This window comes from Thermobia domestica, chromosome 5 (genome assembly GCF_964235325.1).
Source record: "Thermobia domestica chromosome 5, izTheDome1.hap1.1, whole genome shotgun sequence".
NCBI lineage: Eukaryota > Metazoa > Arthropoda > Insecta > Zygentoma > Lepismatidae > Thermobia > Thermobia domestica.
Genome location: NC_137458.1, coordinates 6,658,170 through 7,811,602, shown reverse-complemented (window position 1 = coordinate 7,811,602; position 1,153,433 = coordinate 6,658,170). Strand labels below are relative to the sequence as shown.

The window sequence follows — 1,153,433 nt, the reverse complement described above, 5'->3', positions numbered from 1 at the left end:
ACAGTCATTAACAATTTATATACCACGGCCAATTTCCGTATACAGATTAACGGACACCTGTCCCCTCTTATTCCGCTGAAACGTGGGTTAAGGCAAGGATGTTCTTTGTCAACGATACTTTTTGCACTCGCATTAGATCCTTTACTTCGACAGTTGGCCACCCTGCACCCCCCTGGACCCTCCCGTTTCTTGAGTCAAAATATATTCGGGTATGCGGATGACGTCACCATCACCGGCGTGGATCCTGTTCGTATGGCGCGGGTTTTTGCAGTGTTGCAACGTTTTGCACTTTGTTCCGGATTACAGTATAATGTACAGAAAACTAACCTATTACAGTTCAATGGTTTTCATTTACCTGCTAACGAGCCTGGGATGCCGTGTGTACCCCACGTCACTTCCTTGAAGATCTTAGGTATCCCGTTTACGTCACAACCTACTCCCCTTTTCGAGGAGATTTGGTCCCCGTTGTTGTTACAAATTCGCCAGCTTTTGTTTTCTCAGCGTTTCCGTCGCCTTCATTTAATTCATCGTATTCACTTTATCAATATTTACATTGCACCTAAGCTGTGGTATCGGGCTCGAATTTTCCCCTTACCGGAATTGTTCGCTAAGCGGTTTGACTCCTTATTCCTATGGAATATATGGCGTGGCTTCTATTTTCGTATCCCACGTGCAGGACTCTATCTTCCCCGTTCACAGGGAGGGCTGGGTCTAGTACATCTCAGATTGAAATGTCAAACTCTGTTTATGTTCGATTTCTATGCTGCAGTTGCTATTAACGAATCCTTCACACAGCAATGGATACGATGTTTTTGGCCTAGTTATGAATTACCTGTGAGCCCCCCGTTTATTAACTTTGCTGATTGCTGTCCGGCGTACATTACTTCACTAATACGTTATTGGACATACAGTGGTGTGGTTCTCTGCCCTACGGGATACAATTCTCGCACTTTGTATAACTTCCTTCTCTCGTTGACTAACGATCAGATTATTCTCCGAATTCCTCACCGATATCCTCAGACTACGTGGTCACAGGTATGGGCCAATATCTCTGCCCCGGTATTACCTTCATACCTACAGGTTGAATGGTTTCAAGTGGTGCATCAGTTGGTGCCTACGCGCGCTCGTTTATTTGAGCTGAAACGTGTTCCTGACCCACTGTGTTCTCGATGCGCCAAAGAAGATACACTATCCCACCGGTTCGATCAGTGTGTGGGTGCTCCAGCTATCTGGAACTGTCTCACGTCCTTCTTAGGACGAATTTGTCGTCGACCTCCACACCAGTTCACAGTATCCTATGTTTTGTTTCCGGATTTTCGTTATTTTCCACAGACCAAACACCACGCTGTGCTTTTTCTACTGGCGTGTACAATTGTGTATATCCATCGCCATGTACCTTTGCTGGATGCTCGCACCTACTTGGATTTTTTAAAACTCACTCGCCGAAAGCTCTTTTCCCCCGAGTTGGACAGGCAGTATTTTAGTAGGTTTCTAGAAGTGGTGTTGCAGTAATCTCCTTCCTTCTCGTAAAAAAAAAAAAAAAAAAAAAAAAAAGCTACAACTCATGATGTAGGTTTATCTTTTCGTTTTTATTTAATTTTTTTTTATTTTTCGCGATTATTGTTATACTTTACAATTTCCTTTTCTTGTATTGTATTGTGTAAGACATATTGTATTGTATTGTATTATATTGTACTCCTAGGAGTCAGTCTGGTTCTTGTACACTTTTTGTATAAAGACAAGCACATGATCAATAAAACTAGTGGCAGAGTGAGTAAAGTGTGCAACTTATATGCAAAGCGACCCGGGTTCGATTCCCGTTGGAGTCAATCCTTCTTTGTTTTTTTTACTTCAACTAATAAAGTAACCGTTTGTAAGTATAAATAAAATATTAAGTCACCATATGTTTATAATGAATAAAACAATAGAAATTTTAAAATCACTTGTAAAATCTTTCGATGTTCCATGTAAACTAGCAAGAAAATTTAATCTATTCCGTAAATATACCGATATCACGATTGTATTATGGTTACGACAGTCAACGGCGCCGATTTCTCTGTAAATTTGGGAGGGGGCATTTATAAAAAAATACATACAACAATACATGTAACAATAAAAAATACATATAAAAATACATATTCATAAAAATACATGGGGCCCACATGAGCTTGGGGGGACGCCCCCCATGATCTGCGCCCGTGACAACAGTCGTTGTGTAATAAATGTTCTTGACGCTTCGTGTCTACATCTGTTGACAGTGTGCGATTTACAAAGAAGTTGAGGGGGGAAATCCCCTTTGCTAATACTGGGTGTTGCTATAACCAACGCAGATTTCCCCCTCATTCCCCTTGTAATTTTCACACTGTTAGAGATGCACGCGAGACGCGAGAAGTGCGAGACGAGACACGAGACGAGAGTGAAAATTTTATGCGAGACGAGACTAAACCATGCGAGACGAGACGCTAGACGAGACTCGGTTATATCTCGCACGAGAAGTCTCGCGAGACTTCTCGCAGTCTCGCAACATTTATGAATTATTTTTAATTGTATATTCAGTGATTTTACATGTATTGAGTTTTGCATTAATGCCTCTAGGAACAAAAAGTGGTTGGGGCAATAGACATTTTATGAGATTTATTATTATGCAAGGTTGATTTTCAGAATTAAAGCCTTCTTTAGTTTCCAAACATCATAAAAAGCTTTGTAAATTGGAAATTTAATACAGCATCGATTTAGGACTTTATTTTGCGACACAAACACACACACGCGGGCGCGCACGAATACATGAACTTCTGTTTTTGGTCTGAAAATCGAACAAGACTCCCTATTGCTGCGAAATGTGATATTTCTGTTGTTTCTGTCTTTTTCACATTACTACTAGCGATTAATGTTGGGGGATGGCGGGGAAATCCCTTCTCGTCAAAGTTTATCCCCGGCCCGGCTCGCAGAAATAACATATTTTTAGTTAGATGCCTCCGGATAGAATGCCTCTCAGCAAGCGATAAAATGCGGTCTACAACTAAGGTGTTGAAGTAGGAAGTTAGACGAAACCGCGTTCTTGTAAGGTCAGCATTTTACTTAGCTCAAGATCAAAGGACACGTGGTCTGTGTCTGTGTCTGTGTCTGTGTGGCTTGACACCAGTGCTGTCGGGTTAGTCAAAACTTTTCAGGTTTTGATATTCTGGCAACACTGCAGTTAGTTCAACTGTATGATCTGGAAATTGATCCAGAAAGCTTTCTTCGTATCAAGTATAGTTTGCTGGATATTTTGATTCTCGCAATTAACATATTGCGTTATCCACAAGTCCGTTGACACAAGTAATGTTATTCCTTGGTGGTTGGTGTAAAGGGAGATAGGCGACAATAGATGGCAGCACTGTTCTCATTAGTAGCGTAGCCAGAATGTGTGTTTGGGGGGGGCAAGTGCTGTTATAGGTACATATAGAGAAATTACAAACAAAATAATATAAACATAAAAATATATAAAAAAAATTACAAACATCAAAGTACCAAAGAACATTGTCGAACCTCTTTGGGGGGCGGCCTCTTTGCCCCCCTTCCCTACGCCACTGGACACAAGTAACGTATTTTTATATTTTCTCTGCTACTTTCACAAATTTAATGCTAGAGAGTTTAAACTTTCCGAAAAGAAAGTTTAAACATATTCTAAGGAAACAATCCATGTCAATTTTGGATATTGTGACGTTAAAGCATTCCTCGGACTAGAAGCAGGCAAAGACAAGCTTGAAATCCGGTTAAATAAAGACGAAGAAATTTACATATATATATATATATATAGTAAAAGGATCCGGGTTTGGTTCAATGAGTTCAGAAAAACATATACGGGAATGTTATATTCTTTTTATCCTAATTACATTGGTGACTGTTTTCGGGGCAAAAATGCGCCTGCATGGCATACTGGAAAATATTGCTGGAGACCTCTAAGCTGGAAAACAATGTTGGATCCAGCAACAATTTATGCTGGTTTTGCTGTAAATTATGCTATTAATTTGACGAAAATTACTGGTCCAGCAATCAAATTCCAGCACAACTTTTCTTTTAATTTGGAGCGGAGGGGACACAAGTTCGGATACCATGTTAAACTCTAGGTTCTGTCTCCTTAGGATGTTATGAACATTCATCCCATGGAAAGCAATGGCAAACCACCATGGACTCACCTTGCCAAGGGACTTTTAGGTCAAATACCTGCCTTGGGACAGAATATCACATCATCATTCATTAACAGCCATAGAATAACAGATTGCAAAATTTTGACCCAGAATATATGCGAGATTGCGAGATCATGCGAGATCGCGCGAGATGAGACACAAAATTTTATGCGAGACGCCAGACGAGACTTCACATTTGCGAGACGAGACGAGACGAGACCAACATTTGAGGCTGCGAGACGAGACGAGACTTTTCCATTTCTCGTCTCGTCTCGTCTCGCGTGCATCCCTACACACTCTCAACAGATGTAGACACGAAGCTTCAAGAACATTTTTTACACAACGACTGCAGTAACAATAATATTCACGGAAGAGATTAAATTTTGGTTCTAGTTAAAATGGAACATCAAAAGAATTTACAAGTAATTGAAAATTTCTATTGATTTATGCATTATAAACATATGGTGAATTAATATTTTACTTATAGTTACAAATGCCTACTTTATTGGTTAAAGCAAAAAAGGCTTGACCCGAACGAGAATGGAACCCGTAAACCTTTGCACGTGAATCGCTGATTTTTCTCACTTTGCCACGCCGTCGTTTGATAAGTTTGCGCGTCGTACGACGACTCGCTCGGGAGAGTAATACTCCCGGAAGTACGTTTTTTTGCGCGCTACTATAGCCAGCTGTTTTACGCGCTATACTAGCCAATTGTTTTAAGTTGGTCACAATATTTATATCAGGGAGTGCAAGGGAAACAAAACGAGCCCTATATCATGGAGTACAAGGGGAACAAAACTAGCCCTGCGGGGCTTCTAACCCGTTCCTATTATTACTATTATTTATCTGCACAAAAGTAAGTAAATCACTTTTTTGACTATTATTTTCATATTATTTTAATTTTAAAAAGTGTTATAAAAATGTAAAAAAAAATGTTAAAAAAATTACTCCGGCCGGGTTTGAACTCACGCCAAAAGATACTATTATTATTAGCTTACAGCGCTCGCCCACTCGGCCACAAAGACCGACAGCAACTATCGTTTGATTTCTGCTGTTTGATTGCAATGTGGCAAGAAATGGATAACGCCAACCAATCAGAACTGCGTTTTTCGTTCCTACTTCCGGGAGCATTACTCTCCTGAGCTAGTCCTGTCGTACGATATATGCGTCGAGTAGAAAACTTTAAGACGGTTTTTCTACTCATTTTTGCTGATTGCGCTCTGCCAGTTTGTAATATTAACTCTTTAAATGTGCACTACCGCTTTCCAAAAAAATAGTTCTGAAGTTCACTTACCAAAATGTGCCTTTTCCTTGTGAGTGAGCTATTACTGGTCTCCTGTCCAGTTACTCACCAATAAAGTGAAAATGACATAAAATGAGCGAAGGCAAACAGTACTTTCACGTCATTTATTTGTCCATGTTTTCTTTGTAGAAAAGTTATTGGATAGTTAGCTGTAAACAATATTACCCACATAGTTTGAAATAATTTGATCAGTCCGTCATTGTAGTAAAGGGCCTAGCGGAATAAGCATGTGAAATCTGCATGAGGAATTTCTCATCTAGATTCTAAAACAAACCAAACAAAATCTGGATAAGACTTCACATTTTACATTCGAGACGGGACAAGGCTAACTCAAATTATCGTCTCGCTTTGGAGATGAGAATCGAGACGAGGCGAAAAGTATCGTAAATATTTCTCGTCTTATCTCGATTCTCGAAATAGTGTATGCCACTCTTTCAGTAACAATTGCTCTGTAGACTTAATCTTATACGTTATTTTGTTACTTTGTATTTCAGAGCTAACCGAATTACGGTCTGTGTATATATTGTTGTAGCAAAGTTTTTATAATTACATCTGCATATTCTACAAGTTAGTTTATTATTAGTTTAAAACTTTTAATACCGTTATTAATGTCCATAATAATAATAATAATAATAATAATAATAATAATAATAATAATAATAATAATAATAATAATAATAATAATAATAATAATAATAATAATTTATTATTATTATTATTATTATTATTATTATTATTATTATTATTATTATTATTATTAGCTGCGGCCCTCCACTTTACTAGTAAAGACGGTTATGGCCGTCAGGCTCATTATAATTGGACACCAGTGGTCTAGATGGATGTAAGGCGGACATAACGAGGAGGTCGCATCCCCGCTGTAAGTCCTCAGTTTGAGGAGAAACATTACTGTAACACGTCTGAAATTATTGCATAAAAATCACTTCAAAACAACATTTTGAAATTGAAAGAATGAAGAAGTTTATAGATAGGGATGGACGCGAGACGAGACATGTGAAATGCTAAAGTCTCCTCTCTTGTTTCGCAAAAATATTTGAGTCTCATCTCTTGTCCATCTTCATCAATAAATCAAAGACTTTTACATTTTTCAATTTTCTGTGAAGAAATGCCCTCATTCAGCACTCAGGCGGGAATTCATTTCCCAGTAAAATAAAAAAAAAAAAAAAAATCAGGTACCGTATATCTTCAGGTTTCGGTTTGGAGGCGGTATTAACTGCAGCAAATGAAGTTTCGTCACTGCAATTCCATTATCCGACATTTTCTCCCTATGGATATGTGCCTGTCTTTACTGGTATTTCTTTACCTTATATCAGTAACGAATTTAGAAGAAACCCTTTTTTAATAATCTCGGAATTGGGGGAGAGGAGTGGAGTTTTTAAACATGCATATAATTAACAGTAATTTTTTTTCGGTAGAAATTCCACACTTTACGGACTTCAGCCCAGAAACCCCCTTCCTGTAACCGCCACTGCTATATATAATAATAACCTACAGTATAATTCTCAAATAAATATGAATAACTTATCAAGGCAATGTGTTTGTGCCACTACCGAGGGTGCGACCGCGACCTATACCTCGACCTCGATCACGAGGTCTCTTCGGTAACATTTTACCTATATATGAACATTTTCATATAATGTAACAATGTTAAAATGCCATACTGTGTTGCTACTCGTAGGGATGGACACAAGTGAGTTCGAGCGAATTTTCTTTGAAACTCGATTCGACTAGAAACAGACATCTTTGAGCTCGAACCGAGAACTAGGCTCGAAAAATTTCCTCCAATTCGATTCGAATTGGAGTCGAGTTTCGAGTCGAGTCGAGCCAAATCCGGTGTGTATTTTCGAGTACATTCTTCAAGTATTTGGTCTAGGAATTAATTCGTGCGGGTGGACAAGAGATGGCGCAACGAACGGAGCGTCCCACAGTTCCGTGTATCCACACATGTGTTGCAAACCCCTGTCATCGCGTATCGTTCGTAGTATAGGGCAGTGGATTAAAGCGTCAACAACACCAGTTTGTAGTTAAGTGAACATGGCGCAATTTGTGCCTGATAAAGTGTTTTTGCGGGGTGTCCTGCTGCATTACTTTAACATGCAGAAAAGTGCGACTGAAAGTCATCGTATTTTGGTGGAAGTGTATGGTGACCATGCTCTAGCTGAGCGAACGTGTCAGAAGTGGTTTGCACGGTTTAGAAGTGGTGATTTTGGCTTGGCAGACCAAGAGCGAGCTGGACAGCCAAAAAAATTTCAAGACGAAGAATTGACAGCATTGCTCGAGCAGGATTCGTGTCAAACGCAGGAACAACTTGCAGCAGCATTAGGCGTTGATCAAACAACAGTCTCCAAACGCTTGAAAGCCATGGGAATGATTCAAAAGATGTCACATTGGGTTCCACGTGAATTGAAAGACAGAGACGTTGAAAGACGAAAAACCATTTGCGAATTGCTGGTTCAACGACAGAGCAGAAAGGGGTTTCTGCATCGAATTATTACGGGTGATGAGAAGTGGATCCATTACGAGAACCCTAAACGAAAAAAGGCCTGGGTGAAACCAGGTGAAGCAGGTCCATCACAACCAAAACGAGATATTCACTGTGCAAAGGTTATGCTGTGCATATGGTGGGATATGAGAGGTGTGGTGTACTATGAGCTGCTGCAACCGGGTGAAACTATGAATGGAGAACGTTATCGACGACAATTAATGCGTTTGAAGCAAGCTCTGGCCAGAACACGACCAGAATGGGAGAACAGACATGATCAACTTATTGTTCAACATGATAACGCTTGCCCACATGTCGCAAAACCGGTCAAAACCTATTTAGAAAATGTCGGATGGGAAGTTTTACCCCACCCGCCGTATTCACCAGACGTTGCTCCTTCGGACTACTACTTGTTCGATTGCATGAACAACGATTTGATTGGACAGCGGTTTACTTCTTCAGAAGATATCGAAACATGGGTCTCTGACTGGATCGCTTCCAAGGATGAGGACTTCTTTCGCCACGGAATCCGTACATTGCCTGACAGATGGGCGAAAGTTGTGGCTAGCGATGGACAATATTTTTCTTAAGGTATTTATGTATTTTGTGTTTGTACTACAGCTTCAATGTGTGCGTACCAACCGCACGAATTAATTCCTAGACCAAATATATTACACACACAGTATAATTATTATCAATGACACTATTACTACTACAACTTATTATTATTATTATTATTATTATTATTATTATTATTAATTATAACAACTCTGTATGTAAACATGAAAGATAGGCGGTTTGTATTTGAAAACTAAGAAACTAGTTAAATGAGAACCTCGGTAGTCGTGAAGTCTAGGAGTCAAGGACATTGTTCACTAGCTTCTGAATTTGGGTTGAGGGTCTAAGTTTAGTATTCGGCCTCGAGCCAAACACTGTTAAAAGTTATAGGGCAGTGTTGAATTCAGACATTTTCACCCGGTGGGGGGAATGTCAACTCCTCGGGGGGGACGGTTGTTTTTCTGTATTTTTGCAAGAAAGCAGCAGCATATTTAACAATTCCATTCACATGCACATCTTACCTAATATTGAGACTAATTGCTGATAAATATTCAATGTGAAATTATAATATATAAAAAAAAACAATCGTTTGATTTCATCTAAAGCATTAAATAAAGACTGGCAAAAATATTTTAGACTAAACTTTAAGTGCTATTTACAGTAGCTATTTTTGTTATTATTTCCTATATTCAGTAGTTATTGTTTGTTACTAATGTAGAAGTTTTTAAAAAGATTTAAATTAACTCAAATATTTTTCGTCCTAAAACAAACACACACAGAAATATCTTAACAAAAAGTTATCATTCTTTCTCACACTTCTGATTCTAAATCAAGCATATTAGCCTTGGTTTCTTCACTTCATACACATCAATAGTTTAGTTTACGAAATCTTCAGTAGGATTAGTGCCGTGTCGTGGAAAATCAGTGCTTGGCGCGAGAGTATACGACGGCACCCCCGTATATATGAGTGAGGTCGACAGACCAGCCGCAAAGGTGAGAAAATTTTAAAAAGTAAACCATGCCTTTCCTTGATTTTGAGCACTTTTCATTACTTTTTTTCTTTTATTTTATATAATATGTGCACATGTGTTTTATTCCTCTGTTTTTCTTTCCCTCTTTTCTTTTCTTTTTCCCTCCCGAATTTTGCACCCCTTACTTCGGCGCCCGGGGCCGTCGCCCCGCTTACCCCTCCCCCATGGCACGGCTCTGAGCAGGATCTTCCTCACCTTCAATAGCGATCTTTCACTTATATACTACTATCATATTGATAAATTCTATATAAGTCTCTAATCCAGGAGGGATAACAGTTCCTCCCTGATCCCTCTAAATGACGTCCTCTGAATCTCTCCCTTTAACTTAATTATTTTTAATTAAAGAAAGGTGTGTTTACTTTAACAATCGTAAAACACATTTACGTCTGTTAATTCCGATGCGAGAAATGGGATTTAGGTGCCCTATTTCAAATAATGCAAGAACTGTACATTTTCAAGAACTGAAGTCTGTTGACATCAGAGATCATATGGAATGATCGAAAGATCTTTCCTATCTTTCCTTTCCTATCTCAACCTGTGCTAGTGCTACCTACAAATATACAATATAGGGCGAGAGTATAGTACCTACTAAAATACAAACCTTTCTTCAACAGTTGACAATTTCATGTTCTGCCAAACTCGGTCATAGCGTTAAGAAATACAAGTTTTATTGGCTATTTGGTATTCTATCTTAGATGTTACATCTTTAATATTTATATAGAATGGGTCTGCGTCATTTATGTGAAGTAATTTCTACATTTTGTGACTGAAATTGTTTGAGTTTCTCCGGGGGGGAATGAATTTTCTTCGGGGGGGAGATTCCCCCGGGCTACCCCCTGAATTCAACCCTGTTATAGGGCACTGGCCAAATGTCTTCAAAACTGCTCGGTCCGGGTTTAGAATTGTCAACGATTCGACCAGCTCGGCTCACAGCTCATTCACTATCGACCCGAACCGAGAAGTGAGCCGAGCCAACAGTTCACCCAACGACTCGGCTAGAGCCCTCGGCTCAGTTGAGCCAAACTGAGCAGATGGCTCATCCCTACCAAGCCAGCTCGAGCTGATGGTTCACCCCAAGTGAGCCGGCTCGAGCCATCTTCTCAGTTGAGCCGAGCCGAGCTGAGCTTGTTATGAAAAATCTCTTGTGGTTTCGCTACCAAGACGAGACGAGATGCGAGCAGTGTCCCCTCTCGTGAGCTACACTAAAAGTATTCCATATTACTGTTTAGCTTTCATTTCTCATGGCTTTCGTTTTCCAGTGTAATCAGGCCATGATTTCAAGACGAGTTAAAACGAACGAACCATTTATCAAACTCGACTGAACCCGAAACTCGACGCGAAAAACTGAATCGGCTCGGAACTCGACTCGAGGTTATTACCTTTGACTTGACTCGAAACTCAATTTGAATTCGAGTCGAGTAGAGTTTTAACTTGACTCGTGCTCATCCCTATGCGTTAGAAAAAATGGTTGCTTATTATTATTCTGCTAAACTAATTATATAATAATAACAATGTTGTTATGCAAAATTAAAAATACAGAATATAGAGAAACATTACACTACAACTAATAAAATGAGAACACATGAACTGGGAAGGAATCAACTTACCAGTAACTCTAAAATCGATACATGCTTTTAAAAGCTAATTTCAAACTCTATAATCAACGGGACTCTAGGATAAGCAAACTGATCTGAAAGAACTCCAATATTACATACCACCAGCAAACTATTTTCTAGTAATAAAGTAGGCCTGCTCATCAGAACACAGTTTTTTTTATATTAACCCCTTACTATAAATCGTTAATTATGGCACCCTAGTTGTTGATAAATATTTTCCGCCGGGGCAGTTCAGACTGTTTACTTTTAAATTCTGTCCACCATCATCCTCAGCTCTTAAGAAAAAAGTATTCTTTCAAATGTTCGAACGGTAAAATATTTTCGTTCTTCATCTTTATAAAAACAACACCAATCAAAGTAAAATTGACTACCAGTATCATTGCACTCCTGATTCACTCACTGAATGTATTGATTTGGAGCTGTCAAAAGCTACGACAAAATCTTCCAGGTGCTTGCAATCAGTACACGTGATTTCCCTAAGGCTGTCCTCATCTTCTAAATACAGCAAGTGGCACTACGAACTTTATAACCAATGCCCTCAATTTCCTTCGTGCAGTTGAAACCGATTTTCCTGCAACCGATTACACAACGACAGTTAGTCTAGTGGTCTACGTGTTGAACTGCTGAGCCAAAGTACGAGGGATCGAATCTCGGAGAAGGCCATGAAAATTTTATTACTTGCACAATTATACATTTCACGCATAATACAATGAGCATTCAAACAGTTTATGTTTCCGTGGAAAAGTAAGAATTTACTTCAAGTTAAACTTGTGAGCAGTGAAGCAAAACGAATTGGGCTCACGGTAGTCCGAATACCTGACTATTTGAATTAATCATACGACACGCCTTTAGTATGGAGTTAAAGAGCTTTCTGATACGTATAAAGAAATCTCACTGACGTAAAATCCTTACGAAATAGGACCTACCAGAAGCTTCAACACCACGTCTGCGTCACTTCGGTGAACGCTGTATCGAAACTTCCTATATAAATTTCACTCACGTGACGTCTAGTCAATTGATCGTACTTGGTTTGTTAGCTAACTATATTGAAGGGGTATAGACGAAAAATATGCAAAATCCATTTTTCAATTTTGTCAGGAAACAAAGAAAATGTGACGCCTTTATGTTTCAGAATTGTTGTACTTTTTTTTGGGGGGGGGATAGATTTCACTCATCTGCTGTAAATAGTAACTACTGCTGTTAACAATTGCTTTCTTTAATTTTTCATTTACACACCCTAACCTCTTTCAAGTTCAGTTCTACATGCCATTCCATTTAGTTTCATATATTCTATTCGATTACATACACATTCCTCAATCCCTTATAATATGTCCAAATTAACAATACGGTTCTCTTACTTTCTTTCTAATAGTGATGATTTAGATTTCAAGAGAGTTAATTTTAAATAAACATGCAACCAATTTGTTAATTACTACGAGCATTGAGTTCTCACTCATTGTGTGTTAATATATATTCCTCAGTGTTTACATTCTAATAATAATAAATATTTATGCCAAACTTAGATATAATTGCAGTATACGAAGGTTAAGTGGGTAATAAAGCAGTTCAAGCCAATATCTTACTTCAATCTCTATCGTAGATTACAATTATCGTTAAAAGAAATTGAATATTCGTATCCAAAATTGGTTTTATCTAGGTAGGATGGATAGGAATGCGCACGAGACAAGATTTGAGGCCGTCTCGTCTCGACAATATGTTGTAAAAGTGATGTCTCGACTCGAAAAATGTATATTTTTCTGTTGGAAGAGCTGTGTCTCGACTCGAATTTTGTCAGGAAAATTCTGTCTCGACCAGACTCTGTGCATCCCTAAGGATGGGCAGTTTGAAGAGCCCAGTATTCCAAAGCTGGCGGGGTAACCAACTACACCATTACGCAACATCTATTTCAGATACAACCATTATTATACACTTCATTTTCACAAGCTTCTTCTTATAATAACTATATCGATTTCCTACTTAAATTCAATTATAGATAATTTTCTTATGTAGCAGCTAATATTCATGTTATCTATATATATAAAAGAGAACGCACAAATCCTTTGTGAACTCATCACGCTAATACGGCTGAACCAATTTCTTTCATTTTTGGGGGGTTGTTAGGATTTGGACCCTAGATGGTTTTTATCATATCACTTTAATTTTTAATTACCAGTGTCTTGAGATAATTGACCATTCAAGTGTCCATACGTACAAATCCTTTGTTATTAGTTCATCATAGGTAAAAATAAACGTATTTATATGCAACCCGCATGACCATGTGACTCGGCGGGTTAACATAAATGACAGGCGCTATTTATCATATCACTTGAAAGCGAAAAAGTAAAAATTATCTAAGTAACAAAGTTTATTGCGTTCCGGGGTGACCGCAGCGAAGCGGGGTGAACGCTGCTAGTAAGTATAAAACAAGTACACATTCAATGTAAATAAATAAAAATGTAAGATATTACAGATTACTGGCATTGCGATCTAATCCGATTTTAAGCAGTACATATTTTCTAAATGATTGTTCAAATTGCTTTATAAGAATCCAGATTATGAGGTACTCTAAGTTTTTGTAATGCAAAAAAATACAAGCATATATATATATATATATATATATATATATATATATATATATATATATATATATATATATATATAGGTGTATCTTAGGGGACTTGCGGGCTTGATCCCCCCACCAAATTTTTATGTTTATTCAAATAAAATATTGTATAGTGAATGAAGTATCTTGTAGAATGTTCACATTTCCAAGAATGAAGTTAGCAAAGCCCCCCGAAATATATATATGAATAATTTTCATTTTGGACGTGTGGTATTAGGTATTCAACTGTGTTCATATTCTCATTTTTAGCGTTTTCGTATATCAATTATGGACATGGCGGGCTAGTAAATGGGACAGGGATTTGAAAAGTGACAGTTTGTCGGATAATGTGTTTCCAATCACTTCACAGTAGAAATTTATATTTATAAAAAAGTTCTCATATATTTAAAAAATAGGAAGAGAAACTTTAACTTTCCTCACGGAGGCTCGAACCGTCGCCCTTCGTTTCAGAAATGTTAGTAGCAGTACCAGTGGCGTATTTACGATTTTGTTTCGGGAGGGAATTTGCTAATTTTCGGGGGGGGGGGTGCTTTGCCTGGAAATGTGAAAATTCTGCAAGATATTTCATTTACTTTACTGTACTAAGTAAGATTTCGGGGGGGGGGGGGCTTAAGCCCGGAAGCCTTGACTACAGACACAACATACAAGAGATTGTATTATAATATTGATAATAGAATCACCTTGTTAAATTTAAGTTACAAATATGCATAATTGCAATTATTATGAATATTTATTCAAAGTAGTTTACCTAAAGCATAGAAGAGACTTACTAACAAATAGGTACAAAGTTGAATAACACAAATAAGCCATTAGTAACATACATTTTCCATAACTCGTAATTTTCCACCTTAAAACAAACCTGACATCGGGTTTATTTCCTGTTGGTTACTTTTTCGTGGTAAATCATCCGCAGCGGAATGATGTCCATCCTTCAGCCAAGAAATAACTAGCTCGTCTACTTTGAGCTTGTATAGCGGTGGGCCATTAACATTGATGAACAACAAGTTAGACAATGTTTGAGCACTTAGTCTATTTCTAATATCAGTCAACTGTAAATGCATAAGGGGAAATCCCTGTTCGCACTCTGTCGTGGAAATTGATAATACTTCTACCCGATTTCTGCAACTCCTCATCGACAATCTGCTTGTTAGACTTAAGTATGATAACGATTTTTCTTAGTCAGTTTTTAAATATTCAGCAAGAAGTATAATATAATATCTCTATCACCATACAACATCTTTTCCATATCGACCATGTCAGTTGGCTATGTTGACTCATGGAGAACAGAAACTTCATCTACCACGCCTTCGATAGGGAATCTTGTGAATAAATTACACTAGTTAACAAAGGTTTTGTTACATAAAAGGAAATACCTGTTCTTAAAGGAACTTTTTGCGCTGAATTCGAATATGCACTCGGTTTTTCTCCATCACGTACGATTTTCCCGTAACAGAGGGATTTTCGGGAAAATCCCTCAAAAATTTCCCTTTTCTTTTATTTTACACCCCAAGATCTTGTCCCCTTGCATATACTAACATAGAAATTATACCTAAGTATACCTTGATTCATATTTAACAAACCCTCCAAGTTTCGTAATAATCGCTTTATTCTTTCTAGAGAAATAAATATGTTTGTATGTATATTGTGTGTATTGTTTATTGCACCTTATAGTAATGCTTTCAGATCTCTTAAGTTGAGGTAAAACGTTTTGCTTTATTACCACAAACACATATATAAAATATAATACAATATAATTTACAAGTGTGACAATTTACAATAAACAATAATACAAATGTACCAAAAGGTCATGAAAAGACAATCAAAACTATCACAATATATGAAACTTCCATTGGGTTACAAAAACGTACACTACTTCCTTCTTTTGTAAGAAATGTTGCATTCTCTAACAAGACCCCAACAATAGTCCCCCATCATTGAAGGATCTCATCGTCCCTGGTACCTTTTCTCCATTGCCATTATATCTTGGTGGAATCTTTCCCCCTGTTCATCGCTGAGAGCATCTAGGTTAGCAAGAAAGAAGCTGAGGTGGGAGTGCAAAAAGTGGATTTTTAAAGACATCCTACAACCCAACTCTTTGTATTTCTGTATCATGTCCTGTACGATTTCTGTGTAACTCTCAGCTTTGTTATTGCCCAGAAAGTTGCGCACAACACACTTAAATGCTGTCCAGGCAGCTAGCTCAGCACTGTTTAACTTGCTGTCAAAGCTATCATCAAGCATTAATTTCCTAATTTCTGGACCAATAAACACTCCCGCTGAAATCTTAGCATCACTCAGGTTAGGGAACTTATCTCGCAAATACTTGAAACCTTAACCAGATGTGTCCAGGCTTTGACAAAGTTTTTCATAAGTCCTAACTTGATATGAAGTGGCGGTAGTAATATCTTATTAGGATCTACCAAAGGAGCGTATTTGACGTTGCATTCTCCAGGTACGTAATTCACTCTAGGTTCCCATTCCTTCACTTCATAATGTTTGTCATCAGCTCGGCTATCCCATAAACATAAAAAACATTGGTACTTCGTGTAACCGCACTGCAGTCCTAATAAAATACCAACTACCTTGAGATCACAACATATTTGCCAACAATGGTCCTTGTAATTTATAAGATTTAGCAAAGTTGACATGGTGTCATAGGATTCCTTAATCTTCACTGAGTGCACAAGTGGTACAGAAGGTTTTTTATTTCCATTATGTAAAAGGATAGCTTTAAGGCTGACCTTTGACGCGTCGATAAATAACCTCCATTCTTCTGGAATTCCTAGCTCCGCCATCAACCCATTTATATCCGTACATACGCACACATTATCTTGCATTGAGAAATAGCTTGAAAATTGAACATGCCTTTTCCTGTACACTGATATGTTCGTTTCTACATCCAATAAGTTCCACTGCTGGAGCCTTGATCCCAGAAGTTCCGCCTCTTGTTTTGTCAGGTGCAAATCACGGACTAGGTCATTAAGTTCACATTGCCGGATGAAATGTGGCTCACGAACACAGTCAGTGATGAACCTTGGATCCTTGGATGTACATGTTGATGTCGATGGTTCATCAAGGTCATGATCATCATCAGAGTCTTTTGGCCATATCTCTTCCAAGTTGGTAGGGGGCTCGGGAAGTGGAAGTTCATCCCCGTGCAGAATAGGTCTAATTGCGGATTTAACGTTGGGATAACTTATTGTGTATTTGCTTTTTTTAGAATGTCCCTTAACTACTGTGAGACAAAAATAACAATCATCCAGATGGTTGGTGGGTTCTCCCCACACCATTGGTACAGCAAATTTCATGAACCTCCGTTTCCCTTTGGCCCATGCAAGTAAAGTGACGTAGCACAACGCACAAATTATGTTGGGTGCCCAAGTTTTGTCCTGATCTCCCACACGGCATCCGAAATATATATAATATGCTAGTTTCACCGATGGCATAATGGATATACACTGTCCTTTAACTACAAACTGGCCACACACATAACAAAAACTATTTGGTGAGTTAACACACGAACGCCGTCCTCTTGACGCCATTGTACTGATCACAAACTAAACTTCTGGTCTTAGTTGGGTATAATGCCGTTAAGATCAAACATGAAAGCACTCTTAGCAGCAAAGACAACTTTGAAAGTGAAGTAGTGTTAAACCACACGTCAATATAAAAATGTACAAAACTCCCTCACCAGGTGTCAAGAACACAGGAAAGAAAGAAATGCGCGGGGGGAGGGGGGAAACGATACCGTAGTGGAAAATTCAGACTGCATTAGTTCATTGTTGTCAACAATGAGTCTGTATTCCATTCTTTCTTTCTTTTGCATTCTGTTACATTTGATAACAAATATTGATAACCATTTCATGAACAAAACGAAAAAACTTGGAGAATTGTATATATATGTATTAAGATATATTACATATACTGTACGTTTAAAAAAATATACGTTGGAAGTACATTCTATTATTATACACGTTTCTAATTTACAGAGAGCAATACAAGTGTGTTGTTGACTATTGTAAATATTCATTTTTATGTCTGTTTTTGTAGTAATAAAGCAAATCGTTTTTACCCCAACTCAGGAGATCTGAAAGCATTACTATCAGGTGCAATAAACAGTACACACAGTATACATACAAACATATTTATTTCTCTAGAAAGAACAAAGCGATTTTTACGAAACTTTTAGGGTTTATTAAATATAAATCAAGGTATACTTAGGCATAATTTCTATGTTACTATATGTAAGGGGACAGGAGCTAGGGGAATAAAATATCTGAAAAAGGGAAATTTTTGAGGGAATTTGCCGAAAATCCCTCTGTTACGGGAAAACTGTACGTGATGGAGAGAAACCGAGTGCATATTCGAATTCAGCGCAAAAAGTTCCTTTAAGATCAGGTGATTTTTCTCATGTAACAAACAAAAAGTTTAAATTTGTTAACTAGTGTTATCAATTAAAGCCTGATAAATTGATGATTTCTTACTTGTTTATAAATTTAATTTTTGCAGTTACACATAAAGGTTTGATGTCATTACCATGTTCCCTCCCCCGTCTAGAAAGCGAAAGGGAACGAGGTTCCTGGAGTGTTCAGAGGTGAATGGGAATTTCCCTCCTTCTTCCCCTTCAATTACTACACTGTTGTTTGCCATGTGCCAAATTACGATGAATTTAAATTAAATTATCATAGTATAATTATTTCCTTGTTGAATTATCAATACTTTTCAGTGGAAAAAAGGATGAAATTTGAAAGTTCGAAATCAAGGTAAGTAGACCAACGTAAAGGGAAAAAAGTGTAAAATTTTCCATATAATTATGCGTACAATCCAAACTTAAAATTTCCGTGTAATTAAGCTTACAGTACAAATTTTATGCCTATTTTAGTCACAAGTTTTTGGGTTGATTGCCCTGTGCTGTAAGCGCTCCATATAATAAATATAAACTTCAGCAATTATTATGGTAGAAAGCAATGGATATGTGAAGCCAAGCACTGTATTTTTTTTCTGTTTTTTTTTTTACTTAAATAACAAACCAACTCACTAACAATTTTCCATATATAGAAAGTGCCCCCCCCCTCACATAAAGGAGAATTTTAAAAAATGCTATTACACATTCTGTTTATTTTCAGTAAACAATTAATACACTGAATCTCAGCTCCGTAACTTAACGGCGTGCGAGATACTAAATTTTTTTCGCAAAAATTCGGATCCTTACTATCTCCTTAGGATATCATGCATTATAATGAAAGCAATATAACATCCCAGTTTGGATTAAGGCCTAACTATATACCAAAAGTCATATCATTTGACTTTGCAATTTGACCGTGATGATCAGGCAACATAGTTACATTCAATTTTTTATATAATAATTTATATATTACAGTGATTCAAAAATTATTTTTTCCAGTAGTTAGCTCCTCTAAAAACTCAGAGATCTCGAAAGCCAGGTAGTAGTATAAGTCCTATTGCTATTATTATAATTAAAAATATCAATATTCGAAAGTGCCTGAAGTTCTTTTTTCACTTAGTTAGATATACTCTCCTCAGATAAGTAGACAGAAACAAGTGGAAAAGGAAGGAAAATGAAGGTCTTCAAAGTAAAACGAAGACAAATTTACCAGTCTTCAGAAGATACTGTCTACAATGCAGTGAGCAGAGAGGGTCGGTAGTTCATACTGAGTCGGTGGGTCGCAGTGGGTCATGGTGGGTGGTGGGTCGCTGTGGGTCACGTTGGGTAGTGGATCGCAGTGGGTCACGGTGGGTGGTGGGTCACAGTGGGTTACACGCTGTTGACCCACGACAAACTGACCCACTCAGAAAACTTGACCCACTTGACCCACTGACCCACCGACCCACTGACCCACTCCATCTCTGGCAAATAGTAATCAACAAATGCAATATATTATGGTAATTAATGTATTGTTAAGGCATAGTAAGAACATTTAGGATCCGACTCAAAGTGTGTATCTATATGGGATCGAAATCTATATGGGATCGAGTTATTTTGTTAAACATAAACAAGGCAAACCCGTAAGTGCAGAAGAAAAGCAATTAGTTTATCAAACGATATCAACGTTGTTCAATTCACTTGAAGAAAATTAAGACTTTAAGTAGCTAATTTTCATGTTCTCATAAAATAGTATATATACATTATTTATTTACTTTGTAGTACTGAAGTTACTATTTGTATGTTCGCATGCTATACAATGTAAGAAAGCACATCAAGAAATTGAACTTAAGTAGGAAAAGTACCATCTGTTTTCATGGATATGCGGCGTAATGATTTAGGTAATAAATGAAAAAGAAATAATCTCCCATGATGATAAATATGCTTGCTGTTACATACCAGATCCATCTGTTTATCGTTGATAATTTGACACAATTCATTGTAGTTTTATCTGTAATCACAATTTGGACAAAAATAACAATGTTCAGTTGTTCTTAAAGGAGGGAGGATTATATAGTATTGGGTATTTTGCCCCATATCGCTGCAATTGTGTGAGAGTGAGACGAGTAATGCACATCGCAGTGGCAGAAATATATGCATGCACGTGCTGCAGCAGAAATATTGCGGGAAACAGAGTAAACAATTTCCTCTTCACCCATCAGCAAATAGTCTTGCCCGCAGTGATACAACGTCAAGTTACGCGGTTTGTTTTTAAAGGGTGCAAAGGACTGTGAAAAACGCTTTAGACACGGGGACTTTGCTTAGCTTTACCCCTTAGAAATAAACGTTTCGTAAGTAACAAACGTTCTATGTCTGACTTATGACTGCCTACCTTTATGTGTGGCTCCGTGGATGAGTGAGTAGAGTCGTTGCTTCGTAATAATGAGTGTGGTGGTTCAAGTCCTGCTCAGGCCACACCAATTTTTTTCATTGTTTGTTTCCCATATCTGATGATGTTTCTCTTCCTCTGTAATCATCTGATACTCTCAACTGAGTTCTCCACTTGAATTCAACAATTGGTAGTGGGATGCTCTCAGGTTCGGGTGAGCTTTTACATGTCTACTTACAAAATCAAAATTTTCGACAAAATATGGATGCTATCCGATCATTTTCTCTCAAATTCTAAATTTGCGCATGTGACTGTATCTCTCTTTCATCATATTTGCATCTCTCGTTTTCCAAGGTCATCAGCTATGACATAAGATGGCTTGGGAGCAAAGATTGAAATCATAAAAGTGCTATACCAATGGGCTCACTCTCACTAAACATTTGATTAAATGTATGTGTTTTCACACTGATGGAGGGGGGGGGGTATCCGCTCTTCCTACCCTCATGAAGTGACAGGATATTTATTCAGACTCTGCAAAGTCATTTCAGATCAAACGACAGAAAGAGTGTTCATTCCAACAGCAACAGGATTGGACTTCAATTTTTTGTTTCAACTTATCTCCACAAATAGAACAAATATCAAGTAATATGTTTGCCATAAGAAGTAGATTCATTTCATTTGTAGAAATGATGCTATAGACGATAGTGGGAATTTCGCCCAAGTGTACGGGAATTTTCAGTGCCTGGCGTTTATGCCATCCTCCTTCTTTTAAAGTTAATTCGGTTGCAATACTTCCCGGCAAATGCTTCGGACTCAACTGGTGGAACACTTTAACCGTAAACCTCCATATGGCTGTACCATCCAGAAGTGTCTCTTATTGTACATGTGTTGGTCTTCCGGCACGTGATGTGTCTCTGAGTGTTTCGTCACCGTGATTCACTGAAGTCTGTACAGTAGGAATAATGAAACTGGTTGGGGAACCCCTACATGACGTATGGAGAATCTCTGGTGCAGTTACGTAGCCTAACATGCATTTAACATCTCAAACAGATATTATATTTATGTCTTTCTGAACGCCCTTCCTTACTTCTTTCATTATTCCGGTAGGCAGGCGTGAAGTTTCTTTTCCCCCATATTCGAAGCTGTCTAGCTCCTCCCGTGTCCATTTCCGGACTATATGTCATATAAACATTTTTCTTGTTTTGTGTCAGGAATCTGTGGTTTATATTTCGCCATTACTATATATATATATATATATCGCAATCGTAAACCTGAGGAAAAATATCGCTTGAAAAATTCAGCTCAGGCGATGACGAACGATGTTCCGAGTAGCAATGGCGGTGAAAAATAAGTAACTAAAAATTGTGTTCTTGTTTTCGTTGTATGTATACAGAGTTTGTTCCCTGATGTAAAACCAAGACTTTTTTTTAAATGACTTGATTTGATATCTTTAGCAGGACCAATTTTTTATCCTAGTAAGTAAGATCCGACACTTTTCTTTCAGCAGAATACTGCATAATCAATAGTACAGTGTTTCTTCCAGACATGTTTTCGGGGGGGGCACTGTCCCCCGGAGCTCAGAGAATGCCCCCCTGGAGGAGCCCAAAATAATACGTCTATAATATAATAATAGTACCAGCAGTGCCCCCCCAGAACATTTTTTTCTGAAAGAATGACTGCAAAAGTATCTATCTGTTTTTGATTATGATAATGATACTATTGCTAAATTTATTATTTTATACAGTAAACATGTTTCTCATGCAGTTCTTATGCTGTAAAAATAGAAATCACAGATAGAGGAGTTACATACATATCTGTAACAATAATATTAATTACGTAATGTTAAGAAATATAGATTTACATTATACACACTTGTCTGGTAATATGTATGGTTCTCGATCCTTAATTCACACCCAGATAAATATGTAATAAGCATAGACCAATGGTCAAATATTGGTCCCAGAATGCTTCAACTCATAGTTGGGAACCCTGATCTTAAGGTGCCTAACCATCTATTTCAAACTGGGGATGTGTGGTCAGCATATTGCAGGTTCCTATTATGTTGTTGCCAGATTCAGATTGTGCCCTTCTCTGGTGCAAGGGGTCCCTGGTTCGATCTCAGTGGATATGAGATTGTGGTGGACAACATCGTGCGCCATGAGTTTTTTCGCGGTTCTCCCTTTTCCATCTACATTCTCATTCTATTAACTATTTTCCATCTACATTCTCATTCCATTATTTAAAAACAACTTTTTACTTATTTTTTAAATAAAAAATAAAATTACATAACACTATTGTTTGCCTGTATAACTAAGTTATTGCATAAATATGTTATCAAGTTTGGGATGGCTTATGAGCAAATTAGAAATAAATTCGTTAAATTAATTAGTTTAAGTTTTTAATTAGGCATTATTTCAACTTCTAGTGTACAGCCGGCCCAAGGCTCAGGTGGAACAACTGGTGAAGTATTAAGCCTAGATTTTCTCAAGAATTTTGTAACCGTATTCAGTTGCGTAGAGAGATTTTTTTTATTTGTTTCCGGGCAGAGGATACGGGTTGGGTTTATTTACATAGTAATGTTATGTGGAAAATGGTTTGTTTTATGTCGTAATAATTACCACTGACCTTTTGCTACGTTTATCTTTTACCCATGTGTCCAATGTTATTCCCTTTTTTTATTATTTTTTTTTTTACTTTTCTTCATTCAGGCGCTCAACTTTTGCCGTGGCGCACCGACCGACGAATCCCCCTTGCATTAGAGGAAGCTGATTTTTTTTTCCCTCTTGACATATTGAAACTTGAGTGTGCGCAGTGGTTCGTCGGCGGGAAAGGACTTGTGCGTTTTCCCCATCGCGTTTCGTCTCGGTCGCGCAAAGCGAACGGCAGTTATATCGTGTGGCCGGCAGGTCCGGCATCGTTCCATAGGAGTTTGTCTCTTTATCACGCAAAGAACGCCGGTTAAAAATATTTTGTCCTTTTTTTCTTTTACTATTTCGCGCGCGACTTTTTATTTTAAATGAAAAAAAATAAAGAAAGGATAATTTAATACGGTTGAATCATGTGAAAGAACCAATCGTCGCAAGTTGTTTCTTTATTGTTAAAAAAAGTATCGGTTGTATTAAAAAGTTTATTCATTTTTTTTTTAAAAAAAGCTAGTGCTAATTTTGCGCGGATATTGTTAAATTTGTGAGTGAAGTGGAAGCAGGTAGATTACTCTCTATACGAATAGAGAGGGCTCTATTTTTACATTGCAATGAAATTTAATCCCGTTCTTTTTTTTATTGGTTATTTTAGTTTTACTGTTTTCCCTACGATAAGTTCTGCCTGTTTTGAGTAGCCTATATATTTTTGTGATTATGCCCAAAACTATGATATAAGCAAGTGAATTTGTATAATTTTGAACTATGAATTTATATAATTTTGACAAAGTATTTCCAAGAGTGTGTTAGAAGAATTTCAAACAATTGTGAAAAATCAGATGAGGCAGTTACGATTTTTGGCAGCAGTGAACACTAATGAAACTTTACAAAGTTTATGAAGTCCACTTACTAAAAGGAATATTAAGAGATTCCTTCAGATTACGGCACAATTAAATTATAACACCGTAACTTCAAAATTCTTACTGAAGTTTCACAGATAATCGTATATGAAATTTCTGAAAGACTAAGATCTTTAGAAACTCTACCAAGTGTTTTTGCGGTCTCTAGTTTTGTCTAATTAAATTATCTTGGATTTTTTTTAACGACCAATGTGTGATTAAGAACATAAATTGAATAAAATCTATTTGTGTTAGTTGGTATGGAGTTAATGTATATTTGCGGCCATTATTGAAGAATAGTGGATCGGATTCCTCTTTTTAGTGCAATTAATATGGTTTTATTTTTCAAGAGCATATATGTGTGATACTACTGATACTGGAGCCACTAACTTTTTGAGTGATTATAATTTGTGAACTTTTTCGCCAATAAGACAACATGTTACATACAGGGTAAGTAGAATAATAATGAACCATTAAGTTTTAATTTATCAACTTTACAGTTTATGTTATATTTTTGTTTACTTGTCGAACACATACGTTCTACCTTCAGAGTCATAACCAGGCACGTACGCAGAGATTTATTTCGGGAGAGGTCCAAAGCTTTGTAGAGGGACTAAATTAAATTATTATCATTCGTAAAATCGCCCTTAAAATTAGACTAAATTTACAGAAAAGTGAGGATTTGGGGGTCAGTCCGAACCCCCACGACCATCCCTTCCGTACATCGCTGGCAGTAATAATCGACAATACAACATTCCGCGCCCTCACAACAAGAAGACCCCAGACCAGCTGTTTGAAGCCTATGTTATATATTACTGAATACCAGGGGTAAAAGTGGATCTGAAAAAGCCGGGGGACTCATGACTTCACGCTGTTTCTCGTGCCTTCCTAATCCATGGTCAGTGACGTATTTAGGATTTGGTTTCGGGGGGCTTTGCTAACTTTCGGGAGAGGACTTTGCCTGAAAATGTGAAAATTCTGCAAGATATTTCATATACTTTATTATAGTAAGATTTCGGGGGGGCTTAAGCCCGGAAGCCCCCCTAATACGCCACTGTCCATGGTATTTTTTGAGGAAGTGTAGGGACGCCATAAGTGTATTTTGGAAATGTGGGAACAGCGTTACCCCGCATTCCTTCTCATTTTTACCCCTGATGAATGCTTAAAGTACCCATTTATTCATTTAGGGCATATGCGATCTGTACATTATACAATTTCAGATTAGTCTTAAACTTGTTTTGAACCCAAGACTTCGTGTTACTAGATCTTCTCTGTTACACGGATAATTTCTCTTTTCTGGGTCTTACAAATGGTCCGAGCGGTCTTTTAGGAAAATGGAGAAATGTCGTGTTTCATTGGGTAGTGATAACTGGTTCAATTTGAAGATACTGCAATTGTTGATATTGTTGCAATGTTCGGTTTGGAAGGATACGCAACACATTCAGCTGTAAGCTTGAAAGAAGAAATTTCCGTGGGTACTTATGTTTTATATACAGTATTATTATATGTGTCACAAGATGGCGTCTAGCTCGAAGTCGATGCAAAGTGGTGCTCTTATTGTTTATCTTTTTCTCGTGGTTGTGTGTAGTGTTTATGTGCGTGCTCTACTGTCTTCATGTAGTAACGGTGCTGTGACTTTCCCAAATGAAGCATTGCCAATGAAACATGGACTGAAGTGTAGTGGAAGATCATTTCATTTTATTGCTGCTGCCTTCATATCAAGAGGACCGCCATGTGCTCTCTCTGGTACTGCTAACAGTGACGGAGGAACTACCAGTGATTTTGTGACAAGGTATGAGTCAAAAGCAAAAAAACAGTGCCTCATTCTCGTTTGTTTTCTCCTCCTTTGTGGTGATATTCACGTAAACCCTGGCCCACCCTGTCCATATTACACTAATGCTTTCAATATATATTATCAAAATGTTCGTAGCATTAAAAACAAATTACTTGAGTGCTCATTGAACCTAGGTGAGATAAGGGAACTGGATTGTTTCGCAGTGACCGAATCGTGGCTGAATGAATCAGTGAACGACAGTGAAATTAGCTTTTCTAATAGTTTCACCATTTATCGTAAAGACCGCATAACTCGTGGAGGTGGAGTGATGATTTGTGTAAATAATAAGTGGAAGAGCAAGAGAAGACTGGATCTCGAACGGGATTGTGAACTTATATGGGTGGAAGTATTTATTCCAAAGCGTCGTTCTGTGTTTATTGGATGCTTCTATAGGCCGCACAAGAACACCCCCCAGCACATCTTAGAAGCATGCCATGACTCACTGTTACATGCGTTGTCACACGGTGACGTCATCCTATTGGGTGATTTCAACCTTTCTATCACGTGGCAGGACAGCAAGCATGGAGTCGCTAAAGATGGAAACGACAGTTATTTCATGGACAATTTTATTCATGGACTTGGTCTAGGTCAACATAATATGCATAATACCCGCAATAATAGCAATCTTGACTACATTCTTTCTAACTTAGAACCTCGTTGTGTTGTCCCATGCAGAAATCTTTTTCCCTCGGATCACGATTCCTTGGATGTTTCTTTCGATTGCCTCCCCTCCACTACTACAAACCAGCCCCTCAAAAGTAGGTCACAACTTCTATGGAAGAAAGCCCCCTGGGGTGACATCTGCCGGGCTATTGAACTGTTTCCTTGGTGTTTGTTAGAGGTAGGAACTGTTGACGACGCTGTGGACTTATTTACATCCGTTGTCCACTCAGCCATAAAGGACTTTGTGCCGGTGAAAGCATCAAAATCGAACAGGTTTCCGGTCTGGTACGACAATGAACTTCGTGACCTTCTTAAAAACAAAAAGCTTGCCTGGACTCTATGGAAATCACATCCGAGTGACTACACATATAAAAACTTTGCTAGAATTAGAAGTCTTGCCAAGAAGGTACAGCGACGTAAATATTTTGAATACATGGACTCAATTGGTGATTTTACTGTTAGTAATCCTAAAGTCTTTTGGTCTGTAATTAAATCTAGAACAAAATCTCCGGGCATACCGGCAACAATTCAAGATGAAAATACTGAAGCGAGTGATGATCAAAGACCAGACCTCTTCAATAACTACTTCTGCAAAACATTTACTTCCCTTTCCTCTACAACCCATCTCCCCCCTCTCCACCCCATCTGTTCGGACACCTTATCCATTCTCTCTACCACCCCGGGCGAAGTTCTGGCTCTCTTGCTATCGTTATCTCCACATAGATCACTTGGACCTGATAAAATTAGTCCTCTCTTTCTCAACAAAACTGCTTCAGCTATTGCGGTTCCTCTATCTGTCTTATTCAATAGATGCTTCAAGGAAGGGTATTATCCCACCAGTTGGAAACTGGCTCACGTGACCCCAATATATAAATCAGGACTTAAAGATCATGTATCCTCCTATAGGCCAATATCTCTTCTTTCTGTAATATCAATTATCTGCGAAAAAATAATTAAAGACAGGCTACTTAAATTCACCTCACCTTACATCCATAGTTCTCAGCACGGCTTTCTACCGAAAAGCTCAAGTCTCTCAAACTTAAGTACTCTTCTTTCCTTTGCAGTCAAATGTATGAATAACAATACTCAATTAGATGTTATCTACTTTGATCTCTCGAAGGCCTTTGATTCTGTCAGTCACATTCATCTTCTTCATAAACTCTCCAATAGATTTAATGTACATGGCAAATTTCTCTCTCTAATCACAAGCTATTTGAAGGACCGTAAACAGAGAGTTGTTCTTTCAGGGGCGACTTCTAACCCCCAACCCGTGATCTCAGGGGTGCCTCAGGGGAGTGTACTTGGGCCTCTACTGTTTGTCCTGTATATGGATGATCTCTACACGCACTTATCAGCTCAACCTAGTGGCCTTCTGCTTTTTGCTGACGATTGTAAGTTATACAGAGAAATATCGTGTCTCCATGACACAATTGCTCTACAGGAAGACATAAATTACCTTACAGGCTGGTGTGAAATGTGGCACTTGAAACTCAACAGTAAGAAATGTGACAGTATTACTATTACTTTGAAAAAGTCTCCTGTTCCCTCCACATACCATATCAACGATTCTCCTATCACACATTCTGCTAGTCATAACGATCTTGGTGTCATCTTTGATTCAAAACTCACCTTCTCTGACCACATCTCCTCAATACTAAAGAATTCAATGCGCATGTTGGGACTTCTTTATCGATTCACCGAACTACGCACTGTTTCTTCATTAGCAACTTTTTATAAGACTTTAATAGCGCCCAAGATCGAATACTGCTCCCCCATATGGGCCATGGCAGCACCTACACATCTCTCCAGACTTGATTCTGTTCTCAATTTCTTCATTGCTATAGTCCGATTTCGTGTTCCTGCACTTCGAATATTATCTAAGAAGGAGCTCTTGCGACATCTTAATATTCAGACTCCTGATGTACGCAGAATTATCTCTGACCTGAAATATCTACATAAAATAGTTAATGGAACCTTAAGATCGGAAATATTACTTCAGGAACTATCCTTACGTGTCCCTTCCCGCATCACTCGGAATACCCACCTATTCCATCTTGCCCGTCCTAGGTTGGCTGTTATACAGAGGTCTTTTTTATAGAATACCAAACAGTTATAATCAAGTAACAACTGATGTGGACATTTTTTCGAGCTACCCAGTGTTTGAAAGAGCAATTAAACGAGCTTTGACGGAATAGTTTTACTTTTACACTCTTTTTTTCTATGTTGTTGTTATTGTTGTCTTGTTTTTTTCTTTCTTTTGTTAGCATGTCCCTGTGTAAAATGGCAAAGTTATGCTGTATCTGGGAAATTGTTCAATAAATAAATAAATAAATAAATATTATACAATTCATTAAAATATAATTGATTCTGTAAAATAAGTTACATTCTTTTGTTAGTACATTAAGAGATTTGCCAATAGAATGTTTATGTGAAATCTAAAAGCGTCTTCTGTTTGGATCAAAAGATCCAGCATATTTCAATCAAGAAGTTTCTTGTAGGTCTTATATCTGGAGAACTATATATAGTGTAGTCAAACCCAAACTATCAGTTAACTCAGTATGATATGCTTACTCCATAGAAAATACGAAAACTCCACTTAGGAACTGTTCAAAAATTTTGTGAGCTCTGATCCAAAAACTAATTATTGGCCAAAATCACAATTTTCTGATGCATTCTTCGGGATCATTCCTAAATTTTTGGGTCAAGATCGCAATCTTTTGATGCATTTTCTGGATCATTCCTAAAGTTTTTGGCCAAGATCGCAGTCTTTTGATGCATTTTCTGGATCATTCCTAAAGTTTTGGGCCAAAATTACAATTTTTGATGCATTTTCTGGATCATTCCTAAATTTTTTAGTCAAGATCGCAATCTTTTGATGCATTTTTCTGGATTATTCCTAAATTTTTTGGCCAAGATCGCAATTTTTTGATGCATTTTCTGGATCATTCCTAAATTTTTGGGCCAAAATCACAATTTTTGATGCATTTTTCTGGATCATTCCTAAATTTTTTAGTCAAGATCGCAATCTTTTGATGTATTTTTCTGGATTATTCCTAAATTTTTTGGCCAAGATCACAATTTTTTGACGCATTTTCTGGACCATTCCTAAATTTTTGGGCCAAAATCACAATTTTTCGATGCATTTTCTGGATCAATCCTATATTTTTTTGGTCAAGATCGCAATCTTTTGATGCATTTTTCTGGATCATTCCTAAAGTTTTTGGCCAAGATCGCAGTCTTTTGATGCATTTTCTGGATCAATCCTATATTTTTTGGTCAGGATCGCAATCTTTTGATGCATTTTCTGGATCATTCCTAAAATTCTTGCTCTAAAGTCTGTCTGTCATATAGTAACCCTAAAGTAAGTTCGAAAAATAAAACTTATTTAAATATTGAAACAAGTAAAGCAGATGACTCTGTGTCCACAATACACAATATTTTTCATGTAGCCATGTATGCTGGGATCTTGAATGCAGATAAGCAAAATTTACTGAAATGATTACCAAGCTGATCATTAATTCATCATTATGATAATTATCAAAACTTTAAGTGTAATATAACTTTGATTACTTCACTGTTTCTTTTTCAAAATTATTCGCTGATTGAGGACTACAAAATTATCCCTTTCCCTGCATCCAGACCGACTCGTTAGTTGGGAGCCCTAAAATACCGTGCTGTACGGGGATCAACTTACCCATAAATGCCATCCTGCAGCAGGGCTCTGAAAAGATTTGTTACGTATTGCATTGATTTATAATGTTATGTAGAAAACAAGTTTGAATTACATTGCAATTTCAAAACTTGTTACCCTAACCTTGTTACCGGCATTCTTTACGCAATATAATACAGAAATGGTACAATTGTTTCTGAGTTATGGATCCTTGTTTTCTTGATTGTAAATCGTCATGCATTTGCTGCCATCTTTGTTCGGTTTTATGCTGCAAATTTGGGAATTTCCATTCACTTCCAATTATAGGCTAGTTAACGTTTTCGTCTTGATGTAGAAGCAGATGCGCACCTATACATTTTTAAAAATTGATCTAAGCTTTGCGCGGGGGGAGGGGAGGGAATCCAATGCTACAAGCCACTACCTCTATATAGTAATGAACGTGTATTATTCTGAATTCGAAAAGATGATAATAATTGTAAGATAATTCCACCTAAATTTTCAGAAATAAATGATAGGACTAGATTGTTTCATAAGAGAAAGAGTACAGATGAAGAGTAAGATTAAATTTTCATGCTACACCAAACATTTCCCTCTTACACAAGTATAAGAGATTTATTGAGAAATTGTACAAATGTATGTTGAATTAGGAAGTTTCGGAGGGTGTTGGACCCTGTGGACCCCCATGGGCACACCCCTGCACACCCCTGCGTAGAAGATACATTTAAAGCTTTTAAACTGTGCAGAAAAATGGGAAGTGTTATACGTAAATCAGCTATGTGCGTGGACAGTTATCAGATTCTGGGCCCGCAGTGGCTCAGTGGTAGAGCGTTCACCTCTGATAAGTGGGATCCTTGATTCGATGCCAGCTCGCACCAGGTAGGCATGTTTCCTCGGGGTTCTCCTGTTTGTTCCCAGTTTCTTCATTACACCATTTAAATCATTTCTCATCATTAAGGTATCTATTAGCCTAGCCGTGGGACGTAAAAGTTAGATTTCATTTCACTTTTTAGGTATGAGATCGAAGATGATAAGAGATAGAGAGAAGTCATATTCTGTAGTCGATTCATCATCCAAAGAGAAGGTTCCATTGACTTCTTTAAAACTTTATTCAAAACTTGACGTGTTGTAATTAAATGTTTCTGGTTTTCATGTTGATCACCATAGAGCAAAACCGGTTATGGATAACAAGAAATCTTTTTTTTTTTAATTCCACTTTCTATCTTTAATATATCTTTATCCTTATCTTTATTATATTTTTATTATATCTATATCTTTATCCTTATCTTTCTAAGGAAACCAGAAGCAGTAGACATCTGAGGTGTTGGCGTAAGTCAGTTTTAAGACATTTTAGGATATTGAAACTTTTATTAGAATGGATATAGGAAAATCGTACAAAACCGTTCTTTGTGCTGCCATCTTTTGGCCTATAACCTGTTTCTTTTGCCCAGAGATACGCAACTTTGCTACCCAACAGATTATGATTTCAAGTTCATGGAAATGACTTAATCTTATTGTTTTTTTTTTTTAAATGAGTTAAGTCACTTTGAAACCCAACGCCTCATTTAGTTCTACTTCAAGCCTTACTTTTGATAGTAGAAATTGTTAAGAGATAGTGTGAAACCAATTTTCTTTATGAATTCAGAGATCTAACATAAACTTTCCTCTCGGCATTTATCCCACTATTCACTTTATGGATTCAGCTACCCAAGAATAAATTTCCTCTCGGCATTTATCCCACTATTCACTTTATGGATTCAGCGACCCAAGAATAAATTTTCTCTTGGCATTTATCCCGTTATTCACTTCATGGATTCAGCGACTTAAGTATAAGTTTCCTATCGGCATTTATATTTCTATTTACAGTGACGGAAAGCGACGAAAATCTACAATTTTCTTTTTTAAGTACATTGTTAAAGTGATAAAACGATAATAAATAGTGAGAATCACTTTTTTTGATACGAATTTAGTTCCACAGGAATAAGTTCTAATCTTTTTAATCTATTACAATCGAAAGAGAGAACAATCGAATATCATTTCAGGTTCTAATACCGATTCCCATATATAATAGTAATTCTTACAAGAGAAAACGAGAAACTATTTATCATGATAATTCAGCAGTCTTCATTGTTGCATTTTTATTAAAATGCATAACCTAACCGGGTAGAAGTTCAAATGCATTCTATAAACCTATTATCCCGTACAAATAGCGGTCATTTTAGTTAGTATATAAAATTTGAGAATCGTCGTGTTTAGTTTTAACTAAGTGATTTGGTTTGCGAGACTATGATCACCTTATAAAATTGGTGCGGAGGAATAAGAGAACTTGGACTCGCTCTTAAGGGGGCAGACTACTAAATATTTTTCAAAAGCTAACAATTTTTCTTTTGCCAATTTTTCGTAAGTGAAAAGAGATAATGAAATATAACTTACCTCAGTAATAGATAATGTTGTTCTACACCCAAAAATACGAGTCGGAAGAATTTTTAGTGTTTCCATCCATAGAAATTAAAGTGTTACCAGAATTTGAATTACCCAAAAATCTATATTATGGCAGCGACTGGAAAAATAAACTCAACGGCAATTGATGACTTATCATGCTGTCTGTGTTCCTTGTTAATTGCTTTTTAAATAACATTTTTATTTTAATTCTAATGTTTATTAAAAATTATTTATTTTGTACTCTTTATTACTGAGGTAAGTTACATTTCATTGTCTCTTTTCACTTACGAAAAACTGGCAAAAGAAAAATTGTTAGCTTTTGAAAAATGTTTAGTAGTCTGCCCCCTTAATTTAACCCTGGGAAATATGTCAGTAGGAGAGCTGTGACGTCGTAGTCGGTTCTCACAAACTCAATGATCCACGTTCGATTTTCCGTGGGGCATTTTTACCTTCTATCTCTGTCAAATACGGCTCATAGGTTCACCCCATCCTCTGCGAAATGCGAAAACTAGTTTTCCGAAAAGTTACTTGATTTTTTTTAAAAAAAAAAATAAAATATGGTTTGTATGTTGAATACGGCTTTCCTTGCATATTTTCTGCTTGGGGTTAAAATTAGTTAATAATTAGAATGTGAATTCTTTTTCTTTCTCACGGTTAAAAAATATGTTCCCCGAAATTTTGTCAAAAAATTCTCCTAATTTTATGTCATTAAATTTAAATTAGTTTATATTTAATTATAACAAAGCAAAGCTTCTAGTTATGGAAAATTAGTTAAGAATGAGGGAAACAATTTATTTCTTCCCCAGACTAATGTTCATAAAAAATGGACTTTTAATATAATAATAATAATAATAATAATAATAATAATAATAATAATAATAATAATAATAATAATAATAATAATAATAATAATAATAATAATAATAATAATAATTATTATTATTATTATTATTATTATTATTATTATTATTATAATGAGTCGAGAACGAGGGAGAACGCAAATTTGTCGGGGAGGGACGCAATGAGAATCAAGTTATTCTTTCCCGATTAAACAACGTACTCCACGATAACCTCAAAATATCTCGCAATAACTGTGGTAAAACCAGTAAAGATCATTTTTTGGGGGAAATAAGTTGCATATCCTTTTATCATAGGCAACCAAAAATGCTTTGCTGCTATACATGTTGCATAGAAGCTGGGAATGCCATGAATCTTAAACTATGCAGTACGTTAAAGTCCCCATTACGCGTGAAGATGTTGAACTTCTCCGTGGCTAAACGTTTAACATACGCGCCTTTGGTGTGTGAGACCCGAGTTCGAGTCCCGGCGGGAGCTCATGTGGTTCGGATTCCACGTTAATCAGCAGGTCTCGCCTCATATAGCTTCGCTGCTGAAAGGGACGTTAAACTTAAAATTAACTGAACTTTTAAAGATGTTAACGGATTCAATCCATTAACGAACTCGGCCCAGATAATTGAACTGGAATAAGAAAATCTATTTATCCTTGCATTATAGGCAACTAACATTTCTTTGTTACTGTGCAGGTTGCATAGAAACTAGGGAATGTTATAGATTTTAAATGGGATATGAATAGCCGCCGTTACCCGTGAACATTTTAACGGATTGACTCCATTAACCCTTGTCCGGGCAAAACATTTTTGTAACGTAAACCGGAAACCGGGACATGTGAGGCCCAGTATATATTTTAAGTGTAGAACACGCAAAATGCAATGCCTATTGTCATAATAGTGTTCCGACTAAAGGTTACAGCAGCCACGTGTTCAATATATAATTATCTGACCATTTGATCTTATATTTCAGAGGAATTGCAATTAAAGTTATCCGAGCCTCCTAGGCCCCGGTTGCCCGGTTACATCTGTTGGCAGGTTGACAGGAAGTGTCACAAAAGAGTGCACATGCTGATGTAGCCTAAGGTTTATGTTAGATAGTCTCTGGTTGTTGCTTAGATAAACAAGATGTATTGAAGATTTTGAGTATTTGTCGTAAGGACAAAGATTAGAAAGAATGTAATAGTTATATGAATTGGAAAATATTCAAAAAGTGAATTTACTAAGAAGATTAGGATAAAAAGTAAGAAGATTATACCTGAGAATGAAGATCCCAGATTTACATAATAGTGAACGTATTAGTTTTGATTACTGGTGTGTTAAGATTCAGAATAGTTTAAGATATAGAATAATCAAGCTACTAACAATAGCCAAATTCTTCTTATCACATTTTTAAAAGTTAACAACGTCAGGTAAAGGTTTTACATTTTTTTTATTTTAAAAGAATCATCTTATCTTTACTAAGTCGATATGTTCATGATTTTAACTTTGACTAAGGATAGAATAATTCATAATTTAATGTCATCGAAATAGGTATGATTATTGAGAAATTCGAAAAAAAATGAAGCTTGTTTTTTTTTTTTTTTTTTTTTTTTTTATCTTTCAGTTACCTTCCTTACGGGAGATTTGTAAAGAAAGTCTCAGCCTTAGAGCCTTGTGGACTACGTCATTATATTTGTTTTAATTATAAATTGTTTGAAATATGTAAATGTACTAAAATGGCACGAGCCAAGATGGCCGAATTTGCCTGTTTTAAATATAATTGTTTATCACACTATTAATGTAATAAAGAAGGATAAGCGGTGCATGAACATATTGAAAATGAAAAATAGATATTAAGATTGTAACAAATAATAAAATTGTCCAAAGTAATGAATTGTAAAGGGTAAAAAGTGAATAAAAAATTAGGGCAAAGCTCCCCAATACTTAGTGTTTACAGCGCCATCTCTTATCCTTTTCAAAATTAAGCTACTGGGCCAGGGAGGGCCCCGGTCGCCCGGAGAATTCAAAGTTATTGTTGCAGTAAAGGCCGTACACTAATATTACATCCTATAATCCCCAACAGACGAGAGAAGTTTTTCGACTTTGTTGAACACTTTATGCTTTCGAGATCTATGTCTGAATCAGTGATGAGAATGTGGATTTTCAGAAAAAAAAAACTGGAATTAGTTTGTCAGTGGAAAATTTAATCTTCTCCATGTATTTCACGTGAAAATATGGTCGGTACGCTATGGGACAGGAGTTTCGCATATCCTCCCTTCACAGATTTAAATAATAAATGAACAAAAAGAGAGTTAAGTTTTCTGCACAACTAATCTTTATAGGATTAGAAGTGATGCAGTAGGATTAGAGGATTGAAATAATTGCAGAAGATAACAAATACATTTAAATGAACTAAATCTTTATATATAAAAAAGATAGCTGATCACACCGTCTGAACTGACAGTTAATTTCGACTAAATAATTCCAATTTCTTGAATGCAATGATCTACAGGATGGTTCTAAAAGGTGCAACCAGAAGGGACCACTAGTTACAACTTGCTTACGACATCTCGTTAATAGTATATTTACAGTGGCGTACGTGGAATTTCATCAAAAGGGGTTACAAGATCTCTAGTTCATTCCAATTGAGCTCAATGTCTTTATGCCTTTGAATCAATTGCGGAATGAGTCACTGGCATTTGAAACTAACTCTATGAAAATTGTATTTCTTTCAAAAACTGTTGCAGTATCTAGAGACTTATACAGTGGAAAGCCTGGTAAACTATAAGTTAAATGTGTAAGTAAGATGACATAAAAATGAAATCCTATTTACAGAGAACGTAGAGTAACTGTAAACTCTGTAATAGAATGTCTAAAATTTTTTTATATAATGCATTCCGGAACTTTAAAAATATCCGCTTAATGTTTATTTTCATTTGCGTTGTCCGCGTAACAGCTTCCGTTTATTGAAAAGAGTTTAACATGTTTATCACCACTAAATTCATGGGACCGTGAAATATGCCTGGAGAAATGGTTATCCTTCGTTTTTCATTATCATTTGGCCATGAAACAAATACCTGAGAGATATACAACCCCTGTATACAACTACTTTATGTTGGAATGTATAATTTTTAGGACATGATGCATTACTTTTTTAAAATTTCAACACTTCCAGTGCACCCCTAAAAAGTGTAATAAAGAAATAACGGCCACGTTTTTTAAACATTCAATTGGAGCTGGACAATCTACACAAAATCGACCAGCGAAAATAGCACGTTTCTAGCACTTGTGGTTTCCGAGATTTCGTTGTCGAAAGGATTGGAGACAAACATATAAACTTTTCTTTGGAGACAAACATATAAACGTAGCATTTTAATATATAAACTAGCTGAATCTGTGCTCTTTACATCAGCGCATCATTCACATATGAGCATGAATCTCCTTGTTATTCCTCACATCTGTATATGTCCCTTTACAGACACAAGTGAAAGACGTCTTCATAAAAATCGGCAAGAGATACCGTAAAGAGGAGATTTTTCTATTACTTTTTCAAAAGTAAATCTGAAAAGATAGGGGGACGCATGACATCATGCTGTCCCCCGTGTCTCTCTTTGCCTATTGTATTTTTTAAAAAGTGGGGGACGCCATAGATACATTTGAGAATGGGGTAACGACGTCCCACCTCGTTCCCCTCACTTTTACGCCTGTGTTCACCTAAACTGGGACTGCAAGGTAAAATGCTTCTACATGGTATTTGTCTATCTCGAGTCATACAATTCTATACTAACATTTTGGGTGTTTATCGTTATAGTCGCAGCTATAAAGCCATGTGACTATATCTCTAAAATTGTTTCAATATTGGAATCAATTTAAAAGTTACAGAAGAGCTGTAACCAAAATGGCTCGTCAATGAGAACGAATAGTCAGTACGAAGTAAAATTGCTTACGCACTAAAAACTACGAAATAACGGAGGTTTGTAGCGCCAGACGTAGATCGTTCTAGATAACTCAAATATTGTATCAAACTGGTAAAAAGTTTTAGTGCGCAAACTAGTAAAGAGTAAAATTGCTTAAAAATGAAAAATTAAAAAATAATAAGAGTGGAATACTCATGTACATATCTGCCTTGCTACCATCTTGATCTTCCCAGCCCTTTGTAGTAGGCAGTGGCGTATTTAGAGGGCTATCGGGCGAAATAAATTTGTTAGTTTTTCTCATTCCATGGACAATAATAAATTTTCTTACCATTTCTAAGAATTTCATTGACTTTCCATTTTCTTATGCTCTTTGTTCAGAAATAATACTGTATTTGTCAAATTTCATTCCATGTAAGAACTGCGTTCCTTTTTTTCTTTCGTCTATTTTATTTTTCTGTTTCTTTTTCTTAGTTGTTACTTTCATTCGTTTGTCCTATCATTCTTTCGACCCTTGTTGCCTGTGATTCAAGTCGGCTGTCGTCAGTAACACCAAACTAAGAGGAGCTGATAAGTGAAACTGGTGTTCCACACCAACTTACATGAATATCAACATAACGGGACTTTAGTTATTATAGTAAAGCAGTACTTACATCGTTTAGTTATAAAGAAAGGTAAATCTTTAAATTAAAGAAAATCAAAAGCGGGGATACGTAGTCTAAGAGGATGCTTCCTTTTTCTTCTATAAATAGAATAAAAGGTTAGATTTATTGCTGAATTTTTGTATGTATCATATAACATAAGATTCACCAGTCTGCAATTCTTGCCATTAAAACTGAAATCAGTATATTTCAGATTCAACTTGTCTCAATAAATTTCTTTCAGGTAAAAACGTACACAGATAAAACTAATTATTTCCATTTTTTCTCAAATGAAATCAGTTAAGTTGAAATAAGATTACAAATATTCAACCCGTGTTTGCAGGAGTGTCGTTTCAAATTTGCCTGAGGGGTAAGATATTTCACCGACATACGAGTTTCATGTTTCTTCCTAGTATATTAATAGACAATCGATTAAAATATATTTAATTCTCTAACTCAGGTCGGCAATTGCCCCATGCTTCCCCAATGACCCCTTGTGTGTTTGAGTTTTAAAGGGTTAAAAGGAAAAAATATACGTGCTTATTCACGTTTTGTGCATAGCTCCTCCGAAACAAAATCCTAAATACGACACTGGTAGTAGGATATTATAGTTTACATGTATTGTTCGACCAAGGAATGTAAGCTGCTGCAACTAGGTTCATATATCCTAAGTATAATTAGAATTCTCTCACGATGTTTTAACCCTTTGGGGATCCCATGGTACAATTTGTACCATACGGGGTGTTTCATGGTACATTGCGTTATAACTCTTCTATTTGAGCTTTTTCGTCCGTTTTTTTTTTGTTTTTGTTTTTTAAGTCCAGAGGCATTGCAGAAGACATTACGGATGGTTTCACACCTTCCTGTGTCGAGACATAGGAGGTGATGACGTCATAAGTCTAAAATTTATATTTTCGTGTAATACTTTTTTTGGGGGGGTTATGTAAAGTATTTTTGGCGGGCTTATTTATGCACGTAGAAGATTGAAATTTTGCACAAACATGCAGTCCACCGACTAGTATTTACCAGATTTTTTCTTCAGATTTCTGCGTTAAAACAGGGGGGATACAGCGGGTCAAAAAGTTGAAAAAAGGGATATTTTTACGCAAAAATCCCGTTTTTCCTCATTTTCCCGCCTTACATACATGATGGAGACAAGTGAATGGTACCACCTGAAAGGCAGTTCTATTCTGAAGATAATGATGTGCGACACCTAGCCCTAGAGTAATTAGGAAAGTGTCAGGGAATTTTTATCAAAATATACTTCTGTATAGGGGAATTTTGGACATTTTCGTACTATTTTTGTGCTGGCTTATTTTTGCACGTAGAAGATTGAAATTGTGCACAAACATTCAGTCCACCGAGTAGTATTTACCAGATTTTTTTCAGATTTCTGCGTTAAAACAGGGGGGTACAGAGGGGCTAAACGGTGGAAAAGGGAAATTTTTACCAAAAATCCCTTTCACGGGATTTTCCCGCCTTAGATACATAATGATTACAAGTGAATGGTACCGCCTGAAAGGCAGTTCTATTCTGAAGAGAATTATGGGCGAAACATGACCCTAGGGTAATTAGGGATGTCTCAGGGAATGTTTAAAAATTTCCCTCTGTATACGGGAATATGGGACATTGTCGGTATATTTTTTTTTTTGGCGGGCTTACTTTTGCACCTGGAAAATTAAAATTGTGCACAAACATTCAGCCCACCGAGTAGTATTTACCAGATTTTTTTCAGATCTCTGCGTTAAAACAGGGGGTCCACGGGGGCTAAAAGTTGAAAAAAGGATATTTAGACCCAAAAAATCACGTTTTTCCCTATTTTCCCGCCTTAGATACATGATGCAGACACGTGAGTCATACCGCCTGAAAGGCAGTTCTATTCCGAAGAGAATGATGGGCGAAACGTGACCCTAGGTTAATTAGGGATGTCTCAGGAAATTTTTTTACCTGAGATCATGGTGTTTTACGGTAATTTGGGGCATGGTGGGAATTCCTGATAAAATTTATCCCGCCCTTGGTATTCAAGATAGAAACTTGAAATTTGGCACACACATTCAGTATACCAAGTACTATTTATCAGATTTTTTTAGATGGCTACGTTCACACAGGGTCGCTCCAGGGGGCCCAAAGTGCGAGAAAAAATTTTCCCTACGAAATTTTCCCTTTGACATCATTTTTCCCGCTCCTGGTATATGGTATGAGCATGCAAGTGGTATCATTTGAAAGCCAGCTCCTTTCTGAAGAGAATGAGATATGAACCATGATCCTAGGATAAATAGTGACGATGCAGTAGCTGCTTGACTGAAAATCTAAAAAATAGCCCCAAAACCCCGGATCTCTTAAGGGTTAATGTGATGTTGATATGGATGAGGCAAAACATTGAAATAAAGTCCAGATTCATAAACTATGACAAAAATAAGATGTCATTGCCACTTTCTTTCTCTATTAGCAAAAAATTAATCGTTATGTTGGATAGTTCTTCGCTATTGTCTAGCCGCATAGTCTATATTGTTTTTTCACGCCTTAGCCTAACCAACTCTTTTTAAGTTGGTCACAAGGAAGCAGGTGAGGTTAGATTTACATCGAAGTTGCACTACCCGAGTGTGACGTAATGTCACGTGGTATTATCATGGTAGCAAATGTGGAACGAATCGAGCTCTGTGAGGCTTCTAACCCCCTTTGCTCGCTGACGCTCGCTCAGCTATGTTTCGTGACGTAAGTAAACCACTTTTCTTTTTATCAATAAAATTGTGTGTGCAAACAATGGTAGAAGAAGCACAATTTACACATTATATATTACATACACACCTGTTCGCAAAAAGCTGGAAACTCGTTCAGAAATTAAGTTAGAAAAAGTGAGCCTAGATCCGTCACAATTCCCGCAGATCTATACACAGGGAATTGCATGTTCCCGCCGTTCTTTATATAGACACTAGCTGCAAACCGTATTGTCATCTGAGCGATGTGAAAATGTAAAAACAAAATCGAACTACTTATTTCTGAGATTAATATTGATTGCACACCTTATGCACAGTTCCAATATGCAAAATCAACTATTATCTTAAGTAGAAATTGCTGAAAATGACAGAAAATGACGAGTTTCCATATGAAATGTTGCCTCGTCTGAAAAAATGATTAAATTCACAAAAACATCCTCTTTGTTTTGTAATGCACAACAAAACTGAATCGCTCCTCTTTGTCTTTTGGATATAACTTTTGCACTAACTGTAGTCTGTATGGTTTCATGTGTAATGTTTTACACAAAACACGACACACAAACGTTGTTGACATTTGCAACTCAAGTGAAGCACTGCGTAACAATTTTCTCGGGCTCCTTGTGAAAGCTTCTCTCATTCGTTCAACGTCATTTGCACTCACACTTGGCCTACCACTTCTCTTCTTGACACACAGACACCCTGTTTCAACGAACTTCTCATGCCAATTGTAGATTGCCTTTCTTGTTGATGCTGCTTTACCGTACTTCAACCTAAATTTTCGTTGGACATCTGTTGCACTCTTTGTTTTGTCAAATTGTAGGACGCAGAAAGCCTTCTCACCTCCAGAAAGCGCCATCTTGATTTTGGTACCACCTACTGGCGATACATGGAGCTACCCGTTACACCTGCAATGAAAAAAAATTACAACTTCAATGTTTCAAATTATTTACTTCGTTAGTTTACAAAGCTACTAGTTTGGCTACAATAATTTTTTTAAAGTGTTCCCGGACTTTTGAAACAAACTACGTCTGTGTTAACGTTTTCATACATAAATTCTGGAAATGGCGGGCTAGTAAATGTAAAAGAGATTTGAAAAGTGACAGTTCATCTGATTGTTTTTCCAAGCATTTCAAAGTAGAAATTTATATTTATAACAATGTTCCCATATATTTAAAAAAGGGAGAAATAAAAACGAACTCTCCGCATGGAGGCTTGAACTGTCGCCCTTCGCTTCAGAAATTTCAATCAGCACTACTAAACCCGCTTGGCTAGGGAAGCACTTAGAAGGAAATGCATTATAATATTGATAATTGTATCGCTCCAAGCGCAGGTTGACACTTGAAGTTTTAAGTAGTCATTTTCAGTCTTTTTCAGTCATTTCTACTTAAGATGTTGATTATTTTTGTATATTGGAACTGTGCATGAGGTGTGCAATCAATATTAATCTCAGAAATAAGTAGTAAGATTTTGTTTTTACATTTTCACATCGCTCGGATGACAGTATGGTTTGCAGCTAGTGTCTATATAAAGAACGGCGGGAACATGCAATTCCCTGTGTATAGATCAGCGGGAATTGTGACGGATCTAGGCCCACTTTTTCTAACTTAGTTCCTGAACGAGTTTCCAGCTTTTTGTGAACAGGTGTGTACAAGGAAAACTGAGTATTATGTTTATTTTATTTGAATGATAAAAGAGTTTGAAAATTAAAAAAAAAAAAACTTTCCTTGGATCGGGTTTGGACTCACGTCAAAAGCTTCGCGAGTTGATACAAGGCTAAAATAGTTCGTGTTATGAGACAGAATGAAGCATGCTACAATTTTTCGTTTTATTTTTTAAAAAAGCGATTGTTTTTTAATCATTTTTTGGTAATCTGGAAAACTGAGAAACAGCTTAGTCGAACCGGTATAAACATGTTTGACCATTACTAACCCAGCAGGATCATTATTATTAAATCAATGGCAATGCTTTTAAAATATTAATTTTGTGCAAATTAAACGACAAAACTGATTTGTTTCGTTTCCCATACACGTTTCACAATAATAAACTATTCCTACTCTTTAATTAATTCCGTAATTAATAACGGAAGTTATTTAAATTACACAAATTCTAGGGAAACGAACAGATTGAAACATTTATGAATCAAAACGCGCGGTTATAAAATGAATGTTTAATTCTTCTAATGGGAACAATATTATAATTAATTTTTGTGTTTAATGTTTATGGAACTATAATTAATGACTATATGCGGTTTTGTCCATCAAGCTTGGTTCTTTTAACTCTGCAATATAACAATATGTTTAATGCTTGCGTTTGTAAATTGTCTGCTGCATTGCTCTGCGTCAGTTATTTCTCTATTATGCACATATGAGGCAAAAATGTAGCAAAATCGAATACATAATTTCAAACTCTTTGGATAGTGCTTATTTTCTCAGAAACCAAATTAATAGAATATCAAATCAACCAACGGTTGCTGGCAAAACGTATTGATTTATTTTAATTTTAGAACACAGAGTTGCACTATATTTAGAAGCTTGATAAAGAGCATTTGAGGCGTCTAGTATCAAAAGACGCGAAATCCATTTTTTTTTTTTTTTTACCGAAATTGAGTTATATATTGCTTGCTATATGTTTGATCTAAAGGAATTCCATGGAAACATAATTTTGTTTGAAAGCTTAATATTTAATCCTAAAAGCTAGTTCAATTATGGACTTTGTACGCGTATATATGGAGCTTCATTGCACGTTTTACGAGATTACTCGAAACTAAGCAAAATGAATGTGGCGGATTTTGATACTAGACACCTCATTTATTCACTATTTTATTTGTTCAGTTTTTTTGAGCGGCCATTTTGTATTGGCGTGTAAACTCATTTTCCGCTTTAAAAAGTCTTGTGATAAATGTTACACTTCCGTTTTTCTAAAAAGAAGAAAGAAAGAAAGAAAAGGAGAAGAAAGAAAGAAAAATAAAAACTAACTGTTCATTTTATGTTTAATCCACATTTAAGCCTATTTTTTTTAACTGTTTTCCGCAGACGATAACGTCGTCTCTTCGGGAGGGACTTACGTTTAATTTCAGTGAGAAGTCTAACACATGTATGGGCTATGAGGTTTTCTAACAACAATAATAAAGAATCTCACTTTATTCATACATATAAGTGAATTATTATTGTTGTTGTAATCATGGCAGAAGACACAAGGATAAATACACAGAGCCTAAGGAACATCAAAATGAGACTGGAATAATCATAAGTTTTACAATAGCAATGCAAACAAATAAACAAGGAAGGAATATTATGAAATCTGTCTTGGTCGTAAGGTTATGATGATGAGATGAAGTGCATGGACGCCACAGTTCACAGGGCAGTGTTAGTAGTCACAAATGAGGTTATCTTCTGTGTTGGGGCTACTCAACACTGATGAGCGACAGGGGTAAGCCCTTGTTAGAAAGAGAGTTACTGTGCAAGCGATGGATAAACGTGATGATTGAATTCTGGTGGATGATATGATTGAAAGAAATGGTGATCCGGATGGTCTGAATGTTTCTGACTATAGATTGTAAGTAGATGCTGTAAAGGTGTATAAGCATACTTAGGAGGAGTGGAATGACTGGCATCAATGTGTATGGTTTCCAGGAGGGTGTGATGCTGAGTTGTCCATTTTTAATCTATGTACCTAGAGCGGTGATCTTCAAGATGTCGAGTGATATGCGGAAAGGTCAGCTTATCGTACAAAAGGCGAGTAAGACTAGGCAAGGTGATGCGGTAGGCTAGACGTAACACATGACCTTCGATGATAAGAAGCCGCTTATAAAATGCATCTCCAGCGCTAACCCAGGCAAAGTGGCCATGTGTGAGAAACGGACGGAAAAACGCTTTATACGTTTTTAACAATGTGTCAGCGTGTAAGCCCCACGTGGTACCGACTAGGCGCTTCAATAGATTTAAACGGTTTTGGGTCTTTTCTTTGATTGAAAGGTAAGATTTCCAGGTTAATTTAGCATCAAAGATCACTCCCAGATATTTAGCGGTAGTACTTGCATCGATGGGTACACCCTGGACTTGAATATTAAGCAGAGATGGATTACGTCTCACTCGACTACGCCTCTTATGCGGAAGGATGACTAACGCCTGTGTTTTGTCACAGTTTAAGTTTAATTGCCACCGACTACACCAGTTGCTGATTGTAAATGGGTATTGATTTGATGCATGGTTTGACAGCAAGCGAGCAGCGCTGTATCATCCGCAAAGGTGAAAGTGTAAATCGGTTCTGGCATAACAGGTAGATTACTAACAAATAGAATATATAATAAAGGTGATAAAGCTGAACCTTCTGGGACGCCAGTGCAAGGAAAGATTGGAAAGGGTAGACTGTTATTTATTGAAATATAAGCAAGACGGTTGGTGAGAAAATGATATATCATCCGAAGATAGGCCGCAGGAAGACGAAAAAATGTAATTTATAGATAATACCATTGTGCCACACTCGGTCAAACGCCTTTTCTAGGTCGAAGAGAAGTAAGCAGGAAGGTGCTGTTTTATTATAATGATTCGTGAGAATAGTAACTAGACGTAAGAGATTATCGAGGAGGCTGTGATTAGGTCGAAAACCGGCTTGGTGTGTAGGCAGAAGATAATGAGTTGACAAGTGGTGATGAAGTCTGCGAACGATTATACGTTCAAATATTTTGCCTAACGTTGACGTCAGTTGAATTGGCCTGTATGATGCTGGGTCTGACTTTTCTTTATGTGGCTTAAGAAACATGAGTATCTTGGAAACCTTCCAATCGGGTGGGTAATAGCCGGTTCGGAGAACTAAAGTATACAAGGACGCCAAAATGTGGAATAAAAGAGCTGGACCTTCCTTAATGTGACAGTAAGTGATACGATCGAAGCCAGGCGCAGTGTTCTTTTTGTGGCGTAGGACCTCGGTAATGTCCAGTGGAGTTATAGGTGCAGTCAAAGGATTCTGATCGTCTAGAGTATGATCCATATTTATTCTTAGGTACTCATTATGAGGGTTGCTGTACTTCGCAACACGTTGATAGAGATTGGACCTGTCTCGAAGCGGGACCTCTGGTGTAAAGGTGGTTTGAAGAATCCGGGCAAAAGCATTAGCTTTCTCTGTATCTGTGGTCAAGGCAGTATTGTTCTCAACTAGCGGATAGTGAGGTGCACGGGTTTTCCCATTAAGACGGTTGAAATGTTTCTAGTAACGCGTTGGATGACTTTCTGTGGCTAAAGTGTTGATAGTTCTGATCCAGTTACATTTCTTATACGCTCGGATGTAATTTTGCACCATACGAAAATATTGGCGATGGAGACGTAGGGTGACAGCATCACGAGTGCGTAGGTACTCCTTGTATGCAGTCCGGGCTAAGGAAATGAATGAGAGGTGTAATTTAGGCCTGTAGAGATTTCTGGTGGTAACAGGAATGGAGAGTGCACTGGCGGTTTGAATGCTCGTAGTGAGTTGGCCTAGCGTAGCGTCAAATGATGGGATATCGTTTGGAAGTGGAACACCAGCTAACATATCCGTTAATTCCCTTCGGTACTCTATCCAATTAGCTCGGTCAAAATTTGGCTGGGTACAAAGAGCTTCCGGTTGTGGTTTCTTGGCGGTAGGAAAGTGTAAGTCTACTTTGATAGGACCATGGTCACTACCTATTGAATCAAGAACAGTGATCTCGAGATACGGCATGATACTAGAAGACGCAATGACCACATCAGGAGTGGTATTTGAAGATGGACGGGTTGCTCTAGGTAAAGCGCAAATTTCGCTATTCGTATGCGAGTAGATAAAATTAGAACATGCACGTTTCTCACCATCATTTCTGCTGTGGTAGTTGATATCAGCCATGATAATATAATAGCGGAAGGTAGTATCCAGATAAGTGAAGAAGCAAGTTGGTATGCGAACATGGGGGACGAATATATATGATACTACAGTGATTGGCCTGGCTTTAAAGTAAATAGTAACGATATTATGTTCCGGAAGAGGTTCGGAAAAGTTATAAGTAATGATTCGACTTGGTAGTTTATGTTGGGTCTCTATAGCCGTTCCGCCGTTTGCTCGTTGCTCTGGAGGGTCATCGTGACGGGTGAAATCATAACCTGGAAAATAGACAGAGTGCTTCGGTGTCAGGAAAGTCTCATTCAATAGAAAACTATGTACCTGATGTTCACGTAAAAGAGCAGTAAGAAGATCTTTCCTGGTACATAAGGACTGAATATTTAGGTAGAGTAACGTTATAAGAAGACTCCTATCCATGACGAAAAACGATTAAACTTGGGTTGTGACGGGATTGATTTGAAAATGGACAGTCTGACCGGAATAATTCGCCTTGATATCGAGGTGATATAACACTTTGGTCACATGAATGACTTGAGCGACAATGTGGGCTCGTAAGAACGGATGGATATTTTGAAGCGTGAGACTGAAAAAGCGAATCATATCCTCAACAGTAACTGGTTCACGTAGAGAATTATGTGGGGGCACTGGAGCATCGGGAGTGCGTAAAGGCACAACTAGTTCCGGTTTCGTACGCTCCGCTGGAGGTTTGGCTTTGCACTTATAGCTGTAAGTAGGGTGCTTTTCGTTACAGGTATTACATTGTGGCGGTGCTCTTCCATTCGGACAATCTTTAGTGAGGTGAGTTTGACCACAGTAGCCGCACTTAGAATTGTTAGGACAGTTAGCTGTCAGATGTTGATTATAAACTTGGCACTTTTCACAACGGATCGGGAGTGGCGGAGGTGTACGAGAAGGCTCTACCTTATGACGGCGTTTGAAAATGTAGGCTCCATGCTGTAGCAAGTGATCAATGGCCTGTTGTTCGCTGGTCAGAACTCAAACTAATAAGTAGCGCCTGTATTATTGCGAATTCGAATGCATTTTTGAATGCTGACCCCTTCAGCTGTAAGCTCCTCTTCGACCTCAGTGTCTATTATCTCGGGATCGACACCCTTGATGACCACAGATAATAATGGTGGTTTCCTTGGTGGTGGAGCTTGGGCCTGACGTTTTGGTTGCAGAACAGAAATGTTTGCGTTTTTGCCAAAAATTTCGAAGGAGGCCTTGTTACGTACATGGCGATGAAAATCTGGATTTGTCGATTTCAGTATGACGCCATTGTTCGTAAAGCGAATTTCGGCTATTTCCAGGCGTGGAACGTATTTGACAAGTTGTTGGAATATATGTTTCGAGTTTTTGAATTTGGTGTCAAAATTAGTTAGAAGAAAATTGTAGATCGGAGTAGTCGAAGGCTGAGGAGGAGCGGTTGGTTTACTAACGGATGGTTGCGTGTCCATAATCAGATCCTGTTCGTCATCGGCAAGATTGGCTGTCTCTGGAGCAGACCCAGAACGGGGGCGCTTGTCAACAGTTTGATCCGAGTTGTCAGATTCCCGCCTAGTGCGCCTACGCTGATCCCTAGGCTGGGAGACCACGGGTGGTAGCCTGTGCATCGGGCCAACGGCCCTACAAAAGTGATGGAGGCGTAAGCAAAGGTACAGATGATGATCGGATCCCGCTAGCAACAAATGAGAAGAGATGAGAAAAAATACAGGTTTTAACCCTCCAAAAGGCGTATAATCCTTTTGTCGACCCTGTAAAAAGCGTACTTGCACCGATCTCAGAAATACGTATTGCAATACTTCTTCATCGGAAGGTGCAATAACTGCTTTAAGACAGGTTAGGCTTAACCCAAAGTAAGTCCATTTAAGCCTACCAGTACAAGTACTTAAAAAAAAAAACTTGTTAGCAGTGAAGTTTCACAACCAGAAATTGTCATTTTTGAGACCAAAAAGTTAATGAAAAAGAACCGTTATTTTATTTTATTATTTTTCTTTTTTCTTTTTCTTTCTTTCTTTCTTTCTTTCTTTTTTTTTTTGAAAATACTGACTTCTTGGACTAGTATTTTCTAATATAGTTTGATATCTGATAGCTTTAGCGTAATCTTTGTTATGGGTCTTCAAATATTCTGACTTGAAGTATGGTAGGCTTAAATGTGTAGTGAATATAAAAACGTTGTAATTTATAATTCTTTCAAATGGTTTTTGTTTAAAAATCAATATCTATAAAAATATATGGGAACTACAGTGTTTACCACAAACCTACGACCCGCTCGGGGGAGTAATACTGCTGGAAAGTTTTTTTGCGCGCTATCCTAGCCAGCTGTTTTACGCGCTATCCTAGCCAGCTGTTTTACGCGCTATCCTAGCCAGCTGTTTTACGCGCTATCCTAGCTACCTACTTTAAGTTGGCCACAAAATTTATATCTTGGGATTCAAGGCGGAAGAAAACAAGACCTGCGAGGCTTCTAATCCGTTCCTACTACTAGTACTTCTTCTACTCCTCCTCCTCATTCTACTACTACTACTAGCGGTACTACTACTACTTATCTGCACAAAATTAAGTACATAACTTTTTGAGTATTATTTTCATTTTATTTTAATGAAAAAAGTATGATAATTTTAAAAAAATAAGAAAACTTTCCGTGGGCCGGGTATGAACCCACGCCAAAACCGATTTTGTTACTAGCCCGTAGTGCTAGCACACTCTGCCTCGAAGACCGACAACAGCAAGCGTTTGATTTCTTCTATATGTAGGCTATGTTACGTGGCAAGAAACGGATAATTCCAACCAATCAGAATCGTGTATTTAGTTCATACTTCCGGGTGTGTTACTCTCCCGAGCTAAAGCCTGTCTATTCCATGTGTGCCCTCGGAAACTATGCGAACTATACTTTAGCCCCACCGCCCTATGACGGAGGAAACCCTCCCTTTGCTTAGAGAAAAGAACTGAATGACCTCAGCTGTGTGCCAATTTGTCATTCAGTTGTTTGGTCTTGACGAGTGAAGATCGTAGGCTACTTAGAGTGGGTAATAAGACAGAGCACAGCGAAGCCGCCCTCTAATGGAGGAAACCCTCCCTTTACTTAGGGAAAAGAAGTGAATGACCTCAGCTGTGTTGCCAATTTGTCATTCAGTCGCTTGATCTTGACGAGTGCAGATCATAGGCTACTTAGAGTGGCTAATAAGACAGACCACAGCGAAGCCGCCCTCTAATGGAGGAAACCCTCCCTTTACTTAGGGAAAAGAAGTGAATGACCTCAGCTGTGTTGCCAATTTGTCATTCAGTCGCTTGATCTTAACGAGTGAAGATCGTAGGCTACTTAGAGTGGCTAATAAGACAGACCACAGCGAAGCCGCCCTCTAATGGAGGAAACCCTCCCTTTACTTAGGGAAAAGAAGTGAATGACCTCAGCTGTGTTGCCAATTTGTCATTCAGTCGCTTGATCTTGACGAGTGCAGATCATAGGCTACTTAGAGTGGCTAATAAGACAGACCACAGCGAAGCCGCCCTCTAATGGAGGAAACCCTCCCTTTACTTAGGGAAAAGAAGTGAATGACCTCAGCTGTGTGCCAATTTGTCATTCAGTCGCTTGATCTTGACGAGTGCAGATCATAGGCTACTTAGAGTGGCTAATAAGACAGACCACAGCGAAGCCGCCCTCTAATGGAGGAAACCCTCCCTTTACTTAGGGAAAAGAAGTGAATGACCTCAGCTGTGTGCCAATTTGTCATTCAGTCGCTTGATCTTGACGAGTGCAGATCATAGGCTACTTAGAGTGGCTAATAAGACAGACCACAGCGAAGCCGCCCTCTAATGGAGGAAACCCTCCCTTTACTTAGGGAAAAGAAGTGAATGACCTCAGCTGTGTTGCCAATTTGTCATCAGTCGTTTGGTCTTGACGAGTGCAGATCATAGGCTACTTAGAGTGGCTAATAAGACAGACCACAGCGAAGCCGCCCTCTAATGGAGGAAACCCTCCCTTTACTTAGGGAAAAGAAGTGAATGACCTCAGCTGTGTTGCCAATTTGTCATTCAGTCGCTTGATCTTGACGAGTGCAGATCATAGGCTACTTAGAGTGGCTAATAAGACAGACCACAGCGAAGCCGCCCTCTAATGGAGGAAACCCTCCCTTTACTTAGGGAAAAGAAGTGAATGACCTCAGCTGTGTTGCCAATTTGTCATTCAGTCGCTTGATCTTGACGAGTGCAGATCATAGGCTACTTAGAGTGGCTAATAAGACAGACCACAGCGAAGCCGCCCTCTAATGGAGGAAACCCTCCCTTTACTTAGGGAAAAGAAGTGAATGACCTCAGCTGTGTTGCCAATTTGTCATTCAGTCGCTTGATCTTGACGAGTGCAGATCATAGGCTACTTAGAGTGGCTAATAAGACAGACCACAGCGAAGCCGCCCTCTAATGGAGGAAACCCTCCCTTTACTTAGGGAAAAGAAGTGAATGACCTCAGCTGTGTTGCCAATTTGTCATTCAGTCGCTTGATATTAACGAGTGAAGATCATAGGCTACTTAGAGTGGCTAATAAGACAGACCACAGCGAAGCCGCCCTCTAATGGAGGAAACCCTCCCTTTACTTAGGGAAAAGAAGTGAATGACCTCAGCTGTGTTGCCAATTTGTCATTCAGTCGCTTGATCTTAACGAGTGAAGATCATAGGCTACTTAGAGTGGCTAATAAGACAGACCACAGCGAAGCCGCCCTCTAATGGAGGAAACCCTCCCTTTACTTAGTTAAAAGAAGCGAATGACCTCAGCTGTGTTGCCAATTTGTCATTCAGTCGCTTGATCTTGACGAGTGCAGATCATAGGCTACTTAGAGTGGCTAATAAGACAGACCACAGCGAAGCCGCCCTCTAATGGAGGAAACCCTCCCTTTACTTAGGGAAAAGAAGTGAATGACCTCAGCTGTGTTGCCAATTTGTCATTCAGTCGCTTGATCTTGACGAGTGCAGATCATAGGCTACTTAGAGTGGCTAATAAGACAGACCACAGCGAAGCCGCCCTCTAATGGAGGAAACCCTCCCTTTACTTAGGGAAAAGAAGTGAATGACCTCAGCTGTGTTGCCAATTTGTCATTCAGTCGCTTGATCTTGACGAGTGCAGATCATAGGCTACTTAGAGTGGCTAATAAGACAGACCACAGCGAAGCCGCCCTCTAATGGAGGAAACCCTCCCTTTACTTAGGGAAAAGAAGTGAATGACCTCAGCTGTGTTGCCAATTTGTCATTCAGTCGCTTGATCTTGACGAGTGCAGATCATAGGCTACTTAGAGTGGCTAATAAGACAGACCACAGCGAAGCCGCCCTCTAATGGAGGAAACCCTCCCTTTACTTAGGGAAAAGAAGTGAATGACCTCAGCTGTGTTGCCAATTTGTCATTCAGTCGCTTGATCTTAACGAGTGAAGATCGTAGGCTACTTAGAGTGGCTAATAAGACAGACCACAGCGAAGCCGCCCTCTAATGGAGGAAACCCTCCCTTTACTTAGGGAAAAGAAGTGAATGACCTCAGCTGTGTTGCCAATTTGTCATTCAGTCGCTTGATCTTAACGAGTGAAGATCATAGGCTACTTAGAGTGGCTAATAAGACAGACCACAGCGAAGCCGCCCTCTAATGGAGGAAACCCTCCCTTTACTTAGGGAAAAGAAGTGAATGACCTCAGCTGTGTTGCCAATTTGTCATTCAGTCGCTTGATCTTAACGAGTGAAGATCGTAGGCTACTTAGAGTGGCTAATAAGACAGACCACAGCGAAGCCGCCCTCTAATGGAGGAAACCCTCCCTTTACTTAGGGAAAAGAAGTGAATGACCTCAGCTGTGTTGCCAATTTGTCATTCAGTCGCTTGATCTTAACGAGTGAAGATCGTAGGCTACTTAGAGTGGCTAATAAGACAGACCACAGCGAAGCCGCCCTCTAATGGAGGAAACCCTCCCTTTACTTAGGGAAAAGAAGTGAATGACCTCAGCTGTGTTGCCAATTTGTCATTCAGTCGCTTGATCTTAACGAGTGAAGATCATAGGCTACTTAGAGTGGCTAATAAGACAGACCACAGCGAAGCCGCCCTCTAATGGAGGAAACCCTCCCTTTACTTAGGGAAAATAAGTGAATGACCTCAGCTGTGTTGCCAATTTGTCATTCAGTCGCTTGATCTTAACGAGTGAAGATCGTAGGCTACTTAGAGTGGCTAATAAGACAGACCACAGCGAAGCCGCCCTCTAATGGAGGAAACCCTCCCTTTACTTAGGGAAAAGAAGTGAATGACCTCAGCTGTGTTGCCAATTTGTCATTCAGTCGCTTGATCTTAACGAGTGAAGATCGTAGGCTACTTAGAGTGGCTAATAAGACAGACCACAGCGAAGCCGCCCTCTAATGGAGGAAACCCTCCCTTTACTTAGGGAAAAGAAGTAAATGACCTCAGCTGTGTTGCCAATTTGTCATTCAGTCGCTTGATCTTAACGAGTGCAGATCATAGGCTACTTAGAGTGGCTAATAAGACAGACCACAGCGAAGCCGCCCTCTAATGGAGGAAACCCTCCCTTTACTTAGGGAAAAGAAGTGAATGACCTCAGCTGTGTTGCCAATTTGTCATTCAGTCGCTTGATCTTGACGAGTGAAGATCATAGGCTACTTAGAGTGGCTAATAAGACAGACCACAGCGAAGCCGCCCTCTAATGGAGGAAACCCTCCCTTTGCTTAGGGAAAAGAAGTGAATGACCTCAGCTGTGTTGCCAATTTGTCATTCAGTCGCTTGATCTTGACGAGTGAAGATCATAGGCTACTTAGAGTGGCTAATAAGACAGACCACAGCGAAGCCGCCCTCTAATGGAGGAAACCCTCCCTTTACTTAGGGAAAAGAAGTGAATGACCTCAGCTGTGTTGCCAATTTGTCATTCAGTCGCTTGATCTTGACGAGTGCAGATCATAGGCTACTTAGAGTGGCTAATAAGACAGACCACAGCGAAGCCGCCCTCTAATGGAGGAAACCCTCCCTTTACTTAGGGAAAAGAAGTGAATGACCTCAGCTGTGTTGCCAATTTGTCATTCAGTCGCTTGATCTTAACGAGTGAAGATCGTAGGCTACTTAGAGTGGCTAATAAGACAGACCACAGCGAAGCCGCCCTCTAATGGAGGAAACCCTCCCTTTACTTAGGGAAAAGAAGTGAATGACCTCAGCTGTGTTGCCAATTTGTCATTCAGTCGCTTGATCTTAACGAGTGAAGATCATAGGCTACTTAGAGTGGCTAATAAGACAGACCACAGCGAAGCCGCCCTCTAATGGAGGAAACCCTCCCTTTACTTAGGGAAAAGAAGTGAATGACCTCAGCTGTGTTGCCAATTTGTCATTCAGTCGCTTGATCTTGACGAGTGCAGATCATAGGCTACTTAGAGTGGCTAATAAGACAGACCACAGCGAAGCCGCCCTCTAATGGAGGAAACCCTCCCTTTACTTAGGGAAAAGAAGTGAATGACCTCAGCTGTGTTGCCAATTTGTCATTCAGTCGTTTGATCTTGACGAGTGAAGATCATAGGCTACTTAGAGTGGCTAATAAGACAGACCACAGCGAAGCCGCCCTCTAATGGAGGAAACCCTCCCTTTGCTTAGGGAAAAGAAGTGAATGACCTTAGCTATGTTGCCATTTTATCATTCAGTCGTTTGGTCTTGACGAGTGAAGATCATAGGCTACTTAGAGTGGCTAATAAGACAGACCACAGCGAAGCCGCCCTCTAATGGAGGAAACCCTCCCTTTGCTTAGGGAAAAGAAGTGAATGACCTCAGCTGTGTTGCCAATTTGTCATTCAGTCGTTTGATCTCGACGAGTGAAGATCATAGGCTACTTAGAGTGGCTAATAAGACAGACCACAGCGAAGCCGCCCTCTAATGGAGGAAACCCTCCCTTTGCTTAGGGAAAAGAAGTGAATGACCTCAGCTGTGTGCCAATTTGTCATTCAGTCGTTTGATCTCGACGAGTGAAGATCATAGGCTACTTAGAGTGGCTAATAAGACAGACCACAGCGAAGCCGCCCTCTAATGGAGGAAACCCTCCCTTTGCTTAGGGAAAAGAAGTGAATGACCTCAGCTGTGTTGCCAATTTGTCATTCAGTCGTTTGATCTCGACGAGTGAAGATCATAGGCTACTTAGAGTGGCTAATAAGACAGACCACAGCGAAGCCGCCCTCTAATGGAGGAAACCCTCCCTTTGCTTAGGGAAAAGAAGTGAATGACCTCAGCTGTGTTGCCAATTTGTCATTCAGTCGTTTGATCTTGACGAGTGAAGATCGGAGGCTACTTAGAGTGGCTAATAAGACAGACCACAGCGAAGCCGCCCTCTAATGGAGGAAACCCTCCCTTTGCTTAGGGAAAAGAAGTGAATGACCTCAGCTGTGTTGCCAATTTGTCATTCAGTCGTTTGATCTCGACGAGTGAAGATCATAGGCTACTTAGAGTGGCTAATAAGACAGACCACAGCGAAGCCGCCCTCTAATGGAGGAAACCCTCCCTTTGCTTAGGGAAAAGAAGTGAATGACCTCAGCTGTGTTGCCAATTTGTCATTCAGTCGCTTGATCTTGACGAGTGCAGATCATAGGCTACTTAGAGTGGCTAATAAGACAGACCACAGCGAAGCCGCCCTCTAATGGAGGAAACCCTCCCTTTACTTAGGGAAAAGAAGTGAATGACCTCAGCTGTGTTGCCAATTTGTCATTCAGTCGCTTGATCTTAACGAGTGAAGATCGTAGGCTACTTAGAGTGGCTAATAAGACAGACCACAGCGAAGCCGCCCTCTAATGGAGGAAACCCTCCCTTTACTTAGGGAAAAGAACTGAATGACCTCAGCTGTGTTGCCAATTTGTCATTCAGTCGTTTGATCTCGACGAGTGAAGATCATAGGCTACTTAGAGTGGCTAATAAGACAGACCACAGCGAAGCCGCCCTCTGACGGAGGAAACCCTCCCTTTGCTTAGGGAAAAGAAGTGAATGACCTCAGCTGTGTTGCCAATTTGTCATTCAGTCGTTTGATCTCGACGAGTGAAGATCATAGGCTACTTAGAGTGGCTAATAAGACAGACCACAGCGAAGCCGCCCTCTGACGGAGGAAACCCTCCCTTTGCTTAGGGAAAAGAAGTGAATGACCTCAGCTGTGTTGCCAATTTGTCATTCAGTCGTTTGATCTCGACGAGTGAAGATCATAGGCTACTTAGAGTGGCTAATAAGACAGACCACAGCGAAGCCGCCCTCTAATGCAGGAAACCCTCCCTTTGCTTAGGGAAAAGAAGTGAATGACCTCAGCTGTGTTGCCAATTTGTCATTCAGTCGTTTGATCTCGACGAGTGAAGATCATAGGCTACTTAGAGTGGCTAATAAGACAGACCACAGCGAAGCCGCCCTCTAATGCAGGAAACCCTCCCTTTGCTTAGGGAAAAGAAGTGAATGACCTCAGCTGTGTTGCCAATTTGTCATTCAGTCGTTTGATCTCGACGAGTGAAGATCATAGGCTACTTAGAGTGGCTAATAAGACAGACCACAGCGAAGCCGCCCTCTGACGGAGGAAACCCTCCCTTTGCTTAGGGAAAAGAAGTGAATGACCTCAGCTGTGTTGCCAATTTGTCATTCAGTCGTTTGATCTTGACGAGTGAAGATCATAGGCTACTTAGAGTGGCTAATAAGACAGACCACAGCGAAGCCGCCCTCTGACGGAGGAAACCCTCCCTTTGCTTAGGGAAAATAAGTGAATGACCTCAGCTGTGTTGCCAATTTGTCATTCAGTCGTTTGATCTTGACGAGTGAAGATCATAGGCTACTTAGAGTGGCTAATAAGACAGACCACAGCGAAGCCGCCCTCTGACGGAGGAAACCCTCCCTTTGCTTAGGGAAAAGAAGTGAATGACCTCAGCTGTGTTGCCAATTTGTCATTCAGTCGTTTGATCTTGACGAGTGAAGATCATAGGCTACTTAGAGTGGCTAATAAGACAGACCACAGCGAAGCCGCCCTCTGACGGAGGAAACCCTCCCTTTGCTTAGGGAAAATAAGTGAATGACCTCAGCTGTGTTGCCAATTTGTCATTCAGTCGTTTGATCTCGACGAGTGAAGATCATAGGCTACTTAGAGTGGCTAATAAGACAGACCACAGCGAAGCCGCCCTCTAATGGAGGAAACCCTCCCTTTGCTTAGGGAAAATAAGTGAATGACCTCAGCTGTGTTGCCAATTTGTCATTCAGTCGTTTGATCTCGACGAGTGAAGATCATAGGCTACTTAGAGTGGCTAATAAGACAGACCACAGCGAAGCCGCCCTCTAATGGAGGAAACCCTCCCTTTGCTTAGGGAAAAGAAGTGAATGACCTCAGCTGTGTTGCCAATTTGTCATTCAGTCGTTTGATCTCGACGAGTGAAGATCATAGGCTACTTAGAGTGGCTAATAAGACAGACCACAGCGAAGCCGCCCTCTGACGGAGGAAACCCTCCCTTTGCTTAGGGAAAAGAAGTGAATGACCTCAGCTGTGTTGCCAATTTGTCATTCAGTCGTTTGATCTCGACGAGTGAAGATCATAGGCTACTTAGAGTGGCTAATAAGACAGACCACAGCGAAGCCGCCCTCTAATGGAGGAAACCCTCCCTTTGCTTAGGGAAAAGAAGTGAATGACCTCAGCTGTGTTGCCAATTTGTCATTCAGTCGTTTGATCTCGACGAGTGAAGATCATAGGCTACTTAGAGTGGCTAATAAGACAGACCACAGCGAAGCCGCCCTCTAATGGAGGAAACCCTCCCTTTGCTTAGGGAAAAGAAGTGAATGACCTCAGCTGTGTTGCCAATTTGTCATTCAGTCGTTTGGTCTTGACGAGTGAAGATCGGAGGCTACTTAGAGTGGCTAATAAGACAGACCACAGCGAAGCCGCCCTCTAATGGAGGAAACCCTCCCTTTGCTTAGGGAAAAGAAGTGAATGACCTCAGCTGTGTGCCAATTTGTCATTCAGTCGTTTGATCTCGACGAGTGAAGATCATAGGCTACTTAGAGTGGCTAATAAGACAGACCACAGCGAAGCCGCCCTCTGACGGAGGAAACCCTCCCTTTGCTTAGGGAAAAGAAGTGAATGACCTCAGCTGTGTTGCCAATTTGTCATTCAGTCGTTTGATCTCGACGAGTGAAGATCATAGGCTACTTAGAGTGGCTAATAAGACAGACCACAGCGAAGCCGCCCTCTGACGGAGGAAACCCTCCCTTTGCTTAGGGAAAATAAGTGAATGACCTCAGCTGTGTTGCCAATTTGTCATTCAGTCGTTTGATCTCGACGAGTGAAGATCATAGGCTACTTAGAGTGGCTAATAAGACAGACCACAGCGAAGCCGCCCTCTGACGGAGGAAACCCTCCCTTTGCTTAGGGAAAAGAAGTGAATGACCTCAGCTGTGTTGCCAATTTGTCATTCAGTCGTTTGATCTCGACGAGTGAAGATCATAGGCTACTTAGAGTGGCTAATAAGACAGACCACAGCGAAGCCGCCCTCTAATGGAGGAAACCCTCCCTTTGCTTAGGGAAAAGAAGTGAATGACCTCAGCTGTGTTGCCAATTTGTCATTCAGTCGTTTGATCTTGACGAGTGAAGATCATAGGCTACTTAGAGTGGCTAATAAGACAGACCACAGCGAAGCCGCCCTCTGACGGAGGAAACCCTCCCTTTGCTTAGGGAAAAGAAGTGAATGACCTCAGCTGTGTTGCCAATTTGTCATTCAGTCGTTTGATCTTGACGAGTGAAGATCATAGGCTACTTAGAGTGGCTAATAAGACAGACCACAGCGAAGCCGCCCTCTGACGGAGGAAACCCTCCCTTTGCTTAGGGAAAAGAAGTGAATGACCTCAGCTGTGTTGCCAATTTGTCATTCAGTCGTTTGATCTCGACGAGTGAAGATCATAGGCTACTTAGAGTGGCTAATAAGACAGACCACAGCGAAGCCGCCCTCTAATGGAGGAAACCCTCCCTTTGCTTAGGGAAAAGAAGTGAATGACCTCAGCTGTGTTGCCAATTTGTCATTCAGTCGTTTGATCTTGACGAGTGAAGATCATAGGCTACTTAGAGTGGCTAATAAGACAGACCACAGCGAAGCCGCCCTCTGACGGAGGAAACCCTCCCTTTGCTTAGGGAAAAGAAGTGAATGACCTCAGCTGTGTTGCCAATTTGTCATTCAGTCGTTTGATCTCGACGAGTGAAGATCATAGGCTACTTAGAGTGGCTAATAAGACAGACCACAGCGAAGCCGCCCTCTGACGGAGGAAACCCTCCCTTTGCTTAGGGAAAAGAAGTGAATGACCTCAGCTGTGTTGCCAATTTGTCATTCAGTCGTTTGATCTTGACGAGTGAAGATCATAGGCTACTTAGAGTGGCTAATAAGACAGACCACAGCGAAGCCGCCCTCTGACGGAGGAAACCCTCCCTTTGCTTAGGGAAAAGAAGTGAATGACCTCAGCTGTGTTGCCAATTTGTCATTCAGTCGTTTGATCTCGACGAGTGAAGATCATAGGCTACTTAGAGTGGCTAATAAGACAGACCACAGCGAAGCCGCCCTCTGACGGAGGAAACCCTCCCTTTGCTTAGGGAAAATAAGTGAATGACCTCAGCTGTGTTGCCAATTTGTCATTCAGTCGTTTGATCTCGACGAGTGAAGATCATAGGCTACTTAGAGTGGCTAATAAGACAGACCACAGCGAAGCCGCCCTCTGACGGAGGAAACCCTCCCTTTGCTTAGGGAAAAGAAGTGAATGACCTCAGCTGTGTTGCCAATTTGTCATTCAGTCGTTTGATCTCGACGAGTGAAGATCGTAGGCTACTTAGAGTGGCTAATAAGACAGACCACAGCGAAGCCGCCCTCTGACGGAGGAAACCCTCCCTTTGCTTAGGGAAAAGAAGTGAATGACCTCAGCTGTGTTGCCAATTTGTCATTCAGTCGTTTGATCTCGACGAGTGAAGATCGTAGGCTACTTAGAGTGGCTAATGAGACAGACCACAGCGAAGCCGCCCTCTAATGGAGGAAACCCTCCCTTTGCTTAGGGAAAAGAAGTGAATGACCTCAGCTGTGTTGCCAATTTGTCATTCAGTCGTTTGATCTCGACGAGTGAAGATCATAGGCTACTTAGAGTGGCTAATAAGACAGACCACAGCGAAGCCGCCCTCTAATGGAGGAAACCCTCCCTTTGCTTAGGGAAAAGAAGTGAATGACCTCAGCTGTGTTGCCAATTTGTCATTCAGTCGTTTGATCTTGACGAGTGAAGATCATAGGCTACTTAGAGTGGCTAATAAGACAGACCACAGCGAAGCCGCCCTCTAATGGAGGAAACCCTCCCTTTGCTTACAGAAAATAAGTGAATGACCTCAGCTGTGTTGCCAATTTGTCATTCAGTCGTTTGATCTTGACGAGTGAAGATCATAGGCTACTTAGAGTGGCTAATAAGACAGACCACAGCGAAGCCGCCCTCTAATGGAGGAAACCCTCCCTTTGCTTAGGGAAAAGAAGTGAATGACCTCAGCTGTGTTGCCAATTTGTCATTCAGTCGTTTGATCTTAACGAGTGAAGATCATAGGCTACTTAGAGTGGCTAATAAGACAGACCACAGCGAAGCCGCCCTCTAATGGAGGAAACCCTCCCTTTGCTTAGGGAAAAGAAGTGAATGACCTCAGCTGTGTTGCCAATTTGTCATTCAGTCGTTTGATCTTGACGAGTGAAGATCATAGGCTACTTAGAGTGGCTAATAAGGCTTAGCACACCGAAGTCCGTGAAATAATTCATTGTAGCAACGCTTCCGCATCTAACAAGTGAAATATCTCGGCCGCAACAACTTGTCCCTCCTCTTTTGAGGGAGGTATACGAAAACACACATCGATAGCAGCGCCAGAAGGGGCACAGTTCAAATAGAAAGGCTCTAGTCCTACAAACCTTTGTACAGAGCAAAATAGACTTCCTCGCCTATATCAAATGGCCACTCACGAAACAGCTGAACATTGAAAATTAAATGAATGCTTGTTTTCTATTCTCTAACTATAGTACAAGGGTAGTGGCATCATTGCCACATTTTTTCTACACGCGGAAAAGACTACTTTGCAACACACATGTCTTGTTCTTTGAGTTTCATGAAAATTAAAGCCATTAAAAATACAACAGTTTAACATGGCGTATTTATCTGCATCTACCTTAGTACAGCTTTGTGTACAATTTTTTTTTTTTAAAATCACCTTTTACTCTGAAATTGATTATTCCAAATAGATTGACCCAAATGTATCTTAGTTTTCAGTTTGTTAGCATGTTTGCTTCCTACTCATAATCCCAGTTACGATTCAGTGGCGTATTTACGGGGGCTTCCGGGCTTAAGCTCCACCACGAAATCTTAATTACTATAGTAAAGTACCGGTATATGAAATATCTTGCAGAATTTTCACATTTTCAGGCAAAGCCCCCCGGAAAGTTAGCAAAGCCCCCCCCCCGAAACAAAATCGTAAATACGTCACTGTTTCGATTGCTCGTCTTTAACTAGGATTCCACTTTAAATAGTAGGTTTTATTTCATATCGAATCATGCTGTAAAAAGATGTTAAGTTTTAACCGAGAAACGAAAAGTAAAATCAACTAAAAATTCGATATTTCTTTTGAAATTGTATTCACCAAATATATTGTAAAATGTTTACATTTTCGATTATTTTGATTCGACCCAGTATATCAATAACAAAACTGTACTTCTTGCTGTTTCCTTCCAAATTGAATCGTGCCACGTTCTAGAGTGTTTCGTTTCGTTCAACATTACTCAGTACCTCTTCTATATGACTTTTGTTGCTTCTAGAATGACCCAATGATAGTGCAACTGCACACATGTACGCGGCAGAATTAGGTGTACATGATGGCATTCTTGGAGAGTCTCGGTAGATCTCACTTTTCTCTTGTCTAGATTCTTGATATACCTGAATAGAAAAGGTTCTTGGTTTGATGGTAGACGGCTCTGAATTTTCGTTGCACTCATCTTGTAGATTATAACTCAGCGAACCACGATACATACACACATAAAGGTTTCTTCTGCGGAGGGAAGCGGCAAGGTTGGTACCTTAAAATTACGTATTTCTTTGGACAACCAATGGACAAACAGATAGACAAAATCTTTTCGTTTCTTTTTCTTTTTCTTTTCTTTTTTTTTTTTTTTTACATGTACGGGGCTTATAACCCTTGTAATGGTGTCAAAATCTTGTGTTCAACTTTCTCTCACAAGGACCACAGTGGTTCAATGGTAGAGTGCTAACCTTTGATGCAGAGGGAACCAGATTCGATCCTCGATCAAGTAAGTTTGTGGTGGACACCAAGTCCATGGGTTTTCCCATGGTACTCCCGTTTCCTTCAATATTCTCATTCCACCAATTCTTTCACCAGCATTCACTTGTCATAATTTTCCGTCTTTCTTAGCCCAAAGGGCATAATCGTGGTACGTTAGGCTGAAAGAGAGAAACTCAAAAGTTAAAAGCTACGTACTCATATTTTAATCATAGGTGTATTACAAGATTGGAGGGGTGTATTACAAGATTAGAAATATTGAGGAATGCGAAAGTGTCTACTGAGTTTATGAGGACACATGGCGGGAGAAATTAGAAGTGTGTCATAGACAGTGATGATTTTAAACTTTTTTTTTGTCCCGGGCTTATCTCTGTTCATGTTCAAGAAGTATTTTCACAGTACTAATTTCACTCCTTGTGCATTGAAAGTCCTCCCAAGGGAAAAAATCTAAAATCACTAGGGATGGCCTTTTTCGAAAAATCTGTTTTTCGAATTTCGAAAAATCTGTTTTTCGAATTTCGAAAATTTCATTTTTCGTTTTTAGCTTTTTCGAAAAATTTTTCGTTTTTCGAAAAAAATTTAGTTTTTCGTTTTTTCGAAAAAATTTCCGGTTTTCGTTTTCCGAAAAATTTTTCGGTTTTCGTTTTCCAAAAAAAAAATTTTGTTTTTCGAAAAATTTTTCGTTTTTCGTTCTTGAAAAAGCCATTTTTCGAAAAAAATGTGGCCATCCCTAAAAATCACCACTGGGATTGCATTAGTTATTTTGAAGTTAAGCGTCCCAATCAGATATAGACGTGCTGGTTAACATAAAATGCAATCCACATCAGCTTCCACCGGGATCTCTCGCATTCAAGCCGTGCGTGCATACACACAGCCACGATGGAGCTTTGTGGGGTTGGGGGTTGGGGTGGGAACATGAATGAAACATTTGATTTGGTTGTTACAACTGAAGTCGGTAACATAATCAGCTCTAACTATTGGGAACACATTATTTTTTCTCCTGTAACATCTTGCCAATAATTATACACTGTGTAAGTCATCCTAAAACTTTATCTCATACGGAACTTCAGAAATATCGTAATGCCATAAAATCTAATTAACTTTGCACTTTGATCATTGGTATTAATGGTGCAAGTACAATTATTTAAATTTTACTATCACTGTTGTAAGATTTAAGGTCGTTTAATACTGTACAGAGTGATTGTAAATGATTAATCGGATTTGAAAGACATTTATTAACACATTAACTACCACAGCAAAATCGGGTAAAATGAGCCGTCGGACCATTCTTTATTGGGGGAAAACATATATCAAAATGATCCAAAAATTTGTAAAAAAAAAAAAAAAAAAAAAAAACCTCAGAAGCCGGAGATCAAGGATACCGAATATCTCTCTGAGTCCGTAGAATATTCATCATTTAAACCTATATGATTGTGCTTCACCGGCGATTCACACGGCTTCAAACAATGGTGAATCGCATGTGATGCACATGGCTCCGCGAAGTAAGGCCACTGTGAATCAGAGTTGGCGTGGGTCAATGAAAACTTGACCCACGAACCACTGACCCACCACTCACAATGACCCACTCTGACCCACGACCCACTCTGACCCACCACCCACCGTGACCCACTCTGACCCACCAAAATCCATCGTCATCAACTTTGAGCACGATCCACGGCCTCTTCTGAACTGACTAAAGAGTTTACACTTGTAATAAAACAAGACTGTGAAATTGTCACTAATCGGAGTTTGAATTTCTAGTCAATCGCTCAAGCACCACTCTGTTAGAATAACAGTAGATCTGACCTTTACGATATAAAATGGTAAAGTGTTTGTCAGTGAGGAAATTGAAACAGTTCGAAGTGGGGGAAATTAGTGTGTGCCTAAAATATACCCCTGTACAATATGGAAAAGGTTATGGTTTCTCAGTTCACAGTACTTTTCTCACAAAAGACTTGAAAAATCAGTTGTTCATAGGGTATAAAGGTGCTCGGGCACCTTATGTGAGAGCATTTCCATAAAGTATGCTCATAATTGTAATTTATGTAATCACTAAAACATCACGTTAAATTTAAGCTACAAATATGCATAATTGCAATTATTATGAATATTTATTCAAAGTAGTTTACCTAAAGCAAAGCAGAGACATACTAAAAATTAGGTACAAAGTTGAATAACACAAATAAGCCATTAGTAATACAAGTATATATTTTCCGTAACTCGTAATTTTCCACCTTAAAACAAATCTGAAATCGGATTTATTTCCTGTTGGTAACTTTTTGGCGGTAAATCATCCGCAGTGGAATGATGTCCATCCTTCAGCCAAGAAATAACTAGCTCGTCTACTTTGAGCATGTCTAGCGGTGGGCCATTAACATTGATGAGCAACAACTTAGACAATGTTTGAGCACTTAGTCTATTTCTAATATCAATCATCTGTAAATTCATATGGGGAAATCCTCACTCTGTCGTGGAAATTGATAATACTTCTACCCGATTTCTGCAACTTCTCATCGACAATCTACTTGTTAGACTTAAGTCTGATAACGATTTTTCTTGGTTAGGTTTGAAATATTCAGCAAGAAGTATAATCTCTCTATCACCATACAACATCTTTTCCATATCGACCATGTCAGTTGGCAATGTCGACCCATGTAGAACAGAAACTTCATCTACTACGCCTTTGATAGGGAATCTTGTGAATAAATTATCAATTAAAGCCTGATAAACTGATGATTTCTTATTTGTTTATAAATTTAATTTTTGTAATTACACATGAAGGTTTGATACCATTACCAAGTTCCCTGCCCCGTCTAGAAAGCGAAAGGGAACGAGGTTCCTGGAAAGTGTTCAGAGGTGAATGGGAATTTCCCTCCTTCTTCAACTTCAATTACCACACTGATGTTTGCCATGTGCCGAATTACGATGAATTTCAATTAAATTATCATAGTATAATTATTTCCTTGTTGAATTATCAATACTTTTTAGTTGAAAAAAGGATGAAATTTCAAAGTTCCAAATCAAAGTAAGTAGACCAACGTAAAGGGAAAAAAGTGTAAAATTTTCCATACAGTTATGCGTACAATCCAAACTTAAAATTTCCGTGTAATTAAGCTTACAGTACAAATTTTATGCCTATTTTTCTCACAACTTTATGGGTTGATTGCCCTGTGCTGTAAGCGCTCCATATAATACACATAAGCTTCAGCAATTATTATAGCAGAAAACAATAGATATATGAAGCCAAGCACTGTATTTTTTGTTTCTGATTTTTTTCTTAAATAACATCGATCGTTTTCAGTCATTTTTACAAACCAACTCACTACCAATTTTCCATATATAGAAAGTACCCTCCCCCCCACATAAAGGAGAATTTTAAAAAAATGCTAGGACACATTCTGTTTATTTTCAATAAAGAGTTAATACACTGAATTTCAGCTCCGTAAGTTTAACGGCTTGCGAGATACTCATTTTTTTCCGCAAAAAATTAGGATACTCACTACCTCCTTAGGATATTATGCATTTTAATAAAAGCAATATAACATCCCAATTTGGATTAAGGCCTAACTATATACCAAAAGTAATTTCATTTGACTTTGCAATTTGACCGTGATGATCAGACACACATAGTTACATTCAATTTTTTATATAATTTATATATTACAGTGATTCAAAAATGTATTTTTTCCAGTAGTTAGCTCTAAAACTCAAAAGTCTCGAAAGCCAAGTTGTAGTGTAAGTCCTATTGCTATTATTACTATTAAAAATATCAACATCCAAAAGTGCCTGAAGTTCTTTTTTCACTTGGTTAGATATACCCACCTCAGGTAAGTAGACAGAAACAAGTGGAAAAGGAAGGGAAATGAAGGTGTTGAAAGTAAAACGAAGACAAATTTACCAGTCTTCAGAAGATACTGTCTACAATGCAGTGAGGAGAGAGGGTCGGTAGATCATACTGAGTCGGTGGGTCACAGTGGGTCACGGTGGGTGGTGGGTCACAGTGGGTCATGGTGGGTGGTGGGTCGCAGTGGGTCACGGTGGGTGGTGTGTCACAGTGGGTCACATGATGTTGACCCACGACCCACTGACCCACTCAGAAAACTTGACCCACTTGACCTACTGACCCACTCCATCTCTGCTGTGAATCATCGGTGATGCATATGGCAGTCAACTTGTTAAAAATGTGTAAGGTACACTATCGAATAATATATGAAAATACACAAAAACAATCTAAGCTTCATACATGGCTTCCCTTCGTCACACGACAGACATCTACGCGGTGGTCTGGTTTACCTCACACGCGATCTAATATATCTTCTACAATTGAAGGAGTAATTGAATTTCTCCTGGCGAAGTGATTTTAGTAACTCTTCTCGGGCTAGCAGCCAGGTGAAGATATTAACGTCTTTCATCTGGCTTATAGCCCGAGAAGAGTTACTAAAATCCCTAACGATTGGTCGTAAATGCAGGTACAATGCGATTCTGGAACTTACCCAAAATTGTTGATAGTGGATTCACATACACTGTCTTTTATATGTCCTCCAAGGAAAAAAAAATCACAAACTGGCAGATCTAAGATGTCATGGAAAACTTCTAAGTCTTCGTTGGCATATCACCAAATCCAATGGTGTGGGAGTTCTTCGTTCAGGTAGCGATACACTTCAAGAGCCAATGGTGTCCTTAATCTATCGACATTATCTCAAGAATATTTTGCAAACCCACACTTCATTTGATACAACTTGTCCCTACTGACAGTTGCTTTCCTTTGTTGTTTCCTTTCTGCACGTGGACACAACAATCAGGCAAGAAGATCTGTTTCTATGGCAACAGCATCTTCATCCAATTATAGTGTCTCATTTCTTTCGCTCTGCAATACTAAACATTCCATTCTTTAGCACGTTGCCAGTTTGAATATAAACAAATGCACATTGTTTTAGTCGAACGTCAACTAAACCAGTGGACCTGCTGGTTATCGACAGCATTCTTTTTAGTTTTCCTTTGTGTCATTTAATTTTATAAAACTGAGATTTACTTGCAGTGAATAATTTCGTGTTTCAATACCCGACGCAAAAGCTGGCAACACAGCATTGAGCATCACGTGCGCGCAGCGAGCTGTCAGAAAGGACAAGTACACCCTGTTTCAAAAAGAATATACGTATTTCGAATGCATATATTTATTAAACTTTAACACATATGAATATGAAACTTTACACACATATTTACGAACCTCTCAAGTTAAATTACAGATCTTCAATATGTCCTCCCTCTGTGACACGAACAATATCACATCGATACTCAAATTCCTCCCATACTCGGGCAAGCATGTCCTGCGTTACTGACGTTATGGCAGTACAAATCCGGTACTTCAACTCTTCCAGGTTCTGTGGGAGTGGTACTACATAAACTTTGTCTTTAACGAAACTCTACAGGAAGAAGTCACAGAGAATCCGGTGACCGTGGAGGCCAGCTGAGACATGCTAAGTCGCCAGCTCCTTGACGACCAATCCAACGGTTCGGTAGAGTTTCCTTCAGATATTCACGCACTTGGCGACTCCAGTGAGAGGGTGCCCCGTCTTGTTGAAAAATGAAGTTGTCTTCGTGCAGCCTCGGAAACAAGCACTTTTGTAACATAGCGAGATACTGCTGACTGTTAACCGTGCTTCCATTAAAGAATGGGCCGTAAACAGATGATCGGAATATCGCACAAAACACATTGACTGTGGGCGAATCTCGTAAAGTTTGGGCGAATATCGTTCAATGACTGCATGTGTGTTCTGTAGGCCCCAAATTCGAACATTTTGTTTGTTTACCTGACCACTAACACGGAAAGTCGCTTCATCACTGAACACGATGCGTTGTAAAAAATTTTATCATTGTCAATAGCATCCAGAATCTCGTAACAAAATGCCACACGTGTGCGTTTGTCATCAGGACGCAGAGCTTGTAACAGCCGTAACTAGTACGGCTTCATAACCAACCAACATCTCAAAAGACGCCAAATTGTTGTTGGCACTTGTAACTCCCGACTGCACGACGAGTTAATTTTGAAGGACTACGTTGGAAAGCAGTTTGAATTCGTGCAACATTTTCTTCAGGAGCACGAGGGCGGCCAGGACTCTTTCCTTTACATACACATCCTGTATCTACAAACTGTCGATACCATCTGCGAATGTTCCACCCATTCGGAGGATCAATTTGGTACATCAACCTGAAACGTCTTTGCACTGTAATCACGGAATTACACTTTGCAAACTCGAGAACACAAAATGATTTCTGCTGCGGAGGAGCCATTTTAAACATATGACGATTACCAAGCAAAACAGAAGACAACTGACATCTAGCGGTTATTAATATAAACTAGACTATGTATTCGTTTCTCCAATAGCCGAGCCGAGGCGCAGTTGATAGTTGATAGTTTGTACAAAATAATTCTTCGTAATACGTACATTCTTTTTGAAACAGGGTGTAGTATGAATTGCAGTGTAGTGGTGCGTTGTAAACTGTCTAGGGAATGCACATTGTACAGTAACAACGGAAAATCACTTCTAGAATGCTTTCTGCTGCATATACACCACTTTGGAGACAGAACTTGCGTTGCCATCTGTAACCACGACCCAAAATTACGAATTTTATAAAATTAAATTTTCAAATTTGTTCTTTTTTGTTTAATCATTAACAAAAATGTATTGAATTAATAGTTTCGACATATGCCAGTTTAAAACCCGATTAATCATTTATAATTAGGCTACAGTTTAAATCACAAATTAAACACATGAATAGTGACGTGAGCAGTTAAGTGATGATTTTACACATACACGTATTTTACACTTACATTTTTGGATTTACCTAAGTACTGAGGGTTTGGACAATAATATTTCTTTTATCAGTGTAAGTGCAACTACACACTCCATGTAAATGTAATGGATCTAGTGTTTACAAAGAGGAACAAATAGTTTTCCAGGAGAAAGTAATGTTCGTTACATGTTGACATGTTCCATGTAACAGCAGCAATCTCTGGTGTTTCCCCTACACACACAAATGTTGTACCTAAGATTACACATGTTGTGTGTTATGTAATTTACTTTAAGCACTGGTCATTTTAAGCCCTCCCAGCAACCGTATGTTTGACGACAGCTTTCCGACAGTCCACATCCTGAAAGAGTGATCGTTAGGCAAAGCTGGAAGCCTCCTGCTCTAAAATTCCCTGTTCCCACACACACACATACACACATACATACTCACATATCGCGCTTTAATGTAGTTCCCCTCCTCTTCTCAGCATCACTTGGAAAACGAATCAGTGCTCTCTCCATATAAATACACTCACATATCACTGTATAAACAGTTTAACTTTGTCAGAATAGCGGAACACTGCTATCCAATTTATAATAAAAACTAACAATTTTATTTTCTATAAAAGTGAGTAATGTAGATCACTAGTAAGTAGGAACTTTTTAATGTACTATAAAGGGGGGACAAAGAGTTATACCTTGATTTTTATAGTTGAACGGATGATTTCGGCAGGTTATTTCTCAACCTTGATTATATATGAGAAGATATCAAAATGTTCGTTCAATCATCAAGAAGGAATGCGCTCTGGGGAACTCTGACACCATGAAAGAATTAGTCTTTCTCTACGTAATCACCGTACCTAGCGACACATATTTGCCAACGGTTCTCCACTTTTCGTAAGCCCATTTTGTAAAAGTCTGCAGTTTGGCTTTGAAACCAAAGTTCAAGCTCAGAAATGACGTCATCTCTACTGCCAAGAGAAAGAAATCATTTGGTCTAGGTCCGGTGAGTATGGGGGTGGGGCAATATTGCATATTCTAATATTGCCGTATACCAGTATCTCAAACGCACAGTTCGAAATGACTGCACAGCTTTTGAAAATTATATACACAAACTGTGACTGTATGCAGAAGGTGAACACATATTACGTTGAAAAGTGAGGGAAAGGTCTTATCCAAATATTGAACATCACCGAAGTTTCATTTAAGTAATGAACATCTCCGAAGCACTTTTGGTACGTATCTAATATATTTGTAAACCAAGTTAGTATAAAAGTGTTTTGTCAAAGTCTTGTATATATATAAACTATTATGAAGAATAGTTGAGTTTTGTTTCATTTCGTACATCTCCGTACACATTACAATTTCCTTGTAAAAACTTGCATAGGTAGTTTGGTTAACTTAGAATTTTGAAACTAATCGTACTTTTTATTGCAGATATGCAGTTTTATTAATTTTTCCTGGGTAAATGTTTAGCAGAAGGGGTTCAGATGTACGTAAAAAATACAAAATTTACGGGAGAAATGGAAGATGAAAGTACTTAGACCTAACACAACCTAACCAAATCTAACCTAAACTAACTTAAACTAACCTAAACTAACGTAACGTTAACAGAAATAAGCGAAATTCTACCATTCTTTCGAAAATTACGCTGGACCCCTACAATAATATAATCTAACATAAACTAACTTAACCTAACCTAAACTAACCTGAAGTAACCTAAACTAACCTAACGTGAACAGAAACTATAGAAATTATAACTTTTTTTTTTTTTTAGAAAAAATAGCTGAACCCCTTCTGCTAAACATCATCCTTTTTCCTGTTTCGTTAATACAATAAAAAAATGCTCTCCGTTTATTCGATTGTGTACGGCAATATCTGATACGATATTCACATGGTATTCATATGTGAAAGCATAATGATGTAGTTTAGTGTTGCCTGACATAGATGGTAGTTAAAGTAATTGTGTTGTTGTAGAACTACGTTTGGGCAAGTTTCTATTTAGGGAAGTTTCAAATCTTAGTAGTAAATTGAAAACTCAAGGAACAGTCTGGATAAATGTGCATATCAATTTTGTTACGTCAAGTACTACACAAACTTTGGTCAAAGCTTCAGTACTACATTACGTATAAGTAGAATATCTGATGATAAGGGTGGCACCTGCGGTTAGCATCTAAAGTAAATATGTCATTATGCGTTTAACCATGGAATCAATTGGACAAATAATCTCAAGTACAGAAAGAGAACATAATTATTCATAATGAGGGCAAACTCTCTGGTTGCTAGATTTACACCCTACAAAACATCGGGGATGTGGATCTCGGATCCGAACCACGTACCTCAAACCCGAGTCTCCCGAAGACGGTCTTGCTTATCAAGTTGCCAAATGGTACTTCCGGAAATGTCCTGGAACTCTATAAAATCAAACTGGTAATCTATATACTGTGGTGCTCAAAAATATAAGACTACCCTTATGGAAACGGTTTTCGAATATTACAGTCACAATTGGTATTTTATTGAAAAAGTAAGAACATTATCTGAAAGAACAAGTCATTTTACATAAGGAAACACTGTTTTGAATTCGTTTTGGTGGTTTCCCCGACTTTAGGCGTGCCTTTTTATTTTTGGATAATTTGCAGTAAACGGACAAATTTTTATTTTCTTAGGTGCAGACATACGTTTATTTTAAACAAAAAAAATATAATTTCTGTTTAAAAAATTATGACAAAGACGAAAATCAGCTTGGCTTCCATGAAAATTTTCTTATGCTCAAGTGAGGTCGTGAAAACAGCGATTGTATACCTTGCAAAATGTGTAAAAATACACGTCTCTACTGTTCTTTTCTTGTTTTCAAAGGCGCCCATGTTGTGGTTTCCAAGGGGGGGGGGTGGCAAGTATAAGCAACGTTTCAAATATAGTTTCAAGTTTTGCTGTAACTAATGTAAAAATTCTATTGGGTTTTCGATATTTCCAAGTACAATTTCCTCTTTGGGGGGTGGGTGGGGGGTGAGCGCCCCACCTTGCCCCCTGATGGGCGCCCTTGCTTGTTTTCCATAATTTATTTAGCTATCGAAGGATTTAGCTTTTGTTAATATACCTTAATAATACTTTGTTGGCAATCCTCTGCGTTGTACAGCGTTCTTTACACATTCTGGCATGGACCTTACCAAATTCCTCACTGAAGCTTTCCGACATTTCAGCACTCGCTCCCCGGAACTCCGATATAGAATTAATCTTCTCGTTTTGTTAATTCTCGGCTCATTGAGTCCCATATCTCTTCAGTCGGATTCATATCTGGCGATCGTGCTGGATCCTTCAGCAGAGGAATTTTTACCTTGTTGAACCACTTCTTAGCGTTTCGGAAGACATGGTAACTGCATTATTTAGTTGGTACAAGTAAGTCTTCTCTCACCTAAGCACTTTCGTCTTTGATGGAATCATATATATTCCTTCATTAAATCTAACAAGTAAAGGTTCTCTTTCAAGAATCGAGATCCGGAAACTGCGCATATATTTAAATAGAGGAGGGCCACGAAGGAATACTGGTGAAATATGCCGGGCCAACAGCAAAGGATATATCCAATATGGCCGCCGGAAGGTCAAGGCAATCGCATTTTGCAACCAATATTTCATCCACTTCCCATTGGTAGATTGACTTAATGTTTTGCAGATTGATATATGTATGAACACTACACATCTATTGGTTTGAAATTTTGCGGACGTTGACGTATTCAACCCAATATGGCCGATCAAAATGTCAATGTGTCAACGATTTGTGCCTGGAATTTTTCTATCCTATCGAGCGAATTTTTCTATCCTAAACTGGTCCCATTTTTATCCTGTAGGATGATTCTATTTTCAGGAACCCTAGTCGGATCCGGACTTCACTTAGGAACTAGCATGTGCCCTATCCAAATTTCTGTGTATCAGAATCCTGCGGTAATTTCACAACAATTTTTATAGAGGTAGTTTGTGAGTACTTCAAATTATAGTCAAGTTTGACACTCCCTCTACAAAAATTGTTGCGTGGGTACCTTAGGATTTTGAAATATGGATTTTTATATAGCGATCATATTAGCTCCCAAGTGAAGTTTTGACTCGACTACGGTAGGTTCCATCGTTGTAGAGCTCTGGACATTTAAAGTTCACTTTTTCATGTTTTCGGCAGCCTATAACTCCGAAAGGAAGCATTTGTGCACCCACGTTGGTCTATACTTTTTGTCTTATCTTGGAATCAGGAATCACTCCCCAAACGTAGTCGGTGTTGTTTTGAAACACCCTGTACATATACACTCGGAAATGGATGAATCTATATATTGTGCGTATGTATGTATTTACGTTCCAGCATATTTGTGGGAAAATGCTTTGTGATAAAATTATCCTATCGCCTCTAGAATTTGGGGTAAAGAGGTTGTGACATGCAAAATATAATGGAAAACGAGCGATGTTGGTGTTGAATCCATAGTTTTCGGGGAAGCTGGGATTAACAATGACATGGCGATGTCATTTGTATCCAAATTCAACCCCAATCGTCATGAGGTACTACAAGGAATGAAAACTAAAACTTCCAAAATGAGCGATATAATCGTCGAATCGTTAGTTTTAGGGGTAGCTAAGCTGATTGGTGACATTTAAGACCAAGATTAATCGAACAGAACGATAAGTAGACAGGTGTTTCGGAATGTTTGAAGATTCGGCTTTAAGGAACAATTACCTTCATCACATTGCAATCAACGCTGTAAGCTGTTTGTGATCGTATTCTCAGATAAATGACCGTACTGTTTGAAATGAGTTTTAGAACATACTTTAGTACCTACTTGAAGCTGTTTTTATGATGTCATTTTCATTAAAAGGTCCATCCTAAGAAAACAGAGGAGTAGAAAATTTCCAAAACAAGATATGTTGTGGATTTTTATCATCTATACAATTCCATTAAAGTGTGTACCCAAAAGAGGAATGAGGGTTTAAATATTTTTGATAACCTATTTTCTCCATGCGAAGAACAGCTGTTTCAGCTTGTCTTATTATTATTATATATAATGTAACTTGTATTTTATGTCTGCCTATATTCACTTTTCAAATAATGTTTATACATATAGACTCAACAGCTCATGTAAAATGCGAACGGAGGCTACCACTCGTTTCAGCTTCAAATTTAAATGAAATTTAGAAAATTTTCGTAGACCTACCTAGACTATTACCACTTAAAATTTCATTATCTTCTGTATCGTATCTTAATTATTTATGGGATGCTGATACGTCTCTTGTTATAATAATGATAAATTTATGATTTAAATGACAAGGTGAAGATTCTAGCTAGAAATATTTAAAATTAGTTTAACATCTAATTGCTATAGTACCTTATAAGTTTTGAGGACTTGAACCTCTTACTGTCTATTACTGCTGGTGTGTTAAAATGACGTATTTGATTAACTTCACATTCCTCATATTAGTTCACATGCAGATTGACTTTAAACAAGCAAAACGAATATACTATGAAGAAAAGGTTCTTTAGTCACTACCTACAGAGACATTAATTTATGAATTACGTACAAAATTATAAAGCATTTTAGGAAAACTTCATTCAGAGAAAACTCACGCCCAATAGTAACTACCCATTCTGAATATTTCCATCGAAGTAATTTACGTAACGTTATAGGATACTAATGAAATATGTATTTACGAATTATAGAGTAAATCGCCTGCAGTAGTTTTTGAGAGAATCGTCTTTAAAGAAATTCATTCCTAAGATTAAGCCACCTCTTGTGGATTGTTTATTAATTACTGATTCCATATTGTCGGGTTATTAATTATAAAATTACATGAACTGACATAAATTAAAAGGTTACTTCCTTCCGGTTGACGTGGAAAGTTCAAATTTGGCATGATTGTAGCTTTCTGGGACTAGTCGACAGGAAAATTGCCAAAAGTGAATATTTTAAATTTTTTTAGGGGGACCAAAAGGGGGAATCAAGAATTTCCCCATGTTATTTAAATCGGTCTTTTTCTGGACCTATAATCTCATGTTTTAGGTACATGGAATTGGAACAGAAACTTGAAATTGGGTATGCTTTTACGTTTTCGTTAGCGTTAATTAAATAAATCACCTAAAATAAAAATTTCTTGCTTTAGACTGGTTTTATGGTGAACTGAAAAATCTTTCCCATATTATATGAGACGTCTTCTATACCCCAAAATGTTTTAGCACTTCCGGTAGGATTAGAATTATGAAATTTGGCCTGGTTGTAGCCTTCCGGGACTAACCAACAGGAAAATTGCCAAAAGTAAATATTTTTGATTTTTTTAGGGGGATCAAATGGGGGAATCAAGAATTTCCCCATGTTATTTAAATCGGTCTGTTTGTGGACCTATAATCTCATGTTTTAGGTACATGGAATTGGAACAGAAACTTGAAATTGGGTATGCTTTTACGTTTTCGTTAGCGTTAATTAAATAAATCACCTAAAATAAAAATTTCTTGCTTTAGACTGGTTTTATGGTGAACTGAAAAATCTTTCCCATATTATATGGGACGTCTTCTATACCCCAAAATGTTTTAGCACTTCCGGTAGGATTAGAATTATGAAATTTGGCCTGGTTGTAGCCTTCCGGGACTAACCAACAGGAAAATTGCCAAAAGTAAATATTTTTGATTTTTTTAGGGAGATCAAATGGGGGAATCAAGAATTTCCCCATGTTATTTAAATCGGTCTGTTTGTGGACCTATAATCTCATGTTTTAGGTACATGGAATTGGAACAGAAACTTGAAATTGGGTATGCTTTTACGTTTTCGTTAGCGTTAATTAAATAAATCACCTAAAATAAAAATTTCTTGCTTTAGACTGGTTTTATGGTGAACTGAAAAATCTTTCCCATATTATATGGGACGTCTTCTATACCCCAAAATGTTTTAGCACTTCCGGTAGGATTAGAATTATGAAATTTGGCCTGGTTGTAGCCTTCCGGGACTAACCAACAGGAAAATTGCCAAAAGTAAATATTTTTGATTTTTTTAGGGGGATCAAATGGGGGAATCAAGAATTTCCCCATGTTATTTAAATCGGTCTGTTTGTGGACCTATAATCTCATGTTTTAGGTACATGGAATTGGAACAGAAACTTGAAATTGGGTATGCTTTTACGTTTTCGTTAGCGTTAATTAAATAAATCACCTAAAATAAAAATTTCTTGCTTTAGACTGGTTTTATGGTGAACTGAAAAATCTTTCCCATATTATATGGGACGTCTTCTATACCCCGAAATGTTTTAGCACTTCCGGTAGGATTAGAATTATGAAATTTGGCCTGGTTGTAGCCTTCCGGGACTAACCAACAGGAAAATTGCCAAAAGTAAATATTTTTGATTTTTTTAGGGGGATCAAATGGGGGAATCAAGAATTTCCCCATGTTATTTAAATCGGTCTGTTTGTGGACCTATAATCTCATGTTTTAGGTACATGGAATTGGAACAGAAACTTGAAATTGGGTATGCTTTTACGTTTTCGTTAGCGTTAATTAAATAAATCACCTAAAATAAAAATTTCTTGCTTTAGACTGGTTTTATGGTGAACTGAAAAATCTTTCCCATATTATATGGGACGTCTTCTATACCCCAAAATGTTTTAGCACTTCCGGTAGGATTAGAATTATGAAATTTGGCCTGGTTGTAGCCTTCCGGGACTAACCAACAGGAAAATTGCCAAAAGTAAATATTTTTGATTTTTTTAGGGGGATCAAATGGGGGAATCAAGAATTTCCCCATGTTATTTAAATCGGTCTGTTTGTGGACCTATAATCTCATGTTTTAGGTACATGGAATTGGAACAGAAACTTGAAATTGGGTATGCTTTTACGTTTTCGTTAGCGTTAATTAAATAAATCACCTAAAATAAAAATTTCTTGCTTTAGACTGGTTTTATGGTGAACTGAAAAATCTTTCCCATATTATATGGGACGTCTTCTATACCCCGAAATGTTTTAGCACTTCCGGTAGGATTAGAATTATGAAATTTGGCCTGGTTGTAGCCTTCCGGGACTAACCAACAGGAAAATTGCCAAAAGTAAATATTTTTGATTTTTTTAGGGGGATCAAATGGGGGAATCAAGAATTTCCCCATGTTATTTAAATCGGTCTGTTTGTGGACCTATAATCTCATGTTTTAGGTACATGGAATTGGAACAGAAACTTGAAATTGGGTATGCTTTTACGTTTTCGTTAGCGTTAATTAAATAAATCACCTAAAATAAAAATTTCTTGCTTTAGACTGGTTTTATGGTGAACTGAAAAATCTTTCCCATATTATATGGGACGTCTTCTATACCCCAAAATGTTTTAGCACTTCCGGTAGGATTAGAATTATGAAATTTGGCCTGGTTGTAGCCTTCCGGGACTAACCAACAGGAAAATTGCCAAAAGTAAATATTTTTGATTTTTTTAGGGGGATCAAATGGGGGAATCAAGAATTTCCCCATGTTATTTAAATCGGTCTGTTTGTGGACCTATAATCTCATGTTTTAGGTACATGGAATTGGAACAGAAACTTGAAATTGGGTATGCTTTTACGTTTTCGTTAGCGTTAATTAAATAAATCACCTAAAATAAAAATTTCTTGCTTTAGACTGGTTTTATGGTGAACTGAAAAATCTTTCCCATATTATATGAGACGTCTTCTATACCCCAAAATGTTTTAGCACTTCCGGTAGGATTAGAATTATGAAATTTGGCCTGGTTGTAGCCTTCCGGGACTAACCAACAGGAAAATTGCCAAAAGTAAATATTTTTGATTTTTTTAGGGGGATCAAATGGGGGAATCAAGAATTTCCCCATGTTATTTAAATCGGTCTGTTTGTGGACCTATAATCTCATGTTTTAGGTACATGGAATTGGAACAGAAACTTGAAATTGGGTATGCTTTTACGTTTTCGTTAGCGTTAATTAAATAAATCACCTAAAATAAAAATTTCTTGCTTTAGACTGGTTTTATGGTGAACTGAAAAATCTTTCCCATATTATATGGGACGTCTTCTATACCCCAAAATGTTTTAGCACTTCCGGCAGGATTATAATAATGAAATTTGGCCTGATTGTAGCCTTCCGGGACTAACCTACAGGAAAATTGCCAAAACTAAATATTTTTAAGTTTTAAGGCGTCTAAAGGGAGATGAAGAAGTCTCCATGTTATTTAAATAGACGTTTTCTTGGGATACAAAATCTTATCTTTTAGATAGCACTAGTTAACAAATTTAAACTTTTTGTTTGTTACATGAGAAAAATCACCTGATCTTAAAGGAACTTTTTGCGCTGAATTCGAATATGCACTCGGTTTCTCTCCATCACGTACAGTTTTCCCGTAACAGAGGGATTTTCGGCAAATTCCCTCAAAAATTTCCCTTTTTCAGATATTTTATTCCCCTAGCTCCTGTCCCCTTACATATAGTAACATAGAAATTATACCTAAGTATACCTTGATTTATATTTAATAAACCCTAAAAGTTTCGTAAAAATCGCTTTGTTCTTTCTAGAGAAATAAATATATTTGTATGTATACTGTGTGCACTGTTTATTGCACCTGATAGTAATGCTTTCAGATCTCCTGAGTTGGGGTAAAAACGATTTGCTTTATTACTACAAACACAGACATAAAAATGAATATTTACAATAGTCAACAACAAACTTGTATTGCTCTCTGTAAATTAGAAACGTGTATAAAAATAGAATGTACTTCCAACGTATATTTTTTTTAAACGTACAGTATATGTATATCTTAAAACATATATATACAATTCTCCAAGTTTTTTCGTTTTGTTCATGAAATGGTTATCAATATTTGTTATCAAATGTAACAGAATGCAAAAGAAAGAAAGAATGGAATACAGACTCATTGTTGACAACAATGAACTAATGCAGACTGAATTTTCCACTACGGTATCGTTTCCCCCCTCCCCCCGCGCATTTCTTTCTTTCTTGTGTTCTTGACACCTGGTGAGGGAGTTTTGTACATTTTTATATTGACGTGTGGTTTAACACTACTTCACTTTCAAAGTTGTCTTTGCTGCTAAGAGTGCTTTCATGTTTGATCTTAACGGCATTATACCCAACTAAGACCAGAAGTTTAGTTTGTGATCAGTACAATGGCGTCAAGAGGACGGCGTTCGTGTGTTAACTCACCAAATAGTTTTTGTTATGTGTGTGGCCAGTTTGTAGTTAAAGGACAGTGTAGATCCATTACGCCATCGGTGAAACTAGCATATTATATATATTTCGGATGTCGTGTGGGAGATCAGGACACAACTTGGGCACCCAACATAATTTGTGCGTCGTGCTACGTCACTTTACTTGCATGGGCCAAAGGGAAACGGAGGTTCATGAAATTTGCTGTACCAATGGTGTGGAGAGAACCCACCAACCATCTGGATGATTATTTTTGTCTCACAGTAGTTAAGGAACATTCTAAAAAAAGCAAATACACAATAAGTTATCCCAACGTTAAATCCGCAATTAGACCTATTCCGCACGGGGATGAACTTCCACTTCCCGAGCCCCCTACCAACTGGGAAGAGATATGGCCAAAAGACTCTGATGATGATCATGACCTTGATGAACCATCGACATCAACATGTACATCCAAGGATCCAACGTTCATCCCTGACTGTGTTCGCGAGCCACATTTCATCCGGCAATGTGAACTTAATGACCTAGTCCGTGATTTGCACCTGACAAAACAAGAGGCGGAACTTCTGGGATCAAGGCTCCAGCAGTGGAACTTATTGGATGCAGAAACGAACATATCAGTGTACAGGAAAAGGCATGTTCAATTTTCAAGCTATTTCTCAATGCAAGATAATGTGTGCGTATGTACGGATATAAATGGGTTGATGGCGGAGCTAGGAATTCCTTACGTTCCAGAAGAATGGAGGTTATTTATCGACGCGTCAAAGGTCAGCCTTAAAGCTGTCCTTTTACATAATGGAAATAAAAAACCTTCTATACCACTTGCGCACTCAGTGAAGATTAAGGAATCCTATGACACCATGTCAACTTTGCTAAATCTTATAAATTACAAGGACCATTGTTGGCAAATATGTTGTGATCTCAAGGTAGTTGGTATTTTATTAGGACTGCAGTGCGGTTACACGAAGTACCAATGTTTTTTATGTTTATGGGATAGCCGAGCTGATGACAAACATTATGAAGTGAAGGAATGGGAACCTAGAGTGAATTACGTACCTGGAGAATGCAACGTCAAATACGCTCCTTTGGTAGATCCTAATAAGATATTACTACCGCCACTTCATATCAAGTTAGGACTTATGAAAAACTTTGTCAAAGCCATGGACACATCTGGTGAAGGTTTCAAGTATTTGCGAGATAAGTTCCCTAACCTGAGTGATGCTAAGATTTCAGCGGGAGTGTTTATCGGTCCCCAAATTAGGAAATTAATGCTTGATGATAGCTTTGACAGCAAGTTAAACAGTGCTGAGCTAGCTGCCTGGACAGCATTTAAGTGTGTTGTGCGCAACTTTCTGGGCAATAACAAAGCTGAGAGTTACACAGAAATCGTACAGGACATGATACAGAAATACAAAGAGTTGAGTTGTAGGATGTCTTTAAAAATCCACTTTTTGCACTCCCACCTCAGCTTCTTTCCTGCTAACCTAGGTGCTCTCAGCGACGAACAGGGGGAAAGATTCCACCAAGATATAATGGCAATGGAGAAAAGGTACCAGGGACGATGGGATGCTTCAATGATGGGGGACTATTGTTGGGGTCTTGTTAGAGAATGCAACATTTCTTACAAAAGAAGGAAGTAGTGTACGTTTTTGTAACCCAATGGAAGTTTCATATATTGTGATAGTTTTGATTGTCTTTTCATGACCTTTTGGTACATTTGTATTATTGTTTATTGTAAATTGTCACACTTGTAAATTATATTGTATTATATTTTATATATGTGTTTGTGGTAATAAAGCAAAACGTTTTACCTCAACTTAAGAGATCTGAAAGCATTACTATAAGGTGCAATAAACAGTACACACAGTATACATACAAACATATTTATTTCTCTAGAAAGAATAAAGCGATTATTACGAAACTTGGAGGGTTTGTTAAATATGAATCAAAGTATACTTAGGTATAATTTCTATGTTAGTATATGCAAGGGGACAGATCTCGGGGTGTAAAATAAACGAAAAGGGAAATTTTTGTGGGATTTTCCCAAAAATCCCTCTGTTAGGGAAAATCGTACGTGATGGAGAAAAACCGAGTGCATATTCGAATTCAGCGCAAAAAGTTCCTTTAAGAACAGGTAATTCCTTTTATGTAACAAAACCTTTGTTAACTAGTGTAGTTTAAATAGGAAAAGAAACTTGAAATTCGGTAGAATTGTGGGTATAAGAGGTGTGAGGCTGCAGACTGAGCAAAGGCATGGGTGTGGGGGTGAAGCCCCCACCTAGGCAAATTCAGAAAAGATAAAGAGCAAATGCACGAAATTCACTGATGCAAAGGCTGATACGTAGGAAATGCTAGGCCGTAGGCCGAGGTAACGCGAGGGTCTGGGGGCGGAGCCCCCGCTAGTCCAAGGCTAGTTTATTTTTAAAATGAAAATCGCCTGAGTAGTTTTTTGAGATAAAAACGTCGAAAAGGAACTTATTCGCAAAAGTAAAATATCCTTTGTACATTGTTTAATGAAAACTGACTTATACCGTATTGTCAGATTGTGAATAGAATATTTGTTTATGAAATGAAAACTCCGTCTGTCGTTTTTGAGAAAAAAGAAAGTCATCTGAAAAGAAACTCATCTCCAAGAATAAACTACTCCATGTGGATTGTTTATAAGAAATAACAATCCATATTTTTGGGCTATAAATGAAATAGTTGTTTATGAGATGAAAGTCGCCTAACACACTTTTGAAACGTTTGAAAATAAATTCACCCCCAAGAATAAAGTTACGCTCGTGGATTGGTTAATGAGAAATTACTTATTCCATAGTGTTGGCTTATTGATGGAATATTTATTTATGAAATGAAAATCGGATGCGTCGTTTATGAGAAAATCTCCCGCAAAAACCAATCTTCAACAGTAAACTACTCCTTGTAATTTTTTTTTTCAAGAGAAACGACATATGACATATTTTCAGGATATTAATGGAATATTTTATTATATGAAATATATAAAAAAAATACTCGAGTAATTATTGAGAAAATCGCCAAAAATTCTTCTCTAAGAGTAAATTACTCCTTGTTAATGTTCAGGACAATTAGTTACGCCATATTGTCAGGTTCTTAAGAGGCCTCATCACTGCGAAATTAAAATACCGCTAATTTTACACTAATTATGTGATATCTTTAGATAGATAAAAGATAATCGAAAACTGGAACAAGACCTCCCTAGACAGTATTATTTTGCGTGAGATACCTTTATCACGACTGATTTATCAGCTTTCGATTTCCATCCATTTAGAAAATCGGCATTTATTTTCGCGTTTCTGAATAACAGCAAACGAAAAGCTACTTGGTGACTCATGATAATCGTACCTCATGCAAAATAACATCGTCTAGGGAGGTCTTGATCCACTTTTCGATTATCTTTTGTCTATTTGAAGATATCACATAGTCACTGTAAAATTAGCGGTATTTTAATTTCGCAGTAATAGAGACTCTCAATGTAATATTTATTTATGAAATTTGAAGAAAACAAAGAGGGGGGCACGGGAGCTCAGTGGTAGAGTGCTTCCTGTGGTGCGTGAGGTCCGTGGTTCGATCCCCGGCCAGCTAAGTTTGTGGTGGACGGCATCGTGTCTGTGGGTTCTCCCATGGCACTCCCGTTTCCTCCCACTTTCTCATTCCACCAATTCTTTCATCATCTTTCACTTGCCTCAATCATCGTCTCTCTCAGCCTAAAGGGCGTTAAACTGAAATATTTTGTCATTTTCCAAAATATTCTGAGTCATTTTCGAGATAATCGTTCAAAAAGAAATCATCTCAAGAGTAAACTACTACTACTACTCTATGGCCTATGGGACCTGGAGGTTCAATGCCCGTTCACAAAAGCTCTCCACTGACTTCTATCCTTAGCTAACTGCATCCAGTTTCTACTTTGTATTCCTATCTCTGCAAGATTCATCTTAATATTGTACTCCCATCTGCGCCTAGGTCTTCCTAATGGTCGTTTTCCGATTGGTCTTCCAGTCAAGACTTTCAAAGCGTTTCTACTTTCTTCCATTCTAGTTACATGACCCGCCCACCTAAGCCTCCTAGACTTGACAACCCTAACAATGTTGGGTAGATCATATAAATTATGTAGTTCCTCGTTATGAAGTTTCTGCCATTCCCCATTCCCGTTCCTCTTGGGTCCGAATATTCGTCTGAGGATCTTGTTCTCAAATACTTTCAGTTTATGTTCTTCCCTCAGAGTAAGCGACCATGTTTCGCAACCATACAGAACAACAGACATGATTATCGTTTTATATATTTTAAGCTTCAAATTCTTCGACAGAATTCGCGACGACAAGAGATTTTGAACCGAATAGTAACACGAATTCTCTGCTTTTAGTCGACATTTAATTTCTTCGTGAATATGATTTTCGTCTGTTAATATTGATCCTAAATATTTGAAAGTATCCACTTTATCAAAAGTATTATTTAATATTTTAATGCATTCACAATTTGCCATATTACGGTCCCGACGCACTTCCATGTATTTAGTTTTCTCTGCATTTATTTCTAAACCCATATTCCTGCAAGCGTTTAATAAAATCTCTGCATTTCTTTCTATTGTTCTCCTATCATCCCTTATTAAATTTACATCATCAGCATATGCCATACCCTGGTGAGTACCGTTCAACTCTAGGCCCTGCTTCTTCTGCATTTTCCCAGAAAAATGACTGATGCTACAGTAGAGGGTTTGTAATAAAGTGTTAATCTATGAAATATAAACAAAATGTACAGTACAAAATATACTGTACATATATACAAAACTTAAGTTTAAAATGTGGTGCGAATATGTTGAACGGCATGGCTTCTAGGCGAGTGAACTTGCTTAAATCGTGACGAACGATCTGGGGGATTTCTTTATTATTATTATTATTATTATTATTATTATTATTATTATTATTATTATTATTATTATTATTATTATTATTATTATTTTCATGTAGGGACGATGAAACGCGTTAACGCGTTGAAATCTCGAATTCGATTTGATTTCACGATCAGCATACTTTCTTCTCTCCTATCGTCATTCCAATATTTTATTTTTTTTAAAAAAAAGCTAAAAGTTGGGGTAATTATTAATTAACTAATCCTATGGCCTATGGAACTTACAGGTTCAATGCTGCGTTTACAACAGCTCTCTATTGACTTCTGTCCAGTGTTCGAAGTGGAAAAAAAGCAGCGGCGGTACGTTTTATTATGATTTTGACTCAGCATACAGGCTATTTAAATATTGTCTTGAATACTGAAAAACCAGAGACGGTATATCCTCATTACTGAAAAACCAGAGGCGGTATGGCATACCACCGCATACCGTCTGACTTCGACCACTGCTTCTGTCCTTAGCCAACTCGATCCAATTTCTGCTTTGTATTCCTATCTTTCTTAGATCCATCTTAATATTGTTCTTCCTTCTGCGCCTAGGTCTTCCTAATGGTCGTTTTCCAATTAGACTTCCAGTTAAAACTTTGAAAGAATTCCCACTTTCTTCCATTCTGACTACATGACCTGTTCATCTGAGCCTCCTAGACTTGATGACCCTAATAATGTTTGCTAAATGGTAAATTATGTAGTTCCTCGTTATGAAGTTTCTGTCATTCCCCATTCCCGTTCCTCTTGGGTTCGAATATCCATCTCAGGATCTTGTTCTCAAATACTTTGAGTCTACATTCTTCCCTCGGAGTAAGCGGTCTACATGTTTCAAAGCCATGCAGAACAACAGAATGATTATGGTTTTATACATGACAAAATTCCCTATGAAAAAAGATTTTGAAATGAATAATAACAGGAATTCCCTGGTTTTAGTCGACATTTAATTTCTTGGTCGATATGGTTTTGATTTGTTAATATTGATCTTGGATATTCGAAATTATCTACTTTGTCGAAAGTATTGCAAAATATAATAAACCGAAGCAAATATAATATAATGTCGAGTAATCAAACTTAGCCAACCTAACCTACTGAGTTAATTTTAAAACACATTAAGCTAACTTACATTGAACTCAACTAGCCGAAGATAAGCTACGTTAGTGATATTTACTTTACATTAATATATCTAAATTAAGCTACAATTTTCAAACCTCAACTGACTTAAGCAAAAATGAATTAATCGACGTTAACCCAAGCAAAGCTAAGTTGCTCGAAAGTAACATAGAGGCACTACACTAAAGATACGCTAAATGAGCTTCTGAAAAGTTAACCAAAGCTACACTTACTATAATTGAATCTTTTAAATTTCTGCACTTTTAGAAAAAAAAAAATAGCTCTCAGATAAGTAGCTTCTGCTTCAGTACTATTCATCGAAGTATCATGATCATATGTCATTTTCCTTAGAGTGAAACAAACTTTCGTATGGTGCCATGTACATTTTTGCATAAAGTACGAGGAAAGACAAATTTAGAATAAATATGAACAATTTTAATTAAAAAATCCTTTTAAAAAAATTTGCACTTTTTGAAGCGTCGTCGACTACAGTACCCGAATATAATCTATATTGGAAAATGCCAGCTTTCATTTCAATAAAACCACCACACCACTTTCAGTAACAAACGAAATGTTTATAATTTCATCAATATAATAATTTTCCTAGCTTCCGTAAACTAATAAAAAGAAATATATTACATTCTTATCGTGACTTTGTGCCTCAAAATAAATGTAGCATAATTAGTAACCCTAGTATTTTTTGGAAATTCTTAAAATCAAAGTTAAGCTTGTGAATTTTTACTTTCTAAAACATAATGGAAATAAAATTTTTAGTAATGAAGGAACATCAGACAAACTTATTTGCTTCACACTTGTGGTCCACCTACAAAGGAATTTCGGCAACATTTGCAATTGATGAAACTTCAAAATTTGAGTGAAGTTAGATTTACATTGAAATTGCACCATTCGTTCGTGACATGATATCACGTAGTCTGTGAATTGTGATAGAGGTGGAATAAAACAAACCCTGTGAGGCTTCTAACCCCCTTCGTTCGCTGACGTTCGCTCAGTTATATTTCGTAGCGTAGGTAAATTACTTCTTTTAATCAATAAAGTTGTGTGTGCAAAGTGTACTATAATTACCATGTGACATTACGTCACGACTGGAGGCTGCAACTTCAATGTAAATTTTATCTCACGCACAACATTTGAGTCTAAATGCGACTCACAACTCACTTAGAATATATACTCACAAATAATCTAAATATAAGCATTAACAAACGCAAATCTATTTCCTTCCTATGTAGTAGAAATAGTTTGATTACTCATACACGTTAGATAGCACTCTATTAATTAAAGAAGAGATGATTAAAGATCTTGGTTTTATATTCAATAGTCATTTAACATTTGCAAGTCACATTTCTTCCATAGTAAATGAAAATTTAGAAACTTAGGTTGTATCATAAGAATTAGTAAGAACAATCATTTCAATTTCTAGGTTCAAGCGAGAAACAAGACTGATGAGCATTTTCCTCCTACTGTGGCGAAGCAAAGTCAGAAATGTCGCTACTATACTTCACAACACGCTGATCATGACATGACATTATCGACGTATATTAAGTACGCAACGAGCGGAAAATGCATTTTTATAATACGTAATATCACCTATAAAAATTAACTTTAAAAAATCATTTTGAAGGAACCATATCGGTTTTAGGAGATGATGATTGATTTTTGTGTGGCAAAGAGCTTAAACAGGTTAAAAGATTTTATGCTTATCTAATCGAAGTAAACTCAATCTCGCAGCGCTAAGTACTGCAGCTGTCCTCATTCTGCTCTAGTGGCTAGACCCGGTGCTTCTGTTGCAGGAGGTTTCTTGTCCGATTCTCTGTGAGAGAGGATCGAAAGCAGTAAACCCACTTTAAACTGTAAGGCTTATCCTCCATAATCTCATTGCTGATAAGGGATGTAAGTTGAAACCAATTAATTAATACCTACGATAGCTACGAAAAGCTAAAATCTAACTAATAACTCTAACCTTCATTATCTAAGTGAACAAAACTAAGAGGTAGGTTAATTCCAACACAAACAAAACTCTCTTTTTGCATTCCTAAACAGAATCTAAGATAAGTGTTGTAAGAATACTTATCAAATACCACTTCTTAGGTGTAAGGAATATATTTATTTTAAGAAATTTCGCATTTCTGAATATTTTCTTATGGCAGGCCTAAAGTAAACCAACACTAATCGATCTATCAAGTCAGAAGTACATACGATAGGATTTAATGTGCTGGCCATACATCATTCAAGAGAAAGCAGCTGTGTGGCCATCCACAGCATTCCAGACTTAAGTCATTTACACAGTAGTACAGAAAAAAACAATAAAATTTCTAGATGCAAAAATAGTTTAATCTAAACGAATGACATAATTTTAAGCAAAAAAGGGGAAGGAAAAAGTTCCACTTAAAAATTAAATCACAGATGTCACTGTTGGTTCACTTCCAATGGTAAGCTTAGTTTATATCCTTTAACTCGATTTACAGTCTTCATTGATAAAATTGGAGAGGGATCTAATCGCATTTCTTACGGTTTGTACTCCAGACTTACACTGGTCCTTACCAGGTTCACAGCACATATGAATAGCTCACCATACCTCTGGCCCTTTTTAGGACCAACCAACAATATGCAACATATACTACAATCTACAATGTGATTAAGCCCCGCAACAAAAAGAAAGTTACCCTACCACTTTCAATATGCAACTGGCCTCATAATGGCACTGTTCAATATCAGCACCATTGTTTATAACTGACCCAGTAACTACAGGAGATAAGCTGAGGGGAAACCTACAGTAGAATGCATCTCAGGACTCATATTACCTTACAAGAAGTCTTTCTTCCTTCCCTTCATAGACGCTTCTACAAGAGATACCTTTTTCAAACATTTCCAAGCTACTGATTTTGACCCTCACGCAAGGCTTAACATTCTCAAATTGAAAGAAGAGAAAGAGGGTATAAACACTTGGGGAAATGAAGAGGATACTGAAGATAAAGAAGAGAATTTTTCCTCTGTCCCTCCATCCCTACTTTAGATAATAATGGACTGATTATGCTAAGTAACAACCAAAACTTCCAACTCCTATCCAGTGGTTCACCCTAAAACAAACCCCACAAACAGACCTCCCACTTTCACGTGTATTAACAAAGGAATCTTCACTGACATGTCTACGGAATCCCTCGAAAAGAACAAGCATCAACACCTAATTGACTTCACTAATACAACCCGAATCCTAAACGACAACGGACCTGTATCCCTAGTGAGACTCTTCTCACAATTCCCAGAGGAAGTTAACTATCTCATGCAACAAGGAATAACCATACGAAACAGGAAATACAGAGTTGAAGCCTCATGTAAACCAGCTATATCCAAAACCTGCTCGAATTGTTTCGAGTATTCACAATCCAACCAAAAATGCAGAGAGAAACGCAGGTGCTTCAGATGCAGATATAACCATGAATGTACCTGCAACGTTCCACTCAATAAGCAGTTCTGCACCAAGGATCAAGGTGAGCCACAGAACTGGCAACAGCAAATATTCAAACAGACCACTCCACCAGATGGCTGCAACAATTGAACTTAACTCACCACAGTAAACTACCACCAAAAATTCGGGCCCTTTTTAGGACCAGAACCGCATACAGTATCTAACCTACAACGACTGGAAACTGGAATGAAGATCGTCAATGAACCGAGAAACATTATCGAAACTATGATAGAATTAATAGTCAAAGGAACTAGGCAAAGCATTATATAACAGGTAACATACGTACTAACCATATCCGTAGACCCATTAACAAAACACATTACATAGAGCCATACAAATAGCATGGAGATATATACTAAAGCAAAACTTGAATAGGATCACCTTCAAACAGGGATATGCCTACACAGCAATCACCTCGCACAAACTTACAAACAAAAGAACACTGATGCTCCATAAAACACTCATAATATCAAAAGTTGAACACAGGAAGCACATCACAACTCAAATAGAGAACACTCAACCAATGTTTATCAAGTAAGCACGAGATTTGCAGCAAAGTGCAACTAACTATCACTGACATGCACGAACAACACAACAGAAACAGTTCAAGCACACTCTCACAGAAACAGACTCCAACCCCAGAAAAATAAAGAAGAGAGTCAAAGAATCGTTACAAATTTAAAAGAAGATAGCAAAAAGCTGATCGCAGCAAGACGGATAAGTAACACATGGTCTGCCCACAGACAACCAAGTCATCACAACCCACAGCAGTACTAAAGCTTCGGCAAATATTAGCGCACCTTTTGCAAAATAAAGAAGAAAAGAAAAACTAGCAAAACACCTTGGGTAAGAAGATATTGTTGGCTAGACACCTCTCCACCCCTTGCGGGGGAGGAGAAGTAGATCGACGCTTTTGATTGAAATAAAATGAAATTAATGTCGAATTGCTTAGTAATTTAACATCGTCTCTTACTTCAAAAATGAGCAGAGGGAATTGAGACAATTTAAACTAATTTTCTGGTTGGTGAAATTTCCAGTGTCGTTGGGAATTGTAATTTCTTTCTTTTGTCGTGATTAATGTTCGTTCAAAACGTTTTAACGGATTATATTCATCTTCTGTCCAACTCACTGAGTTTCTTAACAAGTAATTTAACATTTTCGTAGTTTCTTTTTTCACTTTTTCTGTAAAAGATTCTGATTATGCTTTTAAAAAATGGGTCGTATTTCAGATTCCAGAACTACGGAAGAATCATGTCAAAAACTGTGCTACTAAAACATTAAAATCAGATGTTGAACTATTATTTCTCCCGGTTTCAATAGAGAGTAAAGAATGGAGGTGGAGGAATCTATTCTTGATACGCCAAATCCAATATAGGACAGTATCTCTCTATTTTGATACACCCTTTAACTTTTAACCCTTTTAGGATTTCCACTTTCAAAGGTAAATTTTAGACTTTTACTCAAACAGCTACTGCTTCCTTACTATTTATCGTAAGATCATGGCTCATACCTCTTTTCTTCAGGATAGAGCATACTTTCCGACGGTACCCGTACCTCTAGCTTGTCCATATTATACATCATAAACCGGGAAATCGAAAAAAACGAGAGATTTTTCGAAAAAAAAAATCAAAATTTTTCAGCCCCTCTGACCCGGGCCTGGGTAAAGTAGACATGATTTTTTTAAAAAAATAATACGTATGCAAAATTTCAATTTTGTATCTTGAAAGCTGAGGTCGGGATAAATTTTTGAATGTCTGAAGGTGACCCATTTTTTCATATACATATACAGCTATTGAGGGAAATTAAGGATATTACAAAAATTGGATGGCAATATTAATTCCCAAATATTCCTCAATAACTTCTCTTCCAAAGACGCCACTGCCACATGTTGCACATGGATGGAAAGGCCATTCCATCACCTTTCAAATCCGCTGTCTCACATCTGTAGAATAAATACAGGGTGAGTAATAAAAACATGAAGTCAAAAATAGTTCACAACCTATACCGTAACAGCACAATTACATAACAGACATATGCCTATCATGTTCCCTCAGGTACATGGGAATGTGCCCAGCATGTACCTTATGTACCTATGAGAGAGAAATCACATGGATCGCAAGTGATAGTCAGAGTCTATATCCACGACTTCGCCACGGAGGCGATGAAGAAAACGTCTCTTGTCGAGGTATAAATCCTTGGGATCTTTTTAATTTGCCTAATCATAGTGCTCTTGTAACCCTGTATATTCGACGATAACCATTTGGGATCAGATAAAATCTGCTCGCCATGTAATTTTATAACAAAATGACATGCGTCTCTTTAATTTGTTTCATGGTATAATTAGTTTCATATATCCCTAACTACGTAAATAATTAACTGTTCACATATATATGAAAGATTCATCTTAATTTTTAATCATCAGTCATGTCATTTCTTTCTTCTAAATTCATCTCCCTTTGATGCACTTGTTGCTTCTTTTTTCTAAGCGATTGTGTACTAGAAGGACAGAAATTGGAGCAAAAAGCGCGAGAAACCGTTGCATGTTACGGCGCATGAGCAAATGTAAATAGCTGACTGTCTTTCGTGCGTCGCTGCAGATATCAATTAAGTGTCATAAGTATTTGAAGAAGCATGCACCTAAAGGAAGTACCTCAAACATGAAAGATATATGTCACAAGTGACGACATAAAAACAAATGACTATCACAGTGCGAAACTGAGTCAGGTATGTAAATGCCACATTTGTGGTACATAGTCGCAAATATTAATTAGGTGTAACGAGCGTCTGAAATTTTAGGTAGCTGAAGTACATACTTATCACATGAATACCATATGTACCAAGTATCGGGTACATAAAAGTACCTGGGACACATAAGTGGCACATGCCTAGCAAATCTTGTGCAGTTAGGGTAGCTCTCAAACCATTGAGATTGGGACTCATGTTCATATGGACATTTTTGCTTAGAATCACCCATACTTCCATTTTCCGAAGTATTGACCCTTCCTCCTGGAACACCCTGTATATACTTCGAAACAGTACTGCGTCATTGCTATCTCTAACAGCACAAGATGTGCTAGGCATCGGCCATTTAGTTGTCCCAGCTACTTTTTAGGTACCCGACACTTGGCACACATCGTATTCATGTGCTAAGTATGTACAACCGTGTCCAAAATGATTGTCGCATATCTATAACTGACTGTCTTCTTGTAAGAATATAATTTGATAATGATTTTCAAGGTACTTTTAATACTGATACTATGTGTACAATCGGGAAATGTATATTTGTAGTAAATTTCATAGGAAAAGAATTATAAATACCGAAATTAGAATGAGTAAAACAAAATATTGCTGAATGGACAAGAAAATTTTATTTTCGTTTTATTGTTCGTATTTACTGCTGTTTTGACATGAAATTTTACACATATATGTCTTTGCCGATTATGCACATACTAATATTATAAGAAAAACCGGGTCAATTCGTTATCAAATTACATTCCTACAACAACATATTTATATACATACGACAATAATTTTGGACATGAGTGTACATCAGCTACGTAAAGCTTTAGTTACTTGTTATACCTAATTGATATTTGCGACTATGTACACAAATGTAGCATTTATGTACCTGGCTCAGTATTGCACTGTGATAGTCATTTGTTTTTATGTCTTCACTTGGAACATATATATTTTATGTTCGAGGTACTTCCTTTAGGTGCATACTTTTTTCAGATACTTATGACACATAATTGATATCTGCAGCGACGCACGAATGACAGTCATCTGTTTACATTTGCTCATGCGTAGTAACATGCAACTTTTTCTCGTGGTTTCTGCTCCAGTTTCTGAATGCAGGAGTTATATGTACGTATACGCCATGTTAACTCTTCTCTTTACTTTTTAAACATTGTTAGGTAGTATAATTTGTTGATGAGATGCGATGACGAAATTTTATTTGGGGCCGTGGAAGACACTGTGAATGGACTTTGCGCCTTAGTTTCTATGTTTTATTTTTGCAATGTCAACTTAAACTACTCTTGCACTCAGGTACGCAATATCTACACCCATCTCAAACACCGAAATCTTTCCCTTACATAAGCAGTACTCTTGGTGAAATTGATAATTTGGAGTACGTTCTTATTCTTTACCCCTAACATACGTAAATAAATAACTGATCACATACATATGAAAGAATTCATCAGTTACGTCACCTCTCTTCTAAATTCCCCTCCCAAATTTGATGCATTTGTTGCTTCTAGTACACAATAGCTTAGAAGAAAGAAGCAACAAATGCATCTAATTTTGAAGATAAATTTAGAAGAAAGAGATGACATAACTAATGAATAAAAATTAAGATGAATCTTTCATACATATGTGATGAGTTAATTACTCGTATTTACGTAGTTAGTGATACAGAATAAGAACGTACTCAAAATTATCAATTTCGCCAAGGGCACTGCTCATTTAAGGGGGTACGATATACAGGGGTACATTTGACAAATGCCATTTATATTCCTTTGAAGTACTTGAGGGACATAAGATACATGTCAGGCACATGCATAACATGTACTAAACAGCCCAAACACATGCTGTGTACATGACTGCTAGAATGTATCTAAAGTGGTGTGGACGATATTCGCTTCTGCCAAGAACATACCTAGAACACACTAGGCACGTTCCCAGGTACTTGTCAGGCATGTGCCTAGGGGCAGACATAGACTATGACTATCACTTGCTATCCATGTGATTTCTCTCTCATAGGCATATAAGGCACATACTGGGCACATTCCCTTGTACCTGAGGGAACATGATAGGCATATTTTCTATGCCTGCTGCGTAATTTTGCTGTTAGGGATTTGACCTAGAGTCATAGTTAAACGCCATTTTTTCATTATAACGAGAGATTTCCAACGGTAACAATCACATATTCGTATCATACACCTGAACCGGAAATTTCAGGAAAAACCGGATCTTTTGAAAATTCCGCAAAAACACTTTGCCAGTTTCGCCCGGGTCAGGGTTGAAGTAAAGATCTGATTATTAAAAAAAAAAAAAAAAAAAAAAAAACGTTGTTATGTACATAATACGTGTGCAAAATCTTGTATTATCTTGAAAACAAAGGGATTGAAGAAATTGTTGAAAGTCTGAATTTAGGGACTATATATATATATATATATATATATATATATATATATATATATATATATATATATATATATATATATATATATATATATAATAAAAAAATTACTGCCTCATTACTATTTGACCTACACTCATGGTTCAAACGTAATTTTCTTCTATATAATAATCCCTTTCCAACGGTATTATTCGCATGTCTTCATAGTATACCTGAACCGGAAAAATCGGGAAAAACCGGAAATTTTTAAGAAAAAATCACTCCCTTGGTACACTTACACTGCTCGAACCCTGTCTCCTGTTTGACGTAGGGATCTAAAAAATTACATAAATATCCAAATGTACACACAATTCATGTGCAAAGTTTCAATTTGATATCTTGAAAACTAAAGGTGTGAAAAAGTTTTGAAATTTGCCTTTTAAAAAAATAAAAAAGCCACGCCCCTCCGCCCTCACTTGGCGCCGCTAAGTTGGCGGTCCGGTTCCGAAACGCACCTCCGGTGTTGTTTTTTTTTTGTCCATCCTTGACTTGACCAATAAAAAAAAAGCGGCTTAAATACCTGTTATAGAACCTAAATAAGGGGTCAAAACAATACTACGCCATGGTAACAAAAAAGTTACCAAAAATCCTAAAAGGGTTAAAGTAATGGAGAAAAAAGCTGGAATATTGTACCTTATTTTATTTTATTTTAATATAAAATAAAATATTGTACCTTGTATATATTGACAAAGGGACATTGTTTTGTATACTCTGTGTTACCACAAGAGTATCAGTGTTGCCAACCTAACATAAAGTTGTATATTTTCAAAATGACACTACATTTAGTTATTTCATATTTCAAATCTACATGTAAAAACAAAAACATACAATTCCACTGTTATTATTCACTATTGCAAACTACAGACGTAACAGTATCACAAACGCAACGTGTGGTAGGTGGCTACTAAACACCACGAATACTATCTAACCGAGTCACAGCAGGGCACAACATGGAGACGCAAGCGGGAGGACAGGGGGTGCGTCCGTAGGGAATAGGCGCATCTCTTGACGGTGGGTATGTGTGTAAATTAATAATTTCTATATTTATTCACCATATATTTTTATTACTTACATATTGCTCTTCTGTAAACTTTGCAGTTCTAAGTAGACCAAAATAGAATAGTAACAGGTCCTTGAAAAGTAGTTAAATAAAGAACAAGGCAGAAGGAAAATTTAATTTTGTTGTTTTTGTACATATAAATATAATCAATTGGGGTGACAATATAACGTGACTGATTTTTACAGGAGGTATTTGCCAGATCAACAGTTCTTCAGCTATAACTATGGAAATTCTTTGGTTAAAACTTATAGAGATAGTACACTTTTAAAACACGTTTCTGCAACTATAAAATACAAGCAAGAATAATATATTAAAAGTATAAAAAATCATAACAGTAAAAGCCACCTGACAGTACTTTTATACCATAACTAAGAAGTCTTAATTTTTATTTGAAAAGGACTTTTGCAACGAAGACAATAAATAATCTGTGATGGAGACAGTAAAGAGGATTACACGAAATTGATGTCACCAGTCAGAAATAACGAAAATACGTAAAAGAGTGTCCTATAAAGAACTCAGTTATTGGAATAGCCGCCATTTCTGTTATAGTAAGTTGGCAGCACTGAGTGCTACACGATTGGTGGATCACCACCCGGAAGTCAGTACATATTTTAGCTCATTGCCTTAACTACTGCGCAATGAAACGTTACGTGTTTTAGATATTGTGCTATAAGATAGAGTAATGTTTCAGCTAGAGCACAAGACTGTGATTCATTTGGTTATGTCTCCTGATATCGAAATATGTAACAAATAAAAGAAATTATTTGATTCATTTTACAATGAGTACACAAGATGGCACTTGCTGTTAGATCTTACTAGAAGTACTCAGTTTTACGAAGTGTTAATTTGTATGTGTAAAATATTTTAAAGTAACAATCTTATTACGAAATAGATCTATTGTTTGACCGTTTTTCGTGTTTATGTTTCGTGTTTTATTTAAATTTTAATCTACATTTAAGGAAATGGATTTTGAGACGAAAATTGCGCAGAACGCCATAATGCGTTTTTGCCAAATTTGTACGTTTACTGTAGTAGTCACAATAAGAAAATTCCTGGATTATAGCGTTGCAGTTCGAGAAGCGGAATTGCGGTAAGGGTCGAAAACTAATTTCTCTAGTAAGGATCCAAGCAGAATTCCATGATTACTTCCTTTGTTATCTGGCCTCAGTAAACACTCGATACTATCTGGCAACGCCGCACTATTCAGGCACCATTTAGCATAGCACTGGTAACACCTAGTGATCCACTTTAATAGTCACGGAGTTTGATCATCATTTGTTTTCTGTACGGATAGGAATGGAGCACTTGATGACGAAACAGCGTATTGTCATAGTGAATACGTATTATAAATGTGGTAAAAGTTTGATGATGACGATTATGCAATATTTGGCGCTCCTGACTCCTAACAACAAAGGCAAGAGACGAAAATCGTGTAACATTCAGTGCTGCCAACTTATTAAAACAGAAATGATGTTTATTTCAAAAGTTGCGTAATTTATGGGACACTCATTATTTTAGTACGAATAGCAAGTCATTTGCGGCGAATTAGGGAGCTTCCATGCCCTCTGGTCTTCAATTAACCTTTGCTTCTTCACCTATCAATACTATCTTTTTAATACCATCCATTAATTGGCAATTTTACACCTCTCTATCTTTCTATCACCATAGCTTGTGTCATTCTCTCTTGATACAATGGGGCGCGGTGGTTCAGTGATAAAGCGTTTACCTCCAGTGCTTGGGGTCCCTGTTTCGATCCTAGCTCGCGCCGTGTGGACATTGTGGTGGACAAACACCGTGCTCGTGGGTTTTCTCGGAGTTCTCTTGTTTTCTCCCACTTTCTTCATTGCACCATTTCATTCATTTCTCATAATCAGTAACCGTAATCGTGGGACGTAAAACTCAAAGATTTCATTTCATTTCTCTCACTTGATACAGCTCTTTCTCTGCCGATGTCCTACACAATTCGCAGTCTTTTTCTTTGTAATTATCTCCGAAAATGTTCTTTTTCGCAACTACTACTTCTAAAACATCCTGATTCGTTTCCTGTCCGACTTATCTAATTCACTCTATTTTCCTCTATACTTACATTTCGAAAGCCTCTAGTCTTTGTTCAGCGCTTAGTGATAAATTAATCCGAACACTATTGTAATATTTGGTAGAGAGGGTAGCCTACATGGGTTTCTCCCTCATCTTTTTATTGTAAAAGTTTCTATACATTCTACACTAGATTACGAATGTGCAATGTCTCTGATAAACCTTTCCTGCATAAGTTGAACCTGCTTCCAATACCAGCCCAGAGGTGGTATAGTATCTCCTGCGCAGTGCAGCGCGGAGGTGGATAAGAAACCTCACAGACTTATTAAAAACTGATCTACAGTTATTTTAGAATAAAGTTACGCGACATATGAATGTATGAATAACGTGAAGTTCTAACTGCTTAAGTTCACATCTGAAATGGAACCCGACTCACACGAACTTAAAGAGATAATACTAACCATTTAGCAACGATGACATATAAATAAACTTAACATAAATAACGAATAAATGTCATTCAAGTGCGTGACGCTTAGTGATCTGATTTTGAAACGGTATAGCAGAGGAACTTTACCCGAAGAATTATTACCCGGTAGTAATAATACGCTAAGGCAGGGTTTTTCAACCTGGGGGTCGCGAAGATAAGCGAAAGAGATAAATATGTTTACCGGAAAATATTTTTAAATATTATTTTGAATTTTGTTCTGATAGTCATACTTTTATTTTTATACATATTATTAAGAACAACAGAAAGTAGGTGTACTAAACATTTTCAACAGGTGCAGAGTTGTTTAAGAATGAATTTAAATGAAAGAGGTACGATATGAAACTAATGAGAACTGCATATTGACAAACCAGAAAAATACAAATGCAACAAAACCTGCATATTAAAATATAATTAAAATTGAAAGCTAATGAGCATGGTGTGATTTCACTAGTGCAGCAATGTCCAGCGGTCTTCGTGACGCACATTATCAAGTCATACGCAATAACTTTTTTAAAACTGTCCAAGTATTCTAATCAAAATTACAAATCACTTTATTTTTGATCATATAACCAAAAATTAAGGAAGTTATGAAGTTTTAAAATTTTCAAACGGCCTCCATTTTGAAACAGTATGACGGTTTAGATTCGATATTTGTAATATAAGTGAACTGATCAAACTTGGTTTTAATCCACTCGTTTTTAGGAAAGTTATTGTATCCACTATATACAAGACATTGACTCTACTATTATAGAAATAGATGGATATTGTGAGATCTCCGCCATAGGTATACTTATTAAAAATCCTGCACAAACTTGTTACAAACCAGCACTTATAAAGGGTCGCTGGCAAGAGGACGTGATAAAATGGGGGTCGTGATAGAAATTAGGTTGAGAACCACTGCTCTAGGGAATTATTACCCATCTCGAATTCCCAATTTTTGTAAAAAGTTTCAACGGAAAACGATACCATATCAAAAGATATATCAAAGAAACAAACCGAGGAGGGAAGTAATAATACCCTACGGTCTTATTACTTCTCTCTTCGATATGTTTCTTTGATTTCGTTTGAAATTAACACCGGGCCCTTCGTTTGAAGTAACCGAAAATCTTAGTCACGGAGGGACCACTGGCCTGTGTTAAAACTGAATTGTATTAACATCACAATATTTTGTTGTGCACTCTGGAAAAGGATAGGACAGGAAACAGGTTATAACTTTTACTTAACGTCATAAGATACTCTCTGGCTCAAATTAAATGTTGTCCTCCAACCAAGAATCATGGAAGTAAACTATAATTGTAATTGTAGAATGACCTCCATTTTCAAAATAGAGGAAATTTAACTAAAAGAAATTACTTGTGTGTCATGGGTGGCAAATTTGTTTGAGGAAATCTACGAATACTGTAATGGCTGGCTAATGTAAATATTGTAGAATAACACCAAAGCCTTGTTTTGCTGCCTTATTTTCAGAAAACTACTATGAGATAACGCTAACGTTTCTTAGTTCATTCACCTACTTATTTAACACTACTGCTATGAGATAACGCTGACGTTTCGTCGTTTATTCACCTACTTATTTAACACCACTGCTATGAGATAACGCTGACGTTTCGTCGTTTATTCACCTACTTATTTAACACCACTGCTATGAGATAACGCTGACGTTTCTTAGTTCATTCACCTACTTATCTAACACCACTGCTATGAGATAACGCTGACGTTTCGTCATTTATTCACCTACTTATTTAACACCACTGCTATGAGATAACGCTGACGTTTCTTAGTTCATTCACCTACTTATTTAACACCACTGCTATGAGATAACGCTGACGTTTCGTCATTTATTCACCTACTTATTTAACACCACTGCTATGAGATAACGCTGACGTTCCTTCGTTCATTCACCTACTTATTTAACACCACCGCAGTGTTATTTTCAAACCACAAAATTAACACTGTCGAATATTTTAACCTGCCTAACCTGTAACACTAGGCTTCTGTTAATTGTAATATCAGACCTTTGGTATTAAGATAACACTCTAAATTGGCAATTATGCTGACAAGTAAGGGACCATATGGTTGTCGCGCAAATCAGATGCAGACATACGCCATCTGATTGAGCATGAAAAGATATGGAGAACACAGAAATTTAAGGTGCTAAGGGCCATAGGGAGCGGAGCGAGGAAAGAGGAAACATTGAATGCCGGCAAAATTGGAGAAAGTCAGAAATGACGGGAAAAGTTAATTTCGTGCAAACAAGGAAAGAAAGTCGACCAAAAGAAAGAAACTAAACGTAACAAGGGCATCAAGGACGAAGAAAGATCATAATCAGTGTTGCCATCCGGACCGCAGTGTTGCCAGCGCTGCATAACATTGATATAGAAGATATAGCACAGTATAGCAATTCATGCACAAGGAAACATATTAGTAACACAAAAGACAATTGAAAAGACTCTGTACACGTGCGTAAAAAGATTTAACGTAGTCGTGAGTAAATATTATACCCGCTTGAATACAAATGGAGGAAAATAGAGAACAGTACGCACCATTTGTAGTTTAATTGCAGTTGACGTGAAGATCACGAATGAATGCGTGGTCAACACACAAACATTTCTCGCAGTGAGCACAGCGGATGAAAGCAAGCTGGTCACACGAGTCTCTACAGCATTCCTCTGTGGGTCCTTTTTCAAAGCAATATGCGGAAGGTGTTTCAAACTGTCCAGGATGTTCATTGGAGTAGCCACATTTGTAAAACGCAAAGCGTATCATCTTTTGGAATCGCCTAGAGGAAAACTGGTAACGAATAAATGACTGAAGGCAGAGAAAGTTCTCACGTTGCCACACATTAATACTGGAGAACACTAACGTATCTGTGATGAACTTCGCCATGTTTTTGAATGGACGAAAGAAGAACACATCAGCAGATTGTATAAGGCCTGTACATTTCGGAGGAATCAGCTTTTCGTAGAACTGAACACCGTCAGGAACTGTCATGTTGTAAAGAGTGTCATCCTTGTTTGGAGTCCAGGAGTCAACCAAAAGCAAAACACGATCCTTATCCTCAAGATCGGGCTACAAAACTTCTTCCAGGGACGTTCAGGTCAAAACCTTCCTTCGGGCGGAACACCGATCATCATCATCATCATGGAACGATGCTCCAAAACACTTTCGTTTCTGTGTTATCATATGTACCCCCTTCACTTTCATGTCTATATTTGTCCTCCTTCATGTACATTATTCACTCACGACTATCGCTAAACCTTTTTACGCACGTGTACAGAGTCTTTTCAATTTTCTTTTGTGTTACTAATATTTTTCCTTGTGCATGAATCGCTATACTGTGCTATACCTTCCATATCAATGTTATGCAGCGCTGGCAACACTGCGGTCCATATGGCAGCCCTGATTATCATCTTTCTTCGTCATTGATGCCCTTGTTATGTTTAGTTTCTTTCTTTTGGTTGACTTTCTTTCCCTGTTTGCAAGAAATTAACTTTTCCCGTCATTCCTGACTTTCTTCAATTTTGCCGACATTCAATGTTTCCTCTTTCCTCGCTCCGCTCCCTATGGCCCTTAGCACCTTAAATTTCTGTGTTCTCTATATCTTTTCATGCTCAATCAGATGGCGTATGTCTGCATCTGATTTGCGAGATAACCATATGGTCCCTTACTTGTGAGACCACTGAACTGTGTTAAGTATCACATCGGGTTCTCAGTATTTTGGTAACACGCTAAAGGGCCAATCATGCTGGGACCACCAGCCTGTGTTAACCATAACATCGGATCCTTGGTTCTGAGATAACACCCTAAAGGGATAATGGAACAACTGGGGGATAGATCACAGTGCTGACTTCAGGAAGCTTCTCTTTTGCTCAAATTCAGTGTTATCTTCTAATCAATGAAGATTCAAGTAAACTATTGTGATATGTGTAGAAAAGCCACTATCTAGAAAGAAGAGATCATTTTGTGCTGTTGGTGAGAAAAAATTTCTTCAGAAAAGTCTACGAACATGACTCAAGGTGATTTTGCCGTGAACTTAAGTTTTTGCGGTAACTTGTGGGTTGTCTTTCCAGAAACATAAAAGCTTTCTTTTTTGACGTGAAACATTTAAAAAGTCTTAAGTACTTAGTCGATTGAATTCACCGAGTACAAAAATTAGTTTGTATTTAACTGTGAAAGCAGAGATACAAGAAAATAATAATTAAATTTAAAGTTGTGCCAACAAGGGTGCTAATTTAAAGATGACGAATTCAACCTTGGACAGGTAATGTTACGTTAATTATTATTAATTTTTCATCTGAAATGTTGGAAGCAAGTCTTTGAAGGGGAAAAGTTTGAGAAGTTTTGTCAAGTTGCTCTTCGTTGTAAAGTTTATAATTTAGTTATCTCTGAGATTCTTGTGAGGTAATTGGTCCTCATTAGCAAATTAGGAAAAGCAAGTTAGACAAAGTATAATATAATAAATAATTTGTTTCTTCGTGCGTATTTATATACAGTAAAATGAGTTACATTAACTATTCGACATATATTATTAACAGGAAGATACTGTACCGATATATTCCAAAGAAATAATTAAGAGTTCGTTAAAAATGTGCAAGTTCATTTTAACGGAAGAAAACTGATTATAGCAACTTAATTAGTACGTAGTATATATAGCGGTACGTATGTAATTTCCTGATTAACGCTGCCTCTTCCAAAATTTTTCTCTCCCATCTTCCAACGATTTCCAAGTTTTTGTTTTCCGATCTCTACTTCTGTGCACAATAGATATAGAATTTCTTCTCTCTCGTAAAATGACCTTGATACGTTTTTACATAATTCCTTTCTGTCATCATATTGTAATGAATGTAAGGATACTAGAAAATCTTTATTCCCCAGTCGTGTTGTATACAACGTATTTGAGGTTGGTTGTTTCTCATTTTCCATTTTCCTTTTTTTAACGTTAATTATATTCTTTGTATTTAAAAAGACACCAGAGACCAATTTATACTTCTTGGATTTTTTTTTTTGAGAATCGAGTTACTTCTGTACCAGCATACATACTCCTGTAACAAAATTTGACAGTTAACACTAACTTCAAAATTATTGAGGAGTCATTAGTCTACTACTTTTCGCGCATAGAGAAGTTTATTGTTGACGAAAAATCAAACATTTGCAGCCAACTCCTAGGAGTATTTCCTTTATCCCTTTACGAAAAATTGTCAAAAGACTTCCACAAATTTTCCACACGGGATGGCATCACTGTTTATTAGGTCCTATATAATAACCTATATGTAACCATTATTGTAAAAAGTTTTTAAAATTCATAACGAGTATGGTTTATTTTCCGACGGGGAGGAACCATCAATCCATTTTTGAAACATTCCGAACAAACAGAAAGGTTTTAAACGACTTCACACTCTTTACCAGAAAATCTTGTCTTTTAATGTAAATAGTGAATCACCTTTAAAAAATAACAAAATATGACTTCCATTTTGAAACATGTGTTTTAAAGCTAATTTTAACATTAACCTATTCTTTTCTTTTATAACTGAAAAAGATTACAATTAAATTTGATGCCATGCTACTGAATTTTGGTGGCATCTATTTTCTATAAATCATATGAATTTGTATAAATGTGTAAATGGTTACCTATAATGGTGGGGCTTTAAGGTGAAAGTTTTCATTTCATTTTTTTAAATGGTTATACCTTTTGTTTCATCTGATATAACAATAATAAAAGGTATCTAATATGTCTTTTAGGGGTTCATTGAAGCAGACGGTTTAAACAAATAGAAAATTAATAGTTAAAATACGATGTAAAACATTTTTCGTGAAGGAATGAGAGTGTGAATATAAGTAATTACTATCTCCTAACAGCACAATCACATAACAGGTATATGTCTATCATGATCCTCAGGTACATGGGAATGTGTCTAGTATATGCCTTATGTATCTCTGAGAGAGAAATCACATGGGTGGCAAGTGATCACAGTTTATGTCCGCCCCTGACTCCCCCCCATGCCTGACATGTACCTGAGGAACGTGCCTAGTATTGTATGTTCTAGTTATATTCCCCATGCCGTAAGCGACAATGAACCACAAAATTACTCCCCCAAACTATATTAAATCGCCTATATGCGTAATGTGTTTACATTAAGGTGAGTCTAAACAACACTTTAATCAAGTAAAAAAAATGTAGGGCTAGCCTACCACCAACCCTTGGATTACTAGCCGCATGCTCTACCGACTTGGCCACGGAGGCGATGAAGACAATGTTGCTTATAGAAGAATAAATTGTTGAAGTCTTTTGAATTTGGCTAAATAGAGTGCTTCTTTAACCGCGTATATTCGAAGATAACTGTTAGGAATCATATAAAATCTACTCGCCATGCAATTTTATAACAAAATGACGATTGTATATTTATTTTATTTCATGGTTCTTCCATATTCACTTTCAAATGATCGGCGACAGTTGCCATCTAATAAAGTTGATGCATTTGTTGCTTCTAGTACACAATCGCTTAGAAAAAAGAAGCAACAAATGCATCAAATGTGGGAGATGAATTTAGAACACCTAAAGGCGAATGCCTAGCACATCTTATGCTGTTAGGGTATCTGAAACAGTATGTACCTAAAGGACGTACCTAAAATATGGCAGATATATGTCGCAAGTAACGACATAAAAACAAATGACTGTTAGAGTGCGAAACTGAGCCATGTATATAAATGCTATATTTGTGGTACATAGTTGCAAATATCAATTAGGTGTAACAAGCACCTAAGACTGTAGGTAGCTGAAGTACATACTTAGCACATGAATATCATATGCTAAAAGGTAGCTGGGACACCTAAATGACACATGCCTAGCACATCCTGTACTGTTAGGGTCAGTACACAACATATTGAAGTGAAATTTGACTGATTATGAAAGTGTTGTAAGTGTGCTCTTCCACTATCCTCGTTTATGCGTATATCACCCGTCGCCGACGCGTCTGCTTCCTACAGACGCACCCCATCGTTGTTTCGTCCCCCTGTTATGCTCTTGCCTCGACTCGGTTAGATAGCATTTGTGCCCAGCACAAAGTGGTTCATGTTTTATGCACTGTAGTTTCTATGCCATACGTCCACACTGTATTTATACTGAGCCCTCCTGAAGTCAATCTGCATGCTCTGCTAAAAGAAATATAACACTCTAGCCTAATATGAATATGTAAGAAATATGTGAAAATTTGGTCGAACCGTAATGCTCGAGTAGTGCCTCTTTTAGTTGCAAATACATGTAAATCATATCAATGCACCTAGTAACAAATTTGCTTTATTCATAGTATCCTAAAATCAATTTTATTTATTTATTCATAATATAGGAAGAGAAAATCAGACGGAGCTTATTGTTGTAACTCTAAGTCCGGCAGGAGTGCAGATTTAGCTTTCGTTTTGAACAGTTAAATCCATTCCAATGACTTTTGAACCATGTCCGGATTATAGACGAATTTTTGTTTAGAATTAGAAATGCTATCAAACATACATGACATATACAAGGACTATATAACTTAAAAAAGTAATAGTAACATTGAATATAATTCATACCTGGTTTTATGAGCAGAAGAATTCCTGTTATGTTACTTTAATATAATCGTAATCGCCTCCCATTTCCGTTACATTGTGTCACACGTCTGGAAGCTGTCGCACACTGTCAGCGCATTAGTCTTTGTCAATGTTCCGCATGGACCACCATATTGCAAGGATAATGGCTTCCCTTACGTCGTAGTGCTTCCAGCGAAGAGGTTCCTTGATTTTGGTGTAAATGTCACCATGAAGTCTTTGAAACATTGTTGTGCACTGCGCCCACTCAGTACTTCAATCTTGATCTACGCGCGTTGTTGGTCTTTCCGATTCATAATGTTATAGTGCCTCTATTTTTCCACCATAACAACACACTGTTCCATCGTGAACCGCCCCATTCCTGTCCCCACAGAAAACAAATGAAGGTCGTACACTATTCAGCGCTCAGTGACTACTAACCGCAGAGACAACAGGTGAAAATTATGTAAAATCCAGTGGTGCCAACTTACTAGAACAGAAATAGCGTTATAGCGCTTCAAAAGTTGCGTATTTTATAGGACATCCTATATAAAGGAGTTTTGGTAAACCAAACTCGTACTTACATTTCTCACTATCTTTCAACGCTTTTGCCTTATTAATAATGTTACGTAGTGACATAGCTTGTTTACATATTATATATTGATACTTGAAACTTGTACAGCACAGCAGCATCGTAAGCAGGATGTGGCTAGATCCCTGAAATCCGGACTTTTTCTATAAATTTAGCCTAATTTTATAGGTGATTTTACAAATTTTATTGTAATATATACTTATATTGAATTTGAAGTCCCGAGAAAGCTTAGGATCTCTCCCGAAATAAATTCCTGCATACCTATACTTGCTATACAATAAGATTAGCGTTCATAGCGCAACGTTTTCATCTGCTGAAAACAATTCTGACAAAGAAGAGAGAAATCTATTAAGTCCGTTGTGGTAGGAGAGGAGTTCATAACGGCTATAACGCAACAAATTAGTGGTACAAGAAAAACTCAAGGGGCCATACTGAGTATAGGCAACATTAAAATACGTATATCTGAACAAAACATTTTAAGCATTGTCTTTATAGACTTCCAAACCATGTCATGCAAAACGGTTATGCCTTTCAGTCCCTTTGTCTGTCGACCGGTATCAGACCCAAAACGGTAAGACATATAAAGGAGCGTTTCTTGGATTCGGTTCAGCGTCCTAAGAATACACTTCATGACCTCCGTTAATCTTCCATTCAAAAAGTTTACAGTTTCAAGTCCCATGATTATGTCCCTTAGCCTAAGGTAGACAGATGATGACTATGATGGCAAATGAATGATGATTGAGCCATTGGTGGAGCCAGATTGTGGGAGGAAACGGGAGTACCCCGAGAAAACTCACGGATACGATATTATCCACCAGGAATTTACTTGGCCAGGTTCGAACCAGAGATCCCCACCAAGGGTAAAGGCTCTACCCTTTAGCTACCGTGTCTCCATAACCTTTTCTGTTCAAACGTGGTAGAAACGGCATCCTTTTCAGCGCAACAAAAGATCGTGTTTTTTTCTCTAAAACTGCCTGATTCCCAAGTATGAAGTTTTTTCTCTAAAACTGCCTGATTCACAAGTATGGAGTTTTTTCTCTAAAACTGCCTGATTCACAAGTATGAAGTTTTTCTCTAAAACTGCCTGATTCACAAGTATGGAGTTTTTCTCTAAAACTGCCTGATTCACAAGTATGAAGTTTTTTCTCTAAAACTGCCTGATTCACAAGTATGGAGTTTTTCTCTAAAACTGTCTGATTCACAAGTATGGAGTTTTTCTCTAAAACTGCCTGATTCACAAGTATGGAGTTTTTTCTCTAAAACTGCCTGATTCCCAAGTATGAAGTTTTTTCTCTAAAACTGTCTGATTCACAAGTATGGAGTTTTTTCTCTAAAACTGCCTGATTCACAAGTATGAAGTTTTTTCTCTAAAACTGCCTGATTCCCAAGTATGAAGTTTTTTCTCTAAAACTGCCTGATTCGCAAGTATGGAGTTTTTTCTCTAAAACTGTCTGATTCACAAGTATGGAGTTTTTCTCTAAAACTGCCTGATTCACAAGTATGGAGTTTTTTCTCTAAAACTGCCTGATTCCCAAGTATGAAGTTTTTTCTCTAAAACTGCCTGATTCACAAGTATGGAGTTTTTTCTCTAAAACTGTCTGATTCACAAGTATGGAGTTTTTCTCTAAAACTGCCTGATTCACAAGTATGGAGGTTTTTCTCTAAAACTGCATGATTCACAAGTATGGAGTTTTTTCTCTAAAACTGCCTGATTCACCAGTATGGATTTTTTTCTCTAAAACTGAGTGATTCACAAGTATGACATCTTGTTCAGCTCAACGAGATCTACCGAGTGACAAACGTCTATATATTTGGGTGATTCAATGATTCAATGATTTAAGGATGAAGTAATGCCTCCAAGCCCACTACTTGGTCAATATTATTCCAAACATTCCGAACTGTTTATCATTAATGCACTGATGTTTAAGCAATATAATGCCACTTGTTTCACCTTCCTATCTCTCCTCGTTCCAGAGTAATGGAGCAATCCATGCTATCGAGTATTGACGTCCGGGTGAAACAGCGAGCTGTCATTGAATTTTTGACTGTGGGAGATTGTGCTCCCAGGAACACTCATCGAGTCGTGAATACACCATTACGAGTCGGAAACGAAGCGACAGCTACGAAAATTCAAAGTTGTCCCATCTGCTGGCAAAGTGTTGTTGACATTCTGCTTCATCCTGCCTATAGTCCGGATCTTGCGCCCTGCGACTTTTGACTTTTCACCAAGCTTAAAAATCACCTTAAGGACCAACGCCATAGTTCTGACGCAGAGGTGTAAACAGCAGTTTGGCACTGGTATCGCCAGCAGCTACCACAATTCTTCGCCGACGGCATGAAAAAATCTTGTTTCGCGTTGTCGCAAGTGTGTTGTCCGTGATGGGGACTATGTTGAAAAATGATGCCACTATTTGTAGCTGACATTGCAAGCTTTCCACTAATACCTGTATTAGTGCTATCCAGTGGCGGATCCAGGGGAGAAATCGGGGCGATTGCCCCCCAGAAGCGTAAACTTTTCTTTTATTTTATATATAAATAAAACCCATCCCAGAGTTTGGAGCTTTTAAAAGTAGCTCTAGGTAGCAGTATTACAACCCACCGCCCCCCAAGAAGCCAGTCCTGGATCCGCCCCTGGTTCTATCTGTCAAACACAAATAAAGGTATCAACTTGGAGGCATTACTTTCTGAATCACTTCGTATTAGCAAAACAATAATGAAAAATTCAGAGTTAGTTATATTTTCAGGCTATATTTCGTCATTAATCATATGATGTACCGTTGTTTTACTATTGTCACAACAAAGAGCTTAATAGTGTACATTTCAGTATCAGTATCAGTTTCTAGGTTTAGAAATTCATTGATTTTTCATTTTTCTCGAAAACTACTTATATATATATATACTTTCACTCATAATCTTGTTCAACTTTATGAGATTTATAGATTGGTAGATGTCTTCTCTTCGGACAATTTTTTTAACCTAATTTTGCATTGTAGAATTCACTTGTTTTGCTTAGCAATAAGAAAATATTACTAAAACTAAATTTTGCCGATAGAAAATAGATAAAAGTACACAATACAACAACAAGAAAAATCGCTACAGAAGATACTTTGTAACCATCTATGGAAAACTGTAAAGGAAAAGTATAAATATCATGAGATGGACGTTACTTATTTATATCTTCACCTTGCCTTTGACACATTATGTATACTTTAATGATATGGATACATAGTCAAAAGAATACAGTACGTTAGGTACAGGCTTAGTTATAGACTTCCGAAAACGTGAAAAAATGAACTTTAAAGGTCCATGGCGCCTACCGTAGTCGGGACAAAACTTTACTAAGGAACTAAATGTGGTCTATTCAAATATACATGCTTCAGAATCCTGTAGTACTTCCATAACAATTTTTATAGAGGTAGTTAGTGAGTACTTCAGATTATATGCCCGTAACCAAACTGCCTGTACAAAAATTGTTGCGTGAGAACCTTAGTATTCTGAAACACGTATTTTTGGATAGAGCACATATTAGTTCCTTAGTAGAGTCTTGACCCGACTACGGTAGGTCCCATAGTTTTGGAGCTATGAACCTTTAAAGTTCATTTTTGTCATGTTTTCGGCAGCATACAACTCTGGAAGGAAGCATTTATGCACCCAGGTTGGTCTATATTTTTCGTCTTATTTTGGTGTCAGGAATCACCTACCAAAATCCTGGTGCAACATCCTGTATAAGCTTCGCTATGTTTACGCCGGGAGCAAGAAACAACAACACCATTTGTGAAAGTGAGCTCCCGTACGCTTACACCGGGAGCTAAAAAGAACGAGACCCTTTGCGAAACTATAAGCTCCCGTAAGTTTACCCCAGGACCTAAGAACAACAGTCTTATGAAACTGTAAGCTCCCTTATGCTTACACCGGGAACTAGAACAACAACAACCTTTGTGAAAGTGTAAGCTCTTATGGGGCGTTTACACTTAGTCGATTTGCGTTCGATTCAGTTGAATTGACGTCACTTTCAACTTAATCGACCGTGTAAACAGGACTTCAACTTAATCGCTTGTTGATCGAAAGCGACTAATCGACTAGCAACTAAATTGAAAGACGTTCTATTTTCTGTGGTCGATTCTACTTTCTTCCGCTATAACACCGCAAATTGTACCAATTACTTTTTGCTTGGACATCTTTAAAACTGCCAGTCGATTTCGAATCGACCAGAGGAGAGCGAGTCGACAAGCAGCATTCAATTTCGGTTGAAACAATTGAACACATCAATCGATCTGATTCGGCCTAGTTGCTTCGATTTAGTCGCAAATGCAACGAGTCGATTTAGCCGTGCGACTAAATCGACCAAGTGTAAACGCCCCATTATGGTTATGGTTAGGCCAGGAGTTAAAAAGAACAACACTCTCTGTGAAACAATAAGGTCCCGTATGCTTACATCCGGAGCTAAAAAGAATGGCACTCTTTATGAAACTATAAGCACCCGTATGCTTACATCAGGAGCTAAAAACAATGGCACTCTATGAAACTATAAGCTCCCATATGCTTACATCAGGAGCTAAAAACAATGACACTCTTTGTGAAACTATAAGCTCCCTATGCTTACATCAGGAGCTAAAAACAATGGCACTCTTTATGAAACTATAAGCTCCCGTATGCTTACATCAGGAGCTAAAAACAATGACACTCTTTGTGAAACTATAAGCTCACGTATGCTTACATCGGAAGCTAAAAAGAATGGCACTCTTTATGATACCATAAGCTCCCGTATGCTTACATCCGGAGCTAAAAACAATGACACTCTTTGTGAAACTATAAGCTCACGTATGCTTACATCGGAAGCTAAAAAGAATGGCACTCTTTATGATACCATAAGCTCCCGTATGCTTACATCCGGAGCTAAAAACAATGGCACTCTTTATGAAACTATAAGCACCCGTATGCTTACATCAGGAGCTAAAAACAATGACACTCTTTGTGAAACTATAAGCTCCCAATGCTTACATCCGGAGCTAAAAAGAATGGCACTCTTTATGAAACTATAAGCTCCCGTATGCTTACATCCGGAGCTAAAAAGAATGGCACTCTTTATGAAACTATAAGCACCAGTATGCTTAAATCCGGAGCTAAAAAGAATGGCACTCTTTATGAAACTATAAGCACCCGTATGCTTACATCAGGAGCTAAAAAGAATGGCACTCCTTATGAAACTATAAGCTCACGTATGCTTACATCGGAAGCTAAAAAGAATGGCACTCTTTATGAAACCATAAGCTCCCGTATGCTTAAATCAGGAGCTAAAAAGAATGGCACTCTTTATGAAACTATAAGCACCCGTATGCTTACATCAGGAGCTAAAAACAATGACACTCTTTGTGAAACTATAAGCTCCCAATGCTTACATCCGGAGCTAAAAAGAATGGCACTCTTTATGAAACTATAAGCTCCCGTATGCTTACATCCGGAGCTAAAAAGAATGGCACTCTTTCTGAAACTATAAGCTCCCGTATACTTACATCAGGAGCTAAAAACAATGACACTCTATGAAACTATAAGCTCCCATATGCTTACATCAGGAGCTAAAAACAATGACACTCTATGAAACTATAAGCTCCCGTATGCTTACATCAGGAGCTAAAAACAATGACACTATTTGTGAAACTATAAGCTCCCGTATGCTTACATCAGGAGCTAAAAAGAAGGGCACTCTTTGTGAAACTATAAGCTCCCTATGCTTACATCAGGAGCTAAAAACAATGGCACTCTTTATGAAACTATAAGCTCCCGTATGCTTACATCAGGAGCTAAAAACAATGACACTCTTTGTGAAACTATAAGCTCACGTATGCTTACATCGGAAGCTAAAAAGAATGGCACTCTTTATGAAACCATAAGCTCCCGTATGCTTAAATCCGGAGCTAAAAAGAATGCCACTCTTTATGAAACTATAAGCACCCGTATGCTTACATCAGGAGCTAAAAACAATGACACTCTTTGTGAAACTATAAGCTCCCAATGGTTACATCAGAAGCTAAAAACAATGGCACTCTATGAAACTATAAGCTCCCATATGCTTACATCAGGAGCTAAAAACAATGACACTCTTTGTGAAACTATAAGCTCCCGTATGCTTAAATCCGGAGCTAAAAAGAATGGCACTCTTTATGAAACTATAAGCACCCGTATGCTTACATCAGGAGCTAAAAAGAATGGCACTCTTTATGAAACTATAAGCTCACGTATGCTTACATCGGAAGCTAAAAAGAATGGCACTCTTTATGAAACCATAAGCTACCGTATGCTTAAATCCGGAGCTAAAAAGAATGGCACTCTTTATGAAACTATAAGCACCCGTATGCTTACATCAGGAGCTAAAAACAATGACACTCTTTGTGAAACTATAAGCTCCCAATGCTTACATCCGGAGCTAAAAAGAATGTCACTCTTTATGAAACTATAAGCTCCCGTATGCTTACATCCGGAGCTAAAAAGAATGGCACTCTTTCTGAAACTATAAGCTCCCGTATGCTTACATCAGGAGCTAAAAACAATGACATTCTTTATGAAACTATAAGCTCCCGTATGCTTACATCAGGAGCTAGAAAGAAGGGCATTCTTTGTGAAACTATAAGCTCCCTATGCTTACATCAGGAGCTAAAAACAATGGCACTCTTTATGAAACTATAAGCTCACGTATGCTTACATCGGAAGCTAAAAAGAATGGCACTCTTTATGAAACCATAAGCTCCCGTATGCTTAAATCCGGAGCTAAAAAGAATGGCACTCTTTATGAAACTATAAGCACCCGTATGCTTACATCAGGAGCTAAAAACAATGACACTCTTTGTGAAACTATAAGCTCCCAATGCTTACATCCGGAGCTAAAAAGAATGTCACTCTTTATGAAACTATAAGCTCCCGTATGCTTACATCCGGAGCTAAAAAGAATGGCACTCTTTCTGAAACTATAAGCTCCCGTATGCTTACATCAGGAGCTAAAAACAATGACATTCTTTATGAAACTATAAGCTCCCGTATGCTTACATCAGGAGCTAAAAAGAAGGGCATTCTTTGTGAAACTATAAGCTCACTATGCTTACATCAGGAGCTAAAAACAATGGCACTCTTTATGAAACTATAAGCTCCCGTATGCTTACATCAGGAGCTAAAAACAATGACACTCTTTGTGAAACTATAAGCTCACGTATGCTTACATCGGAAGCTAAAAAGAATGGCACTCTTTATGAAACTATAAGCACCCGTATGCTTACATCAGGAGCTAAAAACAATGACACTCTTTGTGAAACTATAAGCTCCCAATGCTTACATCCGGAGCTAAAAAGAATGTCACTCTTTATGAAACTATAAGCTCCCGTATGCTTACATCCGGAGCTAAAAAGAATGGCACTCTTTCTGAAACTATAAGCTCCCGTATGCTTACATCAGGAGCTAAAAACAATGACATTCTTTATGAAACTATAAGCTCCCGTATGCTTACATCAGGAGCTAAAAAGAATGGCACTCTTTATGAAACTATAAGCTCACGTATGCTTACATCCGGAGCTAAAAAGAATGGCACTCTTTATGAAACTATAAGCACCCGTATGCTTAGATCCTGAGCTAAAAAGAATGGCACTCTTTGTGAAACTATAAGCTCCCGTATGCTTAAATCCTGAGCTAAAAAGAATGGCACTCTTTATGAAATTATAAGCTCCCGCATGCTTACATCAGAGGCTAAAAAGAAGGGCACTCTTTGTGAAACTATAATCTCCCTATGCTTACATCGGGAGCTGAAAAGAATGGCACTCTTTATGAAACTATAAGCTCCCGTATGCTTACATCCGGAGCTAAAAAGAATGGAACTCTTTATGAAACTATAAGCTCACGTATGCTTACATCAGGAGCTAAAAACAATGGCACTCTATGAAACTATAAGCTCCCATATGCTTACATCAGGAGCTAAAAACAATGACTCTCTTCGTGAAACTATAAGCTCCCGTATGCTTACATCAGGAGCTAAAAGGAAGGGCATTCTTTGTGAAACTATAAGCTCCCGTTTGCTTACATCAGGAGCTAAAAACAATGGCACTCTTTATGAAACTATAAGCTCCCGTATGCTTACATCGGGAGCTAAAAAGAAGGGCACTCTTTGTGAAACTATAAGCTCACGTATGCTTACATAGGAAGCTAAAAAGAATGGCACTCTTTATGAAACTATAAGCACCCGTATGCTTACATCAGGAGCTAAAAAGAATGGCACTCTTTCTGAAACTATAAGCTTCCGTATGCTTACATCAGAGGCTAAAAAGAAGGGCACTCTTTGTGAAACTATAAGCTCCCTATGATTACATCAGGAGCTAAAAACAATGACACTCTTTGTGAAACTATAAGCTCCCGTATGCTTACATCCGGAGCTAAAAACAATGACACTCTTTGTGAAACTATAAGCTCCCGTATGCTTACATCAGGAGCTAAAAACAATGGCACTCTATGAAACTATAAGCTCCCATATGCTTACATCAGGAGCTAAAAACAATGACACTCTTTGTGAAACTATAAGCTCCCATATGCTTACATCAGGAGCTAAAAACAATGACACTCTTTATGAAACTATAAGCTCCCGTATGCTTACATCAGGAGCTAAAAACAATGACACTCTTTATGAAACTATAAGCTCCCGTATGCTTACATCCGGAGCTAAAAAGAATGGCACTCTTTCTGAAACTATAAGCTCCCGTATGCTTACATCAGGAGCTAAAAACAATGACATTCTTTATGAAACTATAAGCTCCCGTATGCTTACATCAGGAGCTAAAAAGAATGGCACTCTTTGTGAAACTATGAGACGGACTGATTTTCCGCCTCAGTTATTATATATATTATTGTTCTCTGTACGGAAGAATGCATAAATATTCCAGTAACATTTACACCGAAATTTCCGAAGCTTGTAAATTCCGTTGCAAATATTGCGATTTGCGTTATCCAGAATGTGCGAAAGCACCCGGCGCGAGGCTAGCTTGCGTTAGTCAGAACTTGCGAAAGCGCACCTGGCGCGAGGCTAGCTGATCAAGAAGGACGTAACAATATGAGTGTTTGTACATTATGTTAGTCACAAAATATATGGAAAATTAGCATTAAATAGATTTAATGTGAAGAAACAATAATAGCAGGAGGAATTGCAAGTCTTACAGTGTTTATTGTGTGTTAAAGGAACTTCGTTATTTATGTAATTACAACAAGACTATAAACTATAAAAAGCCGTGTAACATCAACTTGCTGATACACGTGTTTAAAACTGCTGAAGTGATGTATCAGTGGGAGCGTGAGTTCTTGGTGGCTTGTTTTACATTTTCCGTCTCTTCTGCTTCATATGCAGGTAAAGTTTAGATAATAAGTCTATTGATATCCAAGATGTTTTGGAAGAAACTCGTTTTATCTGCATGAACAGTGGGACGAACTGCATGGAAACACATTTCTAATTATATTTGAAATACTGTGGTCTACATAGAAGTATAAACAAGGAAATTCATCAACTAATATTCAGAAAGTGATAGTTTATAGTGCATATCATCACGTGGAAACTCTTGAACCAAAAGCCAGCTCTCAGGGGGCTTGTGATTAAAAATTGTAAGGTCCGGGTACTGCTGATTTTTTTTTCATATTAATCCAACGACTTCGTATTGGTGTATTGAGGTAATCTATTGCATGAATCACTGTAATTTAACAAGGGATCTATTTACATGTGAGCAGTCTCGTGGCAAAATATTACAATGAGTGCTTAATTACAAACGTGTTTTCCCGCAGTGAGCTCCCACAACTTCGATAATCTTCATTCCTAATAGCTTAAACGTCCGTCCTCAACCATTAAAAATTCAACAAACAAAAGTATTTGGAAGAAATTTATGTATGTTTCTTGGTTGTGTATTGTAAGAATTTCTATATGTCTATTGGTACTTCTTGCTATTATTGGTATTTAATACAGTATAATTTGCTTCGAAATATTTACGCTTTTATGTTAATAATGTTCTTTTGATTTTGTGTTTATCATCACTACTATTCCGTAAACAAAAGTGTGGTATGTTATTGGAGATGATACCGAAGAGCAGTTCCTCTCAGATAATTTGTCAGGTTCATTCTACGTATTTCAGTGTAGTTTAATCAGAATTGGCTTCTGATAAAAGAACGTGTATCTCCTCGATGCTCTCTAGTCAAAAATAGGAAAGTAAGCGTTTACCATCAGTTTCGGCGAATCTACCTACTTCCATCTGAAAAGTAGTTACGAAATATTTCTATCACACCTGATAGTTTGTTAAAGTGCACCATCATAGTACAGTGGAGTCCGTCAAGGCTATGGGCATAAATAGATGTTAATACAGTGGAGTTCCGTCTACACAGGTTACATTTCAGATGTATGAAAGGTGAGTGACAGTTGCTGAGTAAATTGCACGTATCACCAGTGAAGATATTTGGGTGACGGTTGCTGAATAAATCGCACGTCCCGCTGTCAGAGTAATACTGACTTGTTTTGTATTTTAAAAGTGTAATCCCGTTCGTAATGGTTCGGAACTAATTTCTGATAGTATTACTATTTATTGTAAGTCATGACGGCTGCGCTGATACATTAATAGTAAAGCAAAGAAGTAAATGTTATCACTCTTACTGCTAATTGTGTAATTAGAGCAAATTTGTAGGTGTATTGTTTCACGCTCTTATCAGAGAAAGCAAAGGTGTGTAAGGAAAATCATTAATATGTCCAAATTTGATAATTGAATGATGTAAAGCAGTATACTTGGCCGGTGCTATTATGTACGTCGTCCTTGTCTTGTGTCCCTGAGAGTGGGTTAGTGCGTCGTCTTTCTGAAGTTGGCTAGAGCTGCATATCATTTCCCAGATGTCAAATTTAGTCATTCATCACCTTGGATATAACAGACTTATCAGTTACAATTACGTGGAAGAAGATTAAAGGAAACTCAAAGTCTGAATACTGAGTTGATGTTTATGGACCGGTTTTTTTTAATAGTGTAAATTGACATTTTTCCTTTTCTTCGTTTTTATTTTCCTGTTTCTCCAAAGACATAACTTTGTATTATCGAAGATTTGTGAACAATAAACATATTCCAATTGATATATATATATTTCCAAAAATACTGATAGAATTGATAGACTGCCAACAGACTATCGAGGAATTATGTAGTAAGGTAAGATTGATTACATTTCTTATGATATTGTTTATTATAAGTTAATAATTTCATTTGGTTGCACCAGAATGCAAGAACCTTAAAAGGTTATCCAAGTCAAACACAACTTGTAGAACGTAAGAGAGAGTAAGTTACAAAGTGGCGACCCAGCCAGGATTAATTGCATCTGGCTTGCATACTGAAAAGAAGGCTATTGAAGGTAATATTCGTTAATTATTAATGGTTGAGAGGACAAAAGGCGGAATGAAGAATTTTCGGAGTTGTTGGAGTGTTTCTGTGGGAAAACCATTTTCTATGATTTTGAAGTTCATTGTGTGTTATATCTAGAGATATATATATTTTATTGTTTGTTACATATATTTAACTGTGAAGTTACATAGAAAAAAAACAAAAATAGGCAAGATGTCAAATAGTTCCGAAAATAGTCGTAATAGCTCTGACACGGGAGAGCGTGCATATGCTTGTTGCCATCATAGCGTATCAGAGGAAGTGTTTGAACTTTCCGAGAAAATTAAATCAGTCATGTGCGGGAAATGTTTGCGCTGGTACCATTTTTGTTGTGTAGGCTTGAAGGAATCAAGTAGCACGTATGATTTGGTCAGTGCTGAGACCTATCTTTGGTATTGTAAGGAATGCGAATCCCAAAAGATTTCTGATGATGGTGACAAAATCCCTGAACTTGAGAAGGATCGGGAAAACGACGAAAATGCGAACAATTCTGGAGTCTTTCGAGATCCAGTTGTCACTTCTTCGCCGGTTGCGGCTGCACAGGGTACCATAACTATTGAGATGATGTTCGCTCAATTGCTAAAAATGAATAAATGTATTGAGCAAATAAGCATTGACCAAAAGAAAATAAGGGAGGATCAAAGAAGCATAGGAATCGAACAAATGAAATTAAGGGCTGTTCAAAACGAACAGAAGGCTGAAGTTACAGCAGGTTTCAAGGAAGTTGCTGCAACTGTACAGAATGTCACTAAGCAACTCGAGAGTTTTAAACTGGAAGTAAGGGAAGAATTAAACGTGGAGGCGTCGCGACTGGACGAACGTATAAATATGGTAACCGCCATTGTTATGAAACATGATGACAGGATTAAAACCCTGGACGAAAGTGTCAGAGAACTTCACGAGAAGGAGAGAACTCGAAGCGAGACATTGAGAAGTTTGCCAGAAACGTTGAGGAAGCAGAATTACGAGATCGCATCCCTTCATGAATACCAGGATACGAATAATGATGTCCTTAATTCGTTGCAAGTCCAAACCAATGATATCAGTAACCGTATTACGGTACTACAACAGCAGACCCACGCTAATCATAGTGAAGTAGTCAAGGATATCTCGCTCTTGAGGCATGAACTTGATAATCTTAAATCATCTTCGGTTCACTCTGATTGTGAGAGTGAATGTAGTGATAAAGTAGTTCCGCGGAAGCGATCTTTTGTGAGTTCTAAACCAGTTGAGAATGGACATGCTCTTAAGGATCCAATACGGATTTTTGAAGTAAATAGAGAACTTCCCGTAAATTCATATTGTACTTCTTTTTCTTTTGTGAGCCATAATTGTAATGATGTTCCTATCTACAGCTCCAATGCTAGTCATTCCTTTGGTTCTGGACAAAATATTAATGATAAAGTGATATTTACTAGGAACGGTACTAATGACTTACCTCAAGTATCAACAGTACCTTCATATCGGATAACTTCTTCCGTCCAACCTAGCGGGTTTCCTCCCTGGAGGATGTTTAACTGTAGTTATAGTATACCAACAACGACCACTACTACGGTGTCTTGGAGTATACCGACAGCAGTGGAGAGCAAAAACTCGGTTCAGTGTATGGTTGGAGATTATTATCCTCATGTTTCTTTTGATTGTTCCAGGTCGAAAGTTTGTGAAAATTCCAAACCTTTAGTTGGAGATTCTCTTGATGGGATTAATACTGTATCGCAACCAGTGTCTGCTTTTCCATCTGTGTTCAGATTAAAAGATCTCAAAGATTTCCCAAGATTTTCAGGAGATAATCAACCAGGGGTAGCTCGCAGATTCCTTCGTGATTTTCAACGATGTATTGAAATATACTCAGTCTCGGATGCTGAGAAAATTAGGGTAGCCAAAAATTGTTTGGTAAACACGGCTTACATTTGGTTTCACACGGTTGCTGGTGAAATAAGATGCTACGAGGACTTCATTCGACTTTTTAAGAAACAATATTGTTCGCAAGAGATGGAACATATTCAGAAACGACAATTACAAAATCTCAAGTATGATAAAACGAAATTCTCGTCTTTACTTGAATTCTCGTGGGCTTTGATCGAGAAGTATTTCGATGTGACTGAAGTTCCTAACTATACGGAACTAATGAACCTCATCCTTGGATGTATTCCGGAAGAGGATGTGAGGTGGCTGACTGTCAATCCTTGTCATGATTTCGACGAATTTATGAGTAGAATCGCTACTCTATCCAGCCACTCTGTGACATCCCAAGTTGATTCGGCAAGACTTTCTCAGAAACGCACGTTTGCTAGGCAGGCTAAAATTGTTTCAAACAGAGGCAAACAGGTAAGTGTGAGTAGTCAAACTGATTCAAACCAATTTGGATATTCCCACAATAATTGTAGTTGGCAGAATCGAACTCACACAAGTAATAGGAACAATAGGAATGGGAGTTCTTCACGAGGCAACGGTAGGAATCGGAGATTTCGAGGACATGGAAATCGAAGGAGATTCCATAATAATGATAGCCAGAATCCTTCTGGTGGAAACAACATGGCGCGAACCGATAGGAATGGAGATAGTGAGAATGTTTCTTATACAGATAGAGATCAATCTCGAGCATTTAATCGAAATGGTACCGATCATGACCATTGCTTGTCAGGTACGGAAAACCCATTTCGCAGCAACCTTTAGTCATGGGGGAAGATTGCTGCGGAGGCATATAAACGTTCTTTCCCTTGGCCACAAAGTCTAGAGAAGATTAGTGATAAGGATCGTCACCTCTTAGTGGACGACAACTTACCCTATAAGAAGAAACAGCAAGTGAAGAAATCAGGACGTGAAATTGTTCTTAAAGTAGGCGATCTCGTCATGGTACGGACGCATTATTTGTCATCAGCTTCCCGCAAGGAAACGTCGAAATATTTAAATTGCTTTGTGGGTCCATACGTCATAGTGAAAATTTTGCGAAATAGTGCTGTTTTACACAACCTTATTGGCGAAGCGATCGGAACACATAATTTCCAAAACATGAAATTGTTCGATTGCTCAGCAGAAAAGAGACAAGAACTTATATCTCATTATCCTCACAAACTGAGTTTCACGATGTAAATAGAGATTTGATTAGTTGTGTTTCTTATGTTTAGATTTTAGTGGTAAATGTTTTAAAAAAATAAATTCACTCAAAATGATCATTTATTTTCTTTTTGGCCTAGAGCGAGGCTGAGACGGACTGATTTTCCGCCTCAGTTATTATATATATTATTGTTCTCTGTACGGAAGAATGCATAAATATTCCAGTAACATTTACACCGAAATTTCCGAAGCTTGTAAATTCCGTTGCAAATATTGCGATTTGCGTTATCCAGAATGTGCGAAAGCACCCGGCGCGAGGCTAGCTTGCGTTAGTCAGAACTTGCGAAAGCGCACCTGGCGCGAGGCTAGCTGATCAAGAAGGACGTAACAATATGAGTGTTTGTACATTATGTTAGTCACAAAATATATGGAAAATTAGCATTAAATAGATTTAATGTGAAGAAACAATAATAGCAGGAGGAATTGCAAGTCTTACAGTGTTTATTGTGTGTTAAAGGAACTTCGTTATTTATGTAATTACAACAAGACTATAAACTATAAAAAGCCGTGTAACATCAACTTGCTGATACACGTGTTTAAAACTGCTGAAGTGATGTATCAGTGGGAGCGTGAGTTCTTGGTGGCTTGTTTTACATTTTCCGTCTCTTCTGCTTCATATGCAGGTAAAGTTTAGATAATAAGTCTATTGATATCCAAGATGTTTTGGAAGAAACTCGTTTTATCTGCATGAACAGTGGGACGAACTGCATGGAAACACATTTCTAATTATATTTGAAATACTGTGGTCTACATAGAAGTATAAACAAGGAAATTCATCAACTAATATTCAGAAAGTGATAGTTTATAGTGCATATCATCACGTGGAAACTCTTGAACCAAAAGCCAGCTCTCAGGGGGCTTGTGATTAAAAATTGTAAGGTCCGGGTACTGCTGATTTTTTTTTCATATTAATCCAACGACTTCGTATTGGTGTATTGAGGTAATCTATTGCATGAATCACTGTAATTTAACAAGGGATCTATTTACATGTGAGCAGTCTCGTGGCAAAATATTACAATGAGTGCTTAATTACAAACGTGTTTTCCCGCAGTGAGCTCCCACAACTTCGATAATCTTCATTCCTAATAGCTTAAACGTCCGTCCTCAACCATTAAAAATTCAACAAACAAAAGTATTTGGAAGAAATTTATGTATGTTTCTTGGTTGTGTATTGTAAGAATTTCTATATGTCTATTGGTACTTCTTGCTATTATTGGTATTTAATACAGTATAATTTGCTTCGAAATATTTACGCTTTTATGTTAATAATGTTCTTTTGATTTTGTGTTTATCATCACTACTATTCCGTAAACAAAAGTGTGGTATGTTATTGGAGATGATACCGAAGAGCAGTTCCTCTCAGATAATTTGTCAGGTTCATTCTACGTATTTCAGTGTAGTTTAATCAGAATTGGCTTCTGATAAAAGAACGTGTATCTCCTCGATGCTCTCTAGTCAAAAATAGGAAAGTAAGCGTTTACCATCAGTTTCGGCGAATCTACCTACTTCCATCTGAAAAGTAGTTACGAAATATTTCTATCACACCTGATAGTTTGTTAAAGTGCACCATCATAGTACAGTGGAGTCCGTCAAGGCTATGGGCATAAATAGATGTTAATACAGTGGAGTTCCGTCTACACAGGTTACATTTCAGATGTATGAAAGGTGAGTGACAGTTGCTGAGTAAATTGCACGTATCACCAGTGAAGATATTTGGGTGACGGTTGCTGAATAAATCGCACGTCCCGCTGTCAGAGTAATACTGACTTGTTTTGTATTTTAAAAGTGTAATCCCGTTCGTAATGGTTCGGAACTAATTTCTGATAGTATTACTATTTATTGTAAGTCATGACGGCTGCGCTGATACATTAATAGTAAAGCAAAGAAGTAAATGTTATCACTCTTACTGCTAATTGTGTAATTAGAGCAAATTTGTAGGTGTATTGTTTCACGCTCTTATCAGAGAAAGCAAAGGTGTGTAAGGAAAATCATTAATATGTCCAAATTTGATAATTGAATGATGTAAAGCAGTATACTTGGCCGGTGCTATTATGTACGTCGTCCTTGTCTTGTGTCCCTGAGAGTGGATTAGTGCGTCGTCTTTCTGAAGTTGGCTAGAGCTGCATATCATTTCCCAGATGTCAAATTTAGTCATTCATCACCTTGGATATAACAGACTTATCAGTTACAATTACGTGGAAGAAGATTAAAGGAAACTCAAAGTCTGAATACTGAGTTGATGTTTATGGACCGGTTTTTTTTAATAGTGTAAATTGACATTTTTCCTTTTCTTCGTTTTTATTTTCCTGTTTCTCCAAAGACATAACTTTGTATTATCGAAGATTTGTGAACAATAAACATATTCCAATTGATATATATATATTTCCAAAAATACTGATAGAATTGATAGACTGCCAACAGACTATCGAGGAATTATGTAGTAAGGTAAGATTGATTACATTTCTTATGATATTGTTTATTATAAGTTAATAATTTCATTTGGTTGCACCAGAATGCAAGAACCTTAAAAGGTTATCCAAGTCAAACACAACTTGTAGAACGTAAGAGAGAGTAAGTTACAACTATAAGCTCCCTATGCTTACATCAGGAGCTAAAAACAATGGCACTCTTTATGAAACTATGAGCTCCCGTATGCTTACATTAGGAGCTAAAAACAATGACACTCTTTGTGAACCTATAAGCTCACGTATGCTTACATCGGAAGCTAAAAAGAATGGCACTCTTTATGAAACTATAAGCACCCGTATGCTTACATGAGGAGCTAAAAACAATGACACTCTTTGTGAAACTATAAGCTCCCAATGCTTACATCCGGAGCTAAAAAGAATGGCACTCTTTATGAAACTATAAGCTCCCGTATGCTTACATCCGGAGCTAAAAAGAATGGCACTCTTTATGAAACTATAAGCACCCGTATGCTTAAATCCTGAGCTAAAAAGAATGGCACTCTTTGTGAAACTATAAGCTCCCGTATGCTTACATCAGGAGCTAAAAAGAATGGCACTCTTTATGAAATTATAAGCTCCCGCATGCTTACATCAGAGGCTAAAAAGAAGGGCACTCTTTGTGAAACTATAAGCTCCCTATGCTTACATCGGGAGCTAAAAAGAATGGCACTCTTTATGAAACTATAAGCTCCCGTATGCTTACATCCGGAGCTAAAAGAATGGAACTCTTTATGAAACTATAAGCACCCGTATGCTTACATCAGGAGCTAAAAACAATGGCACTCTATGAAACTATAAGCTCCCATATGCTTACATCAGGAGCTAAAAACAATGACACTCTTCGTGAAACTATAAGCTCCCGTATGCTTACATCAGGAGCTAAAAGGAAGGGCATTCTTTGTGAAACTATAAGCTCCCGTTTGCTTACATCAGGAGCTAAAAACAATGGCACTCTTTATGAAACTATAAGCTCCCGTATGCTTACATCGGGAGCTAAAAAGAAGGGCACTCTTTGTGAAACTATAAGCTCACGTATGCTTACATCGGAAGCTAAAAAGAATGGCACTCTTTATGAAACCATAAGCTCCCGTATGCTTAAATCCTGAGCTAAAAAGAATGGCACTCTTTCTGAAACTATAAGCTTCCGTATGCTTACATCAGAGGCTAAAAAGAAGGGCACTCTTTCTGAAACTATAAGCTCCCTATGCTTACATCAGGAGCTAAAAAGAATGGCACTCTTTATGAAACTATAAGCTCCCGTATGCTTACATCCGGAGCTAAAAACAATGGCACTCTTTATGAAACTATAAGCACCCGTATGCTTACATCAGGAGCTAAAAACAATGATACTCTGTGAAACTATAAGCTCCCATATGCTTACATCAGGAGCTAAAAACAATGACACTCTTTGTGAAACTATAAGCTCCCGTATGCTTACATCAGGAGCTAAAAAGAATGGCACTCTTTATGAAACTATAAGCTCCCATATGCTTACATCAGGAGCTAAAAACAATGGCACTCTATGAAACTATAAGCTCCCATATGCTTACATCAGGAGCTAAAAACAATGACACTCTTTGTGAAACTATAAGCTCCCGTATGCTTACATCCGGAGCTAAAAACAATGACACTCTTTGTGAAACTATAAGCTCCCATATGCTTACATCAGGAGCTAAAAACAATGGCACTCTATGAAACTATAAGCTCCCATATGCTTACATCAGGAGCTAAAAACAATGGCACTCTTTGTGAAACTATAAGCTCCCATATGCTTACATCAGGAGCTAAAAACAATGACACTCTTTATGAAACTATAAGCTCCCGTATGCTTACATCAGGAGCTAAAAACAATGACACTCTTTATGAAACTATAAGCTCCCGTATGCTTACATCAGGAGCTAAAAAGAATGGCACTCTTTATGAAACTATAAGCTCACGTATGCTTACATTAGGAGCTAAAAACAATGGCACTCTTTATGAAACGATAAGCTCCCGTATGCTTAAATCCTGAGCTAAAAAAATGGCACTCTTTCTGAAACTATAAGCTCCCGTATGCTTACATCAGAGGCTAAAAAGAAGGGCACTCTTTGTGAAACTATAAGCTCCCTATGCTTACATCCGGAGCTAAAAACAATGGCACTCTTTATGAAACTATAAGCACCCGTATGCTTACATCAGGAGCTAAAAACAATGGCACTCTGTGAAACTATAAGCTCCCATATGCTTATATCAGGAGCTAAAAACAATGATACTCTTTGTGAAACTATAAGCTCCCGTATGCTTATATCAGGAGCTAAAAAGAAGGGCATTCTTTATGAAACTATAAGCTCCCGTATGCTTACATCAGGAGCTAAAAACAATGGCACTCTATGAAACTATAAGCTCCCATATGCTTACATCAGAGGCTAGAAACAATGGCACTCTATGAAACTATAAGCTCCCGTATGCTTACATCAGGAGCTAAAAACAATGACACTCTTCGTGAAACTATAAGCTCCCGTATGCTTACATCCGGAGCTAAAAACAATGGCACTCTTTATGAAACTATAAGCACCCGTATGCTTACATCAGGAGCTAAAAAGAAGGGCATTCTTTATGAAACTATAAGCACCCGTATGCTTACATCAGGAGCTAAAAACAATGGCACTCTATGAAACTATAAGCTCCCATATGCTTACATCAGGAGCTAAAAACAATGACACTCTTTGTGAAACTATAAGCTCCCATATGCTTACATCCGGAGCTAAAAACAATGGCACTCTTTATGAAACTATAAGCTCCCGTATGCTTACATCAGAAGCTAAAAACAATGGCACTCTATGAAACTATAAGCTCCCATATGCTTACATCAGGAGCTAAAAACAATGACACTCTTTGTGAAACTATAAGCTCCCGTATGCTTACATCAGGAGCTAAAAAGTATGGCACTCTTTATGAAACTATAAGCTCCCGTATGCTTACATCGGGAGCTAAAAAGAAGGGCACTCTTTGTGTCATATTTTCAATAATATCTGGCACTAATAATGCCGAATTTAATTTCTTGTATGAGGAGGTTCAAATGATTTTAGAGTAGGGTCTGCTCTTTTTTCCATACCTAAATATAGAAACAACTATTCTATTTTTCATTAATTTACAATTTGTCTGGTGAAAGCACGGTGGTTCAGTGGTACTTATTCGTCGTATGTGGGGTCCCTAGTTCGATTTTCGGCCAAATTTGTGGTAGAAAACATCGTGTCTGTGGGGTTTTCGGGGTACTCCTGTTTCCTCCCACATTTCCATTTTACAAATTATTCTATTATCATTCAATTGCTTTAGTCGTTTTTTTCCCTTAGCCTAAAGGGCGTAAACGTGATACATCAAGCTGAATGATTTTGCCATTAGTCCAGGGAATATGTGACTATAGAAAATGTTTGATTTCCTTCAGCTCCAAGGAACGAAATAATAATAATAATAAAATATAATCTTCAATTGTTTCATATACGGAAATGAAATGAAATTAAATCTTTAAGTTTTACGTCCCACGCTTATGCCGGCTAGGCTAAAGTAGACGGTGATGATGAGGAATGAATGAAATGGTGGAATGAAGAAAGTGGGAGGAAACGGGAGAACGACGAGAAAACCCACGAGCACGGTGTTTGTCCACCACAAAGTTCACTTGGCTCGAGCAGAGTTTGAACCCCGGACCCCATACACCAGAGGTGAACGCTCTACCACTGAGCCACCGCGGCCTGCATATACAGAGTAGTTACAGTCCGAAATATTACACTCTGTAAAGAAAAAATAGCGACACTTGCTCGGGTATGGTTTTCGCAACATACTTTAATCAATATGATTTTTTACATGAATTCCTGATAATATTACAATGCATATTCCTAATGAGCAGTTCATTCTTAATACTTACGCCAGAGTTTCAGCCTTTTGACATGAATTTAATGAATTTATATGCATATATAAATAGCTATGTGTGTTTTGAGCAAAATTCTTTATATGAAGAGCTATGCATAAAACTGAAAAAGATCAACAACAATAGCAGAAAACAAGAAATGGAATTTCTTAAGGGTAAGACATATTGTGTGCAAACATCGGGAAGTGCCATACACCAAACTAGTATTTTGTATGTGCACCATGGGCTTTCTGCAGTGCAGCAAGTCATTGGAGTCCTTTGGTAACAAGGCTATTGCAAAATGCAACCTCTATTTCACGGAATAACACCCGGATTATCTGTTCCTTGAATTCCATTCTATTTGAGATAGTTGTCTATTGAATCTTCTACTCATATTGACCCACAAATTTTCAACTGGATTCATATCAGGTGAGTTTGTAGGCCACATGAGTCTCTAAATAGTCATATTCTCGAACCACGTATTAACGAGTTTCGCTCGGAGACATGAAACATTATCGTCCTGGAAGAGGAAGTAGTCCAAATTTTCTTCAGAAAAGTCATCTTTAGCTGTTGTAAGAACTTTACGGACCAGAATTTGAAGATATTTTCGTGCATCAAACGATCCTTCACATATATCCGTCGTTCTGACGTCTTTAACGGTGAACCAAGCCCATACCATCACTCAGTAACTGAATATTTGCATCTCTCAAGCAAAATTCTTGTCAAGTTCCTTGCTTGTTCGTATCCACAACTTCGCACCACCATCGTTTCTCACTATTCTAAACTTCTTTTCAACGAAGAAAACGACGTGCTTCCAGTTGTCATAAGTCCAAGTTGCATATCGACTCACAAAACTACATGTTGAAGTCCTCTGTTTTTTGTCAGTTTTGACTTTCTACGCGGTTTCTTCTTTGTAATATCCTCTTCATACAGTCGAGACAATACAGTTGTACGCGTAACTGCAATTTCAAGAACATGTCAAATTACAGAAGGGATTTTTGGGGAAATCACTCCTTAAAGCTGCAGTGCTATTGATTTCATTTAGCAATCTGCTCTGGGTAGGGTTACCAGACGTACTCTTTTAAGAGTGCATGTACTCTTTTTCAATGCATGTACTTTTGTACTCTCTCTTTTTTCAGTGAAGTACTCTTTTGTACTCTTTTTAAGTGGGCTAATAATTGATGTGAATTTCAACATGCTAATAAACAAATAGCCTTACTATATGTACAAATTATGAGTCCATGGATTTTGTTATATTGCATTTCATTAGTAGATATAATTTTAAACTCAAGAAACGATTCGTAGTGACAAAAATAAGAAAAGTGCTTGACAAGAAAGATAATGCACCTGCAGTCACATTAGCAGCGTTGCCAATCCTAGCATAGTTATGCGGAACTTAGCATAACTTGAACTGTCTTAGCATCTGGCATAGCGTAGTCCTGCATAATACTTTACCTTAGCTGAGACCAAAATGTTATTTCTCTCCTCTCTCTCCATCTCACCCACACGGAGAGTAAGAAATGCAGTTTTTGTTGCTGAGGGTAAGAAACCAAAAGGGGCGTTCAGTAAACACAAAAACAACTACCGGGTTCTTGGCCTTCCTTAAGAACGCAGATGTCTGTGAATGAGCATATATCGTTCGATTTCATATCATCTACACAAATAGCATCGTTAAGCTTCCTCGCTCGATTGTTGAGTCTGATTTCGGATTTCATAACCTTATTTCAGTCAGAAACGTACATAATCGCTGAAGAGGAAATCTGAAATCATGTAAATACATACTAATTTAGTTAAAGCTGTATAAGCAACGAGTTAGAGTGCAAACAAATTTCTTTTGGTGGAAGTCGTGATTTTGAGCCGCATCGCGTCCTCAAAAAAATAAAATTGATTTTCACTTATATTTTCTCGGTTTCAAGACTGTCACCAGTTTTGCACGGAAATGAAATCCTTATGAATCACGCATACTGATACTTCCTACACGTCGTGTGCAGGAAATAAAACTTTGAATTTTTCTGAATTCAATAGATCCGGGTGAACGAAGTTATTATTAAGTAAAATAATAAGAAAGCGAGTCTAATTTTGGCATAATTATATATGACAGATCATAATTTTGTTAGCGTAGTTATGTAATGATCTGTTTGGGTGGCAACGCTGGGCAGCTGTTGAACAATCGTTTTTAATTCGCCAATTAGTTCCTGACTGTGTTGGCGACTTAGTGTTGTGATAAAGTAAACAGCAAGAGCATTATTATTGGGATTTTTTCGTGTCAATTGCTTTGAATCAATGTGGTATATAACATGTCACGACGAAAGTGCAAATTTGATGACGATTTACAGAAGGAGTTTCCCGTGTTTAAAAAGACAAAAAGTGACTATGAAGTGTTTTGTGAAGTGTGTAATTCCGTCGTATCGATAGCGAATAGAGGTCGCGCAGACTTGAATCAACATTTATCTTCAGAAAAACACAAAAATGCATACATACTGCTCTATTCATCTAAAACAAAGGACATTCTCATGGACGTACGCAGGGGGTGGGTCCTGGGGGTCCGGACCCCTCCCGAAATTTCGACTTTTGTGTAAATTTAGCCTAATTTTAGGGGCAATTTTAGGAATTTTAATATAAAATACCCTCATATTGAGTTTGGACCCCTCCCGAAATAAATTTCTGGGTACACTATTGCTCATAGTCATTCATCTAATACAGTGGACAAATTCTTCTTAAAATAAGACACTAAAGTATTGGCAGTAAAGGCTGCATTGGCGTATCACACTGTGGCTCATCACCAAAGCTACAAATCATGTGATTGTTCAACGAAATTATTTAAGCAGATCTTCAGTGATTCCTCAGTTGCCACCCACATTTCCTTAGCAAGAACGAAAGCAGAAGCTATAGTAAATAAGTTTTGGCTCCTCATTCCTTGAACATAATAGCAAATGAGTCCAACATTCAGAATATAAAATATATTGGTGTTTTAAGTGCCACTTCCATTCACGAAGCAATCAAGGTGTGTCCTATTTTGATTCAGTACTTTGATGCGAATACAGGTATGTCACATAAACTGTTAGATGTTACATCAATTCCAGATGAAAAGTCTGACACAATTTCGAAAGTTGTGGTTAATGGATTAAAAACACAAAAATATCTTGATAAATGCATAGCTTTCAGTGGGGACAATTGCAATAGCAATTTTGATGGTCTAAATAGGAAGGGGACTAATAATGTTTTTTATCACCTTCAAACTTCTCTTGATAAAACTATTTTAGGAATAGGTTGCCCTGCTCATATCTTAAATAACTGTGTACAGCATGGTGTGGATGGTTGGGCAATTGACATTGAAAGTCTTGTGTTGAAGATATTTAACTAGTTTTCAATTTGCACCGTCCGAACTGAAGGATTAAAGGAATTTTCATCTTTTGTCGACATTAATACAAACAACTTCTTTACCACTTCAAAATTAGATGGCTTTCCTTGTTCCCTGCTATCAACAGAATACTCGAGATGTTCCCAGCCCTGAAATCATATTTTCCCTAGAACATCCTCATATTGTCCTAGTTTTTTGAAAACCCTTTAAATGAATGTTACCTCTGGTTTCTTCATTCATTGATGTTTTTATTTCATAATAAAATTCAGGCAATGGAAAATGAGAATAATTCACTTGTGCAAATCATATTCATTCTCACTTCCGTGGAAAGGACAATAACAGAAAGAAAAGAAGCAGAATTCTTGCCACTAATATACATACAAGACATTATTGTATGTATATGACAGCTGTTTGGAGTATCTGAAGAAATGGACTGAACATTTTGATCAGTTTCACATTTTTCAATGGATAGAGCCCCATAAAATTCCACAGTGGACAGATATCGAGAAAAGTGTAGAATTTATGATGGATAAAGGCATTAGTATCGAGGAGTCCCTTTTGTTTAATCAACTTTCGAATTTGAAAAGTTTTCTGGCGGAAAAGGAAAATGGTAAAAGAGTTCAATGAAGCATTGTCTCATAAGAAGTGGGTGAACTATTTCAGTGTTAACGCTTAAATGCATGGAAAATGAGGATATTGATTAAAATCCACTGTTTTTCAGAAATTTGAGAAATACTTGTACACGAAAGAAGAAAAGATTGTAGGAATAAAAGTAATCAAATCTGGATTTCCTGTGCCATATGACAAGGGAGATGTGAAGCAAGAAAAAACGGCTTGGGGTCCAAGAGACCCCACTTATGCTTCCAAGAGTTAATAAAGTATCGGTTTATTCTGAACTTTTGAATATATGTCCGTTTTTTTTATGCAATACCTGCTCACAATGCCAATGTGGAAAGGATTTTCAGTTTAATGAAATCACAGTGGGCACAAGAAAGAAATAAACTGTCAGTGGATTCAGTTAAAAACCTATTGTTGACTCAGTACAACTTCAAAGACTTTAGTTGCGTCCAATTCTATGAACTTTGCTTGAAGGACAGAGACCTACTTCAGAAAGTCAGAAATTCATCGAAGTACAACTAATTTGTAAGGTAAAACTTTGTTTTAAGAATGTGGTTAAAATATTGTAGACAATCGTAGTTATTTTAATTAGGATTTCATTAAATTCCTTTTAATCTTGATATAGTAATTATCACAGTCAGTTCAAAGTTACAATGTTTAAAAAATGTTACAGTAAAGCCGCGATTATTCACGAGTGCTGCGGAAAGGTGTTTCGAAAGCAAGAAGCAAAGATGAGTGATTTATTTGTTTTAAAAAGGCGTAACTCAAAACTTTTTTTTTTACAGAATAGTATTGTTCTTTGTTTATTGTTCTTTATTTTAGTGATTTAGACGTAGAGCAAAGGTTTCTGTTGTAGTGTACAGTATATTAAAAGTTTTATTATGTTTTTTTTTTGTACAATAGAAAATAAATTTTATGCTGAAATATTTTTTTTTTTTCGTGTTTGCACCTTATTTTTAGTCTCTCTTTTCGGATAATCCTTTGCCACTCAATTCCGCGGATAATTGTGGCTTTACTGTATTTTAGTGGAAAGAATGTTGAACATTTGTTGGTTATCAAACTCATTATTACAATTATTTTTATTAATAAATTATGGGAAACTTGTATAATATTATCTATTATTATTATTATTATTATTATTATTATTATTATTATTATTATTATTATTATTATTATTATTATTATTATTACAGTGAAATTTCAGTTACACATTATTAATTTATATTGTTTTTTTTTTTTCAAGAGTCATTGCTAACTGTACTCTTTTTTCACTTTCACGATCTGGTAACCCTAGCTCTGGGTGACGCTTTTTTTCTTTCACACTGTTGACGAAGGGACGATTTGTTATGCTGTTTCCATTTGTGAATTATTCTTCCTGCCATAGAATGATGGATTTTCAGTATTCCATCTATTCCCTTAAAGATTTGCCTTAGCTGCGCAAAGCAAGAATTACGTCTTGTTAACATGGCAACAAGTCACATTTCTTACCCATCTTATTTGTTTACAGTCCACATGTAGCAACAATATCACACACAAACAACGCTGCACAACAACAATTTTGCCACTTTACACTGTCTATACAATGAGAAAGCAAAGAACAATCACAAAATGCTATTTACCTCTGCTTACACCTCACAAATGCAATGCAGAATTCTCACTACAATAATTTACGAGACGCACTTAGTGCCATCTAGCGAAAATATTACTGATACACAAACAATTGGCAAGCGATATCATAAACCACAGGTGTCACAGATAATGCAAATGAACTATCCCACTCTTCATTTCCTTCTGTTCCTCTTCTAACGCGCTGCAACTATGGTTTTCTGTGTATGCTAGCTTGAGAATTGAGGTGTCGCTATTTTTTCTTTACAGAGTGTATTAACATTACTGTTTCAGCGATAAAGGGGACATAAAACGTATCAAAAAGTCAGTAACAAAGTGTGATCTAGGAACCCGAATAGCTTAGTAGGTTGCAGGTTTACTAACAAAACTTCAACCCTATTGTAGTATTTTTTAGCAACGTGTTTTGTTACCAATAGAGAAATGTTAATACATGCATGAGTGCTCTTTTTGTCATTAAGTTGGTATCATATGAACAGTTCGAGTGTCCATAACAAACGTTCCTTTCTCGCGGATCCAGCTGCAACAGTTTCCTCGTCATGATTGTTAGTTAGTGAAATCACTGATATAAAGCACACCGACAATACATTATTATTTTAAAAAAGAACTTGACAATTATGAATGTGAACAATACATCTGTTCCAGCTGTTGGGAAATTTCATTATTATGAATGAACGTTCTATACACAAGGGGAATGTTACATTTCCCACAATATTTCACACTGTGGAACATATCAAACATTTCACATTATTCAAAATGTTAATGATTTTTAATTGAGTTGAATCACCATGAATTTTAATTTTTAATCATTCATTAATATATGGTTTACCAAGGGCGTTTCGAATTCATAGGAAAAGAAATAAGGAACTGTTTTTTCACACATTACTATTAATACGTAATTTTTCATGATTTAATAAGCGTTACAGCACTTTGTGCGTAACATAAATTCGACGAGACACTTTTGTTCTTATCCACTTGCTGCATGATCATACTGCTACGTACGATTTGTGCACGATTTCTTCAAAGTGATCACCACTGTTGCCCAAGAGAAGGGATGAGAAATAAAGTTAAGGAAATAGACTTATAAGATTGTGTTACTAGTACACATGCTATCGTATTATTATGATTCGAGAATTGTGACCTGTCACAAGTTTCAAGTTTTTTTTTTTTTTTTTCTCGGCGGGGTTACCGCCTCTATTCTTAAGGTGGATCACTAGGTGTTCTCACTGCTATGCTAAACGCTGCTTCAATAGTGCGGCGTTGCCAGATAGTGTCGAGTGTTTACTGATGCCAGATAATAAGGAAAGTAATTCTGGAATTCTGATTAGATACTTACTGGTGAAATTAGTTTTCGACCCTTACCGGAATTCACAGATAGGTTCCGCTTCTCGAACTGCAACGCCAGAATCCAGGAATTTTCTTATTGTGACTACCACAGTAAACGTAAAAATTTGGCAACAACGCATTATGGCGTTCTGCGTAAATTTTATCTCAAAATCTATTTCATTAAATGTAAGTTAATATTTAAATAAAATGTGAAACATGACACGAATAACGGTCAAACAAATTATCTATTTCGTAATAGGATTGCTACCTTAAAATAGTTTACACATGCAAATAAACATTTCATAAAACTGAAAAGGACTAACAGTAAGTGCCATCTTGTGTGCTCATTATAATACGAATCTAATATTTTTTTCTTTTATTTGTTACCTTTCTCGATATCAGACGACAAAACCAAATGAAGCAGTGTCTTGTGTTGTAGCTGAAATATAACTCCATCTGGTAGTACAATATTTATATGTAACGTTTCACTGCGCAATAGTTAAGGGAATGAGCTAAAATATGTACTGACTTCTGGGTGGTGACCCACCTTAAAAAGCCTTTGGCAACAGCGTCTCCTAAGCACCACATCAAGGATGTTATAAAATAGAGGATCTGCCCATACGTATCTTCATCATATGAACTCAATGAAGCCAAAAAACAACCGAGCATCGTCTGAGCAAGCACGTCTGATTGGCTAGTCTCGTTTCCGCCATGATTGTTGGCCCGAAACATTGCGATCTTAGTGGCGCGGAGTGGGCAGAGTAGGTGTGGCGAAGCTGTGACGTATGGCTTCACGATTTTGTTGTATGGGCAGATCCTCTATTTTATAACATCCTTGCACCACATGGTCTTCAACTGTCAGACGTTAGTTTTCTTAAACCATACGTAAAGAATAATAACGGTTGTGAATGATAGGAGAAATATCGCAATTTTGTTCATGTGATGAACCACTACGTGTTTCTCAGAGTCTGTGACGACAGGTTATATAGTTACAACGAGTTAATATTATCATCTGCTTGCTGTGTTTGCTAGTTTGTAAAGGATGTCCCACAAAGAAAGTAACGTTTGAAATGTTCGCCATTTCTTTTCTAGTATGTGGCAACACTTGAGCGTTGCAAGATTTTCATCTATGGTCTTTCTGGTTAGTAGTCACGGAGCTCTGAATACCGCATGATAGTCATCTGTTTTCTGTACGGGTAGGAATGGACTTGTTTACGAGAGAGGTTTCCGTGGCCGGGTGATTTCGATTTTTCGCAACGGTGGCGTGAATTGGACACCCAGATCTTGCGATTTCTTTGTGTGGAGATATTTGAAATCTCGCCCGTATGCTAGATGTCTTCACGGGGTCGGGTCGAGCCCGCGGGACAGACTCGGGCCTACAAAGCATATATCACTTCGGGCCCGGGCCGGGCTCGGGTCGTAAATTTTAAAATATACAACCATATTTTTCGGGCTTAACTTTATAAATATATTGTACAATGATATTTATCGGACCGTTCTTCCAGGAGAACTTTTACAGCACAACTTCAAAATTAATTCTCTAATTGCTGTAAACAAAAATACAATTTTGCGTTAATTATTAAGTTTCTGTAATTCCGGCTTATTTCGGGTTTATTTGATTATTACACGGGCTGGGCTTGAGTCTAAAGGCTAAAACATGTTTGGGATTCGGGTCGGGACTCACATTATAAATTCACGGGCCGGGCTGGGCCTGGGCTAAAAGTTCCGGCCCGTGCAGATGTCTACCGTACGCCAACAAACCATGATCATTACCAGAGCTCAACGTCGAAATTCAGCGTGTAATTTCGGAACTAGAGATGCAAGTACGCTGAAAAATTACGAAAAATTCCATGAGGAGAACGAGAGTGTGGAGGGTATTTGAGTGATATCATATTTCATACATAGTCACAGGTAGCATGCACTGCAAAAATATGTAAACTACTTAATTTCATCAATAAATTTATTATATCATTACGCATTCAAAAGTCGCGTTCTTTCTGGGACACCCTATATTATGAAAACTATGGTTACTTCTTTGGAAAATTAAACATTTTATTCGTATATTAAGTTAGGAGTTCGTTGTTTGCGCGAGTATCGGTTCACGTGTAATATTCCGCTTGACCCAGTGACTAATCAACCTCTTCCCACAGTGGCGTAACTAAGGGCTTGGGAGCCACCCCTCAGACAACATGGAATGGGACCCCTTCTCTACGTTCTACATCACGATTTGGGGCCCCGTGATGGCTTCGGGTTCCCCCGCAATGCGGGGTCTGCGGGACCCTTATTTACGCCCCTGTCTCCCCACTAAATTCTACGAGTCGCCGCTGAAGCTAATATTAGGTCTACTACTGAATGATATAGCTATAGTCATCTTTAGGAGCAGGGTGTGGCAGTGCAAATGTCACAACATAAGATTGTTGGAAAGGAAGGTTCAATATGATTCCATGTAAAACAAGAAGCAAATTGTTTCTTTAATTTCTATTTATTGAACCAAAACGAGAGGACACAACAGAATAAAGGTAAGCAAGAAAGTTCCGTCGCTTTTTGTGGAAGTTGGTGTGCCCTCACACCGTGAGTTTGTAACTCACCTGCTCTCAGAGTAATGTTACTTTGTACATTTAATGTATATTCGTATTGTGAGGTTCGTGTACTGATGGAGAAACTCCCACAATGAAGAACGTCTGACTAGTAATACTCAAGCAGTGCATTAAACTATGAAAATGTCGACCAGATTATGCAGCATTAAGAAAACATATATATTTATATCATATTTTAATTAAGATCAATTCTGAAATCTTTCCACAGCTTTTACATATTATAAAGTATTCATTATATATATTATAATCTTCTTTATATTTATGCACGATTCTCATACTTTATCGTATTATTAAAATCACTCGTATTTCTTCATCGAATTCTGTAAATGACTGTTTTCAAAACTAGAATTATATTCTTAATGTATATATGCATATAGACATCATCAAAAGCATATAAATCACTATGTTTCTGTAAAACTGCAAATCATTGATAGAATATGGACATATTGCGACAGCTCGGTCTAATTTTAATTATTTAATTTTATCTGGTTATTATTTTTAGATCTAAGCACAAATGTAATTTTACAGTTAATTTTAGCACTAGACATTTGGATCCGAGGCTCTACCCATTTACATGTTCATATTTTCAAACTAAATTACCAGTTAACAATCACAAAATGTCATCTACACTAGGCCTATATGTGATTTACAGGCCATCTTTTATATATATTTTGTTTACGAGATTCGATGCGAAAAAGTTGAAGATTTAATTGATTTTAAATTTTTGAATCATGTGATACAGATCGGTATCTTTCTCAATACTTCCAAAATGTTATGTAATGCGACGGTACAGCTATATCATAGCGGCGCATTACAAGTTCAATACGAATGGAGATAAGGCGAAGGTCAGTTGTTGGTGTGGATATATCCAACATACTACCTGGTTGTGGCAGTTCAAGTTATATCGTGAACTTGCGTAAGGACAGAGCGAACATGGGTACAAAATGCACTTGATACCTTCTTCGCTTTACGGCCTATCAAGTTCTACCGCGATGGAATTCATGGCCTTCCAGAACGTTGACAGAAGGTAGTTGGTGCTGATGGGGACTATTTTTGATGTTCCAGGTACGTCTTAGGTGAAATATCTTTGTTCGAAGGTGATGGGTGAAAAAGCGACAGAACTTTCAGAACTTTCTTGGTTACCTTATAGTTTTATGTAATCACTAAAATCATTACACATCAAAAACGATCGCAGAATTTTCCAGCAGGGAGTGTGTAAAAGTCTAACACACAAGTAAACTCGAGAAACTTGTTGCACACAATAGTTCATGTAAATTACTTGTTATTAATACACATTGCATAATTGTATTAACTACACTAATACAGGGTTTTTCAGAATGAATATCTGGATTTAAAGCTTTGTAGTATTTATTACATTTAACTTACAATTATAAATAACACAATTATAAATAAACGAAAGAGCAACTCAACCAGATTTTGCTACAATGTTCATTGTAAACACCATTCGTCACACGGCACACATCGAGTCGATAGGCGAGAAAAACTCATAAACTTTCCGTTGGGGTATGGCACAAAACACGTTCAATTTAGGGGAGTCTCGTCGCAACTGCACCATCTTGTGGGGACCTGCTGACCCCAGATGTGAACATTATGAGTATTCACATCGCCACTTTCGTGAAATGTCGATTCGTTACTGAAGATGATACGATCCAGAAAATCTTCATCTTCAAGTAGCATTTCATTTGCGGAGTTGGCACGTAAACCATAGTTTTCAGAGCTTCTAGCAACTGCAAATAATAATGACGTAGTTGTAAGAGTATCCTTAAAATTTTCCACACAGGCAGTTGCACTGTAACTACAGATTCAGTCTTTGCAAAATGTAAAACACTAAAGCTTTGTGCTCACTAGTCGCCATCTTTGTTACTAGCTCTTCCTAACGGCAGACAGAGGAAACAGTGCATGCGCATGCTTGGGTACAAAACTGCTTGTGTTGCTCTTTGAGTTAAAGCCTTAAAACCTCGATACTATTTTGAAACACCCTGTATATTAAATACTGCAGTGATGAGAAAGCAAATATAATTGGCCCTATGCAGAGTCTTTCCTAGCGTTGTATTAAGAGTTCGAATAATACGTGGCGTTAGCTTCCTTATTTAGGAATACTAAGTGAAAGTTAGCAACGATTTACATATATCGAAAAGGGTTATAGGACTTATGCACAGGGTTATGCAAACCATTAGAGTTAATCAATGATTATTCTATTATCTTGAGTTTTCCTAATGTATTTGAACAACCCAGCAGAAAAGTCGAATCTAGCCTTTTCAATATAAATCGTTGCTAATTTTTAATTAGTGTATCTAAATACGGAAGTTAGCATCACGTTGATCAAACTTCTAATATAATGCTAAAAGACGATTCTGAATAGAGGCCAATATGCATTGCAACGTATTTTGAAGAACCGAATCTCTTTAGAAGATCCAGAGGAAGGCAATTGCCCCGCTGCTAACATTCGTGTTACACGGTATCATTCTCTTCGTACAGGTGAGGTTAAATTTACATTGAAGTCGCACCCCCGATCGTGACGTAATGTTCAAGGGTAGTGACATTAGTTCACTTCGCACACACAACTTTATTTATTTAACAAAGTGACTTACTTACGCTACGAAACATAGCTGAGCGAGCGTCAGCGAGAAAAGAGGGCTAGAAACCCCGCAGGACTCGTTATATTTCATCTTTATAACAATTCACAGAAGAACATCTTTCCCTTTACAGCTGACACACCACTATGATAATACCACGTGACATTACGTCATGATCGTGTGGTACAACTTTAATGTAAATTTAACCTCATACCAAGGACCGTGGTGGCTCAGTGGTAGAGCGTTCACCTCTGGTGCTAGGGGTCTCGGGTTCAAACCCTGCTCCCGCCAAGTGAACTTTGTGGTGAACAAACACCGAGTGCGTGGGTTCTCCCACTTTCTTCATTCCAACATTTCATTCATTACTCATCATCACCGTCTCCTTTAGCCTAACGGCATAACCGTGGGACGTAAAATTTAAAGATTTCATTTCATTTTTAACCTCATACCTTCGTTATATTAATTCTTCGTAATCAGTTGCAATTATAGTTCTATACTGTTTCACCTATTGTTGACCTCCTAGCTGGTCTACACGTTTTTGATTCTTGGTTCAATTCCCTGTGCGAGAGTTCGGATTCCATCTCAAACTCAATGTCCACTTCTCATAGCCTTGGTGCTGAAGAACTTCAACAGTCGTTCCTATAACGTTTTGCTTCTAACTTAACACTTACTTCCATGTAAGTACTATTTGAAATATGTGTATAGTATTCATATTGCAAAGATCCCGTACATCCTCACGTACTATAAGCCACATGTTTTCACTATAAACATGTGATTTTACGGTTACGAACAAACAGTGGCAGACGACGGAAAGAAACTACAGTTTGAGGAGGAAACGAAGAGGACACGAAAAGCTACGAAGAAATCCGACAACCCCTCCACAGGCTTCCCCTTCAAAAGGACGGCTATAAAAGCGAATGACAGGAGCAAGAAATTGTCAGTGCCAGTGCTGGTCGCTGGCCTGCAATACCTTTTGCTGAGGCCCCTATGGGCTACGAAGAGTAAACCTCTAATACTCGCTTCCGAGACTGCTATGGGTTACGAAGTGTAAAACTATCTCGTCTGAGGCTGATATGGTCTAAGACAAAATCCTGTCGATAAACAGTATCATATCTCAAAAAACAGCATCATTTCTATGTTACACTGAGAACATTTTAGAGCATTTAAGAACTTAGAGAAAACTAATAGAATCTTTTGTACAAAAATTTATAATGAGGCATTTGGGTCAAAAACTCCCGAGTACATTATCGACTATTTCTACAGAATATTGCATGGCGGAGGCGCCGGATAGTTGGATTTGTTCTTAAATATACTGTATGTCATTGAATATTTAGGACCGCTCTTATAAGCCACTTATGTGTCGCCAGGGCAACACGGAACACAGTTTGGAAACCCTGTTATAATCTTCATAACTTACAAATTCATACCTTGTCATCTTTTGTATTTGCGTTTAGTGCCTTTTTCAGTAGATTTAGTAGGTAAGATTGTAGTTTTAAAAGACCAGGATTACCACAAAATCATAAAACAAGACGATGTTTAAAATTCCACAACTTTTTTAAATAAATATATTATCACTTGAATTTCAGATTATACTGATTGAGCATCTCGAAAATCATTGTCTTTATCATTTTTTTCAATGGATTACGAGGAAATTATCACTATTCAGCACCAAGGCTATGGCCATTTAAACTACGAATGAATAAAATAAAAATGAAATTGTGGCAATAAAAATTCAACAGATAATTGAAAAATTATAATAATAACTTTATAGTGTACAGTTTTGTATTAAACACCCATTTTATTACGTTAAAATTATACTTTAAATGTCGAATACGTATTATACTTTATTTATATTTATGTGAAGGGCATTTGTTTACCTGTCTCAAGAGCCATCTGAAGATGATTGTTAATGTGTATGAGAGATCTTGATTTGTGATGATACAGAAACGTTGAAAGTTGAACTTTGACATGATTGTAGCTTTCCGAGACTAACCGAAAAAATATTGCCAAAAGTAAATATTTTTAATTTTTAGGGGGTCTAAAGGGGGATGAAGAATTTCCCCATGTTATTTAAATGGGTGTTAGTTTGCACCTATAATCTTTTTGTCTTTAGGAACTTGGACTTGGGATGAGAACTTGAAATTCGGTATGCTTGTATGTTTTCGTTAGCGTTACCTAAGTGAATCATCAGAAATAAAAATTTCCAACCGTAGAGTGGTTTTTATGGGGAACTGAAAAATCTTTTCCATATTATTTATATGGGACACCTTTTACACTCCCAAATTATTGGGCAGTTCCTGTAGGGCTACAATGATTAAATCTGACATGATTGTTCAATAGCTTTTCCTGACTAACCGACAGAAAAATTGCCAAAAGTTAATATTTTTAATTTTTAGGGGGGTCTAAAGGGGAGATAAAGAAATTCCCATGTTATTTAAATGGGCTTTTTTTTTTAGCTATAATCTCATATTTTAGGTACTTGGAATTGGAATAAAAACTTGAAATTCTGTATGCTTATATGTTTTCGTCAGCGTTAACTAAGTAAACCGCTAAAAATAAAAATTTCCAACTAGAGTGGTTTTATGGGGAACTAAAAAGTCTATCCCATGTTATTTATATGGGGCGTCTTCTACACACCAAATTGTTTAGGCATTTCCGGCAGGTTAGAATGATAAAATTTCACATGATTGTAGCCTTTCGGCACTAACCTACAGGAAAATTGCCAAAAATGAATATTTTTAGTTTTTAAGAGATCTAAAGGGGGGGATAAATATATTCCCATGTTATAGAAATGGGCGTTTTCTTGGGATACAAAATTTCATCTTTTAGATAGATGAAATAAGAAAAAGCTTCAAATTTGGTAGAATTGCGGATTTAAGAAGTGCGAGGCCTTAGGCCGAGTAAACGTGAGGGTCAGGGGGCGAAGTCCCCAGCTGTGCCAAATTCAGGAAATGTAATTAAAGAGGAAATGCACAAAATTCACTCTTGATGCAAAGGCTCATACCTAAGAGATGCGAGGCCGTAGGGCGAGCAAACGCAGGGGTCTGGGGGCTCCGCCTCCAGCTAGCCAAATCTATATTATAAAATTGAAAGTGACTATGTTTGTGACTCTTAATCTCTTGAACTGCCCGACCGATCTCGGTCAAATTTTCAACATAGATGCGGTTCTGGCCTAGGAGTGCTTTTAGCTATTTACTTTGAAGGTAGAACTTAGAGGAGGGAGAGGGGAGGGTAGAAATATATAAAAATAAATGAAACTTAATAAGTCTTCAGCCATAAGACCTATCTTGATCAAACTTTCAACATAGATAAGATTTGAACCTGGGATGTTTTCGTTATTTTACTTTTACGGTGGACCCTAGGGGGAGGGGGAGATAAATATAAAAAGAATAAAAATAAAAGTGACCGTCTTTGTGACTTCATCATGCTTTAACCACAGGACCGATCTTAATCAAATTTTCAATATGGATGAAGTTCGGACCTGGGGTGGTTTTTATCATATCACTTTGACGGTATACCTTAGGGGAGGGAGAGGGGACACAAATATAAAAATAAATAAAATTTAATAACTCTTGAACCACCCGACCGATCTCGATCAAATTTTCAACCTAGATGAAGTTCGAACATGAGATGATTTTTGTCATATCACTTTCACGATGTAACTTAAAGGAGGGTAAAAACATTTACAAATGATCGAAAATGACCGATATTAGTGTCGAATCTATACTTTTTGAGGTTGCAGAGATGAACAGTGACACTTCTGATGCCATTTAAATCGAAATTCAGCCCTGCAATAATTGTGGGACGGGAAGGATATATAAATGAGCAATATCAGTGTCGAATTCGTAATTTTTGTGGTCGTTGAGATGAACAATGACACTTCCGATGCCGTGGCCCACAACATGGGGAGGAGAGGAGACATATAAAAATCATCGAAAATGACCAATATCAAAGAACACTTAAGTAATAGTCAAAGTGACTGACTAACGAAAAAAATTACTATTTCTTCTTAATTTAACTCAACAAAGCGGGTAATTGATGCTAGTACCAACTAAATAACATTAATCTATATCATACAGAGGACTGTCCCTCAAAACATATTTGAAGCCTTCCTTCCCAATCTTTAATACTCTTTTATACCTGCAATGTACATCTTTTACTGTGTTTTCTGTGTAGGACAGAATATGGACAAGAATCAACAAATGCAGCTTGTGGTCAACGGTTTCGAGAATGGAAAATACGATTCCTTTAACACACTGACTAATTAATTTATTTCAGTGAACAGTGATGTCCCTGAAAGTATGATTGGAGATACGAAGAAATTGGGATCTCAGCTACGTCTGTATTTGCCGATTTGTCCTCCAAAAAATGAATAGATGAAAACATTACCTTTCTAGACCCTGGAATATGGACTTTCATCTGCTGAAGAACAACTTGTTAAACTAGTTTGTGATTCAACGTTCTTATCGAACTGTCTTGCGATTCAACGTTCTTATCGAACTGTCTTGTGATTCAACGTTCTTATCGAATTGTCTTGTGATTCAACATTCTTATCGAACTATCTTGTGATTCAACGTTCTTATTGAACTGTGTTGTGATTCAACATTATTATCGAACAGTCTTGTGATTCAACGTCCTTATCGAACTGTCTTGTGATGTGATTCAACGTCCTTATCGAACTGTCTTGTGATTCAACGTTCTTATCGAACTGTCTTGCGATTCAATGTTCTTATCGAACTGTCTTGCGATTCAACGTACGTATCGAACTGTCTTGTGATTCTATGTTCTTATCGAACTGTCTTGTGATTCAACGTTCGTATCGAACTGTCTTGTAATTTAATGTTCTTATCAAACTATCTTGTGATTCAACGTTCTTATCGAACTGTCTTGTGATTCAACATTCTTATCGAACTGTCTTTTGATTCAACGTTCTTATCGAACTGTCTTGTGATTCAACGTTTTTATCAAATTGTCTTGTGATTCACCATTCGAAATGCTATTTCCGTCGTTAGTTTTATGATATATAAAATATATTTAAACTATAATTTTTAATTTCATTGGAGTTCCTCGAGAATTAACTGCCACTCCAGGGAGTCCACGATATTAGAAAGATTGGTAAGCCCTGATTTATTATGATCGCAAGGAGTCGTGGAGCTTTTCTTCGATCTACCGATTTAACCACTCAATAGAACGCGAGGGAGTGTTCCGGTCGTCAACCCTTATCCATCAAATGTTGTCTATCTCTCTTTCGCGTTATACGAATAACATCTCCTTATGCTACAGTATTGTCGAATTGTCGCTAAGTTTCGTTTTGTTGTTATTGTTATTGTCTTTTTATAGTTTTGCTATTATTATTGTTGCTGTCTAAATTGAATAATTGTTACTGTTCGTGCTGTAGTTCTGTAAATGATATATTTTTGTAATTTGGCAACATCGCTGGTTCACTTCTGATATTTGACGTTTTCTCGAGTGTGTGTTCGGAAGGGAACACCACGAATCGTACCGAAAACTTCCGATTTATCTCACGTGAAGCAAAAGAGTTCCATGATTGGTGTAGAGCTCAGGCTTCACGAGTCGTTGCGATCAATATTAATATATATAAACTATGAAATCAGCTTGGACAAGTCCTGAACTACAAAAGTGTTCAAGGATTTTTATTATGATATTATTCCTTTAAGATATAATTGTTGGGGTTTGTAAGGGTCAAATATTCTACTCAGAAGCAGTGGCGTATTTAGGGGGGGGCTTCCGGGCTTAAGCCCCCCGAAATCTTACTATACTAAAGTATATGGAATATCTTGCAGAATTTTCACATTTTCCGGCAAAGCCCCCCCCGAAAGTTAGCAATTCCCCCCGAATCAAAATCGTAAATACGCCACTGCTCACGTGTGATAAATTTGTCAGTTTTGGTTTCAATATGTGGATAAGAGGAGAAAAGGAACTTTGCTTGAAACACTGCATCTATATCAAGAAAACATTTTTCTAACTATCTCTTACTATTTTTGCTCTATGAAAATATAATACTAGATATGGAAGCGACAGATTTATACAACTTCCGGTTTCAGTACAGAAATTCTTATAAAGTAAACCATTTCTCGGCATCTATTAAGTTTTTGCTCTAAGAAAATCAACTAAAACCGGAAGTAGTAGTAAATTTGTACCACTTTCGGGTCTAGTGGAAAACGGGCCATGTTTGTGAGATGTTGAATCCATATAAAATTTTTATCGGTATCACTTATAGTAGTAATCGCCCCACTTGAGGCAAATTTTTCCGCCCCCTGTAGCGTGGCGCCCGCCGTCGCCGCCAAAATTTTGCACCCCGGGCGCCCGGCGCCCATTTTTGGGGTTACATGTTATGACGTCATAGGGTCACGTGATGTTAGGCCATGCCTTTTTTGGGTTACGTGATGTTAGGCCACGCCTTTATGGGTTACGTGGTGTTAGGCCACGTCTTTATGGGGTAGTTTTACCGAGGGGGGTTGATTTTGTTTTCTTTTACGGCATAAAATTTTTGGAGATCGTTACTTTTTAATGGAATATAGGTGTATGTATAGTTTACTTTGCGGTATATAATTTCAATTTAGCGCCCCTAGGCCACACCCCCGTTCGCCTTTATGGGGTAGGTTGTTGATTTTGTTCCCTTTACGGTATAAAAATTTGGAGATTGTTACCTTATGATGGAGTACAGGTGTATGTATAGCTTATTTTGTGTTACTTGATTTTAATTTTTGCGCCCCTGGAGTGTGACGCCGCTGAAATTTTGCGCCCCGGCCCCTTTAGTTTACATAGTTTACGATCCGCCTTTATGGGGCAGTTTCACGTATGAGTTTATTTGTTTCTTTTTATGGTTATAAATTTGAAGAATGTTATTTCCTTTTTTACCTTATAGGATGTATATATATATATATATATAGCTTACCTTATTTTTGTTCCCTTTGATACACCCATGCGCACACCTTAGCATTACGTCATGGGGTCACGTGGTGTTAGGCTTTATGGGTAGACCTACCGAAGGGGTGCAGGGGTACATAGGACCCCCCCCTTAAATTTTGGAAATTGCCAAATCTAAAAATTTGGTATGGTAGCCTAGGACCACATTATGTACCTCTACTAGTATTGGGTGTCTATGTCGTTCCCTTTCATGGGTAAAAAATTGCCAAAAAATTCAAATTTCGGGGGTTTTTTGACCTAATTTATCCTCTTGGATGAGGTGTTATTATCCCCCCTTTGATGAGGTGTTATTACCCTATATGGATATATGTGCATATACAGGGTCAATTACCTTTCATAAGACATGGGTATATTTGTGCACCCCTTTAAAAATTTGGGAGGAGTACCTTGGCCCACCCCTTAAATTTTGGAAATCGTCCAATTTGAACATTTGGTATAATAGTATAAAACCCTAATATAGATCACTATAAATTTGGGTGGTCTACCTCGTTCCCTTTTAGGAGTATAAAATTGCCAAAATATAAACGTAAGCAATACGTTGTATCACGTGTTTGGTTTTTTGACCTAATTTATTCCAATGGATGAGGTCCTATTACCTTATATGGTTATATGGTCATGTATAGGGGTCCATCCCCTATTATGAAACATAGGTACATTTGTGCACCCCTTGATTTTTTTTTGGGAATGATACTTTGGCCCACCCCTTAAGTTTTAGAAATTGCCAAATTTAAACATTTGGTATCATAGTACTGGACCCTAATATATATTACTATAAATTTGGGTGGTCCACCTCGTTCCCTTTTAGGGGCCATTTTGTTCCGCTTTAGGGGTGAACATGGATACAGTGGTCCACCTCGTTCCCTTTTAGAGGGGAGAACATGGATACCTTGGAATCGTCCCGAGTTTGATTCTTGGAAATGTTGAATTTAACGTCCCCGCGAAAACGATGAGAAATGATAGGACGAAACATGAACTTACTTGACTGAGGATTGAAGTAGGGACCTCATACAGTAGAGGCAAACGCTGAGCCATCGTACACGTGTGTTGATTACTATGCAATGGTCCCGAGTTTGATTCTTGGTGCTAGTGTTAGAAAAAATTTAACGTCCCACTTGAAACGATGATGAGAAATGAGAAAACATCATAAACTTACTTGCTTGCGGATTGAAGCTGAGACCTCACACATCAGAAAAAAAAAACGCTGAGCCACCATGCCAACTTCAGTGCGAGCAGTTTTGCGTATGAAAAAGAACATGATCAGATTATGTTACATTACACATTTCTGCTCGTTGTTAAGCATAGAAGTTTGTTATTGTGAAATTGCAGCATGTGCTTTTACGAAGAGTACTACATCAGCATTTTTCTCAGCTGACGGACTTTTTAAAGCTCAACTTTACATTTATGTCAAAGACAGTTTCGTAACATATCGATGAGTGTTACATTTTTTCAATCAAGTTTAAGGAAAATGAATCACATTTTAGATGTGGTAATTTGAATGTCGTATTAAACTAACGAGTCAACGGTATGATGTCATGATCAAAATTGCGATACTAGATGTCGTAACGATTGATGTGTAAGGAGAAAAACGTGAATAATGTCACAACCAATCAGATTGTTTCTTACATCACGTTTCGGCTCATGATACATGATGAAAGCTGTGTTTTCATTGGTTCTCCGTGATGTCGTTGATTCATTTCCACGTTTCTGATTGGCTGATAGTGTTGTCACTTTATAGTTGAACACGTTTCAGATCTAAATAAAATTCTTAATTTCATTTTCAAATCCTACTTCCACGAAGATCTTGAATGAACGTAGGTGTACCTCTAGTGACAGCGTGACTTTACTCCGTTCCTTGAATTTGAGGTAAGTATCAACTGCGTTTTCTTAATATCAATGGAGTGTTTTTGCATGAGGATAACATTGTTATCACTGTTTTTATTTAACATGAAATATTTAGCAAATGGAAGAATAACCCTCACTTACTTGACCGGGGATCGAATTAGGAATCCCACACATTAGAAGTAAGCACGAGAAATGATATGATTTATTGATTTTGGTTTAGCGTCCCTTCAGTAGTGAGGCTAGGAATACAGCTTAATGTTGAATTTGAGCGCATACTGGGTGTTGAACCCGGGCCACATCCCACACATTAGAAGTAAGCACGAGAAATTTGTTGATTTTGGTTTAGCGTCCCTTCAGTAGTGGGGGCTAGGAATACAGCTTAATGTTGAATCTGAGCGCATACTGGGTGTTGAACCCGGGCCAGAGGTGCGTAACGCTAACCACTTGGCTCAGTTTCTGAAAGTTACGATTAACGTAAACAAAGAAACTACGCACGATTTTGTTCCCTACAACGTGCCTTTTAACATTGAGACGTGGACCTACAATTTAATGTGGGATCTGATCTCCCGCCGAGAAACGAATTCGAGTCTTTCTTGCCTTAGCTCGAGAAAACCAAGCGCATGAGATTTTTGTTTTCGTTTCATGTTCGTCATACGTTTAAAGTTCAGTGTCAGAGGAAAAAAATGCTTACTACAATGATTCTCTTAACACAGTTAGAAAAACAATTTCATTCATTCTTTTTTATCACTACAGAAAGTTAGGTCAGTTACACGTTGGTCCCGGGTTTGATTTCCAGTATGACGACAATAAAAATTTTTAACAGTAAAACTATTTGAGATATGATAATTCTTTTAGGATTGATCGTGTAGTCATTTTGATACAGTTAAACATGTTAGCGATTTTCTGAATTCAATTTTAATTCGTGCTTTTTTTTTCGTTTTAGATATTTGTTTTCTTTGCCTATTCCTTTTTGCTTACCTTACCTTTTTCCTATTTGAATATGGCTACTTCTGGCTTTACTGTCTTGCGAGAAATCAATAGACATTATCGGCGTTTTAATCTCGAAGGACGAATGCTGGAAATTCAAATTAATGCTCCGACTAGTGACACAGATATTGTTGAATGGGTTCAGACTTCTTTTCAACAGATGTTGGATTACTTATTGGAAAATGTCGACGAATTATCGATGGTTGGATTATCGATTTTATCTCACGATGAGAAGAACAAACCGTTTTATTTATCTTTTCGGCGTGCAAGTAATCTGACACTGGAGACTTTATGGGCTTCCTTTGATCGCATCCTTCAAAGTAACGATAGTTTTCTCATGAACGAACCGTTCATTGTACATTTTCATCATGTGGATGTGCCCCGTGGATTTGGATTAGTGCGTCGAGGTCTTTTATCAAACGACGAATTATTAAAATGCAAGAAAGGCATTCTACGAGTAAAAAACACCGACAAGAATTGCTTGGCTTATGCAATTGTGATTGCTATTGGCCTAAAGAAATATAAAGATACAAATCAGAAACTGTACAATCAATATCGCAAACAACTCAAGTTTGTTGTTATTCCAGACGTACATGAACTTTTGTCTCGATCCTCAGTGAATTTAGATCATGGGGGTTCTGTGGAAGAATTGCGACAATTGCAACGTTACTTGACAAATTATAAACTTACCGTATACACCAGCTTTTCCGGAGAAGATATTCTGTATGAAGGGCCTGGTGGCGAAGACAAAATTCCAATCAATTTAATGTGCATCAATTCTCATTATGACATCATCACGTCATTAACGTCGGTTTTTTCTACTAAGTACTATTGTGCTGCATGCCATAAAAAATATGATCATCGTATTGCACACGTCAAGAACTGTTCGGCCATGTGTGAGAAATGTTTGCAGAAACCGCCATGCACTAAGACCAATACGGAGAAGCAGTGCCTAGAATGCAATCGTGAATTTTATGGTGAAACATGCTATACAAATCATCTAACTGTACCATATCATAAGGGCCAACCAATATGCAAGATGGTGAAACAGTGTTCCAAATGTCTACGCATTTATTCGTTTGTCCATACAGGGGAAAGACAACATCATTGTACTGATTATTTTTGTAATGTGTGCCATAAACACGTTACGTCTACCCATCAATGCTACATGAAGCCTGATACGACTCAATTAAAACCTGGAGTTCCATCAGTGTTACATGCCAAGAAAGCTATGATTGTCTTCTATGATATCGAAGCCACACAGGATACTTTCTTCGATGAAGACACGTTCATTCATAAGCCCAATTTACTGGTGGCCCAACAAGTATGTTACAACTGTGTTCAAGATGAGGATATACATCATCCGTGTGAAGTTTGTGGACAGCGGGAACATATTTTTCAAGATGATCCGATCAATGCCTTTCTTGCGTATTTACGTCAACCACGACCCAACATCAAACTTATTGTATCTTTGGCACATAACTGTAAGGGATATGATGGTCATTTTATTCTTAAATCTTTAGTGGAAGAACATGAATTGAAACCTACTTTGATCTTGAACGGAGCAAAAATTTTAAGCATGAAAGTGAATCACTTATCGTTTATTGACTCCTTAAATTTCATGCCAATGGCTTTAAGTAAATTATCCAAGGCATTTCATTTACCAGCGACCAAAGGATATTTTCCACACTTTTTTAATACTGCTGCAAATCAAGCGTATGTGGGAAAATTACCGGACATCCATTATTATGGTGCAGATGAAATGAAAGTGGATGAACGAGAAAAATTCATGACATGGTACAACGAACACCAGAACGATACGTTTATTTTCCAAGAAGAATTGGTGAACTATTGTGTCCAGGACGTCAACGTACTTCGATTGGCTTGTATATCTTTCATGACCACTTTTGAACAAGAAACTCACGTCAATCCTTTCCTGGAGGCTATCACTTTGGCGAGTGCGTGCAATTTAGTATTTCGACGAAATTTCTTAAAACCCAATACTATTAGCATTCTTCCTGCACGAGGATACCGTCACAGAAACAATCAGTCACGGATTGCTTTGCAGTGGCTTGCCTACATGGAAGAAAAAGAGGGTCATTCAATTCTGCACGCTGCGAGAGGAAAAGAAGTTTGTGTTGCTGGTTTTCATCTGGACGGTTACCACAAAGATCCCGACACTAAAGAGGAACACGTGTATGAATTTGAAGGCTGTAGATTCCATGGATGTCCTCTATGTGTCCCTACAGGCCGTGATCAGCCCATTTATGAGAACTCCGAAGAAACGATGAACTATCGCTACGAGAGAACACAGCGTAAAATGAAATTATTACGATCCATGGGATATAAAGTACATGAAATGTGGGAATGTGAATTTCGTCAAGTGTTAAAATCCAATCCAGCATTGGCCTCTTCTTTAAGCACACATCCTTATACTAATAAGACACCATTAAATCCAAGAGACAGTTTCTATGGTGGTCGTGTTAATGCCATTAAATTGTATCACGTCGCAAATGAAAATGAAGGCGAAGAAATAAAATTCTTGGATATCGTCTCCCTGTATCCTTATGTGAATAAATGTGGACGGTATCCAATAGGGCATCCACGAATATATCTACAGGGAGATCCAGAAATGCCCGACATTCAAGATGTGAACGGATTAGTCAAGTTGAAGATTTTGCCTAGCAGAAATGTGTTTCATCCAGTGCTGCCATTTCGTTCAAATAAGAAGTTGTTGTTTCCACTTTGTGCTGCCTGTGCCACAGCATTAAATCAAGATTCTGAATGTACACATTCGGACAGTGAACGAAGTCTAACAGGAACGTGGGTGTCCTATGAAATTCAAAAAGCCATTGAACTTGGGTATCAAGTCATTGAAATTTACGAAATTTGGGATTACGACATCACCGTATATGATCCAGAAACCAAGACTGGCGGATTATTCAGCGAATACATTAACACATTTTTGAAATCTAAGCTGGAAGCTTCTGGTTGGCCTGCCAATTGCGTCACCGAAGAAGAAAAGCAGCAGTATATTCAAGTGGTACAACAACGTGAAGGCATAACTTTGGATGCAGCAAATATAATGACAAATTCAGCACGTCGTAGTCTTGCAAAACTCTGTTTGAATGCCTTCTGGGGACGACTCGCTATAAGAGACAATTTCAGCCAAACGACCATCATTAACGACCCCAAAGAACTGTATCAGAAATTAACTGCTCCAGATATAAAAGTCAACCAAATTTTACCTGTTAACGATTCGTTGTTATACCTTTATTGGCAGTATGAAGATGATGTTCCAGTACAAAATCACAATGCTAATGTTGTCCTTGGAGCATTTACAACGTGTCAAGCTCGTCTGGAACTCTACAAATATTTAGAACTGCTGCAAGAAAGAGTACTATATTTCGATACAGATTCCGTAATATTCACGCAGCGACCATCACAGCCCACAATAGAACCAGAAGTATTTCTTGGTTCAATGTCAAATGAACTGGAATCAATTGGACCAAAAGCATACATTAAAAAATTCGTGTCTGGTGGCCCAAAACAGTACGCCTTGGAAATCTACAACCCCGACACGAAATCAACCAGTTATGTATGCAAAATTCGTGGATTCACACTCAATTATACTGCAAGTCAAAAGTTAAATTTTAATAGTCTGGAGCAAATGATCATAAATCAATCAAGTGAAAAAATCTCCATTAGCACGCCGCACAAAATTTACAGAACCCACGATCATCATCTTGTCACAAAACCTGAAGAAAAGAAGTACAGTTTCAACTATAAAAAACGCCGATTAATACCAGACACATACGAGACATTGCCCTATGGGTATAAAAAAACCAGAACAGAATAACAGCCATATTTTCCCCTAATCCCACCAACATCACCTCCCAAAGACGGGGCAAAGAATCAACGCAACACGGGACATGCTTCAACGAGGCCAAGCGGAAACAAAACTCAGATGACATCACCTTGCAGAAACCCGTGGAGAAAAAAAAAAAAAGGAATTCAGGTACGTCACATTTGCGTTTCTTTTCTCACCTCACTCTCTCTTGATCAGTTGGTTCGATGTTAATAATCTGTTTTTCTTCTTTCACAGGAAACAAAATAAATATTCCCATGTATATTCATATGTTTTATTTTCTCTTTACAGAACTTGTACCCGTCACGGACACGTCTTCCTTTGAAGAAAAAGAAATTATGTATTCTATTTCACATGCTAAAATAAATGTACAAAAACATGATTCTGTGTTTTTATTTCACATCCTAAAATCAAATTCTTTTCATGTACTGCGATTTCAATTTATTTTTTCTGAATCAGTTTACCGATAAAATAAATCAATGTTTTGCGAAAAAAAAATCAAACTAAATTTTTGTTTCAGAAAATTTTTTGTGTACGAAAAAAAAACTGATTCAGAAAATTTTTGTGTACGAAAAAAAATGTTTACAGAAAAATTTTTTGTGTACGAAAACAAAATTCTGTTTCAGAAATTTTTTTGTGTGTACAAAACAAAAACTGTTTCAGAAAATTTTTTATGTACAAACAAAATTCTGTTTCAGAAAAAATTTTTATGTACAAACAAAATTCTGTTTCAGAAAAATTTTTGTGTGCAAAACAAAAATCAGTTTTCGTCACGAAACTGCTCCGACTAAATGAATCGATTCATTCTGATAGTGTTGGCAACACAGGAAAAATTTCGGTAAGTATCGCTCAGACCCTGAGTTACAGCGAACACAACTAGATTCGAACCAGCAACCTTAAATGTCTGATTCATCTCTAAATACAGCCAACTAAACAATAAGATTATGTGTATACGTCAATGCTTTGCACTGAGTCAACAAGGTTTTCTTCAAGGTCAAAAATCGCACACGAAGTAAAAAGATGACAACACAGATCTTCTATCTTTCTATATGAAACATAAACCTAGTATAAACTGCTCGCACTGAAATGTGTAATGTAACATAATCTGCTCGTCTTCTTTTCATACGCGAAACTGTTTGCACTGAATGGAGTACGGCGGCTCAGCGCTTCAATCCACAACGAAGTAAGTTCATGTTTCCTCCTATCATTTTTCATCATCGTTTCAAGGGGACGTTAAACTCAACATTTCTTAAAGTAGCACCAAGAATCGAACTCGGGACGATTCCAAGGTATCCATGTTCACCCCTAAAGCGGAACAAAATGGCCCCTAAAAGGGAACGAGGTGGACCACCCAAATTTGTAGTAATATATATTAGGGTCCAGTACTATGATACCAAATGTTTTAAATTTGGCAATTTCTAAAACTTAAGGGGCGGGCCAAGGTACCATTCCCAAAAATTTCAAGGGTGTGCACATATGTACTTATGTTTCATAATAGGGAATGGACTCCTATACATGGCCATATAACCATATAAGGTAATAGGACCTCATCCAAGGAAATGAATTAGGTCAAAACCAAACACGTGGTACAACGTATTGCTTACGTTTATATTTTGGCAATTTTTTACCCATGAAAGGGAACGACATAGACCCCCAATACTGATAGAGGTACATACTGTGGTCCTAGGCTACCATACCAAATTTTTAGATTTGGCAATTTCCAAAATTTAAGGGGGGGGGTCCTATGTACCCCTGCACCCCTTCGGTAGGTCTACCCATAAAGCCTAACACCACGTGACCCCATGACGTAATGCTAAGGTGTGCGCATGGGTGTATCAAAGGGAACAAAAATAAGGTAAGCTATATATATATATACATCCTATAAGGTAAAAAAGGAAATAACATTCTTCAAATTTATAACCATAAAAAGAAACAAATAAACTCATACGTGAAACTGCCCCATAAAGGCGGATCGTAAACTATGTAAACTAAAGGGGCCGGGGCGCAAAATTTCAGCGGCGTCACACTCCAGGGGCGCAAAAATTAAAATCAAGTAACACAAAATAAGCTATACATACACCTGTACTCCATCATAAGGTAACAATCTCCAAATTTTTATACCGTAAAGGGAACAAAATCAACAACCTACCCCATAAAGGCGAACGGGGGTGTGGCCTAGGGGCGCTAAATTGAAATTATATACCGCAAAGTAAACTATACATACACCTATATTCCATTAAAAAGTAACGATCTCCAAAAATTTTATGCCGTAAAAGAAAACAAAATCAACCCCCCTCGGTAAAACTACCCCATAAAGACGTGGCCTAACACCACGTAACCCATAAAGGCGTGGCCTAACATCACGTAACCCAAAAAAGGCATGGCCTAACATCACGTGACCCTATGACGTCATAACATGTAACCCCAAAAATGGGCGCCGGGCGCCCGGGGTGCAAAATTTTGGCGGCGGGCTCCATGCTCCAGGACCTAACATCACGTAACCCAAAAAAGGCATGGCCTAACATCACGTGACCCTATGACGTCATAACATGTAACCCCAAAAATGGGCGCCGGGCGCCCGGGGCGCAAAATTTTGGCGGCGGGCTCCATGCTCCAGGACCTAACATCACGTAACCCAAAAAAGGCATGGCCTAACATCACGTGACCCTATGACGTCATAACATGTAACCCCAAAAATTGGGCGCCGGGCGCCCCGGGGCGCAAAATTTTGGCGGCGGCGGCGGTCGCCACGCTCCAGGGGGGCGGAAAAATTTGCCTCAAGTGGGGCGATTACTACTCTTATCATTTTTCTCCTACATTGACCAGTATTTAAACCAAAAACAGCATATTTCTCCCCCCCCACATCCGGTTACTTATAGGATTCTACAGGAATTAACCTCTTGCGTATCAGTGACATCCTTGCAGTGGCGGATACAGGGAGGCGATCGAGGCAATCGCCCCCCCCTAGAAGAGGAAACTTTATTATTTTATATATATAAATAAAACCCATCCCAGAGTTTGGAGCTCTTAAAACTAGCTCTAAGTAGCAGTATTACAACCCACTGTCCTCCTGGATCCCGGAAGTCCGTCCTGGATCCGCCCCTGCATCCTTGCGGATGTAAAGAAATGTATCCCTTATTAAGGGTCGTATTAATACTGGAGATGATGAAATTCGTTAGTGGATGCAAGGCAAGACTTAGTTCTACTATTTCTCCTTAGGTGGCAGCACCTTACTGACAGAAAAGACAAAATGTATTGTCTCAGTAGATGGCAGGCCTAAGGGAGCATTCAATTACAACACACATGTGTTTGTTTTGACGATAAACAATTAGTAACTTCGAGATCGGAAAAGGAAAAACTTTGTCTTTGATCTCCAGTCAGTATTGCCAACCTGAAGCAGCATAAAATCCCTTCAGAACATCATAATTTCCCTTTTTCAGTCCAAATGTTCCACAATGCAAATAATTGTTTTTATCAGTAATGTGAATGCTCTTCTCACGTAAGTAAAATAACTATGCCCTATATAACTGTCTAGACAGTCTTTTAAAAGTAAATGAAACCGATATTACAGCACCCACATACGAAAATGACACCTGGAACGCAAGGAGTTAAAGCCAAGATTAAACCTATTTTAAATTTGTGGCCACAAAAATACAGTTTCTCGTTATTCATTACCGGTTATTAATACTGAAAGCGGGAATTAAAGTGAATTTCAACCATTTTCCATTTTAGTAGACAGAAAAAAAATCAGAGAATGGATCTATCATAACGCTATATATCTCTATCTTCTGCCATTTTTGCTCTTTACCGGTGAACATTAAAACCGGAAATACTATATTTTTTTTTATCACTTCGGGAGGAATAAGGGATTAATTGGAGCCTGTTGATGGAATGCTGAAACCATATCGTTGCTATGCGTCAAGAAATAGCTACGTGATATTTTCGTCGACAATGTGTTATTTATGTTCCACAGTATGAGCAGAAAGTCGGATTGCATTTCCCCTTATACTCTTATACGTGAATTGTTAAAAGTTTTCTTGCAATAAAGAAACAAAAATAACATTTGTATCAGTGGGGGATCTAGTCGGGACCGGGAGACCTAGATCCCCCACTTTTTTGAGTGACAAAAATAATTTATTATTTATATATTTTGAAAGTTTATAGTAAACTCATGATTTACCTATCAAAGTCTGGGTTCTGGTTGTTTCCCCCAGTTTTTACCTTCTAAATCCGCCACTGACTTGTATGGTGAGAAATTATGTAAATGGTGGGAAAGGAAGTTATTTTGCTTCTCCTGGGGCACGGTGGCTCAGAGGGAGAGGGCTTACCTCTAGTGCATGGGGTCCCTGTTCGATCCTCGACCAAGTAAGTTTGTGGTTGACAACATTGTTTCTTTCGATTTTCTTGGGAGTACTCCCGTTTCCTTCCACATTCTCATTCCACCAATTCTTCCATTATCATTCACTTGCCTTAATCATTCGTCTCCCTTAGTCCAAAGGGCATAATGGTGGGACGTTAAACTAAATCAGGCCCTATCCAGGGGGGTCGGCCCCCCCTAAAATTTTCACGGTAGGCTTACAAATGAACTATAATATGGTGATGGACTATAATATTTTTGGGTCGGGCCCCCCTCTAACTTCAGCCGGGCCCCCCCTACATTTTTGGGCTGGCTACCGGCCTGAACTAAATCATTTTACTTCATTTAATTTTCTCCCGGAAAGTTTCTAGTTTTTCACATACTGATTTCTTTGTGGTGGACAAACACCGTGTGTGTGGGTTTTCTCGGGATCCTCCCGTTTCCTCCCACTTTCTTCATTCCACCATTTCATTCATCACTCATCATCACCGTATCCTTTAGCCTCACCGGCATAACCGTGGGACGTAAAACTTAAAAAATTTCATTTCATTTCATTTTCACATACTGATTTTTGTAGGCGCAGCGGCGATACCAAGAAACACTTTGTCATTATTTCTTTTGTCATTTTTGCTCTTGTAACTATCGACAGACAGAAAGATTGACAGACATAGGCGCTCCTCAAAACGTACCATACTTATACATAGCATAGTTTGGATGTCTAATAATATTATATACTGATCTATCTATAATTATTGTCAATAACTTTTTTTGGGGGTTTCTCTTTAAGTCAGCGTTTCCCAACCGGTGTGCCGTGAATGGGCCGCTGGTGTGCCGCGAGGAATCGAAACAAAATTATTAATTTTATAGCAATCGAATTGCAAAACGTAGGGAAAAATTGTATACATTACTATGAACCTCTACTATGAATCTACAATTTTAAGTTTCATACCGTGTTACTGTTCTAAAGTTAAAAAATGTGTTTGTTATCATTGTTATGACCTTTATTGCTTCTTTATTGTTGCAGGCTATTTCGTAACTTGAAAATTTAAAATGTCATTCAATCCCTTCTACAAATTACCTACATTTGTGTTTTAAAAGTGAAAGATATTTGTTTTTTTGTTTGTTATTTAGTGATCTTCCTTCTTAGTAAAAGGTTGGATACAGTTTTTTAAAAAGAAAGAGTATTTTTGAAAACCTAAGTCCAATATTTCATTGCAATTGTTTTCTATTTTTAAATTAGAATGAAAAATAAGCATAATGATTTACCACAGGGAAAAAACCGTGATAGAACTTTCTTCTCTCTGAGAAGGAGATCAACAATCACAGAAAAAATTCCGCTGTGTTTTATATTTACAAATAATAATATCTATAAATGTGCCGCGAGAATCTAAGTAACACCCATAGTGTGCCTCAAGTTGAAAAAGATTGGGAAACGCTGCTTTAAGTTATTAAACATATTTCCAAAAAGCGTGAGAAATGAATACCGATCTTGTCGTATTTATCTCATCTCCGTTATTACACGCCAAAAGCGTCATCTGTTGACGTCATATGTTTGCCTTGGTACGAGATTTGTCCGCTCGAAGCGTCTTGTATCTTCATATCTCCCTGGTCGCCTTGTAACAGTTGTTCAGAAGCCAATTTCAGACGAACAAACGCTCGGACAGAAAATATGGAATCACAAGACGTTTTGCTGGGACATAGAAGAGCGGGAAAGAGAGGACCAGAGGAATGAAAAAGAGATGGTCCGTAACACATTTGGGACTTTTCCTTTAATACTTTTCTGTCTCCCCATTCTTTCCAATGTCTTCCAAAATGCTTACTTCAATCTTGAAGAAGAGCTGATTGTAAATAAGCCACTGAGCTGCAAAATTTTCTTTGGCTCTATCACGTCACGTTTGTTGCCAATAAAAGAATGAACGAACAAAGAACCTCTTGTTGCGATAACGTCATTGTGTTATGCATAAATAGATTGACCTCTCAAACATTGTTTGTTTTTTCTGTTGGCAATGGACATCCCGCATTGCAGAGACTTAAAATACTAAAAAAAATTCCGTCTCTCCTATGGAAAAAAGTTTCGTTTTTTTTAATAAAGTCGGTACTGATATGAACATTCATCATCATCATCATAGGTATCCTGCCATTATTGGCAGGTCACTTGCTGAAACTGAGAAACTTCCATGTTCCACGGTCTTCCGCTAACTTCTTCGTTTTCAAGTAGGATTTCTGTTTTGATATCGTCCATTAATTGTGGTCTCCTTCTCCCCCTTCCTATCTTACCTGCCGTCATACCCTCAGCACGTCCTTCTTAATACAGTTTCTTCTTACCCAATATCCCACAGAGTTTCTCTTCCTCTTCTTAATAATAACTAAAATTGTTCTTTTCTCCCTCACCATTTCTAACACCCTCTCATTCGTTTTCCGCTCGACCCAGCTAATTCTCTCCGTTCTTCTCCATACCCACATTTCAAAAGCTTCCAGTCTCTTTTTCTTATTTTTGCGTAATGTCCATATTTTTGCCCCATATATTACAATACTACACACGCAGCATTTTATGAGTTCTTTTTCTCAACTCTTTATTCAAGGTGCCACAAAATTGTCTTTTCTTCCTCCTAAAAGATTTCCCCATTCCTATCCTTGCTTTTATTTCACGTTCACATTTCATATCATCACTAATATTACTCCCCAGGTATTAAAAACTAAGAAATTTATATTGCCGTATCTTCACTGTCCAAAATTCATCGGTTTCAAGCCCCTATAGTCCTCAGCAAACATCTTAGCTTTGATGTTGAAAGTGTCTGTTTAATTTCTCTTTTTTTCTCTCTCTCTCTCTCATCGTTTCTTCTTTAACTTCATCAGGATATTATTTCTTCTTAAACAGAATTCTGACAGGTTTTGATGGAATTTGATTTATCCTCTCTCTCTCTCTCGTGTGATCGTCCGTCAGTCCGTCCGGGAGACACGAAATTTCAAGAATTATTTCATGGATCACCATCAATTCTCGTCAGGTTGCAGTGGGACAAAAATTAATACCAGGCGCGTTCGAAAAGTAACCTCCGATTGGTCATTTTTGCGTGAAGAAGTGAGGGCAGTGCTATCATATTTGCACAGACGTGCGCGGTACATCAGTCTGCATCCAGCCGTGGTACAGTGAAGGTTGTCTGTTCAAAAGTTCCACGTTTGTGGGGTCTCAAAATGTGTGCAGCAATAGGAAATCCCACCAAGTGCAAAAGTACCAACTGTGAATGTTTTCTTACGGCAAAACTATATTCTTCAGGAGCTATTTACCGGGATTTTTTCCCGGGTCGAGTGAAGGAGCTGTTCGTGATTGGGATCGTTGAATTAAAAGTGGACGAACAAACATTCATGACGAATAGAGGAGTTATAGGCCATCAGTGGTCGCTGAAGAGCTCGTTCAGAAAATTGATGGAAAAGTTTGTGAAAATCGACGTTTCACAATCTCGGAGCTTTCCCATGAATTTCCACAAATTTCCAGGACTGTGTTATATGACGACAGTGACACAGATATTAGGCTACAGGAAGTATTATAGCTCAAGGCACAGGCGGGAGATTTTTATGCTGATGGAATTTCTAAGCTAGTGCAAAGATATGATAAGTGCTTGGATGTTTACGGAAACTATGTTGAAAATAGATCAAAGAAGTAGTTTTCAGATGTATATAATAAATCCTTCTTATTTACTTTGGTGTTTCTATTTTTAACCAATCGTAGCTTACTTTCCGAACGGCCCTCGTAATTTAGATAATTGATGAAGGTGATAATTCAAATTGGAAGTGATACAACTTAACCTCCTCGCTTTTAGCACTAATGTTGATCACTATAGAGCAAAAGCAGTAATATATAGAGCAATAAAGCGGTTTTCTGCAATCACTTAAGATATATACAACGTTTTCAAGAAATATACAAGGTGTGTTCAAAAAGGTATCGATCCTTTGGTTGGCAAAAATACATTGATTTTGAAATCGGAAACATTAATCCCCTTCAGAGTAGTCTCGCACACACTATTACCAGCGGTCTCGCCATTCTTGGAAACACTTATGGAACGCAGTTTTAGGAATGGTGGGCAACTGTGCCGTCGCACTTCGCACGATTTCTTCTCTTGACTCAAATCTGGTCCCTTTTCAGTGGCATTTTCAGGTTGGGAAATAACCGAACGTCACACGGAGCCATGTCAGGTGAGTAGGAAGCCTGATAACAGATAGAAATGTTCTGTTTAGCGATGAAAACTTGAATCAAATTTCGTGAACACTCGCCTCACGCCTAAATTCTCGTTGAAAATTGAATGGTTTCCGTTTGGGTATCGCCAAGCTTTTTGGCAAAATTTGATGTTATTCTGCTGAAGTTATCTTGCCATTTTGCAAGAAACTGAAATCCGACGATCGCTTACCATGCCGGTAGCCAGCCCAAAAAATATAAGGGGGGTCCGATCGAATCATATTATAGTTCGTCACCATATTATAGTTCATTTACAAGTCTGCCGTGAAAATTTTGGGGGGCAGCAAAAATTTATGGGGGCCCCGGCCCCCTAGACCCCCTGAATACGGGCCTGTCGCTCACTACATGTCTTTCCTCGTTGGCCGACTACCAGAGACTGACGCATGAGTGTGCCCTGTACATCTGTACTCAACAAAGTCTACTGCGCTTCATTGGTTTACGCGGCAAAAATAAGGTTCGATACTTTTTGAACACACCTCGTATTTCATCTCCACTCCAATATCGGAGAGCACGGTCGCTTAATGGTAAAGCGATTATCTCTGGTGCGTGGGGTTTGAGGTTTCGAACCCCTGGGTAAGTCAGTTTGTAGCAGACAATATTGTATGCGTGAGTTTTCTCGGGTAGTCTACTTCCATGTTCTCCCACATTCTCATTCCAATTCTTCTTTCATCATTCACTTGACTCAATCATCGTCTCCCTTAGCATAAAGAGCATAATCATGGGAGGTTAAACTGAAGTATTTAATTGAATTGTCATTTTCTTCCACTCTAACTTCTTTACTAAAAACCAGAAGAGATAGATATCTACCAGCAACGGCGCCGATTACTCTGTAAATTTGGGGGGACCCATTCAGATACAGAAGATATATATATATATGATAATTTTAAGACAAATTGGATTCAAATTATGCTAAATATTGTATATTCATAAATACAATGAGGGGGCCCATATGAGCTTTGGGAGGCCCGGCCCCCTTCCCCTCAAAATCGGCGCCCTTGTCTACTAGGGCTTACTACTCTCGGTTTCAATATTAGGAAAATGTTAGGTCTATGCCAAAGAAAGCAAACTCTCATTTCTGCTCAACTCTCCTGCACCTGCGATGATTATTGTGCTCGGTATGAGTTAGTAAAAATATATTTTTTATGCAATACACGATTTTCTTTTGTCACAACCAAATCAAATAATATGACCGATTTTTAAAATATTAATGCAATGAAATATTATATATATATATTACGTGTGGCAAAATGTGCCACTTCTCTGCATCACAGGTAGAATTTGCATCTTCAACCAGCAGTGGCGAAGCGTAATCCCACAAGTAGGACAGTGGTAATAACACAAATACCATTTAATGTATCATAAAATATTTAAAATGACAGTCAAAATTCTATTTTCCTTATTGAGTTAAACTAAAGAAACTACCAAATGTATTTATTTTAAAGAACTTTCTTAGCTGTATTTCTGACACTGTTTAGAGTTGAATTTATGTACACTAATACATAGTTTTTGTTTTTGTTTTCTTGTCTGGGATTTGTTGAGGGAAACTTTCTCCTCAGTTGCTGTTTTCATTTCCTGCATATTTGAAAATGGAGGGCGACAAAAAGAAAGTACTTTCTTACAGTCAGCTGTCAAATTTCTTGGATGAGCGTTTGCTACTTGCATCTCTCACTCGAAAGTATGTATAATACTGCATTTAATTAATGCATCACGTGATAATGACTTCACAAGAAATGTTAATGTTCAGAAGGAACTTTATTTGAATCAAGGCAAGATATTTAATATCGTACTCTATGGAGTGACATATTTAAGAAGGGTACTTCAAGGCTTAAGCACTCACCGAAATTTTATTGTTTGATACATAGCCTATTACAGAATTTCATATTTCCAGGAATAAAGTTAACAAAGCAACTCCCGAAACAAAATCGTAGATACTCCACTGATTCTATAGAATGGAAAACTCAACTAAAATTACAAGCAAATATAATTATTTTATCCTGTACGATAGTGTTTGGTAAATTTATACATATGTTTAATGTATCAGATATATTTTACAAGCTATTATGGATTAGGCCCAATGTAGGGGGGGGGGGAGAAACAGCTACTCTGAATAACTCCTGAGAGAAATCATTTTATAGTATATTGGTATTGAAAGATGCCTTCAACGCTAAAACTAAACTCCCAGAGGCGAGCCTTCGCACCTTCCTAACAATGCATGCAATCCCCAGCGATAATAGCTTCGCTCCCTGAGCCCGTAAATCTGTCTAGCGAGCTGGTGAGGTTCAGACGGAAGGGTCTCCAAGTATTTCCAACCTACTATTTTGTTACCGAAAAAAACGAAACTTTGAAGTATTGACTTTATTTTATAAGAAACCAAAGATAAAGAAAATATGTGATAGGAAACAGGGTAGGCCCGGCCTCAGAGCTTCATAGTACGCTTCACCACTGTCAACCTGAATGAGATACTGTTAGAGTTGCGAACTTTTGAAAATGGAAATATTAAACACCCTCCTAGAGTATTTATATTCTTAAGATTGTAACTTCATTGCTTGTCAAAAATGTGAACAACTTGAAAGTGGTTATTTCACGTAAATTTGAGCGATTTGGAGCATGGCATACACGAAATGTACTTGAAAAATAAGTCTTACCAGCTTCGCCTAGGCTAGTACTATCTCAAAATGCCTACGTACTTTTAGTGAATCTGGATGCACTGAAATCCGACAATCACTTACCATGCCGGTAGCCAGCCCAAAAATGTAAGGGGGGCCCGATCGAATCATATTATAGTTCATCACCATATTATAGTTCATTTGCAAGTCTACCGTGAAACTTTTAGGGGGACAGCAAAAATTTATGGGGGCCCGGCTGAGGATGAAGCAGTGCTTGAAAATATACTTTGTTGACCTTTAGCAGTTCTATTAAGTTCAGTAAATTTTCCTGTCTCCAACTTTTCAGCAAATTCCGCACATGACAGATCGATATCAAAGCAAATTATAAGCTCTGCTTTAACCACGTTCATCGATAAACCGTTCCTTTCGTCACTCGAAAGTAATCTGAATAGAACAGAGAATAGGACTAGTAAGAAAGTTATAACGACTCTATAGAAAAGCGTCGTCAACCTGGTTCGTCTTGTAAAATATCAGTTACGAAGCGATAATTACTTTTATTTATGCACAAATCAACTCAGATATTCAAAGATTATTAGTCTCACCTTTATTGCTTGATATGTCTTAAATATTGTTTTTAAGACCGTAAAATACATAAATTTACTTGACTAGGTCAACACATAACATGTACATAGCCATAACTATCCCATAATAATCTCTTACATATATTAAAAACATTCTTCTTTTCTGTTAATTTAAAATGAACATTCCACTAAGTATATTACATATTTATGAGCACTTTTTGCCCACGGTACAGGTAAATATTATACAAACTAAAGTATTTCGTTATAGAAAATGTCGCCCGCCAAAGGGACTGAATATAAAAGTCATGAGTAGGCTTGGCTTTTATATTCAAGAACCACTGGTCTGATTAGATTAATGTTCGTACATTACATATGTTCTTTATATTTTGATCACACCTCGTATATATCTTCATTATTTTTTTGGTTATCCCTCATATATATATATAAAATATTAGTTATTATCATTCACATAAATACATTTACAATAAATCTTTGATTTCATTAATATTTCTCTTTTATTACATTATTATTTATTCTTTATCATTAAAAAAACATCGTCGCTTAGGAATATAATTAACGAGGGTGAAACACAAATTATCAAGATTACTAGTTTCGATCATTATTACAAACGATGATGTGACAAATAATATTTGTTCTTTTCGGGCGCATTGTATAACAAATAAGTTAGATGTTGCAATTGTAATGTATACATAGTAGCACTAAGATGTCCAAAATAAAGAAGAATTTCACTCAAGGTAGTCATTGAATAATTGATTTTATAGAATGGATCTTATTCTTAACATAATCTTTGATAATTAAACACAAATCAATCTGATATAAAATAATTTTTGCCTTTAACTAATTATAAATTGAATTATGATTCTTCACATTAATAAGAAAGAATAAAAATTAAACATAACCTACGTTTGAATAATCAAATGGAAGTAAATAAATTTATTTTATAGAAACAAAAGACACCTTTTTGTTATTAAATAAACACATTTTTCATTATTATTGTTATTTTTCATTCTTATTTATTTGAAATTAGCATGAACCGGTAAATTGGAAGATAAATGTTCATAGAAATTATCGCTTAAATTTTTAGACAAATGCTCATGAGAACCTACAGCTGACATGGGTTTAACCCCTACCATATCAGCCTCAATTAGTTTAAATTCATACTCGAGTAGGGTTCCAATAGGGTACACTGTACAGCACAATCATGATTATGTCCTGTATTATTGTTTTGTACAGAAATTACTTCAATACCTGGATCTCGATGTGAAGTGCCATCTCTTATCCTTCCATTACTTCTATCCACGTAGTTCGCTGCGTTGGTGGAATTTCTCCATACATTTCGTCTATTTTTAAACCTATTTTGACTATATGGTCTAACATAGGAATTATTACGATTAATTAGGTTAGGCGGATTCCCTACATAACCTTGTCTATTTTGTTCATTTTGATTGCTAGAGTATACTCGTCTTAGGTTCGGTTCATTATTATTCACACTTCGGATATTCAAATTCCGAACAGGGACCAAATGATCTGAATTATTCTTATTTTTACCCATTCCTGATTGTGTTAGATTCATAGCATGGTATTGAGTTTCGTAGCATTGTACAAGCATTAATAAATGACTGAAACTCATACACTGTGTGGAAAATAAGATCTGCTGTAATTTAAATGGAAGCAAATTGCGAATCGATGCAATTATTCTTGATTCCGATTGCAAGGGATTAACGACCTTTAATTCATTATAGACATTTATAACAAACTCTACAATAGATTTGTGCAATCGAGGATTGAAATGTTGATTTCTAAGAGTGGCATCTCTGTTTGCCAGCAAAAAGTCATTTTCGTAATTCGCGATCAATGCCGCTTTAAATTCCTCATATGTACTAATGTGATCACGTATTGCCTTAAACCATAAGGAACAAGGTGGGAGTAATACATGGGGTATTAATTTCATGTATTGTGATCGGTCGATAGACATTATATTACATTCGTCTTGGAATTTCTCTAAGAAAGAACTAGCATTTTCATTGCACTTACCACTAAATTTACTCATGGCTTTGATTTCGCTCATCTTGACACTTAACTTTACCTTTCTTTTCTCACTCCTTGTTCTTGTGGTGTGATTGTTCCGGTCCGTAGCGTGCTGTGTCATGATACCATTTATATTTCGTTCATCAGTGATCTTCGGACAATTTTCCTCTAATATAATATCCTCCTCAGATTCCGGCGAAGGCGTATTTATATCCGGTGATTGGGGAAACTCGAAGCGATCACTGCCCAGATTATTGCGATAAATGTTATCTCTAGCCTGTAACGTTTTAATTTCTTCCTGCATAGTAGCCAACTGGATCTTTTGATGTTTAACGGAAGATTCTATTAACGTTAAATCCTTTTTTACAGCACAGATTTCATGATTTTGATGATCGTGCTTTTCTTGACACTCATCGGCTAACCTTTTTAACTTCTCTTCAAACTGCGAGGATATGTCGTTCATCACCTGGACGATTGTTTGTTTCGTATCGTCTGATTTCAGTTCTATCCGTTCTATTCGTTTACTTAATTCTTCATACTGCTTGCTAGCTTCGTTAAATTTCAGTTCTATCTTCTTTTCCATGGTCTGGTTAGCTTCATAGAACTTCTGTTCCATGTTTGTGTTAGATTCATTGAGCTTCTGTTCCATGGTTTGTTTTATCTCAGTCGTCATTTGCATAATTTGTCGTTGCACAGCTAACAAAAGTCGATCCTCAGATGACAAACTTGGTGTTGCACTAATTTCACCTGGATTACTGGTATTAGATTCCTGTGTAACTGTACCAAAATTCTGCTTATAATATTTTTCGTATAAACGCAAATTCTGCGTTAGAGCGTGATGCGACGTTCGTCTGAATTCGTACACTTTGTGCAGTGTATGCTTCTTGTTGATTGTGCTGCCGCCTAGTGGTGTTAAAAGACAGGATAGAAGAAGAGGAAGAGGAAAGTTATGAGAGGACAACTAGTTTTTCGTTGTGTTGTGTTGGTGTGTGTGAATGTGAGTGACTCAGCTATTTTGCTGATCACTACATTATCTCGTCCTCAGATGTTGTTTTAAGTGAAATATTAGTTACCTTGTAATTTAGACTTTCGTCACTGTCTTCGAATATGTAGAAATTATTAACGAAAACAGTATTATTAACTTGAACATTTTGGCAATTCTTATGCTACTCATTATCAAAACAAATTAGCCCCAAGTGGTATTTTATAACAACGAGGGGGCGTGTTGGAGACTAAAAAGAAAGCACAAAGGACTTGGAAGGTGGTACTAAAACGCAACGGACATGTAGTAATCGACCAACACGAAAATTTTGCAAAACTAGGCAACTCCTTATCAAAACCACGACATAATGCCATCAATGTGTTCACTTGCAATAACCGTCTACTAAATTCTCAATATTGGTAAAAAGGACGATCTTGGTCAGTGGATTCGACGGATATACAGTGTTCCAACCTAAAATGTGATCACGTCTTTCACCAAGCCATGGCGGACAATATAACGAAGTGAGTAATAAAGTGCACTTACAAACTCATTACGTAAACGGGGCGAATAATATAAGGGAAAGATTGTTTATCTCAGGTACGTTTATTCATTTTAAATAAATGGCACATTAAGATATACATTTGTCAGTTTTTCTTTTACAGATTGCATGACGTAATAAGAAGGTGATTGTTGGATAACCTGTGCATGGTTCTTGAAAGTAGGTGATGCTCTCGTCTATTTTCACAATACGTCTTAGATCTTCACCCAGGTGGTTCCCGTCCGAATCTGGACCGTAACGGTGAGGTGTATCGCACCTTCCTTAAGCGATCGTCGTGGGGACGAACTTTCCGTACCCGTGAATAAAATAGTGCAAAGCTGTATTATTTGCGGGCAGGGAATAGGGAGTTCTTCACGGAGGCCGATTGAGGACGGTGTGCACCATGCAGCGCTATGCTGCTCGAACCCAGAACCGTAATAGAATGGCGCCCGAACAGGGACTAAAGTCTCAATTGAAAAGGTACACGGATCGAACCCTTCACCGTAATAGAATGGCGTTTCCCTCCAGGGACGGATCAATTAATAATTATTCACGTTTTTATTAATTGATTCGTAACGGATGTGACATCTGGGAGAAGATCTAGGTGTTGTAATATTTGACAGGTTTTATTTCTCATGATATGCTATATGCGCTAAATTGGTGTTTGTTGTGTTTGTATACTTGTAACTTGCAATCATGGCAGAAAGTGAAAATTTGAGTTTGCAAACTTTGCTTGAAGCTATTAACGACATTAAGCAATCACTTAATGATGCTGTTAACGATACTAAAGAACAAATGCAATCACTTAATGGTAGCGTAAATGACACTAAGCGACAACTCAATGATGTCATTACTGAGTCGAAAAGTGAAACCCAAGCTCAGATAGAAAAATTCTCTAACGACCTTACAGGTAAATTAGAAACTTTAGAACATAGGATGGATGGGCGAATTCAGACACTGTCGACTGAGTTAGTACAAATGAGAAGTGAAATAGACAGGGTTAGTCGTACTTGTGCGGATAACTTTGAAAAACTGTCAGCACAGTTTCAGGAGAAATTAAATGTGCAAGAAACAAAGGTTGATGAAGTTAAGCTTGCCGTGAAAAATAATGAAGACAAAATACGTTTTGTCAACGCTAGAGCTAATCAGTTAGGAGATCAAGTTAGGGACACTGAGGAACGTATTATAATGATTGGAAATAAAGTTAAGGATTTAAGTTCCGATGTCGATTTAGTGAATGATAAAGCTGAGCGAGCGCAGGAAAAAGTGGGTGAACACGAAAGTAGAATCACGAAATTAGATCAAAGTGTTCGTGAAATTTATGATGTAAGTATTGCAACACGAGAAATAGCTCATCATACTCAAACGATAATAGATGATGTTAAGGGTGAAGTAGAAAGTAAATTCGAGATAGTAAATCAAGAGGTCAGAAACTTGCGCGTGAGTATGATCGAAAGTCAAATTAGGTCATCTACGTTCGTGGGAAATGTAAAGCCCGAGGTAGAAATTAAAGAAGAAAAAGTTGATACCAGTATACGTAAAAATACCAACCCTTTTCTTGACTATGATGTTAGTTCGGTGTTAAGTGAAAACGATTCTTCGGACTCTCACAGTGATAATAGCTTTGTTGGGGTAAAAACAATCAAACGGAGGAAAAAGCGAGAAAGAAAAGTAGCTTTGAAATTACGAGATTTAGAATCTTTCGAGAAATTCTCCGGTCACGAGAATGAATTGACTGCCACTGCGTTCTTACGTAAGTTTGAAGATCAAGCTTCGCTTATGTCAATTTCTCGTAGTCAATATTTAGACATTATCAAATTTCTGTTGACTGGTTCTGCACAAAATTGGTACATAAACAATTGTGGGTTTTTCACTTCTTACGATCGTTTTGCCGAATTGTTCAAATTAGAGTTTGAGAATGAACAGGTTCGCGCTAACAAGCTAATGGTATTGCAATACAAACCCTATGATGCAAAAGTTGACGGAAGTGTGTACAATTTTGTGTCATATAGATGTAATAAGATACAAGAAATCAATCCCGACATAAAAGAATCGTTGGCTATCAGTATGATTCTTAATTTGATTCCACCTTACTACCGGCGTCAGTTAACAACTTTGTCTACTATGAATTTGTCTTCTGTATTGTCCGTTATACAAAGATTAGAAGCCATTCCTAGGTCTGATAATCGTAACAACAGCAACAATCATAGGTTTCTGAAAGTCAACCAAGTGTCCGTTAATAAGAATGGTAAGCGTGAAAGTAATCAGAATAATGTTAATGATTGTGATGAGTCGGATCAGGTGTGCTCGAACGAAAATCCAAACAACAGAGGTAATCGGAAAAGAAAAAATTCCTTTCGTAGAAACAAAAAGAAAAAATGGAATAATAATAGTAGTTCCGATAGGCATGAAGAAAGTGTATGTTATTGTAATCATGGTCCAAATGTAAGTAATGGCAATGGTAATGTAAATCAAAATGAAGCCACTAGTGATATGACTAATAGGTCGGCGAATGGTAATTCCCAAACGAGAAGTTCACCTCAGACTGGTTACAGCAATGGAAATTTTGTAAATCCTTCAAATTTTGGTAATCCTACTGGCTTTAGGCCACCAAGACCGAATTTTACGAACGTTGCTACAGGTAATTTTGGATTTCAAAATAGATTTCCTCCCCCAAACTAGAAGCACCCTGCCTGAAGAGTGCTCATAGCAGGGAATTAATTCAAACGTGTAGTAATGAGTTAAATAATGCACTCCTTCCAAATAGTCAGACTGTTTTTGTAAAGCTTGATAAAAATCTGATAAATGTAGTACAGTGGGATGATGTTCTCTCGTCTGATGAAGAAGAAACTAAAGATTTTTGTAAAACTAATGTAAATTCATGTGCCACTGCTGAAATTCTTGTCAAAATCATGAATGAGAACATGTACGCTCTGTGCGATTCAGGTGCTTCGGCTAGCTTGTTGAGTTATAATGCGTGGAAAAAAATATCTAATATAGTGTCAAACGCTGTATTGCAACCCGCTCCTCAAATTGTTCTAGTAGATTATAGTGGTAAAAGAACAAAATCAGTTAAGGGCGAGGTTACCCTCTGTGTAGAAGTTGGTCCTGTAACTTGTGATGTTAGATTTATTGTTGTCAATGACCTTAATTGTAATTGTCTGCTAGGCAGAGATTTCCTATCGCTAGTTAATGCGAAATTAGACTTTGGCGAGAAATCCGTTACTGTAGGTTATGACCCTAACACTTGTAAGGTACCAATGAAAGAGTATGAACACGGATTTGGTAGTGACCCCCTTCTGAGTAATGAAAGTAAAGGTAAAGTAAAAATACTTACTAGAGAGAGTGTTAATAAGGTTGGTTCTCTTTTAAATAATGCGAAGTGTGTTGACGCTAATTCCACTATTGAAAGCGAAAACGAAGATGTAGTCGAACCTGTGCTAGAGTGTCCGATAATTCAGAGTTTAGAAATTCATAAGAAACAGCTGACGCAGGAATGGATGGATAGTTTGTTAGAAAATAGTAAAGCATTTGAACATGTAGATAGGTACACTACCAACAATGATTTAAACATAGAGCAAATTAAACAAGCACGTTTGAACGAAGCTGCTGAAGTAAATTTTTTGTATCATTTTTATGGGGAACAAATACATAAATTGGATGAGGAAATTCAAATGTCTCATAATAATGTAAAAATAAATCTGGATGTTTGTAATACAAGTAAAATTACTCGTAATACCCAAAGTCACTTTCCTTCTGTTACTGAAATTAGGACAAAAGTTCTTGAAATTGAAAATTTGTCTAATGTTCAAAAACAGCAACTATATGATTTATTGGTGAAACATAGATTGGTTTTTAGCGACTTGCCAGGTAAATGTAATAAATTTGAATACACCATCGAAGTTGAAACAGACCAACCGATTGTAAAACGTCAGTACCCATTACCTTTTAAGTACAAAGAAAATATTGAACAGCAAATAGCTGAATGGCTAGAATGTAACGTAGTGGAAGAATGTGTTTCTGTGCATTGTCATCCTTTGTTGTGTGTAGCTAAGAAAAACACTAGTAAACTTCGTACTGTCGTAGATTTAACTCAATTGAACAAATTTGTAAAATTAAAGCAGTTAAAAGTCAATAAGATCGATGACCTTCTTATCAAATTTCAAGGAATCCAATTCGTGTCTTGTTTAGATTTTGTGGGAAGTTATTTACAAGTATGTTTAAGTAAAGAAAGTAAACAATACACAGCTTTTTGTTGGAATGGAAAAATGTATCAGTATACTCGAGTTCCGTTTGGTTACATAAACGGAGGAGCTGCTTTTATGTTGTGTTTGCAAACTGTCCTTGGGGCAGGTTTATATGAAAAAGTAGTCTCGTACATCGACGATGTCTCTGTAATTTCTATGACTTTTGAAGAACAGTTACAGTTTTTGGATCAAATCTTTCAGAAAGTTTACGAGGCTGGCATGACATTAAATCTACAAAAGTGTACTTTTTGTAACACGAAATTTAGTTTTTTAGGGTTCGACATCGGTCCGCAAGGCATAACAAAAAATTCTTCTTATGTACAGTGTATTAAAGACCTACCAAGGCCTAGAAATTTAAAAGAATTGCAAAGAGTTTTAGGTTTGTTTCAGTGGTGCGCCAAATTTGTTGAAAATTTCGCTCAAAAATCTGAACCTTTATTTGGTTTGTTAAAGAAAAATAAAAAATGGATCTGGGATCAATCTTGTGAAGATAGTTTTAACCAATTGAAAAGTGAATTGGTTCAAGAGGTAATGCTTGCACATCCTTTGTTAGATCATGATTTTTGTTTAATTACAGATTGTAGTTCAGTTGCTTTAGGAAACATTCTTTTTCAAGAAGTGGATGGTAAGAAACATATTTTAGGGTTTTATAGTAGAACGTTAAAACCTGCTGAGAAAAATTATACTGTAACTGAACGTGAGTGCCTTTCAATTGTAGTCGCGCTCAAACGTTGGTCTCAATTGTTGTATGGAAGGCATGTAAAAATTTACACGGATCATAACTCATTGGTACACTTGCACAAAATGAGACAGTGGAATTCTAGACTTGCTCGTTGGAGTTTGCAAATTCAGGGATTTGATGTACAAATTGTATATATTAAAGGTCAAGATAATCAAGCTAGCGATGCATTGTCACGTATCATTCTGTTTCCTGAGGTTGAAAAGTATGAAGTTAATAAGTACGAAGTGTTGCCATCTTGTTTTAAAAATTTAACTGTTCAAGATTTAATTAGCAAGCAAAGAGAACATCCGGAGTATGAAAATATCATGAAGTACTTAGAGAATCCCAACGATCCTTATGTTAAGGTTAAGAATCGAAATATTGGTGAATTCTACAAAATTGAAAATGGAATTTTGTTGAATCGTAGTTACCATTTTCCTAATCAATGGAAAATTTGTATTCCTCCTTCACTTGTAAACGATGTAATTCAAAATTATCATGAACAAGGTCATTTTGGTTTTGAAAAGGTTTTAGGCTTTGTAAGTGATTGTTGTTATTGGAAGTCCATGCGTAGAGATATCAGCAATTATTTGCGTGACTGTGTTGTTTGTAAACGTACGAAAGTTGAAACTTCGCCACCAGCTAGACCTTTACAAACTGTAGCTGTAAAGAATGTAAGAGACATGGTCTCGATCGATTTGTTAGGACCTTATCCACCTTCTCATACTGGAAATAAATTTGCATTGTCAATTTTAGATGTATTTAGTAGATATTACACAATGTTCCCAATCAGAAATGCAACGACTAAATGTGTTTTGAGATGTTTAGAATATTACTATTTTGTAACCATGGGAATTCCAAAATCCATACTAGTAGACAATGGTGGATGTTTTGTATCAGCAAAATTTAAATCTAAAATGGAAGAATATGGTATTAAAATTCATTATGTAACTCCTTACCATCCAAAGAGCTCAGTTGTAGAACGTATCCATAGGGAGACGAATAGGTTGTTCAAATTATTGTGTAACGAGGAACATACTTCTTGGGAAAGATACATACCTCAGATTGTCATTTTGTTAAATTATTCTGTGTGTAGTAGTTTAGGTGTCAGCCCTGCTAGTCTCCATTTGAATGTAAAAGCAAATTATTCTGTGTTGAAGCATTTTGGCATTGTGACAAACGAAAGCTATGATGAAAGTGAACCTGTAAATTGGGAAAATAAACTCATAATGGCTGACTACCGTAGAAGTGAAAAAGTTAGAAAAAGAAACGAGAAATATAATGCGTCCCAAGAAAGAAAATACAAAATAAAAGAAAATGATTTGGTATTTTTGTTGCAATCACATTTGAGTTCAGCAGTAGACAAAAAGATCCGCAAATTTTTCATGCTTTACAAAGGTCCACTGTTTTGTAAAAATAAAATTTCAGACAAAGTTTTTGAGCTTGTAGATCCTTTAACTGGAGAATCTTGTGGCGTACATTCTATTGATCGCATGAGAGTGTGGAGACCCACTCAAAAAACTAGGAACATCTGGTTAGAATTAGCTAAGAAACATATTCATGAAAAAGAATTTGATTCTGTAAAAGAAAATAGTGAAAAAACCGATTCTTGTGAGCCAGAAACCTTAGTAAATGTAAATTCTTTGAATATAACGAAAGTTAGTTTGTCTGTTTTCAACGAGAGCGAAAGTAATAAGTTTAATGTTCAGTTGTTGTTGAAAGAACTATTGAAATGTGATACATATTTGCAATATTTGAACGACAAGCTAGATTGTCGATATCGTACTCTTGTGTTAGCTTTAAATCATTTGCTGAATCCTAAGCTAAACAGACGTGACATGTAAAAAAAAAAAAAAAAAAAAACTCGTTTACATGAATAATTGTATTGTCTTGTTGATGCTTTGTGATAAGTCATCAAGGCTAACTGTAAAATTTTAAAACACCTTATGTACGAGGTGAATTGTATAGCATTCATGTGTTATTAAGAATATAAATGATGATATGCTCTGATGTAGTCAGAGTAAAAGTAAGATTTTATGTGTCAGTGGAACACTGTGACACGAGAATTGAATTATGAATGGCAACCCTCCCCCTCATTTATTTTTAACCTTTGGGTTCATTTTTCTATATTGTCTTATATTCCTACCTCACTAGAAGGTCTTGTTGCCATTCCAAAGGGGTGGGATAATAATAATATAAATGTACAATGGGGAAGGGAGACTTAAAAACTTAAGTGGATAGGCGCTTATTAGCGTAAAAGTGTGGCAAACTTACTTCTATCCGGCCTCACTCTTATTGTTACAGTACAATAGAGTGGTAATAAATTTGTTTCATGTAGTTATTTGTTTAAATGATGTGTAATCTTTGTATTTGTGAATAACAATTTTGTTTTCGTAACTTTTTGTCAGAATAGCTTGAAAAACGCAAGTATGTTTTGTCATTTGTGTGTGTGTAGAATAAGTTTGTTCATTTATTTTCGTGGAATATTGAAATATATTATTCAAATAATATTTGTTTTATCTGTTTGTTGAAAAGTTGAGCTGTCCATGATAATTATTTGTTCGTGTTCTATAGTTTTTGTATAATATCGTAAAGTAAGTAATGTGAATATTTTACTTCTAAATAATGCCATGATTTCATATAATGTTTGTGTTAATTTTTAATGGTAAGAGCGCATATAGCAATATAGTAATTTGCATATTAAAGGTATATCATGAGAATTGTTTGAATATTAATTGTGAGTCATGCATTTATAAATGTTTAACTTAGTAGCAGTGCCGAATGTAAAAAAAAAAAAAAAAAAAAAAAAAAAAAAAAAAAAAAAAAACTTTAAAGACTTTACATGTAAAAGCCCCATGAAACTTTTATGTAAGAGTATAAATGCCCCACGCGTTTGTCGTTTTTCTACGTTAAATGAAACTTAATGAAACTTTTTCATCTGATGAAGTGTAACTCGGCGAAAGTTCTTATAAACTTCATTGTGAACTAATGCTCGTCTTCACTTTGGAACAGTGGTGAGTGTTGAAGTGGAATTACAGTCAGGGTTCTTGAACGTTTACCATTATCCAATGGCGCACGTACATTCCTTTCGACCGCCAATGTAACTGTACCAAAATTCTGCTTATAATATTTTTCGTATAAACGCAAATTCTGCGTTAGAGCGTGATGCGACGTTCGTCTGAATTCGTACACTTTGTGCAGTGTATGCTTCTTGTTGATTGTGCTGCCGCCTAGTGGTGTTAAAAGACAGGATAGAAGAAGAGGAAGAGGAAAGTTATGAGAGGACAACTAGTTTTTCGTTGTGTTGTGTTGGTGTGTGTGAATGTGAGTGACTCAGCTATTTTGCTGATCACTACATTATCTCGTCCTCAGATGTTGTTTTAAGTGAAATATTAGTTACCTTGTAATTTAGACTTTCGTCACTGTCTTCGAATATGTAGAAATTATTAACGAAAACAGTATTATTAACTTGAACATTTTGGCAATTCTTATGCTACTCATTATCAAAACAAATTAGCCCCAAGTGGTATTTTATAACAACGAGGGGGCGTGTTGGAGACTAAAAAGAAAGCACAAAGGACTTGGAAGGTGGTACTAAAACGCAACGGACATGTAGTAATCGACCAACACGAAAATTTTGCAAAACTAGCCAACTCCTTATCAAAACCACGACATAATGCCATCAATGTGTTCACTTGCAATAACCGTCTACTAAATTCTCAATATTGGTAAAAAGGACGATCTTGGTCAGTGGATTCGACGGATATACAGTGTTCCAACCTAAAATGTGATCACGTCTTTCACCAAGCCATGGCGGACAATATAACGAAGTGAGTAATAAAGTGCACTTACAAACTCATTACGTAAACGGGGCGAATAATATAAGGGAAAGATTGTTTATCTCAGGTACGTTTATTCATTTTAAATAAATGGCACATTAAGATATACATTTGTCAGTTTTTCTTTTACAGATTGCATGACGTAATAAGAAGGTGATTGTTGGATAACCTGTGCATGGTTCTTGAAAGTAGGTGATGCTCTCGTCTATTTTCACAATACGTCTTAGATCTTCACCCAGGTGGTTCCCGTCCGAATCTGGACCGTAACGGTGAGGTGTATCGCACCTTCCTTAAGCGATCGTCGTGGGGACGAACTTTCCGTACCCGTGAATAAAATAGTGCAAAGCTGTATTATTTGCGGGCAGGGAATAGGGAGTTCTTCACGGAGGCCGATTGAGGACGGTGTGCACCATGCAGCGCTATGCTGCTCGAACCCAGAACCGTAATACCTGTTGCACTATTTCACTATCCATTTTTCGTTTGATGACCTTACCGCTTCGTAATACGGTTAAGTTCGTATTCATAAATAGTAATATCCAAGTAAATTCAGCCCTACTTTCCTTCTTCGGGAACTGAATTTTCAAAAGTCCCGGGTTTGGTAAACCAAATTTTTATAACGACTCTATAGAAAAGCGTCGTCAACCTGGTTCGTCTTGTAAAATATCAGTTACGAAGCGATAATTACTTTTATTTATGCACAAATCAACTCAGATATTCAAAGATTATTAGTCTCACCTTTATTGCTTGATATGTCTTAAATATTGTTTTTAAGACCGTAAAATACATAAATTTACTTGACTAGGTCAACACATAACATGTACATAGCCATAACTATCCCATAATAATCTCTTACATATATTAAAAACATTCTTCTTTTCTGTTAATTTAAAATGAACATTCCACTAAGTATATTACATATTTATGAGCACTTTTTGCCCACGATACAGGTAAATATTATACAAACTAAAGTATTTCGTTATAAAGTTACGAACATTTAACGACCAGTTTTGAGGTCGTACGGACACTGGACAAGGAGGTCAAAAATTGAAATGTCCGGTAAAATATCGGGCGGTTGGCAACCCAAGCTACTGTGAGCCGTGCTTCTGAGAAGTAAACCATTTCGATAAATTCCAGAATTTCGTAGAGTTCGTTTCATGGCGTAATATATTACAAGAAATTCTCCAATCTAGCCGTTTGCAAACAATAATATAATGCTTGACCATGCGTTGGAATTGTCGATATAGTAGTAGGAAGTACTGATGATGTATTTTTCGGTATTGTTCTAAATAATCGTGAGAACGGTGAAGACATGTGTGACAGCTTGAGAAGATAACTTAGGCCGGTAAGAATTATAGCTAGTTTTTTGGAACTGTATGATTGGTAGCGTGACTAATGATAGACCTTAAAGAAGTGGAGATGGAGTCTATGTTATCTAAGGATGTGATAGAAGTGTCAGTAGAAGTAGATGCTCTGAGATAAAGAGGTGATATTTCTCCCAATCTGCTTTAACAAAATTATATTTCGGAGTGGAAACTTATGGATTTGTTTGTTGCGTGCCAGATGGAATTATTGTGAGAAGAACAGGTAAATGATCGCTGCCTACAGAACTGAGTACCTCCAAAGTACATTTAGTTAACAGGTTATTACTAACAATAACTACATCAAGAATGGAGTTACTCTCAAGACGAGTGTGATGTGGTAGAGATACGAAAGTGCTGGAGGTGTCTTGTAAAAAGTGTTCAACGTTTCTTGTTGTGTTGCTGTGCGTGGATGACAATTGATGTCAGGTAGGATGGTATAACTTCGAAAATTAAGATCCAGGTACGTAAGGAAAAAATATGGTAAAGTTGGAGTGGACTAAACATAAATTATGGTGAGAGTCAGAGCAAGGGCTGGGAAATAACCCGTTGAAATTACATGTTTAGAGAATTAATCTGGATTTGGTGGTATGATATGATGACGAAGTAATGAGGGTTTGACCGCAAGTACGACTGTTCCACGAGCAATATTATGAGGCAGATCGGAACGAAGAAAGTGTAACAAGGAAGATAGAAGCAGTCTAATGCTTTCAAGAAACTTTTCTTTCAGTGCAATACAGTCACCATTATATTATAAGACCATGACTTCCAATAAGTTTCTATTAGTTTTGCGAGAACGGATATTAGCAAAGAGAAGTTTGGTTACTTTGCTATTTTTATTCTTGTTCATGTCTTAGCAAAGAGAAGTTTGGTTACTTTGTTATTTTTGTTCTTGTTCATGTCTTAGCAAAGAGAAGTTTGGTTACTTTCTTATTTTTGTTCTTGTTCATGTCTTTGCAAAAAGAAGTTTGGTTACTTTGTTATTTTTGTTTTTGTTCATGTCTTAGCAAAGAGAAGTTTGGTTACTTTGTTATTTTTGTTTTTGTTAATGTCTTCAGTAAAATTGGGCTCGGAGTGAAAATTAAAATGTGAATATAGACCTAAATATGTAGCTGCCATAGGGATAATAAAGATGCTGTATGCAGCTTTTGTCGCATGAGAAAGAATAGAGTCAAGTTGAAATGGAAAGAAATTTTGGAGGACTAAAGCAATGAACTGTAAAACATGTTCCACAGTTGGAGATGGAAGTAAGCATGTCTGAGTGTCTGTAGAAACATTGGTTGCTGTGGAAGACACATGAAGGCGTAGTGAAAGGACAGTTTCTGGTTTATCTGGCGAAGGTTTGGAATTACTCAATGAAGTTGGAAATATATTGACAGGAATAAGTAAGATGGTTTCCATTGCAAGTGTTACATATAGAAGATCAATTCAAGAGTGGGTAATTATTGATGTTGTGAGTTCCTTTGCAATGAGGACAAACTGATTTGGATATACCGCATTGACTTGACACCTAGTCTTCTGTTCCGAGCGCTGCTATCGGCTGCAGGAATTCCACTCACTTTCGCTAAGACTCTCTCGCTTAGCAACAGCTGAACCCTTATTGGCTCAACGCGTGGGTGTGTAGCGGGTGTGAGCTTTAGTTCACATTTTTGTCACGGCTCAAGACATTTTGGCAGCACTATAGAAGTATACGCCTCTTGATCGGATGCGAGTTGAAGGCAGTGATGCCAAACTAAAACATTATCAAGTCCAATCTCGAGAGACTAAAATTCCCATTTTGCTCTTGAATTTCACACGACGTACTAAATTTCATTATAAAAATTCAAAACTTATAAAACATGAAAAGTGAAATTATTGTATGTCCGTGGCGGATCTAGACCAGGGACTGGGGGGCTAGCCCCCCAGTTTTTTGAGTGACAAAAATAATTTAAGCTATTTTTATATATTTTTGAAAGTTTATCATAGTCTGGGTTCTGACTGCCCCTCCCAGGTTTTACCTTGTAGATCCGCCACTGCTGTATGCCACTCACTTTCTACAACATATGAGTGAATTATTCGTAAATTATGATTTTCTACGTTTATTAAATAGTGTATGAAAGAGTATCTTCCTTAACTGCGAGAAATACTTTAAAGTGTTGATGAAAGAAAGTACATCTTGTCAGAATTTCATATTTTAAGCACGCTTTTGTGCTATATTCTTCTTCGGAACGTAACGAAACTAGACAAGCATCATTCTCGAGTCATAACGTGTCAAACCTTTTGGGAGTTGATTGTTTCTCATTTGTTTTTCTTTCTTTTTCTTTTTTTAAATATCAGATTACAATTCACGTTCCGTGACACTTGTTTCTTCAGATTCTCAAGCCACTGTCTATAAATCAGTTCTCTATTAGCATTCATTTTACAGTAACAAAATTTGACGATTAGCATTGATTTCATGCCTATTATAAACTCCCCGCCCATTAAGAATTTTTGATCTGTTTAAGCAGAAATTAATGACAGATAATCCCACAAAATTGAATTTTCTTCATGGGCTGGCATCTCCGCTTGTACATTTAGATTTTAGATTTATTTCGGTCAGTGCCTTGCGGCCCGGAAGTTGGGTAATACTAATCTAATCTAACTGAAATATAGATACTAACTAACTAACTAACTCTATGGCCTATGGAACCCGGAGGTTCAATGCCGCGTTCACAAAAGCTCTCCACTGACTTCTATCATTAGCTAACTGCATCCAGTTTCTACTTTGTATTCCAATCTCTGCGAGATCCATCTTAATATTGTCCTCCAATCTGCGCCTAGGTCTTCCAGTCAAGACTTTGAAAGCGTTTCTACTTTCTTCCATTCTAGCTACATGACCCGCCCACCTAAGCCTCCTAGACTAGACGACCCTAACAATGTTTGGTAAACCGTATAAATTATGTAGTTGATCGTTATGAAGTTTCCGCCATTCCCCATTCCCGTTCCTCTTGGCTCCGAATATTCGTCTCAGGATCTTGTTGTCAAATACTTTCAGTCTATGTTCTTCCCTCAGAGTGAGCGACCATGTTTCGCAACCATACAGTACAAGAGGCATGATTATCGTTTTATATATTTTAAGCTTCAAATTTCTCGACAGAATTCGCGACGACAAGAGATTTTGAACTGAATAATAACACGAATTCCCTGTTTTTAGTCAACATTTAATTTCTTCGTGAATATGATTTTCGTTTGTTCATACTGATCCTAGATATTTGAAACTATCCACTTTATCAAAATTATTATTTAATATTTTAAAACATCCATAATTTTCCGTATTACGGTCCCGACGCACTTCCATGTATATAGTTTGCTCTGCATTTACTTCTAAACCCGTGTTCCTGCAAGCGTTTAATATTCATAGATATTATATACGTAAAGAACATGAAGCCATTTTATGTAGTGATATGAGTTTAATAAAATCAGGGAGAAACCACAGCGACAATGAATATTAGTAGCGATTATGAGGTGAAATATTTGTTTATTGTTTGGTATTTAACGGCTTCAATATGGTTATAAGAGGAATATACAAAATTTAAAATTGCCACGGTTTTTCGATTAATAATACTTGAGAAGTATAGTTACTTCACACAATTGCCATCTATAAAATGAATCTACGAAACATTTGAAAACTGACTCTTCTTTCAACAGTTAACAGAAATCAGTACGATTTCGTTGGTGCTAACAAAGAAAGGCATTACTCGAGCATACGGTTCTATCACATTTCTTACATTATCAGGTTAGGTTAGACTTTTGTATTTCTTTTAGCAGAGCATGCACTAAATGAGGAGCTCCACTACTATTTGCAGATCGACTTCAGGAAAGTTCAGTATAAATACAGTGCTGACGTTTGGCATAAAAACTACAGTGCATAAAACACGAACCAACTTCTGCTAGATGTCCACAGAAATAAACGAATGCTATCTAATCGAGTCAGGGCAGGAGCGCAGCAGGGGAGCCCGAGCAGTGAGCGAGGGGGCGTGTCTGTAGGGAGCAATCGGGTTAGCGACGGAAGTATAAAAATAAACGATGATAGTGGAATAGCACACTTACACATACAATGCTTTCACTATCACTCAAAATTCATTTCAATATACTGGGCACTGACAGTAATTACTTATATTCACACTCTCATTCCTTCACTAAAAATATTTCACATCATATTTTACCCATAAATTTTCTATTTGGTATAATCGTCTGCTTTAGTGAAACCCAAAGAAAATTCAACATTTTATCCGTGAGTTCTCTTACAGTTCTACTACTTCCTCCCACATTTTATTTCCACTAATTCTGTCGCAATCATTTCATTTTTGGAATTTAATGACCAACGGTTATGCACCAAGGCTAAGGGAAACAGTGATGAGATGGATAATAAAGATGGGACTACAAAAAAAGGGAGAAAACCCACTAGAACATCTAGAAATCCCCGGGAAAACCAGAAAATGAAAGGAAACGTAGAAAATCCCACCACAAAGCATGTGCGTCATTTAGGAGGCAGGAGGGAGCACTTGTCCCCCTTTGGAAAGCTCTTGAATTCATCTGTTTGAACAAACAATTTTTGACACTTTTCGCACGTCTTTTTCTGTTTTTGAGATTAATGGAACATTGTTGTCTTCTAACAAACCATTTTCGCTTTTAAATCGCTCATATCAATTGTAAACAGTCTTGAGTTACAACATTATCGCCATAGACCAATTTTAACATTTCATGGGTTTCTTAGGCACTATTTTGCAATTTGAAACACAACTTGATGTTCACATGTTGTTGATGCGCGACAGATGTGGTAAACACAACCTCACTTTAGCGGTTCTGAACACTGACTGACAAGTCAGAACGTGTTCCAACTTGATTCTGTCTGTCTCAAGGGATCAGGCTATTGGCCAAATTATATCAAATACTTGGTCAGTCAGCAGTTGCTGGTGAAAAATCATTTTGATCACACCCTGTGTATTTGTCCAAGTAAATTTTGATTCCTTTCGTTTAATAATGATAGTACGTAAAGCTTTAGCCTAGTTTTCAATTTTCAATGACAAACTGATTGTGCTAAGCTTAAATGTTAAGTGAAGGAAACAAAACGTTTCTTGGGGGAATGTGCTAGATATATATGCTTGGACTGTGGTTTCACTAAGAACAAAGTTAGTCAAAAATAACATTGAACTACAATTGTATTCAAGTGCTTCTCTGGAAATAAATATAAACTAAAGTAGGCTCAGGTCATGAAGTTGATGTAGCAGTGGAGTCTTGAAGAGGTACTGAATGTTAGATTGTGCGTACTAGCATTGTTCGACATATAATATATCCTTGGAATATCTACTCAATTGCGGGGAAAAAACTTTTGGCTATGTATTACCTTTCCTGCTCCATCATGATCAATCAGGATTCTCTACCTCTTAATTCGAGTAACTGATTTTCTTAGGGTGCTCGGTCAACTCTGAAATTTATGTTCCAATATGAATCGAATCCTGAATGAAACGAACTAAAGATACAAGTGCCATCTAGCGAGCTACTCAGTTATTAAAAGTTTCTTATCTCTCTCTCTCTCTCGGCCAGCGCTAAGAGAAGAAAGAAATTTCCACAATACTTTACTTGCTGGAAACAAAAAACAAAATTGCTTACAGGAGATGCTGTTGCTTGTACAGAACTATTTGCATAGGAAATATGTTTATAGCGTACCTTAGACCTTTCATTTCCCATAATGCCAAAAATGCCATGAGATTAGAATTATAAAGAAATTGCTATTGTGGAATGTTCTACTTTATTTTTCTAATGTTTTCCTTATCCCATTCACTAATTTAGTTACAAAAAATACTTACTTGTAAACTTCTATTACTGAATTTCTGATACAAAGCCCCGAAAGGTGTAGGGCGACCAACCGCCCGTTTGAAATTGTAAAGACGTAGTTAGGACTTCGCCATTTTTATAGCAAAGCAGCCGTTCTTGGTTTTCGTAAATTTGGAGTTAAGTTGAGATGATTTTGTGTTTAACATCCCTTTCAGTAGCGAGGGTATATGAGACGGGACTTACTGATTTATGTAGAATCCGAACCACATGAGCTCCCGCCGGGGGTGAGGAATCGAACCTGGGTTTCCCACGTCAAAAGCGCGTACGCTAACCGCTTAGTCACGAAGAAGCTCTTCGTAAATCTGGAGCCTACTACAACTTTCTTATAGGTTATCTGTCTAATTATTCGCACGTCTCTGGCTGAACTCTCACGCACAACCAAGGGCGCCGATTTCTCTGTAAATTTTGGGGGGGGGGGGCATTCAGATGCAGAAGGCATATATGAGGATTTTAAGACAAATTATATTCAAATTATGCCAAATATTGTATATTCTTAAATACAATAATGGGGCCACATATGAGCTTGGAGGGGGGGACCGGGTCCTCTCGGCCCCCCAGGATCGGCATCCATGCTCACAACCAGTGTTTCTTTGAGACATGTTTCTTGGGAGGCACAGTCCCTCGATCTCTAAGCGCTCCCGGATGAGACCAAAATAATGTCTATAATCAGTGGCGTATTTAAGGGGGGGCTTCCGGGCTTAAGCCCCCCCCCCGAAATCTTACTTACTATAGTAAAGTATATGAAATATCTTGCAGAAGTTTCACATTTTCAGGCAAAGCCCCCCCCCGAAAGTTAGCAAAGCCCCTCCCGAAACAAAATCGTAAATACGCCACTGTCTATAATATAATAATAAATAGAATTGTACCGTGTGAAAATAATAGGTGCCACTCCGAATACTAAGTGTGCTTCCCCGGAATAATTTTTCTGAGAGAAACATACCTCATAACGCCATCTAATTTCCCCTTGCAGACAGACAAGTAAGGCAGCATATGTTTTACCCCATTTTTCAAGTTAAAAGGAACAGTATCAAACTCATCTGACCAGAATATATATATTTGAGGCCGCGGTGGCTCAATGGTAGAGCGTTCACCTCTGGTGCTTGGGGTCCCGGGTTCGATCCCAGCCCCCGCCAAGTGAACTTTGTGGTGGACAAACACCGTGTGCGTGGGTTTTCTCGGGGTTCTCCCGTTTCCTCCCACTTTCTTCATTCCACCATTTCATTCATTATTCATCATCACCGTCTCCTTTAGCCTAACCGGCATAACCGCGGGACGTAACACTCAAAGATTTCATTTCATTTTCAGAATATATATATGTATTTAAACTAACTGAATGTTATGCAACCAGCTACACTAAGGTATATTTCGGTTGCACGCCACCAAGGGGCAACTTCATTTGTAATAACCCACCTATCCATTATAGGAATACATGATGACCACGTTTTCGGACCAAGTACATAGATCACGTTCATCAAAGAAATTGGTTCCTGACTTTCAATTTTCTACACCCTGGTCAAAATTAATGGTGATACATCAAGCAGTTGGTTTCGCTATTTGGATCCAGGCCGGATGGACAAAGACAGTCAGGATAAATGCACGAAGGAATTTTCGTTGATGAACCTAACTCTCTAAAAAAATGAATTCTTGTATTTAACGTCCTACGATTATGCCGTTCATACTAAAAGATACGAGTGATTGATGAAGATAAGTGTTCATTTGATAGAATGAGTATGTGGAAGAAAAAATGAAATGAAATCTTTGAGTTTTACGTCCCACGATTATGCCGGTTAGGCTAAAGGAGACGGTGATGATGAGTAATGAATGAAATGGTAGAATGAAGAAAGTGGGAGGAAACGGGAGAACCCCGAGAAAACCCACGCACACGGTGTTTGTCCACCACAAAGTTCACTTGGCGGGGGCTGGGATCGAACCATGGACCCATAACACCAGATATGTGGAAGAAAACAAGAAAGCCCACAGGCATAATGTTCAGCACAAATTTGCATCTGGAAGGGATCGAACCAGGGAAAGGTAGCAACAGATACAAGATTTCCATCATTGAGCCACCGTCCAAACATCAAGTTATTCGTTTTTGCTCAGTTGCGGATCTAGCCCAGGGCCTAGCCCCCCCCCCAGTTTTTGGAGGGCAAAACTACTTTAAACTATTATTTATATATTTTTGAAAGTTTATAGTAAACTCATGATATACTTACAAAGTCTGCTTGTAGCTGCCCCACCCCCCAGTTTTTACCTTATAGATCCGACTCTGGTTTTACTTTTAAAATTCAGACATGATTTTGTTGTTACTTAGACATGGTATAACGAAGGAGCAAGGGCGCCGATTTCTCTGTAAATTTAAGGGGGGGCATTCAGATCCAGAAGGCATATATATGAGGATTTCAAGATGAATTGCATTCAAATTATGTCAAATATTGCGTGTTCATAAATACAATAGGGGGGCCCACATGAGCTTTGGGGAGCCCAGCGCCCCACGATCGGCTCCCTTGCGAAGGAGATCTTTTATCGGGAGTAACAATATACCGCTACATCGGCACTCACAGAAGACGGCAGACTAATGATGTTACGAATACTCCCCTTTATAATGTTAATAAGCAAGCGTATATTAAATATCTATTTATCTATCTATCTATCTATCTATCTATCTATCTATCTATCTATCTATCTATCTATCTATCTATCTATCTATCTATCTATCTATCTATATCTATATCTATATCTATCTATCTATCTATCTATCTATCTATATATATATATATATATATATATATATATATATATATATATATAGTTTAATTAATTACGCTCAGTGCATAAGGTTTTGGTAGTGTTTGGTGTTACCTGCTATCCGATTACGTGTTCAATGGGTTAGAAACTTCGATTTCGAAACGTGAGCATCAGAAATAATCCTCTTACGAACGTAGGGACAACGGATTTCAGTAATCGATTCCAGCTTCTCGTTTAAAAAGGGAGAGAGAAAAACAATTTTTATGTTTTAGATCTAAAACTTTTTGCATGTATTTGGGTGCATGCTCTAATAGTGAATCCAATCCAAGAATAATATTAAGTATGCACGTGTAATCTAAGAGTATATATGACACCATAGATTATAGGCATCAGAGTGTAAACTCCAAATCTGCTTTATTATTTTATTTATTTATTTTACAGGATACAGATTTAAGAATGTTTAATTTGATCTCGTTGATGAACTATTAATTCCAGAAAAAAAAAACTTTAAAGTCGGAGAGATGTCATCTCTTCAGTTAATGGATTTGTGTTTCAATTACAGCATCAAAATTCGTTTTTATAAAACCATGCAGGAAAACACAATATTAAGATTTTTGAACGTAATTAAAATAAATAACGAATATATCTTAATATTACTAAAATTTTCTAATATATATATAACAGAGCAGATATTCTCATAGAATATTCAATATTTGAGAAGAATTTTAAGAAACATATTTCAGGAGTAACTGAGGTTGTTTATTCGCAATGCACGTTATAATGAGATATTGACGATAGGTAAGGTTACTAGCGAGGTCCCAGCAATTATTTAAAATAAGTGTAGTAAGTAGTCTAATGTATTGTGAACATCCTGTTTATGTTCATGACCTTTTGACCAGAAAAAAACACACATATTCGGTTTCACGGAAAGATTGCATTGAATGACGTTAGAAAAAACGTTTTCTTTGAGTTTGCTAATATTTACAACGTATATAATAGACTGTACAAATATCACTATGTAGTAAAAGATTAGCGTTTAATTTTCAATATCTTGAGCCATATTGTTGGTGTAATATACATCTGAAATTTCGGAGCAGATAAAGACTGGCGTGTTTAGTGAACACTGGAATTAGGACATCGACTTCTTTGACCTTATTCATTTAGGGCTTTACAGGGTGTCTATCAGTCACGAAAGTCACGAATATCACGAAAAAGTCACGAAATCAGAAAACGGTCATGAAAGTCACGAAAAAGTCACGAAATTTAGCTTTTGGGTCACGATTTTTTAAAATTGTACAAATGTAAGTACAGATTGAAAAACTTTGTTCTATGAAACGTCAAAATTCACCACCAAAAATGTCTGTGGTCGGCTTTAGACGCTACTAAATCGCAAGCAAAGCACGTTTCTATCTCATGGATGAAAATTCAGCCTAATTCGCTCTTGAAAATGTTAGGAAATTTTATGATTTGGTAAAGAAAAGGTCACGAAAAAGTAACGAAATTTCATTTTGGAATTTTAGTAGACACCCTGTTTTAACATAGGTATTCTGAGACAGTGAATCGAGTTTCCTTCTACTGTCTGTAGCTGTACGGCTGCTCTTGCTTAACAAAACAAAATTTAAGGAACTAAATTACATTCTATTTTTAAATATTCACTCATGTTAAGATTACTTCATTTAAGTTGAGGCAAAATGACATATTTAAGCTTAGGCTTGGTAAAATTTAGCTCGTTATGGAGTTTGGTTCGCCTAAAACCAAACCAAACTCTTTCACTTAGTGTTCATCGACATTTCTATTCGTTTCTGACGTAAAATGCTAATAATTATTTAAGAACTAGCTTTACCTTGGAGATATGATTAATAAAGTAACACAGAAAGTGGTCAGTGACAGTGGCGTACACAATGGGGCGTTTCATGCTTCTAAACCCCCCTTTAACAAGACATTATGAAAAAAAATACCTGATTAAGATATGCGTACAAGAATTCCTGAAAGATATCAACTTGGAAGCTGAACCTATCTTGATGAAATTCTGTGTACGCCACTGATGGATGGTAATACTTATATTATTAGTAGTAATACGTAAGGGAATAAAACTAGAAGAAAGTAGTAAAATTTTAGACAATTTGAAGAAATTGAACAAATACGAGGGGGTATCAAAATGTTTATGGAATCACCTAGAAGGTAAAGAACTACGAACCTCCTTGGATATGCATTTTATAGTTAGGTTCTTGTGTATTACACATGCAAATTCTGGAACAATTTCTTTCTTTGTTTTGCAGCTAAATCACTGAAGGTGCGATGACTGACAAGCTTGAGGCTCGTAGCGTCATTAAGTTTTTCCATCTTCAGGGGAAATGAGCAAAGCAGATCCATGATTAAATGAAAGACGTCTATATGGGGATGAAAGCCCATATTATGATGGTATCCAAGTGAAAACAGCAATCCCAAACTAGACATGTAACCAAAGCAGTCGCCTCTTGATTTTTAAGACCATCTTCCACTGATGAGAAAGTTGAGAAGATCATAATAAGACAGGAGGATAACCATTGAAAGTGTTATGTATGAGTTATGGCTCTAACTGGAACGTCATTCACTATCAACTTCATCTTCAGAAAGTGTGAGCACGATGGGTGCCAGAACTGCTCAGGCTTTTCCAGAAGAGAAATTGCGAGGATGTTGTATGAGTAATGTTGCATCGCTGTGAGGTGGGTGAAGAGTACTTTTTCGGCAGGCTACTGGCAATGGATGAAAGTTGAGTTTATCTTTATGATGCAGAAACAAAGGAAATGAGCAAGCAAAGGAAACATTCCTCGTTCTCAACCTCTAAAAGATATGAGTACCGAAGTCTACCCTCAAGGTGATGCTTTCCGTTTTCTGGGACTGTGAAGGGGTCACCATGATAGATTACCTACCACAGGAACAAACTATTACTATTACTTATTATTCCCATCTCCTCACTAAGTTACTAAGGGAACTGAAGAAGAAACGTCATGGATTGGTCACAAAAGGGGGTGTTTCTATTGACAGACAATTCACCAGCCCATTCCGCCCATGTAACCATGGTGAAGGCAGTGGAATTAGGATATGAAATTTTGCCTGACCCCCCATGCTCACTGGCCCTAGCATCAAATGACTTCTTTCTCTTCCCAGAAATGAAGCGTCCACTCTCAGAACGCCATTTTGACAGTAGGGATGTCGTCATTTCTGAGATTGAACTGTGGTTTCAAAGGCAAATTGCAGACTTTTAAAAAACAGGATTACAGAAGTTGAGGAACTGCTAGCAAAAATGTGTCGCCAGGCACAGTGTCTACGTAGAGAAGGACTAATACCAGTTCTCCAGAGTTTATTTCTTCTACGTAATTGCACGAACTTTTTGGTACCGCCCTCGTACGATGTAAGGCTATACCAACAACATTATTGCTATAAGAAAATTAAAAAAAAAAAAAAAAAATAGAAGACTTTTCACTTGTGGTTATCTCTATACCTGTATATTTATTTCATTTTGATGAATTTAACAGTGGAAAATGACATGCAAATACATCACTATTTCTATTTCCAACTATATGCTATTTAACCGATCTCTTAAGCAATAACAAAGACTGTTCAAGTATAAAGTTCTTACACTGAAAGTAAAGTAAGCAGAGGGTAGTAATTTAGAAACGAAACTTACAAGAGGTACTTATAAGGGTAACGTTTTATTCATGCTTTCTAAGCTTTCAATTTTTACATAACTTCGTAATACCATACAGTTCAAAATTACCAAGTATGAATAATTTGGTACAGAGAAAATGCTCTGACGCTTTGAGCACCATCTATATTTGATAATTGATCGGTTCTGGAGAAGACAGTGTTAAGTCATATTTTTCTAACTTTCGAGTCAACAGGAAAAGAAACTTGCAGATTTTCCAAAAATTCCAGATTTTCGGGGTCAAAATAGAATTTTCGGGAAAATGACATATCAATTATTTATGTACTTGTGAATACGAATCGAATGACACTCATTTCGGACCAGTCTGTCGCTGGTCCGCTATGCGTAAGTGGTCATACTTTTTTATTTTTGACCCCTAATTTGACCTTAAAGCTGTCGGTTCCACAAATCAAAAATGGTGCCATTGGACACAGCTCATCGACATCTACATTTCAAACCCAAAAAAGTTGAAAAATACTTGGCCACGGTACCGGTAATGCCCTTTCCAGGCCTCTAGCCAGCCCAAAAATGTAGGGGGCCCCGATCCAACCATATTATGAATCATCACCATGTTATAGTTCATTTGCCAGTCTACCGTGAAAATTTTAGGGGGACAGCCAAAATTTAGGGTGGGGCTAGACCCCCCTAGATACGGGCCTGGAACTAAAACTTCTACATTCGCGTGGAATGCATTACAATGACACATGCCAAAACAAGCTTCTCCTGCCGTCTGGAGATGTATTTCCGAAATTAAACTACCTACATACTGTTCTGTAGTCCGATACCAACCTATAACACCTAATAACTCAATTTCCCCGGGAATGGCGCTTAGCATGATCTTTCACCGAGCCTCTCAATAGTAGAACCTTTTAACAACCTTGTTTCGAGTTTAAAATAAGCTTATTGCAATATTAAAGACACTTGTATTCACAATTTATATGAAATTGAGGCAAAGTAAACATACAAAGAGAGGTATTATTACAGACTTTTTTTGTATTTAAATTACCCTCGCTTCGTTTAGAATACTTACCTTTGTTTGTCTACAAGTATTTTCTACCTGAGACTTCTAATTACAGCCAAAGTGGAGAGTTTCACTATGGCAGTTTCTGAATAACTCAAAAGATAATTCAAAAACATTATTATCTTCCTCTCTTTTGGGAATTAATAAGGAAGACGAAATAAATTTTTTGTTTTGTGAGGAAACGTATATCTTTATGAATAGCTAATGCAATATGTCTCCATTTTAGCAAGCAAAAAAAGATTTTAAAAAACAAAAAAGAAAAAAGAAAAAAATAAAAGCTCTTTTGTGTAAAATAATGTTTCTTGAGTCATGAAATATAACTAACACCTTTATCTGCGGATACGAACATCAAAGGAGATTCGTTGGGATATATATATATATATATATATATATATATATATATATATATATATATATATATATATATATATATATATATATATTCCGAAGATGAATGTATTTAAATCTATTCATAGCTTTTATTATTTTCTTTTAAATCTTCATCGGGGTTGGAATTTTTATTCCACCTCATCGCTTTTTTATCTTCTTTTTTCTTTTCAATTATTTCTCTCCTTCTTCAGTTCATTTGCATGCTTAGAAACTTTTTTTTTTTTTGTAGCAAATTAACATTTCCATTCCCGCATGAATATTCATTTAATTTTGAAATCATTATACATATCTTCTCCACTTTTCCTTTTGAGGCATTTGCATCGGTTTTATAAGATCTTCTCTAAATTCTTAATCGCCATATCCTTTTATCAATTCACAAAGTGTTCATACTTTATTGGTATTATTTTCATTATTCAAAGGTGTACTATAGATTCATGCCTTTATATTCGATAGGTTAGCGAAACAGTATACTTTGGGAATTCTTCAGTATATCAGAGTGGTAACTGGAGCCTCAGTTGGAAGCTTCTTTTGAAACATAATGATCAGGTGAGCATTCAGAAACTTTTTGTTGGGAGGGGAAAATGAAATATATTTCAATCTTTGAGTTTTACGACCCACGGTTATGCCGGCTAGGCTAAAGAGAGACGGTGCTGATGAGAAATGAATGAAATGATGGAATGAAGAAAGTGGGAGCAGACGTGAGAATCCCGAGAAAACCCACGCACACGGTGTTTGTCCACCACAGAGTTCACTTGGCGTGAGCCGGAATCGTACCAGGAGTGAGCCACCGCCCTTTTCGGGAGTGATCTAAGCTTTGCGGGCTGGAGGTCGTTCTAAACTACAAGTCATTAGGTGTGTAATATTGAACAAGTGTTGTTCTGCAGCCGAAAAGACGATAGGTAATAGTAAAATACTTCCATCCATATGTTCAGGAGAAAAAAATGAAAGAACTAGATTGTTTTTATAAGAGAAAGAGTTGAGTTGATTTTGAATTTAACGTCCCTTTCAGCAAGGCTATATGACACGGAGCTGAAACGGACGGGGTATAAACTGTCAGCTCAGCTGGAAATCGAACCGGGGTCTCCCACACCAAAGGTCGTACGCTAACCGCTCAGCTATGTAAGAGCTCTTTGATAAGAGAAGGAGTACATATGAAGTGTAAGATCAAATTTTCATGGTCCGTCAATCATTTTCCTGTTAAACAAGTATACTTTTTTTTTTTTTTTTTTTTTTTTTTGAGAAAGTGTGCAAAAGTATTTGAGTTATGAAGTTTGTTGTGGAGTCTGGGTCTAGTGGACTCCCTATGGGCGCACCTCTGACTAGGATGAAAATATAGGGCGTCCTTGGGGTTAAACTGTCCCCATTAACGCTTTCAGGATATGTGGGTTCAGTGGCGCCGATAGCAACCCCACAGACTACACAGTGAGGTACGGTGATTTTAGGGCTTCCTAAAGTGATTAATTTAGTACTATATTCATGAGGTAACCTCTATCTGCCAGTGGTAATTATTCTACTCGTTACAACTTTTAATGATAAGGCTGTTTTTAATGAAGTAGTTAGGAGTTCAAACGCATGACGTAATTTTTTATGTTCCCATATGATACTTCTTGCAGACCCTGAAAAGAAAAACAAGATGTTAGAAAACTCGGATGAAGGATTGTGAAGAATATGGGATGAAAATAAATGAAAGACAAAAGCCTCAGTAATTGGAACGAAGGGATCGGTGACAAATATAGAAGTAGGAAGGAGAGAAAATAGAACAGGTGACTAGTTTTTTGATACCTGAGTAGTATTATTAGTGATGATATGACGTGTGAACGTGAAATAAAATCAAGGATAGAAATGGCAAAAGAAGCCTTTAAGAAGAAAATACTATTTTGTAGGACCTTGACAAAGAGTTGAGAAGAAGACTCATGAAGTACTTCGTGTGGAGTATTGTGCTGTATGGGTCAGAAACATGGACATTACGCAAAAATGATGAAAAAACGCTCAAAGCTTTCGAGATGTGGGTGTGGAGAAGAATGGAGAGCATTAGCTGGGTCCAGCAGAAAATAAACGACAGGGTATTACAAATGGTGGGGAGAAAAGAACAATTTTAGATATTATTAAGAAGAGGGAAAGAAACTGGTTGGGACAGTGGATAAGAAGGAACTGTATCATGAGGGACGTGCCAGAAGACATGGTGGCAGGAAAGAGAAGGAGAGGGCGAAGGAGACTACAATTAATGGACGATATCAAAACCGAGAAATCGTACGTGAAGACTAAGAGGTTAGCGGAAGACCATGAAAGCTTCTCAGTTGCAACAACTGACCTATCAATAATGGCAGAATACCTATAATGATGATAATATTTTGAATGCAGAAACTGTTGTCAGTAATACTTTTCTGGGTACGAATAAGAAAGGCAGAAAAATAATAATAACGAAATATAATGGGGATTACAACCAGTTTTAAAATTAGACATAGCTTCTTCCAGATACAAACATCTAAATTTATATGAAATGACCCTCGGAACATTTTGTTTCAATCAATTTACACATTACTCGCAGTAACTATAGGAACAAATTTATTAATGTATTGTTTATATTATCAGTTGCAGACCTGTTATGTACACTAATAAAGAAAAAAATAAAATGAAGTATTTGAGTTTAAAGTCCCGCCCTTTAGGTTAAGGGAGACGATGATTGAAGTAAGTGAATAACAATGGAGGAATTAGTGGAATGAGAAAGTGGGAGGAAACGGGAGTACACCGAAAAAAACACAGACAAAATGTAACCAAGAAAAGAAAAGAAAAATAAAAAAAGTCGGATACCTTTGAGTCTGGAAGACTTAAAATATGTAATATTTATATTTTACATTAGAAATTAAAGCGTACCTTCAAGGCGAAAACACACTTTAGGGCGCAAATGTAAGGAGGATGTGGGTTTTGCCGTCACTATCTCGGTTCGTTTTCCGGTTACAGAACATGCATTTAGATCACACTTTAAGCTGTATGAGTCATATAGATAAATGATAACGGTACTTAAAAACTCACGTAGTAGAAATGTCCACTGTTAGCATGGATTGAATAGTATACAATCTGCAACATAGTAGAGTAGTACGGGTTGCCTAATTTAAAGGGCGTCTGACACTATATTTCTACGTCTCCAAACCCCTCTTAGGATATGCAATTCTCAAAAAATCGCCTTTGAGAACATCACGTAAAATTTCAATAATTGTTTCGGGGATCTGGTAAACAACCAAAACTCATTCAAGGCCGTTCATTCTCCTTTAGAACATGTAATTCCTCTAAATATTGCCTTACATACAGTCTAGGCTACAAGGCTTATTAAGAATTTCAAGCTTGTAGGTCGACATGAGTGCACGCCAAAGTCTTTATTTCATGTGCTTTTGCATAGTCGATCAGGGTAAACCCAGTTCCGTAGATTGCTTAGGCGTCGCCTTCTCAGGCGATATCTCCACGGACACCGGGACGAAGCGCCATGTTTCTGCTCGTATGGACGGTCTACTACTTCTCTCCTTATCCTTCACTTCCTGTGGCGAATAGTTTGTGTTTCCATCGTAAAAGTGTTAGTTTCGGGGGAGGATCTTGTTGAGACCTTGTCCGAAAATTCTACACGCATTTCTGCCAGTGTCTTACCCTGTGTGGTTTCTCCCATGCACCCAATAACTTGCAATATACACGTTTTTTCAATACACGAGGAAGTATCAGCCTTCGTTCACACAATCTGAAACAATGGAAAACCTTACATTAGCATTTATCAAGGGGTAACGGCAACGAAACTTTGTAGTCGTCCGGTATAATAATTAATATATTTATGTTAAATATTATATCACTATAGCTTACTTACTAAAATTAATAAGAAAATATGCATAAATAATGTTCAAAACGTGCATCAAAACGTATGTTCACCATTGTGATTGTACAATGGTCTTTTGGCTTCCCCCTTGGAATCGCTTCTTTGCTCCTCCTCTTGAAAAAAATCTGCGAGCGTCCCTGGTTGTACGCTAATAAAATTGAAACATTTTGCGGGGCTATGTACATCAGTAAAGCAATATAAACAAAGAAATGTGATTTTTTCTTTCTAAAACGTAGTTTCCTTACTCTAGCAAATTTGGCTAGAACATGTTATGAGAGTTATAACATCAAATACATGATTTAGCTTTTCTGCTGAGTGCACTTGAAATAAATAATTGAAGCGAAGAAATCTTCCCAGCTACCTAGCCAGTAGCAATTAGATTAGGGAGGAATAAAAAAGCAAGACTAGTTGCAGTTGTGTAATAGAAATAATAGAAATCGAAAACAAAGCACGCAAATCTAGTTATTGTGCGTTTCTATTTGCAGGGAAAGAGAAAATCTTCTCGATGGATTTTTCTTCTGTGTGAGAAAGACCAAGAAGAAATAATACAAAGATCTAGGAATAAGTATGCCTTCACACTAGAATCCTGTGAGCCGCTCACTTGAGATGCAGCTGCTAGCTTTACATTGTCTTAAATGGAATTAGTCCTAGAAGCGACAGTCCTATTAGCGACAGGAACTGTTATCTGTCCCATGAGCGACCGATTCATTTACATTGTGATGATGGAACATGATATGATTCCCTCTCGTAAAATATGTTTGCCTCTGGCGTTATTAGCATTCGAACAACCTTGCTATGAAATATGTACGTGCCAGTGATACTGTTTGTTAAATATATTTTCCCACTACTGTGAATGCAAACAAAACTAATCTTGAGTTAGATTTGACGAACATACCAAATAGCTTAACGAGGCAACAGGGATATTTCCAAGAAAAGTATATTCCTATGTAATTAATTACTGTATATAGTGTAATGTTAGAGCACAGGATATCTTCCAATCTCGATCAACACGAGCGTACACTGGATGTGAAGAAGGTTTGAGGTCACTTGCGTATGTGCGAATACTCTTGAAATATTTTGTCCGTGTATATGTGATAATTTTGATAGAATTAGTCAGCATATGTTAATAAGTTGACTGGGAAAACTATATGTGTATATATTCTATAATTTTGCCAAAGACTGTTTACATTAGTTTTCTAAGTGTGATAAGGAGCGCAGTTGACCTTACAATGTACAGTATATGTAAGATGTATTTTAGGTAAAAAACTGCTTAGTATAATTTGATAATTTTGACAAGGAAAGGAGGTGGCATCTGTGTACGTAGAAAAGTGATTTTGACAGAAGACTGCTCAGAATAAGTTCCTAAGTATGATAAAGACAGTTGCTCATGAGTATGTGTATTAGAGAGATTATTTATTCTGAGAAATTCTACACTGAGAAAAAAATGTAGGTGGCGTACTTAAAAAGATAGGTTACATGCGTAATACCTGTAGTTTTTGGACAACGTACAGCAGACGTATAACTGAAAATGCATGTTTTATAATACTTTCTGTATAAGTGTTCCATCTATACATACTTTCAGTATGAAACAATGTAGGCGGTCAGGATCTCATACAAATGGACGTATATAACATATAGCTGACGAAGGTAACATAAGTATATGCATGTGATATACGGAAAACTGTTAGATGTCAGACATCCTGCAACGGCATGATGTAACATCTAAGGGCAGTGCCTATGTAGCATACGGATAACGTATGTTCCTTACTGATTTCTATAGTAAGCAAGAGGATACCGTATATTTGTACAACATACCGCTGTCCGGAGAACGGATTTTTCTCTGTGTACTTTGCGCAACTTTTAAAGACACCAAAATCATGACCAATACGTTGCCAGTCCCAAGCCTGGATAAAGTGTGAGGGGTAGTTTAGGAAAAATGTACATCATATTCTTTAAAATAGTTTGTTTTTAGTACTTGCATGGAATGCTTATTAAAAAAACGCTTTATACTTATGAATGTAAGGGAAGGTTACATCTGAAATTTATGATAAAGCAAGAAGAACATTAAGGGTGTATGTTCCTTGTAGTTGTGAAATGAGAACTAGGAACGTGAATTTTTCGTAGTACATTTTGTTAGGTTCTAAATCCCAGTAGCCTGTAACAAGTCAAAGAAGAGGGAACATTATCTTTTTTCATTATATTAGTGTGAACGAACCGGTCACTCGTAGGGCAACTAACAGATCGAATCGGTCGCTCCATAGGACAGTTAATAGTTCCTGTCGCACATAAGACTGTCGCAAGTGGGACGACACCTCTTAAATGTATGCCTTCACACACGCGCTTCGTTACAAGTGAGCCGTGGCTCTGAGCTGCTATCAGGGGCGGATCCAGGACGGACTTCTGGGGGGGCGGTGGGTTGTAATACTGCTACTTAGAGCTACTTTTAAGAGCGTCAAAAAATAAACTATATATTTTATTTATGTATAAAATAAAAAGTTTCCTCTTCTAGGGGGGCCATCGCCCCCCTGGATCCGCCCCCCCAGCTATAAACATCACCCCGCTATAAACATCACCCCGCTGCTGCTATAAACATCACCCCGCTGCTATAAACATCACCCCGCTAGTAGCCGGTTCGAGCGAGCTGCTGGAGGAGAAGAAAATAACACGCTGTCTTATGAGAGCCCTTCACACGTGAGCGGCTCATAAAATCTAGTGTGAAGGCGCTCGAAAAATTTTCTCATTTTCGTGTTACTCTGATGAAATGCACATTTTATACTATTATGCAGTTCTTTAAACGAAGATATAGACATTTTGAAGTAACTGAAAAAAATTCTTTCGTCTTTTCTCAGTTTAGGGAACAGACTGTTACAACGATAACCTGTATTTACGTTTATTTCATTTAATATGTAGGGCAAAAGTGTTTTAATGTATGCACTCGCTATATGATAGAAAAAGAAGAAGAAAATAATATAATGTTATGAATAATCTTATTTTGTAGATGTTATATTGTCGGTCGATAGATATCAATGTTTGTTGATTCGTTTTTATGGACAATAGTAAGGTTACTATAATAAAAGTTCCGTTGCCAGACTTGTTTAAAATACAATGGAGGAGGACGCCATGTTATTTTGCAGAAGTGCACGGGCGTCAATCACACCGGGGACGTGTCCTCCCAATATTTCTAAAACGGTTTTCGTCCTCCTCAATAATTTCAAGCATCTGAGGTCAACTATGACCCAAAAGAGGCCCAACCATGTAGCAGTTTGGTACACTCACAAAACACTGTTAGAGGGGGGGCGCGGTGGCTCAGTGGTAGAGCGTTCACCTCTGGTGTTTGGGGTCCCGGGTTCGATCCCAGCCCCCGCCAAGTGAACTTTGTGGTGGACAAACACCGTGCTCATGGGTTTTCTCGGGGTTCTCCCGTTTCCTCCCACTTTCTTCATTCCACCATTTCACTCATCTCTCATAATAACCGTGGGACGTAAAACTCAAAGCTTTCATTTCATTTCAAAACAGACAAATTGGATATGAGAAAAGTAGCAGAAAAGTTTGTTTCCAATTGTGAAAAATGGCAGTCAGTTTTTGGCCCTATGAAGATGAAGATGGAGTAACCTGCAAAGTAACAAACTGTTTTTGTTTAGATAGCGAGCAACACAGAGAATTTAGTTTAGCTAAAAAATAAAAATAATTTTCAACTAATTTTTTTAACACACATTGTTGATCCTCTTTTACATTAGTTGTAGGCTTATAGGCCTAAAACCTGTTTTTAAAGCTATTGTTATATTGTTAAATGCATTATTAATCAGATACAGAACAGTAAGTTACAGTGTTCTCATTATTTAGATATCTACCTATATTTTTCCTCTTCGTGTTGAACGTGTATCTTTATATGTAGACTATACCTCGTCCACCAAAAAGAGTGAAAAAGAAGCTTTTTTGTGCACGGGTATGGTGGAAAACTCAAACGATAGAAGACTTTTCTTTAAAAAAATCTGAACACTAACTGTATGTGTAAACTGTGTGGTACGTTCTTAAACGAAATTATAATGGGTGCTCTAGTTTACACACAAGTCCTCGTGGAGAAAAAGAAATGTTGGAACAGGAACATTGGTGTGTTTACAGAATATTCAATTACTTCTGAATTCTTAAGTAAACAGACGGTAGAACGGCGGAGTAGATTTTAGCTACGTTTTAAATTGTAACACATCTACATGTAATTCCATTTTCTTTCTTTCTTCTATAGGAATACATATCATCATCATCCTCATGATAAATATTCTGCCATTATTGGCAGGTCACTTGCTGCAACTGAGAAGCTTACTAGCTTTAAAGTCTTCTGTTAATCTCTTCGTCTTCACGTACTATATTTCTGTTTTGATATCGTCCATTAATTGTAGTCTCCTTCGGCCCCTCCCTCTCTTTCCTGCCACCATACATTTAAAACGTTCCTCATGATACAGTTCCTTCTTAGTCAATGTCACAAGCAGTTTCTCTTCCTCTTCTTAATAATATCTAAAATTGTTATTTTTTCCACCGCCATTTATAAAACGCTCTCATTCGTTTTCCGCTCGACCCAGCTAACTCTCTCAATTCTTCTCGTCACCAGGCCCTTGTTGGCCAACCGGGACGTGCCCCGGTGCGCCCTCCGAGACATCACAGTATAAATAAAGGTACAAGTTTTCAGTAATAAATTCTAACAGTTTTATTGAAAAAAAAACCGTGAAAGGTGCAGTGCGCCCTTTACATTAGACGCCCTTGCGAAACCCCATCAAAGATGAATGATTTTATTCACTCTTTTGTATACCACAGCCCTGTACAGCGGGGGACACTTCTAAATGACACACCTTAGCCGTAAATCTCCATATGGCTGTACCATTTAGAAGTGTCCCCCGCTGTACAATAAATACATATAGTTAGTGTTGGTAAAGAACCCGTGAAAGGTACAGTGCGCCCTTGGGTCTAGGTCAAAACCCCCACAGCCAAAACCCCCACACTCAAGAAATGTCAAAACGCCCACACGATCGGTCATAACTCCCACACAAATGGACAAATCCCCCAAACGCACGAACGGTCAAAACCCCCACAGCCAAAACCCCCACACTCAAGAAATGTCAAAACGCCCACACGATCGGTCATAACCCCCACACAAATGGACAAATCCCCCAAACGCACGAACGGTCAAAACCCCCACAGCCAAAACCCCCACACTCAAGAAATGTCAAAACGCCCACACGATCGGTCATAACCCCCACACAAATGGACAAAACTCCCACACATAGCAACGGTCACAATCTCCACATAAATGGACAAAACCCCCACACAAATGGACAAAACCCCCACACAATCGGACAAATCCCCCACACTCTGAAAATATCGTGATTGCACGTCTTTGTTGCGGCTCTTTACGACGCCCACTTTAGTGTTTCTGTCATTACAAAACAGTGCAAGAAGAATAGTTGCAACATCGGTTTAAGTGGAATAAAAAATGTTATTAAAATGTACAAGGGCAAGACATACAACCAGGATCATTTCAGAGTGTGGGAGGTTTGACCGATTGTGTGGGAGTTTTGTCCATTTGTGTGGGGGTTTTGTCCATTTATGTGGGGATTGTGACCGTTGCTATGTGTGGCTGTTTTGTCCATTTGTGTGGGAGTTATGACCGTTGGAGGTTATGGCCGATTACCAGTGTGGGGGTTTTGGCTGTGGGGGTTATGACCGTTCGTGTATTTGGGAGATTTGTCCATTTGTGTGGGGGTCATGACCGATCGTGTGGGCGTTTTGACATTTCTTGAGTGTGGGGGGTTTTGGCTGTGGGGGTTATGACCGTTCGTGTGTTTGGGAGATTTGTCCATTTGTGTGGGGGTTATGACCGTTTGTGTGGGCGTTTTGACATTTCTTGAGTGTGGGTGTTTTGGCTGTGGGGGTTTTGACCGGTTCCCGCGCCCTTTACATAAGGCGCCCTACGAAACATTACATTATAGATACGTGGTTTTAGTTATCCTGTATACTAGATTTGTAAAAATAAATTCAAATAGTGACTGTTAATAAAGAACCTGTGAAGGATACAAGGCGCTCCTTACATGAGATGCCCTGCGAAATATGACATTATATATTTTTTTTAAAATTTATTTTTCTGTATTTCAGTTTTTTATTATAAATTCATGCAATTTCTATTGGCAGAGAACAGGTAAAGAGTGTAATCACTTACAAAAATATTATAAAGTTATGTAGCTATAAAACGAAATAATATGATATATCAATTATAATGCGGGTAGTCAAACGTACGATGCATTCATGAAATACTACATTCTAATTTACGAATTTTACGGCATCGATACTTTCACAGTCTTAATACGCATCCATATATCCGAGCACATTGGTTGTTCCTGTATGTTTTAAAGCAATGTTCGGATAATCAGTACCCATTGTAATTCTAAAATATAGCTATATTAATTTCCGTAAAACGTGGTCTTCCTGTCACCACGGCACGGCGCGCTCTCAGGTTGTGGATCGAGGAGAAGGCCTCTAGATATAGAGATTAGCTGCGAATATACTGAATAAGCAGTCGCTGACAGACGACAAGGGGTGATCCTCCAACTTGGTGATCTAATGTGGGGCTAACAACCTCATACTTTAAAAGAAGGCTCGTTCAGATATATTCGCAGAATCCTCAGATTAGAACTGATAACTTGGCATGAACTCAGCAAAGTAAAATCGACATGAAATTTGGAACATGGAATATAAGAAGTCTCTTTAGGGCAGGCGTGTTAAAATTTGTAACGAATGAGTTCAGAAATAGAGGATGGACCTAGTGGGATACCAGGATGTTAGATTAGATAGTTCTTTTACGGGGAACGAATTAAAAATTACCAACTAGAAACAGGGCTTTCCGTTTACAAACGAATAACATAAGCAATTACATGGGTTGAATTTGTTAATGATAGATTTTCTTTTACTACTCTTAAGGGTCGGTAGTGTAATATTATTGTTTTAAAAGCACATGCCCCGACAGAAAATAAGGATGACGATTAAAAAAAAAAAAGTTTTTACGAAAGAATAGAACGCGTATTTGATCATCTCCCGCATTACCATATGAAAATTTTGTTAGGCGGTTCCAATGCGAAGATAGAACGAGAGGGTATTTTCAAACCGATCATAGGGAATAAATCTCTGCATAAGGAAGGTTGTGACAGCGGCATTAGACTAGTGAACTTTGAAACATCCAGAAACCTTATCGTAACGATTACAAAATTCCCACATTGTGACATTCATAAATATACTTGGATTTCATCAGATGAAAAAACACATAATCAAACTGATCACGTTTTAGTAGACAGAAGAAAACAGTCTAGCACAACTGATGTTCGGTCGTTCAGAGGAGCTGATTGTGATATTGATTACCACCTGGTAGCAGCTATAATAAGAGGGAGACTATCGTTGAATAAAGGAAATATTCAATATCTGAAAACGGAGAGGTTTAATTTAAAGATATTAGAGGAGAGTGAGATGAGAGGGAAGCTAGATTGAAGTGTCGAATAGTTTTAGAAGATTCGGAGTGCAGTAGTGTTCAGAATACTTAGTTGAAATTAGCAATAACATTAAAATTTCAGCAAAAGAAATATTGTGGTACGCAGAAATACGTAGGAACAAACCATGGTTCAAGCAGGAATGCACTAAACTAGTAATGAAGAGAAAATAACGTTAGAAGAAATTGTTGAGTTGAGTTGATTTGGGGTTTAACGTCCCGTTCAGCAGCGAGGCTATATGAGACGTGGATCTACTGATTAATGTGGAATCCGTACCATTTGAGCTTCCGCCGGGAATCGAACCCGGTCCTCCTACGCCAAAGGTAGAAGAAACAGCTTTGGCTACAAAATCCGAGCTATATAACTACATAAAATTTCATACAAAGAAACGCGATTTTTGAAAGCTAAAATTAATTAACTTAAAGATAATAGTAAAAACAAAAACATTCGGGACATGTATAAATGCATCAATAAACTTAAGAAAGGCTATCAATCTCGTGATTATATATTAAAGAAAGCCAACGGAACAGTTCTCACTGATCAGAATAGCATCTTAAATAGATGCAAAGATTTCTTTGACACATTGCCAGAAACTAATGTTCGTGGAGAAAGTGAAATGCACACAGCATAAAAGTATATTCCAGAACTTAACCAGACGGAAATAGAAATCGCTATTAAAAAAATTAAAGAAACGCATATCTCCGAGTGTAGACGAAATCCCCTCTGACTTAATCTTAGCTGGAAGAGAAAAATTGTAGAGCAAGATACACAAACTCATTCTCCTTATCTGGAACAAGGGGGAATTACTACAAAAGTGAAAAGAATCAATCATTGTTCCAGTTCAGAAGAAAAGCAACAAAACTGGTCGTAATAATTATTGAGGTATTACTCTTCTGTCAATATCCAATAACTCATCTTAAACATTCTATTAGCAAGATTGACTCCATACGCAGATGAAGTTATTGGAGATCATCAGAGCGGATTTAGGTAAAATTGATCAACTATTGACCAGATATTTACCATTCAACTAATACTTGAAAAGAAATGGGAATACAATATCCTGGCATATCAGTTATTGACTTTAGACTCGGATAGGAGGGAATTATTAAATGTTTACAGAATTTGGAATACCGAAAAAGTTAGATTAATTAAGATATGTTTAAATGAATCCCAAAGTAAGATTCGAGTAGCGAAATTCTTGTTCACAAGCTTCCGCGTTGAGAATTGCCTGAAACAAGGAGGTGCGTTGTCGCCATTATTATTTAACTTTGTTCTGGTGAGCATTTTATGGAAAATCAAAGACAGCAATCAGGTCCTAGAGCTGAATTTAATTTGCCAGGCTATGGCGTATGCTGATGATGTAAATTTAATAGGGATGAGAACAACAGAAAAGAATGCAGAAATCTTAATTAACGTTTGCAGAGATATGGGCTTGGAAGTAAATGCCGAGAAAACTAAATACATGGAAGTTCGTCGGGATATTAATACTGTATTACATGGACACGTTAAAATACCAAATAATATTTACTTTCGACAAAGTGGATACTTTCAAATATCTAGGATCATTATTAACAGACCAAAAACATAATGACAACGAAATTTGATGTCAACTGAAAGCAGGGATTTCGAATTATTATTCAGTTAAAAATCTTTTGTTGTCGCGAATTCTGTTCAGGATTTTGCAGCTTAAAATATAAAACAAGATTGTTGGACGAATATTCTGACTCCGATACGAACGAGAGTGGGTAATGGAGGAAACTTCATAACGAGGAAGTGCATAATTTATACGTTCACCAAACATTGTTAGGGTCATCAAGTCTAGGAGTCTTAGGTGGGCAGATCATATAGCTAGAATGGAAGAAATTAGAAACGCTTTCATAGTTCTAACTGGAAAGCCAAACAGGAAAACAACCATTAGGAATACCGGGCTCAGATGTGAGGACAATATTCAAATGATTCTCGCAGAGATTGCAATACAAAGTAGAAACTGGGTCCAGTTGACTAAGGGCAGAAATCAATGGAAAGTTTTTGTAAACGCGGCACTGAACCTCCTGTGTCCATAGGACATAGAGCTATATTAGATTGTTGATAAATTTAGTTTCTTTTTATTTGACAGAAATGTTATTACAGGAACTAAAAAGTTTTTTTTTCTAATAAAGAGGATTTCGATTCGAGTTTTCCACAAATTAGCTATTTACGTTAATACTAAAACAAATTTGGTGGTGATTTTGATATAAAATGGCACCCATATATATATATATATATATATATATATATATATATATATATATATATATATATATATATATATATATATATATATATATATATATATATATAAAGAGAGAGAGAGAGAGAGAGAACCGGTGGTTAAAAAGATTAGAATAGTACCACTGATGGCAACGTGCTGATACTAAGATCCAACAATAATAGTAGTAAATGATGTTCAGACAACAGGACAAAGTTGGAACGCAACTGAGGGTCAATCAGCAGAGGGAAAAATCGAGGAATAAGTTGCAACATGACTGAATACTAACGAAACTCTTTGCGCTGTTGCATTTTGAGTAAGAAGAAGTTGAATCTCATTAAATAATACAGAGTAAAGTATGGGTATATATATACTTTTCACTATAGCTAAGTAAGGAATTGATTAAGTTTCGAAATTAAATATAAAAGTACATACATCATACATACATATAGTTACACACGTGACCTTCCCCTCTGTAACGTTTCAAATGATCACCAGCGAGGGCGTATCTGTGCCATTTGTGAATGTCTCTAAGGTGGTGAGGTACCCACCGGGATGCAATACCGGTTTTCGGTAACCAAAGACATTGTGCAACATATTCAACACTGTAGTTGAAAGCTCCTACCTCGTTAGTCAATTCACTGGCAGGCCACCTTCTGTCCATATGCAGCGAAGATTGAATTAATTGACTCGGTTGTCGACCCCATGCCGACCTCCACCTAGTTCCTGTTGCACACAATCAAGCCCCGTACGAAATGCTGCAAATCAACGTGTCACAGTCCGATACGGTAATGCGTTATTACTGCACGTAGTCCAGAGTGCAATTTCCTGACGATTTTTTCACATCCAAGCACGTTGTTCTACCTTGGAAGACATCCCCTTTAGAGGGGTGTAATTTGGCAACTTAAATTCAACACACTCCACCATTATCACTCTAGCACAGGGATGGATTAAGGAGAAGGGATTAGGTTAACTATAGCCTCGGGCCTCCACTCTGATAAAAAATCTAAACTGTCTATCTAAAAAGAATAATGAAGATACAACCATCATCATAAAATAAAATATGGCCAAAAATATGAAATACATCCACTTACCTTTCCTACTGTACTTTCACAGAAATGTATTAGGTCAAGTCAGCAGGGTCCACATATTTATTCTAGCCCCGGACTTCCATCCAGATTGGTTAATCCAGCCGCAGCACCTATACTAGCGCCGCCACCCAAGTTGTATGGTTCCATCCACCTTCTACACGTATTGACAGTAGCAGCTCGAACAAAAATTCCTTAGCAGGGATAAAACAATGTTGCCTTTTATATATTCCCAGTCCTCGTATATTTCTCCAAGACGAAGAAGAAATGTAAACTGAGCTCTACTTCAGTAATACAACAGCTGGGGCCCATAGAAATAATAAAAACGTATATTGATATATTAAAGTCTAGAATGGCTCTGAACATATTTCATATTTTTGTAGGAGCCTCTAGATATTATTGCTTGCCCCCTATGAAAAGTTCTCATTTACGGCTCTGTCAACTGATGTAATTTTACATATTGGAATATTGACAATGTTGTTGTCAGAGATGTAATGTAATGTAAATGTGGTTGAACTCTTTCAGTGATATTAATTTCGTGTCAAATCAATCCACTGTTGCCAGACCGATCAGTTGGAAAAGCAGAAGACTTGAAGATAAAAAACAGGATAAAGCAGTAGACATATCAAGAGGCTGTGTTTGAGTGCAAATCCAGAGCTAGCAAAAAAAAAAAAAAAAAAAAAAAATGACATTATTAAGGGAACAGTAGTCAAAAAAAAGCAGTCCAGAATTCATTATTCCTTTCATTTCAAAATTAAACAATACATACAAAACATAAATTAAAATGTTAATTACTTCAAAATAAGTTTCATACAGAAAATGTTTTCCAATGATCAGGTAATCTTTCGGAGGTAGAAAGACCCTAATCCCCCCTTTATATTAATAATGTTTGATACACATGTGTGTGTGAAGTAAAACGTAGTGATAGAGCAAAGTGGGGTGGAAAATTGTCTTATCACGTAGCTAAAAATAGTATAGCTATAGGATACAATCACACGTGATCATGATGTAAGATGATTTTTCGCTGACGATCGTGGGGAAGTGATCTAAACTACTCTTCCAATCCAAGTCCCAATCTAAACAACACGTACTCGTAAATCTTACAGTAAGTCATAAAGATCTCCTACCATCATGCATATAGAAGAAGAAGTAAAATAGGGGACTACAATAGACGACCAAAAATGCCATTAAAACTAATATTTTTTGGTTGTTTATTTTTGTCCCATACTTTACAGTTGTATCCTTGTACTCACATTATACACAGCAAAACTCGAACTATATTGTACACAGAGCTTTGTGTATGCATAGAGAGAAATTTAATCTTTTTATGAAAGAAAAAATAAAAATTCAATATTAATATTTCTTTAACTTCTCGATTGTTCACTTTCCATTTTCTTTCGCCGTAGCTCAGTAGAACGGCAACACTGAATCAAACTTTTCTTCATTTAGAGTTTACTGGATTATCGCCATTCTCATTTACTCATTTTAATATTTATTTTAACAGCACCGTAACTTCCTTCGATTTATGAGTTTTCAACTTCAGTTATTACAAATCGCATATACAAAACATAAAAGCATTTTATACTCTAAAATGCACTAATAACAAAACAATTTTAGTAAAAAAAATTACAAACAACATACACCGTGAAGCGCAAACTCAATCTACCACAAACACTTGTTTGTTCCTGACATCTACGGAACAAAATTAGTAAATACCACGATTGCTTTTTCGTGTGTTCTATTTGTAGTGTACTAAATTACATTGTTCTCACAAGGGAAGGTCCCACAAGTTGTCGGGTGGCTCAAATCTGATTGCCATATAGTACATCTAATAGAACATCATGAGAAACGAAAATGAGAAAAAAAGTAGGGTGCTATAGACCAGAAGGATAGAATCTACGGGGTTTCAACATTTGAAATGAAAATGAAATGAAATCTTTGAGTTTTACTACCCACGGTTATGCATTCTAGGCTAAAGGAGACGGTGATGATGAGAAATGAATGAAATGGTGGAATGAAGAAAGTGGGAGTAAACGGGAGAACCCCGAGGAAACCCACGCACACGGTGTTTTTCCACCACAAAGTTCACTTGGCGCTAGCTGGGATCGAACTAGGAACCCCATTCACCAGAGGTGAACGCTCTACCACAGAGCCAGCGCGACCCCCTTCAACATTTGAATATCTATAACTGTTAAAGCAATCAAAACAAAAGGTGCACAATATTATTAGAACAAAATGCAGTATCGAAAACAACGTTGTTGCCATAAATGAAGCAGTGTTACCAACTCAGCATAAAAGTACTTTGTTGGAAATAGCATCATATACAAATGTCCACAGATTTAACAAACACTATTATCATTAAACATAACAGTGAAGTGTAGTGGTACAGTGTTGCACCCTGTTGGATCTATGTGTGCTGAAAATGTACAATGGAGAAGTGTGATATGTGGCAACAGAGGGTAATAAAGGAATCACTCAATTTTGTTTTGCAAATTCATCAATATTTTGTAACACTGTTGACATTTTGCTATGTTATACTATCGGCATTATTATGCATTTTAATTACATTCATAATATGAGACCCTTATTCCTTATTTGATATTTATATCAAGTAACAAACAACATACGGTACTATATTTCATACTATCTTAATTGAAATAAAATTTCATGTAATCTTAATGGAAATAATTTTGAGATCCTTTCCTTTATTCTCCTTCATAAAACTCATGTATGTTTAACCCTTTTAAAGTCCTGCCTTTTTAGATAAATAATAGACTTTCAATTAAGCAGATACTGCTTTCATTGCTTTTTACCTTAGGATCATGGCTCATAATTCCCATTTATTACAATAGAGCAACCTTTCAGAGGACAACATTCGCATGTCTCCATCGTGTATCTGAGGTGGAAAAAATCACGAAGAAAAAATTTTTTGGTTAAAAAATCCTTTTTCTCTTTTATCCCTTCTGGACCCTCCTGTGTTAACGCAGATATCTGAAAAAATCTGAAGAATATTAAAGGGTACACCGAATGTCTGGGTACAAAACTGGGTACAAAACTGAACGCACTAGAAAATAATAAAAATAAGCTTAAAAAATAATTAGTTGTGATGTCATTTTCCCTATGTGTCAATGCAGAGAGACGTGAACGTATACATAACCTGTTTTACGATGCCTCCATGCTTGCAAAAACACAAAAATACCGTACTATCTAAAAGTTTTATTATTGTTTTTTCAATCGAATAACGAAGATAGTACCCTATCGTAGTTACAACTAAGAAAGGTCTTAATAAGAAAGTTTTTTTTACTCAAGTAATTGTTTATCATATAAAACAGCAGCAAAGATGTACTACTAAAATAACTCCTCCTCATGTCTGGTAATGGATTTGGCGATTACCATTTTAACATTTTTCTCCAAATTTATATGGAGTGAAAGTAGCACCAGCTTTTTGTCAAAATTTGACACAACTAGAAATTATAACACAGCAATTTTTTTGCCTGGTACAATTTTGGGCCATGCTGATTATCTAACTTCAATGGCGCATATTCAGATTCTAAGCAACCAATCTTTCGCTTCGTTTGGTGGAAAAGACAATCCTATTGGCAGATGAAAGCATAGAATATTCAAATGAACTTTCTACACATCATTAAAACCCCTCACTGTCCGCAATATATATTTACGAAAACAACCAGATCTGTTTACAGAGTAAACTGAATTTTCCATTTTAACCACACTTCGGATGCCAGGTCACACAAACTCTTTTAAATTGATAAATACACAATAATGCAAGTTTGTTCCAGGTTTCTCTGTTTGAATCTCGCCTCCTGCAGCGTTTTACTAAATAACCAAATTCCCCTCTGTTCCTCTCCCCAATCCTCATGGAATATACTTCAGTTGAACCATATCCATTGTCAAGCGGAAATGATACTTGTGCAGGATTTGTGGTGTTTTGTTGCCCAAAGGAAGTGGTTGAAATTACATCTCATGGTTAGTATGCAACAGTGCAACACAAATAGTTCCTCGCCTGCCCCTTCTTCCAAAACACACATGAGTTTAATTCAGTGGCGAAAAAAGTGTTTAGCAATCGTAGCGTGGTATGTAATGTTGAAAAGAAAAAAAAAACAGTTCTTTTGCTACAGGAAAAGAGGAAATTAGATTTTCCTCAAACAAAGATTTAAAATACTATTTCCAGTGAAATTAAAACTTTACTATCATTTACTTTTAAGGGAGCATGATATAAAAAGTAGACAGTTGGGTTTACTCGTAAGAAACAGCACAGTTAAACTAGGTCAAAAAGCTTTAGTTAACCAGACACGACATTACTGTTCACAACATAAATTGCAATGCACAATGCAGTGGGGGATAACACACAGCTAACATTTCACACAATCCAGTCATTTAAATTATGTTTTCCTTTTCTTCGAAAATAATAGTTTACTGTAGGCTATTTGAGACATTGAAAAGTTATTAATAATTATCAAAGATAAAACAAATTGCAGTGTTACTCAGTATACCACGTCAAAAAGTTTGGTTTAGCTAAGGCTTAAATATACGAGGGGCAGTCAAAAAGCTCCGGGAATGTTGTTGTAGTTTTGTCATTTGTGAAGCAATCGCAGTGAATCTTGGGCAATGCAGTCCCCAGGTTGCCTAATTGTAAATTTAACAAGTGCGAACACGTCTTATCAGGCAGTGTACGAATAGTGTAGCTGAATGCAGGAGTATGTGTTAGAGACCTGCACGGGCCGGGCTTGGGCGGTCCGACACTGTTATTTCTTTGGGCCGGGCCGGGCTTGGGCTGGCCGACACTGATTTCTCTTCACGTCGGGCCGGGCCGGGGCCGATCAATTGCAATTCTTTAATAATTATTGACTTTCGTTAAACGATAATTGGAATAAAGTCAAACGTTGAAGAAGTGTGTCCGTAAAAAATGTTACAAAGAATGCACTGGCTATTTACAGTTTGTGTTGCTTAGCGGCTCCACTTTCACTATAGAGGATTGCATTTATGCGGTAAATTGAGCTCTGACCTTGTCCTTCACTGAACTCAAATTATAACAAGAAGGGGTGGGAATGTTTTGCCTGTCGCTAAACAATATTGCCATCTTCACTTTATGCTAAAAATCAATTAAGTTAGATTTTTGTTACAGGGAATGGAGTTTTTGTTCTCTCGATGACAGGCAAAGCTCTAGGAGGCAATGGTACCATTCGGGAGGCAAGTGTCAGGTTGTGAACCAGAGTTTAGAAAATGTTTCTGAGGGTTAGGTCAAATTTAGTACTAAATTTTGAAAAAGATTGGGGCTCAAGCTATTTTTTTTAAAAAATTATCGGGCCGGGGTCGGGCCAAAAACATTTAAAATTTATCGGGCCCGGGCCGGGCTTGGGCCAAGAATTTTAAAAAACTTGTCGGGCCGGCCCGGGCTTGGGTCGAAAATCTCCAAAAGTTTTCGGGCCCGGGCTGGGCCGGGCCTAGCTACGTTCGGGCTTATTAGGCTCGGGCCGAAATATTCAGCCCGTGCAGGTCTCTAGTATGTGTGGATGACCAATTGGCGTAATTTCACAGATCGAACCAGTGTTGCCAATTTGGGGGAAAAGTCGCTAAATCTAGGGGATTCGATTTCCAAGATAGCGACAAAAAATAATTTTTCCGATTAGCGACTTTTTTTGGTAATTTTTGAAGGAGAATTTGGCTACTTACTTACAAATCTAGCGACTTCTTTGCTCTGAACAAATTGTCCTGGAATCAAGTATTATTAGCTCTAATCAGTTCAGATATATATACTATCTTTATTTTTCTATTTCTTACTCGAATCCGTGCAAGTGTTGACAAGCTGGAAAAGTGCATACCAAAGCATTTATCTCCATATTCTCGCTTCGATTATTGTTATCTCTTGCCCTCTAACGGAGACCAACTCCAACCTTTAATGCCTTTTGGTTTGCGGAGCTTCTGTTTAGAGGCACAAATTATACATTGCTGATAATCTGATTATCTGTAGAAGCATGAGTAAAAATGAAGTGGATGTAAGATTTTTTTGTAGACCTTTACTTTTGTTCGTTTCCTAAACTAATTTTTCATTTTGTTGAAGTGAAATTGATCATAAAGTTAAAAAATGAGTGATATTATTGTTAGTGACAAATGTTTCTTTCATTTACGTTTTTACGTCTACATTTTTGTAGCGTAGATAGCATTATGGCTTGAGCTGTTTATATATATGATCATATATATATTTAAAAATAGAGAAAAAGAAGGAATAATTATTTTTAGCGACTTTTCACCCAAAATTGGAGTTATTTCATCTCTCATTTAGCGACTTTCTGTATCAATTTGTTGGCAGCATTAGTCGAGCAACACGCAAACATCAAGTTCAGGTGTAAATTGGGGAAAATCTGGTTCAGAGAGTTTAATAACAGTTTAATACCATCGGAGATTTTTGGCTCTTCCCAAAACTAAAATTGGGCGTCTTCCGTTTCGCCAACTTAGAAGAGATCAAAACCAACATGACGGTTGGACTTATGAACATACCAAAAGAGAGATATTATCATAAAAAATATTATCTAGTAACTTATAATATAGTAAAATACGTTGGTTATTCTGGTCTAATTTTGTAATTATTTTTCTTTCTTTTCAGGTAAGAGCTTTTCTACTTGTAGGATTCATTGTTGAATTATATACGTATACACAATATATATAAATAAATCTGCAATACGTGAGTATCTGTTTAAAATTCACATTTATCTATTCTATTATGAAAAAGTAAAGTAAGTTAATATTTTTATTCTGATTGCTTGATGAATATTCCTTAAAACTATAAATAGCTTGTTCGCCAATAACACAGCCACACACACACACACACACACAAATAAGTAAAAGTTCTGTGCACTGGGCCCCAGGATATCCATTCAATATATTTTGTTACACAGGTTCCAAATTTCGAATCCCCAGGGTCATTGACCGTGACAATTTTTTGTTATGGGCGAAAACCTTGAGAGATTCTGGATAAGGAGGACACGCATAAAACAAAATTGACGCGGTTAATCGCCCTAGGGTTTCGAAATTTGGATTTTGTGCAACAAAGTATATCAAATCCATTCCCTGGTGTCCATTGAACAGAATTTATATTTTATTGTGTATGAGTGTGCAATTAATGTTATATTTTCATAGGTACTAGGTAACTCGATAAAATTCATAGTATTAAATAGACGATGAAAATAATCACAAGGTTTTGTGAAACGAACAAAGGAGGCTTTTATAGTATGCACCCTCGGGTGCCTTTGACAGCCTCAATATGTTTGTTACCGAAATCTGTGTTTAGATAAATAAATATATTCCAGCAAAGTAATCGGAAATGACCTATCATGCTCTTAATTTCCTGTTTCCTAAAACAAAATAGTTGTTTCTTTAGCAACTGAGCATTCTCTACGAAAATGGTTTGCCTAACTTTTCACAGGTTTTAATTTTCTTTAGCATTTTGAGTACTCTACTAATGAATATTTTCATTCTGAAACCATGTACTTTCCTGTATTTTTACGTTTTGAGTTTCAAAAATGGGAAGATTATAAGTTAGTGCAATCTCGATGGAGGTTTTGGAACTTATCACTGAGCATCGGCTCAACTCGCTGGCCGAATGAAAAAGCAAAGATACGGATTTGTGTCATTCATAATCGTGATATTGTATTTCTGTCATTTTGTATATACATTATATTGTGTGAAAACCGAATTGATTTTACAAAATTATTGAACAACTATGAAAAAATCGTTGAGGGACAAACTTCAGAAATATAAATCCAGTACTTCATTCTTCACTGAGTTTAACTCCCTGCAAAGGGAATGATGGGGAAGCCCATAAAAAAAATGTACGACATATTACTACGCTAATATCGAACATTTTTAGCAAAAAAATTTCCTGGAACATAAATTTCGAACTTGAAGTAATGGAACGAATTCCCACTTTCGTCCTCAGAAGATTTAACTATATATTTTTTTTTTGGGGGGGGAGGGATTTTCCCAATGCCATAAAGAAAATATACAATACGTTTTACCGTAATCAAAAGTTCTTATGTCGTTTACATTGGAAAATCTTCTTGCTTGTACATGTATAAACTTGTCAGACGGGGTGGATTCTACTCCCGTTTACACTATATTTAGGCCTACACTTGATGGATTGCAACACCAAACAACACAGTTATTTTTGCAAGTCAGTGATGCCAACCTAAAACGCTATAAAATCCCATTTCAAGAGGGGAAAAATTCCGTATCTGAATTTCCCAGATATTATTATTATTATTATTAATAGTAATAATAATAATAGAATATCAAGATAATACTTACGTATATGTAACTTTTTTTCAATTTCTGGATGAATTATCAATAAATTTTGATCTTTCACGTTTCTAAAATACATTATAAATACCGTATTGCTTCGAATATAAGTCGCCATCGAGTCTAAAGCGCACATGAAATTTCACCTCATTTAAACTCATTAAAAAAAAAGCTTCAAATCTAAGGCGCAGAAATAATGTACAAATACATTCCGATTTCGATAAGCATTTTTTTTTAAATCAGTAAAACTAAATGTTCATTGTTCCTGAGGGATTACCATCTTTGTGCAGTCTGCACTGAGAAAAAAAATGTAGTGGCGTACTTAAAAAGATATGTTACATGCGTAATTCCTGTAGTTTTTGGACAACGTACAGCAGACGTATAACTGAAAACGCATGTTTTGTAATACTTTCTGTGTAAGTGTTACATCTATACGTACTTTCTGTATGAAACAATGTAAGCGGTCAGGATCTCACATACAAATGGACGTATATAACATATAGTTGATGAAGGTAACATAAGTATATGCATGTGATATACGGAAAATTGTTAGATGTCAGACATCCTGCAACGGCATGATGTAACATCTAAGGGCAGTGCCTATGTAGCATACGGATAAGGTATGCTCCGTACTGATTTCTATAGTAAGCAAGAGGATACCGTATATTTGTACAATATACCGCTGTCCTGAGAATGGATTTTTCTCTGTGTCATTGTTGTGATACAACCAATTTTAAAGTAATTAGTTGTAACTACGGTGTCAGACTGCAGTAGATTCTGTGCTGTAACCTACGTGCAATGAATAAATATATATATATTGCAGTATATACAATGAATCCAAGATGCCATCGAATCTAAGGAGCACCTGAATTTTGGACGTCTAAAAGCTGACAAAAAGGTGCGCCTTATATTCGAAGAAATACGGTAGTCATTTTCCTTGATTGAGAACGAGTATACTTTGCTGTGTTGTTAGAGATGCAACGACTACATCACATCTTTCTGCCATCACCTTATACTGAGCCCAATGATGCTAGAAAAATTTTGTTCTCCATACATTTCGTAACGTTTGGAAATTGTTTCTCGTTTGGATACAAAGTATTTAACATTCTTTCTTTTATTTGTTCATTGTTTTGTTTTCTTCACTCTTCAAATACCGTAACACAAATTTCGTTTCTTGGTACTTGACTTTATTATTATTATTTTAGAATCACATATGATTGAGTCACTCCTCACTACCATTCATTTTGCCGATATCAAAGAAAATACTTCAGACTAAAAGTTGAAAACACGGACACACTTATGATGTCTTATTATGTTTAGTTCCCGATCGTTGAGCATTTTGTTGGTGTGGATCATACATATAGTGAAAAATTCCATGTATGTTGCCAATTTTGAAGAAAATTCCCTTTGTTCCATTCTCAATAATTGATCTTAAAAAACAGCGCTGTAACTTATATTTTTTTCTGGGGGGCAGGCATTAATACGCGTATTTGGGTCGCCTAGAAAAAGTTATTTTTTCTAATTCTTGGTCCCTCTTTCCATCTTTCTCTTACTCTGTATGGGCCCCACGGAGCCTGTGGGCCCTCTCACACGGGAAGGCCTGCGGGGCCGTTAGTTACGCCCCTGGGCCCGTTCTATACATGACAAATTAATTTATGAGACAATATTGACAAATCTTAAAGCCATACGAATAAATGTTATTTCTAGGGTCCCTAATAGTAGATATTTTTTTGCTGAAATGGAACCACAATTCTTTTTTTTAACTATTATTATTATTATTATTATTATTATTATTATTATTATTATTATTATTATTATTATTATTATTAGTTACCTTTTGTGTGTTGTTTTGTTCATGTAATGTAGTGAACCTGTTTGATGTTTCATTTATAATTTCATGTTCGTATCGTATATGGAGTAAGAAAATTCTGTCTTAAAATGGACCCCCTCGAACGGCAGGGAGCTTCTCTGGGGGGAAGTTGCCCCTGCCCCCCATAAGTTACGGCTCTGTTAAAAATCTCACAAATGGGATTTTTTTCTCACGGGTTAGTATCAGTGCTGCATGTGAAAGAAAAGCACGTAACAAATGTAATGAATATTGAGGAAATTTAATGTCACCCGTAATGGACAGATATACAAAATTTGTATAATTAGTTATACATAAATCCTGTTTCCTTAACTACCTTTAATGAACTTTGTTATTTTTAAATACTTAGCTGTTATTATGCTCAGAAACTTGAATTTTGTTTTAAGTTTATCTGAGTTAGGAAAATATTATTCAAAAGATACTTTGTTACAAATGTTATAGTGTATAACGATAATAATTTCTGTTAACTACATTACAGCAAAAGCGATCGATACTACATCTTTCAGTCATGGTAGTTATTATTAAAAATCACCTCTGAATGCAAAAGCACAAACACTAATAAAATGAGTCACTTTCTTGAGCTTTTCGCGTCATTTTCTATATGGTTTAATGGAGCGTTTGAGACTTCAAAGGCAATAGACTTCCGATCTAATGGCAGAAGCTTCCAGAGACAAAGGAGAGAAAAAAAAGGGACAGCTTTCTTGTCTGACATTTTTAGTCTTCTAGCACGTGCTCCGAGTTTTCCTTTTTTTCCTCTTTCTTCCCAAACGTTTTGCAGTTTTCTTCTTTTTAGTATGACTTGTTAAAATGGCTTCAACATTCCACCCTTGATTGTAATGACCTTAACATCTACGATACGAGGAGAAAAGGTTAGCACGTGTGTGCTTTATATGAACTTTAGGGCAGAAGGACCATCAAAATGTTCCGTGTTTTTTTATGTTAAAAGGAGGTATGTCCATTTATAACCTTGTGTGTGTATGTGTGTGTCTATGAAGAAGAGCAGTGGCGCCTCGTAGTCCAGAACACAAAGTGGAAATATTCTATTCCATAACCATTACCTTAACAAATATTCTGCTCAGTAGCGTATTTAAGGGGGTGGCTAAATAAATTTAGTATATGCACAATTTCATTAAAATTTGTCGGCACCCAAAAGAAAAAAATGTAATTGCTTATTGACGTATTGTGCATAACCCCTCCCCGAAACAAAATCCTAAATACGCCACTGATTCTGCTATTTTGATATATTAAACATTCTTTCATCCACGGTGCAGATTTGCTTTAGATATTCCAAAAATTGATAAATTTTACATTTAAAATTTGTTACCACAAATGCAAGAGAAACAATAGTGTTGCCAGAAATAGATCTTAGGTGCTAATGTTTGCCATACTGAAGAAGCACGCACACGCATACAATATACGAGGGTACTTTGATAAGTAACTTCGATATTGAAGAAAACAATTTAAACTTTTTAACGTAATTTTTTTTTTCAACATAGTCCATCTTCGTGATTTCTTCAAAGCCTCTCAAAATGCTCGTTTACTTCCTAAATGACCCCTTCACTTCATTTTTCTCGTTCAGGATAGTTTTGAGTTTCGGAAATAGATGGTATCCAATAGAGCTAGGTCTGGGAAATAGGCAGGATGCAGAAGTAGTTCAAATCTCAGCTTGGCCATTTTTTCTCAGCGACATGGTTTTCTTTTGTGCTCTCGAGTGAGTGAAAGCGGTACCCATCTTGAGCAAAAAAAAAAAAAAAAAAAAAAAAAAAAAAAAAAAAAAAAAGAATCATGTGTAATTCGTTATTCAAATTGAAGTGAACCTGCCCAGTGTGATCCAATCTCAACCATTGCACCAAATAATTCTATTTCACCAGAAGTAACCCCGAGCAGCTCGTATATATATTCTAACCAGCCTGAGCGTTATGACTATGTACATAATATCTGGTAAAGTCCTCTTACACTCACAGGATAGCAGTAGTACCGTTTGGCATGGAAACACCGATATCTTGGTAGACTGTTGGAGTATTTGCCTGTTGGACCACATCTGCACACAGATGTCACTTAATTCCTGTAAATTCCGCAAAGCTGGTCGATGAGGTCGGATCTAATGTTCAATGACATCCAGTAGTTCTTAATTGGATTAAGATTAGGAGAGTTTGGGGACCTTTGCAACAATTGAAATTCACTATTGTACTTCGAGAATCACTTCAACTCAACGTTGGTCTTCTGACAAGGAGCGTTGTTCTGCTCGAAGATCCCATTGACAACTGGAAATATGACCCACATTAGTGGCTGTACATGATCAGCAATGAACCGTCGAAAGCTAGGAGTGAAACTTCCTCAAATCGTGATGGATCAACTACCCGCCTGTCGTCATTCTACTGTGCACGTCTGTAGCAACTGTTCCCTGGAAGACAACAGATTATGACCAGGCCATCGATGTGATGAAGGTAGTATCATGAGTCATCGAGCCTTGCAACGTTGTGCCACTGCTCTGCAGTGTAATGACAATGTGAATGTACGTGATTTAGTCGTTATCGGTGATACCGTGCGATTGACATTGATACACGTGTGGGACATCGCCTGTACAGGCTCATATCTAATAGTGTACGATAAACTTTGTACTCAGACATACCCGTGCTTTTTACACTGTTGAATCTTCTGTTATTTGTGCCGCAGTTTGCACGTCCTGTTGTACCAACCTAGACAGTGTACGACGCATGATATCTTTAATGAAGTGTGGCACCTCCCTGTCTTGTGGTACTGGTTTCACACACTTAGAAACCAGAAGCACTAACCTTTTATCGCTCTTGGAAAACACTAATCATGACAGCTCCCGAATACCCTACAAGTCATACTGTTTCCGACTTGATCGTACCCACCCGCGTGATCATCACAATTTGTCACTTATTAAGCTTGGTACATCGCCGAGCTTCGCTATTCTACACACAACCATCACACTGATCGAGTGACACAACCCTTGTAACCGTCTGGCGATCGGTTTAGCTTTACACCATGCTTGCTAAGTCAGAACAAGAACTTCGTTCAAGAAAAAGCAGCGAGTGGTCCTAATGTTTCATGTTGTCAGTATATACTCACATATATTGTACCGGTAATGTCCCACAGTAGTAAAGAAACAAGTAGACTACATTTCCCCTTCTGTCATATGAAACCGAAACAGAAGACGCCATCTACAACACCACTACCGAGATTCAACGACGGGTCCCCGAAGATCAGACTTAAAAGGAGAAACAGCGAACACCTCAGCGTCAGTCTGCTCTGGGATTGACCATAGCTAACTTTTCCCAGTCTGGTCGGCTGCAATAGCATGTGGAGTCTCCTTACCCTACTAAAAGCTGCTTTAGTGGGTTACAGTGGGGCGTGTAGTATTCTTATCTTCTTGGCTGCGTTGGGCCTATCACATTCTATCCAGTTGCATTGGGCTGGATCCTTCTAACTAATTAACCTGCAGTGGTCGGCTGCACTGGATCGTGGAGCAGGAGCATCACTACAAAAAATAAAATCTCTCCAAAACCACAATTTGAAAGATAGATGACAGGAATAAGGGACACTACTATGTCTCTGAATGCTCTTTTTACTAACATTATTGTACTTAGTGCTTTCTTATAATAAAAGGTGAAGGGTTAGAACCCAAAGATCTCGCTTATATTGACTCTACCAATCCTGGCAACAAGAGAAATATTACATGGTGAAAGAGACCGGGGAGGTCCAACTGTGGGGAAAATAATCGGACATAGTGTTGTGAAAGAGAAATTCCGTTATTCAGTTGTTTATTATTACAGTTCAATTAAAGAGAAAAGCAATTAACTACAGTTTACGTTAAGTAGTAGATCGGGAAGTTAACTGATATTTTGTGGTTTAGGCCAAAGGGACTCTTGTTCATATATATCAAGAAATAAATATAGGAAATTGTGGAAGTAATCATGCATTATTTAATTATTAACCAAGATTTCACATTTTTTCGCACCCTTTTGAATCTTCAAAAAACGTAACTCATATATGAAATATCTTAGTATCATATTCTAATCTACGGAGGATATGTTACATATGTTAAAAGGAAATACAGTTTTGGATTTCAAACTTTAATTTCAACGGGACCGACTCAAAAAACTCGACTTAACACCAAGCCTAAATAACCGCTCACTACTATAATATTTCACATTCTTATGCCTAATAGTCTAGAAGTCTTACGCCTAGAAGTCTTTTTTAAATAGCGCTTTACATGTATAAAAGTTCACATATCTATACATGACAGTTTAGAAGTCTAAATAGCTGCTATAATTGTATAATGCTTTTCATTCTTATGCATAATATAGTTTAGAAATATAAATAGCCGCTCTACAAGATTTCACATTCTTATACATAACGGGCCTTATGCAGAGTCGTTTTGACATCTAATTAACGACATACTACGAGTTTGACTAACGAATGGTTTTCAAAATTGTATTCACAGTCTCTGATTAGGACGTAGTATTTGACGAAGTTAATCACATGTGACTAGTTAATCTACAGCAGAGGCTAATCTTTTACCCATGGTTTAGCGTGCGACAAAACATTTGGTATTTCGTAATTCATGTGTTTTCTTTTTTACAGACTACGCATGCGCTCATCTACTTTTCCGTAGTTGCCACATTTATTTTACTTACCGATGCATTGGGGATCTATAAGTTAATCATACCCAAATCATCATTTTAGTTGTACTCAAAGTAGACTCTGAATACCAAAAAGTTCACCTTCTTTAGTAAAAAGTTAGTATGCTTACTAGATAGTCTTTGACTAACTTTCGATTAACGAATTCTCTCTGAATACCGCCCAACATATTTAGAAGTCTAAATAACCACTCTCCTCCTATGAGGTTTCACATGCTTATACAGAACATAGTTTAGAAGTAAATAGTCGCTCTACTCGAATAAAAGTTCCAATACTTATGCATAAAATAGGTTAGAAATCTAAGTAGCCAATCTGTTCTTACAAGGTTTCACGTTGATATTCATACATAACAGTTTAAAATCTAAATAGTTGCTCTACACTATAATATTTCACATTCTTATGCGTAATATATTTTAGAAGTGTAAATAACCGCTCTACTTCTATAAGGTTCATGTGCTTATGCATAACTTAGAAGTCTGAATAGCCGCTCTAGTTGTTTAAAAGTTTCCATAGTTATACTTTGCTTAGATTACAAGTCTAAATAGCAGCTTTACTTTTGTGAGATTTCACATGCTTATACCTAATATAGTTTAAAAATTTAAATAGCCTATCTACTCTATACTGTTTCACATAGTTATGTCTAGCATAACTTAGAAGTCTAAATATCTGCTCTCCTACAAGGTTTCACATGCTTATGCATAATTTAGAAGCATAAATAGCCAATTTTTCGTATAAAAGTTCCCATACTTATGCATAACATAGTTTAGAGGTCTAAATAACAGCTCTACTTGTACAAAAGTCCCCATGCTTATGAGTAACATAGTTTGAAAATGTATAACAGGAACATTATGAAGAAATCCTAGTTTGTAGCTGTAGTGCATCAATTATCACTTTGCTTCAAAGGCGACATCTAGAAAATCATCACCAGGTCTTAGAGGGCAAAAGTTTCCAAACTGAATTAAGTTGAACTAAAATTCCTTGGAAGTTTTCCTCTCTCAGAGAAAAAAAGAAAAGAAACTGAGAGAGAGGATATGATCTTGTTAGGAATAATGACGAAAGAAGAGCGCGAAGAAATACCTTGGAGCTTCCTCGTACCCCATTCTACGTAGCTGACTAAACACATTTAAGAAGGAGATATAACGTACGCCTAAGAAAAGATTCTTCCAGCAGTTTCCTCTTATCCTCCCACTGCACATCGGAGTGGATGCAATTTCGGAATAGGTGCATGTGTATGTGTGTGTATATATGTCAAGAAACGAGAGAGAGAGAAGAAAGGAAAGAAAGGATATCTGATTCACTTTTATTGTAATATAATTTAAGGCTTGACGTCCATGAAAATTGGGTCTTAGATTCCAATAAGAATAACTTTAGACCTTACAGTATAATGGAATTTTCTATGCTTCCTCTAACTTGTAAGAAAAAAAAAGCGCAATGCATTTTCCTGTATTCGAGAATTCTCTTTAATATCCTGTTACTGCAGATTATAATATCTTCGTTTCTGTGTTCCTATTTGCGGAGAACTGTCCCGACGCCAGAAATTGAATAACAAACGACGTCAACTATGATGCAGTTGAACATTCCTGAATATATTGTAAAATTATGTTCCTTACAGTTTATATAGTATCAGTGGTGTATTTACGACTTGGCTTCGGGATGCTTTGCTAATTTTCAGAGGGATTTGCTAACTTTCGGTGGGAGGCTTTGGTGGAAACGTGAAAATTCTGCAAGATATTTCATTTAATTTACTATAGTAAGATTTCGGGGAGGGGCCTAAGACCGGAAGCCTCCTTAAATACGCCACTGTACAGTAGATAGAGCTAGGTTAAGTAATTGAGCGTCGGAATCAACTCCCACAACCGGTTTATTTATAAATCCTCAAAATAGGTTACAATAGTGTTCACAAATACTAACATACAATTCTCGTTAAATACAGGTGTCCCTCGATCTGACGAACACGGGAAGGAATCCTCAGTAGCGTGCTACGTGAGGGGTTATAGGACACTCTACTCCGCTGCAAGTAGAGGGGGTTAAGATTCCCGTAAGGGCTCCGCTGCAAGCCAGGTCGGGATGTAGATAGGATTCTGTCGCTGCTCCACTTCAAAATGAATGAATTTTTTGAGTTTTACGTCTCACGGTTATGTCGGTTAGGCTAAAGGAGACGGTGATGAGAGATGAATGAAATGGTGGAATGAAGTAAGTGGGAGGAAACGGGAGAACCCCGAGAAAACCCACGCACACGGTGTTTGTCCAGCATAAAGTTCACTTGACGGGAGCAGGGTTTGAACCCGGGACCCCAAGCACCAGAGGTGAACACTCTATCACTGAGCCACCGCTGCCCCATGGTCCACTTCAAGCAGCAAAGAGAGGTAAAGTCTAGGAACAGTTAGTTCCGCTGCAAGCTAAGGCTTTGAGAAAGGTTAAGTGCCTCTTAGACAGTACTGCAAATCTATAGGGAGGAGACCAGGAAACTGCTGAAGGTCTGCCGGCTGCGTACCATTATATAGGTGTCCTGGTGGAGCTGCTGTTCTTACGTCGTCATCTAGTTCGTAGGAGGCGCTGGTGGTCTGTCCTTTGCTTGTTATAGTAAATCCCCGTGGAGTGTAGTACTCTGTTGTAAATACAGGTAGTGATGTTTACAAACAATAGCATAAAGTACTGTTTGTATACAGAAGCATATGGTACATTACAACATAATAAGCTTTATTGTCGTTAAATGTCTGACGTATCCGCCTTTGACGAGGAATCAAAGGTTTGATCCTTGGTACTATATGATTAGGTTCCTCGTAAAACTATATTTCTGTCTTCTCCAGTGAATGCGCTGGAAAGGTATGTTAAACTCAAAAGCAGAAAGTATCGAGATAATCCTGGCTATTTTGTGGTTGCTTCGTGATTGAGTATTATTAGGTTCAAGTGAGTTAAACGAAGAAGTGATAATCGATTAAATGCCCAAATCCTTCTAGCAATTTCCTCTGGAAAATCAGGAAAATAAGTTTATTTCATCTATTAGTTTTAGTGAGAAGCTTGTATGCCGAGTTTTATCTCCCTAAGTTCAGAGATTTATGATACACACTTCGTGATGTGAGGTGGAAAATTTTCCGCTATATTTTTCCGGAAAATTTTCCGTTCTAAAAAAATATCAGTAATCAAGTAGCAATTCCTCAGCAATCGTAAAATTGATTGAATTCATGTATAGAAATGTTGAAAAGTGAAAGATCGATTAAAGAATCTGAAAATTTTCATGGCTCAGACAATTTTCAGTACTATGTAGGAACAAGTTAAACAATTTTTCATGAATCGAAATATTTTCTATCTTATATGGAAAAATTGAAGAACTTTTTATGAGTCGGAAAGTTTTCATCATTTTGAAGCAAAAAGTAAAACAACTTTTTGTAAATCGGTACTTTTGCTTTTGTGACAAATGAAATACATTGTTCAAATTTCACATTTCTAACTATGATGGTACTGTCTATGCGTCACTCTAAAAACTGTGGAATTGGAACAATATGCAGCAATATCCGTGGAAAAAGTATTCTGTTAATTAGCAAATTTGCATACAGTTGTTGTTTGTCTTCTTGTAACGCGCAAAAGACCCAGGATCAATCCCGGTGGAACCTTATTCTGTAGTTCAGATTGCACATTCGTCTGTGGATCCGAGGATGCGGTGCCATATCGGTAGAGGGTTCATCTCTGGTGTATGGTGTCCCTGGTTCGATCCCACCTGGGCTTTGTTAATTTACTTTATTGTCAACACAACAGGCTATAGCCCAATTATAAAGTTGATAATTTCATAATTAAGTATTCATAATGGGATTTCTAAATTTCTTAGACGACATATTACGTATATCCAATTAATTGTTATTTACACACATTTTATTCTACAAAGCTATTGTTCTCCAAATTGGTGATTTCATCAACACATCAGTTTGTGATCTTTTATAGTAATAGAGGCCAGTATTTTTAATGAAGGAATATGAAAATTTAATAAAGAAACTCAGTCAGGATGATCCAAAATATTTTGAGTTACTTTCTGAATGAATAATAAATCAATCATATGACGTCTTTGTTCTAGTGTTGGAAGATGAAAGTTCTCAAGGATGGTTTTATTGCTATCGTAAGTAGGATAAATGTGGGTTTCTTTATTAGGTTACACATTTCAAAAGCTTTGCCTGTATTCTTTTTAATTGCTTACGATTTCTTTTAATTGAGACGGATTTCAAATAGTAGACGCATATTCTAATTTTGAACAAAAATATGCATTGTGGTGGACAAACACTGTGTCCGTGTTTTCTCGCGGTTCTCCCATTTTCTCCCAGGCCTGTAGTCAGCCAAAAAATGTAACGGGGGCCTGGCTGAAGTTAAGGGGGCCCGAGACAATCATGTTATAGTTCATCACCATATTATAGTTCATTTGCCAGTCTGCCGTGAGAATTTTAGGGGGAAGCCAAAATTTAGGGGGGACCCGGCCACCCTAGACCCCCTGGATACGGGTCTGTTTCCTCCTACTTGATTCATTCCACAATTGCATTAATTTCTCATCATCACCAGAGATAAAAGTGAGGGGGAACGCGGGAGGACGCCATTACCCCACTTCCAAAAAACATTGAAAGCGTTCCTCCACTTCCTACAAAATTACAATGTAACGCAACGCCGCAAAGCATGGAATAATCAATTTAAATGCTGTGCATTTGATCGCAAACCCACTTTTTGTATTGCGTTGACGCAAACTATTACGGAATGTAACCCAAGGACTATGCTACCGCATTTTTAAAAATATATTCAATAGCTTTCAATATACGAATTTTCATACGAGTATTTTCTCGTTGCCTTAGTCTCTTTAAGTTTTAAACTATCCGCCGAAAGAAGAATAAACTTTCTATAGCATCCGTAAAAGGAAGATATATTAGAAAAAGAAGAAAAAATGAAAAAAAGGAAAACTATTCTCTAAGAAAAAGAAGACAAAACTGCAGAAGCGAAGCGTTGAAAAAGTCATCTTTTGTGATGGAATGGTTCTCGGAGGAATTTCTCGCGCCGTTATTCACGTAATGAGCCCAGGCAAGCACACACTGAAGAAACGTGTCACTCTATTGGCAAGAGAAGGCACCACCATTTGCCATCTTATTGAACTCCGGGGAATTTTTCAAAATAAAATATCATTACGAACGGATAACCAGTTTCTTGTCTACAGTGAAGACCATTCTTAGATTGAAGTTATTTGCTCATGTACTACCTGACTTTGACTTCAAAGAAACTTCCAGTTACCTAAATAAATGAAGACAAATTTTAGGTTTCTTAACACCCGTAGGAGGAGTCTTGCTGCTTTAACCAGTGGAACTTCATTTTATATTGGAGTTTTAATTGTTGTACCAGAGTCATCTAAGTCAAGACAGGGGCGGATCCAGGACGGACTTCTGGGGGGAGGGGTGTTGGGATGCGCACGAGACAAGATTTGAGGCTGTCTCGTCTCGAAAATGAGCTGTAAAAGTGATGTCTCGACTCGAAAAATATATTCTTCTCTATTGGAAGAGCTGTGTCTCGACTCGAATTTTGTCAGGAAAATTCTGTCTCGACTTGTCTCGTGCGCATCCCTAGGGGGGAGAGGTGGGTTGTAATACTGCTAGTTAGAGCTACTTTTGAAGAGCTCAGAACTCTGGGATGGGTTTTATTTATATATAAAATAAGAAAGTTTCCTCTTCTGGGGGGATCGCCCCGATCTCTCTCCCCTGGATCCGCCCCTGAGTCAAGACTTGTGCTATGAGAGGGGAGGTCTGATGCCTACACATCGCTTGTTTCTTTGTTATCTGAAGAAGGCACGTGCCTCAGTGGTAAAGCGCTTACCTCTTGTGGGTGGAGTCCTTGGTTCGATCTCCAGCCAAGTAAGTTTATGATGAACAACGTCTGCTTGTGGGTTTTCTCGGTGTACTCTCGTTTCCTCCCAATTTCTCATTCCACCAATTCCCCCATCATTATTAACTTATTATAGGGAGCTAACTTTAATGCGAGGCTGAGGAATTCAGAGTTGATTGGCAGGTTCCCCACCCCGTCGCCAAGAAACGGTCACTCGACGGTCCTGGACAGGGTTGCCAGTGCGTTGTGAAAAAATTCAGCTAATACTCACTTAATTCAAAGAGTTTATGCAAGTATGCAATCCCTATCGAAGATCTCTGTATACGTGGACACGCGCAAATTAGATTGTGATAACAAATGCTTCAGTTTTTTCTCCCTCGCTATTTCGTCGCACTGCACTATAGCCTTCCTTATTACTTCTCTAGCTTCGCTGTGTATAGTTTGCCCTCTGTTACGCTGTACAGCCATTGTCAAATGAATAATAAGCAACAAAACCGCAACCACAACAGCACACAACAAATAACCAACTCACACTAACTCTTCAGAATGACATTCATGTGACAAATTTTTAACCCTGGCAACGCTGACATATAGAAGGAGGGTAAGGGAGTATTGCAAGAGTCAGGCAGAAAGATTGTTGAAAATTTTCCCCCTTTACCTCAGCCCCCGTTGGTAAACAAGCTAGCTCCCTATAATACTTTAATCATCGTTTCACTTAGACTACAGGTCATAATAGTGGGACGTTAATCTGAAATATTTCATTTTTTTTTATAGCGGACGTAGTATTGTACACAAGGTTGCGGGTTAGGTATTGTGCGGCTCTACACATTGTGTCGCTCTTAACAATATTGCTTCAAAATTGGCTATTTTATGGAAGTTCGTTAAATTGTGTTTGTACTATTCTTACTTTACCTTCCTAGATAATAAGGAAAAAATATGGGGTACTACACTGTACAACAGAAAGCCAAATAAACAGCTCCGTAACTTAGATTTTTTTCTGGGGGGCAATCATTAATATGCGTATTTGGGCCCCCTAGAAAAGTTGTTTTTCTAGTTTTGGCCCCCTCTTTCCATCTTACTCTTCATGGGTCCCCAGAGCCTCCCGCACGGCAAGGTCTGCGGGGCCGTTAGTTACGCCCCTGGGCCTGTTCCATATGTAACAAATTAATTAAGGAGACAATAGTGATAAATCTCAAAGCCATACGAATAAATATTATTTCTAGGGCCACTATAATAGTAGACGTTTTTTTTTTTTTACCTAAATGGGCCCACGATTCATTTTTATTTTATTGACCTTTTGTGTGTTCTTTTGTTTATGTAATGTAGTTAACTTGTTTGATGCCTTCATTTATAAATTCATGTTCGTATAGGGAGTAAGAAAATTTTGTCTTAAAATGGAACCCCTTGAACGGCGTCGAACTTCCCTAGGGGGCAGTTGCCCCTCCTACCCCCCACAAGTTACGGCCCTGCAAATAAAAACGGTAGACATTCTATCGTATCCGTGAATCGTATACTTACGCAAAATTTAGATTTGGTAAAAAAAATAAATAAAAAAAAAGCGAAAAGGCTCATTATCACTTGCTTTATCCTTCACACTCATGGAGAGAATGATAGAGAATTAAAAGTTGTATGAACATTATTTTGCAGGCAACAGTTGAATGTTTGTAATGATTCTGGACGAGACATGACTTTATCTGTCCTATCGTTTCCGCTGCTCCAAAGATCGTCCTATCAGGTATAAGCATTGGGGAAAGTTTTGCATGCAGCTTTATGTCTACTAGTGTTTACTGCTATAATGGAAACTACGCTACTCAGAGTGGAACAAAAAAAAAAAAAAAAAAAGTTACAACTAAACCCTACAGCTCACTGACATCAAAACAGTTGTGTAACTATCTCATCGCTGTGGCCTACAGCCAGCAACTTTAAGGAGACAAAACACTCTTGTTGCCACACTCTCGCTCACTGGCTACGGCAAAAGAAAATTTGCCATGCATTTAATATCACAATGGACTTCGAAGAATGTGCTATTGCTTGTGTGCTAACGCTGAATTTAAGAAGAAACAAATAAACAAACAAACAAACAAACAAATACTGGGTGCGTATATACAGCGAGAAATTGAAGGGAAAATTTTAGAGGCTATATAGTGATTTACGCAATTATTCCTCGAAGCTGACTTTTTCAAATTTAAATCTGAAAATTCTTGCAAATCTTTTATTTTTTTTTTATAGCGCTTTGCGTTTCTATATTTCCTCAATTAATTTTTCATTGTCTTCGTCGCTAATTAAAGACATATTAACTTCAATTGGAAACACTTCTTTTCACGCGTTGCAAACGGACCAAACTGTTGTGCGGAAAAACTTGTGGAAAATATTTATTTTTATTTCTCTGCTTGGAGACACTCGACAACTTTTCCGTCACCGTCGCCGCAGTGAGCGGACTCCCATAAGATTCGATGTATTTAGCAAGGGCAACAAGATAGTTGCCAGACAGAAAGTTGCCAGTGAACGGTAGGCCTACTGTAGCTTATTAGCAGACAGACATGAAGTCACTTTACCGTAATGGTATTCCATTTCTATACGAAATGATGCGCTGTCATTTTTTTAAGGACACGGCGTATAATCATATGGCGAAGTCGATGCCGATGTACGTCAAACGATGATGATGGCACGTAAAACGAGAATTCATGAAATTCCATTTACAGACATTCCTACCAAATCGATGCATCCTCCATGTATTTTTGTAGGGTCCCTTTATGGAAATGATCGTTGTGCCGTGCATAGTATAGGCAGTCTTTGGAAAGTTACAAGTAAGCAAGCACATCTACAGTAAGTTTGCCCTTAATGTCGCTTGAGAGAGTTAACCTTACAAATCCTCTCTCTGTATGGCTTTCCCAAGTGTAGATTTCAAGGCACGCTTGTAGTTTTGATAGCTTTGACTCATAAACCTATGTAAGCTTAGACCAGATGTAAGAATGAAGGCTGTGCAAGAATTTCTTGCGTGTTAGACTTAATCTTAGAGATTATCTTCTGTATAGGTTTGTCAAGGGTAAATTTTAAGCCATGCTTGACAGGTGCGTCAATTTAAAGGGACTTTAAGACTAGCCTTATATTATGTGTTATTATCAAGTGCGAAACAAGCTTGCAATCGAGGAACTAGCAAGTTTGCTATAGCTTTGATTAGGTCTGCAGTTCTGTAAATGTAAATGTGTGCAAGGCTACGGACTTGGACTTGAAGGTTTGAGTCAGGCTATTAAAAACCTCGAATGCTGTTAGGGTTTATTATGAGATCATCATCATCATCATCATATGTATTCTGTCATTATTAGCAGGTCAGTTGCGCAAATGAGAAGCTTCCATACTCCACGGTCCTCCACTCTAACCTCTTCGTCTTCACGTATGACCTTCCTCTTTTTATATCGTTCATTGATGATAGCCTCCGCCCTCTCCCTCTCTTTCCTGCCACCATACCCTTTAGCACGTCCCTCATGAAACAATTTCTTCTTAGGCAATGTCCCATTCATTTTGTTTTACTCTTTTCAATAACATCTAAAATCCTTTTCTCTCCCACCATTTCTAACATCCTTTCATTCGTTTTCCGCTCGACCCAACTAATTCTTTCCATATTTCTCCACAAACATTTCGAAAGCTTTCAGTCGTTTTTCAACACTTTCACTTTAATGTCCATGTTTCTGCACCATGCAGTACAACACTCCACACAAAGCATTTTGTCTTTTTCTCAACTCTTTATTCAATATTATTATAAAAACTGGATCAAATTTAATGAAATTGTGCTTTTACGCAATCTCCTTCAGTGGAAACTCAGATGTAAGACGATCCTGAAGAAACAGGACATGTTACATGGAGGACAGCAACTGTTGGCGTGGTGGCATTTCTGAAGCTGGTAAGGGTGTGAAATTCGTTACCATAAGCTATAACGACCTTCGTACTGGCCAGGCCCGTATCCACGGAGGGGAGAGGGGGGCAAGCACGAGGAGTCCCCTAAAATTTTCACGGTAAGCTTACAAATGAACTATAATATGGTTGGATCTGCCCTTCCCTAACTTCTACCGGGTCCCCCTACTATTTGGGCTGGCTGCGGGCCTGGTAATGACTTCTAATGCTTTTTATAAGTTGGCAATTGTCTTTTTCTGGAACCGTAGGCGGTAAACTTATATTTTATTGTATTAAAAGAATATAATGAACTAAGTTGGAGGTATGGAACGTTTGTTGTATTTATTAGTCTTGTTGTGGAGAAGATAAATTAAGTAACAGGAAACAAAAAACGCCTGAATACATTTGTAGCATGTGAAATGAGAAGGAAAGGTCTTTATCTTAAAATGAATCTTTTTAATTAAAACTTTGGAGATTGAATTCTGTCATTGTAATTAACATTTAAATCCCTGTCGCTACAAAGTTGTTGAAATTAAACGAGAAGATAAGTGCATTTCCTATTTGTAAAAGCTAGTTGTATCATGAGATTCTTCAAATAATTAATGCACTACGTTGTTTCGTGTTCCCAATTAAATACATTTAATTGAAAAGATCGTAAGATTGCCCAACACAATATACTATTATTTAGAACAAGTACTATTAAAAAGACATATTCTCAAACCGTATACAGGGTGTTTCAAAACGACACCGACAACGTTTGGGAGGTGATTCCTGATACCAATATAAGACAAAAACTGTAGACTAACATGGGTGCACAAATGCTTCCTTTCGGAGTTATAGGCTGCCGAAAATATGACGAAATGAACTTTAAAGATCCATAGGTCCATAATCATGCCTGTTGTTTTGTATGGCTGCGAAACATGGTCACTTACTCTGAGGGAAGAACATAGACTGAAAGTATTTGAGAACAAGATCCTGAGACGAATATTCGGACCCAAGAGGAACGGGAATGGGGAATGGCGGAAACTTCATAACGAGGAACTACATAATTTATATGGTTTACCCAACATTGTTAGGGTTGTGAAGTCTAGGAGGCTTAGGTAGGCGGGTCATGTAGCTAGAATGGAAGAAAGTAGAAACGCTTTCAAAGTCTTGACAGGAAGACCAATCGGAAAACGACCATTAGGAAGACATAGGCGCAGATGGGAGGACAATATTAGGATGGATCTCGTAGAGATAGGAATACAAAGTAGAAACTGGATGCAGTTAGCTAAGGATAGAAGGCAGTGGAGAGCTTTTGTGAACGCGACATTGAATCTCGGGTTCCATAGGCCATAGAGTTAGTTAGTTAGTTAGTTATAGGTCCAAAACTATGGGGTCCTACACTGGTCCGGTCAAGACTTCACTTAGGAATCCAAATATCAAAATATCCAATATTGTGTCCTATCCAAATATCCAAGTTTCAGAATCCTGCGATACTTCCACAACAGTCTTTATAGAGGTAGTTGGTAAGTACTTCAAATTATATGCCCACAGTCAAACTCCCTCTACAAAAATTGTTGCGTGGGTACCTTAGGATTCTGAAATATGGATTTTTATTTAGCGATCATATTAGCTCCTAACTGAAGCCTTGACTCGACTACGGTAGCTCCCAAAGTTTTGGAACTATGGAACTTTAAAGTTCATTTTTTTATGTTTTCGACACACTATAGGCTAACTGTGAAAAAAATATTTGTGCACTCATGTTGGTCTACTTTTGAGTTACCTTGACTATCAGGAATTACTTCCGAAACGTTGTCGGTGTTCTTTTGAAACGCCCTGTATATAGTATATATATCATTACACGAATTAAGTTATCCAAGGTTTTCAGATATTAGTGTCAAGCGAACCTTTGTGAATGAGTGGTATGTTGGTCGTCAGTGGCGGATCTAGAAGGTAAAAACTGGGGGAGGGGGCATCCAGCATCCAGACTATGATAGGTATATCATGAGTTTACTATAAACTTTCAAAAATATATAAATAGTAGCTTAAATTATTTCTATCACTCAAAAAACTGGGGGGCTAGGCCCCCGGCTCTGGAATAGATCCGCCACTGGAGGTCATAGCCAAGTGATACTGGGCGTTAGTGAGCAGATTACGAGCCGCATTGTATCGTGGGTTCGAATCCCATTGAAGACCATTAATACTTTGATGTGTCCTCGATAGGAGCGTCATTTCAGATTTTGCTTGGAGGGGCAAGACCCCTTGATATAAATAAAACTAAGTCACTACTATATCGTTTTTCACTAAGTTACTACTATTCTATTGATAAAATTTATATAAATCTCAAACTCAGGGGGGCAATTGCCCCTCCCTGCCCCCCTAAATGACGCCCCTGGTCCTCGATTTTTCATATCTCTGTCTAACCGATTATAGGTAAAACCACTTTATAAATAAAACAAAGAACAAGGTAAAATCAGGAGGGATCGTGCATTAAGGAAGTTCGCCAGATGGCGGGCAGGGAAGATAAGTGAGTTTTGAGTTGTAACGAACCAAAAACTGGTAACTTTGCAAATAGAGCTGTAATTTAAGTTGGTGCAGTGACAGAATTTGTTCGCAAAAAAATGTTTCACGTTTTAGGTGAGTGGTCCGAAATAAGTGCGTACATTCTCCCAAACGTTCGGTGTAAATTAGCATGAAGATTGTTAATAAAATATTCGAAAAGTAATGCATATTGAGTTAATTTATCTAACATAGTGTTCAATAGTGTTGGGCAAAATGATTCATCTCGGAGAATCGATTCATTTACTTTGATTCACTAAAGTGATTAGATCATTTAATTCGTTCATATGAATTGGTCGTCTGCGCATTCTCTTCGCGTAAGTGAATTGGTTGTAAATGATTCGCTCATTGAATCGGTTAGATTTCCGCGCATCTATTTTGCGCAATGAGTTATTCGATCATATGAATTGAGTGGAAATTACTCGATCATATGAATCGCTTGGGCTACTGCACTTCTTTCCTGCGCAACTTAATAAATTCCTTGTAGTACGACCTCGTGTATCATCTTTGACATATGACACGGTCAGCTTTGCATTGGAGTGAGTGGAGTGGCTCGGGAACTCGTAAGCTTGAGTGCTATTATGAAGTTTTAATAATATGCGGTTGCTCTACTCCCATTGTTGTTATTTTTACATCCTGTTTTCATATTTAGGACTTGAGGCAAAGACCAAAACTGTTGCAATCTCCACGTTTTTTTTTTTCTGTCAATTTCAGTTTTCGAGGATATACTTTGTTGAAATGTAATTGTTACAATTTTATTCAAATTATAAAATAGCACCTTTATTATTAATATTATTATTACTTTATAATCAAATTCCTAATCAACTACATATTTAAAAGTTTTTTTCTCTGCAGGTTGTCTATTGCATCTAAAATTTATAAAATATAATATTTAGATTGGAATATACATGTATAAAGAACAAATAGCGAACGTTATAGAAGTTAGACCAAATATAACAATAATAAATAAGCTTTGCACATTTCCAACATTATATTTGTATTTTAGTGGTTCGGAAATATACTCCATAAGATTTTCACGGGATACGAGCAGTTATAACAATTTATTTTCAACTTCTTATTGTCGTACATATTAATATGGAGAAAAATATAAAGCTCTAAGTGGAGGGGCGGACCAAGGCAAATTCTTCACCTGGGCAAAGTGACTTTTTGGCGTCCCCTTCCCTAGTTCTAGCCTATATTATGCATTTTATTACAATGATTTTAATATTTGAAACCCATTTTCTAAAAGAAAAATGAATACTCAAATACATGATATAGGTCCACTCTTTCTTCTAGATGTCAAATTCTCAAATCTCCATTTGTCGATACATCCCCCTTACTACTATGAAACTGTCTTCTTCCATGGTGGAATGGAAGACCATGTAATTGACGCTACGTTATAAGAATATAAACCCAAAAATATCAGTGGAAAACACGTTATAAAATTTAATTGTTGAGGCTCGTTTTGGCGCCCCGGGCAGTTTTCCGGTCCTCGGTCCGCCACTGTTTAAGTGTAATGTATAGGCGTAATGTATAGGATAAGTGTAATGTATAGGCGACATTCATGCTTTTCGTTTTAAATACAGAAAGCATTATACAATGGCCCTGTCGTGTTAAGATCATTTCTGGTGAGTAATATTTTTCCGAGTCATATACACAATCATGTTACTTGATTTCTTTTGTTGTTGTAAGTCTTAGAGTAATGCCCTGCAGGTGAAAGAAGAAAATGAAATGAAATCTGTAAGTTTTACGTCCCACGCTTATGCCGGTTAGGCTAAAGGAGACGGTGATAATGAGAGATGAGTGAAATGGTGGAATGAAGAAAGTGGGAGGAAACGGGAGTACCCCGAGAAAACCCACGAGCACGGTGTTTGTCCACCACAAAGTTCACTTGGCGGGGGCTGGGATCGAACCCGGGACCCCAAGCACCAGAGGTGAACGCTCTACCACTGAGCCACCGCGCCCCCCCAGGTGAAAGAAGAGCTGGATGATTAATTAAACTAAACTGTTATATCGCAATAATTTCTATTCTATCCTAGGGGTGCGTGGGGTCCCTGGTTTGACCTTGTTAACTAAGTTTATAGTGTACATAATGATGTCTGTGGGTTTTGTCGGGGTACTCCCGTTTCCTTCCACACTCTCATTCCACCCATTCTTCCATCATCATTTACATGTCCTAATCATTCGTCTCCCTTCGCCTATAAGACATAATCGTGGAATGTTAAACCACGAGATTTCCATTTTATTCTATTATGTTCTAAAATATGTTCTATTTTATTCTTGACTGGCAGAAAATAATGATCTTTCTGAATTCCTTTGAACTAGACAAGAAAGGGAGTTGACACATCAACATATATTTAATATTATTGTGATCATTTTAAAAGGTTTCACTCGGGGAGGCTTTGAATAAACGCGGAATGAAATGGAAACTTAAACAGTTTTACGTTCCATGCTCATTATCATCGTGTAGACTAAAGGAAACGATAATAATGAGAATGAATGAAATAGTAAAATGAAGGAAGTGTGCGAAAACGGGAGAACCCAGAGAAAACCCACACATATGGTGTTTGTCCACTGTTAAGCTCATTTGGTGCAAATAGGAGAAAACTAGGGACCCCATCCACCACAGATGAGCGCTTTACCACTGAGCCACCACAACTTTAATAAGCAAGAGATAAACATATATTTAGAGATGCGCACGAGACGAATCGAGACAGAATTTTCCTAACAAAATTCGAGTCAAGACACGGCTCTTCCAATTGAGAAATATACATTTTTCGAGTCGAGATATCACTTTTACAGAACATTTTCGACATGAGACAGCGTCAAATCTTGTCTCGTGCGCATCCCTACATATATTTGCGAAAATACTAGTAACCCCCAATTGAACCTAATCTGAGAAATGCTCCAAGGGAAATTTCTTAGCCCCGGGGTATTTCCTCCCCAGCTACCCCTGAGATCATCAATGTTCGTCTATATTCCGAAGAGAAAACCATAAGTTAGTTAAATTTAAGTTTAGTTGATTTTGAATTTAATGTCCCACTCAGCAGCGAGGCTATATGACACGTGAACTTACTGATTAACATGGAATCCGAACCACATGAGCTCTTGCCGGGAATCGATTCCGGGTCTCCCACATCCTCTTGTTTACATGGAAACTCAGAAAACCATTTGTATATTTACAACTATTTCGATAGTAGTAAAGCGAAAAGTAGGGACCACTAAGCAAGGGCGTTGATTTCTCTTAGGGAAGGAGCATTCAGGTGTGTTTGGTTGCAGACAAGGGTCTATAGGATTTTAAGGCGATTTCAAATTATGCCAAATATTGTATGTTCATGAAAATACATGGGTACCCACATGAGCATTCGGATGGCCCGGCCTCCAGGATCGACGCCCTTTCCACTAAGCTTTGTTCCATGTGGATAAGTGTTTCTACTGAAAGATGCAATACATTATCTTCCCAGAAAGAATCTACGTTATTCTTTCTATATATACATGAGTAAAATCCATTATGTACAGTACAAATATTTTACAGTGCAATTTTCTGTATAAATACTGTATTTAGATTGAACATAATATAGTACTTTGAATTGATTATGAAACATTAAACCTTTATGGCTAGTGCTGTTAGAAATGATGATAATAGTTTCATCCAATGTGCGTACAGTTTCATAATAAAATGGATAAATGCTTATCAAGGGTATGTTGATATTAACTACAAAATCATATTACGTCTAATTGAGCAACACTGCCAGTACGTCATGTCGAGAAGCGAGCAACAGGAAAGTTTATTTGGAAAGTTATCTGTTTCTAAGAATGGAGCGTCCTTTCTTTGCAGGAAGCAACCCTATCACACAGGAAGAAAAAAAGCGCGCGTATGGTTTTCTTTCTGTTTTCACTGCCCGTCAACTGCAAACGTATTTGCAGAAGCATCCCTACCAACTCTCTCATACAAGCTGGCAGTTTGTGATTCACAATTCTTTCGATCACGGCAAGCAATTCAGTGAAAGGTACAAATGAGTCATTAGAAGAATCGATTCATTTGTGGAAAGAATCATAATTCATTTGATTCACGCCATGATTTGTTCTTAATGACCGAATCGTTCATGATCGACACAACACTAGTGTTCAGTGTTGCCATACTTGGTACAATTGTACCAAATTCAGCCCTTTTTGCCATTCACCGGCTCGTTGGTACCACGCTGGCATTTTCAGCAGGGGCGGATCCAGGACCGACTTCTGGGGGGGGCTGTGGGTTGTCATACTGCTACTTTTAAGGGCTCCAAACTTTGGGATGGGTTTCATTTATATATATAAAATAAGAAAGTTTTCTCCTCTGGAGGGGGCGATTGCCCCGATCGCCCCCCCTGGATCCGCCCCTGATTTTCAGCCCCTTTTGTGAAAAAGTTGGTACAATTCTACCCAATGCAGCACCATTTAACAAATACTTGTCACATTTTCAAAAATGTCAGTAAGGCTGTTCCTAAATCTCACGTTACTCATACCCCCTGTGTGTTGGACTCTTAAAAAATGTTGAACATTCATTCTGTGACGTTGCACCGCATAACGCTTCGACCTTTAATGTGGGAAATTCGTAATTCGAGCTAAACCTGGAAACAAATGACGCTAGATGGGCGCATCCGAGCGCGCATGAAGGAGACAAGAAAGTAGCAGTGTGGTGGAAATTTTAGTTTGAAATCTTTTTATAAAAAAATCTCTTTCTGTATGTGTATTATGTGTATATTTACTGCACTGGTTAAAAATAATAGATACCATTGTGACTTTAAATTACTAATAATGTGTTGTGATGTCTTTCAGGGAAGGTTCTAGGGCCCTGGAACGGTTTTACAGTTTTTTTTACAAATGTCAGTTTACTTACCTTGTATTCTTCTTACAGTCTATTATCGTCCTTCGATCTTAAAATAAGCGAGAATAAGGTGCAATAATTTATATTTTAATGTTTTATTATAATGTACTGTTTACACACGAACTCGGAGATGATTGATTTGTTCCTCGTTTTATATATTTTTTTTCATATATGGCCATAATAAAGTATCGGTTTATTGGCCACTTTGAAATAGACGCGCGTTTGGTTTCCTTGTAACACATACAGAAGATGATAACTGTTTTCCCTTTTAATTTGCGGCCTCTGTTTAATTTGCGTACAAGAAAAGTTTCATCTACTTCCACGGTTGTTCGGGATCCTCCTATTTGGATGTTTTTTAAAAAGTAATTTTTAAAAAGAGTGCCTTCTTGATTTGGATTCTTGAAAGAGGCGGGGGTGGTCTAGAACTTTATTTCTTTCAGTTTCGTGTTATAGAGCCATGTATACTTTGGTATAAAATAACGAATTCAGCCCTTTCTGTTTCTATTTGGTACTATTTTTAAGCCCACTCCAGAGCTAAAACTGTGGCAACACTGATAGTGCTATTCAATCTTTTTTCCTCGCGTACCCCCTAGACACAGTTCGCCATCCAATTGTGTACCCCTGAAACTGTTTAAAAGAAATTAAATCGAAATGAACTTATTAAACTTAATACACGTATTCTGTTAATTAGAAAGGAGAATCAAATATAGAGCCAGAAAAAGGACAATCGGTGTGCAAATTAAAACTATTTACAAGGGGATAAAGTGCATACATGGGAAATTTCAAAACTTTTTTCAACTATGATCATTCAATAAATATTGGGAATATGTTTATTTTAGGATTACGTATTCCTGAAACATCTCGTACAACCAGGGGTACGCGTACCCCTGGTTGAATAATACTGATCTAATATATATTATCTACTGTCATTTTGGGAAACTTCTCTCAAACTATTCGGAGTTCCCACATCATGAATAAGGAGAGATCGCGTAGACGTCCATTGAACGTAATTATAGGAGATATTGCGCATGCCGGATAAGTTAAGATATTGTTCGTGAATACCATACTACTGTGTGCGCAAGGAAAACTGACTTCTGACAGTTGGGTAGAACACGTAGAGTATTGGAGGCGTTGTTGCCAGAGGCTCCGCAACAGAGACAGCAGCTCTGGCGACAAACTTAAGACGTTTAACAAGTCGTCTCAACTACCGGCAACAGCGCGGTCAGTTACCTTCATTGCCAAGTAACAGCGTGAAAGAATACTGCTGTGATTGGCCAACAATATTTTCTCTCGTTTTGTTTACAACATGTGCAACTATCTGTCAGAAGCCACCTTTCAGTAACTTGATAATAGAGAGATAAAGAGAGAATAATGAGAAAAATGTCCAATAACTACAGTTGTTATCTATAATTATGTATATCACCCCAGTAACTCGGGGTGTCTGAGCCCATCTGCGAAATCTTCAGCTCCCTGAACTATTTGTTGTTTGTTAGAATGTGTCCCCACTGCATTAAGAAGGAACTCACCTCAGTTCCTCCAAAAATAATCTGTCTTAGTGCTCTGGCTACATCCTGAGATAAATGTTGCAATGCGGCGTTAAGTATCATGTTTCCTCGCGTACTAGTAGCTCTTTTCTGTAACAAGTTTAATGCGAAAATCCAACTGCGACTATTACGCAAGAAAAGCTGCCATTCAATTATCGCTATGATCAAGACAATTTCGAATTTTGATACATATAGCATTGTGTCAACATAAAATGGAGGGTGGAAATAGGTTACTTGATCTAAAATGGAGGATGAAAGTAGGTTACTTGGTCACTGTTGCCAGATGGGCCACGATATTACGAATCACTAAACACGAAAAATTCTTTTGCTCGGATTCGCACAAGATAAACAATTTTGAAGAAAATCTCGTTCACAAAGACAAAAATTCCGTAGACTGCGACTTTTATGCGGGGAATTTTTTTGGCGAATAGTTTTACTTCAAATTTAAGGTGCGACTATTATGCGAAGGCAACTATTACGCGAGTAAACACGATAACTGTTCATTTCAAGGTTAATTGTTATTTTGCTAGCAGCGTTTATAATTATATTTTCATAGCACCGATATTAAGTAATATATCATACAATAGCATGCAAATGTTCACTGTTAGTAGCGTCATGTTACTAAAACGTGTTTTGTGTTTTGATCATTATACCCAGGTCGTTTCTGTAGTATCAACCGTCTTTTGTGATCTGACCTACTCATGTGCGCAATCGCCTTACCCCAGTAGGGGAAACTGCGCAAAACTGGGGATTTGAAAAACGGTCACCACTAAGAGCACAATCACTTTCAACAATGATGGCGAGTTTGGCATTGTGCTCAAGGTTGCGGGTCTAGTAATGTACTCAAGCTCAATGGTGGAATTAGATTTGATGGGGCCCTAAGCTATTGAAGATTGGGCCCCTATTACAAGCGGGGCTGGTTTAGTGGGGCCCCATACAAGTGGGACTGGGAAACGACTGGATTACATGCGGGGCTGAATTACTGGGGCCCTGTCTCACCACAAGCTGGCTAAGTAACAGGTTCCAATTACAAGCCAAGCTGGAAAACAGGGGCCCCATTCATAACAAACTAGTACATAATACAAAACACTGTTGTTGTATGTGCGTTTTATCGTATTTGCTTTTTCTATTATTTTGAAATTATATTGCCGCCAGGTTTTTCTTTAATTATTTTGGGTCCTAAAGAGAGTGAGGTCCTAACTATACCTTGTTTAGCTTATACGTAAGTCCGGCACTGCTCAAGCTTAAGGGCCTGCTATTGTGATCAAAGTTCAGGGTCTAGTATTGTACTCAAGCTTAAGGGTCTAGTATTGTGCTCATCGCTGGGTGTCTGGTATTGTGCTTAACCTTTTAAAATTTTAGTGCCTCTTTTTAGGTACTAAGCTTTGCGGCTCTGGTATTGCACACAAGGTTGCGGGTCTGGTATTGTGCTCAAAGTCATGGTTCTGATATTATGCTCAAGGTTGCAGGTTTAGTATTGTGCAGAAGGTTGTTGGTTTCGTATTATGCAGCTAACACTGTATCACTCTCAATAACATTGCTTCAAAATTGGGTATTTCATGAAAGTTCGTTGAATTATGCTCCTACTATCCTTACTTCTACCTACTGGAAAATAAGGAAAAATATTGGGTATTAAAGAAACAAACGATATTATATAAGGAAACACTAATAATATAATAATAATACCCATCGGCGCAAATCTGTCTTCAACATTGGGGGGGACGGGTAAGACCGTTTCCATATAAGCGATGCTCAAAATATTTATGAAGTTGAAAAACAATGCTGTGAAGGATCAGGGGAGCAGAATTGTATTCAGTTTCGTATTTAGGGGGCTATCAGGCTGGGCTCAAGCTCTCCGAAATAAATTTGTTAGTTTTTCGCATTCCACGCACACCAATAATCCTTATTACCATTTCTAAGAATGTCATTGACTTTCCATTTACTTATGCTCTTTGTTCAGAAATAATACTGTATTTGTCAAATTTCATTCCATGTAAGAACTGTGTCCTTTTGTTATTTCTTTCGTCCTTTCTACTTTTCTGTTTCTTTTTCTTGGTGTTACTTTCTTTCATTTCGCTTATCATACTTTATCGACCGTTCTCAGTTGTGATTCAAGTCGGCCGTCATCAGTAACACCAACACTAAGAGGAGTTGATAAGCGAAACTGGTGTTCCACATCAAATTGCGCGAATATCAACATGACAGGACTTTGGTTATTATAACAAAGGAAAAAATATATCCGTTAGTTATATTTAAAAGAAGGAAATGTTTGAATTAAAGAAAATCAAAACAGTGGAATAATTAGCCCGGGAAATTAGGAAGTCCAAGGGGATGCTTCCTTTTTCTTGTGTAAATAGAATAAAGGGTTAGATTCACTCCTAAACTTTTGTATCATATCATATAAGATTTATCGGTCTGCAATTCTTACCATTATAACTTCAATTTATGTATAAATTAAAATATACTTAATTCTCAAACTCAGATGGGCAATTGCCCACTTCCTTCCTTTTGTTGGGCATAGCCCCTCGAAACAAAATCCTAAATACGCCTTATTCTAGAGAAGGGAGATGAAACTCATATTACGGTAGATGAATCTGATTTCTGAGGTGAACCTGTTGTAGAGTATATTATATATTAGGTGATGTAGATGAAGTAGTGCTACATATCAGTATTACAACAAATCACTGCCGTGAACACATTCTGAAATCTGAATACATGCATATTTATAATTGGTATGTTTCTAATTAGGCATTCACAAAAATCCACGTTAAAATTGCTTTTTAAATATTTTAATAATATAAATAATGACTTCCCCAAAACTATGAAGAAAGAATATCAATTATGTATGACGCAACAATACTCGTATTTGAGCAAAATGATGATGATAATAACATTACAGGATTCGTTACAGAAAACTGACACATGTCATATACTCTTTAGTTAAGATATAATCTTAAGATTATGGAGAAAAATATTCCAGCAATTGAATTCTTTTCTTTGCTTGCGAAGCATCCTTTCTCAAAAGAAAAATTAGGACATGCGGAAATACGTAGGAACAAACCATGGTTCGAACTAGCAGAGAAGAGAAAACAGGCAAAATTACGTTTGCTACAAAATCCGAATGAAATAACTACACAAAATTTCATAGACATCAGGCTGGAAACTTCCAAAACTTTTAGAACAAAGAAACGCGATTTTTTGAAAGCTAAAATTAAGGAACTTGTAGATAATAGTAAAAATAAAAACATCCGGGACATGTATAAAAGGATCAACGAATTTAAGAAATGCTATCAACCTCGTGCTTATATTAAAGAAAGCTGATGGAACAGTTCTCATTGATACAGATAGCATTTTAATTAGATGGAAAGATTTCTTTGACAATTTGCTTAACACGCAGTCAAAAACTAATGTGCGTGGAGAAAGGGAGATAAACACCGCAGAACCGTATATTCAGCAACCCAACCGAATAGAAGTAGAAATCGCTATAAAGAAATTAAAGAAACACAAATCTCCGGGTGTAAACGAAATTCCGGCTGAGTTAAATTTAGCTGAAGGCGAAAAATTGCGGAACAAGATACACAACCTCATTCTCCTTATCTGGAACAAGGAAGAATTGCCAGAAGAGTGGAAAGAATCAATCATTGTTCCAATCCACAAGAAAGGCGACAAAACTGACTGTAATAATTATCGAGGCATCTCTCTTCTGTCAACATCCTATAAAATCCTTTCAAATATTCTATTAGCAAGATTGACCCCATACGCAGATGAAATTATTGGATATTATCAATGCGGATTTAGACGAAATCGATCAACCATCGACCAAATATTTACCATTCGCAAATACTCGAAACAAAGTGGGAATGCAGTAGCCCGGTACATCAACTATTTTTTGATTTTAGAAAGGCTTATGACTCGGTTAGGAGAGAAATATTGTACAACGTTCTTACAGAATTTGGAATACCGAAAAAGCTAATTAGATTAATTAAGACATGTTTAAATGAATCACAAAGTAAAGTCCGTGTAGGAAAATTTCTGTCCACGAGCTTTCACGTCCAGAATGGCTTGAAACAAGGAGATGTGTTGTCGCCATTATTATTCAACTTTGTCCTGGAATACGCTATAAGGAAAATCAAAGATAGCAACCAGGGCCTAGAGTTGAACGGTGTTTACCAGGTTATGCGTACGCTGATGATGTAAATTTAATTTATGAGAACAATAGAAAGAAATGGAGAGAAAACTAAATACGTGGAAGTGCGTCGGGACCGTAACACGGCAAATTATGAAATATTAAAAATGCGTTGAAATATTAAATAATATTTTTGATAAAGTGGATACTTTCAAAAATCTAGGATCAATATTAACAGACGATAATCATATTCACGAAAAAATTAAATATCGACTAAAAACAAGAAATTCGTGTTACGATTCGGTTCAAAATTTCTTGTCGTCGCGAATTCGGTCGAGGAATTTGAAGCTTAAACTATATAAAATGATAATCATGCCTGTTGTTCTGTATGGTTTCGAAAAATGGTAGCTTACTCTGAGGGAAGAACATAGACTGAAAGTATTTGAGAACAAAATCCTCAGATGAATATTCGGATCCAAGAGGAACGGGAATGGCGAAAACTTCATAACGAGGAACTACATAAATTATAATTCTTACCAAACATTGCTATGGTCATCAAGTCTAGGAGGCTTAGGTGGGTAGGACATACAGTGGCTCAATAAAGAAGTCGGACATATACATACTTACACATTCCAAGAGGAATAAACATTCCAAGAGTATTCTGCAGAGAACAAAAAATATATTTTAATTACTCTATATTATTTACTTATGAAAAATAGAAACATCAATGACAAAACTCAATTTCATGACTATAAAAAATACCAAAAGTGAAAACATGGCGTAAATCCATGCCAAAAAAGAACTCGGACACTTAATTTGTAGCAAAATTTTAAAACGTTATTAGATATTTTTAATATTTTGTAGTCAATCCTTTAGTTTTCACGATCGCTTTTAATCTTTCTGGCATGAATTTTACAAGTTTTCTTGCAGAAGGAAGGATCACCTTTTGACCATTCAGTCTGAAGTGCTGATTCCAAGTCTTCCTTTGTTCTAATAGTACGATATTTTAACTGGTTTTCCAAATAAGCCCATAAGTGCTCAATAACATTAACATCAGGAGATTGCGGGGGTGTTTCCAGCACGTGCGGACAATTATACAGGAGCCACAAACGCATATTGAGTGCTTTGTGCTTGGGATCGTTATCCTGGTAGTACTGAAGTTCTCTATTATTCCCAATGTTTCAGTATTTTGTACCACATTTTGCTTCAAAATGTTTAAATACTTTAGTTGGTCCATAATACCACCGATTACACAAAGTTTATCTGGACCAGCAGAGGACATACAGCCCCAAACCATTACTGATACACCTCTATGTTTCACAGTGGATCGTAGATTACTCGCTCTGAGTTCTCCATTAGGTTTTCACCAGATGTAACATGTATTATCTGAGCGAAACAAATTAAATTTGTTTTCGTCCGCGAATAACACATTGCTCCTAAAAGAAAAATCTTTATTTTTATAATCTTTTTCAAAACTAAGTCTCTTTTGTCTATTCCACTTGCTCACGAACGGTATTTTACGGGCTACTCTTCAATGTAGATTGCTTTTCTTGAAACAAATCGTATCGTTTCGGGATGCAAACGTTTATTAAGATGTTCTGATACTTCTTTGGCCAGATTAGAACACTTGTTTTGGAGTTTATATTAACTTATAGTACAATCCATCGCTCGTCTCACTTTGAAAACACTCTAGATCTACCACTTTTTGGTGTATTTTCCACTGATTTTGTTGATTTAAAACGTCTAATAATATCATGAACTGTGGGGAGTGACCAATCAACTATTTCCACAGTCTGACGAACTGATTTTCCCTCTCCCTAATGTTTTTGAATAAGTTCTCTTACTGCTAAAGATGTTTGCCCACGTTGACTTCCCATTTTAACTTTTAAACACACAGTTTCATCCACGTAAAAACCGTACGGCTTCAACTCGCTTCATTTGGACATCTAAAAGTGTCAAGTAGACAAACTCTTGGAAATTCCCCTATTAAGCCCAAAAAGAAAGAGAATGGTGCTGCCTGTCCGAGTTCTTTTTTGACATGAATTTTAGCTGTATTTTCATTTTTTGTATTTTTTGTAGTTATGAAATTGAGTTTTGTCATTAATGTTTCTATTTTCCGTAAGTAAATAATATAGAGTACTTAAAATATATTTTTTGTTCTTTGAAGCGTATTCTTGGAATGTCTATTCTCTCTTGAATGTGTGAATATGTATATGTCCGACTTCTTTATTGAGCCACTGTATAGTCAGGATGGAAGAAAGTATGAACGCTCGCTCTCAAAGTGTTAGGGGTAAAACAAATCGGAAAACGACCATTAGGAAGACATAGGCGCAGATGGGAAGACAATATTAAGATGGATCTCGCAAAAATAGGAATGCAAAGTAGAAACTGGATCCAGTTGGCGAAATAGAAGTCAACTGAGAGCTTTTGTGAACGTGGCATTGAACCTCTCAGTTCCATAGGCCATAGAGTTGGCTTACGAAGCATGAGTAGATGCCTAGGCTGATACTACAAATAGATGAAATGCGTATTTACTGAAAAGATGGGTTCTACTGACATTGGCTAGTCTATATAGTCTTCGTGTTCTAGGGCCTAGGGGAGAGGATGCGATAAGATTTCATATCAGGTTACGTCACACACAGCCGCACACCTTCATTTTCATTAAAAATGAAAAAAAAAAAAACAACAACAAGAGAAACCGATTTCATCTCACTTTTCTTTGTGGCAATATGATACAAATCATCACACTTATCTGCAAAAAGCACTTTTCAAATCGGATTATTGGGAGAGCCTCCAGTTCCAATGTTGGGGGGGGGGGACATGTCTCCCCATTTCCCCGGAATTTGTGCCCGTACCTACAGCTGAGGCAACTTTCCAGCATGAGGAGAGGGTCATATCCTCCTCTGGCAGTTATTGCAATTTGTGCCCAAGTAGCGGAAGTGGAATTAATACATATTGATGAGACTACTAAACGCACTACAGCACGAAGTTCAGTTTCAACATGCACGGCAGTGCATGGCAGCCAAGTTCCAGGAAGAAAATGAAAATTGGCCTGCAATGCCGTAAGCATATTATACACGAACAAGAGTTTTGGGTAAAATCGCCGATTTCGAGGTTTTGTAAAAACGATTCTATTAAGGGTAGAAACATGAAATTTAGAATGTAAGGAGATATCCCACAGATGTACTTATATGCCAAGTCTCACATTCCTACCTTCAACCATATTTGAGTACTGGACCCCCAAAATATGCAGTTTTCAGGCTCACTGACTCACTGACTCACTCATCAAATTGATTAGGTACTTCCCAATGAGATAGAAACGTGAAACTTTGCACAAAAGTACCCTATAAGAACTTGAGTATGGAAAAAGTCCGAAATCTGAGGAATGTGCTGTGGGAAATTTTTTATGAGCAAAAAACTGTCCTTAGCCAGGAAAAAAATAGTTTCACTCACTCACTTATCAAACTGATTAGGAACTTCCCAATGAGATAGAAACTTGAAACTTTGCATAAAGGTACCCTACAATAACTCGAGTATGGAAAAGGTCCGAAATCTGAGGAATGTGCTATGAGAAATTTTTTATGGGCCAAAAACTGTCCTTAGCCAGGAAAAAAATCGTTTCAATCACTCACTCATCAAATTGATTAGGTACTTCCCAATGAGATAGAAACTTGAAACTTTGCATAAAGGTACCCTATAACAACCTCAGTATGAAAAAAGTCCGAAATTTGAGGAATGTCCCATGGGAAAGTTTTTATAGGCAAAAAACTGTCCTCAGCCAAGAAAAAAATCGTTTCACTCACTCACTCATCAAATTGATTAGGTACTTCCCAATGAGATAGAAACGTGAAACTTTGCATAAACGTACCCTATAGCGACCTCAGTATGGAAAAAGTCCGAAATCTGAGGAATATGCTATGGAAAAATTTTTATGGGCAAAAAACTGTCCTTAACCAGGGAAAAATAGTTTCACTCACTCATTCATCAAATTGATTAGGTACTTCCCAATGAGATATAAACTTGAAACTTTGCATAAAAGTACTCTACAATAACTTGAGTATGGAAAAAGTCCGAAATCTGAGGAACCTGCTATGGAAATTTTTTATGGGCCCAAAATTGTCCTTAGCCAGGAAAAAAATAGTTTCAATCACTCACTCATCAAATTGATTAGGTACTTCCCAATGAGATAGAAACTTGAAACTTTCCCTAAAGGTACCCTATAACAACCTCAGTATGGAAAAAGTCCGAAATCTGAGGAATGTGCTTTGGAAATTTTTCATGGGCTAAAAACTGTAATTAGCAAGGAAAAAATCGTTTCACTCACTCACTCATCAAATTGATTAGGTACTTCCCAATGAGATAGAGACGTGAAACTCTGCACAAGGATACCTTATAAAGACTTGAGTGTGGAAAAAGTCTGAAATTTGAGGAATGTCCTATGGGAAAGTTTTTATAGGCAAAAAACTGTTCTCAGCCAGGAAAAAAATCGTTTCACTCACTCACTCACTCATCAAATTGATTAGGTACTTCCCAATGAGATAGAAACGTGAAACTTTGCATAAACGTACCCTATAGCGACCTCAGAGTGGAAAAAGTCCGAAATCTGAGGAATATGCTATGGAAAATTTTTTTGGACAAAAAACTGTCCTTAACCAGGAAAAAATCGTTTCACTCACTCACTCATCAAATTGATTAGGTACTTACCAATGAGACAGACACGTGAAACTCTGCACAAGGATACCTTATAATGACTTGAGTATGGAAAAGGTCTGAAATCTGAGGAAGATGCTATGGAAAATTTTTTATGTGCAAAAAACTGTTCTTAGCCAGAAAAAAAATCATTTCACTCACTTACTCATTAAGCTCATTAGGTACTTCTCAATGAGACAGAGACCTGAAACTCTGCACAAGGGTATCTTATAATGACTTGAGTATGGAAAAAGTCCGAAATTTGAGGAATGTTCTATGGGAAAGTCTTTATAAGCAAGAAACTGTCCTTAGCCAAGCAAGAAATCGATTAATTCACTCACTCATCAAAATGATTAGGTACTTCCCAATGGGATAGAGACGTGACACTTTGCATAAAGGTATCCTATAGCGACTTGAGTATGGAAAAGTCCGAAATCTGAGGAATGTACTATAGGAATTTTTTATGGGCAAAAAATGTCCTTAGCCAGGAAAAAAATCGTTTCACTCACTCACTCATCAAATTCATTACGTACTTCCCAATGAGACAGGGACGTGAAGCTATGCACAATGGTACCTTATAATGACTTGAGTATGGAAAACTCCTAAATTTAAGGAATGTACAATGGAAAAGTTTTTATAGGCAAAAAACTGCCCTTAGCCTAGCAAGAAATCGTTTCACTACTCACTCATCAAATTAATTTGATACTTCCCAATGAGATAGAAACGTGAAACTTTGCATAAAGATACCCTATGATGAATTGAATATGGGAAAAGTCCGAAACGTGAGGAATGTGCTATGGGAGTTATTTATGCGCAAAACTGTCCTTCGTCAAACACAAATCGGTTCATTCTCTTCCATATCAAATTGATTTGATACTTCCCAATGTGATATATTCGTGAAACTTTGCATAGAGGTACCCTATAATGACTTGAGCATTGAAAAATTCCGAAACGTGTGGCATGTATTATGAGAATTTTTTATTGGCGAAAAACTGTTCTTAGCCAAGTAGAAATCGGTTCATTCTTTCAATCGTCAAATTGATTAGGTACTTCTGAATGAGATATAGACGTGAAACTTTGCATAGAAGCACCCTATAATGACTCGAGTACAGAAAAAGTACGAAATATGATAAATGTGCTATGGGAATTTTTTATGGGCGAGAAACTGTCCTTAGCCAAACATAAATAGGTTCGTCCTCTCACTCATCAAATTGATTAGGTACTTCCCAACGAGATAGAAACGTGAAACTCTAATGACTTAAGTGTGAAAAAATTCCGAAATGTGAGGAATATGCAATGGGAATTTTTTTATGGCTGAAAAACTATTTTTAGCCAAGCAGATATCGGTTCATTCATTCACTCGTCACATTGATTAAGTGCTTGTTTATGAAATATTGACGTACAAGTATGTATATTGGTACCTTATAATGACTTGAGTATGGAAAAGGTCTGAAATTTAAGTAATGTACTAAAGGAATATTTTTATGGGTGAACAACTATTTTTAGCCAAGCAGATATGGGTTCATTCATCCACTCGTCACATTGATTAAGTACTTGTTTATGAAATATTGACGTAAAAGTCTGTATATTGGTACCTTATAATTGCTTGAGTATGAAAAAGGTCTGAAATTTAACTAATGTACTAAAGGAAATTTTTTATGGGTGAAAACTGTCCTTAGCCAAGGAGAAATCGGTTCACTCACTGACTCACTCACTCATAGCATTAATTAGGTACTTCCCAATGAGATAGAAGGATGAATCTCTGCATAAAGGTGCCTTATAATGATTTGAGTATGGAAAATGTCCGAAATTTAAGGAAATGCTATGGAAAAAATTTATGAGTGAAAACTGTCCTTAGTCAAGTAGAAATCGATTCACTCACTCGCTCATCACATTGATTTTATACTTCCCAATGAGGTAAGTTGTGAAACTCTGCATAAAGGTATCTTATAATGACCCGAGTATGGAAAAAAGTCCGAAATGTGACGAATGTGCTATGTGGTAAGGGAAATTTTTTATAGGCGAAAAATTGTCCGTAGCCATTAGGTACTTCCCAATGAGATGAAGATGTGACTTCTTTAAAAATGTACAATTTGAAATTTAAATCCAGCAATATGCCACAATTGAGAATCCCAATATACGATATTGACATGGTGAACTACAAAAAGAAGTGAAATATGAACAAAAACACCAGAGGTGCAAAAAGTGCAGCCAAGTTCGTCAGCCTCAAAAAGTGTTGAGATAAGGATGGATGAGCCAAGTTCTTTGGCCATTGGATCTGAAAGAAACACTGGAACTTGGCGCGAGGTGTCAAGTAAAATGATGTTAAGGAACCTTAGGGATAATGGTGGTGGGATAGTGGGCCTGGTGGGATAGTTGGCCTGGTGGGTTTTGGACCACCACCAACATTAGGAATATCAACTTTGCTAAAGCGCTAATTCACATATACAGTATACTACAGTAAGATTGTTGGTTCGAAACCCAGACAAGGAAAACTTATATTCCTTCATGAAGTGTCAAAGTAAATGATGTTAACGAGCCTTAGGGATGGTGTTTGTGAGCATGGTGGATTTGGGGGTCACCACTAGCCTTAGGGCTGAAATGTCCCGGCCGTGAAACTAGGAACAGACATCTTAATGTATTCGAATATGTTAGACACCTCGCGCCAAGTTCCAGTGTTTCTTTCAGATCCAATGGCCAAAGAACTTGGCTCATCCATCCTTATCTCAACACTTTTTGAGGCTGACGAACTTGGCTGCACTTTTTGCACCTCTGGTGTTTTTGTTCATATAAGATACTACAGAATACGATTCTTTTTAAAAGAAATTGAAAAGCCAAGAGAAATCAATTTCATCTTACATTCCTTTGTGGCAGTCGGACACAAATCATCACACTTATCCCAAAAAGGACTTTTTAAGTTAGGTTATTGGGGGGGACAGTCCCCCTTGTCCCCCCTGGGATTTGCGCCAGTGATAATACCAGCCGTGGTTGAAATATGCTGATATCACAAAGCATACACAATGGAATGAATATAGATGTAGTATTTATGAAATTCAGCTAAAGAGCATTTAATAATTTGAATAATACAAAATATTTTTAAATTTACAGTCTCAAGAATCAACATTTTGGCACTTTCAGTTGATTACAGATGTCAGAGGAGTCTTCAGATTAAAATAGCCTTCTTTCTTTTTGATCAAAACTACAGTACACACCATCGTTGCATAGTCTATAATTAAAATCATTAAGGTATTTGGCTTTTATTTATTTGAGAACTTGCGGAAATCAGTCTTTCTATTAAATTTCTTTTAATTTATTCACCATAAAATTTAGTTCTACGTCAATATGTATAATCACGGCTCATACAGTTTCGTATGGAATGTTTGGCTCAGATTTGTTTTCGTGTAAACTCCACAAGAGTTATTAACCGGATATGATCAATTAAACTTGATCTCAGTGATGCGAACCTGTGGGAAAATCCCATATCATGGGAGTTTTTGACCTTATTTTCTGGGAAAGGGATAATAAGCAGCATATATGAGATTTTTCAAATTTACGGCTTATTCATTTAGATATTGTAAAAAGTTACTAACACAGAGAAATTTAATTTTTAATATTATAGCATAGCTTTAATTAGTATAACGTGGGAAATTCAAACGTAAAATGGGATTCTTTGCCTCTCGAAATGGGATTTCATGTTGTTTCGGGTTGGTACCGGTATCATTGCTTGTCCTATGTGATTTGGCATAAATTGAAAACTGCACAACGAGGTCCTGTGCATAGCAATAACAAAATAGTAGGACTAGGATTAGTAGAGTATTGCCTATCATTACAATATACAGAGTCCGTCAGAAAAATATATACACTCAGGATACTGGCGTTGTAAATTGTTCAGAAATTTAAGTATGTTGTAGTACGGTTTTTCGCCCAACAGATGTCGGCACTGTCAATTGTTTTCACTTAAAATTATGTTGTAGTACGGTTTTCCGCTCAACAGATGTCGGTACTGTCAGCACGGTTAGTGTGATAAGAAAATGACAGGAGCACGCTTGACGTTCGTGCAGCGTAAGTACGTTTTGAAGTGTTTTATCAGATTTGGGTATGCAATGGAAGTGCAGCGTCAGTGGAGAAGGGAGTTTGGTACTGAATCACCAACCATCGACTAACAATCAAACGCTCGAGAACCTTCGCCAGAAGATTAGAGGCATGTGCAACGGTCTCCATTATACATTGACCGCTTTAAGGATGTGATATGGTTCTGGTGTCAAGAATCATAACCAAGAAACCACTACAACATTATATTAACATTCATGTTTGGAGATCTAATGGAGCGTTCTAACCCCATCACTCCTTCTGACAACGCCGGTGTATATACTAATATTATTATAAATATATATACGTATATGTAAATGTATAGTGTGTGCGTGTGTGTTTTGAGCTCATATAAATACCAGTACAATTATTTTTAAAATCCTATAATTAAAATTCCGACTTTATGTCGGAATTAAAAGAATATACGAGGAGCAGTCAATATACGAAGAGTTCCTAGAATGTTGTTCTAGTTTTGCCATTTGTGATGCAACCACAATGAATCTCATAGAGTACAGTCCTTAGGCTTCTTAAATATGAATATGATAAGTGTGAACAGTTCATAACACTCAGTTTACGAGTAGTGAAGCTAAACGCAGGAATACGTGGTGATCAGTTTGTGGTTTGTGCATTGTTGCTGTTCGAGCATCTGTTATCTTGCTGTACACAGGGAGTTTTGCTACGGGCATATAACTTGAAGTACTCACCAACTACACCTATAAAAATTGCTGCGGAAGTACAGCAGGATCCTGAAACATGAATATTTGGATAGGGCACATACTATTTCCTAGATAAAGTCTTGACCCGACACCGCTAGGTTCCATAGTATTGAAGCTACTGACTTTTAAAGTTCATTTTTTCATGTTTTCGGCAGCCTATAACTCCGAAAGGAAGAATTTGTGCACCCAGATTGTTCTATACTTTCTGTCTTGTCTTGGTGTCAGGAATGACCTCCCAAACGTTGTCGATGTTTTAAAACACCCTGTATAAATTATTGTTATAATCAAGTCTATGAAAGTATGTGGCCCATTAAATGGGGTACGGTGGCTTAGTGGTAGAGTGCTCATCTCTGGTGCAAGAGTTCTTAGTTCAATCCTTGGCCATATAAGTTCGTGGTAAACAATATCGTGTTCATAGGTTTTGTCAGGGAATCTCCCGTTTTCCACTCACGTCCTAATTCCACTAATTCTTGTATCATAATTCATTTTAATCAATTATCCGTTTGCTTGAGTCTATAGGAAAATGAAATGAAATCTTTGAGTTTTACGTCCCACGGTTATTGAGTCTATATGATATAATCGTGATACGTAAAACTAGAAGTTCCATTTCCTTTCGTTTCGTTTCGAGCTGAGTCCACAGTCAACACAAACGGTGGGAACGTTTCAAAATAGGAACCAGTTTGAAAGAGAAAAAGCTGACTTTTCTATCTCCTTTGGGAATCCTTCCATAAAGTCTGCAGAACTTTTATTTATTTCTGTTTCGAAGAGCCCTTTAGCTGTGTTTCCTTTTCCTGCAAAAGAGCTCTTGCGAAAAGCTATATCTCACAATTGGCCTTGTTCCGGTTGTTTAGAAAACATTGCTTCTTCCCAGACGCTGGACCGAGGTTCACAACTCAAATTCCACTTTCCGTCACACGTCTCTCTCTACGATGTCCAACTGCAGACGAGATTGTATTTTATAGTAATTGCGCATTTCATTCACTCCATTCTCTCAATACACGCATATACAGATACATTCATTCATATATCGGGTGCTCTAAATGTCGCGCCTAGGGATTACAGGTGAGAATAAATTGAAGCGCTTAGAGGATAAAGGTGCTAGGTAACAAATTGTATATGTCGGGAAATTTGACTTCCACCACTTTGTCCGTTAAGATAGTGTCTTTATCGTTTCTAAATATACGCACACAGATGAGAACTCAGTAAATAATGTATTACGTAGCACGACTAACATATAACACGTGCATAAAGCGCCAGAATGCAACGTTTCAAAAAATGTAACATAGCACCTTTATCCTCTAAGTGCTTCAATTGACAATGCTATATAATGTATGCCCTCTCGAAACCTTCTTTCAAACTAAAAAATGACGATATGGCAACGTTGTAGAGCAGTGGTTCTCAACCTAATCCCTATCACGATCCACATTTTATCACATCCTCTCGCCAGCAACCATGTTATAATTTCTGGTTTGTAAAAGCTTATGTGGGGGTATTAATATCCCATTGCTGATATCTTACGATATCCATCTATTTCTATAATAGTAGAGTCCATTTTTTGTATATACTGAATACAGTAACTTCTCTATAAGCGGATGGATTAAAACCAAATTTGATCCGTTCATTCATATTATAGATATCGAATCCGATCGGTCATACTGTTTCAAAGTGGAGGTCGTTTGCAAATTTTAAAATTTGATTTAAAATTACTTAATTTTGAGTCATATGATAAAAAAGAAAAGTGATTTCTAATTTAGGTTAAAAGTTTTGGAGAATTGTTAAAAAATATTATTGAGTATTTTAATTTTCGAGAGATCGCCACTTTGAGTTACCTCATATTGTTATGTATGTGTTCAATATCACCAAAAACTGTTAAAAGCAACTGGTTTACATTTAAAATTTAGGGAACAAATAAAATCCCACACTAAAAATTCTACTCTCATTGTGGCCAGCTTGCTAAAAGACTATTCGCTCACACTAATATGTGTTCAACTCTGCAAAGAACAACAAAGGATATTTTTTTTTTTAAAAAAAGCAATCCCTTTTATTGGCGATATCAATGTTGGTTTATCACACCATACTCAGGTATCTCATTAGCTTTCAATTTTAATTGTATTTCAATATGCTGGTTTGCTGCGTTTGTATTTTCTGGTAGTCTATTTCAATATGCAGTTCTCATTAATTTCATATCGTACCTTTTTTTTTATTTAAATTGATTTTTAAACAACTCTGCGCCTGTTGAAAATGTTTAGAACGAGGTTATTTTTTCTTGTTCTCAACAGTAGGTATATATATTAAAATAAAAATATGCCTAACTAACTAACTAACTAACTAACTCTATGGCCTATGGAACCCGGAGGTTCAACGCCGCGTTCACAAAAGCTCTCCACTGACTTCTATCCTTAGCTAACTGCATCCAGTTTTTACTTTGTATTCCTATCTCTGCGAGATCCATCTTAATATTGTCCTCCCATCTGCGCCTAGGTCTTCCTAATGGTCGCTTTCCTATTGGTCTTCCAGTCAAGACTTTGAAAGCGTTTCTACTTTCTTCCATTCTAGCTACATGACCTGCTCACCTAAGCCTTCTAGACTTGACGACCCTAACAATGTTAGGTAAACCGTATAATACAACGAGATACTTTGTATAAATTGATAATTACTTGTATTTTTGGGCAGAAAGTGCTTCTACATAAGCACTATACCAGATATAATGTTAATTTAAAAATAAAAAAAGAAGAATGTTTTTAATAGATGTAAGAAATAGACGTTATTATATAGTTGGTTGCTAGGTTGTTGTTGATAGATACCTAACTAACATGTACGATTGTAATACAGTCTATGTGCATATTCGTTCAACGAGAATCAACGAATAAAATTGTTTAAAACGTATCATCATTTTGTAATTTCAATATAAAAGGTGAGAATACTAGTAAATGTAATCACGATACTACCACTCAAGACTTACTGATATTATTAGCCGAACCAGGTTGATGACTACCTTTGGTAAGTCGTTATAAAAATTTTGGTTTGCCGAAACCCGGGACTCTTGTAAATTCATATCCCGAAGTAAAGTAAGGGTGAATTTACTTCTGTAATAAGGTTAATGATTACGAACTTGACAAGACTTAGAAGTGGTAGAATAATCACACGAAAAATGAACGGTGAGGCCATGGAGAAGGAAACCAGTGATTGTGATAGCGGTGAACAAAGTGCAGCACCAGGAATGACATTAGAAGACCGAATTTTGCTAGCCTTACAGCGGCAAGAACAATGTCGAAAAGATGATTCGGAAGCCATGAAGCGATTAGAACAAAATTTGGTTCAGATGTCCACAGAATTCAACAGACAATATGAGGAATTAAAGCAGACGATGGAGCAGAAGTCCGAGGAATCCAACAGACGGTTGGAGCAGAAGTCAGAAGAGACGAAACAATTTATTATACAGGCGATGAATGACATCACCGCGCAGTTTGATGAAAAGTTAAAAAGAATATCTGAGGATTGCCAGGATAATCAAAACCATCTCATCCAAGAAGTCAGTGGTGTAAAAAGGGATTTGGAAGTAATAGAATCTTCTGTACAGCAACAAAAGATTCAGGTCACGGATAACTCCAACCAGATACGCGCGAATACTCAGTTGATAGCTACCTTACAAGAGAAAATCAGGACACTACAGATCAAGGACAACACATACCACAACATCATGGTTAATGATCGTGTAGAATTTCCTTGTTCACAAGAGATGACTTCGCCTTCACCCGTATCTGATGAGGACATTATTTTGGAAGAAATTCATCCGAGGAGTACCGATGTGCAGAAAAGAGATGGTGCAACTACACATCACACCATAGGTAGGAATTGTCACTCAACAAGAACACGGAATGATAAAAGGAAGGTAAAGTTAAGTGTAAAGATGAGTGAAATACGTGCTATGAGTAAGTTCAGTGGTAAATGTAATGAGAATGCTACTTCTTTCCTAGAAAAATTCCAGGACGAATGCAATATAATGTGTATAGATAAATCACAATATATGAAACTAATCCCTCATTTATTACTCCCACCATGTTCTTTATGGTTTAAAGCAGTGCGAGATCACGTCAATACGTATGACGAGTTCAAAGCAGCGCTAATCGCAAATTACGAAAATGACTTTTTGCTTGCAAATAGAGATGCCACAATTAGAAATCAACATTTCAATCCTCGTTTGCACAAATCTGTTGTCGAATTTGTTGTAAATACATACAACGAATTAAAAGTCGTAAATCCATTGCAATCAGAATCTAGAATCATAGCATCAATTCGAAATTTACTACCGTTTAAGTTACAACAGATCCTGTTTTCTACCCAGTGTATGAGTTTTAACCATTTATTAATGCTTGTTCAATGCTATGAAACTCAATACCATGCTCTGAATCAACAAGCTGGAGTAGGTAAAAGAAAAAATAATTCAGATCATTTTGTACCTGTTCGGAATTTAAATATCCGTAGTGTGAACGATACGGAACACAACCTAAACCGAGTAAATTCAAGCCATCAGAATGAGCAAAATAGGCAAAGCTATGTAGGGAATCTGCCTAACCTAATTAGTCGTGGCAATCCTTATGTAAGACCATATACCCAAAATAGGTTCAAAAATAGACGAAATACATGGCGAAATTCCAGGAATACAGTAAATTATGAGGATAGACGTAATCGGGGGTCAAGAGATGGCACTTCGCATCAAAATCCAGATATCGATGCAATTCCTGTACAGAACAGTAATACGGGACACAACCACGATTGTGCTGTACAATGTACTTTATTGGAACCATACACGAGTATGAATTTAAACTAATTGCATTGATGTGGTAGGGGTTAAACCCATATCAGCTATAGATTCTCATGAACATTTATCTTCAAATTTATGTGATAACGTCAAACTCACGTCAGCTATTGATTCTTATGAACATTTATCTTCCAACTTACATGTTCATGTTAATGATGAAAACGACCTTTTACATGACGTATCTGTAAATAATTATTCGAAAATAGCAGTTAATAGATGTCAGTACCAATTTATGCCTGTAGTAAATCGTTGTTGGTCCAAAGATGATACTGTCAATGATGGTTTTGATGTTGAAGAAAATTTTGTATTTTTAAAATCATACAGTACAGCTAAAATACCTGTCAAAATCAATGGGTTAAGCACTGAAGCTTTACTTGACACAGGAGCAAACGCCTCTTTATTATCGTATTCGCTATGGAAAACAATTACTAGTAATTATTCGAATCCTAAGTTACAAAAGGCTGAGAATCTTATTATAGTTGATTTTACCGGTAAACATAAAAAGAGAGTAGCTGGAATTACTCTGTGACAATAGCTATTCAAGGTTTTGAAATATCAATCCCTATTCTAGTAATAAAGGAACTGAATGAAAAATTAATTATGGGTTTAGATTTATTATCTCAATTGCGTGTCATGCTCGATTTTAGAAACCAAACGTTGACTATACCTGGCCTACCTCAGGAAATCGTTCAGAAACTGCTTCCAAAATTAGATGATATTGCTTGTCAATATAATAATGTTCCCAATGTATTGAATAATGTTTCTGTTAGTTCAGAAAGTGGTAAATTAAATGATCAACGAACGAAAGACATCCAAAATTTGATGGATTCAAAAGACGATGTATTGTTTTCTGAGCGTGTTATGTCCCTCGAAAGTAGTCTTGATTTTACAGATAATACAGTAAAAGCTGACTTTAAGGATATCCTATATAAACATAAAAATGTCTTTTCAGAACGTCCTGGGCGTTGCAAGAATTTTGTTTATTCTTTTAAGGTTAAAACAGACAAACCCATTGTAACCAAGCCTTATATAATTCCATATAGATACAGGAAAAAAAATATATATATATAAAAGGGTGTCTTCTGTTTGTGTAGAAATAGATTTATTTTCTTCCTTTTGTTCGCTCGAACGTAGGTTGCGTTTAATTCTTGATTTTTATCCAATTTAATTTTCTTTGATTTTCATTAACCAACGATAATTTTCCAATGATTTTTAATTCTTTCTTATTAATGTGAAGGATTATAATTTAATTCATGATTGATTAAACACAAAAATTGTTTACATTATATTAATTTGTGTTAAAACTTTATTGTCAAAAATAAGTATTGATGGAATAAAAGATTTAGTATAAATGTATTCATGTAAAGAAAACTAAATAATGTTATATATACATACGAGGATCGATCAAAATGTATAGAATATAATTAATGGAATATCGTTCTTATAAACGGACCAGTGGTTCTTAAATATAAAAAACCAAGCTCCCTTGTAACTTTTATATTCAGTCCCATCGTCGGGCGACATTTTTATACAACGAGATACTTTGTATAAATTGATAATTACTTGTATTTTTGGGCAGAAAGTGCTTCTACATAAGCACTATACCAGATATAATGTTAATTTAAAAATAAAAAAAGAAGAATGTTTTTAATAGATGTAAGAAATAGACGTTATTATATAGTTGGTTGCTAGGTTGTTGTTGATAGATACCTAACTAACATGTACGATTGTAATACAGTCTATGTGCATATTCGTTCAACGAGAATCAACCAATAAAATTGTTTAAAACGTATCATCATTTTGTAATTTCAATATAAAAGGTGAGAATACTAGTAAATGTAATCACGATACTACCACTCAAGACTTACTGATATTATTAGCCGAACCAGGTTGATGACTACCTTTGGTGAGTCGTTATAATACATTATGTAGTTCCTCGTTATGAAGTTTCCGCCATTCCCCATTCCCGTTCCTCTTGCGTCCGAATATTCTTCTCAGGATCTTGTTCTCAAATACTTTCAGTCTATGTTCTTCCCTCAAAGTAAGCGATCATGTTTCGCAACTATAAAGAACAAAAGGTATGATTATGGATTTACATATTTTAAGCTTCAAATTCCTCGACCGAATTCGCGACGACAAGAGATTTTGAACCGAATCGTAACACGAATTCCCTGCTTTTAGTCGACATTTAATTTCTCCGTGAATATGATTTTCGTCTGTTAATATTGATCCTAGATTTTTGAAACTATCCACTTTATCAAAAGTATTATAACGTAGATTGAAAGTGTTTGAGAACAAAATCCTGAGACGAATATTCGGACCCAAGAGGAACGGAAATGACTGAAACTTCATAACGAGGAACTACATAAGAAAATGAAAGGAAATCTTTGAGTTTTACGTTCCACGGTTATGCGGGCTAGACTAAAGGAAACGGTGATTATGAGAAATAAATCAAATGATGGAATGAAGAAAGAGAGAGGAAACGGGAGAACCCCGAGGAAACCCACGCACACGGTGTTTGTCTACTACAAAGTTCACTTGGCAGGAGCAGTATTTGAAATAGTTAGGGTTATCAAATCTAGGAGGTTCAGGTGAGCAAGTCATGTAGCAAGAATGAAAGAAAATAGGAAAGCTTTCGAAGTTGTAACCGTAATTACAATCGGAAAACGACCATTATGAAGACCTAGGTACAGATGGGAAGACATTATTAAGATGGATCTCTCAGAAATAGGAATACAAAGTAGAAACTGAATCCAGTTGGCAAAGAACAGAAATCAATAGAGATCTCTTTTGAATGCGGCATTGAACCTCCGGCTTGCATAGAAAATAGAGTTAGTTAGGCATTGAACCTCCGGGTTCCAGAGGCCATAGAGTTACTAGAATAGTATTGTACAGACCGTGGCCGTCATTAAATATACGTAGGAAGTTTGGAAGCCGAAAAAAGAGTTTTATTTCTTGCTTCTGCAAAGCGGCCATGACAAGGATTTTGCGAACTTTCCGTATGGAACCTGGTGAAAATGGGGCTCGCAGAAAATACTCTGCTAGGACGTATATTAGGCGTAAAAGATATTATGCAAAATTAGTCGAAAGTATATAAAAGAATGCTTGTCTGAATATTCCGAAAACAAAGGCAAAATAGACGATATGAATATTTGATTGTGAACAATGACTAGTCTGAGATGCTGAAAATACAGCAGTTATGAACTAAGACAACACTGTATTGACGTCTATTTACATTAGTTGATCAACAATGAATCATTTCTAGCTATTACCTTTCGGGTTTATATTACACAACGGTTTGCTACGGTATATCTTCATAAATAGAAAGAAAATTATTTTGTTTGTGATTGCATCACCTAAAACGAGTGAACAGTTTGAAATGAATTTTAAAACATTGTTAGTATTTGCTGTATCTTGAACTGGATTATTATATTGGTCAGTTTGATAAACTGCTTGTTATAATTGGCAAGAAGGAATTCAAAAATCTTTCTGCCAAAAATACAGAATCTCACGAACCTGTGAAAAGATGAAACGCGTCATATAAACTTCTCACTGAAAATGAGTTGACCCGTGCCCTTGGATTTTTGAAAAATCCTGCTTTTAATAGGGGGTGAGAGGACTATACTATAATAAATGTTAGTTTCCCGCTTTGCAATCATAATGTGGAGAAAGTGAAAAACAATTGATCCATTTGAAACGGATTTTTGTACTTATTTAGCTCCTAATTTAACCTGTGTTTGTATCATTATACCTTGATTAAAATGCTACCCTAAGGACGGGAAAGACCTTCAAATACGCGCACGTAGGGTGATCAATAAAGACTGATAATCAATGTTTATGAGGTGAATAGAACAGCAAGGCACAGGAAACGAAACACGTCTGTGTACTGGGAGAAATGACGAATAGATCGAGCAAGTTTGAAGGCCATGCATGACGTCAGGAATGCGACTTTAGCAGCCGTTCAAGTACACGTAGTTTCAGTTTCCCATAAGGCAACATGGAAGTGACACGCAAAGCTCCTGCAAAGATCAACATTCCGTGTGTACCCTATCCTCCATATAACCCTGATTTAGTCCCTTGTGATACCTTTTTTTGTCAACTTTGAAGAAACACCTCCGGGGACTGCGTTTGCATCTTTAGGGGCAGTGGTGAAAGTTGCAGAGGCGATTTTGAAGGATCTGTTGAAAAATGGTTTCCAGCATGTCTTTGATGACTAGCGAAAACGTTGGGACAAGTGCATTGCATGTAATGGGCACTATGTTGAAAAAGACCTCAACATTTGGAGGATTAAGTTTTATTCATTTATGATAATTCTTTATTGATCACATTTCGTAAATTATTCAAATATTAAAATAAACCTACCTTTCACATGCCAAAAACATGTATTTCAGCTAGTTCAGCCATAATTCCAATTAATCCATCTTACAATACAGGTCTGCGAGTTAACAAGTTGCATTCTTAAAGATTCTTGCATTTGAACCTAACTCCTCTCGGGTACGAGTATGTGGCAGGACAACATCTATGCAGAGCTTATCAACCAGATAACGGATTCTACTGTAGTTTCCAAGAAGACTAGGTTGCGCTTTGTGATATACGAGCTATGTGATTAAGTTCATCTATGCAGAGCTTATCAACCAGATAACGGATTCTACTGTAGTTTCCAAGAAAACTAAGTTGCGCTTTGTGATATACGAGCTATGTGATAAAGTTCATCTATGCAGAGCTTATCAACCAGATAACGGATTCTACTGTAGTTTCCAAGAAAACTAAGTTGCGCTTTGTGATATACGAGCTATGTGATAAAGTTCATCTATGCAGAGCTTATCAACCAGATAACGGATTCTACTGTAGTTTCCAAGAAGACTAGGTTGCACTTTGTGATATACTAGCTATGTGATAAAGTTCTCCACACATTCTTCCTTTACATAAACATTACCTATTACGTTACATTACCTGTTATGTTACGAGAGTCACTTCAACGGCAAACATTACCAAGACTGTCTAATAATTTTGAGTTACCTTTCTTTTTTAGCTTTTCGGCAGATGGTAGTAAGGTCAAACATTGATTTTAACCTAATACTGATATTTAGTTGAAAGACTTCATCTTTTTCTTTCTTGGAGATTTATTCACTATTTCTGAAGATATTACCTTTAATGTTTACATAAGACAATAACACAGGAAATAAGCTATGAGAAAAGAAAAAAGCTATAACACAGTTATAACAATAGGTAACATATGTCCAAAAAGTTCTCCTTCTAAGAGAAAAGTAAGTCTAGTTATTTCTTGTTAGTTCTTAGGGTTCTACGTACCAATATAAGAAGTAAAAACTTGCTACGGTTTCTTTGTAAGACCTACACACTTCTGGGAAAATAATGTATGTAAATATATGAGAATACCTGTTGAGCATACCTTAATCTGAGTGGAACTGTCATTAATAGACTGACTATAAAATCCGTGCTAAGTGCTCAAATGAAAATGTTCAGTAAAAAGCCAAGATTTTATTTCAGAACTGGTGACACATACGCCCACGCGCATTCTTCTGAGGATTATTTCAATTACTTTCAGAATTAATAGGGAGATAACCAGATTTTACGTATATAGTCCCATATATTTTACATTAAACCGAACTTTTCTATTTTTGACAGTTAGCACGGATTTCATTTTCAGTTTGCATTTATAGTCGATGTTGGGAGTTCCCTGGTAAGCGTCCATAGCCAGCATTGACATAGACTATTTGCTCTGGTACCATTGCTCCATCTTGTTAATGTTGTGATGAAAGCGTTCGCCATGCTCATCACTGACTTATACGCAGTTATCAGGGAAGAAATCCAAATGGGAGTGAAGTGTATCTTTAGGGTAATTTTGCAGTCCAATTCACAATACATAGCCAATATATCCTCAACCAGACCTTGAAGTTTTCAGCTTGTTATTTCAAAGGAGGTTTGATCTAATTTCACAGTACACATTTAAAACCTGTTTTTCTTTACCTTGTGGAACTGCCAGCTGTTAAATCTGAGGCAACAAAAAATGTCCTCTTTAATTTTTCCTTCTCTGATTGGAGTGAATTTTTCATATAGGTACTTAAATGCTACTTCATTTTTATCCATGGCTTTTACTAGGTTTTTGACAAGGCCAAGCTTGATGTATACGGAAGGAATTATGATTTTATAAGGTTCGGCAATGGCATGGGTGCTGCACATTTGTTTCTCCAGGCGTCAGGGAGGAATATTTTATTATGTACTGCAAATCACTTGTTCTGCTGTCCCATAGACTGAGAAAACAACGGCACTGTGTAAATCCCTGCCAAAAAATCTTCAATACAGTTACTACCTTCAGGTCAGGTTTGCCAACCGTACTTGCTGTAGTTAATTTTCTCCAGTAGTTGCTTTAGGTTGCCCATAAGTCTCTTTCATGAAGACAGCATGTCCGATAGGTATGGATGAAAGCTGGTTCGCGATTTTTCCAAAACCAGCTTGAGATTCAGGCACCATTCACGGGGCTGATGTACAATGTCGAGTTTTTAAATAGGCCATCAATATCGGAGCAAAACAAAAAAACTTTCTTCTTTTCGAAAGAAATATTCAAATTATTGATAACGCTTGTTGATGAGGTCATTAAGGCATTTTCTTTCAGAAGATTTCACTGTCGAAGCTATGAGACCGGTATCTTGGATAGTTCCAAATCGCGAAGAAGATCATTCAGTTTATCCACGGTTATTTAATGTGGCAGTTATTTCATAACAGCACGAGAAGTCATCCATTATCTTTATTGCCAACTCATACTGATTTTGACGGTTGAGGTGAATTCACGAACTCCTCATCTAATTATTGCCAACTTATGTAGATTTTGATGGTTGAGGTGAATTCACGAACTCCTCATCTGATTATTACCAACTCATACTGATTTTAACGGTTGAGGTGAATTCACGAACTCCTCATCTGATTATTGCCAACTCATGCTGATTTTGAAGGTTGAGGTGAATTCACGAACTCCTCATCTGATTATTGCCAGCTCATGCTGATTTTGACGGTTGAGGTGAATTCACGAACTCCTCATCTGATTATTGCCAACTCATGCTGATTTTAACGGTTGAGGTGAATTCACGAACTCCTCATCTGATTATTGCCAGCTCATGCTGATTTTGACGGTTGAGGTGAATTCACGAACTAGTCATCTGATTATTGCCAACTCATACTGATTTTAACGGTGAGGTGAATTCACGAACTCCTCATCTGATTATTGCCAACTCATGCTGATTTTGACGGTTGAGGTGAATTCACGAAGTTCTCATCTGATTATTGCCAACTCATGCTGATTTTAACGGTTGAGGTGAATTCACGAACTCCTCATCTGATTATTGCCAGCTCATGCTGATTTTGACGGTTGAGGTGAATTCACGAACTAGTCATCTGATTATTGCCAACTCATACTGATTTTAACGGTGAGGTGAATTCACGAACTTCTCATCTGATTATTGCCAACTCATGCTGATTTTGACGGTTGAGGTGAATTCACGAACTCCTCATCTGATTATTGCCAACTCATGCTGATTTTGACGGTTGAGGTGAATTCACGAACTCCTCATCTGATTATTGCCAACTCATGCTGATTTTGACGGTTGAGGTGAATTCACGAACTCCTCATCTGATTATTGCCAACTCATGCTGATTTTGACGGTTGAGGTGAATTCACGAACTCCTCATCTGATTATTGCCAACTCATGCTAATGTTGACGGTTGAGGTGAATTCACGAACTCCTCATCTGATTATTGCCAACTCATGCTGATTTTGACGGTTGAGGTGAATTCACGAACTCCTCATCTGATTATTGCCAACTCATGCTGATTTTGAAGGTTGAGGTGAATTCACGAACTCCTCATCTGATTATTGCCAGCTCATGCTGATTTTGACGGTTGAGGTGAATTCACGAACTCCTCATCTGATTATTGCCAACTCATGCTGATTTTGACGGTTGAGGTGAATTCACGAACTCCTCATCTGATTATTGCCAGCTCATGCTGATTTTGACGGTTGAGGTGAATTCACGAACTCCTCATCTGATTATTGCCAACTCATGCTGATTTTAACGGTTGAGGTGAATTCACGAACTCCTCATCTGATTATTGCCAGCTCATGCTGATTTTGACGGTTGAGGTGAATTCACGAACTAGTCATCTGATTATTGCCAACTCATACTGATTTTAACGGTGAGGTGAATTCACGAACTTCTCATCTGATTATTGCCAACTCATGCTGATTTTGACGGTTGAGGTGAATTCACGAACTCCTCATCTGATTATTGCCAACTCATGCTGATTTTGACGGTTGAGGTGAATTCACGAACTCCTCATCTGATTATTGCCAACTCATGCTAATGTTGACGGTTGAGGTGAATTCACGAACTCCTCATCTGATTATTGCCAACTCATGCTGATTTTGACGGTTGAGGTGAATTCACGAACTCCTCATCTGATTATTGCCAGCTCATGCTGATTTTGACGGTTGAGGTGAATTCACGAACTAGTCATCTGATTATTGACAACTCATGCTGATTTTAACGGTGAGGTGAATTCACGAACTTCTCGTCTGATTATTGCCAACTCATGCTGATTTTGACGGTTGAGGTGAATTCACGAACTCCTCATCTGATTATTGCCAACTCATGCTGATTTTGACGGTTGAGGTGAATTCACGAACTCCTCATCTGATTATTGCCAACTCATGCTAATGTTGACGGTTGAGGTGAATTCACGAACTCCTCATCTGATTATTGCCAACTCATACTGATTTTAACGGTGAGGTGAATTCACGAACTTCTCATCTGATTATTGCCAACTCATGCTAATGTTGACGGTTGAGGTGAATTCACGAACTCCTCATCTGATTATTGCCAACTCATACTGATTTTAACGGTGAGGTGAATTCACGAACTTCTCATCTGATTATTGCCAACTCATGCTGATTTTGACGGTTGAGGTGAATTCACGAACTCCTCATCTGATTATTGCCAACTCATGCTGATTTTGACGGTTGAGGTGAATTCACGAACTCCTCATCTGATTATTACCAACTCATACTGATTTTAACGGTTGAGTTGAAGTCACGAACTCCTCATCTGATTATTGCCAACTCATGCTGATTTTGACGGTTGAGGTGAATTCACGAACTCCTCATCTGATTATTGTCAACTCATGCTAATTTTGACGATTGAGGTGAATTCACGAAGTTCTCATCTGATTATTGCCAACTCATGCTGATTTTGACGGCTGAGATAAATTCACGAACTCCTCATCTGATTATTGCCATCTCATGCTGATTTTGACGGTTGAGGTGAATTTACGAACTCCTCATCTGATTATTGCCAACTCATGCTGATTTTGACGGTTGAGGTGAATTCACGAACTCCTCATCTGAGTTGATAGAAAACTTTGTTGGACGCTCCGAAATAGGCAGACCCTCGCCATACAAGGCAGATCGTACAGAAGATAGTACGTTAGGGTATTGTACTGTATACTTCATTTCCTTGATGATACTTACAGAAACCGGTGATATACCGTAGACTAAATCTTCGAATAAAAGGCACCATCGAATCTAAGGCGCACCTGAAATTTCACCTCATTTAAACTCATTTTAGAAAAAGCTTCGAATCTAGTGCGCAGAAATAATGTACAAATACATTCCTATTTCGATAAGCATTTTCTTATCAGTAAAACGAAATGTTCATTGTTCGTGAGCGATTACCATCTTTGAGCAGTCTGTCATTCTTGTAATACAACCAATTTTAAGCAGATTAGTTATAACTGCCACTATTAAAGACTACAGTAGATTCAAAGCTGTAACCTACGTGTAATGAATAAATATGTATGTTGCAGTATATACACATCGAATCCAAGATGCCATCGAATCTAAGGAGCACCTGAATTTTGGACGTCTAAAAGCTCACAAAAAGGTGCGCCTTATATTCGAAGAAATACGGTAATACGAAAATAAGTCATTCATTCACAGGGTTCATAGGGTCCCTTCAAATCATAGGCACAGAAAATTGCCTGCCATTAAGCCACTGTGAAAGAATTACTGCATAAGTGCAACAGCATACGAGTGGAGCCCATTTTATGCCCTGGTCACCTAAGTTGCAACCGAAATACAGATAAGCTCCGGTGAAATTGAGTTGGGATTGAATCATAGAACAGTATGTAGCTACTTTGATCTTAGAATGTATCTGTAGATGGCAGAGGAAAGTTTGTTTGGTATCTGTCATTACATTGCATTGCATGAAAATATTGAACTTTTCCCTTCCAGTTTACGTGAACGTTAGAACTATTTTTAAAGTTCAATTTAGTTCCCACCTGAAGATGAACGGGCCGCAGAAGGTAACGCCTTCTCTTGGACCATGAGTATTCACTCATTTGCAGTTTCATTTGGAGATGGTTAACAAGATTTATTTATTATCACGGGTGCCCACAAAGGGGGGCTATGACTCAAACTGTAATTGAAATATTTGGGGGGGTTAAAATCTATATAAATATGTTTGAGAGGGTGTAAAAATTAATCGAAAAGATTTTTTCATGGAAGAACATCTACGGATAGACAATTGAGGGGGTGCGTCATGGACGAGGGGGTGGGCACCACTGATTTATTTATTGGTGTTTGGCTGGGCATAATATAAAATTATAAAATACAAATTACAGAACGAGAAAAATACAAAATAAAACAAGAAAAATGCACTTTGTAACAAGCAATGAAGTGCTCAAAAGGTTTCTTGATTTCATGGGAATAGTTCAGAAAAGAAATCTGTGAAGATTATGAATTTGCTGAGCAGATCTGGGTCGGCTTTCAGATTTGGCATGTAGGTGCGTAGCGTGTGTACTATGTTGGTCAGATTCAAATCCTTCAGAAGTTGAAAAGTTTTTTTTTTTTTTTTTTTAATAATTTGGATGATATTTTCAGAGGATGAATTATCATCAGGGGACGTCTTCAGTATTGAAGCTGCGATACTGCGTCATATTATAGGTTCTGGTCTTGACGCGATGTGCAGTGGTGTCTTGAAGAGATGCTGAACGTGAGATTGTGCTTGTTTTTTTTTTTTCTTTTTGCTTGTAGGATTTGTTGTATTCGCGGAGATCCGGAATAATTAACAGGGTGAGAGCGCCTTTACAGTTGACACATTTCCCTGGTGTGTCTCAGGTCCGTATCCAGGGGGGATCTAGGGGACCTCCCTCCTAAATTTTTACTGGCCCCTCCTAAAATTTTCACGGTAAGCTTAAAAGTGAACTATAATATGGTGATGAACTACAATGTGGTTGAATCGCCCCTCCCCAAACTTCGACCGCCCCCCCCATATATTTTTGGGCTGGCTACGGACCTGGTGTGTCTATGGTCTTCTTTTCACATAGGTACGTCGAATGAAAGCCGGCGTACTTAACGGACCGAGACAGAGCTTGGCAAGTTGCTTGCTAATGCCCAAATCTTTGACATTTGAACCATTGCAAATAATGTTTCTTTTGTAGTGGTTCTATGTGAATTTTCATGTGTACCAATAAGTTGAAGGTTAGAGCATGTAACATACTATTATGTTTCCCGAGGCGCTTATATAACAAATGTTGTTAGGACTAGGCCTATTGTCGCAATTACAAGGCATTGTCACTGCTGAATTTATAATATATTAACTCCCTTACTTGCTACAGCTTCGACAATAAGTACTTACTTTAGTACAGGCCCGCAACTAGAGGGGGGCTAGGGGGCCTGGCCCCCCTAACATATCCATGAGCCCTAAACCTCTGTGGCTGGTTATGGGGCTACTTTAGTATGCTTCAAAAAATAAGAAAATAGTGAAAGATACTGTGACGGAACGCCTTTATATACAATCTATTGTGCAATCTCGTAGCATCAATTACGCGACCCTCTTTATTAAAACAGCACATACAACACACTAACCTCCTTGAATGTGGGTGTGGCTCAATATAACAGAATCGTACATGATTTACGAATGATTTTATTATAACCTAATTAATTAGTTTTGTCACGCAATACCACCCTACAGAACAGTCAAACTTCGATATCTCTGTAACCATAGCCAATCAACTTTTTTCAATGTGATATCTGTGTTCAGCACGTTGAATTTAATAAGCATTCTGTACGTACAACTCATTGTTATACTCGGTAACTGGTGTCTTCTCGGTTTCTTGTGTTAATATTTCTTAAGTTTAGAATTACTAAATCTATTTTTTGTTTACCTGATTGAATTCTATAGATATAATTATCAATTATATTTATTGAACTGTGTTTTGTTTCGATTCCCTTAACCAGATTTCTTCATGTAGAATTCTATATTTTTCAGCTGATTTTCTTTTGGAGCTGCTTAAAATTCCTGTGTATAAGACCCTCATATTTTCGTCTAGACTTAAAGGAACTAGGGCAAACTATGGATATTTACAGTTTATTCATAGATATGCGCTTATCTCTTGCTGAAATATCAGAATTAATTTACAATAGGCCAATTTTCTCTAAAAGTGAGTGTAGATTATTCTTATTAGTTGCATAATTATAAATGGCTAATAAAAGCTAGATTCTTTAAAAATCGCACAAATGTTATTTACTTTAAAACCAACTTTGAGTTTTGAACAATTTTTTGGAGGGCAGATAACGCCAGCTAACTCCTCTTATGCAACTAAGCATGGCCGTAACGTGTAACTACAAGAAGTCAAACGGTCATACCGCAGAATTGCCATTCTCTTGGATAAGCGGAAATGTAGAAAGAAAAAGTAAATATTCCGAAAAGAGAAATGATCTCATAACACGACTGGAAGCTCCTGGAAGAAAAAATATTTCAGGCTGACTTATGTGACGGGATAGGCTCATCACACGTCATAGGCTCTCAGTTCCTTAGCATTATTTATACTTACTCATTACCAACAACGTATTCAGGTGTATGAGAAGAGATCGCAAAGAAAGGTTAAAGGGATGACGTTAAAACTAGTTCCTCTTTCAAACAGTATATTAGTCTGTGGAGAAGTGCAGGTGAGCAGAACTATTCAGCATGTGTTTGTAGACGTTATCCTGAACCCACACTTGGCGTTTTGGTAATAGTGGACAACTGAGCCGCAGCTAGAGATTTCGGCGTCCCTCCTACACTCGTATTACCAAGTGTTTTTTCTTTATCTTTTTCTTTCTCTTGGAGCTGCTTCGTGGCTAAGCGGTTAGCGTACGCCCCTATGGTGTGGGAGACCCGAGTTCGATTTCAGGCGGGAGCTCATGTGGTTTGGATTCCACTTTAATCACTATGTCTACTTCTTATATAGCCTCGCTGCTGAACGGGACGTTAAACTCAAAATCAACTGTAGGACTCGTTTTTCGAGTTAATAATTATGTATATTTTCAATTTTATTTTTAATTAATGTTTATGTTACAAGGATTGTATATTAAGGTTAAGGTGATTGAATGTTATGAATGAGATATAATGCAAGCTGCAGAATGTTATTATTTAAGAGTCAGCATAATGTTGTAAATAGAATGTTAATAAAATGTCTTCGTTGAGAGTCTGGCAATGCAGGAAGGTAATGCAGACAATGCGTCAATTCGTGCATTGGCCAGATTCTGTGCATTGTAAAAAGAGAAACTAAGCTTTCACACATTTCACAAAATCACGGATATGCGGAAATTGCTTAGAATCGAGAAATCGGAGTGTGTCGAGAATTGCAGTTTTTGAGTCGACACATGGAAGGAATTTGTTTTCCATGTGAAAAGGGGTCGCACGTGCCGACAAGCAGACGACATAAGTTGGACCAGGCTCAACAAAACTGGTGGATGAGAGAGGTTCAGGATCATCAGTTCGGATGAGTTTGGAAGGATCAGTTAGAAGGATCAGTTTGAGAGATCAGTCTTCGAGAAGCTTTGAAATAGTTTTAAAACAACGAGAATTAGTCCGTAGTGATCTCCATGATCAAGTCTTAGAGAATTTAATTAACGATCGCCGGACAGTCAGATGACAGTCAAAGGAAAGTTATCATAAACTACATTATTCGACCCACGTAGAACGTCTAGTCCACTGAAGCATTTGGGAGAGTTCCATGCCTCAATGCTCGTCCGCACCGTCCAGTAATTAGGAGGATCATCGTAGAGGAACCACGTCCGACACCAGGTCATCTTTGGAGCAACACCAGAACCATCAGGTATGTGTTACACCTACTCAGGGCTCAAAGGCTCAATACTCGACCATAGCAATACTCGTCTGGCAAATTTTCCAATTATCCGTTATTAACGCATCACGAATACTTGCAGTCAAAACTTACTTATGAGAAATATAATTTTATCAATTTAATGAAGTTAATGTTTTCTTATTTGTTTTTATACCCATTTGGCAAACCTCTCGCATATGAATATTAGATCAGTCCCACTCATTCTAGATGGTGAGTGGAAGGCACTCAGTTGCACTCTAAATTGCATCCCCAAACTAGGCACAGAGTGGCTGGGTTGTCAATATATATATATATATTTACATGCAAGAGAAGCCAATTTTATGCCACGCTGAATTTATATCAAGCTGCTTGAAACGACCATTACAACCAAAAACCATATTTATGTATTCTTTTTCGAATAAGAGCTGTTTTCAATAGGTTTATTTTGAACTTTTTTTGGTAAACTTGCCAAAACTACCTTTAGTTGATAAACAAATCCACTTGGAGAACTGTTATGGAAATTTACAAGATTTTATATTATCTATAAGAAATGAAATTTCAATAGATTAGAAACTATGTGCTTTTAAAATGTTCGAAATGGGTGACACCATTAATTCCCAGTGATAATTGTAAACTTTTATAATAATTTTAATCTGTATGTGACCACTCACCTAGCATTTTCTATTATTTTACGGTAAAAAAATATATTGTGAAATGTAACGGAAATTCAGAAGGAGCCTTCTTTGTGAATTTCTCAACACAATATTCTTTTTCGTATTGATCGACGGAGATGAAGTATATATTTAATGTTTGTTATAATGGATTAATGTTAAAATCCAATATATAGTCTGAATATAACATATGTTTGGAATTATAGTAATTACTTTATTTCATACCGAATGAAAGTTATGAATTTGAAGTTCTTATTGTATATATATAATCTGTGCATTTTGTGTATGTTTTGTGTGTACAAATATTAACAACTAGATACATAAGCACAAAAAAAGACCCTGGCGACATGGGCGTCTCTGGCGGGGGGACGGGGGATGCGTCCCCCCAATATTTTGAAGTACAAAATGTTCAATATTTGGGCTAGATACTACTATTTAAATCACTTTCTTTGATGTCCCCCCCAAAGTTTACATGCCAGAGACGCCAGTGCCTGGCGATACAACAAGTAGTTGATTAAAAAATGATCCTGATAAATTAATTCAAATTGGAAGCAATTCAGATGTCAATGGAATAAAAAAAACTGTAGTGATCAGTGTTTGAAAAGGACGAAGCTCGTTTAGTTCTGACCCTTAAGCTCCTATTCTACAACTTCATGAACTTCGAAAATGTTATTATTCCCTTCACCCCTTTCATTTTCATATTGTCATTCTCGCCATCGCATCATGACTAATCCGGTTCGGTAGAAAAGCTAGATTAACTAAGCAAACTCATCACCGAACACGTATTTCAGACTTTGATCGTTTCTGGTTTCGAAAACGCTGATGCGTACACTACAAATCATTACTCGGCATCTTGTATATCATGTTCTCATTAACAAATCATAGATATATAATAATTTTCTTTAAGTAACAATAAAAACTTGATGTGACGAGCAAGAAAATTTTTAACAAATTATTTTCTTCACAAACCGACAATATTGATTTAATATGGCGCCAATACTCCTTCGGGGCAACGCATCGTTTCCTTTTTTACAACACTTTTTCTTTCCTCTTGCTGCCAGCGCCCGACATGACCGCTCCGCTCACCGCTCCCCTCTCTAGACACGGCTCTGGTAGCCAACAAGATAAAGGTCTCAGGCGCCTGTAGTCTTCACTGAGAGATACCGTGATTTTTGGATATGGCGCATACTAGTTCCTAAGTAAAATCTTGACCCCACTACTATATGTCGCATAGTTTTTGAGCTATGGACCTTCAACGTTCACTTTTTCATATTTTCGGCAGCCTATAACTCCGTAAGGAAGCATTTGTGCATCCAGGTTGGTCACTAGTTTTTGTCTTATCTTGGTGTGAGGAATCAGCTCCAAAACTTTGTCGGTGTTGTTTTGAAACACCCTGTATATACTCATACACAAGCAGGTTTGATAATATGCACATTTTACTGAGTACTATTGAGAATACAAAGGAACTGTATAATACAGAAAGCTTCCGTATGTTTTCTAACTGTATTGACGTATCTAGAAACCACGTCCATAATGCTATTAAGAACAACAATGTTTCAGGAGACTGATTTTGGCTTAGGGAGCATGTTTTTCCCCGTGGCTTCTCCATTTATCCCCTCCCACTTCGTCAGTGCTTTTTTTTTTTTTTTTTTTTTGCAACAATAGCAGATACATTCGCCTCTGTTAACTCATTTTGCTGTTACTATCATTACTAATTCACAAAGATCGTCTCTCGCTGGAATATTGTGTTTCACCATCTCTCTACATCTCAACGATACAGATCAAAAATCCCTCAATCCCTTTTGTTTTTTATGGACAAACAGGCGGCACAAGTTCGATGTTCTGCTTTTTAGTTAGGAAAATTCGGGGAAATATCAGGAGCAGAAGGATAGGAATGTCTTATTACTGGTTAAAAGTTGCTATAACGGCAGAGTCGTTACTTTTGATGCTCAAGGTTAGTTTGAAATTTAGGTCCCTTTTCTGCCCGGAGAATGAAACGTAGACTTATAAATTGAACGACTCGGGGGAAGACAATGATAAGCGCCACTAACAGAGAAATTCAGTTATTAGGTAGAATAGGTTGGGATCGGATCATAGAACAGTATGTAGGTAGTTTAAAATTCGGAATTGCATCTGCATACACAACAAGATAAACTTGTTTCTTAGTATGTGCCATAGCATTAAATTGGATGGAAATATTGAAATATATTTTTCAGTTTACTCGAAAGTTAGAAAATGGCGCTTACCATTGTGTTGTCCCGAGTCACTCAATTAAGGTGGAGAGCTCCTCCGTGGCTAAGCAGTTAGCGTACACGCCTTTGGCGAGGGAGGCCCGGGTTCGATTCCCGGCGGGAGCTCATGTGGTTCGGATTCCCCGTTAATCAGTAGGTCCACGTCTCATATAGCCTCGCTGCTGAAAAGGGACGTTAAACTAAAAATCAACTCAAAATCAACTCAACTCAATTAAGGTGGAATCCGAGTCACTCTAGTGTGTTGAAATTCGAATGATCTTGATTGGATTTCCTGTATCTTCAGATGTGGAAAGTAGAACTGGAGCTTTCTTGAGAGACTATTCTGAATGAACTGTATCGGCATAAGTGATTGAAGTTGTGTCCTGGGCAGAGGACGAAGCGATGTTCTGATATGAGGTATTCTTTCCGGTGAAATGCTCGCTGTGTTGTCTGAAGGCCAAACGTGCTGCATGCGGGGACATCCTGAGTAATTCGCCGGATAAGTGCCCTTGCTGTTGACGCAAGTTGCTGGCATATCGCGATTCTTTTTATCGCATTCATATATCCAGTGTTAACCGGCACATATAACGCACCAATGCAGAACTTGGCGGGTAGCATGATAGTGCCCAAGCATTGAAATTATAGCATGGTAAGTAATGCTGTTGTTTTAAGGTTGGTTTAAAGGGATAAGTTTTGCCGATAGATGGCACTACAGTTTTCGTATCTTTCCCATATATTTTTTACAATTCACGAAAAATCACGATTTCTCTTACAAATTTCAACCTAGAGACTTCAAACTTTTAGAAAAGGAACTTCATAATCTATCGAAGGCAATAATCCGTGCTGATTTTTTATTTAGAAAATTTTCTTCATTGTTGAAATGGCTTGATTGTTGAAATGGATATCCAAACCTTTAACAATGGAAGTGTTTCAACAATGAAGAAAATTCTAAATAAAAAATCGGCACGGATTGTTCCCTTTAATAGGTTAGGAAGTTCCTTCTCTAAAAATTTAAAGCCTCTAGGTTGAAATTAATAAGAGAAATTGTAAATTTCGTGAAAGGTAAAAAAAAAAAAAAAAAAAAACATGGGAGAGAGACGAAGACTGTAGTGACATCTATCGGCAAAAAACTTGTCCCTTTAAACTAACCTTAAGTGATTTAACATGTATCTTCATATACAGAAGTTTTTCTTGAAAGACACTGGTCGCTCGCAATGATTCCTTGAAAGTGACTAGAAATAGTGGTACTGTGGCAACACACATACACAAGCAATGAAATTATAATGCTTACACCAGGAATGAAACTATAAGCCCCCGTATGCATACTCTTGGAATAAAACTGTGGGTTTTCTCGGCGTTCTCCCGTTTCCTCTCACTTTCTTCATTCCACCACTTCATTCCTTTCTCATCATCACCGTCTCCTTTAGCCTGACCGGCATGACTCTGGGACGTAAAACTAAAGATTTCATTATTTTTTATAAGCTCCTTTACGGACAGTGTTGCCACAGTCCTAGCCCTGGAGTGGGCTGGAAAATAGTACCAAATTGAAGCAAAAAGGGCTGAATTAGTTTCTTTATACCAATTGTAATACATGGCTCTAAAAGAGTAAGTTCTAGAACACTCCTCTCCTCTTCCAAAAGTCTAAATAAAGAAAGTGCTCTTTTTAAAAATTACTTAAATAAATAAATAAAAAAAACATCCAATAGGAGGATCCCGAACAACCATGGAAGTATATGAAGCTTTTCTCACACGTAGGAAGTAGGAAAGGGGGGCAAGAATACGCAAATTTTAATTAAACTTATATATTTTGGTAAAAAATAGTTACAACGGAAAACTTTTACATGGAACACAAAACTTGAACTCTCCTTTACGAAATGTGAACTCAACTTTTATATACCTCTATTCTTAGAGGAAGTAGAACTCATAAAATGAAAACATTCAAATTCGTACTCTTGCCCCTATATGTGGGGCAAGAGTACGAAATCAAAGGGGCAAGAGTACGCACCCAAAAGAGCATTAACAATTATCACAGATGAAGGTGCTACTCCTTTATATGATGTGCATTGTTCATGCCACCATTCATGGCATCTTGCGCACTTGATCCAGTCTTCTATTGGTGGATCACTGTAAATGATATTGCATAATGGACACTCGTACACTACTTCCTCACTGACCTGAGGACTTGTAGCTACAACTTCGGTTGTAGCTTTCCTGGTGCAAGATGATGTTTGCCTTTGCTCTTTGGAGGGCGCCGTTTCGAAAGTAAGTTCTGCTTGAAAGGAGAGGATATCAGAATCTCTGATTGACTTCGAGAAGATCAAGATCTACTGGTTGAGTGCTTGGTAGCAGTTGGAGGAGGACTGACAACCACCAAAGGATTGCATGGTGTAAATGGTCCACATGGGCCCCTGCTTACCTCCAGTTAAGATCTAGTTTACTGGTTGAAAGTTTGGTAACCGATGAACGAGCAGTCAGCAGAGAAGTGTTTGATTTGGATAATCCACATGAGCTCCTGCTTGCTTCTAGTGAGAATCCAGTGTTACTGATTGAAGGTTAGGTAACAGATGAATGAGAACGAGCAACCGGCAGAAGAGTATTTGAAGTGGACAGTCCGCATGAGCTCTTGCTTGTTTCTAGTGAGGATCTAGCGTTACTGGTTGAAGGTTTTATTTATTTTTATTTATTTATTTATTTATTTAACGGCAGAGTTAAGGCTATGTTTGCCTTTTCTTACACTCAACCAACTCAAATGTATACAAGACATACATACTACAATTGATGTCAAATCCATAAAAAATACAATTACTACATTAATGCATATATACCTACACACACACATATACCCCTACACACGGATCTGCTCCCTTACATACCCCCTCCCCCCATACCCTCATACTATTTATCATAAAAACAAGAAAACTATACACACAGCATACACAGAACGATATATTTATTCTTAAAAGTATACTACCTTACATTCCCCCCTCCCCCATACCTCCCCACTAACCTAGTATTATAGATACATACCTCAAGTTTCTGTTTACAATTGGTTGCTACTGCTCAGCTTTATGGGAAAAAAAAAAGAAAAAAAAAACATCATTCCCGAGATTGGTGTACATTGGCTAAGGCTATCAGATATTGCTTCAAATTTCTTTTGAATGTCGCAATTGAAGGTGAATTCCTTACATCTGGTGGAAGTCTGTTCCATTCTCTAATACCAGAGATTGTGAATGAATTAGCCATTTGATTCGTATTATGACGAGGTATCGACAGCAGTGTTGATCTGCTAGAGCGAGTATCACGATTGTGGCTATCTCTAACATACTGTAGTTTATTGTGAAGATATATAGGCACACCAAATGTCAAAACTTTAAATAAAATTGTCATTGATTGATATATGTAGCGAGCTTGGATATCTAGCCAGCCCAATTCATTAAAAAATGGCGTCAAGTGATCTGAACGTTTAAGATTAAAAACATACCGAACGCATGCATTCTGGACCCTCTGTAACTTTCTTAGCGCTTCTTTATTTACGTTGCCATAAGCTCCAATGCAATAATCAACATGTGATAGTACAAGGCTTTGTACTATAGATGCCTTAATTGGATAAGGCAACGTATTTTTCAAACGGTATAGAGAGTGCAGTGCACCAAACGCCTTTTTGCATACATGATTTATATGATCCGCCCATAGAAGATTCTGATCAAATATGAGGCCCAGATTTTTCACTTTTTCATCAAAAGCTATATGTGTGCCATTTAATGTAATTTTAGGAAGTGCGGTGCTCTGCAGTCTGGAGAGGATATTTCTCGAACCTATTATGATACATTTAGATTTATTGGGATTTAGACATAAATTATTAGATTGGGCCCAGGCACTTATGCGCTCAAGGTCTAAATTTATGAGTGAGATAGTGTCGTTTATGTCTCCAAGATCTGTCGAAGTATATACTTGAACATCATCTGCATATAAGTGATATTTAAGGTGGCGAATTTGTTGAGACAAGTCATTTATGTACATAGAGAACAGAATTGGTGCTAAGACCGTTCCTTGACTAACTCCACAGTGCACAGTTGTCCATGAACTTTGATTGTCCAGAACAGAAACACGCTGATATCTGTTCTGAATGTACGAACGAAACCATTTAACCGACGTATCTGTGAAATGAAAGAGTGACTTAAGTTTCGTTAGAAGAATTTCGTGATCGACCGACTGGAATGCTTTAGTGAAATCTAAAAGTAACAGTATTGTGAGTTGTTTCTTATCTATGCTTTCTCTAATGTCATCTGTAATTTTTATAAGAGCCGTATGTGTGGAGTGTCCTTTTTTAAAGCCAGATTGATATGGACATAAGAGATCATGTGAAGTTATAAAATCAGACATTTGATTTAATACAATATGCTCCAAAACTTTCGAAATACACGGCGTCACGTTTATTGGTCTATAATCGTTCGCCGTTAGTGGTTGTGCTATTTTCTTGAGGGGATGAATGAGAGAAAATTTCCACTGGCTAGGAAAACAACCCGAAAGTAGAGAGGAATTACATATGTCCATTAAAGGGAACAGAATATATCTCCTGATCTTCTTAAGGAATTGTAGTGGGATATCATCCGCCCCTATTGAATTGGATGTAATTTTTTTCAGAGCTACCTCTATTTCTAGGACAGAAACCGTTCTAAATTTAAATTTTTCGTGGATGCTTGGGTTTTCGCGTATGTTTTTCATAGTAGATTCTTTTGTAACATCGTCTATAGTAGGGACCTGAGCAAAGTGATCGTTTAGTTCGTTAAGCGGAATGTGTATAGATTGTACGTCAGTCTGACGGTTTCTTATACCGAACATGCGCAACTTATTCCAAAGATATTTGGGGTTATTACTTTGAGTGCATAGATCAGCCGCAAATCTAATTTTAGCAGTTCGAACTTTTTGTGTACATTTATTTCTGAGGATTCTATATTCTTCAAAAGTATTGGCAGAATCACTAGGATTAATTTTCCTGGACCATTTAAATTTCTGATATGCCAAGTCTCGTTCTTTCATGAGCTGCAAAATGTCTGGTGTGATCCATGGGTTAGCAGGTTTGGTAACAGATGAATGAGAACGAGCAACCGGCAGAAGAGTGTTTGAAGTGGACAGTCAGCATGAGCTCTTGCTTGCTTCTAGTGAGGATCTAGCGTTACTGTTTAAAGGTTTGGTAACAGATGCAGGAGGACGAGCAACTGGCAAAGGAGTGTTTGATCTGGATGCACCGCAAGGGTCCCTTTTTACTTCCAGTGAATCATCCGATGAACGATTTTGGGCTCTATTCAGGTCTGATGCTTGATTTTTTGCTTCAGGAATGCTTTCGTCTTCAGACCTGGCTTCTACATTTAAGTCTATCACATCCACAATAGAAGGAAGAAAATCTTCTTCAGTGAACACATCTGGATTCAGTAGGACAACTCCAGATTCTTGAAGGCTGGATACCAATGGTTGCAGTGTTGTAGTCATCATCATCAGAGGTATTCTGCCTTTATTGGCAGGTCACTTGCCGCAGCTGAGAAGCTTCCATGCTCCACGGTCCTCCGCTAACTTCTTCGTCTTCGCGTATGATCTTTCTGTTTTTATATCATCCATTAATTGTAGTCTCCTTCGCCCCTTCCCTCTCTTTCCCGCCACCATACCCTCTAGGACGTCCCTCATGATACAATCTCTTCTTAGGCAAAGTCCCAACCAGTTTCTCTTCCTTTTCCTAATAATATCTAAAAGTGTTCTTTTCTCACCCACCATTTCTAACACTCTCTCATTCGTCTTCCACTCGACCCAACTAATTCTTTCCATTCTTCTCCACACCCGCATTTCGAAGGCTTCCAGTCGATTTTCATCACCTTTACGTAATGTCCACGTTTCCGCCCCATACAGTACAACACTCCACACGAAGCATTTTATGAGTCTTTTTTGTAGTAAGCCTCAGTAAACAAACTCGCAACTTGGAATTATGTGGGATGGATGATTCCTCATCCATTTATCACACACAGTTAAATACCGGGATTTCATCGGGTCAAAAAAGGCGCGATCCAATAGTTTCAAATTATGACTGGGATTTGGTGGTAAACTCAACATCACTATCCTATTTTGCCTGCAGAAATCAATCGCTTCGATTGAAATGTGAGAGGTCTGATTGTCAACAAGTAAAAATACCTTTTTCGTAACCGAATTTGATCGCACATGTTGGTGTAAATAATATAACCATTCTGCGAAAAGTTGTGAGTTGATGAACCAGAATTAGATATTCCCACAGAACCTGGCGGCGATCCATCGAATAATTCTTGTTTCATTTGTTTTGTGGGAAATATCTGGGGAATAAAGGAACTAGATGCACTCACCATGAAACAGCTGTTATGTTAACTCCAACACAGTTACAGTTTTATTCACAACTGATTTTTAGTCGACTTTTGAAACTTTATGAGGAACCGTATTTATTCCAGTTTCGCACATGTTGTAGATATCCCGTGGAGAAAAGCCGTTTTGTCTTACAAAATCTTTTAGACAATTAAAAAAAAACATTCAACTTGTGGCTTGCTAAAACCACGAGCTCTCCCCAGACCAGTCTTTGAAGGCTGTTGCAAAGCAATTGTTAAATGTCTACTACGGAAAGACTCTGTCCAATCTCTTCCTGCCGTTCGATTCACACGACTAAAGGATATGGGGCACCTAGTTACGTTCAGCAAAATTGTATGCCATTGTTCTTAGATCTTTTAAAGTTAATTCATAGAATAATTGATCCAGTAATGTGATATATTACACTAATTCGTTCTCCATTTCTTCGGTAAATAGGCCTACTGGCTTTATTGTACCTAAAGACGTTGCAGATTCTCATTCAAAAAAAGAAAGGAAAAACCTTTAATTCTCCTTATATCAGTAATGGGAATGCATAGGATACAAAAAAATCAGATAATATTTAGACCCTTTATAAAAATATATTTCCAGCTTATTCCATCAGTTACAGAATGCTTGTCACCTACAAGGGTAACTTGAAAACTTCTCGACCTATCCTTGATGAAGCTACATATTGTCAAATATTAAGTTAGGTAGCTTCATATATCTTTATAGAATCCCATACCAATCATTGGACTGATAGCGCCTTATGCAAAGTCGTTTTAACGTATGATTACTAAAGGACTAACCACTACAGAAAACATACGGTAGTCGAACTTTTTAGTATGGCACTAATCACGCGTCAGAACGACTCTGCATAAGGCCCATTGAAATTTATTACTGAAGACTACTGACATTTAAGATAAAAGAGGACAAAGCGTAGTATTTCTGAAACCTGAATAAAATAAGCAAGTGTAACGTTATTCAATAACTGCAGATGTCACTATCTCACACGTTTACCTGTTTCGAAAATTCAAACACCACCTTAGATACTGTTATGTAAGGAATGGTATTTAGAATAAAAATGTATCCCTCGTACATAAGAAAATATCAGGATTCTTCAGAATTCTTAACGTTAGAGGACACTTTTGGTAACCAGTATTCGTAAAGTTTGCCGTCACTCTCTATTACAACGGAATCTACATTCTTTTTTGATTGTTAGTTCTAAATCAAATTGGATTCTTTTTCATAGAACAGAAGGAGCAAGAGTACGCACGCGTACCCTTGTCCCGTAGGTATATGCGTACAATTGCCCCCTCACTACACAATTGACTTTCCCGTGATGTTGTACAGCCAACTGTTGGAAGAAAGTCAATTTACTCCATCCTGTCAAACAATGGATATGTTAGAACTAACGCTTTATAGTACTTTGAAATCGTTATAAAATTGTGTAAGTTATTCATGAACTACTTATATCCCAATATTATATCAAACTATTAGAAAAACATAAATAATTACCTAGATAGCTTGTAGTTTGCCGCAGCACACTCAAACTTGTTTAGGTTCTAGACGCCATTAACATCAGACTCCAAGTGACGCATTATTGCCATACGCGAATATATTCACCTGATTTTAGGGAATCGTATCCTTATCCCCCACGTACTCTTGCCCCCCTCTACTCTAACAGAGGCCGCAAATTAAAAGGGAAAACAGTTATCATCTTCTGTATGTGTTACAAGGAAACCAAACGCGCCTCTATTTCAAAATGACCAATAAACCTAAATGGTATTATGGCTATATATGAAAAAAATACATAAAACGAGGAACAAATCAATCACCTCCGAGTTCGCGTGTAAACAGTACGTTATAATAAAATATTAAAATATAAATTATCAGGATGCACCCATCTTGCGACATTTATTTCCCCGTATAGTTTGAATTACGAATTTTCCACACAAAGTTCGCGGCATTATGCGATGCAACGTCACAGAATAAATGTTCAACATCATTTTTTAAAAGAGTCCAACACACAGTATGAGTAACGTGAGCTGTGGCGAAGGGTGGTAAGAGGCCCTGAGGCCCGGCCTATCCATTTACTTTCAGAAATTATAATTTATTATTAATTCATTTTCTTTGCACAGAATGGATGATATTTTCTAAGTTGAAAAAAAAAATGTTCGATAAAGAAATCGTGGTTGGCACCATTGCTGGGAGGCTCACCCAGCAGTGTCTCAGGCGGCAGTAGAACTACCGCCAAGCTACTCAGAAACTCCCGCGAGAGAATGTGTTGGAAATGACGTTTTCTTCACCAGCATATAACCTTCGAAAGAGACCGGCCTCAGCGCTTATCGACTTTCGTTTCTACCTACTAGTTTCTCTCGAGACCTTCAATTTCGATTCGATATACCAAACAAATAAAGAGCAAGATAACGTGGGCTCCATTCCGTTCCAACTTTGCTTAATTTTGCGTACTCTAACGCAACGCAAAAACTGGAACAAGAAATTCTAAAGGCGCTACGCCTATTATCGCAAACTAATGCCCCTTTATTCCGTTGTGTTGGCGCAAACCTGTACGAAATCAGACTCGTTAAGTTCATTAGAAAGAGTGCATGCTTTTGAGATACTGTGAGTGATTTTTTTCTTACATTTGCAAAAGTGGAAGAGAGAAAATGTCAGTAAGTGGAGAATATAAATATACGTAATATAATTCCCATCAAAGAACCTTCTATGTCAGTTGTCTTTTGAAAATTAATGTGTTATTATTAAGGAACGAAGACTAACGCCTGTGTTGAAAATAGAACAAACAGAGGGCAAGAGAGTTCTGCATACATTGGTACAATATCTTGATTGAATGCTTGTCATGTGTTTTGAACAATATAATTAAAGACAATTTTACAAGCAGAGTTTGTTTCAGTACATGTAGACTAAACAACATATGTTTGTTGTGAAGCGCAGAAAATGTGATAGTCCATCTTCCCCACGCGATCACGCCAATTAAAACAATTAAATTGCATTATGGCGAATTAAGATCATCTATGAGTCAGATACGTCAATTTCATTATGAAAATTGAGATCCGGATCGGATAAATGCTGTGGATGAGCTACAATTGCATTAAATTTATGTGAATTCGTCTTCTTGTATTTCTGTAGTAAAATTACAACGTTGTGTTCAAAGAACGACTATATGAATATCACTTACATCTTTTTCAAAACCTCCTTCGTAATGCCCAAGTAAATAATTATTAAATTGTAACAAAGGATGTAATGGCTCCAAAAAGTAATCAAACAACTCGTAAAAGCATTTAATGGACCCGAAAAAGGACTTAAAAAATCAAATAACTTGTAAATCAAATTTCGAATGTGCCTTATCCTCGTTTAATCGTAGAAATAAATGAAGATGATAAAGTTTAATATAAATGTGATAATAATATTGTTATAGAATTAAATATGAGATATATGTATATTTATATGTGAATTGTAATTTTCAAGTATACGAGGTGCATTCGAAAATTCAAATGATGTATATGTAAAAGTAAACGGTCCAGAATTCTTTTTTTTTTTCAAGTATACGAGGTGCATTGGAAAATTCAAATGATGTATATGTAAAAGTAAACGGTCCAGAATTCTTCTTCTTTTTATTGAATAAATAGATAAAAAAGAAAAGTCCGCCAGGCGCCATTATATACAACGGCACGTTGTATATTTTTATATTTTGGGGTAATAAGTATTTTATATATGTACTATAGCACGGCCAACAAGAGATGGTCTCTGACGTTTCTTACCACATGCGGTGGGACATTGCAGCCCCTACTTTGATACCAGTGTTACAAACCACGATCACTCTGTCTTATACCATTAATTAAATTGCCACTACAGTTGCACCGAAAAAACCTTGACACGCGAGTAGTGGCAATGGGTCTGCGAGCTGTCAGAGACGTTCTCTTACTGGACGCACTATAAACCAGGTTATTTTGAAGAAGAAGAAGTTAAGTTAAAAATAATATGATTGTCAATATATAAATGATATTCAAATGTTCAAAAATAATAAGGTTCTGGATATCAGGTTGTCAGGAGCAACCAGGTATATAATATAAATAAATGGAATCAATATAAGGGACGAAGTGTGTGTATTATTTAATGTAGCTCAAATTTAAATCAAAAAGGAAGAACCAGTGAATATATTTATATATTATCGTTGTAAAATATTTGTCTAATCTGTTTCATTTTATTATTATTATTATTATTATTATTATTATTATTATTATTATTATTATTATTATTATTATTATTATTATTATTATTATTATTATCATTATTATCGTTATTATCGTTATTATTATTAGTAGTAGTAGTGTTGAATGCCAAAGTTGAGTTAGGTTCTCAAGAGTAATCAATAGTATACCTCTTAAACTTAATCTACGCCTTTATCTCTTTCATAGATATATTTGCCTAAATCACTTACCAAATGTCTATGGGCTAATACTGTTTGATAGATTGATATTGGTACTCAACTATAACGACTATTAATTCCAATTCACTAAATCCACTTATTACCATATTACATCTACATCATCTTTGCACTTCCTATATCGAAGTATTTTCAAATACTAAACAAACATATCCATTACCTGTTCTAATTAATCCATTTTAATCTATTTCCATTATATGAACTAACTGTTTACACAGTTTATTCTCTAGCAACCAATTAATATGCATGTGTCATTACCTCAAACACTTAATAGCCTGTGGCCTCATTCCACACCTACCAACAAGTAGTAGTAGTAGTAGAACATAGGGCCTACCCTCTTGAAACTATCACCCTTCGCCACTGAACGTGAGGTGTAGGAGAAGTCTTACCGACACTTTTAAACATGTGTATTTGTATTCGTTAAATAGTGTTGAATTAGGCAGACTTGTACCAATTTTTTCACAAAAGGGGCTGAAAATGCCAGAGTGGTACCAATGCTTGGGCCTTGAATGAGAAAAAGAGCTGAATTTGGTATAATTGTACCAAGTGTGGCAACAGTGTGTACGGATATACGTGAAGGTCATTAAGAAGATTTGTTATAGATACTAATTAAATTTCTTAAGCTAAGTTACTGTCGCGTACACACAGGAAGTAACATAAAGATTATCTTAGTTATACCACAAACTATTATAATCAATAATTTGAAACGCACTTTTTGCGAACGTTGAAAAGCATAGGTAGTAAACAAATCACTATGCCACTACTTTGACACATTTTGCAAGAAACGCGATTTGCTATACTTAATGTTTATAGAACTGGAGAAAATTCCTCTAGTCTTTATAGATTCATTTAGATTTTAAAACTTCACGTATATCAAACACTCAGCGTCGTCTACAAAATCATTATAACACAAACATTATTTTCAAAAAAGACAATAATACCAAGATGGAATAGTTTATTTCATAAAGATTATTTTTTTTTATTATTCTTTGAATTGTGTCATTCAAGACATATCTTTTGCAATCAAGTAACAACGAATACATTTTTATTGGCCTTTAAATTAAAAAATGTAATTTCTTCGAGTGTTCCTATTAATTCCTTGTTTTTATTATCATTTTCAAGAGCGAACTAAGAAATAATGAAATTGTAAGAGAAATGCAAAAGTGCTTTCTAGTGTGAGATTTATTTAGAAATTTAATCAGTATAAATTCTTCAGTCGGGAGACATATAAATACATTAAATCACTGTGAAAAGCGCTGGAGTGTTTTTCGGTTGTTGAATGACCTGAGGATGAAACCTACAAGAGTTTTGTTTTACGGAAAACAGTGGATTGAAGAAGGAAAAACGAATATAACAATGCAATAAGAAAGTTATATCTCTGAAAGAAGACACAAAGGCAAGGGAGAAAAATAACATTCCGAGATTACAGTAAAAGTGGAGTTGAATAAAATCCCTGTTGCAAACGGGAACAAAAAAGGAGTAACAGATACTCAGATAGGATTAAATATAAGGATAGCGAAGAGAGGACTCTGTTTTCGTTTTTAAGTACACTCTAGTCTCAAATTTTTTTTTATGTGAAGAATTTAATTTTGGATATTATTAATAAAGTCGAATACATTGCTTTCATGATATATGTTTTAAATAATTGCATTCATTAAAATGTTACATGTATTAAAACTAAATTGTTTCTTCCCCCAACTAAAAGGCTCCCTACAAGTATATGAATTACTAGGTTGAAATTGAAAAAATATGTTATTTTGTATCAAACTAGATTGGATGATACATATTTTATCTTTGAAAATAAAAGGCATGAATACTTTCGTTAAAGGTAGGCAAAGACCAGAGAAAAGTTAGACGATGTAGGGAAACAGGAAAAAAATTAGGTTTCAATTTTTTTAGCAGTTATTTCCTATACATGCATCAAAACGAAATTTATGAAACAAATTTTGGGACATGTTTACCAGAAGAAGCACGTAAAAAATAAAAAAAAAAATTACAGGAGATATGCATGATACAAGTACTTAGATCTAACATAACATAACCAAATCTAACCTAACCTAACCGAAACTAACCTAAGCTACGCTGAACTAGCCTAAACTAACTTAATATTAATAGAAATAAGCGAAATTCTATCATTTCTTTTTAAAAAGAATATATGCCCTATACTAACATAATCTAAACTAAACTCACCTAACCTTACGTAAACTAACCTATGTGATCAGAAATTCCCGATATTGTAACATTTTTTAGAAAAAAAATGCTGGACCCTATCTGCTAAATATACACCCAAATTTTAAACAATATCCCCATACCGTAAACGTCGCCAACACCTAGTGGTCCACTTGCCGGTAAATGTCGATCGTCGCTACAGCGACACGTCGAAGGACTGCCGCTAGTGTGCCACTGGCGGCAGGATTTCGTCAAGTCGAAAAAGGTATCTAGAGTCGGGGTATTGAAGTTAACGCCGCGTAGCAGCGAGGACTTCATTTTGGTCCGCGCTTCTTCGATTCGTCGCGGAGAATCGCGAAGGTACCAACACGAACTATCGCCAGTCATGTGCATGCGGTTATTATTATATATTATTTTTCCTGGCTAACTATTCCTTAAGTGAGCTCCAGGGGTCAAGAGTAACCCCTGCCTCCACATCATGAAATGAAAAAGCTTGAGATGAGTGCGTATAATTGTATGAATTTAGATGACAACTATAACCGATCATTTGAAAGTGAATATGGTAGAACCATGAAATAAAGTAAGTATACGCGCGTCATTTTGTTATAAAATTACATGGCGAACGGATTTTATCTAATCTGAAACGGTTATACACGAATGTACACGGTTACAGGAGCACTCTGATTAGCTAAATTAAAAATAACTCAACGATTTATGCCTCTACAAGTCACTTTTTCTTCAACGCCTCCGTGGCCTAGTCGGAAGAGCACGCGCCTAGTAATCCGCTTGGCGGTTCGCGCCGACCCCGGAACACTTTTTAAAAACTTTTTTAAAGTGTTTTTCAGACTCTCCTTAATGTAAACAAATTACTCATATAGGCGATTTAACATATTTTGGGGGAGTAATTTTGTGGTTCGTTGGTGTTTTGTCGCGTCTCTGCCACTGGTGGGCCGTTGGTGGTGTAATTTTTAAAACGGAAGTGGGTTCACCGCGGATCGTCGCTGCGGGGCCGCCAATTTTTAGTAAGATATCTCCAGTTGCCCATCGGTGGTCCACCGACGCTTACGGCATAGGGATCCTGTTCCTGTTGCAGACAGTTGCGTATTTACACTTATTGCTGTCAGGGCAGGAATAAGTTGTTAAATAAGATAAACAGATATAAATCTATCTATAGGCCTATTCTATAGGACTAGCTGCGAAATTCACCCCCGGAGAAATTGTCTGAAATCATCACTGCCAATGGCTGAATCTGAAATGACGCTACTGCCTTTACACGAGCTCAGACCGGGCTCGGGCCTAAATGCTAAAACATATTTCGGACTCTGGTAGGGCCTCACATTGTAAATTCACGGGCCGGGCCGGGCCTGGGCTAAAATTCCGGCCCATGCAGACCTCTAACGCAAAGCAAAAGATTTTATTTATATCATTTTGAATTGAACTGTGCAATACAATACAGTGTACATACTTTACACTGCAGTTTATAATGTACGAACATACCTTAGCAATACATTGTACATTTAACATTTAAACAGTAGCACACACACGTACACACACACACACACATATATATATCTATATCTATATCTATATCTATATCTATATCTATATCTATATCTATCTATCTATCTATCTATATATATATATATATATATATATATATATATATATATATATATATATATATATTTATATTTGGTCTAGGAATTAATTCATGCGGTTGGTACGCACACATTGAAGCTGTAGTACAAACACAAAATACATAAATACCTTAAGAAAAATATTGTCCATCGCTAGCCACCACTTTCGCCCATCTGTCAGGCAATGTACGGATTCCGTGGCGAAAGAAGTCCTCATCCTTGGAAGCGATCCAGTCAGAGAACCGTGTTTCGATATCTTCTGAAGAAGTAAACCGCTGTCCAATCAAATCGTTGTTCATGCAATCGAACAAGTAGTAGTCCGAAGGAGCAAGGTCTGGTGAATACGGCGGGTGGGGTAAAACTTCCCATCCGACATTTTCTAAATAGGTTTTGACCGGTCTTTCGACATGTGGGCGAGCGTTATCATGTTGAACAATAAGTTTATCATGTCTGTTCTCCTATTCTGGTCGTGTTCTGGCCAGAGCTTGCTTCAAACGCATTAATTGTCGTCGATAACGTTCTCCATTCATAGTTTCACCCGGTTTCAGCAGCTCATAGTACACCACACCTTTCATATCCCACCATATGCACAGCATAACCTTTGCACAGTGAATATCTCGTTTTGGTTGTGATGGACCTGGTTCACCTGGTTTCACCCAGGCCTTTTTTTCGTTTAGGGTTCTCGTAATGGATCCACTTCTCATCACCCGTAATAATTCGATGCAGAAACCCCTTTCTGCTCTGTCGTTGAAGCAGCAATTCGCAAATGGATTTTCGTCTTTCAACGTCTCTGTCTTTCAATTCATGTGGAACCCAATGTGACATCTTTTGAATCATTCCCATGGCTTTCAAGCGTTTGGAGACTGTTGTTTGATCAATGCCTAATGCTGCTGCAAGTTGTTCCTGCGTTTGACACGAATCCGGCTCGAGCAATGCTGTCAATTCTTCGTCTTGAAATTTTTTTGGCTGTCCAGCTCGCTCTTGGTCTGCCAAGCCGAAATCACCACTTCTAAACCGTGCAAACCACTTCTGACACGTTCGCTCAGCTAGAGCATGGTCACCATACACTTCCACCAAAATACGATGACTTTCAGTCGCACTTTTCTGCATGTTAAGGTAATGCAGCAGGACACCCCGCAAAAACACTTTATCAGGCACAAATTGCGCCATGTTCACTTAACTACAAACTGGTGTTGTTGACGCTTTAATCCACTGCCCTATACTACGAACGATACGCGATGACAGGAGTTTGCAACACATATGTGGATACACGGAACTGTGGGACGCTCCGTTCGTTGCGCCATCTCTTGTCCACCCGCACGAATTAATTCCTAGACCAAATATATATATATATATATGAAAACAACAATCAGAGGGAAAATTCCGTTTTGCAGTATATGGCTGTTTTTCAGAATTTCAGTTTTTCGTGAGTAACTCAGCTGCAAGGGTTTGTTTCCTTTTCTGTAACTTACTCTTCATCCACACATTTTTTACCAATTTCCTCACAACAAATACAGATGACCATTCTGCCGACTCACCTCAAACTGTTCGCGGAATTTCATAATTGTTTTTTTCATGAAAACTGGTAATCTGTTCTGTTCCCTAGCACCTGTTTTCTCAGAATTCCAGCAATCTCATTTTCGGGAATCAACAGATTATAACTTGCTGTCAACGGGATTTATTCCCTTTTACCTTTCTGCTTTATCTTTTAGATGTGCAACTTTATTTCTAATTTGTGTGTCCAAGAGGCAATATAAAGGTGCATCCAGGTTCAGGGATTTCTCTGTAATTTTATACACAACTCTAAGAATACAGCCTTTTAAACAGAAGTATTTGGCCGGGTACTTATAAGAAAGATTATACATCGTATTCTTTGCATTAAGAAAAGATCATCTTCATAAAATCCCCTTCCTTCTACCACTGGAGCAAAATGCAAAGTGATTTCTCTGCGTTGAAGTTTGCATCATATTAAGTACAAGAAATTACTCACCTGACAAAGTTTCAACTTCGAATAATCATAAGTTGATTATTTTCTGACTGTACAGATTAAAACATTAAACTACGTGTATGACTCTCTAGGTCAGTGGTTCTCAACCTAATTTCTATCACGACCCTGATATTATCACGTCCTCTTGCCAGTGACCCCGTTATAATTTCTGGTTTGTAATAAGCATTTGTGGAATTTTTAATATACCTATTGCGGAGATCTCACGATATCCATCTATTTCTATAATAGCAGAATCCATTTCTTGTATGTAGTGGATACAATAACTTCCCTAACTGCGAATGGATTAAAACCAAATTTGGTCAGTTCATTCATATTACAAATATCGAATCCGATCCGTCATACTGTTTCAAAATAGAGACCTTTTGAAGATTTTGGAACTTCATAACTCCCATAATTTTGGGTCATATGATAAAAAATTCTAATTTTGGCTTAAAAGCTTGTACACGGCATAGCTTTAAAAAGTTAGTGAGTATTTTAAATGACTTGATAACAGTGGCGGCTGGTGCTTTGAATTTTAGGTGGTGCGCAATAGATGACCTCTCCTTTTTCATTATTATTATTATTATAAATAATAATAGTTTAATAATAATAATATAAATAATAATAATTATTATTATTATATTATTATTATTATTATTATTATTAATAGCAGTGGCTTATTCACGATTTTGTCTCGGGGGGACTTTGCCTGAAAATGTGAAAATTCTGCAAGATATTTCACATACTTTACTATAGTAAGTAAGATTTCGGGGGGGGTTAAGCCCGGAATCCTCCCAAATACGCCACTGATAGTTATTATAAAAAATAGCGATGGAGAAACTCATTTTTTATGATTTTTGACGTACTCTTGAAAATTATTGCGCTTTCTAAATGACTTGAGAGCGCTGTCAAGTTCTGCACTGAAATTAATTAATCTACGAAAAACGCCTCGATTTGAAGACGAGTCTGTTTTTCATCATGTCCTCTTAAAGCCAATTAAAGCCTCGAAGGTGCCACGAAACCAAATGCAATTGATGATTATATTGAGCACGCACCTGTTTTGCGTCACTTTTTGATTGTGATTCTCAATGCACCGCCTATAACCAGCATTTAGTTGAGCAGCAATATTCACGTTTCCCAACACAGTGAGATCAGAACGTGTCTTATATGACCTGACGATTTTTTTTTTTATTTTTTGTCGTGCAGATGCTGGATATCCGCATCGTTTTTTACTCCATGCATCTTCCTCCGCCCCGAACAACAAACAGGGAAAACAAAACAAAGCATTTTTAATTTCACATTCACATAACCACTTATGCTGTTCGTACAAGTTGAGATTACACTTCCTTTAAATGTTCGTTTCTGACTTCTAATTACTTGCGTTATATTGAGAGTCAGAATCGGTCTTCCGATGTCTTTCACAAGTAGGTTTGCTTCTGAGGTTCTTTTCGAAAACGGTTAATTCAACAGAGACGTTACAGAATTCTTGCTACTGCATTGCTAGTTTACGTATATCAGGGACAGACACGTAATTATGCAATTACAGCAACAATATTCCAATGAGCAACAAAGACCGGCACACACACACACACACACCCACACACACAAACATACAACATAACAAAGTCCGCTACCCGCTTTAAAATCTCACCCCTTCCCCAATTAACGCCATTTTTCTAAAAACTGCCCTCCAATTTTCTCATTCACCCATGCACACATGAAAAGGAAAACATTGTATCTATGCTGCCAAATTTCTACTTTTTCAGATACGAGTCTATTAAATATCGACACCCTCAATTTGTCTTCACTCTTCACGGGGTCGCCTTTACTGTCTTCATAGCTGCCTTGACAGAACCAATAGTTATGACCACTTGGCAATCTCGCTTTTAGGCAAGGCGCAAGTTTCTCTCTCTCTCTCTCTCTCTCTCTGTAGCGACTTGGTTACGGTACACAACATTGTCACAAAGGAACAGACTATTCCCCTTCAGGCGAGAACCGTGTCAACCAATACTGCAGGGGAGGGACGGTGGTGAAATTCCAGTTCCAAAGCGCTATGTTTTGGAAAGGCTGTTTTTGTTTGGTAGATTTGTTTGCAAAAAATGTGCAAGCATATGGATCCTTATGAGACAGTGCATGGCGTGATAACCCCCCTCTTACTGCGCAACCCTCGCAATGGCCCAGAAGCTGTTAAAGCTGGGGAGTTTGGCAAACTATCAAGCAGAAAGCAACTAGCCAGCCCCGTTTCAAATGCACTTGTTTAAGAAAAGATGATGATGACAATAAATGAAAAGTGATTTAGCACAAATAAAAAATGAAAATATTGGAAGGAGGTTTGTACAAACATGCAAACATTAAGAGAAACTGCCACTGCTTGATAATGTGCGTCACAAAGATTGAAGCCGACACTGCCACATTAGTGAAATCACACAATGATCAGGTATCTCATTAGCTTTCAATTCTAATTGTACGTATTTCAATATGCAGGTTTTGTTACATTCATATATTTCTGGTATTTCAATATGCATTTCTCATTAGTTTAGCATCGTACCTTTTTGATTTAAATTGATTTTTAAACAACTCTGCCACCTGTTGAAAATCTTTAGTAAACTTATTTTATGTTGTTCTTAACTGTATGTGTAAAAATAAAAATATGCTTATCAGAACAAAATTCAAAATAATATTTTAAAAAATATTTTCCGGTATTAGATTCTAATTATGTTTATCTCTTCCGCTTATCTTCGCGACCATGAAACCCTCTCGCGACCCCTAGGTTGAGCAACCCTGTTATAGATCTACCAACGACCAACAGATTTCACTGTATCACACTTCAGTTTTTGATCGTCCCTGAGTTGCAAGAAATATTAAGCACCCAAACAGCTGTAAAAGCCACGACAGTTGTTGATTTTAGCCACTATGCACTACAGTTTTATTTTACTGTGATAAATGACACTCAGATGCAAAATAACATTTCTGAAGAGTCACCTTGAGTGTTACTCCTGTCCCCAGAAAACTTGTGGATCACCCACAAGAATACCAGCCTATTTCAATAGCCGACTGTGTGTTGTTAAAATCGGGCTTTTATGATGCTGCATAACTAACACGACTGTTGATATGTTGGGGAAAGATTTTTGGCACAGTTGATATAATACCTGAAATGAAAGGGGAGTGTGTCTGTGAGAGAAAAAGAGAGAGGAGAGAAACAGAGAGCCGGAAGATAGTCTGGCAAATCTTCAGCTTAAACAAGTGTTCTAAACTGTGCCAAGTTTTTGCATTAAAAAGAAAACAAATTAAGAACTCTTGCTTTACTCTGAGAATGTTGACAAATGGTGGAAAAGAGTTCTAAGTTATTAGAATAGGTTTCTTTTATAACAAAATAAATCTCTCAAAGATTTTTTTTAAAGAAAGAAATAAAAACAGAACGTGAAAATTTTGCTGAGTGCATAGAATAATGAAGCAAAGTAGAAGAACGGTTGTTCGCACTTAACTGAACGTGTAATCGCAAATGTGATTCCTACAAGCCCTGCTCGGCAGAGTAAAATCTTTTGTGCGTGAAATTTCTTGGTTTCCTAATATTTCAACATTTCAGCAATTACACCTTCCGTTTTACATCATCCCCACTAATTATAAGGTAACTTTATGAATGTATCAGGATCGGTCCTAGGCAATTTGCCGCCCTGGGCAATGGCATCATTTGCCGTTTGCCTCTTTCTCCAGAAAGAACAAATTTTAAAAGCCACGATTTTAAGTATGCTACACCATTAGGAACAACGAAGGGAACGGAAAGTGCACTCGCACTCAGAAAGGCCTAAACACTACTAATACAATCTCGTAGTGTCTGTTTCTTTTTCTTTAAATAATAATCAATTGGGAAGATAAAGCAAATACAACTGCACAGGAAATATGGTAATCCTCTATCGAGCTTCAATCTCAATATACCAGTTTGCAATTCCAGTGTAACTAGCTCTTTTATCTTTATTTCTTGATTTTCCTTCTACATCTGTCAAAAAATTAAAAAAAACTAGTTTCCACCTTCAATGATAACGTACTTGTTTGTGAGAAAGACAAGACTAGTTTTCATATAAAAACTGACAACTAACTAAATGGAACAAGTGTTCGCTACTGTTCGAGAATTAAGTTCTTGTATTTATACCGACACTTATTCGAAATAAAGTTATGCGATGAACCACCAATATATATATAGAACGTCGCTACTCAGTTTTTAGTTTCATACAAGCAAGGCTTCGAAAACCACCATAAAACATTTTACACATTGCATTTTTAAATATTACCTTTTATTATGGCACATCACAAATAAAATAACTTAACTCCTTAAATTGGGCATGTAGTTTTATTTAAGATGGATCCGGAATTATATCTTATTTATTCTTCGTTGCTATGACAACGAATCTCTATTATAACAAAACAGCAACGCATATCAACTGCAAAGAAATTACATCTACATATCCTTTTTTCTTTCATATACTTCTTTTTCCCTTTCTTGAATAGCTTGTGCATAATTAAAAAGTATATTCTGCCCACAAATACAAATAAAGGTTGAAATACAAGTATCGTTATATATGGCGCCTTGAACTATAGGACCTTTTTAAAAATAAAAAAAAGAGAATCCTGGGCCGTTAACTATTACATATTAAGTACTGGAGTTTCCGAATGACACTCATATATGTATATATAAAAATTATAATTCACATAATCATACAATATATTTTACTTTTATATTATAATTTCTATTCACTTCACAAGCCGTTTTCGTTGACGCAACGCGAAATTTGCTTATTTGTTTGCGGTAATCACCATAGCAATTATAACTAATTTTTGCCTTTTTTACGTTGCATTGCTGTACGCAAAGTTTGCGGAGACTGGAAAATATATGGACCGGATTGCGGAGAAATTAGGATGATATTATGGAGCTAGAGTGAAGGGGTAGGGTGAGAATTACGGATTTCAAAATGAGTTATTATTGATATAGAAAGGTATAGCATTGTTACGACTTTGGGCCCCCTAGCATATTTATGTCCCCCTCCAAACTTCTGTGGCTGGTTGCGGGCCTGTGCTAATATGTATTGTATGTATTATGTGTTTGCTTTTTTGCATCCAGGAAAAAAAAATCATATGCAGGGGAGTCGCGAAATTTTGAAACGTACTTGGGTGTGCCCCAAAGGAAGAAAAGGTTGAGGAACGCTAAATAGAATATCGAAACGAAACAAGCCACAATACCGACGAAAAAAGTGCAGACAAATGACTTATTCTTAAAATGCTCTCATCTTGTTATAAAATAGTGTAGGCAGGATAGGAGGAGGGGAGGTGGTTGCCTCAGGGTGCTTAACAAACGAAATGGTTCCCAACTGCGTCAGTCAAGGAACAAGTGGAAAAATCCAATTAAGGGAGTTCCCTGTCGCAAGACGTTTACTAAAACCTCCACTAGATCACACTTCCCTCGCTGATCTTAAAATCTTTTCTTTTTTATATCTCTTCGGTAGACAATCTGGCTATTTTTAAACCCTGACCTTTTACCTTACGTAGACACGTATTACCATCTCCCTGTCTGAAGCTTCCTACGAATCCAATTTCCTTCTTAGATAAAATAGTGCTTCTAGGATTTCCGGAATCAACTACAGACTCTTGTCTATTACTCAGCTCTGTCTAAACTTCTTGAGAAAAGAGTCTTCACTGAAAATAAGATGCTGCTGTTCTTTCCGGGGTAATTGATCAGTATCTTCAAAGTGTATGGATGTTACTTTTTCCTCTACCCGTAACACTAGGAAAACAAAGAATTCTTACTATTATTTTGAGTTCAATATTTAGGGGATATTTTATATTGAAAAAAAGTCTCGAGTTCAGACTTATGCATATCCATAGTTATTAATGGGTTGTATAAATTAAAATGCAGAAAATAAATCATTATGAATTGTTTTCGAGAAAAAAAACTTTTTTCCAAACTTAAGAAGTCTCATCCCGTCGAAATTAAAATACCGCTATTTTTACAGTAATTATGTGATATCTTCAAATAGATAAATGATAATCAAAATGTGGAACAAGAGCGTCCTAGACAATATCATTTTACATGAGATAACGTTATCACGACTCACTTATCTGCTTTCGATTTCGAGCCATTTTGAAAATCGGCATTTATTTTCGCGTTTCTAAACGGCTGAAAACGGAAAGCCACTAGGTGACTTGTGATAACGGTACCTCAAGCAAAATAATATTGTCTAGGGCGCTCTTGTTCCATATTTCAATTATCTTTTATCTATTTGAAGATATCACACAATTACTGTAAAATTAGCGGTATTTTAATTTCGCTGGGATGAGGCCTCTTAAAAAACTGACATTGTAAGTAAACCATATTATCTATTGAATTAGGGAATAAGGAATTAGATTTTTGGGTTTTCACCATTTATAGCCACGTTAGCCCGTCACGTATGAGGGAGGACGTCCAACGGCGATCACACTATCTGAGGGAAGGGAAGAAAGCGTCTTGGGACCTGTACGTTAGGTACTATCCCGGCATTTGTTGGTGTGAATGAGGAAAACCTCACGCAGGTTGGCTGGCTTGAATTTTTTAAAAAAATCTTTTTCGACCGAATGCCCCCACCGGGAATCGAACCCGGAACTGCTCGCACCAAAGGTGAGAGCGTTAGGGACTAAGCATACTACCTATTGACATGAAACTAATACTAGTCAACTTTTTCAGTATGGCAATCAGGCACGTACAACGATATTGTATATTTATTTTGTGAATTTCTTCTATTTTAATATCTGGGTTTTGAGCAACGGTGAATAAAAGTACACAATCTGTCGTGTAAAAGAAGAAAAATGAATATATATTGTTGTTAATTCTAAATAGAAAGAAATAAGATTTAATCTCAGTAGCTAAAGATATATGTAGATTTTATGTGTATAATAGGCAGTGGTGTCCACCCCCCTCATGTCCATGACGCACCCCCCCTCAATTGTCTATCCGTAGGTGTTCTTCCATGAAAAAAAATCTTTTCGATTAATTTTTACACACCCTCAAACATATTTATATAGATTTTTAACCCCCCCAAATATTTCAATGACGCAGTTTGCGTCATAGCCCCCACTTGTGGGCACCCCTGTAATAGGTACTTTTCGTTACTATAACAGCGGATAATTGTTTATTTAAAATGTTGCTGTGACAACCATCGAAAAAAAGAAAAAGTATTATTAATGAAGTTAAGTGAAAAAGAATAAAAGCTAATATTGTTACAAGGTGACTTGTCTTAATGTATTTTGACCGAAAAAAAATTACACGAACTGTGGACTGGAATGTAACATAAATAAGTTAGTCGTTACACACGCACTCAGAAATTTTTGTTGAAAGTGGTCCAATGTTTGGGGTAGGAACAAGTCACCTGTTCCTTTTGACCCCTTCCTACTTTTATATTTAACACCGATCGCTTCGTTATTATGTCTTTCTAACATTTATTTTCATCCTACATTCTTCACAGTCCTTCCTCAAGTTTTCTAATACCTTATTGATTTTCTTTTCAGATTCTGCAACAAGCGCCATATCATCTACAAACCGTATACATCTAATCATTCTACCTCCTACCAAAATACAGTGTTCATTATGTATTGTTTTTTTTTAATACCTCTTCGAAAAATACAGGATGTTTCAAAACAACACCCACAACGTTTGGGAGGTGGTTCTTGGCACCAAGATAAGACAAGAAGTATAGACCAACTTGGGTGCACAAATGCTTCCTTTCGGAGTTATAGGCTTCCGAAGACATGAAATATATGAACGTTAAATGTCCATAGCTCCAAAACTATGGAACCTACTGTAGTCGGGTGAAGACTTCACTTAGGAATTAGTATGTGTCCTACCCAAATATTCAAGTTTCAGAATTCCCGAACAATTTTTATAGAGGTAGTTGGTGAGTACTTCCAATTATTTGCCTGTAATCAAACTCTCTCAATAAAGATGGTTGAAGCATATATTTTTGGATAGGGCACATATTAGTTCCTAAGTGAAGTCTTGACCCACCTACGGTACTTTTGGAGCTATGGACCTTTAAATTTCAGTTCTTCATGTTTTCGGCAGCCTATAACTCCGTAAGGAAGCATTTGTGCACCCAGGTTGGTCTATACTTTTTTGTCTTATCTTGGTGTCAGCAATGATCTCCCAGATGTTGTCGGTGTTGTTTTCAAACACCTTGTATAATAAATACTGTTAGCGAGAGAAAATATCCCTCTCGAATCCCCTTTTCAATTATTGCACTTTCTTCTGCTATTTCCTCCCGTATTCTAACAATTACGCATTGGTTCATATAATTCTTACTAGACTTTTGCCAACGTGACGATAGTCCATCGAAAAATATATATAGAGTGACCATCGGAAGTACGAAGTTCCGAATTCTTATCTCTCTTGCTATTGTGTCTACACCCTTCATTTTCTTATATGATTGTTGCCAATATATGGCGTGCATGTGAGATTATTTTTTCCTGCGTACGACAAACTACAGTGTTGCCAGCGTCCCACAAATTTTACAAAAAAACGTTTGTCTTCCATTTTTTATTTTCTTTTTCTTCTTCTTTTATGTGTTGGGCACGGAGTGCACAAACCTTACCCCGTCGGAACTTGTATTCTATAAGCTTTCCAGCGAGGTTTCGTTCATGTCCCTGTGACAATTAGGAGGGCTACTTGGACCGGTAACGAGAAGGTCTACGGATTTTCTGCGCCCCACCCCTTTTCTCTCCTCCCCCCCAAGTTGTCGACCACGCTGGGGGGCGACGACATCGGTTATCACGATCACTATAGTGCCTATAACAATAATTAGAAATAAAACTGCGTTAGGCTTTCCATGCATGCTCAACCCCCCGCAGATCCTGGCCTATTAATTCCAGGATCTGTCAAGAGGTAGAATACATACTAATTCACTCTACGTAACTGCAGTATAGTAAATGTTAGAAGATGGCGCAACTGTGCACTTTCTGTCTTAATATTTGTGGGCCAAACAGGTGTATCAATGTTATTCCATTGTAATATTTATTTTATTACACTTAAATTCACAATAGATACATGTATTACTAAAATAGATTTGCTGTTTTATAGAGAGGCAAAATATTTGTCGCCACAGTGACACACCAAACTGGATAGAGGCAGTACTTGGTACATTTAGAGGAACGTTACGAAGATGAAACCACATCTTTACCTTTGAGCAGAACCTAGCCTCTCTTATAGCTGTTAATCTGTTAGCGAGGATCAGGTGTAGCATACGCACTTGTGAGCACCACAGATGTACGCTATTTAGGGGATTGACGAAAGTTGACACTTTCGGAGGGTCGCTTGTATTTTTGGATTTCATCATTATCATTCGTCCTTCTTTTCACATCACATCACTTCACTTCATTTCTCACTGTAGATAAGTCACACGGATAGATAGTGCTGGTCCTTGGACCAATGCACAAGAACCTACCTCCGTATGTGGGGCCACCGGCTCCTGGCTCTGCTACAGAAGACCGTGACAATGTGTCTCGCTCCGGTCGTACCAGGCACCTCTCATGGGGTAGTCAAACCAGTTTACGAATAACTAGACCCAGAGATCGTACAGATTCTGGTGACTCGGCACACTCCACTAAACGGCCTCGCGATAGATCTAGGTCTCCTGTTCTGACTACCAACTTGGACTCTGCAATGGACACTGCTACCGCTTCTTCATCTAATTTGTACAACACCAAAGAGCCAATCTTTTCATTTCTACTTACTGATTTCGACACAAAATACACACATCCTAAGATGGTGTTTCTACAAATCATCAAGTACTTACCACGAGCCAGCATGGAAACTATCGTTAAAACTCGGAATGGATTTATCATTCGTTCTAAGGACCCGAATTTCGGCACAACACTCCGAAATAAAGCATCTTATGAGATCTTTAGTAAAACTGCGAAATTAACAAAACAAACTGATAGGAAAATCAAACAACCACCACCTCCTCGAAAACCACCCATGTTTTCTGTCGTTATCAGAGGAGTGATTTCCGAAATAAGCGATGACGAGGTTCTTGAGGAACTCAAACAAGAGGGAATCGACGTTAACAAGTGCATTCGCATTAAAAATAACAATGGCCCCATTTACATGGTTCGCGTTCTATCTCAAAATCAAACTTCGTTAGATTATCTATTAACACATGGAGCTCCTATCTATAAGAAACTCCATCGTGTTGAACCTTCCAAGACAACAGGGCCTCTAGCAATCCGGTGTGAGAAATGTCAAACCTACAATTCTCACTTTACACACCAATGTCCAAACACATCTAAATGCGGGTACTGTAGTGGACCTCATGAAACCAAGTCTTGTAAAAATCAGCAGCAACCACCAACTTGCTCTGCGTGTAACGAAAATCATCCAACCTACAGTTATCGCTGTAAGGGTAAACCACAAGCTCAACCTGAACGTCCAGAACTCACAGTACCAGTACAAAGCTTTGACAAATCCACACCACCTACTCAGTCTCTCGCTCAGCTTCTCACTGTCGAAGATCTCCTTCGTTACATCACCATAGTACTCCAAAATGTTTTTCCATTCCAACGCGAGCACATTCTTCGGGTTGCCATTTCAACAGCTAAATCTTTGTTCAATTTAAACTTTACAGCTACATATTCAGGCAATTTTGTCCACTTCCACATCGTACCTCTAGAAACAGCAGTCTGAAACCAACATGGCAGTATACATAATGGCTTTGACTTTACTCTTTGTAAACATTCGATCTTTTCATCAACACAAAGTACTTCTAGAGCCTCTCCTGCTAGAAGAGAGAATTGATATTGTAGCTCTCAATGAAACAGCTTTAAAACCAAATATTACTGCGCGACTTTCAGGGTATCAAATTCAACGATGCGATTACCATGATGCACATGCGCGCGCTCAAGGAGGAATACTGATTGGCTTTTCTCCAAAACTTCCTTATCGGCAATATAATCCTCCGGCATTTGCACAGCTACCTGAACATCTCTTCTACTCTATATACTATCCTTCTCTCACAGTAAATGTAGCCACTATATATATCCGCCCTGGGCATCCAATACCATTTTCTTTTTTCGATTATATAGCCCGTAATTTTAAAAACATAATTATCATGGCCGACGTAAACATTCATAGTAGAAGTGCCAGGGAAAGAGAACGATTTACGGAATTTATTTCAACCACCCTACAACTTTATATTCACAACCTTCCTGGTCCCACTCGACCAGCCAGTCAAACAACTCCAGATGTGGTAATCACTTCTTTATCGTTTGTAACTGACTGTGAATTGCAGGTTCTCGACACGATCGGAAGTGACCATTGTCCGATTAAACTGTCCATTAACAAGTGTCGTTCCTCTGTAAAGCAGTTACAACCTCATTTTATTCCCCGTTATGATAAAGCCAACTGGCCTCAATTTCGACAGTTCATACATACCCAGGTCTCAAACCTTCATCCACCAACTACTGAAAACGAAATGTATTGCACAGTCAACCAGATTACAAACATCTTACATACCAGTGCTCAACAAACCATCCCTGAGGAGAAATTTTATCCTTCTAAACCTAAATTGCCTCCTCAATATCTGTCTTTAGTACAAAAATCACGCCAGCATTTCCGAGAATACAAACAAACCGGAAACGAGGAATGTCTTCGCCATCACCGGCAATGGCATCGCACAGTAACTAATTATCTCATAGCATATAAACGTCGAAGCTGGATCAGCGCCTGTAATAAATTAAACGACGAAGCATCTCCAAGCCAGTATTGGAAATCTTTCCATAGACTCACAGGCAGAAATACTAAAATTTCGTATCCACTTTTGGAAAATAGTGCTCCTCTGTTTACTGACCTAGATAAGGCCAACGCTTTTGCAACGCAATTGCAGACAGTTTTTACACCTACAGTATCTCCTCATTCACGTAACCGTATAGACTTGGCTACTATTCCTGCTCTACAGCCGTCACTTTTACACACAATCGATGAGGAAGCCCCTCTTACATCACCAATCACTACTCACGAACTTCAACGTGCTCTCCATAAGAAACGCAATACTGCACCAGGCATTGATCATATTTCCTATTGACTACTAAAAGAGGCTCCGCTTTCTTTGCTTACGTTACTTGTTGCAGTATACAACTTTATTCTCCGTACTGGCTTTTATCCTGTCGATTGGAAAGTATCCAAAATCTGCATGTTTCTCAAACCTCATAAACCGGCACATGATGTAACGTCTTATCGCCTTATCCAGCTCACATCAGTCTTTAGTAAACTGTTCGAAAAAGTCCTGGTACAAAGGCTTCATATATATATCCAAGAACATAACTTATTACCTACACATCAAGCAGGCTTTCGACCCTCATTTTCTATTAATGACCAGTTACTTCGTCTTTCGACAATTATCACCAATCAATATAACAAAGGTCTCCCATCATGTCTTGTCCTAATGGATCTGGAAAAAGCATTTGACAAAGTTTGGCACTATGGGCTCATACGAAAGTTGCAGAAACTTAACCTTCCGATCAGTTACTTACGTTTTATATATACCTTCTTAACTAATAGAATCGGATATGTTTACATAGGATCTGCCATCTCCCGTCCTATTTTTCCATACTCCGGAGTTCCACAGGGTTCTGCACTCAGCCCACTTCTCTATATACTGTACGCCTCCGATATACCACCACCTACACAGAATGTGTACTTATTTCAATATGCAGATGATACGGCATTCTTAGCTCTGGGCAAGACCATGCAACAGATCAACATAACCTTGCAATCAACTCTAAATAATTTTATGCAATGGTGCACCACTTGGCGACTAACTTTAAATGCCGCCAAAACACAAGCACTGGTATTTCTACCTCCTAAACGCCGCTCAAAGGTTCAACGTAACCCTCGCAACCTTAATATATCTCTACAAGGCCATCCACTTCGACCAACACCTACAGCTACATATCTCGGGGTTGTTTTCGACTCTAAATTAAATTGGAAAGCTCACTTAGAGAAAATAACACAAAAGGCCACTTTGCGGCTCAATCTTCTACGGCGTCTAACAGGAACTACTTGGGGTTTAAACGCACCTCTCTTAATTAAGACATACAAAATGTTCCTCAGGCCCATTTTAACATTTGGCCATATTGCTTGGTGCAATGCTCCAACAAAGTTTTACGACCGATTATCGATACTAGAACGCCATGCTATTAGACTTGCGTACCGCATAAAATTACCATACCCGAACTTCATGACATACGAACACATCAACTTTCCTCACCTTATTCAACATCTTGCAGACCTCCGTTTGAAACATATACTCTCTCGCCTACCGGTCTCGCACCCACTACTCCTAGATACTTTACAAGCTGATGCTGAAACTGATGCACCGCATAAATATCTGCATACGCCGTTAAACGTTCTCCTCACGCTATACCTAAAATCTATACATCCTACAGCTGAAGACCACGACATACTTCATATATCTTATACCAGATCATCTTCATCATTTGTTTCCATTTTAGCACTATGTCTCAATTCACTACTAACTTTGGGCTTTCCCCGTGTTTCCATCAGTCTCGAGTCGCCCCGAGACAGAAGAACTAACATTCATTCGTTATCTAACACTATGTTTGTGATTGTGGCGTGTACGCACTGCATTTCATTTTATATTATCATGTTTATTTCATAACAATTCAACGCACTGCTTCCATGCCAAAGTTCCATTCTGTTTCTACCTGCGCCAATTATATAATTATATATGTATTTTGTTTACTTATCTGCACATTTAAATTTATTCACTCACTTATTGTTTTGTTTATTGTTACTTTCAGCACTATTCGTTTATAAAACTGCACTTAGACCATCTTATATGCTATAAACCCACCAGTGTCGTCAATTCTGTGCCAAAGAGAGGGCGTAACCCTCTAATGGCTAGGGTTAGGAGACACTCTACCAGCATACCATTTTGAAATGAAAATATATGAATAAAGTTTAAAGTACCAATCCCTAACCCTATAAAAAAAAAGAAAAGATGAAACGTACTATTTGAATTTTCGTCTTGACGTATAATTTTCTTAACGATTCATGAGATAAAGATTTAGTTAAAAATGAGTATTTTACATTGCGTTATACCACGTACAACTACAGTGAACTTAGGAACTCTGCTACTTTTGAACTGGGATATGAAATTGTATAAACCAGAGCTGAAACCTTTCCTTCAGACCTCGATCCACACCAAAAACAGTTCTTTTAAAGAGCTGGGGTGGGATCCAGGATTTTCTGTGGGGGTGAGATTAGCACCAATAACTACCAGTACATTTGAATTGAATAGGAATTTTTTTAAATGCCTTTAGGCATCTGTGGTGTGAATTAGGAAATGCTAGGTGTCTGTTCTCCTGTTCTTTCAACTTTTAGAAAATTAACTTAAACTATCGATTTTGCAAAACTTCCCTTTGTTTTAAGCCCAAACGGAAACATGAGAACAGGAATTTTCGGAAAAGCGTTGCTGTTTTCACTGCTAGCTTCTCACTTTAGGTAGTGTATATTTACAACGAAGGGGGAGAGGGTGCACGTGCACCTTTGCACCCCCCTAAATCCGGCCCTGGTGATATCGATTCTTGGAATCCTGAATCCGTACTCTTTTTTAAAAAATTGTCACCTCGTTTTACTCTCTGGGAGCCAACATTGCAACATGAAATGGTAGCAGATTTTACCACTTCCGGTTAAATAAAGAATTAAAATCGTAGATAGAATATACTCATGCGATAAAGAAGTCATATAGAAAATTGTTTCTCACTTTCTATTACCTTCGACTTACACATTACGTTACACTTGTCTGTCTATTATCTTTACCTTACACCTTACACCTTGCTATCTATTAGGCCTACCTTCACTCTACACATTACCCTACACACTGGCGTCTCTGGCATGTAAAATTTGGGGGAGGGGGCATCAAAGAAAGTTATTTAAATGATACTACCTAGCCCAACCTGTTTATTAACTTCGATTCCATTTGTTACCTTTCTGCTTACCTTCACGGCCCCCCTAAAGTATATCAAGAACTCGATTGCAATCGTTACACAGCCTGAATATTATATTCCAAATAAATATATTACTATTATTTATACGATATTCTGTCGTTAGTAAATACATTAAATTAGAATAAAATATTGAATATTTTGTACTTCAAAATATTGGGGGACGCGTCTCCCTCGTCCCTCACGCCAGAGATGCCCGTGACCCTACACCTCCCTGTCAATTACCTTCACCTTACCTTACACCTCGCTGTCTATTACCTTCATCTACCACCTTACACTTTACCTTACACCTTGTCTTTACCTTCACCTTACTCTTTGTCATACACCTTTGTGTGTATTACGTTCATCTTACACCTTACTTCACATCTTTGTGTCTATTACCTTCACCATACACCTTACCTTACACCTTGCTGTCTATTACCTTCACCCTGCACGTTACCTTACACCTCGCTGTCAATTACCTTCACTTTACACCATACCTTATACTTCACTGTCTATTACCTTTACCTTATGTCTTACCTTACACGACGTTGTTATCTCCATCTTACACCTTACACCTCCCTGTCTATTACGTTCATGTGGCCCCGCGTAGCGTAGTCGCTAACGCTCTCGCCTTCGATGCGAGCGGTCCCGGGTTCGATTCCCGGTGGGGGTACTCGGTTCGAAAAAGTGTAAAACGCTTTTTCAGGCCAGCTACCCTGAATGAGGTTTTCCTGGGTTTTCCTCATTCACACCAGGCAAATGCTGGGGTGGTACCTAACTTATAGGACGCAGGCCGCTTCCTTTCTTCCCCAATCCTTTCCTCCTTCCCTTTCCCCGGACTGTGTGCTCGCCGAGGGACGTCATCCCTCAAAACGTGAAGGGCTAAGTGGCCTTAGATGCCGAAAGCCCAGAAATCTAAATCCTAACCTATCCTAATCTATTACGTTCACCTTACACCTTACATTACACCTTACTGTCTATTACCTTCATCTTACACTTTACATTACACCTCGCTGTCTATTACCTTCACCTTACACATTACCTTTACTATGGCGATCAGGGTTGAACCCAGAAAGCTCAGTTTTTAAGACTTCCGATTAAAATGTATCTATCAGAGTTTTTGTTGGGACGGTGAAGCCATATCAAAAAGCCATATTTCGCTGTCTCTTACAATTTTTTGCTCTATGAAAATCAATATTGAAGTCTGAAATGGAAGCAGCTCTGTAAAATTTCTGGTCGAAATAGAAGAATAACATTGGAAATGGAAGTAATCGACGCTGGACTGAATTAGTATCAAAAGAAAATTTTCTCATTGTCTGAGAACTTCCTATGTTTTTAGTTTTGTTTTATTTTGTATCTAAGACAATCAGTGTTGAAACCGGAAATCTTAGATCTCCACCACTTCCGGTTTGAGTAAAGGGGCATAGTTGGAAAGACATTTAGTTTGGGACACTGGATCCATATCAAATTGGAATTTCTTGCTATCTCTTAAACGTTGTTTTCGCTCAACCGAGATGACTGTTACAACAGGAAATTACAACCGCCACCAAGTTATAGAAATATTTTTTGTGGACACTCTGTATATTTCGTAAAGATAGTGATTATTATTTTCGATTTGTACTTTGTTCTGTGACGCATATAAGTTCTTTCTTCGGTGGGAATTACTTCTTTCCCACACAATTGGACAAAGAAGTCTTTCATCGCTTTTTCATATATATATTTAAAACATTGCTTTTGGTGAGAACATTTCAGTTAGTGACAAACCATTTCAGTGTTTCCTCCTGACTTATTATATACACAGTATATATTCTATAGTTATTGGGAACTGAATTAAGTGCTTTCTTTGATCGCTTATGAAACATTGCAATAGATTAGAGCCAGTGGCGTATTTAGGGGGGGGGCTTCCGGGCTTAAGCCCCCCCCGAAATCTTACTTACAATAGTAAAGTATATGAAATATCTTGCAGAATTTTCACATTTTCAGGCAAAGCCCTCCCCGAAAGTTAGCAAAGCCCCCCCGAAAGAAAATCGTAAATACGCCACTGATTAGAGCAGACCAGACCAGAACAGGTATTCAAGTGACCAAAGTGGCACCAACTGCGTGGTTTTGCAGCTCGTTATTTGTACTTTCTCACGTCAGAGTTATCGCCGTGTCTAGTGCATTGTAGACAGTTGACTAAAATTAACATAATTATTTTCCGTATTCTGTTTGTATGTGCCTACAGGTGAGTTAACTGAGTGATTTTTGGAATGAACTGCCAACACTTTTTAGTCGACCATTGCAGCCTGTACCTTGAGCTTTGGTGCTCAGGGAGTTTGACTCCAGGTTTAGAAGCCGTAACCACGCACGTCGCGTCGAGCTTCAAGTATGACTTTGTATTAAGGGGCACAAGCTATTAGCCGGTGAAGGACGTTTTCTTACGGCTAGCCCCAACTAGTGAAGTCCCAGATTCGCAGACCTTGTGCGTACATGTCAGTTATACACGCGCCCTCCAATCAGCATTCTACTTTTTTATTTTGCTGAAGAATCATCTTTACGCTTCAGAATTGTTCGGCGCAGCAACTTTATTCATCGTGGGACGATCCAGACAACTTTTCCCCAGTGCTAATCCCCCAAGTGCGTCAATGGTGTAAGAGAAGCATTTGTCGTGAAACCTGAATTATAATCTCATATATATATAAAGGGCTATATTGCCTTAAAAGGCAAAGTGTGATTTCAGCGACGAAAATTATTATACATATTCAGTGTTCAGTGTTGTGTCCATTCCTCTTCGCTATTTTTTTTTATATAATAGTGTTCTAATAAATAAGTATAGTGTTATTTAATCCAGTGTGTTTTCGTTGTTTGTATGAGTGATATTTGTGTGCGTTATGGTCTGGATGACCGTCTGGTCGTCCGTGGGGTTTTCGAGACGAGACATCCCAACCTCTCGGCGCCTAATGCTCATCTCATCATTGAGAACGACGAGCGATTTGGGAACAATTTGTAACTCTTCTTGGAGAGGTCCTTCATCGTCCTGCCCAGGTAAGTTCAAGTATCAGGAAGATACTTATGGGTAGGACCACGAACCACGAACAGCGACCAGATTACACGGAGTGGTTACAAATAAATGTTCACCCAAATAGAGACCTCGAACTCAGAATGGTTACAAATAAATGGCTGCCCGAACAGCGACTTGAATCGAAACGGTTACAAAATGGTTGATTTGCTACTTCCGACTTGAATGTAGGGTTAGCGGATGAGATGAAAGGTGAATCGACCCCAGGAAAACGCTATCTCGCAATTACTTACTGCTTTTGCTCCGATACTTATCGACAGATAGATGAACGGACAGGTAGTCATTGCTATTTTTAAAGATTAATTCACACATAGTGTGCTGTTCCCATTCCGTGCCCCGACATATTACCTTGAAGAGAAACCAGTCCAGTCGTTGGCTGCCACTCTTCGGCTTTCTTCGGAGCACATGAAGCGACACGAAGTTGACCAGAAACCAAGGATATTATTACAAGGTAGTAGCGACAGGTCATGCATGAAATGTGTGAATAGTCGCGGCCGTGGGACGTACGGAGCATGGCAGTAGAACGCCATGGGCACGCCACACTATGTGTGAAGTGTAAACTAACCTTACGTCTTGTGCCGTTTAGGTCTTATGCCGTTTAGGACTAGTGCCGCGAAATGAGTTTTAGGTCCTGTGCCGATTAGGACTAGGGTCGCGTCCTAATATTTTCTTGTTTTTTCGTGATAAATAACTCCTCATTGTTATCTCGTTAAATATGTATGATTAATCGTTATTACAATGAACCAATAACGTTTAAGCAAAATAATAAATGTGACGTCATTTTTTATTTTAATCTATGAATGGAAACGAGACGTATTAACTAGATCCGAAGTCATCTAGTAAGAAAATAATGTCAACGATACTGACAACGAATACGTAATCACATGTAACACGATATAGCTGAAACATATGATTATAAGTCAATACACAAAGAAGCTTTTTAAAACTTTGCAACATCTTTATTTAATCCACAAATGAATACGATATAAATTATTGTTATCTTAGAGGTACTAGCCAGGTCCAGGGTCATCCCTCCCCTCTTTTATGCGTCTCAAATAAATGTATGTTTTCATGAACAGTTTTTGACAATTAAATATCGTGGTTCCAGTTCTATAAGTCTCATCAATGAAAACTAAACCTTAATCCAAAAGTTAAGTATTCCTCCCTAAGTTTTCGATTTTCATACTAATACTAATACTAATTCATACTATTATTACATAATTTATCATAATGTAATAAATCATCAACAAAGAGATCAAAGATCCAAGGGCACCGGTTTCTCTGTAAATTTGGGGGGGCATTCAGATGCAGACGGCATATATATGAGGATTTTAAGACAAATTGCATTCAAATTAGGGCCAAATATGGGATATTCACAAATACAATGAGGGGGCCCACATGAGCTTTGGGGGGCCGGGCCCCCCTGGCCCCCAGGATCGGCGCCCTTGCAAAGATCTTGTTTTTAGTAATTTTACACCCATAAAAGAAAACAAATAAACCATCATAACCTCTGATCCGAAAATCCCAATCCAATGACGTTATACAAACGCGTTAACCGGGCCAAAGTACCTCTGACTCATTCTCGCCAGCGTGCATGGTTCCTGAGTAAGCACAAGTAAAATTTCAATATATAACGCAAAGCCTGGGCCAAACTACCTGCGATTCATTCGCACTAACGATACACAAGGAACCATGTGTCCTGAGACAGAAGAATGACTCATTTGCGCCAGTAGCATACAAGGAACCATTTACCCTGTGGCAAGGGCCGTTAAGCTATAAAACGGTCCATACTATAACCCTAATAATATTTGGTAAACGGTACAAATGTTGTAGTTCGTCGTAATGAACTTTCCGTCATTCTTCATTCCCTCTCCTCTTGGATCTGAATATTCGTCTCAGGATCTTGTTCTCAAATGCTTTCAGTCCGCGTTCTTCTTTCAGAGTAAGCGAATACGTTTCGCGACCATACTGTACTACAAGCACGATTACAGTTTTATGTATTTTAAGCTTGTTAGTGGTAATTTTACACACTTTAATATAATTTTATCCTCATGTTGACTTGAGAACCCGCCGAAATCTTTCGATCCCCTAAATAAATTCCTGCGTACCTTCATGCATGTAAAACCAAGTTTCACTATGTTACAACTTCCCCACATTAAAAGTCAATTCAATTCAAGGGTCACAAAGATTAAGAAAGTAATAAAAATATACTGTTGATCTTTGACCTTTATCTTTTGGCAAACGAATCAAAAAGGATACTTTCTGAATATGAGATCAAATCTCAGATGGATTTTCCTCCAAAATGCAGGCAACATTTATGGGCATGTATCTCAATGAACGAGAAAGAAGACGTGATCAGATTTTATCCGAAGTTAATTTAACTTCCATCTACTTTGCTTCAATTTGATTTATTAGAAAAAAAAAGAAGGGTAAAGAAAAGCGAATTTACCTTCGAGGAAAAAAAAAATGCTCGCTTGATTGCCATGTATCTTCAAGTTCTTCCTTGTCGCTCACTGATGCCATCTCTTGGAGAAGTGTGTCAACTAAACGCATCAAGTATCACTCTTAAGGGAAATCGAATTATGTACGTACACGTTAGTTCTTTAGATTTCAAAAGCTTTGATCGGAAGAAATTACAGCTATCTTCGTCGTATGGTTGTCTTTCTTTCTTTCTTTGCAATAAATAGTCATTAAGAGTCCTAATCACCACGAAATTAAAATACCGCTAATTTTACAATAATTATGTGATTTCTTCAAATAGATAAAATATAATCGAAATGTGAAACAAGAGCGCACTAGACAATATTATTTTGCATGAGGTACCGTTATCACGAGTCACGTAGTAGCTTTCCGTTTGCAGCCATTTATAAACGCGAAAATAAACGCCGATATTCTAAATGGCTAGAAATCGGAAGCAGATAAGTGTGTCGTGATAACGGTATCTCATGTAAAATAATATTGTCTAGCGAGATCTTGTTCCATATTTTGGTTATATTTTATCTATTTGAAGAAATCACATAATTATTGTAAAATTAGCGGTATTTTAATTTCGACATGATCGGGCCTCTTAAGACGATTGTTAATTCTTATTTCCTAAATTGTGGGACGTTACATGGAAAGAAACTTATTAACGTTTGTATTGTTGCAATGTTACTGGGTTATGTTTCTACAGGCTGACCATAAATTTACTGTAATATACTATGATTAACAATTACATTTCTGGACTTTCTGTAGCTGTGGCCATACGTGGCAAATCTACGCAAACTTCACTTTTCTATGCATTATCAAAGCGGCGTTGCCAAATCGTGAACTCATTATCTATTCAAATTTATAAGCTGAATATTATACCAGTTTGCAAAATGACCCCCCTCTTAACTTATGACCGGGTTTAATTTGTGCAAGGTTTAATTTGCCCAATTCAAAATTTCAAGTGAAAAAAAATCAAATCCTAAAATCCTCTATATTTTTGGCAAAATTTTGACCATCGTAACTCTGTATCCCTTTACTTGCGCAAGTTGAAATTTACTGTGTAGATTAAGTAAGACGTGTAGAATCGAATAATATCAGTTTTGAAGTCAAAATATCAAAAGTCTCCGACCCGATCACACTGCCTAAGGAATTGGGAAGGAAGAAAGGAAGTATTAAATCTTTTAGTATAACGTCCCACGATTAATTATGTCCTTTAAGCTAATGGAGACGAACGATTAAAGTAAGTGAATGATAATGGAAGAATCGGTGGAATGAAAATCTGGAAGAAAGCAAGAGTACTCCCAGAAAACCCGCGGACAATATTGTCTATCACAAACTTACTTGACCAATGATACAGGCATCAGTGGTTAGTGCTCTATCTCGGAACCACTGTGTCCGCCCCATTTCTTGAAGCAATAGCAACACACTTGTGCAGTTTCTTAACGAGCTTTTGGGTACATAAACAAGAGTTGAATAGTCAAGTCACTTCTAGGCACTTCATACTAAAAGAGTTTAAAACACAAGTTAAATCAGGCTGACATATCAAACATTCACCTTTCCAGGAGAGAAAAAATCGGCCCTCTTCCAAGTGGGTACCTTGTGCTGGTCATTAGATCTATTAGTCTACGTGATACTTCAGCAGTAATCTGAAATATTCAAGTTGGGATTATAGCCGTCTTCGTTTTCTAGGTGTTCCCAGACCAAGAGTTGGACTCTGTCGGGTTATGGCAATTTTGTAGAATTCGGTACCTAGCGGTATCGGGACTTCCTAGAACTAAAACGGGGATATGTAGACATACCTTAGAATGTTATGGCGCCGGCAGACTTTTACTCGGTAGAATAGTTCTCTTCACCAGTGGGCATAACACGCTTCGGTCCATTATCATTCTTCTGAAGGATTCTTTGTGTGATATAACACAGATAACTTTAACAAGCACACCACTGCAAGACTTATCACGTTAAGAAGAACGATTGTCCACCGCGAAACGGGAAAAGAGTTGACGAAGATACTGTCTCATAGTTGTCACCATATTGGTTCGCTTAATTTTGTGTTAGCATTACACAACTCCGTTTCTCGTAGGATATAGTGGAATAAATATATTAGGGCTACAAGTGGAACCTATTCTGGGATTGTCCCTTTTTTCGTTAAAGTAAAATGGTCCAAATATGAAGTGGAATACTGTACTTTCGAGACAGAAGACGATCATCCCTCTATGAAATAATTGTATTGGATGAGTCATAGATTCCGGAATCCAGATGATAGGTCAGTCTTAATCCGAAGTTGTCAGGGCTGGAGTTATATCCCTCTCTTGTTTTGAGAGGATCTTTGGATCACGGGTTAGATTGTACCGGGTTATAGTCACACCATGAGATTCAATACTTTGACACCTTTTGGCAGAAAAAGGGGTGGCTTCTCTTAAAACATACTGGCGCGAATATTAAAGTTCCTCAAAGAGTTTTATTAGAATGCTAGAGAAATGCTACCAGTAGAAATAACTAGGAAGTGGGGTTCGGACTATTGGTCTTGATCTAATTGAGAAACAAAAATCTCCCGTTTTATACGGGGAGGCAGGCCCGTAGCCAGCCCGAAAATGTAGGGGGCCGGTGAAAGTTAGGGGGGCCGATCCAAAAATATTAACTCATCCTATATTATAGTTAATTTACAAGCCTACCGTGAAAATTTTAGAAGGGGCCAGTAAAATTTTAGGAGGGGCCCGGCCCCCCAGACCCCCTGGATATGAGCCTGCGGGAAGGGGATGTGCACTTAACTCAGAATGTGATGCAAGGTCATTAGGTTAAACAAATTAAAGATTCAGTTCAAGTATGTGACATATGCATAAAGAAATAATGAGATTGTTACTAAGTATGAACATTTTGTCAATATGTGGGTACTATCCAGTTTAAGTATCCATACTTCAATTTATAAATTATTATTCTTTATTCAGGACATGAACTATTGGTGCCTAAATTATTTTTTTTTAATTTTGAGTTTAATGTCTCTTTCAGCAGCGAAGCTATACGAGACGCGAAGTTAATGATTAACGTGGATTCCGAACCACAATAGCTGCCGCCGGGAATCGAACCCAGGTCTCCCATGCCAAAGGAGGTACGCTAACTAAATTGAGTTGATTGATGCAGGTTCATTTCAGAAGGGCTTAAGCTTTATATGACATATAATGGGGACATATACTCTAAAAGCGACATTTCACAAAATGCAAGTCAGCCTATGCTAGATGGCCAATAGAAAGCACCAATGCTATCTATGACAGGGCAAAATACTTAGATATCTACAAACTTTATGTTTCAGACAGCTTTATCGTTATGAATCATGATATAACACACTGCATTCTAATTAAGTTCATCATGATTCATGGTTCAGTTCATTATGAACTATTACGTGTTTAAAAGCATATACCTTGAATTATATTTACAGTTTTAGGCATATCAGGGATAAAATCCTCATTTTCATCATTTATACATTCTTCTTTTGAAATTACATTCGACACCTCTGCAAATTTTAGTTGGTAAAGGGAAAGAGAATATAAACTCTAATAAGCTGTATGGCATATCATGAAGTATTAGGATCCATATTTCAATTGATTTTCGTGGCATAGCTAAAAATATAAAATTTCATATTTTGTCTTTTTCTAGTGATAGCTTACTTACTTAACTGCCTTACTTTAACTAATTTTCTCCTTTTAATTCAAACTTGTTGAGCACCATTCCTGTAACTCTTGTAAACAGCAGTGTTGGGCAAATTTCAATTGAATTAACAATTAACAATTAATCTGTAAATTTAATTGTTAATTGCAATTAACAATTGAAATAAGTAATGGTTAATTGTTAATTGCAGTTGGCCATTGAAAAAGGAGAATCAATTGCAATTGATCAATTGATTGAAAGTAATTGCAGTGGAAAGTAATTGCAATTGAATTCTGTAATTCAATTGCAATTGAAATTAATTGACAATTGATTCAATTGCAATTGATTTCCACAGCAATTACTTTCAATTGATTGATCAATTGCAATTGATTTTCACTGATTAATTTTCAACACTGTAGTTCAGAGAGGGCGTGAGGCAATGAAAACTTTAGCCATGACCAATTGACTCACCACCCGTCGTGACCCACGCCCACCGTGACCCACTCTGACCCACCACCCATCATAAACCACTCTTACCCGCTGTGACCACAGACCCACCAAAACCCAATGTCATCAACTCTGACCCATGATTCACGCCCTATTCTCTACTGACTAAAGAGTTTAAACTTGTAATAAAACAAGCCTATAAAATTTTCACTCATCGGAGTTTGAATTTCTACGATCAATCGCTCAAGCACCGCACTAATACAATAACGGCGGATCTGACATTTCTATTATAAATAAAATAGAGTTTGTTCGTGTGTCTGTGTGTCTATCTTTGTGCGGCCTGTGGACGAGACGAGTGGACCGAAACTTTTCAAAATTTGGTCACGGGTAGCTTGGTCTAGGCCCCAGACCAAGACGAAGAGTTTTTTTTTAAAATTCCTTACTATGGGGTCTCCAGGAGACGTTTACCGGGACCGGCCTGGGGACCAGACAAGTCGACCGAGAGTTACCAAATTTTGGTCAAAGATACCTTGGTCCAGGTTTCACACCAAGGCAAAGCTTTTTCGAAAAAATTCGAACCAGGGGGTCTCAGGGGGGCGTTTACCGGGACATGTAAAAGTAGTAGAAAATGACCGATATCAGTGTCGATTTCATAGTTTTCGCGGTCGCTGAGATCAATGGTGAAACTCCGATCGCATTAACTTCCAAATTCACCGTATTCTGCTACGGGCCGTGGGTCAATGGGGGGAGGGGGAATACCGAAACGTACAAGTAATCCAAAATGACCGATATTAGTGTCAAATCCATAGTTTTCGCGGTTGCTGATATCAATGGTGACACTACCATTAGCGATGACTTTCAAATTCATCCACCGTTGTATGCGGGCCTTGGGTCACCAGAGGGGGGAATTCCGAGACATGTAAAAATAATCGAAAATGACCGATATTAATGTCAAATTCATAGTTTTCGGGGTAGCTGAGCTCATTGGTGAAACTCAAGACCGCGTTTACTTTCACATTTAGCCCCCATCAGATAAGAAACGGGGGCATTATGAAGGGGATCACGAGACATGTAAAAATAATCCACAATGACCGATGTCAATTCCGTAGTTTTCGCGGTGGCTGAGATTAATGGTGATAGTTTCATTAGCGATGATTTTCAAATTTAGCCAGCATTGTATGCGGGCCGGGAGTCACCGGGGGTGGGGAATTGCGAGACATGTAAAACTAATGGAAAGTGACCGATATTAGTGTCAAATCCATAGTTTTAGCTGTCGCTGAGATGAATGGTGATACTTCCACAGGCGTTGACTTCCAAATACAGCCCCCATCGGCTGCGGACCAGAGGCATTGTTTTTTTCAAAATTGGAACCAGAGGATTATAGGGATTTTTACCGGCATATGTAAAAAGTAGTAGAAAATGGCAGATGTTAGTGTCACATTCATAGTTTTCGTGGTATTAGTTGGGGGTTGGTGGGGGCCAGAGGAGATTGTTTCACAATACGAACCAAGGGGGTCTGAGGGGGTGTTCAGCGAGACATGTAAAAGTAGTAGAATTTGTGTCGAATCCATATTTATCGGGGTTGCTCAGACGTATAGTGACACCCCCGATAGTGTTTACGTTCAAATTCAGCCCCATCGGCCTTCCCAATGAAAGCACATGTACGTTGTTGGATATATATTCACACAAAATATATCCAATGTTAGAAATGTTTCTTAATTGTTCTCCCGTTGTTCAGTTTCTTTACATTGATATTTTATCTGATCCGTGCGAAGAACGGGTATAACAGCTAGTACGAAATGGTAAAGTGTTTGTTATGGACCAAATTACAATCAATTCAATTATATAGATAATTATTAGAATTATAACTAATAAATATTTCCTTGTTGAATCATAGAGCTCCTCCGTGGCTAAGCGGTTAGCGTACGCGCCTTTGGCGTGGGAAACCCGGGTTTGATTCCCTGCGGGAGCTCATGTGGTTCGGATTCCACGTTAATCAGTAGGTCCATGTTCTCATATAGCCTCGCTGCTGACCGGGACGTTAAACCCCAAAAGCAACTCAAAATCAAATCAACTTGTTGAATTATACATATTTTTCAGTGGAAAAATGAATACAATTTAAAAGTCCCAAATCAACGTAAAGTAGACCAACTTAAAGGAAAAATGTATAAAATTTTCCATATAATTAAGCTTACAAACTTAAAATTTCCATGTAATTAAGCTAAATTTCCATTTTTGTGTCGTTTTGTGCGCCTATTTCCTCGTTTTCTGCGTCACCGGAAATGGGTCAACGTTATCCTACAAATATGGCGGAACAAGTTAATGCTGTTCCGTCAGGAACGATTTCGAGGTCGTTTCCTTCACATCGTCTTGTGCGTGTTTTCTACCGTTTTGTAAGCCTATTTCCACGTTTTGTGAATCAATGGTAGTGGGTCAAAATGGGCATTCAATGTGGAAAGAAAACTGATCCACTCTCCCACCAGTATGGAATTTCAAGGTCGCTTTTTTCGCATTGTTTAGTGCATATTTATACCGTTTCTGCGCATACTTTCACGTTTTGTAGGCCAACGAAAGTGGGTCAAAGGTGACCTACAAATATGGCAGAGAAAGACATATCCATTCCACTTTTAAGGTCCATTTTGACCCTCTTCCACTGATGCACAAAGCGACACAAATCATGTATAAAAAGTGTGAAGGAAACGACCTCATTTGATGGTGACGGAACAGCATTAAGTTATTCCGCTATACTTGTAGGCCATTTTGACCCATTTTTGTTGTCGCACTAAAGTGGAAATAGAAGCACTAAAGTGGAAATAGGAGCACAAAACGGTACAAAGCAGGCACTATACGATGCGAAAGAAACGACCCCCCAAATTCGATAGTGGCGGAACAATGGCTCTATTTTCTCACACATTGATGGACCATTTTGACGCATTTCTGGTGATGCTCAAAACGTGGAAGTAGGCGAACAGAACGGTACAAAATACACACTAAACGATGCGAAAGAACCAACCCCGAAATTCGATAGTGGCGGAATAGTGAGCCATTTAACTCCCACTTTAAAGGTCCGTTTAACTCACTTCCGGTGACGCACAAGACGAGGAAGTAGGCACAGAAAACTTTTAAAAAAATAATCACTAAACGATGCGAAAGAAACGACCTAGAAATTCGATAGTGTCGGAACAATGGGTCATTTTGGTCACACTTTGGACGTCCATTTTCACACACTTCTGGTGACGCGCAAAACGTGAAAATAAGACCACGAAACGGCACGAAACATTCAGTACTCGACGCGAAAGGAAGGACCACGAAATTCGGTAGGTATAGTGGCGGAGCAGTAGGTCATTTTCGTCCCACCTTCGAGGCCCATTTTGACCGTCTTCCGGTGACGCACAAAACGTCGAAATACGCGTACAAAAGGGTATGCAATGTGAAATTAACGACCTCGAAATTCCATAGTAGCGGAACTCCTGGTCATTTTCGTCCCATCTTGGAAGCCCATTTTGACCCACTTACGGTGACGCACAAAACGTGGAAATAAGACCACGAAACGGCACGAAAATTCACTAGTCGATGCAAAAGAAAGGATATCGAAATTCAGTAGTGGTGAAACTCTTGGTCATTTTCATCCCACCTTCGAGGCCCATTTTGACCATCTTCCAGTGACGTACAAAACGTCGAAATAGGCGCACAAAAGGGTACGCGATGTAAAATTAACGACCTCGAAATTCGATAGTGGCGGAACAGTGTGTCATTTTCGTCCTACCTTGGAAGCCCATTTTGACCCATTTCTGGTGACGCACGAAACGTGGAAATGGGGGCACGAAACAGCACGAAAATTCAGTAGTCGATGCGAAAGGAAGGATATCGAAATTCGGTAGTGGCGGAGCAGTGGGTCATTTTCGTCCCACCTTCGAGGCCCATTTTCACCGTCTTCCAGTGACGCACAAAACGTCGAAATAGACGTACAAAAGGGTACGCGATGTGAAATTAACAACCTCGAAATTCGATAGTGGCGGAACAGTGTGTCATTTTCGTCCTACCTTGGAAGCCCATTTTGACCCATTTCTGGTGACGCACGAAACGTGGAAATGGGGGCACGAAACAGCACGAAAATTCAGTAGTCGATGCGAAAGGAAGGACATCGAAATTCGGTAGTGGCGGAGCAGTGGGTCATTTTCGTCCCACCTTCGAGGCCCATTTTGACCGTCTTCCAGTGACGCACAAAACGTCGAAATAGACGTACAAAAGACGCGATGTGAAATTAACGACCTCGAGATTTAATAGTGGCGGAACTCTTGATCGTTTTCGTCCCACCTTGGGGATTCATTTTAACCCACTTCCCACGACGTACAAAACGGAATTAGACGCACAAAACGGCACAAAACGAAGTGAAGGAAACAATCTCGAAATTCATTGGTGGCAGAAGAGCAATAACTTGTTCCGCCATATTTGTAGGCCCATTTTGACCCACTTCCGGTGATGCACAAAATGTGGGAATAGGCGCATAAAGCGACACAAAACACGCACAAAAGATGCAGGACAAAGTACCTTGAAATTCGTTGGTGGCGGAACAAGTTAATGGCGCCGTGAGCACCAATATAAGTATATACTGTAGTTCTTACCAGTTGGCGCGGTGGGTCAGTGGTAGAGCGTTCACCTCCGGTGCTTGAGGTCCCTGGTTCGATCCCAGCTTGCGCAGTTTGTACTTTGTGGTGGACAAACACCGTGCTCGTGGATTTTCTCGGGGTTTTCCCGTTTCCTCCCACTTTCTTCATTTCATTCATTTCCTATCATCACCATCTCCTTTAGCCTATCCGGCATAAGCGTGAGACGTAAAACTAAAGATTTCTTATCATTTTTTGTAGTTCTTACCATCAAGGCTGAGAACTGCACGGTCCAATTTTTTAGCCAAAGTAGAAGCCCAACCGGAATAGTGATGTCAACCGACTCGGCTTGGTTCAACTGAGCGTACAGCTTGAGCTGGCTTGGTTGGGATTACCCATCGACTGGGCTCAATTGAGCCAATGGCTTGAACCGGCTCGGTAAAGACGAGTCATCGGCTCGGCTCGATTGGAGCCAATGGCTCGAACCAGCTCCGTTGAAACGAGTCCAAAGGCTGGGTTCGAGTCAGCTCAACTGAGCCGATGGCTCGAACGGGCTCGGTTGGGGTAAGCAATCAGCTCAATTCGGCTCGGCTCGTGTGAGCCATCGGCTGGAGCTGGCTCGGTTGGATGAGCTGTTGGCTCGGCTCACTTCTCGGTTCGGCTCGATAAGTGAATAAGCTGTGAGCGAGCCGCTTGAGCTGTTGACAACCCTAAGCCCGGGTCGAGCAGTTTTGAACATGTTTGGCTGGAGTCCCATAGCTTCTAACAATTTTTGGCTCGAGCCCGAATACTTGCTCCTCCTGAACTCAAACCAAGAACCTCGTGACCGATGTCCTTGCCTCCTGAAGATTTCTTGACGACCAAGATCGACAGTCAACTAATTTTTAGTATTCCGATACAAACCGCCTATATTCCATGTTTATACAGGTACACGGTGTTATAATGATAATTAATTATAGTAGTAGTAGCAGTATCATTGATTATTATATTGTCTATGTAGGATACTTGAAGATAGTAGTACTGGGAACTACACAAAGGATTTAGCTCGAATTGGCTCGACTCGACTGAAAACTCGATCCGAATTCGAGTCGAGTTGGGGGAAATTTTTCGAGCCGAGATCTCAAGTCGAGCTCAAAGATGTCTGCTTCGAGTCGAGTCGAGTTTTAAAGAAAACTCGCTCGAACTCGCTGGTGCCCATTCCTATTGTATGCATGACGGGCATATAGAGTTCTTTCGAGGGGGATAGAACCATAAACATAATATATTTTAAAAAAATACTTAGTTTCCTGGCTTTCTTCCCAGGGGGGAGAAGGGATGGTAGGCATCCAGCATTTCTTATAAGTATCTTATTTGAAATATGTAAAACAGTAACAAGTGGACAACACAATACACACACAATCTTCTTATCTTCAGTTTTAATTGCTGATTTCAATTGCAATTAACAATTACAATTAACAATTACAAGTTTCAATTGTCAATTGCAATTAACAATTAAATGTTTCAATTGCACCCTTTGCAATTGACAATTAACAATTAAAAGTTTCAATTGCCTGGTGACCAATTAACAATTAACAATTGACGAAAATTTAATTGCAAATTTTATGATTGAATTCAATTGCAATTGAAATTAATTGTCAATTACAAATTGAAATCAATTGCAATTGAAATCAATTGCAATTGATTTTCAGAGCAATTACTTTCAATTGATTGATCAATTGCAATTGATTTCAATTGATTTTGCCCAACACTGGTAAACAGAAAGAATAAATTCAAGTAGGTTATTTGCAGTGCCATCTTGATGTTCCATTTGTATATAAAGTTTATTCAAACCAAAAACATTCAAAGTAATTAATCTCGGAAAGAGAGGAGTTCGTTTCAAACTACTTTAAAAGAGAAACCAGGGACGGCGCCAGGAACATTTGATCAGTGTTGCCAATTTAAGGGAAAAGTCGCTAAATCTAGGGAATTCGCCTTCCAGAATAGCGACAAAAAATAATTTTTCCGATTAGCGACTTTTTTGGTGATTTTGGAATGTCGATTTGGCGACTTACTTACAAATCCAGCAACTTTTGCGCTGCGAAGAACTTGTCCTAAAATAAGTAATTATTAACTCGAATCAGTTCAAATATATGAATATTTTTCTTTTGCTTATTTTAATCAGTTCAGATGACGAGCTGGGAAAGTAGACTACGTAACATTTATCTTTATATTCCCGCTTTGATTGCTGTTATCTCTTATCTTCTAACGGAGGCCAACTCCAGCTTTTAATATCCTTTAGTTTACAGAACTTCTGTTTAGAGACACAAATAATACATTAACGATAGCAAACAGATTATCTGTAGAAGCGTGAATAGAAGTGAAGTAAGATTTTTTTTCTAAACCTTTAATTTTGTTCGTTTCTCTAAACTCACTTTTGATTTCGTTGAAGCAAAATTGATCATAAAGTTAAAAATATATAAAAGTGAAATTATTGTTAGTTATACAATGAAAAAAATTAAATCTTTTAGTTTTACGTCCCACGCTATGCCGGTTAGGCTAAAGGAGACGGTGATGATGAGAGATGAATGAAATGGTGGAATGAAGAAAGTGGGAGGAAACGAGAGAACCCACGAGCACGGTGTTTGTCCAACACAAAGGCCACACGGCGCGAAGTGGGATTGAACCAGGGACCGCACGCACCGGAGGTGAACGCTTTACCACTGAGCCACCGCGCCCTGCTAGTTATAAAATGAGTCTTTGAGTATTTCATATACGTTCTTGTAGCTTAGATAGTACTACGACCTGAATTGATCACGTATCTTATATATATATATATATATATATATATATATATATATATATATATATATATATATATATATATATATATGAAAGAGGCATTTATATATATAAGAGGCAAAACTCCACGAAAATTTTTTTAGAGACTTTTCACCCAAAATTGGAGTCATTTCGTCTCCTATTTAGCGACTTTTTGTATCAACTTGTTGGCAACACTGCATTTGATGGGGTGGGCAGAATGAGGCTGACCTAGTTGCTGGGTGGGCGGACAATGGAAATAAGAACTGGGTAATGTAGACTTTTTTAAAAAAATATTCAAGTTTCAATTTTTATACGTTTTAGTTAGCTAAGGCTCAGACCGAAATAGGGGAGGAACAAGGATGTGGAAAACAAATGTCTTGGCCTTATAGAAGATACAATTCCGGCATTCGCCAGGTGGAACTGAAGAAATGCAGGACTTAGGATGGGCTGCGGGAGTACTCTATCTTTCGTTAATAACATAAAATACAAAAAAAGTAGGTAAAGTAAACAAGGATAAAATAGCCTACTGCAAACATTTTTATATTTGAAGGATTTATTGCAAGAAAGCAAGAGACAAAAATATATAAATCATTTATATTTTCTCTCATATATTCTTACCAGGCCCGTATCCAGGGGGGCTTGGGGGGCCGCCCCCCTAAATTTTCTCTGGCCCCCCTAAAATTTTCACGGTAGGCTTGCAAATGAACTATAATACGATGATAAACTATAGTATGGTTGGATCGGGCCTCCCCTAACTTCAGCCGGCCCCCCCCCCTACATTTTTGGGCTGGCTACCGGCCTGATTCTTACTATGCGCACATTAGATTTTTAGACGTGATCTCTATATGCAACAGCAAAGACCTAGGTTACTAAAAGAATAGGGAAATTCGACAGCAGGATTGTTTGATCATACCTCACACAGAAATCTTTGAAAGTGAAATTCAAGTTTTAAAAAAATCGAAAATAATTATAAACTGAATAAAGTAAATAGCAATTAAGAAAACTTCACCATGATCCACAGAAACAACAATGTATTTTAAACTATGAAGGACTGATCACATGGTACGAACAAACTTACAATAAATTTTCTGCACTTTAATGAAGTTTAATGCGTCGATTTTTATGTCCAGCATCGAATGCGTTTACCACATCCTCTACAGCAATATTCATTACAAGTTTTCTTTCTACTGAAAGGAAACAAAGATCGCTTAGGCGACTGCATGCCATTCGATTTCTTAGATATGTTTTAACCCGTCTAAGACACGAGAAACATCGCTCACATGGTGAACTAGATACAGGAATGGTGAAAGCAATTACGGCTAATTTATGAATTTCATGAAAAGCAGTTTTGAAACGATCCAATACTTTAGTAAACTGAGGAACGGAGATAATTTTGCATTGCTTTTCCTCCTCATAACGTTTCAAAACTTTCGGGAGATGTTTCAGTTCCACCTCTACACTATCGACATTACATCCATAATGACGTGAAAGTGTTTCAATTTTATCAAATGAGAGGAAGTGTTCACTTTTAGGGTGAAGACTGCTTATCCCAGTTAAAGGCATTGTTCATTGCAGGGTCCTAGAACCTATTACATTACAATCGAAAGTAATACCTATTGCTTTTGAAGTACAGGATGTCACCCTCATTATTCTGCTTCTGTAGGGGTGGGCGGTCTGCCGTCCCTGAGAGAAACCAAGTTATGTTTCTGACAAAACTGGACATAATGAATATCGTACCGTTCTCATTTCGTGACTATCAACAGTCAGATATATGTCATAAATGCTAAATTTGATTCTAAAACATTGAAGTTGACGCAAATTAACATTACAGTATTTTCGTTTAAAAGCCATAAGCAAGTTTCTTCTTACAGTGTGGAAGTACATCAGACTTCGAAAGTATTCATACTTAAAACCAGTGTTGAATTCAGACTTTTGTACAAGGAGGGCAATAAAAAATTAAGGGGGGGCTCTGTTCTAGATAGCAATAGAGCAGCAGGAATCTATCGCAACAAAACTCGCGACATGTTATTGTCTGATCGGTTGCTATAACCAACATATTGTCATTTCCCCTTTGCTTGTGTGCGCCTGTATCTAATTTTCAAGTTTTTATTTAACTTCGACTTTATACGAGAACAATTACATTTGAGCAAAAGAAACTAACTAAAAAACTTTGCTTTAAAGATTTATTTTCGAAAAAATAAATAGGAAAAAAATATTTCAATGCATGTGTAGGCTATAGGTATTCTAGGGGGACGCATATATATTCTAGAGGGGGCTCAGCCCCCTCTTGAACATACCTGAATTCAACACTGCTTAAAACTGAAACTGGGAATAGAACTTTAACTTTCAATTGTAGTACGAGAATAAGGTCCGAGAAGGAATTTATTCCTGGGACTGATGATCAGTGGCGAATCTAGAAGGTAAAAACTGGGGAGGGGGCAGCCAGACCCTACACTATCATAGGTATATAAAACTTTCAAAAAATTATAAATAATAGCTTGGGTCTAGCCCCCCCCGGCCCAGGGCTAAATCCGCCACTGCTCATGATATGTCAAAACAAGTGAGTTTCGTCTCACATTGTCTGAATATAGTAGATCTGAACATGGGATCAAAGAAATGATGTAGATAGGTTGCTGACTTAATTTTTACATATGAAAATGGAACTTGGAAACTATTTTTGTAAAAGAAATGTTTAGAAATGCATTAGTTTAATACGTCTACAACAGTGAGGGAGCCTGAAAACCATCATGGGGCTAATAAATTGGTATATTGAAGGAGTGTAAACAAGCATATATACAGGGCTGTTATAAAGTCCTTGCTACAAAACAAATGTTTAAAACTTTCTTTAAAATAATGATATTGGAGTGAAATAAATGTTAAGATCTTTATTGAGATTTATATTTTGTATCATGATCCATAGATATTGCCACAACTCCAGTTGCGCTCCGTTGACATTCATACATTCCCGCAACCTCCGGCGAAATAAGTGAATGCTATTCCGTCTGGCGTCGTCAGAAATGTCATTGATCATTCTCTAATCTTAGCTTTCAGATTCTGTAAGTCATTTTCCTTTTCCGCATACATCTGTGTCATATTCATGAGGGATACGATCAAAATCTCGTGGCCGAAACATCGCCGCCCAAACTCTCGTGGGTCGAAAATTCGCGTGGCTAAAACCTCTCTGACTGAAACCTCACGGCCCAAAATCTCACCTGACCGAAACCTTGTTTGACCAGAACCTTGCGCTCAAAACCTCACGCGACAAAATATCGCCGGGCCAAAACCTCGTCGCCCAAAACTCCTGGGCCAAAATCTGGTATAGCTAGAATCTCGAGTAGCCAAAACCTCGCCGCCTTAATCCTTGTGGACCAAAATCCCTCCGTTTGGCCAAATCCCTCCGGAATAAAACGTCTCCATAAAATCTACCTAATGACTTGATTACAAGTATTAATAATAATAATAATGATATTATTATTATTATTATTATTATTATTATTATTATTATTATTATTATTATCGGAGATTTGAGGAATACAAAAAAAAAATACTCAAGCCTGCTCCAATTCCCCTTAGGACATACATTTCGGCAAACATCATCTTATTCTACGATGCAAGAAGAATATTTAGACTAAACTTCAAGATTTTGCAACTAATATTTTCATAGATCTGTTTATAAACGAATCAGTGAGTGAGTCGATAGATTTATTCTTTCTTATGTATAAATTCACAAAGCACGCTTTGGGAAATTTTTTCTCGTCATTATTTTAATGCAATTATGTGTTATTACTAAATATGTATATACAGCAATGTATATGTAGTAAATATGTACAGTCGCTTAACTTGGATCAATTATTACTATAGAAACGGCAACATTATACTACAGTTTTCTTACTTTTATTTATGTAGCTAACAAGAGCCCTTTCTGTTGTCCTAATATTCAATAGTCTTACTATATACGTACCGGCACAGTTGTGCTTCATCGACATTTCAAAACTCTTTAAAAATACGTAATAACGTGTTTATTTATAAGTAAACCACCAAACCAACTAAAGAACAACGGAATCTTTATTCAGCATTTTGCTCGATTATTGTATTAGTATCGTTCCATGTACTTTAACACCCTCAACATCTTCCCTGTGCTGTGGAAAAGACTTCTTTTTCGATGACTACCCCGCATAAAAGTTTGTTCTAGTACTAATTCCTTCACCTAAAGAAATCTAAGACCAAGTTTCCTAATGAATCTTCTAATAAGATCTACTGTAACGCTATAGCCAGCCACATAGCATGGGAAAGCTGGCACTATGAAAAACTTAATTCTCCATTTATTTCTTTATTATAATATCTAGGGTTTATCCATAACCTTATAACTACGATGTATAACCAGAGAGATGTGAGGATTGCAGAACTGTTAGTCTCATGACGCATGCAGTAAAAAGTTTGCTTCGAATACTCAACAGAAGGTTGAATGGAAGAATAAATGAAAAAGTTCACAAGAAACAGTTCGGATTAGGGACAGGTAAGGGGAGAAGAGACGTGATTGAATTATTAAAGGTGATCGGTGAAAAGGTTGTGGAGAAAGAGAAAGGAGGTGTATGTGGTATTTGTTGATCTATAAAAGGCTTTTGACATGGATTGGGAACTGTTATTGAAAGTTCTAAAGAACGTTGGGTTGGAATGGAAGGATCGAAGACTCATAAGAAACTTATACTGTATATGAACTAATAAGTAAGTGTTAGAAGAGGGAAGGGAATGACAGAGGAGACTGGAATTGGAAGGGGAGTTCGACAGGGTCTCTCGCCACGTTCTTTAATATCCATGTAGAAGAGATAGCGAAAAAGAGCCTACATAATGAAGACGGCATTAGAATGATTAGGTGTATACCGCTTGCAGATAATATGGCGCTTGCTGCAGAATCTGAAGAGGAAATCAATAAAATGTTAGAATCCTTGAGGAAGGGCTGTGAAGAATATGGAATGAAAATAAAAGTTAGAAAGACAAAATTCATGGTGATTGAAACGAAGTAATCAGTATCAAAAGACAACTAGGAGCAAGTAGAAAATAGAACAGGTGACTAGTTTCCGATACCTGGGTAGTAATTATTATAAGTGATGATATGAAGTGTGAAGGTGAAGTAAAACCAAGGATAGGAATGGTGAAAGAAATCGTTAGGAGAAAGAAAAGTCTGTTTTATGGAACCTTGAAAAAACGAGTTCAGGAAAAGATTCATAAAATGCTTCTGTGGAGTATTATACTGTATGGGATAGAAACATGGACATTAGGCAAAAATGATATAAAAAGAAACGAACGGAAGCTTTCGAAATGTGTGTGTGGAGAAGAATGGAACGAATTAGCTGGAAAACGAATGAAATTCTAGCGGAAAACGAATATTGGGGAGAAAAGGACAATTTTAGATATTGTTGAGAAAAGTAAGAGAAACTGGTTGGTATATTAGATAAGAAGGAAATGTATCGTGAGAGATGTACTAGAGAATATAACGGCAGAAAAAATAGGGAGGCGGCGAATTAGACTATAATTGATGACGATATCAAATCAGAAAAGTGTACGCGGAGAGGCAGCGGTAAGCTTCTCAGTTGTGGCAAGGAGGCGCGGTTACTCAGTGGTAGAACGTTCACCTCCGGTGCTTGGGGTACCTGGTTTGATCCCAGCTCGGGCCGTGTGGACTTTGTGGTGGACAAACACCGTGCTCGTGGGTTTTCTCGGGGTTCTCCAGTTTCCTCCAATCTTCTTCATTCCATCGTTTAATTCATCTCTCATCATCACCGTCTACTTTATCCTAACCGGCATAATCGTGGGACGTAAAACTCAGAATTCATTTCATTTCAGTTGCGGCAAATGACCTGCCAATAATGGGAGAATACCTTTAATGATGATGATGACACATAGACACATATTTCTCAAACTAATCAATTCGCTTTTCGCAGTAACCCAATTTTACCTCCGAGAATAGCTCATTTTTAGAGACTACTTTTTCACATAACTATCCCAGTCTGTCAATCAATGTTTCTCCCAGACCTGTTTTTTTTGGGGGGGGGTATTGCCCCCCAGAGCCCAAAATAATACATCTATAATATAATAATAAATAGAATACTATCAGCAGTGCCCCCGGAATACCAAGTGTGGACCCCCGGAACATTGTTTCTGAAAGAAACACTGCTCTCAATCTGTACGCAAGTGCACCAAACAAACTCACTTTGCTGCCAAAAACACGTGAAAATCAGAAGAGATTTAAGTGCCTATAATTTCATAAGTTCTTTATACACACGTAATTTTGAGCAAACAGGAAAAATACGTACGGATGTCGAGTATGTGTATATATGTATACCATACTCACTTTTCTTTCTTTTCTTTTCTTTTTCTTTTTTTTTTTTTTTACGGAACTCGCTTTTCTGTGGAAGTAATGAAAGTACTTTCCCTAAATAGTATATGTATGTACGTAGGTATGTATGTGTGTGTGCAAAAATGTTTGGTAAATAGTAAACCTTGTAAGTACGAGGATGGAGCTTAAAGAAGTGTGTGTGTCAGAATATCTGTCCTCACCTAGAATTGGCTTAAAGCAACTTGAACACGAATTGACTTTCAACTTTGTAAAATTAGATTTTGTTGACAAGGGATGAGACTCCTCGCCCCTGCCCCCCCTCCAGGTTCCCTATGTTGAATCATTTCGATATGCAATGTCATTTCTCTTTTTTCTGTTTTCTTCTTCGTCATCTTCTTCTTTATCTGCCGAAGAGATGGAATAAAAATCTCTCAATTTGTCGTTCTTTGCTTCGCCTTGAAATCACTATACGAAAAGGCAAAATTAAATTTTGTAGTCGAAAGTTAGAAAAAAGGAAAAGAAAAGAAACGGAAATTTGTGAGATAGCTTAAATGTAAGTGATATGGATATAATAATAATAAAATAATAATAATAATAATAATAATAATAATAATAATAATAATAATAATAATAATAATAATAATAATAATAATAATAAATAACTGAAAATATAAATGTTATATTTCGTACTTTAATATATGGAAATCAGCATTATATACAAGCAATTACCAACTTTGAACGTAGAAAATCAACGCTTTATAGCAGTGATCGCCAAACCGTCGATTGCAAGCTACTAGTAGCTCGCGGGAACATTTTCGATAAATTGCGTTAACGCTCCGGTTGGCTAACGTTAATTTCTCCACTGAGCTGACGCTAACGACAGGGGGCGCTGACGACAACAATTGCTTGTCTCTCCTGCGTAACTGTCATTGTCAGCCTCATCTCGTAGCTGATTGTATACGTGTAGGGTTCTGTACGTTATGTTATTCATTGTTATATTAGACATTTGTTAAACGTTATGTTTTTCGTGTGTATATTAGACATTTGTTAAACGTTATGTTTTTCGTGTGTATATTAGACATTTGCTAAACGTTATGTTATTCATGTGTATATTAGACATTTGCTAAACGTTATGTTTTTCGTGTGTATGTTAGACATATGCTAAACGTTATGTTTTTCGTGTGTATATTAGACATTTGCTAAATGTTATGTTTTTCGTGTGTATATTAGGCATTTGCTAAACGTTATGTTTTTCGTGTGTATATTAGACATTTGCAAAACGTTATGTTTTTCGTGTGTATATTAGACATTTACTAAACGTTATGTTTTTCGTGTGTATATTAGACATTTACTAAACGTTATGTTTTCGTGTGTATATTAGACATTTGCTAACTTGGATAGTTCGATTTCATATTTAGTAGAAATGTAAGTTTATAGGCAATAAACAAATGTAAGATTAAAAAAATAGTTGGTTGTTCTTTTGATAAGTAGTTCATAGTACGATTTATAAATGGTATGATAGCTGAGAACTTTCGTAAGTTAGGCGACCACTGCTTAAGAGAAATGCATATTCTTTATGTATTTCAAAACGATGACAAAACTCTTCTTTATTATTTGGTAAGAAGTATTTGTGGTTCTATAGGAAATGTTTCCTTAAGATCAAAAATTCAAAGTACTTGTAAATTGACTTCTGGTGTACAAACTTTAGGAATAACAATTTTTACGCTCTTAAATGGTAGACATATTTTGTTCAGAAAATGAGATACGTTGTTGAAATAAGCGTAAGTCACAGATACAAATTTTAATGTGTTTACTTGTAGTTTTCTTATTGTTAACACCGAGAAAAAAAAACACCTTGATGCATTTTAACCAAACTATATTAATATTTTAGCATCTAGCCTGTCGTCAGAAAACAAATTTGTGACGGAAGTTCCTGAAGGAAGGACTCTTACGGTGTGATTAGTTGGAGGGATTAAGGAGAAGTTTGATTAGGAAACAGAAATAGTCCTTAACAACAAGTTTGATTAATGAATATGTAGAGTTATTCAAAAAGCGTGTCGATTTTCGATCGTCTGGCGATTTTTTTCCTTGTTGTTGATATTGTTTAGTATTGTCACTCTGTCCACAAACATTCCGATTGTTGCCTTAGTCTGGATTTCTCGCATTTCTTCAGTCTGTGTCTAGCTTTGGAGCAGTTTACTATAGCGCAACGTGTGATAACTGTGAAAACTTTTATGATAACGGAGAAAGTTATGCAGCAACTGTCAGGCGATTTCACGCGGTTATAGGGCGAAATTAGGCACCGAATGAATCAACAACTCGCAAACTTATGAAAAAGTTAATTGAAACGGGTTCAACAGTGAACATTAGAAGTCCTGGAAGTCGTCATGGTAATCGTTCTGAGCAAAACATTGCGGTGGTTCGTGATAGTGTGGCTGTTAAAGATATGCCACATTGACTTGATCCCAGTCTTCCGTACTTTGTGGTGGACAAACACCGTGTGCGTGGGTTTTCTCGGGGTTCTCCCGTTTCCTCCCACTTTCTTCATTCCACCATTTCATTCATTACTCATTATCACCGTCTCCTTTAGCCTAACCGGCATAACCGTGGGACGTAAAACTCAAAGTTTCATTTCATTTCATTTCATTTCCCAGTCTTCCGTAGCAAGCGCTGCTATCGGCTGAAGGAATTCCACTCGCTTTCTCTCGCTTAGCAACAACTGAACCCTTATTGGCTCAAAGCGTGGGTGTGTGAGGGTGTGAGCTTTAGTTCGCATTTTGCCACGATTCAAGACATTTTGGTAGCACAATAGTCAGGCAGTTATAGGTAATCTCACGAACAGCGCAAACAAGAGTTATTCCATGCCAGCGTAGTAGAGGAGGCCATATGCCCGACGTCATTCACCATTCTTGAAATCGGAATGTGTGATGAAGATGTTTATGAATTTTGTTAGTGTGTTTTGCAAAAATAAAGTTCATTATTTGATGTAACAAAACCGGCGCGCTTTTTGAATAACCCTTTACATGGTTTTCAGGTAACTAATTATCAAGTGCATGATCGTTTAAAATACAGAAACAGGCCCGTGGCCAGACCAAAAATTTAGGGGGGGCGGTAGAAGTTAGGGGGGCCCGCCCCCCTAAGAGGAAATTGTACTTGGGAATATTGAAAACCCAATAGAATTTTTATATTAGTTACAGCAAAATTTGAAACTATATTTGAAAATCGCTTATACTTGCCCCCCCCTTGGAACCACAACATGGGCGCCCATGCAAGTGTCTAAGGTATTTGGTTATGATTGGGTTTGATTTTAGAGTCCGTGTCAGTAGCAACACTATATGAGATGTGCACCTAAGCGTAACGTGGAAGCTGGTAGAGGTTTACGGAGAGAATGTAATGTCTCGTTAGCATGTCGCAGAATGGTGTCGAAAGCTTGTGGCTGGTAGAAAAAAAAAAGTCACCGACTAGGAGCACTCTGGCCAACCCAGCGCGGCATCAACAGATTTGAAGAGCTGATCAGAACAGGAGAATTACGTTAAGGGATCTGATGACAAAGGCGCCGATCCTTGAGGGCCCGAGGGGGCCCGGCACCCCCCTAAGATCATATGGGCCCCCAATTGTAATGATGAGTATACAATATTTGGCATAATTTTAGTGCAATTTGTCTTAAAATCTTCATATATATATACCTTCTGCATCGGAATGCCCCCCCCCCCCAAATTTACAGAGAAATCGGCGCCCTTGTCTGATGATAGAGTTGTGAATATCGTTCGGAAACACCTAGGAAGCCATCGCTTCAATTCATACGATGAGGTGAAACACTTCGTAACAACGTGGCTAAACGTGCAAGGACAGGATTTTTACGAGGAAGGAATCTTCAAACTCACCCTACGATGCAACAAGTGCCTCAACCGATATGAGACTATGTCGGAAAATAACCTAATGTACGGTATGTTCTAACTGTTGGCTGTATTGGTTGTATGAAATAACCTAATGTACGGTATGTACTAACTGTTGGCTGTATTGGTTGTATGAAATAACCTAATGTACGGTATGTTCTAACTGTTGGCTGTATTCGTTGTATGAAATAACCTAATGTACGGTATGTACTAACTGTTGGCTGTATTGGTTGTATGAAAGAACTTAATGTACGGTATGTACTAACTGTTGGCTGTATTGGTTGTATGAAATAACCTAATGTACGGTATGTTCTAACTGTTGGCTGCATTGGTTGTATGAAATAACCTAATGTACGGTATGTACTAACTGTTGGCTGTATTGGTTGTATGAAATAACCTAATGTACGGTATGTACTAACTGTTGGCTGTATTGGTTGTATGAAATAACTTAATGCACGGTATGTACTAACTGTTGGCTGTATTGGTTGTATGAAATAACCTAATGTACGGTATGTTCTAACTGTTGGCTGCATTGGTTGTATGAAATAACCTAATGTACGGTATGTTCTAACTGTTTTCTGTATTGGTTGTATGAAATAACTTAATGTACGGTATGTACTAACTGTTGGCTGCATTGGTTGTATGAAATAACCTAATGTACGGTATGTACTAACTGTTGGCTGTATTGGTTGTATGAAATAACCTAATGTACGGTATGTTCTAACTGTTGGCTGCATTGGTTGTATGAAATAACCTAATGTACGCTATGTACTAACTGTTGGCTGTATTGGTTGTATGAAATAACCTAATGTACGGTATGTTCTAACTGTTGGCTGCATTGGTTGTATGAAATAACCTAATGTACGGTATGTACTAACTGTTGGCTGTATTGGTTGTATGAAATAACCTAATGTACGGTATGTTCTAACTGTTGGCTGCATTGGTTCTATGAAATAACCTAATGTACGGTATGTACTAACTGTTGGCTGTATTGGTTGTATGAAATAACCTAAGATATGGTATGTACTAACTGTTGGCTGTATTGGTTGTATGAAATAACCTAATGTACGGTATGTACTAACTGTTGGCTGTATTGGTTGTATGAAATAACTTAATGTACGGTATGTACTAACTGTTGGCTGTATTGGTTGTATGAAATAACCTAATGTACGGTATGTACTAACTGTTGGCTGTATTGGTTGTATGAAATAACTTAATGTACGGTATGTACTAACTGTTGGCTGTATTGGTTGTATAAAATAACCTAATGTCCGGTATGTTCTAACTGTTGGCTGCATTGGTTGTATGAAATAACCAAATGTACGGTATGTACTAACTGTTGGCTGTATTGGTTGTATGAAATAACTTAATGTACGGTATGTACTAACTGTTGGCTGTATTGGTTGTATGAAATAACCTAATGTACGGTATGTTCTAACTGTTGGCTGCATTGGTTGTATGAAATAATTTGGATACGGTATGTTCTAACTGTTAGCTGTATTGGTTGTATGAAATAACCTAATGTATGGTATGTTCTAACTGTTGGCTGCATTGGTTGTATGAAATAACCTAATGTACGGTATGTACTAACTGTTGGCTGTATTGGTTGTATGAAATAACCTAATGTACGGTATGTACTAACTGTTGGCTGCATTGGTTGTATGAAATAACCTAATGTACGGTATGTACTAACTGTTGGCTGTATTGGTTGTATGAAATAACCTAATGTACGGTATGTACTAACTGTTGGCTGTATTGGTTGTATGAAATAACCTAATGTACGGTATGTACTAACTGTTGACTGTATTGGTTGTATGAAATAACCTAATGTACGGTATGTACTAACTGTTGGCTGTATTGGTTGTATTAAATAAGCTAATGTACGGTATGGACTAACTGTTGGCTGTATTCGTTGTATGAAATAACCTAATGTACGGTATGTACTAACTGTTGGCTGTATTGGTTGTATGAAATAACTGAATGTACGGTATGTTCTAACTGTTGGCTGTATTGGTTGTATGAAATAAGCTAATGTACGGTATGTACTAACTGTTGGCTGTATTGGTTGTATGAAATAACCTAATGTACGGTATGTACTAACTGTTGGCTGTATTGGTTGTATGAAATAACTTAATGTACGGTATGTACTAACTGTTGGCTGTATTGGTTGTATAAAATAACCTAATGTCCGGTATGTTCTAACTGTTGGCTGCATTGGTTGTATGAAATAACCAAATGTACGGTATGTACTAACTGTTGGCTGTATTGGTTGTATGAAATAACTTAATGTACGGTATGTACTAACTGTTGGCTGTATTGGTTGTATGAAATAACCTAATGTACGGTATGTTCTAACTGTTGGCTGCATTGGTTGTATGAAAGAATCTAGGATACGGTATGTTCTAACTGTTGGCTGTATTGGTTGTATGAAATAACCTAATGTATGGTATGTTCTAACTGTTGGCTGCATTGGTTGTATGAAATAACCTAATGTACGGTATGTACTAACTGTTGGCTGTATTGGTTGTATGAAATAACCTAATGTACGGTATGTACTAACTGTTGGCTGCATTGGTTGTATGAAATAACCTAATGTACGGTATGTACTAACTGTTGGCTGTATTGGTTGTATGAAATAACCTAATGTACGGTATGTACTAACTGTTGGCTTTATTGGTTGTATGAAATAACCTAATGTACGGTATGTACTAACTGTTGGCTGTATTGGTTGTATGAAATAACCTAATGTACGGTATGTACTAACTGTTGACTGTATTGGTTGTATGAAATAACCTAATGTACGGTATGTACTAACTGTTGGCTGTATTGGTTGTATTAAATAAGCTAATGTACGGTATGTACTAACTGTTGGCTGTATTCGTTGTATGAAATAACCTAATGTACGGTATGTACTAACTGTTGGCTGTATTGGTTGTATGAAATAACTTAATGTACGGTATGTTCTAACTGTTGGCTGTATTGGTTGTATGAAATAAGCTAATGTACGGTATGTACTAACTGTTGGCTGTATTGGTTGTATGAAATAACCTAATGTACGGTATGTACTAACTGTTGGCTGTATTGGTTGTATGAAATAACCTAATGTACGGTATGTACTAACTGTTGGCTGTATTGGTTGTATGAAATAACCTAAGATACGGTATGTACTAACTGTTGGCTGTATTGATTGTATGAAATAACCTAATGTACGGTATGTACTAACTATTGGCTGTATTGGTTGTATGAAATAACCTAATGTACGGTATGTACTAACTGTTGGCTGTATTGGTTGTATGAAATAACCTAATGTACGGTATGTTCTAACTGTTGGCTCTATTGGTTGTATGAAATAACCTAATGTACGGTATGTACTAACTGTTGGCTGTATTGGTTGTATGAAATAACCTAATGTACGGTATGTTCTAACTGTTGGCTGTATTGGTTGTATGAAATAACCTAATGTACGGTATGTACTAACTGTTGGCTGTATTGGTTGTATGAAATAACCTAATGTATGGTATGTTCTAACTGTTGGCTGCATTGGTTGTATGAAATAACCTAATGTACGGTATGTACTAACTGTTGGCTGTATTGGTTGTATGAAATAACTTAATGTACGGTATGTACTAACTGTTGGCTGTATTGGATGTATGAAAGAACCTAATGTACGGTATGTTCTAACTGTTGGCTGTATTGGTTGTAGAGATGCAAGGGCTCGAAAAAAAACGGGTTTTTTTGGAAAAAAACTCGGTTTTTTCTGCTTTGCTTTTTTGCTTGGGAAATTTTGGGCTTTTTTCAAAATTCTGCTTTAAATCGATAAAGCAGACTTTGTTTCGCTTCTCTATAACACAGAAAGTCATTTAATTAGTGGTTGATGCCGATAAGAATATAAAACCTCGAAAGTAAACGATGAATTTCGAAAAGATATTTTAAACAATTTTACTTCAACATTTTTACATTATGAATTCCAAAGGATTAACCAATGTATATAATAAACACATTTTAACCTCCTATATACAAAAGTAAGCAGAGTTGGCAAGAACCATCGTTGTTTCTGAAAATGCCAAAAACCCGTTTTGGGGGGGCAGTTTAGACCAGTCTTTTTTGGGGTTTAAACCAGGTTTTTTGATTTAGATATTTTGCTTTATGTATTTGTATTATATATTCACAGAAATAAGTTTGTTTCGCCTTGGTGTTATTATTCAACAACGGGGTTATGCTGGAAGAGGTCCCATAAGCTTAAAGAAGTCCGGTCATTAAATTTCTTAAATTGAGAAACTCCCACCCTAGCCATCGGGAAAATCCCGTCATTCTTTTAAATGTAAAACAATAACGGGAAAATCCTGTAAAATTTAATTTGCATGTAAAATTTAAAGGTCAACGTATTATAATCAGTACGCTAAAACTGAGTGACACACAATCATAGTCAACGTCTTGCGAATAAAATCAGAAAAATAAACACACTGCTGAACAAGACTGCACTTATTTATTATAAAAACACATTTACACCTGACGTTTCGATCTTCTATCCAAGATCCTCATCAGACGTGAGTGTACGTCTGATGAGGATCTTGGATAGAAGATCGAAACGTCACGTGTAAATGTGTTTTTATATTAAATAAGTGCAGTCTTGTTCAGCAGGGTGTTTATTTTTCTAAAACTGAGGTATTAAATTACAAATTTAGTATGTAGGTATCATTGAAAGTCCAATCCAAGCTAATGTTGGAAGCTAAGTAGGCAATCGATAAATTTTACCAATTTTAATCAATATATTTAAGCAACCTTCGCTTCTTTATAAAACAACAGGCATGCAGAAATATATAATTTGGTTTCATTTTGTATGTTTAGGCTTAACATCCTTACGTAATACCGAGGTTATCAAGGAGAAGACTTTCGCTTAAAGTGACATCCGAAAGAGTACTTGGTTTACACATGAAAGAAGGGTTGTGGTTCGACCGACAATTGAACATGGGACACCTTGATTAAAAGGTGAAAAGGAAATAAGACTAATGCAGATGGTTTGACATGTGAAACGTCACTATGAAGTTCACACGATTCGCATTTTTGTTCTTTTAATTTTTTTTATTATAGTTTAAACCAGTTATTTAAAAAAACAGCTGGTGTAAACGAGCCAACCCTAAGAGTAAAAACTTCTTTCAAAAAATACACAAATAACTATAGCAAAATTGTATGTAGTATTTTTACTTCAAAATATTCCATACCCTCTTTTTGAAACAAAATAAAATTAAAATAAAACATAAGAGAAATACTTAGATTTGTATGATACAATTAAAGGCAGCACATATTTCTGTATATTCTTGAAATTCTACAGTCAAGTTTTTTATAACCACCATCAAGGGCGCCCATCAGGGGGGTTAAGGGGGCGCTTGCCCCCCTAGAGGAAAATGTACTTCAGAATATTGAAAATCTAATAGGATTTTTACATTAGTTACAGCAAAATTTGAAACTATTTTTGAAACGTCGCTTATACTTCCCCTCCTTGGAAACCACAACATGGGCGCCCTTGACCACCATCACGGTTTACCCAGTCCTCAAGTTTTCTGAATTTTTAACAAGAGGGATTCAACATATCATTACGGAAAAAAAAAGACTACGGAATATATTTAAGTTAAGCTAAATACAACTGCACAACAAACGTGACTGAGTGGTTGGCTTTTGCGCTTCTATCGGGAAGTCCGGGATTCAACCCAGCATTCGACCATTCTGACAAAGCCTTCCTTCATTCCATCTGAGAATGTAGAAATAGTGCGTGTACTGGCCGACTAGGAGTGTAGGAGTTGGCCGACTTCCTTTCTTATTGTTTTTAAATCGTTATTATTACTAATTACCAGCAGTGACGGTTTTGCGAAGGTTAGAGGATCGGTCTTTCGGACTGAAGCCTGTTCTCCAAAGTTGTGGAATGTCTAAAACGAACGAAATATCTATTAGTTATGCCTTTACTCATAAACTTTAAGCTCCCGTCAAATAAAAATTACGAATGTTTAGAAAAACTAAACATTAGTAGTAAGAAAACCCTTCCCAAAACACTTTTTTAAATTCGCCACTGATTCTCAGTATAAAATGATCTTCAAGGTTGTATCCGGAAGATTATTGCTAAACATATAAACGAAACGAAATATTAGTTATGCCTGTACTCATAAACTTCAAGCACCTCCCAAATAAAATTAGGACTTTTTAGAAAACGAAACAATCAGAGAAACCCCTCCCAAAGTACTTTTCTAAATCCGCTATTGATTATTTGTATAAATTGGTATTCAGGGTTGTATCTGGAAAATTATTGCTAAATCATTGCACAACTACAGTATAACAGAAATGTGCAAATACGGTTTGACGGACATATTGAAAAACGTATGCTTTGACGGATATATAGAAAAACGTAAGTTTAACTTTCGTGCTAGAAGCTGGAGTACTAAGCTCTTAGAAATGAAACACGGATGACAAATTAAAATGATCTAGAGAAGGAAGAAAAGTGTCGATAACTCAAAAGTTAAAATAAAGTTAAGTAACCTGTAAAATTGCCCTCAAATACTACATTCTTCATGTTAGCTTTAATTCGTAAAATATGTGCTCCATCCATCTTGATGGTGAATTACAGAGCTAAATATGGCATTCAGGTCGTGGAAATCTTATCTAACTATAGAATATACTATAAGAAAGCTATTTGGATAGAAAATCATGAAAATGAAAAAAGCCAAAATTTCCAAAATTCTCGGTTTTTTTTCCAAAAAAGCCGGCTTTTTATGTGAAAAAAACCATCGATTCAAAAAAGCCGGCTTTTTTGCATCTCTATTTGGTTGTATGAAATAACCTAATGTACGGTATGTACTAACTGTTGGCTGTATTGGTTGTATGAAATAACCTAATGTACGGTATGTACTAACTGTTGGCTGTATTGGTTGTATGAAATAACCTAAGATACGGTATGTACTAACTGTTGGCTGTATTGGTTGTATGAAATAACCTAATGTACGGTATGTACTAACTGTTGGCTGTATTGGTTGTATGAAATAATCTAGGATAGGGTATGTTCTAACTGTTGGCTGTATTTTTTGTATAAAATAACCTAATGTACGGTATGTACTAACTGTTGGCTGTATTGGTTGTATGAAATAACCTAATGTACGGTATGTACTAACTGTTGGCTGTATTGGTTGTATGAAATAACCTAAGATACAGTATGTTCTAACTATTGGCTGTATTGGTTGTATGAAATAACCTAATGTACGGTATGTACTAACTGTTGGCTGTATTCGTTGTATGAAATAACCTAATGTACGGTATGTTCTAACTGTTGGCTGTATTGGTTGTATGAAATAACCTAATGTACGGTATGTACTAACTGTTGGCTGTATTGGTTGTATGAAATAACCTAATGTACAGTATGTACTAACTGTTGGCTGTATTGGTTGTATGAAATAACCTAATGTACGGTATGTACTAACTGTTGGTTGTATTGGTTGTATGAAATAACCTAATGTACGGTATGTACTAACTGTTGGCTGTATTGGTTGTATGAAATAACCTAATGTACGGTATGTACTAACTGTTGGTTGTATTGGTTGTATGAAATAACCTAATGTACGGTATGTACTAACTGTTGGCTGTATTGGTTGTATGAAATAACCTAATGTACGGTATGTACTAACTGTTGGCTGTATTGGTTGTATGAAATAACCTAATGTACGGTATGTACTAACTGTTGGCTGTATTGGTTGTATGAAATAACCTAATGTACGGTATGTACTAACTGTTGGTTGTATTGGTTGTATGAAATAACCTAATGTACGGTATGTACTAACTGTTGGCTGTATTGGTTGTATGAAATAACCTAATGTACGGTATGTACTAACTGTTGGCTGTATTGGTTGTATAAAATAACCTAATGTACGGTATGTACTAACTGTTGGCTGTATTGGTTGTATAAAATAACCTAATGTACGGTATGTACTAACTGTTGGCTGTATTGGTTGTATGAAATAACCTAATGTACGGTATGTACTAACTGTTGGCTGTATTGGTTGTATGAAATAAGCTAATGTACGGTATGTACTAACTGTTGGCTGTATTGGTTGTATGAAATAACCTAATGTACGGTATGTACTAACTGTTGGCTGTATTGGTTGTATGAAATAACCTAAGATACAGTATGTTCTAACTGTTGGCTCTATTGGTTGTATGAAATAACCTAATGTACGGTATGTACTAACTGTTGGCTGTATTGGTTGTATGAAATAACGTTTACACGTTTTACTGCAGGCTTTGTAACCTTACTTTCCGATTACTCCTCGTAGTAGTTTTGGTTTCAATGTTAAATTAGCATTGTTTTGGAAATCTATACTTTAAGGTTACAGTGTGAAACGAAACTTATTTGCATATAATTTAACTCAACGAATTTCAACTTGCTAATCTTCGTCCCTTGTCAGATAGCTTTCAGAGAAAAAAAAATCGAAAAGGGAAATTGAATGAAAGAAAAGAAAAAAAGTTGGAAAGTTCGAGAAAACTAAAAAAAGAAAAGAAAAACTAGAATGGAAGCTGACGACAAATAGTTTTGGTGAGATGATGACGAAGTTTGATTCGATTGACACCTTCTTATTTAGTTTTCTTAGTAAAAAAAAGGAGTTCTAGATCAGAAATCGTTAAGTATAATTCAATTTGACATACAACTAGGCTAACCTTTTTTAATTCACGAGCTGGAAGTTTATTAAAATATGGAGATTGGAAGTTATCATTGTGGAACAGTTCTTATTTAATTTTCAAAAGTTTCTTACGTTTTTTCAAGAAATATTTCTTGCACACATCTGTCAGATATAGATGGTAGAATTTATGTTGAAGCCGGAAATAGAAATTCTAATATTTTGCTCTCTTTCCGATACTTTTAAAACTAAACAATGCTTAAGTATTCCCATTTTAGTTCCTCGGTCGGAGTGCATCAGGCTAACAAGCAAACATATTGTGCTAATAAGGCTCCACCGCAAGTAACTTCTCGCGAAGAACCATTTTGTAATAAAAGGCATAGAATGAAAAATTTTGCAAATATGTTAAGATGGATTTTCCTTGAAAACTTCTAAACTCGTTGGGTTTGTTATTCTTTTAGCTTCTTTAAAGCAAATTTTGCATGTACAGTTTTTCTCGCACTTAGGTGAAAGAGCATCTACACCCAATGCATTGTTGACTCTTGACTCCCTACTTTCTTCAACGGTGAGTACAGGGGCGGCGGAACCGGGGGAACAAGGGGGCAGTTGCCCCTCCTGAAATTTTCAGAGGGGGCAAGATAATTGTTTTGCCCCCTCACTTTCAGATTGTAAAAACATCACACAACACTGATTATAAGAACTAAATTTTGCTTTTTATGGTAATGTGAAAAAATTCTCTATTCCAGATTCATCTTTCTCTTTGTAACAAGGGACCGGGCGCTTTTTCTGCCCCCATGTTAGACAGAAAGAGTTAGAAAAAAGAATTGATACTTCTCTTTATTTCCATTGGTGTACATTCTCAAAACAATGTAAATTCTTTAGAAATTGTCGTTTAAGTAATCGTAAGTCTACAACATGAAACGAGTCGTCGAGCGAGATTTTAAAGTTTGAAAAATATAACAGTTTAAATGAGTAACAGGACATTTAGAGCCTAAATACATTTTCCATAAAGTTAAATTAATGTTCTTACAAACAATATGCAGAGTGCAGTATGTTTATAGTGAGGAGGAAAAATGTATAAGGTAGGATTAATAATTCAGAGCATATGAAAAATGCGAACTACATTGTGGTTACGTTTGTTTAACCCTTTCACTACCATTTTTTCCGGAGTGAGAAACATTAATATATGGCTACTTTAAGTTGTTTTCAAACACACACACACACACACACATATATATATATATATATATATATGCATATATGTACATGCAACCACTGCTGTATCACTAGTACATTGTTCCTCACTTTCATTGTTCACGTCACTTCCACTACTGTCTATTTGATAATGTTCATAACAATTCTGTGAACCATTAGCAGGCTTCTCTTTACTAGTGGAATATCGATTCATAGCAATAACATGCGGTAAATTATCGCGGGTCCTCTGAGAATGTATGTGGAACACATTATGTCCCAGTGATAGTGAAAGGGTTAAGATTGAGTGCAGAAACGGAACACCTGTTTCACCTCTCCTTTCAGACCAAGTTCGTAAACAAGAATAAGGAAGACAGTCGCTGCTTGTAATAATTAGTAGTCTTACATATTTAGCTCGCAGTGGTCAAGCAATCAGTGGACATTTGCATAGTACGAATAATTTGATGTTGCTCCTGGCTGAAAGAAAAATGGATGTGCCTGTTCACAATCAACGGAATAACTGGCTTACTGCTGATTGAAAGAATGAAATTTTAAAGAAGTTAAAGAGTCTGCATTTTATGCAATCATAGCCGACTCCACGACTGATATTTCAAAGAAAGAACAGTTATCTCTGTGTGCGCTGTATTGACTCTAACTCATCAAATCCAACAAAATATTTTTTGGGAATGATCATCCCACATGACATAAACAGAATTCATGATCAGATATTCTAACAAAACTTAACCTGAATGCAGAAAATATACGCGAATAGTGTCATGATGGTGCAGCTATTATGTCAGGACGAGGGAATGGTGTGCAGAAGATAATTTCGACTCAACATCCGAAAGCTAGATGTGATAGAAAACGAACAAGAAAAGTGCATATAGGCTATTAATATTTATTTATTTATTTAAAATTTTTTATATATATATTTAGTTATTTATTTTTCTTATTTAATATTTTCTATTTGTTATTTACTTTTCTTTGTATGTCATCTGTTTAAAGAACTGTTAAAAAAAGGGAAATAGCTCATTATATTTTTCTGTTGGCGCGGAATTGCCTTTATCCTCATTGGTTCCCTCCGACCAATGAGGGAGAAGAAAGGGCGTGGCCTTTCACTTTCTCCTGTATATAAGATCTGCTGTCACCTGTCTTTTCTCAGTGTTTGTGTCTGATGAAGAGGACGTTAGGTCCTTGAAACTGTAACACATTTTAAGTAGGCCTATAGTTTTTAATATATTTCATTCTGCTCTGGTCAGAACTGTGTTTTATTTGTTACTCTACTTATCCAGAGCCATGGAGTTTGTTCATCCGAAAGCTGTATACATTCATTGCAATAATCATGCATTAGATCTTCCATTGCAGGAAGTAGCACAAAAATACTAATCTTTGTGTGACGTACCGGCCAGAGTGAAAGACGTTTGTATCATCAACCTGGATTCTGCTAAACGAGAAACAACAAACGCCGACATCGTTCTTGAATCTTGTAAAACTAACAACGAAAGTCATCCTAAACATTTGCTGCCTCTTTGTCCTACTCGCTGCTTTGTTAGACAAAAATCTCTAATCAGATTTCAATGTACTACAAACGAATTCAAATCACGTTGAAAAAAATCATCAGTAATACAAGTGGTCAGATGATGGTCAAAAAGTGATACTAAAAGCAAAAGGGTATTTGAAAAGAATGAACAAATTCGGAATATTTTTTTCTGATAGTCATGCGAACAACTGGCAAAAGTGCTTCAAAATAATGAAGCTTCTGCTTCTAACTAACTAACTAACTCTATGACCTATGGAACCCGGAGGTTCAAGCCGCGTTCACAAAAGCTCTCCACTGATTTCTATCCTTAGCTAACTGCATCCAGTTTCCACTTTGTATTCCAATCTCTGCGAGATCTATCTTAATATTGTCCTCCCATCTGCGGCTAGGTCTTCCTAATGGTCGTTTTCCGATTGGTCTCCCAGTCAAGGCTTTGAAGGCGTTTCTACTTTCTTCCATTCTGGTTACATGACCCGCCCACCTAAGCTTGCTAGACTTGACGACCCTAACAATGTTGGGTAAACCATATATAAATTATGTAGTTCCTCGTTATGAAGTTTCCGCCATTCTCCATTCCCGTTCCTCTTGGGTCGAAATATTCGTCTCAGCATCTTGTTCTCAAATACTTTCAGTCTATGATCTTCCCTTAGAGTAAGTGACCATGTTTCGCAACTATACAGAACAACAGGCATGATTATCGTTTTGTATATTTTAAGCTTCAAATTCCTCGACAGAATTCGCGATGACAAAAGATTTTGAACGAATTCCCTGCTTTTATTCGACATTTAATTTCTCCGTGAATATGATTTTCCTCTGTTAATATTGATCCTAGATATTTGAAACTAGAGCTGAAAAAGCAACAGCGATTCTAGAGGATACTATGAGACATCTACGAACAAACAGTGCATTTGAAAACATTTATAAGGAAGCAAAGGAAAATGCAGACAGACCACACTTAAAATTGCCCATTTCATCAAGATCAAACAGACCAGCAACCAGGTTGGAGCAGACTGATAATCCTTCTGTAGCACCTACCCTAGAACCTGTATCAGATCTTCCAAAAATTTTCTTCGAAATCATTGACTATTTGTTGAATGAAGTGCAGCGTCGTTTCAATCAGCCAGGCCTCAAACAACCCATAAAACTTTAGAAGATACTTTGTAAAGGAGCTATATGTGCTGGTGGGCCTCTCTCAAGAGATTATTTGAAGCAGGAATTGGGAGTTCACGCGTCGGATTTTAACCTAGATAGATCATGAGCTCAGCTCAGGCTGCTTCCACCTACTTTGATGACGACTGAGTCGCTGACGACCACCAGAATATTAAAAACTATTAGTGCTGAAACCCCAACTGTTCGCAGCCTTCTCGACCAAATTGTTCGTCTCACTATGCCAGCTTCTTGAGCATTTGCGAAAGATCATTCAGCTATTTGCGTCGTCTAAAGACATATTTGAGGACGTCCATGACGCAGAAAAGATTGGCTCATCTGCTGTTGTTGCACATGTGTAGTGACCAGACTTAGTTTTAAACATCATTTCAAGAGAATTCATATCAAAGACAAGCGAAAAGAAAGCTACTTTTGGTCAATTTTGAAAAGAAATAAATGTAGAATTACGTAAGCGAAAGTGTTATGCGTTATATAATCAATTATTTAAATTACAAAATACCACTTAAATTTCAATATAAACTTGAATTATTCCTTATTAATTGTGTCGTACTTTATTAGTGTGAAGTGAAGTGAATATAATGAGATTAGGAAGAGAGGTGAATGTAATAAACTGGATATTGTGAAGTAAGTGTAGTAAATATACAAATAACTCTGAATATGAATTTTCTATATACATTTTATGAAGTCTTTAGTGAAAATTGCATTTTTCCATTTCTGGCACGAAGTCAAGGAGATAGAAAAAAATATATTTTCTTACTTTTTACTTGATTATGTAGCCTGTTTTATAATGTTCAAGTTACTTTCTACTACAAAGTGCTACAAAGTTTGTAGTTGTAAATAAGAATTTCTAATATTACAGTGTACTGCAACACTAGAACTGGATTTTAAGAAATATAATTTTAATTTTCTCGTTTCCAAGTGATTTAAGCAGCTTTAAAATTCTTTAATAGTGTCCGTGTGACCTTGTCCAATACAGTCAAATATACTGTATGTACCGGATTATAAAATGGTAAAAATTGTACTTACAAATAGTCATTGTGAGCAGTACAAATTTTACAATTTTATATGTTTTTAATTCTGATTTCAGTGGTTGAAAATTTCTGCACCAGACCAAAATTCAGCACAGAACTGACACGGGACTAATTAATCTAGAGATGTAAACTAAGATGCCTCTCATACATGGAAATTTCACACTCACGAAACTGTTTTTAGCTTCATTATATTATTATTATTATTATTATTATTATTATTATTATTATTATTATTATTATTATTATTATTATTATTAACCAATCAAATCAAATTATTGTTACATTACAAACATATATTCGTATTATCTTACCTACGTTACATTCCCGTGTCTATTTTCAAGACAGCAGTTTGTCCCCCCCCTCTCAGCTGAAAAATAATTGCGATGCCACTGGGTGAGTACCAAGATTGACATGGGTACATAGAAAACCAGTATCATCTGTAGGTCACGAATACGCTTGATTCGATGTCGCAAAGTGAGGTGTGTTCGAGGAGGAGTCGAAAAACCAATCGACGGTCCCGACAGTGTTGTCACTTCTGGGGACAACGTGCACCACTGGAGAGGCTTCCAGTGGAGATCTTTGGGTCTATACTCATCTCTTGACTCTGTTGCGTAATTCTATGCCTCATACTGCCCATAAAACCAGAGATGTCCAGCAGGGTCCTCACAAGAAGTGACGAGAACGAGTCCAGAAACACAGATTGTTTACGTGTGGGGGGAAAAGGGACATATTTCCAGTGATCGACGGGCCCCTTGGGCATTGTGGGTATGGGGACAACGGAAAGACCGCTAATTTCTCGAATATGCAAATCCTCTTCACATTTTAAGTCGTTCCAGTGCCAGAGCTCAAAACGGCCTGGCACTGCTGACCGCTCTTGGCTATTTCGACTCATACGTCAGCTGATCTTGGTTTGACACTGGAGATGCCCTTTTAATGGAAATATCATACATACAATATTCTCATATCATATCATACATAATGACACCTTTGTGCTCTATGAGGAAAAATTATACTGACTAATAAAATTTGTAAAGTTTCTAAATCAGCTTTATTCTACACAAACATTTCTCGGATCTTATTTAATATTAAAAGATTACGGTACATTTATTCGGCTATTCTTTTACCTTTTGACTAATGTATATGTTTTGAAACAAGTAGTTGTTGAAAAAAAGGTAAAAAATGATATGTTTCTAAATATAAATGTACAAATTTGAAATAGTTCTGGAGAATCAAAAACATTGGTGTTACTTTGGCATTCTTGCAACAAAAATTTAATTTAGAATAGATTGTTTTTCTAACAAAATCACAGGGGAGTGTGTCATTGCTAGAACGCTTCCCTCTGGTGTTCGGGGCAGAGATTGTCATTTTCCCTAATCCTCCCTCACCCTCACCCTCAATTGATGCCCCTCATCCTCACCCTCCGTTGACGTCCTCACACTCACCCTCCGTTGACGCCCTCACACTCACCCTCCCTCACACCCTCCATTGACGCCCTCACACTCACCTTCCCTCACACTCACCCTCCATTGACGCCCTCCCCTCCCCTCCCTCACACTCACCCTCCATTGATGTCCTCACACTCACCCTCAACCTCCCTCACACTCACCTCCATTGACGCCCTCACACTCACCCTCAATTACTTTATCGCCCTCCCCCTCCAACGCCCTCACCCTCAACTACTAAAATGAGGGTGATTTGAGGGTGAGGGCGGCCATCATGAGGGCAAAATGAGGGAGGATTACCATCTCTGGTTCGGGGTCCCTGTTTCGATCCCCGACCAAGTAAGTTTGTGGTGGATAACATCGTGTCCGTGGGATTTCTCGCGGTACTCCTGTTTCCTCCCACTTTCGCATTCCACCAATTCTTCAGTCATCATTCACTTGCCTTAATCATCGTCTCTCTTATCCTAACATGCATAAACGTTGAACGCTGAACTGAAATATTTCATTTCATTTTACAAAATCACACATTCATTTTGTGTGGAACACATAGTAGTAGTGGTCCCGTTATGGCTCGCCGAGTCAGCAAAAATTTTCTCGATTCTTATTGGCTGAGAGAGGTCACGTGACGTTAGGCCCCGCCCACGCGGGAAATTCAAACTTTCCAGGTCACGTGGTATGACGTCATGAGTCACCCCGACCTCACCCTGGATTTTTGAAATTTGTTCCCTTTTACGGGTAAGATGTGTGTTTCTGATTGGTTGACAGCTGTCACGTGATTTTAGACCCTGCGATATTTGAAATTCGTTTCCTTTTACGGGTAAGATGAATCCTTTGGTACCACGATGCTGATTGGCTGATAGAGGTCACGTGATCTTAGGCTCTGCGATTTTTTTTAAAATTCGTTCCCTTTTATGGGTAAGATGAGTGGTTTGGTACCTTGAATTTGATTGGCTGACAGAGGTCACGGGATCTTAGACCCTGGGTTTTGAAATTTGGGTATCCTCTTTGATGAGTACTTTGGTACTACGATACTGATTGGCTGATAGAGGTTACATGATCTTAGACCCGCTACACGGTGAACAGGTCACATGGTATGACGTCATGTTTTACCCTTGCGGGGAAATTCATTACTAATTCGTTTTTTTTACGGGTAAGATAAGTGCTTTGGTACCTTGATTCTGATTGGATGATAGAGATCACGTGATTTAGGTCCTAGGATTTTTGAAATTAGGGTGTCCTTTCTGATGTATACTTTGGTATCTCGATTCTGATTGGTTGATAGAGGTCACATGATTTTAGACCCGTCACACGGTGAACAGATTACATGGGAATACCCATCACTCATTTGTTTCCTTTTACAGGTAAGATGAATGTTTTGGTACATCAATTTTGATTGGTTGATAGAAGTCACGTGATCTTACACCCCACCCCAATGCTAGACATTCAGAGTGCTATGACGGCGATCCACCCTAGACCTGTGTTTTAGAATTTAGTTCCCTTTTTATGGTTATCCTTAAAGTTCCCATGGAGGGTTCAACCTCCTCCTTAAATAACCCTTTTTTGGTATCATGATATTGTACTGAAGTTTACATTAAACATTATCGTTCTCTTTGACAGATAAGATGATTACCAGCTTTCTTACCTTGATGGAGATCCTGTCCTTGAATTAGTAGCCTATGTCTCTGGAAGTAACAATGTTGAAAGAGGGGGGTCCATCGTTGTCGCTTGTAGATTTCTTATAACACATTGTTGTGAGTTTAAGCGATTTTTTAAACGCTCAGTAAGCGATTCATTAATGGAAACAGTGTTGCCAGATTTTTTCTTACCTAAACTGCTCCGATTCTTTTCGAAACGGTTCCGCAGAGTGCAAGAAATTTTAAACTAAAAATTTTTCAAACTAAAAAATTTTCAAAACAAAATTTTCGAACCAAAAAAGTTTGTTACTAAAAATTTTGAAACAAAAATTTCAAACAAAAGTTTCGAACTAAAAATTTCGAAACAAATTTTTCGAACAAAAAAATTTCAAACTAAAAAAATTAAACAAAAAAATTTCGAACTAAAAAAAATTGAAACAAAATTTTGTCGAACTAAAACATTTTTTAAAAACAAAAGTTTCGAACTAAAGATGTAAATCACATCTAAAAATTTTCAAATCAAACTTTTTATCGAACTAAACTTTTAAAATTTTCGAACTAGAAATTTAAACCAAGTTTTAGAAAAATCCTAAGAAATGTTTCTCCAGGAATCGAACTCAGGTCTTTCAAACCAAAGATGTGTATGCTAACCGTTTAGCTATGAATGAATTCGGTTTTTAATCGTGCTTGGTGGGTTTCGAACCATGGTTCTTGAAAAGGATACACATATACTTTAAGAAAATAAATCTGACAGTGTAACGTGGATTAAAATAAAATGCTGATAGACTTTTTTTTTGTGTAGACATAGAAGCACATATGATTGAAAATGCAAACGTCAGCGGATCGCATTACTTTTGTTTTACTACGAACGTGTCAGCATGATTCATGAAAAAAGCAAACATTGACATTCTCGTATGGAATATGAGGAAAATGAAATGTCGTCACAGTTGCGACAAGTAGTGACATGATCCTGGCAGAAGGGAATTGGCATCGGAATTGCGATACTATTGAGAAACGTGAATGACGTCACGATCGATTGTTACACATCGTTTTGGTTCGTGATTCATGACAAGAGCAGCGAGCGTTTTGATTGGTTCGTTGTGATGTCATTTTATAAATTTCCTCGTTTCTGATTGGTTGATGATGACATCGTTTTCACAACGACCTAAATAAAAATCTAAATTTCATTTTTCAAATCCTACATCGCTCTCAACTATCGAGTGAGAAGGTTTGTTTTTTAAAAGTGTCTTCATTAAGAAGTTTTACTGCACCGACTTTTTGTTCATTGAATTTGAGGTAAGTTCAGTGAGATTTTATTTTCACACAAGATTCGAAAAATCATTTTTATTTTATATTTGTGGGGGTGGATCACTCATACACTGTTTTACTTTTAGTACGAAATATTTATGCTATGAAGGAATTAGTGGAATGGGAAAGTGGGAGTACGAATCAGGAACCTCCACACATTAGAAGTAAGCATGATAAATGATATGGTTTAACGTCCCTTCAGCTTAATGTTGAATGTGAACCCCCGTCGGGAATTGAACCATGGCCAGAAAATGTGTGCGCTTAGTTTGAAAAGAATGCATTACAGAATATTAAAAACTATGCCTGAGAATAATATTGTTCGATACCCTTTGAAAGCATTAGCGTCCCCTTCAGCTTAACGTGATATTCAAGCAACCGCCCGGGATTGAACCTGGGCCAGAGGTGTGTACGTCAACCATTTAGCTTAGTTTTGAAAAGAATGTATGATAACGCATGAGAATATTAAATTTCAGAAAGCTTGACAGCGATCCGATGTGGGAAAGCAAACCCCACCGAGGATTGAACCAGGACCTTCCACATCCGAAGCATGTACGCTAACCGCTTAAATAAAAAAGAGTGCATGAATATTTGGTTAAAAGGTTTACGCTATACAGATTTTGTTTTGACAATTACGTATGTGTTACGTTAATGTTCGGTGAATCTCTTCAACTTGCAAACGCATCATTTAAAGGTCGTTGTGAGTAGAAAAAATGCTTACGCGTGCTTTATCACATCTCAGTACTGTTGAAACATTCATTCATTCATGCATTCTTTTTATCACTATAGAATGGTAGGTCAGTTACATGCTGATGCAATGGTCTCAAGTTTGACAGCAATAAAACACACATTTCAGTAACATAATTATTTTTTAAAAACTTTAATTTCTAGTACACGTGCTTTAATAATGAGATTCTGAACGCCACCGCCAGGGAATCAAACTCAGGACCTTTACATGAATTACTTAGTTAAGAATTTATCATGAATGTTATGATTTCCTGTTTATCAGGTGATTAAGATTTTTCTTTCTTCTTTTCTTTTGTAGTAAATTCACGCTGCTCAATTCCTTTTTTCCCATTACATATTTGTTTTACCGTAATTGTACCTGTTTGTTTTCATTTTTAACCATGGTCGAATCGGGTTTTACTGTTTGTAATGAAATCACTCGTCATTATAGACGATTTATGTACGTTTATGTATTATGAGGTGTGTACGTCAACCATTTAGCTTAGTTTTGAAAAGAATGTATGATAACGCGTGAGAATATTAAATTACAGAAAAGGCTTGACATGCACCCGACGTGGAAAGCAAACCCACCGAGGATTGAACCAGGGACTTCCACGTCCGAACCATGTACGCTAACCGCTTAGTCACAATAATAATAAAAAAAATACACTATACAGATTTTGTTTCGACAATTACGTACGCGTAACGTTAATGCTTGGTGAATCTCTTCAACTTGCAAACGCATCATTTAAAGGTCGTTGTGAGTGGAAAAAATGCTTACGCGTACTTTGTCACATCTCAGTACTGATGAAACATTCATTCATTTCATGCATTCTTTTTATCACTATAGAATGATAGGTCAGTTACATGCTGATGTAATGGTCTCGAGTTTGACGACAATAAAACACTCATTTCAGTAACATAATTATTTTAAAAAAAAACTTTGATTTCTAGTACACGTGCTTTCATAATGAGATTCTGAACGTCACCGCCAGGAATCAAACTCAGGACCTTTACATGAATTACTTAGTTAAGAATTTATCATGAATGTTATGATTTCCTGTTTATCAGATGATTAAGATTTTTCTTTCTTCTTTTCTTTTGTAGTAAATTCACGCTGCTCAATTCCTTTTTCCCATTACATATTTGTTTTACCGTACCTGTTTGTTTGTTTTCATTTTTAACCATGGCCGAATCGGGTTTTACTGTTCGCAATGAAATCACTCGTCATTATAGACGATTTAACATTGAAGGTAGAATGCTCGAAATTCAATTCAACGCACCACCCGTAGGAACCGATATCATACAGTATGTACATAACAGTTTCCAAGCAATGCTGGACCATTTGTTAGCCAATGTCGACGATGAGGCGATGGTTGGTTTATCAGTAATATCGCCACGCAACACGAATAAACCGTTTTGGGTGAGTTTTCGCCAAGCGCGAAACCTGACACTGGAAACGATGTGGGCCTCGTTCGAAAGAGTTTTACAAAGTAACAATGCATTTCTCCTGCACGAGCCATTCACCGTTCATTTTCATCGTGTGGATATTCCACGTGGCTATGGAGATCGTTTAGCACAAGGAATACTTCAAAATGAAGAATTGTTACGTAGTAAGCGTGGGATTGTACGCGTAAGAAATCAAGATTCAAGGTGTCTGGCGTACGCCCTTGTTATTGCTATTGGCCTGAAAAAATACAAGAATACAGATATGAAACGACATAAGCAATATAAAAATCAGAGAAAATGTGTTGTGGACGATGAAGTGAATGCGTTATGTGCAAATGCAGGAGTCAATTTGGATCATGGTGCCAGTGTAAATGAAATACGACAATTCCAGGCATACCTCAAAGAATATAAAATTACAGTGTATACCAGTTTCACAGGTCGTGACATCATGTACGAGGGGCCCAATGATGAAAATCGCACTCCCATAAATTTGATTTGTTTGGCTGGCCATTTTGACATCATCCAATCCTTAACTGCTTGTTTTGCAACCAAGTTCTACTGTGAAGCGTGCCATAAAAAGTACAGTGAACGTAACAGACATGTGAAAAATTGTCCTGTAACGTGCTCCAAATGTTTACAGAGACCTCTATGCGATAAGAACCAAACACCGATATTGTGCAACGACTGCAATCGTCAATTTTACGGCGAGGAATGTTTTAACAATCATCGGAATGCAATATATCATCATGGGGAACCTGTATGCAAAATGGTGAAGCAATGTACTAGATGTTACAGAGTATATTCCTTTGTGCATACTGGACAACGCATTCATGATTGTAATGAGATCTTTTGCAATGTATGTAAGAAGATTGTTCCAGGATCGCATCAATGTTTTATGCTTCCCGATCGCCAATGCTTGAAACCAGGTGTTCCTTCACTCATGCACGCAAAGAAAGCCTTATTGATATTCTATGATATAGAATCTATGCAGGACACGAATATTGGCGATAATATGTATGTACACGTTCCAAATTTATTGGTTGCACAACAAGTATGTTACGCATGTGTTGAAAAAGATAATATCCAGCAGTCTTGCAGTACGTGTGGTCAGCGCCAGCATATTTTCCAAGGAGACGATCCAGTTTATGATTTTCTCCAGTACTTGCGGGAACGTCGTCCCAATATAAATAGGATTTTCTGTCTTGCTCACAACGCGAAGGGATACGATGGACATTTCATCCTAAAGACCATGGTCGAACAATGCCAATGGAGACCTGACGTCATATTAAATGGGACCAAGATACTGAGTTTAACCTTGAATAATCTGACGTTCATTGACTCTTTGAACTTCCTACCTATGGCATTAAGTAAATTGTCAAAAGCGTTCAATTTACCCGCAACTAAAGGCTACTTCCCGCATTTCTTCAACACCAAGGAGAATCAATCGTATATTGGACCACTTCCAGAAACAAAGTATTATGGTGCAAATGAAATGGCCGTCGAAGACAGAAACAAGTTCATGCATTGGTACAACGATCATCGTAATGACACGTTTGATTTTCAGAAAGAAATTATCAAATATTGTATTCAAGATGTCAATGTACTGCGACAAGCATGCGTTTCGTTTATGACGTCATTTGAAACAGAAACCAAAGTGAATCCCTTCTTGGAGACGATCACGATTGCCAGTGCTTCCAATTTAGTATTCCGGCGGAATTTCCTTAAACCCAACACCATTGGAATTCTACCGGCACATGGCTATCGATGGAGAAGTACCCAATCGATCGCTGCAATGCAATGGCTGGCCTACATTGAAAAAACCGAAGAAAAACAAATCTTACATGCGGCCCGACAAAAAGAAGTGTTTATTGCGGGATTCCATGTTGATGGCTACTACCAAGATCCTGAGACGTTAGAGGAGGACGTCTACGAGCATGCCGGCTGCTTTTATCACGGGTGTAAAGTATGTTTTACTACAGGCCGTAATCAGCCCATCTACAGCAATCCAGAAGACACCATGGAATTCCGTTATGAACGAACGCAACGCAAAAATGCAAGACTGCGTGAATTGGGGTACATTGTACATGAAATGTGGGAGTGCGAATTTAATCAGTTCTTAAAACAAAATCCTGCAATGGCGACGTATCTGAAAAATCACCCGTACATGAACCGCAGACCATTAAATCCAAGAGATAGCTTTTTTGGAGGAAGGACCAATTGCGTGAAATTGTACCACCAAGTCGACGAAAAAGCAGGAGAAGTAATAAAATATTTCGATATTGTCTCGCTCTATCCTTACATAAATAAGTGTGCTAAATACCCTGTAGGCCATCCTAGAATTTATCTACAGGGTGATGAAAATATACCACCAATAAATAAAGTCAATGGTCTGATCAAAATGACGATATTACCAAGTCAACATCTTTATCATGGTCTCCTGCCTTACCGATGCAACAAGAAACTACTCTTTCCACTGTGTGCTGCGTGTGCCGAAGAAATGAACCCAGACCCTACAGCAACGTGTACACACAACGACCAGGAGCGATGCCTCACTGGAACATGGGTATCATATGAAATACAGAAAGCAATAGAATTAGGATATCAACCGGTGAAAATTTTTGAAATTTGGGATTATGACATTGAACAATATGATCCCATCACGAAAACAGGTGGCTTGTTCACGGAATATATCAATACATTTTTGAAATCGAAAATGGAAGCGTCTGGCTGGCCCAGTTCCTGTGTCACCGAAGAAGACAAATCAAAATTCATACAAAACGTCCTGGAGCGTGAAGGTATTGCATTGGATCCGACCAAAATTGAAAATAATCCTGCACGAAGAAGTTTATCTAAGCTTTGTGTGAACGCTCTTTGGGGAAAACTTTCGCAAAGATCAAACTTTAGCCAGACCACAATTATTGATCGGCCGGAAGAATTTTATGAAAAACTCACTTCCCCCGACATTAAACTCCATCAAATTGTACCCATCAATGATACGATGTTGTATGCGTTCTGGGAGTACAATGAACATGTGCCTGTTCAAAACCGAAACACCAATGTCGTGTTAGGTGCATTTACAACATGTCAGGCACGTCTGGAACTGTACAAGTACCTGGAAATGTTGCAGGAACGTGTTTTATATTTCGACACGGATTCTGTGATATTTACGGAGAAGCCTGGAGAGCCAACCATTGAACCTTCAACGTACTTGGGATGCTTATCGGACGAGATGGAGTCTTATGGACCACGAGCATACATCAAGACATTTGTCAGTGGAGGACCAAAAAATTACAGCCTAGAAATATACAATCCGGATACCAACGTCACCAGCTACATATGTAAAATTAGAGGATTTACATTAAACTACAATGCAGGACAACAATTAAATTTCAATACGCTAAAAGAAATGATTACAAATCAATGCCGTGGACAAGTCACCATCACTATCCCCCATAAAATATGCAGGAACAAAGACCATACCATCGTCACACGCAAAGAAGAAAAAATGTACAGTATCCAGTACACAAAACGTCGATTTAAAGAACTCAATTCCTATGATACGGTTCCGTACGGGTATGTTAAAAAACAGAAGATGGAACTGGAAAAAGAAGATGAAGAAGAAAAAACTGTAAATACCCAATAAGGGCGCCATTTCTCTTTCCTTTTCCTTTTTCCACTCCTTAACCATAAAGCAGCAACACCAAGAAGAAAAAAAATGAAGTACCCACAAGAGTTCATAAACCATCAACATCACCATCAGTGGAAGAAATGTAGTCATCTCGTACCCAAGGGGAAATCTTGACCATAAAGCAGCAACACCTAGAAAAAATGCAGTACCCAGAAGAGTTCATAAACATCCATCAGTGGTAGAAAAGCTGTCATCTCGTACCCGAGGATGAAGATGAGCCTAAACAGATCCATCATTTACGAGTAAGTTTTATTTCTCTCTTACCAATATTGACTCATTTTTATTGTTTCAGGAAAAAAGAAATTCATAAAGTAATCCGTTGTTTCTTCTTTTTCTTTACAGGATACGTCTACAAGATTCGAAGATGATGACACGTCCAACATATTCATTAATTAGATCCTGTATTTATTATGTTAATCACCTTGTATGAGAAAAGCACATACCTTTCGTTAAAATACAACAAGTTGAAAAAAAAATGTGTTTTATTATTTCTTGAAACCCTGAACACTTGTTTTCAAATCATGGTAATCTTGAAAATTTAAGGTGGAAAATATATCCAAGATTTGGTTTACACGATTTTGTTCGAAAAAATTAATTAAAGAATTTTATAGTGTCCAAAATTTGGTTTTTAATTTAGTTAAAAAAATTGATTTGAAAATTTTCAAATGTGGTTTACATCTTTAGTTCAAAACTTGTTTTAAAAATTGATTCGAAATTTTTTTTTTAAATTTTTAGTTCGAAAATTTTTTGGTTTGAAAATTTAGTTCGAAAGTTTTTTAGTTTAAAATATTTTTTTCGTTCGAAAAATTTTTGTTTAATTTTTAGTTCGAAATTTTTTTGGGTTCGAAAATTTTTTAAATTCCTTTTAGTTCGAAATTTTTTTTGATTTACATCTTTAGTTCGAAACTTTTGTTTTTAAAAAATGTTTTAGTTCGACAAAATTTTGTTTCAATTTTTTTAGTTCGAAATTTTTTTTTGGGTTCGAAAATTTTTTGTTTGAAACTTTTTTGTTTCAAAATTTTTAGTTCGAAAATTTTTTGTTTGAAAATTTTTAGTTTTGAAATTTTTTTAGTTCGAAAAAATTTTTAGTTTAAAATTTCTTGCACTCTGCGGAACCGTTTCGAAAAGAATCGGAGCAGTTTAGGTAAGAAAAATCTGGCAACACTGTTTCCATTAATGAAGCGCTTACTGAGCGTTTAAAAAATCGCTTAAACTCACAACAATGCGTTATAAGAAATCTACAAGCGACACCCCTCTTTCACCATTGTTACTTCCAGAGACATAAGCTACTAATTCAAGGACAAGATCTCCATCAAGGTAAGAAAGCTGGTAATCATCTTATCTGTCAAAGAGAACGATAATATTTAATGTAAACTTCAGTACAATATCATGATACCAAAAAAGGGTTATTTAAGGAGGAGGTTGAACCCTTCATGGGAACTTTATGCATAACCATAAAAAGGGAACTAAATTCTAAAATCCAGGTCTAGGGTGATCACCGACATATCGCTCTATATTTCACTCATGGGCTGTGGGGGGGGGCTAAGATCATGTGACTTCTATCAACCAATCAAAATTGATGTACCAAAACATTCATCTTACCTGTAAAAGGAAACAAATGAGTGAGGGGGTTTTCCCATGTAACCTGTTCACCGTGTGGTGGGTCTAAAATCATGTGACCTCTATCAACCAATCAGAATCGAGATACCAAAGTATACATCAGAAAGGACACCCTAATTTCAAAAATCCTAGGACCTAAAATCACGTGATCTCTATCATCCAATCAGAATCAAGGTACCAAAGCACTTATCTTACCCGTAAAAAAAACGAATTAGTAATGAATTTCCCCGCAAGGGTAAAACATGACGTCATACCATGTGACCTGTTCACCGTGTAGCGGGTCTAAGATCATGTAACCTCTATCAGCCAATCAGTATCGTAGTACCAAAGTACTCATCAAAGAGGATACCCAAATTTCAAAACCCAGGGTCTAAGATCCCGTGACCTCTGTCAGCCAATCAAATTCAAGGTACCAAACCACTCATCTTACCCATAAAAGGGAACGAATTTTAAAAAAAATCCCTGAGCCTAAGATCACGTGACCTCTATCAGCCAATCAGCATCGTGGTACCAAAGGATTCATGTTACCCGTAAAAGGGAACGAATTTCAAATATTACAGGGTCCAAAATCACGTGACATTTGTCAACCAATCAGAATCACTCATCTTAGCCATAAAAGGGAACAAATTTCAAAAATCCAGGGTGAGGTCGGGGTGACTCATGACGTCATACCACGTGACCTGAAAAATTTGAATTTCCCGCGTGGGCGGGGCCTAACGTCACGTGACCTCTCTCAGCCAATCAGAATCGAGAAAATTTTTGCTGACTCGGCGAGCCATAACGGGACCACTACTACTCACATAAAAAAGGAATTTCGTTCGGATATCAAATGAAGAAATATATTGCATATTATATAATAAACAAAAGTCAAATTGTTCAACCACGATTTCGCACTTTGCTCTCCGGAGTCATTACATCCCAAAAATGGCACTAAAATTACAAACTCCAACTTTCGGACCCTCATAAATCTACAGCACTAGTAGTATCATAGCTGCGGATATTTCTACAGAATTTTTATATGCAACAATATTCAGCACAAAACTTATGAACCACCATTTTATCCCATTCCAACATACAGCCCCATTAAAGTGCAATTTTCTGTATTTTTTCTAGTGACTTCATGTACTGGTTTGCAACTCTGCACATTTATTTAGAAGCAAGAGTTTATATTCTCCGTGTACCCCAGTCTCTCCTGTAAACATTCGATTTTGTTTGCTGTTCGTCTGACTCGTACATCCTGAGCAACTGTTGTTTTCGTACACGCTTGGAAATGTATAAAATGGCATCCACCGACAACAAAGATGGTCGTCAATGGTGTTTGACCTTTTCATATGCAAGGTTCAACACACTCCAATTTCTGTAATATTCTGAGATGGTAGAGCAACCTGCTCTGGAGCACTTCGTATGGATTGCTCCATCCATAGTTTTCGGGGTCGCTGAGATGAATAATGTCACTTCCGATGCCATTTAAATCCAAATTCAGTCCTGTAACTTAGGGAGGGGGATATATATATATATATATATATATATATATATATATATATATATATATATATATATATATATATATATAAATGATCAAAAATAACCTATATTAGTGCCGAATCCATAGTTTTTGGGGTCGCTGAGATGAACAGTGACACTTCTGATGACTTTAAATCCAAATTCAGCCCCCAAAATATACTTCATTTTGAAAGAATATTTTGTTTAAGACTTCCTAGTGAACCTTTTACATAAAATTAGTGAAGGATAAAGGATGGATTTAACATCCATTCCCACAAATTAAAAATAATACGTGTTCTACGATATCTTTCATTCGATTTTGATGGAATATGGCACTACAGGTTTATTGCACCCACAGAATAAGTTGTCGTAACTTTAAAATGTCGATCTTACAGGTTAAAAAAACCTTTTTACTGAAAACAACCTTAAGCTCTTCGTAGCTAAGTGTGGTTAGCGTACTCGTCTTTGGCGTGGGAGACCCTGGTTCGATTCGCGATGATAGCTCATATGGTTCGAATTCCATGGTTAATCAGTAGATCCCGTCTTATATATCCTTACTGCTGAAAGGGACATTAAAATCAACTCAATTAAAACAACCTATAAATCTAATTATCTTTTTGTGTTTTTCTGAATTGCAACTATGTTTCAATATGTATTGTATTAATTAAGACTTTCTTAAATACGTACAAATTATAAGATTCACATTTAAAAAAAAAATATAACCATTTAAAACTTATTTCGACTTACGACAGAACTGTTCTGGAGGGTGCGATATTTTTTTTTCTAAGGTCGTGGAATCATCTCCAGTGTTTGGGGTCTGGAATCAATGAAGAGTGAGGGAGTGAATTTACTTTTTGCTCCTCTCCTCTGTAACTTAGAAAGTATGTCCCACGAAAGTTTTCGTAAACATATCTTGAGTGAGACTTTCCCATAATCCCTACTGTCCTGGGCTAAAGTCAGTCAATAATAAGGAAGTGAATTTACTATGTCTCCGATTTTTTAAAAGAGATACGTTCCGAGTTGATAATGAGTTAATACGCATTGATGGAGCTATTAAGCGGGATTTTACCAACATTTTAATAATATACACTTACCCTGATTTGACCAATCCTTAACCCTACATTGCATGATGTTGCTTCCAGGTAACAAAATGTATTTTTGTTTCTAATTATCCGGTATAGATCAAATATTGTCATTATTCCATGTTGTTACTCTCAGGTAACTTTTGTGATTACATTTTCCGTCACTAGATGTGAAACTGTCACTGCGTTGATGGAATATGACATGTTGTTCTTGCTAGCGCGTAAGACTCTGTTAGCCATTGGAAGACATGTGTAGTTGACCTTGGATAATTTCTATGAATTTGAAGAAGGCAAACTGTCATTTGAAATAGATTTATATTTACCTAAGTATATTAAACTAATAAGAGAAGAAATCATGTCTTTTTTTTTTTCAATAGTTAATTTCGTAGTTACTACAGGGTGTCCAATATACAATGCAACCCTGAGTTTGGGATTGTAGAACTTTTGAACCGGAAGCGGTACACAAATAATGGTTATACGAAAATGAAACATTGTTGATGCATATGTTTTTAAACTAGGAAGCAACGATTGAAGTACACTAAGAACAACAGAGGGTTGTCAGATGTAACCAAATGTGTAAATCATTGTTTTTTAACAAGACACGTAAATTGACTCATAACTCATATGTATAGATGTTCTGTCGTTAATTTTCAGTTTGTATAGTTGAAGTAGCTTGGAAACTATGGAATGGAAAAAAAGAATTTTTCATTTTTACTGATAACTAATCGGATGAGTCCTCTATAAGGGTTACTAGGGAAAACGTGGTTTTCATAAATTAACATTCTGAATTAGCAACAGTGCTGATGTTTCGGTGCATCTAAAGGTGTGTTAAGGATCTGTCTGCATTACGCAATTCCTGAAAACAATGAAAAAGAAACTTTGAAATTATCATGATAAAACTTTTACTTACATGCACCCGGCAGCACTGCTATTCATCACGAACTGAATTGTCGGTTCTACGGCAGATTCTGGAGGTGACCCCGTTTTGAGTCAATGAATAGCAGTGCTGCCGGGTGCATGTAAGTAAAAGTTCTATCATGATAATTTCAAAGTTTCTTTTTCATTGTTTGCAGGAATTGCGTAATGCAGACAGATCCTTAACACACCTTTAGATGCACCGAAACATCAGCACTGTTGCTAATTCAGAATGTTAATTTATGAAAACCACGTTTTCCCTAGTAACCCTTATAGAGGACTCATCCGATTAGTTATCAGTAAAAATGAAAAATTCTTTTTTTTCATTCCATAGTTTCCAAGCTACTCCAACTATACAAACCGAAAATTAATGACAGAACATTTATACGTATGAGTTATGAGTCAATTTACGTGTCTTGTAAAAAAAAAAAAAAAAAAAATCATTTACACCTTGGTTACATCTGACAACAGTATGTGATCCCTAGTGTACTTCAATCATTGCTTCTTAGTTTAAAAATATATGTATGAACAAGGCTACATTTTGGTATAACCATTATTTGTGTACCGCTTCCGGTTCAAAAGTTCTACAATCCCAAACTCCGGGTTACATTGCATATTGGACACCCTCTATTATTGCATGATGTTACCTGGAAGTCACAACCCCCTTCCCCGTAACACACATGAGGTAGGACAATCTTTTCAATGCTAATTTTAGACCATAAATATAGATATTTTGAGACATTTTTAGATTTTTTTCTCTTAACTACGTTAATTCATGCAATGTAGGGTTAAGCCTATCTCAACATTATTAAGTTCTGTTGATAGCTCTGGAACTTAGACTTGTCAGCAGAAATCCTTGTTTATCTTCGATAACGAAACTGAGTTTTCAATTGTACAATGATGTCTCTAACGGTAAGTGATTCCGAAATATGGGCATATTATTATCATATTGTAATTTCCACCGTTTCAACGAACTTAAAAAGTTTGTTACTGAATTCTCTATGTCTGTGTGTCTGTCTGCCTGTCCGTCTGTCTGTTATTTCCGATTTTTTCAATTTTGAACCCTGCATTCGATAGAGCATCAAAAACTATTACAGAAAGTGATTTTTTTGCGTCACTCTTACCGTTCCCGAGATATTGGCCAAAAGATGACCGACTTTCAGAGATTTAAGGAACCATATCTCGGGAACCGTAAATCATAGAGGGATCATATTGGTGTTGATCAATATCTAAAAGGATGGTAAATATTTTGGTGCCAAATAGTAACCGGTGGCCACTGTCCAACTGGTCACTGGTTTGGCCAGTGACCAGTTGGATAGTGGCCATCAATTAATATTGGTACGAAAATGTTTAACATCCTATTAGGGACTGATTAACACCAATATCATCTCTTTATGACTTACCGTTTCCGTGATATTGGCCAAAAGATAGTTCCGATTTCGGGATATTTAAGGGGCCAAATCTCGGGAACCGTAAGTCACACAGGTATCACATTGGTGTTGATCAATACCTAAGAGGATGGTGAACATTTTGGTACCAAATAGTAACCGGTGGCCACTGATTAACTGCGTACTGGCCAACTGGCCACCGTTTCGCAGATATTGGCCAAAAAAGTTCTAATTTCTAGATACTTAAGCAACCATACCTTTAGAGCTGTAAGTCATAGAGAGATGATATTTTGTTAATTTTTGCGAGAAAGACAAGAAGGTGCGGATCATGGTGGAAGTCTTTCCACCATGGTGCGGATAAAATAATTTGCTTTTACGTCTAGGAACAATGACAGTTATCCTTCCCGCTCCATCTATCTATTCTTTTTAAGTTCGTTCTGGCAATGCTTTTGGAGCATTCTCAATTGGTTTCATCCGAATTAGTATAAGTACCGACCGTCCAACCTCTGACCGACTGTCTTATCAGTCTAATGTCCGACCGAATTCCTTCGCATTCAGGTGGCACATCAAGATAATTAATCTCTCTTTTCAAACTTAGCTCGATTTCCGATTTTCGACCGAAACAAATTTGTCTATGAGAAATTTTCTGTTTGAGTAATATTGTTTTTTCACGTTAAGTTCCCTGCTATCAGCTTCAAAAGTAGCACTAATATTTTAAATAATCTGTGAGAATTTTCTTGTTTAAATTCTCAATCTGTTTTAACCCCTTCTAGGTTAAGTGTCAAAAAAGGTTTAAAAACTTAACTAAATATTTAAAAAGAAGAAGTTCATATTCCAAATTTCATGTCTCTAATACTCAAGGATTACTAGATGTAGATATTTTAATATAATATTTGTCACACCTACTTCCCCCTTTCCTCGCTGAATTTCCAAAAGCCCTTTCCATACTGCTAACTTACGTCAGAAATTCTACGCACTGTCCAGATCTGAAGTTTCTAGCTTAAAATGTTTGGCCTTGGCGTTGGTCAGTTAGTCATGATTTTTTTATATACAGGGTGTTCCAAGATAAGCAGACAAACCTTTCATATATGTTCAAGATCTCAGTACTAGAAAGAAAATTATCTGCTAACTTTTGTCAGAAACACCTAATTATGGAGATAGGGCCAACTTAAGATATTTAGCGGAACTGGTCGTAGGTTGGCTACACTGAATAAAACAGCGACAAACTTCACATACGTGTCTGTTGTATATCTTCACACCACAATATGATCACTTCCACTAATTACCTTAAATGGGCCTCATCTCCGTAATTAGGTGTTGACAACGAAAGTCTCTATTAAATACTTTTCGTGTGATGAGGAACTCAATACATATGTGAAGTTGGTCGCTGTTTTATTTAGTGTAGCCAACCTACTACCACTTCCACTAAATATCTTAAATTGACCCCACTTTAATAATTGGTCCTACACCAAAATCACATATATATTTTTGTTCTTACATTGAGGTTCTCGATACATACGCGAAGTGTGTCGGTTTACTCCTAGAACACCCTGTGTATATATAGATAAATGTGCGTGTAAGTGTATGTGTGTGCGAAACAATTAAAGAATTGAACATTTTTTTAGCGATTAACTGCAATCTATGAATTATTTTAATGTTATTTAGAATCAATCATTCACGAAAAATATTTTAGCATCATTCAACGTTTTATCCGGGCGGCAATATGTTCTTTCCCTTTGCAATACCCAACACACACAAACAAAAATAAAGAGGAGTGATCCGTATGGCATGAATTATTTGTTTGCAGAATGTATTTGGTCCGCATCATTTCACAGCATTTGTTAAAACTCTTTAAATTACAAAATGACAAAATGCTTGCAGTTGTTATTTTTCTGTGTCTCTGATTAATGGCATCTGGTTGTGGAGTTTTAACCAACAAACATAATCAGTATATAGACCTAATCATGTCTTGTGATGTATGAATTACATATGGCTCTGGCATACGCAGCAGATGTAACAAATGTTATGAATATCCTTTATTGTTTATATTGTTAGAAAGTTCTTTATTTTACGAGCAAAATGGTACTAATTCTCAGAACTACTTCTTACCCCCGACACAGGCCTATAACCAGGGGGGCTCTACGGGGCCGGGCCCCCCTAAATTTTTGCTGCCCCACCCCCTAAAATTTTCACGGTAGGCTGGCAATTGAACTATAATATGGTTGGATCGGACCCCACTAACTTGAGCCGGCCCCCCTACATTTTTGGGCTGGCTACCGGCCTGCACCGACAACTGACTTTATTATTAATACACACTTCAACGAATTTGCTTAAGCATAAACTTTCCCTTTCTGCATTTTTTCTGAGCGGGAAGAATTATGTCCCGTTGTATGACCATTTACGAAAAAGTGAAACGATATCTTTCAGTTTAACGTACCTCGATTATTTTCTTTAGGCTAAGGGAGACAATGATTAGTCTAAGGCAAGTGCATGATGATGGAAGATTTGGTGGGTTCAGAATGTAGGAGGAGACGAGAGTATTCCGAAAAAACCTACAAACACGATATTGTCCACCACCAACTTACCTGGACGGAGATCGACGTAGGTACCCCATACACCATAAGTGCTCTACCATTGAGAAAGTGTGCGCCGTATATTTTAAGAAGTACAACACTTAAAACTCAGCTGCGATTTCTAGAGTAATTATGTGCGAAAAGGTGTATACGTTGCTTGTAAATTCAACAATATTGCTAGCTTTAATATGGAAGGAAAAAACACGAAGTTGAAACATATCGCAAAGCTCGACAAAATTACATGCGTACTTATAAACCCTCATGCGTAGTTTACGAGCTAATCGAGGAAAACAAAATTCTTATGTAAATGTCGATATTAATCCTGTATATTAATAGGGTGGAGCGTTTTGCACTTTCGTTGGATATTTACTGATGGCTAGAGCTGAAAAGGTCCCATTAGTGGCACCGACCTTACTGAGTTTTTTTGGATTTTTTTCGGACAAACTCTTACCCTGCCCCAACTGACTTAAACCTCTGGTGCTTGGGGTCCCTGGTTCGATCCCAGCTCGCGCCGTGTGGACTTTGTGGTGGACAAACACCGTGCTAGTGGGTTTTCTCGGGGTTCTCCCGTTTCCTCCCACTTTCTTCATTCTACCATTTCTCTCATCTCACATCATCACCGTCTTCTTTAGCCTAATCGGCATAATCGTGGGACGTAAAACTTAAAGATTTCATTTCATTTTTCCAACTGGCTTAAAGTTTTTAACGTGTCTTGATAGGCAATACGCATAACACCAATGACTGAAATGCTACTTGGGGTCGTTTTTAGAGTTACCTGATGGTTATAATACAATTATTTTGTTAAAAGAAACTTGTAGCAATGCCAGTAAATAAGTCGTACATTTCCAAACAGTATCTTGTCCACTAAATAAAATTTTCCAGAAATCGAGAAAAACGTTCTGGAGCGTCAAATTTTCTCTAATATGTGCTATTTTTTGCAAAAGTATTGACTAGGGGCAAATAAACGTTTGCTAAAAATTTGAACAAATTCGATGCAATAGTTTGAAGAAAATAGTAAAAAAAGTAATTTGGACAAGACTCGTTTTGGAACAGTTTGAAGGACAAGATATCTTTTGGAACTGTACGAAGCCATTCTGTAATGGAGATAAGGCGTTTCGTAGACAAAAGTGATATAATGATATAATGCAATTATTTGTTTATTAAAATTGAAACAGGATAAAGTTATATAGCTTTAAAAGAAATTATTGTTGTAATGTCTGAAAAAGAACTACTTATGAATAAGCAATGACTCATTTGAAACATTCTTTAAAGCAGGAGATAATATAACTAAAAGCAAACGACAACTCGTCCTAAAGTTTCACGAAAGTTAAAAAAAAAGAAAGAAAGAAACAAGAAAAAAAAGAAAGAAATCGCCTGATCAAAGAGTGTTTTCATGGTAATCAACAGTCTCTAAAGATGATTGTGTGTGTGACCCATCATCTAGTTAAACTTATGCTGTATTCCCAAAACATACATTCTTCCTGCAGCATCACCATTTTCTGCTTCTTCTTCTTCTCTCAGGGTATCATCACATTTGATATTCATGTAAACCAGCCATGTGCAACAACCGTCCCGCGAGCCATATGCGGCCCACCTAACCCTGTCTTCCGGCCCGCTGGTCAGTTATTGAAAACAATAAATTATTATAAATTTTCTTTTTTACAAAACCTGTTAAGAGTGAACTGGAAATGTTCCATCGATCACACAATGCAAAACGTGGTGACGCCCCGAAGACAAGCACTTGGCAAGCGCAGGTACTTGGGGGAAATTTCCCTCTGGTATAAGGATTGCTAGATGTACCGACAAACTTCTAAATATATTATTCTGCTCGTCTTTAGTGAACAAATATTTAGGTTACTAGTATAACAGTTGTTTTGTGTTATTGAGATGTAAATTACGATGAACATGTTCCATCATTTAGTTCTATATTATTCAATTGTTGTAAAAATGATATATTGTACCTACAGTGAAGCCCGCGACGCCATTTAGTGCTCTGTGATTGGCCCGCCCACTGTTCCACTGATGTAAACTTTCAAGGAAGAAATATCCAGCCAATCCATTCCAAAATGTAGTTGCAGCCAATGTATATAGAGTAATACAGGTAGCACATTTTCTGCTATCGAGAGAAAAAATTACCCAGAATTCTTGCGCGACGTGACGTCACGTGGAAGAGAGCACGAAACAAACACATTGTAGGGAATACAGTGAGCGGTGTCGATGCGTGAAATTTATAAAGAATGGGTAATTATTGAGACAAAAATGAATAAAAATAACTTTGTTGTTGCTCAATGTCCGAATTGAGAAAGGAAGACTCCATGTATAACATAGCACCCCTTTCCTAAAATGTTGTTTGTACGACAGTGAGTTTCTAGGTGTAAACTCGCAATCAAAATCAATGTAAACAATGCTAATATTTTACAACACGAACTTCATAAGCTAAGTTCCGCTTAAAGAAAAAAAAGTTCCGCCCTCATGCAATTTCTTCTCTGCATATATCGAATTGGCAACGAATTGTTAAAATGTTAAGAGAAAATAATTTATTTTTCAAACATATGAAGTTGAAGAACTTGAAAGAAATTTAAATAACTCGAGTCATGGATGAAGATCCTGTAGGACGAGCAAAAATGTTAGAAAAGTGGATTTGCCCATTTTGTCTCCATAACTCGGTGAAGCCAAAAAAATAATCGAGACAAACCTGATTGGCTGCTCTCCTTTTCCGCCAGTAATGCTCGCTCAGAACTAGGTTTTTCGTATGCCAATATATAGTGTTCATTGCGTTTATTCTTATTTAAATATTCACTTTAACGTTTAAAATGGTTACATGTGCAGCTTATGGATTCGTGTTCGTTACCTTCAATGGGGATCGCGTTCTTATTTCCGTTGAGGCTCATGCTCACTTGAGCTAGGACTCATCTTCCAATAATTATCACACTCAGGGTGGGATCCAGGATTTTCTGAGCGGGGTGCACCAATAATTACCAAACTAACCAGTCACACTGAAACTCTTCAAAGTGACATGTGACAATATTCTTTACCCTTGACAAAGCTGACACATAGAACGTGAAGGGGCGGTTTTTTAAAGAAGGTCGCGTGTTTTCTGTCCTATTTGTCAAATGTTATATTGTTTTGCTTGGTGAATCCTTTTCCTTCAACCTTAAGAAAATCGACTTAATGTATTGCTTTTGCAAAGCTCTGCTTTCTCTTAAGCCACAAACGGAAAAACAATGGCAGAAAGTCTCGGAAAGTGTTGCTATTTTCATTGCTAGCTTCTCATTTTAGATAGTGTATATTTACAACGAAGGGGTGCACGTGCACCCCCTAAATCCGGCCCTGATCGCACTCACTAGACTGCTGGGAGCTCGTGCTCACTAATTTCATTGGGGGTGGAGGCGCGGTGGCTCAGTGGTAGAGCGTTCACCTCCGGTGCTTGGGGTCCCTGGTTCGATCCCAGCTCGCACGGTGTGGACTTTGTGGTAGACAAACACCATGCTCGTGGGTTTCTCGGGGTTCTCCCGGTTATTCCCACTTTTTTCATTCCACAATTTCATTCATTTCTCATAATCACCGTCTTCTTTTAGCCTAACCGTGGGACGTAAAACTTAAAGATTTCATTTCATTTCATTGGGGTACACGTTTATTAGGTTTAGGCTCACTACACTCAATAAAGCTCGGGTTTACTAATCTGAACTAGAGTAAGGGTCACTACCATTAATGACCTCGTGCTCAATGATGTCAGTGGGACTTGCAATGAGTTTATTACTTTCAGTGGAAAAGCGTTCACTATCCTCGTTAAGGCTCCCTCTTACTCAAGCTTGAGCTCATACTCGTATCCTTCAATGAGGCTCGCGTTTACTCGGTCTCGGTCTCACACCTTCCAGTGAGGCTCATTCTCACTAGGCACCTTGGAGATCGCGCACCCTAATCTATTTCGAGCGAGCACGCGATTAGTTAGGTTCGGAGTCACTAATCTTAGTTAGACTCTTGCTCACTCGCGCGTGGTATCTTCCGTCAACTGGGCTCGAGCTCACTCATCAATGGGGCTCAAACTCACTGACACCAGTATTTATTAATGTGGGCTCGGGATCCATATTTTCAGTGGGGTTCGCGCTATTTATTCTCGTTGAGGCTTGAGCTTTCTTGGTCTAGGACTCACATTCTTTAATGAGGTTCGAACTCACTAGGCTTCTTGGAACTCGCGCTCTCTAGTCTCCTTCGGTCACGCACTTGCTTGGATTCGGGCACACTAATCTGGATTGGACTCTTGCTCACTTTTCTTGGCTCACTTCCATCAGCTGGGCTCGATCTCAGTATCATCAATATAACTCGAGCTCAAGGATACCAGCGCGGTTTTCACTAATGTGGGCTCGGGTTCATTACCTTTAATGTGCTCGTGCTCATTATTCTCGTTGAAGCTCGTGCTGATTTGGCCCCGGGCTCATATCTTTCAATGATTCTTGCACTAACTAGGTTCCTTGGAACTCGTGCTCTCTGATCTCTTTCGGGCAAGCACTTACTTGGGCTCAGACTTCAACACTCAGTGGGACTCGAGCTCACCAACGTTAGTAGGGCTTGTACTCATTTTTGCTTGGGCTCACATCCTTCATTCAGGTTCGTGCTTAGTCGGTTCTGGTTCAGATCCTTTAATGAGACTTGCAGTTATTAGCCTCCTGGCACTAGCGCTTATGAATTTTGTTCGGGCACATTTTCCGCCAACTAAACCCAAAATAGAGAAACACGTAAAAACAAAAACATTTATTTGAGCAATCTCAACCTAAAAAAAATAAAGCCCCAACAATGAAGAAACAGTGCAAGGAAAAACAATCAATGCGATCCGGGTTCTGTGACTTCTGAGGGCTGCAATTGGATTTATCACTAACATTTCCTATCAATATTGATAAAACAACAATGAGTGGATGATAACATTAATATAAATTTATTATAATATAGCAATTTACCCTGCGTATTTGTAGTGTTAGAATTAGTGATATTTTTGTCTCCATGTAGTTTCAACAATCAAATGAAGTTACAATATGCTCGGAGTATAGAAAAAGTATATGCTAAAAGCAAAAGACGCAATTTCCTCTCTTCCGCCTGACGTCACACTTCCAGCGACCAATGCCAGTTCGAATCGCATATTTAGCAGCCCCTGGTTGCAGCAATCGTCTGATATCAGCTGATTTTACCCGAATCTGCTCCTTCAACAGACCCCTTACTCATTAATGATTTTTCAGTGGTGTATTTTACGTGCGAGGTCTGTTGCTCTTCATCCATCACAGAATTAGATCATACAGTAAATTTAATGTAATTTCAATCTTTCACCAACCATTTTAAAAAAGAAAAAAAATGTTGGAAGGTACAGCTCAAAACACAACCCAATCTCCGATTTGGGTGGATGTGACAATGAAAGTAATAGTTGAAAATATTTTATTAGACAGTAACAATAGAAGTGTTACCAACCGTTACGAATAAACAAACTGTCCTTAGAATCTACTGTTATGAGAAAACAATTCATTTTTAACTTATCTGAATCTACCTGTAATCTGTGGACGGGAGTCACATTGAAATTGCTTTTATTCGCACTACAGATATCTAAAGGACAAGAAGCCGTTTGATTCTGTAAAATTTATTCTGTCATTTTGGTTTATTCTACGTGGACAAGACCCAGGTTGTAACTGTATGACAACATTTCCCACATTTGAATGTAATTTGCACCGCTTATCGGATTTCTTTGGAACTATAAAGCATATTTCATATGAAAGCTATGAATACTATTGATCCAATGGTGCCAATATCTCAAAATCGAATTTTCTTAGACACGATGCTGTTTGGAAATGGACAATTCAAATAATTTACTAATGTTTACGAGTCAAAGTATAGCTATATTAGATCATTTGTTGAAATGAATGCCCAGATTTTGTTCGAAATGCCATGCTAAAGATGATTCTAGCCTTAGTCTTTGTTAGAACACGGCGTTTTGTGCAACTCTTTGCGTATTTTGCTCTGAACGCAAAATAACCCAGAACTCACCACAAGGAGGTGGTTGCACATCGACATCCGTCCACACATCCACACTTTAGGCCTACGTTGACCTTCGACATTAGATCGTCGACGTAGTCCTTGACGTAGTCCGTCCTTGACGTCGACGTAGTTCTTGCTCTCCTGGTTTTCCTGATGAGCGTAATATCCGTATGTTTGTAGAACAGAATGAACTATACGTTGTAGAAAACTTGATTGCTTAACTCTGCCCTGCTAAGCGATAAGGCCTTATTTCCATTTCACATACTTTCGAGAAAATAAGCAAAACGCGTTTTGGCTTAGGCTGTACGTTCAAATTTGTTGTATTTCAATAAAACTTTATTAAATATATTTTCACGATCTAGAATTTATGTGGTAATACAGTTAAATATTTTTTGCTTATGAATTGCCACTTAAGGTCTTTTTGCTTAGTTTAAGTTACAGTTTTCATCATAATGTAAACACTCATGACGTCATTACCCCCTACCTATTGGTCAAACCAGGCCAATTTCACTTTAGATAGATGCAGAATTGTACGACGAACATTCCCATACCAATATCTCGATTTTCGAAAAATGTGGAGTCTTTTCGCTTAGGACGGCAGAACTATCCTACACAGATGCATGGCGTCCATTTCACACGAAGGATTTCGCTGTATTGAAAACCAGACGGGAGCGTATATTTTAGCAATGTACTGGGAAAGTAGACACAACATTGAGAGTATAAGCCCCCAATGGTTGGTGCGAAGCGTAAGAAAATTTTCAAAAACAAACCCTGTTTTTCCTTGATTTTGAACACTTTTTATTACTTTTTCCTTCCATTTTATATATGTGCACATGCATTTTCCTAACATAAGTAACATTGTAAGACCCTTCTAAAAGCAGAAAGAGGATACTAGTTTGTACTGATATGTTCCTTACAAAAATATTTAGAGTTCATGTAACATTCAGTATACACAATTCCATAGGGCTGATGGTTAATAATATCCTACAGAAATTATCTCATTTGCATAGAAATTTGCTCGTCGGTTCTCCCATGTTCGGCGAGATAGGATTAAGCAAGATGGAAATCCCCCATGTTGCCAAAAATAGCTCATCCGTCCGCAACTGTAAGCTGAACGCATTATCCCCACAAAATTGTAAGATCTAAACACATCCAATCGTTTCTTCCTGAATTCCAGTATTTGGTGAACGGAAGACATTTTGACAACACAGAATTCATTCTGTTCGAAATGCACTCTTATTATTCGTCGTAAATACATTTCCAGCTTTCTGTATTTAGTTGTAATTTTTCCAACAAATGTGACAAAATGTTTTACAAGTCTGTCTCAAGATTATGACCTTCCACTTCCAGAAAAGATTTTAAGTAAAAGTGAAATGTAACGAAATAAGAAACGGAATGAAAGAAGTGATATAAATCGAGAAAATTTTCAAAGTAGTTATGCATACTGTACTTGTGCAGGGCCGGATTAAGAGGGGGCTGTAGCCCCGGTGTCTAGGTGGACGGGGGGCTCTACTCTGATCAAAACCTTAACTGACTGCCTGAAAAAGAATTGTACAATATACAATCATCGTTATAAGATAAAATATGATCAAAAATATAAAACATATGTCCTTAACTTTTCTACTGTGCTTTCATAGAAATGTGTTAGGCGAAGTCAACAGGGGCCACATATTTTTTCTAGCCTTGGGCCTTAAGTGGGTTAATCCGGTCCTATACTGTATCACAATCTAGAATCAAATCCAGGCCACTAGCACCAGAATGAACTCTATACCACCTTTATAATTAAATACTTTGATTGATTGGGCTTTAGCGCCCTTTTTTTTGGGGGGGGGGGTACGAGACTGAGACATGACCTACATATTACAAAAAGAGATACTTTGAACATAATATGGCGAGTTTAGTGCCACGAGAAGTAAATCTTTTAACGGAATCATGTTCTATTCTATACTTTCAGTTTACTGTGTGGTTCGTGTGACGCTGAATCGAAAAATATGGTTACATTGCTCTTTATTGAAGGAATTGAGAAGGCTATTTTGGATTAATATGCATTATAAAAGACATTTTCTCTCTCTTGACTTGCTACAAGCTAGCAACAGAAACAGGAAATACGTAAAACTTTCTGAAAGTGACTAATGTTGCTTTTGCTGCGCAATTTTGTAGGAAGTTTACTTGTCGAAGATTACTCATAGTTATCCTACAGGATACATAATCATGATTTTGGCAACGTGACACCGCATTAATATGTTGAAATTGGTTATATAGATATGAATCTATAGATAAGTCTAGAGATCACGCCATTTAATTCTTCCGGCTGTGACAGTACACGTATGTACATGTGTGTCACGCCACGTATTTTGGGTGCGGCAGTCTCTAAGAGCCAATCAAAATGCAAAAGAGCAATAAGTTTCCATATTTGTGGAGATGATAAAACGGATGTACCGACGGATGTGAGGCTTGGGTGTGACCCTCGAGAATAATATAAAAGAACCTCAAGGTCTCAAACGGTTGTTGGAGAAGTGCATAAGTTCCGGTGCAGAGGTTCGAGACGTCGGTTGTGACCAGACAGAATCATCGTCAAAGTTTCTAAGAGTTACAAGAATACTACCATAAGGTATGTATAATCCCTTGTTGCATCATAAAATTCAAGTTTAGAGATGTCATGTGGTACTTCAAAATGAATTGTGTACCTACCATAAAACTTTCAAGATTAAGAACTGTTGTCACATACTTGTATTTCATCTTCCGTTTCTTCTAACTTAAATATTTCAATCTCTAGCCTGTCAATCAATATATATATATTAATGCACCTAGCTGGCCATGTACTATCAGATATTCCATTACTTTTGTTGAATCACTAAATCAAATGTTGTTATATATTACCATTTTAGCTATGTAATAAACTTACTTTTTATAAATAATGTTGTCATTCCCCTAGATTAAACCACTTTTCCCATGAAAATCATGGTGTAATTCAAGTATATTTCTTTGTGACATCCGCTACAGAATTAGCGTGAGCAGATCTCTATATTATGGTGGAATAAAACGAGCTAAATAATTAAAAAGAGTCTGCACATCGTCACAAATGGGGGCTCGTCCAAAGCTTTTCTTCTTTCTTTTTCATTTTTCGGGACGAAAAATTTTGTGGTGCTGCTATGACATCTTTCCTTTTCTATTCTATGTCTTATGTTATGTTTTGGTATTTTGTTCATAGTGCATGATAATTTAAGTGAATTATGTAAGTTGTCGCATTACTGCAATTGTGTTATTGTGGATTCTAATGTCAATTAGTGATCTGATTATAATGCTCATAGTGAAATACCCCCCCCCATTAAATTTTTCTGATTAGAGAAAACAAAAAAACAAAATAGTGAAAACAGTAATTCAAAATGTCTTTCCATTGGTCCCCCTTTTTCAAACCTAAGAAATCCGCACCAAAATTTCATGTTTGTTATATTGTAAAATCGGGGGAAGCAAATATTGCAGAAAAACTCTTGCTCAGAACGCCGCGCTTACGCAGGCTTTGCGCTCCGAAGTATGTCCCCTGGCAAAAGAAGCTAAAGATCTGCCCGTGCAGCAAGCCAGTTTCCCAGTAGCCAGTTCGCCTACTTTACTTGAACCGCGTATAAACCATCCACATCAGTATAGTTTACCGGATCCTGTGGATAGGCAACCGATAATACAAACGCAGCGTTATAAAGAAAATTTAGCTGAGTTTGAAGAAACTTGTAATAAAATGCCATCCTTAACTCCTTTGGACAGTACACAGTATAAATCAGTGGTCGCGAAACGCACAATTTTCCTTAAGCCAGAACAACTTACTAACCCTTCTAATGAAGGTGCAGATAGCTCATCCGAAGAGTCTCCTGGCATTATGACGAGTAATTTTGAGTTTGACCCTAAATTAGCGTCAACACCTTTAAAGAAAGAAGAACAGCAGCAAGTAGTTGCTTCAGAAACGGTCAAAGATGAAGTTTATTTTCCATTTGACATACCACCTCATGTGGGCGAACCCTTGAAAAGTAAACTCCCAGAAAGTTCACCACCTGAATCAAGTAAATATGATTCAGAAGACGAAATCAAACAATTGGCAAAGAAGGAGCTCTACCAGGAAAAGACTGCACGTGACGTACTAACACCGAGTCCTTTCTCATATGACTCAGGTGAAGAACTCAAAGAGTTTATAAATGAAGAACCGTGTATTGAAAATCTAAGTTTTCTTAAATATCCGCAAATTGCTTCTCACCCTCCTCAAATGAAATATTCCCCCACTGTCGATAACGCACTTGAATTTTTGTTATATAATAATATTAGGCAAGAAATTTTAAATAATCATGAAGTGAAACTCCCTCAGAGGATTCATTACCCTTGGACGAGAATGTTAATTTACTCCCTCCGAAAGAACCCCAAGTAGAAAATAGACAAAACCTTGATGAATGAAGTGCAAGTGAAGAAACAGAAGATCGAGTAGCCAGTGTCCCAGTATTGAAATTGCCGAAATTTAAAGGAAGTCCTAAAGAATCTATTACTAGATTCCTTGATGAATATCAGACCATAGTCGAGAAATATGATCATAATTTGGCAAACTAATTGAAGAAATATGTGTCTACTTCTCCAGAAGGTTGGCCTCTATTTGTTAGAACTGCTTGTTACGCTTATAATACTGCGAGACACGAACACCATCCTTATTCTCCTTTTGAATTGGTGTTTGGTAGAAAGGCTGTATTAGGTATCGAAGTCGAGACAACATGTCAAACCCTGTATGGGAAACTCGTGAAAAAGAATCTTAGTCGTATAAGAAAACTAGCTCAAAAGACCTTAATTAGTCAGCAGTAAAAAAAAAAAATGATAAGTGTAGGAAAGCCTATACGTAAAGGGAAAATGATTTAGTCTTCATTAGAAATTTGGCAACTAAGCCGGAATTATTTCTTAAATGTAAACGAGGAAGATCAGCCAAAGAAACTTAATGTTGAACAAATGAAATTATATTATCTAAGTTCTCTAGTCCCAAACCTGATAGATTTTGTTAGATCATCCCACACTGCATAGTCAAATTAATGTTATTTTAATAAGTTATCACGATAGGCGTAGGAACTTCTAACGTGAAATTCAATGTTGATGCAGGCTTTCTGAAAGAAATGTTATGTTAATACATAAATAAATCAATCAATCAATAAATAAGTAAATAGGTACCTAACCAATTACGTAAATACATCTATGTGTATAGGAAGGAATAAATAGAGAAAAGAGTAGTATAGAGAAGTACAAGATAGTTTAAATCCATATATGGTCGGAAACCCTGCCACAAAAGAATAAAAAGAAAAGAGAATAAGAAGAATATACGTATATATATATATACAACTAAGGAAACAGTTTGATTCCTTGCGTAGGTATTATATTCCTGGTGTTGACAGACAGACCGATGGCCAGACAGACAGACAGACAAACAAAAAGAAAAACACCAAGAGAAAGAAAAAAAGAGAAGTGGTTAGAAAAACAAAAGTTATTTTTATTTGCTAAAGGTAAAACTTCCGTTAGAAGGATTGATAATCGCATTGATGAGAATATAATTAAAAAAAAGGATATTTTAATACAAGGAGAGAATAATAATTAAAAACAGGATACGCCTTTGTACTTTGTAGGTCCAGATAGGCTTTTGCCCACGCAACCTCATCTGAGCTTAGTAAACCATTGCCTTATTGGCAAGACGGAATGAACGTTTTCGAATTAAGTATGCAGTTCTAAGAGCATGTAACAAACTAGAGTTAATTATGAGTACACATTACATATTAAAAATGGTTTGAACCCCGTGTATTGGAAGTTATTTTACTCGTGAGCCAGGTCGTGTGTAAATGAAGTAGAGAAACTACTTAATTGTATGAATTGCTAAGGTTCAAGCAGGTTTACGTGTCCTTTCTGGTGTTCCCATGGAACTCAATAAGGTGAAATACAGTCAACCCAAATTAAAATCAATCGACAGAGTGTACTGATAAATCATGGAGGACAATGATTCTATAATAATAGAGGCCGTGGTATAGGAGGTCATTATAATAATAGAGGCCAGCCGTGATAGATTAACAATAAGGATAGAACTCTCAAAATGTAATATCTATAGATAAAACTCAAAATAAGCGAGCATTAGTATTTTTTTTCTATCTCATTCATTGTATTTCTTTTAATGTTATTTTCTTTTCTTTTACTGTCTAAATTCCTGCGCAGGTAGTTAGTAGCTAGAAGAGATAGCTAAGGAAATAAAAATATATAGAAGGGACTGATATAATAATTTATATTCCCTTATATCGTAAGATAACCAATCATGAATCACTGTATGCTTCGTCCTCGTATAGCAGAGAGGTGTATATTTCCATAATTCTATTAGTATTATTTTACTCTAAAGCATTAGATAATGAAGCAGTGAGAACGATGAAATTGTCATTTGAAAACAGAAACAGGCAAGAAAAGAACACGAGCAACAATAATTTTAATTTTGTATAATCATGTTTTGCTTCCTTTTACAGATAATGCCTCTATAAATTGTCATCGGTCGTAAGTAATTACGTCTTGCTTTGTTTGTATTATTGCAATGCAACATTATAGTATATTCTATATAAAGTATTATAGTTACATACATTATTGTATTACAAATATTGCAGATGGATGACGATTCACAATTCACCGTTTGCGTAAGCACTATAGGTAACCCCGAAATACCTGTATACCCCTCCCTCTTTTTTTTCATTGGCATGAATGTAGGTATAGTACTCTGTTACGAAGCTAGGACGACTTCTTTCCCCTTTACTTTTTTTTCCGGTCTATTTCCGGCCTGATCCTGCAACGTTCTGTACCCTTTTTAAAGGTCTCCCTCTCCAATCAAGTATATGTTTTGTTATGTATTTCATATTTATTAAATAAAATATTGTTATATACTTCATATTTGTTAAATCAAATATTGTTTCTTTTCTCAACGTTCTTACTTCATGACAGTATTATCTGCTATTATGTAATAATGTTCTTTTGCATAGTTTCTGCATTCCGGAAGTAAGTTATCTACTTCCTTACTCAACTGTTATCAGCACACACTCTTAGTTCTACTATTGGAATTAGGTCAAGTTGAATAGCAGCAACCTTACCCATAAGTTATCATGCAATACTAATAATGCTAATACCAATAAAAATAATAATAACAGTGATAAAATACATATGATCTGTACTGTCATCTAAGTTAAATAGTAATACTAATGAGTATATATAAGCTATTCACTTTTCGATTCCCCGTCTAAATTACCATCGATCTCCACTTACTTAAATTCGTTACATTCAATTGAAGAATGTACATGTTACATAACAATTGTCCTCATTACTCTTCCTATAACAATTATTGTATATAACAAGTATTACTTCCTATAACAAGTATTATTTGAATACCTTCTTCTAATACCACTACTTCCATTGCAACCACTTGCATAGCTTCCTGTGCGTATTTCTTGTGCGCCCAATATTGGATACGCTCCCTCCTTATATTAGTGAGACTTTCTAATCATTGTAACTACCATTTACTATTGCAAAGAATTTTATTTTTCTTTGCTCCAAATACTTTTTTCTTTTAATTTTGTTTCCTTACTATAAGTTCATTTTTTTACTACTTGCTATATCTATATAAATTTTTATCAACATTGCGTTAGGAAATTCTGCTTATACTATGGTGTATCATATCAGTCTTTTAGTTAAATGAAGAATTACCTTATTATTTATTTATTAGTTATTTAAATCTTTTAATTGAAAATGGTAAATTATAAATTAATCGTGTTCTATTCTATTTTCATGGATCTAATTGACTTCTGAGTGTGACTTCTGTTCCTTGAAAAATGGAGGAATGCCTAAGAAGAGTAAAATTTGTAATTTGTAAAATTGGAAATAATTTGGAAACCCTTACTTCGGACATCAGACTACAACTTCAGGAAGTAATTGTCTTTAATGGTGTATAGTGGTGTATTTAATTCAAAACGTGGCATTACATTCAAGTGTTAGAGTATTATACTATGTCAGAATATAGTTTCTAAGTTTCTACTTACCACTGGACACTTTTCCCATGGTAATCCATAGGTAGGATGCTGAAGTAAATCACGCCGACGCGATTATAATATTTCCAAAATGATTTAAGTCCCTAACTACCCGTAGTATTAAACGCACTTTTATATTTTAGTAAGAATTGTTGTACTTGCATTCAATATGCATTTCTTACTTAAACAACACTCACACAAACACCTACATTACGATCACTTCGCGACTCTCAAGAATAAGAGTAACTACGATGTGCATGTCAATCCGCGAATTACCAACGTTTGACTACGTGGTCACAAGCTCTGTATAATACAAAATATCCGGCATCCACCCATCCGCTATTGGAAATAATTAATAGACCAAAAAGAATTGAGACACCTATTACTTTCCTTATATGATGTATGGTGTCATCCTTAGAACATTAACTCGAATAAGGAGTATCCAACCCGACACTTTATTTGTGAATTATGAACACTCAATAACACTCACAATTAAGCCCCTGATTCTTGTGGGTTCCAACAGTAAAAACAAAAAGGAATATAGCATTACTTCTTATTCAGTTGGAAATTTTGTAAACGTTTTCCTAGCTGAATTGGCACACGCTTCCTGTCTATGCAAATTGTAGACAGTAAACAGGAAATGCCTGCGGTTTTACCTAATCTAAGATTGCGAATAATCGCCTGTGGCAATATACTTTAATGCCAGCGAGAAGTTAGTAAAATGTGAATGATTAAAATTCTCTAATTGGCTAAATTCGGTATACCTGATAAACGCCCACAACCTCTAGCGGAAGCAAGAACCACTAGGTGTGGAGGTTCCAAATCTAACTAAGTATTGGTTCGATTCTCCGAAGTCCCCGACTAATAAACAACAAGGGATCCTTTTCCCTCCTCGCTCCTTTTAAAACGCACAAAAGAGGAGAAGGGAAAGAGAGGATTATTCATTATTTTGGAAGATTACTTAAAACGAAACAGGGTTCCAATAAATTTTAAATTCATGACATGTAGACTCAAGGCAACGGCTACGAGTAAATTCAATATTGAACTATTATTTGTTTCTTTTGTCACGCTTAAAATAATATAACCTATAGTAAAGAGATAAATTAAAATTTAAGATCATAATATCAACAGTTTGACGGTAGTTACCCCTTGAATCTACATGAACTTAAATATTGGAAATTCATTATAATAAATTAACAGATCAATGGTAGTCAAACATTGTAATTCAACCCTTGTTGATATCTCGAATCCTTATGTAACCAAATCTCTACGAGCTATGTAACTGTAGAGATCTCTATTTAAACCCCATTAATAGTTGACGTTACTAATTACTCATTACCAATTACTTGGGGTGACTAAATTGTAATCATTCATTTATCTTTGTAAACAACGAAACAAGGCTGTCTTGCTATGTAATTACCACAATTTATGTATTGGCATATCTTCTTTTCCATTCATCTTAGGTGCCAATCTCTTCATCAATGGTTTATGTTCTCTTATTTCATTCAATCACTTCATAAGCACAATATTGAAATTAAAATATGTGTGTAATGTAATGAAATAATGCAAACTATTTTGCTCCTGAGTATATTACATTGTTACTAATTATAACAATACTACTTCTTACTTGTGTAGCGTTAAATTTCTAATAGGACCCTATTTCGTTGAATATGAGATGGTACACATCTCACTAGATTGTAGTGTTTAACGTACGTAACCGTATATTAATACTTACTTTTATTAAAGCTCAGACTTTGCCATTAGTGAATCTACTGTACTAAAGAAACTGAATTGAATTTAAGATAGTGTGCTGAACATTACAAAATCACCGTTAGAATGATAAACCGAACGGTTCTCTGTTATTGTTCAGTAGTCTAATTCACTCTCTGTCATTACTTTATTCTCTGTATATATTACAATTCCAATGCATTCCTTTTGCATATATTACAATTCCAATGAAATGTGGATGCTTGTCGGTAAGGCTTTTTATGCAAGATTTTTTTTAAATAATGAATCTTTAGAACTGAGAACTGTTAGTTGTTAATGAACATTATGTAGGTTGTTCTCCTGTTGCATTCTTGCAATCGTAGCATTTATGATAATTGAGAAAATTGACTTTTTCTCTTAATGTAGCATGTTCAATATGTCATTGACTTTTCAACTTTAGTGTAATATTTCATTCAAGTGACTTCTTGCAAATTTTAGCACATTTAAATGTTGTTCATCTTTACTTTGATATAGTACATCAGTAATGTTATATGATGTGTCAAGCTAAAATATTTTTGTTAGTAGATGTTACTCATTCATAATCACTAAAATATTCTTGTTAGTTGATGTAACTCATTCATAATCAAATGTATTTCCATTTTAGTTGTGTTATGTGAAGGAACAGAGACACCATTTTGTTATAAACGTTCTCTGTATTATTGTTAAGAAAAGATGAAATGCGACTATGCTGACAACAGACTCATAAGTATACATAACCTATGCTTTCTTCACTTTGCGAAAACTTTTTTTTTCAATATAATTTTTTTTACGAGGGGCACTCGGAAAGTAAATTACCCATGTTCCAGCTTTAACCTTGCTTCTTGATGATTTTCGAGGTCGAAAATTATGAAGCAGTGAGAATGTGACGCTGAATCCAAAAATATGGTTACATTGCTCTTTATTGAAGGAATTGAGAAGGCTATTTTGGATTAATATGCATTATAAAAGACATTTTCTCTCTCTTGACTTGCTACAAGCTAGCAACAGAAACAGGAAATACGTAAAACTTTCTGAAAGTGACTAATGTTGCTTTTGCTGCGCAATTTTGTAGGAAGTTTACTTGTCGAAGATTACTCATAGTTATCCTACAGGATACATAATCATGATTTTGGCAACGTGACACCGCATTAATATGTTGAAATTGGTTATATAGATATGAATCTATAGATAAGTCTAGAGATCACGCCATTTAATTCTTCCGGCTGTGACAGTACACGTATGTACATGTGTGTCACGCCACGTATTTTGGGTGCGGCAGTCTCTAAGAGCCAATCAAAATGCAAAAGAGCAATAAGTTTCCATATTTGTGGAGATGATAAAACGGATGTACCGACGGATGTGAGGCTTGGGTGTGACCCTCGAGAATAATATAAAAGAACCTCAAGGTCTCAAACGGTTGTTGGAGAAGTGCATAAGTTCCGGTGCAGAGGTTCGAGACGTCGGTTGTGACCAGACAGAATCATCGTCAAAGTTTCTAAGAGTTACAAGAATACTACCATAAGGTATGTATAATCCCTTGTTGCATCATAAAATTCAAGTTTAGAGATGTCATGTGGTACTTCAAAATGAATTGTGTACCTACCATAAAACTTTCAAGATTAAGAACTGTTGTCACATACTTGTATTTCATCTTCCGTTTCTTCTAACTTAAATATTTCAATCTCTAGCCTGTCAATCAATATATATATATTAATGCACCTAGCTGGCCATGTACTATCAGATATTCCATTACTTTTGTTGAATCACTAAATCAAATGTTGTTATATATTACCATTTTAGCTATGTAATAAACTTACTTTTTATAAATAATGTTGTCATTCCCCTAGATTAAAACCACCTTTTCCCATGAAAATAATGGTGTAATTCAAGTATATTTCTTTGTGACATCCGCTACAGAATTAGCGTGAGCAGATCTCTATATTATGGTGGAATAAAACGAGCTAAATAATTAAAAAGAGTCTGCACATCGTCACATTCGTATGTTTCAACCAGACGATTAAAGCTATATACTAGATTATAGTACTGAATTAAGTATTTTAAATAATTTCTTTTAGTATAGGGAGCTGCGAAAATGTTAACACGCACTCATCTTGTTGCAGCATTTATAAGCAGAAGATAGGTTGCTAGATTCGTTGCTTTTCATTTACAAGTATCACCCGTTATACGCAAACTCCCTTTACGCGTTTTCGCTAAGACTCAATTTACGCAAGAAACAAAAGATTAAAATATATTTAAAAAAAAGTCATGATAAAATTGCAGTCATTGTGAACGGTTCATTTACGCGTTAATTTTTTGGGTGAGAGATTAATCTGTAATGTGAGGTTTAGATTTAGATGTCATGATTAAATCTAATCATGACATCTAAAGATCTGATTAGAGGTTTAGATTTAGATTTAGATTTAGAGGTTTAGATACCTCAAGATTTAGATGTCATGATTAAAATATACCGCTTCTTTTATATCTCAATATGGCGTACCTACCGTCGCTGACATGCCTACTCCATTCGGATAAACCACCGTACTCTCACATGGACCCACCAGCTGCACTCTATCCTTACGCGAGTTAGATACAAATCGTGCTTTTTAATGGCTACCTAGGACAAGGTTTAGTGTCTTTTTTTACTGTCATTTTTATGACGTATTTCTACACTCAGTACTTATACTCATAACAGCTAGCCATTCTAAAGTGAATATGCACTCAAAAAAGCAACTCTTCAAATTAGTAACACTTTCAAATTGTACTAACAGTCAATTTACTAATGAAAGAAAGTCAACTGTATAATGACTTTGTGTGTGGATCCAGATTCTGCATTTGCACCAAAAATTCAAACTTTAAATAAAAGAGAAAAAAATGCTTCTTTATTATCCTTTCGCAGGAGATACATGATCCTAAACCTTTCTTTACATGTTTCATATGGCTGCCAATTCTCAGAACATTTTTCTTCCTCTGCATCGACAACCTACTTCTACTCCAGCCAAGTGATTTCAAGTTTTCGCCAGAGTTTGTTGATCGGATATTCGTCGGTATAAAGCGGAAACCCACTTGTTAGGAAGATATGAACGTTATGTATAGTGTGTATTAAGTGTACCTCGTACCTAGAAAAACAGTTCTTATTTTGATAAAAATGAAATGAAATTTTTAAGTTTTACGTCCCACGTTTATGCCGGCTAGGCTAAAGGGGACGGTGATGATGAGAAATGAATGGAATTGTGGAATGAAGAAAGTGGAAGGAAACAGGAGAATCCCAAGGAAACACATACACATAGTGTTTGTAAACCATAAAGTTTACGTTTCGCGAGTTGGGATCGAACAATGGACCTCATACACCAGAGGTGAACGCTGTACCACTGAGCCACCGTGATAATTTGAAATAACTATAGTTAGATTTGATTCTTTTTCAGCAGCATAGTTATATGAGACGTGAAGGTAAGGCTTAACGGAGGATCCGGACCACATGAGTTTCCTCTCCGACGTCAAACACGCGTACGCTATCCTTATAGCCACTAGGAATGCAATGGATGTACCCGATTGCAATGAAATGAGTTGAGCGAGCTTAAACTACGTAATCATTCCTGGCCATTATGCAATAATAAATGCCATTTTTAATTGTTGACAAAAAAATCGCGTGAAAAGTTTTTCCCCATGTTAAGTCTATGCAAGCGTTTTTCGGTGATTATTCCTCGATGGTACATCAGATTTTTGATTTCGACCTATGTTGTCACTCAGCACGACATACTCTATCAGCGTGCTAAGTTTGGTTGAGATCGGCCAAACGGTCTAGGAGGAGTTCGCGGACAACCAAACGGCTAACCCGAGTATAAGAGCTTCGCTTCGCTCAGCTCAACGAGGGAACTCATGAAGTGACAATAAAATAAAATAAAAAGTTTATTAAAATGCCTTTTTTTTAGTTTTATGCTTACATTCTCATATCGTATCAGTTCATTACAGATACCTATGGCAAACATGAAGACTATGCTCTGAATCACGCTTTCGACCACTTGATTTTTGACGCTGGTAGACAGCTTGAATGTCCCTTTGTCTACTCACAGATACATCCCTTGTTGTAGCACTTTAAAATAGACTTGTTTGCATATGAGTCCACACAGAGCATCTTGGACTTGTCCATATAGACAATCTTTGCTTCTGCCTAGGACGGAAATATTTAGAGGCGGACTGGCAGGTATTTTTTTACGTGCGGCTTATGAACATTAGCCTAAATGTATGTGCACCAGTGCCCTACACATTTAGTGAGAGAAAGTTAATAAAAAAGTGGGATCACCCAAGATCGATTACTGCTCACCTATATGGAGCGGCGGAACAGTATCTGGTCATAGTACGTTTCCGTGTTTCCACTGTAAATTCCATGACTAAAAAGATCTCCTGCATTATCTGAATATCTAGACTCCGGATACTCGGAGAAATGTCACTGACCTAAACGTTTCTTCATAAGGTAGTGAATGGAAACTTAAGGTCTGAAGCCCTACTTCAAGAATTATCCCTTCACATTCTTACCCAAGGATCTTACAAAATAGAGGATCTGCCCTTACAACAAAATCTTGAAGCCATACGTCACAGTTTCGCCACCCCTACTCTGCCGACTCCGCCCAATAGGGTCGCAACGTTTTGAGCCAACAATCATGGCGGAAACGAAAGTAGCCAATCAGACGATGGTAGAAACGAGAGTAGCCAATCAGACATGCCGATGCTCGGTTGCTTTTTGGCTTCACCGATTTAATAGGATGAAGATACATATGGGCAGATCCTCTATTTGTAACATCCTTGTTCTTACCCATGTAGCACCAAATACCCACCTCTACCACCTTTCTCGCCCTAGACTGTTGATTATTCAAAGGTATTTCTTTCACAGAGCATCAAATTTATACAATCAGATAACAACTGACGTTGACATTTTGTAAGCTACTCAGCTTCTGAAAGAATAATTACACAAATTCAAATTAACTAAATGAATTAAGAAACTTCATCTTTGCTTTGTCTTTTTTATTATTTTTATTTTTTCTATTGTTAATACATGTTTGATATGTTTTCCTGTGTAAATGGCGTTTGTTATGCTGTATTTGTGTATCTGTTGGAATAAATGAAATAAAAAAATACACTCGATAGTCCTAGTAAAAGAGTTTGCAAGAATGAAACCAAGGAAAGTCTTCTAAGGTTATAATTGCTGTTGCTCAATTTATCTAAAACAGTGAGTGAGAGACTGATGTAAATTTTAAAATGTACTATCCCAGCATCACGAATTTTATGTTGGTTTTTACCCTGGTGCAAACAGAACTGATTGTTCCGTGATATTTGTTGAATGTATATAAAACTACTCCAATCAAAAATTATATGTAAGTATAAACTTTCTATTACACCTACTAGTTTAAACTAATTATTAACGTATAAATTGTTCAAAACATAAAGCTGTTTATAGTATACCTCTTAATTTTTGATTTCCTTAAACAGGGCAAAAGCTAAATTTTTGGACACATTGCAGTCACTAATCACGTTTTCTATGGAATTTCTTTTAAAAAGAATTACAACCATCTTTTGTTTTATATTTACAGTGGACATCACATTACAATAAAACTTTAATTTCCTGTTGCCTTGTAGTTATATTAGTAAAACTTCATTCCAAATGTCACATCGACAAAAATGTTTTTAAAAAATAATTGGTTTATAGATTGCTTATAATACCATAGAAAGAGGCATTGGGAGTAAGTTTTATTTTATTTAATGCTTAAACAAATGGAATGCATGCATGGAATGCCAGGAATGCATAAAACTAGCAGAGAAGAGAAAACAGGCAACATTACGCTGGCTACAAAATCCGAATGAAATAACTACACAAAATACCATAGGTCGTCAAGTCTAGGAGGCTTAGATGGGCGGGTCATGTAGCTAGAATAGAAGAAAGTAGAAACGCTTTCAAAGTCTTGACTGGGAGACCAATCGGAAAACGACCATTAGGAAGACCTAGGCGCAGATGGGAGGATAATATTAAGATGGATCTCGCAGAGATAGGAATACAAAGTAGAAACTGGATGCAGTTAGCTAAGAATAGAAGTCAGTGGAGAGCTTTTGTGAACTCGGCATTGAACCTTCGGGTTCCATAGGCTATAAAGTTAGTTAGTTAGTTAGCTTAAACAAATGGTAAGAATGTGATGAAAATGTCAGAAGTGACAAGATTTCACTTTGGTTTGGGTTTGGGAGAGAAGGAGATTATGGGGGGCGCAGGCATGTTTTTCGCCTGGAAATCCTAGAGCCGCCCCTGACTCCACATTAAATTTGTACCTGAAGGGACGCTCGACCAACATGACACTTTTTGTTGAACGAAATTCTAGCACACATCAACTATTTTGCAGTCGGAGACCGCAACCTTGAAGTTGATTTTACTATCGTTTAGTGGTACAAGGATTCTGTAAATAAACCAGAAACAAATATTTCGAATCAATGTATTCACTGATAACCTTATTGATTCGATAGCAAGGACAATCTTTCGGGGAATAACGGACTTAAGAATTGCAGTTTGCTGCACCAAAAAGTACTGAACCGATCGAGCTGAGAGAATGCAGAAGGATAGGGCTACTAATGAAGTATTAGGTCTGAAAGGGTGCTACTGAATATAAGTTAAAGATGTGGTGAATAAATCGCAGAAAACGAATTATATTTCTTATTTGAACACAAGAAAAATCCTCCCAGGAAATAATGAATGTAATAATGTATTTATAACAATATCATGTATTTTTAATATTATTACTTGTATTTACGGGCAATATGTGCTATTAAAATATGCACAAGCTAGCTAAAAGAAGAAGAAGAAAATATAAAAAGAAAATTAATTAATTCCCTTCAGATATTATAATTGATGTTTTGAGGTTCTGTTAACATAGCAATCAGACGATATGTGTTATTGGTCGTCATAGCAGCGAGAGATATATGATATAACAAAGGATCCATCTTGTATAATCTACATGTATGTTATTTAAAATGTGTAAATGTTTCCTTCATTGCGTATTATAATAAAAGGTAATATCAAGATGGAGTGTTTAAGTGAAATGTAGTAAAATAGTAAATTAGATTACAAATATTCGAGCTGTGGGCTATGGTGAAACACTATATATTCACTGGCACCTTATTGATTCTACCGCAAGGTGAAGCTTTCCAGGGAATAACAGATGTAACAAATTTCACTTTGCAGCAATAAAAGGTACTCAAACAATAGAACTTTACGATTTCATTCAGACCTCCAAAGTGTTCAAAGACTGCTGAAGGGTCTGCGAAACATTCGAAAATACTGTTGATAGCTTCAGCGGTTTTGTCTCCAGACTTGAGACAGCACAAAGTGAATTTTTCTGATTCTGAGCATAACAACAACCACAAACTAGTTTCACGCAAAATAAATGGAAGAGAAATTATTTGTAGTTAGGACTCTTTCTAGTCAAGTCTAAACATTGAAAATCTGCCCGCATAACTTCAATTACATTAAACGGACTTGACTGTGAGTTCAAGTTCGTGAGTGAAGTGGTGAAGAAGCTGTTTCGTGATTGAATTCTATAACAACAGCCTATTAAATTGGAAAATTCTCGTAGACACATTGTAGTTTCTACCGTCAATCTGCACATTACTGACAAGGAACGGATATGAACGTGTCATCCGGACATCCGAATCAAACCTAGTCCATTCGATAACATAACAAAGATATGTTCATACACAAAAAATTAGGTGCCATGGACAACGGATTAAGTCCCTGGGGTCCATTAAACCTGTTAGAATAAAGAAAATCGTAGACTCACAGTGAAATAGCTATTGTATCAACACTGTTCATTGAAAAGTCATGTCTTTTAGTTCATTCTCTTCAGCATGAAACAAGCTTTCTAGAGGTGCTATGTATTGGCGCTCGTAACGTACCTGAACAGGAAAAATCGGGATAATGCCAGGAAAATTTCCTCCCGAAACCCTCTGGTCAACTTTGGCCTCCTCTGAAGTGGCCCGGAGTAAAAGTACAGAACCTAAATGTATCTCGAAAAATATTATAGGGGTTATGAAATGAGTGTACCAAGTTTGATTTTGAGAAATCGAATAGGTATGAAGGGAAAGATTGTACGCTCTGTACATACAAAACCGAACCTATGATCTGACCTATAAAGAGAACATAATATTAAAAATATAAACGCAGTACCATTTATCCTGAAATCAACAATTGAACCACATTCTCTGCAAAATGAAGCAAGCATTTGAATAGTTATTACTAAGGACCGGATTTTAAAGTGCACAAATGTTGTAGGAAAAAGGGAATAAAAGGTGCTGAAAAATCATTCTAAAAGGTGCAGAAAAGATGCTGATAAGATATCTTTATTAAGTGCTATAGTATACAGTTACATGAACATTCTTTATTCATTACACCAACAAATATTATTAAAGTTCTGGCTTTGAACATTGGACATAAATTGCAAAATTGTTTTATTTAATCCCAAATTTGTACAATATTCAACATTCTTGTAATAAAATTGTGGTTAAAATCAACTCGGTATTTTAAAAAAGAAAACTTTAATTTAGCAATATTGTGGCTTGAGAAATCGTCACATACTTCTGGGTTTTTAGAAACTGGTTATACACAACATCTCTATATTTTCAAATGTTAGTTTCTGTCACTTCGAGCTCAGGATATCCTTGTATGTGGAGAAACTTCGCTCGACATCAATGGCAACTAGTGGTACACATCTTGTAAGCGCATAGGCAGGAAGTTCAGTTGACGTTGCAAAGGTTTTTATGTCCGGATTGTTTCGCAAATTCAGTTCACATTTATCCCTAGTAAATCCGTCAAGATTGAGTCTAAATTTATGGAATGTTATGTGTAAACTAGATTGAAAATAAAACATATTGTTCTGCCCAATTTTTTTTTAAAGAGAGAAAAATGGACAATAAAGCTGCTGAAGGCTAAAACAAGTAAGAAATAGGGAAAGTTTCTGAATCTAGCAAAAAAGGTGCAACATTCACCAAATAGTGCAACATTCACGAAAAAGGTGCAACAAAGTGCCTTCATTTCAGTTCGTTTTATGCCCGGAAATACATAATTTGAACTTTGGTTGTTATAAAAACTACATTTTTAGAAAATGTACTACACCTTAAAATCCGCTCTCTAGCTATCACGGATATTGTTCTGTAACATGTAGAGAGGGAAATTGGGGATAAGTCGCAAAAAAGTCTTTTAAAATAGCTCTATTGTGCAGTTGTGTGTCCTCTAAAGCGATACCGAAGTCGGTAGGAGTCAGTATGCGAAGTAAAGGACATTTTACAGGGGAAAAGGTGTACATCCAAGAAATTTAACATGGGGGAAGCTCAAACCTTATGGGAGAAATTCTTCAGAAATGGATTTCTCCCTCACTCTCCTGGTACAGTCGCACACTGGTAATAGTACTCAATTAAAATGTACATTGAAAAATACTAGGAGGTGTACGGATAGGAGATATATAATTAAAACAAGGGAGAAGATATAATATGACACGGTGAGAATGGAATAGAGAACAAAAGAGTGTGGGTGGGGATGTTGGTGGAATCACGTGGGTTTATCCCAATGCAACTATAGAATAGTTGCTGTTTAAAACGCTTGCTTCATTTTACAGAGAATCTGGTAAAAATATTGATATCAAGATAAATAGTATTGCGTTTATATAGTATGTTCTCTTTATAGGTCAGGTCATAGGTTCGGTTTCGTATGTACAGAGCGTATTGGTATACAAACTTTCCCTTCATACCTATTCCGTCTAACAAAAGGAAAGTTGGTACACCCATTTCCTAACCCCTACAATAGTTTTCGAGATACATTTAGGTTCTGTACTTTTACTCCGGGCCACTTCAGAGGGAGGCCAAAGTTGAAGTGAGGGATTTTTGGAAAGAATTTTCTGACATTACCACGATTTTCCCTGTTCAGATACGTTATGGGCGCCAATACAAAAGCTCTACTAGAAAGCTTGTTTCATACCGAAGAGAATTAACTATAAACCACGAATTTTCAATGAATAGTGTTGATGCAATAGCTATTTCACTGCGAGTCTACGATTTTCTTTACACTAGCAGGTTAATGGGCCCCAGGGACTTGCTCTGTTATCCATGGCACCTAATGTTTTGTGCATGAACATATCTTTGTTATGTTATCGAATGGACTAGGTTTGATTCGGATGTCCGGATGGCATGTTCATGTCCGTTGCTTGTGAGAATACAGTTGTTGACTGTTAATGCGTTACAAGAGACAGTCTCGGTCAACTTCCATGCTTTACATCTACTTCCCAGGGTAACTAGGTTAACAAGACCAGAACTATCAAAAACTTGACGGCATACTTAACTGCGATGTCATTTTCCATCCACGCTGTGAGGGAGAAATGCAAGGTTATTGCTACTGTGCCGATGCTGTGCCATCAGTTGTAGCTCAGAATACTCATTAAATGAACGCAACAAACTGAGGCTAAAACTGATGCACAACACGATACTTAACTGTAAAATTACGATTGAATTTAAATGAAATTGAAATATGTTTCTATTTTGAAAAATGATTAGTTGTGGGAAAGGTAAGAGAAAGAGAAAGGTTTTAACCAAGATAAAGGAATGAGCACTAGCCTGATATTCCAACGAGGCTGGCGTCGTTCTGGTCATCTGGAACGGTGAATATCTTTCTCTGGAGGAGCCTGGATAAACTGGAGTCAGTCAACATCTGGTCTCTATCCTGTTGATCCGCAAGCGGCGTCGAGTTCTCTTTTGACAATGCGTCTTTACGATGATGTTCTCCTACACCTTCATTCCACTAGTTTAAACTTAAGCTCGATGTATCTGCGGTGATAAACCAACAGAATGGTATTCTTGAGTTAAGGAGCTGGCTGTTCTCCAATGGTGTGATCCGCTTCCCTCGTCGATCCTGCACCTATTCTAACTGTGTGTCGAATACCCCTTTGTCGATGTGTCCTCCGTGGTTTTGTCTGACTGTAACTAAAGTGATGACTCTGGCATTCAATGAACGGGGAAGTATCAGGCTGTGCGTAAGGTGTGCGGAAAATGAAGAAGGAAACTAGTCCTGTCTATTGACAATTTCGAAAGTGACAATTAACAAATACATGCTTATTCAAACTGTCTGGCAATGTACAACATTAATAAAAGTTTTGTTCCGATAGATTTTAAAGAGTTCATAGTTCCGTCGTTGATAAATGTAATTTAAAAAAAATAATTGAATTTAGCGAATTAAGTTAAGAGTTTACACAATTATCACATGGTCACTTCACATCTAATACACAGCTACTTCACAGTACTTAGTCACCTGCAATAAAACTATAAACAGCTGTATTGATTGAGGACAAAATGAAGATTAGACTACAAAGAAAAGGATTGCGATTGATTTCCGTGATTTCCTTATTAATTGTTATTGTAAAAGAATACGATATCATATGCCTTTGTTTAATTTCGTTTTTGATAATCATAACACACCGTCATAAAGACATAATCCTGACTGTAAGGTTTCTGTGATGTAGTTCTGTAAAATAAATCTCAAAACCACCCTGTTTACAAACATGTAAGCATGGTGGAAGACATCCCTGAATTTTGTGCTTTCTTAGCGTTTTCCCAATATTTCAGTTTAAGAGACTGATTCACATTGAATACCGCCCTTTTTACTGCACAAATGCACCTCAATAAAAAATAAGTTCTATAGATCTGTTGGTAATTTGTAATACAACACTTTTGATCTCATTGCTTAATTGCTCATAGTTTTTTTTTTCTGATCCTGAATTTCGTGATTCATTTGCCTATTATTATGCTCACAATCTGTGCAATTAAATGAACGCATAATAAGCGTGTTGGCAAGTACTTGGGTTATGAAAATGCAGTCGAATCTCAGCCGACGCAACACGTCCTGTTCATCGGCGCAAATCTGTCTTCAACATTGGTGGGGACGGGTAAGACCGTTCCCATATTATTATAAATTGAAAAACAATGCTGTGAAGGAACAGGGGAGGAGAATTGTATTCAGTGGCGTACTTAGGGGGCTATCGGACTGGGCTCAAGCTCCCCCTCCGAAATAAATTTGTTAGTTTTTCGCATTCCAAGCACAACAATAATCCTTCTTACCATTTCTGAGAATATCATTGACTTTCCATTTTCTTATGCTCTTTGTTCAGATTTAATACTGTATTTCTCAAATTTCATTCCATGTAAGAACTACGTCCGTTTGCTCTTTCTTTCGTCCTTTCTACTTTTCTGTTTCTTTTTCTTGATACTACTTTCTTTCAATTCGCTTATCAAAACGGGGGGAAATTAGGAAGGCCAAGAGGATGCTTCCTTTTTCTTGTATGAATAGAATAAAGGGTTAGATTCACTCCTAAATGTTTGTATCATATCATATAGAATTTATCGGTCTGCAATTCTTGCCATTATAACTTCAATTTATGCATAAATTAAAATATATGTAATTCTCAAACTCAGGTGGGCAAATGCCCACTTCCTACCTTGTGTTGCACGTAGCCCCTCGAAACAAAATCCTAAATATGCCATTGGTTGTCTTCAACATTCTGTGGTGGGCAGATTTAAGGCTTATTCTAGAGAAGGGAGATGAAACTCATATTACGGTAGATGAATCTGATTTCTGAGGTGAACCTGTTGTAGAGTATATTATATATTAGGCGATGTAGATGAAGTAGTGCTACATATCAGTATTACAACAAATCACTGCCGTGAACACATTCTGAAATCTGAATACATGCATATTTATAATTGGTATGTTTCTAATTAGGCATCCACAAAGATCAACGTCAAAATTGTTTTATAATAATATAATAATATAAATAATGACTTCCCCGAAACTCTGGAGAAAGAATATCAATTATGTATGACGCAACAATACTTGTATTTGAGCAAAATGATGATAATCTCAATAACATTACAGGAATCGTCACAGAAAACTGACGCATGTCATATACTCTTTAGTTAACAGATGTAACCTTAAGATTATAGAGAAAAATATCCCAGCAATTGAATTCTTTTCTTCGCTTACGAAGCATCCTTTCTCAAAAAAAAAAAAAAAAAAGGACACGCGGAAGAAGTACGTAGGAACAAACCATGGTTCGAACTAGCAGAGAAGTGAAAACAGGCAAAATTACGCTGGCTACAAAATCCGAATGAAATAACTACACAAAATTTCATAGACATCAGGCGGGAAACTTCCAAAACTTTTAGAACAAAGAAACACAATTTTTTGAAAGCTAAAATTAAGGAACTTGAAGATAATAGAAAAAAATTCGGGACATGTATAAAGGAATAAGTGAACTTCAGAAAGACTATCAACCTTGTGCTTATATTAAAGAAAGCTGATGGAACAGTTCTCACTGATACAGATAGCATTTTAATTAGATGGAAAGATTTTTTAACGATTTGCTTAACACGCAGCCAAACACTAATGTGCGGGGAGAAAGGGAGATACACACCGCAGAACTGTATATTCCAGAATCCAACCGAATAGAGTAGAAATCGCTATAAAGAAATTAAAGAAACACAAATCTCCTGGTGTAGACGAAATTCCGGCTGAGTTAATTTTACCTGGAGACGAAAAATTGTGGAACAAGATACACAAACTCATTCTCCTTACCTACAACAAGGAAGAATTGCCGCAAGAGTGGAAAGAATCAATCATTGTTCCAATCCACAAGAAAGGTGACAAAACTGACTAATAATTATCGAGGCATCTCTCTTCTGTCAACATCCTATAAAATCCTTTCAAATATTCTATTAGCAAGATTGACCCCATACGCAGATGAAATTATTGGAGATCATCAGTGTGTATTTAGACGAAATCGATCAACTATCGACCAAATATTTACAATTCGCCAAATGTTAGAAAAGAAGTGGGAATACAGTAGCCCGGTACATTAACTATTTATTGATTTTAGAAAGGCCTACGACTCGGTTAGGAGAGAAACATTATACAACGTTCTTACAGAATTTGAAATACCGAAAATGCTAATTAGATTAATTAAGGTATGTTTAAATGAATCCCAAAGTAAAGTCCGGGTAGGAACACTTTGGCCACGAGCTTTGACGTTGAGAATGGCCTGAAACAAGAATACGCGTTGTCGCCATCATTATTCAACTTTGTCCTGGAATACGCTATAAGAAAAATCAAAGATTGCAACCAGGGCCTAGAGCTGAACGGTGTTCACCAGGTTATGCGTACGCCGATGATGTAAATTTAATAGGGGATGATAGGAGAACAATAGAAAGAAATGCAGAGGTCTTATTAAACGCTTGCAGGGACAAAGGTTTAGAGGTAAATGCAGAGAAAATTAAATACATGGAAGTGCGTCAGGACCGTAATACGGCAAATTATGAATGTATTAAAATATTAAATAATACTTTTGATAAAGCGGATACTTCAAAATATCTAGGATCAATATTAACAGATGAAAATCATATTCATGAAGAAATCAAATGTCGACTAAAAACAGGGAATTCGTGTTATTATTCTGTTCAAAATCTCTTGTCGTTGCGAATTCCGTCGAGGAATTTGAAGCTTATAATATATGAAACGATAATCATGCCTATTGTTCTGTATGGTTTCGAAACATGGTAGCTTACTCTGAGGGAAGAACATAGACTGAAAGTATTTGAGAACAAAATCCTCAGACGAATATTCGGATCCAAGAGGAACGGGAATGGGGAATGGCGAAAACTTCATAACGATTAACTACATAAATTATTGGCTATGGCTTGCCAAACATTGTTAGGGTCATCAAGTCTAGGAGGCTTAGGTGGGCAGGACATATAGCCAGGATGGAAGAAAGTATGAACGCTTTCAAAGTGTTAGCGGTAAGACCAATCGGAAAACGACGATTAGGAAGACGTAGGCGCAGATGGGAAGACAATATTAAGATGGATTTCGCAAAAGTAGGTTTGCAAAGTAGAAACTGGATTCAGTTGGCTAAGGATAGAAGTCATTGGAGAGCTTTTCTGAACGCGGCATTGAACCTCCGGGTTCCATAGGCCATAAAGTTGACTTACGAAGCATGGGTAGGTGCCTAGGCTGATACTACAAGTAGATGAAATGTGCATTTACTGAAAAGATGGGTTCTACTGGCATTGGGTAGTCTATACTCTTCGTGTTCTAGGGCCTATGGAGAGAAGGAGATAAGATTTCGCATCAGGATACGTCATACACAGTCGCACACCTTCACTTGCATTAAAAATGGAAAAACCAAGAGAAACCAATTTCATCTGACTTTCCTTTGTGGCAGTCAGACACAAGTCATCACACTTATCTGCAAAAAGCACTTTTCAAATCGGATTATTGGGAGAGCCTCCAGTTCCAATGTTGGAGGTGACATATCTCCTCATTTTCCTGGAATTTGTGCCCGTACCTACAACTGAGACAACTTTCCAGCATGAGGAGAGGGGCATATCCTCCTCTGGCATTTATTGCAATTTGTGTCCAAGTAGCGGAAGTGGAATTAATACATATTGATGAGACTACTAAACGCACTACAGCACGAAGTTCAGTTTGAAATACTACGGAATACGATTCTTTTTAAAAGAAACGGAAAAGCCATGAGAAATCAATTTCATCTTACATTCCTTTGTGGCAGTCGGACATAAATCATCACACTTATCCCAAAAAGCACTTTTTAAGTCAGATGATTTGGAAGGACAGTCCCCCCAGGTCCAAGATTGGGGGCATGTCCCCATCGTCCCCTGGGATTTGCGCCAGTGATCCTGTTCACGTATTCTTGATCCAAATATTTCGTATTAGAATAAGTAGATCTTGTAATGACTTCAGATAAAGCAGTGCTTTTGTGGACACACTGTAGTACAACTTCAGAAATGAGAAAAAAAAGCATGAGTAGATCTAATTGAGCGAAAGTGATACTTTTGGGTACTACATTTTTACTCTACTTTACATTGTAAATAAGATGCAGATTAAGAATAGTCCGTCAAAATTAAAGAAGGATTTTCCTTTTACTTTTATTACTTTAAATGATTCCCTAAGACATTCTGGACTGTTATTACCTTGGTACATGCCCAAATAACTGTCTACAGATTGATAATGTGCGTGCAAATTGATGCCCAGAGAAAGATTACCTGCTATTCCATTACCTGCTTTTCTATTACACGATATTATTTCATCACGAAATTCACTCATATTACCTTAGAATATTTTTTTATAAAAAAATAAGAGTTGCATTCAAGTTTTCAGACCCCCTTACGAGTATAAATACGCGTCAGAACGTGTGTATAAAAATGACTGTGCAAAAAACAGAAACCAACTTGTGTTAGGTGGCCGTGCGCATGGAGCACGGTGGTACATGCACATGGAGCAGACGCGTTAGCACAAGATAGTGCAAAAACACTTAAAATAGCGTAAAATCACTTGTAATAGTTTGAAACTTGCAGTTCTGTACTTGTAAACATTAAATACAGGTTTCCTACATCGCAGAAAAATATTCTGCCCGTACAAATTAGTACGTTACACAGTTGTGTTAAATATGAACTCATTTATTTTAACCCAGTATTGTCGTTCAAATAATTCACTAAAATTCCATAGGGCTTGTAACACGACTGCAAGATGTTCTAGTCCATTCAAAACTCCTGTGGAATTTTATCCTACACAATCCATTTCAATATGCGCTCATTTATTTTGACTGCAAAATTACCATTTTTATGATGGACTATTGTTAATCAGTACCCTTAATGATAATCGGATATCTACCAAAATATGCAATGATTTATTATGTAATTAATTTAATAGTTCTTAGAAAAGCCTATTTCGTATTAACGGTACTAAATACCATAAGGAAACGTAAACCTTCATCGTTCCATCTAACGGTGATTATGAGAATCCTTGCTTGTAATTGAGGCTGTGATTTCTCCTGAGGTCATTTACAGAACAAGGTAACGGCGACTGGTTTCTCGTTAATGACGCTAATTTGTGACTACGCTAGCATTATGTTCGTTGTGTGGCTTTTTACGTGGAATCCAGTCTTTCCATTTCTTTCTTATCTAAAAATAGGAAAGAAAAAAAGAAAGATGATGTTTACTTTTTATGTAACGTCAGCTTTCATCGTACCGCTTTAGAAATTCAGCGAAGGAAGTGTTGAAAAAGTGATATATAGTTGCAATTTACGGAATGAGGAAAGTATTTTTTTTCTTTAAGAAAACGAAAGAAAGTAAATGCAATGTGCAATGTAACAGGATAAGAAAAAGAGCGAAAGAGAAAATAAACAACAAACAAAAAATTTTATAAAAGTTTTAAAAGCTTTTCATCGCTTATTTTCGTTACAGGCTTTAGTGTTTAATGCTTAAATATACTTTGACGGAGATTCTACCACACCTACTTGAATATTGCTTATTCTAGCGCTCGATCTATGTGTAACAAATAAAAAATAAACTTCAGACTATAGTAAAAAAAATCACGTATTAGAAGTTGCAATTTCGTCCGTTAGATGTCACTTGTCATTTAACGGCGAGATGTGTAATTTCTATTACTTCAGTTTTAATAGCAGAACATGAGATATGGAGAGCTGCCGATAAATTAAATGTTACCAGCTGAGATATTAGCAGATATACTCCGTTTACAAAATCAGCCGAGAATAATCGTTCTTTCTATTGCAAAATGCATAATTCAAACATTTGCTTTTGTTTATGAGTTACCGTATGGAGTCACGGACGAACATAATTCGCCGTTACTCGTTAAGATGTTAACGGATTCAGTCCATTAACTAATTCGGCCAAAATAATTTATTAATATGTTAACGGAATAACATCCATTAAAGAACTTTGCCGAGATAATTGATATAAAAGCTACTTATCCTTGTATTATAGGCAACCAATATTGCTTTGTCACTGTGCAGGTTGCATATAAGCTAGGAAATGTTATGGATTTTGAACGGGATATGAATATGAAGATGTTAAGGGATTGGCTTCATTATCGAATTCGGCCAAGATAATTGCAATAAGAAAAGCTTCGTATTCTTGTATTATAGGCAAATAATATTTCTTTGCTAGTTTGCAGGTTGCGTAGAAGCTAGGGAACGTTATGGATTTTAAACGGGATATGAATAGCCACCGTTACCCGTGAAGATATTAATGGATTGACTCCATTAACGAATTCGGCCGCTTTATTAGCAATAAAAGCTACTTATCCTTGTACTATATGCAACCAAGATTTCTTTGCTACTGTGCACGTTGCATAGAAGCTAGGGAATGTTATGGATTTTAAACGGGATATGAATAGCCACCGTTATACGTTAAGATATTAATGGATTGGCTCCATTAACGAACTCGGTCCAGATAATTTTCTAAATGTGCATTATCAAAGAAGAATACAAAAAGTCATTTCCGTTCAAGAGTTATCGTGAAGAGTGACGGACGAACATACTATAGCATTAATATATTAAACTTAAACCCCACATACATAATGTTAATGAGTATTGTTTTAGTCATAATTCATTTATATTTAACTCGTACTTCCTAATGATTTGCATGCTGTGTGTTTGTGTGTAAAGGTTTGTAAAAAATACCAGCAAATGGGGTTGTAACTCAAAATTCTTCGTTGTTGTTTTCAGTGTTGTCGACGATACGAGACAGAATTTTCGTGCGGAGATATGTTGAAACAGAGCTCTTCCAATAGAAACAAATGTATTTTCCGAGACTAGAAATCACTTTGACTACTCCTTTTCGAGACGAGAAAACACTTTCACTACTCCTTTTCGAGAATGAGAAAACACTTTTACTACTGCTTTTTGAGACGAGAAAACACTTTCACTACTTCTTTTCGAAACAAGAAAACACTTTCATTACTCCTTTCCGAGACTAGAAATCACTTTCGCTACTCCTTTTCGAGACGAAAAACACTTTCACTACTCCTTTTGGGACGAGAAAACACTTTCACTACTCCTTTTCGACAATGAGAAAACACTTTCATTACTCCTTTTCGAGAATGAGCAAACACTTTTACTACTCCTTTTCGAGAATGAGAAAACACTTTCACTTCTCCTTTTCGAGACGAGAAAATACTTTCACTACTCCTTTTCTACAATGAGAAAACACTTTCACTACTCCTTTTCGACAATGAGAAAACACTTTCATTACTTCTTTTCGAGAATGAGCAAACACTTTTACTACTCCTTTTCGAGAATGAGAAAACACTTTCACTTCTCCTTTTCGAGACGAGAAAATACTTTCACTACTCCTTTTCTACAATGAGAAAACACTTTCACTACTTCTTTTCGACAATGAGAAAACACTTTCACTACTCCTTTTCGAGAATGAGTAAACAATTTTACTACTCCCTTTCGAGACGAGGCAATACTTTCACTACTCCTTTTCTACAATGAGAAAACACTTTCACTACTTCTTTTCGACAATGAGAAAACACTTTCACTACTTCTTTTCGACAATGAGAAAACAGTTTCACCACTCCTTTTTGAGACGAGACAGACTTAAATCTAGTTTCTCGTTGTCATCATTAGTTGTTTTACGGACGGGCTTGAAACAGTTAAACTAAATTAAAAATAAAAATTTCAGTAAAAAAAGGAATTTTTCTTTCATACCATGAAACTACGGTAGGTCTCGATATATGCAGATTCAAATTAAATGCTTAAAGTTTATATACTATGACTCTTTGTTTTAATAAAAGGTAAAAGTATAAGGTCAGATGAAACATATTCTATACTATATCATAAAAGTTGTTCGTTATTTCGTATCGCTCTTACTCTATGACGATCATGATTGAAACCGGAACATAACGTTTCTATCACTTCCGGTTACAAAAAAGGGATTAACTCGAGATTGAGTGTATTGTTGGGGCACTAAAAATTCATATCGAAAACCGTTTCTTTCTAACCAGTACTACTTCTGCTTTGAAACCGGAAAAGGTAAATTTACGCCAGATACAACCCCCACATTTCGTAATTCGGCATACATTTGTACTCTTCTACATACTGAGCGAAGTAGTTCAAGTATTAGAGCGTTGGTTTCGCATTCGGGAGGTTGTGAGTGTGATTCCAGTTGACGGCCATCCTTACAGCGGTTTTCCAGGGTTTTTGTCAGTTCTACCAGGCAAATGCCGGGATGGTAACTACTAGATATGCCCTGGCCAATAGCCTCCCAAATCCTTTCCATTCTTATTATTGTTGTTAGATATCCAGTTTAAAATGGCCTCTGAGCTGTATCTGGTAATTGGTAAAACATGAGTTGCTTAGAGGACGTATACTTGATATAAACTAAAAATGTGACCTTGCTGATCTTCTTTTCTAATAAAATCGATCTAGTTTTATCATTGTTTTCAGTAGGTGTGAATATGGGTGTCAGTTCATAAGAATATAGGTTTCAGTAGTTAAAAGTTGCTTATGAGAATATAGGTGTCAGTAGTTAAAAGTTGCTTATCATTTATTTTCACTGTAGAATAACACCCCTTCGACACTATATAAACATAGCGTCTTGTATTATTAGACAGTCCGTAAACCTTGTATCCTTTCCAAAAGAGATCTGCGTACGAGCCTGTGTACATCTGACACTACTAGCTTTTCATCTACTACAATCTCACTCTAATTTTTGTTCATGTAACGCAAATAATATATATGTTCCTCTGGAAGTGAAAGAAAGAAGAGAATTATGATTTCCCTCTCCAAGTCATGATTTCCCTCTCCGCGTATTATGTAACGATACTGGATTGGTCTCTTTTTTTCCCTCCCTAATTCAGTTTCACCTTCCTATTTTTTTCAAAAATATTCATGAAAATTTTTCCCTATGGAAATTAACAGCATTCGTTTGAATGAAACAATTATTCAACGAAATGCGAAACAAGATTTTTCATAATTTATATTGTTGACATTTCAACCAGCTCACCACTATGTAAATTTTCGCTATTCTGTCTTGGGACAGCATTGGGATACAACATTCTACATATATATTACAAGAAACGCATCTGCATGAATTTTGTTTCCAGAAAGCTTAAAATAAAATATAATTTCGTGGGTCGATGTAAGTGTATATTACAACGAAACCTCTGAATACAGTTTTCATGCATTTCAAGTCACATCGTGCACTGAGATTTACTACGCAGTAGTCGGATTGTTCAACTTTCAAACATTAAAGTTAAAAGTAGACTAAAAATAAGTTGTGTGATTTAAAAAAAAGGATATTTCCCTAGTAGCAGAGACAACTTGCAAAAAAAAGGATATTTCCCTAGTAGCAGAGACAACTTGCAAAAAAAAAAAAAAAATATATTTCCCTAGTAGCAGAGACAACTTGCAAAAAAAAGGATATTTCCCTAGTAGCTGAGACAACTTGCAAAAAAAAGGATATTTCCCTAGTAGCAGAGACAACTTGCAAAAAATGATATTTCCCTAGTAGCAGAGACAACTTGCAAAAAAAAAGGATATTTCCCTAGTAGCAGAAACAACTTGCAAATCGCTTGCTGTAAGTTTGCATTGGAACTCAGCATGCTTGCATCCGGTTTGATTGCAAAGCGTGCAAGCTGGATTTCAGTAAAGAAGTTATATGGTGAAAACTAGTCACATGTTCTATTTTCTTCCTTCGTATTTCTATGTTTGACACCGACCGCTTCGTTCCAATCACCATGGCTTTTGTTTTTCTAACATTTATTTTCACCCATTATTCTTCACAGCCCTTCCTCAAGGTTTCTAATATCTTATTGGTTTTCTCTTCAAATTCTGTAATAAGCGCCATTACATCTGCAAGCTGTATACATCTAATGATTACCTCCTACTGAAATGCTGTCTTCATCATTTTGTAGACTCTTTTCAGCTATCTCTTCTAGATGGATGTTAAATATCGTTGCAAAAGACAGAGTTCTTGTCGAATTCCCCTTCCAATTCCACTCTCCTCTGTCATTTTCTCCCCTATTCTAACACTTACTTGTTGGTGCATATATAAATTTGAACCTATTCTGACAATTGTTCATTGGAAGTAACAATACATTGGGAATATATTTAGTCTATCATATTGACAGAAAAAAATACTGTTGTCGTCTGGCCTTATTAAAATAACACCTAAAAAATGAATATCCAAGTTCCATTATCCGATAAGGTGCTTATCCGATAACGTTTTACATTATAATTTAATTTCGAAATTCTGACAGAATATTTGCCATTTTTTAAACTTCACTGTAAAATCGTAATATTCTTCTGTCAATCCTATACAATTCAAACGTTAGGAGCCAGTATCCCATCTCTATAAATTAATACCTAATAATACCACTTTGTATGTAGCATTAGATTTGGTATTCTTTTGATAGTTCCCTTTACTGCCCCTATATGTTCTCTTACGTATGTGTGTGTGAACGTACGTATGTATTGGTGTGAGGGAAAGAAAGATAGATGTTTGATGTGGTGGTAAGCTATTTAGTCCACAGCGAATGCAGATGCAGGTCTGGATCTATGGTCGGGTGAATCCCTGCTCCCTTTTATGTCTATGCGGGGAATCCCTCTTTGGGATCTCCAATCACGATCAGAGGTCCTTTTGGGTTTTCATTGTGAAAGCGGGTCTTATTGAGAAAGGGATATCACTCGCTCCCTCATCGACTGCACTTTTTTTAAAAATATTTTCCCCTCCATTAACTTTTTTATATACCTAGTTGGAGCTAGTAGGAAATAGCCAGAAGATGAAAAAGACACCAAGAGTGTTGTCAGATCAAAAAGACTATTAAATTTTTTAGCATTTTTAGAGATAACCTAATTAAAATATTACATAGTACAATATGACAGAAATATATGGGTATATATTAAACTTTTTATACATAGCTCCATAGTATTTTGAACGTTTTTGTAACGTGCCACGTTTATGCTCCCTGGACAGGATGATACTGTACGAAATGGTGAATGGTTCAAAAGGATAAATGAATTAAAATGGTGAAATAAAGAAAGTCGGAGGAAACGAGAGAACCCCAAGGAAACCCACACACGCGGTGTTTGTCAACTACAAGGTTCACTTGGCGCGAGCAGGGATCGAACCGAGGAGCACCAGAGCGGAGGTGAACGCTCTACTACTGAGCCACCGCGGCCCGTGGAAACATCGTATTTGAAATCATTAGCACACATTATGGTCGATCTTAAAATGTAGGCCCATGTCTCATATAGTGTATGGTAGGTGATGGAAAAGGACGCTGAACTTCAACAAATAATAATAATAATAATAATAATAATAATAATAATAATAATAATAATAATAATAATAATAATAATAATAATAATAATAATAATAATATGCTATAACATTAAAACATTCTAACTAAGAAGTTTTCGCGAACTAAAATTGTTCTTTTTAAAGTTTTGTATACAATTATTCGTTTCATATCTTCGATTCGGTAGACTAAAATTTCTAAATATTTATTTGTTCGTAATGGTTAACGCAAAGAACAAACCTCAATAGAAAACTTTACTAAGTTGAAATGGACGCTAGACTATGATGGACACTGGTGTATTTAAAAGGGCTTCAGGGCTTAAGCCCCCCCCCAAATATTTTACTTACTATATTACAGTAAATGAAATAACTTTGCAAAATTTTCACATTTTCTAGTGGTAGTGTTACGAGCATAATATTCCATTCAATGCTTAATTAATTTGCATTACTAAACTATATAGTTACTCTGGCTGTCCGTATATCTGGGAGAGAAAAACTTGATAGATCAGAAACTTAAGGAATACTTGATAGATCAGAATCAATCTGGGCCAGGATGTGCGAGTCAAAACCTAGGAATCGAGCTCTTTGATGCTGATGACACATCCAGTTGATCTCCAGATATATACTCCCCCCCCCCCGTCTTTCAAAGGTAGTTACTATATGTGATGTTTACCCTCAGTTGTGCGCAACCCTATGAAGTTGTTGTAGGTGACGTTTCCCCTTGGTGGTATGCAACCCTGCCCTGCCGTAGAGTTTGGCTGGTTGCATACCATTTATTTCTACTAAAACCGAAAACGGCCTGAATATGATACCACTTCCGGTTTTCGATATTAATAGACTGAAATAGTGATGTCGTCATTTCCTTTCCGTTACCATGGTGATCGCCATGTTTTTTTTTTCTATACAAACACATGAAGCGAATGGTGTATTTTAAAGTCTAGTACAAACAAGGACAATGGCTGTAAATTTATATACAATTATAAAATGTTTCAACTGCTAATAAAGTTGGTGGGATAGGTACACATTTAGAATATGGAAATGCGTTTAGGAAACTACGAATAAAAATTTAAAAATCACATAGATAGACTAATATCTGAAGGAACTGATTTTTAGAAGCACCACGTCTCGAAGTGATAAGGTAGAAATCAAATAATTAAGGTAAACGTCAGTATCATCTGATCCACCTTAAGAAATAATTATACACAGTATAAACTCTGTAACGTGCAGATTGACAAACTGTCAGCACAAGGAAAACTGTAAAAATATACGATATTTTAAGAGATTTTTTTTTTTTTTAGAACAGTGTTAATTCTATTCAGACATTTACTTTTATGTCCTCTCTTGATAATGGAAATCTGCAATATTGCAAAAGAAAAGGTAAAAAGCAAGCCTTTGGAAATTTTGAATCCGAACCATCAGTCGATGCATAAATTTTTTCTTATATTCTGTATCAACTTTTTTTTTTTTTTTAAAAAATAAAGCATTTAGAAACAGTACCATAAGAAAAGATCCGATTATGAGTGGTTCAGCATATATTCTAAACAACTGTTAAACATTAATCATGTTCACGTATGCAATGTTATAATACTTATATTAATGAATCAAAAATTTTCCAGAATTATTTAATGTTAACACCTGATTATGAAGAAGAGTACATTTGTTTCCTCTTTTTGTCTTTCTATATCTTTGTTTTTTAGTTTCATTGATTAGAAATATTAAAATAAAATCATACACTCTAATATTTGCAATTCCGAACTATTTCATCATTGTTTTCATTTTGCATTTAGGTTCTTTGTATATTTAAGCTACTTGTTGTTTAGAAAATAAAATGGCGATCACCATGGCAACGAAAAGGATGTGACGTCACACTATTTCAGTCTATTGAGATAAAAGATCACGCCCTGAAACCAAACTCCTAATCTAATGTATATCTTACATTAGATCTAATGTATATCTTACATCTAATGAACATCTAATGTATATCTTACACTGGTACTTGTTATTTATACAGGGAGTCCATAAAGTCCTGCAGGAAAGTAGAACTCTATAACTTGGAAACCGTTACGTCTAAGTGTATAAATTTTGGGGGTTCGAAGAAGAAGGGAAGTTTAAAGTGTTGTTCTAGCCACAATGCTCGATGCTGGCCAAAATGCTCGATGACGTTTGCGTTGGTAATCACGTGACTTAAGATGGCGTCTATTAAAGAAAAGGCACAGTGTTTAGTGGTTTGCGGAATTAAAATCTTGCGTTTCAGTGCGGAGAAAGTTCCAAACAATGTATAGGAAAACACCCTCAGCAGAAACAAGTATCAAGAGGTGGTACGAGAAGTTCAAAGAACGGGAAGTGTGTCAGATTTCCCACGCAGTGGAAGGCCAGGAACGAGTGACAATGTGATTCACACGTTGCAGGACAGCGTAGCCAGGAGTCCAATGAAGTCGCTTAAACGTAGGTCATTGGAACTGGGAATGCCGAAGTCAACGTTACACAATATCGTACGCAAGAATTTGAAGGTCCGGCCCTATAAGTTAAAATTTGTGCACGAGCTGATAGAGGAAGACTGTGACATGAGAATGAAATTCTGTGAGTCAATGCTTACCCGCTTACAAGAAGATGGTGACCTTCTGTCTCGATTTCTGTTTTCAGATGAAGCCACATTTCATGTGTCGCGAAAAGTGAACAGGCACAACTGCCGAATTTGGTGGTGGAAAATCCACGTGCATTCGAGGAGCACAAGCGAGGTAGTCCCAAAGTCAATGTGTGATATGCCGTTTCAATGGACCACATTATCGGCTCTTTTTTCTTCGAGGAAGAGACGGTAAATGGTAACAATTATCTGAACATGCTACAGACATTCCTTTTGCCAGAACTTACTAGATTAGGCATCCTTAATGAGGTCCACATGCAACAGGATGGGGCACCGCCGCACTATGCCCTTCAAGTTCGACAGTTTCTTAACGAAGAATTTAAGGAGAGATGGAATTTAAGGATTTTGTATTCGCAGAAGCCAGCTAATCTGCACGATCTCAAGAACAAAATAACTGATGTGATTTTTAACATTTCAGACGAGCACCGAAAACACGCAATTCTTGGTTTCCTAAAAAGACTGCAAGAGTGTTTGGACGTGAATGGTGCACAATTGGAGGTTTTGCGATGAACCTTAAGTAGCTGAAACAAAACTTTGAACCTTTTTGTAAGTACACCAAAAAGTATTTGTTAATACATTCCGTAGTTTCCAAGTTATAGAGTTTTACTTTCCTGCAGGACTTTGTGGACTCCGTATGTATTTACAGTATTTATTTAATTTGATATAAATTGTTCCAAAAATAATTTAATCGGAGGAATAGAACTTTCTGACTGAGATAGTAATGAAGGTAAAGAAGCTCTACTTCCCGCCCGTAGGAAATTTATTAACGTCAATTACGTATATTTAAAAAAAATCATCTGCATTGCCAATTTCGTAGAAAATTCCCTTTATCACTTTCCAATAAATACAAAGGGGAATAAATAAATCTTTTGAAGTTTGTAATTTGATTAATTTTCAGTTTCATTTGCAAAACTTTTGAAAATTACGTGGACCTGATTACAGATATTTCAGAACATTCCAAATAATTCAAAAGGGAAAGAAACTGGAGTCCCTACCTATGATTTAAAGGTTTAATGGCCTTATTGCTTGAAGTTTAACATCTTATTTCAGCACCGAGGCTATATGAGACATGAACCTACAGTTTCGTAATGTGCTCAACTGTGAAGTCTTTTCCATCACGAAGAGCTGTTCCGTTGCTAAGCGGTTAGCGTGCGCGCCTTTGGCATGGGAGACCCGGGTTCGATTCCCGGCGGGAGCTCATGGGGTTCTAATTCCACGTTAATCAGTAGACCCGTCTCATATAGCCTAGCTGCTGGAAAGAACGTTACACTCAAAATCAACTCAACTCAACTCTCCCATCAGTAATCGGATACCCTATACTTTAAAAGTACACAGTAATCACTAGGGATAGGCACGAGCGAGTTCGGGCTCGACTTAAGAACTCGGCTCAAAAAATTTCCTCCAACTCGACTCGAATTTGACACCCAAATCGAGCCAAATGCTCTGTATAGTTTCAAGTACTTTCTTCAAGTATCCTACATAGAGAATATAATTATTATCAATGATACTACTACTACTACTACTATATTATTATTATTATTATTATTATTATTATTATTATTATTATTATTATTATTATTATTATTATTATTATTATTGAAACAAAAACACCATATATAAACATGAAAGATAGGTGGTTTGTATCTGAATACTAAAAACTAGTTGACTACTGACCTCGGTATTCGTGAAGTCTAGGAGTTAAGGACATCATTCACGAGGCTTGAGTTCCGGGAAAGCAAGTATTCGGGCTCGAACCAAAAATCGTTAAAAGTTAAGAGGGTGCAGGCCACATGTTCAAAACTGCTTGGTCCGGGCTTAGGGTTCTCAACAACTCGAGCGGCTCCGCTAACAGCTCATTTCCTATCGAGGCGAGCCAACAGCTCACCCACCCAAACCGTCACGAGCCGAAACAAACCGAGCTATGGCTCACTCCAACCGAGCCGGATCGAGACGATGGTTTATCTGAGCCGAGTCGATGCCTCATCTCAACCAAACCGGCTCGAGCTGTTCGCTCAGTTGAACCGAGTTGAGCCGGTTAAAATAACTACACTGGGTTGGGCTTCTGCTTCGTCTGAAAACTTTGACTGTGCAGATCTCAGCCTTGGTGGTTAGAACTACAGTATATACTTATCTTAGTGCTCACGAAATTTGAGGCTATCTCATTATAAAAATCCATTGTCGTCTTGTTAATCGAGACGAGGAGAGATGCGAGCAGTGTTTCACCTCATGAGCAACACTAAGAATATTCCACATTACTGCTTACATTTCTCATAGCTTTCACTTTTCAGTCTAATCAGACAAGGAATTCAAAACAAGTTAAAACGAGCTAAACGAGCGAGCCATTTTTCGAATTCGACTCGACTCGAAGCTCGACCTCAAAACAGCTACTCGACTCGAATTCGCTTCGAGTTTCGATTCGCGTCGAGTTTTAGTCGTATAACAGCTCGACTCGTGCCCATCCCTAGTAGTCACTAGACCAGCGGGGATACCTTAATGGTTTAATATATAGATTTCACAAACGTCTGGATTTAGCAGAACAATCCTGAACTTACATTACACGTCCCTCCCCAAGGAATTATTCAGAACTTCTAATTTTCAGTTTCCGTCGAAATCGCGACCGAATATTATTTGTGCCAAATAACTATATTTTTAAAAAATCCTTTTTATCTGTCACTAGCAGCGTTCACCCCGCTTCGCTGCGGTCACCCCGGATCGCAATAAACTTTGTTACTTAGATAATTTTTACTTTTTCGCTTTCAAGTGATATGATAAAAACCATAGAAGATTGCAGTAAATCTTAACATTATATCGCCTGTCATTTATGTTAACCCGCCCCGCTTCGCTGCGGTCATCCCGGTGCTGGCATATTGTAAAAGTGTCTGTAAAAATAAGCAAATCAATTAAAAAATTTTAAACAGAAGATTCAAGCTATTTTCCGCTGTATATCGCCTGTCATTTATGTTAACCCGCCGAGTGACACGGTCATGCGGGTTGCATATAAATACGTTTATTTTTACCTATGATGAACTAACAAAGGATTTGTGGACACCTGAATGGTCAATTATCTCAAGACACTGGTAATTGAAAATTAAAGTGATATGATAAAAACCATCTAGGGTCCAAATCCTAATAACCCCCCAAAAATGAAAGAAATTGGTTCAGCCGTATTAGCGTGATGAGCGGACAAAGGATTTTGTACGTTCTCTTTTATATATATAGATTGATATTCAGCTAACAGTAATAATCTACCCTTAGTCACTCAATTTTGGCGGATATAGCCCGGGACCAGGGGATCTCGACTCCCTAGTTCTCTTGAGTAAAAAAAAAAAAAATAAATAAATAATTTTAGCTATTATTTAAATATCTTTTAAAGTTTTTACCTTCTAGATCTCCCACTGTGCATGCCTCTATTTCTTTCTTACTCTATTACTTAATTAGAATTATAAAATTCTGATATTTCAACAAGAAAAAATAAAACCTTTTAGTTTAACGTCCCACGATTATGCCCTTCAAGCTAAGGGAGGCGATGATTAAGGCCAGGGGTGAAAACCTCTCTTCAACATTGGGGGGGACGATCAAGGCCGTTCCCATATATATATATATATATATATATATATATATATATATATATATATATATATATATATAATATTAAGCGATGTTCAACATATTTATGAAGTTGAAAACAATGCAGTTGAGGATTAGGGGAACAGAGTTCTCTTCAACATTGGAAGGCAGGAAGATTTGAGGCTTATTCTGGTCGACATCAATTTCATCTCACTTCACTTTGTGGCAATCAGACACAAATCATCACATTTCTGCTCGAAAATCATATTCCAAATCTGATTATTGGGGGGGGGATAGGACAGTTCCCCCCAGTTCCAAGATTGGAGGGGACATGTCCCCCTCATCCCCCCGGGATTTGCACCACTGATTAAAGCTAGTGAATCATGATGGAAGAATTGATGGAATGAGAAAGGAGAACCCCGAAAAAACCCACGGATACGATGTTGTTCATCACAAACTTACTTGGCCGGGGATCGAACGGACCAGACGGATCAGAAGTAAGCTTCTCTACCTCTGAGCTACTGTAATCCCCCCCCCTTCAGCAAGAAACAACTGCCTAATTACAAATACATTGTAAATGTTCATATGGTGTCCTGGTTTTTAGCCTAGAAGCATGAAAGCCCTAATCATGCAGGTATGTTAAGGTAAGTGGGCTAGAGCCTATTTTTTGGATGGGGGGTTGAGCATTTGAAAGCAGTCAGGACATGTGGTGAAGCTCTTTGACTTTTGCTGTAAAAATTTAATTATTTCGGTTTCTACATTTTCTTTGTAGAAAGGATTTTTTGTGTGTGTTCACTAGATGTTACATATACCAAACACATACGCAGGGCTTAATTCATTTGTTGTCAATTATATCTCGACCAAGTGATGAGAGCTTTGAGTTGCAGCGGTGCAGAAGCGAGATTCCGTAGCTTGCTTTTGAAATGTAAATGTATGCTTTTTTAAAAAAAAAAATCTTGATACTAAAACAAAACAAAAAAAATAAATAAAAAAAGGAAAAGAGTGGACATTCAAAGTGGATATGAATTTCAGTGGACGCCTGAAGTATTTTTCATCAGAATCTTTCGTTAAATGGTCACTCTAGCCTTTTCCGTGGCAGAATGGTGTCAGTGTTGCAAGGAGTTCTTTTTTTCTCTTTATCCTTGTCATTTCGCTTCCGCCTTTGGTGTGTTTGTTATACCAGTAGATGCAGGAACGCTTTTGTCTGTGTCCTTTCAGAGCGAGCTTGAGCCATATGTCTACTAGGATCTACCCGAGACTTTTTGGAGATTATCATAAATATATTTGCCCACAAGACTAGAGATTTTTCGTGTCGTTTCCGAAATGAGATGACATAGGATTTTTAAAATTTAAAATGAGATGAGAAAAATATGACGACTCTTATATCATTTTTCGAGCCGAGACAGCAATTTGAGCAGTCTCGTGTGCAATACTAGTTCACCCAAGCCTTAGATCTCAAATATTGTTTTAGAGCTCTTTCGTGGCTAAGCGGTTAGCGTACGCGCCTTTGGCGTGGGAGACCCGGGTTCAATTCCCTGCGGGAGCTCATGTGGTTCGGATCCGACGTAAATCAGTAGGTCCACGTCTCATATAGCCTCGCTGCTGAACGGGACGTAAAACTCAAAATCAATTCAATTCTAATATTATTTTAGTGTTACGTGGTTCATAATATAGAAAGCTATAAATTGATGAAGTGATTATACGAACACAATGAAGACTATTTATCAACATTTAAATATACTCCAATAATAAATATTGTAAAGTTTTATGTCTTTTAGGGTAGTGCTACAAGATGGTACACAGGAGTTTGGACTTTCCCATCACTTTTTTTTATTATAAAAGTTTTGCTCTTAAATGAAAAATATTACAGATAAATACTGTATCAGTTTCTAGAGGTTTGTTTGTGAAATTAAAGAAACTCAATGACCATGCGTCTTCTGGCGTGCTGGATAGATGCCTCTCAACGACCATGCATCGTAGAGAGAGGAGTTGCAATTCTCAATGACTGAGCGACTTAGAGAGGTAGTAAAGGAGCTCAATGACCATGCATCTTAGAGCGTGTAGGAAAGGTATCTCTCAATGACTAGGTGTGTTAGAGAATTGGTGGTTTGATCAACCGGACGAGATTGATGTCTTCTCTGGTGTGCTCCCCTCTTATATCTTAAAATGTCGGCTACCTTCGTTGATCTCCGTCACTTGCCGATCGTTGGCGATGGTGGACGATGTCCACGTCGTGGATGTCGTCTGTAGAGTGTTTATCTCTAGCACATGGTGTGGAAACACGTGGTTGCATGTAGAATGTTGTGAAAACACATGGAAGGGTTTAAAATATTATATGAAACCGTTCCTGGACCTCTCGTTATGCAGAAGGTTTCTGGTAACTTCTAGAAGAAATTAAGAAAAATACAATTCACAAAACAGGGCGAGAAAAATTTTCGAAAGTCGAGGCGAGATGAGACGAGCCGCGACTTCTACAAAATTTATGAGAGGAAACGAGACAAATATATTTTTCCTCTCGTGGACAGCACTAGTAATAAATCATTAGATCTAGTTTGAGGCTCAGATGTCTATTTCGCCTGGAGCTCAGTAATTGAGCGCAACCACATGTGAGCACGAGGGCTATCACTGAATAGCAAGCCGCCGGAGTTCTATTCCGTGTGAGTAGGAGCAAGCCCCAATGAGAATAAGAAGTCTGAATATGTAGTTAGAGCGAGAACAATTAGGTAAATGGGCACGAGATCGAGCTAGAATAAGCCTCATATAGTATAGCGAGCATGAGTATTGTTGAGAATGAAGAGCCTGAGCTCGAATGTCTATGATTTTTGTTGAAAATAGAGAGACTGAGGTCGAGTGTTGTTGAGGATATCGAACCTGCGTTCGAGTGAACGTGAGCCTTGTTAAGGATAGCTAGTCTGGACTCGGGTAAGTGCGATCCTTGCTAAGGACAGAGAGTAATTTATCGAATCTATTCATATGAATACCGCCTATAAGTAAATGGCATAAACTGTTAGATTGTTTAAAAAGTATTGAGTCTTTGAAGTTCAAAATGAGGAATACATTCATTATGATTTAGAAACAACACTATGCAACCATGCACGTGTCATTTTATTTATTTATTTATTTATTACCTAGCACCTATAACAGAGCTTAATCTCCAATTACAATAGGCATTTTAACTATGTAATTAGTAATATATAGATTTACAAACATAGAATATATCACAATATACATAAGCTACCACAATATAAATATTCGGAATTACATTGTACAAATAATTAATGTAATATAAATATTTGAAATTATATCATAATGCTTAACAATATCACAATATTATAGCCACAGCATATTATGAAGAAGAATACCTAGGTACGAGACCAATAACAAAAGTAAGAAAATATAGACTTAAAATAAAGAATAACCAAGTAATAAATCCAAGCAAAGCAAAAACATATATACATGAAAATACACAAAAATAATCTCTTTAAGGCAATAAAATTAATATTTCAAAACAAATTTCAAAATAATTTCTTAATTTAGTAATTCTAGGCGCTATTCACAATTACAAGTTTGATTATTTCATTTATTTAAATTCTTCCTTAAATTCGCCATAAATACTTTCATTGTCGTTGCAAAATCGATTTCATGTTTTCCTTTAACAGCATTATTAAATTTCCTGGTGAGTCTTGTAAGTGGTGAGTTTTCATGATACACTAAATTAGATTTCTTACAGTATTATGGTTCCCGATTCAGTAATGCATTCATTTTAACATTGAAGTTTAGTAGTTGTAAACACTCACCATAATGCAGAAGGCCTTTTCCAATTTTGTACAAGAGTAAATGATATGTTATTTCTCTTCTTAATTCTAATGTATCGCAAGTAAATTAATTAACTAAATTATTATAAGATATATTTTCTTCATATGAAGATCTTTTATATTTCTTGTAACACATATGTCGCAAAAATTAAAATTGAATTCTTTCAATTTTCTTAATATAACAGTGATAAAAAGGATTCCATTTCACGCTTGCGTACTCTAATCTGCGTCTGACATAGCTATTAAATAGCTTGAATGCAGTTTGAATATTATTTAAATCTTTAGAATTTCATACCACAAAACTAAGTGCCTTATAAGATTCATTAACCATTTTTTCAATATGTAATTCATATATAAGTTTGTTGTTTAGCCATACACCCAGATCTTTAGTAACATTTACTCTGGTTAATGTTTCACGATTCATTAACATATTCATAGGTGTATGTTGTACATTGCCTTAAAAATGTACAGACTAAGCATTTCTTTATATTAAAAATAAGCTTATTTTGCAGCGACCATATGTAACAACTATCTATATCTTCTTGTAGCTCAATATAATCGAGTTGGTTAGTTATCTTCTAAATATTAAGGTCGTCAGCAAATAAAAGACAATTTAAGAAGTTAATAACATGTGATAAGTCATTTATAAATAATAGAGAAAAACAATGGTCCCAAATTGGATCTCTGTGGTACACCTGAATTCACATTGAACATAAGAGAGTGTAATTGCTTATATACTACAAACTGCTTCCGGTTGCTTAAGTAAGGAGAAATTAATTTTTTTTAATCCATAAGAAAAAACAAAATTAGACAACTTCTGAAGCAAAATGGTAAGATCCAATTTATCAAATGCTTTAGCAAAATCAGTGTATATTGCGTCTACAGAGTAACCATCATTGAAAGAATCAGATATAAATTGAGTAAATGTGACCAAGTTTGTAACAGTACATCTTTTCGGATAAAAGCCATGTTGATAAGTTGATATATAAGATTTAACATGCTCAAAAATTTTCTGGTATAACATTTGTTCAAATATTTTCGAGCAAACAGATATAAGTGAAATTCGCCGATAATTTTTTACTTCACATGGATTGCCCGACTTGAAAATAGGTACAATTTTACTAATTTTCCAATTATCTCGAAATATTTGAGATTTGAAGATGCTATTGTATATATATAAAAAAGGATCACGAAAAAATTCCCCACAAGCTTTAAATATATAGGTAGGTATTTCATCATAACCACTCACTTTACTTGATTTTAATTTTTTTTATAGTGATAATAGAAATATTGAAACAGTGTGTTGTTTCATGGTAACTCGGTTCAGAAATTGCAAAAGAAGAGCAATCCGAAGAATAAACACTCTTAAAATATGGAATTATTCAATTTACCTTCACAAGTTATCTGATTCTGTTTCCTGTTATCCCTCTTTTTATTATTTATGAAACTCCAAAACGTTTTTTCGATTCTCAATTATATTATTATCTGTCTTGCTAATGTATAATTTGTAAGATCTGCTTATCATACCTTTCAACTTTCTGCGTAATTCAAGAAATTTTAGGAAATTCAAGCTGGAATGATTCCTTTTTCTTCTAAAATATTCTTTCTGTTTTATGAGATTTATTATTTCGGCTGTACACCAACATGGATAAGATCTTCTTTTGTTTATTTTTCGTTTAGGAACATTCTTATTAATTACAGCGTCAAGTTTCTTAGAAAAGTAATTTAGTGAATTATTCGGATTATCATATTGATATATCTGACCCCAATTCATTTTATGTAGATCCTTATGCAAATATCAAAAGTCAGCTTTACAATAGTTAAAGATAATAGTTGGACTAAACTTTGTGTGTAAATGTTTATATGTAATAGAGAATTCAATTATTTTAGATGTAATAGAGCATTCAATTATGTTTAGATATAATAGAGAATTTAATTATGTTTAGATGTAATAGAGAATTCGATTATGTTTAGATGTAATAGAGAATTCAATTATGTTTATATGTAATAGAGAATTCAATTATTTTAGATGTAATAGAGAATTCAATTATGTTTAGATGTACTGAGAATTTAATTATGTTTAGATGTAATAGAGAATTCAATTATGTTTAGATGTAATAGAGAATTCAATTATGTTTAGATGTAATAGAGAATTCAATTATTTTAGATGTAATAGAGAATTCAATTATGTTTAGATTTAATAGAGAATTCAATTATGTTTAGATGTAATAGAGAATTCAATTATTTTAGATGTAATAGAGAATTTAATTATGTTTAGATATAATAGAGAATTCAATTATGTTTAGATATAATAGAGAATTCAATTATGTTTAGATATAATAGAGAATTCAATTATGTTTAGATGTAATAGAGAATTCAATTATGTTTAGATGTAATAGAGAATTCAATTATGTTTAGATATAATAGAGAATTCAATTATGTTTAGATATAATAGAGAATTCAATTATGTTTAGATATAATAGAGAATTCAATTATGTTTAGATATAATAGAGAATTCAATTATGTTTAGATATAATAGAGAATTCAATTATGTTTAGATGTAATAGAGAATTCAATTATGTTTAGATATAATAGAGAATTCAATTATGTTTAGATGTAATAGAGAATTCAATTATGTTTAGATATAATAGAGAATTCAATTATGTTTAGATATAATAGAGAATTCAATTATGTTTAGATATAATAGAGAATTCAATTATGTTTAGATGTAATAGAGAATTCAATTATGTTTAGATGTAATAGAGAATTCAATTATGCTTAGATATAATAGAGAATTTAATTATGTTTAGATATAATAGAGAATTCAATTATGTTTAGATATAATAGAGAATTCAATTATATTTAGATATAATAGAGAATTCAATTATGTTTAGATGTAATAGAGAATTCAATTATGTTTAGATGTAATAGAGAATTCAATTAATACAGGAGGATGATATAAGTCCTCAGTTACTAAAATACAATTATTCCTAGCAATAGCAATATCTTTTAAGTTTGTTAATAATAAGTTTAATGTTCTTCCATTATTATTCCTTATAATATTGTATAATTAAAGATTAAACAAAGACAAAAAGTTTGCAAGCGCCACACAAATATGACCTCCACTCATAAGATGACCAGATGACCTTCTGCATTTTTCCGACAACATCATAATCCTGCCATTGTGGTATATCTTTGACTTCTGATCAAAAAATTGTGTCATATGGTGTTCACAGACCTCCGTTGAAACTAATTTAACACCAATTGGTTTGTTATTTTTATATCTTTCTATATATACGAGGTATGATCAAAAAGTAGTAACACAATGAATGCAGTTACACAGTGCCATCTATTGACGTTGTATCTATTTCAACTAGAAAGCCCACTAACCTAAACCTTTGGTATAGTCATTGTCGAGTTTGAACAAGTTGTGACATGTTAGTTGGCTTCCAGAAGCAGAAGAGTGAGGACGTGTTAAGTGTGTCTGTCACGCCAACATTAAATTTTGTTCTAAGCTGCGAAAAAGCGCCAAACAAGCTCACAAATTGTTAATATCAGTGTATGATGATGAAGCAGTGACACGAAGACTGATTACAACTGGTATGAGCCATTCAAAACGAGCAATAATCTAGACGTCCTTTGACGTCTAAAAAACAGATGAAAACATCCTAAAACTAGCATAAATGATTTGTCCAAATAGGCGAATGACTATTTGAGAGCTTTCCGAAGAACTAAAATCTGGTATGAGTCTATGAAAGGTATTTTAACCGCTGATCAAATAGGAAAATGGGTTTCTTCTTCACCACGACAACGCGCCGTGCCCTTTGCTCTTGATCCGCGAGATTCTGGCCGAAAAGAATATTTCTGTCTGTTCACATTCGCTGTGCTCAACAAGTATAGCACAATGGCTCTTCCGAAAATTAAAACCGTCCTTAAAGGAGAACGTTTTGACTTCCTGATATTAAGAGAGCCACGGCAGAGCAGCTATACGCTTTTCCAAAAGAAAACTTCCAAAAACGCTTCTAGTCATGGATTCAACGTTGGGACAAGTGCATTACTAGTCAAGGACAGTACTTTGAAGGAGATTAAATCAAATTCTATGTAAGCATATTACTTTGCTTCTAATACAATTATTCGCTGTATTTTTTAAAATCTCGTCTCGTATTTCTATGTGTTTTTGTTTTCGATCTTAGAAGTTCCTCGTGTCAATATAGTTAGCACAGACGTTTTCGACGCTGGAGACCCAGGTTCGATTTTCGGCAGGAGCTCATGTGGTTCGGATCCCACGTTAAACTATAGGTTCAAGTCTCATATAGCCTCACTGCTAAAGTTACACTAAACTCTAATTCAATCTAACTAAAAATCTGGTTTGATTTCAAAAATTTACTTTCGGACCTTTCGGATAACGCGGAATCCAAACCATGTATACTCCACTGGGGATTAAACTCAGAACTCTCGCGTTAAAGGTACGTGTCTTAACCATAAAAACATGAAGGAGCTCGTTAAAATGTTCTGAAGCCTAGAGTCTTTGTTTATATTAGCTTCTTTCTTCCAGCGCTGAACTCCCTCGACTATTACCACAATATTAGCTAAATGTGTAAATCTGAATGAATTACGGCAGCTTTATTACAATTTCTTCTACGAAGTTGTGGATCGTTCACATATTACATAGTGTGACAAAGGGGAGGAAGGAATTTACACTTCCGTTACATAACGCTCTTTTTCTATAACTTTATTTTTATTCTCAGGTTCATATGAAATCTTTTAAACAAATAATTTTATTCGGTTCGTTTCTTTTTTATAAATAAATAAATAAATATTTCTACTGTTTCCGGAAATTGTCAACATCTAGCCTATATAAAATAAATCATGCAAATGGGATTCCAAGATGCTACTAGACACCAGCATGACTAGTGACGAATTCCGTTTTGTGGCTTTCGCCGCATTACATTTACGCCACAGGGAGCATTTCTAGTGTTAGTAGTTAGTGATCTTAACCATCGCTTAAAAGTGCCCTCGCGTTCCCACTCGTTGTTAGTGATCTTAACCATCGCTTAAAAGTGCCCTAGCGTTCCCACTCGTTGTTAGTGATCTTAACCATCGCTTAAATGTGCCCTCGCGTTCCCACTCGTTGTTAGTGATCTTAATCATCTCTTAAAAGTGTCCTCGCGTTCCTACTCGTTGTTAGTGATATTAACCATCACTTAAAAGTGCTTTTGCGTGCCCACTCGTTGTTGACGATCTTAACAACCGCTTAAAAGTGCCCTCCTGTTCCCACTAGTTGTAAGTAATCGTAAATACCGCTTAAAATCGTCCTCGTGTTCCTATTCCTGTTCGTATTCCTATTTCTGAGAATATGACTCAAAACTTTTAGGGCCGCGGTGGTTCAGTGGTTGCCCTCCCCACTGGTTCTGTAGCTAGCATGTCCGCCTTTGGTGTACGGGGTCCCAGGTTCGATTCCCGGTGGGAGAGCTTTTGGAATTTTAACTATCCTGGATATATATATGTTTGTGCCCCTGTTGAATATGGTAAAGGTCAAAGATGCCTTGTATACGAGGAAACGGGTTGCTCAGGAAACTGAGGTATGATCGGTTGATCTTTTAAAAAAAAGGTGTTAGAGCGTTCACCTCTGGTGCTTGAGGTCCCTGGTTTGATCCCAGATCGTGCCAAGTGAACTTTGTGGTGTACAAACACCGTGTGCGTGAGTTTCCTCGGGATTCTCCCGTTTCCTCCCACATCCTTCATTCAACCATTTCATTTATTCCGCATCATCACCGTCTCCTTTAGCCTAGCCAGCATAACCGTGGGTCGTAATACACATTTTTTTTTTCAAAACTTAAATTTGAATCATTTCCCAAACTATTCTTCTAAGGAGTTTCGCATGTGAAATAGAAGAAATTCTTTTCCTTGAAATAATATTTTTCTTGGCGAAATTATGCGCAGTTTGCAGAGCAAAATAAGATATTAAAAACAGTATTGGTCTGTCTATTTTAATCTGGTACTGAACTCTTTCTTCGTTGAGTTCGAACTTTCATGGAAAAATCGAGTTTATTTGTATTCTGACACTGATTTAGTACAAGAAGAAGGAGTGAACTGGAGTCCAAAGTCGAAAGAAGATGCTCCAAAGCTTGTTCCACAAACTAAACACCCTTGCTCCTCCACGTGTGCAGCTACGTCGAATCTGTGGTCAACGAGGAAAACAACGCTGCATTGTCGATATTGGCAAATTTCAAATACAGGAAGCATCCTGGATCACGGAACAAGAGGTCGATGTTAGTTCTTTGAATCTTGTTTTACTTGCATCTTCCGACAGTAGTTTTTCCTTGTCAATTATAATTATCGGTGACCCAAAAGAATGGGTGTAATCTCCTTATGAAAACGACAATAGCTAATATCGAAAAATTAAGACTGATTAAGTAAACAACCTCATGGATTAAAATATTATTACAGTACTATATTTTAAAAAAACTTTGATTTGTTGGTAAAAACGCACTACAAATTTATTCAGAATACAAGAATTTTGTAGTAAAAAGTTCTGCCATTAAAATTAGATTGTTACTGTAATATCCACCAAAATAAGCAAAACTGGTGAAAAACAAAAATAAAAGCGTTACGTGACAAAAGGGGAAGGAAAGGGGCATTTTACGAAGTGTGACAAGGGGCAGGGAGGGGGTAAAAATTGGCCTAATATAGCGTTACGTGATATATGAACGTCCCCTTGGTTGGTTGATTACGTCTCTTTTAGCACGAAGGTTGTGTGAGGCATGGGCTCACAGCTTAAGATGCGATCAGAATCACTGTAATGTATTTAAAATTCGAGGCCCTCTGTCGGGAATCGAACCTTGAATCCCGTAGCTCCGAAAGTGCACGTGCTAGCCATTAGGCCAATGCTTCTCTACGAAGTAATTTCTGTAAATGTGTCCTGTCGATGACCTAGTTTCCTTGCTGAAACTATACGACCACAGAGTTACCTGACTGAAAACCATTTACGTATGTGTAATTCATTACATTAAGGTGGATCGAAGTATTGGTAAGCAAGGGAAAAACCAAAGGTTGGATGTTCAGGTTAACTGTTCAAAGGGGAAAGGGACAACCAAACAATGCCATAACAGTAATAACGAAAGTCAACAATGTAAGCGGACTGGAATTCGAATCTCCAGCGAAACATGCAAGTGCGGTTTTGCAATCAATGTTTATTCAACTTCCCCCTCCCCTACTCCCCGGCTTACATAACATAACCTCCCCCTCTTCGCACGGTTATGTTATTCTCGCCAAACAGAGAAAGAATCTTTCTCCAAATAGAGGCTCTGTTTGTACGTACCTGCGTTGTTTCGCCCTAAATAGCAGAAATGACAAACTATGTTTCGTGTGCAGTGGCCGAGTCTGAATACATAGAGAGTTTTCGCATTTAGCAATGACTCTGTTCTTTGATAACTAAAGGATTTTGGGATTTCTGAGAGTGTTTTGCTTTTGAAAAACTCTTTCTTTGTCGACATTTGCGTAGGTTTGAAACGTCGGTCTCGGAAACCTAGATATGTTGGTTGCTTTATATATATATAGTTACGCTCTTCATTGGTTTTCCGCCTGAAAAATAAATTCGAGGATATTATACAGTCCTGGTTCTCAACTAGTGTGTCGTTCAATGCCATTTTGATGCATTTATTAATAAATGGCCTATCCTGATGCAATGATGTGAACCGAGTTTGGGGGAGATGACTGAAATTTAGCTCAGAAAAGGCTACGTCGATTGTATATTCTAAAAGCAAATTATTCTAAAATGGATGGAAGATAGTAAAAAAAAAAAAAAAAAATCACGAAACGTGAACATTAAAGTCAACGGAAAATCAATTTTAAAAATGCAATTTTAAAAATCAATTTTAAAAATCAATTTACTGCAAAGACATAATGAAGAGTTTAGAAACGATGTATAGTACATAACGCAAACATGGATAGAACAATGTCAAAAGTCAAGTTGTTTGAGTAAAATCAATAATATTGATAAACTATACATCTTCTTCAAATTACTCAGGGCGCCCCACCCGGAGGTTACGTGCTTGAAATACCTCACATCAGGACTTGGAATCCTCAGACTCGATTTAGCACGCAACGTGACTTTTGACCTCATCAGGTGACACAATCTGGTTCTTATGGCAAAGCGGATAAGTTCTTTAAGTCAGTTTTGAGACATTCTACCAGCCAACGCCTCCAGGTAGCAGCAATGCTCAGTACTACATAAGACCAGTGGTGCTAACTTGAAACTATAAAATTCCATCTCGATAAGCAAAAAATTCCATTTTGCACATTATACTATTACTATACCAAAATATTGTACTACTAATATAGGAAAATAAAACTTATGTCGTGTATTACTTTCTCTCAGTTTCTGAGTAAATTATCTACAATTTTTTTGTCTTTCTTGTTTATTAAATAGTTTGTAAATAAGTATTTCTCTTAATCAAGCATAAGAGTCGAATGATACTAGAAATATTTTGTTCTCCATACGTGTATGTTTTGCAAAATTATTGTTTTTCGTATAATATTTTACTGTCTTTCTTTCATTTGTGCATTGTTTTGTTTTCTTCTTTCTACAAATTACCACATAACAACTTTCATTTCTTGTTACTTGATTTTTAAGAATCACATATAATTAAGTCATTGCTAATTAGCATGGACTTCACCGTTAAGAAAGAAAATATTTCAGGCTAAAAGTTGACAAAACTGACACGCTTATTGATGAATATTATACCTATTTCCTACTCGTAGAGAATTTTGTTGGGGTGGATTATAGCTATATAAAATGAAAAATCCCATATATGTTCCCAATTTTAACGAAAATCCCTTTATTCCATTCTTAATAATTAATGTTAAACAAATCCCATAAAATGTGATTTTTCCAGGGGCTCAAATCACTGCATAAGAGTCACTATTTTGTAGAAAATTCTAGGTTTGAGCTATTATGATTCATAGTATTATTAATTTTTTAAAAAATCAAACAAGTTTGTCGCTATTTCGTGGGCCTTAAGTAGCAAGGTTGGTTGGCCCATCGTTGGGAATTGAGTTAGATTTGGTCAAAACGATGGGTGATGGTTGGTGCGAGCCTATAGCGGTGAACATTACATTGGATCAACGTTGGTTAAATATATGGTTGGCCAAATAACTATTCTCCCGACCTTCACGCAACGATACTAGATTTGACTGTTTTCCCAACCAACAAATACGTTACTTTAACGTTGGCTAAATGTCACTCTTTGGGTTGGGAAATGGTTGAAAAAGTGGTCAAACCTGACGTTGGGCCAACGTTTGTATGTCGCATCGCCACCATTTTCCCAACGTTGGGCCAACTAATTTTGCTACTAAGGTAAAATATATCGTCAATCGAAAAAGGTTGGGAACCTCTTCCTGGGCAGCGTATTGTATGAGTTAAAATGAATTCAACCGATTTACATCAAACTTGTCGTATGGTAGACCCTGACCTGCTACACTAGCTTCTGAAACATTTGGTTCCTAAATTATACCGAGCGAAGTAGCTCAAGTGGTAGAGGGTTGGCTTCGCTTTCGGGAGGTCGTGGGTTCGATTCCCACTGCCGATCACCCTGACTGGGGTTTTACAGGGTTTTTCTCAGTTCTAGTCTACCAGGCAAATGCTGGGATGGTGCCCACTAAGCAGGCCCTGGCCGATACCTTTCCAAATCCTCTCCATTGTTGTTGTTGTTAGATATACAATATTTGGCCTCTGAGCTGTATCTGGTGATTGTTAAATAAACAAATAAATTAAAATGCAAATGAAGAAACAATTTTTAAAGACTTTACCAAAATTCAACTAGTTAGCACAAAGACTTTATAAAACATGGAAGTACAAGGTAACATCGGATTGGATTCGAACCACTTGACCGTGGGTCCTGCACCTACTATGTATAAAATCCCTATCTTCTACGAGTTTCGATTGTCCGCTCTAGGGCTGCTAACCTTAGTGAACAAAATTATCTATTTGCGTCTTTAAAGTTACCTTATATAGCTAAAATAGTATCGTATATTCGTATGCACGTTATAATTGTAGAACTAAGTATACCAAAGAATGGATGGAGGATTGTCATTTGTCGATTCTCAACTCGTTATTATTATTTTTTTTTATCGTACGGTTTACATGTCTGGTACGGTCACATAATAAACACATCCTTCTAATATCAGAAGGAAACAAGGCGGCTCAGTGGTAACCGGTTGTAGTCGAGCAGTCTGAGAAATTACTCCGATAGTCATAATGCGAAACAATTCACGAGTTGAAATCCCACTCAGAAACATAGGAATTTTAAACTATTCTTGATTTCAAGGGCCACGTCAAGTCTCGTAAGCTTCAAAGTAAATGAAAGAAGAAAGATGTTCGATAGATCAGTTTCTAAAGATGGTAGAGCACAGGATCCCTGATTCGAACAAAAAATGAAATCTTTAAGGTTTACGTCCCACGTCTATGCCAGCTAGGCTAAAAGGAGACGGTGATGATTACAAACGAATGAAATGGTGAAATGAAGAAAGTGCAAAGAAACGGGAAAAACCTGAGAAAATCCACGCACAGAGTGTTTGTCCACCACAAAGCCCACTTGGCGAGAGCTGAGTACGACCCGGGACCCCATGCACCAGAGGTGAACGCTATACCACTGACCCATCGTGCCCCTACTCGTAGTACAGTGATATCAAATATTGATTCTGCTAACTTATTGTATATATATGTCATTTGTGATCCCCGATAATACGAATTCTCAGAATTTGTCACAATTATTATGCAACCATGTTAAAATTACTATTAAGAAGTTTGAAAAGAAGGTAGGCATAGCTAGAGAAATAGTCTAAGGGCAGTTCTAAAACAAATTTTCAATTTGCCAGACATAGCCTAAAGTATAGTAGAAGGGAAGAGTGTAAGGGGAAGATAAGTACAATGAGGGACGTACGCAGGGGGTGGGTCCTGGGGGTCCGGACTCCCCGAAATTTCTACTTTTGTATACATTTAGCCTAATTTTAAGGCCAATATTAGGAATTTTAATATAAAATACCCTCATATAGAGTCTGGACCACTCCCGAAAGAAATTACTGCGTACGCTACTGAGTACAATAAATATGAATTTTAGGGCAATTTTTAACCCAAAACTAACAGATTAGCAAATAAGCGAAGTGCATGAGAACTTGTAATAAGCTTCAAACAACCTCATGTTGATGGTGATGATGATGATTCTTTTGCCCTCATGAGGTTTATTAGAAGGAAAGAAGGTGTGAAACGGCCCAAAGCAGAACGAATTAAGACCCTGATCCAATGGCGCGTATTTTTGATGTGGTTTTCCTTTCCACCCGGATGATGTTGATTATTGCAGACAGTTAGTGGTTTGTGTTCTCGTAGAACTGAGCCAAAAACTCAATTTCTGTGCACCGTACTTTTTTTTTTCAACAAAAGGGGATAGCAATGAGAGAGAGACAGAACACTCGGAAAACCTCGCTAAAACTCAAGAGAGTGCAAAAAGCCACGGGAACTAATCAGCTTCTGTGGTTTTGCGTTCATGTGTCAATGCATTTATACAACGGCTGTGTTTTGCTCTACGTCACAATGACAAATTGTCATGTATTATTTCGTTCATTTTTATATTTAAATATGCGAGGTGTCGTTGTACAATGTGGTAATGGTTTTGGGAGAAGACTAGTGTTGGGGAGTGTTCAGTCATTACAGATAGAGAATTAGTCACGTTTTAATTACTTCAATATCGAATAATAATAATAATAATAATAATAATAATAATAATAATAATAATAATAATAATAATAATAATAATAATAATAATAATAATAATAATAATAATACTTACAAAAGCAAAACATACCAATGGACAGGATGAGACATAAATCGGCACAGGATGAGGCACACCAATATTGTGATTTTATTGACCTCTCCGTGGACGAAGAATAATGCCCCATCACTGAAAAGAACACGTTGTGGGAGCATGGAATCCTCCTTACAACCTGTATGTAATCCATTCAACAAACTGCACTCACCTGTCTGGATCATCCTATTCACTCACCTGTCTGGAACCTCTGCTGGAATTGCAGTTTGTATGGGTGCTACTTGTTCATATGCAACACCCGTTACACTGATATCCGACTGATTCCTGTTATGGATGTAACACGATGAGAACTGCGTTTTGGGCTTTTCAGAACAGCAGCTAACACTTCTGTCCTTACCTTTAATTGATCAAACAATCAATTTACACAATAGATCCGTGTTACTTACAACTCTGCTGTAGAAAAGGATATTGAACTGCTATTAATCAATTAAACAGTTCGTTCAATCTCTTAAAAGTCTGCACGGATCAATCAATGAACTTAAGAGGCCAAATCACTGCGAAATTAAAATATCGCTAATTTTACAGCAATGATGTGATATCTTCAAATACATAAAAGATAATCCAAATGTGGAACAAGAGCGTGTTAGATAATATTATTTTGCATGAGGTGCCGTTATCACGAGTCACCTGGTAACTTTCAGTTTGCAGCTGTTTAGAAACGTGAAAATAAATGCCGATTTTCTAAATGGCTGGTAATCGAAAGTAGATAAGTGAGTCGTGATAACATATAAAATAATATTGTCTAGCGAGCTCTTGTTCCACTTGTCGATTATCTTTTATCTATTTGAAGATATCACATAATTACTGTAAAATTAGCGGTATTTTAATTTTGCCGTTATGGGGTCTCTTAAGGAGAAAGCCTAGTCTTATGTACAGTCGGTGCTAAAAAAGGATACTAAACTCCAATTATTTAATGAATCAATTTACATAGTAGAAGCCGTCTTATATAGCCTTGATTGTGAACCGAAATGTTAAACTGCAATTGAAGCATTCCGCCAAATAACGCTGTATGGCATATTTTACTGAAACGGAGACAAACAACCCATATACAAGAATGTTGAACTCAAAGTTTGCGATCGTACTACGGCATCATTTTGGACAATAGATAAACGATTTTTGCAAGATATGTAAGTCATAGTTTGTACAACATTATTGCACTGGTGACTCAGATAAGTCCAAAATGATCCATATAGTGTTATTCTAAGGAATGCTTCAATTAATCAATTTAAGCTGCAGAGCTTGTCTTCTATAGCTTTACTGTTAAAGTGGGATGTTACAACTCTAATTAAATAATCAATCAATTTAAGGAATGAGCCCCGTATCATACGAGGCTCGTGCAATATGTTCCTAGGAAGTCCAATAGAGATGACACTCGTAGTATCGAAAACAGTTTGCGTTTAGTAAGCGTCATTCCTTACTAGACTTTTTTTTTTAATTTCACCTATATCCGTTACGTGGTTTCGTGGTCATGGTAGGTTAAAGAAACAGACTTGTGTTTATTTTTTTAAAAAATGAAAAGATATAAGTTTCGTGCGGTTAATAAAGTACTTCAATTTAAAAGGTTTTACATCGAAAGAGATAAAAAGTCGAGCTGCATGAAGTTCATGACACATCTGTTACTGTATTTTCGACTATTGACAGTTAGATAAATGAGTTTAAACGTGGCCGTTCATCCACAAATGGTCACCTTCGTTCGGGACGCCCAGTAGAAGTGACTTCCTCCGAAATGATTGACAAAATCCACGATATAATTTCCAGTGATCGGCGAACCAAATTGAGTGAAATAGTTGCGTTCACAGGCATATCACAAGGTACAATGTTTTCAATTTTGCGCTAAAAAAAATTCGGTTTGAAAATCATCTCAACAAGATGGGTGCCATATATGTTTTCAGTGGAGAATAAAAGCAATCGTCTGATCGATTCGGAGGATTGTTTGACGCTTTTCATCGCAAAACCGACGAGTTTCTTTGTCGATACATAACAGTGAACGAGACATGGATACACTACTACACTCCAGAAACAAGAGAGCAGTCGAATTTTTAAAGACAATACAGCTCCGAAGACGAGGACAGTTAAATCGGCCGAAAAGGTGATGGCCACAGGTTTTCTGGGATGCATGTGGAATCATCTACGTCAGTTACTTAAAAAGGACAAACGATAAGTGGAGAGTGTTATTATTCATTATTAAGAAAAGAAATAAAGAAAAAAATACCTTCGTTTGGTAAAAAAAAAAAAAAACTCTCTTCCATCTAGAAATAGATAGGTGCACATCGGCGCAGTTTCAATGCCGAAACTTATGGAATTAAAGTTCGAATTATTGCATCCAACGTATTCATCAGATTTGACACCTAGTGAAGTTTTATATTTCCAAATTTAAAAAAAAATGACGGAAAATGATTCACGTCGAATGAGGAGGTCATCGTCCAAACAGAAGCCTATTTTGAGGTCCTTCCGAAATCCTACTTTTTGAATAACTTTAAAAAAGTTGGAGAAAGTTGGAGCTGGGGAAGTGTTAAAAAGAGCTAGAGACAGATTATGTTAAAAAGTAAACGAAATATACCCAAAATTATTTTTAAAATGTTTTCCTAAGTACTTATTGAACGATCTTCGTATCACCTAGATATTAAAAAGCAATGTTAAACTACTATAATTAAGTCAACCATTCAACTAACAAATTATTCAGTACATAGGTTTACAGACCTACTAATTAGTTGTTAGTTACTCTTAGTTTTAGCTTCAAGGTAAACACACAAAATCCCTCGTTATGTTCACCACTACATGGATTGTCAATGAGTATATAAATTTCGGGCTTTTGACCTCTATTGTGCAGCCTACCATAAAATGTATTCCTTGTTATATATGTATGAATAGGTGTGTGTGTTACATGAGTATATGCCTATAGAGCCATACGGTAATGTTTCGGGTGCTCAAAGTTTGCAGTTTGGAATGAGGTCAGTTTTGTGCTTTTAAGTGTTATATTACATATATGTATGTGATAACTTTGTAAACACGTGCCCCGGTTTTCGTTGAAGTTCTGTTGATACAAGGGTGTCGTAGCATTTTAGTCACTGGGTTGACTAATTTAAGATCCACGCTTGTTGAACAGATGCGTTAGCAATTAATAAGCGTATTACGTCACTCGAGAGTGGAATTCTCATGTCGAGCGCGCTCAATATTTGGCATCATCTACGTAAGTAAACATAGCGACAGACTGGCGTAATTAATGTTACCTGATGACCAGTTCTCTTAAGATTCAAACATATACAGAATATATATATATATATATATATATATATATATATATATATATATATATATATATATATATATATATATATATATATATAGGTGAACTGCATGAACAAGAAAGGGCTTGTTTTATGTTTCCTAGCTGCAAGTTCTAAAAATATGATTGGCATTTAACGGGAAATTATTGTTCAAAGATGACACATATATACCGAGTGCCAATATTTTTTCCCTGTAAATGCAGAGTACACTTTATAAATACAGTAAATAAATAAATAAATAAATAAATAAATAAATAAATAAATAAATGTTTAGATGATGACGTATTTCGATGTATGGGACTTTTGCAGCAAGAACGCTATAATATCCTTGCATTATAGACAACGAACATTTGTTCGCTACCTTGGAAGTTGCATACTCGCTAGGGAATATTGTACATTTTAAATTGAGTATGAATAACCACCGTTTAGCTCACTATTACCCATTAAGATATTAAAAGATTGATCCCATTAACAAACTCGGTCTACATAATTGCTGTAAGAAATGCTACTTACCCTTTCAATATAGGCAACCAACATTTCTTTGCTACTATGCAGGTTGCATAGAAGTTAAGGAATGTTATACATTTTAAACGGGATATGTATATGAAGATATTAAAGGATTGACTCCATTAACGAACTACACCGAAAAAATTGCAAACAGCTATTTATCCCTGTAATATAGGCAACCAACATTTCTTTGCTACTGTGGAGGTTGCATAGAACCTAGGGAATGTTAGAGATTTTAAACGGGATATAGAAATGAATACCGTATATTAAAGGATTGGCTCCATTAACGAACTCGTATAAGATCAAGAGTTTTAGCTGATATCAATTCATAGGTCTAACCGAGTGAGAAAATATGAGTGGGAGTATATTATCGTGTGTAGTTTACAAAAAAAAAAAAAATAATAACAACATTTTGGTAAACCCAAAATGTGGCAGTATCTCGAGTACACCACGTGAAGGAGTTTGGTTTCTGTGGTGATGTACTTTCGCAATTAATATAGAAACCAGAAGTAAAAGTAGATTTCGGCCACTTTCGGTTTTAATACAGAAAAACTAGTCTATGTTCTTGGAACGCTTAATTGATTGCAAAAAACTACTTCTCACTATCGATAACGGTTTTTATTCAGTATTTAAACCAGAGATGGTGTATTTAAGCTACTTCCGGTTTGAGTAAAGGGTTAAGGGAGAAGATGGTCATTATTCTTAAGATCTCTACTTTGATTTCGGAAAATGTCTTGTCACTATTTGTTATTGATTTCGCTCCAAGTAGATCAATTTTGATACTATAACTTGTAATGTATTTTTATAATTCTGGTTTTAGTAGACACTTAAAGATGGACATGAAATGTGTTCTTGAGACGTTTCATAATTTTGGGAAACCACTTCTTTGCTATCAATTGCACATTTGCTCTATAGTGGTTAACGTTAAAACCAGAAATGATTGATTTCTGTCAGTTCCGGTTTGATCATCACCCACATCAACGATCGATTTTCGTCCTTCAACATCCTAGCCAAAGTTGACGGTGACTCATCAAGTAATTGTTGTAATTTCGTTGTCTCCCGAACGGGCGGGCACAGAGCTAAACAAAGCGACATTTCTTTTTTTTCTGATGAATGGATACAGAGACAGACACTGACATTTCTTTGTCTTCCAGACTGAGAAGCACAGAGATAGACAGAGTGATGTTTCTTTGTCTCTCGGACGAACGGATACAGAGAGAGACTGCGACATTTCTTTGTTTCCTGGGCGAACGGACACGGAGATAGAAACGGCGTCATTTCTTTGTCTTCCAGACGGAGGAACACAGAAATAAACAGAGTGATATTTCTTTGTCTCTCGGACGAACGGATACAGAGACAGACAACGACGTTTCTTTATCTCGCGAACGGACGGACAGAATAGATAGCTCGACATTTCTTTGTCTCTCGGACACCTGGACACAGAGATAGATAGTTACATTTCTCTGTCTCCTGGATGAAAACAAAGACAGCCAAAGCCACATTTCTTTGCCTTCCAGACGGATGAACACAGAGACAGACGGAGTGACATCCTTTTCTCCTAGGAGTAGACTCCCGCTAATCCGGCTCTCAGTAATCCGGCGCACATCCAGTCAAAAACACGTGCACAACACGTGCGCATGCGCAACAAAGCTTAGCTGGTTAGTTACACAATGCTTTATATACTGTATGTATTCGAAATTGTAGCATTCTATACAGATTCTCAATAATCCGGCACTTCCGCTAAGCCTGCACCCATATGTGCCAGGAATGGCCGGACCATATATAAAATATTTCTTGTAAACCAATGTAAAACAATTCTTTTGTGAACCACTCAGACGCGTTGGTCGTCATCATAGGGTTTCCAGTAGTTCCACCAAGGGAAATCGAGACGATATATTTAAATATAGGTCAAGGACAATTTCCTTCAATTCCCTTTCCCATTGTTATTTTTTTCATTGTTGATTATTAATGTTTCCACTGTAAATTGACCTTGCTTTGATTAAATAAATTAATATACAAATAATCTGGTTAGTATAATTAATAAATAATCTCTTTTCTTTTGTTTTACAGATTATGAGCAATCCGCACGCGAGACGTAACATCAGGTGACGCGGCGGAGAATGACTGCAGCGGGCCAGACAGATCGCCAGACGTCAACCACCATCACCCTTCCTTCCTCGGTCCAACCCCATCGTTGTTGCAACAGCTTCTATCAACGTATTTATCCATTGATGTTTTTGTGCCTCGTGTACTGTACTCAACGCGTTACGTGTACTCGGACAGGTACGTCATCAACCATGCAGCAGCTATCACCTGCGAACAACAAGACTATCACAAACACGTCTGATATTCAAGATGAATCAATAATAACCGGTAACACGAGTCTCGCAAACAGTTTCGTCACTTCACCGCGAAATAACTATACTTTTAATTTGACCAATGATACGTTATTTATAGCTGATGTAACACATGCATCAAGAGATCAGTATAACCAGGACACAAGCGACATTTATGCCAGTGATAATTATATAACTTCAAGAGCACTCAGTGTGAATCGAACAGAAATCCCTAATCAATTATGCAATTATTCGAGTATAGATGACTGGAATGATTGTTTTACAACAGAATTAGCAAATACTATTAATGCGTCGACAATCATTGACATTGCTACTACCAAACGGATTTTATATCACGCAGAAACGATGCCAACAGTCGCGACATTTAGTGATAACATTAACAATAATAATGGAAATAATAAAATGAAAATAGGTGCTAGCCAATCGCGTGACAGTGGCCAAGCTCGGTTGTTTTCAGGATTCGTGTCGTACGAAGAAACTACAACAGGTCGTAACTACAGTGCTAGTGAAACAAATGACAAGAGAAATGATAGTGATATTAGTTTGTTTGCAGCGCCAACGATGACTGACAATCCTCAAGCATCTTCGCGAGTGAAGATTAATATTTTAGGGCTGTTTGAGTTGACGTCACAGCACGGAGAACGGTTGGAAGGTAAAAGTGAACTCGCTGCAGCTAGGCTTGCAATTGGTCATATAAATGAACAGGCTGTTTTGCCTGAGTATGAGCTCCAACTTCTGTTCAACGATACAAAGGTACGTGTTCTTATTACTATTAGTATTATTTTGTTCTGTATGTATACAATTTGTATGTGTCTATCCAATAGCGTTCGCAGAATACGATCAAGGGGAGTTCAACTTTTCAAGTTGACCCTACATATCTTGATAGTGATATGCAGTGAAATCTTATTCGGGAGGAGTTCGAGAAAAAGTTATGTACTATCTAAGCAACGAGTGACTGAATAAGCCTAACCTCTGCGAAATTAAATTATCGTTAATTTTACAGGAATTATGTGATATCTTCAAATTGATAAAAATATAATCGAAATGTGGAACTAGAGCACCCTAGACAATATTATTTTGCAAGAGGAACCGATATCACTAGTCACTTAGTAACTTTCCGTTTGCAACCATAACGTGAAAATAAATGCCGATTTTCTAAATGGAAATCGAAAGCAGATAAGTGAGTCATGATAACGGTATTTCGTGTAAAATAATATTGTCTAGGGCGCTCTTGTTCCACATTTCTATTATGTTTTATCTATTTGAATACATCACACAATTACTATAAAATTAGCGGTATTTTAATTTCGCTGTGATGGAGCCTCTTAATGCAAAGCAGAGTCATAAGTTTTGCAATATTCTGAGTCATAACACCTATTTGTATTAAGGTACAATGAAAACATGTTAATATTCGAACTATAGCCTTTCGTGTTGGATTGTCTGAAGTCACCTTCCTGCCAGCTCCCTGATTCCACATTGGTACCTTTTCTTGTTCTTAGAGGCAAAGAAATCTATCACTGCTATATCTACATCTTGCTAATCGGTGAAACATCGTAATTTCAGGAAGTGCACCAAGGATCAAAACCTCGGAAGATGAAAGGTCAGGACTATATGACAGGTGCGACATCAATTCGATGCTGTCAAGTTCACGAATTTCTCGAGCCGAGTGTGGGTTTGCGTTATCTTGTTGGACCATGGAAACATTTGGTTTATTATTGCATGACATTTTCAGCATGGTGCAGCATATAACTCTCACCAATTGCTCGACCCTTGGGAAAGAATTTGAAGTAAATAACCCCCCATAGTTTTACCACACACACAGAGCGTGACTCTATGCTCTAAATCACCCTGTTTGACGACTGTTTCTGGAAGTTGACTTTTTCTCAACAAGTGTTTTGCACATCAGGATTTCGCAAACTAGCCATTTTTCGTCGCATGTGACAATATATTTCAGGAAACGAACAACACGCAGATTTTGCAGGAACTCTTAGCACATATCCATTTTCTTTTGGGCCTAAGCTGGGTGGCTTAGTGCAAAAGCACTTGAGGGTCTTCTTGAATTTGTGAAGGTGATGCACTACACAGGACTAGGACATGCTGAGTTGATTTGAATATCGTCGTGTGTTAGTGGATGAATTTTCCTCAAAGGTGTGTTGTATGACTTCATAATCAGTTATTCCGAGGTTGCTGGACCTTGGATGATCGTCGATATTTTTACAACCTGTACGAAAATTTCTGTTAATCAAGGAGTTGATTGTTGTGATTATCTGCACCTTCCTCTTCATTTGACAAATGCTTTTGGCCACAGCGTTAGCCCGATTCGAACTCAGACAGTAACAGTTCACTTTTCAGGCGTTGCCGAGTACTCATTGTCACTGTCACGGAAAACTAACTGAAGATATTGGCGTGTAGTGGCCTCCGTGTTCAATAGTTTGCTTGTCACACAGCTTTCGGTCCAGTTTGAGTTTGCATTTACAGTCAGTCACGGCGTATATATTCAACTGCTGTTTAGATTGTGGAAATATTGGAAGAATTACGACTTATCCTTGTAATACACAAATTAGTTTGGATACTGCCAGACTAAATTTTAAATAGAATATATACTAGCAACAAAGAAGAAATACAGGCGTACACAATTGGTCCCAAATATCTAGGCAAAGCGGGAAATATTCAATATTACGTATTTACTTTCTTCTTGCGTTATCTCTAAATAAACAATGCATTGGCAGACTTGCATAGCCTATGACAAAGTTAAATAGCATATTTTATACAGGTCTTTTTAAGATATTTTAAATATTCTCTTTCTTTCGTCTACGCCAGACCTGTGTTCCAGTCCCGTCGTGCCAATTAATTCTAATCTAATTTTATAGCTTAGGTTACTGTTATTGTAGTTCTATTATTATTATTATTATTATTATTATTATTATTATTATTATTATTATTATTATTATTATTATTATTATTATTATTATTATTATTATTATTATTAGTGATCATTCCAAACTCTATCAGTTCACAGATTCTATCTTACATACGTTATTGTGACGTTGCGACTTATGAGAAAAATACATTTTCGCACAGAAAAAAGTTGATGTTGGCAAAATTCGAACCTTCATCTTATGCGTGTGACTTCGGAACGCTAACCACCAAATCATGCCAATAACAAGCAAATGAAATTAGTTTTATTTAATTTTTACCACACTCTTCTCTCCTCCTGCCTGAGTCTTGGATGATTTCGAGTAACGTTTGTGGAATTGTTAGGGTGTCGGATCTACAGTTAAGGTAGCATCCGAAGCATCGTTATACATTTAAAATTTCAATGCTTTCCCGCTCAATCATAAAGTCAGAGCATATCTCAAAATTCGGTTGATGGCATGTCTGGGAATTTCATCCTGCAAGGAATACTCTCTACACCCATCGAACATTAATGAAATATGCATTTTTGGATTGCACTTGCGTGACTTCGTTTACGCTGACAAGGACCACCATCCACAGTTTCTGGAATTCGAAATAGGGACTGTTGAAATTTGGCTTTTTCGCGATTTTGGCCGCCCTAGCTCTGAAACTATGCACTTTTCCGCACAGGTCCATATGAACATTTTCTCTTATTTTCATGTGAGAAATAACCTCTTACACTTTGCCGGTATAGTTCATTAACACCCTGCATATATATATATATATACAAGGGAGGGATAAAAAGTAATGGCACAATTGTTATAATTTACAAATGACTGTATTATAAGGGAAAATACGTTCTACATTCCTTCAATGTAATTACCCCCCATGTCCACAACCTTCTGCCACACGTATGGAAGGCGCCGTACTCCGTCAGCACGTTGTTCTCTTGCTATCTCTCGCAGCGACCGTCCTACGGAATTGAGAATGGCCTGTCTGGTGTTGTATCGTTGTCCGCGAGGTGGTTGCTTCATCTTGGAAAACAGGTCATAATCGCACGGATTCATATCCGGCGAATATGGTGGATGTTCCAGAATCTCCCAGTTCCAGGCACGCAAAAGGTCCATCACGGCGGTAGCTGTGTGACAGCGTGCATTGTCGTGCAAAATGATTGGGGTCCGTGCCAAAAGATCAGGTCGCTTTCTCCGAAGTGCGGGACGCAGATGGTGTTGCAAGAACGTGCAGTAATATGGCGCATTCACAGTCTGCCCTGCTGGTACAGCATGGTGCAGGATAACCCCTTGGACATCATACGCCACTATCAACATCACCTTCATTCCTCCCTGACTAGGGCGCACAGTCTTTGGCCGAAGGGAACCGGGATGCTTCCATTCGTTGGATTGGCGCTTCAAACATGGTTCGTAGGATCGAACCCAGGTTTCATCAATGGTAACAATCCTGCCCAAGAAATTGTCACCCTCCCTCTGGTGGCGGTCCAGCAATTCTTGTGTCAGTGCATATCGGTACCATTTCTGCACCTCGGTAATGACATGTGGAACCCAACGTGCTGCAATTTTGCGAAAACCCAGGATGTCGTTCAAAATATGAAGCACAGTTTTATGGCACACCCCAACCTCTGCCATTAACTCACGCGCAGTCCACCGTCTATCCACGTCCAGCAAGGATGCAAGGAGCTGAACTGTCATGTTGTCCACTGGAGGTCGTCCAGAACGTTCGCGGTCTTCCACGTTCTGTCTGCCTTCACGAAACACTTTAACCCAACGAGCTACGGTGCGGTATGGCAACGCTGCATCACCACAGGCTTCCCGCAGTCCCTGAAAACATTCTCGTGCATTACGATCACGTGCCACTTCAATTTTGATCCACGAACGCTGTTCATGTTTAGTGAACATTGTGTTTAGAGCGCTTCCACTCGCGATACCAATTTGACGCCACTGCTCTCGTTGACTGACTGACTCAACAGCGTTCCCACTCACCTAAGTTCCTCAACTGAGATTGTCTTCTCCGGTGCTGCCACCTCGCAGTTCTCCGTCACTAGACTGGCGCGTGCCGGCAGGGTTGCCAGTACTTTTTATCCAACCTATATATATATATATATATATATATATATATATATAGGGTGGCGCATTTTAGTTTTTCCATGGAAATATCTCAAAAATGGTTTAACATAATTGAACAAAACACAAATAGAAAATATCGTGGGACACATCAAATAATGTCGCGGTGCTCCTCAGGGCCGCCCTTCATGGGGGACCAGGGCCCAACTTTAAAATTTTAAATGGAAATATGGGGCGAGTGATACCTCGTTCGATAGATCTTTAAAAACTGAAAAGCATTGTTGCAAAAGAAAAAAATGAAATGAAATCTTTGAAAAAATGAAGTGAATTTTTTGAGTTTTACGTCCCACGATTATGCCGGTTAAGCTAAAGGAGACGGTGATGATGAGTAATGAATGAAATGGTGGAATGAAGAAAGTGGGAGGAAACGGGAGAACCCCGAGAAAACCCACGCACACGGTGTTTGTCCACCGCAAAGTTCACATGGCGAGGGCTGGGATCGAACCCGGGACCCCAAGCACCAGAGGTGAACGCTCTACCACTGAGCCACCGCGGCCCTGAAATCTTTGAGTTTTACGTCCCACGGTTATGCCGGTTAGGCTAAAGGAGACGGTGATGATGAATAATAAATGAAATGGTGGAATGAAGACATTGGGAGGAAACGAGAGAACCAAGAGAAAACCTACACACACCGTCTTTGTCCACCACAAAGTTCACTTGGCGGAGGCAGGGATCGAACCCGGGACCCCAAGCACCAGAGGTGAACGCTCTATCACTGAGCCACTGCGGCCCCCTGTTGCAAAAGATTTTTTATATGGGTCACCGTTCTCAAAATGGTCGCCATGACATGGTGCCTTTATCAGATAAAACTTCCAGTACCACTAATATGAAAATGCTTGAACATAAATGAACCGAACAAAAAGTCAAATAGGAAATGACATGAGGAATATCGAGTGGTATTTCGCAGTGACCTACAGAACCGCCCTTCAAGATAGCCCAAGGCCCAACTTCAAAATTTTAAATAGAAACATGGGGTGAGTGATACCTCGTTCAATAGATCTATAAAAACTAAAGAGCACTGTGGAAAAAGATTGAAGCTACAGTTTGAAGATCGAAGCTTCATGCGTAAAGTTAAGGAACGTGAATTGACGTGACATAACTTTATTTTATGACGTGCAGTTGTCTAATGCACAGATTGCAGATTAGTGGGCAAAGATGTTTGAAGTCAACGGTCGTGGCAGCGCAGAAGGTACTATTCCGATATTCATTTAGAAGAACAAAGACAAGGACAATCTTAGTTATAACGGACGGAGCAAGGTGCATGGCCATTTTCAACCAACCCAATACTACCTGCGAGGGAAATTTCAGAGATGAAATTTGAGGTCCACTGAGATGTTGCCCACAGTTACATTCCGAATAACTTTCAGCCATAATTTCAGTTGTGAACCTCAGTAACGAAACGGTATATACTGATGCAGATGCATTCCAAAACATCTTGCACGCATTGCGTTAAAATTCTCAGGACCAGGCAAACTGCAGGTTCTAAAAAATGTATTATTACAACCTTTGCTTTGCATTTCAGTTGCTTTCTCTTTCCTATCAAATCATATTTTGTAATACAAATGAGTAGGGATGGTATCGAGACGAGACGAGACGAGACTTCGTACAGTCTCGGTCTCGTCTCGGTTGATAAATAACGGTCTCGGTCTCGGTCTCGTATCGAGTAAAAAATCACCGTCTCGGTCTCGGTCTCGTCTCGATCGACAGATGCTTGTCTCGATCTCGGTCTCGGTCTCGAGTACCAAGTCTCGGTCTCGTCTCGAAAGTCTCGAAATAAATAGTGTGACATTAAAATAGTGAAAGCATTATTCTCGTATAGTCTGTCGTTTCCGCTCATTTTTTCCTTTCATTTTGACTTAGAATTATGGTATGGTGTACCTCTTCATAGCTAATTTGCTAGTGCTAATGCTTTCCATGTGTGTATTCCAGGTTCAATGATCAGTGTTTATATCACCCTAAAACCCTAATAGTAACCCATATTTCACTTTCAGCAATAGACTTTTTCTTATATAGCCTCAGAACTGCCTATACAATTAAACTCTATTAAATTAACTCCAGTACTATACAGTAGTTTATTTCCTTCCTTTGAATCAGAATTGTTCAATACTTCCTAACGGATAACACAACACATAGCAGCACGAATATATTAAATCGTACCAAAATTGAAATTTTACAATTTCTCATTTATTATTTAACACATTCTGCTTTGACTGTCATTTTAAAAACAGATTATAACGTTCATTATCTTAACAAGTAGGGTAAATTATTACTACAAAATGCGTATTTTGTTTCAAATTGATGAAATGTTTTATTGCCGTTTCACATCTCCGTGTTTAATTGACACTTTATAACACGAACGTCCTGAACTTTGTGGTGGGAGCTACTACACTCATCTTTGCTATGTGAGGTCTCGAGTTGGATCACAAAACAAGTTAGATTCAAAGTCCGATGTTTCACATAGTTCGCGTCTCATTTTAAGTGCATTCTGTTTCTTATACAAGTTCATAAGGTCGTAATGCATTACGTAAGCACATATCCAGTGCCGTAACATAGATTAAGCTTATTCCTAAGCTCTCAACGGTGCATGTAATCTTTATTCGAGAAAACTAATCGTGCGTTCATTACGTTGAAATTTTATATTGATTGAAAATTACTTGCGAAACTTGAACATACATATTATACAAGTATATAGGTAATTAGAGTTATCTGTATCTATTTTTTCTCACTCGCCAGAACAAGTGATTCTTAACTTTCTAGTTTTCTTTTATATTAATTTTCGTAGTTTTGCTGCAACATGATGGATTGAATAGTCAAATATATTTTTTTCGCTCTACGACTTTCATTAAATTTTGGATCCATTTTTACCCTACCTTACCTAGTGAACTTTCGAGGTAGACTATGCTGTCACTTTTTGGTTGAAATTGAGTTAACAATACTTTTTTAATAGACTATGTTCTTTCTAATGGTGTAATAATATAAGTTTGAAAGCATCTTACTACTTTGTAACTACTTAGTAAGTTTCAAAAACAGTACTATAGGTCACAATTGAGAAACCGGTTTTTCGCTTCTCTAAAATTACGAAATTATGACTTGGTTTAGGTTACCTCCGAGGTCTAGATATAATAAAATCATCACCATCATCATAATAAACCATTATTAATCCATTGATGGATGAAGGTCTTTCCAAGTCTTCTCCAACAACTATCTAACTTGGGCAATTCTTTTTCAGGTTACTCCTCAGTGGTGATTGATTTCGTCACACCTTCTTGTATGCGGAGGTTTCCTAGACTTTTTGTCTCGTGGTATCCAGTCTAGAATTGTTTTCGTCCGACGATCATAATTTATTCTTGCAATACGTCCAGCACATCTTCCAGCTCATATTAAATTATTTCATTAGCACTATCAGTATTCATTTCTATATATTTGGGCTACAAATAGTTCGAATTCGCTACTTTCGGAGTACAGACACGCTACTTTTTAATCTTCGGATCTGGCAACACTGACTGAATGATTTAAATCAACACAATGTGAGGACCCCCATTTGGTCTAGCGGCTAGCACGCTTGATTTCGGTTCGCGTGGTCCCAAGTTCGATTTGCGGTAGGGGTAAAGTTGAACGACCGAAGTGGTTCGGATTCCACTATAATCATTCGCTCCACGTCTCCTTTAGCCGCCCTAGCATAACTGTGGGACGTTAAACTAAAACAAAACAAAACAAGAATGAACACTGTGTATTACTAACTGTAAGTCTTTGGATAATTGCATATAGCTATATGGTATGGATCGAGTTTGAGGTCGGTGGTCAAACTAAAACAAGTGAAATATAATTAGGGTGTAATTAGAATATTTAATTAAGCAAAGTCTTAATATAAAATGTACACCAGGCCTAAGGCTTAGGGGGAACAACTAGTGTTACTGAAAATGTATCAGTTACATTTAATTTCAGTTACAATTTGCATTTACATGTATTGCTGGAACGAAGACTTAAACATTAACATTATAAGTAGCCCAAAGACTATGAAAAACGTCGTCTCTTGAAAGTATTCTTGCATCATAAAACAAATTACGAGTAATTCTAAAATATTTTGCAGTTTATCTACGTTATTTGCACATATTTAGAATAATATTTAGCAATTTATTCAAGTGGGCAACACTGCTTAAAATAATGTAACTGCAACTTGTAATTAAAACCACCAAAAACTATTGTTGTAATGTTATAGAAGCTAAGGAAAGCTACGTCATTTTAAGCAGTATAACAATCACTACCAATGTGTTTGGTATCTCTGAAACGATTTGAAATAATTGTTGTAAATGGCATTATAAGCATTTAAGTCTTTTGGAAGCATCTACATGATGAGACGTGATATGTCAGCGCGTTTTCGGAAGTGAAGTCTTTAGAAACATTTAAATTTTCCGTTTCTTGAAATTTTGTTTCTTCATTCATTCGAAATGTATTATTCCATGATCATAGTATTTAACGCTAAGATACAGTTGATGCGCATTGCACCGGCCATACCATTTGAGTTATTAGAGATCTCCAAAATGTTGATGTTAGTGATACTATGTCGTCCTTTGTTACACTAAATAATGAATGGGCTATTGTGGTTTTGTTAAATAACTAAATTAGAAATATGTAATACTTTACGTAGCGCAATTTGAGAAAATACAACTTTATTTTGCTTTAGCAACATTGTATGTTTATCTAATATTGCAGAGTATTTAGAAGAATTTCCCAACTTGGTACAAAATTTCAGCATTTATATATATATATATATATATATATATATATATATATATATATATATATATATATATATATATATATATATATATATATATATACCGTATATATACAGGATGGCCCATTTTAATCTTTCCACGGAGATATCTCGTAAACGGTTGAACATAAATGCCATGGGGCACACCGAATGGTGTTGTCGCGGCGCCTCCCCGGGCCGCCCTTCATGGGGTCCCAGGGCCAAACTTTAAAATTTTAAATGGAAACATGGGACGAGTAATACTTCGTTCCATAGATTTTTAAAAAGTAAAAAGCGTTGTGGCAAAAGATTTTTCATATCGGTCACCGTATTCAAGATGACAGCCAAGACATGGTGCCTGTATCAGATATAACGTCCAGTACCACTAGACTCCTAATATGAAAATAGTTGGAGATAAATGAACAGAATAAAACTCGTATAATAAAAGCACAGAGGGTATTTATCATTTCACGGCTGGAGTATAATGCAATGGAGAAAGAGATTATTAAAGTGTAATTGACATGATGCAAAGGAGGAAATGATAGAAAATTATCTTTCCGATCTCTGTCCGTAAGTAGGTGAAGCGGGAATGAATGGTAAAATCTCAAATGAGAACCTCACTTTTATTTGCAATAGATATGGTTTGTCTGAACACTTATGTGTACAAATGACTGGTACTATAATGAATAAAAATAAAGTGAAATAAGGTGAGTAAAATTAAGATAAAATTCAAGTTTAACAACATTTTGCCCACCCCTGATAATTAACACAATGCGTGCAAGATTTTAGGGACATATCTGCATCAGTATGTACCGTTTCGTTACAAATGATCACAACTGAAATTACCGTTGAAAGTTATTCGGAATGTAACTGTGGACATCTCAGTGAAACTCATATTCTATCACATGCAAGAAGACAGAGAAGGAAAAGAAGCGAACCAATATCATGCAGACGACTGTTGAACAAAACCAACGTTTGTAAACATTGTTCTAAAATTGCATTGTTCGACAAATTTGTTTCGCATTTCAGTTTATTCATTTTTGCATCAAACCATTGCCTGCAATCAAAATGGAAGATACCATTTAACAAGAATTTTACATACTTTATCACATTACAGGGACATTTATCTCTTATAAAAACACATTTCAAATAACTTTGTTTCGTAGATACAATTTGCAAAAACTAAGGCTTTCATCTGCAATTTCACCGATCCTTACCGCTTCGCTCACTTACGGAGTGAGGTTAGGATAAATTTCTAAAAGTTAGATTTCTTCTAATCATCTTTTCGACTGTTGCAACATTCCCAAGAGATAGAATGATAAATACCTCTGTGATTTCCTATTCGGATATTTGTTCTGGTGTTTTCATATTAGTGATACTGGACGTTTTATCTGATGCAGGTACCATGTCTTGGTGGTCATTTTGAAAATATGGAACAATCTTTTGCAACAGCACTCTTTAGCTTTTAAGGATATATCGAACAAGATATCACTCACCCCATGTTTCCATTTACAATTTTGAAGTTGCGCCCTGGGCCCCTATGAAGGATAGCCCTGGAAGCCTCCGCGACAATATCAATCGATGTGCCACATGACATTTTCTATTTGAGTTTTTGTTCGGTTCATTTATGTTCAACCGTTTTCATATTAGTAGTACTGCACGTTTTACTGTATCTGATAGAGGCAACATGTCTTGGCGGCCATTTTAAATACAATGCCCGATATGAAAGATCTTTTGCCACAACGCTTTTTAGTTTTTAAAGATCTATCGAATGAGGTACCACTCACTCCTTGCTTCCATTTAAAATTAAAGTTGGGCCCCGGGAACCTATGCAGGGCAGCCCTGGGGGGCCGCGACCATATATATATATATATATATATATATATATATATATATATATATATATATATATGAGAGAGAGAGAATTCTATTTGCATCAGCAGTAGATTTTGTTTCGGGAGAGACTTGAGGAACGAGGAAGAAACATTTGCGTTGTACGTGCAATGCAAAAAATGATCACAAATTTATTTCGGGAGGGGTTTGATCCCGATAACCACCCCCTAAATACGCCACTGTACATCAGTCATCTGTTCTCATATTATCTAACATAGCAACGAAAGAAATTTTGAGTGAAGGCAATTTTAGTATCTATCAATATCAATATTCGAGACGAGACCGAGACTTTCGAGACTGACCTAAATCTCGTCTCGGTCTCGTCTCGATTTATAGAGGCCTGTCTCGGTCTCGGTCTCGTCTCGGTATTTCAAAGTCCGTCTCGGTCTCGGTCTCGTCTCGGTATATAATAGTCCGTCTCGGTCTCGGTCTCGTCTCGATAATTCGAGACGAGACCGAGACGAGACCGAGACTAGTCTCGGTCTCGGTACCATCCCTACAAATGAGATACGATTCAAACCGAATTTCAACTTATTTTTATTCATTACCATACCAGTCAATTGTACACACAAATGTTTCAGACAAACTAGACCTATTGCAAGTAAAAGTGGGATTCTCTTTTGAGTTTGTTCCATTCATTCCCGTTTCACCCATTTACGGAGGGAGGTGGGGAAAGATGATTTTCTGAGAGTTAGATTTCCTTCTTTGCATTATGTCACTTTAACTTTAATCATCGTTTCCTCTGTTGCACCATTCTCGAGCCGTGGAATGATAAATACCCTTTGTGATTTCCTCTACGAGTTTAATTCTGTTCCTTTGTCTCCAACTGTTTTCATATTAGTGATACCGGACGTTTCATCTGATACAGGCCGTCTTAGCAATTTTAAAAACGGTGACGCTTATGAAAAATATTTTGCCACAATGTTGTTTAATGTTTGAAGATCTATTGAACAACGTATCACTTGACCCATGTTTGCAATTTAATATTTCGAAGTTGGACCCTGAGTCTCCGAGAAAGGCGGCCTCTGGGGTCACCGCTACATCATTCGGCATGCTCCATAACATTGTCTTGTTTCACTTTTTATTCTCTTTATTTATTTCCAAACATTTCCATATTAATTGTGATACTGGACGTTTTATCTGATACAGGCACTATGTCTTGGCGGCCATTTTCGAAACGGTAACCCATATAAAAATATTTTGTCAGAACATTATTTAGTGTTTGGAAGTCTATCGAACGAGGTATCACTCGACTCATGTTTCCATTTAAAATTTTAATGTTGGGCTTTGGGTGCCCATGAAGGGCGGCCCTGAGGGGCACCGCAACAACACCATTCGATGTGCCCAATAGAATTTTTTCTTCAGTTTTTGCTTGGTTCATTTGTGTTCAACCATCTTCGTGATATTTCCGTGGAAAGATTAAAATGGGCCACCCTGTATATATATACAGGGTGGCCTATCTTAATCTTTCCACGAAAATATCTCGAAAATGGTTGAACATAAATGAACTGAACAAAATCTCAAATAGTAAATACCATGGGGCTAATCGAATGGTGACGTCGCGGTGCCCTCCAGGGCCTCTCTTCAAGGAAGCCCGGGGCACAACTTTAAAATTTTAAATGGAAAGATGGGACGAGTGATACCTCGTTCGATAGATATTTAAAAACTAAAAAGCGATATGACAATTTTTTTTTCATATCAGTCATCGTATTCAAAATGACCGCCAAGACATTTACCTGTATCAGATAAACGTCCAGTACTACTCACATGAAAACGATTGAATATAAATGAACAAAACAAAAACTCAATAGGAAAGCTCTGGAGCAAATCGAATGATGTTGTCGCGGTGTCCCTCAGGGCCGCCTTTCATTGGGGCCCAGGCGCAACTTAGAAATTTTAAACAAAAATATGGGTCAAGTGATACTTCGTTCGATAGATCTTCATACACTAAACAGCGTTGTAGCAAAAGATTGTTCATATGGGTCACCGTTTTCAAAATGGACGCCAAGACATGGTGCCTTTATAAGATAAAACATGCAGTACTACTAATATGGAAACGTTTGGAGATAAATGCATAGGATAAAACTCGTACTGAAAATCACAGAGGGTATTTATCATTACATGCCTCGAGTATAATCAAACGGGGAAAAAGTATAAGTGACATAATGCTAAAGAGGAAATATAATTGTTAGAAAATTATCTTTCCGATCTCCCTCCGTAAGTGGGTGAAGGGGAAATGAATGGTAAAATCTGAAATGAGTACCCTACTTTTACCTGCAATAGGTATGTTTTATCTAAAACACTTGGGTGTACAAGTGACTGGTACTGTAATGAACCGATATTGTGCAGACGACTTCTGAGCAAAACCAACGTTTGTACACATTGTTCTAAAATTGCATTGTTCAACAAATTGGTCTCGCATTTCAGTTGATTCATTTTTGCACAAATCATTATCCGCAACCAAAATGGAATATACCATTTAACAAAAATTTTATCTACTTTTTTCTTCCATTACAGACATCTATCTCTTCTAAAAACGCATTTTGTTGTGTAGATACAATTTGCAAAAGCTCATTTGTAATTTCACCGTCCCTTCCCATCCCGCTTCACCCATTTACGGAGGAGGTTGGAACGATGATTTTCTAGAAATTCCTCCTTTTTCGTTTCCTCCTCCTCCTGGCACTTCTACTCTGTTACAACATTTTCGAGCCGTGAAATGATAAATACTCTCTGTGATTTCCTGTACGAGTTTTATTCTGTTCATCCGTTATTATCTTCAACCGTTTTCATATCAGTGGTACTGGACGTTTTCTCTGGTACAGGCACCATGTCTTGGCGGCCATTTTGAAAATGGTGACCCATATGAACAATCTTTTGCCACAATGCTGTTTAGTTTTTAAAGATCTATTAAGCTAGGTGTCACTCGCCACATGTTTCCATTTTAAATTTTAAAGTTGGGCCTCGGTCACCCTTGAAGAATGGCCCTGGGGAGCACCGCAACATCACCATTCGATTAGCCCCATGGTATTTCCTATTTTAGTTTTTGTTTGGTTCATTTATGTTCAACTGTTTTCGAGATATTTCCGTGGAAAGATTAAAATGGGCCACCCTATATATATATACAGGGCCGAATTTAGGGAGTGCACCCTAATTTCGTTGTAAATATATACTAGCTAAAATGAGAAACTAGCAGTGATGAAAATAGTAACACTTTCCGAAACTTTCTACCGTCATGTTTCCGTTTGTGGTTTAAAACAAAGAGGAGTTTTGCAAAAGCAATAGTTAAAGTCGGTTTTCTGAAGGTTGAAGGAAAAAGATTCACCAAGCAAAGTAATATAACATTTGTCAAGTAGGGAAGAAAACAGAAGCCAGGAAGAGGGAAAATATTTTTTCCTGCATATCACTTGCGAACCTTTGTCCTCCATAACACATGTCACTTTGAAGATTTTCAATGAGACTTATTATTTTGGTTGTTATGGTGCATCTCCCGTCAGAAAATACTGGATCCGACCCTATATATAATGAATGGCTTATATCATTTCCTTTCACCCACTAATTCTCCAAACCTTAACATCATTGAAAATGCGTGCTCAAATATGAATTTTGGGTATCCCGGGTTCGATCCCAGCCCCAGCCAAGTGAACTTTGTTGTAGACAAACACCGTGTGCGTGGGTTTTCTAGGGGTTCTCCCGTTTCCTCCCACCTTCTTCATTCCACCATTTCCATTCATTACTCATCATCACCGTCTCCTTTAGCTTCACCGGCATAAACGTGGGACGTAAAACTCAAAAATTTTATCTTTCAAATATGAATCTCAATTGCAAAGCAGATATTCTTCTCCAAACTCAGTGACGGAGCTGAGATGAATGACCCAATATACTTTAGAATCCGTTCTTGACTTGTATTCTTGTATACACGATGAATCAAGGCGTTCCTGAGTGTAACGATAGTCGCACGCCGTGTTGATCAGGGAAGTTGTTTTTATTTAAGTGATTCCATTATTTTGATAAATATCTGTACAACATTACCTAGGTATATAAAATTGTACGTTGACAAACAACTGTAAAATATCACATTTCTAATCCACAGACTTCCACTGATAACATGTTTCTTTAAAAAATAAATGAAAGTCACCTATGTAAGTTAGGAAAAAATAAACGAAATATGAAAAATTAAAATAAGAATAAAAAAATAAAAATAAAAACAAGTATATCTCAACAAACAAGAAAAGTTTTAATCAAAAAATGAAAATCTCGTTTAGTTTTGAACTTTTTTTTTTCATTGTCAAACATATCTATTATATTATTTTGACTTCTCAATTTTTCCTATTTCCTCTGCAACATCTGTCCAGGCTTCCTAATAGAATAGAATGTTTGGGTATATTAACTTTCTCTTTCAGAATTTAATTACGGCAGTATTTGTAATTAATCAAAAGTTCCTGTGTTGGTGCATTTCTGAGAATTTCGTAATTTGGCTCTTATGCTTTTCGGCCTCCAAGCTTTGCTATGCATAAGTTCCAGGATATGTGTACTTAACCGTGGGACGTAAAAGTTAAAGATTTTTCGTATCTCCATCTGTCGATTGATTGATTCGAAGGGTAATGGGGACGTCAGCAATGTGGCTATGTGTTGACGGCTGTTGTCCGTCTGTTCATAGGTATGATAACAGAAAGGGTGAGGAGTTACCGGAAGCGAGAATCTATCTACTTATACAGGGTGCTTGAAAACGTTTATATGTGTCCTCAATCCCAGTAAAAATTCAGAAGGTAAAAACTGGGAGGGGGAACCAGACACTAGACTATGATACGTATATCATGAGTTTACCATAAACTGTAAAATACTTTAAATTACTTTTGTAATTAAAAAACTGGGTGGGGGCCTAGGCCAACCAGCCCTGGGGTAGATCCGCCACTAAATAATTCCCTTTTCTCCTCTTTCATTTTCTTCCACTGCTATCCGTTATAACATTATTCCCAATCTCTTCGTCATCGTTGATTGGGTGTATTGTTTCTTATGAGAATATCAACTAGCTCGAGCTGTTTCTGCTTTCTCTGGATCCAAATGACGCAAGTGCAATTTCCAAGACACACCAGCTTCTTCAACCGAAGAAGATTCATGATTTGGAGATAGAACCGCAGTGGTGGATCTAGTCCGGGGCCGGGGACCTAGTCCCACAGTTCTTTAAGAAACCGTAAGCTCATGATATGCCTATCATAGAATGTTCCCCCGCCCCTCCCAGTCTTTACCTTCTGTTTCTCTCCCGTCTCTGCAGAATTGTTTTACATTTACGTTCACAAATATATTACAGTTGTCATTCAAAGATAGGATCAACAACGATTAGAAAGAAAAAAACAGTGGACTACATTTTACTTGTATCGTTAACTCTCTACCCGGAAGTGACAGAAATCAACTACTTCCGGTTTCAATATTGATCTGCATAGACCAAAAACGATAAGAGAGAGCCGGAAGCAGTTTCGTAGAATTAATTTAGCTTAGAACGCCAGTATTCGCCAAACCATCGATCACGAGGTACTAGTAGCTCGTTGGGACATTTTCGGTAGATCGCGTTAACGCTCTGGTTGGCTAACGTTGACTCCTCCACAATGACATCATTTTTTTTTTAACGTTGGTAGTTCTTTTGGTTGGTAGCTCACAGTAGGATTTAAAAATGCTACTTCAGCTCAGAAGCTTTATAAGTTTGGCCACCACTGATGTTCTAAGAATAGGTCCCATCAGTGGCGTATTTACGATTTTGTTTCGGGGGAGGCTTTGCTAACTTTCGGGGGGGGGATTTGCCTGAAAATGTGAAAATTCTGCAAGATATTTCATATATTTTACTATAGTAAGTAAGATTTCGGGGGGGCTTAAGCCCGGAAGCCCCCCTAAATACGCCACTGGGTCCGATCTTCTCCCTTAACCTTTTATTGAAATCAAAACTGGCAGAAACCAACCACTTCTGGTTTTAACGTTGATCGCTATAGAGTAAAACAAGGTAATTCAATCAATTAAGTGTCCGAAGAATATGTTCCATCTCCACTTTCATCTATCTACTGAGACCGGAAACGCTAGGTTTCAATATTAATTGAGACCATATTATATACTATACAAACCATATTCCTTCGCGTGCTCTACATTTGACACTGTTACTTGCTTATTACTGGTTGACAACTAATATATAGACATATACGTAGTCCTTTTTTTCCTTTTTCGTCTTATTTTAGCATGTATTTGCTTACTACCTATGTATAAAAAATATATCTAAAAATCCGCACCTTGCCTGGCTATTATCACGAAATTCAGAGAATACGTGCTAGATTCCAAGAAAACAACGTGATAAGATGTCAGCTTTGAAAGTAGTCATTCAGAGACGCCCATTACCCCTTTAACTTCACCCTACTAAAGAAAAGAAGAGTGTTCTAATAACATCTTGAAAACAGCTACAAAGATTTTTAATTAGTTTGGTGGAAACATTTTTTAAGTATAAGAATTTTACTTTGATACAGTTTTTGTTGTAAGCAACTATTTTGAAGTATTTTTGAAAACTAGCTTAGATCGGATGTAAATCGAAATCAAGGAATTGTTGGATTAAGGTCAAATTCGGGAATTATATTCGGTGGAAACGCGTTTTTTGATTGTAGAAAGTAGTAATGCAGCTCATCTTTTCTGTTTGGGACACTGTATTTAGTGGCGTGTATTAGAAAAAAAGTAACAGTTCTTACATTGATATATCTTAATAAGTGTGTTACTGATTGTGGAGAGATATAATGAAAACACGTTTCTGGTAAGTTAATTTTGAGCTTACGAGGGAAGGGCGAGATGTCACTCAGAGATAATTGCACCAAATTTGGTGTACGAGTAAGTAATGCAAATAGAAAAGAACGTGTGGAAGCATTCGTTTCGCAAGCGTTTGGAATCAGAAATAATGGGTCCTAAAGTTCTGAAGAAGTATGGCCTATCAATCAGATATAGATGGGACGGAGCCTTTGCTCGCTGTTGCGGCCAATGTACAAGAAGTCAAATAAAGTAGAATGAAAACAGAAAAGATGAGCTGAACAGAAAATTCACCAATATCCGCCCTCAGTCCCACCAGGCGAATGCCGGAATACTAAATCTATCAACTGCCCTTGCCATTACCCATTGGATATGCATCACTCGTTAGCTTAATGAAATTATATTTAAAAAATAAAGAAAATATATACACACACACAGAAATTAATCATGGGCGTCGCCAGAAGTTTTTCAGGGAAGGGGGCGAAATGAAGTTTCTGTATTTCTTCACACTATAAGATGCTGTCAGTGAGCAAGTATTATATGTTTGAACCTACCAATATTAACTGAATACATTTGTACGGGCTTTTGATATCTACGACGTAGCGCCCACCAAAATTAAAGTACTATGTGTTTCTGAGGAAAATTTAAATATATATTTCGGGATTAGTGATTTTTAAAATGGAAAAGACTGTGGGAGGCCATGACAAAAATAACTGTTTCAATATTTACAAGATTGTTTATTAACACAACTATGAAATGAAATGAAATCTTTGAGTTTTACGGCCCACGGTTATGCCGGTTAGGCTAAAGGAGACGGTGATGATGAATAATGAATGAAATAGTGGAATGAAGAAAGTGGGAGGAAACGGGAGGACCCCGAGAAAACCCACGCACACGGTGTTTGTCCACCACAAAGTTCACTTGGCGGGGGCGGGGATCAAACCCGGGACCCCAAGCACCAGAGGTGAACGCTCTACCACTGAGCCACCGCGGCCCCTAACACAACTATGTTAATGCAAAGAATAAAGGAAATATTTGAATTTGGTTGCTGCTTCGGTGGGACAGTAGAAAGCAACAAAATATATTGGACAGAAACAGCCGCTTAACAACTGCGTTCAAGACTTCAAATATAACTCACACATGTTGCCCAAATATTGCACTTTAATAGTGTGAACACAAAGTGAGCATGGGCGTTTCGTGACATCGATTTATTTCTGTGTAAATATTTTCTTTACTTGCTTAATATTATTTCATTAGACTAACCAGTGATGCATACGGAAAGGACAAAAGATAAGGCGGGTAATAGAAAGGACAGATTTAGTATCATGCTATTTGTCTGGTGGGACTTAGGGCGGACATTGACGCATTTTCTGTTCAGCTCATCTTTTCTGATTTCATTCTACTTTATTTAACTTCTGCATTCGCCGCAACAGCGAGCAAAGGCTCCGTCCTATCAATATCTGATTGATAGGCCATACTTCTTCAGAAATGTAGGGCCCATTATTTCTGATTCCGAACGCCTGCAAAACGAATGCTTCCACACGTTCTTTTCTATTCTCATTACCTACTCCTACAGTAAATTTGGTGCAATTATCTCTGAGTGACATCACGCCCTTCCCTTGTTAGCATAAAGTCACATTAGGTTGTTTCTAAATAATAATAATAATAATAATAATAATAATAATAATAATAATAATAATAATAATAATAATAATATTTGGTCTAGGAATTAATTCGTGCGGTTGGTACGCACACATTGAAGCTGTAGTACAAACACAAAATACATAAATACCTTAAGAAAAATATTGTCCATCGCTAGCCACCACTTTCGCCCATCTGTCAGGCAATGTACGGATTCCGTGGCGAAAGAAGTCCTCATCCTTGGAAGCGATCCAGTCAGAGACCCATGTTTCGATATCTTCTGAAGAAGTAAACCGCTGTCCAATCAAATCGTTGTTCATGCAATCGAACAAGTAGTAGTCCGAAGGAGCAACGTCTGGTGAATACGGCGGGTGGGGTAAAACTTCCCATCCGACATTTTCTAAATAGGTTTTGACCGGTTTTGCGACATGTGGGCGAGCGTTATCATGTTGAACAATAAGTTTATCATGTCTGTTCTCCCATTCTGGTCGTGTTCTGGCCAGAGCTTGCTTCAAACGCATTAATTGTCGTCGATAACGTTCTACATTCATAGTTTCACCCGATTGCAGCAGCTCATAGTACACCACACCTTTCATATCCCACCATATGCACAGCATAACCTTTGCACATTGAATATCTCGTTTTGGTTGTGATGGACCTGGTTCACCTGGTTTCACCCAGGCCTTTTTTCGTTTAGGGTTCTCGTAATGGATCCACTTCTCATCACCCGTAATAATTCGATGCAGAAAGCCCTTTCTGCTCTGTCGTTGAAGCAGCAATTCGCAAATGGTTTTTCGTCTTTCAACGTCTCTGTCTTTCAATTCATGTGGAACCCAATGTGACATCTTTTGAATCATTCCCATGGCTTTCAAGCGTTTGGAGACTGTTGTTTGATCAACGCCTAATGCTGCTGCAAGTTGTTCCTGCGTTTGACACGAATCCTGCTCGAGCAATGCTGTCAATTCTTCGTCTTGAAATTGTTTTGGCTGTCCAGCTCGCTCTTGGTCTGCCAAGCCGAAATCACCACTTCTAAACCGTGCAAACCACTTCTGACACGTTCGCTCAGCTAGAGCATGGTCACCATACACTTCCACCAAAATACGATGACTTTCAGTCGCACTTTTCTGCATGTTAAAGTAATGCAGCAGGACACCCCGCAAAAACACTTTATCAGGCACAAATTGCGCCATGTTCACTTAACTACAAACTGGTGTTGTTGACGCTTTAATCCACTGCCCTATACTACGAACGATACGCGATGACAGAGGTTTGCAACACATGTGTGGATACACGGAACTGTGGGACGCTCCGTTCGTTGCGCCATCTCTTGTCCATCCGCACGAATTAATTCCTAGACCAAATAATAATAATAATAATAATAAACAATAAATTTCAATTCACAGTGTGAAACAACGATAAATTTCCAATCTATCCGAATTCAATACTCAAACTTGAAGTAGTACATCTCTTAAGTACTGGTTGCAATAGATAAATAAGATCAAAGATAGATCCTGTTCCTGAATCCATTTCAAAAAGCTATCCCTTACTGTTTTTGTTCTATGGCAATAAATGTTGAAACCGGAAGTTGTTAATTTGAAACACTTCCGGTGTGAATAGAGAGTTAAAGGAGAGATTACAACTTATTTTAGAGAAGCAGAATCGATTGCAAAGATCTCGATATCTCTTGCCGTTTTTCGTCTATGGAAATCAGTATTGAAACCGGAAGTACCAGTGAATTTAAACCACTTCCGGTTTCGGTATAATATTGCAGGTCGTGACCGTACGTTTTCTTGAGACCCGAAATCGATTACAGAACAGGGTTTGTCGCAAACATTCCCGGAATGTTTTTTTTAAAATTCATTTATTCAATAGTATGAGTTTACGATGTTTTCACGATCTTTACAATATGAGTTTACAAATATTTTCAGAACTTTTCAAAGTATTCCACCTCTGCTTCGATTCATCGTTGCCAATGCTTCACCCAATCATTGAAGGCATCCTGGAAGTCATGCAACGGGAATCTCCTTCAGTGAGGTCATCGCGGCTGCTTTTACCGCCTCCTGGCATTTCAACAAAAGCTGCTTCTTCATCTCAATTTTCAGCACTTTTGGTACCATTTTTTGCGCAGATTTTCCTCATTTGAAGATATTCCGTTAAAATGTAACGAACGATAGGTTTTGGGTATTCCACACTCCTTTGCAATCATCCGAACACATAATCGTCGGTCATTGTCCCGAAACTTGTCGCACGTTTTGCAGCGAGTCGTCCATTTGTTACCTTGACGGACTCCTGACCTTTCCGAAATCGCTTGTGCTACATGAAAGTTTGGCTTTTTTTTTCATCGCCCCGTCACCGTAGGTTTTCCGAAGCATTTCGAGCGTCTCCGCCCCGTTTTTACCCAGTTTCACACAAAATTTAATTGCATAACGCTGCTCCAAAAACTGGTCCATGTTTTTTTGCTCGACGAGGGTGCAGGAGATTCCTCTGCGCGGAGCGTGACCCTGCCTCAACAACTGACCGAAGGCGACTGATACCAGTCTTGTTTCCAAGCTTAGATCACCTACCAATTTCTCCTCAAAAAGTTTTGCCCTGTCAGCCAGCGTTGCTAACTACAAAACATCATTCCTGAAACTTCTAGGACAAACCTTTATTACCATTTTTGTTCTATGGCGATAAATGTTGAAACTGGAAATGGCAAATTTGAACCACCTTCGAATATCGTTCTGAATAGAGGGTTAATGGACGAGATGAGACCTATTCTTGTAACGCTGAGTCGATTACAAGAAAACATCTCAATATCTCTTACCGTTTTCGCTCTATTTATACACGGTTTAGATAGACGGACAGTTTGGAAGTCTGAAAAAAGTCGTTTTTGATCTAGAAAACAATTCTCATTAAATGAAGTTTTGTTTTGACACATCACCGGGAGATGTTAGCGGGTATATCTCAATTGAAAAGTCATAAACTCTTTTCTTGAAAGATCTCCTTCGTACCTAAGAGGTTAGCGTACGCGCTTTTGGCGTGGGAGACCCGGGTTCGATTCCCGACGGGAGCTCACGTGGTTCAAATTCCACGTTAATCAGTAGGTCCCATCTCATATAGCCTCGCTGCTGAAAGACAGGTTGAACTCAAAATCAACTTAACACAACTCTGGTCTTAAAAGCCAGAAGTAATGGCGCTGCAAGAGAAAACTTCTAAACAAAATTTCGAGAGATATTTATATTGAAACTGTAAATACAACGCCAAGAACAAGAGTGGGAAAGAAACACGTCTGTGGCCCATAGTTAAAGGTACCACTCTAACATTCAGTTGATGAAACTAAGAGAACATTCTGGAAAAGTTTCCCTGTCAGAATGGCGAACCATATTATTAGAAACCGCGGGAAAGCCTCTGATTTTGAATTAAGAAACCTCAGCACTAGCCTCCACCCGGCTGGCCATCAACAACAGTTGAATGAAAGTGCCTTGTAAAAGAAACAAAAAGTTTTGGTCATGAAAAGTACTTCTATCCTCATATTTACTTAATGGGGCTAAGACAAAGACTACAGATCCTATATCAGGAAGATTGGTGGTGCAATTCAATCCCAATACCTTCTTTTTGTGAACTAAGAATGTTAGCATTTATTTACATCCACTAGGTATCCTGGTTCAGACTCAGTAGCAGTAATAGTAATAGTACTATAGTTCAATATGCAATAGAATGTACTAATGCACTGAGGGACATATATCATAGCAGTAGTATGCGCAGAATTTTCTCAAGAACTTAATTTTATTTTCTTGTAGGACAAACGTGATTTTTGTGTATCATACATATATTAATATAGTAAATGGTTATTATTCAATACTTTGCCCACGGGGTGTTACATCTCTAAATCCCAATGCTACTTCTTATTGTAGCAGAGCTTCCCTTGTGTTGCTTTATGAGCTCTATTAAATCCCAATGCTACTCGCTATTGTAGCAGAGCTTCCCTTGTGTTGCTTTATGAGCTCTATTAAATCCCAATGCTACTCGCTATTGTAGCAGAGCTTCCCTTGTGTTGCTTTATGAGCTCTATTAAATCCCAATGCTACTCGCTATTGTAGCAGAGCTTCCCTTGTGTTGCTTTATGAGCACTATTAAATCCCAATGCTACTCGCTATTGCAGCAGATCTTCCCTTGTGTTGCTTTATGAGCTCTATTAAATCCCAATGCTACTCGCTATTGTAGCAGAGCTTCTCTTGTGTTGCTTTATGAGCTCTATTAAATCCCAATGCTACTCGCTATTGTAGCAGAGCTTTCCTTGTGTTGCTTTATGAGCTCTATTAAACTCATGTCACTCCTCAACTTGGTGCAGTGTTTGCGAACGGTATTTGCACTTCAATTGAATGCTTCTAATAATTCTTGATATGTTTGGCCTTATCAGCCTCTTTGATGGTTACTTGATTGGAAGTTTTGCATGTGCTGTTCAGAAGCAATGCTATATGGGACGTTAATCAACACCTTAACCTAGGTTTCAAATCACGTGGCCTCCCAACGGGAATCAAACCCGGGTCTCCAGCGCCAAAGTGTCGTCAGCTAACTATATAGCCAGGACTGAGTTCTTATTGGGCTTTTACAGATTCACGGGGTCTCAGTGGTAGAGTGATCGCCTCTGGTGCAATCCCTAGATCTATCATATCAAGATAAGCTTAAAGTAGACAATATCATGTCTCTGATCCAGTTTCCTCCCACACTATCATTCCACCAATTCTTTCACAATGATTTACTTTTATTAATCATCCGTTTTCTTTAGCCCATAGGGAATAATCGTGGGACGTTAAACTGGAAATTTCATTTCCTTAGCTCCCTCTTTTTGTGTCTCGTTTGTGTTTGGCTTGTAGACATCTCATACGCGGTACGCGTGAGTCCTGGAATTGTTTCTCGCAGTTCTTAAATGCGTAAAATCATCGTATTATAATGTCCAGTCATCTAGCACATTCTAACCAAATGCCTCATACTTTTCTTGAGTTTGTATCCAGTCCGTAAAGCATACAGGCTTGTACACACAGTGCGTCTAACAATGAGAAACGGTATGATTGCCAACTGCCAAAATTAGCCTTACGTTCTAATTAACAGCTTTGCCAAGCATTTGCCAACCAAGTCACCTGCCAACGTTGACACTACATTGAGATTAGCCGCTTTGCCGACCATTTGCCAACTAGTTCAATAACCCAGGTAACTCCAACGAAGAAATTGAAATTGCGAGGTCAAACTATTAGTGAATGATGACAATTATTAATTGAATTGCCAACCATGTCAGCAATTACCCTACACAGGGCCTAGGAAACAGTAGCTAACGATATTCTGGATTTCGGTGAAATTGCTTGAAACCGTGATATGTTGTAAATATTGTGACCTTGAGGAAAAGTCTTAATGGGCACAACTACCACTCACTGGCCGTTTGGCCACTTTTTTGAAAGCAACCGAAGATAGTGATGTTTTGTATTTCGGTGAAAATGACTGAAACTGTGATATTGTAGATATTGTTATCCTGAGAAAAAGCCTCCATAGACACAACCACAAATCACTAATCCTTTGGTCACTACAGGGCTACTTTCTTGAAAACAGCCGAGTATAACGATGTTCTGGATTTCGGTAAGATTGAGTAAAACTGAGATATGTTGAAGATCTTATCATGAGAAAAGGTCCTAATGGACACAACCATCGAATAATGACCGTTTGGCCATAGGACTGACAACTCTGGAAAATAATAATAATAATAATAATAATAATAAAAAGCCCTCCCTCAAAATTCCCTATGGTATAGGTCTGAGTGTGAAATATCTCTGTTCGGACCCATTCATGGGAAGGAAATGTACTATCGTGAACAAAAGTGCACTAACACATGTATTCTGCATATCCTTAGTACAATCACTAATAAGCTTAATAGATATATTGTGCTATAAATGAGAAACTGAAATCGGCATTGATCATTTTATTGTATTTAACAGTAACTACCACTTCTTTATAAAGTCATTGAAACAGAGGAACAAAAATATATTAATTTTTACGTGACAATTTTGGATTTGGAAAATGAAATTTATTCTTTAAATTTATACTTCAACTACAGGAAATTGCTTTAAGAAATCCTTTTTCACTCTCAACAAATATATAAAATTCAAATTCAAGCAAATTTCAAAATTTCCCTGATACAGTCCCTGTCTTCTTTAAAATTATCTAAACACATGAACAAAATATATTGATCGTTGATAGATGTTGAAAGTTACTTTTGAATTTACAGAATGAAAGTTACTTTTGAAATCTATACTTCGAACTAGATACAAATTTGATTTAAAAAAAAAACAGTCTTAAAGGGGTTGGTAAGAAGTTTGTACCAATCACCATCTTGAATGAAAATCAGCAATATTTCTGGCCAGGCCGGTCAAAACCGGCCAGTTGGCAACCCTATTTGGCCACTGCAGGTCCGTACAGGTCCATTAAAAGAACAGCCGGGTATAACGATATTTTGATCTCGGTATAAATGAATGAAAGTGTGATATGTTGTAGATGTCGTGATCCCGAGAAAAATTGTCTAGGGTTTTCCTTTATCCCGTGAGATGAGCATGTGAATATGGTCTATGCTTAAATGATGTTCGCCGTTACTCTCCCCATCCCTTTCCGAGTTGTGAGATATGAATTTTCAGGGTTTCATACAATTCTACCAAAATTCCAGAGTATCCTTACCTTCTGGTGTTTAAAAAAAATGTGGCCCCGTAGTTTCCAAATGGTCAGATTGGTGGTTTGACCATTAAGACTTTTTCTCAGGATCACAATATCTACAACATATCACGGTTTCAAGCAATTCCACCATAATAAAGAATACCGTTACCTTCTATTCTTTTTTGTGTGTGTCCCTGTAGTGGCCAAACGGTCATTGATTGATGGCTGCGCCTGTTGAGTTTTTGTCAGGATTACTATATCTTCAACATATCACGGTTTCAAGCAATTCCACCTAAACCCAAAATAACGTTACCTTCTTCTGTTTTTTTTTTAAATTGGCCCTGCAGTGGCCAAACGGTCAGTGATGGATGGTTGTACAAATTGAAACTTTTCCTTAGGATCACAATTTCTACAAAATATAGTTTCAAACAATTCCGCCGAAATCCAGAATAATGTTACCTTCTGCTGTTTTAAAAAATGTGGCCCTGTAGTGGCCAAACGGTCAATGATTGGTGGTTGTGCTTATTGAAACTTTTTCTCAGGTACTCCAGGTCTTGCTCTGTGATACAACTTGTGAATTAGTTGCTTGACTATCTATAATTTTTACGTATTTCATTTTTGAAAATGTGATTTTTGAAAACTACATTCATACACGTGTACATGCTGCTATGATTTTAATCGGGTTCGAATCTATCATAGTGACCTCGCCATCCTCGTTCCACGAGCGCCTAGTATAGCTAAACTAATATTATCGCATAATTTCTGTCATAGGAATTGGACACTTAACAATCTAGGGAGCGATCCCGGTGGGTGCAATCGGTCGAGAAAATGTAAAACGCTTTTCCAAGCCAGTCACCCTGAATGAGGTTTTCCTGGGTTTTCCTCATCCACACCAGGCAAATGCTGGGGTGGTGACTAATAAAATTCTGCTTTAATATCACATTTTTATGAGATTTGTGACATTAAAATATTATTACAAGTGTATAATTTTTGCATAACTCACAGGATGTGGATTATGGTATAAGAAACTAGTTGTGTCACATATAAGAAAGAATTTATTGAAGTATGCGAAAAAAATATATAACCAACATGAATTGAATTGAAGACCATAACCACCATAATGAATTGAAGAAGAGATATAATAGAGGAGATATATTACAAAATTACAATAGAATCTGAGTAGTATAGTGATTCGAGGTTCGAATCAATAAGGAGCTTAAAAGTCCTTGCGTATTCTCGTGTGTTCACAATCAATAAAATCCTTCCATGTTTTCGGCTTAAAACACGCCACTGAGTTTGGCGTCTCGATGGTCCAGAGGTGATCGATTAATGCTTGTTGAATGATTATTGGTCGTTGGATGATCCATAACTAAAATATCCATGGTTAAATGATGCTGACTGTTTTAAACTGCCAGTTTTTATACTAGAATAAAAGTTGTTTTAAAGTTTACTTGTTATTGCCCAACAGAAAAATATGTTTTTCTTTGTTGCTAAAATATTCACTTTGAGAGTGTTTATGTAATGTATTTTGATTTTTATCGGAAATTCCATTTACACACTAAAGCCTGTGACAAACATCTTGGCATTTCAACTAAACGAATAAAATGCAAGCTTTGGTGTGACGTTGCCAAGTGGTAAAGAGGTGTGGCTATGGCTAAGCAGACAATCAACAGCGCGATCAGGTGACAGGGAATAGACATGGATGTGTACAAAAATAAACATGGCAATACCGCTGGCCTCTCATTTGCTAGCAGCACTTAAAGAGAACTTGGAGCGCCGCCTTCAAATGCCAATATGTTTGTCACGCTTTCAACAGGTTATGGAGCTTGTTTTTTGTTTTATTTTGTTCTTAAATTTCGTTTTATTTTTGTTCTTGAATCAGTTTTAAAGTTACATTCATAAAAAAAAACATCACAAAATTCACGTAAGTATAAAAAAAATTTCCTTTTTAATTACTCATGTCCATTAGAACATGATACTGACTTCTAGGTCCCAGGTCGCTTCCTTCCTTCCCCAATCCTTTCTTCCTTCCCTTTCCCCGGATAGTGTGTTCGCCGAGGTACGTCATCCCCCAAACGTGAGGGGCTAAATGGTCTTAGATACCAAAGGCCCAGAAATCTAAATCCCAAGTCCTAAAAATCAACAATCGAGGGAAAATTTGATAAGAAAATGGAAAATTTTATGTCAGTCGAGGGAAATTTTCTTAAGAAAACCTACAAACACTGCACCACGTGGAAATTCAACTAGTTGGGTAGCTAGTAACAGATATAAGCAGTGGGGGGGGGCTTCCGGGCTTAAGCCCCTCCCCCGAAATCTTACTTAATATTGTCAAGTATATGAAATATCTTGCACACTTTTCACATTTTCGGGCAAAGCCCCTCCCGAAACAAAATCGTAAATACGCCACTGGATACAAGTCAAGAAGAATATAAAAAAAGAACAATATAAATTTGATGAAAATGAAACACAAGAAGAAGAAACCATTACGCGTACAGAAGATAAGAAAGGAAACCGAACGTCTTCCTGTTGAATGATGAGAAAAGATATTTTCCGCATCCTAGAATGAAAAACACCTTTCAATAGACGTCTGCGACATCTGTCGTTTCTTTCAAGTATTGACATAGAAAGTTGGCAGAGAATATGTTCAATCAATATGTAACATGTTTACAATACAGTCACAACGATGTTTTTCGTTTTGCTTAGTCATATTTTTTTTAAAAAAAAAAGAAAACTATCAACAAGAAACGTAAGAAAGGAAAATATCATAGAAGAAAACTTTTTTTGTTGTTTTTTTAAAGATTACTTAAGACAACAAAATGAATAATAGGTGTCACGCTTTCACAGCAATGCTTATATGCCTAAAAAGAAAATTTTCTTTCCATATTCTTACAATTTATCGCTAGGATAATATGACTCTATTTCTACACTTTAAGAACCTACCGTACAATTTCTATAAGTTCTATGAATTATAATGAGAAAATTTAAGGTACCAAAGACGGTCTTAGTATATACAGAAGAAACTACGTATGACAAGTAAGAGTCTTAATTTAATGGTTGATTGAATACTCCGTATCAATTAAAGTACATACATGAACTTTCTAAAACTTTCTACATACATGAACTTTCTACTTTCTATAAGTAAACTATATATTAAAATGCTTGAAAAGGGATGTGTATAAGTTCGTTGCCAATCCTTTCGACAGTGAGTTCTCAGGAACCATAGGCTCTCCTACAGTTTTCACTGATTGATTGCAAATTTTGTGTAGATTGTTCAGTTCTAATTGAATATTTAAAGAAACATGGCAGTTATTTCTTTATTACATTTTTAGGGGTACACTGGAAATATTGAAATTTTAAAAATACATTATATCCTACGAGTTATACATTCCAACACTACATATTTGTATACATTGGTTTATATCTCTCAGGCGTTTGTTTCATAGCCAAATGATAATAAAAAACAAAAGATATCCATTTCTCCAGTCTAAGATGAATCTTCATTGTTTGGAGTGTTTTGCTAAATGAACACTATATATCACTGACATAATAAATAATTGTGTGTGTGTAATGTATTTGCTTATTACACATTGTATGCAAATAGGAAGAAAACACTGGTCATACATGAATTAGAAACTCCAACCGACCTCAAATCTCAAACGGTGAGAAATATTGAAAAAAATAATCGAAAAATATCTCCCCTTTATGGTATCCCTGGGCCGATTTTTATCAAGACGTTCTTTACTTGTATCTATAAAGGGACATGTACAGATGTGAGGAATGACAAGGATATTCATGCTCATATGCGAATGATGCTCTCTGTAGAGAGCGTAGGTTCAGCTAGTAGTAATAAAAATAGCTGAAACCAAGATAAATTCATTTTTAAGCAATTAACTGAATTACTGAAAGTATATCAGTATTTGTAAAATGTTGCTCATCATTAGAGCTCGGAATTTTATTAACATCAAAATTTTGAAAGGGGTAACCGATGCAAATGACGCACCACAAATACAAAATTTACGAAGGGCCACGGTGGCTCAACGGGAGATCTTCATCTCTGGCGCATGGGGTCCTTGGTTCGATCCCAGCTCGCGCCAAGTGATATTTGTCGTGGACAAACACTGTGTGCGTGTTTTCTCGAGTTCTCCGTTTCCTCCCACTTTCTCCATTCCACTAGTTCATACATTTCTCATGATCACAGTCTCCTTTAGCCTAGCCGGCATAACAATGGGACGTAAAGCTTAAAGATTTCATTTTTTTTTTTCATTTACGAAAAGAATGAACATTGAGACGACATGTCATCATGAGACTACAAAAAAGTAATAATTGTCATCAATGTAGGGTAAGTAATTAGGGACAAAAACGAAGTTAAGCAAACTACATAAATTCACATATTGATGTAACACAGATAGAGCCATAGGTACTCGGGGCTGCGGGCCCGGTAGCTGATAGCAAGAGGGCACCGAACGAACATGAAGAAAGAAAAAGTGTTTTAAAAGAGTAAACTATACGGCGCCCCGTAAAAGTATTGGCACCCAATTAAATCAATATTGTCGGTTTGCAAAGAAATAGATTTGGTATATACCGGTATTTTCTTCGTAGATCCACTCGCAACCAAACATTTCAATGAGATTCACAAAAGATTTTTCATTTACTTAAAAAAAAAGTTATATTTGATTTGTTAATAGGGACGTGTACGAGTTGACTTGAATTCGAGTGGAGACAAACGTATTTCTCTACTCGAATTTTCGAGTCAAGACATTAGTCGAGTCAAGACTACTCGTAAAAATCTCGACCCGACTCGAATGTTTCGAAAATTTTTCCATAATTTTTAATATTATTTCGAAGCAAGAATTCACTCAGAGACAGCCTTGAAACCAATTCCAGCATTTATTACTTTAGAAAGGTACAGAACGCATAAACTTAATAGTTAATCTTACGAGATCAAGATTTAATTTTCAGCTCAATTCAGTTAATTAAAACTAATAATTAAAGTCGTAATTTTTGGCATTTTTTCGACAAGATAATGCACCATGTCACAAGGCCAAGAGTGTGATGGAGCGGTTCGAGGAACACAGAGACGAGTTCCAAGTGATGTGCTGGTCCCCCAACTCGCAGGATTTGAACCCAATCGTACACATCTGTGATCGAACGTGACGTCAGACCGCATTGCCCCCCCCCTTCCCGGAATTTACGTTAATTAGGTGACACACGGGAATTATGGGAATTCGAGTCGAGTCGAGACAGAAACTGTCGAGTCGAGACAACATTTTCTCGCGGATTAAATCTCGACCCGACTCAACTCGTGCGCATCCCTATTTGTTAATGACGAAGTGATATACAGAGTGCCGAATAATGACATATTGTACGCAGAGATATTTTCAAAATCAGAAACGCTCAGTCTGAAATACCTGTTCGATGTTTTAGTGGTGATGATTTTTTTTTAGTTAATTCCGTTTTTCTACCCGATCGGATTAATTAAGACAGTAAGAATAAATGTGTGAAAATGAAAAGATTGAAAAGTCACACGCAAGCTGCTGTTTGCGCGGGAATATTAAAAATGAAGGTAGATAAGGGGATTAATAACATTTTCGAATTTGAAGCAGTTGTGAAATAGAGGCTTAAGGGATTAGAACTTACCACAACGGATTTCGTTCTTTTGAAAAACTTACGAAATAAAAAGCAGTGTTTTATTATTATTATTATTATTATTATTATTATTATTATTATTATTATTATTATTATTAAATTGACAAATGAAATGCTTCCAAAGGACACTGTAAAAGAGCATTCTTTCTTAGGGATGCGCACGAGACGAGTCGAGACAGGATTTTCCTGACAAAATTCGAGTCGAGACACGGCTCTTCCAATAGAGAGATATACATTTTTCGAGTCGAATCATCACTTTTAAAGCACATTTTTGAGACGAAACAGCCACAAATCTTGTATCATGCGCATCCCTATTCTTTCTTGTAAGTTGAAATTCCATTTCTTATTGATAGTATGAGATCTTGTAAATTTCCATAACTGTTCTCCAAGTGGATCTGTATGTTAACCAAAGGTATTTTTGACAAGCTTAACAAGAAGTTCAAAACAAGCCTCTTGGAAACAGCTCTTATTTGTAAAATAATACATAATGATCGCTTTTGGCTGTTGCAAAACGGTGTGTCCAAGAAAGAAAAGCTTGGTAAGATGAGTATAGGAGCCACCGAATTCTACTTGGCCCCGGGCGCCGAAATCTCTAACTACAACGTGGCGTCCCGTAAAAGTATTGGCGCCCAAACATGTCGGTTCGCAAAGAAATTGATTTAGTAAAAATTTTCTTCGGCTCGCAACGCGCTCGTAGCTCCGGCTCTAAATAGAAGTAAACAGGGAATAGAACGTAATGAGTCCGTGTTTCAAGCCCACTAGCTAATTAACTAACCCGCAATAATGGAGGGAACTACATAAATGTAGAGCAGAAGCGAACGAAACTGAAATTTTATCTTAACCAATTATGCTTAAGATTTACTTTATGAATGCAGCGTGATGTGCTTAAAATCGAGCAATATTTTGATGTCGAAAAGCTATTCTTTAGTTATTCTAGAAACAACCAAATGAACACAATATATCACTGACATCATAATTAATTAGTATGTAATGTATTTGCTTATTATATACTGCATGCAAGAAGAAAGAAACTATTGATCATACATAAATTAGAAATTCGAACCGGAATTACCTTCAAATCTTACAAACGGTGGGAGATGTTGAAAAAATATTCGAAAAAAAAAATCCCTTGTATCTCTCCCCTTAACCACATAGCTTCGCACCAAAACTGACTCCATCAGGTGCCCTCTGTGCACGGTAACCCTATTCGCACTGTTGCGAGATCCCTATCCTGTGGTGCCAAGATACGTATCTGCTTGTAAGACAACCTTGTACAGTTAAAAAAAAAAAAGTAGGCATTTGTAGCTTTTGACGTCTCAGGAACATGCATTAATGTCCTATAAACACAAAACGTTTTCGTTATAACTGAATGTTTCCAAGAAGCGATATTTTATAGGGAGATTTTGCCCTCAACCCCGTCCCCTCCTTGATAAATATTTGGCAGAATATCTGTTCAAACAAGCAACAAAAAAGGCTGGCATCGCTCACAAATTTCTACTAACAGTTTCGAAGCGTATATCCTGCATCAGAATCAGAAGATAAGGATTCATCGTTTTCATTATTTCTGAATAGTGCATAGTTTGCAAAATTTAACAGTTTAAAGGGACTACTTTTGCACAGTAATACAATGTAGATGCATACAGGATCGGATCCAGGATTTTCTAAGGGTGATGCACCAATAACTACCAGTACATTTGAACTGAATTAAAATTTTTTAAATGCCTTTAGACATTTGTGGTGTGAATGAGGAGATGCCCTGAAAATGCTAATTGTCTGTTCTCGGTGAATCCTTTTCTTTCAACTTTTAGAAAAATGACTTAAACTATCGATTTTGCAAAACTTCCCTTTGTTTTAAGTCCAAACGGAAACATGACAGCAGGAATTTTCGGAAAAGTGTTGCTATTTTCACTGCTAGCTTCTCACTTTAGGTAGTGTTAATTTGCAACAAAAGGAGGGGGTGCACGTGCACCTTTGCACCCTCCCTAAATTCGGCCCTGAATGCATACATATTTAGTGAAAAGTAAAAAAAATACATGAAAATAAGACTTATTTGTGATTAACAGTTACGAGTGAAGGAAGGAAATGAAATGGGAGTAATTATACTTAAGAGAACGTATGTGGCTTACGTAACAACGTAGGTTACATGTGTAAATCCTGTCGTTTTTGGACTTAATGTACAGCAAACGTATAATTGAAAAGGGATACGTACAAACGAAAGAACTGTATATAGGCCGTCTGGATTTCACATATAGATGGGCGTATGTAACATACAGCTGACGTAAATAACATACATATATGTATGTAATATACAGAATACTGTTAGATGTCAGACATCCTGCAACGGCAGAATGTATCATCTAAGCGGGAAAAGTATGTAGCATATGAATAATGTATGCTCCGTACTGATTTCCGTAGTAAACATAAGGATTCCCCATATTTGTTCAATATACCGTTGTCCCAATAACGGATTTTTCTCAGTATATGGGTGAGGTGTATTAAAATAACAACAATTCATTAGTAACGAAACCTGTTCATGTGAGTCTCATTCTTCGGAAGCATCACCGGAAAAGTAACCCTTTGAAAATGAGCATGCATTCATGTCTTAAAAATAACAAAATATAAGCTCAAATACAATATTAAAACTAGAATCATCTTTGGGGTTGCAGGAATGGGAACAGGGTTGCCACACTCGAGACTCGCGATGATGCCAAACACAGGTCTTAATTATGCTAGATTTTTGTAAATTATGCCAGATTTTCAAATTATCCTTCCTAACTAATTTTAAAGACCCGCCCCTACTTATCTTCATTATTTTAATGAAGTGTTTCAACTGTATTCATGTACAAAGCTAATATGACACTATCAGGAATGAAAATGAAATAAATTGGTAAAAATGGTACATTATAGGGGAGGAAGGTCGAATTTATATTTTATGAATGGATAACATTTTAAGAAACAGATGCACAACATGCCGCTTCCGACACAGCCCTGAAGCATTTATTTTAGTGTATTACTAGCTGTCCCCCTGATGCTCATATTCCTCCCCTCTCAAGTTGTAAATTGAAAGGGACAGAAACATCCCAGATAACCACACATTCAGATCTCAGTTGGCAGTAATAAAACTGTGGGTAAGTAAATATGTTTTGTAGAGTCACGTTTTGCTATTTTTGAACATTTCTCTGAATCCAACAACAAGTTACAATCACGGAAATACTGACTAATTTCATTGCTCCAACCATCGCTTCAACTAAGAAGAATAATTCCAGACAGTTCTTGAACCATCTAAATGTTCGTTTTTTTTTTCTTGTTCACCTGAGGGAAGAATGAAATTATGCTAGATTTGGCCAAGATGCTAAAGTCGAGATGTTAGATGCTGAATGCATGTGAATTATGCTAGATCTAGGACCAAGATGCTAGATATGGCTTCACTGAATGGGAAACAGTTAATACCTTAATACTATACTAATGAAAAATCTATTCACATTGGAGAGCCTTTCTGGAAAATATTTCCATATGTGCGGATGAAGGGAGAAGGACGTATCTTATCATAAGTAGCAGTAATCATTTTATGAGGGACGAGGGATTAAATTGCCCCAATACGAGGATATAGCCGGAAATTTTTTTCGGAAAGGTCCAACTTTTGGGAAAAAAATCCAATATTACAAGGCACTACGTCTATGTTGTATTGAAAGCGTATTATCCAGCACTCGAAAAGAGGATAAGTAATTGTAAAATACTACCACCTATATTTTCAGAAGAAAATTATAAAACTAGATTGGTTTTATAAGAGAAAGAGTACAGATGAAGAGTAAAATCAAATTTTCATGTTACATTAATCATTTTCTTATTAAAGAAGTATAGTTTTATTGAAGAAGTATACAAACGTATGTTGAATTGGGTGTGTCTAATTTACTGACCATCTTTCTCTGCTCAAATTGTCGGGCTCACAGAGTTGTTATTTGTGTTTGATGTCGGTGGCCATTATAGTTTCAGTGGTGGCCAAAATTGTTATCTTATTTTACATAGCTTTTCCTGGTCAAGACAGGGGTAAAAGTGGATCTGAAAAAGTAGGGGAACGGTAAGTAGCAGCATGACGTCGCCCCTCTATCTATCTTTGCCTATGTGTAATTGTTTTAGGAACTGGGGGGACGCCGTACATATTTTTTGGAGGTAGGGGGACGGGGTCCCCCGAGTTTCCCCCGCACTTTTACCCCTGAGTAAAGATATACTAAATATTGTGATATTTTTATCATTTCTGGCAATACATGTGGGGCAATACATGTAGAGGTTGGTATTTCTGTAGAGTTTGATGTTGATAGCCATTATAGTTTCAGTGGTGACCAGAGAAATATGCTGGTCAGTAAATTAGACACACCCTGCTGAATCAATAAGTTTTGGGGGGGAAATCAGGATACCTTGGACCTTCCCCCCTTGTGGATGACTCCCCTGCCGCAATATCATATCATATATCTCCGATAGTGTTCAATGTGAATTAGCACTATTTTCTCAGTACTACATTCATCCTCCAGGTATTTAAAGTCTCGGTTGGATGTGGATGGAAATATTTTCCAATATGCAACAAAGAAACTGAAATTAACGGTGACTTTACAGGTGGAGAAGAAAAAGACTAATGGACAGTTGGCTGAACCCTTTTCAATGCAATTAATACTACGCCAAATCAACTAATTTAATCCCACTCACATTGATTCCTTGAAATCCTTCAAAGGTCAAATATTTTTAATAAAGAAGCAAGGGCGCCGATCCTGAGGGGCCCGCGCCTTCCCAAAGATCATGTAGGCTCCCCTATTGTATTTATGAACATACAATATTTGGCATAATTTGAATGCAATTTGTCTTAAAATCCTCATATATATATATATATATATATATATATATATATATATATATATATATTCTCTGTATCTGAATGCCCCCCCCCTCAATTTACAGAGAAATCGGCGCCCTTGTAAAGAAGCAGATCCAGATAGCTTCATTGTCATACTACCAAAAATATTTGTAAGCAATTAGTGAAATTCGTCTAAAATATTACAAAAAAAGTATGCTTTGATATCATTTCGGGCCTAATTATGGTAAAGCTAAAATGTGATTCAGATATGCATTTACATGACAAATACAAACAGAATTTTCGTGTTCACAAGTGTCAGAAATGGGTTTATACTGTATTTAACTAGGCTTAGATATATAACAAGATGTCAGGTTAAAAATTTGACCTGTCATAATAATAATAATAATAATAACCAAAGTCTTTCATTCTCCTCCGTAGAGTGGCGGGCAGCAGTAGGTTACGCCTTCTCTCTGGCCAGCGGAGTGACATGTCATAGAAACCTAAGCCTCATATGTAATTCTTGTTCAATTTTATCACTTTTTTATTTAAGAAAATAGTTTTTTTTTCGCGTGTGTTTACACAATCCTCTTAATTCTTCATACAAAATTCTTGTTTGACTAATGTTTCATTAACTTAATGTTTCAGTAACTTAATCCGCTTTTATATGTCATATTTCTTCTTTAGTCAACAATGGGGTAAGAAAAGTTTTAACTTCATTTTTCCCTCCACCCTCTTTCTAGGGTACTAATATTTTTCGACTTCCATATTATGGGAAGCATGTGTCTGACATATTTTATAGGACTCCTATGTCCGCCCGCCTGTCTGTCGGTAGATATCAAAGCAAATCAAGTAAGAGATAGAGAGAAACTTTTTTTTTTTTAGCATGGGTTCAGACTCCAAATAATGGACCCTATTTCCTATCTTTAATCCTACATTCAAAACAAAGTGGTACACTTAAACCATTTCCGGTTTCAACGATTTTGATCATAGAACAAAAAGATCATACATAACGAGAATCACTTCCTTGTAGTGGATTCAGTGTACTCAGAATACACTGTTCGCTAATATATCTGTATTAAAACCGGAAGTGGTCGAAATATACTGTTACTTCCGGTTTCAAAATTTATCTTCTCAGGGCGAAAATGGTAAGGCATGCGGGAAATGCTTTTTGTTATGGATTTAGCGTGTCAAAAATTAGTTTAACCTTTTACGTTATTCCTCTTCAAACCGGAAATTGTTGAAGTATAGATTTCCAGTTTCAATTCAGATCACCATAAAGAAGAACTGGTGTTATAATCAGTTTCTCATGTGGATTCAGTGTTGCAAGAATTGGTTCTACCTCAACTCTTATTTATCTACTAAAACCGGAAGTAGTAGAAATGTAATGTAGCACTTCCGGTTCCAATATTCATTCACAAAGAGCAGAAAAGGGTATTAGAAGAAGACAAAGTTTTTTATACGAAGTCAGCATCTCGAAAATAGTTTTAACGTCACGTTTTGCAGATTTGTGTACAAAGTTTATACCGAGATTTCTTTCTATTAATTTCGTCTCGAAGTTAATAGAATTCTTCAGTGCCACGAGATATGTGATATAACAACATTTCGACCATGTTTATTATTGAATGATATTGTAATGTTCCACGTGCTTGTGTTTATAAACACCTAACATGTGATTGTGTTTACCAAACTTTCTACACATGCTTCTATTTATAAACAAGAACTATGTGTATTTTACGATAGGGTAGTACATCTTACGTTGGAGTACTACAAGTTCAGTGCAGATGACGAAGACGTCAGCAACACCTATAATCATATGACGGCGAGGAAACAGCAGCATCACCGTCTCCTGGAACGCACTATAACGGAGAAGATTCCATGGACAGTCACCAGTCTGCGGTTGGTCACCACTCCTTTAGCTTGCCTGAAGCTGTAGGAGATGCCGAACATTAAGCCTCTAGATTGCTTCGAAACTTTACTCTTTTCCTTTCTTCCCGCTTAGCTTGCTTCGGAGCCCTCGCGGAATTCCCAGTCTCAGTCACTTAGCTTGACCGGAGCTCTTAAGATCCTCTCTGCTTGCTTCGGAGCTTTGGGGATTCCTAATTCACTCCACCTAGCTCGCTACTTGCGAATTACAATTACTTGCGAATCTTTAAACGTTGATAAATGTACCACATTATGTTCTCACAATCACTTTATCAATTTATAGTTTTTTTTAGTGTTACTTATGTAACACTAAAACAGTGTTTGAAGTCTAAGATTTGTGTGAACTAGTGTTGCTCACAAGACTCGTCAAATTTCTTGTCTTGTCTCAAAAAGGAGACGAAAATTGTAATTTTTCTTTTCTCGAATCTCGTCTCACTACTAACATCGTCGTTCGAGACGAGACGAGAAATTTTTTTCATGCTGTGAGTAACACTATTAGACGACTTGCGTAGTTTCACAATTGATGAAATGAAACTAATTTCTTTTTGTTTTTATTCCCTGTATTTGTAATTGTGTTTCTATGGTAATACATTAACTTTGTATGTTTTGATTTCATTTTATTTTTATGGATACTTTTTTTCTTTTGTCCTATCTTTCCAATTACATAAATTTCGACCAAGCGTTATCGTCGTTTGTGTGTGGGTGTCATTCATATGCAGTCGGTTTACATATGAAAGCCCTTTTTTTCTTTTTGTTGTTGTTGTTGTTGTTGTTGTTGTTGTTGTTGTTGTTGATGTTGATAATGAGAATTCAACCTGTTCATTTATGGAAACGACAGCAATATTAAAGTTTTCACTGCGAGAGAGGAAAGAGACATTTTTTATTAGTTGATTTAAGTGATAATATGTGTTCTACCAGCAATTGTGTCGACCGCAGTCAGCTGTGAAACAAGACCTTTGACCTTATAACAAACTATGTTTGAAGTTGAGTTAAAATCATTATTTGTAATAAGGTATCATGACTATGATGCAGTTATGCTTCATAAATATAATTATTTTTCAGCATATCTTTTATTCTAAAGATAAAGGGAAACCAATTTTTTATTTTTATAAATACAATAATATTTAAACTTGATTTTCTATATACAAGATTTTCCCAATAATTCCTGATAACCAGTACCATGCCTTGAGGAAGGGGGGCGAGCAAGGCAACAGCCCGGGCGTCGAAATAAGGGGCGCAAAATTCGGTAGGGAAAAAGGAAAGATATATATATATAAAATGAAAGGAAAAATAATAAAAAGTGCTCAAAATCAAGGAAAAGTAGGGTTTAGTGTAAGGGTTCGAAAATTTTCTTACGCTTCGCGCCAACCATGGTGGCGCTTCGCGATTGATTCGTCGACCTCATTCATATGTACGTGGGGGCGCCGTCGTATACTCTCGCCCCGGGCGCTGATTTTACACGGCACGGCACTGCTGATAACTGAATAACCAAAAGCGTTACAAGGCACATTTGGCTACTAGTTGAGTTTGTACGAGGGTTTGTCGTAGTTTTTCACTTTATCCTTTTAAATTATGGTACCTCGCGTGATTAGGTACTAGGTACTAGGGTAGTGCCTTCATTATTCGATTTCAAAAAGTATCAATAAAGCTTTTTGCTTCGTTTTTTCAATCCTGGAGCCACTGTAAAACACGTTCCGTATGTTTTCACACCTTTCTGCGTCGAGACATAGGGTGTGATGACGTCATAACTTTTTAAAAATATTAGTTGTTATGTCTATTTTTATTATTTTTGGCGGGCTTATTTTTTCACCTACAAGATTCAAATTTTGCACACACATTCACTTTATCCCTTAGCATTTTCCAGATTTGTTTTAGGTCTCTGCGTTGTAACAAGGGGGCGGGGTCCAAAGGGACGAAAAAGTAAAACGAAAGGGATATTTTTTTAACAAAAATAACTTTTTAGCGATTTTCCCGCCTCAGGTACATGATGGACACATGATGGACAAACCATGAGCCTAGATAAATAGGGACGTTTCAGGATTTTTTTTTATTACACCCGGGTCTTTTGGAGTAATCTGGAGCGTAGTGGTGCTCATAGGTAAATGTTTTTTCTCGCGCTTAGTATTTAAGATAGAAGCTTGATATTTTGTACACATATTTAGTACAACCCTTAGTATTATTCAGTTGATCTTGAGATCTGTGCATTAACACAAAGCGAGATCCAGAGAGGCTCAAAATAAAAAAAAAAAAATTGAAAAAAAATAGCCTATTTCTCTCAAACTTTCCCACCTCAGGGACACGCAAGGAACATGTGAATGGTACTGTTTGTAAGGCTGTTATATTCTGAAGAAAATGAGGTACGAACCATGATCCTAGAATAAATAGGGATGAACCTTTAGCTGCTTGACTGAAAGTCTATAATTTACCGAAGAAAGTCATAATTTATAAGGGGTAAAAAAAATCGCGAAAGCAGATTGCGTATCGTTGAAAACACGGTTAATTAGCGCGGGTTTGTAATATAAATTGGAAGAAAACTAGGACATTGTATAAAGCAGAATCGCCAAGGGGAAAGTGAAGACAAATATTCATACCAGTGTTGCCAACTCTAGCAAATTCTTTTAAAAATCTGCATTTTTAACTTACCTACTGATCTACTGATATATTTTTTAAATATAACAATAAATATCGTGATATTTACAATACCAGCTGTAGAAGATAAGCTTTTGGCTGCAGGAACGATCCTTCGGAAACTAAAATATCCCTACAACTACGTAATTCTGCATACAATTTCTTGATTATTATGTTGCCGATTTAAACAAACAGATGTAGAATAAAGATCATCCCCAGATTTTCATTTTACGTACCAGACAGGGGGGTCTTGGGGGGCCAGACACTCCGTTCGAGACCAGAAATGAAACAAATAAAGAAGGATGAAAAAATGAAATGAGAAAAAGAAGAATCGCGTTAAAAATTTCAAAAATCACGAAGCTTTTGGTTACTCTTTCTTATGAGGAGATTTGTATTACTTGAAATACATGGTGGCGAGGTGATCGAGATATCCTGGAAGAGTAAGTGAATTTGAAATTTCTAGAAAAGTTACGGAATTCTCAGAATTTCTAGAAGAGTTACGGAATTCTCAGAATTTCTACTACTAGTCAGTGGGATTTCAAGGGAGATTTCAAGCTTCCGAAAGTACAGTACCGTTGTGTAACAACGTGGACATTTTTCATCGTTATTTTTGTCAACGCATCCTTGCAGTATCAAACATGTTATTTCAAAAACAATTTTCTACTGCTGCTTTAACCTGTCATTGGAACAGACAGTAGTTGACGGAATAATAAAAACAAAAATTTATATGGAAAGCAAGTTCTGTTAACATTTGATTCAACAGAGAAAGGAACGCAGATATTGTAAAATAGTTTACAAGATATTATTGGGTTATGTACTTTTTATAATAGTGAATATGTACTTTTTATAGACCTAATAGTTGGGGTCATAGTGAAAGGAAAATTGTTATATTTGAATGAACAAAGGAAGGATGTAAATATTGCAAAATCCTTTTCAGCACGTTTTATTATTATTATTATTATTATTATTATTATTATTATTATTATTATTATTATTATTATTATTATTATTATTATTATTATTATTATGTTACTCGAGATTTCTCATAGTTTCTTATTAAAATACCAACATATAATCATTTTATTGTCCTAACAAACCAATATATGTTGATAGTAAAGTAATTTAGATTGATCGAGCTCCTGGGCATTCAGAATTTCGTCACGCACCCCCCCCCCCTTCCGTTACGAAATCCTGGCTGAACGAACCAATATATGTTCCAGTAAAATAGTTTAGAATGATCGAGCCCCTGTTGTGATGACCACAGTATTTGATATCACGGACCACCCCTCCTTCACGAAATCCTGGCTACATGCCTGGTACAGGAGGTGTAGTGAATGTCATACAACATCATGCATTTTTTTAAAAAATGAAATAACTTAGAAATGGAACTAATATGTCTATAGATTAATAGTTTTATGTTTTGCTTATTTTAAAGATATCAACTGTTAATAGTTGTACTGTAATTTAGACGCACGCTTGGTACTAATATTTTGGATCCCTGGGTTAGGAGAGCTTCTCCATAGGTGACATACGCGAAGCAAATTCATGATCGTATGTAAGGACACTTGTCCTTTGTATAAGAGAAGGTTTACTTAATAAATAATTTAATTATGTATTTTCTCAGGATATTTATTACAAACAGCTAAATAACTACATTATTCTTTTCCAACAATCGCCTTAGTTTAGCTGATCTACGGCAATGTTTGGCAAGGATAAGGATTCTATAGGATGTTTGTTTTGGATGCATCTGTAATCCCACATACACCACTGCCTGGGCTCCTTTGTCATTCTGGTACCTCAATGCACTAAGTGCATCTTTAAGTGACCGAAAAGTGCGGAAAGATCTAGAAATCTGAAGGTGACCACCGCCAGTTTTATTCTCAAAAGATACTTGGACACTTTCAGTGATTCTTCCAGACATGTTTTTTTTTTTGGGGGGGGAAGACAGTGACCAAGGTCGCCGATCCTGGGGAAGGGAGCCCGGGCCCCCCCAAAGCTCATGTGGACCCTCCTATTGTATTTATGAATATACAATATTTGGCATAATTTTAATGGAATTGGTCTTTAAATTCTCATATATATACCTTATGCATCTGAATGCCCCTCTCAAAAAAATTTACAGAGAAATCGGCGCCCTTGACAGTGACCCCTTGGAGCTGTGAGAGTGGCCCACAAGGGAGACCAAAATAATAAGTCTATATCTATAATATAATAAATAGAATAGCGCCATCAGTGCCCATCCAAATACTAAGTGTGCCTCTCGGGACATTTTTTCTGAAAGAAACACTGGACACTTCAATATCTCTCTCTTTTATTTTCGGTGTCAAACGTATCGGAATCCACTTTACAAACACTTTGCAGAACTACAGCACATCATGAACAATATTACGGACTGATCATGCACATCTCCATCTCGTGAAGCAAATTCTCATGCAACAGTATGCAGGTTTCCTTGTATTTTGTCTTTCGCGTTAGTAATGTAGTTTTCACTGACTGCAGTGAAAAAGCGTTCTGAACGTACAGAATCTTCAACACTCATTATATCCTATTTGAACTTCTCAAGCCTCTCGTCAGGGGCGGATCCAGGGGGACGATCGGAGCGATTGCCCACCCCCAAAGAGTAAACTTTCTTATTTTATATATAAATAAAACTCATCCCAGAGTTTGGAGCTCTTAAAAGTAGCTCTAAGTAGCAGTGTTAAAACCCACCGCTCCCCCCAGAAGTTCGTCCTGAATCCGCCCCTGCCTCTCGTAAACTTGTGTTCCACTCACATAATTGTCATCGTATTGAACTGTCACGCAAAGATGGCTTTTTAACCGTATCACGCCTTCACTCGACAGAACTCTTTTAACAACACTTCGCTTGTCCATATTAAAACAATCCTACGAGGGTACTGCCATCTTGTGTAACCATTTTCCAGTATCTAGTGCGATCTGCTGGCTCCATCTATGAGTAGCTCTAGAAATGCCACCATAAAATAGCAATGATGATCTATTTTTGACTTTGTATAGAACTTTTCTGGTTATTTATTGAATTCATGATCACTCGCTGCCTCCCCAGTAGTATTGGCCCCACTCCGCCTAACTCTCGATAATCCAATTTGGGTCCCCATGCACCATAGTGAATGAATTAGGGATGCTTTGGCCCGGGATTACGTCACCTATTGAAATTTTGTTTATGCTTATTCAGGGGCCATGCACGATGGTACGAATGAGTCAGAGGTACCTTGGCCATGCTATGACGTAATAGAATTGGGAATATTGGATCAGTGGTCATGATGATTCTTTAAAATTACTAAAAATATGGTCTTGATGATTCATTACGTTATGAAATAGTACAGGTTTACGAATGCTTTCGCTCCCTTTTATGGCATAAAATTTGGAGATTGTTATCCATGGACTAACACGGATGCAAATGAAATCTTTTAGTTTTACGTCCCACGATTATGCCGTTTAGGCTAAAGGAGACGGTGACGATAAGAAAGGAATGAAAGTGTGGGAGAAAAATGGAGCATAATGTTGTCCACCACAAAATTACTTTGAACCAGGAACCCCATACAGCAGAGGTGAACGCTTTACCACTGAGCCACCACGTCCCTTATTGGTGCGAATGAAGTAGAGGTATTTGGTTTGAGCTAATGTGTTTGTTTGACGTTGGGCTGATCCTATTTCACTTTTGGGACTCCACATGGACCATAGTGAATGAGTTAGAGATGCTTTGGTTTGGGATTGCATTACCTATTGTAATTTTGCTTATGTTTACTCAGAGGCAGGGATCACTCAGGACACATAAGATCACCTTAATTTAGTGTAAGGTCGCTGGTTCGATCTTAGCTAACGCCAAGTTGCTTTGTAGTGAACAAAAAGCCGTGTGCGTGAGTTTTCTCAGGGTTCTCCCCACTATATTTAATCCATCATTACATTTATTTCTCATCATCATCGTCTTCTTTAGCCTAGTTAGCATAACCGTAAGACGTAAAACTCAAAGATTTAATTTCATTTATCTGAACCACCACGAGTGTTCTGAATCAGTTTACCGGTAAAATAAATCAATGTTTTGCGAAAAAAAAATCAAACTAAATTTTTGATTCAGAACTTTTTTCGTGTACGATATAAAAAAAATGTGTACAAAATAAAATTCTGTTTCAGAAATTTTTTGTGTACGAAACAAAAACTGATTCAGAAAAATTTTTTGTGTACAAAATAAAATTCTGTTTCAAAAATTTTTTTGTGTACGAAACAAAAAACTGATTCAGAAAAAAAATTTTGTGTACAAAATAAAATTCTGTTTCAGAAATTTTTTGTGTACAAAACAAAAACTGTTTCAGAAAATTTTTTATGTACAAACAAAATTCTGTTTCAGAAAAAAAATTTGTGTACAAAACAAAAATCAGTTTTCGTCACGCAACTGCTGCGACTAAATGAATCGATTCATTCTGATAGTGTTGGCAACACTGGAAAATCTCGGTAAGTATCGCTCAGGCACTGAGTTACAGCGAACACAACTAGATTCGAACCAACAACCTTAAACGTCTGATTCATCTCTAAATACAGCCAACTAAACAATAAGATTATGTGTATACGCCAATGCTTAGCACTGAGTCAGCAAGGTTTTCTTCAAGGTCAAAGTCGCACACAAAGTAAAATGATGACAACACAGATCTTCTATCTTTCTATATGAAACATAAACCTATTGTGAGAACGGCTCGCACTGAAATGTGTAATGCAATATAATCTGTTTAAATCTGCTCGTCTTCTTTTCATACGCAAAACTGTTCGCACAGAAAATTAAAAACTTCTCAATGAGGCATGGTGACTCAGCTGTGTGAGGTCTCTGCTTCATGCTTACCGACGGATATCCGATGATGTCAGAACAAAGCAAACGGAGAAGATGAGCAAGACAACCCAAAGATACTATCTCTAATGTGTGAAGTCACTGCTTCAATCCTCAGTCAAGGAAGTTCATGTTTCGTCCTATCATTTCTCATCATCATCGTTTCCGCGGTGACGTTAAATTCAACATTTCCAAGAATCGAACTCGGGACGATTGCAAGGTATCCATGTTCATCCCTAAAGCGGAACAAAATGGCCCCTAAAAAGAGAACTTAAGGGGTGTGCCAAAGTACTATTCCCAAACATTTCAAGGGTGCACAAATGTACCTATGTCTTATGATAGGAAATAGACCCCTATACATGACCATATAAGGTAATAGGACCTCATCCAAGGTGATAAATTGGGACCAAAAGACCAAACACATGGTACAACATATTGCTTATGTTTATATTTTGGCAATTTTGTACCCTAAAAGGGAACGAAGTGAACCACCCAAATTTATCATGATACATATTAGAGTCCAGTAGTATATGCTTAAACTGGAAAATTTCCAAAATTTAAAAGATTGGCCATGGTACTCCTCCCGGAGTACACAAATGTACCTATGTCTTATAATAGGAAATGGACATCTGTATACGTCCATATAACTATATAAGGTAATAGGACCTCATCCAAGGTGTTAAAAATGAGCCAAAATACCAAATACGTGGTTGTAGTAAAATTTTGGTAATTTTGTGCCCCTAAAAGGGATATAATAATATATATATATTAGGGTCCTATACTATTATACCAAATGTTTTAAATTGGGCATTTCCAAAATTGAAGGGGGCGGGCCAAAGTACTCCCCAAAATTTTAAAAGGGGTGCACAAATATACTCATATCTTATGAAATGTAGTGAACCCCTGTATACGTCCATATAACTATATAAGGTAGTAGGGCCTCATCCAAGGGGATAAATTGGGCCAAAAGACCAAACATGTGGTACAACGTATTGCTTACGTTTATATTTTGGCAATTTTGTACCTCTAAAAGGGAACATGTTTTCTCCTGTTTCGTCCTATCATTTCTCATCACCATCGTTTTCGCTGGGGACGTTAAATTCAACATTTCCAAGAATCGAACTCGGAACGATTGCAAGGTATCCATGTTCACCCCTGAAACGGAACAAAGTGGATCACAAAGTACTTATCAAATTTAAGGAAATAATTTTAAATACGCCTCCATATAACGTAATAAGGCTCCAAAATCAATAATCATCAAAGGGAACGAGGTCCGATACTCCCCTCCCCCTCCAACTCTTGATGTAAATTAAGGTGATCTTATGTGTCCTGAGTGATCCCTGCCTCTGAGTAAACATAAGCAAAATTACAATAGGTAATGCAATCCCAAACCAAAGCATCTCTAACTCATTCACTATGGTCCATGTGGAGTCCCAAAAGTGAAATAGGGTCAGCCCAACTTCAAACAAACACATTAGCTCAAACCAAATACCTCTACTTCATTCGCACCAATAAGGGACGTGGTGGCTCAGTGGTAAAGCGTTCACCTCTGCTGTATGGGGTTCCTGGTTCAAAGTAATTTTGTGGTGGGCAACATTATGCTCCATTTTTCTCCCATACTTTTATTCATTTCTTATCGTCACCGTCTCCTTTAGCCTAATCGTGGGACTGCACCAGTGTTAGTTCATCTCATCAAGGGATAACAACCAAAAATCAAGTATTCCTCCCAAAGTTCAGCAGCAAAAATAGAACCTACTAATTAACGTGAAATCCGAACCGCATGAGCTCCTGCCGGAAATCGAACCCTGGTCTCCCACGTTAAAGACGCATACGGTAACCGGTTAGCCACAGAGGAACTCCAAAGTTTTCGAGTTTCATATTAATACTAATTTATACTATTACTGGGGTCTACTAATTCATAATGTAATAGGTCATCAAGAAAGAGATCAAACCTTGTTTTGGTAATTTTATACCCATAAAAGGGAACGAAACAAGCCATCATAAGCTCCAAGCTAAAAAATCCCAGTTCAGTGACGTCAAACGAACATATTAGCTCGAACCAACTACCTCTAATTCATTCATACCAGTAAAGGTGCGGTGGCTCAGTGGTAGAGCGTTCACCTCTGCTGTATGGAGTCCCTAGTTCAAACATCACGAAAATAGTTTTGTGGTGAGCAACATTATGCTCCAATTTTCTCCCACACTTTCATTCCTTTCTTATCGTCACCGTCTCCTTTAGCCTAAACGGCGTAATCGTGGGACGTAAAACTAAAAGATTTCATTTGCATCCGTGTTAGTCCATGGATAACAATCTCCAAATTTTATGCCATAAAAGGGAGCGAAAGCATTCGTAAACCTGTACTATTTCATAACGTAATGAATCATCAAGACCATATTTTTAGTAATTTTAAAGAATCATCATGACCACTGATCCAATATTCCCAATTCTATTGCGTCATAGCATGGCCAAGGTACCTCTGACTCATTCGTACCATCGTGCATGGCCCCTGAATAAGCATAAACAAAATTTCAATAGGTGACGTAATCCCGGGCCAAAGCATCCTTAATTCATTCACTATGGTGCATGGGGACCCAAATTGGATTATCGAGAGTTAGGCAGAGTGGGGCCAATACTACTTCCCCCTTGGAAAAAGTTCTGCGGGCGCCCCTGATTGAATACGCTTTGTACTATGATGTGTCAGTAAAGTCTCTACTTTACAAAAAAAAAAAAAAAAAAAAAAAAACAGGCTACACGGTGACTCAATGCTAGAGCCCTTGCCTCTAGTGCGTATGGTCCCTGGTTCAAGCCCCGACCAAGTAAGTTTATAGTGAACAACAACATCGTATCCCTGGGTTTTCTCGCTTATACTCCCGTTTCCTTCCACAACCTCATGCCACCAATTCTGCCATTATCATTCGTTTGCATTAATTATCGTCTCCCTTAGCCTGAAGAGCATAATCGTGAGACGCTAAACTGAAAAATTTCATTTCATTATAAAACATAATTAGGACTTAATTACTGAACGGGAAACCATCCTAATTTTTAGCTTTAAAGTCTTTACATAAAAGTATAAACTTTTTGACAAATCCTCGTATAAAAATGCCATTTTCTAACATTATTTGAAAAGATTTGTTTTTGATAACTCCGTCTCCAGGCCTCTTTTCTTGGAGGAGGCTTACGTTACTTAAATACATTTCAAATATCTTTAATTTAAATTTAAATAGACAAGAACAATATTATAACACGGCGTAGAACATCATCATTGGATGTAGAAAAATTTGAGTTCCGAAATTATACTTATTAACTGCCCACTTGTAAATTTAATGTTGATCTTTGAAATAATGGTAGTTAAAAACTTCAGGAGGAAAAAGCTTACTTTAGCATTGCACCCTATTAATGACGCTCTTGTAATCTACGTATATATCAAGAGAAATTATTTTTAAAATTATTTTGAATACTAAAACTGTCTACTGAAAGCAGGGAACTCGTGTTGTTAATCAGTTTAAAATGTTTTGTAGTCGTGAATCCTGTGGGGAATTTTGAAAATTAAAATAGGCTATGTAAAAGAGTAATCACGTCTGTTGAACTCTATGGTTGTGAAACATGGACATTTACTATGAGGAAAGAACGCAGATTGAAAATTTTTGAGAATAATATTCTGAGACGAATATTCGGAACGCGAATGGGAAATGCCGGAAACTTCATTGCGAGATACTGCATAATTTGTTCCGTTTATCAACAAGATACTTCATAATTTGTTCCGTTTATCAACGAGATACTGCATAATTTGTTCCGTTTATCAACGAGATACTGCATAATTTGTTCCGTTTATCAACGAGATACTGCATAATTTGTTCCGTTTATCAACAAGATACTTCATAATTTGTTCCGTTTATCAACGAGATACTGCATAATTTGTTCCGTTTATCAACGAGATACTGCATAATTTGTTCCGTTTATCAACAAGATACTTCATAATTTGTTCCGTTTATCAACGAGATACTGCATAATTTGTTCCGTTTATCAACGAGATACTGCATAATTTGTTCCGTTTATCAACAAGATACTGCATAATTTGTTCCGTTTATCAACGAGATACTGCATAATTTGTTCCGTTTATCAACGAGATACTGCATAATTTGTTCCGTTTATCAACAAGATACTGCATAATTTGTTCCGTTTATCAACGAGATACTGCATAATTTGTTCCGTTTATCAACGAGATACTGCATAATTTGTTCCGTTTATCAACGAGATACTGCATAATTTGTTCCGTTTATCAACGAGATACTGCATAATTTGTTCCGTTTATCAACGAGATACTGCATAATTTTTTCCGTTTATCAACGAGATACTGCATAATTTGTTCCGTTTATCAACAAGATACTTCATAATTTGTTCCGTTTATCAACGAGATACTGCATAATTTGTTCCGTTTATCAACGAGATACTGCATAATTTGTTCCGTTTATCAACGAGATATTGCATAATTTGTTCCGTTTATCAACAAGATACTTCATAATTTGTTCCGTTTATCAACGAGATACTGCATAATTTGTTCCGTTTATCAACGAGATACTGCATAATTTGTTCCGTTTATCAACGAGATACTGCATAATTTGTTCCGTTTATCAACGAGATACTTCATAATTTGTTCCGTTTTTCAACGACATACTTCATAATTTGTTCCGTTTATTAAAGAGATACTTCATAATTTGTTCCGTTTTTCAACGACATACTTCATAATTTGTTCCGTTTATTAAAGAGATACTTCATAATTTGTTCCGTTTATCAACGACATACTTCATAATTTGTTCCGTTTACCAGAGTGACTCAGGTAGTCTAGGAGGCTCAGGTGGGCAGGTCATGTGGCTAGAATGTAAGAAAGTAGGAACGCTTTCAAAGTTTTAACTGAAAATCTACTCAGAACACAACCTTTAGGAAGATCTAGGCTCAGATGGAATGATAATATTAAGATGGATCTCACAGAAACAGGAATACAAAGTAGAAACTAGATCCAGTTGTTTAAGGCCAGAAGTCAATGGAGAGCTTTTGTGAAAGCGGCATTGAAACTCCGGCTTCCGTAGGCCATTGAGTCAGTTAATTAAAGGGTGGGAGACGGGGATTGTCAAACACGATATGTAAATTTTTACAGGAGAGCACGTTTCAACCTTTCAAATTAAATTCAATCAACTTTCACTTCACTGATGGAAACGAAACACAGTATATACAGCTAAATTGGAAATGTTTAATCAAGGAATTGTTAACATTTTTCAGTATATACATCTCGCTGTCACCAACAAGTGGAGCTAAAAAGCAGAACATGGCCAGAAAGTGACATATACGTATATTAGGTTCTGCTATGCTCGTCTAGATATATACAAATCCACAACATTGGTTTCACACACTGTTGGCTTGGCATACTTTCAATAGACTATCTGGTATGCGGATGAGCCCTATGGTATTTAGAATTTTTAATGTGTATCCACTGGCGTGTTTAAGTTAGGCTTCTGGCATTAAGTCCCCCTGAAATTGTATTTACTATATTAAAGTAAATGAAATATCTTGCAGAATTTTTCACATTTCCAGGAACAAAGTTAGCCAAGCCCCCCCCCCGAAACAAAATCGTAAATACGCCACTGTGTGTATCCTAAGTAGGGTTCAAAATGTGAAAAATATAGTATCTTGGAGTATCTCAAGTTAGACAATGAATCTTGTTATATAACCTCCTTTTTTTTTAAAAAAAAAAAAAAGTTGACATGTGTTTTAGCATTTTCGAAATTTCCGCATCTAAAGGAGTAAAGTGGGGATACCATTATATTTTAATTTCTGATTTTGTATTCACAAAATGCCAAATATATAGGTATATAAATGATAAAACAATTGAGCTACTTAAAATCATTTTTTGATAATAAACACATGGGTGGACCTAAGTTATGATTACCCGCTGATTGCAATGAGTCCTCTAAGGAGTGAGGGGGATACCAGGTTTGTTATTATTCACAAATGTAACGACGTCATCAGCGGAGGTGAACTTTTGCACATAACCTCGTATATGCCCGTGCACATTTTAACCCAAAATTTCAAATAAAATTTAAGGGTGCAGATATTACACGAGCCTTTCAGTTCATAAATTTGATTTACTGGTATTTGCTCCGTGTCTGAAGCAAATGAAAGATGTTTAGAAAGGAAACAAAAATAAAGTATTCTTACGATTATCCGGGTCCCTATTAACCGAACCTCTGAATTAACTGAGGCAGTCAAAAAACAAATATCATTTGACACGAGTTGCAGCGGCGCATCCAGGATGGACTTCTTGGGGGCGGGGCGGTGGGTTATAATACTGCTACTTAGAGCTACTTTTAAGAGCTCCAAACTTTGGGATGAGTTTTATTTTTATACAAGATAAGAAAGTTTCCTCTTCTGGGGGGTGCGATCGCCCCGATGCCCCCCCTGAATCCGCCCCTGCTCGAGTTGACTTCTTAATCTACAATGCTGGTGCAGCATTGCAGCATCAAAGGGATGCGAAGAGGTGTCCCAGAAAACAATCACTGACTTTTCAAACCATAAGTTTTGTATGGTAGAATATATGTAAAAAAAAAAAAAAAAAAAAATTAAATTTCATTTCATAAGTTTATACTCTAATAAAGCATTCCTGTAAATGAGAAAAATGTTTTCTCATTTACAGTAAATACTATTGTACTAAAAAAAATTGATGATCTCCGTATTATCCGAGTTTTGGCATATCCGATATAGGCTCAGTCCCAATTATCTCCTATAAAGTGAATCTACTGTATCACAGTTCAATATTGCTATTCCCTGTTCAGCGTAAGCTCTAAACTCCGATAAACAAAATATCCTTCCGCTTGTCACAAATACGATTGGCTAGTGATGTATCATTCCCACTCCCCACGGGGAGGAGCAAGTTCTACAAGTGTGTTTTGACAATACTTTCTCGTGTTGTCCAGATACTTACAGCAGCAGCAGAAAACAAAGAAAAGAAACTCGAAAGATAAAAAAAAAAGTATTTGAATTTCGCTCGTAAACAATTGTTGCTTAGTGAGTAAATATTTACCTTGTTGGTGTTTCACCACAACACTCGCGGAACCGGGATTCATGGCAGCCGTCTTTCAGGTTTGAAAGCAGAGCACCCGTCCACAGTTGAATTGGCGCCATAATTACTGCGCATGCTTAGTGTTTATTTCTATTGTTTCATTAGCCACACTCGATTGCAGTATTATTAGATAATCCGTATTATATTTTTGTCATTTATAATAATATAGAAGTTTTATATGGAGCTTCATAGTAGAAGTAATAATCAAATCATATGAACTACTTTGCGGGGAGTACAAGTGTCGGTAGGCCAACAGCAAATCAGCGTGATTTAGTTTCACGTGGTTTTGTTTATCGCAGTTTAGAGCTTAGGCCGATCAGGGTTTCGACGATATTTACGTACTCAGATCTGAGCTATTTCTTTCGTAATTGCTGGGAAATAATCACTGCTATTTCGCCATCTCATAATACCACACAGTGGAAAATTACAGAATCTAAAAAGTGGAAATGGTAGTGCGGACATTACTCGGATCAATATTTTTCTTTCTCTACTTCCGGAAAAATTGAGATACGGACATTACACGGAAGTATATGGGATAGGACTTAGATAGAGTAGATATTTATCATTATTTGATTTAAATTTGCGTCATAAGATGAAAAGAGAGGGTGCAAATATAGTTTTCAAATATTTTTTATATAAATCTATTCTTCTCGTGTGAAGAACAGGGATTTCAGCTAATCTATTATATTACATTGTAATACCGTTCGAGCATTTGTCTCATTTACGTCTTTATATTATTATTATCACTATTATTTCCAATGCTTGGCATTGTAACACCATTCGAGCATTTTTTCTCATTTACGTCTTTATATTATTATTGTCACTATTATTTCCAATGCTTGGCATTGTAACACCATTCGAGCATTTTTCTCATTTACGTCTTTATATTATTATTGTCACTATTATTTCCAATGCTTGGCATTGTAACACCATTCGAGCATTTTTCTCATTTACGTCTTTATATTATTATTTTCACTATTATTTCCAATGCTTGGCATTGTAACACCATTCGAGCATTTTTCTCATTTACGTCTTTATATTATTATTGTCACTATTATTTCCAATGCTTGGCATTGTAACACCATTCGAGCATTTTTCTCATTTACGTCTTTATATTATTATTGTCACTATTATTTCCAATGCTTGGCATTGTAACACCATTCGAGCATTTTTCTCATTTACGTCTTTATATTATTATTATCACTATTATTTCCAATGCTTGGCATTGTAACACCATTCGAGCATTTTTTTCTCATTTACGTCTTTATATTATTATTATCACTATTATTTCCAATGCTTGGCATTGTAACACCGTTCGAGCATTTTTCTCATTTACGTCTTTATATTATTATTGTCACTATTATTTCCAATGCTTGGCATTGTAACACCATTCGAGCATTTTTCTCATTTACGTCTTTATATTATTATTGTCACTATTATTTCCAATGCTTGGCATTGTAACACCATTCGAGCATTTTTCTCATTTATGTCTTTATATTATTATTGTCACTATTATTTCCAATGCTTGGCATTGTAACACCATTCGAGCATTTTTCTCATTTACGTCTTTATATTATTATTGTCACTATTATTTCCAATGCTTGGCATTGTAACACCATTCGAGCATTTTTCTCATTTACGTCTTTATATTATTATTGCCACTATTATTTCCAATGCTTGGCATTGTAACACCATTCGAGCATTTTTCTCATTTACGTCTTTATATTATTATTGCCACTATTATTTCCAATGCTTGGCATTGTAACACCATTCGAGCATTTTTTTTCTCATTTACGTCTTTATATTATTATTATCACTATTATTTCCAATGCTTGGCATTGTAACACCGTTCGAGCATTTTTCTCATTTACGTCTTTATATTATTATTGTCACTATTATTTCCAATGCTTGGCATTGTAACACCATTCGAGCATTTTTCTCATTTACGTCTTTATATTATTATTATCACTATTATTTCCAATGCTTGGCATTGTAACACCATTCGAGCATTTTTCTCATTTACGTCTTTATATTATTATTGTCACTATTATTTCCAATGCTTGGCATTGTAACACCATTCGAGCATTTTTCTCATTTACGTCTTTATATTATTATTATTACTATTATTTCCAATGCTTGGCATTGTAACACCATTCGAGCATTTTTTTCATTTATGTCTTTATATTATTATTGTCACTATTATTTCCAATGCTTGGCATTGTAACACCATTCGAGCATTTTTCTCATTTACGTCTTTATATTATTATTGCCACTATTATTTCCAATGCTTGGCATTGTAACACCATTCGAGCATTTTTCTCATTTACGTCTTTATATTATTATTGCCACTATTATTTCCAATGCTTGGCATTGTAACACCATTCGAGCATTTTTCTCATTTACGTCTTTATATTATTATTGTCACTATTATTTCCAATGCTTGGCATTGTAACACCATTCGAGCATTTTTCTCATTTACGTCTTTATATTATTATTGTCACTATTATTTCCAATGCTTGGCATTGTAACACCATTCGAGCATTTTTCTCATTTACGTCTTTATATTATTATTGTCACTATTATTTCCAATGCTTGGCATTGTAACACCATTCGAGCATTTTTCTCATTTATGTCTTTATATTATTATTGTCACTATTATTTCCAATGCTTGGCATTGTAACACCATTCGAGCATTTTTCTCATTTACGTCTTTATATTATTATTGTCACTATTATTTCCAATGCTTGGCATTGTAACACCATTCGAGCATTTTTCTCATTTACGTCTTTATATTATTATTATCACTATCATTTCCAATGCTTGGCATTGTAACACCATTCGAGCATTTTTCTCATTTACGTCTTTATATTATTATTGCCACTATTATTTCCAATGCTTGGCATTGTAACACCATTCGAGCATTTTTCTCATTTACGTCTTTATATTATTATTGCCACTATTATTTCCAATGCTTGGCATTGTAACACCATTCGAGCATTTTTTCTCATTTACGTCTTTATATTATTATTGTCACTATTATTTCCAATGCTTGGCATTGTAACACCATTCGAGCATTTTTCTCATTTACGTCTTTATATTATTATTGTCACTATTATTTCCAATGCTTGGCATTGTAACACCATTCGAGCATTTTTCTCATTTACGTCTTTTTATTATTATTATCACTATCATTTCCAATGCTTGGCATTGTAACACCATTCGAGCATTTTTCTCATTTACGTCTTTATATTATTATTGTCACTATTATTTCCAATGCTTGGCATTGTAACACCATTCGAGCATTTTTCTCATTTATGTCTTTATATTATTATTGTCACTATTATTTCCAATGCTTGGCATTGTAACACCATTCGAGCATTTTTCTCATTTACGTCTTTATATTATTATTGTCACTATTATTTCCAATGCTTGGCATTGTAACACCATTCGAGCATTTTTCTCATTTACGTCTTTATATTATTATTGCCACTATTATTTCCAATGCTTGACATATGTTTTCTATATATATTTCTAGTAACACAGCTCATCTCAATGTTAGTTGTCAGTTATAACAATTTGGATAAAATGAGCTGAATGTCCATTGGTACGTAGAAAGGATGGAAGGGGTTTGCGAGGGACTGGGACGTGTTCTATACGTATGAGTGTGAGTAGTTACTATTGTCAGAATTGTGTTCAGATGTTGAACACGTTCTCCAAATGGAGTCACGTACGTCGCATGACCAGGGATTTTTTTTTTCTTCTGAAAAGCTGAAATTCTGCAGTCAACGCTTAACCGAATTCTCCCTTCCCTCACTATGTACCACCTACACATGAGAAAAAGAGGCTACGTGGGAGGGAGAGAAACATATGGATTAATCATGGAAAGAAAAGAGTACTCCAGTAGCCAAGCAGAGTGGATATAATACACTGGTCTTTGGTATGCGTGTTGTTACGTACGTCGATATCTGGTGAAAGCACAGCTTCCATTAAGCAAAAGACCCCCCCCCCAAAAAAAAGAGAGAGAGAGAGAGAAAAGACAAGTCTGGAAGGTCGAAATCTGAAAAAAAAAAATATAAAGGTAATGGCTCTGCTAGAAAAATGTTTTAAACTATGTCTTTGAGGTTCGGAGTTCGATTCTTCATGAAGTTATAATGCAATATAAAAGCGACCTGCTGGCACCTCTGACGTCACGAAAGCATAATAGAAAGTTTACAAGTGCGTAGCAAAGCTACAACATATCTTTAGGTGTGTATTTGAAAATTAGAAAAGAAAATACTTGGATAAACTTTCCCTTTGTTTCTTAATTGAGGTTAAAAACTCCTTTTCAGTGCCGAGGTTCTATGAGATGTGGATCTACAAAAATGAAATGAAATCTTTAAATTTTACGTTCCACCATTATGCCAACTAGGGTAAAGAAGACGGTGATAACGAGAATAGATAAATGCAACGGTGGAGTGAACGAAGTTGGAGAAAACGGGAAAACCTCGAGAAGACCCACGAACAAGGTGTTTGTCCACTACAAAGCCCACTTGATGTGAGCTAGGATCGAACCAGGGACCCTATGCACTAGAGATGAACGCTCTACCACTGAGCCACCGTGTCCCGTACATGGATTTACAGCTAAAGATCGAGTCCGAATTACTGTATTGCATTTAAGTGCTCTACGATCGAGAATCAAACCTGGAATCGTATGTATCTAAGGCGAGCGCGTTACCCACTTGATCAGTGGAAGAGGCCAGATAGATAAAGCTTATAAATTCTTAAATTATTAATAAAACTATTTTTTTCTATTACAACTACTAACAGGCCGTGTGATTTATTTCCTTCGAGATTGTATTGAGTTCTATATATTGTAATACCCTGCATGGTTGTATTTACAAACACCCAACATGTGCTTCCATTTACAAACATCAACTATGTATGTCTTATTATGGATTGCTATGGCTGCAGACTACAGAGACAATAGCGACATAACTGGTCACATGATGACAAGGAACAGCAGAGCCACCACATCAACTGGAGCACTTATATAACCGACAGGATTCCAGGAAAAGATATCAGTCAGCGATTGGTCAACCCTCCTTTAGCTTGCTCTGGAGCTCTAGGAGATACCTATCTCAAAGCTTCTAGTTTGCTTCGGAACTATAGAACTTCTCCTCTGTCCTCTTAGCTTGCTTGGAGGTTCTGTTGAGCATTCTAAATTTTGTCGTTTAGCTTGCTCGGAGCTCAGTGACTCTTCATCCCTTCACTGCTTGCCTAAACATTGGAGATCCTAAAAATCCAATCCATATAGCTTGCTTCGGAGCTTTGTGGAGATACTGCCCTTGGGTCACCTCGCTATTAACTCAATATTAGAGAATTTACATGAAGGTAATATGTTGTATATACTGTTTATAGTGAATTTTCTGATAAAAACCGGTATTGAGATAACGATTCCGTACTGTAATTTCCTCTACCAAGACATCCACAAGCAGGAGTTTGCAATATGAAAACTAATAATAATAATAATAATAATAATAATAATAATAATAATAATAATAATAATAATAATAATAATAATAATAATAATAATAATAATAATAATATTAATAATAATAATAATAATAATAATAAGAAGAAGAAGAAGAAGAAGAAGAAACGTACAGTCATTTTGTGCCATTTGAAGAGAAGCAACCTAAGTGCATGAACGTAATAATTACGTAGAATAAAAATTAAAGAAAGTATGGGATTAGGAGAATAAAATAAAAATATATTTATGGAAATTACAATAGTGAGAGAAGAAGGAAAACTAAATGAATAAATGTACACAAAGAATAGAAGCGAAGTGAAGAAACAATTACGAAGAAACGAGAAGTCTAGAAAACACAAAAGAAGAGAAAATTGACGATTGAGCATGAGAGTGAGAGAATATAGAATGAAAAAAAAAGAGGCAGAAAGATAAAAGGGGTAACGAGTCCTAGAAAGTTGATATTGAGAGCTGAATGCAGCAAAACGAATAAGAAAAAGAGAAGAGAGAATAAAAATTGGCGTATAAGAGATGGCGCTGAAAACGATTTAAGAAAAGCGGATTACATTTGGATTAAATGGAATGTCGAGAATGGTTGATGCGTGAAATCGCCTGCAGCTACATTCGTTTCTCGGAGGAAATTCTCCTCCTTCGTTTTGCTACGATTTATTGACTCCTATAACATGAAAAAAAAAAAAAAAAAAAACAACGGATGTAAACTCTTAATTTCTCTTTCGTGTAATTTCCATTAAACGATAGCGTTTCGGTGCAGATTGAAAATACGGACGCAATATTTGGAAAATGTACGGATAAAAACTAGTAATTGAAAATGAAAGAAATTTATTTATATAGGCTACACATTCATCTAAAGTAATAAGATAAAATAAAAATAAGTAATACAAAGTATAAGCACCATTACCATGTAATTCACCCTAATGAGAAGAAGTTAATATTATATGAACTCTTTAAAATTTTATATGCAGCTATCCCGCTGGTCCAGTGGAGAGCACTCCAGCCTTTGGATCACATGGTCCGAAATCCGGTTTCCAGTGGGAAAGCGTTGAAAAAATTGAACGTATTGTTATTATTATTATTGATAGTGTTAGTTATAGTAGTATTTTATTTGAAGCTTAAAATATATATATATAATTATGCCTGTTGTGCTGAATGGTTGCGAAACATGATCGCTTACTCTGAGGGAAGAATGCAGACTGAAAGTTTATGATAATAAAATCCTGGGGCGAATAATCGAACCCAAGAGGAACGGGAATGGGGGATGGCGGAAACTTCATAACGAGGAACTGCATAATTTATATCGTTTACCGAACATTGTTAGGGCCAACAAGTCTAGGAGGTTCTGGTGGGCAGGTCATGTAAGCAGAATGGAAGAAAGTAGGAACGCTTTCAAAGTTTTAACTGGAAATCCAATCGGAAAATGACCATTAGGAAGACCTAGGCGCAGATGGGAGAACAATATGAAGATCTCGCAGAAACAGGAATATAAAGTAGAAATTTGATTCAGCTGAATAAGGTCAGAAGTCAATGAGGAGCTTTTGTGAATGCGGCCTTGAACCTTTGGGTTCCATGTAGACTATAGAGTTAGTTAGTTAGTATTTTATTACTTCCCGTGGGCATGGAATAAAAATTAAACATTTTTTTAGATCAGAAACAAGTATGATAATAAATGGGAAAGCATTGAAAATATAATGACACTATATTCAAAGAGCTACTAACATTATCCTTTTGCATATTGCCGAAGAAGATAGCTATCTTCAATGTCCACATGGAAGTATTTTACTAAATGCTGAATTCCGACTACAAAGTGAAATTTGGTATTACGAAGTGAAAGTGAACCTTCATTTTCATGAGAGAAAAAAAGCAATTTAATTTTACACATACCGTATATTCACTATCTATAGTCATATCGTAGCCAAATACTCAGTTTCGGTTAATTTTTTTCATTTTTTAAATGTTCTAAATCGAACACGCCATTTTTAATGGGAAACAAGAGGGATTTACATAAAGAATATGTTTGGACCAATAACAATTACATATGTTATTTATGATTCCTTTAACAAAGTTTGAAGGAACTACGAAAAAGTAGGTCAGAAAAAGAGGATAAATAGTGGCCTTCGCAGTGATTTAGTTTCCGAAAAATAAACTAATGTGTCTTGTAGATCGAAAGCCCATGGAGGCACTTAATTTACGGATGAAAAAAATGTTGAAGAACGGATGGTCTCGTTTTTGACAGTTTTAATCTTCACTAGTGAGCAGGGGACGGATCTAGGATAGGGCCAGGGAAGCTTAGGCCCCCCAGTTTTTAGAGTGACAAAAATAATTGAAGCTATCTATATATTTAAATGCTAGTTTTTTATATGTATTTGTGGTAGAGACCTGCACGGACCGAATTTTTCGGCCCGAGCCCAATGCAGTCCGAATGTACCTAGGCCCGGCACAGCGTGCGCCCGAAAAGTTTTTTAGAAATTCTTGGCCCAATCCAGGCCCGGCCCGATAAATTTTAAAAGTTTGTGGCCCGACCCCGGTCCGATAAATTTTTAAAAATTTTTAGCTCGAGCCCCAATCTTTCTCAAAATTTAGTATTAACCCTCAGAAACATTTTCTAAACTCTGGTTTACAACCTGACGCTTGCCTCCCGAATGGTACCATTGCCTCCTAGAACTTTGCCTGTCATCGAGAGAACAAAAACTCCATTTCCTGTAACAAAAATCTAACTTAATTGATTTTTAGCATAAAGTGAAGATGGCAATATTGTTTAGCGACAAGCAAAACTTTCCCACCCCTTCTTGTCATATTTTGGGTTCAGTGCAGGTCAAGGTCAGAGCTCAATGTACCGCGCATTGCCTACAATCCTCTATAGTGAAAGCGGAGCCGCTAAGCAACACAAACTGTAAATAGCTATTGCATTCTTTGTAACATTTTTCACGGGCACACTTCTTCAACGTTTGGCTTTATTCCAATTATCGTTTAACGAAAGTCAATAATTATTAAAGAATTGCAATTAATCGGCCCGAGCCCGGCCCGACCTGAAGAGAAATCAGTGTTGGCTGGCTTGTGCAGGTCTCTAATTTGTGGTAAAGAAAAGTGTACATGTTTGTGGCCAATCCTTTCGACAATGAGATCTCGAAAACCACAAGTGCTAGAAACGTGACGTTTTCTCTGGTTGCGCCAAATTTTGTGTAGATTTAGCACATCTCATTCAAATTTTCAAAAAGAAAAAACCTTTTTTTCTATTTCACAGTTTAGGTGTCGTTTTGACCCTGCCACTAGGACGTTAAGGTTGATACCCTTGTGAAAGGCAACCAGCAGAGGAGCTACGTATATCGGGTTGATGGACATTTCAGGCGCTTTGTTTGAATCTGAATTACAACCTATTGCAAACTGGTAACTTCGAAGGTCTTGTAGACCACAATAAAGCGTACTGGGATATGAAATTATAAGAAAAAATATTTGTATTCGGTATCATCCATCACTAATTCAGTTTGCCACAAACTCCCCTGAACATTCGACATATTAAAATACTACATTTATATGTTTGACTGTAGCAATTCACTCCTTTTGAGAGTCTTCCTGTCCTTTACTTGTGTTCGTAAAGGGACTTGCACAGATATAATGACACGTGCTAAGGGAATTCACGTTTATATTAGAACTATGCGCTATGTAAATAGTGCAGGTTCAGCTAGTTATTTATATATTTTTTTGTAAGTTTATAGTAAACTCATGATATACCTATCATAGTCTGGGTTCTAGCGGGCCCCTTGTTTTTACCTTCCAAATCTGCCACTGATAATGTGCTGTATGTTGCGTAATAGATTGGTCTGTGTTATTCAGATCCAAAAATGCACCTAAAGCGAACGTTGGTTTTTCACGCGGATACTTAATCACCAAGCTTTATCTTTCTGTCAGATTAGATGAGAATTCTTGTCTGATGAAGAAATTCTAATAATATACTATTTTTGTTATAGAAATACATCATTCCAGTAAATAATTATGATCATAGGTGCATGCATTGCATTTTACGATGCAATTTTTAATGTCCATCGCATTTCTATGATTTTGGTAGCAAACTGCGGCACTATGCTGCTTTAGAAACGTTATATTGTACATATAGTGAACATACTTAGCAATACAACCTGTACAGTAAATGTGTACAGTATAATATGTAGTAAATTTACCTGCTGTTGGTCAAACAGGATCTTTGTTTCCTGGAAGCTATATTTGTGTTAAACGCACGACCGAGTTTTGAAGCGGGTTGATTTTCGCTCTCCCTGGAGGTTGTATGTCAGGAGACATACACATCGCCTATTACATACATATATATATATATATATATATATATATATATATATATATATATATATATATATATACATATATATATATATATATATATATATATATATATATATATATATATATATATAGTGTATGTGCGTATATATGAGTGAGCGTGTGCTTTTAGCCACTATATATCCGCTGTGCTGGGAAATTGGTGAGAGGAAAACAGGTTTTGTGTGAGGTTTTGCTTATTGATGTAATGTTCAGCCCTTTCGCTACTCTCTCTCTCTTTCTTTCTCTTTCCCTCTCTCTCCCTCTCTTTCCCTCTCTCTCTTTCTCTTTATCTCTCTCTCTTTCTCTCTCTCCCTTTCTTTCTTTCTCTCTCTCTCTCTCTCTCTGGATATAGTATAGACATAGGTGAATAAAAAAGATTTTTTGGGGGATGACTGAAAAGTTACTGTCGTGTGCCTTGAATCAAAGTTGCTTAGTAACAGCCAATTAGGGACGAGAAATTTTCACACAACTTTCCTGAAGTTTTATAATCCATTTTGTATACCTATATTGTAAAGTTCTGCTTTGGGCAGGTGTTAGTAGAGCAAATTACAGTTCGGAATCGTTTTTTCCAGTATTGTTTTTTTTGATTATAAAGTTCCACTATAATGCAAAACGCATACAAAATTCTCTAATGTTTGGTTTAAGTAGGTGTCCCTTCTAGCTGATGGTCTACGCTACGTGACGAGGAGTAGGACACACACTGCTACACTATATGCAGAGATGAGTTAGCTCCCGATAAAGCTCCACTGCAAGCTAGGCTGGAATTTTGTGACAACGAATCTTCCTATGCTCCACTGCAAGCACAGAGAGAGGTAAAGGTTCCCAGAAGACTCCACTGCAAGCCAGGAGGAAAAGGAAACCAATAGTTCCACTGCAAACTAGAGGTTTTTGGTTTTAAGAGAGATACTTCTTAGGCTCCACTCCAAGCCAAGAAAGGTAATTTGTTCAGTCGAAACTGATGTCTGTTTATGGAATCCTGTCTGTTATATGGACGAGGCGGTAGCGCTACTATTTCCTCGTCGTCATGTGACCAGTGGCATCGCTACTGTTTCCTCTTCGTCATGTGACCAGTGGTATCACCACTGTTTCCTTGTCGTCATGTGACCAGTGGCATCGCTACTGTTTCCTCTTCGTCATGTGACCAGTGGTATCGCTACTGTTTCCTCGTCGTCATGTGATCAGTGGTATCGCTACTGTTTCCTCTTCGTCATGTGACCAGTGGTATTTCTGCTGTCTCTGTTGCCAGCAGCCGCAATAAACCATTGTAAGACAAAGGTGATTGAAGTTCGTAAACAGAAGCACATGCTGGATGTTTGTAAACATATTACAATATTCTTACGTATGGGCGAATAATGTATGCATTATGGATGGAAAGTGATTACCAAACTCTGGGAGGTCATTCACAGGAATATCAAATGAAGGGAAAAAATGTCCTAGAGAGCATTGGTCGGAAAACGCCCCCTTCCAGAGTTTCGAACTGCCGAAAATGCAAACCACTACGATTTAAAATACTCTGGCTTTAAAACTACGAAAGTTATCGCAAGCAATTCAAGGGATTTCACAGGAATTGGTATACGCTCAGTTTAAAATTCATGTTTCCTCTAGTACCGGTAGAGAGAATTGTATAAAGAAAATTGGGGTACGGTGATATAGTTTTACTACCTTATCAATGCTTCATAGTTTATCAATAAATGGAATTCATTTAAACGAATCTTCATTAATATAACTAGCTTTTTCGGTATTACAAATTCAGTAAGAAGTTGTACCATGTTTCCTTCCCAGACGAGTCGTAGATGTTTCTAAAATCAATAAACATTTGATGTATCAGAGGATTACGTTTCCATTTCATTTCAAGTATTTGTCGAATAGTAAATATTTCGTCGATAATCGGTGCTAATAATCTCCAACAATTTCATTTGCGTATGAGATTAATCTTGGTTTCTGAATGTTTCAGAGGATTTTATAGGATGTTGACCAAAAAAAAAAAAAAAAAAAAAAAAAAAAAGAGAGAGAGAGAGAGAGAGAGAGAGAGATGCCTCCATAAAGCCAATTTTGTCACCTTTATTGTGGATAAGAACAATGATTAATTCCTTTCATTCCTTCTTATTTCAAATCAGGACAGCGAGTTTCTGCATCTCGTTCTACAATTTTACCTCTCCAAGTAAAATTAACTGAGCAGAAATTTCGTTTACACACGGAAATATGTGTTTTTTAAATTTCTTTATATACTCATTTCTATTTTTTAAGTTAGACTGAAATGCTGCAAATTAATTGAAAAATAAGGGTCGCTTGGGTCACCCTTTTAATAGTATTCAATTGATTTTATTTTTCTCAAGGATTACTTTAGTTTGACGTGGAATCATTTTAGGGGGTGATTCAAAAAAGTATATTTCCTATAATTTCATCTGCGTATGGTCTTGGTATTACAATGTATCAGAGGATTTTGTAGGATATCGACAAAGGGAGATGCCTCGATAATTATTATAATCGGTTTTGTAGCTCCTGTCGTGAATTGGAACAATGATAGATTCTTTCAGTTCCTCCTTGTTCCAGATGAGGAGAGTAAGTTTGTATATTCGTCCCAGCTAAAATTTCGCCTACATCCGAAGATATGCGTTTCTTTAATTTCTTTTATAGCAATTTTTTTGTTTCTGTTCGGTTAAGCTCTGAAATTTGCGGTTCTGCTGTGTACATTTCACTTTCCTCAAGACCATCATGTGTTAAGGAAATCACCAAAGACGTCTTTCCACCTATTCAAAATGCTATCCGTATCAATAAAAATTGTTTCGTCGGCTTTCTTTAATATAAAATTGCAAAGTTGATATGATAGCCTTTCTTAAATTCGTTGATGCTCTTGTACATGTCTTGAATAGTTTTGTTTTCACTATTATCTTGAAGTTTAATGATTTTAGCTTTCAAAAATTGCATTTCTTTGTTCTGGACGTTTTGGAAATTTCTCGCTTGATGACAACGGAATTTTGTGTAGTTATAGTTTGAATTTTGTTCTCATCGCAGTGCTGGGGCCGCGGTGGCTCAGTGGTAGAGCGTTCACCTCTGGTGCATGGGGTCCCGGGTTCAAACCCTGCTCCCGCCAAGTGAACTTTGTGGTGGACAAACACCGTGTGCGTGGGTTTTCTCGGGGTTCTCCCGTTTCCTCCCACTTTCTTCATTCCACCATTTCATTCATTTCTCATAATCACCGTCTCCTTTAGCCTAACCGGCATAACCGTGGGACGTAAAACTCAAAGATTTCATTTTTTTCTTTTTTCTGCTAGTTTACTGCATTCTTGATAGAACCGTGGTTTGTTCCATGAACTTCTGCGTGCCCCAATTTTTGTCTTGCTGATGAAATTTTGATAATATTCCTAATTTTAATGATATTCCTAATTTTAATGATATACCTAATTTTAATGATATCCCTAATTTTAATGATATTCCTAATTCTAATGATATACCTAATTTTAATGATATCCCTAATTTTAATCTAAATAACTTCAACATTAGTACTTTCCGAACTTTCTAAAACAGATAATCTATTCGACACTTTAGTTTGGTATTCTCCTCTACCCTGGCCCTCCTCTAATTTTCTTAAATTAAACCTCTCCGTTTTGAGGTGCTAAATATTTCCTCTTTTTAAAGGATAACTTATCTCTTGTCACCACTGCTACCAGGAAGTGGCCAGTGTTACAATCTGTTCCTCTAAACAACTGAAAATCAATCACGCTAGACTGTCATCTACTATCAACTAAAACGTAATCGATTTGATTATGTGTTTTCCATCTGATGAGGATCAAGTATATTTGAGCGGCTTTGGCTACCAACAATAAGTGTCACTTCCAGTGAAGTAGAATTGAGGCCTATTCCGGAAGAAGGGCACATAGGCCTATGTGCCCTTTTTCCGGAAATCACTGAAAATGAACCGCCATGTTATACTGTAGGTGGTGTGAAAATTTCATCTCGATATCTTTATTTTTGGCGGACTGGCGATATTGTTTTTGTAAGACTTTGCACTACTGTTTTGTCGCACAGCTGAGTTTAGACCCTAGCAGCGGTAGCTTCTTTTATTTGACCGTTTATAAAAGAACCTCCGTAAGTTTCAGAACTAAGAACAGTAGTATTGTTGTCAGATGCTACAGGTGGAATAAACAAACACTACAATAACAAAATGTTCTTGGTTGGCTAAAGTTCATAAAGTGGAAATAACATTTTTTTATCCTGTGCGTGGACACTCGTTTAGCCAGTGCGACCACAACTTCGGGTTTGTTCTGAACAAAATAAAAAACTTGGAGCGAATCTGATCTGCTAAGCCATAGTTAGAATCCATCGTTACCTGTCGACAGATTCCATCTCCTTTTGAACTGACAATGGATAAAGATTTGATTAAGGATTGGGACTCAGCTCTTGATCCTTTCTTTCGTTCCAACCCATCATCAAAAACTTCAAACTACAACATTATGTAATATGTAATGATAAAGTACACTGTATCAGGCGTTCTGCTGTGTTTTATTACGTACATGCCAACATGCCAACTTCTTCTTATCTTTCAAAAACTAATGTCGAAGAATTGAATGATATTGACCCTATGCCTGCCCCTTTTGTTGGAGTGATTGAACAGAAATAGAAAGATGTTCGGTCTATAATGAAGTTCTTGTTAGCTGAAGACAACAACTGGATTTAATATATATTGAATGAGTGTGAACAGGACTAAATCATAATACATCTATTGCCATGGGTAATAGCTTATATTTGCTTTATTTAGAATAAAGACATTATTGTGATGCATTAATAGTGTGCTATTTCTTCAACCAACAAGGATTTTCGGAAAAAGGGCACATAACATTTTATACAAATATGTTTATAAATATTTAAAATAAAATAATATTTTCATTTAATACAAGCTATTTATTAGGCAAACAGATCATTTATATTAAGAAAACCTGTAACAGGTATTTGCAAGCTTATGTTATTGTTATATATTCTAATAAAATTTTTAAGGCTCTTTTTCTCCATTCACGAAAACGGTCTATGTGCCCTTCTTCCAGAATAGGCCTCAATTATTGAGTGGAATAGGTTGTAATCGAACCACAGAAGAGTATGTAGTCTTTTTATGTGGGAAATATAGCTCCAGAAGGGAGGGAAATTTTGTTTGGTATGTGCCATCGCATTGAATTGTATTGCGAATTGTCAATCTTTCTTCCAGTTTAGTTGAAAGATGGAAAAATATGACATATCATTATGTTCATTCGAGCTGCTCATTTGTAAATCTTGCAATGTACTTGTAAATTTGTACTTTTCACGATAAGGTCTTTGAATGTAGAAACGTTCACAAGACTAATACCTGGTGTGGGAGACCCGGGTTCGATTCCCGGCGGGAGCTCATGTGGTTCGGATTCCACGTTAATCAGTAGGTCCACGTCTCATATAGCCTCGCTGCTGAACGGGACGCTAAATTTAAAAAATCAATCAATCAATCAAGACTGATGCCGATGATATTACTTTCCTTATGCAGATTTTCGTTCCCTATAATCGGTTTGAAAATATCTTCTTGTCCTATTTTAATAATAATAATAATAATAATAATAATAATAATAATAATAATAATAAAGTATGATGTAAATTCGCATCAAACATACCTGATCTTGTCCAATAAATAGAACTGATGTCGTAAACACTATATTTTACAAAATTATGATATATCAATCTTATCCCCTTCAAAATACTCCCGATTTGTAGCAATACACTTGTCTCATCTCCGCGTCCATTGTTGAAAACCTCCCTGGAAGTCTTCAGAAATCAGGCTCTTCAAGTCCCTTTTCGTTTCACGTTTTTTCGTCTCTATGCCATCCCAGTGCCACCCTGCATGTCCATTTTACATTTAATAAACAAAATGAAATCGTAGGGGGCTAAGTCTGGTGAGTAGGGAGGCTGCAACTTTGTGATCGAATTACAGGTCAGAAACTCGTGGATAGTCACTGATCCTGGCCTTGTCTCATCCTTGCAGTCTTCACTGCCCTCACGGAAACGCTTGATCCACTTGAAAAGAGCTGTTTCCTTCAGTGCGTTACTCCCATAAACAGCTCTCAACGTTTGAAGGATTTCCTGAGAGCTTTTTCCCAGTTTCATCAAAAATTTGGCGTCGATTCGTTGTTCCATCAGTTTATTAATATCCATCGTCGACATGAACAAAAACAGGACACCACAAAACCAATTCCACCTCTAGCTGTACGCTCCCCTCGACGGTCTGGCGGTTTCTGTCGCTCCATTGGGTCCCCTGTCAATAGAACAGCAAGTGCTTATGGCCTAACTTCCACTCAAGGCCACAATGCCAGCTTAGTTCGTGTAGTTATTGGACAGGCCACGTATTATACAGTATTTGCTAAGTCGGTATTTTAATTCTTAAAATACAAGTTATTGAGAAGTCTATGAGATAATATTGAATGTAACTGGGGGTCGATAGCGTAATCGTGTTATTTAACTCTCTTCGCGGCGAGCTTTGTGTGGTGGGAAACAGCCTGTGCTGTGAGATTGATGTCTACGTAACCGCCTGTATCCGTCAACTGCACCAGATCTAAGCTCTTGTAGTTTGTCGCCAACGTTAACTGTATGTTCCGCACTTTAAAACCTCGATGTTTGCATAAAAAGACGCAAACAAAAGCTCAATAAATGTATTAATTATTTGTGCAATTAAGGCGATTGACTTGCCTATTCAGACTGAAGTTACGCCTGGTTGTGCAATTAAGGCGATTGACTTGCCTATTCAGACTGAAGTTACGCCTGGTTGTGCAATTAAGGCTATTTACTTGCCTATTTAGGCTGAAGTTACGCCTGGTTGCTGAACGGTATGTCATGTGCAATCGAAGGATCCAGTTTGTGTTAATTTGCGGCCCAAGTGCAGACCTCTAATCATCAATCTGGGTCATCTTAATTTATAGTGACCGCGACGACTCGTGAAACCTGAGGCCAATCATAGAACTGCTTTGCATCACGTGTGATGCATCGGAAGAATTCGGTACGATTCGTGGGGATGCCTTCCGAAGGCATACTTGACAAAAAGTGAAACAACAGAAGAGCATCAGCAACGTTGCCAAACTTTGAAGGCAGGACGAACAAGTAACAAGAAAAAACAACAACATGAACAAAACGAAACTTAGTGGCAATCCGACAACACTGTAACCTCGGGAGATGTTCTTTATATAGCACAAGAGATCACACTCAAGAAATTTCGTGGAAGGTGGTTGAGACCGGGACAAATCTTCGCGTTCTATTGGATGCTAAAATTGGTAGATCTAGGTCAAGCTTCACTACTCAGTGCGATCACTATAGTTTACGTTACAATGTTACATATACAGCTTATACAGATGACAGTGATTGGTATGCAATAACCGGATCACTTTCTAGTTAGAGACCACTAGAAGTAATGAATTTCGAACTCTTCAGAACTGTTGTTGACTTGTCATTGGTGTCAGCCTTTGTTCAACTACTACGTGCTATATCTCTCAAAGAACTAGTTCCTCGGAATATGGAGATCACACACGTGACTGCGATGTGCGATAGTGTCTGGCTGACGTATGTTGTAATAGTTTGCCACGTTCTCCACAAACAAGTATCTTCTGTTTCTTTTACACAGGCAACTTAGATCATCTGCGACAATGACAGTTTATCGCAACAACGAGACTTTTGAAGCTTTCAGTGTACATAACGTACAAATCAGACAAGGTATGAAAGAAACAAGATGGGTTTGGTTTCATAGTGTGAAACTACGGTAGACTTCCGATCTATATGAATTCAATACTTATCTACAACTACTGGATGCTGTTGATTAATAAGACCTAAGATAGGGCCTGTTCCTTGAACGCTGAATTCATACCAAAAATCAATTATTTAATATACGAGGGTGATTCAGAAAGTAGTGCCTTCAAGAGTGATATCTTTATTTGTATTTGACAGATAACACCGATACAGGTATCAGTGGAAAGATTGAAATGTCAGTTACAAATGGTGACATCATTTTTCAACATAGTCCCCATTACGGGCAACAGACTTGCGCCAACACGAAACAAAGCTTTTCATGTCATCGGCAAGGAATTGTGGTAGCTTCTGGCGACACTATTGCCGAACTGCTACTTCCACCTTATCAAATTGTAGCGTTGGTCCTTAAGGTGACCCTTAAGTTTCGGGAAAAGCCAAAAGTTGCAGGGTGCAAGGTCCAAACTATAGGCAGGATGATGCAGAATGTCAACAAACACTTTATCAGCAGATGGGAGAACTTAGACTTTTAGCGGGGAAGAGGACGTGTGGCGGTACTCCATCGATGACGCTTTGTTTCCGAGTCGTAATGGTGTATCCCCGACTTGTCATCGACGATAAACATTCCTATGCGCACAACCTTCCTCAGTCAGCCCGGAAACTAATGACAGCCCGCTGTTTCAACCGCCACTGAATGCCATGCATTGCTCCATAACTCTGGAACAATAAGCGATAGGAAGGTAAAACAAGTCACATTCTATATCTTACACATTCGTGCATTAATGATAGACAGTTCAGAATGTTTGCAGAACTACTGGCCAAGTGGTGGGTTTGGAAACATCAGCTTACTTTTTGAATCACCCTCGTATCCTATGTTTTTCATACCTTCCAGATGGTTTAAGATATCAAATCGCTGTAAGTTTCTTTACGATCTTTATGATTCCTGAAAAACACATCATTGTCCACTAACATTTATCCCTGTCTCCACTTCACAACGATTATTGCTTTGAATAAATTATTTTCTGATAGATTTTAGCAACGATATTAAATAAATAGAAAAAAAGCTAGTTAAAAGTTGAAAGATCTTCGCACTTTATTCTTTTTAATGTTACTAGCGATGTCAAAATCTGGCATATGAATAGATATTATGTAAAGCAATAAAAGAATACTGATAAAACTTTCTACAATGTAAATCAGATCACATCTGTCCCTTTCTATGTAAAAGAGAACGAATGGATGTTATATGTATGAAAAACTGATTTAGATTTGTAAATGGATTTTGTTCTCGTTTTTTTTTTTATCCCCTTTTAATTTACAAATCGTACATTTTGTTCTGAGTAAGAAATATGAGTTATCATTTTATAAAAAGAGAGAAAGAAACATTTTTCAATGCATATTCATATTTGTTTACATCAGTTCCATTAATGGTACACAACAAGTAAATGACGCGGATAGAATTACCCAGTGTTTCATTCGGTGGAAAATCGATTTTATGCAAGTTCAATGGAACCACGCTAAACATTTTTACAATGAGCTCCTGTGAAATGATAAACAAGTTACTTATTGAACTAAAATATGTATCTAAATATTGCAGAAAAATCTTCTTTTTAAAACTTGTCATAATGAAAAGGAATTTACTAATATGATTTTTTACACATATAAAATGAAAACAAAACATGTGTCAGTTTTCTTTGAATTGAGTTGATTTGAGTTTGACGTCTCGTTCAGCAGCGAGGCTATATCATGCGTGGACCTACATATTAACTTGGAATCTGAACCATACGAGTTCCCGGCGAGAATAGTACTCGGGTCTCTCACTTACTTTTCCTTGTGTAAGTGCGTTTGCACACGGCAACGATAATATCGGAGGAACCACTTCAATGTATTCAAATTGTAGCTTGCACACGCCACCGATATTATCGGCCGATCCTCCGACACGCAGATGCTGTCGGCCAAACCCCCGATACTGTCGGCGGTACCGCCGACACCGATTTTGTCGGGGGCAATGTTTTCTTATGATTGGATGCACACGCCACCGATAATGTCGGCCGGTCAGCGGGTTAGATGAAGAGAGTGAGTGACAAGGCGCTGTGTATTTTTGTTTCGTTTCTTGTCTTTGGAATTTTGTTGTTTCCATTTTTTCTATTACAATTGCATATTATTATTATTATTATTATTATTATTATTATTATTATTATTATTATTATTATTATTTCCTATAAACAACTTCGGAACAGATTATTTTTTTAGTCTCTGTTTTGGAGTAGCTAATTCCCTTTATTAAATAAATATAAAATGTGGGAAGTCTGAAGAGTACTGGTTTCCCTCTAAATAGCTATTACCAAATAGAATATAGGAAATTTAGATAACCAATTTCTTGATTATTTTCCACTCCTTTTTTATTTTTGTTCTTTCTCTTTCTCTCTCACACACACACACACTCTTTGATGGTATATTTTTTAATCTATTAATGCTTTTAAATTTTAATACATTCTGGAAATTAATTTAAGCGTAATTTTCAAAGTTTGATACACTGTGAACATAAGCATATGGAAAAAATCCTGATTATTATTACTTTCTTTTATTTTCATCAGAATTGTGTGCAAATCGCTTTTCCCGGTTCCACTCAATAAGCAATGATTGAATAAAATAATTATTGACAAGTCAAAGTAGAATTATTATTATTTTGAAACGAAACCAGCACAATCAAACACTCTTTCCAAAGCTCCAAGGACAAGTTACTCATTTGGCATTTTCTCAACAATAGGGATGTGACTTCATGCTTCACTTGTTGCAGATTTTTTCTCTCATTTCCAAAACTATCCCAAATCCCCCTTTTTAAAAATAATTTGTGGAATGGCAATTGAAAACAAAGACCAAAGCCATGTATCCAAGTTTTCCCTCTCCCCTTTGTACCGGGATCGACCCCCTGATAGCAGTTTAGCTACAGTGACTGAATGAAAAGATTGGGTATTATTGCATTCGTATCTTTCTAGTTTTGCTTAGATTTTTAGGGATGGCAGGAATTTTTCCATTCGATATTTTTACCCTTATTGAACTTGTGGAATGTAGACCTTGCATATGGGATAAGATAACAAACTCTTTCAAGGACAGAATTGAAAAACAAAAAGCATGGCGAAAAGTTTATGCAAGCCTTGCCCAGGATTTTGAGTTCATGGACAAAAAGAAACGAGAAATGACAGGTATGTATGCAACAGCGCAAATCTGTCTTCAACATTGAAGGGGGGAGGAGGGGGAGAGAGATCGTTCCCATATTATATATATAGCGATGGTCAAACTATTTCTGTAGTCGAGAAACAATGCTGTGGAGGATCAGGGGGGCAGAGTTGTCTTCAACATTGATAGACGGACAGATTTGAGGCTTATTCTGAGTGGACATTATTTTCATCTCACTTTCCTTTCTGGCGATCTGACGCAATCAAATTTATCTCCCAAAAAACACATTTCAAATCGGATTATTGGGGGGGACAATCTCCTCAGTTCCAAGATTGGAGGGGACATGTCCCCTTCACCTCCCCGGGATTTGCGCCAGTGTATGTATGGAGCAATGTAAAACAGAATTACTAATTCGAATCTTATCATTTAATCTACTATGACATTAATGTTAATTGCATGGAAACCAAAATAATATACATACAATATGTAACAGTGTTCCAACAAAAATTAAAACTAAAATAGTTTGCAATGTACAGCAGCATCAATTCTCATCGAAACGAAAATAATATGTTTACAGCATCTATTTAAAACGGCACTGTTAAATCTAAACATGTTTAGGCATAGGGCTATTTTTTCTAAGTTTTGTACCGTCCTCCACACCTCTTCAAAAGAATTTTTGTAGTCTTTGTTTTAAAAAATAATTTTCCCAATTATTATTTTTTTTTATTTGTTTTCATATATGGAGAAGATTTTTTGTGTGTGTTGCTTACTTCGCTTATCACCGGCAACGATATTGTCGGGGCTTCCACCGATATTATTGTTGCCGTGTGCAAACGCACTAGCGGACAACTTTCGTTTCCCAAAAGTCATCGCAGCAAAGGGGTTCATTTAACAAATAGAAAAGGGCCATGAAAACTAATAAAATAACTTTAATTCTTTTTAAAAATAAATCCTTATCTTATACTATGATATAGCTATACAGTGAACACAGATTACCAGCCTTGATGTACAGAGCAGGATTAATAATAAAATAGCCGTATACACCGGAGTTCTGTAATTACTCACTTCCTGCCCAACACATGCTATTAATTACATACTTTTATACCAAAACCTGTTGTTATTTTGATCTTTTAATTCAGGTCAGTAGTTTACGAATTTTTTAATGTACTGTACCGTACGTTTGACATACTTATTGCAGGAAACGGATATTCATGAACAGAAATATTGGACGCATTTAAAGATGCATTTATAATGTTTGACTTAATTGCAGGAAACAAAAAAATAATGTACACAGTACAGTGAGAACACACATACACTATTTTAAAATAAACAGAACATTAGCGCACGACGTAGCCTTATATTCGTGGAAAAAGATTTTAAAATTGTTTTATCTTTGACGAATTATTACACACATATGAAAAAGTAAGCCAACAAATATGACAACGGGAGCCAGTTTGAAGTTTGTGAAAGTTTTGATAGATACTGCTTCTTGGCAAAATTGTGTTTTAATGAAGGCGTTAAAATTCGAGTAATTTGTTCAAAAAGAAAAATTCTCGTTCTATTACGAAGATTTTATTTTAGTTATACTAAATAGTCAAGAGTTTACTATATATATACACACACACATGTACATACTTATATACAGGGTGGCGCATACGACACGCATGGATTTTAATAACGTATCTTTTTTTATGGAAGTGAATGTAATTATTCCAGATACGAAGTACCTGGCTGGGAAATGTAAAACGTTATGTGTGAAAAGTTATGTACCTCAAATGACCGCCATTCGCAGCCATACAGAGATTGACTACTTTCAATACATTGTCCATAACTTTGCGGAGAATTCCTGGCTGTAACTCACGAATCTGGGTCCGAATATCGTTTTCTAGCTGCTGTGTAGTGGTTGGGTGGTTGATATACACGCATTCTTTCAGATATCCCCAGAGAAAAAAATCTGGAGCTTTCAGGTATGGAGAACGTGACGACCAGTTGAAGCCTGTGTACCTGGAAATCACACGATCTCCAAAAATTTGTCACCGGTGCCTTAGTTTCACGTGCTGAGTAATCAGTGGCTCCATCTTGCTGAAACCAGGGTACAGCATTATTCGTTAAAGCCGATCTTAAATTATTTCTGATCATTGTGCGATACTGTTCCCTTGTTACTTTTACAGAAAAACGCTTTTTTTTTTCAAGAAAATAAGGACCGATGATCAGTTCTGAGGTCACACTGCACGACACCATAGACTTTAACGGATGCAAATCACACTGACAGATGACTTTGGGATTTTTCCTGGCCTATATTTACCGTTTTGTTTGCTGACAACTTCATTTAAGTGAGAATGGGCTTCCTTGCTCATTATGAAATTCTGAAATAAGCCCTGTTATGTCGCCAAATCTCGGAAGCGAATTTCATACCTGAGACGGACTTGTATGTTGCCGGAGCTCAATCTCTACACCTTTGTACGGAAGCAATTTTAACTTTATCTTTAGAATTCTTTGCTCGCATATCATCAGGGTTGTCATTAACGCTGTTCTTGACGTATTGAGTGTTTTTGATTGTCCGAACTGAGCGTGGTGTTTAAGTTCTTTGGCAGTAGCAGATTGAATAATGTCACCGAAAGCATGCTACCGGACGGAGAATTGTAGCCTGATGAACACGGCTGCACACGATATGGTCTCTGAATGAGGAAAATGGATTTTTCGTTTCAAAGTGCAGTTCTATCACTTTCGTGCGCTTCGTGTGTAATCGTTCCATGACAAATTTCCCAAGTTTATTTCACAGACCTGCAAAACAAAAATGGTAATCAGTAATCAAACAACAACCCTTATATATATGTCTTTAGTTTTCACCTTCCGAGTTTTTATAAGTCTGTCTCCCTAAAATTGTTCCATGTCAAACTAAAATAAGCCATGACAGTTATCATCTCAATTGAACAACATTAAATGGTGCTCCAACGGCCCTCATTTTCAATTCATTGGAGACATTTCCAAGCCTAGCATAACAGAAATGTAAATTACTACATAAAGAAATTAAAGAAACACAAATCCTTGGATGTAAACGAAATTCCTGTTGAGTTAATTTTACCTGGAGAGAAAAAAAATTGTAGAACAAGATACATAAACTCACTCTCATCATCTGGAACAAGGAGGAATGCAGTAAATCAATAATTGTTGCAATTCATAATAAAGGTAACAATACATACTGTTTTTTGTAATAATTATCGAGGTATCTCTTTTTTCATCAACATCCTATAAAATCCTCTCAAATAACCTGATAGCAAGATTAACTCCATACGCAGATGAAATCATTGGAGATTATAAGTGTGGCTTTAGATGAAATTGATCAAACTATCGACCACTTATTTACTATTTCCCAAATACTCTAAAGGAAATGGGAACACAATATCCTGATATACGAAATGCTTCTTGATTCTAGAAATGCCTACGACCTGGCTTGGAAGGAAGTATTGCACAACTTCCTTACAGAATTTGGAATACTGATAAAGCTATTTAGATTAATTAAAATGTATTTAAATGAATCACAAATTGAAGTCCCAGTAGAAAAATACTTGTCCACGTGCCTTCACGTCGAGAATGGTCTGAAGCAAACAGATGCGTTGTCACCATTATTACACAATTTTGTTCTAATATGGACGTTACATGGAAAATCAAAGATAGCGACAACAGTCTAGGACTTAATGGCATTCACCAAATTATGACATACTTATAATGTAAATCTGAAAGGGAATATGAGAACTTGTTATCATTCCGTTATAGTAATTGTTCATTACTGTGAATGGTCTTTTCCTTTGAAAATGCTTCATAATAATTAAATCTTGTCAACTCTAATAGCAAACTGAGTTGTTTATGTTTTGTGGTTTTGTAACAAGGATGTTATAAATAGAGGATCTGCCCATATGTATCTTCATCCTATTAAATCTGTGAAGCCAAAAGCAACCGAGCATTGGCACGTCTGATTAGCTACTCTCGTTTCTGCCATCTTCTGATTGGCTACTTTCGTTTCCGCCAAGATTGTTGGCTTAAAACATTGCGATCCTATTGGGCGGAGTGGGCAGAGTAGGGGTGGCGAAACTGTGACGTATGGCTTCAAGATTTTGTTGTAAGGGCAGATCCTCTATTTTATAAGATCCTTGTTTTGTAATCATTTGTTTCGCCATCAAAGGATATTTATACACGTATTGTTAATTAGCAAATTATGTAGAATGTCAGAATCACATATTTACTTATTTTAATATTTCTAAATATCATTTTTTTTAAAAAAAAAGAAAATAAAATGCTGGTGCTGCATCACGAGTTCCCATTAAGATTTAACTTTCCGCTTTTTCCTGCTTACCGTTTTAGCCTTGAACATTGGCAGATTGAGTGGATCTTTACAGTGAGGAAGGTCTCTGAACCTGTCCCGAAACTTTGCATACAACGCCTATGCTGTTATGAAACCATAATCACACTAAAGAATGTATGGTTGCCTATAAGAAAATAACTAGTTTGTTAACTTCCGGCGTAAGTATACAGGAATTTATGGCTTCATTCTAGGTGTGTGTATGTGTAGATGGTACTTTCATTCTTGGCTACTACCGGCCGAATTTAAACCAAATTAGGTAGGCAACTAATTCATCGTCTAAGAAATAAACATTCTCTACCTTGGCCTCGGTACATTTAGTAGCCGCGCTCGACCAAGAATAGGCGTGGTTTGTCTTGTCCAGGCTTCTATGTAGTACTTTATTTTAACTGTAACTAACGTTCGGATCTGAATTAAATTTGGGGGCAAGTACTCCATTGTCTCAGGAATAAAGTTCGCTATATATTTTTGGATTTCGTAAAGGAGGAGTGTCCTTGACATAAAAAAACTGTGGTTATCACACCAGGAACTCGATCAATCAAAATTATTTTAATAGCAACATATATTGGTTTGTTAGGACAATAAAATGAGGAAATATTAGTAAATATTTTAAAAACTGACTATAAACAAATCTCGAGTAAAAGAATATAAAAATGTATTGAAAAATATTTTACAATATCTACGTTCATTCAAATATAACACTTTTCCTTCCATTATGATCTGAACTATTATAAAAAAGTATATACCCACTATTATAAAAAGTACACTCATGTCCAAAATGATTGTCACATATCCATAACTGTCTTCTTGTAAGAATATAATTTGATAATGACTTTGTAGAGTACTATTAATACTGATACTTTGTGTATAATCAAGAAATGTATATTTGTGGTAAATTTCATAGGAAAAGAATTATAAATACGAAAATTAGAATGAGTAAAACAAAATGTTGGTAAATGAACAAGAAAGTTTTATTTTCGTTTTATTGTTCTTATTTACTGCTCTTTTGACATGAAATTAATCATGTCAAAAAGTTTGGAATTAAAAAATGGTTCCAGACACACAAGACAAAAACGATTATCTTCAGTATCATCGTCACTATTATTTTTACGTTTTCAAATTTTCACTCCATTTTCCATAGAGCTGTTCAAAATATTACGGCTTATACCCTTCTTCAGAGACTTTTCATGTCTTGCTCTTGCTTCTGCTTCGAATGATTTTTTAACTTGAGTATCAGTGAGTACAGCGGGCACTCGCTTCTTCCTTCCTTCTTTAGTTTCTCTGGGTCTAGCTTTTGGTAACGGACGAAGGACGTTAGGACTAACATGATGAGGATTACTGTTATTTCTAGACGTTTCGTTTGGAGTCTTTTTTTGTGCATAGACGACAGTTGTGGTTTTTCTTTACTTGTAGAAGGTCTATTGTCAACAGTCGATAAGGTTTCAGATTCTTTACGGTTTGTTGCTGGATAAGGCTGGTTTGTTTCTTTCACAGGTAGATCTGGGAGTTCTGAATTCACTTCTTGTGTAATGTTAGTTGGTCCTTGTAATCTAAAAAGTTCGTTGAGGATGAGGATGCTGTTGAAGTTGAGTGATGTGTTAGTGAAGTACGTCCTAGTGCTAACTTTATAATGTGGTCATCATCTTCAATGTAACGATCAGTTACCTGCGATGGCAAAAATTCATCATCTGTAAAAATGTCTCTATTAAAGGGATATATACAAGTTATTCTGAATGTATTAAGAATATTAGATGGATTTACACTAAGAGAAAATGCCGTTTTCACAATATTCGGGATGTCAAAGCTACTAAGTGCACACCAAGGATTGTTTTTCGTCCATGCATCCATTCCATTTGCAACTAACTTTTTAAATGAATAATATACTCCCCTGTCCAGGGGTTGCAGCTTATGGGACGTGTGAGATGGAAATGACAGGAGAATAACACCATTTTTATTGGCATAATTGATTACCTGCACTGAGATATGAGATTCATGGTTATCAAACAACAAAAGGACACGATGTTGAAGAGAACTGCCTGTATGTTTTCCAAAATGCTCCATGAATTGCACAAATAGGTCTCCTGTCATCCAACCTGATGGATTACTTCCTACAATACTTCCTGTAGGACCTTTACCATGAAATCGAAATCGGTCGAATCTCTTCCGAGGGAAGACAAACATTGGTGGCAAAGCATTTTCGATAGCATTGACTGCTACTGTAACTGTTACTAAGCTACCCCGTTCACCTGATGTAGCAGCACCTACTATCTTTACTCCTTTCCCTGCTACTACCATACCTGTCTTCTGTGCAGTTGTAATACCAGTTTCATCCACATTATATATATATATATCGAGGCTGGAACTGGTATTTATCAAGAACTGCAGAAAGATTATCGAAAAACATATTCACATTATGCCTATTAAAGTTTGTTGCCCTACTTAAGCTTGTAGGTTGTGTCGATCGGGTTGATAAACTAGGGTGACGTTTCATAAATAAAGCCATGTTCATGTCAATCCATTTTTCTGGGGTGGGAATGTGATTAGCAACTGCATATTCATAAGCCAGTCAACGAACTTCTGTGGGTGACAATCCATAGTATAATTTACTATAAGTCTTGATATATTGGGCCAACTCCTCCTCCTTGGCGTATATAAACACCTGTCGGCTGCGTTTGTATCTAATGGTGGAAGCTGGATGAGGATTTTCCTTTCCTGAAACGAAAAAAAATACAATATACCATGTAGTTTTCTAATGTACATATAAAGATATTGTAGTTACATAATCATTTAATTATTATCTGTCAATTGAAAGAAGAATCAAGGAATAGTTTCTGTGAGCGTGTGGCTCAGTCAGTTCTATAGAGGTTCCCAAGCTCACAGAGCCTGGTGTTAGATAAGTAGGCTATTCCAGGGAAGATAAAGGCGCCGGAGCGGCGTGCTGCTTACCATATCCCCTCGAGTCGGGTCTAGTTACTTTCGCGCAAGAGCTGGACGCGAGTTGCGACAAGTCTCTCAGGGGAGACTTTAAATATGTTTGCAAGACCCAAGACGAGACTTTGCGCTAGCGAGACGAGACAGGACAAACATTTAAGTGTGCAAGACGAGATGGGATTTTTCATTTCTCATCTCGCGTTCATCCCTACTCCACACTCTTTCGTGGGTGTTTCCTTTTGTTGTGTTAGTAGAAAAGGGAAAATATACGACACCATGTTGGCATTTATACAATGAGATTGGGGAAAACTAGTAAAATTCTCGAGCTTCTCCGTGGCTAAGCGGTTAGCGTACGCGCCTTCGGCGTGGGAGGTCCGGGTTCGATTTCCGGCGGGAGCTCAAGTGGTTCGGATTTCACGTTAATCAGTAGGTCCACGTCTCATATAACTTCGCTGCTTAACGGGACGTTAAACTCAACTCAACTAGTAATATCCTCCCCATCTTCAACAACACAAAAGATCCAAAAAAAGTTTCTTAAAATATTTCTCTAAATATTTTAAAAACATATCCTCTGTGTCTGCAAACTGTGACATTTTAAAATATTTTTAAACTTATATTTCGGAATACTTACGATACATAAAATATAAAATTTGCAGGGTAAATTTGGATAAGGGCTTAAGTAGCAATTCTTCAAATTTTAAGGAAAGTAGAAAAAGAAAGGCCTTACCCATATAAACTAATTGTTGGTTCACTTGGGATACAGACGTTCAGCTACGGAGCGCTAATCTTGGGTTGACAGCACTAGGACAGCTAGTGGCAAGTAGAAACTTGTTGAAAATTATATCTCATTTCACTGAAAATTGGTCGATACGCCCTTATCCAAATTACCCTTTGTTCTATCGTCTAAACGTCTTTTACCATTTTGCAAAAATAATTAGAAATAGGCAAAGTTCCATGAAAATTAAGCTGAGTGCTAGGTTCTAATTACCTGCAACAAACTGCTTCTTGTAGAAACTGTACAGTAACTGTCTATTAACCTCATATTTTGCTGGGGCCGCGGTGGCTCAGTGGTAGAACGTACACCTCTGGTGCTTGGGGTTCCGGGTTCGATCCCTGCCTCCGCCAAGTGAACTTTGTGGTAGACAAACACCGTGTGCGTGGGTTTCCTCGGGGTTCTCCCACTTTCTTCATTCCACCATTTCATTTATTTCTCATAATCACCGTCTCCTTTAGCCTGACCGGCACAACCGTGGGACGTAAAACTCAAAGATTTCATTTCATTTTCATATTGTGCTGCAACTTGTCTTAAAGATCCCTTTTTTTTCGTGGTATGCTCGTGCTGCATCTATTTACACTTCAATTTGGTATCTGGCCTCTCTCTGTCTTTCTCTTCTATGTTCGTACCTTCTGCAACTAGAAAGATTGAAGCAAACATTAAAATGGAAATTCAAATTGTTGCAAACTACATGCAAAAGAATGTTGTTGTTATTGTTAATGATGACGTGATGTTCTGTCCAAAGGCAAGTCTTTTATTCAAAGGTCTCTGGGCAAGGTGAACCTATGGCGGTTTGTCTTTGTTTTCCGTGGGATGATGATGACATCCTAAGGAGGGACCTGCAAGTAAGGTGGGATCCGAACCATTTGTATCTCCACCGGGAATCGAACCCGGGATTCCTTGAGCACAATCATCCACAAGAGACATATGCAAAAGAAACCAGTCTAAATCTGCAAATACCGATGCATATACAATCAACACCGTGCTAATGATTTTATTCGTTAGAAATCGGAAATTTCTTCCCAATACTAATAACGTGTCCACTTCCTAACAAAACATTAATAATATCCCCTATGTAAAATTAATAAAATTAATTAGACAATAAAATTCTATTGTCTGGTTTCCTACGGGATCAGTTGTGACATTTGTCACAATTTACCCCTAGCAGTTTGTCACAACTAGCTCCAATGTTTTTTTTTTTCTTTTATTGGCAATTCAGTATTTCAGTTTTACTTTACCAACAAACAAAATCGTTTACATGCGTATTATAGTTGCTTTAGTTTTTAGAAAATACCATTAATATTTCCAACTATTTTATATTGAAGAAAACAGAAATCAACCTACCTTGAAAAATAGATCAAGACCTCCACAAAACCAACTTTCTTCTTTGCTCTGGCTTGGCGCGACTCACAGTGATGGGAAACGATATACTGTGAATTCGTGACTGTAGGCGTCAATCAGCGTCGCCAGGTCGTGTATATTGTTTGCACTTTTCCTAGAAACATAGCTGTCACAACCTGCCCCTGTCACAACAAGCCCCGGTCTCCCCTACATTTCTAGACAGCTTCAATGAGCATGTAACTAGTTTCCTTATTGATTTTCCGCATTCCCTTCCACCTAGCCTGAAACTTCCCAGTTCACCGAACGCCAGAGTCATCGTTTTACAGATAAACAAAACTACGGAGGACACATCGACAAAGCGGTATGGGAAGGTCACACGGTTTGGAAACACGGTGCAGCATCGCCGTGAGAAGCACCTTGCACCATTGGATAGCGACTAATATGTTTTGGAATCCCATTCTGTTGGTTCATCGCCACAGATTCAATTGAGCTTAACTTCTTCTAATTAGTGAAATGAAAATGTGGGAGAACATCGTACAAGACGCATCGTGAAGACAGAATTCGACGCCCGTAGCAGCTCAGCAGGATTGAGATCCAGTTGCTGTCTGATTCCATCGTTTCCAGGTTCCTCCAGAGAAAGTCATTCATCGTTCCAGATGACCAGGACGACGCCAGTCTTATTGAAATATCAGGCTAGTGCTCTTCATTTATCTATAGTTCAATGCTTTCTCATTCTCTCACCTTTTCCACAACTAGTCATTCTGAAAATTGAAACATTTGAATATTAATTCAACCATAATGTTACAGTTAAGTACCGTGTTGTGCATCAGTTTCATCCCCAATTATAATGTTCATTCATGAGTATTTTAGAGATTATTTCGAGCTACAAACTGATGGCACACAGCGGCACAGTATGTTCAAAATATATTAATGTGCTTAGATATGTAGAAATGACTCATCTGGCAAGTTATGCAATTAGTAATTTTTTTTTTTTTTGGAAGATTATGAGAGAAAATCGGATTTGTTTCCAGGTCTGCTTTAACACGAAACATCCTTTTCTGATTTTAGTCTTAATTGTTTATAGAACTGATCTTAATCCAATTTTGCCCTTTAAGGGTTACATCTGTTCTCTTGATATTTCTGAAACAGATATCCATTTGTAGCGCCTTTGAGCTGTATTTCTGTGGATGCCGTGGTAGTTCGTTAGCGCTAATATGCTTTTTAGTTCATTGCTTGGGGTTTTGGTGTGAGGAGTTAAAATAGCCGGATGAGCGAGAGCCGCTTCAAGAGCTCTGTGACATTCACGTCCGTTACTTATTCCGCAGCGTCATCTCGGTTTCTACTTTGGAAACTAAAGGAAACGTTATGGAATTCAATTAGGCTACACACGAGGCTTACGTAACCCCTTCCACTCACTCTCCTCCCACAGTTTCCCTCTTATCCGGGGTTGCACACGAAAACCGAATTTCCTGCTGAAGTAAGATGTTGTGTAGAATCTGTAAACGAGGTACAGGTTTCTCTCACGGATGATGATGCTTCATTTTTTTCTTTCACTCCCTTCTCCGTACTCCTTTTGTCTGTATCTCAGGACATGGACGCTTTGCCAGAGAACATTACAAGAAAACAAACTTTCATTGTTATTATTATTATTATTATTATTATTATTATTATTATTATTATTATTATTATTATTATTCATATTAGTAATAGCTTAATAATCTAATCTAATACGAAATAAAATAAAGAGTTTGTTTGTCTGTCTGTGTGCTGTCTGGGGACCAGACGAGTGGACCGAGAGTTACCAAATTTGGGTCACGGATACCTGGGTCCAGGCCCCAGGCCAGGATGAAGCGTATTTTTTTTTTTTTATTTCAAACCACGGGGGTCTCAGGGAAGGACTTTACCGGTACATGTAAAAGTAGTAGAATTGAATTCATAGTTTTGTGGTCGCTGAAATTAATGGTAATACTCTGATCGCATTAACTTCCAAATTCACTCCATTCAGCTGCGGGCCGGGCGTCACCGGAAGGGGGGGATACCGAGACATGTAAAAATAATCCAAAATGATCGATATTAGTGTCAAATCCATAGTTTTCGCGGTCGCTGAGATGAATGGTGATACTGCCCGAGGCGTTGTCATCCAAATACAGCCCCCATGCGAAGAATGGGTATTTTAGCTAGTAATAAATAAATTCCGGCTGGCTATATTGTAAACCTATTTGAATAAAATGAAAATAAATCTTTCGGTTTAACGTCCCACGATTATGCCTTTTAGGCTAAGGGAAAAATTAGTGAAATGAAAACGTGGGAGGAAACGGAAGTACCCCGGCTCTGGTCGACCAGAGGTACGCGCTCTACTATAGAGCCAATGTTGCCCCTCAAGACCAACTTAAACTCGATTTATCAACAGCAAAGTTAAAAGCAATGACAAAGAAATTTTAAGAGAGTTACTCGAATATTTTAGGCTTTCACATTGATGCGGCGATTTACCGTCGCCGTTTGCGGCAATTTGCCGGATGATAAGTATACCCTTTCATATTTCATATATATGGCGTTTTGCCGTGGCTGAAAAATATGCGAGCAGGGTTGCTGTGCAACTGAAGAAACAAAACTTTGTACTCTTGTCATGTTTTGATGGTTGCAATGGACAGACGCAAAAAGTGTCTTCTACTTTCCTTGTTAAGCCAAAATAATAATAATAATAATAATAATAATAATAATAATAATAATAATAATAATAATAATAATAATAAAAGTCAGAGACACATATGGGTTCACCCTTTTTTTTTTTAGAGAAGTGGTATCTTGAAGGAGATTTTTCTATTGTGTTTCTACAATTGATAGACTTGAGCAAAATTACGGCCAGGTTCTGGATATTTAAAATACCATCCCGGTATTCAACTGTTCTGACTGGGAAAACCAGAATAAAATTCATTCAGGGTAGTCGGTGGTTGATATCTATCCCAGAATCCCAGTCAACACTCAACCACTGAGCCCAAGGCTGATCTCTAGGCATTATTATTGTTATTATTATTATTATTATTATTATTATTATTATTATTATTATTATTATTATTATTATTATTATTATTATTATTATTATAGTATTTCGGGTTTATTCTTTTGTTTCAAGCGTTCCGACTATTGACTTGAGTCTCTTTAAAGCATTGCTCTAGTGCCTGAATTGAAATGACTATTCAAGAAATTACAACCATAGAAGTGTTCAAGATAATCAAAAATATATAAAATACGGTATATTTATCAAATATCACATCATGAATTCTCTCTTGCTTTGCGAAAGTACATTAAGGTCAGGGCCGTAACTTATTTTTTTTTTTTTTTTTCTGGAGGGGCAAGCGTTAACACGCGTATTTGGGCTCTCTAGAAAAAGGTGTTTTATCTAATTCTTGGGAACCCTCTTTCCATCTTTATCTTACTCTTTATGGCCCCTCGGAGTCTGTGGACCCTCCCGCACGGCAAGGTCTGCAGGGCTGTTAGTTACGCCCCTGAGCCCGTTCCATACATGACAAATTAATTAAGGGGGCAATATTGACAAATCTCAAAGCCATACGAATAAATATTATTTCAAGGGCTTCAAATACTAGACTTTTTAAAAATTAAATGGGCCCACGACTCATTTTTGTTTTATTTACCTTTTGTGTGCTGATCTGTTTATGTAATGTAGTGAACCGGTTTGATGCTTCATTCATAATTTCATGTTCGTATCGTATATGGAGTAAAATAAATTGTTTTAAAACTCCCCCCTCGAACAGTGGGGCGCTTCCCTAGGGGCAGTTGCCCCCCCCCGCCACAAGTTACGGTCCTGATTAAGGTATTATTACTAAATATGTATACTAATATTGCTGAAATATTTGATAGTGTATATTTCAATTTTGGGGCAACACAAATTTATAGAAGTACAAGCTCATTTGTCCAGTTCTGCCCGGACATTTATTTCTCCCAATCTTCTATTACATAGAAAAAAATAATTTATATTGATTTGGACTCTTTTTAATCAACAACCTATGGATTCGATACTTAGGTAGTATCTGTCGTTTTTGATTATTTTTACATGTCATCTTTTCTCATATATTGTATGTAACAAGTTTGGTTAAAATTACTCCAGGTATCCTGGGCTAGAACATAACCACATAAACAACACACTCCATATATATATATATATATATATATATATATATATATATATATATATATATATACACGCACGCACGCATACACAGTACCAAATTGACTTTTCACATTTTATCATAATATTGTATTACACATACTTTAGAAGTAATAAAATATAATATTTGGTAGTATTATTGAGTCCTTTTCATTGTTTGATAGGAAAACTCAACAGTGCACTAAATATTTCTTTAGAACACTTTAATGGACCGAGGTCCATAGGTTGAGAATTGTTCCTATAGAGCACATTAAACAACATCATGTCAAATCGTGACGGGTGAGTTATATTATTAAGTTAGTGTGATTGAAATGCTACCCTGATGTGTGTCACTTCCAAAGAAAGTAAAGAAAGGAACCACAATACTCTAGCAGTCAAAGCAGTCACTGTAATATTACACTTTATCGCTCAGCCAAAGGCTGGATTCCTGACGAAATATGTCTGGACGCCCTCAATCTCAAGTTACATAGCCGTGTCGTCAGGGAGGGTCTTCTCTTCAAAGAATTATCTATGTGTCAGAAAATGTGGATATCAGTGAGAATGACATCAGAAGAATACGTTGAGTGAAAAGGGTTTGTTTCACGTATGGCAAGATAGCCCCTCCACTTTAGAAAATTGAAACAATGACTAGGTCATTCGTTTGTACTACGTTTGTACCGTTTGTACCGAAAATATTTTCGTTTGTACCATTTTCCTTATAGGGTTACTTGAGAGGTCAACTGGGGGGGGCTATCTTGGCGCCAAGATAGCCCCCCCGTATCACAGCACAAAAAATTGGAATACACCATTCGAAAGCAAATCGTTTCTACCGTTTGTACCGAAAAAAGTTTTGTTTGTACCCTGATACTTTTCGAGAAACAGGGAATGATATTTGGGGGGGCTATCTTGGCGCCAAGATAGCCCCCCCCGTATCACAGCACAAAAAATTGGAATACACCATTCGAAAGCAAATCGTTTGTACCGTTTGTACCGAAAAAAGTTTTGTTTGTACCCTGATAGTTTTCGAGAAACAGGGGATGACATTTGGGGGGCTATCTTGGCGCCAAGATAGCCCCCCCGTATCACAGCACAAAAATTTGGAATACACCATTCGAAAGCAAATCGTTTGTACCGTTTGTACCGAAAAAAGTTTTGTTTGTACCCTGATAGTTTTCGAGAAACAGGGGATGATATTTTGGGCGGGGGCCTATCTTGGCGCCAAGATAGCCCCCCCGTATCACAGGACAAAAAATTGGAATACACCATTCGAAAGCTAATCGTTTGTACCGTTTGTACCGAAAAAAGTTTTGTTTGTACCCTGATAGTTTTCGAGAAACAGGGAATGATATTTGGGGGTTATCTTGGCGCCAAGATACCCCCCCCCGTATCACAGCACAAAAAATTGGAATACACCATTCGAAAGCAAATCGTTGTACCGTTTGTACCGAAAAAAGTTTTGTTTGTACCCTGATAGTTTTCGAGAAACAGGGGATGATATTTGGGGGGGCTATCTTGGCGCCAAGATAGCCCCCCCCGTATCACAGCACAAAAAATTGGAATACACCATTCGATAACAAATCGTTTGTACCGTTTGTACCGAAAAAAGTTTTGTTTGTACCCTGATAGTTTTCGAGAAACAGGGGATGATATTTGGGGGGGCTACCTTGGCGCCAAGATAGCCCCCCCGTATCACAGCACAAAAAATTGGAATACACCATTCGAAAGCAAATCGTTTGTACCGTTTGTACCGAAAAAAGTTTTGTTTGTACCCTGATAGTTTTCGAGAAACAGGGAATGATATTTGGGGGGGCTATCTTGGCGCCAAGATAGGCCCCCTAATATGTACTTTTTCCATGCCCATTAATAAGTATTATGTGTCTAATCATGTGAATTTATGTGTATTTAGAATTCTTGTTGTACATATCCAAATAAAAAAAAAGGACTTGTTGGGAATAACGCAACGTTAAAATTGAATCGGCGAGTGGGAAAACAGTGTGAGTCCAAAGTAAGCCATTTTGAAGTAAAGGGAAAAATAACACTAAAGATGTAGAACTACAAGTTGTAATGAAGAGCAGTACAATTTGGAAGACCTCGCACGTTATAGCAGAATGCTATAATGTCGATTGTACATTTGTGGCATTAACAAACGAAAGTTCTTTCTTCAAATATCTCAAAATGCGTTTTGTGGACTAGTAGTATTTTTCCGCTCAACGATTCAATTAAATTTTGTCTATTTGTGCCCTTTTCCGCAAATAAATACCGTAAAAATAACAACAAAGTGTGTACAAATTCAGAAAGATACTGGATTTACAGAAATAAACTTAAACAAAGAAAACTAAAAGATGAAATGTTTGCTCACCTAACTGCGTCCTTTCACGTTTCAGCTTTACACCAACTGAAAAAATTAGCTGTTTATATCTGTCACATTAACGGCTCGAGAAGTTTGCCGCTTTCATGGACAATAGACGAAAGCGAATAGGCCATTGCTGAATAATACGTATTTACTTAAGGAAAAGGGCAGAAATAGAGAAAATTTAATTGAATCGGTGAGTGGAAAATCACTACTAGTTCAGAAAACGCATTTTGAGATATTTGAAAAAATAACTTTCTTTTGTTAATGCCACAAATGTACAGTCGACATTATAGCATTCTGTTATAACGTGCAAGATCTTGCAAATTGCACTGCTCTTCATTACAACTTGAAGTTCTACATCTTTAGTGTTATCTTTGCCTTTACTTCAAAATGGTTTATTTTGGACTCACACTGTTTTCCCACTCGCCGATTCAATTCTAACGTTGAGTTATTACTGAAAAATTCATTTTTTTATTTTTTTAGGCACAACCAGAATTCTAAATACACATCAATTCAAATGGATAAACATACAATACTTACTAATGGACATGGAAAAAGTACACATTAGGGGGCCTATCTTGCGTACAAGATAGCCCCCAAATTTCATCCCCTGTTTCTCGAAAACTATCAGGGTACAAACAAAACTTTTTTCGGTACAAACGGTACAAACGATTTGCTTTCGAATGGTGTATTCCAAATTTTTGTGCTGTGATACGGGGGGGGGGCTATCTTGGCGCCAAGATAGTTTTCGAGAAACAGGGGATGACTTTTGGGGGGGGCTATCAGGGTACAAACAAAACTTTTTTCGGTACAAACGGTACAAACGATTTGCTTTCGAATGGTGTATTCCAAATTTTTGTGCTGTGATACCGGGGGGCTATGTTGGCGCCAAGATAGCCCCCCCCAAATGTCATCCCCTGTTTCTCGAAAACTATCAGGGTACAAACAAAACTTTTTTCGGTACAAACGGTACAAACGATTTGCTTTCGAATGGTGTATTCCAAAGTTTTGTACTGTGATACCGGGGGGCTATCTTGGCGCCAAGATAGCCCCCCCAAATATCATCCCCTGTTTCTCGAAAACTATCAGGGTACAAACAAAACTTTTTTCGGTACAAACGGTACAAACGATTTGCTTTCGAATGGTGTATTCCAAATTTTTGTGCTGTGATACCGGGGGGCTATCTTGGCGCCAAGATAGCCCCCCCAAATGTCATCCCCTGTTTCTCGAAAACTATCAGGGTACAAACAAAACTTTTTTCGGTACAAACGGTACAAACGATTTGCTTTCGAATGGTGTATTCCAAATTTTTGTGCTGTGATACGGGGGGGCTATCTTGGCGCCAAGATAGCCCCCCAAATGTCATCCCCTGTTTCTCGAAAACTATCAGGGTACAAACAAAACTTTTTTCGGTACAAACGGTACAAACGATTTGCTTTCGAATGGTGTATTCCAAAGTTTTGTACTGTGATACCGGGGGGCTATCTTGGCGCCAAGATAGCCCCCCCAAATATCATCCCCTGTTTCTCGAAAACTATCAGGGTACAAACAAAACTTTTTTCGGTACAAACGGTACAAACGATTTGCTTTCGAATGGTGTATTCCAAATTTTTGTGCTGTGATACCGGGGGGCTATCTTGGCGCCAAGATAGCCCCCCCAAATGTCATCCCCTGTTTCTCAAAAACTATCAGGGTACAAACAAAACTTTTTTCGGTACAAACGGTACAAACGATTTGCTTTCGAATGGTGTATTCCAAATTTTTGTACTGTGATACCGGGGGGCTATCTTGGCGCCAAGATAGCCCCCCCAAATATCATCCCCTGTTTCTCGAAAACTATCAGGGTACAAACAAAACTTTTTTCGGTACAAACGGTACAAACGATTTGCTTTCGAATGGTGTATTCCAAATTTTTGTGCTGTGATACCGGGGGGCTATCTTGGCGCCAAGATAGCCCCCCCAAATGTCATCCCCTGTTTCTCGAAAACTATCAGGGTACAAACAAAACTTTTTTCGGTACAAACGGTACAAACGATTTGCTTTCGAATGGTGTATTCCAAATTTTTGTGCTGTGATACGGGGGGGCTATCTTGGCGCCAAGATAGCCCCCCAAATGTCATCCCCTGTTTCTCGAAAACTATCAGGGTACAAACAAAACTTTTTTCGGTACAAACGGTACAAACGATTTGCTTTCGAATGGTGTATTCCAAAGTTTTGTACTGTGATACCGGGGGGCTATCTTGGCGCCAAGATAGCCCCCCCAAATATCATCCCCTGTTTCTCGAAAACTATCAGGGTACAAACAAAACTTTTTTCGGTACAAACGGTACAAACGATTTGCTTTCGAATGGTGTATTCCAAATTTTTGTGCTGTGATACCGGGGGGCTATCTTGGCGCCAAGATAGCCCCCCCAAATGTCATCCCCTGTTTCTCAAAAACTATCAGGGTACAAACAAAACTTTTTTCGATACAAACGGTACAAACGATTTGCTTTCGAATGGTGTATTCCAAATTTTTGTGCTGTGATACGGGGGGGCTATCTTGGCGCCAAGATAGCCCCCCCAGTCGACCTCTCAAGTAACCCTGTAAGGAAAATGGTACAAACGAAAATATTTTCGGTACAAACGGTACAAACGTAGTACAAACGAATGACCTAGTCATTGTTTCAATTTTCTAAAGTGGGGGGGGCTATCTTGCCATACGTGTTTGTTTCATACTTAAGCTATGAAGGGTATGTTATACGTGGATACTTCAGTCTTTTTCTGAGCAAGTACGTAGTGTGATATCGTACACTTTCCTCGGTAAATCCATTGGTTGCAATACAGATAGCAATTTCCGACTAGACGTAAAACGTACATTTCAATTGCACCAGCTCAGTGCTATAACAAGTGTTTTGTGTCCAGATAACTTAGTGACAAGTAATGCAAAAAACTTAATCACGCTAAGAACTTCTATCTTCTCCATCTGGCTCCTTGCAGACAGTTAGCACCACCTACAAAAGAAGTAAAAAATACAAATAAATAATTTTCAATAAAGCATAATATAGTCTAATGTTTGCAGGTCAAGTTAAGTCAAAATCACTCAATAACTTACCGAGGATAATTGAAAATTTCCAATACCTCCTCGCAAGATGGAATCTAAACTCTGTCAGGCATTCACTAACCTTCTACCGAATCCAGAATTCGGAATTTAACCCGAATCTCGTGGACTATAAGCACGTGCGTTAGCCACTTGAGCAGGGAGGAAGGTAAACTTAGTTGTTGTTATCTGGATTAACAGTAAAAAGAAATCATAGTTCTTTCTAGCTGGACATTTTATTCAATTATTCCCTTGCATTTGCAATTCTCTTTCACATGATGCGCACGAATCATGTTAATTTTCTGTTTACTCGCCATGTTCTCACCCTTAAATTTCAGTTCGATTGTCACAGTTGATTTTGATGCCCTCTGTTATTAACTATTAACTGTATTTATGGGACATAACTTTCCGGAATGTATGTTGCTGGACTGACGTAACTATTGCATGAAGAGCCGGTCCGACTGTATATAATATCCATTACATTCTCCGAGTAGAGAGTTGTCACGCTGGCTAATTTGCGTTTAGAGTATGCAACAACGACATTGTGACAATTTCAGTCACCCTCCCCCCTCCTCTATCTCTACCATGCACTTAATCTCGTAATTGGTTTGTTTCAACAAAACATAGCTTTCATTTCTGCTTCCCACCTCTGTCGGTCTCCATTACGTTAAAATTGGCTCATTCATTAAGGATTGCCAGTTTACGACTACAGATTAGTTAGTTCAATTCACAGAGGAATGTTTTACAGCAATCACGACTCAGCTAACACCTGTTGGATTTAATACAGTTCGTGTACGTTGACAAAAATATTGGTTTTCAAAACAATCATGTTTTTATCTAGTTTAAAATCACTCTTCAGCACAGGTAGACCTATATTTATAACTAGTTGTAAGTACGAGGTTACCAGGCCTTAGTTGAGAAATTCGATTTAAAAAAAGAAGAAGAAGAAAAAAAGAAACAAGCATCCACCGTTGGCAGGTCTTAATTCTGAACTTGGATAAAAAGAGAGTACATTCCCTGGGTATTTATCCTGTACTGTTATATAATTCTGCACATCCGTAATGTAATGAGGGTTGCATATATGTACGACGTTATTGAAAAACCAAAAGTGCATACATTTTCCCCCCCGTAAATTCACGTCTGAGTCAAAAACCGAAAAGAACGGCTTCGTATGCAGTTAGATCTGGCGTAGATCTATCTATGTACAAGGTATTTTAGCTGTAGTTGACTTCTTTATGTACAAAAATCTCATGACAGATGCACAGACATTATTTTATTATTATTCAAGATGTATACATTTATGTGATTGTGATTGTAGTAATTTATTTAACGAAGATACAGATACAATCTGCAAGACCAATTTTAACTGAGGTCTTGATTAACAAAGACTCAAGAATCCAAGGGAAGGAAGTCGACTATTGTCAATATTACGAAGTACAATTCCTGTATTTACATAGAGAAATGGAGGGGAAACTTGAAAAAAATCCTCAATCAGAATTGGCGACCCATTGATTCCACATGACAGATCCATATCTCAACTATCAAACCAAATAAACTCGTTTCCTAAACGTGCACCTTCTGGACTTTTGAAATGCATACAAATCATTTTATGTTAGCAACAAGGCTATGTTAGCAAGGTACAGATTTTAAGTTTTAAGGTGGAATCCGATGCTCTCACACCGGGAATCGAATTTGGAGCCCCGTATATCAAAGTTGCGCGCTCTAGCTACTCCAAGAGGGAAGAGCCTTTATGTTCTTGGTTTGTCTATTGATTTAGCACATGTGGTAACAATAACCTTATTTAACATATCTTATATACCAGTTCCGATATATTGTATTATTTAAAGGATTTTAGTTACATGTATATCACTGAACCAACTAATCTACGAACCAATTGTGTCCTACTCAGGAACAAAGAAGTCTGGCCATTTGCCTATAACACATCTCAATTTCTTGAATAGAAACACTATTAACAGAGGCTATCATAGTCCTTTCTTTATTAGTCTCAGCTGAGAACAATTGGCCGTGTCTTTGGTCAGCGAGCTAATCGGGAAAGCCCAGAGTAAACGATATGATTCTGAATTACCCTTGTGGTTTGCAGCGTTAATTGATTCAAAGTTCAAAGAGAAACGTATCTAAGTGACAGACACAGCGAAAAGGAATTCTGTGTAGAAAGCAAATCGTAGCGACAAAAACGGAATAATCTCACCGCAGGCCAAAATCAAACGAATGGTTTTGGCACACACAGAGAATTCGGCCATTGTAATATAATGCTTTTGTTTCTTTTGTCACTCAGTGGTTTTAGACAAACGTGAAACATTGTGCTGTGTAAGCATCAAGTAGTTTCAATTTGAAGTTGTGTCTAATTGAAATAATGTCTGATACCGAAGTTTATTGAAAAGGGTTCTTTCTTTAAAAGGATAGATTGTGCTGCCAAAATTTGATCGGGCTTTGTACGTATAACGCTCTATATTCTCTCTAGTCATCTATTTTTACTGTAATCTTGAATTAATACATTGAATAAGTATGAGTAAAAAGCTATAGGGCAGAGGACCTCAATAAGTAAACAACTTATTGTAAACATATACAAATGTAACATTGTATCGTTTACTAGACACAAAAATTAACTAGAGTTCAATTATTCAACGAATCAGATCTTACTAAATAAATTAAATTCAGTGAAAGATCTTGGAGTTACATTTGATACGAAACTGACATTTAATAACCATATAGAGAACATAGTTAGATGTTAGGTTTCATAATTAGAACTGGAAAGGAATTTAACAATATTACCACACTAACAAAAATATATTATTCCTATGTCCAATTAAAACTGGAATATGCTGTTGTGATCTGGAACCCATCACAACAGCAATACCAACACCAACTAGAAAAAGACAAATCTAAATTCATCAAACAGTTAGCATAACAAACGAGCATCCATCTTATGAAAACTATCTAATATTAATAGATAACTTCTGTATCCCTACACTTGAACAAATGCAAAACGTGATGGATCTAATTTTTCTCCGTAAAATAATAGAAAACGAATTTAATTGTACGGATTTGATATCGACACTTAATTTTCATGTCCGGGACATGATGACCTGACACTTAAAATTCGTGCTGATAACTTTGGCCTGTTCTATTACAAAAAAGCAAGGACCAACGTGTTAGTTGAAGTCACCGATCTGGAGAATATACTTTTCTTATAACAAAATATGTGTCGAGCACAAAGAAATTAACATAGCCTATGTAATATGAAATATATGTTTAAGAAAATTATTGTAAATTTATTTTGTAATACACCAACAATATAATTGGGATTATGCTTGCTGTTGTAATGACAAATAAATAAACTAATAAATGCGTCCTACACATATAAAACACTCTACAATTAAAAGAAATTTACAAGTAGACCTATATTTTGACGTTTATTGGTTCAATACAGTGCAATAGAGAAAAACTTTGAGCTACATTTTATATATATAATACAACTAGCTCAAATGTCTATTTTTCGTACACGGACGATAACCATAATGAAGATCATAGGTATTCTGCTCTTATTGGCAGGTCGCTTTGCCGCAACTGAGAAGGTTCTGTGTTCCACGGTCTTCCACTAACCTCTTCGTCTTCATGTACGATTTCTCTGTTATGATATCGTTCATTAATCGTAGTCTCCTTCAGTCCCGTATCCAGGAGGGTCTAGAGGGTGTGGGCCCCACTAAATTTTTGCTACCTCCCTAAAAGTTTCACGGTTGGCTTGCAAATGAACTATAATATGGTGATGGAATATAATATGGTTGGATCGCCCCCCTTCCCTAACTTCTACCGGGCCTCCCTACATTTTTGAGTTGGCTACCGACCTGGTCTCCTTCGCATTAATTGTAGTCCCCTACCAAGTGTTCGCAAGTTTCCGTAAGAAAATTTCCCTCCACTGACAAAGAATCTTTCCCCCTTTTTTTTTTTTTTTAAAAAAAAAATCAAATTTCCCCTAGTTTGTTGATTGTTTAATTCCTATGACAGAAGTTATATAATAAGATTAAAGAAAGTGCCAATCACACTTTTTTTTAAAATATTTTCTTCTTGCTTCTATTTTCTTTAACTTTTTCCTTCACTTTCTTTTAAACAAAAAGACAAATATACCCAGTCAACAATGGGTGAAAATTATGCTACTTTGAACACACACACGAAGTATTCCTGCTTTTGTATTGGTTTATTTCTGAAGAACAGAGCAAAATTTAAGCATTTATATTGGTCAATCAGGCAGCCCGAGATTTCCCCTGGGTTTTGACATTTTATCGAAAAGCTTCCTTTTTACCCATTTTTGTTAAATTTTTACCTATGAAATTTCCATACATTACGGAAATTTCCCTCAAACTACGAACCCTGCCCCTCCCTCTCTTTCCTGCAGGCATAACCTCTAGCGCGTCACTCGTAACTTTGTTTCTTCTTAGAAAATGTCTGAACCAATTTCTCTAACTCCTCTCAATAATAATTTAAAATACATAGGATAAGCTTTATGCAGTATATATCATATCATATCATATCATATCATATCATATCATATCATATCATATCATATCATATCATATCATATCATATCGTACCATACCATATCATATCATATCAATATAATAGCATCCTCGTTATTTATTGCCTCTCTGTATGCGTACATTTATCCCTCCATGCATTTTTCCGGTGCTGAAATTCGAAAAATGAGCTTCGTAGAGGATTAGATCTAGTGAAGGTTTTACCGTGTACCAAATTTGTTTTTTCTAAGCCACGCCTTTCTATGTCAAAAGCTGATGACAGACAGACAGACCAATACACAAATAGACAAATTATTTTATTACTATTAAAGATGAAAGAAAATTATAAAGGGTGGAACATTTGTCCTGAAACACCCTTCTAACTTTTAAACTAACATAAGAAATGTAAAAGTTTCGTACGATGCAAATACTGACAGGGTATAATTCTTAGATATATCTTGCAAGACCACTAGATGATGGGTGTACAGTCCGCAGCAAAAAAACCTGCAACATGAGCATGTAAGTTTTTTTTTTTTTTTTTTTTTGTGAAACGACGAAATCTTTTGCTCCAAAATAAGTGTGATGGGGAGGACGCCGAGGTTTCTCCTAGCGTGATTCGTGCTACTTAGATGTTATGTTAATCCCCTGCGCTGTTAGACGTAGTTTCACAATAAACTTACATGCTCATGTTGCAGGTTTTTTTTTGCTGCGGACTGTACCTATTAGGGTCTCCACCCGGTCCGAACCACCCCTATCAAAATATTACGTAACTCTGTTAATATTTGTAGACCTTCTTAAAAGAAATATACTGTACATGTTTAATAGAAAAATGATTGATGTAGGCTAAAGAATTGATTTTACGCCTCATCTGTATTCTTACTTTTCTTGTAAAAATAATTTAGTTGTATCATTTTGTAAATAAAAGTATAAGTGAAAGTAATTAACCATTACTTATCGCCTTTTCGGGTGCACAGTAAGACAGGTTCAATATTACATAGAGGTGTTGGTCTCTCCCTCCTCCCCCAAAATACTTTGGATTCTTCCCAGCAACATTTATGGTTGCGAACGTTCACCAGATTAACAGTATTTCAACCTGACATAAAGTTGTAAAAGTCTACACTGTCACGAACATACAATTTTTGTAGATAATCAACGGTAATAACACAAGTCAGGTAACGGGACAATCTTCACCCTTAGAGTGATGAAAACTATGCTCATCATGATAGGACACATTTCGAATGAATGCGAACAAAATTATTAAGTGTTAAAAGTTTGACTTTTTTTCTCAGATGGTTTTATTTTTTTTAAATCTGCTTAAATGAATACCATATCCAATTACGTGGATCTTTTCAGTAGTCACGAAGATCACAATGCTAGTAAGTAACTTCTATTGCTATTTTTCGTATGTTATCAGAAATTAAAGTGGTATTCATGAAAGTTTGGGGGGAAGAAGGTCATGGCTATTCCTAGATACATGTTCTGTTGTTTGAAGAAAGTTCTAGGTTATAACATGATGCGAGTGACTCTTCTTATAGGTGCAATTTAAGCGTCAAATACTTTTTCCAAATTCTGAAAATAACACGCTCTTAACTTTTTCTTAATAGTAAAGGGTACACGTATCAAGGGTAAATTTTTACGAGACATAAGTATGCTGTAGTAGTAGTAAAAACAAATTAATATTTTCTCTCAGACGATAAAGAAAATGTAAAGGGTTTTAAATTTTTATCTAACACTAGTAGAAATGTTCGTTGTTTACACCGGGGAGAACAATTGAGTTGAGTTGATTTTGAGTTTAACGTCCTTTTCAGCATCGAGGCTATATTAGACGGTACCACATGAGCTCCCGCCGGGAATCGAACCCGGGTCTCCCACGCCAAAGGTGCGTACGATAATCGCTTAGCCACGAAGGAGCTCACCGGGAAAAATAAGTTCATGTAAAATTTTTGAACAGCCTTTCTCCTTTAGAATATACATTTCAGTAAAACTGTAATATAAAACCCATGAGATAATCTATTTTGGTATAAATTTTGAACCCTTCTACCCACTTAGCCATACGTCAGTTAGTCAGGAGAGAGAAAAAGATGTTGAAAGAGAGGGAGAGAGAGAGGTCTTAGTACATTAGCTACGTGCTCAGTTACAATGTTGGAGATGCCTTTGAGTAGCACATGCTCAGTTACAACGTTTGAGATGGCTTTGTGTAGCATGTGCTCAGTCACAATGTTAGAGATGCTTTGTCTAGCACTTACTCATTGTCAGTTACAACGTTGCAAATGCCTTTGTCTAACACGTGCTCAGTCACAACGTTGGAGATGCTTTTGTATAGCACGTGCTCAGTCATAACATTGCAGATGTTGTGTCTAGCACGTGCTCAATCACAACGTTGGAAATGCTTTGTCTAGCATGTGTTCAATCACAACGTTGGAAATGCTTTTCTCTACACCGTTGGAGATGATTAGTCTAGCACAGGGGCGGTGATTCGGGGGGGGGGACAAGAGGGGGCAGTTGCCCCCCCACTTTTTTGAAGTGACCCAGTATTTGTATGTATTACTGGTTCATAGGAAAAATGGTGCTATTTAATATTTGTCGTTGCGTGAGTACGTATTGGTTGTTTGTCTTCCCGTGGAGTTAAGAAAGCTACAGGAATTGCGTTTTAATTGCAATGAAAAGCAATTAATATTGCAATTGCGTATTTCTTTAAATGTCATAGGATATGTCTGTGGTATTTACTGTCTTTCATTATCTAAACCGTAAGAGTAATATCATACAATTAATGGCATGTGTGGAATTGAAACTATAAGTTGTTCATTAATCCCCAGTTTCAATATAACTTCTACAAAACAAGCCTCATTATTCATTACTGTGATTACTGTTGTCCCTTCCATTTATTTGTTTCGCAAATTTGTTATTAAATAATTTGATCACACAATATTCCAGACAGAATTGTAAGATGTTTATGAGAAAGCAATCAAATCTCTTCTTACACTTTCGTTATTTATGAGTACCTACTTGAGTTGCTTTTGTTAATTTACTTAATAAAATATGAAATACGATATATGGTATTTTAACTAAAAAAGACAGTATCCTATTAGTTATACAACCTTTCGTCAAACAAAGTGTTAAAGCAATCAGGAAAGCTAACATTGATATACAAATATTCAGAGCATGCCTTGCGCCCCCACTTTTAACGTCCAATCGCCGCCACTGGTCTAGCACTTACTCAATCACGACGTTGGAAATGCTTTTGTGTAGCACGTGCTCAATCACAACGTTGCACAATCACAATTCTTTTCTAGCATGTACTCAGTTACGTTAAGCTGAACCAAGTCAAGCCGAGCCGAAGTATGCCAAGACAGCCAAGCCGAGACGGAAGAAAGAAGAACTGCTGAGAGAGACACCTAAGTGCATTAGCTACGTGTTGAGTTACAAAGTTGAAGATGCCTTTGTCTAGCAAGTAATCAGTCATAACGTTGGATATGTCTTTGTGAAACAAGTTCTCAGTCACAACATTGGAGATTCGTTGTCTAGCACATGCTCAGTCACAACGTTTTAGATGCCTTTGTGTAGTATGTGCTCAGGTATGACGTTGGAAATTCCATGTTCGGATGAATATGCGGTATGAGGCTTTGTTGCGTTGCTCACAGTATTAACCTTCAGCTCGGTTGTCCTGTTCTCTGGTCATAAGCTTTTCTCTGGCTAGCCTTAAAGTAGGTTATGAACAACTCTAATTTGCTCTGCGTTCTTCCATCAGGAATCGATCCAGGAACTTCGTGTGCCACAAGCTTGCGCATCAGCTAATAGACCAGAAGAAGAGTGAAGGTGTTTTCAATTTGAGTTTCTTGTTTTTGTTTCCTTACCCAACATTAATGTTATGTAGGGCAGACCTACTGTTAACATGGACTTCGAATCACAAAGTCCTCTGTGTGAATCGGATGCATCTGGGAGTACACAAACCATCAAACAACACCAACCCTCGGTGAATAGGACGTTCCCCATCACACAAGTTCAACTACAAAAGAACTGGAATATAGGGCCATACACCGGCCCTGGCTAAAGACATAAAGAAAGAGAGAAGGCAGACAGAAGACAATTTTGTTCTCTTCAGTTGAAAGCAAATTCCACTTTCCTTATAATTTTCTCTGTAATGGCTCGTTTGTTAATGTAAACATACATCGTTTTCTGTACTTGGGCACGCCCACGTGTGTACCTAGGAAGGTATATATATATATTGAGAGAGAAACCTGTAGGATCTCCTACGCAGGAAGAATAGTGAATACGAAAAAAAATGAATAGAAAGTAAATGTAGAACGGGAGATTAAAGGGAGCAAGTTCCTTCTCGAAAACGGGAAAGAACGGAGTAAAAAGATCTTGAAAGCTGAAGAGGTGCAACTAAGCGTTCTTCAAGTGTGCTTTGCCTCATCAGCACAAGTTTCTAGGAGCTTATTCATCGTGGACTATAAGGAACAGTGCTTATGCTGGACATGTTCTCCTTTAAGATAGAAGGCTCTTGAAGAACCCTTGATGCAGCTGTGAGTGCCTCTATGCATTGGTTCTTGAATTATATTACGTTCACTAATGATGTCTTTGTTGGTTTAGTACAAAAGTACTCTCTCTCTCTCTGTCTGCAGACAACTATACTCTCATACAATATTTTAAGTTCTTTACATAGCCTGTCTGGGCTTTTAGAAGAGTGAATCAGAGTACTTGAGACCTTGAACAGTCAACAAAGTATACCTTGAGGCAAAAAGAAGAACCGCTTGTAGCTATGTATTAAAATCATATATTTACACTTGCACTTCTATTTAACACATGATCTCAGCACAGAACTTTTATTCTAACAATTGAAGACTTTGGGGTAAAAATCCGTTAAACCCAAAAAGTGAAAGTGTAAAGGAAATAGCTTCACAAGGATTTTTCTTCTTCCGATTTTCTTCAAACTTGGTACATATATACTATTCCGAAAATAAATCGACACGTATTTTTTCTTTCTTTCTGAAAATAGGTTAAGGGGAGGCAAAGGGCCCCTTTTCTAAAAAAAAGGTCCCTTTGTTTAAAAGGGCCACTTTAAAGGAACGAAACTCTGCCGATGCAAAGATGACTTCAAAGTAGGAAATACGGGTTTTGCCGTTTTGCGAGAAAAGGATTGCAGAGGGCAACAGCCCTCTTCGAAATGACAAAGGACAATCCTTCCGCACAATCCTTACGGAAATTGAATTTCAATGGAATTGCTTGGAACCGTGATATGTTGTAGATATGGTGTTACTAAGAAAAAGTCTCAATGGGCACAGCCACAAAGCACTGACCGTTTGGCCACTATACGGCCGCTTTTTTGAAAACAGTCGAAAATAACGACATTCTGGATTCCGGTAAAAATGACTGAAAATTGATATGTTGTAGATGTTGTGATCCTGAGAAAAAGTCTTAATGGGCACAACCACCAATCACTGACCGTTTGGCCACGAAAGGGTAGCTTTTTTGGAAACAGAAGGTAACGTTATTCTGGATTACGGTAGAATTGCTTGAAGCAGTGTAGAAATTGTGACCTTGAGGAAAAGTCTTAATGCGCACAACTACCACTCACGGACAGTTTGGCCACTACGAGGCCACTTTCTTTCAAAGTAACCAAAGATAGTGATGTTCTGGATTTCGGTGAAAATGACTGAATCTGTGATATATTGTAGATATTGTGATCCTGAGAAAAGGTCTTAATGGGCACAACCATTAATCCCTGACCGTTTGGCCACTACGAGGCCACTTTTATGAAAGCATCTTAGCCGAAGATAGTGATATTCTGGATTTCGGTCAAAATGACAGAAACCGTGATATGTTGTAGATATCGTTATCTTGAGAAAAAGTCTCAATGGACACAACCACAAATCACTAATCGTTTGGTCACTACAGGGCTACTTTTTTGAAAACAGCCGAGTATAACGATGTTCTGGATTTCGGTAAGATTGAGTAAAACTGAGATATGAAGATCTCATCATGAGAAGAAGTCTTAATGGACACAACTATCGAATTATGACTTTTTGGTCATAAGGTTGCCAACTCTAAAACGAAAGGCACCCCCTCAAAATTCCCTATGGTATAGGTTTGAGTGTGAAGTACCTCTGTTCGGACTCAGTCATGGAAAGGAAATGTACTATCGTGAACAAAAGTGCACTAGCACCTATATTTTCATATCCTTAGTACGATCATTAATAAACTTAATGGATATATTATGCTATAAATGAGAAACTGAAATCCGCATTGATCATTATATTGTATTTACTAGTAACTACCACTTCTTTAAAGTCATCGAAACAGATTAACAAAAGTATATTAATTTTTAGGTAACAATTTTCAAATGGAAAACGAAATTTATTCTTTAAACTTATACTTCAACTACAGGAAATTGCTTTAAGAAATTCTTTTTCACTCTCAATAAATGTATAAAATTCAAATTGAAGCAAATTTCAAAATTTCCCGGTTGAAGTCCCTGTCTTCTCTTTAAAATTATCTAAACAGATTAACAAAATATATTAATCACTTATAGATGGTGAAAGATGACAGTTTTGAATTTAGAGAATGAAAGTTACTTTTAAATCTATACTTCGAACTAACCTGCTGTGAATTCAAATAAGACACTATTTTGAACGCATATTATTCATGACACACACATCCGAACACACTACTGTTTGCACTGTTTTCATACATTACGCCTTCAGTTATTCGATTACAGGAAGCATCAGCTGAGGAGAGAATCAGCGGGAAGTATGCAGCCGTCGAAAGTGGAAGTCAATCGGACTCGTCTTCGAGATTTCGTGATGAGGAATGCGGGATTCTTTGGCTCTGAAGTCGTGAAGCAGTTTGAAAAAGAAGGATTGAGTCGCGCAACTATGCACAAAACATTAAAAAGGATCAAAGATAGGATTTCAATGAAAAAACAGAAGGGAAAGAAAAGAGAAAAATGATTATGACGAAACAAATCAAAGAGAAGATTGTGTTAGTGATGGACGCGAGCGACGAATGTACCATTTCAAGTTCTGCACGTGCATTAAAAGTGGGTCATGATGTTATGAGCAAATGGCTACTGGAACTGGGGATCAAAAGGAAGACAAAAAAGGATGCTCCATATGCAGGTGAGAAACAAAAAAAAGAGAGAGAGAAGAGAAGAAAAGAAAAAGAAAAGAAAGAAAAAATCATTCTGAACAGCGACGAGTTTGGTGCCTCTAATAATGATAGGGACGTAATAATGGATGATGAAACATATATTGATATGAATGGGTATGAGTTTAGTGGAAACGTGTTGTACTTTGAATTTGGTCACATTCCTGTTCCTGAATCCGTAAAATTAAAGTTCAAAACTAAATTTCCACAGAAACTACTTATCTGGATAGCAATAAGCAGAAAATATTATTGTCGGAAATATTTTCACAAGCAATCAATGCATGAAATTAATCAAATATATATCAAAATGAATGTATTCGAAAGAGACTTATTCCATTTCCCAAAGAAAATTATGATTACAGCTTTCGACCTGATATAGCTTCTCACTATGCAATAGGGACGCAGAAGCTGCTGGACCGGTAGTTAGTGCAGTTTTTGCCAAATAACGCAATCCACCAGATGTGCCACAAATCCGTCCTAATGAGAAATTCTGGGCTCATTTGAAAGCAAAAAAGATTCCAGCCACCATATAAACAAAAAAAAAATATATCATGTTGGGAAAAACGAGCCCAAAAAATAATACGTCAATTCAGTGCAAACTAAGTCGAACAGCTGATGTGCAAAAGTCAAGAGTGCAAAAGTTAGAGTGGCTGCTAATCAGGATGTTATTTCTGTCATAAACTGATTTCATATAATTGTAGAATGTTTATTCTGTGACCACTACAAAAACTGTGATTTTTCATGTGCAAGTAAACAAAATAGGGCAATTCAATAATTTGAATCCACAGCAGGTTAGATGAAATTGCTTCGAACTAGATACACATTTGAGAAAAAAAAAAAAAACTGGTCATGAAAGGGTTGGTAAGAAGTTTGTACCGATCACCGGCTTCAATCAGAATAATAGCAATATTTCGGTCAGGCTGGTCAAAAACCGGCCAGTTGGAAATCCTGTTTCGCCACTACAGGTCTACTTTTTTTTTTTTTTTTTTTTTTTTTACAACAGCCGTGTATAACAATATTTTTTATTTCGGTGTAAATAAATGAAACTGTAATTTGTTGTAGATGTCATGATCCTGAGAAAAATTGTCTAGGGCCTTACAGGGCTTTCCTTTGTCCAGTAAGATGAACTTCTGAACGTGGTCTATGTTTAAATTATGTTATCCATTACTCTCCCCATCCCTTTTCCGGGTTGTGGGATATGACTTTTCAGGGTTTCATACAATTCTACCAAAATTCCAGAGTATCCTTACTTTCTGCTGTTTTAAAAAAATTGTGGCCCCGTACTTGCCAAATGCCATTGATTGGTGGTTGTGTCCATTGAGATTTTTTCTCAGGCTCACAATATCTGCAACATATAACGGTTTCAAGCAATTCCACCGAAATCCGGAGTACCGTTACCTTCAGCACTTTTTAAAAAGTGATTCGGTAGTAGCCAAACGGTCAGTTATAGATGGTTGTACAAATTGAGACTTTTTCTCAGGATCAAAATATCTGCAACATATCACGGTTTCAAGCAACTCCACCAAAATCCAGAGTACCATTACCTTCAGCACTTTTTTTTTAAAAGTGGTCCAGTAGTGGCCAAACGGTTAGTGATGGATGGTTGTACAAATTGAGGCTTTTTCTCAGGATCAAAATATCTGCAACATTTCACGGTTTCAAGCAATTCCACCGAAATCCAGAGTACCGTTACCTTCAGCACTTTTTTTTAAAGTGGTCCAGTAGTGGCCAAAAGGTCAGTGATGGGTGGTTGTACAATACGAAGCAAAAAACCTGCAACATGAAAGTTTAAGTTCATTGTGAAACTACGCCAACAACATAGGCAACCAACCTAACGTCTTTGTGGCACTGATCACGCCAGGATAACCTTCGGCTTCGTCCCCCTGCACACTTCGTTTGGAGCAAGAAATGCATAGACCACGTGACTACAAACCATAAATTTCTCACAAGATGGAGTAATAGATTGAGGTTCTTCTCATTTCTCTTCTCATTTTACATCCTCAGTTTTAAAGAGAGAGAAAGAGAAAAAGGTCAACGTGATAAAAACTAAATAAAGAGGAATATGCGAAATATAAAGGAAAAGAAAACGTGCGCATCTATTGATAAATGACACATGCACTTCAAAGGAGACCACCTCAAATTTTGTTATGAACCATATATAATAACTGTGAGAATCAGCAAACCACAAAGACATAATTTCACACAGTAAGTGTTATATAACACATATTTATTTAAACAAATAAAAATGCTCGTAGAAAGCTGAAAATGTCTAAAATCTCAACCATAACTGAAACAAGAGATTACTTCTCTATTGTTTTTCTTCGTAGCATCCATCTACATGGAGAAATGAGAAAGAGAGAACATCTTAAGAGATTCGCACGTATACAATATCGGAAACTGCTAAATGGAAAAAAATACAGTCTTGGGATGGGATTCGAACGCAGAACTATAGTATTAGAAATCCCACACTCTACCGATGTAGCTAGTCTGATAGTAATACCCTGTTCCTCCATCATTACCTATGAAAGATGGAATGGAGTCTGCAGAAAATTACGTCTAACATGTCCACGACAGACCGCCTATAACCTATGTCTAATTGGTACTTAAAAAAGCTAGTTCTACACGTGCATAGAAAAGTAAAATCAAATGAGTAGTTAGTACACATCACTTTGTCTGTCTCACTGTATCTCTGACTATAGAAATCGAGGAAGAAGAAAAAATATAGAGGTGAGAACACAGGAAGAACAAGCAAAAATATAAGTTGCAGGAAACTGAATATCAAGGAGAGAGAGAGAGAGAGACATAGAGACAGAGAGAAAAATAGAGGGAACGGAGAAAATGATTTATTATAAATAGGAAAAGAAGGTTCACAACTGTGCTATACATTTAATGTATTGAATACTCTGCAGGCCCGTATCCACGGGGGCTAGGGGGGCGAGACTATATGCGAGCAGCGAGACTATATGAGACGTGGATCTACTTATTAACGTGGAATCCGAACAATATGAGCTGTTGCCGGGAATCGAAGCAACCATGTACTGTTGGTAAGAAATTTGTAAGCAAAAGAAAAAACTGATCAGCAAAATACATAAAACGATAGTCCTGCAAACTATTACTTAAAGAGAATTTATTGTAAAATCAATACATCCATGTGGCGGTATATAGTCGTAAAGTGATTAGAAAACTTAATATTAAACTGTCGATCACATTGTTTTACTTATTTGAATTCAATGTCGTATAGATTCGGTTTTAGCTCTAGATTTCAGCGTTCTCACTTCGATTCTTAACTTGTTGGAAATATGCATTAATCGAAATTATAAAAGTATACGAAATTTAACTAGCTAAAACAAGAGAATAACGTAAAAATCCGGATTAGAGTACGTCGTCGCCAACATGTGCTTTTATTTCAGGGAGCATAAAGTCGAGAAGATCAACATTTTTTTTACCATTAAGTCGGCCTATAATTCGATGGATACCACCTCAACCTGCAGTCTCGCATATCCATCCCCAACAGTGAATCGTCACATGACCCATTCGCGCTGAACGGGCCATATATTGTGGATCAAACCGTCTTCCAGATGGGCGATACACACGTGTTGGCCCAAAGTTTCCAGTGGAAAATATTTTCTCATCTGTAAAGACAACAGTGTCCCAGTGACAAGTAATATTTAGCTCTGCAAACGCCAGTCTATCGACTTTGTGATCTTCTGTCAATCTCTCCTTAACAGCAGCCCGGAAGGACCTTAAGCCTGCGGCCCGAAGTCGCCGTCGGACTGTAGTTACATCACCTGGAAAGGCGGTAGACTGCTGCAGTTGTCGGGCACACATGAAAGGCTGTCGAAAGCATTGATCAACTAATCGTTGGTCTTGTGTCGGTGAGGACACTCGTGGCCGACCACTTCCAGATTTTCGAGTTAGACTTCCAGTTTCCTCATATCTTTTCCACCATCTGAACGCTGTTGCACGATGCACGCCTAATCGAGCGCCTGCTTCAGGAACACTCAATCCCGCATGTTCAATAAGAGCGATAACACTCTCACGTACAGAATGATCATATTGCGCCATTCTTACACAAAAGTAAAAGTGCTAAAAACGTCTTTGAATATAGGATAATGCACAATACGTCGTATTATGAAAGACATGCGCAGAAGAAGTAGATGTGCCTGTAATCAACTGTTGTTGCACGCAAAAATACTCACTCACTGTTAGTAACAAAATGTTTTCCATTTTTTTAAAATCCAATACATTAGAATATAGTAGCAGTTACTATCTTTCAAGAACATAACTTCCATCGAGTGGTGGGCATAAACAAAAACTCGTAACTATGCAACAGTTAACTTCCATCAAAACCCCCGAAGGACTTTACAGATTTAATCTGATTTATTTGTGCAATTTAGATACATATAAGATTACAAATTGTCCGGGAAATTTGTTCATACTCGTCTAAAACAGTTCTATTCTATTATTCGCCACTCGTATACATTATATGACAAACAACAAAACAGAAACAAGTAAAGTGCAAATACTGTAGACAATATTTTTCAAAACGTACTAGAGAATTAAGATATAGCCGAGCGGTTTAGTAGAGTAGTCTACTACCTCCGCCTTCTCGTGTTCAAACCCTCCTGAGGTTTGTGTCTATTTTTCTTTTCTTGTGCTTTCACAACGAACGTTTTTTTTCTATAATTCCTATAAGCTATGACTGGCAAACCCTAAACAAAATACACATGTTTATTATAATACTCTAATCCGGATTTTTATGTTATTCTCTTCTTTTAGCTAGTTAAATTTTGTATACTTTTATAATTTCGATTAATATATATTTCCAACAAGTTAAGAATCGAAGTGAGAACGCTGAAATCTAGAGCTAAAACCGAATCTATACGACATTGAATTCAAATAAGTAAAACAATGTGATTGACAGTTTAATATTAAGTTTTCTAATCACTTTACGACTATATACCGCCACATGGATGTATTGATTTTACAATAAATTCTCTTTAAGTAATAGTTTGCAGGACTATCGTTTTATGTATTTTGCTGATCAGTTTTTTCTTTTGCTTACAAATTTCTTACCAACAGTACATGGTTGCTTCGATTCCCGGCAACAGCTCATATTGTTCGGATTCCACGTTAATAAATAGGTCCACGTCTCATATAGTCTCGCTGCTGAACGGACGTTAAACTCAAAATCATCAACAACATCTACATGGTTGTTGTGGGAAAATTAGTAATTTATTATGTTGCATAAACCACGTTTTCCACTATTACTGAAACAGTAAGAAAACAAGACAACGCGGGCATTTGCTACGTTTTTACAAATTAATATTTGTCATCTAGCAAGCAATTTAGAAGAAACAGAGTATCAGGCCCGTAGCCAGCCCAAAACTTTAGGGGGGGCGGCCGAAGTTAGGGGGAGCCCGACCCAATCATATTATACTTCATCACCATATTATAGTTCATTTGCAAGCCTATCGTGAAACCTTTATTGGGGCCAGCCAAAGTTTAGGGGGGGCCCGGCCCCCCTAGCCCCCAGTGGATACGGGCCTGCAGAGTATTCAATACATTAAATGTATAGCGCAGTTGTGAACCTTCTTTTCCTATGTATATTAAATCATTTGCTCCGTTCCCTCTATTTTTCTCTCTGTCTCTATGTCTCTCTCTCTCTCTCCTTGATATTCAGTTTCCTGCAACTTATATTTTTGCTTGTTCTTCCTGTGTTCTTACCTCTATATTTTTTCTTCTTCCTCGATTTCTATAGTCAGAGATACAGTGAGACAGACAAAGTGATGTGTACTAACTACTCATTTGATTTTACTTTTCTATGCACGTGTAGAACTAGCTTTTTTAAGTACCAATTAGACATAGGTTATAGGCGGTCTGTCGTGGACATGTTAGACGTAATTTTCTGCAGACTCCATTCCATCTTTCATAGGTAATGATGGAGGAACAGGGTATTACTATCAGACTAGCTACATCGGTAGAGTGTGGGATTTCTAATACTATGGTTCTGCGTTCGAATCCCATCCCAAGACTGTAATTTTTTCCATTTAGCAGTTTCCGATATTGTATACGTGCGAATCTCTTAAGATGTTCTCTCTTTCTCATTTCTCCATGTAGATGGATGCTACGAAGAAAAACAATAGAGAAGTAATCTCTTGTTTCAGTTATGGTTGAGATTTTAAAGACATTTTCAGCTTTCTACGAGCATTTTTATTTGTTTAAATAAATATGTGTTATATAACACTTACTGTGTGTAATTATGTCTTTGTGGTTTGCTGATTCTCACAGTTATTATATATGGTTCATAACAAAATTTGAGGTGGTCTCCTTTGAAGTGCATGTGTCATTTGTCAATAGATGCGCACGTTATCTTTTCCTTTATATTTCGCATATTCCTCTTTATTTAGTTTTTATCACGTTGACCTTTTTCTCTTTCTCTCTCTTTAAAACTGAGGATGTAAAATGAGAAGAGAAATGAGAAGAACCTCAATCTATTACTCCATCTTGTGAGAAATTTATGGTTTGTAGTCACGTGGTCTATGCATTTCTTGCTCCAAACGAAGTGTGCAGGGGGCGAAGCAGAAGGTTATCCTGGCGTAATCAGTGCCACAAAGGCGTTAGGTTGGTTGCCTATGTTGTTGGCGTAGTTTCACAATGAACTTAAACTTTCATGTTGCAGGTTTTTTGCTTCGTATTGTACAAATTGAGACTTTTTCTCAGATCAAAATATCTACAACATATCAGCATTTCAGTCATCTTTACCGAAATCCAGAATCGTTATCTTCGATGTTTTCAGAAAAGTGGCCCTGTAGTGGCCAAACAGTCAGTGATATGTGGTTGTCCCGTTGAGACTTTTTCTTAAGAATTTCATTGAAATCCAATTTCCGTAAGGATTGTGCAGGATCCTTTGTTATCTCGAAGGAGGCATTACCCTCTGCAACTCATTTCTCGCAAAAACGACAAAACCCGTATTTCCTAGTTTGAAGTCATGTTTGCATCGGCAGAGTTTCGTTTCTGTAAAGTGGCCCTTATAATCAAGCAGACCCTTTTTTGAAAACGGGCCCTTTGTCCCCCTTAACCTATATTCCAAAAGAAACAAAAAGTACGTGTCGATTTATTTTCGATATATGTGACAAGTTTGAAGAAAATCGGATGACGAGAAACTCTTGTGAAGGTATCTCCTTTACACTTTCACTTTTTGGACTTAACGAGTTTTTGTCCCAAAGTCTTCAATTCTATTTATATCATGCTTGTTTCAGTGAACAATTGTCAAGTATGTCGCAATAACAAAGCCCAAAATTGACAATTTATCTAACTAGCTGCCAGCAGGCTTGGCTCAGTGGTAAAGCACTCACCGTTGGTGCATTCCAGTGATTTATCCAGTTTTATCTATCTTTTTTGGTGAAGGGTAATCTAAAATTCTAGGAAGAAGACCATATTCATCACTTATATACTCAAATATTTTTTGGGCGAATTCTAAAACTTGAAGGGTTTTTTCTCCAAACACGTCTGGATAAAAAAATGAAATCTTCTTGTTTTACGTCCTAAGATTATGCAGTATGGTCTAAAGGAAGCGGTGATGATGAGAATTGAATGAAAAGGTTGGATGCAGAAAGTTTGAAGAAACGGAAGAACCCCGAGGAAATCCACGCAAGTGGTGTCTGTCTACCACAAAGCCCAATAGCACGAGCTGGGATCAAACCAGGGACCACATGCACCAGAGACGAACGCTCTACCACTGAGCCACGCAACCCACGTCCGGATAAAACATTTAGTGCATACAATCACGCTTCGATGGGATTGGTAGAACAAATGAATAAAATTATACAGGATTGTGTTAAATTTTTCGTACAAGAGCATCAGTTACCGAATGTTATTTTCGGTATTAACACTTATGTAGAAGGTGGGACCAAATACTCATCTAGCTTTATACTATTTGGATATGATCTTAGAATTCCAATGGAACTCACATTTGGTTCTAAACAAAACATACAAATTGACAAAGATAAATTAACGGCAATTAGAAAAAAGTTGCAAACCAATCTGAAACAGGCATATATTGAACAAAAGAAATTTTATGATAAACGCCATAAACAATTATTCTATAAGCCAGGAGACCCTCGTTCTAATCTACTTTCCTACAAGAAAACATGGTCACCTCGAACATTTCACAAATCATTACGAAGGGCCGGCGGAAGTAAAGCAACAACTTAATCCAAATTTGTACCGAATCGAATTACCTTTCAAATTCAGGAACAGAATACAGGATATTTCGATAGATCGTCTGAAAACATTCTATGCCGAATGGCCAACATTCTATGCCGAATGACCAACATTCTATACAGAATGACCAATATTCTATGCCGAATGACCAATATTCTATGCCGAATGGCCAATATTCTATGCTGAATGGCCAATATTCTGTGCCGAATGACCAACATTCTATGCCGAATGACCAATATTCTATGCCAAATGACCAACATCAATTTTGTCACCACGGAGTTCTAAGCGTGCACAAATAGAAGAGGAATACAACAAAATCACAAGTACTTACCAGCAGCAGAAAAAAAAAGAGGAGCTATACTATCACGGATAAAATCGCATTTCTTTATTTCACGTATTTAACTTCACTGCATCAGTATTTCCGTTAAGCTAGCAAATCTGCAAACTCAATACTTTTTTCTCTTTCTTTTTTAGTTTCGAAAGTCATTAATTCATGCAAGGACAAAATACAATACTTTCTTGTTTCTAACATCGCTTCTTCAATGAGAATTACATGATCACCTATTACGTCATTTTTCTATATCTTATACTGAGTGTTCATGAAATGAGGCTTCTGGCAATCTTATACAGAGTGATCAAAAATTCATGTTCACTATTTCTTTCTTCTTTTAAAGAAAATTTTCAAGATTTTGATTCCAGTTATTCATCTTTCCTTAATTTTTATAATAATTATAATAATATATTTGTGCCTCATCCTTAATAAGTCCCATTATAAAGGCAAAAGCTTAACAAATCGTCTAGGCATCTCCTTACCATTGAAAAGACTTGGTCCACCGGCGCCTGCTGTTCAAATTCATAATCATACAGTTCAGACTGAAAATATCGAATGTGTCATTAACATTGAAACCGATTTTAGTGAACAAAAAAAAACTCGGCTAATACCCACAATTAGTGAACTAGTGTACATTTATTAAATGCAGTTATAGTGCTTTCTACCCACTCTGAGGGAAGTGATAATGACAATTTGCTCCTGCTTTCCCGGAACAGAAGTATAGTGCTATTAGCACTTTTTTGTATATATTTCAAAACAATTGTTTTTTTTTTTGTGATTTCACAGTGTTTTACAGTGTCTTTAACAGTGCTTACAGCTTACAGTATAATGTGGTCTCAAGTGTATCAGTGTTTTTTTTTTTTTATGAAACTTCACTTCAGTTCATTACAAATGTGTGTTTTTTTTTTTAAATAATCTTGTAGATATTTTGCAGGGTGGGGGTATAACGATCCCCACATCATAATATGAACACATGTTTACGGACGACCCTTGCTAACGTTTACAAACAAGCAGACGATACACTGAACACGAAGATACCAAGATCAACACGATGGGAACCGAAAGAGGACGAGCCACCTGAAGAGAGCCTATAAAAGAGGAACTACAGAGGAAAGAGGCATCAGTTGACCACTGATTGCCTACCCACAACAGCTCTGGAGGTCGTTGGACTAATGGGCTCTGGCTATTCTAATACCCCTGTAGGCTGCTGTGAAGTGAAGAGGATTCCTCAACACAAACCATACCTCACGAGGCTGCCATGAGCCGAGGAGGTTTCCTAGGAGCATAACCTCAAGCAGAGCCCTGCACGGGCCGGGCGCGCCCGATTCGGCCCGGTGCCCGGCCCGACCCGTTTCAAGTAATATCAAACTGAACCGGGCCCTAACCGGGTCGGGCACATTTCGGGCCGAACCGGGCCGGGCCGGCCCGGCCCGGCTCGGCCCGATAGTCTGAAAGACGGTTCGGAAACTAATGTTGTCAGCCTATTTGTTTTTTTAATGTCCTCCACTACCTCTATTTTTGCCGTGTTTGTACGATCTTACTGTCAGCCTATGTTAATCGTAATGTGTTTGGGAAACTGACTCTTTATTCAAGACTGTGATGTACTGGTAATACTATTACTATTACTACTTCTACTACTACTATTACTACTTCTACTATTACTACTACGACCACTGCTAATACTACTACAAGTGCTACGACTTCGCGTCAGAGTTGACACGTCTGATGGTACCGAATTTACCTTCTAAGTACAGAATAAAATTGAGATATGCTAGTTATTATGGCCGGTCTGCGTAGAATGTGAACCGATGCTTGATCTACGAGAGAGAATAGTGGCTCAATAGAAAAAACACTCACATCTGGTGCTAGAGGTCGTCGGATCAATCCCTGCTCATGCTATGTGAGCTTTGTTGTGGACAAACATCGTGTGCATGGGAGTTTCTGGGGTGATCCCGCTTCCTCCCACTGTTTTCTTTCCACCAATTCATCCCATCATCATCCATTCAGCCTGAGCCGTAGTTACCTAAAGAACGTATGGTAAAGTCAAGTACTTGACCTAGTAAGTAGAATTTGGTACACTACCATTGGACCACGGAGGGCAAAACCATAAACTGGCGTGCTCATAAGATCAGTGCAATTTGTAGTAATGTTCAATTAGCAAGGCAAATATCGAATGGTGTTACATGTTCATGTATTGTTTATAGTATGATGCTACAAATATAACAAAATATAATGATCAAATAAATCACCAAATCGCCAGAACGATTAGGTGTTCCTGGAACGGTGGCTCAGCGGTTGAGCGTTCACCTCTGGTGTATGGGGTCCCTGGTTTGATCCGAGCTCTCGCCAAGTGAACTTTGTGGTGGACAAACACCGTGTGGGGGGTTCGCGGCGTTCTCCTGTTTCCTTCCACTTTATTTACTCCACTATTTCATTTATTTCTCACCATCGTCTCCTTTAGGCTAGTTGGCATAACTTGGAACCACCTACCAAGAAGAATAAACTAATGGATTGGGAAGATAGACATTCAGTCTCTGGTGAATTTGATGATGAAGTAGACATCTACCTCAACATGTCATCATGTGTAAGAGAACTAGATATACTGCAGTGGTGGAAGCAACAAGAGCAAACATTACCAAAATTGTGTAAATTAACGCGTCAGTATCTCGTCATCCCTGCTTCTAGTGCGTCTACTGAAAGAGATTTTAGTACTCAGGAACGGAGAAATGCTCTAAAGCCTGAAACTGTTGAATCTGTTTCCGTGCTATTCGATGCGTACAAGGACATACAGTAAAGCGATGTTCATTTTGCACTATTGGTTTCTTAGGAAACCTTATATTTTCATTTTCTTAATATCAACTATCCCTTCTATTATATGTGATGTTAAGAGGCATTTTTGATAGCTGATATCTATACATTTTTCATTCAGGGGACTTTTGAGGTATTTTTTGATCAACAATGATATGTGTGGATTTTGTTTTGATTTACTGCCTCGCATTCCGTCATATAGCTCTGTTATTTACTTGTTACGCACCGTTCCAGGAACACTTCATCGATCCTGGGGTCTGGGTGATTTATTTGATCATTGTTTTTTTGTTATTATTATTGTAGCATCGAATTATAAAGAATACAGGAACATGTAATATGATTTGGAATCTGCCGTGCTAATTGAACATTACTACAAATTACGCTAATCTTATGAACACGTCAGTTCATGGTTTCGGCCTCCGTGGTCTAATGTAGCGGAACAAATTCTAATTAGTAGGTTAAGGACTTGACTTTCTCATATGTTCTTTAGGCAATTACGGCTCAAGACGTATGGATGATGATGGATGAATTGGTGGAATGAAGACAGTGGACGAAAACGGTCTAATCCAAAAACTCCCACGCTCACGATTTTTGTCCACAACAAAGCTCATATAACACGAGGAGGGATCGATCCGACGACCTCTAGCACCAGATGTGAATGCATTCTACTGGCCAGACTATGCAGACTGGCCATAATAACTAGTATTTCTTCGATTTTTTCTGTACTTAGCTTGTAAAGTATGTACCACCAGACATATCAACTCTGACGCTCGTAGCAGTTGTAGTAGTAGAAGTAGTAATAATAATAATAATAATTATAATAATAATAATAATAATAATAATAATAATAATAATAATAATAATAATAATAATAGCAGTAGCAGTAGTAGTAGTAATAAGAGTAGTAGAAGTACAGTACTTTACAGTCTTGAATAAAGAGTTAATTTCCCAAACACCAGTGGCGGCGGTTGGACGTTAAAAGTGAGGGGGCAAGACATGATCTGAATATTTGTATATAAATGTTAGTTTTCCTGATTGTTTCTAACATTTTCTTTGACGAAAGGTTGTATAACTAATAGGATACTATATTTTCAGTTAAAATACCGTATATCGTATATAATAGTTTATTAAGTAAATTGAGAAGAACAACGCAAGTAGATACTAGCCCTTTGTACTCTTAAACAACGAAAGTGTAAGAAGAGATTTGATTCCTTGCTCATGAATATTTTAAAATTCTGTCTGGAAAATTGTGTGATCAGATTATTTCATAAATTTGCAAAACAAATAAATAGAAAGGATAATATTAATCATAGTAATGAATAATGATGCTTGTTTTGCAAAAGTTATATTGAAACTGAGGATTAATGAAAAACTTAATATTTAATTCCACACATGCTATTAAATGTATGTTATTACTCTTAGAAAATGAAAGACAGTAAATACTACAAGCATATGCTACGACATTTAAAGAAATATTTGCTTTTGCAACTTCTTGAAATATGTTCGTTGCCATTAGGTGCAGATTTCACTTTCTTGGAACACATCAAAACACAACAATACTTACAATCCACACTTCAGTTATACAAAATAAACTTAAAACCTAGAATTATGTTCAATTTACTAAATTTTATTGTATATACACTCGTACATCCTTAAACACAACACTTCACTCGTATATTACACTACAAAACAATGGAAAAGGTAGAAGTTGTTTCTTATCACGCTCTTTTTAATCGATATTCCTTACTTTAGAAAGAAGAAAAGACATTTTAGGAACTGTCAATTTTTGTGCAATTAAAGAATAACTTGTGAAATAGGCCCTACTTTTTTGCATAATGTTCTTTCGATTAGCTTCAAAGCGGCTCACTAACATATCGAGCCCTTGTAAGAAGAAATGAAAGTATGCTGAAATTGTGCTCCAATAGGTTATTTTTTGGGGTTATTTTCTGTGGCGATTAAAACGCAATTACTGTAGCTTTCTTTACTCCACGGGAAGACAACCAATACGTATTCACGCAACAGCAAATATTATATGGCAGCATATTTTCCTATTAATCAGTAACACATACAAAATCGTTACATTTCCAAATGAAACTATATACATTAATTGGTTACTTAAAAAAAGTGCGGGGGCAACTGTCCCCCTTTGCCCCCCCTAATCGCCGCCCATGACAAACACATTACGATTAACACAGGCTACCAACATTAGTTTCCGATCCGTCCTTCACAGTGTTCGGGCCGAGTCGGGCCGGCCCGTTTCGGCCCGATTTGTGCTCGGCCCGTTTCGGCCCGATTTGTGCCCGGCTCGGCCCGAAATGTGCCCGGCCCGGTTAGAGCCCGGCTCGAGATTCGGGCCGGGCCGGGCCGGGCCGGGTCGAGCCGGGCACAGAATTCAGATCCATTCGGGTCGGGCCGGGCCGTCTTCGGGCCTGGGTTTGCAGGGCTCTGACCTCAAGTCGCTACAAGATACCCCGGTGGCTGCCATGAGCGAAGGGGTTTCCGTATAAAACGTTACTTCCTTCACCCTTGGTCATAGGGAAAATTCTGATATATTAACTTTGTAAAACACACAGACTATTTTGTATTTTTATAAATAAATAGGTTTAAGGCTAGATTCCTGGTCCATTATTGACTCTACCTACACAAAATATTACAATATAATATAAACTTCATACAAATAAAGCAAATGTAACTATTACATTATGTTTGTCACGCTTCGCCACTGTAGAAAGTTGTTCGTCCTAAAATTTATATGGGACAATAAAACTTCTTGGTAGTTTAACAAAGAAAAAGTCCTTTATTTAGTAATAAATTATAGTGTCATATATGTAAAATGAAGAACCATGTCGCATCATGCATTATTCCATAAGTTTTCTTTCCTTTGTTCTTTCTTTCTAGGACATTGGAAAGTTATAACCGAATATATCTTATAGTGCTTGAGATATTCGCAGTAGTTTTCAAATACATGACAGGTTATTTCTCCATCTTTTTACAAGCTACGGGCTTTTATAGTGTCACAACTTGTGACAATTTGATGTGAGAGGATATAGTAATAAGGTTTGACACAATCATGTTTAGTAGTTTTTTCATTCTTGTTTTTTTTTTTTTTTTTTTTTTTTGAAATCGTCTTCTCTTTCTTTTTTTTTCTTTTATTTATTCATCCGAAGATACAGAGACACAAAAAATCCACAATAAAAGGTTTATCCCTACTACACACAGACATAACAACATTTATGAGAGTCTATCTCTCCGTATCCAGACATCGCGTATCGCTGACAGTTTTAAGTCAGGTGGCGAGTGTGTGAATATGTAACATAATCTCCGGAGCAAATAGCCTCGCCTCGGATGGAGTGACAGAGATATGTAGCCGAATCGATCTTTTCTGTCCCCCCCCCTCCCGCTCTCTCTGTGTGTGTATGTGTGTGTTTCTTCTTTTACACAGGGTCTCGTGACGGAATCTTGTCTTCGATCCAGACAGTTTCTTACCGATAATTTGAAGGCCAGAAGCTACACACTGAAAGTATAGGGTTACCAATCTTTTACTTTACTCGACCATGTTCTCCTTTCAGAACTCTAAAAATGTCCATAGTGAGTTTTTAGACAAATGATGAAATATTCTTTTTTTTTTTTTTTTTTAAGGAGTACACATATTTGCTTCGAGCCCTCCTGCTGGTGTAGTGGCTAGGGTGTGCTACTTCTGACCTCAGGTTCATGGGTTCGATTCCTAGTTGGAGATCTTTCAAATATGAACCTATTACAGTGGTTAGGACTTCACCGTAATCTGTAGATCAACGATTCAGTAGTATTTGGGACAGCTGATCTCAATTTGGACTTTAACTCCCAAGTGCCCCTGGGTCCCTGGTTCAGGACCCATGGTACCTGGCCAGGAGTCAATGACCTACGGGTACTTAGAACCACCTCTCTATGTCTTGGTAGAGGTACTTTGGCCCACCCCCTAAATTTTGGCACGGATATATAAGACAAGCCCCCTTAAATTTTGGAAATTGCCAAATCTGAAAATTTGGTATAGTAGTATAGGACCAGGGTATGTACCTCTATAAGTTTTGGGGTCAATCTCGTTCCCTTTCATGGGTAAAAAATTGCCAAAAATTCAAATTTTGAATGTTTTTGACTCTATTTATTCCTTTTGATGAGGCTTTATTACCTTATATGTTTATATGGAAGCTTATTGATCTGGGCCCTTGGCACCGGAATCCAGAGGTCCAAAAAGTTCAATAGGATATTTCAAATACTATTGGCTTATACAGCCTCTGTGCTGAACGGAACAGTGAGCAAAAACCAGCCAATCAGCAAATGCTTTAACTTTGAGATGCGTAATATATAAATGTAGAAAAAATAAAATAAGATCTTTGAGTTGTACGTCCCATGGTTATGACGGCTAGGCTAAAGGAGACGGTGATGATGAGAAATGAATGAAATGGTAGAATGAACAAAGTGGGAGGAAACTGGAGAAAACCGAGGAAACTCACGCACACGGTATTTGCCCACCACAAAGTTCACTTGGCGCGAGGTGGGATCGAACCAGGAACTCCATGCACCAGATGTGAACGCTCTACCAGTTAGCCACCACGGCCCCTAGAAATACAGAATATAGTATTTATAAATAATGGTTTATATTGCTGTAATTGTCAACTTCCAAGGAAATACTTCACACCTAGCTGTAAGGCCGAAGGAAATGAACGTAATATGTCCATACTCGGTACTGCAAAAGATTAATTGTATAAATTACATTTCCTTGCTATTTCATTAACAGATTTATCGAGTACTTTTTATATATCTTGAAATGGAAATGAAATGAAATGTTTCAGTTTGACTACCCACAATTATGCCCTTTAGGCTAAGGGGATGGGTAATGAAGGAAAGTGAATGATAATGGAAGTATTGGTGAAATGAAAATGTTGGAGAAAACTGGAGTACTTTGGTAAAAAGCACGAACATTATGTTGACCACTACAAACTTACTTAGGCTGGGATCGAACAAGAGACCCTACACAAAAGAGGTAAGCGTTTTACCACTGAGGCACCGTGTCTCTGATTTATATTAACAAATCTTAAAAATAATATGATTGATTGAATGATTGACTAAGATTGAGAGAGGTAGTATAGAGTTAGAAATTCACTTTTATAGGCATTACATGAAGAAAACTAATTTATTACAATTATCTATAACAAAGTGCATATAAGATAAACCATTACCAAAAGAGATTATTAAATGAATGATATTAACAAGATAATTGAAGGGTTCACATTCTCGTTTTACATGTCAGGACTATCTACGTGTATTTTTCACCAGAGTCACTAACAGAGCTCTTTGCGAGCGTACTTACAGTGTCTTTACGTCCATTGCCATCAGAAACTGCACTACTCCTTCCCAATGTCACTTTTCTACGAAGCAAGAGTGGTAACTAGGTGGTTGATAGATTCTTCTGCACCTTTAGACTGAATTGTCTACGGTTTTTATAATACTTTCATTTCACGGAACTGGAATTGTTTTTGTTTTCACTTTTCTAAATTCGTCCGCGTTACCTACAAACGTGTTGTTAGTTCTATTTAAAAATGTTTTCACTCTGCTATATTGTTCTAGAAACTTAGAGTTGATCCGTTAACTGTGTACTTCTATATTATTATTTTTAAACCTCAAAATGAAGAATGTCTTAATATATCTTTTTGTGGAATATAAAAATGTTCAAATTTCTATGCCTGTTATATGGTGCCCCTATGAATGTACAGTCTTGTTATTAAAAGCATCCTCTTTTTTGATCAAAACAATGCTTAGGGTCTATAATGTTTCAAAGGTTCCTTCTATTACGACGTTCTTGATTGCTTTGCTGAAGCGATTTTATCATGCAAAAACGTAGCAACTCCTCCTGGGTGGCAATGCTCGTCCTTACTCAAAAGTAAGTGTGATAAATTTTTAGGGAAGTATGAAATTACCAGACACACTCATTCTCCTTATTCACCAGATTTGACACCCGAACACGTCTTCTTATTCCGCAAACTGAAATTGGCACTAAAGGAACATAATTTCAGAGCACGACTATTCGGAATAATATCCAGACATCCGTGAGGACATAACTCAACTGTATTCCAAAGAATGATTTGAAAACCAGTTTCAGAGACCTCATGAAACGTGGAAATCATTGTGAAAAAGAGTGACTAGTTTTAATAATCCTTGCCGTGGTTTACTCTAGTAACTTCTACCTCTCAGGTACCATCATAAGTTCCAAACCTTCCATTTTTCTATAAGATTAACCCTTTTTTTTTTTAAAAAAAAAAAAACTATATGGTCTTGTAAAAATGTGGAATATTACTCTCTAAGTTTCCCTCGTATTTAATGCAAGCCGTCTGTCACTTGGTCATTCATTTCGTCTGCCTACAACAAAAGAGAGAAAGAAATAGATCATGATACGTACGCAGTACATTTCTATACTATACACTCTTACGCAGAGTGGCAAATTCAGGACACGCCTTTCCTAATGTAAAGTTAATTACTGTTATTTGGTGCACCGAGGGTACTCTGCTACTATTATGCGCTGGGTTCAACCTCATTGCTTTGAAACTACGAACATATCAGACCAGTAACATGCGTTATCTTTCGTTCTAGTTTTTTTTTTTTTTTTTTATCTTGATTAAAACTGGAAATGTCTCTTCTTTATCTATGAAACAAGTCCTTTATCTCCCTTCTTTGTCATACATCAATTTCCCTTTTCTTTCGTCTCCGTAGTAGCGATGAATATTTTTGTGTACACTGAAACTGAAGGAGATTCCACTTTGCATAAAGCAGAGTATAGCCGAGCTGTTTGAATTTCATATGGAAGCTCTCCACATACATCTATCAAACTCCATCTTCAGAAAAATATCTCTTCTTAGATGGAAATGCTTTTAAAATACGATTTTTCTCTTCTGAGAAGAATTTTTTCATCACGGTAGAGAATTCGATACTATAATACAGTCATAAACAAAAAAAAATTTCTTGTGCGTCGAAATACGTGCATTGCTGAGTAATTCGAAAGGATTTACGTATTTATATCGATATTCTTAAATCCAATATCTAAATAATGGTTTCTCAACCAGGGGTCGCGACCCCTAGGGGTTCGCGAGAGGATTTTTGTAGGGCCACGAAGTAAGCGGAAGAGATAAATATAATTGTAATCTAATACCGGAAAATGTTTTTAAATATTATCCTGACTTTTGTTCTGATTGGCATATTTATATTTTTATACATACTGTTAAGAACAAAAAAAAAAAAAAAAAAAAAAAAAAAAAAAAATAGATCTACTAAACATTTTCAACAGGTACAGAGTTGTTTAAAATCAATTTAAATGAAAGAGGTATGATATGAAACTATTGAGAACTGCATATCTACCTATTAGGTCTCCGCAATAGGTGTATTAAAATCCCACACAATCTTATATCCCGTACAAACTAGAAATTTTAACGAGGTCGCTGGCAAGAGGATATGATAAAATGGAGGTCGTGATAGGTATTAGGTTCAGAACCACTGATGTAAACTATTGATATCCAATTTTATTCTTTTAAGCCAGGGTCCAGCGTACATACATGTCAGTTAAATGGGTAGGCAGGCAGGGTAGGCAGGGCTGGCCCTAGGCAATTTGTCGCCCCTTGCAATGCCATCACTTGTTGCCCGTTTTCTATAGAAAGAACAAATCTTAAAAGCCACAATTTTAAGTATTCTACCCGATCATGAACAACGAAGGGGAGGAAAGAGCACTCGCACTCAGAAAGGCCTAACACTGCAAATACAATATATTGTTCTGTCTGTTTTTTCTTTAAATAGTAATCTATTATGTTATTGAAAGATAAAGCAAACATACCTGCAAATGAAAGACGGGTAATTCTTTATGTAGAATTCAATATGGAGCTTCAATCTCAATATATCAGTTTGCAATACCAGTTCAACTAGCTCTTGTATCTTTCCTCCTTGATTTTTCTTCTACATCTGTTTAAAAACTTTAAAAAGACATTGTTTCTACCTTCAATGATAAGGAACTTGTTTGTGACAAAGATAAGATTAGTTTTCATATCAAAACTGTGATAACTAACTAAATGGAACAGGTGTTCGCTTCTCTTTGTGAATTCAGTTCTTGTACAGGGTTTTCATAAAGTCTGGACGGATTTAGTTTGCTTATAATTTTCATAAAAATGCTTATAATGAAATCAAATAAAGTGCAAACGGTAGCGGAAGGATTAAATTTTTAGTTGGCAACACTGTTAGATAAGCGGCAACTCTGAACACGTTGAGAGAGGGAGAGGGAGGGCAAGGGTCAGTTTCATACCAAATTCCATCCATTGTTGTTTTCATTGTTGTTTCAATGTTGACTGTTAAAAGTAAGTTGTAAGCTGTATTGGTGTGTGTGTCTTTTAAAGAAATAAATAAATGAAAAACTCCTCTGAGAGGACTATTTTTTTTTACCGTATCAAAGATGGCGTCGGTGAAAGAGAAAGCGCAATGTGTTCTGTGGTACGCAGAGCTAAAATCACCAATTCTGGTATGTCGAAAGTTCACCAAAGAGTTCAAAAAGCCGGCACTGACTGAGAGCGCAATCCGAAAGTGGCATGCTAAGTTCTTGGAGACAGGAAGCGTCCTGGACCGTCCTCGAAGTGGGAGGCCGCCAACATCGCCTGCAACAGTGAACAGGGTAAGGGAAAGCATCAACAGCCCACAGAAGTCGATTCCTAGATGGTCCATGGAACTCAGAATTCCACAGACATGGAATGAATGAACTGAGCTGGTGCAGATTACAGGTAAAAATTTAATCCTTCCGCTACCGTTTGCACTTTATTTGATTTCAATATGAGCATTTTTATGTAAATTATAAGCGAATTAAATCCGTCCAGACTTTATGAAAACCCTGTATTTAATAACAATCAAGTAATTCATGCTCGGATTTGTTTTACCATTTGCTTTAGTACCGTCCATGTGATCTTAAACTAATGCGACCTAAGCACGATTTATGAATATAGTATTCAAATAGAAGGTCAGTTTAGTAAATTTAACAACCATCATCACGAAGTCTGTTTCCATCAAGAAATAATAATATAGTTATGACAGATTTTTCCGCCCTGTGCAAATGCTCGTTTTGCACATATGGTAGAGCCGGCCCTGGTGGTAGGATATCAAGAACGCACACGATAAATGAAATCTTTAAAAAAAAATCAGCGTCTATGAAGTTCTCTTTATACCTTAAATAGAAGTCTTAGTAGAATCTAGCAAGCAGTATTACTCATATTTCAATTGCATCACTAAGATAGAAAAGTAGGGGTTTAAATGTCGGCTTGAAGGGTTAAAAATCATGGTTCTGATAGATTGATCGGCGTCAGTTACCCTTGCGATAAATAAAAATGGTTTACACATGCTGATATGGACTGTTGATAAGAAAATCGTCTTTAGTGTCAAACGTTTAACACGGGATATTGTTGTGTTGCCTTTGGTGGCAGTTGTTGTATAGTTAGGTACTAACATCACAAGCGTTGGGATATATTCCGTATGTGACATGTTTAGATGAATGTTATCATTATGCGTTAATCGGCACAAACAACTGGTAGTTACATATGGGTACCAACCAAGGAGCAAGACGCACCCTACGAAATTCTAATTTTTCTGTAAATCTAGTCTAATTTTATGTTAAATTTACAATTTTTAATATAACTCATCCTTGTGTTGAATTTGAACCTCCGCAAAATACTTTGGACCTCTCTCGAAATAAATTTTTACGTACTTGTTTGTTACTAACTGACTGAGTGAATCCTGTTGTGATACTATTGAATTGAATTGAAAATGCCTTTATTCATGAGGCGAGGTTCAGCCGTAGGCTGCTCTACCACCTAACCTAACAAAAGTACAATCAGAAATGTCACATGGGAATATATATAAAGATATACACGTACATATATAACGACAATAAACATATATCGTTTAGTTAACTACAAACTAATATATATATATATATATATATATATATATATATATATATATATATTGAAGGAAACCAATATGAAATAAGAATATAATAGTTGTTCAGATACAATAGGCCTAATACTTGTCCTCTATACTACAATATGCATACAAAATTGATTTATTTGCTGCAGTCTAAAGAGTAGGTACTCAAGCTAAGCTTCTGTTGATGTAAAAGGTGATCCTTTACCCTAAAAGGAGCTTCAAAGGTGATCCGTTTGAAGGCCAAGAGTCCTTTGCATTCGATTATATCGGAAGGTAATGAATTCCAGGCTCTCGTAGCTGAAATAGAGAATGATTTCGCTGCTTTTGTTAATGTATACCGCGGGATGTCAAATGTACGGGAACGTTTTGTTTCGTATGGATGGATTTCGTTTCGGAACGTCAGCTTACTTTTAAGATAAAGGGGGCCATTATTGTGTATGACCTTATGTATCTGGCAGTATAGATGCAACAAACGCCTCCTTGACATTGTTAGAATGTTGTTTTGATTTAGTAAGAGCAGTATATGTTCACATTTTCGCGTGTTATAGATAAAACTCATGCAGGCATTTTGAACTTTTTGGATTGATATTGCTAAGGATTTAGTAATGGCTGGTCCATATACAGAATCACAATAGTCGAACAGTGGAAAAATAAGCGTGTTCACTAAATACAGTTTTATGTTCTGATTTAGAAAATCATTTTATATTTATATAATAGTCGCAGAATTGATATTGATTTATTAGATACAGTAGATATATGTCGCTTCCAGTTTAACTCACCATCTAGTATTAATCCAAGATTTTTTACTGAAGGTGAGTAATCTAACGGCGTGTCTCGAATGGAAATATTAATTTCTCCTTTTTCCAATTTCCTAAGATTTTCTCTTGTTCCCATGACTGTAAATATGCATTTACTTGCGTTTATTTTCAAGGAATTGGACAAGCACCAATCACTACATATTTCTAAGTCCTCATTGATGGGGGCTGCACTTTGTAAGGCGTGCTCTGGAGACGTGGCTAAGCAGAGTTGTGTATCATCCGCGTACAGATGTATTCTAGAGTGTGGCTTTGGTACGTCTGTTGTATATAGACAAAATAGCAGAGGTCCTAGTATTGATCCCTGTGGCACTCTCTTTGAAGACAGATTCGGTGACAGGATGTTTGAATAGCTATTCTCAAATGATGTCAAAACGAGAATATTTTGAATTTCTTCTTCTTCGCGTTTCACGTTTGACTAATTCGTCATCCACCCCCTTCCCTTTTCTCTTCCCTTCTCTCAACATCTGAACTCATGGTTACTGAACAAATGCACCTGCGTCTAAACGCAGGCACGTAGCCAGGATTTCGTGAAGGGGGGGTCCGTGACATGAAATACTGTGGTAATCACAAAAGGGGCTCGATCACTCTAAACTATTTTACTGGAACATAAATTGGTTCGTTTAGCAGGATTTCGTAACGGGGGGAGGGGATTGACATGAAATTCTGAAGGCCCAGGAGGTCGATCAATCTAAACTACTTTACTATCAACATATATTGGTTTGTTAGGACAATAAAATGGGGATATGTTGGCAAGTATTTTAATAACAAACTATGAAGAAATTTCGAACAAAATAATAAAAAAAAGTATTGAAAAAGATTTTGCAATATTTACGTCCTTCTCCTGTTTATTCAAATATAACAATTTTCCTTTCGTTATGACCTCAGTTATTATAAAAAGTACATACGGAATACTGTCTTGTAAACTATTTTCTAATATAAATAAAATAAAGAGTTTGTTTGTGTGTTTGTCTGTCTGTGTGCGGCCTGGGGACCAGATGAACCAGTAGACCGAGAGTTAGCAAATTTTGGTCAGGGGTGCCTTGGCCCAGTCCCCATATCAAGACGATCAAATTTCGAAACAGTGGGGTCTCAGGGGGCGTTTACCGGAACCGGCTTGGGAACCAGACAAATTGACCGAGAGTTACCAAATTTTAGTCACGAATACCTTGGTCCAGGCTCCAGACCAGAGTTAAACGTTTTTGTTGAAATTCGAACTAGGGGGGTCTCAGGGGATCGTTTACCGGGACATGTAAGAGTAGTAGAAAATGACCGATATTTATTTATTTATTTAATTAACAATCACCAGATACAGCTCAGACGCCATTTTACATTGAATATCCAACAACATTAACAATGGAAAGGATTTGGGAAGGTATCGACCAGGGCCTGTTTAGTAGGTGCCATCCCGGCATTTGCCTGGTAGGACTGATGAAAACCCTGGAAAATCTCAGTCAAGATGGTAGGCAGCGGAATTCGTAGCCACGACCTCCCGAATGCGAAGCCAACGCTCTACCATTTGAGCTATTAGTGTCGAATTCATATTTTCGAGGTCGCTGAAATCAATGGTGAAACTCCAATCGCATTAAATTCACGCTATTCGGCTCCGGGCCGGGGGTCACCGGAGGAGTATGAGATACCAAGACATATAAAAGTAATCCAAAATGACCGATATTAGTGTCAAATCCATAGTTTTTGCGGTCGCTGAAATCAATGGTGACACTTCCATTAGCGATGACTTGCAAGTATGCGGGCCGGGAGTCAGCGGGGGGTGGATACCGAGACATGTAAAAAATAGCCCAAAATGACCGATATTAGTATCAAATCCATAGTTTTCGCGGTCGCTGAGATCAATGGTGATACTACCATAGCCGTTGACTTCCAAATACAGCCCCTGTGCGAAGCATGTGTATATTCAACTAGTTTTAAAATTATGCGTTACTTTCTCTGTTGAATCAAATGCTAACAGAACTTTCTTTCAACATAATTTTTTGTTTTTGTTATTCCGTCAACTACTGTCGGTTCCAAATGACAGGTTAAAGGAGCAACAGAATATTATCCTTGAAATATGTTTGATACTGCAAGGATGCGATGACGAAAAGTTATGATTAAAAATGTCCACGCTGTTACACAACGGAACTTATGCTTTCGAAAGCTTGAAATCTCCCTGAATAGTAGCAGGAATTCTGAGATTTCCATAACTTTTCTTGAAATTTCAAATTCCCTGACTCTTCCAGAATACCTCACTTACCTTGCCACCGTATTGCAAGTAATACAAATCTCCTCATAAAAAAGAGTAAGCAAAAGCTTCCTGTAGTTCTCTTTTTTAATTTTTAACCCTGATCCTTCTTTTTGTCATTTCATTTTGTTTTATCCTTCCTTAATTTTTTCATTTCTGGTCTCGAAGGGGGGGGTCCGGACCCTCCCTTGGTTACGTGCCTGCTAAACGGGACCACAAATTATTGCACGCAAAGCAAACTTGACTGTTTCGAGACGCAGTGAGCGGATATAATTAGGGGCGGGGGAAGGGGAGACAAGGTTTCTTACTTTTATGTGTATAACTGACCCTCGAAATCTTTTTTTGTAAATAAAATTTACGTTAGGTTTTGTGAGCCATAGAAAAGGTATTTAAAAATGATTGTCAGTTTTTTAAGTGTCTCTAAGAATTTTTAGTGTAGAAAAGGTTAGAAAGAAATTGGCATCAGAGGACGAAAAACTAAAACGTAATTTCCTTGTGTGATTCATCTGTGCTGAAACAAAGAAATCCTTAGGAAGGAAAGCCTCTCTAAACAAATCAGGAAACTAATCACTAATAAGAAGACTAGAGATGATCCTTTGCACAATATATTTAAAAAAAAAAATACGAGCAAAGATTTTTCTGAGATAGTGAATAACAAAATTTGTAACCTGTTATATTAACTTTAAGATTCAAGCTGATACAGAGACGATGGTTGTAGGAGAATGAAATTGATGTAAAGCTCTTAACAGTTCTAATGGAATAAATTTAAGTATATTTAAAGCCCTTAGAGGATATAAGTGTTATGTAACAAATTGTACATTTTGGGAAAATTGACTTTTACAAATATCTGTTAACATACGCCCTTCATCGTTTCCAAATCTCTTCAGTGGGACGAGGACTCACTAAATGATGTATTATGCAGCGTGACTAACATATAACACGTGTATGAACCGCCAGAATTCAACGTTTCGAAAAATGCAACATAACACCTTTATCCTCTAAACGCTTCAACTAATTTAGTTCACATGCATATTTCCAGCATGAACAGTGGATATTCTAAATTTTATTGGAATAACAGTTTTTACGATGTGAATAATCCTGTCAATTAATTTGTCGCATTCTTAGATGTAGAAAGAGAGAAAAGGAAAAGGGGAGTCCGCAATCCGGAAACGCTGCGCTAAATATCGAGTACTATTGGCTACTGCTCGTGTTGGTTCTCATCTGAAAAGAGCTATATAGTGCATTTGCTGATCTTCCACAGGGAATCGAATCCGGAACTTCATCAGTCAGAGAGAAGCGTGCTACCTAGGGGGGAAGGATTGTTCTATAAACCCTTACGTACGTATATATAGCACGTACTTACGCGCACGTCAGGGTTCATGTACAGTCAGCAACAAAAGTTCTTTCAATTTGGTGAAATTTATTTTGGGAATAACAGTGGAACGTACGCTGTTTTACCGACTTTCAAGGCTGTAATGAACATAGAATTACAATTTTTGTAATTTACTGAAAACTGTACTCAAATTGTCACTTCGTTCTGAAGTTATTTACGAAACTAATTTCTTCAAACGGAAATAACTTTTATTGCTGACTGTACTAGTTACACATACTGGTGAAGTGACCTGAACTACCTAAGAGTATACCAATATATGCAGCAACTGCAATCAAATGTTATAAGCCAAGTAACCTCATCTCGTGATTTCAGGGTGTGCTCCAGCATCTCAAAGTATCCCATGGTTTCACATAACCTACTAAAATTGGACTTCACGAGCACATAGAATCCAACCGCATTCCAGAACTCATTAGAAAAAACAAAGGGGCTCGAGACCCACTTCTTCCTATCCCATGTTACGGCCAGAGGCGTAATGCCCAGTGTCCATCCAGTGGCACATGCAATACGCCTATTTCCTAGAATGATCCCAATACATCCGGCAGGGTCTGTCTTCATGTAGGTACAATCTTAGTTTTTAAAAAGGATATTGTTAGTGAAGAACTTCTCTGTGCCCCCAGCGACAAAGAAAATTTCAGATCATGAGGTAATACTTTACAGATAGCATAGATTTATTTGAGGGAAATTGTTCTTAATGATTACTGCGTGTATTTGCCAATCACATGTTGGAAGGTGACTGATATGCTATTTCAAACTGTAGTTATCACTCAAATAATCTTGATATTGAAAAGAAAACACAAAAAGGAAAGAAAACACAAACCAATTAGAAGAAAATTTAAAAAAAAAACTTTAATAAGTATCAGGGCAACAAAGTTCTACCAGAAATTATCTAGCAAGTTCGACAATTAATACAATATGATGAATATATTACAGAAGAAGAATTGAGCAGGTTTTGTTACTAATAAAGACGTAAATAGTATACAAAGAGTATGCACGTGTACCTAATTATTCTGTTGTGAGGAATAACAGTTTTGTTTTAACACTAACTGTAGGTGAGAACAGTTACACATTGATCAGAATCAGTTAATTGAAAATCAACATGCATGGTATCAAATGCAACAATTGGTTTCATTAACAGTGCGATACACATTCAATTACACACTCAACTCATGTGTCACACGCACTGACCCTAGTTAACTACGATCATTACCTCGAGGTGTATAAAACAGATACTAGCTCCATGGATAAGGTCTTTGGTTCGAATTTCCTTCTGTAGTCGGGACAACACAAAGACAAAGTAATAGGCTCTAGAATCAATCTATGCTATTCAATCGTTAAAATCGTGAAATCAATAAAGATATTAAAATAATTACTTAAATTATGAACATAATCAATTAATATAGACCAAAGTTCGACTTCATTTCTTGATATTAAGCAATATTCATTTCTATTATTTTATTTAGAATAGGGTTTCTCAACCTGGAAGTCGGGGTTTCTAGAAGTATCGGGAAGGAAAGTTGAAAAGACAAATATACTTAGATTCCAGTAACGGAAAACATATTTTTAATGATTAGTTTGAATGTCTTATTTTGATAGACATAATTTTATTTCCACGTCCACTGTCAAATATAGCAGAGAATATTAAACATGTAAAGAATTGTATTTAAAAGAAATGGAATAAAAGAGGAATTAAAGTTTAAAACGGTATATTGAAATGCCATAAAATACAAATACAACAGCAAGCGAGAGGCAGCGACAGTGACAAAATGAAATGAAATGAAATCTTTAAGTTTTACGTCACACGTTTATGCCAGTTAGGCTAAAGGAGACGGTGATTATGAAAAATGAATGAAATGTAGAAAGTGAAAGGAAACGGCAGAACCCCGAGAAAACCCACAAGCACGGTATTTGTCCACCACAAAGTGCACATGGCGCGAGCTGGGATCGAACCAGGGATTCCAAGCACCGGAGGTGGACGCTCTGCCACTGAGCCACCGCGCCCCAGAGCGACAGTGACGTATTTAGGATTTTGTTTCTGTGGGGCTATGCACAACATGGGCAAGCAGGGGTAATAATTGTCCACCTGAATTTGAGAATTAAAGATATTTTAATTTATCCATAAATTGAAGTTTTAACGGCAAGAATTGGAGACTGGTAAATCTTACGTGATATGATATAAAAATTTAGTAAATATACTATATATCCTTTTATTCTGTTCAAAGAAAAAAGGAAGTATCCCTCTTTCTTAATTTTCTTTAATTCAAACATTTACCTTGCTTTAAATCTAAATGATGTAAATATTCCTTTGCTACAATAACTTAAGTTCCGTTATGTTGATATCCGTGCAAGTTGGTGTGCAACACGTTTCACTTATCAGCTTCTCTTAGTTTTGGTGTTACTGACGACGGTTAACTTGAATTACAACTAACAGATGGTCGAAAGTATGATAGGATAAACAAAGGAAAGTAACAACTAAGAAAAAGGAACAGAAGAGTAGAATGGACGAAAGAAAGACAAAATCAACACAATTCTTAAATGTAATGAAATTTGACAATTGCAGTATTATTTCTGAACAAAGAGCATAAGAAAATGGAAAGTCAATGGAATTCCTAGAAATGGTAAGAAGCATTATTATTGTATGTGGAATGCAAAAAAGAAACTAACAAATTTATTGCGGAGTGGGGTGGGGGGGCTTGAGCCCAATAGAACCCTAAATACGCCACTTTGTAACAATAATCAAAACCTTGATTACAAACCGGAAGTTACTTACGGAGGTCACTGATAAAGGATGTGATAAAAGAGGGTCATTGTATGAAACAGGTCATCAGGGAGTCTTCTTTGGCGCAACGATAAAGGAGAAGAGAGTACGGTAATCAGTTTACATTTTTAATGTGTTTTGCATAACAATATTGTATTTGTTTACACTGAAACTGAAGTTCAAATCATGATTTCTTACCATTTCATTGTAGTCGCTTCATATTCTAAACAGTGGTGAATTTTTATAGCGGTGGTGAATATTTTTATTTTCACTGACAGTAGTTAGTCTTTTTTAGTCGTATTTTATTTACGAAAAAGTTCCGTGTTCTTAAGTTACATTGACCTGTATTAATGTGAATCTTTTTTAAAGATGTCCGTTCTTTCAATGTTTGTAATTCGTGGTATCTTCCAAATATTTGGAAATGACTCTTTCTTGATCATCAAATTGTATATGTAACGTAAGGGATATCTAAGAATTCCTGCACATGCTTTAAGTATAGAAGGAGGAATACGATCAGTACCGGTACCGCAAGATTTTCTTGATTTCAATTTCTTTATCGTTGCTTGGTATTCATCTAGTATATAATAATTCTAAAGTAAGTACAGTAGGAAGTCGAAAATCCGAACTAATTGGGACCACAGGTAGTTCGGATTTTCAAATTGTTCGGATTTTCGAAAATGACCAAGAAAATGCCATTTAGACTTAAATATACTGTACGGTATGCTTTTCTATCGATACAGTGATTGTATAGTACATACAGTAATTACAATACCGTACGTAATGCTACTTACATTAGTGTTTCTGAAGAACCTGTTCGTACACTAAATAGCACTATTCTTGTAACTCACACTTAAAACTTAACTTATATAGGCTTAAGGGAAAATAAAATAATAATATGTATGACAAACAATTACATATGAATGAGCTTTTGTAAAAAAAAAAAAAAAAAAAAAAAAAAAAAACTGACTTTACACAACGCTAACAGACAACCCTATTCTTTGTTTATCACTAGCGTTAAGACAAAAATGTAAAAAGTTTCTACGGACCGTGTTCGGATTTTTGACATTTCAGATTTTTGACGTTCGGACTATCGACGTCCTTATTTGCTTGCATTCTATTATTATCATTACGGTTATAGCTAGGTTTAACATTTGAAAACACAGAGTTAAAATAATTGACAAATTCATTAGCTATACAATTTCTGGTTAATTTTATACAATTCCTGGTAATCCCAGGTTAAATTTTAGATAGGGATGGATATGTGTTGAATAATAATTTGTCGATAGGGCCTACCTATTTTAGGCTCTTAAGGTTTACGTCATCTCGAGGATCGAGTGATATAACATTACAACGATAATATTATAATAATCCGTGCGTGTAATTTTGTATAATTATTTATTTAAAGAACTTGGTGTTTTGATGCTGTTAATTTATATTTTTAAAAATGTAAAATGTTTTTAAGTAAATTGTAAGCCAGCCAAATCAATTTATATTTTCACTCACATTATTCTAAAATGTTCTAAAGGTTTAACTGTAATGCTAATTATTTTAATAATTTTGTATCTCCATATTTTGGACAATATTGATAAACACGTTTGATATCCACAAAACAAATCTTAATGTTTAGGAATTTTGTTCAATATAAAGTTTAGGAAATCGTGCAAAAATAAATTAAAATATACTCTGAGAAGAATTGTTTTATATATAATAGTTCCTGGACAATAGTTTTTCTTTTGATGTTATAATTACATATTTAAATTTAAAAATTCAATGGTGTTCATATTTAACGTCAAATAACAGTGAAATATATTTAAGTTCTATTCCAAACAATGATTCAACAATGTATAATGGAATCTCAACAATGTTCTCGATTGTCGGCATTTGCAGAAATAATAGAGTGTATATATTTTTCTATAAATTAAAATATAATTATTGTCTATTTTTAATAATTAAGTAGTATTTAGAAACAATGGATAACAATATAATACATATGTAAAATTTTTCTGAACAGTTGATATATTATTTTTATTATTCTATTGTTCGCTTGTTTCTGTTGCACTAGAGAAGAAACACCTCCTCCAGTTCCTTTCCAGGTGGCAACGTACCAAGAACTGACGAAACGTTGCCACGTTGGACCGCAATGGATATACGTTGGAATAAGAAGGATGCTGAACGAACATCTCCACAAACGATAGATATGCGTCTGCCTACCTCTCTGATAAAATCAAGGCTTCTAGAACCCCATGCTCCACTGGTCTCGATAGCTATTGGAGCAAATATAAATTTATCGAGGAGATTATTGTATTTCCTTTCCTTTTCTGCCTTTCTACGTCTAGCAACTTCTCCAGCATTCACAAAGGTCAACGGCAGGCTTGAATGGGCGAATGTGTCCGAACATGTAAAATCCCATACTAGAGATTTGCCTCTCATCCAAGATATTAATGTCATGCCATCAGGTCGTTTACCATCGGAACGACAACAGCCTGACGGTTCACGAATCGAAGGAATTCCTGCCGTCGTGAGGGCTCGCAAAATGATGTCATTAACAGATGAATGTCTGGTGTTTCTGCCTATGCTCTTCATGCATGAGAGGCCATGCAGGCCGCGTTGGGTAACTTGATCCCCGCAAGCTGGACAGCGATGTGGCTCACAAACAGCTGAACCTAGTCTTAGGGCTACTGCGATTCGAAAGGTTTCATTAGACATGTGAAGACCTAATTGGGGAGAAGGTAACGCATTTAACCATGCACCAGCATGGGAAGATGACGCAGCAAGAAGTCTAGCTTTATCCTCTGGAGCAGCAACGGATTGTAAAAGAAGTTTATGGAAATGTACTGCTATTGGTGTGTACCAAGATGCCTGAGAACCTCTTTTGCTGATTTCTGGAAGGTCCGTATCTGTTATATTTATCCATTTGGTAGAGCCTTCATCAACTATCCCATCTGGGTCCAGGTGGTAGCCTTGAGGAAGGAGAGCCTCGATTAAACGAAGGGATCCGTGGTAGGACGCTAAAAAGGTAGGAATCGCCATATCAACGGTTCGTCGAATACCAAGGCCTCCTAATCCAACAGGTAAGGATGACTGCATCCAAGATTCGTCACTCAAGGAGCAGTTCAAAATTGACTCCAGACCCATTTTGAGGATATGATCATATTTCTTCAGCAGTGGAGTCTCATTCCAAGATGGAAAGCACCGTAGAAAGTAGTTTAGGCGAGGGATTGACAATGAAGCACGTAGAAGGAAAAAAGCTCCGTGTGCTGAAATCGAGTCAAGACGAGATAGAAAATATTCTAATTTGGATATTTTGCTTGATAGCACAGTTGTAAATGCTTCCTTTGTGAGAGCAGAACCCAGAAGACAAGCATCCTGTTTGCTTAGGAGACGTATTCCTGGTGCAACTTCTCCAAATCTTCTGAATAATTGTTCGGATGTGACTTCATCTGATCCAAGAAAACCAACTTCACATTTTGAGAAATTCAAATGTAGGCCCAGATCTGACGCTTTCTCATTTATATGTGTTAACGTTGAAAGGACTGCCTCAGGTGTGTCAGCAATAGTCCCATCATCCAAATTATTTATTTTGCCTTTGTAATTTAAAAATAATTTCAAGGTTTGTTTTATTTCAGCAACAATTGATAGTCTTTCTTGCCTCTCAGGAAGAATTTGTATTCCACTAGTCTATTGAATCAAATAAAAAAGATAATAAAATAATATGGTGTATTACTACGAAAGCTTGAGCAGCCCATGAAAAAACTTAAAAGTCGGCACCTATAGCTGGAGGCTTAAAATAGAAAAATGATTTTTAAAAAAGCCTCTAACGAATTTGTCTATGTTTTATAAATCAATTTTTCAGTAACAACACTATAAGTAAAAAAAAGTAAAGGTAAAAGTACTAAAAGATAAGTAACGAAAGATACGTTTTTGGAAATATAAGTAATAAAAGCAGTGAAAGCAAATTCAATACTATTGTGCTGCCAAAATGTCTTGAGCCATGGCAAAAATGCGAACTAAAGCTCACACCCCGACACACCCACGCGTTGAGCCAATGAGGGCTCAGCTGCTGCTAAGCGAGAGAGCCTTAGCGAAAGGGATTGGGATTCCTTCAGCCGATAGCAGAGCCTGAAACGGAAGACTAGGTGTCAAGTCAATGTGGTATATCTATAGAAGTAAACCATTTTCGCTGAATTTTCAGAATGTGAATGGTATTAAGGAACAAACATTCTGAATTCTTAACAAATGTGCTATCAAATAATTAGAGGTGGATCTAGAAGATGAAAAGCTGTGGGGAGGGAGGGAGGGCAGGCAGAACCCAGATTATGATAAGCATATCATGAGTTTACTGTGAACTTTCAAAAATATATAAATAATAGTTTAAATTATTTTTGTCACTTAGAAACTAGGGGCCCTAGGTCTCCCCGGCCCCGGGCTAGATCCACCACTGCAAATGATTATGACGTAATTTCATTTCTTGAAAATGAGCTGTGTGACAGTTTTTATAATTTCTAATTTTCTGATTGTAGATACACTGTGTTTAGACGAGATAGGAGTCTTGAGAACTCAAAAGGTGGAGGAGTATTACCAGGCCCGTATCTACGGGGGTCTAGGCTGGCCGGCCCCATAAATTTTTGCTGGCTCCTAAAATTTTCACGGTAGGCTTACAAACGAACTATAATATGATGAACTATATAACATTGTTGGATCGCCTCGTTCTTTACATTTTTGGGCTGGCTACCGTTCTGGGTATTACTAACGGTACTTGAAATTATTTGAATATTTCATATTAGTTCCGGCGAAAATTGTTTTGAATGCACTATGATAAAACTAATGGCAAGTAGTGTAATCATATATGTTTGTGCTGTTTACATACTCCAATACTTTGTGAGAGTTTTTGTCAAATTCATTGAATCGAACTGCCCAGTAAGAAACAATATTCTTTGTATGGGAGACTTCAATCTTCCAGAGATAAATTCAAGTTTTTACCTTTTTGAACTCATCAGGCGCTTGCGAAAGTCTTTGTTAACTTTTTTTTTTTTACTTTATTTGGTTTACATTCAATTAACAATATACAGAATGAGGATGGTCGCATATTGGACTTAGTAATTGAGGAGTTTGGTGCAATAAGGGACTAAGTCTGAAACATGCAGTTGGAGAAAAACGATGTTGAAGAGTTAAGTACTGTTTTTTTTATTTTTTTATTTATTACATAAAGCAATGTAATATGCAGCATTTTATTCCGATATTGAATTGAAATGTTATCTGGAGCCTAAACAAGCATGGAAAAAGCCACAAATGCATTTGATGCAAAAAGGGCGTAAACTCACTCACGCCCCTATTACATCAAACTTCTCAATTACTAATGCTGATGGCGCTTCTATTGAAAGAGTAGAGCACCCTTTGCTCTTTAAATATAAGCATCATCCTGAATTAGAAGGGTTATTGTATCTAAATCGATCATTAATAAGAAATAAACTGAAAAAAAAGTTGCAAAGTTTTTAACTAGAAAAGCAAATTTTACTAAAAAGTAACGTATTTACTGAAGAACCTAACGGATTTTAAAGTACAGAAATAATAAATGAACCTATCGTATGATCCAAGACATGTGAACTGTTACCAGAAATCGAACACAGATCCGCCAACTATATAATTATGTACGTCTACCATATAACCACGAAAGGTCAAATCAAAATGATAGAGCGCTCAACTTTGAAATGGAAAATGAAATTTTCAAGTTTTACGTCCCACGTTTGTGCCGGCTAGGCTAAAGAAGACGGTGAATGATGAAAAATGAATGAAATAGTGCAATGCAAAAGTGGGAGGAAACGGGAGAACCCCGAGAAAATCAAAACATACGGTGTTTGTCCACTACAAACTTTACTTGACGCGAGCAGGGATCGAACAAAGAACTCCGTGCAGTAGAGGTGAACGCTCTACCACTGAGTCACTGCGACCCCGCGCACCGCGCACATCTCTGGTGTGAAGATTCCTGTTTTAATCTCAGTCTGTGCTAGTTCGTGGTCAGTGGCGTATTTAGGGGGGTGGCTTCCGGGCTTAAGCTTCCCCCCGAAATCTTACTTAGTATAGTAAAGTAAATGAAATATCTTGCAGAATTTTCACATTTCTAGGCAAAGCCCCCCAAAAGTTAGCAAAGTCCCTCCCGAAACAAAATCGTAAATACGCCACTGTTCGTAGTGGACAATTTGGGGTTCTTGAAAGTTCTCGAAGTTCTCCTGTTTCCTCGTACATTTTCATGACACCAATTTTGTCATAATCGTTCACTTTCATTAATCGCCAGTCTCTTTCAAAATTAAGGGTAATCATGGGAAGTTAAACAACGTTTCATTTCATGTAACGACCTTGATTTTAGAGTAGGATATAATTCAAAATGGGTTGTTTGATAGGATCTACTAAAATTATGTTTCTGCAGCGATGAACTATCAGATTACAAAAATGAAACATTATTATTGTTATTATTACAACCTAATAGGGGCAGGATTTTTCGTTCTTCATACTAGCAGTGCTGAAAATGGAGAAGATGGGCGTGGGTGTATTAAAGGGTTGCATACAGCTCCAGGAGAGCGAAAGTTACTTTTTTTTCATATTCTCTATTCCTCATCTCCTCTTTTGTAGGAAAATGGTGTGAGTTCAAAGCCCGAGAACTTTTTGAGAAAAACTGGATGTGACGTCAAATAAAAATAAATAAAAAAAAGGTAAGGAAGAGACTTCGTGTGTGTGTGTGTGTGTGTGTGTATGTGTGATGAAGTATCTGCTGCCTTCCTTGGAAACCTGTGAACTCTGGAAGGGAAAGACATGGATTTCCATGTTAAAAATCAAGTTTCGACGGAGTCAATAGTGCTTATATTGTTCGCTACCTATACACGTTTACATATTTTAAGAAATTAAATTACAAATGAAAATATATATAAATTCAGAAATCTCTAAAGCAGTTCGAAAATTAATTTCATAAATGCTTGGTTTAATAAATCGAGAGTTTATCTCTACAGAAACAAACTCTATTTTAACCTGTACCAAACTAAGCAATTTTCCATTGATTTGTCTTTATAGATTTTGGTAGATGATGGTTCTAAGAGAAGTGACAGGTAGGAATAATTAGCTGTTTTAATAATAACAATAATAATAATAACTAGCTGCGTTCTATATACAGCGCATTATTCACATATTAGCATGGATTTCCTTGTCATTCCTCATAACATCTGTACATGTCTCTTTACGGACACAAGTGAAGGATATCTTGATTAAAATCGGCAAGGGGTAGCATAAAGAGTAGATTTTTTCAATATCTAGCACCGTTTGTAAGATTTGAGCCTTCTTCCGGTTGGAGTTTCTAATTCATGTATGATCAGTGTTTCCTTTCTTCTTGCATGCAGTATGTAATAAGCAAATACATTTCACACATAATTAATTATAACGTCAGTAATATATGATGTCTATTGGACAAAATACTCCAAACAATAAAGATTCATCTCAGACTGGAGAAATAGTTATCCTTGGTTTTTCATTATCATTTAGCCATGAAGCAAACGCCTGAGAGATATACAACTCCATTATACAACTATACTGTGTTGGAATGTATAACTCATAGGATATGGTGCTTTACATTTTAAAAATTTCAACACTTCCAATGTACCCCTAAAAGTGTAATAAAGAAATAACGGTCATGTTTTTTTGTTTTTTTTTTAAATATTCAATCAAAACTGGACAATCTACACAAAATTTGGAATCAGCCAGTGAAAACAGCATGTTTTTAGTACTTGTGGTTTTCGAGATCTCATTGTCAAAGAAATACAGGTTCATTTTAATCATTTTTCTTAGGTTGTTGCGCAGTTCCATTAATACGTTTTAATTGAAGCGAACGTAAATCCGCTTATACCATTCGAATACTAATCATTGTAACCACTACATACGGTCGCACTTAGCATCGTATTAAGAGTAATTAACGCGTTATCCTAACTTCCGTATTTACAAATTGGTTGGTGGAGGTAGCAACGGTTTATATCGAGAAATGCAAGCCACGAATTTTCCGCAACGTTGTCTTGGTACATTAGCAAAAATTAAGGATTCGATTTGAACTGACTTAATTTTCAGTCCATTGTCAATTTCAGCAGCAAGGTTATATGAAACGTGGACTTACAGGGGGGCCGCGGTGGCTCAGCAGTATAGCGTTCACCTCTGATGCGTAGGGTTCCTGATTCGATTCTAGCTTGCACTAAGTGGACTTTGTGGTGGACAAACACCGTGTGCGTGGGTTTTCTCGGGGTTCTTTCGTTTCCTCTCACTTTCTTCATTTCACTGTTTCACTCAATTCTCATTATCACCGTCTCCTTTAACCTAACCGGCATAACCGTGGGATGTAAAACTCAAAGATTTCATTTTATTTTTTGTAGAAATACAGCTTAGTGTGGGATCGAATCACATCAGTTCCCGCGAGGAATCGAACTACGTCTCCCACGTCGAAGGCGCTGTCGTTAGCCTCTTGTCACCAGTAAGTTTAGGAGAAATTAACGTAAGAGAAAATTATTCCTCACTACAATTCGTTTATTGAGGAAATTGATATTTATGCATAACTACTCCATACATCTACGTTTTTTTTTTCTTTCCATAAGTAAATACAAACTTTAACCTATAAAGGTAACCAAGATAGTTGTGTCGCTTTTTCACCCACCAACTTCGAACATCGGTATGTCACTTAAGCGTATCTGGAAGATAAAAAATAGTTCCCATCAGCATCAACGACTTTGTCAACGTTATGGAAGGCCATGGATTCCATCGCGGTAGAACTAGTTGGGCCGTGAAACGAAGAAGGTATCAAGTGCATTTCGCACCTCTACTAGGGATTTGAACTGGTGTCTTCGAAGGTGATTGTCCAAGGAATGGAACAGGTTATAATCAAACGGTGCAATGTTCGTAGTGTTTCCCATCCAAGTTCGTAGTGTTTCGATGCAATAGTGTTTCCCATCCAAGGCGTAGAATGGTGTCTCAGATCATCCTAGCCACGCGAGGCTTAGCGTTGTCCTGTAACAGGAGGACCCCTTTGTGATTTAGAAGTGCTGGCTCCAGAGTTTTGAGTTTTCTTGAATACGGCTCAACAACTGACAGTACACAGTTTCATTGATCCTCTGTCCAGTCCCGATGCACGTTGCCGCGAGCAGTGCACCAAACACACAGTAGGATCTTCTTCTGGTGCAGTGCTGGTTTCGGCTATTTTGGAACTGGTTCCAGGAATGCTAACCAATGACGACGGCACCGTGGAACTTGGTAGAGAACCCACTTGTCAAGACATGACATGTCAACACCCTGTCCACAAATGGCTCCTTCTTCAGACGAGACAGCAAAGAAACACAGGTATCTGCACACGTTGCCTTCTGTCCTGCAGTCAAATCATGTGGAACCCATCGACCCAACTTGTATTCCCAAATTGGTGGAGGTGCTGCCGAATGGTTTCTCCACTCTCACTGAATTGTAGTCTCAGTTCCTCACATGTGTGGCCACTGTTTACCTCAATTTCTGAGTGAAAAGCTTTCTTTTATACATGTGTTGTTCTTCCGCCATGTGATGCGTCTTCGAGTGTTTCGTCACCGTCCTTAAACATGGTAAAACCCGCTGCACTGTCCGTGTAGACACGACATCTTCACCAAAGGCCTGGCATGTCTTCGGCTTCGCTGCAGCGCCGTTTCACCCCAGCTTGAACTCGTACAGCATTCATGCCTTTATGACGCTCTGTGGAGGTCCCATGTTCACTCTGTTCTAATGCAAGTTCACGGTGTAACTGAACTGCCACAAGAAGGTAGTATATTAGATATACCCACACCAACAACTTACCTTACATTCGCATTCATTCACGGTGTAACGGACAATGGAATACAGACCTCCACAAAAAGCGACAGAACTTTCGTGGTTACCTTCATATTAGAAATTTTGAAAAATTGTAAAATGGTTCGAGCTAATGAGAGAAATGACTACTTTAACTTGGCTAGATAATTTCTCTATGTACTTAGTCTCAGTATTAAGATCATAAATCACAGGATTACATTAATTCACAGATATGGGTAAAATGAAACTCTCTTAAATCCTTTACGAAGAATTATTTGTTCCACTAGATGGAACAATGAATTTGAGTGGACGTTTTTGTTCGCGAAAATTTTCATCGTCTCTTAATTCCCTCTGAGCCTCCACCGCACGTCCAGAAGAATTGTAATTTTTTCTCATAAATGTGTGTGAGTGTGTGCATGTTCTCTGCATATTAAAAAGTTGCGACTGATGACCACGTGCTGACAAACCTTAATCATGTTAAGAGACATACTTCGTTTACCTAAAGGCTTAAATGAAGATATATATTGTTGAGGAATCAGAGTTAAATAAATTTATATGTTAAAAATCTATAATAATTGGCTCAAATAAATGTAACAAAATTAAAAACAAAATTAAAGATAAAATTAAAGACAATAATTTACGAAACGCAAAATTAAGTAAAAGAAAATACATTTCAAAATTATTGTACTGTTGTCCAAGCTATTGTTTTGGTTTTATGTAAGACTAGCAGCGTTCACCCCGCTTCGCTGCGGTCACCCCGGAACGCGTTAACCCGCCCCGCTTCGCTGCGGTCACCCCGGAACGCAATAAACTTTGTTACTTAGATAATTTTTACTTTTTCGCTTTCAAGTGATATGATAAAAACCATAGTAGATTGCAGTAAATGTTAACATTATATCGCCTGTCATTTATGTTAACCCGCCCCGCTTCGCTGCGGTCACCCCGGAACGCAATAAACTTTGTTACTTAGATAATTTTTACTTTTTCGCTTTCAAATTGCAGTAAATGTTAACATTATAGCGCCTGTCATTTATGTTAACCCGCCGAGTCACACGGTCATGCGGGTTGCATATAAATACGTTTATTTTTACCTATGATGAACTAATAACAAAGGATTTGTACGTATGGACACCTGAATGGTCAATTATCTCAAGACACTGGTAATTGAAAATTAAAGTGATATGATAAAAACCATCTAGGGTCCAAATCCTAACAACCCCCCAAAAATGAAAGAAATTGGTTCAGCCGTATTAGCGTGATGAGCGGACAAAGGATTTTGTACGTTCTCTTTTATATATATAGATGTAAATACAGACGTTTGAATGTGCAATGTTTTGATGACGAAGGACAACAAAGAAGTAATGCAGAGTAAGAAATATTGTGAGAGTTGTAAAGTTTATTTTGTTATTTGTTAATTGTTAACATCAACACCAATTTTAGGATGTGACAAAACTGTCAGATTACGGAGATAGACGTCTGGAGATTTTGTCTATTTGATGCATTGCAGAAATGTGAATTTCGGCAATGAGATAAACAAACACGTGGAGTGACGTGAAGAAAAGGTGGCAGTTTGGAAATTGACGTATTCGAAATAAATACCCTACCAAGATTGGAAGGAGATCTTTCGAAGAAGAGCCTTCCAAGAAGTTCTTTCGAAGAAGAGCAGTCTCAGACGAGTATTATTCAACGAGATTTATTTCTAGAGAGTCAGTCGTTAGAGAAGAGTCACTAGCCATGGTGAACTAGTCTTCAGTATAAGTTCTACAACTATTCAACATTCTAAACTCTTGGTAGCATCATCATTACAAGTGATTGGAGTTAGCTCTGCTGCACCTTGCTTCCTGAGGACCATCATCAACATCGATTCAGAAGGTATGTGTTTTCTATCTGGTCATCGTTGTCAAATAGAGAAAATAGTCAGACTTCGCGATTTGTGATCTGATAATATTTTGTACATTCTCTACACAACACACAGTACACTTTAATAACGAAGTTCTTTACTGAAAATACAAATGTTTATTAATGAAACTTGGCATGTGTTTATTTTCTTGAAATTAGTTACTGAATTTTCCCGGACATTATAGAGAATGTTCGAAGGACAATCTCCCTGCGTTTTGAGCTACGCATTTGCTATAGAAGGCACACGAAGGGGGGTTGACAATATATACATTAGGATTTAAAATATGTTAGGGTTGTAAATAGAAAGTTACAACTCTATCCTTAAGAGCGAAAGAGTTTGGTTCAAGCCAATGTTCTTGTCCATGTCTAGTAGCAGTGACGATGCCAGCTTTAATTTCTTGGGCAGGCAAACGGAGGGCAGCTACTATTTTATATATCGAAAAGAATAGTTTTTGTTATAATAACACAGACCTGGGAAGCAAGGGCGCCGATTTCTTCGTAAATTTGGTGGTGTCCATTCAGATGCAGAAGGTATATATATATGAGGATTTTGCGACAAATTGCATTCAAATTATGCTAAATATTGAATATTCATAAATACAATAGGGAGGCTCACATGAGTTTTGTGGGGATCCGTCTCCCCCCCCAGGATCGGCACCCTTGCTGGGGAGAACACCGAGCGGGCAGAAATGGTCATCAGGACTCGTCCGCTTCCTTGCCCTGCCTCTGGTTGTTAGTATCTACGAGGTGCCCTCTCGAAGTCGAACAAAACTTATATTTGTCCTTAGATATTCAGACTTGAAGTGAAAGCTTTGATGAATTATCCACGAGGTTTCTCTTGAATTTCAATAAAAAGTGACTGTTAGGGTAAAATTTGGATCTTCAAACGGCGTCTTGTGATCCTCCTCCAGAAAGGGCGCCCTGCAATCTAATAACCATATTCTCGAAGACTCTGTAGGCTATACCTTCAGAACAGTGAAGTATCATCCATAGTTGTATACAGTATATTGAAGTAGACTTTGTTGTTGTGTGTTCCTTGAGAAATCATCACTTCTACTGAGTTCGAACATATCTTAGCGTCCCACTTTTTATAATAGAAATAATTCTGTAGACTCTACCCAGAAAAGATCAATAAAATATAGTTTTGAAGAGAAAGTGCCAATTCTACCCTGCTAACAGTCTGTCATTTGTGAATAGAATATATTTTTTTTTGAAATACAGGGTTATTATAAATGATCCGTTCATTTTGAAAAGGCTATATTTTCAAAGTATCACACGTACACACATGAAAGATATATCAAAAGAACAAGAAACTCATGAAGTTTGTATTGTATAGAGCAGCGTTTCCCAACCGGTGTGCCGCGGCACACTGGTGTGCCGCGAATGGTCCGGTGGTGTGCCGCGAGGAAATCGAAACAAATTATTAATTCTATAGGTACCAAATTGCAAGACATAGGGGAAAATGTATATTTGTATTTCACATTACTATGAACCTTTACTATAAATCTACAATTTTAAGTTTCATACTATGTTACTTTCCTGTACATTTCTAATGTTGAAAAAGGTATTTATCATTGTCATAACCATTATTGCTTATTTATTGTTGCAGACTGTTTCGTAACTTGAAATTTTAACATATCATTCAATAAATTCAACAAAGCAAACATGCATACAAATTACCTACATTTGTGTTTTAAAGGTACATGAGACTTGTTTATTTGTTCGTTATTTAGTGATCTTCTTTTTAGTGAAAGGTTAGATACAGTTTTCGAAAGCGAAAGTTGATTTTTAAAAACCCGAGTCCATATTTCATTGCAATTGTTTTCTATTTTAAAATTAGAATGAAAAATAAGCATAATGATTTACCACGGGGGAAAACCCGTGATCGCGCTTTCTACTCTATAAGGAGATCAGTAATCACAAAAAAATACCACGGCATTTTATATTTACAAATAATAATAGTAATATAATATGGGTGTGCCGCGAGAATTCAAGTTACACCTGTAGTGTGCCGCAAGTTGAAAAAGGTTGGAAAACGCTGGTATAGAGTTTGGCATCCCCTCATTGGCATATCCCAGTTCGTGACTACCTAAACGATGAATTTTCGATCACTAGATTTTGCGTATTGGTAAGGATGACCTAGCTTTGTTTCCCTGGCCTTCCACATCTCCTGATTTTAACGCCCTGCGACTTCTTTCTGTGGGGGTACTTTAAGGAAATTGTTTACGTATCCCCACTACCGCAATACTTAGTCGACCTCAAAGAACGCATTAGTGCTGCAGTGCAGACAATTGACAGGACTATGCTGCAAAATGTATGGGATGAGCTCAAGTATTGTCTGGACGTGTGTCGTGTCACCAAAGGGCAGTGTTGCCAGACACAAGGGAAATTACACACACGTCCCGTCCAAATTGCACAATTTTAGACACAAACTGGAAGACAGTGCACACAAAATTGCACAATACATAACTACCTATCTATGTACCATATATTATGTTTGATGATGTACATACCTGTATGTACATCGACCAGCCATTGTTCAAAGATTTATCGTTTGATTATTATTATTATTATTATTATTATTATTATTATTATTATTATTATTATTATTATTATTATTATTATTATTATAGTAAAACTGTCATCTTCTTCCCGCCCTTTGTCACAAAGTGTGTTGAATCTTTGATTTAACCTCTCTTTTTTTCATTTTTGTCCTCGTTCAATAAAAGATCTCCTATCCCTCTCGTTCACTCTGTTGTTCATCTGTTTGCAAAATTGCATTTTCTTGACAAGTGATGAGAAGATAAGGAGACTTCTTACCCTCTCATATTTTGGCGAACATCGAGGATCAACAATTGTTCATATTGCTTTGCTTGAACCTCAGACATGTGGGCTAACGGGCATGACACCCGCTTCTGAAAAACAAGAAATGAGATCAGAAATGACTAAAGGAAGCAAGATTGGTTTTATTGCCACCCTGCCCTGGAGTCAGGCGTTGGCGCTCGTTGTTTTCAGAAAAAAAATGAGGATACTTGAATGAAAGGACTTCGCCAAAATCATCAACGATCAAAATTTTGAATTGTGACAAACTACACTCAAAATGCACACACATTGGCATTACACACAAAATGCACACACAGGACAAAATTGCACACATTTTGTGTAATTACACACACATTGGCAACGCTGCCAAAGGGGCACATATTGAACATTTGTAGAGGGTGTATAAAAACTTGGTGAAGTTGTGGTTCCTTCCAAATATCTTTCATGTGTGAACGTGTAATACTTTTGAAAATATAGCCTTTTCAAAATGAATAAATCTTTATGCCAGCCCTGCATTAGTATTTAAAAGTGCTTTAGTATAACTAGTTTTATGTAAAGAAAAGAAGCAGAAAGCCGTGATGAAAAAAAAAGCTTGCATCCTCCCAAAAAGTTTTTTTCACTGCCATGAAGTTTTATTATATAAATTAATTAGACTGCGAATAAAATGATATTAATGTTTGGAACCATTCTTCTAAAAATAAGCAACTTTTATAAGCATTATGTACTTTTATGAGACGTTAAACTGCATTTAATTATGATACTTGAAATATTTATGTTTCAATAAGATGTAGAGGAAAAAAAATTTAAAAAATGCGTCTAGTCTAATTGTATTATACGACCAAGAATTCTTTAAAAAAAATATATTATTAACAGTAAATCTCGACCTATTTTAACAAGAAAAATAGGTTGAAAAACTAAAAGAAGTAGAAAAGCGCAATAGCTATGGAAAATAATTATAATTTTAAAGTCTTGCATCTTTTCATGTCTAATGTAATTCAATCTTACTGCTTTATTATGACCTTTCTACGTTTCTTAAATGGAAAGGTAAAAAAGAAGAAAACAAACTTCTTATTAAAATGAAATATCAGAAAAAAACAACATAATAATGATATACAGTAAAACAAAACATTTTTTAAAATTAATTATATGATTGAGAAAGACATTTTTCCTACTAGCTTTTTTTTTTTTTTTTTTTTTTTTTTACAAAAGAATAAAATTTGTTTCTCTCCGATTGACATTACGTTTTAATTTTCTTATTTTGTTAAGCATATACGTCACAATCAACATCCTTGTCATGTTCTTTTCTTAGTGCTAGTTGTTTTTTTTTTCGATCCTTTCTTACTTTTCTTTTGAAAGTAGCAACTGATATTTGCCCATTTTCTTTTTACTCGTTAAAACGAAGGCCTTTCTTTCTTTTAGGGCAGTGGGATCTTAATTAAATATATATAAAAAAAAGTCTTGGAAAGGTGGACTTTTTTTTTAAAAAAAAAAAGAAAGAATATTTATTAATGAGAAAAAAGAAAAGAAAACAAAAATAATAGCGCACGACATTATTGATTTGTTACTTGGTAAAAGTTTATAATTAACACATTGAATAGAATTCTGTCTTTTCTCTCCCTTTCTGGTATGTATAGACTATATACTATTGGAAGAATTGTCTATCAGCCACTGCAAAAAAATTAAAAAAAAAACTTTCGTAGAAAGAAACAACAAACACGTTCTGGATCTCATTTCATTAGTAATTCAAAACGATTTTTTCTTAAAGAAAGACTCTCTTTCCATTTTATTCATTCAGTGATTGAATGAATAATTAATGTGAGATCTACACACACACACAAACACACCTTCTCATAGTAAGAGCTCCCAAATGGCTATAAGGTTAGAGTACGCACCTTTACTGTGCGTGACACTGGTTCGATTCTCCTTGTGGTTCATTTCCCACGTTAACCTGTAGATTGACGCCTCATACAGCTTCGCTGCTGAAGGAGACTCTAATTTCAAATCCTAACCAATCAAACTAGATCCGTAGCTATGGGTCAGTTGGGGGTCGAGAGATCAGTTAGGGCTGTTCCAATAATCGAGTAATCGATAACAATTCGATAAAATATCAAAACCGTTTCGTCGATAAAGAATTTTAATTTTATCGAATTATCAAACTTTCTAGACCCTCGAATTGTTCGACACAGTCAAAGGATTCGAGACTCTCGAAATGTTCGGGACACTCGAAGTGTTCGAAATTCTCGAAATGTTTGAGATATTTGAAGTGTTCGAGTCACTCGTGAGTACCGAATTGTTTGAAAGCAGCAAATACTGAAAGATCTCAGTATGATCGCAATTTATCGAGTCGTTCGGGTATTTTGAAAATTTCGGGATTATCGGAGTGTTTGGAAGAAACAATGCAATCGAGGCTATCATAGGTGTACATAATTTGTACTACATATATACAGGATTGAAATGAAGTGAAAGAAGAGTTTCTTTCCACATGTTTTTAAGACCAATGTTTATGTCCAAGGCTTAAGTAGTCGGTCAGGAAAGGGAAAAAGGAGCGAGAGAGAGAAAGGAAGATAAAATGTGCATCATTCGAACGTGATTGGAATTCAAGACACCATTAGTCTACAAACTGTTACTTTACCAATTGCGCCAACAACAGGGCAGGCAGAAAAAGGAGAATTTTGCATCTGGTTTCGAGGATTTAAATTAAAGTTCTGGATGGAAACAGCTTGTGATATAAGTAGAGGTAAGGAAATTCGATAAGGCTGAAGACTTCTCGAATTTCGGTTTTCAAAATTTATTATCCCACACTCGAAACCCTTCGAGTATTTGAGATTGTCGAAATTTCGTGTAATATGTAAACTTCGAGTATCATTGAAACAAACTTCGGGAATTTCGTTTGCGAAGCTTCCTATGGATTGCGCTGTCTGTTTGTATGTGATGTCCGACATAACTTTCGAACAGATTTTGGTGAAACTTATTTTAAAATAGTTCTCTTTGCTTTCATCATATACATTAGCACCCGAAGGGGAGCCTGGGCCACCCCCCTGGATCCGAAAATGTATAGGTAATGGATCCTTCCCTGAATACAGAAATTGATAACTCAGGCTAGAAATAAGATATAAATATGAAACTGGTGTTGAATTGTTTACAAACTATAAAAGTTTTGGCCGATTTCTTAGGACTTCTCAGAAAAGACTACCGCACAGCCTCCACCGTGTCTGCTGAGGTTCTTGGTCGACCAGACCTCGGAAGGTCAGCAACCGACTCTGTGTTCTTGAACTTCTCATACCAGGCTTTAATGCTCTTGACATCAGGTGGAGTCCTCCCAAATGTTGTCTGGAACTGTCTCTGCACCGTGGTTGGTGATCGTGTCTCATGGTACCACAGGACACACTGTGCCTTCTCCTGGTTGGTTGGCATGGCTTCTTGGGCTTCTTACTTACGTACTACAAACCTAAAACAAACAAAATTGAGACTTGGTAAAACAGAACAAACCTAACACAGACAAAAACTTTTATAGTTTGTAAACAATTCAATACCAGTTTCATATTTCTATCTTATTTCTAGCCTGAGTTATAAATTTCTGTAATCAGGGAAGGACTTCTCGGACACCCTGTATAGCAAACCACATAATATAGCAACCATGGAGATGCCCCCAATAGAAAATTTTCATCGGGCATCCATGATCATACACCTATTGTTTGTGTTTGCCTTACGACAAGGGAAACTCATTTGAATCCAATGCTCCTACTTTGAGTGAATTCGTGATGTTACGACTATTATTAATTTTACTGTTTTCTCACTATTAATATTACTACTACTTCTATTAGGCCAGACCTACTACTACCGGTACTTCTACCACTATACCCATTTACTGTCATTTCTTCAACTGACGTTTAGCACCTTTCAGAATTATATTTTTTTAGCCTTGTCCTTTCTTCTTTGTCAACTTATGGTATTATATAGGCTGTGTGAGGTAGGTAGATTTTACACCAAATTATTGATATGTTTTAGAGTAAATCTCTTTGTACCAAACACTTGCTGCATATGAGTGAAAAGCAAGCTAGTCCTGCCCTTCCGCCAGCATTCGCGTTTTCTTTTTTGCCATCATTTTGTTGCTCGCCATTTTAATCTTTGCTTCCATTTTGAAATGCCTATGATCACATACTGCAGTAATACGTAAAGATTAGAAATCGGGACTTGAGACCTCCTTTCTATTTTTAGCGAGCCTTTCTATGGTCAAAATTTCTGTTTTGCCGCCATCTTGAAATTCCTATGACCAAGGGCGACCATCAGGGGGGCAAGGTGGGGCGCTTGCCCCCCCAAGAGGAAATTGTACTTGGGAATAACGAAAACCCAATAGAATTTTTACATTAGTTACAGCAAAATTTGAAATTATATTAGAAACGTTGCTTATACTTGTCCCCCTTGGAAACCACAACATGGGCGCCCTTGCCTATAACCAGTCGCCGCAGTAATCACCTACCTGTAACCTGTAGGTGATTAATGTAAGTAATCGTGCAAAGAATCACTCGATTCGGTTCACCAGTTTAAAATATTACTACGATTATACTTCGTCGCTTTTCCGCTGCCTCCATTTTCTTTTAGCCACCATCTTGAAACGAAATAGTGCGACTAACAACTTTTACCGTGCCAATTCTGTTGTTTGTGACACTAACTTACAATGTTAGAATATGTGCAAAACCGCATATCTCTATCTGGTGCTCTTTGCATGGCACAGACACAAATATATATATGGCCCGAGCAATTATATTAGCCTTTACTTTCTTATAAGGCGGGTGGCTCGATGGCTATAAGGTTTGGATCTGAACCACCCAATATTTTGGAAAGCCATCTTAACATGTAAGGTAATTGCAGGTATATACGCCAGTGCAGCTAAATACACCAAGTGTTCAATGCTGGAACGTTTCTTACGAAATCCGTTACAATGCACCTCCAATATGTGCCACGGGCTTGGACAAGTCCGATCTGACAAATACTCCGGGAGATAGGTCTGATACCGTCACGCCGTGCAATGTTGTTTGCTTCGGGAAGGTTCCATGCAAAAATGTTATTATTTCAATAGAGTTAAGAATCCGTTATTATACCGTGCTAACTTAGATCATTACCGATTGTTTACAACAATGTACGCATTATTTCGTGTCCATGTACGAACACTTTGTTTTCTAAGTGTAATTTCAGTATTTGTGATTCTATGGTTATAAAATCAATACCAAGCATCGTGCAGCGAAATACGCCAGGGTTTGTGCAGGACTAATTGCAGTAGACGAACATGCAAATGTTTTCATTTGTCCGACATGTTCTATGTAATATCGGTGTAGGCTTTTTAAGTCAGAGTACAGTGACACTGTTTGTTTATCTTCTTATGGATTAAAACTTTTCACATTGGAACTTCATTTCAACTTTGAACAATATCGTTTTTACAATTTATCTTTTTGTCTTCAATTTACACTTTGGTTATTCTATTTTCTGCATCAACCATGTTGTGTAGTAATATTTGAGTTCGTATGATACAGATGATGTAAGCAGTTGCAAGATTTATTAAAGGTTTCTAGTAGTATTCTAGACTTCACGTAATTACCTGCACGTGTTGGTAAATACGCCAATTTATAACTTTTTTCTTTTACCTTGGTTGCAACACAGAAGTAAGTGGCATCATTGCTACATTTTTCTACACGCAAAGGCTACACTGCAACGCACATGTGTTGTTCTTTGTGTTTCATGAAAATTAAGGCCGTAAAAAATCCAACACCCTTAACGTGGCGTATTTACCTGCACCTACCTTAGCATTCACTTCCTCTCCTATGAGTCGACATTGATAAATTTTAATCCTTTCACATTAGAGGTGAAATATAAACCAGGATTAAACACTTTATCCTTCATACCTGACATATTATTAAGTTCCGCATTGTTAGCGGCACTTAAGACTTCATGCCGACCCTACTAGCAAAGGGGGTTAGCTTACTGCACTCCGAAGTTAGAGTTCCTTGATTCGAATGTTAGTCAGCCATGACATTTTTTGGGGGGTGAGGCATTAGCCTCGCGCATAAGAGGCGAGCCTAAAGCAATTTTAAAAAGATAAATCATGGTTGACAAAATTTGGTAACATTCGATTTGGTTATTCGACGACGAATGAAGTTTCGTAATGGTTCGACAATAACCGAAATGTAAGTAATATTGAAAATTTGAATAATGCACGAAATTTCGATAACGCCCGAAGTTTCGAGAATACCAGGAATTTTGTTAATATTTGAAGTTTCGAATAATCAAATTTGAAAATTACTTGGTATTTTTATAACACTAGAATCAGTGGCGTATTTACGATCTATACATCAACATGGTTTCTTACACAATAGGTCTACTGCATCAAACCTAGCAGTTGTAACAAATTTTATAGCAACGGAGTTAGACAAAGGCGGCCAGGTAGACGTTATTTATACCGATTTCAGTAAGGCATTCGATGTCGTGGATCATGATGTTCTAATGGCGAAATTAACAAGCCTAAACTTTTCAAAGTCGGCAATAGAATATCTTGTATCGTATTTATGTAACCGGAAACAATCTATTCTATACTAGGGGCATGTCACCGAAAAGTTTGTTACTCTGTCTGGGGTTCCTCAAGGATCTCATCTGGGTCCTCTGCTATTTCTTCTACTTATTAATGAAATTCCACTTTTTATTGAAAACTCTGAGATTCTCCTATTCGCTGATGATCTCAAATTATATTCTAGAATTAATTCAACTGAAGACTGCATACAACTACAACAAGACCTACAGCGAGTCCAAACATGGTGCGATGACAACAAATTAGTAATAAATGTATCCAAGTGTAAATCTCTGTCTTTTACGAGAAAAAGAAATCCTATCACTTTTGACTATACACTGAAAAAAACTAAATTGTCTAAACCAAGTACTGTCAAAGATTTAGGCGTTATTTTTGATCCTGAGCTAAATTTCAATCAACACATAGATATGATAACAAACAGCGCATATAGAAACTTAGGTTTAATTTACAGAATAGGGCAAGATTTCTCCAGTGAGACAACGTTTACAACACTTTATTTTACATATGTTAGATCAAAATTAGAATATTGTTCTACAATATGGACCCCCAATAATAAAAAATACTCTCAAGAAATAGAAAACATCCAAACAAAATTCTTGAAAATGCTTACATATAAAAAAACTAATTATTATCCCAAATATTTTTCCTACAATGATCTAGTAAACAACTTTAATTTTGAAACTCTAGAAAAAAGAAGATGGATGTTGGACTTGTTATTCTTATACAAGTTATTAAACAATAAGATTGACTGTATGGAGTTGGTCTCGAAAATATCATTACGGATTCCCACTTGCAAAACCAGAGTAGAAAATACAGGGACATTTTATTGTGCAAAGGCCAGGAGCAATATTTTATATAAATCCCCTATGTGGAGGCTGTGTAAATTATACAATGACATTGTAAATAAGCTTGATAAAGTGGATGTATTTAGTCTCTCAGAAAACAGGTTCAGATCATGTGTGAAACAAGAAATTTTCTGTAGTAATAGTTAAGAAATTTATATATGTAACGTTTGCTGTATGTACACAACACTGTAATTGGGTATTAAGCCTGTTGTGTTGTATATATTAAATAAATAAATAAATAAATAAATAAATAAATTTTGTTTCAGGCGGGGCTTTGCTAACTTTATTCCTGGACATGTGAAAATTCTGCAAGATATTTCATTTACTTTAAAATAGTAAATAAAATTTCGGAGATAGATAAGGAAACTCTTGTCCGAAGGAGCAGGGTCCGTTGCAGATTCGAGAGATAGGTAGAATACAACCCGACTGATGATTTCTGCCTCGAAGTATCCATTTACAGTATATGGCCAGTCTTTGAAGGTGGAGCCTGTAGAAGAAAAGGAAATGTCCTCTTCGTGGCTCTTCGGGTCCTTCTCGTATTTCTTCGTGTCCTCTTCGTATTTCATCGGTGACGGCATCCGTCAAATGGTTAGTGGTCTTATTCTGATACTCGTAGTGTTCTTTTTAATACTAGGGGATATTGCAATATGTATTTTAAATATAATTTTAAGTTGACAATCTCTACGGAACAGCCCATATGAAATTACATAGAGTAGTTGTTAATTTCTAACAGGTTATCTCGATTGAGCGTTGTCTCTATGAATATGAATAGGGATTCAACAGTCATAAGACTATAAAATACAGTACAACCTAAGCCAGTTCCAAGCTGAAATCTAGTTGATCAATACGAGGGCCACTGAGAAAGTTAATCCAAAGTACTACTTACAGTGGTACCACTGGCGCAAATAATGGGAGAAGGAGATGAGGAGGGCATGTTCCCTCTAAACTTAGAACAGGTTGCTGTTCCCCAAATAATCCAATTTGAAATGTATTTTTTGGTGAGAAATGTGATGATTTGTGTCCGATTGCCACAAAGGAAAGTGAGATGAAATTGATGTTTCCCCAAAATAAGCCTGGAATCTGTCCGCCTCCCAATGTTGAAGACAACTTTGCTCCCCTGATCTTCCACAGCATTGCTTTTCAACTTCATACATAGTTTAAATACCGTTAAAAAAAAAAAGAAAGGGTCTTACCTGTCCCTCTCAATGTTGAAGATAAATTTGCGTCGCTGAGTGGTGCTAGTGTTCCAATGCCATAAAATTCGGAATAATTGACCTTTCAATGTTTAAACTTTGATTTTTTGTTTAAACCTATTCGTTTATTTTTAACACCAGATTGAGAAAAGTACATCAGAAACCGTTAACAGTAGATTGAGAAATGCGTCTACAAATGCTTCAGACGACACAAATCGCTGCTCACAACACATCTTATTTTTCATATGTGTAAACGGAAATAAGTCATTAGGTTATAAGTCAGGTGAGTACGGACAATGAGTCATTAATTCGACATTTTTACTGAGAAAAAAAATCAAAATATGATGTGCTGAGTTCAGTGGCGGATCTAGAAGGTAAAAACTGGGGGGGGCAGCCAGTACCCAGACAATGATAGGTATATATTAAACTTTCAAGAATATATAAATAATAGCTTAGATTATTTTGTTACTGAAAAACTGGAGGAAATAGCCCCGGCCCTGATCTAGATCCGCCACTGGCTGAGTGGGAACTGGTGTTGTGGCGCTGAAGAATGATGAGATAGTTTGGGTTTGTTCCATGCAATTCATTGACGAGATCTAGCAAACAAATTGTCTATCACTCAACACTTATAGTCAGAGCAGTAGCTAGGGGGGTGAGTGGGGCGGTCGCCTCGGGCGCTGATAGCAAGGGGGTGCTGAACGAGCAAGAAGAAAGAAAAGGTGTCGGTAAAGAGTAAACGACGCGGCGCTGAGGATGTGATAAAATGGGGGTCGTGATAGAAATTAGGTTGAGAACCACTGATTTAAACATAAAAAGGTCTATTCTTCCGAATTTTGTAATTGTGGAACACTACTGCTACTGTAAGTAGTAGTTTGCAGAAAATACGGTTGTGAAGCCGTGGATTAATACTGTATCGCGTGGGAGTTCATGTTTTTCAGCATGACTCTGCACCATTCCATACAGTCCATACCGCCCAAGAATATTTGAGCGACAATTTTTATGGCCACGTCTTTCGAACATGTGGCTCCTCAGCTGCTCAGATATTAAGAGAGGCCTCATCCCGACGAAATTAAAATACCGCTAATTTTACAACAATTATGTAATATCTTCAAATAGATAAAAGATAGTCGAAATGTGGAACAAAAGCGCCCTAGACAATATTATTTTACATGAGATACCGTTTTCACGACTCACTTATCTGTTTTCGATTTCGAGCCATTTAGAAAATCTGCATTTATTTTCGCGTTTCTAACAGTTGAAAACGGAAACTCACTAGGTGACTTTTAATAACGGTACCTCACGTAAAATAATATTGTCTAGGGCGCTGTTGTTCCACATTTCAATTATCTTTTATCTATTTGAAGATATTACATAATTACTGTAAAATTAGTTGTATTTTAATTTCGCCGGGATGAGGTCTCTTAACCCGATACACTATTACTTATGGACCATGGTTGAAGGGACACCAATAAGCGTCCACACGACTTTGTTGCGACTCTCAGGACAGCTGGTGTAGATGCAATGGCGAACATTCCCAAGAGTCATCGCATTACTGCCTGCAGGCAGTTTTAACAGAGTCTAAAGACTGCTATTCCGGCTGACGATGGTTTTGTTGAATGATATTCAGTGTGGATGTGATCATCTGTACAGCATAATGAATGGTTTCTTTCCAATATGTTCCTTACTGTTGGCGGACGTGACTTTTTTTCTCAAATACCTGTATGTGTATATATCGTTAAAATCTGTTTTATCTGACTTCCTCCATTTTAACTTTCCTCTGCTTGGCTACATAAAGTCAAGAAACTTGCACTCTACCACTGCTTTATTGGTTTCTTGGCTTCACCTAATTACGTTAAGATAATTGAGGTAGTATCTCCCTCCAAGTGGAACAAATAGGTAGAACAAATGATGCCGAATTTCACAAATGCAGCAGTTGAATGTGAAGAAATCGCACTAGACACTCGCATTCAAAGTAGTTACACTTTATTTGAATCATTCTCATAATTCTGGTACAAATGCATTCACATGTGTCAACGTTATTAAAACATTTCATTTGATTTCACAAACAACTTCCGTTTCATTTAACCAAAAAACAAAAATAAAAGTGGATTCACCAACTCCATGTGTAGCATTCTGTGGTTGTTTTCTGTTACGTGCGTGCACATAAAGCAAGCAGCATAGATACGAGTTTAATATCAGTTTGATCTAATACTGTGGCTAATATGTGTATTTAATCTGACCCACAGAAGCGTAAAATGAACGTTTTGATTGCGGATTTGCGATCTATTCCATTGAATAATTGTATAATCGAGCATTTTGTTATATTTTTCCTTCTCTCGTGGTCAGTATTTGCTAATGAGGGATTTATCCAGTTGGGTTGGAAGAGTTCAAAAAGGGAAGAAAAGTAAACTTGCACTGTAAATAGATAAAAATAAATTCAGTGGCTACAGGAACGGATAACTCGTTTACGATTTCAGTATGCAGTAAAGAATTTACGAGATATGCGACCACTTTCGATCTTGTGTCCATGTAGTGGGGCCGCGGTGGCTCAGTGGAAGAGCGTTCACCTCTGGTGCTTGGGGTTCCCAGCCCCCGCCAAGTGAACTTTGTGGTGGACAACACCGTGTGCATGGGTTTTCTCGGGGCTCTCCCGTTTCCTCCCACATTCCACCATTTCATTCATTACTCATCATCACCGTCTCCTTTAGCCTAACCGGCATACACGTGGGACGTAACACTCAAAGATTTCATTTCATTTTTTCTTGTGTCCATGTAATTGTAAACTTCATCCTAACGTAAATCAAGCTAAGGAATTTAATATCACTACCTGAGCAATACTCAGAGCTTCTTCGTGGCTAAACGGTTAGCGTACGCGCCTTTAGCGTGGGAAACCGTGGCTCGATTCCCGACGGAAGCTCAGGTGGTTCGGATTCTACGTTAATCAGTACGTCCCGTCTTATATAGCCTCGCTACTGAAAGGAATGTTAAACTCAAAATCAACTCAACTGGAAACGATCTTATGGTACAGAAGCAGTAGATTTATTTATTACCAATTTTAAAAGAAGCCACCGTACATATGTTCTATACTGGTTTGAACCAAAATTTGAAACGGAGGCCAGTGCGAATTTGTCCCCCCAAACTACATTTTCTAAATATTCCTTTATGCATTCTGAAACAAACGATTTTGTTTCTTCAGAACAATCAATAACAAACGATTGGTTTGATTTTAAATCGAAATTTGAAAGTGGGGATCCAACTTCACACAGGTTAATATTATTGTTATCAAATACCTGAGAGGCGACTAACGTTTGATTTTCGTTGTTTGCAAGTTGCAACTAAAATCAAATAAAGGATGATAGCCATATATATAAGAAAAGAAAATAAGGATCCTTACATATTAAAAGAAGGTGTCCTATTAAAAAGAACTAATGGTAAAAAATATGGTGGTTTACGTGCAGTAATTCCCCAGTCTTTGCGCTATTCTATTATTAAATACTGCACGAAGAATTAGTGGGGGGATGTCACGGTGGAATCCAGAAGACTATCTAAAGTGGCATCTAGATTTACATGAGATAAAATGTATTCTGAAATTAGTGATTATGTAGAATTTGCCAGGAGAGCCAAGAACTTAATCGAAAACCCTATCGTACATATTATTCAAAGGAACCTCGATACCCAAATAATGTAGTACATTTAGATTGCATGGGAGCTTTGCCTACTAGTAATGGATTTAATTATATATTGGTTTTGACGGATAGCTCAGGTTTCTAACATGCAATTTTGAACTTTGTCAATAAACATCTTCGAAATAATTTTGATACCAATTTGAACCTATTGCGAAACGATCATTTTGCCTTAGGTAGTTGGTTAAAATAATCCCTCCATTGAAAATAATAGAAAAATCTTGTGAACTTACAAAAATGATTATATTCTTAAAAAATGGAGTAGTGGTTGTTGTAATACTGTGTTAAAGTATGTTAGTAATACTAGTATTTATAATTTGTTAAAGTAGGCTAATATATTATTCAATATATAAAACGTTTTTTGAACACTTAGTTCTGTAATGGTATCAGCTTTCTGGTAGCATAAGTGGCAGAACACATGTCACACACAAAGAAATCATCATCTTCATCAACACACATTGATTATGAGCACATTCTTTGAACTGCTGACACATTATCCAACTCTCACCTCTAGCAGACTTTGAATATAAATCATGACAATAGACACACTCAGTACCTGTCATGGAATCGTCGTCAAAAGCAGATTATACTTGATATTTCGTTTTTGTGCCTCCAACTTCTTCGTTTTAAAAATCATTGCCTTCTTGTTATATTACTTTAATTTGTGAACAGCAGCTTCCAAAACAGCAGGCCTAGAATGGTTCGATGGGTTTTGCTGGACATCACTTAAAGTAGGCCTATCTCCAAGGATTTCATTATAATGCTCATCTGGATTACCTTGAGTCAAATAAACAAAAACGGCAAAATGATCCAAAATAAAATGGAATAATAATAAGGTAATATGTTCCTGGGATCGTTTTGCCTTTTCATATTAAGGTTTCCATTAAATACGTTCTTGTGTGACAAAAAAATGGAGAACACTTCCACCTGTATTGCTAAATGTAGAGAGTTAAACACTGACTTTTCAACAAATAGTGTCTCATTTATATTCAAATTCATGCGTTAGGACAAATACAGCAAAAAGTATCACTTACCTTATAAACAATGCTATGAAAATGTTATTTTTTCGTCTGGACGACTAACAAAACGTTTCTCATCCAAAGAGAACTGATGAACAAGATCAGCTTATATTGTGTGACTTAGCAACCACGTGATACGACAAACAGCGCCACCAGTTTACGCTGTACGGGTAAGGGATTATTTTACCTGCAGGGATCATTTTACCCACCTCTCCCCTATATAGAGCCTATGTATATTCAATTATTAAAGTTTTCTGTTGCAGCGGCGTCATTCTCCTGAATGCAAAAACACCCTAAATCACTAAATTGATTAATATCCCAAGTCAAAGCATTTGGGATGTCATTTTGTTCAGTTGAAATTATTTTGTATTAAAAATACGATTTTGAGTTGGGCTTAGGCTGTAACATTATGGAAGTGAATAGTCCTTGGAATATAGATATTGACGAATATAAAGAACTGAAAATACGGAAAAGTGGACATGGGATGCTTTTTAATTCAAACCCTCAATTATAAAGGACTAATAAGATTGATTGTATGGAGTTGGTCTCAAAAATATCATTGCAAATTCCCACTTACAAAGTCAGAGCAGAGAATACAGGGACATTTTATTGTGCGAAAGCCAGAAGCAATATATTATTTAAATCCCCTATGTCGAGGCTGTGTACGTTATACAGGGTGCGGCACATAAAACCGGCCCGTAAAGTGAACACATACAATGAAATGTAATGTATTGAATATGATTAACTACAACACATAAATGAAATGTAATGTATTGAATATGACTACTCACCTTCACAGCAGCCTTCACAGCAGGTGCTGAAAGTGTCCTCCGCCCACTTCAACACACATGTGAGCACGATTGAGGAGATTCATATATACCCTTGTCAGTTCTTGTGTTTTAATGCTATTGGTGACATCTTGGATCCTGGTCTTGAGTTCTTCAATTGTGTGTAGATTTGTTTCGTATACTCTTCCCTTTAACAGTCCCCATAAGTAAAAGTCACACGTGGTGACCGAGGAGGCCACAAGCCTTTGCTGATTGTCCTCTCTGGTGTAAACATCTCATGCACAAGGGACAATGATGCAGCTGATGTGTGGCATGTTGCACCGTCCTGCTGAAAGTAACATAACTGACGCTCCTCTTCGGTCAAGTGTGTATAAAACTCCTCCAGGATTCCCATATACACGTCACTGTTCACTGTCGTCTCAAAGAATATGGGCCCAATAACGCGTGTGGCGGAAATGGCACACCAAACACCAATCTTCTCATCATGCAAGGGTACCTGATGAATTGCGTGTGCATTTTCTGTCGACCAATACCGGTTGTTTTGGGAATTTACGTACCCAGACAGGTGGAACCACGCCTCGTCACTCATGATGAGCATTAGTGGATCCAAGAAACCACTGGCAACATTGCTCAACAGCCATGAACAGAAATGCATCCTCTTCTGCAGGTCAGGCTCCTTCAGTTCTTGCACAACACTTATCCGGTACGGTTTTAACTTCAGTCCCCTTAAAACACGTCTGCACTTCTCTCACTTGCATAAACCTGTTGACTCAATCTCCTGGTTGACTTTCGAGGACTTCTTGTCATTATCTCCTCCACCTGCATCTTTAATTCAGGTGTGCAGACAGATGGTCGTCTGTTCCTGGGAGCATTTTGAACCGATCCTGTACGCCGCCATTTTTCAATCAATTCCTGAATGGTGCTTTTTGCTGACACAGAACGTCCTGGAAATTTCTCCCGAAACAAATTCTTTGTTTTCACAAAAGATCCAGTGAGAATGAACCCTTCAACAATGGCAACACGCTCGGGTATCGAATACGGCATTATCACACACTGACACTCACCCGGCTTAACACAACGAGGCCTTTTTCTCAACTGGTTTCGACAAGTTTCACTGGCTGCGGCTGCACGTGACTGCTGCAGGTCACGTAAGTCGACCCGACCTCGACACGCCATCTCTTGGTAGGAAGGTAGATTATTTAAGTGTTGCCAAAAACACAATATACCAGAATATTACGACGGGCCGGTTTTACGTGCCGCACCCTGTATAATGATATTGTAAATAAGCTTGATAAAATTGATATCAGAAAATAGGTTCCGATCGTATGTGAAACAAGAAATTTTCTATAGAAATAATTAAGAATTTTATGTGTGTAACATTTACTGTATGTACACAACACTATAATTGGGCATTAAGCATGTTGTGTTGTATATTAAATAAATAAATAAAACTAAATAAAAATAAGTTCTTGGTACGTTGCTGCCTGGAAGCAGGGTTGCCACACTCGAGACTCGCGATGATGCTAAACATGGTTCTGAATTATGCTAGATTTTTGTAAATTATGCCAGACTTTCAAATTATCTTTCCTAACTAATTTTAAAGACCCGCCCCTATTTATCTTCATTATTTTAATGAAGTGTATTAACTCTATTCATGTACAAAGCCAATATGACGCTGTCAGGAATGATGGTAAATGGCACGTTATAGGAGAGGATGGTCGAATTTATATTTTATGAATGGATAACATTTTAAGAAATATATACACAACATGCCGCTTCCGACCCAGTCCTAAAGCATTTCTTTTAGTGTATTACTGGCTGTCCCCTGACGCTCACATCCCTCCCCTCTCAAGCTGTAAATTGAAAGGGAGAAACATCCCAGATAACCACACATTCAGGTTTCAGTTGACAGTAATAAAACTATGGGTAAGTGTTTTGCAGAGTCACGTTTGCTATTTTTGAACATTTGCGTTTGCTCTGAGTTCAACAAAAAAATTACAACCGCAGAAATACTGACTGGTGTCATTGCTCCAACTATCGCTTCAACTAAAAAGAATAATTCCCGACGGTCCTTGAACCATCTAAATTTTCGTTCTTTTTCTGTTCACCAGAGGGGAAAATGAAATTATGCTAGATTTGGCCAGGATGCTAAAGTCAAGATGCTAGATGCTAAATGCATGTGGATTATGCTAGATCTAGCACCAAGATGCTAGATATGGCTTCACTGCCTGGAAGGGAACTGGAGAAGGTGTTTCTTCTCTAGTACAACAGAAGCAAGCGAACAATAGAATAATAAAAATAATCTATCATATCATACGCACACAATAAATCCTTTGCTTAAATTATTTTTTTCAAATTTCGAAATACATTTTGTTGTAATACAATTTAATTAAATGTTAAAAAAGTATGTAAATAGTATATTGTAATATATTGTTATTGTAAATAATGTAAGTATGTAAATATTATGAATGCCTTATATAAATACATTATTGGGACGTGAAAATAAATAAATAAATAAATAATATTTGTATGTCCTGTTTGTTTGTGTGCGTTGACTTTGAAAACATGAAGTAGTCACATATTTTATATTACAGTGAAAAATGTTCATGAGTGTACAATGAAGAACATATAACTAGTACAGACCAACAACTTTATTTCAACTTAAAACTTCATGTCCTCCTTCGTTACATGTTCACAGAAAAAATAGTTAATAAGTCATCTAATGGACAAAGTAGCAAATAACACTAGAATTTCATTTCGTCCTATGTGGAGAAAAAAGGTTTTATTCTATTATAAATTTGTGAACATGGTTTCTGTTTTCTTTGTTTAAAATAATTGCATAATTGCTTCTAAATTTATAATTGCTGATTTGTGGCTGGTATAAAGAACAGAAGCCATCTTAAGGAAACTAAGCTTAATAAATTAGATATCTCCATATATTTAAATAATCATTGGTTTTATATACCAAATCAAAAAAGGAAGTGAAGATATATTTTAAGTTCTTCAATCTCAAACTCAAACATGGTGTTATTGTTCGTGTTTATAGTGAAATGCTTCAGGTGAGAGCGTCTGGTACACCAACTGGACACTAGATGTTCCTGTGAATAGAGCGACTTGACTTGGGTTATGCATATTCCCTTCAACTCCATAAAATAAATAACTACTTTCAATAAATTAAAAGAAAATCAGGTTAGAAAAGATTAGAACGAGAAATACAGTTATGTTACTTTGCATTCTCTTCATGCTTTTAAAGTTCTCACTTCTGACATATATCTGGCATTTGATACACAGTTATCTTCTTTTCTAAAAAAAATGTAATTAGTTTTTGACGGCTTCTTCATTCAGCGACTCGTGTATGGTTTTCCACACACACAAATATACAGTGTTATTCAAAAAGAAAGAACACACTTCAAACATTTATTTCTTCCAAACTACAAAAGATAGAAACATGATTCGAACGTTACTTGGTTAAGAAAAGTTTACAATTTATTGTTAGTAATTATGGTGTGCATTCAATATGAGCACCGTATGTTACACGACAAATGTCAAAACGGTGGCTCATTTCTTGCCCCACACGAATCAGCTGGTCTCTAGTTATCGAATTCACAGCTTCAACAATTCGATGTCTAGACCTCCAAGAGTGTCAGACATAGGAGGAATAAAAACATGGTCTTTTACTCCATAGATAAAAGTCACACTTAGTGTATGAATACGCTCGACATTCTCGTTCGATGTGCGTGGACGTCCCGTGCTTTTCCCCTTGCAGATACAACCATCTTCTACGAATTTTCGATGTCACTCGTAAATTTGCTTATGATGCCGCGGTTGTTTATTAAATTGACAGCGAAATGCTCGCTGAACTGCAACAATGGACTCAAGTATTTCCAATTGTAGCACACAAAAAGAATTCTCCTGTGGTGACGCCGCCATTTCACTACAGACAACAAACAACAGCACCAGTGCAGCCGTGATTGAAACTTCTATCCGGGTTGTTTAAATTGTAAACTTTTCTTAATCAAGTAACGTTCGAATCATGTTTCTATCTTTTGTAGTTTGGAAGAAATAACTGTTTGAAGTGTGTTCTTTCTTTTTGAATAACCCTGTATATTGCATTTTTTCACGTTCGCTCTATAGGTGTGTGTGCTATTACATACATATGGCGTAGAAGTCAAAATTTAATATCCACGCCGCGTGTATGCAAAACCATAAAAATGATACATTTATGAGGTTAAAACAAAGGCGATAACAAAATATTAGTGGCGGTTTGTTGCCCGTGGCGTACAGATGAGAAAGGTCAAAATATATAGTGGCGGTCAACGCGTTATCTTGTTGCGTTTGTAACTTTATTATTTCTTTGTATTTATCACGAAACAAGTAGTTTATTAGTGTTCGAAGTACTTATTTTGCCCAACAGATGTCTCTAGGGGTATTGTAGAGTGTCTAAAGTTCATTCAACGAACCTTCTGATCCTGATGTAAACATTGCAGAATTGTATTACTCCGCCAGTTATCGGATGATTGGCTATCGGTCAGCGCTTCTTTCGAGAAGCACATGCTTGTACCCTGTCGATGTTTTACTTATTCCCCGCATGTGACCATATTGTTAACTGTGATTCGCGCTAAAGTTGGGTCAAAACCACTTTCAATGCATGCGTATTCTCTTTTATTGCATTAATTCAATTTAGTTCTTAGATAAAGTGTTGTTTCTGTTGTCTAATTCTAAGGAATTCTGGGAATGAGCCTTATAAACAAGGACCATTTTCTTCTGCCACATCGGTGTTCTAAGACTTTCTAACCAATAAAATCAAACAATCACCACGTGTATTTGTTTACATGAGGTACTGAACGTTCCTTGAATAAACTTTAGTGGCTTTGTACTGCAGCGTCACTAGCGATTCTGTGTTGAATTTTATGAAGTTGTTCTCTGTATCACTCTGTATAGAGAATACTCGAGATAAAAATCACGATACCAAGTAGGAAATTTGAAACGTTATTTTGTTATGTATTGCACACCACATTATGTATATCATTCAGCAATAAATATAGTCCCTGTACTAATATTTCTATACACGTCCGTATACCTTCTTATAGCACCGAGATCAGAAGTAAGAGTTGATCTGAAAATGTAGGAGGCGCATGACGTAACGTCGTCCCCGCATGCCTATCTTTACCCATTGTAAATTTTTAGGAATTGGGGAACGCAATACATATTTTTTGGAAGTGGAGTAACGGTGTCCCTCCGCGTTCACCCTCACTTTTACTCTTGCCCGAAATAACTCGGGATGAAAATATACAAGTTTCTTAGCTTCTTTTTTCTACGCTCTGGAAAAGACTTATGAATAGATATTTTTACAACATTATGTACTCTTCTATATTCAAATAATTCAAACAAGCAATAAAAAAATATGGGAATTTTTTGCCAGAAAATCTCCTGATAATTAAAGCCTTAAGGGTTAAGAGTTCCCAAATAAACTTACTTTTCTACGTTAATTAAGTACCTCTGAAATGTTGTAGGCTTTGTACAAATTCCATATAAGAATAGAATAGTAATTAAAATGGCACTGTAGTGGAAAGAAACATACAGACGGTGTTTAGCCATTTTAAATTAAAAAAGGGAGGAAAATTATGAGAAGTACTAATTAATTAAGTCATCACATTTTAAATGCATTCCAGTCTACTCTCATGAGTGACATTCTCACAGAAAGCTATGCGTAGTATGAAATAGGAGATGCAAGATGACATCTTCGCCACAAACTCCAAACAATTTCTTGAATTCCAAGTTTGACAGTATATCATTTAGTTCCAAGAAATCTTGTCTTTTAACTTCTTAGGCGTTTTACGTTTAATTAATGGCTGAAGTAGAGCTTCACGATTTTTATTCCTTCGTCTTTCCCCTTCCGTAAACTAAATGACGCTTGTGGTGTACAAAATGTCTTCCACTAGCAAATTATTTATTTGAGTGGTTTGAGTAGTTTGCTGAAAATGATTGAAGACAAGATGATACAAGACCCAAACAATTCCCCAGAAAATACGTCATTTTGAAAAATAACTTAATCCTGCTATTTTAAAGAAAGACGCATAATACACATACTTTAATTAATGCTTTACAATTTATAATTTAAAAAAAAACTACAAAAGAAATCAAAAGTACCCCCAATGCCAGTGGAGGATCTAGAAGGCAAAATCGGGGGGGGGGGAGGAGCCAGAACCCCAACAATGATAGTTATATCATGAGTTTACTATAAACTTCCAAAAACATAAAAATAATGGCTTCAATTATTTTATTCCTCAAGGACTGGGTACCTATGCCCCCCGGTCCCGGGCTAGATCCGCCACTGCCCAACGTATAATCTGTCTTCAGTCATTCTGTGTATTGCTGTAGTCAGGCTTGAAGTATACACTTCATACTTTATAATACCCAAGTTGACAAATTAAAATCTTGGCACTGTTTTTACATAATCTTCTCACTTAGTTCTTCAAACTTATCATCAATTTTTGTTTTAGATTTTTTTTAAAACTTTTTAGTTACAATTTTATTTAATTTAGCAAGTTTAATGAAGCTACTCTATATATGCACATTCATATATATATATATATATATGAATTTGTAGAATATGCAAAAGTAAATCCACATGAAATTAAAAAATAGAAAATTAAACTTTGTAGTTGTGTTTTTGTTAAAAAAAATGAACTTTTCTCTTCTTCCTTTTCTTCTCGTTCTGTATTTTTCTTTTTCTCTTTTCTTTAATCTAAATATTTTCACAGTGAAACGAAAACTATAAAATTAAATAGACACTACAACTCCTCATCCCCTAGTTCGTAACATTTTAAGGAAAAGTTTCAGGACGGTTTAACATTTGTTACTGAAATCTTTTTTGAACGTAGGTTTATTTTGTATTTTTAAACACAAGAGAAAAATTGAGCATAAAAGCACACTAGTTTTATTGCAAACATGTTACATTTGTAGATTTATAGGTATAATATTATGTTGTCTGCTTTCCATTACGTTATTTTTATTTATTTTAATTTACTTTCTATAGTTAGATATGTTTTCGAGAAATATAGTATGTTCGTACATTTTATTATTATTATTATTATTATTATTTTTTTTAATTTCCAGGTTTGCTCGCACATATCATGTCACGAATCTCACATACTATATGAATACAAATTATTGTATTTTTCTTCTAGAAAGTCTTCCACAAAAAAACACTTTGAAATCTCCAAATTATAATAAAATACAAGAATAAGTGACGTAACAGCCCTTATAGGGAGCTAGCTTCTGGTCTTAATGATGCCTTTTTGATGGTGTGTTGTCAGCACATATTCTTCCCTTGTCATTAATGCCAGCTTTCAAGATTGAAGTTCACTACTTCTTTCTTTCAAGCAGCTCCACAATTTTCCTTACGACGATGCGTAGACCCCCTAATACCAACATCGTTTGATGAGCACAAACGATGCTCAATTTTCCTCGGACCAAACCCGACACTGCTTGACTTCAGTGATCTCATGAGTAGTGGTATTCCAGTGAGAGCGTTATCCCACATTACTATGGTTCTGTGTAAATAACAAGCCCATTAAATATATATAGTCCTATTGTTTGTTTATATGGATGTTACTTCAGTTAATGTCTCTTTAGCAACTACACTGTCAGAGGTGTGAGTTCATATTTTCAATGCTGAACCAAAATCTCATTGAACACTAGAGCCGGTGTAGTAGAATCACCTTGGCTAAAAATAACGTATGGCAAGATAGCCCCCCCCCCCCACTTCAGAAAATTGAAACAATAACTAGGTCATTCGTTTGTACTACGTTTGTACCGTTTGTACCGAAAATATTTTCGTTTGTACCATTTTCCTTATAGGGTTACTTGAGAGGTCAACTGGGGGGCTATCTTGGAGCCAAGATAGACCCCCCCTATCACAGCACAAAAAATTGAAATACACCATTCGAAAACAAATCGTTTGTACCGTTTGTACTGAAAAAAGTTTTGTTTGTACCCTGATAGTTTTCGAAAAACAGGGGATGACATTTGGGGGCTCGAGAAGCTTGCCGCTTTCATAGACACGAAAGGAAGTAGGTCATTGCTGAATAATACGCATTTACTTACGGAAAAGAGCAGAAATAGAGAAAATTTAATTGAATCGTTGAGTGGAAAAACACTACTAGTCCGCAAAACGCATTTTGAGATAGTTGAAGAAAGAACTTTCATTTGTTAATGCCACAAATCTACAGTCGACATTACAGCATTCTGCTATAACGTGCGAGGTCTTGAAAATTGTACTGCTCTTAATTACAGCTTGTAGTTCTACATCTTTAGTGTTATTTACCTCAAAATGGCTTTTACCTTTAACTCAAAATGGCTTATTTTGGACTCACAATAATTTCCCACTCGCCAAATCAATTTTAACGTTGAGTTATTCCCAACCAGTTCTTTTTTATTTGGACATGTACAACCAGAGTTCTAAATACACAAATTCATATGAATAAACACATAATACTTATTAATGGGCATGGAAAAAGTACACATTAGCGGGCCTATCTTGCATAGAAGATAGCCCCTTAAATGTCATCCACTCTTTCTCGAAAATTATCAGGGTACAAACAAAACTTTTTTCGATTCAAACGGCACAAGCGACTTGCTTTCGAATGGTTTATTTCAATTTTTTGTTCTATGATACGGCAGGGGGCTATCTTGGCACCAAGATAGCCCCCCGAAATGTCATCCCCTGTTTCTCGAAAACTATCAGGGTACAAACCACAAACTTTTTTGGTACAAACGGTAGAAACGATTTGCTTTCGAATGGTGTATTTAAATTTTTTGTTCTATGATACGGTAGGGGGGCTATCTTGGCGCCAAGATAGCCCCCCAAAGTGTCATCCTCTGTTTCTCGAAAACTATCAAGGAAAAACAAAACTTTTTTTCGGTACTAACGGTAGAAACGATTTGCTTTCGAATGGTGTATTTCAATTTTTTGTGCTGTGATACTGGGGGGGGGAGGGTTCTTGGCGCCAAGATAGCCCCACCAGTTGACCTTTCAAGTAACCCTATAAGGAAAATGGTACAAACGAAAATATTTTCGGTACAAACGGTGCAAACGTAGTACAAACGAATGACCTAGTCATTGTTTCAATTTTTTGAAGTGGGGGGGCTATCTTGCCATACGTTAAAAATATCCGGTATATACCACACTGGAACCACACTGACTAAAAATAAACATTTTACTAACTTGGGCTAACAGCACTATAACTAATTCCATGACCTATGGAACCCAGAGGTTCAATGCCGTCTTTACAAAATCTCTCCACTGACTTCTATCCTTAGCCAACTGGACCCAGTTTCTTCTTTGTATTCCTATTTCTGAGAGATCCATCTTTATATTATCCTCCCATCTGCTCCCAGGTCTTGCTAATGGTTGTTTTCCGATTTGTTATCCAGTTAAGACTTCGATAACTTTTCTACTCTTTTCCATACTGGCTACATGACCTGCTCAACTGAGCCTCTTAGAGTTGATGACCCTACCAATGTTTGGTAAACGGTATAAAGTATGTAGTTCCTCGTTATGAAGTTTCCGCCATTCTCCATTCCCGTTCATCTTGAGTTTGAATATTCGTCTCACGATCTTGTTCTCAAAAACTTTCAGTCTTCTTCCCTCAGAGTAAGCAATCATGTTTCGGAATCAGTGCAGAACAACAGGCATGATTATCGTTTTATATATTTTAAACTTCAAATTCCTCTACAGAATTCGTGATGACAAGAGATTTTGAACTGAATAATAACACGAATTCACTGCTTTTAGTCGACATTTAATTTCTTCGTGAATATGGTTTTCATTTGTTAATATTGATCCTAGATATTTGAAACATCCATTTTATCAAGAGTATTATTTGATATTTTAACGCATCCATAATTTTCCATATTACGACCCCGACGAACTTCCATGTATTTAGTTTTCTCTGCATTTACTTCTAAACCCACGTCCCTGCAAGCGTTTAATAATACCTCTACATTTCTTTCTATTGTTCTATAATCTCCTATCAGATTTACATCATCAGCATACGCCGTAACCTGGTGAACACCATTCAGCTCTAGGCCCTGGTTGCAATCTTTGATTTTCCTTATAGCGTATTCTAGGACAAAGTTGAATAATACGTCTGTTTACGTCCTATGGTGAAGTGAAGAACTATTAGCTAACACGCTCTTTTGTTCATCGTGTATACGCTTTCTATAGCAGTTTGTGAAATTCAACTTGAAGTCCAAAGAAGAAAGTTATGAAGATGACATTTGGCATAGAGAAGGTTCCTGGCTAAGGAGTAATGCTTGTCGATGTGGTGATACCGTAATTTATGTGTTGATAATATTGAATAGGCAAGAGATAAGAACAAACAGATTGAGAGCTTAGTATTTGAATTTTAATTTTATGGATGTGCAGCAAATTATTTATTTTACTTTGTTTTAATGTGTTTTTTTCCCTTTCAGAGCAAAGAAGTACGTAACTATAGGGTACTCATAAATGAAAGGGTACATTTCTGTCTTCGTCGTTGAAGCTGCAATAAAAAAAAAAAAAAAAAAAAATAGGGTACATACTAGTTTCTAAATGAAGTCTTGACCTGACTACGTTAGATCACGCAGCTTTGGAGGTATGGACCTTTAAAGTTCATTTTTTTATGTTTTCGGCAGCCTATAACTCCGAAAGGAAGCATTTGTGCATCCACATTGGTCTATACTTTTTGTCTTGACTTGGTGTCAGGAATCATCTCTCAAACATTGTCGGTGCTGTTTTCAAACACCCCGTATCCTTGTAGAATTTCAAACACATCAGTGTTCTTACATTCACTTCCAAGACTTGTTACATTTTCAAGATTTTTGCAAGCAACATTTTGCAACCAGATTCAGATTAACATCGAGCAAAGAAATATTATTGGCACATCAAGGTCAGTTGTATAGTCAAATGTTTGCAGTTGTATATCATTAGACAGATTCCGTGTAAATTCTTTTATACGGTAAAATGTTAATTTTTTCACAATTTATAATGTATATAGATATTCTCTATCAAACTAATGGAGTTTTTCTCCGAATATGTCATAATAGTAAATATTTAAATCTGCATATAATAGTTTTTCTGTCCTTTGGCTTTTTTATTTTATTTTATTTTATTTTTTTGGAAGACAACAAAATATGCCTCTACCACAACATAGGTCTGATTGCAAATGAGAAGGGATGAATGGAAAAAATGAAATTTTTGAGTTTTACGTCCCACGATTATGCCGACTATGCTAAAAGGGGACGGTGACAGTAAGAAATAAATGAAATGGTGGAATGAAGAAAGTAGGAGATCCCCCGAGGAAACCCACGCATACGGTGTTTGTTTGTCACAAAGTTCACTTGGCGCGAGCTGGGATCGAACCAGGGACGCCAAGCACCAGAGGTGAACGCTCTACCACGTTTTTTTTTATTATTGAAAAGTTAACTGATTCACCGAACGTGTCTCAGTAACTTACTTGAACTACTTAGACCTCTATTACTTAATTTTACTCGTTTACATGACCTTTTTCCAATCATCTAGAACGACAGGGACACGAACACAGAAACATCGAGGACAGTTACAATCACAAAGGATCTCCCACGGGAATCGAACCCGGGACTTCGTACACCAAGGGCGCACGTGCTAGCCACTAGACCAGCAGGGAGGGCAACCACTGAGCCACCGCGGCCCCTGAACTGAATTGAGCATACGTGGTTAAGTTCAAGCGTGATTTTCACTGCATTTTTTTTTAACAGTTGTGGTGTTTGAAACTAAGTGGATGACTATGGGAAATATTTTTATCGTATAGTTTAATTTTTTATAGTTTATTGTGTCATTTGTTATTATTATATTGGAATACTTTAGTTAAGAACATCTGGTACCTCATATCAGATTTTTCAACCTATTTCATACTACGGCCCCCTTTTATCACATTCTCGTATTAGTATCACGAAAATTATTGTGCAACAGACACACAAATGTATTCCACTGAATGGTAGAATTGAGTTATACCCTTCTCAAGTAAAGTTTCGCAATTGCACTTTCAGTAAAAAATGGAGGACACAGTGGATTAGTGAGAGATCAGTTCTTATCTTTTGTGGAACACATCTATGATTTGGTTACCAGCATGTAAAAATTAAGTACGTACGTAACATCATGTGCGTGATATTTTCTCACGGTTTCCTGTTTACGCTTATTTTCCACGTTCCACCAATTATTTTATTCTTCTCACATTCATTAATCATAGACTAGCAGAATACTTGTTCGTCGCATGGAGAGAATACGTTTCATTTAGGATATAAAGGGCTGAATTTGAATTTAAACGGCATCGAAAGTGTCACTGTTTATCTCAATGGCTCCGTAAACTTTGAATTCGACACTAATATCGGTCATTTTCCATCATATATATATATATATATATATATATATATATATATATATATATATATATATATATATATATATATATATATATATATATATATATATATATATATATATATTATATATGTGCGTGTGTGTGTGTGTAAATATGTAAGAACATTTATATTTATGGTGCATGAAATAGTAATTTCTTAACAGGAATGACATTTATATCTTTTGAATGATAATTTTTTGTGGATGTAGAATCATTTGCATGAATCTCTCTCAAAGGTGTTGTAAAGTACCTTTGCTTACAGCAGTTGATATCCGTAGAGACACATCTGATGCAAACTGAGTCCTTCTCTCCCGTCTCTTGGATTTTGTGGCCCTTGCTTCCGCCGGAACTCCTTTGCGTCAACCTGAAACTACTACATACACTGTGAATCCCACTACAGAAGGCAAATGAAACACGCATTTACATTTGTACTCTGAGGGAATTGCTGTAAAAAAAAGTGAATCAAATATAAGGGGAAACTTAGATGTTTATTTTATGTGTTGGATTTTAAATTACTCGTAGAACGGGTTTTGAAATCTTCATATGAGCGTGGGAAAAGAGTTGTAACATAAGTATAAAGATTAAATCTGTAAAGATGACCTTTACAACATTAAAAAACCAGAACTGCTTTCATTTGTTCATAAGCATTTGACTATTTGCTTTATGGCCTAAAGCAATACCCAGGTTATGAAGGAGTGACACCAACTATTAACCACGACCGGAGCGTGGTCATGTAGTCCGGCTCTGCTGAAGCAATACGGGGTGCTACTTATGTGATGGGAAATATCCTATCCTGTAAGGGTCGATCTTCATGTTTTTCTGCGCACCTGCCAACTCCAAAGAATTTAACCCCTGGTCGTGGTTCGTAGTCCCCATTAATAGTAAGCCCTGCCCTTCATAGACTTTGTTACATAAGAACGTAAAACACAACAAAAATGGGTTATTTTTGAATGAAACACTTTAATACTTACAAGGAACGGACATGTCATCCGGGCATTCGCATCAAACCTCGGCCATTCGATAAACATAACAAAGATATGTTCATGCACAAATCATTAGGTGCCATGGACAACGGAGTAAGCCCTTGGGGCCCATTAACCCTGTTAGTATAAAGAAAATTGTAGATTCACAGTGACATAACTATTGCATCAACACTGTTCGTTGGAAAGTCATGGTTTATAGTTCATTCTCTTCAACATAATACAAGCTTTCCATAGGTTCTATGTATTGGGACCCATATCCTACTTGAACAGGGAAAATTGGGAGAATCGGGCAAAAGCACACAATCCAAATATGTCTTGAAAAATACTATAGGGGATAGGAAAGGTATGTACCAAGTTTTGTGTTGATAGAAAGAATAGGTATGAGGGAAAAACTTGTATAACAATACTTACTTTCTCCTCATACCTATTCTGTCTATCAATACAAAATTTGGTTCAAACATTTCTTACCCTCAATAATACTTTTTGCGATACAATTGGATTGTGCTTTTACCCGGGGCCACTCCAGAGGGATAAAAAGTTGATAAAAGGGATTTCTGGAGGGAATTTTCCCGATATTCTTATAATTTTCCCTGTTCAAGTACGTTATAGGTCCCAATACATAGAACCTCTAAAAAGCTTGCTTCATGCTCAAGAGAATGAACTATAAAGCATGACTTTCCAATGAAAAGTGTTGATGCAATAGCTATTTGACTGCGAGTCTACGATTCTCTTTATACTAACAGCGTTAATGGGCCCCAAGGGCTTACTCCGTTGTCCATGGCACCTAATTTTTTGTGCATGGACATATCTTTGTTATGTTTATCGAATGGTCTAGGTTTGATTCGGATGCCCGGATGACAGGTTTATGTCCGTTCCTTGTTAGATATTTCTAACTGGAATAAAAAAGAAAGCTTGGCATGCTCGTAGGTGTTTAAAAATTACAAACAAATCGTCAAAAATAAAAACGTTATTTTTTAAAGAGTTCAAGTATTGACTTTTTAAATTTGGCCCAGTAGGACCATTTTCACGCTCCAACATATTAGGTACTTCCAGCAGCTGTAGGGTCTTGAAGTTTTGTAAGGATTTAGGGCTTGCGATGTAATTTATAGGGATAGTGCGAAATGTTACGTTTTCACTATATAAGGGGGGGGGGGTTAGGGGATAATCTTATATATGGGTGTAACAAATTTTGCTAACATTATAGCGCTTGCAAGTTTGATCGTACCAAGATTGTACACACTATTTGAGATTGTTTGCAAACTAACCTTGTTTCATTTGTTTGTCAGCTAGAGCCGCCATCTTGATTTAAAATGGCGGCCGTGTGAAAATATAAAAAATCCATAACTATCTTGCTAGAAGGAAAATGGAAAGTGTTTCTTAATTTTCGTAAGAAATTCTACAGCTTCTGCTATTATTATTATTATTATTATTATTATTATTATTATTATTATTATTATTATTATTATTATTATTATTATTATTATTATTATTATTATTTTCATAATGCCATCTTGTTTCAAAATGGTTGTCGTTTTAAAATTTAAAACATCCATAACTCTTATTATCGATCGTAGAGTAAAAAATTTAAAAATTTGCTTCAGGAAAAGTATAGAAATGGTAAAAAAAAAGAAAGAAAAAGAAAAAAATCTCGATCCGAGGCTGAAAGCCAAACAAACACGGTGTTCTGGAAGCGAGCAAAGCTCCCTGCTAGCCGAAGGCTAATCTTCAATGTAAAATGTTCTCAAAGCACTACTTCTTATTAAATTAATTTGTTTAACATTCTTGATCATCCTGTATGTTAATGAAGCAAGATCCACCTCGCATTAGGAAGAAATAAATGGTTCTTTATGACCCATACATGTACACTCATGTCCAAAATGATTGTCGCATATCTATAACTATCTTCTTGTAAGAATATAATTTCATAATGAATTTGCAGGGCCCTTTTATTACTGATACTACGTCTATAATCGAAAAATGTATATTTGTGGTAAATTTCATAGGAAAAGAATTATAAATACGAATATTAGAATAACTAAAACAAAATTTTTCTAAATGGACAAGACAGTTTTATTTTCGTTTTATTGTTCTTATCTACTGCTCTTTTGACATGAAATGTATTACATACATGTCTTTGCCGATTATTAACATACTAACATTATAAGAAATATTGCTCGAATTCGTTATCAAATTATATTCCTACAACAATATATGTATAGACATGCGACAGTAATTTTGGACATGAGTGCACAGTCAGAAACAATATTAAGTTAGAGCTATCATTTCTTAGAACTCCTACCTATAATATTGTTTCTGACTGTACAAACAAGTGGTTAGTGTAACGCTTTTTAAGTAGAAGTACTTTTATTTATTTATTTATTTATTTATTTATTGAAAATATAGTTGTCAGTCACCTGAAATCCATCATTCATTTAGAGTGAATGTGAAAACGTGATGAGAATAATATATGAAGTGTTGCATTCCGGTTGTAAAGACAGAAATTAGATGCCTACACACACAGTACACAACTTGACAACCGCTAGCATCATATATTTTCTTCAGCTTCCTACATTTTTTACCCGCTCCTTTACCTTTTCAGTATATAACGGTCAGTTGAGTAACAATGAAATATGGTAAACTAAAGAAAATAGAATCATTAATCACGAACGAGAACAGAATCATAGAAGTTTGTTGTCGTAATGTATATGGGTTGAGACAAGAACGTGTGTTCATATCACATGAGAAGAAGATTATGACGTGCAAATGTGGAAATCAGTGTCTTCCGAGTATTACCTCGGATGACAGGTGGGAATATCGTTCTTAGTAAAGGGTCTAGACTGGATAGCTTTTGCTTTAAGGAAAGTTGGGAAATACGGGGGCGTTGAGAGGGGGTTACTTAGGTCATTCATGATTGATGAAGTTGCACGTCTGTCCCTCTATCGACGACCCACCGAATCTCTCACCAAATATATTTACCATCTCTCTCCCTCGCTTGGGAATTTCTGGAGCTGCTTGAGGTTGGACAGGAGTAACATCTATCTTAATGCATGGCGCGAACCTTCTTCCCATATGATGGATGCTCTTAAGAAAACCACAGCAAGTTTGTGCAGCAAACATACATGCTAGCCAGGCACATGTAATCCGTTTTACGACACTCATACGTAGCCAGTAGAGTCTAGTTATGAGTTTTGCTCTTAACTTACTCTATAAAGAAATAAGCTTATCAAGTTTAGTCGTTTCTGAATGTACTTAGTTTGAAGTAGGTTCGAGAATATTGGAAGATGGTTTTCCAGTTGAAGTTCCTCGATACTTCAATGATGGAGCATCCAGATATGTTGCAAAGAAACCTTAATCGATGGTCTAGTGGTGCATGATCTTTTATTGCACAAAGTCACCTGTTCGATCCTCGGTGGAAGAGTCTCGTAAGTATTACAATAATTCAGATCCTACTTCAAACTGTAGGTCTTGTCCTATATTGTCTCGCTGCTGATAGTGGACTAACTAAAAATCAATCAATCTGTAGCAGACGATCTCTGGTTCGACTCCAAATCAAGTAAGATTGTTGTAGAATAATACGGTTGAATTTTTTTCAGAATTTTGCTATTGGAACCGAATATTAGAAACTAAAGACACTAATATTTGGCATTGATGTTGTAGTCGGATGCTTGTTAACATTAATGTTACTATATTCCGAAAACCCGCTTTTCGCTGGTCTAGTGCTGGTCAAGCGATCTTTGTTGCATGAGGTTCTGAGTTCGATTCCCGGCGCCAGAGCATTGAACCCATTACAGTGGTTCGAATTTCACCTTAAGCTTTAGGCCCACGTTTCATATAACCTCAGTGTTGGAAAGGGACGGCAATATTTAAGAAAAGAACAAACACACAAAAGCTTTCTACAAAGTTCACTGTTGACTGTTTATTTCAAAATTTTGTATTGAAAAGTTTATAATGTTTTAACTCAATTCAGTGATGTTAAGTTGAACCTGACTCAACTTAACTAGCATATATTAATAATGCTTCACCAAGCAGGTGTTAGAATTCTTGTTTCGGAATTGGAAGGTCTACAACTCTAATCCAGTTGCCTACCGGTCCTGCGATTGATCAGTGATACAGCCTTCACATCTGGTGCATGAGGTCCTCGGTTCTATCTCAACTCGCGCCTAGTGAGCTTTGTGGTGGACAAACTCCGTGTGTGTGGATTTTCTCGGGGTTCTTCCGTTTCCTCCCACTTTCTTCGTTCCACTATTTCATTCATTTCTCACCATCACCGTCTCCTTTAGTCTAGCCGGCATAATAGTGGGACGTAAAACTTAAAGATTTCTTATCATTCTTTTTCCAGTTGTCTACCATCTTGAAAGACTTTTTTTAAGGAATAGTGAAATGTGTGGTAGGATTGAATACTCAAACGCGATAGGCCATTCAAATGAGCATGATTTTAAAAATAAAATAAAATGACATTGTAATTACAATCTAGAACAGATCAATGTGTGTTGCTCGCACAAGTCTTTCTTTATACGCACACACCCAGGGCCGTTAACACGTCTGCTCTTACGGAAACACCCCGCGCTGCTGTTCACACTCTCCTGAAAGGATTTTGATTCTGAGTTTAACGTCCCGTTCAGCAGCGAGGCTATATGAGACGTGGACCTACTGATTAACGTGGAATCCGAACCACATGAGCTCCCGCCTCTCCTGAAAGGAATGTTAGGGAGTTACAAATGAACTGTTCGCTTTGGTAAACTCACCTCAGCAACAAACATAGGAATGGACTAAGGTCATGAGTTTAACATCACAAACTTGTACAGTTCCAGCAAACAGGCTGGGGTACCAAGACAGTTTGCAAACAATGCGTTGTTTAACGGGGTCGTGTGAAAGAAAAATTCACAATTAGGACTGACTTTTTTCTTTACAAACTGGACATTCTGAACAGCATGCTGGAAGAAACGTAACTATACATTTGGGCCAAGAATGGTGATGAATACATAATTAACCGTTTTGTCAAATTTCGTTGCGCATGTATGAATTCCATTACTCTAATATAGACCGTCACTTCACGGATTTTCGAATTCGTAACAGCGCGTGCTGAAATTTAGCTTCTCCATAATTTTGGACAGACAAAGCTCAGAAAGCATCCACCTTCTTCCACAGATTCATATAAACTTTTCTCTTATTTTGACGAGGAATCATCGCTGACAGTTTGTCGGTATAGTTCATTAACACCCTGTATAATATTTTCCAGCAGAATAGAAACTCATTTATTATTAGTAACGAATGACACATCTTTTAGTCTCAGAAAAATTTGTGTTCCTTAATTTTCTCGCAAACGTGATCTATCCCGAGAATGATGAAAATTTATCCTCAGGAAGGGGCGTGCTTAAGTATAGGGGCACCATGGCTCACGCTCCAGGTCGGCAAATTTTCTAGGACCAGATATTGTCCGAATAGATATTTTATACAGGATGGCGTCGATTCAACTGACATATTTCAAACTTGAATATTGGTCAGCCGTAATAACTTATATTGGTTGGCAGGATGGGAACGGAAAGAGGAAAGAACGCCACGTTATATGGTTCAGTTGCAATGGAGCAGAGAACATCATGTTACCTCAGTTCGTAATTATTACGGAACTAAGTCTGTGCCAGAAGTCCAACGTTTTTTTAGACGAAACTTTAATGTTGGTATCTCCACGTTCTCAGGAGTTCGCGCTGTTCTTGGAGCTCCATATTTCACACCCAATACCCTACCAGTCTCCTCAAACTTCATCCATGTCAATATGGTATTCCAAGACGGGATCTTATCATATCAACCGACATTAAAGTTTCGTCTCAAAGAACGTTGCACTTCCCGCACAGACTTAGTTTCGTACGAAATAATTACGAACTGAGGTAGTACAATGTTCTGTGCTTCAATGCTAAATTATTGTTGTTCAAATCTATGTATTATTGTAAACATGTTACACTGAGAAACAAATTGTAGGTAGCGTACTTAAAAAGATAGGTTACATGCGTAATTCCTGTAGCTTTTGGACTTAACGTACAGCATACGTATGACTGAAAACGCATGTTTTATAATACTTTCCGTACAAGTGTTCCATCTGTACGTACTTTCCGTATGAAACAATATAGACAGTCAGAATCTCACATACAAATGGACGTATATAACATATAGCTGATGAAGGTAACATAAGTATATGCATGTGATATACGGAAAGCTGTTATATGTCAGACATCCTGCAACGGCATGATATAACATCTAAGGGCAGTGCCTATGTAGCATACGGATAACGTATCCTCTATACTGATTTCTGTAGTAAACAAGAGGATACCGTATACTTGTACAATATACCGCTGTCCGGAGAACGGATTTTTCTCAGTGTACCACTAATATACTGTAATATACTATCTACTTATTATACGTATTTTTAATTTCTACCCTTCCGCTTAATTATTCACTTCACTAGTTCACATTTTCTACAACAGCGTTTATTAATATTAAGTTGAAGCAAAAATGTTAGATGTGATTCTACCGTTGGGTATCTTAGTTTTCCCAGTACAATTTCATTTATAGTAAGACTAACTGAAACATCTGTTCCTCGCGTGGGGGCTGTATTTGGAAGTCAACGCCTGTGGGAGAAAACTATTCAGCTCAGCGACAACGAAAACTATGAATTCGACACTAATATCGGTCATTTTCTACTACTTTTAGATGTCCTGATAAAGCCCCCTCCCGAGACCTTCCTGATTCGAAATTTGAAAACAAAACCGTTTCGTCTTGATCTGGAACCTGGACCAGGGTACCCGTGACCCAAATTTGGTGACTCTTGGTCCACTCGTTTGGTCCCAAGGCCGCACACAGACACAAACAGTCGCACAGACAAACTATTTTATTTACTTTAGATGTGTTTTCTTTGCTTAATATTATACATAAACAAAAATTGAAAAAATATCCATAAATTTGCATTCTTCTCATCTCATTAAATCTCGACTAAAAGCGGGGAACTCGTGTTATTATTCAAATCTAAATCTTATCTCGTCGCGAATTCCGTCGAAAATATATAAAACGATTATCATGTCTGTTGTTCTGTATGCTGCGAAATAGAACAAGAGGCTTACTTAGAGGGAAAAACGTAGACTGAAAGTATTGGAGAAGAAGATCCTCAGATGAATATTCGGACCCGAGGGAAACGGGAACTTAAAATGGCGGAAACTTCATAACGAGGAACTAGGTACATAATTTACACGTATTACAGAACTTTATTAGGGTCATCAAGTCTAGAAGGCTCAGGTGGGCAGGTCATGTAGGCAGGATGGAAGAAAGTAGAAACGCTTTCAAAATGTTAACTGAAAGATCAATCGGACCATTAGGAAGACTTAGGTGCAAATGAGTGGATAATATTAAGATGGACCTCGCAGAAATAGGAATACAAAGTAGAAACTGGACCCAGATGGCCAAGGATAGAAGTTAATGAAGAGCTATTGTGAACGCGGTATTGAACCTCCGGGTTCCATAGAGCACAGAGTTAGTTAGTTAGTTATCTTATTAAATATACTGTATGTTTTTGTTTAGCTAGTGTCTAAATGAAAATGATGATTAATATAAACTTCAAAAATCAATTTTATCTTACGAAGCGACATGGTTCTCAAGCAGCCTCAATCTTTACGTTTACAAAAACGTTTGTTTTTTCTCAGAACTCCGCATGAAGAACATACATATTTATATGATTTTGTTCATTTGTATTATCTATCACCGTTGGACAGCGTTAAATGTAGCGCCATAACTTAGATTTTTTCTGGGGGGAGGGGAACAAGCATTAATACGCGTATTTGGGTTCCTAGAAAAAGTTGTTTTTCTAGTTCTTGGGTCCGTTCTTTCCATCTTTTTCTTACTCTTTATGGTTCCCCCTTAGCCTGTGGACCCTCCCGCACGACTAGGTCCATCTGTTACGCCCTTGGACCTGTCCCATACATGACAAATTAATTAACCCCTTCAGTGTGGGTGGCGAGTTAACTCGTGTTTTCAAAACGCTCCTGCTGTGCGGATGGCGTATATATAAGCTTTCATTTTGCTTTGGCTATTTTGTATTGCGTATGGCGAATATACTTGCCCATAGTATGAGTAATGTTACTCCCGACAATATTTAACGAGTTTGCGCTCACCTAGGAACCCCAAGAGACCACACAGAAAAATTGGGCTAGATCTGTTGAGGCATTCCCAAATTCTGTGTAACCTAACCATATGATGATGATGATAACCAAAAATACGACAATGACAAGTTATAGTAGCTAATTAGAAGGAACAAAGATCATAATGCCGAAAATTTCATTGTGATTGCTTGAGAGGTTCAAAAGTTATTAAAAGGTAAAAAATTCCAAAGTTCTGAAAAAAAAAACTACACTTTTTACAGCGGTTCGCATCTGAAAATTACGCACTGAAGGGGTTAAGAGGACAATATTGACAAATCTCAAAGCCATACGAATAAATGTTATTTGTAGAGCCCCTAATAGTAGACATTTTTTTTTTTTTTTTTACTGAAATGGGACTCTTTTTTGTTTTATTTATCTTTTATGTGCTGTTTTGTTTATGTAATGTAGTGAACCTGTTTGATGTTTCATTTATAATTTCATGTTCGTTTCGTATATGGAGTAAGAAAATTTTGTCTTAAAATGGGCCCCCCTCAAACGGCGCCGAGCTTCCCTGGGGGGCAGTTCCTCCCTGTCCTCCACAAGTTACGGCCCTGGTTAAATGCTAAAAATATTGCAGCAATGCAATTTGTTGAGAATATACTGTAGACTATATAAAATGTATTTCACATTCATTTCTGGAATAATTATGAAATGGAATATTCTTACGACTCTGTGCTCGGTAATTCGTTTAATAATATATTTTGTTATCTTTTTGTTTCACTATCAGATTACATACTAATATGATGTAGAAAATAATTTAAATGTGCAATCCGACACGCATTGTTTTGTAATAGGGTAGAATACTTAGTTAGTTAGTTCCATTGTTCGTAATTTGAGAATTTTCACCGTATTCAATTAATTACTTTTAAGCTTCAAACCTTCAAACATCGGAATTATATATAATATTTCTGGGTTAATTAACAGAAATTGGAAGACGCCGCTGAACACAACAATATCTGAAATCGATCATATTTCATTACGTAAATTTTATATCGTTATTTGCGTTTAGCCACAAGGTTTCATAAGTGGATGGGTTGAGAACCAAAAAAATTCTCGGATATGTTATCACATAATAATAGCAGGTAGCAGGTGTTATCCTACATAGGAATACTGTGTTTTAATCCTAAAATGCGTATGCTATTTTCGGTTTAGACTTCTTTAAAATACGCAATGCATATGTGTCGGAAAACTTGAAGAACGAGTACGTCCATTCATTTATCCTAGCTACGTAGATACTGTACTAAATAAGTAATAATATCGAGGTTGTTTTAATGTACACTCAGTCAGTATCCGTTTTATTTTACCTTTTTCAAGTGCCAGTACTCATTTCAAGTGCCAGTACTCATAAGTGGATAATGTAACGTATACATAGGAACTACCATCTAAAATGTAACGATTATAACTTATAATTTTTATATTTTACACGTTTCATTTTGCCCACAGTTCGTATAAATTTTAAATATATCAACACGATCAAATTACATGAAGTCAAACACGTCACCTTGTAAGAACATTACCTTTTATAATTACTTCACAACTCCATTAATAATACTAATTGTTCCTTATGGTTGTCATAGCAACCTTTAGATAAACAACTATCTACTGTTATGGTAACTAGTAGTACAGTTTATACATATAAAATCAGCATAGATTTTCAGCTACTACGATTAAATCTTATTTGTTTTTACTTAGAATCAACAACATATTATCTCTTTTCTTCTTCTTCTTCTTCTATTATATATATTGTGTACTTTTACGCGCCGTTGCCCAAAATCAAAATACGAAAATGGAAGTAATTTATCGCATAGATATACAATATCGTTGTAATAATTGAATAATTATTTTACACGCTCTGATTAGTTGCAAAAGCAAGCCTCAAAATTAACCAAGTAGAAGGAATTACCATATGCTACTACCTTATTTAATTTGTACGAAGAGAAGTCAAACATTCTCTACACTCCTCGAGGCTAATATTGCCTAAGATTCTCAATGAAAATAAAGCATGTTTAAAGATGGGGCCTCGAGTTTCTACGTCAGAGAGAAACAAAAAATTACCCCAAGAGCAAGATTCGAATATTTACGCCATCAGTAAAATTAAGCAAGAATAAATAAGAGTGAATTGTTGTATGAAACTGACTTTCTTAACCACTGGCGCAAATCCTGGGGGGTTGACGGGGATATGTTTCTCTCAATCTTGGCACTAGGAGGCCTGTTCCTTTCAATAATCTGATTTGGAGTGTGTTTTGGGGGAGAAATGTGATGATTTGTGTCCGACTGTCACTTCTTCTACATTGCCTGATATATAATATACAACAGGTTCTGCTCTGAAATTAGATTTATCTACCCTAATATGAGTCTCATCCTCCCCCCCTCCCCCCGAATAAGCCTCAAATCTGCCTGTCTCCCAGGGAGAAACAACTCTGGTTTCCTAATCCTCCACAGCATTGTTTTTCAATTTCATAAATATTTTAAACATCGTTTAAAAAAATATATCGAAACAGTCTTACCCACTCTCCCAATGTTGAAGACGGATTTGAGTAGCCGTTCTTAACTTTTATATTTTTATAGTCTCTGTTCGTTTATCCTTTTAAATTTCAAAATAGTATCTTATGTTCGTTCTATCTTTTATAGGGAAAGCAATAAGAAGCCACATTTAGGAATCTTAATCACATCGTTAGTAGCAATTATTCATTATGCATTTAAGTAGATTTAACCTAATTTAACTAAAATATAATTCAGTAGCATCCCTTACTAACACCAATTCTGATTAATTCTACTCACAGATCTTGCACTCACTTTAGATAATTAAGGTAATTTAATGGTTGTTTTACGTATGTAATAGTTAATTTTAATTTTTGTAGCAATTAACTTTGTAATATTTTAATAGTATAAGTTTTTAATTTTAGTTACAGAAATATATGATTTGTATTTTACGTTTGAGGTCGTTATGTGTGCCATCTTTGTTAGTAATCTTAAAGTGAAATATATACCAGTATACAAACATAATATACAATTTATTTACAGTCAGTGGCGTATTTAGGATTTTGTTTCGGAGGGCTATTAACAACACGTGAATAAAAACTTATATTTTCCTTTTGGATACCGACAAATTTTAATAAAGTTGTGCATATAACAAATTTATTTCGGGGTGATGGTGGCTTGAGCACTCCTAAATACGCCACTGTATACAGTACATAAAATATATACTTATTCAATCATATAAAGTACCGTATTTTAATTAAATTCTATACACAAATATAAAAAAATGTATATAACAGAATATAAGAAGTTTGTTCCAAAAGTAAACTACTTCTATTTATAAAATTCTATGTATTTAGATGTCCCAATTGTAAAGTAATCCCTTACATAGTACTTCCACTGTCGGAAGCAGCACTGGAACACCTTGCTTGAAATTCCACACAGCTTGTCAGTCGCATTCTCCATGATATGTTCTCTGGATTGAACTCTGGTTCCTCTTTAGGGGAAAAGCCAGAAATCGCACGGAGCCATGTCATAAAGGTAGAAAGTCTGACGAAGGACATCTATACCGTGTTCGGCCAAGAAAGTCTGTTTCAAATATTTCGTCGCGGAAGGCCTGTCGAATACCGCGGATCACTTCTATTTGGGATTCACCAAGCTTTCACACACAAAAAAAGTAATGCAGTAACGTTGTTCGTTTTTCAATTGTTTTAGGGAAAATAACATTCCGACCGCCGCTCAGTTACACCTCCTTACTTATCAATTACCTGTCGGCAATTGAGTATTTCTAGAGGCCAAAAAAGGAAGAACGTCATTAGGATCACCTATGTACGTGCATCAAACCATTCTCTAGCAACATTTGCTAGCATCAAAAATATTACGGTCGGATACTTTCTGAACATAGCTTGTAATCTTCATAACATAAGGGATATTTGCATAGACTTGACAAAAAAAAAATCTAATCAATTAAAATTCTGTTTAGAAGTAATATGTGCGTATAACAGTAGGTGTGTCACTGTTAGTTAAAAATACGTAACAATAGAGACAATATTCTAGTTAATTTTTAAATAAAAACTCTGAATTATTGGTGACAGTGGAAGACATACTCTTTAGCGCCACGAATGTTTGTTTCATTTATTTATTTTCTCGAACATTGTGAATGGAAATTGTTCCTTAAGAATGCTATTTTGTGCAGGCCGATGTGCTCTATCGACTCATACGAGGGTGATTAGGGAAGTTTTGAGATACAGCCAAATTGCAGGAATAAAATTTTGCTTGCATGAGAAACACACCTCCTTTCCACGTTGATCATGTCATATGGCGTGGTAAGCAGTGTTGCCAAGTAGACGAAGTTACCATCATTAGCACTACAGTTGTAGAGTTGGAAAGAAGGGATTTGTGAGCCGTGATTCTGTACAACTTTAAATGTGGTTGAAATGAATAGGAGTCGCTGGAAAGGTTGACACGAGTCTTTGGGGAGAGTGCACCATCGCGTGCAATAGTGTTTCGTTGTTTTTCAGAATTTCAACGGGGCTGGATCTCATTAAAAGACGAAGAGCGCAGTGGAAGGTCATCAACAGCACTGACACAGGAAAGCATTGATGCCGTGGAGCAGATAATTAGGAACGAGCCATGACATCAAGTGTGTCCTTGGAATTAGTGCACCGAGTGTTTCAACCATCCTGTATAAACACTTGCGTGTGGGAATGCTTTCATGTCGGTAGGTGCCACACAACTTGACTGAAAATCATAAGGAATATTATCAAGACATCGTTCAGAAATTTCAAAGTGGGAATTCTAGAAGTGTTTCAGACATTGTGACGGCAGATGAAACATGGATTTACCAGCTTGACTTTTTTCCGGTGAGTTGAAGTAGAAACTTCGTGAATATCGGTTTTTCATCACTGAATATGCTAATTATAAATGCCAACAAAGAGCATTTAAGTGCAGTGTTTGAAACCCAGTAGCACTAATGGTTCCAGGATTGGTTTAGGAAGATAAGATTGCTGGAAACTTGCAATTCAATCGCACGCTGTTTCTTGAAATTTCGGTTCAGTTTACAGGTTAATATTTGAATTTGTCTTGTATTTCTTATCAGGTAGAAAGACGTAAAAGTTGCGTTGGATACGAACATTAAATTTCCCCCCCCCTTTCAAAGAAGTTGTTATAACAAATTTAGAACTAACGCTGAATAGCACAAAGCAAAAGATAATTGAAGCGAAGAAAGAAATCAATAACTTTGAAAAATTCCCTGCTTGTTTGTTTGTTTTCCCAGGTGAATACCAATGCAAGAAATAAGTTTTCATTCCTAATGGAATTGAACCAAAAGAAAGAGAAAAGAGAAGAAGCAGGCAAATCCCTGAAGAAAATCAGATATATGTTTGATTGGAAGAAACGACAAAGTAGAATCAAATAATTTCATTCTGTCAGTGTATGTTACGGAACAGCTAAATCTCAAGTCACAGGATAGGGAGCTTAGAAAGTAACACAAGCGAAATACTGTCACTGAACTTTGTGTGACAAGATGACAAATCCAAAAGAAAGTAATAATATTGAAAGAAAATTAAAAGAAAAAGAAGAAGTGCTTGAAGGTTGTATAGCTATAACTTTCCCAAAACAGTAATAAATCAATGTTTGTGTTTCAGGACCAATATATCATTATATATAAATCCACCTGTTCAAGCGAAAAGAATAGGTTCGAAGTCTTAGCTTAAAGTCATTGTTGTGTTGCCCATAGTAACGAACTGAAAGCTGTCGAAAAATGTGGATCTTCGACTTATATTTCATCGTTGAGGGGAGGAGGAACAATAGGACGTATATATTATATCTGCTCTATTGAAGGTTTCCAGAAAGTCTTGCCCTTATACAGGGTATCTAAAAAGTTCCCTGACATAGGATAACTCTGTGATTATCAGAATGACAACAAAATGAGGGAGAGGAAACTATCTCCAAAATATGACGTTTTCAATCTAAAGTGAAGGATTTTTTGTTTTAAATCGGACAGAATGACAAACAAAAATAAGCCAAACAGACAACAATTGAAACAATAATAAAAAAAAAGGATTACTGTTGTGAAAAATCGAAAATTCTGTGTAATGCACAACACATAAAACGAAACTGACATGAGGACAACAAATTTCATTTAAAAAAATCCTTCCATAAAAAAAATTTCATGTCAAAGAACTGCAGCGAAAGACTGACACTGTAAAATGGATCCGCTTAACATTAATTTGCATCCAAATTCCTACAGAATACGACACACACAAACACGGTTTATCGCTGGGGCTACCAAAGTTTCACAAAATTACCGCGATTGCTAAGTTAGTCTGCTGAATCATGTGTGGTGGAAAATTGTACACTCTTAGTGGAAAATTCATCATATTTGGAGCATACTACTATACGGCAGTATGTAGCAGACATCCTATTTAACGAGAAGCAGTGCGTATTTTGCCAGAAATAGAGCTAAAATGGGGATTACGAAAAAAGGGAAAGGATGTTTCATAGGAAACTCTAGTGACATGCGTCACTAGAATAGCTGAACGTGTCATTAAAAGAACACCTATTCAATAGGAAGATGAATCACTACTGTTACAGATTCAAGAAGTGGAGTTCATAGCAGACGAAATGAGGTACCATAACTTGTATCAGGTCGTTGAGCTGAAATTGTTTATGGAAGAAACATACCTAAAGATAAATTCATTGAAGTCGCAGTCTGTGCACGTATGCCAGTAAGTGTTTTGGTTAATGAAACAGATCTACTGTTACTGCGAGCTGGTCTTAATCATCAACCACACGTGTGAGTTTCTTCGTGGCCGTCCACAGTGGTAATGCTACATCCAAGAGCTCAGATTTACCTCATTTCTGATGCAGTATATATTTACCCTTGTAACTGGAGGTGATACGCAAATCCTCGGAAATTATCACATCAAAAACGGGAGAAAACAGGTAAATCTTTTAAAGATTGATATCTGGAGGTCATCAACGCTTTCGACAACACAACCATACATTGCCGTTTCTAATCCCAATACTTGTGAATATGAAGATGAGCTGTCGGTACGGTCAAACCGAGTTATTAATTTTGTTCTGCTCGAGAGATATCTGACTGTTATACCTAGGAGCATCTGTTTTGGCATCAACCATGGTACATCTGAAACAGCTGAACAAATATCTTGCGTTAAAAATTTGGCGACACGTTTCTTCGGAAGACTTGGTCCTGTATTACTTGCAGCTAAAAGGATAGATATAATTTTAAAAAAGAGATAAGGTAAGTCTAAGCTTATGGAATGTAGCAATTTTGGCGTGGGCAGCCATGAAAGATCTGACATAACACTTACTGACATACGTGCAGAGACTGCGCTATCAAGAAATTTATCCTTAGGCATTTTTCTTCCATGAACAATTTCAGCTCGATGATTTGTTACAAGTTGTGGTACACTCATGTCCAAAATGATTGTCGCATATCTATAACTGTCTTCTTGTAAGAATATAATTTGATGGTGATTTTGAAGGGTACTTTTAACACTGAAACTATGTATATAATCTGGAAATGTATACGTATATGTGGTAAATTTCATAGGAAAATATTATAAATACAAAAATTAAGATGAGTAAAACAAAATTTTGCTAAATGGATAAGAAAGTTATATTTTTGTTTTATTGTTCTTATTCACTGCTCTTTTGACATGGAATTTGCCACATACATGTCTTTGCCGATTATACACATACGAACATTGCAAGAAATACCGGGCGAATTTGTTATCCAATTATATTCCTACAATAACATATTTATAGACATGCGAAAATAATTTTGGACATGAATGTACCTCGTTTCGTCTGCTATGAAATCCACTTCTTGAATCTGTAGTGATTCGTCTTCCTGCCGAATAGGTGTTCTTTTAATGACACATTCATCCTCTTTTAATGACACGTTCAAACTCATCCCATAATGCAACGAGTCTCATTTGATTTGGAAACTATGTCGAAAAATAACCTACAGGGTGTCCCATTTTAATCTTTCCCCTTAAATATCTCGAAAACGATTGAACATAAATGAACTGAACCAAAACTCAAATAGGAAATATAAAGGGGCAAATCGAATGGTGATGTCTCGGCGCCTCCCAGTATGATGCCGCTCTTCAAGGGGGCTTTAAAATTTTAAATGGAAACGTGGGGCGAGTGACACCTCGTTCGATAGAGTTTTAAAAGCTAAAAAGCGATATGGCAAAAGATTTTTCATATCGGTCACCGTATTCAACATGGCCGCCAAGATATGTTACCTGTATTAGATAAACGTCCAGTACCACTAATATGAAAACGGTTGAAGGTAATAACGGATGAACAGAATAAAACTCCTATAGAAAATCACAGAGGGTATTCATCATTCCACGGCTCGAAAATGGTGAATAGAGGAGAAGATGATTAGGGTAAAAGTTAAATAATGCAAAGATGGAAATCTAATTCCTAGAAAATCATCGTTGCAAATAAGTGGTTGAAGCGGGACGGCAAGGAACGGTGAAATTGCAAATGAGAACCTTAGTTTTTGCAAGTTGTATCCACATAACAAAATTATCTCAAATGTGTTTTATAAGAGATAGATGTCGGTAATGGAAAAAAGTGAATGCAGGCAATGATTTGTGCAAAAATGAATCAACTGAAATGCAAAACCAATTTGTCGAACAATGAAATTTTAGAACAATGTGTACAAACGTTGGTTTTGCTCAAAAGTTGTCTGCATAATATTGGTTCATTACAATACCAATCACTTGTAAACCCAAGTGTTTTAGACAAACTTTACCTATTGCAAGTAAAAATGGGGTTCTCACCTGAGATTTTACCATTCATTCCCGCTTCATCCACTTACGGAAGGAGATCGGAAAGATAATTTTCTAAGAATTAGATTTCCTCTTTAGCATTATGTCACTTATGCTTTAATAATCTTTCTCTACGTCGGTTATTCTTAAGGCGTGAAATGATAAATACCCTCTGATTTCCTATACGAGTATTATCCTGTTCATTTATCTTCAACCGTTTTCATATTAGTAGTACTGGACGTTTTATCTGATACAGGCACTATGTCTTGGCGGCCATTTTGAAAACGGTGACCCATATGAACAATCTTTTGCCACAATGCTGTTTAGGGTATGAAGATCTTTTAAACGAGGTATCACTTGATCCATATTTTCGTTTAAAATTTCTAAGTTAGGCCTGGGCTCCCATGAAAGGCGGCCCTTTGGGGCACCACGACATTATCGATTTGCCCCATGACTTTCCTGTCTGAGTTTTTGTTCAGTTCATTTATGTTCAACCGGTTTCGAGATATTTCCGTGGAAAGATTAAAATGGGCCACCCTGTATATATATATATATATATATATATATATATATATATATATATATATATATATATATATATGGAGCAGTGGTAGAATTATTCCTGTCGTCATATCCGTAATAAAAAGTTTGGAAGATAGGTCACAAGATAGATTTGACTATACTCTGTTGGATACTGACTGAGTTGAATTGTATTTCGAAGCCAGACAAATCTATTATCGAATTTATCTTTTCCCTTAAATTTACCCTTAGCGTTTGGAAGGTTGTCACTTACAGATATTTACACTGTTTTTTTTTTGTTTGTTTGTTTCTTTTCTTCGTTTTCGATTTCAGCTCCTTTATTTTCTTTAAACAAAGAATTGAACTGCGAGAGATGAGCAAAAAAAGATTTGCCAAACGAATTTAATTCTTTTAAAACAATTACTAAACTGTTCTTTCTTTTCACTTTTTTTGGATCAATTTTTCTCTTGTTTACTTTAATTTTAATTTGTTTCAATCTTTTCTCATTAGTTACTGTACTCAAATCCATTAGGGATACATTAACAGACTAAAAAAACCTTCACTTTATATGTTTCTACAACAATCATATTTACAGTTCTCTGATTGAACAATTCCTGAACTCAAATTCTCATACATCCTTCCCTATCACCACAGAAAAATAAGTTATTTACTGAGAGAAATGAATTCACACAAGTGTCATCAACAGTGGCGTATTTACGATTTTGTTTCGGGAGGAGCTTTGCTAGCTTTCGGGGGGGGGCTTTCCCTGAAAATTCTGAAAGATATTTCATATACTTTACTATAGTAAGTAAGATTTCGTGGGGCTTAAACCCGGAAGCCCCCCCTAAATACGCCACTGGTCATTAAACTACACACAACTATTGTTATCATAAATTGTATTCTAATCTCAGTGTTGTTAGTTTTATTTCTATAAGTACTTGAAATGACATGAAATCTTTCAGTTTAATTCCCACGATTTGCACTTTAAGCGTCGCGACACATCGGTTGAGAACCATTGCTACAAGCTAACGGAATTCACGAAAAATAGCTACCCACGGTTGCTCTTGCAAAATGTATTCACGTGTATTCTAATAGATGCCAAGAATACCAATTTGTATGTTATCAGCGACCTCAAAAATATGAAGAAACTAGTTTTCAGCCTATTTGGAGAATGTTTAAAAGATTTTGTCAGCCATATTGGATCCACCATTTTGAATGTTTAATTTGTGTCTTCATAATCGTTATCAGCGACCTTGAATATATATGTATTCATCATATCATACAAATTGAACAACTTTGACCAGTTTTTTTTTTTTTTTTTTTTTGAATTTGCCGTCTTGTACACAACATTATTGAGGATAGTAAGTGTGAACCCGTACGAGTTCGACTTAACCCTTGATTGCAAAATTGCTATCAATCAGGGGTAAAAGTGAGGGGGAACGTGGGGGTACGCCGTCCCTTTGCTTCCAGAAAATATCCGTGGTGTCCTCCCACTTTGTAAAAAAAAAATACAATGGGTAAAGATAGTCACGGGGGACGGCGTGACGTCATGCATCCCTTACCTCTTCAGATCCACTTTTACCTCTGCTATCAATGATGTGAGAAGTGAATAATCATGAGGTCTTTTTGGTACCCGACAGATACGCCTATTTAATGTAGTATATCTCTTAATAAATAAACGTGAGCATTTAAAAATCTGTTCTTGTATTTCCTCTACAAAGCATATTTAATATATTGAACACAAAATATCGTTTGCAATTGCCTTCCTGTTATATAAAAAAATGATTGATTACCCCTGGGGTCGTAAAAGGATCCCAAAGCAATAACCATGTAAGTAATCACATTTTTCTTTTCCTTGATTTTTAGCAGTTTAGATAATGCTCAATAGTTGACAGAAATGAATTTTGTATTGTGCCCGTGAATTATTTCATTACCAGCACCATAAAGTAAGTCTGGTGTGTACTAAGAAAATAAGTTTTTTCCCATTATACAACATTGTTTGTGACCTTGTCTCTTTCTTTCTTAGTTTACAGCTGAAGCAATAGATATCTAAAAACCTCCTTATATTTTTCAACTGCTTGTAAATACCAAAGCAGCTAGTTTTAAAGAGGTAAATTCTGTATGTATAATCTTCTAACTTTATCTATAAATAAATAGATCCTGATAACCACCTTCTAACGATTCCACCACCAAATGAATGCTTATGGCCCCAGATGAGGCTTTACTGTCCGGCTCAAACCTCTTGACGTGTGACTAAAGCCAATAGTACTTAAGAGCAACGTTGTCAGATTTAATTTTCTTTTGTGTACAAGAATAATGTGAAATGTTTCTTTCGTGAAACACAGATGGGAGAACGAAGTAAACCTTCAAACCGAGAAGGTGAAAGAATAAACACAAGTTTAGATTGACTTGTGTGTGAAGAAATAATCTTACAATAAAATAACGTATCATTGTGCGTACAATCATGCTTTTCTCCTTTAAATATTTAGAAATGATTTTCTTTTTTTTCCTAAACATACACTAACATTATAGGAACAAAGACGTTTTTGAGTGTAAATAATGTTTATCTAGAATCGATTATATCGACTATCTATCTTAACAATCTCGCGTAACATTCATTGCATATTGGAAAAAAAGAGGCCACGCCTCAGTGTTGCCACACTTGGTACAATTATACCAAATTCAGCCCTTTTTGTCATTCGTTGGCCCGTTGGTGCCACGCAGGCATTTTCAGCCCCTTTTGTGAAAAAGTTGGTACAATTCTACCCAATTCAGCACCATTTAACAAATACTTGTTACATTTTCAAAGTGTCAGTAAAACTTTTCCTGCATTTCACGTTACTCATACCGTGTGTTGGACTCTTAAAAAATGCTGTTTAACATTCATTTCTGTGACGTTACACCGCATAACGCTACGAACTTTGTGTAGAAAATTCGTAATTCGAACTATACCGGAAAAGAAATGACGCTAGATGAGCGCATCCGCGCCGCGCATAAAGGAGACGAGAAACAAGCAGTGTGCTAGAAATTTTAGTCGTCCTATTTGGATGTTTTTAAAAATAAATTTAAAAAACTTTCTTGATTTAAACTCTTGGAAAAGGGGGGGGGTGATATAGAACTTTACCTCTGTTACTTTCATGATATAGAGCCATGTATTACATTCAGGGGTAAAAGTGGATCTGAAAATGTAGGGGGATGCATGACGTCACACCGTCCCCCTTGCCTATCTTTGCCTATTGTAATTTTTTTAGAAGTGGAGGGCGCCACAGATATTTTCTGAAAGTGGGGAGACGGCGTTCCCCGACACTTTTATCCTTGATGGTATAAAATAATGAATTCAGCCCTTTTTGTTTCAATTTGGTACTATTTTTAGCCCACTCTAGAGCTAGGACTGTGGCAACACTGCCACGCGTTAAACGTCAAGAGGTTTGAGCCAGACAGTAGTTTCCATGTCCAGTCCATCTTCGCATGAGAATGACATTGCATACTGAAAAAAGGAGCTAAAGACTGTTATTTCCAACAGCAACACCCTGAAGATGATATGACTTGACTATTCTGGGTTGTAATTGTGCCTGTTATCTGATGACGTGGTCGACAAGTATCTCTTTTCTATTTTGGGTGACGATGACGTCAGCAGGGTCAGTCAGAGTTGGAGAGAAATGCATTAAAGATTGTTATGTGCATAAAATTTCTGTGCAGAGCACCAATAATTGCACATCTTTAATTAGGGTATCAAATTAGGGGACCCCACGGTATCTCCTACGCTATTTTTTAAGGTAATACACAAGAGTTAATGTAAATAATAATTCAAAATATCATAAAATATTAAAACGTACTGTAGAATAAAAATCACTATTGAACAGACGGTATAATTATTCTAGGAAAACTGAACAAAATTAAAAGCTGATCACTGCTCAAGAATTACGTTATTTCTAAGTTGAATTTTAATTTTAAAAATCTTACATTTTTATTTGTATTAGACCCCTTATGTTTCTACTCCTTTCTAGCACTTAGCAAAATTAATGATTTAAGGTAGAAATTACTGCGACTTTGCCTCCAGGATACACCAACACTTGATTCAAAATTCTATCTTCCTTTTACCTTAAGGAAACTTCATGGAGTTTCTATGTATATATGTAATGTAGGCTTCCCCCGTCATCGTTACTTGAGAACGCAGACGACTAATCTCCCTGGAACAGAGAGAGAGTGTATATTTAATTATTAACTAACTCTTTCCGGGGAACAGTGAGCTATTATGCTGAACCTTCAAGAACATTTTTGGTACACGCTTAATGCATTAAATACTGTACACTGTTCTCCTGAAGTTGGTCTGGGAATTATTAGCTGTTTCAACAGAAAACGTCTCATTCATTTTTTCTGTACTTTTTGTGGTCTCTTTTCTTTCGTAATATTAGTTTGAGCACCTTTAAAAAATAACGATTAAAAAGTCAGAATTTTTCATATCAGTTTCATGACTCCCTAGCTACGTATCTACGAAAAAATCGTTCTAAATTTTTTCCTTCGAAACTCTTAAGGCTGTCAAGTAAAGAACGTCATTACATACCGTATGTTTATCAAATAAATTCAAATGAAAATAAATGAAATGAAAATGTTTAGTATTATGTCTCACTACCATGCTCTTTAGGCTAAAGCAGGGTTTCTTGAATTTTGTTCTTATAGGCATATTTTTTATTTTTATACACACTGTTAAGAACAAAAAAATAGATCTAGGTGCAGAGTTGTTTAAATATCAATTTTAATTAAAAATCAATTAAAAGAGTTGCGATATGAAACTAATGAGAACTGCATCTTGAAATACCAGTAAAACATACAATTGCAACACAGGAATACAAATGCAACAAAAACTACATACAATTAGAATTGAAATCTAATGAGATACCTGAGCATGGCGTGATTTACTAGTGCGGCAATGTCCGATTTAAACCTTGTGACGCACATTATCAGATCATTTAAAACACTCAATAACGTTTTTTGTAGCAACTGTCCAAGTGCTTTCAACCAAAATTAGAAATCATTTTTTTTTATCATATGACCCAAAATTAAAGAAGTTATCAAGTTTTATTTTTTATTAAACGGCCTCCATTTTGAAACAGTATGACGGATCGGATTCGATATTTGTAATATGAATGAACTGACCAAATTTGGTTTTATTCAATTCACTTTTAGGGAAGTTACTATATCCACTATATACAAGAAATGGATTCTACTATTATAGAAATAGATGGTTATTGTAACATTTTCGCAATAAGTAGGCCTATATTAAAAATCCCACACAAGCTTGTTACAAACCAGAAATTATAAAGGGGTTTAAGGCAAGAGGATGTGATAAAATGGGGTCGTGATTGGAATTAGGTTGAGAGCCACTGGGCTAAAGGACATGGATCTTTAACTTTTAAACCCCGAAGGAAGCGAGTGCTCCTTCCAGGCTTTAAACTTTAATAGCTCAGCTCTTAATTAAAAATCTTTGAGTTTTACGTCTCACGATAATGCCGGTTAGGCTAAAGGAGATGGTGATTATGAGAAATGAATGAAATGGTGGAATGAAATGAAGAAAGTGGAAGGAAACGGGAGAACCCCGAGAAAACCCATACACACGGTGTTTGTCCACCACAAAGTTCACTTGACGGGAGCAGGATTTGTACCAGGGACCCAATGCACCAGAGGTGAACGCTCTACCACTGAGCCACCGCGGCCCCAGCCCTTAATTAAGCTAGGCAGATAATTTTGGTATGAATGTGCTTCTAAAGGATGACGCTTGCCGCTGATATGCATTTTATATATATTGAAGGTACCACGGTGAAGAGCGAGCAGGGTAAAATTCATGTTGTTTTTTCGCATCAGTTTTCTGGAGTGCCATTGCCCCTCTTGGGGTACAGTCATAAAAATTGGTATGTGAAGCAATGAAGAATTCTACTACACGCTAATACCCTGCAAAAATACTTATTATTTATATGAGAGGAGTAATGGAGGAGCAAAGTTCGAAAAGTTTGTGAGTATCAGTTCCTTTTACGTAAACTACATTTATCCAAAGCGACGTAATACCTCTTTAAAGAATGATAGTACTTTTACGGACACGCTATATTTTTACAATTTGAAATACTATTAGATTATAGGAGACGGGGGGAAAGGTCCAGAGAGGGTAAAAGTCTGCGGAGGGGATTTTGTCGAGAAGATTATATGAGTTGGGAACGTTATCGCATCACTTGTAAAGGTGTCATGGTCGCTAGTCGTCGTCAACTGCACGGACCTCATCAGCACAGAAATTATTTGAAATAATGAGGCAAGATATTTTTTGATAGTTTTGCTACTAATTTCGAGATCAGTGGAAAATAGTGATATGTTTGTTATTAATTACTACCAGAAAATTGCGACAATTAGAACTATTTGATCATTAGTAGCCAATTTGAAGTGAAGCATATTATGTTGAAAATCCCGTGTGTAGATGACAGGAAAAAAAAAATTGGGAAAATCATAATCCATGTTTGGGGCAAAAGTCCGAAGCCTATTTTCAAGAAAAGTATGCACTAGAAGCACTTCTAGGAAAGAAGCTGGTGTTTCTAGAAAAGGTGGTCGTATAGGGTTAAATAATTGTCCTTCTTGTGAAGCAGTTTACAAAGATCTCCATATGGATTGGATACAGTGTAGCAAATGCAAGAAGTGGTGGCACGAAAAATGTACCTTTTGTGAAGGAGAGGGTACTTTTGTGTTATAATATATTGGTAATTCCAAATAGGCTATCTAAAATGCTCACAGTCCTAATTTGAAAGTAAATCTTTACATGAATAATTAAGGAACTTATTTCCAAAAGAGAACAACATTTCGTTAGTTCAAAATTACACCTTCGTAAAAAAAAAAAAAAAAAAAAAAAAGCACATACCTCTATGTTCTAAGCGTTAACATTCTTATTTTTAGAATTCAAACGCAATTTATATTTAATACAAACTATATAACAGTGAAATAAAAAGTTTATCAACGTAAATTTCTCTTTTGTGTATGCGTCCCTTTACCCATTAACTGAAGGACTTTTGCCCCCCCCCATCCCCCCATATATGGGATAAAAGTCACACACTGAGTTTGTTACTTTATCGCCGTCTAGAAAAACATTATGAAATCCAGTTATCTACTATCCGGTCTGTTTTATAGGCAAAAGAATAAGGTTTGTTAACTAATATGGATCATCTCAATATTGTTTTTGGTTTAGCAGCAATAGCGTGCTTAACATTAAATGTGGCCTTTTGCCCCGCTTTACTCTACTGTTCCTAGTTTCTGATAAATTTTAAAGTCAAAACAAGTTTATGTTTTGTAAGTAATGTAGCGGTATCATCAAACGCCTACAAAATGCTACAATACCGCAAGAAACAGACTGTATCTATAACTTAATATTATTTGGTTACAAACTTGTTACTTAAGCTCTGAACTCGGTTTCTTTGTTTGTTAAAAGTGTGTGCGTAGTCATTAGACCAGCAAGAAAAGTTAAAAATACTTGACCTTGGTAATTCAACTTTTTTTTTTTTTTGCTAGAATAATCCAATTGAATTTGTGCAAAGACACGTTTGGTTCACGTGGGTATTACTACTTCTGTGATCAGAACCTAGGATGAATGGACAGAAGTTTGTTCCTTTCAATGAAACATTTTTGTTCTGAAAATTTCGAAGCAAAAGGTTGATTCGGAACAAAAAGAAAGTTTTCATATGTGCCTACATCTACATGGTACAGCTACTACAATTGAATCAGAAACTAATTTTCATTCAGGAGTGTGTATTCTATAAACCGCGAAGTTTTACATCGCTTGGTCGTATCCGTGAATCGTTAATTCGGTTCACAAACTAGCGTCTATTCAGAAACTGAGGGAAAATGGTTTTAACTCAAAGTGCAATAAAATTGCAGCAATTGTAAACGATTATACGAGGCGCATCGAGAAAGTAAGTATCCCACGCGTCCCATAGCTAGGAAACGGTATGTTGTGCGAAGCGACTGCATGTACGTGAGAGAGTAAGGTCCTAGCATGGCGCATGCGCCAGCAGAACATCCTAGTGCTCTCAGTAGCATCGTGGCAGTGGTTGAAGATGGACGTACCTATTCCAGCTCCCGCCGCGTGTGAAGTGCGAGCAGTGATAAAGTTTTTTTGAATGAACAATACATAGCACCAATCGAAATCCATCATCAGCTGTGCCAGGTCCATGGGCCTAACGTTATGAGCAAGCAGTTCCTGCAGATTTTCCGCTCCTTATTGCACACCACTGTTACGGAGTGTCTGTTGATCAAAAACTGACCCTAGAGCACAAAGCAAGGCGCACAGGGTCAGCGTTGACATTTTTGCAACGATACAACTGACGATGGATTTCAATCAGTGCTATGCCCTGTGCATTCAAAAACTTTATCCTGCTCGCACTTCACACGCGGCGGGAGCTGGAATAGGAACGCCAATCTTCAATCACTGCCACGACGCTACTAAGAGAATTAGGGAAGTTCTGTTGGCGCATGCGCCATGTTAGGACCTTACTCCCTCACGTACACGCAGTCGCTTTGCGCAACATACGGTTTCCTAGCTATGGGACGCGTGGGAAACTTATTCTCTGGATGCGCCTCGTAATTGAGTTGAGTTGATTTTGAGTTCAACGTTTCTTTTAGCACTGGACTATATGAGACGGGACCTACTGATTAATGTGGAATCCGAACCACATGAGCTCTCGCTGGGAATCAAACTCGGGTCTCCCACGCTAAAGGCGCGTACTCTAACCGCTTAGCCACGAAGTAGCTCACGTTTAAATTAAAATTCGAGAAGTTATCAAGTTCTACATTAGCTCTGTCATAAATTGAAAGTCGACTCCCCAGCAAACTTCAGTTTCTACGTATGTATTTAAAGAAACGGATATTATATTTTTTTAAAATATCGTCTGCATTAATAAAACAGATTGTTGCTAACGAGTGGCGTATTTAGGGGTCTATCGGGTTCAAGCACCCCCGAAATAAATTTGTTAGTTTTTCACATTCCACGTACAACAATAATTCTTCGTAGCATTTCTAAGAATTTCATTGACTTTCCATTTTCATATGCTCTTTGATCAGAAATAATACTGCGTTCTTTCTTTCTTTCTTTCGTCCATTTTACTCTTCTGTTTCTTTTTCTTAGTTGTTACTTTCTTTCGTTTCTCCTATCATACTTGCAACCGTTGTTGTTTGTGATTCAAATCAGCCGTCGCCACTAACACCAAAACTAAGAGGAGCTGATAACTTGCAGGGATATCAACATAACAGGACTTTAGTTATTATAGCAAAGGAATATTTACATCGTTTAGTTATAAAGAAACGTAAATGTTTGAATTTTTTAAAAATCGAGAGAGGGTGATAGGTAGGCCAAGAGCATACTTCCTTTTCCTTCTATGAATAGAATAAAAGGTTAGATTCCCGCTAAATGTTGTGTTTATCATGTCACATAAGATTCACCAGTCTGCAATTGTTGTCATTAAAATTGCAATCAGTATATTTCCGCTTCAACTTGTCTCAACATTTTCTTTCAGGTAAAAACGTACACAGATAAAACAATATTTCTATTTTTTTTTCTAAAATGAAATCAGTTAAATTAAAATAAGATTATAAATATTCAACCTTTGTTTGCAAGAGCGTCATTGTAGATTTGCCTCGGGGAGGAGGGGGGGGGGGAATTCTCCACCGATATACGAGTTACACGTTTTTTGCTAGTATAGTAGTCGACAATCAATTAAAATATATTTAATTCTCAAGCTCAAGTGGGCGACTTTCTCCTTTGCTTCTCCAATAACTCCTTTGTGTGTTTGGGTTTTAAAAGGTAAAAAGGAAAAATATAAGTGCGTATTCACTTGTGTATAGCCCCCTCCCGAAATAAAACCTAAATACGCCACTATTGCTAACTATATACGGCTCCTAGAGATACCACACTGTATATAGCAGTTATAATTTTGCTGTCTAAATGTTTTTGCTTGGTATATTTTGCATTCAGTTTAGTTAAGACTGCACATCTAGATGACAACGTTAGAACCTAGAGAATGAAATTTCCGGTAAGTTCCGACGAGCAGTATTATAATACAATATGTTTTCGTCTTTGTTCTGTTATCTCCCACGTTACTTTAGCGTGTCATTTCTGATAATAATACTTTGCTGCATCAGATGTCAGGTTTAGAGCAAAGTAGAAACTGGCCCCTAATAAAAAATAAGGTGTATCTACTCTGTGAAAATTACGTTTGGAAAGTGTCATTTTCTCTCATGGAAAATGTGTTTGGTACTTACGCTACAGAAATGTCATAAAGGAGGTGTGAAAATGTCTGGATCCTTACTTATCAGAAAACAAGACATATTTTCTCTGTTTTTCCTCAACCATTTTCTCAACTATAATGGAAGAAGGTAACAACTTATTTCCTTATCGTAAAATTTAACTTTTTTTCTCTCGTTTCGTCGTTGAAAGAACCTTGCGGCTCGATTCCCAAGAAATGTGATTTTCCATTTTTGGGGCATATCTTTATACGAGGACTAGCCAAGAACTAATACAATCACAGGAGTACTGAGAATTATGTAGTTAGGCTTGATCATGAGAGAGGCGGAAGATACTGCAGGATCCGAAATACTTCTCAACCTTTTGTAAGACATGATGGATATATATAGGATTAGCATACATGATTCTTTCGTTTTGAAAATGCTATATTTTCAAAATAATACATGTACACACATGAAAGATGTATGAAAAAAAACACAAATTCTTCAAAACACAAAACACAGAGATTTATACACCCTCTGCAAATGTTCAATATGTGACCCTTTGGTGATACGACACACGTCCAGACGATAGTCGAGCTCATTCTGTACATGTTGAGCATATTCCTGTCAATTGTCTGCGCTGCATCACTGATGCGTTCTTTGAGCTCGACTATGGTAGTAGGGGTACGTAAACAATCTCCTTAACGTACCCCAACAGGGAGAAGTCGCAAGGCGTTAAATCAGGAGATCTGGGTGACCAGGGAAATAAAGCGATGTCATTCTCACCAATACGCACAATCCAGCGATGCGGGATGTGCCAATGAAGAGGTGCTCTTTCTTGTGCCCCCATCGGAATGCCACCTGGAACTTAGTGAGTTTGTGGTTCTTTTCTTATATTTTTTATGTGTGTACGCGTAATACTTTCGAAAATATAGCCTTTTCAAAACGAACGGATCATTTATGGCAATCTTGTATAGCCTAGTTCGTAACAGGCCCATAATTTGCCTAGTAGTGCACACAAAATCTTAAAATGAAAATATTCATGTCACATCAAGTCCATGTGGCAAATTTATTTATGACATTTTGAACTTTCAACAATGATTGGAAATAGCCCTCTTATAATAAAGTAAATATTTGCAAAAAAAAAAAAAAAAAAAAAGAAAAGAAAGAAAAAGAAAAAAGAAAAGAAAAAAAAGAAAGAAGAAAATTGTAACTTTTGATCCGGCTACACAAAGAAGAAAAAGACTTTTGTTTCTTTTTTCTAAAGAGCGTTCATCAAAATAGCGTGGAAAGAGCAGGGTCGGATCCACTAAGGACTCCTTGGGTGGAGTGGTAAAAAAAATTCTCAACTTTGTCTCTCATCATACTTTTGCAGCACTGGTGCCGGGCAGCTGGGGGCCAGGCACGTAGCCAAGGGGGGGTCTGTGGGGTCCGGACCCTCCTTCGAGACCATAAATGAAAAAAATTAAGGAAGGATAAAACAAAATGAAATGACAAAAAGAAGAATCAGCGTTAAAAATTAAAAAGAAAACTACAGGAAGCTTTTGCTTACTCTTTGGTATGAGGAGATTTGTATTACTTGCAATATGGTGGCGAGGTAAGCGAGATATTCTGGAAGAGCCAGGGAATTTGAAATTTCATGAAAAGTTATGGAATTCTCAGAATTTCCGCTACTAGTCAGAGAGATTTCAAGCTTTCGAAAGCATAGTGCCGTTGTGTAACAGCGTGGACATTTTAAATCATACTTTTCCGCCATCGCATCCTTGCAGTATCAAACATGTTATTTCAAGGACAATTTTCTATTGCTCCTTTAACCTGTCATTTGGAACCGACAATAGTTGACTGAATAATAAAAACAAAAATTTATGTTGAAATAAAGTTCTGTAACCTTATGATTCAACAGAGAAACATATATTGTAAAACTAGTTGAATATACACATGCTTCGCACAGGGGCTGTATTTGGAAGTCGACGCCTGTAGGAGTATCACCATGGATCTCAGCGACGGCGAAAACTATGGATTTCATACTAATATCGGTCATTTTAGGCTATTTTTTACGTCTCGGTATCCAACCTCCGCTGACTCCCGGCCCGCATACAATTGTAACTAAATTTGCAAGTCATCGCTAATGGAAGTGTCACCATTGATTTCAGCGACCGCGAAGACTATGGGTTTGACACTAATATCGGTCATTTTGGATTACTTTTATATGTCTTGGTATCTCACCCACTCCGGTGACCCCCGGCCCGGAGCCGGCAGGTGGCTTCGTATCCCGCTGCCGACCATCCTGACTGAGGTTCTCCAGGGTTTCCCTCAGTCCTACCAGGCAAATGCCGGGATGGCACCTACTAAACAGGCCCTGGCCGATACCTTCCCAAGGAATGAGAGCATGCATGTTTTTGCGAACAGATTTTTTGTGGGTAGGAAGACTCTTAATGTTGTTGGATATCCAGTGTAAAATGACCTCCGAGCTGTATCTGATGATTGTTAAATAAATAAATAAATATCGGTCATTTTCTACTACTTTTACATGTCCCGGTAAACGCCCCCCTGAGACCCCCCTGTTTCGAAATTAAAAGAAAAAACGCTTCGTCTTGATCTGGGGCCTGGGCCAAGATACCCCTTACCAAAATTTGGTAACTCTCGGTTCACTCGTCTGATCCCCAGGCAGCACACAGACAGACAGACACACAAACTTTTTACTTTATTTATATTAGAAGATAGTTTACAAGACAGTATTGAGTATGTACTTTTTATAATAATTGAGGTCATAACGAAAGGAAAATTGTTATATTTGAATAAACAGGAGAAGGACGTAAATATTGTAAAATCTTTTTCAATACTTTTTTTTTTTTTATTATTTTGCTCGAAATTTCTTCCTAGTTTGTTATTAAAATACTTGCCAACATATCCTCATTTTATTGTCCTAACAAACCAATATATGTTGATAGTAAAGTAGTTTAGATTGATCGAGCGCCTGGGCCTTCAGAATTTCATGTCACTCCTCCTCCTGCCCCCCCGTTACGAAATCCTGCTAAACGAACCAATATATGTTCCAGTAAAATAGTTTAGAATGATCGAGCCCCTTTTGTGATGACCACAGTATTTCATGTCACGGACCCCCCTTCACGAAATCCTGGCTACGTGCCTGTGGGGGGGGGGGGCGAAACGACCCTTCATTCCTTCCTGAATCCACCTATGGGAAATATAAGCTTAATAATGCAGAAACCACTTGTTCATTTGTTCAAAAACTTGAGGAATGTGAATTTTTTTTTCAAAATATGAGGTTGGGGTGATGGGGAAATCTTAGAGAGATATATTCCATGCTGGACCAAAGCTGAATATTTTTTTACGAAATTATCGTGAACTAGATTTTTAACTCAGAAGCAGATAAATCCACCCCTTACTGTTTAATATATTTGCATATATTAGTTTGGGAAGTGGAGAATTCACCTTTATATTCTTGATCGACTTTTGGTATTATTATTATGGTAATAATAGCTCTAGTAATAGCAACTAGAAACAAATTTGATTATTTTTACAAGAAAAACTGTAAGTATAATAAGATGACATCTACAGGCAGTAATAGCTACTACAAATGTATGAATTTCTTCGTTCTTATTTGGTTAGCTTAATCTCTTCGGCGGGAGACCAGGGTTCGATTCCCAACAGGACCTCATGGGGTTCAGATTCCACACTAAGTTGTAGGTCGAGACTGCGCTGGCACAGTAGTAGAGCGTTCACCTCTGGTGCATGAAGTCCCTAGTTCGATTCCAGCTCGCGCTAAGTGAACTTTGTGGTGGACAAACACCATGTGGGTGGATTTTCTCGGGGTTCATCCGTTTCCTCCCACTTTCTTCATTCCACCATTTTATATTCATTTTTCATAATCACCGTTTTCTTTAGCCTAACCGGTATAACCGTTGGACATAAAACTCAAAGATTTCATTTCATTTTTAAGTTATAGGTCACTTCTTATATAATCTCGCTGCTGAGGAACGCTAGAACCCAACAACCACCACCACTAATAATAATACGTTCCTTTGTAAACTAATATCTCACTCAGTCTCATTTTCCATGTCAAAAATATAATTTTTCTGTCCTCAACTTCTGCTACATTTCTTCATTGATTTTAACACTCAGACACAGACCTTCAAAAGAATTGGTCATTTTCAGTGCCGTGCCGTGAAAAATCAGCGCCCGGGGCGGGAGTACACGGCGGCGCTCCCGTACATGTGAGTAAGGTCAATAGACCAGCCGCGAAACGCCAGGTCCTCTCTCCAGGCACGTCAGTGTCCATTTTTTACTATATTTTAAAAACATCAAGCCTCATATCTAGAAGTGTAAAAATTATGTATCATAAAACCGCTGGGAAAGTGAAATTTTGATATCATATATAAAATCTTATATTTCAATAGTAAGGGTATGGTCTAAAATGCATTATGTATCGCATAAAATTCAAAATAGATAAAGGAATAAAAGACTGACGAAACATACAATATTCATAAAGGAAGCACCTGCACTACATTTTACTTATTATACTTGTTAATAATGTATTCTTTTTAAAACAATGCGTTACATTTTCAGTATCTGTTGTGCACTACTGCACGTATCAATTTATGATATGAAATGTTTCCTTTGATGAAAAACTTCGAAGCACGGTTCGAACTTCGAAGTGCGACTTTTCTGATGGAATTTTTGTGCAAAATGGGTTTCTCTGGGATCAGTCCAGTTTTCCAGGGGGTCCTATAAGTCTCCTATGTGCCTTTTCTTTTTTGTATACAAACGGTACCTTGCAAATAAATTTCATGATGTCAGAAAAGATTTTTTGCTAATAGTTTTGTTGTACAATCCGCGGCAAAAAACCTGCAACATGAACATATAAGTTTATTGTGAAATGACGAAGTCTTTTGCTCCAAAATAAGTGTGCACGGGAGGAGGCCGAGGATTATCCTGCCGTGATTCGTTCCACTTAGACGTTATGTTCATTCCCTGTGCTGTTAGGCGTAGTTTCACAATAAACTTACATCCTCATGTTGCAGGTTTTTTGCCGCGGATTGTACAATATGTAAAACTTGATCAAAACAATTGGGAATATGAAAAAGACGTATTTACATGTAATCCATAGTCTACAAAAGTTCGATCACTCCATATATAAGGTGTGTTTAAAAAATACAGTGAATGAACGCTACAACCATTAAGATCAGCGTTGCCAGATCTGGCATAATTTGCGTGTCTTTAGCATCTAGCATCTTGCTTTTAGCATCCTGCCCAAATCTAGCATAATTTCAGCAAGTTTATCAAAAAGCCGCAAAGCCTGGAGATGAGAAAGAAGTTGGTCGTGGGAAGGAAAAGAACGGCAGAAATGTATCCTCTCCCATTGATTCATACAGTCGGTAAACCATACAGGCAGTCTCATTTTCCGAAGTAAGTTAGAAACGGCTTTGGGCTTTTTTTCTTACTTTTTTTTTCCTTTTGTGGCTCCACCCAGGGTTTCCTAATCCTCTAACTGCGATGCATGGGCAGAGCTATGGGGGCCATTCTCACCCCAACTTTTTGACAACTTCACCATCTTTATTTCTTACTTCATGAATATCTTTATTCCTGAAAGGTCCGAGACTGACCAAAAATCTGCCCCCCGGCAGACAATTCCCAACTCCGCTTATGCTGCAAGGTAATTTTCTTTCAAAATATGTAAACAAATACTTTGCATTTATTTATACGATATATATACGTCATTGAGTCTGGCAACGACTGCACTAGTTTAGTTGAGTTAAAGCTTTGGTGCGTGAAGTATTGAGTTCCGTCCACGCATTCTTGCGCTCTGCGTATTTCAACTTCGTTAAAAAAAAACTACTGAATTAGTAATTATGAGGATCTAGCATAATTTGACCAAATCTAGCATAATTTCGATTAGGTTTTGGAATAATTCCGAGCTGTGAGTCTGGCAACGCTGATTAAGATGTAATTTTTCCCTTAGCTTGATCCGTTGAGACAGATAGCGTCAAGTTGGAACACGTTCTGACTTGTCAGTTAGCGTTCAGAGCTGCTAGAGTGAGGTTGTGTTTACCGTCTGTGTCGCGCATCAACAACGCCTGAACATTAAGTTCTGTTTCAAGTTGCAAAAAAAGTGCCAAAAAAACTCATGAAATGTTGGAATTGGTGTTACGACGATAATGTTGTAACTCTGAAGACTGTTTACAAGTGGTATAAGTGATTTAAAAGCGGAAATGAGTCGGTAGAAGACGAACAATGTTTCCATTAACTTTAAGAACGAAAGAAAACGTCCAAAAAGTGACAAATATTATTCGTTCAAACAGGCGAATAACTATTCAAGAGCTTACGGAGGAACTTAGCATCTCGTACGAGTCCGTGCAAAGTCGATATTTTAATCGATATTTTGCAAATGAAAAGAGTGGGAGCAAAATTCGTTTTCCACGTCTCACTTTTGCTTCGCGAGTGTTTGGACGACAAAATATTCCTATCTGTCCACATCCACCGTACTTTTCGGATATAGCATAATATGACTTGTGGCTCTTTCCCAAAATTAAAAAAAAAAGTGCTTAAAGCAAAATGTTTGGACACCACTACTAACATTGAGAGGGCCACAACAGAGCAATTAAACGCCGTTCCAAAAGAACCCAGAAATGCTTCCAGTCACGGATTCAACGTAGGGATGTGCATTGCTAGCCAAGGACAGTCCTTTGAAGGAACTTAAATTCCATGTAAGCTTATTACTTTATTTCTAATAAACTTCTTCACCGTATTTTCTGATCACACGTCGTATAGCTACGTAATAAGCAGTCGACATATGTGGATATGGTGACTTATCAACATCCTTCACCATACCCACATTTTCAACGCTTCCAACTCTTTTTCGCCAACCTCTTGCTAGGGCCAATGCTCCTGTTCTGTACAGTACAATGTTGACAACAAACGTATGCTGAGTTTTATAAATTTATGTAACTTAGTATTTCTGTCTGAATGAATACGCATTTTAGTTTTTCTTTCAGTTTATTGCAGATGGTTCAGCCCATGCTTCGGGAGAGATCTTTTAGATCGTGTATTATGCACTTAGTTTTTAATGATAAATATATATATATATATTTGGAACGTAGTACGAAAATCAAACAAAAGATGATGAATCGTAATATTACATTAAAGTACGTAACATTATAAAACCACAGGTGAAGTTGGAGAAAAGTGGAGAGTTGAACTCAAAATAAAAGCTACCGGGATTTGTAAAAGTTCTATATATACCATTGTTAGAGCAACCCACATTATGCTTTATTTTCTGTTTAATTATGTTTTATTTTTTCCAAGTTATGCTTTATATGTTTTATTGTTAATTTCAATCATTGTTTTATATTAATCGTATATAATGCATAATATTTACTATACATTAAGTATTCTAAATATCTTGATCTATTTATTAATATTTTATGCAACCAGTTTCTTTCATATTTAATGAACTTTCTATTTAATGCACTGTAAACAGATGCTTTACTCGAGTCAGTTTTTTTCTATCACTCGTGTGCGCCTTAGAGGTGCATATTTACAGAAAGGGAAAGTAAAAGATGTCTCCAAAAAGTACAGAAAGTGCTCAAGTTCAAGAGGTACACATCTAACAATATAGTGTGAAGTTTTGTACTGTTTATTGTTGGTGGAAACTTTTCTTCTTCTTTTCCTTTTTTCTTTTCTCCACATCAAAGGATCACACCGAAAAGTTTACAGAAATAAAAATAAGCCTTTTCATTGTTGCATTGTTATGTCCTCAATGATTTTGCATTGTAAATATTGGTTTTGAAAAATATTAAATGCAGTATGTTGAACTTGCAGTTAAATAGAAATTTCCATGAACTATGCTACATATTTTAAATTATGCTTTATGCTTATTTTCTAAAATTATGCTTTATTATGCTTTTAAAATTAGTTTCTTCTGGACCCTTAGACAACCACAACCATTTTCAAGGTACCAACCGTACGTGTAAATTGCTGTTATGCTTTTTATGCTTTTGGGTTGACCTAACCATTATTGGTAAAATTGTTGGGTGCTATAGATTCGTCGGTTGCTTTGAAGTTTTAAGTCCCTTTTCAACGATGAGTCACTAAGAGACATGGACCTATTGTTAAAAATGAGTTGTTTAATAATAGTTAGGTAAAGAGTTACAACCAAGGAAGGTTTATATTGGTTTGACTCGCTTTCGTTTAAGAATAAGAGAACAGAGATTTTTAAAGAAAAACATATGCTCATAACTCATTGAACAAGATCATACATACTTTTTAAACTCTGCTTAACTCTTGAATAAACATCAGGCACATACGCAGGAATTTGTTTTGGGGAAAGGGGTTCAAATTCAATATGAGGACATATTATATTAAAATTTGTAAAATCGCCCTTAAAATTAGGCTAAATTTTCAAAAAAAAAGTAGAGATTTTAGAGGTTAGGAACACCAAGACCAACCTTCTGCGTACGTTCCTGACAGATATATTACGAGGCGGGTCCACAAAGTAAGGTTACAACGACTACTATTCATTGAAAAATTATTTGACAAAATGTCTACTACAACGTATTTAGCGATTTAGGGATTATTTTTCTACGTCATTGACATCTTTGTCCAAACACTTGCTACATCGAGGTATCTGTACTCTACAGTCATATAATTCTAGTGCCTGCTACTGGAACTTTACTTCAACTTCGTTCTTGGTCTTGTCATGGAAGGATTGTCTAACAACATGTCTCTTCAGGTTTTCTTATAAACTGGATTAAGCGAATATTCGCTAGGCACTTACCTTGAGCTTGGAGAAAATCCTTGACGGAGTGCATTTCATATTTGGAGGGATTTTGAATCGGTACCATTGCAAGAACGTACAAACAGTAGCGGATCTATAGCGGGGCTGGGGGGCCTATTCCCTCCCAGTTTTCTGAGTGGCAAAAATAATGTAAGCTATTATTTATACATTTTTGAAAGTTTGTAATAAACTCATGATATACCTATCATACTCTGGATACTAACTAGCTCTCCCGTTTTTACCTTCTACATCCACCTCTGCGCAGGGCGGATCCAGGGGGGCGATCGGGGCGATCGGGGCGATCGCCCCCCCCCAGAAGAGGAAACTTAACGTTTGGAGCCCTTAAAAGTAGCAATATGATAACCCACCGCCCCCCCTCCCAGAAGTCGGTCCTGGATCCGCCCCTGCCTCTTCGTACAACTCGCACTAGACTCAATTTAGCAACGAGCAAAAGCCGCGAGATGAAAACAGAAGGCTGATCGCCAACTTACGCCCAAAATTATTACTTGTTCACCAACAGGGGTTGTAACTTCACGCATACTAGCCCAGTCAAAATAGGTTTTGTGTCGGAACAAATTCCCGGAGAGCTGAATTTTTTCCTGTTGATAGACTATGATGAGACATGTAATTTCCCAAAAGTCCCCGGTTCTTCCCCTTGTGCTTTCCCCCCCAGCCTCCCTTAAAGGTGAATTTGCCGTCTCTCAGAAAATTAGCCATAACTCCGAAACCAGTGGAGCAAATGCTTTGCAATTTTTTTTATTTTCTTTGCCTAATGTTAAGCTACAAAAAAGATCTCTTTCATTTTTCTCGAGAAATGTATAGTTTCGTGGTAATTGTGTCTTAAAGAGAAAACAACAGTTTTTTGGCGGGAAAATTCCCTCTAATTTTTTTTCTACGAGGTAAAGTAAAAAATGTTTCAAATGAAAGTTTTAGATAAAGTCTAAGCTTTAAAACGAGGTATATATTGTCACGGTACGTAAAGCCAGAGCTGAGTAATGTAGCTTTGAACATCATAAGAATATGCTTCAAGCCTCGTAGGAATAAGATCAGAAAATGCGATTTGGTTCGGGGGGACTATTCCCTACCCTGATATTGGGCTTTCCATTATCCACCACCTATGGTCCCGCCGTGTCCCGGACTGGCAACAATCGGCAGCTTTCTTATTATGAGTTTATTTTAATTTCTATACTTTTAAATAAATTCATAACAAGAACAGCATCACGGACCACCCACCCACCACTATAACCTAAGAATACTGTGTGCAATGTTTTCTAATATTCATTTTAAAATGTAGTCAAATTATTCGTATAATTGATCTTCAAAATCTTCATTGTATTGAGGTACATTGTTGCATGATAATCCATTACAGAGCTCACACATAGCTGAACAGGTAAAGTCAGATATTCTGCAGCGACAATAATCTCCACACGCTGCCTTGCAAGAGCATGAAATTATTGCTAGGAGGTCATCAGGAGCAAAAGGTTTCATACTTAGTATCGGTCTTAAGACTCTTAATTTTCCATCACTTTATTTGATATATTCATGTTTCCAACCCCAGTCAGTAGGATTAAGTTTGTTCCCTAACCATAATTGCACCTGTAAGTACACTCTGAAGAGATGCTGACAACACACTTCTGAGGTCGGTGGTAATTTAGCTAAATCAAAGTTTGACTTCAAAGAAGTCTTTGCAGTTAGTCTTGTAAATCTGAAATAACGAGCTTCGTTCAAAGTTGAATATTTACTTAGCCTTTACATTGAAAGAACAAACTTTTCTCCATTCTCGACAAGAGTATCTTTTGATGCATCTTGTTGCAGGACACATTTTGCCTCTGTGTTATTTTGAATTAATTCAACTGATTTTGTTTCCCAATTCCAAAAAATGACGAAGTTGTATCACAGCCAGAAATAGCATGGGCAAAAAGGATAAGTTTGTCTATATTTTTGATGGATCTTTTCAATTTATCGATATCAAAACAAGTGCTTGACGGGTTCTTTCCTCCAATATCTTTTCGAAAGAAAATGGGTCTCTTCTCTGGTGCTAATGCAACTAGCAATATTAAAATGTCCGTGTCATTTCTAACAACAATCACTCTGGAAAAGGAACCAAGTTTGTCAATTCCAGTCCTTACAATTTCAGTATCAGCATCTTCTTCAGTTATAACTGCTGCTAATCCAACCTTTTCCAACTCTTTACATGTGCATTCAATCAATTTCTTTTTGTTCTTTCTGTTAGAAAGAAAAGGCTCTTTTTCTACGACACATTTAGTATTTTCGTCGAACTGTATTTCGCATGAGGAATATTTCAGTGTTTTCCTTTGGAGTTCATCTTTCGTGGTCGCCTCTTCTGGATAACCATCGAACACCACCGTACAATTATTTCCATACTTGGACAGTACAAATGAGCATAGTTCCTAACAATATCTTCATATGTAGCATCCTTAGGCCATAAAACATAATGAAGAAGGAAACCTCCATCGATAACTATCCCACATCTTCTAAGCATGGTTGCTCAACGATTCCTTCTGAAAATGCTTTAACTATAGACGATTTAGTTCCTTTCCGAAGATAAATATCATCAAAAATCGATGGAGGTACAGAAGACAATTCATATTCCAAATACATTTTCAGTTTATTGGGGCTGTTACATACGCATAAAATTCTTTTAAAAAGCTGTTGTGGGTTTATGTTCACTTTTAATGATCGAACCGATACAGACTTATGACTGGCTTGAGTAATTACCATGTCTTTTCTTTTCAATTTTAGCTCTCCAAAACTCTTACCTTTCATTTTTTTCCATAGCAGCCAAACCCACTTCATAAGCTTTATCACTGTTAACACTATAATTTGACACAAAGCCGGAATGTAAAGACACGAGATCCCCTGAAAGCTTGGTAAAAGGGTTGTGCTGTCTCAGTCAAAATGTAAATTTCTCAATATCCTTGTTATCTCTTTCTTTCCTTGATTCCCGCAGTTCAACATGCTGTTCAGTAAAATTTAAGACTGTTCCTGCAAATTTATCTAAGGTTTCTAGTATCTTAAAACAGTACGGTGTTCCGCAAATCCATTTTGACAAAATACTATCTATTATTCCTCTTCCATGCGTCAGACCTCCCACCGCTTTCATTGGACGCATTAGGCATTGTTCTATTATCATGTCTGTCCAAGTTCCTGACCAATATTTCCTATTCCTGCGAACGGTAAAATAACCTTTTTAGTAAATAATTCGTATTCTTCTTTTGATAGTTTAGATTCGAGTTTCAGCATTTGCTGAGCATATAAATACACGGATTTAGCATAGGGCAAGTGGCCTGCAGCATGGAAGTATGCAAGCACGTCTACTACTGTACTCAAGTGTATGTTCCAGTTGCCAGTTCTTTCTGCAAATATAAATTTCAACATAAGATCTATGCACTTAATTAGATTTAGCCAAAGCTTTGCTGTCCTGCTAGATTTATTTTTATCTCTTCAAAATTTGTTTCAATGTTTAAAACAGTTTTTGTAACTTCATCATCCAGGTTAATTTGCTCGAAATCCAGTTCCTTGTCAATAAGCTGATGACATACGGTATGTCTTCTAATTTCTTGCAGTCCTCTTCAATCTTTGGATAATCTTCTCTCATTACCGTAATGAGGGGCGCTGCAGTTAAACAATAAGCTCTTATTCCTCTAGAATATGCATGCCCACTTAACATGTGATTAACAGTTGCCGAACCATAAAGTTTTCCATAGATTTTGTAAGCCACGTCCTTTCATTATGCGGCCCACTGATCCCATATAAGACATTAAAAGGTGAAATCCACCTAACCTAAGAATAACCTTTGATAAGTCACTATTAGGTTCTGACCTTTCTACGATTTCTGTTGCTTTCAGATACAATGGTTGGTCAAAAGTTACAATGCAAGATTGATTTCTTTTTCTACATTGATCTGCAGCAAAAGATAAAGCAGAATAGATGGTAGACATATTATTTGGGTCTAAGTTTATAAATGGTACTGCCATAACACATGTAGATTCATAAGAATGCTTGGTACTGCAAATAATGTTCATAAGCCCATTCCAGCCAGGTTGCTTCTTTATACCTCCCATCCAAATTAAGTTTATCGGGTAAAAAATTATACATAACTCTTCTGTGCTCTTACTAAGATTTTTGAGCTCACTACAAAAATACTAGATAAGGGTTTTGTTTTATTAGGATAAGCCATGATACGTATTCCAGTAGTGTTTTGATTGAATGATCCTGATAGAACTCTTTTAACTCTTATTTTGGTATCAACACATGTCTCAGGAGTTATATACTGAACACCACCCATAGCATGGAAGGTATTCAAACCATCCAAAGTCCTTACATTTACATCTGCGTTGTCAAAAGCAAACTGGATGAACCCTTCAGTCCCGATATTAGGTGTTCCAGCACTTTTCAGAGAAGATAAATACAGAGTTGTTTCGTAATAAGGGGCACATAACCCTAGTGATGACAACAAATTGATAAGATATTTAGAGCCGAAAAGGCGATGAAGAGTTAGAGCTAATCGTGTTTGAATCGGAGAAATAAAAGATCTTTTTCGGACGCTTGCAATTATGACATGGTTGATAACAGTTGCTTTCCTCTTCACTTTTTCCGATTCTAACACATTCTTTTTATTCGTAACTCTGTCCATAAATAATTTAAGGGACTGTGGTACGACGATTTCTTCATTAGTGAGGTCTTTAATATCGGGATATGTATTTGAATCATAAGCCATTTTTTGAATATCCTCTTTTATAATATCGGCAGCTGCCTGTACAATTCTTATTTTTCAGCGTTTTGATCGGAGTATCGATTCTTATACCACTTGTCAATTATTTTGTGAACTGTCTCGGATAAGCAACATACATTCTTTCTACCGGAAATATTTGAAATAAGAATTTGAAACCGGAATTTGAATAAATTACAACTGACGCAATACATAAGCAAAATAATTTCAGGCAGTAGCACAGCCATCTGTTGTAGTGCAGATGTACTATTTCGTCGCATTACACCAGCACTGAGGCTCGCTGACCCGGTGGAGCACATTTGTGTTATTTTTTCGTTATGTGTCAAATAAATACTATCATAATATACCTCGTTTTAAAGCTTAGACTTCGATCTAAAACTTTCATTTGAAACATTTTTTTACTTTACCTCGTAGAAAAAAATTAGAGGGAATTTTTCCCGCCAAAAAACTGTTGTTTTCTCTTTAAGACACAATTGCCACGAAACTATACATTTCTCGAGAAAAATGGAAGGCATCTTTTTTGTAGCTTAACATTAGAAAAAGAAAATAAAAAAATTGCAAAGCATTTACTCCATTGGTTTCGGAGTTATGGCTAATTTTCTGAGAGACGGCAAATTCACCTTTAAGGGGGGCTGGGGGGGAAAGCACAAGGGGGAGAACCGGGGACTTTTGGGAAATTACATGTCTCATCATAGTCTATCAACAGGAAAAAAATCAGCTCTCCGGGAATTACTTCCGACATCTAGCTTATTTTTACCTTCATTGACTGGGCTATACACCTCGAATGTAAATAAAAGCTTAGAAAAAAGTATTACTTTTCAAATTTATTTGAAAGGTGGCATCTTCAATTACTTAATGTACTTAGAAAAATTGTTCTTCTTTGCTTTAGTGGCATTTCTAAGAACACTATTACATTACATAGGTAAAAAGATGTTGAGAAAAAGGAAAATAATGAATAAGAAACGAAATACTTTTCATTGTGTTGCAGCACGAATATATAACTCTAATTTTAAGACTGAGCGTATTTAAATTGTACGCCATTGTTTTTATATTCGCAAATTGTGTCTCTGAACTGAATATTTGTCTCTATTTTGTCTCTTGCAGTGTGATCCTGGTGTGGGTGTAGATGCCTTCTTCCACGCCCTCTACACAAAACGCAATATGAGAATGCTTATGCTGTTAGGGTCAGCATGTTCTGAGGTCACGGAGAGCTTGGCTAAAGTTGTCCCTTACTGGAATATCGTTCAGGTAGGACTAAACACAATAACAATTTTAGTATTACCAGTTTCTGAGCTGTGCTATAACCCAAATCAGTTTTGATGCAATATTGTTTCATTTCATTTTGGACCTGTTTTTCTTTTATTTCTAACACTGAAATTGCACTTGCACATTTTGTCAACACATTGGATTCCAATACGATTAAGGATTTTTATTACGCTATAATGTTTGTAAATACAAATTAACTTTTAAAGTTGTCGTGTTTTGTACCGTCAACATCAAGCAACATCTGTCATCGATCATCATCATCTGTCATTGATCATGCAACTGAACAATGCCCTATGAATCTCGTATGTGTTGGATACGAAGTGTCTTTCACCCCTGACTAATGGTAGTCCAGCACTTTGTAGAAAATATTTTAAATGATCTTATTTTTAGGCAGAAGAGGAATTCCCACGCAGATTGTTGTCGAGGAAATGGAACAGTGGTAATCTTATGGTCCTAGGTTCGGCAGGTATGGTGGATTGCACATTATCTTTCAGCAAAGTAACGGAATGGTATTTATGGTCGTCCTTGCCACATGTGGCCTCGGATTGTTGTAGAGGTACAACACACACATGTGATTAACCAACGTTGGTTATTTCTGTTGTACCCATTGCAACTTGTGTGAATACAGGTCGACAGTTACGATGTGAAGGGTGGTAGAAGTTGTATATTTGCACCACTTGGAGACTAGTTCATCAGACACAGAGCATGATATTGCGTTGGTGCAGAGGCAGAGGTGGTCTTCAGATGTGATGTATAGAGTTGCATTGTCACAACCAATCTGTACTATGCTTCGAAGTGTCATACTGGACCCATTCGTCAGTCGTAAGTACTCGACCGTATATGGATGTGCTGTGGTACTGAGAAAGTAACGACAAGCACAAACAGTTATTGGATTTTGTGGGCTGCCGACAATGTGTGAGGTACCTAGTTGCTTAGCTTGTACAGTAAGGGACACTTCTATATGGTACACTTTTGCTGTAAAGTTCCACATGGGTGTACCATCCAGAAGTGTCCCTTACTGTACAACTATCCTGTGCGATAATAATCAAGTCTCTGACAGTATCTTCGGAAACCTAGAAGCGTTAATGAAGTTCAACACACTTTTGATTGCTGTCCTTCCTAATCAATGGTTGCTTTGAGGTCCCTGTAATCCATCATTTATGCTCGCCCACTGAAAAGTTAATCACGAAATCTCATATTTTCTGATCTGAAACTTCTGTAACAAATACCTGGCAATACATTCGTTCGAGGAGTTTCCCCCTAATACCTGCTTTATTCGACGACTTGATGCAGCTGATGACAGATATACCTTTAAGTTATGTAGAAAAAAAGGCGAATAAGCTTCTTGAATACTTCAATTTCTCGTCGATACCGGACGAGCTGTGATTGTTATGTGTACGTATATGTTTTCATTGGCTCAGATCAATATTCACTCTACCACTCCTTCTGTCCACGGCTCTTCTGGGTCTCGTAAGTCACTTCGTCTTCTCTCTACGAACGCTTCTTTAAATGAGACGTCGAAAACGGCAAAATTTCTTTTTTAAATCTGGCATTTCAATAACATTAAACGGTGTTACACAGTTTTAAAAAGTAGTCGTACCACTGGATGTCTGGATGTAATACATCTTCTCATTGATATGATGGACTGAACAGTAACGTTAATACGTAGTTTAGCTTTATTCTGGTTGATAGTAACGGCTGTCGACTTTCCTCCATTTATTATTTAACAGCCTCTGCTTTACTGGTGGTCATATCTTTGTGTCTGCTTCCATTCACCTAGAACTGCAAATACCTCAGGCTATGATGGGCGCTTTAACACCTATAGGAACACATGTTCATTATAACGTAAAGGTACACATCTGGTCATTTTTACCATGTATGCACTTTTAATATTTTTTTTACCTATTTTACTATTTAAAAACATCGTAAAGCAATAAAAAAGATTAAAGGACATTTAAATTAACAAACAAACATTATTAGACATGACTGATAAATATATTACAATTTTAAAACTTTTACAAAAGCAGAAGCTTATTGATACTGAAAATTACCAAACATTGATATATTATATACTGGTGTAAGGTAAAGTTCACAAATTCTCTCATTTTCTTTGCCCACTTACATACATTCTTCAGTACAGTCTGTACATCCTCCTCTTTGACATTATCCAGATATTCCTAGGTTACACTTGATGCATTTGTGCTATCTTGATGCATTTTCTATCACTTCCTAGTGGGCACTTCTCACATGTTTTCCTTTTCTGGAATCGATCATTAGGCACACATTCAACCTGGGGAGCAGCATTGTTTTGTGATATTCTGCGTGGTGATAGGGGCGGGAGAGACAGGAAGGTATTATAAACGACGAGCTCCAAAATCAACCAGTGTTGTCAATATCAGAACGTAAAAATGCCCATCGGTCAAATTGACCGATGTGTACTTATAGGTGTTAATACCTTCGCTGGCGTTCTGAATGCCAGATCATGCTGTCAGACGAGTTCAGCTTAATGTGTTTTAAATGATGCCCGTATAAGTGTCAAACGCTATATGGTAAACTAGGGATGGAAATAACCACTCGCCCGGTGGTTCATCGGTGCTGGCGAGTATTTAATATCATACCGAAGGTAAGTAAATGATTTCTATTCTGGGATGTGGGCTAGTAGATTTTTTTCTTGGTCTGGTAAAATTTCGTTGCTTATTTGCATCCCTATGGTAAACGCTACCTGTCAATTTATGTGAGTAAACATTTCACTTTTATTTTTCTTTGTTTAAGATTATTTCTGAAAAACTCTGTTTCTCTCTGAATTTGTAAACACTTTGTGATTCTTTTTACTTTTTATTATTTGGATATAAAGTTTATGTATCTTGTTTCTAAATAATCGTTTAATTTACCATTTTTCACTCATTCTCCCCCCCCCCCCCCACTAGTGATAGCACTGCGTCCTTCCACGTTTCAGTTTTGCACCAACTGAAGAAATCAACTGTTTATATCTTTCACATTAACGCCGCTTTCATAAACAAAAGCCGAAAGCAAGTAGGCCATTGTTGAATAATACGGTATTTACTTACGGAAAAGGGCAGAAATAGAGAAAATTGAATTGAATCGGTGAATGGATAAACACTACTAGTCCACAAAACGCATTTTGAGATATTTGAAGAAAGAACTTTCGTTTGTTAATGCCACAAATGTACAGTTGATATTATAGCATTCTGCTATAACGTGCAAGGTCTTGCAAATTGTACAGTTCTTCATTACAGTTTGTAGTTCTACATCTTTAGTGTTATTTTTGCCTTTACCTTACTTTTGACTCACACTGTTTACCCACTCGCCGAATCAATTTTAACGTTGAGCTATTAAAAAAAAAGTTATTTTTTTTATTTGGATATGCACAACCAGAGTTCTAAATACACATAAATTCACATGAATAAACACATAATACTTATTAATGGGCATGTAAAATGCACACATTATGGGGCCTATCTTGCGTACAAGAAAGCCCCCCTTCCCCAAATGTCATCCCCTCTTTCTCGAAAACTAAGAGGGTACAAGCAAAACTTTTTTCACTACAAACGGTGCAAACGATTTGCTTTCGAATGGTGTTTTTCAATTTTTTGTGCTGTGATACGAGGGAGACTACTTGCCGCCAAGAATCCCCCCCCCCCCGCAGTTGGCCTCTCAAGTAACCCTGTAAGGAAAATGGTACAAACGAAAATATTTTCCTTACAAACGGTACAAACGTAGTACAAATGAATGACCTAGTCATTGTTTCAATGTTCAAAAGTCGGGGGCTATCTTGCCAGACGTGATTTTTGACCTGTTGCGCAACTGTTTTTTCTTGCTGTTAGAAGACACCTCGGTGACGTTTTTGTCTCCGTTGTCGCAGTGCGCGTGCTCCCATAAGATAGGCTACAATGTATTTAGCCTGGATGGCAAAACAGTTGCTCGACAAAAAGTTTTCAGTGTGCGAAGAGCCTAATTCTTATTAAGTTAATAATATATTATTGTTGATGAGTTCGCCATAGCATATAGAATAAATTATGGCTTTACCAGTGGCGGATCTACTTTGGGGCCGGGGGCTAAGCCTCCCAGATTTTGAGTGCTAAAAATAATTTATGCAATTATTTATACCATAATAATATTTTTGAAAGTTTATAGTAAACTCATGATATATTTATCATAGTCTGGGGCTGGCTGCCCCTCCAGTTTTTATCTACTAGATCCGCCTCTGGACATTGCCATGATAAATAAATGAAATCAACTTAGCATACCAGTTACCGTACGGACATAATCAGACTTAATATTCAGCTGTATGATTTCAGATTTTGCTTGAAGGGAAGGCGAGAACCCCCCGCAGGCCCGTAACCAGCCCAAAAGTGTAGAGGGTTCCGGTAGAGGTTACGCAGGCCAATCTAACCATATTATAGTTCGCGTGCAAGCCTATCGTATAAATTTTAGGGGGCGAGTAAAAATTTAAGGGGCGACCCCCTAGCCCCCATGGATACGGGCCTGCCCCCCTCTGATGTAAGTTGATTCTCTCATTTTTCATTGGTATATTATCCTATTGATTAAAATGTATATAAACTGCAAATCCGGGAGGACTGACAATTGCCTCCCGTTGGAACTCTAATTGATCCCCCCTGTCACTATGATCCCTTTTGATATTGACAAACAACGGATCTAAACAGAACAATATTTTACATCATACATAGCCAGTAATAAACTCAATTCATTGGTAAACTTAATTCAATTTGAGTTTTAATGTTCTATTTTGTGGAAGCAATGTAGTTTTCGGTGAAACACACTAGATATCACCCTATTCACATTTTTTTTTTTCTCGCATACTGGCTATGGTTGTGTTAAACTGCAATATTCCACCTCCATTTGTTCAGTACTAAATTCCGGTTAAACAATTTCAGTTAACGGAATCCATAAAACTTTTATCGATGTGGTCACTTTAAAGCCATGAAGTTTAGGGAAAAAAAAAAAGAAAGAAAAAAAGTGGCCTTTTATTCCGACTGTGAAAAAGGACCTTCATCAGTTCCCGGACACAGCTGGCTGGGAATTCTAAACGAGGAAAGCAAATTGACCCTTCTATTGTTAGAAAATGTTGTCCAGAGAGGTCGCTGCCTCCAGCTGTGTGAGTTAACTTTGAAATTTTCGTCTGTAGGGAAAAATAAGAGAATAGCGAGTTCCGGACATTTGAAATTAAACAGCACAAAAGAGATGTTTTATTTATATTCAGAAGTTTTGTCGAGTTTATTTTGTCGTCATATTTCTACTTTAAGTATTGTTCCGATTTTTGCTCACAATTCTGTAGAATTTGCATTATACATTGATTAAAAAAAAATACAGGGTGTATAAAAAGGAGTTTACGACTTTGAAAACTCATATTTATTTATTTATTTATTGAACAAATTCCCAGATACAGCATAACTTTGCCATTTTACACACGGAAATGTTAACAAAAGAAAGAAAACAAGAAAACAAAACAACATAGAACAGTATCAAAAAGGAGTGTAAAAGTAATATTATTCCGTCAAAACTCGTTTAATTGCTCTTTCAAATACCGGATAGCTCGAAAAATTGTCCACTTTAGTTGTTACTTGATTATAACCGTTTGGTATTCTGTAAGTTTGGTACTTGATTATAACAGCCAACCTAGGACGGGCAAGATGGAATAGGTGGGTATTTCTGGTGATGCGGGAAGAGACGCGTAAGGGTAGTTCCTGAAGTAATATTTCCGATCTTAAGTCTCCATTAACTATGTTATGAAGATATTTCAGGCCAGAGATAATTCTACGTACTTCCAGAGTCCGGATATTCAGATGTCGCAAGAGTTCCTTCTTAGATAATATTCGCGATGTGCAGGAACACGAAAACGGACTATAGCGATAAATAAATTAAGAATATAATCAAGTCTGGAGAGATGTGTAGGTGCTACCATGGCCCATATAGGAGAGCAGTATTCGATCTTGGGCGCTATTAAAGTTTTTATAAAAAGTTGCTAATGACGAAACAGTGCATCTGTGCAGCTTACAGACTAGGGGTGCTTAGATTACAGACTTGGTTTTGGTGTCATTTTGTAGCAAAATGCATCAGGTTTTTTTTAACTTTATATCTAGAGAGGTTCAATGTGGCTTCAATTGGTGATGCCACAAACAGCCCATCTGAAGTCTCACTGCTCTACAACGTCTCCAGACGTACGAAGACGACCTGAATAATTGTTGTCTTACCGAACATCCAGTTTCAATAAAACGCTTATGTCACTGACAAATAGTTGGCCTACTGGAAGGATCTTTACCATACTTTGCACGAAAATTACGTTGCACAGTTGTCGCAGACTTGAAATCTTCAAACCAAAACACACAGCTAACACGATCGGGACAAGTAAAAAGGCAGCCATCTTTGTTGCAACTGCCGCTAGCGCTTGTGGTGGCTTGTTACTGAACTAGTGTACTACGTAAGTCAAACCTTGATGTATTTTGCTACAAAATTACACCAAAACTATGTCTGTAAGATAAATGAATAAATAAATATGAGTTTTCAAAGTTGTAAATACTTTTTGATACATAATGTAGGGGAAAGTCGGACAAAACCGGGACCCAAAATGTTTTTGTTTGTTCCTCAACATCTATATGGATAGTATAGCTTGAATTAGTTTTCAAATGCTAAATAGATTTGTTGTTGACACAAAAATGTGTTTTTTTTTTAAAAAAAAAAGTGGAAAAAGCTGGTAAATTTCGAGAGCGAAACATTTTAAAAGGGTATGCAAAAACCCAGTTTTGTCCGACCAGGTCGGATAAAAACCGGGTACATATAAAATAATTATAAAAACTTTTCTTTTACAAGAAAAATATGCAATTACACCAAGAACTAGTACAGTAAGAATCAATACAAGTGAAAAATATGTGAGCTTAAAAAGTACGGAAAATATAGAGGGCTAGACTATATTAGACCAATAACATAGAATAAATAACTTTAGGTCACGATTTTGTTAAATCTAAGAACAAAAATCACAAAGAAAAGTTTCATCATATTCGTCCACATTGCTACTACCTTCGTGTATCCATTCTTTACAGTTTAGACACCGTATCTAATCTTCTCAGATGTACACTGTACTAGCCGATTCTGTCCGACTGTTGATGTCCCGGTATTATCCTACTACGCCATTATTCAGAACTACAGGCCTAGCATCTCTCAAAGAGCACAAAAATCCTGATCCAAGGAGTGAAATAACAGCAGGAAGAGTTATTATTATATGTTGTATACTTACATAAGTCAATCTTCCAGTTGTTAGGAACAGCAGTGTATTATCGATGGGAGACAAATCAAAACTTTTCTACATAAATTCTTCAACACATCGCCAACGATAAAGGAGCCACTTATTCAGCTTTCTCTCAAACTAAGAATGACATGGCGCTTGTTTGCAACTAATTCCATGCATTGGCCGACGGATAGTGGCACTAATATAGCCAGAAAACCCAGGTTCCGGTTTTATCCATCTACCCGGTTTTATCCGACTTATATCTATAATATAATATAAACTCCTGTGTTGTTGTTAACAGTGCTGAATTGCATTGTATTATTAGAGTTTAGTGTTTCTTTTAACGCCGAGGTTATATATGAGACGTAGAACTACAACTTAAAAGTGGAATCCGCAGCACAAGAGCTAGCACTGGGAATTGAATCCGGGTCTCCCACGCAGAAGAAGGGTATGTTAACCATGTTTCCACGAAAGAGCTCAATGGCGCTCCATAACCACGCCATCTTTGTTTATTTAGCTCATTGATTTTTTTTTATGTGGAATACAAGTAGTAATTGTATGCAGGGGCGTACGCGCGTGAGAGTGTACCTTGCTCGGAATTCAGTGGCGGATCCTATCTAAACCCGTATCTAAATCCGAATACCATGCAGCTCTAGCAGCGATCACGACTCAGTCAAAGTGTGCTTGTTATTTCCTTCTGGGACATTGTATGGTCTCTTTGCGAAATAATGACAGCACAACTTAAAGTTTGTACGGCGAATCCTAATATCTCGGATCAGGCACATGACATGTAGGAGTTCAAAGGAAGACAAATATGTTGAACTATGTGGGATTGTTCCTTCTCCTCTCCATAATTAGCCTCTTTCTTTCTGACAATTAAAGATCGGAATTCATAAACATCTTATGGTTTGTGTAGAGGGACAAGTTTTGCCGATAGATGTCACTACGGTCTTCATATATCATATATTTTTTTACCTTTTACGAAAATTTATAATTTCTCTTACAAATTTCAACGTGGAAACTTCGAGTGTTTAGAGAAGGAACTTTATAACCTATCGAAGGCAACAATCCGTGCCGATTTTTCATTTAGAATTTTCTTCATTGTTGAAACAGTTCCATTGTTAAAGGGTTGGATATCCGTCTCAACAATGAAGACATTTTAACGATGGAAAACATTCTAAATAAAAGATCGGCACGGATTGTTGCCTTCAATAGGTTATGAAGTTCCATCTCTAAAAATTTGAAGTCTCTAGGTTGAAATTTGTAAGAGAAATCGTGAATGTTCGTGAAAGGTAAAAAAATACATGAGAGAGATACGAAGACTGTATTGACATCTATCGACAAAACTTGCTCTTTTAAACCAACCTTAAGTCTACCGGAGTATTTTCTTCAGGAGGAAAAAAAATTAACTAACTCTATGGCCTATGGAATCCGGAGATTCAATGCCGCGTTCACAGAACTCTCCATTGACTTCTGTCTTTAGCCAATTGGATCTTATTTCTACTTTGTATTCCTGTTACGCCGAGATCCTCTTAATATTGTATTACCATATGATCATAGTTCTCCCTAATAGTGGTGGGCACAAAAACCGGTTTTTCGGTTTTCGCTTTTTGGAAAAAACGAAACCGGTTTTTGAAAATTTTCAAAAAACCGGTTTCGGTTTTTCATCGAAACCAGTTTCGGTTTTCTTCAAAACCGGTTCGGTTTTTACCTGGTCCGGTTTCGGTTTTCTTCAAAACCGATTCCGTTTTTTTTCCAAAATTTGTTCTATTTCTGACCAGAATGGTGTTTCGTTGTTCTCCGGAAACCGAATCCATTTCCACAGTTTTATGTGTTTTCGAAACGTTTTCACCGAAACCAGTTTCGGTGAAAACCAAACCGGTTTTGAAGAAAACCGAAATGTCGGTTTTTCGGGTTTCGGTTTTTATAAAAACCGGTTTTGCCCATCCCTACTCCCTAATGATCGTTTTCTGATTGTATTTCCGGTTAAAACTTTGAAAATGAGGAACAAAACAACATTGTAAAATTGAATGTTTCTTCTGTGGTTTGGTTTATTATTTATATTTCTCATATATCTTCTTTAAAGTTTCAAGTGCGTGAAACAGATACATCGATGCAGTAGCGTAGACAGGATGTGTGTTTCGGGGGGAGGGGGGCCGCAAATGCTGTTATAGGTACATATAGAAAAATTAGAAACAAAAAATATATAAACATAAAAATATATTTTAAAAATTACAAACATCAAGGTACTAAAGTACATTGTCGGACCTCTTTGGAGGGAACGGACCCTCTGGGCCCCCCTTCCCTACGCCACTGCATTGATGTGAAACTTTTAATCTACATGAACTGCTCCGAAGGAAGACAATACTAAGCTCCAGTTCCAGTAAAATTGAGTTGTTACGTGGAATAGGTTGGAATCGGTCCATAGAACAGTATGTAGGTAATTTGATTTCGGAAATGTATCTGCAGATGTTTGTTTGTTATGGGTCATTGTATTGCATAGTATAGGAATGTAGACGTTTCTTTTTTCTATTTACTCGAAAATTAGAAATTGTGACTTAGCATTGTGTTCCCCTGAGGCACTCATTTGCCCGCGAACTTGGGGTGTTTTTCAACTCAAGTTCTCAATTTAAAATATTTTTGTTATATTAAGTAACATTATATGTTCAAAGTGTGATTAATTTGTTACATTTTAATAAACCTAGGTACTAACGAAAATCGTGGAACTTCACTTGTAATACAGTGTCTTGGTTCACTCCTAAAGCAAATCCTTAAATGATGCCACTGTTTTGTGTTATAATATTCTTCAGTAGTTGTTGAGATTACGTATTGTTGTGGTATTGCGTACTAATATGTACAAAATGAGACAGCTAAAAAAAATAATTGCCGCGCCGATTTCAAAAGATGGACAAAAATGTCCAATGATATTGCTACTAAGTGTCTGAGAGGTGAATAACTTTGGTTTTTCGTCGTTTGCATCTAAGGTCAAATAAAGCATTAAAAGCCGGATGGAATTTTTCTAAGCCATTTTAGTTTTCCATTGCAGCGTTGTGCTTGCTTCGCCTAATTGCAAAAATAACCTAAATCTATCTATTGAATTGAAAATGAAATGAAATCTTTAAGTATTACGTCCCTCGGTTATGCCGGTTAGGCTAAAGAAGACGGTGATTATGAGAAATGAATGAGATGATGGAATGAAGAAAGTGGGAGGAAACAGGAGAACCCCGAGAAAACCCACGAGCACGGTGTTTGTCCACCACAAAGTCCACACCGCACGAGCTGGGATCGAACCAGAGACCCCAGGCACCGGAGATGAACGCTCTACCACTGAGCCACCGCGCCCCTCTCCTTTGATTTGGGATGTTATTCTATACGGCTGGAATTATGTTGTATTAAAAAGAGAATTTAGGGTGGAATTTAAGCTGTAGTATTATGCAAATAAATAGCCCGTAGAACATACATGCTGGTGGATCAGTGGTTGAGCATTTACCTCTGGTGCGTGTGGGGTCCCTGAACAAATAAGTTTGTGGTGGACAACTACGTGTCCGTGGGATTTCTCGGGATACTCTGGTTTTCTACCACATTCTCATTCCACCGGTTTCCCTGTCATTATTAACTTGCCTTAATCATCCGTCTCCCTTAGCTATGAAAAGCGGATAAACAAGAGACGTTAAACTAAAAGATTTGAAAGGGAAAGAACATAAATGCTGAAGAATTAAAAAGAAAAAAAACTGAAAATACGAGACAACTACACTTGGAGTATTTCTTAATTCAGATCCTCAGTTATCAGTGAATGCAATGGACACATCTTGCTAGCATTATCAAAACCTGATGTCTCAAAATGCTATGGGTACTGTTACTATAATATGTCCAATGCACCTAACAAGGGAAGAGAGGGAGATTATATATCGAAGTGGAAGATCTGTTATACACCAATCAAAAGCACTAATAACGCCTATTACGAAACTGTAATATTTTTTTTTTCGAATGCATATACTGTACGAATTATAGGAATATACAGGGTGTCCAGAAACTCCGTTGCCACCCCTAGAAATCGCAAACGGTGAGACAGATGTCAAAACAGGGAAACACGTGTTTGATCATTTGAAAAGTGCAACGTTTCAAAGCAAAAAGTGTTGTCCCAGGGCCACCCGCAGGATCCCAGGCGGGGTTCAACTCAAAAACTGCTAATGGTAAGTGGGGTCAAGTAACGTATCGTTAGAAAGCTGTTGAGAAATGAAAAACAACGGAACAAGTCTCGACTCTAAAATTAGCCTGTGCAAAATAGCAGCCGGTCAAAATGTCAGCAGAAACGTCGTTGTAATGTCTATGGCCACCCCAAAAACCCTGAAATGTTGAGACAGATGTCAAAACAATAAAGCACGCATGTCATCATTTCAAAACTAGAATGATTGGAAGAAAAAAATATTTGTCCTAGGGTCCTTCGCAGGATCCCAGATGGGGTCCTACTCAAAATTTTCAGGTGTTAAGGGAGCCAAGTAACATATCGTCGGAAAGTTGTTGTTAAATGAAAAAAAAGATGGAACAAGTTTGGACGCTCTACGATACCACTGAGCAAACTTCTTTCGTTTTAGTTCGCCTTTCTACCGTCAGATTTTAGTTTATTTTCACTTTAATTCTTGTACTCAACGGAAAGAAATTAAATGCCACTACTGTGAGATTCTAATCTTTTGGCCCAGTAATGTCTAAATAAATAGGCCTAAAGAAACAAAGAAATGTAATAAAAGCAAATTAAGAAGTAAAGAAAAGAAAAGAAATAACATTTGATATCTTTGAGTACAGAACTGACTACTTAACATACAATAGTGATACTTATACACAAAATAAATACAACTTTCTTACAAGGCTGTCTATAATCTTTATTATAAATTAACTAGAAATGTTACAGTTTCGGAAGTATATCACTTCCTTCTTCAGACTCGGAAGTATATCATAATATCCATAGTGGTACTTATGTTCGTTGTCTGGATTATTAAGTATAAAATAATTTTAACAAAATATTTTCTTGCACCAGAAACAGGGAATACGTGCAAGTGCTCACAATGACAACAAGTACCGATTGCAAAATGGAAAGTAAATGTGCTCGGAGAATCGAGATTAGGATGTACATTTTGACTGGCCACCAATTCGCACAGGGTAATTTTAGAGACTCGAGACTTCTTTCGTCGTTTTTCATTTCCCAATAGCTTTCTAACGATATCTTACTTGAGCCCCTTACCATGTGTAGTTTTGAGTTGGGCCCTGCCTGGGATCCTGCGGATGGCAATGGGACAACACTTTTTGCTTTGAAACGTTGTACTTTTAAAATGATCAAACACTTGTTCTCCAGTTTTGGTATCTGTCTCACCATTTTCGAATTATAGGGATGGCAACAGAGTTTTATGGACACCCTGTATATTCCTATAATTCGTGCATTCGGAAAAATTTTATTACAGTTTCATAATATGCGTTATTAGTGCTTTCGATTGGTGTATAAACCATCTTCCACTTCAATATATAATCTCCCTCTCTTCACTTGTAACAGACATAACGCTTACGGGGTGTACTAGTCGGGTACGTAAATCTGTGTAGAAGAGACCTTGTAACAAATCAAAACGAAAGCGGCAGCATAAAATAAAATCTGGAAGACAGTGAAAAGGATCACGCAGTAGAAGTTTCAATTTCGTCTGTTAGATGTCAACCAGTACTGGAGGCGTAACCTTAACGGATTGACTTCATTAACGAACTGGGGCGAGATAATTGCAATAAAAATGCTATCCTTGTATTATAGGTAATCAACATTTCTTTGCTATTGTGCAGGTTGCATAGAAGCTAGGGGATGTTACAGTTCTTAAACATAAAAAGCCACCGTTACGTGTGAAGGGTGTTAACGAACTGGCTCCGTTAACCAACTCGGGCGATATAATGGTAAGAACAAAAGCTACTTATCCTTGTACCATAGGCAATTAACATTTCTTATCTATTGTGCAGGTCGTATAGAAGCTAGGGAATGTTATAGTTCTTAAAAGGATATAAAAAGCCACCGTTACGTGTGAAAGATGTTAACGTACTGGCTCCACTAACCAGGTCGGTCGATATAATGGCAATAAGAAATACTACTTATCCTTGTATCATAGGCAACCAACATATTTTGCTATTGTGCAGGTTGTATAGAAGCTAGGGAATGTTACAAAAAATGAAATCTTTGAGTTTTTACGTCCCACGGCTATGCCGGTTAGGCTAAAGGAGACGGTGATAATGAGAGATGAGTGAAATGGTGGAATGAAGAAAGTGGGAGGAAACGGGAGTACCCCAAGAAAACCCACGAGCACGGTGTTTGTCCACCACAAAGTTCATTTGGCGGGGGCTGGGATCGAACCCGGGACCCCAAGCACCAGAGGTGAACGCTCTACCATTGAGCCACCGCGCCCCCCACGGAATGTTACAGTTCTTAAAGGGATACAAAAAGCCACGTTACGTGAGAAGGATGTTAACAAAGTGGATCCATTAACCAATTCGGTCGATATAATGACAATAAGAAATGCTAGTTATCCTTGAATCATAGGCAACCAACATATCTTTGCTATTGTGCAAGTTGTATAGAAGCTAGGAAATGTTATGGAATATAAACGAGGGATGGATAGCCACCGTTATTCGTGAAGATGTTAACAGATTGATTCTAGTAATGAACTCGGTCATGATAGTTGCTCTAGCTAGGTACTACAAGAACATACATGCGTACTAACACTACTATCTCATAAGTTCAGGTGGATTCTCAAAAGATTTGAATCAACAATCCCGCATAGCATAAAAATATCCCATGGAGTTCACGGGTGGTATTATATTTCTGTGCTCATTTTAAAGAGAACAATAGAACGACTTTCCGACATAGAAATATTTCCCCGTGACGGGCAGATCTCATTGATAACCAAGGATAATACGTTGATATTGCCATTATAGTTTATGTGTTTAATGCGAATTTGAATGCCTTGGGACATGTTTGGGACCTGGGAACTTGTAGTAACCATGCGGGATCTTAACAACGTTGACTAGATCAAAAAAACTGTATCGGTGGCGATGCGTCTTCCAGTTTTCTAAGCCATTGTTAGTCATGCCCAGCTACTGGAGACAGAAACAAACGCAATATCATTTAGTAAAAAATGCTACTCTTTTTTCTCTAAAAGTAATGAATACTTCTTACGATCGCTGGTTTGATTGGTCACTCCGTGTGTTAATCACATCACAGTCATTAACCATAATAAGTCCCTTTTAGCGCCACCATTTTCTGCTGCGATAAGAGTGCGTGAAACATTTAAGCAATTGGCAGTAATTTTGAGTGCGTTAAGAAAACAAACGAGGATTTTATGTTCTCACGTTGCTTTTGTTTGTCAGTTATAAAGCGAGATTGTAAAAGCCCCCATTGGTACGGTATTATCTTCAAACATTTACTGTTATAGCTCACAGAACAGCAAATGGTCATTATGGTTAATAGTCACCAAGTGCATAAAACAAACACAGTATTTCTCTACATACAAGCATACGGGATAAAAAAAAAAAAAAGCATGAATCACCCCCGTATATAACTTACCTTAATACTGTGTAACACCAAACGACCTCATTCCCTAACGATTTACGTCAACGCAACCCAAAATCTGTGTTTTAGTTTGCAATAAGGGCATCACAGTTATAATTCATTTTAGCATGTTTTGCATAGCATTATTCTTAGCATTTTTTTTTTTTTTTTTTTTTTGGCAAAGATTGATACAGAATAAAGTTCCGAATCTGGTCTTAATAACGAATGGATTGTCAGTGGCGATCGAGTAATGCCTATGCCTACCATTAGTTCGTAACATAAAGTCCAACATTGCCTTTGAAAGGTTACAAAAAAAATAAAATAAAATAAAAAAAGTGGATTTTTAGTCTCACGTAAAATGGAACCAAAGCTTAGGTTCCTTTAATGAGGACCGATGGATATTTTTACGTTCGTTAACGAGTAACATGAATCACAATGTTCTGCAACGAAGAAGGTTTACTCTGTTGTTTCTCATACTGTTGTTGGAACAAAATATCTCACCAATTTACCACATTTCCTCATGACAAATGTTGGTAAAGTTAGGAATTATGTGTAAACTAACTGTCCATTAGCAGAGGATACCGCAACATTCCTCCTGGGATAACGCTGGATTTCTACTCTGACCTTCAGTGTCTTTGTTTCTGCCGCTGAGAATACATTTGTTCGAATACCGCAATTGATCCTATGTAAACCACTTGACTATCACAGGAATACATTAACAAATGCAACTCTCGGCAGCTTCACAGGGAATTGTGCTTTCCGGAGCTTTCTTGTTTCTGCCCTTTCGTTGATTCTTCTCTAAATAATGCCACCAACGAATTATTGGTGTTCGATCTTATTCAGAGGTTGGCGTCCACTGTACTTATCTAATCATTCTAATAAATCTAATTCCTGCCTTCTTCTAGAGAAGGTAGAACATTCCACATCCTGATTGTCTTTCATGCAAACAAAAGTAGTTTGAGAATATGCATTATCGAGTACCCAGTGGCGTATTTAGGGGGGGGGGCTTCCGGGCTTAAGCCCTCCCCGAAATCTTACTTACTATAGTAAAGTATATTAAATATCTTGCAGAATTTTCACATTTTCAGGCAAAGCCCCCCCCCCCGAAAGTTAGCAAAGCCCCTCCCGAAACAAAATCGTAAATACGCCACTGCGAGTACCATAACAAACATCTTTATTACTTTAAGTTAGAACAATAATTATCTAATCATTAGTGTCTTATCTTCATTAATACCTGTTACACTTCGGAAAGAATTACTGCAAGAAGTAATTAATTTTTAAGAAGAAGCGAAATTATTTTTCATTACTAAGAGAAATATGGCATGGTAGATCACTTATGTCTGACGCGACGAACCTTGATTTGATACTACGTCATTGTGAGTCTGTAGTAAATAACTTAGTTTCAGTCAACGTTCTCTTATTTCATTAATTGGTTTGTAATAATTCATTTTCAGTAATCAGCCGTTTCTTTTGGTCAACAGAGCATAAGCGTGGGCCATACAAATTACCAATTTCATTTCATTTGTTTATTAAACTAATTTAATAAAAAACGTTAGAAGAATATCCTAACTATGCATAAAATTACATTCACTCGCTCACTCACTCACTGACATAAAACAACGGATACTTCTGGTTGACGTGAAGGTTCAGATGTCTCCTGATGGTAGCTTTTCGGGACTAACCCACAGGAAAATGATCAAAGCCAATATTTTTAATTTTTAGGGGGTCTAAAGGGAAATGAAGAAATTCTCCATGTTATTTAAATGGACCTTTTTCTTTAGACATAGCCTATATATAATCTCATGTTTTTTTGGGAATTGGAGTAAAAACATGAAATTCGGTATGCTTGTATGTTTCCGTTAAGAGTAACGCAAGTAAACCAGAAAAAATAAAAAGTTCCAAATTTAGTGGGGTTTTATGGCGAATTGGTAAATCTTCCCCATGTAATTTATATGGTAGACCTTCTACACCCCAAAATTATTGGGCACTTCCGGCAGGATTAAAATATTGAAATTTTCCACGATTCTATTTTTTCGGGGCTAATCCACAGGAAAATTGCCAAAAGTGAATAGTTTTAGTTTTTAGGGGGTTTAATAGGAAGAACAAAACATCCCATGTTATTCAAATGGGCGTTATTTTTGACCTATGATCTCACGTTTTAGGTACTTCGAATTATAGGAATTATAGAGGGATTCATAGGGGTCGCGAAGGTAAGTGAAAGATGGATGAACTGACCAAATTTGTCTTTAATCCATTCGCTTGTACTGAAGTTACTGTATCCAGTATATAGAAGAAATGGATTCTACTATTATAGAAATAGATGGATATCGTGAGATCTCCGCAGAAGGTATATTAAAAATCCCACACAAGCTTATTACAAACCAGAAATTATATAGTTGTCGCTGGCAAGAGGATGTGATAGAATGGGGGTCGTGATAGGAATTAGGTTGAGAACCACTGCTGTAAATGATAATACGAACTAACGTGATCTATGTACGGTATAATCATTGTTATCACCAACTGTTTTCTGCCATTAGTGGCACAGAGGGATGCCATCGATACAAGAGTTGAATCTGTTTTGGGTCTGAAAGCTATTGTCAAAATGACTTCTGATCTCTGAAAGTGTAAATGAAACGAAATGAAATCTTTTAAGTTTTACGTCCCACGGTTATGCGTGTAGGTTAAAGGAGACGGTGATGATGAGAAAGGAACAAAATAATGGGAAAAAGAGAGTTAAAGGACACCGAGAAAATTCACGCACACGGTGTTTGTCTAGCGTAAAGTCCACTTTGCGCGAGCTAGGTACCGAACTAGGGACCCCCGAGTGCACTAGAGATGAACGCTCTACCACTGAGGTATCTCGGCCCCTTTATTCTTTAAGTATATCTACTTTTATTGGAACATCTATGTCTCTTCTCTTGGACAACCCTTGCATTCACGAAATGTTCGGGTTCATTATTTCGAGTGGTGTTTGCAGTTTCTCGTGCTTGCGCTGATTGACCTTATTGGGGTTATCACTCTATTGAACTCTGGATCTGGCTCTTTACTGTCAATGAGGCTTGCACTTTCTCAGACTTCTCACAATCTTTAACCTCATTGAACTTGTGCGTACGAGTTTGTGTCTCGTCTCGTCTCGTCTCGGATACTGTATCTGCTCCTATTGGAAGAACTTAGTATCCTCTCGTCTTCTGCGCCACCCTACTAGTAGATGATTGACGCAAATTCAGACTCCACATACTATCTTCCCAATTATCTCTTTGTTTGACGTCGGAATTATCCATTTTAAAATCGTCCATCAACTGCACTCTTCTTCCTTTCCCTCTTTTATTCTTTTGAAACTCGTGTGCTAATACGATTTCTACTCAAACTCGTCTGGCCAACAGTACAAAATCTGCTGTGGATAAAACTTCGACCTGACAATATAGTTATATGAATTTCTCAGATCAAAATAATAATAATAATAATAATAATAATAATAATAATAATAATAATAATAATAATAATAATAATAATAATAAGAAGAAGAAGAAGAAGAAGAAGAGTCAGAAAATGTTCAATTTAGACACTAGAAAGGAAAAACAATTAACGGTTGAAAATGAATAAGTATATAATTGTAAAATAAACTCAAAATAGGAGAAATCTTATTCATCAAATCTATTTTAGTAAACTCAATTGTTTAAAGTAAACAGCGAATCCCTTAAGCGTGACTTCAAAATTGATTCCAAAAACTCTACGATATCACGAATCCCTTAAGTTAAAAAGGCCAGGGCCTGTTTAGTAGGAACCATCCCGGCATTTGCCTGGTAGGACTGAGTAAAACCCTGGAAAACCTCAGTCAGGATGGTCGGCAGTGGGAATCGAACCCACAACCTCCCGAATGCGAAGCCAATGCTCTACCACTTGAGCTATTACGCTCGTCGAAGCTACTTCTCTGAGCTACTTTATCCTTACTATGAAGGTGTCCGTTAATAATGATTTAATTGTATAAGTATTTTAAAAGTACTTTCGTACAACGATATTTTGAACATACTGAAAAGATCACTATCGCGAAAATTTGTGCTACGATATTTTGGACGGCAAGGTTTTGTCCTATGTGAGATTTCGTCCCACGAGGTTCTGACTAGACGAGATTTTGTCGCGTGAGAATTTTATTGGCAAGGCGAGATTTTGGCTCGGAAACTTTTACTCTGAAACTTTAGATTTCACTTCACCTGATGCTAGCAAGTTTAAAGAAAGTGTATTCTGTGGTCTAGTTTTAACTGTATCCTGCTTTTGAACGATTTTAGTTTATTTTAATGTTATCTTTAAAAACAGAAATTTTCTACACACATTACGCGTAATTTACATCTAAAATACGTAACGAGTTAATTTCCTTGACAACTCTTAACTATATACTGTGGTATTTTCCTGTAGAATATCTTCTAAATGTGTTGACTGATTAGATTGAAGGTTTCAGTAAAAGTGTGCCTTTTAAATATAGAATCGTATTTAAACCAACAATATTAGCAATAAATCTGTCAACTCGTTCACAAGTATATTTACAAAGGCCTATCTTTAGCAGAAGGGGTCCAGCTCTTTTCTCTAAAAAATGTTACAATTTTGGTAATTTCTGTTCACATTCGGTTAGTTTAGGGTAGGTTAGGTTAATTTAGGTTAAGTTAGTTTAGTTTAGGTTAGTTTAGTTTGTGTTATATTAGTGTAGGGTCCAGTATAATTTTCCAAAAGATGATAGAATTTCGTTTATTTCTACTAATATTAGGTTAGTTTAGGTTAGTTCAGGTTAGCTTAGGTTAGTTTGTGTTAGGTTAGGTTAGATTTGGTTACGTTATGTTACCTCTAAGTACTAAGTACTTGCATCATTCATTTCTTCTGTAAATTTTGTACTTTTACGTGCTTCTGGACCCCTTGTACTAAACATACTCCTTTACAAAAAAAATAAATAAATAAATAAATAAATAAATAAATAAATAAATAAAATAGTTACCTATCTATATTTCATACGTGGGAAACTTCATAGAGTACAGCACTTACGTTGACATTTAAAAAAATATATTCTGCTAATATGATAAATGAGCTAAGCTCTGTTGCTTTACAACAAACTTAGTCCTTTTTATAAGACAAACAATTTCAGAATGTCCATCTGTTTTATTGCTAGAGAAGCAACGCTTTTTTAAAGTACGTAATTTTTTACAAAGTCCTTATGTATATCTCCATTATAAAACTATGACCACGTTTCCGAACAGTAATATAATTAATTCACGTAAATGATACATCTTAATGGTATAATTGCTTTGAGGACTAATTTATGATTGTTCATATCTTCGGCTCAATTGCCTGTACCGGTATCATCTTGATTAATGGACTAGGATTCCAACTGTATGCGCTATACATTAGGGTGGCCGAAAACGGCCGATTTTTTTTTTTTTTTTTTTTTAAGAAAATTGAGTACCGTGCAAAAGTTGTAAAATGTTATATTATGTTTCCTCATCAAAACAGAGCCGGAATAAAAGATATTTAACCGGGCCCCGGGGACCCCAAAGAACGTTAATTTTGAAAAATTAGTTGCGAGTAGTGAAAATATTATTGAAATAATTATTTAGAAAGTTAAGTTTGAGTACCATGCAAAAGTTGTATAATATTATGTTATGTTTCTTCACCAAAATAGAGCCACATAAAAAGATGCTTAACCAGGCCCCGGGGACCTGAAAGAACGCTATTTTTTTTTTAAAAAAAAAAGTAGCGAGCAATGAAAATATTATTAAAAAATATTTTTAGAAAGTTAAGTTTCAGTACCGTGCAGAAGTTGTATAATGTTATGTTTTTCACAGAAACAGAGCCGGAATAAAAGTTATTTATTTATTGGGCCCCTGGGGCCCTAAAGAACGTTTATTTAAAAAAAAGATAGTTGTGAATAGTGAAAATATTATTAAAATATATTTTTTTAGAAAGTTGTTTGAGTACCATGTAAAATTTTTAATGTCATGTTTCCTTGCCAAAACAGAGCCGATAAAAAGATATTTAACCGGGCCCCGGGAGCCCGAACGAACGGTAATGGTGAAAAAATATGGTTGTGAGTAGTGAAAATACTATTGAAATATTTGTGTTCAGAAAATTAAGTTTGAGTACAGTGCAAAAGTTGTATAATGCTATGTTTCTTCCCCAAAACAGAGGCAGATAAAAATATTTCACCAGGCCCTGCGGGTCCAAAAAGTGTTATTTTTTTTAATATATACCATTATTTTAAGTATGTATAGAAAATTGGTTAAAATTCCTCATACTTTAACTTGACCCCAGGATTTTAAATGTTCTGATCTGATGTGCAGCTCTTGGTCTGATTGGTGTTCAGTAGATATAATAGTATGGACACAAATACATAAGGTAAGGTTGAAAAATTGGCCATCAAAAACCAAACCAGCCCAGAACTCACCACGTGGAGGTGGCTACACATTGAGTTCCTCCCACCCACCCTCCTCTTACTTAAAGCTCTTTAGTTGAATCTTGGAACAAAATATTGAGATTTATGTCCGAAGCTTGGTGGATATTTTCGTGCTTCCAGTTTTGTGCGAATATAACCGTCTCGTGCAACACTACCACATACTTCTGAAGAAGATTCTGTTACTACCTTTACACACCTCTCCAAAGACTGTGTGTGGAAGGGGAACGTGACAAACTGTGAAAGCTCCCCTTTTCCACAATCATTTCGGTTAGTTCTTCTGTTGATACGTTAGCCAAAATTGGAGGTTTCGTTACTATTACTTCTAACCAATCGGTCAAATCGATATAATCCGCATATTCTTCAGTGCTTTACCTACTGCAATTGTCAATTAGAATTATAGTTTGGTATTTTCGGCCATCAAAATAGAGACCTTTAAAATTAGAAGCTTTACACTGTAGACGGTTTCTTTTTTTTTATTTTCTTTTTCTTTTCTTTCTTTCTTTTTCTTTTTCTTTCTTTTTTTTTGCTAGTTTCCTACGGATTTTGTTTTTACCTAGTACCTTGTCTTGGTTAATTTTGTTCAGTAAATTCATATTTTTAAAACAGCTGATACAATTTTAGCAGCCGACCTATTCGAGACACCTGTTAAATCTTTTGCGGTACTCATTTGTTTAGGGCTCACTATTGTTTATTTAGGCTTACTTTAGATTTTATTCTCTAAACGATAGCTCCATGCGAACTCTTCAACGTCTGAATTCGGGGTGGAAGCGCTTAATGTATGTTCCAAGTGCGGGATTGAGGCTAACGATTGTAACCCTCTTGTAATTGGTACCGCAGCATCATAATTGATCTATGTGTCATGCTTTCTTTTCAGCCTATGGGTTTCTGTTTTATCTACATCGCAAATCGTCATTTGTGTCTGATTTCTCTGATCTAATATGAGCTTCCACTCCAAAAGCGATATTTAATTTGATTTATCACACTTACAGGTTAATCTATCCCAGCATTTGCAAGAGAAAATATCAAATAACTTCTGAACACCCTTCTTAAAATTCTTTAATTTGGCTCTTAATGGGGGGTATCTCGTTTCTTAATGATCGTTTTGCATTTTGAGTTGTAATTCAAAATCATATCCTTAATTCGAAGGCAAGACAATACAGGAAGAGAGGCTCGCAGCCATATCGTTTCTAGTTTATTTGAATTCAGCAATGTAAGCGCCGCCTTCGGAAAGTCAGCGTTGTGCATTTTGCATCCAGATACGAAAAAGTGATATTCTCTTAAAGTTTGCGAGTTCTGAGCTGGGCTCAACACGAAAGTTTTTCGTGTGTTAATATGGTAGTTGTGAAAGTTAGTTAAGCTCTTAATAGTTATTTGCGTATATTAAAACCATGTATTTCATGTTTTATGTATTAATAGTATTGTCTGGTAAAATGTTCTTATTACCTAAAATAATTTTATTTCAACAAAAAATTAGGAACTTTAGGGCCACGGGGTCCCGGTTAAATATTGTTTTAAAATCAACATATTTGACATGACCTCATTTCGTACCAATGCACAACTTTTGATAACTACTCAATCCTGAATATCTGAAATTTTTTTTTTCGGCCCACCCTACTATACATCCAGGCCAAAGTTGCTGAAGATCTGTCAAGTACAAGGTGACTAAGAAAGTTCGTGGCATTTGTGACGTAAAACCAAATAACGCACGTGGCTGCCAAGCAATCAGGAGTTAGTCTGATCATCGGCCTTCAGTAATACATGCACGTTGCGCACATACAGCAGTCATAGTACCGACCAGTGTCGAAGAGAAATGGAGCAGTTTGTTCGTGTGAGTTTGTTGCATGACTTTAAAGACGGTCTGTGAAGTGCCGCATCAAGTCGCCGCTTATGCCAGGCAGTTTGGGGAGAATGCCGCCAAGCATTGGTTCCAGAAATTTCGTTCTGGAGATGTGAGCCTTTCCGATTAACTTCGCAGTGGACGACCACATGTTGGATGACAAGGTCCTAGAAGCAGCTATCGAGGTGTGATGAATTTACAGGTTCTATGTTTCCGCTCAAGTAGTTAGTCTGCATCTGTGTGGAATAGGGAAGTCATACATGTTAAGCAAGGGTGTACCCTACATGTCGACAGCCAACAAGGAACAGCGAGTGACAACTTGTTTGTCCTTGCTCACTCGGCAGCTGAACATACCTATCTTTGATCGCTTGCGCACTGGTGACGAAAAATGGGCCTTCTATGACACTTTTAGCGTACGAGACATTTTTTTTGTCGCCACGTGACCCTGTTCCTCATACCTCAAGATACTTCTGTACACATGAAAGGTTATGCTCTCTGTATCATGGAATTTTCGGCAAATGGTGCATTACGAGGTCCTTCCACCTGATCAGGCATCACTGGTGACCTCTACTCTCAGCACTTGCAAAGAGTGCAGTAGAAGGAGGCAGCATTGGTGAATCGCAAGGGTGTACTGCTCCTGCACGACAATGGCAAGTGACATGTGGCAAAGAGGACCCGGGAGACTCTTCATGAACTTGGCTGGGAGATACTGTACCATGCACCATATTAACCGGATCTTGCGCCAACATATTATCACCTGTTTATTCCCTCGACAACCACCTCTGTGGGGAGATCCTTCGCAAATGAGGGAGATCTGAGGAACGCACTCACGGACTTCTTTGCATCCACGACCGCCGTGTTTTATCACTAGGATATTGCGCAGCTCCTGGAACGTTTGATAAAGGTGTTGGACTCTGAAGGAGATTACTTAAAAACCTAAAGGAAGGTGTCGTCCACTGTATTAATCTTTGTTTATCACTGCTCTAAAACGGCAAGAACTGTTTTACTTACCTGGTAGGTATTCAGACCTTTGTTTCTTAGATGGATACATACACGGAGAGAGAGAGAGAGTAATTATATAAAGGAGTTTTCCTCAATTAAATCCGTCAATAAAAACTAAAAGCAGATTTCTAATTAGACATGAAACTGAGAATTAATTTTGACCTTAATACTTCTTTAATCATGCCCTTAATTACCGTACTTCAATTTTTCGTTAAGATGTACTTAATGATCTTTATAAAGTCTTTTCTGACGTCATTTGTTGCTTAACAACAGGCTTTATTAGTGTAAAGGTTTTAAAAATTGTAGCTGTCGGTACGTACTTGTATAGAAAATACAGGAAAAATGTAAGTTTAGTACAATCTTTAAACAAGATTGATTGTAGAATATAGGACGTCTTGCTACCCTAATCATTTCTAAAATTTGAAAATCTCCTTCTTTCGGGGAAATTATGGGTAAAAACCTTTGAAAATCCTGTCATTTGTCGGAAGTGTTCCGAATAATTAATTTTCAAAATCTTGTTCATCTGTGGAAGGTACTACCGTTAATTTCCACATACTTACATATACGATATTAATTTTAATTAATCCCTTTAAAAACTTGACCGTTGTTCTCATTCTTTACTCAAGTTTGTTCTCAGTAGCTAGAGATTACTGAAAATCATGTGGAAAATAACTCTGAGAAGTCTAAGATACATGAAATACTCTGTTATCATGGGGAATATGCACTGTTTGCACAGCCCTAGTCGGGAAGGCTAGGAGAAAGAGGAGTCCCATTCAAGGTTCAATGGCTTTTTGTGCACGTAGTCCTGAGTTCGAGTCCCGGCACTTGTTTTGGGCACAAACCAAGATAATGATTTGCGTTTGGAATTTACATAGCTTCACAGAAATAAATTCAGTATCCTACAGCGTCGGCGCTAGAAAGGGAACATGAAACCACCATCCAATCAACGTAGATGGAAGAAACCTTTACGTAAAAAAAAGCAAATGATTGGTCAGTTTGTAGTTAACGTTCCTATTCAACAGCAATGTCACATAAGACGTAGACCTACGATACGAATCGAACCTGGGTTTCCCTCGCCTTCAGGAAAATGATATTGTAACACGTGGAATATATATGCCTTGCTTGTCAATTTTGGAGCACGGTAGAGCTGCCAAGCATAACTGAACGTGAGTATGGTTAGAATTTTAGTTTAGAACAAACCTTTTGCAGTTTAAGTAAGAAATGAAAAGTAGACGATTTTTCCTTCCTCGTACTAGCGTTTCAGATTTCCACATACGGTAACAATCATTCGCATTAAACAGTGACAATAATAATTGAAAACTATAACAACAATATCAACAAAACAAAACTTAACAGCAATTCGGCAACACTGTATCCTCAGGAGATGTTCTTCATAAAGCGCGAGAAATGAGATTGTCAACATTTCATGAAAGGTTGACGACTGGAACACATCTCCGCGTTCTAGTGGCTACTGACATCGGTAGATCTAAGTCAAGCTTCACTAATCTCTGGGATCACTATAGTCCCTAGATTCCATACTTTTCCAATTAGTTTTAAGTCCTAGTGTTAGAAGAATGTAGAGCCTACAGTTTCCCAGTGCAGAGTTTAAACTAGTGGGTAACTAAAATCCAGAAGCGATTGGATTCCAATTCATTGCAGAAATTGTACCTCAACAAAGATGAATCTTGGATTTATTTTAGTCATAACGTTAATTACTTCAACGAAGATCCAGAAGTTGAAAACTTAAAGAACTGAAAATGGGAAGAAAATTTGGGGAAGATTTTGGCTAAAGATCTTACATTCAAAGTTATTATTTGTCTAGTAAGACTGAGAGAAAATCTTTTAGAAATTAGTCAATATACCCACACTGACTGAAGATTATAAATCCTTGCCCTTAATATAATGACGGATATTGATAACACTTTAGTGACGATTGCTGTAATTAGCCGACATTTTTATTATATTGGAGTTTTTTTTTAGATTGCGTAATTAGGACTAGGCGATTGTGAAGTTTTCTGTAAACAATACACATCCATATAGCAGAGAGAATTCCTCCGACGTCTGCTGTTGACATTCCTGAAATATTGCAGTCTATAGAACATAACCAGTTTTGCTAACGGACGCGTGGACATTCTGCGGAAATTTAAATTTAAACTTACGTCCCTTAAACGAGACTTCTCGTAGAGTTTCAGCCGAACATTTTTTGGACACTTCATGCGATAATGACAGGGCGATTTTTGGATATCCAAATGTTTGGTGATAGGTACATTCCACGAAATCCCATGAAAATCTCCTGGATATTTATATTATTCTCAAAGTTTCTATTCCGAGTCTCAGTATCCCGGACAGTTATGAGACACGTGTAATCTGGCGCGGTGAAAGATTCGATTAAGTAAGTAAGAAAGGAATTATCAGTTTTAAAGAATATGGCAACTTCGTTGGTTCAATATTTGCACATGCTTCCCTTAGCCACAGGAGGTGTGACTCAAAGAGGAAGAGAAATGATCACCAAGAAATTTCTATCCAGTGGTGTTTACTTTTACTTTTATTTGAAAAGGGAAAATAAAAGAAAGATCCAATCAATGCAGATTTCTTTTTTCGTGGGACGAATTGAGTTTTGCATTTGTCGAATGATGAGGATGGAGTTTTTTTTTTTTTTTCTGTAAGCATGGCTTTACAAACTCACTAGTCTTGTTGTGATTGCGAGGAACAGAAACCCCAAAGCCTAATACCAGCAACAAACAAAGTCCTGCTATTTCACCTCAGGCTGGAGCGCGTCCATTTGAATTCCAACTCTAAGAGACGGTCGGTCAGTTGTTTGTCCAAAGCAAAGAGGATAAAAAAAAAGAAGGAAAACCTGTAAAGAACAAACAACGTAACAGCGAAAGGAAAAACTGTAACGCCCACGCTGTTTTCTTTTTGTACAGCCGTCTAGCAGATACAACTATTTTCCTTTTTTTTTTTCCCTAACTAAAAGAACAAAACAAAGTCGGAATTTGAAATTGAAAATGACTGCTTCGTATGTGAAAGTTAATACAACACAAACAAAGGGTTTAGGTCGCAGGCCAGTAGAGATGGATGTGAAAACATAATAAAATGTTCTTATGGATGGGATTTTTTAAAAATCCTTTGGCTACATTTCTGTTTAGAATGTAGAAATGAATGGAGGGAAACAGAATCCTGTCGGAATCACTAGATAACTAACGTGACCTTCGCGTAATGCAAATAACAAAAATAGAAAAGACTTCTTAGTTGGTCGTGTGGCTAACACATGTCTGTTTAGAGCACGAGGTTTCAAACTCTATTCCCCAGAAAAGAGCACGGAGCATACACTGGTGTTTGAGATACCACTTAAACTGTACACTGGCGGAATTTATAATTTTCTTTTTGGCCTAAGCATATCTGCTCAGAATAGTTAATCTTCTATTGGCAACACCGCTCAATTGCATGTGACCTTCGAACATGTTTAAAGATATTTTCTGCCTGAGAACATTACAAAAAGAGCTATTCAAGCAGAGGTGAGAAAAGTACGTATAGCAAAATATCTGTATGGAAACTGCTATAAACATCTTTTTCTTTTCTGTATATATATATATATATATATATATATATATATATATATATATATATATATATATATATATATATATATATATATATATATATTATATTTTCGCAAACACAGCCAGGGGCAAAGAGGAAAAGGATACAAAGGCACACATAGGTCGCCGTGTGTAGCCTAGCTGAAAGGCAAATACATAAAGCTACAAGCAATACGTCACCTCCCTTGTAATATAATCTAAAGCTGTTACACTTGGGCGCGTGCAATGTTGCCAAATTTATTTTGAGTTGGAAAATATCTCTTTCTTTGAGTGCACAACTCGTTCGTGTGCCATCCCTGCGAAAAAGTACATAGTACCGATTAACCAAAATACAGAACCATACTCTATTAGCAATGATTCTTTAGAATGCATACATAAATAGAAAAATCGTCTGTAAAGTTTCGTAAGTAAAGTATACCAGGTTTTTATTTATTTATTTATTATGTTATTTTTTTTACAAAATGTTTGTTTTAACTGAGAATTTCTATATTTAGCCATGTCTCCAGAAATGTACTCCAGCCAGTCTCCATACAAGAGACACAAAATCTCAAGAAGTAGGTAATGTACAGGATCAACAGTTACGAGCATAATCCATTGATGAAGGTGATCCACTCTCCGGAAGTGGTAGAAATGAACCATTTCTGGTATAGATACTGATCACTGGGTCCCGGAAGTTGAGGAAAAATCCTCTTTTCTACGACTGCCGGAAGACGAAGCTTAACATAATATATGTTCATTTTGGGTCATTGTAGGCCAGAAAATAGTAGATTTTATTTGTCCTTTTTCGGCGTTTTTTGTTTGTTGATTCTTTTTTAAGCTATTCATAGGTCTTAACGTCTTTTTTTGCACTTCCTCTTTCGACAATAAATTTACAGGTCATTAACTCGAATCACCACCACCTCTTAAACACCTTTTCTTTAGTAAAGAAAATTCAAAAGATAAGACATTCTTCAACGACAGGCATGATAAGATCTGACATGCAACAATCACAAGTCAGGTAAGGTGCGTAACAATGTCCTCCAGCAAGGGGGGGGGGTGAAGTGAAAGTCGGGAAGTTTCTTATTTTAGTTTGTGGAATGACAGACCGTTAACCTACCAGAAGCTTGTATTTCTTGAGAATTATATTCATTAAATATGTAATTCTAATTAAATTGGGTCTTATTTTTACGTCCTTTTTTCCAGTTTTTAGGTACTTTTTCAGATATTTTAGGTCTTTTTATAGGTCATTTTTAGGGATTTTTTAAGTCCAACTTCCGAGCCCTACTGATCACTATAGACCAAAAAACGGTAATAGATACTGAGCAGAGGTTTCCTGCAACTGATTAAGCATCCCTAGAATAAGCTTATATTACCATCAACCTTCTGTCCCGACGTAAACTTGTATATGGGGTAGCACTGTGGCTCAGTGGTAGATCGCCTAATTCTGGTTTCTGGGCTCCCAGGTTCGATTCCCGGGTAAGTACATTTGTGGTAGATAATATGGTGTCCGTGAGTTTTTTCTCGCGGATACTCCCGTTTCCTTCCACATTTTCTTTCCACCAATTTTTCTACCACCATCATCTCCGTTAGCCTAAAGAACATAACCGTGGGACATTAAACTGAAAGATTTTCTACGAAATCCCGTACGACTTTCGATTTCGATATTGATATACATAGATTGAAAACGATAATAGATACCGAGAGGATTTTTAAAAATCGATTCAAAAATCGATTTACTGTTTTTTTCAAAAATCAAATTAAAAATCGATTTTCTGTTTTTTTAAAAATCAAATTAAAAATCGATTTACTGTTTTTAAAAATCGATTTAAGAATCGATTTAGTGTGTTTAAAAATCGATTTAGTGTGTTTAAAAATCGATTTAAGAATCGATTTACTGTTTTTAAAAATCGATTTAAAGATCGATTTATTAAATGCCAATTTCTTTTGAAATTTAATTTAATGACAGTTAATATTGTTGGATGACGATAGTTGGATGGTTGGAGAGTTAACGATAGTTGGATAAAATTCGATCCAACAACAGTTACACTTATCTCTTAATTCTCTAATTAAAGTGGAAGTGGCAGAAATCAAGCACTTCTGATTTTATCGTTAATCATTATATAGAGTAAGAACAGCAATAGGCTTCATAGCAATCAGTTCTTTTCTGCAATCAAGACGTTCTGTAAATTATGAAAAAGCAAACTCTTTTATGTGACGTACCCACTGGCCCTGCTAGCTTAACACTATCGTTTCTCAGCTTATACTCTATAGCTATGCAAATTGCAACTTCGTGGCAATTTAGCGTGTTTTCAAAATACGTATACCAGAATGTAAGAAGAAGGTAGGTATCAAAATATAACATGATAAATCTTTAAACGTCCAATTTTTATATCGATACAGAGGCACACCCACAAGGAGATAAATCGGGTCCGGATATCCCCACGAACTTCCTAAATCAACATACCTTCATACACTTTCTCAATAGAATTATACTTGTAGAGAGTTTATTGATATAGAATGAAAATTTGGTTTTACACTTCATTTTTTGTTCTATTTCTTTATACAAACAATCTAGTTCTACCATTTTTTTTCTGAAGATATAGGCGGAAGTATTTTAGAATTACTTATTGTCTTTTCGGGTGCAGAATAATATTCACTCCGTACTAAATAAATGTATCGCCTTCGGTGCGAGCGGTCCCGGGTTCGATTCCCGGTGGTGGGGGCACTCGGTCGAAATGGTGTAAGAACGTTTTCTCAGGCCAGCCACCCTGCATGAGGTTTTCCTGGGTTTTCCTCACTCACACCAGGCAAATGCCGGGGTGGTACCTAATTTATAGGTCCCAGGCCGCTTCCTTCCTTCCCTTTCCACGGATAGCGTGCTCGCCGAGGAACGTTATCCCTCAAAAACGTGACGGGCTAAATGGCCTTAGATGCCGAGAGCCCAGAAATCTAAAATCCTAATCCTAATCCTAATATTGGACCCCCTATTAAAGCTTGGAACCCTACCAACAAGAATTTCTGGGTGTGCGCCTGTATGAATGCATGATTTAGGATTTAGGATTTAGATTTTTGGGCTTTCGGCATCGATGGTCATTTAGCCCGCCACATATTATAACGATACTTGTATTTATACTTGTATTTCTACCTTTACTTGTATTAGTTGGCAGAATTTACTTTTAAATTATGTACAAGCTGTTTAAGAAAGGAAGAAGAACAATATGCATATATATATATATATATATATATATATATATATATATATATATATATAGATCAAGGATGTTATAAATAGAGGATCTGCCCATATGTATCTTCATCCTATTAAATCGATGAAGCCAAAAAACAACCGAGCATCGGCACGTCTGATTGGCTACTCTCGTTTTCGCCATCGTCTGATTGGCTACTTTCATTTCCGCCATGATTGTTGGCTCAAAACATTTCGATCCTATTGGGACAGAGTAGGGGTGGTGAAACTGTGACGTATGGCTTCAAGATTTTGTTGTAAGGGCAGATTCTCTATTTAATAACATCCTTGATATAGATGTATTTTCTTTTTAGTTGATAGACGTTGCTGTTTTGTTAAAAGAGTAATTCGACGATGTAAAAATAGCTGTAATGACAACGAAGAATAAATAAGTTATAATTACGGATCCATCTTGTAAAAGACTACATGCATAATTCTAAGAAGTGTATTTGCTTAATTTGTTAAGTGCCATAATAAAAAGATAATGTTTAAATGCAATGTCCAAAATGTTTAATGGTGATTTTCGTAGCCTTGTTTATATAAAAAATACAAACTAAGGACCTTAGAAATAACGGCGATATATCTATATATCTATATGTATATCTATATCTATATCTATCTATCTATATATACATATATATATATATATATATATATATATATATAGGGGGCACGGTGGCTCAGTGGTAGAGCGTTCACCGCTGGTGCTTGGGGTCCCGGATTCAAACCCAAGTGAACTTTGTGGTGGACAAACACCGTGTGCGTGGGTTTTCTCGGGGTTCTCCCGTTTCCTCCCACTTTCTTCATTCCACCATTTCATTCATTTCACATAATCACCGTCTCCTTTAGCCTAACCGGCATAAGCGTGGGACGTAAAACTCAAAGATTTCATTATATATATATATATATATATATATATAAATTGTTGGTTCATCACAGAACTTTATTTTGCTTTGAATAAGTGTCGCCATAATACGAGGAATGACGTCCCTCGGCGTTCACATCATCCGAGGAAAGGGAAAGAAGGACGTAGCATGGGACCTGTAAGTTAGGTACCACCCCGGCATTTGCCTCGTGTGAAGGAGAAAAGCCCAGAAAAATCTCATTCAGGATGACTCAAAAAGCTTTTTACGCATTTTCGACCGAGTGCCCCCCACCGGGAATGTTTGAATGCAAAATTTATTGGTATGTTTGGGCTACAATATTACTTCAGACAAACACTCTTTCACTTATATCCAAAAGAGGAAACAACGGGAGAAAGTTGCAAAACTTGCTTATTATTGCTAAAATTGTCTGAAACCACTAAGCATTTCGCGTGAAAAATGAAAATGAAATAAAAATGAATCTTTAAGTTTTACGTCCCACGTTTATGCCGGCTAGACTAAAAGAGACGGTAAAGATGAGAAATGAATGAAATGGTAGAATAAAGAAAGTGAGATGGAACGGAAGAACCCTGAGAAAATCCACGAGCACGGTATTTACCCACCACCAATCTCACTTGGCGCGAGCTGCGATCGAACCAGGGACCCCACGCACCAAAGGTGAACGCTCTATCACTGAGCCACCCCGGCTACCGATTCGAGTGAAATACGCGTCTTACACTTCCTATTCAATGGTACAAAAAATAACAATATTGAGTAGTATAAAATATATTTCTAGGCAGATTGATTTTAGATTGTAGGTCTGTTTGTAGTAGCCACTAACGTTCTCACTTTTAGTATAAGAGGTCCCGCTCTCGATTCCCGTTGGGGACACTCAAGTTTTAGGCCAACCATCCTGAATAAGGTTTTTCCTGGGTTTCTGTTATCCACACTACGCAAATTCCGAGAATGTGTCTAGCACACAGGCCCCAGGCTGATTCTTTCCTTCCCCATCAACTTCTTCCTTAACCGCTTCCTCGGGTATTGTGCTTGCTGATATGTCATGTGATGGCCTCATATCAGGCCAGTAGCCAGCCAAAAAATGTAGGGAGGGGGGCGGTAGAAGTTGGGGGGAGCCGACACAACCATATTATAGTATATCACCATATTATAGTTCATTTGCAAGCCTTCCGTGAAATTTTTAAGGGGAGGGCAGTAAAATTTAAGGATGGGCCTGCCTCATGTGACGGGCTTAATGCCACATATGCCAGTAATGACCAACTATATGTATAAATAAATGAACAAATCTTACTCGGACTTTGGATTGAATTTGGAATTTGTTAAAAATTAGTCCCTTTCAGTTCACCCATCTTAGGTCATAATCTAAAACTAGGACATTGATACATATTCAACATCAAACTTTAAAATAGTTATGCATTCTAACCCGGGATGTACTTGAACCTGAACCCACAAAGTAGAGGTGATGTATATATTTCCTGAAAGCTTGGATCAAGGTAAGATCAAAACAGATTACCAAAATTGAGAATGTCTCATGCATTCCGCTTGAGGGCAGCACTTCACTCATTTTTATTAAAATCTTTAAGCGTGTCTATAAAGTCTGTTGCAACCCTCAAAAATCTGAAACGGTGAGACAGATATGAAAACAGAAAAACATATCTTTAATCATTTCAGATTACAACGTATCAAAGTAAAATAAATTCAAAGCGTCATTGAAGAGTCTATGGCCACTTCTATTAATCTGAAACGGCGAGACAGGTGTAAAAAAAAACTAGAATGTATCAACACGCTTGTGTTGACATTTTGACCCAGCCGTATTGACCCAGCCGTGCACAGACGTATTATCGAGAACCGAGACTTGCTTCATCTTCTTTCATTTAACATCAGCTTTCATACGATTATTGAGCTTCTTTCCCGTTTCAACATTTTGAGTTGGACCTCGCCTGGGACCCTGGAACATTTTTTACTTTCAATCATTATACGTTTGAAATAATGACATATCCTTGTTTTTGTTTTTACACCTATCCAACCATTGCAGATTCATACGAGTGACCAAAGACTTCGAAATGAAGATATTGTTGATATTTTGATCCACTGCTATTTTGCACAGGCTTATCGTAGAGAGTCGAGACTTGTTTTATCTTCTTTCTTTAAACGTCAGCTTTCATGCGATATGCAAGTTGACCCCAATTACATTTAAAAATTTTGAGTTGGACCCACTTTGGGGCCCTTCGGGAGACCCTGGGACAATTTATTTTACTCTCAAACGTTGTACTTTTAAAATGATGAAAAACACGTATTTCTGTTTTCATATTTGTCTCACGGTTTCAGATTTTTCGGGGTTGCAACAGACTTTATGGACACTCTTAAAGTTTTTAATAACAATGAATAAAGTGCTGCCCTCAAGCGGAATGCATGATACCTCCCCAATTTTGGTAACCGGTTTTGATCTTACCTTGACCCAAGCTTTCAGGAAATATATACGTCGCCCCTACTTTGTGGGTTCAGGTTCAAACATCCATACTACCGGTACGGTACTTTACACGCTATGATTTTTATCAGGGGCGGATTCAGGGAGCGATCGGGGCGATTACCCCCTAGAACATTAAACTTTCTTATTTATATATAAATAAAACCCATCCCAGAGTTTGGAGCTGTTAAAACTAACTCTAAGTAGCATTATTACAACCCACCGCCCCCTCCCCCCAGAAGTCCGTACTGAATCAGCCCCTGATTTTTACCTGTGGAAAAACAAGTAAAAGATAGAGGTCTATTTAAACTTTTCACTCTTATTTCTGAAAGCTAGCAATTTTAAAATTTACATCTCGAGAACTATTACTAATAAAAATAAATAATTTTAAAATTTACTTACATTTGGAGAATCATTAATTGGAAAAGAAAAACACAATTTAAAAATTTACATTAAAAACCATTACTTTCGAAAGCAAAGAATTTTATAATTTACATCTAGAAAATCATTACCTATATATATATATATATATATATATATATATATATATATAATTTTAAGATTTGTTTGGAGAATTTACTTTTAAAAGAAAGCAACTTAAAATTTTTCATTTGGAAAAATCATTACCACAAATAAAGAACAATTTCTAAATTTGCCTCTGAGAAACAATACTTCTGAAAGGAAATATTTTTAAAAAATTATCTCTGGAAAACAATTATTTTTAAAAGGAAACATTCTAAAAATTTACTTCTGGAGAATCATTACTTCTGAAGAAGTGAAATAATTAGACAATCTGTTCACATTAGTTACTGATACAATTGTATTGAGAACTCTGGCACATGGAAATCATGGATCTGAGTTTTATTTGGGCTGATCATTATGGCAGGATACTAAGCCCGACTTCCCGGAGAATTTTATGAATGTTGTCATATTCTACACGTAGTCTATATTTGTAAAGACGAACAATACGTGCCCCTTATTTGTAAATAAAACCACATGCTGCCTTAATGCAACTACTACAATCAAGTAGACAATAGGCATCCTCATCATCATCGGGTGATGTGACGCAAAAGGAACACTAACATCACCAGAAGAAGGTTTAAAACACCATTTAAGATCTCTGTGACATCTGTTTTGGCTGTTCATTCCCCTCTCTTAGCTCTTCTGAAGCACTAGAAGATCCTAAACGGCAACCACCTGGCTTACTTGGAGCTCTACGAGACCTCAACCTTCTCTTTGCTTTCCTGGAGTACAGATAATTTCTAAACCAGTACCAATACTAGTTAGCTTGCCTGGAGCTCTGTGGTAGCTTTCGCTTGGCTGCTTATACCTTGGAACTTTTATTTACCAAAAGTATATGAAAAACATTGTATTTGTTCTTTGACCACAATTAGAGTAATCTTATATGTTATACTTGTATATAGCAGGACTGGTACAATAAAAGGTTCTAGTATAAAAGCTATCGCGTGTGCTAAATTGCTCTAACCTCTACGTTATCAAGACAACTTTATGAATATACAGTAGAAGACCGATAGAACGTGGTTGCCTGGGAACATGTTTTACCCCTGCGTTATAATCTTACAGCGATATATCGAAATGTTACTAGTAGTGACAAAATTGATCTCGCAGAAGTAGTGGTGGGAAACATTAGTGCTCTTAGTACTTATGATATAGCTAATGCAATAAGATAAAATTCAGTACTCTTAAAAATTAACTACCAGTTATGTTATTTATTCTAGTTCTGTAATTGACCTCCAGTTTGTTACACTACACTCAATTTACATTAACTTAATTTTAGAGTCTTAAAAACGAGTAAGTTTCTTTGAGTGACTACCGTACTTTTTGTCCCCGCGTATATTTTAGGTTGTAGCAGGAAGTTAGATATGGATGCAGTTCTATTCATTTTGCCACTCTATTCATAAAATCGCCTTGTTTGTATGACTTATTTCTCCACAAACATCCAGAAAGTCTTCTTCAGCATCCACGTCATTGTTACCACTTGCTTCTTTGCTATCATCTTTTTCATTGTTGTTATTGTTGCAACCAGCATCGATTTTATCTTTATTACATTGTACTACAATGTAATAACAAGAGATGCAATTGGAATATTAAGGTTAATCGGTAACAGAGGTGTGTGTGTTATTTATTGATATAGAAAAGACTTTTGACCGATGAATTGATAATTGTTATTGGAATTTTAAGGAAGATTAGGTTGGAATGAAAAATCGAAGATACATAAGAACCAACAGGTAAGTGTTAGAACAGGGGAGGAAATGGCAGAAAAGAGTACAATTGAAAAGGAAGTTCGACATGGATGCTGTCTCTCGCCAACAATATTTAATAGTTATCTAGAAGAGATAGTGAAAATGAGCCTAGAAAATGAAGATGACATTTCAGTAGAAGGTTGAACGTTTAGGTGTATATGGATTGCAGATGATATGGCACTTGTTGCGGAATGTAAAGAGAAAATCGATAAGATGTTAGAAAACGTCAGGAAGGACTGTGAAGAATATGGGATGAAAATAAGTGTTAGAAAGACAAAGCCATAGAGGTCGGTGTCAAATATAGGGGTCGGTGTCAATTATAGAAATAGGAGGGGGGGAAATAGAACAGGTGACTAGTTTTCGATAGCTGGGTAGCATTCGATATGAAGGGTGAACATGGAATAAAAGCAAGGACAGGTATTGCGAAAGTAGCCTATAGGAGAAAGAAAAAAATATTTTGTGGGACCTTGAATAAAGAGTTGAGAAAAAGACTCATAAAATGCTTCGTGTAGAGTATTGTACCGTATGGATCAGAAGTATGGACATGGCGCAAAATTGATGAAAAACGAGGGGAAACTTTCGAAGTGTGAGTGTGGAGAAGAATGGAAAGAATCAACTGGGTTGAGAGGAAAACGAATAAGAGGATGTTAGAAATTATGTCGGAGAAAATAGTAATTTTAGGATATTATTAAGAAGAGGAAGAGAAAGTGGTTGAGACATTGGATAAGAAGGAACTGTATCATGAGAGACGTGCTAGAGGGTATGGCGGCAGGAAAGAGAGGGAGAGGACGAAGGAGACTACAATTAATGGACGATATCAGAGCAGAAAAATTGTACATGAGGAGAAAGAGGTTAGCGGAAGACCGTGGAGCATGGAAGCTTTTCAGTTGCAGCTAGTGGCCTACCAATAATAGTAGAATACCTATGATGATGACATTGTACTTCAGAAACGTTGGTTGGAGATTTTTTTTTACTGTTCTGTCTCAACTTTAAAGTTAAGAAATATTTAAAAACTACGGTACTTTTCATTGGGGGACAAATTTCCACCGCCTTACATCCAAATCAGGGGTATTTCGAACAAATTTGAGCATCTACTGTATTTCTAGTAGCAGTTCATTCGGCAATTGTAATAGTTTCAAAAATATAGAATGATTTTCTATTTTTAGGAATATCAATCTAGTGTTCTCATCCCTAGCACATGAGTCTCTACGATACGAAAGCACTCCACTGTATTCTAAGAGCCGTGCTAAAAGGTATTGTCAAGGAAGACAGAAAAAATAGAGAAAAGAACTTTATTTGATGGTGGGGCTGTTATATGGAATATTAGAGCAGTTAGAATTATTAAAATTACTCTTTATCTTATCATTATTCAATGTAAGTTGAGAAAGACAGGAAGACAGAAAAAATAGAGAAAAGAACTTTATTTGATGGTGGGGCTGTTATATGGAATATTAGAGCAGTTAGAATTATTAAAATTACTCTTTATCTTATCATTATTCAATGTAAGTTGAGAACTTCCGCAATATAATAAGTACAATGACACGAGTACACTACGTGAAGGAATTTGGTTTGTGTTGCGTGACAATATCTTGATTAATATTGAAACTGGAAATAGTAATAGATTTTACCACTTCCGGTTTTAGTAACAAGATTACAGTGTCGGTAGAGTTAATTCGTGGGACACTTACTTGATTCTAGAAAAAAGCTTGTCGTTATCTATTACCGTTTTTGCTCTACACTGATCAACGTTAAAACCGGAAATGGTTGTTTTCTCCCACTTCCGCTGGATGAATCACCTCCATCAACGAACTCGGTTCGTAACCTTTGACCCTTTGAATCCTCACAAAAATTGATTATGATCCATCAAGTAGCTGGTGAGATTTTGTTTGGTCCCGCAAATGGACGGACACACGGATATAGGTACATGATTTTGTCTTCCGGACGTATGGACACTAAAAGACATGGTAAATACATAATGGTAAAAATCGAGAATGTGCTACGAAGAATAAGATAAGGTTAAAACTACTCCCGTCCAATTCCAAGCAGGCCATATAATTCGTGAGGGCTCGGAGACGTAAGCTCTAACGGAATATGAATAGAGAAATTGAATCAGAGTCTCCCATCACGAATCCAACCGAAGTCTTCTATGCTGAAGGCGCATACAGTAACATTATACCAACGAGAGAACGATTAAGGTTTTCTTTTTTACACAAAGTGTACGATGAAATGCCATGCTCCATCAGTGGCACGGTCGCTACCCTTCACATATACAATGCCATACCTCTGCTGCTTTCTAAACCATTTTCCTTGGTTCTGGTCAACTTCGTGTCGCTTCGTGTGTTCCGAAGAAAGCCGAAGGATCGTGCCTGACGAGCCACGACCGGGTTGGTTTCTCTTCAAGGCGATCTGTCGGGGCACGTCATGAGAACGGCTTACTATGTATAAATTAAAATTTAATTGATTTTTGTTTCTTGAAGTAATTGTTCAGATCATCATTTGTTATTATTACTCTCTTTTAACATTCAAGGATTATGCATATGCACAGAGTCTAAAGGAAGATCGTAATGATTATAAAGAAAGAAAAGATGGAAGAAAGAGAGAAAACGAGATATCCTTGAGAGAAACCTTGCACAGTTGTCTGCCCCAGGCGGGTAGCCAGCCCAAAATGTAGGGGGACCCCGGTCCATCCTAGATCCCCCCTGGAAATAGGCCTGGTCTCCCCATCACGAAATTCACTTGACACAAAATGAGTTCGAACGAGGAATATCATACTATAAAACAGGAGAACTTCGTAACTGAGACACCACCGTGTCATTATCCCATTAAACAGTTTCGAACCTGGTAAAAGCCAGATATCTTATTAACGCAAGTGGATGAGGTACATTTGATTACTTCCACAATATTTCTGTAATCACTTCTGTAACACTTTTGTGACATCGATACGGCAAATATATATCAATACATTGTTGCATGAATTATTTAACTTATTTATTCCCGATGTTTAAATTAACAATAAAAGTCGTGTATTGTAATATGCTAGGTACTGGAGAATTTACACTTGCAATTTCCACTTTGTGGAAAATGGAAATGAGTCCTCTATCAAGCACATATTTAATGACGTAGAGTTTCATCATGCATAGGGATACCATATTTCAAATTTGAAAATCCGGGACACTACTAAATTATGAGAATCTTTGAAATATACAGTGGCGTATTTACGATTTTGTTTCGGGAGGGGCTTTGCTAACTTTTGGGGGGGGCTTTGCCTGGAAATGTGAAAATTCTGCAAGATAGTTCATTTACTTTACTATACTAAGTAAGATTTCGGGGGGGGCTTAAGCCCGGAAGCCACCCCCCTAAATACGCCACTGGAAATATATATAATGAAAAGAAGTTACATACTAAATTACTTTCTTCTATTAGATAGAGTTGTTCAAGTATTACGTAATCACACTAATAGTCATTTTAGTAGACCCTCTCCGTAGTTAAGCAAACGTAAGCAGATGATTTACCATTTCTCCCTGTAAGGATTTTTTTTTTAAATCTCTCAGGGTCTGTTATGTTTCGTGGTTTTCAGAGTTTGTTTTTACTCATTCAAGGCTTATTCAAATGATGACTCAGAAGGAGCAACGTAAACGTGTAACCATTGGTGCGTAAAAATTAGGAAAAAGAAATCTGCCCAAATGTTCAAAAAAATACTTTCTCCCCCACCTCATAAGTTTCTATTTTTTTAAAAAATATTCCAACATTTTCCCATTGTTGTCTGTTCAGTTTTATTAATCAAAACAATATATTTTTCTTCTTGAATGTGCCTAGTGTACCTTTGGGTCAGTGGGATCTTCCTGAGCACACCCATAATCTCCACTCCATCCACCCATGCACAAGTCTGAACATAAGACCTAGACGGAGCAGTCTAAGAACCAGAAAACGGTTTCAGTTTTGAAAATCAGCCTTGAAGAATATATGCATAAAGAAACGAAAATTTTGTTTCTATAATTTGTCTTATATCAGCTATATATTTCTTTACACTTTCACCCCCAACACATGCATTTTTTTTGTTCTTTTAAACATATGCTTAAAATCGTCAATTTTCTTGCTTTCCAAAACAAAAGGAACCAACATGTGTTTGTTTGAATGACTCTCTTAAAGGAAACTAAATGCGTATTTAAAGCAACATATTATTACTAGTAGCAGTAGCATTTGTAGGAAAGGTGTTAACTTTCGAAAATTTCTAAAAATACATATTTGCTTTCGAGTAAGAGCAATCTTCTAGCAGTTCATGGAATCTCAAAGCACCTTGAATAATTTATCGCATGCTAATCGTACCTTTTTGTTCCATTGTCTTGTTTGGAAACGAGAACGCTGACTAGGGGGGAGGGAGCGTTAACGCCCACGTTGAGAAACTGTTCTAAACGACAAGTTTTACATGTTCATCAGGATAAACATTATCGATACGTAATAAGAAAAACATATAGTTTATCTTTTCTGTCATTATCATGCGTTTGCACTCTGATATATCCTGAAGTTATCTTTCAGTGCAATATTTGATACACAAGACACAAACAAGAAACGAAAAAGAAAATTATAGATTTAGTGAGAAGACATAAACGGGAGGACAGCATTGTGTTTGTTAAAATTACACTAGCAGTCGCATACATATCTCTCATGTAGAAGACAGTTTCGTCTTCGGGTCACACTGAATCACTGTGTCATGCTTATGACTGTTTCTGGGTCTTCCTGGTCGAACTTCGTGACCTGTTGCATCAATGATGCATACTGCTTTCTTTTCTCCTAGTACAACGGTACGTTGTATATTCGTATTGTAAATCTGTACTGTCTTGTAATTCTGGGTTATAAGATATTTTAAATATATACTATGCTGTCTGGTTGTTTGTACTATTAGAAGAAGAAAAAGAAAAGATATGTTAATTATAATGTTAATGTATAAAGATATAGATATTCAAGTGTTTTTAAATAATGAGATTGTTAATACGTGCTTGGCAAGACAACTACGGTATATAAAAACAAGAGATAAAAATAAAATGTAAGGATTATGGTAGATGAGTACGTCATTTTAAAGACCCAATAGTAAAAACATAATTTAGAAAGAACCAGTTGATGGATATTTTATCGTTGTATTAGTGTTGCCATATGTTCCATACATGTTTGTGTATGTAACATTACAGCAAAACTTTTTGGTATGTATGCTTCGAACAAGTTCTCGGAATTACATAATTTTAAGTAGTGTTGCAAACTTTCAGATGATTACCGTATCTCCAGAACGATTTTAGATATCAAATTGCTGTATTACGATCTTAACATCTATTGGAAACCATGTATGGGATTGGGTAAGATACTTCAGCAGGTTTTCGAAATAAAGGGTTTAGAAAAAAAGTCTAATTTTCAATCCCTTGTAGCTTCACTTCTATTCACTTGAAAATCCCTATATCATAATCATAGTATTAGAAACTAAGATACATTGGATTTGCAGTACCATATTCGTCTTACTGGCGTTCTAACTGCTGTAGAAACAGCCAAAATTTCGAGATTTGTGATACTTTAGTGCCCTTAGCTTGCAACACTGATTAATAAATGTCACATTGTAAGTGATCGCTTGAGATGTGAATTTGAAATGTACAATAATCTGACGTAGTGTAATTTGAAAAATATAACTTTATGCTGGTCTGCCAACACTGTTAACCTGGTGGTATTACATAATATATTAAACAACGTCTCTCTATCCATATTTCCATGGTTTAAAATTAGAATGTTTTGTATTTAATATTTTAAAAATACACGAGAATATCAAGATAAAGGACCACCCTGTATATCGGTAAATTTGAATGATGAAACCATTTATGACAACGTTTTAATACAACTAGCTGAACCTGCGCTCTCTACCCAGCGCATCATTCACATAATGAGCATGAATCTCCTTGTTATTCCTCACATCTGTACATGCCCCGTTACAGACACAAGTGAAAGACGTCTTGATAAAAAAAAAATAAAAGAAAATCTGCAAGGGGAGATTTTTAAAAATATCTTGCACCTTTTGTAAGATTTGAGTCTACTTCAGGTTGGAGTTTCTGATTCATGTATGAGCAGTGTTTTCTTTCTTCTTGCATGCAGTATGTAATAAGCAAATACATTACATACACAATTAATTATAATGTCTGTGATATATAGTGTTCATTGGGCAAAATACTCTAAACAATAAAGATTCATCTTAGACTGGAGAAATGGTTATCCTTCGTTTTTCGTTATCATTTGGCCACGAAACAAACGCCGGAGAGATATACTAACCCCGTATACAAACGAGTGGTGTTGGAACGTATAACTCGTAGGATATGATGAATTACTTTTTAAAATGGCAATACTTCCAGTATACCACTAAAAATGTAATAAAGAAATAACGGCTATTTTTTTAAAAAAAAATATTCAATTAGAACTGAACAATGTACACAAAATTTGCAATCTATCAGTGAAAACGTCATCTTTCTAGAGCTTGTGGTTTACGAGATAACATTATCAAAAGAAATTCCCACCAACAGATAGATATCCACAAAGATGTTAACTTTTCTTGACCACAAGCATATAAACCTAGCATTTTAATATATATAGATAAAAATACGCGCAACCGCGGTAAACTTCCTTACTCTCACTTCGTGTATTGTATCATATTATGTGCTGTAGCCATTACGGAAACATATACTTACGAAAGATGAATGAGATCATAGATATTTTCGGAAAACGATGCATCGATAAAATCTCATCTCCAAGAGCGAAGAGTGAAATAAATTGCCAATTTTAACATTGTTAGAGAAGTGTTTATTTATGAAACATAAATAGAATTCCCGCAAGTGTAAAATACAATCTGTGGACATTTTTTTTATGGAAAATGGTTTATACCATAGTAGGATTATTAATTCATTATTTTTATGAAATAGTAACTAAATAAATTCGACAGTGTTTAAGAAGAGTGTTTAAAAAATAATAACTCAACCCAAAGAGTTAACTACCTTTTGTAAATCTAATCACACTAAGGGATTTTATGCTGTATTATAGGGCTTCTAATGAAACAGCTTTATGAAATGATAATAAAATTAACTGAGACTTTTGTGAGAGCATTCGTTTAAAAAATATTCACTGTATAGGCTAAACTTACCTTGTGGACCTTTTTTTATGGCGAATGAATTATGTCATATTATAGAATTCTAAATGAGTATTTATGAAATACAAACAAAACTGAATGAGTCATAGAAAAGATCATCTGACGAAATCTTGCCCCACGCAATGACTACCCTATCACTTGTGAATTTTACAGTGAACATTTTTATACCATAATGCCAGTTTGTTAATGGAACATTTATTTATGAGATGCTAGCGTCAATTACCAGTTTCCCTGGATTAAAATAAGAAAAATTAGAAACATGTTCCGTTAATCAGTCACTTTTTACTATTACTGAAGCCCTTCCTAATATCGGTCATTTTCAATCATTTATATATATCCCTCCTCCCAATCCCCCAAGCCAAGTTGCAGGGTTGCATTTGGATTTAAATGGCATTGGAAACTACGGATTCAACACTAATATCGGTCATTTTTGATCATTTTTACATTTCCATATTCCCTCCCCCAGTTGCACCATCAAAGTAAAACAATGAAAACCATCCGAGGTTCGAACCACGTCTTTGTTGAAAATTTTATCGAGATCGGTCTGGTGGTTCAAGAGTTATTAAGTCACTAGCGTCGTTCTTGAGAAAAAGAAAAAAATGTTCAGCCAGGAAGAAACTTCAAACTCTTCCCCCCCTGGGGAATCTTACATAAATAAGTTTAAAATCGGGTCTAGACGCGTTGAACGGTATGGCCTCTAGGTGAATATAACCTTTTTAATGTTTTCCGAAGACGAAATGTGTAAGTAAATCCGTTGAAATATAGAATTCGATTTTTATAAGGATCAACATTTTTTCCTATCGTCACTCGAAAGTAAAAGTGAAACTAAAAAAAGTAACATATTGAATCACCCTGTGCATTCTTTTGTGAAATAATAAGAGAAAGTACGATTGAAGACCGTGAATTGTCGAAGGTGAGAAATGACGCCATTTAGTTCCGTTTGGCGTCCAGCCTCTTCATTCGAGGAAGATGGGCTTCCGAACGCAGTCATTCTTCTTCTGAGAGACCTCGTAAAACGATTGGCAGAGAGAAAACTCTGCGAAACTTTTGTGGAAAACCAACCACCTGTTACTCCCACCCTTCCCCCTCCCCTACACTGACTAGAAAGTTCTTTCCCTCTTTTATAACAATCTTCATCCTCTGGTCTTCTTCAACGTTCAAATAATTTATCATCCCTCCTGCTAAGAAACGACATTAATGCTATCTGTTATCTTGCCCTGCATTTCTTTTTCATTTTCTTTTTTTATTAGATAGGTCGTTTATCTGTTTTCATGATAGACTTCATACTTTTCTCTTAATCGATTCTATCCATATGGCTATCAAGTTATCACTCTTAGTGTTCTGACAACACTGCCAAATGACATATCAAACATTAAGATTACTCCAATACAGAGCCGTACCGTGGGTGGGGTGGGGGGCTAGCGGGGCGAAGGCCCCGGGCGCCGAAGTAAGGGGGGCGAAAATTTCGGGAGAAAAAGGAGAAAAGATACGAAAAATTGTTTGGAATATATGCATGGGGGCGTCGTCGTATACTTTCGCCCCGGGCGCTGATTTTTCACGGCACGGCCCTGCTCCAGTATCTACGATCTTGACATATCTACTCATCCTGTTGTAAATAACATAATACATTAACCTTTAAACGCCGAAGGACGCAACTGTCAAGGGCGCCGGTGGGCCCCCGATTTCTATTTATGAATATACAATATTTGGCATAATTTGAATGCAATTTGTCTTAAAATTCTCATATATGGATTCTGCATCTGAATGTCGCCTCACTAAATTTACAGAGAAATCGGTGCCCTTGGTAACTGCTGCGAAGGACCTTAATAGCTCAGGCCATAATTAAGGTAAGAAGGTTATTTTGATATCAATGTGTTTCTGAAGGATGAAGCGTTCCGCTGATATGCATTTTATATATTTGGAAATGCCACAACGGAGAGAAAGGGAGGTAAAGTTAATATTTTTTTTTGTTTTTTGCATCAGGTTCTTTTGGGGGGAGCATTCCCCTCCTTGGAGGTACAGTCATAAAAATTTATATGTGAACCAATGATGTAGTCTACTACATGCTAATACTCTGCAAAAGTACTTGTTGCTAATATGAGGGAATAGGGGAGGGGCAAAGTTGGCTAATTTTTCAGTCTCATTTTTTTTATGTAAATTACATTTATTTTCCGGAAGCAACTGCCTGCAACTGAGATTTGGCAACAGTATGACATGAGCTCACTGTTTTCAATTCAACTTCCACATAGTGAATCTTAGACAAGTGGGTACGGACGGGCACTCATCTCTTCTTGAGACTATAATGAGTTTTAGTCCCACTTAGAACAAGTCGACTTCGATATTTGAGCTTTCATGTCTCTGTTGTATGTACACGGTTTTTGAGAAGTGCCCGTACTTCTGGGTTTTAAACTCTATCAATATGTGTTCTTTTAATGAGATCGTGCACTGTTGAACACGGTATATTCAGTTGAACAGTTCTTTTACAAAGCGATTTAGTTTGAGACACCGCGATTGAGTGAGCGACGACAGCAGAACAAGTTTCCTTATGCGTTTTCTAACGTCCACTACGTTGTCGATGTTTTACATATCCTGAAACAAACAAATACATGTTTTCCCCAATCAAATAGAGTTGTTTTATGTGGTGGGTCCTTGCCAAAGCGATCTCTAAACGCAGTGATTGCCTGTGTCACTACATACTCTGCATGTATTGTTCGTTCATCCACAAACACACTACTAACGATTTGTCAATTGCGTGACTGCAACCACTCACATCAGACATTAATTGAGAACGTTTCACGTGACATTGTACGCAGAGAACCAGATAGTGTTATCTGAAAGCAGTGTTATCAACACCACAATTAAAATTATATTAACATTGTTCTTTTGATACCCAAACCTAAGGCTACGAAGACTTCCCCGACACTCTGAACAAAATTTTAAAAATCACTATTTACGCATGAAAAAAATGAAGGGAAGAGAAATAAATCAAACCACTTCGAACAGGTTAGCGTTTGTGTTTGACAGCCAACATGTTCCCAGTTACCATACTGGCTAATTGGTGTGTGAAAATGGCTAACTTTGCTATTGGTATGGAATGATTGAAATGACTAATTAGCAATATTGAATCTCAATATATTACCCGTGCGTTATTTGACCAGAAATGCAACCTGAATCTTATTCAACCACCTTATTGTCTTAACTTGTTACTATGAGATTTTTCTCCGTTTCTGAAATTAAAAAAAACTAACTTAAGAGCCTGCCTTACTAAAAATAATACAAAATTTACCATTTTTCTTTTGCTTGTTTGTTCATCAATGAAAGGAGATAATGAGATGCAAGTCACCACAATCATAGATAATGCTATTCAATAACAGAAAATATGAAATTGAAGAATGTTCAGTGTTGCCATCCATAGAAATTACAGTGTTGCCAGAAAAACAATTTCCCTAAAATCTAAGTTAAGACAGCGAGTAGAGAAACAAACTCAACTGCATTTGGTTACGCATCATATTGTTTTGGTTTCCTGTGAACGACTTTTTAAAATAATAGTTGTATTTAGTTTGTAATAAACAAAATAGTTTTAACATAAAATTATTAAAACTAAATAATAATGTTAATTAAAAGGTTGTTCACAAGAAACCAAAACAACATGATACGCAATCAAATGCGGTTGAGTTCATTCCTCTACTCGCTGTCTTAACTTAAATTTTAGGGAAATTGTTCTTCTGGCAACACTGTAATTTCTATGGATGGCAACACTGAACATTCTTCAGTTTCATATTTTCTGTTGTAGAATAACATTATCTATGATTGTGGTAACTTGCATATCTCCTTTCACTTATGAATAATCAAGAAAAAGAAAAATGGTAAATTTTGTATTATTTTTAGTAAGGCAGGCTCTTAATGTTATACAGTTTTCATAGAATGTTAGAAGTCATGCGTGTAACAAATACACTCCACAATATTTCATAAAATAAGTTCTAAGTATGCCAGCAGCAGTGGCAGAATCGTCCAGCAAAATGCATCGCTTCACAAAGGGACCACTTTTGAAGGTTGATGAATTGATTGATTTTGTGTTTTACGTCCCGTTCAGTAGCGAGGCTATATGAAACGTGGAACTACTGGGACCCGGACAAATCCGCCAAATGACAAATCCGCCAATTACCAAATCTGCCAATTACCAAATGCGCCAAACGCGAAAATGACCAAATGCGCCAATTGTGAAAATGGACAAATCAGCCAATTGACAAATCTGCCAATTACCAAATCTGCCAATTACCAAATCCGCCAATTACCAAATCTGCCAATTACCAAATCTGCCAATACCAAATCTGCCAAACGCGAAAATGACTAAATGCGCCAATGACGAGAATGGACAAATCTGCCAATTGACAAATCCGCCAATTACCAAATCTGCCAATTACCAAATCTGCCAAACGCGAAAATGACCAAATGCGCCAATCGTGAAAATGGACAAATCAGCCAATTGACAAATCTGCCAATTACCAAATCTGCCAATTACCAAATCTGCCAATTGACAAATCTGCCAAACGGAAAACACCTAACTCTGTTTGTATTATCATCAAATAACTAGATAGTCTAGTAAAAAGCATACATAAAAGAAAGTATTTATAAATATCAAGCAAGAAACTAAAAGTAATTAATAGAAAGTAATCAAATCATCGCCCAAATATTTGAGGATTTGAACGAGGTAACCATTTAAAATAACGTTAACGTTTACTCAGTATTTGTAAAAAAAAAAAAAAAAAAAAAAAAAAGTTGGTTATTTTATGAAGACCGGAGAGACATGATGTAAAAGTTCAATAAATCGTACATGCTCTAACGCAATGAGATAATTTGTTTGTTCTTATATGTTAATTTGATGAATTTATAACTGTTAAAAATGAATGTTCTTGTTATTTGCTGGAGTGATTGCCCCCTTTCTGCACTGAGGTTATGTTTTTGGGGTGCCCGACCTCTTGGACATTACACTATAGAATACTTTTTACAGTTGGCAATACTTCTTAAAATGACGTAGTTGCGAGAAATTTTTAAAACGATCGTTGTTTGTTTTCGTACCTTTGACACTTGACCAACAGCTTTTGGTAGTCGCGATTACTGCAAATTCTCCTAATTTCACGACTTTTACCAGTATTGCCAACATTAACATTCATTATCACATCTCCTAAACCATGTAAAATAACAAATTGCTATTACGTGTTGTTTGCCATGACTCGATTTTGGTGTTGTTTGCCACGGTATTGCTCTCTCTAGCTTATCTTATATCAAAATCGTGAAGACTTATACAAAATCGACTTGCTAAGGGTTGCCAGATGAGCATATTATAATGATCACATCTATTATATTATAAACAGAATGCATACAATACGAACTGTCCCAAGCACGTTATTGGGTTACTACGCTATCGGCTGTTAACGCCACAGTTAAATTTATTCAAGGTGAGTTCAAGCACTCAATATAATAATTTGTTTGCTTAGAAACTCTACAAGTGCACTTTCAAAATTGATATTGCCTACAATTTGTTTGTGTTCGACTGTGTAGCCAACGTTAAATCTCGACATATCATCAGGACTAACAATAAGGGGGGTATAGGAATCCCGATAAATGGGGCGCGGTGGCTCAGTAGTAGAGCGTTCACCTCTGGTGCTTGGGGTCCCGGGTTCGATCCCAGCCTCCGCCAAGTGAACTTTGTGGTGGACAAACACCGTGCTCGTGGGTTTTCTCGGGGTTCTCCCCTTTCCTCCCACTTTCTTCATTCCACCATTTCACTCATCTCTCATAATCACCGTCTCCTTTAGCCTAACCGGCATAACCGTGGGACGTAAAACTCAAAGATTTCATTTCATTTTTTCGAATCCATTACATTGTTACCTTCTTTTTCAACGCAACTTATTTCTTTCCAGTTTTTCAGTATCCTTCTGTTGAACATTTTAATTACATTTATATTTGCTAAAGCAGGGCTACCAAAATATGAAAGTTATTGTAAGGCGAAAGGGGAATTCCCATTTTGCCTTATGATAACAAGTCATTAAGTACCAATTTTTGGTTGACGTTTCCTGTGATAAGAATTATAAGGCAAAACGGGAGTGAAGACACGATTGGGATCATTTCCCCATCAACTACTTGTATCGCCAGGATTTCTTTTGTGTGTGTGTGTGTTTACGTATCTAGTTGTATGATATTTTGTATGTTTATTAAAAATAAGTAACCTTAAATTCAAAATTTTCAGTCATTAAGAAATTAAGTAAGTAGATACTATAATTTTAAATGTATGTAGTAGCCAAACTATATTTTGGATTTCAAGTACAAACATTAAACTACTCTTCACCTCTATCGATCAATATTAAGAAATTCGCAAAGAAGGTCCGTTCAGAGCTTCCGTTACATTTCACAAAATATTTTTTACTGTAAAAGAATCAAAATTAAAATCTTCCTTATGTGGTCACATACCGAGTAAAATTACAAAAGTTTACAATTATTACTGGAAATTGATGCTGTTACCCATTTCGAACATTTCTTTTTAAGGACATAGTTTCAAACATATTAAAATGTCATTTCTTCTAGATAGTATGAAACGTATACATTGTGAATTTTAATAACTGTTCTCAAGGTGGATTTGGGTACAGCCAGAGGCAGTTTTGTAAGTACAACAAAAAGTCCAAAATAAGCCTCTTGAAAACAGCTTTTATTTGTAAAAGAATAGAGAATGATCACTTTTGGCTGTTGCCATAATCTGTGCAACCAGCTTGATAAAAATTCAACGTAGCATAACAACAGCTATTTCTCTTATTTGCCAAAAAAAAGAAAAAAGAAAAAGAAAAAAAGAAAAAAAAGAAAAAACGAAAGCTCGATAAGGTGAGTGTAGGGGCGCCGAAGTCTATAGCTACGGCTCTGTTTTTCATCCCCCTTCTAAACATTTGTCTAGTTTACTGACACTCACTGGCGTCTCTGGCATGTAAAATTTGGGGGGGACATCGAAGAAAGTGATTAAAATGGTGCTACCTGGCCCAACATATTTAATATTTTGTACTTCAAAATATTGGGGGGGACGCCCCCGCCAGAGAGCCTATGCTGACACTTATCGATTCGACTGGTATATTCCTCATTGTTGTAAAAAAAAAATATATATATATAGAAAATTTTTCGAACATTTAACCTTCCCCTTTACCGGACGCAAATTCTTATTAATTATTACACTGAAAAAAGTCCGTTATCCGGACAGCGATACATTGTACAAATATACGGAATCATTATGTTTACTACAGGAATCTGCAAGGAGCACACGTTATCCATATGCTACAGACTTTCCTCACTTAGATGTTACATAATGCCGTTTCAGGATGTATGACATCTAACAGACTTCCATATATCACATACGTATACGTATGTTACATACGCCAGCTGTATGTTACATGCGTATATCTGTATGTGACATCCTGATCATTTATATATAGTTCTTTCGTTCGTACAGAAAGTGCGTTTATTCGAAACATTTATACGGAAAGTATGTTTTAGTTATACTTTTTTAGTTATATTTTTTAGTTGTACCTAACTAAAAGTCCAAAAACTACAGGATTTACACATGTAACCTACGTTTTTACGTACGCCACATACATTTTTTCTGAGTGTATAACTTCAAATACGCCCTATGTCCGCCTCTCATGTTAGTGTATAAGATATAAGAAATTTACAGCATTCAATGTAAGGTCTACTGAAAACATTTTGAAACAGCAAGCAGACACTTTTGATCGATGTAAACCAACTTTTAAATTAAAAATGATTGATTCAAATAACTGTACCAAACCACATTTCAAATTAGATATAACAAATTTGGTGGGTTTTTTTTAATAATTTAGTTAACTGTAAACAAATTAATTTAAGTTGTTGGCCAATGCATTGATTGTTAGTGAATATTCTATGTTTGAACGCATCGTTGGATGACTAACAATTAATGAAAATATAATGAAACTAATTGTAGATCTGAAGTGAAGTGATTCAAATAAAAGCGTATAGATATAATTATATACTACTAAAATTATCCCTCAACAATATCTTAAAATTCAGTTAAATTGGGAATAATATTAACAAGTGTGCTGTCCATCGGCGATTAGGTGCGTGGAGGTAATTGCTGCTCTCACTTTTTTAGCTTTACACTATAAGCTAATTACATGCCCCCTTATATTAGTAGTGTTTTGTCCCCCTTTTTAGTGTTCATATCCAATTGGTGTACTTTTGTATTACAAGTGAATGGATCTGTGTTTTTGCGCAACTACAATCGATCACGGAAAGTAAGATAAATTTAACGCTTTATTAAAACTCTTATAGTTATTTACTACACTAAATATTGAATTTTTCTAAAAACAGAGGTTTGCACGTATATGTTATATGGGAACAACTTATAATAAAATGTAGGGTTGTTACAAATGATTGGAGCTGTTTCATGAATTTGGCGTAGCTATGATATTTGGCATTTTATCCCTTAACGAGTTTTCGTAACCATTTGGCTACACCTTTGTTTGATCTTGTGTATTGCGTTTGAAGAGTATCAGGTATTGTTCGTTATGATTATTTGTGTACTTACTTTCCGCGATGGTAGCAGTTATTGCCCCTGGTGACAACTCAGGTAAATTTTTCGCGGGAAGTTGTCTGTGGATATGTTGTTTTGCAAACAGTGCCGAAAGCAGTGAACCGTTAAGGGTTATCACGAAGCTTTACCATAATATAGACCTTACTTTATTTAATTTCGAACTTATAGTAGTCGAACTGCTTATTAAAATGAATTGAGAACTACCCAATCTTGGTTCAGATTTTTCTTTCAAATGATTAAACTGTTAACTCATTAAAGACACTTTGAACCAAATCCATTCGTTCATTTAATTTTTTTTTTTTTTTTTTTTTTTACTACATTTGTTTCACAACTTATGAACCAATCAGTTTGAAGCAATCTAAGTCGAAAGAGTTTCCATACTGGTTCAGAAAATAAACAGGTTTGTTTTATTTTAACTTTTCATTTCTCTCAGTGTAAAGATCCCGTTGAATTGTATCTCTTTAATACTTCTAGTTCTTATATTCATTACATAAGGCATATTTCACTGTAAGAAAGCGTGGTTATAAGGAATTAAGGAGAAAGTAAAAAGAAAAATGTAAACAAACTTGTATGTTATACGAAACTGAAAACAATTAAATATCAATTAATTTCGAAACTCTAGTAGTTAAAATACCACTAAAATAACACACTATTAAGTAGGAAGTTGCGTCAATTATTATATCAATTCTCCTGACAGTGATGGACATGCTACTTACAAACATAGTAAAACGATATAACTTGAGTTGATTTTGAGTTTAACGTCCCTTTCAACAGCGAGGTTATATGAGATGAGACCTACTGATTAATGTGGAATCCGAACCACATGACTCCCACCGGGAAGCGAACCCGGGTCTTCCACGCCAAAGACACGTACACTAACTGTTTAGCGACAAAGGAGCTCAGTAAAACTATTGAGTTGTCCATGAAAGAAATTATTTAAGTGTCAGGTATTCATTGTTATTTAATATTTTGTGGTAATATACCTTAAGTTAACGTTTATCTGGGAAAGATTGTTAGTAACCACACCACAAAGGTTGAAAAATGCTGTAATAAAATACTACAAGTTAACATGAACTATTATGAGTGTATTCCTATTTCCTGCAAATGGGTGTCATTTCAATTTTGATGTTAGATATGTTCTGTTTTGAACCTACATAAGCCATTAAAGTAAGTGTTGGTACAGTCCCCATCATGACGAGATATAATAAAATGTTGAAAAATATTCAAGATAGCTGACTGATACTCTGGATTGAACTAGAACTTTTATGACTGGAAAGCAAGCACACTAAAACGAGCGGTGCAATGATTCTTCTATTTAGACTTAGTATGTGAGCATTAATAGAGAAATAGGATTATTAGGTCTAGTAAATTTAAATATGTGTACAATCTCAGGTTTGAATTAATACACAAAGAAAGAAACATTAGGCTGTGTATTGTGGTTTATCACATTTTCTTTTTCACGAGTAAAGTCACGTGGAAAAAAATAGTGAGTTTCTGAACCCATTTTGCTACAACTTCTTGTAAGATTGAAAAGGTACTTAAAATAACAAGCAGCAGGTGGTCGAAATAGCAAAAAACTTTTCACCGAATTTCGATACTCAAACGCAATTTTTTGCTAAGTTTTATCAGGCAGATATCGAGATAGTATCTTGTTGAAGGTCAGGATTACTACTTTTTATCTTAAATATACCTACTAGGTACCTCTAGCCTCTGTACTGGTGATGATTTCTTCTAAAAGTATTTTATGGGTAGCGTGGGACCAGGGGTGTAGCCAACGGGGGTGCCATCGGTGCCAGGCCCCCCCAAATGGTTTCCTGGCTCCCCCAAATGACCAGCTTTTAAAACATCATAGTAAAATTATCTCGCTTTATTCATTTAAAAGTAACAAAGTTTATTGACAATTAATAATTTACGGTAAAATAGTATGGAGAAATATTTTTTTCCCTACCGATCGAAAAATAGTATAGTATCTCTACCTTATACCGATCGAAAAATAGGATACTTTTTTTGTGACAGCAACATTACACAATTTACTACGATTTATATTTGACAGTTTGAAGACAAACGTTTTAACAAGGTACTACAAATACAGCCATAAAACAAAGGTACTAAACTGATTTGTAAGTACAGTATATTTTTATATGTTTTAACAAGTGTTTTAAAAGACATAGAGGATAGATAATTTGGTGAGAAACAATGCTTTGATTCAATTTGGATTTCATTTGCTCTCTCTTTTATTTCTACTCACTGTAATAAAATAATATTTTTTTAAGTCACGAATAATAAATAAATATTTTTGTCAGGAAACCGTAAAGAAATTAAGTGAAATTTCAAAGAAAATCAATCTTGTGTAGATAGGTTCTGTCACATGCCACCTAACATGATCGATATATCACCTAACCTGGAAGATCAAAAATAGTCCCCATCAACATCGACGACCTTCTGAAAACGTTCTGGAAGGCCATGGAATCCATCGCGGTAGAACTTGATGGGCCGTGAAACGAAGAAGGTATTAGGTGCATTTTGGACTTTTACTAGGGATTTGAACTGGCGTCTTCTAAGGTGATTGTCCAAAGAATGGAAATGGTAATAATCGGACGGTGCAATACCCGGGGAATATAGTGGTTGCAATATGTTTCCCATTCAAGGCGGAGAATGGTGTCCTGAGTCATCCTAGCCACGTGGGATTACCGTTGTCCCGTAAACGAGGACCCATTTGCAATTCAGAAGTGATGGCTCCAGAGTTTTGAGTTTTTCTTGAGCACAGCTCAACTGCTGATACTACATAGTTGCATTGATACTCTGACCAGTTGGTAGCAGTTCCCGATGCACGATGCACCAAACACACAGAAGGACCTTCTTGTGGTACAGTGCTGGTTTCGGTTGTTTTGAAATCGGTTCATGGGGTGCTAACCAATGATGGCGGCGCCGTAGAGCTTCGTATAGGACCCTCTTTTTATCACATGTCAACGCCCTCTTCAGAAATGGCTCCGAAATAGTAAATAAACACAGGCGACTGCCACATTGCCTTCTGGCCCGGAGTCAAAACATGTGAGACCCAACGACCCAACTTGTAGTGCTTCCCAAGTTGATGGATGTGCTGCCGAATGGTTTCTCCACACACTGAATTGTAGTCCCAGTTCCTCTTTGTACATGTGTTGGTCTTCTGGCATGTGGTGTTTTCGGGTGTTTCGTCATCGTCTTTAAACTTGTTAAACCATCGCTACACTGTCCGCGTCTTCACGACACCGTCAACAAAGGCCTGGGCATATCTTCTGTCCCGCTACAGCGGCGTTTGACCTCCATTTCAACTCGTTCAACATACATGCTCTTATGACGCTCTATGGATGTCCCATGTTCCCTGTGTCTTTATACAAGTTCACTGTGTATCTGAATTGCCACAACCAGATAGTATGTTGGATATACCCACGCCAACAACTGACGTTCGCCTTATCTCCACTCGCATTCAACTCATGGTGTGAGGTCCAATTGAACACAGACCTCAACGAAAAGTGACAGAACTTTCTTGGTTACCTTTATAGTTATGCACAAAAGTATAGCGTTTGGTCCCGCGAAGTATTTGTTGATTGAGCATAATAAAAACTATCTTGAATATAATTTATGGATAATAATAATAATAATAATAATAATAATAATAATAATAATAATAATAATAATAATAATAATAATAATAATAATAATAAGCTAAAATAGTGTTTTTAGTTTTCCAGAAGGAAACCAAAATTTTCCTTTTTTTCAGGCCTCAAAAACACTAGCAGCAACACATTCTTTTTGGCTTTGTACATTGTAGCTGCCCCCCCTCAAAAACGACGGGCCCCTCCTACACAAACCTGCTGGCTACACCCCTGCGTGGGACAAAACAAACTATCAGAAAGCTGCACTTGGACATTATTTGGTGGAGTGTTCTTCACAAGAGTGAAATGTAATTTATCTTTGCTTCTGGGAACATTTTTATTCATATTCGACCGGAGATAAGAAAGTGCCCGAAAGTATCTCTGGAAGTAACATTGCTGTTGGTTGCCCTAACCTTCCTTCTTTCCCTTCTCTTGCTTTCTCTCTCTTTTATAAACAGCGTGACATTTTCAGTTTGGCGAGAATTGGTCACACCCTATTAAAAGTCATGTTATACTTCTCTTTTTAATATCAGAACATGAGCAATTCTAAAGGTATGACTTCATCTTTATAACCATCTCGACCTCTGTGTGTGTGTGTGGGGGGGGGGACTAATATGCAAATTCTAAATTTAATGTTAAATTCGTAGTCGAAAGACATCATGTTCGATTGGATTGGGTTTCAATTTAGCGACCTCTTAAACAGCGAGGCTATATGAGAAGTGAGATCCAAACTGCGTGAGCTTCTGCCGAGAATCGAACAGGATGTCACGTGCCAGAGAAGCGTACGCTGACCATATAGCCACGGAGGAGCTCTCATCATTTGCGAATTCTGATTAGGAAGTATTGGATTTAAATAGCTTTTTCTCTATGTACTTAAAATTAATTATGAATTTTAATTAGGAAATAATATCTTGTTTTATGCAATACAAATTATTAATTTAGCCGAAATCATGTATTGTATAGAAAGACTGAAACTAGATTGGAATGATGATTTCTGGTGAGTCTACCAGCAAACCTCAGCAACGATCCGCGAGGACAACACAAGAACAGGTTTTCTCTTCTGAAAATAATAAAACCAGAACGAGGAGAAGGCCTGGAAAGGGCAAGAGACCACCTGCTGCTCGAAAACTCATTCATCTGAGCCGTTTTTACGCGCCGTATTTACGCTCGAAGTTAAAAGCAGACAGACTTTTCCAGCGTATAAAAATTCGTTACGTAAACTTTTCCAGGTCCCATACACTAACGTATTGACAGCTGCTAACAAGACTAGCGTATGAAATTTTATGGTTACAACCGAAAAATACGTCAATGTATGGCCGACTTAAATGTGCAATTCGCATTTCCTGAGCAGCTGTCAGTCTCTTAACTCGCCCCAACTGAGACAATATTCTCTGTAATTATATTTTGATTCTAATTGTACTGAATGAAACATGACAGAGACACGGACACAGAAAGATCGAGGACAGTTAAAATCACAGAGAATCTCCAGTGCGAATGAAACCTCGGACCCATACACCAAAAACCAACCCACCAGCCACTATACCAGCTTAATTTCCTTTAATTAGTTGCAACCACGACACCCGACTGTGTAGTCATCTTTTTTGGTTGCAATTCAACTTAAGCATACACGTTAGTGACAAACAGAAATGTAACGGACAGTGCAAATCACAAAGTATCTCTTACCAGGAATCAAGGCCGGGACCCCTTATACAAAATGCTCACGTACTAGCGACTAGATTAACGCGAAGGCTGAAAGGGAGGGTTTATAGATATTGTAGATAAATGTGCAAAAAGGACTTTCAGAAGATTACAATATTAGTTTAGGACCATTTTAACTCTTATACACTCCGAAGATTACAATATTTGCTTTAGACCATTTTAACTCTTATACCCTTTGATGTCTGCCCCCATTCAAGATAAGTACATAGAATAAGAATTCATTCGTCTATACGAAAGCTTGCTCAAAAGAAGAAGGGAAACTTGGTGTTCATGATTGCATCACTTGCTTGCATCAGACATATGTTATAAAGGCTGTAAAAAAACGTATAGTACTCATGTTAATATCATCATCCAGCACAAATACAAACTGCTATTTGAGCAGGTCGTAGGTCGTAGGAAATGTATGGTCGTAGGAAATGTTGTCATAATCATATGTCTGTCAGAATCGCATGCTAGGGCTATATTTGATGAACCAAGGGTAGGTTATAAAACGAGGGTAGAAGGTGTACAGTGACTAGAATACACCTGATTCGTGTTACGAAAACGTGTTATCCTTTTCGAAGATGAAATCGCAGAAAGTTGTTCAAATATTTATAAAGATGACAATTGAGGATGAAAGCACCCATAGCGGAACAACAGATGAGTGAGATATGTAGCTTAAAAATTTAAAATAGTAAAATTTTGGTATTCATCCTATATGCGAAATTCATACACACTCAATAATCGTCATTGTGTTAAAGGGTAAAACGACAATATTATCGAAATATCAGCGTCCTCCATGTGCCTAGTCAATGACGAAGATCCTGTAAGCGATGAACAGATGGAGAAAAAATCGTAGGAAAAGAACATAAACCTGCGATTCAATAGTAGATTGGTTACTGTTCGTGCGTTCACATGGGGCCACACATGTTCCAATGAAGTTGGTAGTGATCGTCCTATCAATTATGGTTATCCGCACGTGTCTTACTTACGACTACCCACGAGAATGGTCTATAAATAAATACGTAAAATAGTGGTAAAATTCAGAGCAATATTTTAGTTTACTTTTAATAATTCAAGTAATAAATTACTTTCTGTAGAAAGGATATAAATATATCTGGAAGAATTATCTGTTTTTGCTTCAGAGATGAAAAGAGTTGAAAATTAAGTATATGTATATAGTTACTGTAAGCAATAATGAAAGTGATGTTTAATTTTGTATAGGTGAAAATTCTTTGCATCTCCTTAACATGCACAACGATATGTTCAAAGAATATTTCTAACGTTAAATAAACCACTTGTAGACCTTGTAAACAAATTTTATATTTAACTCAATTGTCATGATAAGGCACAGCACTTTTAAGTAAAAACACTGTATAAAATGTAAAGTTTCAATACTATAACAGTATCTTCACCAGTCTTAACACACTTATCTAGAATGTTGTTTCTACTCTTTCTACATCTCGGGGTGTAGCTCAAGGTTGTAGTTGCAATGAGGTACCTAAAAGAACACCAAAAGCGATTCTACTAATGTAATGTCGTATAATGCATTACCCTTCTTCGTAAGATGCCTCTATTGATACATAATGGGTTGTAAAAACTTTATCAAGAGCGTGATATGTATAAGCTTTAACGTATGACATTTTAACGAACATTTCTAAGACATTATAATATTTATATATGCCATTAAATTATATCATTGTGACTCTATATTACGTTTGCAATTGTAAAAAAGACACAGTACATTTTTTCTAAAAGAAAGTGACTGAATGAGAAATGGAAGAAGAATACATGTTGATTTCGAAGTTATGACTACTTACTTTATAAATTTATAGTTTACAACTATTCTCAGGTTATCGAAATGAATAATGAAAAATATATAACTAATTAGTAAATCAAAGAAATATGAGTCGAAATGTTAAGTTTTGTATAAATTTATAAGTACAGAAAAGGGAACATGTCATACACATCGTTATTTTAGAGAACCTAACCTATTCATTGAAAACCACAAAGTAAAAATTGTATGTAAGAGAATAACACTTACACAAATAATAAGAGAATATATATACTTTATATATGCTGTATTATAAGTAGGCAATTTGTGATACTTTTATTGAAGTTATAGCATTTGTTCCAAAGGATCAATCTAAATATGCCCATGAATATATTATAATGAAAGAAATACAAGAAATTATGAAGATAAATATGTGAGTAATGTGTTGGCTTATCGTATACTATTTATTCTTAAAAAGAATCTAAATGTATGACGAGGAAATATTATCTTGTAAAGGACAAACTGCGTTTCTTTACTAATATGACCGCAAAGGGGTTAACCGTGGCTAATATTGTGGAAAAACGTGTCTTTGGAGAGCCAGTTTATTTCTTTTCTTTGTTTATTTTGTTTATTCCGTTATGAGTATTTCAAGTTTGAAGTTACCGACGAAGTGCCTGTAGTGCATTATCATGTAAGTAGCCCACTATGAGAGGGATACACTTTACACAAAAGCTCTTTCAATTTTCAAATTTAAAAGTAGTAGAAGAAATAATAAAGAAAAAGGACTTGAACCATATAAATATTGTTACTTGACTATTTCAACAAAAACGAAGTTGCAACTGTGCTGACGACCTTTACGGGGATGGAGATTTCACAAGTTTGGTTGGACCTCGCATATAATTTGTGTGAAAGACCATGAAATCTACGAGCAGCCCTGTCTATGACTGACCTAATTCATTAAGCGGATGTCTGCTTCTTTTTTACATTTTCGAAATAAACCAATATATGTATTTCTTATTATAAGTAGAGAAATGCAGTAGGTAAAAGTTAATAATAAAAAGTCTTCAACAAGAAGCTATAATCTTTAACAGAAAATGGATAAGGAAAGTAAGAAGAAACTCAATTATTTTAGCAATAATAACATCGTTAATAAGTAGGCAGTAGTTAGTATAATCATGACTTGTTTGCAAACACGTATCTTGAGATCTTTTTTGAGTACTCTATTTAGAACGTTTAGAATATTTAGTTTTTTTTTTCATATAATTTATTAAGAGTCAGGTTTGCGGGGTTCTTAGATTGTAGGAACTTTGCCCATATTACAAGTAACTTTTGTCCTCTTGACCTGATTTACAGTCGTGAATTTTAAAACCGAAAACAAAAAAAAAAAAAAAAAAATCTTTTACAACTACAAATTTTGGTATTTATTTTTTGCACGATCTTGTACTTGGTGAGAAATTCTAGTTTGTAATTGTGAAAGTTGTGAATATTTGAAAGAATGTGATGAAATATTTTTCATAGCCTTGTAAAATATAAAGTAAATATTTTAAGTAAACACTGTTGTAATTTTCTTTAAAAAGATCCTAAAGTGACGGCTTATATTTTGATATCCCTATTCAAATTACCCGTCCCGAAAACAGGTTCGTATTCATTTTAACCAATTTGAAAATACTTATTACCAAGACTTTTTAATTAACTTGATTGTTGTTACCTACGATTACAACTAGCATGTTCAAAAAAGTGTATGTGTCACTTTACGAAAAGACAAGTACTGCTGGTTCGCTACTGCCAGGACAATGAATGAAAGCTGCCACTGATTATTGGCAACGAAAGATACAGTTGTTAGTGCAGCATATTTTTTTTATAAACTAAACTCGTATTCGAGCATCTCATTTTATTTGGTTCCATGTGATTTATTGATGTATACATATATAATGTGTTTGACAATGTTATTTTTAAAGGAAGAAAATCAATCAACAGTGTGGACTATATCTCATTAACTGAGTAATGTAGTCTTATAAATGGTGTAATAAAGATCTTAACCCTGGATTACAAACCATTCGTAAATTTTACGAAACACCATGTCCAAAATTGTTGAATTTGCTGAACCGCGAATGCATGACCACCCTCCTCCCGAATACCTCCCTAGCTCTTACAAGAGAGGCTAATTTTGGTTTTACAGCCGTGTCAGTCGGTTTTATCACGCATATTTTGAAGGTCTACGTAATTTTTACGAAAGGTTTGTAACCACGTTAATTTTTCACAAATTTTGACAGATCTATTTCCTTGTTTTTAACATTAAATGAGCGTTTTTTGGACTATAAACAGTGCAAAGAGTTATGTCATAGTATTATAACTATTTCTTGTCTTCGTTGGTGGAGAAACTATGGGTGACACTGAGGAAGAACGTGAAAATAGTCAAATAAGAGGGTTTTGGATTAGATATCTTCTGGTGAAGACACTAGTGATATTGCTAATAAGGCATATCTTCATCACTAACCCTATGGCAAACCCGCAACATGGAATAAGAAAAACTTGCTTTTACTGACCAACAGTGAAACGGAGAGTGACAAGGACTGACAACACACCTGTGTAAGCACTGGAGGAAGGCGATTTGTGCTGAAAATAGAGCTGTGTGTTGCGTGGTGCGTGACGAGGAAAAATGAAAAAGTCTGGAATGACACTTTCAAGTTTGCACCTAATTACTTTTTTCGAACTTTATATGCGAAATGCTACGCTTTTTAGTTGTGTTGTACCTTTTACTTTAGTTATCTATTATTGTAATATCTATAAAACAAACGTACATAAATGTAACTCTTTCCTCATGACGTCATACTTGCAATTCAAGTATACAGCTAAGAAGTTATATACTTAATTATTTACATCTACTTGTTCAATAAAGTTTCCAAAGGCATCCCATATTATTGTCGATATAATTCCATAAACAAGCCCATTTTCAGATTTTAAAAAATAATATAGGCAGAAATAATAAAAAGACTAAAATTGAGTCGTAAAATTTACGAATGGTTTGTAACCACGTAGACACAAAATAAGGTTTTTAATCCAGGGACAGCGGCGACGACTTCTGTATAATTTTGGGGAGACATTGAAATATGTGTATATCCTTGTCACAAATTCGAATAAAGATATCTACATTCAGGGAGGCCAATCTCCAAGATCAGTGTGCATGGTTAATGACGATATAATTCAATTTCACTTTTATATCAGTAAGTAGCTGTAACAGAGCATCAATGTTCATATGTACGAATACGATATTTTACTACATGTTCTAGAAAAGTTTACATGGGTTTTTACACGCATGTATAACATTTTGTTTACCTCAATATTATCAATGGAATGATATATGTCTCGTCATTGGAAGACTGTTAGAACTACGCATTTCATTCTTGGAAATATGTGTGTCAGAGTTAAGAGAAATCAAGTAACAAACGTACAATCCGATTGTTAACAGTTAATATTTTTCACTTTAGAAATCTGTAATCAGCATCACAAAATTATTACAAAATCACTAAGCATACAAGTTACAAAACACTAGTTACTAATGTGTATTTACTATTAGATGAAAAGTAAACTCAATTATACTAATTTTCCTTTTATATGAACTAATCTTGGATCATATTCAATCCACATTAAACGTATTCACTACATAAAGAGAAACTTACTCTGAAAATTATTTTTTGGTCATCGAATAATTACAACAAACATTAATCTTTTCGGGTTCGATTCCTAGTAAGAGGGCATTAAAATTCAAACGCGTTACGTCACGTCTCATATAACCTCTGTACAGCAATGGGATACTAAACTCCAACAACCAACATCAGTAAACATTCATTTTGAAACATAATTGCGAATTAATTAAAGTAAGACACATCAAAATTAAAATACCCTTTTCCGCTTTCTTTCATCAATAATTCTTCTTCTTTTTCGTAATATCGTGGGAAGATGATTGAAGAATACATCTAAAATAAAATTATAGTTCGGTGACTTATCTGTTGGCAGATTTGTCCATTGGCAGATTTGGTAATTGGCGGATTTGGTAATTGGCAGATTTGGTAATTGGCAGATTTGGTAATTGGCGGATTTGTCAATTGGCAGATTTGTCCATTGGCAGATCTGTCCATTCTCACGATTGGCGCATTTGGTCATTTTCGCGTTTGGCGCATTTGGTAATTGGCAGATTTGTCAATTGGCAGATTTGTCAATTGGCTGATTTGTCCATTTTCACAATTGGCGCATTTGGTCATTTTCGCGTTTGGCGCATTTGGTAATTGGCAGATTTGGTAATTGGCAGATTTGTCCATTTTCAGAATTGGCGCATTTGGTCATTTTCGCGTTTGGCACATTTGGTAATTGGCAGATTTGGTAATTGGCAGATTTGTCAATTGGCAGATTTGTCCATTGGCGGATTTGTCCGTTGGCAGATTTGTCCATTTTCACGATTGGCGCATTTGGTCATTGGCAGATTTGTCCTAGGCCCGAACTACTGATTAACGTGAAATCCGAACCACATGAGTTCCCGCCGGGAATCGAACTCCGGTCTCCCGCGGCAAAACTTTTGAAGGCAGTAGCACCTGTTGATCTATAAACAAGCAAACATTTCTTTGCAACTAATTTCAGGTATCGGTAATGGAACGGGTCAGAAATTTCGTGACCCGGTTTGGAGAACCCAAAAGTAATTAAACCCGTGACACGCCAGATAGGGTGATCTGAACAGACCCATGACCCGTCAACTTGAACAGATCCGATGTCACCGGGAGGTACAGAAACGCCGTTGTTGAGGAGGCTGCTTCTACCGCTAACAACAATGATTCTCTTGTGTCAAAACTATAGACTGATATACAGTATATATGTAGATAAATAGAGAGATAGATATAGATATGTAATTGTAAATACGTAACAATCACAGGAAAAAGCTATATATTTTCTTATTAGGGATGTCAACACGTAAACGAACACCCTACACCCTACACAAGTTGGTGTATAGATTACATGAGATTCGCTTGAAGCTGTTAATTATCTTGTCAAATCTTTGAGTATAGTCTATGCTTAAAAAAAAGACTGCTTCATTTTTTCAGTATGAGAAGACAAGTAAACATGAAATTACTCGTTTGTTTTAAATACTAGAGACATGGTATTTTGATTAAAAAAATGTTACATCGGGAGTCAAACAGGTGAACAGTCAAGCTCGAGTAGTGGACATTATGAGTCTCTTTTAAAAATGCGGCCGCGGGGCTCAGTGGTAGAGTTCAACTCCGGTGTTTTGGATCCCTGGTTCGATCCCAGCTCGCGCCGTGTGGACTTTGTGGTGGACAAACACCGTGGTCGTGGGTTTTCTCGTGATTCTCCCGTTTCCTTCCACTTTCTTCATTCCATCATTTCACTCATCTCTCATCATCACCGTCTCCTTTAGCCTAACCGGCATAATCGTGGGACGTAAAACTTACAGATTTCATTTCATTTAATTTTTCCCTTTTAAAAATTTGTAATGATGTAGGAGTTTTTTTTTTAAGTTAAATTTACCAGAAACTTTATATATTTGAATCAATGATTGCAGAAAGAGCGTATATCATTTTTTTAAAGTAAAATTCTTTTATGAACATTTTTTTATATTTTATAGAAGGTATACACAACTTCCTCTATAGAAAAGACCAGAGTCGAAGGTTTCACAACATCGTAAGCGCAACTAGAATTATAAGTTGCGTGCAAAAAGATGGACATTAAAGAGTTTTAAATAGTTTTTCTTCAGTATCTGAAAGCTATACAAATTAGATACAGGTCTTTACTCCAATCATCGATTCATTTACATTGTCTGGTTCTGTGTCCGTCCGGTAAACACAAAATCCCAATGACTACTAGATGGATCACCATCAATTTTGGCCAGGATGTACAGTGTTAGAGGGTAGGGATCGAGTTCCGTTGAAGGAGATGATCCATTCAATATATTGGTTCTCCATGTATTCCTATAGTAGCATTTCCCAACCGGTGTGCAGCGAAGAAATCGAAACAAAATTATTAATTCTATAGCAACCAAATTGGAAAACAAGAAAAAATGTATATCTGTATTTCACATTACTATGAACTTGTACAATGGAAAAAATTACTATAAAGAAATATGTTATTGTATATATATTACTGTGTAGCTGCTAAAGCGGTGTAGCTTATAAAAAGTTTTTGTTGTCATTGTTATGACAATTATTGTTTCTTTATTGTTGCAGACTATTTCGTAACTTGAAATTTTAAGATATCATTCAATCCTTTCGACCAACCAAACGTGCAGACAAATTACCTGTGTTTTAAAAGTACAAGACATTTGTTTGTTCGTTCGTTATTTAGTGAGCTTCCTTCTTAGTAAAATATTGGATACAGTTTTCGAAAAAAATGTGTGTTTTTAAAAACCTGATTCCTGTATTTCATTGCAGTTGTATTCTGTTTTTAAATTAAAATAAAAAATAAACATAATGATTTACCCCGGGGAAAAACAGTGATCGAGCTTTCTTCTCTGTGAGAAGGTCAATAATCACAGGAAAACACATTATTTTATATTTACAAATAATAACTAACTAACTAACTAACTCTATGGCCTATGGAACCCGGAGGTTCAGTGCCGCGCTCACGAAAGCTCTCCACTGACTTCTATCCTTAGCTAATTGGATCCAGTTTCTACTTTGTATTCCTATCTCTGCGAGATCCATCTTAATATTATCCTCCCATCTGCGCCTAGGTCTTCCTAATGGTCGTTTTCCTATGGGTCTACCAGTCAAGACTTTGAAAGCGTTTCTACTTTCTTCCATTCTAGCTACATGACCTGCCCACCTAAGCCTCCTAGACTTGACGACCCTAACAATGTTGGGTAAACCGTATAAACTATGTAGTTCCTCGTTATGAAGCTTCCGCCATTCCCCATTCTCGTTCCTCTTGGGTCCGAATATTCTTCTCAGGATCCTGTTCTCAAATACTTTCAGTCTATGTTCTTCCCTCAGAGTAAGCGACCATGTTTCGCAACCATACAGAACAACAGGCATGATTATCGTTTTATATATTTTAAGCTTCAAATTCCTCGACAGAATTCGCGACGACAAGAGATTTTGAACCGAATAGTAACACGAATTCCCTGCTTTTAGTCGACATTTAATTTCTTCGTGAATATGATTTTCGTCTGTTAATATTGATCCTAAATATTTGAAAGTATCCACTTTATCAAAAGTATTATTTAATATTTTAACGCATCCACAATTTGCCGTATTACGGTCCCGACGCACTTCCGTGTATTTAGTTTTCTCTGCATTTACTTCTAAACCCATGTCCCTGCAAGCGTTTAATAATATCTCTGCATTTATTTCTACTGTTCTCCTATCATCCCCTATTAAATTTACATCATCAGCATATGCCATAACCTGGTGAATGCCGTTCAACTCTAGGCCCTGGTTGCTATCTTTGATTTTCCTTATAGCGTATTCCAGCACAAAGTTAAATAATAATGGCGACAACGCATCTCCTTGTTTCAGGCCATTTTCGACGTGGAAGCTCGTGGACAAAAATTTTCCTACCCGGACTTTACTTTGGGATTCACTTAAACATATCTTAATTAATCTAATTAGCTTTCTCGGTATTCCAAGCTCTGTAAGAACGTTGTATAATGTTTCTCTCCTAACCGAGTCGTAAGCCTTTCTAAAATCAATAAATAGTTGATGTACCGGGGTATTGTATTCCCACTTCTTTTCGAGTATTTGGCGAATGGTAAATATTTGGTCGATAGTTGATCGATTTCGTCTAAATCCGCACTGATAATCTCCAATAATTTCATCTGCGTATGGGGTCAATCTTGCTAAGAGAATATTTGAAAGGATTTTATAGGATGTTGACAGAAGAGAAATGCCTCGATAATTATTACAGTCAGTTTTGTCGCCTTTCTTGTGAATTGGAACAATGATTGACTCTTTCCACTCTTGTGGCAATTCTTCCTTGTTCCAGATAAGGAGAATGAGTTTGTGTATCTTGTTCCACAATTTTTCGCCTCCAGCTAAAATTAACTCAGCCGGAATTTCATCTACACCCGGAGATTTGTGTTTCTTTAATTTCTTTATAGCGGCTTCCACTTCTATTCGATTGGGTTCTGGAATATACGGTTCTGCGGTGTGTATCTCCTTTTCTCCACGCACATTAGTTTTTGGCTGCGTGTTCAGCAAATCGTCAAAGAAATCTTTCCATCTATTTAAGAGGCTATCCGTATCAGTGAGAACTGTTCCGTCAGATTTCTTTAATATATAAGCACGAGGTTGATAGCCTTTCTTAAATTCGCTGATCCCCTTATACATGTCCCGAATATTTTTATTTTTACTATTATCTTCAAGTTCCTTAATTTTAGCTTTTAAAAAGATCCCGTTTCTTTGTTCTAAAAGTTTTGGAAGTTTCCCGCCTGATATCTGCGAAATTTTGTGTAGTTGTTTCATTCGGATTTTGTAGCCACCGTAATTTTGCCTGTTTTCTCTTCTCTACTAGTTTAGTGCATTCTTGGTCGAACCATGGTTTGTTCCTACGTATTTCCGCGTGTTCCAATTTTTCTATTGCTGAACTTTTAATGCTATCTCTAATTTCAATCCAAGTATCCTCAACACTAGTGCACTCCGAGTCTTCTAAAACCGAGAATCTATTCGAAACTTCAATCTGGTATTCCTCTCTTACCTTGCTCTCTTCTAATTTCTTTAAATTAAATCTCTCCGTTTTCGGACATTGAGGATTACATTTATTCAACGATAATCTCTCCCGTATTATCGCTGCTACCAGGTAGTGATCAGTGTCACAATCAGCCCCTCTAAACGACCGGACGTCAATTATGCTAGATTGTCTTCTTCTATCTACTAAAACGTGATCAATTTGATTATGTGTTTTTCCGTCTGGTGATGTCCAAGTGTATTTATGAACGTCGCGATGTGGGAATTTTGTACTCTTCACGATTAGGTTTTTGGATGTTGCAAAGTTCACGAGTCTAACACCGTTGTCATTACTTTCCTTATGCAAACTTTCGTTCCCTATAATCGGTTTGAAAATGTCCTCTCGTCCTACCTTCGCATTGAAATCCCCTAATAGAATCTTCATATGGTATCGCGGGAGTTGGTCAAATATCCGTTCAACTTCTTCGTAAAAACTATCTTTTATATCGTCACCCTTATCTTCAGTTGGAGCATGTACATTTAAAACAATAATATCACACCACCGTCCCTTAAGAGTAATAAAAGAAAGTCTGTCAGTAACAAATTCAACCCGTTTAATTGCTGGTAATATTCGTTTGTGAACGAAAAACCCTGTTCCTAACTGGTGATTTTTATTTCCTTCCCCGTAAAAGAACGTAAAATTTCCGGAATTCTCAGATCCATTTCCTTCCCACCTAACTTCCTGAACTCCTACTAAGTCCATCCTGTATTTCTCTAACTCACTAGTTACAGATTTTAACGCGCCTACCCTATAAAGACTTCTAATATTCCATGTTCCAAATCTCATGTCCATTTTCTTTTGCTGATGTCGTGCTAAGTTATCAGTCCTTGTCCGAGGCTTTTGTGAATGTTTCTGAACAAGTACCTTTTTTTACAGGATGAGGGTGTTAGCCTTACCCAAACCCCCAAGCTGGAGGACCACTCCTAGTCGTCTGTCCGCGACTGCTTATTCAGTATATTCGCAGCTAACCTCTATATCTAGAGGCCTTCTCCTCGATCCGCAACCTGAGGACGCGCCATGCCGTGGTGACAGGAACCCACGTTACACGGGGAACCCATATTTACAAATAATAATAATAATAATAATAATAATAATAATAATAATAATAATAATAATAATAATAATAATAATAATAATAATAATAATAATAATATCTATGAGTGTGCCGCGAGAAGTCAAGTTACACCCGTACTGTGTTACAAGTTGAAAAAAGGTAGGGAAACACTGCCCTATAGGATAGTATGACAATCGATGAAGCAAATTTCCCTTGCAGGCTATGCAACACTCACTTCTAAGGTGTTAATGTGGTTGCCTATAAACAGGCAACATGGCCCAGGTAGGTCAGTTCCAAGGTTTTAAAGAATATAGTTCTCTCCTATGTATTTTTTGGAGCAAACGAACAAATCTATTTCAATCAAGAAAACTTCTTGAATGCCTTATATCTGGAGAACTATATAATAGTGTAGCGAAACCCAAACTATCACTTAACTCAGCATGATGTGCTTATTCCGTAGAAAATATGAAAAATCGATTTAGGGGTCGTTCAAACTAATTATTGGCCAAGATCTCAACCTTTTGATCCATTTCCCCTAAAATTCTTGTTTAATTATTATTTTCACGGTGTATATATACATTGTAGCAAACCAAATTCCGTTATGTGCTGTACACTGTGTGAGATACTACTTATACAAATTAACAATATCTAGGTTTGTATGTCATTTTTGAAAGAACTGTAATATTGAGGATGTATAAAGCGAACCAGTACGAATAACAAATATAAAAGTATCATGAGAATTTTGTGTGATATATTTTTCCGTTTCATTTCCAGTAATATATATATTTTTTTAATGTAAATTACTATTTTTTTTACCAGGTCCAAAAGTAAACAAACGTTGTAAATAAAAAAGAACCTTTGATCTCATGCATCATGTCCGTTCTAAACATCTTTGAACATTTCTGCGAAACACAGTAATCAAGAATTACGTATTTGCACGAAGTCAAAGAGAGCACAACAGCAAATATTTTAGAAGAAATTCATCATACGTCACTGCTTTTTTTAACTTTGTTATTCTCCGCTATAATAACAAAGCAAAAACAAGAAAGAAGTATGAAAAATTCAACCTGATGGAAAATACGGTGAAAGTAATTAGACTTTTTTTTTTACTTGCATACAATGTATATACATATAGAGAGAAATGTTTATGCTGGCTCTGTGACTGTATATTGGGGAGCTAAGTGTAAAACTGAACCAATTAATCTTGGATGCCTACGTGACCTTCTTTTGTTAAATATTTCTAATTACGAATCAGAGAAGAGGAAAAAATTAGAGGCATATTTCAGTTTTTTTTAAAAAATAAAACGGTATGTAATTTTATTTCATCATAGGATTTGCATACACAAGCTTTCCATGCCCCCTGATCACCTCGCCTCCCTCTCTAAATTCTATGCTTGTGTTTCTGTCTTCCACACATCGCCATTCACATATGTTCATGTATGCAAAATGAAAAACGAAAGAAGAAAAGAGAAAACGTAATGTATTCATGGGGAGACAAATATCGTGCTATAACTAACTCACAAAGCCGATGAAAAGAAATTAAGAATAATGTATGACTCTTTCTCATTACCTCGAAAACGCTTTTGTTAAAATGAATGGTCAAATCAAGGAACTCTTTTTTTTTTTTTAATTAAAAAATGTTAGATGAGAATTTGCTTTTTAGCGTTTGTTCCATTTCCGTAATAAGATTTACAAATAGCGTCACTGTTACGAGTATGGTATGTGTGTCACTGTTAATGTAAGTGTGTTACTGTTAAGGGTATGTGTGTCACTGATAGGAGTTTGTGTATCACTTAAGGGTACATGTGTCTTTGTTAAGAGTATCTGTGTCGCTTAAGAGTATGTGTCTCACTGTTAATATTATTGTGTCACTGTTAAGAATATGTGTGTCACTGTTAAGAGTATATATATCACTGTTAAGAGTATATGTGTCACTGTTAGAAATATACGTTTGAGTTATGTGTCAGTATTAGCGGTATTTGTGTCACTGTTAAGAGTATGTGTGTCACTGTTAGGAATATACTGTATATGTCACTGTCTGGAGTATGTATGTCATTGTTAAGAGTGTGTCACTATTAAGAGTGTGTGTCACTGTTAATAGTATATGTGTTACTTTTAGAAGTATGAGCTCCTCCGTGGCTAAGCGGTTAGCGTACGCGCCTTTGGAGTGGGAGACCCGGGTTCGTTTCCCGGCGGGAGCTCATGTGGTTCGGATTCCACGTTAATCAGTAGGTCCACGTCTCATATAGCCTCGCTGCTGAACGGGACGTTAAACTCAAAATCAACTCAATCAACTCAACTTTTAGAAGTATGTGTGTCACTATTAAAAGTGTGTGTCACCGTTAGGAATGTATGTGTCAGTGTTAAGGTACATGTGTCATTATTAAGAGTATCACTGTTAAAAGTATGTGTGTGTGTCACTGTTAAGAGCATGTGTGTTAATATTAAGAATATGTGTGCCACTGTTCAAGGTATGTGTGTCACTGTTAAGGGTTGAGTTGATTTTGAGCTTAACGTCCCGTTCAGCAGCGAGGCTATATGAGACGTGGACCTACTAATTAACGTGGAATCCGAACCACCTGATCTGTTAAAGGTGTGTGTATGTCACTTTTCAGAGTATGTGCGTCACTATTAAAAGTAAGTGTGTCATTGTTGAGGGCATGTGTGTTGCTTTTAAGGATATGTGTGTCATTGTTGGGGTAAGAAGTTCATATAGAATTTTGCGGAACAGGTTATCATGCCACCAAAAACAAGCGGAAAGGCAGTAAGGAAGGCTGGTAAAGCCCAAAAAAAAAAAAAGGTCTGCAAGAGAGATAAGAAGAAAAGAAGGAGAGCTAAGACATTTATATCTACAAAGTTTTGAAGCAAGTGCATCCTGACACTGGCATATCCAACAAAGCTATGAGTATCATGAATAGCTTTCTAAATGATATTTTCGAGCGTATTGCTGCTGAAGCTTCTTGTTTGGCCCATTACAACAAGGAGTCAACTATAATCAGTCGGGAAATCCAAATAGCTGTGCGCCCTCTTTTGCCTGATGAACTTGTCAAGCACGCTCTTAGTGAGGGTACTAAGGCTGTTATCAAGTACACCAGCTCTAAGTAAAAGATTTTTTCAGATTTTTCATTTCTTGCGTTTCTAATCTTCCTAGTAACCTTGTCTGAACTATCAATCTATCTATTTGTCTGCACATGCTATAGACTATCATAAACTACGCAACAGTATATGTAACATTTGAAAGCAGTTTGTTCCATTCTTATATATCCAACAGTCTTGAATAGGACTCGGAATTTTTATTCTGTAGGCTAGTCATATGGCACGTCGTTTAAGTGTTTTCAGTTTTTCATAATGATACTGGAGTGTGTCTATCCATGCAGTGAAGCCGTAAGTCAGGACTCATCGAAGGAACACTTTGTAGGTGTTACGTCCAGTATTAGCTCTTGGTTTCCAAATAGTACCGGTAAGACGTTTGAGGACATTAAGTCCATTTTATGTTTTATGTATTACGTACATTCTGAAGGTGAGGGCGCCAAATGAGTTGGTAATTGAAAATAATTCCCAGATATGTTACATGTTTATCTAGATGAAGCCACACGAATTCTCTTTTGGCAAGAGTAAGACTGTTGCTTGTGTTTTATCTGTGCTGAGTTTCAGACAGAGTTTCAGCGTTTCAGAGTTATTGACGTGGAAGATAAAGTAAACGTGATAAGGCAGACTCTTGTGGTACTCCAGAGAGAATAAATATCGAATGCGTGAGAGGGTCATTAAGAGCAACATAGACAAGACGATTATGAAGAAAATTATATATAAATCTGATGTATGTAATTAGAACTGTCATACGGATAAGTTTATGTATGAGAGCTAAATGCCATACCTTATCGAATGCCTTTTCCAGGTCGAAGAGCACAAGACAAGATGGCAAGTGTGTATTAAGCTGATTAGTATATTAGAGAGACGAAGTAACTGATCGTTGATACTAAAACCGGGGCGAAAACCAGCCTGATGTAAAGCGATCATATTATTTTCTGATAGATAAGAATGAAGGTATCGGACAATAATATTTTCAAGAATTTTGCAATACACAGAAGTAAGTTGCATAAGCCTGCAAGAAGAAACAGTATCTGGTAGTTTGTGATTTTAGGAACACGAGGGTTTTTGCAGTCTTTCCGTCAGAGAGAATAAAACCTGTCCGAAGGATGAATGTATAAATGATAGGAAGAAGGTGAAGCAACTGATAGGATGCTTCTTTAATATAAGTAATTACATCGAAACCAGGTGCAGTACTATTCTTCTGCTGGACAATGCGAGTGGTATCCGTTACCGTAATTGGTTTCGTAAGTTCAGTCTTGCGTGATAGAGTATGATGGATGTCAGGTTGGAGACGAAAGGTATCTAGATTCGAAGTATCTCAATCGGATGAAGATGCTGAGGAAAAGAAGGTAAAACCGTAGTGAAGATTCCCTGCAGGTATGCTTTAGCCTAATCATCTTGTAGTCGGAGTGTTTTATCTTGTAACGAATATAAAGTACGAGTTGTTTTCCCTGCAAGCTGATGGTGGCGCATCCGGTATAGTGTATGATGTGCTGTTTCAGCTACGGAATTACAGTCTTTTATGCAGTTTCGTAATTTATAAGTTTTAAGGTAATTGGATACAGTTTATTGTTGTTGCCGATGATGTCAAAAAGCTTCTTCGTTTCCGGTACGTATATATTATTTAAAAATATCTCTGGAACGTTGAATGAAGAGGTAAGTATTACGGAGGTGACGGAGAACAGCATGGAGAATTAAACTTGTAGTAGGGATAGGTTTTTCCTTGACCTCGTGAATTGCAGTGTTGATAGTATTTGGTGTAGTGCAAAGTGCTACTTGGGTTTTTATGACTAGGAGTTTCCGCCAACGCAGTAGCTATATCATTTCTATAAGCGATCCAGTTTGCTTTACGAAACGAATAAGATATCGAGAAGACTTCGGAAGCATGATTTCTAATTTAATTGGTAAATGATCGCTTCTCAGATTCCCCACAATTGTAACATTACAGCGATTGTGAGGGGAGGCAGAAGTAATCACAATGTCTGGAATGGTTTGAGAGATGGGTCGTGTGTGCGTCAAGAGTTGATGAATGATGCTAGTTGTGTTTGCTTTAATAAGGTTAATGATTTGTTGTTTTTCTTCTCGCAGACCGACTATAAATGTTAATGTTTACCGTAATGATGTAATTACGAAAAGTATTGGAGATATATAGGAAGAAGTTGAAGGAATATGGTGACCTGGACGTACATAGTTGGTTGTAAGAGTGACATATAGTTGGTGAAAATAGGTCGTAACTATAAGATATTCAGGAAGACGACATGTGAGGAAATATTGTCGGACGACAAGAGTAAATGGATAGCCAATAGCTACGCCACCATTTGCACCTTGCGGTAGAAAAGGATTGTCTTGACACAGAACTAGATAATTCGGTACCGTATTTTACTTCTTTGCTTAGTAGTAAGATAGGTTTCATTCAACAGAAAGGCTTTTCTTCAAGAAGATGCTCGAAGAAAAGCTTATATGTTAGTTATGATGAAATATTAAGAAATACAAGTACCATGATCAGATTTTGTTTAAATTGCTGTTTCGAGTGAAGCAGCATGGATATAAACAGGTTGTCCTGAATACGTAGCATTAAGGTTAAGGTGCAAAACATTTCTTGCAGTATATTGGCTCTGTTGGAGAACGTGTGGTCTATCAAGAACCTACTGCGTTTTTTAAATAACCCTTCTGTAGAGGGTTACACCGTCTTGTAGGAAACAGTTACAATGGAAAATTAAAGAATTTCCAATTAATAATGTTAGCTAAGGGACATTCCTTAATCTTTTTTTCTTTTTTCGTGCCGGCTAACAAATGCTAGTTACTAGCCGAAAACGTTTACCCTCTGTAGATGAAACAGAAGTAGTATTGCGTTTTTGATACAAAAAAAGCGATTTCACATGGATGGATTTTCTCCGTCGTCCCGTTTAAAGGGTTGTGCTCTTTCTTCGGGTGTTTTAATTTTGATTTATAGGCGTGAAGAAAATGTTGGTGGTCTAAGAGCTTTTCACATTTATTATTTATTTATTCATTCATTATATTAATATTAATCATAGATTAACTGAAATGATTCTAGAACAAAAGACATCAACAATAATCTGTTAGGTGCTATAAATTTATATGTTAACTTTAGCAGGTAGTACATGAACACAAAGCATGGAAAAAAGGCAAATTTACAAGCTCATATAGTAAAGGAAAATGTGACAGCAAACTGCATTTTTCAATGTGCATGCACACACCGTTAATATTCAGGATCAACTAAATCTTTATCTTAAGTATTTGCAGATAACTAAAATGAAAAGGTTTTTGGGTAATAAAAACACAAGAAAACTACAGAATCTTTGATATAACGTATATAGCAAAAATACATAATAAAATAGTGATAAACACTTTACTTTGAAATATAGAAAATTGTTAATATTTCTACTTTACAATTTCCCTGTCCTCAAGTGAGCACTTGTAAATCTAAAATGTTCATGCCAAGTGTAAAGTGCGAACGAACATTGTGCATCTTTTAAAACAATTTAAAAGTACCATTTTCCAGAAATTTTACATTTTTGTATTAATAGGTATATATATATATATATATATATATATATATATATATATATATATATATATATATATATATATATATATATATATATATACAGGGTGGCCCAAAAACGGTTGAACATAAATGAGCCAAAAAATAAAACTCAAATAGGAAATACCATGGGGCAAATCGAAATGTTGCGGTGCCCTCCAGAGTCGCCCTTCATGGGATTCCAGGGTCCAACTTTAAAATTTTAAATGGAAACATGGGTAGAGTGATACCTCGTTCGATAGATCTTTAAAAACTAAAAAGTGCTAAAGTAAAAGATTGTTCATATCGGTCGCCGTATTGAAATGGCTGCCAAGATATGTTGTCAATGTCACATTAAAGTCCAGTGCTACTAATATGGAAACGGTTGAAAATAAATGAACCAAAGAAAAACTGAAAAAGGAAGTGCCATGGTACAAATCGCATGGTGATGTCGCGGTGCCTTCCAGGGCCGTCTTTCATGGAGGCCCAGGGCCCAACTTAAAATTTGAAATAGAAACATGGGGCGAGTGATATCTCGTTTGATTGATTTTTAAAAACTAAAAAGCATTGAAGCAAAAGATTTTGTCATATCGATCACCGTATTCAAAATGACCACCAAGACATGGTACCTGTATCAGATAAAACGTTCAGTACCATTAATATAAAGCGATTAAAGATAAATGAACAGAACAAAACTCCGAATAGGAAATCACAGAGAGCATTTATCATTCCACTGCTCGAGAATGTTACAACAGAGGAAAAGATGATTAGAGTGAAAGTGTCATAATACAAAAGAGAAAATCTAATTCTAGAAAATCATCGCTCCAGCCTCCCATTGTAAGTGAGCGAAGCGGGAAGGAACAGTGAAATTCCAAATAAGAACGTTAGTTCTTGCAAATTGTATCTACATAACAAAATTATCTTTCCTTTTTTTAAAAAAAAAACAAGGGATAGATATCTCTTTAATGGGAAAGAAAGTAGGTAAAATTCTTGTAAAATCGTACCTTCCATTTTGATTGCAGGCAATGATCTGATGTAAAAATGAATCAACTGCAATGCATAGTAAATTTGCCGAACAATGCGCTTTTAGAACAATGTGTACAAAAGTTGGTTTTGTTCAACAGTCATCTGCATGATATTGGTTCGATTCTTTTCCTTCTGTGCCTTCTTGAATGTGATAGAAGTGCGTTTCACTGAGATGTTGTCCACAGTTCCATTCCGAATAATTTTCAGCGGTAATTTTAGTTGTCATCCTCAGTAACGAAACGGTTCATACTGATTCAGGTGCCTCCCAGACATCTTGCACGCATTGCGTAAATTATCAGAGGCGAAAGGGCGTTCAAATTGTTTGCAAGTTAAAAAAAAAAAGTTTTATTAAAACCTTTGCTTCGCATTTCAGTTGCTTCTTTCTTCGCACCCAATCACACTTTGCAATACAAATAAGTATTAAAAGTGAATTTCACTTTATTTCACCTTATTTTTATTCATTAGTGTACCAGTCACTTATACACCTAAGTATTTCAGACAAACCATACCTATTGAAAGTAAAAGTGGGGTTCTCATTAGAGATTTTACCATTCATTCCCGCTTCACCCATTTAGGAAGGGAGATCGGAAAGATATATTAGATTTCCTCTTTTGCAATATGTCATTTTTACTTTAATAATACTTTTCTCAGTTGCGTCTCGAGCCGTGGAATGATAAATATCTTATTATGTTCATTTATCTCTAACCGTTTTCATATTAGTGGTACTGGACGTTTTATCTGATATAGGCAACATATCTTGGCGGCCATTTTGAATACGGTGACCGATATGAAAAATCTTTTGCTTTAGCGCTTTTTTAGTTTTTAGAGATCTATCGAACGAGGTACCGGTATCACTCGCTCCATGTTCCTATTTAAAATTTTAGAGTTTAGCCCCAGGGTCCTATGAAGAGCGGCCCTGGGGGGGACACCGCGACCACCATTCGATTTGCCACATAGTATTTCCTATTTGAGGTTTTGTTCGGTTCAATTACGTTCAATCGTTTTCGAGATATTCCGTGGAAAGATTAAAATGGGGCACCCTGTATGGTACGAGGTAGGTAACGAAAATTTAAAATATTAGTACCAAAATTTGAAATGCATAAGTCATTCACTAATTAAGACTTGTATTATATTTTTATTGATTTTATATATCTAGCATCTCTGCTAACATACAAATATTTTTTTTTTACTCTCTAGTTGATATTACTTACGTTTTACAAAATTAAAAACATGTTCGAACACTGGGAAATTGGCCTTTGAAAGGTTAATTAGCTATAAGAGCCTGTACCTTTGGTGCATGTGTTCCTGATTCGACCAGCGATCAAGTAAATTTTGTAGTGAAAAACATCGTGTCCGTGGGTTTTCACTATGTGCTCTATTTCCTCCCGCATTCTCATTTCACTAATTTTTCCATCACCACTCACCTTAATTATCTATCTCCCATAGCTTACAATGGATAATGGTGGGACTTAAAAACTGAAATATATTTTCCATGACATTGCCCCTTCACACACCAATATAATTGTCAGACATAATTTGACCAAAACATAGGTCATCGACCATTTAATATACTCATCAGATTTGGCTCCATCTTAACGGTATGACGTCTAACGACGTTGAAGCTATGAAGATGGTCATGGCGAGATAACTGAATGACATAAACAAATTTAGGAAAACCAAAAATGGATCAAAAGATTGCGGTCTTGACCAATAATTAGTTTTTGGATCAGGGGCCACAAAATTTTTGAACCGGTCCCTAAATCGAGTTTTCGTATTTTCTACGGAATAAGCACATCATACTGAGTTAAGTGATAATTTGGGTTTGGCTATACTATATGTATTTCTCCAGATATAAAGCCTTAAAAAAATTGACTGAAATACATTGGATCTTCTGATCAAAAAAAAAAAAAAAAAAAAAAAACTTCTCCGACTGCTTCCAGTCGTTTTATCAAGAAGGTACAAAGGTATGCGAAGAGAGAAGGTTTGACTACTTCGAAAATTGGAAGGACCTCACCTTCATTCAGGAAATATTATTATTCGCTTTATGCACCGCCCGCTGCGTGGAGACTTTATGAAATCATTCAGGGAACTTTGTGGCCATGTGATGTAGTTTCGCCATTGCATGAGGAAACCATTCATAAAAAGAGCTGATGGATTGAAAGAGAAGGTTTCAGGTCTAAACTCTAAACCCATTAAGGTCTTTCCATCTTCATTTTCAGTTTAGAAAGAACATGCTTCATGGTTTCTTATAAATGGACAAAGAAGTTTCGAAAAGTGAAAGGTCACACAACTCAGAGGTTAAGAAAAAAAAAAACAGTAACTGAAACCAAGAAAATGAGGGGGGGCGGAAGAGAAGCAAAATTAGCTGTTTAATCCTTTTCCCCAACACTCTGCGAAGAAAGAACTTCGAACGTCTTTGTTGGCTTCCAGAAACAATATTTTCCACCTTCTCTACTACCCTTTCATTTAAGCCTCAGGGGGGAATAATCTTTGGAGAGGCGTGAAGGGACAGGGAATCCTTCATTTCCAGACAACGAAAAAGTTTCGACGGTACAAGACGGGACGGGACGAAATATCTTCTTTCTTGTTTCTGTTCTCCGTTGAGGAAGACAAATCGAAATATTTTTCACGAAGTACTTTTTGTTTCTTTTGTTTTTTTGAAACCTGACACTCCTTAAATTGTTATTTATCCTTTTTCCTTGTGAAAGGTAATTCTTCTTAAGTAATTTCGTTAAAGAAAAAGGAAATTTAAAATTTGTATATAGTCCTTTTTTCCTTCTCATGGAAGGTTTGACAAAACTGAAATTTAATTATCTTTCTAGAGTGTATTATTTCTCCTTACAAATTTGAATATGAATCGTTGTTCTTGGTGGCCAAGTGGCTTAAAGGAAAATTTTGGTGAAGAGAGGTTTTTGTTTTTATCCGTGAAATCTAATCTTAATTTTTTAAAATGCGCAATTTCATTCCCATCTGAAGATGCGCGGACAGCATAAGGTAACGCCTTCTCTTGGGTCATGAGTATTTATTTATTTGAAGTTTACATTGGGAAATGGGTTACAGGATTCATTCATTGATCGACTTTGGCTGTTTACAACATAAAACTGCAAAATACAATGGAGAACGGTACAAATAAAATAAGAAAATGTTTTCTATAACAAGCAATGAAGCGCTGAAGTGTTAAAATGTTGAAAAGTGCTTCTTGACTCTACGGTAATAGTTCAGAGAAGAAATCCATGAGAATGGCGAGTTTGCTTAGCAAATCTGGGGCGGCTTTTAGCTTTGGAATGTAGGTGCGTAGCGTGTGTACTATGTTGGTCAGGTATAAATCCTTCAGAAGCTGACGAAGTTCCTTAATAGCCTGGATGATCTTCAGAGGATTAGTTTTCATCAGGAGACGTCCTCAGTGTTGAAGCTTCAAGTGTGCGTGATGTTGTAGGCTTAGGTCTTGAAGTCGATGTAGCTGTGGGGTCTTGAAGAGGTGCTGAATGTGAGATTGTACTTGCTAGTGTTCTTTTCCTTTTCGCTTGCAGAATTTATTGTATTCGCGGACATCCGGAATAATAAGTAGGGTGAGCACCTTTACAGTTGACACATTCCTCTTGTGTGTCTCTGGTCTTCTTTTCACATTAGTATGTCCAATGAGAGACGGCACACTTAACGTACTAAGCCAGTGAGGCAGAACTTGGCAAGTTGCTTCCGAATATCCAAGTCTTTGGCATTTGAAGCACTGCAAGTAATGTTTCTTTTGTAGTGGTTCTATGTGAACTTTTATGTAGAACAATAAGTCTTCTTTGAAGATTTTGGTATCTTGTAGAGCCTTCTTCAATGTAATCATGAATAATGGGACAGGGACTTTCCCTTTCCCGTCTTCATGATTCTGGGATCGCTCTTGTGAAACGGAGAATATTTTGTAGTCCTTCTCCTTCAGAGCTGTTGTGATGTTTACAATGCTGATATCAATTGAAAAGTGGCGGATAGCTGCTTTGATGGTCTCAGTTTCCTTCTTGATTCCGGTGGCGCATTGTAGTTTGTTGTAAGAACAAAAGTTTTGTACGATTTCGTAATCTTCCTGAAGCTCTCACTTAACTTTTGTGTATCCTTTTATGAATTTCTTGCAATGTATAGCCCTGTGTAGGAGAGTAATTATATACATATAAGGTGTTTTTAAACAACAAAGACAACGTTTGGGAGGTGATTCCTGACACCAAGATAAGACAAAAAATATAGAGCAACCTGGGTTCACAAATTCTTCCTTTCAGAGTTATAGGCTGCCGAAAACTGTAAAAATGAACTTTAAAGGTCCCTAGTTCCAAAACTATGGGACCTACCGTAGTCGGGTCATGCCTTTACTGAGGAACTAATATGTGCTTTATCAAAAAATACATGTTTCAGAATCCCAAGGTACTCACGCAACAATATTTGTTCAGGCGGTTTTGTTACGGGCATAAGTCTGAAGTACTCACTAACTACCTCTATAAAAATTGTTGCGGAAGTACTGCAGGATTCTGGAACATGTATTTTTGGATAGAGCACATATTAGTTCCTTAGTAAAGTCTTGACGCGACTACGGTAGGTCCCATAGTTTTGGAACTATGGACCTTTAAAGTTCATTTTTACAGTTTTCGGCAGCCTATAACTCTGAAAGGAAGAATTTGTGAACCCAGGTTGCTCTATATTTTTTGTCTTACCTTGGTGTCAGGAATCACCTCCCAAACGTTGTCGATGTTGTTTTGAAACACCCTGAATATATATACAGGGTGGCCCATTTTAATCTTTCCACAGAAATATCTCGAGAATGGTTGAACATAAATGAAAGGAACAAAAACGCAAATAGGAAATGCGACAAGGAACACCGAATAGTGTTGTTGCTGTGCCCCAGGGCCAAATTTTAAAATTTTAAGTGGAAATATGGGACGAGTGATACCTCGTTCGATAAATCTTTAAAAACTTAAAAACTTTGTGACAAAAGATTTTTTATATCGGTCACCGTATTCAAAATGGCAGCCAAGATATATTGCCCGTATCAGATAAAACGTCCAGTACCACTAATATGAAAACAGTTGGAGATAAATAAACAGTCAAAAAGTGAAGGAGGAAAATGGTATAGGACTTGTCGAATAATGATGTCACGGTACCCCCGGGGCCTCCTTTCATGGGGGTCTAGGGCCCAACTTTAAAATTTTAAACGGAAATATGGGTCAAATGATACCTCGTTCGATAGATCTTAAAACACTAAACTATGTTGTGGCAGAAGATTGTTCATATGGGTCATCGTTTCCAAAATGCCCGCCAAGACATGGTGCCTATATCAGATGAAACGTCTAGTACCACTAATATGAAAATAGTTGAAAATAAATGAACAGAATAAAACTCGTACAGGAAATCACAGAGGGTATTTATCATTTCACTGCGCGAGAATGACGCAACAGAAAAAATGATTAAAGTAAAAGTGACACAATGCAAAGGGGAAATGTAATTCGTAGAAAATTACTTCCCCGACCTTCGTCTGTTAGTGGGTGAAGCGGGAATGAATGGGACAATCCTAAATGACAAGCCGACTTTTACTTGCAATAAGTCTGAAACACTTGTGTGTACAAGTGACTAGTACTGTAATGAATGAAAATAAGGTGACATTCGCTTTCAAGTTTAACACCCATTTGTATTGCAAAGTGTGATTGGACTGGAAAAAAGAAGCAATTGAAATTAGAAACAAAAGTTTTAATAATATATTTTTAGAACTTGCAAACATTTTGCCCGCCCCTTTAACCCTGATAATTTAACAGAGTGCATGCAAGATGTCTGGGAGGCATCTGTATGAGTACGATCCGTGTCGTTACTGAGGATCACAACTGAAATCTATATATATAAAAGAGAACGTACAATTCTTTGTCCGCTCATCACGCTAATACGGCTGAACCAATTTCTTTCATTTTTGGGGGGTTATTAGGATTTGGACCCTAGATGGTTTTTATCATATCACTTTAATTTTTAATTACCAGTGTCTTGAGATAATTGACCATTCAAGTGTCCATAACGTACAAATCCTTTGTTATTAGTTCATCATAGGTAAAAATAAACGTATTTATATGCAACCCGCATGACCGTGTCACTCGGCGGGTTAACATAAATGACAGGCGATATACAGCGGAAAATAGCTTGAATCTTCTGTTTAAAATTTTTTAATTGATTTGCTTATTTTTACAGACACTTTTGCAATATGCCAGCACCGGGATGACCGCAGCGAAGCGGGGCGGGTTAACATAAATGACAGGCGATATACAGCGGAAAATAGCTTGAATCTTCTGTTTAAAATTTTTTAATTGATTTGCTTATTTTTACAGACACTTTTACAATATGCCAGCACCGGGATGACCGCAGCGAAGCGGGGCGGGTTAACATAAATGACAGGCGATATAATGTTAAGATTTACTGCAATCTTCTATGGTTTTTATCATATCACTTGAAAGCGAAAAAGTAAAAATTATCTAAGTAACAAAGTTTATTGCGTTCCGGGGTGACCGCAGCGAAGCGGGGTGAACGCTGCTAGTTACCACTGAAAATCATTCAGAATGTAACTGTGGCCAACAGCTTAGCGAAGCTCGTATTTTATCACATGCAAGAAGGCATGGAAGGAAAAGAATCGAACCAATATCGTGTAGATGAGTGTTGAAAAAAAACATTGTTTGTACACATTGTTTTAAAATTGGATTGTTGGACAAATTTGTTTCGCACATCAGTTGATTCATTTTTGCACATATCTTTGCCTGCAATCAGAATGGAAGGTACCATTTAACAAGAATTTTACTTACATGCTTTTCTTTTTATTACAGACATCTATCTCTTATAAAAACACATTTAGATGATTTTATTTGTGCGGATACAATTTGCAAAAACCAAGGTTCTCATTTGCAATTTCACCGTTCATTCCTGCTTCACCCACTTACGGAGGGAGGTTGGAGCGATAATTTCCTAGGAATTAGATTTCCTCCTTTGCACTATGACACTCGAATCATCTTTTCCTCTGTTGTAACATTCTCGAGCCGTGGAACAATAAATACCCTCTGTGATTTCCTATTAGAGATCTTGTTCTCTTCTTTTTTCTGTAATCGTTTTCATATTAGAGGCACTGGATGTTTCATCTGATACAGGCATAGGCGCCGACTTTGGGGGGGCAGGGCACTTTTGGCTCCTCCAATATTTAAAGGTGGGGTCCTCGCCCCCCCCAATATAATCCAGTTGAGGAAGAATTACCAAAGAGGAGCAAGAATTTCTGTCGTAAATTACGTTGTGCCTTTAATTCAATATTAGCAACAGCCTTCTTATTCGATAAAAAGCACAGTTTTCAAATCGGCGTTTAACCCTTTTAGGATTTCCACTTTTAGAGGTAAATTTTAGACTTTCACTCAAACAGCTACTGCTTTTTTACTATACATCGTAGGATCGTGGTTCATGCCTCGTTTTTCTCAGGATAGGTCATACTTTCCAACGGTATCACTCACTTGTCCGTATTATACACCAGAAATAAGAAAATTGAAAAAAAAATATGAGATTTTTCGAAAAAAAAAATAGAAATTTCTGTGCCCCTCTGGGCCGGGCCTGGGTTATCGTAGGGATCTGAATCTTTAAAAAAAATCTTGTTATATACATAATACGTGCGCAAAATTTCGTTTTTGTATCTTGAAAACTGAGGTCGGTAGAAATTTTTGAAAGTCTGAAGGTGACCCATCTTTTCATATATGTATATAAATAGAGGAAGTTCGGGTATTATGGAATAGTCGGATAATATGGAATACCTCATTAGCTCGCCTGTGATGTGTTGCTTCCAAGCGGAGAGGAAAGAAACTACTACCTCACGTCCCCATGATGCTCTACAGTCAGTCTCCATGTGATTGTGACATTCTTTGTGCTGGTAGGCGTGAAAATCTGATTTCTTATTCAGGAATACTTTTACAGGTAAGTGGTTTACAACCTGTATTTTCCTACTGAAATGTAATAGAACAACAATTCTGTATTTACTATGACGTTGGATATACAGAGTGGTAGTTTGATAAGCGCCATTATCCTATACGCCTTCGAACGCGTTTAACAGCTCTTTCGTTTTTAAGGTGGCGTGGAGGGCAATATGGAATATCCGCAAGTAAAGCATGGTATTCCAAATTCCGTATGGTATTCCGATTACAAAAATATCTATCGGTATTGGGCAATTAAACATACATTTATGATGACAACAATGCTAAGTGTATTTTTTATTACAGCAAATTTTCTGATTATACAAGGGGTGAGCTTGGGTCCAGCGTTCATAATGTTTAATGTCAGCACACAATGACTGTGCCATCCTGAAGCAGAGTATTATATTTATGACTTTCGCAAGTAATCACAATCAGCAATGGCTTGGCATTCAGAATTTTCATATATTGTCACTGTATTCATTGTATGTTCAACAAAAAACTCATTTCTTTTCTATATAGCATTTATATTCCATATTACACGACTATTTCATATTACCCTCCGAAATGGTTTCTTTACAAATTATAAATTTTACCCACCCCTGTAACGAAACTTTTTTTTTTATCAAGATATACATAAATAAAGCCAAATATGTAAGGCGTATACTTGTCGTCTTCCTTTTTGTTTCAATGTGCAATTATCAGGTAGTAAAGAAAGTTATTGCGGTTTTTGTTACTTCTATTTTCAATTATGTATTTTCAACTCAAGTGTCGTTATAATATTGTGATATGTATATATAAGTTTAAAGCGCGTTTTTTACACTATCTATTCATTGTATTGGTTTTGTTTTAAAATATTTTTTTCCACTTTTTTCTGGACTTCAAAGATAGCATGGACAAGAGGTAAATTCGCACGATTTCCTTGTTCCAGTTTAAGCTAGGCCGAAAAGCTGCCCAGACGGTTCGTGATATCAATGATGCGTTTGGTCCAGGAACCACTAACGAACGTACGCACAATGGTGGTTCAAGAAATTCCGCAGTGGTCGGCCATCCGCTGTTGACAACGACCAATTGAGAGCCTTAGGTCGAAGCCAATCACGCACAACTGTTCGAGAACTTGCAGAAGACTTGGGTGTAACACCTATGTCAATTCCCAACCACCTGCAAGAGATTGGCTAGTCAAAAAACACGATAAATTGATGCCACACGAATTGGCCGAAAATAATCGAAATCGTCGTTTTGAGGTGTCATCTGTTTTCCTGCGGAACAAGAACGACCCGTTTCTCGACAGGATTGTTACGTGTGATGAGAAGTTGATCCTTTATGACAATCGGCGACGTTCGGCGTAGTGGTTGGACGTCGGCGAAGTTTCTCATCAGTTTCTGAAGCCGAAACTTCACCCACAAAAGATCGTGGTGACTGTTTGGTGGGCTGCAGCAGGTCCATCCATCACAGCTTCCTGAATCCGGCCGAAACGATAACGGCGGAGAAGTACTGGCAACAAATCGACGAAATGCACCAGAAGCTTCGACGTATGTGCCCGGCATTAGTCAACAGAAAGGGACCAATCATGCTCCACTACAACGCTCGTCCGCATGTTGCACAACAGACGCTGCAAAAGGTGAACGCATTTTGCTACGAAACTGCCTGATCCACCACATTCGCCGGACCTCTCTTCACCGACTACCACTTTTTCAAGCATCTCGACACCTTCCTTCGCGAGAAATGCTTCAAAAGCCGAGACGATGCCAAAGCGGCCTTCAACGACTTCGTCGCGTTCAGAACTCCAGAATTCTATGCTACCAGCATTACCACATTTTTTCTCGTTGGCAAAAGTGTATTGATTGTCATGGTTTTTATTTATATTAATAAACGTTTGTTTGAGCTGAAATATGCTCTTTTGAGGTTGCAAGAACTTTTTTTACAACCTGATAACTGAGTTACAAGCGAAACAAAAATTGTATTCCATAATACCCGAACTTCCTCTATATATACCTATATAAAATATTTTTAAAAATGTACTGCGTCATTCCTATTTAGCCTAGAGTCATGGCTCAAACGCCATTTTCTTCAGTATAATAAGCCCTTTCCAACGGTTCACTCACATGTCCGTATCATACACCTGAACCAGATAATTAGGGGAAAACTCGGAAGTATTTTTGCAAATACAACCAAAACATTTCGCCCCTCTGGCCTAGGCCTGAGTTGACGTAGGGATCTGAATTTTTTTCTAAAAATACATTGTATGTACATAATATGTGTGCAAAATTTCAATCTTGTATCTTGAAAACAAAGGGCAGAAAAATTGTTGAAAATCTGAATTTAGTCTCTCTCTTTATACACACACATACGTATATACTTAGTATAAAAATTTACTGCGTCATTACTATTTAGCCTAAAGTCATGGCTTAAACGTTATTTTCTTTAGTATGGCAAGCCCTTTCCAACGGTCCCAAACACATGTACGTATCATATTCCTGAACCGGAAAAATCGGGGAAACTGACTTTTTTTCTGAAAAAATCAGCCCAATGGAACATTTGCAGCCCTCGTGCCCTGACTCGGCTTCACGTAGAGATCTCAGTAAAATTTGAGAAATATCCAAAGGTACATACAATTCCAATCTGATATCGTGAACACTACAAGCGCGAAAAATTTTTTAAATTTGCCTTAAGAAAAAGTAAAAAGTCACACCCTTTCGCCCCCAAGTTGACCATCCGGTTCCAAAACACATCTGGGGTGTTCTTTGGTCCATCCTTGACTTGACTATTAAAAAACGACGTAAGTACCTGGTATAGAACCTAAATAAGAGGTCAAAGACCATAGTACGCCATGGTGACAAAAGTTACCAAAAATCCTAAAAGAGTTAATAGAGCACTGAAGCTTCAACCAACACTATGGTAACACTGATATGAGAAGTGAAGATCAATGTGGTGTAGTGAAGTTTCCCAGAACTTGAACTTGAATTTGTTTTAATACGTTTATACAAATTTGACTTGTCATGAATTTAGCAGCGGAGCGGATGCAACAGACCGAGATCTGGAGGGAAGGGGGCTTTTATCCAGCAGTTGGTAGAAAACGGCTGAATATGATTATATATTTATTCATTGTTTTGGCCCCCCCAATATTTTCTTCAAGTCGGCGCCTATGGATACAGGTACCATGTTTTGGTGGTCATTTTGAAAACAGTGACCCATATAGTGGTGGCTAATGTTAGTGTTGCATCGTTGCGCAACTACCAAGGTATTTCAAGAAGAAAAATATTATCAATACTAGTAAAGAACAGAAAAAATACTTTTTAATACTCGCATGTATACACTTTAAATAACATATTTTTTACTTCTCTAACTGTTCGTTTTGTTAATCCGTTTTAAAAACCGAAAAATAATCCGTCACAGAGTCTCTAATTTATATTGTGTTGCAGCGAGCATGCAACGACCAGATTCCTTCAGCGCGGGAATTGGAGCAAATGTTAAGTCTCCTTTCCTCTATCTCAGAAGTTAAAGGGACTGGTCGTTGCAGTGCTTCTGCAACACAGCACAGTTTCCAGTGAACGAGAAGGATTTTCGCGCTAAATAAGAGTTCTGAATTTTCTTTCACCAGCAATTAACAAATGGAATTTGTTTTATGCATTCATATTTTTAAATTACGGGGCCATACTGAACCAAATCAATATAATGACAATTAAAAAAGTGATTGCAGAATTACAAAATAAGAAAGAAAATATCTAGTAGAGGAGAAACAAATGAAAGTAGACCCGCATTTACAAGTTAGTTCTTAGCTTATATTGATAATGAAGGCTTATTCTACAGTAATTTTTGAATAAAATATTAATAATCAGTATGTAGAATCGCTCCCTCTTCCCCTCTGGGGATAGTATTTTAGTATAAACATATTTCTTTTATAAAATAAGTGTATTTTATAATCTTGATAACTTTCCACATAAAACTGTATGATGGGGAACGCCACATTGAATTTGGGACTAGTTAGCAATGCTCAGGGGCGTAGCCATGAGGGGGGATCCACCGGACCTCAAAAAAATTTCGAAACTCGTCTAACATTTGTAGACTTTCTTAAAGAACTATACTTGTTTAACAGAGAAATGATTAATGTAGGTTAAATATTTTATTTTACACCTCATTATGCACTCTTTCTTTTCTTATAAAAATAATCACTCCATCATTTTTTCTAAAAAATATAGGTGACAGCAAGTAAGAATTACTTATCGTCTTTTCGGGTGCAGTATAAGACAGGTTCGATATTATGTAGACGTATTGGACCTCCCTCAAATATTTTGGACCACTCCCAGTTAACATTTCTGGGTGTAGAACTGGCAGTTCTGTTTGTTTTGATGTTTTTTGATTTTTGGCTTCTGTAACGTGCTGATCCTTCATCTGGCGGGTTTCGAGGTTTCCTTTCCAGAACACATCACATTGGTAAGCATTGTTTCGCCTCATGTGGAAGTATATTGTGTTCATCGTGCATTGCCTAACAACCAAGACGGATGATTTGGAATGTAGTTTTTTATTTTACGCACATGTGTGTGTGTTGATGTATGAATATGTGACATTCGGAATTCATATACCAGTACCTCTTTTGTATCGGCTGTTTTGGTTTTTAATTATTAGGTTTAATTTTATTGTGTGTGCTTTAATTCTGTAAATAACATACAAATTTTGAATGAATTGTATACCATGACTTCTGTAAATAACTTACAAAAAACATTGACCAGCTTTCAACTGAGGAAAAATTTGCAATTAAGGCTTAGACAAAACAAGCAAAGGGCAATTCAGGAGAGTGTTCGAAAGAAAAAATCCAGTTTAAATTTACAGGATATCTTATGGCAGTAGTGTTGTTTGCACCAGATACATTTCCTCAATTTATTTTAAATTTTCCTGGATAAACTGTGAATAAAGTGTGTTCAATGTACATTTTTTATAACACTAATTTCTGCTACGAACTCTCTTCAGTCAACGCTGAAGAGGAATTCGGATCACTGTCAGGGACTGAGTTTGCTAGAATGAATCGTTCGCAATAATCTAGAAAAAATGTTTAGTGAATCTACAAAGCGTCTGAAATTAATATTAACTATACCTATGGCGTCAGCAAAAGACGAAAAGTTTTTTTCCACATGAGAAAGAATTGACACTTTCAAGGAATTGAATGTCCCAAGAAATGTTATTACCATTGGTTATGCTTTCCATCGAAAAAGACCTGACAATAAGAATACCAGAGTTCAACCAGCATGTATTAAACAGATTTTCTCCAATCAAAGAGAGGAGAATGAACTTACTAATTAATTAAGGTGATTAATCGGATAAAATGTTCTGCGTTTTTTATTTTTTAAAAACATAATTTTATTTAATTCAACAGTCACATAGCATTTGCATCTAAAGTTATGCTGATTAGTCAATGAGTCAACTTTATATCTTTTGTCTCTTATCGTTCGTACTGCAACACCCGAAACTACAATCCACCGGTCGCCACTGGACCCATATGAACAATCTTTTGCACCAGTGCTCTTTAGTTTTTAAAGATCTATCGAACGAGGTATCACTCGCCACATAATTCCATTTAAAATTTTAAAGTTGGGCTCTAGGCCTCCATGAAAGGCGGCCCTGGGGACACCACGACATCATTTGATTTGTCCCATGGCATTTCCTATTTGAATTTTTGTTTGGTTTATTTATATTCAACCGTTTTCATGTTAGTGGCACTGGATGTTTATCTCATACAAGCAACATATCTCGGCGGCCATTTTGAATACGGTGACCGACATGAAATATCTTTTACCACAGTGGTTTCTAGTTTTTAAAGATCTATCGAACCAGGTATCACTCGCTTCATGTTTCCATTTAAAAAAAAATTAAAGTTGGGCCCCTGCCCCCATGAAAGGCGGCCCTGGAGAACACTGCGACTTCACATTCGATTTGTCCCGTGGTATTTCCTATTTGAGTTTTTGTTCAGTTCATTTATGTTGAACCGTTTTCGAGGTATTTCCGTGGAAAGATTAAAATGGCCACCCTATATATATATATATATATATATATGTATATATATATATATATATATATATATATATATATATATATATATATATATATATATATATATATATATATCCAAGTTTTGATCACGTCTCATGTAGTCTACATATCGTCTATTTTCTCATCCTTCCTAAGTTCAGTATTTGGTGTGGAACCTTTTCTGTGTCATCCGTGGATTTTGAAACTTCTTCATAGGCATTTGATGTTGGTATAGGCGCAGGTCTGTGATGGTTTCAGGTTCCTTCTTGATTTCGGTTGAATATTACAGTTGGTTGTAGGCAGCGGTAAAAGCGGATGTAAAAATGTAGAGGGACGGTAGGTAGCAGCATGACGTCACACAGTCCACCTGTCTATCTTTGCCCATTGTAAATTTTTAGGAACTGTGGAGACGCCGTAATAATATTTCTATTTATTTTATAAACCTTACATAAATTATTACAAAATAAATAAGTTGTTACAAAATAAATAGAAGTATTATTTAAAAAGTAGTAAACAGGAAACATAGACAGCATGATAACTCATCAATTGCCGTTGAGTTCATTTTTCTAGTCGCTGCCTTTACCTAGATTTTTGAGTAATTCAAATTCTGGTAACACTGTAATTTCTATGGGTGGCAACACTGGAAATTCTTTCTGTTCATATTTTCGGGTGTAGAATAACATTATCTATTATTGTGGTAAGTTACATTTTATTACCTCTTTCCGCTTACGAAAAACGGGCAAAAGAAAAATTATTAGTTTCTCAAAAATATTTAGTAGTTTGCCCCCTTAACCCTTTTAAATTATGATGGCACAACACCTGTGCCATGGCTTCGATCTTCGGAATTTTCTTTATAAATCTCTAGTAAAGCTTTTTAGACCGGGTTTTTTGCATTCATTCAAATACGGAAGCATCATAGAACATATTTTATGGGCATTTTGCAACCTCGCGTGCTCTGTCTGGGGGCTGTGACGTCACAAACATGGACGATGGGTTTAAAAAAGGGTATATTTGAGAAGTTTTTTCTAAAAATCCCTGACACATCACTATTTAACCTAGAATCATGGTTTGTACCTTGTTGATTTCATTATGAGACAGGCTTTCGAAATGTATCACTCAAACTTCCCTATTGGGTACCAGAAGCGGGAAAATCTCGTCCAAAGTGGAAAAAGGGGATTTTTAAAAGAAAAAATCCCTTTTCCCCATTTTTTCTCTTCACAGGTACATGATAGCGAAATTTGAGCGGTACCATTCAAAAGGCTATCTTACGCTGAAGAAAATTAGGTATGACTCATGTTGCTAGATTCAACAGACGTGTGTCAAAAAATCTCGATTTCTTTATTTTTTCATTTTTTACACATTTTAATACTTACTTTAGGAATTACTTTAGTAAAGTATCTACAGTACTATCACCATTTATTCTAAAGTCTTGATACTTATCTCGTTTTCTTTGGCATGAACCAGTCTTTCAAACGGAACTACTCGCGTGTCTCTAGCATGTACCATAGTGGAGGGGCCCAACATCGGGGGAAAGGGATTTTTTGACAAAAATTTCCCTTTTTCGCGAATTTTCTCCACTTGGTACATGCTGGAGACATGCGAGTGGTACCGTATGAAAGACTGGTTCATGGCAAAGGAAACAATGAACAGTTTTGATGGTGATGATGATAGTAAAGAAATTCACTAAAAAGGTATTATCAAGGGAAAATATGTAAATCGGCTGTAGCATCAAAACTATTCATCCCAGAGCCGCTTTTTTGTATCTCATTCTCTTCACCATAAAGCAAAGTTTTTTTTAGTAGCATTCGCATGATCGTATCCTATACCAAAGGGGAGATATTTGTGATAAAAAGGGATTTTTGAAAAAGAAAATCTCTTTTTCCCACTTTGAGGGTAAATTTCCCGCATTTGGTACACTTTAGGGAATTTTTATGGACGCAGTTGGAAACACTGCTTTACTAGAAACAAAACGGGGTGTAAACCATGATCCTACGATAAATAGTCGACGCAACGGGGTATAAACCATGATCCTACGATAAATAGTCGACGCAATAGATGATTAAGTGAAAGTCTACAAAATACTTCAAAAAAGCCATAATTTAAAAGGGTTAAACATTTTAATTTAAACAAAAATCAAACGCTTCAAATTTCATTTAAAAAAATATTTATATATTTCTATCTTTTGATATAATTTGTTGCAGGAAATGGGCATTAAGCTCCAACCAAGCAACCATGCAATTAATTAATTAATCAAATCATTGAAAGGGTGGATTAATTAATTAATGAACACATAGGGTACAGCGGGGTAATTCGAATAGGCGGGGAATTTGAATAATGTTAAGCATTTTGCCAACTGGAGTGGAAACGCGGCTCGCCATGTTAGTGAATCTGTGGTGGATTTGTAGGTGGTGGTTTGCAGAAGTCGTTCTCAGAAATACAAATTATTCCTCCGATTCTAAAGGCTTATACGATTTTTTGTTTGCTGCAAGGTAAGTACGAATGTGTGTATTTTTAGGTCGTTATAATTTTCAACGTTGTTTCCTTAAGCTTTCCTTATTATTAACTAGATAAAATGAAACCGCTCTGGATTATATTCGTATCAGTAGCATGTGGGGCATTGATATAGTATACGCTGGCGTAAACTAATCAGCAGTTTTCATACCACGTTCTGAATGGAATATTCGTCGACTGCGGGGCAATTTGGATAATTCAAAACGGGGCAATTTGAATAGCAGTGAAATTAAAACTATAGACCTACTATTTTATATTTGTTTGTCAAAAGCGAAAGCTTCTAGTGTTAACAAAGAAACTGCCAATTCTTATTTTGACTTACTGGAAAATTAATGAACGAGTATGATCTCCATAAACCATCGTAACCGTATTTATAATATGGACGAAAGTAATCTTCCTCTAAATAACAGACCCCTAAAATTTTTGCAGAAAAGGGTAGAAAAGAGGTGGTAAGTTTAACATCTGTTGAGCGAGGGGAAAATGTAACGCTGATAGCATGCTGCAATGCCAGAAGGTCTTTTATACCTCCTGTAGTAATATTCAAAGGCGTACGCCTAAGTCCGGACTTTAAAACCCAAAATCTCACTCACAACTTTTGTCCTTAGAGTTCTACCAAAGTCATGACATCGAAATGCTTTACCTACCTCCAGACACAACACACGTATTATAACCACTCGATCGCTCTGTTTTTAAGGCCCTTAAAGCCAATTACCACCAAGAGGCAACTATCTGGATTCACTAAAACCCGAGGTCAGTGATTAGTAAATCTCAGTTCTGCATTTTGTTCACTGAAGCCTAGAAGTGCACAGCTTCTGTTGGACTGGCAGTTAATTGGTTTTCATATACTGGTATCTACCAGTTTAGTCCATAAGCTATTGAAGAATTTCGATTCTCCCCTTCGGAAACGTATGGCCTTATTATACATTTTAAGGAGCAGTCTTCTCGGGAAGAAGATCTTAACAGCGCGCCTTTATTTTGTTGGTTATTCATATTACCCCACTCGTTATTCAAATTGCCCCTTACATTTACGTTTTTCGAAATTTCGGCGGGGAAATTGAATACCCAAATTTCACAATGATGTATCTCAGACACTATCTTAAGAAAAATTGTTAAGTAATAGTAAGGTTCAAAGTTTTTATTCACAATTTTATATTTGAATACCAATTACAGTTTCCGAGATATATGAGAAAATATCTGAAATTATTCAAATTACCCCGCTGTACCCTATAAGTTGTATCTTCTTAGTGCCAAGTCAATCCACTTTTAAAAATTGAACAGATTTGCTTACAGTCTCATCGCACCCTCTGTTTGTTAAATCTAAAATCTCTCTTGGGCGTAGAAATTAAAAATTAACACGTTTCATTCATCGTGACAAGAATTATGTTGTTATTGAGGGAGGCGCCCGCTTACAAACTAGGGCACAATTTAGCGAATGGTCAGACTGTGTCTGAATACAAAATTTTCATCTGGAAGTGCACACAGGGAGATGTTATCGGGATTCGAAGTGAAGTTCAGCATTAAAACTCAATGAGAAACAGGCTTTAACGCAACCTTAATCATCATCATTATCATAAGTAATCTGCCATCATTGGCAGATCACTTTCCGCAATGAAATTTAGGATTTAGAATTTAGATTTCTGGGCTTTCGGCATCTACGGCCATTTTAGCTCGTCACGTTTTTGAGGGATGACGTCCCTCGTCGAGCACACTATCCGGAGAAAGGGAAGGAGGAAAGGATTGGGGAAGGAAGAAAGCGGTCTGGGACCTATAAGTTAGGTACCACCCCGGCATTTGCCTGGTGTGAATGAGGAAAACCCAGGAAAACCTCATTCAGTGTGGCTGGCCTGAAAAAGCGTTTTACACTTTTTCGACCCCACCGGGAATCGAACCCGGGACCGCTCGCACCGAAGGCGAGAGCGTTACCGACGACGCTAAGCGGGGCCACATTTCCACAACGAAAAGCTTTCATGCACTCAGATCCTCAGAAGACCTATTCGACTTCACGTATTAATTTTCTATTGTAGTACCGTCCAGGGCTGTGCCGTGGGAAGGGGGGGCGAGCGGGGCGACTTCCGCGGGCGCCGAAGTAAGTTGGCGAAAAGTTGGAAGAAAAAAGGGAAAAAAAAGATAGGAAAAATTACTTGGAGTATATGTATGGGGGCGCCGTCGTATACTCTCGCTCCGGGCGCTGATTTTCCATGGCACGTCAATGGTACCGTCCTTCAACTATAGCCGCTTTCGTTCCTTCCTCTTTCCCCTTCCAGGCTTTTTCTGAGCCGATGTTCCAATCTCGAACTTCGTAATTACATTTACAGTTATCATTTTCATCCCTTCTACTTCTAGTATTTCTTGATTCGTTTTCCTTTAGACCTAGCTAATTCCCTACATTCATCTCCATATCCTCATTTCGAGAGCCTCCGAATCTTTATTCTCACTTGGGCATCATGTTCGTCTCCTTTCCATTAGAGTACAATACTTAAAAAAAAAAAAAGTTATAAGTAATTTTTTTAACTTTTCGTTCAAGGACCCAAAAAATAGACTCCTTCCTAAATGCCTCTTTCTCCATTCCTATTCTTGCCTTCATTTTACAATTACACTTCATGTCCTCACTAATAATAGGACGCAGTTTTCGAAAACTATTCTTCTATTTTAGTTTCTTCTCGCCTATTTTTGATATAGATCGCTCTTTTCCAATCTCCATAGCTTTAGTCTTTCCTACCTTTATTTTTTATCCTTTATTTTTCAAAGTTTTCTAATATATGACTAAATTTCTTTTCAGATTTCTGAACAAGCGTTGTATCGTCTTTAAAATGTATATACAGGGTGTTTCAAAAGTCTTCTGACTTAAGGTAGCTAAGTTATTATCAGAGTAACGACAAAATGTAAGAGGGAAAACCGTCTCCAAATATGAAGCTTGCAATCTAATGTGAAGAATTTTTTTTTTTTTTTAAATCGGACTAGCCGTTTGGGCTATACACTCTTTACGCCCCGAATGTTAAATGAAAATGCAACGTTGCCATTTACCTGGATCCACAACATAAATGAATGATTTACTGTATTTTGCGCTCACGTGTAGATGGCCAGCCACCATTTCAAACATGTCCCGATTCACCATACTCTTACAAAATTAATCCACCTCCCTGTAAATGGCATCGTTGAATTTTCATTTAACATTGGGATCATAAAGTGTGTACAGCCCAAACGGCTAGTCCGATTTAAAAACTCCTACACTGAGAAAAATCCATTATCCGGACAGCGGTATATTGTACAAATACAAGGATTCGTTATGTTTACTAAGGAAATCTGTACGGAGCGTACTTTATCCATATGCTACACAGGTACTGCCTTTTACCCGCTTAGATATTACATCATGTCGCTGCAGGATGTCTGACTTCTAACAATCTTCTGTATTTTACATACATATACGTATGTTAAATACTTCAGCTATATGTTATATACGTCCATCTGTGTGTGAGATCCAGGCCGCCTATAGACACCTCTTTCTTTCGCCATGGCTGACGTCATTGAACTACCGTCTTTTGCTTGCGAAACGAGGTTGTTTACAAACGGAAAAGAAGAGAGGAAGGAAAAAATGCTTGGGTAAGTACACTAGTTAACTATTACTTTAGTTAAATATTCCATTAATTATATATTCTTTTAGTGTAACTTGCTTTAATATAGTACTAAGTAAGTAATGTAGTTTATGAATACAATTCTTACTATTGTAAAACTCGTTAATGATTGAGGACAATGGAATGGGTGAATCTGAATTTTGAGAAATCTTTGAATATTAATGTTTTGAAACATTTTACATTTCAAGGTAGCAAAATGAATGTTATGTGTTTATTCATTCCGTTTTATATGTGACGATTTATTACTTGGTGCAGATTTACTACAGGGCTGCTTAACATAATTGCTAATAAACCGTTTTCAGCGCGAAAATTCCCTTGTGTAGTGAAGATTTAGGATTTAGATTTCTGGGCTTTCGGCATCAATGGCCTTGTTAGCCCGTCGCATATGAGGGATGACTTCCCTCGGTGATCACACTATCCGGGGAAAGGAAGGGAAGAATGGATTGGGGAAAAATGGGGCCGCGGTGGCTCAGTGGTAGAGCGTTCACCTCTGGTGCTTGGGGTCCCGGGTTCGATCCCAGCTCCCGCCAAGTGAACTTTGTGGTGGACAAACACCGTGTGCGTGGGTTTTCTCGGGGTTCTCCCGTTTCCTCCCACTTTCTTCATTCCACCATTTCATACATTACTCATCATCACCGTCTCCTTTAGCCTAACCGGCATAACCGTGGGACGTAAAACTCAAAGATTTCATTTTCATTTTTGGATTTCGGAAGGAAGAAAACGGCCTGGGACCTATATGTTAGGTACCACTCCGGCATTTGCCTGCTGTGAATGAGGAAAAGCCAAGGAAACCTCATTCAGGATGGCTGGACTTAAAATCTTTTGATACTTTTTCGACCGAGTTCCCCCACCGGGATCGAACCCGGGACCGTTCGCACCGAAGGCGAGAGCGTTAGCGAATACGCTACGCGGGGCCACTAGTGTAGTTTAGAAAACTCATTTTTACTAGGATATTTGCAAGATTTTTTTTCTTTTAGTTTAACGCCCCATGATTGTACATCAATGTAAGAGAGAAGGTGACGATGAGATACATGATAATGGTGGAATCAAGAAAATGTAAGGAAACTGGAAAGTCTTAAGAATAACCACAACTACAGTGTTCACCAAAAGCCTATTTGTCGGGAGCAGGAATCGAACCAGGAACCTACCGCGTCAGAGGTAAGCGCTCTCAGAGCTTTCTTTTGTTTAAAGAACTTGTTTACAATGAAATATATATATATATATATATATATATATATATATATATATATATATATATATATATATATATATATATAACGAAGATATTGACATATTTTACAGCCTCACTGAAATTAAAAAAAAAAGTAGTCAGGGAGAGCTTACTTGTCAGGTTTTTATTTTTTAATTTAATTTATTTTTATTTATTTATTTTTGCTTTGTTATGTTCCCTAGTTAATTAATGTTTGGGTTACTGAAAATTAAAACCTTTTTAGTATTATTGTTATGTCATCACTTTGGAACCAAAACGTTAGATTTTTTTCTTATGTTTTCATATAGGAAGTTGGTGAGTTTGTGCCTTAGCACTGGTTTGGTTTCTAGAACGTAATTGAAGGTCATGTTGAGTTGAGTCTTGGTGGGTTTGAGTTCGTGAAGTGTCAGGCACTGCTTGTGCCCCTGTCTTCTGTTTGTGATGTTTCCTGGCTTTGGGCTGTGACGTATTTATGTTGAGGAGTACCAACGCAGGCCGCGTGATATACAGGTAGCTACAACACAGCTTCAACAGTTAACGAGTGCCATGTCTTTGAATTTCAGCTTTCGTTACGGCGTGACTAATGCAGTATAGTGCTAGATTGAAATTCTATGGGTGGTAAAAACGGTATGGTAAGAAATACAACGTAATTGTTATTAGTTTAATTAGTGTTTCTTCATAGTATTGTTTCACTATTTCTAGAAGGAATTAAGTATTAACGAAGTAATGAATAAGCAAAAGCACACATTGATTGACGTTTACTATTTCTCATACTCCATTGAGAATGTTTTGATCCTCAGTTGCGCAAACATCCAGTGTGCGTTTATTTTCTTTCTTTTTTGGGGGGTTTACACTGCCTCACAGATGAGCTCCCTCGTGGCTAAGTGGTTAATGAACACGCCTTTGGCGTGGGACACCCGGGTTCGATTCCCGGCCGGGGGCCGCGGTGGCTCAGTGGTAGAGCGTTCACCTCTGGTGCTTGGGGTCCCGGATTCGATCCTAGCCCCGCCAAGTGAACCTTGTGGTGGACAAACACCGTGTGCGTGGGTTTTCTCGGGGTTCTCCCATTTCCTCCCACTTACTTCATTCCACCATTTCATTCATTTCTCATAATCACCGTCTCCTTTAGCCTAACCGGCATAATCGTGGGACGTAAAACTCAAAGATTTCATTTCATTTTTTCCTCTCACTTTGATTTCATGATTTCGCACTCTGATGAAAAGTATTAAATACCGCCAGGAAAAGTACTAATATATAACCTCTCTTTTAGGCGCCCCTCCAACCACGCGCCCGGGACACGTGCTTTGCTTGCTTGCCCATAGCTGCGGCTCTGTGAGCTACATAAGTAACATACAATGCTTACGTAATACTTTGGGTCATAAGTACTATTAAGAAAGGAAGAATTGCATTTTTTTAACTTTGGGAAAGGAGCTACTATGGGATTAAAGATAAGGTTGGAAAGGCAACACATTCCAGTCTATGCTTTCACCCAGCAGACATATTGTTTGGAACCAAAAAAATGTGACTTTTGGAATCTTGTACTTAGGTTCACAGCGGAAGCGACGAAATAACTTGAATCATCCATTGTAGCTCTCCCCGCAACCAGTTTCTAAAATGTTGGCAATAAGTTTGCGAAACGAGAGGTGACGACTCCAATTTTGGGTGAAAAGTCGCTATAAGAAATAATCGAGAAATTCATTGTCTATAAGCATTGTAAAAGTTGTAGATGTAAACTAAACAATATGTTCTACTCACTGGCGCAAATCCCGGGGGGGGATACATGTCCCCTCCAATCTTGGAACTGAGGGGGACTTCTCCCAAATAATCCGATTTGAAATGTGTTTTTTGGGAGAAATTTGATGATTTTTGTCCGATTGCTACAAAGGAACGTGAGATGTCCCCCAGAATAAGCCTCAAATCTGCAGCCTCCTAACGCTAAAGACAACTCTGATCCTCCACAACATTGTTTTTCAACTTCATAAGTATTTTGGACATCGCCAAAAAAAGTATGGTAACGGTCTTACCCTCCCCCCCCCAATGTTGAAGACAGATTTGCGCCGCTGGTTCTATTCACATCTTTGTAAACAGGGCGCAACCAATCCTTTAATTCAGGGATCATTTCAGGTTGTTTCGGGTACTTTTGTTCATGTTGTGGTCAAAATAGTTCCGAAATAATTAACACTACAGTACTTACGTTAAGCAATTTTTTGTAAAAGAAAAAGTGCAGAATAATTAAAAGACCCCAGAGGACAAATATAACAAACACCTTCTTCGCCTTTTTTCACGCATCTATAGCTAATCTTGTTGCTATCGGTAATGATGTATTACGTGTGTCTCTCAACGGAAACTCTGCGAACTAAAGGACATCAAGTTTGTAGTTATTCTTCGTTAGAGGGCAAGGGTAACATAACAATGCAGGATTGTGGAGTAGTGAGTACGCTGTATTTCCAAACTCTTCATCACTTGCGCTGATTAAAACAAACAAACAGAAAAAAAGAACGTAAAAACTGTTTTGAACTAATAATGCTTCTCTACAGATGAACATTTTGTTTGCAGCAAAAAGTCGCTAAATGTGTAAGTAGGTAAATCATTATTTAAAAATCACCCAAAAAAGTCTCCAATCGGAATTTTTTTTTTTGTCGTTATCGTAGGGCGACCATACGTCCCGTTTTGACCGGGACAGTCCCGTTTTAGGGGCGTGTCGCGGCCGTCCCGTCAGTAGATGGAAAAAAGTAGTATTCGTCCCGTTTTATGTAAATGAAAGAAGTAAATAACAAACCCAGTACCTTTACTCCTTTTAAAAGTATTAATAATAACAAAGCGGCAAAAATTGAACTGAAAATCCCTATATTAAACATACTCTATAGTTCGCAGTACTGCTCGAAAGGCAGCAGAGGTTTTAGCAGTTGGTTGTGTGTTAAACAAACTTCAACGTGTCTTTCCTTTTTCATAAGTACCCGCTCTGTAACGAAGAGAGAGAGGGGGAACTCTGATATCAAGGCACCGATAAGAACAAAGGTAGATCTAAAAGTCTAGTTTTGCAAGAACCTGTCCCGTTTTTAACTGAAAATTTTATGGTCACCCTGCGCTATCGTTGAGGTCGAATTCCCCTTATTTAGCGACTTTACCCAAAATTGGCAACATTGACCCCCACCGAACAACACACCGTCATCTTGAGCCTAGCCAGCATAATAGTGGGACGTAAAACTTAAAGATTTCATTTCGAACAACACTCCCAGAAACCTACTGTTATACTATTCTCAAACCACCCTTTCGTACAGTTCTCCCTATTCGAAAAAAAAAATTGTAAATAGCAGTGTTCATACATAAATATGGAACTCAATTTCCCTGAATTTTGCAGGTTTTCCAGGTATTAATTTTGCAATTTCCAGGTCTAGTGGAAGAAACTAATAGTACGAGAACACATAAATTTTAAGAATACTATATTTATATATTTGAGAATGGCCACCCTTCTCCCCAATGAACGATTGCAATTAAATATTGAGTCACAAGAAAATAAATAATGAAAATAAATAAAATTTAAGTTGAAACATATTAAGTTGAGAAGCCTACTAAGGGAATTATATAATACTTTTGTTCCATACTTGAATACATTCAAAATATACAAAAAAAATATTGGCTTGGGGAAGAAAAAAGGGCCCGCGAGATTTTAACTGATTCTTGTAGTACTCGACGACAGAAATAGATTACTGAAAGAATTTTCAAAATCGGCACAGGCAAACATGAAGAAAATCGCATTTTCAGGTACCGGTTCAAAATGAGAAGAAAAAAGGACCGCGAGATTTTAACTGATTCTTGTAGTACTCGACGAGAGAAATCGATTAGTGAAGGAATGTTCAAAATCGGCGCAGGCAAGCATGAAAAAAAATCGCACTTTCATGTACCGGTTCAAAATGGGGAAGAAAAAAGGGCCCGCGAGATTTTAACTGATTCTTGTAGTACTCGACGACAGAAATAGATTACTGAAAGAATTTTCAAAATCGGCACAGGCAAACATGAAGAAAATCGCATTTTCAGGTACCGGTTCAAAATGAGAAGAAAAAAGGACCGCGAGATTTTAACTGATTCTTGTAGTACTCGACGAGAGAAATCGATTAGTGAAGGAATGTTCAAAATCGGCGCAGGCAAGCATGAAAAAAAATCGCACTTTCATGTACCGGTTCAAAATGGGGAAGAAAAAAGGGCCCGCGAGATTTTAACTGATTCTTGTAGTACTCGACGACAGAAATAGATTACTGAAAGAATTTTCAAAATCGGCACAGGCAAACATGAAGAAAATCGCATTTTCAGGTACCGGTTCAAAATGGGAAGAAAAAAGGGCCCGCGAGATTTTAACTGATTCTTGTAGTACTCGTCGAGAGAAATCGACGAGTGAAGGAATTTTCAAAATCGGCGCAGGCAAGCATGAAGAAAATTGCATTTTCATGTACCGGTTCAAAATGGGAAGAAAAAAGGACCGCGAGATTTTAACTGATTCTTGTAGTACTCGACGAGAGAAATCGATTAGTGAAGGAATGTTCAAAATCGGCGCAGGCAAGCATGAAGAAAATCGCATTTTCATGTACCGGTTCAAAATGGGGAAGAAAAAAGGGCCCGCGAGATTTTAACTGATTCTTGTAGTACTCGACGACAGAAATAGATTACTGAAAGAATTTTCAAAATCGGCACAGGCAAACATGAAGAAAATCGCATTTTCAGGTACCGGTTCAAAATGGGAAGAAAAAAGGACCGCGAGATTTTAACTGATTCTTGTAGTACTCGTCGAGAGAAATCGACTAGTGAAGGAATTTTCAAAATCGGCACAGGCAAGCATGAAAAAAAATCGCACTTTCATGTACCGGTTCAAAATGGGGAAGAATAAAGGGCCCGCGAGATTTTAACTGGTTCTTGTAGTACTCAACGGGAGAAATCGATTAGTGAAGGAATTTTCAAAATCGGCGCAGGCAAACATGGAGTAAATGGCATTTTCATGTACCGGTTCAAAATGGGGAAGGAACAAGGTCCCGCGAGTTTGAACCGCTACGATGTATGTTCACGAATGTGCCCGTCTTCTCAAATTTAGTTAATTACTGTGACACTGAAACATGTGACACAGAGTCACATTGTGGATGACTCTGCAATCGGCAACCACTGCACATATACTCCTCCCGCCCCACAGTTTGATTATTTCGATCCATTCCTCACGTGCTAACGGCATGGTTCAACATCTGCAAGAAAGAGGTAAATGTAACGTTCAATTGGCAATAGCTTTTCACCAAATTAAGCTGCATGAAATCTGATTGCATATTTGACATACTGAGAAAATTCTAGCCCGTGGCCATATGTATCACATATCCCACCAGTTCATAAAAATTTTGAACACAAAATTACGGTCGTCCGTGTGACGTACTCCCAAAAGGCCTAATGTGTATCACCCACCTCACATTCAATGAAACCACATCCGTGTAGAATTAAGAAAGGAACCTCTTATGATGTATACAGGATGTCTCAAACGTTCCCTGACATAGGGTAACTCTGTTATTATCAGAGTTACGACAAAATGTAAGAGGAAAAACATCTCGAAATATGACGTTTTCAATCTAAAGTGAACACTTTTTTAAAAAATCGGACAAGATGAATGTGCTGTATACTCTTTATGCACCCAATTTTAAATGAAAATGCAATGTTGTCATTTACCTGGACCCACGACATAAGTGAATGAAGTTACTGTTTGAAACGGGGGCTGGCCATCGACATGTTAGCGTAAAAGACAGTAACTTCACTCACTTCTGTTGTGGGTCCAGGTAAATGGCAACGTTGCATTTTCATTTCACATTGGGCGCATAGAGAGTGTACAGCGCAAACGGGTCATCCGATTTTAAAAATTCCTTCACTTTAGATTGAAAACATCATAATTGGATATGCTTTTCCCTCCTACATTCTGTTGTAACTCTGATAATAACAGAGTTACCCTATGTCAGGGGACTTTTGAGACACCCTGTATACCTTATTTAATGTATGTTTGATGTCACTATAACTGTAGTATAATTTAGTTTGTTTAAATTTACAATTTAATACAAGTAGATTCGGATTTACATGCGTAGGATTTTGTATGCATCTAACTAATGAATTCTTTTATTTTTAAGCTTAACTTAGTGACTTGGCTTTGGACTGCAACTGATTATTGTAACCCATTATTGCTTGAGAAGAAACAAGATATCCGAATCTTCATTTGGAGAAATCAAAGGTCTATTGGAAAGATGGGAATAAAATAATTAATTTCTACATTTCAAGGTGCGTAGTAAATTATATATTGTGTTTATTGTTAAATTACTATTATTGGGTTTAGAATCAATGAAGCACTTCATGATATTTTATGGGGATCAAGATGGGTGCCGGATAGATAAGTATTTGAGCGTCAGGCTCTTATTTCTTTTCAATTTAATATTTAATCAATGATTATTTTTCTCCCTCATTATTCCACCAAATCGTATTCCAAGATCATATATCCATTTTTGTTCGATATATCCATATTTTTGATCTCTTTCATATTTCTATATTTTCGATTTTTGATATTGTTTATATTTCGATATTGCTGTATTTTTCGATATTTCGAACAAGTTTCGATAGTTTGTCGACATCGATTATCTATATCTAAATTCGGATATCCCAAAGCCCTATCGAGCACCCTCCGAAATGAAGTTTTTGGCTATGGACCTGATTAGGGATGCGCACGAGACAAGACGAGACAATTTTTGTTACGAAATTCGAGACAAGATAGAGCTTTTCCAATAGAAACGGATCCAGTTTTCGAGACGAGACAACTTTCGCGGCACCTTTTCGAGAGGAGACAACCTCAAATCTTTTCTCTTGCGCATCCCTAGACTTGATCATGAGTTATCAAAAAAAAAAAAAAATGTTAATGAGAAATAACATGTAAATACAATATAGGTAGCTAAAACATTTTTGTTTTCATTCTTCAGTAATGCATTGTTATTAATCTCAGGGGGGGCGGTGGCTCAGTGGTAGAGCGTTCACCTCCGGTGCTTGGGGTCCCTGGTTCGATCCCAACTCGCGCCGTGTGGACTTTGTGGTGGACAAACACCTTGCTCGTGGGTTTTCTCGGGGTTCTCCCGTTTCCTCCCACTTTGTTCATTCCACCATTTCACTCATTTCTCATTATCACCGTATCCTTATCCTAACCGGCATAACCGTGGGACGTTAAACTTAAAGATTTCATTTTTTATTAATCTCAGCATTTTATAGTGTATTCTTAAGCTTAAGGTGATGTATAATTAAATTTTGAATTCAGTTAACTTATTTTGTTTCTCAGATTGTTTTTAAAATGTATGTACAATTGTTTATGTTCATTCTCGAGAGTTTAAAGTGACGTATAGTTATTAAACATAGTATTTAATATTGTACTCTTAACGTGGAAGTGATATACAGTTAACTTTTGAATTCAGTTAACATTTTTCTTTCTGAAATTGCTTTAAAAAGTATGTAAAAACGTTTTTATTTTCTTTCTTGAGTGCTAAAAGTGATGCAAAGTTATTAAGCTTACTACTTTATATTGTATTCTCAACCCTAAACTGATACACAGTGCGTTTTTGAATAAATTGTCAAGTTATTTGAGTGATGAACACTGGTAGAAAATCCTGACTACTACTGGAACATTTTGATTTTAAGGTGACGACTACTGGTGCAAGGATTTTAAAATATTGTTTTTCCTTCAAGGGCTACTCCTTTTTGAATTCTGACTACATGGTCACTATAGGAAGGATCAGTGAGTCTTTCCAACTATGGTACAGCTCCGACAGATTCACGATGCTCAGAGAAGAGACAAAATAGTATGTTTTCAAACTTAAAGTGAGAACCACTGGCGTTTTTACCTTGCTATGCAAAAGTAAGTGAGTACTCCAATGGGGTTCCAATGCGGTACCTAATTTCTGCATTTTAGATATATGGAAATACATGTCTCTAAAATGTAAAGAACTGATTTTTTTAGGGGGGGGGGGAATAAACTATAGGTATGTGGGGCTTGCATACTTGACGCTACAATTCGGAAATTGAATTAAAATATGACTAACGGCTATCAAGATGTTGTCAAATAAAGGGAGGACCAACACAGTTAAGGGGTTTTCGTGTTAGATGCTAAAATTTCCGAAATCGGTCATGGAAAGTTAATAAACACCAGTAGCAATTTCATCTTAAAGTAATTAGATATCTTCATGGGGTGTTAGAACATCATGGAGTCTACCAAAATTAAATTTTAAAAGCTTTTGAAAATATAATCTGACATTTGTAAACAGTATTTGAAATATGTATTTACCCAAAACTTCCAGCTAGTACATCTAACATCTGGAGAAACACTGTGAAATAAAAGCTTGAAATTTCGGAAACAATTATTGGTCGCAAAAAATTAAATAAGATGGTACTTCTATGGGTTAAATCAGTACCTCAGTACAATTTCGATCGAAAGATTAGTTCAGTCCTAGGTTTTCTTCAGGCAATTCCAAGGGTTCATCGAGCTGTGCAAAAGAATGAAAATTCGCTGTCAATATCTAAGATAGTAAATAAGATATAAGGAATTATATATTTTATGACGTGAAAATAGAGATCTTTATGGATTTGTACTTTTGGGTCTTTCCTATAAGAAAAAAATTCAGAAAACTACTGTATATACCTTAATAGACAATTCAGTGGGCGGGGACACAGTAGCTTAGTGGTAGGGTATTTAACTAATCTTTTTTTTTTTTTTTTTTTTTTGCAGAAACTATTGGAGTATTCACTTAACCCATAGAAATACGATCATACTTAACTCCCTATTTAATTTTAAAATTAAATAAAAGGAAATATTTCAGTGTAGCGACCCACGATTATGCATTTTAGTCTCAGGGAGATTATGATTAAAGCAAGTGAATGTTGTTGACAGAATTGATGGAATGCAAAGGTGGGAGGAGAGTACCCCGAGAAAACCCACGAATACGATGTCCACTACAAACTGACTTGGCCGTGGATCGAACCAAGAACCCAATACACCAGAGGTAAGCACTCTACCACTAAGCCACTGTGCCCCCGCCCATTTAATTGTCTATTAAGGTATATACGGTTGTTTTCTGAAATTTCTTCTTCTTACAGCAAATACTCAAAAGTACAAATCCATGTGGGTCTCTATTTTTACGACGTCATAAAATACATAATTCCTTATATCTCGCTTGCTATATTAGATATTGACAAAAAATGTTCACTTTATTTCAGAGCCCGATGAACGCTTGGAATTGTCCAAAGAAAATTTAGAGCTGAATTAATCTTTCGATCGAAATTGTACTGACGAGTCTGAGGTTCTCACTTAACCCATATAAGTACCATCTTATTTAACTTTTGTTAGGATCAATAATTGTTTTCTGAAATTTCCAGATCTAATACGCTTTTATTGTATGGTGTCTCTCTAGCTGCTAGATGTACTAGCTGGAACTTTTAGGTAAATACATATTTCTAATACTCTTTACAAATGTCAAAATATATTTTACAAAACTTTTAAAATTTAATCTTGGTAGACCCCATGATGTTCTTAAACTCCATGGAAATACCTAATTATTTTAAGATGAAATTGCTACTGATGCTTATTAACTTTACATGACCGGTTTCGGAAATTTTACCACCTAACACGAAAACCCCATAACTGTATGGATCCTCCCTTTATTTGACAATATCTTGATAGTCATATTTTAATTAATTTTCTAAATTGTACTGTCTAATATGCAAGCTCCACGTACCTATGGTGTCGCTTTTTATTTCACCATATTTCGATAACTGTTAGGCGTACCGACTTGCGGTTTCGGTAAACACCCACCTCTAACGTTCTTTAAAACGTTATTAATACATATTTTAGAATATTTAGAAATGAGAGTTCTGGGAATATCATGGTACCCGAAAACCCCCATCAGGGCGTGTGTGTAGTGTATTTAATTGAAACTACTTTTGAGGTTGTTGTAAGCCCTCGTAATTACGTTTCCGAAACTGCACCATCTAGTACGCAAACTCCACAGTTCTGTAGTGTCGCTCTTTATTTTCCCATATCTCGATATCCATAAGGCTTACCGAGTTGAGGTTTTCGGTAAACAGATGTCAGTTCCTTACATTTTAGAGACATATATTTTCATATATCTAAAAAATACATACATTAGGTACCCCATGGTAGCCCGAACACCATTGAGGTACCCACTTACTTTTGAATGGTAATACATTTTGAGTTGTTGTTCAGCATCAATAAACACTTCATAGTTTTTCTACGTGCAACCCAAAAGTCCATACCTGACCGAACAGATTTTGTCCATTTAATCTCAAAAATGTTAAGATACTTTGTATTGTTAAGTACAACCAAATTAAGCACACTGAATATAACATTTTAAATATTTTCTGATTTTTGTTGCAGGTATTTCGTGCATCAAACCAGGATTCTGCTTGAAAGACAGTCAAAAGAAGCAGTGTAGGTTGTGGCTAAAAGTACGCCCTTTCTGAAGACAGACTCAGTTGTACTTACATTATTTTGTACGAATATATAACCCTAATAAAGATACTGTACTACAAATTATTTCTTTCTTCCATAAATTATAATAAAATATTATCTCTGTTTAAAGAAAATGATTGTTAATGTTAAGTCATTTTAATTCTTTTTCTCTGTAATAAGAACATTATCCCTAGCAATATTTTTTATCTTTGTGCTATTGCGATTGGATGAAGTAAAATTCTATACGAAGCACTATTATTTCAGACATGCATTAATAACTAATGTATTGTTCTGTATGTAAGACAATGTGTATACTGAACATGTCTAGCGAAGGTGTTGTTTTAATACAGAATCTTTAACTCAGCTTTTCAGTAGTCAACTTTATTGGGAATCCGAAGAAAGAAGTTAAAAAAAAAAAAAAAATGTTGGACTTACCAGCGTGTGTGTGTTCGAATTCTGGACTAATCCAAATTATCCAGAGAAATCATTATATATTTCTTTGTTGCTATTTCAGATGTATCCCTTATCCAAGTCGTATGAAACGGAGACTTCATACATCGCTATACTTTGTATGAACTATGTTCCGTATTTACTTAATCACTTTGTAACTTTCTCTAGTGTTGACAAGGCCGCAGGTGTCAATCGAATAGTTTAGTGTTTCACTCATGTCACCTTGTGACTAAGGTACGTCCTGTCGGTATATATATGGTACTGGGTTCAATTAGCGATAAAATACATTTTTAGCGTTAAACAAATGCAAAAATCTACACGAAATGAGATACCGTGATCTCTGACTTACGGATAACACCAAGCAACTAATGGTACTGAGTGTGATTGAGTTTACTAATTACTATTTGGCTAAAATCAGTGTTCCTTTATCTATAGTTCTTTTCGTGCTTTGAATTGCAAAGTTTGAAATAACCGTTTTAAATTATTGTGTATATATATCTTCCGAGTAATTCTGAGAATCATTGCTCTTTCTTTAAGCAATGTATGAGACTGTTAAATTGCTCTTTCCTTAAAATGTTGCACTAAGAAGGATGCATCCAGGAAAGCCCAAATTTGCAGAATGTCTATAGCAGGGAAGAATAAATATGTTTAGTCGATGGCTGCACAACGCCTCCGCTGTCACCACGTTGTCACACAGCGAATACAGCGAACGTTTAAGAGTATTCTGCACTTACTATTAGGTATCGGCCTGGGAACTTTGGCGCATCTACCCAGTCTCCTTCTTGGTGTTTCATTTTTAATGGCGAGTACTGAGTAGGAATAATATTGTAAGCGAATGCGTTTCCGGCTGACACCACACTTTTAATTATTGCGACATTTAAAAAAAAAAAATACCTGTTAATTAAAATGTACAGAGAAGTTATTTCTGGAAAATTCTATTCAGGCCTCTTGTGGTAACAACTGCACTTTAGTAGAAGATACTATTAAGGAAAAGAATGAGGTAAAATAATCTTTATATCGTACAAGCAATGGATGATAACAGCTTAATAAATGATTGTACGTAAATCTTGTTTGAGTTTGAATATAGGATTGTATAAGGCTGTGCATTTTGCATTATTATTGAGGTGCTGCAACTAACTAACTGCAAACCATATGATAAATTCTTACAGTAATATATCACATATTGATTTACTCTGTATGGAAACGAAAATAGTTTAATATATGGTTAACCTCCTTTGTGCCAGGGGCGGATCCAGAGGGGGGCGATCGGGGCGATCGCCCCCCCCCCCACAAGAGGAAACTTTCTTATTTTATATATAAATAAACCCATCCATAACAAGTTTGGAGCTCTTAAAAGTAGCAGTATTACCGCCGACCGCCCCCCCCCAGAAGTACGTCCTGGATCCGCCCCTGCTTTGTGCCCATAATTTTAAAATTAACGCTTGTGTCACTTTTCAACACTTGACTTTGCAGTAGCTTTCCAACGAATTAGCAGGAAGCCCAAACTTATAGGACACCCTGCAGGTAAATACATTTCTTTGGACAGTTTCACTGCTCCAAACTAAGATTTGAAAAGTGTAGTATTGTTAATTTTATTATTATTGGCACAAAGGAGATCAACCATATTTTAAGCTATTTTTGTTTTCATACAGAGTAAAACAATATTTGACAACATTACAGTAAGAATGTATCATGCACTTTGCAGTATGTTGCAGCACTTTAATAATGGTGCACTATACGTACACTCTAGATCCTGCATATGTCCGATCCATACATGACAAGAAGGCAATACGTATTCGATACAGGTAAAATCTGTATATTTCATATGGACAACCTATTAGCTATATACATCCGATCTATACATTACATATGGCCAACCTGTACGCGACATACGTATAATCTATATGCTGCATGCAGACAGTCTGTAAGCTACATATATGCACTCTGTATGGTGCATACGGATATTCTGTATGCTGTATCTGGACAAGCTGTGTGCGACATAAGGAAAATCTGTATAATACATACGTACAATACGTATACTGTATCTAGTCGTACGTATGGGGCACAAGTACAATATAAATGCTGTCTCGGGGTTGAACGCAAGAAACATACGTACAGAACGTATATTGCATACTTCTTGAAATCATGCTCCGTCCTGATAGTCAGTGTATGTCGTCATTATTAACCCACATGCTACATACGACCCTGACGTCACAAAGCTAGATATCACCTCCGTATATACTTGTTACTGCAGATGACGTCACACGAATGACGTCATTGCACTTATGCAGACAGTACGTATAATACATACTTTTTCAGCTATACGTTTGCTGCAGGATGTTATATACGGTTGTACGTTAAGTCCAGAAACTACAGGAATTACGAATGTAACCTACGTTTTTAAGTATGCCACCTACAATTTTTTTTCTCAGTGTACACTTTAGATTGAAAATATTATATTTAGAGACAGTTTCCCCTCTTACATTTTGTTGTAACTCTGATAACAGAGTTACTATATGCCAGGGGACTTCTGAGACACCCTGTACAATAATTCCTTCTACCCTTACCGAGATACTGTCTTCGTTACAAGGTGTTTAAGAATGTCTCCAACAGATTTTAAATAACTTTGAAGGGTGTCAGTATCTGTGTCGAAATTCCCTTTCAATTGCTTTCTTCTGTGTTATACTTAACTTTTGATACATTGATAAGTTCTTCGACCCTACCGTTCAATCGATGGTGCAAGCGGTGTACCACAATGAAAGTCCCGGATGAAGGGGCTCCGCACCCACTGGTAGACGCAGGGAGGTTCGATAAGGCTTAGGATCTATCAAATTGCAGATGTAAAAAATTATCGAGTTTTCATCGGTTACTCGAAACAGTTCTAGTATTTGAAACTATTGAAGTTAAGGGTATTATCGAAATTTCAAATATTATCGAAAGTACGAACATTATCGAAATTTTCGATATTTTCGAAAGTTCGAAAATTATTGAAGTTTCGGGTTCAAGTATTTTCGAGAACTGAAAAGTTATGGAAGTTTAGGGTATTATCGATAGTATTAGGGTATTATCGGAATATAATCGCAGTTTCGTGAGTGTCTCGAACACTTCGAATATTTCTAACATTTCGAATGTCTCGAATTCTTCGACTGCCACGAACACTAGGAATGACTCGATCATTTAGAAAGTCTCGAATATTTCGAGAGTCTCGAATAATTCAAGAGTTTCAAAAGTTCGATAGTTTGATAAAATCAAAATTCTTTATCAATGAAACGTTTTTTTGAAATTTTATCGAATTGCTATCAATTACTCGATTCTCGGAACAGCATTAGGTAGAAGCTCGTTTTACTTATTACCGACTACTTCAATTGCCCATTACTTATTTTGTCTATGTGAGATTTAAACATTGTAAACTTCGTTATTAGTAGCAAACTTGTGTTGATGCTTCCACCCCATGGGCGCCCGGGCCCCTTCCTGGCTCAGGAATATGTATACGTAATATAGCAAACCACGTATATCAAATACCAGACATACCAGACGTAATATATCAACCATGGAGATGCCCCCCTAGAAAATTTTCTTCAGGCACCACTGCTCGGTCCCATTGTTAAAATGCAAGTAACGTCAATCATGTTCTGAAATATGCTATAAGGAAAATCAAAGATAGCAACCAGGGCCTACAGTTGAACGGTATTCACCAGGTTATGGCATATGCTGATGATGTAAATTTAATAGGGAATGATAGGAGAACAATAGAAAGAAATGCAGAGATCTTATTAAACGCTTGCAGGGACATGGGTTTAACAGTAAATGCAGAGAAAACTAAATACATGGAAGTGCGTCGCGACCGTAATACGGCAAATTGTGGATGCGTTAAAATATTAAATAAAACTTTTGATAAAGTGGATACTTTTAAATACTTAGGATCAATATTAACAGACGAAAATCATATTCACGAAGAAATTAAATGTCGACTGAAAGCAGGGAATTTGTGTTATTATTCGGTTCAAAATCTCTTATTGTCGCGAATTCTGTCGAGGAATTTGAAGCTTAAAATATACAAAACGATAATCATGCCTGTTGTTCTGTATGGCTGCGAAACATGGTCACTTACTCTGAGGGAAGAACATAGACTGAAAATATTTGAGAACAAGATCCTGAGACGAATATTCGGACCCAAGAGGAACGGGAACGGGGAACGGTGGAAACTTCATAACGAGGAACTACATAAGCTATATGGTTTACCCAACATTGTTAGGGTCGTCAAGTCTAGGAGGCTTAGGTGGGCAGGTCATGTAGCTAGAATAGAAGAAAGTAGAAACGCTTTCAAAGTCTTGACTGGAAGACCAATCGGAAAACGACCATTAGGAAGACCTAGGCACAGATGGGAGGACAATATTAAGATGGATCTTGCAGAGATAAGAATACAAAGTAGACATTGAATGCATTTAGCTAAGAATTGAAGTCAGTGGAGAGCTTTTGTGAACGCGGCATTTAACCTCCGGGTTCCATAGGCCATAGAGTTAGTTAGTTAGTTAGTTGGTCGGTTTTATTTGTACGTTTAGAACTGCTCGGATTGTATCTAGGTATATTAGACAATATCTTGTGAATAGATAGTTTAGCCTGAGACTTTGAATGCAGAATAGCAAAAGTTACTGCTATAAACGAGTAGGAATGTCACGTGTACACCACGTGAAAATGTTTGGTTTGTACGGCGCAATATTTTCTCAATTAACATTGAAACCGAAAGTGCTAATAATTCTCTACCACTTCCGGTTTTAGTAGTGAAATTAGAGTGAAAAAATCCTTCAACTTTATGTTCTATGATTATACCCTTTAGGCTAAGAGAGACGGAAGTGGCAAGTGAGTGATGATTAAGGCAAGTGAATGATGACCCATGAATTGATGGAATTGAGAATACGGGAGTAACGGAAGTATCTCAAGAAGACCAACGGGCACGATGTTTTCACTACAAACTAGGGATGGCGCTTTTCGAAAAATCTGTTTTTCGATTTTCGGAAATTTCATTTTTCGTATTTCGTTGTTTCGAAAAAAAAATTCGTTTTTCGTTTTTTGATTTTTTTTTGTTTTCCGCTTTTTCGAAAAATTTTCACTTTGCGGTTTCTTCGAATTTTTTTTTCGGTTTTCGGTTTTTCGAAAAAATGTGGCCATCCCTACTACAAAGTTACTAGGACAGGGATCAAACCAGGGATTTCACGCACCAGAGGTGTAGCGCTCTACCACTGAGCCACGGTGAGACCCGAGATTACAGTGAAGATAGAAAATAATTTGGGACACTTATTTCATTACAGAGAATCACTTCTCGTTACATAACGATCATCGTTAAAATGAAGTTATTTTATTACTGTCACTTTTAATTTTAGTAGTGAGATTAGAATGGAATTGGGAAATACTTAATTCTTACTTAATTCTTGGAATACTTAATTGATTATAAGAAACCACTTCTCTCTAACGATTACTTTTCTTTTCTTTCTCTCTTTTTTCTTTTCTTTTCTTTTTTTTGTTTTCTTTTTCTTTTTTTTAGTTCTATGTTGATCATTAAAACTGAAGTGCTTGACTTGTGCTATTCGGTTTGAATCAGGGGTTAAGACTCTAAATAAATTCCAAAAATTTCCTCTCGCTATCTGTTTTCAGTTCTGCTGGATGTTGATGTTGGAAGTTAAGTGGATTTGCACCGCTTCTGGTTTCAGTAGAGTTAAAAAGTAAAAAAAATAAATAAATAAATAAATAAAATAAATAAATAAAATAAAATAAAATAAAATAAAATAAAAAAATGAAATCTTTCAGTTTAACGTGCCACAATTATGTCCTTTTGGCTAAAGAAGACGGATGATTAAGAGTCTTCATCACGGCGAAATTAAAATACCGCTAATTTTACAGTAAATTATGTGATATCATCAAATAGATAAAAGATAATTGAAATATGGAACAAGAGCGCCCTAGACAATATTATTTTGCGTGAAGTACCGTTATCACAAGTCACCTAGTAGCTTTCCGTTTTCAGCTGTTTAGAAACGCGAAAATAAATGCCGATTTTCAAAATGGCTTGAAATCGAAAGCAGATAAATGAGTCGTGATAACGGTATCTTATGTAAAATAATATTATCTAGGGCGCTCTTGTTCCACACTTCGGTTATATTTTATTTATTTGAAGATATCACATAATTACTGTAAAATTAGCGGTATTTTAATTTCGCCGGGATGAACACTCTTAAGGGAACTCAGTGATGATGGAAGAATTGGTGGAATGCTAATGTAGAAGATAACGGGAGTATCCCAAGAAAACTTACGGACACGATGTTGTCATAACAAACTTACTTGGCCAAGAATTGAACCAGAAACATCACGCTCTAGCGGTATAGCGCTCTACCACTGAGCCACAGTGCCTCCCTTTAGTAGCGAATAAGGATGGAGAGTTGAGTTGAGTTGATTTTGAGTTTAACGTCTTTTTCAGCAGCAAGGCTATATGAGACAGAACCTACTGATTGACACGGAATCTGAACCACATGAGATCGGCTGGAAATCGAACCTGGGTCCCCAATGCCAAGGATGGAGATAAATATAATCTTGTAAAATTTAATTAATTGCAGAAAACTATATCTCGATATCCCTTTATTGGTTGTATAACGATCACTACTATAACCGGAAGTAGTTTAATTTCTTCTACTTCCGGTTCTAATTGAGAGAATAGAGTAGATATGGAATATGTTTTTGTAAAACTTAATTGACTGCAGTAAATGTCTTCTCGCTGTCTTTTTTTACTCTGTGAGGATCAACATTGAAACCGGAAGTCGTTGATTTATGCTACTTCCGGTTTTAGCAGAGAGATTAGAATGTAGATGGAATATATTCTTACGACGATCAAGTGGTCACAAAAACCCTTTCTGGGTATTTATAACGGTTTTAAAATGTATGGCAATCAACGTTAAATACCGGAAATGGCTTTCTTTTCTATAACTTCCGGCATGAATATCACCTCAATCCAAGAGGCCGATCCCTAACTTTTATCCACCCTGTATATACTGATGAAATTTTGTGGTGATTTGTCAAGTAGTTCTTGATTTTTTTTTTTGAGTGTGTGTGTGGCCCTTCGTAGTGTAGTCGCTAACGTTCTCGACTTGGGTGCAAGCGGTCTCGAATTCGATTCCAAGTAGGGACATTCGATCAAAGGTAAGTGTAAAAAGTTTTTTTTTCAGGTCAGCCATCCTCAGTGAAACTTTTTCTGCAAGTTTCGCATTCACACCAGGCAAATACCGGGATCGTACCTTAAATAATGGTCACAATTTCTTTTCTTCTTCCTCAATTTCCCAACCAGTGTGATCGCCCTGACATGTCATCACTCACACATGAAGAGCTAACATGGCCGTACATCGCGAAAGCTCAGAAATGTAATTTCTAATCCTTGAAATTTTTTTGCCTCCCGAGTGGATAATGTAAACATAATCGTATAAAGAGGTTTGGTAAAGCAAAGTTCTTAAAAATTAACTCAAGGTAAAAAAAATGAAATCTTGCAGTTTTACGACCCACGGTTATGCTGGTTAGGCTAAAGAAGACGGTGACGATGAGATATGAATGAAATGGTGGAATGATGAAAGTAGGAGGAAACGGGAGAAACCAGAGAAAACCCACGAGCACGGTGTTTTTCCACCACAAAGTCCACACGCCGCGGGCTCGGATTGAACCAGGGACCCCAAGCACCGGAGGTGAACGCTCTACCACTGAGCCAACGCGCCCCCCAACTCAAGGGAGTAGGGCGTTGCTAGGGTTTATGGTGAGGGGAACCAAATTCAATTGTTACAGCTTCAAAATAAGTCGAAGATTGGAGACCCCGCGAATACTCTTCTGTACTGAGGTCCCCGATAGATTTGTTACATCACTACTTGCATTCCATCTCCAACTTGAACTCTCATAAAGTGTTTCCAGTTCACTCTTTGAGAGGACGGTTTTAGATCAATAAACACAGCCTACACCTCACTCCTAGTGCACAATATCAACGCCTCATCCACTGAAAAAGCTTTAAGGCGACACAAAATGATATGTGTATGCGCCAAAAATGATGTATTTATATAGTCATATTATATTTTACAACAGAAAATTGTCACTTTATTGTGTGAAGGATGTATGTGGTTAACTTATACACAATTTCGTTTATTATTCATCGGGCTTAGTATAACTAACAATACTATTCACTGTAGAGGGAGTAAGCTTTTTCTTCATTCACTGTTAATTTGTAAGATTTCATTTCCGTGCTTTTGACAGATTTCAAACCCAAGTAATAGAAATAGAGCTTAATTAACAGACCGAGATTATACACGTTATACTTCAGTCTGAAAAGATACTTTGTGGACCACGTCACGGACAGTGATAGTGGTGGGCACTGGTATTTCGGTTTTCGGTTTCAGGAAAACCAAAACCAGCTTTCGAGAATCGTAAAAAAAACAGGGTTTTCACCGAAACTGGTTTTGGTTTTGTACAAACCCGGTTCGGTTTTCGGCAAAATCGGTTTGGTTTCTCTCCGGTTCCGGATCGGTTTTCTTCAAAACCGGTTCCGTTTTTTCTAAGATTGGTTCTATTTCTGACCAAAATAGTGTTTCGTTGTTCTCCGGAAACCGATTCCGTTTCCAAAGAAATAGTTTTATGTGTTTTCCAAAAGTTTTCACCGAAAGCGTTTTCTGTGAAAAATCGAACCGGTTTTGGAGAAAACCGAAATGTCGGTTTCTCGGGTTTCGTTTTTTTCTAGAAACCAGTTTCCGGTTTTTATTAAAAAAATGTTTTGCCCATCCCTAGACAGTGCACGACATGTAAATGGCACACTATGTGTGAATTAATCTTTAAGAACGGCAATGACTTCATGTTCGTCTATCTATCTATCGGTAGGTATCGATAGTAAGTGATAGCGAGATAAGGTTTCTTGGAGTCGATTCAGCTTTCATCTCATCCGTTAACCCTACATTCAAGTTGGAAGTAGTAAATCAACCGTTTCCAGTAAATCAACCGTTAACAGTCATCTCGGTTGAACGAAAACGACGGGTAAGAGATACCAAGAAATTCCAATTTGTTATTTATTTATTGTCCTTCAACGGAGAATAGAATCTCCAATTACAGAAGGTACATAATATAGATAGTTCATATAATATAATATTATACATAATAGTAAATATAATGATACTGATAAAATTCCTGTAGATATCTGACAACGACAATAATAACTATCGTAAGAGTATAAACTGTTAAACGTGAAGAGTATTACAAGTAAAGACGCCATTAAAAGTCAAATAATTGCTTTACACATGTATATGCCAATACATGAATTCACATTCTAATACAATATATTTTTCAACCTCTTTGTATACAGAGACAGAGGTAATGATAAATCTAGATCTTTGTTTAATACTGATATGCTATTAAACTTACTGCACATTCTATATAATGGTGAGCCTTTATACATTTCAGTTCTTGGAACATCTACAGTCAACAGATGTCGCTTACGTAGATAGCCTGGTCTAGCACTGAGTCCAATTTTTTGTAAGAAATTACTATTGTCAACATAAGAATTCGTAATTTTATAGAGATATAATTGTTGAAGAAACTCACGTCTGTTACTCAAACTAACATAGTTAAATTTATCTAGAAGAGTTTTATACGATATTTTGTTTCTTATAGCGGAAGGTCCCATTGTTTTAAAATAGAGATACCTTAGGAATTTCTTTTGAATACTTTCTATTTTCTCCTGAAGAGATTTATAACATGGAGCCCAAACAACGCATGTATATTCTATTTTGGTCCGAACCAAGCTATTATACACCATAGAAATAGCTACATCATCATTTAAATTTCTGGTGTTACGTATAATGAAACCAAGCTGTCTATAGGCATAAAGAATCACTTCAGTGATATGGTTATCAAATGATAAATTATGTGTAATTTTTACCCCTAAATCTTTACATGTGGTAATTTCTTCCATGTTTTCACCATTAAGAGTATATGAATAACAATTAATACGCTCTTTCGCTCTTGACATGATCATAAATGCACATTTTTTAATATTAAGGTTAAGCTTATTTTCTACACTCCATTTATATACTAAATCAAGATCTTCTTGCAGTTTTGTTGTATCTGTAATACACCTTACTTCTTTATATAATTTTACATCGTCTGCATACATAAGGTATTTGGAATATTTTATTGAGAACTGTAAGTCATTAATATACAATAAGAAAAATAATGGACCCAGATTTGATCCTTGAGGTACTCCCGAGGTAGCTACGTATTCTAATGATTTCGATTGTTTGTATTGAACAAAATATTTCCTTCTAGATAAGTATGATTCAATTAAATTCAAAAAAGGTTGAGTTAATCCATATGATGATAATTTATTTAAAAGTATGCTATGATTTATTTTGTCAAAGGCTTTACTAAAATCCTAGTAAATCGTGTGTGTACTACTTTTATTTGAAAATGAACTGTGTATATCTTGAAGGAAATTAATTAAATTTGTAGTTGTAGATCGACCAGGGTAAAATCCATGTTGATTGATATCTATAAAAAATTTTACATGATTAAAAATTCTGCTATATAGGATATGTTCCAAAACCTTAGCTGGAGCGCAAATTACAGCAACTGGCCTGTAATTTTCAATATTGCACGTATCACCCGACTTAAATATTGGACAAATTCGTGTTATTTTCCAGTTTTCAGGAAATACTTGAGTCCTTATTATAAGATTAAAGATTGTACATAGCGGTCGCATTAAGATATTTGAACATGCTTTTAGCAAATATGGAGGTATTCCATCTGGACCACATGAGCGTTTTGTTTTAGTTTTCTTATAGCACTTTTATACTCAACATCAGTAATTAAGCCTAATGATAACGAGTTCGGTGACAAAGGTAGAATATTTTCGTGATGTGTATGTTGTACAGAGCTATCTGTGTATACAGATTGAAAATATCTAGCAAATCCTTCCGCTATATCACTTGTAGTTTCAAGAGGAACATCTTGAAACTTCATTGAATAGTTAATTACATTACGATTTACTTTTTTATTATTTAAAAAGTTCCAGAAAGATTTTGGATCAGATTTTATATTATTTTCTGTTTCTCGTAAGTAATTTGAGTATGCTTTAGTAATCATAGTTTTTACTTTTTTCCTTGTTTGCCTAAATAATTCCTTATATTCTTTCGCTACCGCAATATGTTTCTGATAGTAATCTTTTAATTTTAGCATCTTAATGATTTCTTTAGTAAACCAACATGGATATCTTCTACTTGTTCTATTTCGTATTTTCGGAACCGTACTAGAAAAAACCTCATTAATTTTATTATAAAATACGTATGCTAATAGCTAGTTTTACACAATCTGCATTATACACGGCAAACCAATTCGTATCACGTAACATTTTATACAATTGAAGAAAGTCTGCTCTTCGAAAATTGTTATAATAAATAGTTTCGTTCTTGACCCTACTAACATTACTGTTTGTACTTATTAATATTCTTAGAGCAGGATGTTGCTTGTCTTCAGATACCATCGGCATTAATTCTTTAGTTACTACAGTATTTAAAATATTAGTTAAAACTAAATCAAGCGTTTTGTTATTGCTATTCTTAATATCATTCAAGGTGAATAGATTATATAGGTTCATAAAATTTAACAAATTTTTGTATGCGCTACCTCCGGTTTGTAATTCATATTTGGAATCACTAATTAAAGGTAAATTAAAATCACCAATAACTAGTATATTATGATATTGAAATTCCAGATGCGACTCAAACATGTTATAAAAAAACATATACTTATCAATAGAAGAAGCAGGTGTAAAGTATACAGTCACAATATACAATGATACACTATGTACAACTACTTTTACAACTAAAGATTCTGTTTCGCTTTTTAAGTCAATCAATTTGGAATCGTGCTTATCCCTTATTGCAATCAACACCCCACCACCACGTTTATTTCCATTTCTATCGCATCGATATACCTTGTAATTATCATCAAATAATTCATTATTATAAAAGTTACTATGCAACCAACTTTCGGTAATAACAATTACATCAAAATTATTGCTTAATGTATTTAAATAAAATTCCTGACACTTTGTATTTAAACCCCTAACATTTCGATAGTAAATGGTTAAATTACCAATCCTTACAGTATCCATTAGGTTGTAACTAGGTTGTTAACATCCTCGAGTGTTCTTAAAGCATACACGAACGTATCTTCCTTTTTCTTTCTCAGTTTTATATTCCCTGAATAATCAACCCATAAGTAAGCATAGTTATTTTCGCGTTGCTTCTTTCTAGCTTGACCAAAGATACGTCTTCTGTATGACGTAAGAGAGTGATTAACATAAATCATCTGATTGTAGGTATAACCCAAATGTACTGTGTTTAAATTTCTTTTTACTTTTTTTGTTTAATGAACATTTCTTTATCTGTACGCCTTACAAATTTTACAATAATACCACCACCAGTGCCAGAGGATGAATCAGGTAATCTGTGGCAAGCATCGATCATTTCATCTGTAACAGTCATATCTATTGCTCGCTCCACAGACTTTACAATATCTAATACATTTTCATTAATTTGTTTGTTAATACGATACATTTCTAATGTACTTCGTCTGTTATATTGATCTACCTCATCAATTCACAGTTCAATGTCCGTGATTTGTTTCTTTAATGTCACATTTTCCTGTTTTAATTGTTCTACAGTCGCTAAACAAGTTTGTATTGTTTCCGCCTGTTTCCTGATTAAATCGGCGTTTTCATCTAACTTTTTGTGTGCCAGTTCTAACGAGTTCCCAAGTTTCCGTTCAGTTTCAATGTTCGATCTCTTTAGATCTAACACTTCCTGTTTTAGCTCTTGTAACAACTTAAACACATCAGAAAGAGTTGGCAATTCTGTCTCTGGTAAAGAAGCTGATTCTAAATGCAAGCTACGTCTTCTTGTCTTATCACACGACTTGCAGCGACAGGGTTGTTTCACTGATTTCATAAATTCTAAATCCGTCTTTTCTAATCTAGCACATTTGAGATGAAAATTTCAAACAGTCCGAACACTGTAACTTAGAAGCTGTTTTTTGTCTCACAATATTCTTATTACATTCGATCCAGAAACTTATCGTGATTCGATGTATCGAAACCAACAAAACGCAATAGTCTGTGCCCAACTTGCAGACTAATGTGGGTTGGCAATACTGTTTGTTTACCTTACAACCTAACACACAACAAGGAAAATTGACGAATAAGGCATTTTATATATGATTTATCGCAGTTATACATATAGAACAATTATCTACAGTACTTACTGTGTTTAATACATTCACCAAAACCCATTTAGATAATTATATTTTCACATTACACGGTAACTTGTCGGAGGCACAAAAACAGCGTTCACTAGTCACACATCACTAATGCCACTAGTGACAACAGATGCCACTATAGACAGCGAGGTGTAATGTAAGGTAAGGTGAAAGTAATAGACAGCGAGGAGTAAGTTAAGATGTAACGTGAACTGAATAGAAATGAGGTATAAGGCAAAGAGTAATGTGAAGGTAACTGACAGCGAGGTGTAAGGTGTATCATGAAGGTAATAGTCAGCGAGGTGTAATATAAGGTAATAGTCAGTGAAGTGTAAGCTAAAGTGTAAAGTGAAGGTAATAAACAGCGACGTGTAATGTAAGGTCTAAGATGAAGGTAATAGACAGCGAGGTGTAATGTAAGGCAGTGTAAGGTGAAGGTAGTAGACAGCGAAATGTAATTTAAGGTCTAAGGTGAAGGTAATAGGCAGCGAGCTGTAATGTAAGGCGGTGTAAAGTGAAGGTAGTAGACAGTGAGGTGTAATGTAAGGTGAAGGTAATAGTGAGATGTAATGTGAGGTGTAAGGTGAAGATAATAGCTAGGTGTAAAGTAACGTTTAAAATGAAGGTAGTAGACACAAAGGTGCAAATTAAGTTGTAAAAAGAAGAAGGTAATAAATACAAAGGTGTAAGATAAAGAGTAAAGTGAAGGTAAAGACACTGAGGTGTAAGGTAAGGTTAAGGTGTAAGATGAAGTAATAGACAGTGAAGTGTAAGATAAGGTGTAATTTGAAGGTAATAGACAGCGAGGTGTAAAGTAAGGTGAAGGCAATTGACAGGAAGATGTAGGATGAAGGTAATTGATAGCAAGGTGTAAGGTGAAGGTAATAAGCAGAGAAGTGTAAGGTAAGGAGTGAGTTTTAGGTAATAGACAACTAGAAGAGTATTCTATATAATTTTTGTATTGTCTGAAGAGATTCTATTTCCGATTTTATTTCTTCATTTCACCAGAAACGCTAGAAATGTGCTACGATTTCAGGTTTGGATTTTGATTCCTACCGAGTGAAAACAGTGTTAGGAGGTGACCTCATCTCTTATTTTCTTACTGCAACCGGAAATAGTAAAAACTAGTGAAACTTCCGGTTTTAATATTGGTTCCTAAACAGTAATAATTTTAAAAGAAAAACTTTTTAATGTGGATTCGAGGTCAGAGGGAAAATTTCACTTCTGATTTCATCCCTTAATTCCTATCGGAAGTTATGGTTACATTATTTCATACTCCAGTACCACATTCGCATAGTTCGGGAGTTTACCGTACAATTATGTAATGAAGTAGAAACAAGAAAACGTCTCGTATATTTTGATATTGCAATTGTTTTTCGTATCGTTCTAAATGTACCAAGTATCGTTTCGATACATTTTGGTGTGTCACTGGACCTAAAAATATATTGCCTCTGAATAACACAGAAATTCTTTTATAATAAACGAGTTTAATGCAAACTTAAGTGTAATAAAAGTAGCATTACAACGGAATAACATTGGTAGATATGTTCGGATCTTTTGTATTAAAACGGAACACAGCAGGACTGTGCCATCTTGTGACATTTAATATACTGTAGTTACATATAGTGAATTATTATTAAGTGAGGAATGGAAATAACCACTCGCCCGGGGCGTGTGAGTAGAATAGCCCGCAGATCTCACCAACTCAGTCCGGAAATCTCACCAAAATGGGCCTAAAATCCGCCATTTTGTACCAAAATTCACCCAGAGACCGGAAATCTCACCAAAATTGCTCCAAATTCCCCTCATTTTTCACGAGAATTAGTGTACAGACTGAAAATCTCACCAAAATGGATGCAAATTTCCTCTGATATGTTTTATCATATATTTTAATACAATTTTATGTTGATTTATACAATTTATGCTGATTACTTACCGTTTTTTTCCAAACCTTTAAGAAACTTGTTTCTTCCTTTCTTATTTCTCCCTCAAGTGGTGAAGAATAGCTGAAGGAACTTCAGAAGATGACCACAGAGGTCTTTTTTCTTAATCTTGAACACAGTTGGTCTTGGTATTCAAAAAAACTAATTCTAAAGAAAGAAAACACATATAATGAAAGAATGGAAAGTCGTAAGGTGAGGTAACCATAAGGGGAAGGAGAAAAACAAAGGATAAAAAAGTAGCTGTATTGGGAAATGTAACCAAAACGAAGAGAGGTAAAGACAAAGGAATGGAGACAAATACCTTAGAATTCGAAAGAGAGGCTCCTTGTGTAACACTGACATAATTTCAACCCTCTGTCATTATTAGAAAAGAAGATACTGTCACTTGAAAGTGACATATAGGTGTCGGACAATACTTTAACTGTGGGAAGTCAGAACAACATGTCAAATAACTTAGTTTTATGTATTTAGAAACATGGAAAATGTCGATAATACATTATTGTTAAAAGACATTGAATGATAGCTAAGAGAATGAAAACAGGGAGAAAATCCTTTGAGGTCAAGTAAAGAAAGGAAGGAGACGCAGCTGTGATGTATTTTTGGGTGGTCCAGGTTGTCGGGGAGGTGAACTGTAATGTCCTTTTTGGAGTAAAGGACCACTTTTTAATTGGTGCTGTGATTTGCACCCTATGGAGAAATAGCACTCATTATTCTGAAGGACAGAGATTATAAGAAACAGCTGGTTAAGTGTTACATGTCACTTTGTGAAAGTTATTGCATTGCCACATACTGTTGGACTAGATATAGAATTGCAGGGGAACTGTAATGTCCTTTTGTGAGCAAAGGACCACTTTTTTTAATTGGCGTGCGACTTGTTACGCATTTGTTAAGGACCTTGCCAGTTAGAAGCAGAGGAAGACTGTTCATTGCTACCTGAGTTTGAAAGAGGAAAAAGACTGAATGAAATGTGTACGTAAGGCAACTTTCCCTTTTTTGCTTTTGGAAGAAGTCTTGAAAGAAGATTTCTTTAAGGTATTTTTTGCATAAATGATTTTATCCTTTTAAAAACTAGATTATTGAATTAATTACACTAGTTAACAAATGTTTTGTTACATAAAAGGAAATACCTGTTCTTAAAGGAACTTTTTGCGCTGAATTCGAATATGCACTCGGTTTTTCTCCATCACGTACGATTTTCCCTAACAGAGGGATTTTCGGGAAAATCCCTCAAAAATTTCCCTTTTCGTTTATTTTACACCCCAAGATATTGTCCCCTTGCATATACTAACATAGAAATTATACATTAGTATACTTTGATTCATATTTAACAAACCCTCCAAGTTTCGTAATAATCGCTTTATTCTTTATAGAGAAATAAATATGTTTGTATGTATACTGTGTGTACTGTTTATTTCATCTTATAGTAATGCTTTCAGATCTCTTAAGTTGAGGTAAAACGTTTTCCTTTATTACCACAAACACATATATAAAATATAATACAATATAATTTACAAGTGTGACAATTTACAATAAACAATAATACAAATGTACCAAAAGGTCATGAAAAGACAATCAAAACTATCACAATATATGAAACTTCCATTGGGTTACAAAAACGTACACTACTTCCTTCTTTTGTAAGAAATGTTGCATTCTCTAACAAGACCCCAACAATAGTCCCCCATCATTGAAGGATCCCATCGTCCCTGGTACCTTTTCTCCATTGCCATTATATCTTGGTGGAGTCTTTCCCCCTGTTCGTCCCTGAGAGCACCTAGGTTAGCAGGAAAGAAGCTGAGGTGGGAGTGCAAAAAGTGGATTTTTAAAGACATCCTACAACCCAAATCTTTGTATTTCTGTATCATGTCCTGTACGATTTCTGTGTAACTCTCAGCTTTGTTATTGCCCAGAAAGTTGCGCACAACACACTTAAATGCTGTCCAGGCAGCTAGCTCAGCACTGTTTAACTTGCTGTCAAAGCTATCATCAAGCATTAATTTCCTAATTTGGGGACCAATAAACACTCCCGCTGAAATCTTAGCATCACTCATGTTAGGGAACTTATCTTGCAAATACTTGAAACCTTCACCAGATGTGTCCATGGCTTTGACAAAGTTTTTCATAAGTCCTAACTTGATATGAAGTGGCGGTAGTAATATCTTATTAGGATCTACCAAAGGAGCGTATTTGACGTTGCATTCTCCAGGTACGTAATTCACTCTAGGTTCCCATTCCTTCACTTCATAATGTTTGTCATCAGCTCGGCTATCCCATAAACATAAAAAACATTGGTACTTCGTGTAACCGCACTGCAGTCCTAATAAAATACCAACTACCTTGAGATCACAACATATTTGCCAACAATGGTCCTTGTAATTTATAAGATTTAGCAAAGTTGACATGGTGTCATAGGATTCCTTAATCTTCACTGAGTGCGCAAATGGTATAGAAGGTTTTTTATTTCCATTATGTAAAAGGACAGCTTTAAGGCTGACCTTTGACGCGTCGATAAATAACCTCCATTCTTCTGGAACGTAAGGAATTCCTTGCTTTGCCATCAACCCATTTATATCCGTACATACGCACACATTATCTTGCATTGAGAAATAGCTTGAAAATTGAACATGCCTTTTCCTGTACACTGATATGTTCGTTTCTGCATCCAATAAGTTCCACTGCTGGAGCCTTGATCCCAGAAGTTCCGCCTCTTGTTTTGTCAGGTGCAAATCACGGACTAGGTCATTAAGTTCACATTGCCGGATGAAATGTGGCTCGCGAACACAGTCAGGGATGAACGTTGGATCCTTGGATATACATGTTGATGTCGATGGTTCATCAAGGTCATGATCATCATCAGAGTCTTTTGGCCATATCTCTTCCCAGTTGGTAGGGGGCTCGGGAAGTGGAAGTTCATCCCCGTGCGGAATAGGTCTAATTGCGGATTTAACGTTGGGATAACTTATTGTGTATTTGCTTTTTTTAGAATGTCCCTTAACTACTGTGAGACAAAAATAACAATCATCCAGATGGTTGGTGGGTTCTCTCCACACCATTGGTACAGCAAATTTCATGAACCTCCGTTTCCCTTTGGCCCATGCAAGTAAAGTGACGTAGCACGACGCACAAATTATGTTGGGTGCCCAAGTTTTGTCCTGATCTCCCACACGACATCCGAAATATATATAATATGCTAGTTTCACCGATGGCGTAATGGATCTACACTGTCCTTTAACTACAAACTGGCCACACACATAACAAAAACTATTTGGTGAGTTAACACACGAACGCCGTCCTCTTGACGCCATTGTACTGATCACAAACTAAACTTCTGGTCTTAGTTGGGTATAATGCCGTTAAGATCAAACATGAAAGCACTCTTAGCAGCAAAGACAACTTTGAAAGTGAAGTAGTGTTAAACCACACGTCAATATAAAAATGTACAAAACTCCCTCACCAGGTGTCAAGAACACAAGAAAGAAAGAAAGCGCGGGGGGAGGGGGGAAACGATACCGTAGTGGAAAATTCAGACTGCATTAGTTCATTGTTGTCAACAATGAGTCTGTATTCCATTCTTTCTTTGTTTTGCATTCTGTTACATTTGATAACAAATATTGATAACCATTTCATGAACAAAACGAAAAAACTTGGAGAATTGTATATATATGTATTAAGATATACATATATTGTACGTTTAAAAAATATACGTTGGAAGTACATTCTATTTTTATACACGTTTCTAATTTACAGAGAGCAATACAAGTGTGTTGTTGACCATTGTAAATATTCATTTTTATGTCTGTGTTTGTAGTAATAAAGCAAATCGTTTTTACCCCAACTCAGGAGATCTGAAAACATTACTATCAGGTGCAATAAACAGTGCACACAGTATACATACAAATATATTTATTTCTCCAGAAAGAACAAAGCGATTTTTATGAAACTTTTAGGGTTTATTAAATATAAATCAAGATATACTTAGGTATAATTTCTATGTTACTATATGTAAGGGGACAGGAGCTAGGGGAATAAAATATCTGAAAAAGGGAAATTTTTGAGGGAATTTCCCGAAAATCCCTCTATTAGGGAAAACTGTACGTGATGGAGAGAAACCGAGTGCATATTCGAATTCAGCGCAAAAAGTTCCTTTAAGATCAGGTGATTTTTCTCATGTAACAAACAAAAAGTTTAAATTTGTTAACTAGTTTTATTTATGAATATTAATGAGATGGTAATGAATATTAATGAGTTGGTAAAGAAAGGGTTAGAAAGAATGATTTTTTGTGTTTTTTCGTATATTTAGAGGTATAATGTGATATATGTAATATAGAGTAGTACATATTGTACATAAATATATGAGAAATTGGGAACGAAACGGCTGCAACTTTAAGAAACATATTTTATGTATTGATATTGTATTTTCAGTAGCTGATATGTGATTTTAGCATAGATTTTGGATACTGTATGGGTCTAATGGTGTACGAAGCTTAGACGAATGACAAATTACATGTATATATGAATATATGATTAGTTTGTAAGTGGGTATATGTATGTATGTATATTTTTTTTGATATTTGGACAGGAATATATGTATGATATTGTAGACATATTATCTTTCGTTTCCATGTAAGTGTTTTAAGCATGTGTTGGTGGGTTGCATAGCTTTAGGGGCTATGGTAGTATGGATAGCTTGTACCTCTTGGTTTGTATTGTAGGCTTATTTATTGTGAGTTTTTATGCATGTAGTCTTATTTTAACGTAATATAGAGCTGTATATTTTGTTTTGGTGATACGCTAGGTGAATACAAACGCCTGAACTGATTGTATTATATTAATATTGGATTATATTGTAGGGTTATATATATTGTGACTCCTTATGTATATAAGTGTTTTAGATTACCTTGAATAGCATGTTAGGGTGTATATATTGTGATTTTTACGTACGTAGATGGTTGTTAGACATGTCCTAGTGGTATTTTAAGCACAAAGGATATCACTGTGGTATAAGCCATTTACTTATAGATATCTTTTTACTAGAGTTTTGTAATGACATATATTGGTACTTTTACTTACTTCTAAGATGCTTGTTTACCTTGTAGAAGAAATTTAAAAAACGATTAGAAAATGATTGAGTTGAATTAACGAAAAGGAATAATTTGTTTGTTGAGAACAGTGGCGTATGCAGAATATTATTATGTGGGCGGCTTATTAATAGTAAATTGAGATTGTAAGTGAATATGTAAATGCATTTGAGTGATTATTTTTTAAGCTATTTATTGTTACTTTAAAAATATTTTTTAACCATTTGAACGGAAAAAATAGGTTTTGAGTATGATACATGCCTATGTAATGCTACATCATACTGTTATGAGTATTATTGGAAAGCATATGGAGAAATTTTAAAACATTGTTACTTACGTAAAAGAAAATGTCTTCTTCCATGTTTGAAGCACATACGGGAACTGTATAGGAACAACTAAAATAAGACGGGAAAAAACACGGGAAGCAACAAAATATTTTTGTCGGTAAACGTATGAGGCATTGCCGTTTTTACAAATAACACTAGGCCGGTAAATTTTGATGTTAAACGCACAAAAGCCTGTTTAGTACTTACATTTTTTAATATATAGATGGCGCTGATGGTAAAAAAGTAAGATTTTTCCGTATAATAACTTTAAATGAACATAACTCGTATACTATTGATCGTAGGACAAAATGGACTACAGAAATCGATTTATCAGGTCAAAATCTATATAGAAAGACACCCTACACGATAAACTTGAACAATTTTTTCGGAGTGTTATAAAGACGGGTTGATATGAAAGTTTTGTCGCATTATATTTTTTGACTTTTTACGGCAAACAATTGGTCGTAGAAAGTAGAGGAAGGTATTTTCTTGAAGCTTGTGACTTACTGAACAGTACGATACTGAAAAGTCTTTTATTTTCCTTTTTAACAATGTAGTATTCTTTAACAAGTTTCCAAAGGTTTCTCTCTTATTATTTTTAAAGCATACAGGTGCAAGGTTTCTCTTTTATTATTCTCCTTCTTTTATTTAAAATTTTTCTCCTGTTGTATACTTCTATTATTCTTTATAACAAACGACCCTTGTTCAGTAAATTTCCAAGGTTTCTCTTTTATTATTTTAAAACATACACCTGCAAAGTATTCTATAGTTCTATTATTCTTTATAACAAACTACCATTGTTCAACAAGTTTCTAATGCTTTTTAAAAATCATTTATCTTTACTACTTTGACATCTTTTATTATTCTCATCTTTTATTTAAAAATTCTTACTACAACGTATTGTATACTTCTATTATTTTTATAACAGTTTACCATTGTTCGGTATGTAAATTATTATTCTTTTCTTTAAAAAAAGCATACACCTGTGAGGTTACTCTTTTTATTATTCTCTTGTTTAAAATTTTCCTACAATGTATTGTATAGTTCTGTTATTTGTTTCTTTAAACAGCGCCGTCTGTGCACACAACATTCACATTAGTGTGTATAAAACTGTGCTTGTGTGTACATGTACCATAACAAGTTACCGAGTGTTTGTTTTTTTAATCGGCAATACCGCGCGCAGTTTCCGGGCGGTAATATTTTACGCGTCCCGCGTCGCAAAAATGTTTTTCCGGGCGCAAATACCACGCGGCGCGAACCGGTAGCGGTAAAAAGGCGCAAAAATGGTGTTTATTTTAGTAGTATCAATCATTTCATATAAAAATATATCCTCTAATAAGCATATTTCCAAAGTTTCAAAAAAATCGACGCCATATTGTTTATGCAAATTTATTAAATTTTTATTTTAAATTTACAATGTTCAGTATCGTACTAAATAAAAAGTTTACTTAGTAAAACAAATTCTCCAAACATTTTCTACATAACGTGTTTCTTGAAATAACAAAAATTATTCGTAAAGTCACACTTTTTAACTATAAGTTTTTCCAAAACAAACGATAGAATACAAAGGTAAAATTTTCTTTACAATTTTTAACACGATCATACAAACTGTTCAACTAATTTAATACGAAAATATAAATAATTAGTATTTTCAAAACATTTCCTTTTTTATTAGTTCATACATAAATTATTTAATTATTAAACTTTTATTTTACTCTAAAGCAATATATATATGTATGTATATTTTAAATTGTAATACTTTGTTAGGTATTTGATTATTATTTGTATTTATCTTTAAATATTTTCTTCAAATGTAAAATAATATTACGAAAAATTAAAATAATGCAAGCATGTGAAACAATACGAATCGCCAAATAATATAAGTAAATGCAAAAGAAAATAAATATCAAACATGTTACTTTCATTCATTTTCAGATATTTTTTTCGAATTGTTTATTTCATTAACCCTTTTTAAAAAGAAAAGAAGAAAAATTATTATAATGCAAAAGTTTATTTCTTTATATTTTCATCACAATACAATACAATAAAATTATTATAATAACAAAACTTAATGGTATCATCAAACATTACACATAATAATAATTAATATTATTATTTCTTGTTTGCATGCAAAACATTCAATGTTATAAAAAGTATTAGTTAATACAAAAATATTTTTAATCAAATTGTTTTTTCTGCACCTTTACTATAAAAGGTTACATCTTCTTTACAAAGTTCATATAAAAGGTTACGTATGTGTAAAACAGTATAACAGCATTTATCATTCCAAGTTAAACCGTGTAAATTTAATGATAACCAATCAATTTGTTGTTAACAACCTAACGTAAATACATTGTATTCTACTGGTGATTTTATTAAACAATGGAAATTTACTGTATCATCACACGCAGTTAAACAAAATTCACGTATAATAATTTCACGATTTAAAATCTTAAAATCATGTATGTCAATAATGTATTCATTAACACGTGATCGAATTTTATGTTTACGTTCTAACAAAAAACACGGAGCAACAAATTCAGTGTTTGCGCGCTTTGCGTATAAAGTTTATACTTAAAATTTCACTATAATGTTCTTCAAACACTTCAAAATAATCAATGAGTTATGTTGTTGCATTAATGTTCTACAGCAAAAGTTCCAATATCATGATGAAATAAACATTGATGTTGAAGATGCATCAAACATTGTTCACAAAAAATATTATTAAAGCGTAAGTATACACTTATAGTTTTTAAAACAAACTTCACTAATATGTTCTTCACTACATGATACACAAAAATTATTTTCGGAATACATAATATGCATACATACATACTCAAAAGTTTAAAGTATAAATTGTTGTTTCACTTTTTGTATGTCTTTACACTATTTACACAAACACAAACACAAAGTTCACTTTACATCTGTAGATCAGTTCACACATGTTTTCTGTCTTTCATTCTAAAAATATCAATCACTTCAGTTAAGAATGTCTTGTCCCTTTCTTCAATCAAATCATAATATAATTCGTAAAACACTTCCTGTGAACATATGCCAATTATATGCGATTTGGCATATGTATAAAACAATTCTTCAATTTCTATTTCTATTAACGTTGATATGGCGCTTTCCACCAATTCTTCTTCAGTCATAAATAAACATTCATCGGCCATTTGATTTTTAACACTTTCGAAACAACCACTACAAATTAAAATTTTATTTGTTTCCCAGTTTTTAATAGCATTTAACGTACATTTTCTGTCCACTTTAAAATTTCCACACGTACAATGTGATCTAGAAAATCGTACCGTTCGTGATAATAACGATGGTGATCCTGGCACAAATTCTTCATCTTCTTCAATATGAGTATCATCATCATCCGAAGATGATGATGATGATAAATAAATAGTTTTCACACTATCTAGAGAGTCTGCTCTGCCGTTTACCAATAAATCGCTATTCTCGGTCTTCGGGTTATTCTCCACAAATGGCGAAAAAAACAACGTCTCTTCATCCGCGTAACCAAAATCTTCTTTCTGCATAGCAGCCATAGCTAAAATGCATACAACATTTTCCAAAACTCCCGTATTTAAGCAATTCAAACAAACAAAATGGCGTCCACCAATACCATCAAATTCATACAAGTCACCTATTCCTTTTCAAAACAATATTTAAACATGTCATTAACACAATACAAAAACAAAAAATTTCTTTACACTAACAAAAAATCCCAAAATTCTTTTCATATATACGTTCAAGGTAAATACTATTGTTCTCTCTTTTACTTTATTTTCAAGTTTATTACCATCCGCCCCCACATTTCTTTTACCGTTCGCGCCCAGCCATTCGCGCCCTGCCCCTTCACGCACCACGTTTGCGTTTCCGCCATCCGGTTAAAGTCTTTTATTTTTCTTTATAGCAATGTAGTATTCTTTAACAAGTTTCCAAGGTTTCTCTCTTATTATTTTTAAAGCATACAGGTGCAAGGTTTCTCTTTTATTATTCTCCTTTTATTTAAAATTTTTCCTACATTGTGTTTTATACTTCTATTATTCTTTATAACAAACGACCCTTGTTCAGTAAATTTCCAAGGTTTCTCTTTTATTATTTTAAAACATACACCTGCAAAGTATTCTATAGTTCTATTATTCTTTATAACAAACTACCATTGTTCAACAAGTTTCCAATGCTTTTTAAAAATCATTTATCTTTACAACTTTGACATCTTTTATTATTCTCTTCTTTTATTTAAAAATTCTTACTACAACGTATTGTATACTTCTATTATTTTTATAACAGTCTACCATTGTTCGGTATTTAAGTTATTATTCTTTTTTAAAAAAAGCATACACTTGTGAGGTTACTCTTTTTATTATTCTCTTGTTTAAAATTTTCCTACAATGTATTGTATAGTTCTATTATTTCTTTATAACAATCTACCCTTGTTCATTGATTTTCCCATGTTTGTTTCTTTAAACAGCGCCGTCTGTGCACACAACATTTACATTAGTGTGTATAAAACTGTGCTTGTGTGTACATGTACAATAACAAGTTACCGAGTGTTCTTTGTTTTTATAATCGGCAATACCCCGCGCAGTTTCCGGGCGGTAATATTTTACGCGTCCCGCGTCCAAAAATGTATTTCCGGGCGCAAATACCACGCGGCGCGAACCGGTAGCAGTAAAAAGGCGCGAAAATGGTGTTTATTTTACTAATATCAATCATTTCATATAAAAATATATCCTCTAATAAGCATATTTCCAAAGTTTCAAAAAAATCGACGCCATATTGTTTATGCAAATTCATTAAATTTTTATTTTAAATTTACAATGTTCTAACTTGTATCGTACTGTTCCTTAGGTCATAAGCTTCAAGAAAATACCTTTCTTTACTTTCTACGACCAATAGTTTGCCGTAAAAAGCCAAAAATAAAAAATTTACTTCTTGATCATTCCTCGTAATAATTCGAAAAAAACAAAAATTGTTCAAGTTTATCGTGTAGGGTGTCTTTCTTTATAGATTTTGACCGATTTCTGTAGTCCATTTTGTCCTACGATCAATAGTATAGGAGTTGTGTTCATTTAAAGTTATTATACGGTAAAATCTTACTTTTTTACCATCAGCGCCAACTATATATTAACAAATGTCAGTACTAAACAGGCCTTGTGTGCGTTTAACATCAAAATTTACCGGCCTAGTGTTATTTGTAAAAACGGCAATGCCTCATACGTTTACCGACAAAAATATTTTGTTGCTTCCCGTGTTTTCTTTCCCGTCATATTTTAGTTGTTCGTATACAGTTCCCGTATATGCTTCAAACATGGAAGAAAACATTTTCTTTTACGTAAGTAACAATGTTTTAAAATTTCTCCATATGCTTTCCAATAATACTCATAACAGTATGATGTAGCATTACATAGGCATGTATCATACTCAAAACCTATTTTTTCTGTTCAAATGGTTAAAAATGTCTTTAATGTAACGATAAATAGCTAAAAAATCACTCAAAATCATTTACATATTCACTTACAATCTCAATTTACTATTAATAAACCGCCCGCATAATAATATTCTGCATACGCCACTGTTCTCAACAACAAATTATTCCTTTTCGTTAATTCAACTCAATCATTTTCTAATCGTTTTTTTTAATGTCTTCTACAAGGTAAACAAGCATCTTAGAAGTAAGTAAAAGTACCAATATATGTCATTACAAAACTCTAGTAAAAAGATATCTATAAGTAAATGGCTTATACCACAGTGATATCCTTTGTGCTTAAAATACCACTAGGACATATCTAACAACCATCTACGTACGTAAAAATCACAATATATACACCCTAACATGCTATTCAAGGTAATCTAAAACACTTATATACATAAGGAGTCACAATATATATAACCCTACAATATAATCCAACATTAATATAATACAATCAGTTCAGGCGTTTGTATTCACCTAGCGTATCACCAAAACAAAATATACAGCTCTACATTACGTTAAAATAAGACTACATGCATAAAAACTCACAATAAATAAGCCTACAATACAAACCAAGAGGTACAAGCTATCCATACTACCATAGCCCCTAAAGCTATGCAACCCACCAACACATGCTTAAAACACTTACATGGAAACGAAAGATAATATGTCTACAATATCATACATATATTCCTGTCCAAATATCAAAACCAATATACATACATACATGTACCCACTTACAAACTAATCATATATTCATATATACATGTAATTTGTCATTCGTCTAAGCTTCGTACACCATTAGGCCCATACAGTATCCAAAATCTATGCTAAAAACACATATCAGCTACTGAAAATACAATATCAATACATAAAATATGTTTCTTAAAGTTGCAGCCGTTTCCTTCCCAATTTCTCATACATTTATGTACAATATGTACTACTCTATATTACATATATATCACATTATACCTCTAAATATACGAAAAAACACAAAAAATCATTCTTTCTAACCCTTTCTTTACCACCTCATTAATATTCATTACCATCTCATTAATATTCATAAATAATTAATTCAATAATCTCGTTTTTAAAAGGATAAAATCATTTATGCAAAAGATACCTTAAAGAAATCTTCTTTCAAGACTTCTTCCAAAAGCAAAAAAGGGAAAGTTGCCTTACGTACACATTTCATTCAGTCTTTTTCCCCTTTCAAACTCAGGTAGCAATGAACAGTCTTCCTCTGCTTCTAACTGGCAAGGTCCTTAACAAATGCGTAACAAGTCGCACGCCAATTAAGAAAAGTGGTCCTTTGCTCACAAAAGGACATTACAGTTCCCCTGCAATTCTATATCTAGTCCAACAGTATGTGGCAATGCAATAACTTTCACAAAGTGACATGTAACACTTAACCAGCTGTTTCTTATAATCTCTGTCCTTCAGAATAATGAGTGCTATTTCTCCATAGGGTGCAAATCACAGCACCAATTAAAAAGTGGTCCTTTACTCCAAAAAGGACATTACAGTTCACCTCCCCGACAACCTGGACCACCCAAAAATACATCACAGCTGCGTCTCCTTCCTTTCTTTACTTGACCTCAAAGGATTTTCTCCCTGTTTTCATTCTCTTAGCTATCATTCAATGTCTTTTAACAATAATGTATTATCGACATTTTCCATGTTTCTAAATACATAAAACTAAGTTATTTGACATGTTGTTCTGACTTCCCACAGTTAAAGTATTGTCCGACACCTATATGTCACTTTCAAGTGACAGTATCTTCTTTTCTAATAATGACAGAGGGTTGAAATTATGTCAGTGTTACACAAGGAGCCTCTCTTTCGAATTCTAAGGTATTTGTCTCCATTCCTTTGTCTTTACCTCTCTTCGTTTTGGTTACATTTCCCAATACAGCTACTTTTTTATCCTTTGTTTTTCTCCTTCCCCTTATGGTTACCTCACCTTACGACTTTCCATTCTTTCATTATATGTGTTTTCTTTCTTTAGAATTAGTTTTTTTGAATACCAAGACCAACTGTGTTCAAGATTAAGAAAAAAGACCTCTGTGGTCATCTTCTGAAGTTCCTTCAGCTATTCTTCACCACTTGAGGGAGAAATAAGAAAGGAAGAAACAAGTTTCTTAAAGGTTTGGAAAAAAACGGTAAGTAATCAGCATAAATTGTATAAATCAACATAAAATTGTATTAAAATATATGATAAAACATATCAGAGGAAATTTGCATCCATTTTGGTGAGAAATTTACACTGTTGACCAATTCTTGTGAGAATGAAGGAAATTTGCATCCATTTTGGTGAGATTTTCAGTCTGTACACTAATTCTCGTGAAAAATGAGGGGAATTTGGAGCAATTTTGGTGAGATTTCCGGTCTCTGGGTGAACTTTGGTACAAAATGGCGGATTTTTAGGCCCATTTTGGTGAGATTTCCGGACTGAGTTGGTGAGATCTGCGGGCTATTCTACTCGTGTGGTTCATCGATGCGAGTGAGTATTTCATATCATGCCGAAGGTAAGTAAATGATTTATATTGTGAGATGTAGGCTAGTAGCTTTTCTTTTCGTGGGCGAGTAAAATTTTGTTGCTTATTTGCAGCCCTGAATTAAATACTCTGTCTCTTGACAGGTCCTGGAACCAAGGGCGCCCATGTTGTGGTTTCCAAGGGGGGGCTTATATAAGCGAGATTTCAATTATAGTTTCAAATTTTCCTATAACTAATGTAAAAATTCTATTGGGCTTTCGATATTCCCAAGTACGATTTTCTCTTAGGGGGTCGAGCGCCCCCTTGCCCCCCTGATGGGCGCCCTTGCCTAGAACTAATACGATTTTTGTCTTGAAATTTAGGTTTGGGCCTGGAAATATTTCTTCCACGTTTCTCGACTTTCAATTTCCTCTTTTAATTTCCAATTTATTTTCTTCTATTTTTTCAAATCATCTATCAGTTGCGCTCTTCTTCTTCCTATTCCTCGCCTTCCTTCCATCTCTCCTTTTATGGTGGTTTTGAAGAAGACAATTTCATCGCAAAATGTGTCCAATCCAATTGCCCTTCCTACGAAGGATGCTGGCTAGAATGAATTGTGACAGTTTAATTCCGTAGCCGGCAGTTTTCAATTTAATTTGCTTGGAAAGTGATCCACTTCATTACACGACTGTAACATTATAGGAAATATTCTTATGACTTGTTATGTTCGCCGGCCAGGGATGTACATAAGAAATCAATTTCGGTGAGGGGTGTCGAAAGATTTTGCGGAGGGACCAAATTCACTATGAGGATAAATTATATTAAAATTTGTAAAATCATTTCTAAAAATATACTAAATTTATAGAAAAGTCTGAATTTTGGGGGAGGGGGATTCCGAACCCCAGGACCCACCCCCTGCGTCCGTATGTCGGCATAGTCGTTTCTAGTGCGCTGGATGTTCTAGACGTTTCTTCTTTTTAAGTAGATCTTAGTTTTGAATAAAGTACGCGAGATTGTAGAAAAAATAATTAGAGAATTCCTAATATGAAAGTACAGTCGCAATTACTTAGTTCTCAAATTGACGAGAGTATTTGAAACTAACTGACGTAAACAATACGTTATGAACGTGTTTTGTGAAAATATATGGTTCCTGAATAGTGGTGGGCACAAAAGACGGTTTTACGGCTTACGGTTCCTAAAAGTTTTCAAAAACTGGTTTTTAACCGAAACTGGTTTTCTCCGAAACCAGTTCGGTTTTCACAGAAACTGGTTTTCTTCAAAACCGGTTAGATTTTTCACCTGATCCGGTTTTGGTTTTTTTCAAAACCGGTTCCGGCTTTCTTCCAAAATTGCTTCTATTTCTGAGCAGAATAGTGTTTCTGTCACCGATTCCATTTCCACAGAAATAGTTTTATGTGTTTCCAAAGGTTTTCATCGAAACCAGTTTCGGTAAAGAAACCGAACCAGTTTTTAAGAAAACCGATATGTTGGTTTTTCGGATTTCGATTTTCTAGAAACCGGTTTCCGGTTTTTATAAAAACCGATTTTACCCACCCCTATTCCTGAATTATAGTGTATGTCCCTGAAAATAAAACCTAACCAGTGTAACCACCACATTAAGTCCTAGCATTATTTTTAGATAGCCTTACTCCATGATAAAAAGTAGTAGAATTGCTAACTCTGAAAAATAAAATTACCTTCGTCCACTTATAATCCCCAAAACAGATTAAGAAAAATTGTATCTTAAACCATGAAACATGTAATTGTATGTGACAAAAATACCGGACACTTGGTAACTCCAGGAATTATTAATCTTTATCCAAAGCTTCACAACAAAAGTTGTTTTGAGCATTTCTCGAAATAATCAAAGAGCACGTTACGCTCCGAGTATACGAGTCTATATAGTCTATATACAGGATGTTTCAAACCAACACCGACAACGTTTGGAAGGCGATTCCTGACACCTAGATAGGACAAAAAGTTTAGAACAACCTAGGTGCACAAATGCTTCCTTTCGGAGTTATAGGCTGAAGAAAACATGAAAAAACGAACTTTAAAGGTCCATAGCTCCAAAATTATGAGACCTGCCGTAGCTTCACGTAAGAACTAGTATGTGCCCTATCCAAATATCCAAATTTCAGAATCCTGCTGCACTTCCGCAATAATTTTTATAGAGGTAGTTGGTGAGTACTTCAAATTATATGCCCGTATCCAAACTCTGTCTGTCTTGATCCGAATACGGTAGGTCCCATAGTTTTGGAGCTATGGACCTTTAAAGTTCATTTTTTCATGTTTTTGACACCCTATAACTCCAAAAGAAGCATTTGGGCACCTAGATTGTCTATATTTGTTGCCTTTTTTTTGGTGTCAGGAATCACGTCCTAAAAGTTGTCGGTGTTATTTTGAAACACCCTGTATATAGTCTCTATATATTCCCCAAAACAGGGAGGTCATTTCAGGCGACTCTCTGCTCGTCTACTCAGAACATAACGTGCTTTTTGATATATATATATATATATATATATATATATATATATATATATATATATATATATATTAGATATTATTTTCTTAGACACACAATACGTTGTAAAAAGTGATTTAGCTATAGAAGTTTTAAACCTTTGTTATCTTTGTAATTAAGTAAGTTTACAGTGAATTAAAACTTCATCAGAAGATGAAGGTGTGTGTTCAAGCTTCAAATGTGGTGGTTACACACAGAAAAATCAGTTATCCAGACAGCGGTATGTTGTGCAAATGTACGGTAGCCTTATGTTTACAACATAAATCAGTACGAAGCATACCTTACCCATATCTCTTTTTCCCATATATGTACTGCCCTTTCTCCAGCTTAGATGTTACATCATGCCTTTGCAGGATATATTTAATCTAACAGTCTTCCGTATATTACATACGTATACGTAATTTACATAAATCAGCTATATGTTACGTACGTCCATCTTTACGTGGAATTCTGACCGCCTGTATACAGTTCTTTCGTTCGTACGGAAAGTACGTTTATTATGAACACTTATACGGAAAGTGCGTATAAAATATTCGTTTTCAGTTATACATTTGCTGTATGTTAAGTCCAAAAACTACAGGATTTACACACAGTGCCGGATTTACGTATAGGCTAAACAAGCTATAGCTTAGGGCCCCAGTTTCTTGGAGGCCCCAAAAACTTAAAGAAAAACTGGATGTACATTTACAAGAAATAAAATAAAAAATATAAAATTTACATATATATAGCAAGAGTGTGCTTCTATAATGTAAGTAATGAGACCCCTGCTGCTAGAATGCTCCTTAAGAGGCCTCATCCCGGCGAAATTAAAATACCGCTAATTTTACAGTAATTATGTGATATCTTCAAATAGATAAAAGATAATTTAAATGTGGAACAAGAGCGCCCTAGACAATATTATTTTGCGTGAGGTACCGTTATCACAAGTCACCTAGTTGAAATCGAAAGTAGATAAGTGAGTCGTGATAACGGTATCTCATGTAAAATAATATTGTCTAGGGCGCTCTTGTTCCACATTTAAATTATCTTTTATCTATTTGAAGATATCACATAATTACTGTAAAATTAGCGGTATTTTAATTTCGCCGGGATGAGGCCTCTTAAAACGTCAGCTGACAAAGAACAGCTGGATATATATAAAAGTCCCGATTACCTTCAATAGCTTAGAGCCTCATCAAAACTAAACCCGGCTCTGTTTACACATATAACCTACGTTTTTACGTACGCCACTTACAATAATTTTGCAATTAACAGTTTAGACAGTTTGCTACAGATTTCTGTTTTTCATATTCCGGTAACAGCAATGGACACCCGCAACGTGGGGAAATTCCTCACAATTCAATTTTCGAACAGAATTCAGTTCTTCCAAATACATGCAATTACATATTAAATTTGCTTACTCATACATACCCTAATATATGGCAGAAATTCCTAGTAGTATGGAGAGCAGTGGCGTATTTACGATTTTGTTTCGGGGGTCTTTGCTAACTTTATTCCTGGAAATGTGATAATTCTGCAAGATATTTAATTTAATTTAATATAGTATATAAAATTTCGGGGGGAAGCACCCCTTAAATACGCTGCTAATCGAGACTGGTACACGAAAGAAGACTGATGGAAGAGGTCCTGAGATTGATTCCTGGTAGAGATACTCGATCGAAGAAGGTGTAAAAGCCTTTTACAGATCAATGATCGTGAATGAGTTTCTCCCTGCGAGTCCTTGTTCTCACCAGGCAAATGCCGAGATGGTAACTAACATAATGTTCTCCCGCCGCTTCCTTCCTTCCGCATTCCTTTCTTCGTTCCTCAGTTGCTCCGAAAGACGTCCTTCCTCATAATTCATAATTCCGAGACGAGACGAAACGGGAAATAACGTTTTCTCTTCTCTTCTCGATTCAGGAAGATTTTTAAGTCTTGTCTCGATTTTCGGAAAGGTTTCGTTCTCTTGTCTCGAGATTTTTATGACATCCTTTCTAAATTTATGTATAAGTACAAAGCTTATGCTCTGATTGTTGTTATAAAAGTTAGAAGAATTTTTCCGCGTCACGAGAAGTCCACGAACTGTGTGGTATAACAACATTGAAACCACATTTGTTATTGGAGGATATTGTGTAATGACTTGGCTATTTTTAAACGTTGATAAATGTATTCATCCAGTCTCTTTAGCAATTTATAGTTTCTATACTATGAGTCAAATAAAATTGAAACAATGTTTGAGATCCAATGGATGAACTAGTGTTGCCAACAAGATTTTAGAAATCGCTTGTCTCCTCCTACAATTTGAAAATATACTGCTCGTCTCGTTTCCGAGATGTGAGCAAACTAGTATACACGGTAAGAAATATGTCTGTCTTATGAGCGTTCCGAATTTGATACCCGGTAGGGGCAGGAAATTCTTTTTTTCAATTTAGCTTTATTCTAATGCATCTATAAGGTCCACTCAGCTTCTTCAACATGGATGTCTGGGTATTTAAAGCCGCGATAGTGACTATAGTACCTCCACGAGTGCCGAAATCAAGAAAGTCAGAAGCATTTATCTTTACACTCTTGTCTTATTCTGGAAGGAAACAATATTTACCTTTTTAATGTGTTTAATTAGTTCTTAATGTATTTGAAGGCGCACGGTGGCTCAGTGGTATAGCTTTTATCTCTCGTACGTGGGGGTCGCTGATTCGATCTCCGGTCAAGTAAGTTTTTGGTGGTCAATACTGTGTCCGTGGGGTACTCCCGTTTCCTCCTATATTCTCATTCCACCAATTATTCCATCATCATTCACGCGCCTTAATCCCCTATCCTAAAGGGCATAATCGTGGGACGTTAAACTAAATTAAAAGACCTAATTGAAGTATTATGAGAATTCATGCATCACAGTGTGTTTTGCGCCAAGTAATAATGATGATTTTGAGGTTAACGTCCCGTTCAGCAGCGAGGCTATATAAGACGTGGACCTACTAATTAACGTGGAATCCGAACCACTTGAGCTCCCGCCGGGAATCGAATCCAAAGTCGCGTATACTAACCGCTTAGCCACGAAGGAGCTTTTTGCACCACGTGAACGTTGTCGTGTACTAACACCATGTGCGTGGGTTCCTCGGGGTTCTCCCGTTTCCTTCCACTTTCTTCATTCCATCATTTTACTCATTACTCATTATCATGGTTTCCTTTAGCCTAGCCCGCATAACTGTGGGACGTAAAACTCAAAGATTTCATTTTTCATTTCACAGTGTGTGTGTTTGTGAGTGTGTGGGCTTATTTATAATTGCTCTTTTGTGTCTGAAATTTTCCTCCCCCTTGGATAAAGTTGTCTGAGCGTCCATAGAAACAGCACAACGCATATAATTCTTCTGCTACACTTTTTCGTTGAGCACTAAAAACGAAATGCAGAGACTAGGCTCGCAAATGGGGGTGGACTTACCTATTATAATAAAATAGTGGACAAAGTAATAACTATGATACAGTAATAGGACGTGAAAAGTAAGGTTCAAAAAAGATCATAATCTGGAATACCTAGAGACAGTCAAATTTGTGGAAAACAAAGTTGGAATAACGAAAGACTACTAAGTATCCATGATGACAAGGTGATAGAAATTAGACAGAAATTGAAAAACGCAAGTATAAAGTAAGGCAATAATGGGAGAAATGTGTAATTTAATAGCATAAGCCAGTGGTTCTCAACCTAATTCCTATTACGACCCCATTTTACACGCCCTCTTGCCAGCGACCCCCATTTTAATTTATGGTTTATAATAAGCTTATGTGAGAATTTTAATATACCTGTTGCTGAGATCTCACGATATCCATCTATTTCTATAATAGTAGAATCCATTTCTTACATATAGTGGATACAGTAACTTCCCTAAAACCGAATGGATTAAAACCCAATTTTGGTCAATTCATTCATATTACAAATATCGAATCCGATCCGTCATGCTCTTTCAAAATGAAGGCCCTTTGAAAATTGTAAAACTTCATAGCTTCCTTAATCTTGCGTCATATGATTAAAAAAATAAAGTGACTTCTAATTTTTATTCTTTTTTAAAAAAAAAACTTGAACAGTTCTGAAAAAAGTTATTGTGTATTTTAATTTTCGAGAGGCCGCCACCTTGAGTTAGCTCATATTGTTGTGAGTTTGGTTCATTGTTGTGTATGTGTTCAGTATCACCAAAAACGGTTAAAAACAACTTGTTTACATTTAAAATTTAGGTAACAAATAAAACAGCACACCAAAAATCTACTTTCATTGTGGCCAGCTTGCTGGAAAAAGACTATCCGCTCACACCAGGCCCGTATCCAGAGGGGTCTAGGGGGCCGGGCCCCCTCTAAATTTTTGCTGGCCCCGAAAAGTTTTACAGTAGGTTTTCAAAAGAACTATAATATGGTGATGAACTATCATTTGGTTGGATCGGACCCCCCTAACTTCAGCTGCCCCCCCTAACTTCAGCTGCCCCCCCTAAGTTTTTGGGTTGATATGGGCCTGGCTCACACACACATACGCATACAATTCTGCCAAGAACAACAAAGGATCCTAAACAAAAGGAGTCACTTCTATTGACGATAGAATAATTTGCCTATTGTTGATTTATCAACAAAGTAACACAGCTATTGCGGATTAGTGTTTTCAGTTTTAGTTGTTTTTCAATATGCAGGCTCTGCTGCGTTTGCATGTTTTGGTATTTCAATATGCAGTTCTCATTAGTCTCATATCGTATCTCTTTTATTTAAATTGATTTCTAAACAGCTCTGCACCTGTTGAAAATGTTTAATAGACCTATTTTGTTCTTAACAGTATGTATAAAAAATATGCGTATCAGAACAAAACTCAAAATAATATTTAAAAATATTTTCCTGTGTTAGATTCTAATTATATTTATCCCTTCAGGTTATCTTCGCGACACCCATTCAAGCCTCTCGCGACCCTCCTAGGGGTCGTGACCCCACGTTGAGATACTCTGTCTCAAACTGAATGTATATGTAGTGTAAATTTATAGAAGAATATATCGAATTGGTTTCTTCCTCTATTCAGAACCCATCGAGCACGAATATTCACAGGGAGCATGCCACTCCGTTTCTCTACGACTTTCCTTAAAACTGAGTCAAATGGCCTATATTTGTCCATTAGTTGCGCATATATTAGGACATGTCACAATATGCTCGGCTGCGTATGGCTCACCAGCATGGTGTTAACGAAAGTTGAATGGTTACATCTCGTATAAATTCTTGTCGTCGAATATCCCAAGTAGCATTAATCTCTACTCTCTGTTATATAGAATATTACAGTATGAACGCGCAGTTGCGTTCAAAGAATATCGCGCAGTTGCGATGACAAAACACGAGCTATTACGAACACTAAATATTCAACTACTTGACATTCGTCATAAAATCTTCTTTCTCATCTCAACCATGGGTTGGTGGGCAACTAGGAAATTTGAAAACTTTTCTCTCACTTGGAACAGCTCGTTTTATACTTCGATATGATCTCTTCTTCGTAACTGCATCTAGGTATTCTATCTTCCTCTGTCTTTTTCTTCCTGGTTTTCCTTCTGCCTTTCTCTCTATCAACACGGTGATCCAATCGGAGTGCCGAATAAGATAGCCAACCATGCTGTTTCTACTTTTCCTATTATCTTCATGATCTGTTGTCCTTCAATAGTTTCCTTTAGAACGTCTTAATTCCTTTTCCTTGCTGTCCATGATATGCGCAACACTCTGCGCCAACACTACATTTCAAATGCTTCTAGCTTGGATATTTTAGCTTCCTTTAATATCCACGACTGTGATCCGTAAAGCGCCACGCTATATATCAAATCGTTTCGGAACGTGCAACGACACATTTCTTGATGTTAGCTGTCCTTTTTTTCCTATTAAATACTTGTTTAGTCTGCCCTATTTTTGAACTTATGTCTTTTTCATTTCTTCAGTCCGAGAATTTCATATATCCAATCATAAAATCAGTGATCTCAATTATCTGTATAATCTTTCACATGGCTAACTCAGATCCGAAACGTTACTCTCAGAATTGTATTTCGAAGTTCCATTCAAACATGTAATGCACGTCTTTCATACAGTACGACCTAGACTGTTAAGTTCAACGTTATCTTTTTCTAGAGGCTTCTTAAGTTATACAACGAAATGCCACATACACCAGTAGATTTATTCGATTCTGAAGCTGCATATAACTCTGCAGTACGACGTCATTTTAGTGGATACATTCTAGCAGCTATTGTCAACCTTTCTTGTTATTACTTTATTATTATTATTATTATTATTATTATTATTATTATTATTATTATTATTATTATTATTATTATTGCATTATGTTATCATCTTTTAGATTTGTTACATATTCAAGTGTAAACTGGTGTTCAGCTGTATCTGGAAATATGTTTGTGAAATAAAAAAATAAATAAGTAATGTTTTATTTCTTAAATTCATAGGAATGATACATATGGAAATATTAAATTTATGGCGACCGTGTAAGGATTTATTATATTCAATAACTTCATTATTATGTAATTTTAAGAACTTGTCCATGAAATATTACGAAGCATCAGTAAGAAAAGTTTAGCTTTCTCTTGATAGGCATTTACCATTAAAGAGTGTACGGAGCAAGTTAGGCACATCTCTTATAGTTTAAACGTACCACTTCACTGGTTTACTTGACGTGATGGGGTTGTTAATTGCTTAGGAGCATCTACTTCGCAGTGTTTGAAACATGTTAGAATATAGACCCTCCCGTTGGTATACTGGTTAGCACGTGTACTTTTGTTGCTTGGTCTCGGGTTCGGTTCCAGACAGGAGAGCACAAAAATTAATTTGACATTCACTTCCATTAATCATCTGTATTCTTTACAAAGGGAGCATTATCGTGGGACACTAAACTAAAAAGAATGTAATATTCCAATATATCTAAAAGAACGATAATAAATGAACGTATCGTGTGAATAATGGATAATATGAACCCTTGCTTTGCTAGACAACTTCGTACGTTCTTGCAATAAACCTTTTGAATAACTTTAAAAACAAATTTTCTATATTTGATGAAGCAACATCCTAAAGATTATGTAATGCTATTAACAAAGGTGATTAACACATTGCATCAGAGTTAAGGAAAATTACAGGCTTTTAAATCTTTCCGTCCTGACATTTATTGGAATTTCTATTGAAGCTCCTTTCACGGGCTTTGTCCTTGCAACTTCATCCTCGCTTCTCTAGCTCGGCTTCGTACTTAAAATATATTATCTCGTTGTCAGCAATTTATAAATGAGATTTCTTTTCCTTCTACCTACAGCTCATGTTAATTGGTTCATTATCATTAGCGAGACAAAAGCGGAAAGAAAGAGGCTTGACGTAAATCGCCTTACTAATAGCAGCCTATTTCGCGTAAAAGCTTAATTTTTTAGAAAAATCACAATAATTACTGCATATTAACTTAGCATTTCCTTATTCCGTTAGGTTGTGACGTACTGTACTGTATATACAGGTGGTAATTGATTGCATATACCTATATGTGTATGGATGGAGTTATGTCAGGAGCACAAGAAACAATACATATATGTATAGTAGCGTATATTTTTTATTGTATCTAATCATACAATCTTTCATACACGAGGTTACGTCTGTGTTTAACGGTTTTCTAGTGGCTAGATCGCATGACTTGGGTACATGTGGTCCCGGTCGGTTTGTTGGTTGTATTGGTATTTAAAGTCACTTTCAACACCTTGAGCCTACTGCTTAACTAAACTCGAACCATGTGAGTTCCCACCATGAGTCGAACCCGAGTCTTCCAAACCGAAAAACGCACGCTCACTATATAGCCATGAAAAAATAATTGAGTGGTTCCGAGTTCCATTCCCGAAGGTGAAGGATTGAACGTATTACTGGGATCGTAAAATGAACATTTACGTCTCATATAGCCTTGCTGCTGAAGATTAATGGTCATCATAATTACCCTATGTATTCTGGTATTATTGGTAGGTCACTTGGCGAAAACTAAGAAGCATTCTTTCACCGCGATTGTCAGCTAACCTTTTCGTCTTCACGTAACAATTTTCTGTTTTAACAGCGCATATCAACTGTAGCATCCTTCACCTCCGTCCTCTTCTTCCTTCCGCTATGCCCTCTAACATAGCATGTCTATCATAGGGGAAAAAAATTAAACAAAATTATATCAAATTGTTTCAGCAATTTTTTACCTATTTACATAACACATGGTAAGTTGGCTGACAATATGGTTAACAGATAACTCATAGGGGACACAGACGTGAGACTCGATTATTTCCTTTCACAAAGTCTCGATATTGAGTTTGGGTTTTATCTCAAGATAATGTATTTCATTGACTTCTGTTGTAAATTTTCTCCATTTGACTAAAGCCATTCAAAAATTGTCTAATTTAAACTGACGTAGTATTGGCTACTTGTACAGGATAGGTATAAAGTTAACCGTGTTTGGCACATGTAAAGTAAATGAATTAATTTTCCCAAAACACTAAATACTAAGCTCGGATGACGTAATATTCGATTCGCTACCATTCACTATGACTCCATTACACGTCACATCAGAGCTGTTCTGAGAACGAAAAGTGGTCCAATGCTACATTAATCTGGTAAATTGCACTGGTTTCACGTATTTTAGTTAAATTGATAAGCATATGTAGGCATAATACAGTGAGTGTCCTTTATGTAGTCTGAATCCATACTTTTATTCCAGAAACAAAATGATATTAATGACAACTACTGTAACCAATATTCATTATTTCAGTAATATGAATGAATAACATTTTCAGCAAGGCAGATTTGAATGTTTGTACGTTCATCCGTCAATCTGTCCGTTACTCAATACAATAACACTTGAATGAAAGCGAATTTTTGAGTCCTTCTCTTTTTCTTCTTCTTCTACTTTTTTTAAATATAGGCCTATACTTAGAGCAAATTATCTCGTCCGAGTTCGTTAATAGAGTCAATCCGTTAATATCTTAACGGGTAACGGTAGCTATGCTATCTCGTTTAAAATCCATAATATTCCCTAGTTTCTATGCAATCTGTACATGACCAAATACATGTTGGTTGCCTACAATACAAGGATAAGTAGATTTTCTTATTGCAATTATCTCGTGCAAGTTTGTTAGTCGAATCAATCCGTTAATATTTTCACGGGTAACGGTGGCTATCTACATTCCTTTTAATATCAATAACATTAGTTAGCTTCTATGCAAACTTTACAGCAGCATAGAAATGTTGGTTGCCTATAATACAAGGATAATTAGCTTTTCTTATTGCAATTATCTCGGCGCGGCGGCCGAGTTCGTTAATTTAGTCAGTGCCTTAACATCTTACCGGGTAACGGTAAATTTAATGGTAGATAACTATTGAATGTCGAATTCATATAGTAGTTCTAAATATTTTAACTTTTAATAACACCATTACAGTCATATCCTGAGCATTGTTTTTAATTAAGTAACTAATGCAATACAGAACTACAAGAGACATAAATAAAACAAATCTTTATTTATTTACATACACCGTGTATCTTTCTTCTTTAATTCAACCAGTTGCTAAAAATAGCCTTTTCTGTTCAACATTACCAATGTCACATTCCTTCAGAAATGTGGGGGCTGCGATGGCTCAGTGGTAGAGCGTTCAGCTCTGGTGCTTGGGGCCCGGGTTCGATCCCAGCCCCCCGTCAGGTGAACTTTGTGGTGGACAAACACCGTGAGCGTGGGTTTTCTAATGGTTCTCCCGTTTCCTACCACTTTCTTCATTCCACCATTTCATTCATTACTCATCATCACCGTCTCCTTTAGCCTAACCAGCATAATCGTGAGACGTAAAACTCAAAGATTTCATTTCATTTCATTTTTTCATTTATAAATGAACTTTTCACGTTATCCTCTTCACTGCCTCTGGCAGAATTAATTTTGTTATTTTGTTATTTACTTCCGTCTGAGCCAACTATCCTTTCCTGTTTTCGGATATTACGATTCGTGAGTGTAAATACAACGAAATCAATGAAACATTTCAAAAAGATTTTTTAAATTTTTAAGTTGGGAATAAAATTTGCCATAGCAATCAATTACTTCATAGAATATTCTACGATTTTTTTGTTTATTATTTCGTTGCAAAAACAAAATCAAGCCAGATTTTTTTATTCTTAGCTTACTAAACAATGATAATAGTAGAATTTGTATATTAGAGAGAGATCAAATTCACTGCATTTGCTTGTTTTATCTTGAAATACAAAGCCATTTTCTGTTCGTTAGCTTAAGACTTACTTTCTTTCAGCGTTATTTTTTTGTTTTTCAATTTGGGCTTTAATTTATATTTTTCCAAGATAATGACCCAATTATTTTCTGCAAGAAAGAAGAGAATTTCAGGGCAACGAAGCAGAAAAAAAGTTATTCCATTTTTTTTACTACAAGCTGTATTTTCCTTTTTCCTACTACAGACAAAGCAACATTAAATTTCCAAACGAAAAAAAACTTACTTTGTATAGATTAGTTATTGGACAACTGGTGTTTTAGTTAAAGAAAGTGCTCCATTTTCATAGATTGTATAATTCGTAACTTTGTATCTCAAATAATATGATGAAGCAGTATTAAAGACAGGGAAAATAGTAACATACTTTTTATGGTTGAGTTCATTTTGAGTTTAACGTCTTGTTCAGCAGCGAGGCTATATAAGACATGGGACCTACTCATTAACGTGGTATCCGAACCACATTAGCTCCCGCCGGGAATCGAACCCGTGTCTCCCACGCCAAAGGCGCGTACGCTAACCGCGTAGCCACGAAGTAGCTCTATTTTTTATGGTGTTAGGAAAGAGGTTAATTTCATTTTCAAATAATATGGTTGATTCGTAATCATTAAAGGAAACAAATACATTCTTTCATGAAGATCTAAGTAAAATTGAAGTTATCAGAACTGCTTAAATGTGTAATAACCATTTCGAAGCACATCAAATAGCAAAGATTCCTTAGCGTTAACAATAATCTAATAACATTCTTCTGTTGTGTACTTTATCTTATTTCAAATGTCTTGGTTAAGACTATACGAAGTCTTATATACCACATAAAACAACTGAAAATTCTAAGCAATACGTAAGAGTATGGTGACTCAGTGGTAGAGCGTTTACCTCTGGTGTGTGGGATCCCCGACCAAGTAAATTTATAATGGACAACATCGTATACGTGGGTTTTCTCCGGTGTACTCCCGTTTCCTCCCACTTTTTCATTCTTCCATCATAATTCACTTGCCTTAATCATTGTCTCCCTTGGTCTAAAAAGCATAATAATGGGACGTTAAACACAAAGATTTCATTTTATTTTTTTTTCTAATTTCGACTTGTAGAAATTATGCAAAACTTGAAGAGTAAATTTATTTATGAAGCGCAATTCAAAGCTGGCCGTATTTCATTTTATTTATTTAGTGTTATTTTAGACAGCAAAGTTAAGACTAATCATGCTTTGTTTCCCATTTGACTATGCAAACATCAGGATTAATATGATAATATCAAGTATTTATGGAATAATAACTTAAAAAACACATAGAAATTACAACAAATATTGTGTATTTATTGTTCAAATATATTTAAAAAAATGATAGTACTGAACAATGTAAAATAAAATTAACAGGTAAAGGATGATAGTTGCGTTCGAGAATTGAAGGAAAACTTTAGTAATGTTTATAAGTGGGATATTTAAAAAAAAAACATTTGAAGTATAACATTCAGAAGTATTGTTCGATACTAATTTATAAGCTATGACAGGTAATGAGGTTAACCCTTTTTCCGACTAAATTATATATTTTTTTCTATACTTTGATATGATAATAAATTAAGTGTACATGAGACTATATAAAAATATATTTTGCTTCTATTGTTTCTCAACAATGCTAAGGGGAAAGCGGACTTAGGAGTCCATCAGGCGGATAGGCTTCGACATTATAACGCAAACAGGAGAAATAATAAATAAGCAAGATAAATGGGACTTACAAATCCCGTCAATCGGAATTAATAGTGTATCACTGGAGACAGGTATAGATTGTAAAGACTTCTGGTAAAGAATTCTACATTCCATGGTTAGGCTCTTTTAGGTTAAAGAACACGAGTAACTACGAAATAATTGCTGAAATGATTATTTGGAAGGAAACGGAAGAATTCCCAGGAGAACCAGGGGAACTTGTAACGCTAATTCTGTCGTGAGCTATGTTGCATATGCCCTGATTCTAAATGTTTAGGCAATACACAAGATTATCTTGAATAATTCTACATATTAATGCACTTTATATATATATTATTATTCTTCAACGTATATCTTGTACGACACCTTAAAATATTGTACATTCAGATTACACAAGATGGTTCCTCGTTACATCTATATCTTTCTAGTTACTATAAAAACGACATTAAAACAAGTAAACAAATCGTCATAGCAACGATAAGAAAATCTCAACATAATACAAAATATTTAAATTATTTCTTTATATAATTTCTTCTTCTTCCCTTCTTCTTGATAGCTTGTGCTTTTCTAAATAGCTCATTTTTCCCGTAAATACAAATAATACTTAAAAGTACATAAGAATTATACATGATCGTTGTCAACTCGTTATTGTCCGCCACAAACCACATGTCCTAGTATCGAGTGATGGACTCCTCGTACCAGAAGACAGCATTCTGCCACTAATCGATCATGGGCCTTTATATAATGTTGGTATTGAAGCCTGGTATTGGAGAAGCGGTGGTATTGAAGACTGTTTATAAGTAGTATGAGTGATTCAAAAGCGATAACGAGCAACGACGAAAACGTGAAAAAAAGTGGCACAAATAATTTGTTCAAACAGGCGAATGACTATTTAAAAGCTTTCCGAAGAACTAAACATCTCGTACGGGTCTCTGAAATGATTTTAACCTCCGATTAAATGGACAAATGGCTTCCTTTTTCACCACGAAAACGCGCCGTCCCACACCTTACATTTGATCCGCGAGTTTTGGACCGAAAAGCTATTCCTGTTTGTCCGCATTCACTGTGCTCTCCAGATATAGCACCATGCGACTTCTGGCTCTTTCGGAAAGTTAAAACAGTACTTATGGGAAAAGGTTTTGATACCATTCCTAGCTTTGAAAGGGCCACGACAGAACAGCTGAACACCCTTCCAAAAGAAGCTTTTCAGAAATGCTTCCAGTCATGGATTCAGCGTTGGCATAAATGCATCTCTAGCCAAGGACAATATTTTGAAGGAAATTAAATCAAATTCAATGTAAGCTTATTAGTTTGTTTCTAATAAAATTATTCACCTTATTTTTTGATCATACCTCTTTGATTAACAAATAAGGAGAAAAATACAAAAGCAGATCTTTTAAATATAATTATTAACTATATCATTAATAATACACTTTTTATTACAATTTAAAATAATTACTAATAGTAAGAACAAGAGGATTCTTGAGTTATACAAAAAAGACGTTAATGTATATAGTCACTCTCGAGACTAAAGGGCGTATCTCATTTTCTTAACTTTTCCAGGATACAAGTTTAAATCTTTTCTCATTATTCATTCTATATTTTTATTTTAAAATTTATTTTTGTTATCCTTCGCGTCAAGTATAGAACTTACGAGATCAAATTAAAGTTCGACAGAACATGATAAAATAAACTTATAATAACATTTTAAAACACGTTTCCTGGAAAAGTTGGAAAAAATAAGATACGCCCCTTTGTCTCGAGAAGGACGATACTTTCGCCGTCATCAAATAAAATTAATAATTGCAAATTAAGTCTACAATATCATTAGTCACGGAAAAATTTTATCCAAAAGAGAGACACATACAATTTGATAAATCTTATTGTTCTCAACAAAATGATGTGTAATCATAAAACTCCATGCATGGTTTATGAGAAGGTGGAGGAAAAAATCAATAAATTTGTAAACCTAAAAGTGCTCTCAAATTTGAACGTTCTCCTACCGAAAATCGAGTCCGTTATCCCGTACAACAAAGGTCCGAACGTTACGCACTAAACGACATTTTGTAATAAGATATTAGCCATCGAAAAATGATTCTTATGGCAGTAATCTTGTCATTTTTTCATGTTGTAATAGTGACTTGGCGTGGGTTCCATTCCCGGTGGGGACACTTGGTCGAAAAAGTGTAACAGCTTTTTCAGGCCAGCCATCTTGAGTAAGGTGTTCCCTGGGTTTCCCCTCATTCGCACCAGGCAAATGCCGGGATAGCACTTAACGTAATGGTCCCAGTCCGTTTCCTTCATTCCCTTTCCTCGGATAGTGTGCTCACCGAGGGACATCATCCTTCATACGTGACAGGCTAAAATGGCCATAAATGCCGAAATCTAATGCCTAATCCTAATCATGTTTTAATAACATTTCTGAGAAAAAGTTTGACCAACAATATTAAAATATTTGTTTTATTTTAAACAATAATGCACATACTTGAAGAAAATATTAAAAAAACTTTTTTTTTTAAAAAAAGTAATATATTCTTTATTACATTTTCTAACGAGAAACTTGAGAAGCAAGATTACTTCCTCAAGTTCACCAAAAGAATGACATTATAATACTTCTAGTCTGGTTTCTATAGCCATAAATTTTTAATTAACAGATTTTTTGCTGAATCAAAAGTTTGGAGCAAGTATCTGATTCTTTATTCTTCTTCTACATTTTTGTTTTTCTTCAAAAAAATATGTAACTTTAATTCTTATCTGTAGTTCCAAAATGTGAATACATACAAGATATTTAAAAAAAATATATCTGTTCTTTCCTTTTTTACTTTTTGTTCGAGACTAAGCTTCTTACAGAGGCTTTTCCTTGAGTCTTGCATAAAAGGGAACGGTTCACTTTTTTTTTTCATTTTTAAGTTTTGAAAGAATTGGTTCTTTGTAACGAAAGGAAACCTATAGAACGACCAACCATAAGTAGAGAAGATGCTAGTGTATATGCGAAAGAAAGGAAGAGAAGAATTGATAAATCGTTGGTCAAAGATAGACAGATAAAAATAAAAGAAAAGAAAGAATATATATATAGAGAGAATATGTCTTACTCTTTTTTACTTTTAGTTGAGGAATAAATCTCATCTTTCTCGTATTTCTCTGTTGGATGGCCAACGGACGGAGTTAGAATATATATATATATATATATATATATATATATATATATATATATATATATATATATATATATATATATATATATTGAGGGCTTAACCAACAAATGTTAACGCAATTCAGAGAAATTTCAATTTTTTTTCTGATCCGTCTTTTTCTGTTCTCGCGAGGAATTACTGTAAAGAAAAAAAAACAGTTTTAAATAAGAATTGAGTTCTTGAAGGAAATTTTGTTTCTTTTTTTTAACATAGAGCGAAATCCTTTCCTCTGTATATATTAAAGTGGGAACACTTCTTATATTATAAAATATATCTTCCTTAAGGATCAGTGAATGCTATTTATATAGCTTGAACCAAGCCGTACATACGAGGAAGTTTCATCAAATTTGTGTGCGTAAAAATGTATCGAATTCTGATCTTAATACAAAACGTCTCATTGTCAGTAATCTGAGTAATGCTGATATCTTGGATTTTTATACAACCTTGCTTAAGAGACTTGTAATGTTGGTTGTAGGAGACAAGGCGCAAATGAGTTTTTTAAAATAATAAACACGAAGACGTCATGCACTAATATCCTGAATTGTTATACAACCTTGCTTAAGAGTTGTGTAATGTTGGTTGTAGAACACAAGGGGCAAATAGAGAAATTCTTTATAATAAACAGGAACATATGAGTGTGTCTCCACGATATTATCCTGGATTATTACAATCTTCCATAAGAGATGTGTAATGTCGATTGTAAGAGATAGAGAGGTAATCAGTTTTTTTTAATAATAAATACTTACATATGCGTCACACTGATTCCTAATAGGGGGCGCGGTGGCTCAGTGGTAGAGCGTTCACCTCCGGTGCTTGGGGTCCCTGGTTCGATCGCAGCTCGCGCCGTGTGGACTTTGTGGTGGACAAACACCGTGCTCGTGGGTTTTCTCGGGGTTCTCCCGTTTCCTCCCACTTTCTTCATTCCACCATTTCACTCATCTCTCATTATCACCGTCTCCTTTAGCCTAACCGGCATAACCGTGGGACGTAAAACTTAAAGATTTCATTTCATTTTCACTGATTCCTAATAGTATAAAACTACGCTAATAGCTGTCGCCACGTGTGGGGTTGTTGTGTATAAAGCCCCTGTAAAATTATTACCTGAGAAAATCTAAGGACTGAAGGTTTCCGGAGAGTATTGCTGACTCGACATTGTTTCTTGTTCTTGACAAAATGGAGTTAAGTGTTCTGCTTTACTTCCAGAATACACCAAGGCAAGATCGCACTCTCGTATATTACAAGCATAATTTTGGGTTTATTTTTCTAATTATATTATAAGAGTTTAACGAAAAGAATTGTCTAAAGGTAGGACATATGTCAAACGTTACAGCTCATTGATCGGGAGAAAAACGACGAAAAAAATGAAAATGAAATGAAATCTTAAGTTTTACGTCCCACACTTATGCCGGCTAGGCTAAAGGGGACGAAGATGATAAGAAATGAATTGAATGGTGGAGTGAAGAAAGTGGAAGGAAACGGGAGAACTCCGAGGAAACCCACGCACACGGTGTTTGTCCACCACAAAATTCACTTGGCGGAAGCTGGGATCGAACCCGGGACCCCATGCACCAGAGGTGAATGCTCTACGACTGAGCCACCGCGGCCCTCAACGATGATAAAGTATTATATTGTAAATCTAAAAATAAATACTGTGCAATAACCGAACCGTGTCATCTATTAGATGAAAGTGATACTGAGGTATATATTAATCAAGCTTTGTGACATTAAAAAGACAACTTTTACGTGTGCTTAAGAGGCCTCATCCCGACGAAATTAGAATACCGCTAATTTTACAGTAATTATGTGATATCTTCAAATAGATAAAAGATAATTGAAATGTGGAACAAGAGCGCCCTAGACAATATTATTCTGCATGAGGTACAGTTATCACAAGGCACAAAGTGGCTTTCTGTTTCGAGCTGTTTAGAAACGCATAAATAAATTCCGATTTTCAAAATGGCTCGAAATAAAAAGCAATGAAAATGAAATGAAATCTTTGGGTTTTACGTCCCACGGTTATGCCGGTCAGGCTAAAGGAGACGGTGATGATGAAAGATGAGTGAAATGGTGGAATGAAAAAGTGGGAGGAAACGGGAGAACCCCGAGAAAACCCACGAGCACGGTGTTTGTCCACCACAAAGTCCACACGGCGCGAGCTGGGATCGAACCAGGGACCCCAAGCGCCGGAGGTGAACGCTCTACCACTGAGCCACCGCGCCCCCAAATAGAAAGCAGATAAGTGAATCGTGATAACGGTGTCTCATGTAAAATGATATTGTCTTGGGCGCTCTTGTTCCACATTTCGATTATCTTTTATCTATTTGAAGATATCACATAATTACTGTAAAATTAGCAGTATTTTAATTTCGCCGGGATGAGGCCTCTTAAATTGAAACAAGAAGTCAACTGAGTTGCGTCGTCTAAAATAAAAATAGTGGGAATGTTACTCAAATGACAGCTGGTTAGGTTTGTAGTCGGACGACGCTCCGTTTGAAATCATATAAAATGAAAACGAGAGATTTTTGAAAAAATGATTAGAGCACCTTTGTTTTTCATGGTCCCTGCGTGGCTCTTCGTTGTCCTCTGTGGTCTTCTGCTACTACGAAGACGTGTCTGTACCAATGTGTCTAATTAATTTAGCCTAAAGTTGACTACTTCTCAGACTCACGAAGCAACTCGTAAAACGGAACCTACGCTGACAGACCGTTTGCAAGAACGGAAGTCTGTTTTACTGATTACAAACGAATTCTCTCTGTTTAACCACTGGGCTAGATCCTCCGAAAGATTCAAACTGAAGGTCGATAATTTACCGGAGGACTAACGTCTGCGACTAATCTCCTCTGCTTAATCATTCCTTGTTTCCGAGTTAACTTGGATTTTTAAAGATCCAAATTTCCTGGTGATACTACTGACACGGGTCACGTGTTGACAGACACTTCAGGTTGGATAATCGGGAAAGGAACTCTTTCAGCTTTATTACATAAAAATATGCATTAACCTTACATAAGCGTAAACATAACCTCTTCAATTCTGTAAGAAAATCATAAAAATACGGAAGAAACCATAACCCGAATTCCCAGACTAGAATAATCCATTACTAAGAACTTTTCTTCCGCGTATTTGTTATTATAAATGCAAACAAAACAGCTTTATGTAATTAGAGAAAAAACAATGTGACAACATTAATATCAGTTCCTCATAATAAATAATGTTTTTCAGTTCTCAATCAATCGATAGATCGATGGGTGGGAAATGTATACAATTAATAATCGAAAAACACTGATTTCTTTTTACAATAGTATATAGTATGGTCAATAACACAAAGTCCTAAATTATGCTTCACTCTTACACTTTAATTTTTGTTCATCTATAATATTGTCCAAATTCAATATGAGGAAAAAATCATTTTAATATTTGTAAATCACCTGCCATCGTGCCCCCTACTGCGGTTTGAAGTAAAGCCACAGATCTATGTCTAATATAGTGTAGTATATATTATTGTGTCCTGGCAACCCCGTCCCACAACAGAGGAAAAAACAGGGGTTGAAATATAAGAAACAGGAAAAACAAAAAGGTGTCGGTGTCTGTTATCAGTTGCCAGGTTTATATTTCCTTTTATACTAGTGGCGCAACTCGGTGGCGGGAGCTCATATGGTTCGGATTCCACGTTAATCAGCCGACGTCTTATATAACCTGACTGCTTAAAGGGACGTTAAAATCCAATCAAATCAACTAAACGCAACTCAACATAGCGTAACTCAGTTGCTGTGTGTGAAAGGGGTATAAAAATCAAGGAGATTGCTCAGCATTGGAATAAAAAAAAAACAACAATAAAATACAATATTCGTAACAGAAACAATTGGGGTCTCTCAGTGTAAGTGTGACGATCCTTTCGGGAGAGTAATACACCGGGAAGTAATATTTTTTACCCTACGCTACCCTAGCCAGCTGTTTTACGCGCTAGTCTTTTTTAGCTCTTTTAAGTTGGTCTCAAAATTTATATCATGGGGGTCAAGGTGGAACAAAACGAGCCCTGCCTGGCTTCTAACCTGTTACTACTACTACTACTACTACTACTACTACTACTACTACTACTACTACTAGTATTACTACCACAACTACTGCTACTACTACTACTACTACTATTACTACTACTACTACTACTTCTACTTCTATTTCTTCTTCTTCTTCTTCTGCTTATACTATGAATCCGTATAGCAAAACTGCACTCGTAAGCAAATCACTATTTTGAGTATTATTTTCACATTCTTTAAATGAAAAAAGTGTTATAAAAATAACTTTCTTTTGTTCGGATTTGAACTCACGCAACAAACGACTTCCCTTACTAGCCCTTTCACTAGCACATTCAGCCACGAGGAGCCACAGTAGATATTTGGCGTTTGCTTTCTGCTATATGTATGAAGAGAAACGGATAACGCCAACCAATCAGAACCTGTGAATTTAGTTCCTACTTCAGGGAGCTCCTTCTCTGTAGGAGTCTTATAAGTGTGACTTATTTTAATCAGAATGATTAAGGATTAATTATTCGTTTGTGACTTATTCTATTCATGTACACATTCTTAGAAAACTCCCTAGGTTTTTACCATACATGGGTTATTTTCTATCTAAAGGAGTGGAAACATACATCAAAACAGGAATTTAAAAGAAAAAAGAGTTAACAGGGTATTCTGCTGGGGAAAAGGGCAAAGCTTAAGCTCTGAGTAGAAAATAATGATTTACCAAAAGGGAATAAAAGAAATGAAATCGGAACCCTAAACTCCTTTTATTCCATGTTTCTCTCTCAGAAAAGTGTAAAAGGAAAAAATACAAATAAAAAAGAAGAAAGTGAAGCGAAATGTAATAGAACCCTGGAGATTCACTCAACTTTTTTGTTGCGAGACCTAACCTTGTTTTTCAAAAAACCTAAATTCTTTAGAAATTCAAAATAACACTGAAAAGAGCTTCTTTTTTTTGTTTCTTTACTTGTAAATTCCTTTTGAGAGACTGCGACGGTAAGTGAACCATAGCGACCAACTAAATGAGTTTCTATTCACCCTTAGTTCCTATATCCTATAAAAGCATAATGAAAGGCTGTTTCTTAGCCATATCAAAGTGAATACGTATGTGTTAGTGGCATTTTAATCAGAATATTATGAGCTAAATTTCACAGATCGAAAATATACAGGTGTATCAAAAAGGATTTTACAACTTTCTCAAAACTTATGTTGATTTATTTATTTAGCTTACAGACATAGTTTTGGTGTCATTTTGTAGCAAGATACAAGTTCTTTTACATTATACCTAAAGAGGTTTAAAGTAATTTATATTGGTGATGCTTCACACATGTTATCTGAAGTCGATTTCTTGTATCATATCCACACAAAATTCCTTACGAACAATTCTATCAGTGTCTTTTAATTCTTGCACCATTTGTAATTTGTATGGTATGAGATCCAACCGGTTTCTTAACACACGCCAAACTGTCACGTGTAGGACGCCCAGCTGTCGGGAAGCACGCCGGGTTGATTTTGTAGGACTGTTCACAAAAGCTTTGTCTCACTTGCACTACAAAGTCTTCAGACGTACAGTGACGACCTGAAGATTTGTTGTGCCTTACCGAACATCCAATTTCAATAAAATACTTATGGCACTTATAAATAGTGGGTCTACTGGGAGGATCTTTACCATACTTTGTACGATCATTACGTTGCACAGTTGACGCTGACTTAGATCCTTCAAATCAAAACACACAGCTAGCATGCTCAGGGCCAGTAAAGGCAGCCATCTTTGCTGCAACTGCCATTAGCACTTGCGGTGGCTTGTTTCTGAACTAGTGTACTACGTGAGTCAAAACTAGATGTATTTTGCTACAAAATAACACCAAAACCATGTCTGTAAGATAAAAAAAAAAACAAAAAAAAAACAATATTATATTTCATAGTTGTAAAGTCCTTTTTGGTACACCCTGTACTTTTATTAGTGTATATTTTTACATGTAGAATATTAATCTTCTTCAGGTAAATTTTAAATGATTACAAATGCGCCAGAGTTACATGAAATCTGGAAACAAGCAAGTATTGTTCCGTGAAAGAGAGATATACAATTGCTTAGATAACTTGCCCAGACTCTGTCATAAATAAAACACAATCAAATGAAAGAATGCAGTACTCGCCATTAAAAATGAATTACCAAAAAACAAGATAGGAGCGCCAGAAATGGTAAACAAAGTCCCGACGGGTCAGCGACGGATCCGGGAATTTTCTGAGGAGGATCTCAGGTCTGAAAAATAAACAATATGGATTTCTCTTGGTTGTTGAGTGAAATTTATGTGATTGAATACTAGGCTGGGCCGAAAACAAAAATAATTTTCTTTTTCTCGAAATGCTCTAGAGAGAAAAAAAAGTTGCCTATTGTAATAAGAAGAAAACTGACATAAAGAAAATTAAAATTGATTAACATCTTCCGTTCGCGTATCGTGCTTAAAGTTTTAACATAAAGGCGCTCTACCTATTTTTAAAACCTTTTCTAAGGTTTAAAAAACCTAAATCGGTGAAATTCTGATCAATATTGTTACATTTTCCGTTCGCGCAAGGTCTGAGGAAAAGCTGAAATTTTACAATTTTCGGGAATTTTCACTGTGCAACTCTTCGCTCGTTTTTCTAAAACAAAACGATCCAGAACATACCACGTGAAAGTGGTTGCACGTCGAGTTCTGCCCATATCCTACCCTACCAACCATCCAATTGTTGGATGTGCTATTTACATTATATTTACAACTATTTACATTTTATAATATACTATGTAAAATATTTTTTATAAAAGTAGAATTTTTGACTTACAGTTTGTTGCAAAATAACTGCACCACCTGCTAAAATTTCAAGGTTTTAATTTCCCTTAGAAAATTGTTAACTAATTTTGTCTCTAAAGGGGCTTAACGTATCATACAATTGTTAGCCATTGCATTTTGATACGTTTTTGTTTATTACTGCTAATATATTTTGTGTGATCTTTGCTCAACAGGTGGCAGTGCATTCACTATGCAAATGGCTGTCTCATATATGTACAAGTGAGTGATGATCCGCTGATCGTTGTTGATGAAAATTTGTTCCATACGTGACCTTTTGTGCTTGTGAGTTGTTGTTTATGATCTGTATATGATATTTTCTTCTTTGTGATTGTTCTTCAATAGTTAGTGTGATTACGTACTAGAAAATGGGTAAAATACTGACATCCCCTCGTAAACAAGGGGAGATACTGGCCTTGTACTATCGTGGCATTTTGCAACGTCAAATTGCAAACAACTTGAACTGCATCATACAACGGTTGGTACAGTTGTTAAAATGCTAAACATCCTTTATACAATACGAAATATCAGAACTAAAAATGTAAGTAAAAAACAAATACCTTATACCACAGTCTTGTAAATTAGCTCCGCCCCCTGTTCTTCATTTCGACGAAAATATAAATAGCTCTTTCTTTGAATTCAGATACCAGAAAGCTTCCACACAAGTTTTTTATTGTAAGGGTCCGTAATTCAGAAAGTCTTTCATATATCATACTGTTTGTTAAGTATGTTTTCACTCTTTTCAGGGCTCATTGAATGTTTACAAGAAACTGAAGTTGATGGAATGCTCAATACCATATTTAGTAGCTTTGATGTTCATTACTGAGAATATATTTCAAGAATTAAGGAAATGTGTTTGTTACTATCGGAATATAAGTTGATAAGTTAATTCTTAAGCTGATCTGAGCAAGAATTATTAGGAAAGGTGGATATCAAGTCATTCTGTTTGTCCTGTGGAAAAACATTGTTGATACGTACTAAATTTTCTATAATTTGTCAGTCCTACAATGACCAGACTTTTATATTTTCCGTATCTATTTTTCATCTGCACAATTACTGAGGGAAGAATAAAAAAAATCTCTTTTGATTTTGAGATAAGACATGTTCCTGGGCAAAGAGCAGAAATTTCATTTTCAGTTTGTTATACAGTATTGCCACATGTTGAGGATTCTAACTTTTGTTAAAATTTCGCTTACGCACAAATTTATATACATGTAAGAACACTACAATAAAGATCTTTCTATGCAAACAAAGCAAGAATAAAAATTGAGGAATTTTAAAAATATTGTTCAATCCAATCGCAAATTGAATTGACTCGGGATATCAGTCATCAGCTGCTATAATGTGATCAATTGCATTGCAAAGCTCACTGTAGTGCATTTTGATTGTCTGTATTGTTTTTGAATGATTGTTCTACTGTGTAGGAGATGGATGAGGTAGTTGGAAGCCTTAACACTTTATTTTTTTAAATCTTCAATGTAATTTACACAATGAAGATTTGTTTTCGCCGCATGAAGAATTAAATTAAGTTGATGAGCATAGCTAAAATAGCTAATGGGTAAGATTTTTGAATAATTGCTCCCCCCTCCGTGTATGACCGGACAATACACTGCAGCCGTTATATATTTGACATATAAGTTCTGACCTCGACATGTTCCAATCTCTTAATAGAGTACTGATTAAAGAAGCTAAGGCATCATTAGCTGTTTCAGGCGCGCATCCAGAAATGCTTGCTGGGAGGTGTCCAAGTATTTTCAGGAGGATCCAATACGTGTATATAATGTTGAACCGGTCTTATTCTGTACCCGTAAAGACAATAGGCCTAAGTAATTCTTAATTACTGCAATCTAGAATTTTAAAAAATATATAACTAGATTATTTTTCTAAGAAAAGAAAAAGTACGGATGAAATATAAAATTAAATCTTTAGGCTGGACGACAGCGAGAAATTATGGTCATTCGAAACAACTGATACGTCTGATGTTTCGTCTGCCTTAATAGATATAAACTGTACATTTTCAATTTCTTACGTGTTCGTAAATTGCAGTCGTTACTACTTGAATCAAATCATTCTGAATGTCACTAGAAGTCTCCTTGAAAACGTTTTCATATCCTAAGTTATCCTTCATGATTTTTTTCCTAAACAGCTAACTAGTCCAAATGTGTTAAATAATTCTTTTTATTTACAGACATTAACCTCTCCCTGTAACCTTTAAATGGAAATTCTTGCACATTCAGGCAAACAACATCTGCTCACAATTCATTCTGTTCTTAGGAAGAAGTTCTTGTGATTAATTGCTTTCAATCTAAAATCCTCTGATAGCACATGCTCTATATCAACCCGGATAACTTTCTGCACACCTTATGTGGGATTGACACGCTGCAGGTTTCTTTGCCTTGTTCTCGAAATTACTTCTACCACAGTCCCATAGAGCTATTCGTATTTGCCGTACCACAAATTTCGAAACTTATCAATGCACTTTACATCTTGCTGGCTAAAACCAAATATGGAATTTTTATGTTTCGTTTTAACTTCGATTTTTGTTCAAACGACAACGTTGAGAAATTATTATGCAGCAAATAAGCTACAGAATTAAAATCGGGTTTACCAAATCCAATTCAATGACCAGACGTGTAAACACCACCGCTATATAACAAAATAATTTACAAACACACACACACAAACACACACACACACACACACAGAGAGAGAGAGAGAGAGAGAGAGAGAGAAAACGTAGCCGTTATAATCTTGCTTGAACTTCGCACTTGTCACTCTCGCGGAATACATAGAATTGATAGAATTGCCAATACATCTCAACTTTTGGTTAGGGAGGTCTTTTTCTTATTCTGACGATGGAGACACATACAGAAAAATAAATATACTATTGTTCTTCATGGGTACGTTATAACAATTTAACAGTTTGTAGAGGGATCTCGAAAAATGGTTTAAAATAAAAACAAATAAGAAGAAATATCGGTCTCTTTCTGCCACAAATCCAGCTTAAAATAAAGAAGATAAACAGCCATGTAAACGTAGACAGAACAGCAAATGTCTTTTCGTAGGTACTACTACACAGCAAGTCTTTGGACTTTAATTTCTCACGTGGCTGTGACTTCTATGGTTATATAGGTTGATGCAAGTTAGGTGGATGGAGCAGACGAATAACTTGCAAGATTTCGCTAGGAGCTCTGCGATCTGTCTTTCATATGGAAGCATGTTCTAGAAATGTATGTAGTTTCATCCTAGTAAACAAAAAAAAATATAGGAAAGTTTAGTAATTTAGGCTTAATACATATAAAATTCTAAAGGGTAGAAGCTGTCTACCCTGTATGACCCCAAACCTCGCCACTGCATCTCCACAGCCTAGATATGACAGGAAAACTTTTGTATTTCTCCGATAGGTGTAGTGTCAGGCTTGATGAATGGTTTTGTATTATCTTCACTTAGATTGCGCAGAATTGGAGAAGGATATAACATACAAGAATTCCAATTAATAATTTCAAAGTAATCGGAAGCCTGAAAGTTTATCTATAGTGGTACAACATTTCGAACAGTCTTCTTCTTTTTGGGGCTTTTAAGATCCTTCTATAATCAAGCTTCCAAATATGTTCTATGTCATCAACTAGCATTGCCAACAGAAGATTCTCTGGTGTGCAAAGACCACGTTTCGTTCTATTACTTCAAGTAATTCGTTACATAAATATCGTGTTGTCTGGATTACTTCAAAGACATGTTTTGTTCTGTGAGTAAGCTGTGGGTTCCTTTAATGACAAACCAGACAGGCATGTATGATTTTAAAATGAACCTAAACCTTTTAAGTTTACAGATGTATCTGACCATCTTACATACAATCCAAGGACTCGGTTTGCTACACTTAGCCATCTGATCTGAAATGGGACAAAGGACCAGGATTCCATTTGTCAAGTCTTTTGGACAATATTCCGACGTAATTGCTTTTGAAATGTCCACCAGATATTGTTGATCTTTGCTCAACAAATTTATATCAGGAATCGAACAAGCTATGGGTTCATAATCGACCACAGGGAGTTTCTCACAGCAAGAGAGCTGCTGCCCTATTGGCCCAGTAAAAGATTTAGGCCTTGTAGTATGACCATCAATATGCAGAAAAATGTGGCGAAAAGGAATATCGATTACATGCAGGAGGCATATGCTTGACTGTAGTTGGCGCCCTACATGATTTTCTAGTCGGTGGATGACACCGTTCTTCCATCCAGTGTTAGTTACAGTGTCATCACACCCTACTACTTATAATTTTTCAATTAATATTGTTAGTTCAAACAAGCAAGAAATTATGCTTTGAGTTAAATCATTTGTCGAAATCGAGGAAGGAGATACATGTCCAATATAAATTTATCCGGGTTCTTGGATAAGATAATAGTGTTCTATTTGCACAATTTTATGAAATTGCTTGACATTTAATTTTTCTATGACCAAAGTATCATCTTTTCATCCATCAAAGAAGAGACTCCAACTTTCATCGGGAGGTCTGAATTCACTTTTCAAATTAGTTCTAACACGACTCTGTTCTCTTCTTATTTTACACTTATCAACTACATAGCAAGAATCTGTATCAGTTATCATCCCAACATCGTGTAGAACACTTGACGCTATGACAGCTGTAGCCCGATCAGAGACTCCGAACCGATAACTGTTGATCTAACTTTAATTCTCTTCTGCCATTGGGGGCTTTCCAGTCGATGTCCTTGGTTTGTTTTCATCTTCCACACACTCCGAGACCTCAGAGGTAGAACTATGTATTCATCAATTTCTGAGGATCCCCCCTTCAATTTAGGAAACTCTTCTCCACTGAGTGCTTGCTGAAGATTGTGAGTTTTCCGCTGGGCCTTCAAATTTACCTTCTTTGTATCTGTTTTGTCAATAGATTCAATCCACGTATGATTCAATCCAGTTCAGATCAGTTTAACCAAGGTCAAGTGAGTTCTGCTTCCTTTTTGCTAGCAAAACGAACGAAGAATTTCACAATGAAAATTGTGAAATATTGATAAATTTCTGTTCCTTTTCAGACCTTGCGCGAACAGAAAATGAAACATCATAGATCAGAATTTAAGTTATTTAGGTTCTTTAAACCTTAAAAGAGGTGAAAAAAGGTAGAGTGTCTTTATGTTAAAAATTTGAAGTAACTTTAAAAATTTACAAAAAAGGGGCGATTTTTGAAATTTTCAAAACAATTATGTGCGATACGCGAACGAAAGATGTTAACCAATTTTAATTTTCTTTATGTCGATTTTCTTCTTATTACAATAGGCAACTCTTTTGCAGTAGAGCATTTCAAAAAAGGAAAATGATTTTTTTCGACCCACCCTATTGGATACTAAGTAGAATAATGAAGGTTATTGCGAATTCCTTCTTTAATAAACTTTTTTTTTTTAAAAAAAAAAACAAAAGCTGCTTTATATATTTGCTCTGTCTGTCTGTGTTTTCTAACGGGAAGCAGAACATCTCAATGACTACTCGATGGATGAGCGTCAGTTTTGACCAGGGTGTAAAGGATTAGAAGGTATGAATTGAATTCGTTGATAGAGAGTTGATCCATTGAGTCCGATCCAAGATATGGATAATGAAAAATATCATTCAGCAAAGCAATATTCCTTACTCGTTATGCAACACGAACATCATGGATGTTGATGTGATTGCCTATGCACCAGGCAAACATTTACATTTACAAAAAGAACCCCAAAAGTAGGTATAAGGTACCGTACTGATCAGCTAATTGCCTATTATATCATTTCTCATTGTTATCCATTAGATAGACTTAGTTTCTTTATTATTTGTTCTTAATTTGTTTTTACTTACATCTTAAGCTCGGAAGAGATGAAGCAAATAAATTTATAAACTAGAATGTTATTCTTGATCAATGCAGGGGTGTATTTAAAGCCACATTTTGAGAAAAAAAGACTTAAGACACAGAAATCAAATCTAAATAAGTCAATCTGTCAACAGAAAACTAAGTAAGGCTTGATTCAACTGCCACGAGATGACACCGTATATTGTAGAGACAAAGGAAATAACTGTTTTCTTCTCGAATTTATTACAGCACAATGTGCTGTGTTCTGAAAAAAAAGAAAAGTGATTTAAGTCAGTGTAACTTTAACCTGTTCATATATTTTTCAAGTTTACGTTGCGTACACTGTGACAAACCAAATCCTTCTATATGCTTCCAATGTATGCTGTGAGACGGTTGCTTTTTTTAAACGACAAAATACACCTTTCTTAAAAACGTTTTATGAATTTCTACTAATGATTATATTATGAATGTTTTACCTAATACTTTCTACTTTAATACCACAAAAATCACAGTATAACAGTATAATATATACTGCATGTGTGTGACTGAGCATGTGTTATTTTAAATCATACACCGTATATATTTTTAATTTTTACTTTCTAATTTTTTCTTACTGTAAAAGTATTGTTTTAAAATTTTGTATCATGTTTAGGTGGTAGAAAAAACTTTTTATAGCAATAACCCCGACATTTAAAATAAATCGAAATAAACAAATAATATTGGACATTCAATAGACAAAATATGGAGATCCAACACAGTTCAGTGATTCTTTGTTGAACGGCAGTGGAAGTCTACTCGACATTCTTGCTTTTGTCTGGGTACCCAAAGAACCACTTTTACCATACAGTTTATCGTATAGAGAATTTTGAAGTTTGATAAGTAGTCTATGTTGTAACAATCTTGGTTTTGGATCATCTTGGGGAGCAACAGCTCACAGATGACGAGAAGAACCCTAGCAGAAGTAGTGTGACGTAGGTATGAGCATCGCCCACTTTTTGCACGGGGGTTTCAAATGACTCCACGGAATAGCACACATATAACTTTACCCGGAGTAGCAGACGACATTTAAGTATAGACCACACCTCAAAAGCCGAAAATGGACTTGACCGTGTCGTTGATCTTTCCCCGCTTTCCCTGTTTTAGGGTTCTTCTCGTCATTTGTGAGCTGTAATATGCACTTCAAGATACTCTGGGTCCCGAAAAATTGTAGAAAATTAACAGAAATAGCTCCCATTTAGAGTTTATAATTCTACATCGGAATATGGTCCCTGTTCACGGTACTTACGGTAAATGATCCTCATCTTATTACCATGTTGAATCGATATCAATTGGTTCAATTTTCCAAAATACCTCTTTAAATTAAATCTAACTTCGATCCAATCTGATTATTTCAAAATGATGGCCATGAACTGAAAGTTTCGTCAAAAGTAGGGACCCTATCCCTAGATATAATAGTGAACATGAAATGCTTAACACCTTCTCCGTTTCGAAGGAAGAAGGATGCTGCGTAGCGTTTGACTCAAACTGAAGAACATTTTAAAAAGCATATCAAGGATATTGAGAGTCATATGAAGGAGCATCAGTTCTTCCATTGGCTAGAAGCTTTGTAGACATTCTGTAGTTATTATTTATAATCAAAGTCAAGTGTACCAGTTAATTGCGAGGGTACATTCCAAGTGCATTTCATTAGTATATTAAGCTTCCAAACTGTTCTATGCAAGAATATGGTACGTTTTACAGAACGGCCATTACCGTCTGTCGAGAAGTATAAGAGGAAAAGTGGTCAGAGATAGATTAAGTTGTAAATTCAAGTTAAGTCTCTGAACAATATGTAAGCCATTATCAAACCGGTATTGATAGAAATTTCTCATTTTCAGTGTTGCCAACAATCTCTGAACAAAATAGGCCAGATGGCCTTCAAAAATAAGCTCTGTTACGCACAAATGACTAGATTTTGAACTGCTAATCTATAACCCACATTATAGATTTTAAACCCTTTTTTTTTTTTTTTTTTTTTTTGTAGAATTGTAAGTGAGTTACAGTAAAATTCGAAATGTTGAATTTTATTCGCTGAAGACTAACAAGCAACATACATGACTTTAAATTACAATAAAATCTATCAACAATTCATCTAATTTGTGAAAGTCAAGAGCCATGTTATCAGCTGAATTGCAATAAGTCATCATCGATGACTTCGCAGCTGGCCGAGGCGCTGAAACTGGATGCACTATCGTTGGATTGTGGATTGGTTGTGTTTGTGTAGACTGCCATTGTCCCAATTTGCAGCAGTGTTTATTTTCGCAGACCATAGCCCTTACAAACACTTCTTATTTCTCGGTACATCCACATGAATCATCATGATTGCATTGAAAGTTTCCAAGCTAATTAGATAACCTATCTGTTTCCTTTAATAAACAAAAACAATCTCTGTGGCTTAAAGAACCAAACAGCTTACTAAATTTGTATTAGAAAACTTTCATTCTTGCAAGGAACTGCGAAAATTAAAATAATTAAAAAGTAGCAAACGGGTCGTTACTGGAGCGACATTAAAATTCCTTCTCAGTGGATAAGTATTGTTAAGTAGTTGTAAATCGGTGGGTGGGAAGAGAGAAGAAGAACGAAAAACAAGTGCTTGTTGCGTAATAAAACATCCTCTGCCTAGAGAAATCAATTAACACTATAATATATTGACAAATAGGCTAATGTTTAAAAGTTGCACTTTATTTTCAAAGAAAAAAAATTTAGAATTAATTTAACGGCTAATGAAAAAATGGCAAAAGTGTTTCATAAAATAAGGTATACTTAAGGCTATAAGCATTTCGTAGATTTGTATAGCTAAATGCTTCCTCAAATAGGCTAAATTTAGCGAAAAATTGGCTAAATTAGCATCACCGGACATTTTCTATACCTACAATGAACTATATAAAACTAAAATGGCTACAGATAGCGAGAGATGTTTCTTCATATAAATTAAACGTTTTAAGAGTAAACAAACCAAAAATAGTAGAAGTAGGGATACAGCGGAACGCCAATTTACACAGGAATATCTAACAAATCTAAGAGATGAAACAGAATGTAATAATAATAATAATAATAATAATAATAATAATAATAATAATAATAATAATAATAATAATAATAATAATAATAATAATAATAATAATAATAACAATAATAACAATAACAAAAATAATAACAACAAAATAACAATATGTAAGTGATAACAGGAAGGTTGACAATAGCTGACTAAAATTTATCCACCAAAATGACGTCCTAGTGCAGAGTTATATGCAGCTTCAGAATTGAATAAATCTATGGATGTATGCGACATTTCGTTGTATAGTTTAGGAAGCCTGTAGAACAGAGAACGTTGAACTATTCTCTCCTGTATCTCCTGCATCTTATCTTTATCAATTATGATCCTTATAGAGTAAAAATGGTAATATATAACGAGAATCTTTATATCTATATGCATTCATGATTCCAACAACCAGCTTATCTTATGTTGGAATGTAGAAATACTACAACATTCGGTTTTAATATTGGTATACATATGGTAGAAACTAAAAGAATAAAACCAAATCATCATTTTTATCACAGGGATTTAAAATTTTAATTACGAAAGCAGGACACTATTTTCTAGAAACTAACGGTTCAATTTCGATCCCCAAAAGATAAAATTAATTTTAGAAAATGAAATAAAATGTTTAGTTGTAAATCGCAACGAACCAATTCCAGAACTTCTAAACGTTTTTGTTCGCGTCTACCGTGCAATGTTACAACTTCATTATGATTTGTATAAATTGAACAGAATCGAAGCAAAATTTAAAAAGAAATTTTTATAGATGTATTAGCATCATAGATATCTAATGCACTTAACCTCTCCAGGACTTACTTGTCAAATCTATACAATAGAAGATAAACTTACGATACATTAATTATAGCAATGGAAAGACAGATAAATCTAAAACACGCAAATTTGTTTTTCCTCTGTATTTCTAATCCTTGGAAATTGCTTTAATTAAGTGTTAAATTGTTTTCTCTTCGTCCAAAGCGTGACAAAAGTTGTTCAGGAAGATAATTGAAATTGTTTTCCAACACATAACAGAAACTAATTAAAACAATTGCATGACCATTGTACATTAAGTAAGAACTAACAACAAGTTTAAATGTAAAATCAAGCAAATACTTCAAGCCCTGCAGCTGATGTAGTGATTTTCTGTTGATTACAAAGTTGTGAATGTTTATCGAGGATAATGACTTTGAATTTCTTCAGATAAAGCCCGAGGTGTCTCTTCGACTCATTGACAACCACGAAATTTTGCAACTACACAATCTAAGGGATTACAATGGTAATATTTATTTCCTTATCATTATTCTGAAAAAAAAAATGAAATCTTTGAGTTTTACGCCCCACGGTTATGCCGGTTAGGCTAAAGGAGATGGTGATGATGAGTAATGAATGAAATGGTGGAATGAAGAAAGGGGGAGGAAACGGGATAACCCCGAGACACCACAAGGTTCACTTGGCGGGGCTGGGATCGAACCCGGGATCCCAAGCACCAGAGGTGAACGCTCTACCACTGAGCCACCGCGAACCCCTATCATTATTTTCGTAAGGAGTATTACATTGTGCGGATAAAAACAAGGACATCACGGAAGAGCGATTAAAATGATAGCAATCGTTGAAGATCTGTGTTTGGAAAAGGACACAGGAATTAGCTGAGAGGTATGAAAATCTAATGAGAAATTATCACGGAATTGTTTAAAAAAAAGAGGAAAACAAAATACTTTCCCCTGCTTCCACACAGAGAAGAAAACGTATGTGGCATACGTAAGAACGTAGGTTACATGCGTAAATCCTGTAGATTTTGGACTTGGCAACGACTGTATGTAGCATCCTGTAACAAACGTGTAACTGAAAATGGGTATTTTATAATACCTTTTGTATAAGTGCTCCATCTATATGTACTATCCGTATGTAAGAAAGAACTTTATATAGTCCATAAGAATCACATATACAGATGGACGTATATGACCTATAACTGACGTATGTAACATACGTATACGTATGTAGTATACATAAGACTGGTAGATATCAGAGATCCTGCAACGGCATAATGTAACGTCTAAGCGGGAAAAGTATGTAGCGTATGGATAACGTATGTTCCGTACTTATTTCCGTAGTAAACATAAGGATTCCGTATATTTGTACAATATACCACTGTCCGGATAACATATTTTTCTCAGTGCACTTGAGAATAAATTGTGTAAATTTTGAATAATAGAGAGTATGGTAGAATGTAAATGTAAGTGTTGGAGTGAAAATGAAATGAAATCTTTAAGTTTTACGTCCCACGGTTATGCCAGCTACGCTAAAGGGGACAGTGATGATGAGAAATGAATGGAATGAAAAAGGTGGGAGGAAACGGGACAAGCCCGAGAAAACCCATGCACACGGTGTTTGTCCATCACTTGGTTCACTTGGCCTGATCTAGGATCGAACCAGGAACCCCATACACCAAATGTGAACGCTGTACCACTGAGCCACCGCGGCCTCACTAACTGTTGGAGGAGAGAAGAACAATATTGGACATATAATAGTCAAAAAGAGAAAAATAAGCTTGTTAGAATATTATTTGAGAAGAAATTATATTATTAGAGATGCAATACAGGATTTGGTATTAGTCAGTATACAATGTGACATTACTTCAATATAGTAAATTAATTTTGTGACTGATTGTATCTTTTTGGTATCTTCATTTACTTCGATGTATCATATGTATATATATTAAACACGCTCTACCCTAGGCACAGGAGCTAAATACACGGTTCTGATTGGTTGGAGTTATCCGTTTCTCACCACGTAGCATACATATAGCATAAATCAAACGCCAGTTCCTGTCGGTCGTTTAGCAGAGCATGTTAGCGAAGGGGCTAGTAATACAGTAAAAATCGCTTTTGGCGTGGGTTCAAACCCAGACCAAGAACAGTAATTTTTTTTAATTTTTAAGAACACTTTTATCATTAGAATAATATAAAAATAATATTCATTTGCCCTTGTGCGTCATATATAATGCATAAAAAGTGATTTACTTATATTATGAAACATAGTTGAGCGAGTTTCAGCGATCAAAGGGGGTTAGAAGTCCAGCAGGACTCGTTTTATTCCACCTTTGCCTCCATGATAATACCACGTGACATTACGTCACACTTGGGTGGTGCAATTTCGATGTAAATCTAACCTCACCCGCTCCTTGTGACCTACTTAAAAACATTTGTCTAGGGTAGCGCGTGAAAAAAATATGCGTACGATATGGGCTTAACTGTGCTGTAAGATTAATAATATTAGGCAAATAATGATCCATTGTGAAGACTTTAGTGTAACATAAGTAGGTTCTAATGTTTTGTTCTATTTTATGCACTAATTATTTTTTAAAATGTTGCGAGTTAGATGGCAATGACGTAATTACTTGTATTTGTTCCTTGTTTTATATCTTTGAAGGAATGTATGCATTTATTAAGCACACACACACAAAAATACAAACGTTTTCAAAGAATCAGCAGCAGAGTTTTATTTTGTTTATTTTTTTGACTAAATTTACCACCGTAATTTCTACCCTTAACAATGTTAAAAGCACTCCTTAGTCTTTGATAAGACCCTGTCAGTGAAACGTGACGAAGCTAGTAATGCAACCAGTAACCACGACATAGTTTTTCCCCTCTCCTCACTCCCATCTTGTTAATTTTCTGAGCAAACTTTGGGACTAGGATATTCTGACTGTGTTAGTTAAATTACATTGCTACGAGAAGTTTGTTTCGTATCCATTGAGTCTGGCACAGTTGGTGCTGCCCTCATGCGGTGCTTTCATGCATGAATACCTGTTAAACTTTGGCTCAGCGGGACAGGCCATCATTTATAGGACTTTCTCCAGCAACTTGAAAAGAGAAAGGATGGGGTGTTTCCTTTACAATGACTCTCTGATTATGTGTCATAACTTCTATTATTTCTTTACAGATGGCGTGCTGGGTCTTTTCAATAGAAGCTCAGCGTGTACGAACCGTATCACGTAATGAGAAAGTTATAAAGACCTATTATTATTCTTTTGACGTGAAAGTGAGTAAGATTGTGGTTTCAAAACCGAGAAAGAGACACACTCTATCTATAACCTTATTATTCAACGAATATTAACATTGTAGTAACGAAGTGTGTAGCCTACATATTTCAGGATTAAATACATGTAAAACTGAAACCAGTGCCGCTATAACAGCATTATGGATACTTGGAAAAGTATTGTACTGGGAACCTATGTTTAAAATTTACACGTAATACGTGTATTTTTGCTCGAGCGTCCTCGGCCAATTGACTAGTCGGCCTATGCACTAAGACGACCCCTCGCTAAACCCCTTCTTATCTTCAGCCTAAAGTACAGAAGGTATAACGTTGTTAGCTTCCCGCGAAAAGTTGTAGTGACGTTTATGGGAAGTGACCAGCTTGGTTACTCCTGGTTCGCTGAGCGCGCTGAATGGTGGATGGTGATTGGCTATCCTCTTACCACACTCCCAGTGACGAGCAGGTCCAAGCGCGGGAAGCTAACGATGTTATACCTTCTGGACTATAGTTGAAGAAGAAAAACTAACTCTGTGGCCTATGGAACCCAGAGGTTCAATTCCGCATTCACAAAATCTAGCCATTGACTCGTGTCCTTAGCCAACTGAATCCAGTTTCTACTTTGTACTCCTATTTCTGCGAGATCTATCTTAATATTGTCCTCCCATCTTGTCTAGGTCTTGCTAATGGTCGTTTTCCGATCGGACATCTTGTTAAAAGCTTTCCTCGTTCCTTCCATTGTCGCTACATGACCTGCACACCTGAAACTCCTAGACTTGATGACGCTAACAATGTTTGGTACACTGGCATCGGAAGTGTCACCGTTCACTCAGCGGCCCCTAATATCGGAAATTTTCGATCATTTTTAAATATCTCTTCCTCCCCCTCCCCCAAGTTGCGGGATTGAATTTGAACTTAAACGGGATCGAAAGTATCACTGTGCATCTAAGTGACCCAGAAAACTATAAATTCGACATTGATAGTGACAATCTTCGATGATTTTTATTTATCCCCTCCCTCAAGTGGCGGGGCTGATTTTGGATTTAAATTGGATCGGAAATGTCACTGTTCATCTGAATGATCCCGAAAACTATTGATTAGACACTTAAATTTGTCATTTTCGATTATTATTATATATAGCTCTCCCTCCCCTTCCTCAGTGCTGCGGAACACGGCATCAGAATTGTCACTGTTAATCTCAACTACTACTAAAACTATGGATCAGACACTAATATTAGCCATTTTCGAACATTTTTAAATGTTTATTCCCCTCCCCTACGTTGTACCCTCCCCCTCCTCAACTATCAGGGCTGAACTTGGATTGAAATGGCATCAGAAGTGTCAGTGTTTCCCTCATAGACCCAGAAAACTATGGATTCAACACTAATATCGGTCATTTTTGATCATTTTAAAATTTCTTCCCCCTCCTCCCTCCCCTAGGTTGGCTCGTCAAAGTGAAAAGATAAAAAACACCCAAGGCCCAACCCTCATATGTATTGAAAATTTGATAGAGATTGGTTGGGTGGTTCAAAAGTTATTAGGTTTTATTAGTTTTTACGTATACGCCCCCCTCCCCTAGGACCTACCGTTAAAGTGAAATTTAAAAAAAAATGTTTCCAGATCCGAACCTCACATATTTTGAAACTTTGATTGAGATCGGTGGGATAGTTCAAGAGTTATTAAGTTACAAAAATAGTCACTTTCAGTCTTATATAAATTGATTTTCATATATCTTCCCCTTCTCCTCCCCTTCGTTGCTTCGTCAAATTTAAATCATAAAAACGATCCCAGGATTGAATCTCATCTATGTGGAAAGTTTGATCAAGATCGGTCGAGTGGTTCAGGAGTTATTGAGTTTTATTTATTTTTATACCCCCTTCCCCTCCCCAATCCTCAGTTCTAACATTAAAGTGAATAGCCTAAAATCAGCTCAGCCTCGAACTTGATCGAGATCTGTCAGACGGTTCAGGAGATTAAGAGTCACAAACATAGTGATTTTCAATTTTATATATATATAGATTAATACGAATTCCCTGTTTTTGATCGACATTTAATTTCTTCCTGAATATGATTTTGGTCTGTAAATGTTGGTCCTAGATACTTGAAAGTGTCGAAAGTAGCCTATTATTTGATATTTTGACGTATCCATAATTTGCAGCATTACGATCTCTACAAATTTCCATGTGTTTAGTTTTCTCTGTATTTACTTCTAACGTAAGCCCACATCCCTGCAACCGTTGAATAAGACCTCTGCATTTCTTTCTATTGTTCTCCTATCATCACCTATTATATTTACATCATCAGCGTACGCGGAAACCTGATTGAAACCTTTCTGCTCTAGGCAGACCCGTATCCAGGGGGTCTAGGACGGCCGCCCCCCCTAAATTTTGGTTGACCCCCTCAACTTTTCACGGTAGACTGGCAATGAACTATAATATGGTTGGAAAGGCCCCTCTAACTTCATCCGGGCCTCCCTTACATTTTTTGGATGGCTACAGGCCTGGCACTAGGCCCTGGTTGCTATCTTAGATTTTCCTTATACCGTACGTGAGAACAAAGTTAAATGATAATGGCGACAATGCATCTTCTCGTTTCAGGTCATTCTTGACGTCAAAGGTCGTGGACAAGAAATTTACTAGTTATTGAACCTAATTTTAATTATTCCAGATACAAACTGTAAAGATACTGAATCAAAATTATTACGAGAGATGTCTCAACAAATTAGCTTTTTACCACGTAGCTAATTCATATTGCCTTTCATGTAAAGTTCTTAGTACATGAAATATAATTTAAACAATAAAGGTAGCAATTACTACTAGCATATATCGGTTTACACTATGCATAAAGTGTGCATGACAAATAGACCATTTCATTTCACACTAGGCACATCGTTTGAGTTTGAAATATAAGTAAATTTTATATTGTAAATATTCTTGAAATCAACCTAATTCACAAATTAAACGAAAATAGATTTGTCCTTAAATACCTACGTATTACTTCATTCAAAATTCGAAGAAAATGAAATGAATTCTTTCAGTTTTTTCTCTCCCAGGTTATGCCCTACAAGTTAAAGAGACTGTAATGATAAGAAAAAATGAACTGGGAGGAAACGAAATAACTCCGAGAGAACCCATGCACACGGTTTCTGTCTACCGAAAAGCTCACTTGGCGCGTACTTGGATCATATCAAGGACCTCACGTATCCCACAGATGAATATGCTCTACTATTGAGCCACTGCAGACTTCTACAGAAATTCTACGGAAATAAAATCGATATCAAAATAATAACATATATTTCAGGTTGCTTTGAAACAAATTCTACACATAGGAAGCTAGTTTATTTATCTCTTCGTAGAAAAACGAGATGAAATTAGTATATCATCCGACGGTTATGCCATTTAGGGTAAAGTAGACGGATGATTACTGAAAGTGAATAATTATGAAATTAGATTTTTGTGCTCTCACATCGAGACTCGAACCCGGGACCTAAAGAAAAGGCACACGCACTAGCCAGTACAACAGCAATCAGAGCTTACCTTTTCGTCTTTCCGTTCACTTCAGATCATTTCATTCTCTCCATTATGAGAGGTTCTAGATGTTAGTAAGGAACCCAACACATCTGCTTTAGTACTCTCCGTATTTTCTCCTTTTATTTAAGCTACAAAGGAATTGATATTGTGATGGGTGTTTTCAAAAAATATTCTTCCCTAACTATATAAATAGGCTATCTGTTGTCTTTAATATCGTGTGCAAAGGCAGACATTGACAGTAAGGACACCTGTTACTTGGACCAATAATACTGCAGTTTTCTGGAGAAAATTCGGACGATATTTCTTTGCTTGATATATCCCAATATTGAAAAATATTTGAAGAAATATTTTAGAGTACATTTTATATTAATGTTTTACATTTGTTTTTGAACTCAAAAATGAAATATGTATCTTATTTGGAACTAGCAGCGTTCACCCCGCTTCGCTGGGGTCACTCCGGAACGCAATAAACTTTGTTACTTAGATAATTTTTACTTTTTAGCTTTCAAGTGATATGATAAAAACCATAGTAGATTGCAGTAAATGTTAACATTATATCGCCTGTCATTTATGTTAACCCGCCGAGTGACACGGTCATGCGGGTTGCATATAAATACGTTATTTTTACCTATGATGAACTAACAAAGGATTTGTACGTTATGGACCCTTGAATGGTCAATTATCTCAAGACACTGGTAATTGAAAATTAAAGTGATATGATAAAAACCATCTAGGGTCCAAATCCTAATAACCCCCCAAAAATGAAAGAAATTGGTTCAGCCGTATTAGCGTGATGAGGGAACAAAGGATTTGTGCGTTCTCTTTTATATATAAGATTTGCATTGAACTGAACTATATGTTTCAGTGTTTAACATATATGTAGAACAGTTTACCGTCTATTAGATAGTCTATAGTTTAATTGTAAAATGTGCCATAAGTTGTACTTTAGTTTCTAAAAGAACGAATTTCGCCACATTAAAAATCCCGCAATTCAAAACCTACTCAAATCTCAATTATCAAATTTTAATCACTGCTAATAAACGGCCTGTGGTTCTGTATGGTTGGGAAACATGGTCGCTTACTCTGAGGGAAGAACATAGACTGAAAGTATTTGAGAACAAGATCCTGAAAAGAATATTCGGACCCAAGAGGAACGGGAATGGGGAATGGCGAAAACTTCATAACAAGGAGCTACATAATTTATATGGTTTATCAAACATTGTTAGGATCGTCAAGTCTAGGAGGCTTAGGTGGGCAGGTTATGTAGCTAGAATGGAAGAAAGTAGAAACGCTTTCAAAGTCTTGAGTGGAAGACCAATCGGAAAACGACCATTAGGAAGACCTAGGCGCAAATGGGAGGACAATATTAAGATGGATCTCGCAGAGATAGGAATGCAAAGTAGAAAATGGATCCAATTGGCTAAGGATAGAAGTCAGTTGAGAGCTTTTGTGAACGCCGCATTTAATCTCCAGGTTCCATAGACCATAGAGTTAGTTAGTTACTAAACAAATTATGATTGTTTTATGAAATCTTGAGACTTTTCAAATGCTTTGAGATATTTCAGATTCAATATAGCCAATTTGGAAAAGTCGTAATGCTTGAAGACCCTTAACAAGAAAAGAATGGGACTCTCAGTCATAAAAAATGAAATGAAATCTTTCAGTTTAACGTCCCACGATTATGTCGTTTAGCCTAAGGGAGACGATGATTACGGCAAATGAATGATGATGGAACAATTCGTGGAATGAGAAAGTAGGAGGAAACAGGAGTACCACGAGAAACTCCACAGACACGATGCTGTCCACCACAAATTTACTTGGCCGGGGATCGAACCAAGGACTTCATACATCACCGGTAAGCGCCCTACCACTGAGCCATCGCGCCCCCTACTCAATCTCTTTGAGGAAGTAGTATTATGCAAACTACTATACCTACAAAAAGGATTTAGAATTTAGATTTCTGGGCTTTCGGTATCTATAGCCATTTAGCCCGTTATGTTTGAGGGATAACGCTCCTCGGCGAGCACGCTACCCGGGGAGAGGGAAGGAAGAATGGATTGGGGAAGGGAGGAATCAGCCTGGCACTTGTAAGTTAGGTACCACCCCGGCATTTATCTTGTGTGAATGAGGAAAACCCAGGAAAACCTCATTCAGGGTGGCTGGCCTGAAAAAGCGTTTTACACTTTTTCGACCAAGTGTCCCCACCAAGAATCGAACCCGGGACCGCTCGTATATCTAGCAAAGAAATTAATGATGACTCCTATTTTCTTCATGGAAATGGTTAATTTGAAACATGACAATTTGCGTTTTTTCAACCTTAACTTTTAGCATTTTGTTAAAGGCATTTCTAGTGTTGGAAGATTAAATGTACGAAAGATATAAAGTGACGTACTTCTAGTTTTTCTTTCAAATGGATTTTGTTTGAATTAAGTATTTTTAAAGCTTTTGTAGATTGCTTACTGCAAACTTCTGTAAAGCAAAAAATACCCTTACACACTTATATAAAATGGGCGCTCCAACTTAAACTGAATATCTTAAAAAATGAATGAAGGTTTGTTTGATTTCTGCTCTCTAAATATAGTTCAACTTTGTGTACAGCAATCAATAAATAATAAATATTTTCAGCAATCACCATTGGTTGATTTAACATGGATTTACTCATACAAAAATTAAAGGATTAGATAAATTTTCCTACCCCATCTACTAGTGATAAAATTGAAATTTCTACCGATGTAGCTTTCCCCCGCTAGGAGTCGCTACTGTTTGCATCACACTATGCATTTTCCCTCTCTAGTGGACACTGTAACCTGAGGTATATTGATACATCAACAATTATATATTTACACAAACATTTCTTCAACTGTATTAGTGTGCGATTGTCATAATTATGTGGTTATTTGATTTTTATATTTATGGACTACTGTTGTTTCTTTCAGGTATCATTTGGCTCAACGTCCCCAGCGCTAAGCGACCGAAGGGAATTCCCCTATTTCTACCGAACAGTGGCACCAGATAGTTCCCATAATCCTGCTCGCTTAGCCTTCATTCAGCGTTTCGCATGGGACACAGTTACAGCACTGAGTCAGAATGAAGATATTTTTACATTGGTAAGTGTTTTTATTTCGTTAGTAGAAATCAGATAGCATTTGGGTTCGGTTCACCTCGGCTTATTTATATGTATGTAACACTAAAAGGGGTTTGGGATCTAAGAATTGGGTGAACTACTTTTACCAATGAGATTTTGGAAAGTTCTCATCTTATCTCGTAAAATGAGACGAGAGCTGTCGTTCCTTGTCATGTCTCGATTTTAAAAATAATTTTCTCGTCTAGTAAAACGAGACAAAACATTTCTTATCTTGTAGTCAATATTAACGCAAAATGATTTCAAAATATGATCTTGAATTAGATGCAGAAGTAGATGATAGGCACGCACACTGATCTCTACCTCGACGCGACCAGTTTTCATCATCCTGCACAGAAGATGGGGGTGTTAAATACTCTAATACACAGAGCATACCAAATAGCAGATCCTGATAATATAAGCACAGAACTGTCTCACCTGGAAACGGTATTCAAATTCAACGGATATTCGTCAAAACATATCAAGACAGCCATGAGAAAATACAGTAGCAGAAATTGCACCACAAAAGAGGACAACACGGCAGACAAGGAAAATATAGCAGTTATTCCATATATGGGAAAAACCTCCAACCAACTAGCAAGACTATTGAAGAAATTCAACATCAAGACTGTACACTGCCCTCCACCGAAGATCAGGAGTTTACTACCAACGGCAAAAGACTCATTGGGATTAAAGACACCAGGCATCTATAGGATCACCTGTGAATGTAACGCCACTTACATAGTTGAAACTGGAAGGAACATTGAAGACAGAATGAAAGAACACCAGCGACACACCAGACTTAAACAACCTGAAAAATCTGCAATAGCCGAACACTGCATACAATACAATCATACAGCCATGTGGGACCAAATTGAAGTACTAAAGAAAAGCAAACAGTTCTGGGACAGGAAAATACATGAATCCCTCTTCATCCGTACATACAAGCCATCCATCAACAGAGACGAAGGTTATCATCTACCTGACATCTGGATCCAGCTTCTCAGTACGAAAAGAACCATCAGCCAATCAGAGAACAGTTTCCACCAGCAAAATCAGAGCATGCCATTGGCCAACAAAAAGAACCAATAGAAATACAGCAATTCCTAAAGACTACAATATAAATTGTATGACCAGCACACTCCAACACATAGCTCTGAAGATGTTGCCGCTGTATGGTAAAGAAAGCTCAGCACATCAACACTCACTCTGGCAGCAATCCCGACAACATTCGATTAAAGATTTCAAAATATGTTTAACCTCTGTATAGCCTTTGCATAGAATTCCTGTCTCTAGGGATCGGTAAAAATACAAATTTTAAATATGCATTAAAATTAAAGCCTATAGGTGTAGCACTTGTTTCTCTATGAACATGTTTTTGGCTTGATTCTATATGCCAGAACTAAAATAGACACGCTGATTGGTGTCTTGTCAGGATAAGCTATCAGCAAATTCGAAGTCAGAACGCCCTCCCACCTGGTCTAGTGACTAGCGCGCACGCCTTTTATGCACAATTCCCTTATTCGTTTGCGGGAAGAGAACCATGGAATTTGAATTCATTACGATTGTTTTTTGGATTTCACCTTAAACTATATGTTCCCATTTCATGTATCCTTAGTTGTGACAAGAAACGCTAAATTCCAACCAATCGAAGCCAGGAAATCCGGATTGAGAAGCAAGAACGTTAACGTCTACTGTATGCTCCTTTGGTTAACTGAAATCATAAAAATACATTTAAAAGCAAAAATAGTTATCTAATGATTCCATTAATGAGGCGGAAAGTACAGTAATACAGTAGTAATCCTGTAGTAATATAGTAGTAATCCTTGTCAGGGATTTAAAAGGGTTAATGACACCGCCAACAAACCATACTACACCAGGGCTGGATTAACCCACAGGAGGCCCGGGGCTAGAAAAAGTATGTGGTCCCTGCTAACTTCACCTAATATACTTCTGTGAAAGTACACTAAAAAATTAGTTGAATATGTTTCGTATTTTTGGTCATACTTTATTTTATGATGATGATTGTACCTTCATGGTGCTTTTTAAATAGCCAGTTGAGATTTTTATCAGAGTGGAGGCTCCTGTCCACCTGGAGGCCCGAGTCTATAGTCCCCATGTTTCATATTTTTGTCCATATTTTATTTTAAGAGGATGATTGTACCTTCGTGATTCTTTTTAGATAGCCAGTTGAGATTTTTATCAGAGTGGAGGCCAGGGGCGGATCCAGGACTGACTTCCTAAGGGGGGTGGGCGGGTTATCATACTGCTACTTAGAGCTACTTTTAAGAGCTTCAAATTCTGGAATGGGTTTTATTTATATATATAAAATAAGAAAGTTTCCTCTTCTGGAGGGGGGATTGCCCAGATCGCCCCCCTGGATCAGCCACTGGTGGAGGCCCAGGGCTATAGCATCCTAAACCCCCCTAATCCGGCCCTGTACTATATGTGTATTCTTTTATCGTATTCCTAATGATAGAAGATATAATTTATGCATAGCGAAAAGTAGCATAAGTACTCGCACGTGAACATTTATTAGAAATGAAACGAAATGAAATCTTTCAGTTTAACGTCCCACGATTAAGTCCTTTAGGCTAAAGGAGACGGAGGATAAAAGGCAATTAAATGTTCGTGGAAGAATTGGTGGAATGATGATCTGGGAGGAAACGGGAGTACACGAGAAAAGATGCGAACACTATGTTGTCTACAACAAATTTAAGTGGCCGCGGATCGAGTCAGGGACCCCATAAATCAGAGGTAATCGCTTCCCCACTGAGCCACCGTGTCCCACAAAATTTATAAGAATATGGGCATTTGAGTCAATTATGCAGAGAAGTTAATTTCCGATTCCCAAAATCCAAGTAGAAGAAAGAAAAGGCGTAAAAATAAATGTGAGAAGAGCAAGGCTATTGATTTTGACACAAAATTGAACAATTACTTCCTGTTACCAAAAGCGTTTGTGAGTGTCTGCTTTTGGTGGTATGGTAATGTTTGGTATTTCTGCTGACAGCGATTAAACCTCTGTTGATCTACTCTTAGCATTGTTACATTGCGCTTGTATGCACACAATTTGCACTCTCAAATTAATTAGTTCTCTCCATTTAAACATATAGCGATGTATAATTAAAGCAATATATATATATATATATACACGGGATAAAAGTGAATCTGAAAAGGTAGGGGACGCATGACGTCTCGCCGTTTCCCTTGCCTATTTTTGCCGTTCTAATTTTCTAGGAAGTGGGTGTACGCCATAGATATTATACGGAAGTTGAGGGATGACGTTTCCCCGCGTTCCTCCTTACTTTTACCCCTAGGGAGAGAGAGAGAGAGAGAGAGAGAGAGAGAGAGAGAGAGAGAGAGAGAGGGGCAGTTATAAAAATTATAGTAATTACTCAAAAGAACCAAAGTCAATTAATTAACTTGTCATACAATCAATGTATATTGGTTATGGAATATAAATAGATAAAGGTAACCAAGAAAATTCTCTTGATTTTTGTGGAGGTCTGAGTTCAATTGGGCCTCACACCGTGAGTTAAATGCAAATGGAGATAAGGCGAAATTAGATTGTTTGTGTGGATATATCCAACATACTATCTGGTTGTGGTAGTTCAGTTACACCGTGAACTTGCGTAAGGACAGAGTGAACATGGGACCTCCACAGAGCGAGTTATGCTGTACGAGTCAAACTGAGGTCAAATGCCGCTGCAGCGGGGTGGAAGAAATACCAGGCCTTTGCTGAAGCGAAAGTTTCGTGATACGCACACATTGCAGCGATGGTTCAACAAGTTTAAGGACGGTGACGAAACCCTCCAAGACGCACCACGTGCCGAAAGACCAACACGTGTACAAAATTAAAATCTTCAGGCAGTAACTGAGTCGAACAGTGGACAGACCTGTGAGAAACTGAGACTAAAATTCAGTGTGAGTGAAGAAACCATTCGGCAGCACCTCCATCAATTTGGGAAGCACTACAAGTTGCATCGATTGTTTGCACATGATTTCACTCCGGGCCAGATGGAAACGCGGGCAGACACCTGTGTTTCTTTGCTGTCTCGATTGAGGAAGGAGTCATTTCTAGATATAGTGTTGACATGTGATGAGAAGTGGGTCCTATACGAAGCTCCACGGCGCCGTCATCATTGGTTAGCATCTCATGAACCGGTTCCAAAACAACCGAAACCAGCAGTTCCCATCGTGCGTCGGGAACCGCTACGAGCTGGTCACAGCATCAATGTAACTATGTACTGTTAGCAACTGGGACGTGTTCAAGAAAAACTCAAAACTCTGGAGCCAGGGCTTGTGAATCGCAAAGGGGTCCTCCTGTTACAGGACAACGCTAAGCTCCTCGTGACTAGGATGACCCAGGACACCATTCTACGCAATGGATGGGAAGCACTATTGCATCCGCCATACTCTCCGGATATTGCACCGTCCGATTATCACCTGTTCCATTCCTTGGATAAACATCTTAGAGGACGCCAGTTCAAATCCCTAGCAGAGATGCAACATGCACTTGATACCTTCTTCGCTTGACCGTCCACCAAGTTCTACCGCGACGGAATCCATGGCCTTCCAGAACCTTATCAGAAGGTCGTCGATGCTAATGGGGTATTTTTGATCTTCCAGGTACGTCTTAGGTGGCATATCGATGTTCGAGGGTGTTGGGTGAAAAAGCGACAGAACTTTCTGTGTTTATCTTTGTATAACCGTTGTATATAATTTTTCGTACCTATAATGGTATTGATTAATTGAAATGAACTTCCATTTTCTACAATCTAAGTAATAGAATACCGCCATATATAACAACAAAGTAGATACTTGATCCGTTAAATATGTAAACTTTTGTCACAGGTAAAAGAGACAAGTTTATTCTTTACTCTAGCGCAGGGATAAAAGTGGATCTGGAAACGTAGGGGGACGTATGACGTCACGCCGTCTCCTTTGCCTATCTTTGCCTATTGTAATTTTTTTAGAAAGTGGGGTGACACCACATATATTTTCTGGAAGTGAGGGGACGACGTCCTGTCGCGTTATCCCGCACTTTTTACCCCCCTGCTCTAGAGTCTAATAAAAGCACTTTTAATAATTCCATTTCTTTTGCTTTTCTTTCGAGTAAATATAGTTGGAAATGTAGTGCATGAAAGGGACACAAGAATTACAAAGAACATCATCAAGTCTTTTCTGAATATATGGCAGACATTTTCTCTGAAGTTTCTATGCAGGGAATTAAAGCGAGTAAAGAATAAAATAATGGACTTACTCGCCTATCCTCCACTCCTTTCATTTCTTTTAGTGTTCCACAATAAAGTTTCTAAAATTCATTCGTGTTTGATATAATTTAATGTAGATTTTCTTTTATCCCTTTTGGTAACTTCAATGCTTGGGATTAAAATCAACCGAAAATCAGTGGTGAATTTAACCCACTCATGTGCTATGGATTACACTTCCCTCCACAGATTTAATAAAATATTAGAATGTACCACGTGCTTGTGTTTACAAAATTCTAAACGTTCAAAATTTATAAACAACAACCACGTGCACCTTACTATGGCGGAGACAACAGTGACACCATCAGTCACATGACCAGGAGAAAACAGTAGCGCCGTAATCTCAACTGGAGCGCCGATATAACCAAGATAGTTCCATGGACAACTATTAGTCTCAGCTGGTAAATCTCTCCTTTAACTTGCTCGAGCGCTAGGAGATATCCGACTCAAGCCTCTAGTTTGTTTCGGAACTCTAGGCTTTCCTTCCTCCCGCTTAGCTTGTTGCGGAGTTCTGTCGGGATTCCTAGCCTCAGTCATTTAGTTTGCTTCGGAGCTCTGTGTGTTTGTTTTTAAATCTTCTCTCTACTTGCTTCGGAGCATTGGGGATTTCTAATCCATTCCGCCTAGTTTACTTCGAGATTTGTGCAAATCCTGCCGTAGGCTGCCCGGACTTTCGTTCGCCTTTCTATACCTTGTATTAGAGAAATTACATTATTTTTCTATTCTTGTAGAATGCTGTTTATAGATTTTTATAATAAAACCGATAGTGAGATTCTATTCCAGATTATAATTTACTCTATCGAAGTTCTACTAACACATTTACAGGGAGAACTTTACAATATGATCCAATTCGAAAATACTTTCTCATAAAAAAAAATATTAGATATTCATGCAATGTAGTATACAGTTATTTTTGATTCACAATCATTAGCATTACCTGGATTTAACGTAATTCAAGAACGAGAGAGTGGACCTCTTCTTCTACCCCTCCATGGTAACAAAAATGCTCCATGGTAACTTTAGTAAATAATATTCGAGTGTAACAGGCCACCATGCATGTGCTTATTGAGATGTTCACATGGTTCTCGCTGTTGCAATTGAAGTCAATCAAATAAAAGAAGTCACTTAACTCATGTGAGGCTGCGGTAGCTCAGTGGTATAGCGTTCACATTTGGTACATAGGGTCCTTAGTTCGATCCCAGTTTGCGCCAAGTGAGTTTCATGGTGGACAAGCACCATGCGCCATGTGGGTTTTCTCGAGATTCTCCCGTTTCCACCATTCCACCATTTCATTCATTTCTCATCAGCGCCGTCTCCTTTAGCCTGGCTGGCATAACCGTGGGACGTACAAATAAAAGATATCATTTCATTTCATTTTTCACTTAACTCCTTCCCCCGAAAATTAAAAAAAAAATCTACGATATTTTTTGAAGAGCCTTTTCATGGGTAAACGGTTAACGTACGCGCCTTTTGTGTGTGAGACCACAATATTGCCTCGTTGTTCTCCTGAAACCGATTCCGTCTCCACAGAAATAGTTTTATGTTTTCCAAAACAGTTTTCACCGAAACCAGTTTTGGAGAAAACCGAAATGTCGTTTTCTCGGATTTCGATATTTCTAGAAACTGGTTTCCGGTTTTTATAAAAGCCGGTTTAGCACATCCCTAATTTAAAATACCTTCTCATGCCGCATACTATTAAAAGCTTTCTCCTGGCAAATACCATGAAGTGATGTAATAAGTGCTCAGTAAATTGCTTATATTGATTGGGATTTTTAACTGTAATTAACTAGTGCATTCTTAACTAGAGCATTCTTAAAATCAGCAATTTTGTACCTATTTTCAGCGTTTTGCAAACAATTTAAGACATTTGTATTAATATTTTATTTACTAATTAATGATAATTCTCAATTCAGTAAAGTCTAGACTCTGCTCACCAATATGAAAAATATTTAATAAATTGTATCTTGAGCCATCTAATGAGCACATATTGTTAGAATTTTCCAATTACTTAATTACTTAACAACGTTTAGGAAAGCACCTCTTTTCACGGTTTGTTTATTGTCTGTCCCTCTCAGATCTCGTGTGTTGTATAACTAACTATGCTATATGTTTTAACTTTGACCATTTCATTCATTTTTTTCGATTCTTCGATCATTTGACCTTCCGATTCCGGTTTTAAGAAATTACCTGTCAGCCCATGTAAGTATATAGGTTAGTAGCTAGATTCGTTCCTTTCTTTACCAAACTTTAATATTTAATTCACAAAGTATTGCAGAGCGATCGTTAGCAAGTGAATGCGGGTTAGAGCCTCGCAGGACACTTTTTTTGTTTTCGTTACGAATCGGTTCATTGAACGATTCATTGAATGAAATGGCCAAAGTAAAGACTTGCCAAGTATGCTTTATATTGATTTCAATTAATATTATATCATTTTGTAGGCTGTGAACGACTTAGTGACAGAACTGGAACAAGCCAATATCACTTGCAAAGCGACAATCACGTTTGCTGAGAATGACTTTAAGGATCAACTGCTCATGCTCAGGGTAAGACATTAAAGTTTTCGTTTATTTTTTACATGTATTTTTATTTGTTTGTTTATTTAGTAATCAAGGTTGTGGGATGCCGTTTAGTATCTCCCCAAATCCATCGGCGGGTCCGGAACTGGTACTGTGACTTATAGTGAGGGGAAGTAAACGACCTTGTTTATGCGTATACTCACCGTCGCTGACGCGCCTTCTCCCTATGGACGTATCCCTGGCTACCGATCTTGTCTTCCTGGTGCGCTCCTACCCTGGCACAATTAGATAGCATTTCTGCTTTTCAGTGGCCACCTAGTGCAAGTTAGTTTGTGTTTTATGCACTTATTTTTTTTTTATCCCATACGTCCACACTACACTTATACTCATCACAGTTGGAAATAACGAACCGTAATCAGTAACAAGTGAGCCAAAATCACTGCCAACTGATTTCGGGGAGAAACAAAATAATACACAAGGTTTTCAAATTATTGTATTCAAAAAGTGAATGATTTTGCCTCGCTTTTCTTTGTGTTCAATGTAATAATATTCTAATGCAGTCTTTAGTCTTATTTGTTTGGTGTGTGTCAACTAATTGCGCACAGATCAATAATATATCAGCAAATTTGATTTCCCATCAAAAGCGCAGAAACACGCATCAGCCTGTGCTAGTTGAGCATAACAGGCAAGCTCCGCATCTCTTTCAATTCAGGGCACGGCGAAGCTGGTGGACATATACGGACGCACAGGGGTGTATCTGTAGGAAGCAGGCGCATTAGTAACAACATAGAACTGCTTGTAACGCTATAGTGTTTGTGCAAGGATTCAAACTGGCGAAGTTAATTTACATTTGTGTGTCATAAAGACATCTTTTCACTCTTACTTGGTATCAGTAGAATTGCATGATTATGAAGGACAATTTGTGATGCTGTGTCTATGTTGATGCATGACTTAAATGTTAAAAGTTGCAGGCAAACCCAGACACTACACTCAAATATAGACCAGTGGTTCTCAACCTGGGGTGAGTGATTGACTCCATTAAAAAACCTGACCAAGATAATCGCTGTCACCTGTCTCAAAATCTTAACGGATTGACTCCATTAACGAACCCGAGCGAGTTAATCGCTGCCACCTGTCAAGATGTTAATTGATTGACTCCACTAACGAACGATACAGTCGCTGTCACCTGTTCGATAGGTTAACGGATTGACTCCATTAATATATTGGCAGGTGACGATGACTTTAACGGAGGAAAAATACATATCCCATTTTCTACTATTGAAACAAAGGTGTACAGCTCTACAATGCTAGGAGGTACACTTCACGAAGTTACGAAAGGAAAACATAAAAGCGTAAATCGTGATTGGGAAAGAGGAGTCGCTATATGTTAATCTTCGATTTGATAATTTAGCCAAATAAATTAAAATAAATGAATTTTGGAATTGTATGTAGGTTATATGTACATTTCGTTATTGGTTAATTAATATCGGACTTCCGAAGAGAAACATCAAAAGAGAATTTAATGACCGTGTCTATAGCGACAACTCCTAGTCATGACCCCTCTTCAGTTTTATTAGAAAGAGGAACAGAAAGAGAGAGGAGAAAATAGAAGGTAGGAGAAAAGAAGGAAAAGGAGAAGAAGAAAAGAAGAAATGAAGAAGGAACTAGAGATGAAGGACTACTGGATAATGATGGTAATATGGTAAAGGAACTCGAATGGTTATTGAAAAGGTGATTCATACTCGAATGTTATTACTTGAAGATCATTTCTGAAATGAACCTGAAGGGACACATGTTCCCTCATACTACTTCGACCTGGATCCAGGCAACTGCACACATGGGAGTTGCCCTGAACCAGCCCAGGTGACGAGAAATTTTAATTTAATCGTTTGTCTGTTATTTCCGAATGTTAAATAACTTTTATGATGTATCTGAATATCCATGGTGCAGATCGAACACACATTTGAATTAGCCAAGGAAAAAAATCAAAGTGATGTACATATTTTCCGCAAATAGAAGTTTTGAGATTTCTGAAAAGACTGTCATTATTTGAGCTTATCTTCTTATTTTGGCTTTACTCCCAAAGCCGATTTAGAGTAATTTAGAGCTACTTATCCTTCATGACTTCGGTCATGCACCAATACAGTTAATATAGGTCTACTATTACACACATATTATAAACACTATCGTCTAAATCAATATTAAATGCTACCACTTAAAACTAAATTTGTCATTCATTCACGCACACACACAGATACATGCAGGACAATATATTGACATAGGTAAACCAGTTTAAAAGACTCTATCATCTAGCTACAGTTAGTGACCATTTACTACATCTATTGAGAAATTAAACACAGAATGTTAAGAACATGCAAATAAGTATACACATAAATGTATCATCCCACATACAATAACGGACTACATCAATATAAATATACATATATATTTGATATTAGTAGACAGACGAAAAGAGAATATTAATTATAATTTTTGATAAAATAGAATGTACATTTTTAAAAAAATCTAGTTACCTTTTATAATATTTCATACGAAAGAAAAAAACTTAAAGTTGATGGTTAGAAATTGAGTCTGTATCTTATATGAAAGGAAAGAAAAAACTTCAAAGATGATAAAAAAGAGTTCTTTCTCAAACTTTCCGACGATTTGTTATGTCACACGTATTAGCAAAGCACCCTTTTGGTGTCCATGTACTTAACTTCACATTATTTAAATGTACACACATGAGATCATATTTATATATTGTAAACAACACATATACAGTCTGTAGACGTATTTATATATACAGTTTCTTCCATTTCCTAGATTAAGAGAACAAAGTTTTGTCACTAATATCACGGTGACTACGTCACTTCTCGGGTCATTTTAGTTATTATCTCGTTCATTGACTAGCTTTCAATCACTATCCCCTTGTATCACAAGGTACATACAATCATAGTTATATTTGTACAACGTATTGAAAAACGAGAATTTTCTAGGTCCAAACGGATTTCTTTTTATATCAAGAACACGATTACTGAGGTGGAACACTTTTCAGGTTTGAGGATTTGTATATAATGGATAAAATTGAAATGTAATGATACAGAAGGATTTTAGGTTCATGAACTTGAGGGTAGGTTTACTGATAAATTAGTGTTACGAAGACCTGCCTAAGTTTCATGCCTCATGCAGTTGTCATAATTACAGACAATATTAGTAGTTACTTAATAACATTACAAAGATTAAACAGAATATCTACCATGCGGCGGTATTTTAAAATTCACAACTTATATTCGTCGGAAATTTCAAAACTATAGCAACCAACAACCGTTCGGGGCAAGGTACCGAGACCCTCTACACATATCAACTCAATTAAACATTATACATTTCACTTTAACATCATATTTATATTCAATTTGTATTTATACCTCAACATACATATACTCAATAATCATTTAATCCTTCAAATTAATAACCCCGAGAAATAAATTTTTCAGGTTCCAACACTTCAGATAAAGAAAAATCCGACTATATCGATAATTCAACTGATTAACAGCGCATAATGATAAAATTCATATTCGCAAACATTCTGTTTTTAAAAAGTGGACATTTAATGTGCAAGGCAGGCACCTAAACACAGAAAATATAGATATAATTTAATCAAAAAAATGTTAGCCGTACTTTTCGGCCCAAACATCTACGACAATATTCACCTCTATGGTAACAAATGGAACCAAAAGTACAAAAATGACGGATAACACAACGGAAAATTTCAGATGGATTATCATGAAAGAAACGAACGCAAAAATTTAATTGTTTACTGAACTATCACTCACTATCGCGGTGGGTCGAAATGTGATGGAAAACGATCCCTTAATATTCAACATCAACAAATACCTCCATGAATCATGTCTCGCAATATCTCAGTCAGACATTCAGTTTCAAGTGATATATATTAAATGGTTGATATTTGTCAAGTTCAAAACTCGGGTGGGGGAGGCTGAATTTTTTTTAAAAAATCTTGGAGAAAAGAAAATAGAAGTTTAACTAGATAAGAAAACAGCGGCGTGCCATAAGAATAAGCTAGGACACTAAAATTACAAAGATAAGTGGTCGAATTTAGACATGACAAGTCTGAGTCCTCAATGAGATTTTCATAAAGACAAGTGCTGTAGGAAAATCCCACTCCTCACAATATCCAGTCAAACGCCATTGGAGACTCCTGCCCTACCGGAAATGATTATGTGGTCTCTAATTTAGAATATCAAAATAAAAAATTATCCGACTCTTCAGAAACTCAGAAAAGTTACGAGTAAAGTATGGAAACTAGAATATAGTCAATAACTAGACAAAATCTTACAGGAATCTGCAAAAATTGAAAAAAAATGTACTAGCAAGTTGTCTGCCAAATCTTACTAGTCGCTCCCAATCCGTAAGATTCGCTACATCTTGAGGCGTCGATTAATTTCGATTACTACGTAGTTTTGAATTCAATAAAATGAAGATATGTGGGAGAGGGAAAACATCGACAACCTGGCACGGAAAAAGAGATTCTACTGTAATAAATTTACTATATTATTCAATCCTATCCACTTCGTCATATCTGCAAGCAGTAATGAATTTGGCTTAATCAGGTGACGTCGAAAAAAGAAAACAATTCAGAGTTTCAGAGTAGTATCGCAAATGTAAGATGAACGCATATATTTAAACTGTACCAATTCTGCAAACAGCTATTCGGTTATGTGATTACTTGAAACTAGCCGCAAACATTTGCTATATGACCACCATTCGGATCGTCAGACCAGATGAGCAGTTAGTATATACGGTTGTTATTATAGGTCGAGCCACGAAGTGAAAATACAATCCATCATTTTAACATGACACATTATCCTCACAAAAACTTCTGATGTAATGGTCAGTTTACTAAATATTATATATATGTATAATCAATCCCTTGTGGCAAAATTCACAACTAGGCACATACATACACGGGTGTCCTAATATTTATTCACATTCACTACAATATATATATATATATATATATATATATATATATATATATATATATATATATTATCACTATCTTTATTCATTTATATTTATTCCCACTTATAACACATAAGCTTCTTTATAGACCTTATTTCATCATTCTGGCCTAGATTGTTTTAAGCAGTCTCGATATACAGGGTTTTCATAAAGTCTGGACGGATTTAATTTGCTTATAATTTTCATAAAAATGCTCATAATGAAATCAAATAAAGTGCAAACGGTAGCGAAAGGATTACATTTTTAGTTGGCAACACTGTTAGATAAGCGGCAACTGAACACGTTGAGAGAAGGAGAGGGAGGGCAAGGGTCAGTTTCTTACCAAATTCCATCCATTGTTGTTTTCATTGTTGTTTCAATATTGACTGTTAAAAGTAAGTTGTAAGCTGTATTGGTGTGTGTGTCTTTTAAAGAAATAAATAAATGAAAAACTTCTCTAAGAAGACTATTTTTTTTTTACCGTATCAAAGATGGCGTCGGTGAAAGAGAAAGCGCAATGTGTTCTGTGGTACGCAGAGCTAAAATCACCAATTCTGGTGTGTCGAAAGTTCACCAAAGAGTTCAAAAAGCCGGCACCGACTGAGAGTGCAACCCGAAAGTGGCATGCTAAGTTCTTGGAGACAGGAAGCGTCCTGGACCGTCCTCGAAGTGGGAGGCCGCCAACATCGCCTGCAACAGTGAGCAGAGTAAGGGAAAGCATTATCAACAGCCCACAGAAGTCGATTCCTAGATAGTCCAAATGGCGTCCAGTTGGAGGTGTGGCGGTGAATGAACTGAGCTGGTGCAGATTACAGGTAAAAATTTAATCCTTCCGCTACCGTTTGCACTTTATTTGATTTCAATATGAGAATTTTTATGAAAATTATAAGCAAATTAAATCCGTCCAGACTTTATGAAAACCCTGTATATATATATAAAATCAACAAGTCACTACAATACACTGATCAGTAAATGAGAATTTGTATGGACTAATACTAAATTCTTTCAGTGCAAACTACAGTATATTTCACTTCACGGCTTCGTATTATTTTTATATGGAATGAGGATTCAATATCATTACCTATCCTCTTAACTAAATGCAATTATATCTTGAAAGCAATAACAATGCGATCATTCACAGAAAGCAACGAAGAGAGAGAGAATTTGAAACTGCAGCCTGACAACAGAAAAATGCCATATAGACAAACTTCAGTTTACAGACAAAAACAAAGTTTAATTTCATTAATCATTTCGTTACCAAACTATATAAAGTATTGTGCTTTTTAGAGAAGCCACATTATAATGTAATTTGTCTACATATTTATTCACATGGACCAGAACTAATATTTATGCATCAATTAATTACAAAAGATGGGTAATTTTCTGGTTGACTAGATCCTTAAGTCTCGGAGTAACATAACACTAGCGATGAGTAGTTCCTAACCGAGCGAGAGATGGCGTTGGTAGTATGAAAACAAACTTTCCACTACTAAACACGCTTTGTACTCTGTTATCGGTGAACTATAATCAGTATATTATGTAGTGATGTTACGGACTTACTGTGAATTGGCTTTGCTGACCAAAAGAGATGAATTCTTACACAACAATACACTCTCCGTAAGTAAATAAATCATACTCTCACTGACACATTACTCCTACTATATACGTACTAAGTTACACACATACATGCCACATCCCACATAAACCAAGAAAGCAAATACCAATACATATCACTACACATATTAATATTCATATTATCACACATCTCAACTATACGTAAATCAAACAAATCACTAAATTTCACCATATGCACAATTGGCTCTGTAATCTGGGAAAAGGAACGGAATAATCAGAGCCAAGTGGTCCTTCTGTTAACTAAACCATTTTTTTTTTAAATTTTAAGATTATTGTCAGTGCCTCAGGAGGGACATATTGAATCTGTTAACGAAAAAGGTCCCTTTCCGGAAGGGAAAATAACCCTTTTCTGATTTTTTATTTAATCCATGACGCATTTGAAGCTGTAGTCAACTCAGAAACAAATGAGAGTCTCTCTGCTAATTTACACTGACATTACGTCATTTAACTTAACTATAAAGATGCCCATGAATAACGCATGTTAATAATAATAACAATAATAAATCACATATACTACATACAATATATATATATATATATATATATATATATATATATATATAGATGGACAGGTTACAGTATCCCAAAGCTGAACTTTTGGAGGGTGAAGGATATTTCAAAGGGGTGCACTAATGTTCGAAACTTAGTTCAGGGAAATCACAAACTGGGATGAATCCTCTCCATAATTAGCCATGTTTACCAACATGGCATCTACTGAACTCAAGTTTATATTTAAAAGATTTTTTGACTGTTTTAGCTGAAATTTCACTGAATTAAGACTCTCACGAACTTTTTCACTATTTATTCATTATTTGAGACTAATTTTACCTGATTTTTTACTGCTTTCTTATTGAAAAACCCAAAATGTTTTCGGAGTAAAACTAGCGTGGTGTTGCTTCAAAGGTTTTCCCAAGTAGAACAACGGGAAGATCCGCCATAATACTAAGGCGTAAGAAATAGTTCCAATCAGAGCGAACAATTTTGGCAGCGGAAAATATAAAACGAATAGAAAATAGTAAAACTGGATAAAACCGGATTTTGAGAGAATATGGGCATCTCAGAGGGACGAAGGGGGTCTAAATTATTGTGCCAAATGTCAGATTGGTGAACAATCTCAAAAGTTTCTGTCTAATTGCTGGCTTATGTTTTTATGTCAAATGAAGGTGATAATTTCAATATTCATCCATTTGAAATGTCCATATACAGAGTTTATGATGAAATAATATATAAATAAAGAAAGTATTCCCCGAAATATAATGCTTCCTAGATTATTCCGAAGCTCACACATTAATTTTGGTTAGAGTAAGGAACAAATGAATACATAAACCGAAAATTATGTGTTGAAAAATTTACAGTACATGGTACTTCGGAAAGTATTGGATCCTTCCAAACAAACATGTCATTACCTTAACTATGTATAATGGCACATTACAGTTAGATGACAACAAACATATGTGACCAGTTGACATCTATGAACGAAATTGTCTTTCACTGTCTTAAGCAGAGTTTATTCTTCTTAGAATGTAATAATATGACAATAGCGTGAACTTATCAGTGGTGTACCTACGTTAGCAAATTTTAAACTGAAGATTCGCGAAATGGTGATCTCCATATTCTTCAACTGCACCAATGTCACATTGTCACAATCTTTTATTCATACAAAGTAGACCAAAAACATATACGAGAAACGGTCGAAAGTAAGCCTTTACAACAATGATAAACATGTTTAGAATATTGATCGGAGAGTTGGCAAAGCCACGTTGTGAGGAGGCTGTGGCATCCCTGCCCCTGAATTAGTGAATGATGTTCAGTACTGCATGCCAAAACGTACTAATTTGGTCACACATACTATAGAACTGAATATATTTCTGTAAAATAATTGATATAGTACGAGGAAGTAGAAAATAAGGTTACAAGACCGATATTTCTGGAGTTTCGTCTGTTGTAGACGAATGAGGAGTGTCCGGTAATTTTACTACATATTCTGACAACTGTGCAGAGTTTCAGCCACTTCCAACCTACGGCGCTAGTTGTTGGTAAACAAAAATGACGACTCGTTTCGAAAACTTTTCTCCCGCAGAAGTCCGCTCAGTTATTCGATTTCTGTGGGCGAAACATGTAACCGCGCCTGAAATTCACCGGTAGCTGGTAGAAGTTTACGGAGAGAGTGTAATGTCTCATCAACGTGTCACAGAATGACGCCGAAAGTTTGCGGCTGCTAGAGAAAACGTTACCGACGAGAAGCGCCGTGGACGACTAGTACGGCAACAACAGATTTGAACACGCCTCGCGTGGAGTAGATGATTTAGAACAACAGGAGGATCACGTTACTGGATCTGATGACAGAATTGGGTATATCATTAGGAAGAATTCGTCACATTCGTTCGCTTCGCCAGGCCCGTATCCAGGGAATGTAGAGGGGCCGGACTCCTCCTAAATTTTTGCTGGCCCCCTAAAAGTTTTACAGTAGGCTTGCAAAAGAACTATAATATGGTGATGAACTATCATATGGTTGGATCGGGCCCCCCCTAAGTTCAGCCGGGCCCCTCCTAAGTTTTTAGACTGGCTACGGGCCTGCGCTTCGCTTCAGGCGAGAAGGTGAAACATTTCGTTACAACGTGCCTGGGCAAGCAAGGACATGATTTCTACCCGGAGGAAATCTCCAAACTGATCCCACTTTGTGACAAGTGCCTCTAAAGATGTGGAGACAATGTCGAAAAATAACCTGTATGTACTATCTATTTTCTGTATTGGTTGTATGAATAATATATGTAAGTTTCACTGCAGGCTTTGTAATCTTACTTTCCGATCACTCCTCGTATTATTGTTTATTTACTGTAATTGAAAAGGAAATGTCCATAAATAACTGCTGTTTTATATGATATATGATGTGCATGCGTGCATCGAATTGTGTGTGTGTGTGTGTGTGTGTGTGTGTGTGTGTGTGTGTGTGTGTGTGTGTGTGTCTGTTTGTTTGTATTCCCATCTGTACATGTTGGTGGTCTTTTGCCGCTCCTCCTTGGAATCGGTCTTTTATCTCCCTTTGGAATCGTTTGTTTGCCTTTCCCTGGAATCAATGCTTTGCCCTGATTTGGAAAAAGAATCCTGGAAGCGTCCCTGATTGGAAGTGTAGTTTGTTCTTCTGAAATAGATTGTGTTATTTATACAATGTATATGTGAAAATAACACTATAAACTAGCTGTATATATTGTTATTTTTTGTTAATTGCTGAACCGCTGAACCAATTTCAGCAAATTTACTGGCTAAATTGGTGAAACTTGTTTGGTTTGTGAGGAATAGTAAGTGAAAGTCATGTGAGGGGAATACTTGAAGTTAAGAAAGTGGTTATTTTTGATGTTGTATGAGGCATTGTATGTGGAGGTGGAAGGGGCTATTTGGTGGAGAGGTATGTTTATTATGATTTAGTGGCGGGAAAGGCAATATGGAAATGGCGCGTGTATGTCAAGATCTAGTGTAACCTAATTTAAGCTAATCTAACTTAATCTAATCTAAGCTAACCTAATGTAATCTAACATAATCTATTCTAATGTAACCTAATCTAACCTAACTAGTGTTGTAAAATTTCCGGAAATTTTGAACTGGCTGGTAAAAAAAACCTTTTTTCCGGTTTCCTTCTGGAAAAAGTTTGGAAAAATTGGAAAAATAAAAATTTTTGTATTAGGTTAGTTTTATTAGTAATGGAATCTTTTTTTTTTTTTTTTTGCCGAACGCGTGAAAAATGTAAATTGAGAGATTTGAATATTGTGAATATTTAAAAAAGAAGCATTCGAAAATAAAACTGTTGTAATTATTCGTGAAAATTAATAGTCTGCACTCATTTCCTTTATGTGACTTTTAGTCGTTTATTTCTGGTTGTGCATTAATTACAGAACTTTTACAGTTGCATACAAGTTTATCATCATGAAGTGTTGCTTGCTGCAACAAATAGGGCTCTTGAATGAACCTGAGTTCTTAATATGCTCTTCGATCTGGTGAAATTTCCTTAATTTTAACCAAATTACTTCGTAAAAGAAAGAACAGTAGACAAATTTCACTAAGACATATAATTAATATTTAATATTCAAATACAGACTTTAATATAAACTTTAAGTATAAAATTTTGTATATAAACAAATGCTTGTTTTCTAGTGCGACAAATAATCTACATATATTAAAATGAAAGTGACTATATTTGTAACACAACTCCTGAACCACCACACTGATCTCGATAAAAATTTTCAACATAGATGAGGTTCGGGCCTGGGATGGATTTTACCATTTCACTTTGAAGGTGCAACTTGGAGGAAGGAAGTGCGGAGATATATATTGAAAATTACCGGTCTATATATATATATATATAAATGATTCAAATAGCCGATGTCAGTGTCCATAATTTTCGGGCTCGCTGAGGTAAACAGTGACACTTTTGATGCCGTTTAAATCCAAATTTATCCCCGCAAACTGAAGGAGCAGGGAGATATATATAAAAAAATGGTGCAAAATTATTGATATTAGTGTGACTCCATAGTTTTTTCAGGGCCGCTGAAATGAACAGTGACATTTCCGATGTAGTTTAAATCCAAATTGAACGCTGAAACTTTAGGGAGGGGGAAGGGGTTGATATATGAAAATGATTGAAACTGACCGATATTAGTGTCGAATCCACAGTTTTCAGGGTTGCTGTGATGGACATTGATACTTTTAATGCCGTTTAAATCCAAATTAAACACCGTGACCTGGGGGCGAGGGAGTTATACAAATGATCGAAAATGACCAATATTAGTGTCATATCCATAGTTTTTGGGATTGCTGCGATGAACAGCAACTTGGTTAGGAAGAGATATATAAAAATGACTGTAAACAGGAGAGTCACTTCAGCTTTTGCTTGGGGGAAGGGGCCAAGATCCCTTGATATAAGTAAAATTTCGCATTTTTCACTGATTTACCTGTACTACTATCCCTTTCTGGATCCTGGGTTTTTCGGGGTATTTTTTTTAGACTTTCAGTCAAGCAGCTACTGCATCGTCACTATTTATCCTAGGATCATGGTTCATACCTCATGCTCTTCAGAATGGAGCTGGCTTTCAAATGGTATCACTAGCATGTCCATACCATATACCAGAAGAGGGAAAAGTGATGTCAAAGGGGAAATTTTGGTGGAATTTTTTTCATACTTTGGGCCCCTCTGGAAGGGCCCTGTGTGAATGTAGAGATCTCAAAAAAATCTGATAAATAGTACTTGATAGACTGAATGTGTGCCAAATTTCAAGTTTCTATCGTGAATACTAAGGGCGGGAGAAATATTATCAACAATCCCCACAATGTCCCAAATTACCGCAAAAGACCATGATCTCAGGTAAAATAAATCCTCAGACATCCCTATTTACCCTAGGACTATAATCCGCCAATCATTCTCTTCAGAATAGAACTGCCTTTCAGGCGGTACCATTCACATGTCTCCATCATGTATCTAAGACGGGAAAATTCCGAGGAAAGGGATTTTTTGGTCAATCGCACGCAAAATAAGCACGCAAAAAATACCGAAAATGTCCAATATTCCCCTATACAGAAGTATATTTTGATAAAAATTCCCTGAGACATTCCTAATTACCCTAGGGCCATGTTTCGCCCATCATTCTCTTCAGAATAGAACTGCAGTTCAGACGGTACGACTTACGTGACTCCATCATGTATCTAAGGCGGGAAAATCCCGAAGAAAGGGATTTTTTTTATCAAAATATCCCCTTTTTGAACTTTTAAAAAAATCTGATAAATACTACTAGATGGGACATGTACAATTTCAATCTTCTACGTGCAAAACTAAGCCCGCCAAACAATATATATACCGACAATGTCCCATATTCCCGTATACAGAAGGATATTTTGTAAAAATTCCCTGAGACATCCCTAATTACCCTAGGATCATGGTTTGAACATCCTTCTCTTCAAAATAGAACTGTCTTTCAGGCGGTATCATTCACATGTCTCAATCATGTATCTAAGGTTGGAAAATCCCGAATTGGTAAAAATATCTCTTTTTTCAACTTTTTGCCCCTCTGGTTACCCCCTGTTTTAACGCAGAAATCTGAAAAAATATGGTAAATACTACTCGGTGGACTTAATGTTTGTGAAAAGTTTCAATCTTCTACGTGCAAAAGTAAGCCCACCAAAAAATAATGAAAATAGGCTTAATAAAAGAAAAAATATATTTTAAAATTTTACAGTCATCACCTCCTACGTCTCAATGCAGGAAGGTGTGAAACCATACGTAAGGTCTTCTACAATGCCTCTGGACTTGAAAAACAAAAAACCCCGGACGAAAAAGCTCAAATAGGAGAGTTATAACGCAATGTACCATGAAACACCCGTATGGTACAAATTGTACCATTATTCTATTGAGAAATCTCAAACTCAGGTTGGGGCAATTGCCCCTCCCTGCCCCTTCCTAAATGACGCCCCTGACTGAAAATGGCCGATATTAGTGTCAAATCCATAGTGTTCGGGGTCGCTGAGATGAGCAGTTACATTTCCGACGTTGTTTAAATCCAAATTCATACACGCACCTTGGGAGCGGGGAGATATAGAGGAAAGGAGGGCAAAGTGGATCACTTAACTTCAAGGGCCTCAAATGGCAACTAAAATTAAGACTAGGAAACCAAAGTTTTGAGGAAATATTTTATGATTATTAAACTTTCAAATAACAATACAATAGTAACAAGGATTGCATATACATAAATGATATTGCTTAATTACTGAACTACTGCAATTTATTCACTTTGCCCCACCGATCGGGCAAAGCGGATCATGATAGTGGGGCAAAGTGAATAAGCATAAACTCATACATTAAAAGTCAGGGTTTAATACAGATATGCAAAATAGAAATTGAGGCCTATTCCGGAATAAGGGCACATAGGTCTATGTGCCCTTTTTCCGGAAATCATTTGAAACGAACCGCCATGTTATACTGTAGGTGCTGTGAAAATTTCATTTCGATATCTTTATTTTTGGCACCGTGGCAATATTGTTTTTGTAACCCTTTGCAGCACTATTTTGGCACATAGCTGACATTCAGAGCGGTTATTGCTCTGCTCCTTCCAATATTATTAACCTACAAATGTGACACTAGTTTAAAATGGATTCTAATAGTGCACATGTTTATAAAAATAGGTTTATAGTTTATAGTAACACGAATTTGAATAGTGAAGAATCAAAAACTAAAAGGGTTCGTGGTGAAAAATTCTTCAACTCGATTAAGAATGAATTATTCTCCTTGGTTACTCAGTATTATAAAAACAAGTGCTAACAGATTTTCCCTTCATACTCAGTGCAATTTTTATGATTCCTTTATAGTGGCAAAGAAAAGTCTCTTCAAGATTCGTTCCTAGTGTCGTGCATGAGTATGTCGGAGAAACCAAAATGTACTCGTGAGTAAAAGAAACCACGGCTTTATACATGGCTGTATTGTGTTAAGGATGCTGGAATAGCTACGGTACCATAGTGTGTCAGAGATTGAGAGATATTGACCCTAAGCCTGTCCCTTTTGTTGGAGTGAGCGAACAGGAAGAGAAAGATGTTCGGTCCTTAATGAAGTTCTTGTCAGCTGAAGACACCGACTGAGTTAATTTTATATTGAATGAGTACGAAGAGGAAAAAATCCATAACGCATTTACTACAATGTGTAATAGCTTATATCTGTTTTATTTAGAATAAAGACATTGTTGTGATGCATTAATAGTGTGCTATTTCTCCAACCAACAAAGATTTTCGAAAAAAGGGCACATAATATTTTATACAAATATGTTTATAAATATATAATATAGAATATATTTTTAAATTTAATACAAGCTATTTATTACTCAAATAGATCTTGTATATTAAAAAACTGTAATAGGTATTTGGAAGTTTATGTTCTTATATGCTCTGGTAAAATCTTAAAGGCTATTTTCCTCTATTCACGAAAACGGTCTATGTGCCCTTCTTCCGGAATAGGCCTCAATTGTATAGAAGAACAATATATGTGTACACAGTCTAAGATAATAAGAGAATGACACCTAAATGAACTGCTATACCTACCAACACATTTAAATATAGAATTAACACTAGATAAAGCTTGCATACACATGATCCCTAAATATGTTTAAAAAGCTCAAGTCCATAGAAGTCTTTTTTCTTATCAAGTAGGCATCTAGCATCTAGTTTCTTTCAATCTATAGTAACCCTAATGAGTAAAATCTATGTAGTAGCAAACAGATTGAAAAAATAACAATAATAAGGCTTAGGGCTGAAAATAATATCACATCACATGCTTGGTTTACACAGATCACAAATGTAAATGTCTTGTCCCTTATAATAATCGGTACAGTTTTCGTGACACCATGACAGACAAATAGAACACTGAATCCAGTCTTCATTAAGTGGATCTGAATAATATTCATGACAGAACTTGCATTCGTAACTACCGTCTCCTTCTGGTGATTTTGAATGTTTTTCTTTGTAATTCCAGATGTACTTGGGAGAGCTATAGCCGCAACAAAACATTTCTTCTTGCAGGAGAACCTTGAATGGTAGATTTCCTTCTTTTCTCTGGTACTTCCTTTACGGAAGTTGCACCAGTACTTGGTATACTTCTTCGCACTCTTCTGTTTTAAACATTCCTTGATAGGGGTACTCGTTAGTTCCTCTGCACATAAAGACCTCAAGCTTCCCCCCTCCCCGAACAACATTTCACCGTACGCCACTGTAGTCATTAGTACTGAACATATACGGAACATTTGCGTTAATAGCCGCTGCGATTATTTAACTGAACTCCTATCCTAACCCAACTTACTACTACAACAACTACTGATGTGACTCTACTACGACTACCACCACTACTACTATTACTACTGCTATGTTTTTGTTAGGCGAGTGTTAACGGAACAAATTCAATATGAATTTCAATATTCAAATTAGCTGTGTTGCAACGTATACGTACCGTCAATACCACATTTAGTGCCAAACAGATGTTCTAAAACAGTACTTCATTATGCTTGGGGCAAAGTGAATCGCTATTCGCTTTGCCCCTTCTAAAATTATTCTCTTTGCCCCACACTAACACATGAGACAAAAGATTGTCTACAGCATATGGACGACGTATTTACGACAATTCTCAAACATGATAACAAAGGTAAGATCCCACCCTATCCATCCATAGTGTTTTCGCAAACATTCTCCGGAATAGTAAGAAAATATTTCAAAATCCTTTCCTCTTGAATTTTTTTTTAGCAAAATGATTATTTTCTTTTTTTCTCCTCTCTAGTCGAAACAACAACACGAACACACAAAACATTGACGTTCTTCTCTTTTTTCATTAGTGACGTCATAAACTGGGGCAAACATTTTCTGCCCTCTGTTTTCAGTTGACTGTAAATTGCGTTATTCGCTTTGCCTCATATATCCACTTTGCCCTCCTTTCCTCTATAAATATGATCGAAAAGGACCGATATTAGTGTCGAATACATAGTTTGTGGGGTCGCTGAAATGAATAATAACAATTCCGATGCCGTTTAAATCAAAATTCATTCACGTAATTTGGGAGCGGAGAAGAGGGGAAATATGTATATAAAAATGATCAAAAATGACTTATATTAGTGTCGAATCCATAGTTTTTGGGGTCCTAAGATGAATATTAACACTTCCGATGCTGTTTAAATCCAAATTCAGCGCCGCAACTTGGGGGAAGGAGAACGGGTGGATATTTATTTGGTCTAGGAATTAATTCGTGCGGTTGGTACGCACACATTGAAGCTGTAGTACAAACACAAAATACATAAATACCTTAAGAAAAATATTGTCCATCGCTAGCCACCACTTTCGCCCATCTGTCAGGCAATGCACGGATTCCGTGGCGAAAGAAGTCCTCATCCTTGGAAGCGATCCAGTCAGAGACCCATGTTTCGATATCTTCTGAAGAAGTAAACCGCTGTCCAATCAAATCGTTGTTCATGCAATCGAACAAGTAGTAGTCCGAAGGAGCAACGTCTGGTGAATACGGCGGGTGGGGTAAAACTTCCCATCCGACATTTTCTAAATAGGTTTTGACCGGTTTTGCGACATGTGGGCGAGCGTTATCATGTTGAACAATAAGTTTATCATGTCTGTTCTCCCATTCTGGTCGTGTTCTGGCCAGAGCTTGCTTCAAACGCATTAATTGTCGTCGATAACGTTCTCCATTCATAGTTTCACCCGGTTGCAGCAGCTCATAGTACACCACACCTTTCATGTCCCACCATATGCACAGCATAACCTTTGCACAGTGAATATCTCGTTTTGGTTGTGATGGACCTGGTTCACCTGGTTTCACCCAGGCCTTTTTTCGTTTAGGGTTCTCGTAATGGATCCACTTCTCATCACCCGTAATAATTCGATGCAGAAACTCCTTTCTGCTCTGTCGTTGAAGCAGCAATTCGCAAATGGTTTTTCGTCTTTCAACGTCTCTGTCTTTCAATTCATGTGGAACCCAATGTGACATCTTTTGAATCATTCCCATGGCTTTCAAGCGTTTGGAGACTGTTGTTTGATCAACGCCTAATGCTGCTGCAAGTTGTTCCTGCGTTTGACACGAATCCTGCTCGAGCAATGCTGTCAATTCTTCGTCTTGAAATTTTTTACGTCTTACATCTCCTGTATCCTCATATCTCCTCCACCACCTCCGTGCTGTAGCACGGTTAACGCCATATCTCGCGCCTGCCTCGCTATAGTTCATGCCCGCATGCTCAATTAAAGCAATCACGCTGCTTTTAACAGAAGCTTTGTAGTGAGCCATTTTTACACCAGAAGCAAAATGATAGCTTTGCTTAGGTGTTTGAACGGAACGTGCTTCATGTGACGTCACGTAACAAGGCGGAGTTTCCTCTCATTGCTGTAGACGATATCGTACGCCCTCTGCTGGGTGTTTCGTGACGGAAAAAGTGCTTTTAAGCAGTTCATGGCGACCGCTTTGAAATCAAATGTAAAGTATGAGAATTAAATTTGTCATACCTGTAGTTTGGTGTAGAGACAAAACAAAATTGGAAACCAAAGGTTTAAGAACAACTCAGATTATTAACATAAAACAAGTCAAAGATTATTAACTTGTATTATCATACAAGAAATGCGAGAATTTTGAAACAAAGAAAAATAACTTAGAAATTTGCAGCTGCAGAAAAAAAAACTAACTTAAACACACTAAAGGGTATGAGTAGGGGGATTAATGGGGACGTCAGCAATGAGGCTATATGTCCCCGTCTCGATTAACGCGAGGGATGGATTTTACCATTTCACTTTGACGGAATAACGTAGAGGATGGAGAGGAGGGGGAAGATACATAACAGCTATAAATATAAAAATAAAAGTGACAATGTTCGGTGGTGAATAACTCTTGAACTACCCGATCGTTCTCAATCACATTTTGAACATAGATGAAATTTGAACCTGGGAAGCTTTTTGTTATTTCATTTTGATATTAGAACTTACGGAAGAGGAGGGGAGGGTAAATATATGAAAATGAATAAAACTTAATAACTCTTGAACAATCCGACTGATCCCAATCAATCAAACATTCAATATAGATAAGGTTCGGACCTGGGATGTTTTCATTTTTTGCCTTGACGGCACAATGAAGGGGAGGGGAAGGGGGGACTATGTAAAAAAAAATAAAAATAAAAATGCTGTTTTGGTGACTTCATCACGCTTAAACCACCGAACTGATCTTAATCAAATTATCAACATAGATGAGGTTCGGACCTGGGGTGGTTTTTATCATATCCCTTTGATGGTAGAACGTAGGCTAGGGGGAGGGGAGGGGAGATATCTATAAAAATGAATAAAACTTAACAACTCTTGAACCACCTGACCGATCTCGATCTAATTTTCAACATAGACGACGTTCGGGCCTAGAAACTTTTGTTTTAATATTTTCACTTTGACGGTAGAACATAGGACAGGATAAGAGAAGGGGAGATTAATATATAAAAATAAATAGAACAACTCTTGAACCATCCAACAGATTTCGATCAAATTTTCAACATACATGACATTCGGGCCTGGGATAATTTTTGTCATACCGTGCCCCCAACATGGAGAGGGGAGAGGGATACATAAAATCATCGAAAATGACCAATATCAAAGAGTGCTTTAGTAATAGTAAAACCATAACATATTACTATTTTTCTTTAATTTAGCCCAGCGAAATCGGGGTGCGACTTAGATTCGAGGACGTCTTAAGTTCGAGTAGTTATCGAGAAATAATTAAAGATATTAACGTGTTATTGAATTACTTTGCTAATAATAATAATAATAATAATAATAATAATAATAACTATTATTATTATTATTATTATTATTATTATTATTATTATTATTATTATTATTATTATTATTATTATTATTATTATTATTATTATTATTGAAGATTTGATCATTCAAATATTGAAAGATCAAAATATTCAAATACCTTAAGACAATTAAACGTGCGTCATCGCCGACTAATGATCACCAAAAATTCTAAATTTAAACAAAATATTCACCCATGGTTCCAACTTGAGAACCTCCAGATTATTAGCTAGCGCCTTGAGCACAGATCCACGATCTATATGCGCTAAATGGTATGTTTTAGTATGTTTAAATTAGATTTCCTTGCCTCCAGTTACAAAATTCTAAGTTAGTATTTTTCGTTCTTTCAAAATTTCTTTCGATTTTTTTAAAATCATATAAGTCAATAATCTTTGGCATAGTTTATATTAATAACGTGGTTGTTCTTAAACCTTTCGTTCGCTATTTGGTTTCTTCTCCACACCAAACTACAGATATAATACGTTTAATTCTCATACTTGTCATTTGGTTTCAAAGCAGTCACCATTATCTGGTAAAGGAATTTTGTTCGCCACGATTCATGAGTTTTGTAACAAAACACGTCAAGAAATGAGTTAAATGAAGGCTGCAAGAGTTTATATCAAAGTTGAGTATTGTGAGCTAGTGACAAGCATGTAATAACGTCTCGTACTTGAAAATAATGTTAGCTACTTTTAATTCACTAAATGGTATTAGATTTAATTCAAGCTTAAAGAATTGGAATGAACAAACTCAGTGTAGCTTAAAGAAACAAAACGTAAAAAGAACGGACGAGATTCGAACCCTGGACCACCAGTACAAAAATCCTGTTCACTAACCCCTCACCTAACAAGCCATCAACTTCTATAAGTTTTAAATTTGCAAGCAAATGATATCATTATACGTTTGTGCAATCAATGTTTTGCTGTTTTCCTCTTCAAGAACGTAACATGTTTACGACGATTCGTTTCGTTTTCCACTAGAGCTTCTAGAGAAAAGATTTGTGTTTGAGCATAGGATCTTTTGTTTCCTTTAACCGACAGTTCTAGCAAATACAACTCAATTGAAACGGCTGTAAAAAAAAACTAGTACTGTCTTAGAAAGTATTCCTAAAAGGGAGAAACTCCATCGTGCATCCTGAATAGTGACGGGAGTGCGTTGAGCGAGGCCAACAGCAAAATGGGGTCCATTGAAGATTCGTAACTCCACTTTGAAGGGTTTTAATTAATTTCACACTTTTTCCTCAATGTCTAAAATGTAACTACTTAGCCTTAGATGAAAAAGAAGTTGTGAAGAAGCTATAGACTGTGAAGTCTACCGAAAAGATTTATCACGTCCTTGCAGCAACTATTTGCAGCAACTATTTTCAGCAAAAGGGGATAAGTACATCAGACCTAAGTTTTCAGAAACGCTAAAAAACCTTCCCGAGGCGTATTTGTATTTGTTTCAACACGTGTATAACTGATTAATTGTAGCAAAAGAACTGACAAACTCTAAGACAAGAAGAAGAATCTTGTATTGTAGCACTGCAATTGGTGAAAAAAGCTTAAAAGTGGAAAAAATATTTTTATGTACTTATTCCCTTTTTCCAATCAGTGGTTCAATTATGAGCCTATATTTTTGAGGTGTTAAAAATAATAATAATAAGAAGAAAACTTATTAACTGGTAGGTTACGCTGGACTCTTAATTGTGTATATGGAATAATGGAACGTGGGGTTATACAGAGGATTTTGGATTTCTGTTGGCGATCAATTAATCTTTACCCTAGTAGGGAATACTGGTTGGTCCGGATTTCGAACAGTAATGAAGATCAAGATTGATTGAAATTTCAACCTCGAATGAAATAAATAAAAATCTAATCTTATACAACTCTCATTGATAGTAGTGTTCCGTATTTGTTTAGACGCCTATTCTTTTATAACTTTACCTATGGTGAATGAAGTTGTTGGTTAGATCCCAGCTCGCGCTGAATGAACTTTATTATGGACAAACACCGCGTGCATGAGTTTCCTCGGGTTTCTCCCGTTTCCTCCCACTTTTTTCATTAAACAATTTCATTTATTTCTCACCATTACTCTCTCCATTAGCATAGTCGCTATAATCATGGGACGTAAAAATTAGATATTCCATTTCATTTTTCTTTTATAACTGTATCTCACTTTTCCTGTGACGAGAGCATCATCTGAGCGAGTATTCAGTGAATTAAACCACTATATTCATAGCACAATAGTACAGAATGAAGTTTAGCTCTTTGGCAATCTCCAGCATGCAGAGCAAAAAAAGCCAATACATTGATATTGAAAAAGTAGTTAACGAATTCCTCTGCGAAAAAGATCACCCGTACTGTTGTGTTTCAGATGATAATTTATAATTATACTTAGTTGGTTGAAATTTCTCCATAGTTGTGGGGGCGAGATACTGAAAAAATCCCTACCAAGAGGTGAAGGTGACATGTAAAAGTAGTCAAATACGAACGAAATTAGTGTCGAATTCATATGCAAAGATGAAAAGTGACACTGTGGATGCTGCGTAAGTCCAAAATAAGCCTTGGTTGGCTTCGAGTTGACAATGGGAGGGTGACAGGAATAAAGAATCGAAAATATCCTATATTTGTGTCGAATGGATAGTTTTCGGGATCACTGACATAAAAGGTGATATTTCAGATGTGTATATGTCCAAGGTTGGCCATATTGAAATGGGGTCATAGGGAGAACCAGTAAATACTTCAGAACAGTTCCTTTTTGGTGCGTTTCAAGACACTGAGAGTGAAAAGTGATAATGCACAAATCACATTCTGAATTATCGCAGATATGACTTCTGGGGAAGTGTCGTTGCTCCAGGGAGGCATTACTAACTGATCACTCCCTAAAATCGTCACTGTTTTGCAGGGCCGTAGACAGAAATTTATTTCAGCGATCGAAAGCTTGACAGGAATTTATTTCAGCGATTGAGGGCATATTTTACTACAATGTCTATCATCTAGGGGCGGATCCAGGATGATTGTTTGGGAGGGGCAGTCGTTCGAAGTCAAATCAAGGTAAGAGCGTATTGCAAAAAAAAAAAGAAAAAAAAGAAAGAAAGAAAGAAAAAGAAAGAAAGGGGGGAGGAAGGAAGAGATTCTCCGGCGACATAAGATTTTCACTTTTTATTAGTGTATTACTATACATTTGATCAAAAAATACGTATTTATGAAGCTCAAGAGAGGGGGAATTACACCCTCCTGTCCTGCCCAAATGACGCCCCTGAAACTTTTGGTTGCACTTACTGAAAAGAAATTCAATGAATCATTGAATAAAACTCGTTTCTGTCCGTAGATATTTTAGAGCTCTTGGCAATTTCCATAGATTTCTTAGGGAGCATCTTACTAGCTTGCAGTCTTTAAAGAAAGTAAAGAATGAAACTAAAGATATTTATAAGCTCTGGGAAGATTGTGTGACTTTCCTTTAATTTAGGCTCTTAAAAATATTTCAGAACAAACGAATGTAAAAGACTGTTTTAAAGCTATAACGTTGTAAACTTGATTCCTGTTTCTTTTTCAGCTGAATGGAAAGAGTGTACTACGTCACACACACTGCTTTAGACAAGGAGAGGTGGAGGACGGGGAGGAGTTGGAATAAATACTAGAAGCAACTAATCGATTGATACATGTATTGCGGGAATGCATAAGAAAACTGGGCAAGAGTTTGTTATTCATTTGGACTTAGAATTTTTGTAACAAATTTTATGCCGCGGACTGTACATTCTATCACATTCTTTAAAGGAGATGTACAAATATATTTATTGCCACAAAATTTCTTTATTCTAATACAAGAAATATAACTACTCAATTATCTTAAATGTAAACTAGTAAATATAAAATAGTTTTCATTTTATAAGAATAATTTAGTAAAATATTCGAAAATTTCAATTTTTCCCAATTTTTCCGTTTTTTTCCAAGCTCGGGAAAAAACGGTAAAAACTAGTTTGTTTACCCAAAATTTCCGTTTTTTTCCAGGCCTTTACAACACTAAACCTAACCTAATCTAATCTAAGGTAATCTAACCTAACCTAATTTTATCTTATCTAACGTAATTTAGTAGATTTTGGTACAGTTTTTTATTCTCTTGTAGTCCTGCGATAAAGCAAAAATGCCGTTATTTGCGTTCTGCAAACGGTGTTACAAATATTCTTATCAGCGATTCAATGTGGGTGGTAATATTTGTGAATAATAATACTAAAAATGATTAATATTAGATGGCGCTGCTTTTAATTTCTTTTCTTGAAATTTACAAGCAAATTTCCCCCAATTTTTGTCAACTTATTTCATATCATCACTTCCTCCTTTTATCTGGTCCTCTCACTAGTGATCTACCTGTAGGTAACTTCTGATTCCGAATAACTTTTTGATTATTCTTGCTTATCGCTCATAGTTCTATTGGTATTTTTCTTGTATTTCAATAAGCAGTTTTCTTCAGCTTTATTTACAATTATTCTGAAGGATATAGTATCCATTTATTTAACACTGACCATGGAAGCAAAAATGTGTCTCATCAAAGTAAGAGTCATATAGTCATTAATCATCACAAAATCCTCAGAATTTGGGAGAAATACGTAAAAGATCTGTATGATCAGAAGAACCGCCCCAAAGATATTGCGATCGAAGCAGAGAAAGAGGTGCATGATGAAAAAGTATTGAAAAGTGAAGTAGTACAAGCCATTAAAGACATGCGAAGGAGGAAGGCCACTGGAGATGACATACTAGTAGATTTGGTCAAGGGATTAGGAAACAATGCAATGAAAGTACTAACTTCACTTATTAACAAGATATATCTGAATGAAGAATGGCCAAATGATTTTCTTAATGTTACAATGATTGTATTGCCCAACAAAGGCAAGCAAAAAAGTGCAGCGATCACAGAACCATTAGCCTGATTTCGCACACTGGAAAGATTATTGCACGCATACTAAACAGACGGCTGGAAAGTAAGATAGATAAGAAGTTAGAGGAAGATAATTTGGATTCCGGAAAGGAAAAGGCACCATAGATGTCATTGGGTTGATGAGAATTATTTCAGAACGAGTTCTGGATATAAAGGAAGAGTTGTGTTTGTGCTTCGTAGACTAGCAAAAAGCTTTCGACAAGGTCAATTGGACGAAACTTTTGCAAATACTTAAAGAAATTGAGGTAAACTGGAGAACCGATGACTCATTCGCAACCTGTACAGTCCGCAGCAAAAAAAAAAAAAAAAAAACTGCAACATGAGCATGTAAGTTTATTGTGAAAAAACACATAACACCGCAGGGAATCAACATAACGTCTAAGTGGCACGCCAGGAGAAACCTCGGCGTCCTCCCCTGCACACTTATTTTGGACCAAAGACTTCGTCGTTTCACAATAAACTTACATGCTCATTTTGCAGTTTTTTTTTTCTTTTTTTTCTTTTTTTTTGCTGGGGACGGTACATACGGCAACGAGTCAAAATGCGCTTGAATGAAGGAGAAACCTAATAGTGTGAAGATTGAAAGAAGAGTCAGATAAGGATGAAGTATGTCGCCACAATTATTCAACATTTACAGTGAATGTTTAATGAAGAAATCATAAATGGGAATGGAAAGTTACAAGATTGGAAGGCAGATCATTAACAATATCAGGTATGCAGACGATGCTGTTATTATAGCTAGAACCGAAGAAGGACTACAGGAGATGATTGACAAAATAGTTGACACTGGAAAACTACCGGTATATAGAATTGAAATCAACATCGAAAAGTCGAAAGTCATGAGAATATCCCGAGGAAACGCGCTCTTACGGGTCAGAGTAGAACAAAAAGAACTTGAAGAGGTCGATAATTTCAAATATCTGGGAAATACTTTGACGAGAGACGCTTACTGAACCTAAGAGATCAGGTCAAGAATTGCCATAGCTAAAGAAGCATTCAACAAGAAAAGATCACTCTTAACTAGCAGCCTTAATATTGGACTAAGGAAGAAATTGGTCAAGTGCTATATATGGAGCATTGGAGTGTATGGTTGAGAGACTTGGACATTACGGAAGCTAGAATAGAAATATTTAGAGAGCTTCCAAGTGTGGTGTTGGAGGAAAATGGAGAAGATAAAATATACAGAGAGAGTAACAAACGAAGATGTTTTGAAACAGAGGAAAAGAGGACGCTTCTAGGAAGGCCAACTGGATTGAGCACATCTTGCGAAGAAATGGTCTTCTTTATACCGATATAGAAGGAAAAATAGAAGGAAAGCGAGGAATAGGAAGAAGAAGAACATAACTTATCGATAATTTGCAAAACAGAAGAAAATATTGGGAGTTAAAAGAGGAAGCTGAAGATCGAAAAACATGCAACAAACATTTCCATGACCAAATCTAAAAACTAAAACAAAGTTAAAAAAAAACTTATTAGTCCCAGGAACTGCAAAGCAAAAATGCAGAATACTTAATAAATATCAAAATGAGATATTCAAAATAATTTTTAAAAATTATTTTTCTCTGGTACTGGATCCTTACTAAATTTAATATTTTACATCTGTCTTCACAACAACCAGGCTGAGAAAACTCAGTTTTAAAAATATATCAATCCTGACTCAATGTAGGTACGACTTTACGACAACAAATTCTAAATAATATTTTCATTCATTGCAGTAATATCTAATACGTATTTTCAACATGTTCACCGACCGTCTTCTTACCATGACTTCTTTTTTGTTTCCTAGGATTTGGATACCAGAATTATCATTGGTAGTTTCTCTCAAGCTGTTGCTCCCAAGATTTTTTGTGAGGTAAGTCTCTCTTTTATCAATGATTATGTGTTTATGTACTTTTGGGTTTGCTATGTAATGCATATTAACATTTATTAAACCACAATTAGCTTTAGCTCCTAACAAGAGAAGTATCATTAGAGTTTTTTTGCTTTTTCTCAAGTTGGAGAATTTCGCATTCTTTGTGGTACTAACTTCCACATTTATGAAACATTGTCTGTTTCTTCCGCCACCTTACACGAACTATAACAGAATAAGAAAATTCAAGCAAATTAGGTATGAATAATAATAAAGGTGAATTAAATCGATTTAGAAAATAAACCCAAGTATAAGAAATATTTTTCTTAACGACTCTTTTCTATGATATGCCAAACTGTAGTGTTACATTCCATATGAAATTAGATTATATCCATGAAGTGAATTCTTTTGTTTAACTGCTCTCGAGCTGTGATTTAGGATAAGAAAAATGCATCATAAATGCAAGGAGATAAAATGAAAATTCCCTAGAAAACATTCTATTCTATTAAAATAAAAAAAATATTTGTAAACAGATCTACATGTCTTGCATCGGTGGTAAATTTTTCTTCTGGGCCATATTGTATAATGAACTTCGTTACACTCTGACTTACAAAATATTATGGCAGGCTATATAGGGCTTGTTCAAAGCAGAAATGCGGATTCATTGCAATGGCCCAGAAAGCAATTGATCATAGGTCAAATTTCGCTTCTCCTAAACTTAAATATTTCCCTAACTACCTCAAGAGTTACATAAAATGTTATAAGAACCACCCAGTATCAAATCAATGATTATAAACCCCAAAGATATTAGAAGAAATTCTTGTTCTGCAAGCGAATGTACTGATAAAATTGATTTCCGTTTAACAGTAATAAAGTTTTGGTAGATTTCGAAAATAAGCTAAATAAATAATCTGCTTAAAACACATCTGTCGCTACCAGCTGCAATAGAGGAAGAAAATTGAAAATAAAATGAAATTAAATTTTCCTGTATAAGCCCCACGACTATTCCGTGTAGGCTAAAGGAAACAATCATAAGACTGAATTAAATAATGAATTTAAAATGTGGGAGGAAACAGAAGAATCCAGGGAAAATCCACGTACACAATGTTTGTCTATTACAACGCAAACTTGTTGCAATCTGGTATCAAACTAGGAATCCTTGCATCAGAGGTGAGGTCCTGCACTACTTTGAATTTCTATTTATTGGAAAACCTAGATTAATTGCAGAACGAAACTAGAACAAGAAAGTAAACCATTTCATGTATAGAAATACAGAGAATAATGATAGTTTGTTGCTGGACAGGACGAAAGATGATTCACACAGGAGACATAATATATATCATAATTATCTTCAGACATAGAATTTATTATGGGAACACAACATTCAAAGAATTGTCAAGACACACCGTTCATCCGCCAGTGCATATTGTAAGGTTCCGCATGTCTACACGTCATGCAATAACCATGTGTGAACTACACGTGTTAATAGTAAATAAAAACAAGCAGACGACGGTCCCGAAGAGGAGTCGCCCACCATCGCCAACAGTCGGAAGGACGAGGATCACCGAAGGAAGCCGACACTACAGGATAAAAGGGAGCTGTACGTCTCGACCAGTATCAATCTCCACAGGTTGATCAAACCACCTAAAGGCCTAAGGCACCCGGCCACTCGGTTATCCTACCCTCTCACGACGCTTGGTCAATTGAGAGACACCTGAATCTAAAGCCCTAAGACGCACGGTCATTGGGTTCCTTCTCTCTCTTACGACGCTTGGTCACCGAGGAAGACACCTAAATCATACAAAACTTAACCCCTCTCACGACGCCCTGTCAAGGAGAGTTACCTCACCTCAAAGCCCACGACGCTTGATCATCGGGTTCCTACCACACTCTGACCTAAGGTGTTTAAAGGGATCTATTATTGTACATACTTCTGTATTAGAGGAACTTAAAAAGGGTGATGGGAAAAGTCCAAATCCCGTGTACTATATTTGCTCTACCCAAGAAATTTTACAATATAGTTTACGTTGGGTACGTTGAAGAAAGTCAAAGTATGCACCATCGTCTAGCAAATGAAAATTACGGTGGATGTACATGATTGTCTGCGATCAAAAACAAGACTGCGTTATGTATTGTATCGGGATACCAATGAAAATCGGTGAAAAGGATAGTTTTAACGGAAAAAAGGCCGGACGTTTGCGGCACACACATCCTAGAAACCATAACAGAACATTCCAGATAGGAAGTACCATCGAACACGAAAAGTATCAATATTCTATAGCAGTGATTGCCAAACAGTCGATCGCGAGCTACTAGTAGCTCGCAGAGACATTTTCAGTAGATCACGTTAACTCTCCGGTTGGGTAACCTTGATCAGTGTTGCCAATTTGGGGTAAATGTAGCTAAATCTAGGGGTTTCCACGTCCAGAAAAAAAAATTGTTGACGACAAAAGAAGAGATCCATCCTTTTCATTAAAGTTGATAAGTCTGATAAAAAAAAATCTGTTATTACATTTGTTACTTCTTACCAACTACACTAATTTCTTTCTTATGTACAATTCAATTTAAGTTTGTTCTTGTTATATATACTTTAATTAAAATTGATTTCATATTTCTTAGAAATGTAAGATTATAGTCATTAAAGAAATGTAAGATTTTTTTAAAGTTGGTAGTTCTTTACAGTAGCTCAGAAGCTTCCTACGTTTGGCAACCACTCTTTTATAGTATCAATATGGCCACAACTTGGGTCAAGGATGCGACATAACTTATGAAGGCGATAATTGGTGGGAACTAAACGACGAATAATTTTATACCATTCAATCTTCATACGGATAATAAAAGTCAAGCCAAAACGTTGCCCCATATCTGAGCCCACTGGTACTGACGGAACAAGTGAAGAATCCGTAGCTGAGAAGTATCCGGTATACAACTAAATATTTCATCTCAAAGATGATGTACAGGGGTGAGAATCTCCCAGAAAAGGGGAATCCTGAATATATCTAATATCGAATATATTAGACAGTATTAGATGGACGAATGTATTAGACAATGCTAATTAGGACGGACTCGCATATGACAGGTATTATTGTCAAAAATACCCGATTCCAATATGTAAAGTGTTTGACATTTCACGTGAATTAACCATCCTCAGAACATGGGGGTCGTATACTGTAAATATGTGCATTTCTAACGGATAAGAGTGCTCTCCATATTGTCTATTAAAAAAAGAAAAATAAGTTTTCTAGCGCAAACTTCACTGAGAGGATTAAGCCGAGCATAATACCATAGTTTTGGGGCAAGTAATTGTCTGCATACGCATATCCAAAAGTGATAAGACAACAGAAGGGGGTCAGAGTCAATCGAGACGAGGCCGCTACAAAGTTAAAAATAACAACACTATTCATGGTTGTGGAAAATGAAATGAAATTTTCGAGTTTTACGTCCCACGATTATGCCGGTTAGGCTAAAGGAGACGGTGATGATGAGTAATGAATGAAATGGTACAATGAAGAAAGTAGGAGGAAGCGGGAGAGCCCCGATGAAACCCAGGCACACGGTGTTTGTCCACTACAAAGTTCACTTGGCGGGGCTGGAATCGAACCCGGGACCCCAAGCACCAGAGGGGTACGCTCTCCCCCTGAGCCACCGCGGCCCCTACATGGCTTTGGATTGGATATTATATCTTCTTTTATGTTCTATAGTGTCTATATAGTGTCTGTTGAAGGAAATGTTAGATATCCGAAACTGTAACACATTATAGTTCAAAATACAGTGTGTGTTAAAGCTTTTATTAGTGTTTCTTTTGTTACAAAATTTAGAATACACAAAAGTGGGTTAAGTGCAAAAGTAAAGAGATAGGTAGAAAGGGTACGAGGGGCTTCCAATAAGTTATCTACCTAGACAGGAAGGAATGCAGATAGGCTCACCTGGTCATCACTGTTTTCGATGTAGTCCCCATGGACGTCTATGCACCGTCGCCAATTTGTTGGCAATGAAAAAATCTCAGAGAAAAAAATAGACTTTGTCATGACCTGCAAACCACTGGGAAACAGCCTGTTGGACCTCGTTGTGAACCAATGGACCAATGGTGGGTCCATGTTTCATCCTCTGTCACCAGTTGAGCCATCCTATGTCCTGGTCCTCCTCAAAGAAATCCAATAAGCAAGGGCGCCAATCCTGGAAGACCGAGTGGGCCCGGGGGCCCAAAAGCTGATGTGGGTCCCCCTTATTGTATTTAAGAATATATAATATTTGGCATAATTTGAATGCAATTTGTCTTAAAAATCCTCATATATGTCTTCTGCATCTGGATGGGTCCCTTAAAATTTACAGAGAAATCGGCGCCCTTGTCAACAAGTCTTGGGATAGCTACATAAAGCACTACTTCTGTGCAGCGTGAGTACTCTGGGGACGTGGCGCAACACAAACACTCTGCTCATGGCCACTGCGTTGTGCAGCGTGAGCATTCTGGGGACGTGGCGTAACACAAACACTCTGCTCATGGCCACTGCGTTGTGCAGCGTGAGCATTCTGGGGAAGTGGCGTAACACAAACACTCTGCTCACGGTCACTACGCTGTGCAGCGTGAGCATTCTGGGGAAGTGCCGTAACACAAACACTCTGCTCACGGCCACTACGCTGTGCAGCGTAAGCATTCTGGGGACGTGGCGTAACACAAACACTCTGCTCACGGCCACTACGCTGTGCAGCGTGAGCATTCTGGGGACGTGGCGTAACACAAACACTCTGCTCACGGTCACTACGCTGTGCAGCGTGAGCATTCTGGGGAAGTGCCGTAACACAAACACTCTGCTCACGGTCACTACGCTGTGCAGCGTGAGCATTCTGGGGAAGTGCCGTAACACAAACACTCTGCTCACGGCCACTACGCTGTGCAGCGTGAGCATTCTGGGGACGTGGCGTAACACAAACACTCTGCTCACGGCCACTGCGTTGTGCAGCGTGAGCATTCTTGGGACGTGGCGTAACACAAACACTCTGCTCACGGCCACTGCGTTGTGCAGCGTGAGCATTCTTGGGACGTGGCGTAACACAAACACTCTGCTCACGGCCACTACGTTGTGCAGCGTGAGCATTCTGGGGACGTGGCGTAACACAAACACCCTGCTCGCGGCCACTACGCTGTGCAGCGTGAGCATTCTGGGGACGTGGTGTAACACAAACACTCTGCTCACGGCCACTACGTTGTGCAGCGTGAGCATTCTTGGGACGTGGCGTAACACAAACACCCTGCTCGCGGCCACTACGCTGTGCAGCGTGAGCATTCTTGGGACGTGGCGTAACACAAATACTCTGCTCATGGCCACTGCGTTGTGCAGCGTGAGCATTCTGGGGACGTGGCGTAACACAAACACCCTGCTCGCGGCCACTACGCTGTGCAGCGTGAGCATTCTGGGGACGTGGTGTAACACAAATACTCTGCTCATGGCCACTACGTTGTGCAGCGTGAGCATTCTTGGGACGTGGCGTAACACAAACACCCTGCTCGCGGCCACTACGCTGTGCAGCGTGAGCATTCTGGGGACGTGGTGTAACACAAATACTCTGCTCATGGCCACTACGTTGTGCAGCGTGAGCATTCTGGGGACGTGGCGTAACACAAACACCCTGCTCGCGGCCACTACGCTGTGCAGCGTGAGCATTCTGGGGACGTGGTGTAACACAAATACTCTGCTCATGGCCACTGCGTTGTGCAGCGTGAGCATTCTGGGGACGTGGAGTAACACAAACACCCTGCTCGCGGCCACTACGCTGTGCAGCGTGAGCATTCTGGGGACGTGGTGTAACACAAATACTCTGCTCATGGCCACTACGTTGTGGAGCGTGAGCATTCTTGGGACGTGGCGTAACACAAACACTCTGCTCATGGCCACTGCGTTGTGCAGCGTGAGCATTCTGGGGACGTGGCGTAACACAAATACTCTGCTCATGGCCACTGCGTTGTGCAGCGTGAGCATTCTGGGGACGTGGCGTAACACAAACACTCTGCTCACGGTCACTGCGTTGTGCAGCGTGAGCATTCTGGGGACGTGGCGTAACACAAACACTCTGCTCATGGCCACTACGTTGTGCAGCGTGAGCATTCTGGGGACGTGGCGTAACACAAACACTCTGCTCACGGCCACTGCGTTGTGCAGCGTGAGCATTCTTGGGACGTGGCGTAACACAAACACTCTGGTCACGGCCACTACGTTGTGCAGCGTGAGCATTCAGGGGACGTGGCGTAACACAAACACCCTGCTCGCGGCCACTACGCTGTGCAGCGTGAGCATTCTGGGGAAGTGCCGTAACACAAACACTCTGCTCACGGCCACTACGTTGTGCAGCGTGAGCATTCTTGGGACGTGGTGTAACAGAAACACCCTGCTCGCGGCCACTACGCTGTGCAGCGTGAGCATTCTGGGGACGTGGCGTAACACAAATACTCTGCTCATGGCCACTGCGTTGTGCAGCCTGAGCATTCTGGGGACGTGGCGTAACACAAACACTCTGCTCACGGTCACTGCGTTGTGCAGCGTGAGCATTCTGGGGACGTGGCGTAACACCTACACCCTGCTCGCGGCCACTACGCTGTGCAGCGTGAGCATTCTGGGGACGTGGTGTAACACAAATACTCTGCTCATGGCCACTACGTTGTGCAGCGTGAGCATTCTTGGGACGTGGCGTAACACAAACACCCTGCTCGCGGCCACTACGCTGTGCAGCGTGAGCATTCTGGGGACGTGGTGTAACACAAATACTCTGCTCATGGCCACTGCGTTGTGCAGCGTGAGCATTCTGGGGACGTGGCGTAACACAAACACCCTGCTCGCGGCCACTACGCTGTGCAGCGTGAGCATTCTGGGGACGTGGTGTAACACAAATACTCTGCTCATGGCCACTACGTTGTGCAGCGTGAGCATTCTGGGGACGTGGCGTAACACAAACACTCTGCTCACGGCCACTACGTTGTGCAGCGTGAGCATTCTTGGGACGTGGCGTAACACAAACACCCTGCTCGCGGCCACTACGCTGTGCAGCGTGAGCATTCTGGGGACGTGGTGTAACACAAATACTCTGCTCATGGCCACTACGTTGTGCAGCGTGAGCATTCTTGGGACGTGGCGTAACACAAACACCCTGCTCGCGGCCACTACGCTGTGCAGCGTGAACATTCTGGGGACGTGGCGTAACACAAATACTCTGCTCATGGCCACTGCGTTGTGCAGCGTGAGCATTCCAGGGACGTGGCGTAACACAAATACTCTGCTCATGGCCACTGCGTTGTGCAGCGTGAGCATTCTGGGGACGTGGCGTAACACAAACACTCTGCTCACGGTCACTGCGTTGTGCAGCGTGAGCATTCTGGGGACGTGGCGTAACACAAACACTCTGCTCACGGCCACTGCGTTGTGCAGCGTGAGCATTATTGGGACGTGGCGTAACATAAACACTCTGCTCACGGCCACTACGTTGTGCAGCGTGAGCATTCTTGGGACGTGGCGTAACACAAACACCCTGCTCGCGGCCACTACGCTGTGCAGCGTGAGCATTCTGGGGACGTGGTGTAACACAAATACTCTGCTCATGGCCACTGCGTTGTGCAGCGTGAGCATTCTGGGGACGTCCTCCACGCCTCCAATACTTTAAATCATAATAATAATAAGAAGAAAAAGGTTTCCAAAAGTATCATAAACCGTTTCGAAATCAATAGTAACAGCGCTAACGCTTATTTATCTGGTTTGAAAATAAGCAAAAATATCATGGAGAGAACGTAAGGTAAAATGAATATTACGTGTGGAATGAATTGCAGTATGGTATAGGTATATATGTGGGTTAAAAGCAATCATCATCATCATAGGTATTCTGCCTTTATTGGCAGGTCACTTGCCGCAGCTGAGAAGCTTCCATGCTCCACGGTCCTCCGCTAACCTTTTCGTCTTGGCGTATGATCTTTCTGTTTTAATATAATCCATTAATTGTAGTCTCCTTCGCCCCCTCCCTCTCTCTTTCCCGCCACCATACCCTCTATGACGTCCCTCATGATACAATCTATTCTTAGGCAATGTCCCAACCAGTTTCTCTTCCTCTTCCTAATAATATCTAAAAGTGTTCTTTTCTCGCCCACCATTTCTAACACTCTCTCATTCGTTTTCCGCTCGACCCAACTAATTCTTTCCATTCTTCTCCACACCCACATTTCGAAGGCTTCCAGTCGATTTTCGTCACCTCTACGTAATGCCCACGTTTCCGCCCCATACAGTACAACACTCCACACGAGTTAAAAGCAAAGTGAGTCGAAATTCACGAAGGGACGGGACTGTCTGTATAGTTTTTGGTTTAAAAATTCACAATGGCAGTATTATGGAGAAAATCTGCCCAATCAAAAATGCATTAAAAAGAGAAGTCAAAAGATGTCCCAAATACTGCCGATAATGTTACTAGAACCGATACGATATTCCATCGATCCTAGTTGTACACAATACTCCATAAATTTCGTCTGCAATAATTGGTTGCACTAATTGCTTGGTGAGGGAATGGGAAAGGACATTCAAAAGGAGGGGTTGCAGATAAGGGATCTTTGATTGAGGTTGTGTAAACTGAATGTATAATACATTTGAAAATACAGAAAAATTTGTTCAGTATCCTAAGACAAAGTACCATCGTCTGAACGTAACGTAGGAATAAATTAATCTTACTAGGGTAGATCAAAATAGTCTCCGTTAGAAAATGATTATACAAGTCTGCATCAAAGTGAGATTGTGAAATATGAGGAACTTAAAGAACTTGTTTTAAATGCTGTTTAATAGTATGGATATGTTGCATGTTGGAAACAGAAGGTGAAACTTGCCATAACTCAACTAAGGCACTGTACAGACTTCAGAGGCCGCCGTGGCTCAGTGGTAGAGCGTTCACTTCTGGTGCATGGGGTTCTGGGTTCGATATCAGACCGCGACAAGTGAACTTTGTGGTAAACAAACACCGTGTGCGTGGATTTTCTAGGAGTTCTCCCGTTCCCTCCCACTTTCTTCATTCTACCATTTCATTCATTTCTTGTGGGAGGCAAGCGTTCGATTTCCGGCGGGAGCTCATGTGGTTCGGATTCCACGTTAATCAGTAGGTCCACGTCTCATATAGCCTCGCTGCAGAACGGGAAGTTAAACTCAAAATCAACTCAACTTCATTCATTTCTTATCATCACCGTCTTCTTTAGGCTAGCCGGCATAACTGTCGGACGTAAAACTTAAAGATTTCATTTCATTTTTGTACAGAAACTTATAGAAAACTAAAATGAAATTAAATTTTTTAGTTTAACATCCCACGATTATGCCTTTTTTAGGCTGAGACAGTGATTGAGGCAAGTGAGTGATGATGGAATGTGAAAGTGGGAGGAAACTGGAGTATCCCCAGACAACCCACGGACACGATGATGTCCACCACAAACTCACTTGGGCTGGTATCGAACCAGGGACCCTACGCGCCACAGATAAACACTCTATCACTGATCCTTCGTGCCCCCCCTACATAGAAAATTAAAGAATCATGTAGAGTGACACGGGCTTGCTATTGAAAACATTAATTTCGGTTTAATTTAAATAATCCACCATTGAGCAATATTTGGATAGTATCACTGCATGCGGAACCAATAGGATCATTTATGAGAAAATGTATATTGTATGTCTGGAGATGAAACTAAAGAATTATTTAAATTCCAATAGAACCTTACTCTTATATGAGGCATGAAGGGGAAAACGGAATATTCCATGGTCGGAAAAATTGTAAGAATTATATATTGTAATAGACCACGTACTTGTGTTCATAAACACCAAACATGTGATTGTGTTTACCAAACATTCTACACATGCTTCTATTTATAAACAACAACTACGTGCATATTACGATAGAGTACTACACCTTACGTTGGAGTACTACAAGTTCAGTGCAGATTACGTAGACATCAGCGACACCTACAATCATATGACGATGAGGAAACAGCAGCATCACCGTCTCTCGGAACGCCATATAACGGAGAAGATTCCATGGACAATCACCAATCTGCGATTGGTCACCCCTGCTTTAGCTTGCCTGGAGTTCTAGAAGATAACCAACCCAAAGCCTCTAGTTTGCTTCGAAACTCTAGGCTTTTTCCTTAACTCCAGCTTAGTTTGCTTCGGAGCTCTGTCGGGATTCCTAACCTCAGTCACTTAGCTTGCGTCGGAGTTCTGAGACTTTCAAATTCCTCTCTGCTTGCTTCGGAGTATTAGGGATTCCTAACCCACTCCACTACACCTAGCTTGCTTCGGAGCTCTGTAGAGTTCCTTCCCCTAGCTGCTCGGGCCTTCTTTCACCTATCTCTACCCTGCATTAGAGAGAATTACTGTACTATTCTTGTAGAATTAGGGTAAAAGTAAGGGGGTAAAAGTAAAAGTAAATGTAGTAGTAACGTCATGCGTCCCGCTACGTTTTGAGATACACTTTTACCCTTGTGTAAAATACTATTTATAATGGATTTTTTTAATAATAAACGGTAGTGGGAAAAGATTCCGGACGTACAATTTACTCTACCCTTCGCTACGTACCCCTTCACAGGAACAATTTTACAATATAGTTCGACAATATTTTGTTGTTTGACGTTTGAACAAAATATGGCATTTATGCGGAACTTAGTCGTTTCTGTAATATGGGTGAAGACATGGAGAGAGTAGGAATAAGGAAGAACTTCTACTAAAAGAAGAGATTTAATCAATAATAAGAAAGAATGACACGGCAGCACAGCTGTGATACTATCCCTTTGGTCTGTGATCGTATTAAAACTCTCCCCGTATAACGCACTTATAAAAATGAACTTGTAGCAGAGCAATTATCACGCACTTAAAACCTTCATAAATTTTAGAGCCTATTTTTAAGTACTGGAGTAGTGTCTTCTTTATTCGATTAAAAAAGTAAAAATAAAGCTAAAGTTTTCTATTTTTTTTTTTTCAAGACAGCAGGCATTATATAACACGTTACTTATGGTTTCAGACCTTTCTGCGTCGTAACATAGGGTGTAATGACGTCATAACTTGGAAAAATTGTTATGCCTATTTTTATTGTTTTTTCGCGGGCTTACTTTTGCATCTAGATGATTGAAATTTTGCACACACATTCAGTACATTCCTTAGTAAGTTTTAGATTTCTTTCAGAACTGTGGGTTGAAACAGGGGGATCCACAGGGGCAAAAAGATTTTAAAAAAGGATATTTTAACAAAAAAAAAATCCCTTTTGGCGCGTTTTCCCCGCCTCAGATTCATGATAAGGACTTGTGAGTAGTACCGTTTGAAAGTCTTTTCTATTCTGAAGAGAATGAGATTCGAACCATGATTCCAAGGACCCCGATTTCTCTGTAAATTTGGGGGGGAGGGCATTTAGATGCAGAAAGCATATATGAGGATTTTAAGACAAATTGCATTCAAATTATGCCTAATATTGTATATTGTTAAATACAATGAGGGGCCCACATGAGCTTTGGGGGGCCCGGACCCCTCGGCTCCCCCAGGATCTCCGCCCTTGCATGATCCTAGGATAAATAGGGGAAGATGCTGCAGGTACTTGGTTGAAAGTCTATAATTTATCTTTAAAAAGCCATAAGTTAAAGGTAATAATAAGGACAATAAATATTAACTAAATAGATGTCTCCTATATAGCATCGTATAATCCGTTCTCCTGTATCGAACGCAATACGATCAGCACGAAGCACCCCCTTCAATAATATAGCGATACTTGTCTGCTAATCCCAATTAACAATGACCCTGTGGCCATGGATAAACTCAAAAATTAGAAAACAGAACTTCTTGCATACAAACCACTTAGCAATCTCTACTGGTAATAAATTGTAATCAGAGAGGCTACTCTGATCAGACTGTATCCAATGTAAGTTTACAGTTACTACACGGAAAGTCGATTTAGATGGTATTACAGAACGAATAATAAAAAAAATAAACTGTAATAAAAAAGTAACAAAGAATATGAAAATAGTGTGTACTTATGGAAATAAAATGCGCATACTCATATCATCTCAACAAAGTATTAGTTTATTATCGTGTTTAAATTCAACAGTAGAGGAGGCAGTATTAAACTGTGGTAGTATTTGTTATTCTTATGACATCTTTACGTGTGTAGCTAACATTATTCGAAGTTCAATTATGATGCACTTATAAGGGCAAAGATCTGGAGAAACGTTATGTGCATCCAAAAGCGCCCATGTTGTGGTTTCCAAGGGGGGCAAGTATAAGCGACATTTCAAATATAGTTTCAAATTTTGCTGTAACAATTTAAAAATTCTATTGGGTTTTCGATATTCTCAAGTGTAATTTCCTCTTAGGGGGCGAGCGCCCCACCTTGCCACCCCTGATGGGCGTCCTTGTGTTCATCCGTTGATATATTTGGCTTCGGTTTAGGCGACAACTTCCAGGGCGTTTCTCATATACCTATTTGATTTGGTAATCTTTTGTAGCAATTATAATGTAAATTTCCTTGAATTATCAGCACCAACACAGTCTAGAACAAATACAATTCCGCAATCATGGTGGACACGAAGAAGCAAAGCTATCACACATCTTACCAGTTTGGTCGCTGCGGAAAAAGTGTACGACGAGGTCATCATATCATGGTTCTAGGAATAAAATCGAAGACTATTCTTAGGGTACTAATTCCATATTTTATAACGAGTTATCTGTATCTATTAACGTTTTGCATTATTCGTGATCAGTATTGAAACGGAAACCATAGATTTTCACCAATTCCGGTTGACACGCAGGGATAAAGAAATGTTTTTTTTTTTCTTTCTTTTGACGCTTAATTGATTCCAGAAGATCGCTTCCCGGTATCTCTTGCCGTTTCTGACCTATCGATTTCAATATTTAAACCATTAGTAGTTTTAAACTTCTACAACTTTCAGTATTAATGGAGAGTTAGAGGTGAAGATCGAATGTATTATCAAGACCCTGAATGGTTTAAGGAGAAGATAGATCCTATTCTTTCGACGTTCGCTGAGTAAAGTTCGTTTTCCGGACAGCGGTATATTGTACAAGTATACGAAATCCTTATGTTTAATGCTGTAATCTGTACGCAACATACATGCTGCTGAATGGATTGAAATAAACGCTTCGCGATATATCTTAACGTTTTTCCTCTATTAAGATCAATCTTTAAAACGAAATTACTAGAAAGTTTCAATCCCTTCAAGTTATAATAGAATGTTTCAGATGGAGACATTAACTTCTCCTTAGATGCTGAATCAATTCCAAGAAACCGTTTGTTGCTACTCGCTAACTAATATCATTTTTCGTTTTTGCTTTTTGGCAAACAACGTTGAAACCAAATATCACTATCTATCTAACTATTTCATTGTACACAAATCAAAGTTAACGCTGAAGAATATTCTTATCAAACGTTTCTGCTGTGGCACTAACAAGACGTAATTATAGGCCTACATTATGTTTAATGAGATGTTCAAAGTAACGACTGACTCGTAAACATTACGGAAAAATTATTATAGTAAAATGTCCATATCTCCGAATTCCTGAAAGAAAAAGGCATGAAATTGGTATTCGGACTTCTTATAAAAAATAATAAGGCATGTGGTTTAGTGTGTGTGTGTTTTTTTATTTGGCCTCCAAAGGAAGAAGATGAGGTGAGCAGGGTAAAAGAAGTGGGATTTAGGATTGTGGCCAAATTTCGGAATCCTTTAATGTTATAGACATGAAATTTTGGTATTTGAACTCATTTAACGTAATAAGACATCTATGCATTTTTTTAATATTTCACCTAGAAGGGAAGAAAATGGTTTAGGGAGGGGGAAAAGGAGCATGTTAAAGACACGAAATCTGGATTTTTGTCTATTTGGACTTTTTATTTAAAATAATTAAATGTGTGTTTCAGAATTTCTTGATATTTATCCCAGAAGGGAAGAGAAAAAGCGGGAAGAAATAGGGATGGGGTTACAATTATTATATCGAGATATGCATATTTCGTAATCTCTTAATGTTAGATACATGACATTTGGCATTTGTACTTATCATTTAAAATAATTAAATATTTAGTTCATTATGATCTTGAAGCTTTGCTGGCGTCTATTAATCCAATGTTCTCGGGATTGCTTCCAGAGTGAGTGTTGCTGTGCTGAGCTTTCGTTACCATACAGCGGCAACATCTTCAGAGCTATGTGTTGGAGTGTGCTGGTCGTACAATTTATATTGTTGTATTTAAGAATCGCTGCGTTTCTATTGGTGGTTTTTGTTGGCCAATGGCGTGCTCTGATTTTGCTGGTGGAAACTGCTCTCTGATTGGCTGATGGTTCTTTTCGTACTGAGAAGCTGGACGAAGGTTATCATCTACCTGACATCTGGATCCAGCTTCTCAGTACGAAAAGAACCATCAGCCAATCAGAGAGCAGTTTCCACCAGCAAAATCAGAGCACGCCATTGGCCAACAAAAACCACCAATAGAAACGCAGCGATTCTTAAATACAACAATATAAATTGTACGACCAGCACACTCCAACACATAGCTCTGAAGATGTTGCCGCTGTATGGTAACGAAAGCTCAGCACAGCAACACTCACTCTGGCAGCAATCCCGAGAACATTGGATTAATATTTAGTTCATTGTTTTTCAAAAAATATTTTTCCTAGAAGAGAAAGAGAGTTGAGAATTAAAACGGATAAGACTTCCAATTATTAAGAGGCGTGTTCGGAAAGTAACCTCCGATTGGTCACTGTGCGTGAAGTAATGGGGCAGCGCTATCATCTTTGCACAGACGTGCTCGGTAGAACAGTCTGCATCCAGCCGTGGTAGAGTGAAGGTTGTCTGATCACTAGTTCCACTTCTGTAGTGTCTCAAAATATTTGTTGCAAAAGAAAACCTCGCCAAGTGAGAGTTGCGAGCTGTTATACGTTTTCTTACGGCAAAACAAGCAGCTATTCATCGGGAACTTTGTGCCGTGTATGGACCAAGTGTGATGAGTGAAGGAGTTGTTCGTGAATGGGTTCGTTAATTTAAAAGTGGACAATCAAGCATTCATGAGAAAGAGAGGAGTGCCAGGCCATAAGTGGTCACTGATAAACTCGTACAGAAAATGTATGGAAAAGTTGCTCATCCCAGATTTGGCACCCAGCGTTTATAATATCTTCATGCATTTGAAGAAGTGGCTTGGATCTCAGCGCTTTCGTGGTGATGAGGAGCTGAAAGATGCTGTCACAGGCTGGCTCAAGGCACAGAAGGGATATTTTTATGCTGATGGAATTTCTAAGCTAGTGCAGAGATATGATAAATGCTTGAATGTTTATGGAAGCTATGTTGAAAAATAGAGCAAAGAAGTAGTTTTCAGATGTATATAATAAATCCTTCTTATTTACTTTGGTGTTTCTATTTTTAACCAATCAGAAGTTACTTTCCGAATGGCCCTCGTATAAAACATATCGAAATCCTTTTGGACTTTTAATCAAATAATTAAACACGTCCTCCAGCGTTTTAAGATGTTTGACCTATAATGGAAGAAATATGAATGAAAGTGCTGTCCTAAGATACTCATAAGATAGGTTTATACGTTCTGCGATACTTCGAGTTCAGACGAATTCAATACGAAACATGAAGATGTGCAAAATATTAAAAACAGAAACGCACGAGTGCATTTTCTGGTAAAAATTATGTAAAGTAATATACAGGGTGTCCCACAAAAAACCTTTACTCCTTACATACCGGTTAATCATCTCTAGTTAAATTGTTTGTTGACTGACAACACTGTCTCGAGAGTTGGCTACACTGCATTTTATCGAAAAGTTGAGTGCAGCAATGTGTTTGTGCGCCAGTTGCTGTGAAGAAAGCTCGTATTGCTGAGTTGTTGCAATGTGTCATGTGTTGAATCAGTGGTTGTGCTAACAAGCAATATTTGTGACAGAAATGAGGCAGTTTGCAACAGCTATTGATAATGCTTTAGAACAACTAATTGATAATGTGGTATTTAACGTAAAGACAAGCTCCATCACGAAATGTAAAGAAATGTTTCAAGCGAAGTATTCTGGTAGGAAATTCCCCACGACTAACACTATTCAAGACCTGTACAAGAAAGGGAGAGCTGTAGGATCCGTTCAGAATGTGCAGAGGAATAGGCGACCGACAGGGAGGACCCCGGAAACTATAGACAGAATTCGCACGTACATTAGGAGAAGCCCCCGCAAGTCGGTTAGGATGTCTTGAATCTATTCCCTGTTCAGCGTAAGCTCTAAACTTCGATAAACAAAATATTTGTGTCCTTCCGCTCGTCACAAATACGATTGGCTAGTGATGTATCATTTCCACTCCCCAGGGGGAGGAGCAAATTATACACCTGAATTTTGACAATCTGTCTCGTGTTGCCCAGATACTTAGGGCATCCGCAGAAAAAAAGAAAAATACTTGAAAGACTTTTTTTAAAAAAAAAGTTTAAATTTAGATGGTAAGCAATTATTGCTTAGTGAGGAAAGGTGTCTCTTGTTGGTGTTTCACCACAGCACTCGCGAAACTGGGATTCGTGTGAGACATCTTTCAGACGTAAAAGCAGAACACGCCTCCATAGTTGAATTGGCGCCATAATTACTGCGCATGCTTAGTGTTTATTTCTATTGTTTCATTAAACACAGTCGATTGTAGTATTATTAGATAACCCGTATTATATTTTTATCATTTATAATAATGTATACATTATAATAATAATGTAATTGACCTTCATAGTAAAAGTAATAACCAAATCATATGGACTATTTTGCGGAGGAGTACAAGCGTCGATAGGCCAACAGCAAATCAGCGAGATTTAGTTTCACGTGGCTTTGTTTATCATAGTTTAGAGCTTACGCCGAACAGGGTTTAGTGTTATTTGAATATCGTGCGTGAGGCGTACTAGTTTTATATGGGACATCTTGCAGTACAGACAAATGATGAATATTTGTTGAAAAAATCTTTAGTTTCGTTCAAGACAATTTGCTTTGTAGAAAAATTTAAGTAATCTGAAAATATATAGTCTACCCTCTCTTGGATATCTTTATTTGAATATTTGGTAGACTCCATTCTTCGTAGAACATATTTATGGATATACACTTCTGTCATTCTTTCCAGAAGACCGGAGGTTTCTCTTCTTAAAATGACCTCTGTATACCGTATACAATAAATTGCGAGGACAATATTATTCATGCATAGGAGAAGAATGCTGGGAAAAGAGAGTGGGGAAAACAAGGTTGGAAGATGGTTATGCATAAGCAAACCAAACACACACTAAAATATATTCACACAGAAGCAGACATTCTTCATGAGAAATAAAGAATGCAATATATATTTTCTTTTCTAAAGCTGCATACTAAAGAAGACAAAAGGAAAATACATCTCTGTTTTATCTCTGTCACATGTATTCTCACAATATTGTGAGGGGTAAACACAGTGGCGTGGTGGTAAAGTGCTTACTTCTGATGGAAAACGAATCTGGCTCGATCTCAAACAATGCGAATGTGTTCTTTCCAATTTTTTCAATGAATATACGAGGAGAAGTCAAAAAGTAAAGGGACTTTTGCAATTTCTCGCACTAGGGTCTGGTAACACTGCTAATATCCGGCGCTGAATTAGTGTCGTCTGCAACACTTCTATACAACGTGTCACTCTTACTCCTTCGTTAGTCGTTGGAATGTAGCAGACCGTTAAAACATGGCAGCTCCATTGTCGATCTGCACCAAGGAGGAAATGACAGCAGTTATTAGCTTTTTGTTTACGGAAGGTGTCAAACTTGCAAAAAAATTTCGTCGGATGCATGTGCAGTATAGTTACAGCTGTTTATCGCAAAGCAAAATCTACAAATGGATAGAGCGTTTCAAACAAGGCCGGCCTTAAGCCGATTGGACCGATTGCTCCCAGTTGGGTCCCGCGTCTAAGGTTTCCTGCTCTAGTGCCATCTACTCTACTATCCGGTCTAATCTACTCTCCAGTGCCATTTTAGCAGCATATTAGGCCGCAGAGCATACAATTGTGTTGTGGTCCCTATGGCTAAATTTTGCTAATAATACATGTAATCAATACATGTCATTCTTCTCGCGGGACCCCGTCCAAGTGGCTATTGTACCTTTAAGATGGCTCTGCTACTATCGGTTGTCAAGTACACACAACAACATATTGCAATACAGGTACATCCATGGACTCCACAAGGGAGGGTAAAAAACTTATGGCCTCTCCCTAACAAGCAAATGCATAGTTTGTATTAAGTTTCCGGTTATAAGGAAATATTTTCTTAATTGAATGCTGCAGTAGTTTCTTCAATTTTTACGTTTACAACTTCTATTGTAAAAATAGATATTATGTCCAGGGAGTATTCTGAATACCCCCAAACCCCGAACATTCCCCTGGAAGTAAAAATATTGTTTTGAGCTTGTGTAAAAATATATATCATTATTCTGGGTGCACACCCTCTTTTATTTTGAACACCCCATTAAGTAAACATGTCTGGCGTTCTTACTGATCATGTGATGTGATACTGCCGTGAATACCGAGATGGTATCAAATCAACCTCAGTGCGACTTCTTTGCATATTCTTTCTCTTATTATAGCTCTATTAAAAATACAAAATCAGAGGACAAATTTTGCCCTCTTCTCCGAAAAATCCCATGGATGTATTTTCTTAAATCAAGTCAGGAAAACCGAATGTACACTAGTGCTTATTGAATAGTTGGCTGCTTATTAAACCTTGTCTTCTAACTCCAATAATCCAATAGAAAATATGTCATCCATCTTCCATCAGTTCCTTAAGGTTTGTAATCATTTCATCGCCATTTTATTTTGCCTCCAGTCGACAACTGTTTCAAGCTGATTATACTTGTCATAAGTAGGTATCTAGGATGTTGTCACCAGCGTACATTAGGTTTTTCTGACTTAAATTCTTTTCAAAAGATGCAGCTCCTAAGAAATCTTTGAACCAACGAATTCATATCAATGTGCATTTCATTATGTCTTGCAATTATAAGTTTATGAAAACATAGACTTCACCATCGTATTTCTTGTAAAATTCTAGCCCAATTTGATATATTACATGACCCCTTTCCTATTTAACAAAGTGAGCGAGATATAAGATAGCCGATTTCAAGATGGCGGTCATGGCCTCAAATAAATGTCTATTTCCTCCTGGTGTTGGTTAATGTGTTTTTATTTTTCATCACTTTACCCGTTTCACAAATAAAATGAAATTTTCTGACTTGAAACACATTGTTATGGCTTATTCTGATCAATCACGTTTTTGGCCACTGTGGTTGTCTTTATGAACGGAAGCACTTTAAATTTTGCTTACTCTCGTTTCTTGATATTCCACACTTCTCTGCCAAGTTTGGTCAAGAAACTAGATTTCGACATCGGTAGGTTTACTTGCAAGAGAAAGAAAGTATGAAATGTTGATACAGAACCTTCTTGAAAAATTGCGAGGCACAAGGGTGAAATATGTATTTTAAAATTCATTCACTGTGTGCATTTCCATTTGAGTTATTTCTCTGAACAAGAATTTTACAAATGATCAAAAAATGGATCAAAAGATTGTGATCTTGGCCAAGAATTTTAGGAATGATCAAAAAATGCGTCCAAAGATTGCTATCTTGGCCAACAATTAGTTTTTGGATGAGATGCCACTAAATCAAGTTTTCGTATTTTCTACGGAATAAGCACATTATACTGAGTTAAGTGATAGTTTAGGTTTGAGAGTTCTCAAGATATAAGATGTACAAGAAAATTTTTGATTGAAATACACTGGATATTTTGATCCAAAAATTAGCTACTATAAGCAAAATTAGCTACTATATATATACTGCCGGTCAGAAGTTTCCGAACAGACCAAAGAACAGGGAAATGTTAAGTTTGGCTTGTAATACGATGCAATTTTGGACAAGATACTTGGTAGTTTAGGAACACAGTGATAGTTTTAACAGCAGAATAACATAATAATGTTATCCAGCAAAGGAAATTAGCAAATTCCTTAAATGTTCTTCTCGTCAAAGAAACCGCCCTTTGCCGCTATCACACGTTTCACCAATTGGGGCATGTGGCTTACAAGTTTTTGAAGATTTTCATCTGAATTATTATTCCAGGTGTTCTGCAGAATATTTAACACATCATCAGCAGATGTTAGATAGTTTTTTTCGTACACTTCTGCCAAGCTCTTACCAGAGAAGTTCGACGGGGTTATTATCTGGAGACTGAGGAGGCCATTCCATGATACAAATATCTCCTTTGGCTTGTTTCTTCTTAAAATAATTAGAACAAAGTTTGGATCAGTATCTTGCATAAAAGTGATTCTGCGAACAATCAAATCAAGTTCTGTGGGAATAGTATGGCTGCTTAAAATGGATTGATAACCATTTTTGTCCAGATTTCCTTCTATCCTGTGAATCCAACCCACCCTAGAATTTGCGAAACATCTTGAAAGTATTACAGATCCTCCTCCACGTTTAATAATCGGGATTGCACAGTTAGGACTCATTTTTTCTGTAACAGATCTTTGAACATAAACTCGATGTCGTTGCCCAAAAACTTGAAATTTTGACTACCAGTTCATAATAGGCGCTTCTATGCTTTGTTGTCCAATTTTTGTTCTTCAGGGTCCATTGGAGCCTCTGTTACTTGTTTCCACTGAACTTGCGATGGTTTCTGCACAGCAACTCTTACCCAGAGTGCAGCTACTGTCAAATGTCGATTCACAGTAATAATTGAAATGCTTGTAGAGTGACTACGATTAAATTCGCTGCAGTAAGTTTCAAATTTCTTTTGCTAAACAATACAATAGTACGATTTTTCATACGTGACGTAATACGAGATCTTTCAGTTTGATTTTTATCCACGTTCTTTCGCCTTCGCTGAAAACACTTGATGGAATCATCAAAAGTAGATGGAGTCTATTTCAGTTTGAAAGATATTTGAGGAATAGAAAAGCCCACATTATGACGCGCAATGATTCTAACGTGTGCCTCTTCACTTAATATCTTACCTCTGTGCGTGATTTCTAACAATAACGGCAACAAACCCTCAGAAGAGGCAAAAACATTCACACAAACATTTCAAAACGTCACTGTACTGTATCTCATAATATTGTTCACTAATAATGTAAACTCCTGACATTATTTATGTCTGATAAGGCCTGTATATCAAGGAATTATATTCCAGGGGTAACTATAATAAGGAATGAACTGCTAATGTTTAATGGTTCTCGAACAGGCAAAGTTATATCGTGATTGTGATAACGTTATTTTTAATTAAAATAATCGCCGACTTTACAAAAGCTCAATAATCTTTCTTTTTTACTACATGTAAACATGTTAGAAAAACGAAAAACGTCTATTATCCTCCTGAGATATTATTGAGACCTACACAAACAAAATATTTCTAATTGATGGTTTTCCCTATTGAGTATATATTGATTAGCTCATAAAATGTAAGTTGAAGCGAGTGTCCGGAAACTTTTGACCGGCAGAATATATAAAAGAAAAATTCACTTTGCAACACGAATGAAAAAGATTGTCCAAAATCATTGTGCATTTCAATATTACATTTTTTATTATTTTTTGAGTGTAGAATAAATCAAGTTTCTGATTAAACGCACTTAACTCGCCAAATGTAAAAGTAAAAATATATATATGGATTTTTGAAGCCGTATATATATATATATATATATATATATATATATATATATATATATATATATATATATGTATATATGTATATGTTCTACAGACCTTGGTGCAAGTTAGTTGCAAGGCTAGGGCCCCGCACCACTTTAGGCCGACCCTGGAATTTCTTTGTGTGACGAGGAAAAATCGAACAGGCCATCGACGTTAATGTATGAGGCTAATTTGAAAATCGTTAAGGTTATGGTGATGGGAAACAGACGAATTACAGTGGACGAAATCGCAAATACTTTACATATCAGGACAGTTAAAGGAAGCGCTTAGGGAAAGAAGATTTCCAAAAGATGAAGAAGTCATTAATGCGGTACAAAATTGGTTACAGGTGCAACCTAAAAACTTTTTTCCGACGGAATTTAAAAAAAAAATGAAACATTGGGAATAGTGCGTTGAAGTGCACTGAGATTATGTAGAAAAATAATGTATGTTTCAGTTTTCTATCATTAGAATAAATATACGTTTTCTCAAATCCCTTTAAAGTTTGACTTCCCCTCGTATTTTAGCCTGCAAGAAAAGTGTAAGTTCCACTAAATATTTCATTTCATCTCACACAAATGAACACAGATAAAGGGGTACATGGTGGGGTTCGAACTCATACTCTGAGCTCGTGTCTTTTACATTCCGAATTTCATAATCTTCTTATAGATTTCGGAAATCTGTAACTCAGCCACAGGAGGTAAGCACATGGCTGAGTGGTAAACCGCTCATCTGTGGAGCAAGGGATATCTAGTTCGATTCGAGCCCATGCAAGCTCGTGGTGGACAACATTGTATCGAAGCTATTGAGCATCGCTGGGAAAACTGTATCGAGCTAAAATAGACTATGTTGAGAAATAAATACATTTTCCCAATTTTTTGTGTTTTCTTTGTTATGTTGAGTATTCTTGGGACTACCTTCGTATATAGAGCAAAAACAAGCAGAGATAGCAAGAATAGTTTTCTTTTAAATCGATTTAGCGTTCCAAAAATGGGTACCATCTCCTCTTTTAACCCTCTCTTCAAGCCCGAAGTGGGAGAGACAAACCACTCCCGTTTTAGTGTTGATCAGTATATAATGAAAACGGTACTAGGTAGCTAAAGAAGTGGTTATATCCAATCAATTAAGCATGGCCAGAATATATTGAATATCCACTCTAATTTCTCTACTAAAGCTAGAAGACATATAAATCTATTAGCACTTCCTGTTTCATCGTGCCATACAAATCAGGCTCCCTCAAACCGTGTACACGTGATGCTTCTAATTGTTACTAATATGACTTTCCTCAAGATCCGCCACTGCGTTGTACAGGGTGCCTATAATTATGCATACGATCTTTCATTGAATGTAGTAGCTGTAATTCTGGACAAAAAATTCGATATGGCAACACTCTGTAGCCTGAGAGTAGGGATGTGAGCAAGATGGAGCACAACCACACTATGCGATACCAGTGCGCGAGTGGCTGAACGAAACATTCTCGAACCGTTGGACCGGTCGACGTGGGTCTGTAGACTGGCCTGCTCGATCTCCTGATTTGACACCACTTGATTTCTTTTATGTAGTGTTTTAAAGCACAAAGTGTATCAACATCACATACGCAATTTGACCGAACTACGGAAAGCTATCACAGAAGAGTTTTAACAGGATGCCAGTACGGGTCTGTCAAGCTGCTTGTGACAACGTTGCTTTTCATTTCCAGGCATGTATCGATTTGGATTGTTGCTCTTCGTCTCCAGGCATGTATCAATTTGGATGGTTGCTCTTCGTCTCCAGGCATGTATCAATTTGGATGGTTGCTCTTCGTCTCCAGGCATGTATCGATTTGGATGGTTGCTCTTCGTCTCCAGGCATGTATCGATTTGGATGGTTGTTCTTCGCCTCCAGGCATGTATCGATTTGGATGGTTGTTCTTCGTCTCCAGGCATGTATCGATTTGGATGGTTGCTCTTCGTCTCCAGGCATTTAACGATTTGGATGGTTGCTCTTCGTCTCCAGGCATGTATCGATTTGGATGGTTGCTCTTCGTCTCCAGGCATGTATCGATTTGGATGATGCATTGGTGGAACATGCCATGGAGAACAGAGATTAAAATTCTTGTAAGAGACGTGACTAATGTGTTTATGTTCAAGTTATGTTGCTAGTTTCTTTACCGCAGTCTTTGAAACATCTGTGCATAATTGTGGGCCACCCTGTAGATAACTTTACTCTTAACAAAAAACGTAATTAATCATTTAATAAACTCTAATTTATATTTGAATGCCTCAAATACTCAAGAATGTGGTAGAATTTCTCCATTTTATTAATAGAGCAAAATCTGAACTCAACATAGCTATATACTGACGTAAAAGGGAAAACTTTTTTCCCTTACTGCTATGAAGTTCGGAAGGCTTGCCTTTGTCTAGAATATTGAATAGGTGTTGTGTTTTATCACAATTCTTGTCATGCACCATTGTTGTTATGAGTGGAAGGAACACCTCGTGCGTGGCCTCAACCAGCAGCGTGTGATGCCAAGAAACTTAGCTGTGTCATTTTATCTCGACAGAATGGAGATAGCCAGAGACAAAAAAAAAAAAAAAAAAAAAAAAAAAAAAAAACACTTCGAAAATCTTATCTCAGATACATATATGCACGGGGAGTAGAAGATCACTCCTTCATTTCTTCCAGAATAAAAGGAAGTGAATTTATTTATTTATTGAACAAATTCCTAGATACAGCATAACTTTGTCATTTTACACAGGAAAAACAAACAATAACGGTGTCAACAAATGGTGCAAAAGTAATATTATTCCTTCAAAACTCGTTTAATTTTCTCTTTCAAACACCGAGTAGCTCGAAAAAATGTCTACATCAGTTGTTAAGTGATTATAATTCCATATTCTATATACAAAAGGAGACCTCTGTATAATTGCCAACCTAGGACGCGCAAGATGAAATAAGTGGGTATTTCGGATGATGCGGGGAGGGACACGTAAGGATAGTTCCTGAAGTAGGGTTTCCGAAATTAAGTTTCCATTAACTATTTTACGAAGAAATTTCAGATCAGAGTTAGTTCTCTCGGAGTTTGGATATTAAGACATCGCAAGAGTTCCTTTAGGCATGGGCATCCGAATGGGAGAGAAGGGTGGGGCCCGGGCCCCTCCCTGGCTCACGAAAATGTATACGTAATATAGTAAACCACGTATATTAGATGCCAGAAATACTAGACGTAATATAGAAACCATGGAGATGAGCCCCCCTTTCTTCGGGTGCTCCTGTCCTTAGGTAATATTCGAAGTGCGGTAACACGAAAACGTACTACAGAAATAAAGAAGTTGAGAATGGAATCAAGTTTAGAGAGATGTGTAAGTGCTGCCATCGCCCATATGGGACAGCAATATTCGATCTTGGACGCTCTTAGAGTTTTATAAAAAATTTGCTAATGACGAAACAGTGCGTAGTTCTATAAATCGATAAAGAAGCCCCAAATTGCGCATTAAATTCTTAAGTATTGAGGAGACGTGGTCAGAGAATGTGAGTTTGCAATCAAAGGTGATGCGAAATGTCATTATAACTAGCACAATGTGTAATAGGGTAATCGATATGATATGTGGAGGGAGCGGGAGACTTTTTCGTAGTAATGGTAATACTGTCACATTTCTTGCTGATAACTTTCAAGTGCCATATTTTACAGCAGCCTATAAGGTAATATATGTCTTCTGTAGGGCAATAGTGTCATGGAGACGTGATATTTCTATATAACTTACAATCGTTAGCAAAAAGTAGAATGCCACTAGGATGAGCTGACATGTTAGAGCAGAGGTCACCCATATACAGGACAAATAGCATATATATACAGGGTGCTAATGAATTATACCGACAACTGTAAGAGGTGATTCCTCACATCAAAATAAGAGAAAAGGTTCATATGGACCTATGGCGAAAAGTGCACAGTTTCAGAGCTAGAGCTGTCCAAAATCGCGAAAAAGGTAAATTTCAACAGGCCCTATTTCCATTTCTAGAAACTATGGATGGTGATATTTATCAGCGTAAAGGAAGCCACGCATACACAATCCAAATGGGTGTACAGGGTGTAATTCTCAGATATGGTCTCAATAGAGTTTCCATATATACCCTGATTTCAAGGAGGGTCCAAAGTAGGCAGGAGGTAAGCCTTGACAACAAGGAACATCCAATACTTTGAAAGGAAGTCGGAAGTGTTAGGAAAGAGCAGCTCCATGTTCTTTTGTGTTCAGAGTAACGTCTGATGCGATGTATTTCGTCACGGTATATTTCACGTTTTCTTCACTTATAAGCGTGAAATAAAACATTGCACCATGCGTTTTCCCGAGTACGAGAGACCGTACTACTGACGATCCTTAACACTTCCGACATCTCGCCAAAGGATTCCGTGTTCACTGCTAAGAAGTCTTATCGTTTGCCTACTTTGAACCAATCATAAAGTCAGGGCATTTCTCAAAATTGAAGTTGATGGCATGTCTGGGAATTTCACCCTGCAAGGAATACTCTGTACACCCGTTGAACATTAATGAATTGTGCATTTTTGGACTGTGTATGCATGAGTTCCTTCACACTGATAAGGACCACCATGCAAAATGGGAATACAAATCGGGGACGCTATTCTAGAGGTATGAATTTTAGTAACAAAAATGAGCAAAAACTGACAATTTTTGTTAAAAAAAAAAAAGAGTGCAAATTTCAAGTGTAAATATCCATAGAAACAATATCAAAACTAATTACATCCTATATACAGTATATGTAGTCGTGAGTCTTGTGTACGGACTCAAACAAGAGAGTGCATAAATGGTTAATAGACCGTATCTTGAAGATCCTAGGATGGATTAAATATAATATAGATTAACATTTATTTTGTGTGTATCGATAAAAAATTCTTCAGATAATTTGGGTTATTATAAATGTTCACAGAGAACCGAAGGTCTGCGGACTAACGCTCTTACTACGTTAAGTATAACAATAATAGCAGTTAACTTATTATTGTTTCTTGAAATTACTTTCTACTTGACTTGAGTAGATTTCATTGTTGCAATCTTTTGAATTAACTCGGAACTTCTAAAGAACAATTGGTAGCGTATGCTTTATAGAGATTTGCAAACGTTGCAGCAGGCACGTAGCCAGGATTTCGTGAAAGGGGGGGGTACGTGACATGAAATACTGTGGTCATCACAAAAGGGGCTCGATCACTATAAACTATTTTACTGGAACATATATTGGTTCGTTAACCAGGATTTCGTAACGTGGGGGGGGGTGACATGAAATTCTGAAGGCCCAGGAGCTCGGTCAATCTAAACTACTTTACTATCAACATATAGGGTATTGGTTTGTTAGGACAATAAAATGAGGATAGGTTGGCAAGTCTTTTAATAAAAAACTATGAAGAAATTTCGAGCAAAATAATAAAAAAAAGTATTGAAAAAGATTTTGCAATATTTACGTCCTTCTTCTGTTTATTCAAATATAAGAATTTTCCTTTCGTTATGACCTCAATTATTATAAAAAGTACATACTGAATACTGTCTTGTAAACTAGCTTCTAATATAAATAATATAAAGAGTTTGTGTGTTTGACTGTCTGTCTGTCTATGTGCGGCCTGGGGACCAGACGAGTGGACCGAGAATTTCCAAATTTTGTTCAGGGGTGCCTTGGCCCAGGCCCCAGATCAAGACGAAGCGTTTTTTTTTTCAAATTTCGAAACACTAGGGTCTCAGGTTGGCGTTTACCTTAACCGACTTGGGATCCAGACAAATAGACCGAGAGTTACTAAATTTTAGTCACGAATACCTTGGTCCAGGCTCCAGACCAGAGTTAAACGTTTCTATCGAAATTCAAACCATGGGGGTCTCAGGAGGGCGTTTACCAGGACATGTAAAAGTAGTAGAAAATGACCGATATTTCTTTATTTAACAATCACCAGATACAGCTCAGAGGCCATTTTACAGTGAATATCCAACAACATTAACAATGGAAAGGATTTGGGAAGGTATCGGCCAGGGCCTGTTTAGTAGGTGCCATCCCGGCATTTGCCTGGTAGGACTGACGAGGAAACGGTCTCAAGTGTAAACAACCGATTTGGCTGGGGTCCGGATATGTGTTACTGGAGACCAAAGTAGGAGACACGTATTTTGGCGTTTGGGCCCATACGCAGAAATGTCCGAAATACGGGGCCCGATTTGGCTGGGCCCAAACGCCAAAATACGTGTCTCCTACTTTGGTCTCCCGTAACACATATCCGGACCCCAGCCAAATCGGTTATGTACAAGTAACGTCATTCGCTTCCTAGTTATAGCATGTAAGGGCACTTTGGGGCCCCGTATTTCCTGAAATTTCTGCGAATGGGCCCAAACGCCAAAATACGTGTCTCCTATTTTGATCTCCCGTAACATATATTCGGACCCCAGCCAAATCGGTTGTTTACACTTGGGACCGTTTCCTCGTGAGGGAAACCCTGGAAAACCTCAGTCAGGATGGTAGGCAGCGGGATTCGAAGCCACGACCTCCAGAATGCGAAGCCAACGCTGGGTCACCGGAGGGGGGTGAGATACCAAGTCATATAAAAGTAATCCAAAATGACCGATATTAGTGTCAAATCCCTGGTTTTCGCGGTCGCTGAAATCAATTGTGACACTTCTATTAGCGATGACTTGCAAGTATGCGGGCAGGGAGTCAGCGAGGGGTGGATATCGAGACATGTAAAAAATAGCCCAAAATGACCGATATTAGTGTCAAATCCCTGGTTTTCGCGGTCGCTGAGATCAATGGTGATACTCCCACAGGCGTTGACTTCCAAATACATCCCCTGTGCGAAGCATGTGTATATTCAAATAGTTTTGTAATATACGTATGCGTTCCTTTCTCTGTTGAATCAAATGGTAACAGAACTTTCTTTCAACATATTTTTTTTTGTTTGTTTTTATTATTCCATCAATTACTGTCGGTTCCAAATGACAGGTTAAAGGAGCAGCAGAAAATTGTCCTTGAAATAACAAGTTTGATACTGCAAGAATGCGATGACGAAAAGTTATGATTAAAAATGTCCACGCTGTTACACAACGACACTTATGCTTTCGAAAGCTTGAAATCTCCCTGACTAGTAGCAGGAATTCTGAGAATTCCATAACTTTTCTTGAAATTTCAAATTCCCTGACTCTTCCAGAATACCTCGCTTACCTCGCCACCATATTGCAAGTAATACAAATCTCCTCATAAGAAAGAGTAAGCAAAAGCTTCCTGTAGTTTTCTTTCTAATTTTTAACGCTGATCCTTCTTTTTGTCATTTCATTCTGTTTTATCCTTCCTTAATTTTTTTCATTTCTGGTCTCGAAGGGGGGGGGGTCCGGACGCCCAGACCCCCTCCTTGGCTACGTGCCTGGTTGCAGGTAGGAAAATAAGTTTATAGAACCTTCTCTTTACTGCTAATAACTCATTTTCTCAGTACTTATACTCTGAGATTAGTTTTATGAAGCCTTCCCGTTCTGTTCGCTGGTTATTTCCTCACTAGTTATACTCTGAAGTTTACTTTATAAAGCATTTGCTTTACTGGAGGCTAATTATATAATTTCTTATACTCTGAGGTTTGCTTTATAAAACCTTTCCTATACTGGTAACTAATTAATTCCTCTTTACTTATACTCTGAGATTAGTTTTATGAAGTCTTCCCGTTCTGTTCGCTGGTTATTTCCTCACTAGTTATACTCTGAAGTTTACTTTATAAAGCCTTTGCTTTACTGGAGGCTAATTATTTCATTTCTAATACTCTGAGGTTTGTTTTATAAAGAATTTCCTTTACTGGTAACTAATTAATTCCTCATTACTTATACTCTGAGATTTTTTAAAATGGAATCTTTGATTTACTGGAAAGTTATTAATTCCGCATTACTCAAAATCTGAGATTTGCTTCATTAAACTTTTGCTTTACTTGTGACTAATTAATTCCACATTCTTTACTCTGCGTGGTTTGCTTATTGTAAGCAATCTGAGCAGAAAATAATGCATTTCGCATTTCTGGTTTGTTTAGAAATAAGTGGAGCAAGAAACACAAACGTAAATGGGAGTGAGACAAGATAAATTATAAGTGATATTTTAATTAAATGTTCTTTCATTACGTTTAAACATTTCCAAAAAGTAAAACAATATTATGTATTTGTTGTGCATTCTTGCAAATTTACATAAGGCAACCTCTCACATATCTAGTATATCACATACTTTTCTTTTCCTTCAAAGTCACAAATCGCAGAGTATAAAGGATCTCTTGTCTATTTGGACTTGCTTGTGTGTGTATGTGTGTGTGTGTGTGTGTGTGTGTGTGTGTGTGTGTGTGTTTGCGTCACCATAGACCTAGAGAAGAAGAAGAGCCGTCAAATTTAGTTTGTGTTCCTAAGGTTTGACCAAGAATCAATCTCAGGAGAGTTTTCTCAGCGAGCATACTCTTTCCAGCGAGACCAATTTTCTCTCCTTCTCTCTCTCTCTCTCTCTCTCTCTCTCTCTCAATACCAGAAAACATGTCAAGCAATATAGCAGAAAGAAGAAAGGGACACGAACAGAATCACTCTCACCAAACAGGTAAGAAAAGCAGAAACCAGAAGGAGAAAATGGAACACGGGGGAAGAAAAGCATTGGGCGAAAAAGAACAGGATTGAAAGCAGATAAGGAGAAACAAAATTGAAGCCAGAGATTGTGATAAATTGAAAAAAAACAGAAAAGAAAAATAGTTTGAAAAAATCAAATGGGAATAGAAAGAAAAAGAAGAACAGAAAAGGCAAATTCAAGAGAAGAAAAGACTGATAAATTGACGCAACAAGTAAATAAAAGAATTGGAAAGAAAGACAAGAAAAACAACTTCAATTCTGAAGGGAATTTAAACAATGCTTTCCATCTTATCGTCTTTTGTGTCTCGTTTTGTTTTTGGTTGATTGTTTCTGTTGTATTATTTTCATGAGAGTCACATATACATGTTTATCTCGTGGATTTAAGGGCGGCTCATTACTTTTGTGTAGTGATGCACATGGCCAACTTAAATGTAGGATCAATTTTCAATCTTTGTGTTCCTTAAACCGTTGTCTGAGAAAGCGTTAACTGTGTCTAACAAGAAAAAAATGGAAGTCTTAAAGTGCTCTCTTCTAGTATTTACATTTGCGTAGTATTTATAAAATCCATATTCTTTCTCTCCTCAACAATAGGTTGGTGGGTAACATGGGAATTTTAAAACTTTTTTCTCCCTTGGGAGAGCTGTTTTATACTTTGATAGGGTCTCTTCTTTGTAACTGCATCTAGATATTCTATCCTTGGTCTTCCTCTTCATGCTTTTCCTTCTGTCTTTACCTCTATCAACAGGTGATCCAAGAGCTCCTCCGTGGCTAAGCGTTTAGAGTACGCGCTTTTGGATTACGAGACCCAGGTTCAATTCCTGGTGGGAGCTCATGTGGTTCAGATTCCACTTGAATTAGTAGGTCCCGTCTCATAGCCTTGCTACTGAAAGGGACGTTAAAATCAACTCAACTCAACGACGATTCAATCGGAGTGCCGAATAAGATGTCCAAGCATGTTGTTTCTTCTTTTTCCTAGTATCTTCATGACCTGTCGTCCTTCATTAGCTTCCTTTAGAACGTCATCATTCCTATTCTTTCGGCCCACGATATGCGCAACATTCTGCAGCAACACCACATTCCAAATGCTTTCAGCTTTTCGCAATATCCACGTTTCTAATCCGTAAAGCGCCAAACTCCACAGCAGGGTCTTCATTAATCGTTACGAACGTCCAACGACACATTTCTTGATGTGAGCAGTCCACTTTTCCTATTCAATGCTTGTTTAGCCTGCGCTATTCTTGAACTTAAGCCTTTTTCACTTCTTCCGTCCAGGGATATTAGACTTCCTAAATAGGGAAGCTTTTGTTATTTCCTAATTTTTTAAAAATTTTTTTAGAGTTAATATGCTGAGAATTCGCTCTTCACGCTACGGAAGAAGATACTAAATTAAAGAAATGAGTTATGGTATACATTGAGGAACTATGGTAGACATCCAAGTTGATATGAATTTCTTTTTAAAATAGATATAGATACACTATATCCGGTTTCAGCATTGGGACACGGGCTGAGAGGTAATCCATTCTTGGTACAGTGAATGACGTATAAAAACCATCTTTTTCGTTCTCTCTCACCGCCTTTGGTCCATAGAAATTTACAATTAAATGCTAAGTAAGGTAGCAATTTTCTGCTCCTGTTCACACTGAACATCACGAAGAGGAGACATAAGGAAACTTGATAAAACAACAAAAGCAAGGACATCGATAACGTAGGTGATGGGTTTGTAAGTAAGAAAATATAAAAGTAACCAAGAAAGTTCTGTCGATTATTCACCCACCACCTTCGAACATCGACATGTCACCTAAGACTACCTGGAAGATCAAAAATAGTCCCCATCAGCATTGACGACCTTCTGCCAACGTTCTGGAAGACCATGGTTTCCATCGCGGTAGAAGTTGATGGGCTGTTAAGCGAAGAAGGTATCAAGTGCATTTTGCACCTCTCCTAGGGATTCGAACTGGCGTCCTCTAGAGTAATTGTCCAAGGAGTGGAACAGGTGATAATCGGACTGCGCAATGTACGGGGAGTATAATGGATGCAATAATATCTCCCATCCAAGTCGTAGAATAGTGTCCCGGGTCATCCTAGCCACGTGAGGCTTAGCGTTGTCCTGTAACAGGAGGACCCCTTTGCAATTCAGAAGTGTTGGCTCCAGAGTCTTGAGTTTTTCTTGAACACGGCTCAACTGCTGACAGTACAAAGTTGCATCGATGTTCTGATCAGCTGGTAACAGTTCTCGATACACGATACCGCGAGCAGTCCGCCAAACACACAAGAGGATCTTCTGGTTTCAGCTATTTTGGAACCGGTTTATGGGATGCTAACCAATGATCACGGTACCGTGGAGATTCTCATCACATGTAAACACCCTGTCCAGAAATGGCTCCTTACTCAGAGGAGACAGCAAAGAAACACAGGTATCTGCTCGCGTTGCCTTCTGACCTAGAGTCAAATCATGTGTGACCCATCGACCCAAGTTGTAGTGCTTCCCAAGTTGATGATGGTGCTGCCGAATGGTTTCTCCACTCACACTGAATTGTAGTCCCAGTTCCTTACATCTCTGGCCATTGTTCGCCTCAATTACTGCCTAAAGATGTTCATTTTTTACATGTGTTGGTCTTCCGGTACATGGTGCGTCTGCGAGTGTTTCGTCAACGACCTTAAACTTGTTACACCACCGCAGAACTGTCCGCGTAGTCACGATACCCTCACCAGAGAGCTGGCATATCTTTCGCTCCACTGCAGTACCGTTTGACCCCAGTTTGTACTCGTACAGCATACACGCCTTTATGACGCTCTGTGGAGGTCCCATGTTCACTCTGTCCTTACGGAAGTTCACGGTGTAACTGAACTTCCACAACCAAATAGTATGTTGGATATTCCCACACCAACAACTGAACTTCGCCTTCTGTCTATTCGCTTTCAACTCACGGTGCAAGGGCCAATTGAACAAATACCTCCAGAAAACGCGGCAGAACTTTCTTGGTTACCTTTATGCTATGAGCGATGACAGATAACGAAGAAATCTTGAAGAGTCTGTTTTCATCAAGTTTCTGCATGAAGTCTTCAGTGATGACAGAAATTCGCCAACTCCATTCCTTATCATGAACATTCGTGTGGCGATCTTTAAAAGTACTAAGCAATTTTCGTACCGCTCCATCGGTTATATTGCTTTCTTCATAAACTTCACTAATCAGGCGATCAATTTCTGCCAATTGCACACCCTTAGCACTAAGAAAAGAAATAAAAAAAATATTTGAAAGTCGGCCGGATTTTCAATCGGCGGAAACATTTTAAATACTAAAATACATATGTAATCAGAATCGAATGCTTCCGTAATGGGTCAGCGGCTTTTCACCAGATGCAGGTACACGGTGCGCATGCGCAGGATACTGATCGCAACGTTGGAGCGGCCGAATTTCTAATGAACGTTACTTAAAAAGCTCGCCTCATATATAAAAAAATTGAAGAAATGTAATATATGTGATTTATTCGGCGCAGGAGCAGTGAGTGTTGCGTACAGACCAACCTTGGTTCGTACCAGTATTCGTACCTTGAGGGTAATTTCCCTAATCTAGGGAAATTTCGAAGTTAAATTTAGCAAAAAGGGAAAAAGGGATATTCTTCGATAAAACGTGAGAACCCAGGGGAATTCTCGTGCTCACTGTTTGACCAATATAAATGCTTAAATTGTTCTTTGTTCTTTAGAAATAAGCCAATGCAATAGTAAGACTGTTAGTGTGCGTGTGTGTGTGTGTTTGTGTGTGTGTGTGTGTGGGTGGGTGGGTGTGTTTGTGTGTGTGTGTGTGTGCGCATGTTTGAGCATAATTTACATCGTTTACCTCTGGTGCGTGGGGTCTTTGATTCCATAACAGCTTGCTCCAATTGGACTTTGTGGTGTGGAAACGCCCTGTCCATGGGTTTTCTCGCGGTTCTCCCGTTTCTTCTCACTCTATTCATTCTACCATAGCATCAAATTCCCATCGTCACTGTCTCCATTAGCCTAGCCGACATAAACGTGAGATGTAAAACAGGATGAATTCATTTTATTTCATTTAATTTACAAATTAGGGAAAATTTGATTAGAAAAGGGAAAATTTTGTGTCAGTTGAGGGAAATTTTCTTACGAAAACCTACGAACACTGGTTCGTACTGGAATGGAAGTATAAGAGTCACGACTAAATGATTTCCAGAGGAATAGTTTACCTTCCTAACGCAGCACAACACTCAGATCTGTTAGCCAAGATTGAGAAGGATATCTGGTGCAAAATTAGCTTTTGAATTGGCCATAGATGTACAATAATTTAGAGGTCTGAGAATTTGGTGACCCATAGAAGTAAAGGGCGTCCTATAAAGAACGCTATTTTTAAAATATCCACCATTTCTGTTCTAGTAAGTTGGCACCACTGAACACTGCGCGATTTTCATCTGTTGTCTTTCTGGTTAGTAGTGACGAAGCGCTGAATAGTGCGTGATCGTTATCGGCAGTCACGTAACATTTACCAGTCTCTACTAGGGATGGCCACATTTTCCGGAAAAACAGAAAACAGAAAATAATTTTTTTCCGGAAACCGGAAAATTGAAAACGGAAGACGGAAAATTTTCCGGAAAAACGGAAGACGGAAAATTTTCCGGAAAAGCGGAAGACGGAAAATTTTCCGGAAAATCGGAAGACGGAAAATGTGATTTCCGGAAACCGGAAAACTCTTTTTCCGGAAATGGCCATCCCTAGTCTCTACACAACGATTACCATATTTGTAATAAGTTTTCACTATGATGATAAGTTTTTCCATCGTGAAGCGATCCATTCCTACTCGTACAAAAAACAAATGACGATCATGCGCTAGTCAGCGAACCGTGACTACTAACCACATAGATGATAGATGAAAATAGTGTAGCGCTCGTACATATCGCTACATGCTGCCAACTTACTCGTACAAAAATGGCGGACATTTTAAAATTTATATTTTTTATGGGACAGCTTTAGTTCATATCGATGTTCATAGAAACCACGTACCAACGTATCCAGCAATTGAATTGGTGCATTGCCATCTTGAAAAATCGTTCCATTCAGTGCCAAGCCATGGGGGGAGCAGGGTGACGGCCCCGGGCGCAGAAGTAAGGGGCGAAAAAGTCGGGAGGAAAAAAAATAAGGAAAGAAGGAAAAACGGGATATGTTTAGTACAAGGGGTCCAGAAGCACGTAAAAAACACAAAATTTACAGGAGAAATGAGTGATGCAAGTACTTAGACGTAACATAACGTAACTAAATCTAACCTAACCTAACATAAACTAACGTAAGCTAACCTGAACTAACCTAAACAAAAGTAATATTAGTAGAAATAAGGGAAATTCAATATTTTTTTAGGAAATTATGTGGGACTCCTACACTAATATAACTAATATACACTAATATACACTAATAGACTAATAAATTGTGTCTGAAGAAGGATATGCTAGATATCCGAAACAGTTACAAATTATAATTTAAAATAAAGTAAAGTTTTAAGCTTTGGTCAGTGTCTCTTTTGTTAAAACAATTAATCCAAAGCCATGAATAGTCTTACTAATATAACATAAACTAAACTAACCTAACGTAACCTAAAAGAGCCTAACCTAACTTAAACTAACCAATCCTACCCTAAACTAACCGAATGTGAACAGAAATTACCAAAATTGTAACATTTTTTAGAGAAAAGACCTGGACCCCTTCTGCTAAACATAGGCCGGAAAAAGTAATAAAAAGTGCTGAAAATCAAGGAAAACCAGAGTTGAAAATTTTCTTACGCTTCGTGCCAACCATGGTGATACTTCGCGGCGGTCTGTGGACCTCACTCACATGTACGTGGGTGTCGTCGTATATTCTCGCCCCGGGCGCTGATTTTCCACGGCACGGCACTGGTTTTGTTTACCGGGGACTATATCTTGGTTATGGTGATCCAGCATAGAGTACACCTAGCTGTCCACATGATTATGCACATGCGTCCTGTCCGGAGCGAAAAAGGGCTTGAAATTGATTACCTTTACTTCCAGAGTAATGCTGGGTACTATAACTAGTGGCAGATTAGTTACAGTTAATCAGTGTAATGTGACTGTCTGTTGTGCTCGGCTCAATTCTAAATTTCATTGGAGAAAGATCCGAAGTAGTTATAAGACGTTACACAGGGCTATAATGACAATCAGCGATACTGCAGATTTCGTAGCCAGTGACAATAGTAATGTGGGATGTAATATCTACCATTTTTTTAAACATAAAAATATGAAAATGAATGGAAAATTGTTGTTTGCGTAAGGTAAAGGAGTTTAACCCTTTAACGGGCAAGCATTCATAGCATTGCCATTAAAATATTTAGTTTGTTTTTATGGTTGAACTAAATTTATGTCTTCCTGATCATAATTTCGTAATTTTTAAAGTATTTTTGTGCTTTGGTTACGAAATACAGGGTGTTTATTTCAAAGCAACATTGCCATAAAATAGGTCTTATGTGTAGCTACTCAGCAGCATTGCCTATTATGGTAAAATATCATACGAATATTCTCAGAAATATTTCGCAGCAGTTTCGTTGAAATATTTTCCTACAGAGCAAGAAACCACAAATTTAAAAAAATAAAAAATAAAAGAACTTTCGCGGAACATAGGAGATAAAGCTTCTACAATACTAAATTTGATTGTCCCCGAAGGTTAACGAAGGTTGACGAAGGTTACAAGTATAGAAAGAAGCGACTCGCAAATCATATATATGAAGCAATAATGCCAATTAAATGATCACTGAAGTTATAATTCGTGCGGATAACACGATAGAATGCGATGTCGCTTGAGAGCAGCACTGCCCACTAAAGGGTTAATAAAATATTTTTCAAATAATCTATTAATTACGAATTACCTAAAGCGATAAAAATATTTATATTAATAAACTTGATATACGAACTTTTATTACCTAAATTATCTGAACAGAAGTGTATATTGAAATTGCATATTGAGAATATATCCGGTGCTTTGCTGAGTTCCCGTAGTAAATTTTGCTTTGTTAAAAGGAAGTGCTGTCTGGATGCTACAGACCATGAAAACCAACCAGGCTTCGTTGTAGACCAGAGGAAGTGGTTTTAAATGGCCAGGAAAATCTCAATTAATCAATGCACCTTTCAGACAAAGAGAGGAGGAAGCCGAAAATAAAGATAGACTCTGTTCGCCACGATAACCAAAAGGTAGTCATGCTACGGGATTTCTCCGATGTTTTCCACAAATGTACAATAAACACATAGACGATACTTAATTAAAAACGTACTAATACAATTATATCACTTCTAAATTATGCTACGCAAAATAATGGAATCCTTGCAGTATTTATATGTCCGTCTGTCCTACTCTTTGTAAATGATTTGAAATGAAATCTTTGAGTTTTACGTCCCACGCTTATGCCGGTTAGGCTAAAGGAGACGGTGATTATGAGAAATGAATGAAATAGTGGAGTGGAGAAAGTGAGAGGAAACGGGAGAACCCCGAGAAAACCCACGCACACGGTGTTTGTCCACTACAAAGTTCACTTGGCGGGGGCCGGGATCGAACTCGGGACCCCAAGCACCAGAGGGGAACACTCTACCACTGAGCCACCGCGGCCCCGTCCTAATCTTTGTGGACACGTAACAAAGCAAAAGTGGTAGAAAAAATAATAAGAAACACTTTTTTTAAAAAAAATAAAAGAAATGCGTTCGATGTCTCAAGAATAAGTTGAACATTTTCTCTTAAGCCTCTATTCAAATTGTAAGTCGCTCACGTCAGTGGTAGAGCGTTCACCTCTGGTGCTTGGGGTCCCGGGTTCGATCCCAGCCCCCGCCAAGTGAACTTTGTGGTGGACAAACACCGTATGCATGGGTTTCCTCGGGGTTCTCCCGTTTTCTCCCACTTTCTTCATTCCACCATTTCATTCATTACTCATCACCACCGTCTCCTTTAGCCTAACCGGCATAATCGTGGGACGTAAAATTCAAAGATTTCATTTCATTTCATTTTCAAATTGTAAGTCGTAGAAATCAATCTTTTCCTGTTTGAACGTTCACCACAATAAGCAAAAGCAGTAATATATAGAAATTATCGTGTTTTCGAAATTGAGTCAGCGTTCCTTCAATAGGTTCAATTGCTACCCTTATGTGTCTACTTTAAGGTTGGTTTAAAGGGACAAGCTTTGCCGATAGATGTCACCACAGTCTTCGTATCTCTCTTATGTATTTTTTACCTTTCACGAAAATACACGATTTCTCTTACAAATTTCAGTCTAGAGACTTGAAATTTTTAGAGAAGGAACTTCATAACCTATTCAAGGCAACAAACCGTGCCGTTTTTTATTTAGAATTTTCTTCATTGTTTAAATAGCTTGATTGTTGAAATGGATATCCAAACATTTATCAATATAACTGTTTCAACAATGGAGAAAATTCTAAATTAAAAAATCAGCACGGATTGTTGTCTTCGATAGGTTATGAGGTTCCTTCGCTAAAAATTTGAAGTCTCGAGGTTGAAAATTTTTAAGAGATTGTAAATTTTCGTGAAAGGTAAAAAATACATGACAGAGATACGAAGACTGTAGTGACATGTAATGGTAAAACTTGTCCCTTTACACTAACTTTAACAGAAAGTGCTAGAAATATACAATATTATCAATTCTGGTTTCCATACTGATCTTCATAGAGCCAGAAACGGTAATAGATAGCGAGAAACGTTTCTTCCTGAAATAACCTTAACAGAAAGTGGTAGAAATATACAATAGTATCAATTCTGGTTTCCATACTGATCTTCATAGAGCCAGAAACGGTAATAGATAGCGAGAAACGTTTTTCCTGAAATGGACGGAGTAATATATGTTTATCTCCTTGTATAACTCTTAATTCAAATCGGAACTTGCAGAGATCGATCGTTTTTAGTTTCAACTTAGAGTACCAAAATTTAAAAATGAGAACAGAAGGTGAGAAGCCGTTTCTAGAAATGGATTCAGTGTTTCAAGGACAAGTTTCTTTCTCAAACTTTGTCCCTATTCAAACTGGAAGTAGTGGAAGTTATGATTTCCGGTTTGACTTATCTCCATGGAAAGAAAACAGTTATAAATATTGAGAAACTTCCTTTTGGGAAGGAAGGAAGTCAGGGCTTAATGTCTAAAGCATAGGTTCAATCTCTGCTCTTACATATCTCTCTACTAAAGCCGAAACTGGTTGAAATTTACTACCGCTTTCGTTTCAATATTGTTTTCATAATGCGAAAACATTGGTATGAGACAATAGGCCGTTTTCTGCCATGGATTCAGGATCGTAACAATACATTTGTGTCTCAGAAGCTGGAAGTAGTAAAAGAGTTCAATTTCCGGTTTCAATATCCATTAGTGTAGGAAAATCCAGTTTCTTATGTTAATATTGGTTAATGTATGGAAAAAGCTGCTTCTGATATCAATATTGGTTAATGTATGGAAAAAGCTGCTTCTGATATCAATATTGGTTAATGTATGGAAAAACCTCCTTCTGATATTAATGTTGATTAGTGTAGGAAAAACCGGTTTCTGTTATCAATATTGATTAGTGTAGGAACAATACTGTTTCTAGTATCAATATTGGTTACTGCAGGAAAAATCCTGTTTCTAGTATGAATTCAGCGTCCGGAAAATTGGTTCCGTATCTGATCTGATCACGTTTGCAAGTGGTTAGTGGTCGACTACTTTCGGCTTCAATCGTGAATCCTCATAGTGTGGAAGTGTACTGCAGTTTTTGCAATAAAACCGAAATTCAGTTGTTTACTTCATGATTTAGTAGCATCCAAATGAATGTGGTACTCACAAAGGTTGCTCATGTTCCTGCCACCTGTTCTAGTTGAGTTTTCTAGGTATTCTTCATCGTTGCTATTGTTTCCTGGGATTTCCTCATTCACACAACACAAATGCCAGGATGGTACTTAACATGACTATCCCAGTCGTTTCCTTCCTTCTCTTTCCTCGGATAGTGTGATCGAAGAGAGACGTCATCCCTCAAAAGTGACGGCCTAACATGGCAATAGATGCCGAAAGCCCAGAAATCTACACCCTAATCCTAATCCTAGTGACGGCCTAACATGATCATAGATGCAGAAAGCCCAGAAATCTAATTCCTAATTCTAATCCTAGTGACGGGCTAACATGACCAGAGACACCGAAAGCCCAGAAATCTAATTCCTAATCCTAATACTAGTGACGGCCTAACATGGCCATAAATGCTGAAAGCCCATAAATCTAATTCCTAATCCTAATCCTAGTGACGGGCTAATATGCCTATAGAAGCTGAAATCCCAGAAATCTAATTCCTAATCCTAATCCTAGTGACGGCCGAACATGACCATAGATGCCGAAAGACCAGAAATCTAATTCCTAATTCTAATCCTAGTGACGGGCTAACATGGCCAGAGACACCGAAAGCCCAGAAATCTAATTCCTAATCCTAATACTAGTGACGGCCTAACATGGCCATAAATGCTGAAAGCCCATAAATCTAATTCCTAATCCTAATCCTAGTGACGGGCTAATATGCCTATAGAAGCTGAAATCCCAGAAATCTAATTCCTAATCCTAATCCTAGTGACGGCCTAACATGGCCATAAATGCTGAAAGCCCATAAATCTAATTCCTAATTCTAATCCTAGTGACGGGCTAATATGGCCAGAGACACCGAAAGCCCAGAAATCTAATTCCTAATCCTAGTGACGGGCTAGCATGGCCATAGATGCCGAAAGACCAGAAATCTAACTCCTAATTTTAATCCTAGTGACAGGCTAACATGGCCAGAGACACCGAAAGCCCAGAAATCTAATTCCTAATCCTAATCCTAGTGACGGGCTAACATGACCATAAATGCTGAAAGCCCTGAAATCGAGTTCATAATCCTAATCCTACGAAAGTGATAACGATGACAAATTTTAATATAAGTGCAGAAATTATAATTATTAATCGAATTATGAACGGAAGTATATACTGTAACAAAGTCGTGTAAATTCTCCAATAAAGTTTTGCAGTGGAAATTATTGTATGGAAATTCCGAAACACTTTGTTCTCTCCAAAGGATATGCATTATATGTGAGAGCCGTAAGCTAAATTGCTGTGTCGGTTTACGAAGTCACGTTCTCTTGCTATTAAGAAACATACATTTTTCTCCTCCGTGTCTACAGAAACAAAAGAAAAGCAAGAATGAATGCCCTTGAGTAAGGTAAGACAAATGATCGGTAGAAGAAAAACAGATCATTTTCAACACATCTAACCCCTTTGGTTTGTCTCTATGCGGGAGAGAAAATTGCTCCATGTTGTTTTCGTACCTCTAGGCCAATATTAATAAACACGCTGAGTGTAGGAATATTCTCTGGCAGAGCGTCGTATTTTCTAGTCCAATTGTGACACAACTAACGTAGATCGTTGTTATAAATGGACGTGGCTTCCCTTTTAAATTATATATATAGATAGATAGGGTGAACCTGAAAGATGCAACATCAAAAGAAGACAAAAGGGTCCTCTTGTAAGTTGTCGAATTCCGCGTCGTGTACGAGTGACAGGGATGTCAACTTGGAATCGAAAATCGATTCGTGACAATTGCAACGGAATAGAAAGATGTGTACATACTTCGGGAGGGAATTTGTCAACATGCAAGAGAGATTTTTGTTTTCTTTTGATGTTAGAATCACCTCCCGGAGTTTGTACACATATTTCAGGTTCACCCTGTATATATACATATATCCTGGCCACTAGACTCTCTTTAAGGTTGGTTTAAAGGGACAAGTTTTGCCGATAGATGTCGCTATAGTCTTCGTATCTCTCTCTCATGTATTTTTTTTTTTTTTTTACCTTTCACGAAAAATCACGATTTCTGTTACAAATTTCAACCTAGAGACTTCAAATTTTTAGAGAAGGAACTTCATAACCTGTCGAAAGCAACAGTCCGTGCCGATTTTTTATTATAAATTTTCTTCATTTTTGAAACAGTTCCATTGTTCAAGGTTTGGGTATCCATTTCAACAATCAAGCCATTTCAGCAATGAAGAAAATTCTAAATAAGAAATCGGCACGAATTGTTGCCTTCGATAGATTATGAAGTTCCTTCTCTAAAAATTTGATGTCTGTAGGTTGAAATTTGTAACAGAAATCGTGAATTTTCGTGAAAGATAAAAAATACATGAGAGATACGAAAACTATAGTGACATCTATCGGCGAAACTTGTCCCTTTAGACCAACCTTAAGTATATATAGACTGGATATTTTGTATAAAAGATTCCATCCAACTAATAATTAAAAGTGTACAATATTAATTTATATACAATTTGGAAGTTTCATTCAATGTTTCATGCAATATCCCAGTCATATACACTGTTGTCTCAAAGATAAGATCTGAGGGGGGGGCGGTGGCTCAGTGCTAGACAGAGGCGGCTCTAGAAGGTAAGAACTGGGGGCTCAGTCACAACCCAGGATATGACAAGTATATCATTTTAGTATAAACTTAAAAAAAATATAAATAATAGCTTAAATCAATTTTGTCAGTCAAAAAAACTGGGGGGCCCCGGCCCCGGCTCTGGCCTAGATCCGTCACTGGTGTTAGAGCGCTTACCTCTGGTGCGTGGAGTCCCTTGTTCGATCTCTGGACAAGAAAGTTTGTGGTGGAAAACATTGTATCCGTGGGTTTTGTCTGGGTACTTCTATTTTCTCCCACTTTCTCATTCCATCATCATTCACTTACATTAATTATCATCTCACTTAGCTTAACGGACATAATCATGGGTCGTTAAATTTAAAGATTTCATTTCATTTCATTTCAAAGATAAGATCTGAAAACTACTATGCGGCAACCACGAAATCTTTGATATCACTTTTGGAAGTTTGGTTTGACAAAATTTCTTTATATATTGTAAGTATCCATATACTTGCGCGCATTGCTAGGCACATGGTCTCACTACAAGCACGTGTTTTTACTATCAGAAACAAACAATAGGAGAAGACGGAAGGAGACTACACCTCCGACAAGAAACGAAGAGGATTCGGAAAAAACTACGAAGAAGTCCGACTGCCCCTTCATGGGAACACCCTCCAAGATAGCTATAAAAGAAGACGACGAGATGAGGAAACTATCAGTTAATTGATGATCGCTCACCTACCAAAATCTTCTCCCCAGGCTGCGATGGGCTGGGGAGAATTTCTCTAATACCTTACTCCTGGGTCTTCCATGAGCTACGGAGTATTCTGTTAAAACTTATCTTCTGAAGCTGCTATGAGAGGAGATATCCTCTAATACCTACTACCAGGCTGCAATCAGCTACGGAATTTAATCGTTTAAAACAATCTCCGTACAATACAGAAAACAGAAATGTTATATATATATATATATATATATATATATATATATATATATATATATATATATATATATATATATATATATAAGTAGAGGGAAATGTAACGGAAGGGGTAAGTTATAATCTATATCTGGACATATAAAATAACTTATCTCGCTAATTTGGCCACTTTTGCTGTATGAAATTTTAATATCTGAACCGGAAGTGGTTAAATGTACCACTTCCACGTTTGAATGTATTGTTTGAGAGTAGAGATGTATTTCTAATGATAATAAATCTTGCCCTCTTATAGTTTTTCTTCTTATATTATCCAATTTTAAAACCGGAAATGGTTAAAATCGGCAAATTTTGGTTTCAATAAAGGGGTAAGTGCAAACGTGGAAGCTATTCTTAACGATGCCAAATCGATGCAGTAAGTACTAATGTAACTAGGCTTGGCATATCGATAATTATGCATATCGATTATCGGTATTTCGAAATATAAAAATATCAAAATAAAACCAGTTGAGAATGCTTGAAGAGCATTGCTGGAATGAACTTAAAAATATTGTTTTCGAAATATTATGAAATTGTATATTATATTTATTTGATTAAATTCAATACATAATACAATATAGATTATTACATTAATAAAGGTTATAACTGTAATTAAATAATTAGATTTTTTTTTGCAAATTTCAGGCAATTAATTAAATGAAAAAATATTTTTAAAATGTGAAATGTTATTTAAATTATTTAAAAGATTAAATTCAAATAACTAAAACGCAATAACTATTGAATCAATAACTAATGAAGGAATAACTAAAACGCAATAATTATTGAATCAATGACTAATTAAGGAATAACTAAAACGCAATAACTATTGAATCAATAACTAATGAAGGAATAACTAAAACGCAATAACTATTGAATCAATAACTAATGAAGGAATAACTAAAACGCAATAACTATTGAATCAATAACTAATGAAGGAATAAATAAAACTCAATAACTATTGAGGGAATAACTAAAACTCAATAACTATTGAATCAATAACTAATGAAGGAATAACTAAAACGCAATAACTATTGAATCAATAACTAATGAAGGAATAAATAAAACTCAATAACTATTGAGGGAATAACTAAAACTCAATAACTATTGAATCAATAACTAATGAAGGAATAACTAAAACGCAATAACTATTGAATCAATAACTAATGAAGGAATAACTAAAACGCAATAACTATTGAATCAATAACTAATGAAGGAATAAATAAAACTCAATAACTATTGAGGGAATAACTAAAACTCAATAACTATTGAATCAATAACTAATGAAGGAATAACTAAAACGCAATAACTATTGAATCAATGACTAATTAAGGAATAACTAAAACGCAATAATTATTGAATCAATGACTAATGAAGGAATAACTAAAACGCAATAACTATTGAATCAATAACTAATGAAGGAATAACTAAAACGCAATAACTATTGAATCAATAACTAATGAAGGAATAACTAAAACGCAATAACTATTGAATCAATAACTAATGAAGGAATAAATAAAACTCAATAACTATTGAGGGAATAACTAAAACTCAATAACTATTGAATCAATAACTAATGAAGGAATAACTAAAACGCAATAACTATTGAATCAATAACTAATGAAGGAATAAATAAAACTCAATAACTATTGAGGGAATAACTAAAACTCAATAACTATTGAATCAATAACTAATGAAGGAATAACTAAAACGCAATAACTATTGAATCAATAACTAATGAAGGAATAAATAAAACTCAATAACTATTGAGGGAATAACTAAAACTCAATAACTATTGAATCAATAACTAATGAAGGGATAACTAAAACGCAATAACTATTGAATCAATAACTAATGAAGGAATAACTAAAACGCAATAACTATTGAATCAATAACTAATGACGTAATAATTATTAAATAAATAACTGGTATTGGTATTGAATCAATATTTGTATTGATCAACACCAATATTATCTCTCTATGACTTACGGTTCCCGAGATATGGCTCCTTAAATCTCCCGAAATGGGAACTTTTTTTTTTACCAATATCTCTGAAAAGGTAAAAGTGACGCAAAGAAATCCATCACTTCTTTCAGATAGTTTTTGATGCTCTATCAAATGGAGGATTCAAAATTGAAAACAAAATCTCAAATAACAGACACACACACACACACACACACACATAGAGAATTCAGTAACGAACATTTTAAGTTCGTTAAATATTACTGATCCATATATTTTTCTTCTATATTTCTCAATTTTTCTTACAATTTTTGCTCTATTGTATTGAACCTCACATACTAATTCATAGAATAGATTGCAAATCTGAAACAAAAAGTTTAATTCTTTCTCTTCATTTAAAAATATTGAAGAATTGCTGATTTTTTTTCTTCTTTTCTACTGCTGAGGATTTCCACTAAAATGTTATAAGATCATGTCTTCCTCTCATCCGATCGACGTTGAGAAGACGATCTCCCCAATACACTTTTGTGAGTGGGTGGGTGGGTGGGTTCCTTTCACTTCCATTCCATCTCCTACTCCCTTCATTATCTTTGTTTAGCGTGGTTTTCCGTTAAAAATTACATGCTTCACTCGCTCTCTACTGAATGGATGAAACGAGACAAGGAAAATAGGTTGACTTTCTAAAGGAGGAAGGGAAAGTGAACGGGGAACAAGATAAAATGAAAAAAAAAAATTAGACTTCATGTAAGGATGAGATTACGAATGTTCTTTGTATCTGCTTCCAAATGATATCCCTCCGTTCACAGAGCGTTTCTACTCAGAATTTATCTTCCCCTCATTGTGCATATACCTAGACAAATATTCACTATACTCACGCCTTCCGAATTTCTTTTTATTATGGAATTATATGTCATGCTAGAAGCCAGGGGTGGATTCAGGGGGAGGATCGGCGTGATCTCCCCCCCAGAAGTGAAAACTTTATTATTTTATATATAAATAAAACTCATCCCAGAATTTGGAGCTCTTAAAAGTAGCTCTAAGTAGCAGTATTACAACCCACCGCACTAATGAAATCACACCATACTCAGGTATCTCATTAGCTTTCAATTTTAATTGTATTCCAATATGCAGATTTTGTTGCATTTGTATTTTTCTGGTCTTTTTTTCCATATGCAGCTCTCATTAGTTTCATATCACACCTCTTTCATTTGATTTTTAAACAACTTTGCACCTATTGAAAATATTTAGTAGAACTATTTTTTCTTGTTCTTAACAGGTCTATGTATAAAAAATATGGCTATTAGAACAAAATTCAAAATAATATTTGAAAATGTTTTCTGGTATTAGATTCTATTTATATTTATCTCTTCTACTTACCTTCGCGACTCCCATGAAAACCTCTCGCGACTCCCCTAGGGGTCTCAACCCCAGGTTGAGAAACCCTGGCTTAGGTTACAACTAAAAGGATATTTTCTCTTTAAAAAATCAGATTTTCATTATAAAAATATCAAGTTTAATTTGAGTTGCGCAATTCAATCAATATTTCCAAATATCGAAATATCAATATAAAGCATTACTGACCGATATATTGATACTATGATATTTACAAATTTTCGATATTTCGATAACCGATATTTGAATATTCTTCTATATTTTGATATTTTCGATATTCCATATTTATATTTTTGATATCCTTTATCAATCAAGATTCGATATTCTATCGATACCGTAATATAAGTTACTAGGGTACAATATTTAGTATAATTAGAAATTTATGAAAAAAACCTGTAATTTCCATTCGAAGCTTGCTAAACACAATAGAATCAACGTTCTGCTTTGTAAATATGAGCATAACTTAGTGTCTGAAGAATATATACTAAAATGTTGCTCCTGGTTTCTGTCCCAATGTTATCCCATTACGTGGAGTAACCGTAGAGCAAATCATGTCTTTAAGGAATTATGTATTGAAAAATCAAAACGTACCAATGTTAAGCTTTTAAATAGTGTGTTTATTCTTAATAACATATTAAGTACCAGGTATATTTATTTGGAAAAAGCTTATTTTCATAAAAAAAAAGTTCGGCCATATTTGTTTTAAAAATAAATTTAAGAGAATATAAAATAATTCCCATTGGATAACTTAACAATTGAAACTATACCACGATACGTATTTCACGTGTTTCGCTGTTACCACTTCGTGGTGCTGTGGCATTTGCTCCTGTAACATAATTATCTTCTACATACAATGAAGACGTTAACTTTTTGTTTACACTCCCATATATTTATAATCTGATTACACATCGATGATCTCGTTGTGTGTGTGTGTGTGTGTGTGTGTGTGTGTGTGTGTGTGAGGGGGGGGGGAATTTATTATTAAAAATTTCTTTTGCCTGTAAAATCGTAGATAATCTTTTGGGTAATTTGTCCGATTTACAGCTTATCTCTATAATTAACAAGCACGAGAACCGGCCTTGGCACAAAATTTAACATGGTGTCCCTGGATTGCCTAAAATTACGAGATTGGTCTTTCTGGATTGCCAGTGTCTTCGTTGAAATCAATCATTGTGTTCTTGTGGGGTTCAAGGAAACTATCATCAGATCTTGTGTAAAGAACCGCTTGTGATGAAAACGAACGTTCAATGTTCATAGCTGTGTATATTTTTCTTGCCCTTTCCATCAAAGGATATTAGAGTCTAGGTAAAAACCTCCACACTCAAACCCCCACACGTGAAAACGCCCACACTCAAACCCCCACATGTCAAAACGCCCACACAATCGGTCATCACATCCACACAAATGGTTAAGTCCTCCGAATGCACGAACGATCATAACTCCCACAGCCAAAATCCTCACACTCAAGAAATGACAAAATGTCGACAAAATCGGTCCCCAAAACTGAACAAATCCCTCAAAACCAGTAAGGATTATAACCCCCACAACCAAAATTACAACACTCAAGAAATATCAAATTGCCCACACAATCGGTCATAACTCCCACACTTTACAAAGCCCACACAATTGAACAAATCTCCTTCACTTTGAAACGATTCTGGTTGCATACGTTGTAATTTTCACACACTGAAAATGACATAAGAAACTTAAAACAAAAAAAAAGCTTATTATCCAAAGAAAACAAGGTGATAAGTAGATAAAACCCCACACTTATGGACAAAGCTCCCACACAAATGGAGAAAACTCTCGCACGTTCAAAAGATCGTAACCCTAACACAACTGGACAACCCCACACACGTTGAAACGGACATAACCCTCACACAAATGAACAAAACCTTCACACGTCGATGATTGTTGAAAGCTATGACCGCTTACCTATTTGGGGGTTTTGGCTGTGGGAGTTATGACCGCTCGTCCATATTTGGGGGATTTGTCCATTTGTGTGGGGGGATATGACCGATGTACGGGCGTTTTATCATGTTCTGAGTGTGGAGTTTTGGCTGTGGATATTTTGACCTGCTCCCAGAAGTTCGCCATGCAGTAAATGTAGGCGGGAAGCTTGATGGTGGGGCATAAATCATTTCTTATTTTTTAATTTAAAAGACAACGGTGTTTGAGTTCTTTTCATGGGACATGTGTATTCCTTTGTTACTGTAAGGACTAATTCCAAGTTCAGCTCCCATCAGCATAGGAGCTGATGAAAATTTTTAAGTTTTAGGTTCCACGATTTTGCGGGCTAAGCTAAAGGAGACTGTGATGATGAGAAATGAAGGGAATGGCGGAAAGAAGAATCTGGGGAAAAACGGGAGAACCCCAAGAAAAGCCACGCACACGGTATTTGTTTACCACAAAGTTCACTTGGCGCGAGATGGGATCGAACCAAATACCCCATGCTCTACCACTAAGCCATCGCGACCCCCTAGGAGATGATGAGTGGTAAGAGGATGGTACTACGGATTTTTTCACTATACTTTCAGTCTGGTCATGGGCGCCCAAAGGGTATTTTCCAAGGGGGGCAAGACACACACACACACAATTGCTAGAATTAAACCCAACAAAACAAAACTTCATTGCTATCAGCAGCACGTCAGCAAAAGAAACAACAAAGAGTGAAATTATCTTTTCAACTAAACTGACGGATACAATCATTCAAAATACTTAGCATTGCATGCAGCATCAGGCTGAATATAATTATTACTGAAAAAATATGAAAAGTCACATGGGGAAGAGAAGTAGATTAAAATCTTGGGGATGTGTTTGACTAAAGTTTGTTACTCTAATCATTTATTGAATGTTGATTTTAGAAGTATACTATTGTCATCAGAAGAGCTTATAAATGTTAACCTTTTTCGAAAATACAGGGAGGGGCAATTGCCCCCTCTTGCCGCTCTCTGTGGGCGCTCATACCTGGTGCCTATGTAAAGGGGAAATATATTCCAATACTTTCTATAAAATTGCAGAGCATAAAATGAATTCTATAGTTTAACGCCCCATTCTAACTGAACTAAGGATAAAGAAGAGTTCGTAAATGAATATAAATGCAGTGAACAAATGAGTGAAAACGTGATAACCTCGAGAAAATCCACGATCACGATGTTAGACCACCACGAAACTTACACGGACAGCCAAAGTGCCCCCTACAAGCGATCGTGTCAATAGAGATACAAACAACAAAACACTCGTATTAAAAATTGATGTAATAACCGCGTCCTACAATTACGGCATGCAGTCGCTCTTGCATGCCTGGAAAAATGTAGAAAAGTGACCGGGTTAATGTAATACAGGGTGCGGCACGTAAAACCGGCCCGTAAAATGAACACATAAAATGAAATGTAATGTATTGAATATGATTAACTACAACACATAAATGAAATATAATGTATTGAATATGACTACTCACCTTCACAGCAGCCTTCACAGCAGGTGCTGACAGTGTCCTCCGTCCACTTCAACACACATGTGAGCACGATTGAGGAGATTCATATATACCCTTGTCAGTTCTTGTGTTGTAATGCTATTGGTGACATCCTGGATCCTGGTCTTGAGTTCTTCAATTGTGTGTGGATTTGTTTCGTATACTCTTCCCTTTAACAGTCCCCATAAGTAAAAGTCACACGTGGACAAGTCTGGTGACCGAGGAGGCCACAAGCCTTTGCTGATTGTCCTCTCTGGTGTAAACATCTCATGCACAAGGGACAATGATGCAGATGATGTGTGGCATGTTGCACCGTCCTGCTGAAAGTAACATAACTGCCGCTCCTCTTCGGTCAAGTGTGTATAAAACTCCTCCAGGATTCCCATATACACGTTACTGTTCACTGTCGTCTCAAAGAATATGGGCCCAATAACGCGTGTGGCGGAAATGGCACACCAAACACCAATCTTCTCATCATGCAAGGGTACCTGGTGGATTGTGTGTGGATTTTCTGTCGATCAATACCGGTTGTTTTGGGAATTTACGTACCCAGACAGGTGGAACCACGCCTCGTCACTCATGATGAGCATTAGTGTATCCAAGAAACCACTGGCAACATTGCTCAACAGCCATGAACAGAAATGCACCCTCTTCTGCAGGTCAGGCTCCTTCAGTTCTTGCACAACACTTATCCGGTACGGTTTTAACTTCAGTCCCCTTAAAACACGTCTGCAACTTCTCTCACTCGCATGAACCTGTTGACTCAATCTCCTGGTTGACTTTCGAGGACTTCTTGTCATTATCTCCTCCACCTGCATCTTTAATTCAGGTGTGCAGACAGATGGTCGTCTGTTCCTGGGAGCATTTTGAACCGATCCTGTACGCCGCCATTTTTCAATCAATTCCTGAATGATGCTTTTGGTTGTCATAGAACGTCCTGGAAATTTCTCCCGAAACAAATTCTTTGTTTTACAACAAAATACTTTGGTTTGTGTAATATTTACCTGTACCTTGGGCAGAAAGTACTCATACATGTGCACTATACTTAGTAGAATGTTCATTTCATATTAACAAAAGAAGAATGTTTTTAATATATGTAAGTGATTATTATGGGATAGTTGTTGATATGGACATGTTTTATGGTTACCTAGTCAGTGAGTTTGTGTACTTAACAGTTTTAAGAAAAGGATATTATAAGTTATATCAAATAATAAACCAGTTTAGCACCGTTTATAGACGTTGTCATTTTTATTAAAAAGGTGAGATTAATGGTATTTAAATATCGAAGCTAATATTTTCATGCCAAAGAAATACTACCACTTCGGATTTTTATCTCAGCAAACGAACCAGGTTTACGACTATCTTTTTGATAAGTCGTTGTAGTTTTCACAAAAGTTCCAGTGAGAATGAACCCTTCAACAATGGCAACACGCTCGGGTATTGAATACGGCATTATCACACACTGACACTCGCCCGGCTTAACACAACGAGGCCTTTTTCTCAACTGGTTTCGACAAGTTTCACTGGCTGCGGCTGCATAATGCCACAAATAATGCAGACGACTACCGAGATAAAGCAGACCATAGAACAGAAGTTCAACGAATTTAACAAGACCATGGAACTGATGTTCAACAAATCTAACCAGACCATGGAACAGAAGTCCAACGAATCTAACAAGACCATGGAACAGAAGATAGAACTGAGGTATGACGAAGCTAACAAGCAATATGAAGAAAGTTGTCCGAAGAGTACTGATGAGCGAAACATAGATAGTGTGACGACACAGCATGTCATGGATAGAAACTATCGCTCAACAAGAACAAGGAATGAGAAAAAGAAGGTAAAGTTAAGTGTTAAGATAAGTGAAATTCGAGCTATGAGCAAATTCAGTGGTAAGTGTAATGAAAATGACTTTTTGCTGGCAAATAGAGATGCCACCCTTAGAAATCAACACTTCAATCCTCGATTGCACAAATCTCTTGTAGAATTTGTTGTAAATGTCTACAACGAATTAAAGGTCGTTAATCCTTTGCAATCGGAATCGAGAATAATAGCATCGATTCGAAATTTGCTTCCATTTAAATTGCAACCGATCTTATTTTCCACACAGTGTATGAGTTTCTTATTGATGCTTGTCCAATGCTACGAAACTCAATACCATGCTATGAATCCACAATCCATGAATCCACGATCAGGAATGGGTAAAAATAAGAATAATTCAGATCATTTGGTGCCTGTTCGGAATTTAAATATTCGGAGTGTGAATAATACAGAACCTAACCTAAGCCAAGTATACTCTAGCAATCCGAATGAACAAAATAGACAAGGTTATGTAGAGAATCCGCCTAACCTAACTAATCATGGTAATTATGATGTCAGATCACTCAACCGCAATAGATATAAAAATAATCGAAGTACTGAGCGAAATTCCAGAAATGCAGCGAACTACGTGAATAGACGTAATTGGAGATCAAGAGATGGCACTCCATATCAAAATCGGAATCACGATGAGGGACATGTACAACACAATGTAGAACCTAATCATGATAGCGCAATACAGTGTACTCTATTAGAACCGTATGCAAGTACGAACGTAACCTGATTACCGTTACTGAAATTAGGTTAAATTCATGTTAGTTATAGATTCTTGTAAATTTTCATTTTTAAGTTTATGTGTTAATATCAATAATGAAAACGATTTTTAAAAATACTTGAAATGCTTAAATAGAGTTTTAGGTAGACTGAAAAATTAATTTTCAAATGTATTCTAAATGTAAAATTAAAATGAATTTTATTCTTTCTTGTTAATGTGAAGAATCATAATTCGATTTATAATTAATTAAAGGCAAAGATTATTTATATTAGATTGATTTGTGTTGAAAATTTAATTGTCAAAGATTATGTTAATAATAAGATCCATTCTATAAAATCAATTATTCAACGACTACCTTAAATAAGATTCTTCTTTATTATAACATCTTAGTGCCACTATGTATACCTTTAAATGCAACATCTGACTTATTTGTTATTTAATGCGCCCGAAAAGATTAATCTTATTTGTAACCCACGTTTGTCCTTTACATTTTTTGAAATCGCACTCTCCGACGATTAATTAAATAAGCGACGATATTTTAATAAGGAAATATATTAATAATATAGTGGATAATAATGAAATAAATATATAATTAATGTAATTAAAGATAAATATTGATGAAATGAAAGAATTGTTATGAATATATTTATATGTATATGTATACGTGAAATATAATGAATAGATATACAAGGTGCGATTAAAATATGGTGGGCATATGTAATGTAACGAACACTAATGTAAACGGACCAGTGGTTCTTGAAGATAAAAGCCAAGCCTACTCATGACTTTTATATTCAGTCCCTTCGTCGAGCGACATTTTATACAACAAAATACTTTGGTTTGTGTAATATTTACCTGTACCTTGGGCAGAAAGTACTCATACATGTGCACTATACTTAGTAGAATGTTCATTTCATATTAACAAAAGAAGAATGTTTTTAATATATGTAAGTGATTATTATGGGATAGTTGTTGATATGGACATGTTTTATGGTTACCTAGTCAGTGAGTTTGTGTACTTAACAGTTTTAAGAAAAGGATATTATAAGTTATATCAAATAATAAACCAGTTTAGCACCGTTTATAGACGTTGTCATTTTTATTAAAAAGGTGAGATTAATGGTATTTAAATATCGAAGCTAATATTTTCATGCCAAAGAAATACTACCACTTCGGATTTTTATCTCAGCAAACGAACCAGGTTTACGACTATCTTTTTGATAAGTCGTTGTAGTTTTCACAAAAGTTCCAGTGAGAATGAACCCTTCAACAATGGCAACACGCTCGGGTATTGAATACGGCATTATCACACACTGACACTCGCCCGGCTTAACACAACGAGGCCTTTTTCTCAACTGGTTTCGACAAGTTTCACTGGCTGCGGCTGCACGTGACTGCTGCAGGTCACGTAAGTCGACCCGACCTCGACACGCCATCTCTTGGTAAGAAGGTAGATTATTTAGGTGTTGCCAAAAACACAATATACCAGAATATTACGACGGGCCAGTTTTACGTGCCGCACCCTGTAGTACTGCCATACTTGTATAGTATAACTATGTCCTTCTAGAACCATCTGGTTTCTATCATCTTTCTCTTGCACCCATTCCTGCACTATGAAACGCCATAGATGTTCCATTGGGTTTGAGATCAAGACAGCGTGAAGACCAATCCTTGAAAATAAGTTTTAGGTGTTCTTGTAGCCACATCTACCTGGAGATATACATGTCGTTGTTGTCCTGCAAGAACACAAACTTACCTTGATTTGGAAAGTTTGTAGGAAAGAGTGTTAGCAAGGTGTTCTCCAGAATATTAATATAAACCTTGCTAGTCATTCGGTCTCCAACCAGGGGCTGCGATGTAGCCCTAGAAGTGTACCTCAATCCGTCCAGATTCTCTTGTCTGCACTACATGTTGAGGCACATACCTTGTTCCTTGTGTCCTATAAAGGATGGACCTTCTCGTTGATAGTGTAGAAATAGGGTTTGATCACTCCGTATAGTTAGATACCAATAGATGTCTGTGGGAGTTCGATGTTCCTCTGTGCACATTTTAATCGTCTCACCTTATTCGTTTCTATGGAAGAGTCATCATAGCAGTACAACTGTTCCAAGACAGTTTTTAGTCTTTGCCGTACGACTTTGTGGGAAAAACCGTACTCTACAGCCTTGTTCCGCAAAGCAGACCCATGGCATAATGGATTGTTTCTAATCCTTCTATCAGTGCTTCGCTCTGAGCTGCAGTTGTTACCTTAGGTCTACCTGACCTGGGCGAATATTTGGCTCATTTAATTTCAAACATTTGCACGGTTTGTCGGTAACAATCAAGTGCTCTGAAGATTTGAGGTGCATTCTGGCCTTGTGATGCACAACTCACAATTTCACCACACTGAGTTATTATCAACTCTTGGCAACCACGCGGACGAGGTATGGCTTTGGTTCTGAGATTGTATGTTTTAGATAATATGTTGTAAACAATTTGCATAATGTCACTTTACAGCGATACATTCCTATTATAATTAATCTGTACCCATTTTACCAACACTGATCAGAGGCGCAATAATTAAGCATATAGCTTAGATATAATTAAAAGAAAGAACGTTGTTATTGACAGGACAGGTTGTCATGGAAAAAGACTATGACAAAAACTATCAGTTTGTTATTGACAAGATTATTAGTTGTTATGGGAAAGATCATTACGGAGTTATACACACGAAATTGGAAGATATGTACAAAAGCTATGGTTGCTGTTGATATTTCATGTACATATAAAACAGAAGAATAAATCGACGATATCTGAACACAATTCATGTTTATGGTTAGTAATTAGTAGTTGATATATTTATTATAATAATGTAGTGATTTAAAGGTACATAAACGAATCAGGGCTAAAGCGAAGTGTTTTTATAATATATTTCGTTTTATCTGGTGCCGAAACCCGGGACTATACTATACTATTTAGTTCCGAAGAATAGTAAGAACTGAGTTTATGTGTATACGTATTTTATGAGTTTCACTACTTTGAGAAGTGGGAAGAGAATCCAAAGAATTAGCAATATGCAGGATTCCGAGATTGAAGAAGTACCCAGTATTTCAAATGAAACCATATCTGGAAATGCCGTAACTGTGTCTGAACATTCCTATTCTAATCTTATTGATATGTTTAGTCAACTACTAGATGAAAAGCTAGAACAGAAATTTGATCAACAACAAAAATTGTACGATGAAAAGCTAGATGAAAAGCTAGATGAAAAGTTAGAACAGAAATTTGATCAACAACAAAAACTGAACGATGAAAAGCTAGAACAGATACTAGTGCAGCATAAATCTCTTGCAGATAAAGTACAAGGTGTGCAAGAGAATTTTGACCGCTTGCAACACAATTTGAAAGAAAATTTGCAAGTATTAGCTGATGAAGTTACCATCAAAATTACAAATGATATGACACGAGAAGTTGATACCAGGTTTCAACAATTTAGTAACAAATGGCAAGATAGACAGGATCAACTAACTCTAGAAACCGAGTCGATAAAGAAAGTCGTTGAAAACATGGAATCGACGACAGCCCAACAAAAAAGTCAGATAGCGAATATTACTGCCCAGGTCAATTCACATAGCATACTGATATCCAACATACAAGAGGAAATCAGATCGTTACAAGAGAGGGAATGTGACTACAATAATCCTATGTATAAGGAGGCTTTGGGTACTCCCAATCAACAGGAAACATTGCATCATCAACAGGAAACATTGCATCTTCAACAGGAAGCATTGCATCACTGCCCGAGAACTCCATTAATAGAAACTGACGGGATATCTTCTTCTAAGAGTTCTACTGATGATGGTTTAGTTGTGGAAAACCACAGAAGGCGATTCCAAAGTCCAGATCGCAAAAGGAGAAAGGAGATAAATAAGTGCGAAAGGGTTCCAGACCATTATCAACGCCAACAAAAACATAACTATAGCAAAATAAATGTTAAGGTCAGTGAAATTAAGGCCATGACTAAATTCAGCGGTAAGTGTGACGAAACCGCAAGCTCGTTTTTAGAAAAATTTGAAGCAGAGTGTGAAATTATGGGTGTAGATCAATCTAAATTTATGAAGTTGTTACCACATCTGTTACTTCCTCCTTGTTCCTTGTGGTTTAAGGCTATTCGCGACCATATAAAATCCTACGAAGAATTTAAACGGGCCTTGTTGGCTAATTACGAAAATGATTTCTTGTTAGCTAACCGTGATGCGATGGTGCGAACTCGACACTATTCACCTCGGGTCGATAAATCTCTTACGGATTTTACAATCAATGCATATAATGAACTTAAACTCGTCAATCCGTTTCAGCCCGAATCCAGAATAATCGCTTCCGTACGCATTTTATTGCCGTATAAATTACAACAAATTCTGTTGTCAGCTCAATGCGTAAACTTTAATCATCTCATAATTTTAGTTCAAAACTTTGAGAATCAATTCCCGAATCCTAATGGGAGTAATCGTAATCCATCGAATCCGATTGCCGTCAGAAACTTGAATATAACTAATGAAAATACCGAAAATCTTCGCAGCGATGAGAGATCACGTGACAATACTGGCATTGGAGTTAGTGAGAGATCTGTTATACGTACTGGAACTGGAGCCAATGGAAGATTCAATTCTAGCGGTAGAAATGGAACGAATTATAATAATCCGAGGAACAGTTGGACGAACGGGAGAAACTTTCGTGGAAGACGCAATTACAGTAACAATGTCATGCATACCGGTGTAACTCAAAACAGATGCAATTGGAGACCTCGAGATGGCAGGAATTGTCGAAATAGGATCGAAACAATAAATGGAACAGGAAGTGGATCGAGAGAAAATAACCAAGATTGTGGTGTTCAATGTACTTTAATTGACTCGTTTATTAATCATAATTTAAACTAAAACCCGCTGATATGGTTGGGGTTAATCCCATATCAGCTGAAGGTTCTCATGATTATTCGTCTCAATGTTCATCTAATAGTTTATTTGTTTGAATTAGTTGATGTTAAAACGGGCAAATCTATAGGGTTTCGTAATATTGACGAACTAAAGGTATGGCAACCTTCGAAAATCACGAAAAACAAATGGTTGAAATTAGTTGAAACTTTAGTCAACCCTGATCTGTTAACTAAATTAAACTTGGATAACAATTCTTAATTTATTCTCTCAGATGTTATGAGTTGTGTTATGAATACTTCATTTGGACTTTATATTTGAGCAACATGTTATGATGTAATTAATTTATCTTATCTTTGTATTAACTTTGAATGTTATGTTTACCTTTATTTTACTTTACATGTTCAAAAGAGATTTGATTGTGTTAACTTGAAATCCATGACAGTGAACTTAAATTGAAGCTTTTAAATGTAATTATTACCTTCTGATCTTGTTGTTGACGTGTGATATGATGGCAATCTTAATTGTAAATAATGTTGTTTGTATATGAATGTTATCGCTCGATGTAAAGGAGGAACAATTAACTAGTAACTCTGTGTAAGTCATCAGTTACTTATAATTTTGAATAGACCCACAAATAATATTTTTTAATGAATCGACGCTTTATGATATGTGATTAGTAATAAAAGAAAAATGTTGTTATAAATGAATTGATATATATGGAGAAAGAAGAGAAGAGAAAACTACTTATATTGATGTAATAATAATAATTAATAGGAGAGTTGATTTAGTAATAATTAGTACGAGGGCTATTCAAAAGGTGAATGTTTTGAAAATATACAGGGTTCTTTCCTTCACTATAATACTGTTACGGAATTCCCGTTCTGGGCGACATTCATACAGCGATACATTCCTATTATAATTAATCTGTACCCATTTTACCAACACTGATCAGAGGCGCAATAATTAAGCATATAGCTTAGATATAATTAAAAGAAAGAACGTTGTTATTGACAGGACATGTTGTCATGGTTAGTTGATATATTTATTATAATAATGTAGTGATTTAAAGGTACATAAACGAATCAGGGCTAAAGCGAAGTGTTTTTATAATATATTTCGTTTTAACTTCCACTATTCTTGGTAATAATTGTGTAGTTCCTACTTTAACCACCCTTTTTGTTTCGAAGTCCATATTTGCTATGCCAGTTTGTCATGAAGGCCGCATGCAATAGTTTTGAACTACCCTATATTTCTAGTTATTTTACAGTTATTAGAGTAACATTAATAATTTGCATGAAAATATATAACTCTATAACGTACTAAAATATAAAGTAAAAACTTTATCATTAATTTACTTTCTCAGAGTTATATTTCTATTGTATTTTATATTCCTTATAAAATTTAATATTTTTCACAACATGCCATAAGGCTGCAGGTTCCTCATTTCTGCCATATGTAAATATTTCTGTTTCCGTTATCACACAAACTTAGTTTTAATCGTCAAAATCATATCGTCATCACCAATGACATTTTTAACTTACTTTAGAGCAGTGATCGCCAAACCGTCGATCGCGAGCTACTAGTAGCTCGCAGGGACATTTTCGGTAGATCGCGTTAACGCTCCTGTTGGCTAAGTTTGATTTCTCCAATGAACTGACACTAACAACAGAGGGTGCTGACGACAGCAACTGCTTGTTTCTCCCCGGAACTGCCATTGTCAGCTTCATCTCATAGTTGATTGTATACGCGTGGGGTTATGCACGTTATGTTTTTCGCGTGTATATTAGACATTTGCTAAACGTTATGTTTTTCGTGTGTATATTAGACATTGTCTAAACGTTATGTTTTTCATGTATTTATTAGACATTTGCTAAACGTTATGTTTTTCATGTATATATTAGACATTTGCTATACGTTATGTTTTTCATGTGTATATTAGACATTTGCTAAACGTTATGTTTTTCATGTGTATATTAGACATTTGCTAATCGTTATGTTTTTCATGTGTATATTAGACATTTGCTAAACGTTATGTTTTTCATGTGTATATTAGACATTTGCTAAACGTTATGTTTTTCATGTGTATATTAGACATTTGCTAAACGTTATGTTTTTCGTGTGTATATTAGACATTTGCTAAACGTTATGTTTTTCGTGTGTGTATTAGACATTTGCTAAACGTTATGTTTTTCGTGTGTATATTAGACATTTGCTAAATGTTATGTTTTTCGTGTGTATATTAGACATTTGCTAAACGTTATGTTTTTCGTGTGTATATTAGACATTTGCTAAACGTTATGTTTTTCATGTGTATATTAGACATTTGCTAAACGTTATGTTTTTCATGTGTATATTAGACATTTGCTAAACGTTATATTTTTCATGTGTATATTAGACATTTGTTAAACGTTATATTTTTCATGTGTATATTGGACATTTGTTAAACGTTATATTTTTCATGTGTATATCAGACATTTGTTAAACGTTATATTTTTCATGGGTATGTTAGACATTTGCTAAACGTTATCTTTTTCATGTGTATATTAGACATTTGCTAAATGTTATGTTTTTATGTGTATATTAGACATTTGCTAAACGTTATGTTTTTCATGTATATATTAGACATTTGCTAAATGCTATGTTTTTCATGTGTATATTAGACATTTGCTAAATGCTATGTTTTTCATGTGTATATTAGACATTTGCTAAACGTTATGTTTTTCGTGTGTATATTAGACATTTGCTAAACGTTATGTTTTTCATGTGTATATTAGACATTTGCTAAACGTTATGTTTTTCGTGTGTATAGTAGACATTTACTAAACTTTATGTTTTTCATGTGTACATTAGACATTTGCTAACGTGGATAGTTTGATTTCATATTTACTAGAAATGTGAGTTTATAGACAATAAACAAATGTAAGACTTTTTTTAAAAAAAATGGTAGTTCTTTGGTTGGTAACTCACAGTAGGGTTTAAAAGCGGTACGGTAGCTTAGAAGCTTCATAGGTTCGGCGACCACTGCTTTAGAATAAACTATTAAAATGTTTGGCTTGTGAAGAATTGCAAAAAAATTAGAAAAAGAAAAAACATTTCGAGTGGATTCGAACTATGGTCCTTCAGATTCATAGTCGGCTATCTCAACCATTAAACTATACCCACTTTACTCGGATTCCGTTGTCTTAGATATCTTCTAAAGCAATCGAATTCTATGTTCTCACTTAAAATCTTTTATGATATTTTTCTTTCTATCATATATTCTTTCGTATCTCTCTCATGTTGTTGTCAATTATCTACACTATGCGTTATTTATATTTACAACCTTTGACCTCTTACATGATGTATTACAGATTTTCAATGCATCTCTCCACAAAACTATAACTAAGTCCTCAAAACAGTATCGGCTTATAAAGAGGATCAAGGTAAGAAAAGCGAGATGTGTGACCAACAGTTGGCAGTTCTGTGTTCTCGTGTCTAGCCCTATCAAACTGTCCAAGTTTATTTGAGTGAATACCTCCGTTGGAAGTGTGTGTGTGTGTGTGTGTGTGTGTGTGTCTGTCTGTCTGTCTGTGTGTGTGTGTGTGTGTGTGTGGCGTTTGTCACATAGTGAATCGGAAAGAAAGTTTCGGCATCTATTGTTAGAACAAAAGTTGCTTCCGAAAGGGCAGTACAAGAAAACATAAGGCTCTGCAGTAAGTATTTTAGCTCAAATTGAACCATATTTTTGCTGTTTATTAAGATAACCATTATGCAACAATTGATGCAATTTAGTGACCCCTCGTCTTTCTCGTTAGCTGCTAACAGCTTAATTTTTGCGAAAGGTTATGTCTTGTAAACTGCATCTTGTAAACAGGATCGTTTATAGAAAGGTCCCATAAAGTAGGTCAGTAGAAATCATTTGTTTATCTTGTGAAACAAAAATATTTTCCTTTTATATATATATATATATATATATATATATATATATATATATATATATATATATATATATATATTAGGGTGGTCCTTAATTTTTGATTTCTGAATTTCTTTGCTCCCAACCCCTAAATTGGTTCCATGTCGGACCAAATTAATCTGTAAAAAAAATGGCTTCAATCGAAGAATATTTAACCGACCCCCAAGCGACCTAAACATCTGAATGCATTTACAATGTATAGTATATGGCAAAAGTTTGTAACAAACTCTTGTAACTTAAAAATGGCTGAGGGAAAGGAATCATATCTTGGATAGGGGTTGTAGAAGTAGATCCATACCTGATGCTGAGAAGTGACGGAGATGAGGCATATCTTGACGTCCACCATCTTGAATTCGGAGACAAAATTTTAAATAGAAATGACCTCGTGTGATATATCATTTTGAGGTAGCTTTTGACGACAAACAGATGTCTGCCTTTATATTCCACTTATCTCTGAACATGTAATAATTATCAACTATGGAAAATAAAAGCTCCGAAGTAATAAAACTTAATATTCTGTGAGTTTATATATCTGTACGGGCTGCAGATTTATAAGATTGTTGAATAGTTTCCCTTATTTGAATTAAACCATAAAGTAAAGAAAGAAATGCACATGCCCATCTACTTGGAAAGAAGATGTGAACTTTCAACGTGGGTTGAATATATTGAAAAACATTGTGGTGGTGAATGATGTTGCAGAGAGAGGTGTGAAACTGATACAAGAATACTTGAACATTTTAACAAAGGACGAAAACGAGAAACAATAAATATTGCAGATAGTCAGTGAACACAGAAAAAAGTATCCAGATGCTACAAAAATTGGCTTGATGATACAGTAGAATTTGGCTAGTTATCCACAGCCTTCAGCTTTCTTTTATTATCATTTTAAACATTCATTATATTATTTATGTAATTTCATTTCATATAAATAATTTCAGTATAGGCTGGTGTGTATTTCGACGGGATGTAATTATATAACAACATATATAATTATTACCTTGTTACATGTATGTAATAGTTTATTAATATTTCAGTGACCTATAAAGGAAAAAACAATATTGAAAGATAATAAACTATTATTTCAAAGCTAAAAAGAATTAAATGACCAGAGATAAGTTGAAAATATAGGAAGATATGTTTTTTATAATAAAAGGTTATCCAAAAACGATGTCACAAAACATCATTTCCATTTAAAATTTTGGGTCCGAATACAAAATTGCGCACTTCAAAATGGCCGTCATCATGCTATTTCTCAGGGTCAGATGTGGATTACTTCTAATCCCTGTATCCAAGATTTGGTCCCTTTCCCTTCAGCCGCTTTAAAGTAAGAAGGGTTTATTCCAGACTTTTCCTTTTAGGTCGCTTGGGGGTCGGTTAAATATTCTTCGATTGAGCCCATTTTTATCACGGATAAATTGGGTCCGACATGGAACCAATTTAGGAGTTGGGAGCAAAGAAATTCGAAAAAAAAAATTCGCCATGTAATTAAGGACCACCCTAATATATATATATATATATACAATTTTGATCAATTGTATGGAATTGTAATTAAATAAGTCAGGGCTTACTAGCATTTTCTAGTAGGAAAAGAATCCATCTCTTCCTAATAATACGTGGATCAATTGTACTACACATAAAAACACTTTCGCACTACATGCTGAATAACAAATAAACAACGTATTTAATTTCATATTCTTCCCTTCCCCAACTGATAGTTCTGGGTACGGGTTAGGAAGATCCGTGTTCGCAAGTGGTGTCTGAGGAAGACCGTATTGGTGCCCGAGGTAAAAAGACATTCCTTTATGGAAAGTGCTTTGCTTCAGAATAACTTAAGCTGAAATGATTTAATGCAGCTCGAGTAACACTTGGTACCATGAAGACTGTGTTGGAGTCAGAGGAAGGAAGACATTCCTTTGTGCCCAGTGCTTTATTTCAGAAACACTTAAGAAGAAATGATTGTAGATGCTAGGAAATGATGTCATTATAGATTGAGCTAGTTATTACACTTTGCTTTACATTTATTATTCATATAGATCTTATCGTGTTTATTTGCTGTTAGAAGTGGGTTATGATCCACTTAGCAGGACATGATCCACTTTAGAAGACAAATTGCTTAATGTCTAGTTTTCGTTCATGTTCCATGTTTTTTTTTATACATTTATGTTTAATTAGAAGCGAATAAAACTTCTTTTTTCAATAAATAATGTACCTCTCTATCATATGAGTGTGGAATTTCCGTATTTCTATTATTTTGTTCCAAGTCGCAGCTTTTTCTCTTGAAAGTGATCAGGTTTTGAGGACATGACTCTATACCTTTTTCTAATTTAATTTTCATATCTTTCGGACTAGTCGCTATAGTAATACCAGACTCATAAACAAGTGTATATTTACTTGTTTCACAGATTGTATTGACATAAAGAATATACAGGGTGCGTAATATTAAAAGGCCTAATAAAAGAAAGTCCCAGAACGGTGTAATATCTCGCGAAATATACAGATCAGCAAAATAAACAAAAACACATCGTAAATATTTTTGAAAAAGCTATCCAATGATACCAAACGCAACCACCCATTGTCACCCTCTTTCGGGGATACGGGGGTAACTTTAAAAGTTTAAATGTTGACCCCAATTTCTTATTTGGATTCTCCTGGAAAAGGGACAGTGATTTGACACACAATTGAAAACAGTGCCTTCACAGATGACGCTTCAATCGACAGAAAAGGGGATACCAAAACATTATGAAAATGCGAATTGTAAGTCTCGTATTCTGTGTCCATACGGTTACTGTACTGGACTGCAGAGTTAGAGGCCCTGAATTCGATTCCTCGATTCTATTTGTTTCTCTTGTAAATAACCCTATTACAAAGAACCACTTCATAAAGCTAGTTTGCAAAACAATTATCGAAATTTGTATTGTACGTAAATTGAATAAGTTAGGGTCTACTAATTAATGTTAAAACCTATGGACTTATTATTTGGGAAAATAACAAAAGGAAAAAGGTTGCCTTGAGCGGGGATAGAACTCAGGAATTTTGACTGCAGTTCAATATGCTAACCATATGGCCACAGGGTACAGGGCTCCAATTCGCATTTCTTTAATGGTTTAGTACCCTCTTTTTGTGTGTGCCTATTCAAGCGCCTTTGCGATTCCATGAAAGCACTACTTTCAATTTAGGATCAAATTATTGTCCCTTTTTCTGGAGAATCCAAATGTGCAATAAGAAATTGGGGTCCCCATTTGATATTTTAAAGTTACCCCCGCACTCTCAAAAAGGGCGGGGATAGGACTTTGCGTTTGGTATCATTGGATAGCTTTTTCAAAACTATTTAACACTTGTTTTCATTTGTTTTGATTGTCTGTATATTTCGGGAGATATTGGACTGTTCGTTTTGCACCCTCTATAAAGGTCCTCAATATTCATTTTGGGCACCAGTTTCCGTAACAGCGGCTCTACTCTGCATGATCAATAGACGTTTGTCAACAATATCTCATCTTATGCATTTCCGACAGGGCGTTTTCCGGTGGTTTCAGAAGTTGCCAATAGAGGGAAGCAGACACCAGTCTTCCCGAAAGGACCACAGAATTCAGCTTTAGGTGACAAAATGTTATTCCACATTTTACTAAACGTGTGAAAATATGTGTCTTAAAGTTATTCTTAATGTCTCGAAGTAAGTAATCGATTAAATTATCGATTTTCAAATTTAAATCGGGGTTTTGCAAAGCCCTTGTTTCAATTCTACATTTTAAATAAATTTCATGCGGTGCACTTTATGTCAATGAAGTGTTCCTTGATTTTGATCCTTATGAAAATTACAACACCCAGGAAGAGCTAGAACAATAAAACTTATTCCAGAGATTAGATACGTGATAGATGAGACTTACAGAACTGTACCTGTGACTTTGAAAAATCGTTATCGTGTGAATCCACCACGTGCTGAAATCAGCGACTTTATACGCCGTGGCATGGAATCAAGAGGATGCTGATATCTTCTTGGAGGATATTCTGCCACGCGATTTGTACGTGAGTCCAGAAAGCATCCACATTTGCCAGTGGCGTACCGAGACGAAGACGTTTGTGCCCAACCATTTGAGGCATACTCAATGGGCGACACCAGCGACCGGGCAAGCCAGGAAAGTAGTGATACCTATCGTTCTGCGAAGAAATCTTGCACATACCTCGCTAAATATGGTTTTATTGTCCTGCTGAAATGGCGTCTGGAGTTGCCTGTAGATAGGGCATCACCCCGAACTCTGACACCTCACTAATATACCGTTTATTGTTCACATTACCCTGGATACGGGTGAGTCGCGATCGCATGTTGTAATCAATGCAGTCTCACACCATCAGACTGGCCATTTGTCCGCTATGATGCTCAACAATGCAACTGGTAGGTTGCGCTTACCACGGTAGCGTCGTACACGTATGCGGCTTTTACTGTAGAAGGGATTAATACAGGACTCACTCAAAAACACCACATTTTGCCATTCAGTACGCAAGTGAATGTGTTCGCGTGCCCATATCAGTCTGGTGTGTTTGTGGTGTCTGGTCAATGGGAGTCATTGCAACTAGTCCAGCCTTCAACAAACTACTTCGAACAGTCGAAACAAACATGGCAACACTCGTGACAGTGCTCCAGCATTGAGCCCACATTTGTAGATGTCCCTGTCTGGTCCGTTATAGAAATCCGGACAAGGTGTCTGTCATCATGTGCTGTGCTCACATTGCTACTCCAGTCTCGCTTTATACGAACCTCTTCTGTCCACTGCTTCTTCATATGCATCACTGTCGTCGCATCATGTCCTGTACGAACAGCAATTTCGCGGTACGACAAAGCCGCTTGTCACTGACCAATCACTCTGCCCCGTTCAAACTCATTAACTAAATATATTGCGCCCTTTGACGTCGACGAAGCATATTGGCACTTGCCTACGTGTGCCTATGTGTTTTCACTTTGATTGACCAGTATCCATAGTCTTCCTGCCACATGCACTGACCTTGTGTGGTATCACTCCGATTACAGAGGAGTCGGCGCTGCTGGGCATCTGTGGAGGCCATGTCTGAAATTTTAATAATTTAACCCTTACAACATCCTTACACATATTCACAAGATTTGGATTCATTTGGGGTATTCGAACTGAGTGTTGCAATTTTAATAAACTAAAGTGTACTAAGTTTATGTTTTCTTTATAACAAATCGTTAGGAAAGATTTTTCATTAATTTATTCTGCACTAAATATCTCGTTGTTTCACTCAAATAATATGCACACCAACACTGACCTCCGACTTATCTCCATTCGCATTCAACTCACGGTGTGAGGGTCAATTGAACACAGACTTCCGCAAAAAGCGACAGAACTTTCTTTGTACAGGTATGATTATATATTACATACAGAAAATTACATGGGGTTACAGATATTTAATTTAATGTTGACCGACATAAGAAAATTCTATGGTTTAATGAAATCAATCGTTCATCACCCCAGATATTAGAGCTTTGCCTACATATTATGTTCCTTGCCGAAAATGTCCAGAATCAACGTTTATAACACCCAGGTAAACGAGTTTTATATTCTTCTCTCAGCTTGTCCTTCCCCCACTCAAATTCTTCTTTTTACAAACATTTCCTAACTAGAGTCCCATACACTCCTGGTGTGACTGTCCAGAAATGGCTACTTGCTCAGATATAAGAACTATTTCACGCTTGCTTGTAGACCGGAGTTCAAGGCTCCAGGGTAGCCTCATGACGCTGAATTGGTAAAAATCGAAGGCAGGATGACAGACCATTAATTATAAACCTAAACAAAATAGCATGGTGTCTTAACCTGCGATGCACGGCGAGACATTGCTATGTAGGACGGCGGTACGCATAGTTTCTGTAAAATTTCCGAAAATATTTTCTTGCTTGAGGCAAAAAGTGTGAAGTACTCTACGCTGTGTTATAAGTTTATTTCATTATTCATGTGCCATAATTAGGTAAGCAAAAAAAATGAAATCTTTAAGTTTAGAGTCCCATGCTTATGACGGTTAGACTAAAAGAGACGGTGATAATGAAAAATGAGTGAAATGAAGAAATTGAGAGAACCCCGAGAAAGCCCACGAGCACTGTGTTTGTCCACCACAAAGTCCACCCGGCGCGAGCTGGATCGAACCACGGACCCCAAGCACCGGAGGTGAACGCTCTACCACTGAACCACTGAAAGAATAGGTACAGACACGACATCTCGCCACCAGTAAAACGAATGAGAACCGAACCTAATTTTACCGGTAAGATAACCGAACCTAACCTTAGTAGTAACAGTAATAGTGATTGTGTAAATCAACCTAATCTTAGTGTAGTACGATTACGTACACCTAAAAAGCATGTAAGCGTTAGATCTAATTTCGTTCGATGGGAACTTTGTAGAAATCTCATGATTTGGCGAAAATTCTCAAAGTAAGAAACGAAGAACTGTAGAAGTAAATAATGCATAATACCGTATTTCTGTTTATGACTTTCAATGCAACTCAAATGAATTCGTTGGTCATGTACCTTAAATTAAAGCTACGGCGTCTGAGAAAACCGTACTCAATTGATTTTTTGCTTTATTTCACTTGAAATATCATTATGATTTCGTTTGTTACTCGTATTTTTTATGGTGTTAAGAAGACGTTAATTATTATGTTATGTTCTGATTATTATCATATTTCAATCTTAATCTATATATTGTTTAACTATGTCTTATATCCGATCATTTTACGTTCAAAGAACAACTATATAAATATCACAAACATCTTTTTCGAAACCTTCTTCAAGATGCCTAAGTAAATCATTATTAAATTGTAACAAGCATTTAATGGACCCAAAAGAAAGAAAGAAAAGAGTACTTAAAATCAAATAACTTGCAAATCAAATTTCGAATGTACCTTATCGTCGTTGAAACGTATAAATAAATGAAGACGATGGTAAAATTTAATATAAATATGATAATAATATTGTTATAAAATTAAATATGATATATATGTATATTAATATGAATTGTAATTTTCAAGTATACGAGATGCATTCGAAAACTCGAATGATTAACATGTAAAGGTAAACGGTCGAGAATTCTTTTTTCTTTTTATTGAATAAATACACAAAAAGAAAAGTCCGTCGAGCGCCATAATATACAACAGTACGTTGTATATTTGTATATTTTTACTATTTGTAAATCCTTATTTTATTAGGGCGTAAGAGATTTTAAAATATGTACTAGGTTGATTATGTAATTCGAAGAAGAAAAAGAAATATGTTAATTATAATATCGATATAAAAAGATATTCATATGTTTTATATGTTTTAAATAATAGGATTTTGGAATGTTGTTGTCAGGACAACGGAGTTGGCATTTTAATGGCTCAATAAATTTTTAAGAACCGTTCTATTACCAAATAAGGGAGATATGAGGATCCGTTATGAAATCATGTGTCCGTACAATTAAACGAACAACTGTACAACTACATCAAGATTTCAGCAGGAACAAATGTACAGTAGGAAGCAACCATAGCGTGCACAGCATCCAATGACTAACAGGTTTAATATGTCATATCGAGTGTGCGGCTAGGGCGAGAAATGTACGTATTTTGCCGTACTGTTTATAGCTCTTCTGTTGAACAGCTAGAATATTATGTTAAAATTATAATATGTTAGAATTGGAATATTATGTTAAAATATTATGCGCCTGTATTACTGTTAACCTGAATGCAGTGTGTTTTATACTCATCGTTCTCTCACATGCTAACTATACATTTCTTATATTCTCGACTAACATCTATCAAGAGTCATTAAACTTTGCGAATCGATTATGACGTACCGGTACTTTCTTGTCACAGATTTGTTATTTTTCGTGCCACAGCTTTTTCATGATTTCATAACTGATTCATGATTTCATAACAGATTCTCATATCTCCCTTATTTGGTAACACTGATAACCCACCTTTTGCTTACTTTTTTTCACGTTTTATGCCAATTGTTTCAATGCCCTAAAATCGTATACGTTCCATTTGAAAAGCTATAAGTTTGTGTTGGGATGGCAACACTGCTTTTATGACCTACTGTCGTGTTGTTGGTCACGTGTCCCCCTCCCACAGGTATTAGGTTACTTGAGCACATTTTTCATTTTCTGCCTTTTTCCGGCCTTTTTGAGGTACGCCTCGGCCTTGACATAGCTTTTAAACAAGGCATTTCCGCACCGAGTGCGATTATTAGCGATCCACAATTAGTCAGCGTACCAATTTTCAAAAATATCTAGCTGTCATGATTCGCATACGTTCCTTGTAAGCAGGTTTAGGGTAGGTAGCGATCTCACTTTGCAAGCGGGTCTCTAGGCTTGAATTTGATTAACGACCTTGTTAACTGAGATTTGCACGCTTTTTCTTCAGTTTTTTCAAACGAATGTGTTAGAATGTTACCTTTAAACGTAGGTTCTTCCTATTGTGGTTGTGATTGTTACTAATTTGTTATAATTCTATAGTGAACTGGTCTCTCAAGCTGGAAGTTTCTTAATAAATTGAGTATTGAATGCTGGAGTCCCGGGTTTGATCCCAGCCCCCGTCAAGTGAACTTTGTGGTAGACAAACACCGTGTGCGTGGATTGTCTCGGGGTTCTCCCATTTCCTCCCACTTTCTTCATTCCACCATTTCATTCATTACTTATCATTACCGTCTCCTTTAGCCTAACCGGCATACCCGTGGGACGTAAAACTCAAAGATTTCAAAGTTTTCATTTTTTTATTTTTAAACCACAAAAGCATCTAACACGGAATGAAGATGTTCGTAATAACAGGGAAACAGTGCCTCTTTATTTAAAAGAAATACAAGTTATTGTTAACAGAAGTATTGTTACAACTGTTAATTATAATTTGAATTAGTCTAAAATGGTAACTATCTATTTTTGTAGAATTTTTTAGTAGTTTTAAGTTTTAGTCTAAAATTAAAATTGTGTCTTTCTAAATGATTTTATCTGATAATACGATTTGTTTCAAAAACTACATGCCTTTCTTGATGTTAAAAGTTATTAGGGAGCCGCTAAGCTGTTCAAATGAACCAGCTCTTTTCACTGGCGTCTCTGTCATATCAAATTTGGGGGGCATCAAAGGAATTGATTTAAATGGTACTACCTAGCCCAACCTGTTTTCGTTTCCATTTGTTACCTTTCTGCTTACCTTCACAGGCTCCCTGAAGTATATCAATAATTGTTATAATCGTTTCACAGCCTCAGGTATTATTATTATTATTTATATGTTATCATGTCGTTAGTAAATAAATTAAATTAGAATAAAAAATTGAATATTTTGTACTTCAAAATATTGGGGGGACGCGTCCCCCTTGACCCCCGGCAGAGACGCCCGTGGCTCTTTTTAATGAGCAAACCATTTAGCCCATCACTGGTTACGGCATATCTTCGGTAGGATTTTACATTTTGTTATGAGCTGGATACCTTATGAAACTTGAGAACATGACACTTTATTAAAGGAAGAAAAGGTGAAAGATAAAATTGGTTTACAGTTTTTCTTAAAGTGCAATTTAATTCCTATTCGAAGATGGGCGGCCGCAGAAGGTAACTCCTCTGATGTCATAGCATTCATTTATTGATATTATCATTTGGAGAAGGGTATCAAAATTTTTATCTGGTTAGGCATACAGAAGAAGGTTACCTGAGTATGGTGTGTAATATATATGTTGAAACTAAGTGCAGGTAAAAGCAGTACCGTGCCAATGGGGTGGGGCACCGAAGTAAGAGGGCGCAAAATTCGGGAGGAAAAGGAAAAATTACTTGAATATATGTATGGGGCGCCGTCGTATACTCTCGCCCCAGACGCTGATTTTCCACGGTACGACACCGGGTAACAGAACACAAGGATAAATATGTTTGAATGTATCTTATTGTCGTGTGACGCATGTACATCTATTTGTTTTATTTCCATCGATATTGCATACACACTAGTAACCAAAACTATAATTCGATACATATTATTTTGTTTAAAATAAGACGTAATGATAATAAATACAAAGGACATTAGACAACAAGAAGATCAAAGGAAAGTCCGGTAAAGTAATTTCTTCACAGGTTTTCCGGGAATAATGATTAAAAAGGGCGATAAATAAGTCAATAACAACGAAAGTTGTTCAGTTTATTTCTTTTACTTAAAGAAATAAGAAGAAATTTCCAAAGAGAGTTCTTTTGCAACTACAGAATATAATGTGTTTTAATTGTTTCGTTACAGGCATACCATTTGAACATGTTTGGATCCAATTATGCATGGATTTTACAAGGAAGTCCCAGTGATATCTGGTGGGAGAATGCTTCCCTTAGCGAGTGTTCCCAAGATAGTTTATCCGCTGCTGTTGAAGGACTTCTGTTGGTCTCCAGCCATAACAGTATTGTCGGAGAGAAGAATTCATATTCTGGTTTGGTAAGTCACCCATTTAAGTTCTTGAGAATGTCACATGCCTAAAGTATTGAAATTTAAGAGTTCACTAGCACAATATAAATATGTCGTAAAAGGTGACCAAGTATAAATTGCAGGTGACTCCGTGATTGGTAGGATATCTAGAGAAAGGCTAAAAACACTTTTAAGCAGTGGCGGATGTAGTCCGGGGCCAAGGGGGCTTGGCCCTCCTAGTTTTTTGAATGACAAAAATAATTTAAGCTAGGTATAGCTATCATAGTTTGTGTTCTGGCTGCCCTCCCCTCAGTTTTTACCTTCTAAATCCGCCACTGCTGTTAAGTCAAAAAGAAAAGAAAGAAAATTCCCCATTCAGACACATACTACAGTAATAGAGCGCAATTGTTGGAGATAATTTGAAAACCAAAGGAATTAACTCTGTTGGCTGAAATTTTAATACTAACATTTCAACTTGGCTATACAGTATAGTTTAAGAATAAAATAGTAATCTTCAAATAGAATTTCTAAAACTGAATTTTTTTAAAAAAAGGGATTTCAAAGTATTAAATACTAATTCTAACAAATTCCAATGGCAAGAGAATTTTTAAAAATGCGTGCAATATTGAATAATTATTAAAAGTTTGTTCTTCTTAGCAGTGGCGGATGTAGAAACTAGAAGGACTGGCTGCTAGTCAGAACCCATACTGTGATTGGTATGAAGGGGTATATTATAAACTCTCAAAAATATAAAAATATATTATAATAGCTTAAATTAGTTTTGTCACTCAAAAAACTGGGGCCTAGGCCCTCCGCCTCGTGCTAGATCCGCCTCTACATCTTAGAACTACTAAATTTGCAATTGAGGCATTCTCCCGAAAAAGGGCTTATGTGCTTATAAGCCCTTTTTCCGGAGATAGGCTTAAATGAACAATTATTTTCTGCTTAAGAAGTGCTAAAAAACTTCGTTTTGTTCTGCCAACACTGTGCGAAGTTATGCGTGTATTACCATTACTGCACTAAATTTTGGACCCTGAGCGTGTTGGTAGCATTGCTAGAACTGCATCTCTTTTGCTGAACGAGATTTGTGCAGTGGATAATAGTGAAGATTTGTGCAGTGGATAATAGTGAAGATTGATTAGACGCGAACTGAATTTCAAAACGAAAGTGAGTATCAAACGCGAGGTACCGGGTACAGAAAAGAAAACGTCAAAGTGGAAAACCGTATACGTCGTAAAGAGGTAGAGCTATACATGGAAAGAAGTAGTAAGGGGGTCACCTGATATCACGTTGCACTTTGACCCCGACCTTTGTGACGTCATAGGTCAAAGGTCAATGACTTTGGCCCGGGGTCAATGACCTAGGGGTACTTAGGACCACCCCCTCTAGATTTTGGTAGGGGTACCTTGGCCCACCTCCTAAATTTTGGCAGGGTACCTTGGAACACCCCCTAAATTTTGGCTGGGGTACCTAGGACCACTCCCCTTAAATTTTGGAAGTTGCAAAATCTAAAAATTTGGTATGGTAGCCTAGAACCATAGTATGTACCTCTATTAGTATTGGGGGTCCACCTCGTTCCCTTTCATGGGTACAAAATTGTGAAATTTTAGTACAACCACGTGCTTGGTTTTTGACCTAATTTATTCCCTTGGATGAGTTCCTATTACCTTATAAGATTATATGGTCATGTATAGGGTTCATTCCCTATCATAAGACATAGGTACATTTGTGCACCCCCTTTAAATTTTAGAAAGGGGTAACTCGGCCCATCCCTTAAATTTTGGAAATTGCCCATATTATATATTTGTTATTATAGTATAGGACCCTAATATAGATCACTATAAATTTGGGTGGTCCACCACGTTCCCTTTAAGGGGCACAAAATTGCCAAATATTAGTACAACCACGTGTTTGGTTTTGGCCCAATTTATCCCCTTGGATTAGGTCCTATTACCTTATATGTTTATATGGTCATGTATATTGGTCCATTCCCTATCATAAGACATGGGTATTGATATACTCCTTTAAATTTTTGGGAGGGGTACTTTGGCCCACCCCTTTAATTATAGAAGTTGCCTAATTTAAACATTTGGTATTATAGTATAGAACCCTAATATAGATCACAATAAATTTGGGTGGTCCACGTCCTTCCCTTTTAGGGGCAAAAAATTGCCAAATTTTAGTACAACCACGTGTTTGGTTTTGGTCCAATTTATCCCCTTGGATGAGGTCCTATTACCTTATATGGTTATATGATCATGTATAGGGGGTCCATTCCCTATCATAAAACATAGGTACATTGATGCACCCCTTCAAATTTTTGGGAGGGATAACATAGCCAACCCCTTAAATTTTTTAAATTTTCCAATTTAAGCATTCGGTATCATAGTACATGACCTCAACATGGGTCATAATAAATTTAGGTGGTCCACCTTGTTCCCTTTCATGGGTAAAAATTGCCAAAATATAAACATAAGCAATATGTTGTACCACGTGTTTGGTTTTTGGCACAATTTATTCTCTTTGATGCGGTGTTATTACCTTATATGGTTATATGGTCATGTAAATAGGTTCATTTCCTATCATAAGACATGGGTACATTGATGCACCCTTTAAAAATTTGGGAGGGGTATCTTGGCTCAACCCATCAATTTTAGAAATTGTTTAATATAAGCATTTGGTATCATAGTACAGGACTTCAATATGTACCACTATAAATTTGGATGGTCCACATCGTTCCCTTTCATGGGTAAAGAACTACCAAAAATCAAATTTCGGAGGTTATTGATCCCCTTTGATAATGATTTAGCACGTTATATGTGTATGTACAGAGGTTTATTACCTTTATATGTTTATGTTCCCTTTTAAATTTGGGAATTATCAAATAACCAAATTCGGTAAACGTTTTCTAGAACCAATTGTAAATGTGGGTGTCCCTCTTATGGCCAACTATTCAAATTTTAAAGGTTATTGACTTTTTTTTTTGATACGGCTTGTCAGGATTATTTATGATCTTTCATGAAAATTGACTGGTGCATGCGCAGTAGAAACAGAAAGATGCACTTTACCGACATTTGTCATACACGTCAGAACGCAAATTTCTAACAGGTTCTGAAAATGCCTCGCTCTAAAGGTTGTGAAGAACTGTCTGTTGCTTTGCGAGGAGAAATCATAGGCCGAGCAAAAATGGGACAAACTGTGCCTCAGATTGCTAGAGATCTGGGATGTGACAAGAAAACGGTCAAGAAATGGGTTCAGCGACATGAAGAAGGTGGTGAATGGTTCAGGTCTCGGTCAAGAAGTGGAAGGCCAAAAGTGACAACTGCAGCTCAAGAGCAAGCTTTAGTTACAAAAGTAATCAACAGACCTCTACGCCATACGTCAATCCTCTTGGACAAAGCCAGAGAATATAATTGTTCTCACGAAGCAATAAGAAGAAGATTATTAGGGGCTGGTCTACACTATTCAAGACCCGCTAGGAAGACTCTCCTGACTGAAACTCACAAGGCCAGACGAATGGAATGGGCACAGAATAACATAACCCAACCTCAGTCATATTGGGACTTAGTCATCTGGACCGACGAGAAGGTTTTCAAATCTAACCAACAAGGCAGAGTTATATTGTATAGACCGCGCGGAACCAGGTATGCTGATCAAAATATTATCAGAACTTCTTGTTCAGGACGAATATCAGCACACTTTTGGGGATACATGACGGCTGCTGGTCCTGGAGATTTGGTTGCGGTGCCTGAGACAATGAACAGCAGTGTTTACATTAATATCCTCGAAAATACGTTGTTACCGTCCTTAGAAAGAAACTTCCCCGAACAGAAAGAATATATATTTATGCATGACAACAGTGCTGTTCACACTTCCCGGCAAGCACGAGAGTGGCTAAGTGAACATCCAGAGTTAATTTGTATTGAGTGGCTCCCTCTATCCCCAGATTTGAACCCACTTGAACATCTGTGGGCCTACATGATGCAAGAATGAGAAGAGAGACGTGAAGACAGAGACCAAACGTTTCTTCAAAATCATGTTATGGAACTGTGACAACATTTTCGTGACACATCGTCGTATGTCTCGAGACTTGTATCTAGTATCCCCTCCAGACTTCAAGAAGTTATTGACTCTGGAGGTGATTACAGGAAGTACTAGTGTGTTATTTTTTGTATAAACATTTATTTAAGTTTCATTAATTTATTATATTTTTTCAAGAGCAATACTTTCGTTCTTCATTCTTTTTCTTTGCTTGTTTACTTATTAGTTCGTTAAAACGTAAAGAAAGAGTAGTATATCTTCAAAAAGTATTTGTGAATTTACTTTGAACGTTTCTAAGAATACATTTACTTTTTTTCTTACTCTATATCATGCCCAATATTACTTTCATTTCAGTTAATTAATAACTTTATTTCACATCTCGGATAAAAGTATTATTGTCTTTTTAACGATGTTTTTCCTTTTGATTGTGTAATTTCTAGTTTCATTGAATTATCTCAATTCGAATGAATAAATCACATTTTGTTTATTGTCCGTTACTTAGCTAGGCTCGAATTCGAGAACAATGTGGTGTAATTTACGTTCTTTATTCTTCATATTGTGCAGTCATGACAATATTAATTATTTTTCATTAGTCCAGTTGATCAGTGAGAACTTACACAAACATTACCCTGGTGATACTTTACGCAATGACAAGCGTAAAATACATTTTAGCTGTTCTTTATACTTCACATCGATGAAACATTCTAACAGTGTGTTAGCGTTTCCTTCCTCGCCTTCCAATTGAACTGACTTTGTACTGCGCATGCGCCAGTCAATTTCCATGAAATATCATAAATAACCTGATACTTTCTATAATATTTACGAAAGAACGTGTAATAGAATCTATATCAACAACATATATCATTCATCAAAGTAACGAAAACGTGTTCATGAAACAAATTAATAGATATATTATATCAAAGTAAATTAGATTTAAATTTTAGGCAATAGAAAATGTTATTCTGTAATAAGAACTACTACTCGAAGCCTTTGCTACAATCACTGGTTGTTACCATAGCCGAGTGGTCTAAGGCGTTCGGCTTATAAAGCACCATTCGTACTAAGTTCGAGTTCCTGCCGGGTACAGCACTTTTTTCTCTCTTTTTTTCACCTGTTCTCGATGTTTCTGTTCGTGTTCTTGTCGGATTCGATTAAATAGAATTTCGAATAGAGACCAATATATGTGATATATAATCATTTATTTGCGAATCTGCACTCGTACAATATACATTTTCGAGATTTTGATTTTGGAAATGAAGTGTATATAATATTGAATAGTAAAAATAGTAAAATAAAAAAAATATTTGTATAAATATTGATTAATTAATTATAGTTATACATGGCTTTCCAATCAGGATTATATAGAGAGGAATTACTTCTAAGTGCAATCCGAAAACAAATATTTGAGTTTTAATCTGACCCAAAGTTGGTAACTTCCAGGATAATTTATACATGATTGGTATTGCAATTTTTATGCTTTTATTATAATCCTCTATAAGTTATGATTTTACCAATTCTAAATGTAGAACGAGAAACAAGTGTAATATTATATTTGTTACGAAAAGCTTTTAAGCAATGATGCTTTCAGGACGTGATTTGAGGGAGAATTTGAGACCCCTCTCGAGTTAAGAAATTTCCGCCTTCAGGACCATATATTCGATCGTGCTCAATGTGGACTACCAATGTTTGCCCTCCACACGCATATTGAAATTCCCCCCGAGGATAATTTTCTGAAGTCACCACTGTTTATAAATAGTTTTTCGTTACAAATCAGAGGATAGTGGAGTAGTGAGTATACTTCATTTTTTTAGCTATGGATTTAAGATTCGCAATTCATATAATGTTCCGTTCTAATCGAATTTGAAACAAAAGAAGTTTTGAATGAGTTACTCAGAGAAATATTTTCAGCCTCCGGATGAAAATAGGAAAACAATTTAAAAAGAAACAACTTGCTACCGGGTTTGAACACACAAACATGTGATTGATAGTTTACCGACCCAAACCACTCGACCGTTTTGTATGCCTTTGCACATCTTCTTTTGCCTTTTGTAAAAGCAGTTTACTGTTCCATACTCGCTTTTTTTTATTCCGATACGACTATGAGTTCTCAGTAAATATTTGGACGTTGCAGCTCTTGCAATGTATAAAAGTGTTTTTAGAATAAATCACAATCGATATTATGTCCTAATAACATACGTAAAACAGGTTGAATTCGTGAATGTTTGAGGTTAGAGTGAGCGTAAATGTTTTCATAGTTAGGAACCTGGATATGCAAACCCGCTTAACGTGGGGATTTAATTTTGTGAAATTTGGTACCAATCTTAAATTTTGGGAGGGGTACATTTTTTATTGTTAAATTAATAATTGGTAATTGTTCTTAGAATTGGGTGGTATCTCTTTCTTTGGGTAAATCATTGTCAAATATGAGTATGGTCACATGATTTGTTATTGACCTATGATGGGATTAGGTGTCCAGGACATTGTTACATTTAAACGTTGTAGGATAATTTGAGAATTGTCAAATGAAATTACGTCATTGATTTTGATTATTCCCACCAAATATAAACGTAAGCAGGGGGGCGCGGTGGCTCAGTGGTAGAGCGTTCACCTCTGGCGTTTGGGATCCCGGGTTCGATCCCAGCCCCCGCCAAGTGAACTTTGTGGTGGACAAACACCGTGCTCGTGGGTTTTCTCGGGGTTCTCCCGTTTCCTCCCACTTACTTCATTCCACCATTTCACTCATCTCTCATCATCACCGTCTCCTTTAGCCTAACCGGCATAACCGTGGGACGTAAAACTCAAAGATTTCATTTCATTTTTATAAACGTAAGCAACACGATGTACCATGTGATTGACCTTCAAGATGTAGTGTACAAGGTATATCGAGAGAGATACGTAGGACTATTCTTTAAATTTGGGAATTGTGATAAACAAAATTTTAGTATGAGGCGCGAAATTTGAAACAATACTTTGAACTTTAGTTAAGCTTATAGTCTAAGATCATTGGTGGTGGTTGAATTAACCTTGAGTTTACAGAAATCTGATATTTACCTTCTTGAATCTTATTACTTATAGACGAAAGCAATACATGCTACAACACTTTGAAATTTAATTACAAGGTGATTTAATCTGACATTGGCAAAGTTATTGTTGATGCAATTTGATTGGCTGATCACTATCTTTCATGCAATCTGATTGGTTGATCACTATCTTCGTGCAATCTGATTGGCTGATGATTTTCAAATCTTTGCTGCATTCAGTTGTAAGTTTTGTTTAACACTTAAAAATCTTGGTTTGAATACTTTTGTTCAACATTTTGTACTCACTGATAAATATGATCAAAACCGTTTATTTGTTAATCGAAGGTAAAACCGGATAATATTTGACGGTTAAACGTCAAACCTGAAATTATTTTAGTTGAAATCTTTTCGTTTTAAACTTTTAGTTTGAAAATATTTTATAAGCTCGAAGGCCGTATAATTGAACCTAAGGTAAGAAATCAAGGAAAACATGATTGTTCTATAAACAGCGGCGGCTTGAATATATACAGATTTGTAGATGTTTTGAAGCAGGAGCAAGCAGATAATAAAATGACAATGTATCAACTCCAGATGTGACACGTCGCTAAATCAAAGAAAGCAAAGTGGTGACCCTTTTTCGATGTATTGTGGAATTCAGAAGAAGGGTTGGATCACGAGAAATAATCATAATACAGCATTTTGATGCTGCAGTGTCTTACTACATTTCGTTTATATGTGACTAGTGATACTTGGTGCTTTATTTATTTTATGATTTATGCAAACTTTCGTATAATTTCTATCACTTCATTTTATGTTTTGTTTTCAGTAAGACATTTTGTAATTTTGTGTAACATTATCACAGCTCGATGTCAAGCGTACATATGCCGTAATTGTGCTTAAGTTTAAGTAGATTGGGTACCTAACTTCTGGCCCACTTTTCCCCCACACCCCTAACTACCAAAAATTACATATCCGCCACTGGCCATTACACTTTAACACAGAAGGATAGCACAAAGTAGATTGGGTAATTGCACTGCACATATGCTTTTATGACATTTAAAATCATAAAAACTTACATCTAAAAACTTACAATCTAAAACTATTTCTCTTCTATCTTATAATGTCCCCATGGTAGGGTATTGACCCCATCCTTTAAAACACATCTCTTATCATCTACGCAACTTAAAGCTAGCTTATTTACTTCTATACTGTACAAATCGTGCTTATAACTTCTAATCAAATTCATCTTCTTATAATATTCTTTTTGGCTAATCAAACAGTCCTTATACTCGTTAAATGACAGTTCTGTATACACAACACTCTTCTTAACACCTTTAGCCTTCTTACAACACTTTTCTTTATCGAACTTACCTTTAAAGTCTTTATCTGTTAAATCTATTTGAGGTGCTTTTATACTGTACATCTTACTTCTTAAACCCACAAACTCTTCTATGATTGTGCCTTTAATCTCATCCTTCATTTTACCAAGTATTTTCTTATTGATTTGCGGTATCTTATATTTGTTATCTTTAGGGTAGTCACTGGTATCAAAGTAATCAATGTAGTTTTTCATGTCCTCGTACACATCTTCTGTTTGAATATGGTATATATAGCTATCAGTATCTGTATAACATACTTCTATTTTGTCTTGGTATTTTGGTTTCATCACATTGTAATGGAAGTCGTACATTAAATATTTCGATAGATCTAAGATACTCATTCCAACATATATTGGTTTATTGAAAGTTAATTTTGTTTTATTCATTATGATCGCACATAGATTCTCAGTATAAATAATTCTATCTTTAAAATTTGGTTTAGCAATTAGTTTTTCTACTCTTGTTGGATCACATTCTATTTTTATAGGTTTACATCTCTTTCTAATATTTTCCATAGTCTTTCCAAAAACTGAATTGTTCATGAGCTTATAAAAGTCTTTTTCAAAGTCATTTGTTGCTCTAGTTCTCATCTGCGTGTTTAAATCAATATATCTCTTTAACCAATCTGATTGTTCGAACTCTATTACTCGGTGTATCTTGTTAAGGTTTAATCCAAGTGAAAGACATTGTTTTAGGTTTCGATAGTGAATTACATATTTTTCTTTGTCATATAGGGTTGTTAAGAGTTTTGATTGTTTTGAGCCAGGTGGACACATGTTTTGAGGTGCTAATGGGTAGTCTTTGTGATAGTCATGCAATTCTTTAGGATATTCAAGATCAACTTCTAATATGTAACCAGTATCAGAATCATCAGGTATATTTGTGAAATCTATTTCTCTTATCTCATCTTCACTTAACCATCTGAATCCCTTATACGGCATATATTGACTCATTGCCCACCCATACAAGTTATTGGCATCTAGATACATTAAGTAAGAATCTTCTTTATTCTTATTGTAATCTTCCATATACTTATTGTTTGCTTTCACATATCTTTTTGAGCATTGACTAATCCCGCCTCTTATACCTTTTTCTATCATCAATACCATATCGTAATCAGTTAATAACTCTAGTTTTATAGTTGTCATCTTTAACATTGCATCCCAAGCTAAACCTGGTGCTGTCATATACCAAGCTGGATCGAGACCATAAGCTTTAAGACACGTTTCTCTAAAGTTCTCAAACACATCTGCTAATAACAACACATCGGTTTTTAGATATAAGTCATGGTATTGTCCGAGATTCTTAATTTTAAATGTTTTCCACACTTTCTTTGCATGCTTATAATCCTCATCGCTTATATGTGTGTTGTTAAGCTTGTTGTAGAATGCTTCCTTTGGTGGTAATTTTCTTTCTCTAAACCTATCCCAATTGTTAACATAATCGTACGGATAAACACCTTTTCTTGTTACAAGGTTAAATTGTTCTTCATCAGGATAGAAGTGTTGTGTGTGCACCATTTGTTCTCTCGTTAGGTTTGATGATAATTTGTCTAAACTACATGCCATAAATCTAAATGAATCTACGAATTTTAATTTGATAGTTCCAACTTTTTTACTGAATGATATGTAGCGTTGTTCGTTATTAGGTATTAATTCTATTTGTTCTTTATTACATCCTAGCTCTTTTATAAACAAGTGAGAGTCATATCCGGATAAGTTGTGTATAATCACTGGTACGAACTTAGGTATTCTAACTTTCAAATTACAGTTGTTACATAATGCAGCTACAAACTCTCCTGTTATATGATCGTGATGTTTAACTTTATGGTTTTCTGGTGTATATTTTACTTTACAGTAAGAACAGGATTCGGATTGGTTGAACTCTTTTATCTGTTTACGTGTTAATGGTAATTCATTATTTTGACTATATATGTTTGATATTTGTTTAGCTTCTTTCTTTAACATTCTTATGAACTTTTTTGCTGCATCTTTACCTCTATACACAACAGGATAGTTTTACTCCCATCACTTTTTACAATATAGTAACAGAATCCAGATGGTTTGTGCTGTTGATATTTTTTGGTATATGGCTCGTTATCCGGATAACATTCTTTACAACCCATAACTTTATGTTGCAAACATTCAAAATCAGCGTAAATCGTAAATGGCAATTTCATCGTAAATTGATAGTTTTTAAATTCAACGTATGTATCTTTCGGTGGCATTTCTATCTTAACAGCTTCGTGAGTGGAACAATCTTTTTCGTGTTTATCTAATGCACATTGTGAGTAAAAATATAACAAGCATCTATCACATAAGTATTTTCGAGCTCTCCATTTAGTTATTTGGCTGCTTACTAATCTACTTAGATCTTTAATCCAACAATAGTGTGTTTTAACTTGGTCTTCATTTTGTTCTTTTACATATAATAAATTCACATGGATGTCTTTTTTGTTTTTAGTATGATATAAAACGTATATTGTATATTTTCTATCATCACTATATGTATAAACGTTAAATGATATATTGAGCCGTCTTTCAATTTTTGGGATGTCACTTAGTTTTACAGGAAAATGAATATCTTTTAATTTTTCTTCTAAGTCTTTAACAACTTGCTTGTACTTTGGTGGTCGTTGTGGATGTTTCTCAACAGGATGCAATGCAGAGGCAATTGAATACAAGAAACATTTTTCATCTTTGTTCTTTACATTGATAACAGCTTTTTTCTTTTTAATTTCATTTGGTAGTTCTATGTATGATGATCCTCTATATAGCGCATATTTATTAAGAGCTAACTCTAAGTAGTTTATATTTGTAAGAGCCCATCCAGAACCTCTAGCTTGGAACTCATCCATTCTTGCTCGTAATATTTGTTTAGCATCACTTAAGAATTCTTTTAGATTGGTTGATTGGAATACCTCTTTGTTATTAATGTTGAAGTAAATGTCTTGAATCTCTTTACCTTTCTTATATTGGCAGCTTATTAGGAGATTAGCCTTTAACGATCCATGTTTTTGTAAGCTGATGTTCAATCTATTTATTAAAGCTTTCGATGTTGAGGTGATATATTGCTCTAGAGGATCATGTTCTTTGTAATCTGTTGTAAATCTCCATGTTTCTAATCTTGATTTGAATGCTGTGCTTTTAAGTTTTACATTGATTGGTACTGATTCAACTTTGATTCTTGGTTCTTCAAATACTTCTTGTTGAAATGGGTATATATCTCTAATCTGCCTTCTACTTTGTTCATCGTCATGTTGTTTAAGAAGGTCTATCAGTTCTGCTTTTCTTAATCGGGAATATCTTCTGATTCCCTTCTCTTTACATTGTCGTCTTAACTCTACTACGGTAAATTTATTATAGTTACTCATCTTATTTATTATATAGAAAATCTTCGTTAGTACTCTTCACCGGGTTATTTCAGTTCATTTTCATTTGTCCTAGTACAACGCTTAACATTGTACACCCCTGCTATTGTCTACATATTAAGCGTTGTATTAGAACACGGCTTTCATGGGATTAACCCATCAAAGTCACATATACACATTTAAAACTGAATCATTTTTGTAAGCTTACTCATCATCATCATCATCATAATCATCACTACCATATTTGTATTCATCATTACTACTCAAATCAGATGTTTTTTGTTGCATTACTAATAACTCTTTTTCCTTTAACAGTATTTGCTTCTCTAGTAGTGTTGCTAAGAGTTTAAGATCATGATGAATTAGTTCAAGTCTATCATGTAATAAATCAAAATTTTTCTCCATATTTGTTATATAGAAAACCAACAAAAATGAAATAATATTAAAAATCTAAGAATAAAAAACAAACATGACTAGTGCTAAAGAAATATTGTCTTACAAACCTGTATTTGATTGTGTATGTAAACATTTAGATATTGGTGGTTATAATGATAAAGACAAAATAAATTTTAGCGTATCCTTAGGTATGTTAGATCATTTGTTCAAGAAGGCCACTAAAGAAAACAACTCATTTCTTACACAAAACATTCTCTATGCAAACGTTATGGACTTGTCTGATGAAATATTAGATTCACTGACTGATGAACAATGGCTATCTATAGGCTATGATGGTTATGAGGAATACAACTATGATCACATTACAGAAGACTTCATACGCAAATATCAGGAGAAAGTTAATTTGATTGAAATATGTTTATGGAAAAATTTGTCGGAAGAGTTTATAAGAGAATTATCTGATAAAGTTGATTGGAAGATTATTTCAGGAAGCCAAGACTTATCAGAAGACTTTATAAGAGAATTTGCAGATAGAGTTGATTGGAAAGAAGTATCGTATCACCAAAAGCTATCTGAAGAATTTATTAATGAGTTTATAGATAAAGTTGATTTTGATGCTATATCTTACAAAAACGAACTCTCTGAAGCCTTTATACGAGAACACGCAGATAGAGTTAATTGGTGGTACATATCTGGAACTAAACAATTATCAGAAAACCTTATAAGAGATTACGCTGACAAAGTAGATTGGGAAATGATTTCAATGTCTCAAAATTTAACAGAAGAATTTATTGCAGAGTTCGAAGGTAGAGTTCATTGGCGTAACATTTCAACTTATCAAGACCTATCTATAGACTTTATATATTCATTTAGACATTACGTAGATTGGAGAGCTATAATAAGAAAATATCATAATAATCCCAATTTAGGTGATATGTTGAATGTAGCATTCGCTGTTGCAGCAGAGGGTTAATGCATAACTAATTATCTTTTATGACTATTATACCATAAAAGTTGTATGTTTGAAAGGGAGCCAGTGCTGGTGGCCCCCTCAGTTGTAATTAAATCTTCTTCTGGTAGGGATGTTCAAAACTCATTACTTTTACCTTTACAAATCTCTTATACTCAAAAACAAATCAACAACAAACTCATCGTCGTATTCTCCTTCAATATCCACGTGACAACCATACGAAACAACACAGCTGTATTTTTCTTTCACTTTGTTTAGGAGGTTGACTGAGTTTGGATCTTTGGTTTCTGATAACACTGACATTCTTGGGTACTTTTCTTTAAGACACTGAAGTCTTGCTTTGATGTTTCGCTGCTGAATCCTTCCAACCCAATATTTGTATGACTCGTAACGCCTAACCTGATCGTGTTTGTCTGTGTCGTACTTGTCTACTATGTCTTGAAGCTGACCAGCTGTGAGGTTCTTTTTAATAATAACTAGCTTGTGTACTTTCCCTGGATCTTCTGTATGTTCTGCAGCTATTGATTTAAGGTGTTGATTTTCAGTTTCTAATTTCTCATTGTTTATACATAACTGATTCATTTGTTGTTCTATCTCTTGCACTCTTGCTCCTAGCTGCTCCTGTTTATCCTTGTATTGTTTAAAGTCTTTCGTGTAATAGTCGATAATGATTTGATTGCATTTAAGGTAAAACTCAGGAGAAACCCATCAAGATATATCCAAAATCAACCCTTTACATACATATGTTCCTCTTATTTCGTTCCATGTTTCACCTTTACCTCCTGTTACTTTTCTAATAATTTCATCCCCACGAATTCGTTGCAATGATTTTATATAAGAAATTAACTCTTTAGATTGTTTATTTTCTAACCATTTATAAAATTTCTTTCCTCCATCTTGACACAACTTGGTAGCATTAAAGTATCCTGTACTCTTATCTATAATCAACTTGAAATCACCAAACAGACCATACCAGTAATCATCTTTAATCTGCTCGTAACAAATATCGTTTAAACTAAGAGAACTATCCATAGTACTCATATTTATTAGATAGAAAATCTTTATTTTTAACTTCATTTTCATTACCACCTAGTTTTACTGTGTAAGATGAGTTTCTGAAGTTCCTAGCTTTGGAGGAACTTATTTCCCCATGTGCAAAATCCCACAAAGCGAAACCAAACGAAGCAAGCAGATGGTACTAAATTTCAGAACATTTTTAGCCCCCTCTGTATTCGGAGGTCCAAAATGTTCTTAAGGGTGAGCAATACCGACCCTGGAAATATGCTATGAGGGGTATCGTTTCGTTATCCCCTTATCTCGATCAAACTATCCTTTTATGGCATAATAACCATAAAAGACAAACATTTATATTTACACTACAACATTACTTTTATCTATCCAACTATTATGCGAATCATCAAACCCTAACCATTTGACATATACTTTATCACCTTTCTTTCTCAACACCTTTTCTACCAAGTATTCATCCTTATGTTTCGTCTTTAATAGTTCTGGTTCGTAAAATCTACCTTGCACATCCTCTTCTTCTAAATCTTTAATTCTATATGTAGGCGGATTAGATGGAATAACTTCACTAATAACAAATACTTCTGTTGACCAATTAGGTGTATATCCTTTCTCAAATAACCCTTTCGACTTACTTATACGAACATGATCACCTAACTTGTATTTGGGCTTAACACGCTTATATTCTTTTTGATACACTTTCTCCAATATTGTTTGCTCATTCTTCTTATTAACTTCTACAGGCTTTAAACCAATTGTTCTATGAATTTGATGATTATACTCTTTAACTAGTGTTGGTAATATCTCTATCCATTTGTAGTTCCCTTGTGTTGTGAACCTTTTCCACATGTTCTGCTTAAGCGTTCTATTGAATCTTTCAACCACAGAAGCTTTCTTACCACTATAGGTTGAGTAGTGATTAATCTTATTTTCCTCCATCAACTTCTTAAACTCTTTATTGTAAAACTCTTTACCTTGATCTGTTTGTAAGTTACTAGGTTTTCTCGTTCTTAATATGGATTCGAATGCTTCTGTAACATTCTTCCCACTCTTATCTTTAACAGGAACAGCAAACGCATATTTCGAGAACACATCTATAATCGTTAGCAAATACTTATAACCTTTATTGATTTTGGAAACGCCTTTTAATACTCCACTATCCATTTCTACAAGATCAGCTTGCCAAAGATCATCGATACCTTTTATAACTACACTTAATCTGTCAAAGTTTTTTCTAGATGGTTTGTGAATTTCTTCTATAATGTCTTCTCTAACACCTTTACCTTCTTCTAGTCAATCAGGCTTTTTAATGAATTGAGTTTTAGTAATACCACATACAGAACAAATACCTTTCTTTAGATATCTTCCATTCTTTGTTTGTTCAATTCTAATAGTATCTTTCTTCGTATCTGTCGATTTCTTACACTTAACACAATACATCCTGTTTATTATATAGAAAATCAATAACTATCGCTGTTTAATATTATGCTATCAACATTCTCACCATCATCATCACTATCTTCGTCTTCTCTTTCTACATGCATAAGAAGCAATAGTAATTTACCATGTTTCAGACCAGAATCTTTAGATGGTCTAATTGCCAAATTATCATTTGTATTAAAGTGCAATGGAAAAGTTTCAACTAGAGAATCATTTAAATATAGATCTATATAATACGTATTGTAAGATGACTCTATATGCATTAACCTACCTTTATAAAGAAATTTGTATGTGATAGAGAGATTATGTATTAAAAAGAACGGAGTTTCAACATTTTCTGATATCAACCGACTATGAAGCTCTATAACATAACTCCGTTTGATGAAGTTAAGCTCTTCTTTCAACATAGCAATGTCTTTTCTCACAACTGCATTATCTAACTCTGATGTCATTTTAACATTACCAAAGATATCCATATTTATTATATAGCAAACGTCTTTAGGAAAGCTCTCTCTCTATGTACATTACAACAAACAATAATTGTCCTTCTTCCATAGCAGAATTTTTATTTGGTTTAATCGTAATTATATCGTTCTTCTTAAAGTCAAAAGGTATCTCTTTAACCAAAGTATCGCCCAAATATATATCTAGAAAGTATTTATCCAAACTTAAGTCCATGTGCATTATTTTCCCATTATAGAGAAATTTGTAACCGTTAGAGAGATTAAATATTCTAAAGATTGGCTCCTTAACGTTTTTAGCTCTTAACCGATATAGTAGAGACATGGTTTCTTTCTGCATAACCAGTTTAGTAGTATCCAACCTAATCTTTTGAAAATCTTCTTTCTTTATGTATGTGTCTTGTAACGTTTCTAATGCATCTTCAAATCGTTTTCTATCGTTCTCTAATTGGGCTTCTATTGATCTAAGTTGACTTACGCTAGCAATATCATTTAAATTCTCCAACAATTTTAATTTTTCCTCGCTAATATCAACATCACCTTTTCTATCTTTAACATTACCAAATATATCCATACTCATTTATTATACAGAAAATGTCCATCCTAGTTTTTCAAAACATTTCTTTAGCATCTCTATTTGTTTAGGTGAGCGTTTAAAATCAATATCAACATGAACATCGTGCTTTCTCAACAGATAGTGCAATACACATTTCAAGTTAATAAACAATGCTCTTTCCGGATATAGCTCCCTAAAGACCTCGTGTAAGTTTTCGAAGTCGTTTATAAGTGTTTCTTCCATATGTCGTAAGTTTAATGGTTTTTGATCCGTAAGGTGATAGTGTATTAAATAGACATCATCATAATATTTTGTGTATTTGTTTTTCTTTAGTACTTTTAGAACATCTTTTGTTGATATTAAATCTCTTGGTATATCTCTAAGTTCATCATTTAACACCTTGAGCACCTCTTCGGGAATAATTCTATCCTGTAAAGCTTGCAAACGAGATAACTGTACCTTTTTGTAGTATCGTACCATGGTTTTCTTACGCAAGCAGCTTTCGTTTCTTCACAAGTACTGTAAACCCAACCACTCTCTACAGAACAATCGCCACAAATGTATCCGCTCAAACCTTTTGTTAATGACTTACTACCACAATAACTGCATTGTAATGGTCTAGAGCTATAACTCGACAACAAGTCCTTTAAGGTAATTATTGGACGTAACTTTCTCAACTCTTCTTCCGTGTACAAAACTTTTGGTATTAACCTTTTCCATAGATCAATAACATTGTATACGTTGTTTTTATCGTTTAAGTCTATCTCGCTATCATCCTGAAAATACTGATAAAAATTATATCTATATAGCTCATCTAGTTCATCCTCATGCTTCTCAAAATAATCTAAAAATCTATTGTGTATAGCTTCCATATTTATCTTAAAGCAAAACTTTTATGGATACAAAACCATAAAAGCACTTAATCATTTTTAATCATATACATAACGTTACTAAAAGAATACCCTTGATTTAGAAGATTTAAAACCTTAACACAAAGATGACCACATATAACTGAGTTAAAGTCTTGTATTCGTTCGTCATTGTAAAGTAAGTTTTCAGTACCAAGATATTGTACCAGTTGTTTAGGAGGCACACCACCATAAGAATCGAACACGTACTTTATGTTGTTATCTTTCCAATAGCATATCCAATGAGTACCAATGTTTTTTGATTTATCAAGGTTAACTACGCCGCACTCATGTACATAAGGTTTTTGTGGAAGTTCATCACTCATAAATACACCTCTAAATCGTTTTATCTTTAGTTCTTTAGCCAACCTCTCTATATCGAAGTTGGTCAATGGTTTTAGTTTTTTGACTTCTTTGGTTTACCTGCTCCCTGCTTTTCTTCCATAGCCATATTGTGCCTTTTTTGTTCTTCAAGTTCTTGTTTATTCTTCTTAGCATCCAGTACAGTTTTAGTAATCGCTGCTGCACCACCTGCTAATGAGCCAACTGCTCCTAAAGCTGCTAGAATGGCTGGAATTGTAAAGATAAAACCGCCAATATGCTCTTTCTTAATCTTTTTCATTTGTGCAGTAGTTAAAGCTAAATCCATTCCTTTACCTTCTTTAATTTTCTTAGCTTTATCGTTAAGTTGTTTCTTTGTTAATACATGATCAATATTTAAATCCTTTAGTTCGTTATAAGGAACACTAAACATACAACCTTTAATAGAACACATCTTCCTATTTATCTAAGAGAAAATCTTGGTTTGCAAAAGTACAGTTGTTGTTGCTCCACCAAAATCAATTAAGAAATCATTCTCATCTGTTATCCTTATCTCAAAATTATCAACCTTGTCTTTGGATACAGGGAAAAATAATGGATAAGTAGGCTCGTAAATAATACTATGTTTGAACTCGGCATCTGTTTTGAATGATGCTATAATTCCTGTTTCTCTATGTGTGTATTCTGTATCTTTAACAAACATGCCATCTGCTATATTGCAGTGAACATTTATAGTATCAAACGGATGAAACTTTGGCAACTTACTTCCAATATGTGTTTTATTCTTTTCTAAAACTTCATAAAACTCAAATCCAAGAACAGTACCTAAGTTTCCCATCTTAATATCAATATCACCTGTTTCTATTTTTACTCTATTTGTTATATGATCCTCTTTTAACGTTATGTTTATGGAGCGAGATTTTAAATACTCATTAAGACTGTTTAAGCTGTATTGTCCATTTGGTATACGAACAGATTCGCCTCCATACGTAAACCGCGCATTATGTGTAACGTTTGGTGTCAGATATGTACTGTAAAACCCAACTAGTCCTATACTTAAATAGTTGCTGCTGTTGTCTAATTCGTAATGGAGCTTCTTCTTTAAAACAGAAGTATCACTCGTTAGTTTAAATACCTTAGCCATTTATTATATAATAAATGAACGAGTTTGATTTACCTAGAGATATTCCAAGAGAGAAAGTAATCAAGCTAATAGAAGATGTCATTCGAAAGTTAGAATGCAGTTTAAAGAAGAAAAAGAGAAAACTACGAATTGTTAAATACGCATACTACACTTTGATCACGTTGTCGGTTATTCTTTCTGCAACAACTGGGTTTATTAATATTTTTATACCTGTAACAATTTACTCGATATTGACAACGTCTCTTGCAACTGGAAGTGCTATAATAACAGGTTTGTCTTCTAAGTTAAACATAAGCAAAAGAAAAGACGAATATAAAACCATTGTCACTCTTATTAACTCATTTAAAGAACAGTTAGAGATGATAATAACATTGAATGGCGAAATGGATAGCGAATATATAAAAGATACGTTGCTTAAGATCAGAGAACAACTTAAAGATATAAGATAGGTTATGTAAATACAAGTCAAGTCTCTAATCTTTGGCCCTTCACATGTGTAGGGCCTAAAAGTCTTGTAAATGTACAAGCACTAACTAAACACATAGACGAAGAAGATAAAACACAACTGTCACATATAAAGGGGGTTGTACAGGAAACGCTACCTGTCAATTCACAGCCTCATACAATCTTCATCAACGAACCGGGTCTGTACTAGTACTATGAGCAGAAAATTAACGGTCGGCTTTCCGACCGTTTCAAACAAGCATCATATGAGATCAAAGGTGATGATTTTCTCTATAATAAATGAGTAAGAAAACTATCAATTGGGATGTAAAAGAGATGATAAAAGAAACAACAGCTAAGAAAAGAAATGGAGAGCTTATACCTGATGATATTCGTTGTCTTATCGTGGGTCCGTCGGCGTGTGGTAAAACTTTTTTGTTATTTAACTTCTTATTACAGCCAGGTTGGTTAAACAACAATTACTTCTACATATATTCTAAAAGCATGAATCAGCCAAAGTATGAGCAGTTAAAAGATCGATTTGAGAAAGCAGAACTAAAGTTTAAGAAACAAATAGCAACGTTCTTAAGCGGTAATGATTCTATTGTGCCTATTGATGAATGTGAAAAATACTCTGTTGTTGTGTTTGATGATTACATTTTGGAGAATCAAGATACTGTTAGAAATTACTTTACAAGAGGTAGGCATAGACATTTAGACTGTTTCTATCTTGCACAAACATATTCAAAAGTACCTAAACAGCTTATAAGAGATAACGTCAACTTCCTATGCATATTCAGACAAGATGATACTAATCTTAAGCATGTGTATAATGAGTTTGTTGGAGGAGATATGTCTTATGATAAATTTAAAGAGATGTGTTCAAAATGTTGGCAAGAAGATTATGGTTTCATAGTAATTGATATGACAAGGAAGGTAAACAATGGTAAGTATAGGAACAAGATAAAACACTTCTTGAACGTTTGATGTTTATTGACGTTTGACGTTCTTTGACGTTTATTGACGTTTATTGACGTTCTTTGACGATTATTGACGTTCGTTCGTTTGCTATACAATAAATGGATGAGAAAGAAATTGATAAGAATATTAAGCTGAAAGAGTTCTTGATAAAGGGATTCAAATCTTGGAAGAAAGAAAGAGCAGGTATATACGATAAATTTAAGACACAAGAGCAACCTGTAATTGATGCTATTCAAAACTTGGGAAGTGAGATCAAAGAAGTAGCAGAACAAAATAAAAATCTAATAACTGAACTTGTTCCAGTTGCACATAAGACGGCTTCAATAGATCCCAGTCTACTAGAAACACCTAAAAAGATAACTTATGATAGTTCTCCAAGTAGTAGTGATACGTCTATAACGGGAGAAATAAAACAAATGAGAAAACAAATTAAAGACAAAGTGGAAGGAGTAGAACCTTTAACAACAGCACAATCATTTGGTAAGATTGCAACGAAATATTATAGTAAAAGAAATGATACTGTGTTTGGAATAAGAACTGTAGAAGAAGATGGAAAAATAATAAACAAGATAGGAAATTTGGAAGTTAAAGTGAATGGTGATGATTTGATAATTAATGGTAAAACTTATAAAGGAACAGAAGGTCTGTGGGAATTGTTAACGACGAATACTAGTAAAACCATTGAAGATTATGATGATGATGATTTTGAACAGTACAAGGAAATAATAATAGACTCAGATGCTGCCTTCCAAAAATATAATCGAGATAAAAAGGTAGCATCTAGTAGAGGTTCAAAGTACATTAATATTATCAAGCCTATTTGGGATAATTATATTAAACCAACTTTACCCCCAACTCCTAAAAAGAACACGACACCTAAAAGGACTGGTGAAGGAATTAAACAATATACAGAGATACCTAAAGAATATATATGGATGGATGATGTGAGAAAGTTAATTGATCGGTTAATAGTTATAGATGGAGAAGAAAGGGCTGGAAATCATAACTTTTACAATGAGAAAGTAGGTATAGTGAGTATGATTAATAATAAGCTTTCGCAATTTATTCCTAATGATCCAAAAGGTATAGGGTATTTGATTAAGATCTTAAATACGTTACCACCACGATTCTGGAATGATGAGAAGCTTGGAAAAGGATTAGTAAATGATTTGATTAATAAGCTCCCATTTGAATTACATATTCCAGGTTTCAGATTTTGCGGGCCTGGGACTAAGCTTCAAGAAAGATTAGAAAGAGGTGATGAAGGTATTAACCCATTAGATGAGGCTTGTAAAGAACACGATATATACTACAGAGACAATAAAGATACAGAGTCGAGACATATTGCAGATAAGGAACTAGAAACTAAAGCATGGAAAAGAGCATTTAGTAGTGATGCGCCAATTGGTGAACGATTAGCTGCTTTTGGGGTTGGTACTGCTATGAATGCTAAGGTTAAGTTGGGATGGGGATTATAAGTTTTTGATTGTTATTATGTATGATTCTTTTATGGGTATATCCCATCAAAGCGTTGTTTCAAGATTTTCTTTATAATAAATGGATAGTGTTGAAAGGTACGAGTTACAGAGTTTTAAAGCTAACACAAGAACATTTAATAATTTGAATGAAGCTAACAAAGATATTGAGTTTGATTTCGACGTGGGTGATGGGTTCGTACATCCACACAAAGCAGATTGTCATATGACTTTTGAAGTTGTTGGTGCATCAGTTGGAGGAACATTTGGCGCAAACGATACTATAAAACTTGTAGATAACTTCTTCCCATTCTTCTTTTCTCAAATTGAGGTTAGAAAGCATGGAGTTGTTATAGATAAGATTGAGCTACCTGGAATAACATCTACAGCTGTCGGAACATTAAAGATTTCCAAGCCAGAAGTTGAATATTTAAAACAAGCAGGATTTGAAACAGATGATAAACTTGGTCTAAGAAAGGACTTTAGTGTTTTGTATCCATTAAGATTAATTCCAGGCTTCTTAAGTGATTATAAAGAGGTTATGTGGAAAGGTGGATTGAGAATAACATTTACAAAAGCTAACAACAATAACGATGTCTTGTACAAATGGACTGGATCGGGAGCAGCTCCTCATGATGGAAAAATAACAATAAAAAGTATGGAGATAAGAATGCCTATTGTTGAATATGAGTCTAATTACGAAAACAAGTTAAAGTTGAATATTCTTAAAGAACCAAAAATCATGTTTTCATTCCATACTTATCAATGTGTTCAAAAGGCTGTTGTAGGTTCTTTCTTGGAGTTTGATGTTACTACTCAATTTAATTCTAGACAATTTGATATGCCTGATTTCGTAGTTGTAATGTTCCAAACTGATAGAAGTGGCAAACAAACAGCAGATGCAAGTAAGTTTGATCATTGTAAGGTAAAGAATATCTATCTTAAGAATGGGAGGAATGAGGTATTTCCAAAAGAATCAAGAAACTTAGATATTGCTAACAAGGATTATTTCAAGATGTATGAAGATTATACTGCATTTAAGAGAATAACATGTGGCAACACCGAAATGTACTATGACCCTAAAGAGTTTATAGACAACAGACCAATGTATGTGATTAATTGTAGTAAGAGAAAGAATGTATCAGTAAACGAGAGAACAAACATAAAGATTGTTGTAGACTTTGCAGAAGCTGTGGCTGCTGATACTATATGCTATGCGATTTTAATTGGACGAAAGAACTTTACATATGATCCCAAGAATGAGAAAGTAGTAGAAGAGTTTTAGATAGTTAACAAAATATCAACGGACATATAGAGATTTTAAGGGTGAGCGTTTTGCTCACCCCTTACGGTTCAAGAATCTAAGAGCCAGTATCACTGGCCCTTTATCAGTTAGTTATAAGCGACTTTAAAGGGTATCGAAAAGATACCCTTGCATCCTTGTTTTCATTAACGATTGTTTTATGGAAGTTTTTCCATCAAACGAAATTGACAAAAATGATTAAATATTTTTTGGTGAAGATAAAAATTGAAAAGTGTTCATTGATTTTCTATATAATAAACACGATGGCAAAACACGTTGATTTTTTAAACAAGCTTGGAAGTCTTGAACAAAAAGAGGTTATTGGATTAAGAGAATTAAAATTAAATACAGAATATAAGATTGTGAAAATGGAAAAGATTAAAACTAAGTTTGGGAAGAGCATATTAGCCGAATGTGAGAAGTTCAAGGTTTTTCTTCCACCTAGATTTACAAAACACTTAACAGATAAAATGATTGATGAGATCGTTAAAGATGGAATAAAAATCAAATACACTGGTCTAAAAGGTAACTACCCAACTGTTGAGTTCTGTATGTAAATCCAAAAATGAATGAAAATGAACAAAAATATGTTGTCATAAGTAAAAAATGGAGTGTTTAGAAATGGATCCCCAAAAAAAGTTTATTCTTACTAATAACTTCAATGTAATTGTGAAAAATGTGCAAACCGAAGTTCAAGTAGTTTTTGATATTAACGGTTGTCTATTCAGCTTGAATTACGATCAATGGACAGAGTTTAAGAAGTCATTGTTTCCTATAGAGAACGAGGTTAACAGAAGATTCCATTATCAATATCCGAACTTGTAATTTTAAGTATGTTCTAAGTGTTTTATGGTGATAAAGCCATAAAACTAAGATCATTATACAAGCACAATGCATAAGGAGAAGCAGTACTTTTGAATGTCATTCGAATTTTAAAGATACATGTATAAATAAGAGATTTATTTGAGTTTTTTGTAGTTATATCCTTAGAGTTATGCAACCTACAACACACTCAAAAAAATTTCAATTTATTTCTCTATTGATTGACGTTTGAATTTTGAAAATCGGTTAATATTTGACAATGTTACAGCCAATTCAAAATTACGGGAATTTTTTACGGGTTTATTTTTGAGTTTTCGGGAAAATGTTATTCTTTAAAAAAGTCTTAGAATTTTATGTAGATTATGCTAGTATTTTTTATTTTTCAAATTTATGAATTTTTTTGCAGTGTTGCAAACTTAGGACCAAATTTGTTACTAGACTTAGTGATTTTTTAATTTTATAGGTTGGCAACACTTATGGGTCAGCCAAACACTAATTGCCAAAAATTAAATATCAACCCTCTATCTCTTATAGGAACCAAGATATCCACAATTTTCTTATTTTTCGTTTTAAATTTGCCGGGCAGGTGAACATATTCAAGCAGTTACTCACCTACTCAATAGATGGCGTTACATATCACTTAGTTTATCAATTCGCTAATAGATGGCGTTGCTTGTAGAAGTATTTGTTCATATATAAGGCCCAATTTTCACTTGATTTCTTGAGCGTAGTGTTAGCCGAGCTCGCTCGCTTGCAGTCTGGCCAGCTGTAAGTAGTTATCGGCGTGGACGTCGCAGGTTCGAGTCGCCTCCAAGCCAGAAGAAGGATTTTCACTCTCTAATCTATAAGCAGCAAATCAGATTGAGTTGACGTGAATGGAGACTAGCGCTAGTCGGGAAAAGAAAACGGAGGCACAAGAGAAGCAGCAACAAAAAGAAAACGGAGGCACAAGAGAAGCAGCAGCAGAAAGAGAAACAAACAGAAAAAGGAGCCTGAGAGGCAGCCGAAAGCAAACCAAACAAACAAATAAGAGAAAGGCGTAAGTCCTCTCAGGTCCACCTGTGCACAGGTTTTGCTGCTTTTTACATTGAAAATTTATTTAAAATGTCATAAAAGCCTATGCGACATACTAACCTTTATCTTCTTATAATTCAGCTATTTCTGAACCGATTTCGATCAAACAAAAACTATTTTTTCAATCAAAGACAGCCCTATCAGTTATAAGTTTTTAGATGTAAGTTTTTATGATTTCAAATGTCATAAAAGCATATTCAGTCTCACTTGGAGGTATCATTCTGTGTTAAAGTTCAATGGTCAGTGGCGGCTTCATGTATGCTTGGGGGCAGTTAGGGGGTGGGGGGAAAAGTGGGCCAGAAGTTAGGTACCCAATCTACTTGTAGTAATTCTGTAACTTCATCTAATATTTTCATATTTCGATGTCAAACATATAATATAAGTCATATACTGTCATAGTCTAGTCATATACTATAATTGTGCTTATACTTTTTAAATATGTGCCTTTTAAATGTACATTTTTTAAAATTTATATGCAAATTTTTAAGTAATTTCTTGACAGTACTACCAACATAATTTCACATTAGGCAAATCTTGAAATCAAAATTCGCCTACTTTCTGTTGAGTTAACATCTGTAAATTCCATTGCCTGGGGTTATTAGGCGAATATTGAATAGGCGTAAGTTGAAGTCACCGTAAGAAGGGCTGTATCAACAAATCCTTGGGACCGGTTCTTTTTCGAATATGTGTAATCTAAATCTGCAATATTTCAATATTTAAGAGACTGTAGATATTTTAGTAAACTTCGGATATTTTAGTAAACTTCAGCATACATTTATTATTGACAATACCACGGGCACACGTTGAATATATCTTGTTCAGTTGTAACAAGGGTTTTGATAAAAGAAAACACTTTTATATACGTTAATTCTACGCCATCACTTCTCTGAGATCTTTACCATACTAAAATTTTCATGCGCATATTCAACGCCGCTTTTCCTTTCTTTCGGATGTCACACAAGATGTCTTTCGTGCTCGCACCGTCTCCATCTGTTGTTTAATTTATTATAAAGCTTTTTGCATTTTCCAACGTATTTCTCTTTCTTCTCTCTGTTTTACTTCTGTTTTTATTTATGACTTAGAAGCCTATCTTCACATTACTCTCCTGAGGTTTATTTCACAAAGGGAAAGTGAAAACCTTTTTAAGGAATACAAACATTTGGAAACGTTCACAGGCATCGGATAGAAGTATAGTTTTTTGTTGTCAAGTCCTTTTCCTGTAATATCTTACAAGAAATACTGTGATAGTTTCCACCAAGATATAGGAGCATCTAGGCTGCACTACTACTACTACTACTACTACTACAACTACTAATACTACAACAACTGCTACTAGTACTACAACTACTATCACCACTACTACTACTATTATTACTACTACTACCACTATTACTACTACTACTACTGTTACTATTACTACAACTACTATTACTGTTACTATTACTACTAGTACTACTGATACTACTATTACTACTATTTCTATTATTACTACTACTATTACTACTACAAATTACTACTGCTACTACTAATATTACAATTACTACTATTATTACTACTACTACTACTGTTACTATTACTACTACTACTACTAAAACTACTATTACTACTATTTCTAGTATTACTCTACTATTACTACTACTATTACTGCTATTACTACTACTCTTACTGCTATTACTACTACTACTATTACTGCTATTACTACTACTACTATTACTACTATTACTACTACTACTGCTACTATTACTACTACTACTACTATTACTACTACTACTATTACTACTACTATTAGTACTACTACTTATATTACTACTACTAATACTATTACTACTACTACTACTAAAACTACTATTACTACTATTTCTAGTATTACTCTACTATTACTACTACTATTACTGCTATTACTACTACTACTATTACTGCTATTACTACTACTACTATTACTACTATTACTACTACTACTATTGCTACTATTACTACTACTACTACTACTATTACTACTACTACTATTACTACTACTACTACTATTACTACTACTATTAGTACTACTACTTATATTACTACTACTACTACTATTACTACTACAACTACTACTACTACTATTACTACTACAACTACTACTACTACTATTACTACTACTATTACTACTATACTATTACTACTACTGTTACTACTACTACTACTATTACTATACTGTGACTACTACTACTACTATTACTACTACTACTACTGTTACTACTACTACTATTACTACTACTACTACTATTACTACTACTACTATTACTACTACTACCATTACTACTACTATTACTACTACTACTACTATTACTACTACTACTATTACTACTACTACCATTACTACTACTATTACTACTACTACTATTACTACTAATACTACTATTACTACTACAACTACTATTATGGTGACTCAGTGGTATCATGGTTCGAGCCCCGGCCTAGTAAGTTTGTGGTGGACAACATCGTGTCAATTAGTTTTCTCGGGGTACATGTGTTTCCTTCCACATTCTCATTCCAACCAATCCTTCCATCAACATTCACTTGCTTTAATTATTCGTCTCCTGTAGCCTAATAGGACATAATCGTGGGACGTTAAACTGAAAGATTTCATTTATTTCAATAAAAAAAAGTCAACTGAAATCTAAAGCATTTCTTTCAATATAAAATTTTGACAATTTTTCCTAATTTTGAGCACAACATCAAACCTAATCCAGCGTTATACTGTATATAAAAAATTGTTATGGTAGACACAAAAAAATAAAAATGTTTCGTATTTTTAATGGAATTCTATTTTCAAATATATTAAATTCACATGAAACTAATCCAGCCTGTCTGTTGAATTGAGCCCTTCTCTTACTCAGATTAATAGGACTTAATTTAAATCAGAAGTGAAAGTAACTTGTAACTTGATTAATTACATATTTATTTATTTATTTATTTATTTATTTATTTATTTATTTATTTATTTATTTATTTACTTACTTACTTACTTACTTACTTACTTACTTACTTACTTACTTACTTACTTACTTACTTACTTACTTACTTACTTACTTATTTTGTAAATGTAGAATGGAAAGAGTAAATTATTAGAATTATGAAATGTCAATACCTATTTTGCGAGTCCCTTCATTTAATAATTAGAATATTTCATTTCTATATCGCACATATTTAGTAGTCCACTGGTTAGAACAGTAGGTTCACGTCCGCGTGATCTTGGGTTCGAGTCTCCCGTCCGATGCTTCCCAATTCTCGGCGTCCAGCCAGCGTCATGAGGCAAACTGGTAAGCTCTCGTCAATAAAACATGTGATGACCAGTAGGTCCAGAAACCTCTTCATACCCCTGTTAGAGACAGGGTGATACAGCGTGCTGGTCACGTGGTTGTATCCAGGCTAGACATAGTTTATCCATTAGCTAACAGATGGCGTTGGAGCGCGCACAGGCCCATAAAAGGCTGTTACGCTAACTGGTTTAGTTTTAACGCACAGATTGATATTGATTCGACATAATGCGTAATTTATATATATAGTAAAATTTATCTTAAGAGTCATCATCCCGGCGAAATTAAAATACCGCCAATTTTACAGTAATTATGTGATATCTTCAAATAGATAAAAGATAATCGAAATGTGGAACAAGGGCGCCCTACACAATATTATTTTACATGAGATACTGCTATCACGACACACTTATCTGCTTTCGATTTCGAGCCATTTTGAAAATCGGCATTTATTTTCGGCGTTTCTAAACAGCTGAAAACGGAAAGCCACTAGGTGATAGTGTGATAACGGTTCCTCACGCAAAATAATATTGTCTAGGGCGCTCTTTTTCCATATTTCAATTATCTTTTATCTATTTGAAGATATCACATAATTACTGTAAAATTGGCGGTATTTTAATTTCGCCGGGATGAAGACTCTTAAAGCACAAGCAAGAACCATTTGTGTTTGGATCTTAGGTGTTAGCTATAATATATTAAACGGAATGTTGTATTAAAGGACATGCTGGCAGCTTTACCGTCTTCGAGAGAGGACAGAAAAAAAATATTTAAGCTCTCCCTATTGTATTATCCATGTCTCTGCTTCAAATTAGGCCTACTAACCACTTTTCTACAACTGCAAAATGAATTCACTTGAATGGAGTATAGTAAATAACATTTCTGATTACCCTAGGTTTTGTACAATATTACCGATTTCAGAAGAATGTGTCATAAGATATACTTCCCACCGTACGGTTTATAGTTGTTTATATTAGTCTTATAAAGGATTTTAAAACAACCACAAGACGTTCATAACAGTTCCAAAAGCAGAAAGTATTAGTCATCGATGTATCATAGGCCAGACTTATCGAAAAATATATATTCAGTAACCTTTTTTTTAAAAAAAAATCAGTTTATAGCTCTATCTTAATATGCTCAAGTGCTAATATTGCCACAATAGCCTATAAATACTTAATCAGGAACAGAATGTGGGTCAAGCACCTTCTCCGACGATCACTATAGTATATAGACTGGTAACCAGTTTTTTTCAGTGGCTAATGAGGGGGTTTTTAGATTAATTTCATGGTAACATACATATAAAGTATATGGAACAACTCTATTTACGAGCAGTGGTAGAGCGTTCACTTCTGGTACTTGGGATCCCGGGTTCGGTCCCAGCCCCCGCCAGGTGAACTTTGTGGTGGACAAACACCGTGTGCGTGGGTTTTCTCGGGGTTCTCCCGTTTCCTCCCACTTTCTTCATCCCACCATTTCATTTATTACTCATCATCACCGTCTCCTTTAGCCTAACCGGCATAATCGTGGGATGTAAAACTCAAAGATTTCATTTCATTTTTTCTATTTACGAGGTTATGAAAATAATTCCTCTAAGTTTTCATAATCATCAGATTCCTGTAACAACTAGCTAAGAACCTATTGGTGGAAATATGTAATGAAATTATGCCCTTTAGGCTAAGGGAGACTGGTGATTAAGCCAAGTGAATGATGATGAAAGAATTGGTGGAATGATATGTGGGAGGAAACGGGAGTATCCAGAGAAAACCCACGGATACAATGTTGTCCACAAACTTACTTTGTCGGGGATCGAACCACGGACCCCACACATTAAAGGTCTCTTCCGCTCTAAGCACTCTATAACAACGCTAACGTGCCTCCGAAGCTATTGATGTTTATCTGTGAAATGTTATGCTTGAAGCTTAGTAATTTAGGAATAACTTTTTACAGCTTTTAAAACAAATTCTGATTTACACAGGGCTTCATATGGACATTTGTTTTTAGCTGATGTATATCGTTACGCCCACCTGGAACTATCTGAGTGACGTCATTTTAAACTAATGACGTAAACGCAGAAGTATGAAACTTAACAATTGGAAATGAAAAAAAAAACTAATTAAAGAAAACAGTAAAATTGAATTATATAACGAAACATAAAAATTGCATCGTCACAAATTCATCTTTATCCTGTTCTAGTCCTCCGCGAAATATTATAATGAAGTTAACCGTAGAACCTGTACGGAATGGGTTATATTCTTTTGCTTCCGATTGTACAATAATCATAAATGTCTTGCTGAATACATCAGTAAGTACTTAAAGAGTAAAATAGTACGCAAGATCTCTCGAGTCAAAAGGTTTCTTGTGTGCCTCTGTCATAAGCATCCCGTTTTCTCCCATCAACATCGCATAAAGGTTATTTGGCTGTTTGTGTTTTCCCTTGATGTTTTGACCTTACATGAAAGAACCCTCCTGAGAAGCACTTTTTTCGCAGTGGTACACCGGCGGAAGATTTCTGAAAGGGCTCTACAATATCCAAAGCGAGCACTCTGAGCTCGTATAAATATAGATATGCCGGTATGAGTATAAAGAGAACTCAAAGCGATTTTTGATCTCAAATTGCCTCCGTTTGCTGTTTCCTTTAGAACTTCTCCGACAAGTTATTCACATCCCAAAGATAAGAGAGACGAACAGACATAAATGATGCCAATTAGTTAGATGAGAATACCTTCTCTCTTTTTCTCTCATACCACATTTCCCCCCCTTCTTCACCCCTTATCCTTACTGATCACAAATTATCTCCAACCAAAGACAAAAGAGTGCTTCTATGGAAAATTTCTTGCAGTCGAAATAACTTAAACCGTATCTTGCAAAACTGTCGTCTAACTAATGTTCAGACAAAATGCCTTGAAAAATATTTCCTGTCAGTTACATTTCATTTTCTCTTGTATTTGGCGTTTGTGGATTTAAATCAGGATAGATTTGTTCATTTGCAGTCCCTTCAACGTAGTCTTAAAGTTCATAAATAAGTAAGTAAAATTATGGTACTTTACGGTAATGACATTGTGGTATTGGAAATAACGAAATTTCAGAGCAGCGTTTAAATACGAAGGTGATTCAGAAAGTAATGCCTCCAAGCCCACTACTTGGCCAATAGTGCTGCAACAAGAGCCGCGGTGACTCAGTGGTAGAGCGTTTACCTCTGGTGCTTGGGGTTAGATCCCAGTCCCCGCTAAGTGAACTTTGTAGTGGACAAACACCGTGTGTGTGGGCTTCCTCGGGGTTCTCCTGTTTCCTCCCACTTTCTTCATTCCACCATTTCATTCATTACTCATCATCACCGTCTCCTTTAGCCTAACCGGCATAACCGTGGGACGTAAAACTCAAAGATTTCATTTCATTTTTCAATAGTGCTGCAAACTTTCTGAACTGTCCATCATTAACACGCTGATGTTTAAGCTATAGACTGTCACTTGTTTCACCTTCCTATCTCTTCTCGTTCCAGAGGAATGGAGTAATCCATGACTTCCAGTGGTGACGTCCTGGTCTGTCATTGAATTTCTGAATGCGGAAGATTGTGCACCCAGGAACATTCATCGCTGGCGACGAATCATGGACTCACCATTATGACTCGGAAGCTTTAGTCAATGGAGTACCGCCACACGTCCTCTCCTGCGTAAAAAAAAAAAAAAAAAAATCAAAGTTAGCCCATCTGCTGGCAAAGTGTATTTGGCATTCTGACTCGTCCTGCCGATAGTCCGGATTTTCCGCCCTGTGACTTTTGGCTCTTACCCAAATTTATGGATCACCTTAAGGGCTAATGCTACAGTTGTGACGCAGAGGTGGAAACTGTAATTCGGCAATGGCGACACCAGCAGCCAGTGGCGTATTTAGGGGGGGGGGGCTTCCGGGCTTAAGCCCCCCCCGAAATCTTACTTACTATAGTAAAGTATATGAAATATCTTGCATAATTTTCATATTTTCAGGCAAAGCCCCCCCCCCCCCGAAAGTTAGCAAAGCCCCTCCCGAAACAAAATCGTAAATACGCCACTGCCAGCAGCCACCACAATTCTTCGCCGACGGCATGAAAAACTGTTTCATGTTGGCACAAGTGTGTTACCCGTAATGGAGACTATGTTTAAAAATGATGCTTCTATTTGTAGCTAACATTACAAGGTTTCTACTGATATCTGAATCGGTGCTATCTGTTAAACACAAATAAAGGTATCACCTTGGAGACATTACTTTCTGAGTCACCCTCGTATGAACAGAAATGTTTGTGCTATACATTATATATCGAACAGAACGAAATTAAGTGTTCCTTATGGTAGTATGTTTATGATACATACCTTCGGCACGACAGATCACGATTCGATTCCCGGTGCGAATTCACATCATTCAGATGTCATGCTAAGTTATCGGTGCAGGTCTCATACAACCTTAATGCTAAAAGGGAAGTAAAACTTCGTCGAACCCAAAACATTGTTCTTGTATCATTTCTGTGATATTGAAATAGATCTATTCCAGCGTTCAGGAAGTCTCTGATATCTAGGACAATAGAAAAACCATTATCTGCATATTGACTCCTTTTTGCACGGAGCCCTCATTGAAATTGAATTTGTGCTCTCCTAAAAAAAAATCTCTCTTGTGAAGTAGCGTACCAATATTATCAATACCTCTCCACGCAATTTTTCGACGCCACTGCATCTTACATAATATGTTCGGATAGTCTTGGTCTCAATCCTTTTCATATCACAGTAGAAATCTTGACCCTCGTAAGCTACGTTTTTGGTCTTAAGCTTTAAAAGTTGGGAAACCCATCTAGCATAGAATTTCACTTTTACTTCTACTTTTCCAATACCGATTTCTCTACTAGTGATTCTCCGATCTTCTAACATATGTATCTCAACAAAACTTGGCTTTTCCTCAGCGGTCCGGGGTTCTATTCTCGGTGGGGTCACTTGGTCGAAAAAGTGTGAAACGCTTCTTCAGGCCATCCACCCTGAATGTGTTTTTTCTGGATTTTCCTCATTCATACCAGGCAAATGTCGGGGCGGTACCTAACTTATAGGTCCCAGGCCACTTCCTTCCTTCCCTTTCCCCGGATTGTGTGCTCACCAGGGACGTCATCCCTCAAACCGTGACGGGTTAAATGGCCTTAGATGCCGAAAGTCCAGACATTCAAAATCCCTAAATCCCTTGGCTTTTCCTCATTGGTTGAAGTTCCTGTCTGACTGGAATTTTAACTTATTTTTCTTTCTTTCTTTCTTTCTTCGATCCTTTCTGAATGACTTGCTTTAGTCGTACTGTGCATCAGAAGAGCTCATTTGTCAACTCAGAAGAGCTCAGACAAAATGATGATAAACTGAAATGTTGGGGATGTCTGCACTGACAAGTTGCGCTCAGGATTTTGAATATAAATTTGGAGGAGCTAAGGATATTGGGATGGGAACTGGGTAGCTTTGAGAAGAAACTGAACACAAGTAAAACAGAACCAAATTGTGATGTTAAGGGAAAAGAATGAAAATAACTTTTGGAATTGGTGAATCTACTTGGACTTACTTGAAGATCTTTCCATCTCATAGTTCCTTTAGTGGGTCGTCGCCCTTTCATTCTTTGATTTCTTCTTCTCCCGTTGACTGATGGTGAATGAAGTGCGATTTGTACGTATGTCAATACAGATGTTTCTGTAGCGATGAACTTTTGTCAAAATTAAAATACTTATGGTGTTGCTGAAACATAGTCTCAAGTACAAGCCGACGTGATAAATAAATAAATAGTACTCTTTAAAGATTAGAGCAGTTGTTCTTAACCAAATTTCTATCACAACCCCCATTTTATCTATCCTCTTGCCAGCGACCCCCTTATAATTTCTGGTTTGTAACATAGTTGTGTGGGATTTTTAATATACCTATTGCGGAGATCTCACGATATCCATCTATTTCTATGATAGTGGAATCCATTTCTTGTATATAGTGGATACAGTAACTTCCTTAAAAGCGAATGAATTAAAGCCAAATTTGGTCAGTTCATTTCTATTACAAATATCGAATCCGATCCGTCATACTGTTTCAAAATGGAGGCCGTTTGAAAATTTTAAAACTACATAACTCTCTTAAATTTGGATCATATGATAAAAAGAATAAAGTGATTTATAATTTTGGTTTAAAAACTTGAACAGTTGTTTAAAAAAATTATTGAGTGTTTCAAATGACTTGATAATGTGCGTGACGAAGGTTGAAGAGGACATTGCCGCACTAGTGAAATCACATCATGCTCAGGTATCTCATTAGCTTTCAACTTTAATTGTATTTCAATATGTAGGTGTTCTTGCATTTTGTATTTTTCTGGTATTTCAATATGCAGTTCTTTTAGTTTCATATCGTGTCTCTTTCATTTAAATTGATTTTTAAACAACTCTGCTTCTATTGAAAATGTTTAGTAGACCTATTTTTTGTTGTTCTTAACAGTGTATATAAAAATAAAAATATGTTTGTCAGAACAAAATTCAAAATAATATTTAAAAATATTTTCCAGTATCAGATTCTAATTATATTTATCACTTCTGCTTATCTTCGCGATCTCCATGAAATTATCTCGCGACCCTCCTAGTGGTAGCGATCCTCAGATTGAGAAACCCTGGACTAGAGGAAAATGTGGACATTTTAGACTCGTAATCATTGCTCCGCGTAACCACATGTTCCTCAATTCAAAATCCAGCTTCAACTCTCCCTCCAACAGGGCATCTCCTACAGTTTTGTTGAACGTGCCTCAGGTCATAACCTGGTCGATCAATGATCTCTTGCGTCGACGTTAAAAAATGCAGACAATATAGAATAAGGTGCTGATAGAAGTTTGTTCAAAAGGATCAATCTGCAAAGTTCATGTATGAGAAGCACATGAAATAGTGAATGAACTAAAAATAAAAGAAAAAAGAATTAAATAAATTAGTTGTGACTGACTTTGATTGGACCATGATAAATCAGAGTTCCTGATTTAAAAGAAAACAATGATCATAATTCCTACTAAGTCCAATTCAATAATAAATGTCCCAAAACTTGTAATAAAAATAATACATAGTGTGTCATAAAATGCATAACATCTTTATATCTATTCACAGTACACTCTATTGTTTGTTCCGGCTAACCTCTAAGCGGAAACAAAATTATTCTTATCTTCCGTTGTACAAAACTATGGTTGGCTAGTGATGTATCATTCCTACGTTCGCACGGGAGGGGTAAATTAAACCTTCTTTCTATCGTAGTAACCTTGAGTTATACGTGCATTATCAAATTCTTGTGTCATGCACAGGGTGGATTGATTTAAATCAGCCTGATTTAAATCACGATTTAAATCAAGATTTAAATCACTTGATTTTTTTAAATAAAAATCGTTGATTTAAATCAAATTCCGAAATAATTTAAAGCGAAAATAAGTAAAGTCCCGTTTCTGTTCTGTTATTTCGATTATGGAAGATGATAATCATAATACAACGAGACTCAAATGTACAGTATGTACAGCATTGTATGAAAACAAGTGTCATGCAGAGGATGATTAGGGAAAATCCCGTTTTGAACGGGTAACAGGGCAATCCTGTTTTCTTCTCTTCGTAATATAGGGTTTATATTGTAAATCGTTAACTATTCCAACGGGGAAATCACCATTGACATTTAAGAAGAAGATTCTTTTGTGTGCGCGTCTATATATTTGTTCCCAGATAATAGGGCGTATTTAGAAGTGTCCTTTCCCCTCTCGAATTTTATTTTTTTATTTTATAACTTTGGGCAAAATTTATGTATTTGGTACCGCAAGCTAGTTACAATTTCCTTAAAAATATGCCCCTGCCAAATATCAGTAACTTTTGTGAAAAAAAGGGGTTAAATTCCAAAGTTGGGCGTCCGTTTCCAGCAAAATTTTTAAAATTTACAGAAAAGATATGGATAATTTGATCGTTTGTGTGCTTGATAATATATAAGAGTCTCGAAAAATCTTTTTATTTGTTATATATAAGCGGTTATAAACATGGGACTATACGGCGAGCGGAGGGAACTACTTGGCGCAAGGTAACCGAACAGTTGCATTGTGGGAAAGAAACGAGCATTTATGTTATGAACATGGCGAATGTACAAGGTCAATGAACGAACAGTTTTAACATTTGTGAAGCAATACGTTGATAACGAGCAAAATCTTTTAAAAGTTTGTGAAGAGCATGGATTAATGAACCAAATAACAAACTGCAGAAAGTGTGCAAAGGAGATAACAGCGAGAAAACGTGGCAAAAGCGGACGCCCAACTTCGGAATAAATGCCAAAAAAAGTCACTTTGATAAGCGTTGCTGTACTTTTTCCTTAACGCTTAACCTTCGAAATTATATCATCTATTTTTAAGTGATAGGCTAAAATCTCCATTATTCGATTAAAAAAGTACCAGTAAAGCTTTCTACTTCGTTTTCTCGATAGCATTGTAGAGCACGTTACATATGCTTTCACGCCTCTCTGCGTCAAGACATAGGATGTGATGACGTCATAAATTTAAAAAATATATTTTCTGTTGTGCCTATTTTTATTATTTTTTGGCGGGCCTACATTTTGCATTCAGAAGACAAATTCTGCACACTCGTTCAGTTCACCCTTAGTATTTTTTAGATTATTTCAGATCTCTGCGTGAAAACAGGGGGATCTAGAGGGGCAAAAATGTAAAAAAAAAAAAAAAGTATTTTTAACAAAAAAAATAGCTTTCTACATGGAGACATATGAATGGTACCATCTGAAAGGCTGCTCTATTCTGAAGAGAATGATGTACGAACCATGATCTTAGGATAAATAGAGATGTCTAAGGAAACCGTTACTGAGAGCCTGTTTTATACGGGAATCTGGGGATATTATTTTTCGCGGGGTTACTTTTGCGTCTAGAAGTTTGAAATTTTGGACACTCATTCACTGCACCCCTTAGTATTTTTCAGATTTGTTTCAGATCTTTGCCTTTAAACAGAGGCGGTACAGAGGGATAAAAAGTAAAAAATGGGATATTTCTTAAGAGAAAATCCCTTTTCTCGTGATTTTCCAGCCCCAGATAGCCTACACGATGGAGACATTTGAATGGTATCGTTTGAAACTTTGTTTTATTCTGAAGAGAATAATGTACAAATCATGATTCTAGGATAAATAGGGATGTCTGAGGAAATTTTTATATTACATCCGGGTCATCTGGGGTATTGTGGGGATGTTCTTAGCTCATTGTTAAATATTTTTCCCGCCCTTACTATTCAAGATAGAAGCTTGAAATTTTGTACACACATTTAGTACACCCTTAGTATTTCCCAGTTGATTTTGAGATCTGTGCGTTAACATAGGGGAGTCCAGAGGGAATCAAAATTTGAAAAAAAAATCAGAAAAAATCCCGACTTCTCTCAAAATTTTCCGCTTCAGGGACATGATGGGGAAAATGTGAATGTTATCGTTTTAAAGGCTGTTCTATTCTGAAAAGGAGGAAGTAAGAACCATGATCCTAGGATAAATAGGAATGATGCTTGACTGAAAGCCTATAATTTACCCCCCCCCCAAAAAAAACAATTTAAAATTGTTAGAAAAACATTATTTGGGATTGATATAGGTTAACGATTGGGGATTAATTCAAAATTCAACCCCAATATTTTTACTTAAATGGCATAATTAACATTTAATACTAATTCCTAATGTTTTTTCTTCAGTTCGCGACTTGTATTATACGAGGAGAAAGATTTGATTTAAATAAAAAAATCGATTTAAATAAAAAAAATAATCAAAAATGATTTTTTAAAAAAAAATCATGATTTTTTCCACCCTGGTCATGCATAATCATACTTGCAAGATAAAAAAAAAAGAAAGAATGGTTACAAGAAGGGTTACAAAAAGGAAGAAAATATCACTTGAATTTCGACAGTAAGAACTTCTTAAACACATTTAGCTATTATTACGTTATACCACTTCGTAAAACCTTTGCTTGTTGTGCTTTTTGATGCTATAGATTTGATGGACCTACAGAACCAGGATGTTAGCCACCTTTCCATCTTAAAAACAGGACACATATACCATTGAATTGACCTCATAATTTTTCTATTATTTCATTAAACGTATTTACATTACTGTTAGATAATCTGTATCATATTTTTCATACTTATAGTAGTTTCATAGTAAAAGTAATAATTAAAAGTGGTGAACTATTTTGTGCAGGAATACAAACGTTGATAGTCCAACAGCAAATCAGAGTGCTTTAGTTGCACATATCTTTGTTTATCGCGGTTTAAGAATATAAGCTTTGATAGGTCAAGAGCAAATCTAGATGGTTTAGTTGCACACAGCTTCGTTTATCGTGCTTTAGGCAGACAAACTTTAATAGGCCAACAGGCAATCAGCCCGCTTTAGTTACACATAGCTTTGTTTGTCGGGATTTTAGAGTACAAGTGTTGATAGGCCAACAGCAAATCAGATTGCTTTAGTTGCACATATCTTTGTTTATTGCGGTTTAGGAGTACAAGCGTTGATAGGCCAACAGCAAATCAAATTGCTTTAGTTGCACATATCTTTGTTTATTGCGGTTTAGGAGTACAAGCGTTGATAGGCCAACAGCAAATCAGATTGCTTTAGTTGCACATATCTTTGTTTATTGCGGTTTAGGAGTACAAGCGTTGATAGGCCAACAGCAAATCAGATTGCTTTAGTTGCACATATCTTTGTTTATTGCGGTTTAGGAGTACAAGCGTTGATAGGCCAACAGCAAATCAGATTGCTTTAGTTGCACATATCTTTGTTTATTGCGGTTTAGGAGTACAAGCGTTGATAGGCCAACAGCAAATCAGATTGCTTTAGTTGCACATATCTTTGTTTATTGCGGTTTAGGAGTACAAGCGTTGATAGGCCAACAGCAAATCAAATTGCTTTAGTTGCACATATCTTTGTTTATTGCGGTTTAGGAGTACAAGCGTTGATAGGCCAACAGCAAATCAGATTGCTTTAGTTGCACATATCTTTGTTTATTGCGGTTTAGGAGTACAAGCGTTGATAGGCCAACAGCAAATCAGATTGCTTTAGTTGCACATATCTTTGTTTATTGCGGTTTAGGAGTACAAGCGTTGATAGGCCAACAGCAAATCAGATTGCTTTAGTTGCACATATCTTTGTTTATTGCGGTTTAGGAGTACAAGCGTTGATAGGCCAACAGCAAATCAGATTGCTTTAGTTGCACATATCTTTGTTTATTGCGGTTTAGGAGTACAAGCGTTGATAGGCCAACAGCAAATCAGATTGCTTTAGTTGCACATATCTTTGTTTATTGCGGTTTAGGAGTACAAGCGTTGATAGGCCAACAGCAAATCAGATTGCTTTAGTTGCACATATCTTTGTTTATTGCGGTTTAGGAGTACAAGCGTTGATAGGCCAACAGCAAATCAGATTGCTTTAGTTGCACATATCTTTGTTTATTGCGGTTTAGGAGTACAAGCGTTGATAGGCCAACAGCAAATCAGATTGCTTTAGTTGCACATATCTTTGTTTATTGCGGTTTAGGAGTACAAGCGTTGATAGGCCAACAGCAAATCAGGCTATTTTAGTTGCACATAGCTTTTTCAAATCACGGTTTAGGAGTACAAGTATTGATAGGCCAACAGCAAATCAGTGTGCTTTACCTGCAACAACGCGTTCTGTAATTGGATCACAAGCGAAATTCTCCAATGAAGAGCATCTTGTAATTCTCTGAACTACTGTGTTCGAAAGAGCTTTTAAAAAAACTTCTTTCAACAAATAATATCAACTATTCTAACTTTGATTTTATTAGATCAGTTAAAACACTTTTGTTCATGGTCTAGTACGATAAGGTAGACCAGTGGTTCTCAAGCGTTGTGTCGTGACACACTGGTGTCACTCAGTACTCTAGGATGTGTCGCAAAATTTTTGAACTTAAAAATCATGAAGAATGTAATCATAATTCGTTAAAATCGACTTTGAGACAGGCTGTTCCAGGCAACACTTCCAGCGGTAGCAATAATGCTCATTAGTGAATAGAGACAATACATTATAGAAACTTATAGGGTTTCATTATTATAATTTATATTATTATTATTATTATTATTATTATTATTATTATTATTATTATTATTATAAAATAATAATAATAATAACAATAAAGAGGTTTGTCGCTATATATGTACTGGACTTTCAGTACAGTGTGTCATCAGTCAAAAAAAAGTTGAGAATCACTGAGGTTGATTATATCCGTGGCAGAACAGTGTAATTACGACGACTTTGTTTGTTCTATTTATCTATTTTAATAGATTCTTAGTATTTTAATAGTCTTTTAACAATGAGACTAAATGAGGTGCAGGAGTAGGACCAAACAATGAAGGCGTAGCAGTTGGGTTATATAGAGCTTACCTCTGGTGTATAGTGTCCTTGGTTCGATCTCAGCTCTGTGTTTGTGAGAAATATCATGCCAGTTAATTTTATCGGGGTTTTCTCCTTCCTCCCACATTTTCACTCCACTGTTTAATTTATTTACAATAATACTTCGTCTCCCTTAGTCTGAAAGGATATGAATGTAACCATGTGACGATAAAATAAATATTTAATTTCTTTTTAACCATTACTCACTCTTGCTTTTTTACACGTATTTTAGCCATTATTCTCAGCACGATTGTAAAAAATGTGAATCTACCTAGGTCAATGGCGTAGGGAAGGGGGGCAGAGGGGCCGGCCCCCCCCCAAAGAGGTCCGACAATGTACTTTGGTACTTTGACGTTTGTAATTTTTTATATCTATATTTTTATGTTTATATATTTTGTTTGTTTGTAATGTTTCTATATGTACCTATGACAGCATTTGCCCCCTCCAAACACACATCCTGGCTACGCTACTGACCTAGGTAAAATTTTACAATGGGATCTGTAGCATATATTCTCGTACCTGAAGAATCGAACCGAGCTCTCTGGCACGAAAGAGTTATGGTAGGTGGTAGTATTTCTTTGTGTACCCTTATTTCTCACGTTTAAAGCACAGTTCAGAAGAACGAATCCATACTTTGACGCTAACAGGTACATTATTTTCTTGTTTCAGACGAATGCAATGTTTACCGAAAAATTTGAGTCTCTTGGCCTACCAATAAGCAAATACGCTCCACAGACATACGACGCCGTCTGGGCCATGGCGCTAGCTCTGAGAAACGCTGAAGATAAGTGGAGAAGACGTAATCAAGGCTTTCGCCTTCAACTCTTCGATTACAATCGTCGTGACATGGCCAAAGAGTTCCTCCAACAAGTGGAAAGATTGGACTTCTTAGGCGTGTCGGTAAGTCAGCTACTTTTGAATGCAATACATTATAATATAATTCAAGCAGTTAAGGGCCTTCACTTTTTGATTAGAATACAATCATTACTAGTTATGTACACAAATTAAGACACTTCACTTTTGATTAGAAAACAATTGAGGTTAGTCATTGCATTGAGATTTTTTATTACAGTTATGTTGAGTTGATTTTCAGGTTAACATCCCTTTCAGCAGCGAGGCAATATGAGACGTGGATCTACTGATTAACGTGAAATCCGAACCACATGAGCTCCTGCCTCTTGCAACTCAAGCAGAACATTTTGAGCGCTCTACGCCAGCAAATGGTCTATACAGTTGGTAATTGTAATTGCAGAAATGAAGTTGAAAAATACGTTGGTCCAAGTTTGTTTAAGATGTCTGTATTGGCAGACCAAGAGTTTTCCATCATTTTATCCAACAAATTTCTAACACGCATTCTCAATCGCAAAATTACCTTTTTTCCATAGGCTACGTTAACAATTTTGAAATAATCAGCAATCTCTCTGCAAAGTGGTCAATTATAAGGAAGGGCTAACGTTGGCTAATCTCGCAAATACCTCTTTCGTAGGGGCTACGTCGGCAATTGAAATGGTCGTCAATTGCTCTTCAAAATGGTCAATTATAACGAAGGACCAACGTTGGCTAACCTCGCAAAATTACTTCTTTCATAGGGGCTACGTTGTCGATTGAAATGGTCGTCAATAGCTCTGCAAAATGGTCAATTATAACGAAGGGCCAACGTTGGCTAACCTCGCAAAATTACCTCTTTCGTAGGCTGTTTATGTACGTACCATTTGATATTTTCTCCCTCCATAACTGAACATCTTCCACTAGTAGGAGACATATTTTGTAGCATTGATCCAGCGTCGTGAAGGAATTGGGCATCTACTTACATTTAGATGTAACGACCTTCATCAAAGATCTTAAAATTTAGAATTTATAGCTTTGGAAGCCAACACACCACAATGAACGTAGCACGATATAGCCGCGAATACACTGAGGAAAATTCGTTATCTGGACAGCGGTATATTGTATAAATATACAGAATCCTTATATTCACTACAGAAGTCAGTACGAAGCATACGCTATCCATATGCTTAATACACACTGCTCTTTGATATTACATCGTGCCGTTACAAAATGTCTGACGTCTAACAGCCTTCCGTAGGTCCTATATTCCATACGTTTACGTATGTTACATACGTCTACTTGTACGTGAGATCTTGACCACCTATATATAGTTCTTTCATCCGTGCTGAAAGCAGGCCCGTATCCAAGGTGGGTCTAGGGGGCCTTCCCCCCTAAATTTTTACTGTCCCTCGGCCTGACGGAAGGTATGCTTATTCGAAACACATACGGAAAGTACGTACTATCAAATATACTTTTTCAATTATACGTTTGCTGTACGTTAAGTCCAAAAACCACAGGACTTGCACATGTAACCTACGTTTTTACGTATGCCACATACGTACATTCTTTTTTCTCAGTGTAGAGAGTCGCAAACTTCCTCATCAGAAGTAATCATAACTCGTTGTGAAAGTAATTCCACCAATGGGGAAGCTGAATAGAAACTATTTGCTAATCATGATGCCAGAAATAAATCCGAGATACCGCCAACGTGAATTTCGCTACAGGGTACAATTACACTGTTTTCTTTCGTCTGTTATTTGTTGAATAAACACGAGTTAATGTGTTTTAATTTTTCTTTATAGAGCTTCTTGTAATTTTGAACCAGTTTGTTTTGTAGTGTATGTTTTTAAAGAAAAATTAGAAGAGCACAAAACAAATATCCATCCCATAAATATTTATATAAAATAACCCCACCCAAAAAAACCGTGGATTCACGTGTGGTCTATTAGATCTATTTCCCATTGGACGCAGAAATTTGTTTTCATTTGATTATCGTCGAGGCAGACCAATTTTGAGTCTAAGCAGTTTATTTGGTTACGGAAGAAGGAACCGCGCGACAGCATAAATCATGCCCTTAACTTAGTTCCCCGATGCATATTAAATGGTGCTATGTTAATGATGCTGTCTCATTAGTTATGAATATTATTTCTGCGGTTGTTAAACACTTTGTCCCTCGTAAACTAAAACTATCGCGTCAGGTCCCTCTGTGGATTGATGCAGAAGCTCGTTTAGTTCTTCGAAATAAACAGCGTGCTTGATTGCTGTAGAAGCAGTCTCCGAGTGAACAAACATATAGGTCTTTTTCTAATGTTAGCCGGCACTCGAAATATCTCCTCTGTATGAAATACAAGAAATATGTGGAAAACCTATTGTGTCAATTCACTTCTGATCCGAACAGCTCCTGTACGCTCATAAATTCCTGAAGGCAACAACGCAAGCAAGAAGGTCGACTTCAACTCAAATAGTGAGAGCAAATACAGAGCTATTGCCTTCAATGAGCATTTTCCAATAGCTTTTTGAAGCTTAAGACTTCTCCCCCTCTTTACCAAAGATCCAACCTGTGTGTTCGCACTTGCTGACTACAATTACTATCTCCCTGATGAAGTGAAATCAACTATTTCCTTACCATCTTCTCGTCGTTCTTCTGATCCTGATAATATTAGTATAGTTTTTGTTTGTATTACAGCGCACTCACTCGCTCACATTCTGTCGTTATTATTCAACAGATGTTTTTCGGAGAGTGCCTTTCCCAGTTCGTGGAAGGCTGCCAATATTTATTTATTTATTTATTTATTTATTACTAGACACAACTGGCTACATAACCCAATTACAATGTCCGTTACATGTATTAAGCAACTATAACACATTCATACATTCATATTATAATACACTTATAATGTGGTTGCAATATCATTAATGTTCTTTCATCTACAATTATTTCTTATTACATTACAAAGAACTTACTTGAATTGACTTACGCTGTTACTATTAATATCCAAATCCATTGTGTATTTTGTTAACGTATTGTAGGTTGTACTCAATATCCATACTAGTGACCACTTGTTTGCATTTGTGTGTAATCTGTCGAAGTGAAAGAAATTGAAATTTTCAAGACGAGTTACATTGGTAGGACTGCGTATTTTAAATTATTGCAGTAAATTTGCTCAGTCGATTTTATTATTAAATAACTTATATAGAAACAACATATCTTGCATTATTCTCCGCTGTTGTAGATTTAATGTATTAAAGTTTAAACTTAAAAATTGACTATTATATGTCTTCGGATATATCTGTGTTTCCCTATATGTCAAATATCTTAGATATTTATTTTGAACTTTTTCTATATTATTTATAATTGTTTTTGTGTGAGGGTTCCATATAGTGGCTGCGTATTCGAGTTTTGTACGAACGTAGTGCTCATATAGCTTTCGGATAGCGGTAATGCTACTAAACTCTTTACTGATCTTGATTATGAATCCAAAGTTTCTGTACGCCTGGTCAATTATGTGATTTAAACGTTAAACGTTAAGTTTCTGTCATATACCAACCCTAAGTCCCTGACAATATCCGAGGTTGGTAAAGAGATGTCATTCATCTTATACGAAATTTTCTGAGGGGTTTTACGATTTGTAAAGGACATTAAATTGCATTTGTTATCTTCAAGTGTGGACATAGAAAACAAGTTTCATCCTACGGACCAATTTCTCTTCTCTCCTTTGTGTCTATTCTCTGCGAGAAAATAGTTAAAGACAGAATATACAACTTTGCCAAACCACTTCTAAGCAGCTTTCAGCACAGGTTCCTACCTGGACGTTCGTGTCTTCCCAATTTGTCAGTGTTAGTCACACATTGAATCCAAGCAATAACGCCTAACTCCCAGCTTGATGCAGTTTACTTTGACATATCTAAGGCCTTTGATACTATAAACACATAGCTGTTTCTTTGTAAACTCTCTAATAGATATAACATTCATGGAAAGATCCTCTCTTTCTTAGATACTTACCTCTCAGGAAGAGAACAACGTGTTACTCTACCTGGATCCCTGTCTCCGTTTAGTTCTATCTTATCCGGAGTGCCTCAAGGGAGCGTGCTGGGCCTGCTTTTGTTTTTATTGTATATGGACGATTTACCTAGCATTTTCTCGACCTCTTCATCAAATATATTGCTTTTCGCTGATGATTGTAAACTCTTCATATTCGTAAACACTGTAGACGATGCTTCTTCACTGCAAACTGACATAGATGTGTTATATAATCAGTACTCTACCTGGAATCTGTCTCTAAATCTCAATAAATGTACTACTATCTCTATTTCCTTAAAAAAGAACGTTCTTCGACAGATGTATAATGTTAGTAATATACCTCTCAAACGCGTTTCATCTCAAAAGGATCTAGGTACTGGGATTAATGATAACTTTCCTTTCTGGATCATATCAGTTTGATCTCATCTAGAGCTATAAAACTACTTGGTCTATTCTTTAGATTTCCGGGAATACAAAGTCTCCTTCCCCTTACGATGTTTTATAAAGCTTTTATTTACCCGACCATTGAATATTGTTCACCTGTATGGAATATGGATGTACCTACTAATCTATCTCGCACTGTCTTGAACGAAAACCTATGTACTCCTGACAAACGATGTCGTGCAGCTGATTTACTTTACCTATATAAGATTATCAATGGTAAAGTTTATTCTGAATTCTTATTAACGCAGATTAACCTTCGTGTTCCTCCGCGGCGAACGTGCTCTCTAAGGGTACGAACATACCGAAGAGACCTCATGATCGAGGTCCAGGTTTAAGTCGCGGTCGCACCCTAGATACTGGCACAAACCCATGTATTCAAATAAGTAAGCGCATGCCGAAGATGTACGCTACATCGCGACCTAAGGGTCAACCGCAAGGGTGAATTAGTGGTCGCGATGATAAATAGCCTAGTTTGTTTTTACATCGATGTTCAGCGGAAGCATCACTGTGGCTCGTGTTCTCATTGGTTCTCCCTGAAGCGCTGCACGGAATAAAGTCTTTATTTGTTTAGAATTTCATCTGCACAGAATTGTGTGTGTCTATGCTCGAGAGGTTTTGCTGCACTATGAAATTTGATTATGAAAGACATATTACTAGAACTAGTGAGGAATGTTCCAGCAATATGGGATAAGAAACACAAACATCATAATAGGCACGTTTTACATAGAGAATGGAAGAAAATAGCAACTGAAATGGGAATGTCAGATAAGTTATTCATATTTATTTGAGAATTATATTGTAGCTTATTTTTATATAAGGTACTGGCGGATACAGGGAGAGTACTTTCGGGCTGAGTCCGTAAATTGTGAGATTTCTAAAGAAAAAAGAAGCTACTGTTAATCATATTTATGTTTGAAAACTGCACGCCCCCCCTTCCAATTCCGAGATTAATATAAAAAGGATTTCTTCTAAATTCATTACTGGTATAAGGTAAAGAAATACTTGTAAAGACAGACACGTATCATAGGGAGGAAATGTCGAATAATGGAATTGAAATGACAAAACTTCATTTGCTGAAGTTAATACCCCCTCCACCTCGAAACCTGAAGACATTTCTTTTTTTCTTTTTCTTTTTTTCTTTCTTTTCTTTTTTTTTGTAATTTACTGGAAGATGATTTCTCGCTTGAGGGGTGAAAGAGGGCATTTCTTCACAGAAAATTAAAAAAAAAATGTAAAAGTCTTTGATTTATTGATAGAGATGGACAAGAGATAAAACTCAAATATTTTTGTGAAACAAGAGACGAGACTTTGGCATTTCTCACATCTCGTCTCGCGTCCATCTCTATTTATAGACTGTTCGGTCCTTTCAATTTCAAAATGTAGTTTCGCAGTAATTTTTATGCACTGACGGAATAATTTCACATGCGTCACAGTAATGTTTCTCCTCACACTCGGAACTTACAGCGAGGGTGCGACCTCCTCGCTATGTGTGCCCTTCATCCATTGCGACCTAGACATCGAGGTAGCGACCGCGACTTAAACCTCGACCTCGATCGTGAGGTCACTTCCTGCATGTTCGTATCTCAAAGTTACTAACTTACGAGTCACCTTACGGACTAGCGCATGATTAGAATACTGTTTCAACAGGTTGTAACATTTATACTTCTGAACGAAACTTCAAAACTCAACGGAAGAGAATATTGTACGACGGGGAGTCAAATGAAAACCATAAAAGTAGAAATAAAAATCCACATATGGCGCCAGTGAGCTGTAAGTTGGCATGCCTGTTTACGATAGTATGCCGGATGTCTCCTAGGTGGCAGCAGCCGGCAGATGCACAAACACCGGCGCAACAACAGTTCCAAAATGGCAGCCCCACTAGCCACATGCACCAGCGAGGAGCAGCGTTCTGTGATTCGGTTTTTGCGAAGCGAAGGTGTGAAACCGACATTTTTAGGAGAATGAAGGTTCAGTATGGAGATGCGTGTTTGTCACAGCCACAAATCTATGAATGGTGCCGATGCTCCACGCCCCGGCCAGGCTCGGCGCGTAGTGACTCCAGAGACCATTACAGCCGTTGAAGCCACAGACGTAACACCATTTGCAAATTTCCGGCACCATTCATAGATTTGTGGCTGTGACAAACACGCATCTTCATACTGAACCTTCATTCGCCTAAAAATGTCGGTTTCATACCTTCACTTCGCAAAAACCGAATCACAGAACGCTGCTCCTCGCTGGTGCATGTGGCTAGTGGGGCTGCCATTTTGGAACTGTTGTTGCGCCGGTGTTTGTGCATCTGCCGGCTGCTGCCACCTAGGAGACATCCGGCATACTATCGTAAACAGGCATGCCAACTTACAGCTCACTGGCGCCATATGCGGATTTTTATTTCTACTTTTATGGTTTTCATTTGACTCCCCCTCGTATATTGAACCTTCTTTTGTATTCTTTCGTTTTTATCTTTGTTTTTTATGTCGTGCAATTTCAGCCAATTGGCCTTGCATTGTATGAAACTTACTGAATAAATAAAATAAATATGTCATTACTACTAATAAATCGAGTTTGGGTATCTGTTGCGAACACCTCCATGAAGTTGGATATCACTGTTTGTTAATTTGGCGGGAAATTAACACAATGAAAAATTCGCCATGTATTTCTTATGGGAGCTTCATCACATATAATTGTCCATTTCTATTCTTATAGTGTAGCACTAACAAAACTGTTAGTGTTTTCTAGAAACACTAACGATTCACTATCGACTATTTTTCATCGTCAGTGCTCTCTGGGGGCTAACGTGAAGCTAACCTCCCAAAGATTTTTTGTGTTAAGTGTCCATACTATTGAAGAACTAATGTTGGAAGTTTCTGCACTAAAGAGCACTAATGATTACACTATAAGTGGACATGACTGCTGTTGAATTTGGCAGTCCCAATAAAAAAAATCCTATGAACGGGAGTTTTGTGACATATAATTAGTCATATCTACACTAATAGTGAAGCACTAGAAGTTATTACTGTTTTCTGAAAGCACTAACAATTGCACTAAGTTTCATCGTTAGTGCTTTCTGCGAGGACTAACGTGAAGTTAGCCGTCCCAAAGTTTTTTTCTTCTAAGCACCCAAACTATTGAAGCACTAATGTTGGGAGTTGATGCTCTAAGAAGCACTAACGAAGCACTAAGGATTGCACTAGAAGAGATCATTAGGGGGTGTTGGGGGGTGTTGCGAACCCCAAGCGATAATGCTACGTTAAAACGATAGGAAGGCACATTCAAACTTGAAATGCAAGAGGGTGGCAGGAACACACACAAATGTTTGTTGGTGGCAGCAATTAATGGAAATAATTAAAAATAGGAAAGAATTCATCCTTATTTGTAAAGCAATTCTCGTTTTAAGGTATGAATGGTATTGAATAAGAGAAGATTGGGAAATTCGAGACGAAAGGGGGAAAATGGAGGTGGCAATTGTTAGAGAAAGACCTGAAATTTCGTATATGAACTTCCTAATAAAATTAATTAGACACATATTTACAGTTTTAATATTTCGGCTAGATATTTAAAACATGAAATGTGATCTTTTATTCCCCACGATTATGTTCGTTAAGCTAAGGAAGACAATAATTAACGTAAGTTAATGATGATTGAAGAATTGGTGGAATGAGATGTGAGAGGAACCGAAAAAAACGAGAAAACCCACGGGCATGATGTTGTTCACCACAAACGTACTTGACCGGAGATCGAACTATTAACCCCACGTATGAGAGGCAAGCGCGCTACCACTGAGCCCCCTGGTGGGTAAGAGAAAAGGCGGGAAGAAAAAAGGTAGGGTTACGATTGTTTAAACAGGTAAATCATATCTCGAAATCCTTTAAGGAGAAAGAAATTAAATATGATATTTATTTTTTTATTTAAAATAATTAAAGACATGTTTCAGTGTTTTCTTATATAATATATTTTACCTAGCAGGGAAGAAATAAATGGAGAGAAAAAAAAGTAGGGGCTACTGTTGTTAAAATAAGATGGCTATATCTCAAAATACTTAAGGTCAGGCCCGTACCCAGGGGGGTCTAGGGACCCGGCCCCCCTCAATTTTCGCTGACCCTCAAAAATTTTCACGGTAGGTTTGCAAATGAACTATAATATGATGATAAACTATAATATGGTTGGATCGGGCACCCCCTAACTTCTGCTGGCCTCGCACACATTTTTGGGCTTGCTACCCCAAGGTTAAAGGCATAAAATTGTTACTTAGATTTTCAAACGCTGAAATAAGAGTTCCGAGAGGCCCGTAGGCGGAGCAAATCCAGGAGTCTAGGGGGCGGAAAATCCCTGAGCTAGGAGGAGTCTAGTTAATTAATAAAATACATCTATACTTTGTATTTTTTTAAATATAGAATCTTTGTTATAATCAATTGGTGTTAATCCTTCATATTGATTTTGCAGGGTCCAGTATCATTCAGCGGAGCTGATCGAATTGGTATTTCGGCGTTCTATCAAGTTCAAGGTAAGATATTGTGGCATATGTAAAGATATGTTTGAAAACTATTTTTAGATTATTCTACTAACAAAAAAAAAAAAAGTTTTCGTGGATGTTTATTTTTGGCGCACCACTCGAAATAATTGTTGAAAAATTATAATTCTTTCAGTAAAGTCCTTCTTCTCGTCTTCCAAATGATTTGCGCTTGGCAACATGAAAGTATCTCAGTTGGCTTAAATAAAATTCAAGGGGGCCATCAGAAGGAATTGTTGAAAAATTACAATTATTTTATGATTAATGCATAAATATGGCGTCCGGGTTTATGACATAAACCTACGTTGCTAAAACGCAAACCAACTTGTGATAGGTGGCCATTAAAAAGCGCGAATGCTACCTAACCGAGTCTGGGCATGACGAAGCTGGGAGGCCCGAGCGTTGGCGAAGGGTTGCGTCCGAAGGAAGGAGGCGCGTGAGTGACGATGGGTATACACGTAAGAGAGGGTAGTAATAACAAGTAGATTTTGGCAATGATACGAGTTTCAATGGCACTTATTATTGTTGCATATTAGCAGCACTCCACTTGTGAACATAAAATATAGCTTTTTTACATTGTGCAGAAATACACCGCCGGTGGGAAATAGTATCTAATACTGTCATCTTTCATATGCACTCATTTATTTTATCCGTCGTAAAGCACTCGTAATGATTTTACACTGGTAAACCTAAAATACTGGTGTATTACTTTGTATTTAATTATATAGCCTGCATAAATTTGTTCTTTAAATATATATATATATATATATATATATATATATATATATGTGTGTGTGTGTGTGTGTGTGTGTGTTTTCATTCGAAGTATTGAATTTTACCTATAAATCTTTCAAAATGTGGTGCGCCGAAAGTAAACCAGCACCCAAGGTTTTAATACAAGTTTGTTTGATACAAGTTTCTATGCATGAGAGCGTACAAGATCTGGAAGTGAGGAAGATGATCAAGTATTTCTTTCATGCGTAAATGTGAATCTGTAGAAAAGTCCATACAATTTCCATCTTTCTTGGTAGTTTACATATATGAACTCTTTATTGTCATCTATCATCAAGGATCTTATAAAATAGAGAATCTGCCCTTACAACAAAATCATGAAACCATACGTCAAAGTTTCGCCACCCCTACTCTGCCCACTCCGCCCAATAGGATCGCAATGTTTTGAGCCAACAATCATGGCGGAAACGAAAGTAGCCAATCAGACGATGGCAGAAACGAGAGTAGCCAATCAGACGTGCTGATGCTCGGTTGTTTTTTGGCTTCATCGATTTAATAGGATGAAGATACATATGGGCAGATCCTCTATTTATAACACCCTTGTCTATCATCATGTTAAAGTAACACTGTTTATGTATATAGCCTTGTTATAATAAATATCCACCTGTTTCGCAAACGTCGTGCAATCTGTTTCGTAGAGGGAATGAAATCCAATAAATGTACATCTTTTTGGCGAATTGAAATCTACTTTCAAGAAAAAATACAGAAGTGAAATTAATCTACGGTTGCGAAAATAGGGCCTTTAAAATAAATGTAGGTTGCTAACAGGGAAAGGACATGAACGTGTCATCCGGACATCCGAATCAAACCTAGTCCACTCGAGAAGCGTAACAGAGATACGTTCATGTACAAAAAATTAGATTCCATGGTCCCTGGGGACCATTAACTTTGTTAGTATAAAGAAAATTGTAGACTCGGAGTGAAATAGCTACTGCATCAACACTGATCATTGGAGAGTCATGGTTTATAGTTCATTTTCTTTAACATGAAACAAGCTTTCCGGAGGTACTATGTATTGGGGCCCATAACGTACTTGAACAGGGAAAATTGGGAGAATGTCCTACCAAATTGGGAGAATACCAATACACGCTTTCTTCTCATACCTATTCCGTCTATCAATACAAAACTTGGTACATTCATTTCTTATTCCCTATAGTATCTTTTGAGATACATTTGGATTGTGTGTTTTTACCTGGGGCTACTTCAGAGGGGTCCAAAGTTGATGGTAGCGATTTCTGGAGGGAATTTTCCCGACATTCTCCAAATTTTCCCTGTTCAAGTACGTTATGGGCCCCAATACATAACACCTCTGTAAAGCTTGTTTCATGCTAAAGAGAATGAACTATAAACCATCACTTTCTAATGAACAGTGTTGATACAATAGCTATTTCACTCCGAGTCTACGATTTTCTTTATACTAACAGGGTCAATGGGCCCCAGAGACTAACTCCCTTGTCTATGGCGCATAATTTTTTGTGCGTGAACATATCTTTGTTATATTTATCGAATAGACTAGGTTTGATTCGGATGTCCGCAGGATAGGTTCGTGTCCGTTCCTTGTAAGTTTATTGAAAAACACTGTACATTAAAAGGCCACCAACTTTGTTGAAGATAATTTTTAATATTAAAATTTTATTTTATATGGTAATTACATATTGAAATGGTTGAAAAAATAGACTACGAATCTGTTTAAATAGTTCTGAGAAGTATAATTTTACCATCATATTATATGGATGTGGGAATTGATAACTAATTCTCAGAGAAGAATAAAAGGTGGAGTTTTGATTGGCGGACAGTAGGTATTCTTGGTTCAATATTGCGAGGTCTCTCATTCGAACAGTGTCATTGGGTATTCTGACAGAATTCTGCAATGTTTATCCACAACCCACAAAACTAATGCTATAGCATTCTTTCCATAGAATATATATAGATTTGTTTGAATATACTACACTAAGTGCTCACTGAATTGCAACCACCTCTCCACACAAGAACTTGTGGCCAGCAGCCAAGCTGATTACGTGACCATCTTAGTATTGCAGAGAAAAAAACACACTCGAGAATGCATGTTGGCAGACGGCATACTATTACAATTGGTGGTGGGCAGGAATTATCCGCACTCCAATAGAGAATGATTGTGGGTACCCGAGCAATAGATGCGTCAATAAGCCAGACAGCAATACTTGTTGGATGCGCCCATTCATGTGTACTGAAGGTGTACAGGGAGTGGGAAAAATGAAGTAGCAACAAGGGTGCCGATCCTGGGGACCGGTGGGCCCAGTCCCCCCCCAAACCTCATGTGGGCCACCCTATTGTATTTATAAATATACAATATTTGGCATAATTTGAATGCAATTTGTCTTAAAATCCTCATATATATACCTTCTGCATCTGAATGCCCCTCCCCCCAATTTACAGAGAAATCGGCACCCTTGACTAACAGTCTCCAAGAAACGGAACTACAGAGGCATATGGAAGTTCAAAACATGGGACGAGCGAGCATCGCGTCAAATTCGCAAATGAAACATCAGTGTCCGGAAATTACGTGACCAATTGTGGATGCACAATATCCATATCTCACGCAACTATATGGCGCACACTGCCATGCATGCAGTTCCACAGCAGACGATACACTCGTCACCCATTTCTTACAACAAGTCACCGCCGACTTCGTCGCGCTGGCACGGAGACACGTTAACTGGCCAATGGATGATTGGAAAAGAGTGTGTTTGTCTTATAAATCAGGATTTGTGCTACTCCTCTCGGGCGGGCGTGTACACGTGTGGCGCCAACAGCACAAAACTATGGATCCCTCTGCGTACTGTACATAGTGTGTACTGTGCAGGCAGGTGGGGGGACTGTATGGTCTGGAAAAGCTACTGTTGGCATGGAATGAGAGCGTGGGTGTGTATGGACCACAGTGAGATCTTTGCACCGTAACTCCTGCACCAATATCTGTGGGCTCATTGTGGGACGTCATCAGGAAGTATGGTGTCAGATCCCCTTAGAAACATATCAGCAACTACCAGAATCCATACCACGCCGTGACCAGGTCGTTCACTGATTAAAAATTGGAACAACAAAACATCAGCTAGGTGGTCGTAATTCAGTGAGTACTCAGTGCATCACTGTGTAGTAGTTGCATGATTTTCGTATGATATGCATAACGTAATGAATCTGTATATACCTTCCTAGCGTCACCTAACACGACAAGACTACCAATTATCTTCAAGTAATCACAATAATACTTGATGGGTTGAGAACAATCAATTCCTTCATATATGTTTTATCTTTTGCTATGTTGTACGGCTTTGGCATTCAATTGTACGGTTCTTCGTAAGACCACGTGTGAGGTGCAGAAAGATACAGAAAAGATGTCACTGACTTTAGTTTAAGAAAAATAATGTCGGGTTCTGTAAATAGCACAAGATAACATACCCATCAGACTATGAGAAAATTTGCCACACTTTCCTATATGCTCCTATCTGTCGCTCATCTCGAGGTGTTATAGCTTTGTTTACTTTTTGTTTCTGCGTTTCTATTTCCTACCTTTCGTTGAACAGGGTGTTTCAAAATGAATGTCGTTGTTTAATGTTCTGTTATATTTATTACAATTAACTTAGATAAGTAATATATCAAATGAAAGAGCAACTTAGTTTTGTACGCGTGAAAGCGCATGCAGTATTTCCTTTGATAGCCGTTATTAGAGATTGGTTAAACCCGACCGCTGGATTGGTCGCAAGGAGCCGAATGACAGAGCTTGTTTCGCGTGGCCTCCACCTTCACCAGATCTGATGTCATGCAAGTTTTACCTTTTGGGATTCATAAAGGATTATGTGTATATGGCTTCGCTACCACCTGACCTACTCGACTTAATAAAGACGATTGCAGCAGTTTTTGCAACAATTACTCCAAACACACTGATCAAGATTACTGAAGAATTTGCCTATCGACTCGATGTGTATCTTGTAACGAGTGGTGCAGACATTGAACACTTGTAGCAAAAACTGTTCGAGTTGCTCTTTCATTTGAGATATTATTTATAATGTACGTTAAATGTAATAAATACTCAAGGCCTTTAATCCCCGATATTCATTTCGAAACACCCTGTATAAGTAATACATACACATAAAATGCTTATACTACATCGAGGTTTTTCCAAGGATGTTATAAAATACAGGATGTGCCCATACAACAAAATCGTGAAGCCATATGTCACAGCTTCGCCACACCTACTCTGCCCACTCCGCGCCACTAAGATCGCATTGTTTCGAGCCAATAATCATGGAGGAAACGAAAGTAACCAATCGGACGTGCCAGCTGAGACGATGCTAAGCTGTTTTTTGGCTTCACTGAGTTCATATGATAAAGATACGTATGGGCAGATCCTCTATTTTATAACATCCTTCGGTTTTTCTCTCGTAGAGCGAGATCCAAGTTTAAAAGCCGGATCCTCGTCAGGTATAGGTACACTCATGTCCAAAATGATTGTCGCATATCTATAATTCTCTTCTTATAAGAATATAATTTGATAATGATTTTGTAGGGTACTTTTAATACTGATACTATGTGTATAATCGGGAAATGTTTATCTGTGGTAAATTTATAGGAAAAGATTTATAAATACGAAAATTAGTATGACTAAAACAAATTGTTGCTAAATGGACAAGAAAGTTTTATTTTCGTTTTATTGTTTATATTTACTGCTCTTTTGACATTAAATTTGCCACATACATGTCTTTGTCAATTATACACATACTAACATTATAAGAAATATCGGGCGAATTCGTTATCAAATTATATTCCTACGAGAACATATCTATAGACATGCGATAATAATTTTGGACATGAGTGTACATACGCAACCTACTTGAGTAGCAAGAAGGGCTAGAAATTTCGCAACAATGGAAGCAAAATTGTAAAACAAATCAATATAACCAAGGGAGATGTTAGAGGAAGCAATTTACTTCACTGACCACAACGACTCGTGAAGCATGAGCTCTACACCAATTATAGAACTTTTTGCTTCACATGTGAGTCATTAAAAGATTTCGGTAGGATTCAACAAGCTGCCTTCTGAACGTACACTTGAGAAAACGTCAAATATCAGAATTTCACCAACAATATTGCCAAACTCTGATGATATAGGAGTGAGCAATAAAAATCATCACTTGACCCTTTTAGGATTTCCATTTTTTGTGGTAAATTTTAGACTTTCACTCAAACAGCTACTGCTTCCTTACTATTTATCGTAGGATTATGGTTTGTACCTCGTTCCAAGGTAGAGCATATTTTCGAACGGTACCACAAGCTTGTCTGTATTATACACCAAAACGGGAAAATCGGATAAAACAAAAGACTTTTTAAAGAATTTTTTTATCGAAATTTTTGCGCCCCTCTAGCCCAGGCCTGGGTTAATGTAGCAATCTGAGTTTTTGATAAGAATACGTTGCTATGTACACAATACGTGTGCAAAATTTTAATCTTGTATCTTGAGAACTAAGGTCGGCAGAAATTTTTGGATCTCGAGATGATCCCTTTTAACATATACAATTTTTAAAAATGTGTTGCGTCATTAATATTTTACTAGAGTAGTGCAAAGAATGATAAGATATGCCACAAACCCAGTCGTTTGGATAAGAATTTTATGTAGAATAATATATGTTTATTATGCGAGTGATGTACTTTACTACAACATTGGGATAGTGTCCCCTTGTAAAGCAGAGTGTACAATTTTAATTCAGAAGCAATTTAATTTGTTTCTTTATCTTTGTGTTTCCAGGTGGACAGGTGAAAGAAATAGCTTTGTATTACCCAGACACCGGTCACTTGGACTTCCAGTGCCCTCTATGCTCACCCATCGTATGGCAAGGAGGCCAAGTTCCGATCGCCAAAAGAGTGTTCAAAGTTCGAGTGGTGAGCATCGATCCTGTAGCCTTCATGAGCATCTCTTGCCTTGCTTGTGTTGGAATTTGTCTCGCCTGTGTGTTCCTTGCATTCAACTTGTATTATAGAAAGCTCAAGTAAGTAGAATTATTTGTATAACCGTAATGAATGAAACATATCAGGTGTATCAAAAATCAGGACCATAGGACAATTCACGTTTTGATTAAAGATACGGAGGGGAAATGGGAAGAGAGTGAAATGTTATTGGAAATAGATGTTTTTTTTTTAAATGATGGAATTCTTTTAATCGTACCACCTGTTGGGTTCGATACTTGACATCAGTGACGTATTTAGGGCGGGGAGGCTTCCGGGCTTAAGCCACCCCCGAAATCTTACTTACTATAGTAAAATATATGAAATATCTTGCACAATTTTAAGATTTTCAGGCAAAGCCCCCCCCCCGAAAGCTAGAAAAGCCGTCGCCGAAACAAAATCGTAAATACGCCACTGCTTGACATTAAAAGGTAGTGTTTCCAGTTCAGTAGACCATTCGTTCGGAACGTAAGAGTACGCAAAATGGAACGAGGTACGTGCACATTATTCTGTCGGGTAACAGAACCAGCGCCGGAACTTGTTTTTTTCTGGCGGGTGGTGGGGGGTGGCAAGCATTAATATTTGGATCCCCTAGAAAAAGTTGGTTTTCTAATTCTTGGGCTCCCTCTTTCCATCTTTCTGTTACTTTTTGTGCGCCCCCGGAATCTGTCGGCCCTCCGCACTGCAATGTCTGGGGAGCCGTTAGTTACGCTCTGGGCCCGTTCCATACATGACAAATTAATTAAGGAAACAATATTGACAATTTTCAAAGTCATACGAATAAACGTTATTTCTAGGGTCCCTAATAGTAGACATTTATTTGCTGAAATGGGCCCACGATTCATTTTTTTTTTAAAAAAAAAAAACTTTTTGTGTGCTGTTTTGTTTATGTAATGTAGTGAACCTGTTTGATGTTTCATTTATAATTTCATGTTCGTATCGTATGTGGAATAAGAAAATTTTGTCTAAAAATGGCCCCTCCTCGAACGGCGGAGAGCTTCCCTGGGGAGGTGCATTTCGCCAGCCCCCCCACCTTGGAGTTTCGAAAAAAAACCTATGCCAATCGTTGTGTGCTACGTTTGTGCCGGAATGTACCGGAAAAATTTTCGTTTGTACCACTTCCGGTACGAAGTTATAAGGGTTTTGAAGTGGGGAGCTGGGAAAACGGCAGGCCCCCTCCTAAAAATTTCAAAACAAAACCTATGCCAATCGTTTGTGCTACGTTTGTGCCAGAATGTACCGCAAAAATTTTCGTTTGTACCCCTTCCGGTACGAAGTTATAAGAGTTTTGAAGTGGGGGGCTGGGAAAACGGCAGCCCCCCCACCTAGGAATTTCGAAACAAAACCTATGCCAATCGTTTGTGCTACGTTTGTGGCGGAATGTCCCCCAAAAATTTTCGTTTGTACCACTTCCGGTACGAAGTTATAAGGGTATTAAAGTGGGGGGGCTGGAGAAACGGCAGAATCCAAACTTGGAATTTCGAAACAAAACCAATGGCAATCGTTTGTGCTACGTTTGTGCTGGAATGTACCGCAAAAATTTTCGTTTGTACCATTTCCGGTACGAAGTTATAAGGGTTTTGAAATGGGGGGGCTGGAGAAACGGCAGCCTCCAAACTTGGAATTTCGAATCAAAATCTATGCCAATCGTTTGTGCTACGTTTGTGCCGGAATGTACGGAAAAATTTTCGTTTGTACCACTTCCGGTAAGAAGTAAGAAGGGTTTTGAAGTGGGGGGCTGGGGAAACGGCAGGCCCTCTCCTAAAAATTTCAAAACAAAACCTATGCCAATCGTTTGTGCTACGTTTGTGCCGGAAAGTACCGAAAAATTTTTGTTTGTACCACTTCCGGTACGACGTTATAAGGGTTTTAAAGTGGGGGCTGGGAAAACGGCAGCCCCCCCACCTAGGAATTTCGAAACAAAACCTATGCCAATCGTTTGTGCTACGTTTGTGCCGAAATGTACCGCAAAAATTTTCGTTTGTACCACTTCCGGTACGAAGTTATAAGGGTTTTAAAGTGGGGGGCTGGGGAAACGGCAGGCCCCCTCCTAAAATTTCAAAACAAAACCTATGCCAATCGTTTGTGCTACGTTTGTGCCGGAATGTACCGGAAAAATTTCCGTTTGTACCACTTCCGTTACGAAGTTATAAGGGTTTTAAAGTGGGGGGGGCTGGAGAAACGGCAGCCCCAAACTTGGAATTTCGAAACAAAACCAATGGCAATCGTTTGTGCTACCTTTGTGCTGGAATGTACCGCAAAAATTTTCGTTTGTACCACTTCCGGTACGAAGTTATAAGGGTTTTGAAGTGGGGGGCTGGGGAAACGGCAGGCCCCCTCCTAAAAATTTCAAAACTAAACCTATGCCAATCGTTTGTGCTACGTTTGTGCCGGAATGTACCGCAAAAATTTTTGTTTGTACCACTTCCGGTACGAAGTTATAAGGGTTTTAAAGTGGGGAACTGGAGAAACGGCAGCCTCCAAACTTCGAATTTCGAAACAAAACCTATGGCAATCGTTTGTGCTGGAATCTACCGCAAAAATTTTCGTTTGTACCACTTCCGGTACGAAGTTATAAGGGTTTTAAAGTGGGGGGGCTAGGGAAACCGCACGCCCCTCCTAAAAATTTCAAAACAAAACCTATTCCAATTGTTTGTGCTACGTTTGTGCCGGAATGTACCGCAAAAATTTTTGTTTGTACCCCTTCCGGTACGAAGTTATAAGGGTTTTAAAGTGCGGGGGCTGGAGAGACGGCAGCCCCCCCACACCTAAAAATTTCGAAACAAAACCTATGCCAATCGTTTGTGCTACGTTTCTGCCGGAATGTACCGCAAAAATTTTCGTTTGTACCACTTCCGGTACGAAGTTATAAGGGTTTTAAAGTGGGTGGGCTGGGGAAACGGCAGGCCCCCTCCTAAAAATTTCAAAACAAAACCTATGCCAATCGTTTGTGCTACGTTTGTGCCGGAATGTACCGGAAAAATTTTCGTTTGTACCACTTCCGGTACGAAGTTAAAATAGTTTTAAAGTGGGGGGGCTGGGGAAACGACAGCCCCCCACCTTGGAATTTCGAAACGAAATCTATGCCAATCGTTTGTGTTACGTTTGTGCCGGAATGTACCGCAAAAATTTTCGTTTGTACCCCTTCCGGTATGAAGTTATAAGAGTTTTAAAGTGGGGGGCTGGGAAAACGGCAGCCCCCCCCGCCTAGGAATTTCGAAACAAAACCTATGCCAATCGTTTGTGCTACGTTTGTGCCGGAATGTACCGGAAAAATTTTCGTTTGTACCACTTCCGGTACGAAGTTATAAGAGTTTTAAAGTGGGGGGCTGGGAAAACGGCAGCCCCCCACCTAGGAATTTCGAAACAAAACCTATGCCAATCGTTTGTGCTACGTTTTTGCCGGAATGTACGGAAAAATTTTCGTTTGTACCACTTCCGGTAAGAAGTAAGAAGGGTTTTGAAGTGGGGGGCTGGGGAAACGGCAGGCCCTCTCCTAAAAATTTCAAAACAAAACGTATGCCAATCGTTTGTGCTACGTTTGTGCCGGAATGTACCGCAAAAATTTTTGTTTGTACCACTTCCGGTACGAAGTTATAAGGGTTTTAAAGTGGGGGGCTGGGAAAACGGCAGCCCCCCCACCTATGAATTTTGAAACAAAACCTATGCCAATCGTTTGTGCTACGTTTGTGCCGGAATGTACCGCAAAAATTTCCGTTTGTACCACTTCCGGTACGAAGTTATAAGGGTTTTAAAGTGGGGGGGCTGGAGAAACGGCAGCCTCCAAACTTGGAATTTCGAAACAAAACCAATGGCAATCGTTTGTGCTACGTTTGTGCTGGAATGTACCGCAAAAATTTTCGTTTGTACCACTTCTTGTACGAAGTTATAAGGGTTTTGAAGTGGGGAGGCTGGGGAAACGGCAGGCCCCCTCCTAAAAATTTCAAAACAATACCTATGCCAATCGTTTGTGCTACGTTTGTGCCGGAATGTACCGCAAAAATTTTTGTTTGTACCACTTCCGGTACGAAGTTATAAGGGTTTTAAAGTGGGGGGCTGAAGAAACGGCAGCCTCCAAACTTCGAATTTCGAAACAAAACCTATGGCAATCGTTTGTGCTGGAATGTACCGCAAAAATTTTCGTTTGTACCACTTCCGGTACGAAGATATAAGGGTTTTAAAGTGGGGGGGCTGGAGAAAGGCAGGCCCAGTCCTAAAAATTTCAAAACAAAACCTATGCCAATCGTTTGTGCTACGTTTGTGCCGGAATGTACCGCAAAAATTTTTGTTTGTACCCTTTCCGGTACGAAGTTATAAGGGTTTTAATGTGGGGGGCTGGAGAAACGGCAGCCTCCAACCTTGGAAATTCGAAACAAAACCTATGGCAATCGTTTGTGCTACGTTTGTGCCGGAATATACTGCAAAAATTTTCGTTTGTACTACTTCCGGTACGAAGTTATAAGGGTTTTAATGTGGGGGGCTGGAGAAACGGCAGCCTCCAAACTTGGAATTTCGAAACAAAACCAATGGCAATCGTTTGTGCTGGAATGTACCGCAAAAATTTTCGTTTGTACCACTTCTGGTACGAAGTTATAAGGGTTTTAAAGTGGGGGGGGCTGGGGAAACGGCAGGCCCCCTCCTAAAAGTTTCAAAACAAAACCTATGCCAATCGTTTGTGCTACGTTTGTGCCGGAATGTACCTCAAAAATTTTTGTTTGTACCACTTCCGGTACGAAGTTAGAAGGGTTTTGAAGTGGGGGGCTGGGGAAACGGCAGCCCCCATCTAGGAATTTCAAAACAAAACCTATGACAATCGTTTAAGCTACGTTTGTGCCGGAATGTACCGCAAAAATTTTCGTTTGTACCACTTCCGGTACGAAGTTATTAGGGTTTTGAAGTGGGGGCAGGGGAAACGGCAGCCCCCCCACCTAAAAATTTCAAAACAAACCCTATGCCAATCGTTTGTGCTACGTTTGTGCCGGAATGTGCCGGAAAAAATTTCGTTTGTACCACTTCCGGTACGAAGTTATAAGGGTTTTAAAGTGGGGGGGCTGGAGAAACGGCAGCCTCCCTACTTGGAATTTCGAAACAAAACCTATGCCAATCGTTTGTGCTATGTTTGTGCCGGAATGTACCGCAAAAATTTTCTTTTGTACCACTTCCGTTACGAAGTTATAATAATTTTAAAGTGGGGGGCAAACTTCAGAAACATCAAATTCTATACAAATAGAGATAGAAACATTGAGTTAAGGGCAATCGTTAGTGCACTTAAAAGCACTAACGTTAGTGCTATCATATTTTGGGATTTATTCAAGATTTTTGGTGGCGGGGGCCAACTTGAGAAATATCAAATTCTATACAAATAAAGGTAGAAACATAGTGTTAACGGCAATCATTAGTGCATCATTAGTGCACTTATACGCACTAAGCACTAACGTTAGTGCTACTATATTTTGAGATTTATTCAAAAAAATTGGTGGAGTGGTCAACTTCAGAAATATCAAATTCTATACAAATAGGGATGAAACATGGGGTTGATGGCAATCGTTAGTGCATCGTTAGTGCACTTAAACGTACTAAGCACTATCGTTGGTGCTACCATATTTTGGAATTCATTCAAGATTTTCGGTGGGATGGGCAACTTCAGTAATTTCAAATTCTATACAAATAGAGATAGGAACATAGAGTTAACGGCAATCGTTAGTGCATCGTTAGTGCACTTAAAATACTAAACACTGACGTTAGTGCTACAATATTTTGGGATTTCTTCAAGATTTTAGATGGGGGCCAACTTCAGAAATATCAAATTCTATACAAATAGAGGTAGAAACATGCAGTTAAAGACAATCGTTATTGCGTCGTTAGTGCACTTAAATGCACTAAGCATTAAGGTTAGCATTACCATATTTTGGGATTTATTCAAGATTTTTGGTGGGGCCAACTTCAGAAATATCAAATTCCATACAAACGTTTAGTGCTTTCTAGAAGCACTAACGATACACTAATGAATGTCATTAATTTTTTGTTAGTGCTTTAAGTTGACGCAAGTTCACCGTGCCCTCCAAAGATATTGTACCTGTAGCACCTACACTAATGAAGTACTAACGTTAGGGGTTGGTGCACTAAGAACCACTAACAATTGCACTAGAAGATAGATAGCTTTTGAATATGGCGGAAATTTGATGCAATTAAAAATTCCCAATAAATGTCTTATAGGAGTTTAGTGACATGTAATTGTCCATAACTACACTAATATTGAAGGACAAACGAAACTGTTAGTGTTTTCTAGAAGCACTACCAATGCACTAACGAATGGCACTAAGTTTTTAGTTAGTGCTTGAAGTGGGGGCGCTAAGTTCACTCTGGCCTCAAAAGGTGTTTTAATTATAGCACATTTACTATTGAAGCCCTAACCTTAGGTATAGATGCGCTAAGAAGCACTAACAATGCACTAACGATCGCTCTAGAAGAGATCATTAGTGATTTTGAATTTGGCGGAAATTTGATTCAATGAAAAATTTGCCTAAATTTCTTGTGAGTTTCGTGATATGTAATTGGCCATAACTACACTAATAGTGAAGCACTAACGAAATTGTTAGTGCTTTATAGAAGCACTAACGAATTGGACTTTTTTTCCGTTAGTGCTTAAAGTGTCGGTGCGAAATTCACGCTGACTTCCCCATAGAATTTTTTTACTTGTAACACCTACACTAATGAAGCACTAACGTTAGGTGTTTGTGCTCTAAGAAGCAATTACGATGCACTAACAATTGCACTAACAGAGGTAATTAGTGCTTTTGAATGCGATGGGAATTTGATACAATGAATAATTCCCCATGTGTTTCTTATGGGAGTTTTGAGACTTATAATTGGCCATTTCTACACTAATGGTGAAACACTAACGAAACTACTTGTACCTTCTAGAAGTACTAACAATGCACTAACGTATAAAACTAATTTTTTCGTTAGTGCTTGTAGTGGGGGCTAAGTTCACGATAATTTCGAAAGTTTTCTTTCTTTGTAACATTAGTGCTTCCTAGTGCACCAACACCTAAGTTTCGTGCTTCATTAGTGTAGGTGCCACAAGTAAGAAACCTTTGCGGGCCAGCGTGAACTTGGTTCCCACTTCAAGCAGTAACGAAAAATAAGTCCATTCGTTAATGTATCGTTAGCGTTTCTGCAAAACACTCATAGTTCCGTTAATGCTTGACTATTGATGTAGATATGGCCAATTATATGTCACAAAAATCCCATGAGATTTATGTGGAATTTTTCATTGCGTCAAATTTCCGCCAAAATCAAAAGCACTAATGACCTCTTCTACTGAAATCGTTAGTGCTTCTTAGTGCATTAACACCTAACGTTAGTTCTTCATTAATGTAGGTCCTACAAGTAAAAAAACCTTTGGAAGCTTTCATAAACTTGGCGCCCCACTTCAACCAATAACGAAAAAATTACAGCCGTTTTCATTAGTGCTTCACTATTAGTGTAGTTATGGCCAGTTACATCTAAGGAAACTCACATAAGAAATTTAAGGGGAGTTTTTCACTGTGTCCAATTTCTGCCAAATTAAAAAGCACTAATGATCATTTCCAGTACAATCCTTAGTGCATCGTTAGTGCTTCTTCGTGCACCAACCCCTAACGTTAGTGCTTAATTAGTGTAGGTGCTACAAGTAAAATATCTTTGGTGTCAGCGTGAATTTGTGCCCTCTTCAAGCACTAACAAAGTAATTAGTGCATTCGTTACTGATTCCTGAAAATACTGACACTTTGTATGGAATTTAATATTTCTGAAGTTGGCCCCCACAAAAATTTTGAATAAATCTCAAAATGTGGTAACACTATCGTTAGTGCTTAGTGCTTTTAAGTGCACTAACGATGCACTAATGATTACCGTCAACTCCATGTTTCTACCTCTATTTGTATAGAATTTGATATTTCTGAAGTTGCCCCCCCCCGAAAATCTTGAATAATCCCAAAATATGGTAGCACTTACGGTAGTGCTTAGTGTGTTTAAGTGCACTAACGATGCACTAACGATTACCGTCAACCCCATGTTTCTACCTCTATTTGTATAGAATTTGATATTTCTGAAGTTGGCCCCCCTCCGAAAATCTTGAATAATCCCAAAATATGGTAGCACTTACGGTAGTGCTTAGTATGTTTAAGTGCACTAACCATGCACTAACGATGCGCTAAGTTTAGTGAGAATCTGTCTGCATTAAGATGGGTGGGGGGCGATCTTCATATGAAGTTGGTCCCCCACCAAAATCTTAAATATCTCGTAAACGCTGATAGCACTAACGTTAGCTCTAAATGCACTAACGTGCATTAATGATGCATTAACGATGTGTAACGTTTGGTGTAATTTGGAAGAGGTGGGGGCCAACTTCAGGCACGTAAATTTTTTGCGGCACATTCCGGTAAAAACGTACCACAAACGATTGACATAGTCTTGTCTCGAAATTCCAAGGTGGGGGGTTCTGGAAACGGCAGCTCCCTAGTTAAAACTGTCATACTTTTGTACTGGAAGTGATACAAACAAAAATGTTTGCGATACATTCCGACACAAACGTAGCACAAACGATTGGCATAGGTTTTGTTTCGAAATTCCTAGGTGGCGGGCTGCCGTTTCCCCGCCTCCCAACTTTAAAACCCTTATAACTTCGTACCGGAAGTAGTACAAACGAAAATTTTTCCGGAACATTCCGGCACAAACGTAGCACAAACGATTGGCATAGTTTTTGTTTCGAAATTCCAAGGTTGGAGGCTTCCGTTTCTTCAGCCCTCCCACTTTAAAACCCTTATAACTTCGTACCGGAAGTGGTACAAACGAAAATTTTTGCGGTACATTCCGGCACAAACGATTGGCATAGTTTTTGCTTCGAAATTCCAAGGTTGGAGGCTGCCGTTTCTCCAGCCCCCCCCACTTTAAAACCCTTATAACTTCGTACCGGAAGTGGTATAAACGAAAATTTTTGCGGTACATTCCGGCACAAACGTAGCACAAACGATTGGCATAGGTTTTGTTTTGAAATTTTTAGGTGGGGGCCTGCCGTTTCCTCAGCCCCCCACTTCAAAACCCTTATACCTTCGTACCGGAAGTGGTACAAACGAAAATTTTTGCGGTACATTCCGGCACAAACGTAGCACAAACGATTGGCATAGGCTTAGTTTTGAAATTCCTAGGTGACGGGCTGACGTTTCCCCAGCCCCCCACTTTAAAACTATTATTACTTCGCCGGAAGTGGTACAAACAAAAATTTTTGCGGAACATTCCGGCACAAACGTAGCACAAATGATTGGCATAGGCTTAGTTTTGAAATTCCTAGGTGGCGGGCTGAGGTTTCCCCAGCTCCCCACTTTAAAACCCTTATAACTTCGTACCGGAAGTAGTACAAACGAAAATTTTTGCGGTACATTCCGGCACAAACGATTGGCATAGTTTTTGTTTCGAAATTCCAAGGTTGGAGGCTGCCGTTTCTCCAGCTCCCCCACTTTAAAACCCTTATAACTTCGTACCGGAAGTGGTACAAACGAAAATTTTTGCGGTACATTCCGGCACAAACGTAGCACAAACGATTGGCATAGTTTTTGTTTCGAAATTCCAAGTTTGGAGGCTTCCGTTTCTCCAGCCCCCCCCCCACTTTAAAACCCTTATAACTTCGTACCGGAAGTGGTACAAACGAAAATTTTTGCTGTACATTCTGGCACAAACGTAGCACAAACAATTGGCATAGGTTTTTTTTCGAAACTCCAAGCTGGGGGGGCTGGCGAAATACACCTTCCCTGGGGGGCCCGTCCTTGCACCCCACAACTTATGACCCTGCATAGAACGCCTTGAATCCTTTCCCAACATATTGTTGGTATCATGAGTTGTGAACTGAGAACATTAATTTCCAATTTAACGTATGGGATTTTACCATTGTAAGGGTACAAACAGCTTGTGCGATTGGAAAATTCGGTCATTTTTTGTTAAAAAGCATCTATTTTCAACATATTTTTTACCTTTCCATTTTTACATGCACAGTGGCTCAGTGCTAGAGTGCTTACCTCTGGTGCCTGGAGTCCTTGGATAGATCCTCGAATAAATAAGTTTGTGTTGCACAATATATTGTGTCCGTGGGTTTTCTCAGGATACTCCCGTTTCCTCCCACTTTCCCTTTCTACCAATTCTTCCATCCTCATCCACTTACCTTAATCATCCGTCTCCCTTAGCTTAAAGGGCGTAATCATGGAACGTTAAACTGATAAATTTCATCTTTTTATTTATTTTTTTCTATCTTTACTCATAACCCTTTCCGGATCCCGGCATTTTTTAGACTTTCAGTCAAGCAGCTACTGCATCGTCACTATTTATCCTAAGATCATGGTTCATACCTCATTCTCTTCAGAACAGAGCTGGCTTTCAAATGGTACCATCTGCATGCTCATACCATATACCAGGAGAGGGAAAATTGATGTCGAAGGGGAAATTTTGAGGGGAAAAATTTTTTGTCCTACCTGGCCACCCCCCCTGTGTGAACGTAGAGACCTCCAAAAAATCTGATAAATAGCACTTGGTAAACCAAATTTGTGTACCAAATTTCAAGTTTCTATCTTGAATACTAAGGGGGGGGGGGAATTTTATCATGAATTCCCACAATGCCCCAAATTACCACAATACACTATGATCTCAGGGAAAAAAATTCCTGAGACATCTCTAATTAACCTAGTATCATGGTTTGCACATCATTCTCTTCAGAATAGAACGGCCGTTCAGACGGTATGACTCACGTGTCTCCATCATGTATCTAAGGCGAGAAAATGACGAAAAAACGGGATTTTTGGGGTAAAAAACCCTTTTTTAACTTTTAGCCCCTCTGGACCCCCCTGTTTTAACGCAGAAATCTGAAAAAAATCTGGTAAATACTACTCGGTGGACTAAATGTTTGTGCACAATTTCAATCTTCTACGTGCAAAAATAAGCCCAAACAAAATTCAGAAAATGCCCCACATTACCCTATACAGAGGGATATATTGAAAAAATTCCCTGAAACATCCCTAATTAACCTAGTATCATGATTTGCACATCATTCTCTTCAGAATAGAACTGCCTTTCAGACGGTATGACTCACGTGTCTCCATCATGTATCTAAGGTGGGAAAATGACGAAAAAACGGGATTTTTGGGTAAAATATCCCTTTTTTCAACTTTTAGCCCCTCTGGACCCCCTTGTTTTAACGCAGAGATCTGAAAAAATCTGATAAATACTACTAGGTAGGCTGAATGTTTATGCACAATTTCAATCTTCTAGGTACAAAAGTAAGCTCGCCAAAAAATATAAATACCCACAATGTACCATATTACCCTATACAGAGGGATATTTTTTAAAAAAATCCTTGAGACATCCCTAATTACCCTAGGGTCATGTTTCGCCCACCATTCTCTTCAGAATAAAATTGCTTTTCAGACGGTATGACTCACGTGTCTCCATCATGTATATAAGGCGGAAAAATCCCGAAAAAAGGGATTTACTGGGTAAAAATATCCCTTTTTCAACCCTTTGCCCCTCTGGTTCCCCCGGTTTTAACTCACATATCTGAAAAAATCTGGTAAATACTACTCGGTGGACTGAATGTTTGTGCAAAATTTCAATCTTCTACGAGCAAAAATAAGCGCGCCAAAAAATATTGAACATAGGCTTAATAAATGAAAAATATATTTTAGAATCATGACGTCATCACCTCCTATGTCTGGACGCAGGACGGTCTCAAACCATACCTAATGTCTTCTACAATGCCTCTGAACTTGGAAAAAAAACCTGACGAAAAGGCTCAAATAGAAGAGAAATATCGCAATGTACCATGAAAAACGCGTATGGTACAAATTGTACCATAGTGTTAGCCTGGTCTACTCTTGTATGAAATGAATGGGGGGGTTGTAGCAAGTCTGCGAAGACCAAACTAAACTAAGAGAAATATCTGGAATTTCTCTCTCAACATGCCCCTGAAAGTTTGGCAAGATGTGTAACATGAAATTCAAGAATAATTTAGTAGTGATTAATGGAAACGTTATTGAATTCAGAGAAAGGCTTATTGTTCAATTTATAATAGTTTATTAATCAATAGATTTAGTGTTCTTTAGATTGATTTGATTAAATATCTGAAAGGTCATGAGGAATGAAATTAGGGAAAATCTGGCCTTAAGAATATCATACCTGGATGACTACTGGTCCCATGTTGTCAGGTATTCCCATCTGCAGTTCAGCTCCAAATTTTATAAAACATCCATGGAAAGATGAGCTTATCACTCGGAAATACACGTGAATAAAATTTGTAAACGATCTTTCCGAAACTTAGATTAAAGTAACTATCTCGACTCGTTACTTGAAGTATAAGTACGTATCGTGAATCGACATGTTCGATCTAACGAATCTCTTAAGTCTCTCATTGACTTATGATTAACTCTCGGCTTGTTACGAATAGATCTCTTAATAACTTCTCATTATCTGACGTCTTATCAACTCGATTTTTGTTAACTGATTCTTATTAACTGCTTCTTATTAACTGATTTCTCTTTCCAAGGAAACGGTTTTATATAATCAAGAAATGAGGTTGCAGATATCGGAGAAATTCATGACAACAACAAGCTCCAGATAGCACGTGGAATTCTTGAGAAACTCAATTGGGACAGGACATTCTGCTGACCAGAAATCCCTAGAATCTCCAGACACAATCTCTCGGATGATTTAAATTTTGTCAATCCAAGAATTTTTGAAAACAAAAAGATACATAATTCTTACAATAACATAGACATTCTGTTCTCAATTTTGAAAAATAAAAACGCTGATCCAAATGTAATTGTCTGACAAACGTAATAATTACATTGTATAAATTTTCTCGTTAACATAATGTAACTAGGTTGCTTTATTTGCTTTTTCGTAATGAAATAATAAAGCGTCAGCAGACTAAATGGTTCTCACGACATAATGTTATTCCTAATATTTGTGTGACATGATTTAATGAGTAAAATGATGATGTGAATAAACTTAAATCTAAATGACATAAAATATTATAAATTTACCAAAATTGAAATCTAAAACCATAATATCTGATAATATTCCATAAATATCCTAAAGTATAATATGACATCTCCTTACATCCTATAACATCCCTCGGCGAGTAAAACTTCGACACATTCGTGCTGTCGAAAATGAAAATAAAAATTATAATTTACATGAAAAATAAAAATATAAATATATATACATTTTTAATATGATATAAATAAAAAGAGATAATATAAAATTTAATTTTGATATAAGAATATTGCTATTAAAATTGCACTGGTAATATTCAAAATGTTAAAATAATAATATAAAGTAATGAAGATTTTGCCGATAAAAATACTGTCCATTTATATACATATATATATATATATTGCGCAAAATTGTCTTTTGCTTTGTTTTATGCAATATTAAAGTTTGTAGTTTTCGTTTAGCATACTAGGGTGCGTAACTATAAAGTGTGTTTAATGAGTTGTCCCAGCATGAGCTGCCATCTGTCAACAGAAAAATAAAACATCAGAAAGACACTGGAGTGAATCACAGGTAGCGTAGGTTACACCTACTACCAATGAATGAAAGTTTACGATGCGATGTTGTAATATGCCATTACAGTCTAATGAGATTATGTTTTTAATAGGAGGGTGCCCGAAATTTTTTGCACCGACTGTACCTGACGTTTAACAAAAAATTTCTGGCTGTTCATATAATTCGTAATATTGTTCGTTATTCTATTTCAAATTAACATGGAAAACTGTAAAAAATTTATTGGGAACTAGCAGCGTTCACCCCGCTTCGCTGCGGTCACCCCGGAACGCAATAAACTTTGTTACTTAGATAATTTTTACTTTTTCGCTTTCAAGTGATATGATAAAAACCATAGAAGATTGCAGTAAATCTTAACATTATATCGCCTGTCATTTATGTTAACCCGCCCCGCTTCGCTGCGGTCATCCCGGTGCTGGCATATTGTAAAAGTGTCTGTAAAAATAAGCAAATCAATTAAAAAATTTTAAACAGAAGATTCAAGCTATTTTCCGCTGTATATCGCCTGTCATTTATGTTAACCCGCCGAGTGACACGGTCAGGCGGGTTGCATATAAATACGTTTATTTTTACCTATGATGAACTAATAACAAAGGATTTGTACGTTATGGACACTTGAATGGTCAATTATCTCAAGACACTGGTAATTAAAAATTAAAGTGATATGATAAAAACCATCTAGGGTCCAAATCCTAATAACCCCCCAAAAATAAAAGAAATTGGTTCAGCCGTATTAGCGTGATGAGGGAACAAAGGATTTGTACGTTCTCTTTTATATATATAGAATCAATATCTTTATTTATATTTTAAATTAGTTATAAGTCTTGTATATGGATGTGTAAATGGATTATTACAATTCTTACGGTGTCAGTGCTATCCGAAAATATAGATCCACTATTGGACGGAACTTTCCAGATCAAATAACCAATCTAAAATTCGACAGAATTTTCAGGACCACCCTTCACCTCTCTTTTAGATACCTAGGTCCCTCTAAAAACTAGTTTAATCCAGATTTTACCAAATTTCATTCGTTTCAAAGCCCACCGCCAAAAATGCTTTGTTCTGATTGGATGATAAACCCACGCTATGATATTAGGGCGCAATTATTCCATTCCATGCCGGGAAGTGTTACTGAAGACACTAGATTCTGATCGTCTAGCTCAAAAGTCGAAAAGAAGCTAGAAGAGCTGAAAACAAGGTAATATTTGGGATTTTATTAACATCTAAAATCTCTGGAAGTCTCGAGGAGCCAAAAACTATTAAATTTCACAGTAAAAACTGGACTAAAAAAGCTGAAATAGTAAGTGCAATATAGTGACGCCATGTTTTCATCCACCGATCGCTATGGACAGGATTCAGAAGTAGTGTGATTTTTGTTTTCTTTTCTAAAACCGGTTTTGAAGATCAGTGTTTCCCATCATATTTTCACCTTCCAATTTTCCTGCTAATTGAGGGTTACAAGACCTGTCCATATAGAGATTTGTTTATGTAGGTAGCGAGTGATTTTTTTTAACATACATGGCGGTATTTAATTTCGTTGCAGTTAGTATAGTAATCATAATGCACGTGTAAATTTACAGTGAGGGCTCCTATCTGACTCCCAAATTGGGAGTACGGCTTCCAGCGGGATGAGTTGAACATGTAGTTTGTTCCGGGTTCCTGCCCCTTCAGGGCAGGGGTCCTATTGTTAGCTAATACTTCGATATGTCCCCTCGGGGGCATTAATTAAACACTCAAGAATGTGATTTAGTAAATACAAGGGCCAGTTGGCCCTGTTTCTTTCTTCCCCTTTCCTTTCGAGCCGATTTAAAATGGTAAAATATGAATGTTTTCTGTGTATATTTATCAGTATAACATGTATTAATGATAGTGATGATTGGTGTGTATTGGCATGATGTGTCTTGTAGTTTAAGTAGTATGTGTATATTTGTAATGTAGTATCAGTGGTAGTGGTAGTTAAGTGATGAAAGAGTGTGTGAGACAATTAAATATGGACAGTGTAGTATTTACTATGCGATAAATTTTTTGTTATTCCGTCATTAAGTGAACTCATACACAATATTTAAAAGTGAACGTAATATAGTACAATAATTCCGTGTACAAGGTCACATTCAGTTGTTCAAGGGTTGATTATATCGTCGCTAGCACCTAGTGTCGAAAGTCAGTACTAACCGCCATTCGCATGTCAATGTGCTTAGTGATTTAATTTCCGTGAAATTGACCTTTCTTTTCGAAATAAAACCTAGAAGGTATAATTCACAGCCTATATGGATGTACAGTTAGGTCAAGTGACCCAAAATTAATATATCCTCAAAATTTCAACATTCTCCTTAATCTAGAAATCGAAATATTTAAGTAAATAAACAATACGTAATTTTTTAACAGAAGTCGAGCGATATGATGCTAGTTCTTCGCTTTGGAATTATATTAAATGTTCATTTTTCTTCGTGGCTGCAGAATTTCATTGTTGCTGCAGAATTTTATAAACATTAAATATTATCGCAGATAATTCTATCTTTCAGTGAACATACGTAGGATTTTTTTTTCTTAATAAAGCTACCAGGTATTACATAGTATTGTGTGTGTGGTGAAAGAGTCTTGAGTTCGAGTGAGGTTATCGTGCGGTGATCAGAATGGGAAATGTTTGTAGTGATTATAGATTTTAAAGTGTTATGATGAAATGTGTATATAGGCTGGGCGTAGATAGAGGAAACAGGGTGTCTGTAAAATATAGCGTCGTAGTGAATGAAAAGAATGATGATATGAATATTATATGAATATTAATGTGAATATGAATATAAAGTATATGAATATTGTAGTAAATGAATATAGAAGATAGGACACCCATATAGTTAAATATATATAGTAGCCCAGTGAGTACTTCGCCGCGTGTTGAGATATAGATATTGAATAGATACGTGTAGCTACAAACATCTCAGGTTCTGACCCCTGCACCATAATATCACGCGGACCGGAGGGCGATATATAGTCGGACTATGGTAATACTTTGTAGTTTAATGGGTTATAGTAATAATCAACCATAGTAATACCATCTGATAGAATGGGTAGCATCATATAATCGCTGACTATACATATTGAATAATACATTATGAAAAGACAGTAGTAGTTATACAACAGGGCTGTAGTGAATTATATTTTCTGGTCGGTTTTAAAAATAGAATATCCTGCTCTGTGAGATTTTTTTCTTTTCTTCACGTTACCTACTCGAGCTAGCTTACAATGTTCATGGAGGCGACAGCTCTGACAGGGTGACAGAATCAAAACAATTAGATATATATATATATATATACATACCGTACCCGGGCATCGACCTCTTCCCCCTCGAGTATTTTCGTTTTCTTTTCTGAGTTTCCAAACTAGATAGTGATGGAAATTAATCGATGCCTCAGAATTTAGCGCATTCTGCGAAGGGGAGCTATCGGTGAGGTTTGGCCATAGAAATCACCGATCCAAAATTCAGTTTATTTAATTTTTTTTTATTTTGGCAAATCACTAATTAGGGATATCTTAGCTATTACTCTAATTTCATTACTATTCTGGAATCTTCTAGTTTCCAAGAGGTCGGATGATTTTTTTTTCTTTTGAAATCCTAAATTAACGCCGTCTCTAACCTTCCGGAGTATTTCGGAGTCTGCAAGGGTGTTGACCGGATACGGTGAGTGGTGGGATTTCCCTAAAGCCTTTGTCTTTCCGAAAATCCCATCGTGGACACAGACTTGTCTCATCTTCGCAGACAGCTTTTTCGGCTATTTATTTGGTAAGCCGAACCCCTTTTGGCATGTTAAGAATATTTTGGCTATGGATTTTGTTGAGAGCGAAATTCGACTTCTATCTTTGTAGCGTTAGTTATTTCTCACTTAAGTCTTTGGCGCCCCTATTCTTCGTCTTCCTTCTTCTTTATCTCTCTCTCTGTCTTCATTACTTCGAGATTTTTTTTCAAATTTTCAACCTCCCCCCCCCCCGATTTTGAACTTGTTGCTTACAATTTATTTAACATACAACTCTGATCTGAAATTACCAGCTGAGACGTTGCAAGACACGATTCATGGATAAAGTAGATAATGATTGGGTCCTCCATCACATTTTGACCTATCGCCGAAATGAACAAAGACTTCGTAGTTGACGACACTTCGATTACGTTCTTTCACCGTCGTCCCTCTTAAGTTTTTTTTTAATCCGTTGGTCACTTTCCTTTCTGTTTTGGTTTTCGATTACCTTGTAGTTAACCTGGGCCCAGAAATTGTATTTTGGTTTATCTAGTTATATCTTTAGAAATGCTCTGTGTCACGTGCCTGCCTCTCAAAGTTTTTTTTACAATATTTAAGCACGAATTGATTATATAGAAGTTAAAAATTTATAGACGCGCGGTATCAGGTAAAAAATCAATTCTTTTCTTCATATGTAATGTCGGAAGTCATTTGTTTTTCTTGTACAATGTTTGCAACCTTTTCAAAAATTATTGTTGGGGTGATTAATTTAAATGTGTGCGCATTTATTATAAATATATATATATATATATATATATAGAGAAAAGAATACGTCGAAATGTATATGTACTTAGTATGTGAATATGATTTTAAAAGTAAAAGTATGATATTAAATGTATAATATGAATGTATGTAAGAGCGCTCGTGTCTGTCCCCCTAAACGTGTATTGGTTGCTATAGTTTACCAGTAAGTTTTCCGACGTATATAAGAAGGTAGATTTTGTCAAGAATACCGCCGTGCTCTCAAGTAATTTTCCTTTTCTTTTGAATAAATGTAAACGATAACATCTGTAATTATGTAATGGCATGTATTGAAAAGTAACGGCAGGTCTAAACTTAACCCACACCATAACGAATATTATCCCTGAACAACTAACCTAAAACCATTGTGGAAAGTGCACCTTGAATCCTTCTCACCTGCATATGTATCCTGTGACTTGACCAGTTTTTTTCTATCCTCAATTTGAACCATCATACTCCGTACACCTGTGGAAGATCGTTTTTTTTTAAATCCGAACCGTGTATACATATATACCAAAGTGATCTAAAGGAAAGGTCTCATGACGTGTCCCAGTGTTGAATAAATAACTTAAAACTATCCAATTAATAAGTTTGGAAATGGACCGTCTAAGAGGAGAAACATCCTCTGGCGAAAGTGATTTTTTCGAAATCCCTAGATGGGTATAGACGTAGCAGTGTGCGATTGCAGATATAAACTGTTAAAAGTTACAAACCAAATATAGTCGATGAATGGTTTTTGTAAACCACTAGTTATATATATAGATATATATATATATATATATACATAAACACAAACTAAGTTAAATGGAGCGAAATGTTTTGGACACTACGACTAGTGCGTGATTTGTGATTGGAACGCTCAAAATTATTAATATTTTATTGCCCAATGTGAGGTATAGACTCATATAAGTTCTAATACACCAAAAAGTTTTTTTTCTTTCCTCTTTGTCCAATTTTTTTTTTTAAGTGAAATAAGTGTCTTCTTTGCGTATGTCGCAAATCATAATTTTGCTTTAGCATGCCTAAGATATGATACATGTAATTATATTTTTTTCCTTTCCATTTGTCAATATGATTGAATATATAAAAATTTACTAAAATATAACACTATGTACTCTATTAATATATAACTAAGAACTTGTGCTTCTAATATTTTCTTCATAATTATTTGTTTTGTCTTTTCTTTTCACTATGAATGTAATAAACTATTTGTACCTTTGTAGCTAGTTGATTTTCCTTTAAACATTTATACACTGTCCTGAGTGAGTGAGCGTGTGAATGCATGATAGATTTAATTTAAGTAATTTTAGTGATATCATTTGTCATATTAACATCTGTAATATATGTGTCATGTTTTAATATATGTGTTAAGGTAAATAACCTAGGTCATGAAGGACCGCTACTAATGGTTTAAATCGGCTCTAGGAGTGAAACAAAAATAGCAGGATGAGCCTAAATCCGACATCTTTCTTCCAGGAAGTTGAAATTCTTATTGATACGATACATAAATTTATATTGAGTTTATAAGTTTGATTTTTTTCTCTTGGCTAATTCATATGTGTGGTCGATCCTAGAGAACAGAGTTCAGATGCTGGATGGTTATCAATCACCGGTTGGAATAACAGTACAAAGAATGATTTCACTTTTCTCATTTCCAGGTCTAGGTCTGGGCAACCCCACGATCGTGGTGCCTGGAGCTAGGTCTGGGTGGTATGAGGGAACATGTGTCTATTCCGAAGCATTCCAAAATTGATTAGTTGTTAATAACATTTAGAATGATTCGTCTTTCAACGACTCTCTCGACCTTTTACTATATTTCCGGAATTATTCAGTAATCTGTTTCTTATTAAAATATCCTATTTCTTTTCTTTCTTCTTTTCCTACCTCCTTCTTTTACCCTTCTACTTTCTTCTCTTTCTTTTCTATTTCTAAATGAAAGAAAACGGAGTCATGATTGAGAGTAGTCGCTATTGGCACGGTCAATAAGTTGTTTAGATGAGTTTTCTTCGGGAGTCCGATATGGAATAATTAACAATAACAAGAAAGTTTATTGGAATTTACTTTATTGGAAAATAATCTGGATTTCAATCAGTAGGTGATCTTTCGTAATCGTCCTCGTTAAAGAGAATTAACTGTAGCGACTCCTCTACATTGCTCTTCTTCGTTTATTACTTATTATATATATATATATATATATATATATATATATATTTACGTTTTCTTTCAATTGGCGACCGTTGACATTGGACAGTTACCATGGAAACAATTGTTTTCCCTGGTAACTAATCTGAAATTATTTATTAAACACTGTTTAGGATCGAGCACATATTGACTTGGCCACAAAAGGTGAATAATTAAAAAGTCACAGTGAGATTAAATAATCATAGTCATTGGCTGTTCTGCTATCTTTGTCTCTCTCTGTAGAAAGGGGGAAATGAAGGAGTTTGTCAAAGTGAATCCTAAAATTTGAAAATGCTGGAAGTTGACCCAAGGAGGGAATTAGATAGGAGTCCCTTAATTTATGAACAGTACCTGAATAATAAGTATTGTTAGTCTATAAGTATATAATTGCATGTGTTTATATTGTGTCTTTTTGTATGGAAGCTATGGCAACCAATAGAGAGGTTGTATCACACGAGAACGCGGAAGTCTCATGTACACAATGTACATTAGAAAGTAATGGGAAAAGAGCTCGCGTCTCCCGTAGGCTAGTGAGGTGTCACGAGTGTGGGCTGAAATGGATTCATTTCAGTTGTACCAATTTAGAGGATACTGCTGAAAATGCAGAAAAGGTCCAGGCTGGTGAGATAGTTAAATATTGTAAAGAATGTGAGGGGAAGCTCCACCAGTCGCGTGAACCCATGAGTTTATCCTCTGCGAAAGAAAATGAACATCCCGATTCAGACGGTGAGCGAATGTATAGTACCCCGAAGAACCGAGGCCAAATATCTCCAGTGGAGATATCTGACCTCGATGATGATGAAAGAGATGGGGATCCAAGTGGTGATAAAACCAAAGAAGAGCAAAGGAAGACTGTGTCATCTAATAATGACGCTCTCTTCCTTTCATTACAACAGATGTTACAGAAAATAGATCGGGATAATCAACAGATGAGGTATGAAATGAATGAGAATAGCCGGGAGATGAGACGCGAAATAAATGAAAATAGTCTTGAAATGAGACGCGAAATAAATGAAAAAATAGATGAGAATAGCCGAGAGATGAGACGTGAAATAAATGAGAAATTTGACACCTCGAAACGAGAAACCGAATCTCGATTCGAGGTACTAACCCAGAAAATCGACAACATATGTTCAGACTTTGCTTCCTCAATAACTACATTGAGGGAGCAAACGTCTACTGAAATTGATTTGGTCAGATGCGAAGCTCAGCAGTCCCTAAAGCAACTTCAGCAGGAGACTGAGGGTAAATTAGATCATGTAAATTCTGAAATTGAACAAATAGATACCAAATTGCATAAAATCAACAATAAATTAGAAACACAGCAGGCCGAAATTGATAGTTTAAAGTCAACCTTGTCAGATTTATCATTGGAAACCAAACTGGAAGAAACTGATCAAAAAATTTCGAAAATTCAGAACGATATAGTAAATATTCAAAAAGAAATAACGAAACCTAGTCGCGGAAAATCAGAGGTAACCTATCCTTTCCCCGGTAGCGATTCCTCAGAAATATTACCGGCTATAACAACTACCTGTAGCGCGGGAAAAGAAAATTTAATGTCAGTTGAGGCACGGGATATTGCGACGCACTACCCCATGCATCGGTCAGAACCAAAGTCATGGTTTAATTCCAATAGTGTGCCGAATCAGTCGAGTGTTGTGACGACTACGGTCACTAGCGTGAGTGCTCCCTCCTTACATGGAGGTATACAATCACATACCGTGTTGCCGGGAAGAGGAGATGGGTGCCATTCTGAGTCGTTGTTCACGGGTGCGATTGGTCCGGGGATGGAGCCCAACATATTTAATACGACCAATAGAATCCCTTTCAATTACATGAGTAATTATAACACCGCTACGACGTCGTCGGTGGTAAATCCTGTGACGACTCCGATTGTACAGGATAACATGTTAATTCCCAGTAACTATTCCCCTGCTTATGTTAGTATGGGTTCCAAGGTTTCACTGAGGGACATTGAACGTTTTCCCACGTTTGATGGGAATATTACTAATGGACAGCCTCGTGTTTTCTTGCGTAGATTGCAGCAATGCTTAGAAATGTATCGGCTGACCGATAGAGAACGTTGGTAAATAGTGGAGAAACTTTTAATTGCAGCATCAGGCGCGTGGTTTGCTTCTATTAAATATAGAATACATACGTTTGACGATTTCCTGATCCTTTTTAAGGAAGAATACTGCAATGAACATATAGAGAGGCTTCAGAAACGCAACCTCCAATCTTTAAGATATGATCGAGCCAAGTATGGGTCCCTTTTGGACTATGCTTGGAAGATCATAGAATTGTATTACCAGATCGCAGAAAATCCATCGCAAGCCGAACTAGTACTGTCCCCTTCAGAGGAGAATACAAGTGCGGGGTGAGGAAGCGGGGAGCAGAGGGTATAGTTGTTGCCCTCTGAAAAGTTCTACGATAGTTTATTATTCTCCAAAAGCAAACTTTTTTTCAGAGTTGCCAGGTATATGGTGAATGCCATGTTTGTGTAGAAATCCAAAGAAATGTTCCCTTCTGATCATTTGGAGGGAGGAGATGCTGTAAATCAAGCTTCAGTGACACCTGACACATGGCTAGCCAGCAGTTAAAGAGCAGAGAAATTCCATCTTCCTGTTAGTCTTTAAAATGAAGGAGAGAAAAAAAAAGCGTTTGACAAACATCAATGAATATATTGTATTTGAGAGTAAATATGCTACTCATTTCGCTAGTTTAATTTATTAGAGTACAGGGAGAGTCTGGAGAGATTGTTTGAAAAAATAAATACAAATTATTCGACACTTTTTTCATTCTCGATACTTCCATAGTCAGAAAATAAAATTATAAATCAATTTACCTCGCATCACCATTGAATTTATACTTCTTGCAGCTAGCATTCATTATCGACTCGAACAACTTTATTATTATTATTATTATTATTATTATTATTATTATTATTATTATTATTATTATTATTATTATTATTATTATTATTATTATTATTATTATTATCTCATATTTTAGTTTAAAGTAGTTTTAAACTTAAAAATTTGACAGGATCTGTGATTACTGTCCTTCTTGGTAATTACCCGTTTGTTAATTTCGTAGCTTTCTTCCTGAAGAAGAATATCATCATGGTTTATTACCTAAAGGAATTAGCTGTTATTCTTACAGTTCCCAAAACTTTCTTACAGCACTTACGAACATTAATGATGGAAATGCAAATCGGGATAATTTATACAAAACTGAAGGGTAGTTACTGGGATACATATAGTATGTAGTTGAAACATGAATGCAAATGTTTGCTTTTGATTGGTCAAAACAGGAAATTGTCAACAAATGTTTATCTTGTCGGTGTAACAGCTGCCTACAGTTTTTAAAGGAAGTTTTTCCAAACATTTTTTTTTAAAAAATAGTTTTAGTTTTGTTAACAAAATTTCAAACTAATTGTCAATGGTTACTCAAAATATAACTTCCTTTCTTTTTTAATATCGTATCGAGATACTTATAATTACGGTTATGAAACAACTATCCAACAATTTACCAACGTGAGCGATTTGATCCAATATTATCCATTTCAGTTGATCATTTCCATTTCCATTTGGCTAATAAGGGCAAATTTAGGGGCACTTGATCAGATTTGACTCGGAATCTGAACAAATTTCACACTGATTAAAATTATATACACATTAATAGAAATACTTATCAGGCATACAAACAAGCAGTAGAATTTAGTAATAAACAGAATGAGACATTCTGAAAGATTATAGTGAAAAACAGAAATTAAAAAACTCGAGCAGAAACAGAAAGGTAACAATCAAATTATATTTCTGTTCATACTCTAAATATAAGCCCTTTAACGTACAAACTATATATTTACTAACATTCTGATATATTAAGAGTACTTTTTAAAAAATACTCACTTTTTAAAGGATGAACAAAGAAGGATTAAAAATGGAATACAATGCAAGCAATTACATACATTATAACCACCCCACCCGCAGCAATAAAAAAAATCTTTTTTTAATTTCAGCCATCATATCTTAAATATATGCCTCTTTATCTTAAATATAATATACACTACTTTTTTCGATTATGGAGTGGTGCTTTGTTGATGATTAACGAAAAGTAATTAGAAAACTTTTTCGAGTTCATCTTTTTAGGTTATGTTGTTTCAGTTTGCGACTCACATAAAACCAAAGACTTCTTCAACTCTAGACTAAATCATAACTAAAGGGAAAGGCCAGTCCGGTAGCCAGACCAAAAATGTAGGGGGTGGGCGGTAGAAATTACGGAGGCTCGATCCAACCATATTATAGTTCATCTACATATTATAGTTCATTTGCAAACCTACCGTGAACATTTTAGGGGTTCGGCCCTCCTAGACCCCCTTGGATAAGTATAAAATAACTAAGAGGAACTTACGATAGAGCAAAACCCGTGCAACGATCTGACGGACAGCTAGGTCTAATAAGTGCAATAAAAAGAGTTATCTAAAGAACTTTCTTACCACACGACCGGGATCAAGACATACTTTTTTTTGAAGGGGGGTGTCTTAGAAAATGTTTTGCATTTATCTACTTAATTAATATTCTTATGTATAAGTTCATATGTAGAAAGGTGAGAAAACTTGCGATTGTTGGACATCAAAATGCCACTAGACTAAACTTCACATTGTTTCCTTTGTTGGCATCTTGCACGTATACTTTTATCTCAAGTCTAAATACCTGCTTACATTTTATGACATAAAATGAGGAAGAAAGTGGTTCAAGCTTTTCTAAGTGTCGGTCCCAGTATTTGTCTGATATGAAAAAGGAAAACAGGAAGAGTTTGGGCATTTGGTATCCAACATAGAGGCGGGATCTCGGTCAAATGAAACGAAAAAGTTGTAGTTAGTATTCTTAGTTTTTTCTATATTGTAGGATACTTTCTATGGATGAATTGTCAATAAGTGAGAAGATAATCCTTTATCTTGAAGCACGAATGGATTCACACTTAAAAAAGTTCACTGGGAGGACTTAAAACGAGTTCTAAATTATCGTGAAATGAGAGTATTCTTTACAAATGTGAACCAGTAGCCATGTGATAAATGTGAAACAGATTGTGTCAAGTGCCATGTTGAGAATGGACAATGCACACACCTAACACTATCTGCCCTTCCTTTGCTTCGTTTTCTCCAAGACCCTTCCATTTCAAGAAATTGAGTTAGTCGTGTGTTTGTATACATAAGACTGGCCACCCTGAAAAAAATCTTCACAGCCGGGAGTGGGTGGAGAAACTCAGCTGGAAGGGTCGCGAAGATCGAATTCCGTAGACTTGCAACCTCCTGAGATGCGGCCTATAGACATCATAGTGAACGCTCTTCCACCAGATGAGTCGCGGGCTATTGCTTCCCACTTGTGCCAAACGGTGCGAGAAGTTACGTCACGCCTAGCTGCCCTGTGTGGGAAAGAAACTGGAGGCCCACCAAAGAGGTATTTCGCCCGACAAGCAAAAGTTGTGAAACCCGTGAAAAGCAAGGCAACGGCTAGTTGCCAAACGGACTTTCTGAGTTACACCCAAGCTGGATCTTGTTATCCGAGTGGGAGTGGCTCGGAAAGCAATCAATATAATGGTCGACGGCTGTACCGTAACCGACCGATGTTTAATAATCGCCGGGGTTATCGCCCCTATGACCGCACAATAGGGGAATCGAACCCGAATAGGGACGATAATAGGAGGAACTTTAACGGGGTGTACCGGAGAAGAGAAAATGGTAATGGTCAAGGCGGTAATGTTACTAATAACTGTGCAAGTAGATCTCAGAATTCTGCCCCTTCGCAAATACAAACTAATGGCGGAAATGGAGTTCTAGCGAATCGAGGGATCGATAGTCGCGAGACCGCTGTCAAATCGACAAACTAAATCGGAACTCACAATTTCCAGAATCTTAAGCTTTTCAACTGTACCGAGGGCAAAAAACGGGAACTTCTATCTCAATATCCAAAGTGAATGTTACACTGTCTCATTTGAGTGCATGAGAGTATGAGTGAGTAGTTAGTTTATGAGTATTAATACATGTTAATACTATTCAACAAAATTTTGTTATTCAAACAAATTTTTTTTAACGACGCCGGGGAACTGTAATATGCCATTACAGTCTAATGAGATTATGTTTTTAATAGGAGGGTGCCCGAAATTTTTTGCACCGACCGTACCCGACGTTTAACAAAAAATTTCTGGCTGTTCATATAATTCGTAATATTGTTCGTTATTCTATTTCAAATTAACATGGAAAACTGTAAAAAATTTATTGGGAATTATAGTTTTGGGAATCAATATCTTTATTTATATTTTAAATTAGTTATAAGTCTTGTATATGGATGTGTAAATGGATTATTACAATTCTTACGGTGTCAGTGCTATCCGAAAATATAGATCCACTATTGGACGGAACTTTCCAGATCAAATAACAAATCTAAAATTCGACAGAATTTTCAGGACCACCCTTCACCTCTCTTTTAGATACTTAGGTCCCTCTAAAAACTAGTTTAATCCAGATTTTACCAAATTTCATTCGTTTCAAAGCCCACCGCCAAAAATGCTTTGTTCTGATTGGATGATAAACCCACGCTATGATATTAGGGCGCAATTATTCCATTCCATGCCGGGAAGTGTTACTGAAGACACGAGATTCTGATCGTCTAGCTCAAAAGTCGAAAAGAAGCTAGAAGAGCTGAAAACAAGGTAATATTTGGGATTTTATTAACATCTAAAATCTCTGGAAGTCTCGAGGAGCCAAAAACTATTAAATTTCACAGTAAAAACTGGACTAAAAAAGCTGAAATAGTAAGTGCAATATAGTGACGCCATGTTTTCATCCACCGATCGCTATGGACAGGATTCAGAAGTAGTGTGATTTCTGTTTTCTTTTCTAAAACCGGTTTTGAAGATCAGTGTTTCCCATCATATTTTCACCTTCCAATTTTCCTGCTAATTGAGGGTTACAAGACCTGTCCATATAGAGATTTGTTTATGTAGGTAGCGAGTGATTTTTTTAAACATACATGGCGGTATTTAATTTCGTTGCAGTTAGTATAGTAATCATAATGCACGTGTAAATTTACAGTGAGGGCTCCTATCTGACTCCCAAATTGGGAGTACGGCTTCCAGCGGGATGAGTTGAACATGTAGTTTGTTCCGGGTTCCTGCCCCTTCAAGGCAGGGGTCCTATTGTTAGCTAATACTTCGATATGTCCCCTCGGGGGCATTAATTAAACATTCAAGAATGTGATTTAGTAAATACAAGGGCCAGTTGGCCCTGTTTCTTTCTTCCCCTTTCCTTTCGAGCCGATTTAAAATGGTAAAATATGAATGTTTTCTGTGTATATTTATCAGTATAACATGTATTAATGATAGTGATGATTGGTGTGTATTGGCATGATGTGTCTTGTAGTTTAAGTAGTATGTGTATATTTGTAATGTAGTATCAGTGGTAGTGGTAGTTAAGTGATGAAAGAGTGCGTGAGACAATTAAATATGGACAGTGTAGTATTTACTATGCGATAAATTTTTTGTTATTCCGTCATTAAGTGAACTCATACACAATATTTAAAAGTGAACGTAATATAGTACAATAATTCCGTGTACAAGGTCACATTCAGTTGTTCAAGGGTTGATTATATCGTCGCTAGCACCTAGTGTCGAAAGTCAGTACTAACCGCCATTCGCATGTCAATGTGCTTAGTGATTTAATTTCCGTGAAATTGACCTTTCTTTTCGAAATAAAACCTAGAATGTATAATTCACAGCCTATATGGATGTACAGTTAGGTCAAGTGACCCAAAATTAATATATCCTGAAAATTTCAACATTCTGCTTAATCTAGAAATCGAAATATTTAAGTAAATAAACAATACGTAATTTTTTAACAGAAGTCGAGCGATATGATGCTAGTTCTTCGCTTTGGAATTATATTAAATGTTCATTTTTCTTCGTGGCTGCAGAATTTCATTGTTGCTGCAGAATTTTATAAACATTAAATATTATCGCAGATAATTCTATCTTTCAGTGAACATACGTAGGATTTTTTTTCTTAATAAAGCTACCAGGTATTACATAGTATTGTGTGTGTGGTGAAAGAGTCTTGAGTTCGAGTGAGGTTATCGTGCGGTGATCAGAATGGGAAATGTTTGTAGTGATTATAGATTTTAAAGTGTTATGATGAAATGTGTATATAGGCTGGGCGTAGATAGAGGAAACAGGGTGTCTGTAAAATATAGCGTCGTAATGAATGAAAAGAATGATGATATGAATATTATATGAATATTAATGTGAATATGAATATAAAGTATATGAATATTGTAGTAAATGAATATAGAAGATAGGACACCCATATAGTTAAATATATATAGTAGCCCAGTGAGTACTTCGCCGCGTGTTGAGATATAGATATTGAATAGATACGTGTAGCTACAAACATCTCAGGTTCTGACCCCTGCACCATAATATCACGCGGACCGGAGGGCGATATATAGTCGGACTATGGTAATACTTTGTAGTTTAATGGGTTATAGTAATAATTAACCATAGTAATACCATCTGATAGAATGGGTAGCATCATATAATCGCTGACTATACATATTGAATAATACATTATGAAAAGACAGTAGTAGTTATACAACAGGGCTGTAGTGAATTATATTTTCTGATCGGTTTTAAAAATAGAATATCCTGCTCTGTGAGATTTTTTTCTTTTCTTCACGTTACCTACTCGAGCTAGCTTACAATGTTCATGGAGGCGACAGCTCTGACAGGGTGACAGAATCAAAACAATTAGATATATATATATATATATACATACCGTACCCGGGCATCGACCTCTTCCCCCTCGAGTATTTTCGTTTTCTTTTCTGAGTTTCCAAACTAGATAGTGATGGAAATTAATCGATGCCTCAGAATTTAGCGCATTCTGCGAAGGGGAGCTATCGGTGAGGTTTGGCCATAGAAATCACCGATCCAAAATTCAGTTTATTTAATTTTTTTTTTATTTTGGCAAATCACTAATTAGGGATATCTTAGCTATTACTCTAATTTCATTACTATTCTGGAATCTTCTAGTTTCCAAGAGGTCGGATGATTTTTCTTTCTTTTGAAATCCTAAATTAACGCCGTCTCTAACCTTCCGGAGGATTTCGGAGTCTGCAAGGGTGTTGACCGGATACGGTGTGTGGTGGGATTTCCCTAAAGCCTTTGTCTTTCCGAAAATCCCATCGTGGACACAGACTTGTCTCATCTTCGCAGACAGCTTTTTCGGCTATTTATTTGGTAAGCCGAACCCCTTTTGGCATGTTAAGAATATTTTGGCTATGGATTTTGTTGAGAGCGAAATTCGACTTCTATCTTTGTAGCGTTAGTTATTTCTCACTTAAGTCTTTGGCGCCCCTATTCTTCGTCTTCCTTCTTCTTTATCTCTCTCTCTGTCTTCATTACTTCGAGATTTTTTTTTCAAATTTTCAACCTCCCCCCCCCCCGATTTTGAACTTGTTACTTACAATTTATTTAACATACAACTCTGATCTGAAATTACCAGCTGAGACGTTGCAAGACACGATTCATGGATAAAGTAGATAATGATTGGGTCCTCCATCACATTTTGACCTATCGCCGAAATGAACAAAGACTTCGTAGTTGACGACACTTCGATTACGTTCTTTCACCGTCGTCTCTCTTAAGTTTTTTTTAATCCGTTGGTCACTTTCCTTTCTGTTTTGGTTTTCGATTACCTTGTAGTTAACCTGGGCCCAGAAATTGTATTTTGGTTTATCTAGTTATATCTTTAGAAATGCTCTGTGTCACGTGCCTGCCTCACAAAGTTTTTTTTTCATTATTTAAGCACGAATTGATTATATAAAAGTTAAAAATTTATAGACGCGCGCTATCAGGTAAAAAATCAATTCTTTTCTTCATATGTAATGTCGGAAGTCATTTGTTTTTCTTGTACAATGTTTGCAACCTTTTCAAAAATTATTGTTGGGGTGATTAATTTAAATGTGTGCGCATTTATTATAAATATATATATATATATATATAGAGAAAAGAATACGTCGAAATGTATATGTACTTAGTATGTGAATATGATTTTAAAAGTAAAAGTATGATATTAAATGTATAATATGAATGTATGTAAGAGCGCTCGTGTCTGTCCCCCTAAACGTGTATTGGTTGCTATAGTTTACCAGTAAGTTTTCCGACGTATATAAGAAGGTAGATTTTGTCAAGAATACCGCCGTGCTCTCAAGTAATTTTCCTTTTCTTTTGAATAAATGTAAACGATAACCTCTTTAATTATGTAATGGCATGTATTGAAGAGTAACGGCAGGTCTAAACGTAACCCACATCATAACGAATATTATCCCTGAACAACTAACCTAAAACCATTGTGGAAAGTGCACCTTGAATCCTTCTCACCTGCATATGTATCCTGTGACTTGACCAGTTTTTTCTATCCTCAATTTGAACCATCATACTCCGTACACCTGTGGAAGATCGTTTTTTTTTAAAATCCGAACCATGTATACATATATACCAAAGTGATCTAAAGGAAAGGTCTCATGACGTGTCCCAGTGTTGAATAAATAACTTAAAACTATCCAATTAATAAGTTTGGAAATGGATCGTCTAAGAGGAGAAACATCCTCTGGCGAAAGTGATTTTTTCGAAATCCCTAGATGGGTATAGACGTAGCAGTGTGCGATTGCAGATATAAACTGTTAAAAGTTACAAACCAAATATAGTCGATGAATGGTTTTTGTAAACCACTAGTTATATATATATAGAGAGAGATATATATACATAAACACAAACTAAGTTAAATGTAGCGAAATGTTTTGGACACTACGACTAGTGCGTGATTTGTGATTGGAACGCTCAAAATTATTAATATTTTATTGCCCAATGTGAGGTATAGACTCATATAAGTTCTAATACACCAAAAAGTTTTTTTTCTTTCCTCTTTGTCCAATTTTTTTTTAAGTGAAATAAGTGTCTTCTTTGCGTATGTCGCAAATCATAATTTTGCTTTAGCATGCCTAAGATATGATACATGTAATTATATTTTTTTTCCTTTCCATTTGTCAATATGATTGAATATATAAAAATTTACTAAAATATAACACTATGTACTCTATTAATATATAACTAAGAACTTGTGCTTCTAATATTTTCTTCATAATTATTTGTTTTGTCTTTTCTTTTCACTATGAATGTAATAAACTATTTGTACCTTTGTAGCTAGTTGATTTTCCTTTAAACATTTATACACTGTCCTGAGTGAGTGAGCGTGTGAATGCATGATAGATTTAATTTAAGTAATTTTAGTGATATCATTTGTCATATTAACATCTGTAATATATGTGTCATGTTTTAATATATGTGTTAAGGTAAATAACCTAGGTCATGAAGGACCGCTACTAATGGTTTAAATCGGCTCTAGGAGTGAAACAAAAATAGCAGGATGAGCCTAAATCCGACATCTTTCTTCCAGGAAGTTGAAATTCTTATTGATACGATACATAAATTTATATTGAGTTTATAAGTTTGATTTTTTTCTCTTGGCTAATTCATATGTGTGGTCGATCCTAGAGAACAGAGTTCAGATGCTGGATGGTTATCAATCACCGGTTGGAATAACAGTACAAAGAATGATTTCACTTTTCTCATTTCCAGGTCTAGGTCTGGGCAACCCCACGATCGTGGTGCCTGGAGCTAGGTCTGGGTGGTATGAGGGAACATGTGTCTATTCCGAAGCATTCTAAAATTGATTAGTCGTTAATAACATTTAGAATGATTCGTCTTTCAACGACTCTCCCGACCTTTTACTATATTTCCGGAATTATTCAGTAATCTGTTTCTTATTAAAATACCCTATTTCTTTTCTTTCTTCTTTTCCTACCTCCTTCTATTACCCTTCTACTTTCTTCTCTTTCTTTTCTATTTCTAAATGAAAGAAAACGGAGTCATGATTGAGAGTAGTCGCTATTGGCACGGTCAATAAGTTGTTTAGATGAGTTTTCTTCGGGAGTCCGATATGGAATAATTAACAATAACAAGAAAGTTTATTGGAATTTACTTTATTGGAAAATAATCTGGATTTCAATGATGTTTTGTAATCGTCCTCGTTAAAGAGAACTAACTGTAGCGACTCCTCTACATTGCTCTTCTTCGTTTATTACTTATTATATATATATATATATTTTTTACGTTTTCTTTCAATGTTTCTTTTATCGGCGGGATGAGTTGTGATTCGCTTGAATAGTTCGTAAGAAACCTTTGCACTTACGCTGACCAGCGTGTCATGAAATACGATGTGCTGAAACAGTTGTTTCCACATAAGTGGTTGCATCTTTGATAAGAGATGATTAAAAGAACAAAAATAATTGTTTTTCTTGTTGTTAACTTCACTGCATTTTGCACTTATACACAAACAACACAAATCTCCACTGTTTGATTTCTGTGAAGCTTTCCACTGAAAACACTATTTTTGATAAAATATTTATCATCACTTCTCACTATTTTAATCAGGTGTAATTATTTGTGGTGTAAAAACACATAATAGGGATTGCACACTGTAAAGTGATGAGTTGGAATTAGCTATGACTTTCCAGGAGAAACTTGGGATATCACAGTCATTTTCTGCAATGGTTGCGAATGGAAATCCGTATCGATCGTTTTCCAAATTTTAGTAGTTTTCCTGGTGAGTGTCTCTGTGTGGGTTGGTGATATAATTTCACAGAATTGGAGACTTCACTGATGATAAAATGCATTCATATCGTGATAAAGTTTTATCGTCTTTGATCCATTTAAATTCACTGGGTGCATCCTCTGTTGATGGAGGTGATATTCTTCATGTTCGTGGTGTGGCCAGAAAATTTTGGAAGGATTGGAATAGGGATTTGGGATTCAGATAAAATAAATCTCAGAAAAAGAAAAATGGTGTTGAAAAAAAAAATAGATATTGTTTATTACGTGAGTGCTTGACCGTGATGAGCCTTGGCCCTGTGTATAAGAATGTAGGTCAGTGTGTGAGTTGTGTAAGAATGCGTTTGAGAGAAAATATGTTGAAGCGTTAGTGATGTTAACCTATAATAGTTGAAAAAGGACGTTGTTCTTTTTTTTAATTTTTCTCTTTCAAAATCAAAATACTTTATAATTATAAAATTAAAAAATTCCTAATACTAATATCGTGGTGTGGAGAATGACCATAATCTGTATGTGTTGTAGAGAAAACTCATAAATTAAGTGTAGATGCGAAATAAATAATTAAATAATTTAATCGTGGCTTAAACACTAGGATATAGGATCTAAAATATTGATGTTAATTTTGTTGGTTCCATGTAGCTCGTAAAAAGTTAAAAATAAACAAAATAGGTGACACTAAATGGTATCTTAATTCATAAGTAGTATGAATGTTTAACCAATATATATTCTAAGTTATACCGTAGTACAGCATCTAAAATCGAATATTCCATCGATTTTCTTAAACTATATTTATTATTATACTTTTCATTTAAAAATGGCAACTTATAAATATGCTTAGCATATATTCAAGCCATAAGATAATTATTTGTTGTAGCTAGGTGGTTAATAGCTTAATAACAAAATAATCAATAGTTAATAGCATTTTAAGTAATTGAGTACTCTAATTATCAACATATCAAATATTTATAGCTTCAGATTCTTAATTTGTCTCTTTTTTTTTTAATGTTACACTATTAAATAGAAAATTGAAAATGAATCTTAGATGATTAGAAGTGAATCATAGATGAAAAAAATGAAATCTTTAAGTTTTACGTCCCACGGTTATGCCGGTTAGGCTAAAGGAGACGGTGATGATGAGAGATGAGTGAAATGGTGGAATGAAGAAAGTGGGAGGAAACGGGAGAACCCCGAGAAAACCCACGAGCACGGTGTTTGTCCACCACAAAGTTCACTTGGCGGGGGCTGGGATCGAACCCGGGACCCCAAGCACCAGAGGTGAACGCTCTACCACTAAGCCACCGCGCCCCCTGAATCATAGATGATTGAAAGTGAATCATAAATCTATGATCTTAAATTTGACCTACTTATGAACGCTAAAGTTCGTTACAGACATGAAGCTTAGTATAGATATCTTATTATTAAATATTTGAGCTTTATGGAAAATAAAGAAGTGATAGAACCTTAAAAGATAGTGTGTATGGACTTACGCGCTAGAATAATGATGGATGGCTACGCGCTTACAATTAATGTACATGGAGTCTTACGTAAATGAGTACCATAATTTATTTTAAAATATCAATTTATTCTTTACTGTACTATTTATATCGTTACTACAATGTTTATATATGTGACTTTAGAAACTTTTTTTTAAATGCTAAAGGCTAAAATCAATCATGAATTCTGTGGTATCTCGTCGAAATTTTACGTATTTGAATACGTTCGCCAGCATTTATTTCTAGTCTTTGCTATGAGCAGCCTACTTTCAGTTAGCGAAGTCCGAGTCATCGGCCTCAAATAACAGATAGAAACAAATGTAAAATTTCAAGTTGATAGTTTCTTTTTTTTATTAAATAGCTGAAGTCAATTATTTTCTATGCCAATGTTTTGTGTTGTTTATGAGATTATCAATGGTACTATATTCCCTTCAAAAGACATCCCATTTCCTGAATGTCAGAAAAAAGGTGTTATGTTTCTGAGAAGGTGTCTCAGCCGTGCGCACCGACTCGCCCGGTAGAAGAAGAACAATAATACTACCATAGGATAATCAATATTCATTTTTTTAAAATTTAGTTTTCACATGCCTCACTGTATAATTTTAATCTTCGGATATCGAAAGTGTCAATTTTGATTTGCTTCTTTTCGTTCACGTATTTTATTTTATATGAATTTTCATTCACTTTTTCTAGTATTTCACCTATTAATTTATATTTATTGGAAAAACAAGCTGGAATTCCAGGTTTCTGTCCTAGTTCTTTGATTAAGACTCGTTGACCTGGAATGAAATTTTCTTGTTTATATTTCTTTTCCATGTACCTTCTTTGTTGTTTATATTGCTTTTGCAAGTTTTTGTAAGCTAAATCGCGAGCTTCTTTTAGCGCTGTGAAACGTTCCTCGTTCTCTTGATGATTATAGGGTAAGTTAAAAACGTGGTCTATTTTCATTCTCGCATCATATCTATGAAGAAGATAAAAAGGAGAAAATTTTGTCCCTTCATGTACATGGGTGTTCAAAGTAAATACTATGCTTGGAAGAACGATGTCCCAAGAATGTATCTTTTTATCTACGTAGTGTTTTAACGTATCCTGCAAAATTGCGTTTATTCTCTCTACTTGACCTATTGAGAAATGAGCTCCGGTATCGGCAAAATTCAAAGATATTCCGAATCTTTCTGTCATTTCTTCCATTATTTTCCCTCGATGAGAGGAAAGTCGGTCTAATAAGATCTGTCTTGGGATTCCAAACTTTAGTATTAGTTCTTCATATATAATTTGAGAGATTTCTTCTGCGTATACGTTGGAAATTGACTTAGCGATGATGTAACGTGTGGTCATGTCAGTCATTACTAGAATGTATTTGTCTATGGGTTCCAGACAAGGGAAGGGGTCCTATCTCGTCGAGAACGATCGACTCCATCGGTCCAAATTGAGGATGTAATGTTATTTTTCCCTGTTTTCGTTTGTTTACTTGACACGTTATACATGTATCACATTTCTCATGTAGAAAACCTTTCAAATTGGGAATATAGATTTTCTTATATAACGCATTGTACATCTTCCTGTAGCCAAAGTGACCTCCGCCCATGGGGTCAGAATGAGCTTGGTTAAAAACTGCATCCCTCATGCTGTATGGTATACACAAAAGAAGCTTCTTTCCATTAGCGAAACGATGAATCCTGTATAAACGATCATTTTTAATTTCATACATTTTCTTCGTTCTTTCTAGAGTGGTGAAACAATTTTCGGGATCTTGAATCGCTTCATAGATCGGTCCAAAAAATTTATCTTCTTTCTGCAATCTAGCAACATCTAAGCCTTGTTGGAATGTTAGAAATACGTCTAGTTTTTCAGGATCGAAATCTTCTTTTGTTTTCTCGATGTCCGTATTTCTGCTTAAAATATCTGTGGGATTGCTTTTGCCAGCTATATGTATAGGAATGTAACGGTAACTTTCAAGTTCAAGTGCCCACCGAAGGAGTTTTGGTGGTAATTTCGGTGATGTTTTTAAATATGTAAGACTCTTACAGTCTGTTAACAGTTCAAATTCGTTACATGCCAAAAATAAATTGAATGCTCTGCACGCAGACAAAATAGCTAAAAGCTCTATTTCTACAATATGGCGTCGTGTTTCCTCCGGTCTTAATAATCTGCTGTAATAGCCTAAAGGTGACCAAGAACCATCTGATTGCTGTTGCAGGAGGACCGCTCCAATGGATTTGGTGCAAGCATCTGTGCATAAGCGTAGAGGCTTTCCTGGAACATAGGGTGCTAACAGTGGTGCATCTAGAAGAACTTGTTTTAGTTTTTCAAATACTTTTTGCTTTTCTTCATCCCAAATAAATTTAGTATTTTTCCTTGTCATGCGCTGTAATGGAGCTACCAATTCAGCGTAATCTTTACAAAATCGGCGCACATAGTTCGTGAGTCCTAAGAAAGATCTTAATTCTTTTTGAGATTTGGGGGGTTGAAAAGATTTTATTGCTTTAATAGTGTTTTCACTTATCTGGTATCCGCTGTTCGATACCATGTGTCCTAAAGCCAAAACTTTTTCTTGTATAAATTTACATTTTTCCACTGATAGTTTAAGTCCTGCGGTACGCAAACGAACAAAAATTGCCTTTAATATGTCTAGCATATGCTCTTGCGAATTGGACCAAAGAAAAACATCATCCATATAACAATTGACATTCTCTGGGTGAACGTTCGCTAAGGTCATTGCCATAATCCTAGAATATATTGCGCCTGCAGAAACAAAGCCTTGGGGAAGCCGCTGGAACTGAAAACTTCCCAAGCCAGGAATGTTGAACGATGTACACGGTCTCGATTCTGGTGTAATTGGGATGGTGAAATAAGCAGATTTTATATCCAAGACTGAAAACCAATTATGTCCACTCATCGTTGTCAAAATTTGATGAATTGGAGGTAAAGAAATTGTATGGAACTCTGCGTATTTGTTCAAAACCCTGGAGTCCAAACAGCAACGTAATGAACCATCTGGTTTCTGAATAAATAGCATTGGGTTATTGAAAGGACTTTCTGATCGTTCAATGATTTGTTGGTCTAGTAAGATGTTTATTTGTTCTCGAACTAGAGGTCGCAGAGCGGCAGGAACTTGGTATTGTGGGCGGTGAAACAGAACTTTCGTTTTCAATTCGATGTGGTATTCATAGTTCTTAACTTTCCCAATTGTATTTTTATTCCATGCGAAGACATCTGCAAATTCAAAACAAAGATCTTTCAATTGTTTCTTGATTGCGGGATCGGCCTTATCTCCAATAACCAAACGGGATTTATCGAATTCCTTTCTAGCGTTAATTATTTCGTCAATTTCTTCTTTTGTTAAGCCCTGTTCTTGTAGATCTTTCTTTGAGATGCATGTTTCTGCTCTCCCTAGAACAGTATCTTTATTCAATACAACTTTCTCACATGTGAAATTTGTCACTTGTGTGACGTCATCCTTTTTTTTCAAAAAGAACGCGAGGAAAAATAATTCCCTTTTTTGATTGAAGTTCTAAGTTAGGCTCTAACAACATTTCACATCCGGACCAAGAATTTCTAAGTTTTACTGGGATGGTAACAGTTGACTTTGGCCAAATGAAGCATTTTCGAGGTGTAATAAATACAGGAACTAAACATGCTTTTAAAATATGTGCTGTTTCATTTGAAACGTTCATGGGTTCGATGTTATTTTCAACCTGTGCCGAATTTTTGACTGATCCATTTGTTTTAATTAAAGGTGGACGACCGAATCTTTGAATATTCATGATTTTCCTACCATAATCAATTTGAGCTCTTTGTATACTAAGAAAATCGTTTCCAATTAATAATCTATTAGGAAACCCGTTGATTATGCGAAACAAATGATGAAAATTCTTTCCAGCAATAGTGAATTTTATTATCGCGACTTTGTCTATTGTGAGCATATTTTGTGTAATTCCTTTTATTTTCGTTTCTCTCTTAATTATTTTGGCTGTAGGTGGTACAACATCGTTAGAAATTATTGATATTTGCGATCCAGAATCAATGATTGATTTTACAGATTTTCCGTGAATATTAACTAGTAAAAAAACCATATTATTTTCGCAACTAATAGAGGCTAAGAGTTCTCTACTTCTATTATTTTCGTTCCCAGTAAATGTGCCTCTGCCATTTACTGCAGATTTTAGTTTAAAGAAAAATTGCAAGAACACTGATGTTGATGTTGGTTTGCATTATTTGGAACAAATGGTTGCGCATTTGAATTTAATTGAATGTTTGAATTTCCTGGACATGCATTGTATTGATGATGATTACAACAAGGTGTTTGATTATTGTATGGCTGATAGTTATTATATGTGGATCTATTGCCTCTGAAATTTCTACCTCTTTGAAAATTTCTATTATTTCCTCTCTGTCTAGAATTTCTATTACCAAAGTTATTTCCGGTGTTGTTATAATTTCTATGTCCCTGATTCTTAAAATTTCTACCTTTGGATTGTCTCCTATTATTGTTGTTGTTTCCTCTATTATTATATTGGTCTTGATTTCTCGGCTGATTATTCTTCTGGCTATAATTACCATTATTCTTTGATTCAGTTAAGGCTACTTGTAATTTCTCTAATTTCTTTTCTAAATTAGCTAGCTGAGTTAAACTCGCGGGTTCTTGTTTAATCTGCTTTTCGTCTTTTTTCTTTGAAATTTTCGCCAATAATTCTTCTAAATCTGAGTCATCGTCACTGTCTTGCTTTCTTAATTTATTTAATATTTCTCGAACAGTTTCTTTAGGTTCATTGTTTGTACGATTTTTCCTCCTAACTATTTTCACCTTATTTTTCTCCAAGAGCTGTAAACCATTTAGAAATTCATCTAAACTAGCATAAGATTTCGTTCCTACCTTATCAGTATAATAAGGTAATAAACCTGATGCTATAAGACCTATTTTCTTCATATCAGACATTTTGTCATCTAGACTTTCGGTTAGTGTTAGAATGTCATATGCAAAATTAATTACTGGTTCGTCTTCTCTTTGGAGTCTGTCTCTAATCCGATCTTCGATATCTACATTAAATGATGAACCTGTGAATTCGTCTATAAGCTGTTTTCTAAGTGTCGCGTAAGGTGTGGTCTCAGTATTCTTTCTTTTCAAAAATAATTTGACCCATTGACGGCCAATTCCTTTAAACACTGACGGTAATAAGGTTTTTCTTTTATTATCGTCGTAACCTGCTATGTCGCAAGCATCATCAAATTCTTCAAGGAAAGACACTATATCACTATCATTTGTGAGGTCAAATCTAGGTAATCTACCGTAATCTGAAAATACAGGGACTGCTATTTTCTGTTCTGGTGGTGTACTACCGCCTTGATTTGCCATATTTTCTACTTTAGACTCTATGCTAGGAAATTTCAAAACTCTAGTATTCTTATTTTCTTGTCGCCGTGGAGATATTTTACTAATATTTTCTATGCCAACATCAATGTCCTTGATAGCTTTCTTACTTCTAGTCAAAATACCTTCAGTCATTACCAAATAAAATTAATAAACACTAAAATTTTACACCATCATTATTCCAGATAATTAACACATAAAATTAAAATCAAGACAGGGATCAGGATGTATGTGTAGTGCGTGTGTGTGTACAATGTTAAAATAAACAACAATCGCGGGTGGGTGAGTGGGTTAAATGATGTGTTATCTTATAGTCATGTAAAATGAAAATGTATACTTTAAAGTATACTCTACTGTGTTCTGATGGATTAATTAAAATATGTTCTTGCTAATTAATGAAAATGTTTTAGAGATTTGGGGTCGTTATTTAAGCTTTCTCCACTATACCAATACGTTGGGATCTTAACAAAGGCGTAAGCCATCAGCATACTCCACCATGTTCTGGTGAGTTAATCTAAATACTTAGAGGTTTTGGGATCGAAATGAAGGTATAAGCCTTGAAGCATCTACCACCATGTTAGCCTGGTCTACTCTTGTATGAAATGAATGTGGGGATAGTAGCAAGTCTGAGAAGACCAAACTAAACTAAGAGAAATTTCTGGAATTTCTCTCTCAACATGCCCCTGAAAGTTTGGCAAGATGTGTAACATGAAATTCAAGAATAATTTAGTAGTGATTAATGGAAACGTTATTGAATTCAGAGAAAGGCATATTGTTCAATTTATAATAGTTTATTAATCAATAGATTTAGTGTTCTTTAGATTGATTTGATTAAATATCTGAAAGGTCATGAGGAATGAAATTAGGGAAAATCTGGCCTTAAGAATATCATACCTGGATGACTACTGGTCCCATGTTGTCAGGTATTCCCATCTGCAGTTCAGCTCCAAATTTTATAAAACATCCATGGAAAGATGAGCTTATCACTCGGAAATACACATGAATAAAATTTGTAAACGATCTTTCCGAAACTTAGATTAAAGTAACTATCTCGACTCGTTACTTGAAGTATAAGTACGTATCGTGAATCGACATGTTCGATCTAACGAATCTTAACTTAATAAATCTCTTAAGTCTCTCATTGACTTCCGATTAACTCTCGGCTTGTTACGAATAGATCTCTTAATAACTTCTCATTACCTGACGTCTTATCAACTCGATTTTTGTTAACTGATTCTTATTAACTGCTTCTTATTAACTGATCTCTCTTTCCAAGGAAACGGTTTTATATAATCAAGAAATGAGGTTGCAAATATCGGAGATATTCATGACAACAACAAGCTCCAGATAGCACGTGGAATTCTTGAGAAACTCAATTGGGACAGGACATTCTGCTGACCAGAAATCCCTAGAATCTCCAGACACAATCTCTCGGATGATTTAAATTTTGTCAATCCAAGAATTTTTTAAAACAAAAAGATACATAATTCTTACAATAACATAGACATTCTGTTCTCAATTTTGAAAAATAAAAACGCTGATCCAAATGTAATTGTCTGACAAACGTAATAATTACATTGTATAAATTCTCTCGTTAACATAATGTAACTAGGTTGCTTTATTTGCTTTTTCGTAATGAAATAATAAAGCGTCAGCAGACTAAATGGTTCTCACGACATAATGTTATTCCTAATATTTGTGTGACATGATTTAATGAGTAAAATGATGATGTGAATAAACTTAAATCTAAATGAAATAAATTATTATAAATTTACCAAAATTGAAATCTAAAACCATAATATCTGATAATATTCCATAAATATCCTAAAGTATAATATGACATCTCCTTACATCCTATAACAATAGGATCCCCAAAGGGATAATGGAATTGACATATGGGCCCGTACTTTCCATACACCTGTATTAATATGTAACGTATATATGTACGTTTAAAAAAATATATGATATTCAATCGAGAAAATACATGTATTTTGCAACACTTACTCTTCAAAAAGTTTGTATGTTTGTGTGTGTATGTTTTTGGGGGTACAGGGGCTCAGTGATAGAGCGTTCACCTCCGGTGCTTGGGGTCCCTGGTTCAATCCCAGCTCGCGCCGTGTGGACTTTGTGGTGGACAAACACTGTGCTCGTGGGTTTTCTCAGGGTTCTCCCGTTTCTTCCCACTTTCTTCATTCCACCATTTCATTCATTTCTCATAATCACCGTCTCCTTTAGCCGATCCGGCATAACCGTGGGACGTAAAACTCAAAGATTTCATTTCATTTTGTGTGTGTGTGTGTGTGTATGTGTGTGAATACTCACTCTCATAAGAGCGGCATTTCAATACTTGGAAAGATTTGGGGAAAATATGTTTCGAAATAGTGTACAGAGGATTTTCAAGTTTCGATATTGTTGGAAGTGTTTCTGTAAAGCGTCTTAAGAAATAATGTAGCTAAAGGTAGGTGTGTTTTTGGAGGAAGAAGTATTTTTGGAAATCGTTTTTGAAAGCTTGCTTTTCTAGAACTTCTGGTTTCGTTACAAAATTGAAGTGTACGTGATACACTGATGCTTCCAGGTCAAATGCATTTTGATTATCCTGGTGAGTTCCCTTGTGCCCCTGTTGTCACTTACCAAACTCCGATCGAAGTCCACCGAGCTCTTCGTCGTGCTCATACCAATCTTGTTTCGGTGGTGCGTGCACTTGCTCGGTGCTTCAATCGTGGAAAGATGGAGTGATGTAGTTAACACATTTAGTATATTTGAGATTCCTAAAGATTCCTAACATATTGTTCAGAATGGGCCTGGTATTACAAGTCAGTATCGCAACTTACTGTACTTTGCCTTCAATTAGTGACTTATCTGCTTTGTGTTTAGCTAGTAATTTTCTAGTTAAAATAGATGTCCAGCAAGGTTTCTATTACGTAAAACTTGGTCCTACCACTAGAATATTCTTTGGAATTAAGGTAATGATGAATTCTTCCGATTCACTTCTCCCCCAATGGCCTGGACCTTGTCACATTTATCATGCACCGTTTCACGATGGTTGAATTCAAAGATGTTATAAAATAGAGGATCTGCCCATATGTATCTTCATCCTATTAATTAGATGAAGCCAAAAAAAAAAAAACAACCGAGCATCTCTCAGACTACCAACTCTGATTGTCTACTCTTGTTTCCGCCATGAATGTTCGTTCAAAACATTGCAATCTTATTGGATGGAGTGGGGAGTGACAAAACTGTGACGTATGGTTTCACGATTTTGTTGCATAAGCAGATCCTCTATTTTATACCATCCTTGCTTGAACTACAGTGCCAGTTGAGCAGTGTTGCCAATTCGGGAGAAAAGTCGCTAGATCTAGGGGATTCGACTTCCAGGATAGCGACAAAAAATAACTTTTCTGATTACCGACATTTTTGGCGATTTTTGAATGACAATTTGGCGACTTACTTACATATTTAGACAGTTTTGTGCTGCGAACAACTTTTCTTGTAATCAAGCATTATTTGCTAGAATCATTTCAGATATATATTTATTTTCCTTTTCCTTATTTGAATCAACGTAAGTATTGATTTTTATTGGGGGGTACATGGCATTTATCTCCATATTCCCGCTGTGATTGCTATTATCTCTTGCCCTCTAACGGGGACCAACTCCAGGCCTTTAGTTTGCAGAGCTTCCGTTTAGAGGCACAAATAATACATTATCGGTAGCAAGGTGATTATCTGTAGGAGCATGAGTAAAAATGAATTGGATGTAAGATTGTTTCTTTGTAGACTTTTACATTAGTTCGTTTCTCCAACCTTATTCTTGATTTCATTGAAGTGAAATTAATCACAAAGTAAAAAGTATTTATCGTATTAAAATTGAAATTATTGTTAGTTACGTTTATGTGTAGAGAGACAGTATTATGGCTTGGATTGATCATATATCTTACACACACACACACACACACACACACATATATATATATATATATATATATATATATATATATATATATATATATATAAATGAGAAAGATGAAATAATTTTTTAGCGATTTTTCATGTTCTATTTAGCGACTTTTTGTATCAACTTGTTGGCAACACTACACTTGGGTCGCATGGTGAAATCTCTCATCTACAATGACGTCATTTTACTAATTGTAGATATTTTATTACTTCAACAAGCAGTTACTATTCTACAAACATAAACCATGATTCGCACCAATTAACAAACATAAATTCTAATTCCCGCATGTGCGTTTACATATTTCTGGGAATTAATGTGAACCTAGATACCAATTCCTCACCATTGATGACCGTTATTTAAACTTTGTGAATGCATGTTCTTGGCATTTATTGTTTATCTCCAAACAAGTCCTAGCAGGTTCTTAGTGTAGTTTAGTTCTGTCACAAATATGACATCCCACTGCCTCAGCAGTTTGTTTTCCTGTAGTGTATCATTTACATTCCAACATATGTAGTGTTCCACACCCAATTTGGCGTCTGGTGAGGAACGCCCTAGTATCCTGTATGTAGATGCTACCCCAAATTCCTTGACCATGATTCAAGACAATGATCATAATTTGTTACAGTGCAATTTAAAAAATCTTTTCTTATCTTCGTTAAGGACCTTTTGGCTGATGTGATAGCCATTGTGATTTCGGACACAAAACATGTAACAGTCTATTGTGATAATACTGCAGTCGTGTTCTGTCTTGTTAAATGTATTTGTAGATTGTCTCACCTGTTATTTATCAGTCATATTGTATACCAGTGTTACAACTATGTAATCCAATATGTATTGCATCTTTGAATAAAGCAAATGAGCCGCACGCGCTTTGAGTGAGATCCTTTCGAAACTTACAACCAATCAGAGCTCGCCACTTGGATGTCAGTTCTACAATACGTACAATTCGAAGGTAGGAAGCTTAGTTGAGTTCTGTACTGAGTGTATGGAGAATGGTGCAGTGCGCGTGGGAAAGTCGTGAATGAATAGGATTTACTAGTACACATAAAACATAGTATGAAGCAGGCACTAGGAAGGTTTCTGATGAAGCTTCACCTTCTGTTGAGGTGTCTTCCAAAGTGGGATTTTCTTAATCTTTAAGATTCTGTTGGTCCTCTGGGGAGAGGCTTCTGTGATGAAGGCATGCTACTAAGTATGGCATCCCGTCAAAATTCCCAATTATCAGGGACTACGAACCAAGGCTCCTGGATCCATAAATTACGAAGGACATCTAAGTTTCATTGTTGGGCGATATACAGAAAAGGATATGTGGATCTTCAGGGGGCCATCTGACATCTTCTGGTTGGAGTCCAGGTCAAGGTATCAGGAAGCTACATAGGAGGCTGGATATCTTCGTGAGATTTTTACTGGATTAGCTAGAGTACCTTCAATTGTCATAGGGGTGCAAAAGTCAATTAGATTAGAATTGTTTCTCGGGTTTGGCATTATATATTTTTCTTAGGAGTCGTCATTGTCTGGCAACGAAAGGGATGAGGGACTGGTGTAGCACTAGTACCACGCACGGGACTAACAGTGGCCTTGGCGGCGACTGTGTGTCAATCGAACTGTGTGGCGATAACGACAAGACGCACTCGCTCCAAAAAGAAAGATTTGTTTGCTGCATCCAACTGATCATAAAATCTGTAAATGGTAAGCAGGTGTTTGATTTCTACATAGTTTGGCTCATTCAAAGACTTATCATCCACACGGGAACGGAGAAAGGTAATGGCTCCATTGTTCTTCTTTTACTTGTTCACGCGTCTCCTTGCTGCTTTCAACCAGGGCGTTTCTCTCCAGGTCATCGCCATTTTACGAGGTGTGATCGAAAAAAAATGGTTACAAAGCCTATTATGGCGTATGTATGGTAGCTGAAAGATCAACACACCTGATGGTAGAGGGCGCTCAACACTAGTCCTCGATGTAGTCAAAATTTTGGTTCAACCACTTATCACAACGGCAGATAAAGTTTTCTATGCCATTTGCATAGAAATCCGCGTCAAGTTGTAGCAACCTTGAATCAGCTGTTTTGGTGTTATCACATGACAGATGATAGTGACCAGTCATTTGGTTGCAGTAGAACAGAGAAGAGATTAAAGTTGCTGAGGCTAAGTCAGAGCTGAAGAAGGTGTGCTCTAGTTGTTCCAAGTGTAAACGTCAGGGGTTGAGGTACTGGGTCTACCGCTGTGGCCAGAGTTGTCGTTAACAATATTAGCCCGTGTTTCTTTGAATGCGTGACATCACTTCCCTACATCTTGCTTTGAAATTTAGCCCTCCCCATACACTTACACAATCTGCCTATGAATTTCAGAAGTTGTAGTTTTTTTTTGGCCCACAAGAACCATACCACTCAGCTCATTTCTACTCTTGACCAATTTTCAAGATGAGTCACCATCTTGAATGTCCAATTCTCGAGTATATATAGCCAGAATCCAAAGTCTTGAAACCTGCACCAAGACAAACATGTTATTAATCTACAAATAAATTTTCGTTAAGTTACAATGAATAACATAAAACTTCTATGCTTTGTAACATTTTTCCATTATTCCTCGTTTATAACTAAGTAGGGTAATACAGAAATCTGAATAATGTAGCAAGAAGTACTAGGGCAAATTTTCACTGGAACGCTGGAAGGTGTGTGCCACTTGGTACGTGAACACTATAAGTCTTTGAGTGAAACCACAGGCATAAATAAGACATATGTGTAGGGTTGGATAGTATAGGCACGTTTTGCGGTGCCAAATAATTTTGTAGCATAGAAGAGGATGAAAGTTCGTTGTCAGTATATATGGTGATCTGTATATAGAGATACCCCGCATGGGTAGTTAAAAAAATAAATATATAATTGACATGGTTCAAGTGTAGATAATTGTCGGAAGGACAAGTGGTGCGAAAGAAAATAGTGAAGACATGATTGACGAAATATATTAAGGAATAATGTATTATGCAGAATTAATCAGTGGTGTGTACTGGAAGCTATTCTAACTGTTATTAAATATACAGTTTAGTAAATAACATTATCCATTCTGAATTAACAATATGTTGGGGGCCCGCTGGTGTGGCAGAAGTTAACGATCCAAAAGTTGAAGAGGGAGTAGTAGGAGACTGATGTTTATACATATATTGTATGTGTATATATATTTGTGGTGTGTGTGTGTGTCGATCTTTTGCGTCCTTTGAAATAAAGAAATGAAAAAAAAATATATGGAAATTTATTTATTTATACAAGTATATAATTGCTAAAAGCGTGTAAAAGAGAACCCTTTCCTGAGAGCTATATACCGTCACATACGTTCTGATTTCCCGATCCTAATAACATTTCCAAGTACAAGAGTTAGCTTATATTTGTACGAGGGTCGTCCAGAAACTAAAGAACGTTTTGGCATGGTTAAATAGAAACAAAAGATATCAGCATAAAACTTTGTTTACAACGCCATAGGACCTTACTCTACTTTTTAATATAATCGCCATAGTTGTCAAGACACTTGTTATAACGTGAGACCAGTTTTTCAACGCCGATGTTATACTCATTTGCCGCCCAAGATTTGAGCCAGGCTGTCACTACTTGCTTGAGTTCTTCATCGTTTGTGAACTGTTTTCGTGTAACGTGCCCAAAGTTAAACGTCGGCTTTCCTGAATTTTTCTTCGACTTTTTCCTTCAGTTCTTCAGTAACAAGTGATGGCTTCCCACTCCGATCTTCACGCATGATGCACACTGATCCTTCCTTGATTAAACATAATGCAGCATTGTCTCACTCATGACTCGTTCATTGCACTGTCACTATAAACATTCTTTATTTGCGTATATATTTCAATAGACTTAACTTTCTGCGCGTTCAGAAAATGAATGGCACTCCGTACTTCACATTTGGCGGGATTCACGATTGGCGCCGCCATTTTGAATCGCTGCAAAAACAAGTAGTGTGACTGCACCGCATTGATACTCAGCACACACTGAGTTGAAGGAAGGAGCTAACTGCCCCGCACGCGATCGCAGTGGTGGGGGGTCGGCACCATGCGCGATGCACAAGCGTCCTTTACTTTCTGGATGGCCCTCGTATGTTATTAATCTACAAATAAATTTTTGTTAAGTTACAATGACTAACGTAAAAGTTCTATGCTTTGTAACATTTTTCCATCATCCTCGTTTATAACTAAGTAAAGTAATACAGATATCTGAATAATATAACAAGAAGCACTAGGGAAAATTTTATATTTCTACGTGTAATATGATCATCATTACAATGGTACAGATTATTATTACAATTATTATTAGTGTTAGTGAAATTGTCAACTCTGCTTCCAATTATAATATTATTTATTCCTCATTTATTTCTAGATACATCAAACTGTCAAGTCCTCGCCTCAACAACATGGCTGTTGTGGGTTGTATCCTCGTTTATACAGCGATCATTCTGCTAGGTTTGGACAACGCTACGCTTCCCAACAACCGACATTTCTCTGGCGTTTGCACGGTGAGGAAAAAGGTCTTACTCTATTTCTAAAGCACGAATATTTAGATTTAAAAACAAGTTATTCTGAAAGATTATAGTATGTTTCAGGTGTTACTTTCTGTACAGTAGTACTTTTGATTAATAGAAAAATGTCTCACCTACATGATCTACAAAACCATCGACTATATCATCGATGTTTCGCTTCTAGCCAGGGAATCCCTACCCCACAAAACGGCTTGGATGCAACCCTAAAAGCTATTTCTACCCCAAATTTTCCATTTTTATCACAAATTTTCAACTCTTACGCAAACTTACCTTTATATCTTCAAATTTACCATCTTGTTTCCCATGTGTGCTTTTATCCGCTAAATTCACCACTCTCTTCCCAAAGTCTGTCTTTCTACCCTCAAATTTAGCATTCTCACTCCAAAATTTACCTTTCTGCCCTGAAATTTACCATTCATATCCCAAAAGTTACCTTTCTGCCCTTAGATTTACCTTTTCCACCTTAAAATATATTTTTTTGTCTTGAAATTTACCATTTTCACCCCCAAAATTAGTTTTCTGTCCTCATATTTTCTATTCTCCCCCCAAATTTACCATTCTCATTCCAAAATTTATCTTTGTACCCTCAAATTTACTATTCACGCCCCAAAAGTTACCTTTCTGACCTCAAAATTTACTTTTCTGACTTGAAATTTACCATTCTTCCCCCAAAATTACCTTTCTGCTCTCAAATTTACCATTCTTACCGCAGAATTTACCTTTCTGTCCTTAAACTTATCAAATTGGCTCACTCCAAAATTTACTTTTCTACCCCGATATTTACCCCTCTCACCCCAAACTTTACTTTTTTGCCATCAAGTTTAGCATTCACACCCCAAAGGTACGTTTCTGTCCACAAAGTTAACACTCTCACTCCAAAATTTACTTTTCTGCTCTCAAATTTATTATTTTCACCCCACATTTATCTTTCTTTTCCCACATTTACCATTCTAGCCCCTAAATTTACCAGATGTGCATTTCTTTCCCCCAAATTTACGATTTCTTCAGCTTAATTGTACCATTTTCAATGAAAAATTATGTTCCGCAAATATTATCATGGCCGCAACTAGGACTCAAAATCATTAATGTCTTTATCAATCTCTGGCTTTCCACCTGCTCCTTGTTCTTTCCATGTGCTTTTCGAAGAATAACATCAGCAAACTGTGTAGTTATAGAAGTTAAAGTTAGAAATGATTGATATAAATACACACAACGCATTTATGAATTTTGGGAGGAAATCCACCAAATACGTACATTTCCAAAATTAAGAGAACGTATTACTAGTGTTACATATTTTATTATTACTTGAATAAAAGTTGAATTAAAGTATTTTAATTTTTTAGTTGATTCTGTTACTAATAATATGACTTTCTTTGTGTAGGCCAGAGCGTACTTGCTGTCCGCTGGTTTCTCCCTGGCATTTGGATCTATGTTTACGAAGACCTACCGTGTGCACAGAATATTCACCAGAAGTAGAAGTGGGGTTGTCAAAAAGAAGGTAAATTGATGTTATCAATGTATTAATATATCTCAAAATGTCTCATATACGGTTATCAATTCAATACAAGCATCTTTAAAAACCCTACAACTTACGGGATTAATAAGCCATCACTTTCCGCCCTCAAAACAGCCCTGATGCAACGTGAAATTGTCATATAGGTCATGAATGGTAACAAAAGTAGCAAAGGTTTATCCCACGTGCAGATCAGCACTCTGCTCCGTGAGAGAGGACGAGGCGGAAACGTGGGCCGCATTTCTGTCTCAAAAACAGACCACAGATGTTCAATTAAGTTCGGGTCCGGCAATTGGGAGGAGCTGGAAAGGTAATCAGCTTCATCCCAGTGTTTCTCAAACCACATCGCAACAGCTTCAACTATGTCATGGGCGCATTATCATCCTGGAATGTGGTATAAATGCCGGGAGCAACATCTAGTACATAGGATGAACATGGTCTCCTAAAATGGTGACATGATCACAGGCAGTGACTCATGTTATAGGTATCAGCTCTGGGCCCATTGCAAATGAGGATATTATGGCCTACAACATTGCAGAGCTGGCGTCATGTTCCAAAGTTGAGCAAAGACACTGGGAATCATACCATCTTTAGGCGTCCGCCATAGTTAAAAATAGCTCGTGGTTTGAAACAAGGTCAGCAAGGAATCATCCGACCATATCACACGCTCTCAGTCATCAGTGATCCATGTGGACCTATGCTTCCTCACTATTAGCGTCGAGCTAAAAGGACGTGGTGCCTTATCAATAGTTTTATCTGTTCAATCTGATCATGCACGTCCATGTCATGTAACTGGCAGCAGATTGTCATGGCCGATCTAGGCTGTGGGTCATGCTGCTTCACTTCGTCCACTACTTGCACCCCAGTGTCACACGACGATTCTGAGTGACAATTACTCTTCGCCAATGTGATTTTTGCCGTGAGTTTTGCAGACAGTCATCACATTAGACACTGTCTCTCTCAACCTCCAGCACACTTGCCACTTTCGCTACACTCGCACTGCATAACCGAGTACCAATAATTACCCCTCTTTGGAAATCAGAGAGAGTCATCCATTTTATACTGCTACTAACTGCTCAGTTCACTGTATACTGCCGTTGTACTTCTCCTCACGTAGTACGGAGTTTGCCCTAACACATCATCACCAACAGACCGGCGTTGACGCCCAGATATCTGACGTGTTTCCAACTCTATGTGCATTCATGTAATTGATAAGAGTTTGTATCCGTCTTTTCTGTGTGCAATCTCTGCTCGATTACATAAGGGGATGCAATCAATACTTATTTCTAATAACCATTTCTTAGTCTGTAAGATCAATTTTTCAGTAGCGTGCGCATCCTTGCTGTTTTCTCATGCATTTTCAGTTGATGATGACACGTTTGGAAAGGTTCGGTCCTCTTAACTTTCTCTTAGGAAATGAGCAACCTTGTTTCAAATTATAGTCGAATTTTAAATGAACCGTCCCAAAAATATTATTTACAACATTTTCAGTTATGCTACGCTACGCGGCAGGCCCGTATCCACAAGGGCATGGGGGCTCCCTAAACTTTTACTGGCCCCCTAAAATTTTCACGGAAGGCTTGCAAATGAACTATAATATGGTGATGAACTATAATATGGTTGGATCGGGCTCCAACTATAATATGTTTGGAGATTTTACTTCTCTCCACCAATCAGAATGAGATATATCGTGGTTATATCGTCCCTCTAGAGGCGTATCTCATTTTTCAGCTTTTCCAGGAGACAAGTTTAATTGTGTTATCTGGTTTAATGGTTTAATGGCGTTTCCAGGAAATAAGTTTATTTTATCGTGTTCGGTTAAAATTTAATGGGATCTCTGACACGAATGATATCAAACTAAATTTTAAAAGAAGGCGATAGAATAATTAATGAGAAAAGATTTTAATTTGTTTCCTGGAAAAGTTTAGAAAATGAGATACGCCCTTTTGTCTCGAGAGGGACGATATAATCAAAAGAATAATCAATAGATGGCGAGCACAAGCCTTCTATCTTTCCAATGTATTTTGTAGGGAAAATCAAAATTCAAAATCACTCAATCAACACTAAGAGATACATATTCAAACTTTGTCCTAAGATAAGTTGAATATATCGTCCTTCTCGAGACAAAGGGGCGTATCTCATTTTTTCAACTTTTCCAGGAGAGAAGTTTAAAGATCTGTTAAAATTTAATTAGATCTCTGACACGAATGATATCAAACTAAATTTTAAAAGAAGACGATAGAATAATTAATGAGAAAAGATTTTAATTTGTTTCCTGGGAAAGTTAAGAAAATGAGATACGCCCTTTTGTCTCGAGAGGGACGATATGATTAACTTACGCGTCTTTGTAGCAGAAAACCCAGGTTTGATTCCCAATGGAAGTTAATTTGATCTTGATATCCTACATTAAGCTGTAAATTTTATGTTCTGTATAGCACGAATGCTTCCTCATTATAATACGAATTTTCATTTCTTTTTCCAGCTCTTGCAAGACACGCAACTCATTTCGCTAATTTTTGTGCTGTTGTTCATAGATGGCCTCATTATCACTTTATGGGTTACCATTGATCCAATGCATCGACATCTGAAGAATCTAACGCTTGAAATAAGCGCAGAAGACAGAAGTGTTGTGTATCAGCCGCAGGTAAGATTAACATTATTAAAGTTCCTTTGACAGTAACTAGTTTTAAAAGTCCTAATCATTGCGAACTTAAAATACCGTTAATTTTGCAGAAATTATGTGATATCTTCAAATAGATAAGAGATAATCGAAATGGGGAACAAGAGAGCGCTAGACAATATTATTTTGAATTAGGTACCGTTATCACGAGTCACCTAGTCGCTTTCCGTTTACATCCATTTATAAACGTGAAAATAAATGCCGATTTTCTAAATGGCTAGAAATCGAAAGCAGATAAATGAGTCGTGATAGCGGTTTCTCATGTAAAATAATATTGTGTAGCGAGCTATTGTTCCACTTTTCGATTATCTTTTATTTATTTAAAGATATCAAATAATTAATGTAATATTAGCGGCATTTCAATTTAGCTGTGATGGGGCCTCGTGTAAGTAGTCGATTTAATCAATACATTTTTCAAATCTTGGTGCCCATATTGTTTAACTTGAACAAATTTTGTATCAATAGAGATTGGAATTGTAAATCATCCTAGCTCGAAAGTAATACAGATCCAGTGGCACACCCACGGTGATCCATGGGATCCGCCTCCTGCCTCCACATTTGGTAACTCAACTAACATTTCTAGGTTTTCTTAACAGAACTATACTTGCTTAAGAGACAAATGATTGATGTAGACTAAAAATCTGATTTTACGCCTCATCTGTACTCTTTGAGGGTGACTATTGGTCACGAAAGTCACGAAAGTCATGAAAAAGTCACGAAATCAGAAAACGGTCATGAAAGTCACGAAAAAGTCACGATATTTAGCTTTTGTGTCACGATTTTGTTTATCTGTTTAAATATAAGTACAGACTGAAAAATTTTGTTATATAAAACGTCAAAATGCACTGCCAAAAATGTCTATGAGCGGCTGTAGACGCTACCAAATCGCAAGCGAAGCATGCTTCTATCGCATCCATGAAACTTCGGCGTAATTTGCACCCAAATTCGCTCTTGAGAATGTTTCAATTCAAACTTTTATGGTTCTTTAAAGGAAATTTCACGAAAAAGTTACGAAATTTCAGTTTGAGATTTTAGTAGACACTCTGTTTGGATAAAAATCATCATCATTATTATGTATTCTGCCATTATTCGCAGGTCACTTGCTGCAACTGAGAAGCTTCCATGCTGCACGATCTTCCGCTAATCTCTTTGTCTTCACGTACAAATTTTCTGTTTTGATATCGTCCATTAATTGTAGTTTCCTTCGCCTCTCCCTCTTTCTCCTGTGACTATACCCTCTAAAACGTCCCTCATAATATCGTTCCTTCCTAGCCAATGTCTCAACTAGTTTCTCTTTCTCTTCTTAATAATATCTAAAGTTGTTTTTTTTTCTCCCCTACCATTTCTAACACCCTCTCATTCGTTTTTCGTTCGACCCAGCTAATTCGATTTATTCTTCTCCACACGCACATTTCGGAAACTTCCAGTCGTTTCTCATCATTTTTGCGTAATGTTCATATCTCTGACCCATACACTACAATATTCCACACGAAGCATTTTATGAGTCTTTTTTCTCAATTCTTTATTCAAGGTCCCACAAAATTGATTTTTCTTCCTCCTAAAGGCTTCTTTCGCCATTCCTATCCTTGCTCTTACTTCACATTCACATTTCATATCATTACTAATAATACCACCCTAGTATTGAATACTAGTTACCTGTTTTATTTTCTTCCCGCCTCCTTCTTTATTTGACACCGATCCCTTCGTTCCAATCACCATACCTTTTGTCTTTCTAAATTTATTTTCATCCCATATTCTTCACAGTCCTTCCACAAGTTTTCTAACATCTTTTTAATTTTCTTTTCAGATTCCGTTACAAGTGCCACGTCATTTGAGAACCGTATATACCTAATCATTCTACCTCCTACTGAAATGCCATCTTCATTATATAGGCTCTTTTTCACTATCTCTTCTAGATAGATATTAAATAATATTTACGAGAGACAGCATCCCTGTCGAAATCCTCTTTCAAGTATACTGTCCTCTGTCATTTCCTTCCCTATTCTAACACTTACTTGTTGTCATTTGTAAGTTTTTTTATGAGTTTTCGATCTTTTCACTCGAACCCAACTTTCTTTAGAACTTCTAACAGCAATTCCCAATTCACGCGGTGAAAACCTTTTCTAGATCAATAAATACCACATACACCTCTTTTCCTTTTTCTATAAACCTTTCATCGATCACTCTTAATAATTGAATTGCATCTCTTGTACCCTTTCCTCTCCTGAACCAAACTGTTCCTCCTCAACTTTTTGATTTGTTCTTCCATATACCTTCTGTTTAGAATTCGAAGCAAAATTTTAGCTGCATGAGATATGGGTCTAATAGTTCTATTATAATCCTCACATCTCTTTGGGTTCGATTTCTTAACCATTGATATCGTGCTCTTCTTCAGGAAGTATTTTGGCCATTCTCCTGTTTCATATATTTCATTGCGGAATTGGAACAATTCTTTCTTGCCCTTGTGTCCCATATTCTTAATGAATTCGACTGGTATATTATATATTCCGGTTGCCTTTTCATTCCTAATCTTCGATATAATTTTTTCAAACTCATCCCGAAGAAAACTAAACCCTTTATCATCCTCACCTACTTCAATATCTAGGTCACATGGTCTATCCCTACACTCATGTAAATCCTCAACATATTCTTTCCATCTTCCTAAGACTTCACTTCTCTCAGTGACTACCTTCCCATTCTTATTTTCTACTGTCATCGTAATACCTAATTATTTCCTCTGCAGTTCCATGGAATTCACCTCCTTACACATTTCATCATACTTCCTAATTTTTTTCATTTCCTCTATCTCCTCGCATTTTCTTTTCTTAAACTCTTCCCTTTCTCTGTCTGTTTCCCTACATAACTCGTTATTTAACTTCCTGCACATATTTCTGCCCTCTTCCGTATCAACCCGTTTCCACGTCCTCCTTTCAATCATTTTTTGCAACATCTGTTCTGTAGCCCATGGTTTCTGAGCCGTTTTGTGATCGCGGTATCCTACTATTTCTTCTGCAGCCTGCTCTATGCAAAGTTTAACATACTTCCACCGTCTATTACTTCCTGCACCTATCCTTTCCAGGTTTGAGTATTTTTCTTCGATTTTCTCAACGAAAAGATTTCTTACTTTTGGAACAAAAATTTATAATTTCGTTCCTTTCCCTTGGTTCTTAATAAGTATTACTTGAGCCACAATATATGTAAAAGAACATTAGAACGTAAATATTATTTATTTTTACCTTCGATTAGTATTCAGGTTACAAACTTTTAATTCCTTTAACATCAATTGTTCTGATGACTTTCCAATCTTCTACCCATCAACTTTCTATTTATTTAATTCAATACCGTAACTAAGGAAAAAGAATAATAACTAATAAATTACAATTTCCTTTTTCTTCCTTTACAAAATCTGCTCCGTTATTGCACCTCTGATCTTATTCCTAAGACTAGTACAAATAGATAATAGTACAACATAATAATGAAGTATACAACAACATACAACATACCGTTGTAACTTCCTTGTTTTTTAACTTTTCAGTAGTCAACATCTTGTTGTCTACTTTTCTTCTGTCTACATTTTTTTTAGCTGAATATCTACTTCGACTAGCACAAGGTTATGATCAGAGAAAGGGAAGGGTCTTCGCGTTCTTCAAGCAATTCCGATATCTCTCCTGAATCATAATATAATCTATCTGATGTCCTCCGCCGTCAGTTGATGATTTCCACGTATATCTTTTTCTCTTGTGCTGATTGAGCCAAGTGTTCCCAATTGCTAGTGAATTCTGTCTACAGAAATTCACCAGTCCCTCTCCACTTTTATTTCTTACACCTAAACCATTTTTGCCTACAATTCTATCTTCTTGTTTTTCTCCCACATCTGCTTTGAAATCTCCCATTACAATTATACATGCACCCTTCTTCTCCGTGTGTATAATTTCTTCTATTTTCTCATAGTATAATTGTACTTCTTCAATTGTATGCGAAGTAGTCGGTGCATATGTCTGTATCACTACTATATCTTTCTTTTTTTCCTTTAAGTCTTAATATCATGTCTCTATCATCAATATATTCTACTTTCCCTACCGTTTCTTTTAAGCACTTACCGAGAATTATTCTTCCACCATTATGACCGCTCTTTTCATTATTTGAGTAAAACATTCTATATCATTCGCTGTTCAACACCCCATTACCTTTCCATCTAACTTCACAAACTCCTACCAAATCTAGAATATTTTCCTCATTTCCTCTTTTAGATTTTCTAATTTCCTTCCCTGTAATATGGTTCTTACGTTCCATGTCCCTATCCCAAACTTATTTGCCCTTGCAGGTTTTTCTTTCCCTATTTATATTCTCCACATTGTTACTTTTTAGTCCAATGCCATCCCCCTCCCAGAGATCCGAATGGGGTGATATTTTACCTAGGGAACCGTATTTTGACCTGCGAAAGACCATTGAACATATATTCTCTTTCTGCTGCCAGCAAACTAGGGAAAAGAGAGTGGTGGTTTCCCGTTGCCTTCCACCCCGCATTATTCCAGCCGTTAAAGTCACTGTGACCACGCCTGGAACTAATGTTCAAGTTGGGTCAATCCATACGAAGTGGTCCAGAGGTGGTTTCTCGACCATCACAGAAAATTATAATTATTTGGGTGTGACGAACTTGTGTATAAGAAGGTCAATAACATCATTCACGTTGTCGTATGTACAAGTGTTCCTGAATGGAGGTGTTGGTGGTGGAGTACTTTTTTTTTTTTTTTTTTTTTTGCATTTGCAAACGTTTACAAAAAACTACAGTTGCTGAGGACGTACGTATCAGACGAACACCAAACAAAAACGAATGTTTGCAGGAGAGTCTGAGGTACAGGAAGAACATATACTCATAATTCTAAATAAATAAGCAGAATTGCAAACCAATACATGAAATTGTTAGAAAAAGTACAGAAAATTACACTTTTATAGAGGCTGTAATTTAGAATGGCATAAAGTGGGGGATTCGTAAGTTTTGTGCTGAATACTATTGCATGCAAAGAGTCTGCAGAAATAACCACACCTATGATACTAATGGCACCATAGATTTATTGGGGTCCGAAAGTTGAAGTTTGTGATTTTGATGCCTTTTTCGGGGCGTAATATCTCAAGGGGGCAAAGTGTTAAAAATTGCTGCTTAGGACACTAAGTAATTCTGTGTGTGAATAAACTATTGTAAAAAAAAAATAATGACTGATATTACGTGGAGAAAATAGTAAGGACATGGTAAAAAACACGAAAAAAGTATGTGCGTGACAATGGTCATAGCTCGAAAAAATGTAAATGTTTGGATATGTTTCATGCTGGATCTCAAAAATTACGCATGGTTCAGCAATTAGGCCCACTTTTGTTGGTGTTCAGTTATGCAAAAGCTTGCGAGTGGCGTTTGTTCCATCTTTCTAGCTCCGTGATCATTGCAACATCTACAGGGTGGATAATTTATCTTGGCCATCCACTATAACGGATAAACCAAAAGAGAGAAAAAGCGAAACCTTGCACGAAGTAAGTATAATGAGCGCGATCTATGTATGTATTAAGCAGAAAGACCCAACAGTCTTGCCAGCCCAATATAAAGTTATATTTTTTTCAAGTGGCACTACGTCAGGTTATTACAAATTTCAAATCAACGTGTCAAACGTAAACTTAAAATATCAGTGTTGCAAACTAATGATGTTATAGTGTCACAAACATCCAAAGTTCGGAAGCCACTAACGCAATACAGCATAACGGAGATGCACATCGAAACACTTCAGTGTTGGATACCATGGTCATGGGATAACTTGTTTCGAATGAATAGGAACGAAGTCATCAGTGCTTGAAACTTTTAATTTTTTTGAAAGCCTTTGTTTAAAAAAAAAATCTGAAGTAAGTATCGTATCTAATTACTTGTCTGATTTGTAATGAATTTGTAAATTATTTTGCCGTTTATAGCATTTCGATATCTCAAATCGTTGCGGAGATATAATAACATTACTAAAGTTTGCAACACTGCTTAAATAGTGTAATTGCGAGAACTTGTTGTAATTACAGCTACTAAAAGCTGTTGTTATAATGCTATAGAAAAGAAGGGAAACAATAATCATTCTAAATATTTTCCACAAATACGCCATTTTCAGCAGGATAGGATAGATAGGTGCAACGCATCCTTGTGGACACATTAACTTCCGTAACTGGGATTGGATTTCAATGAAGCTTTGCCCATACATTAAGTGACTCAATACAGCGGTCCAGTTCGACGATGGATGTCGTAGGTGCAGGGGGGAGCTAACCCAATTACAATATAGACGTCGCAATGATCATGGAGCTAGAAAGACGGAACAATTGCCATTCGCAAGCTTTTTCATAACAGAACACAAACAAAAGCGGACCTATTTGATGAACCATGCGTAGTGTTTGAGATCTATCAAGAAATATATCAAAACATTTAAATTTTTCCAGACTTTGACCATCGTCACGCACCTTCTTCTTCGCATTTTTACCATGTCCTTAATATTTTCCCCACGTAATATCAGTCATGATTTTTTGGAATAGTTTATCACATACAGAATTACTTCGTGTCGTAAGCAGCAATTTGTAGCACTTTGCCCTCTTGAGATATTACACCCCGAGCACGACATTAAAATCACAAACTTTAATTCTCGGACCCCCATAAATTTATGGTGCCAGTGGTATCATAGGTGTAGATATTTCTGGAGACTCTTTACATGTAGTAGTATTTAAAACAAAACTTACAGCCCTTTTAAAAGTGTAATTTTCTGTATTTTCTAGTGATTTCATGTATTGGTTTGCAACCCTGCATATTTATTTAGAAGCAAGTGTATATATTCTCCGTGTACCTTAGACTCTCCTGTAAATATTCGTTTTTGTTTGGTGTTCGTCTGATTCGTATGTCGTCAGCAACTGTAGTTTTCGTAAACGCTTGCGAAATGCAAAAATTAGCACTCCACCGACAACAAAGATGGCCGCCATTCAGGAATACTTGTACATACTACAACGTGAATGATGTTATTGATCTTCTCATGAAGAAGGTTCATTACACTCCAATTTCTATAATTTTACGGAGATGGTCGAGCAACCATTTTCGTCATCTTTGGACCACTTCAGATGGATTGACCCAGTTGCCGCATCAATCACAATGGCTTCCACCAACTTGACTACTGGAGAACTGCTACCTTCTCCCAGAACACTCTTCCTCTGGCTACTTGTTTTAGGTCAATTCGGCAGGGATGGCCTTTCTGGTAGTGATCTACCGCCAACATAGCTCTAAATTTCACTGTAGCATGCAATCCTTCCCACCCGACACATCGGGGTGGTGTTTATCGGGGAGGTTTGGATCAAAAGATACAATATAACTGTTTCAATCAAAAATTTTCTTGTACGCCTTATATCTGGAGAACTACACATAATATAGCCAAACCCAAACTATCACTTAGCCCAGTATGCTGTCCTTAATCCTTAAAAAATACGAATACTCAATTTAGAGGCCATTCAAAATTTTGTGGCCCCAGATCTAATTTTGGGTCAAAAGATCCATTGTATTTTAATCCAAATTTTTATATGCCTTATATTTGGAGAACTACATATAGTGTAGCCAAACCCAAACTATCACTTAACTCAGAATGATGTGCTTATTCCGTAAAAGATAGAAAACTCGATTTAGGAACCATTCAAAAATTTTGTGGCCCCTGATCCAAAAGCTAATTATTGGACAAGTTCGCAATCAATTGATCTAATTTTTGGATCATTCCTAAAATTCTTGTTTTTATTCAGAAAGTGTACACGTATATTTCGAGTTATCAATTTTTCTGGGGAGGAAGAGGTCAGAACCCGGTGGACCCCATGTCGGGTACGATATTACTTTGGACCCTTCCGAGGAAAAATTTCTGGGTGTGCGTCTGCACAGATCCCGCACGCTCAGGACATATTTCAAACTCCCAGTTACGGATCTAGCAGCTAAAAAAAAAAAAAAAAAAAAATGGGGGACAAAACCCATACTATGATAGGTATAGCATGAGTTTACTGTAAGTATTTAAATAGTAAGTTAGTAAAAATTTATAAGTAATAGCTTCAATTATTTTTGTCCTTCAAAAAACTGGGGGTCTAGGCCCCCCTGGCCCAGGCTAGATCTTCCTCTGGAAAATTGTTTCTATGATAACGTCCACGTAGTTGAGTTACGGTACCCTATTTCATATAGGCTAATACTTTGCCTTTCTGACAAACCTATCTATATATATAAAAGAGAACGTACAATACTTTGTCCGCTCATCACGCTAATACGGCTGAACCAATTTCTTTCATTTTTGGGGGGTTATTAGGATTTGGACCCTAGATGGTTTTTATCATATCACTTTAATTTTTAATTACCAGTGTCTTGAGATAATTGACCATTCAAGTGTCCATAACGTACAAATCCTTTGTTATTAGTTCATCATAGGTAAAAATAAACGTATTTATATGCAACCCGCATGACCGTGTCACTCGGCGGGTTAACATAAATGACAGGCGATATACAGCGGAAAATAGCTTGAATCTTCTGTTTAAAATTTTTTAATTGATTTGCTTATTTTTACAGACACTTTTACAATATGCCAGCACCGGGATGACCGCAGCGAAGCGGGGCGGGTTAACATAAATGACAGGCGATATAATGTTAAGATTTACTGCAATCTTCTATGGTTTTTATCATATCACTTGAAAGCGAAAAAGTAAAAATTATCTAAGTAACAAAGTTTATTGCGTTCCGGGGTGACCGCAGCGAAGCGGGGTGAACGCTGCTAGTCGTTAATAAATAAATAAATAAATAAACTCGTTATTTTAAGATTGATTTATAATACGTTGGTACGAAACTTCGTAGCACTCCTGTAGATAGCAGTTATTTCTAATTTTGAATTCTATGATATTTAGTGTTTTTTGAGAGAGTCAGGTCTTCAAGGTAATGAATTAAATAGCACGACAAAAGAAGATTTTCACCTCGTACATTAGAAACCTAAGAATTAAATAATCCAATTATAATTTTAATTAATTCTTAGCGTACTCAATTGAGTTCTGGGAAATAATTGATTACCCCTAACTACGTATTTAACAATTAATACAATTTCAATAGTTTTTGGTATACGAATACCAAATATTCTATTCTATTGAAAGACATCTTACTTATTACTAAAACTTTAATACGTAGTTCCACAATTGTAATTTTCGAAGTGATTTTTTTCTACATCTGTTTGTCGAAAATTAGCATTAATTACGACCTTAACTTAGTATGAATTAGAATTCAGTATTTTCTTTTTAACGAAAAGGGTTAGTGACAGGGGAGGATCCAGGACCAACTTCTGGGGGGGGTTGTCATACTGCTACTTTTAAGGGCTCCAAAGTTTAGGATGGGTTCTATTTATATATATAAAGTAAGAAAGTTTCCTCTTCTGGGGAAGGGGCGATTGCCCCGATCGCCCCCCCTGGATCCGCCCCTGGACTGTCTGTAACACATAGCTCTCATTCGCCCTTTTCTGAATAGACAAATTTATTAGGGATGGGTATTAGCGGATCCAGAGGATGAAGGGTTTTTCCGCCCAAGCAACACATGTATCAGTGTTGCGAAAGCCAGCAGAGAGAGAAAATTGAGAATCTTTCACCGACCCCCTCCCTCCAGGAACAAAGGCGCCGATCCTATACTATATATACTTTCTTAAAGGAGCAGTTCGACTTATAAATGCATTTTTTACAATTCATTTCCATTTGTAGAGTTGAAAATTCTAAAAGGAATGGTGTTTGTTTGATCGCGATACGTTCAGTCGTTAGCGAGTAACAGAGGAAGAAAGATTTTGTGATGACGTCATAGGTGGGCAAAGAGCGAGAGCAGGCTTACATACTACACAGTGCCAAGCATTTCGTTTGTGAGAGGTGCGGTGGCACGTTCTAAGTGCGGTTTCCTTTTCCAGAACTGATTGCAAAGACTTACAAATATCATCTGCATATAGAAAATGATATCTGATGGTGGGCTGTACAAACGTTTTTATATTATAAAACATATCCTATAAAGCATGAGTTCAGCGTTTCAAAAAAAAAAAAAAAAAAAAAAAAAAAAATCGAAACCAATATGTAAATAGATGGCGGACGAGATTGCTGCAACACCTAAGTACCTTTTCTATAATCATTCTTCCGATTCACAAACATAAGTATGTTCATTTTCACGTTTTGTTGCAATTTTTAACGCTGACCTTATAATTTTGTGCTTCAAGGTATGTACAGGAGCGTAACATATGAGGCAAAAATGAAATAACATCTGTAAAGTTTGCCAGAATACGAAAAACACTTCACCGGTTAAATTTCTTTTATTCTCGAAGCTGTCCGCGGAACAACTCTCATCACCCGTTTCATCATCATTGTCACATGATACAGAGAAATTAAACGATGGATCAATGTCTTGAGGAACAGTCATCGTCGCTGATTCCTTCTACAAGCCGGTATATTTCACTCCCTAATTCATATTGTATAGCTTATTTCTAAAACAATATCTTCAGAATCATGAGTGACATCGTCTCTATTACTCTCTAATGCTTCGTCTTGACTACAACCATCAATTGCGTCTTGTACGATATTTGTATGTTGGTAACTGGACATAGATCGGTGCTTGTTCAATGGCTCGGATTTTAAACCTTTCAATAATATAGTTGGAACAGCATTCTTCATCAGTTTGCGTGTAAATAATTATCCTGGCATTAGCCAGAAGTGGATCTAGACGGTAAAAACTCAGGGGGGGGGGGAGTCAGAACCCAGACTATGATATATATATCATGTTTACTAAAAACTTTCAAAAATATCTAAATAATAGTTTAAATCAATTTTGTCACCCAAAAACTGGGGGGCCTAGGCCCCCGGCCCCAGCCTAGATCCGCCACTGGCATTAACTTTTCTTTTAGTAAACTTGACTTCTCGAAGACAAGCTCTTCAAGATGTTTGGAACACGAGTAATTTTATTTGGTACATTTTTCCCCCTTGATTTTCTTGAGCCATAATTTATATCGATCTGGTGATTTCTCACGACTTAGAAACGTAAGAAAAGATACTTTACGACCTCAGCTTTAATTGCACAAGAATTACAACCGAAAACACAGCAGGTGTTAGGCATTTCTACTTCACTTCACAGATACAGCACGCGCTGTACTAACATGTGTTTTCCACTTCACACTAGTGTTTCTTTCAGGAAAAAGTTCCGGGGGGGGACACTTAGTATTCGGAGAGGCACATTATTTTTACACAGTACTATTATATTTATTACATTATAGGCGTATTATTTTGGTCTCCTCCGGGGGAATCTCTCAGAGCTCCGGGAGATAGTGCCACCCTAAAAACATGTCTGGAAGAAACACTGTTTCGCACAACAAACGTAATTATTGCTCTCTTTCTCTACTCTTTTTTATACTAATGCTTTAGGAAAAACAACTAACAGAAACTTCCCTCAAGAAATCAACACAGAGCAAGACTGCTAACAAATCCAAAACACAATCTATTAAATCCAATGCACTATTAAAGGTTTATCAGCTGCGTACAAGGGAGTGGTTGCTGACTCACATTGAGTTTCTCGCGTCCCACCAATGACGTCACCATTTACGATTCATCAAAAACAAATGCCTGTAGAAGCTGAACGAGACAGCCTATCAAGATATAAAAAAATACGGGTCTCTTATTTTTTGTTTCTCTTTCTATTGCACCAAACTTGTTTTTAACTCGAACTGCTCCTTTAAGAGACACATTGGACCCACAACATATACACACTTGCCTACAGTAGAAAATTATTCATAATATGCCCTCCTAGGATTCGAACATTAATGTTAAAGGAATCATGAGACACATCGAATTTACCTATCAGTATTACGCAACTAGGATTTACAATATTAGATTCATCAGCTCGTTACTCCACACATCAATACTTAAACGAAAGCAATTTTTTGAATTTTGATTTTTGCAATACACAACCAGAGCTATTCTCCCTACCGTGTTCGTTAAAGGACTCACTTCGTTAAAATCTTAATGGGTAACGGTGACTTTAATGGTATTCATTTCTATATCCAAACTATTGAGAGAAGGTAGTAGAAGTTAAATATCTTGTCATTAGATGGCAGCAAACATCCTGGCATCTGTCGGACTAAATTAAAACTACCAGTTTATTCATTGCTGAATTTCCTCAAGTTTGCAACCATATCGGCAAGGAGTAATTGTAGATTTAGCCACTAGAGTGCAAGCAATAATAACTATTTGGTCTAGGAATTAATTCGTGCGGTTGTTACGCACACATTGAAGCTGTAGTACAAACACAAAATACATAAATACCTTAAGAAAAATATTGTCCATCGCCAGCCACCACTTTCGCCCATCTGTCAGGCAATGTACGGATTCCGTGGCGAAAGAAGTCCTCATCCTTGGAAGCGATCCAGTCAGAGACCCATGTTTCGATATCTTCTGAAGAAGTAAACCGCTGTCTAATCAAATCGTTGTTCATGCAATCGAACAAGTAGTAGTCCGAAGGAGCAACGTCTGGTGAATACGGCGGGTGGGGTAAAACTTCCCATCTGACATTTTCTAAATAGGTTTTGACCGGTTTTGCGACATGTGGGCGAGCGTTATCATGTTGAACAATAAGTTTATCATGTCTGTTCTCCCATTCTGGTCGTGTTCTGGCCAGAGCTTGCTTCAAACGCATTAATTGTCGTCGATAACGTTCTCCATTCATAGTTTCACCCGGTTGCAACAGCTCATAGTACACCACACCTTTCATATCCCACCATATGCACAGCATAACCTTTGCACAGTGAATATATCGTTTTGGTTGTGATGGACCTGGTTCACCTGGTTTCACCCAGGCCTTTTTTCGTTTAGGGTTCTCGTAATGGATCCACTTCTCATCACCCGTAATAATTCGATGCAGAAACCCCTTTCTGCTCTGTCGTTGAAGCAGCAATTCGCAAATGGTTTTTCGTCTTTCAACGTCTCTGTCTTTCAATTCATGTGGAACCCAATGTGACATCTTTTGAATCATTCCCATGGCTTTCAAGCGTTTGGAGACTGTTGTTTGATCAACGCCTAATGCTGCTGCAAGTTGTTCCTGCGTTTGACACGAATCCTGCTCGAGCAATGCTGTCAATTCTTCGTCTTGAAATTTTTTTTGGCTGTCCAGCTCGCTCTTGGTCTGCCAAGCCGAAATCACCACTTCTAAACCGTGCAAACCACTTCTGACACGTTCGCTCAGCTAGAGCATGGTCACCATACACTTCCACCAAAATACGATGACTTTCAGTCGCACTTTTCTGCATGTTAATGTAATGCAGCAGGACACCCCGCAAAAACACTTTATCAGGCACAAATTGCGCCATGTTCACTTAACTACAAACTGGTGTTGTTGACGCTTTAATCCACTGCCCTATACTACGAAAGATACGCGATGACAAAGGTTTGCAACACATGTGTGGATACACGGAACTGTGGGACGCTCCGTTCGTTGCGCCATCTCTTGTCCACCCGCACGAATTAATTCCTAGACCAAATACAAACAATGATCAGACTTCGTCTTCCTTCTTCGATGGTCTCCACGCTCACCTAACTTAACTCCATGCAATTTGTTCGTGTGAAATTACACCAAAGATGTGTACGTACCCCCTACATCACATAATTTACCAGCAGTACGGTACAGAATCACAGAAGAATTGATACCAATCGTTACATGTTGCAATGTGTGTAACAAGAATTCCAGTAAGGTAAAAGCACCGCTGGTCGTCACTTTAAGGTTGAAAACTTACTCTTTTGTCTCTCCTGTGAGTATCGCTTCCTATACTTTGTATCCCTTCCTATACATGACTATGTAGTTAGAATTCAAAGTAGAATAGCCCTTGAAGAAAAAACAATATATTTTTAAATCCCTTGTGTTGCACCAGTAGTCGTCACCTCAAAATCGAGATGTTCCAGTAGTCGTCAGGGTTTTGTATCAGTGTTCGTCACTCACATAACTTGACATAATTTATTCAAAAACGCACTGTTTATCAGTTTAAGGTTAAGAACAGAGTACAAAATAACTCTACTTCAAACTTTTCATCACTCTTACCACTCAAGAAAGAAAATAAAAAATGTTTATACATACATTGTTCAAGCAATTTCAGAAAGACAAATGTTAAATGAATTCAAAAGTCAATTGTGTATCACTTTAACTTTAAGAGTACAGTTTAAAATACTAAGTTTCGTAACTATACTTCACTTTAAGCACTCAAGAATGAACTGTATCTGTTGCTATTGGAAAATCTATGTCTCGTCTCGAATTTCGTAATGACAATTCTGTCTCGTCTCGTTTCGTGCGCATCCCTAATCACGTCAGTAGCCAAAATCTTCATTTCAGAGGATTTCGATAGGGCTTTGCGATATCCGGATTTAAATATCGATAATCGAGAGCGAGAAAATATTAAAATTTGTTCCATATATAGAAACATCAGAAAAAATCGAAATATACCGGTAAACATCAAAACTTCGAAAATGTAGAAATCTAAAAATATCGATATATCGATCACTAATTTCGATATCGATATTTTTATATTTTAAAATACCAATTGTTCGATCGAAATATCGGGCAGCCCTAGGCTCTAACTGTTGCCACCTTTAAAATTAATGTAAAAATTGATATCTAATCTTCTATAAATAGTATTTTTTCCGGGGTACTGGATCAAATGGACCCACTCCCTGGCTACATCCCTGCTCATGATTCACCACATCGGGGCGAGATAAGAAGAGTGTGAAATCATGACAATCGAAGTGGAGAGAGATTGACTGGAGAGTAGAAAAAAAGGGGGGAGAAAAGCACGCAGGTGGGCGTGCAAAACTCGCTTTGCAGCCATCTCCTCGTGATAAGTAATTATTACAGTTTCAAAATAATCGAAGAGCTGCAAAAGTATTTCTTTCTAGAAAATGTAATGCCGAAAGACATTAAAACGACAAATAAAAAGCAAAGAAGGAAATGAATTATGATTTGCATAAGCTTTGCATACACTTCAACCTTTATTACATCACTTCCTTCTTCCTCGCCATTGGATTATTGGTGATTTCTCGTGGGTAATGCAGGCATTGATACTTTTAAAAAGCCTTTCACTGCTTTCTTTTTGTAATTGTTACCATAAAACAAGAGGAAAACATTGACATGAATTTTTCGTATATTATCGAATGTTCTCAAATTTTAACCCGTATTTGTAGAGTCAAGTCGTCACCTGAAAGATATGACCTATCTCAAGTGAAATTTTTTCTACATGCTAAGGGAGCAAGAAAAAAATATTGCTACCGCTAAACGAACATCACATATTTATTTTTTTTAAATGTGAAAAAACTACAAATTATCCCTTTAAAAAAAAAACATGAGAGCCAAGTCGTCACCAATTGACTTAAGACTTTTTTTTTTACGTAATATTGAGGTAAAGACGCAGAAAAATAGCCCTATCGCAAAATCAATTTCGAAAAAGTTGTTCTTTTCGGTCCACCCTATTGCCGAAAAGAACTCCCTATACCACGTGATTTACCAGCAGTGCGGCACAGAATCAGAAAAGAATTCGTTGATATCAACCATTATACAGGGTATGTTACAGCATACAGCATGTGACGTACGAACTCCAGTACAAGATTTCAATGGTGTCTTTGTTTAGAAATCGCAATATTTCTGAGAGCTGCTTAACCTAGGCAATATCTCAGGTATAATTAAGAATATTACTTTCAACGACTTTCGTAATTTTTTCTTTCGATTTTTAAATTGTTTCTGAATATTTTTTTTTTCAGATGATTCGTGAATACTAAATTGTATGAAGATAGAAACTGAACATGTTTCCGTCTCTTAGTGGCATTTGTTGTACACTCATGTCCAAAATTATTGTCGCATGTCTATAAATATGTTGTTGTAGGAATATAATTTGATAACGAATTCACCCGGTATTTCTTATAATGTTAGTATGTGTGTAGCCGGCAAAGATATGTATGTGGCAAATTTCATCTCAAAAGAGCAGTAAATATGAACAATAAAACGAAAATAAAACTTTCTTCTCCATTTAGCAACATTTTATTTTACTCATTCTAATTTTCGTATTTATAATTCTTTTCCTATGAAATTTACCACAAATATACATTTCCCGATTATATACATAGCATCTGTATTAAAAGTATCCTGCAAAATCATTATCAAATTATATTCTTACAAGAAGACAGTTATGGATATGCGACTATCATTTTGGACATAAGTGTACCTTTGGTCTTGGATTCGATTCACAGAAGAAGTACATTACAGTTTGTACTCTTACGATGGTTTGGATTCTATCCTAATCTGTAGATCCACGTCGTATGTAGCTTTGACACTGTTAAAAGGACACTGAAATTCAACTAACAAACATAGAATTATATTCTAACGAAATCAGACATTCAATGTATGCAGGTTCAGAACCAAGCGTAGAGAGATGTACGCTGGTAACAGCTCGCAAATATACGAGGAAAACCCAAACTACACACACTTCCTTACAAGGCTGTCTATAATCTTTATTATAAATTAACTAGAAATGTTACAGTTTCGGTAGTATATCACTTCCTTCTTCAGACTAATTCTCCAAATGAAATCATAAATAATATTACATCATTTTTATCTCTACCGATCAGGAATCACCTTTCATTAAAATTCAATATATATGTCCATTGTTCTATTTCTAGTTAATTTATAATAAAGATTATAGACAGCCTTGTAAGAAAGTGTGTGTAGTTTGTGTTTAAGATGGACACATGGCCTTTTTTTTTTATAATAACCAAGGAGGAAAACTATGGATGAGGTTAAATTTAGGGCTACATCGAAGTTGTACCACCCGAGCGTGACGTAATATTACATGGTATTATCATTGGGGAAAAGGTTGACGAAAGGAGCCCTGCGGGGCTACTAACCCCTTCGCTCGCACACGTTTTCTTTCAATGAGGTTGTGTGTGTGGGAAGTAGACTAATTACCACGTGACATTACGTCACAACCGGATGTGTGCAATTTAGATGTAAATTTAATTACACCCGAAAAAACATATGATTCAGAAAGATGACGAAAGTGACTGGATATTATCTTGGATATATAGAGGTATTCTTGCACTGATAATAGGTCGATCATATTGCAAAAAGAAATCATAATAGATGGATAAAAGTAATCCTTGATTAGATATCAAGGGACAAGTATAGACCTAAGAAACGTTTCCAGAAAAGATGGCGTAATGAAGTCAATAAGCATTGAAGTAACATGGAAAGGAACTGCCATAGATAGATGATTGTGGAGAACTTTAGAGACATCTATTGAACCGTGGATTGACAATGGTTCACTATGTTAACTATGCTTTGAGTCGCTCTATGCTTTTCCGTTTATGTTTGGCAAAATTAGTTTATTCCGAATTATTGTATTCTGATTAGTGAATTGTGATCACGCCTAGCATAATCGCTAATGCTCTCGCCTTTGGTGCGAGCGATCCCGAATTCGATTCCCATCGAGATACTTGATTGGAAAGATGTAATACCATTTTGAGGCTAGGCATCCTAAGTGACATTTTTCCTAGATTTTCCTCATTTACCTCAGGCAAATGTCGGAATGGTATCTAACATAACGGTCGCAGGTCACATATTTTCTTCCCAATTCCCTGGACAGTGTGGCCGTCGTGGGGCGTCATATCACATATGTAACAGGCTAACATGTCTTTAGATGCTCAAAATTCTAATTCCTAATTTTAATCCTTGATTAGTTAACTCTTTACAATAAATATCATCTCGTGTTTACAGGATAAGTAGGTAGGTAGTTCGTTCGAAGATTTACATTCCTTTCAGTTCCGATGCTCTATGAAAGTACACCAACAACTCAATGTCGAAAGCAAACCAGATCAGCTCCCACTGGGAATTGACTCCCGCCTACAGCGCTAAGCAGATAATAAGGAGGAAGAGGTTCTATAAGATAAATGGGTAAAACAGAAATGATTATGACAATATCGTAGTAGTTAACAAAATATCATGTTATACAAATACCACTTTCCTAACAAGCAGAACTCAGATTCGCAACTTTGTCCTGCGTTCGCTGGTCTGCGTTTGAGACACTCTGTACGCAGGGTGCAATTTACGAAAATTGAATAAGTAATGTAAAAGCTATGCCAGTGATATTATTCAAGAAACACAGGGAAGCATACACTGTACAAAGTTGCGACTGTTTTGACGTAATTCCCGATTCGGTAAGTAATATTTAACAGACAAATTCTGACCAAAGCATATATTAACTAATAAATAATAGGAGAAACAGGGAAGAGGTTACAAGAAAGGATTAAACAGCACAGGGACGACGTTCGATTGAAGAGAGATAGTAACGCTATATATAAACATGTAAGGGAGACAGGACATGAAATGGGCTGGGAAGGCGAAGACGGGCTGGAAAAGGATAAAAGAAGCATTATAAGAAAATGGAAAGAGGCAGAACGGATAAGAAAGGAAGGAAGTGAGAAACTTATGAATAGGAATAACGGACTAAATATTCATGATGTATGGAGAAAGATATTGGATAAAACAAACAAGAAAAAAAGAGATAAAAACAGGTGTATTGAACAGCGGATAGACAATTAAAAGTTTATGTTTTTCAAAAGTGAAAGTTATTCATACACAGGTGTGCCAATTAGGGATGCGCTCGAGTCGAGACATGTCTCGAATCTCGACTCGACTCGACTCGAATTCGAGTCGAGATTCGAGTCGAGACACACTTTGTAAAATTCGAGACGAGTCGAGACAAACGTATTTCTCGACTCGAATTTTCGAGTCGAGACACGAGTCGAGTCGAGACGGCTCTTAAAAATCTCGACTCGACTCGAATGTCTCGAAAATCTTTCTATAATTTTTAATATTATTTTGAAGAAAGTATTCACTCAGAAACAGCCTTGAAACCAATTCCAGCTTTTATTCCTTCAGAAAGGTACAGAACGCATAAAATTAATAGTTAATCTTTAAAGATCAAGATTTAATTTTCAGCTCAATTCAGTTAATTAGAACTAATAGTTAATGTCGTTGTATTTGGTTGTACTGCAAATATAATGATAATAATAATAATAATTGATTGTCTAGTTTGTATAAAACTATTATCCGTAGTCTAAATCTAGTTTGTATAAAACTATTGCGATAAAGTGAACTTCATAAATTCTCTGAATGAGCAGTTAGTAGTCTATAGTAATTTAGCATAGTTATAATTATTGTATTTTCGTTCCCATGAACGCAATAGGGTTACGTAACTTCTGGATTATTCGCTTGCCCAACTATTCTTTAATATGTTGCAGCATATCACGAGCTACGGATAATATATAATGTAACATTTGTTGTAAATCACATATTATGATACGAGACTATTTTACATAGTATATCTTATCTAATATAAATACAATAAAGAGTTTGTTTGTGTGTTTGTCTGTCTGTCTGTGTGCGACCTAGGGACCAGACGAGTGGACCGAGAGTTCCCAAAATTTTGTCACGGGTACCTTAGTCCAGGCCCCAGATCAAGACGAAGCATTTTTTTTTAAATTTCGAACCAGGGGGGTCTCGGGGGGGACGTTTACTGGGACCGACCTGGGGACCAGACAAGTTGACCGAGAGTTACCAAATTTTGGTCACGGATACCTTGGTCCAGGTCTCAGTTTAAGGCGAAGCGTTTTTGTCAAAATTGGAACCAGGGGGTCTCAGGGGGGCGTTTAGCGAGACATGTAGTAAAAGTAATCCAAATTGATCGAACATTAGTGTCAAATCCATAGTTTTCACGGTCGCTGAGATCAATGGTGACACTTCCATCAGCGATGACTTGCAAATTCAGCTACTACTGTATGCGGGCCGGGTGTCAGCGGGTGAGGAATACCGAGACATGTATAAATAGCCCATATTGATTGATACTAGTGTCAAATCCATAGTTTTCGCGGCCACTGAAATGAATGGTGATACTTCCACAGGTGTTGACTTCCAAATACAGCCCCCATGCAAAGAATGGGTATATTAAGCTAGTATTACAATAAATGGACTGCTTGGATGCCAAGAACTAGTACAGATAAGTACCATTCACTTCTATGAATAGGTATTTTTTAAAAGGATTTTTGTAAACACTAAGTTATAAAACAATGAACTACATACAGTAGTTATGGTTTTGGTTCCCAACATAAAAGAAATATGGATTGTTCATGAGATATTGAACTTCAACTTTCACTCCTGGAAAATTTCAATTTTGGAGTTAGGCCACTTGGCATCAAAGCAGTTCACTGTAAGATAAATACATTCCGCACATTAGTAACATAGTTGTTCAGGGGCCTTCGATTTCCATCCTCTCAAATGAAAGCTGAACGATTGCTTGATACATGCTGACTATATAGGAGAAATAGTGTATTAAGTTTTCGAGCTTTGGTGCGTATCCGTATTTGCACTCTGATATAACTTTAAGTTCACACTCAAATCGAGCTAATTGTTTAATGCATTTCGAAAGCTTTTGTTTTTATGCAGCTCATTAAGGAAAATCTATTTCATAATCGTAACATGTATGTACTAAGAAACTATGAACGTAAAGTGGACTCGACCTAGCCCCGTGGCTGCTGTGACTCAGTGGCACAGCTCTCACCCTTGGTGTGTGAGGACTCTGATTCTGTGTGTGTGTGTGAACTCCGCGGCTAGTGTACGCGTCTTTGCCGTGGAAGACTCGGGTTCAATTCCCGGCGCGAGCTCATGTAGTTCGGATTCCACGTTAATCAATAGGTCTACATTTCAAATATCCTCGCTGCTGAAAGAGACGGTAAAGTCAAAATCAACTCAACAATATATATGTGTGTGTGCTGATGTGAATTTCCTCGTGGCTGTATGGTTAACACATACGCCTTGATCGCGGGAGACTCTGGTTCGATTTACGGTGGAAGCTCATGAAGTTGTTACCGGTATCCCACTTTAAACTGTAGATCTATGCCTCATATAACCATAGATATAATATATATGCCTTTGATACACTTATTTTCCGACTTGGAAGCCATCGAAAATTTCCGGACACAGAGTCCCGTAGACCGAAAATGAGAAACATGGGTACAGAGTAAAACAGCCATAGAAATTTAAGCTTTTTAGGCTAACTTAATCCTTACATATAATGCAACTAGCTTGGCCAAGTTATAATGGAGGAAATGCTATCATTGCAACACTCTGAGAATAGAAAATGTTTGTCAGGTATTACTATCCCTCCCTCTCCTGCAGAATGAAAACCCTGACTAAAACTATATATATATATATATATATATATATATATATATATATATATATATATATATATATGTATGTATGTATGTATGTATAAAACTATTTTGTGTAATGTAACAAACAGCGGCGGATAGTATTCATGTTTCCTTGCAGAGGTCCTTACGAGGGTTCGCTTCCATCTTCCTCTCCCCAAGAACTAAAATAAATTAAAAAATTGCTATTACTTGTTAATCTTGTACAAAGGGCGCAATTAAAGTCCCAGTGTAACACCCCTTCACATTTAGATTTTTCCCCTGGAAGAAAACCAGTTATTATTGTTTCTTGATTTCTCAGTCTCACCTACATAAACATACTAATAGAATTACAGGATAGGACATATTTAGATTGCTTGCACGTGACATCTAACTATATTTCTCATCAAATGTGTCACAGATGAAAATTTCCGTTTGTACTGCCTCTATTTTCTGGTACATATGTTTCATTTATGTTGTGTTGCTAAAATTCGTTAGGAAACAAGTACAGACTGCGCCTGTGTGCCTGACAAAACGTAAATGTACTGGATAATTATTTCTTCACTTTCTTCCAGAAAAAAAAGTAACCCATCTCATGTCGGCTAACAAAAGGAGGTAGCGGACCAAAGATAGCCGTTGTTTACCTAAGGTCGTTACACAGCAGGGGTTTCATTCAGTCAGAGGGAAAAGAAAAAATAATTTAAGGTTTCTACATTTGTTTTGAACTGCAATATACTTCTTCCTTTTATTTTAAGAACCATTTCCTTCTCATTTGTCTGCATCAGAAAAAAATGCAAAAAAATCACTAGAATGTGCCTATTTACCCAAAGTACGTACTAGATCACTAGTTCAATAGTAAAATCACTAAATCTAGTACGAAATCATAAATATTGCATCCCTGGCTTGGAACGAAATTAATGGTTGGAGTAAAAACTAGTCCGTATATCTACTGCGTTCTGTTGTTGAATTCACGGAAATGTTCAAAAATAAATTTAAGAAGTAAAACACGATCCTACAAAAGATTGTTTACTTGCTCACTGGTTTTCATATTGTGAACTGAAACTCAAGTGCGCAGTCATGTTGAATACTTCTGTCCCTTTCTACTTTACAACTTGAGGTGGGATGAGGGTCAGGATAGATCTAGTGATATACCGCTAAAGGAAGTGCTTCAGTGCAGAGTCGGAAGCGGTATGTATTGTTTATACTACTTACAACGTTGCCCCCCACATAAAATATAAATTCACCCTTTCTCCCTTCCCTTTTTTGAATACAATGAACCGACTCTTTTGCTGAAGAATGATGCTAAAAGAAAATTGAAACATCTGTGTCTAAACTTTCTTTGAAGCGCAGTCTTTTGTATTTGTAAGGTTTTGCGAGTGTTTTCGAGATAGCCAAATCTTTTACCATGGACTCCTGCTGCGAACTGACCGTGAGTAAACACCCGATCTCGCTGTGCTCAATTTCTCTCGCACACGTGAAATGGGTTTGTTGTTTCCAAAACAAATAGGAAGTTACCTTGTGCTTTTGCATTTCTGCACGCACACAGGTACCATTGTTGTTTTAATGATCAGAAGAAATATCAAAACCATCCGATATATATGATACGAAACAGCTAACAGAGGGAGGCAAAGATAAAAGTAGGCCTATACCAAGTTTTCCGCGTGGTACCATTACGGAGAATAAATATTTGATAAAGTCACGTAGATGCACTTAAACCTATTCCATCTGTCCTTATAACTTTTCTGGTCTCATCAATTTCTCAGGAGAATACGTACAACATATGTCCAAATTCCATATATACTCTTTCTAAACTAATGATTAAACTCATTAAGAACACCAACTGATATCAATAAACAGGAAAGAAAACAATACTTTATACTTCTATCATTTGGTACACATCTCTATGAAGCACAGCTTGTTTCTTTTCGAAATAGCTCCTTCGTGTCACAGCTGTGGTAAGTTTTGTTTTGTGTTAGGATGAAAGAGAGAAATGCAACATTTGCTTCGCGGTGAAGTTATATATATTATTAAGATGAGCGGTGATAAGCGAGGTTTAACAAAGAGTGCCTTTCGGATGCACAATTTAGCGGGTAGTTGCAGTCCGTGTTGAGAATCGAACCAAAGCTATGTAAGACATGTTATGACAAATCCAAAAGGTGTGTTGTATCGGTGCAGTACCAGTTTTTCACGTTTTTCAAAATGTTCCAAAACCCAAAGAATAATCTTTAATTTCTGATATTTTAGTCGTCACAAATTACAATTTTATAATGTAGTCAATGTTTATAATTACTGGGCAGTTGGGCGTTTAAACTAATGACATCATAATAAAGTCAAAACCATAATTTTGAGTGGAATTGATTCTGAGTTTAACGTTCCGTTCAGCAGCGAGGCTATGTGAGACGTGGACCTACTGATTAACGTAGAATCCGAACCACATGAACTCCCACCGGGAATCAAGCCCAGGTTTCCCACGCCAAAGACAAGTATGCTAACCGTTAGCCACGAAGGAGCTCCACCATAATTTTAGCGGGCGTTAAGAATATCTCGCCAGTGCTTTTACAATAAATAAAATTTTATAAGTATTAAAGAATAGTGGTAAGAGATTTTATAATAGCTCTTTTATTTATGAGATATGAGCATTTTGAAAAAAAAAAACAACTAAAGAATAGGTTGGCGGAACCACAAAAGACTTTCTTATAAATACATATGCACCTTACTCACCTTTTATAATTGCCATGCTTACGTTCTGCATAAAACAGAAATTCTCTTTTAGTGATACTTTACACAAGATCATGAAGTGGGTTCAAATTTAATTAAAGGCAAAATACAATACAATAATCCACAAATATTGCCTCAAGTGAGTTTAAAGATTTCTAAACACTAGTGCGATTGGTTCATGGAATGACCTCCTCTCATTTTAAGAAGTATATAAACTGTAATCTTAAAAATTGTATTTCATAATGTGCCTGATGAAGGCAAAGTTAATTTGCCGAAACTGTAACGCTATTATTTATTAGTTAATATATGCTTTGTTCAGAATTTGTCTGTTAATTTATACAAGAAGTTCCAAAGCTAGAATGAGTTGTTTTAAGTAATACTTCTATTTTTAATTGTTTATCATATTCTCCAGGCAGCTGAATGTTGTGACTAAACTTCCAAGCTTCGTCGGAGTTATTGATGACTTCACAGAGCAATTCCCGGGTGGTATTGACCTACAGAAATACTACAGAGGGAATTGAAGAACTATTGAACCTTCAAATGGTTATATTTCTATTAATAGTGAATATATTGGTGTCCTGCAGATGGCCTATCTGTACAGCTATAATCGGTTTGAGTATTTTGAGATTTTGTAAACTTCAAAATCTTACTTGATATCCCATAATCTTTTGCACATAAATGTTTTAAGAAACAAAGTTTATTACTCTAAAGTGTGGGATCCTTGTGTGTGTTGGGGCCCAGGCAGTTGTTTGCTATGCCGAAAATAAAGCCGAAACTAAATGTATGTAAACGTCTTGGAGAATGAGTGAATATGTTGTGTTGCGCTGCTCCAATATCTCTATCCGAAGCTCAAGATGGAACTATAAATAAACTCTGTGCTACTTGCCTGCTTCAGCTTTCTTAGATGTTCGCCAAGATAGTCACCCGACTTTAGAAAATTTAAACAACGAGTAGGTCATTCGTTTGTACTACGTTTGTACCGTCTTTGTACCGAAAATATTTTCGTTTGTACCATTTTCCTTATAGGGTTATTTGAGCGGTCAACTGGGAGGGGCTATCTTAGCGCCAAGATAGTACCCCCTATCACAGCACATAAAATTTCAATACACCATTCGAAAGCAAATTGTTTGTAGCGAAAAAAGTTTTGTTTGTACCCTGATAGTTTTCGAGAAAGAGGGGATGATATTTGGGGGGGAGGCTATCTTGGTGCCATTACAACTTGTAATTGTACATCTTTAGTGTTATTTTTGCCTTTATCTCAAAATGGCTTATTTCGGACTCTCAGTTTTCCCACTCGCCGATTCAATTTTGACGTTGAGTTATTCCCAGAAAATTCTTTTTTTATTTGGATATGCACCAGAGGACCATCACTACGATTTGTCACTTGAAAGGTAAAAAGTACTACTGAACTCAAACAGTATTTTGTTACTATTATTATTATCATTTTGTGTGTAGTCGATATTCAAAAAACTGATATTATTTTGCAGTATGAAAAGACGAATGAAGATGGAATTAAACTCAAAATATTAAAGCCATTGTGTCTTTATTAAGAAATGTCACACCATTAATCAAAGAAAACGAATGTTAGACCTTCAATCCTGGATATCGCTAACAAACTATGAAATTCTGCAGTAACGCGACAGAGTGATATTTCGGCTGTTTGCAGGTTGTCGGGCATGAAAATTTGATCTTACACTTCATCGGTACTCTTTCTCTTATAAAAAACATTCTAGTTCTTTCATTTTTCTGAAAAAAATGTCGGAAGTATTTTACAATCACTTATCCTCTTTTGGGGTGCAGAATAATACCCGTTCAATAGTACATAGACATAGTGACTTGTATTATTGAAACTCCCTCTAAGCTTGGACTGCTCCCAAACTTTGGACCCAGGACCGTACCCACGGTGGAAAGGGGCCCTCCTCCCTAAATTTTTACTGTCCCCCTAAAATTTTCACGGTAGGCTTGCAAATGAAATATAATGTTGTTGGATCGGGCCCCCCTAACCTCTACCGGACCTCCCTATACATTTTTGGGCTGGCTACGGGCAGGACTAGCTCAGGAGAGTAATGCTCCCGGAAGTAGGAACGAAAAACACAGTTCTGATTGGTTGGCATTATCCATTTTTTTTTTCCACGTTGCATTCAAATAGCTGAAATCATACGATTGTTTTTGTCGGTCTTCGTGGCCGAGTGAGCTAGCGCTATATGCTAGTAACAAAAATCTCTTTTGGCGTTAGTTCAAACCCAGCCCGAGGAAAGTTTTTTTTTTAAATTTTTATAACACTTTTTAAATTATAATTATATGAAAATAATACTCAAAAAAGTGATTTACTAACTTTTGTGCAGATAAGTAGTAGTAGTAGTAGGAACGGGTTAGAAGCCCCGCAATGCTCGTTTTGTTCCCTCTTGTACTCCATGATATAGGGTTCGTTTTGTTCCCCTTGTACTTCATGACCAACTTAAAACAACTGGTTAGGATAGCGCGTAAAGCAGCTGGCTAGAGTAGCGCGCGAAAAAAACGTAATTCCGGGAGCATTACTCTACCGAGCGGTTCGTCTACGGGCCTGCTTCGACCCCTCCCAACAAAACTTTTCCGGGTCCGCGTCTGGTGTGATGTAACATTTAAACCATATTTATTGCAGTATGTCTGTATTGTATAATGATTTACGTATCTTTAAACACCAGTGAATGTCCTTCATTATGTTCGTACAGTCACTTCATCAATGTATAGTCTTTTTATACTATGAATCTTGTAGCACTAAAACAGTGTTTTAGAACCAAGACTTGAGTGAACTAATGTTGATCACGAGATTCGAGAAATTTCTGATATCGTCTGGAAGTTGTAAATGCATTTCGCTATTTGACTCTTGTCTCGTTCTCGAGACAAGAAAACTTCGTGTCGTGTGCACCACTAATCCGAACCCCAACCGAGTTGCGTTGTTAATGGATGAGATGCAGTGATATCATTTCGTTTCTGCGAAGATAAAACACCCGGATTCTTTAAATGCTAGAAGTGACTCTGAAGCAAGAAACGTGCAAACAATAAATTCTGTCAAAAGAATTAAAACCACTGAGCGGGACGCATATTTTTGAAATACACTCAGCCCGAGGCAGAATACATTGTAAGCGGGTTACGTTTGGCAACATCGCACGGAAACAAATGAATGCTGAATTGCATTCTAACCCGTTCCTATTACTACTACTACTACTACTTTTGCTATGGATCTGTATAGTACAAGGACAAACTTATTTTAATGAAAGAAGTTCAATGAAAAATTTTAAAAAAAATGTTAAATCACTTTTTGAGTACTATTTTTAATCTTATTTTAACGAAAGAAGTCTTATAAACATGTTTAAAAAACTTTCCTTAGACAGGGTTTGAACCCACGCCAACAATAATTTTCCTTACTAGAATGTTGCGCTAGCTCACTTGGCTACGAGAGCCGACAGCATCACCCTTTTACTTTGTGCTATTTAGTATATGTAGGTGATGTGATGTCACCAACAGGATCGCGATATAGACGTCATTTATTTTTTCCTACATTGTTGCCAAGTGTAACCCGTTCACAATGCCTTATGGCTAGAGTTCAGTGTATTTCGTAAATACGCGAGCGGGACCAATGGGAGGTTTACAAAGCAGAAGTATAACGCTATGTAGGGTTGTCAGACATACTAGAAAGAAGCTTTACAATAACGTATGAGGCGCAAAAGGAAAAATGTTCTAGTATGCTTGGTTGGTTGCAATTGAGTTTAGCGTTCTTTTCACCTCGGAAGCTATAGAAGACTTAGACCTACGGATTAATAGGGATCCGAACTACATGAGCTCGCAACGGGAATCGAATTGGGATCCTGGAGTCAAATGCTTATACGCTACCGTGTAGTAGTTAGGAAGCTGTGAATTTGTATACTTTTGAACCAGATTAGAGAAATGACTTATACAAAATCAGTGTTGCCACAGTCTTAGCTCGGGAGTGGGCTGAAAATTAGTACCAAATTGAAACAAAAAAGGGCTGAATTTATTATTTTATACCAGTGTAATACATGGCTCTATAACACGAAACTTAAATAGGTAAAGTTCTACAACAATCTCCCCTTCCCCCCTTAATCCAAATCAAGAAAATACTCTTTCTAAAAAATTGTTTTTTAAAAACATCAAAATAGGAGGACTCCGAACAACTGTGCAGGTAGGTCATACTTTTCTCGCACGTAGGAAATATAACACAGGACACAAATTAAAAGGGAAAACAATTATCATCTTCGGTATGTATTGTAAGGAAACCAAATACTCCTCTATTTCAAAATGACCAATAAACTAGAATGGTATTGTGGTCCTTCTTCAGAATATTCAACACTTGATTCAACGTGTGTGTGCTTTTTTTTTTAAAAAAAAAAAAAAAAGATTTCAAGTTGAAATTTTACCACACTGCTTCTTTCTCGTCTCCTTCATGTGCAGCGCGAATGCGACCATCTAGCGTAATTTATTTCACGATTTAATTCGAATTATGAATTTTCCACACAAAGTTCGTAGTGTTATGCGGTACAGCGTCACAGAATAAATGTTCAACAGCATCATTTTAAAAATACACAGTATGAGTTACGTGAGATCTATAAAAAGTCTTGCTGATTACTCATACTTTTGAAAATGTTACAAATATATGTTAAATGGTGCTGAATTGAGTGGAAATGTATCAACTTTTTCACAAAAGGGGCTGAAAATGCCAGCGTGGCACCAACGGGCCGATAAATGACAAAAAGGGCTGAATTTGGTATAATTGTACCAAGTGTGGCAACACTGTGGTTTTGAAATAAATGCATTAAAGTTGTTTCATTTAATTTTGTCGATACAGGCATGAAAGATATCAAATATTTCTTTCAAGTAAATATAAACTTTTGGCAAACATATTTTAAATTTTAATTAAATTAACCTGTGTAATCTGTTCAAATTTTAGAGTTATTATAAGAACAATTAATTTTCCTAAGATTAAATATATACTTCAGAAAGAAAAATAGTTGGTAGTTATTTCCTTATATTCTATCCTTTCGTTCTCTATTATTGTTTGTTATAGTTTTTGGATGTAGTTCTAAACTCTAGTACCAGTGACATCTTTTCACTATATTTTACCTTATTTTATTGTTTAAGTATAAAATTTGTTAGTTCAACACGGTAGTGGAGTAAATAAAGACAGGCTCCTAGAGATTCGTACAATAGCTTGATCTAGTCCGGGATCGAGGCAGGCCGGTAGCCAACCCAAAAATGTAGGAGGGCGATAGAAGTTAGGGGGCCTTATCTAACCGTATTATACAGTAGTTCATTTGTAAGCCTATTGTGAAAATTTTAGGGAGGCCGGTAAAAATTAAGGAAGCCCGGTCTCTCTAACCCAACTTGGATATGGGCCTGGGCCGGGGTCCTAGGCCTCCCAGTTTTTGGGTGTCGAAAATAATTGAAGCTATTATTTGTTTATTTTGAAGGGTTAAGTTCCAAAGTTGGGCGTCCGTTTCCAGCATTTTTTTTTAATTTACAGAAAACATATGGATAATTTGATCGTTTGTGTGCTTCATAATATATAAGGATCTCGAAAAATTGTTTATTTGTTGTATATAAACGGTTATAAACATGGGACTATACGCCGAGCGGAGGGAACTACTTGGCGCAAGGTAACCGAACAGTTGCATTGTGGGAAAGTAACGAGCATGTATGTTATCAACATGGCGAATGTACAAGGGCAATGAACTAACAGTTTTAACATTTGTGAAGCAATACGTTGATAACGAGCAAAATATTTTAAAAGTTTGTGAAGAGCATGGATTAATGAACCTAATAACAAATTGCAGAAAATGTGGAAAGGATATTACAGCGAGTAAACGTGGCGAAAGCGGACGCCCAACTTCGGAATAAATGCCATTTTGAAAGTTTATAGTGAACATATGACACCTATCATAGTCTGGGTTCTGACTTCTCCCCCCCCCCAGTTTTTACATTCTAGATCTGCCACTGGATTCGTACACCACTTAATTTACTCGGATGTATACTCTAGGCAGGGTCGCACCCACACGGGTGGTACACCGGGTCCGGACTTCTTTCTGCCCCCCCAAACCTCCTTACTCAACACACATTTCTACACTATATCTTAGGAAAGCTATGGTTGCTCTAGGAGAGAAATTATTGATGCCTTAAATATTTGATCTTAAACTACGTCTGTACTCTTTCTTTTCTTATAAAAACAAATTTAGTTTTCTTATTTTTTTTCTGATAATGTAGGTGGCACTACTTTAAAATTGTTTATCGTTTTATTGGGTGTCCCAGTTCAATACTACCTAGACATATTGACTATTTGTGGTGGACCGTCCACCGAAGTTTGCACATCCCCAACACAAATTTCTGGGTGCGTGCCTGGCCCGAGGCAAGATCTCCTATCAGGGATCAGTACCTTTGCTGTATAAGGGCTTTAGGTGTTTTTCATCTAAAAAAAGAAAAATATATATCAAATATTTAAATACTTCCATGACACTACATTAACTTCTCTCAGTTAATACGTAATAAACTGTTTCTGATCTTAATCTTAACATATTGTGTTGAAAAACAATTTGTTAGTTATTAGTCCACTTCTTCGGCGTCGGTACTCGTCGGTTTATAACAATATAAAAATGAAAATCTTTTCAAAGAGATGTCCTAACGTTACGTTGCGAAACGATTATCATGAGCGAACACATTGTATAGAATTGAACAGCATACTCTTTCAAACCACAAATAACCTAACCAGTGGCGTATTTATGATTTTGTTTCGGGCGGGGGGGGGGATTTGCCTGGAAATGTGAGAATTCTGCAAGATATTTCATTTATTTTACTATAGTAAGTAAGATTTCGGGGGAATGGGAGCTTAAGCCTGGAAGCCCCCCCCCTTAAATACGCCACTGAACCTAACGAAGTTCACCCATTTAGTTACGTGTGCGTATAACCCTCCCGGCAAACATTTCTGGATGCGCACCTGATTCAGAAGAATATATGATACTCAGGCGGGCACCCAGAAATTTTTGTTGGGGGTCCAAGATTTGGGGATGTCCAAGCTTTGGGGCGGGGGGTCCAATACAGTAGCGTACACATGAATTTATTTTTGGGGGGATCCACACTCAATATGAAGGTATTTTATATTAAAATTCCTAAAATTGCCCCTAAAATTAGGCTAAATTTACACAAAAGTCGAAATTTCGGGGGGGGATCCGGACCCTCAGGATCCACTACCTACGTACGTCCCTGGTCCAATACTATAAGCAACTACGTCTATGTAGTATTGAACGGGTATACTCTGCAGCCGAAAAGACGATAAGTAATTGTAAAATACTTCTACTTATATTTTCAAAAAAAAAAAAAAGAAAGAAAGAAGGGAAGAAAGAAAGAAAGAAAGAAAGGAAGGAAGAAAGAAAGGAAAGAAGGATGAAAGGAAGAAAGAAAAAAGGAAGGAAGGAAGAAAGAAAGGAAGGAAGGAAGAAAGAAAGGAAAAAAGGATGAAAGGAAGAAAGAAAGAAAGAAAGAAAGAAAGAAAGGAAGGAAGAAAGAAAGAAAGAAAGAAAGAAAGAAAGAAAGAAAGGAAGGAAGGAAGAAAGAAAGAAAGAAAGAAAGAAAGAAAGAAAGAAAGAAAGAAAGGAAGGAAGGAAGGAAGAAAGAAAGAAAGGAAGAAAGAAAGAAGGGAAGGAAGAAAGGAAGAAAGAAAGAAGGGAAGAAAGAAAGAAAGAAAGAAAGAAAGAAAGAAAGAAAGAAAGAAAGAAAGAAAGAATGAATGAATGAAAGGAAAAAAGAAAAAGAAAGAAAAAAGGAAGAAAGAAAGAAAGAAAGAAAGAAAGAAAGAAAGAAAGAAAGAAAGAAAGAAAGAAAGAAAGAAAGAAAGAAAGAAAGAAAGAAAGAAACAAAAAACAAAGAAAGAAAGAGTACAGATGAATCGTAAGATCAAATTTTCATCCCTGTTCAACAAGTATAATTTTATTGAGAAAGTGTACAAATGTATATCAATTAACAAAGTTTGGTATGGTTCCGGATCCGTGGATCCTCCATGTGGGTACGCCCCTGATTCTACTACTAGCAATTTTTTTTAACGTACAAATGTCACATACACAAAATAAATAACAGGATAATTTGAGAATTGAGACGGAAGCATTATAAGCTTCAATCAGCTAATACGGAAATCTCTTCATCCAGGGCGAATACTGCTTCCATCGTCGCTTGTTTAGCTCTGCCAGAAATGCCTGAGAAGTGCAGGACCACTGTTGCAGAAGTGCAAGAAAGAAAAGGGAACAGTATTGTTTAAATTAGAGCTGCCCGCATTTTAAAATTACAATACGTAACCACAAAGATGAATGGCAAAGAACGAAAGTAAAAAAGAAAGAAAAATCACGGAATATATTCTCTTGAAATATCAGAGCGTGGATTTTTTGCACTCTTCTTTTTATTCGTGGGAATCCAATCGGACGTGTAGAAAATGCAAACATACGTGTACATCCATTCTGTTCAGTATATGTGGCTACGACAACCAGCAGCTTAAAAAATTAAATTTTCTTTTACACAGCATCAATGATACATCCGTATCCTAACTTGCTATGAAGCTCAATACATGGGTGTAACGTGGAATTGCCTACCGTGCAGGAGTTTTGCGAATAAATGTATAACGTTATTAAGCAAACTAAAATGGATAAAACAACGCTCTACAAACTTGTCTTTGTTAGTTAATTAGAACAGTCCTTGAAGTTGTGAGATTGTTTTTAAAATAAAATTTGTAACTTGAACAGTGATTGACATATTTAAAATAATAGTGCTTATAATGTTATGATGTTTACACAATAACACATAATTGTTCTAGGACAGCGGTGGCTCAGTGGTAAAACGTTCACCTCTCGTGCTTGGGGTCCCGGGTTCGATCTCAGCCCCCGCCAAGTGAACTTTGTGGTGGACAAACATCGTGTGCGTGGGTTTCCTGGGGGTTCTCCCGTTTCCTCCCAACTTCTTCATTCCACCATTTCATTCATTACTTATCATCACCGTCTCCTTCAACCTAACCGGCATAAGCGTGGGACGTAAAACTCACAGATTTCATTTTATTTCATTTCATAATTGTTCTATTTTCAATTAACATTGTTTGGTCTTCCTATTGTCTGAGATATTGTGAACTAAAAGTGTTTCGTCATGACATTCAAATGAAATCATTCAGGTTAACGTATTACGTTTGTGTCTTTTAGGCTAAGGAGGACGATAATTAAATCAAGTAAATCAAATAAATTATGGAAGAATTGATGGAATGAGAAAGTAGAAGGAAACGGGAGTATCCCGTATAAAAAAAGTACAGACACCATAAGCTTAGTTGGGCGGGAATCGAATCAGAGACCCCACACATTAGAGGTAAACACTCTACCACTGATCTACCATGCCTCCTTCCCTCAGAGGAAGAGGATAATCTATACGTTTTAAACATACATGTGTTTTAAACTTTGCGTAACTTTAGGTCTGAAATGAGGATCCAATTTGTAATACATCGCTAGTTTTATTTTTCAGAGTTGGCAACCGTAACTCTTGTTAATGTGTATGTTTCAGTATTAGTATGTATCTGTTTAATCTGGTAGTTCGAATGTAATTGTTAAGTTACATTTATACACAAGTTCACCCAACTACTTTACAAGGGGGACACACTGGGCCCAGTGGTATAGTTTTTAGCTCTGGTGCGTAGAATCCTTTTGTTCGATGCCGGCCAAATAAGTTTGTGGTGGACAACATCGTGCTTGTGGGTTTTTAACAGGGGTACTCCCTGATCCTCCCACTTTCTCATTTCACAAATTATTTCATCATCATTCACTTACTTTAATCACTGTCTCCCTTAGACTAAAGTTTATAATCGTGGGGTGTTAAATTTAAATATTTGACTTCATTTTCATCTACTTTACAAGAAATACTTACATTACAAGAAATACTTACTTGCAATGTAAGTATTACTTTACTTACTTTACAATGCAGCGAACATGGAGCCAGAATGAACATGAGTTTATTTTAAAACATATTTTATTATTAAGAAATTAGTATTTCTTGGTTGGAAGAGTAAACATCCGGACAAGCTTTGTGATTCTAGAATAGACTGTTAGTCAAGGAAAACAACGAATTTAATTCCAGAAACAAGCACACTGATGTCGCAGTAACACACTTTTACCAACTAAAAAATTAAAATCCATATGAGTAAACAAGGATGCTTATCCGTATAAAAGCAAAATTTTAGAAAGTTTACTCGTCCAGTTCATAACTATTCATTAGAGTGTTTACGCCGCCACTCCGAGCGTCGCTCAAGAGGGTCCGACGCCTTTAATTGGTAACGTAGCAGCCAGCACCTGTAGTCCAAGAAGTAGAGTCGGCGTACGTTCAAGTCTCGAAAAACGTCACCGCATAAGACGACCTCCAGGTAGGACTTCAAGCTCAAGAGTCCAGTTCCATAGAGAGAAACAACGAAGGACAGCCGTCAGCCAGTTCGAACCCAGGAACACAACGTCCCGTGCCGAACAGCGAGATCCTGCGAGTCTGCGAGGCGGCGCCTAGGGAAGAAGAGGAAGAGTCTTGCGGCGGGTTCGAACCTAGGACTTTCACCTCAAACACAAGTGCTAGAGAGCGTCGTAAAATTATCCAGCCAAAAGTGTCAGCAAGCAGCCCAGTGCCTTTGGACAACTTCAAGCACATTAGACGTGAGTAAGCAAAACCATATTTCAATTCGTTCTCAAAGAGGTTTGTTTCAGGGAAAAGGAAACGAATATTATATTGACCCACATAGCCTTGCATTAGCATGTTTTGATTTATGAGTCTCATTGGTTAGCCTTCAGCTGACGAGACAACCGGTCAAAAACCGAGACCCTTGAGGTTAATGTGTTGACCGGCCTTTAGAAATTATAATTATCCTCTTTTATTTTTAGAATTCCGGATCTTTCATCAAAATTCATTTCATCTTTTCATCATGAATAGACCCTTTTGTAATAAAATACAAAATTCAATTTTCAATCTTATATTTAAGTAACATGCATCATCCTGTTGCGTAGTTTATAAATTAAACATTTATTCTAGCGTGACAGATTACATTACTCAGCTTTTATTATTTTTACTCCCTTGATAATCAGGAGTGTAACTAAGCTGCTCTTAAAGCTCCTATAGATATCATTCTAATTAACTCAGAATTCTACATAGTATCGTTGTAAGCCCCTTGCCAACTCAATTTCGTTGTAACAAGAAATACTTTACAAGAAATACTTATATTCCTTTTTTTTAAGGAGACTTCGTTACCAAAACTCCTTTATAGGGCCTATATTTACGCTGTTTCTCTACGTGTCAGTCTATTTGTCCGTGAGACAAAAGATCTTATAACTAACTGCTTCATACTACCTTTGCTATCTTAAATAGCTTAAACTAAAAGTACAAATTGCTGAGTAAACCAACGTTTACTTTAAAATAATAGATGTGTAACAGTTTCACCAAGTAACTGAACATGTTGGCTTCATCAGTCACTGTCCACATAGAGTGTCTGATGTAGAAAGTAAAAATGTTACAATTACAGTATATCCAGGAATTCCCTATACCCCTAAACCTTATTAATTTCTTATTAACGTATCCTATTAAAGTTATTAATACTATCAGTAACATTAACGCTATTATTGGTTACTAGTGTTTGTTGATGTTGATGGCAGGGGCGGATCCAGGGGGTGATCGAGGCAATCGCCCCACCCCCCAGAAGAGGAAATTTTCTTATTTTATATATAAATAAAACCCATCCTAGAGTTTGGAGCTCTTAAAAGTAGTTCTAAATAGCAGTATTAAACATCTTGGCATTTGAAGGTGGCGCTCCAAGTTCCCTTTAAATGCTGCTAGCAAATGAGAGGCCAGCGGTATTGCCACGTTTATTTTGTACACATCCATGTCTATCCCCCTGTCACCTGATCGCGCTGTAGTTTGTCTGATTAGCCATAGCCACACCCCTTTACCACTTGGCAACGTCGCGCCAGAGCTTACGTTTTATTCGTTTAGTTGAAATGCCAAGATGTTTGTCACAAGCTTTTACAACCCCCCCCCCCCCCCAGAAGTCCGTCCTGGATCTGCACCTGGCTTGGTCGGAAGACCTAGGTGCAGATAGGAGGACGATATTGTAATATCACATGACTCTGTTTACAAATAATCAACACCTCCTTGTATTTATAAACAACACCTCGTGCGTCTTAGTAAAGTGGTAACAGCAAGAAACACTAACACCATGAGTCATATAATGAAGTAGAACCACCAGCTCTACTGAAGCAGCTATAAAACCATTAAGAACTCCATATCTAGTATCTGTCTTTGATTGGTCAAATCTACTGCCTCAGCTTGCCTGGAGCTTTAAGAAATACCTAACCCAAGGTATAGCTTGTCTGGAGCTTTAAGGAATACCTAACCCAAGCTCTAGCTTGCCTGGAGCTTTAAGAAATATCTAATCCAAGCCATCTAGCTTGCCTGGAGCTTTAAGAAATGCCTAATCCAAGCTCCAGCTTGCCTGGAGCTTTAAGAAATATCTAATCCAAGCCATCTAGCTTGCCTGGAGCTTTAAGAAATGCCTAACCCAAGCTCTAGCTTGCCTGGAGCTTTAAGAAATATCTAATCCAAGCCATCTAGCTTGCCTGGAGCTTTAAGAAATGCCTAATCCAAGCTCCAGCTTGCCTGGAGCTTTAAGAAATATCTAATCCAAGCCATCTAGCTTACCTCGAGCTTTAAGAAAAACCTAACTCAAGCCATCTAGCTTGCCTGGAGCTTTAAGGAGACCTAATCTACCCCACTCCTCGTGCTTAAAGCATTATAAAATTCTTAATCTCAGCCACCCAGCTTGCGTAAAGCTTTGTGGATTTCTAATCTCTCTCTTTGCTTGCGTAGAACATTAAAAATTCTACCTGTATATCCACCCAACTTAGTTTGCATAAAACTCTATGGAAATTCTTCCCTATGCTACCTGGGCATTAAATCACTTTCTTAACCTAATTATTAAAAAGAATACACTTTTTTATAGTAATATTGCATCATACTTTTCAGAACAAAAAATAATGATAATAAAATTTACAACAGAAAGAGTAATTCCCAACTGCATAAACAAAACTTCGCAACATTAACATGGATCTTGAAGAAATAAGAATACTAAGTAGAAAGTGGATCCAATTGGCTAAGGTTAGAAGTAGAAAGTGGATCCAATTGGCTAAGGATAGAAGTAGAAAGTGGATCCAATTGGCTAAGGATAGAAGTAGAAAGTGGATCCAATTGGCTAAGGATAGAAGTAGAAAGTGGATCCAATTGGCTAAGGATAGAAGTAGAAAGTGGATCCAATTGGCTAAGGATAGAAGTAGAAAGTGGATCCAATTGGCTAAGGATAGAAGTAGAAAGTGGATCCAATTGGCTAAGGGTAAAAGCCAATGAAGAGCTTTTGTGAACGCGGCATTGAACTTCCGGATTCCATTAGGTTACAGAGTTACTTAGTTAATTTGATGTTGTTGTAGCTGGTATTGTTGTCATGTTATTATTATTATTCCATTGTTGGTGGTCTGAATTCGCCTCATTCTGTGAGCTGAAATGGCAGATATAAGTTCATTCACTCTTGAAGATACGTTAGTCACGAGCGCTTTGGATCTTGAATGTCCTCATACGGGACAGACAATCACCACACGAGAATGTCTTAAGGAACGGTTTAATAAGCCTGCACTGACGAAAAAGCTCAATGATTTCCTGTCTTCGATTTGGGATGCCTTCCGTACGATCATAACTACAGTCTTCGATAAAATGTTACAAAGAAACCGAAGCCACATTCAGTTACGCACTCAACATGATTTAATACGTACGGATCCCTTACAGACCTCACCTTAAGTTCATTACTTAAGTTAAGTTTAACGTCCCTTTCAGCAGCGAGGCTATATGAGACGAGACCTACTGGTTAACGAGGAATCCGCACCATATGAGCTCCCGCAGAGAATCAAACTCGGATCTCTCACGCCAGAGGCACGTACGCTAACCACGTAGCCACAAAAGAGCTCTAGTTCATTACTTAATTATTCGAATAAGAACCTAGTAAGGTGTAAGAGTATACGAACTTCCTGGACATACTGTACTTGACGGGTCACCATCAATTTTGGCCATGTTTAGAGAATCAAAAGTTAGGATTCAATTGTCTTAATGCAAGCGATATTTAAACCGGAACTGGTTGAAATCGACCATTTCCGGTTTTAACATTGATCACTATAGAGCAGAAATGGTAATGGTAAATGAAATGGTAATACGCGAAACGTTTTCCGGGAACCAATTAACCCTTTTAGGGTGTTTGGTAACTTTTGTTAACATGGTATAGTATCGTCTTTGACCGCTTATTTGGGTTCTACGTATAACAGGTATTTAAGCCGATTTTTTTTTTTAAATGGTCCAGTCAAGGATGCGTTTTGAAACCCAGATGCGTTTTGAAACCGCATGGTCAACTTGGTGGTTCCAAGTGGGGGCGGAGCAACATGACATTTTTTATTTTTGCTTAAGGCAAATTTCAAAAATGTTTCACGCCTTTCGGGTTTTCTCAATTTTTTTTTGAGATCCCTACGTGGAACTGGAGAAGGGATCGAGGGGTGCAAATGTTCCGACGGGGTGTTTTTTTTTTAAAAAAGAAAAATTTCGAGTTTTTCAAGATTTTTCGGGTTGAAGTGTATGATACGGACACGTGAATGATACCGTTCGACAGAGCTCTTTATACTGAAGAAAATGGCGGAAATTATACAAGATTGAAATTTTGCACATGTATTATGTACATAACATTTTTTTTTTAAATTCAGATCCCTATGTGAATCCAGATCCGGGCCAGACGGGAGCAAAAATTTCGAAAAAAAAAAATTTCCGAAAAATCTCACGGATTTTTCTGATTTTCCCATTTCTGCTGTATAATACGGACAAGCGAGTGGTACCACTGGAAAGTATGCTCTATCCTTAAAAGGCGATGTATGAATCATGATCCTACGATAAACAGTAAGGACACAGTAACTGTGTGAGTGAAAGTCTAACATTTACCTCAACAAATGGAAATTCTAAAAGGGTTAAGAATTCCAAGAATGCATATTATCTTCATACTTACCTCTCTACTAAAACCAGTAGAGTGCTGGAAGTCCAGTATAACTTCAGGTTTCAGTACATGACAAGATTAAAAAAAAATGAAATCTGTAGTTTTACGTGCCACGCTTATGCCGGTTAGGCTAAAGGAGACGGTGATTATATGAGAGATGAGTGAAATGGTGGAATGAAGAACGTGGGAGGAAACGAGAGAACCCCGAGAAAACCCACGAGCACGGTGTTTGTCCACCACAAAGTCCACACGGCGCAAGCTGGGATCGAACCAGGAACCCCAAGCACCGGATGTGAACGCTCTACCACTGAGCCACCGCGTCCCCCTTGACAAGATGAAACGATAAGAGATGGCAAGAAGCTTTTTTCCTTTTTTTTTTTAGATCAATTTCGCTTTATAAGAATGTACCATCAGGGGTGTCATTTGGCGATGGGAAGGGGCAATTGCCCTCCCCATCCACCGGAGTTTTAGCAATATATATATTTTAATCAATTATGTAATAATAATAAAAAGCATGAAATTATTTAGATCGGGGGAGAACATATGCCATGAAGCAAAAAGTCTGAAATGACGGTGTTGTAGGTACCATCTTCGCTCTTAATTCCCTATTCAAACCGGAAGTGGATTCAATCAATCAATCAAGTGGAAGATAATAACTTTTCAGCAATCCACTAAGCTTCCCAAGGCTACTCTAGTACCAGTATGGACAAGCGAACCGCTTGCTGTAAGCTTGGTCTTCCAAGCTTGGTTCCAGCTTGATTGGAAAGCGTGCAAGCATACCACAAGTTTAATTCCATTAACGAAGTTACATGGGGGCAACCTTCTATTCAGTCTTCCATTCAAGCTTGACACAAGCATTTTACAAGTCAAGTCAATAGCCAATGAACGGCCACTGATACTATGATGCTCTGCAAAGGATCTAAGGTATCGCTTGCAAGTACAACAAAAGGCAGATTGTATAAAAGCATGCGTTTCAAGTGCAAGTGTAGAAAGCCAAAAGCCAAGCACGCGCCAACTCGCCGAAAGCTTTATTGCTACTAGGGTATGTTCCAATTCTAGAGGGTATGCTGGCAGGAAAAAGAGCTAGAAGAAGAAGGAGACTACAATTGACGGATATCAAAACTAGTGGTAGGGCACAAAAACAGTTTTTTCGGTTTTTAGAAAAACCGAAACCGGTTTTTGAAAATTTTCAAAATAAACGTTTCTGATTTCCTTCATAACCGGTTCAGTTTTCACCAAAACCGCTTATCAGTTTTCTCCAAAAACCGGTTCGGTTTTCACCGGATCCGGTTTCGGTTTTCTTCAAAACCGGTTCAGGTTTTTTCCAAAATTTGTTCTATTTGTAACCAGAATAGTGTTTCGTTGTTCTCCGGAAAAGGAATCTGTTTCCACAGAAATAAATTTGTCTTCCAAAAGTTTTCACCGAAACCAGTTTTGAAGAAAAGGAGAAACTGTTTCGGTGAAAAACCGAACCAGTTTTAAGAAAAAAACGAACCGGTTTTAGAAAAAAACCGTCATCGGTTTCGATGAAAAACCGAACCGGTTTTGGATAAAAACAGAAATGTCGGTTTTTTGGTTTTTGGTTTTCTAGAAACCGGTTTCCGGTTTTATAAAGTCCTGTTTTGCTCATCCCTAATCAAAACAGAGAAATCGTACTTGGAGACGAAGAGGTTAACGGAAGTCCGTGGAGCATGGAAGCTTCTGTTGCCGCAAGTAACCTGCCAATAATGACAGAATACCTGTGATGATGATGATGATGATGATGATGACAGTGACTAATCTCTCTACTAATACCGGAAGTTGTGCGAATCAACTACTTCCGGTTTCAATATTAAGTTAGAAAATATCATACCATATAAACTAAGTACACACGATATTGTTACTTGTTAGAAGCTATTAACGTAAAATTAAAAATGATATAAATATGCACAAATATTAACCACTATTTTAAGACGGGAGATTCATTTGCCAAGCTCTCAACAAAAGTATGATTTGGAAATGAGCTGAAGAGAGTTAAGGCTATTCGATTCTTTTCAATAGGATATACAGGATGTTTCAAAACAACACCGACACGTTTGGGAGATGATTCCTGACACCAAGATAAGACAAAAAGTGTAGACCAACCTGAGTGCACAAATGCTTCCCTTCAGGGTTATAGGCTGCTGAAAATGAAAAAAATAAAAAAAATAATAAACTTTAAAGATCTATAGCTCCACAACTATGGGTTCCTACCGTAGTCGGGTCAAGACTTCACTTAGGAACTAATAACTGCCTATTCAAAAAACACATGTTTCAGAATCCTAAGGTACTCATACAATTTGTATATAGAGGGAGTTTGGCTACGGGCATATAATTAGAAGTGCTCATCAACTACCTCTATAAAAATTGTTGCAGAAGTATCGCAGAATTGTGAAACTTAGATATTTGGATAGAGTACATATTAGTTCTTAAGTGAAAACTTGACCCGACTACGGTAGATCCCATAGTTTTGGAGCTATAGATCTTTCAAGCTCAATTTTCATGTTTTCGGCAGCCTATAACTCCGAAATGAAGCATTTGTGCACCCAGGTTGGTCTATACTGTTTTTCTTATCTTGGTGTCTGGAATCACCTCCTAAACGTTGTGGTTGTGTTGAATTTTGAGACATCATGCAGGAAGAGAACAGGGCCGTAAGATTCAGTCTTGAATTAAAAATTTCAAGTTCTTTTCCTTCTAATTATGGGTCTAAAATTTGCAATGAACGTACACTACTCGACAAATTGTTCGATTGAATCATGAACTACACATTAATTGATGCATTCCTGTAGTATTCAAGATGGTAATGTACGTATGTCTTTTACGTGCGTCTAAATATATTTTCACAATGTTTACTGCAAGTACTTAACTATTTACTTATGAAATACATTTGAAGTACCTCCTTTTTGTTCTAATTTAATCTTAATGTCGTGACCTTACTTAGTTCTTTTTGAAGTAAAGCTCTCTGAACATTGAGTAGTAACTGAATTTTGTACCATCTGTACGGAGAAACATAAAAAAAAAAGAAATAGAAACAAATTTTGAAAATCTATATACATTTTTATTTAATACTTGCCATTCTCGTTACTAGTATTTGAATGCTTGAAAGTTATTAAAAATAATGTATGACCCTTTTCTTCCCATAACATCATCTTTGTGTATTTGAAAAGGACAAGATTTATATTGAGAATATATATTTTGTTGGAATCAAAAGCCCTTATTTCCGAGGGATATTTATGATGAAAAATTCCTACCACAATGTATAAGATATTCCTTATAAATCTTCGGGATGATGTCGAAAAGGCTTACTATTAGCCATAAGTTATTATCTTTTCTTTTCCGTCCTTTCTGTGTTAAATAGAACCGTTCGTGTCTCATGAATAAGTTATCTGTGTAATCAGACACAGTCAGCCAATTTTCCCAGCTACAAAATATACTGCTATTTGATGCAGACCAGGGCAGAGCTTTACTTATCTTTATTTTAGTCAAGCAGCCTTTGGAATCTACTTATTTATACTGTAGGTCACAAAAGAACTTTGAGTTATAGCAAGATAACATGATCGAGGTTTTTTTTCTTTTTCTTTGTTTACTGTAATAGATTCTTGTACAGGGTGGTCCACGAACAAATAACTGAGTTTAGTTATACCACGTTATGTATACAAGACGATCGATGAGCTATGTCTGTCGTGAAGCTGTCTTGTAGGACGAACGGTGGGCATTGCCCGACCTTTGTTTTACGTTTTTATTGTGACTAAAGTACGGGCTATATTCGCAGCTTGTCTTCCCCACATATTTATGGCACTACTTTGTTCAAATTTGAGCCACTAGAGGGCCGCGGTAGCTCAGTGGTAGAGTGTTTACCTGTTGGTACATGAGGTCCTTGGTTCGAATTCAGCTCGCGCCAAGTGAAGTTTGTGGTGGACAAACATCGTATGCGTCGGTTTTCTCGGGGTTCTTCCATTTCCTTCCACTTGTTTCATTCCACCGTTTCCTTCATTTCTTGTTATCATCGTCTCTCCCTTAGCCTAGCCGGCATGAATTTAAAGATTTCATTTCACTTAATTTTAATGCCACTAAATAATACGGTTACGTTCTTTGCTATCACAGATGACGCTTATTTAAATGCGTGTCGTGGTTATGTTTGTCCTGTTGAGAATACTATGTAGCAATTGAGCTCCTCCGTGGCTAAGTGGTTTGCGTACGCGCCTTTGGCGTGGGAGACCCGGGTTCGATTCCCGGCGGGAGCTCATGTGGTTTGGATTCCATGTTAATCAGGAGGTCCACGTCCCATATAACCTCGTTACTGAACGGGACGTTAAACTCAAAATCAACTCAAAGCAACTCAACAATCTAGCAATTTAAACGTTGATCAGGTTTTTGAAGTTCTTTACGAAGATTTCGAACCTGATCTTTTCTAACATATCCCAGTTAGCTGTGATCGGCTTTTCGGATCGCTCTACTCCACCCATTTCTATCTTGTGTTGTATCCACTGCAGGGGCGGATCCAGGACCGACTTCTGGGGGGGGGCGGCGGGTTGTCATACTGCTACTTTTAAGGGCTCCAAACTTTGGGATGGGTTTTATTTATATATATATAAAATAACAAAGTTCCCTTCTCTGGAGGGGCAATTGCCCCGATCGCCCCCCTGGATCCACCCCTGATCCACTGTGGCACCAGACTGCATCATATTATTATTAACGCAATCTCTCCACTTCTTTGGTCGACCTCGCGCTCGTGTTATAGCATCCACTCGGTTAGCTACGTATTCAAAAAGTCATTTTCTAACACCCAAACCATCTGAGACTACTTTCTTGCATTTTTTCTACTACTGGTATCACCATCATTACTTTACCCGGATCACTTCATTCTTAATTCCGTTCTCTCGCGTCACTTCACACATTCACTTCAGCATCTTTATCTTCGCAACATGCAATTTCCGTTCCTCTCTCTTTTCCGTCGTCCAACATTTGCTGTAGGGATGCGCAAAACCGTTTTTTTCATATAAAAACCGGAAACCTGTTTCTAGAAAACCCGAAACCCGAAAAACCAACATTTCAGTTGTCTCAAAAACCGGTTTGGTTATTTCACCGAAAACCAGTTTCGGTTTTCTCCAAAACCGGTTCGGGTTTCACGGAAACAGGTTTGGGTGAAAACTGTTTTGGAAAAAACGCAAAACTACCGTATTTCTGTGGAAACGGAATCGGTTTCCGGAGAACAACGAACTATCCTGGACAGAAATAGAACCAGTTTTGGAAAAACTGAAACCGGTTTTGTAGAAAAACGAAGTGAACCCGGTGAAAAACCGAACCGGTTTTGAGAGAAACCAATAAGCGGTTTCGGTACAAACCGGTTTTAATTTTCGAAAACCGGTTTCGGTTTCCCTGAAACTGAAAACCGAAAAACCGGTTTTTGTGCCAACCACTAGTTTGCTTCGTATAACAAGGCAGGTCTGGCTACTGTTTTGTAAACTTTTTCTTTAGGGCATATTGACACCCTACAGTCACACAATACTCCTATCGTTCCCTCTATTTTGTACAACCTTGGCTAATTCTGCTGTTTATATCTTCTTATATGACTGCGTTTTCCTATATTGATCACAAGTACTTAGAATTCATTGTAATTACCCCTTCTTCCTCGTCTAGCCATATCTTTGTATTTTTGATTACATATTTGCTGAATAGGTAACGATATTTTGTCTTGATTTCACTAGTTCTTTTTCTGAGCGGTCCCGGGTTCGATTCCCGGTGGGGGAACTCGGTCGAAAAAGTGTAAGAACGCTTTCTCAGGCCAGTCACCCTGAATGAGGTTTTCCTGGGTTTTCCTCATTCACACCAGGCAAATGCCGGGGTGGTACCTAACTTATAGGCCCCAGGACGCTTCCTTCCTTCCCCAATCCTTTCTTCCTTCCCTTTCCCCGGATAGTGTGCTTGCCGATGGACGTCATCCTTCAAAACGTGACGGGCTAAATTGCCTTAGATGCAGAAAGCCCAGAAATCTAAAATCCTAATCTTAATTCTTTTTCTCTCCAGTGGACCCAGGGGTGGATCCAGGACGGGCTTTTGCGGAGGCGTTGGGTTGGAATACTGCTACTTATAGCTACTTTTAAGAGCTCCAAACTCTGGGATGGATTTTATTTATATCTATAAAATAGGAAAGTTTCCTCTTCTGGAGGGGGATCCTTCGCCCCCATCGTCCCCCGTGGATCCGCCCCTGAGTACACCTCTCCAGATATCCAAGTTATCTTTCAGCGTTGCTTTGGTCTCACTCACTATCACGATGTCGTTCGCAAACAGCATATTGCAAGGTGCTAACTCTTGGATATCTTTTGTAAATTCGTCCATCACAACTGCAAAAAGGTATGGACTAAGACAAGATCCATAATACAGTCCCACTTTAACGATAAACTTTTCTGTTGTTTCATACTCGCTCACAAGGGCGCCCATAAGGGCAGGGGGGCAAGGTGGGGCGCTCGCCCCCTATGAGGAAATCGTACTTGGGAATATCGAAAGCCCAATAGAATTTTTACACTAGTTATAGCAAAATCTGAAATTATATTTGAAACCTTGCTTATACTATTTGCCCCCCTTGAAAACCACAACATAAGTGCCCTTGCTCGCTTAGCACTTCTATGCTACATACATTATACTAATTTTGAAATATACAGATGTACCTGTTCGGAACACACTTCGTCTTCAGTGCCCACCAAGTAAAATCCTGTGACGCTCTATCATAAGCTTTCTGTAGGTCAGTGGTGCTCAACCTATTCCTATCAAGACCTCCATTTTATCACATTCTCCTGCCAGCGACCCTCTTATAATTTCTGGTTTGTAATAAGCTTGTGTGAGACTTTTAATATACCTATTGCGGAGATCTCACGATATCCATCTCTTTCTATAATAGTAGAATCCATTTCTTACATATGGTAGACGGAGTAACTTCCCTAAAAGCGAATGGATTAAAACCAAATTTGGCCAATTCACTCATATTACGAATATTGAATTAAATCCGTCATACTGTTTCAAAATGGAGGCCGTTTGAAAATTTCAAAACTTTATAATCCCTTTAATTTTGAGCCATATGATAAAAAAAATAAATTGAATTCTAATTTTGGTTAAAAACTCTAGGACCGTTGTTTAAAAAGTTATCGAGTATTTTAATTTTCGATAGGTCACCACTTTGAGTTACCTCATATTGTTGTGAATTTGGTACATTGTTGTGTATGTGTTCAGTATTACCAAAAAACTGTTAAAAGCAACTGGTTTACATTTGAAATTTAGGAAACAAATAAAATCCCACACCAAAAATTCTACTCTCATTGTGGACAGCTTGCTGGAGAAAAGACTATTCCCTCACACACATTCATATACAATTCTGTACAGAACAACAAAAAGATCCTAAACAAAGGGATCCTTTTTATAGCCAACAGAATAATTTGTCCATACTTGATTTATCAACAAACGCAACACAGCTATTGCTGATTAGTGTTTTGGCTCTGTGATTACTTCAAAATAATTAATAATAAATAAAAAAGAATAAATTCCTATTAGTTTCATATGGTACCTCTTTCATTTAAATTTACTTTTAAACAATTCTGCACCTGTTGAAAATGTTTAGTAGATCTATTTTTTGTTGTTCTTAACACATGTAAAAAAATAAAAATATGCCTATCAGAACAAAATTCAAAATAATATTTAAAATATTTTCCGGAATTAGATTCTAATTATATTTATCTCTTCCGCTTATCTTCGCGTCCTCCATGAAAGCCTCTCGCAGCCCCCTTAGGAGTTGCGACCCTCAGGTTGAAGAAACCCTCTCTGAAGGTCGAAATAGGTTACTTTTTCACCTTTTTCACCCAATTAAATCTAAACGAGTATGAAATGAAATCTGTCAATTTCCGTTCCACGCTTAGGCCGGTTAGCATAAGGAAGACGATGAATAAAGCAAGTGAATGGTGATGAAAGAATTGGTGGAATGATGATGAGGGAGAAAACGTGAATACCCCGAGAGAACAGATGAACACGATATTGTCCACCTCAAGCTTACTTGGCCGGAGATCGAACTAGGGACTCAAAGCACCAGAGGTAACTGGTACATTTAATTACTTCCGTTTTCAATATTGACTACACTTTTGGAAATTTGGAAATGTTTCCTGATTTTAGAGTGTAAAATAAGTTTAATTGTCGTTTATTTTGTCCCTAGTTATTAGAAACACATTAATAGAGCTTAAAGGATTAAAGAGTGACTCATATGTCTCTCACTCCATATGATAATGCTTGAACAAAGGCGAATTGTTTAGTTCCTTTTTTTCTACTGACAGTTAGAGCGATTATTTTGGCCAAGTTCGATAATCGACCCAATCCATTAACATTTTAATGGGTAAAGGTGACTTCAACGGTGCCTATCAACACCTTGTTTAAACTTTATAACATTTCCTAACTTCTATGCAACCTGCACGGTAGCAAATAAATATTGGTTGCCTATGATACAAGGATAAGTAGCTTTTCTTATTGCAAATTACCTCGGCTCAGTTCTTTAATGGAGTCAATCCGTTTCCATGTTTATGAGTAACGGTGGCTTTAGCGGTGAACATCCATATCCTTTACATGGAAATGTGTGTTGAAATTAGAATTGTTTCTTCGTTGGAAAATAGAATGGGGGGAAGGTCCTATGCCAAAACAGATTAACTACATTTTTGACGAAATTGTGACTGAATAATTTTTTGGTGAACTGACAATTTTACCATCCTAAAATGAACCAAATCTGTAGCGTCTTTTATTTGCCAAGAGATGGTGTAAGTTGTCGTGACGAGTTTATTCTGTGAGAAGTGACAAAATTTTCAACTCAGTGTCATTTAGTTTCGTCAAAAATTTAGATAGTCCGTTTTTGCATGTGACTTCCAAATATGTTTGAGGTTAAAGATGTTTATGAGGGTAACATTTATTTTTTTTTGTTCAAGTCTCAAAATATATTGATGAAGTTAGACCTCACATATTCAGTGTATCAGAAAAGTAGCCTAAGTTTCTTATAATTCTCTGTATTACCTTTTCTAGTTTTCTAAATGTAATTCTGCATATATTCTCTGTATGTTAATATGTGTATATTCTAATATTGTATATTTTTTGGCTATTGTAGGTAGAAGTATGCCGTTCTCAGCACACTCATGGTTGGCTCGGAGCATTGTATGTTTATAAAGGTTTACTCCTGGTAGTTGGTGTCTATATGGCGTGGGAAACCAGGTAATGTAATTTCGATATTACCTTTTTTCCCCTGGATTATGGTTACCAACAATGATATTTCTAGGAAATAATTAGGTCATAGTTACTACAATTCCAATAAATTGAAGTTAAATGAAGACTAAAATAAATTGAATTGAATTGATTTTAATTTAGCGTCCCTTTCAGCAGCGAGGCTATATGAGACGTGGACCTACTGATTAACGTGAAATCCGAACCACATGAGCTCGCGCCGGGAATTGACCCCGGATCCCCCACGCCAAGTAGTATAGTTTTGTATAATGTAAAAAATGAACTCTTTTATGTGCGTGAGTTGTGCTATGTAAATTATAATACAATACCCTGGAATTCAAAAGTCATACGAATATGAGTTTCAAATCACATATAGTCTGCTATCGTAGCACAAGTATCGTTCCTTATATTATTTGAATATTATGAACCTGGACCACATTAGAGTAGTTTTGGTTGACTCACTTAAAGGTTGGGGCCACGGTGGCTCAGTGGTAGAGCGTTCACCTCTGGTGCTTGGGGTTCCGGGTTGAAACTCTGTTCCCGCCAAGTGAACTTTGTGGTGGACAAACACCGTGTGCGTGGGTTTTCTCGGGGTTCTCCCGTTTCCTCCCACTTGATTCATTCCACCATTTCATTTATTTCTCATCATTACCGTCTCCTTTAGCCTAGCCGGCATAAGCGTGGGACGTAAAACTTAAAGATTTCATTTCATTTTCACTCAAAGGTTTCTCGTGATCTCTCAATCTTCTGACTCACACATTCTACATTCTTCAATCTTCTTATTCTTTGTTATCTATAAACACTTTCGTTGCTGTGCGCCTTCCACACGGGAGGCTCGGATTCGATTACCAGTGGGAGCTCATCAAGTTATCTCATGTTACTTTGTTGTCCATGTCTCATATAGTCTTGGTGCTGCAAAGAGTACCTAAAATTCAGACCAACAAACCGACTGTTGTCTTACAATTCCATTATTTCAATATCAAATATTTGTCCCAAAAAAATATAATTAGGTATGGAGGTATTTTTTTTAACCGTTTGTGCTCACTCTTAAATTCATGTCTAAACTGAATTTACACAACTATGAATAATATTCGTGGAGAATAAAAGTAGTCTGATTTATATATTCCTTCAAGAAGCAGTATAGTTTACTAAAAATCTTCATTAACCAATTCTTAGAACTAAAAGGGACAACTGGATTTACAATTGTGTAGTAATAACTTGAACACTCTTAACTGTAAGACGATTGGTTAATTACAGTTGAACACAAATAATTTTTAGGACCTCTAAGCCTGAATCCATTCATATTCATCGTAAATTTGAAGTCTTTCATAGAAATTTGTGTACTCAAGTAGAGAGTGTCCACAAAATAACGAAACTCTTGAAATGCATGTCATTTCTTTTCTAGTAAGTTGGTAGGACTGATTTTTGTTCTAGTAAGTTGGCAGGAATGAAACGTTACACGATTGCCATCTGTAATCTTTGTGGTTAATAGTCACGGAACCCTGAGTAGCGCATGACCATTATCTGTTCTCTCTACGGGTAGAAATGGAACGCTTCACGACGAAACAGCGTGTTGTCATAGTGGAAACTTATTACAAACGTGGCAAATGTTTTGCAGAGAACGCTGAGTAGCGCATGACCGTCATCTGTTCTTTGTACGGGTAGGAATGGAACGCTTCACGACGAAACAGCGTATTGTCATACTGGAAACTTATTACAAACGTGGCAAATGTTTTGCAGAGAACGCTGAGTAGCGCATGACCGTCATCTGTTCTTTGTACGGGTAGGAATGGAACGCTCCACGACGAAACAGCGTGTTGTCATACTGGAAACTTATTACAAACGTGGTAAATGTTATGCAGAGAACGCTGAGTAGCGCATGACCATAATCTGTTCTCTCTACGGGTAGAAATGGAACGCTTCACGACGAAACAGCGTGTTGTCATACTGGAAACTTATTACAAACGCGGCAAATGTTTTGCAGAGAACGCTGAGTAGCGCATGACCGTCATCTGTTCTTTGTACGGGTAGGAATGGAACGCTCCACGACGGAACAGCGTGTTGCCATTCTGGAAACTTATTACAAACGTGGCAAATGTTTTGCAGAGAACGCTGAGTAGCGCATGACCGTCATCTGTTCTTTGTACGGGTAGGAATGGAACGCTCCACGACGGAACAGCGTGTTGCCATTCTGGAAACTTATTACAAACGTGGCAAATGTTTTGCAGAGAACGCTGAGTAGCGCATGACCGTCATCTGTTCTTTGTACGGGTAGGAATGGAACGCTCCACGACGAAACAGCGTGTTGTCATACTGGAAACTTATTACAAACGTGGCAAATGTTTTGCAGAGATCGCTGAGTAGCGCATGACCGTCATCTGTTCTTTGTACGGGTAGGAATGGAACGCTCCACGACGAAACAGCGTGTTGCCATTTTGGAAACTTATTACAAACGTGGCAAATGTTTTGCAGAGAACGCTGAGTAGCGCATGAACGTCATCTGTTCTTTGTACGGGTAGGAATGGAACGCTCCACGACGGAACAGCGTGTTGCCATTCTGGAAACTTATTACAAACGTGGCAAATGTTTTGCAGAGAACGCTGAGTAGCGCATGACCGTCATCTGTTCTTTGTACGGGTAGGAATGGAACGCTTCATGACGGAACAGCGTGTTGTCATAGTGGAAACTTATTACAAATGTGGCAAATGTTTTGCAGAGAACGCTGAGTAGCGCATGACCGTCATCTGTTCTTTGTACGGGTAGGAATGGAACGCTTCATGACGGAACAGCGTGTTGTCATAGTGGAAACTTATTACAAACGTGGCAAATGTTTTGCAGAGAACGCTGAGTAGCGCATGAACGTCATCTGTTCTTTGTACGGGTAGGAATGGAACGCTCCACGACGGAACAGCGTGTTGCCATTCTGGAAACTTATTACAAACGTGGCAAATGTTTTGCAGAGAACGCTGAGTAGCGCATGACCGTCATCTGTTCTTTGTACGGGTAGGAATGGAACGCTTCATGACGGAACAGCGTGTTGTCATAGTGGAAACTTATTACAAACGTGGCAAATGTTTTGCAGAGAACGCTGAGTAGCGCATGACCGTCATCTGTTCTTTGTACGGGTAGGAATGGAACGCTCCACGACGAAACAGCGTGTTGTCATACTGGAAACTTATTACAAACGTGGCAAATGTTTTGCAGAGATCGCTGAGTAGCGCATGACCGTCATCTGTTCTTTGTACGGGTAGGAATGGAACGCTCCACGACGAAACAGCGTGTTGCCATTTTGGAAACTTATTACAAACGTGGCAAATGTTTTGCAGAGAACGCTGAGTAGCGCATGAACGTCATCTGTTCTTTGTACGGGTAGGAATGGAACGCTCCACGACGGAACAGCGTGTTGCCATTCTGGAAACTTATTACAAACGTGGCAAATGTTTTGCAGAGAACGCTGAGTAGCGCATGACCGTCATCTGTTCTTTGTACGGGTAGGAATGGAACGCTTCATGACGGAACAGCGTGTTGCCATTTTGGAAACTTATTACAAACGTGGCAAATGTTTTGCAGAGAACGCTGAGTAGCGCATGAACGTCATCTGTTCTTTGTACGGGTAGGAATGGAACGCTCCACGACGGAACAGCGTGTTGCCATTCTGGAAACTTATTACAAACGTGGCAAATGTTTTGCAGAGAACGCTGAGTAGCGCATGAACGTCATCTGTTCTTTGTACGGGTAGGAATGGAACGCTCCACGACGGAACAGCGTGTTGCCATTCTGGAAACTTATTACAAACGTGGCAAATGTTTTGCAGAGAACGCTGAGTAGCGCATGACCGTCATCTGTTCTTTGTACGGGTAGGAATGGAACGCTCCACGACGAAACAGCGTGTTGTCATACTGGAAACTTATTACAAACGTGGCAAATGTTTTGCAGAGATCGCTGAGTAGCGCATGACCGTCATCTGTTCTTTGTACGGGTAGGAATGGAACGCTCCACGACGAAACAGCGTGTTGCCATTTTGGAAACTTATTACAAACGTGGCAAATGTTTTGCAGAGAACGCTGAGTAGCGCATGACCGTCATCTGTTCTTTGTACGGGTAGGAATGGAACGCTCCACGACGGAACAGCGTGTTGCCATTCTGGAAACTTATTACAAACGTGGCAAATGTTTTGCAGAGAACGCTGAGTAGCGCATGACCGTCATCTGTTCTTTGTACGGGTAGGAATGGAACGCTTCATGACGGAACAGCGTGTTGTCATAGTGGAAACTTATTACAAACGTGACAAATGTTTTGCAGAGACTGGTCACAAACTCCGCGAAATGTTTGGTCAACGTAATGCACCGAATAAGTCGACTGTGATTAGACTGATTGCAAAATTTGAGAAAACCGGTTTAGTTGTGGACATTAAACCCTCGAGACGTCTTCGTGTTAAAGTGTTCTGTGGAAAGCATCGCCATCACACGTGAATGATAATGTTGCTGTAAGTCCGCTGAAAATATTCGCGCGACGTTGACAGCAGTTGAGTATTTCCAGTACTAGCATGCAACGAATTCTAGAAGGCAAAAGATGAAAATCGTGTAACGTTCAGTGGTACCAACATACTTTTAACAGAAATGGCGTGCATTTCAAAAGTGGCGTAGCTTATGGAACATTCTTTACTACGTAATCCACCACCAAGAAAGGACACTGTTAAGAAATGTTGGCATTGTACGAGTTGTCAAGGATCTACGAGTGGGATACCTATAGTTGTTTGTATGCGGCACTACTTCGACAACGTACAATTACACTGTTTGCTCCTTATGCTGCTTTTTCGTGTTTAATGAGAAAATGATTACCAAACTGTGACATCACAGAACAGTGTTGAAAATAATTGTGGATCGTTCATGTATTTGCCTCTTTAGAATCATAACAGAAGTTCTACTGTCGTTTCTTCCAAAGTGTTTCCTAAAGTGTTCTAAATGTCTCTTCCAGACATGTGAAGATTCCAGCACTCAACGACTCCCAATACATAGGAATGAGTGTCTACAGTGTTGTAATAACAAGCGTCATTGTTGTCGTGTTGGCAAATCTTATTTCCGACAGAGCTACTTTGGCATTTGTGACAATCACAACCTTAATATTCACGTCGACTACCACGACGCTCTGTCTGCTGTTTTTACCAAAGGTAAGGGTAACAGTGTTATGTCTTTTCATTCACCATAATATAACGTACAAGTTTTAATATAAGTTTTGTAAATTAAGGTCAGTTTCAAAGCATAAAATTTCAAGTATGGTCGGTAGGTGACACAGGCTTCCACAAAAAAATCTATTGTTATATAATACCCTAAAATTGCCTTGATAATGTAATAGGTACAGCAATTTAGCACACGCGGTTCGGTTTTCTTCTTCAACATTTTACTATATAAGTTTTGTTATATATAAATATGACACATAAGATCACTCTAATTGCGATCCAAGGACAAATACGTTGTTCTCTATATAAATAGGTGCCCCAAGGCTCAGGTAGCCAAGAAATAAGACAGAGCTCCAATCAAGTTAAGCGGCAATGGTTTAAGAATTCTTAGTTATAAAGGCAAGCAAAGAGAGGTTGAGGTCCCCAAAGCTCCAGGCAAGCTATGTGGGCACGGAAACCACAAAACTTCACGCAAGCTACGTGATTACGGTTTAGAACCTCCCAGTGCTCTGTGTAAGCAAAGAGAGAGATTGAGTTTCCATAGAGCGACAGGTAAGCTAAGTGGACGAGAGACTTCAGAGCTTCAGGCAAGCTAAGAGGTTCTTGTTAGGTTAGATCTCTCAGAGCTTCAGGTAAGCTATGAAAGCAGGAGTGTTCAGCCGAAATTGATGCCGATGAAGTTATTACAGTGTGTTTTATACCCTCTTCTGGTCAGCGATGGTGCTACTGTTTTTCTCTTTCTCTTACATGACCTGATGATGAGGGCGATGCTTGTCGTCTGCTTGCTCATAGTAGTTGTAGAAAGAGAACACTTGGTTTTAATTACAAATAAGAATCGTGTGTTGTTCTTTACAAATATAAACCACATGTACGATATTACAATATCCTAGGGTTGGATTGTTTCTTGTTCTGGGGGAGTCCGGTTAGATTCCCGGGTGATCTTATTCGACGTTAAAGTTCTAGGTTCATGATTTAAGTACATAATCTTGTTTGTGACGGAAATAAGATTAAGATTCATTTGATGTATCAACTTTAATTTTTTTGTAAACAATATGTTGTATTCCAGATTCATACAATTTGGTCCCATCCAGACAATGACCCCATTGTTGAAAGTATGGGATTGAAGATCGAATGCAACACGAGAAGGTAAGTAACTCAAGATATTTTTTCTTTATTTTCTTCGACAACATGTTCATAGCTGATTTACAGATGTTTGGAAATAATAACAAATGAGTTTTGTTTCACAGTATGTAACTACGGAAAACTTCCAAAGACAATGTAAATTCAATACTTAAACTTCGAGTAGTACATCTATAAGTTCTGATTGCAAGAGTGAGATAACATAAAAGATAGAACTTGTTCTTCCAACTCTGAATCCGTATCAGAAAATAATCAGTAGCTATATTTTACTAATTTTGCTCTATTGAAAGGTTAATATTGAAAGTGCTAATTGATGTCTATCACTTTCGATTGCAATAGAGGAATAAAATCAGAGGTGAAAGCTATGTACAACTCTATTCTATTTGAATCCATAGCAAATCCATCCTGAATCCCATTCTGTACTGAATCAAAATATTGCTTGTTTCTGTTTTCGTTTTACTCATTATCAGTGTTGAATTCAGACATTTTCACCCGGGGGGAAATGTGAATTCCTCGGGGGGAGGGTTGTTTTTCTGTATTTTTGCAAGAAAGCAGCATATTTAACAATTCCATTCACAAGCCTCTCCCCCATGGCACGGCACTGACCAGGATCTTCGTTACTTTCAATAGCAATCTTTCACTTATATACTACTATTATATTGATAAATTCTATATAAGTCTCTAACCCAGGACGGATAACTATTCCTTCCTGATCCCTCTGAATCTCACCCTTTAACTGACTTATTTTTAGTTAAAGAAAGGTGTGTTTACTTTAACAATCGTAAAAAAACATCTACTTCTGTTACTTCCGATGCGAGAAATGGGATTTAGGCGCTCTATTTCAAATAATGCAAGAACTGTACATTTTCAAGAACTAAGTAGATTTTGATGTAACATTAAGCAGAGACGGCTATTTTGTTTGTATTTAGAATAGAAAGGAAAACAATCGCTACACCTAAAGTCTGCTGACATCAGAGATCATATGGAATGATCGAAAGATATACCCTATCTTTCCTTTCCTATCTCAATCTGTGCTAGTGCTAACTACTAATATATAATATAGGGCGAGAGTATAGTACTTACTAAAATACAAACCTTTCTTCAACAGTTGACAATTTCATGTTCTGCCAAACTCGGTCATAGCGTTAAGAAATACAGGTTTTATTGACTATTTAGTATTCTATCTTAGATGTTACATGTTTAATATTTATATAGAATGACTCTGCGTCATTTATATGTATATTGAGAGATCGGATTTCGTCTGCACGTGCACGGAAACAGAAGCAAATAACTGGGTGAAGTAATTTCTACATTTTGTGACTGAAATTTTGGGAGTTTCTTCGGGGGGGAATGAATTTTCTTCGGGGGGAGATTCCCCCCGGGCTACCCCCTGAATTCATTCCTGCCCATTATACGATTAGTGTTGTAAACAAAAAACCGTAGATTTTCACCACTTCCGGTTTGAATAGGCAAACAAAACTCGAAACAAAAGTCATTCTTAGAACATTGAATCTGTATCAGAAATCCCTTTCTCTATATTTGTTACAGTTTTGCTCTATGGGAATGAATACTGAATCCGAAAATAGTAGTAAATCTCAACCATTTCCGATTTTAGTAGAAAAAATCTTTAAGTTTTACGTCCCACGATTATGCTGGATAGGCTAAAACGAGACGGTTGTGATGAGTAACGAATGCAATGGTGGAATGAATAAAGCGGGAGGAAACGGGAGAACCCCGAGAAAACCCACGCACAAGATGTTTGTCCACCACAAAGTTCACCTGGTGTGAGCTGGGAGCGAACGAGGAATCTCAAGCACCATAGCTGAATTCTCTATCATAGAGCCACCACGGCCCTCGGTTTTAGTAGTGTGTTTCTAGTAGTAATGGTGGAGTGGCCCCGCGTAGCGTGATCGCTAAGGCTCTTGCCTTTGGTGCGAGTGATCTCGAGTTCGATTCCGGTTGTGACATTCGATCAAAAAATTATATAAGCTTTTCAGACCAGCAATCCTGAGTGAGGGTTTCCTAAGTTTTCCTCATTATCACCCGGCAAATGTCGGAATAGTACTTCACACCATAGTTCCAGGTCACTTCCTTCCTTCCCCACCTCTTTCTTCCTACCCCATTCTCCTGCAAGTGTTATCGCCGAGGTACGTTATCCTTCATACATGTCGGGCAAGTTTGGCGTATATCAAGAAAGGCCAGAAATCCAAATCCTTGTCATAATCCTTGAGACGTTGAATATATTTGTAAATAACAATTTATCGCTATCTATTACCGTTTTTACTTCTTCTATGGTGATAAGCGTTTAAACTGGAAATAGTTGACTTCTACCGTTTCTTGTTTGAATAGAGGGTTAATAAAGAAGATGAAATCTATTCTTCAAACAATTGGAAACGTCCGCTTCTCAATATCTTTTATTTTTTTTTTTTTACTCTGATACCTGTCGACAGACGAACGGAAGAACTTACGGATTCAATAAGAGTCCCGACACTTATGCTAAGCATAGTTTAGACGTTTAATATTTTAGGAAATGCTGAATAAATATAAAATTATTTTTTGATGTAACATTAAGCAGAGACGGCTATTTTGTTTGTATTTAGAATAGATAGGAAAGCAATTGCTACACCTGAAGTAAGAACGTTTTCTCACCAATGTACATTGTGAAGTTCTGCTTATTCAGGTGTAGGTAGAGCAAAATTATACTCGATGTTGATATTAAATAGAACCTTTAACCTTTTGTCACTCGCGCTGTTGGAAAAAAGCAAACAGGTGAGTAAAAACTAATGATTTTTACGAATGGGGTCGCATTAGCGGAGTCACCCTCACTGCTATTCCTCAAGTGGCTCATTCCCCTCTTTCACCCTAAAGCTCGCTGACGTGCTGCAATTGTATTAGCTTCCAGTACAGGTTGAGGAAATAGTTTCGTTTGCATTTGCTTTTTTCAAACGCGCGAGTAGTTCCGTGATAACACTAGCAACCATATATTTTTATGGACTTTGAAATTTTCCAACGCGCGATCGTTAATGTGATAATTATTGTTTATGAGTGAAGTTTTGTTTTTCTAAGCAACGTCTCGCTTCTTGAATAGAAGTGAGATAGAGAAGTGGCTTGACAATATTAATGATGAGTCTGATGTTAACTATCGAAAATTAGTGGCTGCTGAAAGTGATGCGGATTGAAGTAATGAAAAAGTGAATGAAGATGATATTGATCATGATAGTGAAGCAGATAAGAACAGTGTAGATGCAGATTTAGATGCAAACGATATGGATGTGAATTACAGTTACAGTGAAAATATTGTTTCATTGGGAAAGACAGGAAAACAAAATGTAAATAGTAACTGGCAGCATCAGCAAAGACAAAGTGTAAAAGCATCGTGAAAAAGATGCTAGAACCGAAGTTTACTGCTAAGGGTATCACTGAGTAAACAGTTTTTTTTTTTCGAAATTTATCGATATAGCCGTGATTGATGAAATTGTAAAATGTACTAACAATTATTTGGATAAATTACGAACAAGTTTCGGCGAAGAACGCACTGCAACTGTACAGCAACTTTAAGAGCAAAATTAATGACTTTATTTCGACGTCTTTACTTGATTGCCAAAAGAAAGGAGCACGTGATGATGTACGATCACTGTGGACATGTGACGGAACAGGAATTCCAATCGTAAGAGCAGCAATAAGTTACACGAGCTTTTTACTGCTACTCAGGGCATTAGATTCGATGATTTCGAAAGCCGATCTCAGAGAAGAGATATTGACAAGCTATAGATATAGCACATTGACTTGACACCTAGTTTTCTGTCCCAAGCGTTGCTATCAGCTGAAGGAATCCACTCCCTTTCGCCAAGGCTCTCTCGTTTAGCAACAGCTGAACCCTTATTGGCTCAACGCGTGGATGTGTCGATGGTTTGAACTTTAGTTCGCATTTTTGCCACGGATCAAGACATTTTGACAGCACTATAGCAACAATTCCAAATATCCTAAGTAATTTACTCAACAATTGCATGCATTACTTCAAATAAGTTTGCTAAATATATTGTTTGTATCTCAAAATGTCAATGTTGGAAAAAACCAATGCGCGAGTAGTTATGTTACTAAATTTGGCGCGAGTGACAAAAGGTTAAATTCGCGTCAATAAACTGTAGAGTAAATGTGGTCGATTGATTGATTGTTGCACTGATGGATAGATTTGTATCTGTGTGGCCGATTGATTGATTGTTGCGCTGATGTGATTGATTTGTATCTGTGTGGTTGATTGATTGATTTTTGCGCTAATGGATCGATTTGTATCTGTGTGGTCGATTGATTGATTGTTGCGCTGATGTGATTGATTTGTATCTGTATGATCGATTGATTGAATTTTGCGCTGATGGATCGATTTGTATCTGTGTGGTCGATTGATTGATTGTTGCGCTGATGGATAGATTTGTAACTGTGTGGTCGATTGATTGATTGTTGCGCTGATGTGATTGATTTGTATCTGTATGATCGATTGATTAATTTTTGCGCTGATGGATCGATTTGTATCTGTGTGGTCGATTGATTGATTGTTGCGCTGATGGATTGATTTATATCTGTATAATCGCTTGATTGATTGTTGCGCTGATGGATCGATTTATATCTGTGTGGTCGATTGATTAATTGTTGCACTGATGGATTGATTTGTATCTGTGTGGTCTATTGATTGATTGTTGCGCTGATAGATTGATTTGTATCTGTGTGGTTGATTGATTGATTGTTACGCTGATGAATAGATTTGTATCTGTGTGGCCGATTGATTGATTGTTGCGCTGATGTGATTGATTTGTATCTGTATGATTGATTGATTAATTTTTACGCTGATGGATCGATTTGTATCTGTGTGGTCGATTGATTGATTGTTGCGCTGATGGATTGATTTATATCTGTATAATCGCTTGATTGATTGTTGCGCTGATGGATCGATTTATATATGTGTGGTCGATTGATTAATTGGGTTACTGATGGATTGATTTGTTGAGTTGAGCTGAGTTGATTTTGAGTTTAACGTCCCGTTCAGCAGCGAGGCTATATGAGACGTGGACCTACTGATTAACGTGGAATCCGAACCACATGAGCTCCCGCCGGGAATCGAACCCGGGTGGATTGATTTGTATCTGTGTGGTCTATTGATTGATTGTTCCGCTGATGGATCATTTATATCTATGTGGTCGATTGATTAATTGTTGCGCTGATTGATTGATTTGCAACTGTGTGGTCGACTGATTGATTATTGCGCTGATGGATTGATTTGTATCCGTGTGGTCGATTGATTGATTGTTGCGCTGATGGATAGATTTGTATCTGTGTGGTCTATTAATTGTTTGTTCCGCTGATGGATCGATTTGTATCTGTGTGATTGATTGATTGTTGCGCTGATGGATTGATTTGTATCTGTGTGGTCGATTGATTGATTGTTGCACTGATTGATTGATTTGTATCTGTGATCGATTGATGATTGTTGTGCTGATGGATTGATTTATATCTCTGTGGTCGATTGATTAATTGTTGCACTGATGGATTGATTGGTATCTATGTGGTCGATTGATTGATTATTGCGCTGATGGATTGATTTGTATCTGTATAATCGATTGATTGATTGTTGCGCTGATGGATCGATTTGTATCTGTGTTGTCGATTGATTGATTGTTGCACTGATGGATTGATTTGTATTTAACTTCTTTGTGAGCAGCGAGTCTATATAGAATCAGACCTACAATTTAGAACGGGATCTGAATCACAGCAGTCTATTCGATGCTCTTTCACCGGGAAATCGGACCAGCGAACTCATACACCAAAGGCACACTCGCACTGTTACCGGATTGGACTACAAGTAGCGGATTGGGCGATTTTTTCAGTGTCCTCGCCACTAAAACTTCAAATTGGGCTACGCGCTACTTTTTGGGCTACACTTAATTATCTGCAGGCTATAAGTCTTAAGAATACGCTTCTTTTTAGTTTTATATTCGAAATCGAATTGTTAGTTGTACGGTATATAACAAAATATCAGTTTTGTATGATGAATATTCTATTCACAATGACCAACAGTTTTACTAAAACTAACATTAAATTCTTGTTTTAGTACTATTTAATCTCCAGATCTGACAACACTACACTTTTGTTAAGTTTGCCTTGTTGCAGTGTCACCGACCGTGTTGCTGTCTCAGTTAATGCCTGGGCCATACAGTTCTGAGGAGCTGTGTAAAAATAAACATCGCAAATTTAATTGTCCATATTAACGTGATACGTAAGTGGTTTCATTAAATCTTTGAAAATTCATTGCTCCCAAACAAAGAATTTAGCAAATGAATTAAAGAAGTGAGGAACAATGGTGTATAAACATACTGTAAACGTTGTAAAATGTATTTCAGAGCCCACAAAACTGACTCAAGCAAAAACTGTATGTTTCCTTAAAAATCAGAAAAGTCGTCCATTTTATGCTATCACCGTCTGCCCAGTTCATTGCACACTGCAGTTCTACTTCAGCTGATGCAATGTGGCGTTTGCCCTAACCAACCACCCACCGCCAAGAAACTGAAACTGCGGTCACCGCCTGACCATTACCAACCCAGACATCTGACATTGTATGTTTGGGCTACAAATTGTTCAAATCCTCTACTTTTTAATCTTCAGATCTGGCAACACTGCACACGCGCTATCACTAGACCAGCGAGAAGGGCGATAACTATGTTGATGACGATTCTTATTATTTTCCAATTGCTTTCTTTTTCTTTTTGAATTTTTTCTCAGTTCTCTGTCTTATCGCTTTCTCAAAATATTTACTTTTCTTCCTTATTCTCTTTTGTTATCTACTTGCTCTTCATTTTATTTCATTCTTCCTTCTTCAATTTGACTGTTTCTATCACTCTACCAGGTGTGTCTTCATGTCTTGTGATCCATTTCTACCTCCAATATAAGTACTTCTTTCGAAACCGATTATTTCCAGCTCACTGAATTGTTTCTCACAGGATAAAAGTTCACAGCACTACCAGAAACATAAGGAAAAAAGTATTCAAGCAAATAAGCTGACATCTGTTGCTACCGAAACCTACACACGTCATGCATAAGCGACTGACAAACTAAAAGAATTACATTTGTAACGGTGGCAACAGGTTGGAACAAACTTGTGTTTTAGTCTTATTTCCAACAGAGGGCAGGGAAGTTTAGAAAAATGAACGGAAAAGTAAAATAACTTCTGCTCTGACAAAAGATTAAATAACAAAACAAATAACTAAAATTTGATAAAGGCAGTTGTAGTGGGTGATCGCTAATGAAAATTTGAAGTGAAGAGATTCTGTATCACGTTTTTTATATTGCTAATCGCAAGGAACATTTAAATATATTGCTATATTAAGCACTGATAGATTGATTTACATTGAAAAGTGAAAAGTCTTGCTCTTGTGGTAGTAACAAAAATTTCTGTGAATCTACTTTGTTTTGTTTCATTCATCAGTATTATAGTGCTGCCAAAATGTCTTGAGTCGTGGCAAAAAAGCGAACAAAAGCTCTCACCCTCGACACACCCACGCGTTGAGCCAATAAGGGTTCAGCTGTTGCTAAACGAGAGAGCCTTAGTGGAAGAGAGTGGAATTCCTTCAGCCGATAGCAGCGCTTGGAACAGAAGACAGAATATCAAGTCAATGTGGTATATCTATAGTAAAGAAACTACATTTCTTATCTCTAACGAATCGAATTTCTTTCCTGGGGCCTGCAGAAATGTTAAATGCTGTTTGTGCAACGTTGCCAAGCCAAGTTTACACATTTCAGTTCAGCAGAAGTGTCGTGGGTAACATTACACCCAGGGGGATCTAGGGGGGGCGGACCCCAAATGTTTGCTGGTCCCCCTAAAATTTTCATGGTAGGCTTGCAAATGAACTATAATAAGGTGATGAACTACAATATGGTTGGATCGGCCCCCCCTACATTTTTGGGCTTGCTACCGGCCTGATTACACCTCGATTCCTCTTGTTTCGCAGAATCGCATTAAAAGTTTTGGGAGCAGGTCAATATTAGAAATATTTGACGAAAGGAAAAATAAACAAAATCTAAAGAGGTACGGCTCGCAATAGAGCAGGGGGCAAAATTTCAAAGTTAGATGCACTCGCCAATCGAAAAAATGATGGTCGCCAGTATCTCTCACGTACAAATGATGAGAGGTCCCCCCACCCCTCGGCTTTTGGTTTGGCAAAGAAAGAGATAACATCAGGGTATACAATTTCAAAACCAGACAGTTAGATTCAGGATAAGAATTTTGAATTGGACAATTTATATACATGTTAAAAAAAAAAACTTACCTTAAGACTTCACATTTGTGTAACACACACTCTCTCTACGCTGAAGTACCAGTTGTCGATTTCGGTTTTTGGATCAAAGTCCTTAAATGAAGGGCTATTGATGGAAATTGTCAGCAAATCATCCAGTGTGTCAGTCTTAAGTGAATTCCCGTGGGCAGTCTTAACTCTGTTGAGACTTCTCAAGCTTCTCTCACTTGAAGCAATACTTACAGTTAAAACTGCACAAAATGTGACAATTGGAAGCAAATTTGGGAATCTCGTAATGAAAAGAGGAGTGAATTGCAACGTTGTGAAGACTTGACATTCCGTGTTTTCTCTCACTCAGTGACAATTATTTTCGTGCGAAACAGAAACCATTCCTACTAAACACTGGTCGCCAGCTCTAAATTTCTAGTCGCCAATGGCGACCTGGAGACCGGAAATTGTTCGCCGTGCAAGAGCTTTGTCGCACGAATCTAAAATTACAAGAGAATACGAAAAAGGAGTTGTCTTTTCTCGCGGACAACATCAGTTGTAAGTTACATAATATTGCAGTTTTCTATCCGCCATTTGCAAGCATTATTTCTTTTTACATTTTTCAATATTGATTAGAATTAAATTAGTAATATATTTATTAATTAATCAATTATAACTTGCCTTTGTTTAGTTATGGTTCTAATAAAAACTAGGTAATGTTACAGTAGTAAAGTTTTCTTAAATCTTCTTTTTCTTTAAAGGGCCACAGTGGCTCAGTGGTAGAGCGTTCACCTCTTGTGCATGGGGTCCTGGGTTCAAACCCTGCTCCCGCCAAGCGATCTTTGTGGTGGACAAACACCGTGTTAGTGGGTTTCCTCGGGGTTCTCCCACTTTCTTCATTTCATTCATTTCTCATAATCACAGTCTCCTTTAGCCTAGCCGGCATAAACGTGGGACGTAAAACTCAAAGATTTCATTTCATTTTTTTCTTTAAATATAAACATGTTTATTAGCCTTCTAGAAGATTACTTTCAACGAACTTCGTTAGAACTTAGAAATTCATTACTGAATTCTCTGGGTCTTATGCAGAGTCGTTTTGACGTATGATTAGCGTCATACTAAAGGCCTGACTACTGCAGGAAATATGTTAGTCGAACTCTTTAGTATGGCACTAATCACGCGTCAGAACGACTCTGCATAACACCCTCTATGTCTGTTTGTGTGTGTGTGTCTGTTATTTAGGAATTTTTCAATTTTGAGCCCTCAATTCAATAGACCATCAAAAACTATCTCAAGCAAATGATGGAATTTTTCGGGTCACTCTTACTGTTCCCGAGATTTTGGTCGAAAAGATTTCGACTTTGGGGGATTCAAAGGAGCCATATCTCGGGAACCATAGAAAGAAGAAATTTTACGATCTTTTTTTTTTTTCAATTTTGATCCCTTCTTTTTGAGTATGTGTCTTCGTAAAACAACACATTGTAGAACTTTTTAACAGAACTCTAAAACAAAACATGTGGATAAAATTTAGTACTCAAGGAAATTATAAATATGTAGATATATTAAAAGAATTGTTTAATAAGTATAATAATAATAATGTACACTCATGTCCAAAATTATTGTCGCATGTCTATAAATATGTTGTTGTAGGAATATAATTTGATAACGAATTGGCCAGGTATTTCTTATAATGTTAGTATGTGTATAATTAGCAAAGACATGTATGTGGCAAATTTCATGTCAAAAGAGCTGTAAATAAGAACAATAAAACAAAAATAAAACTTTTTTGTCCATTTAGCAACATTTTGTTTTACTCATTCTAATTTTCATATTTATGATTCTTTTCCTATGAAATTTACCACAAATATACATTTCCTGATTATAGTTACACATAGTATCAGTATTAAAATTACCCTGCAAAATAATAATCAAATTATATTCTTACAAGAAGATAGTTATAGATATGAGTGTACATGAGTGTACATTTTGGACATGAGTGTACATAGAACAATTGGAATAAAGCCTGTAAAAGTTAATAAGAAAAATAGTTTTTGAATTCGTTCTGGCAATGCTCTTGGAACGTTCTCAACTGGTTCTTTGTTGTTGAGGTGGTCCGCAAGTGTGCGTATCTCCTCCCCGTTTAGTTTCAACAGAATGGTGTTAGTTATGATAGAATGTCTGTACACAGTTACCTTGAAGTCTTAAGAGTTTTAAGAGTCATAAACATCGGTATGATCACCATCCACGTCGTAACATAGCTGAATTCTGCGCCAAGTTCTCGCAGATGTTTTGCTGAGATACTCCGGAATCATGAGGGTGAAGGCGTGTTCCACAGCTGCTCATAATTCCTGCGTTGTGTGATATCGAGTGTTTATTACTTGTTGCTTTATGAAACCACAGAGAGCATTGTCTAGTAGGGTCAGATCGGGACTTCTTGGAGGCCAGGCAACGGGAGCTGGTGAAGATGCTATATGGACTTTGATCACACATTGTGGATTACTCCAACTTCACTGCAAATAACTGTTACCAAGCAGAAAACAGCAGAAATGTACATGGATAGCAATGTTGCCAGACAATGCCAAGCAATGTTACCAAACAAATGTGGGTAAAATCTAAAACCGTCAGAAAACACCAATTAGGGGTACGCCCACTTCCGGACCACGCTGTATATTAATATTCTTTATGCGTTTGTGTGGAGAGAAACAGTGTCTGAAATATGAGAGAATATTCTGTGAAATGGAATAGGAACGAGGTTATTATTACTTTTAGATTTGTGGCATATTCCACCCTCTCCCCACTGAATATATCTGGCTACGCATATGATTTGAACCATTCGTAAATATTGAAGACGCAAGAAAAGTACCGGTAGCTGGATCATGACTGCACCAATACCCATTGTAAGACTTGTGACCCAGTGTGGCAAAAGATAGTCCCACTGCAACCTTATTTTAAAAACATTGGTCATCGTTGTGAGCGCGTGTTAAAGTTAACTCACACACACAGGGTGATTATAATTACAGTCTCACTTTCAAAATGTTGTAAAAAAATAAAAAAAAGACAAGAAAAAAGAATCACTAGTCAGAATGACTTCAAATTTGAGCTGAATATACTTGAAGAAGGGGGGGGGGACGGTATGGCATAAGGACAAAAATGTTTCCAAAGTGTATCAATACATGGCGCTGTAAGGCGCCATAACGAAAGTTGATTCGGCTACAAGCCAATAATAATAATAATAATAATAATAATAATAATAATAATAATAATAATAATAATAATAATAATAATAATAATAATAATAATAATAAAACTGAAGTACTTGAAAACACATACCGCAGATCATCCTCTGAAATTATTACTGTCTATTTTATTCAGTGTGCCCCCGTGGATGAGTGGTTACGCTCGCCGCCTTGTAATCCAAGTGTCCTGGTTTGATTCCCGGTGAGGACACAAGTTGTTCGAATCTCGCGTTAAGCTGCAACAACTTTTCCGCTCTCTTTCCTTTTTTTGATTAAAATATTTTTCTTTGGTTGAGATAGAAAAAAAAAGAAAAGGAGATTGGATGTAACATTTTCCTTTTTCTTAAAATCATAAAGATTTCATTCAATTCTTTCTGGCCATACTTTTATTTCTTTTTAGCTACCTTTTTTCGTATTTAAAATCAGTGCAAGTGACAATACTAATGAGCGCACGAATGTAGGTTGACACTACGTTGAAATTTCTCTTCAGTTGGCAACAGTATCTTTGAGCAGACAGTTTTAGTCACGTGAAAATGCACCAGCTACGTTTTAGCAGCCGTTAGGCTTCTTGTGCCTTCCCCCTTCGAGTTTAAAAAACAAAAACTAGTCATTAAAAGCTAATTAAATACTTTATAAGGAAAAGAGAAGTTACAAAAGTTATTTTTGTATCGTCGGTAAATATTTAACATTCTTTAAGATAAAGTACAGTAGTAAAATCTGTTCTGTTTAAGGGGATAAGTACGCAGAAGTAAAAGCCGATAAGCAACCACAGTACAGACTTGACTATGGACGAGCTATATAGTTGGTTTAATGTGCAATTCATGTCAAAGCCGTCGTATTTCGATTCAAAATGTCACTTGGAGCCGAATCCAGTTTCGTTATGCCGTTTGCAGTGCAATCTATTGATACATTTTGGAACTTATTTTTCTTATGGCATACCGCTTCCCCCTTCCTCCTTCTTCAAGTATATTTAGTTCAAATTTGAAGTTATTCTGGCCAGTGTATCTTTTTTTTTTTTTTTACAGCATTTTGAAAGTAGGACTTCAATTATAATCACCCTGTATGTGCAGTGCCCATTGCATTTCCTGGCATGCTCCTTCTGTGCCACGGCCGCGACTATTTACATATACAAGTCGTGCCATGCCGTGCTTCTACTGCTTTCTACAAAATTTCCCTTGGTTCTGATCAACTTCGTGTCGCTTCGTGTCCTCCGAAGAAAGCCGAAGGATCGCGGACGACGAGCCACGACCGGGCTGGTTTCTCTTCGAGGCGAGACTTTCGTAATTAAGAAATTTAGGTGAAGCTAGTTTCATTGTTATACAAGGAAATTGTATAAAACATGGTAACCAACAATACAGTCTAAGGCTGAGGTGTTCTGGTGTGGAGTCACTGTGAAGAGAAACAATAATAAATATCTGGAGTTGCATATTTTCTTGTTCGAGTTCCACTGGGTACTGCGCAAAGTTTACTATTGGATATTGTCAGAGGTCCTCATTCCTCCAAATGTTTGTGCGCAATTCATCATTTCCCTCAAATTCATCATTTCCCTCCAAAATGGTGTCAATTTCCCCTCATTAAAATGAAATGAAATCTTTCAGTTTAACGCTCCGCGATTGGTTAGTGTAAAGGGACAAGTTTTGCCGATATATGTCACTACAGTCTTCGTATCTCTCCCACGTATTTTTTACCTTTCACGAAAATTTACATTTTTTTAAAAAATAAATTTCAATCTAGAGACTACAAATGCTAAGAGAAGGAACTTCATAACCTATTAAAGTGAATAATCCGTGACGAATTTTTATTTAGAATGTTCTTCATTCGGAAGTTAGACGCGTATCTTCCGTCCCGTATGAGATTGTAACATATTGTTTAGGCGTCAAAAATACTGCAAAAATATAGACAATTTGAAACAATAGAAAATATTATTTAAAATAGCCGTCCATTCCGAAGTTAGAAGCGTATCTTGACTTTGCTAATACGTACGTACAGTGCACGTAGTTAACAAATTGCGCACAAGATGTCACCCAGAAGCAGGAAACGATGTTTAACTGGCGAAAGAGACATCTGGTGCAATTTAGAACGAACTACTCTTTGTACATATTGAACGTATGTGTTGTAATGCTCTATAACCATTCTAAGGAATCTATTAAAGATGTAATTTTGTGGCATTAACAGCATCAAATCAGCGATCAAAGGCTTAACATAGTACGTATTTTAACGGGTCTCCAAAACATTTTTTCCTCGTTAGTTGCTGATTGTCATTGAAGAGTTTTCTAAATTTCTGTATTTCATCATTATTTGACCTCATGACTAGCAACTCAAGAACAGTCCCAGTACCTTCTGATTTGGTGGCAAGCATTGGTGTACTGATCACGGGTTCGGTTCCAGTGGTAAAGTACAATAATTTAATTTCCCAATCATTCCCTTTTATTATTGACCCATCTCCTTTATTCTGATGGGCATAACTGTTTGACATTGAACAAAAAGTTAATTTTCCTCTAGTAGTAGTCCCCGACGTATATCTCGCCGAGTCAGCAAAAATTTCTCGATTCTGATTGGCTGAGAGAGGTCACGTGATGTTAGGCCCCGCCCACGCGGGAAATTCAAATTTTCAGGTCACGTGGTATGACGTCATGAGTCACCCTGCGGGGAAATCCCTCACCAAGATTTTTGAAAATTGTTCCCTTTTACGGGTAAGATGTGTGTTTCTGATTGGTTGACAGAGGTCACGTGATCTTAGACCCTGGGATATTTGAAATTCGTTCCCTTTTATGGGTAACATGAATGCTTTGGTACCACGCTGATGATTGGCTGACAGAGGTCACGTGATCTTAGGCTCTGGGATTTAAAAAAAAATTCGTTCCCTTTTTATGGGTAAGATAAGTGCTTTGGTACCTTGATTCTGATTGGATGATAGAGATCACGTGATTTTAGGTCCTAGGATTTTTGAAATTAGGGTGTCCTTTCCGATGTATACTTTGGTATCTCGATTCTGATTGGTTGATAGAGGTCACATGATTTTAGACCCGCCACACAGTGAACAGGTTACATGGGAAAACCCCTCACTTATTTGTTTTATTTTATGTGTAAGATGCGTGTTTTGGTACCTCAATTTTGATTGGTGGATAGAAGTCACATGATCTTACCCCCCCCAGTCCATGAGGGAAATACAGAGCGATATGTCGGTGATCCTGGATTTTAGAATTTTGTCCCCTTTTATGGTTATCCTTAAAGTTCCCATGGAGGGTTCAACCTCCTCCTTAAATAACCCTTTTTGGTATCATGATATTGTACTGAAGTTTACCTTAAATATTATCATTCTCTTTGACAGATAAGATGATTACCAGTTTTCTTACCTTGATGGAGATCCTGTCCTTGAATTAGTAGCCTATGTCTCTGGAAGTAACAATGGTGAAAGAGGGGTGTCGCTTGTAGATTTCTTATAACACATTGTTGTGATTTTCAGCGATTTTTTTTAAACGCTCAGTAAGCGCTTCATTAATGGAAACAGTGTTGCCAGATTTTTCTTACCTAAACTGCTCCGATTCTTTTCGAAACGGTTCCGCAGAGTGCAAGAATTTTCAAACTAAAAATTTTTCGAACTAAAAAGATTTCAAAACTAAAAATTTTCGAACCAAAAAAAAATTTCAAACAAAAAGTTTCAAACAAAATTTTCGAACTAAAAATTTTGAAACAAAAATTACAAAAAATTTTCGAACTAAAAATTTAAACAATTTTTTTTTGAACAAAAAATTTTAAACTAAAAACTTTCGAACTAAATTTTCAGATCAAAAATTTTTCGAACAAAAAATTTTCGAACCAAAAAAATTTCAAAAAATTTCGAACCAATTTTTAAAAACAAGTTTCGAACTAAAGTTGTAAACCACATCTAAAAATTTTCAAATCCAAATTTTTTCGAACTAAATTAAAAATCAAATTTTGGACACTAAAAAAATTCTTTAATTATTTTTCGAACAAAATCATGTAAACCAAATCTTGGATATATTTTTCACCTTAAATTTTCAAGATTACCATGATTTGAAAACAAGTGTTCAGGGTTTCAAGAAATAATAAAACATATTTTTTTTCAACTTGTTGTATTTTAACGAAAAGTATGTGCTCTTCCTATACATGTTTATTAACATAATAAATACAGGATCGAGTTAATGAATATGTTGGACGCGTCATCATCTTCGAATGTTGCAGACGTATCCTGTAAAGAAAAAGAAGAAACGACGGATTACTTTATGAATTCTCTTTTTTCCTGAAACAATAAAAATGAGTCAATATTGATAAGAGAGAAATAAAACTTACTCGTAAATGATGGATCTGTTTAGGCTCATCTTCCTCCTCGGGTACATTTCATCCACTGATGGATGTTTACGAACTTTTTTTTCTGGGTACTGCATTTTTCTAGCTGTTGCACCTTTATGGTCAAGGTTCCCCCTTGGGTACGAGATTCTGCATTTCTTCCACTGATGGTGTTGTTGATGGTTTATGAACTCTTGTGGGTACTTCATTTTCTTCTTGGTGTTGCTGCTTTGTGGTTAAGGAAGGGAAAGAAGAAAAGGAAAAAGAAATGGCGGCCTTATTGGGTATTTACAGTTTTTTCTTCTTCATCTTCTTTTTCCAGTTCCATCTTCTGTTTTTTAACGTACCCGTACGGAACCGTATCGTAGGAATTGAATTCTTTAAATCGACGTTTTGTGTACTGGATACTGTACATTTTTTCTTCTTTGCGTGTGACGATGGTATGGTCTTTGGTCCTGCATATCTTATGGGGGATAGTGATGGTGACTTGTCCACGGCATTGATTTGTAATCATTTCTTTTAGCGTGTTGAAATTTAATTGTTGTCCTGCATTGTAGTTTAATGTAAATCCTCTAATTTTGCATATGTAGCTGGTGACGTTGGTATCCGGATTGTATATTTCTAGGCTGTAATTTTTTGGTCCTCCACTGACAAATGTTTTGATGTATGCTCGTGGTCCGTAAGACTCCATCTCATTCGATAAGCATCCCAAGTACGTTGAAGGTTCAATGGTTGGCTCCCCGGGCTTCTCCGTAAATATTACAGAATCCGTGTCGAAATATAAAACACGTTCCTGCAACATTTCCAGGTACTTGTACAGTTCCAGACGTGCCTGACATGTTGTAAATGCACCTAACACGACATTGGTGTTTCGGTTTTGAACAGGCACATGTTCATTGTACTCCCAGAACGCATACATCATCGTATCATTGATGGGTACAATTTGATGGAGTTTAATGTCGGGGGAAGTGAGTTTTTCATAAAATTCTTCCGGCCGATCAATAATTGTGGTCTGGCTAAAGTTTGTACGCTGGCAAAGCTTTCCCCATAGAGAGTTCCCACAAAGCTTAGATAAACTTCTTCGTGCAGGATTATTTTCAATTTTGGTCGGATCCAATGCAATACCTTCACGCTCCAGGACGGTTTGTATGAATTTTGATTTGTCTTCTTCGGTCACACAGGAACTGGGCCAGCCAGACGCTTCCATTTTTGATTTCAAAAACGTATTGATATATTCCGTGAACAAGCCACCTGTTTTCGTGATGGGATCATATTGTTCAATGTCATAGTCCCAAATTTCAAAAATTTCCACCGGTTGATATCCTAATTCTATTGCTTTCTGGATTTCATATGATACCCATGTTCCAGTGAGGCACCGCTCCTGATCGTTGTGCGTACACGTTGCTGTAGGGTCTGGGTTCATTTCTTCGGCACACGCAGCACACAGTGGAAAGAGTAGTTTCTTGTTACATCGGTAAGGCAGGAGACCATGATAAAGATGGCGACTTGGTAATATCGACATTTTGATTAGACCATTGACTTTATTTATTGATGGTATATTTTCATCACCCTGTAGATAAATTCTAGGATGGCCTACAGGGTATTTAGCACACTTATTTATGTAAGGATAAAGCGAGACAATATCGTAATATTTTATTACTTCTCCCGCTTTTTCATCGACTTGGTGGTACAATTTCACGCAATTGGTCCTTCCTCCAAAAAAGCTATCTCTTGGATTTAATGGTCTGTGGTTCATGTACGGGTGATTCTTCAGATACGTCGCCATTGCAGGATTTTGTTTTAAGAACTGATTAAATTCGCACTCCCACATTTCATGTACAATGTACCCCAATTCACGCAGTCTTGCATTTTTTCTTTGCGTTCGTTCATAACGGAATTCCATGGTGTCTTCTGGATTGCTGTAGATGGGCTGATTACGGCCTGTAGTAAAACATACTTTACACCCGTGATAAAAGCAGCCAGCATGCTCGTAGACGTGCTCCTCTAACGTCTCAGGATCTTGGTAGTAGCCATCAACATGGAATCCCGCAATAAACACTTCTTTTTGTCGGGCCGCATGTAAGATTTGTTTTTCTTCGGTTTTTTCAATGTAGGCCAGCCATTGCATTGCAGCGATCGATTGGGTACTTCTCCATCGATAGCCATGTGCCGGTAGAATTCCAATGGTGTTGGGTTTGAGGAAATTCCGGCGGAATACTAGATTGGAAGCACTGGCAATCGTGATCGTCTCCAAGAAGGGATTCACTTTGGTTTCTGTTTCAAATGACGTCATAAACGAAACGCATGCTTGTCGCAGTACATTAACATCTTGAATACAATACTTGATAATTTCTTTCTGGAAATCAAACGTGTCATTACGATGATCGTTGTACCAATGCATGAACTTGTTTCTGTCTTCGACGGCCATTTCATCTGCACCATAATACTTTGTTTCTGGAAGTGGTCCAATATACGATTGATTCTCCTTGGTGTTGAAGAAATGCGGGAAGTAGCCTTTGGTTGCGGGTAAATTGAACGCTTTTGACAATTTACTTAATGCCATAGGTAGGAAGTTCAACGAGTCAATGAACGTCAGATTATTCAAGGTTAAACTCAGTATCTTGGTCCCATTTAATATGACGTCAGGTCTCCATTGGCATTGTTCTACCATGGTCTTTAGGATGAAATGTCCATCGTAGCCCTTCGAGTTGTGCGCGACACAGAAAATCCTATTTATATTGGGACGACGTTCCCGCAAGTACTGAAGAAAATCATAAACTGGATCCTCTCCTTGGAAAATATGCTGGCGCTGACCACACGTACTGCAAGACTGCTGGATATTATCGTTTTCAACACATGCACAACATACTTGTTGTGCAACCAATAAATTTGGAATGTGTACATACGTATTATCATCAATATTCGTGTCCTGCATAGATTCTATATCATAGAATATCAACAAGGCTTTCTTTGCGTGCATGAGTGAAGGAACACCTGGTTTCAAGCATTGTCGATCAGGAAGCATAAAACATTGATGTGATCCCGGAACAATCTTCTTACAAACATTGCAAAAGATCTCATTACAATCATGAAGTCGTTGTCCTGTATGCACAAAAGAATATACTCTGTAGCATCTAGTACATTGCTTCACCATTTTGCATACAGGTTCCCCATGATGATATACAATATTACGATGATTATTAAAACATTCTTCGCCGTAAAATTGACGATTGCAGTCGTTGCATAATACCGGCGTTTGGTTCTTGTCGCATAGTGGTCTCTGTAAGCATTTGGAGCACGTTACAGGACAATTTTTCACATGTTCATTACGTTTACTATACTTTTTATGGCACGCTTCACAGTAGAAATTGGTTGCAAAACAAGCAGTTAAAGATTGGATGATATCAAAATGGCCAGCCAAACAAATCAAATTTATGGGAGTGCGATTTTCGTCGTTGGGCCCCTCGTACATGATATCACGGCCTGTGAAACTGGTATACACAGTAATTTTATATTCTTTGAGGTATGCCTGGAATTGTCGTATTTCATTTACACTGGCACCATGATCCAAATTCACTCCTGCATTTGCACATAACGCATCGACTTCTTGGTCCACAATACATTTTCTCTGATTTTGATACTGCTTATGTCGTTTGACATCTACATTCTTGTATTTTTTCAGGCCAATAGCAATAACAAGGGCGTACGCCAGGCACCTTGAATCTTGATTTCTTACACGTACAATCCCTCGCTTGCTACGTAACAATTCTTCATTTTGAAGTACTCCTTGCCGCAAACCGCCATAGCCACGTGGAATATCCACACGATGAAAATGAACGGTGAATGGCTCGTGCAGGAGAAATGCATTGTTACTTTGTAACACTCTTTCAAAGGAGGCCCACATCGTTTCCAGTGTCAAGTTTCGTGCTTGGCGAAAACTCACCCAAAATGGTTTATTGGTATTGCGTGGTGATATTACAGATAAACCAACCATCGCCTCATCGTCGACATTGGCTAACAAATGGTCCAGCATTGCTTGGAAACTATTATGTACATACTGTATGATATCGGTTCCTACGGGCGGTGCGTTGAATTGAATTTCGAGCATTCTGCCCTCGATGTTAAATCGTCTATAATGACGAGTGATTTCATTGCGAACAGTAAAACCCGATTCGGCCATGGTTAATAAAAGGAGAAAACAAACAAACAGGTACAATTACGGTAAAACAAATATGTAATGTGGGGAAAAAAGGAATTGAGCAGCGTGAATTTACTACAAAAGAAAAGAAGAAAGAAAAATCTTAATCACCTGATAAACAGGAAATCATAACGTTTATGATAAATTCTTAACTAAACAATTCATGTAAAGGTCCTGAGTTTGATTCCCTGGCGGTGACGTTCAGAATCTCATTATGAAAGCACACGTACTAGAAATCAGTTTTTTTTTAAATAATTATGTTACTGAAATGAGTGTTTTATTGCTGTCAAACTCGAGACCATTACATCAGCATTTAACTGACCTATCATTCTATAGTGATAAAAAGAATGCATGAATGAATGTTTCATCAGTACTGAGATGTTAGAAAGTACGCGTAAGCATTTTTTCTACTCACAACGACCTTTAAATGATGCGCTTGCAAGTTGAAGAGATTCATCAAACATTAACGATACACATACGTAATTGTCGAAACAAAATCTGTATAGCGTATTTTTTTTTTATTATTGTGACTAAGCGGTTAGCGTACATGGTTCGGACGTGGAAGGTCCTGGTTCAAGCCTCGGTGGGTTTGCTTTCCACGTCGGGGCATGTCAAGCCTATTCTGAAATTTAATATTCTCATGCGTTATCATACATTCTTTTCAAAACTAAGCTAAATGACTGACGTGCACACCTCATAATACATAAACGTACATAAATCGTCTATAATGTCGAGTGATTTCATTGCGAACAGTAAAACCCGATTCGGCCATGGTTAAAAAATAAAAACAACAAACAGGTACGGTAAAACAAATATGTAATGGGAAAAAAGGAATTGAGCAGCGTGAATTTGAGTTGATTTTTTGATTTTTTAGTTTAGCGTCCCTTTCAGCAGCGAGGCTATATGAGACGTGGACCTACTGATTAACGTGGAATCCGAACCACATGAGCTCCCCGCCGGGAATCGAACCCTGGTCTCCCACGCCAAAGGCGCGTATGCTAACCGCTTAGCCCGGGAAATCATAACATTCATGATAAATTCTTAACTAAGCAATTCATGTAAAGGTCCTGAGTTTGATTCCTGGCGGTGACGTTCAGAATCTCCTTATGAAAGCACGTGTACTAGAAATCAAAGTTTTTTTTTTAAATAATTATGTTACTGAAATGTGTGTTTTATTGCTGTCAAACTCGAGACCATTACATCAGCATGTAACTGACCTACCATTCTATAGTGATAAAAAAAAGAATGCATGAAATGAATGAATGTTTCAACAGTACTGAGATGTGATAAAGCATGCGTAAGCATTTTTTTTTCTACTCACAACGACCTTTAAATGATGCGTTTGCAAGTTGAAGAGATTCACCAACCATTAACGTTACTCATACGTAATTGTCAAAACAAAATCTGTATAGCGTAAATCTTTTAACCAAATATTCATGCACTCTTTTTTATTTAAGCGGTTAGCGTACATGCTTTCTAACGTGGAAGGCTCTGGTTCAATCCTCGGTGGGGTTTGCTTTCCCACATCGGATCGCTGTCAAGCCTTTTCTGAAATTTAATATTCTCACGCGTTATCATACATTCTTTTCAAAACTAAGCTAAATGGTTGACGTACACGCCTCTGGCCTTGGTTCAATCCCAGGTGATTGCTCGAATATCACGTTAAGCTGAAGGGGCCGCTAATGCTTTCAAAGGGAATCGAACCATATTATTCTCAGGCATAGTTTCTGAAATTTTGTAATGCATTCTTTTCAAAACTAAGCGCACACATTTTTTCTGGCCATGGTTCAATTCCCGACGGGAGTTCACATTCAACATTAAGCTGAAGGGACGCTAAACCATATCGTTTATCGTGGTTACTTTTAATGTGTGGAGGTTCCTGATTCGTACTCCCACTTTCCCATTCCACTAATTTCTTCATAGTCTAAATATTTCGTACTAAAAGTAAAACAGTGTATTCGTGATCCGCCCACAAATATAAAATAAAAATGATTTTCGAATCTTGTGTGAAAAATAAAATCTCACTGAACTTACCTCAAATTCAATGAACAAAAAGTCGGTGTAGTAAAGCTTCTTAAATAAAGACACTTTTCAAGAACAGACCTTCTCACACGATAGTTGAGAGCGGTGTAGGATTTGAAAAATGAAATTTAGATTTTTATTTAGGTCGCTGCGAAAACGATGTCACCGTCAGCCAATCAGAAACGAGGAAATTTATAAAATGACATCACAACGAACCAATCAAAACGCTCGCTGCTTTTGTCATGAATCACGAACCAAAACGATGTGTAACAATCGATCGTGACGTCATTCACGTTTCTCAATAGTATCGCAATTCCGATGCCAATTCCCTTCTGCCAGGATCATGTCACTACTTGTCGTAACTGTGACGACATTTCATTTTCATCATATTCCATACGAGAATGTCAATGTTTGCTTTTTTTCCATGAATCATGCTGACACGTTCGTAGTAAAACAAAAGTACGGTAATGCGATCCGCTGACGTTTGCATTTTTTCAATCATATGTGCTTCTATGTCGTCACACAAAAAAGTCTATCAGCATTTTATTTTAATCCACGAACGGAAGCGTTACACTGTCAGATTTATTTTCTTAAAGTATATGTGTATCCTTTTCAAGGACCATGGTTCGAAACCCACCAAGCATAATTAAATCCGAATTCATTCATAGCTAAGCGGTTAGGATACACATCTTTGGTTTGAAAGACCTGAGTTCGATTCCTGGAGAAACATTTCTTAGGATTTTTCTAAACTTGGTTTAAATTTCTAGTTCGAAAATTTTAAAAGTTTAGTTCGATAAAAAGTTTGATTTGAGAAGCGTTACACTGTCAGATTTATTTTCTTAAAGTATATGTGTATCCTTTTCAAGGACCATGGTTCGAAACCCACCAAAATCGATTAAAACCGAATTCATTTAAGCGGTTAGCATACACATCTTTGGTTTGAAAGACCTGAGTTCGATTCCTGAAAAAACATTTCTTAGGATTTTTTCTTAAACTTGGTTTAAATTTCTAGTTCGAAAATTTTAAAAGTTTAGTTCGATAAAAAGTTTGATTTGAAAATTTTTAGATGTGATTTACATCTTTAGTTCGAAACTTTTGTTTTTAAAAATGTTTTAGTTCGACAAAATTTTGTTTCAATTTTTTTAGTTCGAAATTTTTTTTGGGTTCGAAAATTTTTTGTTTGAAACTTTTTTTTGTTTCAAAATTTTTAGTTCGAAAATTTTTTTGTTTGAAAATTTTTGTTTAAAATTTTTTAGTTTTGAAATTTTTTAGTTCGAAAAATTTTTAGTTTAAAATTTCTTGCACTCTGCGGAACCGTTTCGAAAAGAATCGGAGCAGTTTAGGTAAGAAAAAATCTGGCAACACTGTTTCCATTAATGAAGCGCTTACTGAGCGTTTAAAAAATCGCTTAAACTCACAACAATGTGTTATAAGAAATCTACAAGCAACACCCCTCTTTCACCATTGTTACTTCCAGAGACATAGGCTACTAATTCAAGGACAGGATCTCCATCAAGGTAAAAAAGCTGGTAATCATCTTATCTGTCAAAGAGAATGATAATATTTAATGTAAACTTCAGTACAATATCATGATACCAAAAAAGGGTTATTTAAGGATGGGTTGAACCCTCCACGGGAACTTTAAGGTACCAAAAAGGATAACCATTAAAAAAAAAATCCAGGTCGAGGGTGATCACTGTCATACCACTCTGAATGTCTAGCATTGGGGTGAGGGTAAGATTATGTGACTTCTATCCTCCAATCAAAATTGAGGTACCAAAACATTCATCTTATCCATAAAATGAAACAAATGAGTGAGGGGTTTTCCCACGTATTCTGTTCACCGTGTGATGGGTCTAAAATCATGTGACTTCTATCTTCCAATCAGTATCGTAATACCAAAGTATACATCAGAAAGGACACCCTAATTTCAAAAATCCTAGGACCTAAAATCACGTGATCTCTATCATCCAATCAGAATCAAGGTACCAAAGCACTTATCTTACCCGTAAAAGGAAATGAATTAGTGATGGATTTCCCCGCAAGGGTAAAACATGACGTCATACCATGTGACCTGTTCACCGTGTAGCGGGTCTAAGATAATGTAACCTCTATCAGACAATCAGTATCATAGTACCAAAGTACTCATCAAAGAGGATACCCAAATTTCAAAATCCCAGGGTCTAAGATCATGTGACCGCTATCAACCAATCAAATTCAAGGTACCAAACCACTCATCTTACCCATAAAAGGGAACGAATTTTAAAAAATCCCTGAGCCTAAGATCACGTGACCTCTATCAGCCAATCATAAACATTCATCTTACCCGTAAAAGGGAACGAATTTCAAATATCGTAGGGTCTAAGATCATGTGACAGCTATCAACCAATCAGAAACACACATTTTACCCATAAAAGGGAACAAATTAGTGAGGGATTTCCCCGCGGGGTGACTCATGACGTCATACCACGTGACCTGAAAATTTGAATTTCCCGCGTGGGCGGGGCCTAACGTCACGTGACCTCTCTCAGCCAATCAGAATCGAGAAATTTTTGCTGACTCGGCGAGATATACGTCGGGGACTACTACTCCTCTTCTTGTTCATTTTTTTCTGATAGTCAGTCGGTCCTTACTGTTGATCTACTGGGCAGGAAGCGCGCTCCCTGGCGCACGCATATATTTAAATTACGCTCTATTCTAGCCATAGTAGCTAATTACAGGGTTATGATTGGTAAGCAAGGGCGCATATTTCTCTGTAAAGTTGGGGGGGTCCCATTCAGATGCAGAAGGCATATTGAAGGGTAATGGGGAAAAAAGAAGGAGTGTCACAAAAAATTATTTTCGAGAAAACGGCGTTTTAATATTGAAAACGGCGTAAAAAGAATAGGGTTATCCAAATCTTTTGCCCCTTTTTACATGAACATTTCTACATCTACGTATGCATGGCATATAAAGTCAAATAGTACCAAGAGTCACCAACAGTTAGGACAAATCTCCCGATAAAGCACACACATGGACATTCCTTGTTTTCCCCCTTACCCTTCATATGAGGATTTTAAGACAAATTACATTCAAATTATGGTAAATATTGTATATTAATAAATACAGCGCAGGGGGATTCACATGCGCTTTGGGGCCCCGGGCCCCCCAGGATCGGTGCTCTTGTTGGTAGGGGTTGTTTGTTTCTCGCCACGTAGCATACATATAGCATAAATCAATAGCAGACTGGTAATGAAAAGAGGTGGGTTCAAACCCATCCCAAGGAAAGTTTTTTTATTTTCATAACACTTCTATCATTAAAATAAGATGCAAATAATACTCGTTTTCCCATATAAGTAATATATAATCCCTAAATTGTGCTTCTTCCACCATTTAGATTGAGATGTCTGATAGCCTTCATAAACATTAAGGTTATGAACCAACGGGAGCGTAAGAAATGGAGCCCTCGCGAAACGAAGGGCTGTAGAGGATAGTGGGGAGTTAGAAGGTTCACACAACTTTATTGGTTAAAAAAAAAGTTATTTACTTACGCTACGAAACATAGCTGACCGAGCGTCAGAGAGCGAAGGGAGTTAGAAACCCCGCAGGGCTCGTTTTATTTCACCTTGATGACAATAACTACCAGGTGATATTACGTCACGATCAGGTGGTACAACTTCAATATAAATCTAACCTCTCCCCCTTAGAGATTCTCCCAGTTCACTGCCTTAGCAAGTCATATTTGGCAGATGTGTCAATGTATAGGAATTTTTAAGGCTAGTCATATATTACACATTATTGACAAGTCTCAGACGAGCTTTCAATCAAGGAATTGACAAGTTTGTTGTAGCCTTGATTTGTTTCTGCAGCCGTGCAAATGCAAGCTTGTGCAAATATATAAATTTAACCTTGATCTAGCCCGGGGCCGGGCGCCGGGGGGCCTAGTACCCGCCCAGTTTTTTGAGTGACAAAAATAATTGAATCTATTATTTATATATTTTTGACAGTTTATAGTAAACTCATGATATACCTATCATAGGCTGGATTCTGGCTGCCTCCCCAGTTTTTACCTTTTAGATCCGCCACTGCTTGAAGGCTTGACTAAGGCTATTGCAAGTCTAGAATGCTATTAGAGTTGTTATTTTCTTCTACTCAATAGTGAATTAGAAATTGGTTATTTACTGTTCTAAATAAGATCTAGGTACTTATGAAAGATTCAGGATAGTAAAAATAGCTAAGTGGTTAGGGTACGCGCCTTTTTCGTGGTAGATCCTGATTCAATTCCCTGCGGGAGCTTATGTAGTTCGGATTCCACGTTAATCAGTAGGTTCGCGTTTCATATAGCCTTGTTAAACTCAAAGGGATGTTATAGCCCTGAAAGGGACGTTAAACTCAAAATCAACTCAAATGGATAGTAAGGACGAATTCAAGAAAGCTTGTATATACAATCTCAGCGCACGGAAATTACACTTGAGATGTTCGAGTAAATTGCAACTAAACTACTCTGTGGCTGCCAGTGTAATCGTCCCTATAGTAGAAGTCGATATTCTTTTAATTAAAAACAAAAAAAAACAGTTTCAAAACAAATGAGCCTTTATTTTAATGGTTCAGAGTGCATTTTCTGCAAACAAGCCTTCATTAAGTTCACCAATACTATTCAGAATAACTCATGAGCAGCAGCGTCAATTTTTGTCTATTTTGTTATGGAAAGGGGGTAATTTAAGTGTATTTCCAAGTCGGCACATAGTATGATCATATATACTCAGGGAATATTCTAGTATCTTATGAGTTTTCTGTATGTGATATAGACGGGAAAATTGCCAGATAATATTATCTCATTTCTTTTGTTGTCGTTGGATGTAATCTACTCTGGCTCTCAACCCTTCATTTTACCTATATATTCCATGACCATCTAATGTATTTTATTTTGAGATGTTATTTTACAAACTGAGATTTGCTTCATCTGTCTGATCTTTTCTTAACAGATTTGTGATTGATGACCGTCGGGAGTTGCATTATCGTGTTGAAGTACAGAACCGTGTCTACAAGCGAGAGATGGCCTCCTTGGATTTAGAGATTTGTCGTCTGGAGCGTCAGCTGGTTGAATCACCACCTCACTCCTCGTCGGCGTCTACGTCCTCTGTTTGTGAATCATCCAGAAAGGTAAGGGCAACTCTATTATCCAAAACAAAGTTAAAGCACTTTCTTCTCTCCAGGACCAAACCATTTCTTTTGATAACTTCGGGCCGCGGTGGCTCAGTGGTAGAGCTTTCACCTCTAGTGCATGGGACCCTTCGTTCGCCGAGTGAGCTGTGTAGTGGACAAGCACCGTGTGCATGGGTTTACTCGGGGTCCTCCCGTTTCGTCCCACTTTCTTCATTCCACCATTTCATTCATTTCTCATCATCATATCCTTTAGCTTAGCCGGCATATCCGTAGGACGTAAAAATTTAAATATTTCATTTCTTTTTTTTAATTGTAATATAATATAAATTGTACGTATAATTAAGTCTATCTGTTGGAATATTAAATACTCTGTTCTTTCGTTTTGTTCTTTCGTATAGGCAAATAGTTACTGCATTCGTTTGCTAAGCGTGGTACCAACTTAGAATTCTGCCTTAATTACCTTTGGGAACTTTATATGAAAAGTTGCACTCTAAGTACTTTTGTGGACAGCCATACGAAAAGCTATCCTATAATTATTTTTGCGCACATCCAGGAAAAGCTCTTCTTTAAGTACATTTGTTCACAACCACAGGGAAAATTCTGTTTGAATTACATTTGTGCACACCTGTATTGGAAATTTCTCCTTTAATTACATTTGTGCACACCCATATGAAAAGTTCTACTTTAATTACCTTTGTGCACATCCATACAAAAATTTATCCCTTAATTATCTTAGCGCACATTCAGGGAAAGTTCTTCTTTAATTACATTTGTGTACACCCATACGAAAAGTTACCCTTTAATTGCCTCTGTGCACACTCAATTGAAAAATTCTGCTTTAGTTTCCTCTGTGCATATGAATACTTATTCTATAATTACTTTTGTACATACCCATATGAAAAGTTCTGTTTTAATTACCTTTGCGCACTACATATGAAAAGTTCCGATATAATTACCTTTGTCCACAAAACTTACGAAAAACTATCCTTTAGTTACCTTTGCGCACATGCAGGAAAAGTTCTTCTTTAATTACATTTGTGTACACCCATACGAAAAGTTATCCTTTAATTACCTCTGTGTACTCTCATTTGAAGCCTTTTGATTTAGTTACTTCTGTGCACACCCATATGAATAGTTCTTCTGCAATTACCTTTGTACACAATCATAGAAAAGGTCTGCTATAGTTACATTTGTGCACACCCGTATGACAAGTTCTGCTTTAATTGCCTTTGCGAACTTCATATGAAAAGTTCCAATATTATTACTTTTCTACACAACCATACGAAATATTATCCTTTCATTATCTTTGAGCACATCCAGGAAATTCTTCTTTAATTACATTTGTGTACACCCATAAGAAAAGTTATCCTTTAATTACCTCTGTGTACTCTCATTTGAAGCCTTTTGATTTAGTTACTTCTGTGCACATCTATATGAATAGTTCTTCTGTAATTACCTTTGTGCACAGCCATAGGAAAATTTACTCTTTAATAACCTTTTTGTGCCCCCATAGAAAAGTTTTAAGTACCTTTGTCCACACCAAGAGGAAAAGTTCTTCTCTAATTACCTCTGTGCACACCCATATGAAAAATTCTTCTGTAATTCCCTTTGTGCACACCCATATGAAATATTCTGCTTTAATTCCCTTTCTGCACACCCATATCAAATGATTTTTCTTTAATATTCGCATCCTGTACACCCATATGAAATTTTTTTGGCTACACCTAATGAGCTTTTAGCTGTCTTTGCCCCCGATGCTTGCTTAGGATCAGGGTGTCCAGAGGGACGGAATATTTAAACTAATTTTATTTTCTGTCTAAAATTATTTTGCAATTTCATCTCAAACTAAGAATGTATAGGGACTGGCTTGAATCTTCTCTAATGTGCGTGATTATAACTATTCATGGGAGAATGTGTTTGATGCTGGGGAGGAAGTTTGTAAATTCATTCCTTCGAACATTTTCGATAATTCTGAGTTCCAAAGCACTCTCAAGTCTTGGTAAGCTTTATTAAAAATAATGGACCATTTAGTGTGAAACTGTGATACTGGATGATCCCTACAAATTTTTCATTTTTCATCCTTAAGGTCATGTGCAATTTTGGGGAGAGGATATTTAATCAAACTTACTTTGCCATCTAAAACTGGTGTGTTTTTATCTAGTACCAACAGTAATTTCCCCAAAATAATTCATTCTCTTTTGAACTGAGAATGATTAAATTCCAACGGAGTAGGGATGTATTTATACGGGGCATGATTAGCAATTTTTATTCCTTACTTTTTATATTTTTTGTTTCCGAGATACTACAAAGATCTGATGAATTCTGATAAAAACTTCAAAGTATTTTCCCATACTTTATTCGGGGGGGGGGGGGGAAGGCGATAGAAATATTTACTGAATAATTATCTAGAATACATTTTATTCATTATGAGTTACGGAGAAAGGGCAGATATTAACACTAAAGAAGAGAAAAATATTGATTAAACTTAAGGGTAGTCACTTCTTGATTTGGAGAGGACATATCAGAAAAATAAGGGGGGGCGTCATGGGCCATTGAAGATGGGCACCACTACTCAGTATGTAAAGTTCCTACTGGGCTACGAACCAAGTACTTTCGCTTAATTGTATATTGCAAAACTGGGAAGCCACCAACGGAACGAAACTTTTTCACAGCATTAAAGAAGTTAAAGTTACTTGCTTTCCTGCCAAAAAAAAAAAAAAAAAAAAAAAAAAAAACATTGTTTGAAGTCAAAATATGAATTCTGTGGTATTCTCTATCTGGATAGCTATTTCAATTAAAAATTAGCAACCTCTGCTCTAGCAAACAACAAATGACTATTTATAAGTGATAATATTCTAACCACACATCACAAACCTACAAGATGTATGGATGATCTAGCTTCATTTCAAGTGCAGTGTAGTGTATAAATTTAGTTTGTCTATATGATTTCAATTACTATTTTTGATACAAACCGTAAACAAGGTTTTTTTTCTGTTACAGGCTTCTGCGGAAGGCTCAGTAGGAAAAGGTGCTCACGCAGTTGTTCATCAGCAAGGACCCCGACGTTCCTTTCTCAAGGTGTTTCCCCCAATCCCTCGAGCAAGTTGGCCATCCGCTGACCCAGGGATGAGGCGAGATGTTAACTTTAGCTCAGAACCAAAGCTTGAAGATGTCGGAGTTTCATCTCCAAGAACTACTTCCAATATTCTCCGTCGCCTCATTCAGCTGGCGTCAGGTTTGGAACGTTCCAGAGATCGAACCAAGTTCTGGAAAGCGAAAAAGGCGTCTGCTTCTCCTCCTCCGGAAACGCCACCCGTCATTGCGGGCACCATCGCAACAGCATTGCGTTATCATATGAACTACGTAACTGGGCTGGTTCCCAAAACTTTGGACATCACTGATCTTACAAACGATGATCAGCCACGACGGCATGGCAGTTGTGTTGTGTTTGCCGAACCTGTTATTAGCATAACACAAGATGACGATGATGAGGATAGCAGTAGTAGTGATACAGAAGGTGGTGATAATAAAAATGCCAAGTGCATTCAAAACTTCTTTGCAGAAGGCAAAAGACGAGATTCCGTTATGTCCGGAAGGAAGTATTCGTTTTCGCGTGACGTTGATGGTCGTCAGCCTTTGTCTTTCAGAGAACGAGCTAAAGGTTCTCCGCGATTCCCGCACAAAATAGTCCCTTCAAAGACAAGCATTTGTAGTTTAAATGCTTTAGAGGACAGGCGCGGCTCTTCCTCCTCGACAACGTATGCAGTATCCTCCTCCCACCTTCTTGTGAAACCTGGTGTCGCTAGTGTTAACGTTGCTGGTGGTGGTACTTTTGCGGCAGATATTGGAAAATGCCGCTCTTTGGAAGCCAGTATTAACTTTGGTGGTACTATCGGTGGATTCACATCATCTGGGTGTCCTCGCTGTGATCTCAAGAGACGAAAAAGTACGAGTGGACCCGAAGATCCTAGTGTTATTAAGTGTACGTGTAGAAATAACAGTAGAAGGCGTGCTACCAGCCTAAGTCCAAATAGTGATGTTTGGTGTGTGGAAACTGATTCTAGTAAAAATGATGCGGTAACTACTACTGCTGCGGAAGTGCTTAGTGATCAGTCCCCAATACCCCCTGAAGGCATCCCCATGGGACCATTAACAATAACAATCCAAAGGGCTGAGTCTGAATGCTCCTAATTGGTAATTTCAACATAGGTTTCCGGTCCCATCTGTAATTATGTGTTAATAATAAATAATATTTAGTGAAAATTGAATGTTAATGGGAAAAATCTCCCAAATGTTAAGTAAAGTGAATGTCATGTGAACTATACTTATCTATTCTATTCAGTATCACTCGAATTGCAATATAAAATGTATATTTTCATATTACGATTGAGATTTTTTCAAAGCACAAAAGAATCAAAAAAGAAATAATCATCAACTGAAGGTGTTCTTCTGTAAGTGTAAAGTAGCCCTTATGCAGTTTAGGTTAATAAAATTGCAAGACACATTCGCTGTAGCTTAGGCATTGGGATAATGTATTGAAAACATAAAGTACATTTGTCTTGTTGATAACTTCTAAAGAATCTCTCTTTCATTCATTGTTTTTGGTCAACGTCTGCTGCACGATAATGCCTGGATCTTCATTCGAAGACTTCAGGGAGCCGTTTTAGCTTGATATCATTGCTAAACAAACGCTCTTCGCAGATTATTTGACAGCATTCTAAAACCTGAACATGTTCAATCAGAACAATACGGTGGATCTAATAGAAATTCATGCAACCGAGCTTTCAAGTACAGCTCACAGATGACGAGAAGAACCCTAGCAGAAGTAGTGTGACGTAGGTATGGGCTCGCCCACTTTTCGCACAGGGGTTTCAAATGACACCACAGAATAGCACACAGATAACTACCCGGAGTAGCAGACGACATCTAAGTATAGACCAGACCTCAAAAACTGAAAATGGGCTTGACCGTGTCGTTGACCTTTCCCCGCTTCCCCTGTTTTAGGGTTTTTCTCGTCATCTGTGAGCTGTACCATTTTTAAAACGTTATTGACTTGGGAAGCTAGTTTTGTGTGTGTGTGTATATATTAAATATGCACGGTATGCCGTTTCGCAGGTTTGAGCTGAATTAACGTGTTGAATTCGAGCGTATTATTATTTACAAGTATTTCGTAGCGGATTAAATTTATATCATTCCAATTTCATCAAGTTCAGATCGTAATCTTGAACAACTGACATTGTTATCGTGAGAACAAATTGGTAGCTCCAGTTTGTTTCTTCCGTTCACGACGTGTGACACCGAGTTTCTGTACCTTGACAGTCATGCGGAAGTAACAAGTGACGATCGTATGAAAACATTTCATCTATTGGATCAATTTTCCAGTGGACTGACGCGGATCTTCATGAATTAGCCTGTTCAATCAATCCTTGTTGAACTGAGCAAGTTAGCCGGAAAACATGTATCGGTAAGGTTGAATTTATATGATATTTCTTGGGGCGTGAGAACCATATTCGAGCAATAATTTCAGCCATAATATATTTGTTATATATAGCACAAGTGTCTTGAGCACATTTTCCAGTTTTGGAATCGTGGTTGAAAACAAAGATAAATATTTATCGGTTAATTTAACGTACTTGGAACTTCATCATTATTATAATAACTAAGTAACTCTATGGCCTATGGAACCTGGAGGTTCAATACCGCGTTCACAAAAGCTCTCCACTGACTTCTATCCTTAACCAACTGGATCCAGTTTCTACTTCGTATTCCTATTTCTGCGAGATCCATCTTAGTATTGTCCTCCGATCTGCGCCTAGGTCTTCCTAATGGTCGTTTTCCGATTGGTCTTCCAGTTAAGACTTTGAAATCGTTCCTACTTCCTTTCATTCTAGCTACATGACTTTCCCACCTGAGCCTCCTAGATTTGATGACCCTAACAATGTATCATGTACCTGAAAACAAAAACTGTAAATTAAACTTCAATGCTGATTAACAACAATTGTAGAGTAATAATAAAGATGTACAGTCAGAAACAAAAGTTCTTTCCCTTTAATAAAAATTAGTTTCGTAAAGAACTTCAGAATGGAAGAACAATTTGAATACAGTTTTCAGTGAATTGAAAAGAATATAATTTTATGTACATTTCAGCCGTACCACCATTATTCGAAAATAAATTATACCAAACGGAAAGAACTTTTGTCACTGACTGTACAAAGCTGCATAACAATACGATACAATCGTTTTCATGTTACTTGATAAATTGTTTAAAAACGCCGACAAATGTATCTGATTATATAATATTACATATTATTATTTCAGAGATAACAGATGATCTATTAGGTATTAGCAACCTAATCTAAATTTCTTCAGTTGTAGAGTGTTTCCCTTTGGGTACGTGAGGCTCCTAGTGCAACCCCAGTTCGCGCCAAATGGCCTGTGTGGTAGGCAAACACCGTGTGAGTGGATTTTCTCGGTGTTCTCCCATTTCCTCCCACTTTCTTTGTCCCACCATTTCATTGATTCTCACAGTATAAACGTGGGACGTTAAACCAAAAGATTTTATTTAATTTTTTGCGTATCTTTAGAGGTATTATTATTAACAAGTAAAAACAAATAATTAACAGCAAGAATATGCATAATTCAAAACATCAAGTAGGCCTATTTGGCGAAAATTTAGGTAAATATTGTAGTTCTAGAACTGAACACAGTCTTTAGACTTTGTACGTGTGTACAGAAAAGTGCATTTTTAACTCCGAAGCTGCATAAGAGGCTACGATTCTTATAACCTGTTCTGCATTTCTTGACTACTTGACAATATTATATACTTACCAATCCGATGGTGCAATAATGTTCTATTTGTAGTGCCTATGTGAATAAATGTCCACGTCTTTATATGGGTGTGGATGATGATGTATATGTATGTGTGTCTGATGTATTTCTTACGATAATAACAGATCAGTGGGAAAATGAGTTCTAACACAACATATTGTCACAAATAAGAGTTTTATTAATGTTGTATTAGATTTAATATGGTTAAAGTAGATTAAACAATCATATTAATTGTCAGTGTTAAAGTCGTACTTTCTATATGAGTGTATATGCTTGGTTGTGTTTTGGTTATATTCCAATCACACTTTAAGGAAGGTAGTAGAAAGTTATTCTGGTTTACTCACTATGAAATCTGTTCATGACTTAGTCATTACATTTACAGTAAGTTCTTCCTTAAGATAAGTTGAAAGTAAGTGGTTAGTTCATTTTCCAGTAGCAATGAGGTTATTTGTTTTTCCAAGCCATTTCTCTCGGCATACATTCAAAGAATACTAGAATATCCTAATTCTAACTATGTATAGGGGAGAGTAGCCAAAATCGCTCCACCGTGTACATAAATGGTTTTAATTCGAAACGTTTGAAGAAATTTAAAATGATTTTTTGATCGTATTGAACTTTATAGTTTTCCAATTATTTTACAGTGATTTCATAACGATATCTTATCATATATCATGATAAAAAGATGATATTTTAGACGTCTGCGATTGGTGCGATTTACGCAACAGGTTTCTCAAATCGCACTATGTGAAGCCAAAATCGCACCGCCATTTTAAAATATGCAAATTTTACAGTAATGCATATGGGTAAAACAAATTATCATTTCCATGGAATACCGCATTATTTTATTTATGTTACGTATATTAAGATGAGGTATAATACACATTTAAACAGAAGAAATACTGCAATATAAATAATCGAGCACAGAATTAACACCTTAGAAATAAGCTAAGTAGAAATGCAACCTACAAGTAAAACAAATTAATATTTGTATGATAAATCACATTTTTTAAATCTCAGTGTTATTAATACGAGAAAGAACATATCATTAAAGAAAAACATATCCATATTGTTGATCCAATGAGCAATATTGTTCATAATCCTATGGAACGTAAACTATCTATATTTATGGAAAACAGACAACTATACCTAATGTGCACAAAAATCACATTGAAATGCACGTTCATCTCTTGAAACACTCGCACAAGACTCATGTATTCAGACTTTACACAAAACACTCTGTACCATATCTTCGACTAAATTTTGTTGACAAAGTACACAAAACCAATCTCGTTCATTGATTTCAATAATCACATTTGAAACACTGCGAATATGTAGCTCGGAGCATCGTGATTTGGATGCATCTACTTTTCGAATACGCTTTTTGGTGTTAAGGTTTCCTGAAGTACATGCAGATCTAGCTGACGGTTTAGAAATATTAGGTCTCTCCACACGTTTGGATACTCTTCATTGCCTTTGTCGTTCTTCAAGATGTCTTTTGTAAGGACTTGATGAGAGTATTTCTGTTCTTTGTGGCTGCATGTTGGTAGTTCTATTTCCTTCTGCTGTTGGGCTGGGCAGCGTCACTTTATTTTCTATACATTTTTTCAAAGCACGATTCATAGACTCCGGAGATCATTTTCCATATTGCCATGTGCCCACCTTGTGTAAATTGTAACGAGACAGAAACCAGGAAAAACAATTCATCACGGAAGCCAAAATCGCACTGGTGTGACTTCGGACACACGGTGGTAGTACGATTTGGGAAACTACACCATTTGTTAAAAAATGATTCTTTACATACCTCACAAATTTAAAAAAAGAGAATAACTTGAGTTTGTCATTATAATATTAATGATATTTTGTTTATTACTATTTATTGAAACATAAACTAATTCTCTTACCTTAATCCCTATTCTATTGTGAAATACCCCGAAAATTAGTAAGGAATACTCTAATTATATTGTACTGCAACTGCACACACACATATAACTTACTGAACGTCGTCACTTTACTCTGTAATTATAGAAATATGTTTAAGTACTTAATTTAACTACCAGATGGCTTGTTAGTACTACGGTTCTTTTTAAACTAGGGGTGGTGCGAGTTAGAACTCGGTGCGATATCGGGAACTCTCCTCTATAAGAGCTCCTTCGTGGCTAAGCGGTTAGTGTACGCGCCTTTGGCGTGGGAGACCCCTGCTTCGATTCCTGGTGAAAGCTCATGTGGTTCGGATTCCACGGTAATCAATAGGTTCCGTCTCATATGACCTCGCTGCTGAAAGAGACGTTAAACTCAAAATCAACTCAACTAACTATATATAAAAATTCATGAACTGCAATAAAATAACAAGTACTTCTGGTTGACGTGGAAAGTTGAAATTTGGCATGATTGTAGCTGTTCGGAACTAACCCAGAGGAAATTTTTTTAATTTTTTAGAGGGTTTAAAGGGGGAATGAAGAAATTCCGCATGTTATTAAAATAGGTCTTTTTTAGACCTACAATCTCATATTTTAAACACTTGGAATTGGAATAAAAACTTGAAATTCGGTATGCTTGTACGTTTTCGTTAGTGTTACCTAAGCAAGTCGCCAAAAATAAGACTTTTCAACTTTAGGCCGATTTTATGCGTAACTGAAAAATTTTTCTCATGTTATTTTTTTGGGACATCTTCTATATCTCAAAATGTTTAGGCACTTCCAGCAGGATTAGAGTGATGAAGTTTAACATGATTGTAGTCTTCTGGGACTAACCCCACAAAAAATGCCAAAACTGATAATGGGGAAATGAAAAATCTCCATGTTTTTTAAATGAGCGCTTTTTGCAGAGGGATACAAAATCTTACCTTTTAGGTAGAACGTAGAAAAAATGGAAAGGCCGATACATAAGTGATGCGAGGCCGTAGGTCGAGCGAACGTGGGAGTCTAGGTACGAAGCCTCCAGCTAGCCAAAGGCTAGTCTATAAGAATAAAATTGGACATGATTTTGAGCCATTGCTACAATATTAATATCTACTTCGAAGCGAAATCCTATTTCTTCTATTAAACATTCTATGTGATCACATGTGTGCAAGGAGATCGAAGAAAGACATCGTAACGTAGTGGTAGAATTCTCATCTCTGATATAAGGTGTTCTTGGTTCCACTTCGGATCATGTGAATTTGTGGTGAACAACACTGCTTCGGTGGGCTTTTCCGTTTCATTTCAGCAGCTTTTTCATAATACAAAGTTTGTTCCAATACAAGTGAGAAAGTATTGAAAAAAATCCAAACTTCCCTTAATCATCAAAGAAGTTAACGCCGTTCTCAAAGCCTTATCTGTAAAATCATATGTTGGTGTCTCAGCGCTAATGCTATTTTTAAATGCCTTCTGGAATTCGTCTTGTACAATAAAGTCAACCTCTCATAAGCTATTACGACTTGCTGATCAGTCTCAGTTGAGCTACGCATAACTGATTTTTTTTTAATTGGGAAATTGCTAAAAGTAACATAATGGATTGTATGAAGGTTGTAGCATTTTACTTCCTCTAAGTAAGGAACAATTATATGTCGTATGCTATTTGGCATGATCGTGGTGCAACACCCAATTGATTTCTATCTGTGATCGATTTTGGGCCATACGTTTTCCAAGATCTTTATCACAGTTCTGTAATGTTCAAGATTACTATAGTATCAAGGAGAACTAATGCCATATTAGCGCTTACAGTAAAGATATTCACCTTCGTTACAGCAGTTGATATGCCTTCATCCTAGCAGGATTAAAGCAAAGAATTCACCACTGTCCATCAACTCTGCATCACCTGCAGACCGTTGATTTTCCAGGCACTTTTCTTTGTAAACTTCCTCAAAAGATACAGAGTTTCTCTTAAATGTTTCTAAAGTCGATTGACCTTCCTTCATATTAATTTTTCGTTAGCCCCTTCCACTACAATTAATTTTCTGAATGATTTAATTCCGTAAGTTGCATCAAATTTCTTGAAGTATAAGTTATAAAAATGTATTATAGATGACTTATCATTATATAACTTTCAAAACTTCAATATAGTAACCCTACGTGAGGCTTAATAGTTTAGATTTTATGACGAGCGTAGCTCGTCATTGTGCGATTTGGCACCGGGAGGCCATGATGAGCTAGACACATCATTTTGGTGCAAGAAGAACACAAACCATAAAACTTCTAGCTATAAAGAAAACAATACTCACTCAATTCCACTAGCGGGTCAATCCATTCTAAGTGATCAAGCTTGTACCCCTACACCATCTCACAAATGTTTATACTATACCACAATTAATTATTTTTAAAAACATCTCGTAACGATGCAGCTTCTGCCGCCATTTTTCATTTTCTCGATTTCAGGCGTTTACGTTGTTTTGAATATCTCAGCATGTATTTGTCCTAGCAAATTGAAAATTGCTGGATGTTTCCAACTTGTACAGAGCTAAAACTTTGTCCTCTTAATATTTTTGCCTAAAACCAATTGAAAGGGATGAAATCAGGGCCTACAGTAGCAACATTTTTGGACATTGAAGACATGTTTGGGAAGAGGAAGCAACTGACGTAGAGGTCTGAATTTGTGTGTGCATGTAGTCCTAGATCATACTCAACTCAAAAATTTCCAGACCTGTAGCTGGTCCCAAAGGCCTGAAAAATATCGTAAAATTGGGGATTTATGCCAATTTCCCATATTTCACTGTCCAATATCTCCAATGAGCCTGGATAAAAAAATTGTGAAATTTTGGGTAGGAGTTCCTAATTTGGTGAGGTGGCATATCTCAGTCAAGGGGATCCTGACACCTAGTATGGCGCGCTGAAAGCATTGTACAAAGGCTTTGTGGAAAATTCCAGAGCTCAGGGGCTGCATGGCTGTTATAGTGGAAGCAGTACTGTGAAGTGTGTGTTTTTGGACTGAGCGAAAGTTTTGACAATCGTCAATGCTTTTAATTTACAGAGCAGTGATACTTGCTGGGAAGGCGTGAAGGGCCCTCAGAAGTAAGTAAAGTCTGTAGAATTGTTATATATCGCTCTATTGTAAGGAATTGTGCTTTCAAGGACTACAAATATATGACGAAAGTGAAAATAGGAGGGAGCCTTATTTGGGGAGGTCGTGCGGTGCCTAATTTGGGGAGACCCAATTTTGGAAACCATTCCCAACAGAGAGTATTACATGACGTTTTTTCGTTTTCCAGATTTCTCCGAGAAGAGAGTGAGACCTAGGTCATATGGTTGGCCATCGAAGCAGTCAGAAAGAAAGAAATGGGATCGTTTAAAGCAGCACGAGTGTTTGGGGTGCCACGGACTACGTTTGAGCGATATGTAGCTATGAAGAAAATACCTGCCAATAAGAAGACCGGTTTTCCTTATAGAACTGGTAAAGGACTTAGCAGGTTATTGCATGATAATGGAAGAGCGTTATTATGGATTCACCAGACGGGATGTCAGACGTCTGTCCTATCAACTAGCGAAGAGTAATGACTAATGACATTCCTAATTCGTTTTCACAGAAAGACGGAGCAGCGGGGGGAAAATGACTGAAAAATTCATCGCTCGAAATCCAACACTTTCGTTTCGAAAATCTGAAGGATTGTATTTCACTAACTATGGCACCAGAATCGGATGCAATAAACAGAGAATGATACAGTGCGATTGTGTTTGATTTCGCCTGTCCTAAAAGTTTGTGCTCAATTTTAGCTTCCTCCCCAAATTAGGAACCTCAAAATCTACTAACAAAAACTCCTAATCTGCTATCACTCAACATTTTTCACAAAACCTTGCAGCGATGTCACTGACTGGCACTTTGTATTTGTTAGTTATTTTAACTACGTACACCATTCATATTTTACTAGAACGCTGTTATCAATAGGGAACATTTTATAGCTTCCTGAAGAAAACCTCCTCAAATAAGGCTACTTTCCCCTTTAGTTACTCCTCTAGCATACCATAACACACAACAAAGCGCATTTTATGTTTTTGAGCAGAAGAATGTCAAAGTATTAAGGAATGACGTCATACTCTAGGAGGTGTTTTGTTCACAAATTCAATTGAAAATTCGTTGTTGTGAAGTAAAATAAAGTAGGGTGAATGGTTAGTCCGGTCAAGGCTCTCAAGGTCCTTTCTATCCTCCAGTTGTGACTCACTGTCTTAACGCACACAGCAGCACTGGTGAAGAATGCCGCTATCAGTAGAAGGCGAGAAAAATCAAAATTCATGATTGGCAAAAAAGTATGTAAGTACTCATTTCTTTGCTGCTTGCTATTTCAATGATATTCAATTGTGTTTTTTGTTGTTTTAACTGTCAACTCATGCAGAGTCAGTGTTTACAGTGAGCAAGTGTTCACTGACTGGGGAATGTGGATCAAACGAAAGGACAACAGTCTCCTGCATGAGTTGACAGTTAAAACAAGCATAATCATGTTTACATATCATTGATATACCAAATAATAATGAGTACTTACGGATTTTTTGCCAAGTGTGCATTTTGACTTTTATGGCCTTCTACTAATAGCGGCATTCTTCACCAGTGCTGTTGTGTGCGTTAAGACAGTGAGTCACAACTAGAGGAAAGAAAGGAGCTTAGCCATTCATCCTACTTTATTTTACTTCACAACAACGAATTTCCAGTTGAATTTGTGAACAAAACACCTCCTAGAGTATGACGTCATTCCTTGATACTTTGACATCTTTCTGCTCAAAAACACAAAACGCGCTTTGTTGTGTGTTATGGTATGCTAGAGAAATAACTATGCCCAAAGTTTCAGATTTTTTATCCAGACCCATTGGAGATATTGGACAGTAAAAAATGGCAAATTGGCATAAATCCCCAACTTTACGATATTTTTGAGGCCTTTAGGACCAGCTACAGGTCTGGAAATTTTTATGTATAAACGTATGATCCAGGACTACATGCACACACAAATTCAGACCTCTACGTCAGTTGTTTCCTCTTCCCAAGCATGTCTTCAATGTCCAAAAATGTTGCTATTGAAGGCCCTGATTTTACAGCTTTCAATTGGTTTTAGGCAAAATATTAAGAGGACAAAGTTTTAGCTCTGTACAAGTTGGACATGTCCAGTAATTTTCAATACTAGGACAAATACGAGATGCTAAAAATTCAAAACAACCTAAACGCCTGAAATCGAGAAAACGCAAAATGGCGGCAGAAGCTGCGTCGTTACGAGATGTTTTTAAAAATAATTAATTGTGGTTTCGAAGTAGCCTGATATAATATAAACATTCATGAAAAAATTAGATTTTTTGAAAATGTCCAGCGGCAATTTTTCTTTTTTCTCGATCACTTGGTATGGATTGGCCCTAGTAATTAGTAGTAGTAATTAGTTATCATAAACACCTCTGTTGCTATGTGGATTAGAATAACCGAGCTACATGTTTTAAAATGTCTATACGAAATACTGCCAAATGTCCATACAAATTTTCTTAGTTGCGTTTGGGAGAACACATGTAATTCATCATTAATCTAATTTAGCCTAAAGTGCATAACGGTAGGTCATTAAAGATTTCATTTTACAAATCTATGCGGACACTTAACAAAGTATCAATAAACTATGCTAGTGGTAAAATCGACATGATTGAATGTTAATAAAGTTCAACCTAGGTTAATTTGTAATTCGAACCATTATAGGGACAAACCTTTTCCAAAGATCGAACACGAGACTGCACAGGAAACATGCGCATTAGGTACCTAGACAAACAAAGCAGCTGGATACTAATAGAGAGTCACTCACGATCTACATTTTTCATAGCTTGAACTATAGTCCAGGGATTCTCCATAAGATTATTGAAATTCTAGTTTTTCTATAAGAGATGTACCAGAATAAAACAGTCTTTGTAGAACTCCTTCGTGGCTAAGCGGTTAGCGTACGCGCCTTTGGCGTGGGAGACTCGGGTTCAATTCCCGGCGGGAGCTCATGTGGTTCGGATTTCACGTTAATCAGTAGGTCCCGTCTCATATAGCCTCGCTGCTGAAAGGGACGCTAAACTCAACTCAACTAAAGCAGTATTGTTGAATGTACGAGACATATGTTTATGTTTCAATTCCCATAAATATTGTAATAGTTCTTAACACTGCAAGTTACTCTGTTTTGAAATGATCATGGAACTTTATTCGTAAATTGCGAAAAACCATCATGAATCTTGTGTAATGGGAATACGAGTTTCAAAACGCAGACCTGTTAAAGATGTTCCTGATTTCTTATGCGTTTAGATATCCATGCAGTTGAAAAAATTGGAAACTCCATTCCATGAGAATCATTTATATGACACAATATACAGGATGTTTCAAACCAACACCGACAACGTTTGGGAGGTGGCTCCTGACACCAAGTTATGACGAAAAGTATAAACTAACCTGGGTGCCCAAGTCCTTCCTTTCGGAGTTATAGGCTGCTGAAAACTTGAAAAAATAAACTTTAAAGGTCCTTAGCACCAAAACTATGGGACTTATGGGAGTCGGGTCAAGACTGCACTTAGAAACTAATGTGTGCACTATACAAAAATCCATGTTTCAGACTTCTGAGGCTCTTTCATAACAATTTTTATAGAGAGAGTTTGGCTACGCGCATATAATTTGAAGTGCTCATCAACTACTCTATAAAAATTGTTGTGGAAGTACCGCAGGATTCTGAAATGGATATTTGGATAGGGCACATACTACTGGGTGATTCTTTTAAAACTCATGGATTTCATTTGGGTGTTGAATTTCTAACTAAATTTCGATTTTCATGCGGTTTGTGGCAAATGATCAAGGAAGGATGTGAGTTTTATGGGTCTATGTGCACTGCTTAAATTCATCCGAAGCAATATCGATCGCGCCTCAAGAAAAACAGCAAATTTTCGTCAGTGTACCTTACAATTGGAATGAGGTTTTGGATTTTTTAAGCGAAATTGCAGAATAAAAATTAAGTGTTAGTAGTAACACCTATAAATCACATGTGGATAGCTATAGCCGGTTTCTTGCCGCAAACAACGGAGAGATTTCTTGAGCGACCTAAGGAGTCGACAACTGACATCTTCCGAAACAGCCGACTGCGGGGTCGGTACTCCCTCTCATATTCAGAAGCGATCCTGTTTCTTCCAATTTATTTACTAGCGACTACATTATGTTCCTGTCTGGTACAGAACATGAAGCAAATTTGTTTCTGAATGCCCTTTGCATAGCAACAACAAATTCCGTTCTCCGAAACTTTTAACGACAAACTCGTGTTGTTCCAAAGAATACACTATTCTCACTGTGTCCTGGTCATACTCACACAGTAGCACAGAACAGTACAGCACAATTCCCAATGCAGCGGCCCAGTTTCCTGCTTCTTCTAGACCTTGGTGAGGTTGCCATCTAACGAAAAAAAATCTCAAATCTCCACACCGCACCACACCTCTTTCCAATTGTAAGGTACATCATCGAAAATTTGCTGTTTTTCTTGAGGCGTGATCGATATTAACCCGGATGAATTTAAACCAGTAACCATAGTCTCATAAATCTCCCATCCTTCCTTGATCAATTGCCACAAACCGCATGAAAATCGGATTCAGTTAGAAAGTCTAGACCCAAATGAAAACCATGAGATTTAAAAGAATCACCCAGTAGTTCTTAAGTGAAGTCTTGACCCGACTACGGCAGACCCCGTTGTTTTGGTGCTATGGACCTTTAAAGTTCATTTTTTGACGTTTTCGGCAACTACGAAAGAAACCATTTATGCACCTAGGTTGGTCTAGGTTTGGTCTTATCTTGGTGTCAGAAATGACCTCCCAAACGTTGTCGGCGTTTTTTGAAACACCCTGTGTAACTCAAAATACATAAATGCAGTTATTCACAAAGTCAAGTCCTACATCTGCTTTAGGAAAAGGAAAGGGAAAATCTCAAATTGGATAAGGCAAGACGTTTTCTTTATTAATGAGTAGGTAATGTACTAGTGGTGGGCACAAAAACCGGTTTTTCGGTTTTCGGTTTTCTTCAAAACCGGTTTGGTTTTCACCGAAACCGGTTATCGGTTTTCTCCAAAACCGGTTCGGTTTTTCACCTGATCCGGTTTCGGTTTTCTTCAAAACCGATTCCGGTTTTTTCCCAAAATTTGTTATATTTCTGACCAGAATGGTGTTTTGTTGTTCTCCAGAAACCGAATCCATTTCCACAGAAATAGTTTTATGTTTTTCCGAAAAGTTTTCACCGAAACCAGTTTCGGTGAAAACCGAACCGGTTTTGGAGAAAACCGAAATGTCGGTTTTTCGGGTTTCGGTTTTTATAGAAACCGGTTTTCGGTTTTTATAAAAAACGGTTTTGCCCATCCCTATAATGTACACAACATTGTATAGATATATGTTTTTCTAAGAGGATAACCATTGGTATTATCAGTTATGGAGCTTAGTTCCATATCAGTGAGCAGACGAACTGTCATAATGTATCGTCTTTAATTTTATTTGCGTAACTTAAACGTTTCTTTCAGGCAGGAGTTCATGTGGCTCGGATCTCACTCTGGGCTGTAGATGTAGCTTTGGTAATGAAGCCAAGAATCTTAAAGGTTCCGAAATTTATCTGTAAGTTGATATTCTTCTTTTCAGACTCCACAAACTATATTCTTAGAGTTAGTGATGTACTGGAGTACCTTTTGTATTGTGTTCTCGAGTTCTTTTCAGATTGAGATACTTTGAACAATTTCCATCAATTATTTCATTCTACATGACATAATGTTTCAGTAACCTTCACTCTTTCTACCGATGATTCACATTTTCAAGTAGAAAATCATTGATTTAAATAGTTTATATACAATAAGAATTAGGCCATAGGCCCTATTACAACAGTACGACTTAAAATGGTTAATCAGTAACTTTGTTAGCCTTATTACTTCCCCGAAATATATGCCTGAAAATGTTTTATTATATTTCACGAAGCAATACACCCGAATGGCGTATACTTTTCTTTTTTTATTTCATTTATCCAGTTGATGCCAATGTAAATATATATAAATATGTGCATAGTACAATCAAATAATCTTTTGTAATATTTGGTTCATTTGTATGCACTAGACTAAATGTTTGTATTGTAAACAAATCATACTTTAGTATTTGTGGTAATGTTTTACCTTGTACTTGCTATACCAGGTGTAAGGAAATATAGGGATAAATTTTATTATAGGTCACATAGCCTCAGTTGAAGCTTTAGTTTGAAATCAATGTTGCCAAATTTCAACATACAATGACTCAAATAGTCATCGGAGTGGAATAGATCTATAATATCAATAACAAATAAGAAATAAGAAACAAGAATGGATGGAGCTGAAAGGAAAAACATATGAAAATTTGGCAACACTGTATATGCACACAGACGCTTTCGCGCCTTATTAGTTGGCAAAATGGATTTTCAAGGTCATATTTCAATTTAGAACTCAGTAGCTATAGCAGATTCCATCAAATGGAACAGGGAAACACAAATAACTGGATATTAGAAAGCTGTTTATTAGCCATATACACACTGGAAATTTTGTCGTTAAGAAGTATTAAAAAAAAAGTAACATTAAGTCAAGTTTAACGTCTCAGTGTTGGTGTAAATGCCTATTTTGCATATTACGTTAACTATATAGAACGTTATGAGTGTAAGTTTAACTTTGGTGCTGGAATTTTTGTAATTTTATCCGACATTTTAAAAGCGTCTCTAGTTTCTAAGCGAAATGATCTAGCTACATGTTTATCACGAACTCTTGCACATTCGAACTGATGTCCTAATTTGTCCCTGATGTTTTCTTACACCCTGTACATAAATAACAGAAGGACACTTTCATTTTTGTAGAAAAATATTTTACAAAGATAGAATTCTTGACTATTGTTTTTTTTTTAAAAAAATAAACCAATACAGAGGGGAAAAGCTAAGCAGCAAGTCCGTCGTTTCAAAAACTTAACCCATGCAAGGCCGTGGCCAGATAAAAACTTCAGGGATGAAGTTATGATATTACAAAAACCAAGAATATATATTAGAGAACATGGTATGTACAGCTATCTATAAGGTATATTTTAAAGTGTTTAAGGGGAGGTTCTGATTCGGATACGGCCTTGAACCCTTGTAAATATCTAAGTGTAAAAGAATAGTGAAATCACTTCGTCTTGCTGTTCACTTTTCGATTATCTTGCAGTGTTGGCAAGTACTATTCATTCCTAATGATCAAAATAAACTTTCTCTTCATCATACTCTCGTTCGAGGTCTGATAAACTTAAATCTTGAATTTCCTCTTAACCATCATCAACGCCCGTGCATGTGAATTTGAACATGTGTGAAGACATGTGTAAACATGTGTAAAGTATTAGTTTCAACTTGGATAAGAATACGTGTGCATATTTAAAAAGTTAGGTAAATTACACATCTTCCAGTATAAGTGTAAATTTTATTCAACCTTTATTTGTTATTCGGGAGTTATGGGGTGTTACTGGGGTAGCAAGGGATGTCACGATTGGAAATTTAAAGCTACTTACAGAATCATGTGATAATTTTGTATGACTAATTGAATTTCTACTAATTAAATTTAAAAATATGACTAAAATCAGAATTTCAGTATATAGTAATAATCAACACTTCTCCGGAATACGAAAGGTAAACAGTTATTGTTGGTAGCAGGAGTCGATACTGGCTAAAAGGAGCAGCAATGTGTCCTCACAGATATCTACTGCAATCGAATTGTAAAGAAAATTTAGATTTTACGCGATAATGAATCTTAAAATCTAGTTTCCCTTCCTGGCAATGTCACTGACTTGCTTTCGCTTTTAGCAGGGACAAAGAAAAGAGAAAATCGTCTATCAGCTTTGTAGTAATAAGGAGTTGTTTCAGTAATAGCCAAGGAGGTAGTAGTAATACATGGCTAAACACCTCACCAGGATCTTCACTTTTTTTTCGGAATTCAAACATGTTAGTGGTCACCTCGCCATTGCGAAGTGTAGATTGGTTGCTTGCCTCTGTTCGAGTAATTTCCAACTTGACATTCTCTGATGTCACAGCTTGTTTCTCTCATTGTCAGTAGACCAGATGGCGTTGATAAGAGTCAGTGTTGACAGGGAAACAAGAAAATAAAAAAATGAAATGAAATCTTTAAGTATAACTTCCCACGGTTATGCCGCTTAGGCTAAAGAAGACCGTGATAATGAGAAATGAGTGAAATGAAGAAAGTGGGAGGAAATGGGAGAGCCCCGACAAAACCCACGAGCACGGTGTGTTTCCACCACAAAGTCCACACGGCGCGAGCTGAGATCGAACCAGGGACCCCAAGCACCGGAGGTGAACGTTCTACCACTGAGCCAGCGAGACCTCAGGGAAACAAGAAAATCGAAAGCAGAGGTTAATGACTTTGCAGGTACACTACTTCTGGATTAATATTGGATTAGCAACACTTCTCCCGTCAGAAATTCAAGTAGGAAAGAATTTTTGAAAAGCTGTTAAAATTTTGCTAAACTGTACTAATATTTCAAATGCTTTTACTTCTACGTAGCTCATTAAAGCAAACTGTACTTCATACCATAGCATTTACGTACTTATTATGGTACAAACCAATAATGTAAATTCAGCTCAAGTTAACCCAACAGAAGTTACCTCGCCTGTCCTTCCCACTGTTTTACAGTTCTCGCTAAGGTGTGTAGCCAACACTGCTTGTGTAAGTTCAAGTTACTATGTCTGCCCTATACGTCTGTCTGCTTTGCAACTAAGAATGGTCAGAGAGCATTCGTTTCAGATGACTATTTTCCATTTTATTCACAATGCCACATATGTAAATAGAAGCGTGCAAACTTGCTCGGCAAAGAGAAAAAACAGAAATAACCAGGATCATGAGAATTCTGAAAAAGTGAATTCAAATTGAACATAAAATTGAACAGCAAGGTGAAATATTTCATTTTTTGTATCCTAATATTTTTACCTGTACGAAACCGTTGTATGTCAGTAGGTATAATCATCATGGTCTGAGTGTGCGTGTGTGACAAATATTTCGTTTTGTAATGTTTATGTTTCCGAGTGCATTATGCAAGAAGCAATAAACAATGTGGAAAAATGAGTTGTAACTTAAATGTTCTTAAAAGAAAAACAAGATATTTTGTGCAGATTGGTGAAGAGGAAACAAAATATGCAAGATTATTTATTTAAAAAGAAATAATTATAATTTTCAACAGAAACTTTACTAGTGTTTATTTTATTATATATATTTCCCTTTTTCATAGTAGTATTCTATCAACATTTACTTGGCTTTACGTTGGCTAAAGGTCGGCATGGTTGGCAATTGGTAATGTACAGTTGACAAATATGTTAGAAGGTCGGCATGGTTGACAATTGTAATGTAAAATTGACAAATACGTTGGCTGAAGGCATGGTGGCAACTGGTAATGTAAAGTTGACAAAGAATTAGTCCTAGAAGCGACAGTTCTATTACCGATAAGAACTGTTATCTCTCTTATGAGGGACCGATTCACCTACATTGAGTTGATGGATGATAATATGATTTCCGTTCGTAAAATATGTTTGCCTTTGGAGTTATTAGCGTCTCAACAACCTTGCTATGAAAAATGTAAGTACCAGTGATACTATTTGTCAAATATATTTTCCTCTCTATTGTGAGTGCAAATAAAATTTATCTTAATTTTGAGTTAGG

General features: G+C 36.8%; 2 protein-coding genes and 1 non-coding gene across 3 annotated transcripts; all 3 read left to right on the top strand.

The window, feature by feature from the left end:
• The first annotated feature begins 307,239 nt into the window (after positions 1-307,239).
• TRNAR-UCG (transfer RNA arginine (anticodon UCG)) lies at positions 307,240-307,313 on the top strand. Its single transcript has one exon. It is a non-coding gene; the product is annotated as a tRNA-Arg (tRNA).
• Positions 307,314-434,051: 126,738 nt separating this feature from the next.
• Positions 434,052-1,136,444, top strand: GABA-B-R3 (gamma-aminobutyric acid type B receptor subunit 3). The gene is made up of 17 exons (XM_081758156.1): positions 434,052-434,626; positions 652,124-652,267; positions 834,002-834,172; positions 841,895-841,999; positions 867,687-867,752; positions 939,948-940,136; positions 981,610-981,840; positions 990,677-990,737; positions 997,315-997,555; positions 1,045,732-1,045,867; positions 1,047,273-1,047,389; positions 1,049,887-1,050,048; positions 1,098,369-1,098,472; positions 1,103,459-1,103,651; positions 1,104,727-1,104,806; positions 1,131,802-1,131,979; positions 1,134,983-1,136,444. The coding sequence occupies exons 1-17, from the start codon at positions 434,219-434,221 to the stop codon at positions 1,136,171-1,136,173; spliced, it is 3,777 nt and encodes a 1,258-aa protein (XP_081614282.1). The 5' UTR covers positions 434,052-434,218; the 3' UTR covers positions 1,136,174-1,136,444.
• On the top strand, positions 724,242-724,609 carry LOC145684583 (histone H2B-like). Its single transcript, XM_081756975.1, is given in 2 exon segments — positions 724,242-724,341; positions 724,344-724,609. Coding segments are annotated over 2 exon segments (366 nt in total).
• Positions 1,136,445-1,153,433: the final 16,989 nt, after the last annotated feature.

What these genes read in the sequence shown, in the direction of transcription:
- GABA-B-R3 (XM_081758156.1), top strand. Translation starts at nt 434,219, where the DNA reads ATGCCAACAGTCGCGACATTTAGTGATAACATTAACAATAATAATGGA. An exon ending in TGGACTTCTTAGGCGTGTCG is followed by an intron (nt 981,841 to 990,676) that starts GTAAGTCAGCTA and finishes TTGATTTTGCAG; the next exon opens with GGTCCAGTATCATTCAGCGG. An exon ending in TATATGGCGTGGGAAACCAG is followed by an intron (nt 1,098,473 to 1,103,458) that starts GTAATGTAATTT and finishes TGTCTCTTCCAG; the next exon opens with ACATGTGAAGATTCCAGCAC.